The sequence below is a fragment of the Periophthalmus magnuspinnatus genome, chromosome 18, assembly GCF_009829125.3.
Source record: "Periophthalmus magnuspinnatus isolate fPerMag1 chromosome 18, fPerMag1.2.pri, whole genome shotgun sequence".
Classification (NCBI taxonomy): Eukaryota; Metazoa; Chordata; class Actinopteri; order Gobiiformes; family Gobiidae; genus Periophthalmus; species Periophthalmus magnuspinnatus.
The window spans coordinates 21,891,252-22,997,030 of record NC_047143.1 but is presented as its reverse complement, the minus strand read 5'-3'; the positions used below and the strand labels follow the sequence as shown (position 1 = coordinate 22,997,030).

The following is a 1,105,779-nucleotide window of genomic DNA, read 5'->3' as shown; positions in this document are numbered from 1 at the left end:
GGCGATAACTCTGCTTCAGTATTATTATTTATCATCTATACACATTTCAAAATTTGTTATTGTGACAGGCCGAACAGCAGGGGTCTATATAACTTTTTTTTAATAAGTGTTTTTGTAAGAAATAGCCATAATTGAATCTTATTATTTGCTAGGGATTGGCTCCACAAACGTACCACGTATTAATCGTTATCTCCTTTCAACTGACCACAATCCCGTCTTTGGGGTTGAATAATGGCACCACTTTCTGAAGCTATTGTGAAAACATAATTTAACTTTTGTTGAATCGTGTTGACAGAGAAGATGTTCAACTTTGGGCTAGTTTTTGTCAGTTTCATGTTGATAGACCCAGTAATTACAGGCCTGTTAACCAGAAACCAGGTCAACCAATCTGCGATCTGACAGTTAAACAGCAAATTACACCACTGAATTCTCGGCTCTCCTCGTCTCCTTAAAATTTAGAGATTCTAACATGACGTGAACGCAACCTCTAGATTGGGTTTTTTCTTTTTGGAACGGACTCTCCAAAAACAGCAATCCAATCCAACTTTATTTGTACAGTGCATTTTACAAACCACGCCGTTTTAAAAGTGCTGCACATAATTGCAACGTAAGACAAAATAAGAACTTAAATATATAAATACAATCCAAAAACAACTGTGTAAACTGCGTACACCTGCACAGCTCTGACAAGTCTTCTAAAACCGTGACATTCACAGACATTTAGACACTGGCCATCGATGCCTCTGATGTAGTGAGAACGGCTGCACCAGACAAGGAGATGGAGCCGTGATGGAGAAGGGGCATTCGTCAGGCATCTGTCCACAGCGATGATTACTGTCACATCCACATTTGGAGGAGGAGAACCTGCTCAGACTCCCTCATGTGGAAAAGTCACCGCAGCTCCTTGTTTCTCACATGGCCAGGCATCAACACAAACAACAGACGAGCCAACAATAAACAGTTTGAGCTGGTAAAGCATCGCCAGGATCGTCACGGTGACAAAGGAAAACAGATTGGGAGATGTGAAATACTCAATTAAAGAGGCATTCGAGTTGCTTCACTACGTTTTTTAGCGGCGATGCATCATGGGTGTTTGAAACAGAAGATCAGTGCAGTTGAGGAGAGAACTAATTAGACTAATCTTTTTGCCAGCAGGTTTACCTATAATGGTCATAATCTATGGAGTGTAATATGATTTACAAAACACTTAGTGGCCATCCGTCTTCCTGTGCCTGGAGGCAGTGGTGGCCGTGGTACTGTGCGTGCATACTTATGCTCTCTCGTACTTACACAAGGTCTGCTCTTGTGAACAGTCCCCACAGTCTGACAAATGCACAGCCTCTGTAATGTTTAGAGAAGAACATAACACCTTTTGTTTGGGAGGCTGTTTTGTGAATGCAGTTTCAGTGGACTCTGTTCTGCTGTAATGACTCTGGGGTGTTTTTAGAATCCAGATGGTGGCGGTCACAGTTTGGTTGGAGGTGCAGACCTTGATGGCCTGTGCTAATGAGTTGTGGAGCTGCAGCAGATCTCCATGTGGGAGTGCCAGGCCTCTGGGCTCTGTCTGGGTCACACGCATCTCTCAAAGTCTTCTCAGTCAAACCACACACTGGGCCATTTAAAGTTATGGCTTTTAACTAAAATGACAAGGTCTATGTTCACTGTATGGTCGACCACAGGATTATTGCGTTACCTTATATTGCTTTATCCATTACATGAGTGCATTATGTAACACTATAGGGCACGTATTTCTTGTACCAAGAAGACTATAAAATGTGCAATCACTGTAGTGTATAGGAGCTTTTCTGCCTCACAGATAGTCAGCCAGAGACTTCAAACTGTTGCTGTCAAGGGCTCTTCGGGAGCCTTTTCACTCCACAGAAATGTGAAAAACTAAGAACAAATACAGGCGAGTCGGCATAAAAGCTAATGAAGCACCCACGTTGCGGCTGCAGTGCAGTAATGAGTGTACTTGGCTCTGAGGGAGAGGACATCTCCAAAGGGTGTTCAGTGTGGGCCCACTCCCCAAGTGTTTAATCATGGTGCTTGATTAGGAGCAGCAGCTGTGAGTCATCCTCTTTCCTGCCCTGCACACTGATGTGGGGATTGATTGACTTCTACTGTATTTGTCTTGAGTCTATAATGTTTGGCCTGAAGACAGCCACCAAGCCTGTGCTGCAGTGTGCAGGCATCAGTATCTTTCTCACAAGTTTTCTCACTGTCCCTCTTCTTGGACAGTATATCTCTGTTCCCGTCCCCTCGGCTCGAATTCGGCCCACACGGAGACGCAGGGCACACCTGCTTCATCCAGCTGTCAATTACAGACCTGAATTACAGAGTGGCACACAATTAGAGCCCGCCTCGCACACGGGCCCACACTGCTAATGACTTTCCCCAGTCATTGATCAAAGTCACAATCACACCCAGACCACTCCAAACAATCATGCATGTTTTTAGACGCCTCCACACCACTGTGCAGTCGCCATTGTTTTGATCTTTCTGCTCTAACAGGTGTCAGGAATGAGTTCATCCAGTGGCCTACATAAAATGATTTGCTGCGTTGGTCCAGTGTTTTGTGCTGAAATGACTGCTTGTACATCTGTTTTACATTGTGAAGACTTAGATAGTCAGCTTCCAACATTGTGTTGAGGGAATTGGGTTCTAACTTGAAGGATATTTGGATTTTCTATCAACCTGACCTTAAAAGCTTGAATTAGATGGTTTGATTATGAACACACTTATTTACATTTTCTCTACATTTGTATATTGTGACGTCACTATTGATTTAACAAATGCAGCATACCATTAAAGCACTGGACTCCTGGAAACCCATATAAAAACACACTTTAATCATTTAGACTTCCATTATCACAGCTTCCTCTTCTCATTACTCACCAACTTGTTCTCACCACTGAGCCATAAAACCAAATTAATTCATTACCTTGTCTTCACCACAACATGGGAATCGACCTGGACCTGTGAGCTGGTCTGATCTCCAGGTTTTCTACAGTTTTCTGGCAATGCATTGTTCACTAAACCAACAAGGGTATAGACACAAATGTAACTAGCATTGTTGTTATACAGTGTTTGCTGCTTGGTGTGTTTCCATGTTAGTTTTACATTCATGAAAACCAGGTAAGGAGCAAGGCTGAGGTCACTTTTCTAGTGCATGGCCCAGCACCTACTTGCTTGTCTCCAGGAAGCTACTGCATTGTCTGTAAAGTTACACAGTACAATATCTATCACCAAAAAGCAAAAAAACATTGTGCACCTTTAATTTTGTATATATATTTTTTTATTATTTCAAAAGCAATGGTTAAATAGTAGTAAGTACAGACTAAACATGTACCGTTGTGATATGCAAGGATGTGTCTTATTCAGCAGAGCATTTACACCAATAAAATTCCAAGTTTATAGCATTTATAACACCAATACTATTTTACTTTTTTGTGCTTGCTGGCGGACCAATACACCCACAACAGCTCGTCCCAAGTTTTTACCATAAGACTGTGAAGTGTGGCATTAGATCTTAAGTGTTGCCTATTAAAAATGTGATTTGTACTGCTGTTTCTGTCCATAAAGGTCCATTGATCACTCCTGTTGTGTGAGTCCTGCCGACACTCGCACATATACTGTAGCTCATTAAACGCGGTGCTTTGAAATAACCTCATTCACCAACCCTTCGGACCACGTCAACACTGTGTAAATACGGCCCCATTCAGCACCTCGGCGGACCCAATATTTCCCTAATGGAAAAGCTCATTGCAGGAAAATAAGTGTAAAAAGCAGCCAGCGCCTCTGTCAAACTATTTTACTGCATCAGCACAAACGCGTCGCCTTTTTACTCAGCAATGAAATTTAGGGCTATTGATGACTGATTGCATTCCCCCCGCTCACAGTCGTCTTTTCAAAGTAACCCGGCAGCACAATCATTTCTCCAAAGTCATCACTTCAAGTGCACTGACTCGGTGAGAAAATAAAAGGCCACTCAGAATGAGGAGTCAGTCTTACTTTGTACAATGAGGAGAGGCCGCATGAGCAAATGTCAGTACTCAAGTAAATATGCAAGTAGGACTCATAAGAACAACTGTTGTGCTCAACCAGTTTTCAATCCGCGAAAGGAGGGGGTAGGTAACTAACAAGTTCCTGTCTTTGTCACATCGGTAGTATTCACATGCATGGATTTTAAGGCACGTACACATGTTTTTTTTATAGGGCCAGCTGTAGAATAATGGACCAGACACAGACACAGACAGCTCTAAAAAATAATATGGGTCTTTTATTTCCTGACTGCCCCCAGCAGAAGAACAACATTCATTTTGGTTTGATTTGGCTTTAAAAAATGGCTTCAAAGTCCAACAAATGTCAGGTTGTAGTGTATTGTTTTGTATCATGCTTTTGTATACAGTATTTATGGAAAACTGCAGTTACGGGCAGAGCTTTGGGTAGGATTTTACTGCTAACTGTAAGAAAGGCTCGGATAGTAACCGGGATAGATCTAGATTACTCAAAACCTGCATCTAAAACCACTTGAGGCATGTTTTTGATGAGGGCACAGCGTTATAACATGGTAGAAAGCTCGAAAAAGTTGATTTTACATATTATTCCATCGTTAAAATATGTATTCCCTGAAGTCAGTCACTATAGAACATGTAGGAGATGAATAAATGTACTTAGAAATGTCGCAGAATTTGTGCTAGTTAACCATCTTGCTCAGTAGCACACTGGCACAGAATGTATTGTAGACAAGTTGTAGCTTCACAGACCTTGATGATGAAGTGTCTTGCTCCACAGCACAACAGTAGTACTAGACACAACAACATATTGGACTAAACTGGGTGCGGCACAGGCCTTGACGGAGCGGAGCTTGTTGACGGGATGCCTGAAGTCGATCTCCAGCAGAAACAGGAAACGGCTCATCCCAGCCAACAAGTTAAAATTCAGCTAACATAATAATTAGCTAGAATACTGATAGTGATGATGATGATAGCCACTTCTTATTTCTTATTCGCCTATCTAACCCAGTCCTAATGAGAAAAACATGAAAACCTGCACATTAAAGTAACAGGACTTCATTCTGTCAGATAGTTAGTTTTTTCCCTATTGAAGTACACCGTAAAGGCTTGGTGTTGGGGTTGTTAAAAGTATTGAAAATCAGATACTAATCAATACTGAAACTAGTATCTAAAGTAGATACTCATTTGAGCAAATATCAGTACTAAAAAAGTCACATTCACAGGACTAATTGCAAAGTTTTACATAGATTTAGATAATATAACATACAGAATATGATGCACTGATGCACACACCAATTTCATACTAGGTAATGTGGGTGTAGTGACGAGCGTAAGGACACGACAACAGTTTTTATCCATGCCACACAATACCGAAATCAAATAACTCTTTAAATAAATAGTTTCACCTGGACAGTGAAAATGCGACAGTAAAAATCTAAGCTGTATTCTGGGTGATGTTACTGAATAATATTACCATTGTCTTTTATCACTTGCTGCGTTGGTTTTGCATTTTGGTCTTTATAGACTGGATAAGACATTCCCCCTCTGCCCCAGGGCGGGATTAACTAGTGGCCGCTCCGTAGGTACTGCAGCTCCCGGTAACTTGGGCCCAGAACGATTCTCCTATGAAGTACAATGCGTTTGTGTGAATTCAAGCTGCCCGTGTTCAGCTGGCAGGGCATCCACAGCTTTCACAAAGGTTGGGTTCTGTAGGGATTTTTCTCTATTTTCACAACATGAACTTTAAAAACAAATTTAAATCCTCAAAGCGCCTAAAAGTTAGCATTTTAGGATTTACCCTAACCCTCCTCTGAGCCCGCGCTAGCTCTGCTCTGACTGGTCAGAACTGTGCCAAGATCACAGACCACTTAAACACCATCTTTGTTCATTTTCCAGATCTTATTATACTTCACTGATTACTACATATGATTACAGTGACAGCTAAACAGATCTGTAGCTATTTCTTGTTAGAAGAAGGATTTTTATACAACCTCAATTCCAATGAAGTTGTCATGTAAAAAAAAATAAATAAAAAATACAGAATACGATGATTTGCAAATCCTTTTCTACCTATATTGAACTGAATAAACCTCAAAGACATGACAAACATAGCAAAAGACGACAAACCAACACACAGATACAAAGACATGATATTTAATGTTCAAAAAAACTTTATATGCAAATATTTACTCATTTTCAATTTGATGTCTGCAACACGTTCCAATAAAGCTAAGACAGGGGCATGTTTACCACTGCGTTACATCACCTTTCCTTTTAACAACAATCAATAAGCATTTGGGAATTGAGGACATTAATTTTCACTGCTACGCTGATGACACTCAGCTGTACTTATCAATGAAACCAAATCAGACTGATCAAATAGATAAACTCAGTGCCTGTGTGAAGGACATCAAAACCTGGATGACCTTGAATTACCTGCTCTTAAATCCTGAAAAAACAGAGGTCATTGTCGTTGGTCCCAAAGGTCAAAGAGATTCTCTGTCAGACCAGATAATCTCACTCGACAATGTGAATATAGCTTCTAGCCCTACTGTAAAAAATCTTGGAGTCCTATTTGATCAAAATCTCTCATTCACAGCCCATATAAACCTAGCTTGTAAAACCGCATACTTTCACCTGCGAAATATAACTAAAATTAGAAATATTTTACCTAAAAACGATGCTGAAAAACTCATCCATGCATTTGTTACTTCCAGACTTGATTACTGTAATTCTCTGCTCGCCGCCTGCCCCAAAAGTACTATAAGGAGCCTCCAGTTGGTCCAAAATGCAGCGGCCAGAGTCCTAACAGGAACTAAAAGAAGAGACCACATCAGTCCTGTACTAAAATATCTGCACTGGCTTCCTGTCGAGCTTAGAATCAAATTCAAAGTCCTCCTCCTGACATACAAAGCCCTAAACGGTATGGCCCCATCCTATCTGCAAGATGCTATTGTCCCGTACCAGCCAAACAGAGCACTCCGCTCTCAGAATGCAGGACTATTAGTGGTTCCTAGAGTGTCCAAAAGTACAGTGGGAGGGAGAGCATTCAGTTACCAAGCTCCTGTGCTATGGAATCAACTCCCTGCTGATGTTAAACAGGCCCCCACAGTCTCTGTATTTAAGACCAGGCTTAAAACCTTCCTCTTCGGTATAGCGCATGACCAGGTTACTTAGTGAGGGAGTTAGGGTTATTAAAACCCGGGATAAGATAAGCTGCAGTAGGAGTAACTAGCTGGGGGAAGTATGGCAACCTGAGCACTATCCTCTACTTTGCCCTATTTTCTCATCAGCAATGCTATTCACATGTTGTCCCCTGTCCCACTCCCCCTGTGGAGTGTATCTCTTTCAGATGCCCCGATGACAGTTGGATCTCCTCCTTGCCTGGCTCTCCTCCTCCTCGCCCGGCTCTCCTCCTCCTCGTCTGGTCTCCTGGCCGATTTCTTATGTTGTCTGATTTTTCCTGTTGTGTCTGATTTTTCTTGTTGTGTCTGATTCTTCCTGTTGTTTTGTTTTTTGTGTCTTGGCGGCACGGTGACTGAGTGCCATCACTCATGTCTCACAGCAAGAAGGTTGGTTCGATCCCCGGGTCACCAGGCCTTTCTGTGTGGAGTTTTTCATGTTTCTCCCCGTGTCTGGATGGGTTTCCTCCGGGTACTCCGGTTTCCCCCATCAACAAAAACATGAACGCCCTTCGAGACAACTGTTGTTGTGATTTTGGGCGTTACAAAAATAAATGAATTGAATTGAATTGAAATTGAATTGAATTGAATTGAAATTGAATTGACACTAACTGTTGAAGCTTTGCAGCCGGAGTCCTTTCCCATTCTTGCTGAAAGTAAAACTTCAGTTGCTCAGCAGTCCGGGGTCTTGGTTGTCGTATCTTGCGCTTCATAATGTGCCACACATTTTCAATTAGAGACAGGTCTGGACTGCAGGCAGTTGAATGTATGTTATACTCTAAGGGGGAAAAATAATCGTACTCATTTGGGTACTGCACATTTATTGGAAAGTAAGCCTACAACTACTACAACTGCAAGTGCTACTAGACGACTTTTACAGTACTTCACTGCCAAAATTCTTACTGATTCTTGAGGATGAGGAGTCTAATGGGATACTGCGCACATCTCTGATCTGTCAGTCTGTCTCTTATACCCTGAGTCTGTCTCTTATACCGAGCTACTATTACAACCCAACATCCAAAACCTGACTAGTCTTGATAGACACGTCTTTACAAATCAGAAAAATTGGTTCTTATTCTGTCAAAACAAGTAGGCAGCAAACAAATCAAGAACAGGAAGAATATGCACCACGTGAAGAACTCTTGCTGTTCAGATAATAATAATAATAATAATAATAATAATAATACATTTTATTTATAATGCGCTCTTCAGTGCATAGCATCTCAAAGTGCTACAATAAAACAAGAACTTTAAACCAGTACTGATTGCTAAATGCTAAAAAAAACCCAACAATAAGCTTTTCTAAATAAAAAGGTCTTTAGATAAGCTTTAAAAAAGTCCAGGCTCTGTGTGGCTCTCAGCTGGACAGGGAGGCAATTCCAGAGTTGTGGTGCAGATGACCGTCAAACACTTACTTTGAATGACAATCTTTGTTTATATTGTAGTGAAACATGCAAAATGTTTGGAAAAAAGTGAATTAACCGATGCTACCAATTAACTCTAGATAAAACATTCACTTCATGGTTACTGGTCACATTTTTATATAGCTTTTTTTCAGCTTCGAGGCACTTTACATGAAGGAACGCAACGCCAACCTGTAGGTCGGTGGATTTAACCTCTCTACCAATGATGTTTACATCAAGACTTGGATTTGAACCACCAACCTTCAAATCAGTAGACAAAGCTCTACCAACTGAGCCATTTGCTTCCTGCACCACAGTTTGAGACCCTCATGCACTTCCCATGTCTTGAACTCCTCACGCTGCCCGTCGAGACCCGATAGTGACATTTTGAGTGTGGACATGTCACTGAACGCGCATCAGTGCTTTAGGACTGACGTCACCCGCTCCTCCTTTATCATTCAATCATGTGCTACCATCTCCATTATGTCATTATGCCTGGAGGACCGCGGCCGCCTTTAGAGAGCCTTCTGCATCAATATGGGCCCGGCATTGAGAGAAATCATTGAGCTAGACACATGGCCTCAAAGTGTCGCTCTAATTAAAGGTCTAATGTTTCATCTTGTGTATGTCTTTTCCATTTCGCCTCGCACCAGTCCTGTCCAAAAGGGGGAAAATGCTCAAGCGGCGCTGGACAAAAAGCCTGATGAATAGACCCTGATTAACCTGTCATGTTCCGGACAGGTATCCATTAGAGGCTTTAATCAAAGTCTCCACGCCATGAAATTGACATTTTCAACCCACCATCGTGCCCCGGGAGCGTTCAGTCGCACCAAAAGTCACTGCTCCCGTATCTCCGCAGCTATCATTTGATTTGTCTGTCTGTGCTCTGTGTATTTGAGGGGCTATTGTGTGCTCGAGCTGGCACCCTGTAGTATAGATGAGGTTTTTTTTATTGTTTAAACAAGGAATCCTGACCTGGTGTTGTTTTTGTCCTTTGATCAAGAGGGAGTGGGTTATGTTCTCTACTACACCTGTCACGATAACACATTTTGAAGTGTGATATATCGTTGAGTAGTAAAAACAAAATGTAAAATCTGTCAGCTGGACGGAAAAGTAGTAGGAGTGAAGATGTTTCGCTCCTCGTCCAAGCTCTGGTCAGATTACTGCTGGACACTGCCTTATATCTATCTGAAAGAAGGAGCTAGCTTCACTGAAACTGAAAACACCTATTGTTTACAGTTTTTTTTTTGTTGGCTTGGTCTGTTTAGCTTCACTAAGTGTGCACTGTGCCTGAGTCATACTTATGATAGTCATTCAAGCCCCTAATGAGTGATTTCGCCCCTATTGTTATATATCGTTGAAATAAATTTAGGTGATAAACGATAATATTGAAACAAAATCAGAAAGTAGAATTAGCCCCCAAAAAGTATAGAAGAAAATATGAGTTATAGAAGTTTTATAAATCAAATTTCTTCAGCTCTAATCTCATTGTAGAACAGAAAAATAACCCAAATTCTCCCTCTAGTATAAAAAAAGTACTCATGATAAATACTGACCCCCCAAAAAATATTGTTCCATCTGTCATTGAGCAATAAGTGGATACAGTAATATTGTGACAGGTCAAACCTCCACACACACTTGGATCTCAACCTGTGGATTTCATTGGGCCCCCAAATTAGTCTAAATTTACCCAAGGTTAAATTATGTTCAGAAAATAATTCATTCGTGGGTTGTGGGTTCATATTTGGCTTGGCCAGGGTAATACAGCAAATTAAGTTAGATACCAGTTAGATAATACGTTTGAGACCAGTCAGTAAACACATGATCACTCACTATTTAATGATTGGGTCTTGATCCTAGACCAGACATGGGCAAACACCGGCCCGGGGGCCACACATGGCCCTTTGGGTTTATTAATCCGGCCCACCGAACATGACCAAATTATATTAAACTAGGCAAGGGTAAATCTTGTTCAAATTACCTTTTCAACAAGTTGTTGAGATTTTGGCACTTGATAAAACTGAATGTGAGTTTATTTAACTGAAATTTCATAAATTAATTATTAATTGAATTAATGTCTTTGTACAATGAAGCCAAAATCTCTACTGTGATATATATATATATATATATATATATATATATATATATATATATATATATATATATATATATATATATATATATATATATATATATATATATATATATATATATATATATATATATATATATATATATATATATATATATATATATATATATATATATATATATATATATATATATATATATCCTGGCCCAGCCCCTCTGTCACATATTAGATCCCATTGTGGCTCGTGTGTCAAAAAGTTTGCCCACCCCTGTCCCAGGACATTTTGATGAATTGACCATAAAGATACCACACTGAATGATTTCCTGCTGCACAGATATTTCACCCACAAACACAAGTATCTGTATAACTCCAGTCATTGGTCATAGTCAGTGTTTGACTTAAGTACAAGTAACAAAGTACTGTACTTAAGTAGAATTTTTAGGTATTTGTACTTTACTTAAGTACATTTTACAGAGGATACTTCATTCCATTTGAGAGCAGGTATGTGTACTTTCTACTCCACTACATTTTTGAAGTGGACTGAAAAGTCTCCCTCTGTCTGATCCTCTGTCTGTGGAGCAGTTTAGACCTGATTAAAAACCCACCTTTTCTCCTGGGCATTTGGTCCTAACTAGGGCAGGACATCTTGGTGTTTTATTGTTCTTTACCTGTGTCGTATTTTAACTGTATCGCGCTTTGGGCAGCTTAAGTTGTATTTTAAATGTATGTATGTTAGTAGTTTTCATATGATTTGAGGGGTTATTTTTTACCATGTTCGTAGTAACATCCCGAGTAAAGTTTTTGAGTTTAAACTTTGGCTTTGAGCAAAACAAAAATCATCCACAATTGCTTCATACTGCTACTGTTCACATGTGCCAAATACTTTCACTTTTTACTCTCAAAGCACATTTTTAAACAGGTACTTAAATACTTTGCCTTCAGTACAGTTTTTCATGTGATACTTTACCTTTTACTTGAGTAACTTTCTACCTGTGTATCTGTACTTTTACTCGTGTGTTTGGTGTAAGTTCCTGTTCAAACGTCCCTGTCCTCCCTGTGTGACTTCACCCCCATCCTCCCTCCTCCCTCCTCCCTCCCTCGTTCCTCTCTCCTGCTGTTCTGGTGTCTCCCGTTGGGGGAGAGGGAGCGCTCCTTGTTTTGATGTAGGATTTGATAGATTTGTTTGCCGCTGCATTCATTTGCTCTGTATCAGAAAGGTGACGGGCCGTAAAATGAAAATTTGCCTTAGATTTTCAGCATGACTGTTTGGGGCCAAATGTGAAAGAACTCCCTCTGCATTTCAGATACTTTTTTAATATCTGACGTATGAGTGAATAGAGTATGTGACAATTAATATGGATAGTATTTGATGTCTGCCTTAAATATTCAAAGATAAGGCAGATTAAGTCTATTACGTTATATGTGGACAGGACTTGCACTTGTTTTTCTGCTCATAGAAGAAACCTCCAGATTAAAATGTGACAGTTATGGATAGAGTCCTGCTTTTCAGGTAATTAGATTCAATTAGAATGCATGTTGTCGTCTTGGGAAGCCCACAGCCTCTAATTAAAATGAATGCGATGCAAACATTTTGTTGTTGAGCAAGCTGAAGGAGAGAAAGTTGGAACAGTGGCCCAGCTTTTTCTTAAAAGGTTAATGAAAATGATTTAACAGAATTGACCTGCTCTGTGGTATACTTTTATAGACTGTATATATGAACGGACATAGCTAACCTCCTCGCTGCCATGTTTCAAATAAGAAGAGAGCATGGGCACGCTTCTGGCTCCATCGACCCTGGCTCCAATTCACTTTCTATTGAAAAACTGTCAGTCCTCTCTCCGTAACTGCTGCTGTCAGACGCGTCATTTTGGTCTTAAATGTTCGTATTAACCCACTCTACATGATCCTGTTTTTTTTTTATTTTACTATTATGTCCGTAAATCAAGAAATCAACATTAATAACAGACAAATTAGGCGCCTTCTTTCCCAGAGGTTGCTCCCGTTAGCGTTGGCAACAGGTTTGATTGACAGTGTTACTAAGCGTCCGCTCCCTGCCAAACCAGTGGTGCGGTTGGGAAGGGGCGTTACCTTCAACATTCTCGCTCTGGATTGCCTCTTTGGTTGCTATGATACTCGTGGTCGGAATTCCAAACACAGAACTTGGGCTGAGCTTCATTCGACTGGAGCTGAACGCTGTGGGTGACGTCACAGTCCCTTAGTCCACTTCTTTACACAGTCTTTTTACTTTACTGTTTTCCTCTGCAGTTGACCCAGTGTAACTTTGCAGCGGTCCATAGAAACACCTTTGTCAGGAGGCTACAATTGTGAAAAAAAACCAAAAAAACTACAATTACTCACGATTACGAGATGATAAGGGGTGTTTCGGGTTAGTTTATGGTTATGTTAATGTGACATTAACAGCCAACACCATTACATTTACATTTTGCTGTCTTGATCAAATTCAGATCTATTATTTCTGCTGCCATCGTCTCACAACTTATCTTTTACTTTCTTCAGTCTGGTTGGGTAATAAAACCCAAGAGTTCGTTCCAGTTTGGCTCATACGGGCTGCTCTTTGGCATGCACTCTGAACTCCGAGGTGTGTTTTTAATTCAAGCCTGTATTCTCTCCACTGTCAGAGGAAGCTCCCTTGGCCTTGGTCATAAGCGACCATCACAGCTCTTCCTCCTCTATCGCTCCTCTGCGCCGTGAGCTGCAGCCGAAGCAGAGCAGCAAGGTGGCCACCCCATTGCTCTTCCACCGGGTGCTCCGCCGGTGTCACCCGCGCTCCGCATGATGGAGCACCCTCATTCTGAAGGTGAGAGTCTGGCCTGGACCCACTTCTTTAATCCCGCTCGACTCCTGCCACCTTGTTCACAAAGATAAATGGACTTTTGACACTGGCATCACACAAAAGACCCAGCCACTATAAACAAACACTATTTATTTTCCTCTGCTTTGTTTTCCTTGTTATTGGGTTTTGATTTGACAAGTTTTGTTGTTTTGAGTCATAAACTGTTGGTGCTTCTTAAGGTGACCTTATCCCTTTTTCATGATTCTTTCTGGCAGTCACCACGGCCAATAATCGGACAAAAATGAACGTTTTGTCATTTATTAGATTTTGTCAGTGGTCAAATTTTTATGTAGTGCTTGTTCACCTTCAAGGCGCTCAAAGCACACATTTATACAACAATGCACACAGACACTGGGGGTGAGGTGGGTTAAGTGTCTTGCCCAAGGATTCAACAACAGCATTCATTTGTGAGAGCTGGAATTTCACCCTTATCTGTGGGTCAATGGATCTGACCACTCAACCAAAGATGTTTTATGTCGAGAGCTAACACCACCAACCTTCAGATCAGCGGACAAACTACCAACTGAGCTACTGCCACTGTTTTGTCATGATTCTTCAAAATGACAGCATTATTATTACATCACCACAGCTGCTTATTTGTGACACTTAACTTAGGAGATGTAGTGAAACGTGATGATATCAGTATTACAATTTTGACTATAGTGTTTATAATACTTCAAAAAAATGTAAATGGCCAAAAAAATAACTATAATGTCCCAAATAAGAGTCTAACAAGATCACTGGATATTGTTTTGTGCAATACTTGGACTTTATCTTGACATATGCAGCCATGTTTAACACACTGTCACCAAAAATAGAAATTCTTTTTTTTCAATACAGTATCACCCCTTCGTACTTCACTGTGATTGGTTAAATCCAGCTGTCACTCAGAGCATGTGTGTGTTTGATCATAGAGCTACATTAAACAGAAAAGCTCTTACATAACACAGCACAATTACATTTTATATGGATGGTATAACGGGTGATATCAGAGGATTTCTCCAGATATCGGTATCGGTATCTGAAATTTTTGCCAATATTAGCCACTGATATATTTTCTGCACTGCCCCCAGTCTCTGTGTGTCAGATGTGTCTTTTTGTTCTGACTAAATGAGTGAAAATATGAAGTTACATCCCAAAAAAATACATTTTGTCATTATTTTTACAAAACTTTAAAGGTCCTATATTACACAAAACTGACTCTTCAGCTATAATATTGTTACCTCCTCAAAAAACAATCCCAAAGATGTGTTTTGTTTCATTCATATATGTTTGGGTAACACCATGTCTGTATCTCCAAAGCTCAAAATGCTCTGTTCCACCTTGTGATGTCATGAAGTGGTAGTTTTCAAGTTAACAGCTCCGTTTCTCTTTAGTTCAGTGGAGAGACTTTTCATTTATTGGAGCTAATGTGTTTAAAATAGTTTGGGTGTATAATATTGCACTTCACAATGGAGTTTAAAAACATAGCGGAGCACTTCCTGTATTACCGCATGACATCACAAGGTGGAACTGAGCGTTAAACATGTGTGAATGAAACAAAACACTAACAACATTATAACAGATAAGAAAACAGTGTAATATAGTCCCTTTAACATGCATTTTCATTTAAAATTTGTTGTTTTCTCGCTCACCTCAGATCTAAGTAATTACATCGTCGGACCAGCAGGTGTGTCCATAACGTCCCCGATGCGGCGCTCCTCCCCGTCGAGCCCATGTTCCTTCACACGTCCCAGCATACACGCCACACACACACACACATGCATTTACCTCTCCTCCTGCCGCTTGTTGCGCAAATGGATTTTCATGCTTCACCTGTGCAGCTCTGTCAGAGTCAGAGCTGATGGCGAGAGCAGGATTCTGGTCACATCCAGATCCCCCCCTCCTCCGTTTGTCACTTTCCCGCTCGCTCATCTTTTGTCTAACTCCGCTTGTATTGATGCATTTCTTCGCGGGACTAATCTTTGTGCTGACTGTAGACAAGTAAAATGTTTTGGAAAATTCTCTTCTGAGGCAACTGGGATATTGTGCAAAAAATAATTCATAATTAATCGCACTTTTGGTAGTTTAGATACTACGTTAGGTTTCAGATTACATAATATTTTATAGGTCAATACTTATTAAAGGTTCTATATTACGCAAAATTGACTCTTGTGAGATTTAAGCCGTGTTATAAGGCTGTTACTTTATCAAAAACATACCTGGAGTTGTGTTTTGTTTCATTCACACATGTTTGAATAGCTCTTAATTACTAATCTCATCTCCAAAGCTCAAAACACTCTGTTCCACCATGTGATGTCATGAAGCAGTAGTTTTCACCTACAGCAGGGGCGTTGAAAGCATGATTTTACTTTTAAACCTTGTGTTGATTATTTTGTGTCTTAGCATAAAGGTGAACTTGTTTCTCTGTAGGAATGTGACACAAAACTTATTTAAGGATGTCTCCACTAGAACCAGTCGCTTCAGTCACTGGATACTGGTATTCCTCTTCAGGTTGACAAGAGGTCTAGCAATACATCTTTTTAGTGACTGCAGGCGTCTCTTAGTGACGCATTCTACCTCTCTGTAAACAGCTAACCATACATCTCTTTGTGACCTTGTACGGATAGTATGTAAAATTAGTTAAGTCCTTATAAGACCTGCCTTCTATAGATAGTACCTTGAAAAGGCTTTAAGTACTGGAAAACTCCTCTGAAACATAACGCATGTGCCTGCTGTCTGTAACTTCATTCATCTGATCAGATAAACTTCTTTCAACTCTCTACCTGGTCTGCAATCTCTTCCTTCACGATTTCAGGCGTCAAACTCATTTTCACCGAGGGCCACATCAATAAAATGGTTGCTCTCAAAGGGACAGACGTAACTGTAAGATAAATGTCACTACGTTTTAATCTTGTTAATTAACCATTTCTATATTTATTACTTATTCACGTAACAAATATTGCATATGGATTAGCATAGACATGAAAAAAATGGCTGTTTAACTGTGTATCTCCTGAAAAACTGACAGTCATACTTTTTAATTTACTTTGTCGCGGGCCACATAAAATGACGTGGTGGGCCGCATTTGGCCCACGGGCCTTGAGTTTGACACATGTGACCTACAGCGACCTTTTACCTTTAGTTCAATAGAAATCTGCAATTCCAGAGCTGAAATCATCCAAATGATTCTAGTGAAGGTGCAAGGAGTTTAAACAGACAGTGACGCACTTCCTGTATCACCACATGATGACATCACAACGTGGAAAAGACCGTTTCTGTTTGAGACAAGAACTCAGCCTAAATATTCCGGGTTTGTGTTCACTCATCTTTCGTCAAACTCCGCTCGTACTGCTGCATTTCTTCACGGGACAAATCTATGTGGACGAATAAAACATTTTTGAAAATTCTGTTGTAATCAAGCGCCGTTTCCCTTCGACTCCGCGTGCGCTCTGTTAATGCCGCGTGTTGTTCCGACACTTTTAATGACTTGCTAATCAAAACTTTAGCGATATTTCTCAGACTTTGTTTTCATCTGACTTGCACACATAATGAAAAGATCGTCTCCTCTGCCAGCACAAAGATATTGTTCCCCATACTGAAAGTCAGCTTCCCATTTGATGGCTTATCTCTTTTATTAGCTTGATGCTATTACTGGCATGGCTTCTTGGCTTTCATTACCCATTTTTATACCGTAATATTCTTCTGGATTTGTTATCACGGGCGAGTTCATCTTGTCGTGTTGTTATGCCTGATTGATTTGCGGGTTTCTGATCTCGCCCTCCACCCCTCACACGTTGCGCCTTGGCGGGTCGACGAGGTTACTTATTCACAAATGATAGACATCTTTATTAGGGGCAGAGCGGGCTTTAAACATTAAGCACGTTCACTTATCTGTACTTGTGCATCTCACCCGACATGCCCAAACTCATTTATCACGGAGGGGTCGACTGCACGGGTGCAGCCTGTGTGCCCTCCCTGTCAGCCTGAAGGACGGAGCAGCGGCGGGTCGGGCAGGAGCAGACAGGACCGGGCAGGTGCTGTGACCCAGTACGGGAACGGAGGGGCAGGATTTACAACTGGAACTGGAAGCAGTACTACATCAATGCAATGGGACTATCGGGCAAGGGTCAGGTATAGTGGACAAACAGACTGGGAGTAGAAATCCTCTGGTTCAGGGCTGAAGCTACTGGATGTAAAGATGTTTTTTATGTCAGCAAATCTACAAGGAAATTCTTGATTCCAAACATGTTCACAGCTAAAAGTAGAGTCAAAATTTGAACTTTTGAATTTTTGAGGCAATTAATGAGGATATTATTGTGCAAAATTCATAATTAATCCCAGGTTTGGTCGCTTAGATACTATGTTAAGTTTCAGATGACATAACAATATTCTATAGGGCAATATAATAATACTTTTAAAGTATTATTATATTACGCAAAATCAACTCTTTGTGAGATTTAAGCCATGTTACAATCATGTTACCTCCTCAAAAACACACCTGGAATTGTGTTTTGTTTCATTCACACATGTTTTAACGCGTTATTATAAGCTCAAAATGCAATGTTCCACCTTGTGATGTCATGAAGTGGTAGTTTTCCGCTACAGCTTATCTTCAAAATATAAAATGTAATATTGTATTTATTTATTTGTTTAATACATAATGCCCATGAATGTGAATATTAAAGCTTAAACCTTACACATTATTATTATTATTATATCATTGTATATTTGAATAAAAAAAAAAAAAAAAAGGCTTGTTTCACTCCAGAAAAAACCCAGAGCACATTCGATTTTTATATTTAAATGTTTAAATGTTCGCTCTACATTTTTTACCGTGGATTTTTGTCTGAAATATAATAAAACTCGAGTGGAAATGATTGATTTAACTATAAAAAAAATATATAAAAATTATCTTTTACCTTTAGTTCAGTAGAGTTTGGCAATACCAGAGCTGAAATTATCCAAATGATTCTTCTGAAGGTGTATAGAGTTGAGTTTAAAAACACAGTGGAGCACTTCCTGTTTTACCACATGACATCACAAGGTGGAACAGAGTATTTTCAGTTTGAGATAACAACTGAAACATATGTGAATGAAACGAAACACAGCTCCAGGCAAGATTGTGCTGAGGAAACAACATTAAAACAGAGATCTGAAAATAGTGTAATACGAGTTCTTTAATACAGATGGAAAAGCTCAAATAAATATTGTTAAAATGCTGATTTTTGTTGCAATATGGCGAGTTCTTGGGTGTAGTCGCTTAATACTAGCGTTCAACATTTGTGGATTTTTCTTTTATATACTAATTCCCATGAAAATACTATCTAACCAATCAGAAAACCACAAATATCGTAGTTAAAAAACAAAAAAAACAAAACAAACTTTGGCTATTAAATTATAAATCGTAATTTGGATAGCGCCAAAACAGATACGAATAAACAAACCATTAATACATTTCCTTGATAAAGATCCTTTCTAAAGTATGCACAAAGTTTGAAGGCACCCATTAGATTTTCCTTAAAAGAAGATCCATGCTTCCCCTGCAGCAGCTGTGGCTTGTGCTCTTGTGTTTGTGCCCAGTAGTGATGGCAGACGTCGTTAAAGCTCATGATGGCTCCTCGTCACATTAAGAACGAGCCGTGTGGATGCTACTTGTTTTGTGCAGAACATATCATTGTCTTCTCCCGCTGGGGGTAATGGCACTTGGCATTAACACTTGATGACACAGCAATTTATTTGTTTCTCAGCTTCCTGCTCATTCAAACGTGCTTTTTCTGGAGTTTTTTTTTTTTTTTTTTACACCCCGTACAGTTAGTACAGTTGCAGGATTACTCAAACATGCACTTGTAGCAAAAGAAAGTTTGACGTAATGTCGGACTAGAACCTTTTGAGACGATTAACTTAATTAACTTATCTTAAAGCAGAGCCGTGCTGCAAAATCGACTTTTCAGAGGTTTTAATCATGTTATAATTGTTTCTCCTGGACGTTTGCTCATTTGCTGAAGTTGTCTTTGGAGTGGTTTGTGCATATTTGAGCAATCTTTAATCTTATTTTCAAGACGCCACATTGCCGATCAATCCCCGTTTTCACCGACAACAGGGTAGCCCACTGCTCTGTATTTACTTTATTCTTGTCAGGATTTGGGGTTTTTTGTGTGTCCCGTGCTGTTTTCCCGCCCTCCCTTCTGTGTTTGAGCCTGGAGTTGGGCGGAGACTCTGGCACCACCTCCAAACACCTGCCTCTGATCAAACAATCAAGACTTTGCCTGTGAGTAGAAAAGGACCAAGGAGCAAACTCTCAGGGTCAGATCGTCTCATCATCTTCCAGTACTATCTTGTCATCTCCCGGTATTTACGGCTCGTCTTTCATGTCATGATTCAGTTTATTCGTCCATGTATCCACCGTGATCCTGCCGTTGTCATGACGTTTACGGTGACGTCAGCTCGCTCCCATTGCGCACCTCAGTTTTCTAAAGCAGAAATCAGCGGACTTATTTCTTTTATTAAGTCATTTAAGATGAATATTAAGATTTAAAATGTGCAAACATAATAACATAATGATCCACGGGTGTCATAGATTACAGTTATAGAGATGTTATATATGTTATGTATCACAGGTGATCAGGGCAAGGTACAGGTCAGATCTGTGGAGAGGTTGGCATGCTCAGAGTAAGAATACAGGATTTTCAAAGCATTTTGAGCAATAAAAACACCCGTAGTAAATAAATGCAAGGAAGTTCAGTTGAATGTAGTACTACGGAACATTAAGTCAAAGCAGTAACATCGCTATGGAGTAAAGCAGGTTGCGTACCCCTTAAAAATATTTCAAGTTTCATAGTACAGCTTTATTGTTATGTCTGATCGATGTTGACCTTGCTCTACAAAGTCTTTAACACAGTTCCCTCGCGCTCTACCTCGTCCTCTGTGCAGTTTTTAATCTGACTGACCAAGGAGCTATTTATTACAATCTGGCTTTAAAGACTTTCTCCGGCGTAGTCAGAGATTCCACATTTAACATGGCACTTCTCTTCATCTTTATTGGCTAACTAAATGGTCCTTTCCCCACAGCGTTAATTATTCACAGATATTAAAGTTTTAACTCTGCTAGCTCTGGGGAACGCAGACACGGCTTTGAAATAAAGATCATTAACATTAGACAGTGGCGGGCCGTCAGGGCCAGCGAGGCCTTCTCTGCAGGCCTAAACATGCTCAGAAAAGTGATATTATTTTATTTTATTTCCATAAATATGTAAACAAAAATATTCTCTGTACTCTTTATGACATAATATATCCATTCCGTTGAGTGGCTTCCAATGTTGTTGATTGTGGTAGAGTTTTTATCCAATTATATTTCAGCAATATTGTGTTGCCAGGCAAATTTCATTTTCCTGGGGCCTTCAGAATAAACAGAGCAGGCCCCGCCCACTGTAAGTAGACACAGGTACAGTCAGTTTCAACAGCCAATCAGATCTCGATTCTGCATACCAGGGTCAGCTAGAAGGTCCTATCATAGGACATGTACCTGTCCTGTGATTGGATAATAAGCACTGCTAGAGCCGGAAAGGCAGCAGTTTGCAGAAAGTCAAATTAAACCTGGAGATCCAACAGCTATTGCTGTATTTTTAACCCATAATGGCCGAAGGAGAAGAAGACATTGATCTGGTTGCAGATATACTTTCCACGCCATTTTTATCACGGGTCTTTCACGAAAACTTGGATATTATGAGAAGAGGTTGGCAAACCCCTGCACAAGCTAATCTGTCCTAGCAAGGAAAAGGGTTTGTCCATCATTTCCAGACGAGCAACTATGAACGGTACCCATGGTCAAAGGTTAAGAAAAACGGATCAGCACTTAAAGCTACAGAGCGTTTAAAAACGTTTGGAGACACTCGAGTGGACCTGCAGCTCATCGGCACACAGGGAGACGGAGCTCCACAATGAAAAAGTGAGTTTATAATGTTAATAATAATATGTGTGTGTGTGTGTGTGTGTGTGTATATATATATATATATATATAATTTTTTTTTTTTTTTTTTACACACACACACACACACACACATTGATGAAATTAACATGTTAACATTAGCATGTCATACCTTTATTTAGGATTTGGACTCTTATTATTGCTATCCAGTTTTGAGATTTGTTTGTCTAAGTTGGTTTGTACTTATTAAGACATGCACATATACTGTTAGTGTGCTGTTAGCATTATGTGTTAACATATTCGTCTGCAGGTGATCACTGTGCTTTTCTTCATGTGCTCTATAGGATTATGCTGCACACACCTGGATCATGAATATGTGTAAATTAAACACTGTAAAAAGTCAGATTATTAAAACAAATCCATTTGAATGATTTTAAAATGTAAACATTGTTCCTGTTTATGTTTAAATGTGATTTTAGGTTGAACTCTCTGGACATTCTCATTTGCATAAGAGCTGTGATGTCATGGCGATGGGGTTCTATTCCGTGATGTCATGGCGATGGGGTTCTATTCCGTGATGTCATGGCGATGGGGTTCTATTCCGTGATGTCATCAAAAGTTACCATAGGTAACGCTCTGTTTACAAAAGTTCATTTCCAAATTTCCCGCGAAGAAAGCAGTCACATTTTTTTGAGCTCTCCAAGTAGTTTCACAACTCAACAAAAACGATGTTCAGACACTTCATATGTTGTGGACAGGTTAGTTATCTGTAGTTAACGGCAATATTAGTGTGATTTAGGTTCAAGTTAATCATGTTTAGTCTGTGAGAGTTTTGAGTCAGGAGTAGTTTGTCTTGTGTCAGTAAATTTTAGATTGAAGTAGTTGCCAACACTTATATAACTTATATACACAAACATATTTTGTGTTTTAGGATGATGTACAAATACTCCAGAGTCCAGATACGAGAGGAGAGAGCAAGCCACGTGCGCCAAAGAGGTACAGCCATGAAAACACATCTTTGTAACAACAGTCTGAAACTACACATGTGATTTACTGCAGTACACAGAGCAATATGTGTGGCAGTGTACTGTGTCACTGCTCATGTTTTTATGTAAAAATATGAAGCTAAGATGCTACTGCAATGTTGAATCTCAATGATGAAAACCAAGTGTCTGACCAACACTGACCACTAGGATTTTAACATCAATTTGTGATTATATTGTATTACATCTTACAAATTGATGCAAGAAACCTAATTTATTGATTTATTTACGTATTTATTTCAGTTTGGACAATGTGGAGCCCTCCAAACCCCGCAGATGGTGTTCGTGGCTGCGGCGTGTCCTGGGATTTTCTTCAGTACGTCACATACTCTTCACTTTAACAGTTAAACTGCAATATGTGTTTGAAATAATATCTGATGTTTGAGTCTTGTGTTTTCCTCCACAGAAAAAGGACCGACCTCCATCAAGAAAAGGGAGTCTCCTCAGGTTCTGGCAAGTAAGTGCAACAGTCAACAGAAATGAACAATTCATATCTAAATATGTGACACGTGATTAGCACCGAGACACATTACAATATACAAGAGCCAATATGGAAATAGGACTTTATTTTTTGCTGTTTTTAAATTTTATTTATTTCCTTTAACAGAGGAGAAACAAGGTTTCTCCAGATCCAAACCAAGGACCAGAACCAACACCAGGACAGGCCACAAAGCAGGAGAAAAAGGTTTCTAACCAAAGTCTGGAAGAAAAAGTTCATCCATTGGAGATCAATTTTCCGTTATTCAAAGAACAAACAAGGTATACACTTGTTTACACAGTTTTTTTTTTTTATTTGTAATTATAGATGCATATGTTAAAACACACTAGTTTTAAGTATTAAGAATACTTTTGTAATCTCTGTTTTGTCTTTCTATAGCACCAGTCCCTCTAAGCCTGGGATGAAGTTCAACCTGGAATGCTTTGGGTAAGTTTTTTATTTAAATGTGATGCTGCTTTTTACGAATAACTGGTCAGAGATCAGATGATGATGTTGTTTTAATTTGCAGACTGCCCAACATTGGAAACAGTTGTTATCTGAACGCCACTGTCCAGAGCCTCATGACCTTAGAGCCGTTTATGATGAGCATGAGCTCTCAGGAGAACCTCTGGAGGGACAACACAGAGGCAGGTCTGTTGAGGTAAGAAAGAGTTAAGCACCTTTAGTAAATATAGTTTAATCATTTTTATCACTTTTAAAGCTGCCATCAGTGGCCATTATATGAGGACAACTTTTTATGCTACTTTTCTCTCTCAGACACTGAAGTTTTGTTTTTATCAGGATACAAAACTTTGTGTTTTTTTTTACTGATGGCGAATTACAGAAAAATGTCATGTAAACCATACAGGGTGAAATGCTTTATTTGATGAGCCCATGTCTCTTCCACAGACATCTTCATGCCCTCCGAGAGGCCAGATACTCCACTGACATGGACCAGAGGGTGAGGCTGGTGGTCTCTTTGAAGGCCCTCATTGCATCCAAGGCCCTGGAGTACACAGGGTTTCAACAGAAAGTGAGTAGCTTTAACCGTGACTTGGGGATATTCCATTCTGGCAAAAATCAACATTATTGTGTTCATAATTGAAATAATAATGATCTTAAATATGTTTTATGCCACTGTTTGGTCATTCATTAGTCTTTACTTTAATTAATTTAAGTCATAACATATTTGTAAAGATTTCATGAATACCAACTGGTCCAATCATTTCATATTTTATATATTGATATATATTGGATCTAAATCATTTTAATTTAAGATGAAAGCAGTTTTCTGTTTCTGATAAACTAAACTTAATGTGTGTGTTTCAGGATGCTCACGAGTTTCTTACCGTGTTGTTGGAACAAATTCAAAGTTTGAGGCCAACAATGCAGAGCTTTGCCTCCAGCCTGGGCACGATCTACAGCTGCCCAGTGCAAAATCTGATCTTCAACATGGACTGGACCAGGACCTGCCAGAGGTACAGGCTCTCAGCAAACACAGTGCTCTTAATTATCATGTACTTCATAGAAACTTCATGTAGTTCATATACCTCACATACTGTATTCATGTTTATGCAGGTGTGGAACAGGCTCGTCTCAAACGCAGATCTTTAACAGCCTGTCTTTGACTCTGCACCGCGGTGCTACAACTCAGGAGCTTCTTGAGGATAATTTAAAAGTAAGCTTTTCAAATTGTTTGCTTTGGTATGATCAAAGTATTTATCTGTCCAAGTAACTTTTCTTGGGTATTTGATGTACTCAATACGATACTGGATTTTTAATGAATAATCACATTATGTTTGACCTTTGACAGGCCACAGAGCTGCAGTTTAAGTGCATATGTGGATCTGAAATCTCACACCAGCAAACATCCTTTTCAACACTGCCAAAGTAAGTGAGCAAAAGTTTATTTGAATGAAACGACTGTCTTCTCCTTATTAACCATTGTTTACACTTTGTCCTTATGCAGTGTTCTCATTCTCCGCCTGAAGAGAATCAGATATTCGCCCTCATACGAGCTGGAGAAAGTGAGTGATGCCGTACATCTGAACAGAGACATCGTGGTGACATCAAGAGACGTAAGGACACTGTCCAAAGTTATAGTGAAGGAACCTTTGAACTTTCTTAGTAACCTGTCATTTGTGCTTTATACAGGACGCAGGATGTTTCAGTTTGGTGGGGATCACTTCCCACATTGGATCCTCTCCCCACTATGGTCAGAAAACTATTTATGACTAAACATGAGTAAAATATTTGAGTGAAACTTTAACTACATCATTACCGTGTGTGTGCCCCTATAGGACACTACATCTTTGATGGGCGAGACATGTCCGACAGTCCCCATGAGCCTGATGGGTGGCTGTCGTATAATGACGACCACGTGGAGAGGTGCACTGGGAGCCAGGTCTGCAGGAGCAGACAGAGCATTGCATATATGCTCTTTTACCAGAGGGTCGTCTGCAACTAGAGGTGCTCCAGGGCTGTTATTGCTGCAAAAAGATACATACTCCAGAACTTCCAATAATACTGTACCGCCATTACTTTCAATTACACTACTACTATTACTGCACTACACTGTTCCAGTACTAGTATCATTGGAGGTATACTGCCTTCAATGATACTGGTGATAACCAGATAACCAAAAAACTGGTTAAAATATATTCAGAGAAAATTAAGGGAACCTTAAAACTCCCAAAAGTAACCTTCAGGGAACGCTCTGCTAACCTAAAAATAACCTTCCCAAAACGTTCTGGGAATCAAACATTGTTAGCTGGGTAGTCGTAGTATTGGTTTGGAAGTAGTAGCAGTTTTGGTATTGGATGTAATACTGGTGCAATAGTAATAGTAGTGTTATTGGAAGTAATAGTGGCAAAATTGGAAGTAGTAGAACTGGAGTATGTTTTTCATTGAGGAGCAACCTGCACGTCCTGCAAAAGTGTCATGAGTAAGTAGAGCTGCACGTGTAGGACTTATGTCAGATATTATGTACTCATGTGCTCTTTTAACACGATCATTTTAGGAAACGACGCACACACGGAGCCGTGCTGCAGTATTAATGTAGCAATATCCAGCTGGATGACCCCTACCCTCTCCTGGAGCCCCCTCTGCCCCTAGTCCTGAGTGGCTCTGGTTCTACAGATTTGAGCTTGATCTGCAAATGGATGCACATTAGTCCTAGACACATCTACAGCCTGTCCGTCCATGGGAGTGGATCTCTCCTTCACTGTGGTTCTCCTCGAGGTTTCTCATTTTCCCACGGGTTTTTTTGAGTTTTTCCTTGCCGAGAAGGAGGGTCTAAGGACAGGGGATGTTTATGTATAGTTCAGAAGTGAAGAAGTGACATGGATGAGCATCATGAGCAGATTAGAATTTTCTTTTACTATGAAACATACCTGGACGACTGAGGGATAACACAAACAGGTGTGTTAGTTTCAGTGTAGTTAGCTCATCCTTTCAGATAAATATACGGCAGTGTTCATCAACAATCTGATCAGGGGCCTCATTTATAAACCATTAAACCATAACAGGACCATACAAAGTGATCTGCCTAAACATGAGGAGAGTTTGATCGAGACGCGTGGAACAGAGAAGGACGCAGCACCAAAGGCTTCAATACAAATAAACACAAACATAAAAGTTATAGTGACTCACCTCTTGATTTAAATTTGAAAATGACAGACTGAATTGCGTTATAGTACGTCATGAGCCTGCAGCCTAATTGTTTTCTCGTTGTGTTTTAAACTTGTATATTGCCTGCCATTGCTATTAGATATTAGATCAACTGGCCAAGGAGAATTTGTATCTGGCAGTGCTTAAAATGTTCTTGGTGTGTCCGTGGAGGAGAGATGGAAAAATCTGCGGATCTACAGTGTAAATGTAAAAGAACAGGAAGGCCACTTGAGATGAGGACTCTTAATGAGAGGCTTTCAACAACCCTCAGAAAATCAGTCTACATTTCTTTTGTTAAACTCGCTTATATCCGCAGTGGGGTACAGACTAACTTTTATGGAACACATTACATCAAATGAGGAGATTCCGGATCTAATACAATTGGTTATTTATGGTTAGAGTCTTTTCAGCTCAAGGTACTACTTTTACCATTATAAAACAATCCCAGCTGAAATGTACATCTATTAATCCATCCATTATCTTCACAGAAGCAACAGTCTGAGGAGAAAGGTCCAAAGTTTTCCACACACACTTGCTCCAGCTCTTCTCCTTCCCAAGGTGTTCCCAGACCGGCCGAGACACATCCTGGGTTTTATCCGGGTCTCCTTCCAGTGGGACATGCCTGGAACACCTCCCCATGTAATTTTCTTAAAGGGCAAGATGTAACGCTTCTATGTCTCTCGGCTGGCCTGGGAACGCCTCAGGGTCCCACCGGAGGAGCGGGAGGACGTGTCTGGGGTGAGGGAAGTCTGGGAGTCCCTGCTTAGACTGCTGCACCCGTGACCCAGCCCTGGATAAGCGGAAGAAAATGGACGGATGGGTATAACTTTTCTCATGCAGGTTCTGCTTAGCTTCGTGATGTTATTGGTTTGCCTGGATGTTTCACAGTATGGCATTTAAAGGGACTTGAGACGTGACCCTTTTTTGACTTTTCAAGCAATAAGAAGAGCTGTAAGTGAGTAAATGTGATCTACATGTGTAACATTCTAAGCAAAGCAATGAAAGAATGAATTTACAGTGCATCATTCATTCACTCCATACTCATGCAGTAACTTGTGGAGACCAACAGGTGGCGAACATGAACCCAGAAAATGTTCATAGTCTATCTTTTAAATGTGACATAATAAATAAAAAGTAAATACAATACAATACAAAAAAACAACAAATAAATACATGTATTTATTTATTAGTTCATTTGACATGGACAGTGTGCAAAAACATTATGCTTTACACCAGAGTATAGCTGAAGCTAGTTTCCCTGAGCAGGTGAGAAATACAATATAAAATGTAAGCAATATAATCAATACACACTCACACAACAACTCACTACAAATGAACAATTATTACACAATAAAATCTCACTAAAACTATACCATACCAAATAAATACAATACAAAATAAAAAAAAATAAACAAATACAGATTTAAGGAGACAAAAATCATTTCAGAGAGAGTGACAGCCTTTCCATGTTTTTAAATATTTATCTGTGTGTAATCTAATTTGTTCTTTACTGTCCTTTACTGTTCCGTCCTGTCTGGGGTCCCCTGGGAGCACCGCTGACTTAAACATGCTCAACACTATCACTGTAGTGCTGTCTCAAATCTTATCTATGCCCACAGTCCTCAGAGGTGACACTCACTTCCTGTCTGGTGATCCCAGTCCAAAGCTCGTCTGTGTGTGTGTGTGTGTGTGTGTGTGTGTGTATGTGTGATTAGTGCGAGTGTGCCCTGCCTGATCGATGGGCCCCCTCGCTGCTGATGCGCCCAAATGGCAGCCCTTCAGTATTGATAAGCACTCATTGGGCGAAAAGTCGACTTGGTGGATTGCAGGCAGCATGTGCGACTCTCAGGTAATGGAACTGTCATTCTTCCTCTCGCAGATAAAAATCGTCTCCTCCTCCCTCCTGCTCCTCTGCCATCTTGTGCTTTTAGAAAAGGCTTATAAATTCAGAGAGGTGCTGACACCATTACTGGAATAACTCCCTGTTTTTGAGCTGCTGCGGGAAAAGAACTTCTCTGAGACCAAGACTGTAAACATGATAAAGAATAATAAAATGTGAAACTCAAATGAACAGATCAGGCTTAGACAGTCGAGGTATAGGAAAATGTATAATGGATATTTATAATAACAATAATATGTACATTTTATAATAAAAGATCTAATTAAAAAGAGAATAAAGTTGTCATGTAATCTTTCAAATACAAGCGCATATGAATAACTGATCATTTTGCACTTTTGCCTTTACTTTTACAGCGTCATCCCATATTGTTGTTGATGGATTGGATGGAAGGAAAATATCATCATGGGGATAAGATAAACTGCAAAACAACAAGGTAATCAAACAAAGCCAAAGTTTGTAGTTACAGTAGGGTGACCAAACGTCCCTATTTACCCGCGACAGTCCTAATTGTGAACCCTGTGTCCCCTGTCCCAGCAGATTTTTCCAAAACCATTGATTTTCCCAGTTTTATTCAAGACATGCCCCAGGTGTTGCCATTTTTTACCAATCTTATCTCCACCAACAGTAAAAAAAGGGATATGTTGTCATTTGTTTAGCTAAAATACAGAAAACCAGGCCTGAAAATGATACACTGGCAGAAGTCCCTCAAATTATGACTAGTGAGTCGAGAATGGACAAACAAGCTATTTTCACACTTTTATTTATACCACAGACTGTATACACATATATAAAAATGGACATAGCTAACGTGCTAGCTGCCACGTTCCAAATAGAAAGTGCTCATGGGTGCATTTCTGGCGCCATCGACTCTGGCTCCAATTCACTTTCCATTGAAAAGCTGTCACGTCTCTCCGTAACTGCTGCTGTCAGACTCATCATTTTGGTCTTAAAATGTTCGTATTAACCCGCTCTACATGATTCTGGTATTTTTATTTTGGCATTTTGTCTGTAAATCAAGATATGAACAATAATAGAGAAATCAGGCGCCTTCTTGCCTCAAGGTTGCTCCCGTTAGCGTTAGCAACAGATTTGATTGACAGCGTTTATACCAACCATCCCAACCCGGGTATGTCCCAGTTTTGAAATCTGAAAATCTGGTCACCCTAAACTAAAGTTAATTAACCTTGTACAGTATTAGCTCCTTGTCGTAAGATTTCTTTCTACCTTTGACAATTTTCTGAATGTCTCTCCCTGCTCTTGTCCCCCCATATCACACTCCTTAAGTTCATATGGTCCTCCTTAGCTCAGATTTTCTCATTTTTTTTCCCCATTTTCTCTCCATCTCCAATCTAATTTTGCCTTTTATTTCCCGGTTCTCTGACCTATAATTTGGATCAAACAATATTTCAACTCAAATGCACTTGATTTCATTGACTGATGTGTTTCTCGTTGATGTGTTATTGTATTTGAAACGCCTCCGGATGTGTGGGGCCTCGTTGTGTGTTGAGCTTTGACTGTTGGCTGTGGAGAAACACATAAAAGAGGAGTGGGAGGATGAGGGGAGGAAGGGGGGGGGGGGGGACTCTGGAGATTGTGGCTGATGCAGACACTGGGAGGGCTGCCAGCTGCACACTGATAGAGAGACACACTGAAGCAACAAACTCGATAAATATTAGAAGTAATGGAGAGGTATGTTTCGTCATGCTGGAGCGCTACGAGCTTGTTCTGCACCTGTAGCTGATTAGTCCATGTTGTTGTGCGTCGAGCATTCACTTGAATCTATCATGAAATGTGTTAACACTGTAAATATATATTATTATTCCGGATTATGTAAAAGGACCAATGTGAGGATTCATGGAGCTGTATTGGTTTAACTTCAAATGAACTGTGTATCGTGAGCGTGTTGTGTGTGTATAGCAAGTGTGATGTGTGTATAGAGAGTGCATTGTGTGTGTACAGTGACTATGTTGTGTGTGTATAGCGAGTGTGTTGTGCATGTAGAGCAGGCGTGTCAAACACATTTTCACCAAGGGCCACATCAGCAAAATGACTGCTTTCAAAGGGCCAGAAGTAAAATAAATGTACCTACTTTTTAAATTTGTTAATTAACCGTTTCTATATTTATTACTTATTCAAGTTACAAATTTTGCATATGCGTTTGCAAAGATGTTAAAATATGGCTGTGTAACTGCGCATCTTCTGAAAAAACGACATTTTAAGATCATCATACCTTTTAATTTACCCTGTCGAGGGCCACATAAAATGATGTGGAGGGCTACATTTGGCCCGTGGGCCTTGAGTTTGACACGTGGTGTAGAGTGTTGTGTGTATAGCGAGTGTGTTGTGTGTATAGTGACTGTGTTGTGTGTATAGTGAGTGAGCCAGTGTGTTACATTTGCTTTTGTGTGTTGCTGTTCTTGTCTCTGCCCTTTAGACTGTTTTTCGAGGAACTGAAGATAGAAATGGGACATGTTGGCTATAATCTTTACATATTAAATTGTCCATTAATATGTACTGTACAAAATAAATAAAATAAAAGTTAAAATTGTCCCTCGTTATTGGCCAGTTGGATGAATTGCCTAGTATGTGAGTGTATGCAGTGGGGTGAAAAAATTAGAGTTGAACCCTATTAGCAGATTTTTTTGTTTTTATTTCTGTCGTAACGTCAGGTGCAGGTGCAGACCAAGGAGTGCAGACTCGGGGCAGATTTACAGTGTTTACAGTTTGTGCAAAAAACAGTTTTCAATAGTTCATTTACCACACGCCGGGAGCGGGGAGCAGGAGGCGAACCAGGCAGGCGTTGTGTAGAGCAGGAACGGGGAAAGCCAGGACCGGAACGAGGACAGGATTGGGAATGGGACCAGGGCAAGCCAAGCAGGGGTAGTCCAGAGCGGGAACGGAGACAGCCAAGACCGGAGCAAGACAGGACCGGGAATGAGACCAGAGAGGACCGAGCAGGGGTAATCCAAAGAGCGGGAGCCAGGGCAGGAGATGGGAAGCAAGCCGGAGGCCAAGACAGGACAGGAAGCAAAGACAAGGGGTGGACTGTACCGGAGCTGGAGCGCAGAGTCAGGAGCAGGAACGAGCGAGAGCAGGAATGTTGGACACGCGGACGATCTGGCTCCGAGACGGTCCTGGAAACAGGGTGAAGACGAGCAGACGATCTGGCCCCGAATGTCTGGTTTCAGCTCCTTTTATCCACGGCAGGAGGTGGTGATTGCGCTGATGAGTTCCAGGTGCGCGCGGGAGGAGCCAAGAGCTCAGCCCAGATCCGGCAGGTGAGGGAGGGAAAGAGCAGGACAGGAGGAAAACTAGGAGCCGAATCCATGTATCGTGACAATTTCAAGCTAAATTATGTTGAAACTCATCAGAAATGTTATAAATTTAAATGTTTGCAGTTCGATGACAACTATTTTTAAACTATATTATCTATGCTGAAAATATTTAAAACAACAACTGGTGTTAACTTTCAGTATTTTATTGCTTAATTAATAAAAAGCAATAACAATCGGTTTTATAGCACAAAAAAGTGACATACTGCACCTTTAATCAAAAATGTATTTCCAAATAAGCTGGTAAAATGATCAAATCTGTTATAATGGAGGACAGTGGCTCAGTGGAGTGTTTGTCCAGTTATTTGAAGTTTGGCAGTTCAAATCCTGCTAGTGACATAAACATCACTGGTTGTGACCCACAGGTTTAAATGAACAAATTCTACATGATTAGGCTCATAAAACATCAGACTTTATAACCAGCCTTTCAACAATTTTCCATTCTCAAATATCTCCGAAACATAAACTGTGTGAGGTGGACTTTGGAGCGTTGTTTTAACTTGTTGTCACATCGTCACGGCGGCCACTGTGGATCTTGGGAGCGGCAGCTTTCATCCATCAGGCCCTTATCTGATCTGACACCCGGCTCCATCAGCGACTACAACACGCTGCCGACATCCCAGATAAATAAACCTGAAGGAGGCATCCATCCATCTGTGCTTACATATGTCTGCGCATGTAGCACACTGGGATCACACCAGACTGCTGTCCACTACACACACTACACAGGAGAGCAGTTAGAGTTTACGTGGAGGCTGGACATTGCTTACCTGGCTATGCAGTTACAGTGTAGATCATTTCCTTTCATTTTCTAGCTCATCCTTGAGGTGTGCAAACTTGTGAGTGGAGCTGCATGACTCAAGCTGCAAATTTAAAGGGTTTTATGCAACTTTTTCTGGTGTAGGGTCCATCTTCCTGCTTGTTTGCATGGAGATATCACAGAGATGCGTGCGTGACAGGAGCTCAGCTGGTAGAGCGGTCAGATCCACTGATCCACAGATTGGCGATGCGATTCCAGCTCCCACAGATGACTGCTGTCGTTGTGTCCTTGAGCAAGACACTTAACCCTCACCTCCTATGTCTGCGTACACTGGTGTGTGAATGTAAGTGTGAACGGGTGAGCGGTTCCTTGATTTAAAGCGCTTTGACTGACTTGAAGGTGGAAAAATGCTACATAAAAATGTGACCATAGACCATTTACGCTGCAATTGCTTCGTCTGGAATTTTTGAGCTCCTGGACGCCTCCCTAGACAAGTGTCCCGGGCATGTCCCACCAGAAGGAGGCCCCAAGGAAGACCCAGGACACTCTCGGCTGGCCTGGTAACACCTTGGAGTCCCACCGGAGGAGCTGGAGGACGTGTCTGGGGTGAGGGAAGTCTGGGAGTCCCTGCTTAGACTGCTGCCCCCGCGATAAGTGGAAGAAAATGAATGGATGGATTTTTGAGCAATAATTGAATAAATGCCAGATGGATATGTTTACTGTCATGCTGTGGAACATCCAGACAAATCAATACCATGTCCACAGAGATGAGTAGGTAAAGGATTCCCCCTCAGAAAGGTTACATGGTGCACTTTTAATGACCATAATTACAAAAAACGTCTATACATATTCTGAAATGCATGTGTTAAGCAAATTATTTCAATAGTAAATGGTAAAAAGTCACATTTTTTGCCACTCAAAGCACTTTACATCACACACATTCATACATCAGTGTGTGGAGACACTGGGGGCGAGGCAGGTTAAGTGTCTTGCCCAAGGACACAACCACAGTATACATTTGTGGGAGCTGGTATTGCACCATCAACCTGGGCTTCAATGGATGTGACCGCTCCACCAATGATGTTCACGTCTCGAGCAGGATTCGAACCGCCAGCCTTCTTAACAGCGGAGAAACACTCTCAACTGAGCCACTGTCGCAATTTGAACTCAAACGTTCCTACTCCTGGACGAGTTTAAACCAACCCTCAGTTCACATTTCACATTTTTAATAAACCATTGCAAAATATACAATAATAACCACAAATATAAAACAAATACAAAAATGATCACACGAAACACAATCTCTGCAACCAGCGTGACTTTCATTACGAGTATATTCAAATGTCCTTTTTATGTTAAGGAAATGCCCATTTGTGTAGCGCGCTCCAATTGTATCCCCATTTTAAACTGCACCTAGGGGATGGAGAGAAGTCCATTATGTGCCCCCTCACACAAAGCAACTTCCATTTCCCTGCCGACTTTCAATATGTCTTAAGCCGCGATGGCTGCAGCCGTACTCCTATTCTGTATGGAAAATGGGATGATAAAAGTGCGCAGGAAATCCTTTGCTTTTTCATTATTTATTTCTACAATACATGCTCATTACGTGCTATCTACAGTACTGGCAGTTATTATTATGAGTATATAATATATTTTTGAATAAACAGGAGATAAGTGAAATCCCCCATCTCGTTCTATAACCTTGGCCCAGACCTGCAGCTTTAGATAATGAATGCAATTAAGTGCTTCCCGCAGTAAACCTGACGGTAAACACTGGCTTTGGAGCTGCGCTGTGAACGGAGTTAGGCCAAACACAACAGCGCACACAAACTTTGCCTATGCACCTGTCGAAAAGTTGCTCACGTAGAATATGAGACCTCCGCCAAGGCGCCGAGCTCTACTTCGTGAAAAAAAAACATTGTTCCGAGTGTTTTATTTACGAGTTCCTTCCTATTTTATTTTAACATTATTGGTCTTAAAGTTGCACGGTGTAACTTTTCTTGCCGCCATGGAGATGTTATCGCTTTTCCGGGAGAGTTCAACATCCACAGTGTGCTGTTAAACGTATCTACGTACGTGAAGACAGGCAGGTGACACCAGGTCAAAAGGTCAAATTCCAGGTCAGATCTGTGGAAAGATGACCCCACTTGGAGTAAGAATGCTTCTTTTTTTTGTTTTTTGTCAATAAAAATGCTTGTTATATAATGAAGATTTCAAGATAGAGGAGTTTAATTTCATACTAGAGAACATTCTATTCAACTACCATAGACTGTATATATAAAAGGGCGTAGCTAACTTGCTAGCTGGCGCATTCCAAGTAGGAAGTGATCATGTGCGCGTTTCTGGTTCTGGATAGCAAAAAACGGAATTTAAATCTGTCAACTGGACAAATCGTTGTAGGAGTACTGGTCAGATTAATGCTGGACACTGCCTTATATCTGTCTGAAGGGAGGAGCTAACGACACTGAAACTGTAAACAGCTATTGTCTCCATTTTCAGCCTTAACGACCCTATTCAACCTGTCTATTGTTCTCTTTGTTCCTGTTTGCTTTGGGTCTGAGGATAGAGTTGTAGATCAGTGAAAGATTCCGGTTCTAGCTCCAATTCACTTCACATTAGAAAACTATGTCCCCCTCTCTTTGTAACTGCTGCTGTCAGACTCGTCATTTTGGTCTTAAAATGTTTGTATTAACCCGCTCTACATGATCCTGGTATTTTTATTTTGCTATTGTGTCTGTAAATCAATATATAAACATTAATAAGTGACAAATCAGCTGCCTTAGCGTTAGCAACAGGTTTGATTGACAGCGTTGCTAAGTGCCCGCTCCCTGTTACCTTCCACAACTTCGCTCCAGATTGGCTCATTGGTTGCTAAGATACTTATGATTGCAATTCAGAATATGGAGCCTGGTTTGGTTTATACAGTCTATGTCCACCACCAGAAAAGTTACATAGGGGACCTTTAATGTACACTACCAGTCAAAGGTTTGGACACATCCTCTCATGCATCCTCTCTTATTTTTTCTATATTTTTTACTACTTTCTACATATTATATACATACAAAACATCAAATATATGAAGTAAGATATATGGAATTATGTAGCAAATACTTATACTACTAAATATTTGAGAGAATGAGAGGGTGTGCCCCAACTTTTGACTGGTATTTAACACAATACATGCTTTTGGGTTCTTATGACTCATGTTTTCTGACAATATTTTGAAATTCAACCACTACTAAAAGAAATACCTAGCCAAACCATCAGTGAATACTTTTGTTGGAACTAAACAGTAGAAACGGACCTGAGAGCATTTGACAAAAATTGAAAGTTGAACTATTCTCCATCTGTTTCCCCAAAGTGCGTCTGACAGATTTGTGGATGTATTAGATGTAGAGTGAGTCTGTGACACACTGAAACAGCATCACGCCTCATGTTCTGCCTGAAGGAGATGAACGCGTGTGTGCCCGAGGCTGGGTCAGGCTGGCTCAGTGTGCAGGCGAGCAGCAGGAGCCTGTCCAGATTCACCGGGACGTTCTCATTTTCACATCTGTAATGTATAAAAAAAACTAAAATATACTTTCACATTTAATTTGCACTATACTTGTAATTGACTTCATAGTTTGGACGTATCGTGTTTGAGATGCTCGGCCTTTATCTTGACTCTTGGCTAAAGGGTCGCGTTTAAGCTTCAGCCTCTGAGCAAACAAAATAAATACACAAAATTCATAAGAAAAAATAAGAAATGTATTCGTATTGTTACTGTTGACCAAAATGTATATACTTTTAAATCAATATCACTTATGTGAAATACTTTTACTTTTCATTCTTACACTACATTTTTAAGCTTGAATACTTTTACTTAAATTGATTAATGTGATACTTTTACTTTTGCTTGAGCAACTTTTTAACCTCTGTACTTTTACTTAACAAAATTAAAATGTCTTAAAGCAGCTGTTGTTAATGTCGCGAGGAAACTTTTAGATCATGGTCTTTATCTGTGTAATGTAAAACTGTCGGCAATGAGTCTGTTGTGTTAAGCGTTTGATTACCAACCCAACCAACCTAAGTTCTTGTGTCTTTTGGCAAGACGCTTCACCCACGTTGTCATTGTAGGTGCTTGGAGACTCTATCTGCATAATTTACTATTACTACATCGACTTATCTCTTAGTATATGAAAGCTGGAACGATATATTTTAGACCTCAATATTTACAGTGAGTATGTTTTTCTTTGCAAAAGTGGGGAGATTTCGGGGATTTCTGTTGTAAAACGATGAGACTTGAGAGTAGAGGGATGAATAAGTCACTTTTATATCTAATTATTGCTACATTCTGCTTTTTATTTGTTGCAGGTCATGTCTTTTAGTGAAACGGTCTATTTAAAAATGGTTTACGAGGATTATCTTGCATTGTTTAAATCTTACTTAGTGGCATAAAGTAGTCTCAATATTATCGTTTATTGCGATATTTCTCTTCTTCTTTCTGTAATCGTGACAGGTAATGAAATGGTTACTGAAGTTTGTAAGTTATATTACGTTGCCCCTTGTTGCCATAGCAAAATTTCTATCCAATATTCACGAACCCACATAAAGAAGAGGCTGAATCTTCTGATATGACATGAACACTCTCCTCTGAAGGCAACCACCATAGACTGTCTATACAAATGAACGCATCTAACCTGCTAGCTGCGTTTTATTACAGCATTGCTAAGCACCGGCTCTATGCTAAACCAGCGGTGCGGAGGGGAAGGGGGCGTCACCTTCATCAGCCTCGCTCTGGGTTGACTCTTTGGTTGCTACGATACTCACGGTCCGATTTCCAAACGTGGTGCTCCAAATTGGCCCCTATAACTGCTTAATTTGACTGGAACGGTATGGGTGACGTCACACTCACTTAGTCCACTTCTTTATACAGACTGTGGCAATTGCACAGTAAATTTGCCTGGTAAATCTAGACAGAAATTCTCTAAATATTCAGCCTATTACGGAAATCGCCGCCATCGTCATTGGTGTTGTATTATTTTGCATGGGGACAGCAAGTAAGCACGTACTACAGAGCCAGTTTAAAGCCTCCCAGAGAATCAGTGCAGTGTTGACTTGTCGGTCGCAGGAACATTGAACAGTTTCAAATCAACGTACTTTTGAGGGGAAAACGTTCCTGATTCTCCATTAAAACAAACAGGATTTGCGCGTAATCGTAAGTGCCACCACAAAGAAAGCTCAGTTTGCAGCGTTTAGACACAAAAGTGGGCTGAATTTATGGAATAAGGTCAATATGATTTATAGTGACCACTTCCTCACAAGCTCATAGACCTGTCACGATAATTACTATATCGATTTATCGTTTAATACAATATAAAAGCTGGGGCGATATATTTTAGGGCTCAGTGTTTATCGATGTACATTTTCTTTACAATAGTGGGGAGTTTTGACATATTTTGATCCAACATAATGAGATTTGAGCTGCAGAGGGTTGAAAACGTAAGTATTGGTTCATTCTCCTATTTATTTATTGCTGCAATATTATCATTTATCGTAATATTTCTCTGTAGCGATATATCGTCCTTCAAAATGTGTAATCGTGACAGGCCTACAAGCTCATTGATCAGCAACTCAAACTTCTCACCCTGCAGATAAAAACGTGTTAGTGCTTTAAACTTTGACTCAAGCCCGCAATGTTTTTTTCCGTCCTTTGTGTCATTATTATTATATTTTCTTTCTTCTCATGAAAAGCTTCTTTGATAGCGACAAGAAAGAACTGGGACGACTTGGAAAAGGCCATAAAAAATCGAAAACTTGGAAAAGGTTTGCGACAAGTTGGGGACCTGCAGCTCGAAGTGGACTAAAACGGCCCTCAAAAGCACAACAAGATAAGGTAAGCTAGCCCGGGTGCATGTTTGGAAATGGAAAATGGAGCAGTTACGGAAAGATTTATAAAGCACACATATACAAATACATATGTACAATTACACGTATAGACCGTATATGTAAACATGCTCGAAGATGCTATTTAAAGTCCTCTGCACGCCGGCTCTCACACACAAACCTGAGCGAATGGAAGCCGCAGGTGGTCTAAATAAAAGCCATATTACCAGGCACCAAAAAAACCCAAAACAATCAAATTAAAGTAAATGACACCTTTTCAGAAAGCCGGCGTGGGGCCTGTCGTCTGATGGATCCTCATTTCTCTGCACCATTTGGCAGGCGCTTGTTCTGCTTAAATGGCCGCTCTGACGCTCACATGATATTCCACAGAACAGCAGCAGAAGGAGGAGAAAAACGCCAGAAAAACACCAGAAAAACACCAAAAAAGTTCCAGTGCAGATGCCAAAAGTAGTGTGGTCACAATAGTCAAATTTCAAACTTTGAGGAATTTGAAAAAAAGAAGAAACAAAACAAGAACAAAACAAAAAACAACAACTGTGGATTGAAATTTTCAACACGAAATAATCAGATTTTATACAGCGAGGTCATTTAAGGTCTTGCCCAAAGACACAATGACAGTGTTCATCTGTGGGAGCGGGATTCGAACCACCAACCTTCCGATCAGTGGACAAACACCAACTGAATGACTAATAGTACCTTCTTTATATTACTATGTTTTCTTATACTAGATCTGATACTAGGTTATTCTGAAATCATGCAAATTTTGTCCAGTTAATGTGATTTAAAAAAAAAAAAAATCAATACTTGTTCAAATGAGTATCTAGTTATGATTCTAGTTTTATCGATTAGTATCTGATTTTAAGTACTTTTGATAACCTCCAAGGCTCTGTCACAATCCCGTACTCAGTGGTGGAAGCGAACGAAGTACAAGTAGTAAAGTACTGTCTTAAGTAGAATTTTTAGGTATCTGTACTTTTCTTAACTGCATTTCACAGTGGATACTTTTTACTTTTACTCTACTACATTTCTGAACAGGGCTGAAAAGTAAAAAGTACTTTTCATATGATTTGAGGGGTTATTTTTACCATGTTCGTGGAAAAATCCTGACTAAAGTTTTCAAGTTTAAGCTTCAACCTGAGCAAACAAAAATAAATACTTAAAATTCATAAGAAAAATAAAGAAAATTTGTAGTTACTGTTGAACAAAATGTGCGTACTTTTTTAATCAATATCACTACATTTAACACTTTAACAAATTAGCAGCATTTGTTTGAAATACTTTTACGTTTTACTCTTAAAGTACATTTTTAAACAGGTACTTTGATACTTTTACTTGAGTAACTTTTTACCTCTGTATGTGTACTTTTACTTACAAAATCACGTACTATCCACCACTGCTCATATTAGAACTTTATGATTTTCAGTTGTACTTCTGGCCTTGTACTCGGAGACTTTCTGGATCCAAACATTGTGGATTATATTTTTTCAGAAATTTCAGAAAGTTAAAATGTCTTAAAGCAGCTGTTGTTTATGTCGCGAGGAAACTGTTGGGTCATGGTCTTTTTCAAAGCTGTTCAATAATATCATTTTCAAAAAGCAACAACATCCAGGCTCAGTAAAAACACTTTATGTGAATTCATAAGGGACCAAATAACTGTAATGTGTATATTTAGCTATATTAATGTATTTCTATAACTGCAACCTGTTTTCTTATGTCTTTCAAACTTGATTTCGAATCTAAGGAATAGACTCAATACTTGATACCAATTCTGATACCACGATGATAATAAAAACACTCTTTATATAGACAATAGAATGTGATTTTCAATTTTATTTATTATTGACAACACAAACTCGACTCTTGTGAGGTTTAAGCCATGTTATAATGTTGTTACCTCCTCAAAAATCAGACCTGGAGTTGTGTTTTGTTTCATTCACACATGTTTGAGTAACACTTTATCATTAGTCTGTTACATTTCCAAAGCTCAAAACACTCTGCTCCACCTTGTGATGTCATGAAGTGGTAGTTTTCAAGTGAACATTTACCTTTTACCTTTAGTTCAACAGAGATTGGCAATTGCAGAGCTGAAATCATCCAAATGATTCTAGTGAAGGTGTATGAAGTTTAAAAACACAGTGGAGCACTTCCTGTATCACCACATGATGACATCACAAGGTGGAACAGAGTATTTTCTGTTTGAGAGAAGAACTCAGCTTAAATATGCAGGATTTGCGTGTTAATCATGTGTAAATGAAACAAAAACACAACTCCAGGTCTGTTTGTGATGAGGAAACATTAGTATCGATACCTGCTCAAAAGAGTATCTAGTTCAATACCACCTTTAATATCAAGTAGCGTCTGATTTTGCTACTTAGGACAGCCCTATTACATTGTACACATCCACACCAAACGCAGTTGTTGTTGTTATGAAACGTACTTGCGCATACCCGCGTGCACGATACCACGAGCAGCCCTGGCTCCTCCTCCTTCCCCCTCCGGCCTCTGTCTATCAGCACAACTTCAGCCACCTAATTATAGCCGTCAATCACACCTGTCTCACGCTTTTTTCTTCTTTTTTTTTTACGTTGCGTTAGCCCCTTCATGCCCTTGCCCACCTCTGCTCACACTGCACCCAGCAAATTAGCCAAAACCGAACGTTACCACTTTGCTGGCTCGCTGTAGTGATGAGACTTTCGGGTCTTTTATGGGATTTGAATCTTTTGGATCTCTTCGTTTCAAAGAGTTGTTCAAACGACTGGCTCTTTTAGTATTTATACAGCAGGAGCCAATGTGAGAACTCAATTTATCTACAAACTATTCAGTATTTGCTTAAAAATGGTGTTTAAAATGTTCAAAACAGAGTGGGAGTGAGTTTAACCTTCTAAAGCACATGTGTCAAACTCAAGGCCCGGGGGCCAAATGCGGCCCGCCATGTCATTTTATGTGGGCCGCGACAAGGTAAATTTAAATGTATGTCATGTTAAAATGTCAGTTTATCAGGAGTTATGCAGTTACACAGACATATTTTTTATATCTTTGCAAATCTGACATGGACCATTTTGCTGATGTGGCCCTCGGTGAAATTGAGTTTGACACCCCTGTTCTAAATGATGAAAACCTAAAGAAAATGGTCAATTTAAACAATATTATTTATGTTATTATGATGCTAAGTGTGTTTTTTCTGCTCAAATCTCTCACTCGTGTTGCCTGCTCTGATTCCTACGCTGGTTCACCATTAAATTAGAAAGAAAAAGATCCAGTTCTTTCCAAAAACGAGATCCGGCTCCACCAATCCAACACGTTAAAGAACCGTTCAAACATACTTATTTGAATGTTTTGGTTGTCAGAGTCTCACAGTCGTCGTATTTAATTACACAAAAGCCCCGTGTGTCGTTGAGATCTTTTAATGTGAAAAATACTGTTTACTATGTTTTATTTGAGATACAGATTGAAGTTTTGGAATGGCACGCTGTGATGAATTAGCATAAATTACTTTTCTGTTAAAGCTACGAGGCGTATTATAAACTACTGTGTGATGTGTTGGCACCTACCTCCTCTCACTCCCACTTCCTATTACTGCATGTAAGTCTATTCTCCACACCTAGGGGGCAGTGTTGTCCTGTTCAGGCTGCAGTCCTTGGTGTCCCTGCAGTACACTTAGGGATATAGCTTTGGCTGACACTGGATGTGGTGTTTTTTTTTTCCAAATGTCTAAAGCTTATTGTAAAACATAGCTGAAAAGTCACCCTTTGTACCATATTGTAAACTCATTTCAGCTTTATATTTTTAATGGCTCCTTTTTTCTTTTGGAATTTGTCACCGAAAATGAATCACAAGGTGTTTTTGGTAAGATTTGGGGCTTATTTAGAGAATGCATACACTGGTTAAAGTTGTTCTCAATCTGCGGGCTGGTTTTAGTGGCAAAAACAGTAGTTGTAGACTGGGAAGTTGGAGTAGCGATAGGAGTAGCAGAAGTACTCTATGTAGTATTTTGCATGTGTCAGTTCATGGGATTTGTGTAGTACTCGCACAGAACTGACTCTTGTGAGCTTTAAGTCATCTTATAATGCTGTTATCTCATCAAAAACACACCTAGATCATATGAAATCTAAATTTTTAACATTGCCAGACAGGTCCAGCGCCTTTGCAGAGGTAATACACACAATAATACATGTTTTGGTGGGTTTTCCTCATTCTAAAGGCGTAATACTTTATCTACTATTGTCGATTTTGTGTAAATTATCATGTTCTCTAAATCTTTAAAGGTCCTATATTACACAAAATTGACTCTTTTGAGCTTCACGCCGCATTATAATGGTGTTACTTCATCAAAAACACACCTGGAGTTGCGTTTTGTTTCATTCACACATGTTTGAGTAACCCTTTATTATTAGTCTGTCTATATCTCAGAAGCGCAAAATGCTCTGTTCCACCTTGTGATGTCACGTAGTGGTAGTTTTCAAGTTAACAGCTGCTTTTTTTTACTTTTGTTCAATAAAGATTAGCAATTCCAGAGGTGAAATCACTCAAATGATTCTAGTGAACATGTATAGTGAAGCACTTCCTGTATTACGGCATGACATCACAAGGTGGAACAGAGTGTTTTCAGTTTGAGGGAAGAACTCAGCCTAAATATGCAGCGTTTTTGTGTTAAACATGCGTGATTGAAACAAAACACGACTCCAGATATGTCATATACAGTAGACAGACATAGGCATACATCAGAAAACAGCGTAATATGGGCCCTTTACGTCATCAAACTGGCTCACGTAGACCACCATTTTGTTTGAGCGTGGCCAAGCTCACAGCGGGCCCTGCACCGATGCAAATGAACGGACCAAATGTCAGTGATGTTCTGCTCACCTGCTGTGCCTACAAGTCCACCATCAGCACTGCACTCAGCCCCACTGCGAAAGTAACCACGCATTCACCTCGAACAACTGCTCCTAGCGAAAGAATGCGGACAAACAAAGAGGGAAAATGTACTTATTTAAAGGGCCCGTATTACGCTATTTTCTGATCTATGTTATAATGTTGTTTCCTCATCACAAACAAACCTGGAGTTGTGTGTTTTTTGTTTCATTCATACATGTCTAACACACAAACCCTGCATATTAAGGCTGAGTTTTTCGCTCAAACAGAAAACACTCTGTTCCATCTTGTGACGTCATCATGTGGTAATACAGGAAGTGCTCCAATGTGTTTTTAAACTGCACGCACCTTCACTAGAATCATTTGGATGATTTAAGCTCTGGAGTTGCCAATCTTTCTTCTTGGAAATATTTTTAATCAAGATTTTGTAAAGTAAACATTGTAAACATTTCCTGATTCCTCTGTTTTGTATGAATGATTAGAATTTTTAACTTCGATATCTGGTGTGTGTGCGTGTGTGTAGAGGCCTGTATATGGTTATGCTGTGCTATCGCTTCTCAAATTGGAGTCTGAAATGAACATACATCCACTTTTTTACTTTACTACTTTACTTGAACTTAATTTTGAACAGGATGAGATGAAGCAATAGCCGCTGAATTCGACACATCATTACTACAGTAGAGCGCTTCTGGATAATGTTTTTGGGATTTTTCCAGAACCCATTATTGATATGAAAGTGTTGGATTAGCGCCGCTAGGTGAGTTTTACACTTAGACTTGCCCTGTACATGTTTGCTTCTTAGTACGGTTGTCAAAAGTATCAAAAATAAAACTAGCATTGAAACTAGATACTCATTTGCGCAGGAATCGGTACAAAAAAGTAACATTCACACGGCAGAAGTGAACCTTTCCTGAATGATTTTGAGCTGTATCCAAACAAGTAGAAGACACATAGACTACACGGATATAACATCACATGGTATTATAAAACAAAGTACTATGATTTAATAGCAAAAGACGAAGTTTAAATCTGTCAACTGGACAAATCGTTGTAGGATTGAAGACGTTTCGCTGCTCATCCAAGCCGCTTCTTCAGTCCTGGTCATATTACTGCTCAACACTGCCTTATGTCTATCTGAAGGGAAGGGCTAACTACACTTAACAACTGTATTCAACCTTTAATGGCCCTCCTATTGTCTCTCTATTTGTTTGTTTTGTTTGCTTTGGGTCTGAGGATGGAGAGATTATGTCTCAAGACCCCATTCCTACTGTGATTTAATGCTGAAAATCACATTCTAAGTGTTTTTTATTTTTATTTTTATTATGATCATGGTATTGAGCATCAAGTCTATTCCTTAGTATCAAAATCAAGTTTGAAATTGTAGTATTATGACAACGCTACTTGCTGCTAACATATCGTACAAACTTAAAGTGCTATAGTTTGAAATCTTAGCTGATCTTCTGACTCACTTTTATTTTGCACAGTTATACTCCGCAGCAGATCCTGACCCATCGAGCACTTGCTATAGAACTTGCCTCTCAAAGTCCATAGCGACAGTTCCCTCTAACTCTCCCCCTTACATCTGTCTCCCCTCTCTGAGCGTCTTTGTTTTACATCTTTTTCCCTCTCAAAGCTCTAGTGAACACAAACAGCTTTTGCCGGGGGATTTGTGGATGTGTGAACGCAGACTTGGGAGCATCGGGCGTGCCTTTTGTTAATAGAATACGCATGGTTGGCTCTCCCCGGGGCTGTTAGCGATGAGACCAGAATGAAAATGTTAATGTTTTAGCTGTCGTCGACGATGCTCCCAGACCCCTTCTATTTACCCGCGCCCCTCTGCCAATAATCCATAGCATGAGGAATGAATCCCCCCCCAGTCAGGATGCCGATGATTCATTTGACTTTAATTGGTTCAACGGCAAATCTCATTTAAATCACTGTTGGGTTCTGGGATTAACTTTTCTGACGTTTCGCCCACCTGTCAGAGGGAGAGAAGTCAATGGACGAATGATAATAAAAGTACAGACATAATTCTTGGTAAATGGTTGGTGGTCATATTTTTATACGCTTTTCCACCTTCAAGGAACTCAAAGCGCTTTACATCAAGGAACCGCTCACCCATTCACACACACATTCACACACAGGTGTACACAGACACTGGTGAAGTGTCTTGCCCAAGGACACGATGACAGTATTCATGTGTAGGAGCTGGAATCGCATCGCCAATATGTGGGTCAGTGGATTTGAAACCAAACAACTCCAGGTATGTTTGTGATGAGGAAGCAACATTATAGCATAGATCAGAAAATGGCACAATACGAGTGCTTTAAACTCTACAAAAGTAAGTTAGCTCAGAGTAGAGTCGCTGCTCCTCCACGTCAAACCGTCCATTAATGATCTTTGCGCAACCACTGCCCTTTGTGTGAGACAGGAAGCACTTTCAAAAGCACAAATATCAAACTAAAATCTACCTGAAGACATTTACAAACATAAAGACCCAGTTTACAGGAGGTAGGGTTGTCAAAAGAATCGAAAATCTAATTCTAATCGATATTAAAACTAGTATCAAAACAAGATACTCATTTGAACAAGTATCGGTTTTAAAAAAAGTCACATTCGCAGGATAGAAATGAACCTTTCCTGAAGCTTTAGAATGATTTTGAGGTGTATCTGAACAATTATAAGAAACATAAACAAATATACACCCATGGACCACTACGGAACCTACTGGACCACTAAGGGATTACACAGATATAACAACACATGGGAATATAAAAGATGTTTGTAATGTTTATGTCAAGAGCGGGATTCGAACCGGCAACCTTCAGATCAGTGGACAAACACAACTGAGCTACTGTTGCCCCCTGTTCTTGAATAATACTTTCACTTATTTATTGCACAAGCAGGAACGCAAAACTGTACCCAAGTCTAGTTTAAGCGACCAAAGAATCTGAGCGCCACCAACAGTTAGTGCGATATAAACAAAAAAAAATATCTTGAGTTGATATTATGATGGTAATATTTCACACAATGCATCAAAACCGTGCTCAAACGTGCCTGTAAATGCCTTTGTAGAGTGGGGCTGCAGTATTAATCGTAATGGAATCAAAATGGAGCCAACTGCAAAAGCTGCAATAATTCCCTCCACAAACAACAAAATCTCCCATCTTATTCTGCACAGACACTGCCGGCCTTGTAGTTCAGATGTGTATAAGCATGTTCTGGAGTAAAAGTAGTAAAGTACTGTAAAGTAAAAGTATGTAAGAATGCATTTTAGGTATCTGTACTTTGATTAAGAGCATTTAAACGTGGATAAGTCTTACTTTTACTTCACTACATTTGAGAGCAGGTATTTGTACTTTCTTCTCTGCTACATTTTTGAACAGGATTGCAAAGTAAAAGTATTTTTTATTATTGTTTGAGACCTGCTGAAAAGTCTGAGGGTTTATTTTTAATATCTTCATAATTGCGCAAACAAAAATATACAAAAACAGCCAGGAAAAACAAAAAATTCAGCACAAATCTTCATCAAAATCACAGCATTTGCAGCATTATTCGATCTCAAAATCTGCACTCTTTAAGTAAATTTTTAAATAGGTACTTTAATACTTTTACTTAGGTACCTAGTAGATTTTTTCATAGTATATTTTGCTTTAGTATCTGCACTTTCACTTAACAAAACTGAGCTCTTCTTCCATCACTACTGAAATTTTGAGTTCATATTTCAACCGTTTTGTAAATTCTTCTGAACAAGTTTAATTAAAATATGAACTTTGAACAGAATCCTATTAAAATATAAATAGCAAATTAAATCTTCTTTCCCAAATTGTCCAGCCACATTGTACGAAACACAAGATTACATTACCAATTTCACTTTTATTTAGCTAAAACATCTTTTACGGCAGCTTTTTTTAATATTATATGTATTTTTACTACACACAATATGCCTGACCTTTGCATATCTTCAAAAAAACTCTAGTGATATTATCAATTTGGCAGTACATGTCCCGTCTGTACCTCTAAGAGTGACTGAGGAGTGAGCGCACGCCAATGAATAATGCAAATTGTTTTGAGTATCTAGAACGGTGCAAAATCCAATGCATAATATAGCACCTTTGTCTCACGATCAGAACGAGATGAGGAGGTGAGTAGAGATGAGAGAAGTACTAGTAACAGAGGATCAGAGCAGTAGTGATGAAGTAGTGATGGTAGTAATGGTAGTAGAAGCAACACGGGGAGGGGTAGAAGTAATGTGTACGGAGAAAGTCCACAGTATTCCCCACGTAGGGCAGTATTTAGAGGTCTGAATGTCCAGTTAGTGAAAAAGTAGTTGTTGCAGCCCTAGACCTTAAGTTATTTTTCTTTTCTTATTATTTGCCTGTTACGTTTAGCGTGTTGCTGAATCTGTCCCTTCGGTCACTAATGTTGTGAAATTTGTCCATCCATCCATCCATTTTCTTCCGTTTATCTGGGGCCAGGTCGCAGGGGCAGCAGTCTAAGCAGGGACTCCCAGACTTCCCTCACCCCAGACACATCCTCCAGCTCCTCCGTTGGGACCCCAAGGCGCTCCCACGCCAGCCGAGAGACATAGTCCCTCCAGCGTGTCCTGGGTGTCTTAGTTAAACTTCACCTTTGTTACTCTTTTGTTTAAAACCTTGCAAATACTTTCTGTTTGAATATTTTAAACCCCTTTTGTTTAGTTTACCTTTTACAACCCTGTTCATTAAATTATTTCTTACTTTACCATTTTTACATCCTGTTTTTTGTTACTTCCCTGACTTTAAACGAGCTGTAGTTCGCTCAAAATTTCCCACAATGCACCTTGGGAATCAGTGGTCACTACAGACCATAATGCATTGCGAGAGTCGGAAACAAAAGTGGACAGCGACAGGCGTTTAACCGGACACAACACGACTGAATGAAGTAGATAGAAGTTATAGATAGGTTTATCGCACTGTGGATCCTGATTATGAGTAAAACACACTTAAATAAACCGTTGCTGTGTAAAGTTGTTAGCGTTAGCCGCTTACCGTAGCTTGTGCTGTTAAAAGAGCGATAATTTCCACATTTCACACCAAATTGAACATAGCCTATGTTTGTGTGTGTTTTTTTATGCTGCCTGGTTAACCCCTCTGCTAAATCAACTTACAAACAGACAGTGGTCCCTCGTTTATCACGGGGGTTACGTTCTAAAAAACCCGCAATAGGCGAAATCCGTGAAGTATCAGCTTTATTCTATATGTTTTGCAGCTGTAAAACCCCTCACCACACACTTTATACACTTTTCTCACACAGACATTAACATTTTCTCACATTTCTCTCTTGTTTAAACACTCTCAAAGTTCAAACCTTCTTAGGCGTCTTTGTCGGTGCAGAACGTTTCATCGACATTGTGGGTTTTGTCGGGGAGAAAACAAATTGCAAACGTACAGCACTTCAGAGTCACACTGCGATCGAACGTTTATGTAAATTTGTCTGAACACATTCTGTACTGTACAGGAGACACGGCACGGAGGAGACTGATGGACAATGGTCTACAGTCCAACAGCCAATCAGGACGCAGAACACAATGCATGTTCATACGCTGTAAAAAAAAACATACAAAATTGCGCACAAATAAAATCCACGAAACAGCGAGACCACAAAAGGTGAAGATATGTACGTCAAGACTTGAAGAGTACGGTATTTATTGTTGATACCCCTGAAGGAAAAACCGTAACAGAAAAGTGAAAGTGAAAGTAAAATAGTAAACTGTATTGCTTAATATGCCGATAATTAACAATATTATTTTACGTATGTTTTAAAACGATGTTCACTGAAAAAAACAAGATTAAAAAATTCTAAATTAAATTAGATTTGATAAGGAAAATATAGCGAATTTATTTGGATAGAGAAGTCGTGTTACTGCAATATATTTCTTACATTATTAACTATTTTGTCGACCAGTATTACAATATCAATACTTTTGCCGTATACTCCGCAGCCCTTCTGGCGTAAAGCGGAACGATTTGCAATTTTGCTCAATTTGCAATTTATAAAGTCCACGTTTTAAACATGTCCAGGTGAGTTAAGACTGAAATATAAACTGGCAAACTAATACTAGAATCACATACATTTCAGAAGTTTTGCGTCAGCCGGTATTGCAATATCAATATTTGTGTCTTGTTCTCCGCAGCTCTATTCTGGAGTACTCCTTCCATCTCCGGCAGCCGGTCCTCATCATGTCCGTGGGTTATCTTGTGGTAACCAGAGCGGCCGTACTTTAATGAGTGTGGACGCTGCCAAAAGCCACCAATCAGCACAAGGACAAACAGGGCTTAAACACAGCTCACACTATTTGTCCTGGACAGTGTTGCTCTAGTCTAATACCTTCTCTGTGTAAGCACCGCAATGCATTCAATCAACATGAAGCGCAGGTTTACACACACGCCAGACGAAGACCCATCTGCAAAATACACAGACAATAAAGGTCACATGTTAAGGTTATTTACAGGTCTGATATTACGCAAAATTGACTCTCATGAGCTTTAAGTCATGTTATAATGCTGTTACCTCATCAAAAACAGACCTGGATTTATGTTTTGTTTCAGTTTGAGTAAGCCTGCATTATTAATCTGTCTATATCTTCAAAGCTCAAAATGGTCCGTTCCACCTTGTGATGTCATGAAGTGGTAGTTTTCAAGTTAACAGCTACGTTTTAGCTTTAGTTCAGCAGAGATAGTCAATTCCAAGGCTGAAATTATCTAAATGATTCTAGTGAACGTGTATGGAGGTTAAAAATGCAGTGGAGCACTTCCTGTATTACCACATGATGACATCATAAGGTGGAACAGAATGTTTTTGTTTGAGAGAACTCAGCCGAAATGTGCAGGGTTTGTGTGTTAAACATGTGAATGAAACAAAACACAACTCCAGGTCTGTTTGTGATGAGGAAACAACATTATAACATAGATCAGAAATAGACAATAAAAAGGGCAAGTTAGCTCAGAGTAGAGTCGCTGCTCCTCCACGTCAAAACATTCAAAGACACGTTTTAACACTATTAAGAATAACAGTACTTGTCCTAAATCTTTGCTCAACCACTGCCATTTGTGTGAGACAGGAAGGACTTTCAAAAGTACAAATATCAAAGTAAAATCTCATCAGGATTTGGGTTTTTTGTGTTTTCTGTGCACTGTCAAGATCCCAAGCTGTCCCTGTGTTTCTGTGCTGTCTTTCTTCCCTCCCTTCTGTGTCTGTGTCCTTGCCTGGAGTTGGGCGGAGACTCTGACACCACCCACTACACACCTGCATCCGATCTGTAATCAAACCTCCACCTCAGGATTACAAAGGGGCTGAAGATTGCTACAGAGGCGGCCAGATCGTCACGTTATCCTCTAGTTTATTCATCACTGTATCCTCCGTGATCCTGTTTCTTGGACCCACCCTGCACCTCCGCCTCCGACCCAGCTCTCTACAAACCGGTACGAACACCTCAGCCTCCGACCCAGCTTCCTACGACATCAGCCTTCGACCCCGCTCTCTACCACCTGCTCCGTCAACCAACATTCACATTTCCTTGTTCGTAATAAACTCTATCAAACTTTTTACCCTCGAGTCTGTATCTTTGATCCCCCAGACGTTACGACAAATCCACATCAAGACATTTACAAACATAAAGACCCAGTTTACAGGAGGTAGGGTTGTCAAAATAATCAAAAATTAGATTCTAATCAATATAAAAACTAGTATTTAAGCAAGATACTCATTTGAAGAAGTACAGGTATTAAAGTCACATTCAAAGGACAAAAATGAACCTTTCCTGAATAGATTTAGAATGATCTTGAGCTGTATCAGAAGAAGTATAAGACACATAGACTATTATACGCCCATGGACCACAAAGGAACCTACTGAACGACTGAGGGATTACAGAAATATAAGGCCACATGGGAATATAAATGACTGTACTTTGATTTACGTTGAAAATATTGTCTAAATAAAGAGTGTTTTTATTATCATCGTGGCATCGGAATCAGCGTCGAATCTATTCCTTAGAATCGAAATAGTGTTTGAAATGTTAGTACCGTGCCAACACTGATAGGTTTGATAGTGAGGTTACAGGCTGCTTCTCCAAAGGGCAGTTGGTTTATAGTGCAGCCCACATTTCAAGGCCGGAGGAAAGCATGAAGCGGCCACAATACAAACAGCTGAACCAAACGTATGAATCATCATCACTTTCCACACAGACACGCCTCCTCCTGCTGCTGCCCGTGACAACCACTTCATCCCGGTCGAGGCTCCATCTTCTCGTTCAGATTTGAAAATGAATATCTTCTTAACATCCAGAACAAAATCTAACATTAACATCTTTTATCAGATTTTAGTATAGAGACAACGCTGATAACTTGCTATGTTTGTTTGACACGAATAGACGACGGGCTTTCGTGATTGGTCGATCCACCTGTCAATCATCACCTGCCCACATGAACTAGGCTTTGTAGAGTGGAAAATCACAAGGTAAAAGTAGTAAAGTACTGTATTTAAGTAGCAATTTTAGGCGACTGTGCTTTACTTAAGTACATTTTACAGTGGATACTTCTTACTTTTACTTCACTACATTTAAAAGCAAGTATCTGCACTATATTTTTGAACAGGACTTAAAAGTGAAAGTATTTTTTATTATCGTTTAGACCTGCTGAAAAGGCTGAAGGGTTATTTTATCAAGGTCATAGTTTGAGCAAACAAATATATATAAATAAAAACAGCTGGAAAAAAAACCCTGTTGTTTCTATTCAACACAAATCTTCATCAAAATTGATATATTTTCAGACTTATAAGACCTCAAAATATGCGTAAAATACGTTTACTTTACTTTTCACTCTTTAATGGGTACTTTAATGCTTTTACATGCGTTTTTTCATGTGGTATCTTTACTTCTACTTGAGTATTTTGTTTCTCTAGTGTCTATACTTGTACTCAAGGAAGAAAATCGAATACTTCTTCACTCTTCTTCACTGAAGTATAGTAAAAGTTTGTAGTTTTGGCTGGCCTGGCTTCACTATAAACAACTGCAATGAACAAACATCTTAGATTACACAGATTTATCCCTCTGGAAACTAAACACATTGACAATCATAGACTTTAGAACATGTTTGCAAAGGTCTACGCTGATCGGAAGGTTGGCGGTTCGAATCCTGCTCTTGATACGTGTACTTTGGTGTATGAATGTGAGTGGATTCTTGATTTAAAGTGAAGGTGGAAAAACGCTCTATAAAAACATGACCATTTACCATTTACCATCCCATTAATAATTTCCAATAAAAGTTTATGAATAAATATTGCAGCTCTGTACTTCTCAGTGTAACTCATCCAATGGCTTTAGGTGGAGCCACTGTCACTTCTCATCCACAGGACTTATTTCGTGCTCCTCTGACTCTTCGTATCCCAGAGCAACTGTCACGGCGACTTCATATGCGCGCAGAGGAAATCGAATAAAATATTTGGTGGCGTATGGGTGCTGACAGTCCATAGATCAGGAGGGAGGGGGCGCTGGAGAGTGCACTGGACTGAGGCTCGTGTCAGTCCTCTGCTCCATCTGTCTCCAGCCTCTGTGCTCGTGTGGAGCCGGGAACAGAATCTGCTCGGGTATCTCGGGTTCTTAAAGGGGAGGGACAATGGGTTGATGTTACTAGCAAAGTCGGAGGATTTTTACACTCTGTACTGATTTTATATGAGAAATTTGTGATATTTTTTACGAAAGTTATGTATGTCTGTCCTAGCGTTTGCACGATACTAAAATCATACTTGTAAAGAACAAACTCGATACCAATTTTGACACTGAAATGACCATTTTAAAAGCGTTTTTGAAAGAAAATTTTGTAATTTTCAACACAAAAAGCATCTGTTTATTATCCCATGTGGGTTTACACTAGTTCTGATAAACCTCAAGATGAAACTGTTCAAGAAAAGTCAAATTTGATCCAGTTATGTGATTTTTTTAGTATCGATACTTGCTTAAATGAATATCTAGTTTCAATACTAGTTTTTGTATCGATTAGTATCTGATTTTTTATATTTTTGTCAATCCTAGTGTAACTGTTCTCAGTTTGTCTTCAATGCATCAGATGTCTTTTAAAACAAACTATAGTACTTTGTTTAAAACTCAAAAATCGATGTTAAGATAATACTACTACTACTACTACAACTAACTGGTACTATACTCTTTGAAACAAGTACTGATACTGAAATGAGACTGGTTCATGTTCTGTTAAATAAAGTACTCTTATTTTGTGTTGAAATTACATACATTACATTACACTATAGTTGCAAAAATAGTATTCTTATCATTAGTGTCAAAATCGTGACAGAAATCGTAGTGTTGTACCTCGATACTACTGCGTTTGAATGAAAACTGTACAAGCATACTGTGAACTAATGTGTGAACTTTACAGCTTGACTCCAGTTTGTTCCTTTATACTTGAAAACGTTCATATTGACACGGGGACTTTTGTATCAGTTGAAAAGGATCCACGTATCGCCCCGTTCCTCGCTCTCGACCGCAGATTGTTAATGGCCAGTCACTTGTGATTTTCCGTGGCCTGATTCCACCCACCGCAGAGATGTGGTCAGTGTTTTGGCAGGTTAAATATAACACAAATTATATGACGCACGTTTATAACAATACCAGTGCGTCATGTCATTTGAGTTTTAAGTGAGGGGGTTTAAGGGAGGGGTCTGAGTGAGGGGTCTGAGGGAGGACTCCAAAGCCTCATTTCCACTGGCACGGTTCACTTGGGGTCGCCTTGGCACGAAACAGGTGGGGGTGCAATACAAGTCTAGCAAGACACGCCCAAACGAGTGATGTAGGTCTGCACTGCCACCAGGAGGAGAAGAGCTTTAAAAACACCAGGGCTACAGGAGCATCAACGCAGATCAACAGCGGGACAACAAGGAGGTCGTTGGGACTGGACATGCATCCACGCAGTGAATGGAGGACCAGCATTACACCAGGAGCAGCGCACGTGACATTTTTTCGGATAAACGATCACCATTAAAACAGCAAAAACAGATGTAAACTGAAAATAATAGTTTCTCACCAGACATCGACTTGAATGTATGATATATCGCTGTATTTCCAGTGCTGGCTATGCTTCTCAAGACTGACTTATCCAGCTGTTTCCTGCACACCACTCCGGCCAAGATGAAAAAAATATCATAACATATTAATAATAATATAAAAAAAAAGATTAAAAATATTACATTTGTAGTGTATAACGCAACTAGCACTAGCAAACCCCAATGCATTAAATAAAGAGAAGTTAAAACACGGCGTAGAGGAGCAGATTAATGAAATAAATGCAAAAAACTGATGATAAACCGAAGTTAGTTTAGTGTTTATACTAGCTTTAACTGCGTGGGGGACGGTCCCAAGCGCTCCAGACCCTTTTAGAAGGTCGAACCTCCTGTGGTGTGTGAAGTATCTGAGGGACCAAACCAAATCAAGCATTTCCAGATCTCAGCTGAAATACTGTGACTCATCTGTTTTGTTACACCAGGTATTTCCAAAGTAAATATGATAAACAGGGCTGCACATTCACATAACAATCTCAATTTGATTTGCCTTCAGTTGCGAGATCACAAAGGCTGCAATTATCCATGTTGCAGAATAGTTTTAAGAGAATAGTTCAGACCTCACAAACATGTTTTAAAAGTTCACAAAACCCCTGCAGTGTTAGTGTCTTATGAAAACTATTAGCTGTTTTACTCGCCGGAAATTCACAGTTAGTTGGTGGTTGCCGGTCTGAGCCATATCCTCTGATAGTGAACACTGCAGCGACATGACATTCCCCTGTGTTGATGCGATGTTGCCGTGGTGATGTTGGGGAGATCTATGGAGCATCTCTGCACTGTTGATGACTGGGACAAGCCGGTATCAGATGGCCTGACCACTGCCATGATCAATATGGGCCGCTGCGGCGCGATAACAAATGACACTCATAGGACACTCATTCAGGAAAATGAAAAGCCGTCCTCCAACTCGTGAAACAACAGAATTCAATAATTTTTCAGCCGTGGGCAAACTCCACTCTCGCTGTTTTCAAAGAGTAATAATATTAGACACAATCAAAAGAGGTTTTAAAGAAGCCACTGGTGAGGACGGAAGGTCAGGTTTTAGTTATTTTAATTTTTTTTTTCAACTAGAGGAATTTCTAAGTGTGATCAGTGGCAAACAAAAAAGTGCAATTTTAACTCTTTTCCTGTTCTGGACACTTTAATTTGTGTTATTTCAATCAAAATAACTTAAAGCTTAAAGAAATAACATACATTTAGATCACCATGTTACCTTTTATTGTTTTGAAAATGTTATATTCGCAAAAAAACAAAAAACAAAAAAACAACGTATTAACATGTTTTATAAGAGACACTTTTTCCTTTGCTCTCTGTCACTGCCCCTTCAGAGTAGGCCTTTCACAATAATTACTATATCAATTTATTGTTGAATATATGAAAGCTGAAACTATATTTTTATATGTAAGTCTTTATTGTGTGTTCTTTTCTTTGCATTACAGTTGTCCCTCACTATATCCCGGTTTCTCGCTATATCGTGGATTTTTTTTGCACAATTCTTCATGCTTTTTTATAGCATATGAACGTGCATTGTGTTCTGCGTCCTGATTGGCTAAGGGACTGTAGACCATTGTCCATCAGTCTCCTCCGTGCCGTGTCTCCTGTTCAGTACAGAATGTGTTCAGACAAATTTACATAAATGTTGGATCGCAGTGTGACTCTGAAGTGCTGTGCGTTTGCAATTTGTTTTCTCACCGACAAAACCCACAATGTCGATGAAACGTTCTGCACCGACAAAGACGCCTACGAAGGTTTGAACTTTGAGAGAGTTTAAACGAGAGAGAAATGTGAAAAAATGTTAATGTCTGTGTGAGAAAAGTGTATAAAGTGTGTGGTGAGGGGTTTCACAGCTGCAAAAAATACAGACTAATTGTAAAAAATAAAGCTGATACTTTGTGGATTTCGCCTATTGCGGGTTATTTTTAGAACGTAACCCCCGCGATAAACGAGGGACCACTGTACGGGGAAATTTTGAGGACACAACGACAGTATTCGCCCCAGGTAAAAGGTAACTGTTAACTTGGAAACTAGAGATGTAGAAAGAGTAATAATAAAGTCTCACTGAAACATATGAAAGTGAAACAAAACACATCTCCAGGTCTGTTTTTGAGGAGGTAACAACATTCTAACATGGCTTAAACCGCACAACAGTCAATTTTGCGTAACATAGAACCTTTAATACGTCTTCCTTTGCCCATAGTTGTTTACTTTCCCTAAATCTGCCTTATACAAAAGCACACACTGAACATTTACTTTGACACAAAACCCTCCGTAAATATTTGGTTCTTCTCCTGTCATCAAACTTGGCCCCGATGATTCATGGTGTTTTCTCAGAAAGTGGTGGGCTGAGGTTGTTTGCCCTCTGCTTTCTCTCAGTCAGCTATAAAATTATGCACACAGCCCGAGCCGGCACTAATCCTCTTACACTGTTTTTAAGCAATATTTGTTACCTCTGCAGCTCTACCTTTCTCTGCGACAATCGGGGACACTCGGGATAATGAGGGAAAGGGAGATTCCTCTGCGTAGGAATAACATAGCACCGCTTTACTAATGACTAACTGGAATTAAAATACTGCATTGTTAATTTGATCTTTATTAGTATTTTTAAAGGGCTGTACTACGCTATCCCGATCTGTGTTATAATGTTGTTTTCTCATCACAAACAGACCTGCAGCACTTCCTGTATCACACATGTTTAACGCACAAACCGCGCACATTTAAGCTGTGGCTTCTCACAAACAGAAAACACTCCGTTCCACCTTGTGATGTCATCATGTGGTAATACAGGAATTGCTCCGCTGTGTTTTTAAACGGCATGCACCTTCACTAGAATCATTTGGAGGATTTCAGCACTGGAATTGCCAATTTCTACTGAACAAAAGGTAAAACAAAGCTGTTAACTTGAAAACTACCTCTTCGTGACATCACAAGGTGGAACAGAGCATTTTGTTCTTTACTCAAACATGTGTGAATGAAACAAAACACAACTCCAGGTCTGTTTTTGAAGCGGTAACAACATTATAACATGGCTTAAATCTCATAAGAGTCAATTTTGCGTAATATCGAACCTTTAAAGTTGACGTTTTCCAATTAGACCTACTTTTAATACTGTTCAGTTTGCTTTAATAGCTTTATGAGTACGAGTATACCATAGCATACCATTACTACGTAGACAGGGATTAATAAGGCATCACTTAAACATTACCAATAACATTCCTATCCCAGACAGATGAGTTCTTAGATACCAAGTGAACATTTCGTCCTCAAATGCATTAGACATGGTATGCTGGATAGCCGCCTGACTTTGTCCTTGTATTACTTTTATACAGAGAAAAATGTTTTGCCATTGCAGTGGATTAAGAAAAAGAGAACTGCCCGGAATGATGAAAAGGGAACGATGCTGTGGTCGGGTTAACTGCAGCAGTACCACACTTTATCCGCGCAGTATTATATTATATTTGTACTTTTCCATTTTGGTACTGGTACGTAAATCATAACTGCTTTTCGATAGTACAATTCAGTATTTGAGCAATATTTTTTTCTGTGCCTTTTGTACTTTTAATAATTATTTAGAACCACAGAATACTACTGTTCATAAATTATATCATTTTATCGTTTGTTTAGGAACGATTGGCAATTCCAGGGCTGAAATTATCCAAATGATTCTAGTGAAAGTGTTTGAAGTTTGAAAACACAGTAGAGCACTTCCTGTATTACCAAATGACATCACAAGGTGGAACAGAGCATTTTCAGTTTGAGAGAAGAACTCAGCCTAAATCTGCAGGGTTTGTGTGTTAAACATGTGTGAATGAAATAAAAACACAATTCCAGGTCTGTTTATGATGAAGAAACATTATAACATAGATCAGAAAATAGCAGAATATGGGTCCTTTAAAAAGAACTATATGTTTGATTTGTGGTGTTAGCATATCGGTAACTTCACTCAGACAAATGTCAAATGATAATCATTCAGAGAGGTTCATCTGGTCTTCCATTGATTTATTTTAATGGATTCCTCTTTTATCTGTTTGAATAGATTCTTTTTTCAGACCAAGGATTAGTTTGCTTTTCCTGATAGCCGTCATGAGGTTGGACTTTAAACTGGGACGAGGGGGCTTATTTACTCTCACACACCTGGGATACTGTCCTGAAGAAGTCGGATTGCAGATTGCGCTGTCGTCCTGCCTCCACTGGTAGGAGTTCAGTGCCAAACCCTGTTTAAATAAGCTGACCGGACACGCCATTGCAACATCACATGACCACTCTGAGGCGCTAGTGAGCAGTCGAAACTCTCAGGTAACAAAGTTTATTTGCAGATACAGGAATGTGAATGAAGGTAGACAGAGCAGACAGTCGGTGGAGGTGTCGTATTCAGTCGTCTTGGAGCAGGTCGTGGGTCGCAGGGTCAGAGGCTGGGGTGTTTGTACCGGATGTGGAGAGCTGGGTCGGAGACGGAGGGGCAGAGTGGTTCCAAGGAGTGGGATCACGGTGGATACACGGACAAATAAACTGGAACACAACATGAAGGTCAGATCCTCAGTCCTTTTGTACTCACAGGTGCAGTTTGTATGTCGGTATGAAAACAAACTAAACTTTGGTCTGAAAAGAGAATCTATTCAAACAGATGGTAATCGAGGATCTCTAAGAACACGGAAGCAGTTATATCCTTATATTTTTATTACACGCAACAACTTTCAATTAGAAAACTTTTAAGAACGTGTTTTCCAGGGCCAATATAAAGTCACTATATCCACATCAGTCTTTAAGATTTGCAGGTAATAGCATTGTTCCTCTGTGCCATATGGACGTCTCTGGAGTCAATCGAAAATGTGTGCGTGACCTTAAAACTCCTAAAACATGAAACAGAACGGTAGAATCCCCCGAGACCGCTCACTAAATTCAGTCAAGAATAGCACTTTTTGTTCCCTTTTATAATGCAATGTCAACAGTAAGAGAAAAGAGTTCCTTACTGATAAGACTTGGTAATCTCCAGCACCAGCCGAGTGATTTGTGACTTAACTCAATTTATATGTAAATGTAATATTTCCTGTGTAATGAGCTTATTTTATTATGTCGGCATCGGCTCGCTTTGTTTAGTGTCATTTGAAGTGGCAGACGCAGTTGCCGTTGTTACCTTAATCTCATCAATGGTAGTAACTAGATACTTTTACTCAAGTGTTTAAGAATTTACTTTTATTTGACCTAAAAATGTACTTGAGGATTTTAGCAGTGATGGAACAAAGTAAAAGCAGTAAAGCATTCGACTTAAGTGCAAATTTGAGGTATTTGTACTTTACTTTAATACATTCTAAAGTGGATATTTTTTACTTTTACTTCACTACATTTGGGAGCAGGTATCTGTATTTTCTACTTCACTACATTTTTTGAACAGGACAAAAAAGTAAAAGTTTTTTGTTTTTTTTTATTGTCTGAGATCTGCTGAAAAGGCTGAGGGTTTATTTTTTAACATGTTCATAATTTGAGTAAATAAAAACATACAAAAAAAAACCAGATAGGACAAATTCAATTATTTCTGTTGAGAAAAATTCAGTAAAAATCTTTATCAAAATCACTACATTTGAAACCTTGTAAAACCTCAAAATATGCACAAAATAAAATACTTTTACTTTTTACTCTTAAAGTACATTTTTAAACGGGTTCTTTAAATACTTTTAGTAGATTTTTTCATGTGATACTTTCACTTTTGACTTGAATCTTTTTTTTTTTTTTTTCTGCAGTATCTGTACTTTTACTTAAGTAACAAAGCTGAATACTTCTTCCACCTAAGGATTTCAGTAATTTGTAAACGAGTACATGTTTTTAATGTTGTAGGTAACGAGAAGTTGCTGTGGAAACGTAAGCAGTAAAAATTATCTAATGATCTAAGTAGTATGAGTAGTTTTGGTAGCACAAGTAATTATGAATACTGCACATACATAGTAGAAAACAAAAAACATAATGATTGTAGTAGTGATGCTGATGATTCATGCTGTAGGGACATAAGTATGCATATTTAGTAGTAGCAGTAGCAGCAGTTGTAGTAGTTTTCACAGTAGTTGTAGTGATGGTACAGGTCTTCGTAGTCACCTTGAGAAAATATTTTATGCTATAACATCTTGGTACAGTCCGTGGAGTCATCCAGTCCCATTAGGTCACAGTTCGGAGTCCACTATAAGTTTGGATAAATAGCAAAAGGTTAGCATATAGCATAAAAGCTACCTCACAACGCCAATCACTTCATGATAGAGGGCAGAATATTTACTGCGAGGAGAAAGTACCTCTTCCACTTTCTCATGTCAGAAGTGTTTGGAAGTGTCCATTTTCGACCCTGACTCCAGCTCCGCCAAACCAAATGGATTTTCTGTTGACGTTCGCCGGAGAGGTGAGTGTCGTGAGAGAGAGCCACAGCATCACGTCACGGCCAAGATCCATTTCTGCCCAAACCACAGTGAACCCAAGCACCCGGTGAGCGCTGATTCACTCCTCCCCAAAGCTTTTGAAAGTGCAGTCACGAAAAGAGTAAACACATCTGACACGTCGACTTACACAACGCAAACAAGGACGCTGCACACACTCCACTTTGGTACATCTCAACCGCGCTGACACTTGGGAGACTAGCTCCGGTAATGTAGACACAAAGTAGCACTTTTCTACACAGATATCATGGTGTGACAGATGTTTATTTTTATTTTGGTGTATTTACATGGAAGAGATGAGACACGATTTCTTTTGTTTACATGCGTACGCTAACCAAATTAGCGTTCGAGTCAGGCTAAGGGCGCTCATTTTCTTGCGTCTTCATGTCAAGATATTTATTTACCTTGTGCCAAAAGTGGTAGTGTCAAATGGTCAGAAAGCTAAATTACACATTTATGTTTTTATTGCGTAATTGTGCGAATATAGTGCACAAAGTCAGGCTAAGTTAAGTTTCTACTAAGTTATACTGTTGGAACGTCGTAGAGCTTGGGATCAAAAGTCTAAAAGTGTCAAAGTGGTATTGACAGCAGTGTAAAACATCCATAGAGATGCATTCGCCAAAACAACATTATAAAGTTAACAAAAAGCTGTGGAACAAACCAATAAACTGCTGTGTTGGAATATTATAGATTGAACGTTATATGTAGCGTTTAGCATCTTCAAATCTCCATTGTTTCAACACAAGACTAGCTGAAAATTCCATGATATTTGACACAACTTTGAGTTCCATTTAAGCCTCCCACTGATATTTAAAACTTTTGCAGGAATTAATTTCTTTGTCAAGTCTTCCTTCAAAATGCCACCTGCTAGCTAGCTAACTATGGGTAAGGTGAAGGTTAAGGTACACTTTACTGTCCTTGTAAAGAAATGTGTCCTCTAAATTTGACCCATCCTTCAGTGTCATTGGGGCATCTTGGGGACCCATCTCCACGATTTTGTTGCTAGGCAATGTTGCTAGGCGATATTGCTAGGACTACGTTAGCTGGAGGATTGTACCAATTTGTAGTCATCTTGGTAAAATCTGGATGACTGTACCTACCTATGACCTTGAATATTTGCTTAAACTCAGGAATGACTCACGGTTCACCTTTCGCGGTCTTGCTATTTGTGGATTTTTTTGTGAAATTTTGCATACAGTTTTTACATCAGATGATCGTGCATTGTGTTCTGCGTCCTGATTGGCTGTTGGACTGTAGACCCTTGTCCATCAGTCTCCTCCGTGTCTCCTGTTCAGTACAGAATGTGGTCAGACAAATTTACATAAATGTTGGATCGTAGTGTGACTCTGAAGTGCTGTATGTTTGCAAGTTTTCTCCCCGACAAAACCCACAATGTCGATGAAACGTTCTGCACCGAAAAAGATGCCTACGAAAGTTTGAACTTTGAGAGTGTTTAAACAAAGAGAAATGTGAAAAAATGTTAATGCCTGTCTGAGAAAAGTGTATAAAGTGTGTGGTGAGGGGTTTTACAGCCAAAAACATATAGAATAATAGTAAAAAATAAAGCTGATACTTTTCGCCTATTGTGGGTTATTTTTAGAATGTAACCCCCACGATAAACGAGTGGCCTCTGTATCTTATTATCTGTGTCATGGTTTGCGATTAAATATATCAACTTTACATTGAAAGTCCTTCTTAGTCCAGTGTTGTCCATTTATCCAGGCTTAGAATAGCACAAACCGTAGTGCGCGTGTATCTGAATTACACGGTCCTCAAACTGCGGTGCGGCCATGAGCTGACAGTGCGTTCAACAGCCCTTAGGTGTAGTAGAGAAGCAAAGAAAAACGCCGGTCGGACCACGATAACGCCAAGCTGTCCAACTCCGCGGAGACGAGACATTAGCCAAATCCCAGTGGATCACAGGCCTCCGGATGCAATCCCGTTTTTCCCCCGCGCTGCGATAAGAAGCCTGATTATGTGTCAGGCTTCAGTCCTAACGCCTCCTGCCGCTGCCACAAATCCACTCATGACAAGCTCCTCTTCCACTCCTCCACTCTCTGACTACTCACTGTGGTACACTGTGAGCTGAAAGTCAAGACGGGGATTAAGGAAGTCTGCGAGCGACTGGGACTGATTTAATTGATAGACCCTTTTCCCAAGGCCGAGCAGTTTGACAGACGTGAGAGGAGTCGCGGCATCTGCCAATAATCATCTTATTCATCAGCTGGAATCTCAAGCTGCAAATGATGGGCCAAATTAGCAAAGTGGGGTTTAGGATGTAATGCAAGATAGATTGGCTTTCAAGGTCAAAATATTCCTCTCTTTATCTTGAAATCTAATCTAGTTTTCTCTGAATTAATTATAGGAATTTTATCTGGAAATCAATAAAATGTTGACATGTTGAAAAATCTGACAATAGATAGATGTAACGTGAGATAATTTCACAATGTTTGGATCGCAGTGAGCGGCAAAGGAGGTTCAAGAGGTACGCGCATGTGGGCAAGCTGAACTATTATTTCAGCTTAAATGTTCGAATATTCCCTTAAAAACTATGAATGATTTGACTTTGGTAGAGTTTGTCCGCTGATCCGAAGATTGCTGGTTCGAATCCCGCTCTCAACATCTCTCAAACGTCAACGGTTGAGCGGACAGATCGCTTAGGTTGGTGCGACTTCAGCTCCCACAGATGAACGCTGTCGTTGTGTTCTTGGGCAAAACACTTAACCCACCTCACCCACAGCGTCTCCGCACACTGGTGTATGAATGTGTGTGTGAACGGATGAGTGGTTCCTTTATATTAAGTGCCAAATACGACCGTTTACCATTTTTATGTTGCAGGAGTGATAGAAAAGGATAGATTCCCATTGAATTGTATTGCTGTCCTTAGAAAATGAACTTTTGCAATCTAAGAAATCTTTACTTTTCTGCTAAACTATTGATTTTCAGTGCGGTATCATCATGTTTATCAAATATCTCTCATGTTTATCAAATATCTCTCTTATTTACCAAACACAATATTTTTATGTGTGCACAAAGTTTTCTTGAAAGGGGCCCTTCAAAGTGGCATCTACAAATTAGGGGCTGGTTAAATGCTTTTAGCACTTATTAATTACATTAGGAAACCAAATTGGGCAGCCGAGCTTTGATTTATTACTGGCCTAACTGGTGTTGTCACTCGGGGAATATGCGGACGGGGGCGGATGTGGGCGCGCTCATATGTAAGAGATGGAGAGCGACAGGCCTGACCCCGGCACACATCTGCCGCTCCAACCAAAGTGTCCCTCCACCTCAGAGCTGGACATGGGACAGTGCGGGGCCAGGGGACTTCTGGGGACAGTGGACCATTCGGCACTGTAGGGGTCAGATACTTAATAGGCTGTCGGGAGGCAGTTTGAAGACCCATAATGCACTCTGACAATTAAAAACGCACTATATAGCAACGCAGTTTTGTTCAAGTGTAGATGCATAAAAGAGCTTATATTATGCTATTTTCTGATTTGAACAGACCTGGAGTTGTGTTTTGTTTCATTCACACATGTTTAACACACAAATGCTGCATATTTAGGCTTTTTTCTCAAACTGAAAACACTCTGTTCCACCTTGTGATGTCATGTGGTAAAACAGGAAGTGCTCCACTGTATTTTTAAACTCCATACACATTCATTAGAATCATTTGGATTATTTCAGCCCTGGCATTGCCAAACTCTACTGAACTAAGGGCAAAAAATACCTGTTAACTTGGAAACTACCACTTCATGACATCACAAGGTGGAACAGAGCATTTTGAGCTTTGGAGATGCAGATACAGTAATAATAAAGGATTACTCAAACATGTGTGAATGAAGTAAATCGCAGCTCCAGGTATGTTTTTGAGGAGGTAACAGCATTATAACATGACTAAAAGAGTAAATTTTGTGTAATATAGGACTTTAAAAACACATACAGAGTCATTAATCTTTTTCCATATATATTTATAAATTTTCTCTTTAAAAAACCCCCAAAAAAACACACTTGCTCAGCACATACATTATTGCAAGATTTACACACATAGGCAGCAATATCGGCAGAGTACGATCACTATATAAAATAAAGACGAAATAAAAATAAGTAAATACAAACATACAAGGACAGAAAAAAGCTTGGGACAAAATGGAGGACACTTTTCCCTCAGAATAGTCCAGAAAAGGTTTTCATATGTAGCTAAAAACATCAGTCCCAGCGTGAATTAGATATAAACATCATCATCAGTTGAGCGGTCAAATCCACTGACCCACAGGTTGGCAATGCAAATCCAGCTCCCACAGATGAATGCTGTGTCCTTGAGCAAGACACATAACCCACCTCGCCCCCAATGTCTGCGTACACTGGTGTATGAATGCACTAAAAGCTAAAATATCTTATAATTTACTGTTATGTTTACTTCACATGTGACTATTAGATCGATCGAGGAGAAGAGACGAAGGATCATTCAGGTTCATTTGAAGTATTTTCACACTTTCCACATTAATGACTTCCTAGTATTTGTGTATTTTAGGGCATGCTTGTATTGCACATTTCAGACACACTGAAGAAGAGCCAGGTTTTAAACTCATAAACCCATTACTAATTTATTATGAAAGTGTGAAAAATGTTTAGAAATAGAAACATTGTAGTGACCTATTGATCCTTTCCACTCACAGTTAAAGAAAACTCTCCAGCACAATATGTAGTGCTCATTATGATTCAAACGCTAATAAAGTTTGTAGTATTTTGCATGCAGAGAACAAATACTACAGAGACAATATGTAAATTATCTTTTGAAATAATAGTGACAAAAGAATAACATAAGATTTATTTACCAAACAGAACTGATTTCCCCAAAGGTTAAACTGAACAGATCATCAAATATGAGTAAATGAGTTGTGTAAAGGGAAACCAAATGTATATATTTGCAAAAAACAAATTAGCAACTTTTGATACAACAATTACAATTATACTAAATTAGTTCAGATGCATTATCCAAACTGAATTTACAGTTAAAACTCACCAAATATCAAGCAATAGGGAATCTACTTGAACTAATATATTGATCCCTTGTGTTTGGAGACTGTACCTTGCCATGACTTTAAAATGCTCCCCCTGAATTTTCCTTAAAGGGCCCGTTTTACGCTATTTTCTGATCTATGTTATAATGTTGTTTCCTCATCACAAACAGACCTGGAGTTGTGTTTTGTTCCATTAACACAAATTCTGCAAATTTAGACTGAGTTCTTCTCTCAAACAGAAAACACCTTGTTCCACCTTGTGATGTCATGTGGTAATACAGGAAGTGCTCCACTGTGTTTTTAAATTCCATCACTAGTATCATTTGGATGATTTCAGCCCTGGAACTACCAATCTGTACTGAACTCAAGGTAAAAGGAGCTGTTAACTTGAAAACTACCAGTTCATGACATCACAAGGTGGAACAGAGCATTTTGAGCTTTGAAGATGTAGACAGATTAATAATAACGTGTTACCAGCCTTGTTATAATATCCTTACCTCAAAACATACCTGGAGTTGTGTTTTGTTTCATTCATACATTTTTAAGTAACCCTGGTTTATTAGTCCACATCTCCAAAGCTCAAAATGCTCTTTTCCACCTTGTGATGTCATGAGGCAGCAATTTTCAAGTTAACAGCTGCTTTTTTACCTTTAGGTCAGTAGAAATGGACAAAACTAAGGCTGAAATCATTCAAATGATTCTAGTGAAGGTATGGAATGGAACAACAGAGTATTTATTACCTGTATTACCACATGACATCACAAGGTGGAACAGAGTGTTTTCAGTTTGAGAGAAGAACACAGCTTTGTTTTAGCAGGGTTTGTGCGTTAAACATGTGTGAATGAAACAAAGCACAACTCCAGGTACGTTTTGGATAAGGAAACATTATAACATAGATCAGAAAATGGCGTAATACGAGCCCTTTAAACTGTTTATTTTGAACCATCGAGGGGAATCAGAGTGGCCTGACTTTTTGTAAGCTCTTCAATAACTGTCCCTCAGCTCACCTATTTATCCTGTGTCACAGTTTCAAATCCCTACTGCAGACATCACCTGAAATAGTCCACATTTTAGTTCTTAAACGACAGTAGCGGGGATGTCTGGACTGTTTCTTGCATTGGTTCTAGTCTACCGCTATGCTAACGCTCTTATAATGCTAATATTATTTACCGCGCACAGGGTTTATGTGACGCAACAGTTGCACATACATCTGTCTTGGCACCACTCGGGACATATTCGAGCGTGTCTTCCGCCTGTTGATAAATAGCTATCATCCTTGGCTTCTCGTGGTGAAATTTAGCGCTAGTCATCGCTGCCCTATCTAATAACTCTCCCTGCATTTAAGCAAAGCGTCCGAGCTAATAGACCGCTCTCAAATCACACATCCCGGGACGCTGAAGTGCTCCAAATGTCACAGTGCATTTATCTCCCCTCTTTGCCCCCCAACTATCCCCTACGCCCGGGCCCATTATTTAACCTAAGAGAGGTCAAATCCTCCCTACAAGGCTAGCAGCGAGAGCATGAATTAAACTAAATCGCGTAGCCATCCGTTTAAGTAGCCATCGGCCGATTTGAAAAACCCCGTGAAGCGGCGGCATATTGCACAGTTTTATGGGTGTCACGGATGGACCGGATGGGTGAGTGGCGGGTGGAAGGCGTGGGTGACTCCCTCGGCTAACCGGGTGGGGGAGGTGCTGAAGGGTGCGTTGGGTGCTGGGTCAGCATTTGGCGCAGCGTAAAGGGGGTAATGAGGCGCACACATCTCCAGTCTGTGGCGCAGTCTGCGTTTGGGGGACCTCATCGACTTGTCCTTTATCTTCTGAGGCGTCTAGTCAACCATGATGCCGACTGATGCTCACGTTCCAGGGACATGTTTGTAATGGCGTCGCTAGCTCCTGGACCGCGAAGAACCAGTCGCTAAAATATGATGTCATAAGTCAGCGTCTTTAGTGGTGGCATTAACGGTCCTATATTACACAAAATGGATTCTTGTGAGCTTAGAATGTTGTTTTGTTTCATTCACATGTTTGAGTAACACTTTATTATTAATCTGTCTGCATCTGCAAAGCTCAAAATGCTCTGTTCCACCTTGTGATGTCATGAAGCGGTAGTTTTCAAGCTAGCCGATACGTTTTACCTTCAGTTCAATCCAAATGATTCTAGTGAAGGTGTATGGAGTTTAAAAACACAGTGGAGCACTTCCTGTATCACCACATGATGACATCACAAGGTGGAACAGAGTGTTTTCCGTTTGAGAGATGAACTCAGCCTAAATATGCAAGCTTGTGTGTTAAATATTTGAATGAAACAAAGCAAAACTCCGGATATGTTTTTGATGAGAATACAACATTTTAACATACATCAGAATCTAGCATAATATGAGAAATTGAGATCAACATTATCAACACAGAAAAATTAGATTGGGGGAACTTCTAGCTTCTTGTACCAGTCGTGTCATGATTACTAATTCTAAGGTTAATCCATGTAAACCTTTTTTTCTAAATGTATGTTGAGCTTCCCAAAAATATTGTTCCATCTTTCATCTTTCATATTAAACGATAAGTCTCTGTAGTACTTATCGTGACAGGCCCAGCTCACACTGTACCTGCTGAAAACACTAGATCGCCATCTCTTGATCCACACAGCAGTAATGCAGGGTTACAGCTACAGGGATGCCTCAATGTTTATCGGCTTAAAACTGGATTTCATTGTGAAAAATTCAACAGGCTTCGAGCATAATCTGTGTCGAACATTCTTTAGCATTTTGGCTGTCTGGTGCAAGAATTATGCTGCAGGCTAGCTGTGCGCTGCCAACTGGACAGCTAAATTTGGATTTACCCAACAATGGAACCAAGATCCACAGCTGTGTGACCATATTTCATGGAAGACACGGCTTATTTCTTATTCCCTCAACCATCCGATGTATATTTACAATTCCAGTATAGACACGACCAAATGAAACTTTAGGAACACAAATAGCTTGATGGACAGAGCCAGGGCATAAAGCTGGTTTGTGTCAAATGTATTTAGTGAAAGAGTTCTTTAGAAAGAAGCCAGTATGTTTAGTAATAATGCTAATATTTAGTCTACTTAAACATTAGTACACACTGGGATACGATCAAATGTATTTTCTATGGTAAATATTATATTAATTAAGGCTGCAAGACTAATCCCAGTTGAATCCAAATCACAATCTGAATGGAAGCAATTAGCAAATCGCAAAGACTGCAATTTCTTAAGTACCAGATATTCCTCCATCATTTACTTTTATTCTGCCTAAAAACTGCTAACCCTGTAGTTTTGATCTTAGTTCTTTTTTTCAAACAGAAAACACTCCACCGCTTCCACCTTGTGATCTCATGTGGTAATACAGGAAGTGCTCCACTGGATTTTTAAACTCTGTGCAGGTTCGCTAGAATAATTTTTATGATTTCAGCCCAGGAATTGACAATCTCTACTGAACTAAAGGTAAAAGGTAGCTCTTAATTAGGAAACTACGGGTTCATGACATCACAAGGTAGAACAGAGCATTTTGAGCTTTGGAGATGTACTCAAACACGTGTGAATGAGACAAAACACAACTCCAGGTATGTTTTTGATGACGTAGCAAGAGTAGAGTCAATTTTGCGTAATATAAGACCTTTAATATTAATATAATAATATAAACTTTACATAAATTTCAGTTAATGACATGCAAGAACAGTGGTGATGCAAATGGACACACTTTCTCTCTAAAATCCCCTTCAGTTTTACACATCCCCAGTGGTTCTGTCGGTCATGGTAACTTGTAACCGTAGATCCCGCCGTAGGTGCCTGTGGTCTGATGTATTGTGAGAACTCTTCTGTCATCAATGTCAGCGAGGTTAAAACCGCTGTGAGTACTCCAAGCCACTCCATGTTTTCTGAGCCGTCATGCGCGACTGTTACCGTTGGTTCAAGGAGATCACGCCGCTCCCTGTGCTGTGATGGATTTTTATGGCGGTCGTTTGCAAAGCCATGATTTCATATAAGTCTTTGTCAGTGACCTATGAAGGACCGGCTTGACTCGACAATGATCTACGCATGGTTTGGTTCACACACAATTAGAAAAAGGTGCGGCTACAGAAGTGTACATGAGTGGATAGAATCTCCAGGGAAATCAATCATAAACGCTGCCTGAATAGAAGGGCATGTATGGATTTATTGATCTGTGTGCGACAGCTCCACACTTGAAATGCACAGGAGGGAAACAGGTTACAATTTGTGTCAACATTTGAAACCAGACAAAACTCTGAAATATCAAATACAGTCTGACAGAAGTCCTGAACACCAAGTCATTTTAGTCAAACGTGCTGTAGGACTCGAAAATATTATGACACAGCATTTTGAAGGGTGTCATATAACTGGATCACATTACTACTATTAGCTGTGTCGGTAGAAACGTCTTACCAACAAGACTGTATATATAAATGGACACAGCTAACCTGCTAGCCGGCGTGTCCCAAATAGGAAGTTGAGCATGGACGCACTTCTGGCTCCATCGACTCTGGCTTCAATTCACTTTCTATTGAAAAGCTGTTGCCTCTCTCTGCATAACGGCTCCTATCAGGCTCGTCATTTTGGTTTTGAAATGTTCCCGCTAACCCGCTACTACACAATCCTTGTATTTCGATTTGACTATTGTGTCCGTAAATCAAGATATGAACATTTATAAAAGGCAAATCAGGTACATTCTTTCCCTGAGGTCACTCTTGCTAGTGTTAGCAACAGGTTTCATTGACAGCACCTGCATCTTGAGGGCGGGAAGAGGCGTTACCTTTGACAGCCTGGCTTCGAATTGGCTATTTGGTTGCCATGATACACGCAGAAGGAATTCCAATTAAGGAACTCGGCTCCAAATTTGCTTTGGCTTCATTTGACTGGAGTCGAACGCTCACACTCCTTTAGTCTGCTTCTTTATACAGTCTTGGTCTTACCCGCAATATTACTACCAGTGCATATTGTGTCCTCAGGCAAAGCAGTTCTTCACAAAATTATAAAGCAACTATGGTTACAAATTATAGTCACTCCTACTAGAATCACCAGGGACATTACTGCTGCTAATATTAACATAGTACTAAACAATCAATAGGTTTTCACAATGGAAAAAAGTCAAAGTGTGTACTGGGATCCAGAGAGAAAAAGTCCAAAACTGAATATTGGCAGGTTGGAGTCACCCTCCCCGAATACATTTTGAGCTTTGCATTCTCACAACAACAACAAAGTAAGATCTGGCCGCGTTCCCTGCCACAAATGGCCCTATTATTTTTGCCACGCGCCCTCCGGTTACTCAGAATAAGCTGTATTTATCTTTGTCAAACAGGCATCGTCTGTGCTGCTCTCTCTTCTAGCCCGTCTGCTGCGCCTGCTCCAGCTCCACCGCCACCCACCACCACCACACACACCAAACAGTGGACCTCCTGCTCTGGCCATGAAAACTTTAGTCAAATGTATCAGCGGTTTGGAAATGCCAGCAAATAAGTTTACTGCTCTGGGGATGCAGGTTTGTAATAAGGGTTTTTAAAGTTGAGGTAGAAAAGTGTGGCTTCAAAGTGATCGAAAGTGAAAGTATAATAATTATAACGATGCCTTATATTTATAAAGTGCTCGGCAAGACTATGGCGGTGGTAAAGAACTTCTGTAGCTACCTTTACTGGCGGCTCCTCCATTAGCTAAACCTTTTGCGCTTGAAACACTGTGAAATTATACACTTCCAGCACTCTGACCAGCGCTGTTTTTGCAGCCGCTGCTACCAAATCTTCATATTCCCTCGCACAAACAAAAAGCACAAAGAAAAATGTCTGACCCAAAGTCCAACCTTATGTTGTTTTCTTTCCGCTCAACATTTTGCAACAACTATACTCCAAACTGTTCTACCTCGAAAATGTCCTCCCAAATTGTATGCACTCAAACCAGAATGTATCCATAGCAACCGTGGAGGAGTCAACCAATCAAAGCACATGTGTTTCTGCCTGCGTATCTTCCAAACCACCTCTCCCTTGGCTGAGTCGCCGTGGTGCGCTGGATTGATGGCTAACACCACTTTCTGTGACCACTTTCCCAGGACTCCTCTCCACCTCGTGTCTGCCTGGATGACTTTTACAGTGCTTTCACCAAAACCGACAATTTACAATACTTGGAAAGGCCCGCAAATAAGCATTCCTCAGTTTCTCCTAATCTAGTCTCAAATAGTATTTCTCAAACCACGGATTGAAGGCGAGAGAGTCCCATTGGGTTATAAAGGCTGCGTTGAAGGGCTATTGTTTTCTTTGGACGTGGGGTTGAAGAATGGCTTGCAGAATGGGTTTGCGTGTCTTTGGCTTGTTTGTTTTGGAAGGTGAAAGCTGGACAAGGAACAAGAAATGTGTCTACCTTAATAAAGCGGCATTACTAGCTTTAGACGTGTATCGTTTACATGGCCTCTGCTTAAATGTCTTCTGGAACTGTCTGGAAAAATGATATTACCAGAAATAATCCCTCCACTTTACCGCAAAGTCAAAAATACTTTAATGTTGATCTAAAATCTGACTGTATACCCAGAGTTTCCTTAGTTTATACAAATGAAAATAAATTGAAATGAACAGAAACTTTTTTTTTTTTTGTAGCCCAAATCTCTAAAAATAACTTTCCTTTTGCAGCGACATTAAAACTTTGCTATAGAATTTATAACGGAAGACTCTTCTTACCCGGCTTGCAGTTGCTTAATTGAAAACTTTATTAATAATACTAATTGCTTGTGGATTGGGTGTCGCCTGCTGTGCCTGCCACCTACATTGGGTGGGTTTTCCTATCTTTAGTAACCACCCCAAAGAGCACATTGTTTCTTTTTCCTGAGTTAATGATATACCTATGCTATGCTAATTCCCCTTGCTGTTTTAATTGTAGTGCTTGTGAGGGCCCACCTGATGTTCCTCCTCCACTAATGATGAACAGTTCTGAATCCAACGCGATAAACACGGCTATTTCCAAAGTTTCTGCACTGGGAACTTCACAGAATAGGGAACTTTAGCCATTCATTGTACTGTACTTTGAAATGAGGTGATGACGGGCTGTGTGTTTACCTGTTTCATTGCACATATTAATTATTATAGCTTAAAAAAAAAAAAAAAGAATTTAATAGCAACAGGGAGTCAGAGTTTTACTACATTTTTATTTTTTTTATGCGTACAGTAATTTTCCATAAAGGGTAGGGATGTCACAAAATTACATTTCAGTGATATAATTACTATGTGATTGCCTGGGATCCAAAATACACACTTTTTCAATACTTAGATACGAAGATGTGAGTCTGGTCATCAGTGAATCTCACCATTTTCAAATGGGCGTGATTGACAGGTGGAATAGCCAATCGGGGACATGCATGGTCCATCCGTATTGGAAAAAAGATAAAGGAAGAAAATATCACAGGGACTGAAAAACATTGTGGATTTCTGCAGAGCCAATGTGTGAAGCACTAAACTCTTTTAATCTGAGGTGAGATAAATAAATTCACGTTTGAGGTCCTTCACGTTTAATCGGACTTGAGACACAGCAGAGGACGTGGGGACCAGACTGATATCAGTCTGGATTTGCCAGGTGTGTGAGAAAACCCTCACCATTTTATGATTCTTCATGATTATTGGCATCATGAAAAAAACAGCAATGGAATCCTTAATTCATAAAATTATGAAACATGTGACAAACTTAATGAAATCAAACCTTCTGAATAAAATTAGTTAAAGGGATAAAAACAGCAGATAAAAATGTACATTTCTAGTGCATAGACTGAATATGAATAACTTATTTCTAACATTAATTTGTTCTTACGATTATTATTGTGAGAAGTTTAACCACAATCATCAAAAGGCTCTGTGCACAGTACCATGCCAGCTAGCAACTGTGTCTCATTTTTATTAAAATCAGAAAACATTAACAATCTATTAAAATTCAAATTAATTTAAATTGAAAACTACCTGATTATTTTACATGTGGAATACTTCAGTTTGTGCTGTTGTTTTAATATTGTTGTAACGCTCGGCACAAGGGGTGACCAAAGATACAGGACTCGGGGGAAAGTTTACAGCGTTTATTTACAAAGGTGCAAAATACGTGAACGATGATCAAATGGTGTGTCGGAAACAGGGCGTCAGGTCCAGGAGCAGGGCGTGTGAAGCAGAATCCGGGACAGGGCGGACAGTACCGGCGGAGTAGAGCTGGGTCTGAGGCAGAAGAGCAGAGCAGGTCCAGGGAGCAGGATCTGGTGGAGGGTAGAATATCCAATGAGTAAGACCGAAACAAGACAGGGAAAAACAAGAACTGAGCCAAGCGAGAATACCACTCAGGTACGCGGACGATCTGGCGCTGAGTGTCAGGTCCTGGCTCCTCTTATTCCCCTCAGCTGCGGTTGATTAGAGATTAGCCCCAGGTGTGCAGGGGAGGAGCCCAGGTCTCCGCCCCAGCTCCAGGCTCAGACACGTGACCAGGCAGGAAAACATACACAAAATATGACAGACAGACCAGGATCATGACAAATATTTATTATGCCTCAAAATTACCATAAGAATCGAGACACAAATATCTCTCTTTCTAAACACAGAAGTGTCTGAAGGATTCATTTTATTTGTGTAGTGTGTAACATGTTAGTGTCAGTGACATCTACCTGCAGCTCTCTGTCCACTGTGTGATCTTTAAATATTTATTCATTTTGGCATGACTAGGCCAAAACTGGACAGAAAGTAGTGCCGCTAACACTGAGTTTATCGTGGCTATTGTGTTAACCACACCTTATCACCATCACAATCATGGTCAAAAACTGTCACAAGCCAATACCTCACTTTTTGTATCAGTTGCAAAAGTCCAGAGGTTTGTGTCAGAAAACCTTGGGTAGGGGATTTTCCCATCTATCCACGCCGTCATCTTGTTTACGTAACCCAGCAGTTTTACCTTTTGACTTTGGTGGTTGCCAAGGTCTTGTTTTTGCGATCGCCCGTTTCTATTGATTTCCGTTTACCGTGACTAACAGCCCTGTGGTCGCAACATGCTTCAACGCATCAACAGTTGACTCAACATTTGGCCGACTGAATAAACGCTCCATAATATTCTCGCTGGTTTCCTTTGGCGGATCAAAACTGCAGAAAACCCATTTCCAGCTTCTTGCACAAATGTCTTTTGTGTTGTCATGCGCAGTTGTCATGGATGTCACTGTTTCAAAGCACTATCCTATAATTACACTTTCTCTGTTTGTGCATCGCTGTTCACATCACTTATGTCTGCGGTTCTCACCCACCACCATGGAATATTTAAATTTCCAAGTATAAAAAATGTGTTGTGGGTCCCAACCTGCTATAAATCAAACCAAGGCAAAGTTAAACCAGGACTACACTAGTTCTGAACCACAGATTATAAATAAATGGATACAGTAAACGAGTTAGCCGCGGCGTTTCGAACAGGAAGCGAGCATGGGCGTGCATCCGGCTCCATCGACTCGTCATGTTGTACTTAAAATGTTCGTATTAACCCATTCTACATGATCCTCATATTTTTATTTCGCTATTGTGTCCGTAAATAAAGCTGTGAACATTAATAACAGATAATCAGGTGCCTCGTTTCTCTGAGGTCGCTCCTGCTCGTGTTAGCAACAGGTTTGATTGACAGCGTTGCTAAGCGTTGGACGGGTGGGAAATGGCGTTAATGTCAACAGCTTCACTCTGGATTGGCTCTGTGGTTGCCCTGATACAGTTGGAATTCCAAATATGGAACTAGGCTACAAATTCGCCCCGTAACTGCTAGCCTCGATGAGCTTCATTTGACCTGAGCTGGATGCTATGGGTGGTGTCGCACTCACTTAATACACTTCTTTATACAGTCTATGGACTAATCACAGTCGAATCCTAATATAAATCTAACATTGTGCCGGCAACAAATTTGTCTGAGCTAAAATAAACCAAGCTTAAACACAAAAAAACAAGAAATGATGAAATAAAGACTGAACATCAAGTCGGAATAAACATACACTTATCCAGGTCTAACATAGAACTAAACCAGGACTAAACCAACTCTAAACTAGAAAATACAGGACTAATCTGGGACTAAAACCAAGAATCGAGAACTTTTACTTTTTTTTACGTTTAACTTCTCCATGTGCATGTTATTGCTTTGAGTAGAATGTTCCACAGTCTGACTTTAAACTAATACATGTATTCAATCACAGTCCTTTGTATTTCTCAAAAGTCTCTTCAAAAATTCATTCTTACTGTGAGCGTGCATGTCTCCCCACAGATCTGACCTATAAGTAAGCGCCACCTCATTGTCCCCAAGGAGACAGAAGAGTTCAATACCAATTTATGGAACATTCCAAGCACGGCGAGCATGTAGTGTATTTTCCATCCAAAAAGTTGCATTCTGCGCCTTCTAAACTTTATACTGAAGGTGCCCGTAATAATCCAAATCAGCAAAAAGGTCATCGCTCGGAAATCTGTACCACAGTTTACGAAACAGTGACTTTTGTCTAGTCTGAAACAATCTCACAGTCTTGAATGTGATTGTGGTTCCTGACTTTTGACACTAAAAACCACAGCCGCCTGATTTATGGAGATGTCTTCAGGAATCATAACAAATCCGCGACCACAATTTTTATATTCTCCGACTAAAAATAAATCCTAGCAGCTCTCTAACTGTATCCTCTCGCACAAACAAACCAGTGGAAACTCCTAATCCTTTGCGTTCGTTCAGATGAAATTTCCAGGCTTAAAACAGATCATGTGTTGGTTGATTACACACCATTTGTAGCAGCATTCCACTTGGAAATGACCTTCTCTCCAGTCTTCTGAACCGATGTTTTAATGATGCATGAAATTCGCAGATTAGCAGTGTTAGTTTTATTTGAATGGCTCCACCAGCCTCGCAGTCGGTCATAGGTGCCCCTGTCATATTTATGAGAGCCGAGATGTCTATTCAAAGAGGACCTTTTGCAGCCCGCACATGGGAACAGGTCAGCAAATGTCAATCCCACTGATTTATATTTCATGTCAGAATGGAAATGTCTGACCCATCCATCATAACGTCTGTAATGTGTCGCCAAGAACTGTACTTTCCCTCTGTAAGACAAGCCGCAAGTCACCGAGGTAGGACTTTCCCAGAGGTAGGTAAAGAACATAGACTGTAAATATAAATGGACAAAGCTAACCTGCTAGCTGCCGCGTTCCAAATTGGAAGTGGGCATTGGTGTGCGTCAGCTCCAAAAAAAAAAAAACATCGCCCTGCTGTCAGACTCGTCATTTTGCTCTTAAATGTTCGTATTAACCCGCTTTACATGATTATGGTATTTTTATTTCGCTATTGTACCCGTAAATAAAGATATGAACATTATTAACAGACTAACAAGGCGCCTTCTTTCCCTGTTAGCATCGGCAAAAGGTTTGATTGACAGCGTTGCTAAGCGTCCACACCGTGCTAAACCAGCGGTGCAGGCGGGAAGAGGCATTACCTTCAACATACTCGCTCCAGATTGGCTCTTTGGTTGCTATGATACATGTGGTCGGAATTCCAAATACGGAACTCGGCGCCAAATTTGCTCAATAAGTTCTTTATACAGTCTATTGTGGGGAGGGAACTTTGCAAAATGAGTAGACTCAGAATTGTCACCTGAATATAAACCCTTGTTGCAACTTGTCAACAAATAATGATATTGTATGTTTTTCATGTTGTAACTGTTAAACTATAATGGCCCATATTGATGTTGACGTTAATTTAATGTCATTTATATTGATTATTTATTGTATTTTTTATGATGACTGTCTAAACACAGCCAGCCACTTAGTAAATACATGCCAGATACACTGAGAACATTTTGGGAATTATAAGAGTATACAAATATTGAGACAGCTTGGAAAAATATTGGTGCTAAATATTGGATTTATTTATTTTTTTTAAGTTCAACTGTATTTAGTATAATGGAAATATATCTACATTTTTACTCATATTAGCACTGATAAATGGTCCATCATTGTAAAGGTTGTCCAATATTCCACCCAAATAAGTAAGTAACTCACATTTCCAGCCTATTTCCATAAAGGACTAAACCAGGACTTAACTAGCACTGCACCAGGACTAAAACAGGACTAAAACAGGACTTAACAGGCACTAAACCAGGACTAAACCAGGACTTTAATAACAGTAAACAAGGACTAAACCAGGATTAAACCAGGACTAAACCAAGACTTAACTTGCACTAAAGCAGGACTAAAACAGGACTAAACCAGGACTTAATAGGCACTAAACCAGGACTAAACCAGGACTAAACCAGGACTTTAATAGCAGTAAACAAGGACTAAACCAGGACTAAACCAAGACTTAACATGCACTAAACCAGGACTAAACTAGGACTAAACCAGGACTTAACTAGCAGTAAACCAGGACTAAACCAGGACTAAACTAGGACTAAACCAGGACTTAACTAGCAGTAAACCAGGACTAAACCAGGACTAAACTAGGACGAAACCAAGACTTAACTAGCACTAAACTGAGACTTAACTAGGACTAAACCCAAACTAAATCCAGAGTAAACCAGAGCTAAACAAGGAATAAACATGTACTAAACCAGGACTGAACCAGGACTAAACCAGGACTAAACCAGGGCTAAACCAGGACAAACTGTTCTAAATTACATAGAAGCCATGATAAAAACTAATTGTGGACAAATCAGTACGTGTTCAGAGTACAACTTCCTCTGTTAGAAGTACAATTACCACAATTATTACCCACTTCACTCTCAGAGGCAGACTTCCAACTGGGTGGCAACCAAAATTAGAAAAAAAAAATTAAATAAAAAAAAGATTTTAACTCATTTACCTAAATTAGAAATCTAACAAAGTGCCGGTGCCTTTAGGCTGTATCAACAATTACGCAGAAAAAATGGGCTGCGAGTGAAGTCATAAATTATACTTTCCAGCGAATCCAAATGAGGAGAGGTGCTACTTACAAGTCGTCACCCATCACAATCTGAATATTTCATCAGGGCCAAGAGGGTTCGTATTGTTCTGGTCTCTCGCTCATCTAGAAAAGTGTTTGGCAAATTAACTTTACATGTAACGCCATTGCCGAGTGTTGATTGGACTTTTTAATGAACTGAATGAGGCCCTGAGCTACTGCAGCTGTAAACTGTCTCACATCTCTCCCTCGCATTTCGGGTAGTGATAAGCTTTATTAAATAAATGTAGATTTTAATTGAAGTTTAGAAGTTCCAATTAAAAATATTCACACATTTTGGTTTAAATGGTGAAAAGTAACTTATTATTAAAATGTCAACTGGAAATATGTGGTGAATGAAACGTGCGTATTATAATTTTGTTGCAGATTATAACATGGACGTTCAGAAAAGTACTTTTTAATAATAATATTCGAAAAAGCATACAGAATTTTGAACTAAAAGTTGGTCGTTATAATTTAAGAGGCATCATTTTGAATGCGCTGAAGTACGACCCAGTATTAAATCGAGATGTGTTTCAGTTATTGGAATGAACGAAGTGATGAACTGAAATAATGTGCTTCTTTCTTAAGGTTTAAAATATGTCTCAAATATAAAATTATCTCTCAAAATGACAAAATTGAGAGCTGTACTTTTGTCTATTGTCATAAATTCGTGTTTTACTTCTGAGTTTGCTACTGTAAAGCTGTTTCTTATAATTTGATTTAATAGGATTGGCAAAATATAGACAAGGCGAGTTTATTTGTACAGCACAATTCGTACACGAAGTAACTTAAAGTGCCTTACAGAATAAGAAAGACATTAAAATCACAATACAAACAAGTCAAAACATCAAAAATGAACATCATAAAGTGAACATTAAGAGAAGAGTGCAGAATAAAAACCTTTCAGTCGTATGCACAGCTAAACAGAACCGTTTTGCGCCTGGATTTAAATATCGTCAAAGCAGAAACCTGTGTCAGATCTTATATATGTAAAGGCATATATCTAAATTACTGAAAAAATATCAACCAAAAGTAAAGAAATCTTCATTACACGTGTGCACAATCCCCCCAAAACCTTCACAATTCCATCTCTTGTCGCACGAGCTCTCGCCCCATCCTTAAAAAACACTATACCAAAAACATAAACCGTTGTTTCCTGCGTGTTGGGTGAATGAGATGGCAGCAGTATGCAGATTGTGTTCCACTGAAGATGTCTGTGCTGCCTGGGGCGTATTGGCACCTGTTTAATAGATGCGTGCTAAATGACCCCCATTCTGCAGTGTTTGTCAGCATTAACGACACTCCTCCACGCTCAGAGTAATGCCACCAAACCGCCGCCTTGACAGCCTGCAGTGATCTGTCGAGCTCCCAATGCAGCGCGTCATGACGTTCCTATAATGGAGCGGTATTTTTACGCAACAAATTGCACAATGACTGCGCGACAAGAACAACCGCATTCATTTTTATTCAGCAGGACGGTGCAGGGGGGATGCAACAGGACACAGGAGCTAGAAATCTAACGGCAGTCGAAGATGGATCGGGATTGATGGCAAATTAAAAAAAAGATGTACAGGAGGATTGGAGTGAATGCGGCTTAAGGGTCTTCTACACACAAGGGCTGTCGATATGTGCTCAATAAGACAAACAGGACACTGGCTGGGATTAGCCTCAGGACCGTGCTGTAGGAAATGGTAGCGAAGAAAACATTTGCATTTTAATTTAACTGTATGACACAACATTGACTTTTGACACTTTAAACCACGTTATAATATTGTTACGTCATTAAAAACATACTTGGGAGTTGTGTTTTGTTTCAGTCACACATGTTTGAGTAATTCTTTATTATTAGTAGTGGTAGTTTTCAAGTTAATAGCTCCTTTTACCTTTTGTTCAGTAGAGATTGGCAATTCCTGAGGTTATCCAAGCACTTCCTGTATTACCATATGACATCACAAGGTGGACTAGAGTGTTTTCCGTCTGAGAGAAGACATCAGTCTGCAGGTGTTTGCTTGTTTTGAATGAAATAAAAGACTCCTAGTCACTCCCAGCCTCTACAGAAATTCCTGTTCTTGGAAGTTTTTGGTCTAAATAATGTAAAACCTCAGTATGGTAAAGGCTGATGGACAAACAAAATAAAGAAACCAATGGTGTGGTGTCTGCCAAATGCTTGTCTCCATGGAGATGTTATTGAAATGCCTGTAGTTCCACAGTAGCATTAAACACATCTACCCACAGCAGTTTTAATTGCTAAAAAAAATTATTGAAAAACGAGAATTTTTACCGTAAATTGCTTATGTCAACAGAGATAAGTTTAATGCCATTCTGAGAAACTTTCATGTCAAAGCAATAATATCAACATGGATAAAAGTGCGTCCTCAAGAATAGAAACTCTATGAGGTTTCCTTGCATATGTGAAGAAAAGATTATAAAATTGCTTGTAAAACAAACCATGATTTTGCGACAGGCCCAGTAACATGTCGTGTACTGTGTAGTCTGCACTGATCTTAATCAATGAAACGGCCCGGAAACTTTGTGGACATCAGCAGATCTCCGTCAGGCGTGTCGCCGTGGGGACGGACCAGAGGACACTGTCATCATGTCACAGCCCGCCTTCAACGTATCCACCGTCACCCCTGGCAACCGCATCACCTTTTATTTGTACGAAATAATTAAATAATGTGAGTACGATTAACGGGCTGTGAAATGGGCAAATGAGAGGGTGAATAACAGAAAGGAAAGGTGCCTTTGACAGGGCTCTGCGCTCTGACCAATTGAGTTAATGCATTTCTTTGTACAAATGCGTACGCCTAACTGAGAGCTTGTTCAGTGCTGCATATGTGAAGAACTGGATTGTGAAGCAGTTTGTCTGACTAATCTTTAAGATTAACCACTATTTTTGTCTTTGTTGGTGGTGGAAAATGAATGCATTTGCCTTTAGCAAATAGTTTATAGGGCTGTCAAAAAGATCCCTAGAGACTCATTGATTTAGTAAAAACTGGGTTTCAGGCCTAAAGTTTCCTTCCTGGTTTGAGGGCTTTGGCTTGGCACTGGTCCTTGTTGTTTAAACAAAATCATGAGATCACATGATCACATAAACATATTTTTAAATGGCTCTATTTTATCCATCCATCCATTTTCTTCCGCTTATCCGGGGCCGGGTCGCGGGGGAAGCAGTCTAAGCAGGGACTCCCATTCTATTCTTTACCCTAGTCACCTGTTACACCTGATGGATTAGTATTGAAACAGAGTAAGACAGGGCTCCAGACAGTATTGTAAAAAACACTCGTTTGTAATTGTATAGGCATCATTTCTTACCTATATTTGACCGGGATTGGAAATGGACTATTTATTTTTTTTCTTAAGCCTCGCTTTGGATCGGTAGTGTCTTCAATGTCTGAAGTGAATTATACCGCCCCGTTTAAGGGGTCCAAAGTGGAACCTGATGGATGCTAGCTCCCAGAGGACGCCGCTCGGTACAGCTCCCTTTAGCTAAGGCGTGGCTACACAAGAAATAAGATGATTGGATAAGAGATAATGCAGACTCAAGATGGCAAAAAAGCAAATATAAACATACATAAAATTATTTCTCACCAAATGCTGCTGTATTTTCAGTGATGGCAACTTGCAAATCAAAGCTAACATGCTAGCAACAGCTGTTTCCTGTTAATTTATGCACAGTATTCCCATCAGGTATGAAAAGTATTGCTTTTCCAGTGAATAATGTACCTAACATGAGCCAAACCCACTACATTATATAAAGAGAGGTTAAAACATGGAGTAGAGACACAGAGAAGTGATATAAACGAGAAAAAAAAAAGTTTGGTTCCTACTCTAGCTTTAGTCTCACAGCGCCACAAAAGTGAACTTACTGAACATATCTGTGTAATCCCTCAGTCATCCAGGGCTGATTTTATATTTTTCTTTTGCCCAATGATTTGGATTAGATTTTTTAAGAAAGCAATAGCATGTTTGGGTACCATCAGTGTTTCACAGAGCCCGGCCCCTGGACCTGAAGCCATGCCCGGAGCATGGAAATACAACTCCACTGGAGGGAGCCACACCAAACAGACCTGCTCCAAGGCGGCTCTAAGCAAACCGTGCCAGAGGAAAAGGTACTTTATTAATGCATTGATTAGCAACAGTAAAAGTTAATGGTAAATCTAAAATTATATTGTGATATTGAAAAAATAATGAATCCAAAACTCCAATTAACTACCTTTAAAATTCCAAACAGCGAAGTAATGCAAATTTCTCTTGGAGGAACACTGTTGCTTGTTTATTGTGTTAATAATACTTGCCAATTTCACAACAATAAGTTTAGTGGACATTGCTTCTTGACACTTTGACAGGATGTAAACCGCTGTTTAAGAAGTGCAGTGAGCTCAGAGCTAGCATTGGACGCTGACGTGTCCATGAAGCGAGTAGCTACAGTCTTTATGTAAAATAGAGAAAGAGGAAAGACATTGGCTGCCTTAACCTATGGGCTCTGGGGCCAAATGATGTGCGAGCAGCCACCACTGTGATTATGTGCACTCTGTGAAAGAGAGATACAAAAAGCCCAAAGAAAAGCAGAGACAGAGGAACAGGGAAAACACAAGACAAGTTAGCTTTAAGTCGGTGAAAACTTTAGACTAGCAGCTCTTTATTCAACACTTTATCTGCTCCAGTTTGGGTTCGTCCATGAGGTCGAGTGCGTACAGCTCGATAGCTTCACATAACGCCATTTTAAGACACTGGAAATCACTGAAAAACATGACAGATGTACAGGGTGTCCATAAAATCTCTACAATTTAAAATAATTATTGCAAAGACAACTGTTAAGATATGTTAATCAGACTTGTTGTATTGTACTCAGTGGTTTCCAAAGCTTTTTACCTCAATTAATACACCTCTCTTACACAATCGATATTTTCTTTTTCTATATAACACTGTCCCTGTGTCCATAAATATCTCGTTCCATATTTTGTTCAGTAGTTTTGTTGATTTTGTCTTAATAAACCCTGATACACATTGTGCCTTCTCTTGAGGACGAGCTATTTCTTAGAGGTTCATTCCAATCAACAGGATGCAGACATGCGAAAAAAAACCTGTATAACCACTGAGTACAACAGAACAAATCGAATTAACATATCTTATCATTTGCCTTTGTAATTAAACGTTAAAATAGTATAGAGACTTTGTGGGCACCCTGTATATTTCAAACAATATTACACTTGTTATAATCCTGCATATGTTATGAATTTTCTGCAGTTTTTACTTGAACGCTTTGCCAATGTGAACTTATTTGTATTTATATTTCCTTATTTTATGTGTCGCTATGTAGAAAAGCGTAATGCCGTTTCCTTCTTCTGTCATTTATTCATTGTTGACAAGCTGTTTAGGGGCAGGCTCTGTTTTACGAGCAGCATTAATGGATTATACTTGCTATGCATTAACATTTATGGCACAATATTCTCATAAGAAATGCGAATATAATGTAGCCCGCTCTTAATGTGATTGTATCTGCGAGAGCCAGAGTCATGGAGGCCATCAGTCTTAATGGTGGCAGTCACTTCCATGTCCTTCTATTTAAAGCTAATGATTCACTCACTGATTATTCTTCATTAGCCATCATACCTGACTGCAGCCGGCCCTGTCATCTTGTTTCTTAAATGGCAATTCTCATGATTAATCGGCTCTATTTTTGTTGTACATTGGGGATGACATGGTTTGGCCGCGTATCAGTTTCTCGTCATTAGGTGAGGGGCCTGACAATAGGTGCGGCGGCTTATGTCGGCAAGACTTATGGGTATAATGTATGGCCCACAGCTTTCAGGTTCAAGATTCCTCCTCACTGCTAATATTTCTTCATTTGTGCTGCCATGGCCAGTCCGTCAGCCCAGAGTCTCTACACATTACTAAAGCACTCCGTCCCGCTGGGCCTCTGCGCTGCTAAAGACCTAATCAGTAAATGTTTGACCGCATAAATTACACTTAGATTCAAGCAGGAGCATAAGAGTTTGACTTTGATAAGAAGTGAAGAATCCTGCCTTAAAGCGGGGACACAGAGACTGCTGGTGCGGCTCCAGTGAATACAGCAGACAGTCGGATGAGCTTTCTGTGCTTTGTAGTGGCACTGATGGAGAGGAGCTGTCCCCACAGCGCTTCTAAGATGAGCCGTGTTGAGCCGGGCCAAGCCTGCATACATAGCTCAGGGATTAGCCCGTGGTGACATGCCACTGAAGGTGGGGAAGCTGCTGATAATGCCGTCGCTGCAGACTGGGTCAGCCCAGTGGCAGTGCGGGGGCTGTGACAGACCTCCTTATGCTGTTCATATAAAACATGTGACGTTACCCCGTGTCACCTTCTGTCTTAATCCAGTTTTTGGCCTGTCTCTCTCATTCAGTTTCATATTTAAAGAGTGGCACCAACCTCTGCCCCGCACCTGGCATTGTAAAGCAGCTGACATTTGTTAGAAACATTTTTATCTTACAATGATTAAGTGGGTTGTCCACACGTAAGATCATGGGAATCTAGTTTTTTTAAGAAGCTGCATAAACAACATGTCATAAGTACAAGATGATGTCAGGGATGCCATATACTTGCCAGCCCCCATAATGCCGTGCTCCCTGAACACTCTCACATGAGCTGTATGCCACACAAGGTGTGTTTACCAGACCGCACATAATTCAAATGGATGGTGCAATGCTTGGCAAGGCTCAAGTGAGCAACACTTCATTTTGTGAACCATTTCACCACATCACTCTACATTTGTGTGTACATCGCTGCATGTGGCATCCAGTAACAAATACCTCTGACGCCTCAGTCAGACAAATGGGCCGCAAAAAGGTATTCAGACACAAAGGCACTTTTCCTAGAACTAAAATACGTTTGTATGATTTTACCTTTTATATCTATTTGCTAATAATTTTACACATCAGCACAGATGCTATTCAGTGACGTGATGGATTCAGATTAAACAGACACAAGCCTGATGGTTCATTCTGCACATGAGTTAGACCCATGTTATACACACTGTGTAACCTTGTGAGTGCCTTAAAGGCCCATCCACACAGAGCCCTGTGTTCTCTTCCTCTCCTCCTGCAGCCGGAGCCGGTGAGGTGCTGCTCTGTAATGAGACAGATGGACTACACAGATTGCTGACATTAGCCTGCTCTTGATCTAGATCATGATTCCCCATCAAGCTAATCATTTATCAGGAAAGTTCATCGTGTTTTTTTGAGGGTGAGGCCTGTGCAAGCTGTGCAGGCCTGGATGCCTCATCAGCTGACCGCTCAGAGGAGAGAAGGATGTCACAGAGAAATTTAAAACTGGGGCAAAGCTTAGTTGAATCCAAATACATTTTTGTTGTTTACCTACAACATTTGAGAGTCTATTTATAGTCCAAACCATGGCATCAGAATAATAAAATCCTTCTGTCTAAAGGGAGGAACTAACTACACTGAAACAAACTGCTTACAGTAAGAAGTATCTGTTATTAGTCGCTACACCTCACAGTAAACAACTAAGGTGTGTTAGTTTCAGTGTTGTTACCTTCTCTCTCCAAACAGATATAAGGCAGTGACTGGCCAGTACCCTGTCAGAAGGATGAAGTATTTACTCTTAAAAAAAACATTTGTCCACTTGACAGAATTAAAATTTCTTTGAGATGTGGGCTAAAATGGAAAAAGGAAAGATTTCACCAATTATTCCAACATTTTCAGGAAGAGTGTACATTGTGAGCTGACCATCCGGACACATGACACATTGGCCTGCTTCATACCCTCCATCTGCTCCCAGCTGGCATCAGCGGGCAGCCCCGTCCACAGCAGTGCCACAGGGACACAGCCACTGTAATGAGAAGCGGCCACACAAACAGAAGTGCGCTCTCCACTGTTCCCTCTCGGATGTTCATATCTCTTTATATGACCTAGCGGGAGACGAATGGCTTCATTTTCTCTCGCCCTCGGTCAAAGTGGCATCTTGTCCACTCATTGCCCCCACTCGCCACCTGATGTTGTTACAGAGTACGGCACAGATACAAACAGAACACAGTGGTCACATGCCAGGGAGAGGTGAGAGATGGGGCTCGGGTATGCTGTAGAGTTTGTGATGCATTGTCATTGGGTTTGGGGGCAATATGAAGCTTTGAATATCACGATTTCATTCAACACAACTGTTTTCCTAGTTCCAGGGGAAGCCAAGCAGATATTGTAGCTAATTGCAACTACGAATGCAGTAGCACGAGCGTGGAAGCTCTGCAGACGCTAAAACGGTTTAATATTGACTGAAAAAAGGCTGTGAGGAGAGGAAGCAGAACTTATAACGATCATCTGAATATCATTAAAGAAGTGAAGTTAGTACAAATATAATAGGTGCAGGCAGAGTTTATAAATGCTTCTCATAACTATCAGAGTTTTGGTGTCATGGTGAAAATAACAAATAGCATTCTAACGGTGCATTTTCTGATTCTCAAGACCTTAAGAGCTGATTGCACAATATATCTGTACTCTGGGAAAGCAAACTCCAATAAATTGAAAAAACTGGCTCCACTGGTTTTCAGCGTTTTGTCTAGCGTTAGGTATAATGTCGTCGCAGATATATCGTGATAAAAATGCCAAGTCCTATCGCCGTAACAAAGACGTGATCCAGTTGTGCCTAATTGTTTGTGATATGGTGGGATTTTTGAGTTGAGAGTCCTACAGTCGTCAGTAAAAGTATGTGGTTTGGAGCTGAAGGAAGAAATTTGATTATTTTTGAATGACACAGATTTATTGTTGCATGTATTGCTTGTGTTCATCAAATCAATTCTAAAAGCTGTCTGTGTAATCCCTCAGTCGTCCACGTCTGATTCACAGTAAAAGGCAAAAGTAAAATCTGTGAACTGGACAAAAAGTTGTAGGAGTGAAGACGTTTTGCTGCTCATCGAAGCTGCTTCTTCAGTTCTTGTCAGATTGCTGCTGGACACTGCTTTAAATCTATCTGAAGGGACCAGCTAAGAGCAGCTAACTACACTGAAACTAGAAACATCTATTATTTACAGTTTCTCTTTGTAGGCTAGGTCTATTGAGCTACACTAATGCACTGTGCCTAGGACATACTAAGCATATTCATTCAGGAATATTAAGAAGCGATTTTTGTTAGGAAAGAGAATCCTTCCTTGAACAGGAATGGGGGCCTTAGACATCATTTTTCAACCGTCTATAACTCCATCATCAGACCCAAAGCAAACAAATGAAAAAAGAGAACAATAGAATTAGCCAGGATGCCAATAGTTGTCAAAGCACCCATTAAGAGCTGAATGAATATGCTAAGTATGTCTCAGGCACAGTGCACACTTAGTGTAGCTCAATAGACCTAGCCTACAAACAGAAACTGTAAACAATAGCTTTTTCACTTTTACAGTTTCAGTGTAGTTAGCTCTTCCCTTCAGACAGATATAAGGTGTAGGTGTAGGACCTGAACTGAAGAAGAGGCTTGGATGAGCAGCCAAACGTCTTCACTCCTACAACTTTTTGTCCAGTTGACAGATTTTACTTTTGGCTTTTACTACAATTCTAAAAGACATTTTTATTTTGTTTTTGAAGAGGAAAAAAAATGGTGATACTTTTTTCTCCCCCATGTGGCCCAGCCTTAGAGAGATGTAGCTTTTCATGTGTCAACAAAAGACAGCAGCAAAAGCAGACGCTATAAGGCTCACGGGCAAATTGGATTTGAGTAATGACGCAGCCTGTCACAGTGGACACAGATGTGAAGTGAGCAGCGCGACGGCACAAGGCACAGCACCAGTCAAAACTAATGGGCCTGATTTAGTCTGGGCTCTGACTCCTGCAGTGTGCAGGTGTGGCTCTGTTTGGGACGCCCTCTGGAGGACTTTAGTGCCTACGTATACTCATTGTGAATACTTTTGAATTTTCAATTTTGGCATCAGCTTCAAAAAAGGAAAAACAAGGACAATGTCTTTTTTTTTTAATCCATAAACATTTATAAGTCGGCATAGAGCTTTACAGAAGTGATCATTTTGTTACAGTCTAGTTACAAGCTGAATGAGCTTAAAAACTTAAATGTGCACTCTGTAATTTTTCTGGTAGAGGGTCAGCCGCCTACTTTTGTCACGGAAATGCTATAGATTTGTCTGGAATGTTCCACAGTGCTGTATTACTCTTGCTTGGCTTCATACAAATAGATAACTTAAATGGCATGCTGTGGAAAATCCTAGCTTAAATAACATCTCCATGGAAACAAGCAGGTGACTCTCCACGAGCAAAATTACTTAGTGTACCTTTAATATTTTTTAAACGGTCATTTCTTATGTGGTCAAGGAGAAATAGCACAGTTTATATACTAAAATTTAAGGACAATAGACAATAGAGATCCAGTTTGAATCTAGAAATTCTGAAATTGTTGTGAAATTTAAAAACGTAAAAGAAAGAAAAATGCAAATTTCCTTAGCCAGCGCAGTAACCTGATTATAATTGCTGTATCGTTTTAGCAGGAGATGACAAAACACCACCACAAATGCAAATATTGTTTTGTGTGTGTGTGTGTGTGTGTGTGTGTAAAAAAAAAAAAAAAAAAAAAGGTTAAATGTTGCAAAGCTAAAATGAATAGAAGCACTATTTAATCATATCCACCATAGCGCACACATAATGGGAAGCCTTCTGAGATGCTATCATGGGCTGGGTTATTAACAGCGCGGGCACTCCAGAGGAAAAGGCCGAGATTAATTTTCACACAAGCTGGTTATATAACTAATAGGAGATCAAGCACGGCCCGGAATATTGTTTTAGCCTTTTAAGGTTTGATCATCTCCACTCACTGTAGCCTCGGCGAGCATTAGTGCACTTGAGACCATCCGTGGTATTTAGTATTTATTATCGATGGGATGAGATCTCGTGCCGCAAGATCTCGCGAGACGAAATCGCCACAAGATCGTGCACAAATGAGAAAAACTATCTTGTGATTTTTTTTTTTTTTGTTTGTTTTTTTTGCATTTGGATTGGACAGAAAGGGTTAAGTTCTGGTGAGTTTTAGCTCCTATAGTTCCAAAAAGTAGTGCTATAATTGCCACCAAAATATGAAATAAAATAAATATAAAATTGTGACTCCGTGCAATTTATATATTAAGAATAATGCGTTAAATTTGATGTATTTAAACCGGCGGGGGGGGCGTTTTTACTCTCACACACCTGGGATATTGTCCTGAAGAAGTCAGACTGCAGATGGCGCTGTTGTCCTGCCTCCACCAATAGGAATACGCCACCAAAACCTGTTTAAATCAGCTGAATGGACGCAACACAGCAACATCACATGACCACTCTGAAGCGCTCGAAACTGTCAAGTATGAAAACAAACTAAACCTTGGTCTGGAAAAAGAATCGATTCAAATAAGTCAGCTGGCCTGAGAACATCTTGGGGTCCCACCGGAGGAGCTGGAGGACGTGTCTGGGGTGAGAGAAATCTTGGAGTCCCTGCCCCCGCGACCCAGCTCTGGATAAGCAGAAGAAAATGCATGGATGGACGGATAAAATGAATTAACGAACAACCAGATGAACCTCATTGGACGAGAATCATGTCCCAATCTCGTTTTTTTTTCGTTGTCATGTCTCATCTTGTGTAAATTGTGTCTCGTCCCACCCGTAGCAGTTTTTAAATGCTAGACGCTAATGCTAGATGTTAATTTTATGATGATTACTTATGTTTTAATTTGTTGCATTGTAATTTTAATGTAAATCACTTTGAATTGCTTTGTGCTATACAAATAAACTCACCATACATTGCCTTGCCTTGCCTCTCTACAGACCTGACTAGTAAATTGGTACGGCAGCATCCATGAAGACAAGCAGCGGGTGGTGGACCTTTCACCATAAAACACAATTTTTTACTTTCACCTCCCTGGCAACTCAAACTCATTTCTTCTCTCCCTAAAGGTCACATTGAGTCCGTGTTGATCTTTTGCTCTGTAGCTGTACGTTCTAGTAAATATAAAAGGAGAGATTTTTCTGGCAGAGCATTGAAACTTGCCAGCATTGATTAGACATAATCACCCCCAACCACACAATAGAGAATAAATGGCAAAAGCTCCTTACTCCATCTTGTCTTTTCTGTCTGCTGCAACCAGCCTTCTAATCCAATTATGGACACACTGTGCTCAAGGAATCTCGCCTCCAATCGCTCTTTCATTCGTTCAGAGACTGCGTTTACTCAATCAATGTAGCTTCTGTCCACGGCAACACTGCAATGAATCATCCCCTTAGTTTGTGATGTTTTGTTGCAGATTATAGGCTATTTGGGCTGTCTGCCTTTTGAGGCTCTCCTGACATTATCAATTTGGCAAAGCAACTGTAGAAGGCGCTGGGTTGGGTTGGGTTGCTCGGGGAGTCGGCGCACATAGATCTCAAGATGTAAGACCTGAACGTGCCGCCGAGTCAAAATGCGCCGTGCCGTTTGTAAAAGTCCACTTGTTCAGCGTTTTTAACAATGTGACGCTTTATTTTTTGAATTAATGAGATGTGGATGTGTGAAATTGTGAATAAATGTCTTTAAAAATATGATGCAAGCCACAGTCAGGTGATGCGTTTGAAATCCCCCGGAAATGTGCAAAAATAAATAAATAAATAGATAAAATTTAAATAAAAAATTAATAGTAACACCAACAAAAACAACAATAATAATAATAATAATAATAATAATAATAATAATAATAATAATAATAATAATTTTTTCTCTTTTTTTCTTTCTTCCCATCTATACTCTCTATACCTTCCTTTCTCACTTACAAATGACTAGCACTAGAACTCTCCTCTCCCATCTTCATCTTACCCCCCTCCAAAATCACGGAAATGTCACACACACACAGGTACACACACACAGAGGTTCAAGTATAATCCACAAAGTTTGTAGACTGTGAAGTTAAACCTAAAACTGTTCATGCATAGCTTCAAAACTTTAATTCAGTTATGTTGTAATATCTATACACTTTCCAAGCAGTGGTTGAACATAATGAAATAAAAGTACTAAAGCACTATTCTTAAGTACAAATGTTAGCGTAACCCAGTGTTAAAAACGTGATTAAAAACAAATACATATTGAGACACTTCACAATGGGAATAATTATTGATAAAGAAAGTGTAAATATAAGTTCATAAATGGCAAGAGCAAGTTTATTTGTATAGCACAATTTGTACACAAAGTAATTCAAAGTGCTTTACAGAATAAGAAAGACATTAAAATCACAATACAACAAATTCAAACATAAATAATCATCACATTAACATTAAAACAAAAAAGTACAGAATAAAACCCTTTCAGTCATATGCACAGCTAAACAGAACAGTTTGGAGCCTGGATTTAAACATTGTCAAAGTAGAGGCCTGTCTCACATCTTCACTGTTACTGGTTTTAGCTGCATAAAACTGTAACGCTGATTCTCCATGTTTAGTCCTGGTTTAGTCCTGACTCTCGGCACCAGCAGGAGGTGGTTCCTGAGGTCCTCAGTGTGCGAGATGGTTGATATGGCACTAACATGTGCGAGATGTAAATGTTCATTTAAATGTGATAAAACGAAATAAAAAGGAAAAAAAAAAAAAAAACATAACAAAAAAAAAAACAAAACAAAAAAAAAAAAAAGTTTAAAGATGTAATAAATAAACACACTGAGCAACCAATAGCAATTCAGTCTGATGTGGCATTGGCCAAAAAGGTCAAGGTTGAGCCCTGGCGTTGCATACTCCTTTGCGCTGCTCAGTCGCATCAGACTCTGACCTGAGAACTCCTCGCTCGTGTTGTTGTGAAAGCGAACGTGTTGAATCAACATTCTACTTGTGATTTTCTGAGATTCACACTGAAGTTGCTGTGTGCCCAGAGCCCTGCCTGAGGAACCCCGTAGCCTTGTTAGCACATGTTTCCCTCCATTGGTCAGGTTTCTTTGTTAAATCGGAATTAAGAACTACAGACGTGCAGAGGAAGAAGGACCATTTTCCTGGACTGGAAGATGAACCCCAGCCCAAAGAGTCAAACCAACTGGTAGCTTGTAACTCGACTGGTTACAACCACGGTGGACATTGAACAGACAGTAATAGACACTGAAAAGGACTTAAAGGACCATACTATACCCGGGTATATTTTATTTGTTTTGGGTGTACGCTGTATTTTTGTTCTTTGTAAAACAATACCTGAATCCACTCATAATTCTACTTATAATACAAACTCTGTTGTTATTTTCTCAGGCTCCTTCACATTTAGAGTCTGTCTGATGGGGCCTATTCTCCCTTTCACACTCGTAATAACAGTAAAGATAACTACATTCCCATATCCAAAAAGTGCAAAAAGAAATGAAATTAGGTATCTGTACTTTACTTAAGGCAATTTTTAAGTGGATGCATTTTACTTTTACTTCACTACATTTGAGAGCAGTATCTGTACTTTCTACTCCACTACATTTTGAACACGACTGAAAAGTAAAAGTATTTTTTATTACTTTTACTTCTACTTTTAACTTTTACTTTTAACTCTATACATACATTTTTAAACAGGTACTTCAATACTTTTACTTAATAAGATTTTTTTCATGTGATTTAAAAAAAAATGTATTAATATATATATACATTTGCTTAAGTACTTTTACTTAAGTAGACTTTTTCATTTTTACTTTTTTTCTTTTTTACTTTATACGCACATTTTTACTCACGCACTTCAATATTTTTACTTCATTAGATTTTTTCATGTGATACTTTTACTTGACACTTTGTTTTTTGCTTAAGTTCTTTTACTTAAGTAGATTTTTAGTCTATATGTACATTTTTAAACAGGTACGTCAATACATTTACTTAAGTAGATTTTTTCATGTGATACTTTTACTTAATACTTTTTTTTTTTTTTTGCTTAAGTACTTTTAATTAAGTAACATAACAAAGTACTTCTTCCACCTCTGCTTTTAAGTACACGCATTTGTCAGTGAAATCAAATGAGTCAAGTTGCAGCACTTCCAAATAAACATCGTGTCATTTCCTAGTACTAAAACTTGTATTTATAGCTGTATTAGCAGTGGTAGTACAAACTTCAGTTGTGGTTCTAGTTTGTGGTGTTTTCCAAAAATAAAAAAAAGCTGTGGTATTTTTGTCATTTCCATCTCCGTGTACCGCGTGGAAAGTAAACACAAGCCACATCTGTTTTAGATTGAACGGCAGAAGCTGGAGCCGTCTTCCGTATTTGCTTATCTGCGTGCGATTATGCTCACGCCCACTGCAAATAATACGACTCTGACAAAAGCATAAACAAATAAACAAAATGGAGTTGGGCTGGAAAAGCTTCTCCGCCTATCTCCTCCCTCTAATGTATTTTCCTTCCTTTAGTCTAAAATGTGTATCTGCTGAGAGCTGAATGTTAGCTAATTATTTTGTGTTATCTTTCACTTTGGCTGGAGGCCCTATCAGACTTATATGCATGCAGCACAGATAAGAGCTTATTGGCAGGGAGAAGCGGACCATTTTTAATCATAAATACGGGCCGCGCCGCTCATCAAAGTGCCTCTGTCTGTAGCCGGGCTAATCGCCGCTGTCCAAACTCACCCCAGCCATTAATTCTTCCTAACTCTGTGTTACCGTGCCAGTGGTGCTAGTGGCAGAGTGGTGAACAATTTGGGGTTGTAATGAAATGAGAAGGACTTGGAATGAACAGCTGTCTTCCAAGGTATAAGCGATATCTCTCATTAGAAAAAACAAAACAAAAACAAAACACAAAAGCTAAAGTACACAAACCTGACACAAACATCAAGCTCAAGATCTGGAGATTTGTCCTGAGCACAGACTGTGTAAAGAAGTGGACGAAGTGAGTGTGACGTCACCCAAAGAGTCCAGCTCCAGTCAAATAAAGATCATTGAGGGTAGTGGTTTCCTCCTAGGACCTGGCGTTCTCATATCTGGACAATATCATATCTGGTTGTCTAGGCCACAATGCAAATTTTTAGAAGAAGAAGAACAGCAACAATGCAAATATTCAATTTGGAATAGAGTTTAGAATGCTCAGAATTTTTTGTTTTGTTTTTGTAAAGGCGTATGTCTTCCTGCACATCTTAGCACTTCAAATGAACCACATTGTTCCAAGAGGCACAATTGTTTTTACACTCAGGACACATGTTGCTGTTTTCAGGAACTTAATAAATTGTTTTTGCAAATCATTATTCAAATGTTATACCAAAATGATTAAAATGTAGAACGAATATCTTCATATGTGAACATCATTTTTCTCAGAAAGTACATAATGTAAATAGATAATTCTTTGTTTTTACACTCATCAGGTCCCAATCAGCCCAAATAACAAAGAAAAATTAATAAAGTCATGCAAGAGCTCGGGTCTCAGGAGGTTAAAGGTGAATTTGGAGCCAAGTTTCATATTTGGAATTCCAACTGTGAGTATCATAGCAACCAAAGAGCCAATCTGGAGCCAGGCTGTTGAAGGTAACGCCTCTTCCCGCACGCACCGCTGGTTTAGTAAGGAGCGGCCGCTTAGCAACGCTGTCAGTCAAACCTATTAACGCCAGCATGAGTGACCTCGGGGAAAGAAGGCGCCTGATTTGTCTGTTATTAACATTTAGGTTTTGATTTACAGACACAATAGTGAAATAAAAATGCCAGGATCATGTAGAGCAGGATAATAAGAACATTTTAAGACCAAAATGACGAGCCTGACAGCAGCAGTTACAGAGAGAGGGGCTAATAGTTTTTCAATAGAAAGTGAATTGGACCCAGAGTCGTTAGAGCCGGAAGCGCGTCCATGCTCACTTCCTATTTGAAACGCAGCGGCTAGCAGGTTAGCTATGTCCATTTATATTTACAGTCTATGGTCCTGACAAGTTTCCTCAGTAGTATTGGAAAAAAAAAACAACAAAAAAAACACTGATCTTAACCTTAGTCTTACTATAATAAAAATATTATTGTCATTATTTCTTATATTACTCTTGAACTGTATAACAATGTAAACATATTGAAAAGCACTAGTTTGTAAAGAATGAACCATAGAAGAGAACAGCTGAAGTTTTGTGAGAGCCAAGGTCATACAAAGATACAAGAGCTTCAAACCACACTCTGAATCTTACTTCCGGCAGCAAAACCTCTCTTGAGTGTAGCCAGTTCAGACAGAAACTCTCCATGTATCTGCTCTCCTCTGGTCAAAGTGGAATTAAACTTTCTCAACTGGCTGCTTTTTGACTTTTTATTTTATTTAATGTTGGGTAGAATCTGATAAAACCAAAACTTAACTTTGAGTGACTTGGAGCTAAACTCAGTCTGTTTTTTCATTGGTAAGGAGACCATGAATTCTTTACTGACATCTTCATCTACGCTAATTTAGCAATGGACTAAAGCTACTGTAAACTACACCTTTTGAAAATTATTATTACGTTATAACCTGTTTTAATCTAATTTATTGTCTTTATGTGCAAAACAATAAGAGAACTCTCCAAATGTGCACACCACCACCTGTGTACTTGAACCTGCATCTGTACTCAGTGGTGTTTTAAAAGTATTTTGAGATCTAATAGAGCTTGAAATGTAGTGATTTTCATAAAGATGCATCAACAGAAACAATCAAATCAATATTTTTTTCCAGCTGTTTCTATTTGTATACTTTGTTAGCTTAAATTATGAAGATTCAAGAAGGTCAAACAATAATGAAAAATACTTTTACTTTTCAGTCCTGCTCAAAAATGTAGCGGGGTAGAAAGTACAGATATCTGCTCTGAAATGCAGGGGGAAAAAAGTACAAAATATCCACTAAAAAGAGTTGTCATAACGTCAAAGATACAGACTCGGAGTAAGGTTTGACAGAGTTTATTACAAACAAGAGGATGTGAATACTGGTTGGAGGAGCAGGTTGTAGGTGGCTGGGTTTGAAGGCTGAGGTGTTCGAACCGTTCGTATGAAGCTAGGTCAGAGGCTGAGGTGTTGGAACCGGTTGTAGGTAGCTGAGGTGTTCAAACTGGTCGTAGGAAGCTGGGTCAGAGGCTGAGGTGCAAGGTGGATCCAAGAAGTGGGATCTGGCGGAAAACGAGAAACACCAACTGAGTACTATGACCAACAACCACAAAAACAGACTGAACCGAGCATAACTGTACCACGGAGGATGCACTGACGATTTGGCAGCATGTGTAGGATCCTTAGTCCTAGAAAGACAGCACAGAAAACACAAACAGACTGGAATCTTGACAAAAGTACTGATACCTTTGCACTCAAGTATACTACTTTACTACTTTTACTTCGTTACATCCCACTCCTGCCTGTACCAGCGTTTGTGAATTATAGCTATAGTCAAAGATAAACACCAAACCAGCTGACAATACTTTCACTTCCTTTTGCCTCTCGCAGGATGTTTGCATAATTAAGCCTTTGATTTTAAATAAAGCGTTAATTACTTTTTAATGAATTGTGCTCTGCAGGCATTTCGTACACAGACACACGTTAAATAAGAATGAAAAGTAACATATTGCAACCGGGATTCAAATTATTTACGGAAGTGACGGATTATTTTCCCTGTTTGCGGGAATGCTGTAATGGGATTGTTGACATTAGCCTGATCAGTGTACATCTGTGTACAGTGTAATGGTGTTGCCAGCTGTCTGCGCACAGTTGTTGAGTGTTTTCCCAGCGTGTCACATCTCGCTTAATACAGACTGGAGCTGTTTTGGTCGGGGCAGACATGGAAGGGGAGGGGCCAACGACCTCATATCAGATGGTTTGTGTTTGTGCTGGGAGCAGGTGTTGTCATAATTAAAGAGGTGCGTTCAAAGTGGGTGCTTTCCGACGTTCGGCTTTAAACTGGACTTGTTTCATAAAGCGGGTTCAAAAAAGCGTAAGCCTCAAAAGAAGTATTTGCTCAGTAATTACATGAAGGTGAGTATATGGGATGAGGAGCTATGCAGAACTGTTAGAGGTTACAGAATGCTGGGATTAGGAACAGTATGAACTTAAAATGAGCTGTGTTTCTTGAGGAATCCAATCAAAAGGTTTCTAAGGAAATAGGTGCGGGGCTCCTGCAGTTGGTCAGGTCTAGGTTCAGCAACAGTCTGTGCTCAAAGAATGAGGTCAGCTGACACCTGAATATACTGAATGACCAGGTTTTTTCTTCCCTGATGACACGGGCATATTCCAAGATGACAATGCCAGGATTCATCGGGCTCAAATTGTGACAGAGTGGTCCAGGAGCATGAAACATCATTTTCACACATGGATTGTCCACCACAGAGTCCAGACCTTAACCCCATTGAGAATCTTTGGGTTGTGCTGGAGAAGCTTTGAGCAGCGTCAGACTCGACCAGCATCAATGCAAGAACTTGGTGAAAAATTAATGCAACACTGGATGGAAATAAATCTTGTGACGTTGCAGAAGCGAAATGGAAACAATGCAACAACGAATGTGTGACGTAATCAAAGCTAAAGGTGGAAAATATTAGAGTGTGTGACCTTTTTTTTTGGTGGTGACTTTTTTTTGGCCAGACTGTGTACTATGCAATCGCTACAAAAATAGTAGAAGTGTCAATACTAAATAAATAGATAGACAGATTTTGAAATTTTAACTTTAACCTTTAACTGTAGAATAGATAAATGATAAGGCAGATTACTGAAATATTGGTAATACTGTGAGTGTTATACTTGTATTGCAAATCAAATAAGGGTGTAGTGAAATTTGTGCACTTTTGTTGGTACCATCATTACACATTTGTCTGACATTTAAATCTTACCATTTCAAGTTATGCTTTAGCAAATTTCTGATGGATTGACACCTCAGACTTGCATCTCGCTCTCCTGCAGTAGCATTAGGGAGAGCGTGGAGAGGTGGAGCTCTGAACAAGAGGTGTGCCATGCCTAAATATCACGTGGAGTGGAGCAAAGCAAGACCGTGGTATGGCGCATTCAGTCACCAGCGGTCAGGTACAGCCTCTTTACAGCAGTGTTAGCCTCATCTTGGTGGACACTTCTGGACACGCCCCCTCGTTAATGCACCTGCTTTGTTAAGACTTTGTTAAGATATTGTCTGAATATTATTATTGGTATACTGCAAAAAGTAGAGCTCGTTTTAGACCACATGATCATATTAAATCACACCACTACTATAACTACTATTTAGTGTTCTATATCAAGCCTTTGACATAGTATTGAGTATTTAAATTGAGTTTTACATCAATTTTGAAAGCGATGTAAACACCCATAGCACCAAATTCTGGCCCTGGGTACAAATCATCTTGGTGGACCCACGCTACATGTTGAAAAATGCTTATTACAGACTTTGTGAGGGGCCCCTCGCTGCACTGGACACCGAGTAAACAGCGCCCTTTACCCCCCAGTCTGACGCCCCTGCACAACCTTACTGTACAAGTGCATTAATCTTTAACTCTTTTTAGTCCTTTAAACTATACGTTTAATATAATCTTTCACTTAATAGAAGTACACTATGAACAGGTTTTTAATCAAGATGGAAATGGCAGTGTGAAGGACCCCCACTGTCGCCACTGACTTAAAATCACTACAGCGGTCCTCACTCTGCAGTCTGCTTCAAGTATTGTAGCTTTAGCCAGTTATATATGGAATGAACAGTAATCTGAACATAATAAATAAAGAAAATGTGTCTCTATCGGCATTGGCCCAGTAGTTAAACGTTTCCCCAACCTGAATGATCACCGCTAGATCACTGCATCTTTCTACATTGATTCGTTAAAAAAAGAATAAATGAAACGTTACCAATGCTACACTAGATGCTTAACCAGATGAAAGCAATGCAAGCACCCATACGCCCAAAAAATAAAATCCAAAATGCGTTGAGCTGTTGGGATAGTGGTGATCGTGTGTGAACTCCAGCTCACCTTCCTTTGTCACTAAAAACCTTTTCATTGGCAGCAGCGGCGGCAGATAGACCCATGCACGCGCCCACAGTCATCGGAGCTCCCGCAGATCAGCCGCGATTGGTAATGACGCGATCCATCTCCAGTGCATTTCCAATTCAGCGCTGGGAATGAGACTGGTGGTAATGGAATCTCATTGATCTGCATTTGCTCTCATGTTTATGGTCCATATGTGTGGAAGTCATTTCTAATGTTCCTTTGCTCATTGGCCTTTTTGTATCAGTTTGTGTTTGCGTTTGGGTTTGTTTACTTTTAGGCAATGCTTTAAATGACACTTTTAAGTCTAGGAACTAAGATACATATAGTTGTATTCACCTTATTCTGGAAGTTGCCACAGGCGTTATTTAGACAGTAGAGTGTAATTTTCAATATAAAACTGTAATAGTCCTAATATCTGCGGGATTAAAGATTCAGACTTGGGGTAAAAAGTTGAACGAAGTTTATTTACAAATACGGAAATGTGAATGTTGATTGACAGAGCAGATAGTAGAGAGCGGAGTCATAGGCTGAGATCTTCGAGTCGGTCGTAAGTAGCGGGGTCAGAGGCTGGGGTGTTCATACCGGTTGTGGAGAGCTGGGTCGGAGGCTGAGGTGCAGGGTAGTTCCAAGGAGCAGGATCCAGCGAAAAACGAGAAAAAGCAGCTGAGTACTGTGACCATGATCATGAAACTAGACTGAGCCAAGTGGAACTGTACCACGGATGATACACGGACGATCAGATGACATGTGTAGGTTCCTCGGTCCCTTAGTACTCCACAGGTGAAGGCTTGATTGCTGATCGGCTGCAGGTTTGTAGTGAGTGGTGCTAGAGTATCCACCCAGCTCCCAGCACAGACGCAGAAGAGATGAGGAAAGACAGCACAGAAAAACAGGGACAGACTGGGATCTTGACAGTAATACTTTCTTTTATATTCCCATGTGTCCTTATATCTGTGTAATCCCTCGTCCAGGTATGTTCCATAGTGGTCCATGGGTGTATACTAGTCTGTGTGTCTTATACTTGTTCTAATACAGCTCAAGATCATTCTGAAGCTATTCAGGGAATGTTCATTTCTGCCCTGTGAATGTGACTTTATTAATACTGATACTTGCTCAAACGAGTATCTAGTTTCGACACCAGTTTTAGTATCGATTACTATCTGAATTGCAATATTTTTGACAACCCTACAGCAAATAAGCCTCCCAAAGAATCAGACCTTCGTTGACTTGTTGCTCACATGAACACTGAACATTTTACCCAAATCAAACTAGTTAAAATCATATTGTAGCAGCAAAACTTTTCTCAAATTCTCAATTGAAATGAATAAGAGTCCCATTTAACAGGAAGCGCCACCATAAACAAACAAAGTGTGGTTTTGTTACATATAAGATCATGATTTAATGTTGAAAATGACATTCTATCGCCTAAAGAAAGAGTGTTTTTGTTTATTATTGTCGTATCAGCATCGAGTATTGAGTCTATTCGTTACTATCTACATTGGGTTTGACATTTTAGTTTAATTTTTTTACTATTTCCCTGTTCCTTTTTCAATAACCTGACACTACACTAGAAAAATGTAATTCCGGCTGAGGTTTTCTGACAAATAAACATATTGCGCTCAAGGTCATACCTGTTGGAGTAAATTGACAATAAGAACTAATAAAATAGACATAATTACTTACATTTACAAAGGCCAACTGCAATTGTCCGAATCGTTTTGAACTCTTAAACTCCAAATCATTCTGTCTTCTTGCACAAGGTCAAGCAAATGATGTCCTCTGTACTCATTAATTCATGATGAAGAAATTACCCCCACCCCCCTCCACCGCGGCTGTACCATGTGCCCTCTCCTTATCTACCTTGGCTAAAGCAGATTGCACAATGAAATCCAACAGCAGGCACGGCTAATTCCAGCTACTATATATTTTACATACTCATCCACTTCATATTCAAGGAGGGAGATGATTGGGCTGACTGCGCAGGACCTTAGCAATATGGCTTCCCATTCCATCACAAAGAATCAAGCCAAGTGTGAAATTAACTGATGCGATGACACGTCAAGATTTGGCCCGGGACATAAGGAGAGAAGGGGAGCAGTCTGCGGCAAACTATGGACTATAACCAGCTAGAATACGGATAGTCTTTGGGATCACATTGGATTTCACGCAGCGATCGGGCAGAACATTACGACCACTGACCGGTGAATCCAACTCTTTACTTTATCTTAAAGGTTTGGTGTAAGGACATGGAAACATTTGTCAAGGTTTGGGAAAGTATCAAATATAAAGCCATGTACATTTTTGAAAAAGTTGATGTTAGAAATGTTGCTGAACTACAAAGTCTGCAGGGTTTATACCAGTGCTTCTCAATTATTTTCTATTATGCCCCCCTATGAAGATACTCCCTCGTCTTAGCTTCCTTTCTTTTCATCCCTATTAAATATTTTTCCATCGTGGGGGTTTGTTCACTGCTTTGTGTTCACTATCTCCTGTTCTTTGCTGTGTACGCCGCAAACCCTACACCGTAGAGATAATACTGTCTGCGCACACTCTGCCACCTGTTGTAGTGGATGTGCAATTACATTTTGTTCCAGCAAAAGAAAAGCATGTTCCTCGGGGTCCCCATAGAGGCCAAATAAATTATATAGATTAGAGGACCTATTGTGCTTGTGTCTGCTACATAGTTATAATTTACAACTCCCAAAATGACTAAATTAAGGGAGCTGACGTCATAAACATTATTACAACAAAGAGCCGTGTAAATGTCGGCCCTTCCTGGATAGCTGCAGGTCACTCTTGCGAAATTTTGTTCATTTGCCGAATCCTGCATGTATCAACAATTAAGAAAATAAAATTGAAGACTGACATAAGTACAGAGCAGTGGCCGTATGCCGGTGAAACGAGGGCTAATTAGCAATATGCCGTCTTGCAAATAAACAATTAAAGATTGCTCAAACATGCACAAATCACTCCAAATACAACTTCAAAAGGGTAAATGAGAAGAGGTCAACTATAACATGGTCAAAAGCTCTGAAAAGTCGATTTTGCTGAATAGATCTGCTTTAAATAAATCCTATTCTGATTTGCTGATTGTGAATCGGTGGCCATTTCATAAACTGGGACTTCAATTTGACCCTTGACCCCAATGTTAGGATATGAGCATCGCTAACTACAGTGACCCAAAATAAAATGAAGAGAAGCAATGCATTTGACTAGTAAATCCCACATTGTTCTATGTGGGGTGTATAGTTGTCAGATCATTAATACTGAGGAAGTTTGTCGTGATTTTGTCAGGAAAAATCTTAATAAACAAAAACACTGCCAATTTTTTCCCATCACCCACCGTCTGCAGTAAAACACGAGCTTTGCAAACCTATGTAGAACGAATATTTCTCCGGAGGGCCACATCAAACAAAACATAAAGCTAACAACATGATATTATAACAAACATTTTCACAGTCGGCTGTGCAGCGTAATTTTAAACTGACAAAATGTGCTGGCTTTGTGCTGCTGTCACTCAAACTCACCCAGGTACAGGGCTGGATATGTACAACCACATACCCCCAGCAGACACGCTCTGTGCATGAGTCAAAGTAAAATGTGGACTATAATGAACCCCAAACAATTCTGACTTTACAAAGGGAAAACTAAGTACCTTTTGACATATAGCCCAGTCACGATAACAAATTCTGAAGTGCAATATATCGTTGAAGTAAATATAGACGATAAATGACAATAATGAAACCAAATCTTAAAGCAGAAGTATCCCAAAAAGGTATTCGAAATGGACACTATTGTTAAAAATGTGAACTGTAAGAAATAAATGACAGATTGCAACACTTGAGTAGTTAGTTTGTGTCTGTAATGAGTCATAAAAGTTCATATTTCAAACTTCCACAGCTCAAACCTCATCTTAGTACAGAAAAGTAACCAAATGTTTCCCACTAGTACAAAGAAAAAGTATACACGATAAATACTGACCCCGGAAAAATGACCATTCCTCCTATCATACCTGGCCAAAAAAAAGTCCATGTTTCGATTATGTTGCGCATTCGTTGTGGCATTGCTTCGATTTCACTGCAATGTCACAAGATTTATTTCCATCCAGTGTTGCATTAATTTTTCACCAAGATGTTGCATTGATGATGGTCGAGTCTGACGCTGCACTAAGTCTTCTCCAGCACATCCCAAAGATTCTCAATGGGGTTAAGGTCTGGACTCTGTGGTGGACAATCCATGTGTGAAAATGATGTCTCATGCTCCTGAATCACTCTTTCACTATTTGAGCCCGATGAATCCTGGCATTGTCATCTTGGAATATGCTCGTGTCATCAGGGAAGAAAAAATCCATTGATGGAATAACCTGGTCATTCAGTATATTCAGGTGTCAGCTGACCTCACTCTTTGAGCACAGACTGTTGCTGAACCTAGACCTGAACAACTGCAGGAGGCTCGGACCTATTTGCTTAGTTAAATCCAGGTGGCGACTTTCTTTTTTGGCGGGGCAGTGTATATTGAAGTCGATATAGTAATTATGACAGGCCTAGTGACATACAGTACATGTTTAGTCCGTTGACAAGGTACTTCCATCGTGTGCGTTTGACCGATCCTTCAGTCTTTGGTATTTTACCGTTTATTCTGTCACTCTCTCCGGAGATCACAAACTTGCTGACACTGCATGATGTCATCTGGTGGTGCTCCAAAATGTTTTTGGCAACAACGGTAAGCAGGTTCATTTTCTGTTGCCTTTACTTCACTTTTCTACATCTAAATGCCAAGTTGTCAAAAGTACTTTACAGATCTGAAACAATGCACCTCCATATTTTTATAAACAAGAAAAGTTCTCCCTTCTTTTTGTTGAAATCCCCCCCTCCCGTCGCAGTCTATTTGAACCCCAGAAGCTTGTACAAGCGAAACCGCGGTCCTCCACCCTATTGGCCAGTTGGTAGAGCAGTGACACGGATCATCGCAAAATCAATGGAAAGAGTCCAAACAGTTTGAAATCATGGTGCGTTCATGACCTCTGCCGCTTATGGGCAAACAGCTGAATGAACCGGTGAGACGTCGGGACGATCCACAACATGGCCGCCGCCTGCTGGAGTGAGTTAACACAGGGGCGTATTGATCCGGTTGTGTTGAAGAGCTAAAGGTTAATGTGTTGTCTATTGATCAGAATAAAGCCTTTTACTTAACAGCGCAGACAGTGCATTCAATATCGCCCGATGGGAGCCGTTTGCACCTCCGGCTCATTGTAGCTTTAACTGCCATTTTGGATGGAGCACATGGCCCAGGGGGAGGCTTGTGCTGACTTCATACTCAGCATCGCATCACTAGATAAGACCGACGCTAATGCCATAGATCGCCGTTCACCGCGGCCCCTGTTGACACTAAGCTTTGTTTTTATTACCAGCGCTATCAGTTGATCATTGGTTAACGATCACATTTCCCACGATGCTTTGCGCTAAAATGGCCACCCGAATTCGCTGTCCTATCACTGTTACAAGCCTTATATTTGTAAAAGAGATTATCTAGTTTGGTTTCATTATAACCTTGTCAGCAGAGGGTGGGGGAAGTGATTGCAGAGAAATACAGCATAAAATGGCATATTTCTAACAAGTATTGGGTTTAGATGTGCGTTTCTTTAGCAGGATTTTGTTTAGAGTGCACACAACACTTTCAGGAGCGTTATCGTTTGAGGGATCTGTAATTATGAACTTCGAAGCAGTACAAAAAATACACACAGCAACAGATAGACTAGCCAGCTAACACAGTCTATTTGCAGTCATTATTAAGTTTGTGTTTATGTTTATTATGTTATTGAATCATAATGAGGCCGTATAGATTTTACCAGAGTATGTAACGTTTCATCCGAAAAGTTAACGTGTCGAAACCTACAATGGAAATGTTGTTGCTCTGGCTATAATGGGAAATGTATTTGTATAGCACAATTCAAAATATAAAAGTAATGTCAAAAGAGAAGAGTGCAGAATAAAAACCTTTCTGTCATATGCACAGCTAAACAGAACAGTTTTGAGCCTGGATTTAAAAATGAAATTGAAAAATGAGATTCTCAGAGTGTGAGATGGTTCATGTGGCTCTAACATGTTGGAGATGTTCTTTGGTGCTGGTCCATGGAGAGACCTGTTCACAATCAGAGCTGCTTTAAAGTCTATTCTCTGAGCCACATGAGCCAGAGACCTGAGCACAGGACACGTGTGCTCGTACTTCCTGGTTCTAGTCAGGACCCGAGCAGCAGTGTTCTGGATGTACTGCAGCTGTTTTAATGCTTGTTTGGAGAGGCCAGTGATCAACTAACCCTCCTGGAGACAAATGAATGGATAAGTTTCTCTAAGTCTGGTTTTGACAGTATACTTTTGATTTTTGCAGTGTTTCTTAGATTGTAAAAAGCTGCAGATGTTACTGATTTGATATGGCTGTTAAAGTTTAAGTCTGATCCATTATTACCCATAGATTTCTATCCTGATTTGAAGTTTTTAGAGAGAGAGACTGGAGGTGACTGCTGACACTTTTTCTATGTTTCTGTGGGCCAAAGATGATGATTTCAGTCTTGTCTGAGTTTAGCTGGAGAAAGTTGTTTTGTGTCCACACACTGATCTGTTGGATGCAGTGGCAGAGTGAATCCACTGGTCCATATTCACCTGCTGCAGTGAGACATAGATCTGAGTGTCATCTGCAGAGTTGTGATTGGACACATTATTGTTGCAGGACCTGAGCAGTAGCGTTCTATTTGTACTGCAGCTGTTTTAATGCTCGTTTGGAGAGGCCAGTGAGCAGGACGTTACAGTATTCTAACCTACTGGAGACAAATGAATGGATAAGTGTCTCCAAGTCTGGTTTTGACAGTAAACCTTTGATTTTTTCAGTGCTTCTTAGATGGTAAAAAGCTGCAGATCTGCTACAATACGGCATAAAACTGATCAATCTCTCCATGGAGAATGTACCGAAGTATTGGTTTAACTTTCTATTTCCGCAAAGTTACGAAGGTGATGTGCCATCTCCACAAAGTCACATACTTGTTGCCAAATAAAACTTTATTATCCACGGCCACTTGGATTTTTATATTTTTGCTGGTGTTATAGATTCAACCCGACGGAATGAAATCTATAGGACAGGTAAATTTGCTGAACAGATGATGACTCCTGGTGTTGGAAGTGTTATCACAGAGGTATCAGGACTACAGCATTCAGATTGAGATCTCTGTGGGTTCCCGTTCCCTATTACAGCAATGAATGGTTTCAATATCTGTGCAATGGTGTGTTAAGAAGCACCGGAATATCATTAACAGGAAAAGAGACTATTAAAACATTTTATTTCTCCGAAGGCTTGGGAAGTGATTCCTGCCACGGAGCTGAACTACTTTTGTTTACAAAAGTCACGGCACATTCAAACCCCGACGATTGATCATAATTGAGATTATCATACTAAGTGCTTGCAGATATGATTTCATTACCGAGTGTCGTGGATGAGAAAACAGTATAAATTCAGAGGCACAAAAGCAGGTTTGACGTCAGCGGCAGACGAGGGGAAGTAATGAGTAAACATTGTGTAAGGCCAGTCGTGTGGCTGTAGCTCAGTCGTGTATATGCTCTGTGTTTGAGCACATCGTCATAAGGATTGGATCAAGACTAGCTTTTTATCATAATAACGCCCAGACTGACTTCTACCGTCCTTTCTTCACTGCTCACAGTTACAGGGAGAATGTGTAGCTGATTATTTAAAGTTATTACAGTTACACTTGAGCCTGGGTTGTGCTTTACTCATTCTCAGTATACAATAAGTGATGTCCCGTGAAAGCTCAGAATTCACTTGTTATGGCTCTAACAAGGCAGGCGGTGATTGGAGGATTATTTCCCAGCCTGACCAGTCCTGGGACCCACCTACAGCCGCCTCTCATCCTACTACAGGGGTAGTGACTCTGTGTTGTGAGATACTGACTCTGTTCATCAAGATTTAGTTATTTATTGTGAAATTTGTGTTTTAATTAACTTGACCTTTGTTTTTGTTTAAACTCTTGCAAGGTACCATTTGTTTCAATATATTTTGTGTCCCCTTTTGTTCAGTTTACCCTTAACATCTCTGTTAATTAAATTACTTCTTAATTTACCATCTTGGTTTTCTTTTGTGACTTCCCTGTCCCCACACGAGCTGGGTCTAACATCACTCACTGAGCTGCAGAGGCCGCACTAGCACTGGTTAATTACTGGCTACAGGCGCTGGGGTTTAGGTAATAACGATTCAGATCAGAAAAAGTCCTTTTAGGTTTAAATCAACTGGATTTAGTCGTAGAATCTGGCAAACTGAATGTGAGGCTCAACTTTAACCAACTGTCCAATCCATTTTTGCACAAAGAAAGGAAGTTCAATATTCACTTGGACTTGCTCAGTAGAACAGAACAGAAGAAAGAAATGTTAAATCTTACCTCCATTGTCAGTGCGGAAAAATGCCAAACTTTGAAATAAAAAATAGTTTTACCTTTGTGCAAAAGAAACTCCATGTCAGAGAACAGGAGGCTAAGTGAATCTTCCTCAGTTCAACACCCATTGCTATTTATGATAATTTAAAATGATGTTTATGTTTATGTAAGAACATAACACATTATTACTAGTGGGTGGTACATTGTTAAGAGTGGGAGAAAAACACCTGTTGCAAACTCAGCCAGGCTTGCAGTTTAATTTGATCAGCCCACAAACAGTCAGTGATTAGTTCGTTGGAATGATGATGAAGTCCAGTCATCTGTGAAGCTCTGAATGCACGGCCACAGCAAAGAACAAGAGCTCCCTGTGTACGGAGAGGGAGGAACCGTTCAGCCGCATCCTCGTTGGCTGGGGACTGAAAAGGCGGCGGCACTGGTTATTCTCCATTCAGCTCGTGCTCTATAATCTTTTTAATATCTCCAAACACAAAAGGAAATATATGATCGTGATTAAAGTTGAGTCGGAATTATTTTAAACAGATAATTTAATATCAGCTCAGCAGGGACACTGTTTTGCACACAGATTTCGTTGTATATCTTCGTGTCAAACAGCAACTTTTACTGTTATCTTATTATATTAACCTTATTCTGTCCTTATTTTTACTACTGCTGACACATACGTCCATTGGTGGTGCTCAATGTTCATGTCCATGGCTTTAAATGAAGGTCGCCATGGCAACATCCCGAATCAGGTGAAAATCAGTGTATATTTATTCAATATGGATGCTCTCTATGGTTTATTTCACTAAAAGTCTACAATACAGCAGAATTAAAGGGCCAATACTACGCTATTTTCTGATCTGTGATATAATGTTGTTTCCTCATCACAAATATACCTGGAGTTTTTGTTTCATTCACGGCATATTTAGGCTGAAAACAGTCTGTTCCACCTTGTGATGTCATGAGCTAATACAGGAAGTGCTCCACTGTGTTTTTAAACTCCACGCACCTTCAGTAGAATCATCTGGATTATGTTACATTTGGAATTTCCAATCTGAAATAAAGGTAAAAGGTAGATATTAACTTGAAAACTACCACTTCATGACATCACAAGGTGGAACAGAGCGTTTTGAGCTTGGGAGATGTAGACAGAAAAAGCTCACAAGGTCAATTCTGTGTAATAGGACCTTTAAGTTATGTCTTATCTCTTCTGTGTGTAGTAGTTATCAATTGGTGTGGCAACTTTTAAGCCAGATACCGAGCCCTTTCTTTATTTGCTTTTTATATCATTTATAATATTATTCACTATTATTGTTACTATTACCTTTATTATTATTGCATTGAATTATTCCTATATGTTTATTTTGTCTTTATTGTGTATTTATTATAATTTTTTATTAACAAATTCTTCTCTTCTGTGTATATGCCCATTGGGGGGTTAAAAAGAGGGAAAAATGTAATCAGACTTTGACCTGTATATATTGAAATCAAATTTGATCACAAAAAAAAGTCAAATACCGAAACCCTAACATCAGTGGCAAGCATTACCTATTTTTTTTTTTTCTTTTTTAAGTATAAATGCAGAAAATATTGCGGAGATACAAGCTATTTTCCCATCCTAATCACACGACAAGATTGTGACTGTTGCCTTTTTTTGCAGCTCGCCCCTTTAATTCCCCCTCGCTCGTTCACTTAGTATGTATCCTATGGTTCTGGTAGCCGCATTGTTCTGGATTGTGCTGACATCGTACCGTGCAGGAGACAATAGCACACAAAATTGCATAGCAGCATTAAAGGCTTGTGTGTGATTAGGCCCAGGACTGATAAGCACTCTGGAACTAGTGGGTATTTGAGTGTAATTAATAGTGCGGTATAGGGAGGACAACATGCACCATCTTGCACGCTTCAGGCCTGATTAAAAGAATTGATCAGGGTATATGATATTAAAATCCATCCCCAGACACGGAAATCCCTTTAGAATGAGGCTTTGGGCTCATCTGCTACTTGAAATACCTCACTGGTTAAACATCCCGTGGCAACATGTAAGCACAGTATTTTATTAAACAGGACATATTGTGCGTTTGCTGTCGTTATAATCTGTGACAGTGGTTCTCAAACTGGAAGGTTGCAAGATATTTTATTTATTTTTTTAAACTCTGACGCTGTATTTAATATATTTTTAATTCAAAACCGTATTTTATTTTGGTTATATAAAGTCAAATAACACAATAAGTGACTAAACTAACAACAGTAGCTCAGTTGGGGTGTTTCTCCGCCGATCCGAAGGTTGGCGGTTCGAATCCAGCTCCCGACATAAACAGAGCGGTCAGATCCAGTGACCCACAGGTTGACGGTGCGATTCCAGCTCCCACATATGAATGCTGTCGTTGTGTCCTTGGGCAAGACACTTAATCCGCCTCACCCCTAATGTCTGCCTACACTGGTATATGAATGTGTGTGAATCGGTGTAAAGCGTGATATAAAAATGTGACCATTTACCATCTAAAATTTTGGTGGCGACCTTTTTTTGGCCAGGCCTTGTATGTTTGATATTTTTTGGACTACCATCACCACAACAAAGTGCTGTGTTGTCCGCCTCCTTCTATATAGCTGCAGATCACGCTAACAAACAACTTTTTTCACTTGTGTTAAAACTGGCTACTGGCTACATAATTCTGCCAAAATCAATTGTATCACGGTTTAAGAAAATAAAGTTGGAGAATGAAGTTAGTACAGAGCAGTGGGTGGTGAGATCAGTGTTGTCTGAGTAATGATGTCTTGAATGCAGGTGAACAAAGATGACTCAAACATGCATGAATCACTCGAAATACATCATCGAGTGGGAAAAATGAGAAGGTGAAACAATTATAAAGTCACTAAAAGCTCTTAAAAGTCCCCTTTAAAGGTCTCTATATTAAGCAAAATCGACTCTTTTTGACGCTTTTAGTCATGTTATAATGCTGTTACCTCATCAAAAACATAGCCGTATTATTAGTCTGTCTACATCTCCAAAGCTCAAAATGCTCTGTTCCACCTTGTGATGTCATGAAGTGGTAGTTTTCAAGTTAACAGCTACCTTTTACTTTTAGTTCAGTAGAAATTAGCGATTACAGGGCTGAAATCGTCCAAATGATTCTAGTGAAGGTGTATGCAGTTTAAAAAGCACTTCCTGTATTACCACATGATGACATCACAAGGTGGAACTCAGTGTTTTCAGCTTGAGAGAAGAACCTCAACCTAAATATGCAGGGTTTTTTGTGTTAGACATGTGTGAATGAAACCAGACACGACTCCAGATATGTTTGTGATGAGGAAACAACATTATAACAGATCAGAAAATAGCGTAATACGGGCCCTTTATAAGCTGGTCCATTGTATAACCAGTCAAATGAAGTTCTAATGTTTTGCGCGAGCTACATAACTCAATTACTTCGCTATGCAGTTGACCTCGCTCGTTTCATGTTTTACAAAGGGCTGAAGAAGACTCGGTGCCACAGGCTAGCTATCAGTTAATATTCACAACTTTAATTGCAACATTAAACCCATAAAAGGAACAGTAGCCTCTGGACTGTGCCATGTTTTCTCACTTTGCACGTATCATAGTGGTAATTATAATGGAGGATTACCTGGTCTAACCCTAAGGTATGAACCGGCCAGCTAATTTCAGATGTTGTCTAAGCTAGCCCCAGTGGCACTGAGCTTAGAAACGCTTATCTAAAATACAATCTGTCCTAATTATTGCTTTAATGTGATCTGCTATTTTAGGTTATTATTGCTCAAAATGTGAAAAAGCCAATACTCGAGAAGTGCGTTCACAAATTCGCCAATTCGTACATCGTTTGAATTGCACTGCCTTTGTTTCGATGAGCAAGTTACTTCACCTACTGTTGTTGTAGGTTACAAAAAGCTTAGAAAAATGGAAAAAGAACAACTTTTATCAGTGTAAATATTGTAAATGTACAATATGGGTGAGTATGAGTTAAGACAAACCATTTAACAACTTGAAGAAAATGGAATGATTGCCGTAGTAGTAAAGTAGTAGAAGTAGCAGTAGCATTAAGTAGTAAACATTACACACACCATTACTGTCCTCACGTAGTTGGAATGAGTAGGTTTGGTCTTGTAATGGTGTTGAATGACTTAATTCCTAACAAAGAATTAACATATCCTTGAAGACAAACTGTTAAAGAACCCTTTACAAGGAAAAGTTACATAGTATATCTTTAAACAGCCCATATTACGCTATTTTCTGTTATAATGTTGTTTCCTCTTCACAAACAGATCTGGATTTGTGTTTTGTTTCGATCGCACGTTTAACACACAAACCCTGCGTATTTAGGGTGAGTTCTTCTCTCAAAAGGAAAACACTCTGTTCCACCTTGTGATGTCATCATGTGGCAATACAGGAAGTGCTCTACTGTGTTTTTAAACTCCACACACCTTCACTAGAATTATTTGGATGATTTCAGCGATGGAATTGTTAATCTCTACTGAACAGAAGATAAAAAGTAGTTGTTAGCGTGAAAATTACCGCTTTATGACATCACAAGGTGGAACAGACCATTTTGAGTTTTGGAGATATAGACAGACTAATAATAAAGGGCTACTGAAACATGTGTGAATGAAACGAAATGCAACTTTAGGTGTGTTTGTTGAGGAGGTAACAACATTATAACATGACTTAAAGCTCACAAGAGTATTTTTCTTTTGTAATATAGGACCTTTGACATGTTTAGACACTTTTAATACAATCACACAATGTCAGTTACTTCAATAACACTTTAAATTGGTGCATTTTCTCCCTCCTCCCTTCATCTTGTGGACTACCTCTCATGTTGCCAATCACAGCAGTCACAGTCGGTTGTCCAAGTCATTGTGTTTTCAATTGTGTGTTGGCGACAAAAGAGGCAGCCTGTACAGTGGGGCTTGCTGGTGGTAAATTGAAAGTGTAATTTCTGACAATATGGGGCCGCAGCAGTGGAGATGTGATTGTCTGGTGTAGATTTGCAGCGAATGTGAAATAAAAATGGATGTTCCTCTCAAATAAATAAGACGAGTCTAATAGTGAGCACATTGGCCTGGGGTTTCCACAGCCTCATTGCGTGCGCCATTGGGAAAAGGACACTTAAGTCATTTGGGTTTATAGCACTGCTGTAGTTTGAAGGGTAGGCGCCGGCTCAGCTAAAATTGGAAAAATGTAGAGCCTAAACCATAGACTGTATGTATAAATAGACATAGCTAACCTGCTAGCTGCTGTGTTTTCAAATAGGTAGTGAGAATGGGCGTGCGCTTCCGGCTCCAATTCACTTTCTATTGAAAAACTGTCGCCTTTCTGTCCGTAACTGCTGCTGTCAGACATCATCATTTTGGTCTTAAAATGTTTGTATTAACCTCTAAGCTCTACGTGATTCTGGTATTTTTATTTCGCTATTGTGTCCGTAAATCAAGATATGAACACTAATAACAGACTAATCATGCGCTTTCTTTCCCCAACATCACTCCCAGTAGGGTTAGCAAAGGTTTTGATTGACAGCATTGCTAAGTGGTCGCTGCCTGCTAATCCGGTGGTGCAGGCAGGAAGGGGCGTTACCTTCAGCAGCCTCGCTCCACATTGGCTCTTTGGTTGCCATGATACACACGGTCGAAATTCCCAATATGGAACACGGCTACAAATTCGCCCGTAACTGCTAGCCTCGATGAGCTTCGTTTGACTAGAGCCGAACGCTATGGGTGACGTCACACTCACTTAGTCCACTTCTTTATACAGTTTATGCTCTAAACTGAACGTCATGACAAGGTTACATAATAGTGAATTATTGCTCGAGCCACTGGTAGTTTCACCAGGGCATGACAAGCTCATTTTGATCGTAAATAAATGATTCAGTTTGGTCGTGATTCAGATAATTGTCTTGAAACTCGTAGAAATAACCTCTTACAACCAATAATAACCAATGTACTGACCCTGAAGAATGTAGAATTTGAACCGTCAACCTTTTAGTTATATGGCAGTCGCTCTTGCCTGACAAAATCCAGAACGATATCCATCTGTATGCTCGCCGTCGTGTCTCGAGACAGAACCAAACGCGATCGTCCAATCAGATTTGTTTATTTCAGTGACACCTGTGAAACGAAGGAGTTCATTGGTCACGTATCATTTACAAATCAAATACATTTTTCCCTCCTTTTTTAGCAGCCATATTTGTTTTGATATGGACGGACCATGCGTGTCCCTGATTGGCTAATCCACCTGTCTATTACGCACATCTAAAGTCGGGAAGATTCACTGGTGGCCACACTCACATCTTCCTAAAATATTTTAAAAGTGTGTATTCTAGATCCCAGGCAACATTGCTCTACTTGGTTTGCCTCTGGTCTTCCATCCTTCCTTTATCTTCCTTTAATCACAAGCCGACATGCTCTAAACTTCACCTGATCGACCCCTAACTGTTTATTTAAAATCTTGCATGTATTAAACATACACTTGTGATTACATATACAGAGACAATGTATTTGGATGCACTGAACGTGTTTTGGCTGAGTCATAAGATCCATTGATGGTGAATGAGGAGGTCACGCTCTTTACAGGATTTGGACTTGGGCGCAGTGGTGTACACAGAGGCCAGAGCGTTTAGCCTGAGTGGCCAGCAGGTGGGGAAGGAACAGCTGATTCATAATGTCAGGGATGAAAACAGAAACTTGTGCAGAGACTTTGAAATGAGTGTGTTATTTATATTATTTTGTTGCAACATAAAAAGTTACTCACAAATTGGCTCTGGCTGACATACAGTGACCAAGGTTAGAAGTGTTTTAAAGAGTCACTATGTAACTTTTCTGGTGGTGAATCCACCATGTGCTTGTCTTGACGGAGATGTTAATGCTTTGCTTGGAATGTTCCACAGTATGGTATTAAAGGGCCCATACTACTCTATTTTCTGATCGATGTTATAATGTTGTTTCCTCATCATAAACAGACCTGGAGTTGTGTGTTGTCTCATTCACACATTAACACACAAACTCTGCATATTTAGGCTGACTTTTTCTCTCAAAAGGCAAACACTGTTCCACCTTGTGATGTTGTGTAGGAATACAGGAAGTAATATGGCGTTGCTAAGCACCCGCTTCCTGCTACACAAGCAGTGTGGGTAGGGATTGGTGTTGCCTTCAACAGCCTCGCTCCGGATTGGCTCTTTGGTTGCTATGATACTCGCAGTCACTCGCAGTGGTCCCCAATTTATCGCGGGGGTTACGTTCTAAAAATAACAATTACAATTATTCTATATGTTTTTTGCTGTAAAACTCCTCACCACACACTTTACACACTTTTCTCAGACAGACATTAACATTTTTTTCACATTTCTCTCTTGTTTAAACACTCTCAAAGTTAAAACCTTAAATTTTTTTTTTTAAAAGTACAGTATTATAGAATGAAACCAAAGATCAAGACCTGTTTTCAGGCCCAAATATTTGTTTGAGAAATAAAAATATAAACATTTTATTGTACTGTAAATAAAAATGACAGCTTTTAGAAATACTGTAACTAATTTAATTTTAATAATCAACCTACAAAGCTTGACACATAAGAAATGATTAATTAATAGTGAGTATTTCAAAGTTCTTCTGACCGCGCCTCTTCGTCCTGGCGCTGCTCCTCTGTAGTGTCTTGGTGTAGGTGTCTTTTACAAACATACAGCACTTCAGAGTCACACTGCGATCCAACACGTATGTAAATTTGTCTGAACACATTCTGTACTGTACAGGAGACACGGCACAGAGGAGACTGATGGACAATGGTCTACAGTCCAACAGCCAATCAGGACGCACAACACAATGCAAGTTCATACACTGTAAAAAAAAAAAAAGGCGAAACACCAAGGCCGCAAAAGGTGAACCGCAATATAGTGAGAGACAACAGTATGGAACTTGGCTTCAAATTCGCCCCCATAACTCTTAGTCTCGATGAGCTTCATTTGACTGAAGCCGAGCTATGTGTGTCCTCACAAAAATTTGAAGCATACCTACCAAATTGTAAAATACAGCTGTAAATATTGCCAGATTATAGAAAAGGAACTAGTTTCCATGTTAAACTGCGTGACGGCGCCTTCATCCTTGTGTATCAACAACATAAAAATGCCATGTTTCTCTATATGTTTCCACTCACCACTTCCATGTGACAGTTTTCCATTAGCGATCCGTGTAAATGTTTGTGCAATCTCGCTAAACATACGTGTAATCTCTCGCCGTCATTCAGCCCTGAGAGAAGGCCCGCTGTTTACATGTCAAGTAAAGTACAAAAACGCTATGAACAAGCTTTTAAAAATGGAATAACACAGAAGTCAATGAAAAATAAAAAAAAACACCATTTACGTTGTCATGCTTACGCACATATCTGTCAAGTGTGAGTGCTACAATATTGGTTTAAAACATACACACCACCACTACGGATATTACAACGTATAATTTAATCATTTTTGCAAGAGTTTTTGGTATAACAGTACTTTGGTGATGTAACATTTTAATTTAAAGGTCCTATATTACACAAAATTGACTCTTGTGAGTTTTAAGACATCATCTGAGGAACCCTTTATTATTAGTTTGTCTACATCTTCAGAGCTCAGAATGCTCAGTTCCACCTTGTGATGTCACGAAGTGGTAATTTTCAAGTTAACAGTTTAACGTTTGGCTTTTGTTCAGTAGAGATGGGCAATTCTGGGGGTTGAAATCATCTAAATCAGGAGTCGCCAACACAGTGTCCACGGGGATCAGGTCGACTCACTAATGTGATGAATCTAAAGTTAAATTTTACTCTGTTGTTATTTTTTAATCACCCTTGCATTTATATAGCTTTAAAAATGACAATATCTTAAAAAATACATTCATTATATGTGAAGTTTAGATAAATTAAGGTGAAATCTGACCTACTCTTTTTAAAGGTTAGTATTGTGCGCGTGACAAAACCATTGCTCATCTCGCGAGGGCCATGAAGAACCGCACTGGATGCAGTTTCTGACCCTAAAAACATGACGGGAAACAAAAATGATCACTTTCACAACGAATTTTAGGACTGTGGCGACGGCAAAGCGACAAAACTTCACTTCGGCAGAAAAAGCCCTGAGCTAAACGCAGATTTTGGTAAGCAACGGTCAGCGAAAAAGTCACAAAAAGCAACCGAGAGTTATGTTAAAATGTGTACGTTATTTTTCTTTAACATTGCATAATTGATAACTTTTTGAAACATGGTGCAACAGTTTGTTTTATTAAAAAGTTTTGTTAGTAGCTGGTGAAAATGAAACACTTTTCTTATGAGATGTAGTGATGTAAGTGATCATCTGAAAATGTAACAATTACTAAGATTAATAAAGTTAAAGTGCTTAATGTTGATATTTGTTTCCACCTTGCTGTCATTGTTGATAATTATTGTGAGAAATCATTAACGTGATCAGTGTCTTCACACAGATGATTATCATTTATCACGATTAAGAATGTAGAACTAAAGACAAACTGAGCAAATGTGTTATTTCAGAAGAGCGTATCAAACTGGTCGCCCCTCGTTTACGACTCAGTGCCCATGAAATCGCTCTCAGTTTCCAAAAGGTTGGTGACCCCTGATCTAAATGATTCTCGTGAAGGTGTATGGAGTTTAAAAACATCCTGTATTACCACATGACATCACTAGGTGGAACAGTGTGTTGTCTGAGAGAAGAACTGAGTCTAAATCTGCAGGGTTTGTGCGTTAAATATGTGCGAATGAAACAGAACACAACTCCAGATCTGTTTTTGAGGAGGAAACATTAAACATAGATGAGAAAACAGCGTAATATGGGCCTTTTAAATCGTAAAGTTGTTGGTATGTCTAGGGGGTATACCGTGGAATTTGATCCTTGGTTTTCTTAGTATAATTTCCTCTTGTAATGACAGACCTCTTGCCGAGTAATATCAACGTGCGCTTATTTAAAGACACCCCTCAGCCCCAAAGCCTCATGGGAAACAGGATGTGAAAGAAATCATATCCCAAGGTTGTGTTTTTGGATTTGTCCAGGATATTGAAGACTCTACCCAAAGCCGGAGACGTCGATGTGGCTGAAATTGTGTTTAGAGAGCGCGTATAGGCCGTGAACTTTGACTTTGGTCCAAACAACAGTGCGCCAAAATGCTGCAGACAGAATTGCTCTCGAGAGAATTATACGATTGATAAACTGCTTGTGGTTTGCAGCCAATTGACCTCATTCATTTTAAGATATACTCACTTAACCTTTGCGCTTTTTATCCAAGCTGACAACAAAATATGCTAGTCATGCTTAACTTCCTTATTTTTGACCTAAGAGTGATGGAAATTCCGCCAATGTTGTTGTATCGTTTGACAAAAATCTTTAACTTTTTATATTGTAAAATGGTCTAATTTTTATATCGCATTTTTACACTTTTAAGGGATTCAAAGCGCTTTACGTCAAGGTACTACTCACACATTCATACACCAGTGCATGCAAACACTGGGGTTTGTTTATTATTTAATGAAGGGACAATGCATATTAAGAACAGAGGCATGGGGATCGAATCCCACACCTGTAAATATGCAGGATTGTAGCCAGTGCTAATTTTCATCCTTTGTCCCTTGCTAGAAAAAAAACACCCAGCCACACCACAGCTTATAGAAACAATAAGTACAAAATACAAACCCTCTTTCATATCTTAAAAACTCATCCATAGACCACTGCCCTCAAATCACCAGGTCTCTCACAAACTTACAGTACATACATTCACAATACAGTCCACTCGTACACCACATCCACCTATAATCACAGCCTACACCGTAATAAGCTAAACATTATACATTCATGAGAAACTACATTTGCAATTCTATATACAGTACATGTGCAATGATGTCTTGTGCAGACAAAAACACAGCATTACCTCTAAAATCCATTCAAGTTGGTGATTATGTGGAAAGTGGGTTAAGTGTCTTGCCCAAGGACACAACAACATGTCCGAGTAGGATTTGGACCACCGACCTTCAGATCTCTGCACAAAAACACTCTACAAACTGCGCTTTACTTCATTGAAATAATCGCTTCTGGGAAAGATTAGTTTTTATTCCGAGCCTACACCAATAGAAACAAGAGAAAAATGTCTCCAGTTTTTGATTGTTTGCATCTGTCAGACAAAAATGTTAATGTAATGAACTGACAATGTAAAATACTTCCTTTATGAAGAATTAAAAATGATGTTTATCCTTGTAACCATTTAACATCTAGTTTGCATTACAGATTCTTACAAGTTTATGAAATCAAATTAAATCCATAATTCACTTGCATTCAAACGTTCGGAAATTCTCACTAGTTTTTTCTGACATCTTAAAGAGGCACTGCGTAACTTTTCTTGCGCATTGGCTATTCTGCTTTACTGTATAGCATTAAACGTATCCATCTTGCTTTTTTTTCAGTTACAGGTGTTTTTATTGCTAGAAAACTCCTTTATTATTGAAAAACATGCATTCTTACCTGTGAGCGGAGCCGCCTCTCCACAGATCTGACCTGTAACTCAGCCTAGTGACATCGCCTGGTTGTTTCACAGGAGGTGGACAAGTTTAATGCCATCGTGGGACATATTCTAGTGAAGAAATACCATATCTGTGGAGAAAAACACCAGAAAACTTACATAGTATAGCCTTAAATCTCAATCGTCCAGTCGTCTTGTCATTATCGTCACTGTATTTTTTCTAAATACGTAAACTTGGATCACGTTTTTCAGTGGCCCGCATATTTTAATACATCTTTTCCATTTTTCTTGCAGAGTCCTCCTGGCACTTGTACGAGCCCGACAGCCTCGCGTGACATCTCCAGTGCTCTGTGTGCCGCCGACACCACTCCAGCCCTGTTATTACTCCAGAGAAAGTGTATATTTTTGAGCTTTCATCGCTCTTAGCTATTACACAAGGAAGACTAATTGATCCCCGCAGATGGCAGACAAGGCAATAGGTCATAAAGCCTGGCCACTTTGCTTTCTCACAACTCGCTATCAGTTCTCCTTCCAAAGTGCCATCAGCTACGGACCGAGGAAAAACTCCAGACATAATTTGAGGCCATATGTCTTTGCAGGCGGCTGCTTTTGTCATCCTAAGTGGACTTCCAAGTAGAAAACACCGGGAACCACTTGTAAGCTCTCTACTTCAAACACATCTTCTAGAAATAGTGCATTAACTATCTTGAAAAACAGGCTTATGTTGTTGCAAGAACTAGGTAACATCATAGACTGTATATTTAAATGAGCATAGGAGGAAAGCATGGACGCTCTTCCGGCTCCATCGACTCTGGCTCCAATTCCCTTTGCATTGTGAAACCCTTTCGCTGTAACTGCTGCTGTCAGGCTTGTCATTTTGGTCTTAAAATGTCTTAAAATGATCCTAGTATTTTTATTTCACTATTGCATCCGTAAATCAAGATATCAACATTAATAACAGACCGATCAAGCACCTTCTTAGCAACACATTTGATTGACAGCGTTGCTATGCGCCTGATCCCTGGTAAACTGGCAGTACGGGTGGAAAGGAGCGTTATTTTCAACAGCCTTGCTCCGGATTGGCTCTTTGGTTGCTATGATACTCGCGGTCGGCAATCCAAATGTGGAACTCGGCTCCAAATTTGTTCTTATAACTGCCAGCCTCGATGAGCTTCATTCGACTGACGTTACACTCACTTAGTTCACTTCTTTATACAGCCCATGGGCAACATTCAGTTAAAAATTGGTAAAATTGACACATTATAACACTACCTGGACATATTGTAATCAAATGCAGGTTCAGTTATTCAATTACCGGTGTCAGAAAAAACATGCAATCATTTTTTAAGCAGGGTTGCCTCTCCATAAACCCAACCTGTACTTTGCCTATTAGCATTTATTCAAGTATCGGTATTTTTACTTCCTAAATAAATATCTTGAAAACATGCATGATCACTGTGAATGGGCTTGCCTCTCCACAGATCTGACCAGTAACTTGGCCGGTTGGTGCTTGGTCTTGCAAACGACCAGCAGAAAAGTTACACAGTGCACCTTTACGCAACTCAATGTATTAGTGTTGTCACGGTACTAAAATTTAAATCTCGATACTAAGGAAAAGACTCGATACGGATTACAATACCACGATGATAATAAAAACACTCAGAATAAATAATGGTACGTTCTTTTATATCTGTGTAATCCCTCAGTTGTCCTAAAGATATTCAGAAAAGGTTCATTTCTGTCCTGTGAATGTGACTTTTTTGTATGGATACATGCTCAAATGTGTATCTAGTTTTGATAATAGCTTTATTATTGCTTCCTATCTCATTTTTGATACTTTTGACAACGCTACAAGGTATTACAAAACGCAAACTAATCATTCAGAAACCCACATGCACCCATTATCTCCTAACAGCCGTAATGTAAGTAAAGGGTACAGAAGGACAGGGTTAAATAGCTCGATTGAAGATGGCATCAGTCGGGTTTGCACAGTCAGCTCGCACGTTATCGCGGTTTCTTGTGAGAACTTCATTTCACAGGCTCGATAAGGACTTGAGTTTCAAAGTTTTGAGGATGCGATGAGATGTCAGGGAGAGGCAGGAAGCTCAGTACAGACATATTAGCAATTATCTACGCAACACACTGCATGCATGAGCTTCAAAGTATGTCACCGGGTTTACACTACTTGTTTTGACAGTCGCACACACGTTCTTGTTTACCACTTTTACTGCTGGTTACAACATGATTAAGTTGAATTTACAAGGAATGCATGCTGGTAATGTTGTCTATAGAAATGTTGAATGTCTTTAGTGTTCATTTTGGCTCATTACCTGGACATTACGTCGCCATAGTTACAGTTATATCTGCATTTGAAGTACTTTGCATTTTGCTTTTATTATAAACTGTTTATTATAAGATTTGAATTTGGTCATTAGAAACAAAAAAACAAAAAAATCTATAAAAATGCTTTTTCAGTCAGTTTTATACCTGGTTTAACAAGTTTAGCACAATTTAGTCCACAATAGGCTTGGTTTAGTGGTACAGCATGGCCTAAAATGTAAAATAAATAAATAAATAAATAATTTAGTCCACATTAGTCTTGGCTTTGTGGTACAGCATGGCCTAAAAAGTAAAATAAATTATAAATAAATAAATCAATGTCTAAATAAATCAATGAATAAATAAATACATAAATTAGTCCACATTAGTCTTGATTTAGTGGTACAGCATGGCCTAAAAAATAAAATAATAAATAAATAAATAATGAAATAATTTAGTCTACATTAGTCTTGGCTTAGTGTTACAGCATGGCCTAAAAAGTAAAATAAATTATAAATCAATAAATAAGTCAATGAATGAATAAATAAATAAATAATTTAGTCCACATTAGTCTTGGCTTAGTGGTACAGCATGGCCTAAAAAGTAAAATAACATAAATAAATACAATAATAAATACATAAATAAGTAATATTAACGTGGGAATATTTGAGTAGAGTAGATTCTCAGTATGTTTGAAATAATCCATGCTTAAATTCCTGCAAGTTTCATATTTTTACAGCTCCCTTTTAGCCATTCAGTCCGATCATATGCTCCTTTGCTCTATGTAAAAAGGCATCGCCATAGAAACTGAATTCCTTCCATAAAGACGATGTGACTTATGGCCAGACATAATTGCAGGTTGCGGTTGCTAAATGTTCTGACACTGTGTGTGATTTTTCATGTGAAATGGTCCCTCCGGGTGTTGTCTGGGGTAAGGACTTGGCTCGTTACTATCGGAAAAAGATGCTCCATGTTTTATGCATCCAAGTCTTTTGCTTCTACATATACGTTTTATGAAGTGACACGTTTTTAAGGCACAGGAAATTGTTACTCTTTCAGCGCAGAGACTTTAATTCTTGTTTGAGGAGTTTATTACATTTTGTCTCAACTGCATTGTTGTTTTGTCTGTTTTGATTAGGAAGATTTGGAAAAAGATTGCACTGTTAAATTATATTGAGTTCAAGCGCTTTCGATTCATACCAATTTTGATGAGTTAGATTTAGAAATACGGTTTGGATGGACATAAATGACTAGTTTGACCATCTCTTCAGCTCTTTTGGGGTGTCCCACAGTAGGTCGATCTATTAAAATGGTTTAAAGACGAAACAGACTTTGTAGTAGCTCAAGTTCAGGCTGGTGAGTTTCTCCTGTTGCATTGTTACGTGGCCTGTGGCTGTTAGCTATTACACATTATAAAGGGTATCATTGTTTGACAGTAAGGCTATAGCTAGACAAAGACAGCAAATCATTAAATAGGATTCTCGCAATACAACCTCCATGTAAACCGAACTTTAGTATTTGAACTGAGAACAGATAGTGTATTTGACTTCAATTTTTCATCTTTCTTCCAGATTCATGGTCGATTTTTAAAACAAACACAGTGACAATACAAACAGTTGAACAGATTAATGAATTATTGGATTTGTATAGCAGTGCATTATTCATTACTCACCATTTGGGTTAGCTAGTATTAGTTGCCCTGGAGTAGACTGACAGACCCCAACCATCCCAACCAACATTCACATATACACCACATTCATACCAGGCAATGTGGGTCAGTGTCTTGCTTAAGGACACTGTCGTTTCACTGTGGGACCTGGTATTCCCAACGGTCTCCCATCCAAGTACTAACCAGGCCCAACCTCACTTAGCTTCTGTGATGTGACAAGATCTGGCTGTGAAAAGACAGTACGGCCTCTAAATGCTATAGCGACATTAGGATTTCATTTTCTGACTTCTTCAAACTGCAGATAAAACTGTACATGAGAGTTCTTAGTTTGGCTTGTAAAGTGTTCACTCATGTAGTAACAAACTCGGTGTGGCGCTAGTCCGTCACAGCCTCTTCAAGAACATCCACAAAGTTTCATTATAATCCACCTGCAGCCTTTGCACAGTGGCTTATATAATACGATTTAAACAATATCAACCTTACATCATCAGAATAACATAGAAAAACAACACAGTGTATTCATATTTCCGTTCTTCCGAGGCCCTATAGATTCTTTCTAATTCTACTCAGAGTTTTGTAAGTCAGTTCTGTGTATCCTCAAGGGAACGTGTGCACTTAGATGTATAAAACCCTCTTCCTCCAGCGCGTTCCTTTTAAATCATTATTAAGCCTATCTTCTATCATTCAAAGGTGTGAATTTTTGGAAGCTGTTGAAACGTCACCATCGGGGTCTTTAGTGCTTCTCACTGGCTCTTCCCTTCCCTCTTACCTCCTCTGTTCTTTCACAGGGCCTTTGAGGGTTCTGCAATTATGTTTGGGGGCGCTGAGTAGAAGGGCTTGCTAACAGCTGCGGTGAAATAGCGCTAATTGCCGATTGATTCGAGGCAGAGGCAGTAGATATCTCTAATGCAGCGGCCACATCTGCAGCACTCCTCATCATTCCCCTCTCTGATTATGTATTGTTCAGACTGTTTACTTTGTGGAGATGAGTGGTAAATGCTAGGTTAAGGGAAGCTAAGGGGCCCAGACACCAAATTGGGTCCCTCTCCATAAAGAGTGTAAAATTAGACGTAATTAGCACAGCCCTCAGGCAGATTCTCCAAAACGCATGGAGATAGCGCTGATGCAAATTGGTTGAAAAGATGCATGGTTTATATACAAAAACAGTGATTATATGGGCTTTGGTCTGCGCTGCGGCTTTCTGCCCTGATTGAGAGCAAATCACTCTGAAAACCTCGATGTAGTTCAAGGCATGAGTCATTTGAATTTCTGAGGAAACTTTGGGTACAGTTTTGAGTCTGCGGATTAGAGCGCAGTTTGTTCAGAAGAAGAAAAAAAACGGTCTTCGATGTTTGGTATCAGATAACGCCTTCGGAATATGGGATCCCCAACCCCAACCATGCGTCAGGCAGTAGGTCGTCTGGTCCCAGAGGAAAATCTTCTAAAACGATCTATGGAAATGAATCAAACAGCAGAAATTTGGGTTAGACGTTGGATGCTGTTACTGGTTCCACCCCTTTCCACTGGTTCCTGAACAAAAAAAACAGTTTGTACCAGCGCTCATGGGAAGAAAGTTTGGCGACCACTGCTCTATATCACCATTTCAGGGAACAGCCATAGCAAAAATCCATGCTATACCGTTTCCTGTTGCGTTTTACCAAGAATTCTGAGGCTATTCTGTGTGGCGTTTGCACTTTTTTTCTGTGTCTGGGCCTCCGGTTTCCGCAATCACCTTAAAAACATAGTCAATCATCAGCTAAAGTCGTCCTAGCCAAGCCTAGCTCAAGCTCTGGAGGTCGGTCCCGTCTCGCCGCACTGAGGTATTTCTTCGAGATTGACTCTAATCTTAATTATAGTTACTACTTGGCAAAACCTTAACCCACACCCTAACTTGATCCATTCAAATCAGAGTCTTAAGTTTATACCCTGTTGCTGATCTAATAATGAACACTATTATACAGATGTCAGTCTCCACAATCCGACGAATACCCGCCCACACACAGACCCATTGAAACTCAGGATTGTATTGTGCCGTTTTTCTGTTTCGAAACTCCCTTTTTTCCAGCTGCATTTTCCCGAGTTTCAAAACGCAGGCCTTGGCACACGCTGTTTCGACTCTTAAAACCAAATAGAACAATAGGAGTGGACAGGATATATTGTCGAGTTGAATTTGTGGCACGGCGTCACAAGAATCACGTTTCAGCGGGTATAAATCAGATCAAGGGTGAGCGAGTGTAACTGTTAAAAAGCAGTAATGGCCAGACTTAATCATAGTGTCAGCCGCTGGAGAATATATTTTAGCAGGCATACAGTTACGATGAGTGCGCGAAAACTTCCACGTCGGCACAATTCAGCGTCTCGGGTGAAATTGAGTGTGGAGGAAAAGAAAAACAAGCATAATATGGGTTGCGGAGGGAAAATACACAAAGCAACGCAAATAATTAGATCTTTAACATCATGAAGCGAAGAACAGAGAAAGAACGGTAAGTATGGAGTTTTCTGACATACAATAGATTACCACTGGGCTTGATTGGCAGACTCAGCGGCAGCGTTGATTAGATATTACCATTTGGAGATGGAACTTCCATCAAAAATGTGTGTTATTAAGTGATTTCATGAGCGACTACGCTGGAGACCGGACCCCCTGATGAGAGCATTGTCTTTTAGCAGCAGGCGGCCTTCCATTTGCAACAAAAGGCACAAGTGATGTCATTACACCTCCATTTTGTGTTTCTTGTTTGTAAGAGCTAACGTGCTGGCAGCAGTGTCTTTGTGAAGGGTCGTTACTGTTGTCATAAGTTATAATAATGTTGATTCTCAAACTGTGGTGCACAGATACACAGTGGTAAGCAAGTTTCACTAAGTGTTGTCAACAAAGCAAAGGGTGGATACTTCTGAGGAATCTAAAATATAAGACATATTATTTCCCCTACATCTTGCTTCAAATAATAGATGTCTTCAGTATATATCTACAGTGTAAAAGGTAGTAAATCAACAGAAAAAACCCGCTTTTGACTGGAAGTGTAGTGTATATAATAGCTCCACACCAGGATATAAGAAATAGTTTAATCCTAATTTACGTTTGCTTTGATTTTGGTCTCACTTTGAACCCATCGTTATTTAGTGAGTTTCTTCCCTTCTTTTGCAGTGTTGATGCCCCCAAAAGTGCTGCTGCGTATCACTTTGACAGACTGTAGGCTTCCAGCCCACACAACTTCAAAAATAGCATAATTCATACAATCCAGGTAGAAAAGTCAGTGAAATGATGATAATTATAATCAGTGAGGGGCTGCTCACATTGTGTGAAGTTGTGGGCATGTGTACTGTAAAAAAGAGCAAAGTCATCCAAGAGAGAAGAAATAATATAAAATCTTTGGTGGCATCCCTGAATCCTTGTTTCAGAGATGCCACCATGAAACAGGAAGAGATAATGGTATTGCCATGTGTATGATCCATGATGTAATCTGGTCCCAGTGCAGTCGAGTGTTGGGACAGTGCGGTCAGACTGTAATAGAGCCTCATATAACCAAAGCACCATGATGTCAGCACACTCGTATTGTTTGTACAGTAACCACAGTTTGGAGAGCAGCAGGGTTAGCTCAGTCCTTCCTATTTCTGTGACTGTGAGAAACAGGCACAAATCCTGGAGCTGCCAAACACGTGTCATCAGAGGTGATGGAGACCACCCACAAAGTGTGTGTACAACAGAGACAGGAGCCAAAACTGTGTCAGCTAATAGGATTAAAATTACTGTTTGTATGGATCAAATGTGTGTTGTAGCAGGCAGAATTCAATATCTTTAGTTTTTAATATCTGTTTTGGTGTTTAGACAAACACATAAGAAACACAAGAACAACAGACACTTTGCCTGGTATTTATGATCTCTATTTTGTCACTTATTGCACTTTTATTGATAATGATATTTTAGTTTACAAAGAAGAATGTTGCATGGCATCCATCTTTTTTTCTTTTTTTTTTTCTTTTTCAGGTGCAGTATTCAGGTAATGTAATTTATCGTTCTGACACAAATGCCACATTATGACACATTGTAATCAGGTGAAATGTGTGTATTAATTTTCCCAGCAGGCCTTGGGCCTGGGCCAGTCTGTATGATGTGGAGTGTGACACTGTTATGGCCCATGAGAGGCAGAGCTGCTGCTCCAGTGCGGCGCTTATGAGAAAAAGACAAACGTCCTGCAGAGAGCATTGAAATTGGGAGCTCCCGTTTTCATTACTTTGGTTTATCGGCTCAATAGTCGCCTCCTTTCTCCCAGTGCTAAATGTCCTCTTGATTTGCTCTTCTCCAGCCCACACCTGAAACAATTCATTAAAAATGAATGAGAAGAAAGCGACGCACACAGGGCGGGAGATGAGAGCCAGCAGCCGACAGAGGAGACGCTAACAGCTGTAGTGTGAATACAGCTCTGGAGCATTTGAGCTATTCATACTAATATGTGCAGGAACTGACTCATCGGGTTACAGACTCAATAGCATTATTTGTATGGCTTATTTCACTCCTATTAACTGTAATTATATTCAGGCTTTTGACAGAAAAAGAATCTCACAGGCAGCAGTTGTTTCCATCGTCAAACCAAAGCCTTGAAAAGTGATGACTGCAGAACATTTTGGGTGAGGTCAGGCCTCATTACAGTTTGTAACTCATCAGAACTTCCTCCGGGCGGCTCAAACCATTCTTCATATCTCCGCAGTGACATTTTGATGCTTCTATCCCATTAAGACATGATTGTGGTCACTCCAGGACCTTCTGGCTACATGTGGAATGGTCTGGTTGGCTTTCAGCTTCACAAGTGTTATTCCAGAGAGAGTGAATCATGGAAAAATCGTCACAAAAGACTGGTTCCCACTTTGAAGTTCACTGTGATGTTTTTGCTTCTGAACTGATGGAGCAGAAACTGTTTACTTCACAGACCGGCCTGTTGATTTTGTGTAATGCTGTTTTCCTTTCCTTTGCCTACCAATGGACTGAAAAAAGCCAAAGAAATCTCAGACACTTTCCATCAGATCAAGCAGACAACAAGACAACCGCACATGGACTCACTGTGGTGCCACTGACTTTCTCTTTACACGAGCGGCCCCACTGTTTTTACGGGGCTTATCAGGTCTGTTTTTGTTTTGTTTATCTCCTCCCATTTGCATCATTATGATCTACAATGCTCAAAATGCTCGGTTTCACCTTGTTATGTTACCTTTTACCTTTAGTTCAGGAGATATGGGCAGTTTCAGAGCTGAAATCATCCAAATGATTCCAGTGAAGATCTATGAACTTCCTGTATTACCACATGACATCACACGGTGGGACAGAGTGTTTTCAGTTTGAGAGAAGAACTCAGCCAAAATATGCAGGGTTTGTGTGTTATATATGTGAGAATGAAACAAAACACAAGTCCAGGTCTGTTTGTGATGAAGAAACAACAAAATAGATCAGAAAATAGCGTAATACGGGCAATTTAAAGGTTGAGACTCACAACTTTCTTCTTGAAAACTGGCTTAGCAACACATGACGAAATGGCGTAATATATTTCATACTTTCTATACTATACTTAATATTTGCAAAAAATTGAAATCTCTGACAATGAAGCAACTTTTTACCTTTAGTTCAGTACAGATTGGCAATTTCAAGGCTGAGATATTCCAAATGATTCTAGTGAAGGCGTATGGAGTTTAAAAACACAATCGAGCCCTTCCTGTATTACCACATGACATCACGAGGTGGAGCAGAGCGTTTTTCTTTTTGTGATCAACCACCCAACCCGACTCCCGCGCATGGACGCCTCACTGCGGCGCCACCAACTTTCTCTTTACACGAGCGGTCCCACTATTTTACGAGCGCCGGAGCGTTTCTAGGCCTATCAGATCTGTTTTTGTTTTGTTTATCTCCCCCCATTTGCATCATTATGAGAGGCAAAAATCTATAGTGGAGTTTGAATAGCTCCGTAATGAGTAGGAGGAATCAATCATCCTTTCAGATTAGCCCCGCCACAGCAATGAGCATATAAATCCGAGCTCATAAATTCCCTGTTTTTAGTCCCTACATCCCTCTCAGTGTCTTTCTGGGGCTTGGCGTGCGCTACTTTCGACGCTTGATTTACGGCTTGCTTTTTCACTTCCTGTTGAGCGATAATGGCAGGAATGGCCAAGTTCGCCGATCCTCCCGTGCACTATAAAAATGCTGTTAATTGCCGTGTTAATTTTGGAGAACGCACAAAGGGAAGACGTGCCTATCCATCCAGCTATCAATCCACCTATCATGTTGGCGATGGGTGTTTGGCATGCGTGGACCGTCATTACATATGCCGCATAATTGGGCGTAATTAAAAGCAAGCCTAAGTACTATAATTAATGTCACTTGTCAGCCGCTAAAAGGCAGGCTGGAGATAATGTCTCCCGGCGGCTTGAGGAAGACCTCTCTGTCACCACCTGACCTCTGCCGCATCGCTCCCAGCCAAGAATTCAGCGGAGGAAGAAGAAGTACTAAATTTTGTTGCTTAAATAAAAGTACAGATACAAAAAGTTACTCAGGTATCACAGGAAAGCATCGACATTTGTTAAAGTGTTAAATGTAGTCATATTGATAAAAATGATACAGCAGCAACAGCAATACTCATACGTTTCTTAGGTTTTCTTATGAACTTTGTGTATTTATTTCAAAAGTGGGCACTCCAGTCAGACCTGAGTGAATATTTTGATGACTTGAAACGAGAATTGATAAAAATGAACTCGACTTGACTTGGACTTGAGCCCTGTGACTTGAGATGACTTGATGCTTCTGCTCAAGGCGGTTGGGATGTAAAAGTAACTGTAATACTGTGATATCATATTGGGGCTGTCACGATAAATTGGATCAGAAGCTCTTTTGCTCAAATGCATTGTTTAGATGCAGAAACAGCTAAAACAAAGGGAACTACCATGATTCTTTGCTCCATTTCATTGCAGACGAAGTAACTGTTATTACACACGTTTAAGTCTTAATTATTGAGATTATATGTACATTTATACAATTTTGTTTGCCTCTCACAATAAGTATCGTACTGTGAGATTTGGATATTGTTGCATCCGTATTTGTTGAATGACTTTTTTATATAGTACAATAATTTAATCTGAAAAGCATATATTACAAAAATGCAAGCTGTATTTGGTACTTCAGACTTGACAGGATTTGAATCCCAAAGCAGAGGCCTTTGTCTTCCCGGTTTTTGATTTAGGACTGGACTCGGACTTGAGGTCAAAGACTTGAGACTTACTTGAGACTTGCAAAACAACAACGCAGTCCCACTTGTGATTCATTTTTGTTTGCTCAAAGCTGAAGCTTGAACTCGAAAGGTTTAGTCAAGAGCTTACGACAAACATGGTAAAAATAACCCCTCAAATCATATGAAAAGTACTTTTTACTTTTAGGTCCAGTTTAAAAACGTAGTGGAGTAGAAAATACTGATACTGCTCTCAAATGTAGTGAAGTAAAAGTTAAAAGTAGCCACTTTAAAAAGTACTTTACTTAACTACAGTACTACTTTACTTTGTTACCTTCCGCCACTGTAAGAATTTGAGATTTTTATTTTATTTTATGATGATTATTTGTGATTATTTATGTTTTATTTATTACTTGTGTGATTTTAATGTCTTTCTTATTCTGTAAACCACTTTGAATTACTTGTGTAATTGTAATTGTGTAGGAATTGTGCTATACAAATCAACTTGTCCTGCCTTAAGAATTATAGTCAAGAAGTCACATTGAGACCTGTTTTGACTTTTCAGAGAATACTAGCAAAATATATAGTTGCAAATAGGACTAGAGATATACTGATAATAAACAAATCGTGGACTCAACTATGTGACTCTCTGATGTTTAAGGCCTACACTCTATGACACACTTTGCCCCACTCACTCCTCCTATTGGTCATTCTCCTCCTTGAGTTACAGGATGAATTAACATAGTAAAGTATGAACTTTGAGAAAAACAGACGTCAAATATGGTGATCCCAATTGACATCAAAAAGTCAAATTTGTTCCATGCGTGATCCCTTTTGGTTGGTGTTGGTATAGTTTGGGCTACGAGGATGTGGTTGTTAAGATAAACTGTATTGCTCAGGAGTAATTGTAGGAGTAACTGTTTGGATATAACATCTAATCTTTCAATTTCATTTGATTGGAAGGTCAAAACATGCACACGATCTGGCGTTTTCAAGGCAACACTACAACAATGAGAGAAAACGAAATCAAATTTGAAGGAGCAGTGTAAGAAATCAAAATCAAATCACTTACAGCAGCTTGTATCACTTATAAACTTACTCACGGTAGGAACATAGACTGTGTAACGCCCCTTCCTGCCCACACCACTGGTTTAGCAGGGAGTGGACGCTTAGAAACACTGTCACTCAAATCTGTTGCTAACGCTAACGGGAGCGACTTTAGGGAAAGAAGGCACCCGATTTGTCTGTTATTAATGTTCATATCTTGATTTATGGACACAATAGCAAAATAAAAACACCAGGATCATGTAGAGCGGGTTAATACGAACATTTTAAGACCAAAATGACGAGTCTGACAGCAACAGTTACAGAGAGAGGGGCGACATCTTCTCAATAGAAAGTGAATTGGAGCCAGAGCTGATGGAGCCGGAAGCGCACCCATGCTTACTTCCTTTTTAGAACGCAGCTTGCAGGTTAGCTAGGTCCATTTATATGTAAAGTCTATGGGTAATAGCTATGTAGGTAATAGCTGTTACTGTTACACTGAAAAATATTGTCTGAAACAACTGAGTATTACCCACCTCTGCATTAAAGCCAGACTAAAATCATGTTACCTCTTAGGATTGCTTGCAAACTAGCTAAGCAAAAACATAATCTTCTCGGTGGAAGCAAATAATATCCAGTTATGAAACCACAGCGTTCTAGATTGATGTCTTTATTGCTTTGGCTGAGCTGGGAAACGCCGCCTTTAAACACAGTGGCTCTATTCTTGCCTCTCTGACTGATGAAGTCATTCTGTTTTGCAGGAAATATTTTCAACACCATGAAATTCATCTTTTCCCCCTTTTCGCCCTGGTTACACTCTTTAAATGGAAGACACACAGCTATGGAGAAACATATGGTGCCTGTTAATTCCCGTTGGTGGCCTTAACCTCCCGGGGGCTAAAGTAAATGGGGGGGTCTTAAACGCGGTAGGCTAGGTATAAGAGTAGTACAAGCGTCAGGAAATGTGTTCTCTGTAGTACAGGCCTTTACAGCGAACTTGATTTAACTTCACTTGACCCTATGTGGGGAAAAGCTATGAGGTGAGGGGGACAAGTTAAGACTACACGCAGCACAAAAGCAGGTGTTACTCATGTAGAATGGGAAATGGACCACAGAGCTGTCAAAGATAAGGATGCATGTAATACTGAAATATGACTTGTTTTGGCTGTGTTATCGTGCTGAAATATTAACTGCAATGAATCAAGTATCTACATGAACTCCATATTAACAGCCCCATGTTACATAAAATTGACTCTTGTGAGCTTTAAGTCATGTTATAATGTTGTTACTGCCTCAAAAACATACCTGGAGTTGTTTTACACGTTTGAGTAACTGCTCTGTTCCACCTTCTGATGTCATAAACCGGTAGTTTTCAAGTTAATAGCTCGCTTTTACATTTCGTTCAGTAGGGATTGTTAATTCCAGGGCTGAAACTGTCCAATGCTGTCCATCAAACTTGTTGCTAACGCTAGTGGGGGCAACCTCATGGAAGAAGACGCCTGATTTGTCTGTTATTAATGTTCATATCTTGATTTATAGACACAATTATACAAACATTTAAGACCAAAATGACGAGTCTGACAGCAGCAGTTACGGAGAAAGGTGCAAAGGCTTTTCAATAGAAAGCAAATTGGAGCCAGTGGAGCCAGATGCGCGCCCATGCTCACTTTCTATTTGGATCGCGTCGACTAGCAGGTTAGCTACGCCCGTTTATACATACAGTCTATGGAAACAACCCATTGCATAAACAAAATCCACACCATATCCATAAAACAAGTCAAAATTGAGTTTAGTTTATCGAGCGCTGCATTGTCCCATAGAACTTAAGTTCACAGATTTCCTTCCATATCATTAATACCAGGTCCCCATATAGAGTCATAAAGGCCTGAAATGTATCGCCATTCTCAGACAAAGTTGGTCTCCTAAGGCCCCAAGTCGAGAGAAATGAGCTGAAGAAGCGTCACTATTATAGAAGTGATGGGTCCCCTGCACTGTCTTTATATCCACCAGCCACCTGTTTTATGCACTGTGGGAATACAACACATTTTTTTCTTTTTTTTTTTTACTGTGTGAGAGCCATCCACAGTAGTAAATCACTTGATGACCTAACGCAGGGTGAGAAGAGGCTACATCCTTTTTTTTCTCAACCGTACCACATGGGATCTATTTCCTCTCAACATTAATAATACTCGGGAGCATTAAGGCATGCAGCAAAAGCAGATGTATTCTTCCCCGGGCTGATTCAACTTGTAAGCATTTCCGAACCTCCCCCCCCCCTCCCCACCCCGGTCCTCCGGCAAAGCATGATTACCCCATTTTAATGAGATTTTTAATGTGATTTTTTTGCTCCCTTACTTTTACTTCCTCTAAAACAAAGCAACTTTCTTATGTACATACAGTGGCTAATGTTTGCAAACTAATGGCGTAATAAAGACCACGTGTTGGAACGTCTGAGCTCCGAAGGTCAAAGTTTGTTCGCCAAGTATTGAGGAAATCGTATTTAAATAGCAAACAGACAGTGGCAATCACGTTCTATATGCTCATCGGTTTAATCAGGAGTCCACAGGAGCTATTTTCACACAACAACACCCCCCACAGATACAAGACAGACACAGGTACGGGATGGATGAGGTCGTTGTTGATTTGAGGGTTTTGGCGCTCCATTCACTGCGCAAACGTAACCATAAAAAAGTAGCAGTGAAGGCAACAAGAGAGAATATGATCCGCTCACGCGACACACGCTCAGGCTTCTGCGTAAAAGCCGTTTCAAAAGCCGTGAGGTCCTTGTGGAAAAGTCACGACCCAGCGGCGTTTGTTCGAGCTTCTGCCATGTGCGAATTTGAGGCAGTTCTTCAGCTGATGCTCTTACTTATCATGACAAGGAGGAGGGCTGCAAATGTGCATAGAATTACCGTAAATTTAGAACTATAAACGGCTACTTTTTTCCCACGCTTTGAACCCCACGCTTATACAACAGTGCAGCTAATTTATAGATTTTTACTAGCTAACGGCCACCTGGAGGCACTCTATAGCACAGTGGTTCTTAACCTTGTTGGAGGTACTGAACCCCACCAATTTCATATGCACATTCACCGAACCCTTCTTTATTGAAAAATAAAATATGATTTTTTTCAAATTCAAGACATATGTTTGTTTTACTGGTGCACAAAATAAACCGTGCATTAACATCACTGTGTTCAAAGAATAAAACCAATACAATGCATGAACTCACAACAAATTACATACATACCTTTTAACAAAGACTTGACCTTTTTAATACTACCACAGTGAAATGATTTTAATTTTTAACCTTATGTATTCCACTAATGAACTTATTGTATTTATGCTATTTATTATTTTTAACATTTTAACACACACCCATCACCTAATTTCCATCAGGCTAGAATAATAATGAATATTTACTGCAGATCAGTGTGACTTCTGCTGTTGCCTTTGAGAGACCAGTTCAGAAACGCGTGGCTTCACCTTGGCCACTCTCATGTCATTTTCACAGCAAAGTCTGTTCCTTTTCTTCATTTTTATGTCGTTTTATGTTTTTATGCAGTTTGAATGGCTCATTTAAGTCGCGCGGGTACTTCGATAGGTACATTAAAGGGTGAATTTGTCAAATTGGGACACGGCCAGCATCTGGAGACGCCCACAGTCTGCAAATCATATGAGTCGGGTGTGTGTCTTGACCTCCGCCGAACCCCTGAGACTGACTCACCGAACCCCTAGGGTTTGATCGAACCCAGGTTAAGAACCACTGCTCTAGCAGTAAATGCAAAAGTGAGACATACATGGGGAAAGATTATGCGCTGAAAAATACACTAGTTTTGATTTTGAACTGTCATTTTGCGCATCATGCACACGCCCTCGTCATGGAAAACACACGAAGAAATGCAATTTAGCTGATGTGGCCTATATTCAGGTGCGCTCAATAGTCTGAAATTTACGGTAGTGTACAGGTTTTTGAGCTGGACAGACTGCAACTTTTTGTACATATATGGCAATTGATTATTAGCTAAAATCCATTAGCCTTTAAGAGCTTACCTAAAAACATAAAACAGTCTAAGCAGTTGTTTCCAAACCGCTGTAGTAAAAAAAGAGACTTCACCTTTGGCCCTAACTCTGGTATTCCACAAAACCGTAGCGTTTCACAGCGGCAGATGTCCATCAAACTGAGCTTTCCCATGTCAGTCACACATACTGACAGCAGACTAAGGGCTCCACACAGCTTAATAGTTCACAGTCTTCATGGTTCATTCACAATCAGCACTGTGTCAAGCGGATGATTAAAAAAAGTTGCATAATTTTGGGAAACTGCAGCTTGTTTCATGGTAGGTCTATTAAATAAATGTTGGTGCAACGAAAAATTAATTAGGACACTGGTCACAACTTCAAGAGCATATTGAACCGGTTAAATAAATACTCAAATATAATCCAGTATAAATATGTGTGGTTCGGATCAGCCCCAGTGTCGTGATCTGTCCACCTGTTGGTCAGGATCCATCGAGGTTGACTTTGTGTCTTTGTATTTGTGTCTTGCGTTGAAGTCTCCATATAATGTCCATCACGCATTCACGCAAACGGGGTGTCAGGATAATGTCTGGAGAAAAGCCGTGTGGCATTGTGTGTGTGAAAATGGCAATAGGAACATGCTACCTACTACTCATTAGCATATTTAGTACTCCTGCCAATTAGTCTGTTTGGTTAACACAGGCATTGGCTTTAATTAGAAAGTCTCTTGATCATTAGTTCAAAACATTTTATTATTCTGCATGCTTTTCCAAACATATTCATTAGCTACATTTGAAGGTTTTGGGAAGCATAAACCTTACCTTAGCCTTTGGGAAGCATAAACCTTACAAGGCAGTAGTTACGTTTTTCATTTGACAGTCCTCCATTAAAACAGACTTTGATTCAGATGCACGATATGCTGCAAGTCGCTCCATTGTAGTGACTCACTGCTAGACTGTTGTCACGGTCTTTCTGCACAAATGGTCTCTTTAGTCACTAGTAATTGTCCTAACACACTGACACAAGCTAAGTTGGTGAAGTGTCTTGCTCAAGAACGCAAACTAAACAAGAACTAGTGTGAACATTGTGGGGAAAAAAGCCCTTCCTGGCCGTCAGTGCTCCTCGTGTTGTTTTCAGACATCCGTCGGTGCAGCAGAAGAACTATTGTTTCAAAGTTGCTGAGTTCGGTGAGGTGTGTGTACTGGACGGATGATCTTCTAGTATTAGGTTTATTGATCGTGAAAAATCTCTCAGATGTAACGCCCATAATGAACTCTCCTTGCACCTTGAGTGAACCCTGAGACATCCAAACACTGTCGTATACTGTAAACTGTTGAGTATATGTGTCTGTTGTTACGGTAGCTCACATTGTGGGACGGGGCCAACTTGTTCAGAGGATTATGTGAGGTCAGAGAAATTTACATTCATTTTTTTAAACACCTGCTGAACTCCATGGAGATAACATTATTTTGGTATGAAATGTCCAACAGTTGTCCACCTTGATTTTGATTTCATTTTTATTCCGAACACAAACATGCTTTCAAACGATGAGAAAGCTTGCCTCTCCACAAATCTGACCCGTAACTTGGCTTTATAGCGCCACCTGCTTGCTTTAAGGAGATGCACAAGTTTAAAGCCATAATGTAGAACAATCAAAACCCAATAACTTTACAGCAAAAAGTGGTAGACCTACAAGAAAATGTACTTTTAACAACACATTTCCATATCATCCACATCCCATTTTCCCCTTAAATAAACTCTTTCCTTATCCTCAAAGTCTTGTTCCAGTTTGCCCCTAGCCGGTTGTTTGCCTAGAGCATAGCCTCCAGATCTTGCACTTGCCCCGTCTTCCCTTCCCGGTGTTTTTGTTCCTCCCCGGTCTCATTCCTCGACGCTGGGGTCATGGTTTGAGCTTAAGCACGTGTCATCCTGAATCAGCCTGACAGACGACAGACCGCTGGCTCTGCTCACTCCCATGCTAACATCACATTTGGACTAGACCATGACATCACCGCGGCTCGCTGCCTGCTTTCCACCGCTGGCAACGCTTCCCAGCTTCCATATTCCCAGCTCCAGTTGTTAAATGGTGCGACCCTTAGCATAAGTAAACGGTCTGCGCTTTGATATCGAATCCGCATATTCAAGTGGACATGTAATGCATTGTTGTGGATTGTGGATCTTGTTTCGTAAAAGTCTTCCAAAAACCAAAATGTTTTTCCAGTCCTAAGAGAAAATTCTGGTAATTTCCATTTTTCTAAATAACTTACATGGATGTTTTGAAAAGAAAAAAAAAAAGTCATCAATCATAGTTACTTTAGATAAGTTGGTAGAGTGTTCGAAGGTTGGCGGTTCAAATCCCGCTCTCGACATGAACATCAATGGTAGGGCAGTCAGACTGAAGTGCGATTCTAGGTCCCACAAATAAATTCGTTGTGTCCTTGGGCAAGACACTTAACCCACCTCGCCTCATTGATTTAAAACACTTTGAGTGCCTTGAACGTAGAAAGGCACTGGATTTTGGTTACCACATTTATGTTCAAATACAGCTATTTTCTGCACATTAAAATTCTACGCTGAAGGTTGTTGGTTTGATTGCCCCCAAACCAATTCTATACTGCCATTTTGGGTGTACCACCTTGCTTGATCTCAACTGATCTTGGAAGCTACGTGGAATTGGGCTGGTTAGTACGTGAAACTGTAAATTGTAAACCAACTTTGTGTGTCTGAGAAAACAATGTCTAAAATGTATGCCTTATTATGACTTATTATTACATCACTGAGCAAGACACTTCATCGTTTGCCTTCCATCAAACTTATATGTGATTGGTGCATTTCATTACTTCTATTATTATCCAAATTATAGTATTATTCTCAACCATAATCATTCAAGGCAAGGCATGTTTATTTGTATAGAACAATTCATACAAAAGGTAATTGAAAGTGCTTTAAAGAATAAGAATGACATTAAAATCAAAATACAACAAATCAAAACATATAGAATCACAAATAATCATCATAAGATTAACATTAAAGGAGAAAAGTGCAGAATAAAAACCTTTCAGTCATGTGCACAGCTAAACAGAACCGTTTTGAGCCTGTATTTACATATAATCAAAGTAGAGGCCTGTCTCACATCTTCAGGAAGACTGTTCCAGGGTTTAGCTGCAGAAATCTTATGTATAAGATGATGCTTTTCCATGTTTAGTCCTGACTCTGGGCACCAGCAGGAGGCCAGTCCCTGACGTCCTCAGAGTGTGAGATGGTTCATGTGGCTCTAACATGTTGGAGATGTTCTTTGGTGCTGGTCCATGGAGAGACTTGTTCACATAGAGCTGCTTTAAAGTTTATTCTCTGAGCCACAGGAGCCAGAGACCTGAGCACAGGACACATGTGTGAAGTACTTCCTGGTTCTAGTCAGGACCCGAGCAGCAGTGTTCTGGATGTACTGCAACTGTCTTAAGGCTCGTTTGGAGAGGCCAGAGAGCAGGACGTTACAGTCGTCTAACCTACTGGAGACAAATGCATGGATAAGTCTCTCCTAGTCTGGTTTTGATAGTATACCTTTGATTTTTGCAATGATTTTTAGATGGTAAAAAGCTTCAGATGTTACTGATTTGATATGGCTGTTAAAGTTTAAGTCTGATCCATTATTACCCCTAGATTTCTATCCTGATTTGAAGGTTTTAGAGAAAGAGACTGCTTTTTGTGGGCCAAAGATGATGACTTCAGTCTTGTCTTAGTTTAGCTGGGGAAAGATGTTTTGTTGTATTGTTAAGTTGTATTCATATATCAAATACCTAATATATGTGTTGTTTCCGTAGAGTTCCTCCCTTTGACTGTACTTTTCTTCATGTAGAAAAAAACCCAAACGGATTTCTTCCACTACCCAGAGCGCACACTGCAGCTGCTCACGGCTTGTTTTTGAATGTAACGCAGGATTTCCTGGATTTTGATGGCGACCATATGCTCGGACAACTAGCACTGCAATAAAAGTCATGCGCTTGGGGATTTATTTTCTTGACATACCCCATCAGTCAGTTTCTAAAGTGGTGAGAGATAGAGCAGGTGTTTCAATACATCATGGGATCTGCGGTGGTCTACTCTACCGCTGTAAACACTGGATTGGATGTCAACTAATTACCGGGTCATTCCATGCTAATCAAAAAAGAGAAAAACATAGGTGATATTTTTTGCAATAACATCAACTTTTTAATTAGGTGTTTTATTGGAGCCGCTTCATCTCACGATATCACTTACGCTTTATCTCATCTCCATTACACTTGAGAATAACAGCTGTAATGAGCCTTTAGCGAAGCGTCAATAAATCCTCCAAACAAAAATATACATTATGACAAAGGCAGCAGGTAATTAATACGCTAACCTTTAGATCACCAATAAACTATAAATGTTAATTGCACTGAGACAATGAAGAGCTGCAGTGGGTTGATATTTTTACGACAGTCGTTTTAGTGTTATGACTGTGTTAGAAGGAAACAATGGACTGATCGTATAGGATGAACTCCAAGAGGCAAAGCAGATGCTATAAAAGATGAAAGGTTTATATTTATACAGTATATTTCGAGTAGCCTGCTATACTTTCTGTTCCTATTTAGGAGCATCTGCGACCGTGCTCAGAGAAAAGTTGTTGTTGGTAGTGATCCAATCCCAGCAGCTTATTTGCACATGCCATGTCCCTCAAATTTAAAAGAACTAACTCTCACCTCTGATTAACAGTGTTTGTTTTAGCTCCCTTGATTCGGCGGAACTGTGCCATTCTCACTCCTCCGTTTTTGTGTTTGGTTCTGAAGGCAATTTTCCAATCAGAAAGCAGAATTAGCCTCACACGAGTCTCTCATTTGGGTTGCCAGTTTCAATTACGAAATCAAAAGAAGTCTGAACTGAATTCTTGCTACTCAAACCCCAGCACTGTGCATTCAGTTTTTAATCAGTGCTAGTGCAGCCTGTGCAGTTCAGTGAGTGAATTCTGGAGGTTGTGAGCTTTCATATGAGGTGTGGATTGTTCATATATAGAGAAAATGTGTCTCCTTTGCAGGGTAAGGCACTGGCAAGAGTTTCACGATTCAAGATCTTTATATATATTATGCAAAATGGACTCTTGTGAGCAACAAACTGTACCTGGAGTTGTGTTTTGTTTTTTCATACATGTTTGAATAATCCTTTATTATTAGTCTGTCTACATCTCCAAAGCTCAAAATGCTCTATTCCACCTTGTGAGGTCATTAAGCAGTAGTTTCCAGGTTAACAGCTACCTTTTACCTTTTGTTCAGTAGAGATTGGCAATTCTGAAACAATCCAAATGATTCTAGTGAAAGGCCGTGTCCCAATTCGCCAAGTGCACCGTTCAAAAATGTGTCCTCAGTGTAGCCGCCATCTTCCCGAAATGGGACAGCCCTCGTCATGTTGGAAGTTACGTAAATGCCCTTCGATGCACACTTCGAACGGTGCATTTAAGGGCGCTATGGCGAATTGGGACACGGCCAAGTTCTATGGAGTTTAAAAACAAAACGGAGCACTTCCTGTATGACATCACAAGGTGGAATAGAGTGTTGTCTGTTTGAGGGACGACCACAGCCTAAATATGCAGGGTTTGTGTGTTAAACATGAAACAAATCACAACCCCGAGCATGTTTTTTGACGAGGAAACAACATTATAACATCGATCAGAAAATAGCGTAATATGGCCCTTTACGTGCCAACCCTCCGTTACATATTATGATGTTTTATTGCGTTATTTTTCTGGCATTTGCATCATTTGAGAAAAAACTCTTAATGGCCAACTTAAGTGACTTCCGTTCACTTCTGTGTAATTACCACCTGAAATCAAACTTTGACAAAGAACATTTAAAAAGCGACATTATTATTATTAGCCTAATTGAGTGATGCCTGAAATAACCCAGGTAAAAAGTCCAAACCTTGTAATGTTACTTGAGCTGTTATTTGAAAGTTTTGAAAAGTCTGTGGAGGGGAAGTGATGTGACAAGGGTTTTGATGACTGCTGAGCCCGGATTTGACGTGCTACATACTTCTGCAGCTCTGAGACACTGCGCCAAATGAACTGAGACCCTCCATTCATTTTGCCTCCAAATCCTGCTGTTTCTACTCCACTAACCCCCATTCTGTGCACTTAAACAGGACACCAGCAATCATTTAAGCGCCTGCAATAGTCAATTTGGTCATATTCAAATGTTACAACCTCACGCAGATGACATAAGTGGAAATAAAGTACATAAATCTACATGTTTAATGCAGATTTGGGTTGTTTTTTTCCCAAGCTCGTGCTGTTTAGAGGGTGAAAAAGTTAATTTACTTCTCCACAAAGACATTCTAGGAGCTGTCACTGTAGCGCTGAGGCAGTTCTGAATTTCTGTGTGAGCTGTCAGTGGAATTAATGCACATAAAATAATCCAAAAAAGTAAATACGCTCTCTGCCTGCCTCGTTATATAAGAGGGCAGGCCTAAAGGGTAAAATATTGATAAAAGGTTGGATATGGAAATGTACTGACTTGATGACAGATAATTATAGTATTCAAAAGCTAATTATAAAGACATTGGCTATAACTTTCCTAATGCTGTTTGTCGTAGAATTTGCATGATGTAACTTTTCTATCTCCCTGGATGTTGTGTGTTGTATGCAAGGCCCCGGGACCTAAACATGGCCGCCTATTGAAGTCAATGGGCCTTATATACCTTTAGCGGCTGGATATATCTGGTCCTGCTCTGACCATCGACCATGCGCAGTTGAGTTACTTCCCGTGAGACTTCGTGTGATAAGAGCGAGCGGAGCGAATTTATAAATTATAAATATAATGTTTATGCTTCCAAGGCGCTTCTGAACCATGTACTAAACCTGCTTTGGCTCGTTCATGACAGTTTGGCTCATTCGCATCGCTCACATGCTCGTTTATGTCGTACCACGTGACCGCTTTAACCAATCAGCGCTTGAGATTAGCTAGAGCGGACATAGAGCGTAGCTGAAGTTAACTATTAAAAAGTGTTTCTTAAGACAACAGAAAAATCGTGATTACTTTGCGCTCAATGAGAAAAATCCTTTCTGGGCAGGAGGGATTTTTTTCGTTGTAGTACCAATAAGTGGCCACTAGTCCAACTCGAGTCAGCTCTAAGCAGCAATACACTATCCAGTTATTTTAATAGATCCATGGTTGTACGTTTTACAGTATGGAATTACACTTTACAGGTCAGATCTGTGGAGTGACATGTATAGTAAGGTATTTTTGAGCAACAGACAAACCAGTAAAAAAAAATCCTCTGCAAATTTTTAAGTTTAATGCAAATTCTTATATAGCATTTTACATCAAATCAGGATGTTTTTTTTGTTGAGACCAGGATTCGAACCGTCAACCTTCAGATCAGTGGACAAAGACTCTACCAATGGAGCTGCTGTCCCTTCTGTCAGTCTACCTCAAGGCTGGCTACAGGAGAGTATGGAGTGAATGAAGAAAGACAGATCAATAGATAGATAGACAGATGCATTATTATGTGTTGACATTTTCATAGTTTGCAACTTTCATCAGACTTCAATCCTAATTTTTCCATTTCTACACATCAAATATGGGGTCAAAATACCTCACGTATCAATTACCTGCTGTTCACTTAACCTGTCAGCAGTCCTGTTATGTCAGACAATATTACAGGCTTTAAAATTCTCCCCTCTTCACTGTTTGTAATGATACACTGGGCCTCTTTATTGCCGCCCTTGTGATGGGAGAGCTCTTAATGTGTGACTTTTTGTCTTTGTTTCTGTCGTGTTAACAACTCCGGGCTCCCAAGGTTTAATGGTGCCACTAAAACGACTGTCACGGTAAAGGGTGAAAACCTCTTCCTCAAACGGCAATATCTCATTCACCGAAATATTACTCCTCTCAAATCACCTCGTGCGTATGCGATGCACAGCAGAGGGATGTAGTGATAGTCTGGGTATTGATGTGAACTTCAAATATCGGCTAAGAATAGAAGCATTTGTTTTGGTTGGAATTCTTATATCCACGTATTTATATCCAAGTATTGTAGGTTTTTGAGACGTGTACAAATATATATGAACGGTTGCTCTGTGTAATCCCTCAGTCGTCCAGATCTGATCCATAGTCAAAGCCAAAAGTTAAATCTATCAACTGGACAAAAAGTTGTAGGCGTGAAGACGTTTCGTTGCTCATCCAAGCCGCTTCTTCAGTTCGTGAACTTGTGATCCATCATGAACTGAAAAAGCGGTTTGGATGAGCAGCGAAACGTCTTCACTCCTACAACATTTGGTCCAGTTGACAGATTTAACTTTTGGCTTTTTACCTTGGTTGGTCATCAAAAGAACGATGTTAGAACCAACCAGAAAAGTGACATAGTAAACCATTAAACATCAAAATTAGACATGGGACGATATTGATATTTGGTGTCACGGTTATCATGGCCAAAATAATGCCGATTAACGATTATATCATGGTAATTATTGCTGATGACAGTTTAAAAATGTTTTGGACAGTTCAGCGGTCCCCATTGACTGCTCTTTTTGGAATTCTTCTAGCCGATCACTCCCTGTCACCCTGTTTTGTTGACCTTGTTGCCTTTCTTACATTGTTGGCCAGGCGGTCCATCCTGATTTGCTCGAAAGACCCTCACCCACCCAGTCACTCTCAATGGATAAAAGATGCCCTCTCTTTGATGAAACTGGAGAAAATAAGGCACTCTCTCAAAGGCTCTGATTCTAACTTTACTGAAGTTTGGTTACCTTTTTTAGATCATGCAATATCTTTGACACTGGAGATGTCCCCATGAGCTGTTCATGGATATCAAAATTATTATCAATAGTTTTCATATAATAATAGTTTTTTATGCAACTGATTATCAGGAAGAAGTCATTTTTTCTGCACATTCTGGTGACACAGTGGCGATTATCTTTGTGGGCGATTATCACAATTATATAAAAAAGTGCCACAAACGATTATTGCCAACCCTTTTTGTCACGATAAATGATTTTCTTGTTTATCGTCCCATCCCTACATTAACTTCAACCAGATTTTAAAATAGCTTTTCATCTCAGTGTAAAACTATAGGCCCTTTATAATATTGTTTGTGACATGCCATGAACACAACCCATCCAGTTAATATGGCACGTCTGTGAGGGTAAACTTGTTGCAGCTTGGCATGGTAATGAGATGGAAATTCGATGGTAATGGGATAACAAAGGACAGATGTTTTTGCAGCCATGTTTCCATATTATTACTAAGGAAATTCTAACCAAAATTGTATGACGTAGTGCTGCTGTGGCCTTACGGAAAAGCGTCTATGTTATTCTAGGGTTTGGTATTTTATTTCATTTTGTAATTTCATCGGTCAATCTGCAAGTTTTCACACAAAGTAGTGCCTAAGTAAATGTTGGGTCTTCCAAGTACAACCAGATCTAAAACTAGGTCTACGACTGGACTTTTTCACGTCTTAACCAGGGCTAAACCATAACTACTACATACTGTTTTAAGATACTACAATGACAGCTGAACATGGGTTGCCAGTGCCTTATCCTACATATAGAGTACGCATACCAGTGGTTGTCATTGTTGGTATACGGGCAGGCGATGCATCAAGTGAAATCTCAGAACCTCCAGAATTGACTTTCTTATTATTATGATTGACTGCAGGTGCTGGGGTTTAGGTAGTTACGTTTCAGATCAGAATTTTAGGTTTAAACCAACTGGATTTCAGCACGGTATCTGGCAACCCAAATGAGAGACTCATCCGAGGCTCATTGCGACAGTCGTATTGAGAACCAAAACATCAAATAAATGAGAATAAATCAGCATTAGAAGTGTAAAAGCTGTATTTGATTTGGACATGTTTACCTCGTTTCTTGGGACACAGATGAGTCAAGTTTATGAAGTACCATATTCTCCTACATTCCTTTATCCCACATTCCTTTATTGCTATTATTATAACTTGCCTTTAAAGATAAAATGTCTGTTCTTGGTCTCGGATTTTGTAAAATAAATTTCCCCCAAAAATGTGACTCATGCTTCAGAGCGACTTATATATGTTTTTTTCTTCATCATTATGGATTTTTAAGCTGGTGCGACTTATACTCCAGAGCAACTTATATATGTGTTTTTTTCTTAATTATTATGTATTTTTCGGCTGGTGTGACTTATACTCCAGAGCGACTTATGTATGTGTTTTTTTCTTCATCATTATGCTTTTTTCAGATGGTGCGACTTATACCCCAGAGTGACTTATATATGTGTTTTTTTTTTCTTAATTATTATGCATTTTTCAGCTGGTGTGACTTATACTCCAGAGCGACTTATATATGTTTTTTCTTCATTATTATGTTTTTTCAGATGGTGCGACTTATACTCCAGAGTCACTTATGTATCTGTTTTTTTCTTCATTATTATGCATTTTTCAGCTGGTGTGACTTATACTCCAGAGCGACTTATATATGTTTTTTCTTCATTATTATGCTTTTTTCAGATGGTGCGACTTATACTCCAGAGCGACTTATATGTGTTTTTTTCTTCATTATTATGCATTTTTTGGCTAGTGTGACTTATAGAAGTACGGTACTTGAGCTAACACGTCATACTCATACCACAACTTGAGAACCACTAATGCATCTGCCTCACAGTGTATGTATATTTACACACAGTGAGTGCTTCCTGATCCTGCACTCATAATGAGCAGAATATTGTGTAACTGTGAGCAGAGAGAGCACAGGTTGTCAGCGCTTCTCCCCAGGGCTCCTTCTGGTGTGTTTTCATAAGCACATAATCCAAACGAGCCTACAGTCGCCTGCTTGTTCTAGATAAGTGAAACAGTGTACGACCTGCAGTCTCTCCTGTCACACTATTCTGTTCAAAGCTACATTTTAAGCCACACTCACACTAGCCTCTGCATTATAGAAAAATACAGCTTTTTGGGTATACGTAGCAGCCGGGCGCCTTAGAATGGATTTTGAGTTTTGTAAGCTTTCCATTCTTGGTAATTGAATTAGACTGACCAAAAAGTACTATTTCCTGTACTAAGTGTCCTGAAAAGTAAGTGGTGACTGATTTCGACTTTCATTTATCTTTATTTAAATGAGTATAAGTGAATACCGCTAGAAACCAAGTCTATTATTGATGTTTTTTTGGCACATTTTGGACCAAAATGTTAGTGTTCAGTGTGAACTTTGTGAGTTGTATGTCTGGGCAAATATAGAGTTTTGCATATGGAAGAGCTAGAGTGAATTTTAATCCACTATGTGACTAAAATATATAGAACAGTGTGATATATTGCTCAAGAAAATATATAATAAACGATAATATTGAAACCAAACTTTTAAGAGGAATTGTCCCCAAAAAAGTATTCTAAATGTACAAAACTGTTAAAAATATGAACTGCAATGAATGAAAAGAATGCAATACTTAAGTAGTTAGTTTGTGTCTATAATGTGACATAAAAGTTCATAAACTACAGCTCAAAGCTCATCGTAGTACAGAAAAATAACAAAATATTTACCACTAGTACATAGGAAAAGTACGTTAAAACATGGACCCCCAAAAAGTATTGTTCCATCTGTCATGTACTGAATGATAAGATTTAGTATTTATCATGACAGCACGAGGCAACAGCGTAAGAACAGCCAAAGATTTTCTAAGACACAGATCCATTCCAAGACAGGGTCATACTCCCATTATAGTGAAACATGTTACGTTAAAGCTGCACTATGTCCTTTTTTGGTGGAGGGTCAACCAGAAAAGTCTTACTTCTGTGACGTTATTGCTTTGCTTAGAATGTTCCACAGTATGACATTGTCTCCATGGTGATAGAACAGGCAACAATAGTTTGGCAGTGATACAACAGGTGGTTGCACACAGACACCTAGAGTAAGCCCATTTGTGAACTTGTTTTTTTGTTTTTTTGACTTTTCTCAAGCACTGTCAGTATTCTCCAAATCTCAAAATGCTCTGTTCCACCTTGTGATGTCATGAAGTGGTAGTTTTCAAGTTACCAGCTTTTTTGTTCAGTAGAGCTTGGCAATTCCAGGCTTGAAATGATCAAAATGATTCTAGTGAAGGTGTGTGGAGTTTAAAAACACAGTGGGGCACTTCCTGTATCACCACATGACATCACAAGGTGGGACAGAGCGTTTTCTGTTTGAGAGAAGAACTCAGCCTAAACATGCAAGATTTGATTGTTAAACATATAAATAAAACCAAACACAACTCCGGGTCTGTTTGTGATGAGGAAACAATTTTATAACAGATCAGAAAATAGCGTAACACGGGCTCTTTAAAGCTAAACTTCGAATTGGGCTGATGTTTCTTTAGTAAAGTAAAGTTTTCTCTTTAATAAAGTAAAGTACCACAATAATCTCTGCTCTTCGAAACCCGCCCTGCTCCCATCTGATAACAGCATTAGTCATCATGTTAACATCAGCTTTTATTTTTAACCTATAATACATATCTAGTTATAAATAAATACCGGCACATTGGCGGACACAGTTTTCCAACAGAAACCATTTCATAATCCATATAATGAATCTCCCAGCCCTCAGATGGTGTGTTCAGAGGAGGAGGAACTGCCAAAAAAATCTATAAAATCAAATCCTCTTAAAGCGAGATAAACAAGAAGACAGTAATCCAACCCACGCATCCCGGTGCCAACCCAGGCTTCTTCCGCAGAGACGAGGGCTGCAGTGGTACCGAGTATTTACTAGTTCTCCCACTCTCTCTCATCAGCGAGAATTAACTGTCATTTATCTGTTTACCTAATGCAAAGTGGGCAGAGGGAGGCGTTCGGCTGCACAAATCTTCTCAGGAGAGCCGTAGAACTTCTGTGTGTCCAGCAAAACAAAAGATAAACGCGTCCGAGGCAGTTTGGGTGTTTTTGTATGAGAATTTGAATAATGGTGAGTGAATTATGTAATTTGTCTTGTACCGCTTTAAATCGTTTTAATCTCGCTGTTGTGTTTATGCCAGCATTGTGTTTATGCAAGCATTGTTGATTTGTTCATTTATTAAACAGGGGAATAAAGTCAGTTGTTGGGAAATGTGCAAACTACAACTTCGGTTTAAAAAAGGAATAAATTATGATGATTTTGTTAAATGATTTTTATGTTTTCTTTAGCTTGGTTGATAGAGAGTTTAAAACATTAGACCTTTACTGGCATTTCGAGAGGACATCTTGGTGTTTTATTGTTCCTTCTTATGTATTGTGTTAGCTGTATATTTGTTTTTTTTTTGTTTTATGTGAAGCATTTTGGTCAGTTGAAGTTTTTTTAGAGGGGCTGTATGAATAAACTTGAATTGAATTGCAAAGTACTGCAAATACCTTGACTGTGTTTCCTAGTTGTTTTGGCACAACGGCACTGATTGATGGTTTCCAAGTCGACCGAAAATGTTTTATTAGTCGAGTGTTAAAACAGCTGCAGTACACTAGAACCAGGAAGTACTTCACACATGTGTCCTGTGCTCAGGTCTCTGCACTGGCTCCTGTGGCTCAGAGAATAGACTTTAAAGCAGCTAAACTTGAACAACAACAAATGTCTCCATGGACCAGCACCAACGAACATCTCCCACATGTTAGAGCTGCATTAACCATCTCACACTCTGAGGACTTCAGGGACAGGCCTCCTGCTGGTGCCCAGAGTCAGGACTAAACACGGCGTTTCAGCATTTAAAACCTGGGACAATCTTCCTGAATATGTGAGACAGGCCTCTACTTTGACATTGTCTGTTTAGCTGTGCATATGACTGAAAGGTTTTTACTCTGCACTCTTCTCTTTTAATGTTTTATGATGATTATTTATGTTTGTATTTGTTTGTATTGTGATTTTAATGTCTTACTTACCGCAAAGCACTTTGAATTACTTTGTGTATGAATTGTGTGATACAAATAAACTTGCCTTGCCTTGCTTTGCCTAATTATTTTTTTTAGGATTATAATGATTGGTGTGGACCAACTAATTAACCATAATAAACTCCAAGCCTTTAAAGAACGCATATTATACTAAATGGACTTTTTTGAACGTTTAACCATGTTCCTCAAAATCATACCTGGAGTATTGTATTTTGTATTTATTGTATTTCACATCATTCACACTAGTTTCAGTAATCCTCTGTAAAAGTCCTTTGCGTCTGAACCTCACAAAACAGGTTTGAAATTTGCAGCAATTGTGAAGTCATAGATAGAAACCCTGAACTATTTTTAAGTTAATATATCATTTCTGCCGTCAAATCTCGTTTTTCATTACTCCCGCGTGCTTACAAATCCAAGCATGTTCCTTATTACGTAGTTTAATTAATTTCACTGTGGTACTTCCCTCTGTTACCAGTAGATGGCACACTGCAGCAGATCAGAGCATATTGAGCAATGAGGCTGTGAAATTATGTCTGTTTTTTTTTTTACTAAGCATTATTTTAAGTTGTAAATCATGCAATGCCAAAGCCAAGGTACTCCAGACCATGTTTACAGGTCAATAACAACACAAATATCTGTTCTTTAAATAGTTCGTAAGCCTGAATCATCCTTCATAAATGATTTGTTTGTTATTAATTCTTTCTTTGTGCTTTATTAAGGCTGTAAATAGTGTAGTTATGATTAAGTATTACCAAAAGATGCTATCCAAACTTGTGCGTACGCTGTTTAATGGCATGTTTTCCTGATGTAGCTGGTCTATTGTTTGTTTGACATTGGACTGGTCTGTCAGGAGGAAGCTGTGAAGGGCCCTAGAGGTTGTTACCTTGATCACTCACCTCTCAGAGCGATCATTGCTGCTGACTATAGTGTGAATGCTGACCTCACATACACATGACGCAGCATTTTTACTCTTATGTTAGACGTGGTCGTGCCGAAACCCCACAGCCGCTATAGTGGACATGACCAGAGGGACCACTCCAATCCCCCCGCACATTAACTTAATGGACTCCCAGAAAAATCCTATATTGTATGAGATCATAACCACTCCTGATTAGAGTTTATGGAGGAAGGAGCTGGCCTGTTCTGTGCAACACTTTCGCTTTTTGTCAGATTACCTCATGTATGAGATTAAAGAGAATCGAGATTTTATTATCATTGTCATAAAAAAAAAACAACAGAATTATGTTTAATGCTGCAAAGTTTTGATGTAAGGTGCAATACCAAATGTGCAATACAACAATACTGTCACAATAATACAATGAATAAATACAATAATTTGACATTTTGGACTTTAAATTATTATAATTTTTTTCTTTTAATTAGTAGGAATGCCTCTGATGTACTTACATGTATTTTACCTATGTATACGCAATATTAGACGTTTAAATACGTATAATCAGTAGAAATAGTATAAGAAAATATTAAAATAAGAATAAAATAAAATTACGGATATCTTCTTTGTCATGTTTAAATCCATATAATCAGCACAAACAGTATAACAAAATTTTCATATTAGAATAAAATAAAAATATTGGTATCTTCTTCATTATGTTTAAGTAAGTAATGAGGCTTTGTTGTATTTATCTTTCAACAGTTTAATATAAAAGTGTGACAAATAAAACTTTGACCTCGTGATAGAATTTTAGTTCAAAGATACAGTAGGAATTATGATTCAGTTTTGTTATTGATTGATTGGTTGATTTGTTATTGAAATACTGAAATAGGTATAAAAGTATCAAAAAATAAGAACTTTTTAAAGGCACAAGGTTTGATCGCATGGAAATAAATGGTTAAAGCTATACTTCGGAACATTATCCATGGAGACAGAAACATTTTAAGCCATTCCGTGGAAGATAATAGCCAAAGGAACACCATTTCTATAGAAACAATCTGGCCACATAAGAGTCAGGTTTGTGAAGATGCAAGCCCACGCACAGTAAGGACACACCAAAATGAAAAAAACACTTTATTTTAGTCTAACTGTTGGCTAAAAAGTGAATGCTGTGACTTTAAGTACCAGTGGTGGCGCTATAACGTTTAAACAGTTCACCCCAGCACCCCCAGTTGGGAAACACTATTTTATTAGCTGGACCAAGGCGTCTTGAATCTCGTTTCTTCTATAGGCTTCAAACGAAATAGCTTCCTAAGGTACAGTATACTTGTGATTGGGGTGTCAGTTTTACCAGGAGAACGGGAAGCAAGTGTAGTGTGAAATTGGGTATTGGTATTTGTTCAAAATGGAGTCACGCTATTCCACATCCAGCTTACCGCGTCCTCTGCAGTTTTGACATTGTCTCTGCTGGCTACAAGTGAACGCGGTGACTGAGGCCTGTTTAAGATGGTGCCTCTGGTCTCACACTTGACAGGGCAATCATAGCTTTAGTGTATACACAGTGTGCTCTAATGGTCCCTCTGTCAGTGGAGATTCTCTTAATGCATTTCACTCAGACTTTTCTCTCTGATGCACAGGGACAAAGGACGATATATACAGAGTTAGATGTTGAGTTTAAAGGAAATATTTACATTTTTGTGCATCAAAATTGGGGCGAAACCAGGAGCTAAACTTGAGCTGACCAGGACTGAACCAGGTCTAGAACAGAACAAAGTCTAGATTAGGACAAACTGGGCGAAAACCAGATGCAAACACACCCTGGATTTCTATTTAATCTATTTTCTAGTTATTCTACTCTCAAATGTCCAATACCGCTAAATGAGGTGGGTTCTGTAACCATAGTACGCCAAGCATTCTTATTACGACTTCACAATTAGAGATGGTCAAAGTGACTAAGGTTAAGGTAAGGTACACTTTATTAAATTCTTCCTCTGCATTTGACCCATCCTTCAATGTCACTAGGGCATTCCGGGGACCCATACCCATCTAGACAGTGGTCAATACCAATACAGCTAATTTTGCCTATTGTGTAAGCTATATTGTTCTAGGGTTGTCAAAATACTAACGATATTAAAACGACCTTGACCTGTATTGGAACATGTATATGACCACTTAGACCAGTATATGCCATAGACTGCATATATATAAATAGACCTAGCTAATGCGCTATTTGCCGTGTTCCAAATAGAAAGTGAGCATGGGTGCGCTTTGGCTCCATCAACACTGGCTCCAATTCACTTTACATTGAAAAACTGTCGTCCCTCTCTTTGTAACTGCTGCTGTCAGACTCATTATTTTGGTATTAAAATGTTTGTATTTACCTGCTTTACATGATCCTGGTATTTTTGTTGCTCTATTTTGTCCCTAAATCAAGATATGAACATTAATAACAGACAAATTAGGTGCCTTCTTGCCCCAAGGCTGCGCTCGTTTAGCAATAGGTTTGATTGACAGTGTTGCTAAGTACCCGTTCCCTGTTAAACCAACAGTGCGGGCAAGAAAGGGCGTTAACTTCAACAGCCTTGCTTCCGATTGGCTCTTTGGTTGCCATGATACTCACGGTCATGGCAACCAAAGAGCCAAATTCCCCCATAACTGCTAGTCTTGATGAGCTTCATTTGACTGGAGCCGAACGCTATGGGTGACATCACACTCACTTAGTCCACTTTTTTATACTGTCCATGGACCACTATAGAACATATCTGGATGACTGGACAATTTAATGTTGAAAATGACATTCTACTGTTTAAATAAAGTGGTATATGAATCAGTATTGGGTATCGACTCTCTTCCTTAGTATCGGAATCAAGTTTGAAATTTTAGTATAGTGACAAAACCATATTGCACTGTCAGTGGTCACAATCTTTTGCTTGATCTATATGTATAATTCATAAAACGGTATCTTATTGAGTCTTTGGAAGTGAAGCATTGCAAGTTTTCGAGGCCGACAAAAAACTTCCGAACAGCTTGGTCTCCCCATTGCGGATCACTGCTGTTTTACTGGTCATTGTTGCCGCTCTGGTTCGAGGGCACGTTGTCGTTAAATGTCCAGCCTCCTCAGCATCGTAAACGCACTGGATGGCGCGCTTTACAATTAGCCTCACGACGGGGCTAGCTCGGTACATCTGCACGCGGCCATCAGAGCGTCGCCAAATCCCTCATCACCATCTCCGACATGAGTGAAGCCTGCGCCGTACCCGCACATTAACCCGCACGCATCCACCATTTTCTCAGGCTGACACTCCAATTAGGCTAATCCCGGCTGCATACAAACTAGAACACTCCTCTCAGGCTACGCGCTGGAGTGGTGCCATGTTTTGTGCTGCTTGCTCGCCTGTGTGTTGGCAAAAACAGAGAGAAAAGCAAAGAGACCGAGGAGCTAGTGGGTGGTGGAGAAGGACCAAAAACACTGCTGTGAATATACTGGTACTGGTGCAACGCAGGAGCCTACGGTGCGAGCTGGTGAGATAATAAACAACTCGGTGGTCCCCCTGCAGAGGCATCCGCGGTTGCCAGTCGGGGGTCCTAATTGTTTTAGTTGCTTCAAGACACTAAGATGGAGGACAGTAACCGTGAACTAAAGTGGGCAAACAACCAGAGAGTGGTCAGAGATGGGCCCATTACTGTTTTGCAACGATGGGAGATGACGACGATATTTTTGAGTGGAATAACAACTCTGCTACTTTCTGTGCCTACGCAATCAAACCTACTGCCTACTACTGACTACAAACACATACTTGCCCACTTAAATTTCAACCTGCCCACCCAAATTTACTAGAAACGGGGCTGGGAATACCACTACAGTACTAACAAACATAAAGATACTACTGCGGACAAAAAAAAATGTAACTGGGTAGCCAATATATAACGATACTTTGCAGTGTCACCACAAATTAAGAAGTTTATTTCATGAATATATTGTATTTTAAAGATATTTGTGCCATTATTTAGTCTTTTTGTCATATATTTTGGGTAATTTAGAGGCATTATCATTTAGTTCTTATACCAAAAACTGGAAAAGTACCTATCCTTCCCAGTGCACGTATCCCTAAGAGTCAGTCCTTAATATTTTGCCTGATCTACCCACATTTTTGTTGCCTATTGCCTATATTAGTCCAAAAAATCCAAATGTATTTAATATAACTTAAGAAATTTCAGAAAAAAACACAACTGCACAGCCAATGTATGCCAAAAACCTACCTTTTTGATAGCAGTTCAAATATAACGTTATGGCTCGTCAAATCCACTTAAACTGGTGACACAGACATAGCGGCCCGCGTGATCCGTGACAGTGGGCACAACCTGAGTGCTCTGGGTCACACTGAGATGTAATGAATGATAACAAGCCGTCGCCACGGAAACGGACCTGGATTACATCAGGTGGGACTGCGGGGCGCTGCAGTGGAGTGTCGGAGGGAGTCACACTGATGGCTGCCATTTTGGACAGTCCTCAACGGGACAAATTGAGTTGAGAACACAGCTGCTCTGGTATTATTTTGATAGAAATGCACACTGGAGGGAGGGAGACCTTGCGTAACCCATGAACTGTTTCACTTACTATTTTATTTATCAAAAAATAGGAAATAGTTTAAAGAATTTGAAAGGATTAAAAGATGACAGACACTCACCAAAGCCATGCATTTTAAATAGACTAGTTTCCATTATGGGTAAATCTAAGCTTCTCGTAAATGACACAAAATTTGCAAGATATATTTGAATTAAAGAGACAGCAGCCTATTCACAAATGGCAATAGAATGTTGTGCATAACTAAAAATACATATATTAGTCTTTGGGTGTTATTAGAGTTGTCAAAATATCAAAAATCAGATACCAATTGCTATTAAAACTAGTATAGAGACTAGAGACTCATTTGAGTAGGTATTGATACTAAAAAAGTCACAGAAATGAACCTTTAGAAAGATCCTGAGCTGTATCGGAACAAGTATAAGACACATAGGCTAGTATACGCCCATGGACCACTATGGAACCTACCAAGGGGATTCTGTTCTCTAAAGTAAGAGTGTTTTTTATTATCATCATGGTATCGCAATTGGTGTTGAGTGTCAAGTCTGTGTCTTGCTTGTTTTTAATAGATTTTTTGCAAGAGGTGTGTGAGAGTAAAAAGGCCCCCTCATCCCGGTTTAAAGTCTCACACACCTGGGATACTGTCCTGAGGAAGTTGGACTGCAGATGGCGCTGTGTCCTCCCTCTAACGTACGAAAACAGCGCCAAAACCTGCTTAAATCAGCTGACCTGACACGTGAAACCAACATCATGTGACCAAACAAAGTCAAAACTGTGAGATATGAAAACAAACTAAACCTTGATCTGAAAAAAAGAATCTATTAAAATAAATTCGAGGAAGACCGGATAAACTTCATTGTTCTGTTCCTTAGTATCAAAATTAAGTTAGAAATTTTAGTACTATGACAACACTAGGTGCTATAGCTTTAACAGCTTTTCCAACAACCTTCTTCTGCTTAAAATATAACTTACAAAAACATGGCAAATAACGCAAAATATCGAACATCTAAGTAATTTGGTAATATCAGTGATTTGTGCGTAAAGCGTCATTACGGTCAAAGCCATATTGATACTTGATTATACAATTCCTATCCTCAGAACTGCTTTATCTTACTTTTCCAGCTCTCCACTCTTCGACATTGTGGAACTCAGGTGTTTTTGTTGTGTCTCACCTGTCAGGAGAGAATGCACCTGTCAGGACATCCTCTCCTGTGACCATCCCTGTCACCCGCCTCACCCCCCTCTCTCCTCTGTCTGCCTCCATGTTATCTCCTCTCCCTTAGGCGCTACACCGGGACACAGTGGGAGCACAGTAGTTAATCTCTGCTAGTTAAATGCTCTTGTATGGCCCAGAGCGGGAGGAGCAGTCGCACGTCGTCTTCCGATTCTTGCTCCAGCCCCTCTCTCCGGAGACCTGCTTCATCCCTATTCCAAAGTATTACAGGGCGAGAAAGACGAGCTTAGAAGTGTAACCTTGAAATAAGCTTGTCTGGATTCTTGTACTGCATTAATATTTGAATTGAAAGTAGTGGCTGGCAGTGACATTTACTCTCTTACATTTGCTTGAAAATGTACTACTTTGCAATTGTTCAACTTTAAATAACAGCAATATTTTTTTACATTCTTTTATATCGTCTGGAAGTGTGATGGTATTGTGTAGGATTTATATAGGTGCTTTCAAGTCACCCAAAGTCACCCGCTGTCCATTCACTCCGTAGTCAGTAATGGTAAGCGTCTGCAGTAGCCTCAGGTGTCCTGGGGTAGACTGACAAAAGCGAGGCTGCCATTCTGCACCATCAGCTCCTCCAACCAGCTTCAGTCACTGACAAGGCAATGTGAGTGAAGTGTGTTGCCTAAGGACACAACAACATATGCCCTTGAGCCACTGCTGTCCCACTGTGGTACCTGGTATTCCCAGTGGGCTTCCATCCAAGTAATAACCAGGTCTAAACTTACCTAGCTTTTGAGATCAGATGAGATTGGACATTGACCAGGGCCAGCAATGTCTCTCTTTTTCAGATCAGCAGCAATAAATGGTGGTATTTCGAAATTGCAAATCGAGTTTTCTTCAGGTCTTGTTGACAAGTGAAAAAGAAAGGACTAAACAGTGCTCAAACCAAATCTGGACCATAGACTATATATATATCAATGGCCATAGCTAGCCTGTTAGCATTTCAAACAGGAAGCGGGCATTGGTGCATTTTCGGCTCCATTGGCTCTGGCTTCAATTAACTTTCTATTGAAAAACTGTTTCCTCTCTCTGTGTAACTGCTGCTGTCAGGCTCATGATTTTGCTCTTAAAATGTTTGTATTAATCCGCGCTACATGATCTTGATACTTTTACTTAGCTATTGTGTCCGTAAATCAAGATATGAACATTAATAACAGACCAATGAGGTGCCTTCTTTCCACGAGGTCACTCTTGCTAGCATTCGCATTTTTGATTGACAGCATTGCTAAGCACCTGCCCCCTGCTAAACCAGCAGTACAGACAGAAAGGGGCATTATCTTCAACAATCTCACTCCAGATTGGCTCTTTGGTTGCTATGATACTCATGGTCAGAACTCCAAATATGGTATTCAGCTCCAAATTTGCCCGTATAACTGTTAGCCTCGATGAACTTCAATTGGCTGGAGCTGAACCATATGGGTGACATCACACTCGCTTAGTCTAGGTCTTTATACAGTCTATGATCTGGACCAAGACCAGACTAAACCAGATCTAACCCATGTCAAAACTGATTTCACCCAGTTACGCCTAAACGTCACTTGAGTACAATACTATGTTCTTGTACAAAAGAGATTTCTGTGTCATTATTGTTGTTGACCATAATTTGCGCTATCATTATTACATGTGTATCTTCTCTTATCATATCAATACAAAAACGTTATATAATATCCTGACAATTACCGTCAAGTTGAACTAAAATCGAAAGTAATATAACACAATTTCTGGCTCCTCTGTTGATTGGAAGTGTTCATAAACGGAAGTCGTATAGTTTCTTTTGAAGCAGTTTGTTTGTAATGCAATTCCCCATCTGCCTCCTCGTCGCGGATAGCAATTTTCATTTGTCTTCTGAGCTCCACAATGCAGCAGGATGTGAGACTTCATTATCATACATTCAAAGGCGAGCCATAGCTTTGCCCCGCGCGCAGACGTCAGCGCGGCAGATAAATGTGCCGCTAAATGTACTTTAAATGACAACAATCCGTGTGGCGGGATGGCTTCAGGTGGGGTTCCCCGCGTGGCACCGAAAATGGGCTGAACCTCCGACAGCGCTGGGGGCCGCACAGTCTGGCCCCTCGGAGCTGGATACGGTTTAGTGCTCGCTTCTATAAAGGCATTATGGGAAGGACTGTGATGGTGTGGGGAAGAGGAGGTGTAAAACTCACTGTAACTTGAATGATACTGATATAAACGTAAACTGTAATACGTTGGAAATATAGTTTTATTATCGTGATTGGCTGAGTATTTTTGAGTTCATGTACTTTGCATTTAAGAACTTGCGTACTTTGTCTATGTTGAGTATTGAACTAATGTTAAAACGTAAAGTACCATAATGGCTTGAGTTAATATTTTGTGTTCAAACCATAGACTGTGCGCTTCACACAACAATCAAACCTATTGCTAACGTTAGCGGGAGCAAACGGGGAAAGCAGGCGTCTGATTTGTCTGTTATTAATGTTCATATTTTAATTTACAGACACAATAGCAAAATAAAAACACCAAGGTCTTGTAGCGTGGGTGAAAAGGAACATTTTAAGACCAAAATGACGAGCCTGACAGCAGCAGTTTCAGAGAGAGGGGTGACAGCTTTTCAGTAGAAAGTAAAGTGGAGCCAGAGTCGATGGAGCTGGAAGCGCGCCCATGTTCACTTCCTGTTTGGAACTTTCCTATTTGGCTAGCAGGTTAGCTATGTCCATTTATATATACAGTCTATGGTTCAGACTAAATAACCAATCTGTTCAAACTTGTAATGCATAATAAACCCACAACTCAAAACCAACGATCAGCAGTATAATGTGAAAAATCAAATTCACAGAAATAGTTTATAGTAGGATCGGCGATATGCCAAAAAGTTCACGTTCTTTTTTAACCTAGATAACAATTTGGAGTTACCCCGATTCATGTAAGCTTAGTATATCGTCTTAAGGAGGTAATTATTAAACCAATTGTTGCTTCTGAGAGATCTTAAATGTCATATTTTTACAAAAATTACATATCGTTATAATTGCATTTTTATCATATTGGAGACAGAAGAAAACTTAAAGGCCCAACATTACTACGTATTAGCAGCTGTCATTGTTTGCATCGCCATGTCACATCAGGAGCTCAATATATCCCTATACTCCATCTTCTTACTGTCCAAAACATATGCATATGCCGGTGTCACCTTCAGTGTATGCCTGTCAGTATGATTGGTACTGACTGGCATTAGTCAGTGTGCCCCACAGCATGAAAATGGGACCTCCAATAGGTTATATCCACTCCTGCAACACAAGCACACTGATGTGAAAACGAGCTGATGAGATATCGGACATAGTTGGTCATTATGAACAAAAGCGTATATTGGAGTACTGCAAGAGAGTCATCTGATTACTATAGTTGCATGGAGTTTAAACGATTTGTCCTCTCAGAATGTGTCTTGTATTAGTTGGCATTGTCCTGTACTGTCTAGAGCAGGGGTGCCCAAACTATGGCCCTCAGACCGATTTTTATTGGCCCTTAAGTCTTCAGGTGAACTGGCCCAATTGATCATAATCAGTACTTTTTATGGCAAATTTGAGTAATCCTACCAATATAACCTAAATAACACCACACTGCATTGTCAAACAGACCTAATGTTAATATTTCAAGCCGTATTTAACGTATGAAGTCAAAACTATCTTAAATGCACCATCTGACCACTCGTCTCTGGCCCTCCATGTCGAATATTTTTCATGATATGGCCCACAGTGAAAAAAGTTTGGGCACCCCTGGTCTAGAGAATCACTCAATCCACTTAATATCACATTGTAATGTAGCAGTTGTTGTGAGGAGAAACATTCACACCATGACTACAACAGGGAAACTCTAAAATGTTCATTATAAGACTATCATTCCACTGGTATGCTTTATGAAATCAAACGTTCTGAATGATAAAGTGATGTTACTGTGACTTAAAACATAAAACAGACAGATAAAATTATTCTATATTTATGTAGCTCAGTTGTTAGAGTGTCCACTGATCCCAAGGTTGGTGGTTCGGATCTCCCACAAATGAAATGGTATAGTTGTCCTCGGCCCCAGAGTCTGTGTACACTGTTGTATGAATGTGTGTGTGTGTGTGAATGGGTGAGTGGTTTGTTGATGTAAAGTCCTTTGAGTGCCTTGAATGTGGAAAAGCTCTGTATAAAAATGTGATCAATGACTACTTAGGTTAACGTTTACTTATGATCATATTGTTAGCTGAATAACCAAACAACTTTGCATCCCTAAATACCTTAATGGTCTTCCTTTAGTTGATAGTTCCTGGTTTGGCCCATCAGAAAAAATATAGTATACAATAAAAAGTATTACAATAGGCTCTGGGCACAATAGCACCCAGCAACCTCACTGTTAGCCTCACTGCTTCCTGTCCAGTTGCATATCTATGGTTTTAGGGACATGCTAAAATGAATAAAGATTAAAAAGTAAGACAGTGGACAGGGGGCTGTGGATGTCACTTACAACATGTTAAAGACTACACAAATAAAATGAAATACTTCACCAGAGGACACAACTCTTAATGCTAATGCTAATGTTAATTTACAGTCATATTAAATACTAAAACAACACAACAAACTGACATTTTCTACATATAAAAATAAACATGTAGTCTTTAATTTAATTAATTCGAATTTTAATATGTTATTTATTTTATATGTTCATATAAAATAATATATATAATTTTATATTTTAATAAAAGTGAGCTTGTTAGCTTTGAGACGCAGTGAGCTAGCTTGCGTGGTGCTGTGCAAGAAGTCTATCGTAATCAGATCTGAAATTTATGTTCAAAAGGTTGGATTCTGTTCAGAGCGCACATGTCGAGGAGCGGTGACATTTGAGAAAAAATTGAAATATTAACTAGCTAACAAAGCTAAACAAACTCAAGACTTCCATGGATTTCAGAATGTGTTGTAGAAGTCTAAGAAGTAAACTGATTTTTTTAAATAAACATTATATTACGTTAGACTTAAATATTAGCAGCCTTTGCGGTTTGATAACTGCGCCAACACAAACTGCGATTTCGATTTGAGCCGACGTCTTTTCGCTCCAATAGTTCAAGCCCATTCATTGCTCCAGTGTTTGTCCATAGGTGCTTCTAGCCCTTGTATCTCGGTGTTTTTACGGTCTGAGCGGTCTGCATTCAGAAGTGTTGTGAAGACGATGTCAGGAGGGAGATGGGCAGTGTGAATGGCTGGTTTGTGCGCGCAGGGCCCTTCTAAAAGCACTCTCGCTGTGTGAAAACCAGTGCCTCAAAGCAAAAACTGTCACTGCACTATCGGCTGAAATTATACACAGCCTGACAGTCAAATGGCCACCAGCTGCTAAAGGGAGAGATGGAAAAACATTTAATTCCATGACAGTTTAATTACATGTTTGTATGACCTTAGGACTAAGGTGCCGTGATGTTGGGATCTGAGGGTCTGTGGGTATACGGTACATCTGCTGTCGGTGCATCTGGAGTCGTTTGTATATGATGCGTTCGCCGGCTTTACTGGTAAAAAAAAAAATCCTCTTTTTCAGATCAGCAGCAATAATTGGTGGTATGTCAAAATTGCAAATCAAGTTTTCTTCAGGTCTTGTTGACAAGTAAAAAAGAAAAGGCTAAAGTTGAAAGCTTGGCCAGTTTTAGATTATGAGTATGGTTAGTTTTTTTTATTCGATTCAATTCAATTCATGTTTATTCCTGGACTCATGGTTCATTTCTAAAACAGATAAGGACAGTGGCAGTACAAACAATAAACATTCAACCATACTAGTGCCTCCACCATAGACTGTATGTATAAATCGACATAGCTAACCTGCTAGCCGCTGTGTCCCAAATAGGAGGTGAACATTAGTAAACTGTGACCCCTCGCTTTATAACGGCTCCTGTCATTTTAGTCTTAAAATGTTCGTATTAACCCGCTCTACATAATCCTGGTATTTTTATTTCGCTATTGTGTCCGTAACTCAAAATATGAACATTAATAACAGACAAATCAGCTGCCTCCTTTCCCCGAGGTGGCCCCTGCTGGCGTTAGCAACAGATTTGATTGACAGCGTTGCTAAGCACTCCCTTCCAAACCAGTGGTACGGGCGGGAAGGGGCTTTACCTACAACATCTTCGCTCCAGATTGGCTCTTTGGTTGTTCTGATACTCAGGACCGTAATTCCAAATAAGGAACTCGGCCTCAAATACGCCCCTATAACCGCTAACCTCCACCAGCTTTTACTGATAGCGTATTGCACTCAATCTTATATTTGTGAGTGACGTTATGATTTCATTTTCTGACTTATTCAAATCATCTGTACACAAATCACCATTATAATCCACCTACAGCCTTTGCAAACTGGCTTTTCTGTAATGAGTGCAGAGGTGGGCAGTGTGTAACTTTGCACACTGCCCACCTCTGCACGGCAACAGGGTATGAGTTAAACAATATCAGCTTTACATCGTCAGAACAAGAACCAAACTTGTGCATAAGAGTATTTACCTGAGCATAAAGCAGCGTCTATGAATATTAACATCATCCGCCATGTCCGTAGTGATGATATACCCAAGATATGTCATTTTTACAACATTAGACAGGCAAAAATGAAGATATCTCCTGTGCTCGCTGTGTAATTTTTCGACAAATTTAAAATATTCTTGAAATATATAAAAGAGACAAGTTCACAGTTTGCATTTTACACACCTCCAGGAGAATTAGCGTGTTTGCAGAGGTCGTAAACGTGCATTGCGTAACTTTTCTGGTGGAAGGTTCATACTACGCAACATTCCAGGCAAAGTAAAGAACATGCAGACCAGCGTGACACTCGAAAAGTTACGTAGCGCATCTTTAAATACAGCTTAGTGGGTTTTATACACAGTAAGACCCCATAATGGAGCAGTATTTGTGTTCTGTAAACTTTGAGCGTTCTACTGTGGTTTAATTTTGATTGCACTTAATCTTTTAGCTCAATTTTGTTAACTACACGAACATTTTAAAATTATTATCAAGCCTTATAATGTTATATCTGTCACGATACATTACGTATTAACTATGTGAGTTAAAAATAAAATAAAAACATCCCATCTGTCAAAAAATGGAAAAACTCAATAGTGGGATTGAGCCCCATTTAAATAGTGTAAGAGTGCTGATTCGTCCTATTTACCTCAATGTAATGGATTTGTTTGCGGCTTGGTCCCCCCACCCTCCCTCCCCTCACTCACTCTTGGTCTGTTGGGGGCTTAGCTACATTCACTTTCTGCTGCTCTGGCCATTTATTTTGATTAGGGAATGAAGTTCTCCACACAAGCATAGCCACAATAATTGACACAGTGTCCCATAGAGGTCAGGACATATAGCGTTAGTACTTATTCGCCGGTGGAGTGGCAGTCTATGAAAAGCCCAAAGCTACGCTGCATTATTGCTTGAGGTTGCAACTAAAACCTGTCGCCGAGCTCGTAAACGATATTTCCTGAGTTTTTTCCCGTGCTGACAGGATAATTGATGTGTGCCGTGAACTTAAATTGGCTCCGACCCAACCGTTCCTGCTGGATGTTTAGTGTTGTCAGTGAGAGGCAGGGGTGACCCAGCATTGGTATTGGTGACACATTAGACTCAGGAGATGGTTATTTACTCTTCTACGAGAAAAGAGACTGCAAGTGGATATAGATGCTTGAATAATTAGCTTAAGTACAAATAAGTAAAAATGCTGCGTTGTTCATCCAGTACTGATGGCCAATACAATAGCGACTGGCAAACTCACTGTTAGCGTCACTACTTCCTGTCCAATTTTATTACTATGCGGCACAGACTGTTTATAGAAGTGAAGTGAAGAAGTGAACGAAGGTAGTGTGACGTCACCTATAGCATTTGGTTCCAGTCAAATGAAGCTCATCGAGGCTAGCAGTTATGGGGCGAATTTGGAGCTGTTTTCCATATTAGGAATTCTTGCTGTGAGTATCATAGCAACCAAAGAGCCAATCCGAATTGAGGCTTTAAAGGAAACACTCCTTTTCCCCCGTACTGCTGATTTAGCATGGAGCAGGCGCTTAGCAAAGTTGTCAAAACTTTTGCTAACACTAGAGGAAGCGACCACGGCAAAAGAAGGCGCTATTACGAAAGCGTTATTCATGTTCATATCTTGATTTACGGACACAATAGAGTAAAATAAAATAAAAAAAATATATATATAAAAACACCAGGATCAGGTAGGGCAGGTTAATACGAACATAAAAAAAAAAAAAAAAAAAATGATGATGATGCTGATGCTAATGCTAATGATGGGGCACAATAAATATCAAAACTACACCACAAACTGAAATATTCTACATTTAAGACAATTGGATAGTGAATTAGAATTTTAATAGGTTGTTTATTTTATATTTTATGTATTTAATAAAAGTTAGCATAAGCTTTGAGACACAGCGAGCTAGCTGGCTTGCTGCTGTGCTCAGAGCTAATGTAACTTTTCCGGTGTAGATCACGCCAGTAGTTTGTTTCCATAGAGATATTATTGCTTCTCCTAAATGTTTCATAGTAGTTTAATGCCAAACTGTAGCACATAGCAAAGCCCCCACCAAAAAAGTTACATAGTGTGCTTTTAATTGCAAGTCTGACCAAATTCTTTGCCACTACAGATAAGACAATAACAGAGGTAGTTTTGGTTTTTGGAGTAAAATTACATATATGAATAAAACCTAGCATATTTTATGACAAAAAATAAATCCTCAAATTGATGTTTTCTTAATAATTGCTATCAACTCTAACTTTCTGGAGCGCTACAAATGAATTAGTAGCATCCAAAGCTAACACACACACAGACGCTCATATCGTGGCTAATAAATGCATTTTTCAACCCACTTGTGTTTACTTTCCCTGCACCAGAGCGCTAAAGGTCATGGCGTCTTTTCAACAGCGTCAAGTTAGCGTTAGCCCGGGCACTTCACAGCCATTGAGTTTGATTGAAAATGCCCATGTGAGCCGTTCCAACTTTCTTTAGCCAAAATCCAGGAAGTGCTACATTGTGTTTACTCAGCTGTGTAGCCCTGTGTGTAATATCGTTGCTAGCCAGTTGTGACAGTAGATTGGTGACAAGGGTCCACGGTGAGTCCGCTGAGTAAACAAAAGCCCTGACATTGTAAAGTATGTTGAAAAATAAAACAAAATTGGGAATTGTTTCCGTGGTAATTAAAAGGGAATAAAATAGGCTTTATTGGGTTTTTGGGGGGCGGTGCTGGCTTTATGTGCCCGCAGATCATTGTCTGAGTGCAGATGTGGGAAATGGCAATACTATGTACGACTAATGAACAATATTGTGAGGCACAGCGGGGCAAAAGTCTTGGATTAATTTGTTGTGTGTGGGTTGTTTTGGTTTTTTTTATACATAAACTTGCTATGCATTCAGTACCAAGATGCAATTATAATCAAATGTGTTTCTTATATTAATGGCTCTATATTATACAAAATTGACTCTTGTGAGCTTGTTAGAATGTTGCTACCTCGTCAAAAACATACCCGGAGTTGTGTTTGCGTAACTCTTTATTATTAGTCTGTCGACATCTCCAAAGCTCAAAATGCTCTGGCCCACCTTGTGATGTCATGAAGTGATAGTTTTCATGTTAACAGCTGGTTTTTACTCTTTGTTCGGTAGAGACGGGCAATTCCAGAGCTGAATTTATCCAAATGATTCTAGTGAAGGTGAAACAGAGTGTCTTTTTTTGCGTAGTGTAATATGGGCCCTTTAAATGCGCTGTATAAATAAACTTGCATTGAAGTAAATTAAAACTCAAAACAAATTCGCAGTGATAAAATGTTTACCCTAAATAAATGTAAATAAATGTCTTGTCATCATTTTCCATTTCATCATTTTATGTTTATCCCCCCAAAAAATATTTCGATTTTAAACTGTCGTATTAAAATTATACATTCATTGAAAATTGTGAAATAGTATAGTTATTTTGGGGCCAGTGTTTTATATTTTTGAGCGTATATTCTTGTCATACAGCTATCATAAGTGAATTCACACACAGCTACAAAAGCTGCGTGCAAAGAAATCTTTAATCTATACATTTCAATTGACTACGTGGGCTGTTTGTATGTTATTGGCCGTCAATAGAAAAAGCAGCAGAAACACGATTGTGCGACTGGACTAACGTGTCGATAATATTGAGTGCTTTGACTGCACAGCTTTGCAATTATGTTTTGTTGATTGCAAATTTACAGAGACATATTTCTTTCTTGGCAGCGTGAATAAACTTGCTACCTCGGCACTGATGTACTGGCTGGTGTTGAGACTCAAAAATATACTTGCTTTTCCTGATTTTTTTGTGGTAACGCCAATCAAAATATCTACATCAGAATTTGAGGGATATCCAGATCACAAGTGAACCAACAAACCTCCCAGATGAACCTCACTCTTGTTAGGAATTTGCTGTTTATCATGTTCTCTTTGTTGTTCATAGATTTATTTAAGCAAACTATTTTGTTCACCTCTGTTCGATTTATGAAAAGCTGCACTGTGTAACTTTTTCTAGCTGTCAATTTAAGGACCTGGTAGATTCTAGAACTGCACAATTTATGTATAAAATTAAATATAAACAATTACCATTTCATATTCAAGATCTGTTTAAAAATCGAGTTTGTGCTTACAATCTTCGAGGGCATGATGTATTTAAAAAAGTGTCAGAACAAATGTAAAACAGCACTGCATTTCAACTGTTGGAGTAAATGTTTGGAACAAGTTAGATGATAATGTTAAAGATTGCAGAACCTTGAGCTGTTTTAAAAGTTTGTACAAAAAGAAAATCATAAACTCATATGCAGAATGCTTTGTTTGTTTCTTGTTTTTGTTTATATTGTATACACTGTTGAATACAGCAGCTCTTTATGTTTAGTATAAAAGGTGTAGGCATCATAAGCTTCGGTTTCTGCCTATTCCTTTTTCAGACTTTGTGTACTTTGATTTGCTTTTGTGGACCGAAATGTCTGAAATAACAAATAAAGAAAAGAAAACAAATAAAGATGATGATGATGATGATGATGATGATGATGTTTTGTAGCATAAAACATACTTATTTCCATGGAGACAAAGAACACCAGACCAGTTTACAGGTCATAAATGGGGTCTGTTGTCCCGAGCCCAAAGATCTAAGTGTCCCAGAATTGGACCCTCTTGCTATTAATTTATATTTGAGGGGGCCCACATGAGGCTTCTTGTCCCAGGCCCCTAAATTTCTGTCAACGGGCCTGACCTTGACACTTAAAGTTCTGAATTTATGGACCAGACTGCTTTTTTTCTTTATTTTTTATTTACGTTATCTAGTTTCTACATTTTATATATGTACACAAGCTCAAATATTTGAAGTGCAATATATGAAGTTATGCAGCAAAGTAAAAAAGTAAAATAACTAAATATATATATTTTTTATTTTAGATTCAAATCCTCAAAGCCGTCACTTTCTGCTTTGTGGACAGCTCTGCAAACCCTTGTCCTTCTCTCAATAAGCTTCTTGCTGAAGTCTCCTGAAATGGTTTTCACATCACAGCTCTGCTTTGTCAAGGTCAAGAAATGCCAAGATTATAAAGCAAGTTTAGAATTATTTTGAGTTTCTGTTTTGTTTACTACACTCCACACACTATTTGCCTTTTTTTTTTGCTTTTTTTGGTGAAGCACTTTGGCACTTTATCAAAAAATCATGTACTTAGTTGAAAATTTTACAACTTTATAAATGAGATGCCAGATTTTCACTCATGTAGAACCATAGACTGTATATATAAATGGACATAGCTAACCTGCTAACCGTTGTGTTCCAAATAGGAAGTGATCATGGGTGTGCTTCCAGCTCCATTCACTCTGGCTCCAATTCACTTTACATTAAAAATCCCTCTCTCTGCTGCTGTCAGGCTCATCATTTTGGTCTTAAAATGTTCATATTGACCCGCTCTACATGATCCTGGTATTTTTATTTTGCTATTGTGTCCGTGGCACAAGTTATGAACATTAATAACCGAGAAATCAGGCGCCTTCTTTCCCTGAGGTCACTCCCTCTTGCTGTCACTCAACAGGTTTGATTGACAGCGCTGCTAAGCGCCCACTCCCTGTTAAACCAGCGGTGCGGGCGGGAAGGGGCGTCACCTTCAACAGCCTCGCTCTGGATTGGCTCTCTGGTTACTATGATACTTCCTAATATGCAACTTGGCTCCAAATTTGCCCCTATAACTGCTCTAGCCTCGATGAGCTTCATTTGACTGGAGCTGAACGCTGTGGGTGACGTCAGACTCACTTAGTCCACTTCTTTATACAGTCTATAGTTAGAACACGTTTGTCAAGGTATTTTTGCGCAACAAAACTGAATAAATGAACAAACCCCCCACTAGAAACTCTTGTGTACTTCACCTTTACAGAGCAGACGGGTAAATGAAGGGATGGCTCATGCTCATGTTGTGGCTGCCCGACCGGTTTCACGATTCTGAAAAAAAAAATTAAAAACAAAGACAGAACATCTGCTCAACGCACAGCTGCAACACGAAGGGAAAAAAAAACCCAAAAAAATAAAAAACTGCAAAATTCAGGACAGAGGGAGCTCCTTATTCTGTCCCTTTTCTTTGTCTCCAGAATCCCACATCTGCCCAAGCACGATTACCCAAGAAATTTACAAACCTATTTCACCCAATTCCCACTCGATTTGTCCGAAACAGGAGCAGGCTATAATTGCTCACGCCATGCAGTAATCTACAGACATTTTCCTACACGTCGCATGGAATCGCTGCCTGCCGGTAATGCCACACTCCAGCTCTGGGGCCGTGTGTCTATTCCAGCTCATTATGGCCGATCCTAATGGTCTTTTGGCACACGGCGGCTGGGAAAGTCACGTCCCAAATATGTGCCGGGACGGAGCAGGGGGAAGTGCGCGTGGCAGTTTGACAGGTGTGACGCTTAATGAGGTACAGAGGAAGTTAGACATTTCACCGTGAATGAATTAAAGTGCTTCTGACCTCTGTGGTGAGAGGCTGTAGAGCTGTTTGCACACTAGTGGTAATAGTGTTTTAATGATTGTAATTTTATATAGTGATAAATGGTAAATGGTCACGATTTTATATAGTGCTTTTCCACCTTTAAGGCACTCACAGCATTTTAGATTAAGGAACCAATCACCTATTCACACGCGCATTCATACACCTGTGTACGCAGACACTGGGGGCGAGGTGGGTTAAGTGTCTTGCCTGAGGACACAACAACAACATTCATTATCTTAAAAGTGGGATTCGAAAAGGTGGTAGCAGCAGTCGACCCAGAAGAGGAGATGATGGTACAACATACATGACCATCCACACAGACAGTGGCTCCCTCTTTTCTGCATCACTCAAGGACAAACTAAAACTAAAACACAACTCTGCCCACACCAGTCCATCTTTCCCATAATCAGGGAATAATTTAGCTCCATAAAATGCTTCTTTATACAAGAAAAAACAGATATTTATATAACTGTACACTGTATCTATGCAGTATAAGACAGGGCACGGACTCTGGCTGTAGCACGTTTCTCCTTCAAACTCATACAATATGGCTGTACTTATAAATAATATGCATATGGATGTACTTATACATGTATACATATGTCTCTAGTATTAGACTACTGCAGATGAAACAAGACACAACTCTGATATAATGGCAAAAAAACTGAAACATGGCTAAAAAACAACAGGCTGTTCAGTGCCATATCACATATAAACAATCTTAAATTATCGTTGAATGCAAATAAAACTAAGTACATGATTTCTTCTAAAAATGTGCAATTATGTAACAGTTTAAAATATAGAAACAAATCTTGTCTCCCATTACTTTACAGAAAAGAAATTGTTCTAGCAACCGTTCTTTCTGTACTAGAATATGGAGATATAACATACATCCGGACTTCAGCCTCTACTTTGAAACCTTTAAACCCACTCTTTCACTCAGTCCTTCGTTTCATAACAGGTGATGAATTTAAAACCCATCACTGTACACTCTATGAAAAAGTAGGTTGGCCATCGCGATCTGTCAGGAGAGAATAAAAGAGACTACTTGATAGACTCCCTGAATATCTCACTTACTGTATTTCTTGAACTTAGATAACTTTTAATACGAGATCTTATTACTGTCTATGCCTAAAAACTGGCCAAAATGAACTGAAATGGGGGAAAAAACCGACAACTTTTGGTTATTTTGCTTCAAGAAAATGGAGTATATTTTAAGGACATGCAAAACTGGATACACTGGTGCCACTAATGCACTTTAATAATCTGGTGCTAAACATTTATAATCACACCTGCTCCTGTTTTTAATGTTTTAAATGGAGCTTAAAGTTATTTGTACTGTATTTTAACCATAGACTGTATATATAAATGGACATAGCTAACCTGCTAGCGGCGCGTTTCAAACAGGAAGTGATCATGGGTGCACTTCCTTCTCCATCGACTCCAATTCACTTTACATTGAAAAACTGTCGCTCCTCTCTTCGAGCCTTTTGTCATTTTGTTCTTAAAATGTTCATATTAACCCGCTCTACATGAACCTGGTATTTTTTATTTTGCTATTGTGTCCATAACTCAAGATACGAACATTAATAACAGACAAATCAGGCGCCTTCTTTCCCCGAGGACACTCCTGCTAGCGTTAGCGACAGGTTTGATTGACAGCGTTACTATGCACCCACTCCCTGCTAAACCAGTGGTGCGAGCGGATTGGCTCTTTGGTTGCTATGATACTTGCGATCAGAATTCCTAACGTGCAACTTGACTCAAAATTCGCCGCTATAACTGCTAGCCGCGATGAGCTTCATTTGACTGGAGCTGAACGCTGTGGGTGACGTCACACTCACTTAGTCCACTTCTTTATACAGTCTACGATTTCAGCAGGGCGCCCATGAAAAAGAGTCTGAGGTACTCTCATGGGGCTCTCTCTGTGCATAAATAAATAAATAAATGGAGGGGAAAAAAAGTTGAATTGTTGAATGCATTCTGTCTCAAATTGCATGAGTAATTGATCAAAATCTCCATGTACATCCTATATGTTTCAGGTCTCAGTTTGACACCTCCCCTGAGCCGATGGTCTTGTGTTTTTATTGTTTTTCTTCATCTGCCAGCCCTGACATCGACATGCTCAGCTCCTCATAGCGACTTAAGAAACACACGTCAACCCTGTCACCATCTGTCATTTGTTACAGCGCACAATAATATTTTCTAATTGGATATGAGGAGTCTGGCTGCACAGTAATTCTCCAGGCAGGTACTTATTGACTTCCAAACACTTCCCAGCTGTCAGACCCTTGATATTGTTCTTTTTAAATGCTCCTCGTTGCAGTTATGGGTACAGTGTGGGATGTTAAAATATGTAGACGAATATCGGATGTTTGTAAATGAAAGGATTGGTGAGTCAGTTTGATGTGACCTCTGTAGCAAATGGATATATTTTTTCGTTATCAGTCTTTTAAATGTTAGGGCTAGTAATGATTTAATACCATTTTATAATAAAAATCAAGCTGTCCTTGACATTTCATAATGACTTGGATTAATAACGGCGAGAAGATACACGTTGGCAGCTGTTCCCTCAGGCGTTAAGTTACTTCATGTCATTTTTACTGTTTCACGTCAGCTGTGGTATTGTATTATTTAAACCAGTGGATCTCACACCGAGTATCACCTCTACAACGAGACTAAACCAGGACTACAACGAGACTAAACCACCACTGCGAGACTAAACCAGGACTACAACGAGACTAAACCACCTCTACGAGACTAAACCAGGACAACAACGAGACTAAACCAGGACTACAATGAGACTAAACCACCACTACGAGACTAAACCAGGACAACAACGAGACTAAACCACCACTACGAGACTTAACCAGGACAACAACGATACTAAACCAGGTTTACAACGAGACTAAACCAGGTCTAAAATGAGACTAAACCAACTCTACAACAAGATTAAACTAGGACAACAACGAGACTAAACCGGGTCTACAACAAGACTAAACCACCTCTACAACGAGACTTAACCAGGACAACAACAAGACTAAACCAGGTCTACAACGAGACTAAACCACCACTACAATGAGACTAAACCAGGTCTAAAATGAGACTAAACCAGGTCTAAAACAACACTAAACCAGGTCTAAAATGAGACTAAACCAGGTCTACAATGAGACTAAACCACCTTTACGAGACTAAACCAGGTCTACAACAAGAATAAACCAGGACTACAACAAGACTAAACCAGGTCTACAACGAAACTAAACCAGGGCTAAAACGAGACTAAATCAGGTCTACAAAGAGGCTCAACCGGGTCTACAATGAGACTAAATCAGGACTAAACCAGGTCTAAAATGACACTAAATGATACTAAACCAGGTCTGAAATGAAACAAATCAGGTCGACAATGAGACTAAACCAGGTCTACAATCACACTAAAATAGGACTAAAATGAGACTAAATCAGGTCTAAAATGAGAATAAACCAGGTCTGAAATGAGACTAAACCAGGTCTAAAAAGAAATTAAACAAGATCTACGATGAGACTAAACCAGGTCTACAACAAAACTAAACCAGGTCTAAAATGAAACTAAACCATAGATAAGGTTCATCTACATAATAATTATCCCAAAGGAGAACAAGCAGACTTCAAAATGAAACAAATACTCAAACTGCAGAGGGCCCTGGATCCCACCAGAGGCAGCACATGTACCACCAGCGGTACATGGACCACAGTTTGATTTAAAGTATCTGAACTCATCAATCAATTAAATGTCTAGAATCAAATAAATAAGTTGTTGTTTAAGTTTACGTTTGTGTTTTATTACTCTGAATACGCTGTAGGAAACAAAACAGTATTATTGTATGTGGGCCTGCCTCTCCACAGGTCTGACGTGTAACTTGTAGCGTCACTGAGTTGTCCCTAAGGAGATTGCATAAAGTCAAACATTCCAGGTTAAGCAATAATATCTCCGTGGAGCATGGTTACATAAAAGATCAGTATCAGCAGTATAAGATTGTATCGATATACTTTGTGCGTCCTTTACTAAACTAATGTGACAGACGATGTTCTGATCTGTCTCAGGAGGGGGCAGTGGTTTGCAGCAATCCCACGTAGTGTAATTGATAACTGCAGTAGTATTAGATTATTGTGTCTCATGACGACGCAGAAAATGTCATTACCCCTAATTTCCCTGTAAATCACAGATGTGTTTCTCCAAATGAATCGTTGTGTCTGAGATGAGTGGAACAAAGCTTTAGTTGGATGTGTTCTAATGTAATGTCACAACACAGTGTCAAAGAGTGCGCCGAGACACGACCGAAGCTCCCCTGATAATTCATGTAGCTGACATCGCTGACAGCCACAACCCAGCCAATGGAAATCTATTCAAATCTCCTCTTTTCAGCCCCAACTGTGGGTTTTAATATGTTGAGCCAGACCAGTAGGGGGTAAAATAGCTTCATCAGTCTTTGGCGGCTAAAGTGAGGTGGAGGGAAACAAGTGAAACGGCGATGCATAACACTGACATTTTTTAATAGAATTCATTTATAACAAATGGAACTTGTGTCAGCAAAGAACTGATTTCCATACAGACGTTCTTTCGCCACCAATGGAACCTAAGTAAGAAAATAAAAAGCACTCCTTTCATTCAAATAAAACAACTTACAACTAATCAGAGGTATTATCTTTTTAACAAGCCATTTTTTTTACAATTTCATTATTTAGTTTATCAGTCTATGCATCCAGACGAGAGATAGATAGAGAGAGCAGAGAACACAACGTTTATTTCTGTTAATGACACTCCAAGCTTGAGCCACAATAACAAAATGGTCGAGAAATCCTCTGAAGAATCGTCTGCTGGAGTTCACCATGGCATCAGGACGGATGCTCTTTTTCCCACAAATGTTTTTTTTTTTTTAGGTTTTTTGTCTTTTTTCATTGATAATTGATAACCTTTTTGTGTTATTTACATACACACAACGTGAACTTGGATTTCTTTTTATGGATGGGTTCAAGTAATAGATTATTGGGTTTAGAATCAATAGGGCAGTGCATAGTACAAAGATAAGAGAAAGTGCAAATCTTCCGTTACCAGGCCACCTCAGGCCACGTTTTGTCAGGCATGCGACAGACCAAAAACAACAGATGGACAAAGTTTAAAGAGAGATTATAATATGGACATTTGAGACAAGAAATAACAGCACTTTGAGTTTACAATTATGACCAAAGTAATACATTAAAGGCACCCTATTATGGTTTTGTCATGTTTTTTTACTTACTGTGCGATGCTAATTTTAACTAAGATAATGTTAAATTTATTGCAATTATTGTCTTTCTTTTGAGGATTTGTGTGTACACTCAATCCAAAATAGCATTGACAAGAGAGGGGCTAACACATTTTTAGTTTTGCAACTGTTAGAAACATGGATTAAAGCCTATTATGTCACTTTTTTGGTTGTGTGGCAAGTTAGCAATGGGCCAGGTCTAAAATGAGACTAAACCAAGTCTAAAATGAGACTAGGTCTACAATGAGACTGAACCAGGCTTAAACAAGGCTAAACCAGGTCTAAATGAGACCAGGTCTACGGTGAAACTAAACCAGGCTTAAATGAGACTAAACCATGTCTAGAATGAGACTAAACCAGGTCTACGATGAGACTAAACCAGGTCTAAAATGAGACCAGTTCTACAATGAGATTATACCAGGTCTACAGTGAGACTAAACCAGGTCTACAATGAGACCAGGTCTACAGTGAAACTAAACCTGTCTTAAATGAGACTAAACCAGGTCTAAATGAGACTAAACCAGGTCTGAAATGAGACCAGGTCTACAATGAGACTAAACCAGGTCTACAATGAGACTAATCCAGGTGTAAGTGAGACTAAACCAGGTCTACAATGAGACTAATTCAGGCTTAAATGAGACTAAACCAGGTCTAAATGAGACTAAACCAGGTCTGAAATGAGACCAAATCTACAATGAGACTAAACCAGGTCTACAATGAGACTAAATCAGGCTTACATGAGACTAAACCAGGTCTAAATTGAGACCAGATCTACAATGAGACTAAACCAGGTCTACAGTGAGACTAATCCAGGCTTAAATGAGACTAAACCAGGCTTAAATGAGATTAAACCAGATCTACTGTTCTACTATCAAAGACAGCACTGACAGATAGCAACATGGATTAAAGCCCATCATGTAACATTTGTAGGTGGTTTTTAATACTTTCTAAAGACTTCTTGCCAAACTCAGATTCAGCTCAAGGTAGAAGTACAAAAGCACAGGATAACCTTAAAAACATTGACGATGCATAATAGGGTTCCTTTAAGCAGACAGAACACGTAAGAGTGGCTTGAGTAGGGAAAGAAAGCACCTGGAATGCACATCCCCAAAACCATCAAAAAGCAAAACAAATCTGTCATTTCTCCAACGCTATGTGAGGATTGTCATCTTAACAGAATCAGTGTCGCTATTCTCTGTCCCTCTGCTCTCCGCAACCTAAGGCATGAAGAAGAAACCCTTTGGTGAGGCGTTTGTGAATCTTAACCAGGGTCTGAATGCGCTCCACTGCCTCTCATCTTCTTTTTATTTTACAAAAAAACCAAAAAACTAAAATGTCTGGAAAAAACTATTGCGTCCTCGTGTGGTGAGGAGGTTCAGGAAAAATATAAACAGCTTATTCTAATTCACTCAGCCACCGTAAGGCCACTGAAAATGAAACGTTGAAAATGTTCGTATTTGCATATATAATCTCATCGTATGACAAAGGAATACTCTATGTAAATAAACTACATTTTTACACTTAACATCTAGATTACATTGAAAGAAAGAACAGGCATAAATATAAGGCACTCTAAATGCAAAACGAAACATTTGTTGATGGTCTTCGTACCTTGCCCTATTGCGTAACCCCAATTCATTATAGACTGTGTGATGTGATGCACAAGGGAACCGTAAAGTCATGAAAAAAAAAAAAAAAACTATCAAAAAACACATTTATTGCACAAGAAAAGATGCACTCATTCGGATTACATTTTGATGTGCATTCCAGTGAAGTATCTCTTCTTTTCCCCCATAATTTACAGAAACCTTCTCGGACAATCGTCATTAAAACATATTTTTTTATATAAATTAGTCATTTATGAATATATTTATATTATTATGTGTATACTTTTACATATATATTACATATTTTTAACATCTGTATATATTTCTATGCTCATATATTATCCAATACATCAAGTTAACCCTTAAGATCATTCTTACATGGAAGAACTAAGATAATAGCAGCAGCTTCATACTTTGCTCATCCCTGTTGATTCCACAAAGCCCGGTTTAAATTTATGGGAGTTATTCTATTATGGTAATGGACAAAAAAAAAAACATAAAAATGTACCAAAAAATTTGACTAAATTGTTACATTTTTGTAGTAAATTTCATTCCTATAAGTGCGACAAAGTGAAGGGGAAAAATAAGAAAAAAAGCAGGAAAAACACACATATGTCAGAACAGTTCTACAGCGTAAAATAAAAAATACATAATACAATTTATCACTTGATTTGAAGCGATAACTCTGTGTAAAAAAGGAAATCTGCACATATCAGCTGTATAATAAAGTACTAAAAAACTAAACAATAATTTCATTTATTTGATAGATCTCTGATGACCCTCTCCCACGTTTGAAACATGAACATTGTGACAGGAATAGGGGTTATTATTACTTGTCCTGCTGTCAGGGACCAAGCAGTGTTGTCGTCTTCTTTATTTTCAATGTTATGTATTTGATTTAGTTAATTTTCTTTACAGTGTGCATTTTTGAGTTTCTCCTCCCCGGCAGTTCGGTGTCCCTCCGTGTACCTCTCGTTAATGGTTCATAATCACTGATGCATTTTGAGTTCGTTAAACTTTTTTGTGTTGGTTCATGACCCTCCCAAATGAATCCTCGAAGCAAAACAAAAGGTACTTCCAATCCGTGTGATGCTTCAGCAGTCAGGATTCCTAACACTTTGCAACTAGGCAAGTTTTGTCGGGGGTTACACTTGGTCCTCTGGTAATAAACTTTTTTGAATTTTTTGACGTCACATCCAACACATAATGAGTTGTTAGCAAGGAGTTAAGAAGTTCTTTCAGAAGCAGGAATTTATGGCTCAGTAGAGAGGCGTGCTGCTTATCCGAAGGGCCCTCTCTGCTTTTGTCTTCCCAGTACTGGCTCTCTTACGTTGCATAGTGATCAAAGCTTCCCAGGTATTCCAAGCCAGCGCGGTAACAGAACTGGTATTGATCCTACAAACAAAGAACACAGTCATTTAGCTTCAGTAAATCAGGGTTTCTGTCGTTGTAGTCCCGCTGTGCTTTTATCTGTATAATTGGCCTGATTCTGCCTGCTTGCTAACTGTGCTCTTGTCCTTGGAGAAATAAAAAAAACAACAACGGGAAGCTAAATGAAGCACATACTGTAGTTAATCTGCAACAAGAATGTCTTTTATAAATGAACTGGAGGTGAATGATAAAACAGACATTGATTGGCCGTGTTAGTCTTATAGAGTAACATTAGACTCACCTCTGTCTGAACCATGGCTGGTCTCTGTGTCCGTAACATTTTGACTGTCTGAAAAATGTCTACTACGCCCTCGTATCTCATTCGCTCCAACACGATGCTGAGTGTGATGAAAACCCCAGTTCTCCCCACACCAGCGCTGTGTGACAGACAGCAGTCAGTACAATGCTGTCATTGTCATTATTATTATAAAACACATAGACTGTTGTGGCTGGTTGCTTACCTACAATGGACCGAAATAGGCCCATCTTGGCCAAACTGCTCTTTCGTTTTATGCACTTGGCCAATGAAGTCGATGAAGCCCTCTCCTGATTTTGGCACTCCTTGTTCGGGCCAGTCTGTGAACTGGAACTGCCTTACCGTTCGTGACTGGCCGTCCTGGGAACAGACGACCACAAATGAGAAAAGCATTCTAGACTTCATCATACTTGTGTGAGTTTGACTGAGGTGCAGGAGTTCACCACATAAAAGGCTTATATCAGCGATGCAACTCGTTTTCCTTGAATATATTAGTATGAAGACTGAAGATGTTAATTCCTTTGATGGGACATCCCTGTCAGGGTATTTACAAAATCAACTTTTAAGCAGAGTCTATTTCGTATGTGACATTCTATCCCCTTGATAAGGTAAATATCCTATTGAGAAGAGTGTTAACGTGCACTACAAAGGAAGGAAGCCTTTGATGGAATTAAAAGTCTGGCAGCTTCTCGCTGCCGGCTTCATTTGTTTTTACACATTGACACGTGTCATATTTTCATAAATATGTATTTATGTTCATGTTACACTTAAGGCCATAGTCTGGTGTAAACAAATATGCCACATTTGGAGTTAATGAATCCTGCACAAGTACATTTGGACAGAGGGCATTTAGCAGCCAACCATTAAAACAGCTTCATTAAAGGCAAAGGCAAATTACATCCAAGTCTTTGGAAAGCCAAACATTAAAGGGCAGACTCCGAATGAGAATAAACTACAAACATAACAAATCGGAGCAGAGCTGGTGATTTATGTCTTCACACCTAATAAATTGTAACCAATGTGGTCACATTAAATAGTCTGTGTTTTCTTACCCTGGCGTCAGTCACTTTGAACTCTCTCAGGATGTACTGAGGCATGTTGTACTCAGCCATCGGGTCCACCACAAAGTACTGGTATCTGGCCGACCTCTCTGCGGGCCAATACTGGTGACACTTTTCCTGTGGAAAGAATAATAGCACCACTTAGAAACCAGTCCTCTTCTCATTATTATACTGTTTATTTCATTTGCATTTGGAGATGATTGAATATCTTGTGTAAAACATTTTACAAGCATACCCTGCCCATTTCTCTGAGCTTGGTGAGCATGACCACGATGGTGGAGTTGTGCTCCCAGAGCATTCTCCAGAAGTCCTCAGTGGTCTCTGCCAGCGGCCCCTGTGTGGCGATGTAGGCTTTTTGTTGCCTGGTGAAACAACACAATAATATTAGGCCGATGTCAGATCCCCTGAAATATGTAATAGGTTTTTTTGTGTGAAAGTTGCTGTGGTGAAACTAACAAGACTTTGTCACACACCTGTAGCCATCGATGAAGCTAGCATTGATGTAGTCGGAGCCCTCGACTCCTCGTATGGGCTGAAGACACACTCGTGTGGATTCGTATGGCATAATATTAACAAGGCGATTTTTGAACTTGTTGCATGGTAGGTTGGCACTGATGAATCTCGATGTATGGGCTTTAGTGTTTGCTAAACGCTGTGTGAGAGAGAAAAAACACTCCAGTTAGAGGCAGTCTGAGGCAAAACATTCTAGCATTGCTCTTGTTTCTTTATTTCCCCAGCGACTGTCTGTGTTTGACACACTGAGCGGATTGAACAAGATAAGATATGGGTCCTATGAAGAGTCACAAGCCGAGTGAGGAGAATCTAAAGCTGATTAAGAAGATGATGAAATTTACACACTACTGCCTTGTGTTTTATTCTGCTTTGACACTGTTCATGTAAAAAAATGAAGTATGGAACTAGCAACAGATTACTATCAGGGTGTGTCAGATGGAGCAGGAGAACAAATGTTCTATGATAAAACGACAGGGAAACGGATACCAGGCCTGACACGAGTGGACAAAGGCGCAGTTTAATCTGATGCTTTATCATCCTTTAATGGAATCCATCAAAATATATGACAGGTTTTTGAAAGGGAAGGCATCACAGCGCAACGCCAGACTGTAAACTGCTTTGAAATGCATCCTTATTGTAAATCTGCCGTGTTCTGCTGGAGCTCTTCTGGTAACTGTCGTCTGGGAAGTCTAAACCTATGTTTGGCATTTCATTTGTAAACCAAGACCCGCTTTATGCAGGCATAAGAGAGGGACAGACCGGCATAGACAGAAACCATAGTATATTGGACTGACTTGACTTATACAATGAGTCAAAAATGTGGCAAAGGGAAAACCACAGGCCCCATTTTGTCTCATGAACCTAATGTCTTGGGAACAGTGTCCAGAACAAAACCCACTCTTGCCTTACTTCACATGAGCCAATCTTTGCCTTTACCTTGAACTCCAGCTCCATGCCGGTGACGTTCTCCCCTCCTTCTATCTGCGTCAGTTTCTGGATGTAGGCATAGAGGTTTCGGGCGGGCACTTCGGTGGTGCCGCAGTTGACGGCCTCCAAGAGTGCGTCGTGTATAAAGACGTACTGGTCCTCCGTCTGCACCATGTAGTTCCTCTGGGCACGCATTAGCGTCACGTGACCATAAATGTCGGCCGTCTTCTCGTGCTTGATGCGCTCCAACATGGCGTCAATCACGATGAAGCAGCCTGTGCGACCGACGCCGGCACTACAGAGACAGAGCAATGGACATTGTGCAGTTATGTAGTATACATTAACCTAACTGTATCATTTAGACCTTGAATCATTTAGAGGGAAAAATGTTTTTTACATCGACTAACAAGGCTCTAATATTTTGCGCCGATCTCCTTTTAGTACAATTTGAGTTACAGTTATTTTTAGATAATGGAATGTCCTCTGCAAAGAACAAAATATCTTTTCATAGACATCTTTCATAGACACAGTTGTTGTAATCTTGTTCTGAAACACACAGTCTTGAAATAGTTTATCATTTCATATTTCAATCTTCTCTCAAATATTAATGCTCCTGGAGTTGTGCAACCTGAACAGAATCTTACATCTAATAACAATCTCTAAACCTGCGTTAATGTCGTCTATTTAAAAAAATCTAATAAAAATAATAAACACTTAAAAGCACTTGATCAGGGTTTTAGTAGATTTGACTTCATGCCAAAGAATCAATATTCGGGGGAAGAAGTGCAGTGTCAGGGTCCCTTTTACCTTTTTCTGTCAAATATTATAAATTAAAATCATTGAAACTTCTCTATTTTTTAGTATTTGCAGTGTTCTTTTTCACTTTCTATCCTACGCAGCAAAAATACACACACTATAGAGTCAGAGGAACACTTTACTTCTTTCATCTTCTGCCCTGTGAGATTGGACCTATTGCTAAACACATCCACCTGAAGAAGTCCCTTGCACCAGGTGATAAGTCTAAACAGGAGGCTTAACTCTTTGCCAGCAGAGTCTCCGTAGGACTGACCGCTTGGCTCTGGCTGTAATTAAATCTGAAGTGGATTGGTGTGCAGACGAGTTCTTGGCAGTTGCAGCCTTCGGTGTTGCTTGCTTCTGGCTTTTTTCAGTTTGAATCTTCCCCCTCGGATCCCACCTGTGCTCTCAAACCCATCAGGGCTAATCACTTATGCAGCCGCAACATTTAACCTTTATCTCCGCTCTCTCAGGAAAGTGCCACTACAACGAATGCAACAACAAAAGTGGATAGACAGATGCAATTTTGGAGGCTATGGTTTTTGGAGGGCTTTATTAATGCTTCCAAGCAACTCCAGAGAAGTGCAGCTGACTTTAATTAATGCCATTAGATTAGCGCCGTGCACCAAATGGCATAAGAGCTGTGGGAGAGGCGCTGAAAGGCAGGTCTCTTCATTAAGATTCACATTTGTACATTAGCGTGTAAAGAGCGTAAAAAGCACTCTGTCGAACGGGGAAATGTTTTACATCTCGGCTTTGACCTCGGCTTCAGCGACGGCTCAAAGACAGCTTTGAAGGTTTGACTAGTCATTTGTTTACTGACCCTTAAAGTGGAAGTTCTCATAAAGATAAAGAAGGTAGCGCATCTTTATTTCATAGCCAATAAGCTCAACTTATATTATACATGTAGACACTGAGGTGTATCAAGTGCAACTAGGCTCAAAATGGGGAAATGTTTTTGATGCCTCTTTGACCTCGACTGGTGCAACAGCTCAAGACGAGCTTGTTGGACGTGTCGTTGGCTTACTGCTGACATCTGAATCCCACAGCCAAGCACATTAGTTTTATTAGTGCATGCCTCAGCAACAAAGATGGTTTGTGATGACAGTTTATTTACCATGGACATGACAGCACTGTGCTCCCTGTTTGTTAACTTCTCCAACACTCACAGGACAAGGAGTCCTTGCACTTGGTGCTCCAAAGTAAATAGGTTATTCAATCCATTAAGCTGACATGCCTACGAGGTATGAGCCTTCTACTAGCACCTTCTATTTCTGATGGAGCATTTGTTTTTCATTTGCTCCAAGGAACAGGCAGAAGCTTGGAAAGAGAAAGTCGAGAGGGAGGAAAGTTGGTCCCTGGAGGCGAGGTTTGGTTAATGCGCCATGTTGCTCTGAGACTGCACTAAAGACACATGTGAGACTCATTGGCTTTAACAAACGATCCACTGATCACTTTCAAAATGGCTGCCATTACCTCTATGCTGAAGACCTTTCCATGAGCAATACAATGTGAATATTTGTATCAGCAGTAGCTCTTTTTTATTTATTAAGGATTTATTAAAGTCAAATGAAAAGATATTTGTACACTATACACACATGCTGTACACTGTTATATAATATAGAATTATAAAATACTGTAGTCATCTAGCAGTTTGCATTCATTGAATCAAAAGAACAATACTACGGCAGTTTATAAAAAGTGTGCCATGTGAAAAGCAAAGCGGACCCACATTCTGAGGAATCTCTTCTACAGCTGTTGTAAATCTGGGGACATTTTTCCAGCGCGAGTGTGTGAGAGTGATGAACTGTGCGAGCTCCACCGACAGACAGACACATCCAGAGACACAAGAGGAGGAGACGACGGGAGCAACGGGATGCTGCCTCCAACTTTTACGTTTTTTCCCAAAGCTTCTAATGCACAAAGCGATTTCCTAACAATGTAACCGCAGCATGGACATATTCTTTATGGACAAGTGTTAGTGTGAGGCGGAGCAGAAAGCCGGCGCTACATTTGGCAGTAGAAGGGGAGCGGGCTGGCGAGGCGGCCTCACTAATGACCTGACAGTGCCTTTTCAGCCAGTCAAGACCAGCTGCTTTGGAAGTCGACACACATTAACTGTCAGGCTAATATGGTTTGCAGGAGTGGAGGGAATACGGGACGGGAGAGAAAGAGGGACAGTGTGGAATACAGCTGCAATAAGCTCTAAGTAGATAGAGCACGGAGCGGTGAAAGCAATTACATACGTATTGTTAGCGAATCTACTGCTGTCAGCTTACCTGCCACTATTTTACCAGAATTCACAGAACTTACGATTATCAAAATATATGAAGTCAGTGTTAATCAATCTTATGTGAATTTAATACATGTAAAAATAGAGATAGACCAACATATTGGGCCGATATTTGGACTTTTTAGTGTATCGGCTATCGGCTTTAAATCTCTAATATTGTTTTTGATTTGCTGCCTAGAACGTACACACAAAGCTTTATTTTAACACTTTAATACGAAGAGACAACTGCACTAACTGTGATGCACGGGTCTCTTAAAGGTTTGTGGTGAAAAAAAAAGGGTTGTTGATCAGTTTTTAGTAAATCTAAATGGTATAATCTGGGGAAAATAATCAAAACAGGCCTTACATATCTGCACAAAAATATGAGAAGACCTCTAGCTAAAAATAACCATAATTACACAGAAACTGAAGTTAAAGAAAGACATTTTTGTGGTATTTAGAATGAATCTATAATATACAAAGAGCCAATGATGAGGATGAGTGCAGTTAAAAGCTCTTAAAACTCCATTTTAAATAATACAGTATGTCTCTTTTATTATTTGGCTGTGACTCAAAGTTGAACAAGGAAGCTACGTTACATTAAAAAGTAAACAACCCTTTTTTATAGACCATTTGTTCTTGTTTCCTGTAATAGACTATTGTACGCTACATCATCAGGGGTGTTGGGGGCTAAGACAACTTCATCCGACAAACTTTTTTTTTCTTTTCCAATGGCTGCGTAAGGCCACTGATCTCTCCAGCATTCAATCATGTCCTTTTGACTTGTGCTGTGCCCTGCCGACGGCTCGCTAGGCCTTTAGCTAAAGGAGCAAAACAGACGTGACCCGTGGGTTAGTGGAAAACACAATGAACTAAGAACCAAGGCAGAGAACACACTTTGCTGTTGCTAAGAAGCAGCTATTACATTACTCTTTCTTAATGTAGAGTCGAGTGCGGGGTACTTTGTGATTAGCGATGGCCACTAAATACAATATACTACCATTAAAAGCGTATTTGATTTGACTAGGGTTGTAAAAAATTTAATAAAATAAAAATAAATACCTAGATACCCACCTCCATTTTCCTCGTATTTTTTGCTACAGTAAAAATTGATTTGATATCGCTATAAATTTTTAAAAATGGGGCAAAAGTAGCTCAGTTTTTAGAGTGTTTCTCCAGTGATCTGAAGGTTAGCGGATCGATGCCAGCTCCCACAAATGAATGCTGTTGTTGTGTCCTTGGGCAAGACACTAAACGCCCCCCCCTCACCCTATACACAAGTGTCTGTGTACACTTGTAAATGAGTGTGTGCGTGAATGAGTGACTGTTTTTTGATCATTTACAATGGACCAAAAACCATGATTGAGATAAAAAAAAAAAAAAAAAACAAACTAAAAACTACTTTCCGGTTTTGACTTTCCGGTTAAAAAAAATAATAATTGTGGAAATATAAAGTGCTGCATACGGCAGCACTTCACATTTCCACAAATCAAAGTGGTGATTAGTTCTTTTTTTTTTTTTTGCATGGTGTTTTCATATAATTTAGCGCACTGGCTAATTAATCAACGGCTCAAGAGTCCATGAGCCATGCTGCTAAATACAAGTACACGAAATCACTGCCTATGTACTTTCTTGAAGCAAACCAGATGAATATAAAACTTCAAATGACCAAATTCTGCAACTGTGTAAAGATAGCAGATTTAGCAAAGCAGTACTTATAGGATTTGTAGCTGGGATTCTTATCTGATGTGATGCCAGAGGAATTAGCAGCTCCCATCTGCATAGTGACATTAAATCCTACATTTTCTTTTATTGTTCAAGTCAGGCTTTTCAATTTGAAGAGATTGGTCAACTACGCTAATTAACTTCAGCATGTGGTAATTCGGCTTTCCCCGTAATCCCTCGTCCGTTTTATCACTTCCTGACATGGGTTTTGTATCTTACATTTTATAGCTGTTTCTATCTTTCCTTTACGTAGCTACAAGCGTGTCACGGCCTTTTCCAGTTGAGAGTCTGGCCTCGCGTTCAGAAGAGGGAAAAAGTAAAGTTGGCATCAGAGAAGTTATTTGTTTAAGAAGCAATAACCCAGGGGAGAAGTTTGGGCTTGTGGGCTGCTCCTGCTGCTGCGCGACATGTTAGCGCTGTTGTGGTGTTTGTGAGGGGCTACGTGGGTGGGAGATTTTTAAGGTTCGCTCGGGGGCAAAGACACGGATAGTCTGATGTCGGAAACACCTTGAGATTTGAAAATGCAGTCGCAAAAGCCAGTGGGATAGTCTGTGGGTTTACAGCAGGTCACACTACTTTCCGTCAATTTTAAACAGGACAAATTAGGTTCTGTTTTTCACTGACTGAAATTCTCTCTTGTTGCAGCTTTCAGATTCTAAAAGGTGGTGATGTAATTCTACCAGACTTGGGCAATCAGGTTTTTTCATTAATTACATGTTGGGTTTTTTTGGGGTTTTTTCAAATGTTATTTCAATATCTATAGTAAAATTATTTATACTGGAGACTAGGCAAAGAAAAATCTGCACATTAATGAAATTGTTGTTTTAGAGCCAAGATAAACTATTAAAAAAGGTGTGAAAAAGAGCTCATTAAAAAAAAAAAAAGTCTTTTAAACGAGGGTGCAATTTTTTGGCCTATTATCGTTAATTTTTTATAGTCCATTCGTTTAATTCAACCTTTATCTGGTAAAAGGTCACATTTCTCTGTAGCACTTTTCCACCCTCCAGCAGAAAGGAGTGAGGTGGGTGTCTTGCCCAAGGACACAACAACACAACAGCATTAATCTATGGGAGCTGGAATCGCACTGCCAACCCGTGGGTGAGTGGATCTAGCCGCTCAGCAATGTTTATGTTTATGTCGAGAGCGGGATTTGAACTGTCAACCTTCGGATCAGTGGACAAACATTCTACAAATTGTGCTACTGTCACCCCCATCTACGAATAAAATTGAACAATACAGTAAAAATCAGATATTGCACTCAGTTCTAATAAAAATCTCACCTGCAGTGTACAGCCATAGGCCCCGCATCTGGGGGGTTGCACGCTTTGACTCGCCGGAGGAAGGCCAGGAAAGGAGTGGGGTGTTCGGGGACGCCGTGGTCCGGCCAGGCTGTGAACTGGAACTGTCTCACCTCTCGCTTCTCACTCGAGCCATTCTGAACAAACAGACACAGAGGTAAGACATCGCCACAGTCTTTATAAAAGCGCCCGTGCTACTCAACTTTCTGATCTATGTTATAATGTTGTTTCCTCATCACAAACAGACCTGGAGTTGTGTTTTGTTCCATTCACATGTTTAACACACAAACCCTGCACATTTAGGCTGAGTTCTTCTCTCAAATGGAAAACACTCTGTTCCACCTTGTGATGTCATCTGGTAATACAGGAAGTGCTCTACTGTGTTTTGAAACTCCACACACCTTCACTACAATCATTTGGATGATTTGAACCCGGGAATTGCCACTTATCTTTACTGAACAAAAGGTAAAAGGACCTGTTAACGTGAAAACTACCACCTCATGACATCACAAGGTGGAACAGAGCATTTTGAAAGGCTGATAATGCAGGATGTTAGCTCGATATAACTCAACATGACTAAACAAATGTTAAACCTTATCATTATCTGACAACAAACTATATATTTGGTATTGCATAATGGCACCACTTCCTGAACATTCTGAACTTTCTATTGTGAAAAAATCAATTGTTATTCAAGCTGACACTGAAGACGTAAAACTTTCTACCAGTTTCCTGTGGACTAATTACAGCGATATTAATCATAAACCAGGTCAAAACATCTGCAGTCCGACACGTTAAAACAGCAAATTGGTCATTCTGCCTCTGGGTACATAGTTTTTTTATTGCTTGTTGTTGTTGTAAACGTTTAAGAGAGAACGCTTGTTTGTGGTGCATTTAAGACACAATTTAGCAAGAATGCAGTTTTTATTACCCCAGATTAGACCTTTTCATAAGGTGATGCTGTTTATAGGTAAACATAAAACATTATTGAGTGAACTAGTCCAGTTTATTAGCAATTAGTGCTAGCAGCAATCTGTTTCATTCTTTAGTGTATGTTGAAATATTTAGTTGGAGCGTAGTGCAAATTAGTTTTACGTCTCAATTTGGTATATTCTTACATACTCACAATATAGTAAATAATAGAGCTGAAATTCAGTACCAGTCGAAAGTTTGGACACAAGTTTTTTTATTGTTTTTTTGGACACAAGTGTTTTTTTGGTTTTTTTTTTGGTTTTTTTTACACTTTTTTTTTTTTTTTTTTTAACTATTATTTATATGCACACAGAAGACATCAAATATATAAAGGAAGATGCATAGAATTTTGTAGTAAAAAAAGAAAGAAAGAAAGAAAGAAAGAAAGAAAAAACCCTAATAAATATTTTTCAACAAAGCAAAGGGGGGCTGCTTTGAGAATTTGAATAAAAAAATTGAAATAAAATAGTTATTTAACTTTTTTTCTTTGCTACATAATTTCATATATGTATTCTATATATATGTACAAAACAGAGAAAAGCAACAAAAAAAAAACATTGAATGAGATGGTGTTTCCGCACTTTCGACTGGTAGTGCACATTGCAATCAAATGGAAACCACAATTTGAATGGTTGCCAAGTATTTAAGTACTATAATCCTGTCTCAGTAACGTACAAATACTGCTAACCCTGTAGTTTATCCCACAGTAAACATGGTCTGAAATGCATGGGCTTCTTATACTAGTGGTGATGTCCCTGAACAGTCCTTCAGTTAGTTCTACAAATAAACATAAATCGCAATTTCAATCATAATCACAACACTTTGGCTAAAAATCGTTGTAGACAAAACTGTAGTAAATAATAACTGAAGTGTTCCTTACTTTGAAAAGTGCAAACGTCCTGACGCAGTACGTGGCCAGCTCCACTGTGTCCAGCAGAGTGACCTGGATGAGGCCGTACGTCTCTGTGCCTCGGGTGGGCCAGTACTGATCGCATTTCACCTGAGTACAGCAAACGACAAGAACTATTAGAGTACACACACACAAACACACACACACAAATACTTAACATAAGCACATGTTGGGTTTACTTGTCTTATGAGGACATTACACTAACAATCATTTTGTGGAGAGTGATTCTAATCCAAAGATCGTATAAAGAAGTGGACTGTCACCCACGGCGCTCGGCTCCGGTCAAGTAAAGCTCATCAAGGCTAGTGGTTAATTGAGCGAATTGTTGACCGCACGTGCTTGATTTGTCCGTTAATGTTCATATCTTGATTTATGGAGATTATAGTGAAATAACAACACCAGGATCATGCAGAGTTGGTTAATACGAACATTTAAGACCAAAATGACTTGCCATTATTGCAAAGAAATGGCATTTACGATAAATTTTGAGCCCAAAATATACTATTCCAGCTTATATTGAACAATAAGTGGATATATTTTATTGTTACAGGTCTACAGAAAAGTGACATAGTTATTCTGTAATTTTAATTCACATTTTTTGGCTGGTAATGAAGGATGTACGTCATTAGGACCTGACCATCAGGAGAGCACGTTGCCATGAATTGAGCGCAATTTAAGTCCCCACAAAATGACAAATATCCGCACAGAAGCAAAGGAGCTGCTAATTCACACTTCTAAACAAATAAGGTGCAAATAAATTCCCTGAATCAGCTGCTGCCCGCTGACTATTGGATTTTAAAATCAATGCAACGGTTTGAGAAATTTTTATAGATCTGACATTGTTATAAATTGTCCTGCCACTCTATAATTACAAGAGTAACCACACGTTCCAATCGCATAACAGCCTGGGCGTTATTGCTTTTTTAGTACACAGCTTTGTTTCCCAGAGAGCAGCCAATAAAGCACTGACCGGAGCTGCCAAAGAGAGAGTGCCGGTGCTGTTCAGGAAATAAGTGCCCGCAGTTCAATTGGTGCGATTTGAATGGCTGTGGGTCCTTCAAAACCAGAGTGTCAGTCAAAATGTAAAGGGGTGAGGTGCAGTATTCGCACTATCCACAGGTTTCAGAATGATGTCATTAGAGCCGCTGCCATAGTCATTACCGTATTTTTTGGAGTGTAAGTCGCACCAGCCAAAAAATGCATGATAATAAAGAAAAAAATAAAAATTTGACATATAAATTGCATTTCAGTATAAGTCGCACCAGCCAAAAAATGCACAATAATGACGAAAAAAACATATATTTGACCTATAAATTGCATCTGAGTATAAGTTGCACCGGAGTATAAGTCGCACGAGCCAAAAAAATGTATAATAATGAAGTAAAAAACATATATTTGACATATAAATTACATCTGAGTATAAATTGCACCGGAGTATAAGTCACACCAGCCAAAAAATGCATGATAATAAAGAAAAAAAATATAACTTTGACCTATAAATTGCATCTCAGTATAAGTCGCACCAGCCAAAAAATGTATAATAATGAAGAAAAAACATATATTTGACCTATAAATTGCTTTTGAGTATAAGTAAAAAAAAGTGAAAAGTGAAAAAAAAAGAAAAAAAGTGCGACTTATAGTTAGGAAAATACTATAACTGTTTAAAGCTAAATTATTATAAAGTTCTCAAAATAACATTGTATACAACAGGAGTAGGCTGTGTGTTATGTCACTAGGTAGGTCTGCAAATCAATTCAAAGTAAGAAAGAATGGAAATGGCACATGTAGTAAATATGTACAAGTAAAAAAACAAAACAAAAAACAAAACTATAAAATGTGAATTTAATGGTGCACTATGCAACTTTCCACCAGTTTGTCTCCATGGGGATGCTCTTACTTTCCCTGGAATGACATAGTTATGACATCCATGGAAACAGGCAGGTAACACCATTACACCGAGTTATAGGTCAGATTTGTGGAGGGGCGACCCCACGGATGATTTTCAAGGTATTTCTGAGCAATAAAACACCACTAATTGAATAAATGATAGATAGATGGGTAGATAGTTGATGGATAGATGTGTAGATCGAGAAATTACTTTGCATTCCACCTCCATCAGCTGCTGCTATAGCACTGACGCCAGGTGCGATAAAATGCAGCTAAATTGATTCATAATAGAGCTATGGATATGCAAAACGTCGAAAGACAGCTTGAGTGCTTCTCGGTGAATGATACCACTGATTAATATAAAAGACAGGGGCTGTTAGAGCCAACAAAAGCACATTATGTCCTCCAGCTGTCAAACGCCGTAATGATAAGAGTGGATCGGGCTGTGTCATAGAGAACATTGCAGTGAATGGAGCCAAGAATCACACTCCCACTGTAACTGACAACTTTTACACAAATGTGTCCCATTTCTACAAACCCAGTTCAAAAATGTCAGAAAGATGTGGAAAGGAAATTGGAAAGGAAATGCTTATTATCTGCAATTCTTTCTCAATTAAACCTTACAATAGAGCATTAAAAGAAAATAAATTATAAATATTTTTAAGGAATATTTTTAACAACTATATATCATTATTGTATACACCAGGCACGGGCTGATTTTGAAATTTATGTCACGATTATCATGGGCAAAATAATTACGATTAACGATTATATCATAATAATTATTAAAGTTACTGTTTAAAATATGAGTAATTTAGATTTATAAAGAACTGTTATAGTATTGTGCCTTGTTATCATTGAAAACAACTACGATCTAGCAGAGAATATTCTGGATGAGCAGGGCCGTCAACTGAAATTTGGAGGCCCGGGGCAAAAAGTCTCACATGGGCCCCCTTTAATACAAATAAATGGGAAGAAAGTCCAATTCTGGGCCCCTAAACCCCAGGATAACGTACCCCTTTGTCCCCCCCATTGACTTCCCTGTGGATAAGTAGTTTTTTTTCTGCACATTCTGGTGATACGATGGCGATTATCTCTGTTGGCGATCATCACAATTATATAAAATCACACATGAGCGATTATGTTTTACCCTTTTTATCACGACAAACGGTAATATTGTTTATTGTCCCATCCCTAGTACACAAAAAACAGTACGTCAAGTTCAAATTTTACCACTTGTCCTTCTGTCTTTTGGCTTTAAAGGTGTAATTTATCTAGTGCGAGCGTGTCCGCCTCGTCTTGATCGAAATGTTATTGCTTTGCTTTTACATGTTCCACAGTACGACATTAAACACATCCATCCATCGCCGTAGGTAAAGCTACACTTACGACCCCACTCACTTATTACCGCACAATTTTAAAGATATTCGCAACAACAAAAACCCTTGCGATCGAACCAACGCAAGATAGATTCATTTAACGCCCCGCGAAGCAACGCAATAACATCTCCATACGATTTTCAAAAAAAAGTCGAAAACCACCCTCCCCAAAAAGTTCTATAACAGATCAATTTCTCCATGTTTACATTTCACGCACCATCCTCCCTTTCCAGAATTGGATTTGTACATTGTTCCTCTCGTCTGAATTGAGTTGGTGTCCCTGTTAACATAGCCCGCTGCTCGAGACAGCCTGTATAAGTGTGAAGGTCAGGAGCTTATGGAGCCGAGCGAGCCTTCTGACTGCACTGACCTTAAAGGTGCGCGGAGTGAATACAGCGAACGCACCACGCTAGCTTTTCATCCATGCAAAAACACACATGATTCTCTTGTGTAGTGGTCAAGGCTCAATGGGGCATTATATACATGATCGTGGGCCTTTATTGTGAATGAAAAGATTGAACCGTGGCCTTGGCGCTGATGCATTCGAATTTGTAAACCATGTATGAAGGATTTAGACTTCACATGGAGAAACTCACTGTTGCTACAACCAATTAAAAAAACTAGCTAAATAGAAGCAATTTCTGTATATTTGTCTGACCTTTTCTTTCAATGGAAGTTAATAAAACACATTCTATAGCGCATTTAATTCTAATAATGCATTATGGTACAGTTATAAGTTATAAAGTTTCATATTTGTGTCTTTGAGTAAATCTTATATGTACAGTATGCGTCCTATGAAATCATTTCCCAGCTACACTATTTGAATAATTCGTGCGGAAATTCTTCGGATCGGACATGTTTTAAGAAGCTACGCCAAATTAAATTAATGAAAATATTTAGCATAATAAATCAAATGAATCGCCACGCCAACCTTGCAGCGAGCGCCTTTATATACAGTCTTTAATAATTCATCGATACAGTAATGTGCCTTACCCTTGACCTCTCCTCCAGCTTCGTCATCATGACCACGATGGCGCTCCTCTGTTCCCAGATCATCCTCCAGAACTCTCCGAAGGTCTCTGGCAGCGGGCCCTGGGTGGCGATGTAGGCATTCTGCTTCCTGTAGCCGTCGATGTAGTTGGCGTTAATGTAGTCGCTCCCAGGAATGCCTATACGGGGGGACATGACGCAAAATGTAAATTATGATCTATGAGTCAGATCACGGCAGCCAGAATTCAGTAACAATAACAAGGAGAGAACAGACCGCAGGAAATGTATTGGATCTTTTATTGCAATGGAAGAAATAATGCAAATCGCAAAACCTGGAACAGTCTAAATACATGTTAAATAGAAGTATATATTATAATAATTTTGGGATGGGACAAGATCTCGTGAGACAAAACTGCCACAAGATCGTGCAAACGTGACAAAAACGATCTTGTGATTTTTGTTCTCCACGTGTTTACGTTTGGATTGGACAAAAAAGAGGTGAGGTTCACTGGTGAAAAGTTACATTTGAGAAGCTGTGTAGATCCAAAAAGCAGTTCTACAACCACAGTAAGAAAGTAAATCGAAACTGATGAGTCAAAATCTCGTGTCTTGTGGAAATGGTCAAAATGGTCCCTCATTTATCACTGGGGTTACGTTCTAAAAATAACCCACAACAGGCGAAATCAGCGAAGTATCAGCTTTATTTTTTACAATTATTCTATATGTTTTTGGCTGTAAAACCCCTCACCACACACTTTATACACTTTTCTCACACAGGCGTTAACATTTTCTCACATTTCTCTCTCGTTTAAACTCTCTCAAAGTTCAAACCTTCGTAGGCGCCTTTGTCGGTGCAGAACGTTTCATCGACATTGTGGGTTTTGTCGGTGAGAAAACTTGCAAACATACAGCACTTCAGAGTCACACTGCGATCCAACATTTATGTAAATTTGTCTGAACACATTCTAAACTTACTGTTAAATCAACTCCCTAATTTTGAATACTACCGTTTCTAAATTCATCAAAACACAACATAAAGTTAACATCCGATGCCACACAAAACATAACCCAGTAAGTCTCCTGATTATCCATTTCCCTGCTGGGCTTTAAAATACAAAATGCTTTAGTCCCATAGTTGCATAATAATAACCATTGGCTGTATCTGGATCTGAGCTTATTTCAGACGCATACACCTTCCTATTTATTATCACTAGCACATTTAAATCCAAAGTGCTGTGTCCTTTCCCATATCTGAGAGACTTCCTGATAAGCCTCGCTCTGTAAAAAGTCTATCACCTCACACGCAGAAAAACAAACCAAACAGAAAAGTAGCAAAACAATTCTCCCTCTCCCTCGCTCGCTTGCTCTCTCTCTCACTCCCCCTCTCCTTCCATCTCTCTCTCTCTCTTCCTCTTTCTTGGCACGCTGTTTCTTTTTGCTTATATTAAATGAAAGGCGCAGCAGCCTTTTGGAATCCCGGGGAAAGAGACAGAGCTGACAGCTAGTCAATGCTTTAGGACTGGCAGTTTAGGGGCTCCGTGCACACATGGTCGACCAAGATAACTCTCATCTGCATGGCCACCACGTCTCCCACAATCCCCTGCTCTGCTCTCCCCTCTCCTCCCGCCCCCCCCGCAGACAGCCTCGCACTCCCAGGTAACTTATTGGACTAAAAAGACAAGCAAATGGAAAAAGGACGCATTAAAACCACCCACGTCGCCGAGTCTTTTTGTCCACGCGGCGGCACATTTTATAGTGATGGACAAGGATAAATACAATTAAGCCCAGTGTGTTTTTTTGAATTGAAAAGAAAGGGACATTACTGTAGTTTAATGAGAATGAGGGAAGTTGTTTAATGCGCTTCTGCCTTTATGCTTTCTGTCAGTCAGGATTTCATATTTTTTTCCATTTTCACTGTCAATATGCTTATTATGGAATAAACATTGCCACAGTTGTTGTTTGGCTCTCGGCTTTGAATAAAAAAAAATAAAAAAACAAGCAAATGAATCTCGGAAAATGAAGGCTTTAGGCGGGTATTGAACTGCTATCGTAATGATGATGAGTTTAAGTGGGAGTATTCAGAAAGTTCGCTTCGTTCTATGTGCAAAAATATTCCGACGTTATTGTGGAATTGAAATGACAGTGTTTAAAATGCAAAAATGGGTATAATATGAATACATATTAGTGAAGTCTATAGTAGTTATGTTTATGGGCGAGGGGAAAATAGATCATATTGCAATTGTTGGTTTGTAAATAAGTAATGCTAGAGTTTGAACGTACTGAATGAGATACTAACTGATACGAAAAGTAGTATCAAGTATCGATACTAAAAAAGTCACATCAACAGGATAGAAATTAACCTTTGCTGAATAGTTTTAGAACGATTTTGAGCTGTATCAGAACAAGTATAAGACACATAGACTAGTATACGCCCATGGACCACTATGGAACCTACTGGACGACTGAGGAATTACACAGATATAAGGCCACGTGGAAATATAAAAGAAAGTACTATTATTTACTGTTGAAAATCACATTCTATTGTCTAAAGAAAGAGTGTTTTAACTGGAATCGGTTTTGAGTATTGAGCCTAGTCCTTAGTATCGAAATTGAGTCTGAAATTGTTATTAGTTTATTCTGAGAACACTAATTAAAACAGTAAAAATTGTAACTGAAATGTCTAGTATAAAGTCATATTTCAGCCCTTTTCAGAATTCTATAGTACGTCCAGGTTTTGTGTAATACCTGTAGCACAATCCTGATTTGTTAACATAAAATCTGTATATCGGATAGAGATCAGATAAAAAAGATGTCAATATAACACACTCTTATTATGGGCTCTGTCATTTAAAATGTCAGGAAACAGAAAGAAACTTCTTGAATCGTTTTTTTCAGGAAATATGTGTTGGCATATTTCAAAATCTTACACATTTTGAAGATGCACGCAGCGTTCAAGTGTATGACTTTTTTGCTTTGCATTGTTAGGAAACGTTGGAGTAAACTCATTAAATAAAAGTAAAATATTCTTGTGAGCTTTAAGACTCATCAAAAACATGCTCAGAGTTGTGTTTTGTTTCACTTCCTGTATCACCACATGACATCACAAAGTGGAACAGTAGTAAATACAGAGTAAATATGTTTGTTAACCATGTGAATGAAACAAAAACACCTCCGGGTGCATTTTTGATGAGAAAACAACATTATAACATAGATCAGAACATAGCATAATATTTCAAATCCCCTTTTTAATCCATGAAATAAAACATGTAAAGCTCTGTAGACGCTTTAAACACATAATGGTAGTCTGTTACGTCCAATCGCTGAGGTTCTCTTTGTTGTCAGTCAGTTTACCCGTGAGTGTGCGCATCTCCGGCTAATGGACTTTCATCACCACTTAGCAGAGGATTGTTTAAGCGCACTTCTAAACATGCCTTTTAATACGTCTGCTTTTGTCCCGCCGACTCCCCTCCGCACTCCGCAAGCCGTCGGTTAATTAATAGCATCGGTGTTGTGCGCTTGTAAGTGCTGACCGAAACAGCACTTTTCTATCTGTTCAAAATGGCCGCAGTTTCTCAGTGTTTAAGTACAGTTTGGCGGACAGAGCTTCGTGTATAATCGATGTGGAAGTTGTAGGGAGTTGTGGGTGGGCAGCGTACCATCGATAGCAGACAGAAGGACCCGGGAATGGTCGTAGGCGATGACGTTGGCGTAACGGTTCTTTGGTTTGTTGACCTCCAGGTTGGAATGCTCCCAGGTGAACTGCTGCCCAGGGTCTATGGACTGTAAACAAGAACAATTTTTCATTATTAATGCACGGAAAACATGTCTTTGTATAGACCCGAGCGACCCGAGTGAATGTATAAGTGTTGTGCTTTTTCTAAAGATAAAGTCGTTTATTAAGTTTATTGTCATCATAGGGAAAATTGACCCGTTGTTTCATTTGAGGTTGGATATATATGTATTAAAAAAGTATAGTATTGAAATTCTATTGGTATTTGTATTGAGTGTATATAGTGTCATAAAAAAATGGTGTAAAAAGAACAGAAAAAATTAACAAACTTGGCGTAATCTTTCAAATATATGGGTTGATGGTGCTAGTTGTGGTTGATTTTTATTAAATGGTCACTTTTTATGCAAAACCTCAACCTCCATTTACAATTTACAGGCACATTTCTGATCATTTGCCATTTTTTTCCCTCAATATCGCTTATTCCTACCTTTAACGCCACTGGGGCAATGTTTGAGGAGGATCAGTGACCCATCTGTGCTACATTTGGTTAGGACTACCTCGCCAGATGATTATCCCTGTGTGTGTTTTATGCAGTTATGTAGATGGATTTCATATGTTTTTTGCTATAAAAGAGCATTGTATACTTCAATGCTTAGAAAAGAACACCATAATCTCTGTCCAGCTCTCTTGGAACTCTTGCAACACTTGTAAAACTTGGAGAACAAAACATATATTCATCACGTTTGCTCTGTTTTACAGCAGCAAAGTCATGACTTTTGTCTTTCTCCCCAAAAAACAGTACGATCTATCATTATTTTACTGATGTTCTCATAAGATTAGCACATTTTATAGCACACAACAGAATCCCACACCAGAGACTAGTTCATCGGAATGTGAGATCCAAGTCTTTCGTTAGCAGCGCAAAGCCGCAATCGCTAATGGTCCCTCATCACAAATAAATGAACAATAAAATGTAATATGACAAAGGGAACATCCACCACACAGGGACGGGGAAATATTGTTCTTTCTTCTTAATGTCTTCTCGGTTTTAATGTTTCTACAGAAAAATAGCTCTGGTGCAATAAGGCAGATTAATAGTCTCAGTATCCCTTATGGCTAATTAAAATGGATTTGAAGAGGGATACAAATTTACTTATTTTGTTCATTTATCTTCTTCTGTCTTCTGTAGATAATGGTTGGTGTTTAATGGTTTGGAACTTGTTTAAGCTACTTAGGGCCTTAGGTGGGTTTGTCAATGTCAATACGAATACTTACACATATTCAAAACGCCAGACGCCTTTCGATTTTGGTTTGAATTTGAGTCTTATTTTAGCTTGTTTAACTAAGGTAGAGACTTTAAACCAAGGTTAAAGAGGTTAACTCAGGGTAGCTACTTTTTGAGAATAAAAATCTTTTCATTTTACTGAGATAATTGCTTCCGATTGGGCTAAAATAATCGTTTAGAAAGAGAACTTAATAACCGCCCAGCTTGGCTAACCTCAATACAGTATAATGAATCTGAACCATTTGAAAAAGCCACTGACGTCTGAATGAACCCCATGTGTATAATCAACCAAAAATGTGGAGTTATCCTTCAAATAAAACGTTCTTTCCGTATTTGCTTTAAAGTGATCTAATCTTGGCGTTAAAAAAATACATCTTTATTTCTTCATTTCTCATTTGTTCGCAGATATGGCTTCCATCGTTTTAAAATTGGCTCAGTTTTGGAGCAGGTAGTGTTAATACTAGAGGAAAAAATATCCTAGTGAGACGTGCCATTGACTTAAATTGATAAAATATAACAGCATGAAGCAAAAACAAAAATTGTACACCATGTAATATCGTTAATTGGTCCCTTTCTTTCTATGGCAAGGTGTCAACATGCCTGCAGTGATAACCTCATTCAGATTTGAACAGGTGTCATTCCATGTTTTACTGTAAAATCACTATATTTTGGGAATAAAAGTACAAAAAGTGCAAATCTGCTTCGCATACATGTACTACTACTACAAGGACTGCATTATAGAGTAACATCATAGACTGTATACATAAATGGACAAAGCTAACATGCTAGCCATCGAAAGTGAGCATGGGCGCGCTTCCGGCTCCATCGACTCTGGCTTCAATTCACTTTCTATTGAAAAACTGTGGCCCCTCTCTCTGCAACTGCTGCTGTCAGTCTCGTTATTTTGGTCTTAAAATGTTTGTATTAACCCGCTCTATATGATCCTGGTGTTTTTATTTCACTACAGTGGTCCCTTGTTTATCGCGGGGGTTACGTTCTAAAAAATAACCCTCAACAAGCGAAATCCGCAATGTTTATACACTTTTCTCACACAGGCATTAACATTTTCTCACATTTCTCTCTTGTTTAAACTCTCTCAAAGTTCAAACCTTCGTAGGCGCCTTTGTCGGTGCAGAACGTTTCATCGACATTGTGGGTTTTGTCGGGGAGAAAACGTGCAAACATACAGCACTTCAGAGTCACACTGCGATCCAACGTTTATGTAAATTTGTTTGAACACATTCTGTACTGTACAGGAGACACGACACGGAGGAGACTGATGGACAATGGTCTACAGTCCAACAGCCAATCAGGACGCAAAACACAATGGTCTACAGTCCAACAGCCAATCAGGATGCAGAACACAATGCGAATTCATATACTTAAAAAAAAAAAAAGCATGCGAAATTGCACTAATAAATACGGGAGACAGTGAGACCACGAAAGTCGAACCGCAATAACAGACTCCTACTAGTGTTAGCAACAGGTTTGATTGACAGCGTTGCTATGCGCCCACTCCCCGATAAACCAGCAGTCCGGATTGACTCTTTGGTTGCTATGATACTCGAGGACAGAATTTCTATAACTGCTCTAGCCTCAATGAGCTTCATTTGACTGGAGCTGAACGCTAAGGGTGACGCCACGCTCACTTAGTCCATTTCTTTATACAGTCTGTGAGTAACACCTCGCCTCAAAAGTACTTTAAGGTAATTTCTTACAGTGAAATATTTGGAATAGCGTCAGGCAAAAGTGGACTTGTACCTCATACTCTTGTGAGAACTTAAGGTTGTCGTTAGCTTTTAGACGCTCCAGGTGATCGGCGAGGTCCATAACCGGAATGGGAGGGTGGTTGGCCATACCTGCCGCAGAAAAAGAAACAAAACGTCACCGCTAATGTTACGCAACGAGTAAAACAGTGGACCAATAGTAAAGCAGGGAAGATGGAAAGGTGTTTCTTAGGCTAGTTTGTTCAGCAGTGGCCATGCTAGGAAGGACGCAGAAGCCGGAATGAGAGGTCCACCTAGGATACTATTAGCAGTTTAGCTAGGCAGGATAATTTGCATGACACAGACAGAAAAGCACACCATGACGTAAAAGAAGAAACATAAAAAACACAAAAATTAGGCCAGAAGTTGATTGAACAATGACATGTTACAAACTCTGCCCTACTGCGATGAAAAGCATTGACACCATGAGAGTGAAGACTGGGTTGAGAGATGGGAAAAGTAGAAGGCAGTAGGAGATTAAAGGGGATGTTGTCAAATGCAGAATCGAGACCAACTAACTTGACAAATGGAGGTTACTGGGGTGACTGGACGCACCTGAACCTGTGGAGGAAACGGCCGTGTCATTAACTACAGACTCAAGACGACATTAGAGTGATGTGATGTGTTTGACAAAAAGAAAACATCGCTAGTGCAACGAGTATGCTAAATGGAACATACATTAGTACACAGACTCTACCATGCTAGGGCCATGCTAACTACTGTGTATGGAAGCAAAGAAACAAGCAAAGCGAAATGAACCCATGGAAAATTACGAATGTGTATGTGTCATCTAGAATCGAGCATTTAAATAACACTTTGTTTTAAAGGATTGTAAACTGGATTAAAGCTGCAAAATGTGACTTTTCTTAAGGAGGAGCTGCTGTCGGCTAATCACAAAGGAGATGTTATTGCTTTGCCTGGAATACAACGCCGTATGGTATTATCTATGTCCATGAAGATGAGCAGGTGTCGAGATTAAGTCATGCTACAGGTAAGATCTGTGGAGAGGCAATGCTCACAATAAGAATGCATGTTTTTCAGTACAGTGGTCCCTCGTTTATTGCGGGGGTTATGTTCTAAAAATTGAAATCGAAAGCGAAATCCGCAAAGTAGTAAGCTTTATTTTTTACAATTATATGTGTTTTAAGGCTGTAAAACCCCTCACCACACACTTTATACACTTCTCTCATACAGACATTAACATTGTCTCGCATTTCTCTCTTGTAAATTATATCCCTGTTCTTCGATGATCGCTTTTGTTGTTCACATTGCTCCAGCGGTATCCACACAGGTGCCTCTCTGTGCACAGAAACACTTTTAAGTCCAAAGCGTTTCTGAAATGTTTCATCGACATTGTGGGTTTTGTCGGGGAGAAAACAAATTGCAAACGTACAGCACTTCAGAGTCACACTGCGATCCAACATTTATGTAAATTTGTCTGAACACATTCTGTCCTGTACAGGAGACACGGCACGGAGGAGACTGATGGACAATGGTCTACAGTCCAACAGCCAATCAGGACGAAGAACACAATGTACGTTAATACGCTGTAAAAAAAACATGCAAAATCGGACAAAAAAATCTGGGAAAGGTGAACCGTGATATAGCGAGGGATAACTGTTATTCAATAGATACAAGACTGATACGTTTAATGCCATACTGTGGAACATTCCAAGCAAAGCAATAACATTTCCATGAGACAACCAAGTCGCAAACTCTCCACCTGAAAAGCTGCGTAGGGCACCTTTAGTTATACCTGATTTAACTTTGTGCACCAATAGATTTTCCATTGACTTTTCTGACTTTGCTTAATTCTTTTGTCTTTGGAGTCGCGAATACATTATATAACTTAAAACCAGAATTAGATCGAGAAGTTCTGCTCTGTTCAAAAGTTCTCCGCAAGTCAAATGCCACCGCAGTTGGTTGACGCCGTCTTTCCACCACCGCCATAATGAGGTTTCATTAGCTTGGCATAAGTGGGCATTAGCTAATGGAAGGTACTAGGCCACATTTCCCCCACCCACTTTCACATCTCTCCCGGCAAAAGTGGGTTTCTATTGTGGGCCGCTACTCCAAACCCATCACCATCCTTGGAAGGGGGGGACAATGAAAGCACCATTGCTGCCACACTGTCGCTCAAACATCAAGCATCCTTAAGTAGAAAATGTCCATTGAGGTGTAAAGAGGGGAAAGAGACGAGGAGAGGGAGCGCAGGTCTAATGTACCGCGGATTGAGGACTTGATTTAGAGTGGTCACATGTTGAGAGGAAATATTTAGTCCTTTTGAGCAGTGAGATCCGGGCTCTTAGAGGAGCTGATGGGTAGGGGGGGAAATGACGGCTTGAGTGGGGGTTGAAAAAGCGTAAGAATGTTTGAGATCACTCAGCGCCAAAAGGAAAAATGCCCTCTGTCAGAATGAAGCAGTCCGTAATGGCCCTAACATCATTGGAGAGCTTTCATAAATATGCATACATTACTCGAGCCTGGAGGGGTAATTTATCCTCCTTTCATACAAACTGACCTGGCTCGGATATGCCCACTTCATTTGGCACCCTGTGAACGCTGGTCCTACAGTTTAAAGCAGCTTTTAAAAGACTGGTTAACGCAGGCTTTTAAACACAGTTACCCATTCATTTGGTTTAGCAGCAGTTGTGATTGACCAACTATTTTGAGAATAATGGAAGAGTTTCAAATAGTTTGTCTTTTATTTCCTTAAATCAACAAAACACATATATTTTAGTTAGCAATATGAATAGTTAGCTTATTTTTTTTATAATGAATAATGTTTTGCAATAAATACATTGGATTTGATTGCGTAGTTTAGCCATATTTTCATTTATATACTGCACCATACCTCATTTTTGTACAGATTAAAAGTGGGCAGTTGTATTTAGAGTTTAATTAGACACTGCAAATCATGGAATCATAGTGTGTATCCCGGTTCAAATACGTTCTGTTTAGATTACATAAGCATAAGAGTTTAAATTCAGTCAGTAACACGCAACACAGCGGCTCAGAACAGAGAATAAACTTGATGAGTATTGAAAAAAATGCATATGTACTGCGATCATTTATGTATTTATGTTTACGCACTCCAGCTATTTGATATAAAAGCAATATCAGGGATCTTTTAACATCATTTCAGTGGGATTGTTATCTTTTTGAAGGGTCTATGTTACACAGAATTGTTCCTTGTGAGTATTAAGTCATGTTATAATGCTGTTGCCTCCTCAAAAACATACCTGGAGTTGTGTTTTGTTTCATTCACACATGTTTGAGTAATCCTGGTTTATTAGTCTGTCTACATCAGGGGTGTCCAAAGTATAGCCCGGGGGCCAAATGCGGCCCTCAGACCAGTTTTTATTGGCCCTCAGACCTTCTGTTGGACTGGCACAATTGATCATAAACAGTACTTTTTACAGCAAATTAATCTATTTCTACCACTATAACCTCAAACATGAGATGGAACCCTCGGTAAAAATCATCTCCAAAACTCAAAATGCTCTGTTCCACCTTGTGATGTCATGCAGTGGTTATCAGTTTTCAAGTTAACAGCTACCTTTTACCTTTAGTTCAGTAGTGAATGGCAATTCTAGGGTTGAAATTACCCAAATGATTCTAATGAAGGTGTATAGAGTCTAACAACACTTGGTTTTCAGTTTGAGAGAAAAACTCAAGCCTAAATATGCAGGATCTGTGATTTAAACATGTGTGAATGAAACAAAACACAACTACAGGTCTGTTTTTGATGAGAAAACAACATTACAGATCAGAAAATAGCGTAATATGTGCCCTTTAACTGCCGGAGAACATTCACAATCTTTATTCCAAAGTCCTATACACTGCATATTTGTTCAGGTGTTCCTTATTACGGGGGCAAAGACACATCGCCCCCTGCAGGTGATAACAGGACTGTCGCTGTAGGTGTCTCCTCCAGGCAAGAATCCAGTGACCGCTCCTCACCTCCGCGTTAAAGGTCAGCTGGTATAAGCATTGCACTTCACAGCTGTCATTGTTGTTTCTGGCTATCCATCGGCTCGCATACGAAAACACAGGACGTGGCCTTGACATATTTCATACTGTCCTCACTCGGGCTGGGTTGGATCTACTAACTCGCAGGGTACAGTCGGAGCTTTCTGAGTAAGCATGACATGTCCGGATGACCCCGATGGCCCATGATGACAGCTGCCACCAAACTGTCAAGCCTAGCACTTCTGCCTCTTTACTTTTCAATGAGATGGATCTTCCCCAGAGGACACTGCCAAGTACTGAACCTCAGCACCTGTCCCCATGTGTACCTGCAAACCACTTATTAGTCCAGTGTCAGTGCTACTTTGGAGTTAGGGCTAATTTCTTGTAGATGTGTTTATTTGGTTATTTGTCTGTAATTATTAAAATAAAACATGAGCTTCGTTGCCATAGTTAACAATTCAATGGATATTCTATCTTTTGAATTGTCCTAAAAATGTCGTCTGAAACCATTAGATTAGAATGCACGTACTAATTGATCATTTTGGAAAGTTATACAGTATGCAATAAACACATATTTTAAAAGTTCTTGTTTCTTTAAGATGTTTCCTCAGCGTGACCTTGCATGCCTTGTAGTGATTTTTTAATTTTTATGTCTGATTAGATTCTTATGCACAACTATGCAAACTTTTACTTACTAAAAATGATCACCTGTGCCGGATTAGCAATAGCATTTATGCATTAAACGTCCTATATTACGCAAAACGGACTCTTGTGAGGTTTAAGCCAAGTTATAATGTTGTTACCTCCTCAAAAACAGACCTGGAGTTGTGTTTTGTTTCATCCATGCATGTTTGAGTAATCCTTTATTATTAGTCTGTCTACATCTTTAAAGCTCAAAATACTCTGTTCCACCTTGTCATGTCATGAAGTGGTAGTTTTCAAACTAAAATCTACCATTTATCTTTATTCCAGTAAAGATAGGCAGCTCCAGAGCTGAAATCATCCAAATGATTCTAATGAAGATGTGTGGAGTTTAAAAACACAGTATATTATTTTTTATGATTTATGTAATGCTCTTATTTATTTATTCACTCAAGATTTGTGTGATTGCTTAATTAATGGATTTTTGTATTATTATTATTATTATTATTATTATTATTATTATTTATTTATTTATTTTTATTTTATTTTTTTAAGTTTTAGTTCTTCTTATATAAAAATGAAAATGGTGTGTATGCATTTGTTGTTTTAAATGACAGTATATTGTAATACTTGTTCACACATCAATAAAAATATGAAACATAAAAACACAGTGGAGCCCTTCCTGTATTACCACATGATGACATCACAAGGTGGAACAGAGTGTTTTCAGTTTGAGAGAACAGCCTAAATATGCAGGATGTGTGTTAAACATGTGTGAATGAAACAAAAACACAACTCCAGGTCTGTTTGTGAGTGAGAAAACATAATAACATAGATCAAAAAATAGCGCAATATGTGCTCTTTAAGAATACCTATAACTGCGTAATGTAAGTCTTATCCAGTGAGAAATTTTAAACTGTACATAATCCGATTACGCTCTGTCAGTTGCGATTGTGAAATGGAAATGTCAAAACAGCTAGTTAGTAATGAAGTACTGATTTCAGCAAGCAATCAGTAGCATTCCCTCTGTATATCTACACTAAATGGGATAAAACGCTGAAATCTTACCGGGAGTTTGGAAGTTGAGGCGTCGCAGTTCCACGGGGTCGGTGGGGTGGTGCAGGGGCATTTCTTTGCTGTTGGGAAGGCTGCCTTTACGAGCTTCGGCTTCTGCTCTTTTTCTGTCAATCATACATGTCACGATCATTGTAATTTGTATAATCAAGTTTAAAATGTGATTCAACGTGCAGTAAGTAACATTTTGGCAAACTGAGTGCCACGTACTCGTCTCCGTGGTTACGCTGTTGAGATTTATGTGCGTTTGTATTCTTATCATGTGTCTTTGTGTACTTATTGTAAGATTTTTGGTTTTCAATGCACTTTTCAGCAATAAAACTTAAAATCGATTTGCAAGATCGTGATGTTTTGATGTTTAACGCTGTACTATGGACCATTCCAGCCAAACATCTCCGTGGAGACGAGCAGGTGATGCACCCTCCACCATAAAAATTACATACTGCACTTATAAATACTACAATTTCCAGTGTAACAAAACAGTGGAGGTGTTTTTCTGTATCCATCTCGCTCTTACCTGTCTGGTTTGCTGCTCCATTGGTCGGCAAAGAAAAGAAATATTGACACAACATTAGGCGGGAGACCTTTGGCATCCTGAGGGCTCTTATTTTGTTATATTTTTTACATATTTTAATAAAAGTGACTGTTAGCTTTGAGACACGGTGACCCAGCTAGCGTGCGGCTGTGCGTAGAGTCTATATAACCACTATTCCAGATTGAACAGACTGCTCTCGTTGAAGGGATTCCAAGAAAAACAGACACATATTTCACTGTCCTCCATTATAAAAAAAAACCCCGACGTGACTATATATACAGTACATTTCACGTTAATAGACATAATCGATGGTTGTTGTGCAGGGGGCAGATGGACCTAAACCACTTTTTCAAGCTGTAAAACTCATCAGCAATCATTTTTTTATCGATAGCTGTCTGCACAACTTGCTCCTTTCTCTATGTTTTGCGCTAGAAGAACACACTGTCACATAAAAATGATCCTGACAAGAAAAAAACATCCCCGGCTTCTGCACTGACAGTTCTGTAAAGTGACACAAAGTTTATAATGAAGTCTGTGTGCTTCCAAAAGGGAGCTCCAAAGCCCCAGCACACAAACTCTGCACGATAAACCCACAGAGAAAACATGGCGTTCTGGAAAAATAAACAAGCTTATGCCTATATTTGAGCAACATGCTAATTAAATCATTGGGATATTAGCTATTCTAAATGTTTCTGAATGAATGCTGCGGTATATATAATGATAGTACATATAAGAAGCACTTTCTAATCTAATAAGTTCAATTCGGTTCAGTCTGGGACGCCTTAAAATGCCGTAGCTTATACTGAGGACACAAAAACAAGTTGGTTTCAGTTGGATAATCTGGAAACCAAATGCAAAGAGCGCATTAAGTTTTCATATCGAATAAAAAACAAAACATGTAAGCATAAAAAAAAAAAACATTATGTGATGTAAAACTTGAACTGTGGCATTACAATTGTTATAAATAAAGTCTAATTTGATTTGAACATATTTCCGTCATAGATATAAATCAGATATGTAGTTTTTATGACATATTTTATTAAATTCTTTCAAATTTTCAAAGTAAAAGTAGCAAAGTACTACACTTAAGTACAAATGTTAGGTATCTGGACTTTATTTAAGTACATTTTAAAGTGTGGATACTTTTTACTAACTATATTTTTTAACTGGACTGACTAGTAAAAGTATTTTTATTTGAGTTGGAGACCTGCTGAAAAAAAAGGGTTTATTTTGAACATGTTCGTAGTTTGAGCAACCAAAATATACAAAAACAGCTACGAAAACACAATCTATTAATTGTTTCTGTTGAACGAAATTCAACACAAATCTTTATCAAAATCACATCTGGAGCCTTATAAAACCTCAAAATCTCCACTAAATACTTTTACTTTTTACTCTTTAAGTACATTTTTTAAAGGGACACTTTAATACGCATGTGATACTTTTACTTTATTATCTTTTTGCTCCGGTATGTGAACTTTTACTTAAGTAACATAATTGAGTACCTCTTCCACCGCTGCACTTAGCACAAAGTTGCAATTAAAAACAAATAATTTAACCAACTGACATGGATTTGAGTTACCACTTTCACATAAACTTGAATACTGAAGTCAAATATATTTCTGAGTATGTTTTTCCCTCTTGTTTTTCTGTGCAGAGAAAAGCACAAGCCGCCAGTAGAGCGCATGTGGCTGTGTGTGTTCTGGCAGAGAGGGTGGACGCAGAGATCAAATGTGGCGTTCCCAGTGGGAGCAGCCCATAGTAAAGACCGAGGAAGAGGAGGAGGAAGAGGAGGAGGAGGATGAGGAGAGACCGGGACGCCTGCCCGAGCTCCAGGCCTCTCTGAAGCTGCAGATAGTCAAAGCTTTGGCCTTGCCCACCTGACTGATGCACACTGACAACGGCCTCCTCTGGGACGGCGGTCGGGGCTGTAGACGGAGGAGGAGCTGCATGTTTGGTTGCGTTTGGATGAGTTTGGACTTGGGACCATTTGGAGAAGCGTGTGCATTGATTTCGTTGGGTTTGCAGATGTTCGCTTGATGTTTTTTTTTATTTCTGCTTTGAGAAAATGGCTGTAGTGTGTTTTAGGGATGTCATTAGGGACATTCACTCTTTTTTTGGCAAATCGATAACCAGGATTATTAGTTTTTTTTCTCTTTTTTATGTACGCGGGTTGTTTCTTCGCGTCGCATTTTAGTCTTTAACAAGGTTGATCCAGTGTAAGGTGTTGCATATTTTTGTTGTTTTTCCAATTTTGAAATATTATCTTCTCAGCAATGGATAGAAAAATGATTAGACGAGGTGATATCTCCAAGAAAACGCAACGATGGGCTTAATCGGATTCTACATTCTCATTGATTGATGATTATTAAGGTCAAGATAATCGTAAGGATTAGAGACATAAAGACAGGGGGCGATATATTTTTAGTAGACCTGTCATAATAACACATTTTGAAGTACGATATATTGCTGAAGAAAATATAAGCGTTAGATGATAATATTGACCACCACCTTGCCACTGACACAATAATCCAATCAATCAAAGCAGGATTTCCTCAATTTTTATTTTTATTTTATATTTATTAATTTTTTTGTGAGGGGTCTTTATTTTATTATCTTGCAAAAAAAAAAAAAAAAAATCCATTATCTATATTTAATGAACATAATTTGCAGCATATAAAACACTTAATGAGTCATAAAATGGATTTATTCAACACTGTACAGCTGAAATCGTATCTTATCCTACCTACAGAACTGCAAAATAACAAAATCTTCCCACTAGTGCGAAGAAAAAATGCCCATGATGAATATCGACCCTCAAAATAATCATTCGATCTACCATGTATTGAATATAAGTTGATATAGTTTTTACAGTGACAGGCCTATTGTAGTTCGTTTTTCTTTTTTCGGCTATCAACTTTAAATCTCCAGCAGTGGCCGATTTGTTGTTTTGGCCTAAAGAATAGACACATAAAATTTAATGTGAACACTTTAGTGCGAAGAGATAACTGTACTGCACCTGCTTTTATAGGCTTATGAGTTCGTAGTAAATTTAGATTACAGAATTCGGGGAAAACACGCATCAGTTGATCTAAGGTAAGGATTACGAAACAATAACTGTGAGAATTTTAGAAGCAAACATAAGTAATTTCAGTCTATTCTATTCACCTTACTTTGAAAATGGCCGTGGGCGCCGTTACGATCGTTCGAGTTGTATTACTTAGACGGCAAATACGTTTTATCGGGACTACAGAGCCGTTTTAAAGCCTCCCAGAGAATCTACGCAGTATTGACTTGGTGATCACGTGAATATTGAACATTTTACACAAATCAACCTACTTTATATCAGATTTTAGCGGCAAAACGTTTCCCAAAACCATCACCTTCATCGAAATTAATCGGATTCTCGCTTAAACGGACGTACCACCACAAAAAAAACGCGGTATAGGAGCATTTACGGCAAAAGTGGGCGAGGCTGGAGAAGCTAGAGGACATGTCTCGGGTGAGGGAAGTCTGGGGGTTCCTGCTTAGACTGCTGGCCCCGGATAAGTGGAAGAAATTGGATGGATGGATGGTTGGGCGAGGTCGAATACGCCAAAACGTGAAGTGCTTCTTATATGTTTGTTTTATCACTTTGATTCAATTTAATCATTAAGAAAGTTTGATTTAATAAAAGTACTGACACGGTAATCTACAGAACTTTCGAGAACAAAAGTAAATTTGGGATTTCACTGTTGTTCGCTCAATGCGTCAATAACAGTGAATAATTGCAAAATCGTGACGTTTACTCTGACAATAACCATAACACTAACATTTTATATTGTGACATCCATAATCCTCATTACTGCTAATTTGAAAATCTTACAAGGATTTATTCAGCGCCTTTCAAAATACTCAAAGTGTGAAGTGTCTTGCCCGAGGACACACCACCCAACCACCTGTCCTATTGTGTAACTCCATATCGTTTAAGGTTGAATATTCATAGTCAGTGCTACATGTATAAATCATAGCCTTTGCATATTTTATAACTTAAAGTATTCCATCTCTAGCTCGGTAAATGATTCATGTTGCCAGATAACACATGTTCGCACCTTCTCATACCTGGGAGTTGAAGTAACTTTGGCAGTTTTTTTTCTCACCTCTTGTAAAGCAGGATGGCGATCACGATGCATATGATGAAGACCACGGCTAACACGGGCCCCACCACCCAGATCAGACCCTCCTCTTCGTCGATGATCGGCTGGGGGTCGATGTCCGCCGACACCACCGAGTCGGAGTAGGGACTGGTGGCGTACATGATCTGAAAAGAGACATATGGAATTATTTAAAGGATCTTCAGTGAGTATAAGGTGAAAGTCGTGTATAAAAACTAAGCACGCCACATTATCGCAAGTCAAAGTTTAGGGATTTAGGAAGTGGTGTTGCGACGATAGTAAAATTTCTCGATTACAATACTAAGGAATAGATACTCAAAACTGATTACGACAGCACAATGATAACTAAAAACACAATTTCTTTAGACAATAGAATGTGATTTTCAGCATTACATCATAGTACTTTCTTTTCTACTGTATTACCATGTGGTCTTATATCTGTGTCCTCAGTGGTCCAGGTAGGTTCCGTATTGGTCCATGGGCGTATACTAGTCTACGTGGTCTTATATTTGTTCTGATACAGCTCAAGATCTTTCCAAAGTTATCCAGGAAAGGTTCATTTCTATCCTGTGAATGTGACTTTTTGAGTATCTATACCTGCTCAAATCGGTATCTAGTTTCGATACTAGTTTTAGTATCAATTAATATCTAATTTTTCTATACTTTTGACAACCTGATTATGTATGGTCCAATGGTCTGATAGATTTTTTTGAGATGATACGATATCCAATATTCGCTTTGCTGCTGTTCCCAGTAACAGCTATTTAACGATATCGATATAAGATCTGATAATCCATACTCCAGCCCCTCATACTTAGGTTACGTTATAGTAAGTTAGTACGGATTAACTTTTCACTTGAAATGTGAATGTGTTAAAATGTATTGAGCTGGAATATACAAGGATTTGTTGCATTATTGTGTGAAGATACAACCGTATTTTTAGCCTAATTACTCCTTTATTTCCACCCAAGGCAAATCTGTTGCACTGATGACAAACTGGGAATGACCATAGACTGTATATACAAATGGACATAGCTAACCCGCTAGCTGCCGCATTCCAAACAGGAAGTGAGCATGGGCTTCCGGCTCATTTTAATTTCGCTATCGTGTCCGTAAATCAAGATATGAACATTAATAAAAGTCAAATCAGGTGAGGTTGCTCCTGCTCGCATTAGCAACAGGTTTGATTGACAGTGTTGCTAAGTTCCTGCTCCCTGCTAAACCAGTGGTGCGGGCGGGAAGAAGCGTTACCTTCAACAGCCTGGCTCCTGATTGGATCTTTGGTTGCTATGATACTCGCGGTCGGAATTCCAAATATGGAACTTGACTCCAAATTCACCCTATAACCACTAGCCTCGATTAGCTTCATTTGGCTGGAGCTGAACGCTATGGGTGACGTCACACTCACTTAGTCCACTTCTTTATACAGTTTATGGGAATGACACATGGGCAATATCGAAGTCAAATATCGGCTACATTTTCAGTATCGGGCCAATACTGATATACTGGGGAAACCTAGCGATATTACCGATATATAACACAAAAAGATGGAACTATCAGTCAATACAGCCAACTTAAAAACAATAAGGCATTTTAAATGAATAGTTATAGTAGTAATAGTATTGAATAGTACAACAGAAAGGCCACTGTGAGTCTGATTTGATTTGCAGTGAGAGACTTGTATTAATCATGCAATTCAGCTTGATTGAAACACACTTCTCATAATAGTTTCATTAACCATGTTCACCTTAAGCTCTAACAACACTGGATTTCCTGCAGCTCCTTCTACTTAATAATGACTTATGGCTGCTCTGACTAATATATTCCGAGCCCCGCTTTAAGACTTGAGCTAATTTACTCAATTAAACTGCCTTTGCTACACAGCTTGGACGATAATACAAAATTTACACCTTTTCAAACTTCTGTTCATCTCACTAGACGCCACATCAAAACCGATCTTTTAAAATCTCTCCTTCATTTGAGGAGACTTGATAGAAGTACGCAGAGATAAAACGCTCTTTAGGGATGGAAATATTGCGTATGCCTGGCTGCCTGTGTCCGTGATTATCGTTGCTCTCAGGTCAGTGGAGAGAGAGTTAGTGCTTTGCCCACTAGCGCATCAGATCCATCATCTCTGCTGCAGCCTGTGGTCTCTGCCTGCTCCACACCGGACACAAGCGCGCACACAACACAAACGCACACACAGAAGAGATAAGGTGGTCCGCAATTAAACACACACGGCGTTATCAAGCCGTTCCCGGGATGGACCGAGGTCTAAAGGGGCTTCTTTCCCCAAAGCGGTGAGGGTCGGCGTCTCCGGCCAGCTAAGAGTTTGGAAGTTAAATGCTCACGAAAGATTCAAGTAATGAGCTGGAAAGTAAGTAGCATCCTTGAGTTACTATCAACAGTGCAGTGGTCAAGTCCTTCAAAGTTCAGTTTAATTACTCCAGTGTATTGTTTTGGAAAACGTCTTTTGCATTTGAATAAGGACGCCCATGTTTTATGTGTTTAAGTGTAATTTTTACCATCTACCTGCTCTGGGACAACAGATGGAATAATATGAACTGTCCTCTTTTCTAAACAAAAAACTAAATACTGTATTTTCCGGAGTATAAGTCGCACTGGAGTATAAGTCGCACCAGCCAAAAAATGCATAATAATGAAGAAAAAAACATATATTTCACATATACAGTAAATCGCATCTGAGTATAAGTCGCACCCCTGGGCAAACGATGAAAAAAAAGTGCGACTTATATTCCGGAAAATACGGTACTTTAGTTTTTTAAGAGTATATCACATCATTAGCAGTAGACAGTAGTTTAGTTGGTAGAGAGTTTGTCCACTGATCTCAAGGTTGGGGGTTCCAATCCCACTATCGACATTAATGTCATTGGTTGAGCAGTCGGATCCACTGACTCACAGGTTGGTGGTGCGATTCCAGCTCCCACAGATGGTAAATAGTCACATTTTTATTTAGCGCTTTTCCAAATTCAAGGCACTCAAATCGTTTTACATCAAGGAACCACTCCAGCTCCCATAGATGAACGTCTGCATTCATCTGTGGATCTTACCGCTGTACGATTATGTTTCATGTCAAGAGCGGGATTCGAACTACCAACCTTTAGATCAGTGGACAAACAATCGCCAACTGAGCTACCGTCACCCCAGATTGCGCTTCGTACTATTCATTAAACCGCTTACAACATGCACTTGCAATAATCGTAATAACTGTTAGAGTTTTAGAAGATATTTCAAGCTTATCTAAACAAACACTAAGCCTACGTGTTTTTTTTGTCGGGCTGTTTGGATCATAAACTTACATTTTCAGACATCTCCACAACCGCCACCACAAAGAAGATGTACTCCTGTCCACTCTGGAGTTGTTTATTTTCAAATTCCCCGTACATCTTTCCATCTCCCAGCATGAAGTCTTTGGGCAGGTCTTTGAAGTAGGCCGCGATGTAGGCTTTCGGCTCAATTTGCCTCCGAAAACGAAATTCTCTATTGGTTCTGTTGATTTCCTTTAGCAGCTGCAGAGAGACAGAGAAAAAAAAATTGTACAACTCATATCAAACACAAGACATAAAAATTCCCTCAATTCTAATTCATCTGAGATTTCTCTTACTGATTGCTGAGCTGAAAGTGCTGATTGCAAAGCGTTACGGAAAGATCAATGACTTATTTCATCTGTTTTTGGACTACAAAAGGCTCTGATTAAAAGATAGTGTGGATTTCCGGCATATAAAACAGCTCACATTATCTGGCAGTATCAAGCGGAAGAGAGAGCGGAGAGATTTCAAAGTTTCTTGGCTCAATCATTTTTTGACACAAATCAGAGGCGTTGATTCAAGCGCTTGTAGTCAAATGCAGCTGAATAATTTACGTTTGGCTGTGCAGTTATTACATTATTACAGTGACTTGATACAAAATGGGAGTGTGTAGTTGCTAAGTGCCACGAAACGAAGAGGTTGCAGGTTGGATTGGTAGTATATCCTGGTTTATATCCTGCTTAAAGGTGGACAATTAGGCCTATCACAATAATTACTATATCGACTCGTTTTTCAACATTTTGGGGTCAATATTTGTACAATTTCCTTGCAAAATTCTGGATTTTTTTTGCTATTTTCACATAATATGATACGATTTGAGCTGTAGAGGGTAGAATAGATCACGTCTATGGTGAATTATTGGTTCATTCAGCTATTTATTTATTGCAAATCAGGCTTTTTAATGATTCTGTTAATTAAAAAATGTGTTCAAATTGCATCAAAGGCTTGAAGTAGTTTCAATATCATCATTTATCGCATTAAATTGATCTATATCCACAGAGCTACCTGATATAGTCAAAGGTCAAATCTGTTGAGAGAAGTAGCAATGCAGGTGTTGAGAAGTATTTTTGCGCAGTAATGACACCTGTACAAAGCAATAACATCTCCATGGAAACGAGCAGGTAGCAGACCTCCCACTGGAAAAATGACGTACTTCACTTTTAAGGCTCAAAATTGTTGATAAAGGCAAAGGTTAACGACTCGTATGAGATAATGATCAAGTTAGGAATTTGAAAAAAGAAAGAAAAGTATGGCGCAAGTGTTTAATACTGTAAAAAAAGCAATTGATAAAGTCTATGCCCTTCATGCAAGTCTATATCATTGCTCTTTAAACAGCCAGTACAAAGTGTGGCTCATAATTATGCTAATCAGGCTTCGCTAGTTATTTGCTGTCTGATTCGGTATCTCTTTGTCCCGTGTGTGCGTGTGTGTGCGTGTGGCGTGTGCGTTCGTGCCCCTGTCACTCCCGTCGTCGCCGCTGTGTGTGTGTGTGTGTGTGCGCTCCCTCTCGTGTTGTGTGTGCTCTGTTTTGGCTGCGGGGCTGTTGGTACTGCCCGATAATGTCTTCAATCATCTCTCCTGTCAACACGGCTAAATCTAGCTGCCCTTGGGAAAAGTTGTGAAAAGGTGAGTGCCAATATTGACAAACAAATAAATTCTGACAGAGGGGTGACTTTTGGGCAATTGGTCAAGGCGACAGACATGGGCCTATGGGCGGGAGCGACGGAGCCAGCGGTGGGTGAGACAATTTAAGATTTCATTTTGTTTTCGATTGTGTTATCGTTATGGTTATGCACAGATGAGTTATTTAGAATGCAATACTGAAACGATTTTAGAAGGAAACATATAGTCTACATTTTATTTACCGTTAATTTTCAAAACTAAACAAACTAAAATCCAGTGACTCAAAACTTTAAGTAAAACCATATCCGCAGCATTCAGTGAAGTAGTGATTTTTTTCCATGCATTTGAGCTAATTTTGTCTTGCCCCAGTATATTGAATAAGCATCTCCTGAAGTCAAAATAAAACTGCATAAATATAAAGCGTTTTAAGGTCCAAGAATCAGAAGATGCATAGTTAGCATGCTAGTTATAGTTGTTAGTGAACTTTTTTAGTTTTTTTCAGGCAACACAGCAAAGGTTACATTACAAAGCACAAAATAATGATTAAGTTAGGAAAAAGTGCAAGAGTTTAATAATGTAAAACAAGTGCAAACCAAAAAGCAACTGATAAAAGTCTATGCACTTCATACGTTCATAAGTCTATATCATTGCTCTTTGACCAGAAAGTTCAAAGTGTGGCTGATAATTATGTTTTTAAGACTGTAAAAAGCTTTTAAAACTGTACAACGCAGGTACGCCGCCTTTAAAACTCCTGCCAGTCACACAGCACAGGGTTGGTAGGGTCGTCTTAGAAGCAACATGGTTCCTTTTCCCCAAAATGTAGAACTATAAAATCTAAAATTCATGACGTCTGAGGGCATTCAAACGTTTTATATGGCATCTACTAGATATTAGAAAGTACTGGCGACTCAAATAGACCCCCATGAGCTCTTACTATAGGCCATGTAAATAAAACACTTTCAAATTTAGCCTAGAGTTAACAGTATAACAATAAAAGCTTTCATTTGCAAACACACTTAATCATGCATGCAGCTCACAGAAACTCCGATCCGAACAGTTAAATATAAAAGTTGTCAAGTGTTTTGTGCACACACAGTGGGCTAGCTTGGGCTGGAATGAGAGAAGACAGGAAGGCCTGATGCAGCTCTTCAGGTAATTACAGCCGCCACAAAAAAAAGGAGGAGGAGGAGGGGAGGATGAGGGTTGAGTTTGCAGTGCACTTGATGGCTACTTCATGTTCTCATTTCCATATGAACAGTGCTCTCTGCTGCTATTTGCGTCAATCAGCGAGACACATCTCTTGTTCTTCCTGGCCTCTCAAAAACTACAGGCCTGTTTCTACACTTTGGAGAAAAGTATGGCGCGCTATTGGTAAAGCTACAGGTTTCAAACACGGCTGACGGAGTAAGAGTCGGTGTCATTAAACTCACCTCTTCCCAGTTCATCTCATCAGGATTCTCCCATGGCTTGAAAAACTTGCCGGTGCGTTGTTTTCTCAGAGGTACCACGACGACGTAATAGCCCCTGGAACATATACACATATAAAGATTAGAATACAGTACTGAAGTGGTCATGAGTGTAGTTATTTCCAAGGAGATGAAAAGCATTACAGAGAAAGGAGGAAGGAAGTTGAATTAGAACCAGATTTTCCCATTGCACTTTGCCATGAAATATTCAAAATGTAAATGCACAAATGTTGAATCTGATCATTTATATTAGGGTCTAGAGCCAGGAACTCACTGTACAGTTGTCCCTCGCTATATCGCGGTTCACCTTTCGCGGCCTCGCTGTTTCATAGATTTTTTTAGCTCAATTTTGCATGTTCTTTTTACATCGTATGATCGTGCATTGTGTTCTGCGTCCTGATTGGCTGTTGGACTGTAGACCATTGTCCATCAGTTTCCTCCGTGCCGTGTCTCCTGTACAGTACAGAATGTGTTCAGACAAATTTACATAAATGTTGGATCGCACTGTGACTCTGAAGTGCTGTATGTTTGCGATTTGTTTTTTCCCCGACAAAACCCACAATGTCGATGAAACGTTCTGCACCGACGAAGGCTCCTACGAAGGTTTGAACTTTGAGAGTGTTTAAACAAGAGAGAAATGTGAGAAAATGTTAATGCCTGTGTGAGAAAAGTGTATAAAATGTGTGGTGAGGGGTTTTACAGCCAAAAACATACAGAATAATTATAAAAAATAAAGCTGAGTACCTCACAGATTTCACATATTGCGAGTTATTTTTAGAACGTAACCCCCGCGATAAACGAGGGACCACTGTATTACAACAATTAATTCATTTCAACTGCCCCCTATCTGTACTAAATGTTATTGGCGTGTAGAATGCTGTGACGTCATCTGAAATGCACCAATACTTTACACTACCTAAAACCTGCAATACTGTAAAGGCTAAATGCCAATGCGTATTTCTGTAATGTAAACTGTATTAGCTACTTTTCTCCTATTGATAACACATGATTTTCAGTTCCATTTTATCTTATTGCAAACAGCCCGGCATTTGACCAAAAAAAAAAAAAAGTTACATTTATTCCTCGAAAGCATGAACTCTGCTACTCCGACATTTATATACATCGAATAACATGCAACAATTAGCAGATACTGTGTTATAATCATGCCATTAGCAAGCCAAACCAATCTTTCTCACTTGAGTGGTGTAACAACATTTTTTCTATTCCATTTAAGCTTGTACATTGCAGTCGCGCAGTGTAAATGCACCTCACTGGGCCTCCGTGGGCTAATTAGAAGACCTCAGTGAAAAGATGAGAATTAGAAGGATTTCATCCCTTCATCGGGGTGGCACTGGAGATAAGGGCCTGTGCCAGCGTGTTCTGGCCTTTCTCATTGGGCACCACACAAGCTCGCGATAGCCAGAGAGAGGCAGCGTGGCAGGCTAATGGGAAACTCATTAGCTTAAGCTCTGGCATGGGAGACAGCGGGCCGAGCGCATCCAGCAACATCAAAACACAAGATGGGTTTGAAGCCGCAGTCTACAGTCGGATGTGCTGCTGGCGCCATGACAACATGGGCTTTGTCTCAACGCTCTGAGGACTTCACAGGCTTAGAGTTCACAATGAAAAGTCAAGCTAGTTCTGTGAGGGCTAAGCGTACTAACCAGACTCATGAAAGTCCACATTTTATGGATTTTCTCAAACGGGACGACACTTATTAATTGATGCATGCATAACCCACATGGTAAACTATTAATGGAGAAAACTGATTTATAGGCGACTGTAAACACTTAGGACAGAGCCGCACTCCTCGATTCTCTATGTGGAACAGAGATTTAAAGCTACACCATGGAAATTTTCTTGAGGAGGGTCTGCCATTTGCTTTTCTCCATGTGGATTTTGTCACTTTGCCTCCAGAAGAACTCGATAAACATAAATTCTAGCTGAGTGGACTGGCCTCTTCACAGATCTGACCTTTAACTTGGCGATAGATAATGTTTAATGCCACACTGAGGAACATTCCAAAGCAATAATATCCATCTAGAGACTAGCAGGTAACAGATCGTCAACCAGACAAGTTACATACGAATCTTTAAATGTTTATCGACAAAAGTCGATATAAACTTTGTACCCACCTGACGCGCTCGGACGTTTGCACCGATGGCATTTCTACAGTCACCATGCCGTCCAAGTTGGTCTTCCCGATCAGGTAAGGTTTGGTGCGGAGAACATCTGGAGCGGTCATGGTGGAGACGCGATGCTGCAGACCTCCGGCGCTGTTCCCACGATTGGTCAGAAGGAACGAATACTGCGTCTCAGGCTGTAGCCCAGTTATTAGCTTTTGCGTTAGCTTCCCATCCACCTCCACGCTCTGCCCGTTGTCGTACAGGATCTAAATGCAAATTATGTAGAGTGCACTTTCATGGCATGTTTTTCGAGTTGTTATAATCTTGCATAAACCGTTACGGCTCTCACGGTGAATGGTTGAGCTGGATTGTAGGTGTCAGGAATCTCCCAAGTCAGCAGCACGGATGTCTTCATGGCAGCTTTCACATGAAAATTTTTTGCAAACACTGCTAAAAGAAAGGGGGAGCAGATGATTTAGACACAACCTCCTCTCCTGGATTTCCCTTCCCACAGCGGTCCCAAACCAGCGCTTACCTCGCAAAGACTTCTCCGTATCACATTGACAACTGTGCTACTTCTAACGCTAGCCTCTTACCTCCGCGTCAACACCAGCTAAAGGCTTTACCTCCATGACACAAATACTCACTGAACTTAAAATGTTATGTTTGTGAAAGAAAAGGGGAGAGAACATGTTGTGATGTGCTGTTTTTAGACAAGGAAAGGAGAGCTGTGAAGAGGATGCAGACAGGATTACGGCACTGGTCCTACCTTGATCCAACGGCTGTGTCCTGAATTGTACACTAGGACTATAGGGGCCGGAGCCTTTGCTGGTGAAGGCACACATTTTAATATCATAAGTGGTGTCAGCCCTTAGACCGTCGAGGGTGACTGTGGATTCTGGGGCGGTGATGAAGAGTTCAGACGGACTGCGCGGACTGTTGATGTCCTTGTACTGTAGCGCGTATTTCACTATTTTTCCATTGCGCTCGGCCAGTAAAACGGGATGCCAGTTGACTTGAACTGTGGATGTGGTAGCGCCCTCTGCTGATATGCTCTGAGGGTAGCCGCTCGGTACATCCTCATTGGTCGTGACTTCTTTTACCGTTTCCTCGCCGAAGCCCACCTTGTTGCGGGCTGAAAGGCGAAAGGTATAAGAGGCCCCCTTGTGGATCTCTTTGGTAGTGTAGTGGTTTTCCCGCTCGGGGAACTCAATAACTGTGAGGGGTTCTACGTCTTTGCGTCCGAATCGGAGCCTGTATCCTTGCAGGGGCCCGTGAGTTGAGGCAGGGGGGTGCCACTGCAGGAGAGCCGTGCCCATGTTGGTGGTACTGACCATGAGTCTGGGTTTTTCTGGAACTAGGGGAAAGAAAATAAATGTTAGGATACTGTTAGCGTGGTACTGACAAGCTGAGAGATACACTGCCCCGGCAAAAAAAAAAGTCGCCACCTGGATTTAACTAAGCAAATAGGTTGTGTTTGATGCAGTTGGTCAGGTCTAGGTTCAGCAACAGTCTGTGCTCAAAGAATGAGGTCAGCTGACACCTGAATATACTGAATGACCAGGTTATTCCATCAATGGATTTTTTCTTCCCTGATGGCATGCCCAAGATGACAATGCCAGGATTCATCGGAGCATGAGACATTATTTTCACACATGGATTGTCCACCAGAGTCCAGACCTTAACCCCATTGAGAATCTTTGGGATGTGCTGGAGAAGCTTTGTGCAGCGTCAGACTCGACCATCATCAATGCAACATCTTGATGAGAAATTTATGCAACACTGGATGGAAATAAATCTTGTGACATTGCAGAAGCGAAATCAAAACAATGCCACAGCGAATACGTGATGTAATCAAAGCTAAATATTATATTGTGTGACCTTTTTTTTAAAAAAGGCGACTTTTTTTTTGGCCAGGCAGTGTACGTTGCACAGTTTTAGCATAGTTGTATAGTATATAGTCAATATAATTTTTGATTGATACAATTACACCCGTCACGATAAGACATTTTGAATTGAGATATATCAGTAAGTAAGTCAATATAAATGATAATACTGGAGCAAATTTATGCCACTGACACAATAACCCAAGAGCAGATTTAAACCACAGAAACTAGTCTAAATCTACAATAAATAAACAGCAAAATGAAACTCTTTAGTACTTAGTTTGCATCTGTAATGAGTCATAAAAGTTATTAATTCAACCTTTTCACGGCTTAAATCTCATCATGTGCCCAAAAAAATAACCAGAAATTTCCCAGTAGTGCAAAGAAAAAGATATTGCTATCGGCTCAAAAACAAACAAAAACTCACTAATTAATGTATGCTTTGTACAGGAGGCTACTTTACATCGATGGCAAAATCCAAACTCCCACATATAATGCTGGCTATTACTAATAACAAGCAACTGTAGTCTTGTGTTTTAGTGGTGGGAGGCATTAGCACATACTACTGCTGAATTCTTTGACCATTCAACTTCTGATTAGGGGTAAACCGTGTGATTTACCTGCCCCAGTGGTGGTGACCAGTTTGGGTTTGCTGCGTGCACCGTCCCCCTTAGTGGTGTAAGCGGCCACTGTCACCGAGTATGTGGTCTCAGCCAGCAGCTCTGAAATGATCATTTCCTGAGAGAAGAAAAAGAGGACTTCAATGGCAGGACATTTACTTGCTGACTTGCAGAAATGGGCCATAAAAATAGGAGTGAGATAAAAGAGGGTGCGTGACGGTAGCATAATTACAAGAGCCTATGCTTGAAATTGGGGCATGCTTCAGCGAGAGAGGATAGTTTTGATAAGGCTTTATTTAATGGATGTGGAAACAAAGTGGTGTTATCGGTGATCTCTAATTGAATTTAAACCTTTCACATACAATCAATAATGTTCTACCTAAACGTATGGGAGGTCTTGCGTTATTGGAAAAACAAGATGCTAGCGTTAAAAGAATTAAGCTAAACTCATTCAATTACCATTTTTCTAATTTACAGCAGAAATATCTACTCACATGTTCAGTTGAATCATCATATTCCGTCTGGCAGTGATAAGGATTAGGGAAAGAAAAAAGGAAAAGAAGACGTAAGGCCGGAGACAGACATTGTTATAAAACAGACAGTATGTGTGAGTCTATGAAGTAGCTTTGTCATTACTTTGTGTGATATTAGCAATGTGATTCTCTAGTGTTGAGAGTATATTTGACTAGAAAATAGTCCTAATCGGTACTAAAACTTGTATCCACGCTAGATATTGTCTGTGTAACCCCTCAGTCATCCAGGTCTAGTTAAATCTCTTGGCCTTTACTACACTAGATATTCTTTTCAAATATTGATACAGGAAAAATCACTTAAATAGAAACAGAGATGGATATTTTTTCTATATAGTTTTAGTATTTTGCATATAAAAGACTTTCCTCCTTTTAAAATGCATCAATATCGCAACAATATTGTTTAAATGCTGTAAAATGTTCTTAAATATCTGGATGAATGCACATTTCTTTACAGTACTGCGATGAACTCTAGAAATTTTTAAGCTGTAGCTATAACTGACTATGAATGATAATTATAAATTTCAACGAAAAACCCTCACCCAACCATGACAGCTACGCAAATTTTAATTAGTTTGTCAATCACTGAGAACAAGCTATGGAAAAAAAAAAAAAAAACTCCAAACAAGAACTAACTAAATTCTGATTGGTCCATTGTTCAAATTTTCTGACGGTATAATTAACACATTAAACTCCCCTGTGTTGCGTGTTCTAATTAGCAGACTAACAGTGAGTTTGGGAGTTTGTTGGAGAGAAGTGCACTCTGCTGTGTGAGAGATGAGGTGGAGGAGGGGGCCGTACCTGGGCGTCATCAATCAGGATGTCCTTGATGACTGGCTGTCCTGTGGGCTCCCCATTAACCATCCTGACATAGTGCACCTGGTACCCTCGGATCTGACCGTGCTGCTTGGTGGGCGTCGGTGAACGCCAGATCACTTTAATTGATGAGGAGTTGACAGCCTCCACCTCAACTTTACGAGGTGGCCCACTAGGAACTGGAGGGACATCATGGGGATAGAAGAAAAAAGGTCAAAATTATAGAGAACCCCTCACCTACGACTTAAATTCTGCCCGGTTGCTCTAGTAGAAAGTGCTGCAGTGACAAAAAATTACAAAAGTGTAGCAAACTGCAACAGGCATTGCATGACATCAATATTTCAACAATGGTAAGGGAAAAAACAACAGCAAAAACAGGTCTGACAACTGACCTAATCTTGAAACAGTAAAAATGAGTGGGTTTTCAAAACATGGAATAAAAATGTGTTTTGCCAAAATAGAAAAATGGAGCCAAAATTGGGCTTCAAGTGTCACAAAGACTTGAAGCACCACAAGAATTTTTGGCTATGGAGCAAGGAAAAATGAATACAAAATGATTGTATTGCATGAGTGGCAAAATCTTTAAAAAGTGGCCTCAAAAACAAGAAAAAAAATCTTCCATTTTTATTTTGTTCCCACTGTCAAGAACTTGTTACTTTGCCAAGTTCCTCAAAAAGGTCAAGTCTGTAAAAATATCCTGCCATTAAAAAAATTCAAAAATACTGCAGTGACAGACAGATGGGATTTGGAAGTCACAGGCCCAGCTTCAGAAAATACCGTACCATATGTTGAAATTGAGCAGCAAAGTCAAAAAATGAAAATTTAAAAAAATGTCGCAGTTTGTGTTAGAAAAAAGTTCCAAAAATTGGCATCAGGAGCAGGCAAGAAGATGCGGGTTGCAGAGAGGTTGTTAGTAATTGTTAAGGGGGCGGGGTTAAGCAGCTTGAGGGAGGGGCACATACCGTCCTCCTCTGTCCGGACCAGCTGAGGTAAGCTCTCCGGGCCCGATCCCACATCTGTATGGGCGGTCACGGTGATGCGGTACTCAGTCCATTTTTCCAGATTTTCCAAAAGGTGTTGCGTAGTTTCTGGAGGGATGTTGTCGATTTGATGCATTGTCGTGTCCTCTCCGTCAATGGCGGTGTATTGGACGGCGTACTTGGTTATAATCCCATTTTGTACGTCCATTGAAGGTGGCCGCCAACTTACCAGGATCTTGGTGGAGGTGGGGCTGAAGCACTGGATGTCTTGTGGTGGGCCAGAGGGCTCTGATTTGTGCAGTCCGTTTGAATCCAAAGTTTTGGGTGGAATATTTTTCAATTGTTGGATTTTTTGGGGGGATTTTGGTGTTGATTTTGTTGGGAAAGGGATGATGATGGTGGTGGAGGTAACCAAAAAAGGAAAAGGGAAAAAATAACACAAAATGAGGACACATCACAGGGACTTATGAGGATAAATAAATGAAATCAATGAAAAATATCAACAAAAATGTAAAGGCTTGAGCCAACACAAAATGTAAACAATGGAGATGAATGTATGGAAGCTCAATACATAACCTACCTTTGCCATAGCGTAAACAAACAGAAGAAATAATCATACACCTTACTAATGACTACATATTTTTATCTTTTTAAACTTTTCCCTATGCATGTGTTTGAGAAAATTATAAACCATTCCAACTGAAATAAACTTTGCAAGCAATTACCATCAATCCAAAAACATAAAGGTTGATGCTTGAGCTGTGTCAAAGAAGAAATCTCACCAACCTTTCCGAAGCCTGTTGGTTTGTGGTAAAAGCCTGACTGTACAACAGAGAACTTCCCAAGGAGACATGTCTTATTAAGTAATGTAATAGTAACATTATCATGCACTAGTCCTCATGGAATATTTCACCCTCTGGGCCTACCTGGTCAGGTCTGGACTTTCACAGATCTCAGATTTGATTTGGCTTATACTTAGTGCAATTATAGTTCAATAAATAGAAAATATGTGAAGAAAACGTTGCTCAGTTTTGAGGGAATGTTCAAATGTTCAATGTTTTTTTTTTAATCTGAGATCTCTGGTACAACAAAATCCTAACTACATAACAAGAACTTTGAACTTTCTATGATGAAGCCACTATTTTTATAATTATATCTGCTGATGTAGCTTCATTGGAAAAGTTTCTCTCCATAGAAAGTTCAATGCAGGATTTTATGCATATGGGCTGACTTGCAATGCCACGAGACAAGGCCTTCATGGACCAATCATGGCCTTTTATTCCACAAATATTTTAAACCCCCATCACTTATTTGGATCAAAATATTTCTCACAACAAAGGTGGAGCGAGAGAAGTTTTCCTAACCTTGTCTCCTGGCTTCACAGAAAGCCCGTGTACGCTGTCCATGCAACCTTTTCAAAGTGAACACTGCATGGTCACGTAGACTTCAAAAACACTTATTTACTACCTCCAATGTTTACATTTCAACTATTTTCAAATGCATCAAATCTGTAGGAGAAAAAAAACTGTACTTTTCTTATCAGCAGTCAAGACCTCGGTGACATTTTTATCACTTTTGAGGGGATTTTGCGGCACACGTAAAGTTTGGAATGCATTTGAAAATGTGTTCCGTTCCAAACCGTTTAAAGCTCTGTCAGATAAGGAAGAGGACCTACGTGTCTGAGGGGTTTCTGCCGAGATCTCGTTGGTGTAAGCTCCCACTCCATGTTTACTGCGAGCAGCCAGCCGGAAAGTATAAGTCGTGAAGGGCTTCAAGTCCTTCAGCAGGTACGTGGTAGTGGGTTCAAAACTGATGCGTTTCTGTGGCAAAGAGTGGCAGACTGTCAGGTCCCATTAACTATTCGCAGCTCTTTTAGCCTTGTTAGAATAGTTTAAAGAGCCCATCTCACGCTGTTTTTTGATGTCATAATGTTGTTTCCTTGTCAAAAACAGACCTGGAGTTGTGTTTTGTTTCATTCACACATGTTTAACACACAAACCTTGCAAATTTAGGCTGAGTTTTTCTCTCAAACGGAAACACCCTGTTCCACTTTGTGATGTCATGTGGTAATACAGGAAGTGCACCGCTGCGTTTTAAAACTGCATACACCTTTACGAGAATCTTTTGGATAATTTCAACCCTGGAATTGTCAAACTGTACTGAACAAAAGGTAAAAAGGTTAACTTGAAAACTAGCGCTTCAGGACATCACAAGGTGGATGTTTTTGATGAAATAAGAATAACCTGGCTAAAATCTCACAAGAGTCAATTTTACGTAATGTAGGACCATTAAACTTTAAAACGTTTTTGAACTAAAACTTTTACAACTTTTACTACGTCTACAACAAAAAGAAACACTACTATTGCAACATAATTACTTCTATGTACTTCTACTTACCTCCTCTTTATCGTCCCTCTTCCTGTACATCAGCTCGTACCCTGTGATCTGGTTCTCCTGCCCTGTTTGTGCTGGTGCGACCCATGAAAGTAAAATGCTTGTTTCGGATTTGGCTTCCCCTTTGAAATCAGTCGGTTGGGAGGGAACTGGAATTAGAAAGAGAGGACACATTCATTAGTCGTGTTATCCTTTTTCCACATAAAACCATTAAAGCCCAAAACACAGATGCTGCTTTGTGGTCTCAACTTTTCAACCAGTGCCACAATATATCTCAAAAGTTGGTTTCTTTCCAGCAAAAATAATGGAGAAAACTTTATTTGTGAAGTTTTTTTTTTGCAGATTGGCGTGATCAAGGGTTGCGCCAACTACCTGATGTCTTCGCAAACTACCCGCTAATGAGGGTAGAGGATCAGACACCAAAAAAATCGCGAAAATGTTAGAGTTTTACAGTAATTATGGACTGATTACAACTAGTTTCGCTCACCTCCTGTTTTGGCGATGATTTGGAGATCTGGCGAAAGAGGTCCGTCACCCACCGAAGTGTAAGCGAGTACTTTGATGTAGTAGGTCTTATTGGGGATGAGACCTTGGATAGTGACGAAGTTGGACCCTCTGACAATTTGCTTCTCCCATAGATTAACATGTTGCGTTGAATCCATGGTATAGTAAACCCTGTACCCCATAATCTGCCCGTTGGCTTCTTCCGGTTCGTCCCAGTGGATAACAGCTGTCGTGGCGCTTAACATGTGCCCGCGAACTTGCCTTGGGGCTGTGCTTGGCGCTTGTTCTGCAGTTTTGGCTTCGATGATTTCGCTGGGCGGTCCTCTTCCTATGTTGTTAACGGCGACCACTCGGAACTCGTAGTCGGAGTACGGGCTAAGGCCTCCGACGCTGTACCGGGTGGTGGCGACTCCATCGATCTCCTTGTAGTTGTCGTCGGAATACTTGGACTTGTGCTGAATGATGTAATAAGTGACCGGCTCGGGATTCCCGGAGTCCCACGTGAGGGTGATGCTAGTGGCTGTTCGCTCGGTCACGACGGGGACGCCAGGAGCTTTGGGCAGTGCTAAAAACAGAATGATGCAGAAATATTACTCAGGTTGAAACTAAAAGAGTGTAAATTGGAGTTGTCGCATTACAGTGTTGCCACAAAAATTACTACGTTTTTCCCGACTGCAGTAGCGCTCCTCAAAAAACAATCTAAATATTTAATTTTGTCTGACTTTTGGGACAGTTTTTTGCATTGACTTAGTGGACTAATTTTCTCATTTACAATTTAGTTTAGTTTTTAGTCATCTAGGGTTATAATGGTGAAATAAAAGCTACTGCATTTGTAAGTAAATCTAGTAAAACCATCTGAACCAGGACACTAACTACTATTTGAATTATTTGTTTGATTAATCTGAATAGGCAGTTACACCTATTGCTTCACCTACTGCTTTTGCCAGTGGCATTTGAAGCCATTTTTTGTCGCCGCAGGCACAGCGGGAGCCCGAGGCGATGCTTGCATAATCAAAGTTATATAAATTGCAATAAAACAAAAAAAATCACAAATATTGCTCAGTTGGACCGAGTAGATTAATTCACTGTTGTAAGCCATAGAGACCTCTTTTAATTTGTTGAGTGTTGAAGTTTATTGCTTCCGTTCATTTACCAGCTCACTGCTCTCCATATTGATGATGTAGTGTTCTGTATAATATTCCTAAAGGGGGCTTATAATCTTTAACACTGCCTATTCACATTTACACTAAGAAAACACTGAACCAATGCATTTATACTGTACATAAAACAATGCGCCAGTCCGGGCACAGCTGCTGGAGGCCCCGCTGTCGTTAATCTCCCATTTTCTCAGTGTTTATAACGTTAATAATTTAAAAGGTAAATTTATTGCTTTAATTCTCCTCACCATGGCACATGGCGGCAGATATCAGGGCAATAGATTGTCTTTATACGCCACGTGAAGTGTGCTTCTGGGGAGCCGAGTGCCAGACAGTTATATTGTGACTAATATCTATGTTATGTCCTGGAAAAACAAAGCGCAGCAGTGTGTAAGCCCCCTTGAGTATGTTGGTGGCGATATCTTTCCAGCACATACAGTCAATATGATTTCGAAAAGATAAGTACCGCCGCCTACATGGGACACTAGACATTGTATTTACCCCCCTCCTGTGTCACTTCTACTGCTACCAAACCGAAAACAGCGAGCTTGTGGCTTTGCTGATATCTAGCAGCGAGATAAACATTTCACTAAATTCTCAATCTTGGATCTAATACAGTGAAGCTGGTGCCAGGGCTGGTGCTTCGTAGATGACTTATCGGGGGGATGTGAAGGAAATAACTTTCTTCAAAGAACTGCCACTGTTATCCGCAAGCTCAGTATGTGCATTACTAGACACAGATGTACAGAACGGCAAGAAGTTCGGAGTTATTTTTATTTTTGCCGTCAGCGGTTTTTCACTTTTTCAAATTTCATTTTAATGCATATCAATATTATGGTTTATGCTGCACTTCTTATAGCATCCTCCATCTTATCCTGATCCTCTGCTTCTTATAGGTTATACACTGGATGATTCTCAGCTGGTTGTTGCTGGTTGTCCCTGGGGTAAGACACTCACCTTGCCTTGTATGAATGGAGTGAGTGTGCGAGTGCGAGTGTGTATGATGGTGCGCAGATTGGCGGCAGTCTTGCTTCCGACAGTCTACCCCAGGGGAGTTGTGGCTATAGACGTAGGTTAACCATCACAGAGTATGGAGCGAATCAAAAATAGCATTGCATATCATATAAATCATCTCGCAATTTGAGGACTTCAGGGACCGGCCTCCTGCTGGTGCCGAGAATCATGACAAAACATGCAGCTAAAGTTTTATTCAGCTAAACCCTGGAACAGTCTTCCTGAAGATGTGAAACAAGCCTCTACTTTGACAATGTTTAAATCCAGGCTCTTTTTAGCTGTGCATATGACTGTAGTTTTTTTACTCCACACTCTTCTGTTTTAATGTTAATTTTATGATGATTATTTATGTTCTGATCTGTTTGCCTTATGATTTTAATGTCCTTCTTATTCTGTAAAGCACTTTGAGTTACTTTGCATATGAATTGTGCTGTACAAATAAACTTGCCTTGCCTTGTCTGTACCAGTTTGAGTATCTTGAACAGTGCTATTAAAATCCGGGGCTTTACTTCAGTTGTAATTAATGGCGGCAGTCGCTCAGTGGTCGACTGGTTGCCCTGGTTGCCATGCTGTTTTTGGGTAGGACACTTAACCCACCTATGTACCTACGTATGAATGTGATCGTTGGAGGAAATGCATTCATAATTTGGCAGTTATATTTGCATTCGTCTACCCCACATGTGTCAAACTCAAGGCCCGGGGGCCAAATGCGGCCCGCCATGTCATTTTATGTGGCCTGCGACAAGGTAAATTGAAATGTATGACTGTCTTAAAATGTCAGTTTATCAGGAGTTACAGTTACACAGACAAATATTTATATCTTTGCAAATTTGAGATGAACCATTTTACTAATATGGCCCTCAGTGAAATTGAGTTTGACACCCCTGGTCTACCCCAATAATGGCTTCATCACTATATAGCACTAGTAATATAGTCAATGATAACGTAGTTCTTTATATGTTATTAATATTAATTTGGCTGTTTTGAATGTTTTATGTTCATGTCTGATACATAAAGCCAAACTCTAAAAAGTTAGCGAGCTCCAAGTGAGTTATATTCTGTTTACCTTTGACCGTGATCTGCGCCACCGCCTCTATCACTCCGAGCGTCGACATGGCCACGCAGGTGTAGTTGGCCGACTGCCTGACATCGGTGAGCTCCAACACGTTGCGTCCGATGGGCATATCGTCCTCGGGTGTCAGGTCCTCCGCCCCTAGCATCCACTTGACGTACGGCATGGGCGACCCCACAGCTACGCACGTGATATTGACACTCCCGCCCGGCATGATCTCATTGTCAGTGGGTGGGATAGAAAAACGCGGCGGCACTCGGCGGACTGCAAAAAGACAGGGAAACGTTTCAGCGGGCGACCTCGGGATTTTTGGTGAAAATGAGCCAAACATTTTAAACTGGCAATTCGTATTCGGGTTTGATTTAGTGGTCACGGTAGCACATATACGCATGCACAACATACTGCGTCACTCTTAGTATACGGTGGTGTGGAGAGTACTGGAGAGTGGACAGCGCTGGAGGCTGTCTACTTCCAGCTGATGTGAAATAATGTGCCCCAACACATTCTCACATCACAGCACAAAAGAGTACGCCAGAGGTCCACACATAAAACAAAGAAAATATACTGTATGTTTGCTCATTTTAGGTTGAGGCTATCCACTAGAGCCATCAAATACAATGTACTTTTTTAAAATCATGCTAATATGCAACTCTATCCATAGCGAACGCTCATTGCTTTTAATGTATATACCGTATGTGTACATTATAACTAACTAAATGCAGTCTAATTATGATACAATTTTGCATATTGACAGCTCTAGTGTTCCAGCTAAATCACATAAAAGCATAGCATCCATAGTGTACATTGAGACCTATAGGGAAAAGAGGTTAGCATGCACACAAAGGAGAGGGTAAGGACCAACAAAATGACAAGGTTACGCACAAAAGTTAGTACAAACACGCTGAAAAATTGTTCTTGGTAATTTATTTGAATATTTGTTTTAGGACTAGTTAAAACATCAAGGTTAAAGCACAAAAAAGTTAGTATTTTTTCCTTTTCTGAATAGCAACAGTGTTGAACTTTCGAGAACTCAAGGATAAAATTCAGTGCAATCCAGTCTGGCGTTTCCCGTCTGCTAATTCACAAAACAGGGGCAAATCTCCAGGGAGTAAATCTAGAGGAACTGTTTGCATTATTAACTGCGTTCTCATCTTCAATATTTAATTAATACGGAATTGGCTGACGCTCCCCATAGACTCAACATTATCCTCCTCATTTGCATTTTACATTTGTCATGTTTTGTGGGCGGCGCCGCGTTAGTCTTTCATGAATTCCAGCGTAGAAACATCCTCGGCGCAGTCTCAGGCGGCCGGTTGAGTTTACAGCTCGGTACTTGACTTTCTAACTTCTCTAACGGTGAATTATTGATTTAGTTTTATTCTGATCTCAAACAAGAACTCGTCTGTTTAAACATTCAAGAGGGAACTCAGGACCAGAGGTGAAATAGGTCCTGCTATATTAAAAAGAAAATGCTATTCCTAGTAGTACTACATCAAATGCTGTGGTATGTACAATATTTGATAGTACTACAATTATTTCCAGTACTGTGCTTTGTATGTATGTTTCTAATGTTTTTGCTCTGCTACCACCAATAATTTATTTAAGCTTTAGTTAGAGTAATAGTGAGGGCTGCTCGATACGGCAAAAATAAATTTGTATTTGATCACGATATTCGCGTTGATTTTGTCTTATTAACGATTATTAGGTTGATATTACTTTGAATGTTAATGTCATAAGTTATATCCGCTTTGAATCTATGCTCCTGAACTAAAATGAGTAAATCTTTATGTCTAGTACTCATCTCACTACTATTACAACTACTACTACCAGCACTGCAGCTATTACTAATGTTACAACCTACTTTAAACGATGTCGAATAGTGATGTACTTTGACAGCACTCAGTCCACTTGTTTATACAGTCTATGGTTTCTGACTAAGGGAGTGGGAAGTCACCCATAGAGTTCAGTTCCAGTCAAATGAAGCTCATCGAGGCTAGCAGTTATAGCGGCTAATTTGGATCCGAGTTCCTTATTTGGAATTCCGACTGCGAGTATCATAGCAACCAAAGAGCCAATCCGGTGCGAGGCTGTTGAATGTAATGCACTTTCCCGTCGGCACCGCTGGTTTAGCAGAGAGCGAGCGCTTAGCAACACAATAGTCAATCAAACCTGTTGCTAACGGTAGCGGGAGCAAGAAGGCGCCTGATTTGTCAGTTAACCCTATAGCGGTGGATGCTATCGTCGCCTATAGAGCGCGGTTGTGGACTTTCCATTACCGTAACTCCGCAACCAATCGTGCCATCATGTAAATTCAAACGCCGTCTCAAAGCAGAGGCATGGGGCTCTTTAAATATTTTATTGTCATTACGGTAATCTGCCTCTGTTGTCCCTCGAAGACGACCAATCAGAGCGCAAGTGCCATGGGGATTTTCCTAGTCACTTATTCAAAACGTCAAAGAAAAATACAGATGGATATGTAAAATAGAGTTGTGTGAAAAAAAAAGACAAAAGTACATGCTGATACTTCCTTTAACATGATTTTTATGGCTAAAAAAAAGATAAAAGTCTAGGTGAGCTACACTGGTCTATAGTGTGCTCAGTCCTTAAAGAGTTAATGTTTATATCTTGATTTACGGCAAAATAGTTAAATAAAATTTCCAGGATCATGTAGAGCGGGTTAATACGAGCATTTTAAGACCAAAATCGCGCGTCTGACAGCAGCAGTTACGAAGAGAGGAGCTACAGAATTTTAATAGAAAGGAGTCCTATTTGGAACGTGGCAGCTAGCATGTTAGCTATGTCCATTTATATATACAGTCTATGTTAGTGACACAGACAAGAGAAAGGGTTAAGGGGGCGAGGGAGGGACAAATCAAGCAGTAACAAGAAAACATGCAAATCGGCCCATCCCACAAATCTGGTCCAGGACCCGCCTCAGAGATGCAAACATGCTACACATTTTAGACGGGCAAGCATTTAGACAGGGGCTCAATGTGCATTATGATGTATGGCTGTCAACCAAAGAGTAAACTTGTATGTTTTTAAATTAGAAAAGATGATCAAAAATAACAGATCATGAACCTTTATCATTTTAAACAGTGATTTCTTGCAGTACACATAAACTTGATTTGTGTTAAAAGTAAAAACACCAACCTTCTCGTAGCTCTGAGGAATGTAGGAATTTGATGCAAAATTAAGAAATAAAGGAAAGGAGAAAAACAAGGAAAACACAGAGAGTAAAAGGTGTTTAAGGTGTTCAGGTGCCACACTTTGAAGGACCTTGTATTGGTAAAAAACTAAATTCTCTAGCTGCCTGTCACGGCAACTAGACTCAGACTGGCTATTTCAAAGTATTACAATGCAAAAATCTGAACAGTAATGAAAAAGGAATTTGGATTGTGTCCAAATAACTATTGTTCAAAATGTTCTGAACCAATCTTCATTTTTCTTTTGTTCATAACAAAAATGCAATTATATAAGTCCTTCTAATTTGATGAGGAAGGGGGTACAAGTGGGGTTTGCTACTGGGAAAGAATGAGGACTGATTTTTGAGGGCCATCCACTAGAAACTATATAATAACAACAAAATAAGCATTCTTTATATTGGTATTAGGTCAAGTATGTGCCAAAATCTTTAAACATCAGTTGTTAAAGGTCCTATATTACGTCAAATTGACTCTTGTGAGCTTTACCCCATGTTATAATGTTGTTACCTCCTCAAAAACATACGTGGAGTTGTGTTTGTTTCATTCACACATATTTGAGTAATACATTATTATTCATCTGTCTACATCTCCAAAGCTCAAACTGCTCTGCGTTTCCTTCAAGTGTATTCCATTTTTGTGACGCGAAACTGCTAAAAGCCCTCTTCCCCATTTCAGTTTTGGCACGGCGAGTCCTTAACCTTATGTCATACCTTTACCTTTACATTCAGGTACCTTGTGATTTCATGAAACTTTCACGTTAACAGCTACTTTTCAACTTTTGTTCAGTAGAAATGGGTTATTCCCGGGCTGAAATCATCCGAATGATTCTAGTGAAGATGTATGGAGTTTTAAACGCAGTGGAGCACTTCCTGTATTACAACATGACATCACAAGGTGGAGCGGAGTGTTTCCCTTTTAAGAGAAAAACACAGCCAAAAAATATGCGTGTGTGAATGAAAGAAAACACAACTCCGGATCTGTTTTTTTGACGAGAAAACAACATTTTAACATAGATCAGAAAACAGCGTAATATGGGCCCTTTAAGGTTCAAACCAGTGCGGGTAAGTTCAGTGCAAAAAATCAAAAACAAACCCACTCAACATACTCACAACGGCATTGCGGAATAAGGTCGCTGCAGACTTTATGACCAATTAAATTCTAATTAATGGCGTACTTCAATTTGGAGATAAACTGTATTCATGCGCTGTTTATGAATGCGTTTTCTTACCTCTGACGTATAGATTCGCCGGAGCGGAGTAGCGCGTGCCGTCGTTGTTGGTAGCCACACATTCATACTTGCCCTGGTCTGACTCTTCGCTTTGCTCGATCTGCAGCGCTCCTGGTTGGGAATAACACAGTGGGCAGTGGGGTGGACATGGTTAACATAGGTGAAACATCAGGTTGGCAAGCAAAAGTAAAAAGAAGCCCCGTTCGTTTTTAGTTTTGCTCTGCGCTTATAGCTTGAGTGGGCGTCACTTTGAGAATCTGCTTGTACAGTCTATTGTTTGGTAAAGCCCTCATCACAGCCTGAGCCACTTGCTGAGGCAAAGTGGAGACTGTAATCCAACTACAAGTGAGGCTTTGCTGCAAATTGTAATCATGCAAGACATCGCAAAACAAATATATTGCGTCTCATATCAACCTAAAGTAACAACGAAATAGAAAATGACAAACGTAAAACAGAAAACATATGTCATCTTCTGTGTTATGTAATTTGTATAGAGAACGGATAGTCACATAGAAATCTAAACAGACACTCATCTTAGAGCCAATGTGAAAAATCATTTGAGTGGAGTCAGGGGCAAACCCTTGAATATACAACATATCACTGGACCGGTCAATATGGGGATGAGTGAGTCTGCTTAAGGGAGACATGGATCAAACAAAAGAGGTTTACAATAGAAGAAAGCAGCATAACAAGGGGAGACAATTGAAAGAAAGGAATTTAGGTATGAATTTTAGCATATTCAATCACAAATCAGCTTTAATCAATCTATCAATTTGTTCAAAAAAGGCAGCGTGTTCAAAAATAGAAAAATGCTGCTCATTTATATCAAAAATATTTAAGTATTGTGTAAAGTAAAACCAACCAAAACGAACCCTCTGAAACAAAAGTTTCGGACATGCAAATCTTAGCAAGAAATGTATGTCGACGCAACTTACAACCTTCTGACAACCCTTAGCTGAAAAATAAAATGCAATTGTATTAGAAGACAAAATTCAAAATATCGGCCTGAGCCAACAAGAAGGTAACCAACCACTGCTTTAGCTGAAACAGCTACAAAAGACACCCATAAAAATCCACCAATGGGATCAGCAGTGTGGTGTCACATGACCAGGAAAAATGACTGTATGCATCAACAACTCTCCAGCTCCTTGACAAAGGCAAAAATGAGCCAATCGGGTCCTCGCCAGACTCTACAGTTTGCCTTTCCCAAACCCTGAAGAAAAAAAGTCAAAAAGTAAAATATTCCTCAAACCCAAGAAAAGTAAGAAAAATAGGTGAAAGAGAAAAAAGCACCTTTATCAACTTTATCAAAAAAGTGGTTGTTTGGGCTTTTTTGTAGAGGTACAGGAGAGGAAAGCAAATAGAAGAATGGAAAAAGCTGGCAAAGATAGAAAGAATTCTTTGGGAGAAAAAAGCAGAGGAGAGGCAATGTTGTCGTCAGCATGCCTGCGTGATTCCACAGCATCTGTGCATACTTTTAGTGCTGAACAAGAACAGCTAAGGGGGAAAAATGTTGGTTGTTTTAGTTGGACAAAAAGAGGGACACATGATTCGCTATGGCCAAAAAGAAATAAAAAATGAACAGAAAAAAATATACTTCAAAAAAATAGTTGTCATTGGATATGCTTATTTGAGCCAGAGCAAGCATATCACAAGTGAGCTTAACAGGCTCTTGAACGGAATACAAAGGAGGAAATAAAGCAGAGACAAAAAATGGAATACAAATTTGGTGGAACGAAACAGGACAAATAAGGAAGGTCCCGATGAACATAATGGGATTTGGACTCAGTAAACAGGACAAAAATGGAGGTGATTCGACTGAATGGATGGATTGACAGCAAGAATGAATCTGTATTATTTTCATTCTGTGAACGTCAGTTCAGCACTCTTACCTCTTATTGGTGTACCACCTGGGTGGATAATATGAATGCAAATAAGATTAGAAAGAAGAAGCATTAGTACGTGTAGATAGAGGCTGGGGGCTTTGGAAGAAGAATCAAATTAGATTTAACAGGGCACGTAAATAGAGAGAGAGCACAGAGAGCATAGAGAGGTTTGCTCAAGTCTATTGGCAGAGAGACAGGACTCATCAGAAACCATAGGTCAAAGGTCATTGTACAGTGTACCAGGGGGAGGGGCCATTTTAGGAGTGTCATTGACAGGACGTGTAGCCTATATATATATAAGAATAAAATCTTTTTTTTTAAGACATCCCTGATGCTGAGCTATGTAAATGTGGCCACCTCCCTGAACACAGACATTTCCATATCTACAGTGTGGTGTTAAAAGATCAAGTGAGTTGTGAGTAGCTGGGTCAGTGAGTGAGTAACACAAATGTAAGATTACCCTGGTAAGTCTGTGATACTGCTATGCTAATGCTAACCCTACAGGGCTGAAGTGCACTGGCAGTGCTGGACATTTACTGGTGAGAGGACAGTGTGCCTGGTAGGCCTCTGACTAAACCTGCTGTTAGTAAGTCCATGCCATGCATTTTAATAGTTGTTGGAAACATGGAAATTAGTGGGTGATGTGTGCTTTAGAGCTAAGCACTTACCAAAGGATTCTGTAGATTTAAAAATACAGAGAAAAGAAAGACAGCATAAGAATAGGATTATATTCTTAAAGGTTAAGTTTAGTTAACATGGTTCTGTTAATACTTAATCAAGTCTACATTAAAATCAGGGTTAATTCTACACAGATCAGTTAATACAAGCCAGCAGTAAGGTTAACAAGAATTAACACGAATTAACAAAGGACAGCTGTGAAATCTGAAGACAGGTGGTCCAACATACAAGGATTTAAGTAGTTTAGCTTGGCTGTTAAACTGCACTTAAGAAGAACCTCTGGATATTGGGGTAAGCTGCAGGCAAAGAAAATGGAAGCTGGGGGCTTAACCCTGAAGCAAAAGCTGCAGTAGTAATAATGAAGAGGAAGGACGAGCTGCTGTCTGGCATTTACACACGACTATGATTCATGTCCAAAATGAGTTCTGAACCTTCTCAAAACAACCAAGTCAATGTAAAGATTGGCCTTTTAGCCGTCATCAGAAATATCACAGCAAATTATGAAATCCATATTTGTTAGTTGTATTAGGCTATTCTTTCCTATTTTTTCATCACTCTTTAGCGTGAGTGTTGAATATGAATCCTTTAAATAAAACAAAAAAATATGGCAGAATGGATCCAAAAACACTGCACCAATGCAGTGGAACCAAAACGCAAAGTAAAACACAAAAGAAATCAGAAACAATTTATTGGTCACAGCAGTGATCAATGAGCGCACAGGTTAGAGCAGAAGCCAGTGAGGACAGAAACAGGGGGCGACATCCCAAAAAACACCATTAAAAAGACTGGAAGACAAGACAGACAACACACACCGGGATTTTACAGAAAGAGGGTAACGAGAAGTAGAAGAAACGAATGCCAATACCTATAAAATTAAAAGCCAAATGTAACGTTAAATCATGGGAAGAAGAGAAGATGAGAGAGCCGGAGGAGAAGGAGGAGGGAGGACGGGAGGGAGCAGAGCTGAGAAAGAGAGAAAGAGAGAACACCATTTGGGTAAAAGAGTACAGGAGACCTACCTGATCGGAGCTGTTTAATGCGGCCATTGTTGTTGGTGGTGTTGACGGGCAGAAAGTCTTTGAACCAGGAGATGTCGGGATCCGGGTTACCACTAGCAGCACAGAGCATGGTGGCTGTGCGAGTCCGCTCCACCACTTTTAGCTGTGGGCCCATGTCTATGGTGGGGAAACCCTGGGGCAATTGGTCCTCTGCAAGAAGATGATAAGATTAGATAAACCGTGTGTGTTTTCTACTGGAGCGTAAAAGGAGGTAGGCCTGTCACAATAATTATTACTATATCGACTTTAGTGTATGATAAACAAAACAGGCAGTTTTGGGGGTCAAAACGGGGGAACATTTAGTCATTTTTTATGTGATATGAGAAGATTTGCACAGAAAAAGTATAAAAACGAACTACTAAAGTGTTATACGTTTAGATTTGTAGTTTTTCTGGCAATATATCGCACTTCGAAATCTGTTATAATGTAAATAGACGGGGCCGTTGACAGACCTTTTGGGGCCCAGGGTAAGTACGCTTACATAGGCCCCCCTTTTATAAAAAAACAATAGGAAAAAGGGCTAATTATGTCCATGCTGATGATGATGATGATTACGTTACTCCTAGACAACACACCCCTTTGCCAACCCCATGTCAACGTCCCTGGTGTTCAGATTTACAAAGGTTTTTCAACACTTTTTTGATATCTCACCTTACTTTGCTGTAATTTGAAGTGAATAATATATGTGCCCTGGAAATAGTTCAAGTAGGTCTATGCAAAATGCTGGTGAAGAGCACTAGGAATGCGTCTTCAGGTCCATTGAAAGTGAAGTAGTTTGCAAGAAAATATAACTGATGGTAGCTAGTTTGGTGAAGGTGTATGGACTTTAAAGGTCTTATATTACGCAAAAATGACTCTTGTGATGTTTAAACCATGTTAGAATACTGTTACCTCATTAAAAACACACCTGGAGTTGTGTTTTCTTTCATTTACATGTTTGAGTAACCCTTTATTATTAGCCTGTCTACATCTTTCAAGCTCAAAACGCTCTGTTCCACCTTGTGATGTCATGAAGTGGTAGTTTTCACGCTAATTTTTACCTTTAGTTCAGTAAAGATTGGCGATTCCACATCTGAAATTACCCTAAGGATTCTAGTGAAGCTGTATCGAGTTTAAAAACACAATTGAGCACTTCCTGTATTACCACATGATGACATCACAAGGTGGAACAGAGCGTTTTCTATTTGAGAAAAGCCTAAATATGCAGGGTTTGTGTGTTAATTATGTGTGAATGAATCAAAAAACAACTCCAGGTATGTTTTTGATGAGGAAACAACATTTTAACATGGATCAAAAATAGCGTAGTACGGGCTCTTTAAAAAACAGGGGGAATCTATTGAACTACGGAGGATTACTGAAGCGTGTGTGAATAAAACAAACACAACTCCAGGCACGTTTTTGACGAGGATACAATTAGAACGTGGTATAAAGCAAAATTTAATAGATCTTTTAAAATCTCTACTCATTCCTAGTTTCAGGTACAGACTTGGAAATGGACAAAAAGGGTTTGGGAAAAAGACGCACGGAGAGATGCAGATAGATTAATGAGTGAATAGAAAAAAGCAACAGTGTATTCAGCGAGGTGTGTCTCTGATGTCGTTTGATGAAGGCGGGCGGCTTTGTGCTGTGTGCTGTAAGATGAGATGCCAGACAAGATAATGTCATTGTACGGGGAGACAAAAGACAGGAGCAGATCTGCCTGAAACGCGATGATCTCAAAAGTATATTTACATAAACCGGACCACACACACACTCGATGATAGAGTTCCTTCTTTGTCACAGAGAGACTCAACTTGCAGATTTAGTATCAAATGGAGTACGGCATTAAAGATTTTACTAAACTTTTTACCCATCACTGTACTCTCTGGGAAAAAGTAGGTTGTTATAAGAGAACAACACTGTATTCAATGTATTTATAAGACCGACTATAACTCTCACTTGTTTGTTGAACACTGATACGGGACCATTTAATACAAGATCACATGACTGTACAAGTCTAAGAACAGTCCGAAGCAGAACCGAGATGAAAAAAACAAGGACTTTTGGCTATTTCGCTTCCCAAAAATGGACAAAATTTCAAGTACAGGCAAAATTAGATACTTCCATCCATCCATTTTCTTCCGCTTATCTGAGGCCGGGTCGTGGGGGCAGCAGTCTAAGCTGAGACTCCCAGACTTGCCACATCCCAGACACGTCCTCCAGCTCCTCCAGTGGGACCCCAAAGCGTTCCCAAACCAGCCGAGAGACATAGTCCCTCTCGGCTAGCTTGGCAAAACTGGATACTTTGGCGTCGCAAATGTATTTTAATAATCTGTTGACGTAGCAAAAGGCAAAGTTTAGATCGGTCAACTGAACAAATCGTTGTAGGAGTGAAGACGTTTCGCTGTCCGTCCAAGTCGCTTCTTCAGTTCTGGTCGGATTAGTAGTGGACACTGCCTTATATGTATCTGAATTTAGCGCCTAACTAAACTGAAACTGTAAACAGCTTTTGTCTCCAGTTTCAGCTTTAACGACCCTATTCAATGGTTAGTGGCCCTCCTATTGTTCTTTTTGTTTGCTTTGGGTCTCACGATGGAATCATAGATCTGTGAGACCCGGTGACAAACATTTACTCACACCTGCTTCTGGTTTTAATGTTTTAAATCGACTTACACACTTTGTTTTGTTTTATTTGAGTTTTTTTTCCTCTGTGTTCTCCCTTGTTCTCCCTGAATAAATAAAGATAAAAAAAAAAAACAAATCTCTTCCTGTGTGCAGTGTCTGACCTGTAACTTTGTTTGGTTAATACTTTTTTTTTTTTTTTGTAAAACTTGTTGAGCTGATTTAGCTACGTCTAAATTGGGATTTTTGAGATAAAATAAAACGCCGTTCTCAGTGGACTGTTTAATCTGCAAAACATGACTTGCTAATTCCTCCGAGGTTTCCGCGCACCTTGACTCTCCCTTCCGCTGTTGTGATACGGCTAATTAGTGTCTCTCGTTACTCTCATAAACATCACCTTTTTGGGAAGAAGACTTTGTTCATTAAATTTTCATGAGGAGACATCAGTCTGGAAACAGCTTTGAGATGCCGTAGCCCGTGCACAGCCAAACGACAATCATGGCTCCGTTCCAACAATGCTTTTGGGTATCTGGCATGGTGAACCAACTCTGTGGATAAATCTTCTCCGAAATAGACTGTATTACAAATGAGTGACTTCATACCACCGCAAAACTTTTAAAACCAACTTTCTATCCCAGGTTGAACTGTTTTCCTATACATTAAAACTTGATGCATTTGACAAATCGCTTCATTAACAGATGCTACTTAGACGATCGCGGAGGAGGGATGTGCTACGTAGCTTGTGTTCAAACTCCCTTTAGCTCGTTCAAGGTCGAATACACAATTAGCCAATTCGACAGCGAGTCAAAAGTATACCTGATCAAACACAATAGCTAGGGGCGCGCCTCAAAGCATGGATGAGAGTTGAATGTAATAATTGGATGTGACAAACCATCCGAACTAAAACGCGCCTCCTGTGAAATTACAATATATTCTGATACAAAGCGTTGGAGATCATAATTTAGCTGTCTTTAAAGAAATCTAAAATTCTTTCTAAAGTTCTAATGTACTGAAGTCAAAGGGAAAAAGAGAGGGGTGATTGTGTCGAATTGCGAGTGTGTTTTCGTGTTTTTAGTATAAGCAGAGTGCATTCGTGGTCATTCTGTACTAACGGCGATGACTCACTTAATGTCTTGGGAATATATGGAAACATTACTGGGTCAAGTGAGAGGAGGGCACTTTGTCCGTGTGCTACGTGAGGCTAGCCTTGAACTGCGCTACAGCCAGCAGATACAACTTGAGGCAGAGCATTTAAAATCAATGGGCTGTTACAAAGGTTTCTGGCCGCTCGAAGCCAGTCATTTTTAAAAATTATTTACAGCTCCTTCGTGCATTCGGGCTCATCTAGTATGGCCACAAAGTCATGACATCCACCAAGAGGAATCTATGAACTTTTCCTCTTTAAACTTTACAATAATAATCATAACAGGCTCCGTGCTCTCATGTTTCTGAAACTCCGTGTCCAGCTCATCAAGCCCACAAACTGAATTACCGTAGTGATAATAAATAAAGGGGGAGTGGAGCACTGAAGACATTTTCTATACCAGCTCTGATTAACAACACACGCCACAGGAGCTGCGGCAGCACTTTCCTTACAAAGCCAAGAGACTGAAATGAAATCAGATGAATCACTCCAAACTAAGACCACAACTTGTTGAGTACGTGTTTCCAGTTTCTTATTGACAAATTTATAAATTAAATGTGACTAACCTTATTTTACAAGATCCCTCTGGGGATTTGAGATGGATTGTGGTTGGAGTTCAAATATAAAAGCTTCATTAAAGTATCACTGCAGTACATGCACTTTCTGTGAATCAGCCTTAAATATAAGGAAGTCAAAGTTGAATGTGAAAGAAGGTTTAAATGTACAATTTCCCATCTCCTTATTCTGGCTCGCTGAGATCTGCAGCCTCAAGGACAAGTTAAGACAAGGGCAGTTCTGCTTTACAGGCCCATACTGTATATTCAACAATGGATCTACACACTAAATGAGATGGAAGGGGGAGAAATGCTGAAGTCACCTTCGGGAGAAGTGCTGAGCACTGGTGCCTGATATAAAAAGGCTCCCAATGACAATTTGCACACATTATCCAGAGCCAGGACTTCAGCCATATGACTCTATGGTGCCAAGTGTGCACTGTGCGGAGAGGGACGCTGGCTCCGAAAGGCCTGTAGTGAGCACTTTTTAGATGATGACATAAGGCTTGGACATAAGCGCAAACCATTAGTAGATTATATCTATTGATCACGCAGAGAAAATATGAGTGTTAGTGAAACTATCCCAAGTCGTCTAAGCAGCAGTGGTCTGAACAGAGCTCACAGCTGATTGGATAATTCAACTTTATTTAACAGGCATTGACATACAGCATTTGTTTTCACTCAGCACACTTCCATGGCTGTGTCCCTAATGCAGACTCTCACCTGCTGTGTGTAATGACTTGTCTGACAAACTCCAGCCATCGCTTCTGCTTGTTTAGGCCCTAATTACATAAACCTAATTGAGTCTCCGCAGATAAAGGTAGCATTCAAATTTGATCAGGCCTGTTTACATTTTTCTGGCACAGCGCCGTGCTGTGTTTTCCCTATAGCTGCAGGCTCATGTAAAGTCAGGAAAGTGTTTATCTCTTTAGTGCAGCGGTTCCCAAACTGTGGTACGTGTACACCCTGGGGTACACGGAGTGATGCAGGGGGAACATGAGGAGAGTTTTGGGGAAAAAAATAAAATTGGCATGTGTGGCCTGGTGGGGCCTGATGGGGCCTGGAGGGGCCGATCATCCGCACAGCTCACAGCAGATGGTGGCCATGTCGCAGTATGTTCGCACTTATGTTTATTAATGATATTGTTTGTCTGTTTTTACTCTGGACCACGAGTTTGCAGTAATGATGTCTATCTATGTCCTGCATTATAACTGCGGGACATGGCATTATAAATAAGAGATGTACCGTATGTAAATGAGGCCCTGAACACGAGCAGGTGCTACTCTGGGCCTCACTATGAAACCGATTACATCTAATATTACACGTCTAACATTTCCTAACACGTATTTCCACGTTTATCCTGTTCAATACTGCTACTAACTATAAAGTATTTGCAGGAAAACGTCAAATCGCTGCCTAATCAAATATAACAAAATAAATAAAATAAAATGGAACGAATAAAAACAGCTCATAAAAGAAAAAAACCTTCAAACAGAACTCCTCCAGAGAAGAGTCCTCCTTGTGCGTAAAACTTTTAAAACTTGGAAATATTCCCCGGCGGTTTGCATCCATCATCCAAATGCGTTCCTTGGAGCTTGTGCGTAAATCCAGAGTTTTATTTTTCAACATCAAACAATCCGTGAAGAGCTGCATGTTTAGTCCAGGTTTTTGTGACAAATCCAGTATCGCCCAGTAAGCTCAACAAATATAATGATGTGGTACTCTCCCTGCGGATGTAATACGCTCTGAATCGAGGAAGGGGGATACCGGGTGAGGACTGTGAATGTGGACTGTTAGAGGCACAAACGCTTTAAGTCTTTGCTCTTGTGTTTAAGGGCAGAGGTCACATAAGATACGCACAAGATCGAATGCAATGTGATGGGGTAAAATGCTGACCAATGTACTCTTTTTTCACATTAAATTTTATATTCAACCCAGTTAAGAAGTCAAGAGTTAAGAGTTTATATTGCAATAACTTCACGGCATATTGTGAGAAAGAACAGAGCTCTAATTGGCTGATCGTCGAGAGTAGAACCCATAGAACGCATCTTCAAGACCTCCATATTTGCCATCGAATGACCTAAGCCTAGTACGTGCGTTTGCGTTTTAAGAGCGGTAAGATTAAGTGCTTTATCTCGATAAGAATTTAGATTATTTGGCGCTCCTAGGCCCGCCCAAAAGCTTTAAAAGTGTTGACTCTGCGTATATGCGTTCAGAATCAACAGACATTATCTTCAAGCGCGTCGCAGTAGGGGGTACATCATCAAAAGTCTTGGGGCGTACGCTGCTACGAACAGTTTGGGAACCGCTGCTTTAATGTTAGGCTTGCCACGATAATTATTACATCGACTAATATTTATTACGTGTACATGTTTTTGCAGTAATACGGGATTTTGTTCATTTGTACAGCATCATAAGATTTGAGCTGTAGAAGTTGGACTGTCACGATAACACATTTTAAACCACAATATATATGCAAAAAAATACTGCGGTACACGATAATATTGAAACTACTTCATGCCACTGTCACAAAGTTGTCATTTTTAAATAGACAGGGCTGAGCTGCAACAAATAAACAGCCAAAATAAACTGATAATTAGCCAAAGAAGTTAATTATTCCACCTTCTGCAGCTCAAATCTAACATTATTACATAAAAATGCTAAAAAATCACCCCACTATTCCACTGAAATTGAACAGACGATAAATATATTGTTCCAGCGTTCATATATAATCAATGTTGTAATCATCCAGACAGTTTTGTGCACTTTAAAATCGGTTTTCACGACAATTTAAGACGTCATCCATTTTCATTCGCTGCATCCGTATGGCCATAAACCATACTAGCCACTTTCTGTCTCTATAGTTGTATGGCGACTGTACACAATTTGATTTGGTCCGACCCGTGTATTCTGGAGCAGAACGTGACTTTTCACCGTGCGGTTGGGGTTATTCTTTGAGGAAAATCCCTGCCGGCCATAATGAGATATATTTGCTGGACGTTTGTGAGTGGATACAATCTGCTCAAAGAGGCTGTCACAGGTCACTTGCTGCGGCGGCGGCGGCGGAGGAGAAGCGCGTGCAGAGGTATTGTTGTTTCAGAATCGCTCCTAAACCATAGACGCTGGATTACAGAACTGTGGGAATCTAGGGCACACGGCTTCCAGTTTAACAATATCACTTTTTTTTTTTTTATACACTGTTCTGAGCTCAAGTATTTCGCCTTGGTGTAGAAATCAGATTTTGGATGCTCCTCCCTAGATGCGATTTCAGACAATATAAATAGTGTTACCTATGCAGTGTGACAGCAGAAAGCGGAGAACCAAGCTCATAATTTTAAGGTTCGGGAAATTGATTATGGCTATTTTTATGCTCACAAAAAGATTTAACCGTTTGTTGTTTGTTGTCCTGAAGAAACAAAAGTATTTATGATAAGTAGGGCTGCAGAAATTCAAAATCACAATCTGAATGACATTTTTGTTTTAGTTTAGCTGTTTATATGAGTTTCTTCTCTTCGCACAAAACCCTGATATTGCTAGGCTGCAGATGACATCACGACACTCTAGGCCAGGGGTGTCCAACCTATGGCCCGGGGAGCAAATGCGGCCCTCAGACCAGTTTTTATTGTCCCTCAGGCCTTCTGCTGAACCGGCCCAATTGATCATAAGCAGTACTTTTAACAGAAAATTCAACTATTTCTACCACTATATCCTCAAACATCACATTGCAGTGTAATACAGACCTAAAATTAATGTGTTTCAAGCCTTATTTATATACGGCGGCTCTGTCAAAGCCGTGTATAAAGCACCGCACTGCATTGATCACCGGGATTCGAATATGTTTTGAGATGTGGCTCTCAATTAAAAAAAGTCTTCTGCTCTAGGCCAATCATATTTAATACAGACGGGGGGAATTCAAATTAATATTGTCAAAATGCAGATTTATGTTGTAATACAGTGAGTTTAAGGATCTATTCGGTTCTAGAAATGATCAGGTTCAACATTTGTGAATTTACCTTTTGAATATTTCATGGCAAAGTACAGTTCACAGGAAATAGGAAAATCTGACTCTTGGCTCCAATTTGGTATTATATAACATCACGACATTCTAAAATACGAAAACCATCAATTAAAACATACATTAATTCTCATTGCAATACAATACACAGAAATATTGAAATTATTTAGCCCTAATATTAAGCCAATTTGGACAAACAATTCATACAAGACAATACTCTACACTATTAGATCCTTCAGATTCAAAGTAAAAACAACATTAAAGTAGACTTATTATGCAAAATCGACTTTTTAACCACGTCATAGTTGTTTCCTCTTCTCATTTACCCTCTCAGAGTTGCATTTGGAGTGATATTTAATCGCTTATTTTCAAGACGCCATATTGCAGATCAAGCCGCGTTTTCACCACCACCGATACACGCCGTTCTCCAATTTTATTTTCTTAATAAATGATACATGTATGTTTCTGCAGCATCGCATAGTCATTTTGGTACAAATTTTAAAAATCTTTGACCTTTACAATGACGTAAACTTGTTTCTTTTATTAAGTAGTTTTAGATGAATATCACGATTTAAAATGTACAAGTTATAACATAATGAACCACCAGTGTAATAGATTATCATTATTATTATATGTCTTCTTTAACAGTTTAGCTTTTTGTTAATATTTTGAGCATGCTAACAAAAAAAAAAACGATGTCCACTCTAAATTGTTAACACTCAGAGTACAAGCACATTTGACAGGCTGAATCCTCTTCAACTGAGCGCACTGTTTCGACTCCTCATTCACGCTGACGTATTCAATTATTTTTATTTTTTTTCCAGTTTGGCATGGGAGAGGGAACTGTTAATTATGCTTTTGTTTTCGCGCAAAATTACTCAACGTAAGAGCTCTTGATTAACAAAGGCAAGCAGCAATTCCATTTGGTGCCAGCTGAATGACGGCATCTGCTTCCCTCTCTCTCTCCACGTACTTTTGATCGTGTTTTGGCTGGTTCCCCTGTTGTCCACTCTCTGCTTTGGTTTATACAGTGCAGCACCTAATGATTGACTGGCTGGAAATCTGAGTCCACAGCTTGCTTTATCAGCTACCTCCAGCTTGGTTAACTCTCCCTTGGACTTCTTGGACAAACTTGCCTGCCTCAACACTCCATTCATCATCCTGCCTATAAAGTTTTGTTGCCGTGAAACTTCCTCCGATGTATATTTTGATGCATATTATATCTGGCCTTGACATTTAAAGCTCCGCCGTGTAACGTTTCCGGTGGAGGATGGGATCTGTCTCCTGCTTGTCTGATATTAGTGGAGTTTTAGCCTCTCAAAAGTAACTTGAAAACATGCGGGACTAGTATAAGCAGGTGTCAAGATCCCAGTCCGTCCCTGTGTTTCTGTGCTGTTTTCCCTATTTCCTTTTGTGTTTTCGTCTGGAGCTGGGCGGAGACTCTGGCACCACCCACTACACACCTGCAGCAAGTGAGCAATCAAGCCTCCACCTCGGGAGTACAAAGGGACTGAGGGACCTACACACTCTCCGCCAGATCGTCCGTGTATCCACTGTGGTACAGTTCCACTCGACTCAAGTCTAGTTTTCGTGATCATGGTCAAAGGACACAGCTGTTTTTTTCTCGTTTTTTCGCCAGATCCCGCTTCTTGGAACTACCCTGCACTTCCGCTTCCGACACAGCTCTCCACGACTGGTACAAACACCTCAGCTTCCAACCCAGCTTTCTACGATCGGTTCAAACACCTCAGCCTCCGACTGGTACGAAGATGTCAACCTATGACCCAGCTCTCTAGGACTGGTAAGAACGCCTCAACCTCTGACCCAGTTTCCTATGACCGGTTTGAACACCTCAGCCTCCGACCCAGCTCTCTACGACTGGTACGAACACCTCAGCCTCCGACCCAGCTTCCTACGATCGGTTCGATTACGTCAGCCTACGACCCCGCTCTCCACTATCTGCTCCGTCAACCAACATTCACATGTCTTTTTTTGCAATAAACTCTGTCAAACCTTTACCCCGAGTGTGAACCTTTAATCTCCCAGACATTACAACAGCAGGCTTGCGTCTCCAGTGATCTGACCTGTAATATGGCCTGGTTGTGTCACCTGGTTTTCCCCATAGAATAACTTAAAAAAATTCATTCCTAATGTAATCACGCTTGCCTCTTCACTGCCCTAACCTGTAATTTGGCCTGCAAAACATTGACGACAAAGTAATAACATCTCCATAGATACAAGCAGGTGGTGATCCTCCCGAAAAGTGAAAATAATGCGCTTTTAAATATTATATCGGCTTTTTTTTTGCAGTTCTCTGGCAAAACAAGGCTGGAAACTTCGCCAGTAATACAAGTCTGACAGCAAGGCCCTGGTTGTTTTTATCGCACTGGTTTATCTGCTTGTAACACGTGTTGTCCAGTTCAAATGAGATTACGGTTTCCCCTGGAGCAGCCCTTAGGTTCAACATGACTGAATAAATGTGTTCCCAACAACCTGTGTAGGCTTAATTTGTCATTTTAATCTAATAATGAAGAACATGATAGTGTGTCTGCCCGCAAGTGGATTGTATGTGAGGTACTTTTTGAAACATTTACTGTTGAACTTGGATTGAACTTTAAGATTTCATTACTGGTGTAGTTTTCTGATTGCTCAAAAGGCAGTTGTGATGGTGTGAGAACAAGCCAAATTTAATGCCTACAGCTATGTTTTTTTTTTTTCTGTTTGAGAAAGAAGTTAGCGGAAATTTTTACTGAAGTGGGATCGCTTTCCAAGACAAGTCAGAACCAACGCCAGCGCTTCCAGGGTTTAGGGATTGTGAAAGGTGCCCTAAGTAACCTTTCCAGTGAAGGGTATGACACCTGCTTGTAACCTGGGAGATCATGGAGATGTTACCGCTTTGGAATGTTCCACAGCATGGCATTAAACGTATCTGTCTTGCTCTTTTACTGTTATTTTTTTCAGCTCAAAAATACCTAAAAAAACATACACTCTTACTGTGAGAGGGCATGCCTTTCCACAGATCTGGCCTGTTAGTTAACCGGGTGCTGTCATCTGCTTGTCTGTCTGTACAGAGAGATAAGTTTAATGCCATACTCCGGAACATTCAAGTCAAAGCAGTAACATCGCCACGAAAACACGAAGGTGATGGCTTCTCCACCATAAAAGTGCATCCTTAAAGGTCCGATATTAGAGAAAATTGACTCTTGTGAGCTTTAAGTCATGTAAAAATGCTGTTACCTCTTAAGAAACGTATCTGGAGTTGTGTTTGTTTCATTCACAAATGTTTGAGTACAGCTGTGCCTCACTATATCGCGGTTCACCTTTCGCGGATTTTCTTAGTGCATTTTACATGCTTTTTTACGGCATATGAATGTGTATTGTGTTCTGCATCCTGATTGGCTAAAGGACTGTAGACCATAGTGTCGCGCGTCCTGATTGGCTGTTGGACTGTAGACCGTTGTCCATCAGTCTCCTCCGTGCCGTGTCTCCTGTACAGTACAGAATGTGTTCAGACAAATTGACATAAACGTTGGATCGCAGTGTGACTCTGAAGTGCTGTATGTTTGCAATTTGTTTTCTCCCCGACAAAACCCACAATGTCGATGAAACGTTCTGCACCGACAAAGGCGCCTACGAAGGTTTGAACTTTGAGAGTGTTTAAACAAGAGAGAAATGTGCGAAAATGTTAATACCTGTGTGAAAAAAGTGTATAAAGTGCAGGGTGAGGGGTTTTGTAGCCTTAAAACCTATATAATAATTCTAAAAAATAAATCTGACTACTTCGCGGTTTCGCCTATTGCGGGTTATTTTTAGAACGTAACCCCCGCTATAAACGAGGGACCACTGTAATCTTATTTAATCTGTCTACATCTCCAAACCTCAAAATGCTTTGTTCCACCTTGTGATGTCATGAAGCATACATTTTCAAGTCAACAGCTACATTTTAGCTTTGTTTAGTCGAGACCTGAATGCCAAGTGACTCTAGTGAAGGTGTATGGAGTTTAAAAACACAGTGGAGCACTTCCTGTATTACCACATGATGACATCATAAGGTGGAACAGAGTGTTTTCTGATAGAAGAACTCAGCCTAAATATGCAGAGTTTGTGTGTTAAACATGTGAATGAAACAAAACACAACTTCAGGTGTGTTTGTGATGAGGAAACAACATTATAACATAGATCAGAACATAGCGTAATATGGGCACTTTAAAAATCATGACTGACAGACAAAGAGTTTTGGGTGAATCTTTGTCTACTAGCCTAAAATTTAAGGTCAAGGTCAAAACTGGACAAAAGATTTGATTGATTTGAAAGATTAGAAGAACATTTGTTGAAGTATATGAATAATGCACGACACAAATGCACTTGATTTGAATTTCCCATCACGATGACAATATAGCAATTTGCCAGTGGGTTTATTAGTTGATTCCACAGGTGTAGAGGTTGCTAATGAATATGACTGTGATTGTGTGCACTTGCTAATTCCAATTTCCTGTAATAGTTTTAAAAGAGACAGGCCCACTTCAACACAAAGTGGCATAACATCTCGACAGCTTCGCTCCTAAAAAGGCGTGTTGGTAAGTCACTGAAAAAAATACAGGAAACTGCTTAAGCTCAAAGGCAGAAAATAAAAGTTAAGTAAGTAGTGCAACTGACTTCCATCGGTGTGTTATGGATTGAATGGGGAGGGGCGTCTGGTGATGATGAACACTGTTACACCGCGCAGAAAGAGGAAGGTGGGGACGTGAAAATGTTCCTAACCCAGAGTTCACCGCTCTCTGTCTGAGTGAAAAATGGCATTGTCTCCCCCTTTGCCCTGCACTGATTGTTTCCTCCATAAATCCCCTTTCAGATTGTGTAATTAATTGAATGCAGCTTATTTGTCATTAACAAACCGCCGCCTAATGCCTGAGATTATGAGGAAACCATAGTACAGTCAATCTATTAATCATCTCGACTATTTTCCAAGAAAAACCTTCACAGATGAACAATTCAAGTCATTCTTCATTCTCAACGACTTTGCACTTTGAAAACTTGAACTTAGGGGTAACTTGCTGCATTTCTGTTGAATCATTTCCCAACTCACAATATCCTCAAGTTATTATTTATTTGGTAGTCGCACAAACATATTCCACATCCAGCCAACTGCCCTTTGTGTCCAAAAGCTCCATAAAGCAATAGTATGAGTCTGAGCTGTGTTTGATTAAAATTTGAGGGTAAACCCAGGTCAGACCTACTGAAGTTTAGGCGCACAATGACTCTGGCATACCCCATAGACATTTTTTATGAGCACTGCTGCCGGGGCAGATTGGATCAGCCAAGCAAAGGGCATGCAACAGAGATGTATGCCACTTCTGGCAAGGCACCCCAACTCTCCCTAGGCCCTGTGTCATTCATAAACATGACGGATTAGCTGTGATATTCCTCCATTTACAACATAAGTGAACAGAGTGAGGAGAGGAGAATGAAAGCAGAGAGTGTGTGTTAGTGTCAGATGCCCCTTAGGGCTAGTGCTAAAATGGATGGGTAAAGACGGAGATGAAAAGACGAGATGAGGCAGGAAGGGCGGAGACTGGGCCTTTCTCTGCAGGCCTGGCTGAGCAGCAAGCCAGGCACGACGCTGCATTTACCCCCACCCCCCTCCGCCCCCTCCGCCCCCTTCCACCTCATACGCCTCATACCTCACTGTACACTCTCCAGTCAGCTCTGCAGATGCTCTATACTGTGACACCTGAGGGACTCAAAGAGCATTTCCACATCTGCCTTATACATAATCAGAGCTTTCACAGCGCTGGCTCCATTCTGCCTGCGCCGCGCACCTGTACTCAAATGGCTGCAGGTTTTAAAAGATGTTTGGTGTCAGAAACTCTGCCTTAATCTGTCTTTGTCTTCCTATTGCCTGCTCCACCAGCACCACAGCCTTTTTCAGCCTTCACTTTGCATATTCCATTTGCTGGTTGTTACCTTGAGCAATGATTCCATTTACTTCAGGAAACACGGGCCCATTTATTTTCGGTTTGGGGAGTGTGGAGAGAATCCGTTCTTGTCATTTTATCTGCCATCAGCATTATTTTGATTATTATTAGTAATATTCAAAGTAGAAAATAGAAACTGTTTGGCGATGCTTTGAGCTATTTACAGAGTACAGTAAAGATGAATGTGCTGTACTCCCACTGTGGCTAAAACACGTCACTGCTTCAGCTTGACCGGAAGTAAACACTGACCTGTAGTAAGAAGTAGGAAGTAGAGTAGGTGGTAGTAGTGGTAGGTTGTGGTAGTTGTAGCAGTAGTAGTAGTAGGTAGTAGTAAAAGGTGGTAGTAGTAGGTAGCAGTAGTAGGTGCTAGCAGTTATAGTAGAAGGTAGTAGAAGTAGGTGGTGGCAGTGGTAGTAATAGGTAGTATTAAAGGCTAGTAGTAGTAGTGGTGGTAGTAGTAGGTAATCGTAGCAGGTTATAGTAGTAGGTAGTAGAAGTAGGTGGTGGCAGTGGTAGTAGTAGGTAGTATTAAAGGCTAGTAGTAGTAGTAGTAGTGGTAGTAGTAGTAGTAGAAGGTGGTGGTAGTAGTAGGTAATCGTTGCAGGTTATAGTAGTAGTAGTAGTAGATGTGGCAGTGTTAATAGTAGGTGTTGGTCGTGGTATGAGTACGTTGTAGTAGTTGTAAGTGGTAGTAACAGTAGTAGTAGTGATGGTAGTAGTGGTAGTAGTAGGTAGTATTAGGTCGTAGTAGTAGTAATTGGTAATCCTAATAGTAGTAGGTGTTAATAGTGGTGGTAGTTTGTAGTGGTAGTAATAGTAGTAGTAGTAGTAGTAGTAGTATTAATACTAGCAAAAAGCCCTATACGCCATATTAAGTTGCTACTGTTTTCATTTTAAAACTTCTAATGTCACTTTTCGATATATTTTTGTCCGTTCTTTTCACAGAGCGTGTAAACTGAGGTCAGGCTCTGCAGGTCCACAGATCTCGGTGGGCAGGTGACTGTTTTTATGGCAGGAAACGGGACAGAAGGTTGAACTGTGAGGCGCTGTCCTGCTTCATTAGTCTTTCATGTTCTACTCTCTCACAGACGGTGGGATTAGATTGATTATCACTATAGATACTAGGGCTCAGGTTTCAAGCTCTCTGGGTCATTTGGAAATACACTGTCTGCTTTAGAGTCATCTTATCTTAATTTTGGCCTATTTTGTGTGTGTTCGTTGTAGGTTTATGTCTAAATATGACTGTAGAGTTTGTGTTATAGGGCAGGAAAAATGTATTGAAACTCAAAGAAACATAAAATCCAGAAATTGAACTTTGTCATTAGCAATAGACCGATATATTGAGCGATATTTGCAGTTTTTAGCGTATCAGTTATTGGCCTTAAATCTCCAGCACAGGCCGATATTTATTTCTGCACAACCAGCTGCCAAAAAGAAATACACATTAAAGCTTTACTTGAACACTTAAATGCAAGAAATAAGTGTAGAAAACATGGCAACACAGCTCTCTTATGGATTTATGGTTAAAAAAAGGTCTGTGGGTGAGTTTGGTGTCAAATTTTATTACAGAATTTAGAAATATATATCAAAATCGGCCTTATATCAGCTGAAAAATATCGGCAGAGTTTGGAGAAAAATTTAAGTACAGAATTTAGAAATATATATCATAATTCGCCTTATATCGACTGAAAAATATCGGCAAAGCTTATCAACAATCGATTGATCTGTCTAAACAATCGGCATTGGCCATAAAAAAAAAAATAAAATAAAAAAACAATTTGTTCCAGAAATTTTCCAGATTAGTCAAGTACTTTCAGCTGACAGTACAGGCATTTATTAGTTTTTTTTAGCTATGCCATTTTTTATTTTTTATTTCATAGTTTACCCTAGTCCATTTTTGTTGAAAATGTCAAACCTTTTTGTCACTTTTTCTTTCATCTGGATGTACTCGGTTATTGTGAAGATATTAACCCTAAACCAAACATCAAAACCTTTACATTTTGACGATTTAAATACTAATTCTACTACGTAACATAAACCCGACTCTTTAGAATCACCATCTGAACCTCGCGTCTACGTACCACCTCCACCTCGCTCCTATACGTACTTCCTAACTTCATTTTCCCTGCTCTTTTCATTTACAACCATCTGCTTATGTGCACAACTTATGCCCAATATTTTGTATCTGCCACAAAAATATGCTGCAGTTTACAACATAGCAGGTTGTAACTCGGATAGCATCTCATTGTTCGCCGGCGTATTTCCCTAAACATTAATCACTTTGTGCATTTTCCCCCATGACAGCGCCAGATGTGGGCATATGCTAGAACGCTTCCATTCTTACACGGTATCACCGGACTCGGACAACTACGGGTGACGGGGCTGTATAAATTTCTAAGGCGACCGACGTACGTTCTCAAGAGAAAAAAAAAGAAAAAATGCGCCATCCATTTCAATAATTTACCCGGCTAAAAGCTTGCTACAGGAGAGGAAAGTATAGGGATTATTCAAGCTTGCTAACATTCTGTAGAGAAAAAAAAAAAAAACAGCTCTTGGCTTTCAAAGAGCTCTAATGGAAACGATGGTTACATGAGGCTTTTCACCACACTCGACAGCCAGTCTCTCAAAGTGTCTATCGGTGAAGATGGGTGTCACATCAGGCAGTGGGTGGCATTATTTATTATGGAAATGATTATATTGAAGTTTCATGTTTGCAGATTTGACAGCAAAATTTGAACCTCAAACTTGATGATGAGAACGTGGAAGTTTTCAAAGGAGTTTTAGTCTCGAAGCGTTTCAGGTCGGACGCTCTGAGTGTTGAATATTTTTGTAGCCATAGGTGAAACTCGCTAGAATTATTTGGATAATTTCAGCCCTGGAATTGGCAATCTCTACTGAACTAAAGGTAAAAGGCAGATGTTCACTTGAAAACTACCGTGTCGTGACATCGCAAGGTGGAACGGAGCATTTTGAGTTTCGGAGAGATGTGGACAGATTAATCGTAAAGTGTTATTCAACGTTAGTGAATGAAAGAAAACGCAACTCCAGGTCTGTTTTTGAGGAGGTAACAGCATTAAAACATGACTTAAAGCTCCCAAGAGTCAATTTTGCGTAATATACGACCTTTAACATTGAATACTACAACCTGCTTGTCTCCATGGAGATGTTATTGCTTTGCCTGGAATATCCCGCTCTATGGCATTAAACTCTTCCATCTATTCAATTACTGGTGTTTAAATTGTAAAAAATACTTTGAATGTCAAGCAGTCTTACTGTGGCTTAGCTCGCTACCGATCTCACCTGTAACTTAGCGAGCCGTCACTTGTATCCACGAAAATAGATCTGTTTAACCCTATAGCGTCGGATGCTATCACCGCCGTTAGACTCGCGGTTACGGACTTTCCATTACCGTAACTCCGCAACCAATTGTGCTTCATGTAAATTCAAACTGCGTCTCAAAGCAGGGGCTCTTTAAATATTTTACTGTCATTACGGTAATCTGCTTACGTTGTCCCTCGAAGACGACCAATCAGAGCGCAGGTGCCGCCGCTTTGAGATGCCGTTTGAATTTACGTGATAGCACAATTGGTTGCGGAGTTACGGTAATGGAAAGTCCGCAACCGCGAGTCTATCGGCGGCGACAGCATCTGGCACTATAGTTAATGCAATACTTTGGAACATTCCAGGCAAAGCATTAACAGCTCCATCGTGTCAAGCTTATGGCAGATCCTCCACGAGAAAAGTTACATAATCCACCTTTAAATAAGACAAAACCGCAAAAAGTAACACGTCTGAGGTGAGGGAAGTCTGGGAGTCCCTGCTTAGACTGCTGCCCCCGTGACCCGGAAGAAAATGGATGGATGCAAAAAATAAACAGAATGAATCTCTCTTATCTTATTCAATCTCTACCTCTCACGTTAACATACCACATACGTTTTTACTATTGCAACAAAAGCCGTACTCTGACATAACTTCTGCATATCAAAAGCTACTCTTCGCATCACTCAAGCACATGCCAAGGTTGTTTGCTAGCTAAAAATGAGCATCTTCACATATATAACTTTTCAGACTCATTAGAGAGGCTAAGAATGATCACTCAGCGGCAGCCAATTAATCCACGGGAAAGTTAGTTTGGAGCGCACCAAAGATCAAAGGTACAAGCGCTAACATCCCACGGCAACCTCGAAAGGATCACCTCTACTTCATTTATAAGCCAGTACTTCACTTACACCTAATCCACATTATTTATGAAGTACACTACACTACAAGCAATTCATTGATTTTTAAGAAAACCAATGCAGCTTTCGCGCTGCTCTAACGCCGTACATCGCTCATTCGCTGTCTCCGTTATGAGAAAAAGGGGGCAAAATCCGATGAAAGCTATTTGAGGACAGCAGATCATTAAGTATGTTTGGCTAACGTCCAAGCTTTCGCGCGTTCATGTTTTCAAATTTTACAGAATTTGATTAAGTACGCGACGCTAGCTGGAACCGCCCAGAGACGTCAAAGGTTTAGTAGCTGTTTGTTTGAAGTTAGACAGTGACGATGTTGGTTTACGCACAAAAAATTAAACAGTTTAAGACGGTAAAGCCATGATTTGGATTGTACTCAGTTTACTACACAACATTACTATCCCCGTTGATCTCAAGTGTCCTCCCGTGGACCCACCACCTGCGGGAGGAGCCATGAGGGGCGGGTGCGGAGAGATCCGGGTAGCAGTCGAAGGCGGGGACCTCGACGACCGGATCTCCGGACATGGAGACTAGCTCTGGGGACATGGAATGTCACCTCGCTGGGGGGGAAGGAGCCTGAGCTTGTGCGGGAGGTTGAGCATTACCGGCTAGATATAGTCGGCCTCACCTCCACGCACAGCTTGGGCTCTGGAACCCATCTTCTTGAGAGGGGTTGGACTCTCCATTTCTCTGGCGTTGCCCGCGGGGAGCGGCGGCGAGCTGGTGTGGGCTTGCTCATTGCCCCACAGCTCAGCCACTGCGTGTTGGGGTTCACTCCGGTGAACGAGAGGGTCGCGTCCCTGCGCCTTCGGGTCGGGGACAGGTCTCTCACTGTTGTGTCGGCCTACGGGCCAAACAGCAGTGCAGAGTACCCGGCCTTCTTGGAGTCCCTGGGAGGGGTACTAGACAGTGCACCAACCGGGGACTCCGTTGTTCTCCTGGGGGACTTCAACGCCCATGTGGGTAACGACAGTGACACTTGGAGGGGCGTGATTGGGAGGAACGGCCTCCCCGATCTGAACCCGAGCGGTGTTTTGTTATTGGACTTCTGTGCTAGTCACAGCTTGTCCATAACAAACACCATGTTCGAGCACAAGGGTGTCCATCGGTGCACATGGCACCAGGACACTCTAGGTCGGAGGTCGATGATCGACTTTGTTGTCGTGTCATCTGACCTCCGACCGCGTGTCTTGGACACTCGGGTGAAGAGAGGGGCTGAGCTGTCAACTGATCACCACCTGGTGGTGAGATGGATCCGCTGGCGGAGGAGGAAGCCGGACAGAACTGGCAGACCCAAGCGTATTGTGAGGGTCTGCTGGGAACGTCTGGCGGAGCCCTCTGTCAGGGGGGTCTTCAACTCCCGCCTCCGGGAGAGCTTCTCCCTGATCCCGGGGGAGGTTGGAGACATGGACTCCGAGTGGGCCATGTTCTCCACCTCTATTGTTGATGCGGCTGCTCGTAGCTGTGGTCGTAAGGTCTGTGGTGCTTGTCGCGGCGGCAATCCCCGAACCCGGTGGTGGACACCGGAAGTAAGGGATGCCGTCAAGCTGAAGAAGGAGTCCTATCGAGCCTTGTTGGCTCGTGGGACTCCTGAGGCAGCTGATGAGTACCGGCAGGCCAAGCGTGCCGCGGCTCGGGCAGTCACAGAGGCAAAAACTCGGGGTTGGGAGGAGTTCGGGGAGGCCATGGAGGAGGACTATCGGACGGCCTCAAAGAGATTCTGGCAAACCGTCCGACGCCTCAGGAGGGGAAAGCAGTGCTTCACCAACACTGTTTACAGTGCGGGTGGAGAGCTGCTGACCTCGACTGGGGATGTTGTCGGGCGGTGGAAGGAATACTTTGAGGATCTCCTCAATCCCACTGTCACGTCTTCCGAGGAGGAAGCAGAAACTGGGGACCCAGAGGCGGACTCGTCCATCACCCTGGCTGAAGTCACTGAGGTGGTTGGCAAGCTCCTCGGTGGCAAGGCTCCGGGGGTGGATGAGATCCGTCCTGAGTACCTCAAGTCTCTGGATGTTGTGGGACTGTCTTGGCTGACACGTCTCTGCAACATCGCGTGGCGGTCGGGGACAGTACCTGTGGAATGGCAGACCGGGGTGGTGGTCCCTCTGTATAAAAAGGGGGACCGGAGGGTGTGTTCCAATTACAGGGGAATCACACTCCTCAGCCTTCCCGGTAAGGTCTATTCCAGGGTGCTGGAGAGGAGAATCCGACCGATAGTCGAACCTTGGATTCAGGAAGAGCAGTGTGGTTTTTGTCCTGGTCGTGGAACACTGGACCAGCTCTATACTCTCCATCGGGTCCTCGAGGGCTCATGGGAGTATGCCCAACCAGTCCACATGTGTTTTGTGGATCTGGAGAAGGCATTCGACCGTGTCCCTCGTGGTGTCCTTTGGGGGGTGCTCTGGGAGTATGGGGTCCGGGGCTCTTTGCTAAGGGCTGTCCGGTCCCTGTATGACCGGAGCAGGAGCTGTGTTCGCATTGCCGGCAGTAAGTCAGACCTGTTCCCAGTGCATGTTGGACTCCGCCAGGGCTGCCCTTTGTCACCGGTTCTGTTCATTATATTTATGGACAGAATTTCTAGGCGCAGTCAGGGGCCGGAGGGGGCCTGGTTTGGGAACCACAGGATTTCATCTCTGCTGTTTGCAGATGATGTTGTCCTGATGGCTTCTTCGAGCCAGGACCTGCAGCAGGCACTGGGGCGGTTTGCAGCCGAGTGTGAAGCGGCTGGGATGAGAATCAGCTCCTCCAAATCCGAGGCCATGGTTCTCGACCGGAAAAAGGTGGTTTGCTCCCTCCGGGTGGGTGGTGAGTCTCTGCCCCAAGTGGAGGAGTTCAAGTATCTCGGGGTCTTGTTCACGAGTGAGGGAAGGATGGAGCGTGAGATTGACAGGCGGATCGGTGCAGCGTCTGCAGTGATGCGGTCGCTGTATCGGTCCGTTGTGGTAAAGAAGGAGCTGAGCCGGAAGGCGAAGCTCTCGATTTACCGGTCAATCTACGTTCCTACCCTCACCTATGGTCATGAGCTTTGGGTAATGACCGAAAGGACAAGATCGCGGATACAAGCGGCTGAAATGGGCTTCCTCCGCAGAGTGGCCGGGCGCACCCTTAGGGATAGGGTGAGGAGCTCGGTCACACGGGAGAAGCTCGGAGTAGAGCCGCTGCTCCTACACGTTGAGAGGAACCAGCTGAGGTGGCTCGGGCATCTGCTCAGGATGCCTCCTGGACGCCTCCCTAGGGAGGTGTTCTGGGCATGTCCCACCGGGAGGAGGCCCCGGGGAAGACCCAGGACACGCTGGAGGGACTATGTCTCTCGGCTGGCCTGGGAACGCCTTGGGGTCCCACCGGAGGAGCTGGAGGACGTGTCCGGGGTGAGGGAAGTCTGGGAGTCCCTGCTTAGACTGCTGCCCCCGCGACCCGGCCCCGGATAAGCGGAAGAAAATGGATGGATGGATGGATGATCTCAAGTGCAGTCATTTTACTCGTCGCTGGCTTTATCTGCACATCCCTTAGCGCTGACGTAGCATCTTTGTTGCCATGTTTGCTTTGTCTGGTTAATCCTTCTGTCAATCAGAGACACGGTACAGTCCCGCGTATTGTAATAGTGTTTAGTCTTGGCTTGCCAGTCAATTAAGACCGTCATAGTAATTACTACGCTGACAGATACGACAATTATTTTTGAGGGTCAGTGTTTATCTTGCGTACTTTTTCTTTATATCAGTGGGGGAATTTTAGGTATTTTTTTGAACTATGATAAGACTTAAGCTGTTGAAGACTGAATTTTGAACTTCTATGACTCGTTACACATACAAACTAAAGTGGTGCATTCTGGGAGGATGTCTGTGTACTTCCCCAGTCGTCCAGGTCTGATCCATAGCAAAAGAAAAATATAAAATCTGTCAACTGGACAAAATGTTTTGCTGCTCGTCCAAGCTGGTTCTTCAGTTCTGGTCAGATTACTCCTGGACACTGCCTTATATCTGTCTGAAGGGAAGAGCTAACTACACTGAAACAAAAAAAAAACACATATTCTTTACAGTTTCTGTTTGTAGACTAGGTCTATTGTGCTATCCTAAGCGTGCACCGCGCCTGAGTCCTACTTAGCATAGTCATTCAAACCCCTACTGAGTGATTTCACACCTATTCGAATCCCGGCTGGTTTGTTATTTATTCATTGCAGCTTGTGTTTTTTCACAATATTGTACATTTAGAATAGTTTTTTGAGGGAATAATCACGCTTTAGTGTTTGGTTTCACTATTATATTCACTTCAACGATGTATCGCACTTTGAAATTTGTTAACGTGACAGGACTACAGTTAGTCAGGATCAAGAAATATAGTCTTATTTAAGCCTCACTTGAGTACTTCCTTGGTCTTGGTTAAGTTTAAGGCTATAACCATTTCAGTAACACATTAATTGAACAAACTGCTATGTAAAAATGCACTAATATACGTGTAGGTAATAGTTATCAAAAATCTAAGATGTTCTGATATTTTGCAGTCCTACACTGAACTTTCAATAAAAAAACAAAAGTCTGCCTATATAAATAACCTCTGTTCTCTCTGTCTCAAACATAAGGCTGTGATGTTAGCGTTGCATGGTCCCGTACAAATTGAAACGATGCATTCTGTTTTTCCGTCAGAGCAGAGCAGCTTCCCATTTTCCGCTCCCACTGTCGAGTTGGGCTCAGCTGCATAAGTTTGCTACGGCGTGTGCGAGGAACAGGAAATGGCTGTTGACAGCATAATGGGGGCACGGGAGCCAGTATAAATCCTTAATCACGCCTAAATCATGAGGTGGAGCACTCTGATGCTCATAGATGCTCATATTATTCTAATGGAACCAGTGAGATGTTTTATTTTTAGGAGGTAAAGCTTTTTATTTTAAGGTGCGTTATGGAACTTTTCCGGTGGAGGGTCCTTTGTGTTAAAGTTTTAAGTCAATTACAGATGTTTTTTTAATTGAAAACACCTTGAAACACCTTTTTTATGTCCAAGGATACGTAAGATTAATGCCATACTGTGGAACATTCCAGGCAAATGGCATAACATTGGGGGATCGCCCATCAGAAAAGCTACATAGTACATCTTCAGCTATTTGTAGATTAGAAAGTTCAGTAAAATATTCGACTATATGTAATCAAATTGTGATCTGGCCTTGTTAAAATGTGCCAACTTGGAGACATTGTTATACTACAATGTCCATAAAGTCTACTTGAGGTTTTAAAATTAAATAATTACAAAGGCAATTGATAAGATATATTAATTTGATTGTTCTATTGTACTCAGTGGTTATTAAGTTATTAGTTAGTAGTTTTTAATCACATTGCATTTTTGTATTCCAGCCATCCTGTTGTTTAAAGAGGCGTCCTTTTGAATAAACCCCTAAGAAACATCCACCGTGACCTTCTGACTGAATCGGTGACACCACAACTGCAGAACCTTCAACCATCCATCATTTCCCAGCGAGATGGTGCCCCACATCACTGGGGTCTACATGCTTGTGAGTTCCTCAATCAAACATTTCCAGATCGTTGGATTGGGAGGGATGGACCAACTTCCATGGCCACCACGTTTACCAGATTTTACACCTCGGGATTTCTTTCTATGGAGCTATGTTAAAGATATCGTTTAGCGAACAAACTTACGGGACATTACTGATCTAAAGCAAAAGATACAGATGCGATTGGAAGCGTTGATGAGGCTCTTCTACAGCGAACATGGCGAGAAATCCAGTAGCGTCTTGTGCGACTGATGGTGTCCACGTAGAGGTGTATTAAATGAACGAAAAAACGTTGGAAACCACTGAGCACGATAGAACAAACCTGATTAAAATATCTTATCAACTGCCTTTATAATACATTTTTAAACAGTAAAGACTGACTGGACAACTTGTATATTCATTCTTTCTTTTCACTGTAACGCTTTTCCACGGCACGCCCCCTATCGGTCAATCGTCTTTGTTCGTTCGTGACTTACAGGCAGATTTAACCAGTTACAGTGAAGCGTGAACTCTCCAACGAAGCGGCTATGTTTCATCATCCCTTCAGGCAATATAAAGCTAATGTAATAAAATCAAACTGAAAACCTGAACCCTAACAACTGTGATATCAATCTTTTGCCATATTGTCCCCCGCATCCAACCATTCATTAGAAGTTATCTTGCTAAAAGACTAACAAGTAGCCAATAAAACAATCCCAGACAATACTAGCTGTTATTACCTTGCCTAAAGACACATTTTGCACTATAGAGCGATATATCAAATAGCTAGAATCTCGCATTGATTCTGTTACTCCATATCCCAATCCCCCACAGTCATTTTCAATCACAAAGCAAATCGAGACGACCTTAATCCAAAGACGCGAGCTGCATATGAGGTGGGTCACTTGATACAGTAGTTAATCAAAACAAACCGCGCTCCGACGTAAGAAAGGTAAACCCGCACTCCACAGTCACGGGGACGACGTATTTGACTCGAAAAAATCATCACATTTCGCCTTGTTCGCTTTCCATGCAAATCGTTTCCCTGAGCCCAAAAAGTTCATTACTGACAGCGCTTTTTATCAGGTTTGAATTCCATCAGAATACTAATACTTATACTACACTCTTTCCCTGCTACTTCTGCTTGGAGAATAGCAATTACTACAGTGTTTTCCTCCTTCATGGAACCAGGCTTCACCCCCTGTAGGGAACTTCCCACAACAGATGCCATACAGTCTATTCCATAGTCCATTGGAGCCCAAATGAACTAAACGAACACTCGCTTTATATGTATTAGGCCCGCTGCTGTATTTTGCTTATTTATTTAGCTGTTTGAAACCACTCCACTCCACTCAAATGTCACGATAGGGGGTAAAACTACTTTTTTTTAACCACACAAGTGATGTAGTTTCATGAAAGAACTGCTTAGACCAGGCTGGGCGCATGAAAAACCCAGTGTTTACTTCATACTTTCATACTCGATGTTTCTTAATAAGCTATTTAAACTTGTTACTAATGTATGCGCCGTCTCCATGGAAACCAAAGTTACTGTAAACCCCAAAGTAGACCGACCTCACAATGCAGCGTCATGTCACTTCAGGCTTAACACTGAACACCGTGAACCTGGGATGCACTTTCTATAGTCGTATTGTTCCAGTGGAATAAGCCGCTAGCGTGCCGGCTGTTATATTGTGTGGACGGTAATAGGCACTCACAGATAAATATGCTTGTTATTGTCCCGGGGTATTTAATTAAGTGTTGCAATAACAAAATAAAGACAGTAACTCAGTGGTGGATGAAGTGCTAGTTTTGTTCCTTAAGTAAAAGTACAGATACAGAGGTGAAAAGTCAAGTAAAACTAAAAGTATCACATGGAAAAATCAACTTAAGTAAAAGTACAGATACAGAGGTTAAAAGTTACTCAAGTAAAAGTATCATATAGACAAATCTACTTCAGTAAAAGTGTCCGTGTAATCCCTCAGTCGTCCCGTCGTTAAGTAAAAGTATTTCAGTACCTGCTTAAAAATGTACTAAAAGTATTTCTTGTTGTTAATTTGTTAAAATAATCAGCCTGTTAAATGTAGTGACACTGATTAAAAATTAGACATATTTTGGTCAACAGTAGCAACACAAATCCATTTCTTAATTTAAATGTTTTTGTTTGCTTAAAGCCGAAGCTTGAACTCAAAAACTTTAGTCAGGATGTTACCACGAACATGGTAAAATAACCCGTCAAATCATATGAAAAGTACTTTTACTTTTCAGTCCAGTTCAAAAATGTAGTGGAGTAGAAAGTACAGATACTGGTCGAAATGTAGTGAAGTAAAAGTAAAAAGTATTCACTGTAAAATGTACTTAAGTAAAGTACAGATACCTAAACATCTGACTTAAGTCCAGTACTTTACTACTTTTACTTTGTTAACTTCCACCACTGCGGTAACCAAACTAGACAACCAAAAGATCACTTCTAATACAATAAAAAACATAATGTAAATGTATTATTAACATAACATTTTATTTTATCAGTAGCTATGACTGTTAAAGAAAATCAAAACCCAGATACTTAAAATATATTATGGAAACTAGATATGAATTTGGAATGAATGAATGAATGAAAAAAAATAAATAAATAAATCACACAAATTAGACAAAAGTGGACACTTCCTGAATAGTTTTACAAAGATGTTGACCCATATCTGAACCTGAATAAGACTGCAAGGTGAAACTACTGCTTTTGATGAAAATTACATCCTTCATTTAAGAGTTTTTTTTGGGGTTGTCTTATCATTGTGGAATCAAAATCTGCACTGAGAAATTCACCTTTTCCTTATTAGTATTAAAATTTGGTGAACTGTGTTTTTAATATTGCAAAAACACCAATTAACAACCAAAATAGGTCGTTATATCGCAGTTAAGTCAGCAACCTTAAATCAGATGTTGTTAGTAGCTGTAAGTTTAATAGTTGTTTAATAGTTGTCTTTGAATTCATGGGGAATTTAAAAAGTATATAATTTATAAATAAAAAATAATAATAAATTAAAAAAATAAATAATAATAATAATAATAATAATAATAATAATAATAATAATAATGCATTTAATAATATGCATGCATTTAATAATAATAATAATAATAATAAATATAAAATAAATGTAATCAAAATAATCTCTGCATATTGTGATTCACGGGTTGGGTCATTCTTCTGAACAGACTTTAAAGGCAAATTTAGCACATTTCTAGGGAACTCTAATATCTTCTGATTATTGTTATTGCAATAATACAAAATAGAAATAAAGTTGTAAAATTTTTTGCCAAATTTACGTGCAGCCGACCAATGTTTTTATCAAGTTTTTTGCACTCCATACAGCATATTCTTTTGATTGTCTCCTCTTTTTATTCAGGCTGCAGTTGTCGACTATGGTCCACCTGAACTCACCTTCCATACATCTACGTGAGATGAGAGCAAGCAGAGGGCGCAAAATGGAAATGGTAATAAACATGCTAATGCTAGTCTGCGTGTTCGAGAGAGAGCGCCGCTTCAAGCCTTCACTTGGCAACCAGACTGTATATTGTTGTGTGTGTGTATGTGTGTGTGAACGCGCGCGAGGCAGAGTAAACAGGAAAAGCTGCAAGTGAACGTGCCACCTTTCCCTTTCAATCGGCCTCTGGAGACAGTGCAAAGGCCCTTTTGTTGGCTCATTGGCGAGATAAGATGTGGGGACAGGGAGGAGAGGAGGGGGCTACGTGGAGTCGCGGAGCCAGCTTTTTTCTGCTATAGGACGGAAGCGCCCCACTCAATAGGAACTCATTTGCCATGTTGTGTAATTGTAGCACAGAATGGAACACACCTCATTCAAGCTGCCCAAGGCTTTTTCTGAGCCATTTTCTCTATTCAAAACCAAACAAGTCATGTTTTAGAGAGATATTAGCCCGCCTTTTGAGCTCAGGGCCACGCCGTATTTGCCTCTGAATGGGATGTTGTGTGTAATCAAGATAATTTTTTTGCACCGCGCCCATTATAAAAGAGGCCCCCGTCAACAGACTTGATATTTGTGGTTTGACTTTTATTCTCACTGCTCTCAGAAGGTAAACAAAGTGGGTGACCTTTACCGCGCCGGTTGTTATTCGTTTGTGTGGAGAGGTGCAGCGCGTTAACCCAAGCTAACACAAGATGTCAGTTAAAACCCGCGTAGCTAACCGCCGCCCGTCATCAACATATGCAGGGTAATCATAAGAATTATTCCCATGTTACACGGTCACTTGAATATCTCCACTCAAGTACAAGAGATGAAAAATGACTGATTTGAAAATTATTGCTGAGCTATTCCATTAAACTACCACAGGCTAGAAACGGATGGCTATTTGCATAATTTAACTGGCATCTTAATTATTGTGTCAGGAATCTGTATGCAAATCACTTAAGTCACTTAGAGACAGGAAACTTACTTGGCTAAATGGCTAATAGACTGAATCTTATCAAGTTAGAAAATAAAACGTGAGTGTAGCCGTAGTAATTTCATCTCTCGGTGTTCCTCGTGGTTGTTCCCTTTCGTTGGTTACTCAAGTAAATCATCTGCGGTCCTCATTTAGCCATTTCCCTGAACTGAATCTTATTTTGCAACAACTGCAGTAAAAATATCCTTCATCTGAGTTTCAGTAAGCCTCCATTCCCATGTTAGCGTACACCAGTCAATACTATGTAAGGCTAAATACGCCATACCAATATTAATACCACAACGATGATTAAAACGTTTATGCAATATTAATGTACTTTTCATCATGAAGCAATAGCAGATGTCCTACTTTCAAATTCAAATATTTGTGTATTCATACTTCAAATGACTACTCGTTTTGATACTAGCTTCAGTAGTATTTACATTATCCCTCTGCGTACAAATTAGCCTCTTTGACATTGCGTCCAAAACATCAATCTAGGCCAGTCACGATGATTACAGCGGCCCCTCGCTATATCGCGGTTCACCTTTCACGGATTTTGGCATGCTTTTTAACAGCGTATAAATGTGTATTGTGTTCTGCGTCCTGATTGGCTAAGGGACTGTAGACCGTTGTCCATCAGTCTCCTCCGTGCCGTGTCTCCTGTACGGTACGGAATGCGTTCACCCAAATTTACGTAAATGTTGGATCGCGGTGTGACTCTGAAGTGCTGTATGTTTGCAATTTGTTTTCTCCCCGACAAAACCCACAATGTCGATGAAACGTTCCGCGCCAACAAAGACGCCTACGAAGGTTTGAACTTTGAGAGTGTTTAAACAAGAGAGAAATGTGAGAAAATGTTAATTCCTGTGTGAGAAAAGTGTATAAAGTGTGTGGTGAGGGGTTTTACAGCTGCAAAACATATAGACTAATTGTAAAAATAAAGCTGACGACTGCGCGGATTTCGCCTATTTCGGGTTATTTGAAAGTAACGAGGGACCACTGTACTACATCGACTTCGACCAACTACCCTTTACCATTACTACTAACAAAGAATACCCCAACATCTCCCGCTCTGCCCATCGTCTCCCGTGTGTGATTTGTGTCAGATGCCCTCCACGCCATGTACCTCGCTGTAAGAGTTCGTGGACGTCGTGTTTGTGTTTTACGACAGAGATGCAGAGGACAGGACAGACAAAACAGTAAAATACCTTACCTGTGTCAGCTGGGAGGGAAAGCACATGTTAGTAGGAGACTGTTCTGCAGCGGAAAGAGACCTACCACGTAAAACAGTGAGTCTGGTGGTAGCGCTGATCTCTCCAACACTATTGGAGGCAACGCATTCATATATGGCTTCATCTCGGGGCGTGCGCAATGGCTGAATTCTGAGCACTGAACCAGAGCCGTCGTCGAACTCTATCACCTGCAGGTGCGAGAAACAGGATATGTTACAGGAGATTTTTTGTTCCCAATGCTGCAGGGACCCTTCGCAGGAAATTAAATTATAGTAAACAAAAGACATGTACTTCATAAAGGACATTTGGCTGATGGGGACTGACACAATGAGCTTCCTATGACGAACACAGCTGGTTTAGTTGTGACTGTTGTGCTTGTACTGTATATTTTCATGTGTTGGGGTTTCAGTAATGTTATCTAAATGTTGATATTGACATTTGCTGTATTGTACTTATTATACATACAGACATTTTGGTTCTCCTGTGTTGCGTTTGCATAACTGGGTCAAAACAATAATGCATCTGACTAACTTTAAGAATGGGGACGGTTAGACTGATCCAGAATTTTGTACTTAACGTAGAGGTACGACTGTTTTGAATGTTCCCCGCTCTTAAAGTTAAGGGATTGTCTTTGTAAATGCATCACACTGGCTTGGGTTAATGGGACAGAAACAAGCACAAACAGTTATAGGTGGCCTGGTAAAACATTAAGGACATTGTACCATGAAGTGGAGTTGTGGTACAGAGGACAGAACCAACTGCATTGGACGAACGACACATAAAATGCTCACGGACAGGTGTTTGTTGTAGCTTATTCAGCAGTTCTTGCATGCTACAGTTTTGGTATACTCACTGACCTTAGAAAGCCCTGTGTCATAACTCAATGTCTTTTAAGCATAGAGGTAGATTTGAATAAAAACAGGCCTGAGCCTCACATGCACGCTCCCTCATCCACGCACAGACGCACACACATACTACAGAGACTACAAACAGTTTCAAATTCCACAGTATTTCGTAGTATTAGTTAACCAGTTATCGCTGCAGGCTAGCAGTGCTCAAGCCGATAGCAGGTAAGTGTGGAAACAGCACCCTTTCAAAATAAAAGCCGAGCTCTGTGAATTAGATGATGTTGTGGAGTAAATGTGACTGTTAGAAGATGAGGAGCATGGCCTGATGGAATGAGCAGGAAATGATTGCAGCTAGCAAGCACTGCAAGGCATTCTGGGAGGGAGAAGTATCACTTTAGCATTCAGTATGAGTGGCCCGAATGCAGTGAACTCTGATAAGATTAGATTTTTGTGGCATGGGATGTAAAAACTCAAAGGCTTTTGCTGCTATGTAGTGAGCAGAAACAGCAATGAGGGCAGAACGTGACGCTAGGATGGTTTCCAGGACTGACACAGAAATTAATAGAAATCTTATCAGTGTTCTGCTATGATTTGTTATTTCTCATGGGTATGGAGCAGTGCCTCAGCCCGTATGGGGAGAGTTGGACATGCATTAAGATAAAATGCCACAAAGCAAAAGGCTTTCTGGAGCGAAAGAGCCATTTCTGTTTTCACTTTGTAAGGCTGGCAGTGACTGTGATGCTAATGTAACTATCTAGGTCACATGTTTACAGTTACATTGATCTTTTTGGGGCTTTCTTTTTATTCAATTACAAATCTGTCCTCAGATCTTGTGTAAACATGCCCATTAAACCTCATTCATGTTTAAGTAGTGGGCCAGCGAGGTCGTTAGAAGCTGCTAATGCGTGGTGGCAAGTCAGCGGCTTGGATTATGTGCAAGCGGAGCCAAAAGCAGTGCTGGAGCATTCTCTTTGTCGAGCATTTTACATCAGAACAATAGACCTAATACCTCAAATCTCTGGTTGCTGACTTTCTTCCCCTTCTTGTTCCACACAATCTTCGGCCGAGGGTCTCCCGTGGCTTGGCAAATGAAAGAGGCCACGCCCCCTTGCACGCCTGTTTGGTCATTGGGGGTTCTTAAAAACTTTGGTGGTGCTGCAAAGAGAGAGAAAGAAAACAGAACAAAAATAGTCTGATTAATCTCTTATCAAACGCCACACAGTAGAAAGGAACTAAGTAGCAGATTTCAGCATGTGGCTGTTAAGAGGATTGTGTGAGGTGGTCGGGACAGGAGCTTGTATTGCCTCTACTGTTTGAGTGAAGTGGTATCAGGAGCTGAGATCACGAGTTAAAGCAGCCTTGGGAATGGTTACATGAAATCCTTCAAATTAAAATCATTTAATAGTTTGGTTTGATTAAAACAGTGGACCTTAAGTGGGCAGTGCTTGTTTTGAGAGCTTATCCAGTCCAGTAGCCGACATGACTAATCTCTAAACGCTAAGGCTTTGAATGGTTAATACACCCCACAAATGAGGCCACACCTGATAAGGTCCTGCAGCTCTCTGACTGGCAAACGGAGCATTCTGGAGCTCCTAATTGGTCCCTGGTTTGTACAAAGTGACTCAAGTGTGAAGACAAATGGATGAAAATGCTCCAAATGTTCGGGAGTTGAGGTGAGACAGTGCAACAGTGTTTGCTTTGTCTACATGCGGCGTGGACATCCCTGTGAGCGGTAATGGTGGTTACGTCACTGTGGCACATGGGAAATGGCACCAGTTCATGTGTGCCTCTGCTGTTCCTAGTAACACATTGTACTACTGGCAGCTTAGCCACCAGGAAATTACGTTATGATTATTTTAGTGATTTTATTCCTTGAATTATTATTACTTGAAAAATAGTTTCAGTTTCCATCTGAAAAAAATCAAAACACATGAAAGTAATTTATAATCAAAGGAACCTGTCCCACTGACCAGATTTTGATTGTGAGATTAGAATCCTGCCTTATTCGTGATGATCAAACGTGTTTAATTTTAGCAGTAATAATGCAATACTGTGATAGTGCTATGTCAGACCTCCTGGTATTTTCTCTGAAGCTGGAGCGGTGATTCCATCTGCCCTGCTTTGCACCAACTGTTTGGCTTTTATCAATCACTGGAGCAGGCCATTAGAGGCCACACAGCTGCAGTGGTCCCAGCCGTGTGAGCCCTTCATCTGAGTGAGAATGTGATTGTACAGACTGATTTCCTCTTTTAGATAGAAGCGACCAGCGGCGACGACAAAAGCCCCCAGACTGAGGCACAGATTAACCTGCAGGATTCTCCAAGAAGCCACAGAAGATGTGTGGTCAGCTATCAAAAGGGCAAACTGATAAACAGGCTGGCAGCTGGGCTTCCACTGGGCAAATGAGACGGGAAGTCACCTGACCACCCTCTGCTCATGCGTGATCATCATGTGTGCTCCTCATGCACGCTCTTTATGCACACTCCTCATGCACACTCCTCACGCATGCTCCTCGTGCACACATTGTCTAGCTAACATGTTTGACGGGTGGACAGCTCGCTTGACACAGTGTAATTTGTGCACAGGAAACAGCACTATTATATCTGCATTTGCGCTTTATCTCATTGACTTGGCTGGGTGTGGCGCTGGTTGGCATCCAGCCAAGAGGGCTCTGATGGGTAATTGATATGCTATTGGGGCTGTTTTCGCTCAGGGGGCCATCCATTATGGCTTGGTGCATCTCCCCGTGGCGGCTGTGATAGACTGCTACGACATGTACGAGAGATCAGCGCTGGAGGTGAGGCGCGGAGGGCGGGGGAAGTCATCGCACAATGGGGAGTGATTGAAGCGTGACATGGAGGTAATGGTGTTTTCACAGACATGGCGCTGATATCGCCATCATACCCCCATTTTAAGGCGGCCCTGACAAACATCCATTTTGGTCCAGTCCTCGTATGGCTGGAGGTAGACAGTGGCTGATTGAAACAGCGCTCTGTTCAGGACAATGCCATGGCGATCGTTCCGACAGCCCCGTGAGCGATATGCTGCGTGGACAACACACACTACCCATGACCTTTGCTTTGTAAATGAGTTTTAGTGAGCGGGAGGGCAGTGTTCTTTTTGCAAGCTTTAACATGTGGAAATGTATTTGAAATGCTGTTAACTTCTGCTAAGGGCATCTCCATGGAATCATACAGTTTTATTTGATGCATCCAAAATTCAAAAGCAATTTCACTTTATTATCAATAATTAATTTGTGTTCAGAATATGGAAGAATGTTTTTATGGAAAATAATGTTTTTATATTATGTATGTGTAACAAAATACTATTTTAAATGAATCCTCCAGTGAGCAGCACAATACAGCTGTCGTTGTTACTTCATCAAACAAAAGGAGAAGCTAATCAAAGTCTCCTGCTCCTTTTGTGTAACAGAGAGGCAGAGTTGGGCACGTGAGCTGTATTTGGCTACAGAGTTCAGAGCAACTTGTGCATCTACATTCATTAGTTTGTTTGAGACTGGATTAACTCCAAGCCAAACACTGAATTTAAATAGTGCAGAGAAGCGAGGTCACAGTTTCATTCACCAGGGCTGAAACATTTGAAATCCTTATGACTCCACATACATAGAATAAAGTTTGATTTGCAGAACCATTAAACGGATGAATCAAAGAGTGAGCAGAAGAACATTATGAGAGCCACTTTCTGCTAGAAGCCCATTCTGCAGACACCAGCCCAAGACAGCTCGCTTTTCACAATTATGCTGACTGACATATTCAATTTCATTTGCATGAAAAGGGCCATTTCCCCTCTGAATCTTTAACTTGCAGGGTGAGGTGGGGTTGTAGAGACTGATAATTAATCCTAACACATGGGGTGGCAGTTGGCAAATACCCTGCTCCATTTTGGACGTACACGTGGGAGAAAGAAGCGTTTAAAGATGCCATTAACCTTGTTGGACATCTCTAAGCTGTAGCGTATCAGGGCTGTTATATTGATACATTGTTTGGCCATAATTGACCTAAAGTGGACTAAAAGGAACTCGTCTTCATCTGGAGGATAAATGTACCCAGAGCCAGTCCTCAGGTGTGCACAGGTACTTTCAAGTCTCTTCATTTCTTGGGAAGTTGGAGATTCACGATCACTTTGAACGCCATTGACTGTGCGTATTTTAAAAAAACAAGCGCCTCTCCGCGGATTAATTAAGTGTGTGTCTTCTGCTCAGAACTGTCTGACCCAATGCCAAGAAAGAAAATATGGAGATGGTGGATGTGAATGGAGAGATAAATACTGACTTACAAATATTGAGAAAGTGTTGAGATAAACAACACATACTAATCATCAGGACTGGCGCAGCTCAACTCTCTATCTGCAGCATTACGATAAAATTGTATCTTTTGTGATGCTGGAGAAACAAACTACACATTGTATACGCTCACAAAGGGTCTAGGCAGGGAGACGGAAAAGAAACGGGAGCTTAATTAGAGCTGCTGGCTGATTTGCATTGCGAGCTCATCGGTAATCTCGCCTTAAATGGAAGCTGAAATTCTTATTGCAATTAGTGATCACTTGAAAAGGGATATGGCCCCCGAATGATGGTTAATTACAGGATCAGGAATAGTACATTAATTCAGTGCTGAGTTTTAACGCAGTGCAATGATGGGGACCCGCTCCTCCATCAATATTGTGCTGCTTGTCACACATAATGAAGTTGATAATACAAGGCTAACCTCCTCCCCAAACGCCTAAATGTGCTGTCTAAGCTAAATTCATAACACTCATTATGCTAAGATAATTCAATAGAATATACAATGCTGTTAATGACAGATTAATACTATGGGTGCGTATGGATATTATGACGCGTTTCAGGCTGGGGTCATTCTCTGTATTTTGGCTCAGAAGCTGCCTGTGTGTTTCTATACAGCTGCGAGACGGATAGGAATAAGAGCGTAACTGCAATTTATTTTACTTATATCATGACCACGCTCTTAAATGGTCTGTGGTCACGTTTTTATACCGCACTTTTTCAACTTCAAAGCACTAAAACCGCTTTACATCAAGGACCCGCTCACCTATTTACACAGAAACTAAGAGTGAAATAGGTTGGGAAGTGTCTTGCCCAAGGACACGGCGACAAGATTCATCTGTGGGAGCTGGAATCGCACCGCTAACCTTTGGATCAGTGACTCCAAACCAACTGCGCTACTGTCACTCTCTTCCTATTAATTTATATTAGAGGGGGGGCCCATGTGAGATTTCTTGCCCCGGGCCCCCCAAATTTCTGCCGACGGGCCTGTTCATGTTTAAATAATTTGGTAAAAGTATGTTGTTTTTTTTAACTTATATTTTATTGTTTTCAAAAGACATAACATTAGAACAATGAACAATCGGTTAGCTGTCATTTACATACAATTTCCATTTTTCCCAGTGTTCATTTTTTCTTTTTGTAGCCTTAGAACAGAGGTGTCAAACTCATTTTCACCAAGGGCCACATCAGCAAAATGGCTGCCATCAAAGGGACAGATGTAAAATAAATGTAACAACTTTTTAAACGTGTTAAGTAACTGTTTCCACAACCAAAAACCACATTTTAAGACCATCATATCTTTTAATTTATCCTGTCGATGGCCACATAAAATGATGTGGAGGGCCATATTTGGCTCGCGGGCCTTGAGTTTGACATGTGCCTTAGAATATATGCAAGTCTCTCCATAATGCGAATTTCTTTCACAATGTACTTCCAGTTGCCAAGCGTAGGGGGTCTTCCTTTTCCCATTTTCGTGTAATGGCTTTTTTTGATGCTGCAAATAAAATCTTAATAAAATAATCTTTTTTTGGGGATGCGTGCGTCAGTGGTTTGCCCAAAATACATCATTATGCATGTTCTTGGTAGTGTGCAGCCAAATATTGTCCCCATTTCTTTGCTCAAAGTATCCCAAAATTGTGACGCTTTGCTGTAAAAGTAAGTTAGTTTTAAATGTTTCCAAGACAATTTACAAAAAGTCCAAAAAATGAACTGGCAAACTAACACAATCATATGTATTTCAGAACATATTTGTACAGATCTAAACAGGGTAAGATGTTTTTATGCAGAATAGGACTAAATATCGTGTAGAGGAAAGACAGTACGTGCAGTTTTTGGATATTTTTTTCACCCAAAAAGTTGCAAAATCATCCTGTGATGCGACTAGCACTACACAGAGGATCCCAGCACAGTCCCGGGTCATGGTTTGGGGCTGTAGAGCTGGGAGCACAGGCCACTTTCTCGCTCAAACAACAGCTTCAAAAGGAATGCGTTATGCAGCAGTCCTATGTTGAACGTTGACAGGTTCTTTGACAGGACGGCAGGGGAACCATGCAGGCGCTCTCTGGGGTCTTAGAATATTCTCACTGGAGGAGGGAACTACATGAATAAATCTGAAGGCACGTAGAAACAGAGCAGCGGGAAAGAACATATTAAACCTGCTATATTACAATTTAAAAAAAGGTTTCACAGGTGTTTTTTTTTTTTTTTTGGTAACAATTTTATTTGACAGGTTTGGTCTAACACTTGTTTGAATGGGTTAACGAGTCGGCATGAATTTACCGGAGAAGTATATTAAATGTCCAAGAACGAAGGAAGTGTGCTGTTAGCATGCTAGTTGTCGTTAGCATTCAAGAGATAAATGTTGACGTACAAATATTGAAATATCAACCGCTTGTTTGAACGGGTAAATAAGTTGGGATAAATCTACTGGAGAACTGTAATACATGTCAGAAGAACCAGGAAGTGTGCTGTTAGCATGCTAGTTGCCATTAGCATTCGAGAGATAAATGTTGACGTACAAATATTGAAATATCAACAGCTTGTTTGAATGGGTAAATAAGTTGAGATAAATCTACTGGAGAACTGTAATACATGTCAGAAGAACCAGGAAGTGTGCTGTTTGCATGCTAGTTGTAGTTAGCAGTTACCTTTAGAGAGATAAATATTGACGTGCAATTACTGAAAAACTAACAACTTGTCTGAATGGGTAAATAAGTTGGCATAAATCTACTAGAGAACTGTAATAATAATAATGTCAGAGTAGCAGGAAGTGTGCAGTTAGCATGCTAGTTGTCATTAGCATTCGAGAGATAAATGTTGACGTACAAATATTGAAATATCAACAGCTTGTTTGAAGGGGTAAATAAGTTGGGATAAATCTACTGGAGAACTGTAATACATGTCAGAAGAACCAGGAAGTGTTCTATTAGCATGCCAGTTGTCGCAAGCATTATTCTGAAAGTTGTGAAAAGTGCATGACTTTTCCGTTTATCGTATTTAAAATGTTGCACATGTTATTTAACCTTTTAACCTATCAATCACTTGCAGTTTTTAACTTTTTTTTAAATTTTGTGTGTCGTAATAAAACATTCAGCTCTGCTCGTCGTCCCTCTAAATGTGCGTGTTTACAAGGTTTTATGTGATCTATGCTTCTTTTAGTCGTTGCTCTTTCTTTTAAATATGTTTTCCTTTACCAGACACACAGCCGCAAACTGCTGCCCGCTCCCTTGGGACACATTAGCGAGGTAGAGGGATCCAGTTTGTCACTTAATAAAACAGCCCACTCAAACAGATGGCATTGTTCAGAAACACCGCTGTGGCAAATCAGACACTCGAAAACCCCACTTCCCCACACCGCGGAAAGCTAACAGAAGGAAACATATAAATATTGAATTGCACTACTGTCGGTGCGAGACCATCTATCCAGAGGGGGAGAGAGAGAGAGGCAGGTGGAAAAATCTAAGCCTCCTGCTGGATATTTTGAACATCTGGACTGTGCATGTAGCAGCAAAAAAAAAAAAAAAAAAACTGCACCAGCTTCACTTTCAATAAGACCTAATTTCCATCTACTTTCATTCATTACATTTGTTTATGAATACACAATGCTAGCGTCGAACCGTGTGTGACCATCGGAGAGCAAAGAAAACACTGGAGCAAGAAGTATGAAATTTGGATTGTTTTTCTTGTTTGTTTCCGTCTAGGGGGAAAGAGCGAAAGAGAAAAACGTAGATAAGTAATTCTAATTGTGCAGGCTTACTCTGTTTGGTAGTCAGTGCAGTCTATTTGCAAAAAGTTAATTATCTGATAGGATAGGCAGTGGCAGGCGCTAACACAGAAAGGCATTTGTTCATTCTGTTATCCACCAGGCAATGGAACTATTCATTAAATGGCAGTGCAGCAGGAAAATGGCCAATAGTTATCGTTCCGGGCTGCAAAGACTTGAAAAGATTTTAAAAATGACAACGTGATAAACAGTCCGAGGCCATGTCAGCTAACAGTAGCATAATAGCATGTGTAGATAGCGGAGGAAGGAGTATAAAATGTACTTTAATGTGAATTACAATATAGAAGAACTGGAGATACCAATCTGCAACTGGAAACTTTAAATTTGTCTATAGAGGAAGGCACCACATCAAATTTTACTGTCTTAAAAACGTTAAAAATGCAACTTCCATGTTTTTCCTCACTTCGCTAATACATTCCGAGCATTCTAAATATTCCTATATCACCAGAATGTAAGTTTATAAGTGCATTTTTGCAGCTTTTAGGAGCCAGAGCAGAGTTATGTTGTCACGCCAATGCTAACAACAACTAGCAAGCTAAAAATGCACTTCTGGTTCACTGAAGAGAAATGTGCTTTATAATTACCTCCAGTTTCTGTATATTTTCCATCTATAAGTCGCACTTTTTTTCATTGTTTGACCGGAGGTGCGACTTATACTCAGACGCGACTTATATGTGAAATTATTTAAAGTATATAATTCAGCCTGTTGTTCTCTATTTTATTGTAATTATTATAACTTGCCTTTAAAGATAAAATGTCTGTTTTGGTCTCAGATTTTATAAAACAAATTTCCCCCAAAATAGTATAGTAATGTAGTAATCTAGTAATCTAGTGTAGTAATAGTAATCTGGAGCAATTTATAGTCCAGAAAATACAGTACATTGATGGTGTTGTGTCAGTGAATGAGTGAATTATAATTATAAGATTATAAATTTCGCCACTGATCCAAGCCGCTTCTTCAGTTCTAGTCAGATTGTTGGTGGACACTGCCTTTTATCTATCTGAAGTGAGGAGAAAACTACACCGAAACACACCTATTTGATTACAGTTTCTGTTTGTTAGCTAGGTCTAAACGGAACTGCACTGCGCGTGAACTGTGCTTAGTATTTATTACAAGCTAATAAACAGAAACTCTAAACAAATGTGTGTGTTTTTCTGTGTAGTTATCTCCTCCCTTCCGATAGATATAAGGCAGTGTCCACCAGCAATCTGACCAGAACTGAAGAAGCCACTTGAACTTGTAAGGATGTTCATTTTGTTGTGTAAGCATCAAAGAGGACCAAGAGTCTGAAACATAAAGTCACTAAGGTTTTAATGAGTTCCACACAGGTAAAGAGAACAATTAAGCAACAGACTCTCCGGAAAGGATAGGAAGAAAGTGCTGAGATGTGCATTTTGTCAACTTTTATAGTGTCTCTCAATGTATGTGTGTTTGTAAGGTGTGTGTAAAGGTCCTCTTCTGGTCTGCATGGCGTTACACATTAAGAAATTCAACGCAAAGTCGAACAAGGTGAGTGTTTTTTAACCATCTCAGAGTGAGGGTCACACATTTCTTAGTGTGATTGGCTACGGATAACCAAAATGTCCAGAACAAAACTGTTATCTTATTGTCGGAACGTCCTTATAAGCCCTCACGCTAGTCTGCATAGCATCTCGCTCCGCTGATCGAGTACAACTTTTCTTTTCCTATGGATCAAACCTGGACGACTGAGGCATTACACACACAACGGTCCAACGTAAGCACTACATAAATTTACCACTTATTTTGTAGCAACACTATATTCGCTTTCTCTTTTCGCTACAGATAAAAATGAAATCAAAATGTACTATTTGACTTGGTGTATCCACGGGGGAATTACGATGCCTGCGCCTGGCCTATTTTTGATGATAGCATAAACTTCATAGGATTGTCTTCACAGTCGACCACAGAGCGGAAAAGCTCGCCTCATATTTGTCTCAGTGGAAGCCGAGGGAGATTATGTGGCAAATCATTCCATGGATTCAGCGTTGTATATTTAAAGTAATTTTATGGATAAGCCGTGCCAAGTCGTTTCTCCAATATGCCAGTTGTCAGGCCATATGAAGTGACATGTTTCCTGTTCTGTGTTTTCTCAGACATGGCTATAACCCAAAGAGCTCCAGTCTCCAGAACGGTTTCACGACATATGCGGCTTCCTTCCATGAGCTCAAATGTCCTGTGAATTTCCAGTCGCTCGCTCAAGCTAACCACGTCACACCTAATGCATTTATTTTCCTTACATCTCCTGTATCCGCGGCGTTTACCGTGTTAATAAATGGCTTCACTAATTGTTTGGACAGGGACGTAATGGAACTTTGAGAGAATCCAGAAAATGTATTCCACTTTACGGTGAACCAACCTCGCCTGCCGCCCATACTGATCGCTATCATCAAACCAGAAACCTATTATTGGGACAAAGATTATGCAAAGCAGGTACTACAAACAGTCAATCAAATACTAAAGTGACCTTTTCCAGGCCAATAATTTAATGCTGCGTTAAAGATAGAGTGCTGACTTTAAAGAAGAGGGTAAGGAATCTAAATCATTTTCAGGTACAGGTCCGGTTCTGTGTAACATGAAAGGAGTTTGTTGGAATAGCAGTTGTGTGTTAATCTTTCAGGACGTTTTATGAATGGTTGTGACCTTTGCTTGACAAGGAAAGTCACATTTAAATGTCAGGATATGCATGAGTGACAATAAACAAGCTTGTCACATACATGAATGTCTAATGGTAATGTAATGTGTAATCTTATGCATATATCAAACCTGGAATTATATTCTTTTGGGCGTAGTATTTATGGCGTGTACATTTTCTTTGCAATAGTAAGGAGATTTTTCTTATTTTACTTGTAATTAGAGAAGATTTGACCAGTAGAGGGTTGAATACGTAACTTCTACAGCTTCATTCTGTTATTTATCTGTTGTATTTTAATGATACTGGCCCAAAAAAATTGTTCGGTTAGTGGCAAAATTTAGTTTATCATTATATTTCTCTCCCTAGGGAGGTGTTCCAGGCATGTCCCACCGGGAGGAGGCCCCGGGGAAGACCCTGGACACGCTGGAGGGACTATGTCTCTTGGCTGGCCTGGGAACGCCTTGGGGTCCCACTAGAGCAGCTGGAGGACGTGTCTGAAGTGAGGGAAGTCTGGGAGTCCTTGCTTAGACTGCTGCTCCCACGACCCAGCTCTGGATAAGCGGAAGAAAATGGCCAGATGGATGGAAGGATTATACTTCTCTGTAGCAATATATCAGGATAAAATTTGTTATTGTGACAGACCTAGTTTGAGTTTTTATATTTATTAAGTGATAAATGACAGACCCTAAAACATATTGCTCCAACGAAACTGATGAGAAAAGACGTTTCAGGTTTAGTGTATCGTTTAATAGGGTTTTCATGATATTCATAATTCGTAATATTCTTTAGATATCAAAAGATTTTAATTCATGAACTTGATTTTAATTTACGTGTCCAAACGGAAACATTAAGACAGAAGATGGAATGGTCCGTGACATTAACCATTAAACTCACCAATCTGTAATTATTCAGGTGTTTTTATTACTCAAAAATGTTTCCTGTTATTTGATTTTTCCTGTTTGTTTTTGTGTGTAGGCAGCACGGTGGCTGAGTGGCAACACTCATGCCTCACAGCAAGAATGTTTGGTTCAATCCCCGGGTCGCCCAGGCCTTTCTGTGTGGAGTTTTACATGTTTCTCCTGTGTCTGGATGGGTTTCTTCCGGGTACTCCGGTTTCCCCCATCAACCAAAACATGAACGCCCTTCGAGACAAATGTTGTTGTGATTTTGGGCGTTACAAAAATAAAATGAATTGAATTGAAAAAACATCTCCAAAAATATGCTATCTTTCTATAAGTGGGGTTGCCTCTCCACAGATCTGGCTGCCAACTTGATCTAGTGTCCTCAGCTGCTAGTCTCCATGGAGATCGATAAAGTAAACCCCATTGCTACTGTGGAACATTTTAGGCAACGCAATAACATCTCCATGAAGACAAGCACCACCAGAAAATGTACATCGTGCGTTTTTGAGATATTACTTAATTATCACAAGGTCAGAACAGGAGACTGGAGGTGTGGTCTTTGAAAGTATTTAGTTTCTTTGCTTTCTCTTCAGCTGTGGCCAAACCAGGGCTTCATTTACACAAAAGCACCATCTCCAGTGTAAATGTTTGCCAGCTGTAATGGTCTTAAGTCCACCAGGCCTGTCAATGAGGCTGGCTTGTAGCTGGGCATTAAGTTTATGAATAGAGAGCTGAGCAAGGCAAATACACGAGCAGCCTTGTACTATAGCAACGGTTATATAATGTAATGTTCTGGGTTTCAAAGTCAAACTGCAATTTCTTTTCATAGCAGACTTTCAAATCAGAATTTACTGTCTGTAATGGTTGGAGCTTCTGGCTTTTAATGTGAAGTCATGAAACTGGAAGAAAAACGGTAAAGAGTCAATGGCACTGTCACAAAATGCAAACGGCTCAATAGATCTTGGAGAATAGGGAAAAGAGTTATACGGATATGGTTAGGCAAGAGTCAAATGGAAGACAGAACGGGAGTAGTGGTATGATCGGTGTGTAGGACTCCCTGGCTTTTTTGTGCATGTTTTTCAGTATGTTTGGTAGGCCTGTCACTATAAATACTACATTGACTTTATTGCTCAATACATGACAGATGGATCAATATTTTTTAGGGTCTATATTTATCATAGGTGTTTTTCTTAGAATTTTAAAAATATTTTTGGAAGGGATAATTCTGCTTTATGGTTTGGTTTCAATATTATCATTTATCGCCTATATTTATTTCAGCAATATATCGCCCTTTAAAATTTGTTATCGCGTCTGGATGGGCAATTTCTCCACTTCTCCACTTCTGGCCAAGCCTAACTCAAGACCTGGACATGGATCCCCAATGATCCTGACAGGCCACCTCTGTTGGACTGAAGGCTTGACCTGCCTGATCGAATCCAGAAAGGTCTAGAACTGGACAAGAGACTGAAAATCCTCCATCCTAACTTCAAAGTCCAAACACAGTCACTAATTTGCTTCAAGTGTTTCTCAAACGCAGAAATTCCCGTTCGGAACATTATAGAACTTATTTTACCTGAGGTGCCTTTTTTTGGTGCCTCGATTGTTGATTCTGCAAAAATCCGAGCTGTTTTTCAGTCCTTTATATTGTCTTTTCCCCCCTTTTTTTTACTTGTAAGCAGCCATGTTTGTTTTTGGCACGGACCAACCATCCAACTCTCTGATTGGTTAATCCGCCTGTCAATCAAACCTTCTGAAATCAAGGAGAGAAGATTTGGCTCCAGATCTACTCGTCTTTGTGAAGTTTCGTCAAAGCGTGAGGTTCTGGCTGGCCAAGTAAGCGGGATGGGTCAAATGTAGATGACATAATTACGTTTTACTTAAGGTTAGGTGGTTTCGTTCGAGAGGGTTTGGGTTACATGTCGTTATCAGCTGCGGTTATGCCAGGGTTATTTCGTTAAACAGTACTTTATATTACAATAAAAGTGCGGTATACAGTATTTTTTGCATTGAATTAATCCTAAACGCGCTTCTCAGTTTTGCGAACAGCTTGCCATCTCTCATGTGATGTCGAGAACAAATAAGGTCAAAAGAAACAGGTCGACAGGGAACCTATGTTTGTGTAATACGGCACGGAAATTGCTCTAGAATCATGCTTATAGCCGGGTTCTCCTTGGTGTGTTTTTGGAGCGGGTATTTTCACCGCGCGCCATGTACGCCCAGTCCGCTGTCATTAATCATTCCACAGGTGCAAGAGCATTGTCAGGGCCCATACGTCCTTTTGCCTTTTCAACCTGGGAGAAAAGTGAGAACGGTAGCGCGGGACGGAGGGGTAGTGAGTGAGTAGCACGTGGCTAAAAAAACAATTTCCCATTTCTCTCGCGCGTTTTTTTTCCCTGCTTGATGTTGAATTTGTCAAGTGAAGGAACAAAGTCGGGATTAATTAGATTCCATTTTGTGGTCGTCTTCCTCGCTTCTACACAACTCTTTCAGTTTGCTTTATGTTGCCCCGAGTCCTTACAGCCGTCCCGCCGCTATCTATCTTAGCAGCGCCTCCCGCTCTTGCTTGCTGGGAACCCATTAGACCATCTCTGCATCGTGGCAGTCCAGATTGCAATCCGGTCCCCAGCTCGCGACATTTATCATCTTTTGTCCTAACTTTTTATCTAGCCCCTGCCCCGTGTGAAGTCCTATCTGGGATGGCCAATATAATGAAACGCTGGGAGGTGAGGCTCAAGTAAATAACCTAATTAAACCTAGCAAGTGGGGACAAAGGGGTAGAAGCGGCACAAAAGGCCTTTGGTGAGGATGCCAGGGGAGGAACACTCGCAGATGGCGTGGAGGAAGTTGAAGCAGTGAAGTGGCACCGTGCCCGTACCTCCATCTTGCGGCGGTATAAATAGAACTCCTGGTGGCGCTGTGTGTTGCTCTTTATTTGATTAGCACCAGCAGTAACTGAGCACTTATGTTTATTCCCCCTAAATATATAAAAGAATGGCGAGATTCCTGTAAGCGACAAAAATAGCGCTGCCAAATTCATTGAGTAATGGGTCTTCAGCAAAAATCTATTTAACTCGGGCTTCTTTTTCTCTTCCACTCCGATCTGAATCTTACGCAAAATTGGACGCGGACTTGATTGGTCTCATTAGGGGTAAAAATGAAGAATGCCAAGTGTCATAATTATCGGTACATCGCTGCAAACAGTATTGAGTCGATACGGCAAAATGTCAGAAGGGCATTAGCTAGCAATTATTAATCCATATCAAGCTGGGGTGGACAATTTAATTATGATCTAATCGATAATTGTAGATGGGGTACAGATGTAGAGCAGTGGCTGGGCGGACACATCTTTCCTCCCTTGGAAAGAACAAAGAGCAGATTGGAACAGTTGTAAGTGGATGCAACGCTGAAGTAAACTGATATTACTGTTATTATTTGTATTATTTTTCAAGGTAAAGGGTTCATTTCTGATTTGAAGGATTTTACCCGGCAACAGTCCGGTTATTATAGCAATAATGCACTTCAAAGTAAATTATTAGTAGTAAAAGCAGTAGTAGCAGCAGTAGTACTAGTAGTAGTAACATCAGCAGTATTAATGATGGTAATAGCAGTAGTTGTGGTTGCAGCAACAGTAGTAGTAGTGGTAGCAGTAGTAATAGCAACTGTAGCAGTAGTAGCATTCGCAGTAGTAATAGCAGTAGTAGCAGTAGTGGTAGTAGCAGTAGTAATAGCAGTAGTAGCAGTAGCAGTATTAATGGTAGTAGTAGCAGTAGTAGTAATGGTAGTAGCAGTTGTAGCGATAGTAGCAGTAGCAATAGTAGTAGTAGTAGTAGTAGCATTAGCAGTAGTAGTAGTGGTAGTAACAGGACTAGTAGTGGTAGCATTAGCAGCAGTAGTGGTGGTAGTAGTAGTACTGGTGGTATTAGCAGTAGCAGTAGTAATAGTAGCAGTAATGGCAGTAGCAGTAGTAACAGTAGTAGTAGTAGCATTAGCAGTACTAATAGTAGTAGTAGCAGCAGTAGCATTAGCAGTAGTAATAGTAGTAGTAGCAGTAGTAATAGTAGTAGTAGTAGTAGTAGTAGTAGTAGTAGTAGTAGCAGCAGTAGCATTAGCAGTAGTAATAGTAGTAGCAGTAGTAATAGTAGTAGCAGCAGTAGCATTAGCAGTAGTAGCAGTAGTAGCATTAATAGGAGCAGTAGTAATAGTAGTAGTAGCAGTAGCATTAGCAGTAGTAATAGTAGTAGTAGCAGTAGCATTAGCAGTAGTAATAGTAGTAGTAGCAGTAGTAATAGTAGTAGTAGTAGTAGTAGTAGTAGTAGTAGTAGCAGCAGTAGCATTAGCAGTAGTAATAGTAGTAGCAGTAGTAATAGTAGTAGCAGCAGTAGCATTAGCAGTAGTAGCAGTAGTAGCATTAATAGGAGCAGTAGTAATAGTAGTAGTAGCAGTAGCATTAGCAGTAGCAGTAGTAATAGTAGTAGTAGCAGTAGCATTAGCAGTAGCAGTAGTAATAGTAGTAGTAGCAGTAGCATTAGCAGTACTAGTCCATAAAAGGTCAATACTGAAGCAAAGATTTAAAGTGCAAATCCCAGATTCCCTAAAAGAGGCTTTTCTTCCTTGTTTTTGTGTTATTATAAATTATGCACAACCTTGACTCAAAAGACTGTCTTTAGCCCCTTTTTCAGTCAGGTTCCTGCCCAAAATGTTTTATATCATTCCTGGTGTAGCTGAACCAGACTATGCTGGTTCAAAGATACATGATGATACATGATTTGTTTTTCTAGTATTAACATTTTCCATAATGACCTATTATGATCAGTTAATATGCCTCTCTTTCTTCTTTCCTTTGGGTAGTCTCTCTGTTCTCGCCGCAGTCGTAATAATTACTTTTTATTGTACCTGAAGAAAAGGAAAAAAAAAATACCTCAAATAATGCCAGTCAAGGCTTTGTGCGTGTGATGAAACAGAATGCGCGCTGTGTAACGGGCCCTTGTGGCTTTCAAAGAGGCCACACAATGAGGCATGGCAAAACAAAAGTGGCTGTCTTCCACCAGATAGCACTCATCTCAGATAAGAATACCCTCTCGCTGCCGTGTTTGGCTTTTTTGTTTGCTATTATTGCATCTTGCAGCTCCTTCCCTGGATCGTTTTAGTCACTATGCAGCCAATTGATTACTACTAAGATGCCGGGTCCGCAGTTATTTTCTCTGCTTATTGCTTTACTGTCTGTTATAATGGATTACTATTTCACCTATGATTGTAGCGTGCTTTTCTTACATCTGAGCCGGCTCGTTTTATATAGGTTTTATAACACCAAACAGCACAATTTCTGAATTATTAAAGGATTATTAAAGGTCTTATAGTATGCAATATTGACTTTTGTGAGTTTAAGCCATGTTATAAAACTGTTACCGCCTCAAAAACAGACCTGAAGTTGTGTTTTGTTTCACACACGTTTGACTAACCCTTTATTATTAGTCTGTCTACATCTCCAAAGCTCAAAATACTCTGATTCTAGTGAAGGCGCATGGAGTTTAAACAGGCGATGAAGCACTTCCTGTATTACCGCATGACATCACAAGGTAGAACAGAGCGTTTTCTGTTTGAGAGAAGAACTAAACATGCGTGAATGAAACAAAACACAACTCCAGGTACGTTTGTGATTATAACAGAGATCATATGGGCCCTTTAAACATTAGCCACCTGTTAGTCTCCACGGACATGTTATTTCTTTGCCTAGAAGCTTCCACAGTGTGGCATTACACTTATCTAGCTCCATGGAAACAAGGTCAAGTCACACTGAAGCGGCAACTATTATTATATATTTGTTTTCCACAGCAAAGACATCACTTGTAATTGGATAAATGCTACGTAAGTGCAGGTAAAGCTAACAAATACACAGATACAGGCAGGTGATAGACTCCCCTCATTAGAAAAGTTACACAATGAAGCTTTAAGACTAGGAAAATTGAATATTTCTGCATTAGCAGTCCAAAATCAGGGCGTGCACATACCTTATTTTCAGTTATTATGCAATGAGGAATAACTAGGCTATGGTGTCTCGTATTTAAAAAAAAGAATAGATTTAAAAGACATTACAGACGTTATATAGGGGCTTCAACGACAACTCCAAACGCAACGTCAAAATCAATACCTCCAATCAGGTTTCTTTCATTATCACCGTATTTAAGATTGCCTGCAAAGGGTATTTTTGCCTGACATCAAAAGCCTCATCACATTGGCTGGATTATTGCTGTGAGATTAAAGAAGTTATCTTAAATATATGAGAGGAGAGTAGAGGTTCGGCAGCAGAACATGAAAGAAATCATTGTAACCCTCATTGGATTAAGGGCTTTCAAGTTTTTCAAAGTTTAAACATTCATTCTCTAGTTAATCTAATCCTCTATCGTCTCTGGGATTACGATCATACATGCTGCCTTATCTCCGATGAAAATTAGCACATATTTTTGTATGTGCAACAGATTAAACTCGCGCGAACGCCATCGGATTTTGGAAGCGTCTGGAAATGAAATGTTGTCCGTCTCATCTGTGGTGGCAGTGCGATATAAAAGTAGATGATTATAACTCGGTTTCATCGCACATTTTGGGGTCGATGTTGCGTTTATCCATGCTAAAAAAATGATTTGAGTATTTGTAATCTCCCTGTAGACAAGTAGGTAACTCCACGAGGCCAAATCATAAGTCAGATCTGCGGAGAGATGCCCTATTGCAGAATATCCCAAGCGAAACCGCTGCATCTCAATGGACACAAGCTTAAGGCAAACCTTCCACTAGAAAAGCTGCATAGTGAATCTTTGAATTTGAGTTACTAGGCCAAGCACCAGATCATGTGGTGAAAGAAAGTGGTGGCTTCTGAAAATCTGTATTTCCCTTGTCTCTGCAGGACTCCGGGAGAGTGTGAAAATCTGATTTGAGAGGTGTACTCAAGGAAATCCATGCAGGCTTAAGCCCTGACATGCAGTCCCCTCAGCCACTGTTGTGTTAAGCATCAGGAGAGAGATGGAGACAAGGCCGCAAAGATGACAGGAGGAATCCAGTTTGCACGTGGATTGTATGAGATCAAACCAGAGCAGACCTCATTTATAAGTGCTAGGGGCTGTATTGACAAAAAATTACTGCCAAGTCTTTGATAGAAGATCTTATGTTTGATGTACTTAAACAGGACTCTAACTTTAACAGTGTGCTATGTTTGTTTTCTGGTCATCTGCTTCTCTCATGGAAATGTCATAGCATTGCCTTGAATGTGCCATAGTGTGATATAAAGTTTTTCTTTCATTTAATCAATCACAGCATTTTTTATTTGTCGATATAGTTGGTTTTAGTGGAGTTATCTCTCGTTGACTATGGCGAAGTATCATGCCATTTTGTGTAACTTTACAGGTAAAACAACATCTCCATGAAGGTTTCAAAGCCGTCACCTAAATATATTCTTTACTATGACAGAAATAATAAAGTTGTGGTATTTAATTCAATGAGAAATGCACTGCAACATGGGAACTGTAAAGCTAAGCAGCTCTAATGGATGATATGATGGATGCTGGTTGAACACCTTAAATGTCCAGGGAGTCTTCAGGGTCCCACAGAGGATGCGTATTCCATGTTCCTGCTTAAATGGGCTGGGCACTTCCAGCGCGGCACCATTAGAAACAAGGGCTTGGCTCTGGTTCATAAGCCTTTAGGTCTGCCTGTGTCTGTGTGAGAGCATTTCCACCTCTTGAAGGAGGCTTCCACTCTCATTTGCCATAACTAATAAACCACAAATAACTAAGTGTGCTACAGTAAATCTGCGCTCCTCAGAATTGCATGACTCACTTGGCTGTGTGCAGGAGCCAAAGAGGGATGAGCGTCGAAGTCAGCCAGTTAATGAGTGAGCAACCAAACAAACAAGGCACAGGGCGGAGTGGCAGAAGCAGTGACAAATGCTCTGTCTGAGCGAGTATTAGGTGAGAGTGCTGTGCATAGACAGCTTCTGACCACTCACTCCATCACTCGGCTCAATGTAAATCAACTGTGACAAGAAGCTTAGGGCATAAAGATTCCCAATCGGCATCAGTGTTGGAAAGTGCTGTAGGTAAGGAGGTAGAATGTGCTTTCTGCTGCCAGGGCTGAGACTGGCCCCAGGCACTTCATGGAGATGAACAGTTTAGACCATTAACCCCAGTGCAGACGCTCACAGCCCCACAGGCTCAAATGTGCAGCACCAGATCAGTGCCACGCTCCAGGATTCAGACCAGAGTCCAGCCCATGGCCAGCTGTTCACACATGCACAAGCACACGGCAATATGGACAGAGAATGGGAAATGATAGTTGAAATGATAGACATTATCATGATAGATTTGAAAACACCACCATTAGTCACAGGTGTCATTATATATTAATTAGATATGATGTTTCAGGTGTCTGAGTAGTGTGATTCACAGGGGTAAATACACCTCAAAATAATTCAAATTGAATTCTATATTTAATAATCCAATAATACATTTAATGAAAGCATTATGAGTCTAATTATCTGAAATGAGAATACACAGGCTCTAGTGTGTTTCAAACTCGACTGCTTCTGTAATCCCACTGCCGCAGCCACAGCATCAATCTATTACTGCACTGTCACCACGGTGATGTCACGCAGCACCTGCGCTGTTAAACAGTCCGCTGGCACACTCTGTGAGGCCTGATCAGATTTAGCACATATGCCAGCCAGGCCTGAATCATGCCAACTCCAGGCCCAGCAGATGCAAAACAGCTGGCATTGTGCTGCGCTTACCGGCTCATCCTGGCTTCAAAGGCGAGCTACAAGAGTCCCCTTTGTGTGAGTGCATGTGTGTGTGAAAGACAAAAGAGCTGTTATCAGGCACGATGAAGTCTGCTTTGGCTTGGGGGACTGTCACCATCTTAGGCGCAAATAACGACCATAACACCTCTGCTGCGACAACAGGTCATTCAGTGTTGTGGTATTCAAATATATAGATTTCAGCAGACGTATGCTGGTGATTGCTGCAGCATTGGATTTGCTATTTGAATTATGGGGCTTCTGTTCTGTCAATATGCCTGCAGTGTGACATGAATAGTACAGCAGTGTGGTTAAATGGCCAGGCTATTTTCAAGTCAATGTGTCTTGGAGACATAAGTGCACTTAGATATAGCATTAGGGGCACCATTTAATTACCTACATCTGAGCCTGAGCACAACATCTCCATAGTGTGTTGATTGTCTGCTTTTCTTAAGAGGGGGTGGGTCAGGATCCCGCTGTAAATTGTGCAGCTTTTGTTTGAATCTGAAGCTTAAGTGCAGGGCGAAGTGACTGCAATACATAAGATGAAGCTAATGGCCTTAAATAACACTCTTCTTCGCTGCCTTGCTGCCGCAGTAAACTGCATTTATGGAGTTAATAATGGCTCTGATACAAGCTGAAGCATAATTGCACGGCACAATGTTGACAACAAGTTTTTACAGACATTTCACCTAAAAGAAAACAATAACATCTTGTTTCTCAATTGCTTCAACCTGCGAGCTTTGTTTTATCAGTGATTCCCAGTATTGGCGGTAGGCCTTCATGAAACACTGAGATGGTAATGAGGTACTAGCGCTGTCAGCCGAAAGGTGTTTTTATCATATTTATTTGCGTACGCTCTCTCCTCCATTATAGATGTTGATGCTGTTTTTCTGTCCTCTTTTAAGATGTAGTGTTCTTCCGACACTTTTGGAGATGAACGAGTGGAGCCAACAATGAGATTTCCACATGAGCAGTGTCCGGCAGAATGATGAACGAGTTTGTGGACTAGCGGAATTGCAGTGATTTGAAGGTGGATCCGAAGTGCTATGAGAAGTCGACTTTTCCCTTTAGCTTTAATGCTGTTTTATGTGAATGCACAAATGTGTATGTGTGAGCGCGAGTATTTGTGTGTCTAATTCGGTGTGCAGCAGGCAGCGTGGGGGCGCATGTGGGCCGCTGCTCTTAAGAGGACGTTCTGTGCATTCAGACATGTGGAGATAATATGTGTATGCGTGCGGTTTGGCGCTGTGTGGGAACTAGAGTAAAAAAAGGGAGCGGAATAGGCTCAATTTAAATCATATTAGCATGCAGGGAAATTAAGCAGAGGGATTTAATTTGAGCTGTTGTAAAAATGCTAATTTCAGTACAGCCCGCAAGCCCATATGCAAATACAACACTATTTTACAATAATTCATATAAGGCCAGGCATGCATAAAACACACACATTACAGCGTGATGTCATCGGGGGACTAGCGTATCATTAGCTATTGGACTAGCTGCAAGGTGATTGTGTCAGGGCACGCTGGAGTAAAATGCGTCTCATTTCTCAGAGAGTCTATACTGTTTCTGCAAGTCTATTAGAAGAGAACAGCACTGTATGAAATCTATCTATAAGGGACGACTTCAAAAACTATGTATAAGCGACTACTTCAAAAACCGCTGTTAATCATCGATACGGGAACATTTAATACCAGATCACGTGACTGTGTAAGTCTAAGGACGGGAAACTGAGACGGGAAAGAGGGATTTTAGCTGTTTTCCTTCACAAAAATGCAATACGCTCCAAGAAAAAGCAAAACTGTAGACGTTGGTGACACAAACACAACTTAATAATCTGGCAACAAACTTTTACACACACACCTGCTCCTATTTTTAATGTTTTACTTGTTTGTTGTCTTTGTTTTTCTGCTCGTATTGTATTTTAAACACTGCGCCTACGAAAAAGCGAGCCCAAGTTCTCACATTGGGATAAATAAATAAATAAATTGATCTCATAATATATAATGTGACTATATGAAATGACTATAGTCTCTGAGCCGACCGAGTCAACGTCCAGAACTAATTCATTCAAACGCTGCTGGATTATTAATGTCCTATTGCTACCCAAATGTGGAGTCGTAGCGTAGAGTAGAGTAGCAGCCATTTTAAAATCATGCATTCATATTAGCATATAGAAAGCTGCTAAAAAACGGTGGTGTTTTTTGACATGAGCAGTGTTTGGTTTTGCACATATCTCCCCAAATAACTGTTAAAACTTTATATTTCTCCATCTGATTAAATACAAACACAGTACTGCAGATGCGCGTATAATATATTTTTTAACTTGTCACATTCTCAAAGCTGGGGAGCTACTCAAAATGACATTCCTAGCATTGCTGTATGTCTGGAGAATACACATATTTTAAAAGGGGGTCTCATCTTGTCTACTGCGGGACTTCGGCCGCCGTGCTGTAACCGTGCAGAGGGTGATGAGAATGGGCTGTTCAAATCCACCGCGTCTCAAGAGGATGAAGGTCGATACTTGCGGGATGCGTTCAAACCGGACGTGCTGTCAAAGTGGCCAACGCGGTGGCAACTTACGGCCCAGAGATCAATGTAAACAATTAGACCACTGCTTTGACATGGTGAAGTACGACGTGAGGTACAGCTATGCAGATTTAATATCAGGATTTCTCACTTTCACTTCACGCAGAAGGTTTATGTTTACATTTTGTGGTAAACTGCAAAAGAGGGGACATATGAAAATGTATTATATATGACAATGTTTTTGTTTTAGCCTTAGGAGTCAGAGGAGACCTTGGGGAAGACTGAGGGGACACTGGAGGGACTGTGTCTCTTGGCTGGTCTGGGAACGCCTTAGGGTCCCACCGGAGGGGCTAGAGGAAGTGTCTGGGGTGAGGGAAGTCTGGGAGTCCCTGCTTAGACTGCTGCCCCCGCGACCCAACACAGCGGAAGAAAATGGATGGATGGATTGTGATCATATTACCTGAATATTAATAATAATAGTCATTTTAATTCTGATATTTGATTAATGATAAATGGTGTTATGTTCAAACAACGATGATCAACAATTACATCAAGGCAAAAATTCAAAATTTCCAGTCCTAAATATAGTCTTCAAATCAAAAATTCTGAAAAGTAGTGGGGAGAAGCAAGCGTTTATTTGGCCCCACCTCCTTTTACAATGACGTTTTAGCACAGTAGGCAAACTTTTTGACACATGGGCCACAATGGGTGCTAAAATTTGACAGAGGGGCTGGGCCAGGATATATATATATATATATGTATATTACATTAGAGATTTGGCCTGTAACATGTAACAAAACATGAATATGCAACGCTCATTGTACAAACTGTTTTCCAATTGCATTAATAAAATTATTGATTAATTATTCAGTCAAATATTATTTCAGTCAAATAAACACAGCACAAAAACTTTGAACAAGCCTATTTTACTTATTTTAGTATAATTTGGTCACATTCGGCGGGCAGGATTAATAAGACCAAAGGTTATAGCAGTAATCATGCTTCTGCCAGACTTTTACAACAATAACTCACTTATTAATATTCCACACACAAAATAACTAACAGTATTTCCATATGTAATAGTGTGCATTTATAACGACACATTTACTTCCTCTACATACTTTAGCTATACTCATTAGTTTATATCTTTGTTTTCATATATAGTTTTTTTTTTTTTTTTTTTAATCTGATCCCACAAACTGAAACTTACAAAAACTTTTTCTAATAGTATGGACTCATTTTAAAGAGATGCAGTCCCCCGTCAATCACATATATCAGAGTATTTTTGGTAGTTCTTTCCTTTTGGCTCGTGTGTTATTTGTGCTGTCTGGACAGGTATCACGGGCATAATAAAAATATAATTGATTGTATTTCTGTCAATATTGCTAACCGCTAATCCACAGAATAAACTGGTAAATAGTGCTGTTTTCACTGCGTTAGCCTAGCCAGGTGGACATGCTATAATTGCTCAATGCCTTTTCAAACCGTCTTTTGCATTACCGTTGGGCAGCATACAGAGAGTGATTGTTTGTTGTTGTCTTTTCTCTCTCCCTCCATCACTGTGGCTCACCAGGGACAATTATGCCCCTGTTTCAAGCAATTGCCAAGCCCAATTTGCCACACAAATTAAGTGGGGCCACATCTGAAGAGCAAGGAGGACAGAGTGAAGAAGAAGAAGAAAAAACAAAATAAAAAACAACACAGCACAATGGAAGCAAAACAACAAGATAAAAAATAATGCTGTTTCAAAGCTGGGGTGAATTTGACATGAAAATTGCCCGTGTTGTGTGCGCACTGGCTCAAAGCGCTACGCCATCTGTTGACTTGGCCGACTCAGCCATTTTGGTTTTGCAAGTCTGGTGGCGTTCAATGTGTCCAACGCCCGGAGGCCATCGCGCACCGCAGACACTAGGGGGACTAGAGGGGGCAGCTCTGAGAGGGGTGAGGGTCGAGGAGGAGAGGGGGGCTGTTTAGATGGACCGCAACAGACACTGAGAGGCTGATGAATAACAAGTGGTTGCATGAAGGGACTAGAGAGAAGAAAGATGTCACAGTAAAATATGGGGCACTCGGTGAAATGTATATGATCTAAAATGAGTGGGGAAAAACTATTTGTGGTTTTCAGAATGAGGAAAAGTTAAGACTGTTGCCATAGCAGTTAATAATAAAACAAAACAAAAGTTATGAATGGAGAACCATCTTCGAAATGGCCCCATATAACAGGAATATAGAATAAGTGCTTTTAAGTGAGTAAAAGTAAGTACTTTTTTTTTGTTTTTTTAAGGCCTAATATTACACTATTTCCTGATCTGTTATAATGTTGTTTTTCTCATCAAAAAACAGACCTGGAGTTGTGTTTTGTTTCATTCACACATTTTAAGACACAAATCCCACCTCTTTAGCTCGAGTTCTGTTGCACCTTGTGATGTCATGTGGTAATACAGGTAAAAGGTAACTGTTAACTCGAACACTTCCACTACGTGACATCACAAGGTGGAACAGAGCTTTGAGCCTTAGGGATGTAGACAGTCTACCACAGACATGGGCAAACTATGGCCCGGGGGCGACATACGGCCCTTTGGGCTTATTAATCCGGTCCGCCAAACGTGACCAAATTATATAAAAATTTTGTTGATGTTTTAGCACTTTATAAAACTGAATGTGAGTTTTTCCTGCGGTGTTTATTTAACTGAACTTTATTAGATTAATTATTAATTTAATTAATGCATTTGGAAAACTAATTGTACAATGAGCCTTGTATATTCATGCTTTGCTACATGTTTCAGGCCAAATCTCTACTGTAATATACACATGTATATATCCTGGCCCCTCTGTCATTGTGGCCTGTGTGTCAAAAAGTTTGCCCACCCCTGGTCACCTCTGCAGGATTACTCAAACATGTGCACATGGAACAAAACAGAACTCCAGGTATGTTTTTGAGGAGGTAACAACATTCTAACATGGCTTACATCTCACAAGAAAACATTTTACATAATATAGGGCATTTAAACATATGAAAGATAAAGTATATACAAGAGAAGGAGAAACATTTTTACTGTATGTTCGTGGCCTTGTATTGAATAGTGATCTTTTTATACAGTGCCCAAGCCTTTTTGGCATTTAGTAATATGGATGTAGCAGTAAAGAAATGTGTCCTCGTAACATGGCATTTGAAAAGTATGCCATGATGAGTTAGCTGGAGACAGGTCATGTGGCTGACCTCTCCCACACACCCACTGTCATTAGCAGACCCCCACAGTGGCTACACTGCAAGAAGTTTGTTTTGGCTTTGATATGATGACCGGGAGCAGCTGTCCCACTCAAGTTAAGACATGGCAACAGCTGCAAACTGACAGGCTTTTAAGTGTAAAAAAAAAAAAAAAAGACACTGTTTTTCCTCAGTATTTTTAGGTATATCGAAAGCAAGACTATAGTAATCACCCTGCACAATTTTGCTGTAATGCGTTTACATTTTAATCCCCTTCTGATGCTGTTATGTAAATTTGTTCTAGAGGATGGTAGTCTAAACGATTGCTACTAAAGACGCTCCTAAATGTTAACGTTTATCGACTGTTAATAGCGTTTTGGGAAGTTCCCGTAATTAAATAGTCTCAATAAATCCTAAAGTTTCACATAAAATGAGGAATAAACGGTGAATGGATTTCTGTCATTTGCCTCACCCCCGCTGTGCAGCACGTGGTGGGAGGGAGACCGGGAAGCAAAATAAATCGGATTCTTAACATATTGCAGGGGACATTTCTCAGGCACAAAGTTGAAAATCTCAGCCATCAATTTAACTTTGCGTGGCTGGGCGGTATATGACCTTGGCTGAATGGTGCCTTCATTGAGAGGTATTCAGCGAGGGGATTTGAGTCACTGTGGAGGGAGCAGTAAAACTTTTATTCCTCCCTCTGTGACTCTACGAGCTAATGATTCATGGATCTTAGCATGGGAGGGAGGAGGAGGAGGGAGAGGAGGAGGCAGAGGAGGTGTGAGGAGGGTGGGGAAGGGCCATGGCGCCGTGCAGGACCAGAACTCAATGAGCTTTGAAAACTGTTGTCACACATCAATAGGCAGGTGGTTGGTGTCAAGTAACTCAATTCTACTGACTTCTCATCGTAAGATTCTCTGCTCTGGCGCTGCATTTCAGGGTCATACGACTTATTTCACTACACAGGTGTTTCTGCACGTTTTCCAAGTATAGAACCTTTTAAATACAGTTTTAATGTGATGATGTCTTTGAGATGGGGACATGGACTGGACTGTGTTGCATTGGCAGTGGTACTATGGACTGTGCGGTGTCTTTGTATACAGTGTGTACACGGTTACAGAACACACACGCCCGCTGAGGGCACTTACTTTGAGCGTCGGCGAGGTGCAGGAGCAGGCCCAGGAGCAGTGGCAGCAGCAGAGTGGCTGTGTGCATGGTGGGACAGCTTGGCACCAGCATGCTTTGGCAGCCTCTGTGGCACTGGCTCACAGAGCCCTGTGAGTCAGTCTGGTCTGATTTCTCAGATGCAGGGTATTCACAACCTAGGAGAGACAAGAAAGGATGGAAGAAGGGGAAGAGGGGAGGAAGAGAGAGAGAGGTGAATGAAACAAAGCTGTTTGACTCCACAGGATTTATCTGTGCCTGCACATTTGTGACATACCCCACACAGCTGAAAGAGGAGCTGATGTGCTCACAGGGATGTTCTGACACTGCTCTAAATGACACCGAGTGTGTGCACATCAGGCACAGGAACCCACATGAAAGGGTGAGCTAACACGATTTTGTCTTCACAGCCTCTGTCACCAATTAAAAGCATCCAGAATGAGATACGATTAGCGGCTCTCTCAGATCAATGCTGCTATCTTCTTTACATTAAGACAGCTTTAACTGTACTTAACACAAGTCAGCAAATACTAGTTCCTGCTGTTCATTAGTTATTTAAAAAGGGCCCACAGTGGAGCTATAATCTCTTTAGATAAGTGCACATTGTGAAATGTCTCTTCAATAAAGCCAGTTCCACTCTTGTGCAGTTCAGTGCTGTCACTTCTTGAGCACTTTGTGCTTTTGTAAAGGATGAGGTCCTCCTTAAACACTACATGTAATCTCTAAGTCAGGGTTGGCCAAGTCTTGTCATTCATGCACTTTTAAGAGCGGCCATCTTCACAGCTGTGGAAATCAATGTGCTACAGTGAGCTTGTAGTAGCTCCACACTAGCTCTATCCCTTGTCATCCATTTGCTTAAGCCAGTGCTTGATCCTTAGTGATGGGTGCTCTGCGGTAGTTTTCCTGGCTAATCCAAGTGTGTGAGCCGTCCTGACAGTATGTGCCGTGCTGCTGGTTAGCTAGCATGTGCACTAGCATTGTTCCTGTTGTTTCAGCTGAGGCGACTGGTGGAGTCTGAACAGTGCGTGCTCTGTGTAGCACGGCAGTCCGGTGCTTTATGTAGCATGAGATAAAATACACGACAGGTCAAAGTTCTGACCTAGAAGTGGCTGCATTTCTGCTTGTGATAATATTTCAGTGGACAGTTTATCTGCAGATTTGACCGCAACACACAAATGGAAACCAGAAACAAGCCCCTAAGCCTAATCAGTAGGCCCGATGATGACAAAGTACCCCATTTCCCTGTTACCAATCATCCTGGTTCCTGCTCCCAGCTCTCCCTCTTTCATTTATGTGGGCTGTAAATGGCAGAAAAGACAGGCAGATAGCGCACCTGTCACACTCGATTTGTGTTGGGGGGAGATAGACACGACTACCTGTCTGGAAGCGCTGCGGGGCTAGCGGCAAGCGCAAAAGCGGGGGACGTGTGGCGAAGGGAATCAATTTGAGGCAATCTCATCCTCCGCTCCTCGCTCGCATCAGCACCACCACCGACGGCAGCGAGGACACCAAACCACACGCAAAAACACAAATACATACATATGAGAGCACGCCACACAGATCCGCGCGGGTAGGGTTGATGGGAATTAGATTAAAATCAGGTGGAAGACGCCTTAGGGGGGACACGGGGGAGACAAAGCCGCAGAGAGCGAGATGAGAACAGCCTTCGTGGAGCTAGTGTGTATCCTCAGCTTATTGCTTCACACATCTGCCCTGCCAAATTTAAGTGATAGCTTTTGAGTTAATTAATGAAGTGTGAATTTCCATAACGACACTACATTAGGCTGAAACACTACTCAGCACCCCTCCCCCCAGTCGGACCACACACTTCTATTCACGCACACACCACTGGAGACAAACAAAACCATCTGTATATTGTGCAACCACCAGCCAGGCCACCGAGGGGCACTGCCATGTGAGCAAATACAAAGGGACGCTAATGTATGCGAAACAAAACAAATCAGGGTTTACAGTGGAAATGAAATGATTTTGGCTGGTGATTTGTCGGGATAATATTTACAGGTCCTAATGAGCAAAGGGATGAGGGGCCGTCTGGCAGAAACGTATCAATTTGTTTTCCCAGGTAGTGGAATTTCGAATCCTTATTATAGGCAGATTTTAACATTTTTACACACGATTTCTTGGCTTTATTCATAGAACGTATTAAAAAATTACAAGAGTACATTTGAAAAAAACAGATAAGCCATTTAGAGTGATCGGACGCTTGCACTTTACTCTTTGCGTGTAAATGTTTTCAAAAGCCAAATGTATTTTACTGCAATCTAAGTACTATTCCATGTGTGCTTGATAAAATCCACTGTATATTATTGTCTGTAATACTTGTAGTATCTGTAGTAGAGGATGGTAACGATAAGAGAAATACTTTGCTAATTTTTCAAAACAAAGATTTTTTTTTAATAGTTTTTGAAATTGAATTATTTGGGCATAAGTAAGAAATGGAGAAAAATGGCACAATTGCAGAAAAAACTTGAAAAAAGTAATGCAAATTTTAATGTGTGGCTTTAATAATTACAAAAAACGACATAGAAAACTCAAATGGACAAAAGTTTCAGTCTAAAATAAGCACGAGTCAAGTCCCCTGACCATCTGCAAACTCGAAAAAGCTTTGTCGTTGTTGTAAAAGATCAGAATAGCTAAATTATTCATTGCATGTATTTGATTTGACCAGTGTTTTCACCTTTGGCCGTATCATTTTCCATATGACCATCCCGCTCTGCATCATCTTTACCACATTTGCTGGTGATGGTCTCGCTCATTGAACATTTATTAGAATAAAAAAAAACAATCTAGTCTGTGCTTCCTGAGCTCCTGCTGGTATTGTGTTCCCATTCAGTGCTGCTCCATTCAAAGGATTTTGCTTCTGATAGCAATCATGCATTATTAAACAAAGCCTGACAACATGCACAATGTTAATTAGAAAGGGGGGGAGTGTGTGGCAAGTGAAAGAAAGGGGCTGTTGAGCTGTCTACTCTCTCCTCTTCCCCGAGATTCTTATCACAAATGGGAGAGAGATGGAGGGAGGGGTGTTTATATGCTCCGTAATGGCTGGGCTCTCTCCTCATTCCAGCCTGTGTTTGGTATTCCGCTCCATTTAGACAGCCCATATTATTAGGAGAGGGAAAAGCAGCAGTCATATTTATCTTATATTCCAACCGCATTGCTATAAACGTGTTATGGGAACCAACGCAAGCGGAATACTCATGAGCAAGCCAAATCAGCAGGTTCATAGAAGATTAGTCTGTGTATTATTAGGGCCAACCAAAAGCCGGTGGTGTCATTTTCAACAAATTCAACACGAGGTTGGGTTGTACCACATTATGCTCATCCTTCGTGCGAGACGGCTAATTTGACTTTGGCTAGCTCCGGGGGAATCTTTAAACGGGGCTGTTTTTAATCTCACTTGAACTTCAAGGAAATAGCCGAATTATGCTATGTTATGCTAACGGACCATAGCGGCTGCAAAAATGTCACCAAATCTATTAAGGCCAATCGCTGTGTAATTAGACGAACACATGCAAGGACAGAAAGGGAAGCTAATGTCTAGCTAGTGTCAGCATTAGCTCATTGTGTTATATAAAAAGAGTTGCAGAGTGGAGTGTCCAGCCAGGCAGGGCGAATAAGACTTTGTTTTGCTTTATGATACAAGACTTCCACTTTCCCCCGGGACCTCGGTAAAAAATAACGCCGTAATTACGCTCCTCATACAAAATCTACTGATCCGGACGGTAACAGCAGTAAACATAAGCAGAACAAGCTAGGTCACTGCCCTCATCTTTATAGAACCATCCCATTCAGCGTCTTTAAACGACCATGTTAGTATTTCTGCATTTTTTAAAACAAACATGGATGAACCTTGCAAAACCAAACGTGCAAAAGACCATCGCGGTTAACGCCAGCTCTGAGCAACATCTTTTACCATCTTTTAACGTATTGACTCAGCGCTGGTAACGTTTATACAGGGGGTCAAAGGGCATGGTAAAGCAGAGGTAGGTGAACTATTGCATTTCCTAGTGACCGATATAAAGTAATCCACATCCTCCAGTGTCAGACTCCCACTCATTACGGCCCCCGAGGGTTTTTGAAAACATCATATGACCGTGTTTTAAAATAAGCTCATCAAAGGCTTCCCACCCCCATCCATCTATGCCCACCCGAGTCCTTTTGAAAGCTCTACTTCCTCATCAAGAGGGGTTAAGTTTGGGTTAAAGCAGAACAATGTTACACGCTGGTACATGGTTTTGACTGTGAAAATCTGCTAGTTGGCGAGATATTCCCTTGTAATACACCGGTTCTTACTAGGGCTGCAAAAATTTGGGCGGAAAGTTTGCGTATTGCGATAGGTTTGGGATGTATGTATGTCAGAGAGCACGCTGTCAACAAGCCCAGCAATAACATTTGAGATTAGATACTTGAACTAACAACAAGAAACCAATGAATTTCAGTTTGTAGAGCAGGTTAGAACTGAACAATTTGGGAAAAATATCAAATTGGGATTTTTCTAGCGAGCTTTGCGTTCGCGATTAGAGTTGCGATTTCGGTTTAGATAATAGTGTTTTGCTCAAAGTTCACAAATTAAAACCAGAATCACATGTACTTCAGAACACATTTGTACAGATCTGAACTCTAAACAAATCTAGAATGGTATCGCTGCGTATTTTTTATACAGATTGATATCAGTCTGGTTCCACGTCCTCCGTTGCGTCTCAAACCCGGTCAAACGTGATCGTCCAGTCAGATCTTTTGTTTTTAGTGATACATGTGAAACGAAAGAGCTCATTAGTTACCTATGATTACAAAAAAAATCTAATTTATTTCACCTCAGATTCGCCCATTGATTCTGCAGAAATCCGCACGTTTTTCTGCCTCGTGATGTTTTTATTTTTTCCTTTATTATTCCCGATATCGATGGACCGTGCATGTCCCCGATTGGCTAATCCACCTGTCAATCACGGCCATTTGAAAACAGCGAGATGTGTGTATTCTGTATCCCAGGCAACAGCATCAGCAGTTTTTATGTACAAAAGGACAAGATATTTTGAGGTGGAAATAATTGCGCTTAAAAAATTGCCGCTAATTGCGTCCATCCAAATTGCAGTTTTGACTCATCTTGCCGCCCTATCACAGGAAGATTTTTTCCACAATAAACAGAATATTTTGTTCTTTGCAGCGGACATTCTATCACCAAAACGACTGGAGTATTTTCGATTTAATATATGCTCCAAATAAGATTAAAATTTGGATTCAGTTGCGATATACGATGTAGCTGTACTCCTTACACGCCTTCTGTATTTTTCTGTATTTTTCTTTTTTGGCGCTACTTTTTTTTTTTTCCCCCAGCCCGTGATGGTGTGATTTAAGGGCCAGTGACAAGGCCGTTTCTCTCACATCGCTCCCGATCAGCCGGCATGTGTAATAACATCCCTCAAGCTAAGCTAAGCTATGCCCCCAAGTGCTGCCTACACATGAAAGACCCTGACAACCGCACATCAGAGCAGTTTATTTACTATACTTCTTTATTTACTTTCTCCCCCTTCTCGGCTCGCCTCTTCTGACCTCCCTCAAACAAGTCCCTCACGCTCGTAAACCACGCTTTTGGGCCACGCCGTCCGACTTTTCAATCTGGGAAAGTTTATGGTTTGATCGTGCCATCGAATCGAGCAGATTTTTGTCGAGTGAAAGTTGTTGGAAGTCTTCAGGTGGAGAGTGAATCCACCAAACATAGAAAGAAGCCCAGCAGGAAACTAATTAACTTGGATCTCTTTCGCCTGTCGAATAATTGGTTTAAAACGCCCGCTGGAACAAGGCGCTATCGTAGTCTCATATCTCACTTTAGGCTGAGGTATATTGACCAAAACGAACTTGATCTCCATAGTTTGGGGCGATTTTCTTAAACTCTAAAGGTGCGTCGTGTAACTTTTCCGTCGAAGGGTCCATCACCTGCTGGTCTCCGTGGATACGAGACGAGCAAACGATGATATCTCTGTGAAAATAAGCAGATGGCGTGCCTTAAACGTGCCAAAATGTGCCTGCGATTTCGTGATTGAGGTTCAAAAATACTTAGACAACATCCATCTCCTATTTATAACTCCGTCCTCAGACCCAAATCAAATCAAAACAAAGAAAACAATAGGGCGAGCCAGCGTGATAATAGACGTGAGAGCAGCCATTAGGGGCTTGAATGATTATCCCAACTATGACTCAGGCACAGTTCACGCTTAGTATAACGCAGTAGACCTAGCTAACAAATACAAACTCCCTTCAGATAGATATAAAGCAGTGACCTCCAACCATCTGACCAGAAGTGAAGAAGCGGCTCGGACGAACAGCGAAACGACTTCACTCCTACAACGTTTTGTCCAGTTTTGAAATGTTCTTTTACTATGAATCATCCCTGGACCACTGAGGGATTATACAGACTTGGAGAAAAAGTGAATGAAGTACAAAAAACATCACACGTTTTCGAAGGACACCATTTCCTCTTTTCACATTTGCAAACTGTACCTCCATCTTTTTTCAAACGTAACATCTTCAAACTGCGTGTCGATATTATAATTCATCTTATTTTTGAAACTACAAACGTATACACTGCCCTCCGCTCTTACTGTACCTCCCTCATAAATAAATACATACAGAATTGATTTGGAATTGTCCCGTGGTCGCATAAAACAATTTGCTAGACATCGTAAAAGGTCAAGGTGAGAATGTTCGCCATTTGAAAACTATTACCCTCGGCGGGGAGCAAAAGAGCGAGGTCGAGTCCTTGTGGGATCGCAGCCTGTCCAAACTCACCTTGGGAGTACACTTTAGCGCATATCCCATCGACTACTTATTCAGCGAGTGCCCTTTCCGTTGTCCGAGCCTCTCCTTGACTTTTTCCCTGCCCACGCTCCCTCCGTTCTTCTAGTTCTGCTCGTGGCGCCATCGCTCTCTCTCGGTTCCTCCGGCCACATTTTCCCAGCAGCTGTTGCGTTCAGATGGATGGTCCCCTCAGTGCGAGACCCTGACCTGGAGTCTAGTGACTGATTATCCCAGTGCCCCGCTGCGCCGCTCCCTCCACGCCATGAAACGCACACGAGAACACAAGGTTAGACAATAGGGCCGGGCAATATATCGCGATGGGAAAATACGGATTAGCGTTCTGAAATGCGTGGGATTCGCGGATCAGTTTTATCAGCGCGTCGTTCGTTCGTCTCTCGAATGGCGACGCTCCGAGAGTTGTTTGCAATGCGGATTCAGAACTTTCGTTGCAAAAACCATCTGAAAAAGTTGCAATTTAAAAAAAAAATATGTTGATACATGCGCAGTTGGTAGAGCGTTTGTCCATTGATCCCAAAGTTGGCGTTTCGAATTCCGTTCTCGACATAAACGTCATTGTGCGAGGTTAGTGGTGCGATTCCAGCTCCCATAGATGAGTGATGTCATTGTGTCCTTGAGCAAGACACTTAACCCACCTCGCGCTAGTGTCTGCGTACAGGTGGAAGGTGGAAAAGTCCTATATAAAAATTTGACCATTTACCATTTTAAGGTGGAACAGTTAATATTTGGTGGTCAGTAATTATCATGGGTAGTTTTTCTTTGTACTAGTGGGAACTTTCTGTACTACAATAAGATCTGAGTTGTAGAGGATTAATAAAAATATAACTTATATAACCAGGTATACCTACAAACTAACTGCTAAAGTATTAACAATTCTGTATATTTAGTTTCATATTTAGTGTCAATGTGTAATTTCAATATTATCATTATTTATTTTCTTCAGAAATATATCACACTTCAAACTTTAACAGGTCTAATTAGAAAAAAAGTACAGATACTGGAGTAGGAAAAAATACTCGTCATCAGGTATCAAGTATCAAACGAAAAATCTAAAATGTTAAAGTACTTGCTAAAAAAAAATCACTTAAAATCTAAAAAGTAAAAGTATTTTGCACAGATTTTGAGATCTAACAAACAAAGCTTTAAATGCAGTGAATTTGATATGGATTGTGCTGAATTTCAATCAACAGAAACAATTGAATTCATTTTTTTTTTTTTTTGTATACTTTTGTTTGTTCAAACTATGATCTTGATAGAAAAAAATACACCCTCAGGCTTTGCCGCAGGTCTCAAAGAATAAGAAAAATACTTGTAATTTTCAGTCCTGTTCAAAAATGTAGCGGAGTAGAAAGTACAGATACCTGCTCTCAAATGTGGTGAAGTAAAAGTAAAAAGTATTAATATTAAGTAAAGTAAAGATACCTACATTTAAACTTAAGTACAATACTACTTCTACTTTGATATGATCCACCACGGCTTACTATTCAGTGTTAATGGCAAAATGAAATAGAACGTTTAAGATCATACATACTTTTTTTGCACTAACAGCAACTTTTCGGAAACTTTTTTCATCGTACATTAACATTTGAGCAAAACAGGATCACTCATTTTACTCTTTATTCATTTAAAGTTTACCGAGACTTTTAGGTTTTAGGGTTAAAATATTAGTGGCATTAACTGATCTTCAATGTTATAATTTAGAACGATAAAAACACAATAACATCGTATTCATCGTAACAAACAATAACATCGTATATTATGATAAAAATGGTAGAAAAATAATCGTTTGTGGGATATTTTACATAATCGTGATAATCGGCAACAGCTAATCCCCATTTTATCACCAGAATGTGCAGAAAAAGCTACATAAACACACAGGGATCTGCTGTCCTGAGCCCCAGAGTTGGACCCTCTTCCTATTAAATTATATTAGACGGGGGGGCCCATGCGAGACTGTTTGCCCCGGGCCCCCAAATTCCTCTGAACGGCCCTGCTGATCCATAATATTCTGTGTTAAATCGTAGTTTTTTTTCACTGATAACAAAGTACAATACTATAACAGCTGTTTAAATATGGAAATTATTCATACTATTAAAATTACAATTATTCATACCCATACATTTTTTAACTATGAGGAAGTTTAATCATAATCGGGATACTGTTTTATCGCATATCGCAATGTCACGATAACAAATTTTGAAGATCAATGTATATATAAGTAAATATAGACGATAAATGATAATATTGAAATTAATTTAATCCACGGACACAACCCAAGAGCAGATTTAAATCACAAAAAATATTCTAAATCTACTGAAATAAACACTTTACTTCTTGGTTTGCATCTGTAATGAGGCATAGAAGTTTGTTTTTTTTTTTTTTTTTTTTTTTTTTATTCAACCTTCAACAGCTCAAATCTTACGCCAAAAACTAAAAAAGCGCGAAGAGAATGTACACACGATAAATACGAAACCCCCAAAAGTATTGCTCCATCTAACATATACTTCAATACCGTCCCACGCCTGCCGTTGGGGAAAGTTTTTGAGGCTCCCGGGAGTTTTTAACTTCATAAAACCAAAACATATTTCGTCTTTGTTTAGCTTTAGTCCATTGACCTTGACGCGACCCCAAACCGCACCGCTACTGAACTCCGATAGACGCACTTCTTGATTTTTTTTTAAGAGCGTTGCTGATAAGACGGAGGACAAACAAGCGCGTGTGTGAGAGCCGTGTACACTATTCAAATATCTGTTTCCGTGTGGGCTGTTGCTATAGTACTAGCATGTGTCACTCGGGCCGTACTTGACCTTGCGCATCAGCGTTTAGTGCGAGGGAAGAAGTTGTTATCACGCAAACAGCCGGAATCAAGAGGAGTCTATTGTGTCGGGAGCGGGGAGCGTTCGGCGGGACGATGGGGGGAAAATGAGAAAAACGCCAGACGCAGCAGCCGACCCGGGAACGGCTTGGATTAAATTTACGCCGCATGAACAGGGGACGGAGAAATCATGTTACATATTATGAAGCAGAAAAGAGGAGGGGGAGTGAGAGGAGGGCGGGGCACGGAGGTGGGATAGAATGTGTAAGGAGAGCAACGAGGCGGAGAGACGGAGAGGTGCGGGGATGGAGAGAGACGGAGAAAAGGGGAGGCAGAAGGAGGTGCGGAGGTAGGAGATGGAGAAAAGGAGAGGGAGAGAGGGAGGTGCGGAGGTAGAAGGAGATGGAGAAAAGGAGAGAGAGGGAGAGGTACGGAGATGGAAAGAGATGAAGAAAAGGAGAGAGAGGGAGAGTAGTATGGAGATGGAAAGAGACGGAGAAAAGGAGAAAGAGAGGGAGAGGTACGGAGGTAGAAGGAGATGGAGAAAAGGAGAGAGAGAGAGGGAGGTGCGGAGGTAGAAGGAGATGGAGAAAAGGAGAGAGAGAGGGAGAGGTATGGAGATGGAAAGAGACGGAGAAAAGGAGAGAGAGAGGGAGAGGTACAGAGATAGAAAGAGACGGAGAAAAGGAGAGAGAGGTATGGAGGTAGAAAGAGATGGAGAAAAGGAGAGAGAGGGAGAGAAGTATGGAGATGGAAAGAGACGGAGAAAAGGAGAAAGAGAGGGAGAGGTACGGCGGTAGAAAGAGATGGAGAAAAGGAGAGAGAGGTATGGAGGTAGAAAGAGATGGAGAAAAGGAGAGAGAGGGAGAGAAGTATGGAGATGGAAAGAGACGGAGAAAAGGAGAAAGAGAGGGAGAGGTACGGCGGTAGAAAGAGATGGAGAAAAGGAGAGAGAGGTACGGAGATAGAAAGAGATGGAGACAAGGAGAGAGAGGGAAAGGTACGGAGGTAGAAAGAGACAGAGAAAAGGAGAAAGAGAGCGAGAGGTATGGAGATGGAAAGAGACGAAGAAAAGGAGAGAGAGGTATGGAGATAAAAAGAGATGGAGAAAAAGAGAGAGAAAGGTATGGAGATAGAAAGAAACGGAGAAAAGGAAAGAGAGAGATAGAGGTATGAACATAGAAAGAGACACAGAAAAGGAGAGAGAAGGAGAAATAGAGAGAGGTACAGACGTAGAACAAGATGGAGAAAAGGAGAGAGAGAGGTACAGAGATAGAAAGAGATAGAGAAAAGGAAAGAGAAACAGAGAAAGGAAGCAAGGTTAAGAAAGAGGGGGAGGTAGAGGGAGGGGAAGAGAAAAGAAAAGGAAGAAAGGGGGAATGATGGTGGTAGAGAGGGAGGGAAAGAGAGAGGAGTGAGAGAAGGGGAGATGGAGAGGTAGAGGGAGAAAGAGGGGCAGCGAGGGAGAGAGGGAGAATGAGGGAGAGAGAGGGAGATAACAGAGGGAGAGATAGAGGGAGAAAGAGGGAGACAGATAAACGAAGAAAGAGGGACAGAGAGGAAGGGAGAGAGGGAGAAAGAGGGAGGGACGAGAGAGATAGAGGGATAAAGAGGGACAGAGAGGGAGAGAGATAGAGGGAGAAAGAGGGAGACAGACGAAGAAATAGGGACAGAGATGGAGAGAGATAGAGGGAGAAAAAGGGACAGAGAGAGAGGGAGAGAGATGGAGAGAGGGAGATAACAGAGGGACAATGAGTGAGGGAGAGAGGGAGATAATAGAGGGACAAAGATGGACAGAGAGGGAAAGATAATAGAGGGAGAAAGAGGGACACAGCGACGGGGAGAGAGAGATGGGAAAGAGATCGAGGCGGAAATGTGACCGAGCGAGACGGAGGGAGGGGGAAACATAGAGGAAAAAAGAAAAAAAGAGAAAAGGAGAGAGGGGAAAAGGAGGAGGGAGATAACTAGAGAGAAAGAGAGAGAGAAGGGTACAGCGCTGGGTGCGGAAGAGCAGATATGCAAGAGGCGCCACGGCCAGCATTTCTCACGCTCTGTCTGTGCCCGCGCACCGTACACAGACCAGGGAGGACAGCCGAGGAGAGAGGGAAGAGAGGGAAGAGAGGGAAGGAGCTGCCCCATGTCTCTGAATGCACTGTCTCTTAAAAGAAAGAACATGACAGCGGGTGAAATATAAGGCAATAAGAACACACTCCAAGTCTGTACAGCTCCCAGCTCAAATACATCTGGGGTCAGTTCTATCCTCGGTGGTGCCGCTACCTCCAGGTACAAGCTCACGAATGAACCCAAAAAAAGCCCCAAAAACCAGAATTGTACCAAGGCCTGGGTGTGCACTCGAGCCCACGGGAGCAGGTACCAGAGCCAGGGCACTACACGCTGCTGGCACTGCCCCCGACACGCACCAGTCTGTGGGAGGATGAATAATCTCGCTTCCGTAAGGCATAAAAAAATATGAGAAATAAGAGATGCTGTTGCTGTGAGAACACATGTTTATGGAAAGTATATGAAGCCCTCCAACAGGCAAAACAATGTGACTCAGTAACTCAATAATACTGCAGTGGGAATTGGGTAGAGCTTATGGAACATATGAAACAAGTCCTCAATATGGCGGCTATTAGGCGTGGGATGATGTTAAAATCAATCAATCAGGTGTCACAGTTATCGTGGTAAAAATAATTGCGATTGACGATTATTTCACGATCGTTTTTACAGTTGCTGACAGTTTTAAAATGTTATGGATATGAATAATTATAATTTTAAGATTGTGAATAGGTTCCATATTTAAAGTGCCCATATTACGCTATTTTCTGATCTGCTATAATGTTGTTTCCTCATCAAAAACAGACCTGGAGTTGTGTTTTGTTTCATTCACACATGTTCAACACACAAATCCTGCATATTTAGACTGGATTCTTCTCTCAAAGTGAAAACCCCCTGTTCCGCCTTGTGATGTTATCATGTGGTAATACAGGAAGTGCTCGAATGTGTTTGTAAACTCCACACACCTTCACCAGAATCATTTTGTTGATTTTAGCCTTGGAATTACCAATCTCTACTAAAAAAAAAAGTAAAATGTAGCTGTTACATTGAAAAATCATGACATCACAAGGTGGAATAGAGCATTTTGAGCTTTTGGAGATGTAGACAGACTAATAAACAATTACTCAAATATGTGTGAATGAAACAAAACACAACTCTAGGTGTTTTTTTGGGGGAGGTAACAACATTAGGAGGCAGTATTGCGTAATATAGGACTTTCAAACAACAGCTTTCGTACTGTAGGTTGTTATAAGTGAAAACAGCACTGATCTAAAAGAGATAAAAGTAGGTTTTTTCTGCACATTCTGGTGATAAAATGGGGATTATCTCTGTTACCGATCATCACGATTACATAAAATGCCCCTCTACCCTTTCTATCACGATGAACAACTATTTATTATTGTTTTTGTCTCATCTTGCTGCTTATTTCAACTGATCTCCCCGGTGTTCGGTCTGGTGGTGACATTTTGAGGCAAGCATTTGGTATGTAAATGCAATACTTCCCCTGTACAACGGATAGATGTAAGGAGGGGCCGGGGGCAAACATGCTACACGCAGAGGGCAACAAAATAATTAAAATGCCAAGTGTCTCCTATTATCTAAATGCTAATCTGCCTCAATATAGCCTCAGTTCAAATGTAACGCCACATTACTGCAGCTGTAATGCGCTCAGGCAACAGTGAGTGAATTTTCTTCAATTAGCCCGAACGTGCTGAATGCTATCTGTTACCTCAGGTCCCATTTTCACAAGTGCTGTTGTCGGAGGAGTTTAGCATCTGTGCTTTTAGATTAGTTGTGTTTCTTCATTATGCGTGGTCGATCTCATACTAGACTGGAATGGGATAGAAGATGGAGTTTACTATAAAGTTCGTGGATGTAGGGATTCTCAAAGTATTTCATAAACAGTTAACCATATGTGGTATAAACATGTTCAAATTTAATATTGATTTTATGATAATGTAACGTTATATCTAAAAAAAAGATGACGTATTTGTGTTTGTATCCACGATGTATTTACACTAGAAGTAAAAAAAATAATTCAATACTATGGATCATGCCTGTCGACTGTGGGATTATACATTTATATTCACTAGGAGCGTATTTTGGTACAATGGACAGGGGCGGCACCAAGAAGGAGGCTTGAGGAGCCCCAAGCCTCTACTAGAATGACCCATGCACCTCCATAGCCCCCCTAAAAGTTCTGCCCAGCTTTCCCAGCACACCCAGTTTCAACTAAAAATGTTCAAAAATGAGATTACAATAAAATAAACAATTCCTGATTAGGTGTTATAAATCACTACAGGGGGCTAACCACATTTAAAATTAGTTTAAAACAGCAAAACAAACATGTTAGGGGGTAGAGTGCAGGCATGTTACAATAACAAACAACAATTTTGAACCATGACATACCGCTGCAGAGATATTGCGATGAACGATAAAACAGAAAAAGTAGATAATTCCTGTAAACAGTATCATTAAAAAACTGGAGCTTCAACAGAGAAATAGTAGAATGAAGCAATAAGTAGCCACAGAAGTCAACTATTCAACTTTCTACAGCTCAAATCTAGTTTTATTACAACAAAAATACTCCAAATCGCCAAGTTTTTACAAAGAAATTGTACACACAGCAAATATTGAGCCTCAAAATGTATTAATCCAGCTTTCCTGTATTGAACATTAAGTCGATATAGTAATCATCATGACAGGCCTAGTAGGGGGGATGCTCCATTGTTAAAATCTCTAAATTAATTTTTTTAATTGAGCCCCCATATTGATGAGGTCCCCCCCTTAGCTCCTCAAACCAAAAATGTCTGGCGCCGCCCCTGGCACTACTACTATGAAAACATACACACAAAATTATTTTTATGATTCGATAAAACCACACTGATAAAAGCACAACAGGACAGACGATACATGCAGGTCAAGTTGACTTTGATGTGGGAATTGCACATAATACGTTTAGAAAGTTGGAGGATATTTTTAGGCCTTGAATGCTCTTGAAAGGTGTTTAGCCCAAACAAAGTGATTGTTCTCATAAGAGGCACAGGGAGCTGCTCGTGTAACTAAGTCTAGAGAAACAATGTTCTAGCCCAAGGCACAAGCAACACTTTTCTTTGTCAATTCTCGAGATGAATGCATGCCATTTTATGTTAGAACACAGTTAGACCAGTTAACAGAATCTATATTGTACTTTTTCAACAATACATTTTACTTTGTAGCTAAAGAAAGACAGAATAGGCCCTCCTTTCCAGCCACTTTTACAGAATTCAAATCAAATGCCACCTTCAATGAAATGTCACTAAATAAATCAGGCCGCCTCTGTCAGAGCTCGGCATCAGATAAAAGACGCCGCGTGACATTTGGAAGTGATTTTCTCCCCTTTTGTCATTGTTTTTATGAAATTAACGTCATAATTTTCTTTAACAAAAATGTGCCCGACCCGACAATAAACAAATGAGATCTGCCAGTCACGCGCTGCATTTAAATCCTGTTAAAAAAAAAGCTTTATAGTCTGTGTTTGAACTCCGCACAATCCACCCGCGAACCCTCACAAACAAACACGACGACGCCATGGCTGTCTCTCTGGGAGACTGTTGACTGACTGCCTGGATGTTCCTTATCATTAGCGGGGCCGCCTGTGCCACCATTCAGGGGCTTTGATGACACAAACTAGGGCCCTGGTGGCGGCCCCTCCTTTTCCGCCTGCCCAAGTGTCATCTAAATGAGATAGGGCCCAGGAGCTAGGGGATTAGGCACTGCATAATTACCTATTTAAAGACCTTAATTGAGCATTTCATTAAGAGACTAGCACAGAGGTTTTGCCAAAGAGGGGACTACGGGGAGAGCGCCGCGATTGTGATGCTGGTGAGGGTCGCTGATGGGGATCTGAATGTGTGCGTGCCCATATTACAGCAAAATATAACCTTGGATCCTTGTGTTGCTTGGTTTGACTAAAGAGCAACGGCTTATTTTCGTTTACGTTGCACCATCAGGCTCTGTGTGTAATATTAGCAGGGGGTTGACACTGCGTACTGCGATTATGTCCTTGGGCAAGACACTTCGCTCGCGTTGCATGAATGTGGTGTGCGAGGGAGCGATGGTAGTTATTTGGTCGATATGGTCAGTTTACACCAGGGCCATAGCCTGTCATTACCAAGTATGGAGAGTGAATACATAATCCATGGAACTGTAAGGTCACTATGAACTCTAGAAAAACAATGGAATTTATGCAGTTGTATCGTAACTCTATGATTACGTGTACGCTCAAGACTGAAAATTGAAAGACGTTCTTGAGAAATTATGTGCGATTTCAAAACTCACGATGCAAATAGGTTGATTTTTGTGAGAAGCTAATTCTGGAGAGCTTTTTTTGCAGCCTTTATTACCAAATTAAACCAAATATGTCCAAAATTGACCCCACCTCAGCCTCCAAGTTGCTCAGATACTAGCCACCATAAAGTCCAAATATGTCAAAGCTGGAGATAGACCAATATATCACGATGATATTTGCAGTTTTTAGTATAGTAGCTATCGGTCTTAACCCTATAGAGGCGGATCCTATCGTCATCGATAGAGCGCAGTTGTGGACTTTCCATTACCGTACCTCCGCAACCAATTGTGCGATCATGTAAAAACAAACGGCAACTCAAAGCAGAGGCATGGAGCTTTTTAAATATTTTACTGTGATTACAGTAATCTGCGTCCGTTGTCGCTCAAAGATGTCGAATGAGAGCGCAGGTGCGGTACATATCCATCCGAAAAAATACGGATGGATATGTAAAATAGAGGTAGTTGTGAGAAAAAATGCAGTACATTCTGATATTTACTAATAAAAGTCTAGGTGAGATATACTGGTTTATAGTGCGCTCAGTCCTTAAACGGTTAAAGTAGCTACCGCGCAGATCAATATTTTGTTTTGGACCACCATCTCCCTGAAGAATATATAACGCTTTATTTTAACACTGGGGGTGAGTTTGTAGTACATTTAAATCATGTAATGTGGGGAAGATGATCTAAATCTGCGTAACATATTGGCCCAAAAATATCGGCAGAGCTAATCGGCCATCGATCGCTCTGGATTCTAAACAATCTCTATCTGCATCAACCACGAAAAAACCCATATTGGTCGAAGCCACATAATTCCTCCTAGCGGTCCACCCTTTACTCCATGTGCACAACTCTTATGCAAATTCTGTTCCAGTTGTGCAATATCTATTTTTGGGCAACACTGTCAATGTCAGAAAAACACAGCTCTCAATAAAAGGAGAACATTTGAAACTAACGCGGCCTCTGCTTCAGCTGATAAAAGCACGCAGAACAAAGCATAGAACACTTCCCACAGCCGTGAAGCTAATTGAATCCAACTGAGGGAGGATTTGAACGCACACTACTGTTGAATTTTCCTTTAGCCTGACATTGTGGGACTAAAAACATGTTGTCATTTGTCAAACTTGCACTTTTGCTAATGCTGGAGGTTGTCAGCGTGGAGGTTTTCAGTGAGACTTCTAAAGCGATTTGTCAAACACGGTGTCAAAAAATACCACAGACAGGCTGACGGTGTTTACATCTTGAATATATTTTGATTTGTGCCATAGACCAAGAGAATACACGTAATCGCTGTCTATTGGTTGTTTTCAGACTGTAGATTGTGATGATTTCATACTCCCAAATGGGGGGCAAGAGCAAGTTTAGCCCAGGGACAAAAGTTTTAGAGCGAAGACGTTTTGCCGCGTATCAGTTCTGGTCAGATTACTGGTGGACGCTGACTTATCTCTATCTGAAGTGAGGACCTAACTACACTAAAACTAACCCACCTATTTGCGTCACTTTCTGTTTATTAGCTACGTCTACTGAGCTGTGCCTGAGTCATGTTTCGCGTAATCGCTCAGGCCCCTAGTGGGTGCTCTCACATCTCTTGGCATACTGCGTAGCACTATTGTTTTCCTTGTTTTGATTTAGGTCTGAGGACGGAGTTATAAATAGGAGATAAATGATGTCTAAGCCCCCCATTGCTGTTCAAAGATGGATTGTCTTTGCTAACAAAAATTGCTTCTTTAACTCCGCTCTGAAGCCATTTCTTTTCTTTGGCTAAGCTCTGTACCTCACTATCAAAACACAGACCCCGATTAGATGCTAGAACTCGCTGTATTGTAACGCAAATCTGCATTTTAACAACATTTATTTAGCTTCTCCTATCTGTACTACTATTGTTGGCTTCGAATATTGTGACGTCACCTGAAACCGAGCGATTTCTTTTGCAGATAAAACGGTTACTGTCCAAAATCCAAGGTCATATTTGCAGAATGGCTATTAATATCTTTTTAAATGCATTAGCGTAGGGGAGGGCAACTTTGGTAAAAAAGGTATAACTCTATAAATTGTTATGCATTGTCTTAAAAACAATATTCCGGCGATATTTTAACAATACCTGTAAATGTCTTTGAAGTTTAAGTATCACGTCTCTTTTTTCGGAGGCCACGTTTAATAGTTTTAATTACAGACGATATGCAACTCGCTATCTCCCATCTCTACCACGGCGTGACTTTTTGATTGGCTGTGAAAACTGGCCTACTTGGATAAAGATAGTTGGCGCTTCAACAAAAACTTCACGCCGCAGTGTGCTAGCAAAATCTGACAAAGGAGTTTAACGGGTCAGAGGCGTAGGAAAGATCATTTGTTGGTCTAAACTGTGTTATTAGAGCAGAATGCAAGACCCAGATATTTTGCTGATGACCAGTGTGACCTGATTTCCATGGACAAGCCAGCCGTGACTCCGCACTGCCCTCTCATCATCACTGTATTTGGGTTCACTGGGGACGGGCCAGCAAGTCGCTAGCAGTTGGCTCACGCTTGATTGAATTGTTTGCTAAGTTAATACTATGTGAAGAGGCAGTCGTCGCTGGGGGATACTGGAGTCTTTTGGGCAGATACCAGCTGCTGAGTGTCACAGATAAACTGTCCCCTCACATCTCACCATTGCGAGCTGTATGTTGTATAATGGTGCTGAGGTCTGGCTAATAACGACTAAGGCTACAACATTAACATCAATTTGTTAAGGTCAAGTGGATGTGTATTTTAAATAGTTGACATGCATGCACATACACATACACATACACATACAATACACATACACATACAAACCATAAACTGTCCTGATGTACCATAAAGATTCTATATCTTACAGTCGGACCAGCTCACACCTCACAGTGCTTGCATGGCTGTATGTAGTCATGGTTGGCTTCTTTCTGCCGAGTCGTTTGAAACAGAGGTCTCCTATCCAAAGATGCATAGTAGTTGTGGCAGCCCTGGTGACAGTGCAGCTAATCTAACAGGAGGCCTACTATGGACCGTATCGAGACCCATCTCGGCCTTGCACAATCCGTATCACCCTATCTGTGGAAAGACATCCATCTTATTTTCCGCTGAGTGCCAAAAAGAAGTAAGAGGAGAATGAGAGGGAGCCGTGGAGGAGGATGGAGGAGGGCTGTTCACCTGATAAGGCAGCAGAGAATCAGGACTGGATCTCTGGGAGCGTGGCCCTGGCGTGCGAGAAAGAGGAACTTCATCTTTATCTAATTACCACAGGGCCGTTTTGGAGGGAGAGATAGTGTGGACCTTTATTTCTGCTGGCTGCTATCGCTGCACTTGCATGCCTTTACAAGCACATGCATTGTGGCGCGCAGAGCCATGCAGATATGATTAACATTCAGACACTTGAGGGTGACGCACAGAGGTGCCGCACGCGCCTCACACATACATGTGGCCCAGGGCTGAGTGCCATAACAGCCCAATGAAATATATTCAGATTAGAAAGGTGTCGCATTACTCTCCAGCCCGATGATAAATACGCGCTTAGCACCATCATTAATCTTCCCTCCCTGTGCCGCTGTACAGGGAACAATGAGCACGCGGAGGATGGAGCCAGAGCCTGGGCTTGGCTTTAGCAGTACTGTCGTCTGGTGCTTTAGGTCTCCCAGCTCAGGAGGTCAGGGCACACTGACTCAGGGCTTGTAATGTCAGCCCGCACGCTGGCTGCTACTTCTTCTTTGTTTAGCTCTTGTCACAATGACAATCAAACCGAGTACTTGGTCGATGGTTGCAAATATTGTCTGGTCTTGTCCATGCCCCTTTTTCACATTCAGCTCACGTCATTGTCGTCGGTTTCTTTGAACGGTTTTGTGCTACTGCCCTTCATTTTTAATCCCGGGGGTATGCTGACATCCTGCCCCATGTGGCATGTCACTGTAAGTGGCTATTGTCTGCTTAATGAGGAGCATGAATTAAAAACTCCAGGGCTGCGCAGACAAGGAGAGACACATTGGAGGAGAGCACACTGAGCTGAGCCTCTACAGCCACATGCCTCACACAGACAGCGCGAGCAGGAAGTGGCACGCTGCCCTGAGTACAAACACAGCTCCAGGATGAGGGCAAAGGTCAAGAGCCCAGGAAATTACGTGTGATAAATTGGTGTTGGAGCCCGAAGTGTTGCTTATATCAGAGAGGGGTCATCCTACTGTTGCCCTTCACTGGTGTTTGATGAAGTGTGTAGTCTTTGGAAGTGCAGCCTCTGCCTGCTGCATGCTGAGAAGCCCCCACACGCCATCAGTCAACCACTCCAGCCGCGAAACACCGATACGCCATTTACCTGGCACTGGGTTAGGTGTGGACAGTATTAAAACGAATTACCTCTTCAAGGCAACTTATTGTGTCCATGAACTGAGATCAAATTATGGTCTAGGCATTACTTTTTTTTTTTTGGTAGACACTTCAAATAACCTTAATAAAGCATGAGCAAAGATTTAAATCATAATGAGCAAACACTGTATTAAGAATGATTACAAAGTTAATACAGTAACCCGAATTTCTATCCTCTTATTTAAGTAGTTAATAACCTGAATCGTCTTTGTTCATGCTTTAGTAGCGTTAAATAAGGTGTGTTATCATGGAATTATATAAAATGGAACCTTTTTGAGCTGTCCTGCTTACATTGGTTTACACAGGAAAGAGTTGTAAAAAGTAAAAAGCAAAAAGCAAAAAAAAAAAGGAAAATAACCTCTATCGAACTTGTTAAAGACACAAACCTTTATGTCAACTGTTAAGATAGTCTTAAAGATTAGATCCCGCAAACAACCTGAGTAGAAAGCTAAAAGTAAAAGTGATAGTCTTTGTAATTACAGTAGAGTCCATGACATTGCCCTAGAAGACACGGCAGGATAAAAAAGTTACACAGCTCCACTTTGGCACGCCCCCTGAGGAAAATGATAAGCTAGATAAAAAATAGCATCTTTCCATAGCTGCAGTTCAAGGGCATTTTTGGAGGGCAGTCTGGACCCAAAATGTCTGCCTCTCTTTATTTCATTGCCCCACACTGGCCTCGTTTCCATCTTGTCAGCGCTCCATAATTGTCACAACAACAAGACGAGCCATATTCTTGTCAAGACCTTTGCGTTTAACAACAATTGTTGAGTGGTACTATTGTGTGATATGGGCTAGTATAAAGCATGCTGTTTCATTACGACCGCCCTGATTAGCTCCTAAGGGTGCTGTAAAGAACTTCAGGCTCCAGTTGGGATATGCTTGTTAAATTAGGGTGATGAAAACTATCCACATACAGTGCACTTTGTATATAAAATGACAATGCAAACACAAATTCCATACAAAAATAGAGTGGAGCACACAGAGGCGTTGTGTCGAGCCAGTTGTGTTAGCACATTTTTATTGAATCTCTGTCGCCCCCGATCGCTCTGTGCTCCATAAAATGCTCGAAAGTGGATTGGGGCGACTATAATGGCGGCTCGATACAGAAATAAACTTGTTTTACTGCTGCAAACAAAGTGATGTGACCTGGAAAGGTTGTATTTTTGCCGGGATAATGACTATATTTTTGACTCAGACCTCAGTGTGAAGTCTAATTACTTGTCTGGGCCCATGGAGCCTCTTTGGTCTCAAGCACACAGTAATGAGAAGGCCAACGGACTTCATTAATTGCAATGTGGCCGTTTAGTGAAAATATCTTTATGATTTCAATGACTTATTGTTCTCTTATGCCACTCTTGAGCCCAGCATTCAAACCAGTCTACCGTTCAGTCCAAGTCTAAACTCAACTTCACCAAAGTGCCACAAGGTTAAATTAGATATCCCTTTATTTAAGAAAATGTCCTTTGACTTTCAAATTTGAATGCTTTTATTATCCACACTCTGCAGAACTGGCTCCCAGTTAACTTAATCACTGTGACACTCATTTCTCATAAATATGCAAATACAATACAGTCATATTTTGAGCAATTTCAGGGCAATAGGAAACTTGGACAAAGGCATGCCCCAGTCCTCGCCTCTTTTGGGTTTTATACTTTTGGAACAAACTTTCTGACTTCTTGTTCACAAAGCCACATTTTTGCCCAAATACAGTGCGGCTGCCCAAACAGGGTTACACGGCAAATCCAAGTGCTCTTATCAATCTTTTCTGTTACAACTGTGAATTGAAATAGACAAAGAGCAACTACAAAACGGCAAAACAATATTACTCCATTATAACTGAGAATAATACTGTGAATGTGACACGGAAGTTGGTCACAACACTCAATAGACACTTGTCCCTGTAGTAAAACGCCTTGGTGAGATAGAGTGCTTTGACTTGTTAGTGAAAAATGGAAGCACTTGTAGACAGACAGGGGGATTTGGAGGGGTATTACGGCTTGCTGGCTTGTGTATGTTGCGGTACATTCCTACGCGACAGGCTAAACTCTTCTCTTTAGCACAAAAACTCCGGCTTTCCGTGCGTCTCGCCAAGCCATCTTCCCCTCCTTTCCAGTCAGCTGCCTGTTGTCACTTGGAGTGCGATCTGACTCTGCTGCTGATCTTCTTAATCTCTGACAGGGGCAGAGCAGGAAAATACGTGCCCCCCTATAGTGCCCACGCGCAACCCACCCTCCACATACCCCCCCACATACACCCGCTCCTCCCTTGGCCTACTCTGACAGCTAATAAAAGACTCTGCCTTGACTGTGAACAGCTGGGGTCGAGTGATCTAACTCAACAAGCGGCTCACGACGGGACGATTCTGTGCGAGCTAGGGCTGCGTGCATATAACATATCGCAAAAGTATTGATACCGATTCCGATATCACGATGGTAATAGACAATACAATGTCCTTTTCAACATATTATCGTTTATCGTCTATACTTACTTCAGCGATATATTGTACTTCAAAATGTGTTATCGTGACAAGCCTATAGATTCAATAGTGGTCCATGGGCGTACACTAGTTTATGTGTTTTATACTTGTTCTGATACAGCTAAAGATCATTCGAAACTATTCAGGAAACGTTAAATTCTGTCCTGCGAATGTGACTTTTTAGTATCGATACTTTTGCAAATAAGTATCTGGTTTCAGCATCGATTAGTAGCAGATTTTTGACACTTTGGACAAACCTAATTGCATTCGTTTCTAATGCAACAATCGGTATCTCACGGAAATACCTTGATTTCGTCTATGTAACATTTTTACGTTGTGTCAAGCACTTTTTGATTCACTATACCTGAAATCGTTGATTCAAAGAGTACAGTAAAATATCATAGTAATATTGATATCGCAGTACTTTACAACCACCTCGCACCTTGCAAAAATGTTCAATATCATATAACAGGCATAGTGTGAGTGGAATAGTAAAAACGTACAGCGGTGTTGGAGGGAGGGATACTGTACTGTGCAGATGTAATGGCGAGACAGAGGAAGGAGCTCAGTGGCTGTCTTGTCCCAGGCTCTTCATGGTCTAACCAGCTAATCAATAGCACAGAGAAACACTATTTCTGCTGGTTCAGTGAGCCCGCCGCTGCGTAGAAATACTCCAAGCGGCTGCTCTTTTGTTTTTGTACTCTACACAACGTTAAAGGAGTTTTTCTTTGCAATCAACTCGTAAGCAGTGTGTGTGTGGGTTGAGCTGAATGGACTTTGCGGTAACTGAAGTGAGCGACTGAACTATGTGATTAGTTTGAGGATAGAAGGTAAAATGAAGCTTTGTGAATACAGATCAAACGAGGAAACAATTAAAAAGGTTGTTCACTTACACTTATTTGGCAATTGATTGGGCTTTTTCCCCACCAAAATACTGGTAAAGGTACATTATGTAACTATTATTTCATACTGTGTACCATTCCAGGCCAACCGATGACATCTCCATAGAGACAAGCGAGAAGTTAAATAATATCAAGCTCCTTTAAATGACTTTCTCTGTTACTTTCTACGTTACAGTCGATGAAGTTCAAAAGCAAGGAGAAAAAACTAAACAAACTTTGACAACTATGAGGCTGGTAGGTAAAATGAAGCTTTGTGAATACAGCTCAAACCAGGAAGTAGCAGACTGACAATTAAAAAGGTCATTTATAACTTAACTTACACTTATCTGGCAATTGATTGGACTTTTTTCCTTCATGAAGATGTTGTTGCTTCGCTTAGAATGTTCCACGATATGGCGTTAAACTTGACTTTGACTTTCTCCATGGATACAAACACGTGGGTAATGTTACTTTTTTGCTCAACGTGTCTTTTTTTCCATATATAGATATTTTTTACATCATGAAATAAAACTTTTCCAGGCGAAGCAATAACATCTCCATGGAGACAAGCGGTTGGCGAACCATTCCGAAAAGTTACATAAGATCGAGTCCTTTAAATGACTTTGTCCATTACTTTCTACGCTACAATCTACGAAGCTCAAAAACAAGGAGAAAAAAACAAAACTTCGACAACTATTTCAGCTATTGACCCTCGTTTGTTACTAAATTCTTCCCAGCCTTAGAGAAAACATCGCTTTACTCTAGAGAATACATTCCATCCTCCTTCCACCAAAACTGGCATTGCTGCTTCCTATGAGCCAAAGTTATGTGGCACAGTTACTTTTAAATCCAGGCTCCAGACAGACAGGTGGAAGTTACAGTACGCTGGGGCCTATGCCATGAGGGAGGTCCCATATACATAAATAGCAGTACATATACAGTATGACTCGCTATGCCTGACCTACTCTTTTTATGCGTCCCATAGATATGAGTTCTTATATAGTGTGTGCGGCTGGGAAGTTGCTATGATTATGAAAGACGACTCCAGATGCTCCCAGCTGGCTGTTGCCCAGTGAGGCTAATACACTTCTGCCTGCCTAATTAGAGCCCACACAAACATACGCCCCTCCCCAATCCCTTTTCTCGACTCCCATGTCCCGCTGTTTCGATGGCTTTATGGTAGGAAGAACATATGCCCCCCTGTGTTTTCAGCAGGACACACACGCAGACAGCTAAGCAAACAACCAGGGGCTTAATTACCTCATGAGGGAGGCCAGGGGTGAGGGCCGCGCATGAGTCACAACAGTAGTTTGTACAAAGGATGGGCCAAAAGAATGGAAAAATGAATGCGGGAGAATCTTTGTGTCATGGTTTTGATTAAATCTGTAGTCGATTACAGAAATTATTGGCTGATTGAAGACATGCTCCAGCCACTCCCAAACTCCAGCTAACTATCTCTCTCTCTCCAGTCCTAGTTTTGATTAAAGAAATGTCTCAGTATCAGAAAAATAAAGTACAAAGCAAAGATGGCAACTAGCATTGAAATTCTGAAAACTCCAAAACTCCACTTTGTAAATCAAAGTACATAAAGTTTGTGTACGTTGATTGGCAGGATGCATCTCATAGTCATTAGTGTCTGGAGCGTATGGGACATCAGTCTAGGTACAAAGTGATGAGCTGTTTTCTTGTTAACAGCCACACCAGTGCTTCAGATGCCATTTATGTGTCCAGATCAGCCAGCCTCTCAGAGCCCTTTTGTTCTGCTGTCGAAGCGAACGCAGACGTCCAGTAGGAGCGCTCAGACGAGACGCTCTGTCAGGCTGCTCCTGTCAGTGCCAGCAGGGTTTGGCATTCTGTTCACTCACACAAACATCACCAAACAAGCACAACAAAGTTACCTTTGGCAGAGGGGAAACTAATTGTTTGGTTGAGCCTAAGTGTAAGATCACACATCCACAGTGTTTGAAGAGTTTTTAATGCTTGTGTTTCTTTTATGCTTGTGTTTCTTTTATCTATTCTAACATTTATCATATCATCACCATAATATGACCACACCAGAGCAAGGCCATTAATGTGTTCTCCAGTTTGACAAAAAAAGTCCTTCAAACAAATGATTCATGGGAGGTCAACTAATTGTTTGAACAGTGTGAGTTTGAGTCATGTGTGCTCACAGAACAAGGTCTACAGGGTAAAAGATAGCCTCCAAACACACACGGTAGCCGTGCCAAATGAGGACAGAGCAGGAGGCCGAGGGTCAGGGCAGTGCAGTAACACAGAAACAGATCCCAAGGTCAGTGATCTGGGGACTGCTGCACACCAGGAAGAGCTAACGTGCAGACAGATGTCAGGAGTGATGAGCATCAGCCGTGACAAGCTCCGGCTTGGCTATCACTTACTACTTGGAGCCTGCAGTCGGGTCAGTGCCAAGACAATGCCATCGCCTCCGTGTGACGATCAGCGCCTCCGGAGGTTTAGCAAAATGGCTGCCGTCATGCCAACGCATTATTACGAGTCACTGACCCTGATTTTTTTTTTCCTCAAAGGAAGTACCATATGTGAGTGACAGTGGGGGCCTCAGACATTTATTTCCAATGCAATAAACAAAGCTGCCATTTTGCATTTTGAAGGTGTAGATGCTTGTAAATTACCAGCAGCAAGGCTGTTTGTTGTCACAAGAGATATTAACCGCAGTGTGATCTATATCCTTTTTCCATCTCCATTTATCTAGTCGAATCCATGCTCTTTTCTAAACATCACTCAGCAGCGGGACAAAATAAATCCTCATTTTCACATCTGAAAGCAGGCCGGACAAAAATCCAATACTCAGGAGAGTGCTTGGTCTTGGTTTAAGCACAACAGCCCACGGGAGGAGAAGAATTGGAAAAATAAGTCAATACGAAGCTATTTATTATCATATGCTGTGGCCATTGATGATCTGTCAAAGTGTGCATTTCAGAGTCTGGACTGTGTACCAAAATCATCTTCCAAAGAACTTTCTCTACATCCAAAACAAATAATGAATAACTCGCAAATCGATGCAGCCTGCGTTATTGAGCTTCCATGCTCGACTTGCGCCTGGCACCTGGCCGACTTGTTTTTCATTTGCCAAATCTCCTCCTCCTGTTTTGTGTCGGGCTTGAAAACAAAAGACATAACATGCATATGCAGTGGTTTTGACAACAGCTGAAATATGACATCTCTCAAAGGCAGTGGTGCCAGTTTCATTCTAAAGACAGAAAACCAAATCCTGTTTGAGAGCGACTTAATTGTTTAATATACAGAAGCACAGCAGTGTGAATCCAAAACATCCGGCACACTTGATCAGTGCCTCTCAATGAGCCCTCAGTTCTTTGGTAGGCTCAGCCTTGGCAGTGGCACTTCCACTTGGGCCACTCCCCGCTGTTCCACTGAGTGTGGCTGAATCAAATCATGGCAGGCAGACGTGAGAGCTCGCCAGGGAGGGGTCAACCGCTCTGGCCCGCTCTGGGAGGCCGGGCCCCATCTTCCTCAGAGAACACAAGCTAAAAAAAATGGCCTAAATCAGCAGGATGCTAACGGAGCTACTTCTCAGAATGTTTGAGTGACAGGCTGCAGCAGCATTTTGTGCAGCAGACTAATACAAAGCATTCTTTAAAGACAAACCATGGGAACATAAAACAGCAACATGTCTACTTTGAAAACAACAGAATTATTTCTAGGGAAAATAAGTCCATTAGCTCTTCAAGTGTCTGTCAAAGCCTAAGACAGTGACTCCTGTGTGAAGAGCTCCGCTGCAGCGCCTGGGTGCCTCCCAGGTCGTGGCCTCAGTGTCACATGCCAATGGCTGAGAAAGTGCTATTGATTACCAATGAACTCATTAAGAACTAAAGAGAGCACATTCTGCATAGGCACAATGTTCCTGTCAAAGCCACAGCTAAACATGTTAAACATTTCATTTTAGTTTTCAATCTGTTAGATTTACGATTTAGATGTTTGAACATTACAGTATTTTTTATTTATATCAATAGGTTCTAGAATGATGAAAAATCAGGACCACTGCCAAAGCGATAAACAATTTGAAACAAAATATCATCTTCCTCAAAATATTGCCTATAATAGGATACTGAAACCACTGAACACTGCCATACTGCAAAAATGTATTTCTACAAAATAGTTACACTAGCATAAAATCAAACATCCTTCTGAAGCTGCTTAAATCTATATGAGGAAACAGATTTAAGCAGCTTCAGAAACAGCATTGATGATCATTAGATTATAACAACACACTTTGCTGTTGCGAGGTCCAACGTCTTGGCAGAGGTATGCACTCTCTGGGTGAAAAGTACTATTTGGGAAAGCCTGTGATGCTAGATACTGAAATCAGCCAGCACAGCCATGATAAAGTGCCAAGACGCTGCCCCCTTGCTCCCACTATCCCCCCTCTGCTCCTCTGGACTTGTTAGGAATTTGCCTGAAGATGGAGATAGAGCCAAGGCTATGGATGGCGCCGTTATCGCGGCTCTGCATTAATAAGATGGCCCAGTGGCTTGCGTCCCGGGGTTTGCCTGGTGCGTTATCATGCCCACAGACAATTTAAAATGAAGCAACACTAGCAATATGGCTCCGCTGTGACAGGGGGTAAAATGGTACCAATTGTGATGGACGCGAGAGTCGTGTGGTTAATCGAAAATAATGTCCAGCAATTTATAGTCTTGACCAGCACTGGGATAGAGGAGTACATCCCATCACTACATGCAGGCCACAAACCAGCCGCATATAAATCAATGCGAGGTTACAATACAGGCTTAAAGGGGCACGTCTTTAGCATGAGCATTTCCATGAGGATGTTGTTGTTGCCTTGAATTTTCCACAGATTAGTATAAAATTTAGCGGCTAAACATCATATCTGGCCACACAAAAATGCCTGTAATTGTTGCTTGCTGGCAGTGTAGTGGTTTTGGTGTCGCACATATGTGGTTGATACCATCTCGGCGTTGTTGGTTCGCCTTCCGGCCATAACAGTTTGCCGAATGTCTCCACACGCTCTCTCGCCATTTCATGCTACATCTGTCCTATCCAATAAAGCCTTAGGGTTAGTAAAAAGAGAAAAAGTGACTGTAGAACAAGCCAGACGAAGTGATAGCATTTTCTGAGTGTGTGGGGAGGGAGGAAATGAGGGAAGGAGGGATGAGGTTGGAGATAAATGTATAGGAACAGAAGAAGCACTAATTTTTTTATTTATTTGACTATGTTACGATCTTCAATGTTTTGTTGCTGTTGCGTTTTTATTAGAGATATTTCGACTTTTTATCATATTGGCTATCGGTTTTAAATCTCCAGCATAGGCCGATATTTGTTTTGGTCAATCTGCTGCCTAAAAAATACACAAAAAGCTTTATATTAACACGAATACGAAAAGATAGCTGCACAAAACGTGACAACAGAGCTTTCTTATAGGTTTATGGTTTAAAAAGGGCTGTCGGCGAGTTTGCAGTAACTTTAAATTACAGAATTTGGGGAAAATAATCAAAATCGGCTCAGCTTATCAGCCCAAAAATATCGGCAGAGCTTATCAAGCATCGGTTCTTCTGTATTCTAAACCATCGGTATCAGCATCGGCCATGAAAAAACCCATATCGGTCTTTTCTGCACCTCATGTTCTGTTCTGTCGTATGTGCAAGCAGGTGTCAGACCCTCCACCAGAAAACTTCCATATTCCACCTTTAAAATGCGACTGCCAACTCCTATACCGTGGTGCTTTACTTAGTATTATTGATATGTGATAGTCATTTGAATTCTCCCTGGTGGCGGCAGTAAATATAGGGAAAGAAGCGAGTAGAGGGTAATCTTGAGGGAGATGCAAATGCCACTTGACCTGTAGTGCCACTGGGACCTAGGAGAGAGCGGGTAAATCCCTTCAGTGTTTTTCATTGACTGAAGTCCATCTCATCAAGCATTCTCTCTGTTGCTTTGCAGGGGCCCTTGGTGTATAGCACTTACAATTGACATAGATCACGATGCATTAATGTCCTGGATATGCCTCATGGATTCAATACAGTTAAGCTGGTAAATGCAAGTGATGAATCAAATGAATCGCAAGATCTGTGCGCTTGAATGTGTCCGGGGTGCATCGCTGACTGAATACTGAGAATAGTCCAGTGTTAAAGAAGACGTATTGTGCTTGTATCTGCTGTATAGTTATAATCTATGACACCTGTGGATCATTATGGTATAATTTGCACATTTTAAATTGCAAAATGAGTTTAAAACAATTTATAATAATAGTAAAGATGCCCACTGACTTCTGCGTTAGAAAACTAAGGTACCCAATAGGAGCTGATGTTGTAAACGTCAAAACAATAAAGAGCCGTGTAGTTGTTAGCTCCTCCTATGGACAGCTGCAGATCGCATCAGTGATTAGCAGATTTTTTTTCATTTGTACCAAAATTATTACGCAACGCTTCAGAATCCTACACGTATCACAGATTAAGAAGATTCAATTGAAGAAAGGAGTAAGTACGTCAAAGTGGGTGTATGCCAGTGACGGTGAAAACAGGGATTGATCTGCAATATGACGTCTTCAAAATAAGAGATTAAAGATTACTCAAACATCCAGAAGTTGCTCCAAAAACAACTTAAAGAGACTTAATGAGAAGGGAAACAACTATAACATGGTTAAAAGCTCTGAAAAGTTGATTTTGCAGAAGAGGTCTGCTTTAACAAAATGTACACTTTACATACTTTTTAAACATAATTTGGAGATATGAGAACTTCTACAAAGAGGTACGTTGGTGACATAATCAGGAAAGCAAATTCAATGTGTTTCCAAATTAGTAGATGCTAAAAAGACACAAATTATGCATAATCACTGACTCATGCCCCACAGTTTGAGCTTATTTATCTGATGCTCATTAAGCTCATATGTACTTTTAGTTTCCTCAGCTGCGAGCACAAACACAAAATAACTTCCTATAAGGCATAAGAGGAACAAATCAGCTGTATACAAATTTTCTTTTCACACGGCATACTCGTTTTGTGTGCTCCTGACGTCAGCTCTCTTAATGAAGACGCCGTGGCTCAGCGCTGCCGAGTTCTGCACAAGCAGTCTAAAGATTTTATTTCACTGCTTCCACAGCTTGCCTTATTTCACTATGGCTTAATGAGAGTCGTTTGGAATAATAGGCTTCCATTGAACGGAGGCATCTGCATCCACACAGCACTAAATGAGTGAGCTAATTTCCAAAGATAATCACCTCTCCTGCTGCTTTTATGTGGAGATGCTGTACATTTTTTAGCCCAGGATTTAATGAAGTCAAAAATTACCTTTGCCTTATGGTAAGGTCTGTTTAGGCTGAATGTGTCACTATAATTTGCCTTCAGTAAAAAAAAAAAAAAAAAAAATCCAAGGTGTTTTCTTGATAAACAGGAATTTAGCTAAAAGCCTTGCCATAATAGCAGAGGTCATAAGAACCTAACATTGCGTCATTAAAACTGGCTAAGTTTCTTATTGAAATTAATAAGTAAGTATGTGATCAAACAGCGCGACTGTAAGTGCACTTCCCGTAATGAAAATGCCCTTGAGTTGTGCACTGCTGTATACAGCTGCCATCAGCTCCATTACGGCTCTATATAATCACCTAAACTTTCTGTGAGCAGATCTGAGGCTTTGAAACCACTTTAGTTGAGAGAATATTTGACTAGCCGCTTCATTCTGCTGCAGAGACATAAAAGAAGAACAAACACTTGTTTCCAAGACCAAACAAGTGATATTTCTGAATACGTTGGTAATGAAGTCCACTGGGACTCAAAGGGGAGCAATTAAATGCTGAAGTGAGCTCTGGTTAGCACTGTCTGCTCAGGCTTTAGCCTCCTCCTCTGCTCTGGCTAGGTGCCTATGTGTGTCACTGGGGACTGGAGCCGTAGGGTAACACAGCCACTGCAGATGGTGCATGTAAAAACAGTGATCACTTTTAGGCACACGCTGGTCTACATCACTTAGCTCAGAACATGAAAAGGGCAAACCAACAAACCATTTTCTCAACTATTCTCTTGTAATGAACTTAACCGTTTCACTTTGGTCAACATATTTTCTAATAATGTCATGTCCTCACAGTAAAGACACATCAGCTGTATTTATGAGTGTTCTTATTGTCAAGTGAAGCTAAATTGACAGTCCTTGTCCCTTGCGGCACAGTTGGAGTAACTATTTCAAAAGAAAAGTATAAAATGTGAAAGAGGTGGCGGAGGAGGTGAATTCCCTGGAGAGGGCTTATGCAGACTGGCAGCACTGTGCATCAGGGAAGCACCAATATGGCCAGCAGCTAGTGTGGGATGTCTCTTTGCACACTTCAACTTCAGCTCTTCACACTAGATTGTATATTCCCGGGACATTTCCCAAACTGAACTGAAAAAGGACACAAAAGATGTATTGTAACCTATTTTGTGGCTTCCTAAAGGAAACAAAATGTAATATAATGTGCTACAAAAACACTACTGTAAAGCACACACACACATAATAAAGTTGCAAGAATGCAAATTAACCAAGGCAAAAGGAAAAGCCATTTGCAATTTTAAAAGCTCCAGGCGAGACGGCCGACATCAACTGTTAAATTGCCATCAATCCACACTTTTCTTCTGATGCATATTAGCTTTCTGAGTGAGTTATTGCATTTTGAAAGCCTTACTGTAATGGACACCTTTTTCTTTGTCGAGACCTGAGGCCAGTCATCAAACGTGAACTATTTCCCAGCTAGTTTAAAGAAAGAGTAAGGATTTCTGACCGTCTTTGCCACAGATGCACTTAACATTTGACAACTAGCCCAAATATTTTAGGAGAGTTTTAAAGGTGCACTGTGTAATCTCCATGGATGCCTTTGGTCAACACCATTTCGTCTCTCTGGCTCTGTTTCCCATGATTCCATTTCATGCTGTGAATATTTACGCGTTTACAATGTTTCTTTCCAGTATAATGGAGAAAACATTTGTTGCTATTTGTTACCCGGTCACAAATGAGCCAAATAAAGTTGTTTGCTGGGACTGGGGTCAAAGCATCAAGATTTTTTTTTACAGATTTTGCAGAGTTGCAAATAGTTGAACCCTAGAGCTTCACACTATATTTCTGGTGACAAGACGAGGTGAAATTCCATTTACCATCAAAGCCTTAAGTCACAGGGGGTCAGTAATTCTCAGAATGCCTTGGCAGAGGTCTATGCTCTGGAGTGTTTCTGGTACTAATTTGTCCGACCAGTTCAGAATGTTATCTCTCAGTATTTTTTTATAAAGAGGGATATCAGTTTGGTCATCGCTCTCTCCGTCGTCCAGTCAGTCACGTCCATCTGAATTTAGAGAGAGTCAACGTCCAGACTCGCATCTTCATGAAGTATTAGGGTAGTGTGTGTTCTAAATCCAAGGCAAGGCACTACTTGTACTCTGACATTATCTGAGAACATCCACATATAAAACCCAGCAGTCCCTTACAGTTTCATAGCTTTCCTCAGGCTTATTTTGTTGCGCATCACGAAACCCAAAACTAGCATGGCTGTATGTAAGTCTTCTGTTTCCCACATTCAAACTTTCCCTTTCTCATTGTCAGACACCCACACAGGGCCATGCAGGTGTCCAGTTTCAGATGTGCTAAAACTCTCCTGGAATGTTTCTTTAGGGTAACCCGACGAGCGAGCGCATGCAAGGACAAGGTACCGCTAGGTAGAGGATTAAGCGTGGCAGTTTGGGTTACACTGGCCTACACCCGACATGGGCTTCCTTGAATCGAAATTAAGTAAAAAATCTTTGTATTCAAGGTCAAGGAAATTCAAGAGGAATGTAGCCCCTAGGTTTGAGAGATTTAGTGGATAGCTGATAGCATTTTGCACCTGGAGATTAGTCATATAAGTAAGAAATGCGATTATTATTTTTTTTCGCTAGTGTTAACAATCCCATTTAGCTCAGTGGCGTCATTAATAGCCAGAGCGTTCTAACATTTCTTCTAAATATTTTGGTGACTTCATTGGGTCTGGTATGCGGGTTGCTTCTCACCATTCGGCTAACTTTAACCTCGACCTATTCACGGCATCTTTATCCTTTTGCATTAACTTCATTTAAGAGTAACCCAAGTCCTTAACGGCTACATTTTAACTGCCTTTCTATGTTTAACTGTTGCCATCTCACGTCCACAGAGATTTGCATATGCCCCGAGCCAAATATAGACAAATTCTAAATGGGTTCACGGGTCTGTAAAAGTTTGCGAATACCTAGGGGATGCTTCCAAGAGGCCTTGTTAGCTCATCAGTCAGTTGGGACTCTTTAAAATGTACAATTAAAACGGAAAGACTATAAATACAACGCAGGGGGTCGTGATCGTCAAAGTTTTCAAGCTTGACTAAATATAAACAAGTCTGTGCAGCCTGATGCAACTATTCGAAACACCTCTGAAATAGTTCCTGAAGTATACATGAAAAGAAAACGGAAAGATATACCCAGTCTTCTGTGTTGGCTGTTTGAAGCCCAACCTTCATCTTTCATCCTTAAATATCACTCTGAAATATGGAGTAAAGGGAGGGAAAAATAGTGAATGAAAAAGACAAAGACTCATGTATCAAATAGAATTGTCAATGCCATTGAAGCACATCTGTATGAGCAGCATCAGCTCATTTTACTACAGTGGGAAAAATGACAAAAACGATGTTGAAATATGACGTGGGGGAAACACTGTGACTGGCATTAATGTGTAATACGTGCTGGTTCCTTTCCCACACAGAGCTCTGTATTCCCAGAGGGCTGCCATTTGCTTTGCAAAATGCATGCATGAAATTCTTGAGACCGGCCTCCCCTAGAGAGACTAAATAATAGATTACCAACACAGCATCAGTGTGTGCCATAAGCTGAGTGCGACTGTCTGGTCTCATTAGAGAAGCAGGAGTAAGAGATAGCCAGCTGTGAGTGCAGGTGATGACACACTCTGGCCTTTGGCTCCACAGCTTCACCCCAAAGAGAATATACAGGGTTCCTCACTGTCATTTGTCTTGTAATCCGTTTCAGAGTTTCTCAGCTCATTTTAATGCTATTAAAAGGAGAGAAATATCTGAAGAAAAAACAGTGGAAAGCGGGAGATGGTTCCACTGTAGCAGCAGAGGAAGAAATAATTGGACATAAGTGTGGTCTCATGTGCAGGCAATGAGCGAGAGAGCGCTGGTTGGGTCGGGCCGTCTGGTCAGAACCAGAGGTGACCTAAGCCATTTTCCTCCTCTGATTGTGCCCCCTCCTCTCTCCTCCAGCCCCTCCCTTGATCTCTATTGACTCTGCACTGTAGCTCCCTCTCTCTTGCCCTCTCTCTCCATGTCTGCTTCCAAATGGCAGTCATTATACCGGACATGAAAAGTCATTTTAGTTCCGCCTGGCTTCTTCAAAGCAGCTCGCTGTAATTGCAGATTGAGTAGAGGGAGAATGCAGGGGTTACACAGAATTTAGACATTGACTCCTAACCTTGCCGTGATGCAGGGCTCGAATAGGAATATAACATATAAAGGCGGACACTTGCATTAGGTTTCATGTAATTTCTATGACTTTTCAGTGTGCAAATAGCTTGCGAGACATGGTTCTTATTTGAACTGCTGTGAGGGACAGATTTGGTGGATCTTATTACAATATGTGCCACTACGAGAGTTACGGGAAAATTGCACAAAAAGTCCAAATTATAACTAATCTTTTTGCCGTTGTTATTCTCACTCGTGAAATTACTACTATATGGCAGACTTGGTGCACTAGTAAATGGAAAATTTCAGCTTTTTCCAGCCAGAATGCAAGTCTGGGGGACAACATGTGTGGCTAATCTTAATCACTTTTGTTCTTTGACTTAATGGATTTCAGGACTTATTTATGCAAATGTTGGGAGAGCTGCTAGTTCTTGGGATTAGTTTTATCGTGTTTGAACAGCCTTATTTTCCCAGCTCGCATGTGTTAGAAATTTTACCCGCGACAGTTTACAATCCCTTTGGGTCATATATACATTTTGGGTTTACAAGCTCGCCACCAGTCTGAGCAGAACACCACTCTCGTGCACTTATCTCTTGAACCCTTCTATTTGGCACAGCAGGTAGCGTAATTGTTCTTGGAAGGTGCCTATCAACTAAAGGCCCTATTTTTGACTTCTTGTTGTGTAGACGTTTTTCCTAACACCCCATTTTCTGCCTGGCTCTGGGCTCTAACCACACTGTACTTCTGAACAAAAGTGCTCCGGCTAAGTCGTTCCCGTCAGATGGAGAAAAGACTTGGGGAGGTGGGTGAAGGAAGGAGTGGAAAATATGTCTATACTGTACGAGAACCTCCCAGCCGTCCAGTTTCTATCCCTCTTCGCCTCAGCCCATGAAACCCAAGCCCCCCGGCAGTCCGGCGCGCAGAAACACATTCTAAAACTGTCATACTTTAATTCAAATTCCATCACTTGTGTAGCCCGCTATTGTGGAATCATTTGATAAAGCGGTGACATGAATGCGCAGAGCCTAAAGCCACTTCCATTTTGTCGCCAAGCCTTTATTTCTTCATTTCGCCAGTTATTCAAATGAACCTCCATGGATTCTGCTCTCTGCCTGCCCAAAAATTAAGATAAGAGAAAATGAGACAATAGCAGAAACATAAAACGAAATAACGTCCAATCAGAACCAACCGCACAAAAAATAAACCACCTTCCCCTTGACACTTTTACCGTTACGTCACGTTGTTACAAATCCAAATTTACAATCCTTCATATAATTAGTTGTTACGGCTTTTTATGGGGTTAATTTGACAGGTCGTTAGTTGCTAGGCAGGAGAGGATCCAAAATGGAGGTCAAGGGCGGAATTCCAAGCCAGTGCCACTAACCCCGATCCAAATCCATACCAGAATTCTCCCTCCCCGTCTTCACAACTGGCTACAGGCATTTGGCGTCCATCACAGCTTCTGAAACCCAATATGCAAGCAAAGGACAGCTGATGCGGAGAGGCATTCCCCTCCATTCCTGGCGTGCCGAGGACCCCACTGTGCGAAGAACTAAAGCAGGACCACATTAATTAAACGCTTGTTGGTTTGTTTTCATTCGATATTAATAAGAAAAATACAGATACACAGCGACAAATCTTATTCATATGCTCAAAAAATATGAAACAACAACGTAGGGAGTCTCGAGGTGGGCGATATTGATTTATATACAAGCAAAAGTCTAAATACGCCATCCTCATTAGTAGATATGTGTTGTTATTGACAACGGTAATCCCGATTTTTGGCGATCCAACAAAAATTAGCTAAAAAGTGTGTATAAATATTAGTATTATTTATCGGTTATGCAGTTTAGTTTTTTGCAATTATACATAAAATACCCAATTTTCCAGTAACGAGGTACCATCTGCGCTTGCGATTGTACGTTTAAATACGTGACCTGCTCTCTGGCCTGATGGCTGATGGACAGTAGAGGTGATACTGAAAGTACTCTCATTATTATTCCAACTGAGTAGCAACTTGAATATCAATAAAAACTGCTATCGCTCCCCTATGTGTAAAACCAATGCCCCATAGCGGTGGTTTTTATCAAGCAACCCACCCTTGACGCTAGTTATGCAGTACTAGAGGTTACGGGAGGAAATGCTTGCCAAGTAAATAAGTGAGTGAAGCGATTGAATAGGGAAAACACGGCAGGTCTCTGGCCAAAGTGAACCAAGGGTAAAGTCATGATCACTTCATTATGGCGCGCTGCAGCTCAGTGTTGTGCGAAATCAAACTGCTTTTTCATTTGTCACAATGCATCAAGCTGTCCGCGGCTGAGGGAAGCTAGCAGTCGACAGAGGGCCCCTGATGCAACAACAACATCACACATGCACATGCTAGGCCCGGCTAACCTGCTGTTTAGAAGAGAGTTTTTCTCCCCAGTCTGACCTGTGCTACAACTGTGCTTGCTTCTACAGCCACTTTAGCCTGCCAGCCATCCTGACAACCAGTAGGTAGTTGTTAAGGGCCGTTGCTGGCACAAAATAAGGTAGAATACACCCACTGGATTACAGAGGGCAGGCTGTGAGGGGGGTGATTGCTAACAGACCTTTCGGCTCTCCATCTCCACTTCCAAAACAGCGGCGCCTGATAATTGTGCTGCCTATGTTTATGTATCCCTTTTTGTAATGTAAGTGTTGATTCCTCACTTGCAGTAGAGGTCCTGGCCTTGGGATTCCTAAAGTAGTACTCACATTTCTATACACACTCATTGAGGGGAAACAAACTTTTTTGGCTGTGATTTTTACCTCTCGCACACAGTGAGTCAGACAGCGCCGGTTCAGGACCGACCACGAGCTGAAAACACCTTGACAGAAAAAGGGCTTGGCCTCGTGCCCAAAAGCACCTGCTTCGGAAACGTACAAAAGCTACGAGAAAGTGTGTTCCTGCAGTCAGTCATGAGGAAGCCTAATATTTCACCTCATTTTGAGCGGCTGATTCCAGGTGCAGAGAAGCACAAAACAGACCACAAACCTTCCAATACTCAGCCCAGAAATACACTTTCCCTCCAAGACACTGCCAAAAATGTTGGATGTGATTTCTGAATGAGCTGCAGGCCCAAAAACACAAGGAAAGCAAATGGTCCAACTCCCTCATAGGCACTTTCTAAAGCCTTATATCATTTTTCAGTTTAATAGCTTGCATGCCATGAACTGTTTTCTGCACAACACACACACACTGTGACTGGCAAAAGAAGCTTGGTTCCTCTCTTCTTTCATTTCCTTTTAAGATGTAAATGCCATTTGCTTTGACGTTTTATGAATTATTATTTTTGATAGGTTTATAAAAGCACAAGTTTGGGCTTATAGAGAAAATGGCAGTCAGTGGCGCTTTTCCCCACTGAAACACTACACTTCCTTCTGGTCCTCTGAATCGCATCAGTAAAACCCAGCAGCACCTTATCTGTCCAGTCTCCTCTTTTGAGCACTGCTGTCTTAACAGCAAAATTGGAAATCGAACGTGTGGTGACAGCGTTAATTGTGCTGTGTCAAAATTGTGTAAGTGCTAATTGTTTGAGCTGGCCACTGTAAAACACATAAGACACTGAGGTGCTGGCTCTGCGCTCCCTGAGTGCTTACTGGCTCTTTACTGGGAATTGGTTGAGCAAACACGTGTGTGTTCATTTGCGAGCTTTAACACACACACCCCGGAACAGTTGGCTGCCCTATCCTCAATCACGGTAATATGCAATTTATTAGAATAAATTGCTTCCTATTGGCGTGGCATAGGCAATTTATTACAGTGCACACAAGCCCTACTTGTGTTGTTTTTTCCCTCTAGTTTATGTTTTTAATTCAATATCAATGTATTTAATTTATTCTAAAATCTACATTAATTCATCAAACTGCTAATTACACTGTATGAATTAAAATAATAACACACTCGATATTTAGTGTTGGTTTTACTCTTGCATAATGTAGAGACACATTTAAACGCCTGTGAGCCTGAGCAGCGCAGAGCTGTCTGTGACTGGGGGAATCGAGTCCCCTAGTGGCTCAATGCACACAGTGAGCACAGGTGCCCGCACTGAAGAGCCACTCGGATCCGACTGACACAAGTCCCTCGGTGAGTGCCAGCTCGCCTTTCTGTTTTCATATGTCAGCACGGACAAGTTTAAACCCCGCCAAAATAAAAATAAAGCAAATGTTCTAAAAATAAAGCGCCAATGAGGAGGGATCTCTGGAGAGTAGCAGGAATGCACTTTGAAATTCGCCATAAAGACTCTGTACAACTTTGAAAGGCTGCCACAAACCAGCGTGTATTTACATTTCACTCGTGCCACAGTTAATAGTGTGTTTTAAATAACGCGTAAAAGCAGGTCGAGCTGATTCGTCTATTCCTGGCGTTTTAGAGCGTTTAAGTGGCAAAACGCGAGGTCAGTGCCAACGCAAAACAAGCGCGCAATTAGATTTAACATAAGAAAAAAAACACAGCCGCCTACTTGGACGATTAAAAGCACTATACCAGACATTTACGCACGCGAGATCCAAGTTAAACGAGGGACAAACGCTTTTTATTATGTGCAAATGAGTCGCCAGTGTTACCACGACAATTTTATCCAAAGTGACACTGTCGAGGTTTGCCAATACCAGCCTGAAACCTTCATTTTTTGTTTTTTTTGGTTTTGTTTCATTAGATTAAATTCCCTGTCTCATTTTGTTTCATTATCCATGCGTTTCCCAAACAAGCACTTGCCCCAAACATCCAAGCAGCCTTACCTTAGCACCATTTTCCAGCAGTTTCAAACTCAGTCTCTCCTTTTTTCTCTCTGTTCTTCCAAGTAGTGAGTTGTTACATCCAATATTTAATAAATATCACTCAGCCTAGTCCTGGTCCTGGGGGGGTCGGTTTACGAAAATCCAGCTCCGGTTCTCCTCTTCTTCTTCCTCCTCTGCTGGTTCTTCTTCTTGTTGTTGTTGTTCTTGTGATCCCGTGTTGTGCTGCTCTTTCTGGGCTTCTCCTGGACTCGTGTTCCTCCGTGCGTCAGTCCTTCAGAGGCGCATGTGTGAGGGGCTTCGTGGCCGGGGCGAGCGCGCGTGTCGTTTTTTAGATCTTCATTGGGATTGAACGTGGCGAGACTGTGGTTGTGCTGAGGGGAGCGGAGGCTGGCTGGCTCTCTCTCTCTTTCTCTCTCTGTCTCTCTGTTTCTGTCTTCCCTCCTCCGCTAACTCACTACTACACAGTCAAACTCTACCTCCTCTGTCCCGCTGTCCGTACGTACGCGCGTCAGTCTGTCACTTTTTACGCAGGAGAGTTGAGCGCGCACTGACAACAACCCCAAGGCTGAGAAAATGTGGAGAGTCACACGCGCGCAGGACGCAGGGAGAGGAGGGAGGGAGGGAAAGGAGGAGGAGGGAGGGAGGTGTGCGTTTGGGAAAAAGAGGGGTGAGGTGACGTCAGCGAGATCCCACTCCTCTCTCCAAGCGCACAGTGGAACAGCCCCGCGCGCGTCCTCCACCACGAGTATGACAAGAATGCGCACATGGACATGAAGGGCTATTTTGGAGGAAGATGCAGCTGAAGACAGAAGAAGGATCGTGTGGACACAATCGAACAGTTATCGCATCGCCTGCTGTTTTTGTCACTTTGGATGTTCACATGCGCCATAGAGCTTTAGACAAACAAGATTGCGTCAGTTTATTCAAAACAAACGGTTATAGCTGCTTTTTTGTGCACTTTTTACGCATGGAATGGCTGGAAATATAATTTGTTAACGATGCACTGTGTGACTTTTCTTCAGATAGGTTTTAAAATAATGTTGGAATAGATTAAAACTGGCAAATACAAGCCCTATACTAGCTAGATAAACTTACTTAACCCAGAACATTTAAAGCTTGTTTTTTTTGTCTAGACTAGGTTGGGGTGTCCAAACTTTTCAAATTAAGGGCCACATATAAAAACACAGACAACGCTGAGGGTCGATTGAGGGGCATAGACTGGTCGCGAATACAGTGAATACTTCAAATCTGCGTGTTTATTATAAGTTAAGCTTAACAACTAGACCTTTATTCACGCTTACATCCTCAGCGGGACACATTAAATATTCGGTATGGGCTTGTTAAAGTAGATTTTCAAAAATGTACAGTAAAAAGTGCTGTTTAAGGTAATACGGGCCAAGAAAAAATGGTCTGAGTGCCGTATTTTGCCCTCGGGCCACAGTTTGGGCATGCCTGGTCTAGAGGATAGACAAGTAAGAAAACTGTAACAAAAAAAACAAAAAACAAAAACAAAAAAGTAGTAATAGTATGTACATTTCAAGTTAAGAAATTTGTTGATTTAGTCACAATACAAAAAGTACAACAAAAGTGTACTTGAGTAACTCCGTGTACTTCCTCTCTCTGCTCTTTGAAGTATTCATTCCTTCCTGACATAATTAATGACCAGACCACTTCCAGGTGTACATTTTTCCAGGGAGATCCTTTTACTCCGGATTCCTAAAAATCCTAAATATGCTGTTTTGTAATCCAAGACCCCCGCTCTTCCTTTTCTTCTTGCGTAAGGTGTGAAACTGAAGTGAGCTAAGAAAACATTAACAGCTACGTCTCAGCTCAGGAAAAAAAAAACTCCAAAACTAACTTCACTGTTTTGACTAGAGACAGCTGCAGCAAACACGTCTGTCCTGCTTTTCAAAGGTTTATTTTTGCAATGAAACATCTGTAGTTGAATAAATGCAAGATAGATAGATAGATAAATGTAATGCCATACTGTGGAACATTCCAGGCAATTCAATAACAGGCAGGGAGCAGACAGTCCATCAGAGTAGCAACATTGACTGATGCACAATTTTTTATTGCAAGAAAATAAATATCACAAAGTTCTCAGTTTTAGAGAAATTTACAAGGCTGTTTATTATTTATTTTATTTTATTTTATTTTATTTTATTTTATTTTATTTTATTTTATTTTATTTTATTTTATTTTATTATTTTGTATTTATTTTTATTTATTTTATTTTTTTCTAAAATGCAAAAAAAAAAGCTGATTTTATCCACAATTTTTCTTATTAAATTCTACATTAGACTTGGGTCAGTCTTGATTTAGTTTTTATTTTGATGCAGTTTGACAAAAATAAATAAATATATAAATAAATAAATAAAAATTAAGGTATTCTATTTTTTCTTTTTTTTTTTTTTTTTATTTAACTTAAAATATTGTCCCGAAACATAGGCTGTAATAAAATGTTGCAAAAATACTGTTATCACAACCGGGGGAGTAGACAGGGGGCGACAAAGTGATCTGTTGTCATTGGCCCCAGGGTTTTACAAGCCTAGAATTAGACCTTCATCATTCAGGGGGGCCATGCGAGACTTCTTGCCCCTGGGCACTGAAATTTCTGCGAACTGCCCTGATCACAGTACTAAACATATAACATCGCATCTAATTAATTTGTACCTTAATAAATCCTACATTACACTTGGGACTGTCTTGGTTTAGTCTCTTGGTTTATTATTTTTTATTTTGTCACAGAAAGTTTGACTAAGAAATGAAGGTATGCCATTTTTATTTAACTGAACATATTGTCCCAAAACATAGAATATATTAAAATGTCACAATAACACTGTTAGTAGACAGGGGGCGACAGAGTGGTCTGTTGTCATGGTCCCCTGGGTTTAACAAGCCTAAATTGGACCTTCATCCTATTAATTTACACTAGAGAGGGGGGGGGGGGGCATGTTAGACTTCTTGCCCCTGGGCCCTGAAATTTCTGTGGACGGCCCTGTTCGCATATAATATTGCATTTAATTAATTCATATAACATTTGATATTTGTTTATAATGAAGTCTTATGCTAAAAAAAACAGGTTTAATCTACAACTTTCTACACCAAGGTCCTCAGGATACATCGACGGGCTTATGCTAACACCTCAATGATCTCACGCTTGTACGTCACGATAAGGTATCCATTTCCATACGTGACCAGCAGTACATGCGCAAAACACACCGAGAGACGACAGTAACTTCTAAGCGCACCGGCCCCTGATGTAAGGCTGCGCACTTTAACTGCTATGGCCCCGAGAGACAGCTGACTATGACCAATTGTGTTTTGGAGAAAAAGTTCTTTGCCAGCAACCCCAACCATCTGATGAACAGTCTGGCCCCGCAGTCACCAACACCCGGCGTCCCAACAAAAGCGCTCCCCCAATACGCTCAGACAGACGGTTGGAGTCAGCGTATCCGTTTTCCTACGTGTCATACATCTGATTGAGTAACGGCGATGGTGATTTATACCTGCAAATCACACCATCGCTTGTTTTCTAAGGGCAGAACACGATCCCGGGGTCCGCACGCAGATTTACAGCCTATACAAAAACAGCAGCTTATGTGACAATAGATAATAGAGAAACTTGATGAAATGTTATGAACTGTTGGCTCGGACTGCCGGCACTGGCACGGAGCGCTAACAGCTGATAGCGTTTAGCTTTGTCTAGCGGCGCTGCAGTTTGAGATCGCAATAACAGTCTGGACGAAAATGTGAAGGGTCAAACGTTTGCAAAACTACAAAGCTTCTCCGTAAACTCAGCGGTTGTGACGGTTCTCTGATATTGCGTGTGGTTGTTGTGCTCTTGGGCAACGCATGTGTCCAATCTTTCCTATGTATGAGGGTGTTTGCAGGACTGTTTGAGGGATTAACAAATATGTAATGGGTGGACTAGAAAAGCAACTTCGAGTATTCATCTTTGGCACACACAAGCGTAAAAATAGCAACTAGACTAGGACTGAACCAAGGATTAAACCTGGACTAAACCAGAGCTAAACTAGGTCTGGAACAGGACCAAAGCAAGTCTACATCAGGACTAAACTGGGCTCAAAATTTTGTTTAAAAAAAAAAAAGTTGAGATGTCCCACTATGAGTAGATAGCATGAAAGGTGGTAGAGTAGCTAAAATTGTATTCAAGTAAGAAAAACACTCCTGCTCTGTCCATACCAGGACAGAGCAGGACATACTGAGACATATCAAGACATACCAGGACATTCCAAGACATACCAGGACATACCAAGACATACCAGGACATACCGAGACATATCAAGACATATCAAGACATACCAGGATATAACAAGATATACCAGGACATACTAGGACATTCCAAGACATACGAGGACATACTAGGACATACCGAGACATACCGGGACATACCAGGACAGAGCAGGACATACCGAGACATACCAGGACATACCAGGACATACCGAGTCATACCAGGACATACCAGGACATACTAGGACATACTAGGACATACTAGGACATACCAGGACATAAGATGGTTTATATGTAAATGTGTGAAAAAAAACAAAAAACCCCAACATAAATAAATAAATAAATAAATAAATAAATAAATAAATAAATAAATAAATAAATAAATAAATAAATAAATAAATAAATAAATAAATAAATAAATAAATAAATAAATAAATAAATAAATAAATAAATAATAATAATAATAATAACAATAAAATGAATTAGGTGTTGTGATCAGTGAAGCCCAGTTGTTTTTAAATGTAACTGAATATTACCGTCCTCTGGTATTTACATGTTAAGCCTAATTTGGTTTCCGTGCATTTTGAATATTCTTTCTTTTAACTATGGGACCACGTAAACTTTTGCGCCTGAAATAAAGTATAAAGAAAAGACAACAAAGACCGATCGATATTAATCCCGAGGGAAAGTGCAGTTTGCTTGTATCCCACATGTTTCTGTTCCCACATTACCTCCACACAGCCCATGTGAAGAGCTGTGCTAAGATTTATCCAGACCTCACGCGGGTGACCCATCATGGCTGAACTTTGTCACCCAGAGGACAGTGGAGTCTATAAACCAGCTGTCCTTCAATAACAAGGACCCTAGACAGAGAAAACCTCAAGTGCCAAGGTTGAGATACGAGCTTCTGATTTGCTGTTACCACTGCTGCCTCGAGTGGGAGAGCTGCGACTGGCCAAACGCTGCTTTGTGCTACGTCAAAACAGCGCACAATGTAAGCCGTTGTACTTCACAGTGCATTCTGCCCTGGGCGTACATCCATCCAGACATGTACGGGGTCATGCAAAGTGTAAGGCTGATTGACATTTGCTATGTAAATCTCATGCAAATACTCACAGAATGCTAAAAGCTAGTGTATAGAACGTATATGCATCTGTTTGGGTTAATTATGTAGTAGATCGCTTTGATGTTGTCGCTTCCTACCTACACAATATTCCGCAGAGACGAGCTTGACTTCTATAAGCCGGCTTTATGCTTATGTCAACATTTTTAATAGAAAGGATTGTGAACTCGCAAAATCCACTTTCTAAAGGAGGGACACAGTGACAAAGGGTCTGTTTGTTTTCTCAAGTCTCTGATGCAAAGATGTGAGGTCACTTCACTCTGAAAGTCCCAGAAGATGTTGACCAATTCTGTATGTTCCCAGCACCACTATCTGTTTCATTTATGGGGAAAATGTAATCGGGGTTGGCTTAGTTTAAAGCAGACCTATTCTGCAAAATCGACATTTTTTTTTAGAGCTTTTAACTACAGTTGTTTCCTCTTCTCATTTACAATCTCCAACTTGTTTTTGGAGCGATTCATGCATGTCTGAGTCATCTTTAATCGCTTATTTTCAAGGCGCCATTTTGCTGATCGATCCTTGTTTTCACTGCCACCATCATTTTGGTACAAATTTTAAAAATCCACTATTCGCTAACACGATATGCAGCTGTCCATTGGAAGGGCCGACAGCTCCACGGGTCTATGTTTTTATGAAGTTTACAGTGACGTAGTTCCAGTTTCTGAACGTGGAAGTCAACAAACATGTTTTTTCTTTTTTATTAACTTGTTTTAGATGAATATTGCTATTTAAAATGTGCAAAATGTGTTTTAGAAATAGGTACATATTGGCTTCTAGAACTTATAAGCCTTAAACAACTGTGGCTTTCCATTTACGTGTTTTACTTTTTGAAAAATAGCTGTATGACATTTTTGAACCTTTTATGCATGAATCAATCCAAATACAATTGTAAGTAAGCTAAGATAAGGGAACACTGTTATAACAAGCTCTTTTGTGTAATACATCCTCTTTAAGATTTAAATGCAATATAAAATTCTGCCACTAGGGGTCCAAAGCCAGATTAGTTTTGAGCTCTTTCTAATTATGGTTAAATTGAGAAGATTTCTATGTCCAACCAACATGCAAATTTCCACTCACAATCAAGAAACTTTTTTTTTTTTTTTCATTTAAACATCCGGCCTGTCATCTAGCGAGGTTCATCTGGTCTTTTGTTAATTTATTTTAATACAATCTTTTTTCAGACGTATTTTTCAGAAGAACTTTTGTTTTGTTTCTTAGGTAAAAGTACAGACACAGAGGTAAAAAAAAAATAAATAAATAAAAAATTCTAATTAAGTAAAAGCATTTAAGTAATCATTTAAAATTGTACTTTAAGAGTAAAAAGTAAAAGTATTTCACACAAGTGTTCATTTGTTAAAGTGTAAATGTATAATATTGATTTAAAAACGCTACATATTTTGGTCAACAGCAGCAATACCAATCAATTTCTTAATTTTTATGATGAATTTCGTGCATTTATTATTTTTTTCATGTCGAAGCTTGAACTTGAAACCTTTAGTCTGAATGTTACCACAAACATGAGAAAAATCATATCAAAATCATGAAATGTACTTTATACTTTTCAGTCCTGTTCAAAAATGTAATGGAGTAGAAAGTATAAATACTGCTCTCAAATGTAGTGAAGTAAAAGTAAAAATTATCCACTGTAAAATGTACTTAAGTAAAGTACAGATACTGCTCTCAAATGCAATGACATGAAAGTTAAAAGTATCCACTGTAAAATCTCCTTAATAAAATACAAATACCTATAAATTCAAACTTCAGTACAGTACTTTACTACTTGTACTTTGTTACCGTCCAGCCCTGAGCACTGCTGATCGGCCTGGTGTTAATGGCGCATGCAAAAGGGGTCACATATCGCGGTGAGGCAGACAGACATGAAAACACAATATCTCTGCGTGTCACTCCGGTGCTGGCCCCGGGTGCAGGCCTCCTCACCTTGACAAGTCCCTGGCGCTTTACAAATGACTGTCACTCAAGCCATTACTCTGGTTTCTCGCACCCAAAGACAACAGCATGAATAAGGCGGAGGAGGAGAGACGGCAGGAGCGGTAACAGAGCCAGGTATTTTCCCCGAGCACGGTGCAAAATGGAAGTGTTTGTAGCACCATCTGCAGAACTGTGTCCACAAGGAGCAGTCAATGCATTTCATAATAGTGTGTTTTTTTTGTTTTTTTTTTTAGATTTTTGACAAGATAAGTTTCAGGTTCAGGTGAAAATAGAGTCAAATTCTCATAGGGTGAAATCTGTGTAAATTTTTTTCTGTGTTTTTAATTTTTTTTTACTACTTTCTACATATTATTTACACACAGAATACATCAAATATATGAAGCAAAATATATGGAATTATGTAGTAAATAAATATTTTTTGACAAAGGAAAGGGTGGCTACTTTGAGGATTTGATATAAAATATAAATATAAAAAATATATATATTTAATTGCTGTATAATTCTATATATCTAACTTCATATATTTGAAATAAAATATGAAGAAAACATAAAAAATAAATAAATAAATAAAAAACAATATTGAATGAGATAGTGAATCCAAACCTTTCCCAATTATTTTATTATAAATTCAGAAAAATTTTAAGGATCACAACCACTCAAAAAAAAAAAAAAAAAAAGACACGAGTAAGCAATGTGGGATAAGTGTCTTGCTCACTGACACAACAACAGCATGTACGCGTGAGAGGCTGCACACACTCATAACCCTCCACTCCGCTCTAACACCTTCCAAACAGCTGCATAGCTTCAGTGAAAAGTGTAAAATATTATGCAAAATCGAAATAAACCCACAAAGGAGGAGTTCAGCTGTCCAACTGGCAAACGCCCAAACGACAGGTAGAGAGTACACTCTGTGGCCTCTACTCAACAACATTTATTTCAGTAATTCTACGCTATAACTTGGATAATTTCTTTGACTACTCCCTCCATTCTTGTACATGTACTTGAGCAGTATTATTCTGAAGTAACAGTACTCTTACTTTAGTACAATGTCTGGCTGTAACCAAAATTGCCTTCAAATAACTGCATCTCCTTTTCTTTGAGTGTCATGAAAAGTGCTATACAAGCGTTATATGTATTATTATTATTACTATTATTAAAACTATGTATGTATTTCAGTGATTGAGGCTGCTGACGTTCTATTAGTAGTGATGAGACTTTCGGCTCTGTTACGGGATCCGAATCTTTTGGATCCATTCATTTCAAAGAGCCGTTCAAAAGACTGGCTCTTTGTGAGAACTCATTTTAACAACAAACGAATCACAGAGAGAACGTGGCAGGAGTGTTTACCCTTTCAAATTATGCATAGTCTAAATAAAATGTTTGCACTATTATGATTAAATATGGTGTCAAATGTGTTTTTTTGTGCACAAAGCTCTCACTCGTGTCGCCTGCTCTGCTTCTGTGCCGATTCTTGTGTCGGTTCAGTATAAAAATGCAGTGAGAAAGCTTCGGCTCTTTTAAAACATGATCCAACCGTTCACATTAAGGAACCGTTCCATAGATCCGGCTCCTTCAAGAAACTCACATCACTACCTTTTGGTTCCTTTCCTGGACGGACGTGACCAGCCACTTTTGAGGTAGCGTATTTTTCAAGCTAGGCCACTTCCGAACAACGCCGCATTAGAAAAACTAGTTGTCGGCATCTACAACAAGCCCGTGTTTATTTATTCCCTCTCATCCCCCTCCCGCCCCACACCTGATGCATTTATAACCCCCACCCCCCTCTCCGTTCACCCCGCGGCTCCTGATCAAGTAAACCAGTCATCGTAAAATTAATTTCCCCATCAAGCGAGACCTGCGCACTTTGGGATAACAATCTATCTTTAAGAGGATAAATCTAATCCGATGTGTTGAGACGGACGGAGATTGACTTGTTTATGGCCATCGCCCAAGCAGTCAGGAGCGGAGGGGGTGGGGGTCTGAGAGAGGGGGCGCAGGGGGCGGAGCTACCTGCGACAAATGCCAAGTTGATGAAGTCAAAAATATACAATTATTGAAGGTGCACGATGTAACTTTTCTGGTGGACGGTATACGCCAGTTGCCTGACTCCTCGGATACGTTTTTGATTTGACTGGAATATTCCACTGTATGACACTGAATAGTCAGATCTGTGGAAAGGCGACCCTGCTCACAATAACAATGCGTGTATTTGATAACACCTGTATATGGATAAGTTTAATGCCATACTGCGGAACATCCCAGGCAACGCAATAATAGTTACATATACGAGTAGTTGGTGGACTCTCTACCAGAAAAGTTCCATAGTGCAGCTTTAAGTATCATTTGGAGCATCATTGCGGTCACAATTTTATGTAGCGCTTTTCCACCTTCTAGGCACTCAAAAAAAAAAAAAAAAAAAAACTGGGAGCGAGGTGGGTTAAGTGTCTTGCCCAAGGACAAAACAAAAATATTCATCTGTGGGAGCTGGAAAAGCGACGCCAACCTGTGGATTAGTGCCCTCTCAACTGATCATGTTTACGTTTAGACCGGGATTCGAACCGCCAACCTTCCGTATCAGCAGACAAACACGCTGGATGTCTTAAGGTTATTGCTTTGCCTGAAATGTTCTTCTTGCTTTCGTCCAATTACGAAACTGCTGCTGAAAAAGACATCGAAAGTCACACAGTTTCACTATGAGCATGGCCACCCCTCCGCAGATCTGACCTCTAACTTGGCCCGGTGGCATCCAAAGTAACAGACACTCCATAAGAAAAGTTACAGTCAGCATTTTGGCTATGTTGACTTGACCAAAATGACCTTACCTATTCTTTATTCCAGGCCTGTAATATACTTCCTGAGCATCAGCCTCTTGGGAAGATTAATTGCCATAATTATGCAGTGCACATGTTTGACACAAAGGGTTAACGTTTTTGGTGGCGTGCCAGACAGCTGTATAAAGAATCTCCCAGTCTGTGATAGCATCTATAATTCAGAGAGTGACCTACATAAGTTTGAAACAATGACAGCCATGTAACGTGCCCTCCGGGTCTTACTCACGACACTTTATTATCAAATTAACCCTCTTCAAGTTTATACAGCTACCACCTGACTCATAAAAAGTCTGCTAGCCAAAGTACCTCTGGGGCTACAAGTATTATAGAGTTGGTTTTAGTACTTTTATTGCTAGTGATTGCCAATACCATCACAATACTGTCCTTTTAGTAGTATCCGCTACCACTACCACTAATACGATTACTAACTACTACTACTACTTTCTACTTTTGTCGGTTTTCTTGGTACTCCTGCTAAGACTGCCACGCGTAGTCTCAACTTAAGTCGCTCGTTAACTGCTTTTTAAGATTCAAGATTACGTTTAGAGCATCAAACACTGCATATGTTTTTCACTACTGCTACTAAGAGTATTACTGTTACTTACTTCTTACTACTACCACTTCTTGTATTAAATTAATTCAATTCTGTCAACTGGACAAAAAGTTTTGGAGTGACGTTTCGCTGCTCATCCAAGCCGCTTCTTCAGTTCTGGTCAGATTGCTGGAGGGCCTTATGTCTATGTGACAGAAAGAGCTAGCTACACTGAAGCTAACACCTATTTCTTTACAGTTTCTGCTTGTTAGCTAGGATATTGAACTGTCATTGAGTCATATTTTGCATAATCGCTCAGGCTCCTAATGAGTGCTATCACATCTTTTAGCGCACTGGTTATCGATATTGTTTTCCTTGTTTTGATTTCGGTCCGAGGACGTAGTTATAAATTGGAGATAAATGATGATGGATTGTATTTCTTAACAAAAATCACCTCTTTAACTCCCCTCTCAAACAATTTCTTCTTTTTTTTGCAAATATCTGTACCTCACTATCTTCATATGTGTGGTTAGTGGCTTTTAGATGGAGATGCACAGCAGATTGGTGTCCCGAGCAGCTCTTGCGATGTGTTGGTACATTCTCTTATGAAGTGGCTGTTTTGTTTCTCCAATATAACACTCACTGCAGTCTTCTCTACGCTAAATGAAGTAGACCACATTGCTTTGTTTGTGGCTCAGGGTTTTGTCCTTTGGGTGAACCAGTTTCTGTCTTAAAGTGTTTGAAATAGACCGAGATTTCATGGCGTCTGAGAATCCTCTGAAGCTGCGTAGGGAATAGTTACACCTTTGTTCTGTATAACAATTTCTTATAGAGTAAGACACTGAGAAAAAAGACATATCTCATGATTTACTCCATACTACTACTACTACTACTTATCTACTCACATTAATCACTTGTTGATGGTGAAGACAAAATTATTTCCTGTAATTGTATTATTGAGAAATATATAAATGCATATCAACAGCTAAACAAATCCAATGACTGTAATGATGGAAAGGAATAAGCCAGTTCTCACTTCTTGCATTTATTACAGTCTAAACTACCATTAACTTTATAACCCTGTTTAAAAATTACACCATGATCTCATTGATAAACATGGGGCCATTTACCTCCACTGCAGCAGTCCGGCAGTGCCAGCTAGTACCAAAGGACTTGGCTGGCAGAGGTAGATTACTTCAGAGTTGAATTTGTGCCAGCTGTTTTTGTAGACGTTAATTGTTTGAGCTAACTACAGTCTGGTGTCACTATACTTGGACTTTAATGGATAAGTCTGCGGGGAGAAAAAAAACAGGGAACCAATGTTAAAATGCCCAAAATTTTGAGTGAAAACTATGAATTTGATTTACAAAAATGGTTGAGGCTGAAGAAGTCGGCCTATATTTTTACCTCGACATTTTATATATTCCAAATTTCAGGGATTTTTTGAATAGAATCTTGTTTTTAAAGGCTCTATATTACGCAAAATTGACTTTAAGCCATGTTAGAACATTGTTACCTCCTCAAAAACATACCCGAAGTTGTGTTTTGTTTCATTCACACATGTTTGAGTAACTTTATTATTAGTCTGTCTTCATCTCTAAAGCTCAAAATGATCAGCTCCACCTTGTGATGTCACGTAGCGCCAGGTTTCAAGTTACCAGCTCCTTTTTTACCTTTAATTCAGTAGAGATTTGCAATTCCAGAGCTGAAATTATCCAAATGGTTCTAGTGAAGGTGTTTGGAATTTTAAAACACAGTAGAGCACTTCCTGTATTACCACATGATGACATCACGAGGTGGGTTTGAGAGATGAACTCAGCCTAAATCTGCAGGATTTGTGTGTTAAACGTGTGAATTAAACAAAACACGACTCCAGGTCTGTTTGTGATGAGGAAACAACATTAACATAGATCAGAAAGTGACACAGTATAAGCCCTTTAATAACATAGCATAAAACATGAGAGTTGAATTAACTTTATATTTTCATTCAAATATATTCAGCTCAATCCTTTTCTTTCAGGAGGTAATGAATTCACCTATTTCCACTATGGGCTTGGGGCGGGGGTTAATCTTGAACAATAGCCACGAGCCTGCCAATTCACGACATATAAAGATAAACGACCGGTTAGCAAACATTGATTGCGCTAATTTGGACCTGCTAGTTGACCTATGCGTTCACATGACCTTTACATTCTCTCCATCCTACAAAAGGTTAGCACGAGACAATAAAGTTAGCATTTGATTCGATATCGTAAACTATGCTATTCTTTCTGTTGCTAGCATGCTACAAAGCACAACAATTCAGGGCATCTAACGTGACCTAGCGCGTTTCTGCCACTTCACGGTCAGGCTTAGCGGAGTGTCCCGAATCTACTGAGTCGTGAAGAGTCAATATCGCCTTATTATGATGTCAGGCAGAACGGGAGGAGGGGGAAAAGAGGGAAAAAGGGCATGGAACCCCAGTTTGATTTAGGTTAGCGTTGGCATGGTAAGCAATTAGGCGCATTAAGAGAACAACTGGGGCGGTGGGAGCGGCCGTGGAGCGACAACCTGCACTGAAACAGGGATGGAGCAATAGCATAAACTCAAGGAAGTCAATCTGCTGCAGGATTTTTGCTTTACGTTTTGATAATTTTGATCTCCTTAGAACGCAAATACATTTTCAAAACTCAGTCTGTCCCAAATGTGCGCTTATCTTCAGTTGAAAAGATAAAAATGATTGGATGTTCTAACTTTTATGTTTCAAAGCGATGCAACGTTTAAGGTGAAACAACGAAAAAACAGATGATACGTCTGAAACTAAACTAAATGTACTGGTTCATAGTCAGACGGGTAGAATATTTGTCTACTGATTCAAAAAGTTGGCGGTTCAAATCCCGCTCTCGACATAAACGTCATCGGTAGTGCGGTGAGATCCACTGACCCACAGGTTTTTTCATGCGATTCCAGCTCCCACAAATGAATGCTGCCGTTGCGTCCTTGGGCAAGACACTTAACCTCAGTGTCTGCGTACAATGGTGTATGAATGCGGTTTTGAGTGTCTTGAACGTACAAAATGCAACCACAGACCGATAACCACACTACCCTGTCCTGCTGAGAACTATAATCCGACAACAGTTCTAGCGGCACACAAATATTATCATTAGCTGGTCGTGGTTTCTTTTGTTACACATATTCAAAATCATCTGCTTATTTAAATTTTTTTTTGTTACCAGGGTAAAACTCTGTACTGTCTGGAGCTTTGCGTGTAGAACATACCATCAATTACAGTTTTAAGAGGTTATTTACACTATATACTAGATATGTCAATGTGTACGTTCAAGATAGCGCACGTAATTAGCTCAAAATGTTAATTAGACCATAGCAAGATACTCCATTTGAATGTTTCTCAAGCGGATACAAAGGACAAAAATGTAATGAGTGAATATAATCAGATGTGTATGTAAAATGAGAGGTATTTGTGAATTACTTGCATCATATTTTGAGTGTTTGCGGAAACTGGATGACTAAAAATCTACCAAAAAATTGAAGTAAACAAAAGCCACTGGCCGACGGCTCTGCGCTTTCACTCCGACTACTCCATGAGGCCCTCACTGTTGATGGACGGGTGAAGATGCACAAGTAAACAACTCATTTTGTTGCCGTGGAGACTAATAGATGCTTCTGAGTTCTCCCTAGTCTCCATAATACTGTAATAATGTAGTATTTTGCTGTCATTCAAGTGCACCAACTGGCGAGTGCACAATAGGATTTATTCGCATTTTCAAATACAGATATTTTGGGTTCTCTACAAAAAAAATGTGTATTATTTCTCTTCCATTCCATTGCATTGATTTAAAGGAACTGAATATAGCCTCTCTCTGTTTAAAAATCCATCCATCCCGCCAACACATTCATAAAATTCGCGGACGATATTACGGTCCTTGGGCTCGTCACCAGTGGGGATGAATCAGCCTATAGAGATAACATTTAGAGGCTGCCAGAATGGTGTTCAGCCAACCATCTGATCTTAAATTCCTCCAAGACCAAAGAGATCATTTTGGATTTGCAGAATAAGTGCGTCTCAAATCCAGCTCAACTCTACATTAAAGGTGTATGCGTGGACTTCAAATACCCGGCGTCCGTCTGAGTGAGGACCTCTGCTGGTCACTTAACACCTCAGCCATTGTAAAAAAATAAAATTAAATTAAAAAAAAGTCTCCGTAGTGGATTTGCTTCTTGTGAATACTTAGGAGAAACAACATGGAGAGAAGCTTGACAGTTTCCTTTTATAAAGCGCTGGTTGAATTCATTCTTACATTCTGCATCTCAGTCTGGTCTGCAGGCTGTTCAGACGCAGACAAAAGAGCAGTGTGGAGAGTTGTTAAGACAGCTGCGAAAATAACTGGAACGCACCTGACCCATCTGAAAGACTTTACCGCTTCACGTTACCTGAGCAGAGTAAAGGCGATAGTCTCGGACCGGTCGCACCCTGCACACCTCCTGTTTGACCTGTTACCCCTGAGGTAGTGGGGCGATATTAAAATGTGGTGTCACGATTATCATGGGCAGAATAATTGCGATTAAGAATTATATCAAGATTATTATAAAACTTTAAAAATGTTATGGGGATGAATAATAATAATTTCAATATTATGAATAGGTTCTATATTTAAATAGCTTTTATATAATTGTTCTCAGTGAAAACAACTATGATCTATGGATAAATAGCCTTTTTCTTCACATTCTGGTGACGTAAATTCGATTATCTTTGTTGGCGATTCTCATGATTATATAAAATGCCCCACTTCCTCTAAATTGACCCCTTTTATCATGATAAACGCTTATTGTTTATTGCCCCATCCTTAACAGGTAGATGATAACGTGTACTGCAAGATGTATGAATGTGTGTGTGTGAATGAGTGAGTGGTTCCTTGATGTAAAGCGTCTGAGTGTCTAGAAGGTGGAAAAGCGGTATATAAAAATGCGACCATTTCATATGTAGCATGTCTGGGCTTTGCTGTGTCATCTTGTTTGTGTCTGTGTACATGACACGGAGTTACTAATTGTAATTTCATGTTTGTTTTCTCATTCAATGGCATAATGGAATCAATGAAATCGCCATTAGGGCCCAACGGTCAAACGTGATCCTGCAATCAGAGGTGTTTTTTTTTAGTGGCACATGTGCATCGAAAAAGAAGCTCATTGGTCAACTATGATTTACAAATAAAATCTAATTTATCTCACCTCAGATTAACAGAGTTTAGTGCTTCGCCAATTGATTCTAAAGAAATACGCAATGTTTTTTAGCCCCTTTGATATTTTTTTCCTTTATTTTTTTTAATACAATGGAAAATATCTGTCTCTGATTGGTTAATTCACCTGTCAATCACGCCCATTTGAAAACGGGGAGGTTCACCGGTGATCAGACTCACATCTTCGTATTCTGAAATCCTGGGCAAATAAATTGCAGCTGAAGTAACAATTTTGCAGCATGTAATATTGTTTGAAATATACAAACGTCATCCTATTCCATTAAATTCCATCGGTTCGTTTGGTCTGGGCGTAAATGCTTTTCTTAAGCTACAAAACTTTCACCCCATTCTTCATTTAAAAAAGTCACTTCTTTATCTGTCCTTCCTCTAAATCGACCCTATCCTCATTTTGTTGCATTCATCCCTTACCTCTCTGTCCATCACGGTTGGCATTGGGGCATTTTACGAGAATCCACTCACCAAAGCCAATTGATCACTACTATTGTTTGCTCTGGCTCCTCCATTTTACAGTTCAGTGTTCATGAAAAGATGCCCCGGCCACTCTTACCCAACCCCCCCATAGGACGTCCATTCAAAAATATACCCCTGCCCCTTCAGTAATCCCTTCCCTGGCATTTTCACAAGAATGCCTTCATCAATTTTGTTTGACCGGTGCCCTTCTGTGCCACCGCAAAAGAAGTGCCATGCAAAGAATTGATGGGTTGGTGCTGACAAAGCTGGCATGCAAGTCAGCAAAATGGGTGCCAAAATACATACACAAAATATAGTGGGCAACCTCCAGTCCAGAAAGTTGGAGTGGTGTAAAATGAGACCAAAAGGTAGAACGAATAGGTAGAAAAAAACATTTATTTTTTTTTTCAGTGGGATATGAGCAATAATAAGATTTATTCAAATATGCCATGAGCTGCAATGGAGTTTATAATTAGATTAAACTTCATTTGTTCTGCACTTACAGCAGATTTGTCATATTTAGCTTCTGTCAAGTAAAAAAAAAAAAAAAAAAAAAAAGAAACAAAACAATTTTAGTATCAATCCATCCATTTTCTTCTCCTTATCCGGTGGAGGCAGCAGTCTAAGCAGGGACTCCCAGACTTCCCTCACCCTAGACACGCCCTCCAGCTCCTCCAATGGGACCCCAAGGTGTTCCCAGTCCAGCCGAGAGACAGAGTCCCTCCAGCGTGCCTTGGGCCTCCTCCCGTTGGGACATGCCCAGAACACCTCCCTGTTTTTTGTCCAAATTATTCTCCAAATTAACATGCAAAGTATCCAATTTGACTCTTCAATTTGCACCAAAATGACTATGAATCTCTTACTTCTGTCACTTACTTGCTGCCCCATAGAGCTGACCCTTAACTAATCGATTACAAACTGTACTATAAATGTACTATCCCAATAAAAGGCGTTAAAGAAAAGCCATCCACAGCGTAAAAACCTCAAGTGCTTCTATTTGGTCTCGATCAAAATAGGTCCATTCTCTCAGCCGCCATCTCCCGGATTCATGAGCAGCTAAGTAATTGGCTATCGTGAACGCTAGCACATTCACCTCACTGGAGCCTTTTGCTAAATGCTTGAGTGAAATTACACAAAGAAGGATCTAGGAAAGGAGGTAGGAGAGGAGGAGACGTCTGCAAGGTTCCTCGTTCACCATGGCTCAGGGGTTTATGGGATTGCTCCCAGCTGTCAGTCCGTGTAGCGAATCCACCGCTCCGTAATATCTTAATTGTTTCAAATTAAATACTCGTAAAATGGCAAAAGGAAATTAGCTTTTTTTCTCTGGCTAATCCAAAGCAGCCCCTTGACTTACATCTGGGCCCCTCTTTAAGCAAGACAAGGGTTTAAAAGGTGCAATGGCTCCCACGTGAGACGGAGGAGGAGAGACGAATGTGGAGTTGGATTTAATAGCTTGTGAAGTAGCAGCAATCTTTGTCCGTATGTGCATACTAAGTCTCCTGTCTTCTGTGTTTGAAAGTCCCCCTGTTCACACTTATGCGGTTAAAGTGCTTCTCAAACCGTGGTATGGGAACTATCAGCGGTATGCAGTGCAGACCTCTTTTAGATCTGGGTTTCATCTCAATCCTCGCCAAGGAAAATGTTTCGGTTTTAGTGTTCCAGTATAAAGCAGTGGTGTGATGGGAGACTTTTAAGTGGATCTACAACAAACAGCCAAAACATCATGAACTCTGTCAGATACACAACCGTTGCAAAATCGTTTTATATTTGCCAGGTACTAGCCACAAAGTACTCACATCTGTAAAAAAAAAAATATAGCCAAATTGTAAACGTTTGAACAATAATTCACTATCACTGCTCCAAAACAGATCAGGAGTTCAGAAAAAAACAACACAGTGCAACAGATTCACTATTTTCAATGCCATTTTGGAGATTCTCTAAACCAGTGAAGAAATAGTATCCAAGGCATGTAAGTTCAGTAATTGGTTAAACTCACTTCCTGCTTTACAAGGCAGTACCATACGTATTGGTTTATTTGCAAGAGTTTTAAAATGCCATTTCTCAAACTAGTGTTGTCACGATACTAACATTTCAAACTTCAATTTCAATACTAAGAAATAGACTTCATAGAATGTGATTTTCAACATTAAACTCACTATATCGTGGCTGTCAATCGATCTCCTCCATGCTGTGTCTCCAGTACAGTACAAATTTACATAAATGTTGGATCGCAGTGTGACTCTGAAGTGCTGTATGTTTGCAATTTGTTTTCTCCCCGACAAAACCCACAATGTCGATGAAACGTTCTGCACCGACAAAGGCGCCTACGAAGGTTTGAACTTTGAGAGGGTTTAAACAAGAGAGAAATGTGAGAAAATGTTCATGCCTGTGTGAGAAAAGTGTATAAAGTGTGTGGTGAGGGGTTTTACAGCTGCAAAACATATAGAATAATTGTAAAAAAATTAAGCTGACTACTTCGTGGATTATTTTTTAGAACATAACCCCCGCGATAAACGAGGGACCACTGTACTTTCTTTTATATTCCCATCAGGTCTTATATCTGTGAGGTTCCGTAGTGGTCCATGGGCTTTTTCTATTATTCTAAAGCTATTCAGGGAAGTTTGCTCAAAGCCGAAGCTTGAACTCAAAAACTTAAGTGAGAATGTTGCTATGAACATGGGGAAAAAAAAGCAAATTCTAACCCTAGAACCTGAAATCTTACGAAAACTACTTTATACTTTTCAGTCCAGTTCAACAATGTAGTGGAGTAGAAAGTACAGATACCTACCTCAAATGTAGTGAAGTAAAAGTAAAAAGTCAAGATACCTAAATTTATACTTTTTTTTTACTTTACTACATGTATTTTATTACCTTCCACTACTGCATAATTCCATAACTCTTGCCTAGCAACCACAACATTAACAAGGGCCAAAACTAAACCCAGTTAAACAATAGTTAAGATTGGACAAATAAAAATGAATGACACAGGAAGTACATTTGCCCGCGACTTCTTCAAACCATTAATTTCTAAAGCACATTTTGTTCAGCGCTCATCTTCTATTTTGTCTTTAAACCTTCTTCCCCTCACTCTCTTTTGTGTTTACTCTGTCGGTTGGATGTGTGTGCGCGAGATGCAAGTGCTAAGGCTTATCATAATAAACAGCCTAAATATCCAATGGGGACTCGCAGTTTCTCTCCTCTCCTCTCCCCACGGCGCTTTGTGAGACAGGCCTGATTCCACTGCACACATCCAAATCAGTCAACCAGCTAAAGCGCCCTCAATGACATCGGCGTCATCTCTGCATGCATGCTCACACATAATGCACACATGGAGGTTGGCATACAAGTGCACAGACTCACACAGAAACCCACTTTATACACTGTGGATAAGCGCAGAATGTAGGGCATTACTTCAGGGTTGCACAGTTTTAGATTTGCATTGTGGTACATACATAGAGTGTATATATTTAAATGAACGGGGCTAAACTGCTAGCCGCTGCCGTGTTCCAAATAGGAAACGTGGGCGCGCTTCCGGCTCCATCGACTCCAATTCACTTTCTATTGAAAAACTGTCGCCCCTTTATCCGTAACCGCTGCTGTCAGACTCGTTATTTTGGTTTTAAAATGTTGTATTACATGATCCCGGCGTTTTTATTTCACTATTGTGTCTGTAAATCAACATATGAACATTAATAACAGACAAATCAAGCACCTTTTTTTCCCCAAGGTCACTCCCGCTGGCGTTAGCAACAGGTTTGTTTGACAGCGTTGCCAAGCGCCCAACCCCTTGCTAAATCAGTAGTGCAGGCAATAAGGGGCATTACCTTCAACAACCTCGCTCTGGATTGGCTTTTTGGTTGCTAGGATACTCACGGTTGATTTCCAAATATCGGACTTAGCTGCAAATTCGCCGATATAACTACTAGCCCGGATGAGCTTCATTTGACTGGAGCTGAACGCTATGGGTGACGTCACACTCTCTTATTCCCTAGGTCCACTTCTTTATACTGTGTGGCATATTGTTAAAATATTATTGATCACTCTATAATGTGATGATGTCATACTCTCAGATGGGGGGAAAGAGACAGTTTTCCCTATGGATTACATTGCATTTACCATGAAATATCTAATGAGTAAATGCACAAATGTTGAACGTGATGATGTCTATTAGGGACTAGAACCAAGAACTCACTGTGTTACAACAAAAACCTGCATTTGAATAATATTCGTTTTAGCTGCCCCCATCTGCATGAAACAATATTGCCCAATAGAAACAGAAAGCTGCGATGTCACCTTCTGATAATTAGTCTTGTCAAGATACAAAAATTTCCAACTCCATTTCATTACTAAGGAATAGACTCGATACTTGATACTCCAACCGATTCTGACACCACAACGATAATACTTCTTTTATTTTTTATTTTATATTACCATGTGGTGTTTTATCTGTGTAATCCTTCAGTCGTCCAGGTAGGTTCCGTAGTGGTCCATGGGCGTATACTAGTCTGTGTGTCTTATACTTGTTCAGGAAAGATTCTTTATTGTCCTGTGAATATGACTTTTGTTTAGAATTGATACTAGCTGAAATGAGTATCTAGTTCCAGTGCTAGTTTTAATATTGACTAGTATCAGTTTTTTGATTAAATCCTACTGATAATGAGTCTATCTATAGTTAAGATCTGACATACTCCTGTAGGCTTTAATAGACAGAATATTAGCTGTGTGAAATGGGGGGCGAAGAGTCTGGAGAGACATGCCACCCACTGGAGTTGGGAGTTGGCGCTGAGATTAGCCAATTAACCAACTTTCTTGTCCATGGAGCAGGAATCTTGGTAGTTTATATCTCAGTATTTTTATGCCTTATATAAAACATTTGTAAATTTGACATTTTTGGAGAATATAGTTAAAATGATTTAGCAATATAAACTAATACAACCAGCTAATAGCGTTTCACCAGCCAATTTGTGCCATCACTGAGAGGCTGGCATTACGAGTCGCGCGTTCTCAATGCCGCTTTGAATGGGTATCAGGATTTCCATTAGCCTCTGTTAACTTGATATCTCGCCTTCCATTCATGTAAATACCAGCTCCAAATGAAGCTCCTATAACAGGCAAATCCAGCGCACAATTATGTGTCATTACATCCACAAAGTGCTTTGTGGTTCGGGCTGCTGGAGGTGGGAAAGAGAGGGCCAGAGGGGTTGGTGATTTTAAAATGAAACCACATCTGTTTTTTTAGGTTAACTTTTATTGTTGCGTTAAAGTGGTCATGTTTTCTATTTAGATTCAAAGTACTGGCATGGGGAAAAGGATATTGTTATACTAGATTTGGTTCTTTGTAATTATGGACTTTTTGTCATCAGGAGTCAAATGGAGAAGTCAAGTGATTGATTCTCACTGTTCTAATTATGGCTGAGTTCCTCCGCAGATTTTATAGATCTAACTTTTCAAACATATTTCCGTTCATGTCGGCCATTCGTACAATAGTAAAATGACAGAATGTTTGTGGAGTGGATGTGTGCTCCCCGCAGAGACTCCCATTAACGTACATCTGTACATTTCCTCTGGGAGTTCATCATCAGACATCCATCTTCTGTTCTGGTCTTTATTCTTTATCCTACACTTCATTTTATCAAAAGTACAAAAAAGTACTCAATCTAAAACTTGAAATGTATTTAGAACAAAGTTTAGTCACATTTACAAGTACAGAATATTTACTGCTACTATAACTGGAATCTACACTCCAGCTTCATAAACTATTTCTGATAATATGGATTGGAATTGTCTCTGTGCACAACGTCACCCGCAACCTCACTGTTAGTGTCACTACTTCCTGTTCAAAAGTATTCTGTTTTGTCTTCAGAAAGAGAGATGTTTGGGTTTCAATGCTAACGCTAATGCTAATTTTGAGGCATAATAAATATTAAAACAACAACACAAACTGAAGCATTCTTTCTTAAAAATAATCCAGTAGTTTATCCATCTGTTTTCTACGCAGGGACTCCCGGATTTCCTTCATCCCAGACACGTCCTCCAGCTCCTCCGGTGGGACCCCAAGGTGTTCCCAGGCCAGTCGAGAGACATAGTCCCTCAAGCGTGTCCTGGGTCTTTCCCGGGGCCTCGTTCCGGTGGGACATGCCCGGAACACATCCCCAAGGAGGCGTCCGGAGGGCATCCTGAACAGATGTGCAACTGTTTTTCATGATCTATGCAATTTTAAAATGGTTTGTTTGTATGTACTTGTTTTGAAATGTGCTGTCTCTTGGCCAGGACTCCCTTGAAAAAGAGGTTTTTAATCTCAATGGGACCTTCCTGGTTAAATAAAGGTTAAATAAAATAAAAATAAATAAAAGATGTCCAACCCAACATGGAGGAGCAGCGGTTCTACTCCAAGCTCCTCCCATGTGACCGAGCTCCTCACCCTATCTCTAAGGGAGAGTAGTCTTTATTTTAATTAATTTGAATTTTAATATGTTGTTTATTTTATGTTTTTCAATTTTAATAAAAGTGACACAGTGAGCTAGCTAGCACGCCTATTAGGCCTATTAGATCCAAAAAACGTATGGCCATTGTTGATGTCTGCATTTGAAATATTTTGTAACTGTTGGATGTCTGGCAATAAATGGTTCCCGCATCTCAGCCATTACGCCTCAGGGCAGCTATGGCCACAGAGACCACCAGCTCTCGGTGTGAATCCTTTTACTCATTGGGAGAGGACTTAAAAGGACTGTACCAGATCACGTAAAGAGGCGTTTCCCCCAGTGCCAGTATATAATGTAATATAAATGTAGCTCTTATAGGGTGCAGTCTGCGTTTGATTATGTCGGTGAAACAGTAAGTAACGCCAGTGTCCTGTTAGCATGCTAGTCTCTGTTTGTGAAATAAAAAAAAAACATACCCCACTGAATAATTTGGAAGCTAGAAACGTGTTTGAAAAGTATGGAATAACTTTGGACTGCTGCAAACCGATTAAAATGAACTGTTTTGGTTTTTCATGGTTTTAATCCTGTGCCTTTAAATATGTGACAAAATATTATACATTTATGGGAGAAATAAGTATATTTTAGTAATATTTATAGTTGTATAGGTGTTATCAGAGTAATTTTGGCATGTACTTTCTTGAATACAATGCAGAGAAGGTTCCAACAGGGTTCACCTGGACACCGTTTCGTTTCAGCTCCATCCAGAAGCCATTTTGATTTTTTTTTTAATACAGTTTTTAGTTAAGCATATCTTTACACTGCATGCCTGTAAAACTTTTCATATTACATTTTATAATATTACTTGGCTAGCAGCCGCCTCTCTTTCTCCTCTCTGGCGTGTTTGTGGCCTTTCGCTCCCTGCACATCTAATGGCTGGGGTGTAATCCACTGGCTAATCTGCCGACAGCCTGTGTGACAAGGCATTAGCTTTGTGTCACTGCCTACCATGCGGCTTCTCAGCGTGCACTGTTCAAAACGCAACCCCAGAATATGAATGTCCATATGTATATCAAATACATGAAAGCTAGCTCGAGTGACTGACTGTGAGTAATGCCTTATATACGCCACGTCAGGCTGATCCCAAAGCGGAAAATGGATACAGTAGCTTCCGACCTTTCACCTTGCTATTTTTTCCACCATTTATGTCATGTTTTAGTTCTGGTTAATAGCAGTTTTAATAAGGGCCGGGCCAGACAGAACGTAGCAAGAGGTCGAGAGGCTGTGACAAAACAAAAATACGTTTTTTGAGCTGGGTCATTGGTTTGTTGGGCGCTCACCCATGGAAAATAGGTCTCAGTTTGTAGCCAAATATTGATTTAGAAGTGATTTGTACAAATAGTCAAAATGGTAATTGCCTTTGATTGGCTCCAAGCAATGAATTTGGTTGATTGGATTGTTACTCTGTTAGCGAGATGACTTCATGAGGACGAAAAGGTAATTTTGATGTTGGGAAAAGGTATATTTTGCAAGACTTTTGCTAGATTTTTTTAAATTACTGTTTGTCTGCTTGTTTTAATGAAAATTGGAGACAAAAGTCATATTACGAAAACTGTTTTGGTCTGGTTTCTGAGATGGAAAGTTACGTGTTACGCCAAACGTATTTTTTTAAATCTTTTAACCATGCTATATTGTTGGTCTTTCATCAAAACCAGTAGCTGTAAATTGCTTCAAACATGCTTATTTGTCTTATCATCTGTTTTACCTGGATTGTGGCGTCATAGGTAAAAATACAGACTTCTCCTGTGCATTTTGTTTAGTAATGTGAGAAGGTAGAATAGGAATAGCTTTTACAAATTGATGTACTATCTTAATCTTAAAGGTATTCTAACTACTGTAATGTTACTCCATGTTTGAAATACAGCAACTTCGTGGCTTGAATAAATGGAGCGTTTACCCGTTATCTCGAAGATTTTTAAGTCAAGGTCAGAGTGGTATTATTTGAGTTACCACTGTGAGACAAAACCTACTGTTTGTTTTGTGTACGCCTTTCTGAAACCCAAACTTCTATACAATATATCTTTTTTGCTGTGGGCCATAGGTTACTGGTAGTGGATTGTACCTCGACTGGCTTTGCACTCAAATCATGTTTCTCATCTAAATCTCTGCCACTGCCTCCCCTACAGCACTTAGCCGCATTCTCTGCTTTTAGCCCCCGCATCTTTCTTCTTCTCCCTCCTCTCCCCCTACCTCTCCCTCAGCCTTTCCGTTATCGCCGCTGACCCTTTCGCGAGATCTGTCCACAACCACAGAGATTACAACCGAGGCCCAGAAACACTCCCCATTTTGGAAAGGTGGGGGTAGGATGGAGAAATTGCCTGATCCCTCGATGTTGATAGAAGTGGCTAAAGCTTTGGGGATTCAAACAGGTCCCGTTGGGTGAGGCGAATGGGTGCCAATGGTCACCCTGTAAGACTACTTCTAATCACTGGTCTTTTCAGGAGGGATGAAGGAGAGAGGAGAAAGGAGGCTTGGTTGGAAATGGAATTAGAGCTGGATAAAGCCGAAGATAAGGTTGTTTGGACTTGATTTGATTACACTAGAGCTCGAAAGCTGGTGACAAACACGTAGCAGCTACTAGCAAGAGTGGCTAATACTAAAGTACTGCGTGGGATTGATTAGAGTTGTGGTATTGCCATAGGTTGTATAAAGAAGGGGATGTGACGTCACCCAGAACTTACAACTCCAATCGAATGAAACTCATCGAGGCTAGCAGTTATGGGGCGAATTTGGAGCCGAGTTCCACATTTGGACTTCCGACTGCAAGTATCATAGCAACCAAAGAGCCGATCCGGAGAGAGGCTATTGAATGTAACACTCTTTCCCGCCCGCACCACTGGTTCAGCACAAAAGGGGCAATCAAACCTGTTGCTAACGCTAGCGGGAAAGAAGGCACCTGATTTGTCTCTTATTAATGTTCATATCTTATTTTATGGGCACAAAAGGAACATAGAGCGGGTTTATACAAACATTTTAAGACTGACAGCAGCATTTACGGAGAGAGGGCTGACAGTTTTTCAATGTAAAGTGAATTGGAGTCGATGGATCACTTCCTATGTGGAACGCGGCGGCTAGCAGGTTAGCTAATCAATGTATACAGTCTATGGTTATAGCACACAAGGTTTAGTGAGGTGCAAAAAATGAGCTGCTACCACTCCAAGGTAAGACCACAGTGCCTTGGCAGAAGTTTAGTATGTTTCTAGTTTCATGCCATATTAATTCATTTCTTTTAATTTAATCTCTGAAACGGTTCCTTTCTAGAAGACATCACATTATTGCTCCACAGGTGGACTATTGCCACGTGATATTGTCGTGCAATCATCCTTGAACTTTTTAAACAGGGTCAAAACCTGTATACAGCTGATGAATAGATATTGGCAGTTTATTTTCCAATTTGAAGTCATTTTCAGGCCAAAAAAAGATCCAATAACATGTAGCCAACTCAATTTGATTTTCATCCCTCAAAGAACACGCTGGAAGCTTTGCACTTTTTCCTTTTCAGTCCCATGTTGAAATCAGCCCGGTCTGGTGCATATTATAACCTTGCTTTTATTGATCCTGAGAATTTATGTGATATGACTTGTATTGGCATAGCGCTACTATGTGCACTGAGCGTTTTCCAGTTAATGAAGCTTAATCCCGGGGGAACTGCGATCCATCTCATTCACTCCCGCTCCACCTCCTTCTACTCCTCGCACTGGAGTTTTTGACTGTTACGTCTGAGGGTGTAGTTCTTCCATTTAAGCGAAGAACACAGCACAATTATCATTGATTCATATGCCATAAAAGCCGTACGGAGTGAGGCAGCTCCTCTTGCCAAAATCCTGTCACAGAATGGAGGTTTGATGGCTCATTCGTCCATGGCCTGCGCATCATGTTGTCTTCACCAGCTGCTGTTTGACAGAAAGAGATTCTTCCCGCAGCGTGCAAAGACATAGCTATCAACTTAAGAGGCTTGACAGCAGCGCACTATGGGGCCATTTTTCCACTGGAGGATAATAGGTAGTACTGTCGGAGCATCTGCGATTGACTAATTATCAAGAAAAACTGTCTCGTGCGCCTTCCAAAAATAAAACATTTTTAGGAAAAGAAGTTCTACATCATCATGTAGGGAGTATTGTTGGTATGGTTGGATTTTGTTTTCATTCTCAGGGTCAATCAGAAAGAGAACAAAAGAGATGTTCCAACGGTTCTCATTCCAGCCACAAGAGTGTAGTAATGAGTAGTTATTAAATATTTTAACACAGCGCTCTAAACACTGAGTAAGACTAGAAAGACGAGCTTTATTTCTACCATAATTTTCAGTATCAAAAATGATTAGCCAATTAGTTAAAGCAGACCTATTCTGCAAAATGAACTTTTCAGAGCTTTTAACCATCTTATAGTTGTTTTTCCTCAACATTTACTCACCCGCAGTAGCATTTGGAGTTTTTTGTGCATGTTTGAGCAATCGTTAAACTCTTATTTTCAAGATGTCATATTGCCGATCAATCCCCATTTTCACCATCACTGGCACATACTCACTGCCCTAAATTTACTTCGTTCTCCAATTAAATTTTCTTAATCGATGATACATGTAGTTATTTTGGTGCAAATGAAAAAAAATCTGTTGCTCGCTAGTGTGACCATGGAATTACAAACAGCTTTTCAATCACGTCCTACCCCTTTTCCCTTTTTGTAAATAGTTTTAGCATTGTAAAAGCCAGGGTTGGGTCTGTCGGCTGAACGGGGAGTAGTGGGAGTGGAGACGAGCCATAGGGCGCGCCGACAGCATTTGTTGTGATGACGTTTACTGCGACGTCAGCTCCCATAGTTTTTTCACGTGGAAGTCAAGGAAATAGTTTCTTTTATTAAGTCGTTTTAGATGAATATTGTGATTTAAAATGTGTAAATTATAACATAGTGATCAACGGGTGTCAGAGATTATAACTTTATAGCAGACACAAGCACAATACATTTCCTTTAAGAGAAAATATAACTTTGTGAAGATCAAAATATGAAAAAACTAAACCAACCAACCCTTTATGATTTGCAGGCGTAGAAAAACTTGTCATAATCCATAGCAAACCTTGTCGACCCATCCCAAAAAACATAATTTCGGTAGCCATTTTTCAAAACACCACGTAGATATTATTTCTTGGCATAATATTTACCGCAGCCGTAAGTGCACCCAGTGGTACGGCGCTATACAAAGTGGTGAAAGAACAGCCTCATATCGATCAGACCTAATTACACAAGATCATAGAATTTATGGCTTTCAGGCGAGCCAGGAACAATCACAGCTAATGGCAAGTGATCAAATGATATAGAGCTCTGCCAAAGAACAGCAGTGACGGGACAAACAGATGGGCATATGAAAGCGAATATATGGCTGCATTACCTAACAGTGAGCAGCGGTTGGGGGTATACTTTATTCTTATTAACAAAAATATGGCCATTATGACAACTCATACAATAAAAAGCCATTTGTTATGCATTAATTAAGCTTTAAATGAGTTTGGACGCCGTAGCCTTTTGATTTCGTTGAACTTACAGGTCAGGAATATGTTTGAAGTATCTCAATATTGTATTACTTTTTAAGTTGTCATGGTAACTGCCACTGCTGAGTTGATTATGTATGTTTTTAGTTTTGTGAATGTGGAGTAATTGGCGTCTAATGTGTGTTCTTGACCATTGCTAACCTGATTTAATCTTAAAATCTGTCCAAATATGAGGATGCAAGAACTTTTACGCAGCTTGTATAAGTAGTAAAGTACTATCCTTAAAAGATTACTGCAAATTTTAGGTATCTGTACTTAAGTAAACTTTAAAATTAATATATATTTTTTTTATCTCTATTTCACCACATTTGAGAGCAGGTGTCTGTACTTTCTACTCTACTGCATTTTTAACTGGAAGTATTTTTTAATATTGTTTGAGACCTGCTGAAAAGGCTGGATGTTTATTTTTAACACATTTCGAGTGAACAAAAATACACAAAAAAACCCCAAAACATCGATTCAGTTGTTTCTGCACAAATCTTTATCTAAATCAATACATTTTAAGCCTCATAAGACCTCAAAATCTGCACGGGAAACTTTTTTTTAGCACATTTTTAAACAAGTACTTACATTATATTTTTACTTAAGTAGATTTTTTAATGCGACACTTTTACTTGAGTAATTTTTGCTTTGGTATCTGGAATTTTTAAAGAAAACTGAGTACTTTTTTAGCACTGATAAGCAATCATAGCTGTCTAACTTGGTAAATGGTTGGAAAGCGATTGAAACAAAAACAGGATTTGAAACTTTATGGGGAGTAAATTATTTCTGATTGGCGTTGTTAGTCAGTACTTTTTTTTCCCGACTTCTTGGGCTAAAACCATAAAGTAAGATGTTTTTATGTTCTTATCAAATCAGCAAAAAGGTAGAACGGTATGTTATATCATTATCATCATAGAATCCAAGTCAACAGCTGCTTCTTTGAGACAGTATAATCCATTGTGTTCAAACAATGCATGCCTTGCTCTTTTGTTGGCTCATGTTGGGAAAGCAGGTCCAAGCTCCCAGCACTTAGTAGATCATCGTAATTAAAACATAAATTGGAGATATTGAGCTGCACGCACACGCACGCCCAGGCATTGATTCATGCATGCACTTGGAAACAATTGCTCTGATTTGCACAGTAAAATATAGAAGGCTTGTAAATATAATGGATGGGAAAACAAGCATGCCTCTTCAAGTGCAAAGAAATACATACGGGAAAGTAGCGCGCAATTTAGGTGTGAGCGTGGGCGGACTGGGGTATGGACAGTGCTATGGGCGCTTCGTGTAATATGGACAATATGTTATAACAGTTACTACAATGGCTAAATGTAAAGCTATTTTATTATCTGGTCCTTGGGCAAGACACTTAACGCACCTCGCCCCCAGTGTCTGCACACACTGATATATGAATGTGCGTATGTGAATTGATGTTAAGGGCTTTCAGTGCCTTGAAGGTGGAAAAGCGCTTTGTTTTAGCATTTTATGTGACTATTTACCATGGTTAGTTAGCAAGATATCTTCAAAAGTGCCAATGATTTTTTGATTATATTTGAATTGGAAGGTTGAATCTTGTTTGGACTGTCTCAAGGTACTTTGGATAGGGTCAATACAGATTTACTTCTAAATGTCATAAGATAAGATAACATTTACAATGGGGAAGTTTCAGTGTTGTAATGAATGCAAAAGCAGAACAACAGAAGAATAAAACTACATAGTCAAGAAACAAGATGGATTGTTATTTAAAGGTCCTATGTTATGCAAAATTAACACTTGTGAGCTTAAAGGCGTGTTATAATGTTGTTATCTCCTCAAAAACATACTTGGAGTTGTGTTTTCTTTCATCCACGCATGTTTGAGTAATCCTGGTTTATTAGTCTGTCTATATCTCCAAAGCTCAAAATGCTCTGTTCCACCTTGTGATGTCATGAAGTGGTAGTTTTCAAGTTAACAGCTACGTTTTACATTTAGTTCAATAGAGTTGGGCAGTTCCAGGGCTGAAATTATCCAAATGATTCTAGTGATGTTGTCCGGAGTTTAAAAACACAGTAGAGCACTTCCTGTATCAGTATATGACATCACAAGGTGGAACAGAGTGTTTCCTGTTTGAGAAAAGAACTCAGGATTTGCGTGCTAAACATGTGTGAATGAAACAAAACACAACTCCAGGTCTGTTTGTGATGAGGACACAACATTTTAACATAGATCAGAAAATAGTGTAATATGGGCCCTTTAAAATAGATAAATACATCTGTTTAAATGGAGTATTAAAATATACTTTGAAGGAAAGTAAGTACGAAATGGGAGTGAGTGTAATAAAATAAAAGGCAACTTTGCAGCTAGATCAAAAACAATAAGGTTACAAAAGTATTATGTGTACAACAAATATTACATTTACAAGGTTGAGTCTAGATTTGAACTATACTTTTATAATAAGGTGGTAGTTGGGACACTTAACATTGCTCCCATCTATTGTTCTTTCCACGCTGTAAGTTTTCACTATAATCAAATATGATAGAAGTGGAGCAGGCTATAAATAACACAACAAAAAAAGTGTCAAGAGGTTCGGAAACTTCAAACAAATCACCCAATATAACATCTGAGCAGTCTCCACAATGAAGAACCCGGTTTCACTCAGCTCACCTCAAATGCCTAATTTTACATGAGAAAATGGCATCGTGTTGGCAAAGAAAGCAGAAAACCATTGTGAGAATCTTGATGGCTCAATAAAACCTGAATTTTCCCCCGAAGTTTGGCGTTTTGAATCCCGTTCTCGACATAAACATCATCGGTCGAGCGGTCAGATCCCTTGACTCACAGGTTGGCGATGCAACTCCGGCTCCCATAAATGAATACTGTCGTTGTGTCCTTGGGCAAGACACTTAACGCACCTCGCCCCCAGTGTCTGTGTACACTGGTGTATAAATGTGTGTGTGAATGGGTGAGCGTTTCCTTGAAATAAAGTGCTTTTGAGTGTCTAGAAGGTGGAAAAGCGCTATATAAAAGTGTGACCATTCACCATTCTGTCAAGACCTGGGTACGATCGAAGTGATAAAAACGTATCACCCTTGCCATAGAAATTAACAATCCAAAAGTCCTCAAAATGGCGGCTATAAACGGGAAGCTGAAACCCATCAATATCTGTATCTATGCACTCATTGAAAACCCAAATTACATATTCTACTTACCTAGGCCAACAAAATAAAAATGCCGAGTAGTCCATATTTTATTACGGGGAAATTACTGAAAATGGAGGAGCTGAAAAGCCTTGCATAACGTCTGGACTTTGATGTGCCTCTTGCATAACACCCACAGAAGTGATTGCATGACCTTTATGGCGGCAATAACAAATAATCTGATAGGTGTCACAATTGCTCCAAGTGCGTGTCGTGTACTCCATGAAGCCATTGTTCACCGGTCTGCTCGAGTGCAAAACGAAATATAAAGAAAGTGTATACCTCTGCTTGGTTTGTATTGAAAAGAGTAATTTTCTGTTCCGCTTTCTGTAAAACTAATTGCTGCCGCACCTCCACGCTGAATAGAGACGCTTTATGGTGTTGCTTGCGGGTTACCTGAGGACTGATCGAGTCAAGTCGACTGAAAAAAAAATAAAAAATTTGCAAGACTTCTTAAGCTATAAGGTGGAATTGCCGGAGTTCTAGCGTGATGGGAACAGATGCACATTTGTTGCTATCTTCGGAGGTGCCATGTGGTCGGTCGGAGGGAATATTTCACAAAATGGCTCAGGGCACGCACCTGAACCCTTTGTTCTGTTCACTTACAAGAGTACAGCTTGGAATGAATTGCAGATTTATTTGTTCATTTCTTTTACTGTGGTGTTTAAATTGAATCAGAGCACTCAAGCTATTTCTATCCTTTTACGGCCACGTCTTTTGAGTTCAGTTTAATGCCCACAAATATCTGATATTACTCGTAAATGGTCACATATTTCTATAACACTTCAGCTTTCACGGCACTCAAAGCGCTTTACATCAAGGAACCACTTTCTTAACCTACTTGACACTGCGGGCGATGTGGGTTAAGTGTCTTGCCCAAGGACTCAACGACAGCATTCATCTGTGAGGGCTGGAACTGCATCGCAAAACCTGTGAGTCTACCAATGATGCTTATGTCGAGAGCGGGATTCGAACCGCCAACCTTCGGATCAGTGGACAAACACTCAACTGAGCTACAGTCGTCTTTTTGCTTTTTGAGTTCTTGAAAAACATCACCGTCACCATCAAGGAACCCATTCATACGCCAGTGTACGCTGACATTGGGAGCGACGTGGGTTAAGTGTCTTGCTTGAGGACACAATGACAGCATTCATCAGCGGGAGCCGGAATCGCGTGGACGCTATTGTTGCCGTTTTGCTTTTTGAGTTCCTGGAAAACATCACCAGCCAAAAAACACCAGCAAGAACACCTCCATTGGTAGAGAGTAATGAGCGATATTTAGTTTATAAGCCGTATTCTTACATGTAAGCCATAACAAAAAGAATTAAACATGAAGTAACGCCACGGCAACCACATTCAACAAAGATCAAATAAAAACTGAGCCTTATTATGGACTTAAAATCTTGCTAAGCTGTATTTCTGGGATTTCGCACATTTCTATAACCCATTAACATTCTATACAGATGAGGGGATGGCTAAAATAAATAGATGAAAAACAGCAAGTTCTGGGGTGTAATCACTAATAATAATAATAATAATGAGGTGTGGATTTTGCATTTAATTATATCTTACAAGAATACCAGGTTAATCACTAGGGAAAACTGGCTCTGGGAGTATGACATCATCGCTTTGTAGAATCTGAAAAATGTAATAATAATAATTCCTCAGCCAATACCTTTAAGTGTTATGGCAAATGGTAGCGCTTTTCCACCTTCAAGGCACTCAGAGCACTATACATGAAGGAACCACTCACCCATTCATACATCTGTGTACGCAAAGACTGGGAGTGAGATGAGTTAAGTGTCTTGCCCAAGGACACAATGACAGTATTCACGTGTAGGTGTTGGAATTGGACCGCCAACGTGTAGGTCAGTGGATCCGAACAAACACTCAACGCACCAACTGAGCTACAGTCGCCGTTTTGGTTTTTGAGTTCCTGAAAAACATCTCCAACCAAAAAACACCAGCAAAAACATCTACATTGTTAGATTTGCTAATGAGTGATATTTAGTCTATATAAGCGCTATTTTTGTGCATAAGCTAAACCACAATGAAATTAATCTACCAATGATGTTTTTGGGGGTTTTTTTTGTATGTTGAGAGGGGGATTTGAGTCGCCAACCTTCATCGATGGACAAACATTCTACCAACTGAGTTACCTTTTTGGTTTTTAATTCCTGAAAAACATCACCAACCAAACACCAGCAAAAAATGTCCATTGTTAAATTGAGCGATATTTAGTCTGTAAACCCTATTTTTACATGTAAGCTAAACAATAAAGAAAATCTACCAATTATAGGGTTGTTGTTTTGTTTGTTTTTATGTTGCGAGCGGGATTCGAACAAACACTCAACGCACCAACTGAGGTACTGTTGCCTTTTTGGTTTTTTAGATTCCTGAAAAACATCCCGAACCAAAAACACCTCCATTGTTAAATTGGCTAATGAGTCATATTTAGTCTATAAACCCTATTTTTACATGTAAACTAAACCATAAATAAAATCTACCAATTATAAGGTTGTTTGTTTTTTGGGGTTTTTTTTATGTCGAGAACAGGATTCGAACAAACACTCAACACACCTGTCGCCTTTTTGTTTTTTGAGTTCCTGAAAACCATCACGAACCAAAAACACCTCCATTGGTACATTGGCTAATGAGCAATATTTAGTCTATAAACCCTACTTTTCCATGTAAGCTAAACAATAAAGAAAATAACCGACCAATAATAACGTTGAGAGTGTGATTCGAACCTCTAACTTTCAGCTCAGTGGAAAAACGTTCTACCAACTGAACTACTGTCGTCCATTTTGCTTATGAGATCTAATCCTCAGGCAATAATCCCAAAATCCACAAAAAACAGCTTTCACACAGTTTATTCTGAGACATTTGACTGTCCATATTTCTCCTGCTTTTCTTAAAAACTGGTCAAGGTTGAACAAAAGCTTCGCGAGAGGGGTTGGAAAAAGTGCAGGAGGTGGCAGGCAAAAGAGGCTGCGGTGATGGAGAGTGGGCTGAATGCATGGAGAAAATTGGATGGGGAAACAACAGAGGCGGGCGGGAGGCAGGCAGACCGAGATAGCACCGGGAGAGGGAGAGGAGAGAAAGAAAGAGAGAGGGAGGAGAGGAGAGCAAGAGCTGTACTGTAACCTCAAAGCCGCTTTCATCCTCCTTCACATCAACAGGCCAGGGATGGAGAGAAACCCCTTCTTCACAAACACAGTCATCATCGCTCCCAAACAGCCCGCTCTGCCAGTAATCACCAGACGATGGCACCGGACCAAAACCTTTTTATGCAATTTGTAGCCACGAGCGGAGAGCACACCCCAAAAGCTTTCTTTCTCTAATTGTACTCGCAAATTGTTGAAAATGTTGATTACTGAAGCGAGGCAGAAATGCTCTTTGTTCTGCATCAAAGAAACACATTTGCGCTAAATTCTAATAAAAATCTCTGCTCTTGCAAATAGACCATAAAGGTAGAATTGTAGGGAATGTAATAGTGTTTTTAACATGTGTCATACGTGTAGATAAGTCCAGGCAGGAACGGGAGTCGAAAACAAGCACTAGCTGAGTACATGCTACCAGCGAGGCTACACTGAGGAGCTTTACATGACCAGAATCACAGGAAAAATCTAAATCAGCCATAGCAAAATCTGATCAAAAAGTACACGGAGACATGTGACAGTGAATTTGTGGATTTAATTTGTTTGGAAGACGAAAGTAAAAAGGATTTTTAAACTAAATCTTGAACATTTTTTCCTTCATTTTTATCTTTCCTCCATTAATTTGACCTCTTTACGCAATTTTTCCTGTCAACATCTGCATAGGACTGTTGTGAGCAAGGAGAAAGAATATGGGCCGTGTCCTAATTCGACAAATGTGCACTTCGAAGTACCCTTGAAGTACTCGGCTGACGAAGGGTACTCTGTGTAGCCGCTATTGTGACTGATGAGCTATATGTCAGTTGACTCATGACCTAAAGGTGCAAAATGGACACTGAAATTATTACAGATGAAATAATTCTTTATTATTTAATTGAAAAAGAGTCAAGGTGTCGTCTTTTATTTCTATTTAGACTGAATGAAGTAAGGAATTAATCTTTCCCTTTGAATATCAATAGACAAATTTAACGTTCAAGGTGATTTTTTCCCCAATTGTAGCTAGTATTACATAACTTCAAGATAACCTCAAGAAAATATAACTTGTTTCTCCCGTAGAAGTTGTCACTCACGGTGCATGATGGGATATAGCAGTGTGTGAAGTGTGCTCGGATGCACGCTTCGTTCAAGGGCGATTTCTATGGAAACGCAGGTCACAGTTTCGGCTGCATTTGTTAGGTGCATGAAATGGGAAAGGCCTTGTCGCGCCGGAAGTTATGTAAGTGCCCTTCAAATGCAGCCGATGAAGTGTGCAATCGTCAAATTGGGACACGGCCATGGTCCCAATTTACGTTAGATACAGACAACCAAAAAAAAAAAAAAAGATACAGACAACCAGACAAATGTTTAGACACACTTTCTCATTCAAGACAACTATAACTTTTTCTTCATGGTTCTGATTTCCAAAACCCAACCTCTTGAGGCCAATATCTCGAGCTGGATTTGCAAAGTTGATTTCCAAAACCAACTAACTGCCTTTCAACCATTCTGATTGAAATAAATACATTTAATCAGTATATTTTGTCCCCACTTCAGTATGTGCGGGACAAAGTACAGAAGAATGTTACAACTGAGTGTGAAGAGGAAACAAAGGCATGGAAAGGAGGCAGACTTAACGCAGTACGACATGTCCAAAGCCTATCACTAATTATGCCCCCGCTGCTTCAAACTGTTAGCATGCTATGATCTGCAAGAAAAACATGCTCGCTGAATATATTAGAGCCAGCAACATGTACGCATATTAACTCAAAACTATTTAAAGTTGCACAATCTAACTTTTGTTCTAGAGGTTCTGCCAAATGCTTCTCTCCGTGATGATGTTATTGTTTCACCTGGAATGTTCCACAGTATAGCATTAAAGTTTGACAATGTTTAAATCCAGGCTCAAAACGGTTCTGTTTGGCTGTGCGTACGACTGAAAGGTTTTTATTCTGCATTCTTCTCTTTTAATGTGAATTTTATTTTGATTATTTGTGATTATTTAAGTTTTCATTTGTTGTATTGTGATTTTAATGTCTTTCTTATTCTGTAAAACACTTCAAATTCCTTTGTGTATGAATTGTGCTGTACAAATAAACTTGACTTGCCTCGTCTTAAAGTTATCTATCTAGCATTTGTTTCAGGTAAATCGTTTACTGCCTGCAAAAAATATGAGTTCTTTACAGTGAGTGGGGTCACAACTCTGTAGATCTAACGTGTATCTTATCCGGGTAACGCAACAAGCTTGTTTCCATAAAGAAAGATAAGTTTAATGCCATATCTGTGTAATCCCTCAGTCGTCCAGGTCTGATCCGTAGCGAAAGGAAAATAAAGTCTGTCAACGGGACAAATCATAATGAGTGATTTCAATAGGTGTGAAACCACTCATTAGGGGCTTGAATGACTACGCTAAGTAGGTCTCAAGCACAGTTCACACTTAGGGTAGCACAATAGACCTAGCCTACAAACAGAAACTGTAAACAATACGTGTTTTGAGCTTCAGTGTCATTCGCTCCTCCCTTCAGCGTAGATAAAAGGCAGTGTCCTCCATTAACCTGACCAGAACTGAAGAAGCGGCTTGGATGAGCAGCTAAACGTATAGCGAAACCTATTTTTCTTTTGCTTTAATGACATACTGTGGAACAATTCAGGCCTAGCAATTACATCTCTATGAAGAAGCTGAAAAGTTACATAGTGCACTTGTGAGATAAAGCCAAAACTGAAAATTATACAAAACATTATGACCACCTGCATCCTTGGCCATCTATATCTGAGGTAAAGGTAGCCATTTTGTGTCTATTCAAAATGAACAGAATATCTATCCAGTTGAACAAACAGTGGGTTTCAGCTGTGCATCCACATGGTGCGATGTTTTGGTATGATTAGGAAACGCTTGGATGAGCCGGGCATCTGGATCTCTGTCTGCATGTTGATACATTTAGAAGCTCCTGCCTGTCATTTTGCACATATGGGTGAAATCTAGTTTGCTTAAAAGAAGAGCCAAACTTCTGTCCACTTAAATTATGTTTTTATAATAGCAGCGTACGATGACATGTGAAAGAAATGCTTTTGGTTATAGCTGGACGTGGTGAGTAAACATAAGCCGTGTTTGCGTGCGACGATTTTACAAATACATCCGCACTGTGAGCCGGGTCGCCTTTCCACAGATCTGACCTGTACAACTTGGCCTGGTGGCTTCACCTGCTTGTCTCCACTGATAACTTTAATGTCATACCGTTAGGCCTGTCACGATATCTCGCTACAGAGAAATATTGCGATAAACGATGATATTGAAACTTACTTTATACTTTATGCAACTGACACAAAGCGGGGAAACTTATTTTTAAATATACTGTATCATAAAAAGTAACAGATAAAAAGCAGAATAAAATAATAATTAGCCGTAGAAGTTATTTAATCAACAGACTACAGCTCAAATCTTATCGTTTTACATTAAAAAAATGCTAAAATCTTCCAACTATGGCAAAGAAATTGTACACAGGATAAATATTGAGCCTTAAAATATATTGTTGTCGATTTTGTAATTATCTCGAAAGGGCTACATACACTGGAACATTCCAGGCGACATTTCAATGGAGACAAGTACGTGGTGCACTTTCAGTACTTGTTACAAAATGTCAGTAGTTCTTGGTTTGCAGTGGTCAAGAAAGCGACAATGAAGCAACGTTGCAAGCAAAATGTGGTTTTCTACAAGAACTTATCTCCTGTGTCTGCGGTTGTAAATATGGAGGTGGTCATAATGTTCTGGCTGATTGTATATTTGAACCAAAATTGGTCAAACCCACCGCTTCCACATGAGGAAGGACAACTCTGTAGATTTATGCTGTTATTGAATGACCTAAATGCCCACTTAGATCTGTGCCTCTGTTCTCTGCACTCGGCACTATTGCATCGGGGACGGCGGGCTGAAGCCGAGATGCCGTGGCACGCCATTTATCTCTGTCAGACGTGCTTGAACACCAGTTCTTATTGGCTGGGCAGGATTCGTGATTGCTAAAGCAGCGCCGCCAGTCTGCCAGCCCATGCTAATTAAACAGTGGGGGAGAAAAGTGCAAGAGTTCCTTGGGCTCTCAACCATCTGAGACTAGCTTGTGCTGCAGCCGGCGTTAGCACAATCCCAAATGGAATGCTAGCAGGAAATGCCACCACCCATCTTTGTCAGCGAGTGTATGGGGCGCTTGACACAGGAATGATTTGATAATAAGAGTCTTACCTTTCAGCACTCAAGCAGCCGGTCCCAAGAGTTCAAGAGCTGTGGGACGACAACACAAATCAGGGAAATATCAGAAAGGTTCAGGAAATCAAAATGTTACTTGAAAAATGGAATGAAAATCAAATGAACAGTTTTTTTTACTCTACCAGCTTACAGTTTAAGCGCACTTTTTCATTTAAATAGTAAACGATTACACTTTTATATAGCGCTTTTTCACCTTCAAGACACTCAAAGCGCTTTACGTCAAGGAACCACTCGCACATTCACACACACACGTTCATACGCCGGTGTATGCAGACACTGGGAGCGAGGTGGGTTAAGTGTCTTGCCCAAGGACACAATGACAGTATTCATCTGAGGGAGCTGGATTCGAACCGCGAACCTACGGATCAGTGGACAAACGCTCTACCAACTCTTTGCATTGTAGATTCTCGCTGACTGAATGAACACGTACAGTATGGAATATAGTAAAGAAAAAAGTGTGAAATAACTCATAGTGCAAATGGCAGTACTGTGGCGATAGTGCGATGTACACGGCGCTGATTTATCGCTGGGTGTAATCACGAGCGGGTGGAGGCTTAGCGTGAATACATAGCTTTATGTAGAAGTGACAAATCCCTGACAGTTTCAAATAGAAATCTGTTGTAATTAGAATAAGGTCAAAGAGTGAACTTGCTATTCTGAATACAGCTAAATGTGCAACGAGAAGTTCATAGAGTATAACTGTGATAACAAAGAATGCCGTGTATTTTGAAGTACATAGTATTGTGTCGTGTCATATTTGCATTGAGTCGAGTCTTTATTTACACAGGGAGATCCAATGAGAGCGCTTAGACTGTCTTTTTCATGGGCGCTCACCTCAAAATACAGAAAAACTACCATCAGAAAACAAACTAAACAAAAAAGTATAAGCGTAAGTTCATACAAAACATTAAAAATAGGTGCAGGTGTGTATAAAACGTTCATTACCGGATTATTAAACTGCATTTGTGGCACTAAAGTATCCAGTTTGCTTGTTCTTGAAACATATTCTATTCCTCTGAAGCAAAAAAGATCCACTCAAAGTAATACATACGGCTAGTAACTATTGCAACTACAGGTAAAACTTCAACTTGAGTATTACTGCCGCTACTGCTAATATATTTTCAAAGCATGACATGAAACTCTACTATTTGACGCAACACGTTTTATCTGAAATGTTTAGAAAAAGGTATGAGAAATCATTTTGGACGGCAGGACTAGGGAATGAAAACAACATTTAAACTTCCAATGAGTCCAAATGATGTTAAAGTGCAGTATGTAACGTGTTAAAGTACATTATCGTACATTAGGGGTATAACAGAGAAACTGCAAAGGGCAATGAAAAAACACGCCAGTAAAACCGTATAGAAAACTCAAAAGATAAAATAGAACTAGCACAAATGTAATGGCTTATATGAAATACCCTGTGTCTTGCAATAAAACATATATTGGGGAAACAGAGGGCGTTCAGTACACGGGAAAAGGAACATAGGACAGATTGTAAAAAAGAAAACAGCGAAGACGTGCATACAAGCAACAAAAGACAAAGCAGAACAGGAGCAACTCAAATTGGACTCAAATTTTGGACCATTGTAAAAGAGTGAACTACATTATGGACTGGGACGGAACAAACATCATCGGGACAGAGGACAACAAACATCGTCGCTGGATTAAGAAGCAATCAGAATATGGAAACGTGCCCAAGGGATTTTAAACCAGGACAAGGGGCCTTTTTACTCTCCCACACCAGGGATATTGTCCTGAAGAAATCAGACTGTAGATGGCGCTGTTGTCCTGCCTCTACTGGTAGAAAAAACAGCGCCAAAACTGTTTAAATCAGCTGACCAGACACATCCCAGGAATATCATATGACTACTCTGAGGAAGACCGGTCAAAACTGCGAGCTAAGAAAACAAAGTACACCTTGATCTGAAAAAATTATCTATTAAAATAAAATAATGTGTTACAGGTCAGATCTGTGGAGAGGTAATCCGGCTCATTGTAAGGTTGCATGATTAGAAAGATAGAAATGTGATAGAAATGCTACATCTGCAAGTGTAATACCAAACATGGGAACATTCTACACTTCCAAGGAGACAAGCAGGTAATAGACCTTCCATAAATGTTACACAATGGACCTTTAAAGACCCCTCTAAGAATATGCTAGGGCAGGGGTGTCCAAACTTTTCTCATTAAGGGCCACATATAAAAACACAGACAAAGCCAAGGGCCGATTTAGGGGCATAGACCGGTCATCAATACAGTGAATACTTAAAATCCGCGTTATTATTACAAGTTAGACTGAACAACTAGACCTTTATTCATGCTCACATCCTCAGTGGGACTCATTAAATATTTGAGATGGGTAGTAAGTAGATTTTCAGAAACGTACAGTAAAAAGTACTGTTTTTTAAGGTTAAGGTTAAGGTTTTAAGGGCAAATTCACGTGGAAGCTTGAGGGCCAAAAAAAATTGGTCTGAGTGCCACAATTGGTCCCCGGGCCACAGATTGGGCATGTCTGCTCTAGGGCTTTGACTGTTACTCTCATTATTGCATCCAATCCAGGCATCAGCAGGTAGCAAGATAGCCCATTGCCAGGGGCTCCTACCTACTGTACATAGATTTCATACTAGTAATTACCAGTAAATACCTCCATAACGGTGAACCTTATCGACTGAATCAATGTGTTTGCTGTGAGCTGAACCGTGAGTGGATGTAGGCCAACGTGGGGCACCATTTTGAAATAGTGGGAAGTCTGGAAGAGGGCTGCTAACCAGAAATAACCGGTTTTGTGTGACAGGTGTCAGATTTAATAGCGCCCTAGCCTATCTTTGGTTGGCACTATAAAAGATGCCGGGGTGACAGACAGTAGTGCGAGGGCTACTGCAGTCAGGATTTGTGACAGCACTAATGGGGTTGTTTTATTAAAATAACTTTCTATATATGTGCCATCTTCAATATTCCAGGGAGGTATGAGGTATTTTAAATCAGTGGTTGGGCGTAATTGGTATTTTTATCCAAATAGTAACCTTATTTTGAATATGTTTACTTCACGGAGGGAGAAAATATTGTTATCATTCGTAATAATCTTGGTTAATTGTAATTATTTTTGGAAATGTCAACAGAAATAAGCATTTAAGTACTCGAGAAAAACTAAAACTAGTAGTAAGGATGATATTAACAATTGGAGTAATTAAATTAAATGTGCTGTTTTAAAAATAAAAAAAAAATTAAAAATCGTCCAAAAAAATAAGTAAATAAAAAAAATTAAACGATGCAGTGGTTCATAGTTATTCCTCACTTATCTTTTGCTTTCCGATTATCCTCATTATTCACTGCAATGAGTTTTTAACTGTGTTTCACAACTCAATCGGTAAAATTTACAACATTGTCATGCTAACTGTGCACTTCCTGATTATTGGACAATAAAACACTTTGTAATGTGATGCAGACAGAACACAGTGATCTTTTTACCTCAAGAGTTGGTTTTACAATATCTGTACTGGGGCGAAGATGTGTTTTGCTCAAATATATGAAAAAAAATGAGTACAGGCTCTTTAAGTAGTGAAAGTAGATGCTTGGAACAGCCATAGTATTTATTAATTAATTGTGTGAAAACATCCAACAGTAACAGTCATAGTTCTGGTACTAGTACTTAGAGGTAATACAAGTAGAACCAATATCAATATGGAGTAGGAAGTAGCACTAGTACTAGTTCTTATTGACTGTATTGTGCAAATGAGAAGAGCTCAACAGTGTCAGCCTGCTCAAAAAATTTCAAATATTAAGAGTTCAAAGGCATCGTGGAGGCTAACCAGCTACGTGCTAACGAAAATCCATAATGTGTTCATTTTAAGTCCAAAAAGCACATTTAAAACACAAGATTCTGCAAAATGTTTTAATAACTTTGCTGTTTATAAAGTTTGAGAAACAAAATGATGTCTTGAAGTCGTTAGTTACCACGTAGCTGATTATCCCTGAGCAAGCTTTCGAACTATTAATATATATTTTTTTATGAAAGCTTATCAGAAAAATGAATGGGAAATGTCGTTCTTTAACCGTGGAGTGTTGAGCTCTACACTAGACTTTAGTGGCAATAGTTTAAAGCATAGACTGTACATATACATGGACATCTTTCACGTTCCAAATAGAAAGCGATCATGGGCGCACTTCCTGCTCCATCGACTCCAATTCACTTTACATTGAAAAACTGTCACCCTTCTGTGGCTGCTGAAGTGAACTTTGTCATTTTGGTCTTAAAATGCTTGTATTACTCCGCTCTACATGATCCTGGTATTTTTATTTCACTATTTTGTTCGTAAACCAAGATACGAACATTAATAACAGATGAATCAGGCCCCCCCCCCTTTTTTTTTTACAGTTTCATTTTGTATTGTACTATTTTGGTGTCTTGATGTACGGCGACCTTGAGAGCCTTGAAAGGCGCCTAACAAATAAAATGTATTATTATTATTATTATTCTTTCTCTGAGGTTGCTCCCGCTAGCGTTAACAACAGGTTTGATTGACAGCGTTCCTTGAACAGCCCTGCTCTGGATTGGCTCTTTGGTTGCTATGAAACTCGTGATCAAAATACCAGACACTGTACATAACTCGGCTCCAAATTTGCCGCTATAACCGCTAGCTTCGATTAGCTTCCTTTGGCTGGAGCTGGAGTTATGGCTGACGTCACACTCCCTTAATCCACATCTTTATACAGTCTATGGTTTCAAGTTAATAATTGCGCTAATATTAATCACAAGGATCAACAAGACAACGCAACAACACGTTATAAAGTTGCGAGTTAAAAATAGGCGATTGTTCTCTCCAAAGACTGTTCTGTGAGGAGCATATGTGGAGGCACAGCTTGGTGTGGTCTCAGATGTTCCTTAACAGTTGATTTCCTCAAGAAGTGTCTTCCCTTTTCACCGCCTTATTGTGCTAATTATTTCTCAACACATTACACTTGGATGCTTCACAAGTCTGGACCGCAGAAATAATTAAAATACTGAAATAAAGGGAAAATCCAGCCAGTTTCCTGTTGAGGGGATATCAAAAATAAGAATAATGCATATTTATATCGTGTTTGCATATTTTCGACAGACCTTTGATGTTATCTTTGGTCTTTTCTTTAATTTCCGTACGACCTTATTTACATATTATTGCTAAGAAAATACTACATATTTCTTCTTATGTTACTATGACATATTATATAATGACAAATGCCCTGCTTTGATAGTAGTTCAAAGGTCATTACATAAACACTTGTAGATCACTGAACACAAAAGAATCTCTATCTTTGGTGTATTTGGTTTATTTCTGCTTTACTAAAGATGCACTGTGTAACTTTTTTCACCACATGCTTGTCATTGTTTGCATTGTATTGCTTTACCTGGGATGTTCCGCTGTATGGCATTAAATATTACTTACTATTATCTTCAGTGATGGAACATAATGAAGTAAAAGTAGTAAAGTAAAAAGTAGTTAAGTATAAATTTTAGGTATCTGTAGAAGTCTGTCTATGAAACTACATTTTACTTTTTACTTTAACTTCAACTAACATTTAAGAGCAGGTATCTGTACTTTCAACTCCACTATGTTTTTGAACAAGACTGAAAGTATTTTTTATTATTGTTTGAGACCTGCAGAAAAGACTGAAGGGTTTATTTTTAACATGTTAGTAGTTTGAGCAAAAAAAACAATCTTGAAGCTTCATAAAACCTCAAAATATGTGCAAAATACTTTAACTTTTTACTCTTTAGGTACATTTTTAAACAAGAACGTTAATACTTTTACTAGATTTTTTCCTGTGACACTTTGTCTTTACTTGAGTACTTTTTGGCTCCGGTATCTGTACTTTTATTTAAGTAACAAAACTGAGTACTTCTTCCACCACTGTCTTCATCACTTTCATTTCTTGCATTGTTAATATGAGCATCTTACTATGTCGCCTCTCCTGAGATCTGATCTGTAACTTGGCGTGATGGCATCGCCTACTTGTCTCCATGACGATAGATTATATGAATGCCACATTACGGAACATACTATGGAGTAATTAAAGTAAAGGTGCTGTCTTAAAAAATTGAAAAAAAAGTAGTCCAAAGTTATTCCTCACTTATCTCATGCTTTCCGATTATCCTAATTATTCACCACAATGAGTTTTTAAGTGTATTTCACAACTCAGAGTCGGTCAAATTTGCAACAGTTACCATGCTAACGATGCACTTCCTGATAATTGGACAATAAATCGCTTTATACTTTGACGCAGACAGAACATAGCAGCTTTTTTACCTCAAGAGTTTTGTTCAAATATATGGAAAAAAATTGGGTAGAGGCTCATTAAGTAGTGATAGTAGACACTTATATTAATGCCATACTACGAAACACCCCAAGCAAATCAATCCTCCATCGTCAAAGTTACGCAGTGCACCTTTACCAATAATACGTAGTAAAAAATCTCTTCTGATACTATTTTAAGCAACAGAACATCAGCTTATGTACATCCTTTTGCGTCAGCCAGCTCCATGTTTGTTATGATTTTTACCATGTTTTAAGATGCTATTTTTATAATCCCATATGCACTGTCCTCACGCTGCTTTGAAAATAAAATAAGAGCTATTGATATCCCCCGTCTAGTGATTTGTGTGTACTCGATAAAGCTCTTAAGGTGCGGTGAGCTTGAGAAATCTAACTTAGCCCTGCCATTATTCACAAAGTGCACTGTAATTGCTGTAAACAACACAGGCTGACATGAAGGCCCAGACAAGAGAAGCGTGTCATTGTGTTGGCTGTCACGCTCAATTCTTGGCTTTTTTTTATATATATTTTTCTCCTGAAGAGGCCGCTCTGCAGTTTTGTTGTCATTCTTAAGGTGAAATGTGGACGGGTGTGTGTATGTGTGTATAAATAGTACAGTTCAAAGCAAATTGTATTTTTTTTGGTACAAGCTTTGTCAACTTAACATTAGCTTTTGTATACGCAGTCTTGTTTAAAAAGTTCGGGATTGTGGCGTCATATATCATCAGAATTTTTAGTTAGCCTGAGATTTTTGGATGCTAAAGTCAAGTTCAATTGGTAGACGGTTTGTACACTGAGCTGAAGGCTGGCGGTTCGAATCCCAATTTAGAAAAAAACAACAACAATAAAAAAAAACATAATTGGTAGAGCAGTAAGATCGACTGGCCCACAGGTTGGCGGTGCGATTCCAGTTCTCACAGATGAATGCTGTTATTGTGTCCTTGGGCAAGACACTTAACCCATATGGCCCTTGAGTGGTTCCTTCACGTAAAGTGCCTTGAAAGTGAAAAAGCGCTATATAAAAATGTGGTCATAGGTGTTTGATTGGACCACTAATAAAATTTTCCACATTCCACGTCCAAAATATGACTCTAAACATATATATTTTGCATTTATTGAATTACAAGTGTTTTAATTGCTAGAAAAAACAGCTTATAAACACGCACTTTTAACTGTTGGCAGGTTCGTCTCTCCACAGACCGGACCTGTAATACTGCCTGGTGTTCTCGTTCTCATCTGCTCGTCTCAAAGGAGAGTTTAATGTGACGACCAAGCAATAGCAATACCATGTTTAAGGTGACACACAGGTGGCAAACCCTCCTTGAGAAAAGTCACACAGTAAATTTTTTAATAATAGTACCTTGTGTTCATAATTATAAGACTATAAGTTGCACTTTTTTCATAGTTTGGCCAGGGGTGCGACTGACACTGACAACTGCGCGAGGGCACTTTAATCTTGTGTACCAGTTTGCCTTGTCTATGTTATGTTAGCGTACTGTACTGCTGTCCAGCCTGTTGTTGTCTATTTTATTGCTATTATTATAACTTACCTTTAAAGATAAAATGGTCTCGGGTTTTGTAAAATAAATTTCCTCAAAAACGCGACTTATAGTCCAGTGCGACTTATATATGCTTTTTTTTTTCATTATTACGAATTATTTTGCTGGTGCGACTTATACTCCAGAGCGACGTATAGTCTGGAAAATATGGTACACTTTTAACCTCCAAAACAGGCCATAGGTACTCCTGACCACATGCTACAAAGACGAGAAAGTAAACCAGCTATCAAATACTGTACATATCTTCCTTACTAAATGCAACTCCAAACCAAAACAAACTAAAAGCATTCTGAGAGCTCCCTACGCGACTACACCATCGCTTCTCGTGTAATCCAGGTCGACAAGGTGAACTCTGCATCTCTTCCTCATATTTACATATAAACTAATGACTCCCCCATGGCTCTGCTGTGGCCTTCCGAAAACTACATGGAGCAGTTCACAGTGAGGCAGTGTTTTTCCAGGCAAAGTTTAGCTGGTGACTAACAAACTATGATCCATGCTTTCACAGTGTAATTGTAGCTCCCAGCAGAATACGCCATAAACCAACCGAGACCTTGTGACCTTGGCCGCGGCAGAACAGCCCGCCCCGTGCCTCCGTTCGACCCATTTTGTCACTGCAAATATTTTAGCATTAACGGCTAGGCTATCGCGCGAACTTGTGTATTTTGGCAATTTCTATATATACGGCTAGATGAAGCTGGGAGGCTGCTGTAAAAACAATAGGGAACATTTTAACATCTGTCATGCCCACGGAGGTAATTGTTGTACACTATACGTTGGTGCTTTATTTTGGAAATCGTACAGAGGTAAGAAGTCAGTGGAAATAAAAAGATTTTCACTGTTTTTAGATGCACTGTTGGGAGAAAATAGTTTGGGTTCTTAGTGTTATTGTGTTCTTGTGTGTATAAACCAGAGGTGAAATGTAACAAAGTAAAAGTAGTAAAGTCAAGTACTTAAGTATACATTTTATGTATCTGTACTTTACTTAAGTACATTTTTAAGTGGATATTTTTTACTTTTACTTCATTGCATTGAGAGAAGCTATCAGTACTTTCTATTCCATTACATTTTTGAACAGGACTGAAACGTAAATGTATTTTTTATGATTGTTTGAGACCTGCTGAAATGTTGAGGGCTTTATCTTTATCATATTCAGAATTTGAGCAAACACAAATATAACATCAGATAAACCACATGTGTCAAACTCAAGGCCCACAGGCCAAATGTGGCCCTCCACATCATTTTATGTGGCCGTCGACAGAGTAAATTAAAAGGTATGATGGTCTTAAAACGTCATTCATTATCAGAAGATACAGTTACACAGACATATTTTTACATCTCGGCAAATGCATATGTAATATTTGTAACTTGAATAAATAATACGTACAGAAACAGTTAATTAACCAGTTAAAAAGTAGTTTAATTTATTTTACATTTTTTTGCCCTTTGAGAGCAGCCATTTTCCTGATGTGGCCCTCAGTGAAAATCTGTTTATCAAAGTATTTTTTGCTTTGTTATCTATACTTTTACTTAAATACTTCTTCCAGTACTGCTATAGACGTACATAGGCTTTGAAAACACCCTCACAACTGAAGCCATCTTAATAACTGAACATTATCTGAACGTTCACATAAAGTTCACACATGCGAGATATTAAACTAGGTCTGTATATAATGTGCATGTTTACAGTATATATTGCAGTAACTATTGTACAGGTCAGCCTCTTGAGCCTCAATGTTTATGGACCTTTTGACCATAAAACTATTTACATTACTGTATTCACTTGTAATTCCCAGAAGATTTGTTTTCTTGTAAAGCCGAAGCGTTCACTCTGGAACTGACAGATCGGGCTATTTTTACTCTAGACCTGGCTAGCATTTTGCATTTAGTTTACTGTAGAAACTTGGATTTCAGGAATTGTTACATAAAACACTTTTTGGCACAGTGATGCACACAAACAACAAGCCCATGTTCGTTTTTACAAGGCAGTTAATCCCTAATTTCAGCGCCAAAGGAGATACCTAATCCAAAATCATATGCAGATTTTTATTGTGAGGAAAGTCTAGGCATGACATGGAATATCAAAATGAATCTTTATGGATTTTCAGTGAAGCTCTGGCCCCAAAGATCACCCTGTTGTACATGTCCTGTCTGTCTAAAGAGGAAACCTACGCAGACAAGAGAAGAACAATAGCTTCCAAAATCTTCTTGCTCCCTTTTTCATATTGGGTGTGATTCAAAATGTTAGGAATTGTCTCAAAATGTGTGCACTCTATGGGTCCTTTTTATTCGAGGGAGTTACTGCAGCTCTATGCCCAAAGCCAGGCTCAAGACTAGAGGAGACAGAGCCTTTTCTGTGGCAGCATCCAGACTACAGAACAGCGCCCTCTGCCTGTCAGATCCTCTGTCTTTAACACAGTTCAAAACTAGACTGAAAACCCACCTCTCTTCTCTAGCATTTAATACAAGCTACACAGGATATCTTGATGTTTTATGGCAGGGGTGTCCAAACTATGGCCCGGGGGTCAAATGCGGCCCTCGGACCAATTTTGAATGGCCCTCAGACCTTCAGGTGAACTGGCCCAATTGATCATAATCAGTACTTTTTACATTAAATTTGCATAATCCTACCAATATAACCTAAATAACATCACATTGCATTGTCAAACAGACCTATAATTAATATTTCAAGCCTTATTTAAAATATGAAGTCAAAACTACGTTAAATGCACCCGCCGTACTGACCACTGTGGCCCTCCATGTTGATTATTTTTTAAAGATATGGCCCTCAGTGAAAAGAGTTTGGGAACCCCTGTTTTATGTATCGTGTTATCTATATATTTGTTTTTTGTTGACTTTTATGTGAAGCACTTTGGTCAGCTCGTTTTAAAAGTGCTGCATAAATAGAATTTAATTGCTCTGATTCTGAAGTCCAAAACCAACTCGCATCCATATTAGGTCATGAGCATGAGTTCCTATTATCAACTTCATACCAAGAAATCCCCAATGAAAAATTCCAAGCAATTCAACAACGTGCGTCATCGGAAATATCTCAGCGAGGTATCTCAAAAGGTTTATGTTGTGGCTACTATATTGAATACATCCATCAGTACTAATCAGCAGCGCTCATTCAGATTCCTATTCCAGAGTCCAGCCATTACGATAATGCAGTCCATTCAATTGCACTGCTGTGTCATATGTCTCTTCTTTAGCCAAGGACAGTTTAGTCATATTCCTCCAAATTCTGCTCCATAGATTCCAGAGAGAGCGGACTTTGTGAACCGACGCTTCTGCCATTTCCCCTTTTCCGCCTGAGCGCCGTTCACATAAAGGTCCGGGATTGTCAGCATTACTGGGTCTAAAGCTTATTTTACTGAAGAATATTCATTTGCAGACCGACTTCACCTTTTCCACTCCTATGACATTTCGCTTAAAAAGTATAACACGCAATTTATACAACGTTGTAGACTCACATTAAGTTCATGATTAAAAAGGTTACTCCATATTGGATATTGTCCTGTGGGTTTGCAGTGGTAAGTGGCATGAAATAACAGCTGCAACTGACAAAATAGTGTTATTGATGTAACTGGAGCTGGGAATCAAATGGTCGCTCACGATTCAATAGGATACACAGAATACATGGCTCATATTATATTATAGTATCATGATATTGTGATACGCGCCTTAAACGATATTGCACACGGTATTCTGCAATGTGATCACTTTTTAATCACATTTTAACAACCATAACAGTGCGTTTTAACAACTGTATTTCTTTGTTAAACCACTACCTGCACAAACTTTACATGAAATACAGACATTTTAATCATCAGAAAGGTGAATTATGTCAAATACATCGCATTAACACGTTTAATTGCAATTTTAATGTGTATATATAGTTACCGCAGCCCAGAATGTTGATGCAGGAAACCAAAAAAATATATTTCCAACTTTAGCACAACTTTAGCAACTAATTATAACAGTATTAAGATGATGTTCTATAAGGATATTATGATTGTGAAGTGTTTACTATTTAAGATTTAGAATTTAATTTAAATCAGTTCAAATCAAAATACTATTTCAATTGGATGAAAGGAAAGTCCTCACACATTTGCCTAAAACACATGCATATTTCTACTAGCACTACTACTACTACTACTACTACTGATGATGAATACAACACATTTTGGAATTGTCATAAAAGAAGAAGCTATTGCTACAAAATGCCAATCTATTTTTTTATTTTTTATTATTAGAACATGCCAGTACAATTCTATTAAATAAGCCCTATGCCTAATGCAGTATACGTGTGCACATATGTAGGTAGATATAGATATAGATATAGATATGTGTTAAATATGTATGTAGCTTGATATCCTGTTGTGGGCTCATAAAACAGTTTTGCCCTGTTAGTCTTAAATTGTTGCTCCTGAGCATTTTCATTAGCGAGTGTCTGTCATGCACTTTTCATGCAGAGCCAGTCCGAGAGCGCAATGAACAGATGCATTAAGGTAATTTTGCGGCAAATGAAATTCTCTCAGTCTTCATCTTCTGGTGAGTTGGTGAATTGGACAATGTACATTTTAATAGAATCGTTTTATGCTATCCAATGTACTTTTGGTGATTAGAATTCAAATGGTGCACTTGCAGTAAAAAACATAATATCTGTTTGATCGATGTAACGTTATAAAGTAATGTTTGATAGAAGCTATGGCTGTTTATTCATTGTTTTCTTATTCAAAAGGGCACTCTATAACCTTTTGGCGGAGGGTCTGCCAACTATATTTGGTATGGTTTTTTTTTTCTCCTGGTTGGAAATGTTTCACAATATGGGATTAAATTTAGCTGGTCTCCATGGAAACAATCTGGGAACGCTACCAGATGAAGATACAGATGAAGATTGTGGAGAAGCGACTCTAATTTTTAGCAATAAATACACTTGTAATGGAATAATAATAATGCCATACGGTGGAACATTTGTGACAAAGCAATGACATCTCCATGGAGACACTATAAAAGTTACATCGATGATACAGCAGTAATGGGTTACTATTATTTTTTATGAGATTAAACTGAGCAATTTGTTCTAAAATAAAACTCATAATTTTACATTTCTAGAGATAAAAGTTCACACTACACTTTTGCTTCAATACACCAAAAATCACGGGAACAGAAAAAACACAAATTGGACTTCCTGAACCCAAAATCAACAGCATCGAATGTAACCGTACTGGGAAGTGACTGCAGTAATCTGACAGAGTATATGCACTTTTCATCCAACTAGCCAGGCAGAAAATATTGTAGATCAGAGCGAGAGATTGGACCGAGTTAGTATGGGAAGCAGCGGGGTTAGCAAGAAATAATATGCCACTCAAACTGCAAGCCAAGCTAAAGTCTGACCCTCGCACCCCTTTTATGTGATAAAGCCTCTACATGTGTACTTTTAACCTTGGGCTTTTTAAATTTTATGAAGCAAAAGCAACAAAAGAAGGAGAGAGAGAAAGGAATGGTATTAAGGATCCTATTCGGAGCTGCTTTGGCGGGCGAGATATAAGTCTAAGTCTTCCTCTGTGCCGTGACAGAAGTGCAAGGTAATTATTGAAACATATGGACAGACTGGCCCTCTCTTAACCCGCACACTAATGATGCTCACCATTACAGAAGGGCAGGAGAAGGACACCAGCACTATCAAATGAGATATCCCGCCGGAGATCGGGATTTCTGCCTCAAATGTTGGCAGGATAAGAAAACTCAAAGATCAGCAGGTCTGTGGCTAAGGAATGTAATACAAGCCAAACCTGCAACTGTAAATATCTTAAGTGCAGCTAACCTGGCCGAAGTCACACTGATATAACAGCGGTAAAGGTAGGATGTGGAGTATCGGTTTGGAAAAAGGGGTTTTATGGGATATGGTCAGAATCTTAAATCAAAATATCTCAAAACTACGCAGAATGTAGATAGAACTTTATAATTCCAAGCAGCTTCATACCTACCATTTTGTACTATTATTAATACATTTCTGCTCCTGCGTGCGGACTTGAATGGATCAGTCGGGACCCTTACAAGATCGATGGTTTGAAAACTAAAACATCGCCGCAATTCAGGTCACAGTGCAGGGTTAAAGTACGGTAAGCACCCAATGAATTTCCCCCCAATTATAGTTGAGATTGTAGTTCTAGCTAGCTAAATCTAGCTAGCTAAATCTCCGGCATGGTGTCTGTGTCACAGCAAGAACGTTCTGGGTTCCATTCCCAAAGTCGCCAGCTCTGTTCTGTGCAGCCAGCGGCATTTTAGAATGGGTCAAATGCAGAGGACATATTTCCTCATCATAGACTAAATATATAAATAGACATAGCTAACGCGCTAGACGCCGCTTTCCAAACAAGCAGTGCTCATGGGCTCGCGTCCAGCTTCATCGACTCACCGTTCTCTCTAACTGCTTTTTGTTATGTTGGTCTTAAAATATTTGTATTAACCCGCTCTACGTGGTATTTATATTTCGCTATTGTATCACTAAATCAAGATATGAACATTAATAACAGACAAATCAGGCGGCTTCTTTCCTCAAGGTCGCTCCCATTAGCGTTAGCAATAGGTTTGATTGACAGCGATGCAAAGTGGCCGCTTCTTGCTGAACCAGCGGTGCAGGAAGGGGCGTAACCTTCAACAGCCTCGCTCCGGATCGGCTCTTTGGTTGCTATGATACTCACGGTCAGAGTTACAAATTTTCCCCTTTTACTATTCGCCGATGAGCTTCATTTGACTGGAGACGGACTCACTTAGTCCACTTCTTTATACAGTTTATGTTCCCCACGGGGGCAATACCTTAACCTTAAAACTCATACATACTCAACAGTCCTCTAAGCCTTTTTACTTAACTCACTTTAGCCCTAACAATAATGATGTAAAATAGATTGTTCAAGTCATTATGTAAATACATCCAATCACTATTATTTTACATTTTACTTGGGGAAAAATAGGTCTGTGGCGTAACTGTTACACAACTCTCCCAATACATTCACCTTCAATTTCCATTTTAAGGCTCTTAAAATCAAGTACCATTCTTGTCAGGCTTAAACGAGTCTCCACAAACTTTTACCCAAATGACTTAATCTTCACTACATTCAAGCTTTTCCATTGCCGCAATCATTTTATGTCAGATGACCCACTTCAACGCCATTAACTTTCTTTGCTGAATGCGACCAGAAAATGCACTGCACCTCCCACACAATGTCCCTGGGCAATTTTGCGACTTGGAAAGCGGCAGTGCCTCTCTCTCATGTTAATGCACCCCGACAATTACCCCTTTTGGGCCTATGCAAAAGCGCCGCGCACCCCTTAGGTACATAGCAGCCCTGACCTAGCCAACTGGAGCTTTTGAGCGTGCTGTCTCGTGGCATTGGCCAGAGGGTTGCTTGCCACACAATGGGCTAAAAGCATTGGCGGACACGGGCCTTTGGAGTTGACGACACAATAGCTATAGCGAGCCCAGAAGCAGAAATAGTCGAAAATACTCCTTCGGCAGAGAGTTAGACTATTCAGCGCTTTGTTAAATAGAAGTAAAAATCAGCTGTTTTTTAGAGGTGGAAATTAGTCATTCTATTACTTGAAGGGGTGAGCCTTTGGTAAAACTTTTGTAGAGTTTATAAGGCGACTGCTTTGTCATAACGTTTTATCTCAAGGCAATGCAGGACCAAGGTCGACTGAGTCCATATATTCACTTTTTTGTTTGTTTGCAGGGTCTCGGAGCTTTCATTCAGTCCATTGGTGGTTTTCAGATATTAGAATGTGTTGATGTCATGATTCGAAATGGGGGGCAAGAGCCAGATTTTTCCTACTTTGCCATGAAATATAGAAAAGGTGAATTCGCAAATGTTGAACCTGATTGTTTCTATATGTAATTAGACCCTCAAACTTGCGATATGACAACAAAAATCTGCATTACAACTACACGAATTCAAGCTATGCCCATTAGTATTAAATATGATTGTCCTGTAGAATGTTGTGATATTGTCTGAAACGCAGGAATACTTGGTGGTAAAGTTCTAATGCAGACACAGCAGCCCTGAGGTAGACTGATCGAAGCGAGACCGCTAATCCGCCATCGCTGGTGGTCTTATCAAACGCTCCTATAGGTAAAATATCTTGCGCAAGGATAAGACAAATTCCCTGACACCTGAGACACTGTTTTCCAAATTGTTGCTCAAACCAATACAACACATGCACCAACAATGATATTTTCTCATGTTTTTTTGCCTTATGCTCAATAGACACACTGACGAAGTTGTATAATGCATGAGCAAGGTATAGGGAGGTCTGATTTTGATGTTATGTTTATGTTCATCCACTACATTATTCTACGGCCCTGCAGCGTAATCTCCAGGTGAGAAAAAGCAATGTGTCTTCATACGGGATGTGCAGATAACAGACCAATAGGAATTTCCACACAGCGCTCAATAAACTGAGCTCGGGATGTCGTAAATAGATGTACTAATGCTAGCGGAAGTTTTGCTAACCCTAATTTGTTTCTATCATCCATCATGCTGCCGTACGTGTTGCCTTTCGACCTTTTTGTAAATATCGTAATTACCTCTGCTTTTATAAACTGGGTGACTTTGCAGGTTCATTACACTTACAGTAAAACTTTAACTTTTTTGGAGGGGGAAAGGTTTGCAACAGTTATAGCTAATAGTGCATATATCATATAAGACTTGCATCACATGTTAACCAGTGTGCCATTTTGGAGAATCTTCAGCCTGTATTTTATTTTTAAAAAATGGTTATTTGAAAGCGGACAATTCACATTAGTTTCTGTAAATGAGCCAGGATTAGCTGTAATGCTAGTTTAGCTGTAGTCCTCAGGCAAGGTCTAAAAAGCCAGCACAAAAAAAACTCATTTGCATTATATACAAAAAGGTTAGTAAAAAGATATACATAGATATACATTGCTGACATCACAATATATAAGTATATATATTTAATACAGACAGGTGACAGGCCGGGCCAGGATATATATATATATATATATATATATATATATATATATATATATATATATATATATATATATATATATATATATATATATATATATATATATATATATATATATATGAGAGGCCTGTAACATGTAGCAAAGCATGAATATGCAAGGCTCATTGTACAAATTGTTTTCCAAATGCATTAATTAAATTAATAATTAATTTATTAAATTTCAGTTAAATAAACGCAACAGAAAAACTCACATTCAGTTTTATCAAGTGCCAGAAGATCAACAACTGGTTGAAAAGGTATGAACGAGGTTTACCCTTACCTATTTTAATATAATTTTGTCACGTTCGGCGGGCCAGATTAGTAAGCCCAAAGGGCTGTGTGTGGCCCCTGGGCCGTAGTTTGCCCATGTCTGGTCTAGTCACTAATAGAACTGATTGGGTTCAACATTTGTGAATTTACCTTTTGGATATTTCATGGCAAAGTACAATAACTGCACGATTCCCCTGATGTAGCTCAGCCTCCCTGCAGACAGTCTTCTCATACAAGGCATTAAAAAATGGAACAAGCTCCAAACTGACTGAAACTCTCCTCTGACCTTCTCTTATAATGTTAGAAAAGTCCTTTCAGGGACTGTGTCAACACTGATTTGCATACAGTTGCTTATATAGGGTCATTTTTTACACATATTTGAGTACGTTTAAATGCTTAAATGTGGAGTGTGTTGTTTTTAAATGAAAGAATGGGAGAATGCATGGTTTGATTGTAAATGAGCAAATACTTTATTTTAATTGTTTGTAACCCTGGAACTACAGATGGAAACTAGCTTTAGCTAAATCTGGTTTTAAGCATCTCTTCTTTTATGAGATTAATGTGTTTGCACATGGTCCCTGTTAAAATAAACCAATAAACTAAACTATGTAAACAATGTGGAAAAACTGGTTTCTGCCCCATCTGAGAGTATGACATCATCACATTTTAAAATCTGAAAACCACCAATAAGTTAAGAGGCCACATGAAAGCGGATTACTGCGTGAAGCGTATAACAGCATTCGGCAAAGTACAAAGACATAGACTCGTACAACAACAACATAAGCCAACATCACTGACACAGGGCAGCAGACATGGACAGAGCCAACAGCAGCACAAAGAAATGGCATTAATAATTATGCTCACAGACTTAATTCTCAAGTAACTATAATCAAAAAGTTCTGTGTGTTCCAAAACTGGACAGATCGCACTGAGATAGCAGATTGTCTTAGGCTATTTGAAGTAGCAGATCTGGTATGTCTGCAACTCTGTTTAAAGAAATCAGACAGTGGTGATGGAGCCAGGCCATGAAGGATTTAAAAACAGATTGCATCCTGAAATTAGACCAGATTTGACCATTTAACAGTTTATATTTTACCAAAATACTGCAACAGTGATGGGGAAAAAGTTTCACGTCCAGAACTTTTAGAGCCTGTTTGTAGACGGGATGGACCGGCTTCAGTGTCGTGTTACAGCCCTGTGGCCAGCTGGGGGCGCAGTAGGTTAGATTAGCGTAGCGTTAATGGCTACCCATAAGATTCTTGGTTTAAATTGCCTGATGTGTCTAAAATTTGCTAGATTTGGCTTCACTGTTGATGTATAGGAGGTAGGGTTGATACGACAATCACTTTAGTTGTATTATATTGATTTGACAAACAATTTATACATTTTTACACTTTGGGGATGAATATTTATCGTGGTATTTTTTCTTTCTTACTAGTGGACATTTTTTGGTATTTTTTGTACTACGATGTTATTTGAGCTGTAGAAGGTTGAATAAATAACTTTTTATGACTCATTATAGATACAAACTAACTATAAAAATGACGTAAGTGTTGATTTCTTTTTTTTTCATTTAGAAAAGTTTGGAGTTAACGTGTCAGTGGCATTAATTAATTTCAATATTATCGTTTAGCGTCTATATTTTTTTCAGCAATATATTGCACTTTAAAACTTCTAATCGTGACAGGCCTTATTACAGCTACTACTAATACTTATACTTTTTGCAAACTTGTGTTACTTTAGAAAATATTACATACTAATTCAGTAAAAGCAAAAAGTCCAAGTGGAAAGTATAATTCATAATTGCTGATAGTAAGTAATATGTCTGTACGATTGAACTACTACTGGTACACTGGGGGGGGGTAAAGGGTACTGTTTACGAGGGCCCACTGCAGAGAGGGGCCCCTCATAAAGTCTGCAATGGGCATTTTTTGTATTGTGGGTCCACCAATATAATTTGTACCCAGAACCCAGAATTTGGTTCTAAACCCCTGACAACCAGAGAAGGAAAAAATCCTAAAGAGCAAACGTCTGCACGCCCAATACAGGCCTAGATCGTAATTGCTAATTAATGCGAAAGACCGATTTAGTTTTTTCTTCCAAAATCAGATGCCTGGGACCAGATGGTGAGCCGGTAAAACTGTCACTTGTGGCCAGTTGTTGTATTTGACAATGTAGGCTGATCTGGCAAGTCTCAAGTCCGATTTTTGCTGCCTTCAAGACGGAGCAACTGGGAAAACAGCACTTGGATTGATTTCATACCTCACTCGGCACAGAGCAAATATTTCTGACAGAGACATATGGTGGAGAGAAACGCACAGCAGCAGGCCGCCCAGCCCCGAGCTCCAACCATCCTCGCTCCATTGTTTCAGGCTACATGCACAATCTCGGCGAGCAATGCATGCGATGTGCGCTAGCTAACATTCAGACACGCAAGGACACGAGAGCGCACGGCCAAGTGATGAAACTCATATATTATACTGGATTCTTTCATTTCCGTTTTCGCAGAATAATGCGTCTTCCTTTTGTCAGATTTCGCCTTCGGGGGGCGACGCAGTAAATGATCAGCCCTTTGGTGCGGAGTGATATGCAAATGTAGCTTACAGTAGTTTTATAAGAGCAGTTTCTGACAATCTGTTCTTTTATTAGGCTTTGGGACAGGGGCAAAGAACATTCAGTTGTAATCCCTAGTAGCCCGATTGTCCGCATCGTGTAGTGTATAAAACATGTAACCAACTGTATCAGTCAAAGTTATGTCAAGCTATGAACGGCCCAAGGCGAAAAGTCAAATCTTGTTCTTTTCAGACCAAGATCAAAGCGTCGATAGTTCTCTTCTCATTCTCCAGCAGTCTACTCCTATATATATATATTTTTAAAATATATTTTTTTTATTTTTTTTTTTTTTTTGGCAAATATCCATGCAGTGACTTAAAGGGTCTGTATTTACATTTTTTGATAAAATTTGTAAATAAAAAAAATGCTTTGTCCCAATACAAATATATAGTAAAAGCAGCTCTTAGGGTCAAAATGAGATAAGTGTGTACGCCTCTAATTATAAAGTGTTTTCTTATCACGCACAAACGCTTTGCTCTGGCCTCTGAAAGTAACATCATTATTATTATTATTATTATTATTTTTATTTTTTTTTTTTACAAATATTCATGCAGTAATTTCAAGGGTCTGCATTAAATTATTTAGTAGTAGTAGTTAAAAAAAAGTAGTAAAAACTGTTATTTATATATATATTTATATATATATATATTTAGTAAAAGGGTCAAAATAAGACCAGTGTGCACACATCTAACTATAAAGTGTTTTCTTATCATTTGCAAACAAAGAAGAAACACTTTTGCTGTTAGCATGCTAGTTGTTTTTAGCAGCTGCTACATTTTGCTTTGGCCTCTGAAACTATTGAATATAAACATATATTCATATATTCGTGGTGCATAAAAAATCCTTAAGATGATAGGAATGGTGTTTTCCCAAAAAGTAAAAAGTCTAACATTTCATTTCAAGCCAACACTGATCCAATGACATTGTTTTGGTCTTTAATAGAGATGCCAGTACATCTATCAATAACTCCACCTCAGACCAGTCCTTGAGTACTATAGTCTTTCACCTTGGGTTCATTCAGGATTTGGGAGGGCCAATGGCGTCTGACGTCCAGAGCCGTATTTTGCGTCTCAGTGTCTGTCTGGAGTGTGGCAGTTGGACTGATAGCCGGGCCGTGGAGTGGCAGGGGCTGAAGGGATCTCTAAATTGCACCCAGGCTGATGGTCGCTGTCAGGAGCCAATGGACAGGGTTTGAAGACGGACGACAGGGAAAAAAAAAACGACAGGTCCAGAGGGAGGGGGCAAGTGCATGGGGTCTGTGGATTGGGACAGCAAGACTAACGTATAGTATAGCATTACATTAAGATTTTTCTCCCTTAAAGGTCCTATATTATGCAAAATTGACTCTTGTGAGCTTTAAGTCATGTTATAATACTATTACCTCCACAAAAACATACCTGCAGTTAAATTTTGCTTTATTCACACATGTTTGAGAACCCTTTATTATTATTGTCTACACCTCAAAAGCTCAAAACGCTCTGTTCCACCTGATGATGTCACAAAGTGGTAGTTTTCAAATTAGCATTGACCTTTTATCTTTTGTGCAATTATGAGATTGGCAATTCAAGGGGTGAAATAAGCTAAATGTTTCAAGTGAAGGTGTAGAGAGTTTAAAAACACAGCAGAGCACTTCCTGTATTACCACGTGACATCACAAGGTGGAACAGAGTGTTTTCAGCCTAAATATGAAGGGTTTGTATGAATGAAACAAAACACAACTCTAGATATATTTGTGATGAGGAAACAACATTGTAACAGAGATCAGAAAATAGCGTAATATGGGCTGCTTAAGTTGTCTCTATTTCCAGTACAAACTTTGTTAAACGCCGACACCCCAAAATGTAATTACTAGAGTTTTCATTTTTTTATTGATTTTGATTTAAAAGTAAATTTTTAAAATCCAGAGCAAGGAAATTAAATGAAATAATTAGCTTTTTAATTGAAAAACAACACCGCAAAAAACCCAAAACATTGAAATATTATGGTGTAGATATTGTGATATAGACTGACATTAATGCTACGCTAAAAGAGCTACACCCTGCACACTGTCTCGTACGAGCAGTCCTCCCCAGTATTCATTAGTCCGACTCCCCTGTAGTCCATGTTTACACAAAGTAGGACGATATCATTGGCCGCTCTGTCCCGATCGCCCGTCACACGTTCAAATGGAAATGTCAAAAGACGACGGTGCTTTACAATTGCCTTTGTGCACAAATCCAGCCATTCTCATAATTACAATGGCTGAGACTTTCCACCTGCTTTAGGAACACGATCTCTATGTAAACACAATAGAGGTTCAAATGAAGTAACCTGCAAATATAGGGTTGGGGGCTGTTTTTTTTTTCTTTTTCTTTTTTTCTTTTTGAATATTGTAATGTTGCTGGCTAATGTTGCTTTTGGATTCCTTAAAAGATTCCAAACAATGGTCTTAAACTTAAAACACAGGCTTGACTAAATGTGAAGTGTTAACAACTGAAAATAATATTATTCAAATCAGTATTTACTCGTATTTTTTCATCTTTTTTCCTGTGGTAAATGTTCTATTGTCCATCTCATCACTTTACTGACTCCTTGTGGCTGGAGGTTGCATTGTCTGCTTTATCTTAACATTGGGCAACGTTTATATCTCATAATATTGCCCTATGTTTTATACAGTTTTATAAAATCACTGACACTTTTAAATCGTCAATAGCTCCTTTTTTGACCAACACACTTTACAAAACATTTGAAAGCATTTCCGGCTTATGGGTCAATATTACGTTTGAAGTCATTTATTGTCTGAGGTTTATTCACAAACACCTTTTCTTTAAGATCGACCCACAGGAAGAAATCAGGACTAGTCAGGTCTGTGGAGATACTGCACTGTGTCTTTGAAAACCACTTATTATTCCTTTAATGGCGTTTACGCTCGGGGCATCTCTGGTATTAAAATGTCGACAGTAAAACACCACTGGGTTTGTGAATTTGACCCATGTGACTCAAAGTACCACTGTACAATGAGGGTTCGTTCCTCGGTGCTGTATTTGCTCAGATTAATGTCGGAAGGGTAGTTCTAAATGCTCTGAAAAAATGATATAAAAATATTTAGAAACAAAAGAGTTATGATTTTTTTTCAACTGTTCAAACCACAAAACATAAATAATAAAACATACAATTATAAAACTAGCCAAAAAAATTAAGAATTTCAGAGCAGTTCAGATATTATGAACGATTCAGGCTTATGGATTACAACTATTTGTGCAACAGTAGCTCAGTTGTTAGCATATCTGTCCTGCGATACGAAGGCTGGTGGTTTGAATCTTGCTGTCGACATGAAAAAACATCATTGGCCAAGTGGTCAGATGCACTGACCCACAGAACCTGAATCATTGTACCCAACAAAATATTTCATCTAGTGCAGGGGTGTCCAAACTTTTTTCACCGAGGACCACATACTGAAACATATTTAAAGCTGATGGCTACAGACCAGTGTCGCTACAGGGAGTCAAATGGTGCATTTAACGCAGGTTTGGCAGAGACATTGTATGTTTAATAAGACTTGAAATATTATTTTTAGGTCTGTGTCACAATGCAGTAATAAAAAACAAAAAAACTTCCTGATCAATTGGGCCAGATTAGGAGGAGGCACGAGGGCCAACAAAAACTGTTCTGAGGGCCGCATTTAGCCCCTGGGCCGTAGTTTGGACAGCCCTGATCTAGTGTCTTACTTACAATGTACCAACCAAAACCCAATAGCTAAAAACACTACCAAATGTATCTCATTTTCTTCCATTCTGCGCCATTTTAACTTGCCAGTAAAAATGGCGTGAAACTTTCAACAAACGCCGCCTGACCTCTCTAATCGCCGGCCACACGCTAGAGCCACCATTTCCCATTACGTTTACAAGACTGCTAGCGTCAGAGCCATGATCGACTTTAAACTTTCACCCTGATCAAGTTCACGCGAGGTACCGGGCTAGCTAGCACCTCATATAATCAGGAGCCCATAACAGCGAGTAGTAATTATCTATTGCCATACAGTTCCTCCCACACTGTCTATGCTGCCCCTCACCACAGCCGCTCCTTTGAATTGGGGGTATTTATACACGAAATTAAGGTGTAATTAAAATCGGTCTGGCGCTAAAGGGGCTCAAGGTGATTATGCTCATTTGCATAGTGCACTGATTTCCTCTTTTTATAATGCTGCCTCCACAATTACGGCTTTGCACTTTTTTCATATTCCGACATCCGCCATTTTTAATATTTCAAACAAAACTCAAACTCAGAGATGATTAGGGAAAGTGTTTATGGGAGATAACGGTTTGCATGGGTAATGAAGGTTGGGCAGAGGCGAGCTGACGAGATTGACAAGGAAAAGCGTCGGTATGTTTTTAAGGAAATATTCTTTCTCTCGGGAGAAGAATAATTAGCATTGTTTTTGGAAATGCAGGTGCGACTAAAACAATTTGTAGAAAAGCAGATTGTTTCAGCTTGAATATTTACATACACTATATTTAGCATTTTTAAAAAGAATCCAAAATGTAGTAGTTTTGGTTCAACTTTGTGGAAGTAGTAGTAGTAGAAGTAGTAGTAGTAGGTAGTTGTACTAGGTAGGGCTTGTCCACTGACCCGAAGGTTGGCGGTTTGAATCCTGCGCTCGACTTAAAAAAAACATCATTGGTTGAACGGTCAGATCCAATGACTCACAGGTTGGCGGTGTGATTCCAGATCGCTGTCGTTGTGTCCTTGGGCAAGACACTTAACCCACCTCACCCCCAGTGTCTGCGTACACTGGTGTATGACTGGGTGTGTGCTTCCTTGATGTGAACTGCTTAGAGATTTACCGTATTTTCCTGACTATAAGTTACACCATTTTTCATAGATTGTCTGAGGGTGCGACTTATACTCAGATGCGACTTATATGTGAAATTATTAAAATATATAATTCCACATCTTTGTTATTTTCACATTGACAACTACACGAGGGAACTCTAGGCTTGTACCAGTATGGCAGCCATCTACTTCTGGAGCAGGCGGAGTTGTTCAGAAGCGACACCGAGAATGAGGAATTCAATGGATTTATTGATTTGGAGTGAGATCCAGAGTAAACTTGTTAGCTTCTTTTTTATGCTTAAGTTATCTGATTAACTGTTAATATCTTACGTTAACACATTCAGTTCACTGTCTGTGCTTCATGTAGGTGTTTTCGTATGTGTTATGTAACGGTTGATTATACATGTTACAGTTTACTTGTTTTATCACTACGCGCTGTTGTGTTTGTAATACCTGTAAGAAAATGTACTTGACTCATTTTCTTTTATACATTTCATATTAAATTTCCCCTTATTAATTTTCTCTTCATTTATAAGACCATAAAGGTGATATTTTTTAAATTTGGAACCAGGAGTGAAACTCTCAGTTTGGTTGAGGTGTTGGAGAATAAATCGATAGAATTTAGAACTATCCTAATCATACATTCAACAACTATATTATTACGATGAGGCTATTATTATACTACTATTTGCCAGCTAAAGTGACGTATAGTCCGGAAAATACGGTATATAAAAATGACCATGACCATTTACTGTTTTTACCAGGTAGTAGCAGTCGTAGTTAGCCGTAGCATTAGCAGTAGTTGTAGTTGTAGTAGTAATGACAGTAATAGTAGGTAGTAGTAGTTGTAGTAGCAGATTAGAGCCAGTAGCAAAAGCAGATTGTTAGTCAAAAACACGTAAATGTGATTTGGTCCTGTTCTAGACCTGTTTTTTTGGTCCTTGTTCCTGTTTAGTTGCGTGTAATCTCAGTTTAAATCCCAATTTTGATGTACTTTGCGTGAACAAAACAAAACCTGTTGAAGTACGTGAAGGTAGTCCAGGTAGTGTGGTATTTTTTACAGCACATTTGATGATCTGCCAATATATATATAAATGATTTGCTTTTCCATTGTACTTATTAAAATACATAAGTTTTAATGTATAGGTTTTAAGCAACAGTTTGGCTCGCTATAGATACCCACAAGATTCAACATCACGCTCATTTTTCAGTACCACAACGTTATCTAATTTGGTCCATTGGGCTTGTTTGGAAGCAAATGGGGGACTATTATATGGGCTGCGGACCAAGGAGAAACTCATTACTTCTCACATTATCACTGCGAATGCCAGGATGAGGAAGTCACCGCGGTCGCTACAGGCTAAAGCTTTCGGGGCCTCGTCCAGGTTGTAAATGGACCCCTCACGGCAGATATATTCGGCGACGCTTTCGAGATTCGCCGTGCCCGATATTTGGTGAAGGGATGTGACGCCCGCTCCAGCTGTCACGGGCACAGCTGTTGTCTTTCCCCTCGAGTGGGCAGAGAGAGGAGTCTTCACCCTGCAGCGGCTTCATGTAGCGAGTGTGTGTGTGTGTGTGTGTGTGTATATGTGTGTGCGCGTATGAGGGTGTGTGCGTCCAAGGTGCAATATGGGCCAATTCCAACAAAGAAAATAAACAAGGGAATTAGAGTGGTGCTGATAGAAAACACAGTGAGGTTGCAGTATTATAAAAAGTGACGCAAAATATTTGTTATTGTTGTGTGCGTGTGAGTATTTGTGATAGTACTATATAAAGATAATTTGATATAGTAGTAGTAGTAGTAAATGATGTAACTTGGGGGGTCTGCTCACATGCTAGTCTCCATGGGGGTGTTATTGCTTTGTCTAGAATGTTTCACAGCGGCATTAAAATGATCTATCTCCATGGAGACGAGCAGGTGATGCCATCTGCCCAAGATGGAGGGGTGACCACAACCATGACCACGCTTACAGAAATAATACATGCTTTTCAAGGTATTAATGAAAAAAAATACTTGTAATAAATGCAAGGGTGATACGTTTAATGCAATACTGTGGAACATTCCACACAAAGAAATAACATCTCAGTGGAGGCAAGCATGTGGTCACGGAATAGAACTTTTGTCCAGTTTGAGAGAATTGAAATTTCCTTTGCTATAAATAATAATAAAAATAATAATAAAATAATAATAATAACAATAATAAAATAATAATAATAATAATAACAATAATAATAAATAACAATAATAATAATAAAATAAATAAAATAAATTATAATAATAGTGACAATAATAATAAAGTACATAATAATAAAGTACATAATAATAATAATAATAATAAGAAGAAGAAGAAGAAGAATGCACCTTTCTAGACAATTAAGGTCCCGTTACAACAATAAACAAATACAAAAGCATCATTACAGACAAATAGAAGTAAATAATAGAGTAAAAGCATACAGTTAAAAGCATACAGTTAAAGGGGCAGTACACTGTGGCCTGGTGATGTGCTGGAGTGAAAAAGCCAGTCTAAACAGGTGCGTTTCGAGTTTGGATCTGACGTGTGGGAGTGAGTCGGTGTTGCGGGGGTCAGGAGCGAGAGTGTTCCAGAGAGGCTGAAGGCAAAGCCATTAACTCAATTATGCAATTATTAGCCTACAGATTTTGTTACGAGCACTTATAGCTGTATACGTGTCATGGTTTGTAATAGAGGTTGATCTGCAGTTGTAAAAATTGTGTATTCCCTGATTTTTTGGGGAAAGAGGTTGGATGATTTCAAAACTTATAGTTGCCAAAGAGACTTGTTACAATATGAATATACTATATGATGGGTGATCAAAAAGTTGAGAGGTCAGATCTGTTGAATCAGAGGTTGGCAGTGCTTTAAGTTTTTACCTGAAGAACTACTTTCACAACAGACATTTTTGGTATATAACCCATCTTTGAATTCCTGGATGACTCTCTATGCCACGACCCAGCGCCTTATTCAATCTAGCTCCCGTGTCCTGTCCATGTTTTAGTCGATCAAAACATCATAGTGCCACTGCTTGTGTACCTCTGAGCTGTAGGTGCCCCTCGTGCTAAAAGGCCCATATTGATTACATACTGAAACGCTCACTTATGATGAATGGACAGTCTCTAAATCAAATTGGGAGATGAATTGGCCGGTGGCGGTGTCATTAGGACTTTGTGATAGCTGCATTAATATGGTGATTAAATGAGAGGTTGCCACAGTGTCGTGTGTCAGGGCTGATGTGCTGACCCCGGATCAGATTTAGATTGAGTAAAGGACTCTTCATCATCGTCCTCTTCTATACTGTCTATGACCTTTGACATGTACATTTATCATCAGAGGCTTCCTTACAGCTAACATGTACGCGAGGGAGATGGATTGGAGACGTATAGAGGTTTGGAATTTGATAAACTGTTTGATTTTTTTTTTCTGTAAGATTTTTTTCTGTTGCACCGTATTATCCTGATTGCCAGAGGTCAATGGTTATGTCACGGTTTTTAGTTTTGATCTGCTAATAGTATGGCCAATATCTATCAAATACTGGAAATGGTAAAAACGGTGAATGGTCGCATTTTTATACAGCGCTTTTCCACTTTCAAGGCACTCGAAGCTCTTTACATCAAGGGACCAATCAATGTCAGTGTCTTGCCCAAGGACACAACAACAGCATTCATCTGTGGGAGCTGGAATGGTATTTATGGTGAGAGCGGGATTCAAACCCTTAACCTTTGGATCAGTGAACCAACACGCTACTGTCGCCCATGGTACTGAACATAAATACATACGAAGTTGGACAATGTTGGAATGGTTCAGGAGTGTCCTATTCCACAAACTGTACTTTAAACTGGTCGTGTACTTTTTTTTTGGTACTTAATACGTACTATAATGTCAACTTAGTGATAGTACTAGGCTTGGTCTAAGTAGTACTAGTGATGTACAGTGGTCCCTCGTTTATCGCGGGGATTACGTTCTAAAATAACCTGCAAAGTATCAGATTTATTTTTGACAATTTTTCTATATGTTTTTGGCTGTAAAACCCCTCACCACACACTTTATACACTTTTCTCACACAGGCATTAACATTTTCTAACATTTCTCTCTCGTTTAAACACTCAAGTTCAAACCTTCGTAGGCGTCTTTGTCGGTGCAGAACGTTTCATCGACATTGTGGGTTTTGTCGGGGAGAAAACGTGCAAACGTACAGCACTTCAGAGTCACACTGCGATCCAACATTTATGTAAATTTGTCTGAACACATTCTGTACTGAACAGGAGACACGGCACGGAGGAGACTGATGGACAATGGTCTACAGTCCAACAGCCAATCAGGACGCAGAACACAATGCACGTTCATCCATTGTAAAAATGCAAAATTGCACTAAAAATCTGCGAATAAGTGAGACCACGAAAGGTGAACTGTGATATAGTGACGGACAACTGTAATGTAATACAGTACTTGCAAATGGTATTGGAAGAAACTCTCCTAACTCTTAGCTCAGCCCACAAGCCTATGTCACCCAAGCTTCCACTGACAATTTTCTATAAATAAAAAAAAGCATGATATTTAACAATACACTACAACTTCACAAACCAGATGTGATGTGCAGTAGTTTCATTAGTGAAATGCAGTATGAAGGGGAAGTGACTTAACGCGGGGAACAGAAGTATTGGGAATTCAGAGCGCCAAAAGCAAAACTGAAACTTCTCAAACATGCTAATATGTTGTTTTTGGTGAATATGGCATTTTCAAAACAATATAAGGTAACCTGGTGATCTAAATATGTTATGTGTTAGCAAATAATACACCATAAAAGTGTAATTTAAAAAAAAAATTAAATAAAATCTAACCTTTAAGAAGTTAGCAGTCGTACAAGTGGAGTCTTTAATACCATTTTGACCTCTGACGAACAAAAGAATAGACAGTACAAGCCCTAACACAGCATAATGTGAATGGCCCAAACTGCTCTCCCCTCTCTGCCGGTGGAGCTAATAAAAGTATTTGGAGCTGGCAGCAGGATGAAAATGCTGACAGAATCACTGCGCCCTCCTGCCAAAGCCACAGACACTGGTGAGCAAGATCTGGCTCATTTCACTCGGAGCTCACGGTTCCACAGGCGGACATGTACAAGCAGGGAGACAAAACCTCCAAACACGGTGTGCTCATGACCCTCCCCGCTCCATATGGTCAAGAAAGGGCCGGAGAAAATAAGCCCACGGCGCTCGGGGTGGGCAGGCTTGGCAGCACACGAGCCCCCGGGTCCACTGTGTACAGGGCATACACGCTTTTCCGAACCAGTGCCCCCATCCCGATTCATATACTGCAGCAAAGGGCAGAGCTGAACCCCGAACGGAAAGCCAAAAAATACAACTTTTGAATCAGGCTATAGTGCATTCATAATCTTGTACAGGAAATCATAGTTGGCAAAGAATAGACTCATGTACTTGCCGTTGAATAAACCCATAATGTGAGTAACTTTTCCGCTAGAGGGTACGTCACCTGCTTTTCTGCGAGGAAATGCTCATTGCTTTGCCGGAAATGTTACATGGAAACACGCAGGTGGAGTAAGTTACAGCTCAAGTCTGCAGAGGTGACCAAGTTGACAATAAGGTACATGTTTTTCAATTAGTTTAGCCATGAAAACTGAGTGATGCCATTTTCCAGAACATTTCAAGCTTTAGCGTATCCAATGGAGAACAGAAAGTGCTGTAACCTCCACCAGGACAGTTGCATAATGTATTTTCTGGATTTACAATTTAGTATCAACTGAATACAATAGGTTTAAGGTTTGTGCTAAAGTGGAACATAAGAAAATGCATAGATATTAAACTTTTTTATTTAGTCAATGGCAGCATCGACATTATAAAAGGGACTTATGCAATGTAACGCAGTGGTGAGACTTAATAAAGTAAAAGTAGAAAAGTACTGTACTTCAAATTACAGGTATCTGCGCTTTACTTAAGTACATCTTTAAGTGGACACGTCTTACTTTTTAGCAGGTGTCTGTACTTTCTAACCCACTACGTTTTTGAACAGGACAGAAAAAAAGAGACCCGCTGAGGGATTTATTTTTAACACATTCACAGTTTAAGCAAAAAATATAAAAATAAAAAGAGCTAAAAAAAAAAAAAAGTATCAATTCAGTTGTTTCTATTGAAAAAAATCAGCACAAATCTGTATCAAAATCACTGCATTTGAAGCTTCATTAGATCTCAAAATATGTGAGAAATACTTTTACTATTTAGTTTAATACTTTTATTTAAGTCGATTTTTCATGTGATACTTTTACTTGAGTATTATTTTTTTTGCTCTGGTATCTGTACTTTTACTTAAGTAACACAATTGAGTACTTCTTCCACCACTGATATAATGTGATTCATTTTCAAACTTTTTTTTGTTGTCTTTTTTAATCACAAGCCTCTGCTCTTCTTCTTCATCTATTCACTCAAGATTTGTGTGATTAATTAATGTATTTATTTTTGTATTATTATTATTATTATTATTATTATTATTATTATTATTATTATTATTATTATTTATTTTTTTTATTTTTAGTTCTTGTTATATAAAAATGAAAAAGGTGTGTATGCATTTGTTATTTAAATGACAGTATAATATTTGTTCCCACATCAATAAAAATATGAAACATCACGAGCCTCTGCCACAAAGACTGGAGCAAGTGTACAACTGCCCTATACAACATATGCTTGCAAATTGGTTTTAATTAACGCAATATTAGATCATTAGCCATCACTGAAAATACACCATCAATCTCCATCTCCTCATTTACAAATCTTGTACTGCGTGTACTACAGTCTTTCACGTGTCCTACTGTATATTCGCCATTTGTAGCCGGACTTGCGCTCCCGAAAACAACCTGAAAGTCTCAATTTGTCCAACTGCATGAGTGTGTATGTATGTGTATGAAAACTTTTATGTACTTTCCGTCAAACTTAAAGTACTTTCTCCCCAGCTTTCATTGCGGCGTGACCTGATCATGATCATTCCGAAACAAAATCACCAACCTCTTAGATTTTTCGATGAATGAAATATTACAGAAGACCCAGATGTGGTCATATCTGTAAAATGACTTCCTAATTCTACCAGGCAAGTCCAGCTAGGTCACACACCAGCATAGCGTTTTAAGCACAGCACTCAAATCAATTTCCCCCCAGGTTCTCTGTGGGTATTTTGAATGGTCTAGTGTTTAGGCCCCAGGGAACACTTAGTCTACTTTGGCCGACCTCTTTGTCCTTAACCCATAAATATATTGGCTGTATTGAAATGATAACTGCTTTTTACAGTCTGTGCTGGGCTCGATGGGACGCACTTTTCACACAATCCCACTGGCGCTCAAAAGCACTTAACCGCGGCGACAACGGCACGGAATATTGGCCGATTATCGATATGAATTCAGACATCATGGTAGTCAGTGATTGGCGCTTGTGACCTTATTTTGACAGTTGCTATTGTACTTCAGTTGTATTTCAGTTACTACAAATGCATTAGTATTATAACTGCCTATTACTACTACTTACTGCAGCTCTTATGACTACTACTGTTACTGCTAGACTCTAGAGTATTCAGTAATAGTATTCAAATTTAAAAGGATAAGAACTTTGGTTGGGTAAATAAATCTTGCCACAATCTTAAAAGTACAATATGTAACCTTTATAATGTGTGTATATGGAATGTTCCGCAGTATAGAAATAAACTAATCCATTTTAAAGCAGATCTATTGTGCAAAATTTACTTTTCAGAAATTATAACCATGTTATAGTTGTTCCCTCTCCGCATTTACTCATCCGAAGTTGTATTTGGAGTGATTCGTGCATGTTTGAGCAATCTTTAATCGCTTATTTTCACGACGCCATATTCACGATCGATCCTTGTTTTCACTGCCACCTACATATGCTCTTACTTCATTCTCCAATTTTTTATTTTCTTAATCAGTGATACGCATAAAATTTGACAGAGCTGCATCGCCATTTTGGTACAAATGAAAAGCTGGCGTCATCTGCAGCTACCCATCAGTGCTGACTCTTTGTAGTGATGATATTTACGGCGACATCAGCTCCCATTGGGTACCGTAGTTTTCTAAAGCGTACGTCAACAGACTCGCTTCTTTTATTAACTTGTTTTAGTTGAATACTGCTATTTTAAACGTGCAAATTATAACATAATGATCCAGGGGTGTCATAGATTATAACTATACAGCTGACACAAGCACAATAGCCCTTTAAATGTATGTACTGTTACTCGGTTTAACGTTAATTTTATAAAGATTATTTATGTTTTGATTTGTTGCATTGTGTCGTTCGTATTTTGTAAAGCACTTTGAATTACTTTGTGTACCAATTGTGCTATACTAATCAACTTCCCTTGCCTTGTCTTCATGACCATAGACACATTCAGAGCCAAACTATGGAACATTGTCAGACACCACAATAACATCTAAAAGGACACAAGCAGGTGGTGGACCCTCCCGAAACGTTACTTAGTGCAGCTTTAACTTAATATTAAAACAAATGCGTACTGGTGTTTACTTTACAAAACTGTTTAAGTCCTTTTTTTCCCACACGATCCGTCCCGACATGCCTTACCTCCCATCCCTCCTTTATCTCTGGAACACTACAGCGCTCCATCTTCCCTCACAAATCCCTGGTAATAGACTGTTCAGCATTCCTCAGAATCTCCCCCTTAATTGTCTTCGCCTTTGTTCCTGCTTCCACATATTGACAGCTATAAATCTCGTGGAAATGTCCAATCCGGCCAAATCCCTGTGTTTTTTTTCCCCCCGCTTTTTTCCCGAGCGGGATGTTGCGATGATAAGCTAGGTCTGTCATTGGGGAAAATCTACTCAGTACAACAAACAAGATCAGAGTTGACAAATCTACCGACACTTCAGCCTACATAGCTCTATTTAATGATATTATATTTCATTTTGCCCGCCGAAGAAAAACACCATTACCCAAAGCAGCGAGTCGTAACGAGCCATTCTGCGGCAGATCTGAGGCCCTCCTTTGCTGGTACAGTAATTGAATTGTAGAATCAGCATATGACGAAGTTTAAGAATGACGTCGTCTCTGATCATTTAAGCAACATGTGAGCGTCAACTTCACATTTATATATATTGACCTGCTAATTGTCTCAACGCAAAAATGGTCCCTTAGATTTTTATGAGCAAAAACTTTTAAGAATCACTAGCTCCAACCATTCTCCAACCATAAACTTTATAAGTTTATATTGCAAATAATGACTGTGTTGCCTGCATAAAGAAGTGGACTAAGTGTTTGTGACGTCAACGTTCAGCATTCATCTCCAATCAAATGAAGTTCATCGAGGCCAGGGCGAAGTTATAGGGCGAATTTGCAGCTGAGTTCCATCTTTAGAATTCCGACCATGAGTATTATAACAATCAAAGACCCAATCCGGAGAGAGGCTGTTGAAAGTAATGCCTGTTCCCGCCCACAACACTGGTTTAGCACGGAGTGGGCGCTTAGCAACGCTGCCAATCAAACGTCTTGCTAACGCTAGACATAATAGTGAAATAAAAATACTAGGATTATGTAGAGCAGGTTAATACGAACATGTGAAGAGGAAAGTGACGAGTCTGACGGCAGCAGTTGTGGAGAGAGGGGTGATAGTTTTTCAATAGAAAGTGAATTGGAGCCGGAACAGAAGCGAGCTGTTATGGCTTTCTTTACCTTAAATTTTTACTTGTATTGTTACGGATCTTTTTGACCTAACCTTCGTAATACCATCTGTTGTCGTGCATGGGTGTATCTCTTGTTTGTGCGTCTAGCTGCCTCCAGCCACGTTGACTAGACTAAACGAGTATGATTGTTTTTATGGTATAAAAACAACTATGTGTTTTCATTTGTCAGCTGAGAGCGAGACACTACTGGGGAGAAGAGCTCTTTGACAATTGTGCACAATTGATTCAATAAACCAGACTGTTGGTTCAAGACAACTTCTCTGTTGATTTTATATTTTTACTATTAGAAATTCCACAACAACTCCAGCGTCACGAATAGCACTCATGCTCACTCTCTATCTGGAACGCGGCGGTTAGCAGCTTAGCTTTGCCTGTTTATACATACAGTCTATGTTTGCATGTAAGGCTTTTACTTTGAGAGGTGAAACCGCAAAGGTTGGTACGTATTTACATTTACTTGATTAACTTTTTAAAGAAATTTAGAGCATTTTTCTAGCAGCATACTTTTGCTCCTACTTAAGCAATATTTTACAGTGCAGTAACAGTACTCTTACTTGAGTAAAAGTTGCGGTTCCTCTTCCCACTGCAAGAAAGTCTAAAGTGTTGACAATATGAAATTATTTGAACGTTTGTTTTTCTTGCACCGCTCCTTTAGATATGTAGTTTTTTGTCAATTTTGTGTCTATCTTTCGAAAATACCAGATTGTGTGCATTATTTACAGTTTTGTACTTTAAATTACGTTAACTACGCATTATAAATCTGATGTTAAGTCCCAAGAGTAACAGTCATTAAGCTACTGCTAAACAAAACTGTACTTTATTCATAGATAAAGCCCGTACTTAAGTAGGTACTAAACCTGAATCAATCTTAATCAACAATTTCTTCATTATGAATTGGTTGTAGTTATTAAAAAGTGGTACCTATTTTTCTTGTGTGGAAAGAATGGGAGTTACATTAGCAAGAGTGGTGCAAGGGATAACATCTGTCTTCTTCCCTGACTGAAATAATCGACAAGGCCCAGGCCTGGTTTGTAGTGTTTGGTCTGAACCCCAAAGACAATATTTGCAGAAGTGCTTGTATTGTAGTTGGCGATAACAGTAGAAAATGAAAAACTTGAGATGTAAAGAGGTTCAGGCCCGAGTGCAGACCAAACTCACTGAGAGTGTGAGTTTTAAAAGGGTGCAAAGACAATGCTCTTCAGTTAAATGTCATTATTTCACTTGCGTTGCTACCGAATGAGGGTGCAAAAACTTTTAAAGGCGCTTGCAAACATAGACGGTATAAAAAAGTGGATTAAGTGAGTGTGACGTCACCCACAGCGTTCGACTGCAGTCAAATGAAGCTCATCGAAGGGCGCACAGGGGCACATTTGGAGCTTTGGAGTTTCATATTTGGAATTCCTCCTGCGAGTATCATAGCAACCAAAGAGAAGGTGCCTGATTTGTCTGTTATTAATGTTTATATCTTGATTTATGGACACAACAGCTAAATAAAAATACTAGGATCATGTGGAGCGGGTAAATACGAACGTTTTAAGACGAAAATATCGAGCCTGACAACAGTATTTACAGAGAAAAGGTGGCGACAGTTTTTTGGAACACATTGGCCAGCAGGTTAGCTATGCCCATTTATATATACAGTCTATGGCGACACCCTTTTGCACCCTGTAGACCCGGGCCCGATGCTTTTGCGCATTATGGTCCAGTGGTAGAATACAGATGACCGCTGGAAATATTTGGGACTGGGAGATGTAGCCTTTAGAAATATGTTATCCCTGTGTGAATTCAGATACTTGAAAGAAATGCATCAAGATTTTGTTTCTCAAACATGGCACCGCGCCAAGTCAATTAATTTGCTCTTAAAAACGGGCAGCGTGCCACCGGGACTGTATAAAATGTCTGAAGAAGCAATTATAGAGTTGTATAGAGCACAAGTAAAGTAGTGGTATTTTAACCCTTTATCTGTGAGAAGCAGATGTTATGTATTGAATGAATGAATGTTTTTAAGAAGTTTAGAAGCTGCAGTTGATGAAGGAAAATGGATCAAAATAGATGCTGTTTTTTAACTCAGAACAGCAGATATATCCACATTCTTTGCCTCTGCATACAAAAAAGGAAAAAAAAACAAACTAAAAACTAAATATATTTAAAAAAAAACCAAAAAAAACACCCCTTCTAGTTAAAGTATTCTTAATATCCAAATCTATTTTAACTTTAGTTTTCATGTATAAGTAAAAGAAAGTACATTTTTTTAACAGACTTCAAAGCTGTACTATGGAATTTTTCCAATACCTGCTTATCACTGTGGAGATGTTATCACTTTACCTGGAATGATCAACATAATTTACGTATCTATCATAGTATCACAAGCAGTTGACTCCATCAGGTGAAGTTACAGGTCAGCTCTGTGGAGAGGTGACCCCATTAGAAGTAAAAATACATGTTTTGTAAAGGAGTTTTTAAGCAATAAAAACTGTAATTTGATGAATACAGGACTCACTAACATCTTCAATGAGACCAGACAATCAGAAAAGTTCCGTAGTACGCGAATGTATACGTTTATAATTCAGAGATTAAAAAAATAAATAAAAAAATACGTACTTAAATCTCCAAGTCCACAACGAAACAAAATAATTCAAAATGTCTGCCCAGCACTTGCACTTAAAGGCCACGTCTAATTGTGTTGTACGTCTCTCCTACAGCACGGAGCTGTGGCCGGAGGATCACTAAAATCTTCTCTTTGGCTCTAGTTCATAAAACAGGAGGCACTTAGGAAAGGTGACAGATGTTCCTCTGATTCAGACTCTGGGAGAGAAATAAATAAACGCAAAGTGCAACAAATGAGTTGCATCCGCCCCACGTCGCCGGCATCTGTGCGACAGCCTGCCTTTTGGCTCAAATCTCTTTTTAATAGAAAATAAAGCAAAAAGTGTCTTTGCTACGAGAATGTTCATAGCAGTGTTTTTGTCTTTAAAGGTGCGCTATGTAACTTTTCTAGTGAAGGGTATGCTATTTGCTTGTCGTCATGGAGATATTATTGGTGTGAATGTTCCAGAGAAGCGAGCAGAAGCATAGCAGACAGTGGGCGGAATACCAAATATCGATATATAGATACTGACTAAAGTATTGATTCTTATGCAAAAAATATCAGAATTTAAAGGTTCTATGTTACACAAAATTGACTCTTGGGAGATTTAAGTCATTTTAGAACGTTCTTACCTCATCAAAAACAGACCTGGAGTTGTGTTTTGTTTCATTCACACATGTTTAAATTCTCCTGCATTATAATTTTGTCTACATCTCCAAATGCTCTGTTCCACTTTGTGATGTCATGAAGTGGTAGTTTTCAAGTTAACAGCTACTTTTTTTTTTACCTTTTGTTCAATTTCACCTTCTGAAATCATCCAAATAATTCTGATGAAGGTGTGTAGTTTAAAATAGAGCAACACTTCCTGTATTACTACATGACATCACAAGGTGGAACAGAGTGTTTTCTGTTTGAGAGAAGAACTTAAACATGTGTGAATGAAACAAAACACAACTCCAGGTCTGTTTGTGATGAGGAAACAATGTAACATAGATCAAAATAATATGGACCCTTTTGTGGACCCACTTTTTTTTTTTTTTAATAACAGTTTTCTAGTGTATCTGCACATATATTATATTTTTAGATCGGTTCAAGTTGGGGAGGAGCAAAGTAAAAGTTAAACATTTTCTAGTACAGGAGTTTCAAAGTATTTAAATACAAAAGTCATTGATATTATTATTGGAGTATTACATAACTCATTGCTATTGGTATTGAATCAATATTGTGATTCTTGCCATAGTTTTACTCTGTATCAGTATAGTACACGTTTTGGGAGTGAAGACGTTTAGTTTCGCTGCTCATCCAAGTCGTACACAAAAATCGCTGGTACTAGCAAAAAGTAATCATCGTTATTTGTTTTTTTACAGTAAAAAACAAACTCACTATTTCGAGAACCCACTTTTGGCTGCATGATGTAACCCCCAACAACAACTTAAAGAATCTATAAATGAGACAGTAATCTAACTCTATATCGCACACTTTCCCTTTCAACTTGACAAATAGCGGAGCATGACCTTTGTAGGCGGAGCTCTCTTTATCTCCGCTTACTTCCTCCTCGTCTCCTCGTACCACAGTACCACTCTATTGTATCCATTGCGTTTTGAGTCAGCTAAACACAGCTCCAAGGCATCACGTAATGTAATCAGGGGAGGCGTATTCTTGTCGCACACGCTAACCCAATTTTATGTAAACCGAGATCCACCGTCTTCTCATCAAACCCCTGCAATGAAATATGAAAAATGTTTATGGTGCGGGGTATTTGCTGGAATAACGCTCTCGCCAGGTGAATAATCACGCTAGCCGGGAGTGACAAACCAGGGCGCTGTTGTAAATAAGCTCGCAATAGCACTCGGGGACAGTGTTATCATCCCAATAGGAGGTTCTTCTGCTCTAACTAGTCAATATACATGATATGTGATCTGCATACGAGTTCAAGCAAGTGTACGCTCGATTTTCAAACTGTGAGAGGAAGAGCTAAGTATTTAAAATCTCACTTGTTCCTAGCTCTTACAAACCCTTCGGTGTATTGTTAGTATTGACATGGATGACTTTTTGGCATGTGCTAGCAAGTCTATGCCCGATTTTCAGGCTGTGAAAAGAAGGAGTAAGTATTTAAAAAACATAAAATAAAAATGACATGCATGACTTTTTGGAGTGTGCAAGCAAGTGTATAGCTGATTTTCAAACTGTGAAAGGAGGAAGTAAGTATTTTAAATTGAAATTGTTCCTATTTCTCATAAACCCTTTGGCGTATTGCTAGTATTCACATGCATGACTTTTTGGTGCGTGCAAGCAAGTGTATGCCTGATTTTCAAACTGTGAAAGGAGGAAATACGTATTTAAAATTCAAATTGATCCTAGCTCTCACAATACTTTGGGTCATTGCTAGTATTCACATGCATGACTTTTTGGCGTGTGCAATCAAGTGTACGCTCGATTTTCAAACTGCAAGAGAAGGAAGCACATATTTAAAATTGAAATTGTTCCTAGCTCTCACAAACGCTTTTATGCATTGCTAGTATTCACATGCATGATTTTTTAGCATGTGCAAACAAGTGTACGCCCGATTTTCAAACTGTGAATAGAGGAAGTATGTATTTAAAGTCTAATTTGTTCTTAGCTCTCACAAACCTTTTGACCTATTGCTAGTATTCACGTGCATGACTTTTTGGCGTGTGCAATCAAGTGTACGCTCAATTTTCAAACTGTGAAAAGAGGAAGTACGTATTTAAAATGTAAATTGTTCTTAGCTCTCACAAACCCTTTGGTGCATTGCTAGTATTCACATGCACGACTTTTTGACATGTGCACAGCTTGATAAAAGGTTTTGAAAAGGCAAAGTGAAGGAGGAGTGGATCGGTAATGCATTGCACGAGTATTTTTCCAGGTTTTCAGTATAGATATTTGGAAGTTACAGGGCGACTCTGTGGAGAGGCGACCCCATTCGCAGTAAGAATAGATGTTTTTGAGCAATATAATCTGTAATTGGATGAACATAAGACTCAATTGATAACAGTTGGTAGATTGTAAGAGCGTAAAGACTCTTTTTCCAGGTTTTCAATGTATATACATATATAACAGTCAGATTTTGTAACAGTCACACTGTTTTTCAAATTATCTATGGAAACAAAAAACAAGAATACGTTTACTCATTTACAAGAAGTCGGATACCCAAGCTGTTAATCCCAGCAGACAAAATGCTCTTGCTTATACTACACTTCTTCTCAACAACGAATTAACACCTTCTCATGATACATAGCAAATATTGATTGAAGCTGGTTTACAACTTTAATCAATATGAGGTTAATTGACCACAACACCATATACACTAAGGCACAATGATACACTTTACCTTGAAATATAGACTAAGATTCTTGTTCAAGCTAAGGTCTTCAGGATCTATTTTACGTTATTACTTTTGTTTTAGAGATCAGTTTGTCAATCCGTCCAGTTAATGGGGTATTAACAGCTAACAAATTATTCAGATCACCATGTTGCCTTTTATTGTTCTGTAAAGGCTATATTCACCATTTGTTTTTATAGGTTTCACTTTCATTTTTGAAGCTCTGAGTCATCCCTCCCTTTGCTCCCTGTGCTAAGTCGCTCCCCCTTCAGTACGAATGAACTGCACATCGCATCAGGTTTGTCAAGTTGTTGTCTACAATTTTGTATCTTGTATCTTTATGAAGTGGATGAAGAGGTCAGTGGGGGCGGAGCTTTGGACAAAATCGTAGAGCTAACCATAGGGAGGGTTCGAATAGGGCCTGGGAGAGATCGCTAGATTACTGAAACATGCATGGATGACATCTAAAACCTCTTGAGGCAAGTTTTTGATGAGGGAACAACATTATAACCGTGGACTATATAAAGAAATTGACTAAGTGCGTGTGACGTTCAGCTCCAGTCAAATGAAGCTCAGCAGCTAGCAGTTATAGGGGCAAATTTGAAGTTCCGTACCATAGCAACCAAAGAGCCAATCTAGAGGGAAGCTGTTGAAGGTAACACCCCTTCCCGACCGCACCGCTGGCTTAACAACACTGTCAATCAAACCTGTTGCTAACGCTAGTGGGAGCGACCTCGGGGAAAGAAGGCAGCTGATTTTTGTCTCTTATTAATGTTCATATCTTGAGTTACGGACACAATTGTGAAATAACACACAGGATCATGTAGAGCGGGTTAATACGAACATTTTAAGAGCCAGAAGTGCCGTCCATGCTCACTTCCTATTTGGAACGTTGGAGCTAGCAGGTTAGCTATGTCCATTTATATACAGTCTGTGGTTTTAGCATGGTGGAAAGCTCAATCGATTGTGCATGAAAAAGCATTTTAACTAATTCAAAAGATCTAATATGTAGTCTTAGAAATGTGTTTTTGTTTCACTTTTTGCTGCATTCAGGTCCTCATCCCACAACCTATAAAGGGCAATGTATGATATTCTTTGCTTGCACTGTGTCACCCACATATTTACACTGATGGTATTTGTGTTTCTGGCCTGTTACTGACATCTACATTCATGTACAGTGAGTGAGAGTGCTGGCCTTGGCTTGAGAGCAAAAAATGCGAGTTAAAACATGAACAAAATATCAGATTTTCTACGAAGGTCTCCCACTCCTTCTCAAAATTACAAATCAATAAAAAATAAATAAATTAAAAAATCTTTCAAATTGTACCTCAAAACTGGCTATCCGGGTCATGTAATAAAGTAAAATTTGTTTTGGCGTAGAAGATATTTTGTAAAAGCAGCTCTCAGGGTCAAAATGAGATCACTGTGCGCTGTGTACTTCCAATTATAAAGCGTTTATTGCTGTTATTTTATGTCATGAAGTTATATTAGAGCTCTGTTAGCATACTAGTTGTTCTTAGCATCACTGTGCGTTGTGTATTTCCAATTATAAAGTGTTATGCTGTTATGTTATGTCATGAAGTTATATCGGTGCACTGTTAGCATGTTAGTTGTTTTTAAACTCACTGCGTGCTATGTACTACCAATTATAAGGCGTTTGCTAGGTTGTTATGTTATTAAGTTATATTGGTGCTCTGTTAGCATGCCAGTTGCTTTTAGCCTCACTGTTTGCTGTGTACTTCCAATTAAAAAGCGTTCTGTTTTTGTTGTTTTCCTATGCTATTAATTTTTATTGGTGCGCTGTTAGCATGCTAGTTGTTCTCAGCATCACTGCTCCGCCCTGCAAATTGTGAAAAGCGCTTATAAACCAATTGCGGCAAATAAGAATGCCAGGAGTAAGTGAAGAATAAATTGTTGCAAACTGTTTTTTATATCTTTTTCTACATTTTTAAGACAGTAAAAATGTGCCTTCGGAAATAAAAATTATGCCCAAGTACAACTCCTGACTCCACTTCTCATAAAGGTGATTTTCTGATAAGCTCCAAAAACTAAAAAAAGACCCACTCCACCTCTCTGAGAGGGGAATCAGGCCTGAATCCAAGGACCCGTAATACCTTCGTGAGCTCCATTTCTTAAGTCCGATAAACCTTCTTTATAGAGTTAAAAGAAAAGCAGCTGAGTTTATTTTGTGTTCTGCCTTGTCTGCGTTATCTCCCTTCGCAGCCAACTGTATGGTCAACGAACGCCGCCTCAATGCGACAAGCGTAGGAGATAAACTTGACAGATCAACTTTTTCGATAGTTGTCCCAGCACGTAAACAACTGAGGTTCCCCGTAATCTGATAATCCAGCAATGAAAGATTACGAGCGCAGTATTATTGTGTTGTCACTCTTGCTTACAGGGTCACCGGGGTTTTCGCTGCCAGGGTTAGCCGGGCGAACCGCAAATCCAAAAGAGGTGTCAGATCTAAGCAGGTGAGGCGTTGTGATAAAATAACAGTATCGCAAGGGACGAAATGCAATTATCAAAGGGATTAATAAAGAACAAAATGGGCGGGAGAGTGGCGGAGGAGAGATTACGGAAAGGTCAAAGATTGGATAGCATACATTTATTGGGTTTAAAATCTCCAAAATAGGTTGCGGTCACATGACGGTGAAATTCTATGGGGTACTTTGCTGCTTAAGAGTGTTTTGTCTCGCTCGAATTGTGGAAAACTACCACTTCATGACATCACAAGGTGGAACTGAGCATTTTGAGCTTTGGAGATGTGGACAGAGTAATAATAAACATGTGTGAATGAAAAAAAAACGAGAGCTAACATGCACGACACGACTAAAAGCTCACGGTAGTCAGTTTTGCGTATTAAAAATATTAGATTTTAAAATGAAACTTGTAAAATTCTAAAAAAAAAAAAAAAAAAAAAAAAAGATTAGAAAATATTAAGTTAAATTGCTTTTTAAAATTTTTATTTGTCGGTATTCTGCGGTTAAATTTGTACAGTTTTATAATTGAAACCGGACCAAGCAATTTCAAAAAGGCATTAGCTAAACCTGCGTTCTCTCACAACCCTTAATTTTTTGAAGCAGACATTAGCGCTCGCCTGTGCACACGCTCGCTACTATCTCACAGAGGCCGAGAGTTGGAGTAATTCAAACATTTTTCAAAGTGCAATTTATTTTCCCTGAGTTGTAATTATGGTCTATTAAAATGCAAATGATGTCAAAGGCAGAGCAGCGCTAATCACTCACTGTCTGTTTATGGCCAGTCGAGCCACATTAGAGAGAGTGGAGGAGCCCGAGATGAAGGAGATCCGCTATCTGGGAGCCATCCGACAAATGGGACCCCAGTATAAATGACCGGTGCATGTAACAGAGAAGCCCACACGGTGTACTCAAATTCAACGCTGTGGGCAAGGTTTGGTTACAGTTAGTGACTGCATAAATGTTCTGTGACTTACTTGACTGCTGTTTGTTGATTCACCGAGTGCAGCTAAATCCAAATCCTAAGTGTTTTCCCCAAGGACACAACGACAGCATTCATCTGTGGAAGCTGGAACTGCACCGACAACCTGTGGGCCAGTGGATCTGACCGCTCTACCAATGATGTTTACGTCGAGAGCGGGATTTGAACCATCAACCTTCGGATCTGAGCTACTGTCGCCCCGTGATACACTGAATTGTAGCACTGCACTCGTATCAGATTTGACAGTAAATATCTTGGAATATTTCAGTTTTATTTTATTATTAAGTTAATTATAAATAGTTTATTAGAAGCATAAACTTGCATAGTGTCACCTGATATTTCATACTACAATTTTGACATACCAGCTCAAATATAAGCAATTTCACAACAGGATTCCACCACATTAAAGGGCCCATATAACGCTACTTTCTGTTCTATGTTATAATGTTGTTTCCTCATCACAAACAGACCTAAAGTTGTGTTTTGTTTCATTCACTCATTTAACGCACAAACCCTGCATATTTAAGCTGAGTTTTTCTCTCAAACAGAAAACACCCTATTCCACTTTGTGATGTCATATGGTAATACAGGAAGTGCTACACTGTGTTTTTACATTCCACGCACAATCTCCAGAATCATTTGGATGATTTCCGCTCTGGATTTGCCAATCTCTACTGAACAAAAGGTAAAAGGTCGACGTTAACTTGAATACTACCGCTTCATGACATCACAAGGTGGAACAGCAGATTTTAAGCTTGACAAACTAATAATGCAGGATTACTCAAACATGCGTGTGTGAATGAAACAAAACGCAACTCCGGGTACGTTTTTGATGATATAACAGCATTATAACATGGCTTAAACCTCACAAAAGTCAATTTTGCGTAATATAGGACCGTTAAGAAGCTACACGAACACAACCTATATGCAGGACTTTTTTTACAGTGGTATCAAAAATATGAATAAGTGAAATACATATGACGCTAGCTTACAGTATTCTCCCTTTGAGTCGGGTATAATTTCATCACACTGTTATTTGATCCTGTTTACACATGTATGTTCTTTGGTCCCCATCACCTTTTGCTATGCATTACATCCAGCCTGGTGGGGATTAGGCTTATCTGAAGCTCTGTTAACCATACCTCCATGACAACAGCCTCATGTCCCCCCTTATCGCGAGGTTAGCCGCCCAGACAGCATGGCGATATTAATAATCACAACGCCTTTGAACCCTTTCCAGAAACATTGCACGGCATTGCAGGATACAGACTAAAATTATATGAAATAAATACTGGAACATTTCAGCAACGTCTATGGCAGTGATGGCTGTTTATATTTGGATGCGGAATACAGTATCAAGGGTGCATGAATTGGCACTAAACGCAAAGCCAGTTTTAACAAGTCTGGGACACTGCGCAATATTTTGGGAATCATAAAATCACATGCCATATTACGTGGTGAAACGGCTAATTTTGGCAGATTTGGCAGGAAATCTGGGATACTGTATGTACACACTTATATAATGCCTTTCAAACGCCAATATTGCGCTATTTTCTGATCTGTTATAATGTTTCCTCATCAAAAACAGACCAGGAGTTGTGTTTTGTTTAATTCACGCATGTTTAACACACAAACCCTGCAAATTTAGGCTGAGTTCCATGAAATTAATACACTCCGTTGCACCTCGTGATGTCATGGGGTAATACAGAAACTCCATACATCTTCATTAGAATCATTTGGATGATTTCAGCCTCTACTGATAAAACTACAGATAAAAGGTAGATGCCAACTTGAAAACTACAACTACATGACATCACAAGGTGGAACAGAGCATTTTGGGCTTTGAAGATATAGACATACTAATGGTAAAAGTACTCAAACATGTGTGAGTGAAACAAAACACAACTCCATTATGTTTTTGAGGAGGTAATAGCATTAAAACATGGCTTAAAGCTCACAAGAATCAATTTTGTGTTATATAGGTTCTTTAGGAAAACAATACAGTTCTTTGTCAGATTTATTAATGCAATCCAACTGTTATTCCCTTGCCTGAAATGTTCCACAGTATGGCATTGTACTCGCATATCTCTTTGGACACAAGCCACCTTGCCAAGTTACAAATCAGACTTTGAACAGGCAATAAGAATGCATGTTTTATCAAGGTATTTAAAACACCTATAATTGATTAAATGATAGACGTGTACCCTCCACCAGAAAAGTTACATACTTCACCTTGACCACTTTAGGCTAACTGTTCTCGTAGCGCGTTCTTTTGTAATCACAGGCAGGACGATTTGTGAGAATATAACCAGCCCTTTCATTAGATCAATACCCGGCTCACATTAGGAGCATGGGCCAGGTAATAACCGCGGACGGGTTGGACACACTCTGTAGCTGTTCTGTTTGATCGTAAGATGCGGTGTCCCCCAGGGCGCCGTCATGGGCCCGCTGATAAATTCATCTTTCAAACCGTCCCAGTGGGAGCATTGACTTTTCATTAAGGAGATCACTGCATTGGAAATTGAATTTATTTTGGGCTTAAGAACATAACTGAGGCTGCTGGAGCGTTCGCCTGGAGGCCACAGAAGCTTGCCAATACACTGAAAGACGATGTTTATTTATTTATTTATTTTTTGCTTGAGTAATGACGCTCCGTTGTTCCCTGGAGTCAAATACGTTCAGGTGTCAAGAAGTAACATGCAAAGTGCCTCTAACGCTGGAGAGAGTTCTTTACACAAGGGTGCTTGATGCTGTTAACCTACTTGGCAATGATGATACAAGCCTTGGGCACAAAGTAGTTTAAGATGTAGAAAAATACACCATTGACATACTGATGCACACACACACACTGGAAAAGTTTGAGACGGGTGTGAATGCTGCTTTAAGAGATGTTTATGAAAATCTTTTTGGGTCATTGACAAAGTAATTATTTATGTGTGTCGTGATGACTAAATCAGTTGAGTAGTGCTTTTAGGGATTCTGTGTAAACAAAGTGGTATAAGACAGAGATCGAGCGATATGGGTTTTTTCATGGCCGATGCCGATACCGATTGTTTAGAATCCAGGACAAACGATGAGCCGATAAACTGTGCCATTATTTTTTGGGCCGATTTTGATTATTGTGCCCAAGTTATGTAATTTAAAGGTCTTATGTTACGCAAAATTGATTCTTGTGAGCTTTTATCCATGTTATAATGTTGTTACCTCATCAAAAACATACCTGGAGTTGTGTTTTTCTTTCATTTACACATGTTTGAGTAGCACTTTACTACTAGTCTGTTGCTCTGTTCCACCTAGTGATGTCACGAAACAGTAGTTTTCAAGTTGACAGTTAATTTTTTAAAATTTGTTCAGTAGAGATTGACAATACCCATGCTGAAATCATCAAAATGATTCTAGTGAAGGTGTATGGAGTTTAAAAACACACTGGAGCATTTCCTGTATTACAACATGACATCACAAGGTGGAACAATTTGAGCGAAGAACTCTTAGGAAGAAGAAATTTTTACAACAAAGCTTTAAGAGAGCTGTGTAGTGACATTTTGTGCAGTTATCTCTTCGAAATAAAGCGTTAATATAAATCTTTGTGTGTATTTTTAGGGAACAGATTGACCAAAGCAACAAATCGGCCTGTGCTGAAGATTTAAGGCTGATAGCCGATACACTAAAAAGTCCAAATATCGCCCCAATATATCAGCTAACAGATATATTGGTCTATCTCTAGTACAAGATGTGCAAAAATACACCACTGACATACTGATGCAGGTACACACACTGGAAAAGTTTGAGACGGGTGTAAATGCCGCTTACGAGAACCTTTTTTGGGTCATTGACGAAGTAATTATTTTTTATGTGGGCCGTGATGACTAAATTAGTTGAGTAGTGCTTTTAGGGATTCTGTGTAAACTTGACTAACAGTAATACATTTCACCGGACACTTTAGACTTACACTTTTGTAACAGTATCTTTGGGCAAGGCGGGAGAAGAGTCTTGCTCAAGGGCACAACAACACTGGATGAACTGGTTGGAGCGAGGATCAAGAAGCCAACTTCGGGTTTGCGGGTGAGCACTCGATATATTAAGCCAGTGTTATGTAAAGTGTGTTGAGATTACTAAGGCAACGAAAAATACAGTTTTTTAGGAGTATTTAGAATTTTATGCAGCCAAACACAACTGGATAAAAGTATTTGGCATCGCTGACGTCCACCAAGGCTTCGCACGTGGCTAAAGACTGTATATCGTGCCCAAACATTATTTCCTAGTTCAAGGATAAAGTAACTTTTAAGTCAACACGTTTTATTTGTCCATAAAACAACCTAATGAAACCTTTTTACTGTAACTTTCTTTTCATTGAAGGTAGCAATTATGTGTGTGACACTTTTACGACTTTAAGGTGCTGAAAGACGACTTCTACCATAAAGTAAATATAGCTATCTTTTCAACATAAATACAGGTGTCATTGTTGGCGTGTAAACCAAAATGGTGCTCCCATAAAATACTGGAACTTAATGAGCTTATTACTCCACACGGTATATTACAACGCCTTTACACTTTCATTACACTGTTATTTATATGCAGCTTTCACCAATAGAATTCACAACTCCCAAATACCAAAGGGTCACTCTCTGTACACTACTCCGCCTATGCAAAGCCCCTAAACATCCCGCTGTAAATTTCATCAAGGTGAGCTAAAGTGTTTACCCCATTAATTTATTTCTGCTAACGCCAGAGCGCTGACCCATAAAATGAGCTAAGATAATACTGACCTTAACATGGTCTTCTGCGCATGGAGGTAATTGCTAAGGCTCCCAGATCAATCAATATTGACTTGGGTGTTTTGTTTTTTTTTCCCGTTCTTTCTTTACTTTTTTCTCAGCCCGCAAAAGCCCAAGCTGGATGTGTAAAATGGACCAAAGAAGGATGGAGAACATATCCCTGATAGTTTAACCTTTATCTAGCTAACATGGTCACTTATCTCAACAATTATAGATTTTGCCGATCGAGCGCTGAAAATCTGTCGAGTGTTAAAAGGGGTGTGGGCTAATTGTGTAAAGTGGTTTTCAGTTCAGATTCATGCGTTTGTTCTTCTGCGTATTCCCATTGCGGGTTGGTCGGAGACTTACTTGACAACTACAGGAAGAGATGGAAGAATGAAATGGTTAAATCGATAATCATGTAGGTCATAATATGTTTTGGAGTCGAATTACTTATGTTATACTCCAAAAAGTAAATGTAAAGTGATTTTCTTACAGAGAAATGGTTGCCAAAAACAACGTATTAACATATTCACTTTCATTTTGGATGCTCTCGTTCATTTCTCCCTTTCCTTTGCTCTCTGCACTAAGTCACTCCCCCCTTCAGAGCGCAATCACAACAAAATTCAGCTTGTATCCCGCTAATGAAACTACTGCAAGTTGTTGTGTACAGTTTTGTATCATGTTTTTGTGTATTTATGAAGAATCGTCACGGGTGGAGCTTTGCACAGAGTCTTAGGGTTTGAATAAGGAGAGATCTCTAAATGACTGAAACATGCATGGATGACGTCAAAAACTTCTTCAGGCATGTTTTTGATAAGGGAACGACATCTAGAAAGCTTTAAGTATTTCAAGTTTTTTTTGCCCCTGGTGTCATTGTAATTAAGAATAAATGTAAAATCGTAACGTTTCTTCTCACAGTAGTCATTAAATTTGTGGCATTCCTTGAGCGGGGACCACTCTGGCCTATATAGTTGAAAAACTGACAAAGGCAAAAACATACACAATGGGATAATCCTCCAGCTAGGTACTCCTGATAAAGATGATAGCTCAACATTTGTAGGAGATTATGGTTACTCACTGCTCCAGACAGGTTGCCCCACTTCATGAAGGGATTGTAAAACCTTCAATTTGAACTTGAACTTTAACAGCCACATCAAATCAATAACCTCTGCAGCTTTTTACCATCTAAAAACACTGCAAAAACTGGTAAACAGGTAAACTGTCAAAACCAGACTTAGAGAGACTTATCCATGCATTTGTCTCCAGTAGGTTAGACTACTGTAACGTCCTGCTCACTGGCCTCTCTTAACGAGCCTTAAGACAGAACAGTACATCCAGAACACTGCTCCTCAGGACCTGACTAGAACCAGGAAGTACTTCACACATGTGTCCTGTGCTCAGGTCTCTGCACTGGCTCCTGTGGCTCAGAGAATAGACTTTAAAGCAGCTCTGCTTGTGAACAAGTCTCTCCATGGACCAGCACCAGTACATCTCCAACATCTTAGAGCCACATGAACCATCTCACACTCTGAGAACTTCAGGGACCGGCCTCCTGCTGGTGCCCAGAGTCAGGACTAAACATGGGGAATCAGTGTTTCAGTTTCATGCAGCTAAAACCTGGAACAGTCTTCCTGAAGATGTGAGACAGACCTCTACTTTGACAATGTTTAAATCCAGACTCAAAACGATTCTGTTTAGCTGTGCATACGACTGAAAGGTTTTTTCTGCACTCTTCTGTTTGAATGTTAATTTTCATTTGTTGCATTGTGGTTTTAATGTCTTTCTTATTCTGTAAAGCACTTGGAATTACTTTGGGAATGAATTGTGCTATACAAAGAAAGTTGCCTTGCCTTGACAATTTTTAAAACACATGCATTAAAATTTGAACGTTTTGGCCAAAAGATTATGGCTTTTGACTTTGTGCGACTTCTCAAATTGAGTTTATTAAAACATTAGCGTACAGTGTCATTAAAAACCTTAAGCTCGTATAAGCACAGTAAAAATAACATAGATTACACTGCATTCATAATTTACTGGAAAAAGAATCACAAAGACACACACTCCCTATGTGCTAGTGTTAGGCGTTTGATGTGGCTTTAATATTTCAAGGTAAGGGCACACAGACTTAGCAGGCATTTCCATCTCGACTTGATAAATCTCACAATCTCCCCTTTCCTTGCCACACTGAAGTAATTTATTTTCTATCTCTCTGAGCTATATTTTCCAGTTAATATTTCATTTTTTTTCATGCATTCTGACAAAAGATGCCACAAGGGATGATAAGAATTCTAAAACCTTTGCTCTCTCGCACACGATTTACCTTGAGAAAAATGTTAAGATATATGGCTTCTGGTGTAAGCGGGTGGTGTACTGCTGTGGTACCTTCTATCTATATATCTGTATGTTTTTAAGTATGTGTCATATTGTTTGTCACCTGGATAATACACAAAGCGCTGTGTTGCAGTTGGAACTATGGGACTGTATTATCATATGCAATATCGCTGGGTCATCACTGCTCCTTTCCCCGATCCACAATAAAGACGTACTGATCATTTCATATTACATTCTTGGATCCATACATTAAGCCATCGCAATGTTGTAAAATGGGTTTTTAAGATGGGGTACCCAACGATATTCTTGTAAAGTACTTTTAATTTGAATGGAGAGCCTAATAATAATATCTAACACTTGTATAGCGCTTTTCAAGACACTTAAAGATGTTTCGCACAATTCATGATGGACAAAACACAAATGAAAGAAACAGACACTAAAGCAGATGCAGTTATTTGAAAAATGTTTTGATCGGATGAGTTTTTTTGGTTTTTTTTTTAAAAGATGGTGAGTGTGGGTGAGTCTACATACAGTTGAAACCAGAAGTTTACATACACTATAGAAAAAGATGCATATGCTTTTTTTTCTCACTATCTGACATAAAATCAGACTTAACTTTTCCCGTTTGAGGTCAGTTAGGATTACCAAAATTATTTCTATTTGCTAAATGACAGAATAAGAGAAGGATTTTTTAAAATTATTTTTTTAAACATTTTTTTTTCACTCATTATTCTGGCATTTAGCAAATCGAAATAATTTTGGTAATCCTAATTGACCTAAAATGGGAAAAGTTTAGTCTGATTTCATGTCAGACAGTGAGAAAAAAAAGCGTGTCTTTCTATTTAGTGTATATAAACTTCTGGTTTCAGCAATTTTTTTGTTTAAAACGCAAAACTTTGACCACTGTACACTGTCTCTATAAAATTACAAAGCTTTTAAAACATAAAAATGGAAGAAACAATCTGACCCGAACCATTGCTTCTTACGAAATAGTTCCGTCACCTGCTGAAGTTGTTGCTGTTCCTAGAATGCTCCACAGTACGGCATTAATTGTATATATCTGGAGACAGGTGGTGCAATCAGGCCATCTTGCAAGTCAGATCTACGGAAAGGCGACCCAACTCACAATGGAATGCATGCTTTTATAGATAGCAAGTAAAAGTAAATGCAAACTAGATATGTTGCTATACCGTATACCATTCAAAGCATAGGGACAGAGACAAGCAGATGCCAGACCCTCCATCAAAAAAGTTACATGATGCAACTTTAATGGTCAGATCATAAGCTTTTCCATGACTTCTAACATTCTAACTTCCAATTATGAGCATATAAACGGAACAAAACACAAAACTACCCATCATCAGGAGCCATGTCGCTATAGGTCACCCTTGTCTTCACCTGCTCATAGTGATACTGTAATACTAGTTTCATATTTTCATCTACTCTTTCTGTACTTCTACAAAAACATCGATCACTGACAGTGTCCCTCAGACCTGCCGCCGTGGCCGCTAGCTAAACGTTTATCACTCCACCGACGCACTCGCTTTCAACTACGGATTATGAAACGCAAATCAAAACATTAACGGCTTTGTGATAGGAGAACGAGAGTAAAACACAACGTCCACCGATTGGAGCGATTTGCGATGCCTGCTTGTATTCTTGAAATTACATGTTCCTTGAGTGATGGGTAGCGCTATCCTTGGGGCCTATTCAACTCGATCCTTAATTTGAATTTGATAAGATTGCTCTCCAAGACATTGTTCAGCTGATGTAAATTTGGAAGGCGCACTGCTGGCTTAACTTTGATGAGGTGTTAATATCTTATATCAAAAGCAGATAAAGCCGGTATTAGCTCCAGTGGTCTTGCTTCGAGTAGGAACTTATTACGCTGAAAAGATGAGTGGAGAGATGGGGGACGAATTGCGGCAGTCTTTTGTTACTTGTCCTTAAGCTTTCTGATGGGGTCAACTTAATTTTGCGACGTAAATGCTCGGGGTTTATATAATTCCGAGAAGCTGACATTGTTTGAAAGATCGAATTCAGCTACTTGATTTTTATGGAGCGAAACATCAGGGGGATTACGCTGCCCCCGGTTTGATAATCGCGTGTCATTTCAGTGTTGTATGGCCTTACCCACAGCTTTGGTGCTTTCTAAAGGTCTTCGGTTCAGTCAAATGTTTGCAAGATTAATGGCTCGCACTCCTTTCAAGAACTATTTCGGTGCCGGATTGGTTTTTAAAATGTTGCTTAAGGCAGGCAGTGGAGAACAAGATGAATAAAATATGTACTGCAAAATATGGAACAGCTGAACAAAGGACAGGAGTCACAGTCAAATTTTGGACATTTGTTGGGCCATTTTCTTCGGGGATTTTAAGCCAATTGATGTTGCTGACGTTTTACCTCTGGACTAGAATCTCTTAAAGGTGCATTATGCAACTTTTCTGGAGGAGAGTCTGCCACCTGCTTGTGTCCGTAGAGATGTTATTGCGTTACCTGGTATCTATCTCCATTGAGACAAACCTATGACGCCACCAAGCCAAGATACAGGTGAAAATTAACCCTGTTTTGGTGATTTTTAATCACTAAAACACTTGTAAGTGAATAAAAGACAGATAAATCTAATGCCATACTGTGGAACATTCTATGGAGATGAGGTAGTTAACCTCCCACCAGAAAAGTTACATAATGCAGCTTTAAGGAAGACCTATTGTGCTCCTGTCTGTTTTATAGTTATAATCTACGACATCTGTGGATCATTATGTTATCATTTGGACATTTTAAAACAATAATATTATTCATTATTAATTATTATTGAGCAAAGGGCTATGACTTAATAAAATAAATAATTTAGCTGACTCCTGTGTTAGAAAACTGTGGTGCCCAATGGGAGCTGACGTCGCTGTAAACCTCATCATAACAAAGGGCCGTGTAGCTGTTGTCCGCTATATGAATAACTGCAGATCACACACTAGTGAATAGTAGATTTTTTTTTCATGTCTCCCAAATTGACTATATCAGGGGTGTCCAAACTATGCCCCGAGGGCCAAATGCGGCCCTCAGACCAGTTTTTAATGGCCCTCAGACCTCCTGCTGAACCGGTCCAATTGATCATAAGCAGTACTTTTAACAGCAAATTAAACTTTTTCTGCCACTATAAGCTCAAACATCACATTGCAGTGTGATACAGACCTAAAATGAATGTGTTTTAAGCCTTATTAATATACGGCTCTGTCAAAGCTGTGTATAAAGCACCGCACTGCATTGATCACCGGTCTGTGGTCCTCTGCTTGGAATATGTTTTGAGATGTGACCCTCAATAAAAAAAATAAAAAAAAGTTTGGGCACCTCTGGACTACATGACACTGCTGAATCCAACACGTATCATTAATTAAGAAAATAAAACTGAAGTTCGTCACAGTGGATGTATCGTGGTGAAAACTGGGATTGATCTCCAATATGGCATCTTCAAAATAAGCTATTAAAGATTTCTCAAACAGAGTCGAATCACTTTAAAAACAACTTCAAGAGGGTAAATGAGATGGAAACAACTATACCATGGTTAAAAGCTCTTAAAAGCTCAGTTAAAAATGATTTATCTTATTAAAACTGAAACTTTATTATTTATTTATTTTTTATTGCTGACTTGACTCGGTGTGAGGACTTTTTCTTTATGGAACCTGTTTGTAAAATACTCATTATTTATCACCTGCATTGACCAGTGAAGCTGTGCAAACTGCCTTTGTCAACTTCCTCCAGAAAAGTCCACGTAAGCACTGTACTGAACCGATCAATGCTGGGACTGAGAGGAATGGGCGTTTGACTAACTGACTGAAGGACAGCGTCAATACTCAGCTCTGGCCCTAAACACGTCGGAAAACACCTTGGGTTCCAGCATCGTGTCCCATTGATTTCTATTCAACTCGGCGCAGACTCTGCAGCATTTAGACATTTCATTCCCTTCCAAACCAAGTCATTACACAGCCGAGCATTTAATTAAGCAATCACGCCGCTGCAATCGGAATGATCCAGTGACTACGGCCGGGCCAAGCTGGCACAGGCGGAATGTGGGGCAAAGTTGGCACGAGTGTTTTCGCTCCATTGTCAAAGACTTCGAGTGTATTCATTTGGGTCACTGAGAAATATGAAAAGCTTGAAGTATCAATAACTCACACTCAACTTAGTACCATTTTTAAACCTGTAAAACATTAGTTGGTGAATAGTAATTTCACTAATTTATTAAAGTCCCAACTGTGCAACCTTTTTCCCATTTTAGAGGCTTTTGTTGACTTGCAAAAACTTGGCTGGGCTTGCGTCTCTTGACTGTTACATGACCTGCAGGAGGGCCTCTTGCAGGTCCTCTTGGAAATGTTGTTACTTTGGCTAAAATATTAAAAAGTACTGCCATGGAATCTTGCAGGTGACTCAGGTTACAAAAACTTTGATTCAAGAAGGATGTTTTTTATGGGCTTAATGACAATATTGCTTTACTTCTCATAAGAACAAGAGATGATAGGAAATAGTAAACAATATCCAGTTATGTTTATGGCCAGATGGTAAGTAGTCAGCGTTTTATATGGCGCGTTTCCACCTTCAAGGCAGTCAGAGAGCTTTACATCAAGGAATCACGTACCCATTCACACACACTAATGTACACAGACACTGGAGCGAAGGAATCAAGTGTTTTGTTCAAGGAATCGCACCAACAACCAACGATGTTTATGTCGAGAGCAGGATTCGAACCGCCAACCTTCAGATCAGCGGATAAACACGCTACTAACTGAGCCACTGTCGCTAATATTTTAAAAACAAAAAAAAAGATTTGGCTATTTTAATTTTTTGCCGAATATCCTATGGTTAAAAACTGAAAAAAAGTTAAAAACGTTTTTATTATTACTAGTATGCTGATTCGAATGGCCACCTTTGTACACATGAACTGCTTTCGGAAACAACTTGGCATTTTTCGTCCACACAACCACAAAAATTCCCAAAGAGCTCCGACTACCAAAGCACGTTTTGGAGTCATGCTTCAGTAACCCACACACTCACAATTAAACACGTTACAAGAATCTTTGAGATGGAAGGAGCCAGGTATTCACGGCTGACCTGTTTCCCCCACAAAGAAGCTCTGATTTTGCAGGGAGCATGGGTCACAGATGGGACTTTTAACTCCCCATTATGTCCAAACAGCGAGCGCAGACTTTGGCTCTCCCCATCTGCGGTGACATTGAAATTCATATGAGGTCATTCGAGGCCGCTTGTTCTGGACTATTAATGAACTTTGGAATAGCGGCAGATACAGTCCTTAGATATGCCTTAATCTCACAGTCTCGATTGCCTTGTCGCATCAAATCAGCGTTGCTTATCTAAAAACAATTACGTTGAAAAAAAACAGAAACTTCCCTTTACTTTTTGATTTGAAATTCGCCCCAAACTTCAAAGAGCCATCCAAAATAGATAGAAAAACGCTGTGTTGTTTTATTAAGCGTGGACAAATTGCGCAAATGGACTCTTTGTATGTTTACATAGTGCGATAAATGGTGGTTTGGGTTCCCTTTCGACCTCACAGCGGACATTGTGAATAAAATAATGAAACGTTTGAACTTGTCGCCTGTTTTTTTTGTGTAGTTGCAGGTGTACAGGTGGTCACGCTCCTGCAGCAGCACCTGTGTCACTGCGAGGCGGCATGTCGGCACAGCAACGCCATTTGATCACAGATACAGAAGAGTTACAGCAAAATGAATAAACTATGAATGGATTTTAGTATTATAACTGTGGGTGATTATGAGTAATGTGCTGGATTTGTACATATCTGTTGGGTTACTGCATTAACTGCAAGTCAAAATGTTATTACTTATACTGTGTTTTCAACTGATTACCGTTTATGTCGTTTTTTGCTCTTTGTTATTATATTGTAATGTTTAACCAAGGAATTTCATATTTTAACAATCAATATTTTTTTTATTTATTTTAATAATTAATCTTTTTTTTTTTTCCCCTTAAAATATGCCTCTACGAAAGTTGCATTTGTATTTTGTTTGGGTCAGTTCAATTTTATTTATATAGCACAGGGGTGTCAATGACATTTTCACCGAGGGCCACATCAGCAAAATGGCTGTCCTCAAAGGGCCAGACGTAAAATAAATGTAACTATCTTTTTAACTTTGAATTAACTGTTTCTGTATTTATTACTTATTCAAGTTACAAATATTGCATATTCATTTGTATAGATGTAAAAATATGGCTGTGTAATGGGATATCAATTGGTAAAATTACATGGCCACATAAAATGATGTGGAAGGCCACATTTGTCCCGCAGGCCTTGAGTTTGACAAATGTGATATAACACATTTAAAACAACTTCTGCCGACCAAAGTGCACGATACATAGGAAAAGAACAATAAAACACCCAAAATATCCTGTTTAGCTCATATTAAATACCAGGGAGAAGAGGTGGGTTTTCAATCTAGTCGTAAGCTACTGTACGTTAAAAACAGAGAGGATCTGACAGGCAGAGGGCGCTGTTCCATAGTCTGATCACTACCACGGAAAAGGCTCTTGGCCGTGGAGTATAGGGCTGCAGTAACTCCCTCAAATAAAGAGGACCCATCGAGTACAGACATTTAAACACAGTCGATAGCATTAAATATTTACCCCTAAGTTAGAAGCCCAAATCACTATTATCACTGCGTATAGTTAATTTCACTGCTTTTACGTTTGATAGTTACAGTTTGCTCTTGCAGTTAATTGATCCATATATTTTCAGTAGTCTGCAGGCCCGCCGGCAGAAATTTGAGGGTCGGGGACAAGAAGCCTCACTGGGGCCTCCCTCTAATGTAAGTTACAGTATTTTCCATAAGTCGCACTGGAGTATAAGTCGCACCAGTCATAAAATGCATAATAATGAAAAAACAACAACGTATATTTCACATATAAACCGCATCGGAGTATAAGTCGCACCTCTGGCCAACCTATGAAAAAAAGAGTGACTTATAGTTTGTAAAATAATAACAGAAACGTCAAATACTAAGCCTCTAAGACCCTGTGGCTGGGGACAACAGACCCCTTTGTCCGTCCCTGTCAACTCCCCTGCTAGTTTGAAATAATCTACAGTAGGGGCAAATTGAAGTATTTAAATTCCGTTATAAATGTAAACTAAAGCATATTTAAAATCTATTACCGCTGTGCAAGCTTCCTGAAAGGTGGAGATTAAGGGTCAAGCGAACGCAACCACAACATAACTGTATGATCTCTTAATAAAGTAGTAATATCAAATAGGATGATAATGTAAGCCCTCAGAACACCACTGGCTCATATCTCGAAATTCCATTTTCTCTGAGGGTGAACTTTGACCTTCTAAAGTACGACTACAGATGTTAATCAAAGTCAGAGCTTAATCCCGGCTCTGATGATAAGATGGCGTGTTTAACGGGCTTGTATTTTTAGCGGGGGGCTCGATCAGGTGAAATGAAGAGGAACTGATTGCTGCTGGTGATTGTGCTGATTACATTTTAAATTTAAAACTTTCTCTCCCTCGTACAGGTCCTGAACAGACAATGACAAAGTGAGGCGGGTAAATGCCAAAACAAGGCGTCTGCAGGATTTGACAGGCAAAATGAAGTGCTGCTGTGTTTTTGTGAGCCTTAAAAAGTAGATTTATTTGTGAAAAATCCAGGAATATTTGTTTGCGAACTGACTAACTGAAAGGGATAGCAGGTTTGGCCCTTTGACTGAATCACTTCTACCACAAGATAGGGCTTTTCTGCGGGAATTTTGCATGTTCTCTCTGTGTCGCTGGATTTCACTTCAGATCCCCCAGCAATCCTAAACATGCAATAGCCAAATCCTCCCAATGTGCATATGTACAGTGTGTAAAGTTCTTTTTAAATAGTTTGCAGTGGTCCAAAGTTATTTCTAATGCATTCCTATCATCCATTGTATCCACCACGATGAGTTTATAAGAGTTTTTTCACAACTTTCAGAGACCAGAGTGGGGTTTTTGCCATCACTGTAGTGCTGACAACAACTAGCATGCTAACAGCACTTTTTCTGATTCTCAAAGGACAAAATACTATAATTAGACAGCGTATGGCGGTCTCATTTATAGATACTTATATGAGATATCTGCACTGGCATAAAACAAGTTTGGCTCAACTATCGCGGGTGTTATGTTCTAAAAAATAACCCGCAATAAGCAAAATCCACAAATTATTCTGTATGTTTTTTGCTGTAAAACCCCTCACCACACACTTTATACACTTTTCTCACACAGGCGTTAACATTTTCTCACATTTCTCTCTCGTTTAAACTCTCTCAAAGTTCAAACCTCCGTAGGCGTCTTTGTCGGTGCAGAATGTTTCATCGACATTGTGGGTTTTGTCGGGGAGAAAACAAATTGCAAACGTACAGCACTTCAGAGTCACACTGCGATCCAACGTTTATGTAAATTTGTCTGAACACATTCTGTACTGGACAGGAGACACGGCACGGAGGAGATAAACATAATAAACAAAATAAACATCATCGGTTGAGCGGTCAGATTCACTGACCCACAGGTTGGTGGTGCGATTCCAGCCCCTAAAGATGAGTGATGTTGTTGTGTCCTTGGGCAACACACTTAACCCATCTCGTCCCCATCGTCTGTGTACACTGATGTATGAATGTGTGTGTGAATGGGTGACTGCCTTAAAGGTGGAAAAGCGCTATATAAAAATCTGCCCATTACCATTACTGCCCTTTATACCATTTATTTTTGGACAATTCTAAATGTGTTTTCTTACTGTAAATACAATATACCAACATGTTACAATAATATTTTAAAATATGTCATTGTGAAAAATATTATTTGTATAATCCATTAGCGAAGGTAGACCCGCGATACATGAAACTCGCATTTCTTCAATCCCTTGTGTTTTCCAACTCTGTGTACTTTTCTCCTTTAACCAAACCCATTCACGTTGTCTTTACACTACACAACATAACTGCACTTTGTTCCCACCGGATGCCATAGCAGGACAAAGTAAAAAAGGAAAAAAAACAAACATTATGGCGTCTACAATATAGCCATTTTCCCATTACCGTGTTTATGTATCACCGCGGCGGCATTAATCATCAACGTACCTTCAAAGTTTAATAAAACAATTGCGTTCGGTAGGAGGGAGAGTTCAGTATGCCTGACCTTCCCTTACACCGACTGTGGGCTGAATTCACAATGACTCCGTAGCAGTGGCAATTTCCCCCTCCTAGTCAAAACATTATGGATGCTTGTGGTACAGCTGTCAGATCAATGGCGTACGAAAATGTAAGATGAGAAGAGATTTGCATGAAATATACGGCTCGGGACATATGAAGTATTAGCATAGAGGGAGTCGAGGGTGGAGGGGAGGGTGGAGGGTGGTTGGAGAGGAGAAGGGGGGTGGTGCTGGGTGCTTGTCCTCTCCGGGAGATGACAGATTATGGCATGTGGGAGCATATGTACAAGCTGGCACCAAATGGAAATCTTTAAGGAATGTCAAAGGAGACGCGCTAGTGCGGAATTTGAAAAGAAACGCCGCTGTTGCTACGGCGAGCAGCAAAATGTCCGCTATGATAACGGTGTCTATGTCACTCAGACAAATAAACGTTGACCTGTATACGTGATTTTTTCTGGTCAACGGTCAGAGGTGATGTTTTTATATAGCGCTTTTACAGTTTCAAGACACTCAAAGTGCTTTACGTCGAGGAAATGCTCACTTTTTCGCATTCACATACGTGCGCTGGTGTACGGGCGAGATGGGTTAAGTGTCTTGCCCAATGGCACAACAACAGCATTCATCTGTGGGAGCTGGAATCGCATCGCCAACCTGTGGGTCAGTGGATTTGACCGCTCTACCAGTGATGTAATTATAGTTATTTTATTTTATATCCTTTGCTCATAAGTCGTATTTGCACTTAATGGGGTTTTAGTTTTTTTTACCCTGCACTATACATTACTGTCACTTCTTCAGATGTGTAAATGTGAATGAATAAATGATCTGTTAGTACCAATTAAGTAACTTCAAAACTAGAACCTTGTTTACGTCAAGAGCCGGCTTCGAACCGCCAACCTTTGAATCACAAACACTGTGCCAACTGAGCTACTGTCACCCACATTCATTTGTTTCTTTCATTTTGGTCAAAGCACCTTAACTGAAAACAACACCACAGTAACATTTTATTAAAAGTTGTAAAGTTTTCATGGCGACAAGCAAGTGGAGGTCCAACTCCAGGCCGTGTTTGAGTCGGGTTTGTGGAGATGCAAGCCCAATCACAGTTTTCAAGAGATTTTTGTGCTTTCTTTTTGCTTAAAAGATTATGCTGTTGGGCTTAAATGTATTTATTGAGAGTCAACATTTATTTTTAGAACCAAAGCGGAGTTTTAGCATGACAACTAGCATGCAAACAGCACTCTTCCTGATTCTCGCAGGGTAATCACCTCGACTTAAAATAACACTGCAGCGACATTTTATCTAAGGCAGAAACATTTTCATGGCAAAAAGCAGGTGTAGGCCCAACTCCAGACCACACTTGAGTCGGGTTTGTGGAAATGCAAGCCCAATCGCAGCAATAACTCCTATTTTCAAGAGTTTTTTTGTGTTTTTTATTCTTTTGTTTTTGCAAAAAGATTACGCTGTGAGGCTTTAATGCATTTATTGAGAGTCAACATTTATTTTTTATCAGCGTCGACCTGCTGAAAGACACTATTTCCGGATAGTGATGGGATGAATACAGATTTACATATTTGCATCCCAAGCACTTGGAGAGGTCAGACCCTAGATAAGGCATTGTCTCTGATCATGCAATTGCGATGATACAGATCTCAAACTGTGACTCTTTTAGTTAATGCTTTATCCCTTGATCCGCAAAGCAGTTATGTGCACGAATACGATTATGGACAGAACAGGTCCTATCTTCCGGTGGGAAAATTGTACCAAACTAATCGGAAAAAAGCAGTAGAAACAACAAAAAAACACGATAATCATTGCTTACAGACCGCAATTAGTTATATAAAAGTTTATAAGATGTTCAGTCAATCCCAAATTCTCGAAAATCTAACCGTGAACTGAGGCAACAGCATCTTTTCTTTCAAAACAGCTCCCTCTCTGCAATAGTGCCTTTGCTCTTTTGTGCAGCGCTCTGGGGAAGGCCTGAGGTATAGTGTGATCCCAGAACAAACATGTTTCTCTGTGTGGACTTAATAACTGCAGACTCCTGTTGGGTTTCACAAAGGACTGTCTCGAGCTGAATATGAAAGACTATAGGCTTTTGAGTGAAGTTTGAAGCCGGTTCTTGCGTGTACAGTATGTATTAGTGAGTACTGTATATCCTATGGGTTCTAGAGATGTGAAGAGCCATGAGCGAAATGTGTGCAAGTCAGATAATGGAGTATAGTGTTGGTTTGGTGTTAAAAGCTGATTCAGTCATCTGCTAATCTCAATGTATTGTACAGTATTATACATAATCACTACTAGGAGCACGGGAAAGAAAAATTCAAATCTGTCAACTGGGTAAAAACAAAAAAAAGTTGTAGGAGTGAAGACGTTTCTCTGCTCATCCAAGCCTCTTCTTCAGTTCTGGTCAGATTACTGGTGGACACTGCCTTATATCTGTCTGAAGAGAGTTTCTGTTTCTGTTTGTAGGCTAATGAGCTACAGTAAGTGTGCCTGGTCATACTTAGCATAATCATTCAGGCCCTTAATGGGTGCCCTCACACTGATCAGCATACTGGCTAGCGCTACTGTTTTCTTTGTCTTGATTTAGGTCTGAGGATGGAGTTATAAATAGTAGATAGATAATGTCTAAGGCCCCCATTCCTGTTCAAAGATGGATTGTCTTTCCTAACAAAAATCACCTCTTTAACTCCCCTCTCAAATCATTTCTTTTCTTTGGCAAAGATCTGTACCTCGCTATCTTCAAAGGAGCGGTTAGTGGCTTTGAGATGGAGATGTACGGCGGACTCGGGTCTCTCGGGACGGTGTTGGTACATTCTCTTATGGAGTGGCTGTTTTGTTTCTCCAATATAACTCTCACTGCAGTTTTCACTACCCTGAATGGAGCAGACTTTGCTTATAGCTCAGGGTTTTGTCCTTTGGGTGAACCAGTTTCTATCTTAAAGTGTTTGTAGGTTTGAAATAGTCCGGAATCTCATACTATCTGAAAATTCTCTGAAGCGTTTCAGACACACCAGCTGGGGAAATGGTTACACCTTTTCTTCTAGGTTCAGATTCCCTGCTGCCCTGTTTTTTTCAGCTCTCTTAGATCCACTGAAGGCCCATTTTTGGATATCCACAAGCCGAGACGCGCTGTTCCTCTTTCACTTTTCCCTCTGTGTTTGTAGAAACCACGTGAGCTCTGTGTTGCAGCGTACGGACAGTAGGGCTAGCCAGTTTAATGATAGGTGTGAGAGCACTCATTAGGGGCCTGAATGATTATGCTGAAGCATGACTCAGGCACATTTCACACTTACTGTATCTCATTAGACCTGGCCTGCAAACAGAAACTGTAAACAATAGGTGAAATAATCGTTTTAGTGTAATTAGCTCCTCCCTTCAGATAGAATTAAGGCAGTGTCCAGCAGCAATCTGACCAGAACTGAAGAAAGGGCTTGGATGAGCAGCAAAACGTCTTACTCCTACAACTTTTTGTCCAGTTGACAGATTTTAATTTTTCTTTCACTATGGATTATACCTGGAGGATCGAGGGATTACACTGACATCTTTTCAAGTACTAGGACTATGATCATAGTGTCTTGATAATAATGACATTTTTCAGTGTAATTATTTTGTTTTGTTTCAATCACACATGTTTGAGCACCCTTTTATTATTAGTCTGTCTACATCTCCAAAGCTCAAAATGCTCTGTTCCACCTAGTGATGTCATGAAGTGGTAGTTTTCATGTTAACAGCTACCTTTCACTTTCAGTTCAGTAAAGATTGGCAGTTCTAGGGCTGAAATTACCAAAATGACTCTAGTGAAGGTGTATGGAGTAGTGGAAACATTATAACACAATACACTGTACTTTATGGCATGAGGCCTTTGAAAACTCCCTGGGGAGGCCTACCTTGAGGTGGAAGGTGTGAAAGTCATGGAGCATCCTCTCTCCTGAGACCTGCGACACAAGAGGAAAAAGGGGGAGGAGTAAAGGGGAGGAGGGGGTGTCAGTCATCATTAGAAACACAGTGAAATTACAGACTAGCTTCAATGACAGTGATTGATCAATGAGGAACTCCCCTAATGAAGACAAGGATCCAGGGGCTCTCGGGGCCAAAGTGGTAAAAAACAGAGTTGGGAATGGTGTCCCCGAATGGCCCGAGCGCTAAGAGGATCAGCCTGTCTGCAGGGAGAACTTATCTAAAGTAGAAGGTGGGCATGGGCAAGAAGATATAGAACTTGACTCTGTTTTATGTTATATAAGCCATTTGAATAAAACGTTTCAATTATGCCTTAAAAGTTACCAGATAACGAGGATGATGGACGCCTCTCTGCAGTTGACTTGATTTTGCTAAAGCTTATGTAACTCTATATTGGCGACTGATCATGCAGCCAATTCAGTTTCATTTCCACTTTATTATGAACACAAAATATCTGGTCCAGAGTTGAAATAAAATCATTATAATGGTAATAAAAATACTGGCACTCTACACAGTTTTGGTAACAAAGTCATGATCAATTGCCTAGAGCAGAATTCTTATGAAAAATACTAATTGACCATATCCCACTATCTGCAACGCATTTAAAACACTGTATAGAGAGGGAGCTGGCAGTTCTTTAAATTTAGATGAGTAATGCTGTGTTTCCAGGGCCGGCCCGAGCTTTCAGGGGGCCCTAAGCAGAATGGGTCTCTGGGCCCCTGGGCAGTGGATGTACCTGGGCTCAGCTATTGGTGACTCACATTTGACGACATTATGATCACGCTTTCATCGCTTTGTCCAATTGTCTTTCTGTTTCTATGACCGAACGACTGAAATGTTTTAATCTAACTTGTAAAACAGCCATTCTTAAGTACCCCAGCGGCCTCAGTGCATCTCGGGGGCGTAAACACATAGATAAAACAAATGTAGGCAGCAGATATTTTGCTACTACATATAAAATACAAATGTAACCTTTATAGAGGGATATTTAGTCTGCTCTAAACACCAGTCTCTTGGGGGCCCTCTGGTGGCCTTGGGGCCCTATGCAGCTGCTTAGTCTGCTTATAGGATGGGCCGAGTGTTTCCCATTAATACAGGAAACTATGGTGGCCCCCGGTGGTCTAAAATACTTTGGACTACGTAGTGACTATAATGCTCATTGTTTTATCATAAACTTGTATGGTAAATGGTAAATGGTCATGTTTTTATATTGCACTTTTCCACGTTCAAAGCGCTTTACATCAAGGAACCACTCACCCATTCACACACCAGTGTACGCAGACACTGGGGGTGGGGTGGATTAAGTGTCTTGCCCACGGACACAACAGCAGCATTCATCTGTGGGAGCTAGAATTGCACCACCAAACTACAGGACAAACTCTCTACCAACTGAGCTACTGTCACCCCTTATGAAAACTTAGAAAAGAGACACAAAAATCACTCCTTAAACATCAAATATAGGCAGTAAGTGACATTTAACATTTATATTCCACAAACTGAATGAGATAAAATAATTCAAATAAAATAGTTTGAGCCGCCATCGTTTAAACAAAACTGATGGAAAACACTTTAATACGATGACCAATTGTACCTGCTCATTAATAATGCACTATAATAATAATTCAGGTTCAACACACTGCACTTTTTATTGACTGAAATCTGGACGGAATTGCGTATCAGAAAGTATGGAGCAACAGAAACGGACCGTGCTACTTTCCCCAGCTGATCTAAACATGCCGAGTTAGTATCTTCGAGACAATCTACAGATAACTGCCGCTGACATTCCCTGCTTATATGACCGATTCCGAAGCAAAATATTAACCCAAAGTGCTTTTATTCCCCAAAGGTGTCACGCATGTTTCCTTTGGCACTTTTTACTTTGTTAGGCCAAACAGCGTTGATCTCAAGGGCCCCTTCAACATGACTGCCTGAGCTGGACTGTGGAGCGCAGCCTCATTGTTAATACAGCACCAATGAGGAAATCAGGCCCCGGAGGCAATAGCTTCATATGCCACTGTGTTGAAATTCACTTTCTGATTTCACCCTGTAATGGTGGTGTGAAAAATGCGCCGTGCCTCGTGGGCTGATCTGACAGAAGGGTGGACATATTTGCTTTCTGTTCCTTTCATGCCGAGTACACAGGTGAGCGCCACAGCCAAAAAAACAGAAAGCCCTACGAGCGACGCGACCGACTGGAGTTGTAATGCTGCGGTTTGTCGTTTTGAGGTTTACAATCTCCGAAAAATATTCGTAAAAAGGGGGTATTTTACTTCCATGACGTATAAACTGCTAACACATATTCAACTAAACAACGTATTAACATGTTTATTCAGTTTTACGTTTAGTTTTTGACGCTCTGAGCCTCCACTTTGTTTGCTCTCGATGCTAAGTCACTCCCTCCTGCAGAGCGTGAAGGGGCATGTCAGATGTTTTTGATAAGGGAACAATGTTATAGCATGATTGAAAGCTCGAAACATCAATTTTACGTAATACCCCGTCTGTAATTTGTACATAGAAGCTAGAACTTGTTGGAAACGCACAAAGAAATCGATACTTTTTAGGAGTAACAGGTTTCAGCGTTGTAATATATTGGCACCTGTCGCTATTCCAGTCTCTCTGTGTGATACAATTGATACATTCGGATAATTATGTGTTATTTATACTTCCATTACTGTCTATGAGCTTTAATTACTCAAGCCATATGTCACATTCACCAAGTTGTTTGCTTCAGATCCAGAACGCACATCTACAATACTACAATACTACAATACTACACGAAAATATGAGTCTGGTCACTGTTGAATCTCCCCGAGTTCAGATGGGCGTGATTGACATGTGGATAAACCAATCAGGGACAGGAAAAGTCGTTCCATCAAAACAAATATGGCTGCCAATGCGGAAAAAAGAAAGGAATACAAACATTTCTACAGAATCAATTACGCCGCTTTCAGGTGGTGTCGGATAAAACTGTAAATATGACTTTCCGAGGAGCACGATTGACCCGAGTTGTGACGTCAGGGGTGGTGATGGGTGGAAGTCAAATGAGAGTTATCAATAAGTAAGACGGATTACAAGATATTCTGTATCAAGTGAACGTTAAGTTTGGGGTAACTCTACGGGCAACAGACGCTTTTATTAGCGCGTTTTGGTTCCCTCAAAAAGTGCGGAGCTGCTCTCCTGCACCGTTTATTCATTCATAGTAGAGTCTCGCAAAAATAAATCAGTAATAAAATATGACAAGGATGATCACAGAGGCATGTTAAGACCTTTACTACGATGTAAGCACTTAACCGGGACTTACGTGTTTATAACCGTAGGTATTTGTGTCTCAAAGCTAATGCTAATGCTAACCTAATTTAAATCTCAAAATAAAACATAAAACGACTTCAGGAAAATACTTCTAATGACACGGCGATTGTTTTATGGTGCAAAATCATTCAGATTGTAGCGCTATTTTAACATCATTCATTTTAATTTCAGTTAGCATTAGCTTCGAGACGCCAATACCTGCTTTTCTAAACACAGACGCATTTTTTGAGCAACAGTAGCTCAGTTGGTAGAGTGTTCGTCCACTGATCCGAAAGTTGGCGGTTCGATTCTATCTCCCACAGATGAATGCTGGCGTTGTGTCCTTGGGCAAGACACTTAACCCTCCTCACCTCCAGTCTATGCGTACACTGGTGCATGAATGTATATGTGAATTTGTGAGTGGTTCCTTGATGTAAAGTGCTTTGAGTGCCTTGAAGGTGGAAAAGTGCTATATAAAAATGTTCTCATTAACATTGTAGTAAAGGTCTTAACATGCTGTCGATGGTTACCTATTATTATCTTCCTGATCGCTGCCTGGTATTTAAATATTGATTTATTTTAGCATGAATTGACTCATTTTCAAGACATAATGAAAGGTGCAGGTAGTGTCGCTCTGGAGTTTTTGAGAGAACCGGAACTAGCCAAGCAGCTCACCGAAAAGGGCTTATAGTTCCTGCACAAAATACTGAGAAACAAACAGATACAGTGTGTTCTCAGCATCCGACCAAAACCACATGAACACACTCGGGTCAAACAAGTAAGAGGTCGCCTTCAAAGCATTCTCCCATCGGAACTGGCCGACATGCACCTGAAAGCAGCATCATTCCAAATCATAGGTGACCAATGACCTCCTTCGTCTCATATGCGTCACTGAAAAAAAAAAAAAAAGAATCTGATTGTACTTATCAGCCCACTTTTTACATCAATATTACAGATCCCAATCTAAAATAAATACTTGTCTATTCCTGTCATTCTTTCATTTAGGGAAGTGCTTCCAGCTGCCCAAACTGTGTCATAAGATTTGTAGGAAAAATCAAATCTCTGTAGCTGTAAACTTAAATCCCTGGATTGTGTTGCACTTGGTTCCCATAGAAACAGAGCCGGTCACCCACAGCAGGTGAGGCTGGAACACCTCTAAGTGTCTTTATGCTGCGCGGGTTATAATACGGGTGGACATAATTGCCGGTAATTGGTACTTCACTGGCGTGTTATGCAGAACGGCCAACGATACAATAGCTCTGCCATATTTAAGTATTCAGTATAAGAGAAACCTGGGGGCATTTACATGTTTGAAATAGCTACGTTTGATTTTCAGCGACTTCGGGGGGCTTCGGGGGGTTCTCAGACTGGCGTAGGGTACGTCTGGAATGAAAAAGCCTCTTCAGGTGTATTTCTTTAAGTTAAAATACATCTTACTCTGTCGTCTGAATTTGCAGTGACTCATCAGCTTCCTATAGTTAATTATTCATTTGCTGTTTTGGTTAATAATTTATAATTTAATTTTATATGCCCTCCCAAACTCAGTGATCTTTTAGACTTTAGACTCTTGTACCTGAATAAAACATGTAAAAAAAAAAAAAAAAAAACTACTTCAAATATTAGTACCTTTTTTCCAATGTATTCATTTGTAGTAATAGATGTGTCAATAATAAAATTACATAAAATCGTCACAGTATAAGTTCACTCTGGTGGAGGGTCTGTCACTAGGCCAAGTTACAGGTCAGATCTGTGAAGAGACAACCCCGCTCACAGTAAGAATCCATCTTTTTCAAGGTGTTTTTGCGCAATAAAATCACAAACTCATGAAAAAATAAATGCTTCCTAGGTATGTTTAATGTCATATTGTGGGAGATTCCAGGCAAAGCATCTCCATGGAAACAAGCAAATGTCCGACCAAAAGAAAATATTTAAAAATTTACATATTTCAGATTAATTTATTTCAAATTTCAAACTAGATTTTGATCTCGATTCGCTCAATACTCAATACCGATTCTGATACTATGATAATAATAATAAAAAAGGTCTTTATTTAGAGATTATAACGTAGTTTTTAACATTAAATCATATTATTTTCTTTTATATTTCCATGTGGTCTTATATCTCTGTCAGCGCTCAATCGTCCAGGTAGGTTCCATCGCTGTACAAGGGCATATATCGAGTGAGTGTGACGTCACCCACAACGTTCGGCTCCAGTCAAACGAAGCTCATCGAGGCTAGCACTTATAGCGGCGAATTTCTGACCGGGAATATCATCCAATCCAGAGCGAAGTTGTTGAAGATAACACCACTTCCCACCTGCACCGCTGGTTTATAGCAGAGAGCAGGTGCTTAGCAACACTGTCAATCAAACCTGTTGCTAACTCTAGGAGAAGCGACCTCAGAGAAAGAAGGCGCCTGATTTGTCTGTTATTAATGCTCATATGTTGATTTACAGACACGATAGCAAAATAAAAACACCAGAATCATGTCGAGCGGAAGAGTTTTTCAATAGAAAGTGAATTGGAGCCAGAGTTGACGGAGCTAGAAGCGCACCCATGATCACTTTGTTTTTGGAAAGTGACGGCTAGCAGGTTAGCTATGCCCGTTTATATATATACAGTCTATTGCTTATACTACTTGATGAAGATTATTCCAGCTATTCAGGAAAGATTCATTTCTGCCCTGTGAAAATACTCCAATTAATATCTAGTTTTGATCGATTAGTATCTGATTTTCGATACTTTTGACCACCTTAGCGCGGACACAGATAAAGACTACACTCGGTTGACGTGGCATAAAGAGTACGCGGGATAAACCTGTCAAATGTGTATCTGTCTTTTCCTCAGCGACTCTGCACACTGAAACACTCTGCCCGTGCCATTTGCTTATATAACTCTCATACACAGAATACAGAGGAAGGTTATATAAGTGAAAGTGACGTCTTAATTTGTTACTTGACATCTGCTCCAAGCACACAGCGTGACACTCCTGCGCTTTTTCAGATGTGACAGAAGATGCAATTAAAATTTTAATACACTAGAATAATCCCAAGTCCTGTGGCACTGACACGTTAGTCAAATATGATTCAATTGATCCCGTTTCTGATGAGCCAGACTCCTCTCAGCCCTGTCTGTCTATCCATCTCAATACAACTTTAGGTCATGTCTTAGGTGGTGATGGGTAAGCGGAAATTAAAACGGGTCGACTGTATAAAGAAGACGTAATAAATGTTTTTCCGGTTCTTGGCGTTTATATTTTAAAGGACCCGTATTACGCTATTTTCTGATCTATGTTCTAATGTTGTTTCCTCATGACAAACTTACCTGGAGTGGCATTTTGCTTCATTCACACATGTTTAACACACAAATCCTGCATATTTAGGCTCTTCTCTCAAACTGAAAACACTCTGTTCCACCTTGTGATGTCATGAGGTAATACAGGAAGTGCTCCACTGTGTTTGTAAACTCCACACACCTTCGCTAGCATCATTTGGATGATTTCAGCCCCAAAACTGCCTATCTCTACTGAACAAAAGATAAAAGGTAGGTGTTAAATTGAAAACTACCTCTTAATGACATCACAAGGTGGAACAGGGCATTTTGAGGTTTGGAGATGTAGACAGACTAATAACAAAGGGTTACTCCAACGTGTGCGATCGAAACAAAACACAAGTCCAGGTCTGTTTTTGAGGAAATAACAACATTCTAAAACGGCTAAAAGCTCCCAAACATCAATTTAGCATAATATAGAACCTTTCAACTATAATAAGTACATTTGTTGTTACCAAAATAGATCTAAAATAGCTCAATAACAGCTTAATAAAAACGTGATATCAAAACACAACACAAGAAAGCAAATTATGAAGGACAATCGTTATAACACGGCTAACGGATCATAAAAGTAAACTCAGCATAACACGTCTCCTTTAAATAGTGAATTAGTGAAGGAAATATCCGACGGCCCTGCGCTGGGACGAGTGAGAGAGGTAATGTTGGGAGTTAAAAGGTTCTGGTTGTTATAAGAAAAGTAAAACATTTTCTTTCATTTTCTTTTTTTACAGCGTGATAAGGTTAATGTGGTGAATTTATTTGACAGGATTCTGCTGCCGAGGTAATGAAAAGGCAAAAGTAGATTGGATAGATGGCACAGTGGTGATGGAGGATAGTGGAACAGTACTGCGGAGAAGGTGATGAGGAGAAGAGATTACTGGTTCTCTTGCTTAGATGGTAACTATGGAGTCTGGCATGGTTTTCCTATTCTGGAGTAGATAATGGTGCGTTATTATTATTATTATTAGTAGTAGTAGTAGTAGTTGTGGTAGTAGTAGTATTAAAATGACAATGGACAACAACATTTGTCAATCAGACCTGTCGCTAACGCCAAAAAGAGTGACCTCGGGGAAAGAAGGTGCCTGATTCGTCTGTTATTAATGTTCATATCTTGACTTACGGACAAAATAACAAAATAAAAATACCAGAATCATGTTAAGTGGGTTAATACGAACATTTTAAGACCAAAATGACGAGGCTCAGAGACAGGGGCGACAGTTTTTCCATGATCACCTCGGTAGCGGCGGCGGTTAGCAGGTTAGCGACGTCCGTTTATATATCGTCTATGGTCTCAATTCACTAGAGCCAGTCGCCAAAACAGCCCAGTAACTCATGAATAGAACCTTTACATCAACTTGTCGGCATAGGAACCAAATATCACGTGCACAGGCATAAACAGTTACAAGAACAAAAGGTGTCAACTCAATATCAGATCAAGACAAAAATACTGTAAAGTCAGATTCCCCAAAGAATGACATAAATGCATCATGAGCTGAGGAAGTACTCAATTTTGTTCAAGTAAAAAAAGTACAAGTACACATACAGAGGTGAAAAGTTACTTGAGCAAAAGTAAAAATATCACATGAAAAAAATCTACTTAATTAAAAGTACCTATTAAAAAAAACTTACTACTTTAAGAGTAAAAAGTAAAATATATGAAGTGTTGTTAATTTGTGAAAGTGTAAATGTACTGATATTGTTTAAATTGATATGGATATTGATATTTTGCTGAACAGTTGCAATCCGAATCAATCTTTTCATTTTTTTCATGAATTTTGTCTGTTTATTTCTGTTTGCTCAAAGCCAAAGCTTGAATTCGAAAACTTTAGTCAGAAAAATACACGGTAAAAATAACCCCTCAAATCATATGAAAAGTATGTTTTACTTTTCAGTCCAGTTAAAAACGTAGTAGAAAGTACAGATATCCGCTCTCAAACGTAGTGCAGTAAAAGCAAAAAGTATCCACTGTAAAATTCTACTTGAGTACAGTACTTTACTACTTGTACTGCATTACCTTCCACCACTGATCGTGAGGCTGAAGGAATAACAGTTCGCTTTGAGTTTGGACGTTCTGGTTTGAGACGTTCCAACAGTCGTGAAGGTGACATGGTTCTTAGGAACTTTTAGAAGACACTTGTTCTGTAGCAGGGACACGCTCGTCAAATCCACTTTTACTGATCCTGGTGCCAATGTGTTGAAATCTATCCAGACAGAACCAAGACTGGAAAAACAGCTGTCACTTCTCATTCTATTTACTCCAAGCTAATAATGCGCATGGCCTATTATCTGACACTGACCTTTTTGTTCTTTTTGAATTAAACTTCTCTTTCCTTGTCTTTCTCTCTTCATGACTTCAAGTGTCAGAGTACGGTGTAATTTAAAATGCATGTGACAGCTTTTCATGTTTTTCTAACTATTACATCGATGGGGTAGTACCGGTGGTAAATATTTTTTGTAGTTTTACGACAGTTAAGTGACAGTTTGTGAAGAAAAGTTGAAAAGAAAAGAGCAAAAATCCAGGAAGTAGCAGTGTGTTCTGAAAGTGACAGTTCTACCTATATGTCACCAACACGGAAAATTACATCCAAAATGCAGGGACGCTTTACGTGCAAGGAAGGCTTTTTGACAGATTAAACAAAAAGCGGTTGTTTTTACACCTTCAAGGGACTCAAATCGCTTTAAGGCAAGGAACTGCACGCATTCAGAAGTGTTTTGCCCAAGAACAGAACAATAGAAGTCATTTGTGCGAGCTGGAATCGCACTGCCAACCTGTGGGTCAATGGGTCTGACCGCTAAAACGATGATGTTTATGTCGAGAACGGGATTCGAACCGTTCAACCTTCGATTCCGTGGACAAACTCTTAATGAACTGAGCCACTATCGCCCCTAGACAAGTTTATGCCCTTGTTTAAAGAATGGCTGCCAGATATTAGTTATGAGATTATCTAAACAGTTCGAAAAATAACCCGCAATACCTGCAAAATTCGAGAAGTAGCTTTATGTTTTACAGTAATTCTATATGTTTTGCAGCCGTAAAACCCCTCACCACACACTTTATACACTTTTCTCACACAGGCATTAACATTTTTTAACATTTCTCTCTTGTTTAAACACTCTCAAAGTTCAAATTTTCGTAGGCGCCTTTGTCGGTGCAGAACGTTTCATCGACATTGTGGGTTTTGTCGGGGAGAAAACTTGCAAACGTACAGCACTTCAGAGCCACACTGTGATCGAACGTTTATGTAAATTTGTCTGAACACATTCTGTACTGTACAGGAGACACGGCACGGAGGAGACTGATGGACAACGGTCTACAGTCCAACAGCCAATCAGGACGCAGAACACAATGCACGTTCATACGCTGTAAAAAAGCAGCAAAATTGTACAAAAAAATCGCAAAACAGCGAGATCACAAAAGGTGAACCGCGATATAGTGAATGTAACAAATTTAACAAGGTGAGATTTTTGGTTAAATCTTAAATATAATAAAGCGAACTATATTTTACTGAAATGAGCAATCTCACCTTTCATTTGCACTTCACTGATTTGATGCTAACTGCTAAATGGGCTACATGGGACCGTCCAACAGTTGAGTGGTCCAACAACCATTTGGCCCGCGCTTTTGCTAGCCTCAGCACTTAACGGCGCACGGTTAAGCGTTCGCCTCTCACCCGGAATGGCCCACGAGAGGGACGCCTGGGGGGGTGGGATAGAGGGGGGCGGGTATAAGCTAAAGTCCCGGGGAATTGCCTGGTCATTCATCACATTAATGAGTCATGTCACTGTATTTACTCACTGAAAGATGTTTCACCCCTCGGACCATCGGCGCTGTCATGATACGGCATTTTCTTAACGCGCGTCAGGGTTAATAAAGTAGGACGAAGTAAGAAGACGTTGCATGTGCTGGTGGCGATCTGGTGGTGCGTTTGGGTGTGTTCGTAAATGTTGGCGTTGCTGTTGGAAGGACACTGAACTAGGGTGCATTCAGAGCCAGTTATTAGCAGTTGGTCAAGCTTTGGGCCAGAGGCTACTCATTCATCAAATTGGCTGACAACAAATTTGGGTCATGGACAGGCCGGGATTTTTCGGATACTTTCAGGGCTTTGGTCGCACACTACATCATCAATAATGTTGTTTCAGTTGTGCCACAGCAGCAGTGCTCTGTTTGGTATTTTAGTCTTTAGAATGAAGACTTTATATCCCTGTAAATAATCCTCTACCTACACTGATTTAGGCTCAGAAGTTTCCAGAGTGTTTTTTGTATGGGCCATTAAAGAACATATATTGTGCAAAACTGACTTTTTTGAGCTTTTAACCATGTTACAATATTGTTCCCTCACCAGAAACATACCTAGAGTTGTATTTCACTTCATGCTGGTTTCAGTAATCCTCTATAAAAAGTTCTTTGAATCTGAACCTCATAAAACACTCTTTTTGAAATTTCCCGTGATTGTGAAGTCATAGATAGAAGCCCTGCACAATTTCTTAGTTAATAAATTATCACCAGACTTGTTTTATACACTCCTGCTGTCAAATCACACTCATTACTGTTACATGCTTAGACATCCGGACATGTTCCTGATTACACAGTTTAATTGTTTTCGCTGTGGTAATTCCCTCTGCTGCCAGTAGATGGAACGTTGCACCAAATCAGAGTATACGTAGCACTGAGTCTGTGAAATGATGTATGTACTTTTACTTAGACATTATTTGAAATTCCAAATCATGATATCCCAAAGCAAAGGCACTCATGACCGTGTTTACAGGTCAATAACGAGACAAATAATGCACAATATTTGTATACTTTAAAACTGCAGTATGAAACTTTCTATTGGAGGGTCCATCAGCTGCTAGTGTCATGAAAATATTAGCTTTACCTGGAATGGTCCGATATATATAAACGTATGTATTTTCCATATATTCAGTTTTTATTTGCAAAAAAATACTTGGTGAAATCAGTTGCTGTTTACACCATTTTGCAGAACATCACAAGCAAAACAGTTACACCATGAAGAAAAAAAGGTTCCAGATCCTCCACCAGAAAACTCATAGTTCATATTAAGCATGTGCCTTGTAATGATAGATTTAATTAAAAAGTGATAATATTCCAATAACTGTTTTGGAGATATGCAAAAGAATAGAAAAGCACATTGAGAATTTTGTCTATTTTATTTTTAAACAGCTGCAAAAATGAACAGATTTTGTTTTGGGGGAAACTGGCAGGCTTGTCTGAATATTTGTCATCTTGGTAATTAAAAACCAAAATCACAATAATTATTTTTTGTCAACACCACCAATTCATGACATTTTAAAGTGGAACGAAACACCAAATCTACTTTTTTTTTTGTTACTAAATTGTGTATAGGGTGTTGTCATTTTTTGGGCAAGTTTAGTGCAAAATAATTGTAAATGTGCAGCTTTCTGGTTAAAAAAAATACCTAAATCTAAGTGTATGCTGGCTTCAGTGACTTTTGCAATGTGAAGTAGTTGGTAACATCACACAAAACTGTCCTGATCGCAGCTTTAGGGGCAGAGTTAGACCAATCACACTGTTCCTCATACTTTCAGACCCAACACCTCCTCTCTTTCCCGATCTTTTCTTTAGTCCTCAAGTACTGCCCAGTTTAGCAGCTCTATTTGAAATAAAATGAGGTTGTGGGCGGAGTTTAGGTGCTCAGTCCCACCTTTATTTTTCTCATCTTGCAAAAATGTTCCTAGATTCAAACCTGCGAACTTGACGAGCATCCACACTCGTTAAAAGCATCTTAAACGGTTTGTTTTGCATACAATTTAAATATATAACCGCACGTGGCTCCTATATACTCCCTTATTGTCCATTACCATAATAATTAGACTGTGTATCTCCCCATCAACCCTGCACTCTAGCCCCCCCTCCATTCCCCCAGACGTCAGCGCGCGCTCCTCCGCTCGGCTTACCCCACCAAAATCTCCCGAGCAGACAGCAAGATTTAAATAGGAATGTGGGGATATTGCGAGTATATGACATTTTTATTTGCCTGAGAAAGCTAAATCTGTGATATTAGCATTTCAGGGGTGAGCTGATTTAAGGCGCGATGGTGTGATAAACGCCGGGACAGGGAGAAAGAGATGAATCTGAAGTTATTTACCCTGTTTAATTGGATATGTCGGTCACAAGGCAGCAAGCCGAGTCTCTTCCCAAAGCACTATCTGTCTGCCCTGATCATTTGCAGGTATTTTATGGAGAATGATGTTCCGGGCGTCAACGCTAGCTATTCAATTTATCCCCCCTCGGATTTTTATTAGGCTTAAAAAATACAAATGCTGAGGTGTGGGGAAAAACTTGCATAAGGTCAGCTTGTTAATCACAGAAGTACATTACATCTTTCATAAATCTGTAAAAAGATGAGGAGCCAGTCGTATCTTTTAATATTGTGTAAACCGGGAAAGTTTGACAACTAGCGCGCCGCCGATGATTAATATGCTCCCCGTTTGGGTTTAAAGTTTGCTGGAGTTGTGCAAAGTTAACGCTTAATATTTAAACTCGTTTCCAAAAAAAAGTTTGATTTGCCGTCTGGGTGAATTTGTATTGTATTTGCTAGTTTTGTTATTTAGAAGTAGCTGTAGCTAATATTAGTTCAAATGATGCTTTAAGACTTCTAGAGACATTCCCCTATGCGATCCACAGAGTTGCTTGTCTTAAAAGGTGTACTGTGTAACCTTTCTGGTGGGGGGCTTTGTCTAGAATGTTCCTCACTATCTTTAACAGCCTCCACGCCAAATTACGAGTCCATCTTTTCCATCTTCACGGCACGCGAAGCACTTTAAATCACGGAACCATTCGCCCATTCACACGCCAATGTACGCAGACACTGAGGTAAGATGGAAGTGTTTTGCCCAAGGACACAACAACAGCATTCATCTGCGAGAGCTACAATCGCATCACCAATCTGTGGAAAACCGACCGCTCAACCAATGATGTTTACGTCGAGAGCAGGATTCGAACCACCAACCTTCAGCTCAGTGTTCAAACTCTCCACCAACTGAGCTCTTGTTGCTACAGCTCCACATAACAAATAACAAATGTAGATATCTTTTCCCGCGTATGTGTCAGACCTGCTGTAATATTGTGTATTAATGGAAATACACAAGCCTTAAAACTGTCCCGAAGGAGTAAATAAAAAAGAATTGACGATCTGTGGAGTGACAACCCCACCGGCAATAAGAATGGATGTTTTTCGAGCTATTTCTTTAATATTTCTTTATTTATAACTCCATTCTGAAAACCTAAATCAAAACAAGGAAAAGAAGAGGGATAGCCAGTATGCTAATGAGTGAAAGAGCATCTATTAAGGGCCTGAATGATTACACCAAACATGACTCAGGCACAGTTTAATAGACCGAGCTAACAAACAGAAACTGTAAACAAATAGGTGTTTTTCAGTTTAGTTAGCTCCTCCCTTCAGATAAATATAAAGCAGGTCAGAACTGAAGAAGCCACTTGGATTAGCGGTGAAACAACTTCATTCTAAAACTTTTGTCCAGTTGACACCATTGCGTTTTTCTTTTGCTAAGCTATTTCTTCAAGCAGTAAAACACCTGTACATGAATAAATACAACAAATTGTGAGCTAATGTTAAATGCTCCATAAGAATATCTTGAAGTATGAAACCGTGTTGTTTATGCACTCTAAAAATACCACAAAAAAAAACCCCAAAAAACAAAACACAGGCATCTTGTGTTGTAAGCGCAGACACATCCTTGCACTAGTATCAAAAACAAATCCGTGATCTAATATCTTATTCATACCACCGTCCTGACAGCACTATAAAAATAAACAACAACCAGCAACAACAGCACGCCATTTCAATCGACACTTGTCCCAGTCGAAGAAGGCTTTATCTGACAAAACTGCGAGCGCATCATCGTCTTCAAAATATCCCCAGACCAAAGCTACAACCGAAGCCACGTTTCGTTTTATTTCAGCTTAGCGCGTTGGCTTCGACTTTAGCTGGACGTGCATATTATCCTGCTGCCCACAGCCTCCACGGCCCCATTCAAAGGCTCATTTGCACCATCTGCTATGGAAGTGACGGGAGCAGACAGAAGCAGACGGGAGCAGACATGAGCAGACAGGAGCAGACAGGAGTAGACAGGAGTAGACAGGAGCAGGCGGGAGCAGGCAGGAGCGGACATGAGCAGGCAAAAGGCAGGAGCAGACAGGAACAGACAGGAGCAGACATGAGCAAGCAGGAGCAGACAGAAGCAGACGGGAGCAGGCGGGAGCAGGCAGGAGCAGACAGGAACAGACAGGAGCAAGCAGGAGCAGACAGGAACAGGCGGGAGCAGACAGGAGCAGGCAGGAGCAGACAGGGGCAAGCAGGAGCAGACAGAAGCAGACGGGAGCAGGCAGGAGCAGACAGGAGCAGGCAAGAGCAGGCAGGAGCAGACAGGAGCAAGTAGGAGCCGACAGGAGCAGGCAGGAGGATGCAGGCGCAGATAGGCATAGGCAGGAGCAAGCAGAATCAGGCAGGAGCAGACAGGAGCAGACAGGAGCAGATAGGAGCAGACAGGCCCTCAAACACCTGCTGCACCTGCACTTGACCTGGAAGTTCATCAATATTGAGTTTTGTGACGAGACTATGGTGGTTGCTCAAGTTGATCTGACAATAAAACATCGACACAGTAGATGAAGTCTTCTGTGGCTTCATTACAATGTTGTTTTTTTTAAGTTGTATTATGTAACTTTTCTGCCACCTGCTTGTCTCCATGAGATTATTGCTTTTTCTGGCATTCAACTTATCTCTGTGGACTGTTATTTTGGTCTTATACTTATGTATGCGTGTACTTAACAGAACACTTAAGCTGCTGTTAAAATAGTGATGCCTTGAGCTAAGCAGATTGCAATGCATTTACCAGTGTTGCATCAGACAGCTTTGTTGACATCAATTCCTCCCCAGTGTTTCAAATTGTACATTTAAAGCCAAATTAGCCATGTGGACATGTAAAAAATATATTTAATATTCATATTTGCAACTGCGGATAGTTTTTTTCATGGGGAAATGGACCATTGAACAAACTTTACAGGCAAAGTCATCACTAGCATGTGGTGGACCCCCTACACATAATAAGAATATAGCCAACGCCAGACTGATTATGTGAAGCATTTTGAATTGAGTTCTATGCATTTATCCATCTGGAATGGCTCTCACTGAAAGTGATCAGAACATTCAGACAAATGCTACTGTGTCAAATCAGTGGAACAAGCCGAGCATCAAACTTTACATCCAGCTGAGAGAAAAGCACAGACATCTTACTTTCTGCACATTTTAGTCAGTACTGTCGGTAAAATAGGCTGAAGTACGTGTGTCGGTGTTGCCACGTTCGCTTTGATTCACTTGGTTGCTACACGTTTGGCTTCTACACAAACCTCAGTGCTGCTCTGTGATTGGCCCTCCAGCTGCTGGGTGAATTTGAACCTTACGGAGGAGCATCTCCCGATGGATTCTGGTGAGTGTGTGAACTATCGCAAATATTTATCTTACTGTGCAGGTTACCTTAATGCATTTTTCCACCAGACTTTATGGTAAATGTTTGTGTGTGTTGTGTGTGTGCGTTAAATATCTCTCTTTTGCACTCCCCTGTTCATCTCTCCCTCCGCACTTCCTCCTTTTTTGTGAACTCTGACTAAAACTCAGTGATCGTGAATGTGAAGTGTCGTGCTCCTGACGCCTTGATTGTTTCTGTCTTCTCACTCACACGACACACACGCACACAAACACACAAAAAGCTCCATGTGTTGCTCAAGGTCCTTTTTAGATACTCCCTTCCCACATCTCCCTGCACAATTAATTTTATCTTTGGGGTATTATCAAGAGGAGCCTGGCGAAGCAGCATGACAGAAAAACGGTCCAGAAGCCCCGGGCCCAGGGCGGGAATGAATCTGTTTGACAAGATCTCTCACAAACCATTTGCCTGGCTTTCCTTCAGCTCATGCTACCACTGCCTCTGCTACTGCCGCTGTGTGTGTGAGGCGCTGAGCACGTTTCAGAATGGAAGAGGAAAACAGAGGTAGAGGTGTGAAATGGAAAATAAAATCTGAAAATACTGGGATGATCATTATTAGACATGTTATGTTTCTTGGGGGTGTATTTTGGATTAAACTATAACCTACAGTATATTGATCTAAAAAGGCTTAATAAAGAGCTAATTAACCCCGCCGCTCCATCGTCGGGTTCCATTCACGTGCAGTTTTTATTGTTGAAAAATTGCTATGTGACTTTTTTAACCCTATCCCTACAAAACAGTGGGTGGAGATAGGGGGTGGGTGAAAACTGGAATTTTCTGAGCACTCAAGTGTTGAAAAGAGAACAAGTATTACTCAAATATTAATGCAAATACAGTTGAGAGCTAAGTAGAAAAGTTGTTAGTACCTCAGTGGTTTAATAGGCTCTGTACACAGGAGCATGCTAGCTAGGGAATTGTCTCAAAGCTAATGCTAACGTTTATTAAAAGCATAACATATAAAATAAACGACCAAATCAAAATTACAACTGATTAATGTAAAGACTATCCAGTTGTTTTTATATGTTGATTATTTCAGTTTGTGGTGTTGTTTAATTATTTATCGTGCCTCAAAATTAGCATTAGCGTTAGCATTGAGACGCAAACACTTGGCTTTCCAAACACAGAAGTGACCCCGGTGACTCATTTGTTTAGTGTTTAGTGTTGCCTTATCTTTAAATATGTATTATTTTTGACATACCTAAAACTCACAGGTTGGCGGTGCGATTCCAGCTCCCACAGATGAATGCTATTGTTGTGTTCTTGGGCAAGGCACTTAACTCACCCTCAGTGTCTGCGTACATTGATGTATGAATGTGTGTGTGAATGGGTGAGTGTTTCCTTGGCGTAAAACGTGTCTTGAAGGTGGAAAAGCGCTGTATAAAAATGTGACCCCATGACCATCTGAAGTAGTGACGCTGACGCTGAGGTTGCCGGGTGCTGTTGTACAAAGCCTATTCCAGTGACTTGTACTTTTTTGTGTTCTTAGGCAAGATTGGTCCTATATTTTTTTCTGATTTGCAGTTGTAGCAGAATCTTGCATGTCTCTTTGTGTCCCTGGGCAGCTGTGGCAATGTGAACTTATGTAGCGCTTGCATTAGTTACCTTCACTACTGATACTTGAACGTAGCTACTTTTTCTGTTTATGCATTGCCTGAATTCCACTTTCTTTTAAATCAAAATGTTCTCCTCACTCTCTTTGATAAATGGATCAGAACACGTGCATCAGTTATCACAAACTCCTGTTGAGACGACCTGACACATCCATCCTCCATCCTCTCCCACAAAGAACACTCCCAAACCCACCTCCGCCTCCTTAAACACAGTTAGCCTCGTTCGACCGACAAACCCGCAAGTATCGACACCAGGCAGACGTTTGATGCATTATCCGGGATGCAGAAAATTAATCAAACTAATGATTGAATAATTATCTCAAGTGCAATTAATTAAACATGCCAATGAAGTCATCTCGAACAGCTGTCCCGGCTTCAGCACTTAATCACTCATGAGATTTACGCCGCACAAACGGAGGAAGTCGAGTGCATGCAATAATCTTCGCAAAGTGCATTGTTTACAAACAGTAATTAATATCACAGCGTGTTTTAGCGGGCTAAGTGACTGCGCCTCACCGATGTAATTGTACCAGAGAGAGACCAGATACAAGCTCGTAGAAGACGTCTACTAAGCATTTGTTCCACACATTCATCTTATCTAATTGGACAGACGCTTTTATTCTGTGTCCGACGCGCACATCTGAACATCTTCGGTCATTATTGGCTGGTAAAAAATGTATTGACTGAGAAATTAGGTTTGCGTTAGCCAAAAGTTGATGGTTCAAACTGTAATGACAGAGTTCATCGGTGAAGAAATGATGTCCCAGTAAAATGACTTGAGGCGTTTGGCTGCAGTCAAATGAGGTAATCGAAGCTAGCAGTTATAGCGGCGAATTTGGAGCTCCATATTTGGAATTCTAACTGTGAGTATCATAGCAACCAAAGAGCCAATCCAGAGCCAGGTTGTAGAAAGTAAAACCCCTTCCCATCCGCATCACTGGTTTAGCATAGAGCGAGAGCTTAGCAACGCTGTCAATCAAACTTGTTGCTAATGTTAGTGGGAGGGACTGTGGGGAAAAAACACCTGATTTGTCTGTTATTAATGTTCATATCTTGATTTAACAGCTAAATAAAAACACCAGGACCATGTAGAGCGGGTAAATATGAAAATTATGAAAGTTTAATGTTAGTGTGGCGTTACCATGTGTCACTCGTGCTGTGTACTCCCGTCACAAAAGATTCAACAAATAACGATGTATATCCATAAATTCCACAAGAACTGGCATATTTCCTCATGTATGTTGAAAACAGCGATGACGTTTGAGAAAATTTTAAATACCTGATAAGTCCAGCCTCACCCAGACTCTGCCTCCTACGGCCCCCGGCTAATTTGAGTTTGAGACCCCTGGTTTAAAGTGAATTGGACCTAGAGCTGGTAGTGCATCCATGATCACTTCCTATTTGGAATGGGGCAGATAACAGGCTAACTATGTCCAGTGCTTTAAATATATAAAAATATGGCCATTTACCAGAATTTGGCCTTTAAATACAAATGAAAAATTAAATTAAAATAAAAAAACATGGTGGATTACTTAATATATTTATCAAATATTAGATTTTATTTTAAAATGCATTATAATTTTGTATTTTTAATTAACTTTTACACATAGTTGAACACATACACTATACTTTTACTTGACACCCACTTAAGTGTCTAGGGTGTTCAAATGATATTTAAACTCCAAATACTCCTGCCAATGTACTTTCCTCCTCTGATTGACCTCTGACCTTTGACCTCTATCAGTCGTGGGTGGATGTGAGGCGATCTTTTTTAAATACCCCAGGCTAAAAAATGTAAATACATACTGCTACAACAATTATTACTTTTGCGGCTGTTAAGTATCGCATGCACTATCTAAAAGAAAATAAAAATACCCAAAATTAAAATTAAAAAAGGAATAAAACAACCAGCTCGGATATACGTAGCTTTGGATCAAATATTTGCAAAACTCCATAGATATAAAGTGCTTCTTCTTTCTACAATGTGGCTTTTCCTGTTTAAAATATAAAAACTTGAACCTTGCCGTTTCCCAGCTCTACTTTTTTGTGACTTGCAGCATGAAGTAATGTTTGGGCATCACATATAGGGCTTTCATGGTCTACAGAGCCTGACAGTCAGAGAGGACTCCAGGAAATAGTCTGTCTCTATCTGGGGCAGTCTAACGTCTGGAGAAGCAATGAAGACTGACAACAAGTGTCAATCCACTCTCCTCAGCACACAATCTCAAATTGAAGTAATAGTATAAATATGGTAGGATTAGGATATTTCAAAGTACGTTTTACCGCATACTGAGGAATTAAAGGTCCTATATTACGGAGCATTGACTCCTGTGAGCTTTAAGCCATGTTATAATGTTGTTACCCCATCAAAAACATATCTGGAGTTGTGTTTTGTTTCATTCACACGTTTAATTAAACCTTTATTATTAGTCTGTCTACATCAATCAGGTTCGAAATGATCTGTTCTACCAATAGACTGTATAAAGAAGTGGACTAAGTGAGTGTGACGTCATTTATAGTGTTCAGCTCCAGTCAAACGAAGCTAATCGAGGCTAGCAGTTATAGAGACGAATTTAAAGGCAAGTTCCATACTAGGAACTGTGAGTATCATAGCAACCAAAGAGCCAATCTGGAGCGAGGCTGTTGAAGGTAACACTTTGGTTTAGCAGGGAGCGGGCGCTTAGCAACGCTGTCAATCAAAACTGTTGTTAACGCTATCGGGAGCAACCTCAGAGAAAGAAGAGGCCTGATTCGTCTGTTATTAATGTTCATATCTTGATTTACAGACACAATAGTGAAATAAAATTACCAGGATCATGTAGAGCGGGTAAGACAGCAGCAGCTAAAGAGAGAGGAGCAACAGTTTTACAAAAAAAAAAAGAAAAAAAAAAAGGAATTCGATCCAGCGTCAACAGAGCCAGAAGCGCACACATGCTCACTTCCTGTTTGTAACATGACGGCTAGCTGGTTAGCTATGTTCATTTATATTTACAGTCTATGGTTATACTTTGTCATGTCGTGGTAGTTTTCATGTTAACATCTGCCTTTTACCTTTTGTTCATTAGAGATTGACAATTCCAGGCTGAAATCATCCAAATGATTCTAGTGAAGGCGTATTGAGTTTACAAACACAGTGGAGCACTTCCTGTATCACCACATGACATCACAAGGTGGAACAGAGTGTTTTCTATTTGAGAGAAGAACACAGCCACCTTATAATGTCATGAAGCGCTAGTTTTCAAGTTAACAGCTACCTTTTAACACTTTTGTTCGGGTTGAGATTGAATGAATTTCGGCAGATTTCCGCCAGAGAATGTCCCGCAGTGGGGCTTTAATTTGCTTTAATGTGTTCTAACATGATGAAATGTCCTGCAGTGGGGCTATAATGTTGTTCTAATGTGATGGAAGTTTATTTTCAGTTGAGTAGAGATTGGAAATTCCAGGGTAGAAATGATCCAAATGATTCTAGTGAAGGTGTATGGAGTTTCAAAACACAGTGGAGCACTTCCTGTATTACCACTTGATGACATCGCAAGGTGGAACAGAGTGTTTTCTGTTTGAGAAAGAAACTGAGCCTAAATATGCAGGGTTCGTGTTTTAAACATGTGTGAATGAAACAAAACACAACTCTAGGTCTGTTTTTTGATAAGGAAACATTATAACATAGGTCAAAAAATAGTGTAAAATGGGCCCTTTAACTTCACAGACGACTTGCACCAATTATTCCCAATACTGTAATTATATGCTCTTATTAAAGCCTGTATGAAATGTCTCAATTGTTATTATAATGTTGAGTCATTGTAGGATTGTGAATATAAAAGAGGTAATTAACATATTCATTATGGTTTTACTTATCTTCCATAGTACTGTATATTTCAAGGGAAGTACCAATGGAATGAGATACTATATTAATTAAAATAAGCAGCTTTTTTTTTTCTTCTTTTCTCTGCAAATTAGCAAGTGTAATGACAAGAGCCTCAAAGGAAAAAAGGTACGTCTTTGTAAAAGGTAAAACATTTTAATTAGTAAATGCATTAGTTTGAATGGGCTGTTTGTGTAGTGTTTAAATGCAAGGCTCAGCGGAGTTACTCTGATCATTCCGAAATATTTATTTACAAAAATGGAACCAAATCTAATTATTTTTGGTTCATTATGTGGCGCTCGCAGCATTTGACTATACTGGAACGCGAGGATTTTTCTAAACATTCACTTGAAAGGGCTTTTTTGTTTTGCATTTTGCTTTATGAATGAAAGCCAATTATGTCCATTAATATAGTCGCAGAAGAAGAAGAGTCTAAAGCTGAATATTTGAATATGAAACACAACAAACAGAAACATTGTGACTTTGTTTAACCATCTGTGTCTGTCGTTTGTGCATCCTCTTGTAGAAAAAAAAGAGACGCACATAAAAACACAGAGGTTCTTCAGATGTGCTGTTTAACATCTGCCTTCAGCTGAGCAGGTCAAAGGGCAAGGTTGAAGGTCACAGTCAAAGGTCACGGTCAAAGGTCACGTTCAGGTCGCACATCAATCAAAGTTTTAAACATTAGAAAAAGGAAAGACCCGTGACTGTTTTGCAAAAGTCAGCTCAAACGCTATTCTATTTTACAATGATACCTGCATGTTTAAAATGAATAGATAAAAATAAAGGTTTATTATTTATTTATTTAAAACAACTTCAGCTGACAAAAGTGCTTCACACACAAAAAAAAAAAAAAAAAGAAAAAAAAAAGATGACATGATAGGAAAAGAACAATAAAACAAGATCCTGTCTAGCTATTATTAAATGCCAGGGAGAATAGATTAGCTTTTCAGTCTAGTCTTGAACTGCATTAAAGACTGAGAGGATCTGACAGGCAGAGGGCGCTGTTCCATAGGTTTTGTTACCTTCGGTCTTGAGTCGGGCTTTGGGCACAGCCAGCAGAAGTTTGTCAGCTGATCTCAGGGCTCTGGGTGGAGTATAGAGCTGCAGTAACTCCCTCAAATAAAGAGGACCCATAGAGCGCACACATTTAAACACAGGCAATAACAGTTTGAATTGACCTGATATGAAATAGGAGCCAGTGCAGGTGTGATGTGCTCCCGTCTCTTCGTCTTTGTCAGCAGAAGAGTTGCAGTGTTCTGGACATTCTGTGAGCGCTGCAGGGAGCTCTAGTCCAGTCCCACAGACAAAGAATTAATAATCCAGACACAACTTGACAAATGTTTGGATGGCTTTTTCAAAATCCACTACTTCAGCAAAAAGCTTTAACTGAAACAAGCTAGACTGGATTCATTTGTTTTAATATTAGAAAAATGCATTGACTTTTTGCTTTTGACAATAGTAGGAAAATCACAAAAGACAATATAAGTTTTGCACTTGGAAAGGTGTAATTTTCATTCATTTATCAGTTTTCTTCTGCAATGGACCCTAACTGACCAATTTACTTTAAGTATTTATCCCGGTTTTCATTAGACAGCTTAATAAAATAAATAAATAAACATGAAAAAGTAACACATAGAACCCATCCACACATCACCCCCTTACCAAAAGAAAAAAATAAATAAATAAAAAATCCAAATAATAACGCCTATAGCTATGAATGAAAGATAACAATAATAATAATAATAATAATAATAATAATAATAATAATAATAATAATAATAATAATAATAATTTAAGTCAAGCAATGAGCATGATCATATTCAAAAGTATGGAGGAGAGTGTCACGTCTCCATCACCAGAAGTCCTACATGACAGACAATAGTACAAAAAAAGCTGGACACATGCTAACAAGGACTCAGTATGTCAGTATGGAAAATATATATAGCATTAGCAATTCTAAAACATGGCTGACAATGAAAATGCCATGTTGTGTCATCATTTGTAGCTACTGGATTATTTGTTGCCAGTAAACTAATACTCAAGTAAAAGTATCACATGAAAAATCTACTAAGTACTAAGTATTAAAGTACCTGTTTAAAAAAGTACTTAAAGACTAGAAAGTACAAGTATTTTTTGTGTATTTTGAGGTCTTATAAAGCTTCAAAAATAAAGATTTGTGCTGAGTTTTGTGCTGAGTTGTGTTCAGTTTTGTTTTATTTGTATATTTTTGTTTGCTCAAATTATGATCATGTTAAGAATAAACTCCTGAGCCTTTTCAGCAGGTCTCAAAGAACAATGAAAAATACTATACTTTTCAGTCCAGTTCAAAAATGCAGTGGAGTAGAAAGTACAGAGACCTTCTCATAGATGTAAAAGTAAAAGTGAAGTAAAAGTAACACGTATCCGTTTTAAAACTGAATCAAGTAAAGTACAGAAATCACATTTGTACTTGAGTATTGCACTTTACTACTTTCACTTTATTACACTGCGTCACTATTTGTTGACATATCTTTTCCATTACAGCTGGAATCATAACAGTAAGTAGTTTCGTGTGTTATTTTAGCAGCTCAGATCACGGCTAACAACACCATCGCAGTTCTTCTTTTTAATTTGAGTGTTTCCTGCTGCCTTCGCGGTAACTGAGGTGCATTACCACAAAATGGCTTCACCTCTGCTCACTCACATCCCGATCCACTGTCAGCCTGCCACCGCAGCTTAATGTATTTTGTTAACAGAAAATCCGAGGTGAGGAGGTTAATATGAGGCGGGGAGTCCAATTCTCTATGCTATTGTAGCCCCAGCTGCGACTGCGCTGGGCCCTGTGATCAGACAGATTGTGAAGGGGCCCCAAGAATTTCCTTAATACGTAGCATCTATCGTTAATTATTTGCTCGACACATCAGGACACTCAGGAGCTTGATTTATGAAACCCGCTACATTGTAAAGCCATGTGTGTCTTCCTGTTTGATTAGCATTAGCATTTTAGACATTTTATTTCAACTGTAAAATAATGATTACGAAAAACTGAGGTGGGTTAAGTGTCTTGCCCAATGACACAATGACAGTATTAATCTCTGGGTCAGTGGATTTGACCATTCAATCAATCATGTTCGTGTTGACAGTGGGATTCGAACCGCCAACCTTCGGATCAGTAGACAACACCTGTCACTGTAATCAGGGCCGGTTCAGCTTATAAGCAGACTGAGCAGCTGCTTAGGGCCTCGAGGCCACCAGGGGGCCCCCAAGAGCCCATATATATCTAATTTTATTGGAGGGCTTGTCCGTTTACAGCAGACTAAATATCCCTCTCAAACAATTTAGATTTGTTTTATATCTGTACAAAATATCTGCTGCTGCTACATTTGTTTTTGAGTCGGGCAGAAGTGAGGGCAGCTATGTGTTTACACCGGTGCAAGGACCCGACATGATGTAAATGTAAGTCCACTGTCGCTAACTGGAACACAATAAAATCCACCAGAAACGTAGAAAAAACGTCTAGCATTTAAAAAATCTTGAAACCCCGCATTATATGTTTGTGTACTGTTATTGTGACTATGGTAGTTGTGACATTCTGGATGTTTTCAGTCTGATGTTGGTCAAATAAGACAAGACAGTTGGTCGAGGTGATGAGAGCAGAGTCAGAGTCATAGGAGTCATCCGCTGTCGGGGGCCCCAGAAACAAATTCAGCTTAGGGCCCCCTGAAAGCTAGGCTCGGCCCTAACTATATGCTGAGTAATGCTAAAATGTGCCTGTATCTAATTCAATATTCATTTGGAGCTATCTTTCCCACCTTTTGGTCCCTTAAAAAATTAAACCACAAGTTGATACATTTAAAATACTGTTTATAAAATTACTCGACATACTTAAAGCCATAGTATGTAACTTTTTTAGGGCAAAAAAAAAAAAAGACAAAAATAAAAGCATGATTTTTCAATATGGATATTAGCCTGACTCTTACTTGTTCTTGCTTGTTTCCACGGAAATCTTGTTCCTTTGGTTATAATATTCCACAGTATGGCATAAAATGTAATATCTTCCTGTAGAATGTTCCAAAGTATGGTTTTAAATTTCTATTTCCATGTTTACGCAGTTGATTTTCCACCTCTAGAAAGTTACAAATTGTCATTTTAAGTTGCTTTTGGGGCCCGCTTTAAAAAAACACCCCGGGCCCCCGTTTTTCATATTACGGCCCTGCTATTGTATATTTTCTCTTCTCCGCTCCCTTTGGTGTACAAGTTACTGCCAAACCATCCTTTCCCTGAACCTACAGACCATGAAATGAAGTTAAGACGTAGAGCTGGTGAATGACACAGGTGTGGATACAAATGAGAACATCTGAATGATCCAAGACAGACGATACTGTAGTAGCTTCAAAATTATATTCACAGCTTCCACCTTGGTTTCATTTAGCCCACTTTCCCTCAGCCCCGTTGTGTATTAGCGGTCAGAACAGGGCATTAGCATACGCGCTAGGGAAGTGGGCGAAAAGGATATTAGCCGCTCTGTCATATTCCAAATCTCATTTCCCATACAAACTTAAAAGTCGCTGGAGCTTGTCTGCGCTCCGTGTCTCTCCCTATTTTTCCTTTTCATTCAATATTTAAATTATTCGCTTGCTTCCCTTTAATGTTTTTTTCTCTTTAAAGATTGAACAAGTGACAAGGACAGAGAAAAGGGAGTTCTTTGTGCTAATATTAATATACCAAGGCAACAGCAGAATTCAATAGGAGCATATAGGAAAGCATTGGCTCAATATTAGTTTGGCTGCTCTGAGGATTCATGGGACATAATTGAAGTACTAAGGGGTTAACGTTCTTCGGTTAAAGTACTTAGTAGTGGTTTGTTATCTTAAAAGTATTCAGTATTGTTACTTCAAGCAATCTTTTTTCAATCTGTCCAGTTGTTCAACTACAAACTATACTATATGCATATTAGTAAAGCAAAAATAAATAAATAAACAAATACATACATAAATGAAATAATACAAATGTAGTAATAATAATAATAATAATAATAATAATAATAAACTATATTATATGCATATTAATACAGTAAAAATAAATAAATAAATAAATACATAAAATAATACAAATATAATAATAATAATAATAACAATAACAATAATAATAAACTATATTATATGCATATTAATACAATAAAAATAAATAAATAAACAAACAAATAAATTTTTTTAAATTAATTAAAATCAAATTAAATAATAATAATAAACTATACTATATGCACATTAGTAAAGTAAAAATAAATAAACAAATAAATTAAGAAAATTAATTAATTAATTAAAGTTAAATTAAATTAAATTAAATATTAAAAATAATAATAATGTTTTTTTTATTGCACTGAAAAATATGCATCTTTACTTTGAGTGGACTTGCATCTCCACAAGTCCGACTCTTATTTGGCCTGGTACTTAAGCCTAAAACTTATCCAAGGAAAAAATGTGGTTTTGACTTTTCTACTCTATTTCCACAGAACCATGAAGGTTACATGCCGCCTCCAGAAAGTTTGCAGTATGACTTTAAATGTATTTTAAAGTACACAGTTATCTTAAGTACATAAATACAATTATAGTTTCGTAGTAATTATGAAGTGATTATGTTACGTTTGTTCATTAACTAGTTGCCATAAAGATTTCATCCATACTATAACTATAAACGTGGATTTTACAACAGGGTAATAAAGAGTTGTATAAAACATCACGGCTACTGTTTACACTGCGGTTAAATATTACATTTGCTTAACAGACTAGAAACAACCGTCACTTTATTGTTTGACCTATAAACTCGGATGTAAAGCTAGTTGCGCTTCTTAGGCCTAACGCTAATGATTGTACCAGTGGATTGCAAGTCCTGGAAGAATTAGCCAAATGCAGTTTCGTACAAGTAACTCAATAAAGGCAGTAGTGATAGTGATTTAGAAGGAGCTGAGCTAAAAAGCACTCATGGCAAACAGCCAATCAATCCACGTTTTGGAGCTATACTGGCTTTTATTCAACTTCCAACCTAATTTGCTGTCCCTGAAATCCAGATAAAGCATTTGACAAGCCCAAGCTATCACCGCTATCCGTCACTACATCCTGACTGACTCCCCCATCGCAGTATTGACTATCGGCTTTTCAATAATATGTATTGACCCCTGGCACAGTGGGGGGGAGGGGGACCCGCCGAAATCTGCTGCTTTAGACCGAAAGTTCTCGTCCTCGATACAAAAGACCGCGGAGCACTTAAAATGGGATAAAAAGATGAGATGGCTGATCGTCCACGTCTGATTATGATGGATAGGCTCCGCGGGCCACGTGGGGAGCATCAAAGGAATGAATCTGCCAACTAATGATCCTTCAACATTGTGAATTATGTTTGACCTGGGTTTCCGAGGTAACCTGACACAGGGAATCAAAGGGGGGAAGTGTGAGCGGAATATGTCATGTATCAGCCATAACATTATGACCACGTGGTTGGTGTGATGTCAAGTGAATACTGACACAGCGCTGCTAATGTTCTGCAGAGAATGTGCTTGTCTTGATGCAGTAAATGTGTAAACGTGGGACTGGAGCATCTTTGTTTAGTGCTCGGACAAAACAATAGTGAATGAATAGTGGGAAGTAGTTTTGGAGAGATGGTTGTCTGGTTTTCTTGGCTCAAGTCACTCACTTAAGCTTTATTTTTCGGTCTTGGTAAACAGTCGTATTTCCACCTTCATGTCATTCATCTTTGGGACCTTGAACCGCATCGCCAACCTGTGGGTCGACGGATCTGACCGCTCAACCAATGATGTTTACGTTGAAAGCGGCATTCAAAACGTCAACCTTCAGATCAGTGGACAAACACTGAGCTGTTGTCGCCCGACTTAAACTGTTCAAATGTTAGTTCCTCATTCATGTTTTCAATGCCCAAATTCAGTCCACTTTATTCCATCTACCTTTACAGCAAAGCATGTGTGCAAACAGCTTGCAGCTAATTGTTTTTAGCCTTATTTAAACAGCTTCGCTCCAGTCTTATGTCTCTACTGGCAGCAATGGCATTTTGTAGTCAGGGAATCAGAAGTGAATTCTTTTGGCTTTGGCTTTATATTAGATTCACCTGTAAAACGTGAAATCGACTCAATGGACAAAACTTTAAACAGCCTGAACAATGCATCCGATTCCATATAGTACAATTCTTTTCTTACCATTGTTTGTATCTTTGTCTTTTGTTGCAATTTACAAATGCCTCATGTTACTTAAGTTTTGTCAGTGAACATTTGCTGCATTTATGTCATGAATTGAATAAGTGTATGTGTATGTATGCATGTATGTATATGCTCATATGTATATATGATGTGTTTGTGTGTATATTTGGTATGCATATGTGTGTGTGTAGGTACATATATGTATTCTTTTTTATCTTTTTTCCTTTTTCCAACTGAATAGAAAGCTTAAACAAAGCATTTAATTTATGTCCTAATGGAAGACAGGGGGTGGGATTTAACAAGTTTTCTTCTTCCCACTCCTTTTCGAGCTTATATAAGAACAAATTTGTGAAATGTGCTTTAAGTGTACTTGACACATGTGCTCGGAATAAATAAATACATGAAAAATTAAAATTAAAATTAAATGAAATTCCACCTTTATAGAAAAAACGAGCATCGATTTGCTATCGAAAGTAGCTCAGCTGGCGATGCATTTGCCAACTAACCCATAGATCGGCCGTGCGATTCCAGCTTCCACAGATGAATGCTGTTGTTGTGTCCTTGGGCAAGACACTTAACCCACCTCGCCCCTAGCATCTGCGTACACCGGTGTATGAATATGTGCGTGAATGGGTGAGTGGTTCCTTAATGTAAAGCGCTTGAAGTCCCTTGAAGGTGGAAACGCGCTACATAAAAATTTGACTACCCTTTTTACCCGTCAGTGCTCGAAATATTACAATACATATCAATCTTAAACCAGACTTCTCTCCTTCAGTTCATAGTAATTAATTTTCTTATTTAGCAGCGCCAATTGCCGAATGACACGAGCAGTTAGCATGGAAAGTGGGGTGGCAAATCAGGTTGTTTTGCTACGTCAACTTCTTGCCTCCGCACATACGATATAATACGGGGAGCACTCACGGGATGGCGCGGGTCAAGTGGTTTTCAGTGTTCAGCTCTGAAAAACTCCTGACGCCAGCTAATATTTCCTGATGTGTTCTTTTTATTTGCATACGGGATGCTGCCTCAGCCCGCTCCATTGTCACACACTTGAATGTCAACACTATTATTGGCGCAGGTGGATGCTCGTTTTTTTCTCTCCCGCTCTCTTTCTCTTTCTCTGCCTGTCTTTCTATCCACTGGTGTCCTGTCTCCCGCTTCCTTTTGTGTTCCTAGCCTCTCCGCTCTTTTGTTTAACAGCTATCATTATGTCCCTGCCAAATGGAATCCACTTTTTCGTTCTTTTACCCTTTTGTGGCATGTCTATTTTTCCAAACTTGACACTCAACCACTCTAATGTTCCAAATGCTTCTTCTGGCCATCTTCGCCCTCCATCTCTATCTTTCCCCCCATTGTTTACCGCCCGGACCCTGGCAGTGGGGCTTCAGAGACACTTTGACATTTCCCACTCTAAAATGCTTCGGCGTGTCCGTATTACTAGTAAACATTGTTCAGAAGATAGCCGAAATTCACCCTCTTCGCCGAAAGGAGAGAAAAAGCCCTGGCAGAGTGACTGGAGCTCGGGTTTGTTGGTTGTTTTGTACTACATTTCAACGTGACTTTACTTTTCGTGTTCAACGATATAAACAAATGTACTCACGGTATAGCAACGATCGTTTAGAAGGGGTCAAACTCATTTTCACAGAGGGCCACATCAACAAAATGGTTGCTCTCAAAGGGCCAGATGTAAATGTAAGACAGAGTAAATGTAACTAAATGTAACCAAATGTAATGTAAAATAAACATAACTACTTTTTAATCTTGTTAATTAACCGTTTCTGTCTTTATTACTTATTCAAGTTACAAATATTGCACATGAATTGGCATAGATATGAAAAAAAAAATGGCTGGGTCACTGTATCTCCTGATAAACTGATATTTTAAGACAAACCTTCATATCTTTTGATTCACCTTGTCATGGGCCACATAAAATGATGTGGAGGGCCACATTTTGCCCACGGGCCTTGACTTTGACACATGTGGTTTAGAGGTAACTACGAACTCAGCCATAGACAGGATTCTGTGTGAATAAAGGGAGAGCGTTTATTCTCCAGATTAGAGGGATAAAAACTATTTCAGTATATTTCTCTCTCTGTTCTCTGTTCATTGGTTGAGGAGAGTGTGATGATAGGAAATAATGCATGGGCAAGGTGGATGAAGTGTCTTGCTAAAGGACACAACAGCAGTAATGGAATGTCACTTGTGTCCATTTACTGTCATATTACTTACTTTAAATCAAGTATACCCAAAGTCCGGCCCGGGGGCCAGTTGCGGCCAGTGTACAAATTTCCATTGGCCCACAGCCTCTGGAATAACAATAATTGTGTGGCCTGTCAGCACTGTTGACCAGTGTAAAACACATGTACAAGCAGTATTGTATTTCACCGTTTACCGCCAACTGGATAAAGACAGGTTTAAAGAAATTCGAGTTTGTTTGGTTATATTTGTGTGAGAAGACATTCTTGGTTTTGAACTTTAAGAAGAACTGTGTGAGGACAAGACTGACTGACTCACCTTCATGATGTTTTGTGTCTATTTATTACAGTCCAAATCAGTTTCACCCTTCACATTAGTGCAGGCAAGTTATTTGTTGCCTTCTGAGGTAAATAAAATTCAAAAATCTCAGTGATTTTTTTAAATTTTTATTGTGATTATCAAAACCACAGTTTAAATTTTCATATTTATACTCTGTGTATCATTAATTTTGTTTTTGAAAGGTGAAAGCAATTTGCAATAAAAAAGTAAAAAATAATTAAATAGTTAATTTGCTTTTAATATTAATGGCTCAAACAATGATCAGGCCGAATGTTCAGGCCCCCACACATTTTCACTTCACCTAATCTCACCCTCTTTGCAAAAGGTTTGGACTCCCCTGCTTTAAATTATAATGGCTTGGATTCTAATCAGTTTTATTACATTTTTCATTCATTTTGGTTTAAAAATGAAAATAATAAAATAAAATTGTAAGAAATCATAACATATAATAACAATTAAAATGGTTTTCAACCTTCGAACACTTTACATGAAGAAACCATTGACCCATTCACACACACATTCACTGGGGGCGAGGTCGGTTTAGTGTCTTGCCCAAGGACACAACAACAACAATATTAATTTGTGGGATCTGGAAGGACACCGCCAACCTGTGGATCAGTAGATTTGACCGTTCTACCAATGCTGTTTATGTCCATTTCCTACAAGTACATAAGTTAATGTCTTCCTGTTCCATCAAACGAGACGTAGAATTTGAAAAAAGCAACATTTTTACTTTGAATTATGATTTTGAATTACACATCTCAACTGCTCTCCCTTTTGCCCTTGCCATGAGAGTCATTTATTAACCCATTTAGGCCTTAATGAAATGTTATTAGTGAAGACAGCCCCTCCTTAAGGATGTACATCTGGGAATTGGGTGATATAATTTTGTTTAAAATGTAATGTCTGACAGAACTGTTAGCTCTGCAAACACTTGACCAACCAAACATGGACTGAATAACGATCAGTTTGGGGCTACATTTGATGACGCTAGCATAATTTTTGTTTTAATTAGCATTTATCATAATAGCAAGGGTCTTCTACGTGCTATCGAACACTTTGGATGAAAAACTTTTACATTATGTGACGCTGTAAATTCATTTGCGGAATTGTATATGGGCAACAGAATGTCAGAGTTTGTCCACTGATCCGAAGGTTGGCGATTCGAATCCTGCTTTCGACGTCAACGTTATTGGTTGAGCGGTCAGATCCATTGACGCACGGTTTGGCGATGCGTTTCCAGCTCCCAAAGATGAATGCTGCTGTCGTGTCCTTGGGCAAGACACTTAACCCACCTTGTCCAAAATCTCCGATGACTGGTTCCTTGAGCTTTGAGTGCGTTGAAGGTGGAAAGTCGCTATATAAAATCGAGACCATTTACCATTTATTTACACAATGAACATGGCTTTTTGTGCTGGTACGGTTAATTACGCAAATAGGAGTTTTATAGCTGCGTTTTAAGATTTGTTGTCTGTAGTTTTAGACTTTAAATACAGTTCCAATGGAGTTCAGTCATGATTGTTGCAGTGGTTAAGTAGGTGCACAGTCACAAAGTACAAACATAGAAATATAAACTCAACAATGTAGTACAGTGGTCCCTCGTTTATCGCGGTGGTTATGTTCTAAAAATAACCCACAATAGGTGAAATCCGCGAAGTATCAGCTTTATTTTTTTGTTTTTTGTGTTTTAAGGCTGTAAAACCGCTCACTTTTCTCACACAGGCGTTAACATTTTCTCACATTTCTCTCTCGTTTAAACGGTCTCAAAGTTCAAACCTTCATATATATATATATATATATATATATATATATATATATATATATTAAAAAAAATGTTTTATAAAAGGGAAGAAGAAAGGCAAGACCTGAAATATTCTGAAATATTGTTCTGGACTCATAATGGATCTTATGTGTTTTAAAAGAAAGAACTTTTTTTTGCATTATCCATGTTCCATTTCCCCCATCTTAGTTTCATTCATACTTGTTTTATCAGTCGTCTTAAAAAGTACATCTTTCTACGAATGTTCAACTCCCTGTTTTGCTTTTCCCCACATAGTCAATAGAATGAAAAACCTAGTACTCTCCTGCGCACTTTTTGTTGCTAAATGACTGTCAAGTTATATTTCATGATTGCAAAGCATTATGGGATACCCTCTGAGACAAATAAAAGCAAAAGAAAAGCAGATATGCCCTCAACCTCCTCATTTCATTCTGTAATACTGACTTGTTATGGCTATGGTCATTACATCAACTCTAAATGTTTTCAGCCAAATGTATGTAACTTTTGGTTTATTTGACTATATTATTTTATGTATTACCATTTATTTGGGTCATTAGTATTTAGTTTATTACTTTGTACTTATTTTATTAACAAGGTATATTATTTATTATATTATGTTGGATACATTATTTACTTTCTTCATCAAATGGTTCCTACTTAATGTTGTGGTACGGCGCATTTGAGGAGCGCACCGATGAAAAAATGTAACAAGAGTGAACGCGCACATGAGTTAATTTGTTGAATAAAGATGAGCTGTAACTGTCCTGCCGTGTTGGTCTATTTAAGCAAAGAAGAAGCAAGAAAATACATCATATTAAATCTAACTGTAACCCGCTAAACCACAGCCTCAAGAAACTGAAGAAAACAATATATTAGGGTCACATTTACATAAGTGTTGGATCGCAGTGTGACTCTGAAGTGCTGTATGTTTGCAATTTGTTTTCTCCCCGACAAAATCCACAATGTCGCTGAAACGTTCTGCACCGACAAAGACGCCTACGAAGGTTTGAACTTTGAGAGTGTTTAAACAAGAGAGAAATGTGAGAAAATGTTAATGCCTGTGTGAAAAAAGTGTATAAAGTGTGTGGTGCAAAATATATAGAATAATTGTAAAAAATAAAGCTGATACTTCACGGATTTCGCCTATTGCGGGTTATTTTTAGAACGTAACCCCCACGACAAATTAACTTTAAAAGCTATTCCAGTGATTTGATTTGTGATAGAGCTCCCTCTGGTGGCAGCTATAGGCATGAACCATGAAATATAACTTAGCAGCAAAAAATGTGCAGGAAAGTACCAGTTTTTCCATTCTATTGACTACGTATGGAAAATCAACAGTGATTTGAGCAGATATAAACGATGTACTTGTTAACACGAAGAAAATTAAAGAACCTAAGACCAGCTGAACCTCATTGGACCAGATTTTCACATTTTCACAGACCCTAGTCTCAAACTCTGCGAGGCTTACTGGAAGAAAAAGATGGAATTAATTTTGGCACAGCTAAGCATTTTAATATGGTTGTCACTAATATCATTCATATTGGCAAAATTTCCAGCTCACTGACTGAATATTCTCATATCCGGAAGGAGCGGAGCAGCGGCACTTTTCCTCCCAAAGAAGCTACAGCAATATTGCACGTCTTTTGAGTTTATGCAAAACACCTCCCAGTTTCCCCCCAAACTCTCTCTGTAGAAGAACCGTGGCCAATATTATTAAACGGCTTGCTAATGCATCATAGGTACATAGGCGCGCACGGACGGACCACTCCCTACGCTACTTCAGAGTCTTATACTGGGCTGGCTGGAGCAAAAAAGTACTAGTTTGGCCAAGGGAGTAGACGTTTTACATTGAAAGTACTGTATGTTTGTTTGTATGTGTCTCTGAATGGGAATAGATGGGTGAAGGTGGGTCACCGATCCCAAGTTCGCCGGTTCGAATCCCGCTCTCGACGTAAACATCGTCGGTGGAGTGGGCAGATCTGGTGACGCAAAGATCGGTGGAGGGATTCCAGGTCCCACAGATGAACGTTGTTGTTGTTGTGTCCTCGGGCAAGACACTTTACCCAGTGTGTGAATGAGTGAGCGGCTAGAAAACGGAAAAGCGCTTTGTAAAGATGTTTATTTCACCTGTATGTGGAGGCAGCGGAGGGAGGGATGGAGGAGGGAGAGGAGGGAGAGGGGCGGGGAAGAGGAAATGTGAACAGAGAGACAGAAAAAAAAGAAAGAAAGAGAGAGAAGATCGGAGAAGGGAGAGGGAGTAGAGAGGTGGGGAGAGACGGATGAAACAGAGGAGGAACAGAGAGAAGGAGATAAGAAGAGGCAGAGAGAGGAGGATAAGGAAAGAGAGAGAAGGATGGGGCAGAGACGCGGATAGATACAGGAGAGAGAACAGAAAGAAGGGAAGGACAGAGGAGGAGGAGCGAGAGGAGGGGAGGGGTGAGAAGAGGGAAAGAGATAGAAGGGGGAGAGGGAGTAGAGAGGTTGGGAGGAACAGATGAAAGAGGAGGACCAGAGAGAAGAATATAAGAAGAGGTAGAGAAAGGGAATAGACAGAAGGGGGTTTACAGAAGAGGAAACGGACAGAAGAGAGGAGAGAGGAGAGAGGGGTGTGGAGCAGAGATGAGGCATAGAGAGGGGGATAAGGAAAGAGAGAGAAGGATGGGGCAGAGAGGTGGATAGAGACAGGAGAGAAGGACAGAGGAGGAGGAGGAGAGAGAGGAGGGGAGAGAAGAGGGAAGGATAAGGCAGAGAAGAAAGAGATAGAAGGGGAGAGGGAGTAGAGAGGTTGGGAGGAACAGATGAAAGAGAGGAGGACCAGAGAGAAGATAAGAAGAGGTAGAGAGAGGGAATAGACAGAAGGGTAGGTGGAGAAGAGGAAAGAGAGAGGAGGAGAGGAGAGGAGAGGAGAGAGGGGTGTGGAGCAGAGAGAATGATGAGGAAATGAGAACATATGGATGCAGAGGAGAGAGAGAGAGAGAAAGAGATAAGGATGAGGCAGAGCGGTGGATAGATACAGGAGAGAGAACAGAAAGAAGGAAAAGGACAGAGGAGGAGGAGAAAGAGGAGGGGAGAGAAGAGGAAAGGATAAGGCAGAGGAGAGCGATAGCAGGGGGTAAAGGAGCGAAAGAGGAAAACAAAAGGATAGTGCAAAATGGACTGAGAAGGGAAGATGAGAGAAAAGACGGGCGACAGGTGAAAGAGAGAGAGAAAGATAGTGCTGAGTAAAGTGACAAGGGAAGATGAGACAGAAAAGAGGGATGACAGGTGAAAGAGAGAGAGTGCCAGAGATGAGGAGGAGGAGGAGGGGCAGAGTTGTCAGTACCTGGACAGATAAGCTCTTTCCTTTCTTTCTCTCTCTCTTTCTTGCACACGCTTCCTCACACGTGTCCCACTAATAATAACACGCTCATTGTGGAAACTCATCCCTCTCTCCAAACCTGCCGTGTTTTCCTTGGGTCTGAACCGGTTAAATGAGGAATTCCCAGAACGGGCTTTAGTTCCGGCTCCGTTCTGTTCGCCGCCAGGATTCTTCTATCTCAGGTTCGTGCTGTTGTGGCCAGCACAGATGCAGATCTCCCGATAAGACCCTCACATGTCCCCAGCACAGGCAGCGAGCAGGAAAAACATGGAGCCTGGGCCAGGAGGAAAGTACTACGCCAAATACAAGGAGGTGAATCACATGAATTTTGCTCTTGAGATGTTTTATAACCAGAGGAAAACAAGTGTGATTAGATCTGCTGTAGTTTCGTTATATAAGAACGATTTAACTGGTTGCTGGGTAACCAATTCCGGCACATATTTAGCTATGTTATAATAGTTAGAAATCTCGATAATTCCACAAACGCATAAAACACATTCCTATTTTTCAGTAATGAGTAAACATATGAGATCAAATACACAATAATCTCTAAGTTTGATCGTTTTGGCATTTAAATACGTCACATGCAACACGGCGGATTACTGGCGTGACTCAATCTCCTTCATACATGAGCGTACATCAAATAAAATCGAAAAAAAATTGCAAAATATATAAGTTTGCATAGTTAGAAAACATATGAATTTACATAATTTACACAAACATAAAAGATCAGTTAAACCGTTAATGCATTCAACTCAATAAATATATAAATTCATGGATAGTTTTGCCATTAATTAAAACTTTCAGGTGCAGTTTATGTTTTGCTTTGCCATTAATTATACATAGGCGATATTAAAAAGATGTGTCTGTAATTAAAATGATATTAGAGCTCGTTTCAAGGTGTTTTTTTTTGGTAAAGAGATCTACATTTGGGAAGCGCTGAAACCAAATGAAGCTTGACCGTGTTTGGTCTGAACTTGAGGAACCACCAGGAGAGCCGTCCCAGCTGATCCGAGGGGCTTACGGGGCTCACGGGGGGTTAGCAGATGTGTCAGATGCTTTGGACCTTCACCGTTTAAAGATTTGTGGATCAATAAAATAATTTTGAAATTGTTTCTGTGAGAGAGTGGAAGACAGTGTAATGCTCGTAGAACTGGGGTGATATGATGGTTTTTTTTGGTTTACATGACCCAACTACGCCTGTCAGTACATCGCACTTTATCATGACAGACCCAGGCCCAAGCCCAGTATTCTCAAGGTATATTTTTCTTCTCTCTTTCTCAAAAAAACCTAAAATGTTATAGCTATAGTTCTCCAATTCAACTCTCTCAACTGGACAAACAGTTGACGAAAGTTGACTTTTTGTCCAGTTGACAGTTTAGATTTTTTCTTACTATAGATCATACCTGGAAGACTGAGGGATTACACAGATATCACAGGACTGAAAAACATTTCTGCCTCTTATTAGTTGACCAATGAGTTCCTCCATTTCCAGAGAGAGTGGTTTCTTAACCTCCTGGGACCTGGCGTTTTGGGTTGTCTAGGCCACAATGCAATTTTTTAGAAGAAGAACAGCAACAAGAACAGCAGCAATGCAAATATATTCAATTTAGAATATTTTTAAGAGTTTAGAATGTTCAGAATGTATATATTTTTTATTTTTGTCTTCCTGCTCCTGTCAGCAGCTCTTCACATGAGACACATTGTTCCAAGAGGCACAATTGTTGTTTCTCATTTTGTTTTTACATCAGGACAAATGTTGCTTTGTTCAGGCACTTACATAGTTTTTTACAAATAATTATTCAAATGTTTGATCAAAATGATTAAAATGTCCACATGTCAACATTCGTTTTACATATTTTTTCTGGGAAACTACATAATGTAAAAAGAGAATTCTTCGTTTTTAAACTCATCAAGTTCCAATCAGCCTAAATAGGGTCCAAAAACCTGGTAGTGCAACGTACCGTGGTGTTAAATGGGTTTCTAGACAATAATGACCTAGATCTGCTGCTGACCTTATTCCACCCTACACACATTTGCCTCTAAACGCTACTAAACCACACTCTCGATGTGTTGGAAAGTCAGAATCCTGTGGAAAATTTTGGAAAAGCTGAAATCTGATATAAAGGAGGCTGATTTGTGCAAAATGTTCAACAAGTCAACAACGCTCTCGATTCTCTGTGAGGCTTTGTAGTCTATATAGAACACATTTGCTTCCTAGATCGATCACACCACAAACCTGTGTGTCAATGGATCTGACCTCTCAACCAACAATGCTTACGTCGAGAGCAGGATTCGAACCGCCAACCTTCGGATCGGCGCGCAAATGTTCTACCAACTGAGCTACTCCTACCTCATCAGTTTCACTTTGGCATTTTCCACTGACCGCCTAATACACTGATGTCAAACTTTGCGCTTTTTCTCCGGTCTAACCTGCGCTCCCTCTGCCCCTCCCTCTGTCCGTCAAACGTCCACTGCGAGCAAAACCCCCGTTCGGCCACTTCACTTCCTCATCTTCATCGTCTACACGCTCTCAAATGTATTGCTCTCTATCTGTGCTCCGTGGTCAGCCCACCGCTTCCTCCTCTTCCTCCTCCTCCCCCTCTCCTCTCCTCCCTCCCATCCCTCCTCCTCTCCTTCCTCTGTGACAGTCTCATCACACTCTATCAATCAGGCTTGTGAGGGGCACGCGGCACTCTGCGGCACGACATCACAGCTGCAGCCTCCCAGTCCAGTCCCATCAGTGCCACTCACCCTCGCCTTCACTCGTAAAGGGGTTCGCGTTGCCAGATTTAGTCCCCCCCCCCCCCCCCCCCGCCATCGCTACACAGGTCAGGGGAGGAGAGGGTTTGAGCCCGAGTGAAAATTTGGCTCAGCTCCTTGATGTGATATTGGTTGACATCTTGAATTTTTTCTCCAAAATGGACTCTTCCTCTTAAAACATACATCTTGTTTTTAGGATACATGGAGATATACCGTCAGTTTTGTATAATTTTTACAAAGGTGAAAAGATGGTGGCACTGAAGTACAAGTATTATTGCTCTATACATCACTGAGGTTGAGGTACACAAGCATGCCTACCTTTATTTCAAATACTTTCGCTAATACTGTCCGAATATAATCACTACTATAATTACTTCAATTGCAACTACTTTGAAACATACTCAAAAATGCATCTGGATTTCAGGTTTCTAACAATGCTTAAATGAATCAATTCAACAACAAAAAAAAACAATATACGCCAAATATTTCAGACCAACAATTTGTAATATTAAAGCTACACCATGTAACTTTTCTGGAGAGGGGTCCGCCTTCATCTTCACAATAAGAATTATACTGTGCCAATAAAAACACGTAACTGAACACCAGATAAATGCATTTCATGTCATAATATCCGAACATTTTAGACAAAATATAAATATCTCCATGGAGACAAGCAGGTGGCGGACTCAGCTACCAGAAAAAGTGACTGAGCGCAGCTTTAAATACGGAATGTGATGTGTCAATATCATAGACTGTATATATAAATGGACGTAGCTAACCTGCTAGTCACCGCGTTTCAAACAGGAAGTGATCATGGGTGCGCTTTCAGCTCCATCGACTCTGGTTCCAATTCACTGTCTATTGAAAAACATATTATTGTCGCAACCTCCAAGTCGTAACTGCTGTAGCCAGCCTCGTCATTTTGATCTTAAAATTTTCGTATTAACTCGCTCGACATGATCCTGGTGTTTTTATTTCGCTATTGTGTCCGTAAATCAAGATATGAACATTAATAACAGACGAATCAGGCGCCTTTTTTCCCCGAGGTCACTCCCGCTAGCGTTAGCAACAGGTTTGATTGACAGCGTTGCTAAGTGCCAGCTCTGAGCTAAACCAGCGGCGCAGGCAGGAAGCGGCGTTAACCTTCATCAGCCTTGCTCTTGATTGGCTCTTTGGTTGCTATGATACTCGCGGTCAGAATTCCACATATGAAACTCGACTCCAGATTCGACGCTATAACTGCTAGCCTCGATGCGCTTCATTTGACTGGAGCCGAACACTATGGGTGACGTCACGCTCACTTCGCCCACTTCTTTATACAGTCTATGGTTAATCGTAATAAAATGTCATAAAGCTCATTAAAGCCAGCGTCTTACCTGCTGGAGGCCTCATCTTGCGGTTGACGTCTCAGGAAAGAGAACTGTGAAAAAAACAAAACAAAACATTTTAATTCAATCGGATTTTTTATGCCTATATTTTTTTTAAAAGAGCAATGAAAAATGCTTTATTCCCCAAACACATTTCTGCATTTAATTAGCGCCTTTATATAAAAGTCTTTCACAGCAAACGTGTAGACGTGGTTGTGGTGGGTGCAGATTTTTGTCAAGAGAACTGAAAATTGGATGTGCTCTAGAGAAAGTCTTAGCCACAGTTATCGATTGGCTTAGTGAATTATAATGAAAACACGTGTAATTACATTTGCCTTGAAGTAGCACGGCAAATTAGGCTCGTGGGCTGCTCCAAACATGAAAAACGCAAAGAAAATCGTACACCAACTGTTCTGTTTTGTTGCTCAGTATATTTTATTCTCGTGAGTGATTAGCTTCATTTGGCCGTCGGGAAGACAAACAGTTAGCTTTAGCGCAGTTACAAAATCTTCATTTGGAGGTTTTGTTCACCAGCAGATAGGATTAATTTGACTAATTATCTTCCCAAATGGTTTTTAGTATTTTATAAAACGACGATTAGCCAAAAAAACTTTAGTACAAATAATGCTAGCGTGTTTTGTGTAGCGCTGATGACAACCCTCTGATGGCGTCTGGGCTGCAGATATGTGCTTTTGTCCGTGCCATTTTTCATTATTTGTGAAAGCATAAAAACATGTTTGTATCCATTTATCTCCTTTAAAAATCTGATTTCAAATTCTCTCTGTGTAAAACGTGAATGGTTCCAACTTCAGCTGAGATTGGAATTGTTTTTTGAGCCACAAGCCTTTTTAAAAAAAGTAATTCAGAGAGGTTACTGTGCCAAAAATGTGCTCAACTGCAGCTGAAAAAATACACAGCACTGTTGGTCATTTTAGGTCATTTACTAAGAATGAAAAGTAAACCTTCTAATTATTTCAACTGTGCTCAAAGGTCAGGCTGAGGACTCAGGCTCTGTGCACAGTAGCACGCTAGCTAACTCACTGTGTCTCAAAGCTAACCGTTGCTTTTATTAAAATCGGAAAACAAAAAATAAACCCACCTATTTAAACTCAAATTAATTAAGATACATAATCACTACCCGATTATTTTTATATGTACAATGCTTCAGTGGTGTTGTTTTAATATGTGTTATGCCTCAAAATTAGCATCAGCGTTAGCATTGAGACACAAACGTATCTCTTTCTAAACACAGAAGTGTCCTCTGGTGAAGTATTCATTATATTTGTGTACAGTATAGCAAAAGACAAAGTTTGAATTGTCAACTGCACAAATTGTTGTAGGAGTGAAGACGTTTTGCTGATCATCTAACCCGCTTCTTCAGTTCTGGTCAGAATACTGGTGGACACTGCCTTATATTTATATGAAGGGAGGCGCTAACTTCACTGAAACTGTAAACAGCTATTGTCTATTGACCCTATTCAACCTTTAATGGCCCTCCTATTGTTCTCTTTTGTTTCTTTTTGTGTAGTTTTTAACATATTGTCAGTGACGTCCACCCGCAGCTCCCTGTCACTGCCTTATCTTATAGTTTAGCATGATATATCTATTTTAGAGCGACTTGGTAAGAACCTCATAGAGTCAAACTTGCACAGGAAGTAGTGACGCTAACACTGAGGTTGTTGTGAGCTGTTGTGCATATGTCTGCAAATGCTTTTTTGTCATAAAATGTGGTTACTGTAAATACAGTTAAATTAATAATAAAGAATTACAACTGACTTAGGAAAAATATGGTACATTTTTGGGAATGCACATCTTTTACTCTAAAAATACTTCTTTTACTAGTGATGAGTTAGTTGATAAATCTATCGGCCTGACATGACTCCACTCGTCTTTTGTTAAAGTGACAGTAAGTAACTTTCTGAGGATGGACACATGATACCATGGAAACAGGAGATGCAAGGAGTCCAATAAAAAGCATCTATAATAAAGAAACATACTTTTATATTAGTCTATTGTTGAGTTAAAGTTACTTAGCACTTAGTTAGCACTTCTTGCATTATCACATGACATCACAAAGTGGAGCCAAGGGTTTTCTGTTTAAGAGAAGAACTCCGCCTAAATTTGCAGGTTTTATGTGTTAAACATGTGTGAATGAAACAAAACACAACTCCAGGTCTGTCTGTGACGAGGAAACAACATTATAACAAATCAGAAAATAGCGTAATACGGGCCCTTTAAGTCGTGCGTTATCTTATCCTCTTATCAAGTCACAAATAAACCAACGTATGAAACTGTAGAGCAAAAACTTTAACGGGGCTGTGGCTGTTTTGATGTAGTGATGAATCCCCAACAGTTCCGGATATGGGCGCTCGCAACACTTATCTTTAGCGGTTATGTAAGTGTTCAGTGGTGACACAAAACTACACGGAGGAAAGAAAGAAAAAAAAAAGTACCGGAGTGACTAGAAGCTATCACGCGGGAGCCCCTGTCTGCCGCCATATTTCATTACACAGCACCGAAGCTTAGAAGCCAATCAAGCATATTTAGCCACCACCCCCCCCCAACGCCCCCCCCCAACGCCGCCTAAAGCAATTATTACTCCCCAGTTTTTTTTTTTTACTGTGCTTTGCCATGGGGAAAATGAACCACGGCAGTTATCAGCTCAACGCATACACAAGTCAGCCGGGGTGGAGGTTGCCAGTAGTGCTGTGTCTTCGCGAACGAGACGGCTCTTTCGAACGGCTCCTGAATGGCTCCTGAATGGCTCCTGAACGGCTCCTGAACGGCTCCTGAACGCTCCTGAATGGCTCCTGAACGTGAAGGGATGGAACCTGGTCTCATTTTTGAAAAGAAGACAATATTTTTCTAGTTGTACCATTTTTACACTGATTAACGCTGAAGTAACACAAGAACAGGGAACATGAGTGAGAAATTTGGGGATAAAAACATATTTGACGTCATATTTATTAGCTAAGTTTTAAAATTATTATTATTATAGTGCAACATTTTATTTAGAGTATGCATAATTTGAAAGGGTAAACACTGCCATTTTGTGTTTGTGATCCATTTGTTGTTAAAATGAGGTGTCACATTGGCTTCTGTCCATCCATCCATTAATTTTCTTCTGCTTCTCCGGGGCGGGGTTGCGGGGGTATTCCCAGACTTCCCCCACCCCAGACATGTCCTCCAGCTCCTCCTGTTGGACCCCAAGGCGTTCCCAGGCCATCCGAGAGACATAATCCTTCCCGGGCCCTCCTCCTGATGGGACATGCCCGGAACACCTCTCTAGGGAGGTGTCCGACTACTCCCGACATGTAGGAGCAGCGGCTCTACTCCGAGCTCCTCCCTATCTCTAAGAGTGTGCCCAGCCACCCTGCTGAGGAAACCCATTTCGGCCACTTGTATCCGCGATCTTGTCCTTTCGGTCATCACCCAAAGCTCACGATCATAGGTGAGAGTAGGAATGTAGACTGACCGCTTCTGTCATATAAATAAACCTAAAAAGAGCCACTCTTTTGAACGGCTCTTCCATTTGAACAGATTCAAATCCCATAAAAGAGCCAAAAGTCCCATCACTAGTTGCGCGCGGTTAAGCTAGCTATGAACGTTTATGTTTGTGTTTTTTTCCAGCGACGATGACAGGTGGGGGAGCAGTCTCGGAAGCCACGGAGAGGGCGGAGTCAGCGTGGAGGGGGCAGGAGAGGGAGGGGGTGTGTGTGTGTGGGGGGGTGTTACCGTAAAAGTGACCACTGGCGAGCACTAGGTTGCCTTTTCGGAATCCCATTAGAGCGGTAACATCAGCACATTTAGGAGCAGCGGGCCAAGCGGGCGGGAGATAGAGAGATAACCGTAAACATGTCACCCAAAATGCATTGTTATTTGCATTCATATTGGAAAGAGGCAAATTGATGCGGGGTCAAAGAGAGAAGGTGAGGGTTTATGACCTGTGCACAGCTCCGCAGTCAGCAGCTCTGATCTATGGGAGCGGCCAGCCTTGTCACGCATTATGCCTGATTATATTATCATGGCTGACGATCAATGCCACTGAATGATCGGCCATCCGCAAAGGGGGCTTTAATGTCCCAGGAAGAATGCGGCGTGTAGCATCACAAGTGAATGAAAATGCAGCTCAGGTCATCCAGTTAAGTGCATGCATGTGTATATGTTCACGTCCAGCCTGACAGTTTTTAAAGATTACGTCAATAAGGTAAACCAGTCAAGCCAGGAATTAAAATAAATCTACTGTTCAGTATTTACATTGACAGTACTGCAGTGGCTATTAATTTACTGTTGGAAATGGTCAGAAAATGTGGTTTAATGAAGTAAAAGTATTAAAGTAGTACACCTGAGCACAATATTAAGCTGTTTTCTGATCTATGTTATGGAATTTGAGCTTTGGAGATGACAGAACACAACTCCAGGTATGTTTTTGATGAGGTAACAGCATTATATGTCAATGTCGTTATGTCAATATTTCATAATATGAGCCCTAAATTTAACAGGGTACTGGATACTTTTTACTTTCACTTCACCACATCTGAGAGCAGGTATCTGTACTCTTTACTCCACTACATTTTTGAGCTGGACTGAAAAGTAAAAGTATTTTTCATTATAGTTTTTAACATGTTCGTAGATATATTTATAAAACCAAAATATATACAGCACAAATCTCTATCAAAATCACTACATATGAAGTAATTAGAACTCAAAATCTGAACAAAATACTTACTTTTTACTCTTTACGTACTTTTACTTAGTCTTTTTTTGCTCCGGTATCTGTACTTGTACTTAAGTCACCAAACTGAGTACTTCTTCCATCACTGGTATGTTTTTTGTGCTAAACCTTAAAATGATTAGGTTAAACAATAAGCTACGTAAAACAAATTGCAAATTACAGTAACAAAATGGAAGCTGTTCACCTTGTTATAACATCATTCCCTCATCAACAACATACCTGGAGTTGCATTTAGTCTCATTTACTCTTGTGTCATCAATTCTGTTTATGAGCTCTGTTTCAATTTTGCCCTGATTGTTACGTCATAGGTAGAATCCCAAAGTCCCCTGTGCTGTTTTTAATTACATCAATCAGCTCCTTGTTATCACCAAAACCATGGCAGTGTAGACTGATCCAACGTAATGTGTGTTTTCTATATATTATTGTTATTTTATGTTCCAAAACCAAAAATACCAAAGCAAGGTACGCACTAGCACACTTAAAGGCCAATAACAATACACACAAAACTGACTATTGTAAAGTTTTAGCCATGTTAAAATGTTGTTACCTCCTCAAAAACATACATGGAGTTGTGTTTCGTTTCATTCATCCATGTTTGACAAACCTTTTATTATTAGTCTGGCTACATCTCCAAAGATCAAAATGCTCTATTGCACCTTGTGATGTCATGAAGTGGTAGTTTTCACATTAACAGCTACATTTTACCTTTTGTTTGGTAAAAAATGAGCAATGCCAGGACTGAAATTATCCAGCTGATTCCAGTGAAGTTGTGTGGAGTTTTAAAACACACTAGAGTACTTCCTGTATTACCACATGACATCACAAGGTGGAACAGAGTGTTTTTAGTTTGAAAGAAAGCCTAAAAACTCAGCCTAAATATGCAGGGTTTTTGTGTTAAACATGTGTGACTGAAACAAAACGCAACTCCAGGTCTGTTTTTGACGAGGAAACAACATTATAACAGATCAGAAAACAGCGTAATATCGGCACTTTAAAGTTACTTAGATTGACTGACACAGGACGTACTGAATAAAGACAGTCCACGTTCTCTTCATCCCATAGTGACGTTAACATTTATTTAATCCTGAGACAGAGGAACCGTCTTGCAGCCTCCTATAGCCCTCCTTATTATGACATTATAGCTATAAGATAACTCCTCAAAGGCGACACAGTCTGTGATGAGCTCTCAAGTCATAATAGAAGAAAAATCAGCGAGTTTACCCAGGAATTAAAATGTGTACACCGTGCTTTGACTGTGGCTTCGGAGCAGCTAATGTGGGCTCATTTGGGCGGCGCGCTGGCCAACTGCAGCATTAGCTCCATCTGGGGACTTGTGTGTTTTGGTGAAAGTGCTTCTCCTCCATTTGCACAGCTCTTCAGCGGAGCCCATAACTCAGTGTCCCTCTATCACTCCCCTGCGCATTGGCTGTCATCATCCTCATCATTATTATGCTACCTCCACGGGCCTGATTTACACGTGCGGACAAGACACCAGCGCGGAGCCAACAAGTAAACATGGGGACATTAGCTACGGCGCCTAGGCTGTTTATTTTCTATTGCGCGAAATGTACAAAAACAGGACTAGAAAATCAGTTGAGCATAAAAAGAAGTATCTTACAGTAGAGAGCTGTAACACTGAGTTGGGTAAGATGGTTTACGGTATAGACTGTGTAGTTAAACGGACATAGCTAACCTGCTAGCCGTCGTGTGCCAAATAGGAAGTGAGCATGGCCGCGCTTACGGTTTCATCGACTTCAGTTCGCTTTCTATTAAAAAACTCACCTCTATCTTCGTAACTGCTGCTGTCAGACTCGTTATTTTGGTCTTAAATGTTCGTATTAACCCGCTCTACATGATCCTGGTGTTTTTATTTCGCTATTGTGTCTGTAAATCAAGATATGAACATTAATAAAAGACAGATCAGGTGAGTTTTTCAGGTGTTAACTTCAACAGCCTCGCACTGGATTGGCTCTTTGGTTGCTATGATACTCGCAATCGGAATTCCTAATATAGAACTCCGCTCCAAATTCATCATTGCTTCATTTGACTGCATTTGACCCATCCTTGAATACTGCCACCGCTACCCATCACCAGACCTTGAGCTGGGCTTGGTCAGAACTACTTTAGCTGGAGGAAATTACCTATTGTGCATGTTCTGAGTTGATGGGACCCGGAGAAACACACTCAGACTCGAGGAGAACGTGCAAACTCCACACAACCTCGAAGGTGAACCCGAAAACTTCTTGTTGTGAGGTGAGAGTGCACGACATTGAGCTACTGTGCCACACGATCAAATTCTGATGGACTCATAGCACATCTATCCAATATCTATCCAATATAACTGAACTATTGTATTGTGTTGTAAACTGGGGCAGGGCTAGAAATGCATGTTTGAAGCAGATAAACCATTTTTATTAAGGTGATTGGACAGTTGGTCACATGTTTTTTTGTTAGCACGTTTCTTTTTTTTTTTTTCAAGGAACAACTCACCCATTCACACACTGAGGATGAAACGGGTTAAGTGTCTTGCCCAAGGTCACAACAACATCATTCATCTGTGGGAGCTGGAATCGCACCACCAACCTGTACGCCATCAGATCTGACCTCTACCAGTTGTTTTTGTTTTTTTTTGTTGTTTTTTTTGTACGTCGAGAGCGGGATTCGAACCGCCGACCTTCGGATCACCAAACGAACACTTCCCACTTACACACCACTTTCATCTTTTTGTGCTTTTTCTACATAATTGCGAATACATTTGCTTCCACACATCCACATTTACGTCCCTTTCACTCTGCAGACCTCATCACGGCTTCACAGCGACGCCGACTCCCCTTTTATTTGTCCGCGCTTTCTGACCACAAATCTTTTCTTTTCACCTCGAGGCTGCACCTGGCCCTTTCTCTGCCCTCCTCACTCCTTCCATTATATTATGTTAGGCCCGTATTCATCCGCATATTGTGGCAGCTAAGTGATAGGCCACATAAATCAATTTTTATGCGCGCACACAATAACAGTCGTATGCGCTCTGAAATCGGCCACTGATAGCTCCTATTCCTTATCACGGAGCTCGGATATAGCGGCGGTTATGAAGGTACTTTGGCTTGCTGTCTAAATGCTGAGGACACAGAGGGCGGGAGGCTTTGTGAACATTATTTTTGGAGCCGCGGTGAGGATGAGGAAGAAGGGCAGTTCTGTGGTTTGATAGGCTGAGTTTTAATCCAAAGGGAACGAGCATATAGCTTTGGAAAATTGCAAACATATAGAGCTAAGATATGTGTTTTAACAGTGGCTTTTGACTTTGTTTTTTTTTGTTTTTTTGCAGTTTTAGTAGTAGTAGCAGTAGTAGTTAGTAGTAGTGATAGCAGTTAGTAGTAGTGGAAAGTGTAGTTATTGTAGAAGTCACAGTTGTCACTTCGTAGTAGTGCTGTGCAGTTATAGTAGCAGTAGAAGTAGTAGGAGTAGGAGTAGGAGTAGTAGTAGTAAAACATGAGCATATATCTAGACCTTGACAAATTGTGAAAACATAGAGCTTAGATATGTATTTTAACAGTGCCTTTTAACACTTTTTAAAATAGTAGTAGTAGTAGTAGTAGTAGTAGTAGCATTAGCAGTAGTAGCCGGTAAAAGTAATAGCAGTTATTAGTAGTAGTAGTAAGTGTAGTTGATGTAGCTATGAGGTACCAGTTGCAGAAGTGACAGTTGCCACTTAGTAGTAGTGCTGTGTAGTTGTAGTAGTAGTAGTAGTAGTAGTAGTAGTAGTAGTAGTAGTAGTAGTAGGAAAACATGAGCATATATCTAGCCTTAAGAAATTGTGAAAACATAGAGCTTAGATATGTATTTTAACAGTGCCTTTTAACACATTTTTTAATAGTAGTAGCAGTAGTAGTAGCAGTAGTAGCAGTAGTAGTCAGTAGTAGTAATAGCAGTTATTAGTAGTAGTAAGTGTAGTTGTTGTAGTAATGAGGTACCAGTTGTATAAATCACAGTTGCCACTTTGTAGTACTGCTGTCTAGTTGTTGTAGTTGTAGTAGTAGTAAAAGTAGAAGTAGTAGTAATAGCAGTAGTAGTAATAGTAGTTCTCGGAAAACATGAGCATATAGGTATTCATGACAAACTGTAAAATCATAGACCTACGATATGTATTTTAACAGTGCCTTTTAACACTTTTTTTTAAAGTAGTAGTAGTAGCAGAAGTAGTAGTAGACAGTAGTAGTAATAGCTGTTAGTAGTAGTAGTAGTAAGTGTAGGTGTTGTAGTAATGAGGTACCAGTTGTAGAAGTCACAGTTGCCACTTAGTAGTAGTGTAGTGTAGTAGTAGTAGTAGTTCTTAATTAATTTACCTGGAATGTTTCACACTATGGCTTTAAATGTACTAACTTCATACAGTAAAAATGAGCAAACTCCTATTCTCCTAGAGCTAAGATACATATTTTTAGCCTTTTAGCATTTTCTTTTAGTAGTAATACCAGTTAGTAGTAGTAGTAGTTGCTGTAGTTATGAGATACCAGTTGTAGGAGCCACAGTTTCTGCTTCTTGCTGCTTTAAATTTGTTAACTTCATACAGTAAAAACAAGCATAGAACTATCCTTGACATATTGTTAAAACAGTACCTTTTAACACTTTTTTTTAGTAGTAGTAGTAGCAGCAGTAGCAGTAGTAGTTAGTAGTAGTAATAGCAGTTAGTAGTTGCAGTAAGGGTAGTTGCTGTAGCGATGAGGTACCAGTTGTAGTTAACTTCATGCAGTAAAAATACACAGTAAAATGAGTATATACATAGATATCCTTGACAAATTATAAAAACATAGAGCTAAGATATGTATTTTAGCAGTGCCTTTTAACATTTTTATTTATTTATTTATTTATTTATTTATTTATTTATTTAATTATTTACTTATGTATTTATTTATTTGTTTATTTAATTTATTTATTTATTTATTTATGTCTCATGTTTGCAGCTAATGAATTCTAAAGTAATCCAGCCCAAACTGCACTGCACTAGAACAGTTTGTATCAATGTTTTTAATTTTAAGGGCTACAGTAATAATCAGGTTCCACATGAAAATACAGTGTCATCTATGTCAAACACTGACTCCGACTCGCACCTCCTGTTGAAAATATCATGCAATCACACTCCAGAATACCAAAACTCACAGTATATTTCAGTATGGACCTTTTTAAATGACTAGTCCTGTCTTTATTGGTGGTTTTTAGATTCTAGAGACAAGAGATCTGAAATATTCACAATGTAAATGCACAAATGTTGAACCTGATCATTTTTATTCGTGACTAGATCAAGAACTCACTGTATCACACAAAAATTAGCATCATAGCAATATTAAAGTTAACTGCCCCCCATCTGTATTAAATATTATATAAACTACCAAAATGTTTCAAAATAGACTTTTAAAATTGGTGTTTCACAGATTTTAGTTTATGATGATGTCACACTTTTAGATAAGTCACAAGAGCCAGTTTTTCCTATTAATTACACTGTATTTGAAATATCCAACATGTAAATGCGCAAATTTTGAACCTGATGGTTTCTGTTAGTGTCAGAATGTTATGATTAGGGGTGTGCAGAAATATGGAAATATGAATATACAGTATCGATGTAGTATAGTAAGAATTTTTTTGTTTGTTTTATCAAATTATTCTGTCACAGTGCTACATTTGAGTGGCTTGTATAGAGGAAATAAACTTGTTTGTGCAGAACATTTTACATTTGATTCTCTGTTTTGGCGATTAAAATGGGTTTATTTCATATTTACTTTGGTTTAACAAAAACTGAGTATCACAATTGTTTTAGTAAATATGTTGTGATCCTTCAGAGTAATACTCTAATACTGTAATACTGGACAATGTAACAGTCTGATGTGTTTTTCTAGTTGGTAAAATGCACAAAATTAAATGCACTTTGTTATGTTCATTCATCTTCAATAAATGTAAGCTAAATAAAAAATAAATAAAATGAATATTTACTAGATTTGATCATTAAGTGTCCTGAAAGCCTTTATTTTTGACTGAATGAATTCAGTGAATTCTGACTGAATATTGAATCGATTTGAAATATATCGCATCATATTGTATCGAATCGACAGTGCACTATATCGAGATATGTATCGTATCATGTCCTATGTATCGAGGTATGCACCGTATCGGCAATGATGCCCAGTCCTAGTTAATGATGTCATCTGCAATCCAATGAAACACCAAATGTAATACATTAATTTAATTACTATCATGTAAATGAAAGATCCATAATTTGCATTCAAAATAACCTAATACTAGTGTCCATGTATGTTGCACAGTTTCATAATGCAAGAACGCACAAGCTAATCACTACTTAATATTATGTAAACGGTGTCAAACTCATTTTCACAGAGGGCAACATCAACAAAATTGTTGCTCTCATAGGGCCAGATGTAACTGTAAGATAAATGTAACTAAATGTAACCAAATATAATGTAAAATAAACTCTGCAACTACTTTTTACTCTTCCTAATTAACCGTTTCTATATTTATTACTTATTCAAGTTACAAATACTGCATATGGATTTGCATAGATATGAAACAATGGCCGTTTAACTGTGTATCTCCTGATGAACTGATATTTTAAGACATACCTTTAATTTACCTTGTCATGGACCACATATAATGAAATGACGGGCCGCATTTCGCCCATTGGCCTTGAGTTTGACACATGTGTATTATGTAGTTAAAAAAAAGAAAAGAAAAAAGAAAGAAAGAAAGCCAATTGCTATTCCTCACAAAACCCGTTGAGACTTTCCGTGAAAACATCCGGTAGAAGCCAGGGGCCCGTCGGCGGCGATGTCACGTGACCACTTTGACAGACAAAAGCACAGCGGGGCGGCCGAGATGTGAGGAAGAGGATTCAACAGTACCACACCGAATACCCAGTAGACGTTTCCTCTATCCTCCCTCTCTCCATCCCTCTCTCCTCCATCCCTCCCTCCTCTCTCTCTCTCCCAACTGCTCCCAGTGCTACAGTCATGGGCCACTGCACCGACAGATGGCAATAAGGTGTGTGTGTGTGTTTCTGCGTGTGTGAGCGCGGTGACGCCATTCTGGTACAAGAACACAAGAGAGAATTATGGGAAAGAAAAAAGAAAAAAAGATTCATGTAGATATTAATCCATGAAATGTTATGGTTGAGCTTGTGAAGTTTGTTACGAGCGCATAAAAGTCCATTTGAGCTGTCACTTTAGTTCACGTCGAGGAGGGGAGAGACGGAGGTGACGACGGTGGAGGGCACACCTACTGAAGGATACAATACAGGGGTGTGGAGGAGACAGGAGACAGGCATTTGTATTGAAAGACTGCCATCTACTGGAGGGGAGAGGAAGTGCAGTGCAGTGTGTTCATAGGTTTTAATACGAACTATATGTTGTATATAATGGCCACAATATAAGAAAATAAAACAATGTCATTTCTTTAACTTTTGGAAGTAACTATGTCTTAAAAGTATTCACCAAAAGTAGTTATAGTCCAGTTTTGAATATGTGAAATGAAACACAGTATATATCTTTTTTGCTGGTAATAGTTAGCATCAGAAAGCAGAACGAGTCTCACATTATTCTCTCTTTTGCGTTACCAGATTGTGCGTCCTTAAAACCCAAATCTCTGCAAATTGTGAGCGATTTCTGCAGGTCCTGAGCGTTCGCGTGACAAACTTGTACGTGTCCTCTATCTGCAGGGTTCACCGGCAACCCACGTTCAGTTCGGATACTTACTACGAAACTACACAACCGGATAGTAACCCTGTCTCAAGTAGAAATACTCACAAAAGGATCTACTTTTAATGCACTTTAGATGCATCACTTGCTCCACACACACACACACACACAGACACGTAGGCACACAACTAGTATTAGCTTGAGTATAGGGCAGAAATTATGTGGGGAAGGTTGTACAATTATTTATTCAAAGAAAAAGGAAAAAGAAAAAGAAAGGGGAAAGGAGAAAAGGAAGGACAAAAATTAGCAGAAAAAAGAGGAGAGAGGAAGGAAGGAAGGGAAGGGAGAAAGGAAAAGAGGAAGGAAAGGAAAGAAAATAATAAGGAACGAAAGGAAAAAAAATAAATAAAAATAAAAAGAGAATAGAGACTCAACCCTGAAACTGAAAGTCAGAACTAGTTTTATCCTCACAACTAAGATCACTCATTCATTCATTTTATCTGCTCAACATCAGCTCATTGTAAGACCCCAGCCCACCCCCTCAACCCACCCCCTCAACCCACCCTCTCAACCCACCCCAAGCCCTAATCATTGTTTTTTGTTTTTTTTTGTTTCTTGTCCTCTGCTTTGTACCAGGTTTATCATTTTCTTGTCTGTTTCTTTGTCTCCTTTGCATGTTTCTATCTCTTGCCAAGTCCCGTTACGTTTTGTACTGTACTGCTTTTTTTTTTTTTTTTTTTTCTCGTAATAAAAAACAACAACAACAACAACTGTGGATTACACACAGTTCTTCTCACAGTCTACTTCAATACAAATGTCTGGGTTCCATTACAATTCCTGTATACAGTCTAAAATACATATACACAGTGTTTCCTCTGCACAGACTCTCATATAAGACCAGACTGAGAAACCTATGGAGACAAAACAGGAGCCACAGCACCATCTAGTGACCGTTTTGAAATAAATGTCAAACTTCTGGCTAGGACATGGCTGAATCGCAGCCAACGAGATAAAACGGGGTGAAGTGTTTGAAGCCAAAATGATTAAGGGGATTCTTACTAAAATAAAGCGTATTTTCAGCCCCCTTTTTCATCATTGTAAGAGGATTAGGTATGGAGTTTAGAATGAGCTGGTATGTGTTTCAGGAACTGCACTGTGAAGTAAACTAAACTAACAAAACTGTAGTAGTAGTAGTAATAGTAGTTGTGGTGGTAGTTATAGCAGTTAGTAGCAGTAATAGAAGTTAGTAATAGTAGTAGTAGTAAGTGTAGTTGTTGTTGCAACAAGGTACCAATAGTAGAAGTCACAGTTGTCACTTATTAGTAGTGTAGTAGTAGTAGTGGTAGCAGTGGTAGCAGTAGTAGTGGTGGTAATAGTAGTGGTGGTAGTAGTAGTAGTAAAGGATAGGTGTGGAGGTTAGAGTGTCCTGTTATGCATTTCAGTAACTGCACTTTTAACTAAACTAAAGTATATGAGCTGTAGTAGTAGTAGTAGTAGTAGCTAGTAGAAGTAGCAGTAGTAGTTAGTAGTAGTAATAGTAGTAGTAGTAGTAGTAGTAGTTGTAGCAATGAGGCACCAGTTGTAGAAGTCACAGTTGCCACTTTGAAGTAGTGTACTGTAGTAACAGCAGTAGTAGTATCAGCAGAAGTAGTAGTACTAGTAGTAGTAGTCATAGTAGGTGTAGTTGTTCTTAAAGATGAACTATGCAACTTTTCTGATGTGTATTTTGCCCAGAACCTTCCACATTATGACTTTAATTTAGCTAACTCCATGCAGTAAGACATAGTAGTAGTAGTAGAAGTAGTAGTCAGTAGTAGTAATAGCAGGTAGTAGTAGTAGTAGTAGGTATAGTTGTTGTAGCAATGTAGTACCAGCTGTAGAAGTCACAGTTGCCACTTAGTCATAGTGTACTACAGTAATAGCAGTAGAAGTAGTATTAGCAGTAGTAGTTACAGTAGTAGTAGTAGTAGTAGTAGTCTGCCGGCTGCTTGTCTGTATATTCAGATGTTTATTTCACTTAGAACGTTCCGCACTAGGGCTTTAACTCAGCTAACATCATGCAGTAAAAACACACAGTACAAAAGCACGTTAGAAAAGTAAAACGCCACACTGTGAAACAACGTCTCCATGGAAACACACAGACACTATTTCATTACATGTATCAGTTTCAGAGTACGTTATTTGCAAAGAACGTGAACTTTAAATAAATGAAGGTTTTGTCTGTAGATTTTCATCTCTGGGACAAATGAAAGATTATCGATAAGTTCTAATCATGTCCTTGTACTTTTTATATTCCTCACAGTGTAATCTCTGATCTGTTTATGGCTTAGTGTTCACGAAAGACTACGGGCCGCTATCTGCGACGGAGGAGATTTCATTTGTTTTCCCTATCTCTCATTTTCAGACATCTGCTATTCAAAAGAAACATGTCAGCAAATACACGGATTATCTTCTCTTCTTTATCTCTCTCTCTCTTTCTTTCGTTTTTTTTTCTTTCTAATCATACAACTTGATTCTGTTCTTTGCATCAATAAACATTTCCCTCCTCGTATCATTTTGTTGCAACACTGTAAATTTCAATGCAGCGGTGGAAGAAGTACTCGAGTAAAAATACAGATACTGGAGCAAAAAGACACTCGAGTAAAAGTAAAAGTATAACATGACAAAATGAATGTAAGTAAAAGTGTTAAAGTACTTGTTTAAAAATGGACTTAAAGAGTAAAAAGTAAGTAAAAAGAGTAAAAAGTAAAAGTGTTTCTTTAAAAAAAGTTAAAAGCATTTCTTATGAAGCTTTAAATGTAGTGATTTTGATACAGATTTGTGCAATTTTTTATTTTTATTTTTTTAATTTTTGGCTGTTTTATTTATATATTTTTGTCCTGTGTCCTTTGTCCAAAAGTAGTGGAGTAGAAAGTACGAATACCTTCTCTCAAATGTAGTGAAGTAAGTAAAAAAGCATCCAGTAGTACAAATACCTCAAATTTATACTTATAGCACAGTAGCACAGTACAGTACTTTACCACTTTTACTTTGTTACATTCCACCACCAGTTAAAGACACTACGTAAGGTTTTGTTTTGTTTTATTTTTGTTTTTTTGAAGTGATAAACCTTATCTATATGTGTCCTTAGATATGAGGTCAAAAACATTGTAAATATTATCTGCAGGTTAAGGTGCGGACAAACCCAGTTCAGTTATGCTTCTAGCTCCTCTTTAAAACAATAAGAGAGCAGTTGTACACTATTACTATTACTACTACTACAACTTCCTTCTACTACAATACCTATACTAATATAATAACATCTTAAAGGGCTCATATTACGCTATTTTCTGATCTGTTATAATGTTGTTTCCTCATCACAAACACACCTGGAGTTGTGTTTTGTTTCATTCACACATGTTTAACACACAAACCCTGCGTATTTAGGTTGAGTTATTTTCTCAAATTGAAACACTCTGTTCCACCTTGTGATGTCATCATGTGGTAATACAGGAAGTGCTCCATCGTGTTTTTAAACTCCATACACTTTTAACTAGAATCATTTGGATCATTTCAGCTTTAGAATTGTCAATTTCTACAAAACTAAAGGTAAAAAGTAGCTGTTAGTTTGAAAAATACCACTTCACGACATCATAAGGTGGAACAGAGCATTTTGAGCTTTGCAGATGTAGACAGACTAATAACATTCGAGCATGGCTTGAAACTCACAACTTTGCGTAATATAAGACCTTTAATAATCACCTAAATCAGCAAAATTATAATCCACAAAAAAAAAAAAAATAAATAAAAAAAATAAATAAAAAAAAAAAAAATAATAATAATAATAATAATAATAATACAAAAATAAAAAAAATAAAAATTATAAAATAAAAATAGAAAACTGTGACTGGGAGTAGCTGCTATCAGAGTCAATCTACATTCCCAACTAGGGATGGGACGATATACGATAATATCGTTAATCGCGATAAATAAGGTCCGCAATTAATCGTTCGTGGCATTTTTTAATAATCGCGATCATTGCGCACGATTATAATCGCCTTTACGGCATCACACAGCCTCATGTTTCCAGTTCCAATACAACGTTTATATGTTAGTTCTGGTGTTTGCCCACTCTGACATAGCAATGACACTTGTAGCTTCTGTGCTTATGGCTGTTTGAACTATATTCTGTCAGATATCAACAATAAACAAAGTCTGATCCGTAACTCTCCACAGGAACGTACCAGTGCGCGCCCCACCCGTGCGCACAGATGACACGCTAATGTGTGCACATCTTAGATTTTTACCTACAATAATGCAAACTGCAGAATAAAACAACACCTTTTAAACAATAGACAAATTAAGTCTAATTCATACAGCTGAACACAAATGTGCCAGAGCGCATGGTCCGAATGCGCACTGTGTGCACAGGAGCAAAGCTAACGATTATACACGGTATATTTTACGTACAATTAAGTCAATAGCAGAATAAACCACGCTTACCGATCGAGAACAGCATCCAATCCATCAAAAAATAAGGTCCTTTACTCCTGAGTCCACTGTGGGATCTTTAATCTTTGCCATGAACCGCTCCAGGTCCGTGATGCCTCTAGTTTAACTTGTACAAACATCCACAGTGTCCTCGATCACGTCCTCCCTTTGGTTTGTCTGTTTCGTCGTGTTTAAAACGCAAAACAACAGTGCGTAAAATGTGCCATTATGCACACATTTCTGCATCCACTCGTTTCCCAATTCACCAAAGTGCCTTAATTTAAAAAAAATTAAGTCTTCGTCGACGGGCACTTGCGTCACTTCCGGCGCAACAAGGACCGGTCCATTTCTCCAGCATGGCATTGAGGAGTACACATTTTTTTCCGGGTACGTCTGTTTACGGAAAACCATGGCATGTGATACGTCATCCTGTCCCGCTGCTCATTGGCTGTGTGCGGGCTCAGTAACCCACAACCCCCACCTTATTGGCCAACATTGGTGTCAATCACAAGCTAATACGTGTGTTTAGCACTGGGGAACGAAGTTGGCGCTGTCAGAAGTTTATTATGCCTGAAATCGACTAAAGAAAGGCAAAGAAGTGACGGAGCAGATTTCATATTTGGAGTACTTTCCTGCAGCAGATTGGACATAATTTCTTGACTGGAATATATTCTCTGGACCTTTACGGAACAAATGAGACCAACTTTGTGTAAATATGTTGATGTTTGACAGAACCAGAGCGCTCAATGGTAAGTGAAGTCCAGATTCACACTTTGTGACTTTTCTATAAAAACGTCTTTCCTGTCAGCACTGTGGTGATTGCAGGTGAAAATGGTTTGCATATCCAGAAAGACGAGCGCCGCAGCTTTCATTTGATGTGTAGATTGTTTGTGCGGGTGACGCAGAAGTGTATGTACATTGCTGTAAAGTTGTAAAGTAGGCCCGGGCCGTCGGAACGTTAACAGGTTAATAATTATCGCGATAATATCGTTAATCGCGATTATTTTGGCCACGATAATCGTGAGTCTAAAATTTAATATCGTCCCATCCCTATTCCCAACGCGCCTCCCGACCACTGAGAGTAAAGCGGAAGCCCATCGCTCCTCTGTCATTGGTGGTATTTGTGGTGTGCTCTTACCCACAATTCCCCTGCTGCAGCTTAGTGCGAGATATACTCCTGGCATCGGGCCACTGGACTTTGTAATAATTCATGGTTCAAAAAGCCCTCCGTGTACTCACTCTGCAATATTTATACCCCTCGCGATGTATTTCCCTACTCCATCACCGCGCGGGCCGGCGGCGGGGATTTTCTTCAGACCGGGGCCGGTTGGAATTTCAGGAGACGGTTAAATCCGGCAAATGAACCCGTGAAATTGTTTTGTACTATCTTCTGTAGCCAATGGTATGTTTGTGCTTTAAATGTATGCAGTTTAATGAGGTATAATCACATATTAGCGATTAGCATGAGCTTAGCACAGGAGGTAATAGCATTATCCACTGTTCCAAGTCATTTTTGGCAACTTTAGCGCAAACTAGGTCAATTTGAAGCTTTCTGGTCAAAAACGCCTAAATCTAAGTGGCCTCTGCAGTTTCAAGCACTATGTAACATCACACAAGACTGCCCTGATTACAGCCACGTGTTTCGGATTACAAACACCTGGCTGCAGGGGCGGAGTTTGAAGTGCGGACACCTGCTAGACCAATCACGCTGTTCCGTTTACCTCCAGATCCCGCCCCCTCATTCTGCCCAAGTTTAGCAGCTCGATTTGAAATGTGGTTGTGGGCGGAGTTTAGGTGTTTAGTCGCACTTTAAGTAATGAAATGTAAGGATAGTTGTGACAGGTGTATAGCGATAGTAGTTGGATTAACAGCAGCAGTAGTAGTAGTAGTAGTAGTAGTAGTGGTAGTAGTGTTTGTCAAAGTTGTAGTAGAACTGGAAGTAATAAACATTTGCATTTATTTCTTTTTTTGCTTTGTTTTTGGGGAGACCTGGTTATTAAAATACAATCTCCGCATAGAAAGAATTTTAGTAGTAGTAGTAGTAGTAGTAGTAGTAGTAGTAGTAGTAGTAGTAGTAGTAGTAGTAGTAGCAATAGCAGTATTTGTCAAAGCTGTAGTAGCACTGGAAGTAATAAACAATAGCATTTTTTGTTGTTTTGTTTTTGGGGAGCTCTGGTTATTAAAATACAATACAATCCCCACATACAAAGAACTTTAGAAATAGTAGTAGTAGTAGTAGTAGTAGTAGTGGTTGCAGTATTTATCAAAATTGTAGTAGTGCTGGAAGTTAAAAAAACATTTGCATTTTTTTCTTTTGTTGTTTTGTTTTTGGGGAAATCTGGTTATTAAAATCCAACTTCCATATACAAAGAATTTTAGAAGTAGTAGTAGTAGTAGTAGTAGTAGTAGTAGTAGTAGTAGAAGTAGTAGTAGTAGCAGCAGTAGTAGCAGTTGTAATAGAAGTAAAAGTAGTAGAATTTCTATTAGTAAAAGGTGTAGTGGTGTTGCCTACAGTACCAATAGTGCATGCAACTGTAGTAATAATATTAGCAAAACACAATATTTTCTCAAGTTCACTTTAGAACCAATAGGTATCGACTATCCACATTACTTCTACTATAGTAATGACACAGATACTGCTATACTACACTAAAAAATAGCTCAAAATCATAACTATGTCTATAGCACTGCAGGCTGGTCCCAATCCGTCTTTTCAAAATCCATATACAGTTCTGTGTTAGTTCTAGGCTGTGCTTTTGAAGTCATACTTTTATTGGCCCTCCTCTGTCTGCTTCTCTTCCCCCTCACAGCCTGTTCCGATCATTTCATCCATTATTGATCCGGTGCATTTCCGCTGTACGCTGTCACATAAAACGCCTCAAGTCTCACAAGCCCAACACTGACACAGATCCATTGTGATGGCGAGAGCGCAATACGACGATTCAAAATGTCATCAAGGAATAAACACGCGATTCATTATTAAGGCTGTTTTTGCTCTGAATTGTTGAGTTCGGTCTCAGGCGTCGGTTCCGTTCTGTTTCAAGAGTTCAAACTTCGGTTATGAATGATGATGGTGAAGTTATAAATGGGTCGCATGTGTTTGTAACTGGTGAGATGTGCGTCGTACCGGGTGTCGTGATTGGCTCATGTGACGTATATCTAAAATGTGCTCTGTGTTAAGTTCTATTTCCAGACTGCTGATGTCACCCAATGCATAAATAAAGTCTCTCTCAAAATAGTTCAGTACATTCTGGAAACTGAGCTGAAACAAACACCTCAAACTGTTTATTTAACATCTTTATTCTCCATGTTAATAGTGAACTGGTTAAAAGCGTTTTTCGTCTTTTTCGGGCCGTACAGATGGAAAACTGCAAACATACCGCTAAAGCTGACTCAGTTTCCATCCGTGGAACATTTTAAATTTCAATTTGATTTTCATTCATTGATTTAATATTCTTCCTCATATTTATATTGCATTTTACTGTTTTAATATTGCTGTTATTATCATCATTTTGTATGTATCCTATTAGGCTTACAACTGGTCTCCCTGTTTAAATAAAGTTCCATGAATTATGTAATGATCTAAAAAAAAATTAAAAATACTTAGAGGTCTAGTCTTAACTTTCTTCTTTTACATGAAATATTTTGCACTATTCACATTTTTTTTTCTGTAAGTTTGACCCATCCAGACAGCCATCTCCACATATTGTTGCTACGCTTGGGGAAGACCACTTTAGCTGGAGGATTATTACTGCGCATGTTTTGGGTTCACAGGGAAAACCGGAGTTCAGAGGCGACCCACCCTGATACTGGGAGAAACAGTCGAACCTGGGACGTTCTTACTGAGCGGCGGAGACACAGTGCTAGCCACCACGCTGCCGTAAATAACCGTTAATCTGTTTTGCGCATTTGGTTGTATAGTTGAATATTATCCATCCATCCATTTTCTTCCGCTTATCCGGGGCCGGGTTGCGGGGGCAGCAGTCTAAGCAGGGACACCCAGACTTCCCTCACCCCAGACACATCCTCCAGCTCCTCCGGTGGGACCCCAAGGTGTTCCCAGGCCAGCCGAGAGACATAGTTCCTCCAGCGTGTCCTGGGTCTTCCCCGGGGCCTCCTCCCGAGGAAGACCCTAGTTGAATATTAACATTTGAATATTACTTACCGATAGTCGAGGCTCGTCTGTCGGGTTCACACAGGTGCCTGCATGCTGCCCACTGCCATGTTCTGTCCTCGCCGACTCACCATCCAAACTATGCCCCTTTTGCCCCCACCTGAGATGAAATAAATACAATAAAAATGAAAAATAAATAGAGAATCAGATGAATGTGAAGATTGTGCATGTAACAACAGAGAGTGTGCAGCTCACAATTACAAAACATCACAGTCGGCCAGCCCTGTTCCCCTGCAGGTTTTGTCCCTCATGAGAAAGAGAAAGGTGTTTTTTTTATATTTTTAACCCAAAAACTCTCCTTTATATACATTTTTACTGATATTGTAATCCCTGTTTTGCAACTTCCCCATTGCCAGACAGGTGGGCTTCTACAAAGGCTATCAAAGGCGCAGTGTGTAACGTTTCTGATAGAGCAGTGGTTCTTAACCTTGTTGGAGGTACTGAACCCCACCAGTTCCATATGCACATTCACCGAACCCTTCTTTATTGAAAAATTTAAAAAAAAAAAAATTCAAATTCAAGACATATGTATGTTTTACTGGTGCACAAAATAAACCGTGTATTAACATCACTGTGTTCAAAGAATAAAACCAATACAATGTATAAACTCACAACAAATACATACCTTTTCACAAAGACATGACCTTTTTTAATACTACCACACTGAAATTATTTTAATTTTGTATTGTATTATGTATTCCAATAATGAACTTACTGTATTTATGCTTTTTATTATTATTAACATTTTAATACACACCCATCACCTAATTTCCATCAGGCTAGAATAATAATGAATATTTACTGCAAATCAGTGTGACTTCTGTTGTTGCCTTTGAGAGACCAGTTCAGAAATGCATGGCTTCACCTTGGCCACTCTCATGTCATTTTCACTGCGAAGTCTGTTCCTTTTCTTCGTTTTTATGTCGTTTTATGTTTTTATGCCGTTCAAAGTGACAGTATTCAATGACCAATACACAGAGAGAAATCTGTATCTGCACACCCAGCTGCTCTATTACTGTACATTTACATATCATATCAAAACACAATATATATAAACGTATATTTGTAAATAAAATATATTCAAAACAACTGGTATGGGTCAAAATAAAAATATATTTACAAACCACACACTGCAAACAGTGAACAAACACACACTGGAAACTAAGAACACACTGCACATGTGACAGTGTGACAGTCATTCTGTGACAGAGGTTGGAGGATCGAGTCCCGCTCGGACCAACTTCTGTCATTGTGTCCTTAGGCAAGACACTTCACCAATCATTCACGCACACTTTGGTGTGTGCGTGAATGATTGGTGGTGGTCGGGGGCGCAGATTGGCATTAGCTAATGCTAATGATTACACATAATACACATTTGAGCCACAATTAAGTCAATAGCAGAATAAACCACGCATCCAGGAACAGCATCCAGTCCATCAGCACATCAGGTCCTCTACTCCTCAGTCCACCATGAGATCTTCACTCGGTTCCACGAACCGCTCCGGGTTCGAGATGCCTCTTGTTTAACTTGTACAAACAGTGTCCTCGGTCGCGTACTTCCTTTGTTTTGTCCGTTTCGTCATGTTTAAAACGCAAAACTGCTGCAAAACAGTGCGTAAAGTTACGCAATTACGCGCGCGTAATTTTACGCGCGGATCTTTGCCCGAGGGCGGGCCGTCGGAACGTTAAGGGGTTAAACAGCACTTAGAATCATTAGCGAGTCTTCACTCCACATCGGCTAAAACTCTGGGAGCGGGACATGAGGACGTCTGTCAGTGACGTTGATAAGCTGCACAATACGTCTGTGAATCACATAATTGGCTGGAGCAGCTCGTCCCCGGTCACACTCACTGACTCACATTGAAAAAGAGACCGTGTCAGCAGTGCGCAATTGCGCGCGCGCTCAGCTTAGAGGGAGCAGTGTTCGATAGGCACAGCAAAGGTGCATTTGTCGAATTAGGACACGGCCAGCGTCTGGAGACGCTCGCAGTCCGCGAATCATATGAGTCTGGTGCGTGTCTTGACCTCCGCCGAACCCCTGGGACTGACTCACCGAACCCCTAGGGTTCGATCGAACCCAGGTTAAGAACCACTGATCTAAACATTGTATTGGAACTGGAAACATGAGGCAGTGTGGTGCCGTAAAGGCGATTATAATCGTGTGCGATGATCGCGATTATAAAAAAAAATGCCACAAACGATTAATTGCGGACCTTTTTTATCGCAATTAATGATATTATCGTATATCGTTCCATCCCTACTCCTGGATGAGCCCCCTCTGCCCCTAGTCCTGAGTGGCTCTGGTTCTACAGATTTGAGCTCGATCTGCAAATGGATACACATTAGTCCTAGACACATCTACAGCCTGTCCGTCCATGGGAGTGGATCTCTCCTTCACTGTGGTTCTCCTCGAGGTTTCTCATTTTCCCACAGGGTTTTTGAGTTTTTCCTTGCCGAGAAGGAGGGTCTAAGGACAGGGGGCGTTTATATTAGGGATGTGACGATATTAAATTTTAGACTCAGGATTATCGTGGCCAAAATAATCGCGATTAACGTTATTATCGCGATAATTATTAACCTGTTAACGTTCCGACGGCCCGGGCCTACTTTGCAACTTTACAGCAATGTACATACACTTCTGCGTCACCCACACAAACAATCTACACATCAAATGAAAGCTGCGGCGCTCGTCTTTCTAGATATGCAAACCATTTTCACCTGCAATCACCACAGTGCTGACAGAAAAGACGTTTTTACAGAAAAGTCACAAAGTGTGAATCTGGACTTCACTTACCATTGAGAGCTCTGGTTCTGTCAAACATCAACATATTCACACAAAGTTGGTCTCATTTGTTCCATAAAGGTCCAGAGAATATATTCCAGTCAAGAAATTATGTCCACAAAATAAGATCCTCCATGTCCAATCTGCTGCAGGAAAGTACTCCAAATATGAAATCTGCTCCGTCACTTCTTTGCCTTTCTTTTGTCGATTTCAGGCATAGTAAAGTTCTGACAGCGCCAACTTTGTTCCCCAGTGCTAAACACACGTGTCAGCTTGTGATTGACACCAGTGTTGGCCAATAAGGTGGGGGTTGTGGGTTACTGAGGCCGCAGACAGCGAATCAGTGCTACAGATGAAAGTTTACGCCCCACTCTTCCCCTTGTAGAATCAACCAATTACATCACACACATTTAGTGACGCTTTCCCCTTACAGCCAATGAACAGCGGGACAGGATGACGTATGACATGGCATGGTTTTCCGTAAACAGACGTACCCGGAAGAAAATGTGTACTCCTCAATGCCATGCTGCCGAAATGGACCGGTCCTTGTTGCACCGGAAGTGACGCAAGTGCCCGTCGACGAACACTTAATTTTTTTAATTAAGGCACTTTGGTGAATTGGGAAACGAGTGGATGCAGAAATGTGTGCATAATGGCGCATTTTACGCACTGTTGTTTTGCATTTTAAACACGACGAAACGGACAAACCAAAGGGAGTACGTGATCGAGGACACTGTGGATGTTTGAACAAGTTAAACTAGAAGCATCACGGACCTGGAGCGGTTCATGGCAAAGAGTAAAGATCCCACAGTGGACTCAGGAGTAAAGGACCTTATTTTTTGATGGATTGGATGCTGTTCTCGATCGGTAAGCGTGGTTTATTCTGCTATTGACTTAATTGTAGGTAAAATATACCGTGTATAATCGTTAGCATCGCTTCTGTGCACATAGTGACCTAAGTAAAAGTACCCGTTAAAAAATGTATTTTAAGAGTAAAAAGTAAAAAAGTATTTCACACAAGTGTTGTAAATTTGTTAAAGTGTAAATGAAATTATATTGATTCAAAAATTGTACATACTGTATTTTGGTCAGCAGTGACAATACAAATCCGTTTCTTATTTTTTCTTATGATTTTTGTGTGTTTATTTTTGCTCAAAGCCAAAGGTTGAATTAGACAACTTTTCAAAACAGGAGGTGACCACAAAAATGTTAAAAAAAATATATGAAAAGTACTTTTTATTTTTCAGTCCAGTTAAAAAATGTAGTGAAATACAAAGTACAAATACTGCTCACAAATGTAGTAAAAATAAAAAAGTATCCACTATAAAATATATTTAATTAAAGTACAGATACCTAAAAATTGTACTTTACAGTGCTTAACTACTTTTACTTTGTGACCTTCCACCATCTATCTATCTATCATTCTATCTATCTATGTATCTATCTGTCTGTTGTTTGTTCAAGTTCTGTTGTTGTGTCCTTAGACAAGTATTATAGAGTGAACGAATAATGTTGAACAGTGTTGTGCTTCATAAGGCCTTTGCAGACACACACACACACACACATATATGTATATATTCACTATATTTGTATATTTGTACTTAATGTAAGATATGCACATATACTTTTAGTGTTCTGTTAGCATGCTGTTAACATATGTGTCTGCAGGTGATCATGTGCTTTATAGGATTATGCTGCACACACCTGGATCATGAATATGTGTAAATTAAACATTGTAAAAAGTCAGATTATTGAAACAAATCCATTTTTGAATGATTTTAAAATGTAAGTGTTGTTCTTGTTTATGTTTAAATGTGATTTTAGGTTGAACTCTCTGGACATTCTCATTTGCATAAGAGCTGTGATGTCATGGCGATGGGGTTCTATTCCGTGATGTCATGGCGATGGGGTTCTATTCCGTGATGTCATGGCGATGGGGTTCTATTCCGTGATGTCATCGAAAGTTACCATAGGTAACGCTCTGTTTACAAAAGTTCATTTCCAAATTTCCCGCGAAGAAAGCAGTCACATTTTTTTGAGCTCTCCAAGTAGTTTCACAACTCAACAAAAACGATGTTCAGACACTTCATATGTTGTGGAAAGGTTAGTTATCTGTAGTTAATGGCAATATTAGTGTGATTTAGGTTCAAGTTAATCATGTTTAGTCTGTGAGAGTTTTGAGTCAGGAGTAGTTTGTCTTGTGTCAGTAAATTTTAGATTGAAGTAGTTGCCAACACTTATATAACTTATATACACAAACATATTTTGTGTTTTAGGATGATGTACAAATACTCCAGAGTCCAGATACGAGAGGAGAGAGCAAGCCACGTGCGCCAAAAAGGTACAGCCATGAAAACACATCTTTGTAACAACAGTCTGAAACTACACATGTGATTTACTGCAGTACACAGAGCAATATGTGTGGCAGTGTACTGTGTCACTGCTCATGTTTTTATGTAAAAATATGAAGCTAAGATGCTACTGCAATGTTGAATCTCAATGATGAAAACCAAGTGTCTGACCAACACTGACCACTAGGATTTTAACATCAATTTGTGATTATATTGTATTACATCTTACAAATTGATGCAAGAAACCTAATTTATTGATTTATTTACGTATTTATTTCAGTTTGGACAATGTGGAGCCCTCCAAACCCCGCAGATGGTGTTCATGGCTGCGGCGTGTCCTGGGATTTTCTTCAGTACGTCACATACTCTTCACTTTAACAGTTAAACTGCAATATGTGTTTAAAATAATATCTGATGTTTGAGTCTTGTGTTTTCCTCCACAGAAAAAGGACCGACCTCCATCAAGAAAAGGGAGTCTCCTCAGGTTCTGGCAAGTAAGTGCAACAGTCAACAGAAATGAACAATTCATATCTAAATATGTGACACGTGATTAGCACTGAGACACATTACAATATACAAGAGCCAATATGGAAATAGGACTTTATTTTTTGCTGTTTTTTAATTTTATTTATTTCCTTTAACAGAGGAGAAACAAGGTTTCTCCAGATCCAAACCAAGGACCAGAACCAACACCAGGACAGGCCACAAAGCAGGAGAAAAAGGTTTCTAACCAAAGTCTGAAAGAAAAAGTTCCTCTATTGAAGATCAATTTTCCGTTATTCAAAGGAAAAACAAGGTATACACTTGTTTACACAGTTTTTTTCATGAGTAATCATAGATGCATATGTTAAAACACACTAGTTTTAAGTATTAAGAATACTTTTGTAATCTCTGTTTTGTCTTTCTATAGCACCAATCCCTCTAAGCCTGGGATGAAGTTCAACCTGAAGCGCTTTGGGTAAGTTTTTTTTTAAATGTGATGCTGCTTATTAACAATAACTGGTCAGAGATCAGATGATGATGTTGTTTTAATTTGCAGACTGCCCAACATTGGAAACAGTTGTTATCTGAACGCCACTGTCCAGAGTCTCATGACCTTAGAGCCGTTTATGATGAGCGTGAGCTCTCAGGAGAACCTCTGGAGGGACAACACAGAGGCAGGTCTGTTGAGGTAAGAAAGAGTTAAGCACCTTTAGTAAATATAGTTTAATCATTTTGATCACTTTTAAAGCAGCCATCAGTGGTCATTATATAAGGACAACTTTTTATGCTACTTTTCTCTCTCAGACACTGAAGTTTTGTTTTTATCAGTTAAGATACAAACTTTTTTGTTTCTTTTTACTGATGGCGAATTACACAAAAATGTCATGTAAACCATACAGGGTGAAATGCTTTATTTGATGAGCCCATGTCTCTTCCACAGACATCTTCATGCCCTCCGAGAGGCCAGATACTCCACTGGCAAGGACCAGAGGATGAGGCTGGTGGTCTCTTTGAAGGCCCTCGTTGCATCCAAGGCCCCGGAGTTCAGAGGGTTTCGACAGAAAGTGAGTAGCTTTAACCGTGACTTGGGGATGTTCCATTCTAGCAAAAATCAACATTATTGAGCTCATAATTGAAATAATAATGATTATATATATTAATATGTTTTATGCCACCATTTGGTAGTGCATTAGTCTGAAATTAGTCTTTACTTGAGTTAATTTAAGTCATAACATATTTGTAAAGATTTCATGAAGACCAACATTTCATATTTTATATATTGATATTTATTGGATCTAAATCGTTTTCCTTGAAGATGATAAACTAAACTTAATGTGTGTGTTTCAGGATGCTCACGAGTTTCTTACCGTGTTGTTGGAACAAATTCAAAGTTTGAGGCCAACAATGCAGAGCTTTGCCTCCAGCCTGGGCACGATCTACAGCTGCCCAGTGCAAAATCTGATCTTCAACATGGACTGGACCAGGACCTGCCAGAGGTACAGGCTCTCAGCAAACACAGTGCTCTTGATTATCATGTACTCCATAGAAACTTCATGTAGTTCATATACCTCACATACTGTATTCATGTTTATGCAGGTGTGGAACAGGCTCGTCTCAAACGCAGATCTTTAACAGCCTGTCTTTGACTCTGCGCCGCGGTGCTACAACTCAGGAGCTTCTTGAGGATAATTTAAAAGTAAGCTTTTCAAATTGTTTGCTTTGGTATGATCAAAGTATTTATCTGTCCAAGTAACTTTTCGTGGGTATTTGATGTACTCAATACGATACTGTCTTTTTAATGAATAATCACATTATGTTTGACTTTGACAGGCCACAGAGCTGCAGTTTAAGTGCATATGTGGATCTGAAATCTCACACCAGCAAACATCCTTTTCAACACTGCCAAAGTAAGTGAGCAAAAGTTTATTTGAATGAAACGACTGTCTTCTCCTTATTAACCATTGTTTACACTTTGTCCTTATGCAGTGTTCTCATTCTCCACCTGAGGAGAATCAGATATACGCCCTCATACGAGCTGGAGAAAGTGAGTGATGCCATACATCTAAACAGAGACATCGTGGTGACATCAAGAAACGTAAGGACACTGTCCAAAGTTATAGTGAAGTAACCTTTGAACTTTCTTAGTAACCTGTCATTTGTGCTTTATACAGGACGCAGGATGTTTCAGTTTGGTGGGGATCATTTCCCACATTGGATCCTCTCCCCACTATGGTCAGAAAACTATTTATGACTAAACATGAGTAAAATATTTGAGTGAAACTTTAACTACATCATTACCGTGTGTGTGCCCCTATAGGACACTACATCTTTGATGGGCGAGACATGTCTGACAGTCCCCATGAGCCTGATGGGTGGCTGTCGTATAATGACGACCACGTGGAGAGGTGCACTGGGAGCCAGGTCTGCAGGAGCAGACAGAGCAGTGCATATATCCTTTTTTACCAGAGGTTCGTCTGCAACTAGAGGTGCTCCAGGGCTGTTATTGCTGCAAAAAGATACATACTCCAGAACCTCCAATAATACTGTACATTACTTTCAATTACACGACTACCATTACTGCACTATACTGTACCAGTACCAGTATCACTGGAGGTATACTGCCTTCAATGATACTGGTGATAACCACAAAAAAAACAAAAACAAAAAAAAAAACAGGGAACGCTCTGCTAACCTAAAAATAACTTTCCCAAAACGTTAGTCATAGTATTGGTTTTGGAAATAGTAGCAGTTTTGGTACGGAAGTAATACTGGTGCAATAGTAATAGTAGTGTCAATTCACAGCAGCAAGTAGGAAGTAGTAGAACTGGAGTATGTTTTTCATTGAGGAGCAACCTGCACGTCCTGCAAAAGTGTCATGAGTAAGTAGAACTGCATGTGTAGGACTTATGTCAGACATTATGTACTCATGTGCTCTTTTAACATGATCATTTTAGGAAACGACGCACACACGGAGCCGTGCTGCAGTATTAATGTAGCAATATCCAGCTGGATGACCCCTACCCTCTCCTGGATGAGCCCCCTCTGCCCCTAGTCCTGAGTGGCTCCGGTTCTACAGATTTGAGCTTGATCTGCAAATGGATGCACATTAGTCCTAGACACATCTACAGCCTGTCCGTCCATGGGAGTGGATCTCTCCTTCACTGTGGTTCTCCTCGAGGTTTCTCATTTTCCCACAGGGTTTTTGAGTTTTTCCTTGCCGAGAAGGAGGGTCTAAGGACAGGGGGCGTTTATATTAGGGATGTGACGATATTAAATTTTAGACTCACGATTATCGTGGCCAAAATAATCGCGATTAACGTTATTATCGCGATAATTATTAACCTGTTAACGTTCCGACGGCCCGGGCCTACTTTGCAACTTTACAGCAATGTACATACACTTCTGCGTCACCCACACAAACAATCTACACATCAAATGAAAGCTGCGGCGCTCGTCTTTCTAGATATGCAAACCATTTTCACCTGCAATCACCACAGTGCTGACAGAAAAGACGTTTTTACAGAAAAGTCACAAAGTGTGAATCTGGACTTCTTACCATTGAGAGCTCTGGTTCTGTCAAACATCAACATATTCACACAAAGTTGGTCTCATTTGTTCCGTAAAGGTCCAGAGAATATATTCCAGTCAAGAAATTATGTCCACAAAATAAGATCCTCCATGTCCAATCTGCTGCAGGAAAGTACTCCAAATATGAAATCTGCTCCGTCACTTCTTTGCCTTTCTTTTGTCGATTTCAGGCATAGTAAAGTTCTGACAGCGCCAACTTTGTTCCCCAGTGCTAAACACACGTGTCAGCTTGTGATTGACACCAGTGTTGGCCAATAAGGTGGGGGTTGTGGGTTACTGAGGCCGCAGACAGCGAATCAGTGCTACAGATGACTGAAAGTTTGCGCCCCACTCTTCCCCTTGTAGAATCAACCAATTACATCACACACATTTAGTGACGCTTTCCCCTTACAGCCAATGAACAGCGGGACAGGATGACGTACGACATGGCATGGTTTTCCGTAAACAGACGTACCCGGAAGAAAATGTGTACTCCTCAATGCCATGCTGCCGAAATGGACCGGTCCTTGTTGCACTGGAAGTGACGCAAGTGCCCGTCGACGAACACTTAATTTTTTTAATTAAGGCACTTTGGTGAATTGGGAAACGAGTGTGTAGGAGCCATATGATGTGTTGGTTGCTATGGCAATGCGTAAGGGGCGGGGTTCACGTGGGCAAGGGTGACGTACTGGGAGGTACAAAGGCACCGGGTTTCCTGCTCTCTGACAGGTAGAGAGGGGAGACGCCGGGTAGCCGTATTTTTCGTTGACCGCTTTATTTTTGTGCTTGTTACCATACCAGTTTTCTGTAGGCCTACAACTTACCATCTTTGTATGTGTAACCTGCTTAGACACTGTGGAACCAACTGATTAAAACACCATAAAACGCACTTCGTGAGTCATTCAGTTCTTCCAAATAACAGCGCGTCAGAACGAGGTACTGGACCCGGACTCCTCTCGAAGCGACACAGGATTATGGTCGCTACAGAGTGGATGCAGAAATGTGTGCATAATGGCGCATTTTACGCACTGTTGTTTTGCATTTTAAACACGACGAAACGGACAAACCAAAGGGAGTACATGATCGAGGACACTGTGGATGTTTGAACAAGTTAAACTAGAAGCATCACGGACCTGGAGCGGTTCATGGCAAAGAGTAAAGATCCCACAGTGGACTCAGGAGTAAAGGACCTTATTTTTTGATGGATTGGATGCTGTTGTCGATCGGTAAGCGTGGTTTATTCTGCTATTGACTTAATTGTAGGTAAAATATACCGTGTATAATCGTTAGCATCGCTTCTGTGCACATAGTGCGCATTCGGACCATGCGCTCTGGCACATTTGTGTTCAGCTGTATGAATTAGACTTAATTTGTCTGTTGTTTAATTCTGCAGTTTGCATTATTGTAGGTAAAAATCTAAGATGTGCACACATTAGCGTCTCATCTGTGCACACGGGTGAGGCGCGCGCTGGTACGTTCCTGTGGAGAGTTACGAATCAGACTTTGTTTATTGTTGATATCTGACAGGATACAGTTCAGACAAAGATAAACACAGAAGCTACAAGTGTCATTGCTATGTCAGAGTGGGCAAACACCACAAACTAACATCTAAACCAGTGGTTCTTAACCTTGTTGGAGGTACTGAACCCCACCGATTCCATATGCACATTCACTGAACCCTTCTTTATTGAAAAATAAAATATAATTTTTTTTCAAATTCAAGACATATGTATGTTTTACTGGTGCACATAATAAACCATGCATAACATCACTGTGTTCAAAGAATAAAACCAATACAATGTATAAACTCACAACAAATACATACCTTTTCACAAAGACATGACCTTTTTTAATACTACCACACTGAAATTATTTTAATTTTGTATTGTATTATGTATTCCAATAATGAACTTACTGTATTTATGCTTTTTATTATTTTTAACATTTTAACACACACCCATCACCTAATTTGCATCAGGCTACAATAATAATGAATATTTACTGCAAATCAGTGTGACTTCTGTTGTTGCCTTTGAGAGACCAGTTCAGAAATGCATGGCTTCACCTTGGCCACTCTCATGTCATTTTCACAGCAAAGTCTGTTCCTTTTCTTCGTTTTTATGTCGTTTTATGTTTTTATGCCGTTCAAAGTGACAGTATTCAATGACCAATACACAGAGAGAAATCTGTATCTGCACACCCAGCTGCTCTATTACTGTACATTTACATATCATATCAAAACACAATATATATAATGTGTATTTGTAAATAAAATATATTCAAAACAACTGGTATGGGTCAAAATAAAAATATATTTACAAACCACACACTGCAAACAGTGAACAAACACACACTGGAAACTAAGAACACACTGCACATGTGACAGTGTGACAGTCATTCTGTGACAGAGGTTGGAGGATCGAGTCCCGCTCGGACCAACTTCTGTCATTGTGTCCTTAGGCAAGACACGTCACCAATCATTCACGCACACTTTGGTGTGTGCGTGAATGATTGGTGGTGTTTGGGGGCGCAGATTGGCATTAGCTAATGCTAATGATTACAAATAATACACATTTGAGCCACAATTAAGTCAATAGCAGAATAAACCACGCATCCAGGAACAGCATCCAGTCCATCAGCACATCAGGTCCTCTACTCCTCAGTCCACCATGAGATCTTCACTCGGTTTCACGAACCACTCCGGGTTCGAGATGCCTCTTGTTTAACTTGTACAAACAGTGTCCTCGGTCGCGTACTTCCTTTGTTTTGTCCGTTTCGTCATGTTTAAAACGCAAAACTGCTGCAAAACAGTGCGTAAAGTTACGCAATTACGCGCGCGTAAAATTTTACGCGCACGTAAAATTTTACGCGCACGTAAAATTTTACGCGCACGTAAAATTTTACGCGCACGTAAAATTTTACGCGCGGATCTTTGCCCGAGGGCGGGCCGTCGGAACGTTAAGGGGTTAAACAGCACTTAGAATCATTAGCGAGTCTTCACTCCACATCGGCTAAAACTCTGGGAGCGGGACATGAGGACGTCTGTCAATGACGTTGATAAGCTGCACAATACGTCTGTGAATCACATAATTGGCTGGAGCAGCTCGTCCCCGGTCACACTCACTGACTCACATTGAAAAAGAGACCGTGTCAGCAGTGCGCAATTGCGCGCGCGCTCAGCTTGGAGTGAGCAGTGTTCGATAGGCACAGCAAAGGTGCATTTGTCGATTAGGACACGGCCAGCGTCTGGAGACGCTCGCAGTCCGCGAATCATATGAGTCTGGTGCGTGTCTTGACCTCCGCCGAACCCCTGGGACTGACTCACCGAACCCCTAGGGTTCGATCGAACCCAGGTTAAGAACCACTGTGATAGAGGCATTGCCAGCTGCTTCTCTCTGTGGAGATGTCATTGCTTTGCCCAGGAAGTTCCACAGTATGGCATTAACTTTATCTAAATCCATGGAGACAAGCAAGTGACACCATCAGGCCCGTTTAGAGGTCAGATCTGTTGAAGAGCGGGGCCCACTCACAGGATGTTTCTCATGGTATTAACCCCCAGGACCTGGCGTTCAAATACATGGACATATTTTGGGCTGTTTGGGCCACAGTGCAATTTGTTTTATTTACAAGGTCCTGATGTCCACGTATGAGATCATTAAACTGTCACTTAAAGGTGACAGAAGAGTATAACACAATATAGTTTAGATTCAAGATGGACTTTGTTAAAGGCACACACTGTTTCAAGAGGCACAATTGTTGTTTCTCATTTTGTTTTTACACACAGGATAAATGTTGCTATGTTCAGGCACTTAACAAATATTTTTTGCAAAACATTATTCAAATGTGAATTTATTCATTAAAAAGTAGAATGAAGGTCCTCATATGTTGACATAATTTTTCTCATAATGAAAAAAAAAAAAAAAAAAAAGAATTCTTTATTTTTACACCCATCAGGTCCCAATCAGCCCAAATAATAAAGAGAAATAAAAAAAGCATGCCATGCAAGAGCTCGGAAATAAAATAAATAAATACAAATTTCAATTGAATAAATGCAATCTATACTGTATATATTTAATGCCATACTGTGTAATATTCCAGGTTACGCAATGACATGTCCATGGAAACAAGCAACTGGGGGTGCTCTAGCATAATAATACAAGATCATGCTTAAAGGGCCCATACTATGCTGTTTTCTGATATGTTTTATAATGTTGTCTGTCTACATCTCCAAACCTCAAAACACTCTGTTCCACCTTGTGATGTCATGTGGTAGTGCTCCACTGTTTGTAAAGTCCATGCACTTTCACTAGACTCATTTGGATGATTTCAGCCCTGGAATTGCCAATCTCTACTGAAGAAAAAGGTAAAAGATAACTGTTAAACTACTGCTTCATGACATCACAGGGTGGAGCAGAGCATTTTGAGCTTTGGAGACGTAAACAGACTAATTGTAAAGTGTTACTCAAACATGTGCGAATGAAACAACTCCAGGTCTGTTTTTGAGGAGATAACGACATCATAACATGACTTAAAGCTCACAACAGTCAATTTTGTGCAATATGGGAAGTATCACATTTGAAAACAGAACACATTCGAGACAGGTATAAATCAGACGTCCATTAGCTTTAGCATATTTGCACAGCCGCCTCGTGCGTAGCTGATAAGGCCGCTCTAGGCAAACATTACAAACCGGACCTATACATCTCGCTGTGTCGAATTCGTACATGCACTAGACTGGAATGGTTGGAGCTGCCGTGGTGTTTTGGCATGCACAGCCATCGCCAGCAGGTCCACAGAGAGCGCAGTGTTATGCCAGACGGCCATGTTGCTCATGTGACCCCATAAAGCAGCGTGTCCCTTTAAGCCATATAATAAATCATAGTGGATGTGGAGGTCTGTGAAACACGCACACACAAGCACCATGTACGGCACAGCGAGAATGTAAAATGGAGAACAAGGAAACCAGTCAGGCGTTTTGAGATATATGTGCGGAACAAATGTTAATATGTAGTTGAAGGGTGGATGTATGTGTTTTTCTTTTGTTATGTTTTCTGTTTTGTAGTTAGAAGATCTTGTGTAATTTGTGGTTTAAGTATCGTCGTATTTTTGTGTTTCGAGTTACACAAAACTGACTGCTGTAATGTTGTTAACTCATCAAAAACATATCTGTGTCTACGTCCAAAGCTAAAATGCTCTACTCCACCTTGTGATGTCATGAAGTGGTAGTTTTTTTCAAGTTAACAGCTACCATTTAACTTTAGCTCAGTAGAGATGGGCAATTCCAGGGTTGAAATGATCCAAATGATTCTAGTGAAGGTGTATGGAGCTTAAAAGCACAGTAAAGCACTTCCTGTATCACCACATGACATCACAAAGTGGAACAGAGTGTTTTCTGTTTGAGAAAAGAACTAAATACGCAGGGTTTAAATGTGTGCAAATTAAACAAAACACAACTCCAGGTATGTTTGTGATGAGGAAACAACATTATAACATATCAGAACAGAACTGATCTATAACTTGCCCTTGCACGCTCCTACTTATTTTCACGAATAATTAATGTTCATATCTTGGTTTACGAATTTACTAATACTATAGCGAAATAAAAACACCAGGATCACGTTGAGCAGATCAATACGGACATTTTAAGACCAAAATGACGAGGCTCATGGCAGCAGTTTCAGAGAGATGGCTGACAATTTTTCAATGTAAAGTGAACTGAAGCCAGAGTCGATGAAGCATTTGTCCATTTTATATGTATATACAGTCTATGGTATGGACCTCAGGCGGAGTAGTACACCCAGATTGTTGAAATAAGGCTAGAAGAACCAACTCTCATCAGGTATTGTGACGCTTTTTCAGTTCATAAACGCACAAATCTGCTTTCCAATCTATGGAACGAGCCGTACACAACTGCGCCTGAGTGTGTGTTGTTGTAATAACCTAAAAAAAAAGTCTAGCTTGACATCATGAACTGCTCGGCTGGTTAGCTACTGATTTTCCAGGATGGATTCTTAAATGGGACAAGCGCAATATAACATAAAACAAACTATCCGCAGTGATGCTTTATCATTTGCAGCCCTGTGTTTCTTCCTTGTTGTGGCTGTGGTCGCTCTGACAACACTACTTTTTTACTCCTCATTTACGGTAAGCACTTTAGGAAGTAGAGTTTGAAAACTTTGTGGCTTATTGCTATTCTAAACCAGGTCAGCTCCTCTATGGCTGTGAAAACCTCGTTGTAAAATATTATGTGACAAGAGCAGAGCGCCTATGCAACCTCCATTTTGTATAACTGTGTACGACATCATGTACTGAGGGTTTAACACGGCGACGCATGGAAGTTTAATGCCCTAATGGTTTTAGTGCAAGAGTTTTCTAGAAACGTTGACATACATTTCGCTGATATCGGCCGTGTCTCAATTTGACGGTTGCGCGCTTCGAAGTCTCGTCGAAGTACCCGGTCGACGAAGGGCGCTCATCCGTGTAGCCAACTTCGACCGCGTACGTCAACCGCTGTGTGTTATGTCGCCAACAACTGTGATGTTTGCTGACTAAGGAGCTATATGGCTTCTGACTTATGACCTAAACGGGTAAAATGGACCATGAAATAATTGCAGTTTTATTGTTAATTCTTTATTATTTCCTTGAAGAAGAGTCGAGGTATCATTGTCGCAGCTGTTTATTTTCGTTTAGATTGAATGAAGTAAAGAATTAATCTTTCCTTTTGAATATCAATAGACAAATATAACGTTCTAAGTGATTTTTCCCCCCAATTGTAGCTAGTATTACATAAATATATCTTGTTTCTCCTGTAGAAGAAGTCGCGCGCGGTGCATGATGGGATATAGCAGTGCGCGAAGTTTACTCGGATGCACGCTTCGCTCGCGGCCGATCTCCATGGAAATGCTAGAAACGCAGGGCACATTTGTCGGCCGCATTTGTGGGGTGCATGAAACGGGACAGGTCTCGTCGCATTGGAAGTTACGTAAGTGCCCTTCAAATGCAACCTACGAAGTGTGCAACCGTCAAATTGAGACACGGCCGTTTCCCGTCATTTTCAGTGTGTTAGACGTTTGTAAATATAAAAGTTTACTGCCGTCTCATGTTTCCTAATAAGTTTATTTAGACAACACATTTAAAATAACTTCAGATGACCAAAATGCATCGAAAGTCACACATTACATAAGAAAAGAACATTAAAATACCAAGATATCCTGTGTAGCTCGTATTAAATGCCAGGGAGAAGAGGCAGGTTTTCAGTCTAGTGTTAAACTACGTTGCAGACTGAGAGGATCTGACAGGCAGAGGGCGCTATTTCATAGTCTCAAGCCTGTGAAAGGTAGAGATTTACATCCTTTTACAACTACGTACTACTACTAATACAGTATATGGCTGACGATACTGCGAAAAGACAAAGACAAAGTGGAATTATTAAATCAAAATGGGAAAAAAAGAATACCTCAGTATCAGTAATACACGCTCTAATAGATATTCTTATCTAGACGTCTTCAGTCAACCTTTATTTCGTTGTACAAATGTATAAAGTTGAATTAAAGTTGAGTTAAAAATAACCATCGGCCAGCAGCAGTCCCACTTTTAACCAAAATGAGCAAATAAAGCCGTACGTTTCTACTCTTCTGCAGTATTTTCCGTGTCCCCGAGAGCCAGCGCTGCGTTCTCTGCCTCGCTCCTAAAATAGCCGGTAGCTGAGAGCTTCTTGTAGGTGCCTGTGAGAAGTTCATTGTAGAGGAGATATAAAAGGCTGTTGTGCTTGTTCTGTGGCCTCTGCAGCACAAACGCCCCAATTACAGCAGCCCTGCCTGCCTCTGGGGGGCGGCGGAGAGGCACACATTGATCCAACAGAGAGGGCTGGAGTAGAGGGCAACTTCACTCTATAACAGCAGAGTATTGGAAGTCCTGTACTCGCGGCCGATTGGAAAACAACTAGAAAAAAAACTAGAAAGGCCCAGGAATTATTGTTTCAATGGAATAAAGGCTGCAACACATTCACTGTACTGCATAATTATGTCACTTTTATGTCACGTTACAATCAGAGTTTCTGTTTTACCTTGTCCAAACTAGTACTACTACTACTACTACTACTACTACTACTACTACTACTACTACTACTACTACTACTACTACTACTACTACTACTGCTGCTGCTGCTACTACTACTGGTACTACTACTACTGATTGAGATTGATTTATTGATTTGACTACTGCTGCTACTGCAACTACTACTACTACTACTACTACTATTACTACTATACAACTACTACTCCGACTCCTAATACTACTACTATTACTATAACTACCACCATCACTACTATTACTACTACTACTGCTAATACAACTACGATTAATACAATGACAACAACAACAACAACTACTACTACTACTACTACTACTACTACTACTACTACTACTACTACTACTACTACTACTACTACTACTACTACTACCATCACTACTATTACTACTACTACTACTGCAAATACAACTACAACTAATACAACGACAACTACTACTACTACTACTAATCCAAGTCCCTCTACTACTACTATTACTATTAATACTTTCACTACTACTACTGGTACTATTGGTACTAGTACTACTACTAATGCTACTACTACTACTACAATTATTTAAAGGGGCTGTACTCATGTATTTGAGCAAAATGTGTCTTGCCCCAGTACAGAAATATTGTATAAGCAGCTTTTAATGTCAAAATACGTCTGCTATGTACTATCTGCACATAAAGCGTATCGGCGTATTCAGGAAGTCCACTGTTAACATGCTAGAGGTTGTTAGCTTTACAGTGATGGCAAAACTGTACTTTGGTCTGTGAAAGTTTTGAAAATAGCTTTATGAAATCATTGTGGTGAGTAATTAGGACGCTCGTAATGCTTAAGGTAAGTCAGGAGTACATTTAGACCAAAGTAAATTGTTTGAAATGAACTTGTTCTGTTGTTCGTGTTTTTAAGACAACAAACATCAGGTAGAGTGCCTTTGGTTTATACACTTTTTTATTTTTATTTTTATTTTTTTTGCACAAAGCATTTCATTGCGAGAAATCTCATCTACTCTCTTTGTGTTTGGTTGTAAAACACATACTTTGACAGTGCAACAAAAGAAGCAAGGCAGGAGCAATGACACAATCTGTCCTCTGGGGGGCACCGTTGGCATGTTTTATATATTCTATTATTCTCCACAGCAAAACTGGCCCCTCATAACACCTATAGTTTACAGTCTAGTGGAAAATGCACTCACACCAGTACCGCCTCTATCCGATTGGACGAACACTTATTAAACAGTGTGGAATGTTACAACTGAAGACCCAGAATAAATCAAAAGGAAGAAGCTTAAAGAACCAGAACGTTTGATATGGCTCAATCCAGTTCGTATGAGCGCATTTCCACTATAACTGCATTCATTTTGTAATAATCTGAAACACATCTGATTGTCTGACCTATGTACTTGTGCAGTGTTGACTTTGTGAAGCTGATAAAGTGATTCTGCTTCCCAAAACGATCAACTGGAGATGTTCTACGCCAACAACATTCGCTCAAAAACTCGCTCGACCTATGTCTTGGCCTGCAACTGTCACCCGCTGGTCTCCATGGAGATAGACAATGCCATACTATGAAATATTCCAGACAAGCAAGTGGCTAACCCTCTATATGAAGTTACACAGTGCACTTTTAGCTTCAGAGGTGGGAGGTACTAAGTCGAATTTGAAAGAAACTGTACTTTTTAGAGTACTTTTTATGCCTATTTGAGTTATATTTTGTATTGAAGTAACAGTACTCTTCCTTGGGTAAAACTTTTGGTTCCTCCTCCTACTTTAAGGAACTAAAGCGATAAAAACTTTATGTTGACAATATGAAATGATTTGAGCATTTTTGTTTCTTGATATGATTTGGGTTGTCTCATTTCTGTGTTTATGCTTCAAAAATACCAGATTTTGTACAGTATTTTTTAAATATTTTACTTTTACACACTTTCTTGGACCAACACTTCCAGTTTCTTGAGCACTTCTACTTGAGTATTTTGAAGTAAGGATACTCTTACATGAATACAAATATTGGCTACTCTCCCACCTCTATTTAACTTGCAAATTCTTGTTATTCCAGTCAATTTTAGTCAACAAAAAACAGTCCATATTCACAAAACAATACAAAAAACTTCACCTGATTGGAATAAGCCTTGCGCTATTGCCGTCCCAGACCAGAGTAGATGAAAGAATTGAGCTCCTCCGAATTTCCCTGGAGACAAAAGAGACAAGACATAGGTTACATATGTATTATTGTGTTAATTTTACCTCCACATTCCAATACATTTTGAGCATCGCTGTGAGCCCCATCCCAGCAGACGTTTGAGCATCGTGTGGAGCTGATTTTCTGTAGTGCATAATGGGAAGGGCTAAAAATAGACTCCGTTTTCCCACACGAGTTTGCAAGTGTCTGCTCAGAACCCGTAATGATTTCTGCCAGTGAGTGTCTTTCCAAACCCTCCGAGTTGCATGAATAAGTATGTTACACAACACACACGTGCGCACATATGCATAGAATTAGACAGGTACATACAAGCAAAGGACGAGTATTTTACTTCGATGGGAACTGCTAACACATAACATTCCTAAATCACCATGTTACCTTTTATTGTTTTGAAAATGCTATATTCGCTATATTGTTTCATAAGCTCCGAGTCTCCCGTACCTTTGCTCTCCACGCTAAGTCGCTCCCCCTTCAAAGCGCTAACGCAACACAATCAGCGTGCACCCCGCTAATCAAACTACTGCACATCGCATCAGGTTTGTCAAGTTGTTGTGTACATTTTTGTATCAAGTTTGGTATATTTACGGAGAATTGTCATGTGGGAGCGTGGGTGATGTAAACGTGTGGGCGGAGCTTCAGACAGAATCTTAATGCTAACCGTAACCGTAAGAAAGGTTCGAATAGTGACCCGGAGAGATCGCTAAGTGACTGAAACATGCATGGATGACAGCTTCAGCCATGTTTTTGAAGCAGAAAGTTAGAAAGTTATTTAAAATACATGTTGCCTAGCACCCCCAGTTCGGCGGTCCACTTCAGTTTCACTTCGCTGTCAGAAAAAAAGCAGTTTTAAAGACGTGCACGTGCTGGAAAATTAATGTGGATATTAACAATGTGCCAAAAGGCTTGTGAGAGCTAGAGATGAGTTAGAGAGATTTAAACAGTTCTTCTTCTTTCATTGGTGCTGCTGCTATTATAAAAGATTTGCAGGGCCAGACAAAACCGCACTTTTTACAATACTTCACAAAGACTGGAACCATATCCTGTCTTTGCAATTTCTGATGGACATGGCTGACAGGCGGAATAACCAATCTGAGAAACACATGGTCCATTTGTGTCAAAACAAACATGGCGGCTTTTGAGGAATAAGACAAGAACAACAACACAGAGGACCTAGAAACCGTACATTTTTGCAGGATCAACAAGCAGAGCACGAAACTCAAAGCATTTCAGGTTAAATATTTGATTCAGAAAGAGGCAAAAATAACAGAGAGATGTCAAGACCATAGACTGTATAAAGAAACGGACTGTGACGTCACCTATAACGTTTGGTTTCAGTCAAATGAAGCTCAGCGAGTCTAGCAGTTATTGTGCGAATTTTAAGAGAGGCTTCATATTTGGAATTCCGATTGCAAGTATCATAGCAACCGAAGAGCCAATCTGGAGCGAGGTTGTTGAATGTAACGCCCCTTTCCGCCTGCACTGCTGGTTTAGAAGAGGGTGGGCTCTTAGCAACACAACGCTGTCAATCAAACCTGTTGCCAATGCTAGTGGGAGCGATCTCGGGGAAAGAAAGGAGCTGATTTGTCACTTATTAATGTTCATATCTTGATTTACGGACACAATAGTGAATAAAAAAATACCAGGATCACGTAGAGCGGGTTAATACGAACATTTTAAGACCAAAACGACGAGTCTGACAGCAGCAGTTACAGACAGAGGGGCGACAGTTTTCTAATGTAAAGTGAATTGAAGAGCCGATAGAGCCGGAACCGCGCCCATGATCACTTCCTATTTGAAACACGGTGGCTAGCAGGTTAGCTATGTATATTTATATATATACAATTAATGGACGAGTAAACGCATATTACAGATTAGCAACTGTGATTTGCAAGCCCCAAATACAAGCAGTTGTTTGACACTCTGGTACAAACCCATCTGCATTTGAACAGAAAGAAGAGAGGCTGACTACTATTAAAATGAAGTATTTGCTAGTACTGTAAACACATCACTGAAAACAAGACGGAAGAAAGAAATTATTGTCAAACCAATAACAGTGACAGAAAAAAACCCTCTCACTTGTTCATTAGTGAAAATAAGTTGCAGTGTCGTTAGCGGATCTAATTACCACAATGATGGTTTCACGTCACGCAGGTCGGTGATTCTTTTTACTGCATGAACGCTTGGAGTTATGTTCTTTTAACGGTATACCCAAACCGATGGTAATTCGCACCAAAGGCACGGGCTGATCTCCTATAGGATCACACAGCCCCCCTCTCATTCTGGATGCACACAGAGGGACTCATTGACAGACACACACATCATTATGAAGCCTGCCACCAACCTGGGACAGCTCCAGAATGTCAAAGCAGCCCTGACTGATGACTGCCTGTTTGCGCTATGCTAACGGCGACAAAGCTAATTACATCCTCCTACCATACCTATCCACTCTCCCCAGTGCACCGGTAGCGTCTTCAAAGCGACGCAAAACCAACTTGACTTTTGTAAGGGGACTGTTTTTGTTTTTTTTTCCATTCTCAGCGAAAGCACTTGATATGCAAAAAAATCACATGTTTACTTTCGAGATCAAAGTTTTTTGTTTTTTCTCTCCTCCCTCGCTCGTTTTTTCCTCACAATCTAAAAATGGACCTCTTTCATTATGCGCGGCAACAAAGAGCAGCATTGGCTCACGCAGCTATTCCGAGCATACTGATTAATTAGCTTGTATAATTAGCTTAATGATTTACAGAATCACGGCCATGGCCACCCAGAATGCTACGCTAATGGACCACTGTCTATAGCAATTAAAATGGCCATAGCTTAACAATGGCGGCGCAAAGGTGCAGATAAGAGCAGCAGAAAAATTAGGCGGCGCGGTCGGTATCGTGTCATTTTTGGTGTTAATGAACTATGTTGGTGGTTGCATTGTGTGTCAAGTGTTTGTGAAAGACCAGAACCTAATGAAGTGTCCTCATTTCTCAGTTCGACGGGTGAGTTTTTAGCCGTCAGCACAGTTGGCACGCTCAAATTAGTCCTAAAATGTGATGTAAGAAGCTGCAAGTGACACCGGCAGAGGAATCTTCTGCTATCTGTCTCATTACCACGCACAAGGCAAGACAGTGGTTTAGGAGTTAGACTTGATATAGCCTCATAGAAGAGAACTTGTCACTCAACCAGCACCCGTGAAAAAACATATATATAATAATGAATCCAACTTGGATACTGAAAAACTGAGACACAGTGAAGTATTTGTGATTTGAATTTCAAACTTGAGCTCATTTGATTAAGAACTTCACTGACCTATCTTGATTTTGACTCATTTGACCTACGTTTTTTGGACTTTGGTGGTGCCTTAAGTGACTCGAAATTGACTTTTGTGACCGCTAAGCCATGTTATAATGTTGTTACCTTCTCAAAAACATACCTAAAGTCGTGTTGTGTTTCATTCACACATGTTTGAGTAACCACGAATTATTAGTCTATGCATGTCTCCAAAGCTCGAGATGCTCTGTTCCACCTTGTGATGTCATGAAGTGGCAGTTTTCAAGATAACCGCTAACGTTTAACTTTAGCTCAATAGAGATTTCAATTGAAGGGCTGAAATTATCCAAATGATTCCAATGGAAGTGTATGCAGTTTAAAAACACAGCGGAGCACTTCCTGTATTACTACATGACATCACAAGGTGGAACAGAGTGTTTGAGAAAAGAATTCAGCCTAAATACACAGGGTTTGTGTGTTAAACATGTGTGAATGAAACAAAACACGACTCCAGGTCTGTTTGTGATGAGGAAACATTATAACATAAATCAGAAAATAGTGTAAAATAGGCTCTTTAAAATGAAATATTCCAACATGATAAACTCAAAAACGGTCTTAACTCGCCTATAGATTCCTTCAGTGTTTGTAAACAGAACGCCTCCATTCAAATGCTGGGACCGCTCAATATGTTGGCCCTCATGCATTTCAATGGGAGAGTTAGCGTTAGCCTCCAAACATTGCAAACTATGACAAACAAGGACAGTTTTGGCGACTGACACGCACTCAGTGAATAATAGCAGAGCCTCGTTAGAAAACATACAAGAAACAGAGCAGTTTATTGACGTAGTGATTAGCGTAAATGCTAATGATCACATAATAAACGTTTGTTACGACTTAAATTTGACAAGCTGGAAGTTCGATATTGACTGTTAAAGATCCTATATTACACAAATGGATTCTTGTGAGCTTTAAGCCGTGTTATAATGCTGTTACTTTATCAAAAACATATCCGATGCTGTGTTTTGTTTCATTTGTGTGTTTCAGCAATCTTTTATTATTAGTCTGTCTACATCTACAAAGCTCAAAATGCTCTGTTCCACCTTGTGATGTCATGAAGTGGTAGTTTTCGAGTTCGCAGCTACATTTTAACCCTTTGTTCAGTAGAAATTGGCAATTCCAGAGCTGAAATGATCCAAATGATTCTAGTGAAAGTGCATGTGAGTTTAAAAACACAGTGGAGCACTTCCTGTATGACATCACAAGGTGGAACAGAGTGTTTTCTGTTTGAGAGAAGAACTCAAGCCTAAATATGCAGGATTTGTGTGTTAAACATGTGAATGAAACAAAACACAACTCCAGGTCTGTTTTTGATGAGGAAACATTATAACACACATCAAAAAATAGCGTAATTATGAGCCCTTTCGCGATTGATGGCAAATATAACAAACGCATAACCAACAACTCGTCCAGTTAGAATTATAAAGTTCTATCTGATGCTTTTGTAAGGCCAAAACTCATTTCCTGATGCCATTGTGCTGTGTGAGCGTTACAAATGTTCTCTCATAACTACCCAGAACACAGATAGAAGTATTTGTCTGTGCCGTCTGCAAACATCAAAAACATGTCTTTATTTTGAGGATTAAACAAATGAGATTGAACATGTATATAGGTGCTGGGTTGCGTTTGAAGCTGTTCTAAACGCCTCACTCCTAAAAGACTCTGTATAGCACTGTTTGGGTCATATGTCTCCTCTGGCACTTATGCTAACTCTAACTTCCTCCCAGTGCGAGCGCATACAGTTAAAGTGCACCGTGGTAGACTTTACAGTTTGCATTAAAAGTTAGTCAAATCCGATCGTATCTCCTCTCCCGGCCCGTTATGGCATCAGCATTCCTGGCTGCACTCCGAACGTAAATCGCCCATTTATGACCTTCCCCTGAACAGTAACCAACAGAGACGCCATCTCCACTCGTAAAACGGGCTGAATGTAGAGGCGGAGGTGAAGATGTTATACGACTGTACACGCCCGCAAAAGCTCCCTGTCAAGTGGGAGCACTATGAAAACCTCGATTAGTTTATTTGCTGTGATCGAATGCAAGGTAGTCATTCAAGAGTGAGTAATGCAACAGGCTGCAACTGCTGACCGGGCATTTGCAGTATAGTGTATCTAGAGAGCCATCGACAGGACACAAAGCACAGTGAAAGGGCTATGGGGGAACGAATAAATTCACAAATAGGATCAATAATTGTTACATCTTGAGAAGAAATACTGGCTGTAAAATTGCCAGCGTTTTAGAGCCTATAGATTTACAAAATGATCAAACTTACGCAGTCTGAGAACGGAAACTTCCTAGGTTTTTAACAACGTAACTACCCCATTAGGTACAATGTGACGCGCGGTGTAACAAGCTCTAATACGACAACGTAACTTAAGGTAACATAACTTAACATATTGTGTAGAACCCGTAGACTGTATATATAAATGGACATAGCTAACTTGCTCCCAGCTCAATTGAGTCTCGCTCCAATTCACTTTCTTTTGAAAAACTGTGGCCTCTCTTGGCGTAACTGCTGCTGTCAAACTCATCATTTTGGTCTTAAAATGTTCGTATTAACCCGCTCTACATGATCCTGGTATTTTTATTCAGCTATTGTGTCTGTAAATCAAGATATGAACATTAATAACAGACAAATCAAGCACCGTCTTTCCATGAAGTTGCTCCCGCTGGCATTAGCAACAGGTTTGATAGACAGCGTCGCTAAGCGCTCGCTCCCTGCTAAACCAGCGGTGCAGACGGGAAGAAAGGAGCGTTATCTTCAACAACCTCGTTCCAGTTTGGGTCTTTGGTTGCTATGATACTCGCGGTCGGAATTCCTAAGATGTAAATCGGCTCCAAACTCGCCGCTATAACTGCTAGCCTCGATAAGCTTTGTTTGACTGGAGCTGAACGCTAGTCAATTCCATGCTAATAGTGATCGTTACAGCTTAAGTTACATTGTACTAACAGTTTGAATTGTTTATAACAGCAGAGATACTAACATCAACTCCCATCAACCATTTTCTCTCTCCGTGTATTCAGGTATAATTATAGTTTGTACAGTTTGTCATGCCTAATTTGAAATCGAGTTACTTTCCTGTATAATGATTTTTTTCTGCTGGTTTGACAGTCCATTGCATCACTCTGGATCACATTTGTAGGCTAGTGCATCATTGGAGCGATATAAAAATAGTCGTAATGTCACAATAAAAAAAAGTAAAAAAAAGCAAGTCCCAGCTGTTTCATGTGTCTATAAACAGATGCGATCAAAGAGGATCAAAACCTGCATGTCGGCAACTCTTTTTAAGTTTACTTTACTAAATGTGTTTTGGCATAATCTGCAAGCTAAATGCTGAAAGGAAAAACACATTTTGCCATTTAAACAGCTTACATAGGGTTTCAAATTTGGAGTCTACTGCAGCAACTATGAGCAAATACCATCAGTCCCACACAGACCATTGAGAGACAGCGATAAACACAAAGGGAAAAGTACTGCATTATCTTCTCTGCATATAGTGCAAGAGGTATGAAGTACTCAGTTACATTTACAAATAAAGTAACTTGATTTAATGTTTTCAGAAAATTGGAGAGCTCAGATTTCGTTTACAGTAATGTACACCTACTTGAGTTACAGTGGTCCCTCGTTTATCGTGGGGGTTACGTTCTAAAATTAAGTCACAATAGGTGAAATCCGCAAAGTACTCAGCTTTATTTTTTACAATTATTCTATATGTTTTGCAGCTGTAAAACTCCTCACCACACACTTTATACACTTTTCTCACACAGGCATTAACGTTTTCTCACATTTCTCTCTTGTTTAAACTCTCTCAAAGTTCAAACCTTTGTCGGTGCAGAACGTTTCATCGACATTGTGGGTTTTGTCGGGGAGAAAACTTGCAAACGTACAGCACTTCAGAGTCACACTGCGATCCAACATTTATGTAAATTTGTCTGAACACATTCTGTACTGAACAGGAGACACGGCACGGAGGAGACTGATGGACAATGGTCTACAGTCCAACAGCCAATCAGGACGCAGGACACAATGCACGTTAAAAAAACATGCAAAAAAAGAGACCGCGAAAGGTGTACTGTGATATAGCGAGGGATAACTGTATACATTTTAAACACTGTTATAACAGTAGTTGAGTAAAAGTAAAAGTTATGGTTACTCTTAACACGCTGAACAAGTCTACAAGCCCACAAAGCTTAACTTCAGATACGACTGTTATATTTTCTGATTTGTCCTTCCACTTACATAAACTTCAGATCAAAATTCATGTTCATTCATATTATTCATGTTACGCCCAGACAGTTACAGAATGAGAAGTACTTTTTTATACAGCACTTTTCCACCTTCAAGACACTCAAACCGCTTTGCATCAAGAAACAACTCACCCATTCACGCACACTTTTACACACCGGTGTACGCAGACACAGGGGGTCACGTGGGTTAAGTGTCTTGCCCAAGGACACAACAACAGCATTCATCTGTGGGAGCTGGAATCGCACCGCCAACCTGTGGATCAGTGGATTTGACCGCTCAACCAAAGTTTTTTATATCGAAAACAAGATTCAAAATGACAAATACATTTTACTGTTGCAGGAGGAATTTCTAGGACCACAACTTTGCACTTCTGCTTGAGTAATATTATTTAGGAGTAACTTTACATGAGTAGTATATTTTGTTGCTAATCCCACCTCTACATATTACACCCCAATATCCAAGTAAATACAAAGTCAACATGGAAATATAAAAGAGCAGCGCGCTGAACATCGTCATTTCTGACATAGCCTCTCTAGTTGTGTTGTCTCTAAAAGCCTGTTTAATCAGACGATGTAAGTCTCTGTTCCCTAACACGCTAATTACCTCGGAAACGGCTTGTGCCTGCGCCTGCACGTTGCCGACAGGTGCAACGCTCTGCACCTGTCAGCGGCCGACATCACAGTCCCAGGTTTGACACCATTATGTCAGAAACTCCGTGCTCAGCTTGTCACTTGCGGTGCGCCGTACCCAAACAAGCAGCTAAAAATGAGCATTTGAGAGTGATCTAGTCCGTACCCCCTGCCTCAGCAGCACACAGCAGCGTCACTGTCAGGCGTCTATGGAATTACTTATATGCTACATCATATGACTGCTCCAAACCGGCGTCATATCTAAAAAGAAGTTTTGGTGAGGAGTCGGAGGAGTGAGGTTTGATATTTTTGACAGATTTGCATAGGTCTGCAGTTGTCAGGCTGATGCTGACAGTGTTATATATGAGGCTTTCTCCGGTTGGAAAAGTTAAAGTTGTGTAAAGGAAGCAATTTATTCTTATGAATGAGGTCTGGTAGAAAATATATAAAATACTCTGGCTTAAAAATAACTACATTGCAGAGTTAACCCAGGTAAAAATGTATGTTCCAGATTTTTTTATCTTGAGTTGGTTGTTAATGCTTGTCTCCATAGATGTTCCACTAGGTATTTAAAAGTGTTATATTATGCTAAATTTACTTTTGTGAGATTTAAGCCATGTTCTAATGCTGTCACTTCACCAAAAACATACCTGGAATTGTGTTTTGTTTCATTCACACATGTTTGAGTAATCCTCTCCAAATCTCAAAATGCTCCGTTCCACCTTGTGATGTCATGAAGTGGTAGTTTTCAAGTTAACTGCTGCCTTTTACCTTTAATTCAGTAAAGATCGGCAATTCCAGAGCTGAAATTATCCCGATGACTCTAAGGAAAGTGCATGGAGTTTAAAAACACAGTGGAGCACTTCCTGTATTACTACATGACATCACAAAGTGGAACAGAGCATTTTCAGTTTGAGAGAAGAACTTAGCCTAAATATGCAGGGTTTGTGTGTTAAACATGTGAATGAAAAAAAAAACACAACTCCAGGTATGTTTTTCACGAGGAAACATTATAACATAGATCAGAAAATAGCGTAATATGGGCCCTTTAACTAATCTATCATCATGGAGACAAACAAGTGACTACCAGGCCAAGTTACAGGTCCAATCAGTGGAAAGGCGTGTCCGCTCTCAGTACCAATCTATGTTTATCTATGTAGATGATCCTCACATGAGCTTTAACTAGTTTCAAAATGCTGAAGGTTATGGCATTTATTTCACTAACACCTTCTCCAATCAAAACGCTTTAATCAGCCCTTTTCTTACACACAAACCCATTCCACCTCCATAACAGCTCCTCCCAAAGGCCAGCATAATCTGCTCAGCGTGCGCAAACTTAATCACTGGGATACCTCATCAACACGAGAGGGATAAGCACGCTCGTGATCGGACCAGACGGCACCGCGCGTGACGAAAAAGATGGAACAAAGCCTAAAAAAGCACCTAAGTGTATATGACAGGTCAGATTGTACTAATTTTACTTACGCACAGGGCCGGCGACAGACATTTAGGGGCCCGGGGCAAGAAACCTCACATAGGCCCCCTCTAATATAAATGTATAGGAAGAGGGTACAGTTCTGGGCCCCTAAAACAAGAGACTCCCTTGTGTCAACTCCCCTCCTAATGCATATAATAAAAATGATTTTAAGTTACGTTTTGCTATATAATAATATAATTTTATTTCCTGGTTGGACATGGGCACCAGATATGACATCAGCAGAGGTAATAACTGTTACCTAGCAACCATACTGCGAATGGCTTGTCTAATTTACGCCAAAAATGTGATCTGACAAAATAAAAATAAATAAAAACACCGCAAATATTTAAACTGTCAGAAAAATGTGTTCCTTCTGCATAAATTTTCATGCCTTGGGTAGAATCTCTTTTGGAGCTCTGCGCTGTTATTCAGGTCCAGTTTTATGGAAAATGATGACAGTTGCCATAGCGATTAACAATTTAAAATGAAAGTATTATATTTCAAATGAGTTTAAATCCTCAAAATCTTGCATATAAATATGAAACTGAAACCCCTGATTTTAAATTTTTACATACACTTTTCTTCATAAAAAGCCACTTAACTGTAAGACTATGGTGAGATTAATACAAATAATAATAATAATAATAATAATAATAATAATAATAATAATAATAATAAAATTCACGAAAACCTGTCATAAGTATTTAAATGAGAGATTAAAGAGGAGGGCTAGTTGGGTGTGTTTTGTTTGCCTTTGGGGGCTCTTGGGAAACTCTACGCCGACATATTTTCAGACGCTGTTCCAGGCAGTGTTGGAAAAAGATGATAGCATTGATCATCTTCTTAAAGGAGAGCTTTTTCCTGTCACCCAATCACCTCCCGTCACTACGGCGACTGCTTGAGTTGCTTTAAAAGGTTTCTCTAGTGTCGGGCGAAGTCGGCGAGCTGTTAAGATTGTCTTCCACGACTTTGACTCAACATTGTCTTAATGGCTGTTATGTAATCATGCAGCTGTAATATGCATGCAAATGTGGCGGAATAAAAGAGTAAAGGACAAAAAAAAATTAAAAATATAACTTAGCCATTAGCCAAAAAACACCACTAGCAACACTATTTTACACACAGCACATCTGCCAAGTTGCCAGATTGGTGATCAAGCAAAGGCTAACATTAACCACGCAATCCCTGTGCAACAGCATTCACTTTTTTATTTAATTTTTGTTTTGTTTTTTAAATAGCACTATAATGGCTGTTCAGTTACAGCAAAAAATATTGAATTCAAATTTAATTCCAGAGCCTATACAGTTTCTATACAATTACAACTTAAACGCAAGTTTTAACCTAAGTTCTATCGTATTAATCATGTTTTGATATACCTTTGCTTACGAGGCTTTGGAAAGAAAAGTGATTTTGAGTGGCAAATATATCTTTCCAACAGCATTTCATTTTATTTTCGATTACAAAATGCTTGTAATTGAATGCAGTAATAGTTGAAATCATGACCATAAATTTGATTCATTGCAGCATGTTATCGTCTCTGTATAAAACTGACCCACCGATGTGTCTCTAGACAACAACAGATTCACCTTCATGAACCAACATCTTGGTCAGGAGCACAAAACTGGAGGACATGTTTTTTGTTAAAGTTGAATTTGTCACGTTTTTGCACAGAGCTTCTCGACCTTCAAGACACTCAAAGCGCTTTACATCAAGGAACGAGTCACCCATTCATGCACACATTCATGCACCGGCGTCGGCAGACACTAGGGTCAAGTGGATAAAGTGTCTCGCCCAAGGACACAACAACAGCAGTCACCTGTGGAAGCTTGAGCCTTCGAATCAGTGGACAAACGCTCTACGAACTGAGCTACCAACTGTCGCCCCAGCAAATTGCCACTACCATTTCAAATACGCTTTGACAGGTCCGGTATTCATAGAAATGGACGGTAAAAGTAAAACTAGATAAAAAGCTATATTCCATTGCAAAATCCTATTCAGATTGAAAGTTCATAAATCAAACCTTAGTACTACCGTCAACTTTATTGCCATTATGACAGAAACTCTATTCCTAAAGTACTGATGCATCATTTCTTCACGGCTAACATGCCCAGACCTTCCCCGCAGAATATCCAGCCGCAATCTCATGAGAAACACAACAGGACAAAAACAGTAGAAAGATTTCCACCTCCAAATCGCTCACGTTTCGCTCACTATAAATCCACCTGTCCGGTCCACACATCGTTAGGAAGTTTGGGGGCCGTCCAACGCTGCAGTTTACGAGACATCCAGGGATCAATTTATCACCTTTGAGGACCAAAGATGGCGGCGTCTGGGGATTCCTTCTCTCCTCTTTGATTTATGGACTTGGAACAGAGGCAGGGCATTTTTGGGTCATGCAAATTCTTCTAGGTACAAGTGGTTGTCCCTCCTTCTGCTCTATGTGCTCAGTTAAAATGCGGGTGAGGAGAGGCGTTCAACTGCACAGGGTAAGTAACACACAAGCATATATTAAGACATGTGTGCGGATGCGGTTTGAATGTGGTTGTTTAGTGCACTTGGAGTTCTCCGTTTGTGTAAAGTAGTAAATGATAGCGATGGAGGCCTTGACCTAGCTTGAAATGTCTGCTATGGATTGCATTATTAATCAATAATCCAATCCATAGCAGACATTTCAAGCTTATTCATTATTAAAAACTATGTCTAGACAGTATGGCTGCCTTCAAAAGATAGTGATTTAGTTCTGTAAAAGAATTAGCACTAGCCACCAAATCTATGAAGTTGCATGCTAACGAGTTTCACTGTTTTGCGATTGATGTTGGCGCTACAGATTTACACATTTGAGTTTTATCTAAATGCCTTTATTTTTTTCTCTGTGTTGAAGCATTGTAAGCATGCCACAATTTATTTCATTACAAAAAAATTAAAAAATAAAATAAAATAAAAGATCACAGAGATGGGCAAAGCTAATGCTAAAGCTAATGTTGAGAAATTGCTTTTATTTAGTGTAGCAATTTGCTAATAGCTGTTTTGTTATTCTGCCTATAAACCTTGATGTGCCTAGATTGTTTCACAGAATGGGTTTAAACGTACCTATCTCCACGGAGACACGAAGGCTGGACAAGTTACAGGTCTGATCTATGGAGAAGCTGATCACAGTAAGATTGCATGTTTTTCAAGGTATTTCGTTCAGCTGATGCAATTAAGTAAATGGCAATAGATAGATACGTTAAATGCTAGTAGAACATTCAAAGCACTAACATCTCCATGGATACAAGCAGATGGTTAAACAAGTTACACTGCGTAGCTTTAATGTCTCTACACCTCCTTATAAAAAATAGCATTGCTTTCCTTTGCATTGACTGCCCATATCAACCCTCCTCCACTAGTCTGTGCTATTGCTCTGGCTCTTTAAAACTCACTTTCCCATGACCCAATTTCTCAAGCGCTGCAGGCTGTATCACGGCCTCACCTGCTCACAGTGCCCACCTCATCTCTGGAAAAAAAAAAAACCTAAAAAAGAACCAGAACTTCATGGCTTTACTCGCACCTCATTTGTAATTGTCCTCATGTAAATGATGAGCCGGGGACAGGGGCTTGTGGGAAATGTAGTTCTTGTGAAGTGAAATTGGTCCGTGCTCCGGTTGATGGAGTGTTACCGGGGTTACATGGCAGGTCCGAACTATTGCATCACGTATTATTTGCGAGCTTTTATCATGACTTGTTGAAAAGGGGGAAAGTGGTTGGAGATGGACGATATGGTTTGAGGTTATAAATAATGCACTGCCAAGTCATTTATCTTATGTATCCTGCTCTATATGTTAGATCCTGGCAATATACTTTCTTCCTGTAGTATACGTGCACAGTTATAAAATGGCTAAAAGCTAATGCTAGTAAATTTTGCATGATATGTCAGTTTTACAAAGAAAATCATCTATTTTGATGTACTTTGTTTGACATGGTGATAGCACACAGTGATGGGAGGAATATGTATTTGAAAATGTATTTAGTTACAGAATATTGAATATGTGCAATCAAATGTATTTTGTAACTTATTCCGGTACATGGTCCAATCAGAGTACTGTATTCTGGATACTTGGTAAACTTTTACACAGAGTTGCATTATATTATTGTGTAAAAAAGTAAAAAAAAAAAAAAAAAAAATACAATTATGAACAGCTTTATTTTTGTTACAGTGTTTGTTTAATTAGAGACAAAAAAAAAAAAAAAAAAGACACATGCACTCACCACAAGAGCAGTGTTTTCTATTTTTCTCACTAATTTCGAGCAGTTCAAAGCTAAAATTGCTTGATGAAGTACTGCTATTTATCCCTTTAAATTTAACGATGTAAATATATTCTATATACGACCAAATGAAAACGCCACTGCACTTGAATAGAGGTACTCAAAGTTAGTATTTAGAATGGGTATTTTCGGTTACTTCATAATACTGAGTACATACGCATTGTGTGTACTCAGACAATACTGCAGTTTGAGTGATAAATGGCCTGCTTTACTATTACTTTTGTACAGGGTTCTATGGTCAGTTTTTCCACCTCTTGCATGGTGGAACTCATTGTCGGCAATCGAGCAATATTCTTGAAATGAAATGTGTAAAACTGAACAGAGACGGCGAGGTAGTAAGCTACAGGAAAGGGTGACAGCAGCATTAACACAGAAGCAGTATTTGTATGTCATATCGCGCATAGGTGTACGTACGTTATGTTTAAACGTTATCTTTCTTACTGCGGCGTGCGAGTTCAAATGAAATTGTCCCTGCTGTGTTTTGTTGGTGCTCGACCACAAGCTGCGTGCTCCGTACTTGGCACCGTCTTGGCACTGTGCCGCTCTCATCCCTCCTTGTTACAAATGAGAGCATGCCGGCCAACAGATTCCTCCCCACACCTACTACCAGGAGTCAGGTCATGTACCAACTGTGAGGAATGGAAAATAAAAACAATATGATGGTTCAGACATTTCTAGCTTGTTTGCAGAAAGGATACAAAACACATTGGGTGTAGAAATCAGAATACTGTACAAATAAAATGGACCGTCATGACTAGAATATCATTTGCAGCTTTTTGGCTAAATAAAACATAAACTAGCTAATTGCGTAGTTTGGCTAATTTAGTTTATATGGTAATATTGCTGTGTTTTGTATCGTACCCCCATATGCAGTATAAAGCATAATGCAATATCTATTTACCATATAACTAAAGCACCCAATTAGCTAGCATATGTTTTATGTAGCCACAATAGCACTAGTATTATCTTTAAATGGTGCGTGGCCACATTTTTATATAGCGCTTTTCCACCTTCAAGGCACTCAAAGCGCTTTGCATCAAGGAACCACTCACCCATTCACACACACGTTCATTCACAAGTGTACGCAGACACTGGGGGGGAGGTGGGTTAAGTGTTTTGCCCAAGGACACAATGATAGCGTTCATCTGTGGGAGATAGTATCACGCCACCAACCTTTGGGTCAGTAGATCTGACCGCTTAACCAATGATGTTTACGTCGAGAGCAGGACTCGAAACGCCAGCTTTCGAATCAGTGGACAAATGCTCTACTAACCGAGCTGCTGTCGCCAGTTTAATGTCATGGTAGCCAATTAGTCTAATTAGTGACTGTGGTAGAAATAGTGCTGACAATATTACAGTTGTCCCTCATTATATCGTGGTTCACCTTTCGCGGTCTCGCCGTTTCGTAGATGTTTTTAGTGCAATTTTACATGCTTTTTTACAGCGTATGAACATGCATTGTGTTCTGCGTCCTGATTGGCTGTTGGACTGTAGACCATTGTCCATCAGTCTCCTCTGTGCCGTGTCTCCTGTTCAGTACAGAATGTGTTCAGACAAATTTACATAAACGTTGGATCGCAGTGTGACTCTGAAGTGCTGTACGTTTGCAAGTTTCCTCCCCGGCAAAACCCACAATGTCGATGAAACGTTCTGCACCGACGAAGGCGCCTACGAAGGTTTGAACTTTGAGAGAGTTTAAACAAGAACAAGACAAGAAATAACAAGAAACAAACAAGAAATGTGAGAAAATGTTAATGCCTGTGTGAGAAAATTGTATAAAGTGTGTGGTGAGGGGTTTTACAGCCAAAAACATATATAAAAATTGTAAAAAATAAAGCTGATACTTCGCGGATTTTGCTTATCGCGGGTCATTTTTAGAACATAACCCTCGCGATAAACGAGGGACCACTGTACCAGCATTATTTGTTTTGAGGAAAATATACTTTGTACTATTTGCAGTGTAGTAGTAGTAGCAGTAAAAGGTAGGTTAGACCTTTGGTCAATAGGTATAAAATGGATATGACTATAACATCAAGACAACATAATACTTTAGACTCTAACAATACAAATCTCAACTTTCAAACCGGATATATTTGCATGGTACATTCTGGTTGCACAATGCCCCCGATCTATTTATTCTTCTTTATGTGCCATGTTTAGCCACACTCCCTCATGTGAGCTCAAGACTTGGCTGAGTGGGCAGTGAGAGATGGAGGAGGGTGCTACAGAGACAAGCCAGAGTACAGAAGGAGGGAGGAAGGAGAGGAGATAAGGAAGGAGGATGTGGGGGTTATCTAACGGGATTAAAGGCAGAACAATGAGACGAGTACACTTAAAATACCCCTGACATGGAGCCCTCTGCGCAAAGGAAGTACATGAGTAAGGACGCATGAATCACGCTTTCAGACTCACTTCTCTACAGCACTTTACGTTTCTTGTCTCCTATTTATACATTCATTCAAATTCTTTAATCTGAGTGATTGATGAAGGGGGCAAGGGAACATTATCGTGAAAAGATTTGGCCCGACTTCCGGCGCTGGTGGGAGCTGCCTGCTGATTGCAACGCTCCCGCAACTTTCAAGCTTTTTTTTTTTCAACTTTCTGCTCCTTAACTGTTCATTTTGTAAATACTGGATACTGGAGAGGCTGGTTCTCGGCCACCTCCGCTCCACGTTGAGGTCAGCAATGGATCCGCTGAAGTTCGTATACCTGGGAATGCTGTGAGAATTCTGTTCTTTGACTTCTCCAGCGCCTTCATCGAGCTTCTCCTGAGGGACAAGCTGGAGAGAGCTGTTGTGGACTGTGACCCGGCTGAGTGGATCTTAGACTACTTCACAAACCGGCCCCAGTTTGTGAGAGTGTGTCTGACCTCCTGACCTGCTGTGTCGAGGCACCAGGGGACCATCCTCGCGCTCTTCCTCTTTCTTTCTTCTTTGCTTGTCAGGGACCATGCACAAATCTATTACTCTTACAAAAGAAAAGATGATTTGCACCAGATTTAGCTGCTGATACTTTCCATCTGCAGTCACTGGGCAGGTGAACACAGACGCAACACGGACCCGCTGTGTCCTGCAGAAGTTCTACGACAACTCTGCCAGCATCGGTCTCATCGCAGACAACAACAACAACAACAACGTAGAGTACAGAGGTCTAACGCAGGACTTTGTGGACTAGTGTCAGCAGAACCAACTCATCAAGACGGAGAAGACTAAGAAGATGGTGGTGGACTTCTGCAAACACCACTCTGTCCCCCTCACCAGTCAACATCCAGGAAAGAGACACTGAAAGAGTGAACTCACATACCTGGCTGTTTATCTGAAAGTCGGAATGTGAGAAACGGACTGCACTTGCAATTTCCCTTAGGATTGATAAAGTATCTATCCATCTATCAAACTAGACTGGACTCACAGCACAGATGTCTGGTCTGGAGACGCTAGTGCTGTCAGGTTGTACGATGAACAGTGTTAGCCCTGTCCATGTGATATCCACCTGTCGTAATCATGTGCACAACTGTAACATCACGTGAATCATTACAATTCACCCCAGTCACTTTATCTTCTCTTTAATTAGCCTGTTCATATGTTGCTGTACGTATCATAGTCAGAGCCACTTGTAGTACATATGTTGTATTCTTACAGCTGTTGCTTTAGATTTATATTTTATAGTTATTTACCTTGTTTTTGATGGGATGCTGCTCTTGAACTTTATGTTGTAACACTGTAATTTCCCCCATTGTGCGACTGTTACTGCCCTAGGCCTCCAGCTCCTCTTACAGTTGTGTGTGTTGTCCCTACTGTCTCTCTCCGGACCTCCTCTGGTGAGTTCCTCCAGCTGGCAGCTGATTGACAGCAGGGCCCTTCGTGTGATTGGAGCAACAATCAAAAGAGCCTGGCCAATCGTGACCTTCCACCTGCAGCAGCACGTCTTTAAAAGGACCCGCCCCTGTCACTCCCGGCTGCTGGATTCTGTGTCTGAACAGCATGTCACTTGTGTTACTCTGAACTTTGAAACCTTGTAAATTTTGTGACCAGCATAACTCAGATTTACGACTGAGACTGAGAAATTTGATCTTTTGTGTTTGACTCTTACACAAGTTTTGTACTAGCTGAGCCTTCTTTCGTTAGTTTTTGTTTGTAGTTTAACTTTAAGGAGCGAATTATAGTCCGGAAAATACAGTACTTTTACACCGAGAATGCAGTACTCAAGCAATATGTGTTAATATAAATGTGTAAAAGTGAATGGATATAGGAAGGTCATGAGCTCCAGTATTAAAACTTGCCTCAAACTTTATAATAATTACACTTCAGCCTAAAGCTAACATAATAACTATTTTATCAAGAATGAGTCAGGCTTAACAACTACTCAATACCCTATAGCCCTAACCTTTTTAATGAGTTACCAATCCTGACTCATTCTTAATAAACTAGTTGTTCATCATGGATTATGTATTTGTTCATTATTAATTAAGACTAATTACAGAAGTATTAACATATAGTACCAGAACTGTTTTTTGTTTCTCAGTGAAATGTTGAAATGTAGTATAGTGAGTCTAAGTATATGCGTCAAAATACTAGACGGTGTATTAAAAGTACTAGAGCAAAGGAGTACTCTTATGTATGAATCAGATGACTAAGTACGGCTGAATCACACTTTACTTCTCCGATAGTCCTCACTGCGTTCTACCGCCTCTTGTGTCCGTCGCTCTCATTCTCTCCTCCATCTCCTCGTCTCCAAGTCATTTTCACCACTCGAGGTTTGGATGGGTCTCAGCGGACTCGCGTTAATAATGTGACAAAGAGAGAGCGGCTTTAATTAACTACTGGGGAAAAAGTATTCAATTCACGGGACTAATTTAGAGACAAACGCTCCTCTCAACAATAAGGCAAAGGCAAAATAAGGATAAGATTATTATTTTTAAAAGAGCCAACATATTTTTTCTCATATAAATGTGCGCCAATGACCTATGAGAGTTCTTTGTGGAGTTATGACTTGTTTAGAATGAAGGAAATCAGACATGTACAGGGGGAAAAGTAGTTTTACTCTTTGACTTCTGTAGACCTTATTCCACCTCGGACACTTTTGACGTTTCAGTGGGGAATTTGGGCAAAGTTTCGCTGCTAAAAATGATATAAAGTATGTTGATTTGTGTAAAAAAAAAAAATCAAGACTGCACTGATTCTCTGGGTGGCTTTAAAACGACTCTGTAGTCTCTATAGAACTTATTTGCTGTCAGGATCGGTAGCCCCATGCAAAATAATAAAAAAAAACAATGATAATGGTGGCACCCACAGCAACTTCTGGAATAACTCAGTTCCGTTCAAGTTTATTTATAGAGCACTTTTTCAAACAACTTCAGCTGACCAAAGTGCACGATACATAGGAAAAGAACAGTAAAACACCCAGATATCCTGTCTAGCTAGTATTAAATGCCAGGGAGAAGAGGTGGGTTTACACTCTAGTCTTAAACTGCGTTAAATAATGAGAGGATGTGACAAGCAGAGGGCGCTGTTCCATAGTCTGAGCGCTGTCACAGAAAAGGCTCTGGGTGGAGTATAAGGCTGCAGTAACTCCTTCAAATAAAGAGGACCCATAGATTACATACAATGAAACTATAAGGAATAAGTTCAATACGTTGGCAGTTATGGATGAAGTATTAGAATTTGCACGTGCTAAAAACATGGTAGCATTAGCAAGTGAAGGATCAGCAACAGTAGTGGACTTTTATAGTAGTTCCCATAGAAGTTTGAATGACAGTAGAAGTAATAGTCTGTAGTACAATATGTAACCTAAATTTGTGCTATATCTTTACGGAATTTTACTTTCAATACAGTCACGCTTTTGTAGTAATGTTGTAACTGTTCTCCTTAGAGCAGTTCCAAAAAATTTACATTTATCTTGAAGCTGTGTGGTAAAGATTTCACTTGAAGGCAATGTCTCCTTTTTGTCTCTCTTTACCACCAGAGTCAAGCGTAAATAAAGACCTCCTGCCCTCACCTTGTGTACAGGACTTAGAGAGGTGGAAGTATGTGACAAATCTCTAAACATGTCCACAGGGCTAACTTCAAACAATTACTGTGCCTCCACTCTCTCCTGCTGCTGTCTGCTACGAGGAGATAGCTGTGTACTTTAAGGATCCCCCCAAGTATACAAAGTACGAGAAGTACAAATGTGCAGTTTATGGTATTAGGGAAAACAGCAAACTGACAAAACGACATGACAACAAGAAAAAATGCTACTACAACAACAACAACTACTACTACAACTGCTACTAATACTGCTTTCAAATACCACTTGGATGATTAAAGATTCTATGCATCCAGTATTCAAACTACACCGATTACCATAAGAAGCTACCGACTTACTTCATATCTCTCGTTTTGCAAGCCTGTTCTGTCTGCAGCCTTAGTTTGGACAATTTAATGAAAAATAAAATTGAAAACAATAATTATTATAATTTAGAGTTCATATCTCAGCAAGTTTATAAATGTGTTTCACCCAGAAGTAAAAATGTTCTTTTTTTTGCCTTACAGATGCAAACCCTTTCCATGAACGATTTTTGATGGATGATCTGGCACCTCGCCTGCATGGAGATGTTACTTCTTTGCTTAGAGTGTTCCACAGTATGGCATTAAATGTATCAAGCCCCATCAAGATAAACAGGAAGCTGTGGAAAACCGAGTTTGCTCACAGAACGCATTTGTTTTAAGGCATTTTTGAGCAGCAAAACAACTAAAATACAGATAGATAAGTTTAAAGCCGTACTTTGGAATATTCAAGGCAAAGCAATGCCATTTGTAGAAGCAGGAGATGGACAGCCTCACAAGAAGTGATGCAATAAAAGTGACAAATGTGGTTTCATCACAGCTCGGACCAAATGAGCAAAAACTTGAACGTAGTGTAGAGAGATGAGGAGGTTTGCAGCACCAACCGTTTTGAGAATCCCAAACTTTACCAATCAAACTGTATTTCCCGTGTCCAAACTTTCTGCAGTTTGAATACGATTTAATGCAAATGTTTACAGTCATTTGAAAAGGCTCCACTTGGCTGTGCATGTGTGTGGATGCAGTCTCCAGAGCTGCTGCCGCCTCTTTTTATAACACAAAACAAACATGTGATGGCAGTGGGAGAGGAGCGCGGCAGCCTTTGTAAATAGGACACATTTGGAATATTTTGTGTTTGACTTGAGAATTTGAAGCTCTGGTTTCTTTTCTGTCATTTCCAGGGGTTGAAAGTTAACGGCATGCTTTCCCAGAACTGTACTGCATAGCTATTCTAACAGACTTTTTTGTTGAAAAATCAAGTTTCCTCTCAAATCGATATTCAGATACTTATTAATATTATCGAAACTATATTCATTTGATGTCTGTGTTTTTTCAACTGGACAAATTTTGCTCATCCTGCTTCAGTTCTGGTCAGTTTACTAGTGGACATTGCCTTATATCTATCTGAAGTGAGGCGTTAACTACACTGAAACTGACACCTATTTGTTTGCAGTTTCTATTTGTTAGCTAGGTCTTTTGTCTAGTTGACAGAATTGAAATTTTTGGTTGATATATATTAATATTAGTCCACATTAGCGCATTATTAAAGATGGAAAGTGCTGGTCATGATCAGTTATAAGACCACATAGCAACAGTCAAGAAACAACTCTTATTTTGTGTTAATTCAAATCAGAGCATAGACTGTATATATAAATGGATGTAGCCAACACGCTAGCAGTCGCTTACCAAATCGGGGGTGAGCATGAGCGCTCATTTGGCTCCAGTTCATTTTCTATTGAAATACTGTTGCTCCTCTTTGTAACTGCTGCTGTCAGACTTGTCATTTTGGTCTTAAAATGTTTGTATTAACCCACTCTACATGATCTTCGTAGTTTTATTTCACTATTTTGTCTAGAAGTGAACATTAATAAACCAATCAGGTGCCGCCATTCACCGAAATTGCTCCCACTAGCGTTAGCAACAGGTTTGAGTGACAGCGTTCGGGTGAGAAGGGGCGTTACCTTCAACAGCCTGGTTTTGGATTGGCTCTTTGGTTGCTACGATACTCGCAGTCAGAATTCCACATATGTGACTCGTCTCCACATTCCCTATAACCGCTAGCCTCGATGTGCGTCATTTGACTGGAGCCGATCGCTATGAGTGACGTCACACTGGGTTAGTCCACGTCTTTATACAGTATCTGGGCCAGAGCAGGTTAAATCAGTGCATTTTTAGATGTTTAATATGAGAGTTAACTTGCGTAATCTGAGATGCTCTGGCAGTTTTCCATGGATAATGTAACAAGCAAAGACTAACAAGTTATACTCTGCATCAGCACTTTCACATGGATGACTAATGCCCTACTTTTCTATGTGGGTGCCATTGACAAACAGATAGATATAATACATATACATAAGCGGAGATGATATGCCATTTGAAAGTCATATTAGCTCTTTAAGCCTTAATGCATCACAAATACAGTATATATAGTGTTTTTCTGGTCCGCTTTATTATTTCATCTTTGAATTCTCACTTCAAAAAAGCAGTTTTAATGAAAAAGAGAATGGAGACAATTCTAACTTTGCAGCTAGCTCATTAAAGACTTTTTTTTTTGAAGCAGATCACCATATGTACTTTATGGCAGAACTGAAAGGATTATAAAGTGACTGTATAAAGTAGTGGACTAAGGGAGTGTGACGTCACCCACGGCGTTCGGCTCCAGTCTAATGAAGCTAATCGATGCTAGCAGTTATAGCGGTGAATTTGCAGCCGAGTTTCACATTTGCAATTCGAACTGTGAGTATCGTAGCAACCAAAGAGCCAATCTGGAGTGAAGCTGTTGAAGGTAACGCCCCTTCCTGCCCGCACTGTTGGTTGGGCAGGGGAACAGGTGCTTAGCAACGCTGTCAATCAGTACTGTTGCTAACGCTTGTGGGAGCAGCCTCGGGGAAAGAAGGTAGCTAATTTGTCTGTTATTAATCATCTCATTTTAATTTTCAGACATAATAAAAATACCAGAATCATGTAAAGTGGGTTAATACAAACATTTTAAGACCAAAATGACGAGTCTGACAGCAGCAGTTACAGAAAGAGGGGCGACAGTTTCCAGTTTTTCAATAGAAAGTGAATTGGAGCTTCCTATTTGGCACATGACAGCTAGCAATTTAGGTATGTCCATTTATATATACCAGAGGTGTCAAACATATTTTCACCGAGGGCCACATCACCAAAATGGCTGCTCTCAAAGGGCCAAATGTAAAATAAATCTAACTAATTTTTAAAGTTGTTAATTAATGTTTCTGTATTTATTACAAGTTACAAATATTGCATATGCATTTACCGAGATGTAAAAATATGGCTGTGTAACTGTGTATCTCCTGATAAATTTAGATTTTAAGACTATCATACCTTTTAATTTACCCTGTCGAGGGCCACATAAAATGATGTGGAGGGCCACATTTGGCCCGCGGGCCTTGAGTTTGACACATGTGATATATACCGTCAATGCATTAACCAAATACTGATTTATAACTGAGATTTAATTTATGTATTTATCCTTATATTTGAATGTTATAGTTGTAGCAGTACCAATAGTTACTTATGTATTTGTTCATTTTTCAACAGACAGCGTGTTTAAAAAAAAATCGTTCTTCGCCTTCAATCGTTTTAGTTGACCACAGCTGACTAAATCCCAAAAGGCTCTTGTGCTAATATTCCTCCTCTCCGCAGATATCTCTCTCTGCCTTTCCTTGGCTCCTTAAGCATCGCAGTGTGTTATTCACAGTGGACACGTGTGCATGGTTTGGTTAGCGTTGGTTTGTCGGAGGATGTGCCTGCAGGACGGAGAGCCCGGTGCATCATTGAGCTGTCTGTTCTGTTTATGCTCCTCCAATAGCTCCTGTTCAGCTTTGTCTCCGAGACATGAAGCAAACAGCATCGGAAAACTCCACTCTCATTTCCTCACTAATGCAGGTGTGTACAGGCGGCCATTTTGTTTGTTTTGCCAAGATGTTTCACTCATGAAGCCAAAGCAGGACGTAAAAATGCCCCAGATAAGCAAAGGTGGAATAAGTGCTGTTACCAACATTTTCATAAATTAAACTACACTAGATTACTCTATTACGCCTATAATACTTCTACTATTACTACTACTACTACTACAATTACTGCTGCTACTATACAAGTGAACACAGCTATTACATTTATCGTTATTTCTCTTTTTCATGGGCGCCCTGTTCAAAATACAAAACAAAAATAACTGCATGTGTCCATTTAAAACATTAAAAACAGGAGCAGGTGTGATTATAAATGTTTATCACCAAATTATTAAAGTGCATTAGTGGCACCAGTGTATTCAGTTTTATGTATTCTTGAAATATATTCAATTTTTGAGAAGCAAAACAACCAAAAGCTTTTTTTTTTCCATTTCAGTTTTAGTGCGGCCAGTTTTTAGACACAGACAATTATCAGATTTTGTGTTAAAACTTCTCATATCGAAGTTCAACAAATGCGTGAGGTATTCAGGCAGTCTCCTTTATAAATATTGTTTATACAAGCAATACATCTATATACTGTATCACTACTAAACATTCTAAATTCAAAATTACTAACTCAGCTTCTTTTAAAAAGTTTGAACCGGATCTCATTTATTTAAAAGAACCAAATCTTTTTCTTTCAAATTTGGAATGCATTTATATTTCGATTGACACTGAATCAACACAAGAATCAGCACAAAAGCAGAGCAGACAACACAAGAGAGAGCTTTGTGCACAAAAAAACATATTAGACATTTTAATAATTAGTTTGTTTTTTTTATTATTATCATTGTAAAGCAATGTTTTATTTAGCTGGGTAGACATACTCCCACTCTCAGTTTGAACCATTTTAAACACATCTGAGTCTTGGCCATTTCTCTTTGTGTTTAGTTTGTAGATAATAATGATTTCTGACAATGAATAAATAGTAAAAGAGCCAATCTTTTGAGCGGCTCTTTGAAATGAATGGATCCAAAAGATTTCAGTCCCATAAAAGAGCCAAATTAATAAATCCATAAATAAATAAATGAATAAACAATCAATGATACTAGTGGAGAATAGCAGTACTTCAAAGCGCCTTGGTGCCACTCCTGATGTCATATTGGGCTTATTTATCCATTAAAACACATTTTCAGTTCAACTTTTGCTTAAAACCTTAAACGGTGGCACCCTTGGACCACCCCAGTGAAAAAAAGTCAAGACACAGCCCTGCGAATTCTCCTGCTACGAGTCCGTTCTAAGCATATCGCTCATGAGCTCGACACAAGCGGCCATTTTGTTTGTTTTCCCAATTCGCTCCCTTGCCATATCACTTGATGAGCTGCCAAGGCGTTGTTATGGCAACCCCCCCCCCAAAACAACACCTTCCTTTTACCCCTGGGATACTTTTGACCAGACTGTCTCTCCCGCTCTCTCACACCGCTAGCCGCACAATCAGCAAAAGCCATTTTAATGAGCTATCCCCCTTTTCCCTCCATCTATCAGAATGGAATTAGGACAACCACAAGGGGAGGAACGCTGGGAAAGAACAGGGCCAACATGGCAGACGGGGGAGAAAGCGTTCGTTAAGCAAGAGAGAGAAGCACAGGCAAAAGTAAAAGATATGCGTCTCCCCAGCTAATCATGGTGCTAGCATTTGTTATTTTGGCTAATCCCTCATCGCTCCGTTTCATCAGCTCTGGCATTTGGCTATCTGCATTAATTAGAGGTTGGAATGGTTGGAGTGTTAATAACTGACAAACACAAGATAGCGAGAATATCTTTGGAGTTTTCCGTCCCCTATGCTAATGTTCATTTCAAATTTGTATTGATAATTCAAGATTTTTGACGGGCACAAGTTGGACGTAGGCTTATTTGAAGGGGTTGTTGAAACATCTTCTGCGACTATGACTCAAACGCTCCTGGTTGCGATGACTTTTACAGCAACGTTAGCTCCCATTAGCTCCCACCGCAGTTTTCTAACACGGAAATCAACGAATGTGCTTCAAAAAACGACAAATACTTATTGTTTCTACTACTATTAGGCGTATTACAACTACGTGTACCATTGTTCAAACCGCCATCCAGTCCAGCTGTTCAGTATTTAGTGTTTTGAGCACTTCTACACCTGCAAGTAGCTTCTTATCTGCAAATAGTGTCGGTAATAACGGCTAAGCTAACTGATAAGGCTTTAATTGCAATTACAGCGACTGTTTCTTTTACAACGTCCAATCTGGCTGCTACAAAAACTCAATGATCAATGTCTGTTAACCTTTACAATAAGGACTTATACCACAACAGTTTGTACCAGGATGACCAGATGGAAATCAACCAAATGTGTTACAGCACCTTTCGTTTCCGTGGGACGTTTCCGTGAAAATGAAGGACATCTTGTTGGAAAAACACGTATGCATGTATATATTTCTCTTTTTTTTCATTGCTTCTTCACTGCCCGTTTGAACAAGACACCTTTATTCTTGTATTCTGCTGAATTTTGGCCTTTTTTTTTTTTTTTACCCAAAATCAGAAACCTGTAGACCAGAGGTGTCCAGACTTTTCTCATTAAGGGCCACATATAAAAAAACAAATCTGCATTAAAATTACAAGTTAGACTGAACCACTAGACCTTTATTCACGCTTACATCCTCAGTGGGACACATTAAATCTTTGAAATGGGCTTGTTAAAGTAGATTTTCAGAAATATACCGTAAAAAGTAGTAGTTTAAGGTAATATGGGCCAATTCACCTGGAAGCTTGAGGGCCAAGAAAAAATAGTATGAGGGCTGCATTTAGCCCCCGGGCCACAGTTTGGGCATGCCTGCTGTGGACTATTCCTAAATGTAACATTGGACTGGAGCCGTTTGAGCAGTTTGCGTCTATGTGTTGTCAGAATTTTCACATATAAGCGGCTTGTTAATATGCATAAGCGTGGGGGGAACTTTTCTAAACTTGAGGATCACTTCGGAATAAACAGAGGACTTGATGGCACGACTCGGCCTGCGATAAAACTAAGTAAAGGGGGAGAAACCACGAGTCGGCCACAGACCACCAGCGTTCAAAGAGCCAGAGCGGAGGTGAGTTTGAGTCATTTCACTTCACACAGCCTCTTCTATAACACTTGCCCTAATACCGCGGTGGACACTAAATGAGTGGAAGTGGTGAGAAGACAGTGGCTGCTGCTGAGAGCTTGATACGTTTGCTGATGAAGTTTAGGTTTTCGCTGCTGATGGTGAAATGCAGGACACGGCTCTGGTTTGTATTTGGTCACCCTGGTTCATACTACACTATAATATCATTACTGCTTATGCCATTTGGGTAAACATACATTGTAGTAAGATGGTGTGACAGTTCTGCGTGTTGTTCTCATGTTTATCCCCTGTCTAGTTTCATTTCCCAGCTTGTCACGACCCTTATTTTGTTATTTTTTCCCCTGCAGCTACCATTCATTTCCTTCAGCCCAGGTTAACCTATATATACTCGCTCTGTTCATTCAGTCTTGATTCTGAATCTGCTTTAATCCCTGTCTGAAGGACCTGTTTCTGAGTGTATTTCATCTGTTTTCTGATTGGACATTCTCTATAGTGAAAGAGATTTTAGTTGATATTAAATAAGATTTGTTCCTAAGTTGTTTATTACCTGTTTGAAGGACACTTTCTGTTGAACACTTAGGTTTGCCTGCATTTTCTTTTTGTGTCCAGTTTGAAAATGAGTTGAAAATGAGTCACCTGCATGATAGAGGTGACTCATTTTCAACACTGGCGCTGTTCACAAAGAAAATCTGAGTGTTATCTGATTTCTGGAGTAGAGACTATTGAGATAATGTTATACACCTGTGTATCAAATGTAATTATAACATTTAGTAACATGAATTGATCAAAAACTTGCTGTTAGAGGCTTTATTTCTATAACATGTGAAATCATTTTGTTTATATGGCAAAAAGGCAAATTAATCTAATAAATACAAAGATTAAAGATGAAATGTAAATGATTGAGGGTTAACAAATTTACTTCCAAATGTCACTACTATCACATGTTCTAAAAATCGCTAAATGAATCAATGAACAGCAGGTCTTTTAGATGTATCCTTTCTTTCATGTGCATGTAACCACGAATATGTCAGTCGTCAACAATCAAACCTTTTTTTGCGTCGTCTGACTACCCCAGTTATCCGAAGTCTCTGGCGTTTCCCGTTTTTACTTCCACTCTGACCACTACCACAAACACTGATACAAAAACACCTGTTCTGTCTGCACTGTCAAAGATATACGTGTTAGCTTCTCGTCTCCTTCTCAAACGCACCTCTTCACTTACATCTCTCCATTCTCTTACCACACTTTCACCACTCTGCACTCCATCCCGGTATCGCACCTGTCCTCCTTCCGCTGAGCTGTTCCCAGAGGGGCCAGTGAGAACGCCTATCTCTCTTCTGCACATTCTGCCTACTTATTTTTTTCTTTCCCGCAATTCCTTTCACCTCACTCCTCCTTTACATCAACGCCAAGTGGAGAGCTCTCTTTCCTCTAATATCCATTCCGAGTTCAGCCTTCGTCTCAACCGCTGCCATGCGCTGCTAAGTCCCCCGGCACCACCCCACGCCTTAATATTCTATCACCTATCCTCTCCGTCTCCGCGCCTCCGTCACTTCTCCTCCATCTTGGCTTTATACACACAGACTATAGTGTATGTAGGTGTCGCTCATGATGTTTACCTCAGCACTTAGCCAATGTTAACCCCATGTTCTTTCCGTTCGCTGTCCATCACGCTGAAGCACTTGAACTTTAACGTATTATTGCTAGCGTGCTTTTAAATGAACTCTTGAGTGGGTTATCATGTTTACTGCCAGTGGTTTAACAGCTTAACATTTTACATGACAAGAAAAGTGTCCAGAACGTACTGTAACTGCAGACTGTTCGATTAGATTCTTTAGAAATGCATTGCTAGGTTTCAGGAGACGTCACAGCACTTTACAGGCCAAAAATAGTTCATTCGGATAAGGCAGCTGGGAAAAGCATTGTTAAAATGCAGATATCTATTGAAAACTGAAGTTTTACTGAAAAAAAAATGACTCTCAAAGTGTTGTTCAGGCTCACAGTTCAAATCAGACCAAATCTTTACCTTGTTACTAATGGTAGCGTACTTGCAAAGTTCGTAACACCAACGTTTCTTTGGTTTCGTAATGACCAGTAACTTCCTGAAATGGTTCCATCAGCTCGTTTCATGGACAAGTTTACAACCCTAGCATGAAATAATCCAGGAAAAGCACTAACATCTCCATTGAAATAAGCACATAATGGATCGCTCCCCAGAAAGTTACACAGCGCCATTTTAAAATTCAATAATAGCAACCCTAAAGATTCCTTCCTTTTGTCTCACCTTCCTTCCTTTTGTCTATCGTATCCTTTTCCACACCTTCTTCACTGCTGTAATGTGTCTAATATATTTTACTCCTATGGGATTGCAACACATCTTATGTAACAATCACTCAAAAGATCCTTCACAAATATCCTTTTGTCTGTGCGTTAAACAGTAAACGGTCACATTTTTATACAGCGCTTTTCCACATTCAAGGCAGTCAAAGCGGTTTACATCAAGGAATTACTCACCCATTGAAGCACATATTCATACACCAGTGTACGCAGACACCGGACGTGAGGGGAGGGAAGTGTCTTGCTCAAGAATATAACGACAATATTCATCTGTGGGAGCAAGAATCGCGGCGCCAAACTGTGGGCCACTGGATCTGACCGCTCAACCATTGATATGTATGTCGATAGCAGGATTTGAACCATCAACATTCAGATCAAACACTCAGCAAAAGCCGCTCCGAATATGCTTTAATCTATACGTTAATGATAACTTCTACTGTATCATTTATTTCCATGGCAACATAGGCTTCAGTGCTACAGATTACATCATTTGTTCAGCATTTAAAGCCGCATTAAGGTATGATAGAAGACCGTTGGGGATTTCCTTTCCGGTGTCATCTTGTCTTACAGTTTGGCGTGCTAACTATTTTCCCAGCCTTATTCTCGCGGCATGCTCGCAAACCTGCCAATTAGAAGAGCCAAGAATCCTATTTTTTGCTTCAAATCTTATTCATCCGGTGCTTAGAAGAAATGAGACAGCTGTTAACAAGGAGTGGTATATGCATGTTATTATGGGCCAGTAAGTGACAGTGACGGCTTGAAGTTGCTCATAGAAAGATATATCGTGGTGCTATGCGGACTTGAAAGTAGGCTTTGACGACTGAAGGCAGCATTGGCAAAAGCAAGCCCGTGGCAGGGAATATTCAAATTCTGAGTAGCTTTGATCGAGTTCACAGGACATAAATCGTTCCAAGGAATCATTTCTTTACATTTTAATAAACATACACAGCATACTTTCATAGTATTCTGCGACCTAGAGCCCTAAAGATGCCGTAAGATGAACTGCTATGCTACTTGACGTGTATATGATGTTCAGGTTTGCACATATGGATCAGTATGGGTGCATATCAAACGCTTTCTATAGTCATAAACCCTAAGATTTATTGATTCTCCTTAATTAAAATGTACAAACTGCACAGTCAAAATAATCTGAGCTGTAAATTCAAAAGACAACGTAATTCATGATACAGCTGTAATGGTGAATGCCACACAGCAAAGTGAATCCAACCAGGGTCAACACTGGCTCCTGTGGCTCAGAGAATAGAGTAGCTCTGCTTGTGAACAAGTCTCTGCATGGCCTAGCATCAAAGTACATCGCCCACATGTTAGAGCCATATGAACCATCTCACACTCTGAGGACTTCAGGGACCAGCCTCCTGCTGGTGCCCAGAGTCAAGACTAAACATGAGGAATCAGTGTTTCAGTTTCATGCAGCTGAAACAGCTTAGAACAACCTACTACTACTACTACTACTACTACTACTACTACTACTACTACTACTACTACTACTACTACTACTACTACTACTACTTTGACAATGTTTAAATTCAGGCTCAAAACAGTTCTGTTTAGCTGTGCATATGACTGAAAGGTTTATATTCTGCACTCTTCTCTTTTTATGATTATTATTTATGTTTTGATTTGTTGTATTGTCATTTTAATGTCTTTCTTATTCTGTAAAGGACTTTAAATTACTCTGTGTATGAATTATGCTGTAGAAATAGCTTGCATTTCCAATACATTACAAGAGTCAAATGAGGATAAAAAAATAGTATGCTAAAGCAAAACAGTTACATGAATAACTGCTCATAATATAACAAAAGAAAAGTTAACTTCTCTCTTCAGAGACAGATTTTAGCCAGTCTCTTACCAAAGCTGTTTAAGAACTGTTGAAGCTTCTTGGAACAGTGACAAAATATATTCACTCCGATTCTTTCACTCACTTTGTCCAGTCGACAGAATTCAGACTTCTTGTTATGGAGCCTAAAGATTACATAGACTTTGTATTATACTGTAACTAAAATACGCAAGTTCTCCATGACAAAAACTGCTGACAATGTAAACACAATTAAAAAAAATATATATATTTTCCACCTTTAAGGCACTCAAAGCACTTTACATCAAGGAACCACTCATGCATTCACACACCAGTGTACGCAGACACTAGGGACAAGGTGGGTTAAGTGTCTTGCCTAAGGACACAACAAGAGCATTCTTCTGTCGGAGTTGGAAACCGTGGGTCAGTGGACCTGACCCCTCAACCAATGATGTTTATGTCGAGAGTGGGATTCAAACTGCCAACCAATCAGTGGACACTCTACCAACTGAGCTACTGTTACTACAAAGAGTGCATCCAGTGTAACTTTTGTCAGAACTACAAAACCACCTGCTTAATCAGCTGTGACCATAGAATGCAATTGAAAAGTTGAACGCCACAAAGATCAAAATGAAGATATGATTAAATGTATAGTGCTGCTTTTATGGCCCAAAGCCTTAGTTCACTATAGCAGTGTTGATCATCAAAAGCTCAAAGTTGAGTTTTAAAGTAGCTCATCTCTATTGATTTAGCAGGAACACGCCTTTCCGGGTTCATTATATGGGAGTAATCCAGCCTGAGACGGGCAGCTGAGGGTGAGCGTTCTTTGTTGTGGAGAACAAAAATATTTCAATCGTGTGCTGTTTTTGCATTTACTGACAATAAAATGAAAAGCTTGACTAATGAATTCAATTCAAGTGACTTAGGTTCCCCGCGGCTTTTTCACAATTAATAGCCAGTTTAATTGAGCGGAGGAAAATAGGGCCAGTTGGAGCCTAGCTGGAACAAAAGGCAGAGATGGTGCATAAGGAGTTATTGCTGAGGTTGGCTCATTCTGTTCTCAAAGCCAAACTTTTCCGCACGTACAAATGGTCAACTGAACTTTTGTGAAGTTACAGAACAATGAGTGTGAAAAATATCCATATTTTACAGAACTTAAAGTATAACTGTGTATTTACTAAGCCTGTAAAATTGTGGAAGTAATAGAAAGTCATATTTATGTATGGTTCGGAAAGATGCATCTATCCCAGATCTATAACTATCCTGAGACCCAAAGCAGAACAAAGAGAACAATAGGGATGGCCAGGATGCTAACAGGTGTGAAATCACTCATTAGAGGCTTGAATTATGCTATGTAGGACTCAGACACAGCGCACACTTAGGGTACAATAGACCTAGCCTACAAATAGAAACTGTAAACAATAGTTGTGTTGAGTATCAATGTAGTTGGCTCCTCCCTTCATACAGATATAAGGCAGTGTCCACCAGTAAACTGACCAGAACTGAAGAAACGGCTTGGACGAGCAACAAAACATCTTCACTGTAACGATTTGTCCAGTTGACCGATTTTATTTTTCTTTTGCTGTGGATCAGACCTGGACGACTGAGGGATTCCACAGACATCATATTTATATAGAACTTCTTCTACCTCCAGTGGGCATTCTAAGCGATTAACATCAAGGAACCACATACCCATTCACACTGTAGTGTACACAGCCAAAGCAGGCTAAGTGTCTTGCCTAAGGACACAAGAATAGTACGTACTGGTGGAAGCTGTATGGGCTACTGGATCCGACCACTTTGCCACCTTCACTATTGCAGAAAACTGAATTTGAACCGGTGATCTTAGGATGCATTCACACTTGTGCACAAACTGGGACTAAATCCAAAACTAAAGAGACAGCCTGACTAGACCTGGCCTGAATCAAGACTAAAAGAGATCCGAACCAAGTCTACATCAGGACCAAGTTACGTTAAGCACGCTATGTAAATTCTACCTCTGTATTTGTATGACTCCATGGTGCATATCTGGAGTGTAGAGCTAGGTGCAGATGGTGAGTTCTTTACGGTAGGTTTGGAGAGGATTAGACGGGCAAAACTGCAAACATTACTGAAGCCAATCAGTGGCTCATTAGCATGTCAGGTCCAGGTTCTGTCATTTTGCATTCTCTCCACACCCGCTCATCACCAAGGCTCACTGGTGTAGGTAATTATTTTACTACAGCAGCAATTCACCAAACTGAGAGAATATTTTGCAAATGAAATGAACAGTTATGCTAAGAAAAAGTGAACCATGTTTGTTTTAAACCGGACTATGCTAGTAGAAGCTAAACCAACACTAAAAACCCATTAATTTACCAAATCTACACCAGGTTAAGTAGGAACAAGTCTTAAACCATGAATAAAGTGGTTCTAAATCCTAGACAATAGCAGATGTTCACTTTCTATTGAAAAACTGTCAACCCTCTTTCCATAACTGCTACTGTCAGACTCGTCATTTTGGTCTTAAAATGTTCGTATTAATCCATGCTGCTTTTCATTTAGATATTTTGTCAATAAATCAAGATCCAATGACGATCAGAATTCCAAATATGGAACTCGGCTCCAAATTCGCCTCATAAATGCCCCTCGACGAGCTTCACTTCAACGTCAAGTGACTTCGCACACTTAGTCCACTTCTTTATACAGTCTATAGTCGCCCAGCATTCACTTTCACAAACACACTCTCGTTCATACATTAGTGGATTTCGAAACTGGAGACAAGAAGGGTGAAGTGTTTTGCCCAAGGACACACCAATGCACCACTCTATCGATTATTGACGCTATAGCACAACAATTCTTAATTCACCGGCTACAAAACGACACAAAATCCTGCAAAACATGTGGTTCATTTCGTCTAATACCATTACACAAACGTTCAAGTTCTTCCAGACACACACACGGTTGCTATGCCAAGAGCCGCTATTTAGCATATTTTTAGCACTCGGGAGGGCATCAGGGACACCAGGATTGCTTGTGGCATTAGAACGCTGGGAGATAATTTAGGAAGAGCTCCAGGCGCATGAGGAAGGGAAAACTTCTTGTCACTTCAGATAAGAGCTAAGGAAATAGAACTCGCCGTCTTGGGATCGGCTAAGTGCATGTTGCTGTCCCTTTAGCTTTCAAATGGGCAGGATTCTATAGTGTTTACAGACAAGCAGCTGCCCATCTGAGCTTTATCTGCGATGCCAAATCCCAAAATGGCCGCTCTCAAAAACAAGGGCCGGAGGTGTAAAGCTGGTAACTAAATTGTAGCTCAGCTGTCACTTCGGAAGAATCCAGTGGAAATGCCAGGAGTGGAAATGTGGTTAGTGAGAATGTCCATCACTCGTAATAGACAAGAGATTGGATCCAAGTGTCTGGCCTGCTGGAGTGTCCTTGAGCAACGGCACTAGTTTTGATTAAAGTTTGGCTAAAAAGGAGAAGAATTTCAAACGCGGATCTTTGTGGTTGTATTGTTCAAAAGTTGTTGTGAAGTCACTGATGGTGAGGTGCGCAGGATAAACAAGGATTTTACAAACGAGTGTGGTGGGATGGATGATGGAATCGGGAAAATAATGTGGTTTTTATGACTATTACTATTTTTCACTGCAACTACTACTAATGTCGTTCAGTAATTCACTAAAAAGATATATTTGGTACTCATTTAACTAACAAAAAAAAAAATAGAATGTTTTAGGAACATTCTAAATAGTATTTCTTTACAAAACATGTTCATCCCATGAGTAAAAATGTAGGTTATATTACTGCAGTTAATGTTGTATTCATTTAGGTGTAAGTCATAAGTGTGCCGTGTAACTTTTTTGGAGGAAGGTCCACTTGCTTGTCTCCATGGAGATATTATTAATTTTCCCAGAATGCTCCACAATATGGCATTAAGCATGTCTAACTAACATTTATATAATTACAGCTGTTGTTGTTATCTTATCCGGGATTTGACATGATGGTGTTACCTGATTGTCTCCATGGAGATAGATACGTTTAATGCCATATTGTGGAACATAATAACAAGGTTCAATCGGGACAAGCACCTGTTGGGGTCCTCCGCCAGAAAATACACCTTCAATACAGTAAATGAATCATGATTTTAAATATATATACGAAATAATTCAGAACTGATACTTTGCAGCTGAAGTCATCAACATTCCCTGGGGAAGTGATGCTAGCTAAATCCACTGCTGTGTCTGAAGCTGTTACTGAAGTTAGACTTTAATCTGAGCTTCATTTCAACACAATCTGACCATAAAGAACTGATTTAGTTGAAGCTTAGTTAGATTACAGTCACAAGCTAGCTAGCATTAGCCAACAGTCATCATTTTTTTATTTTTATTTTTTTGGAGAAAATCAAACACCTAAATGGGGTGATGGATACTCTTATTGCTCACAGGCTCTTGAAAACGTGTTGTTTAAACCCATTTTGTATTTTTTCTATAGTTTTCAGACAATCTTAACACTCTTTTGGTAGTTACTGCAAATGTGTGCATTGCGTCACCATGGTAACCGCTGAGCATTCCGCCATGGGCAAACACATAACACACCCCCACCATGATTTCACTGCAAAGGATCAATAACTCGCCTTTGATTGACTGCGGCCTGTAATCCATGTAACAAACAACCACTGAAACAATCTTGTGATCTGCTCTGGGGTCAAAGGTCAGCTGTCATCTTAAATGTGTTTATTCTGAGGGGTAATTGCCGATTGAACAGTGAAATACCATCACCTCTCGTTGCCCCCTTTTGGCAGATTAGCACCAAGGCCACCGGGGGAATCGATCAGTCCGCCCTGTGTCTCTTTGAGGGATGGGAAGGTCAATGGTTTGAGATATTACTCACGGGACGCTTTGATCCAGGGGAGGCTAAACAGATGATGAAATTTCTGGACAAAGAAGACGTCAAGCTCGAGATTGGTGCATGTTTACTTTGACATGTATTTTTATCTCTGCTATAACTTCAATCTGGCAACAATCAATAGGTTTACAAGAACGCACTTGAACTATGCTCCTGTAGTTCGATAAAGCCCCACAGCAAAAGATAAAAACCAACAGCGTTATATTGGGAAAGAATGTACTGCAATTACAAATACTACTTCTACGACTACTACTACATTACTATAGATTGTCTGCGTACGCGGTGTATGAATGTGTGGGTGAATGGGTGAGTGGTTCCTTGATGTAAAGCGTTTTGAGCGACTTGAAGGTGGAAAAGCGCGATGTAAAAACGTGAGTCAATACAGCTAATCATTTGTCAGTAGAAGCACATGAAGTTGTGTCGTCATGATACAAAAATGTCAAATTCAGTTTCGATACAAAGGAATAGACTTGATACTTGATTCAGATTTCACAATAATAATAATAATAATTTTTAAAAATACACTTTTTTTAGACAATATACTCTTGTTTTCCACATTACATAGTAGTACTTTCTTTTTCCCTTCCCATATATCTGTGTAATCCCTCAGTCGTCCAGTAGGTTCCATAGTGGTCCATATAGTGGGCATATACTAGTCTAGGTGTCTTATAATTGTTACATCTCAATATCATTCTAAAACTATTCACGAAAGGTTCATTTCTGTCCTCTGAATGTGATTTTTTAGTGCCGATACCTGCTCAAATGAGTATCTAGTTTCGATACTAGTTTTAGCATCAGATAGTATTGGATTCTCTGTACTTTTTTACTACTCTGTACTACTTTTTTTTAAGTATAAACATGTTGTCTCTAACTTAAAGTCAAAATAGGCAATCACAGTTGATAGTATAGGGACAAAAAAGTGTGATAATTGTATTGCTATATCACCCAGGCGTATGCTAAAGTGTCCAGTACGCCTGAATAATGCAGAAAACAGGATAGTTTGTTCCCACTAATGCACAAATTTCACACTCAATTTCGATACTAAGGAATAGACTTGATACTTGATACCGATTCTGATACCACAATGATAAAAATATTTCTTTAGACTTGAATAAAATGTGATTTTCAGCTTTTAAATCAAAGTACGTTTTTCACATTACCATCTTATATTTGCGTAATCCCTCAGTCACGAACGGTTCATTTCTGTCCTCTGAACATAACTTTTTTAGTGCCGATACCTGCTCAAACGAGTATCTAGCTTCGATACTAGTGTTAGCATCAGTTAGTACTAGATTCTCTATACTTTTGACAACCCTAATGTGAAGAGTTCATATTTTGGAGATATAAACAAGTTGGCTCTTATTTAAAGGCTTAATAAAAAAATAAAATCATTCGAAATCACGCAGTTGACAATATAGGGACAAAAAAGTGTGATAATTATATTGCTATATCACCCAGGCGTATGCTAAAATGTCCAGTACGCCTGAATAATGCAGAAAACAGGATGCTTTGTTCCCACTAATGCACTCTTCACATTCTGGGCACATCCTCCTGGTGGTGGAAGGAGCTGACTAATCTTGATCCTTTATTTATTCAAGTTCAATAAGACCTATACATCAGCTTAAAGCAGCCAGTGACTTCAAACACAATTTAAAGTCGGTGCAAATCAAATGAAAGAGTGGCAGAGTGGTTAGCCCTCATTATATTAGACCATGATCTCAGTGCATGCATTTGTTTTGTTTTCTTTTTTTTGTATAGACATCCCGCTCTCTAACTGACCAGCTCCAGTTGCAAGTTGAGATAAAGGCTTCCCGGGATCAAGCGGAGAAAAAGTCTTTGCACAGGGAAGGTGATACGCTAAAATATTCGTATCGCAGTTTCAGAGAGCTTGGATGTTATCAAAACTCATGTACATTTTTTTATTCTTTCTTACTTTTAGTGTCTTTAAAGGTCCTACATTACACAAAACTGACTCTCGTGAGCTTTATGTCGTGATAAACAGTAGCTCAGCAGGTAGAGTGTTGACGTTTGGTAGTTCAAATCCTGTTCTTGACCTAAACATCGTTGGTTAAGCAGTCAGATCTACTTTTCCAGCTTCCTGTTGTCGTGTCCTTGGGCAAGACACTTAACCTACCTTGCCCCCAGTGTCTGCTCTGTTCCACCTTGTGATGTCATGTACCAGTAGTTTTCAGCTACTTTAAATTATCTAAATGATTCTAGTGAATGTGTATGGAGCACTTCCTGTATTACGACATGACATCACAAGGTGGAACAGAGTGTTTTCTGTTTGAGAAGAGAAGAACTCAGCCTAAATTTGCAGGGTTTGAGCGTTAGACGTGTGTGAATGAAACAAAATACAACTCCAGGTTTTTGATGAGGAAACAACATTATAACATAGATCAGAAATTTGCGTAATATGGGCCCTTTAAGAAGTAACTAAAGTCACGTTTTGCTTCTGAGACTGAGAGTTCAAACGTTACTACTGCTCTGCCCACAGTGGACACAAATATTTTCGGTATTGAGTTCATGTGTGTCCATTTTGTCCATTCAGAGTTTCCGTAGCTGCCGTTTTGTTTCAGACTTCAACAGTTCGATTATTCTTCACTGGATTGTCGTTTGACCCCGTGTAGATATCTGTCTGTGAGTGTTGTGTCTTTATAACACGTTGGCTCACTCTGTGGACTCATCTGGGGCACTTTGGGTTAATTTGCGGTGTATATTTGCGCTCAAGTGAATGACGCTAGCGGAGCTCACGTGTCTATGGAGTTTTACGTTTAGATTTGTCATGATCCGCACTGTCCGCTCCTGGTTTTACTCCTGTCCTGCTCTTTCCCTCCCTCACCTGCCAGATCTGGGCTGGGCTCCTGGCTCCTCCTGCGCGCACCTGCAGCCCATCAGCGCAATCAACACACCTGCTGTGCATAAAAGGAGCTGGGAGAAGAGACTCAGCGCGAGATCATCGTTGTGTCACTGCATTCCTGTGTGTTCCCGCATTCCTGTGTGTTCCCGCATTCCTGTGTGTTCCCGCATTCCTGTGTGTTCCCGTGTACCTGTTGTGCTCCGGCCCTGGATGTCTCCTGCCCGTTCTGCCCTACGCCCGTCTGGTCTGCCTGTCTTCCTGTCGTCCCTTCATGTCCTCGGTCCCTGTGTTTCCTGTGTTCCTGCTCACCTGCTCACCTCCGGATCACCCACTGTTTGTACCTTGTCCCTTTTCTACAACAAACACTGTAAATCTGCCCCGAGTCTGCATCCTTTGGTCCGCTACACTCACCCGTTACGACAAGATTAGGATGATGCTAATCGCCGGTTTTGGATACGTTCCACGAGTTATAGCTACTTTTGGGCTGGTCTTGTGCACATGCTGTATTTTAATAAGCTGCTATATGTGTTGTGGAGCATGATTGTAATGTGCATGTATTTTCTTGTGCGTTGCAGTTTTACAAAAATCCACTCCATTAAATGTCTAATACAGCGAGAGGCTTCTTGGACGTTATTAGAGAAGTCGTTCAATATCTGTGAAACTAGTTCATAAACACTAATGGAGGCAGAATAGTTACTGTGATTGATTAAAACCACCTCACCCACGAAGGCGTTACATAGACTTAACAAAAGGACCAATAGGAGTGAGTGGGATAATAGTTGATTGTCAAGGATATCAGATCACAAATAGATTTTTATTGTCAAATCCTCCAGACTTATTCTTGCATTAACCTTTACATCGGTGGTGACATTTTTATATAGCGATTTTCCACGTTCAAGGCACTTTACAGCGCTTTACATCAAGGAACCGCTCACCCGTTCATATACACAAGTGTACGCAGACGCTGGGGACGAGGTGGGTTAAGTGTCTTGACGATTACACGACGACGGCATTCACGTACGGACGCTGGAATCTGCGAAAGGATCTGAGCACTCGACCGATGGAAAAACGTGCTACCAACTGAGCTGCTGTCTTATTTGGCTTTCTGGTTGTAGAGTTTGCAGTTGTCAATGGAAGATTATTGACTTGTTTTGTGTGTGCGGTAAGCGAGACTCCAAAACACCAAGAGGAAAAAAGCTATTTGAGAAAGTGTGTATGAAGCTAACACATTTACAGTAGACAGGCAGCACATGTGTAGACAGGTCTGAGCTGGGAAGATTGAAAGGCAGACTCCAGAGACCGGCGCTGTGTCTAATGCGCGTTGGACCATGAGAATGCACTCTCCACCTCAGTCCCACCCTGCTGGTCTTTTCAGGTAAACACGCAAAGCAACTCCTGCAGAAGGAAAGGAAACACGCACACACACACACACACACACAGGACAGAGAGGAGGCGCACAAAGCTAGCATCATCCAGGCACTGCTACACAACCTCACAGCCTCACATTACAATGCAACTCCACAAACGATCGCAATCCTATAGGCGAAACTCAAAAGACGAAAAGAACCAAAGGGCCGAGATGGAGTATCCTTGATTCGTGAACAGCGTGGATGCTAATTAAAGCTATTGTATGTGACCTTTTAGCCAAAAAAAAGACATAAAAGCATGTTTTGTTTTGCGTTTTCGTTTCATTTTGGTTGCGTTTATTGCACTGAACTTAGAAAAACATGCGTCCTTACTCTGAGTGAGCTTGGATCTCCACAAACCTGACTCATATTTGGCTTGAAGGAGGGCTTCAACCTTCTTGTTTCCACGGAAATGTTGTTCCATTGGCAATAATATTCCACTATATGACATAAAACATAGCTATCTATATATCTCGGTGGAGAATGTTGTAAAGTGTGGTTTTAATGTTCAGTTTCCATGGTAATGCCACCTCTAGAAAGTTACATACAGAACCATTAAGGCTTCATAATTGAGCATAGTTTGAAATGTACACACAAGGCAATTATTCAGCAACTTTAGCAAACAAATGTATTCTATCTTACCATATACTGTATAACGTTGTAATTTAGATCTCTTAAATGTTCTAAAATCAGGGTCTTCAACCGTTTTCCCTCTGGTTAGCCATCTTTACTAAATGAAAATGCCACAGAGCTACTAATTTTAGCAGTCACAAGTAATCGAGTAAATATAAGAGCCATGGAAATCCCACGATGGGGTACGCTTAGATGCCTATAAAACATAAACCATTATCCATTTATTAGTGCACAAAATTAGGCATCGAAATGACTTTTTCAGCACAAACCGTGTACTTTAGAAATCCCATGGCGAGCTACTTGTAAGAAAACGGAAAACTACTGGTATTTCCTAAGCTACAGGTTAGAGATCTCTGTTCTAAAGTGTCTAGGATTCTTACAGTTTATATTTCAGTCTTTTTCACATGATGCTACTCCTGAAAACGTGCACTTTGAATCTTGATAGTAAAACGAGCATATTAAAACACTGTTAAAGGAAATCTACTCGGGATTTCACTGCGCGTCAGAAAAATCGCAAATTGTCCTTTTTCAGTCCTCATTTCAAACGGTGCTGACACGTGCTACGGAAAGATGAAGCAAAAGTGACTTTTAAACAGTAATTAATTCCTTGATTTGAATAACAATTTGAAGTCTTACTATTGATGCTTGAGAGTCGTAAATGCGTTTTTAGAGGTATCCTAGCCAACACCGAGACCAAACCAAGTGCTAATCTAAATTGCAAAGTGCTCATTTTTTAATTTGATTTTTTACAGCTTACATAAGGCATATCTATTCATTTAATTATTTTGTTTCAGGGGCAGCACCAGCGGGGAGGCTTGAGGGGGCACTAGCCTCCCCTAGAATGCTCCTCCAAAGATTTTTGCCCAATTTTCATAGCACATATCGACGAAAAATGTACAAATAGCAACTACAGTGTTCAAAATGAGACTAAAATTGAAAAAAATAAATTCTATGTGAGGTTTTTATTAATACCTACAGAGGCTGGTTACATTTAAACTGGTTTAAAACAGCGACTCAAACATAGTACAGGGTGGAGGTTGGGGTTTGTGTCGAAAAAAGGCTCTAAATTAACATGTTAAGTGTGCGTCCTATTGAAGAACTTGGCACCCCCATAGCCCCTACAACCAAAAATGTCTGGCGCTACCCCTGTTCTGTTTATTTATCCATGTGTTCATTTATATTGGCATGATCCATTGCATGTCCCACAGGGAGAAGAAGAAGAAGACCCAGAACTATGTCTTTTGGCTGGCCTGGGAACGCCTTGGGGTCCCACCGGAGGAACTGGAGGACTTCTCTGGGAGTTCCTGCTTAGACCGCTGCCCCCACAACCTGGCCCAGGATACGCTGAAGAAAATTAATGGATGGATGGTATTCAATTTTTGTTTTGTTGTTACACTAAGAAAAAACGTCTTCACACATACAACAAAGACACACCACTTCCAAGCTGACTTCTTTTTGAAATTCACCCCACCTTTTCGCCTCCGGTCCGAAGAGTAAAATTCATTAAGCCTGCACTAAGTCCCTCGATGTTTTTGGACAGCAGTTTACGGCGAAAACATGGGTCTGCCACGAGCTTTTAAGTGCTCATCAAATCTCACCCGGTCTTCCGATGTGATAATTAGTCCTAACATCTGCGGCGTAACCTATTCACCTCCGAGAACCACGATCCAGTCAATCTGTACACGCCGTCTCTCTCTCGCTCCCTCCCTCTGTCCCGGCCTGTGCTACAAGCAAACTGTGACCTCCCGAAACATCAATTATTCTTGTAAACAAGTTTGGCCATGTAGAACATTCAATTATACATTACACATTAATAGCCAGGATTACTTCACACATCCATTAGATTGCGTTAAACATGGCTACTCAATCTTTTTAATAGAGCCGGAGCACTGAAGCTGTGGAGTGTTTTTCTTTTTCCCCGGACAAGAATTTAATCAGGGAATAATAATAATAGTGTGACTGGGTGGCATTTTGTAAATAGCCTCGACATCGGATTACATTGCCTGGAAGAAATGTACCAATAATGCGATGGATTCTTATAGCACTACGCATTATACGGCACTAACAAACGGAGGTGTAAAAACGACTTCGGCGATTTCTGTTCTCATGGGAACTAACTTTAAAGGCCTGAATTAACTTTATTTTCTTTGGTAGAGGTTGTGCCATACACTGGTCTCCGTGGAGATGTTGTTTTCGCTTTGCTTTGGAATGGTACAATGTGGAATAAAATGTATTGATCTATGTAACTCAATTTTTTTGGTAAATCGTCATAGTTTTAAGAGTTTTCCGTTCCTCTGTGGCAGATGGAATCGCTTCGCCAACCTCTGCGTCAGTAGAGATGAACGCTCAACCAGTGATGTTTACGTCGAGAGCGGGATTCGAACCGTCGACCTTCGGATCAACCGAGCTACTATCGCTAGCACTTGGTAGAGGTTTACGTCTTGTCTCCGTGAAGATGTTGCTTTTGCTTTGCTTGGATTGGTACAATGGCGTAAAATGTGTTGATCGCCATGGAGACGACCTCGTAAAGCCGCTCGGCAAAGTTCCATGTCAGATCTGTGAAGAGGCAACACCACTCACAGCTTGCAATTTGGAAAGACAGAGGAGGGACCGGACAGAAAGGGGACAGAGGAGGGACAGGGAATAGAAGGGAGAGAGAGGAGGGATGGTCGACAGAGGGGGACAAAAGAGGGACATGGGACGGAAGAGGGACAGAGGACAGAAGAGGGGATAGAAGAGCGACAAGGGACGGAAGAGGGACAGAGGACAGAAGAGGGGATAGAAGAGTGACAGGAAAGGAAGAGGGGCAGGGGACAGAAGAGGGACAGGGGATGGAAGAAGGACAGGGGACAGAGGAGGGACAGGGGATAGAAGAGCGAAAGGGGACAGAAGAGGGACAGAGGACAGACGAGGGACAAGGGATAGAAGAGCGACAGGACAGAAGAGGAACAGGGGACAGAAGAGAGACAGAAGACAAGAGGGACAGGGGATAGAAGAGCGACAAGGGATGGAAGAGGGATTGGGGACGGAAGAGGGACGGGAGACAGAAGAGGGACAGGAGACGGAAGAGGGACAGGGGACAGATGAGGGACAAGGGATAGAAGAGCGACGGGACGGAAGAGGAACAGGGGACAGAAGAGAGACAGAAGACAAGAGGGACAGGGGAAAGAAGAGCGACAAGGGACGGAAGAGGGACAGGGGACAGAAGACTTATGTGATGCACTTTGGTCATCTGAAGTTCTTTAAACACTATAGAAATAAATTTGAATTGAAAGTTTAATGCCATGCTGTGGAACATTAAATCCAAATAAAGGCTACCCACATATTTGCATGTATAGAATATTTGTTTGTGGTGTTTTTGATATTTATTATGACTCAAAATTAGCATTAACGTTAGCATTAGACACAAACACAAATGTCCTCCGGTGACCAATGCTGAGCCAAAATGTGCCAAAACATGTTGTACTTTATAAGGCCCTGTTGTATTTGTATTAGAATTACAAGGTTTCTTTCCTAAAGTCTAAAAAAAAAAAATACATATTTACATTTGCGTTTGAAAGACTCCCTAGCTTGTTGTATTTTTAGTTAGAAGTTAGAAGACTCGGGCAAGAAAGAGAATCTAAGAAGACGTGGTAGAAGGGGTACGCAATGAAACCCGCGGAGAACGCACAATCGTGCACACAAACCTTTTAAAGTCAGCTTCAGATGAGGCACTGGAAGACTCGTTTCACTGAATAATGTGCCACAGAGACGGCACTCACATCTTTACATCCTCCTATACAACACAGAGGAGGGACAGGGGACAGAGGAGGAGACAGAGGAGGCACAAGGGACAGAGGAGGAACAGGGGATAGAAGAGGGACAGGGGGGCACAGGTGACAGAGGTGGGACACGGGACAGAGGAGGGACAGGGGACAGAAGGAAGAGAAAGTGGAGGGACAGGGGACAGAGGAAGAAAAAGCAGAGGTACAGGGGACAGAGGAAGAGAAAGCGGAGGGACAGAGGAAGAGGCAGAGGAGGGACAGGGGACAGAAGAGGGACAGTAGAGGAGATAGAGGGGGACAGAAGAAGGACAGGGACAGAGGAGGAGACAGAAGCAGGATAAGGGACAGAAGAGGGATGGGGACAGAGGGGGGACAGGTGACAGAGGAGGGACAGGGGACAGAGAGGAAGAGAAAGCGGAGGGACAGGCGACAGAGGAAGAAAAAGCAGAGGTACAGGGGACAGAGGAAGAGAAAGCGGAGGGACAGAGGAAGAGGCAGAGGAGGGACAGGGGACAGAAGAGGGACAGTAGAGGAGATAGAGGGGGACAGAAGAAGGACAGGGACAGAGGAGGAGACAGAAGCAGGATAAGGGACAGAAGAGGGATGGGGACAGAGGGGGGACAGGTGACAGAGGAGGGACAGGGGACAGAGAGGAAGAGAAAGCGGAGGGACAGGCGACAGAGGAAGAAAAAGCAGAGGTACAGGGGACAGAGGAAGAGAAAGCGGAGGGACAGAGGAAGAGGCAGAGGAGGGACAGGGGACAGAAGAGGGACAGTAGAGGAGATAGAGGGGGACAGAAGAAGGACAGGGACAGAGGAGGAGACAGAAGCAGGATAAGGGACAGAAGAGGGATGGGGACAGAGGGGGGACAGGTGACAGAGGAGGGACAGGGGACAGAGAGGAAGAGAAAGCGGAGGGACAGGCGACAGAGGAAGAAAAAGCAGAGGTACAGGGGACAGAGGAAGAGAAAGCGGAGGGACAGAGGAAGAGGCAGAGGAGGGACAGGGGACAGAAGAGGGACAGTAGAGGAGATAGAGGGGGACAGAAGAAGGACAGGGACAGAGGAGGAGACAGAAGCAGGATAAGGGACAGAAGAGGGATGGGGACAGAGGGGGGACAGGTGACAGAGGAGGGACAGGGGACAGAGAGGAAGAGAAAGCGGAGGGACAGGCGACAGAGGAAGAAAAAGCAGAGGTACAGGGGACAGAGGAAGAGAAACGGAGGGACAGGGGACAGAGGAAGAGGCAGAGGAGGGACAGGGGACAGAAGAGGGACAGGGACAGTAGAGGAGACAGAGGGGGACAGAAGAAGGACAGGGACAGAGGAGGAGACAGAACCGGGATAAGGGACAGAAGAGGGATGGGGACAGAGGGAGGACAGGTAACAGAGGAAGAGACAGAGGATGGACAGGGGCCAGAGGAAGAGACAGAGTAGGGACAGGGACAGTAGAGGAGACATAGGAGGGGCAGGAGACAGAGGGGGACAGAAGAGGAACGGGGGACAGAGGAGGAGACAGAAGAGAGATGGGGAGAGAGGAGGGATGGGACAGAAGAGGGACAAAAAAGGGACAGAAGGAGGCCATAGGAGGGACAGGGGATGGAGGAAGGACAAGGGGGCAGAAGAGGAGGGGACGGAAGAGGGACAGAGCAGGGACAAGGGACAGAAAGGGGACAGAGGAGGGACAGGGAACAGAAGGGAGACAGAGGAGGAGAAAAGAGGAACAGGGGATAGAAGAAGGGCAGAGGAGAGACAGAAGAGGGACAGAGGACAGAGAAGAGACAGGGGATAGAAGAGGGACAGGGGACGGAAGAGAGGCAGAAGAGGAGACAGGACAAAAAAGGGACGGCGGGCAGAAGAGGCACCGAAGAGGGACAAGGGACAGAAGAGAAGACAATAGCCAGTAGGCACGAGATGTTGGCTTCAGCTTCCAGTATTTGCTCATTAAATTCAGAATTGTAAATAAAGCCATAAAAAACAATAGAATACTGCATATTGAAAGTGATTCCTCAAATAAATTATTACAAAGGTCTGAGACTATTACAGTTTTCCAATACTGTATTTTCCCACACAAAATATAGAGCAGGACCAACTTCATCTTCATATCGATCGAGGAAGACAGCAATACAAAGAGACTGCAGAAATGTGAATTCATAATGTATAGCTGTGTTTTGTTCTGTTTTTTTCTTCTTCTTTTGGGTCCCTCTTTTGCTGCTCCACACCATCCACTAAAACATTATCGAATTACGCCAATTTGAGCAAAAAATGGGTAAGAAAAACTGTAAATAATGCCCACGTCACTGTGTCAGGCTATGGGGATTTTGTAATAGCGGACATTTTGTGTCTTTTCTGGTTCTCGGGACACTCCAAAACGGCCAATTATTACGAAAAATATCTATGTGATTTAGTTATCTCAAAGTGGATTTTTTTTTCTAAGGCACACCTGGAAAAACTCTCAGGGCAAACTACTGTTCCCTTGCGCACTGACTGAAAATCTAGGGCAAGAAATGAAACTAGAACAGGTGATCTTTTGGTTCAGACGCACTAACACCCTGTGATCGCTGTTTGTTCTGCTTTAAAAGACCTTATTTCATATTATCGTTTTTGAACAGTTCAGAGATGCTTTGTGCAATGGATCATGGATCATTGGAGCTTATACAGCGGTTCAAACTGGTCATATATGGAGTAAAACAAACTCTCACATCCTATATAAATCCTATACATGATGCTAGGCTGATATTACCGTTGCAGTTCTACGTCATCCGTCTGAACACTTGTGCTTACCTGTTTGCCCGTTACAGTAGCGTGCGAGCTGAGGTTATGAGACGTCCTGGTATCGACTGACCGCTGCTGCTGCAACATGTCCATATCACACATGGATCTGTCAGGTTCAAGCACAATCATGGACACCTCCAGTCTCTCTCTCGCTCTACAACCTTCAAATCAGGCTAGAAGTAATAATGGACTCAGACGTGAACATTAACAGCCACATCAAATTAATAACATCTGCAGCTTTTTACCATCTAAAAAACACTGCAAAAATCAAAAGTATACTGTCAAAACCAGACCAGAAAGACTTATCCATGCATTTGTCTCCAGTAGGTTAGACTACTGTAACGTCCTGTTCACTGGCCTGTCCAAACGAGCGTTAAAATGGCTACAGTACATCCAGAACACTGCTGCTCAGGTCCTGACTAGAACCAGGAAGTACTTCACACGTGTCCTGTGCTCATGTCTCTGCACTGGCTCCTGTGGCTCATAGAATAGACTTTAAAGCAGCTAAACTTTAACAAAAACAAGTCTCTCCATGGACCAGCACCAAAGAACATCTCCCACATCTTAGAGCCACATGAACCATCTCACACTCTGAGGACTTCAGGGATCGGCCTCCTGCTGGTGCCCAGAGTCAGGACTAAACATGGAGAATCAGTGTTTCAGTTTTCTGCAGCTAAAAACCTGGAACAGTCTTCCTGAAGATGTGAGACAGGCCTCTAGTTTGACTATGTTTAATCCAGGCTCAAAACGATTCTGTTTATCTGTGCATATGACTGAAAGGTTTTTGTTCTATGCTTTCCTCGCTTTAATGTTAATTTTATGGTAATTATTTGTGAGTATTTATGTTTTGATTTATTTATATTGTGATCTTAATGTCTTTCTTAATCTGTAAAGCACTTTGAATTACCTTGTGTACGAATTGTGTTATAAAATTGCCTTGGACAGTTTCAAATCAGGGTTTCTCTACCTCTGTGAGAAGCACGTAGAACTTCAAAGTGAACTGAATTTGAGTATTCAAAAAATGTACTTAAACTAGGCCAGAGATACCGGCTTTACCTACTAAGCTCATTATAAAAAAAAAAAACAAGGCTGCCAGTCTGCGCCATCAGCCTCTCCAACCACGACCAATCACTCACACAACTTCTTCAAGATGCACAAATTACTAAGGACACAACAACAGAACTTGACCTGAGCGGGAATCAATCCTCTGGGTTTTTTTTTGGGTTGGGGGACCACTGCTTTAACCACTGAGCCTCTGCCGCCCTTAATACGCAGTCATAATCCATTCTAATGTGTTCTTCTCGATGTGCTACCCACTAAATTTTTAAAGTCTGTGCTCAACAGTTTGCTGTCACCACTCACTCACATAGTTAATATGTCACTTCAATCTGGAACATTCCCAAGTGCTTTGAAAACTGCGGTTATCAAGCCTCTCCTAAAGAAGAGCAGTCTTGATGCCACAATATTGAACAATTATCGACCAATCTCAAATCTGCCATTTTTAGGCAAAGTCCTTGAAAAAGTTGTTTACCAACAGCTTATTAACTTCCTTGAAATGAACAACTCCTTTGATGTTTTCCAATCAGGTTTTAGACCCTACCACAGCACTGAGACTGCTCTTATCAAGGTGACAAATGACATCCGCCTGAACACTGATGCAGGCAAAGTCTCAGTCTTGATCCTGTTAGATCTGAGTGCTGCTTTTGACACTGTTGATCATGGGATCCTCTTACAGAGACTGGAGGACTGGGTGGGCATCTCTGGTACGGCACTAAACTGGTTCAAGTCCTATTTAGAAAACAGGGAGTACTTTGTTGAAATTGGAAAATGTATATCAGATAAAATGTCCCTGACCTGTGGGGTGCCCCAGGGTTCAATCCTGGGACCCCTGCTGTTCAATCTCTACATGCTGCCATTAGGCCAGTTAATACGCAGCAATAATGTGTCTTACCACAACTATGCAGATGACACTCAGATCTATGTCTCACTAGCAGCAGGTGAATATGGACCAGTGGATTCACTCTGCCACTGCATCCAACAGATCAGTGTGTGGATGCAAAACAACTTTCTCCAGCTAAACTCAGACAAGACTGAAGTTATCATCTTTGGCCCACAGAAACATAGAGAAAGTGTCAGCAGTCACCTCCAGTCTCTCTCTCTAAAACCTTCAAATCAGGCTAGAAATCTAGGGGTAATAATGGACTCAGACTTGAACTTTAACAGCCACATCAAATCAATAACATCTGCAGCTTTTTACCACCTAAAAAACATTGCAAAAATCAAAGGTATACTGTCAAAGCCAGACTTAGAGAGACTTATCCATGCATTTGTCTCCAGTAGGTTAGACTACTGTAACGGCGTGCTCACTGGCCTCTCCAAACGAGCCTTAACACAGCTGCAGTACATCCAGAATGCTGCTGCTCGGGTCCTGACTAGAACCAGGAAGTATGAGCACATAAGTCCTGTGCTCAGGTCTCTGCACTGGCTTCCTGTAGCTCAAAGAATAGACTTTAAAGCAGCTCTGCTTGTGTATAAGTCTCTCCATGGCCTAAGTCCAAAGTATATCTCCGACATGTTAGTGCCATATGAACCATCTCGCAATTTGAGGACTTCAGGGATCGGCCTCCTGCTGGTGCCCAGAGTCAGGACTAAACATGGGGGATCAGCGTTTAAATTTTATGCAGCTAAAACTTGGAACAGTCTTCCTGAAGATGTGAGACAGGCCTCTACTTTGACAATGTTTAAATCCAGACTCAAAACAGTTCTGTTTAGCTGTGCATATGACTGACAGGTTTTTATTCTGCACTCTTCTCTTTTAATGTTGATTTTATGATGATTATTTGTGATTATTTATGTTTGATTTGTGTGATTTTAATGTCTTTCTTATTCTGTAAAGCACTTTGAATTACCTTGTGTACGAATTGTGCTATACAAATAAACTTGCCTTGCCTTGCCTTGCCTTCTTTTACTTGTGGTTGTCTGTAGTCCTCAGTATAGAATCTGGAAACAAAACGTTTTTAAGCTGAAAAACGCAATAATCCTAATCATTTGCCATATCGATTTTGCGGCATGAGAAATATACTATAAAAAATGTCCCTATCTTGATTTACAGACAAAATGGCGAAATAAAACACCAGGATCACATGACCAAAATGACGAGGCTGACGACAGGAGTTATGAAGAGGGACGATAGTTTTTCGATAGAAAGTGAATTGGAGCCAGAGTCGGTGTCCATGCTCACTTCGTATTTGGAACGCGGTGGCTAGCAAGTTAGCTATGTCCATTTATATAAACAGTCTATGGTCAAACCCCTAATTATAAGGTTTGTATCTCTATTCATGGATAAAAAATGCTAAAATTTAATAAAAAATGACATCCATAGTACCTTTTTTCTCTTTAAACACATAAAGCAAATACCACAGCTGATGCATTGTCAAATTAATAGCTTCCCGCATTTACCATTAAGCTATAAACACGTCAGATTTCTTCGGATTCACACAAGCTACTGAAAATTCGCCTCAGCTTTGGGCCATAAATATTTACCAAACACATCACGCTGCTATTGCTAATTTCGTCAATGGGCACACGGGGGTCTAAGTAGTGCAGTTCATGAACCAAACTGAACATTACTTCTTAAATGCCTTCGTCTCCAGTCTCCAGCAGCAGCAGCGAGAGGCAGGGACCGGGCGCTGCCATGTGTGAAGAGGCAGACCGCGTGTTTTCTCAAGCTGAAAGGTTGTTAATTAGTGTTCATCACAAGTTCAGGGGCGTCATTTGCCAGTCTAAATTTAAAGATGTTGCCTTTGCTATTCTTGTGATGTGTTAGAAAGGATTTTTTTTTCTCCAAAGAACAAAAGTGAAGGAAGAAAAGTTGCGCAGACATGATGATGTGTAATGATGGCGTGTTTATGGCACCGGCCTCTGTGATGAGTAATGGTATTGTATGTACTGTCGGACGTATTGTTCTTTCCCGGTTGTGAATTAGCGCTGGTGTTTTAATAGCTGTAACGGCATCTTGTTTTTGTTCAGTGTCATAGCACCGTCTGCATGTCAAATGGCGTTCACTTTGCAGGCGCCATGTTTGCAGTTCTTACTCAAAATAGCCAAAGTGGAGAGATTATAGGTCTTTATCATGGACTGTATATACTGTATAAATCAGGGGTGCTCAGACTTTTTCAGTATGTGAGCTACTTTTAAAATGATCGTGTCTGATCTACCACCTAATACAAAAATGTTAAACATATATTTATTTGTAAATGTATTATGAATTCTTACATGTACAGTGCATTTTGATGTACCTTGCACAATGTCATGAGATAATACTGCAGAACACAATTGAACTTCTTACATGTTCATAATTACTTGTATGATGATTACTGCTCTGAATAGAATCAGTGAGGGATGAATAGTCCGGGCAGTAGCTTCTGACAGCCAGGAGTAAAATAGCATTTTTCGTTTGAAAGCGACAACTAATCATGTTGATTACGGTTTTGTCTTTTTTTATAGCCATAAAAATCATGTTAAACGAAGTATCAGAATTTACTGCATTTTTTACACATCTACTTCTATTTTACACATCCATCCGTATTTTTTCTTTTACGCATCAAATAAATGACTGGGAAAATCCCCGCAGCACCACGCTCTCATTCGTCACCTTCTAGGGACAACAGAGGCAGATTACCGTAATGACGGTAAAATATTTAGATAGCCCCGTGTTTACGCTTTGAGACGCTGTTTGAATTTGAATGAGAGCACGACTGGGCGCGGAGTCACGCTGCTGGAAAGTGCGCTCTATCAGCGACAATAGGATCCTATAGGGTTATAGGGGTTATAGGGTTAAACTAACTCTATAGGATTAAACTAACTCACGCTTGTTTATGCAGCGCCCATGATGTGTCCGAGGGGGGATATATGAAATATAACAGACAAACCAGGGGCCTTCTTTCTTAGAGGTTGCTCTTGCTACAGTTAGCAACAGGTTTGATTGACAGCATTGCTAGGCGTCCATGCCCTGTTACAAGATGGAGATTTATTTGAGGTTTATTATGAAGAAAATGCAAAATAATGATCTACAAATTTTACTAGTGATCATTTACAGGGCCCAGATTACACTGTTTATCGCTGTTTTCATTCACACATGTTTAACACACAAACCCTGCATATTTAGGCTGAGTTCTTCTCTCAAACGGGAAACACTTTCTTCCACCTCGTGATGTCATGTGATAATACAGGAAGTGCTCTGCTGTGTTGTAAACTCCATACATAGTTGTCAATTTCCGCTGAACTAAAGGTAAAAGTTCGCTGTTAACTTAAAAACTACCACTTCATGACATCACAAGGTGGAACAGAGCATTTTGAGCTTTGGAGACGTAGACAGACTAATAATAAAGCGTTACTTACACATGAGTGAATGAAACAAAACACAACTCCAGGTCTGTTTCTGATGAGGTAACAGCATTATAACATGGCTTAAAACTCCAAAGTCAATTTTGTGTAATACAGGACCTTTAAAACTAAGTACTTGTAAAAAAAAAAAAAATCCTGATCTTTCTTCTTTAAAGGGCAGCAGAGAGACAAATGTGTCTGCCTGTTGCATTATTATTCCGCTCTGAACCAGAAGAGCGGTCGCAGAGTTCGCTCAGAGCAGCAGCAGCTGGTCCATGTCTGAACCATTACATCAGCTGATCTGACAATGATCGTGTGAGTAGAACAGAAGAAGTAACTGCATACATGTACCACAAATACTTACTCAGATACTTATTTTGAGTAACTGTATGTTTTTCATTTGGTGGTACTCAGAATACAGTTACTTTACTAAAACCAAAGGAGAACACAGTGGCACTTAAGCATTTCATATTTTATTTGAACTGCACAGTATTAGTGAGAAAAAATAAAACACAGCTCTTGCAGTGTATGTGTGTGTGTGTATGTGTCTCTGTGTGTGTATATGTTGGTGTGTGTGTGTCTCTGTGTGTGTATGTGTCTCTGTGTGTGTATATGTTTGTGTGTGTGTCTGTGTGTGTATGTTGGGGTGTGTGTGTCTCTGTGTGTATATGTGTCTCTGTGTGTGTATATGTTTGTGTGTATGTGTCTCTGTGTGTGTATATGTTTGTGTGTATGTGTCTCTGTGTGTATATGTCTGTGTGTAGGTGTGTCTCTGTGTGTATGTTTGTGTGTATGTGTGTCTCTGTGTGTGTATATATTTGTGTGTCTCTGTGTGTGTATATATTTGTGTGTCTCTGTGTGTGTATATATTTGTGTGTCTCTGTGTGTGTATATATTTGTGTGTCTCTGTGTGTGTATATGTTTGTGTGTACGTGTGTCTCTGTGTGTGTATATGTTTGTGTGTATGTGTGTCTCTGTGTGTATATGTTTGTGTGTATGCGTGTCTCTGTGTGTGTATATGTTTGTGTGTGTGTGCGCGTGTGTGTGTGCGTGTGCAATTTCCCTTCTCTAATTGGACATAAATGAATACACAACAAACAGAGCAACAAAATACAGCAGTTTGTATCACTATGAAGTATTTATCTCACTAAAATACAATGCAACTCCATGTAAAAGTATGGCTCACGTAACAGAATACAACTCAGAATACATTTTAATGGAGCTATACAGTATTTTGTAGCTAAATATATTCAAAATATTGCCCAAGAGCACAAGAACAGTATCAAAAACAGGGCGTAGATGATTCAAATTGTGTTTTATTTAAGTTAAAAAAGAAGCGTTGCGTGCATAATCACATTTTGAAGGTTTCGCCAATTATAGTTGAGTTATTCTTTCGCCCATGTCCTCATTTTCTCAGAATTTCAATTAAAATCAGTGACGTTTTTTTTTTTCTTCTTCTTCTTTTTTAAACTCTACCAAACCAACTAATGTAATAACTGGGTTGGCATTTGCATTAAAACCACTGATGAACGCGACATGGCCGACCCCGACCTCGAGTACTGGTGTTGTAGTGTTGTAGAAGGCTAGAAATTATGGAGCTGGTTCGCATAACAACTTCAGAGTTACAGTAGTTAAGAACAGTTGAGACAAGAGAGGAAAGAGACTGATTGGAACGAGTGAAGGATAAAGCAGCACATTATAGGCCTTATATTACGCAAAATTGACTCTTGTGAACTTTAAGCCATGTTATAATGCTGTTACTTCATCAAAAACATAGCTGGAGTTGTGTTTTGTTTCATTCTTCATTGCTTCTCATCCAATCGCAGGTGTGAACAAATCCCTAACATTCAGTAATATCACTTCTGTTCTGAGATAACGAGACATCTTTTATCTCAGTGACTTGTTTGTCTCAGTGGAATTAGGAGAAGTCATTTGAAATTCCTTTTGTGATAATGGTACTACAAAATCTGATTGTCCTTAAAGGCGCACTGGAGAACTTTTCCGGTGGAGGGTCCTCCTCATAGACTGTGGTAAGAAGTGGACTAAGTGAGTGTGTCTAGCCAAAAGCGTTCAGGTCTAGCTAAAAGAAGCTGATCGAAGCTGAGAGAATTTGGAGTCGAGTTCCATATTTAGAATTCTGACCGTGAGTATCATAGCAACCAGAGAGCCAATCCAGAGCGAGGCTGTTAAAGGTAACGCCCCTTCCTGCCTGCACCGCTGGTTTAGGGAGCGGACGCTTAGCAACACTGTCATCAGACCTGTTGCTAACGATAGCGGGAGTGACCTCAGGCAAATAAGTCACCTGATTTGTCTGTTATTAATGTTCATAACTTGATTTACGGACACAATAGCAATATAAAAAAACAAACAAACACCAGAGTCATGTAGAGCGGGTAAATACGAACATTTTAAGACCAAAATGGCGAGTCTGACAGCAGCAATTATGAAGAAAGGAGCGACAGTTTTTCAATAGAAAGTGAATTGGAGCCAAAGCCAAATGGCGAAATAGTATAGCATTAAACTGATCTCTTTGGACACAAGCGACACATCAGATAAGCGGAGAAGCGAGCCTGATTGCAGTGAAAATGTATTAGCGAGCAAGGAAAAAAAGCATGCGGCTAAATGCGTACTGTGGAACATTCAAGGCAAAGCGATTACATCTCCATGGAGACGAGCAGGTTGCAAACTCATCCTCCGAAACGTTACTTAGTGCAGTTTTGTTTGTATTTCGAAATTTCTTTTGCGATAATGGTACTATAAAGATCTGATTGTCCTTAAAGATGTACTGCAGAACTTTTCCAGTAAAGGGTCCTGCTGCTTGTCTCCATGGAGATGTTACTGCATGCCTGGATTGTTCCATAGTATAGCATTAAAGTGATATCTTTGGACACAAGCAGGCAGCACGTTAGATCTGTGGAGAAGTGACCCGGATCAGTAAAAATGTATTAGCAAGCGAGAAAAAGGGCGAGCGGTTAAAAGCACACTGTGGAACATTACAAGCTATGCGATTACATCTCCAGCTTTTCCGGCAGGGAGTCCCGCTGCTTGTCTCCATGGAGTTGTTACTGCTTGCCTGGAATGTTCCACAGTACAGTTCTTTGGATACGAGCAGGTGGCTCGTCAGATTTACAGAAAAGCCACCCTGATCACGAAAAAAACCAACAAAAAAACAACAAAAACATTCAAGGCAAAGTGATCACATCTCCACGGATACGAGCACAAGATGGCAAACCCGTCCTCCAAAAAGTTACGTACTGCGCTATTAAACTAGATAAACAATTGTACTTTGGACACTCCAGCAGCTGTACTACAACATGTATTTTAAAATGGAGAGATGCACAATTTCTCTGGTTGTAGTAGTCAAAGTAAAGGTAGTAGTTGTACGGATAACACAGCGATCAATGTGTTCCATGTTAAAACCACTGGACTGTAAGAGACAGCAAGCTAAATGAGCGCGCGGACATCTGGGGACACTTTCCGAAACGGAGCTCGGTGTATTATGATTATATTAACATAATCCTCTCTTGGTAAATTGGATCAGCCGTATTATTAGACTGGGCTAGCTTTCATTCACTGTCGCTAATTCCGCTCTTTGCTCTAGTCCTAATGAGAAACACGAAAGCACTTAGAAGGAAGTCAACGTCAGGTAGAGATAGCACCACTACAAAAATACCACTCTGTAATAAGAAACCAAAGGGGGGGATTTTCAAAAAAACATTGTAGAAGAGAAGAAGAAGAGAAGTGAGCGGTTGATATTTCATGATTTGGCTTAAAATCCTGACGTAACAACATAACACGGTGCAGGTGTGGCTCGCGTTTGAAATAGACGAGGATTTGCATGCGTTTACAAAGAGAATCAAAGGCGCTTGTTTGCATAGCTGTGACTACGAAACAGTACCCCCGCAATGTATTCAGTGCAATTATGAATTCAATACCCCCTTCTTATTGTTGTTTTGTCTGGATCGCTGTAATCAATCAGAACAATAATTATCCTCCCCGCTGTAAATGCTTTCACTGCTGTTGGCATAGGCGCGTAAGCAAATGCACAGGCCACCGCGATGCATTCACTGTCTCATCGAGCTGTCTGGAATAAACAAATCCCGTTCTGGTGAAAGCTATTTAAAATGTACGGTTTTACTCAGTTTGTTTTAGTTGACGTCAATACAGCAAAAAGAATGAAATTACTCGATAAGACATGATCGCGATTGGATTGGGGTAAATTCAAGTTCAAGTACTCCAGACTACTAATGGGATTTTTGGCTCGTTTATGGGATCCGAACCGTTTGGATCAGTTCGTTTCAAAGAGCCGTTTAAAAGACTAGCTCTTTTTATGTTCGTTTATATGATGGAGTCAATGTAAGAACTGATTTTATCTACAAACTAATCCCAGGGAGATATTACCATGGCTCAGATGTGTTTAAAACGGTTCAAAGTAAGAGTGGGAGTGTGTTTATCCATTCAAATTATGCATACTCTAAATTAAATGTTGCAGGACAATAATAACAATATCTTTTCTTTGTGCAAAAACCTCCCACTTGTGTTGGTTTGGCGTTAATCAGCGTAAAAATGCATAACAATTACAAAGTAAAAGATTCGGTTCTTTTGAAAAATGAGACTGCTAAAGTTAAGGAACCGTTCAAAATAGCCAACTTTTTCAAAAACGTCACATCATTACTGCACACTGAAATATTTCTATCATAATTAATTCATTATCACAACATTCGCGTATCGGTCGCCATGGAAACAAGCGTGTGACACCATCAGGCCGAGTTACAGGTCAGGTCTGTGGTTCTAGGCAAACCCGGTTACAGTAAGAAGCGTTGAAATGTTTTCCCATTGTGTTTTAGCAAAGAAAACGGTGGTAATTTAATACGTGCATAAGGTTTTTTCAGAACTAATATAATGAATCACTCCAGGCACAACAATAACATCTCCACTGAGCATTTTATTTTATTACTGGGAGCTACCTCTGCTAACTAAGCTACTTCTATCAGTTACTATTGTCTAACTATATTTAAAGTGGGACTAAACACCTAAACTCCGCCCCACCAGTACCTGGAGGCAGGAGGAGGGGGCGGAGTCTGGTGGTATAAGGAACAGTGTGATTGGTCTAACAGATATCCACACAATTCCACCCTTGCAGCCAGGTGTTTGTAATCAGAAACACCAATCTATGATCAGGGCAGTCTTGTGTGATGTCACCAACTACTTGAAATGTGCTGTGGCGACTTGAGACAGGACACAACCAATTTTATACATTTTTGACCCCAAAGCTGCAAATATGCCTGGTGTGTACTAAAATTGCCAGAAAAAGACTAAAAACAGGGGTGGCCAAAGTGGGGCCCGTGTGCCAAATTTGGTCCTCCAGGGGTTCTGATTTGGCCCGCAAGAATACATTTTGATTTAGTTTTGTATTGAAAAGGCTGTCGGGAGATGGGAAGGAGGCCAATCCTGTCTAATTTTTTTTTTTTTTTTTTTTTTTTGCAGAAGAACATTTTTATGAGCAAACTGTCATTAGGTTTGATCCTTGACCCCCTGACCCCAAATATACAGTTTAGTAGAAGAAAAAGTTGATTTAATGTTTAGTTTCACTTTAAGTTTTGGTATGAATATTTCAACTACATTAAAATAATCAAGTCAGCTTTAAATGAGAAGAAAAATACTACAATTACACAATCACAGAAGCGTTTTTTTTTACACCTGTCTCTTAGCATCATAAACATAACCTGCCTAAAACACACACACGGCTCTGTATAGTGAAGCTCGCCTGTAGCGCAGTTAGCATTCTGATGTCTCTTTTCCTGCTGCGCTAGTCATTCAAACAACTCCCATTCAGAGGTGCACTTTAGAAGCTGTCCATTGAGGCCTGACGATGAGGAGCAGCGTTCACACATGTCGACAGGATGTACAGAAACAACGTCTAAAGAGCGGCCATTTTGAGTCCATTCAAGCGCCAATCCGCAGCAGTGTCTTTTTAAAGGTACCGCAATACAACACTGTAACTGTAACATAAAAAACAACCACACATCTTGGATTTTAAATTATGTTATAGTCCTTTTCTGAGCGCATGTGGTAAAATCCTTAAGTTTGTCTTGTTCATGCTGCTAACCTTTGTTCTTTTCATTTAAAGAGACCATCTTATGCTATTTTCTGATATGTTGTAATGTTATTTTCTCATCACAAACAGACCTGGTGTTGCGTTTTGTTTCATTCACATGTGTTTAACACATAAAACCTGCACATTTAGGCTATATTGTTCTCTCAATCAAAAAAAAAAACAAAAAACAGTCTTCCGCCTTGTGATGTCATGTGGTAATACAGGAAGTGCTCCACAGTGTTTTTAAACTACATACAGCTTCATGAATAAATTATTTTTATTCTGGTTGTTTACATTATTTATTATTATTATTATTATTATTATTATTATTATTTTTATATATATATATATATATATATATATATATATATATATATATATATATATATATATATATATATATATATATATATATATATATATATATATTTTTTTTTTTTTTTTTAAGACAAAACTAAACATTTTCTTCATTAATTACAACCAAAAAAGGATTGGGCTAAAGCCACGTGCTCCACAATACTGTAACATTACAAAATACATTTACTTAAATAAATATGTCTTGGCTCATATAACCTATAGCAATGTATATGTAACAATGAATTAATGTTGTTGTTTTTTTTTTTTTTTTTTTTTTTATTTAGACAGTTTTAATTACCTTAAATTCATCACTGAGATCATTCCAATGTCTCATTCCTAAAAGAGACACATCTTTGCCTCACATTTGTTCTTATTTTACTAGATTCAAACCAAAGCAACCCTACAGGAATATCCTTGTTCACAATACACGACATCACAAGTTGGAACAGAACGTTTTGAGCTTTGCAGACGTAGACGGACTAATAATAAAGTGTTACTCAAACGTGTGAATGAAACAAAACACAACTCCAGGTATGTTTTTGACAACTTAACAACATTCTAACGTGACTTAAAGCTCATGAGAGTCAGTTTTGCAGATACATGAACACATAAATAGGACAAAACGAGACTACTCCTGAAGACTTTTAGAATAGTCATGTGTATCTGAAGTACTCTGAGACCACAATTCCACGATTCCATTCTATTGTCTAAAAACGTGTGACCGCCGTTGCATTATCAAAACTGATATCGAGCCTTTTCTCAAGTCCCAAACCCACTAACACTAACAGTTATTTTGTTTCTCTCACATTTGCCTTATAAATAAAGATCCTTCCCTCGCCGCAGTGTTAGCTTTAGATTGGCTGAATACATTAGCACTCTTTCTCTGTCTTGTTTTAAGTGATACCTTAGTTAAAGAGTGTGTTTTGAGAGGCACTTTTCTACACAGTAAATTGATCCTGAAATGAGTCATTAAACTTCCCAGGCCTAAACGAGGAGGAGTTTTATTTTATGAGGACTTTGATGCACTCCAGCTCGTTAACCTTGGGAAAGTGTCTTGTTGAGTTTATCAAGCCTTATTTTGGATATATTATTGGTACCTGCTTAAAGAAAACGTTGAGAAAATGACACAACAATGACGCAACGGCTTTTTTACGAACTATCTCCACCACCAGATTGTAACATCTAAATCACACTGCGAATTTATAGGTAAGAGGAGTGAAGTGAGCCAGCTGTGGTTTTGTCACGATACTAAACTTTCAAACTCGATTTCGATACTAACATATAGACTCGTACTAATATACTCAATACCACGTCCGATACCATGATTATTTAAAAAAACACTCTTTAAAAAACACTCTTTATTTAGACCAAGAGTGTCAAACTCATTTTCATGTCAACAAAATGGTTGCTCTCAAAGGGCCAGATGTAACTGTAAGATAAATGTAACCAAATGTAATGTAAAATAAGTACTAAATAACTACTTTTTAATTTAGTTAATTAACCATTTCTATATTTATTACTTATTCAACTTACTAATACTGCATACGGATTTGCATAGATATGAAACAATGGCTGTGTAACTGTGTATCTCCTGATAAACTGATATTTTAGACACTTATACCTTTAATTTACCTTGTTGTGGGCCACATAAAATGACATGGCGGGCCACATTTGGCCCACAGGCCTTGAGTTTGACACATGTGATTTAGACAATAGAATGTCATCTTCAGCTTTAAACAGTAGTACTTTCTTTTATATTCGCATGTGGCCTTATATATATCCTGTGAATGTGCCTCTTCTAGTATCAATACTTGTTCAAACGAGTATGTAGTTGCGATAGTAGGTTTAATGTCGATTAGTATCTGATTTTCGATATTTTTGACAATCCTTACTTACCAAACGTACTTTTGGTTCTAAATGGTTCTACCTAAATGCAAATCGTGTCATAGTACTTCGTTAAACTTTTGCTCAACAAACTTACTTGGACATCGTAATAAAAGAAAATTATACCCGCAAGCGGCAATGATCGGCCCTCGCCCACTCGCAGAGGGCACTTCACTTCCCGTCCCTGCACTTACTGTATGCGGCTGAATTAGTATTACGATACTAATAGGCCCTTTACCATCTTCTAAAAATATATATACATAGATTAAATTGAATATAACATAAAAGAGTGATAATAAAAAAGAAGTAAAAATGTAGCAGACAGAGCGATGGAACGCATAACAACTCAATGCTATTCTTCTCAAGTAGTCTATATTATGCATGTATTTGTATGCTAATTCAGTTACTGGGTAAATGGATCGCACAGTTTCTCTATAAACATTTATCTCGTAGTTTGTCCTCTTCTACTGCCACTACAGGTCACACTCAAAAGATCGCACCAAGATGGCCGACATGTCCCTTCTGGCCATAGGACGAAATCCATAACGCGGGACAGTTGAGGGCGCTTCGTCTCGTGTTTACCAAATTTAGATTGTCCCCCTGACAGGCCACCAAGGACTAATTACTAGCTTTCTATTTCAGTGTCGGGCACGGGAATGGGATGGTTTGGGGACAATACGGTGGAGGTATTGTGCAATAACAAATCTAGAATTATTTTTAGGCTATAGAACGAAATTTGTAAAATGTAGGAGCACTATGTAACTTTTCTGGGGTCTACGAACAGCTTGTCTCCATGGAAACATTATTCCTTAGCCTGGAATGAACTTAATTTATTTATTTAGGCAAGAAACCACCTTGATAATTACTGTGAGCGGGGCCTGGTGGCATCATCTGCTTATTTCCGTGGAGATCATTAGGAATACTGATGAACAACACTGTGCAACATTCCCGGAGACAAACAGATGGCTGACCTTCCACCAGGTACACAAAGTTACACAGTGCAGCTTTAAAGTGATAAAAAGTTGAACCCATACTTTAAAACATTCTCCATGGAAATAGATAGCCAGACTGTGGAATATTATAGCCAAAGGAACTATATTTAGCGCTCATCTAGGTCAAATAAGAGTCTGGTTTGTGAAGATGCAAGTCCACACATATGTTTTAGTTTTTTTTGTGCAATAAACAACCATAATCATTTTATTTTAGTCATTTTTTTTGGTGAAAAAGTTACATACTGTGGCTTTAGCATATCTACGTAATCTGTTAGCCATCCAGGTAGGTTTCATAGTGGTCCATGGGCGTATATTAGTCTATATGTCTTATACTTTTTCTGATACAACTCAAGGAAAGGTTCATTTCTGTCCTATGAATGTGACTTTTTAGAATCAACACTTGTTCAAATGAGTATCTAGTGTCGAAACGAGATTTAGCATCGATTAGTATCTGATTTTCAATGCTTTTAACAACACTAACAGCGCTTTAACGTGATTCTAGTTCAGCTCTGGTACTGTCTAATGCTATGTCAGTGTTTATGTGTTTGTTTTTTTTTCTTTTATTTGGTAAAAGCATATCCTACCACATGGGGATACATTTGGCTAAGACTACCTTTCAGTTTCACCTTGTAGAACCTTACAACGCATCTTAAACATACATCACATAGCAGCTTCTCGCACAGTCGTGTGTTTGGACCACCCACGAAACATCCCCGTCCATCGCTCGAGTCCAGTCTGCAGCGTGTGCCCGGGTGCCAGATGGACAGATGGCATAGGGCGAACTGGTCACCTCTGCCCCTCAACCTTCAGAGCTCCCAGGCCATGGAGCAGCAGTGGTCTTCAGATCCACGAACGCTGCCAAGATGGAGGAGACGGCCCGGGCCAAACTGGGCCAGATGTCGCCTCAAAGGGATTCATGTTTTCTCCTCACTTCTCGCTCATTTTTCAGTGTTTTACGAGGGGCAGATTAGAGGGAATATATCAGTGTCAACTTCTATGCAAAATGACATATCTGAAGGATTTTTCTTGTACTATTTATACAAGACATAAGAAATACTATAATTTGCGCATTTTAAATAGAAAAATCCATCAAAAACGACTTGATTGCGGACGTGGTTGTGGACTTTCCAGTACCGTAACTCTGCAACCAATTGTGCTCTCATGTAAATTCAAACGGCATCTCAAAGCAGAAGAATGGGGCTCTTTAAATATGTTACTTATTTTACCAAATATTACAAACTCATAAGCTGCAGAACTTCTGATATTCTTTCATAAATCAATGTCATAGCTGCATAAACGCCTGACATTTTTTTATAAGAAGGGCTGTAAAAACCCTAACCCTAAAGTACAATATGCATCATCTCTTGTATAAATATTGACTATTGTTCATATATATAATTTAAAGTGTTTCTGAGCTGGCCAGATAGTTGTTTTCATTGTTTGCTTGCATAAAAGTTACTCAAAAGTACATTCGTTTTTATATTTTTATTCTACTTAAACTGGTATCACACAATTATTTGATGCATTAATAGAAAAATAAGCATGGATTTGTAAAATCTAGGCGAGCTATAATGGTCTATAATGTATTAAGTATAACTACGTAAAACAAGAACGTCATCACAATAAAGAGCTGTGTAGCTGTTGGCGCCTCCTATGGATAGCTGCAGATCACGCTTGCAAGCAACAGAATTTTTTTTATTTTTTATTTGCACCAAAATGACTACGCAAAGCTGCCAAATCCTTTAACGTCGAATCCAAATCAATTAAGAAAATAAAATTGAAGAACGAAGTAAGTAGAGAGCAGTGGGCGTAGGCCAGTGGAGGTGAAAATGGGGATTGAGCGGCAATATGGGATTTTAACCCTATAGCGGCGGATGCCATCGTCGACGATAGAGCGCAGTTGCGGACTTTCCATTACCGTAACTCCGCAACCAATTGTGCGATCATATAAATTCAAATGGCATCTTAAGCAGAGGCATGGGGCTCTTTAAATATTTTACTGTCATTACGGTAATCTGCTTACGGTGTCCCTCGAAGACGGCCAATCAGAGCGCAGGTGCCGCAGAGATTTTCCCAGTCAATGCGACAAAGAAAACATAAGGATGGATATGTAAAATAGAGATAGTTGTGTGAAAAAATGCAGTAAATTCTGATACTTCCTTTAACATGATTTTTATGGCTAAAAAAACAATGAAAGTCTCTGCAAGATATACTGGTCTATAGTGTGCTCAGTCCTTAAAGCACATGTGTCAAACTCAAGGCCCGTGGGCCAAATGCGGCCCACCACTTCATTTTATGTGGCCCACGACAAGTTAAATTAAAAGGTATGACTATCTTAAAATGTCAGTTTATCCGGAGACACAGTTACACAGCCATTTTTTTTTTTTTTTACATCTATGGCAATGCAAATGCAATACTTGTAACTTGAGTAAGTAATAAATTCAGAAATTAATTAACAAGTTGCAAGTAGTTGTATTTATTTTACATTACATTTGGCCCTTTGAGGAAAGCCATTTTGCTGATATGGCCCTCGGGTAAAATGTGTTCGACACCCCTGCCTTAAAGGGTTAAAGATCCTCAAACGGGCACAAATCACTCCAGAAAAAACTTCGACAGGATGAATGAGAAGACGAAACAACTATAACACGGGTAAAAGCTCTGAAAAGTGGATTTTGCTTTAAGACCCAATGATTTAGATAACAGATTATAACATTATCCTTCAGTTGTTTTCACCGTGAGCTGACAGGTGACGCACTACAGACCTACACACACGTGATTTTTGTGCACAGTTCCGTTGTGACTACTGTTGAAATCAGTCGGGCCTATTGTGTCACTTATTTGACTTCCTTTGTTCGTCTAATAGCCCCAACCCTCGAGACACAAAGAAAGTTATGATTTTGAAGAGCAGGCTAATTACAGAGGCTTATTAGAGAGACATCAACACAGGCAGTAACAATAGAAGGAGAAAGCTGGAGGGGCTGGCTGCACACACGCTGAGACGTAGCACGGTTTCACACTCCACTTAAAATATCTAGGCTTAGTACGTCAGAATTTGACAATATTAAGTTTGATCTAACTTAGTAATGTGAGGGAAAAGCTGCAAAATGGGACCTGGAAACTTTGAAATTTACAGGAAGCAGTTGCGCACTAAAATACGTTGGAACTTCAAATCTCAATATGAACCCACAGGTTGGCGGTGCGATTCCAGCTCCCACAGATGAATGCTGATGCAGATAAATGTCATTGTGTCCTTGGGCAAGACACTTAATCCACCTCGCCCCCAGTGTCTGTGTACATTGGTGTGTGAATGTGTGTGTGAATGGGTGAGTAGTTCCTTGATGTAAAGCGCTTTGAGTGGCTTGAAGGTGGAAATGCATTCTTGTCTGTGCTTTTGGTCACCTTGGGACAAGTATTTCGCATTTTCCAACTTAAAATAATGTCTACATTTGCAAAACACACTTTACAACTACAATTTGGAGCTCCCTCTGCTGTTTGTAATGGGTATGAACAAGGAGAAAATGAACAAATGAAGTCGTTAAGCCATGTAAATACAGCCATGCATTTGTTCAGTTTAACCACAGAATAAGACCTGTGATGGTTTATGGATTGTAAAACTGCACAGAAGCCTGAATTTTACCTATGATGCAACAATTCCGGCAAAATCTGAACTGTCCTTTAAGTGAGTAGTAGCTTAATCATTTAAAAAGCCCATGTTAGGCTATTTTCTGATCCATGTTATGATGTTGTTTCCTCATCAAAAACATACCTGGAGTTTTGTTTTGTTTCATTCACACGTTTAACACCGAAACCCTGCATATTTAGGCTGAAAACACTCTGCTCCACCTTGTGATGTCACGTGGTAATACAGGAAGTGCTCCAGTATGTTTTTAAGCTAAATAGACCTTCACTAGAATCATTTGGATGATTTCAGTCCTGGAATTACCAAGCTCTACTGAACTAAAGTTAAACGGCAGCTTTTAACTTGGAAACTGCAGCTTCGTGACATCACAAGGTGGAACAGAGCATTTTGAGCTTTGGAGATGCAGATAGACTAATAATAAATGGCTACTCAAACATGTGTGAATGAAACAAAACACAACTCCAGGGATGTTTTTGAGGAGGTAACAACATTATAACATGACTTAAAGCTCAAAAGAGTCAGTTTTGTGTAATTATGACCTTTAACATAAACCTCCGCAGTACCTTTAGTTTAACTCAGTGTGCTCGTTATTAGAAATATGAGCACATGGCATTTAATGATAATATTACTAGATTAAGGTCTGTTTTGGATTGACATTTAGTTTCTGTACAAACACAACTCTTGGGTCATGCAGTAAACACACTTAGTTTCCAGTGCGGAGATGGAGTGGCCAGATGGGGCGCTCGGGCTGGGATGGTAACGAAGATGGTTATTAGAGGCAAAAACAGCCTCGGTGACACAGGGAGGCTGCTGGGATCGGCTTCAGAGCTCTCTCCAAATAGAAGGGAATGTTTTCACCAGCCCAGCGGGAGTATGTAAATGCAAACTGCTACCAAATGTAAAAGGTGATGAAATGAGGGAGTAGCAAGTCCCTCACAAGTTTTGACCTCTGCGACATCCTCCGTATATTTTTTTCCCTGTATATAGCATCTTGTTTTGCTCAGTATCCACCAATGACTAGGGAAACCAATTGCAAACAGTGAAACGCTACAATTTCTAAAGGTATTCTAACTTTTCAGGTGGACCAACAGCCATCAGCGTATCCATGGAGATGTTAATGCTTTACCTGGGGTGTTCCACAGTATGAGATTTAAAATTTATACCACAATTGATAAAGGCAAATAGCCAAATTACAGATCAGAACTGTGAAAAGGCAACCCCGCTCACAATATATATCTATTTTCTATGGAACATTTCAGGCAAACAATAGTATCTCCGTGGAGAAAAGCACATGGCGGTCCAAAATGCGATTCAAATAATAATACTTTGAAATGTTTACTCTGTATAATTGCGTAGGTATTGAGTTTCAACCAGATGCCCTCCCTCACTCTTCCCTTTATAACTGTCCAGACGTGAGGCATCATCCAACACCACGCTGGCTTGTGATCCCATAACCTTGATTTATATTTCTATTAAAACACCCGTCCAATTTGGAAACCTCCTTTGCATTTGTTGTTGTTTGCAGATAAACACGGCGTCGTATAATACATGCGGCTAGCGTCTGTCTACAGAGCTGCTAATGGAACGGCGAGGTAAAAAAAAACAAAGGAAAGGATGCCCCGTAATGTCTCTTCACCATATGCTGTTAGCCGCTATCCCCAGGCGCGCACAAAACCTACTGTGTTTACTCATGACACCACATAAAGTTAAAGATACGCCATCTGTTCGTGTCAGTCCGGTTTGAGTCAGGATCGGCCCGTTCAACTGTGCGCGGGGGGGTCTAGTATCCACTCTTTTCTAATTAGCGCGGCATCACATCTGTGTTACATGCGCCATCATCTGCTTCCATTACAAGCGATTATGAGAGGAAATGGAGACTGCGGTCCATCAGGATATTAAAGGTAAAACGAACTGCCAATACGATGCAATGTAACACAGCGTGGGTCGAAAACATGAAGTCAAACTATATAGACTCATTGCATGTATTAATCTATAGAAATCTGAGAAGAAATTAGCATGACTTCTTGTTATAGTAAAAGAAAAATTCGGTTAACGTTTCGCTGCTCATCCAAACCTCTTCTTCAGTTCTGGTCAGATCGCTGGTGGACACGGTGTTATGTATTTGAAAGGAGGAGCTAGCTACACTAAAACTAATACACCTATTTGTTTATAGTTTTTGTTTTTTAGGTAGGTCTGTTGAGCTACATTAGGTGTGAACTGTACCTGAATCATATTTAGCATAATCATTCAGGCCCCTAATGGGTGCTCTCACTTATTAGTACGCGGCTTAATGACTTGATTTGGTTTCCATCACATAAAATTTTGCATTGAGATATGTATTTTGCAGTGTTATGATGTCATGTGGTAATACAGGAAGTGCTCCACTGTGTTTTTAAACTCCATACACCTTCACTTGAATTATTTGGATCATTTCAGTCATGGAATTGCCAATCTCTACTGAACTAAACATAAAATAGGTAGCTGTTAACTTGAAAACTACCATTTTATGACATCTCAAGGTGGAACATAGCAACGTGTCAATGAAACCAAACACAACTATTGTATGTTTTTGTTGCGGTAACAGCATTATAACATGACTTAAACCTCACAAGAATCAATTTCGTGTAATATAGGACCTTTAAGATACATTTATCAATCGACTGTCGGGAAAACACATGAAATCTTATCTGTTTAAAGTACAAATCTGTCAATGCTCCCTGCACAACCTGTCCCTACAAATAACACATTTTGAAAACACGTCTGCTTAGCGCGTTGGATAATATGGAGTTATGACACATTCTATAAGAACTTGCCATTAGCAAAGTAGCCCGTTACGCAGAACACAGTGCTAAAGGGGCGTAACCTCAACACCAATCATTTTGGCTCATGTGCTGGAGACTTTTCCGGGTTTTAAAGAGACAAGATACATTTTAAAACCACAAAATGAGATTAACTTAGTGCAGTCTGTTATATTTGAAATAGTATTATTATTATTATTATTATTTTATTATTTAGTTATTATTTTATTTGACGTAAATGTGTATAAAATAGAATAGTTTTACTTAAGTTATCTGAGGAGAATTGTCTAGTTGGTTTTACAGTGTAAGGCAAAGGAACGTTAAGGCTTTTGTTCTTGAGCAGTTTGTTTCGCAGCATGAGAGGCCCAGATGGAAACTTCAAAGTGTTGTATTATCTGTTATTAGCCCGGCTCCTGCGCTCTGAAGGGTGGATAAAGACGAGAACATTTTTTAAAACTCAGCTGCTCAGACGTTTTTGTTTGTTTGTTTATTGGTTTATTTTGGGGGTTATTTTTGGAATAACTTCTTGTTGAACGTTGCGTAACTTCTCTTCAAACTTCGATCGTATACTGTACACTGTTCCCGTTTGAGTCTTAATTTAGATTTGGTTTGAGTCTTAATTTAGATTTGGTTTGAGTCTTAATTTAGATTGGGTTTGAGTCTTAATTTAGATTTGGTTTGGTCTCGTTCTATCCTGGTTTCATCCTCGTTTAGTATTGGTTTAGTTCCAAGTTTAGTCCAAGTCGAGTCACGAGATCTTTGCTGGTCCCTATGGAGATGTCATTGTTTTTCCTGGAATGATAGAAATTCACTTTATTATCCTCGTACCCCTGTTTTTCCTCTGCATTTGACCCTTCCCTCATTACCGCCGGGATAACCTATCAGGACCAGGGAGCACCACAGCTAAAAAACCCATCCAAACACGAGGAGAAACATGCAAACCCGGGACCTTACTGTGAAGCGTGAATGCTAGCGACTCAGCCACCACGCCGAAATGTTTCACACCATAGTATCAAACTTGTATCTTCTGCTTTTAGAGGTTATTCTTTAACAATAAGACAGTAATTAAACAAATGTAAGATAGTTAAGAGTCTATAGACGCCATCCACTTGAGAAGTTACACAGTCCACTTTGAGCACTGAGCTACGTATCTTGAGATGAACTCTTGGTGCCTGTTCTCCATGCACCCCTAGGCCTCCAGATACATAATGAGCCAATTATTGCGATCCCTCTCCTAAAGCTTTGTATTGAAGCACATATGATGAAAAAAAAAAAAGAGATATGTTTATTGAGTGGGCTTCTAGCATGATCTGAAACAGCCCCATGTGGTGTTTTTCAGGGACAGGGCTGAAAATAATTGCGTAGTATTCACATCGTGGCCAGTGGTGGAAAATAAAATAAATAAAATAAAAAAAAAAAAAAAAAAAAAAAAAAAAAAAAATAATAATAATAATAATAATAATAGATACAAATGAAATAAAAAAAAAATATGAAAAGTTAACATTCAACATTTCTAGTTTTTAATTTTTGGAGAAGTTTATGATTTTACATGGTCGGCAGACACGACATACATAGAGATAGCTCCATAATTGTTTCCTAGCAACCATAATGTTAACGAGGGAAAAATGTGTTTAAATTGCACAATAGTTACGATTAGACTCACAAAAATAAATTGGCTCTGTGCACAGTAGCGCTCGGCAACCTCACTACTTCGCGTCCAATTTTATCTCTATGAGGTTTTTGCAGAATCACGCTAAAATAAATATGAATAAATATTTAAAGATAAGGCGGTGGACAAGGAGCTGCAGGTGAATGTCACTGACCACAAATACTTTTCCAACTTTTTGGTTTTCTTCTTTAAATCAAAAATTGACGCTTGTCTGATATAAAATTATGATGGATATTTGCCTATTTCACCAAACCAGGTAATAATTTCGAAAACTATATGAATCTGTCAAACGCACTTTACTTCACTTCACCTGTCAGTCGCTGTTATTCTTGATATTTCCCTTCTCCAAAAATATCTCTAGAATATCAGAGCAAATCGCTAAAATCTCAACCAAACTTGTGACCTTCAATGTCGGAAAATGTGATCATAACGGCGTGATACGGGAAGCTTTTAAGTCTTGACAATGAGCAGCGGTCTTATCTGCCATAGTGCATGTGAACCTGCTCCGCTCCCCCACTGCTTCCTGGTGTGTTGTTTGACAGATTTCTGCCTCTCCAGCTAGGCTCACAGTAAACGTCCATCTGGCCATCTCCCCTGGGTACTTATTATTCTCAGCCAGCCAGGGGTTTGCTGTTTCCGAGCAGTCAGCCAGGGCTAGCCTCACAGAGCTGGAGAGGCCGACCAGAACTGCCTGCAGATGCTCCGCTGGGCAGCCAAACGGCGATGGTGTCGAAGCATGGCGCTGCGTTTTCAATTACACAATGAGATGGCCCGCTCCCAAACGCTGTCCGAGCAAAAGAACAGGAAGTGCATAGCCAAGGAATGCTACATCAAGGTTTGGACAGATGACTTTTCTGTTTGGTGTTCAAAGACAAACCCGAGTAGAACTGGGCGCCATGTTATGATGTCATGAGTCTGTGTGGTTTAAATTGTAGGTTCTGAATGTGAGAAAGAAAACGCTGCAACTTTGGAGCTATGAGGAATGAGCAGAGGTGGGTTGAGTAGCCAAAAACTGCAATAAAGTAAAAGTAACTGCTTCAAATGTCTCTGTAATCCCTCAGTCGTCCAGGCCTGATCCATAGAAAAAGCCAAAGTTAAATCTGTCAACTGGACAAAATGTTGTAGGAGTGAAGACGTTTCGCTTCTCATCCAAGCCGTTCCTTCAGTTATGTGCTTCAGCTTTTACTAAAGTACTTCAAAATAATATTACTCAAGTAGAAGTACAAAGTAAGGGTCCAAGAAGTTAAAAAGTATTCAAGTGAGAGTAACTGCTGGGACATAATATCTGATTTATTATTTGAAGTGAATGTAATTTGAAGGACAAAACATTAAATATTGCATTAAATTTTGGATTTTCAAAGGATAGACACAAAAATGAGGAAAAACGACATTATATCCGAAGGCGTAGTGCAAGAAACACAAATGTTCAAATCATTTTCTATTGTCAACGTAAAGCTTTTGTTACTTATAGACTTACTCGCAGTGGGAAGAGGAACCGCAACTTTTACTGAAGTAACAGTACTATTATTTCAATTAAAGATGTTACTCAAGTAGGAGTAAAAGTATGCTGCTGGAAAAGTACTCTGGAAAGTACACAGTTGCTCAAGTAAATGTAACTGGGTACGTATAACAAAGTACTACCCATCTCTGACAATTAAGCACGTACAAATATTCACTTAGCAATAGCTTTAGCCTTACTAAAATAAATCAAATACATAATGAAATAATACTAAAAATAAGTACCACATAAATTGTTTTTCTAACAGATGCCTGGACCAGTGATGTCCAACCGTTTTTTCCTTGAACCCTCCGTGAATTGGAAACTTGCCGGGTCCCCCAGTCTAAAACTGCAGTCCTCGCAAAAACACTACATGACAAAAAGCATTTATTTGTCAGAAATAAATGAAATTGTGGCATTTTTATTCCCCTACCAACTTTCCAATCATTTATTTAAGATTTTTTTTTATTTTATGTGCACAAATTCTTAGCGTAGAGACTTGTCAAAACAGCTTGTCTATGGTTATGGCCTTACAGCTCTGTCCCAGTTTTGAGACAGTGAATACACCAGCCAGATGTTTAGAGCCACAGGTGGTGCTCAGAGGTTCAAGTGCTCCAGGTTTTAGACCCCTCCATCTTCATTTGACCTTTGCATCCTTTGCTTAGCGTTCATAGCCGTCTTATAAAATATGGAACACTGCTCATTTCCTTGGGGAGCTTTGGCCATTTTCACTCAGTCTTGCCAGAGTTCAAGTGCGACCCATTTGCCAAAGCGTATCGGCCTATTATGCCTCTTGTACTTTACGGTCTCAGTGGCAGAGAGCAAGAAATAAGTGTATGGCAAAAGAATAAAAATGATTTCCATAAATGTTGCGGCATTCACTCGAATTTTAAGATGTTAAATCAAAATACAGAGTGCATCTTTGAATGGGATCAGTTGTGAGAATAACCTGCAATAAATGGACTAAACATACAACATTGCCATAAGTATCCCTTCAAAAAAAAAAAAAAAAAAAGAAAGTTTAACCTTAGTAATGCAATATACTGTTGAAAATAACTGTGGTCATATAGTGAACGGGTGTGTATTGTGAAAGTGTTGAGTTCGACAGAGAAGAAGAAACCAAAGATTAGATTTCTGATTGATAAAGGTGTCACCCAAATGTAAGATTTTGCCAGAACTATGACAAATGGAGTTACAATTACAAATACTGCATATATCGTGCAGGTATCGTCGTGCAGGTATGATCCACAGCAAAAGAAAAATTAAAGCCTGTCAAGTGGACAAAACGCTTGTTCAGTTTTGGTCAGATTACTGGTGGACACTGCCTTATATCTATCGAACGCGTCTGTTATTATAGTTTCTGTTTGTTAGCTAGGTCTATTGAACTTCACTAAGTGTGCCCTGTGCCTGTGTCATATTTTGCATAATCGTTTAGGCCCTTAATGGTTGCTCTTGCGTTTATGAGCATACTGGCTATTACTATTGTTACGGGCCTGAACGACTATGCAAAATATGACTCAGGCACAGTTCACACTTGTAGTTTAAAAGACCTAGCTGACAAACTGAAACTGTAAAGAAATAGGTGCGTTGGCTTCAGTGTACAGTAGTTAGCTCCTTCCTTGAGATAGATATAAGGCAGTGTCCAGCAGCAATCTGACCAGAACTGAAGAAGTGGCTTGGATGAGCAGCAAAACGTCTTCACGCTAAAGCTTTTTACGTTCAGCTGACAGAATCAAATTTTTCTTTCGCTAATACTGCATATATAACTGACCTCAACCAGTTTCATTGTGGACCAAATGAACAACGTACACATTCATACACAGCAAGCACATTATTTCTATGGGAAGAGACAATAACCTATGCATGTTTATACAAGCATTATAGTCTTGCAGCTGCCTCTGTCATTTTATTCTCATTTAAATAAAATTCAAATTGAAGGAACATGGCTCTGGGCCAGTTGACGTGCATCCAAATACATATGGGAAAGCGCCATGGGAGAGAATTACACAGTATTGCATATACCACCATCATGCCTGCTACTGTACATCGACCGCCGCTGTTTTCATATTTATGCATTCACTGGCCAAGACGTATGACGATGCAACCCGCTGTGAAAAATGGAATAAAGTCTTACCTAGTGTAGAATCGCCGGTCACATCTGTAAGCAAGGCATTGGGGGAAAGAGAAAGAGAGAAAGGAAAAAAGCAACGTTAGCAAATTACAATATACCGTGTGCTAAAGTTCGGTGTAGGCACTGGCTGTCACTGGCGCTTTTGAAAAATTACGATGTTCCAAGCATTGTACGAATGGAGGTTAAGAATAGTCTGTGTCAAGAACAGGCCATCATTTATTAATCTCGGGACATAGAAGTGTCTTGGATAGTCTCCCAGGAGGATGCCAAGTTTGCACAACCAGCATTAATATTTGTCCGCGTTTTGAGATTTCGACGGTGTTGTTAGCAGAAAATGTGATCAACTACCGGCTTTTACTCGCGGCATATCATTACAGTGGAATAAATATGTTTACGCGCTCATTCAAAACCAACGCACGTACCGTTTTCTTTTCGTTTCTGTAAGCAATGCTGCATTTGAAAGAGTGGTGCACGTCGCTAAGCTAAACCACCGCTTTTTCTTGGATGAATAAGCATTAGCCACCAGCAGTTATGATCAATTCACAGCGAGAACATTAGCAAGTGTATCACTGTGTCACCATTTATTTGAGCAATTAGCATATAGATTAGCAAGTTGGACAATTAAACACCTCACCGTAATTTGTCAGTATATGCTATAATTTGATGATAAAAAACAAACCATTAGCAAAAACATTGGAGTGACACATTTTTTGGGGGATTTTTTTTTACACAAAGATACCAACTTTCTAAGTAGGCTCTACGACTATTCATAATCTTAAACAAGCCAGAACTATTATAACATATGTAGTCCAAAAATAGCACAACTGTTATATAATTTGAACTTTTATGAAGCTGCAAAAGACTCTTAAAGGGGCGGTATTACGCTGCTAACACATAACATATTTAGATCACAGTGTTACCTTTTATTGAATTAAAATGTTCGATATCTTTCATTTTCACTTCCAACACTCTGAACCCTGTCCCTTGGCTCTCCACTCTACGTAACTCCCCCTTCAGAGCACTGTCACATCATAATCTGTGTGTTTTTCGCCAATGAAAATACTACCACAAATAGTATCAGGTTTGTGAAGTTGTAATGCATCGTTTTATATCATGCTTTTATGGAAAATTCGTGTATGGGATCGTGACTGAGCTGAAGTTTGGAAAGAAACGCACAGCTAACCGTAAAGAGGGTTCGAATAGGGCCCGGGAGAAATCATAAAATTACTGAAACATGCATGGATGCCATATAAAACCACTTCAGGCACATTTTTGATGAGGGAACATCATTATAGTCTGATAGAAAGCTCCAAAAAGTAGATTTTGCATAATACCCCCTATTTAATATCACCACAGTAGTATCAGTGCCAGAGCTTAGCAACCACTAAATTAGCATTTCAAAAACAGGACAACACACAACATTAAGTCATGTCTTTTCAATCGCTCATACCGCGAACTTGATACTAGCTGTTTCACAACTTCCCTAGCAACAGAAGAAATATTTACTTGCTTTCCATTACGGCACACTTTTTAGGCTGAAATTGGTCCCTCATCGGCGGTGTACCTCTAAAGCCCAGTTTTGCTTTCTTGCAAATACACAATAAAACAAGTGAATGCTGCAGACTGACAAAAACACCACATTGAGCAAAAGAACCAGTCGGATCATGACGCCCGTTGCTTACACCGCACTTTCTGAGCTGTATGTTTTCAGTAATATGATTTATCACCGTTGATGTCTGTCCTCTGAATTCATTTACATTTTCTTCTGCACCCAAGTCCAAACGGGGGACATCGAGAAGGGGTGGTGCAAATGTTACTGTATCTGCTTTGAGCGTGTGGACAAAAGCTTTTTCAGAGTAGAGACAGAGAGCGAGAAAGGGTGGGTTGGGATGGTACAGTGGGATGGTGCGGTTCAATCTCTGGGACCTTCATTACCATTTCTGTGTGTCCCCCCCACTCGCTGCCACTGTCGTCACAAAACAGAGATCTCAGCTGAGAGCACCTTGAAGGATTGCGGCAGGAAAATTGGACCCAAGGGAGAAGGGGAGGGGACTGATGTCAGACTTCAAGAGGTATTCCAAAACACCTAGGGTTTTGGTGACATTAGCATCGGACTGGCTGGTGCTACAAGAGTTTATGAAGCCAGCGGATATGAATATAGTCATAGAATCATGTTACAGTGCGTGACAGGCATATGAATTGGCAAATGGGTTTAAGGCTGTATTTACGCTTGAATTGATTTGGTTCAAATGTAGTCCCGATGTAGACTTGGTTTTATTAAAGGGCTTATATTACGGCATTCTCTGATCTATGTTATAATGGTTTCGTCATCAAAAGCGTACTTGGAGTTCAACACAAACCCTGCATATTTAGGCTTAATTTAATTCGTCTCTCAAACAGAAAACACTCCGTTCCACACCTTCACTCCAATCATTTGGATAATTTCAGCCCTGGAATTGTCAGTCTCTACTGAAATAAAGCTAAAAGGTAGGTGTTGACTTGAAAACGACCACTTCATGACATCACAAGGTGGAACAGAACATTTTGAGCTCATTTTGAGATGTCGACAGACTAATAATGCAAGGTAACTCAAACATCAACAACTCCAGGCTGCATTCACCATTGTATTGATTTAAATATTTTCAATGTAGACTTGGTTTTGTTAAGTTCTAGTCCTGTTTTAGTGATCGTCTAGTCCAGGCATGCCCAAACTGTGGCTCAAGGGCCAAATGCAGCCCTCAGACCAATTTCCTTGGCCCTCAAGCTTCTGGATGAATTGGCCCATATTACCTTAAACAGTACTTTTTATAGTATATTTCTGAAAATCTACTTACTGCCCATCTCAAATATTTAATGTGTCCCATTGAGGATGTCAGTATGAATAAAGATCTAGTGGTTCAGTTTATCTTGTAATAAACACACAGATTTTAAGTATTCACTGTATTGGAGACCAGTCTATGGCCCTCAATCAGCCCTCAGCTTTGTGTTTTTATATGTGGCCCTTCATGAGAAAAGTTTGGACACTCCTGGTCTAGTCAGGTATAGTTCAAGCATCAGTCCCAGTCTGAATAAGACGCCTTTCTCAGCCTATAACCCTCTTTTCTACTTGTGCACTACCAAAACTTGGATGCCGGATTATGTTAATTTTTAAGAACTACTCAGCTTTTGGAAGACATTTGCTAGTTTGTGCATGTTGTTGATTAGCTAATGCTCTAGCTAGGTAGCCCAAACCTTGCTCAAATTCTAGTTTCTGAATGCTGCACTGCGGTCAACCCAATGATTCTGATGACCGCAGCAGCAATTAAGAATGGGTCAAATGTTGATGCAGGGACAATAAAGCCTTACCTTAACCCTAGTAACTGTCCTTTTAAAATCCATGGGTTTTAAAAGGGTCAAATGTCCTCCAAATGTCATCCTTAAAACAGGAATCTACAACAAATGAAATGGCAATCTGAAAGGTTTGCCCTGAGCACTAGTAACCCACACTAAAGGTTGCCTGCTCAAACTACCTGCATTTCCCCCCATCTAATCACACTCGGTCTTTTTAATAGCAGCTTTTTTGCAGTGCAGTGAGGACTATTGATTTCTTCACACTCCTGCGGTGCAAATTTGGAAGGTTGGCCAATCAAAACTGGTAGAGGCAGCGTGGGCCTAAGTGGATTAGACTGGCGAGGATGGTCTGGAGAAATTCTAGTGGGAACAAGCAAAGCCCTGGTGACTTCAATAAACCCATTCTCTGAAGCAGCAAAAAGATGGAGGAGAAGAGACTTTTCACCCTCTCTCGCCCTCCTGGTTTAAGCAGATAAGCTCCTTTCAGGGTCTTAGTTATGCTATGGAGAAGCCACAACAATATGAAAACTTTTGACAAGAGCTAAAACGGAGGACTCTTTTCTTGTGTTGTCTTTTCCTTATTGACAAGAGGGATTTAGGGATTTTTGGAGTGGTCAGCACTGGGAGAAATTACTAAAGCGTTTGCGAGACGAGGAGGCAAACATTGGACCATCTCACACCGGAGTGAAAAAAGAGAAACTTTGTGCTGGCTAAAAGGTGCCCATAAAATTCTGTCAAGCGATAAATATAATGCTGCGTTATAGAACTTTTCTGGTGATTGTCTTCAATGAAATGTTATTGCTTTGCCTGGAATCCTGGAGTGTTTCACAGTTTGGCATATAACAACTTATTATTATTATTATTATTGGAAAAACATGCATTCCTAGTGTGAGTGGGTCTCCTCTCCACAGTTCTGACCTGTAACTTGGCCAGCCGACATCACCTGCTTGTCCCCATGGAGATAGAAAGTCTTAATGCAATATTCAAGGCAAAGAAAAAAAAAATGTAATTAATGTAGTCAACCGGGTATGGCAAAGTTAATGGCAAAAGGTATGGCAAAGTTAGACTCAAAACGTTTCAGAAGAACAACAAAAGTAACACAAAATGCAGGCGTTACAAATCAAACTTGTGATCAAGATTTTGTACTGACTGAATTTTCAAAAATGTGACCACCTTTTACTGTAGTGGTGTGGGCGGGGAAAGAGCATTACCTTCAATATCCTTGCCCTGGATTGGTTCTTTGGTTGCTATGATACACTCTGTCTCAATTCCAAATATGGATCTCGGCTCCAAATTTGCCCTTATAATCTCTAGCCTTAATGTGGGTGATGTTACTCTTGCACACGTGTACCACAAATTGGGACTAAGCATGGACTGAACCCGGATCTAAGCTAGGACCAAGGCCAAGACTAAACCAGGATTAAACCAGAACCAATCCAAGTCTACATCGGGACTAAACTCTGAATGCACTCAATTGTCAGCCGCAGAAAACAGTTTATCCAGACTGAGTTTTCTAAAATATGTCCATCTTTAACCGTAAAACCATATTCAATTCTCACGCAAATAATGTTCTCTCCCCGCATTTTTAGAGCTGTCCTTTCACCACAAAAGATGCTAATAGGAACCCACAGAAGCAAATGTGCTATTTTAACCTTGTCCAGGAAACTTAGATTAAACTTAAAGAGACAGTGCGTTGTCCTTGGAGGGTATTTGGCTAGCTGTGTTTGCTCCTCTGAGACGACGGCAGCTTTTGGGACAAGGACATCGGCTTTCCCCAGGGATACTCTCTGTGACACAAACGCTCTTGACTCCTCTTATTCATCACATCACAGTCACCACATTTCTGCTACTGACAACGCGGCATTTTTAGGAATCATCAACCTGTTTGGTCTGAAAACGCGTCACTGTTTTGGACTCGACAAGTTGACAAGGAAATTCATTGTAATAGACATATATTTTGATGTCTTATATAAAAAAGTAATACTATAAAAAATGTGTTTAGTACATAGACTGTTTATATAAATAGACGTAGCAAACCTGTTAGCCGCTGCGCTCCAATTAACTTTCAATTGAAAAACTGTTGCCCTTTTCCCCGTAACTGCTGCTGTCAAGCTCGTCGTTTTGGTCTTAAAATGTTCGTATTAACCCGCTCTAAATGATCTTGGTGTTTTTATTTAACTATTTTGTCCATAAATAAAAAAATATGAACATTAGTAACAGACCAAAGAGGTGCCTTCTTTCCCAGAGGTCACTCCCGCTAGCGTTGGCAACAAGTTTGATTGACAGCGTTGCTAGGTGCCCGCTCCCTGCTAAAACAAGCATTGTGGGTGTTAAGGGGCGGTATCTTCAACAGCCTCATTCTGGATTGGCTCTTTGGTTGCTATGATACTTGCCGTCGTAATTACAACTAAAAAACTCGGGTCCACATTTGTCCGTGGAACCGCTAGCCTCGATAAGCTTCATTTGACAGGAGCAGAACGCTGTGGGTAACGTCACACTCCCTTAGTCCATGTCTTTATACAGCCTACGGTTTATTACACCTACACATGCGTCACAAATTTGGATTAAGCAGGGACTGAAGCACCTAAAGTAGGACAAGGCCAGGACTAAACCAGGACTAGAACAGAACCAAACAAAATCTACATCATCATCAACTAAAACGCCTTCAAATGTGAATGCACGCAATCATCAGCTCAACTAAAATTTGTTAAATCATTTGTATCATGCAGTACCAAGGCTACATATAAAACATATTTCCTTAGAAAGACTGTCTCACATTATCAGTGGATGCATGGAATTCTTGTGATATCAGGGTCTCAAGGCTCATCGCATTTAAAATTCTGTACTGGAAACGTGTCCTTCCTTCAGGCTCAAGCTCATTTAAAATGGACTGAGGCAAAATGGCAGCTGCTCTGGTCACTGGAATCGTAATATGACTTGTTTTTGCATGATAGAACTAAATAAGAAAACAAGCTGTACAAATAGACAGTAAGGAAACGTCCTAAAGTGAAATAAAACTGTTTTATCAATTGCAGCAACAAACAGAACAAAAAAAGGACAATATAAAATGTTAAAGATGTACTATGTAACATTTGTGATGAGAAGCCCGCCACTTCCTTGTCTCCACAGTTACTGCTTTATCAGGAAAACGAGATTAAACTATAGTATCTCACCTCTCCGCAGACCTTCTTGTCTCCATAGAAAATAGATATGTTTCAATAGTGCACAGTGGCAGCGTTCCACACAGAGGAATCACATCTCCATGGAGACAAGCTGGCGGTGTAGCCCCAACCAGAAAAGTTACATAGCACAACTTTAAGTACCTTTCATTTCAATCCATGTGCACAACAATGTATCCTAAACTTAAACCTCTTAAGTCACCACTTTCTCAATTAGTTTTCCATCCATCTATGCATTTTCTTCCGCTTATCCAAGGCTGGTTCACAGGAACAGCAGTCTAAGCAGCGACTTCCAGACTTCCCTCACCCCAGACACTTCCTTCAGCTCCTCCTTAAGAGAATAACTCAGCCTAAATATGCAGGGTTTGTGTGTTAAACATGTGCAAATGAAACAAAACCCAACTCGAGGTCTGTTTTTGATGTTGAAACAACATTATCAACAAGATAATCAGAACACATGGACCCGTTAACTTAACTTAATCTGGCTGACATACATTTCAATAGCTTCTTAAACTAGCTTTCTCTTGATTCTCTACACTTTTACAGGCTGACTGAGCAAACTTAAGATTTACTTTTATAACAGAATTCCAAATGAAGTCAGGACCTTATTCCAGCAACTATGAGCCTTAGGCGGAATACACCCAGGACAGTTAACCCAAATAGTTGACTTAGATATCAGCGAACTCCCCCCTCTGGTGCTTCCTCCGCTCTGTACGCATTGATGAATTACTTATGCAGACTGGGCACATTTTTGAATCACTTTTTTTCAAACCTAAATTCACTCGCTGCATAGAGAGAAAGTTCGCTCGACTACAAGACTGCTAATTGAAAATCAAAAGGATCGGATGTGGAACGCAGCCGGGAGGGACCACAGTGTGTTGTCGGTCAATTTGGAGCGTGGCAAAAAATGGGCCCGGTTCCTCATGTCACCATTTAACCTACTCACCAGCGTGGAATAGGAGCAGCTGTTTCTGTACAGAGGCATATAATGGCACGAAATGGCTAGGGACGGACACGCTCCAGCTAGCGGCTAAGAGGGCCTTGATATAGAGAGAGGTGTGAAAAAGAGGAGCGGAGGGGGAAGTGAGGGAACGGTGCTGACATGTTGGGAGTGACAGACGGCGATGAGACGCTTCTGCACGAGTACATGTACACTGTAGATGGCGAGTATGATTACTAAGGATGAAGTACTTTTTTTTAGTTCTTAAATTACCTTCGAATTAATCGTAAATGATCATGTTTAGATAGCGTTTTTTCCACTTTCAAGGCACCTCAAAGCGCTTTACAACAAGGTACCACTCACCCATTCACAGATTCATACACCAGTGTACGCAGGCAGGGTTAAGTATCTTGCCCAAGGACACAACGACACAACGTATTCATTCGTGAGAGCTGGAACTGCACAGTGGATCTGACTTCTCTACCAGTGATTTTGATTTTTATGTTCGAGAGTGGGATTTGAGCCGCCAACCTTGGGATGAGTGGAAAACTTGTTATAATCACAGTGGTAGCCATAGCAAACCAGAAATAGCAGTTGTACAATGTATTTTATCCCATTAAAACACCAATATCTGTTGCCTGCTGAATCCAGAATATATCTCTGTTTTTTTTTTTAATATGGATTGTTATCAGTCTGGTCCCCAAGTCCTCCGTTGCGGTCAAACGTGATCGTCCAATCGGATCCATTTTTTCAGTGACACGTGTGAAACGAAGGAGCTCATTGTTCCTCTACGATTCGCCCATTGATTCAGCCATTTTTTCCCTTTATTTTTTTCCAATACGGACAGACCGAATCCACCTCTCAATCATGCCCATTTGAAAACATCGAGATTCTCCGGCGACCAGACTCACATCTTCATAAACGATTGAAGTAAGTGTGTATTCTGTATCCCAGGCAACCATATCTGTACCTCTACCTTCCTCCTTTACTTCCAGACATATTCAGAGTTCTATTTATATCACTGAATGCCAAGTATTCTATAAATTTTGCACCATCTGAGCTGATATAAACCCGCCTTTTTCCTCCTCCAACAAAGACTAAAGAACTGTCGGCAGAGGCTACAGATGGCTCGGGCTCTCACTGCCTGCACAAGTCTCACGAAGTTTACCCAAGTCGCTCCCACTGCCAGATTGCCTCCGAATCAAAGATAGAAGGAGACACTGCTGTTTTTCCTTTCATTTTTTCATTTTTTTTTTGTTTTTCCTTTCAAGTTGAGGTGTGAATTGTTGAATGACAGTGTGATGAGAGCAGCTAAGGAGAACTTCATCAGCCTTGTCAAGATTCGGTGTGGGCCAGTTTTAAAAAGGGATTTCTCAGGCGTGACAAGAGAGGATCGCATGGCCAGATGTTCACGTCCTGTCCCAGCTGTCTCTCCTTTTCACTAAAACAGAAGCTACGGGCCGCTGCTCTGTTCTCGCCACTTCCCCGGTTGTTGGAACGTGTGCTAAGTTTGTCCCTGGGTCAAAAATGAGTCAAATAAATGATTGGTGATTTGGAAATGGTGGTTGGTTTTGGATGAACGGAGGCTGTTCTGCACATGGTCCCTTGTGTTACTTAAAGCAGACCTATTATGCAAAATCAACTTTTCAGAGGTTTTAATCGTGTTATAGTTGTCTCGCCTCACCATTTACTCGCCCGAAGTTGTTTTTGGAGTGATTCGTGCAAGTTTGATTATCTTTAATCCCTTATTTTCAAGACGCCAATTTGCTGATCAACTCCAGTTTTCGCCATCTTTGGTATAGGCCCACTTCTCTGTAATTTGTTGTCCAATTATATTTTCTTAATTGGTGAAAAACACAGGATTTGGTAGCATCGCGTAATCATTTTAGTGCAAATTATTATTATTATTATTATTATTATTATTATTATTATTATTATTATTATTATTATTATTATTATTATTGGGCACCGCGGTTTTCTAAGGCAGAAGTCGACGGATTTGTTTCTTTTATTCATTTATTTTAGATCAATATTGCGATTTAAAATGGTCAAATTATAACACAATAATCCACGGTGTCATAGATTATAACTATATAACAGACATTAAGTAAACTTGCAGAAATCAGATAATAATCAGATTTTGGTCTGTATGTAATCGTAGTATTTTCAGATTCAGGGCAAAGTAGTAGTAGCAGTAGTAGTCATTGTAGTAGCCGTAGTCGTAGTAGCTGTTAGTAGTAAGTGGTTGTAATGGTTGTAGAAGAGTGTAATAATAGTAGTATATGGTTGAAGATACTAGTAGTAGTAGTAGTAGTAGGCTGTAGTAATGATACTAGTAGAGATCGTGGTGATAGTAGAACGTAATCCTAGTAGTAGTAGAAGCAGCAGTAAGCTCAGATATTCATATTTGAGTAAATGCCTATATCAAATTTCCGAGATGTCCGGACTGTGCTTCGATTTTCCAATCTTCCAAACTTGATCTCTCAGGGACCAAAACAGTAAATTCCCAAAACATCAAGTGAAGGAATTATTCAGAACGGTGCTTGTATTGTCCTCCCTGAGTTCTCTAGCTTGGAGGAGATAATCGTAAAGGTTGGATGGAGCCTTTATGACCCAAGGAGATGAAAAGAAATTAGAAATCATATGAAAAAGTGAAAAAAAACAAAAAAATAAAAAAAATAAACAGCCTTCAAGCACGAGTCCTGGTCCCTTCATATGAGCCATATCAGGAACAGAGGGGAGGCCCTACAGGCAGTCGTGTGCCAGCCACTGCAATCAAGGAGCAGGAGACGGGAGAGGGTTCCTGCAAGTACAAGTGTGAGTGAAGCTGGAGAAAGAGTTACAGTAATTCAGTAAGTAATTCAATGCTCAGAATGCCCTACAAACAAATTATGCATGTATGGTGTTCTTGCCCATATAACAATTTATAGATGTGGATAAAAAGGAATTATTAAAATGTGTATTATAAACAGTCAGGCCCATCTACAGAAATTTGGGGGCCCGGGGCAAGAAGCCTCACTTGGGCCCCACTCTAATGTAAATTAATAGGAATAAGGTTGAATACTGAACCACTAAGGGACACCAGACCCCTTTGTCACCCCTTCTGTCAACTCCCCTGTACATGGTAATCGTAGGACTACCACTACTACTACTACTAATGCAACTGCTCAAGTTAGTACTACAACTACCCTATGATAATACTACAACAGTGTTTCAATTACTGTTATACTTCTAGTCCAAAAGAATGATGGCATATGTATTTTAGCTGCCCGAAGTATAACGAATTGCAGGTCTAACAAATGTTTTCAAATTTGTATAATACTGCTGCTACTACAATTACTGCTATTACTACATTTACTACACTACTGCTACCACACTCCAAAAAATGGCTATACATACTACTACCACTGTGATACTGCTCCGTAATGACATGGTAAGCTGGAATCGCACCACCAACCTTCAGATCAGCGGACGAGCTGCTGCTGCTACACGTACTAATAATCATATGGAATAAATACATTACCGTACTCACAATTACACATCACTTTAAGTTAGGATTAAGTAACACAGAACAGGTACCAATGGGAAAACTGCTTGATAATGCTGAATTTCATTTTTCCAAATTAGCCCAAAATACATATGTTAATGATTGCTTACATGGCAACTACGTTTGTAAGATGTACTCAAATGAACTGTATACGCCGGTACTAAACACTGTAAGCATTCAACAGCTAATTAGTGATAATGAGTAAACAATGCTGCCACAGGATACACTTATTGCTTTATAATTGTGCTCTGAAAGAAAGAGAGAGGGTGATAGAGACAGAGAGAGCGAGAAAGAAGGGGGGACGAGGGGACGGGGGGGTGAGTACCTGTGCGTTGGCCCATACAAGGTGCAGGTGCAGTCATTACCCCAGTACAGATGGATCAGCAGAAGCTCAGCCTGTTTTAACTTGCAGGACTACACGCTCCCCGCCATATGTAGCCCTCATCATTAAAACTGACCTTTGACCTGCCAGGACCGCACCTGCCACACTGCCGATGGTAATTAACTGTCCACATGAGTGATTTTACCATTATGAAAGTAGAAATTAGCATGATATTACGAATGCATGCAATTTGGAGATTTGACGATGGAGTTAAAGTCAAGTGTGCAAAGTGAAAAATCTAGTTCGAGGGTAGAATTTTCGAAAACCATCCTAGCTTAGCATAAAAAGTCACGCTCTGTAAGTTTTCTAGTGGAGGGTCTGCCATCTGCTTGTATCAAAGATGATATTATTGCTTTGCGATGCTGTGGAACATGTCTGTATCCATGGAAACAAGCAAGTAAAGTTACAAGTCAGATGTTTAAAGAGGCGAGCCCAATCATATAAAGAATATGACCATTTATAAGCAATAAAAGCACCATGTTTAATGCTATAAAAAGTTACAGAGTGAGACTTTAAACCCCCAAATGGTACATAATCATACAGACTACACCTAGCCTCACTATGATTTCAGTCCAACATAAAAATAAGCACCGTATTTTCCGGATTATATGTTTTTTTTTTCTTCATTATTATGCTTTTTTGGCTGATGTGACTTATACTCCAGTGCGACTCCGGAAAATACGCTAGTTGTGGTTACCTATTTTCCATTCATACTTGAAAATACTTGCAAAATTGTATAAACCTAACCATTGTCTAAGGCGTATACAATCGCATGCCCCACAGAGAAATGAAACGTACACCAATGCTAACATATGAGACCGTTTTTTATTAGAAAACTGCATGGGACCCTTGTGTCAAGCGCGTGCTAAGCTCATGAGCGTCTTTTAATATTACCAATGCGGCCTTCCTTTAAAAATTCATTAAAGTACTTCGACCTCTGTGCCATCTGTGTATATAAGAGGGATGCGTCTGGGGAGCAGTCTGAAGATGGAAAAAAAAAATAAAAAATTCCAACCGCTACTTCAAACACGCAAAGCAACCAATATATGCCAATCTTGAAACACTTCTTCAGCTCTCGATTTCTTATTTGTTGGATGCTATTGAGTCCTACTTCTAGAGACAGCTGCCTGTGCCTTGGCTTCAGCTACAGAAGATAAATGACAAGTGTTACATAACCAAAAAGCTCAATCCCGCTGAGGTCTAATTAAAATGCTACACACATTGCTTAGTGTCAAACTAAAACATAATTAACTCCACAATTACATACATTATACTGGCAGAGAATACAGCACTATTATAATAATGAATATCCACGGTTGACGTCGATTGCTCATAGACAAAACAAAACAGCTCATCATTGTCACTTAACACGCATTCTCAACCTTTGTGGCTAGGCAGTTAGCTTCGTTCTGACGGGAGTAATCAAACTGCTGCATCGTTGTGGGTTTGTTTTGCTAGCTTTATTAATTTAGTGAATGCGAAATTACCTATCTGCCCCTAAAGTACTGTCGGAACCGCAGACTCTATAAAGAAGAGGACTGAGGGAGTGTGACGTCACCCACAGCGACGGGGAGTAATCAAACTGCTGCATAGTTGCTGTTTTGTTTTGCTAGCTTTATTAATTTAGTGAATAAGACATTACCTACCTGCCTCTAAAGTACTGTCAGAACCGTAAAGTGTATAAAGAAGTGGACTAACTGAGTGTGATGTTACCCGTGGCGTTCGTCTCAAGCCAAATGAAGCTCATCGAGGCTAATGGGGCGAATTTGGAGCCGATTTCCATATTTGGAAGTCTGACCACGAGTATCATAGCAACCAAAGAGCCAATCCGAAGTGAGGCTGCTGAAGGTAACGCTGTCAATCAAACCTGTTGCTAACGCTATCGGGAGAGACCTCAGGGAAAGAAGTCGCCTGATTATCTGTTATTAATCTCCATATCTTGATTTATGGACAAAATAGTCAAATAAAAACACCAGGATCATGTAGTGCGGATTAATGCTAACATTTTAAGACCAAAATGACGAGCCAGATAGCAGCCGTTACGGAGAGAGGAGCGACAGTTTTTCAATATAAAGGGTTGATGGAGACGGAAGCGCACCCATGCTCACCTCCTATTTGTAACGCGGTGTGCTAGCAGGTTAGCTATATCCATTTATATACTGTATACAGTCTATGAAATGAACAGGCAATGGACAAACAAAAAACATAGGACGATATATTGGTTTGGCTGGTCACCTGACAAAAGGAAACATAAATGTTGACCTCTACAAATTATAATGTCTTCAAACACTGGAAATGTCATTTTTCTTATATGAAGGGGGTGGGTATAGAGTGTAATAGTCTTGAATGGGTCGCCAAACTGACTGAAATAATGGGAACTGTGCAATGAGTGTAATGTGCAATGAGTGTAATGTGCATTGTGTGGAATGTGCAATGTGTGGATGTGCAACTATGGGAACTGTGCAATAAGTGTAGTTTGCAATTTTTATTTTGACCTTTTTGTGACCCCAGCCCTTGGGACAACAGATAGAAATGAGCTTTTGGCCCTAAAGTACTGTCACCCTAAATACTTCAGTTACTTGGCTATAATCCGGTGTGTTGCGTTCATGTTGAATCATGTCTGTTCATTAACATGCATTGTCCCAATCAATTAAATAAATAAATAACATTAAATGCCAACTGAACATGCCACCACATTTATATATGGATATATAATCAGATATGGAATATAATGGAATCCAGTTTTTCTTATATGAATTAGATCATCAATTAGACCCTTTTATTCTTAGTGGGTCATTGGTTGAAAAAAACAAAACAATTCCCCCTCCTTCTTAAGCACATTAACATAATTTAAATGAGCTGTATGGTAAATGGTCTCATTTTTATATCGCGCTTTTCCACCTTCAAGGCACTCAAAGCGCTTTACATCAAGGAACCACTCACCCATTCACACACACATTCACACACCAGCGTACGTCGACAATGGGGGCAAGGTGGCTTAAGTGTCTTGCCCATGGACACAACAATAGTAGTCATCTGTGGGAGCTGGAATCACGTTGTGGGGCAGTGGACCTGACCGCTCAACCAATGATGTCTTATGTCGAGAGCAGGATTCGAACTGCCAACTGACTGAACTAATTCCTCATCAAATAAAATGAAAAATAGCGCTGTTAAACGCCCAGTCTAATCCCGTATGGTTTAGCATACCATTGTTGCTGGAACCTCTTCAGACAATCTCATGTCATCTTTATGTCAGTTACCTTTCACAACAGCGCAGATCAGTTGTCGTGTTTATGCCCTGTAATCACTTCTCCCTACACCTGATATCCCCCTTTATACCCTCTGAGGCAGGCATTATTGCTGTTATAGTCGGAAATGGGGGGTTATGTATTATGCATTAACGAAGATCTCCCCGGGGCAAATCCATATGCACTTTGATGCCAAGACGCACCACCATAAAGAACTGACTGTACTGTAGGTAAACCACAGAGAAGCACTCAACTCACTTTTGTCTTCTTGCACCTAAAAACAACATCTTCATCGAGGCTGCAAACTACGTCATAATCGAATCAAAATCACAGCTAGTTCATTTTAAACCGTTTGCAGCGGTTCAAACTTATTGCTCACGTTCCTAATGCATCCTAAATATTCACTGCAATGAGTTTATGAGTGCGTTTCACAATTTTTAGAGGCAAGAATGGAGCTTTGCCATCACAGAAAGGCTAAAAACAGCAAACATCCTGATTCTTTGGCTTGAAAACTCCTTATAATTAGATACAGGTGGCACACAGCTATCTTGTTTTGACCTTAAGAATCGTTTAATATATATATTTTTAAAATGCTAAACTGGAAAAAATGAGTATTGCCACTTATAATTTATCTCTGCTCTCCCTGTACCTGTAGTTTAGACCTCGAAAAACGTTCCAAAACTGCATGTGTTTCTTGTATTAGCTCATCAGTTCATATTTCAGTGTTTTTCTCAAATGTTAACACTCCAGGAGTTGTTTACAATGTGTAATTTTAAACATACTGTACATCATAAATCTGCTCACATCACAATAAATCCCACAAAAAAACTGCACATCAAACTTTTTTTCCAAGTTCCTCCACATGCCTCATGCCAAGTGCGTGAATCTCGACTCTGTGGAAGTTGCGTAGCCTCGCTGACACTAATCAACACCTTTCCTGTTATTAAAACTCCCTCTCCATCCCTTTTGATCTGCTAACTGCTAACTATCTCATTTACATGGAGTGGGACCTGACACATCAGGCACTTTTTGACAATGTTTGGTGGTGCTGGAGGTGTGACTAAGCAAGGTGGTGCCACAGGGATGATGCAGGATGGTGCGACTTAAAAGTTGGAGAAGTTTCAGTGGCAAAAAAAACCAAAAGTTACAAGGTACGGGCAGGTACAGTTGGAAAACAAAAAAAGTGATGACGGTTTTTAAGACATTATTATGGCAATTCATCAGACATATGTTAAAATGTGCCTGTAAATGTCATGGTTGGAGTTGAAGTATTGCACAAAAAATGGAGACTAAACTATTATTTTGATTGTTTGTCCACTGATACGAAGGTTAGCGGTTTGAATCCCACTCTCGACATAAACATCATTGGTAGAGTGGTGAGATACAGGTTGGCGGTGCGATTCCAGCTCCCACAGATGAATGTTGTTGTTTCCTTGGGCGAGACAATTAACGCACATCATCTCCGGTGTCTGCGTACACTGGTATAAGAATAGATGAGAGATTCCTTGATGTAAAGCGCTTTGAGGGCCTTGAAGACGGAAAAGCTCTATATATGAAAATGCGACCATTTACCATATGTTATTGCTTTGCCCAGAATGTTCCACTGTATAGCATTAAACTGCTCTGTTGATTTAATTAAAAAAGGCAAAAAAAAGTAAAAAAAAAAACATGCCTCTCCAAAGATTTGACCTGTAACTGGGCCTGGTTGGTGCCATATGTGTGTAAATTAATATGTTTCATTTCCATGGCACGTCCAGAAAAGTCAAATAGTGCAACTTTTTTTTTATTCAGGAAGTAAACGAATACTCAATCATCTAATTTTGCTTATCTCCAAAACAACAATTACCATCCATTCCCGTTCCAGTAAATATGTCACCGCTATCACAGGGTAGACTAGAGTGGGAAGATAAGAATGCCATTCACCGCATGATGAGAGGTGTCCTGTAACCAAAAATGCGACGAACAGAGATTCTATTTTCCGCCATCTTTCTTCTTCTTCCTCCTCCTCCCTCTCTTCATCTCCTCTTGGCTGACTTTGTGTAGCACCAGGGGGGCTTCCACGGAGACCAGAGCCTCTCGTTGGCAAACAACCGTTGGGAGGGGGACTGCGATGCTCCCGCTTCCAAGCCATGTCCCCATTTGGAAAGGAGGTAATGGCGAAAATGTCGGAAAAGGATGAGACGGGAAAGTTGTGGGAACCATTGTAGGTGGTTTCAATCATTCTGATGCCATCTGTTCCACTCCATTTTTCTGCGCTGACAGTGGATATTTCCCCCTGTGAGCAAAGCATGTTCTACAAAGAGATAGTGAAGGACGGAGCTGTATGGGCGAAGAAGCGGGCGCGTTTATCTTCGCCGAGCATACCGTACATCTAAACATGCTTTTTTTTTACGGCGATAAGACGGCAACTAGCAATTGTTTCTGCGCTATCAAACATCTAGAGAGGATTTCTCTGTGTACAAATGGAGTGCAGGTATTCTACGGATTCTCTACGGTGGCACCAACTCCTCTGGGCACATGCAGTAACTGCGCAAAGTGACATGGAAAAACAACAAAGAAGACAGTCAAAGGAGCTGAATTATAAGCAGGAGCAATGACCTCTACCTTTTGAGGTGCTAGCATGAGGGTAATCTGCGTATAATGCAAGGACAAGTCTGCAGAATATCAGTGAAATAAGACGTCAAAGGTAGGGGATGTAGCCTGTGCTCCTACTGGTTTATAAGTGAACTACAACCACAATTGCCAGTGTGTTGCCAGTGTGTACTTGAATATAAAGTACACATATAAGTTTTACTCATTCTTAGTATATGGACAGGCCTCACACGAAAGCTCAAAACCTCCAGAATTTACTCACTGAGCTGCAAAGGCTGCACTAGCACGGATTAATGGTTGTCTGCAGAAATTGAGGATTAGGTTGTGTGGGTTCAGATTAGAAAGAGTTTATTTCCAACTGGTTTTAATCATAGGAACTGGCAACCCAAAGGAGTCATCATTTCAGCCATTTCTGTCTTAGTCGTAGCCGATGTGATCCTTTGTTTTCTCAAGGGAACATTTACCCCGGAACTATAAGATCATCAACACTGCGAGATAGGGTCGAGACATGAGATTATTCTGCTTTACATACTGAAACGTGCCATTCCTCTTCACCATTAACCACACTATCTCTTTACATGTAGTAGATTTGAATTCCCTGTAGGGACTCTTATCTCCCCTGGCCACATATTTCACATTACCTCTCCGCTAAAACATGCATGAAGTTATTACAGCATCCAACTGCGCGGGCTGTCTTGCTAAGATTAGCCTGCTTCTCTGCACCATCACCTCTTCCTCTTCACATCCATTTAGGATTTCTTCCAATTCCCTCCGTCCTCTTCCTCACTCCCTATGTCTACGCCTCTTTTATGGATAATAGGCAGCACTCAAACGGCTGGCTCCGTGTCACCTGCTTATATAAACCCCCAGATAAAAGCTATAGTGAAAATAACACCAGCATTACGTTCTCCCATTCCGGCGACTTCCAAAGGGTCAGAGAATTGGTGTGAATATGGAATATGAAGATGGGAGGTGCTGAGTGGTTTTCAGCGTGTTTGCTTAGTAAACGCAGTGTTATTGGATCTACAAGGCGGTCTATAGGAGTTCTGGGAAAAAGGCCATCTTGGGATTGCAGAAAGGACCAGGACTTGTGATGAAGAGGGGAATAAACAGGCGATAGGCAGCACTTGAAAAGAATGGTGTTATTAAATTGGGTGTGTTTATCATAAAGCTGAATATATGAATATAGATTGAGTGGGTGAGTGGAGGATCTATAAATGGAACAAACAGAGCACAGTTGGAGGATCAGTGTCTTAAACCTGCGTAGTTATCTTTGTATCGCTAAAAACACACACAGAAGACTACTCCTACTGATATGGAGGAGGTTGCCCTAGTTACGCTAAAGGCTGGGTCAATCACAACTTTCCAAGGAGCTCAACTATAGACTGTACATATATAAAAGGACGTAGCTAACCTGCTAGCCGCCGTGTTCTAAATAGGAAGTGATCATGGGCGCCGTCTCTCTGTAACTTCTGTTGTCGCACTTGTCATTTTGTTGCTAAAATGTTCATATTGACCCGTTCTACATGATCCTGGTATTTTCATTTCGCTATTGTGTCCTTAAATCAGGATATGAACATTAATAACAGACGAATCAGGCTGCTACTTTTCCCAAGGTCTTTCCCTCTAGCATTAGCAACAGGTTTGATTGACAGTGTTGCTAAGCGCCAAACCAGTGATGCCACCAGGGTGTTACGTTCAACAGCCTCGCTCCAGATTGGCTCTCTGGTCGCTATGATTCTCGCAGGTCGGAATTCCAAATATAAAACTAGGGTCCGAATTCGCCCCATAGCTGCTAGCCTCGACGAGTTTCATTTGACTGGAGCTGAATGCTGTGGGTGACTCACACTCCCTTAGCCCACTTCTTTATACAGTCTATGAGCTCAACAGTGTCAGCCTGCTCAGGTTCAGGAAGTACATTTTCTATTCATTTTGCCTATAGACTTTTTTAAAAATTCAAAAATTAAGAGTTCAAAGGCATCGCGGAGACTAACCAGCTACATGCTAACTAATATCCATCGCGCGGCTGATTCTGTGAAATACAGAACCGCAGGGTGAACGATCACTGTTGAGCTCCATATTAAGACCTTTTTTAAGCCAAATTTGAGCTTTTTCAGGTATTTAGTGACGACTATACATTTTTTCAATCTCAATATTGGTCAAAAATTGGTATATTGACCAACTGTTCAAATCTGAGGAACTGATTTGATTGACCCCACCTCATAACGGCATTATTTGTATGATCGAGGGTCTAAATGCAGGCTCCTAGTCATCCCCAAAGTCAGGACACACACTCATGGAGAGGCCTCTTTCCAGTTTTATGGCCCCCGTCTATGGAACAGCCTGCCGGAGGACCTCAGGGCCGCAGAGAACATTCAGGTTTTTAAAAGCAGGCTCAAGACCCATCTTTTTAGCCTAGCTTTTGACTAGTATTTATCACTTTAGTTTACTTCTCTATTTATTTAGGCTTATTTAGGCTGGCTAGTGTGTTTATGTTGATATCCATGTTTTACTTATGTTTTATTTACTTGTTTAGCTTTGACTTATTTTATTATTTTTAATAATTTTAGATTTGCCAGTGTTTCCTCTGAGGAGCCCTCTGCACCGGGAGCTGTGGTTGGCTGTGGCTCCTGGGCCCTGGCTCGTGGGCCCTGGAGGTTTGGTCTTGACCTCATCTCTTCTCTGGGCCCTGGGCTGGTGTCCTGTGGCTGCGGGTGACCCTGCTCCTGGTGCAGATGGTTCCTCTGGCGGCGCTCTCTCATCTGGTTCATCTTTATCCAGCCTATGGCATTTAAACTTATTTTAATGAAACCAAAGGTATTTTAACATGTGTTGGGGTGGGGGGTGGGAGTGTGCGTTGGGGTGGGGGGGTTGTCTGGTTGTGTTTATTGATGTGTTGGGGTTGGGTTGTTTGGCTGTGGGGTGGTTGGGTGGGTTTGGTGGGTGGGACTGATTTTAATGCACTGTAAAGCACTTTGTGTTACATTTTTCTTGTATGAAAAGCGCTTTATAAATAAAGTTTGTTGTTGTTGTTAAATTCATTGGTGCTAATAGGTGATGGGCGCACTCAAAAAAGTTTCAAGCGCCAATACAACATTACTCACTCATGTATGAATCAACAAAACTGAAAGTCTGCGGAAGCTAATGATTGAGGAAATCATTATGACATGGTTAAAATCTCATTTAAGTCTTTGGTAATTATGACCGTTTGGACTGAACAGAGAAATAACATTGTAAACAATTATTCTTTGTGCAAAAGTACACCAAACTTCACAATACCTGTACTAGATGTAAATATATGTTGAAAAGGTGTGTTATTCCTCCAATCTTCCATCAACTACTACAACAATTACTATACTTTATAGCCTCAGCAATCAGGAAACTAAACAATACGGCAGCATAAGACCCGAGAGTGCTCCGCTGGGACCCGGTAGAACCTAATAGTCTAATTAAAGCCATTGATTAGTTACATAAGCACACAAGAGCAGTGGACATTCCCCACTAACTACCACCCATAGGACTAGTAATTAGCACACATTCTCGGCTCTGTTTACCCAGCTACCTCATTTGCTGCTCACACGACATTCTAGTTTTTTTCTCCCCTTGTATTTCGCCTTCCAGTTGACCTTTAGTGTGTTGTTCCTGATGTTGTCTCTTCCCCTCACTCTCACTATCACCCCCAACCATCTGTGTTCAATCAGCATTCATATCTAGGGGCGTGTTTGTCTGGGCTCGGAACGCTTTGCTATGATTTTGGACGGATAAAATTCGATGGCCCTCGCTATGCTAACTGCAAAACCTGTTTATGTTTTTTTAGGTTCTACAGTGGACTGCAGGTATATAATAACGAGTACATTATGGTAGCTCAGTTGGTTGAGTGTCCACTGATCCGAACGTTGGTGTTTCGAAACCTGCTCTCGATACAAACATCATTCGTAGAGCGGTAACGTCCACTGACTTACAATTGGCGATGCAATTCCAGCCCCAACAAATGAATGCTGCTGTTGGGTCCATTAGCAAGGCACTCGACCTCGCCCCCAGAGTCTCCGTACACTGGTGTATGAATGTGTTCGTGCAAGGATGAGTGGTTCCTTGATGTAAAGCGCTTTGAATGCCTTGAAGGTGGAAAAGCGCTATGTAAAAAAGTGACCATGACCGGTACAAAGGATCCCATTCACGATGCCAAAGATATTGCATTATTCATTCACCGATCAGGCACAGTTCGTGGTAATAAGACAACTCTGTAGCCACAGCTGCCTTGGGATCGAAGAATTACTGCCAATCTGTGCCAATCGCCTCATTAAGCACCAAACATGACTCGAGGTGAGGTGAGTGGCGTCTTGCCCAATGACACAACATTTAAACTCTAGCCAGGAGTCAGGAGATTTATGGCAAATCCTTCAACCCTGAAACATATATTTAGAATAAAAATTAAAAGTACTTAGATATTTGTCTGAAGATCGCTATGAAGTTGGGAGCAGCACAATATCGTAAAGAAACAGTACTTCTGCAAAAACTCCACAGTAAATAAAACCAAATCATATTACTTTTAAATGGGATTATGTTTACTTCTATGCACATTTTGACAACGTCTTCCACTTCACGTCAATGGTACATGTCTCTTGTCTAGCCGCTCTACTCATTTTCTTACAATAACAAAGATTTATGGCCCATTAAAGCCCATATAAAAGCAATAACTGGCCATCACGAAAAGACCAAGCAACTCACTCAGTTTCATTCTGTCTGCATTCACATACAAATTGGGAAAGATGGAGGTAGGCAAACAATGTTATGTGCTTATAATCCAGTGAGGTAGTCTGGCTGTGGGCAGATCTATCAGAATGATACAGAAAATGGATTCCCAGTCACAGTTTAAGTGCAGGAGATAAGGAAACACGGGTTAAGCCTGGAGAAAAATATAATGAATAAATGGTGAATTTGATCAGGGCCAATGAAATTATGAGACAGAGGTCAAGACGATTGGGTTTTGTACAACAGCAGGATTGTGCCGTAATGAAAATACATTGACAAGGACGGGTTACTGTTGAGTGCACATGAACAGAGCCAAAATGAGAAAAAATACTCTGTCCTAATCCCAGCAGCCCTATCGTACAAAGATAGTGAAAGAAGATATTTTTATTATTTTATTGCAAACCAGAATATATTTTCAAGATGCAAAGCCCTGATTATACTTAAGGAAATCGATTTTTAAAAAGAGTTATTCTTTATGGTGGAGGGTCTGCGTATCTATCTCCATGGAGACAAGCAGGCGACACCACCGGAGAGACTTGCGTGTCAGATCCATGGAAGGGCGCCTACTTTCATAGTATGTCTGTGCAAGGTAATTTTGAGCAATAAAATAAATGCAACATAGAAAATATCTCTTGAAAACTGGGAAACAAGGTCAAAGGTGCAAGATAAGTTACATAATGTACTTTTAAATTTGACAGCTTTTTTCGGGAGTTTTCAAAGCTCATCTTCAGCCCAAAAGTTGTGGATGTTCAATACAGTTGTCCCTCGCTATAACGCGGTGCACCTTTTGCGGTCTCGCTGTTTTGCGGATTTTTTGTCAATCGATCTCCTCATGCCGTGTCTCCTGTACAGTACAGAATGTGTTCAGCCAAATTTACATAAACGTTCGAATCGCAGTGTGACTCTGAAGTGCCGTATGTTTGCTGTTTGCAACTTTTCTCCTCGATAAAACCCACAATGTCAATGAAACGTTCTGCACCGACAAAGACGCCTACGAAGGTTTGAACTTTGAGAGTGTTTAAACAAGAGAGAATATAAAGTGTGTGGTGAGGGTTTTTACACCTGCAAAACATATATAATAATTGTAAAAAATAAAGCTGATACTTCACGGATTTTGCCTATTGCGGGTTACTTTTAGAACGTAACCCCCCCAATAAACGGGGACCACTGTATTGCATCTTGCTAGCAAACAAAACACTGCAAAATGCTTATAAAATGTGTAAAAATATCAAGTATACGTGAGCACTAAGGGTATTTAGCGTCATGTAGTCTCCAGGTCGTACAGCTTATTCAAACACGGCAGCAGGGATTGTTTTGTGACAGATGAGCGCAATCACACGTCTTCAAAAACACGATTTAAGGCCACAAACAAATGCATATCGCCCCCTAGCAGAGTGGAGTGGTACAGGCAGTCTTCACCTCACATATGGTTTCACAGATGGACTACATGTGTAACTGTGGGAAATGTTTAAAATATACGTAAACCTAGATAATATAGGTTACTGCCAATTGTGCAAGTACATTTTGAGGCGTTTAAAGTATTGCACAAAAGGATGACTGCGAGGGACCACTGTATAAACCATTTGTAAGCCAGAGCTGCCCTGAACCAGACTGACTAATATGGCTGACATTCTGGGCCCAGACTCAACTGTGAATGCTGGTGAAGTGTGTTGCCCAAGGACTCAACTTGAACCTCCAATTTTCTGGTTACTAGACTCTTACCATTTTGCGCCTTACATTTATCTTCATTCTGACCATTTCTTTCATCCAACTTTGTCAAACCAATAGCTCTGATTATATGCATCCTGGAATAAGGCTAACCGCGCTAACTTTACCAGAGTTTTTTGTAATTTTTTTGGCAATTGTGCCTATTTAAGTCGGCGTTGCGATCTCACACCTCCTTTGTGGCTATTTTGTTCTGCCAGTAAAGACACGGTTTACAGCATGAAATTATGTGCGATTTTGCTAAAGGTTACCTGCTGTACAACAACAAGCCCTCATCACTCGCTCACCATATGATGACTAAGGCAGGGGGGTTGTTTGTGGACACTGGTGGGGGATATGTGCCGCTAAGCTAGGTCCAGGTGCGGAGGTACTTCCAGGTGGCGGTGTATTACTGGGATGGACCTGGATCAGAGCACTCGTGGAGCTGTGCAGATGGAACAGTGCCAATGCCGGAGCAGGGGCCGGGCTAATGCACCAAGCTGGCACCGGCACAGCAGAACGACGATATTATACTCGGAAAAAGGAGAAAAGAAAGAGATTGGAATGAAAGCAATTTGTCCTGATCATACTTTTGTATTTTGGTCATTTAAAATATGTTCAAGGATACATGTGGTTTGCAGGGTTGAAAGAAACTGGCCTGGCGACACATCAGGGTCTCACCAGAGGAGCTGGAGGAAGTGTCTAGAGTTTACTAGAGTAAATTTGATTCTGTACAGGTAAGGAAATAGACAAAAATTTTACTCTTCAAGTGTTGAATTAACTCCTGAAAATGTACTGCGTATTGCAATGATGATAGTATCTAGTTTTAATCATGTAAGCTATAACCGTTTTGCCAGTGTGTTTCAGAATATTTTAACTCTGTAGCTAAAGTAAATTTGGTTCTGTACAGACAAGGAAGTAGAGTAAAATTTTACTCTTCAAGTGTTGAATTAACTCCTGAAAATGTACTGCGTATTGCAATGATGATAGTATCTAGTTTTAGCCATGTAAACTAGAACAGTTCTGCCAGTGTGTTTCAGAATATTTTAACTCTTAAGCTAGAGTAAATTTGATGCTCTACAGATAAGGAAACAAACTCAAATCAGACTCTTCAAGTGTTAAATTAACACTTGAAAATGTATTTTGTATTGCAGTAGTGAGAGTACTAGTTTTAGTACTGTAACAATTAAACTTAAATAAACTAACAGTTTTGCCAGTGTGTGCTTCACATGACATTACAACATTCTATAGGCCAAACATATTTAATACAGATGGAACCAGCTGTTAACCAGTTGTTAAGTTAATAATTTTAACAAAGAAAAAAATGCTGATTTCCATTGATATAGACGAGTTACAGATTATAGTTACTAATATAAATGATCAGGATCAATATGTGTGAATTTTCTACATTGTATACATATGGAAAACATCAAATATATGAAGTAAGATATATGGAATTATGCAGTAAAGAAAAAACGTGAAATAATCCTTTGTCATCCTTTATCAAAAACTATTTAGTAAAGCTATTTCACTTTTTTCTTTGCTACATAATTCCATATATCTTGCTTCATATACTGAATGCCTCTCTTATAGATATAAAAGTAGCAAAAAAACAAAACAAAAACACTGAATGAGAGGGTGTGTCCAAACATTTGACTGACAGTACATAAGTCCAATACACTCTATAGGATATATATATATAGACCACCAAGTAACCATGGTCCGCAATCCAATATTCAGTCATAATTTTCAAAAACATCAAAATCCGTAACATAAAAAACCCAAATATACAAAAGAGCTATTGTGCTCCCCATTCATTATTTCAAAACACATTCTGACGGCTTCCCTGTTACAGTGACCAGCCCTAATCCTCTTACACGCGTCTGTTGTGTTGACATCGCCGTCCTCGTTGTCCCTCAAACCCTGAGCTGGAGAGATGATCTTTATTAGCCCGACTTTCCGTAGCCCGAAGCGTCTGGTGCCATGTGCTGCAAGCCGTAAGAAGCTTGGCTGGCAGGACGCCCGTACCCTGCGTTTTCTGCTTCGATATCCTCTGATTCAACTGCACGCTAATTACAGTGTGAATGTGTCATAAGACGGGGGATTGAGAGGGAGACAGAGGCAGGGGGAAGGCGAGGGTGGGTGGCTTTGTGGCTTAATGAACATGTCAGATGTATTTAAACAAATGAAATAGTGCAGTCGGCTGGATCGCTCTCCCAAACTGTTTACAGGCAGAGCAGTGGGTGAGTGTGAGGGGCAGGCTGACGCTGTACCCACACGGGGCAAAAGGAGAAGAGGAAATCTGGTTTGTTTTAATTAGGGGATATTTTAGTTGTAGGTGCAAAGATGAATAACACAATAGTATAAAGAAGAAAGGATGTTTTGTTGCTTAAGTGAGAGTACAGATACAGGAGCAAGAAAATACTCAAGTAAAAGTTAAAGTATCATATGAAAAAAAATGCTTAAGTACCTGTTTAAAAATGTACAAAGTAAAAGTATAGTATATGCAGATTTTGAGGTCTAATGAAGCTTAAAATTTAGGGATTTTGATAAGATTTTTGCTGGATGTTGTTCAACAGAAACAACAGATTTTTTCTCAAGCAATAATAGTAATAAAAAATAAAATTAATAATAATAATATAAAAAACACTTTTCAGTCCTGTTCAAAAATGTAGTGGAGTAGAAAGTACAGATACATTTTCTCAAATATTGTCAAGTAAAAGTGAAAAGTATCCAGTTTAAAATATATTTAAGTAAACTACAGATACCAAAATTTTTACTTAACTACAGTACTTCACTACTTTTACTTTGTCACGTTCCACTACTCCTTTTCCTATACGATTACTACAACTATTACTAATTAAAATGTCTAAATTTCAGGAGTTTTGGAAACATGCCAAAATAGACTATCAAGCAAATCACTTATCATAGAATAAATAAATATGTTTATAAAATAGCTGATTAAAATGAAAAAAAAAAAAAAAACACACACTTGCAGTATAATCTTTCAAATAAAGTGGTATTTTTACATTTGTGTGGTTACGTTTGCAGTCTCACTTTTGCGGAATACTTTAAAAACCTCAAAATGTACTTGTACAATTGGTAGTAACCTATATTCTCTACGTCTACTTATATTTTACACGTTTACAACACAGAGCAGTCACGTATTCTGCAGTTACACACATACTGCCTATACCACTCCACTCTGCTAGGGGGCGATATGCATTTGTTTGCCGCCTTAAATCATGTTTGTGAAGACGTGTGATTGCATTTACCAGTAGTAGTAGTTTTTCTGATTCTTGTAGTTGTGGTTGTACTGGTAGCCATTGCAGTAATAGTAGTAGTAGTAATCATAGAAGTAATAGTACTAGTACTTCCTTAAACATTCAACTTTTTTTCTTCGATATTTTCTTCCTATACAGCCAAAACCCATTATAACTTCCTTTGACGTGGCATTACCGTCTGCCATTATACTGTCTACGGACTTAAAGTAACTCGACTAACATCTTGACATATCTCTTGAGTTGTTTGACAAACTTTATGTGTCAGAACGCGAATATTAATAGCTGTTTAAATGCTTTAGCGGCTGACTTGGTAATTGATGCCTTCATTTTAACACCGTAATGCTGCATATGATTATGTCTACTTTGCCCGCTAATCGAATGCGCTCTCACATCCTGCCTGCTTCCTGACGTCTGTACATGTGTGTCGTTGGAACTCGCTGTGAAGCCAATGCATGTGACTCACTCGCGCAAGACGCAAGATGGTACTGACTAATTACTGGAGCAACAGAAAATACTGGCAGTTCGGTGGAATACTGGAAACGCAAGTGCGCAAGTAGAAGATGTCAGTTAAAAATGCATAAAAACTTGAGGAAAAGTGTTATTTGCAAAGTAATTTTAAGCAGTACAGCAACTACTTTTACTATTATGATCAACAGTAGCTCAGTTGGGCGTAGAGTGGACCGTGGATCTGAAGGTTGGCGGTTTGAATCCCGCTCTCGACGTAAAAATCATTGGTTGAGCGGTCAGATCCATTGACCCGCAGGTTGGCGGTGTGATTCCAGCTCCTACAGATGAATGCTGTTGTTGTATCCTTGGGCAAGACACTTAACCTACCTCGCCCCCAGTGTCTGCGTACACTGGTGTATGAATATGTGTGTGTGTATGTGACCATTTACCATTTATTCTCACAGAAATTTCCTCTTATCATTAGTAACGATGCAATATAATTTGGACAAACTGCAGTTTAAAAAGTAATCCAACATCAAAATAGTCCACAGTTAATCCAAATATTATAAAAAGCGAATTTACTTTGCTAGTTAAATTTATATTTTAAACATCTGTGGTGTAATTAATGTGACAAAGTAAAAGTAGTAAAATTCTGTACTTAAACACAAATTACACACAAATTTAGGTATCTGTACTTTGTAAATTTTAAAGTGGATAAATGTAACTTATTTTACTACATTTGAGAGCAAGTAAGGCCGGGGGGGCATGTTCGTAGTATTAGTAGTATATAAACAAAAACAGTTAGAAAACACTATTGATTCCAAATGTTTCTGTTGAGAAAAATTCGGCACAAATCTGTATTAAAATCACTACATTTGAAGCCTCATAAAACCTCAAAATCTTAACAAAATACTTTTACTTTTTACTCTTTAAGTACATTTTTAAACAGGTACTTAAATACTTTTACTTAAGTATTTTTTGCCCCAGAATCTGTACTTTTACCTAAGCAACAAAATCAAGTATTTCTGGTGGAGCGGTCAGTATTAGCTTGTCTTAATGGACCTTTTTTGTTTTCGCTGTAACTAAAATGTTCCAGAGTATAGCATTAAACAAATCCGTCTCCATACAGACGAGCGGGGCGAAATTACAGGTAACATCTGGGGAAAGGCGACCCTCCACACAGTTAGAACGCATTTTTTCAATGTATTTTTGAGCAATAAAAACACCTGCGATGGAAAGTGTAATACCGTACAAACAAGATCTCCATGGTGATGTTTATAAACCCCATAATGCACCTTTAAAAAACACATTTTAAAAGTGAATCAAAACTGGTTACACTAAAGTTACATTAGAGCTTTTTTTTAAATGGTAATAATAATGAAGTTGTCTCACTCATGTCAGTCTGCTGCTGATAAATCGAAAATACCGCGTTCCCATTAACTCCCTTAGACAAAGCCTAATTGAACTGACCAATTGGAAGTGAGTGATTGGGGCGGTCCACCTGTTGAGGAGGTCGGGAAATGCCACTTCCACTCTCCGCTCATGGTGGGAGTCATTATTCTCGCACTCATCGCTAAGTCAAATGTCAATAGCTTATTAGAAGGGCAGACATGCTAACACAGACGGATGAGGCGCAAAATACTGGATTTTCTGTCTTGTTAAAAGCAGACTATGAGTTTCAGGCTGATCCGGGTCAGGTTCTGGTTCTGGTCCGGTTTAGTTTGAATGTTTTGGTTCTGTCCTGGTTCTAGTTTAGCCCAGGTCGAATTCAGGATTAGGATCTGGATTCTGAATTTGAAAAAGTTAAAGTTTTAGCTTCCATCATATTACTGAATGTTTAAAGCTGACAAAATTGCTTAATCTGCCAATCGCTAATACTAATACCTACTACAACTACTACTACTACTACAGCCTACTACTACCCACAACTACAGCTTCCTACGATCTACTACTACCCGCTAACACCTATTAAAACCTACTACTACCTACTACAGCTTCCTACAACCTACTACTACCCACTACTATTACAACCTACTACAACTTACTACTACAATCTACTACTACCTACTACAGCTTACTACTCACTTCTACCAATGTACTACTACAACCTACTACTATCCACAACTACCTACTACTACTACTACTACTACTATAACCTACTACTACTCACTACTATCACAACCTACTAGAAATTACAACTACAACCCACTACTACCTACAACTACAACAACCTACTACTATCCACTATTACTACTACAACCTACTACTACCCACAACTACATATTACAACCTACTACTACCTATTACGGCCTACAATAACCTTCTACTACCCACTACTACCTACCTACTACTACTATAACCTATTAAACCTACCACTACAACCTACTACTACCCACTATTACTACTGTAACTACTACCCACTACTTCATATTACAACCTACTACTTCCTACTGCTACCCACTACTACCCATTACAACCTACTAATAATTACTACAACCTCCTACTATCTACTACTAACTACTATCTACAACTACTACAACAACTACAACTATTACTACTACTATTAATACTTCTGTTTAGTGACAACCATTATTACACAATACTGTTTCTATTAACACTGCTGTTACTGCACAATTGAACGCCTCATTTGACCCACACTTAACCCGCCTCCTCACACCTCCAGTTCTAGTCCTGGTCTGGTCCCGTTTGACCTCAGTCTAGTCCTGACCTAGACTTCTGGTTCTCGTCCTGTTCCAGTCCTGGTTTGGTCCCACTTCTCTAGACAGAAAGTTGAAAAATGTTTTGTTTCCTTCCGCCCTCCAGTCTCTTCTTTCTCTAACAAAGCCACTACAGTACAAACCCGTTTGTGATATTTCCGATGCTCGCACAGGTACAGACTATATCCCTCGTTTCTCTCCTCCTCCTCCATCGACTGCTCTGCCGCTCGTCCTTCTGTTCTGTCTCAGCACAAATGTTTCTCTTGTCTAAGGAACCGTTCCATATGTTTGCAATCACTCGTCTCCCGCCTGCACACACCATTTAGCAGGAGGCCTCATACATTTCAATTAGGCCCACCTAGTGCAGCCACCGACATTGGGAAAAGCAATATTGATTTCCTGATATCCTGTGACCAAATGAAGCCTTGTACAGGGGAATATGATAGATCCATTCCACTTCACTTGTGTTTGTTGGACCAAATAAGGGTTACTTTTGGAAACGCTCAACGACAGGACGTTGTACGTGCTAAGTTTGGGTGGCACTTTTCAAATTTAGTTTGATAAAAAAGCAGAAAAAATGGGATTCTACTCTTTATTTTTGATTAAGTTAGAAGTGGGTAGTAGTAGATAGTAGTAGGTAGTAATAGGTCATAGTAGGTAGTACTAATAGTAGTAGTAGTAGGTCGTAACAGGTAATAATAGGTAGTAGTGAGTAGTAGTAGTAGGTAGTACAGGGTAGTAGTAGATAGTAGTAGGTTGTAATAGGTAGTAGTGGATAGTAGTAGTAGTGGTAGTGGTGGATAGTAGTAGTCGTACGTAGTAGTAGATAGTAGTAGGTAGTTGTAGGTAGTTGCACGTAGTAGTATGTTGCAATATGTAGTAGTAGATAGTAGTAGGTAGTTGTAGGTAGTTGCACATAGTAGTATGTTGCAATAGGTAGTAGTAGGTAGTAGCAGATAGTAGTAGGTAGTTGTAGGTAGTAGTATGTTGCAATAGGTAGTAGTGGCTAGAAGTAATAATACTACTATTACTACTAGTAGTAGTTTTAGGTAGTAGTGGGTAGTAGTAGGTCGTAAAAGGTAGTAGTGGGTAGTAGTAATAGTAGTAGTAGTGGGTAGTAGTAGATGGCAGTGGGTAGTAGTAGGTAATAATAGGTAGTAGTGTATAGTAGTTGTAGTAGGTAGTAGTGGGTATAAGTAGACAGTAGTAGGGATTAGTAGGTCCTAATAGGTAGTAGTAGGATGTAGTGGGTGGTAGTAGTAGTGGTAGTAATAGTAGTAGTAGTAGTAGTAGTAGTAGTAGTAGTAGTAGTAGTAGTAGTAGTAGTAGTAGTAGTAGGTAGTAGGTTGTAATACCAAATAAGGGTTACTTTTGGAAATGCTAAGCTACAGCAAGTTGTAAGTGCTATACTACTAGTGCTATATATACTCTTTTCTACTCTTTAATTTTGAATTAGGTAATGAACACACTCCAAGGAAAAGTAAAACTGGATACTTTGGTGACGCAATCACAGTTTAATAATGTGGTAACCTACTTTTATACACACACCTGCACATGTGTTTAATGTTTTATGTGAATTTATACTTGTTTGTTCTGCTTTTATTGTATTTTAAACACAGCCCCATGAAAAATAGAGCCCAAGTGCTCAAGGGTTCTCCTGTGTAAATAAAGTTAAAGAAAGAAAGGTAGTGGGTAGTAGTAGATAGTAGCAGGCTGTAATAAACACTAGTACATAGTCGTGGGAAGTAGTAGGTGGGCCACTTCTCTTATGTTTGTTGGACTAAATAAGTGTTACTTTTGGAATTGCTAATGCTAATCCTACATGAAGTTGTCAGTGCTTATCTTGGGTGGTAGATTTTACAAGTACAATTTTGTTCTCTAAAAGCATTATAATGGGATTCTACCCTTTAATTTTGAATTTGATTTAAGCAACACATTTCAAAGCAATCACAACAAGGCCAACACAAGGTTAGAAATTAGTCAAATTTGAATTCAAAAAATAAAATAAATCTGAATAATTTAGACATTGTTCTGATTCCCCAATCTCAGGAACTAAATTTATTTAAAAAATAAAAATAAAAATAAGCAGGTTATTGTGAAATATTTTTAACAAGCTGTGCTGAAGGAGATTGTGAAAAAATCTAACTACACTGGTGATATTTGTTTTGCTGTGCAGTACTGTTTAGTTCATCAAAATCATAAAAATAGTTTGTCACGATTCTGAATATTACTCCAGAGAATACGTTCACTTATTCATACTTTGCAGTGACATCGCGTTGGAGGGAAGCAGCATGCATGTCTACGGCGGGATGCTATGCAGTTACCATGGTGACACAATGCAAACAAAACCTTAGCTTACACTGCCAAAAAAAATTTAAACAACACATTTTCAGGAGCCTGTGATCGGTACGAGCGTTCATGATCGTGTTTAGGTGTTCAATTTACAATAAAAGGTGAGCGTGACCAACTGAAAAACTGTTGGCTAACGCTAGCTAGCTTGTGACTGTAATTTAACCTGAGAGAGACTTGTTTAACAGCACAAATCAGCTCACCTGTTGCAGCTCCGGCTAAGTCAGTTCTTTACTGTCAGATTGTGTTCAAACAAAGCTCAGATTAAACCGAGCTTCAGACCCAGCAGTGCCTCCAGCTAGCATCACACCAGCACAATGTTACTGACATCAGCTGCGACGTATCGATATGGATTACTGACTTGATGCAGCTTGTGCAAAGTTGTATCTAGGGCTAATGAAAGGAATTGAGAATATTAATATCCTCTGACCTGTCCTGAATCTGTGTGAACCCAAATCACGCAGCTCCAGAAAGATCCTCGGCCTTTGCTCAGTCAGCCTTTTCTTTTCAAACCATCAGACGGTGGAATTAGCTCCAGACAGTCTGAAGTTCTCTGTAGATCGCAATAATTTGACTAGAAATTTGAAAAAGCACATTTTAGATTATCAACTGTGTCCACATGTGTAGTTAATTTGTACTGTTCTATATTCACTGTAAAGTATCTGTATGGACTGTAGGAAATGGTAATATTGTTTTGTGTTTTGCTGCTAATTTTAATGATGAGCTAGGTCTTATAATGTAATTGTAATGAAATTAGTATTTTTATGTGTATTCACCTGCCCAGGGGCTGCACATGGAAAGTAGCAGTACAATGTAAACCCGAAAGGTCAAATTAATTAAAAGAAAAAAGATTTCTGCATAATTTAAAACATGTAATGCAATTAAAATTTAAATGTAATTAGAATTTTAGACACAAGTATCTTTTTTAAAAATTAATCAATGCTAATGATGTCATGCACTAATTAGTTATTAAAAAAAAAAAACAACTGTCCATAATATATTTTTTTAAAGAAATGTTGCTGTTTTTTTTTTGTTTTTTTAAATTAAAACTGATTGTAAAAAAAAAATTAAAAAAAAATAAAATTAAATCAATAAATAAAAATAAAAATAATTGTGACAGTTAGGCTCTTAAAAAAAAAAAAAAGATTTACAGTAATAAAAAAAAATAGGACTATACACTTAAAAAAAATAAGCTTACTTAAAAAAAAAAAAAAAAAAAAAAAAAAAAATGTACCCCTCTTTTTTAATTTATTTTTTTATTACTGCTAAATTGTTCGGGTTTACAGCGTAGCTAAATCTGGTAGAAATCATCTTCTCTTTTGTCAATTTAATGAGTTTGTACATGTTCCTTTCACAAATAGAGAACAAAGAACAAAGAAAGCTATGGTGTGGCGGGGGAGCATGCATCTATGTTAGCCGCATTCGTGCCCATTTTTATTATTCATTTGATTGTGGCTCTTTCAGATCGGCTGGCCCTGCATGGCTGCTAGCTGTCATTCAAAAGTCACTGTCTACTCTGCCCCAATGACACTTCACAAGGCCACAGAAGAGAGGGAGAGAAAGAGCAAGAGAGAAACAGCGAGAAAGAGAGAGCGCAAAAGAGAGAGAGAGAGAGACATCAGTCAAAGTTCAGGCTCAAGGCTTTGACATCAAAGAGTTGTGCAAGAACGATGGATAGAATGCTTTTCAATGCTTTTTTCTTGCGTCGTATAGGTGGTAATTAGCGATGCTGTCTGCCAATGTACATTATTGGCTTTTACGTATATGAAGAGAAACTTAACCATGATGTATTGGAAAAAAATATGGAGGTTCTGTGGAATAATCAGCTTTTTATAACGCTATATAGACGGTGGAAGCAGGTTAAGATGGCGGATGGAACAGAAAACTCATAGGTTTTGGTGACCGGATTGGTAAACGGCGCTTTACATTAAGAAACCAATCACGCATTCATACACCAGTGTACGCAGACGCTGTGGGTTAAGTGTCTTGCCCAAGGACACAACTACAGCATTCATCGGCGGGAGCTGGGATCCCACCGCCAACCTCTACCAATGACGTTTAAGTCGAGAGCGGGATTTGAACCGTCATCCTTCAAATCAGTGGACAAACAGTTACCACCAACACCAGCTCGTTTCAACTGAGCTTTAATCAGTTTACATGAAAAGTTCCGCTCTAAGGCATTAAGCGTATTCATCTCCATGCAGACGGACCCGTTCATAGTAACAATGCATGTTTTTTAAGATATTTATGAAACAACAATGGAAGAAAATCAACACAGATACACTTTTTTTTCCCCTTTTAGTTACACGTTTAGGCATATTCGCTCATTGGTATTTGTTTTGTGCATGAGCAATCACTGTAGACTTTTTCGTTATAAATAATTCCTCTTGATTTGGACAACGAAGACTCGATTTCGCCCTCGAAGATCTGTCAGAGGAGAATACTTTTTGATTCATTTTCACTCAATTACTTACTAATCCAATCGCTGGACCAATAACGTTTGAATCATGGTGATGTAGAGCCACTCCGGCGATATTTAATTCAGTTATGAGGGCTATCTGCAGCTAATGTAGAATAATTGTCTGTAGGAATGGGTGCCGGGGATGTGCCCTCTTACAAAGATACATGTGGCCTTGTGGTTAAAGCGTTTGCGGGAAGGGGGCAGTGGAGGGTGGATCGCTGTCTGACATTTCGACTAATTACCTTCATGAAGATGGGGCACTTCTCCATTAGAAGAGCAATAGATCCAGATTAATGGTGCAGTCTCGTGGATCCAGTGACAGGGATTAGATCAGATTTTCTTAAAAGGTCAAATTGTGAGGTAAGTAAAGATAAAGTCTGATTTGTTTTTTCCATGTATACCAATTTATCGATATTGAAAACTCACCAGTCCCACATCGGCAACGTTCTCTTGTAATTTTTCTCATTCAGGGTCTGCCTCCTGCTTGTATCATCACGTTAATGCTTTACCTGGAATGTTTCACAGCACAGCAATAAACTGTTTAGTCTCTTTAGCAACAAGCAGGTCAAGTTAAGGAACAGGTCAGGTCTATGGAAACACAAACCAGCTCATAGTTAGACTGAAAGATTTTGGTAAATGTTCACTTTTTTATATCACAGTTTTCTACCTTCAAGGCAGTCAAAGTGTTTTACATCCAGGAACCACTCACCCATTCACACGCCAATGTACGCAGACACTGGGGATGATTTGGGTTAAGTGTCTTGCCCAAGGACACAGCAACAGTAATCATCTGTGAGAGTTAGGATTTAGAGTAGATCTAACCGCTCAACCAACAATGTTTTTTTTTTTTTTTCGGTTGAGAACGGGATTCGAGCGGAACACATTCATACACCAGCGTACACAAACACTAGGGGCGAGGCGGGTTAAGTGTCTTGCCAAAGGACACAACGACAATTCATCATCTGTGGGAGTTGGAATTTCACCGCCAATCTGTGAGTCAGTGGATCTGACTGCTCAACCAATGATGTTTTTGTTTTTAGGGCGAGAACGGGATTCGAGCGGAAGACGTTCATACACTAGTATACACAGACACTAGGGGCGAGGTGGGTTAAGTGTCTTGCCCAAGGACACAACAACAACAACAACAACAGTAATCATCTATCGGAGCTGGAATTTCACCGCCAACCTGTGGATCAGTACTGCTTTTTTTTTTTTTTTTTTTTTAGGTTGAAAGCAGGATTCGAACCGCCAACCTTCAAAACAGTCGACAAACTCTCATCAACATCAACTGAGCTTCTGTAAGTTACGCTAAGTGATAAAACGTGTCAATTAATACATAAATACTGGTGATGAATAACTGCATGATGGGTAAGTTTAATGCCATACTTTGAAGCATTCCCATCAAAGCAATAACATCTCCACGGAGACAAGCAGGTGGCAAGCCCTCCACACAAAACTGAACATTACACCTTTAAAGGAACATTAACTACAGCCTGGCAGAGCGGATTTCCAACTACCAACTTTTATATTCGCTTTTTTATATTAATTAACAGCTGCGTTTGCTTCTCACGGCTATCATAATTACCCTATTGACTGCTAACCCGTTCGAACGCCTTAATCGCTAAACAATCGCGTGCCCCTGTCTGCGCACGTCGGCTCCGTTTGAGTGCTGCCCTCCCTGCTCTGTAATGATCCAATGATTGAAAACAAAGTGAGCTCTCCGGGGAGTGTGATGGTCAGGGCGGACATTACGGAGTCACTCAATAACAGCTGATCCACTGCTGCGGCTCTTAAAGGGACATCGCGCTTACAGACGCTAGCACTCCGAGTGGTCGTTTACGGGTACTGCGACGCAATACGAATTTGAAATGAGCCATAAAGACATGTCTCTCATTGCGTTATAATTGTTGTTCCTATGACACGCTTTTGGTATGTCTATCTGCTCGTCTCTATGGAGATGTTGCGCTTTATCTGGAATGTTACACGGTATGGCATTAAGCTTATTCGATTACATGTGTTATTGCTTAAAAAAATGCCTTGATAAACATGCATCCCACAGAAGTTTAATGCCATACTGTGTCACATTCTAGGCAATAACATATGCATGGAGACAAGCAGGTGTACGGATGCTCCTCCATCACAAAAGTTACATAGTGCAGCTTTAATTGCATTTACTATTAAAATGGCACAATGTAACTTTGCAGTATTATAGTCCCGCTCGCTATGAAAAAGCCAAACAAACAAAATAGCAAGAAATAAAGACGCTTTAATATGAATTAGAGGACTTGACGTTTGGTGGTGTAACGCCGTTTCTCTGTCCTCCAGTGCGACAGGCCTTTAGAGCTAAAATGATTTTGAAAAAACAATCAGTTCTACAACAATTGTAAGAAAGCCTTTTCACAAAAATGACATAAATTTAGACATTTTAACTTGCCCTGTGGGGTGACCTCTCCTGTCACTCCACTGGACTTTTATTACAAATGTGCCATGTTAAAAAATTCTAATAAATTACTTAATATGTCCCTCACGCTAGTTTAATAATAATGTGGGTGTCTCATGTTAAAGAACATTTGTGTCCTCTCTCAGTCGTCCAAGTGTGATCCGCAGTAAAAGAAAAATTCTATTCTGTCAACTGGACAAAATGTTTTTTGAGTGAAGCCGTTTTGCTGCTCATCCAAGCTGCTTCTTCAGTTTTTCAGTCAGAAATGAAGAAGCGGCTTCGAAGAGCAGTACCGTATTTATTTTTATTTTATGGCTTTTTCTCAGAAAATACAGCTGTCACACTGCAAGACATCAAACTGGCGCATGTTCAGAGTTTTTCAGAAAAGTTGTCTTACAAAAATAAGAAAAGTATAATTATGAATTTTGAGCTGTAGTTTAAATCTTTAACCCCAGAGCTCTTCCTCGTCTTCCTCGTCTTCCTCGTACACAGCTGAGCTTCTTGTAGTTTTTGTGCAACTATTTTAAAAATATGTGATTTTTTACACATTTCACACCACAGGACACCTTCTGGATTACAATATTAAACCGCTTGAATCTTTTTTTTTTTCTTTTTTAATTTAAAGTAGAAATAAAGATGTAATTTTATTAAACAATGTGCACATTCTTCCTTTTTTACCACCTTTATGATCACACTGCAGGACATTTGAGTGTTTTTGTTAAAATACAAAGAGATGAAACATGACTTCATTATAAAACTATGTGTAATCTATAGAATACATAAATGTGCACAGTTGAGTTGTGTTTTGGAGCAAGTAAAACACATAATTTAGAAAATAATTTAAAGTGATAGCATCAAAAAAGGGCGTCACGTCAAGTATCAACTGGTCTTCGTCATGGCTTAGAAATGTGCATGTTCTCTTGTCCCGTTTTCTGAAATTAGCTATAAATGTTCTGTATAGGGAGAACTCCAGAACCAGGTATGCTCAGTCTGCGATACAAACTTTATCTAAACTGACCACTCACACAGGGAGAGACGACAGATCTGCTGGACACCAAGGAGAAAGTTTGAGAGATAGCTGGCAGGTGGATGGAGTGGTGCTTATAGACTGTCAGACTCAAATATACATGATGTTACTCGATATGTCCCTACGGGCCGATGGTCAGGCTTTTGGTGAAACAAGGTCAGAGAAAGTAGGAATGCAATGCTGTATCGAAATTGCAATTTGAACGAACACAATTAGCAAAATCGTGAAGGCTGCAGTTCTTGAAGTACCCTAATTTCTGCCTTATTCTGCATAAAAACTGCTAACCCTGTAGTTTATATCTGTGCAAACATGTTCTGAAATGTGATTCTTGCATTAGTCAGTCAGTTCATATTTCGGCATTTTTGTCAATTCTGGACACGTTCTGAATGTGAACTTTGAACAGAAACTTATTATTAAAACAAATTGCAAAGCTTGTCAAAAAAAAAAAAAAAAAGCATTGTGATTTTTGTTTTTTTCCCTAAATCATTCTGCCCTAAAAAGCGTGGCAAAATTGAAAAAGTGTTACAATACATTTTCATAGACTAGGCTTTGACAGGCTAGCAAGACTTATCACCTAATGCTAATTTAAGAGAGCGTAATTGTATTGTGATCGGCTTTTCGAATATGTATTAAACACTCAAACCACTAGTTGGCGATACATTGCAAGAAACGCCACTGAAGCAACAAAATCATCAGCCAAAAAGGCAAGAAGCTGAGGTCAAGTATGTTCCATCGCTGGGATTGGGAACAGAAATCACACCAAACTGTAGGTCAGTGGACGTGATCACTCTACAGGATGATGTTTCTAGAGCAGGATTTGAATCGCCAACCTTTGTATTAGTAGATAAATGCTCTACCAACTGAGCCACAAGAATCTCTCAGCAAAGAGCAAATATGGTTAGAACAAAGTGAAGGTGAATATGGAGCGTTGCTAATGAAGTGAACCACTTAGCGTAAAGTTTGATACATAGTTACCGTATTTTCTGAACTATAAGTCTCACTTTTTTCATAGTTTGACCGAGAGTGCAACTTGTAGTTATACTAGAGGTAATTTATGTGAAATATATGTTATGCATTTTTTGGCTGGTGCGACTTATACTCCAGTGCGACTTATACTCCAGTGCGACTTATACTCCAGTGCGACTTATACTTATGCGGAAAATACATACATGGAACTCACTGTGTTTTTGAAAATATTCTGTAAACATAAACTTAAATTTGAAAAAAAATAATATAATTTTTTTGTTTTTTTAATAGAAAGTTTAATGGGTTACAAACACAACTTAAATCATAGCATAGATTGAATAGGTTTATACTAGTTTAACATTTTGTTGAGTTTGTCCCAACGTATAAAACTCTACTTGCCTGATGATGATTATCGAATTATTGCGTAATGCATTTGGCAAAAAACAACAACAACAAAACATAGCATTATTTGGTGTCCTAGGTATCTAATTAAGGTCAGCTCAAGCCATGTAACACTTTTCCTTCTTGTTAACATTAAGACTTAGAGCAACTCATTCAACAACCTTGTTTCCAGGTCAAAAACACAGCTCTAAATAAAGCATAGCTGATGTGACCATTAGCAGGCACAAGTAGCGAATCAAGTGCCATCTGACAATAGTACGCCTCTCTCAAGGACCTATCCCAGTGCTCACCAAATCACTGCTGGTGTATTCTGCCTCCCCCAGACAGCACTAATGATGGCTGCAGCCCTGAGCATATTTATTCATGAGTGGATTACACCTGCTTCCTCTTTTGTTGCACATGCATTTGCTCAAGTATTGTGTGGCGCCTTCACTCCCACATCACCAGTCACATTTTCCCTCTGTGTCTCACCAGTACAGCGTTGGTTCAGTGCTCTCGTGGGCTGGCTGCTGTGGGTAAAGCTGGGTATAAACTTAAAGCAATAGCGTGTAACTTTCTGGAGTTGGCACGTCAGCTGATTCCATGGAAATAGAAAGTTAATATTAGCGGGATGGTCTTTGAATAGGTCGGCGGATCGAATCGTGCTCTCGACGTAAACATCTTTGGTAGAACGGTTAGATCCACAGGTTGGCGGTGCGATTCCAGCTCCCACAAATGAATAATGTTGTTGTGTCCATGGGCAAGACACTTGACCCACCACGCCCCCAGTGTCTGCGAACACTGCTGTATGAATGTGTGTGTGAATAGGTGAGTTGTTTCTTGATTTAAAGGGTTTTGAGTGCCTAGAATGTGGAAAAAGTGCGATATAAAAATGTGTCCATGTGACCAAGAGTAATATAAAACTGTGAATGTTCAAACAGGTTCTATTTTTTTTGTTTTTGTTTTACAGCCCTAGTTACTCATATAAAACTTTCAAGCATCACTTATCTAACTTTTCAGTGAACGGTCTGCTGCTTGTCCTCATGGAGGTGCTATTGTTTTGCCTGGAATATTCCCCAGTATGACATTAAACGTATTGCTCTCCATGGAAACAGGCAGCTAACGCCACTACGTCATGTTGCAGGTCAGATCTGTGGAGAGACGAACCCACTCACAGATTTCATGTTTTTCAAGGTATCTGAAATTGAATAAACGCAAGATAGATTAGTTTAATACTATATTGTGGAACATAGCAGTCAAAGCAATAACAATTCCATGGACATTAATATTAATTTAAGAGAGTAATCGTATTGTAATCAGCTTTTCTAATATGTATTAAACACTCAAACCACTAGTTGGCGATATGTTGCAAGAAACACCACTGAAGCAACAACATCCGCCAAAAATGCAAGAAGCTGAGATCGATTATGTGCCAGGGTTGGTATTGGGAACTGAAATTGCACCGCCAAACTGTATCGATGGACGCAATCGCTCTACTGATGATGTTTCTAGAGCAGGATTTGAACTGCCAACCTTTGTATTAGTGGATAAACGCTCTACCAACTGAGCAATGAGAAGCTCACGGAAAAGAGCAAAGATGATTAGAGCAAAGCGAAGGTGAATATGGGGCTTTGCTAATGAAGTAAGCCACTTTGATACAGTTACCATATTTTCCAGAATATAAGTTGCACTTTTTTTCATAGTTTGGCCAGGGGTGCGACTTATACTCAGATGCGATTTCTATGTGAAAGTTTTTTTTTTTCTTCATTAATTTTTTGGCTGGTGTGACTTATACTCCTTATCTGAAATTGAGTAAATGCAAGATGGGTGAGTTTAATGCTGTATTGTGGAACGTAGCAGTCAAAGTAATAACAATTCCATGTAGACAAGCATGTGGCAGACCTTCAAACAGAAAAGTTCCATCGTGTAGCTTTCCGGAACTTTAGGTTAACTTGGGATTTAGTAAGGAAAGTATTTATTTGACCAGCATTCCGCTTGTGCCGCTCCCATTATTTCTATAGGCTCCATATTCTCGTGACACAGAACACAGAAAGAGCAGCCTTAAACGCTTGTGGTCCACACGTCAGAACAAAAGGTTGTGCCGGCTGCCTCTGCGCAGTGAGAAGAGCAGCGCGCTCTTTAATTGGTGCCATGATAAGAGAGGGATCGGGGCCGAGGGAGGCACAGCTCGCAGCAAAGCATCATGGGATCTCCGGGGTGATGCTCCTGTCCGTCTTGATTAACGACCTCTCCCTCCCGACCACTCCCACTGGCCCACGATGGTCTCCTTTCGATGGAGCAGGCTCAAAGTGCACGAAGCAGAGTACCACATGTGCAGTCCATGGTAGTCAAGATGGTCCATTTGAGTCTTTTTCAAAAACTAAGGATGTGTTGGAGTCCAGGCCTTTAAAGCTTCCCATAGAGTTTGAGCAAGAAAACTGAGCAAAGAAATGTCTATATTAATAAGCGAAAAACAAAAACAACTTCAAATTCTGTCAACTAGGCAAACTTTTTTCAAGGAAAATATGTTTTGCCACTCATCCAAGTAGCTTCTTCAGTTCTGACAGAGTTCTAGAAGTATATGTTATTTGTTATGCCCACTGAGCTACACCAAATCTGACAGTTCACACCTTAGGAGACAGCATTAATTTTTCAAGATCCTTCTAAAGCTATTCAGGAAAGGTTTATTTATGTCCTGTGAATGTGACTTTTTTAGTATTGATACTTGCTCAAATGGGTGTTTAGTTCTGATACTACTTTTAGCATTGATTAGTATAGGATTTTTTATACTTTGACAGCTCTACTATAAAGAAGTTAAAGCTTCCACTGTTTGAGCAAGAAAACTGTGTAAGAAAAGTTACTCATTATTCAACAGGTGAAAAGAAGCAAAACTTCAAATTCTTTCAACTGAACAAACGGTTTTAAGAGAGAATATGTTTTCATCCAAGTAGCTTCTTCAGTTCTGACGGGCTTCTGATAACACTAGTCGTTTACAGTAAGAAGTATATGTTATTAGTTATGCCCACTGAGCTACACCGAATGTGACAGTTCACACCTCAGGAGACTGCATCAATTTTTCAAGATCATTTTAAAGTTATTCAGGAAATGTTCAGTTCTGTCCTGTGAATGTGACTTTTTTAGTATTGATACTTGCTCAAAAGAGTGTTTAGTTTCAATACTACTTTTAGTACAGTACATTTAGTATTGATTGGTATCAGATTTGATACTTTTGACAACTCTTTTATAGACAAGTTTAAGCTTCTACTGTTTGAGCAAGAAAAGTGAGTAAGAAAAGTTATTCAATATTCAATAAGTGAAAAGAAGAAAAAATTCAAATTCTTTCAACTGAACAAACGGTTTTAAGGGAGAATATGTTTTGCCTTTCATCCAAGTAGCTTCTTCAGTTCTGACAGGCTTCTGATAACACTAGTCGTTTACAGTAAGAAGTATATGTTATTAGTTATGCCCACTGAGCTACACCGAATGTGACAGTTCACACCTCAGGAGACTGCATCAATTTTTCAAGATAATTTTAAAGTTATTCAGGAAAGGTTCAGTTCTGTCCTGTGAATGTGATTTTTTTTTTGTATCAACACCTGAGTCTAGTTTTGGTACTCGTTTTAGTATTGATGAGTATATGATTTTTGATACTTTTGACAACTCTACTATGGTGGAGCTAATGATTCCCATACAGTTTGAGCAAGAAAATTGATTACAGAAATGTCAGTATTTACTAAGCAATTTAATATTCAGATATTTTAAGGGAGATTTGTTTCAATATGTTTCGCCTTTCATCCAAATAGCTCTGGTAACACTAATTGTTTGCAATATGGAGTATATGTTATTAGTTATATCTATTGAACTACCCTAAACGTGACAGTTCACACCTTAGGAGACAGCATCAAGTTCTGAAAACCACTCAGGAGAGTCCAAGGGGGGAAGGAGGCAAACGGGTCTGTTGTCCTGTGCTGCAGGGTCTTAGGCTCTCAGATTTGGACACTCTTCCTGTTAATATATATTAGAGGGGGGCCATGTGAGGCTTCTTGCCCCGGGCCCCCAAATTTCTGTCAACGGGCCTGGAGCTACTAATACTACTACTTTGTTCTGACATCATGCTTGCATTAATTGCCTAAGTTAATGACCAAAATATTCATCTGTTGTTGCATACCTTTGGCAAAACAACTGTTATTTCTTTCACGCATCAGCACTTTTGCATGCATTTTCTGAGCTGTTATGCGTAATACTGATCTGTTTTCTTGTTCTATGGAGTCTAAGCAATATTCAAGAGTCCGTGCTCCCTTCAGGGCAATCAAGAAACCCACGGTGGGGTGTGAGGGAGCTATAATTACAATCTGTATGAATCCTGTCTGATTCATTCTGCATGGTTTCCCTAGTACCCCAGGGGAATCTTAAAGTTTTATTCTACCTTTTCAATCCCATAAACCAGATAATACCCACTATTATCATAACTTGGTGTATATACGTTTTACAGACTGCAATTTTGTATGTAGTATAATTTTATGGCTACACAGAAGCATTGATCTGTCCTGCTACAGAAAAGTACAAGCGGAAACCACCCACACAACAGGTGGAGCTGTATCTGATCTGACAAGATGCCATGCCATGATACACTGTGATAACTGGATTTAGCCGCTAACGAGAAGAAAGACGATGTAGAAAAGGTGACTTAGCTAAATTAGGCCTTTTGTTGATGTTTTTTGTTGGCATATTACACATAGTTGTATCATTAAGTAATGCAGGGGACCTTGTTTTGGACAAAAATCACAAATTGAGAATCCTCTTGTGGCCAACCCAGCGTAGTCAAAGCCTGTGATCAGTACAAGCGTTCAAGGTCCTGTTTAGATGTTTGATTTACAACATTAGAGATGAACTGACTTTTTTTTTTGGCTAATGCTCGCTAGCTTTGGACTGTAATTTAGTTCGGCCCCAAATGAACCCACCTAAATCAGTTCTTTGTGCTCAGATCTGGTAAGAATAAACTTGAGTAACATAGATTCAGACGGAGCAGTTTATCAAGTTAGCTTCAACCCTCAACGTCCATGTGAAATGTATGAATATGTTGAACTTCCTAGGTAAATTCATACTGCTCCCTTTGTCTAGTAAAGTAAAACTACGATTATAATTTAAAAAACACTCTTTATTTAGACAATAGAATGTGATTTTCAACATTAAATTGTAGTACCGTATTTTCCTGACCATAAGTCGTGTTTAGCTGGGGGTGCGACTTATACTCAGATGCGATTTATATGTGAAATATGTTTTTTTTTCTTCATTATTATGCATTTTTTTGGCTGGTGGCTGGTGCGATTTATACTCCAGAGCGACTTATACTCCCTAAAATACGTTACTTTCTTCTATATTACCATGTGGTGTTACATCTGTGTAATCCCTCAGTCGTCCAGGTAGGTTCCATACTGGTCCATGGGCGTATACTAGTCTATGTGGTCTTATACTTGTTCTTATACAGCTCAAAATTTGTCTAAATTAAGGAAATTCAGAAAATTCAGGATTCAAGGTTCATTTCTGTCCTGTGAATGTGACTTTTTACTATCAACACCTACACAAATGAGTATCTACTTTCGATAGTATCTGATTTTTTATACTTTTGACAACCCCGTAGAATACCCCCGGACCGTAGAATAGTGAGCAGTATTCTTACAACCATAAATCTAAAAAGCTCCTCGACATTACAGCGCTGCTCGTATCAAGGGACAGGAATCCAGGCGTCTTGTGTAAGCGTGAATGCCATTTCCTCCACCTCCCTCTCTCTCGGCTCCTATCCCCTCACTGCTAATTATCCACAAGACGGATTACATCATGGGATCTAATAGAGAGGAGCGCTGTAACACTAGTGCAGTCCCCCAGACACACATGCTGACGAAATCACTCAGCTCAGATGGCTGTTTAAGTGTTGTAGTGAAGAGGAAACGTACATGGTAGAATGTAGATATTATTTAGCTAGTGTATTTTCTTTGGTCAGTTGGCATACTTATTAATCATGTTGAAAAGATTCAGTTTAACCCTTATTTTGCCTAACCCTCTTAAAATATAGAATACCAGATGGCAGAAATCCTATTTACTTTATTTTTTATTATTTTGATTTATTATTTTATTAATGTATTATTTTATGTATTTATTATTATATTTATTAATGTATTATTTTATTTATTTATTTAAAAACTCATCTATCATGAATGTGGGAAAGAAAACCTATTTATAGGTATATTTTAGTACGTACACATACACATAGGCACACACACGTCCGTCGATATTCATACGCAATACATGCAAATACACTTAATATAATTCATGATTATTATTGCTTAAAATTCCTTTATTGCGCAAAAGTGTATTACTGTGAGCTTTAAGCCATGCTAATAATTTAATTATTATGAGTGTTGATTTTAAATGTTTGTATATTTGTTTTTGTTTTTTGTTGTTTTGTTTTTTTTATTGTTAAAGTGTCTTTGAGTATCTTGAAAAGCGCTATATAAATAAAATGTATTATTATTATTATTATATTATTATTATTATTATAATGCTGTTACCTCCTTAAAAACATACCTGGAGTTGTGTTTTGTTTTATTCCCATGTTTGAGTAACACTTTATTATTAGTCTGTCTATAACTCCATAGCTCAAAATTCTCTGTTCCACCTTGTGATGTCATGAAGGGGTAGTTTTCAAGTTAACAGCTCCTTTTACCTTTTTTCAGTAGAGATTGACAATTCCAGGGCTAAAATCATCCAAATGTTTCTAGTAAAGGCGTGTGGAGTTTATAAACACAGTGGAGCACTTCCTGTTTGACCACATGACATCACAAGGTGGAAGCGAGTGTTTTCAGTTTGAGAGAAGAACTCAAAATATGCATGTGTGAATGAAACAAAACACAACTGATTAGACTATGCACAAAAGAAAAAAAAAAAAGCAATAACAATAACAGAAAATACCAACAAAATAATGAAATAATAAAAAATAGAACTGGCTCGATTAAGTAAATTCAGTATTCTGGTAATAATAATAATTATAAAAACAAGGCAAAAAATAAACCCAAATTGTTACTTTCCAGGAATATTTCAATAAGCTATTTTCACAATGCAAGGAGGTCATCTATTTTCTACTTGGCAATTCATAATTTCGGAGATAATGTGGGAAGCCAAAAATTTCAATATTGTGACAGCCTAAATAAAAATCCATTTTATTTTTGTTGTTCTTCTCCAAGCTTGATTTGTTGGCTCAAAATAATAACGCTATTCTGACTGCCTTCAAAAGTTTCTGCATATTTACACAGACAAAAAAACAAAACAAAACACTTTACCAAAAATAAATATGAATAATAAAACAGAAGACACATAAGGTGCAAAGACAGATCCAGGAACTCAAACATTGGCAACTCATAAGAGCTTTTTTAAACAGGCCGAGCAAATCCTAAATATGGGTTTCCATGGTAACTGGGAGAGGGAAATGGGGGGGATGAACATACAAAGACCTAATTTAGAACTAGAAAACTGGAAAATATATCTGGGTTTTTTATATTTTTTTTAAATGCCCCAGAGCCACATGACACACACAACAAGCAGTGTACGCACAAATTTGACATTTTTCAAAACTGGGGTGGCAAAAAAAACGTAATTTTTGTTTCTCATACCATGGTATCGCTGGCATTCTGTCCTGTTTTCGAAATTTACACCAAAACACCACGCCCTGTTTTGGTACATTTCTTTTTCTCATTATTTTTTTTTTATAGAACTTGAAATGGAACATCTTAAGAGCTCGTCGACGACTTAGCATTTTGGCGATTCCTCTGGGAGCTGTGGTCACCTTGAAAATGTCTGTACTGTCTGTCTGTCTGTTTGTTTGTACTGGCTCGTGTGTACTTCAAAAACAGGAAAAATAAAAGGCAATCTCAAGCAAACATTCTGTCGCTGTCTGCCACATGCGACGAGCCCATATATGATCAGTCTGCCATGGGAATCATTATAAGTGACTGCCTGTCTGCCTATATACCGAGTGTTGAAACTGCTTCTCCGAGTTTGTTCAAAGACGTCACGCTGAAGTACATTTTTTCCTCACACCTCTTGAAATATACCCAATGCACACTTTGATACGCTCAGGCGCTGTTGAGATCCATCGCTTCAGAATAAAACGTTATGTAAACTTGTCCAATTGTGGTTTCTGTCTGCGGCGGGCACTATCGACATTAATCCACGTAAGAAGACGGTGTGGTGCCGTCTAACAACAGCCTACTCTGTGCACTACGTAACTTCTCATGCGGAGGTTCCAGAACTCGCTTGTTTCCATGGAGATGTTATTGCTTTGCCTGAAATGTTCCACAGTAAGACATTGGGCCTTGTCGCTCTCGCATCTTGGTGTTTCTATTGCTATAATCTTGCCCGCTAACTGGAGATAAATGTGTTTCGCTCCATACTGTAGACAACGATGGAATTTAACAAAGTGCAAGTAGTAAAATACTGTAGTTACGTAGAGTTTTTAGGTATCTGTACTTTACTTTGAATACTTTTTAAACTGACTGTAAAGTAAAAAGTACTCTTCATATGATTTGAGGGTTTATTTTGACCATGTTCGTGGTAAAATCCTGACTAAAGTTTTCGAGTTCAAGCTTCGACTTTGACTTTAAACAAAAGTAAACACACAAAACTCATAAGAAAAATGAAGAAATGTATTTGTATTGTTACTGTTGACCAAAATATGCATCATTTTAATAAGTATAACACATTTACACATTAACAAATTAACAACACTGTGTGAAATACTTCTACTTTATACTCTTAAAGTACATTTTTATAAAGGGTACTTGATTAATTTTACTTAAGGAGATTTTTTCATGTGATACTTTAACTTTTACTTGAGTAGCTTGAGGTCTTACCTGTATCTGTACTTTTACTTAAGTAACAAAATTGAGTACTTCATCCATAACGGACTGTAGAACATTTCATGCAAAGCAAAAAGAATAGAGACAAACAGGTAGCAGCAGATTCTCCAAAGTCAAACTTAAATAGAGTACCCTTAAGGAGAATAACATTACATTACGCTCTGTTGCATAGTCCATACATATATTATATTCTTGTTTTCGACCCAACCAAACAAAACTATCCTTTTCTCTTTTGTCTTCACCAGCTGAAACTTTTGTCATTTTTGGCTCCAACATTGGCAAACATGGCCCAAACCCCAACTCCACTGAGAATCCACGTTTCGCCCATTGTCCCCTGAAATCACACAGCACCTTTAATACACCCTCCATTTCTCTCCCACCCAGTGACCTCTGCTGCTAATTCACCGCTAAGCCCCTCACCAAGGACAGCACTTCCCCACGGGCTTAGAGCAACCGTCACTCTACCCTCGTCGCGCTGGGGATGGCTGGCTCATTGTTCACCCACGCCTAAGCTTGAATTTGGCCAGGGGAGAATTGGTAGTGATAGGATGCGCCTGAGAATGTGCTACCCGCCTCCATGATCCAAGGTCTGGTCTAATTTGTAATTACCTTCTGCACTGGTCTGGAAGACTAGAGCTGGTCCAAGATGTGGATTAGCTTGTATGGCTGTGATGGGGGTCTTGGGTGAGCGTGCATGCCCGTACACAACCGAGGACTATAGTGTTTGGTGCTGATGAGTTTCCTTCAGTCTGTATAGATTGACGGACACATGCTCCTAATGCGATTTTCTAACCGCTGTTGAATTTTTAATGAAATTGTTCTATGTTGTTCACAGCACCGTACTTGAGTGATTAAGTGAAAGTAGACCTCATGTATGGGGCTTTTTAGGAGCCTATTCTATACAAAAAAAAAAAAAAAAACAACTCATACTCATGCTCTGCTCATTCCCATACTCGCATGCTATACAGTCAAAGGTGGAACAAAATTAAGTAAAAGTAGTAAAATACTATACAGAAGTACACGCTTTAGGTACTTCACTGTAGTTATGTTTACGGTGAGTTGTTTTTTTTAACTTTTACTTCACTTGTCAACGAACCACTCACCCATTCACACACATATTCATACACCAGTGTACACAAACACTGGGGGTGAAGTGTGTTAAGAGTCTTGCCCAAGGACACAACAGCATTCCTCTGTGGGAGTTGGAATCGCACCTCCAACCTGTGGGTCAGTGGATCTAACTCGCTCTATCAGAGATGTAAACACTGCAATAAAAGTATCCTGTTGTAAAATGAGTGTAGCAAACATGTTGTGATGCGATGTTGTGTATGTAACGGTTCTACTCTCACTCATCTAACTTCAGAATGCAGCGGTGGATTTAATTTTACACTTCCTGAGAGCAGCTGGAGATGACCAGTAGCCGCAGGCATACACAGCGAGTGGAAGGTGATCGCTTTGCACCCTCGGGTGGCCTTGCAGTCAGCATAAATATCACCAACAAGATGAAAATAAGAGATACGCGCTTTCTCCATGACCCATATAGTTACATGTCCACTAACAATAGCTCAGTGCACTGGAACAGCCGGTGTCAGGGAGGGACAGAGATGAAAGGGCCCCAAAGTATGCACAATCCCGGAGAACTGGAGCCCGGCGAGAGAGCAGCTCGTCAGGGTACTGCGGCGGACAGGCTGGGCACAGGGGAGTCTGGATGTGGGGTTAATGAGAAGTGTCAAAAACAGCAAAAAGTGGGAAAAAATATCAACATTCACACATACCTTTCATACCTTTGATATTAAAGGAAAGATGAATACAAGAAATGCCTTTTGCACTGACTCAAGAATAAGACAAGCTTGAGTGCTAAAAGGTGCCCTACATCAGTGACGTTAAGTCCACGATTTAACATTTTTGGTGGAGGCTGTGCTACCTGCTTGTCTTCTTTGTCTGGAATGTCTCACAGTATGGCATTAAAATCTTAAATATAGTAAATGGACATATTTTTATCCAGCGTTTTTCCACTTTCAAGGCACAAATATCATATACCAGTGTACACAAATACTGGGGCCGAGGTGGGTTAAGTGTTTCAATGATGTTTATGTCGAGAGTTGGATTCGTGACGCCAACCTTCGGATCAGACAAGCACTCTACCAACTTAGCCACTGTCCCTCCAACTGAGCTTCTGTTGTCACTATATACCCATGGACATAAGCAGGTGATCCCACAAAGCAATAAAGCAATGTTTTCCTATAGGTTTTTTAGCTATAAAACATCTGCAATTGAAAAGTTATGTAATGTGCCTTGAAGATCAGGTTTGTAGGAGTCTTTTTTTAGGAATCTGGCTTTTAATTTGGAGATGACATTATGGAGAAAGAACAGTATCCATCAGCTGGAATCATTTTCCAGTTCCTTGTTATTCGTGTTGTAATTTTATCTATTTTCTTCACCAAGATCATCCATTCTGAACATACTGGTTTAATTTTGACCAAGACTATAGTCAAGAGATCCATAGATGTCATTGTTAAACCGCTGACCGCTTTATCTGTAACTTGCGCAATTGGCTGTGCTCCCAGAAAACATTAAAGTAGCCAAAATAATCCCCCTCTTCAAGAAAGGTGACCGACACAAAGAGCTATAGACCTATCTCACTACTCTCAGTTTTCTAAATTCCTTGAAAAATGGTTGAGCCATGAGCATAAAAAGTGATGAACCACATATAATTAGATGTTTTTCGGATGGCCATTACAAAATAAGGACAAAGATGCTTTCACTACCACCATACATATTAAACAAAGAAACAAGATCTTAGGCTATGTTCTTTTCTTGGAAACCATTGCTCTAGAAACCAACAAAATAACGCAATAGTTCGCCTTGTTTGCACATATAAATCTTGCATGCGTTCTTGGGTGGCAGCCTTCACAACTCAGTGTGCCAGGGCCAAGATGGCGGAGCTTTGACTGTGAGAGCATTAGACCTCTCTCTGTGTGTGGAACAGCTTCAAATCTTTTCTTGGCGTGTGCTTGATATGGAAGATACACAAAGTACTACTCTGGTTTTGGTGTCATTTTAGCCCAGGATTCAGTTCAAAACCCCCAAACAGCACAACATCTAGCTAATCCAAATTGCATTATGCAGTGCTTTTTTCACATGATAATTAGCTGGTCATTCAATCATTCGGTGAACAAGCATTAATGAATACAAATGTTTTGGATCCCTCAGCCTCTGCTAATAATACCACTCAAGGGCATAATTCAATTGGAAGATGTAATTGGCAGTTAGAGAGAGGGCCCCTGGAGAGAAGGCTCCCAACAGCCCGCGCCAGAATGGTAGTGTGACGGATCTGGCAGCGCGTTGGACGTTAGCTAGCGCCGTTTGCCAAGATCCTGTCTCAGCTATGCAAACCTGACGGCAGAGCTGTCACCGCACAGTTAGGTGCAGTTTGAGATTTAGAAAATAAGTCTTTTAAATTAAACTGTGGACTTTGACACTTACAACTGGGTAGACATTTCTATCATAGTATTTTACATATTACTCTTAGATTGCATTTGGTGTTCTGGTCAGTAGTAACGGTGTGTCCTGTGGCTCAGAAAATAGACTTTAAAGCAGCTCTGTTTGTGTACACGTCTCTCCATGGACCAGCACCAAAGTGCATCTCCCACATGTTAAAGCCACATGAACCATTTCGCACTCTAAAGACCTCAGGGACCGGCCTCCTGCTGGTGCCCAGAGTCAGAACTAAACATGGGGAATCAGCGTTTCAGTTTTATGCAGCTAAAACCTGGAACAGTCTTCCTGAAGATGTGAGACAAGCCTCTACTTTGACAATGTTTAAATCCAGGCTCAAAATGGTTCTGTTTAGCTTTTGCATATGACTGAAAGGTTTTTACTCTGCACTATTCTCTTTTAATGTTAATTCTATGATGATTATTTAGGTTTGGATTTGTTGTATTGTGATTTTAATGCCCTTTGAATTACTTTGTGTACGAAGTGTGTTGTACAAATAAACGTGCATTGCCTTGCCTGTCATTAAATGTGTAAGCTCAAAGGGTTAATGTTGTAATCTGTCTCAGCAAACAGCAATCTGCCATAATACAACAGAAAGTATGCAAATATAATAGAACAAAGGGGAGAAAAAAAATCTGAAATTGCAAATATGTTGTAAAAGTCAGATGCAAATGCACAGATAGAAATGGATTGTTTATGAATCCACAGATCTAGCCTTTTTTATTTATTTATTTTATTTCTTCAAACTGGTACATATAAATAATGACCCTATAAAAAGGCATTAGCTTTGGAGCGCAATGGACGCTTAGTATTATAAAAACCTGGCCTCCTTTTGTATCGGAAATCATTGCATGTTTTGGCCTGTACCCAATTTGTTTTCCATGTATTTGATCTAAATTTGTCTTGCTCAGTCCAAAATAAGTCCCCTGCGTACTGTTTACATCTAATTATAAAGCGCTGAGTTGTCTGATGATCAGGAAGTGCACCGTTAGCATCCTAGTTGTTGCTAGCATCACTGTGACAGCCTCTGAAAGTTGTGAAGAGAGCTTATAACTTAATTAGGCGAGTCAGAAAGCATAAGGAAGGTGAGGTGAACTTAAGACGACTGGAAATTGTTAAAGATGAGTTTTGTTTTTCACATTTTTATCCATTTTTATCGCACTTAAGCTTCTATTATCATGGTCACTTTTTTGCATAGCGCTTTTCTTCCTTTAAGGCACTCAAAGCGCTTTACGTCAAGGAACCACTCACCCATTCACCCATGGGTTAAGCGTCTTGCCCAAAGGCACAACACACCGCCAACCTGTGGGATCTGGCCAGTTGACGAATGATGTTAACGTCAAGATCGAGATTCGAACTGCCAAGTTTCAGATCAGTGGACAAACGCTACTGTCACCCACGTCCAAATAAGTACTCGAATGTCTAAAAATAAAACCTACCATCATTTCCACCTATCTGCCTCCTTTAGCAAATCCCCATTTTGCCAAAGCGAGACACGCAATTATACAATGTAATCTCGTTCCCACCGCACATCCAGAGCATTTGTATTAATTCGGAGCAGACAATGAGGGCCAGCGCTTGTCTTTTCTACCGCAGTGAATTGGTGTCAGCTTGAGCAGTATCCAATCTGCCTAGCATCCTCCTCTAACCTCGCAATTATGTTAAGGTTACGCATGTCTCTCAAGAGCGCCAGGGTGACTTTGGACATGGGGAGGTTACAATGAGAGGTAATTGCCAAAATCCACGGCGGGAATAACGTGATCTGTTTCCTTGACATCGACTGCAAGGAAAAAAGACAAAAGAGCCTTATGAATATTTAAATTGCAATTTTCTTCATTTTCTTCAGTTGACCCTTTTCGTTTTGGTCATGCAGACGTTGGTAAAAAGAGAGTCAGAATTAGAACGCGTTGCTAAAGGCGTAAACTAGATCAAGCTGCAAATGAAGTAGGAGTTTAGTGTGAAGGATGTTGGCTGGATCTTGGCCGGATCTTCCATAGAAAGGCAATCATTTGATTTGGGTCAGCGACTTGGCGTAGTTAGCAAAACACGGTTCTTTGGTCTTTATGTTTTCTAATCGGAATCAACAGATGCAAAGTTTCAAAGTTGAGGCAAAGTGACTCCTTAAAGACCTTTTTACAGTCTTAAAACATGACAAACTAATCTAGCTCATTTGAAATGGTTTGCGGTGGTTCAAAGTTATTCCTCACCTATGCATTCCGAGCATCCTAATTACTCACCATGATGAGTTTATAAGCACGGTTCAGAACTTTCAGACACTTTTGCTGTCACTGTGCTTTGAGTGCCTTGAAGGTGGAAAAGCGCGATATGAAAATGTGACAAATGACCATTGACCACTGTAATGCTAACAACAATTAGCATGCTATTCGTGCACTTATTGATCGAACAATAAACCACTTTCAAATTAGATGCAGACTTTACACGGGGGACGTATTTTGACCTCAAAAGCTGCTTATACATAAAATTGGATAAAGGGCCTCTAAGGAAATTTGACTTTGACATATAACCTAACATTCAAAACTACTGGAGCAACCTGCTAGTGAAATTACCCAGGGACCCTCACCAGATCTCGCATCAGGCTTTTATGCTGAGTTGGTAAAATTTAAAATGCTCCACCAGTCAAAAAAAAAAAAAAAAAGTTAAATAAAACAATTTAAAAAATGACTTTTTGTCCAAGAATCAAATGAAAAAAAAAATTAAAAAAATGCCTTCCAAGCATCTTGTAATGGTGATGCAAAATCAACTTCCATTGTATCTTTTTGTTTTCTCAGTTGTAATGATTTATTCTTTTTAATAATAATTTCCTAAAAAAATATAACAAATGCAGCCACTCAAAATTAAAAACTATTTTGTGACCAAGAATCAAACGAAATAATTTGCACAGCTGCCTTCATAATGAGGACGCAAAATCATCTTCATTTGCAGCTTTTTGTTTTCTCTGCCCTGGTGATTTATACTTGGAAAAAAAAAAAAAAAATTCCAATTTCTTCACCACTTTTCCTAGAGATGACTTGTATTTCATGTGGTAATACCGGGGGCTGTTTAAAAGTACACTGCTGTTGACTTATGGATGAACTATTGATTCATACTTTTGCTAATCCTGACTTAATCCCTGGCGTTCTCGGGATTCCCTTAAGCCTACGTGAAATTTCCTGATTAGCTACATCTTAAAAAAATCCTTTCTAAGAGGCGTAATGTAAGTTTCAGGGTTTTGCCGATTCGGTAATTATTACTCATATCATCCTCATTAGCGGCTAATTACAGACCAGACATCAGAACAATACGATAAAACTTGGCAAGTGTGTTAAAGTCAAAGGCTATGAATAAAAATGCATAACAAAAGGAATGAAAAATGAAGTTTCTCTGTATAACTGTAGCAATTTGATCTTTGCAAAGCATTAATATTAGAAGGACCACACTGATCGATTTGAAGTTCTCGTCTTTTTCATTTTCGTTTTCTGTTGTTTCTTAGCATGATATTATAAAGAAGACCTTTTGTGCTTGTGTCTGCTGTATAGTTACATTATAATTTAGACATTTTAAATCGCAATAATCATCTAAAACGACTTACTAAAAGAAACACGTCCACTGACTTCTGCGTTAGAAAACCGCGGTGCCCAGTGGAAGCTGATGTCGCCGTAAACGTCATCGCAACAAAGACCCGTGTCGCTGTCGGTGCCTCCTATGGATAGCTGCCGATCATGCTAACGAGACGTGAATTTTTGTTTGTTTGTACCAAAATAATATACGTGACGCTCCCGAATCCTACGCGTATCATCGATTAAGAAAGTAAAATTGGAGATTAATCGGTAAAATGGCGTCTCGCTCCAACATGCGCGAATCACTCCAAATACAACTTCGAGATTGGTCAATGAGAAGGGGAAACAACTACATCGATTTTATTACAAGGTTGGGTTCATTGGCACTTGCACTTTGCCATGTTAAAAGTTTGATTGGTTAAGCATGTAGCCCAGAACGATAAGCTCCTACGTTAAAATCCTGGTCAGGCGACATAAATACATAAATGCGAGATAGCTCCATGCTCACACAGAGGTATTTTTCCCACCAAATCCTTTTCATCAAGCGCTACGGGGCAAAGTGACAAGCAGAACAACTCTCGTCTCCTACTTTCCGCTCTTGAATTGTGATCAATATCTTTAGAGAAACATCATGTTGTGTCTCCAAGTCCTGGCCTGCACACTTCACAGGGGTTTTAGCGAGTCCCTGCTGCTCCTGTCAGTGAACCTGGCAGACTGCACCCGTCGCCTGGGAGCCTGCCGCCTGTCTGACCCGAACATGAGTCACAAACAAGCCCAGCACGACCGCGGTGAAGTGCGGAACACCAGCTCTTTGTCCACATGTCACAGTTTCAACTTTTTTTTCTTGTTGAATCGCCATGGTAACTCATCGACCGTTTTATCAGTATTGGTTTTGTTGATTTGGTAAAGATTTTGGATTTCCAGATGCAAGATTCTTAAAAGATAATGTAACCAGATTATGTTCACAAAGAGTTTTTAATTTATGCTAATATTAAACTGAATTTCAAAATCCTTCACTGAAGTTAAGGTCAAATACTCCCTTTTACAATTTATATTTCCAGTGATTACAAGAATATATCCTCAAAGCTGAAACCCAGGTAAATGAAGATAAAGAACATACATTTTTATACACCAGCAATAATTTCTCTTTCTATTTCAAAATGTACGTATATACATTTTAAAAAAGATTTTCTCACCTGCGGGCTTTATTTGTTAGGGCATCTTTGTGAAATGGGGAGAGAGAGGATAGGGACATTAGGCAAACAGGGTGGGAGTCAAACCCACAACGCCTCGCTAGTAACAACCAGTGGTGGAACATAAAGTAAAAGTAGTAAAGTACAGTACTTAAATATACATTTTAGGTATCTGTACATTATTTAAGTCCATTTTAAAGTGGATATTTTTTACTTTTACTTCAGCACATTTGAGAACAGGTAGCTGTGCTTTCTACGCCACTACATTTCTGAACAAGACTGAAACTTTTAAGTACTTTTATTATTGTTTGAGATCTGCAGAAAAGTCGGAGGGTTTTATTTTATCAAGGTCATAATTTGAGCAAATAAAAATATACAGATAAAAACAGATAGATTTTTTTTTTTTTTTAGATGAATTGTTTCTGTTACACAAATATGCATCAAAATCAAGACATTTGGAACTTTATTAGATCCAAAATCTGCTCAAAATACTTTTACATAAGCAGATTTTTTCATGTGATAATTTTACTTATACTTGAGTATTTTTGGCTCCAGCATCTGTACTTTTACTTACAAACCTGAATACTTCTTCCACCACTGGCAATAACTGCATATTTACAACGGTTTAACCCACTGCACTGCACATTAAAGTGGATAAACAGTTTTGTGGTCTTAATAAACAAAACAATACTTGAAATTGCATTGTTCTCTATTCTGTACCATTCTCACTGACAGCTCAGTCCATATTATCTTGGCCAGTGTCATCAGAGGTATAATACTCCCTACAATGTCAATATCAAAGTCAATTTTATTTCTATAGCACATTAACAACAACAGCAAGTGCTCAAAGTACTTCACGGGCACAAAACATGGTAAAAACATACCAAAACACTGCAGAATATACATAAGATAAATACAAATATTAAAAATACTGCAAATGTACAGCTTAAATTGTATTAAAAACTAAAAATAATGGGTCTTAAGAGCAGGTTTACAAGACTGTAGAGCCTCTAAAAGCATTTAAAGACAAACATCAGAATCCTAAATCAATTCCAACTGTGATGGGGAGCCAAAGGGGGGATGCTAGGACGTGGGTAATGTTCTCCTGCTTTCTTGTCCTTGTCAGTAAGCGTGCAGTAGCATTCTGAGCCTGCTGTAGGCGCTATAGAGAGGACTGATCTAGCCCACAGTACAGCCACTTGCAATAGTCTAATCTGGACGATATAAAAAGTGAAAAACTCATTCAAAGTCACTTGCTGGAAGGCCTTTACTGCACTTAAGATTCCGAGCTGGTAGAAGCTAGCTTTAATCATAGAATTGATTTGCTTGTCCATCTCGAAAGAACTGTCAAAAATTACCCCAAGATTTCTGGTAGAGGCGTGCACATAGGGAGACAGAGGACCAAGCTCATTATTTGAGCCAGCAGGGGATTTAGGACTAAAAACAACTATTTCAGTTTTCTTTTCATCGAGGATTAGAAGGTTTTGGGCCAGCCAGGTTTGTACTTCCTGTAGACACCTAAGAAAGACAGGAGTGGACTCGACTGGACAATACTTTCCGACACTAAACAATACTACTGGGTCCCATACTGGTGATAAATCAATTCTTACAAATCTCGAGGTACTTCAATCTATTCTACGACAGAAAACTGATTGAATTCTGCTATTTTCTTGTTTCCATTTCATATTTATTTTACTGCAAAACTGAAAATCTAACTTTTTTCATTGGATAGTGTAATGTTTATATCCCTATAATGTGTAATGGACTTTTTACCATCGTTTTCCTCGTTGAGAACCATATTCCGGGCACTGTCTCTTTGTGTGCGTGTCACGGGTTCCTTCCTCTGTCTCTAACCCCAGGCCATCGAACACATTCTCGCCAAGTAATGACCAAGTTTAAGCCATTTTACCTTCGGCCCTGCACAACTCTGCTCATTCCGACTCAAAAAAATGTGTGCGCGTGTGTGTGTGAATATTTTTGGCGAGCTGTAGACGGGGACTTTGCCTTAGGGCAGCGTTTACCGATCGGGGAGCTTGAGCGGAATAGATAAAGAGGTAGCTTCATTCACAAAAATCCGCAAATACTCTCAAGGGACTCGTCTTGTAGCAGCATGGCATAAGCATATTGGCACGTCACCGCAATCTACCGTTCATTTCCTTGCTTATTTTGCTAAATCCCTTTTTACCCTCCATGCACATGTATTTGCAAGCGTGAATATAAAAAACTAAACCAAGGATATACTTAGAAATCCACCGTGACTAACAGCATTGCTAAGATATATGACAAAAATTGAATGCAAACTTATTTTAATTGGCCTAAAGATGCTATTTTGCTGAGGTAGCATAGGAGTAGTAACAAAAGCATTATATATACACTTTTAAAAAAATCTTTATTTATACAGGAAGACTCAATCAGAGCACTTTAGACTCTTTTTCATGGGCACCTTGTTCAAAATACAGAAAAAGTAGGTATGTATGTGTATAAGTCCATTTAAAACATTAAAAACAGGGACTATGTCTTGAAGGGACTATGTCTCTTGGCTGGCCTGGGAACGCCTTGGGGTCCCACCGGAAGAGCTGGAGGAAATGTCTGGGGTGAGCGAAGTCTGGAGTCCTTGCTTAGACCCCTGCGTCCCAGACCCAGATAAACGAAGAAAACGGATGGATGGAAAACAGGAACAGGTGTGAGCATAAAATTTGTTACAACAATAATTAACTATTTGTGGCACCAAAGTATCCAATTTTGCTTGTCTTTGAAGTATCATACTCAATTTTTGTGAACCAAAACAGCCAAAAGCCCTTTTTTCCCATCTCAGTTCTGGTACGGCTGATCCTTAGACTTGAACAATCATGCGATCTTGTATTAAATGTCCCTGTATCAATGATTAACCGCATTCTATAAAGTAGTCCCTTACAAATACATTTCATACAGTGTTGTTCTCTTCTGACAGATCGCGACGGCCAACCTACTTTTTCACAGCGAGTACAGTGATGGGTTTTAAATTCATCTCCTGTTATGAAACGAAAGGCGGAGTGAGAGAGTGCGTCTAAAGGTTTCAAAGTAAAAACTGGAGTCTGCGTGTTACATCTCCATATAAGAAAGGTTGCTTGGACTATTTATTTTGTGTAATTCAGTCCGATACAAGATTTGTTTCTATAATAAAGCGATAATTTAGATTTTAAACAGTTACATACTTCCAAGATATGTTTTGCGACGTTTTCCTTCAGCTAAACCTCAAAATATTTAAAAGTGGCAGCCTTCTATTGCTGTAATGTATCTTATTCGCTGTGCTATTAGTCAAGTTGGCTTTCTTGGGACGCTAATCTTGTGCAGTCCCGTACCATCATTAACAGTAAATATGGTATACCCTTGCCATATCTCGCCTATGACACCAAAAAACCTCCGTATGTCCGATTGCAGCATCAACGACTATAAATAACCGCTACCTTTTTCACACATGCAGTCTTGTGATGTGATAATTCTGATAAATGTGCATTAGCTGAATGGGGGTGAAAACAGGCAGGAGCGTCATTATCACTATGAGAGAAATGTATGTACGTTCACAAGCCAGGATGTTCACACACTGCTGAGATGCTCTGGTAATTACGATCAATAACAGAGTAGAAAATACTCAAGTAAAAGCAAAAGTATCACATGAAAAAATCGACTTAAGTAAAAGTAGCAAAGAACCTGTTTAGAAATGTACTTAAAGAGAAAAAAAGTAAGTGTTTTGCGCTGATTTTGTGATGTAATACAGCTTCGAATGCAGTGATTTTGAAAGAAATTTGTTCAGTAGAAAGTTTTTGATTTGTACATATTTTTGTTTGCTCAAACTACGAACATAAAATTAAACCCTTCACCCTTTTCAGCAGGTCTCAAATAATCATAAAAAAACACCTTTACTTTTCAGTCCAGCTCAAAAATATACCCAACCATCCATTTTTTACACTTATCCAGGGCTGGGTCATGGGGGCAGCAGTCTAAGCAGGTACTCCCAGACTTCCCCCACCCCAGACACTTCCCCCAGCTCCTCCGATGGGACCCCAATGTGTTCCCAGGCCAGCCGAGATACATAGTCCCTTCACCGTGTCCTGGCTCTTCCCCCGGGGTCTCCTTTCAGTGGGAATACCGCCTCAGATTCAAAAATGTAGAGTGGAGTAAAAAGTACAGATACTGCTCTCAAATATAGTGAAGTAAAAGTAAAAAGTATCCACTGTAAAATGTACATATACCTCAACTTTTTACTTAAGTACAGTATTTTACTACGTGTACTTTGTTACATTCCACCACTGATCAAGTCAAAAGCATAAATTTAAAAGTGAAAATAGTTGTGTATGCAAAGGAATGAGAGTCAGTAGTAGCACTTGTACGCAAAGAGGAATACTACAAGGTCAGTGTCACGATACACACATTCAGAATCCATTTGAATCTTATAGACACTGTACATTCACCTTTTTCCCTCACAGATTGTTTGCATTGGTCCCTGTCTGATTCCCATCCCCGCCATGACTGAAATGTGAGCTTTTTGAATTTTAAGCACGTTGTTTTGATCATTCTACGGAGAGCTTCATTGAGCCATCTACGCAACTTTGATGTATCGCATACTGATGGGGAGCCTGCATATTTTTTCTCCGTCCTTCCCCCACAGGTTTTTTTAACAATCTCGCAGACTTCCCACTGCTTCCAACGTGCCAATGAATCATCTGACAGAATGCAAGCCCGGGGAATAGGAACGGGCATTGATGAAGACAGCTTAAAGACTGATTTTTGTTAAAAGTATTGCTGCCTGTGCTAAAGATGGAAGGATTTCACTTGGATTCTAGATTTAATTAGTAAAGCGAGGGAAGGTAGAGACCGCAAGATGGAGCTTTATAGAAAATAAGCCATCACTCTAAAGATAGGCCAGGGAAGAGTTTATTTGCTACCATTTATTCAAATAATGTCCAAGTTTTTTGATTCAATGTCATACTATGGAATGTTATTAACAAAGGAGCACAACTTCCATGGAGACAGTCATATGGAAATTAGCAAATACCTTTTGCGGTCTCGCTGTTCTGTGGATTTTTTTTTTTTTTTGTGTGTGCAATTTTGCATGCTTTTTTATTAAAGCATGTGAACGTGCATTGTGTTCTGCGTCCTGATTGGCTAAGGGACTGTAGACCATTGTCCATCAGTCTCCTCTGTGCCGTGTCTCCTGTACAGTACAGAATGTGTTCAGACAAATTTACATAAATGTTGGATCACAGTGTGACTCTGAAGTGCTGTATGTTTGCAAGTTTTCTCCCTGACAAAACCCACAATGTCGATGAAACGTTCTGCACCGACAAAGGCGCCTACGAAGGTTTGAACTTTGAGAGAGTTTAAACAAGAGGGAAATGTGAGAAAATGTTAATGCCTGTGTGAGAAAAGTGTATAAAGTGTGTGGTGAGGGGTTTCACAGCTGCAAAACGTATAGAATAATTGTAAAAGTAAGCTGATTACTTTGCAGATTTCACCTATTGCGGATTATTTTTAGAACGTAACCACCGCGATAAACGAGGGACCACTGTATGCTATTGGTAGGTGTTGTAGAAGAAAGAGTCCTAACGCAAGAGAAGTGTAGTTACCCTTAAGACATTGTGTTAGTGTTGTCCATTCAAGTCTAGTGCAAATCAGTCTGGCTATGCTTCTGTTGTAGGGAGTATTATACCTCTGATGTCACAGGCCAAGATACCAAGGACTGCGCTGGCACACGATGGTACAATTAGCTTAACCTAAAAAAAAAGATGCATTCCACTGGGCTGTAGAAACTGTTAGCATGTTTAATTAGCAGTTAGCATTTTAAGTGGAAGTTGAGATTTCATGTACATGCGCGTCTACATGTGTGCTGTATGACGTTACAAAATGGTAAATGTTTTTAAGCAATGAAATGCAGTAAAACATCATATCATACCATAGACTTCTTACAAAACTTTTCAAGGTTTTTGGGAAAATAAAAAAAATAAAAATAAAGCAGTGACACGAGCAGATGCAGCAGAGTCAGGATTGTGGTTATACAAGCCCACTCAAAGTAAGAGCACGTATTTTTCCATGCTTTTCAACCAAAATAAAAAAAAAAAAAAAAAAAAAAAAAAGCTTTTATTTGAATCTATTTTGGCTTACATACTGTCTGAAGTAAAACTCACAGATTTCACTTGACTTGTTGAACTGAAAAGCAGGCGGTCACTGTTGAGCCCTATTGCCATGCACTGAAGTGACATTTTATTTTACTATATTTCCTCCATGCTGGCAAGAGTCACCCTTAATAAGAACTCCCAGTGTCCCTGAACGCCTCACGCTGAGCAGCAGTGCAGTGGACAGCAGCCTGATAATACCCCAGGTGTGATGCGGGCGTGTTCCAGCCAAATCAAAGTGACAGGAGCAGGCACTAATCCGAGCGCTGATGCCACCGCGCCGACCGTAATCTCAGTTTAATGTCCAGGCGACGTCCTTATAAGGAGATTGCACACCGGGACAGATGTGCGAGCCGTGTTGGGATGAGGAGAGCAGAAGTGGAACCGCACATGAACCGATCTGGTGAGGTCAAAGATACACGAGTTTGCTCTTTCCAAAAACAGTGTACTCCTTTAAGAATTTCTTGTGTATTTTTTTTTCTCTTTTAATTTAACTTAAGCCCGTGTGGAATCGGAGGCATGCTGTTTACTTGAGCCTAGCGCTAGCCAGCATCAGCGTTTTATAATACTAAATTATTAAGAATGTGTTGCTGAAGAATTTCGCAAGAACAGAAAACATTTATGTTGCCCTCGAAATAATTAGGCAATATATGTGTTAAGCTGGATGCCCTCCCTTTCTTGACAGACTATAAGTAATATAAACAGTTTAATTTAATCGCTCTATCATATTTAAACTGTACAAAAACAACACATTAATACAGTCGTACATTTATCTGTTTTAATCAGATGTCAATGTAAGTAACACATGGGTGATTCAATTGGTTTGAACTGTTCTTATTATGTATTTTGAAATAATAAAACTACATATACTTTTGCAAACTATATGTTGCCCTCTTCTTAAAGGTCCTACTTTGCACATAATCAAAAACAGACCTGGAGTTGTGTTTTGTTTCATTCACACATGATTAGCCTGTCTACATCTCCAAAGTTCTAAATGCTCTGTTCCACCTTGTGATGTCATGAAGTGGTAGTTTTCTTCTTTTTTTAAATTTTATTTTAGAAAGATCACACATAGTACATTCCAACACAACACATTCCTTCCAGTTCAAATACTGTATGAAACAGCATTACTATTCAAAATACTACTTATTTATACTTAAAAGTGCTTTTCATAACTATGTTCTTTTAGTTCCATCCCATTTTAGCATATAGAAAGAGTAAAAGGGGAAAACAAAACTATTTACAAGGACTGGGAAGCTTACAAGAAAAACAAAGTGTAATCAAACACTGTATATGCATTGTATAATAAAACAAATAATAATTTTTCACCTGAAATGGAGAAGTCACAAAAAATGTGTTCAAAATGGGGTTATATACTTGATCCACTTGTTCCAAATACAATAAAATGTGTTCCTTTGGATGTTTATTGTGTAAGTTAGCTTTTTCATCCTAAATATTTCAGATACTATATCAATCAGAATTTTGCCATTTTTTGGTGATGTTCTTTTTACTTTGCGCCGCAGGAGGAGTGCAATTGGTAGTTTTCAAGTTAACAGCTACCTTTTACCTTTCGTTCAGTTGAGATTGGCATTTCCAGGGCTGAAATTATCCAAATCTAGTGAAGGTGTAAGGACTTTAAGAAAAAAAAGAAGAAAAAAAACAAAACAGTGGAGCACTTCCTGTATTACCACATGACATCACAAAGTGGAACAGAGTATTTTTGAAGGTGGAAAAGTGCTATATAAAAATGTGACCATGACCAACAAAACACAACTCCAGGTATGTTTTTGATGAGGAGACAAAATTATAACATAGATCAGAAAAGAGCGTGATACGGGCCCTTTAAATGTTGCTAGCTAGCTATCACATAGAGTACATTTTGCGCTAACTGGATTTGGACAGTGAAACAGTTAACCTGCTCTGTGGACTAGAGCAAACACCTTGAACAATGACTTAATGCACTCCACTGAGGCGGCCCCACCTCCTCCTAACAGATCATTTTTCACCTGGCACCTCGGCTCTCTTAAGATCAACTGAGAGGGATCAGCTCTATCGATCCCCTTCCTCTACACCAATGCTGATCAATACTGGCCCTCCATTATAAAGCACTGCGCTCCACCCTGCACTCAACCTAGTTATGAGCTCACATAAGGTGTAATGTTAACATCGCTCATTTAACTCAATCTTTTTATCTGTTCCAATCAATGGGGAGTGTTGTAAAGGAGTTGTTTGGTGTAAGAATAAAATAAAATAGGCTATTTACTATTTGAAAGGAACGTGATTAAATATTTACAAAGGATTGACAGTGCAGGGTAGCCGTTTTTAAGAGCTTCGGGGTCTATATTATGCAAAATTGACTGTTTTGAGTTTTAAACCATGGTATAATGTTGATACTCCGCAAAAACATACCTGGAGTTGAGTTGAGTAATCATTATTATAAGTCTTTCTACATCTCCGAAGCTCAAATGCTCTGTTCCACCTTGTGATGTCATGAAGCTGTAGTTTACAAGTTAAGTTTGTTACGTTTTCCTTTTGTTCAGTAGAAGTAGGCGGATTTTGTCCAAATGATTCTAGTGAAGGTGTATGGAGTTTAACAGCACAGTGGAGCACTTCCTGTATTACCACGTGACATCACTAGGTGGAACAGAGTGTTTTTGAGTGCATTTGAGAGAAGAATATGCAAAGTTTGAGTGTTAAACATGTGTGAATGAAACAAAACACAAGTCCAGGTCTGTTTATGATGAGGAAACATTATAACATAGATCAGAAAATAGCGTCGTGGTTTGAGCCCAGTTCGATCCTGATTGACTTTAGTCCTGGTCTAGTCCTGGTGGTTTAATCTTCAGCCTTATAATTGTTAACAAAGGACTTTTAATGAATCTCGTTAGTACATGATGTCTCTAATGAGGTTGCGGGTTCAATTTTGTCTCCTTTCCTGATGTGTTTTCTTTTTAATCCCCATTAATCCCATTCTTACACCACTAAAACCTATATGTAGATCAACTGATTTCCAACTGGTCCAATAACAACCCATAATAAATTGGTAAAATATAGGCATTTGCTGGAATATCTTACCATTGCTGCTCCTTCTGCCATGTCTCAAATGGATCACCTCAGTTTGAGAAGCTCCATTACGTTAAATATAGACGTGACTGTATGATTATAGGGCTGTTTTATTACTGCAGTGTGAAACAGTATTGATCTAACCTGGTATGGAACATCCCGCGTCAGAACTCAGAGGAAATGACTTCATAGACTTGTATCACACACTTTGGCTTTTGTAACTCGTATTTAATGAGCAAAAGATTACGGGAAATTACCTCCGTACAGTCCCATATAGCGCCATTGTTGCTCACCTTTACTCTTTAAAGTAGAGCACAAGAGGTGGAAGATATATAGCAAAAATGGATAATATTGCAACTGTTGTGCTGGAGCTGCAAAAAAGACACGCTAGCTAGCTCACTTTGTCTCACGTTGATTAAAATTGGAAAACGTAAAATATACAACCTATTAAAATTCAAATAATTATAAAAACAGTACCCAATTGTTTTTAAATGTTGAATACTTCAGTTTGTGCCGCTGTTTTAATATTTATTATGCCGCAAAATTAGCATTAGCATTAGCACTCAGACGCAAACATCTCTCTCTCTAAACACCTCCGTCCTCCGCTGAAGTCTTCATTTTATTTGTCTAATATTTCTTAATTTTAGCGTGACTCTGCGAAAACCTAATCAACCTGATCAAATTGGGCAAGAAGTAGCGACGCTAACAGTGAGGTTGCTGGACGCTGTTGTGCAGTGGTCCCTCGTTTATCGTGGGGTTTACGTTCTAAAAATATACTAAAAATACAAAAAAATTGCACAAAAAAATCTGCGAAACCACGAAAGGTGAACCGTGATATAGCGAGGGACAACTGTACATTGTTTTTTAAAATAAAATGACAGCATAAAGAGCTAATTAAAGATAAAATTAGCCTAAATTCTAATCTCCCAAACAGAGGCGTAAAGTGATATATCTACACTTTGGTTGTTAATGTTACGTTCCATTCATGAAACTTGGAATGTTTGAACACATTCTTGATGCACGGTTAAATATCATCTGACTACCTTTATCAAGATGCAAAAAAATAATCAAAAGATACAAATTTTTGTCAATATCGCCCACCCTTAAAGCTCAGTCTGACTTCATAGTACGCCATATGCTGTTTGTCTATTCAGTAGCCGACAGGTTTAGTAACTCATTTAAGGCACCGTGTCAAAATGCCATTTAGTTTGAGACATAATTTTAAGTTTTCTATAACCAAAATTGACTCTAATTTGCTTCCCTTTGTGCAGTTTGAAGCTTGCTGTGATGTACTCCAAAACTAATGGGCTGTAGTTGAGGGGCTGTTAGAAAACAAAGCATTTACAAATTATTCAGCTTGTTCTTTCTTGCACATCATGCATAATTTTGCGAGAATGCAGTCAGAGAAAGATGGAGTACCTGGAACCGCTCCATGTTTTAGTTCGGATGTGAGTAGAATTGTAACAAACTAGAGCAATATAAGAAAATGGATATGCAAAAATCCTTATTAAACCATTTTCAAGTTTCCAAGCATTTAATTGGTTTATCATTTGCATTTTTGAAAGTGGTAATTATTGTAAAAGCCTTCAGAGGAAAATCTTGATTCCTCCCCCAATCCGGCATATGACAATTACAAAAAATTAAGAATACTATTATTAGGTTTTGTAGAATAACCTGTAGTAATCTGAGAGATAAGAGGTATATGTTCTAACGCAGGAGAAGTTTAGTTACCATCAGGACCCAGAGACATGAACCTTCAAGACATTGTGATAGTAGCTATGCTTCCGTTGTAGGGAGTATTATACCTCTGGCAGTGAGCGACCTCAGTAGAAAACAGCATTGCAATTCCTCTAACTGTAGGGTTTTTAGTTAAACAGGGACATAATAATAGCTTGACCTACAAAAAAATGCATAGCAACTGTTAGCATCTTTATTAGCACGTAGCATTTCAAGTTGAAATTGAGATCTGCATGTGTGAGCGCCCTTAGTACAACATAGCAGTGCAGTTTCTCTAACAATAGGTTTTTTTTAGTTAAACAAAGACAAAATATTAGCTTGACCTACAAAAAATGCATTTGACTGGGCTATAGCAACTGTTAGCATATTTTATTAGCACTTAGCGTTTCAGGTTGAAGTTGAGATCTGCATGTATGACTTTAAAAACTGCAATTTTGAAGCGTTTTAAGCAATGATGCAGTAAAAAATAGTTAGCAGCTTATAGCCTTCTAGCAAAACTGGTCAAGGCTTTTAGGAAAATAGAAAAACAAACCATTGACAGGGACAGATGCAGCAGGGTCTGGCAAGTAGAATGAGAGAGAAAACTCAATTTGGCTAAACAATGACTTAGATAGTTACTGTATGTACACTTTAAGGCCCGTGATATATGTTGTGTTTTCTGAATAGCAGTATCTCTGACTTCTGCATTCAGTACAGGCCATTGCAATTAGCTTATTTCGATAACATATTTGTAAAACTCTATAACACACGCTGAATTGAACTGACTTCTCTAGCACGGGCTTTATGTGACAGCAATGTGGTCCGTATCCGCTCTGCGTCGTGTTCATGCAATCAATCAGCAGCCACGTTTAAAAACCCAGGGTTCTCTGGGGACTACACTCAAACTCATTGGCAAAAGCTTTCCGAGCACAAAAGGAGGACATGTTCTGCGGAGATGTATGTTTTGGTTCTCTGGACTCGCCCAGCTGTCAGTTAGAAGGGCACCCACAGGATAACTGCATATAAACATTCCACAAACTGCCAAATGTGATAAGAACGCAGGCAGGCCTCAAGCGAAATTTCAACACAAGACAAACGACTGCCGTGGACTTATCACTGTTGATCCATGTAATGTGAAAAAGCCCTCGTTTTCTGCCTTCGATGTTATTCACACGTAGAAAGAAAACAGTGAAAGGTTTTCCTGTGGTTGAAGGCGCTGTACCTCATTTTTGCAGTCTTAAAAATGTGAAAAAACAAAAAACAAGTTCATTTTAGACGGTTTGCAGTCATCCAGGGTTATTCCCGATCCCTTTCCCTATGGATTCCAAGCACCCTAATTATTCACTGCAATGAGATAAGCGCTTTTTCACAGCTCTCAGACACCAGAGTGGAGCTTTGCCGCTACATCTCAGACATGTTAGTGCCATCTGAACCATCTCGCACTCTAAGGACCTCGGGGACCGGCCTCCTGCTGGTGCCCAGAGTCAGGACTAAACATGGGGAATCAGCGTTTCAGTTTTATGCAGCTAAAATCTGGAACAGTCTTTCTGAAGATGTGAGACATGTTTAAATCCAGGCTCTAAACGCTGTGCATATGACTGAAAGGTTTTTACTCTGCACTCTTCTCTTTTAATGTTAATTTTATGATTATTAGTTATGTTTTGATTTGATGTATTGTGATTTTAATGTCTTTCTTATTTCACATTTAGTTTCTAATGTCTGTAATATCAAGCTTGAGTTGTTCCAGATTTTGTGTTTAAGCAAAACTCAAGTTTGTTTCCATATGAAAAGGTTAAACATTACATGTCAGGTGCAGTAAATTTTTCAATAAAAATTGAGTCTGGCCCATGAATTTGTCTTGGTTTTTAATTTTGGCCCACTGTGAATATGAGTTTGACACCCCTGCTCAATTACTTTGCGTACAAATTGTGCTATACAGATAAACATGCCTTGCCTTGCCGTGATGGTAACGCTAACAACAAATAGCATGCTAAGTCGAGCTTCCTGATTATCGGACAATACAGCTCATAGTGATTGTCCTTTTAAACGTTCGATCGTTGTTGTATTTCGATACAAAGAAGCCACTAATCTCCACTACATGTACATAATTCTGAAGTAATGTCTGAGTGTCCATAAGGTGCGTTATGAGCCGCCATGGCACGCAGGCTGTTCCTCACTTGTGTCTGGTGACAAGCGACAGCAGCACCCATCATTATAATGTTCTTTTTCAATCTGACGAGTGTTAATCGATGGCGTGTCGCATGTTATCTCGCCACTTCTTATTTCAAAGTTGGACAACTATATTTTCTTTACTGCTGGAACCACCTATTCGAAAGCATTCAGGATCAGAAATCTACAAATCCTCCGTCTAATCCGAGCAATTAGTCATCAGGAACTGTAATCACCGTAAGCTTTTCATTACAGGAGTATTAACTAAAAATAATAGGTCTTGAACAGCAGTCAAACATTTGGCATGGCTGGTATGACTCTTCCGTGTTTAGTGCAGTAAATCTAGCCTTAAAATGGAACGCAATTAGGTGTCAGGCTAAAATGGCTTATTCAAACACAACTGTAGCAGGATTATACACTTTATGACAGGATGTTGTTATAGTGCAAGAACAATGTCCATATGCAACATCGAAAACAATGAAAATGAAGTGTGGGGGAGAGGTACGTGTATGTTAGTTAGAATCTACATGTCAAATTACCGCTCGTTATGGCTTTTCACAGCAGTCACTTGCCTTATGTTTATTCCTTAATATCACATTTTAATACATACAGTGGTCCCTCGTTTATCGCGGGGGTTACGTTCTAAAAATAACCCGCAATAGGCGAAATCCGTGAAGTATCAGCTTTATTTTTTTACAACTATTCTATACGTTTTGCAGCTGTGAAACCCCTCACCACACACTTTATACACTTTTCTCACACAGGCATTAACATTTTCTCGCATTTCTCTCTTGTTTAAACACTCTCAAAGTTCAAACCTTCGTATATTACATCCAACTTCCTCGATGATCGCTTTAAATGTGTTTTTCGCGTGTGCCTCTGCTTTAGCGGTATCCGTAGAGGCGCCTCTCCGTGCACAGAAACACTTTTAAGCCCGAAGCGTTTCTGAAATGTTTCGATGCAGAACGTTTCATCGACATTGTGGGTTTTGTCGGGGAGAAAACTTGCAAACATACAGCACTTTAGAGTCACACCGCAACGTAAATTTGGCGGAACGCATGCTGTGCTGTACAGGAGACACGGCACGGAGGAGACTGATGGACAAAAGTCTACAGTCCCTTAGCCAATGAGGACGCAGAATACAATGCACGTTCATAGGGTATAAAAAAAAACCATACAAAACTGTACTAAAAAAATCTGCGAGACCGCGAAAGGTGAACCGCGATATAGCGAGGGACAACTGTATTCAAAGCTGACCTTGACTATTTTGATCATAATTGAAATCATTAACCTCGTTTGTGGCTGCAAATCTGCACCATCAGCCCCTCTGACTGCCACCAACACTCATGCACACGTTAAACATATTTAATGAGGGTGAAGTGTCTTGCCTAAGGACACAACAACAGTTTTTGCCTCTGACTTTCAACTGTGGCGGCTGATTTCCGTAGCGGTCTCCCATCAATGTACTAACCAAACGCAGCCTCGTTTAGCTTGTGATATCTGATTTATCTTATTTATTTAACCACATTAATTGATACTTGAATGAATTAGTTAATTAATTTGAGTACGTTCAGGTAGCACTTATTAAATGCAGTAATTGTGATTAAGATTAAAATTTGGTTCATTTCAAAACTCCAGATCTTCTCCTTACCGTGTTAGCGCTCTTACGTCCCTACGAGCAGCGACGATGTTTGACAAGTCCGTGTACAGAGGAGAACCAAATGCCAGGTGGCCCCCAGGAACCTTACGGTCTCTGGAGGTAGCGCCCCCTGGCTAGCGTTGACCCCAGAACGCAAGCACGCATTCTCATACATACTAACCAGATCAGCGGAGAGGCGACGCAGGAGCTTGTCGACGTGCTGAGTCTACAACAAGGGGAGGCTCTAGTAGCAGGAAGGACAGCCGCCCGAGGGTGTTAGCCTACGTCACCGCTAATGACTGTGATACTGACAAGGCAGTATGTGGACGGAGTGAACAAGTACATGGATACTGCTGAAATGGATCTGTTTAAAAGGCTGTTTGTTGTGCTGCGAGGAGGCTCAGGGGTTTAGTACAAACACATATGTCAGAGTGGTGTCGTCATGTCAGAAAACTCAATGAACATGATTGAAACATTACCTTTACATGTTCTGACAAGTGACTAATAAGTAATATAGTGTAGTAGTGGTGGTGGTAGTAGTAGTTGTAATAGTAGTAGTGGCAATAGTAGTAGTAGTAGTAGTAATAATAGTATCAACAGTACTAGTAGTAGTAGTAGTAGTAGTAGTACTAGTAGTAGTAGTAGTAGTAGTAGTAGTAGTAGTAGTAGTAGTAGTAGTAGTAGCAGCAACAGTAGTAATAGTAGTAGTAGCAGTAGTAATAGCAGTAGTAGTAGTAGTACTAGTAGTGGCAACAGTAGTAATAGTAGCAACTGTAGTAATAATAGTAGTAGTAGTAGTAGCAATAGTAGTAATAGTAGCAACAGTAGTATTAGTAGTAGTAGTATTAGTAGTAGTGGTAGTAGTAGCAGCAGCAGCATTAGTAGTAGTACAAGTAGCAACATTAGTAGTAATAATAGTAGCCAGAGTAGTAGTAGTAGTAGTAGTAATAGTAGCAAAAGTAGTAGTAGTAGCAACATTAGTAGTAGTAATAGTAGCCACAGTAGTAGTAGTTGTAGCAACAGTTGTAGTAGTAGTAACAACTGCAGCAGTAGTAATAGCAACAGTATTAATAGTAGTAGTGACTCTGAACAAATTAGTTTTACTAGTTCAAGGAGAGAATAGTGGAAAGTTTGTGACCAGCTACTAAGACTCATACCTATTTGCACTTGAGAAAAAAAGTCCATAGACATGAATGCAAAACTGTCATAATGATGTTAAATGAGCAGTTGGCATACCAGGCTAATTAGCCAGTTCAACTTTCTTGCAAATCACCACAGTTTTTCAGACCTTTTAGACGAACCTGGAAATAGTAACGCTTCTCAAACTGTCATTTGGACTCTATAGCTCTGTCCCCTTACAAGTGATAGTTTAAAAAAAGACCAAGAAACCGGAGCTTCACCTTGATAGTCCTTTATGTGTCGTGGCTTTATCGCCTCGCCAAGGACACAGTTGGGCGTCAGGGAAGACATTGGAGGAGACTTGAGAGATTGGCTCGAGCGAGAACGAAAAACAAAAAGGCATTTTAAAAGTCAAGCGCTATATGCTAACGGTGGCAAACAAATAAGTGGAAGAAAAATGCCTAATGCGTTTCGGGAGGACTTGGAGTGAGACTAAAACCAAGCCAAGATACAACTGTAAATGTTGTTTCTTGGTGTAATAGACTAATTTGAGGTTAGAAAAAGACCTGTAGCCAAGAGATTTGAGTACCATTTTGTCTAGAAAATAAATGTACGCTTTCTTTATAGTAAACAACGGTACTGATCTAAAATTCCTATGGTAGAAACGGGTCTATTGACTTCCTGTTCAAAAGTCTTTTAAAGTGAAACTAAACCCTAAATCCACTTTTTTACTCCTAAACTGCGTATATGTTTTTTTTTTAATAGTGTTATCTACTATTGCTAGTGATTTTTTGGAAACTTTTTAAACGCCTGAATCTCTATTTGTGCTGGTTTAAATGGCTTCTGCAGTTTCAAGTAGTTGGTGACATCACATAAGACTGCCCTGATTAAACCCGATATTTCTGATTACAAAAACTTGGGGAAAAAAACTTTGAAATGTGGATACCTGTTAGACCAATCACACTGTTCCTTATACCTCTAGACTCCGCCCCCCCTCCCTCCTCAATCTCAATCTCTTCTTTAGCAGCTCTATTTGAAATATGGTTGTGGGCGGAGTTTAGGGGTTTAGATTCCACTTTAAGCGTAAAAGTTGTGGGCGTGGGTAGCGGACAGGTGAAGACGCATGTTTTCTGAGAACTCACGCCTCAAATGCAAAGCAGAATACAACACTGAGTTAGCCAATGATGGTTAAAAATTGTTAAAAGCTTGAAGTATTTAGCATAGTACTCCCCCAATTGCGTTTCGCCTTTGGAATATCCAAAGCGAAATATCATCTTAAGTTAAATATAAAAGTACAAAACTACCTTCATTTCCTGTACTGCCACATAAACATAAATAAAGTTAGCAAAAAAACAGTCTGCTGTAGAAGTTTGTATCATCTCCAACTTTATTTCTGATATTCAACTTAATGTAATAAAGTCGCTGAAACAACTCTAAAACCAGGGTGTAAATGTAATCTTTATTTCACCACTGAGCGATGCAAGCTCAGTGCAATATCCAGTGTACTTTCTTATCATATTGTTTCAAATTCAGTTTTTACTTTTTACTGTCACAAAGTAGTTCTCCATCTTGTTTTATGTTGAACCAGGCCTTGCGTTGGCTCCCCGCGTGCACTTCCCGAGGGCCCGCATCCCATCTCTTTGACCCATATCTTTCTCTCTGTATATAAATGCTTTTTTCATCAAGACTCACTCAACTATATCTCGCTTTTTTCAGCTCTCTTTTTTGCATCCTTTGGGAGGGACTGTACTCCATTGGTGGAAAGACTGAAATCCCTTCACTGAATGCAGGTATAGAAAATGTGGAAGATAAGGTATTTAAAAGTGCACTGTGTAACTTTGGTGATGATGGAGGGTCAGATCTCTGGAGAGGCGACCCCGTTCACACAAATACGTGTTTTTCCATGGTATTTTGTTGCAAGAAAAAACTGTATTGAATAAATGTAAGATGTAAAATGTATTTACCCCATAGACTGTATATATAAATGGACGTAGCTAACCTGCTAGTCGGTGCGTTTCAAATAGGAAGTGATCATGTGCGCGCCTAAAGCTCAAAGACTGCTGCCAGACTCGTCATTTTGTTCTTAAATGTTCGTATTGACCCGCTCTACGTGATCCTGGCACTTTTATTTAGCTATTGTGTCCGCAACTCAAGCAATTAACATTAATAACAGACAAATCAGCTGTCGTCTTTCCCCGAGGTCATTCCCGCTAGCGTTAGCAACAGGTTTGATTGACAGCGTTGCTAAGCGCCTGCTGCCTGCTAAACCAGCGGTGTGGGCGGAAAGGGGTGTTACCTTCAACAGCCTCGCTCTGGCTTGGCTCTTTGGTTGCTATGATACTCACGGTCAGAATTCCAAATACGGAAGTCGGCTCCAAATTCGCCCCATAACTGCTAGCCTCGACGAGCTTCGTTTGATTGGAGCCGAACGCTATGGCTGACATCACAATCATTTAGTCCAATAGTAGTGATTGTAGTATATTTATTTATTCAGTCAAAATAGTGCTCATAGGACATTTTATTACACTGATTAGCAAACTTAAAGTTACAGGAACAGAATCAGTTGTAGAAGCATTTAAATCTTGCTAACTGATATGTCACCTTTGCTTATATCGTACTTCTAAATTAAAATGATCCCAAAATGCATTTCGATGTTGTTTTTAATTATGAATTGCCCAACCCATTTTCTTCTGATTATAATTGAAAGTAATGTACAATTAAGTATCTAATAGTCCATTTATTTAGTAAGAGTCAAAGGGAGAGTTTAAGCTAACAGGCTACGGTTACAAGCTGGAATTATTCATACATTATATTAACCAGGGGATTCCCATGCCTATTATTCATGTGCTCAGTGGAGGACATGAGTACTGCGGCTCCCTGAACGTGCATAGACTTAAGAGGGCGGTAAAAATATCTTTTTTTTATATAGGGTCTAGAAGTGGGTAAAAGTACTACAGACGGTGTTGGGAAGTAACTGACTACACGTACCATAAATACACATTCTGAATACTAAGTTTGAGTATCCATTTTCTGGTACAGTTACTTTTTCATTTGGTGCTACCCAGAATACAGTTACTTTCCTAAATTAAAAGAAATACACGGCAGTACTTCATCATATAATTTTGGGTTTAAACTGCAGTACATGTGTTTGTGTTTTTTTGTTTTTCTCTAATTAGACATAAGTTAATGCATAGCGAACAGGGCAACAAATGCTGTTTGTAATACTATGTAGGATTATTTTTCACTAAAATGTAATACCACCTGATGTAAAAGTATTCCAAGTATTAAGAATAAAGTACTCTGATTGTCCCACCTAACAGAATACATTACAGAATACATTATAATTCAGGTGTTCAGTATTCTGTAACTAATATATATTTCCAAAGTATTATTCCCATCACTGAATATGGTATAGTGTAGTAGCAGTAGTAGTAGTAGTAGTAGTAGTGTTATAGTTGTAGTCAGTTCCTCCAGTTGTAATACTGTCTTTTTTAATGCAAAGTACCCCATAATGTTAATATACTACAATATTTCACTTTAACTTTACAGACAGTCCTTTTATACAGTACACCTTTGTAGTATTTTAAGTACATCTTCTACCTCACTCTACCCAAATATTGATTTCCTCCTTCATTCCAGCTGATCTAACTCATTACTCTTCATTTTCTGCCCATATGCTGAGAACATATTTTTGGCTGGCTCGTCCCACTATTGTTTCTCACATTTACCGCTCTAATGTCCGCACCTGCACGTCATTTACCAATCCCACATAATCCCTCGCCTCCACCCTGACAACGCAGGGACTCGTCATGCTGTCTGGGGTGTGAACTGCAGCACATAGCATTTAGCAGTTAGCAACGCCACCCGACACTTTGCATTGCGTGGGTTGGCGGTTGATCATCTCTGCGTTCGCCACCAGACGGGAGCCTTAGCGGTACGTTCGAGTCGCTAGCCGAGGTGCGTCTGCCTGCTACCGAGAGCGGACAGAACGGGACAGATTGCGCAGGGTGGGGGTGAGTGTATACAGAGAGGGGAGGGTGGGTTTAGGCCTTGGCGTACGAGACCAGGTGCCATCCGAAGCCGTCTCTGATCTTCCAATATTCTGTTCCACTTCCCAAGACGCAAAGCAGAACACCTGCTTGGCCCGATTGCGGGGATCCCAGAAGCTCTGTTATCAGTGTGGGTTTGTAGTCCAAATGGCGCCAGGAAATTCAAGGTTCTTCATCATTGAGGAGAGGGGGAAGAGCGGAGGGAAGATGGGTAATTGATGTTGGTAAAAACACAGAAGACGAGGAGAAGATTTCTTGTGGTTTGATTGATAAGGTTCAAGTTTGTGCGATGTGACAAAATGCGAGGAGTAGTTTTGGTACAAGGATGCTTTTGGATAATTAGGTGGTGCTTTTTTGTTGAGTGGAACAATAAAAATAATTACGAATTTCAGCAATTTGCCAGTAAAGCTGCCAAGAAATTGCTTTGATTCCACTGAAAATTAACACAATTCTGAAACTTGGAATGTGCTTTGTCAGTTTTTCGCAAACATACTGAATGACAAAAAGTATTGCAATGAATTGAAAATATAATTAGAAGCTACAAATTATTGACTATATCTAAATACAAAGTCCAGAAAAAGATAAACATCAAAAAATCTGAATCTATTTGATTTTAAAGCAGATCTATTATGCAAAATTGACTTTTCAGAGTTTTTAAGCACCAATACTTACTTCCTCTCAACATTTACTCACTCGAAGTTGTATTTAGAGTGATTCGTGCATGTTTGAGCATTCTTGAGACACTTATTTTCAAGACGCCATATTGCCTCAGACTTGAGCTTTAACAGCCACATTAAATCAATAACATTTGCAGCTTTTTACCATCTAAAAACATTGCAAAAATCAAAGGTTTACTGTCAAAAAAAGACTTGGAGAGACTTATCCATGCATTTGTCTCCAGTAGGTTAGACTACTGTAACGTCCTGCTCACTGGCCTCTCCAAACGAGCCTTAAGACAGAACAGTACATCCAGAACACTGCTGCTCGGGTCCTGCTTAGAACCAGGAAGTACTTCACACATGTGTCCTGTGTTCAGGTCTCTGCGCTCGCTACTTTAAACTCTCCCACATGTTAGTGCCACATGAACCATCTCACACTCTGAGGACTTCAGGGACCGGCCTCCTGCTGGTGCTCAAAGTCAGGACTAAACATGGGGAATCAGGGCTTTAGTTTTATGCAACTAAACCTGGAACAGTCTTCCTGAAGGTGTGAGACAGGCCTCTACTTGGACAATGTTTAAATCCAGGCTCAAAATTGTTCTGAAAATGAATGAAAAGTTTTATTCTGCAATTTTCTCCTTTAATGCAATTATTTATGTATCGATTTGTTGTATTGTGATTTTAATGTCTTTATTATTCTGTGCTTTACAAATAAACTCGCTTTGCCTTCCCGATCAATCCCCGTTTTCACTGTCACTTCATTTTCCAATTTTATTTCCTCACTTGATAATATGCATAGGATTTGGTAGCACTGCCTAGTCATTTTGATACAATTTTTTAAATATCCGCTGCTCTCTACCGTGATGTGCAGCTATCCATCGAAGCCAGCGTCTCTTTGTCAGCTCCCATCAGGCACCGCAGCTGACTTAGTTCTTCTATTAAGTCTTTTTAGGTGAATATTGCGATTTAAAATTGGCAAAGTACATAACGATAACGATCCACGGGTGTCATCGATTGATTACAAGCCTTTCACATTTCATTCACGTTGCAGACTGCTTTGGGATTCCAGTATGTACTTTTTCCAGTCAAAGAAGCAGAGCAATGAACATCAACAGTTGGATCAAGTTCCCACTTAGAGATAGACTTATTTACCGGCAATGCAACTATATTTATTCCTAATGTTTGATTGGTCTGCTATAAGTACAGACTATCCCTTGCCAAAAATCAATTTTGCAGAAAGCTTCAAGACGGTTATGCCAGAACAGTTGAGGGAATATTTGATGTATAGAAAACAAATACCATTTCTAAAGTAGCCATATGTCTTCACTTATTTCAATCTGACAGCACTTGCATATAAATTTGAGTTAATGAATTCACATCATTCTCTCCCTGGACATGTCCTGGAAATTAAAACATAGTCTGCTACTTATTCTCTTGTCTATAAATTCAAAAGCATCGTAATAAGAATATCGGCACGTTGAAATATTTATGTAGCTACTGTGCGGGTAATTAATGTAGCTTTAAACGGGAGGGCGTGGGTCAGCTAAGCGGGGACGGCACGGTCAACAATGGAGTTCGCAGAGATGGGTTTGACTAATGAGGAATGGTGGAGGGAGACATTTGTCAGATGAGAAGCTAATGCCTGATTCGCGCTCATCTCACGGCAATGGAAAAAGATGAGTGAGGAGCGCGGATGTGACAGGCTAATTGAAGGCATATTTCAGACGCAGAGCAGTATTACACACTCGGGGCGGTTCCGAAGGTATACGCGGGAGGGAACTGGCACTACAAATGGGTACACCACTGCAAATCAAACCCAAATATAGACGGTAAAAACTGAACTACGGGCATGCGGAAATGTCTTTAAAAGCCACTGTGTAACGTTTTATCTAAAGAGCGTTTGTGCACTGGTTGGTGGTTCGAATCTCGGTCAACATGAACATCATCGGTAGAGCGGTTAGATCCACTGACGCACAGGTTGGCGGTGCGATTCTAGCTCCCACTGATGAATACCGTCCTCGTCCCCAGCATCTGCGTACATCAGTGTGCGAATGTGTGTTTCTTTCAGTTCCTTGAAGGTGGAAAAGCGCTATATAAAACTGTTTTATTGCACTGAACACCACAGACAAACATTACTCCCTTACTAAGTAAAAGCCGAAGTTAAATCTGTCAACTGGACAAAACGTTGTAGGAGGGAAGACGTTTCGCTGCTCATCCAAGACATTACACAGACATTACTCCTTTACAGTGAGCCGGCTTGCATTTCCACAAACGTGACTCTTATTTGGCCTGGATAACGGTGTCCATTTCCTTATCGCCGTAGAAATGTATTCATGTTTCTTTCTTTGGCTAGAATATAACAGTACGGCATTAAACGAATCTATCTCCGTGGTAAAAGTTTCATCCATTAATCTGTAGCTTGGCGGTTTGAATCCCACTCTCGACGTGAACATAATTGGTTGAACTGTTGTTGTGTCTTTAGGCAAAACCTCAGTCATCCAAGTTGGTTCCATCGCAAAAGAAAAATGCCCTTCATGTTATTTTCCTCTCGAAGTCATTTACAGTAAAACAATTGACTTTTGCATCACATTATTTCACTGTAAAGTTATGAGACGATCCACAGTTTGCCTTTTGTTTTTGTCTTTTTCATTTACGATGAGTGTTATTTCAAACGTATTGTCATGTTACCGTGAGCCCTCTTGTCTCTGGTAGAATGGAAGAGTAGACGTCAGCTTTTGGAGGGAAATAAACTTGATGAGACGAAAAACAAAAGTGACAGGAGTTGCCGCGGTTTGATGGCGATGTTTGACAAAGACGTCTATAGTGGAATGAGCCCGGGGGGGAGGAGGAGGAGGAGGAGGAGGAGGGCGGGGACAGATAAATGGGGCCATCTTTTACACAAGGAGGGGAGGGAGAGGAGGGAGGAGAGAGCGGTGGTGGTGGTGCTGGTGGTGCTGGTGGTGGAGGGGTTCCCAGCTGAGGTCTACCTGCCAAGTCGCTGCCCTGAACAGCTGCTAGCAACAGAGGATGTGTGGCACTGAGGCAGGTACCCCATGGCTATATCTGTCTCCCCCCAATGCCAGTACAACATTTGTGGGATGTGTTACAACATGACTGCATTTGAAAGTTTTTCTACCTACCGTTTTTAATTTGTAAAAATGAGGAATGGTTGGTTTCCTTGCTACATTAAAGCCTCAAACTGGAAAAAGTACTTATTTTATTTTTGTTTACTTGAGAAAGTAAGCTGCAGTGTTTAACTTTTCTGGTACTACCTGCTTGTCTCCATGGAGATTGCGTTACCTGTCATGTCCCACAGTATGCCTTTTTTTTTTTTTTTTTTTTACAGTATATGGACATGCATTGTGTTCTGCGTCCTGATTGGCTGTTGGACTGTAGACCATTGTCCATCAGTCTCCTCCGTGCCGTGTCTTCTGTACAGTACAGAATGTGTTCAGGAAAATTTACATAAATGTTGGATCGCAGTGTGACTCTGAAGTGCTGTATGTTTGGAAGTTTTCTCCCCGACAAAATCCACAATATCGATGAAACGTTCTGCACCGACAAAGACGCCTACGAAGGTTTGAACTTTGAGAGAGTTTAAACAAGAGAGAAATGTGAGAAAATGTTAATACCTGTGTGAGAAAAGTGTATAAAGTGTGTGGTGAGGGGTTTTACAGCAAAAAACATATAGAATAATTGTAAAAAAAAATAAAGCTACTTCATAGATTTTGCCTATTGCGGGTTATTTTTAGAACGTAACCCCCACGATAAACGAGGGTATTTGCACTGTGAGCTGCCTCGCCTCTCCACAGATTTAACCTGTAACTTGGCCTGGTGATGTAATTCCTTTGTCTCCATGGGGATAGGCGAGTTCAATGTCACACTGTGGAAATTCTTAGACAAAGCAATAAAATCTCCATAGATAAAAGCAGGTGGCGTATGCAGTGCACCTTCAACGTGTAAAAATAGTAACTGTAGTGGAATGTTTTTGGTAGTTGTCACGGTGATAGCAATAGGATTTATTTAAGGTTATGGGGATGTTTTACACTTTCCAAAGTCTGTTGTTTAGTGGGCTATAACTGCTTGAGTGCTATATAGTGCTTTTCCACCTTCAAGGCACTCAAAGCGGTTTACGTCAGGGAACCGCTCCCCCATTCACACTCGCATTTACACACACCAGTGTACGCAGACACTCAGATGAGGAGGTTTGAGTGTCTTGCCCAAGGACACAACAACAGCAGTCATGTGCGGGAGCTGGAATAACGCCACCAACATGTACAGTAGGTCAGAGGATTTCACCGTTGATGCCTATGGTGCTCATGTCGAGAGCGGGATTCGAACCGGCAACCTTCGGATCAGTCGAAAAACACTCTTTTCAACCAGTATTTCAGCTTGTGTCATTGTACTGTATATCCTCTCCCAAACTGTGTAGGTAGGTACACTGTAACATTTCCGAAAACGCTGGACTTTGAACTGTCACCAAAACGAAACTTTAATATTTTTCTCACCCTCAGTCTCCCACCCTTGTTCCTCTTTCTCTTTTCCATTTTTCTCACTCTCAGTCTCCGTCTTCCCTCCATCCCAGCCCCCTCTCTCTCTGTCTCCGTCTCTCCCACTCAGAGGATGATGGTCACTTCCAAGCTGCTGTCTGTTATTCACACTAGCTCTCTTGACTTGCACCTGCAGTGGAGTGTTATGTAACATGGCGCCACCAATAAAAGGGTCTTCTGTGCTCTCATTCACAAACCGCCGAAGGGAGAGTGTGCTGAAACGAGCTAGTCACAGTGTAGGCTAAACTATGTGGGGGTGGGATTAAATACGTTCTTTTTGTCTTTGTTTCTATAAATAAAATAATGATTAAAAAACTGCTTGGTGTTGAAAGTCTCATCTTCACACCATAGACTGTATATGTAAATGGCCATGGCTAACCTGCTAGCCACCACAGTCCAAATAGGAAGTGAGCATGGGCGTGCTTCCGGCTTCATCGTCTCCAAATCACACGTCTATCACCTACTTCTCTGTAACTGCTGCTGTCAGACGCTTCATTTTGGTCTCAAATGTTTGTATTAATCCGCTTCACATGATTCTTTTATTTCTATGTTTCTGTTGTGTCCGTAGCTTAAGATATGAACTTTAATAACAGACAAATCGGGCGCCTTCTTTCCCTGAGGTCGCTCCCATTAGCGTTAGCAACAGGTTTGATTGACAGCGTTGCTAAGTGCCTGCTCCCGGATTGGCTCTTTGGTTGCTATGATTCCAATAATGGTTCCAAATTCATCCTATAACTACTAGCCTCGATGAGCTTCATTTGACTCGAGTCTAATGAAAAACAATATTATCAAGGTATGTTTATTTAAAAATAAGGTATGTTTATTTAAAAATAAGGTATGTTTATTTAAAAAAAAAAAAAAAAAAAAAATATATATATATATATATATATATATATATATATATATATATATATATATATATATATATAAAAATAAAACCTTTTTGGGTGAAAAGATTAGTATGTGGAAAAGTAAAAATACATTTCTTTTTCTGCATGTATCTCTCTATAGCTGAGCTTAGCATCTCTTCTTAGATCCTTGGGGCTCTTGAAGGGGAGTGGTTTTAAGTGGGATGGGGTCATCACTGGAGCAGTGATTACACCAGAGTTCTGACCTGAATAGAAAGATCTGACGGGGCCATTGTTGCCTCAAGTACGATACTATGCTCACTACCAGCTAAGAGGGAGTGCATGGATGTTAGCGATGTGAAGACACGGTGCAAATAGCAGCATATATATAGTAAGTGTAATATATAGCCCGTCACACTCTGAGACCACATTTTCTAATACTGAATTTACTATAATGTAAAATAGCCGGCCAGGCCAGACTGGAAGAATAAAACATGCCTTCATTTTAGTTTTTTGGCAAACAAGTTTCATACTCTGGCTTTATTACTGTTATTATTATAAATTAATATAATCAGAAAAAGTGAAATAATAGGCTCTGTGCACTGCAGCACACAGGCTAGTGCACTATGTCTCTAAGCTAACAGTCAGTTTTATTAAAATTGGAAAACAAACTAAACAACCTATTAAAATTCCAATTGATTAAAATAAACACTACCCAATTTTTTTCATATGTAGAATACTTCAGTTTGTGGTGCGGTTTCAATAGTTATTATGCCTCAAAATTAGCATTAGCATTAGCACTGAGACACAAACACAGAAGAGTCCTCCACTGAAGTATTAATTTTATCTGTGTAGTGTTGTATATAACATATTGTCAGTGACACTCATCCACAGCGTCCTGTCCACTGCATGATCTTTAAACATTTATTCATTTTAGCATGAAATACAATTAGACAGGAAGTAGTGACCCTAACAGTGAGCTTGCCGGGCGCTGTTGTGCACAGAACTAATTATTAAATAAAAAAAAAACTAAAATAAGAACCACACTTCCTGTTTATGATGTTGGAAATGCCATGTAACACACTTTAGTCCTATTTCACCTCCATTTTGTCAACACGACCATCTCTACCAGACACAAAGAGGAACGGTTCGCTCAGTACATGTCTGCTCGTACCACTGCAGTGCCATGTCAACGCATAACAAGTGCGTCGTCACAATCTCCAATTATGCAAATCATGGGAAGGATCCAACCATAAGCCGGGCGGTGGCAGATGTAAATGCGGATGATGGTTTAGTGGGACATCGCTGACAAGAAGAAAAGCATCTCAACAATTTACAGTGATGTTTCGTTAACTGAGTCACCCATTCATTTGAGCTATACCCAAAAGTAAATCAGCATATTCAACGGCAAATCTACACCAAAATGCGACATAAAGCTAAGACTCAACTGCAAATACAAATTATTTTATTAAACACATTTTGCATTAAGTGACCTGCATCTATTTTCCCCCACGTAGCCTATGTCAGCAAACAAGTACAGATATATTGTGAGCAGCTCTCCAAAATAAGTCCACTGTGTACTGTCCGCATCTAATTACAAAATGTTTTGTTGTGTGAGAAAAAGGAAGTGTGTGGTTAGCATGCTAGTTGTCATTAGCATCATCGTGAGGTCAAAACTTCGCTCGAGTCTCTGAAAGTTGTGAAAGGCGCTTCGAAAATCGGGTTGAATGATTAGGATGCTTGTCTGAGAATAAGGAAGCGCGTGGTTAGCATGCTACTATTGCTGTTAGTATTAGCGTGATAGCAAAAACTTCGCTTGAGTCTCTGAACATTGTGAAAGGCGTGTATAAAATTGTGTCGAATGATTAGGATGCTTGTCTGAGAATTAGGAAGTGTGTGGTTAGCATGCTGGTTGTTGTTGGCATTATCGTGACGGGAAAACTTCGCTCAAATCTCTCAAAGTTGTGAAGGGCGCTTATAAAATCGAGTCGAATGATTAGGATGCTTGTCTGAAAATAAGGAAGTGCATGATTAGCATGCTAGTTGGTGTTGGTAGCATTACTGTGGTGGAAAAAAAATCTGATTTGGCCTCTGAAAGGTGTGAAAGTGACTTATAAAATTGAGTTGAATGATTAGGATGCTTGTCTGAGAATAAGGAGGTGTGTGGTTAGTATGCTAGTTGGTGTCGGTAGCATTACTGTGATGGCAAAACTCCTCTTTGGTCTCTAAAACCTGTGAAAGGCGCTTATGAAATTGAGTCAAATGAGTAAGATGTTTGGCTAAGAATAAGGGAGTGTGTGATTAGCATGCTAGTTGTTGTTGTTAGCATTACTGTGATGGAAAAAATCTGATCTGGCCTCTGAAAGGTGTAAAAGGCGCTTATGAAATTGAGTCAAATGATTAAGATGTTTGGCTAAGAATAAGGAAGTGTGTGATTAGCATGCTAGTTGTTGTTGTTAGCATTATCGTGGCGACAAAACTCCGCTCTAGGATCTGAAAGTTGCAAAAAGAGCTTATAAAATCATTCTTTAGTGTTTTATTTGTTTGATTTATTGCTCATTGCCAACGAGAAAATTTATCAGCCCTTTTTTCCACATATGTGAAACTAAATTAATAATAAAGATAGAGAAAACCAGACTCATACAGCCTGATTCTCCACAGTCTGGGAATAAAACCCAGGATCTCCTTGCTTGAGTGCTAACTATATGCCACTGTTCCAACCAAACATATTTTTAGTTCAGGACAACGGCCGACCAAAAGGGAGTAGTTCATATGCTACTGTTGAATCACTGGTCTTTCCCTCCCCTCCCTCTGCCCTTGTATTTGGCTCGTCCTCTGTTAAACTCTTGTCAGTCTCTGCGCTAATGATCTGTGCGTGCCAGTTTAGGGCTTTTGTTCAAAAAGCTTTGGAGAACATTCAAAATGGCTTCAGTGTTTTCACTCGTGTCTCCATGCTATCATTGCTTTTCACGTGTCAGTGCAGAGATCTCGTTCATTTGCCGTGTTGGTGAAACAGTGTGTGGGTTTGGTGTACAAATTAAGGTCCTGACCTCCAAATTGAGTGTTATTTTCTGGACCCTGAGCGCAACAAAAAGGTAAGCAATAGATTCTTTACACAGGCGATAATACTGTTTGCTTGTCTATTCTTGAAGCTGGAGGTCGCTGTTCTCGTCGCTTACACGGATACAATGGACAATCGAAGTATCGTTTTGTCCACAGGCAGAAGGTTTTGGGTTCAATTCTGGGGTGTTGCGAGGCCTTTCCGTGTGGCATTTGCATGTTCTCCTTATGCCTGTGTACCTCTGGGTGCTTCAGTTTCACCTACCACTAATAACATGGACAATAAGTTCCTCCCTTTTGGGGCCTCAGTGGGACTTTCCTGGTTAAATAAAGGTAAATAAATAAAATAAAATATCATTAATACTAGGATTTTTACGTAATTTATATACTTTTTTGGAGTTTTGATCACTATTCAAAGTTCAAAGTGCAATATTTTTGATTATACAGTTGTCCCTCACTATAACGTGGTCTCGCTATTTCGCAGATCTTTTTAGTGCAATTTTGCGTTTCAGCGTATGAATTTGCATTGTGTTCTGCGTCCTGATTGGCTGTTGGACTGTAGACCATTGTCCATCAGTCTCGTCCGTGCCGTGTCTCTTGTACAGTACAGAATGTGTTCAGACAAATTTACATAAATGTTGGATCGCAGTGTGACTCTGAAGTGCTGTATGTTTGCAATTTGTTTTCTCCCCGACAAAACCCACAATGTCGATGAAACGTTCTGCACTGACAAAGGCGCCTACGAAGTTTTGAACTTTGAGAGAGTTTAAACAAGAGAGAAATGTGACAAAATGTTAATGCCTGTGTGAGAAAAGTGTATAAAGTGTGTGTTGGTATGTATAAACTAGATTAATTAAAGCTGGTGGAATTTGCGGTACATGTTTGTCTCTGTTAAATGGTTATAGCTCTGTCTGGAATATTCCATAGTAGGCATTAATCTAAGGTATTGATCTAACCTTTTATTCATTACGGGGATATAAATTGGCCAAATACGCCTTGAAAAACACGTATATCCGTCAATGGGCTCAGACTTTGCGCTATACAAATAAACTCGCCCCGTCTTAACCCGTCGCAATGGAGATAGACACGTTTAATGCTATACTGTGAGACATTCCAGGCTAAGCGATAACACGCGATGACAGGCAGGTGGCGGACCCCTTGCAGTTTGGTGGGCGGCGGCAGCAGCAGAAGAAGAAGAAGAAGAAGAAGCAGAAGCGTGTGTCTAAATAAGCACAGCTCCACAGTGAGATGAGACAGGCCTGTTTGAGTGACACATCCATCTCCCGTTATCTGTCTGTCTGAAGAGAGGCAGCCGTCACACCTCCCTCATGCATGAACGCAGCATGCCTTATTAGTCAGACAGAGGATCGGAGAGAGGAAGAAAGAATGGGGGGAAGAGAAAAAGAGATGAGAGGGAAAAAAAGAAAGAAAGGAAAGAGAGAGAATTTGAGTTTGATGAAGGATGCAGCTAAAATGCAAAAACGCCTCTGCAAGGATGAGGACAAAATGCCAAAACATGGTAGGAAAACAGTTTAGATTCAAGAAAAATAGAGTTATTAAAGTAGAAGTATTGCCCACCCGGCTTTCTTTTTTCCGTAAACGCTAATAAACTGCGCTTGCTTTGTGGTGGAACTACCGGTTAAGCGGGAATCGCATTCATTTCAATGGAGAATGTGGGAAAAGTTTCGCGGCTAAAATCTGATATAAACTAGGTTAATTTGTGTAAAATGTTCAATGTTCACGTGACGAACAAGTCGACACTGCACCGATTCTCTGAGAAGCTTTAAAACGGCTCTGTAGTCCATATAGAACGTATTTGCTGCCAAGATCGAAGTAAAACAACCCGAAAGGCAAAGACGGCGTCCACGGCAACTTCACGAATAAGGTGAATAAAGGAAAAGTCCAAGAAATTAGCCAAGTAAGAGAACGTATTTAAGGAAAGTACTGCTGAAAGTAACTGCCAGGACATAACATCTGATGAGAACAAACATGCTAAATTTGGTATTTTCAAACGAAGAAGAAAAATTAATAAGTAAACTTCCCCTACCACCATGAAAATATACTTGGAAATGGTATCAACTGTCAACACACAACCATATTTCGCAATGCAATACATGTGTTCTAGCTTGTTATATTTGCCATTTTAATAATAATAATAATGGCTTACACTTGTTTTGAGGATTTTTCACCATTTGCGCCATTCGAAAGTCACCGAATTCTGTTAAATCGTTAATTCCTATGGCGACAATCCAACCCGGTGACCACTTGATTCCAAAAAACATCATTTCGAGAGTATATACTGCATGTGTTTTACTGGATTTACGCTTCAAATATTCCTAAACATTTCATGACAGAAATATGCAAATTTTATTCCGACAACTTCACCCAATCTGAAGTTTGGCGCAACTTCCTGGACCTGAATGTAAATGTTAGTCGGGCTTGTTATAATGCTAACTTTCCTCTGAGGCGGGTTATTATGTTTGCTAAGAAAGGTCCACATCTCCCACAGGAACCGGGCTTGGACATTAAAATGCTCTGTCCTCCCCTGTTGTAAATGTCTGTTTGCTCTGTCGCCGAAGCCTTTTATGAGAGCAGGCGGTCCCCAACATGTTTAATACACACTCACACACACTTACACACACACACACACACAGACAGAAAAGGTGAAGCGCGCTGGGCTCTGACATATACATCACATTTCTGGCACACGGCTCGATGGCGAATACGATTTCACGAGTTGTTGGGTATGATTAATAGCCCCTCTCTTCCAAAATCTATGGAAGCTGTGGTCTTGAAGTTTAGGTATTATTTACAAGCTTTAAGAAGGTTAACAAAAGTGTTGCTCGACAGTGAACAGGGACTTCGGAAATAGTCATTCAAGTTTTGCCTTAAACTTTCGGAGCGATAATAAATAAGGAAGAAGCTTGCTGGAGGCATAGATAACAGTATGTGTAATATCGCTTGAATAATTTGCCAAAAAAGTCTAAAGAAAGTAAAGCTAAGTAAAACTGTACAAACCCTGAGTTATAAATGAAGAGTTCATTTGCAAAAACAGATAAGTGCCGTTTGAAAAAGCCATCGGACGCTTCCAGTTTACTCTCAGCGTAGTAATATTTCCAAAAGCCACATCTATTTTTACTGCTACCAAAATATAATCCATCCCTCGTAAAATCCACTATACATAATTGTTGTTGATAATATATCTAGAAGAAGGTAACGAAAAGAACTAAACTTTTTGGCAATTTTTCAAAATAGAGATGTGTGTTTTTGCTGGTGAACTCTTGAAATACATACTAATCCTTACTAAAACTAGTACTGAATCCAGATACCCATTTGAGCAGGTATTGATACTGAAAATTCATATTCACATGACAGAAATTAACCTTTCCTGAATAGCTTTAGAACGATAAGTTGTATCAGAACAAGTATAAAACGATATAGACTACTATACACCCATAGACCACTACGGAATCTACCTGGACGACTGAGAGAGTACACAGATATAAGGCCACATGGGAATATAAAAGAAAGTACCGTATTTTCCAGAGTAAGTCACACTTTTTTTCCTAGTTTGGCCGGGGGTGTGACTTATACTCAGATGCGATATGTGAAATATGTTTTTTTCTTCATTATTATGCATTTTTTGGCTTGTGCAACTTATACTCAGTAGCGATTTATAGTCCAGAAAATACGGTACTATTATTTAAATAAAGAGTTTTTTTTATTTTTATTATCATTGTGGTATTGGAATCCATATATTGAGAAAGTACTATATTTTCGGGACTATAAGTCACACTTTGTTTCCTAGTTTGGCCGGGGGTGCGACTTATACTCAGATGCGAAATGTGAAATATATGTTTTTTTCTTCATTATTATGCATTTTTGGCTGGTTCGACTTATACTCAGGAGCAACTTATAGTCCAGATAATACGGTACTATTATTTAAATAAAGAGTGTTTTTTTATTATCATTGTGGTATTGGAATTGGTATTGAGTATTGAGTCTGTTTCTTATATAAATAACAGTATACACCATGAAACCCCCAGCACTACTATTGTTTGTTGTTTATAGATTTTTTTTCGAAATTTGGACAACTTAAAATCTTCTCCACAGTACTGTTCAGTGTAATAATCTTTGGCAGTTCCTGTGATGTATGAACACGGCGCTTCTTAGACAGCGCTCCTGAAATGTGTACTTATGAACACGTAGATCAATACATCTGACCTATTACCTGCAAGGGCTTGTCATGGCTACTATTTCAGGTTTACAGCCTTTCAGTGAGAGAGCCCTATTGATCGCTCGCCTTCAGGAACACTTCTGGTGAGAGGAGGAAAAGGAGGAGGTGGAGACGAGGAAGAAAGGAAAGGGAAAGAAGGGAGCGTCTCCGGTTATTGGAGGAGTGGGAATTTTGATTTGAGGCTTGCGACGTTCCGAGGAGCAGTAATATGTGATGCACGGCTGCCCAAGGAACTTCTTTGACAGTAAAATACAAGTATTTACAGCATCGTACCACTGGAGTTTTATGAAACAGAGTAAGCGTTTACACTTGTGAGAGGAGACTATAAATTTGATGGAGCTGCGAGTGAATGAGAAATATGGACTGAGGTTTACGCTAAGTTGACGCACTGCAATTTGGCGGAGGTAGAAAAATATTTGGAAGTAATATAAGTAAATGTTTATACAACTTTAAAACCCCACTGTGTAACTTTTTATAGCTAAAGCAGACTAAAATAAAGGCATGTTTTTTATTGGATGTTTTTATTCCGCTGATAAATAGAGAAAAACCTTACTCACGCTTACTGTCACATTTTTATATAGTGCTTTTCCACCTTCTAGACACTCAAAGCTCTTTACTTCAAGGAACCACTCCCCCATTCACCTACACATTCATACACCAGTGTTGGCGGACACTGGGGGGGGGAGGTGGGTTAAACGTCTTGCCCAAGGAGTGATGTATGTCAAATCAGTGATGTAATTGTGAAGGAAGATCGTTGAAAGAAGTTTATCTGATCAGATGAATGAAGATTACAGGCAGCAGGCGCATGCATTACATTTCAAGGGAGTTTTTCCAGTACTTATAGCCCTGGAAAGGTACTATCTATAGAAGGCTGGTCCGATAAGGCCTTAACTCATTTTACATACTGTCCGTACAAGGTTATAAATGGATATATACCGTTAGCTGTTTACAGGAAGGTAGAATACGTCACTAAATGATGCTTGCAATCATGTTTTCAAATGATGTTTATCAAGAGAAAGGGATTTGAACTGCCAGCCTTCGGCTCAGTGGACAAACATTCAACCAATTAAGCTACTGCTGCTGTTTTGAGGTATTTAGTCGGTATGATTGAAGTTTGTATCTTTGCTATAACATCCAAAATTATGGTAAGATTATCAAATTTATATGGTGCTTTTTCTATCTTCATACGCACATTCATACACCAGAGTACGCAAACACATGTACACAATTCTAGATCCTAGGGACTCATTGGCCCAACTATCGATACTAAAAAAGTCACATTCACAGGACAGAAATGAACCTTTCTTGAACAGTTTCATAATGATCTTGAGATGCAGACTACTATGCGCCCATGGACCACTACGGAACCTACCTGGATGACTGAGGGGTTGCACAGATATAAGGCCATGTGGTAATATAAAAGAAAGTACTATTTTGTAATGTTGAAAATGACATTCAATTGTGTTATCATTGTGGTATTGAGTATCAAGTTTATTCTTTCGTGACAACATGACTCAAAACTAAAATATTTCTACCTTGGACTTGAAATCTCTTAAAAAGACTTTGAATCTTCGACAGTTTGATGCAAGTTTTGTATTCATGCTAGCAGTTGTACAAAAGCTAACATTTCCATAAAGGCTAGCATCACATCCTTGCTTCTTTTCAGCCGACTTTGCTTGCTGCTGTATAAATAAGTGGTTTGCCTCGCTGGGAAGTTTCAATGAAACGCCCAGTGTATGTCAGCGTGGTCACGGTCCGAAGGATGCCTACCTATCCACGGAAATGCTCAACACTTATGGGCTGTCATACTGGCCCCAAAAGAAGCATGCGATGTTACAGACCGCCGACTCTCATGGATAAGCATTTCAAATCTGAGGAACAACAGAGGAGAGAGTAGACCTGCAGGTGTGGAGGGATAAGCCAAAAAAATATCACAATTTTGTTAGAGCCAGAGCATGATTTGTCTTTTATCACAAGCCATGTAAATGTTTGCCTGACCGGTCAGTCCCTTCTATATCCTGATCGAATGCGGAAGACTCTAAAACCGGACAATAGAGGGTGAAAAACCTCTGTTCTAACTTGAGACCAACAAACCAACCTAACCAGCCTGTTACTATATCAACTAATGGTTCAGTAACGATAGCTAGAACAATATATTTTGGGCCACAATATTTTTCGTGTGGACAATTTCTTTGCAAAAATGAGATTTGAGGTATTTTTGTTATGATAAAAATAGGTTTGAGCTGTAGAACGTTGAATAAATGACTTTTACGGCTAATTATTGCTTAATCTGTAGCAGCCCATGCCTTTTAATGAAACTGTTTATGTAAAAAAAAAAAAAAGGTTTACTGGGATTATTTTGTTTTATTGTTATTGAGACAGTTGAATAAAGTAGTTTCAGTATCAACGTTTATTGCAGTATCTCTCTGGAGCAATATATCATGCTTCAAAATGTGTTATCGTGACACATCTAGTCCAACCACCGTCACTAATTTGTATGTGTTTCTCAAAAGCAGAAGACGTCTCATCTCAAAAATTCTCGTAACATTCAGAACTAAATATTATTTTTTTTTACCTGACATGTTGGCAGTTTGATTGTTGATTCTGCAAAAATCTGTGCTGTTTCTCAGTCCTGTATGTTTTTTCCCCGTTTTTTAAATTTTTTAAATTTTACATATGAGTAGCCATGTTTGTTTTGACACGAACGGACCGTGTGTCTCTCTGATTGGTTAATCCGCCTGTCAATCACACCCTTTGAAACTTGGGAGACAACACTCGTAAAGTTTTGTCAGAGCGCGTGGTTCTGGCTGGACACGTAATGTACATGTTAGCATGTCTTTATATTGCCACGGAGAGGCAACTAAAGTAATTTGCTTCTACTGAAAGTTCACACGCAGTTGTAGTTGGTTGAATCCACCTGTCACTCACTCAGGATATTTGCTCAGGGTGACCAATAAGAGAACTGGGTGGGGGGGGGGGAGTGTTTTTTATTCAAGAAAACATTAATCATTCTTGCAACAGGAATGAACAATCAGATATATATGAAGGAACGGACTTTGACCACAGTACGATGGTTTATGGACTGGAGAAATTGAGATGTTTATCTATGACGCAATAATTCAGGCAAAATTAAAACAGTATTTTTGCGTGCTTGGAGAAGATAACTTTGGATTAATGGTCAAACGTCAATGAAGCAAACTAGAACCATAGATGTGTTGTCCCATTGAAGGAGCTGAAGGAAGTGTCTGGGGTGAGGCAAGTCTGGGAATCCCTGCTTAAACTGCTGCCCCTGCGACCCAGTCTCAGATAAGTGAAAGAAAATGGATGGATGGCTCATTATACGGTAATTATATCAAAATAGCATATTATCACAGGGTGGGAACACATTTAAATTTTTACCACCATATTAATCCATCCAAATGCCGATTATATAGTGTTTTTCTCTGAGAACATTTGCGCTGTAAAGGTGGAGACTGCTGCGATGTGGCGCCTGCTCCACTATTCTAATTGTGCTTCCTGGTATTGAATTCAGTTTAGCAGCAGTGGGTCTGGCTGCTAAAACATGCAAAATAAAGCACTCAGCAATAGTGAGTGTTTATTGACCACACTGACTTCCACCTGGCTCTCACTGCCTACGGGGATGAGTCTGAAAGTGCAGACGCAGACGGAAATCACCCGATCATGATGGCTACTACAAGAGCTCATGAAGTGCGATGATGTTTACTAGCAAAACCATGCTACAGGAACTCCACAACCGACTGGCTCAAGTAGCGTTCCCTTAATCCAAAAATACAGCCCAAGTTGTCATCAATCAGTTTCATTTGAAGGAATATGAAGCCTTGCCAGTTCTGTGTAGAAATAAACATCACAAACGGCAGGCACAAACAAGCTCAAAGACGATTCTTCAAAGGGTCTTTCAAGTCAAATGGCTGGATGAGGAAAATTAGGCTGTGGGTGCAGCTGTGAGAGAGGACAGAAGGGGGATGTTTGAATAAGTAACGTCAATGCCATGTTTACCACACTAACTAGCTCATTTTGTCATGTTTTGCTTAAGACAATAGCAACTAATAAAGCAACAGGGATGAAGAATCAGCTAATAAGTAAATTAAGCCTTCAATATGAATGCTACGCTAATGCTAATGTCTGGTGTGAACACAATTTAACCACAGTATGAGTCTAGTGATGGTTTATGAACTTAAAAACTACTCAGGATAAGTCCGGATGTTTGTCTGTGACGCAACCATTCAGGCAAAATGATCTGGGTGCAGATGTGAGAGAGGAGAGGAAGGGGATATTTGAATAAGTAACGTCAATGGCATGTTTGCAATGCTAACTAGCTTATTTTGTCATGTTTGTTTAAGACAATAGCAGCTAATAAAGCAACTGGGATATAGAATCAGTTAATAAACAAATTACGCTTTCATTATGAATGTTATGCTAATATTAACGCTTGGTGTGAACACAATTTGACCACAGTACGAGTCTGATGATGATTTATGAACTTATGAAACTACTCAGGATAAGTCTAAATGTTTGTCTATGACTTAACAATTCAGGCAAAATTCTCTGGATACAGCTAAGAGAGGAGAGGGTGGGGGTGTTTGAATAAGTAACGCTGTGTTTACAATGCTAATTAGCTTACTTCGTCACGTTTTGCTTAAGACAATAGCAACTAATAAAGTCGGTCCGCTTATGCTAACTCCAGCTGTTTTCAAAATGTCAAAATGTGGCAGGACTTTTTTTATTTGTGAAAAAAAATAGAATGTACGCTGCCTGCTCGTCTCCATGGAGATGTTGTTGCCTTGCCTGGAATCTTTCATTGTATGGCATTAAGCGTATTTATTTCCACGAGACAAGCATTTGACGCCATCAGGCCAAGTTACGGTTCAGATCCGTGGAGATACAGCCCCATTGACAATTAGCGTGCATGCTTTCAATTGGATGTGTGGCACTTTAGAACATTTCATGGAAAACAATAACATAACCATGGAAACAAGCATCAATGAGAAAAGTTGCATAGTTTAGAAAGAGCGAAGGTTTTGTTTTTATCTCTCTCTATTATTCAATCTTAGGCTGTTGTTGATGTCTTGGTAAGCCTGACTAAAAATAGTATATTTTCAGTTTAATTTCTCTGAGCAACGGGGTTATCCTTGTGAAGTTATGTCTTCTGAGAAAAATATTCCTAGCCGGAGAGAGTCCGACTTCAAAACATGTTAATCAGGGGCTATAATTGATAGGGAGTAGTGCATGTGTGAATTAATGAATCTAAAAGGGAGTCTTTGATGTGCGTGTCTCTGTGACATTCAAATTTGTGCTTGAAATAGATACAACTCCATCTGAAAATGAGTATGGGACCGGCCGACCGCTATCCATCACATTTGATCCAGGGGCTGCGGACAAGTAGACTATAACCCCAGATATGACCACGATGTATATTATCAGCTGAACGTTGCATTTTTTTTTTTTACAGGTAACTCCACATATGGGTCTACCCTGAACAGGATAGGGTGACGCATATCTGCTGGCCTCTCCTTAGTGGTTAGCTTATTGATTAAGGTTTAAATTACTGAATGTTGTGCACTATATCAAGACATTTCCAGAAACCTATCCATATGTATACGTATGTTACCGGCTGGATACATTCTGCTGTGTTATGACGGTGTTCTAGTTTAGGGGTAAATCCATTGCCTCCTGATGGTCGCAAAGAAAAATCTCAAAAAATCTTTCAAACCAAATGTTCTATCATCTTTGCATTCCTCCGAGCTTCATACGTATGCTAAATTAGTTCAAATACTGTCTTAAAAATGTGAAAAACAGATTGAGTTCATGTTTGCAGTGGTCCAGTTTTCTTCCACATCTTCTTAACCTATTCATAGCATCCCAATTATTCATCGTAATGAGTTTATAGGCCTTCAAATATAGGTCAGATCAGTGTTTTTTTTTTTGTTGTTGTTGTTTTTTGCGGCCAGGTCACTGCTAATAACAACTAGCATGCTAACAACACACTTCAAGTTACTTCCTGGTTTGTGGCTGAACATTTTATAGTAATTGTTTCTAGTTTCATGTCAGATAGCGGTATAGTTTTATGTATTCAGGCCAGTTCAGCGTGTTTCTGTTCAAAGAATACAGTATTTAAGTAGTTAATTTACTGAAATCTATCCTACCTTTTATCTAATCTAACCTTTATCTCTTTTATCTATTGTTACACATAAAGAACAGCTGGCAAAAAGCCGTATCGCAACATTTTGAGCTAAATCTGAACATATACATGTGTGGCGTTGCTTGGTGCATTTGATGTGTTTAATAAGGTCAAAAGAGCAAACTGGAGGATTAGTCTTGGTGCAGCTAAAGACAGATGGTAATAGGACACGACCTCAATAAGAGTGTTCTGACTGGAAGCGAGATCACTGGAGAGCGCTGGAGAGGACTCTACGGGCACATGAAGGGAGCAGCTAATTGACAAAAAGCATATGATATCACTATGGTAACAGGGCTATGCTGTAAACTTTAACTGCAGGGGGAGTGGACATAGCACCTTATCAAATATAAAGTAAAAATGATTTATATTGCACTAGAATTTCTGAAATATATGAAATACATTGAGTCATAAGAAACATTGACACATCTGACACGTTTATTCAGACGGAGTACAGATAAAAAATATCGACAAGTTGAACTGAATCCTGAGATACGTTTTTTTTGTAGTGATGGGTTATACTAGGGCACATGTGTCAAACTCAAGGCCGGTGGGCCAAATGCGGCCCGCCATGTCATTTTATGTGGCCCACGACAAGGTAAATTAAAAGGTATGACTATCTTAAAAGGTCAGTTTATCGGGAGACACACAATTAATTTCTGAATTTATTACTTACAAAGTAATGGTAAAAAAATAAAAATAACTAACAAGTTACAAGTAGTTGTATTTATTTTACATTACATTTGGCCCTTTGAGGGAAGCCATTTTGCTGATATGGCCCTCGGGTAAAATGTGTTTGACATCCCTGTACTAGGGATTCAATACCAAGTGATACTATGGCAAGTATTGCGATCTGATACCGATACCAACAAGTTTTGTATAGAAATAACATTGAAAGAATTTTGCTTGCTGATATATTTGCTCCATGCCAGTTTGAACCGATCTAAAAATGACACATATTTGCAGATAAACTAAAATGTAAACAATTTATTTTCATAAACAGTCACATTCTTCAAGACACTTAAAGCGCTTTACATCAAGGAACCACTCACCCGCACGAAAAATGGATTAAGTGTCTTACCCAAGGACATAAAGACACAATGACAGCATTTATCTTTGGGAGCTGGAATCGCACTACCAACCTGTGGGTCAGTGAATCTCACAGCTCAACCAATGATGTTTATGTCAGGAGCAGATTTCGAAACACCAAGTGGACAAACGCTCTACCAACTGAACAACTGAGCTGCAATTTTAAGTGTCCTATCAATATTTACGTATAAGAAACAATGCTTTGGATCAACATAGCAATATTTGGTATCGATCCCCCCATAATTATTCTTTGTCAACACAAAAACTGTAACAACTCAATTTTCCTTCTCTGGTCTTCCATAATATAACATGTCAGTTGAAGCTAACAATATTCGTCTGTTTTGGTCCATATGCATTTGCTGTTGGGATAGTTACAAGAATAGCTGGATGAGGGTGGATGGCTTTAGACGTGGTTCACCCCAAGGCCCATTGCATTTTGGCTCATTCCAGAGTCTTGGCAGCATTTTGGGAGAATCACGTTGGCTTTGGAATTGCACTAAACACCACCTCTGCTCCTCTTGGCTCACGTTATGTTCAAAGTCAGTCTAAAGGGATTCGAGAACGACCTTCGCAAGCCTCTTACAATAGTCGTCCACCAACATTACTAAGCATGCTGAACACATCCATGCCCTGTCACACCATACCGAGAATTTTAAGTGTTCTCCAGCCATCCGCCTTTAGCATACATCCCGTTTAAGCTGCAAAAGGAACACTTTATTCTCAAATAGATAAATCTTTCATTGAGTGATTGACCTCATTGTCGAGCACGGAATCTGAAGGGATCTCGACCCGTCAAAACTGATCTGTCTCAAATGTCAACAGGGCCATGAAGGTTCCCCAACTTGAACTCCCTGTGATAACTGAAGAGATTGACGCCCAAAGATGGAGTTTAGCAGCGAAAGTCTATTTATCAGGAGTGCATTAGGCTGCTCTCTGCTAAAGAAAAGAGCCACAGATAGCTTTCTCAATTAAAGATCTTTCCAGCCAGCCTCCAACTGCATTCAAATTGTGTTCTATTTTAAGCTATAATGTTAGTTTTTGCCAATGTAGGTTTGCGACTATGTTTTATCTCTCTTTTTCAGTTATCCCCAGCTCTGTTTGGAAATCGTGGCTGGCTGTATCTCGAGCCAACTACTATGGGCCATTGGTGGGTACGTCTTTGTAATGTTCACTCATCACAAAGACAGAAGAACTTTAACTTGATTTGACTTGACAGCTAAAATTCTTTCTTTCTTGATTCAAACAACATGAGATTTCATTTCATATTTTAAGTTTTTCTTATCTTTGGTGTAACAAGGTGTATTGTTCAATTTTAAGCACAAAAAGGCTTGTTCCATTGGTAGATAATCTTTGCTAGTAACGTGAAATGTACTCGAATCAACAAAACACTTTCTTAAATGCGACAGTGGCTCAGTTGGTAGTGTATTTATCCACAGATACAAAGGTTGGCGGTACGATTCCAGCTCCTACAGATGAATGCTGTTGTGTCTTTGGGCAAGGCACTTAGCCCACCTCACCCCCAGTGTCTGCGTACACTGATGCGTGAATGGGTGAGTGGTTCCTTAATGTAAATCGATTTGACTGCTCTATAAAAATGTGACCATTTACCATTAATTCAAGTGATTTTAGTCAGTCAATATAAAAAAATAAAAATAAAAAAAATAAAAAAATAAATAAATATATCCCCAAATGTTTAACCATATAATTTTGTTGTATACTGAAATTAAAATTATAATAAAAATATATAATCTGTAAATTCGATGCATTACTAATTGACATAACCAAATGCACTCGCTCTTTTTGGGTGCACCATACAACAATAATTAATGCCCAGTTAAAATTCTCAAGTTTATCCAAACCCATCAACGAACAGATCGAACAGGTAGTGCTTCTAGACTCCCATTAGATACTTACACCCTCCCCTGTAGACCAACCCCACTTTCCGGCGCTCTGTTATATATGAAGTTTCACACAGACTTGAAATATAGACTCATTCACCCCTGAAACCTGCAGCACTTTGTCAACTGTCAAATTATCGCGCAGAGCAGAAGCAAACAGATTCCACCTTCTCCACACAGGACCTTGAATGATCTTTTATGATATCGTCCATTTTTTTAACCACATGAAGAATGAGAAATGTCAGAGGCAGAGTGGTAAATTAATTTGTGATATTTCCCCGAGATCTATATCGGGAGTTATTTGGGAGCCCATCTGTGAAAGTGCTTGGCGGATAACACTTGGGGAGAGAGCGCTGCAATAAATAAAGACTGAAGGCTTTTATACCTGCAAGCTGCACCCACCCCTGCGGCGTAATGTTTTTTAGCTAGTACTCAAATGCTCATTAAAAAATCCACTTTTTCTCACAGTTGTGGAATATATCTCCATTTGTTAGCCCATTATAATGCACGTGTAATTGGGGCTCCGCTATAATAAGGACGAGGGCGAATGAGATGAAAGACAGCGAAATCTTTGAGGTCCCTGTTGAGTTTTTTCCAAGGCCGCGCTGATCCTCTCCTGCCAAACTCGGGATTATATCTGGAGCTAGCAGTTCATGGTGTTTTTATGCAGGAGGGCAAACAGGAGAGGTGGTAGAAATCTGTACTCATTAAAGAGGGAACTATGTAAACTTTCCGGCTGACCTTTGTTTCAGTGGAGATGTTATTGTCTTGGATTGGTCCATATTTTGGCATTGAAGGTCCTATATCATGCAAATTTGACTTCTCTGAGCTTTTAGCCATGTTAGAACGTTACTTCCTCGAAAACATACCTGAAGTTGTGTCTGTCTACAGCTACAAAGCTCAAAATGCTCTGTTCCACCTTGTGACGTCATGAAGCAGTAGTTTACAGGTTGACGATGATCTTTTACCTTTTGTTCAGCAGAGATTGGCAATGAGGGCTCAGATCATCCAAATGATTCTAGTGAAGGTGTATGGAGTTTGAAAACGGAGTGGAGCACTTCCTGTATTACACATACGCAAAGCAAAAACATCTCTAGGAAAACAAAAGTAGGTTGGCCATCACTATCTGTCTCATTTACCCTCTCAAAGTTGTTTTTTGGAGCAATTCGGACATTTTTGAGCAATCTTTATTTTATTTTCAAGATGCCATATTCCCGTTTTCACCACCACCACCGGCATGTGCCCACAACTCTGTACTTCTGAATCCTGCACATATCATTGATTAAAATAAAATTGGAGAAAGCAGCGTCACGTAGTTATTTTGGTACAAATGGGAAAAAAAATTAAACAGCCACAGCCACACGGACCTTTGTTGTGATGACGTTTACGGTGATGTCAGCTCCCATTGGACTCCACAGTTTTCTAACGTGGAAGTCAGTGCACTTGTTTCTAAGTCATTAAGTCGTTTTAGATGAATACTGCGATTTAAAATATGCAAATTAGAACATAATGAGCCACGGGTGTCATAGATTTTAACTATATAGCAGACACAAGCACAATAGCCCTTCTTTAAACTATAGACTCCAATAGCGTCGCTGTAAAACCCAAGTCTGTAATACTGCACAAAAAGGTCAAAAATGCAGTTTGGAGAATGTGTGCGCTGCTCTAACCCAGGGCAATGCTGATATTAATACAACTATTACTTCACAAAAAAACACTGCTACAACTACCTGCATGTGCCGACCTCTAATTTTACGGTTCAAACTTGTAAGTATAGTTCAACTTCCACCACAAATGCTCGAGAGAGTAAGGAGTAAAAGATTTAGCCATAACATTCTGTGTTTTCACCTCTGAGTCAGAGCGCCAAGCACGGCCGCCGCAGCTGATCCAAGCACTTTGTGTGAAATTACATTCATTATCACTCATTTGTAATGTTGGCCAGATAACATCACAGTTCATTTGAAAGTGGAACTAAACACTCACTTGCCCACGGCCATTTTGAATATATTTTAGTACTATGTTGAAACTGGCTTGAATCCATCACTAAAGTTGCTCATAGGACATATAGTTTATTATAATGTTCTTTCAGTTTTTATACATCTAATGAAAAAATTAAAAGTAGAAATGTTCAATAGTTTCCATCATCTGTTTCTCTGCAGTTTCAGGATATTTCGGTGACTTTTAAAGCAAACAAACTTTATTTTTCATCACGTGGAATCATTAAATGACCTGATATTATAAAAGTCATGAAATGTGAAACGCTGAGTGAGAATGTTGGAAAAGTCTAAACTTGTACTTTACAATAACACAAAGAATTTCAATTGAATTTAAATTATTCAAAACTGGTAAGACAGAACTTTTCATGTCCTGTATTTTCCATTTTGAAGTATACCTGCTGACTGTGTTAATGTTTGATTATCGTGGTTGTGTCATCGGTTTTGTGAAGCTCTGTGAGATGACTACAGTTGTGCTTTTGAGCAATACAAAAATATATTGAATTAACTTAAATATGACAAATATGATTAGCTATATAAAAACATCTATAAGATTTGTTTTACAATTGAATGCAAATCAACATTTATGATTTTAAAATACGTATTTCAGTACTACTTCAGTACCACCAACTTGGAATCGTTCGCGGAACAATTAAAGGTCCTATATTACACAAAATTGATTCTGGTGAGGTTTAAGTCATGTTATAATGCTGTTACCTCCTCAAAAAAACGCCTGGAGTTGTGTTTTGCTTCATTCACATATGTTTGAGTAATCCTTTATTATTATTATTCTACATCTCCAAAGCTCAAAATGCTCTTTTCCACCTTGTGATGTCATGTAGTGGTAGTTTTCAAGGCAAATCCAGAATCTACTTTTATACAGAATGATATCAGTCTGGTCTCCACGTCCTCCGTTGTGTTTCAAGCCCGGTCGAACATGATCAGTCAGATTCGTTTTTTTCAGTGACACGTGAAACAAAGGAGCTCATTGGTCACCTATGATTTACAAATAAAATAAAATGTATTTCACCTCAGATTAAGAGAGTTTAGTGCTTCTCCCAATGATGTTGCAGAAATCCGCCATGTTTTTCAGCCCTGTGATGTTTGCCTGTCCTCAACTGGCTAATCCCTAATCACTCCCATTTGAGATCACAACCAGACTTGCATCTTCGTAAAGTGTTAAAAAAGAGCGTATTCTGGATCTCAGGCAAAGAGATTGACAATTCCAGGGCTGAAATGATCTAAATGATTGTTTTGGAGTTTAAAAACACAATGGGGCACTTCCTGTATTATCCTATGACATCATAAGGTGGAAGAGAGTGTTTTCGGTTTGAGAGAAGAACTCAGCCTAAATATGCAGGGTTTGTGTGTTAAACATTTGTGAATGAAACAAAACACAACGCGAGGAAACAACATTGTAACATAGATCAGAAAATTATGGAATAAGACCCCTTTAAATATAATTTTCAAAAAAACCTTTTATTCTGTTTCATATTAAGTAAATCAAATTTCTCAGATATTAAATGTCTAAATTACTCCTGAATTAACCATGGGCCAAGATCCATTATTCCATCCCATTGCTAATATCCGCCTGCTGACATTATCAAATGAACCAGTCAGTGAACCACAATGAAAGCAATCAATTGTCCAAGATAAAGAAATTCATTTTTTATCTTGTGAGATCAGCGTGACATAATCCAGGCACAAATTCATGGCCTATTTGAGTGCACATTGTTCTGGTTGTGCCCTGGTACCGAGGTGGAAGAGAGAGTGCAACCAACATCTCTATTCTGAACTTATGAAATATTCAGTTTGAGTGGGAGACAAAGGCCATGCAAAAGCTGCTCCCTGCAGATATTGCTGTGAGCTCAAAAGTGTGACGGTACCTGGCAACCTTTGGAGCTTTTAAGTGACCCCCATTGGCTCTTTTAAAATGGGTCGAGCCAGGAGCGGGCCCCAGCAGATCACACGGTCTGTTATCAAGAATATCAAAATTCTACAGAGATGAGTTAGTCCAAGTACAGACATTTACTAGAGTCACTGTTTTAAAAGTTCACTTCTAAGGATTTTCAATGCACCATAGTTGTTGAATTTTTTATGACATAACAGAATCTTAACGCTGTGACGTGTAATGTATTCAAGCTTTGGACAGGCTACTACTGACATAATCTTATCATCACTTTTTCTTTTTTTTTTTTTTTTTGGGGCCTGCGAAAGGTTTATATTGAGAAAATTTGGAGTGTTTAAGTGAGTAGGTACATAATTTGGAATCATGAGTGAAAAGCATGTTTCAGAATGTACTGTTGGTCCCGCCTACTTAGTCCCAACTGTCCGTCTAGTCAAAGCAGTTTGCGTGACCAGCCAGTCCATAGTACATTCTGTTCGAATCCACAAGCGTCTGGAATTGAACCATAGAGCATGAAAAACCTCCATCCTAACATGGGACAAGAGGGCATGAATACAGTGCCTGGCGACAAGAAGTCGCCACCAAAAAAAGGTCACGCAATATTTCGTTGGACTGCCTTTACCTTTGATTACGTCACGCATTTGCTGTGGCATTGTTTCGATTTTGCTTCTGCAATGTCAAAAGATTTATTTCCATCCAGTGTTGCATACATTTTTCACCAAGATTCGCTGCACAAAGCCTTCTCCAGCACATCCCAAAGATTCTCAATGGGGTTAAGGTCTGGACTCTGTGGTGGACAATCCATGTGTGAAAATGATGTCTCATGCTCCTGAACCACTCTGTCACAATTTGAGGTCGATGAATCCTGGCATTGTCATCTTGGAATATGCCCGTGCCATCAGGGAAGAAAAAACCCATTGATGGAATAACCTGGTCATTCAGTATATTCAGGTGTCAGCTGACCTCATTCTGCTGAACCTAGACCGGACCAACTGCAGCAACCCCAACCTATTTGCTTAGTTAAATCCAGATGGCGACTTTTTTTTGTTTTTATTTTTTTTGACCAGGCGGTGTGTATAACTTATTTCACCTGAGATACAGTTAAGTGCCTCGATTGTTGATTTTGCTGAAATTCCTCCTTTTTTACTCCTAAACCGCCATGTTTGTTTTTACCAGAACAAAGCATGCATCTCTCTGATTGGTTAATCCGCCTGTCAATCACGCCCTCTGGAATCAGGGACACAGGATACAGTTCCAGACCTACTTATCTTTGTAACATTTTGTCAAACCGTATAGTTCTGGCTGTCGAGGTAAAAAAGCAATTCTCATCCAACAAAATAACTTTTAGAATGTGCACGCAATATCATTTAGTCTAATTTGTTTTTGCACAAATAGCTGCTTTTACAATACACTGCATGGAGTAAAAGGCCTTCAATAGCCTCTGCAATTCCCGGTAGTTGGTGACATCACACAAGACTGCCCTGATCACAACCCAATGTTTCTAATTACAAGCACCGAGCTGCACGGGCAAAGTTTGAAGTGTGGAAACTTGTTAGACCAACCGCACTTTTCCCTTATACAGTGTTCCCTTGAAAATGTAACACTTGGAAACAGCTCCTTTAAAGTGTCAAGACAATTAGGTTATCCAGGTGTTTGCTGGGTCTGTCTAACCGAATCTCTGCTTCTAGAAACCAGATTCTGATAAAAAATAAACGTAATTTGTGAATTGTTGCAAAGCTCTCCCCCAAATGAATATGTCACACACAGACTCGTCACACAAGCAGTCAACAGTGTATAATTTGAAAATGTCTGGCTCCTATCCATTCAATATTGCCACTTCCTTTTTGCAATACTAGATCTGACAGGGAAATAAAACATCGTGCTTTGTGTCAGATACTCAAGCGGAGTGTCAGCTGTCGAAATGTCGGATACAAAAGAGCGTCTTACGTACCATTTGAACGCGAAAGATGGTGGATTACTGTATGTAGTATATAGGGTGCTAGCTGTCAAGATGCAAGGTTATCTAGAACTTCATATTTTGCATGCAGTTTTGTTCGTATTGTTTTATTTTGTACAAGTCTCTCCATGGCCTAGCAACAAAGTACACACGTTAGCGCCATATGAACCATCTCACGCTTTGAGGACTTCAGGGACCGGGCTTTTATTCTGCACTCTTCTCTGTTAATGTTAATTTTATGCTGATTATTTACGTTTTGATTTGTTTGTATTGTGATTTCAATGTCTATCTTATTCCGTAAAGCACTTTGAATTACTTGTATGAATTGTGTTGTGCAAATAAACGTGCCTCGTCTGGCCTATTTGTGTGATTTTTCAGCAACAGGGAGGCACTGCTATCCAAGCATTACTGGAACACACAAAACTATTTCCCATTAAGATGTTTATACACCGTTTGAAGCAGCGGATATGACTGAAATTGATTCTTTTGGTTCACAATTTTAATAATTTGCTTTCTGCTGCACCAAATTGTCCAATTGAAAATGAGAAAAGTGGAGTGCTTAAGCTTATTTCGCGCACCCTGAAAATCAAATATGTCGCCTCAGCGGGAGTCAACAGCATAGTGCCCGAAAGCAGCGATGGATTTGTCGTTTACAGTAAGTCTACAGTAATTGGCCGTGGTTGAGTACTTAGGATATGGTTCCATCTGCAGGAGTCACGGATAAGGGAATTTGGAGGATTGGGTTGTCTGTGTACTTAAGTGAGTGTCGGTGGAAGAAATGTGAAACTAAAGATGAGATTTTGGTGGTAATTTACAAGAATAAAAGGCTTTTTGGTTATCGAAACTCAATATCTAAGTTACAATGGAAGGACACAGCAAGGCCTTGATCTAGGGCTAAGATGAATTGCTTTTTTTTTTTTTTTTAATGGCAAATTTTGAATAATGTAATGTAGTTTATGTGTCTATGTGGTTATGTACCGAACCCTTTAGTTTACAATTCTACAAACATGCATTGGAATGTACATGATTTTTAGCCTATTTGTTGCTTTTTTCAATGTAGTTAGTACTTTTTTTCAGATCTAATTGCATTTTTTTTTCTTTTTTTCTTGAAAAATTACAACAACGAGTCTCATTTTTCTTCAAAATCACTCATCCCTACATTGGACTTAAATAAAACTTGTTACTTGAATACGGTTGCTTTTACCCTGCCCATTTTTCTAACCTAATTTTCATCACAACATCTGAATCATATTACCAAATACATTTAAAGTGGAACTAAACACTAAATCCACTTTTTTTTTTGCTACTAAACTGTGCACACATGATGTTTTAATAGCATTATCTACTGTCATTTTTGGCCTCTTTAGTGCAAATTACTTAAATTTACAGCTTTCTGGACAAAAACAACTAAATCTAACTGTGTGCTGCCTCTGCAATTCCCAGTAGTTGGTGACATCACACAAGACTGTTGTTAGACCAGTCACACTGTTCCTTACACCTCCGGACCCCGCCCCACCTCTCGTCTAAATCTTTTTTTTTCTCCCCAGTTTAGCAGCTCTATTTGAAATGTGATTGTAGGAGTTTAGATGTTTCATTCTCGAGCTTGTGCAATTACCAAATCCACAAACTAGATAACCGTGATGGTACGTCCTTGGCTATTACGATGTCCATCTTTTGATCTTCTCCTGCAGTTCTCTTGCCGAAACAACAGGAAGTGCCTTGTTAATTCATTTCCCATAGGCCTAACATAGCACGCCCGATCATTAGGGAACAAGATGGCCGACGCACTCCCTTCCAGACATTTTCACACAAATTCAGTAAGCCTGTCATCCTGTACTTCAATGCATTATACGCAAATTCTTCGCTCTCATTTTCTGTTGAATTTTAAATCTCTTCAGTGCTTACTACTATGAATGCCGGAGCTGGATTGTTGCTTTTGTCAACCAGACGATCAAAAGCGATTCTTGACAATAAAGGCTGCTCTTGTATGGAGAACACATCAACCAGAGACTAATTGAGCGCTGGAAGTGGCATTCATTTTGTTATTACTCATGCACAAGTAGGATGTATTCCGGCGACGTATTTACGCTCTGGGTATCATCAGCTTCTATTATGCAGGAAGATTTGGAAACTGCAATTTCCTCATTCCATACAAAACAGCCAGAGTCATTTAAGTTGAAGTTCGAGCTTGTTTACTGCCAGAAGCACATCAACATATTTGTCATTGAAAAGTTTAGACAACAACATTATGATTGCATGTGCATTGTTCAGTCTTACAAACAGAATGTATAAAGTAGTTGACGTCATCCATAGCGTTCGGCTCCAGTCAAATGAAGCGCGTTGAAGCTAGCAGTTATAGGGCCGACTTTGGAGCCGAGTCGCATTTTTGGAATTTCGACCACAAGTATCATAGCAACCAAAGAATCCAGAGCGAGGCTGTTGAAGGTAACGCCCCTTTCCACCCGCACAGCTGGTTTAGCACGGAGTGGGAGCTTAGCAACGCTAGCGGGAGAAACCTCGGTGAAAGAAGCACCTGATTTATCTGTTATTAATGTTCACATCTTAAAACTACCAGGATCATGTAGAGCGGGTTAATACGAACATTTTAAGACGAGCCTGACAGCTGCAGTTACAGAGAGAGGGGCGACAGTTTTTCAATGTAAAGTGAATTGGAATCGATGGAGCGGGAAGCGTGAGTTAGCTCTGTCCATTTATATACACAGTCTATGGTTTCAACTCATGAAGATATTACGGTGTTAATGTTAATTGTTCAAAAAGTATCACTGTTTTAAATGTAACACTTTTTAAAGGTCCATATTACGCTATTTTCTGATCTATGTTATAAGTTTCCTCATCACAAACAGACCTGGAGTTGTGTTTTGTTTCATACACACATTTTTAACGCACAAATCCTGCATTTTAGGGCTGATTTCTTCTTTCAAACTGAAAACACTCTGTTCCACCTTGTGAAGTCATGTGGTAATACAGGAAGTGCTCCACTGTATTTTAAAACTTCACACACCTCCACTAGAATCATTTAGATCATTTCAGCCCGGGAATTGCCAATCTTACAAATTAAAAGGTAAAAGGTAGCTGTTAACTATCACTTCCTGACATCACAAGGTGGAGCAGAACATTTTAAGCTCTGGAGTCTAATAGTAAAGTGTTAGAGGAGTAAAGAGTCAGTTTTGAGTAATATAGGACCTTTGATACAGACAACGGCAATCTGTCTTTTTGTTAACATCCACATTAAGCTCTGTGCTCTATTTTTCTTCAGTGCAGTATATTGTAAAAGCAGTCATTAGGATCAAAATGATAAAGCCATAAAAGAAGAGGTTAACAGGTTTTTATTGATCATAAACTCAGAAGTAGTAGTTCTGGTGTGTTGTTAGCAATCTAGTTGTTGTTAGCAGTGCCTCCTGAAAGTTGTGAAATGTGCTCAAAAACCCATTGCAGTATAACATTTTGAGATTAGGAATGTGTTAGGAAAGTGACAAATGAGTCTGAACTCCTGCTAACAGTTTGAAACGAAATAGCTGTTTTTCCACGGCTCGATAATGGACAAAATCCTCTTTAGCTGCCAGCTTAACTTATCCCAGCTTAGTTTCCATGATTAAGAAATGTTCCGTGTTAGTTGATTTCTAGCTAACTTTTCTGGTACAGGGTCTGCCATATGCTTGTGTCTGGAATGTTCCATAGTAATGCATTAAACCATCATCTTATTTATTTCTTTTTTTTAAATTAATTAATTTAGTTTCTAAATTTATGTATTTATTTTTTTTAAATGTGTTTATTTTTTAAACTTATTTATTATTTTATTTATTTTTTTGCATGGTTATCAAATTTCATATCAAATTTTAGATAATATAATGTGCAATATATCCTGTCTACATGTACTTAACCTTTTAGTTCAGATTTCTATAAACACACACTAGAAAGTATATGATTTTTAACTAACTTTGTGCTGATTTCAGTGGCCTCTGCAATTTCAAGTAGTTGGTGACATCACAAAAGACTGACAGGTAAAACCACCGTAATGTAGAATGTGTGTTTTCTGAGGTATTTATAAAGCAAGGAAAAACACATGTAATAGAATGAATGCATCAGTTTAATGCCATACAGTGGAACATTCCAGGCAGATAGCTGAAAAGTTAGAGTTCGCCTTCAGTATAATTCTTGTATCTCTCCCATAGATTGCGTTGTATTGCTTCTCAAATAAAATGCCTCAAAACAGGTCATGATCTTTGTTATATTTCCAATCTTTTCTCCTCTATGCGGTGAAGGCAAAAATCATAAAATAGTTATGTTGGGTGGTGCTGGGGATTGGCAAAACAAAAAAATCTTTATCTCCATACCTTGGGCCTGTCTGGATTGCTGGCTCAGTTGTGTTTGAAGATGTCTTTTGCTCTGAGATCATCCCACAGCGCTCTGTCTTGTCTCTGAGCCCAAGACTGCTCCTAGATAAATGCCAGAAGCTGCAGGTCTGGTAACAGGGGAAAGTCATGGTTGGATCTCTCATTCAGCGTCAGACAGAACCAATATCCCAGCGTACAACAGGGGAGCGGGAATAGGCGACGGGGTTGAGATGTGTTTTCAAAGCTGTCACCGAGCCTCCTGCATCACCACAAAGTAAATGGCATTCCGTATTAAAGTGCAATTGTCTCGTGAGTCATGACTTTCAAATGGTGCAGCTTAGGTAGTCATAAAATGTCTCTGAATTCAGTCTAGACTAACTTTGATGATTCACAAAGAAAATCACAATGTAACATAAAGTAATGGTGCACTGCTTAATGTTCCTGGTGGAGGGTCCGCCATTTGCTTGTCTCCATGGATTCCTGTTTGTTCTGTGCTGTCTCCACCCTCCCTTCTGTGTCTCTGTGTGCCTGGAGCTGGGCGGAGAGTCTGGCACCACCCTCACCAATGTTTCCGCCCACTACTTACCTGCAGCCCGTTGCCAATCAAGCTAGAACCTTTGCACCACAAAGACTCGGCTCATTCATCCAAACATGGTATCGTAACTGCTTGTCCTAGTTCATCCCATTGCAGTTTTCCAATTACTTTTTTTTTTTTTTTCATATTTTTGGACAGGACCCACACCCACAGGCCACCTCAGCCTCCGACCCAGCTCCCAGCACCCAGCATTTGTCTTTTTGTTAATAAACCCTGTTAATTTTTGAGTTCACTTGTCTGCATTTTTTTTGATCCACCAGATGTTTTCGTTTTGCCTGAATGTCCCACAGTATGGCATTCAACATACTTATTCCAACAGAGATGAGCAGGTGACGCAACCAGGCTAAGTTACGACAAGTGTACACTGACGGCAAGTGCAGTACGGTTTGGGACCTGCAAGATTTAGAAAGTCATTCAAAGCAACATACCCTGCCACACTGACCTCTGACCTCTGACCTCTAACCTATCACCCTGCCACACTGACCTGACCTGAGCCGAGTCTTTTTGAACCCACGTGAAGCTGCTTTGCTTTGGTCAAATACGCACCGTAGTTGTTGTAGTTGATATAACAGGCAATTTGCAAGTAACCCGCTAAAAGTACGTACCAAACCCGCGTCGCAGTTAGCATGAATCCAGCATTACCGATCAGATCTGTGGGGAGGCGAGCTAGTTCAGTCAATATCAATATTTTATCCAAGCTTGGGTCTGACGCAAGAAGAATTGTGGACTTTCACATGATTGTAATATAAATGTAGACGCACATTGTTGGGAGGATTTTATTGTTACAAATTACACCATTATCCCTTAAGTGTTAGCTTTTTATGTTTGCTAGTTTCACAATGACATTACCTCAGCCTTACTGAATCTCCGTAATAGAAAATTCCCATATCAGTTGTATTAGCCGCGGGGAATACTAGCGATTACGTCTCTTTAGCAGTCTCTCAGTGGTAGCTGTGGAGCACTTGTGGACTTAATTGAACGATATACATAGATTTGCGGTATTATTGCCGGGCATGGCCATTTGCGTGACCTATCAAGCAGCGCAAGACTCCAGGAATGCTAACCTGTGGGCCTTTACATGTGCAAGTGTGCTACAATTATTACATTATGCATGAGCTTACACCAGGGATGGCACCGGGAGGCTTGGTCGGAATAACAATGTGATGCGGGCGAGAGCGTCGTACAGAGAGGCAGAGGATTGTCATGTGAAAAATACAACTCAATCGATTAGACGCAGGGCTGTTGGAGGAAGGAGAGGAACTGGAAATTGGTATGCACAAAAAAGTTCTGTGCTGTATTAAGTATGTATTTGAGGAACTGGTCAAATATTGAAAGGTTAATACAGTTAACACTGACATTTCAGATGTACTTGTAACATAGTAGATCTGTCAATTACTTACTGCAATGAATCCTGTTAATTCCCATACATTTAGTAAAGGTTTCAGAGTCCATTACTGTTACTGATTTCTACTAGTACAGTAGTCCCTCGTTTATCGCGGGGGTCACGTTCTAAAAATAACCCGCAGTAGGCGAAATCCGCTTTATTTTTTACAATTATTCTATATGTTTTGCAGCTGTAAAACCCCTCACCACACACATTATACACTTTTCTCACACAGGCATTAACATTTTCTCACATTTCTCTCTTGTTTAAACACTCTCAAAGTTCAAACCTTCGTAGGCGGCTTTGTCGGTGCAGAACGTTTCATCGACATTGTGGGTTTTGTTCGCGAGAAAACTTGCAAACGTACAGCACTTCAGAGTCACACTGTGATCCAACATTTATGTAAATTTGTCTGAACACATTCTGTACTGTTCAATAGACACAGCACAGAGGAAAGTGATTGACAATGGTCCCGTAGCCATTTGGGATGCAGAACAAAATGTGCATTAATACACTGTTAAAAAAAAAGCATGCAAAATTGCGCAAAAAAATATGTGAAACAGCGAGACCACAAAAGCTGAACCGTGTTATAGTGAGGGACAACTGTATACTGCATTGACCTATAGGCCTGTCACAGCAATTACTATATCGACTATCGTTCAGCATATGAAAGCTGAAACAATATATTTTGGGGCTCAAAATTTACTGAATGTACAATTTCTTTTCACAAGTGGGGAGGTTTAGGGTAATTTTGTTGTAATACGATAAGATTTGAGCTGTAGAGGGTTGAAAAAGTTCCTTCTGTGACTAAATATTGCTTCAGGCCTTTTGAATGATACTGTCTATTTAAAAAAAAAAAAAAAAAGTTTACTGGGATTATCTTGCATTATCGTTATTAGATCAGTGCCATAAAGTAGTTTCAATATCATTGTTTATCGCAGTACTTCTCCGTGGCAATATCTCATGCTTCAAAATGTGTTATCGTGACAGGCCCGGCTACTGATACTACGACTGCTTTTACAATTCAAAACTAAACATTCCATCTTTTAAAAGTCCCCATAATGGCGCCCATAAAGGGGAAACATCACATCACATACTCCCCACACACTCCCAAACTAACAACAAAAGTTTAAATGAAACTTCCTCTCTGAATATGAGGTGATAATGTGATCAGGTCATGCAACTGATCATCAAAAATGTTTTACTTTCAATAAACATAAAACTTTGAACCGCATTTCATTAATATGACGAAAACATACGAAAATGATTGAACAGCACAGGCTAGAAAGCAATCCTGTGTTTTTTATAGGTTAGTATCTTGCTGAAGACTTTGTTTTGACAAATAGCTACAACTGACAAACCATTTATATTGCGGAAGTGGAGGGATGTCATTAAACTCTTCGACAACGCTGTCATTAAACATGTTTGAGGAAAACACATTACAGTGTTCATTAATAACTTTGGAGCTTAAAAGTTAGTGTCTTGATTCATCTATATGTAAAAAAGTAGAATGTGAAATAAAATGCAGTATTAAGTTTCTATTGTTTACATCAAAATACTTCAAGAACAATGGATTGGGTGGATTTGTAATTAGACTGGTTGACAGGGACATGGTGCATTCTCACATATCACCACTAGAGGTTATCTACGTTACTACTGTCTGATAGTGTGCCAGATTTGACGTGACAGAAGAAGACAACCAGCGAGCACAGGTAAAGCTGAAGAAAGGCCAGGAGAGTGGAGAGGGGAGGGTTTCCAGGTAAAAAGAAGGGGGAACAAGTTTCACATCTGCCATCTACTGGTGAAAAAATAACTAAACTTACCTGCACTTTAAGGGTGGTCTCATTTTAATGGCTTTGCTCTGCGCTTTATCCCTGAAAACAACCTCCACCGCACACTCATCGTTGAAACACGCATTAGTTGGCATATGCAAAAGACCTCATACAGAGTTGGATGGACGGCGTATAAACCCATTGTAAGTTTTCGCTTGCTAACAATAGCACAGGGACACGCAAGACAAGTCTAACTAGTGCTTTTCTATTTTAGCTTCAACAGCATGGGAAATGAGCTTTTCACTGTTACAAAGATGGCTGCTCCCTGAGTGCGCCGGCGCTGCTAATGCCTGTAGGTGTGTCGCGTTCCAGGGGAGCCACGGGGCATCATTAAAAAGTTGAAGAATTATCTACGGATCGCAAAAGCCCGAAATTGTCTCCAGTTCATTTAGTAGTACTTCACAGCACATCTGGTCATGTTTAACCTATTCCACCGAGCACCCGGAGTAATCCACAGGGCGTCTGAAAATGAACTTCAAAGAGGCGGGCGGGATCAGGAAGAAAAAAGATGTACTTAAAAAATATTGCGAGCAGCGTGAATCAGAAGAGCGTTTAAGAGTCGAAGTGTAGACGGACGGACGGGGTCTGGTGAAGGAGTTCGCTCAGGCTCGGAGACCTTCCCTGAAAGTGTTACACAGAACACTCATCTAAGGCCTTGAATTAGCAATATAAAAGAACACTACTTCATACAAACCATTATATATTTGAAGTGCTCACTCAAAGAATCAAAGAATTAATTAAAACCTACGATGTATATGGTTTGGTAACTGCATCTTTGAAACTATTGCTTAATGGATTCAATGAAATGTTCGATATTACATAATTAACTAAGGGCCAGATTACAAATTACATTATGCATTCACTTCATGTTTTTATTTCTTTATTAAAATATTGCTTTGCTGGTTGTGAGTCTGTCATCTGCTCGTCTCCATGGAAATCATATTCATTTGCAGGGCATGTTCCACAGTACGGAATTAAATGGATCTATCCAGCACATACAGTTTCGTTTCGAGAGTTTGTACTGCTCAGAAATCCCTTGAACTGAAATTTTACCATGTTATAATGTTGTTCCCTCATCAAAAACATGCCTCAAGTGATCATCCATCATGCCTGTTTGAATAATTTAGGGATCCCTCCCAGGCCCAATTTGAACCCTCTTTACCGTTAGCTCTAAGAATTGTCCAAAGCTCCGCCCACAATCCTACGTTTGTCCATGCTCCAACACGACAATTTTCCATAAATATACAAAAGCATGATGTAAAACAATACACTACAGCTTTACAAACCTGATGTGATGTGCAGTAGTTTTATTAACGGCAATTGTAATGTGATCGCGCTGAGATGGGGGAGGGGCTTTTGACTCAGGGTGACAAAAACGAAAGTGAAACTTGTCAAAAATGTGATGACATGTTTTACCAATGTATTTTCAGAACAATAAAAGGTAACATGGTGGTCTAAATGTGTTCGCAATTAATACTGCATATAAGTACAAGTGAGGGATGGATGGAGCGTGAGATTGACAGGCGGATCGGTGCAGCGTCTGCAGTGATGCGGTCGCTGTATTGGACCGTTGTGGTAAAGAAGGAGCTGAGTCCAAAGGCGAAGCTCCCGATTTACCGGTCAATCTACGCTCATACCCTCACCTATGGTCATGAGCTTTGGGTAATGACCGAAAGGACAAAATCACGGACACAAGCAGCTGAAATTAGTTTCCTCTGCAGGGTGGCCGGGCGCACCCTTAGAGATAGGGTGAGGAGCTCAGAGTAGAGCCACTGCTCCTCCACATCAAGAGGAGCCAGTTGAAGTGGCTCGGGCATCTATTTCGGATGCCTCCTGGACGCCTCCCTAGGAGGTGTTCCGGGCATGTCCCACCGGCAGGAGGCCCCGGGAAAGACCCAGGACATGCTGGAGGGACTATGTCTCTCGGCTGGCCTGGGAATGCCTCAGGATTCTCCCGGAAGAGCTGGAGGAAGGGTGTGTGGAGAGGGAAGTCTGGGCTTCCTTGCTGAAGCTGCTGCCTCCACAACCCGGCCCCGGATAAAGCGGAAGAAAATGGATGGATATAAGTACAATACCACCTCTTTAATGTGAGCTAGGTTTGTTGTCATGGAGATGGATAAACACACAATTTTGCTATGAGTTAATGCCTTTTTAAGTTATTTTTCAATCTTTTGGATAAAATGAATATTGATTTTATAGTGATTGCAGTATAGCTCGGTTTTGTGTCATCACACCTCATAGAATTTTCACTTAGCCTAACGTCTCGGAGATTGGATATGGAGATTTTAATACTAAAATTTTGTATCCATTCAAAAGTAAGTCTACTGTGTCCGATTATGGTATTTGGCAGTGTCAAGCCAGCAGGTTTTATCTTGTTTCTTTTGTTTCATTTTGCATAGCTTCATGTGTCTCTATGGATATTTCACACCTTTGCTTCAAACATGGCGGATTTCCGTGGTAACAGTTGTTTTTTTTGTTTTTTTTATGTTCCACCCGAAGCTCCATAATACTTCTAAAACATTCATAACTTCTGACCATTTCTCCGTTTAAGCCCCCTTTTTTCCCAAATGTGTTCAAAATGTGTAGCCTGTCAAACGGAACAGACTGGAGATCCGAGATTGTGCGGTCAAGAATTCATGCTATCTTTTGTGTGTGCGTGTGTGCAGATTGCCAGAACAGCTGTGGTGCACCCTTCTTCTCCCCGTGCCCTCTCCCTCACTCTGCCCTCACTCGCACTTCAAAGGGGGCGAATGGCAGGCCTAACAATTGAGCTGAAGACGTTGCACTCAGGGGCAGATCAGCTCCAATGGTCCACTGATATCCCACTGAGTCTGGACGGCCACCAACTTTGTTCTTTCAGGTTGGGTTCTTGTTACGGTCTTGTTACCCCGTTCGCTCGTAGACACATGCCAGCGCGCTCCTCCCTGTGCTGTTGTCTAAGAGTTTGTTCAGCAGACGCCCGTGGAGTTTTTGGGGGTTGTAATGGTCACTTGTTTGAACAGCAGGTCAAAGAGTGTAAAGGCGAGGTCGAGGAAGAAAGCTCAAAATAGATCGCATTTAAGTTGGAAATCTATTTTTCTAAAGGGTTTTGCTGTTAGTTATAAAAGTGCACTATGTAACTTATGTGGTAGGGGGTCCAACGTGCTTGTCTCCATTGAGATGTTACGGCATTGTCTGAAATGTTCTACAGTTCAGCATTAAACGGAGCTAACTTGCATGTTTTAAATTACTGCTGTTTTGAATGCTATAGATTACATGTGTCAAACTCAAGGCCTGTGGGCCAAATGCGGCCCGCCACATCATTTTATGTGGCCCGGGTCAAGCTAAATTAAAAGGTATGTCTTAAAATATCAGTTTATCAGGAGAGACAAAGTTACAGATTATTTATATCTATGCAAATTCATATGCAATGTTTGTAACTTGAATAAGTAATAAATACAGAAACGGTTAATTAACAAGATAATTAATTATTAAAAATAGTTACATTTATTTTACATTACATTTGGTTACATTTAGTTACATTTATACTGTCTTATATTTACATCTGGCCCTTTGAGAGCAACCATTTTGCTGATGTGGCCCTCTGAAAATGACTCTGACACCCCCGCTATAGATGGGGGGAAAAAAAAAATAAAGTTTTGTTTTGTCTTTGATGAGATAGAGGTGAGAATATTGTGTCCGTATGTCCACACTAGCACATTATTTAGGGGTCACGCCATTTTTAGTGGCTTCCAAATGCCCAGGCCCAGTTGGTGAGAAAATAGTGCACTCAAAATTTACCACAATGCACCTTGAAAAGTAGTGGACATCGCATGTCAATATAGACCACAGTGCATTGCGAGAGCCAGAGAAAAACAACAGCGCGTGAGTGGTCTTGAACTGGACACAATACGGCTGATTGAAACCAGATAGAAGCGCTGGTTTATCGCATTATTGATCACTGATTATGAATAAACACTCTTAAATAAACTGTTGCCGTGTAAAGTTGCTAGAGTTCGCCGCTTATCTTAGCTCGAGCTGTTAACAGAGCAATAATTTCCACATCTCAGATAAAAAAAAAAAAAAACAAGAATAATCCAGTCTGTTTAAATTTCCAGCTTGATAAAAACTTGCACCATTTAATAATTAGTCCATAAATAGTTGTGTGCCATTTGAATCTGATAATGTATTTATTTTTTTTACTGAAATGAAGTTTTATCAGAGTTTAGCAAACATGTAGTGAGTAAGAGGTCAAGGGCTAGGGTGGACATTCGGACACAGCCATAGAGAGAGATCTATGGAACATTCCAGACAAAACAATAACATCCTCATGAAAACAAGAAGGTGACAGACCTCCCTCTAGAAAAACACTTATATAGTGCAGCTTTTTTGTGTTTATTTTTTCTTATATATAAAATTTTATCCAAAAATGTCCTAAAACTGCACAAGTATTTTCTTAAAACCATATATGCTAATGTTAAAACTGCTATATTTTGCAGTTTTAAATGTGCACTAGAACCAAACATAACTTTAACAATTCTAATTTACTTCTATTCAGGTCCGTCAACAGACATTTAAGGGACCGGGGCAAAAAGCCTTACATGGGTCCCCCTCTAATATAAATTAATAGGATACAGGTCCAATTCTGGGACCCTAAAACCCCGGGGCCATTGACTTCTTCATCCCTCCCTGTCTATTCCGCTGCTTTCATAGTCTGTAACAGTTTAACAATTTTAGACCTCCATCTACCTTCATTACAATCCCCGAGAATAGAGATAACTGGTACATGGCAAGGAAATGGACTGAAAGGAACAAGGAAATCCAATTGTCTTTCTGAAGAATTATCCTCCAGTATTACATGAAATAAGCGTAAAAAACATTTTGTGCCTTTGCAGCAGATTAGTTGGAAGGAGTTGTACTTTCTTGGCTAAAGTTGTGTGCGTATGTGGTGCAGCGTGTTCTGGGCTCGGAGCTGTGGGAGCGCGGGTCACTTGGGGGGGCACCAGCGGAGACAGTGTTTCTACAGGGGGGAGGGGTAGGGAGCAGGAGGAGGACGAGGAGGAGGGGCTGGGGGCAGAGGGCCAGTCCGGCACCTGCTTCTGGACGGGGTGCACCTGGTGTCCATTCAGGTCGGCTCTCCCTGGACTGCGTTATCCAAATTTGCAGCATATACTTCCAAATAACGCTGGCTAGTTGAAACGTAGTCCTCCATATATTCTCCTATAATGGAAGTTGAATGGTTATAGTTACGCCAGAGTCACTCCAGGACAGAAGATGGCAGTATGAAGTTGGTTGAGGTGAGTAATTAGACAAGAAGAAGAAGAAGAAGACGAAGCACATGTTTTGGACTAGGAGCCTAGACGATATAAAAAGTATATTTAGTCATTTTCTGTTGAAGTTGTAGTACCATGTAAGAGACACAAAGTGCAAGCAAGTAGCATTTTAAAGAAATTGTACTTTTCAGAATACTTTTCAAGAAGCATACTTTTACTCCTACTTGAGTAACGTTCTTATTGAAGTAACAGTACTGTGGTTTCTCTTCCCACTTTCCCACTGTGAGTAAGTGAGTCTACAAGTGACAAAAGCGTTACGTTGACAATATAAAATGATTTGAACATTTGTTTTTCTTGCACCGCTCCTTCAGATGTGATTTAGTTTGTCTCATTTTTGTGTCCATCCTTTGAAATACCAGATTTGGTGCATTATGTAAAGTTTTGTACATCAAATTACATTCACTTGAAATTATAAATCAGATGTTACATCCCAACAGTTACTCTTTAAGCTACTCTTACTTGAGTAGTAGCTAGCTTTCTTAGTACTCAAGTAACGTTCAGTGACTCTACCAATCTCTGAGTACAAGCAGTATCCCCAAAGACAAAAATCATACAATTACCGGTAGTTTTTTTGGAAACTTACAACTCAAACCTCCTCACTCTAGTTGTTAATTTGACCTTTTACAAGACTAATGAAATTCGCATGACAAATAGTATGCTCAGAATCTTTCCCATCAAACGTTAGTGTGCGTACGTGTGTGTGTGTGTCTGTCTGAGTGCATAAAACTTAAGCTAGCCACTTTATTTCCAGAACTATATACTCCTGGGAGTCAGTGGAGACATCCCAGTGGAACAAGCTGACAGCCTGAGTCCTCATTCCGAGCAGATTGCAATGAAAAGTTGTTCAAAAGTGCAGATCAGCAAAAAGCCCCATTTTTAGGTTTTTGTTTTAGGAGGTAAAAAGTTACACAGCTCCGACACAGGCAGCAGTGATCGATGAGGAAACATTTAATTTAGGAAAGATCCAAAAGAGAAAGGGTCCTAAGTCAGTGGTGGACAGGGTATTTTTTAGCTGTAAGTACACGTAGAGCAGAACTAATATTTTGTTTCTTTCACTTATTTTTATTTGTATTCTAATGGATGTAGAAACAACATGACCTCTGTATTAAATTGGGCATGTGACCTGGGGATGTAGAAGTAGAAGTGGTAGAAGTAGAAGAAGTAGAAGTAGTAGACTTTGTAAGGTCAGAAGTTCCTGTAGTGCCAGTGAGAAAAGAAAGTGGTGGAATATATTCTACAGAAAAGAGGTACAGTAGTATTAGTAGTAGTAGTAGTAATAGTACAGTAGTGATGGTAAGTAGCAGAGGTTTGTAGGCGTAGTACTATTAGTAATTGTTGTAGCAATTATAGAAGTATAGAAGTAAGTGTTATAGGTGTTGTATTAGTAGTTGTTGTAGTTGCAATAGCAGTTGTTGTATAAACTAGCCAGGATTCTAATAGGTGTGAAATCACTCATTAGGGGCTTGAATGACTATGCTAAGTAGGACTCGGGAACAGCGAACATTTAGGGCAACACAACAGACCTAGCCTACAAACAGAACGTGTAAACAATAGTTGTTTTGAGTTTTGGTGTAGTTAGCTCCTCCCTTCAGACAGATATAAGGCAGTGTCCAATAGTAATCTGACCAGAACTGAAGAAACGGCTTAGATCAGCACCGAAACGTCTTCACTCTTATAACATTTTGTCGAGGTGATAGTTAACTTCGGCTTTTGCTATGGATCAGAGTTGGACGACTGAGGGATTACACAGAGGAATTCACTCCTACAACGTTTTCTCCAGCTGACAGATTTTATTTTCCTTTTTCTATAGTAGTTGTAGTAGTAGTAGTTGTTGTTGTAGTTGTAGACAAAACAAGGCAAAGCAAGTTTATTTCTAAAGCACAATTCGTACACAACGTAATTCAAAGTGCTTTACAGAATAAGAAAGACGTTAAAATCACAATGCAACAAATCAAAACATAAATAGCCAGTTGTAATAATTAGTTGTAGTAGTTGTTGTAGATGTTGTATTAGTAGTAGTAATAGTTGTTGTTGTTGTAGTTTTGTAGTTATAGTTATAGTAGTTGTTGTAGATGTTGCATTAGTAGTAGTCCTAGTCATAGCAGTAGTTGTTGTAATAGTTGTTGTAGTAGTTGTTGTAGATGTTGCATTAGTAGTCGTAGCAGTAGTTGTAGTTATAGTTGTTGTAGTAGTTGTTTTAGATCTTGCATTAGTAGTAGTAGTAGCAGTAGTAGTAGTTGTTGTAGATCTTGCATTAGCAGTAGTAGCAGTAGTAGTAGTTGTTGTAGATGTTGTAGTAGCCATAGTAGTAGTAGGTATAACAGTTGAAGTAGTTTTATTAGTAGTAGTTGTAGAAGTAGTTGTTATAGATGTTGTATTAATAATTGCTATAGTTGTAGTAGTAGTTGCAGTTCTTGTAATAGTTGTAGGTCTTGTAGTAGTAATTGCATTAGTAGTTGTTGTAGTTGTTGCAGTAGTTACCGTAGGGAGATAGCGTGAGTATTGCAGTATAAGCAGTACTAGTATCGATTGCACAGAATATCTAAGAGCCTGAGAGAAACATTACCACTGTCTCAGCTACTTCTCTTCTTCCAATAAAAAACATTTACTTTGAACTATTTCTGACCCCATAGTGTTTCTGTAGTACCACGGCCATTATTCATGTATTCAGATTCCCGGTAGTCTTTTTACATTGTATAAGAACAAAAAAAATGCATAGTATTTTGCTGAGTATAGTCCTTTCTCTGGCTCGGCCTCAGCTAAAACGAGTTCTATTTTTTCCGAGCGATAAAATATGTCAGAATAATGGAGTTGTTCTTGCCTTTGATTAATTAAATTTCCACACCTTTATAATTAAACAGCTCAGAAGAGTCCCCCTCAGCGACAGGATCTTGCCGATAATGAGCAGAAAATGTTAAACTATAGGTAAGTTTGAACGAGGTGTTAAAACCTGATGTCTTCATTGTACTTAGAGCCGGTATGAAAAGGTCCTGCAGGTTTAGCAAGAAAAATGTATTACCCAAGACAGGTCAGCATATCCCAATAATAAAAACACTCTTGGTAGAAAACAGGGGAGAAGAGGTTGTGAATTGAATTAGTTATTGCAAAATTAATTAAAATTGTAATGGGAAATGGGAAATGGTCACGTTTTTTCTAGTGCTTTTCCACCTTTGAGGCGCGCAAATTGCTTTACATCAACTACTCACTCATTCATACATACATTCATACACCAGTGTACACACATACTAGGGGTGAGGTGGGTTAAGTGTCTTGCCCAAGGACACAACAGCAGCATTCATCTGTGGGAGCTGGAATTGCACCGCTAACCTGTGCGTGTAGTGGGTCTGTTTTATGTCGAGATTCAAACTGCCAACCTTTGGATCATTGAACAAAGACGGAAATGATTTTGTACGTAAAGCTACACTAGATAACTTTTCTACAAGGTCAGCCACAGAAATGTTTTTGCTTTGCCTGGAATGCTTCACAGTATGACATTATAATTATCATTTATTCTGTTAGTTTTTTGTTTTTTTTTCCATAGTTTAAAACTAATTTAAAAAGTGCTTAAAATTATTTTACTTGAATTATTTCATCGAGCAGTCTCTAAAAATATCATTCAATCCAGACTATTTTATTTTATTTTATTATTTTATTATTTTATTTTATTATTTTATTATTTTATTATTTTATTATTTTATTTTATTATTTTATTATTTTATTATATTTTATTATATTTTATTTTATTATTTTATTTTATTTTATTTATTTTATTTATTTATTTTATTCTATATATCATGTTATGCTGCTGTATTCTTTAAAATAGCCATTAAAACATTAAGAAACTTTGCTGTATCACGTTGAAACTCTTGATCTGAAGGTTGGTGGTTCGAATCCCGCCACTCTCGACATAAAGCGCTCAGACCCATTGACTCATAGGTTGGCGGTGCGATTCCAGCTCCCGCAAATGAATACCGTCGTTGCGTCCTTGGGCAAGACACTCAACCCATCTCACCCCCTAGTGTCTGTGTACACTGGTGTATGAATGTGTGTGTGAACGGGGGAGTACTTCCTCGTTGTTCCCAGTGTTTCTAGAAAGATACCACATATTTATTTATTAACGACCCTCTATAGTGCTCACATTTCAGCACAGGGACTAAGACGTGTTTTCAGTTGGCTGGATCCTCTCCCTTTGCTCCTCAAACATAGTTGTCTGCTTTGGACATCTGTTTAGTTAATGGTGACGGCTGCGCGGCGGAATTTCCTCCCATTTGGCATGCGCTTAACGCTCACCTGTCTGTCTGATTATCTCCAGGCCCTGTTCATTTGAGGACAGGAATTAGCTTGTTTTGCACATGACGGGCCTTTAAAACTGCATTTACTTAAACAGCATTTGACACGTTCCACGATTTTTTATTTGTTGTTTTATATTTTTCATTACTATTATTGCCTTGTTTGGTGATGGCATCTGTGGTAAATACTCATCATCATTATAGACCAATATTTCCATTTGTATAATAATAACTTTTGTGTAAATTTGATGAGTCTTGGCCTTTATTACAGTTGCTTGGTAACAGTTATAGAATTACCTCTACGTATGCCGCATGTGCTGTCCATGTCCAAACGACTCAAGGCGCAATGGGTGGTTTTCAGGTTTAATAATGTGATGATGTCATACTCTCAGGTGGGCGGGGCAAGAGCCAGTTTTTCCTGTTGATTACGCTGCACTTTGCCATGAAATATCCAAAGGGTAAATGCACAAATGTTGAACGTTATGGTTACTATGCACACATGACTTCGCTATATTGCCACTTTTTTTCTTTTTTTTTAGCTGCCCCCATCTGGCCCCCATCTGTATTAAACATTATTGCTCTAAAATGCGGTGAGATGTCATCTGAAACCCAGCAATAGCGCCCAGCAACCTCACTGTTAGCGCCATTACTTCCTGTCCAATTTTATCTCTAACAGGCTTTCGCAGAGTCACGCCAAAATGAATAAATATTTATAGATCAAGTAGTGGACAGGGAGCTGCGGGTGGATGTCACTGACAACATGTTTAAAAACTACACAAATAAAATGAATACTTCACCTGAGGATACTTCTATGTTTAGAGAGAGAGAGAGAGAGATATTTGTGTCTCAATGCTAACGCTATTGCTAATTTTGAGGTATGATAAATACATATAAAACATAATCAGGTAGTTTTTTATTTTATTTCATTTGAATTTGAATAGGTTGTTTATTTTATGTTTTACGATTTTAATAAAAGCTTTGAGAAACAGTGAGCTAGCTAGCGGATCAGGAAGTAAAAGTAAAATTATGCTAACCGTATTTAGTGTATATAGTCTAACCTGTCACATGCCCTGTAAAAGTAAAAATAAATAAATAAATAAATGTATTTTTAGTTTTACAAGCCATAATGTCTCCATGATGTCCCCCCTAAAGTGATTGTTAGCTTTGAGAAACAGTGAGCTAGCTAGCATATCAGGAAGTAAAAGTAAACATATGCTGACCGTATTTGGTGTATATAGTATATCCTGTCATATGCCCTTTAAAAATACAAAAAAATAAAAATAAAATAAAATAAAAATAGCAAACAACGAAGTTTAAATCTGTCAACTGCGGGGCAACAGTGGCTCAGTGGTTAGAGCGTTGGTCCCCCAACCCGAACTCTTGCCGCTCTTGCCGCTCGGACCAAGTTCTGTCGTTGTGTCCGTAGGCAAGACACTTCACCCACATTGCCTAGTATAAAAGTGGTGAATGTGCGAATGATAGGTGGTGGTTGGAGTGTGGAAATGAATGAATAATGACTATAGTGTAGGCTTTGAAAAAGCACATTACAAGTGTAAGCCATTATTATTATTAACTGGACAAATCGTTTTGTCCAGTTGACAGATTTAAACTTTGTCGTTTGCTGTGGGTCAGACCTGGATGACTGAGGGTCTACACAGCTAAAATAAATATAAACTGTATTTTTTATTTTACAAGCCAGGATGTCCCCTTGATGCCCCCTCCTAAAGTGACTGTTAGCTTTGAGAAACAGTAAGCTAGCTAACGTATCAGGAAGTAAAACTAACCATATGCCAATTATTGTATATAGTCTAAAAATACACTTTTTGTTTTTTGTTTAAAGGGGATATGACAGGTTAGTTTTACAAGCCCGGATGTCCCCTTTGTTCCCCCTTTCTTCTTGTAAGACCTTCACAAACCCTCACATCAGCAAGTACACAGTATAAGTACGAAAAAGTAGGTATACCAATGAGATGCAGGGAGTCGAAAGTTGCATTGTAGGCTGTCTATCTAATCCGCACGCCTCTGAATGCAAATCACCCCAAAGATCCCGCAAGGCTTTCTTATCATGGCTGAGTAGAATACACTAGCAGTACGATCATTACTTACAGTTTAATGTATAAAACAGCGCGTTGGGTGCGAGAGGGCGGGTTCGTGTGAGATTGGAAGAAGACTTACGTAGCAAAAAAAAAACCCCGAAACGTTTAAATATTCCTTGTTTGGATCAGACTTTTGCCACGTGTGCGTCTTAATCCTGGGAGGGGATTGTCGAGAGCCCTTCGCATAATACAGGTTTTGTTCGAATAAGTAGCATGGCGAAGGTTATCCGCTATCACAAATAAAGAGTTGTCTGATTTAAGCAAGGGATGAGATGGAGGGAGGGGAGAAGGATGGAAGGATTAGTCCTAACTGTCCATTCAGCACAACAGGGAGAGATGAAACAATCATCCATTCATCCATATTACATTAAGATACATAGGGACAGTAATTGAGTTTCGTATTCATTAGTTTGCATGTTGTATTTGGTACTGTATGATGTTCTCAGATACTAAGATTTCGATACTAAGGAATAGGCTTTATATGCAATACGGATACCATGATGATTAAAAAAAAAAAAAAAACAAAAAAAAAAAAACAAAAACCATTCATTAAGAAAACAAAATGTCATTTAATATATATATATATAAAAAAAAAAAACTACTGTCTTATACTAGTTTGTATAAGTCGTCCAGGTAGGTTCCATAGTGGTCCATGGGCGTCTAGTACTAGTCTATGTGGTCTTATACGTATACTGTATCTGATTTTTTTCCCCTAGTACTGGGTATATAAAGCGCATGTGTCAAAAACAAGGCCTGAGGGCCAAATGCGGCCCGCCATGTCATTTTATGTGGCCCGTGACAAGGTAAATTTTTATGTATGACTGTCTTAAAATGTCAGTTTATCAGGAGTTATGCAGTTACAGACATATTTTTTATATCTTTGCAAATTTGAGACGAACCATTTTGCTGATGTGGCCCTCAGTGAAATTGGGTAATTATTAGCATTTGTTGTACAATTGTTAATGTGTAAATTTAGCAAGAAGACTGTTCTACACTTTGTCACGTTTCTAATCCAATTACCTCATTAGCCATTCAAATGGATTCACTCTCTTTGTCCTATAATTTCAGCATTGGGTCCCAAACTAACTCCACACATCTTCACCGCAGCAGCAGAACCATCAGCCACCTCAGCGTTCCTTAAATCTATGCAAAACTGTATTAATTTTGAGCACCAAATGCCTTATAGGACCTGTATACCCTTTTCTTACTCATAGTTTTAACACACTGTATGTGTATCTATATTAAAATGCTGTGATTGGTTGAGTGGGGTCACATGACAGAGCAGGGGAGTTGGAGCATAGTGAAAGAGGGGTCAAACGGCGCACATCAACTCTTCAGAAAAAGCTTCCCGAGCAGAACCGACTGAGGGGGAATCTCCGAGGGCCTTACACCGAGATATGAATCCGCGGTGAAAATGAGAGGCGACCTTTGACCCCAGCGGCGCGAGAGCTGAGCACGTTTGGGTTTCCAATTCGCCAGAGCTGATTTAGCCAGCCCCGAGCAGCGAGGAAAAGGCCGATTGGTTTGGGACACAGTTTGTCCAATACAAATTCTTCTTTCCTATAAGTTTTCCCATCTGGGGTTACCGGGGCAACTATTTTAGCCAGTAGTGTGCAGTGATTGCGTATTAGTTTAGCAGTGGCTAGCTTTTTCTGTGCAGTATATATCCAAATATATACATCAATGTTCATATTATCTGACACAAAAACTTAAATTTGAACCAAAACATTGTCATATGATCCAGTAAGGTGAGACTTTGACAATATGAAAAACACTAAAATCTTATGTAACTCTTCATTTGTCTCCACAGGGAGCAGTTTATTTACCTACATTAAATGCTGTACTGTGGGACATTGTATCTCCGTGGTGACATGCAGGTTACACCACCAAGCTTAGTTACAGGTCCGAGCTGTGGAGAACGATGACAATAATCGAGTATGTGTTATTCAGAGACATTTCGATTTGAATTTTTGAAAGTGGGTTATTGCTGTTCACAAGACACAAAATTAAGTACATGTAATTCAGTCTCATAATATCGAAGGTGAAAACACTTCCACTTTAGTATTTACTATAGAAAAGTATAAGGTCAGTTTAGCTCTAGTTCTTTTCGGAGCTGTCCTTTCAGCACCATGGACAGCGACATGACTGCATTTTGGCTCAGTTTCTCTGTTTACTATCTCTAAATATTCTTTTCATTTAATTTATTGATTTATTTTGACCAGACAAGTGAACACATGTTACAGTACACTTAATGCACATTTTATATACTTTTTATTTTTTTTCTTATTTAAGCTCAAAAAGGAATGGGAAGAATGAATGAAGAAAACGTACTAAATCCCACACCTATCTTCCATTAGAACATTAATTAAATGCCTTGTTTAAGCTTCCTATTCAGCTGAAAAATAAATAAAATAATAATAAAATAATAATAAAAATATAATAATAATAAAATAATAAAAATACTAATAATAAAAATACTAATAATACTAATACTAATACTAATAATACTACTAATAATAATAACAATAATAATAATAATAATAATAATAATAATTCTTAATTCCCAAATGTGAATGCTTGAGGACATGTTTGAGGTTTTCTGACACCTGTTCAGTCGTCTGAGATGGCTGCACAGTGAAGATCCCATGTTGTTTGGTGTTGTAGATGCTTACTTATGTGATACTCGACTGTGTCCCAGGGTAACAGTGACAGCATCATAGTGTGAATTTGTTTTGTTTCTCCTGCTTTAGATAACATGCACTCACCGGGTGGTTTCCTGACTGACAATATCAGCATGTAACACCCTTTTCAGGCAGTTTTTATGTCCATATTATACAGTAGCAGCATAGCATTAAGGCGCACATCATCCAAACAAATCCAAAACAAACTTAGATTTATTTTTTGATTGCTTCCATCTAGAACTGCTCTCTGCAACATTTGCTAATCTTTGCTGCATTTTCATGTATAATAATTTACAAGAGGGAATTTCAGAACCTTGGACAGCACATTTCTTGTCCGTATGTGAGAATCGTTGGCATGGAAACCCATTTGATTTCACCTTTACACCTTTACAGGGAATGAAATGGAAATCAGCCTGTAACATGGATAAATAATTGTATCTACTTTATTCTATCTCTTTGGTAAATTTTAGCCTAGTTAAAGTTACAGTATGTACCATTCCTGAGATGGCATATCACTTGCTTCATTCGATGGACAAGTTAAAATAAAACATCAGAACATTCTCCATGACAAAAAATATGTTTTATGCCATAATGTGGAATATTATAATGGAAACAAGTAGGGGGATCTTTCCTCCAGAGCAAATAAGTCAGGTTTGTGGAGATGCAAGCCTGCCCAGAGTAAGGCCCAATCTCAGCTCTACCCTTTAGGTCTTTGCCTTAGCCCTTTGCCTTCATTTTGTGTATTCACGAGAGACAAAGGGGTATCCCAATTCTTTAGCAGCGAGGGGTAGGGAGTAAGACAAAGGGCTGTAGACCCCTTCAAAAAGAGCAAATACAGATGCACAGTTCAAACCAAAAGGTAGGGTCGCAGAAGTTTGAAGAAACAAGGAAATTCGCTGGTTAAATAAACACATTCTATCACTGCTGTCGTTAACTGATTTTCAGAGGTGAAAGTGCTGAGGCGCGGTGAGTGCCTCTCCCACTGTCGGGCTCCGGTGCAAGTGAGAACACTGTGCGGGGACACGGCCCCTCTCTCCTGGCTGTTAAACTGCAGAGAGCGGAGAGAGCAGTGAGGAGAGCAGCGGCCTCAGTGAAAGAGCTTGGACAGCCTCGATTTCTCCGCCGTGGGCCCATATTGAGCGAGGTCAGCAGCGGTACGAGGTCAGGAGCGGTGCGAGGTCAGCAGCGGTCTGACACAGATGCACACAGGAGCAGAGATGTAGCAAATATTTAAATATATACGATGTAGATAGTAACAACTTGCTGCGCGGTCTTGTCTTGTCATTTAACTCATTTAACAAAATGATAGAAGCTTACTGTACATGTAGAACACTGGGGGTGTTATACATGTATTTTTATGTTGGAATATTCAGCAGTTACCATAGAAACACAATGCACACATTAGCAAACACGGTGAAACATGTTTTAAAGTAGTCTGAAAACTCAAACTAAAACACAAAATAGATTTAAATATCACATTTTCAGGAGCCTGAGATCATTTCAAGCGTTCACGATTCTGTTTAGGTGTTTGATTTTCAACAAAAAGGTGAGTGACTAACTGAAAAAAAAACCTGTTGGCTAACGCTAGCTAACTTGTGACTGCAATTTCATGTGTGAGAGATTTGTTTAACAGCACAAATCAGCTCCCCTGTTGTAGTTCCAGCTAAGTCAGTTCTTCAGTCAAGAAGATTGTGTTAAAATAAAACTCTACAGATTGTTAACACTAAAGATTAAAGCCTAACAAAGCCTCAGACAGATCAGAGCCTACAGTTAGCGTCACACCCCTAGGGAAAGTTGATGACATCAGCTGCAAAGTATCAATGACTACAGCGTCAGTGTGTCCAAGTTCACAAGCGTCATCAGCACTGTACCAAATCATTAGAGGATGTTGTCATTGCAAAATGTCATATTGCTGGATTATAATATCTAATATAATATTCTTTATAGTCCCTTTAAGGCCTCTATAGACCAAGTGTAATAGCCTATATATGTATCAATCATGCAATATATAATCTAATAATATAGTCTAAGGAATCTCATTAGGCTATAATATAAAACCTAATTAATTTGATATATTCATGAATTCATGCATCTTTGTTATAAATAGAACAGATTGAAAAATAAACCAAGACATAGTGAGATCTGTCCCATTTCCAAGTGCTGTGTTTTCAGTCCTTAGCCCTCATTTTGAAGGGGTAGGGGTGCAAAAGAGAATTGGGTTCAAGCTGTTTTTGGCTAAAAGTTACATACATGCAGCTTTAATGCACCTGACATCTTAAAACTAAACAAAACATCAGAACAAAATAAAAGTCTTCAGAGTTTTTCTCAAATGGAAGCACCTGAGTCACTGTTGTTGCAAATGGCCACTTGAGCACAGCATTTTATTACAGTGTTTGATTGCTGATTTTAACATACATCTGTGGGCTATTGTACAAGCTGAGTTTATCTGAGGTTGGCGGTGAAATGAGATGCGAGGGGGCTATGGAAAACAGTTGATGAAAAAAGCTAAGGTTTAATATGAATATGCAGAGCTCGGAGGCAGCCTGCAATCACTCACTCAGAAACGTCCTCCCCTTAAAGAGCCCGCGTCGCAAACCAGGAAGTGTGCAGTTAATTGTATCTGAAATAAGGATTTGCAGATATAAGGAATAAATACATAAGCCTATACAGCGGGAATGACTTTAACACTGGCATGAGAGAGTTTTCTTAACAATGCTTCTCCCCAAATGCATACAATATACTTACAAAGTACTTATAAAAGCTCTAATGGAGCACTCTGCCCAAGGAGGTAGGATGCCATTAGTGTCATTCCAGCTGCCAAGTTTACGTAAGTGTTTTAGTTGCAATTGCTGCTGCTTTGGATTTTTTATTTTTTTATCATCACTTAATACAACTACTGCACTCCTAGTCTCTACATACTGTGTTATTTGGCAAGATATTTCTTATGTTACTTTCCTGTGTGAATGTTTGTGGAATTGTGCCCAGGTTGAGATTGAAAAAGTAAATGCACTGAGTAGCTTTTCTGGTGCAGTTTCCGCCACCTAGTTTTATCAGATGAGAGAGAGAGATGTCATTTGCCTAGAAAGTTCCACAATATGGCATTAAACTGATCTATCTTGCATTGATTCAATTACATTACATTAAAATACATGTTTGTATTGCTATAAAAAAAATATACTTGTGATGTCACCTGCTAGTCTCCGTAGTTATATATAGATGGATTCATGCAATACTATGGAACATTCTAGCCAAAACAAACATCTCCAGAGAAAATAGGTTTTTGAGAATCCACAGGTTACACAGTGTGACTTTAATGCATTGAAAGAACTATATATATGGCAATGTGTTGGTTTATTTAAAAAAGGTGTCATATAAGACTGGTCCCTCGGTCTGACCAATATTAGACAATGTGGTTTTGTTTTAAATAGCTACTACCCCAGCTTCCTCCAGCCAAGTTTTGCTTCGCTGATGCTCAGTAACAATAAAATGACTGCTAGAAAGTAGGAACCATCTTTTAGTGTGTGCACGCGGGGGGACTCATGACTTTGTCGCGCCAGGAGGTGACTGGGGGTTGCGCATTTGACAGGTCATTAGCGTTTGGATGTGAGCTTTAATTGGAGCTAGGGAAAAAAAAAAAAAAAAAAGCTTGGGAAGAACTTTATGTGACAGTGTTAACAAAGTTTGAGCTGATGTCTGGAGGTGATTGACAGAAACAGCATGGCCACTGTATATAACATGATCGACCTGTATAGTTTTTTGCATAGGAAACAGATGGCACCACAGGGGACGACAATACAGCGGTGACACTAACACTACGCTCTCAGAATGTGATCCTCGAGCTGTATTTAGGCTCAATAAAGCCCCTATTTTATGGGAACTTGACTCTTGTGAGCTTTAAGTCATGTTATAACACTGTTACCTCCTCAAAAACATACCCGGAGTTGTGTTTTATTTCATTCACAAACGTTTGAGCAACACTTTATTATTTGTGTGTACATCTCCAAAGCTCAAAACACTCTGTTCCACCTTGTGATGTCATGAAGTGGTAGTTTTCAAGTTAACAGCGAACTTTTACCTTTAGTTCAGTAGAGATTGACAGTTCCAGGGCTGAAATCATGATTCTTGTGAAGATGGATTGAGTTCAGAAACACAGTGGAGCACTTCCTGTATTACCACATGATGACATCACAAGGTGGGGCAGAGTGTTTTCTGTTTTGAGAGAAGAACTCAGCCGAAATATGCAGGGTTTGTGTGTTAAACATGTGCAAATGAAGCAAAACACAACTCCAGGTCTGTTTCTAACGAGGAAACAACATTATAACAGATCAGAAAACAGTGTAATATGGGCCCTTTAAAGAATAGTATATTATAAAGGCTGAGTTACCAAGGAACTAAAACAAAACAGACATTATTAATTTAGTTTGCTGTTAATTATAAAAATTATAGACTAAAGGTTAGTTTTGGAAATACTGCCCATTTTGTAGCAGTAGAAACAAAAGCTTTTGAAATTCGGTATTTAGTTTGTATCCTGGGACCAGATAAGATGAGCAAAGATTTTGACAGCTATTAATACATAAATAGATCACGAGTATTAACAAGGAAATGTGGATTAAGAGAGAATATTATGGCAAAAGTTCAATATTAAAAAATGTGTGTTATTAATTATATAAGTAATAATAGTAAAAGAAAGAAATAAATGTCACTTTTGCAGCATTTGTCTCACTCACACTCCCCAATAAACTGCCAGGGATGGAAGAAGTACTGTTTTGTTACTTAAGTAAAAGTACAGATTCTGGAGTAAAAAAAAAAAAAAAACTTAAGTAAAAGTAAAAGTATCACATGAAAACATCGACTTACGTAAAAGTATTAAAGAAACCATTTAAAATGTACTTAAAGAGTAAAAGGTAAAAGTATTTCGCACATTTCGAGATCAAATCCAAATTAATTTTGTTCAACAGAAACAACTGAACTAATATTTTTTTCCTAGTTTTTTATTTGTAAATTTTAGTTTGCGCCAAGTTTGCCAATTTCAGCCGGTCTCAAAAAATAATAATACATTTTATGTTTAGTTTTCAGTCCAGTTCTAAAATGTAGTGTGGAAAGAATAAAAAGTACAGACACCTGCTCTCAAATGAAGTAAAAGTATCCGCTTTAAAATTTAGTAAAGTCAAGTAGAGATACCTAAAATGTACACTTAAGCATGGTACTTTACTACTTTTACTCCATTACCACTGTAAACTGTATATAATGAGTCATATAAGTTCATAATTCAAACTTCTACAGCTCAAATCCCATTGTAGCACAGAAAAAAAACAAATATTTCCCAGTAGCACAAATAAAAAGTAGCCACGATAAATACTGACCTCAAAAAAGTATCGTTCCATCTAACATATATGGAACAATACCTCGATATAGTAATCATCCAACCCTATAAACAAAAGCAGTAGTTTGTGTGCGTACCGGAACCACATACAGTATATCTTCCAGTGGCAAGCTTAGGCAATTACGAATTATTGCCTCTTTAAACACAATGATTAGTTATAAGAAGCTCCCATTCAAATAAACCACAATGTAAATGGACAATCGAGGTCCAATAAAAGCCAATGATGTCAAAGCTCAGGGGCACGGGGAGCTCATAACGTCGCCAGTGACTTTAGAGCAGGGCTAGTGTTTTGTAATGAGAGATGTAATATAGGTGAAGAAATGGAGACCCCACAGGCTGAATCCAGAACGAGCGGGAATAAAAGGCTGTGATTACAACGCCAGCGGCTTTACTCATCATGCAATGTCCTCAAATACGGGGGAAATCGCGCGGTTTACGCTCGCACGGTTCTACACACAGGTACGAGGGTTAAAACGGTGACAGCTGCTACAGGATTTGCATTGGATTTTGTGTAAGAGTCAGATCTAAAATGAAATAAAATGTACAAAATTTCAAATAAACACATTTTTCATTCATTTAAAAAAAAAAACAAAAAAAAAAAAAACAACTTTCAAAACTTTTTTCTGTAGGTCTATACAGGGGAGTTGACAAGAAGGGACAAAGGGGTCTGTTGTCCCTGGGGCCCACTATTGGACCATCTTCCCATTAATTTATATTAGAGGGGGGCCCAAGTGAGGCTTCTTGCCCCGGGCCCCCAACTTTCTGTCAACGGGCCTGGGTCTGCATACCAAATAACCCGCACCAAAACTAAAAATATCACAATTTTCAAGCATACTTTTTTTCATTTTAAGGCTGTAATTTATCTATGGGTTTCACGTAGTGGAATGTTAGTAGTGTTGCCATAGAAACTAACAATAAAAAGCAAAGTATTCCATCTGTTAAAGGAACAATGTGGACGTTCTGGAGGTGGAACATCACCTGCATGGTTCCATTGAAATAAAAAGTTAAAACCATACTTTGGAACATTCCCCATTGACACGGATAAGTAGTTTAATGCCATACTGAGCCAAAGGAACAGGCAAGAGGAAGCCTTTCTCCAGATGAAATAAGAGTTAGGTTTGTGGAGATGCAAGCCTGCTCAGAGTATGGATTTGGTAAATGGTCACACTTTTATATAGCGCTTTTCCACCTTCTAGGCACTGTAAATCAAGCAACAGCTCACCCATTCACACACATTCATACACCAGTGTACACAGACACTAGGAACAAGGTGGGTTAAGTGTCTTGCCCAAGGACACAATGACAGTATTCATCTGTGGGAGCTGGAAACACACTGGAATCACACTGCCAACATGTTTGCCAGCGGATGTGAACACTTGACCAATGATGTTTATGTCGAGAGCAGGGTTTGAACCAGCAACCTCCGGATCAGTGTGATTTTTTTTTTTTTTTTTTTTTTTTGCTGTAGTTTTTTATTATTATTATTTATTATTTATTTATTTTTATTTGTATTATTTGTATTATTTTTATTTGTATTATTTGTATTATTATTATTTGTATTATTTGTATTATTATTATTTGTATTATTTGTATTATTATTATTATTATTTGTATTATTATTATTATTATTTGTATTATTATTATTATTATTTGTATTATTATTATTATTTGTATTATTATTATTATTATTATTAGTATTATTATTATTATTATTATTTGTATTATTATTATTATTATTATTATTATTATTATTATTATTATTATTATTATTATGGTCTATTTTTAGCTACAATGTTACATATTGTAGTTTTAAGCTGTAAAAAAATCGCCTCAAAATGGCCTCCGCAACAGGAAAAAGAAATTTGAAGAAAACCCTCAAGATGGAGGCGCATTAGGAGTGATATTTCCCTCCATGTACCTGTAGTGTCGTCTCTAAATCCGGAGCATTTTCAGTCACACAATGGGATTCTTTCTTGTGAGTAGATTTGCGTTCACACACGGGGGGCCAGACTGAATTAGACGTGGAGAATGAGATGTTTTGTTACTTGCTATTATGGCGGCATTATGCGGATTGCTGGATCTTCCCCACTGGGCAAAATGCTGCAGCAAAAGACAGGGGCGAAAACCTGCCAAAAACAGCTGCCTGGCCAAATAACAGACTCCACTGGAATATTTAGGACAGAGGAAGCAGCAGAGATGGAGGCAAATTGGACTAAATAAGTTGAGGCTTGATGGGCTTTGACGTTCAAACATCCCACACACAAACATGTCCCGAGAAGTACTGTCGTTTCAGTCGATATAACTTCTGCGCTTATTGATTCTCAGCTTTCAAGTGGTATTTCTATAGAAATTAAGAATTCAAAACAAAATATTATAGATTTTCAACAGTAAAAAAAAAAGTCCTCAAAATGGCGCCCACAAAGCAGACGGTGACAAACAAGTTTTGCTATTTTAGTCAATTTTGTGCCTATTAATTATTGGATTTTAAGTGATATTGCTGTAGAAATTAAGATTTCAAAACAAAATATTATAGATTTTCAACAGTAAAAAAAAAAAAAAAGTCCTCAAAATGGTGTCCGCAAAGCAGACTTTGGCAAGTTTTGAAATCACGGTCAGCTAAGAATTAATAGGCAAAAAAGGTCAATATACCTTTTTTGCCTATTAATTCTTAGCTTTAAAATGATATAGCTGTAGGAATAAAAAACAAAACAAAACAAAACAAAACAAAATATTATAGATTTTCCACAGTAAAAAAAAGTCCTCAAAATGGTGTCCACAAAGCAGACTGAAATAAACAGGTACTGTAATTTCAGTCAATATAACTTTCCTGCCTATTAATTCTCAGCTTTTAAGTGATATTGGTATAGAAATTAATATTTCAAAACAGAATATTATAGATTTTCAACAGTAAAAAAAAAAAAAAAAAGTCCTCAAAATGGCGTCCATAATGCAGACTCTGACTTAAACAAGTTTTGCTATTTCAGTCAATATAACTTTTGTGGCTATTAATTCTCAGCTTTCAAGTGGTATTGCTGTAGAAATTAAGAATTCAAGACAAAATATTCAAAAGTCCTCAAAATGGCGTCCATAATGCAGACTGTGACATAAACAAGTTTTGTAATTTTGGTCAATTTTGTATCCATTAATTCTCAACTTTCAAGTGATATCGTTACAGAAATTATCAATTCAAAACAAAATATTATAGATTTAACATTTCAAAAAGTCCTCAAAATGGTGTCCATAATGCAGACTGTGGCATAAAGTATTACATCAGCACAGCTGTTGTGCTGTTTTTAAGTTTCATTTTTTCTACTCCATCTATTCACTACTTATGCTACTTCTACATGACAAATTGCAATATACAACCACACTTGAGTGCAATGTTTAGCGTGTTGGTCCACCTGTTTAAATGTCCAAAGATGTTGGAAAAAACAGCCTCAAATGTTTTTGTTTTTGTTTTGTTTTTACAGAAAAGACTAGAATTTCAATTATCCATTTTTCATCTTACAAACGTTACATGTTTGTGCACAGCATTGAGATGATTAGGGCTTTTAAGTTTAAAAAATAGTGGCTTTTAAGCTGGTAAACCTGGTCTCTGAATGTGAATTAGCGATCAGGCGGACAGCTGGGATCTTTTTCCTCCTTAACCCCCTCATCCCGTTCCCTTAACCATTTGGAGCCAGATGAATTCAGCTTATTCTTCTATTGATTTCTTCTAATTTAGTTGTATTACTTAATTAGCTTCATGCATAAACAGTGCTGTCATGTTTAGTCGACTCCCAGATTGGAATTTGAAATTGCACGGAACAAGAGACAGTTTGTTTGTGAATGTTTGGGATTCGGGGCACGTCCGGATAAACAACAAGCAGAATGTTCAAACTCAAACGGTCGTGTTGCATTTTCTGTGGCTTGAATGATGTGAACCAATGAACAAGTACTTACAATACGCTCCTACAATACACCACCACTGCTGCAATGTTTCCACCATTTTATTTCACATGATGGATTCAGTGTTAAGTACATATTGTTTTCTATTGCCAGTTGTGTTCATTAACCGTGTATTGGCCCAGTTTTTCCTGCTGTGTTTCGCTTGGTTATCTCAGACTCATTACGCAGAGTGTCCATAAAGTCTCTTCGCAGTTTTAAAATGTAATTACAAAGCCACTTGATAAGATACACTGCCTGGCCAAAACAAAAAACAAAACAAAAAAAAACACCTGGATTTAACTAAGCAAATAGGTTGTGTTTGATGCAGTTGGTCCGGTCTAGGTTCAGCAACAGTCTGTGCTCAAAGACTGAGGTCAGCTGACACCTGAATATACTGAATGACCAGGTTATTCCATCAATGAATATGTTCTTCCCTGATGGCACGGGCATATTCCAAGATGACAATGCCAGGATTCATTGGGCTCAAATTGTGACAGAGTGGTTCAGGAGCATGAGACGTCATTTTCACACATGGATTGTCCACCACAGAGTCCAGACCTTAACCCCATTGAGAATCTTTGGGATGTGCTGGAGAAGCTTTGTGCAGCGGTCAGACTCGACCATCATCAATGCGAGATCTTGGTGAAAAATTAATGCAACACTGGATGGAAATGAATCTTGTGGCATTGCAGAAGCGAAATCGAAACAATGCCACAGCGAATATTAGAGTGTGACCGTTTTCTGGTGGCAACTTCTTTTTTTTTTCTTTTTTTTTTTTGGCCAGGCAGTGTTTATTGATTAGATTTGTTGTACTCAGTGGTTATAAAACTTTTTAATCACACTGCATTTTTGTATTTCGGGCATCCTGTTGATTAAAGAGACATCGTTTTGAATGAAATGGTTACTCCTCAAGAGAAGGCACAATGTGTATCAAGGGTTCTGTGGAGCTACATTAAAGATATCGTGTATTGAACAAACATACAGGACATAATGGAACTAAAGTAAAAGATAACAAATGCGATTGGAACCATTGATGAGGCTCTGCTACAGCGAACATGGCAAGAAATCCAGTACCATCTTGATTTGCTTTGTGCGATAATGGTGCCAACATAGAGATGTATTAAATGAGGTCAAAAACTTTGGAAACCACTGAGTACAATAGAACAAGTGTGATTAAGATCTCTTATCAACTGCCTTTGTAATACATTATTAATTGAGACTTAACGGACACCCTGTATAATCCTTGCACCTCATTTGCTCATAATAGCTGATGTTTTGGATGTACGTAGGTAAAAGTCGTCTTATCGCCATAGAAAATTGACTTGGATGCTAAACTAAATGCTTTTTGTGTTGAAAACCTCCAAATTTGCCTGTAAAACAACCCATCGTCTGTATGCCTGCTTTATGTTTTATTAACGGTCGAACCATTGAACCATTAAAGGTGAACTAGGTAACTTTTTAGAGGTCTATCGCAGTCGAGAAGTTATCGATTTAACTCCAAAAATACAATGAAAAACATGCATTCTTAATACGAGAGGGGTCACGTCTTGGCCTGGCGCTGTCACCTGCTTTTCTTTACGGAGCTATACAATTATAATGCCTGGACTGTGTTAAATTCCAGGCAACGTTATGCAATCTCCATGGCGATAAGTAGCAGAAAAGTTGCATAGTGTATTTTATATGTCCAATGTTACGCAAAAATGACTCTTGTTCGAATGTTGTTACCTCAAAAACATACTTTTTTTCATTATTTTTAGTCCGTCTACATCTCCAAAGCTCAAAACACTTTGTTCCACCTTGTGATGTCATGCAGTGGTAGTTTTCACGTTAACAGCTGCCTTTTACCTTTAGTTCATTAGCCATTGCCATTTCCAGGGTGGAAATCATCCAAATGATTCTGAAAGTGAAGGTGTATGAAGTTTAAAAACACAGTGGAGCACTTCCTGTATCACCACATGATATCACAAGATGGAACTGTGTTTTCTGAAGAAGAAAATAGCCTAAATATGCAGGGTTTGTGTGTTACTCCGGCTACAGTTCTCATGAAGAAACAACATTATAACAGATCACAAAAGAGTGTAATATGGGCCCTTTAAATAAGAAAGTCAACCGTATTAAATCATTTTTCAGGTTTACTTCACGTTGTTGGAAGAAGACTTGCACTGAAGACATGATTACAGGCAAAACGAAGAGGATTTCATGAGCAAACTTGTAATACCGGGGCTTTTATCACACACTCGCAAAGAACTATGGTTTGGGCTGGTGTAAATTCTGCCTCTTTTCTTCTTCCCCTGACTTCGTAGAAATAGTGTTCTTGGTGGAAATTGGCACTCTGTCTCGGCGAGATTGGGTATGAGTTTGATTATTCCGGAGTTCTGCATTTATATGATCAACAGCTTCTCAGAAAAAGGCCAGACAGTATTTCTTTCATGATTACAACCGTCATGGCTGCCCTGAATGATAATCACTATTCAAGGTGAGAGTGCTCTGTTTGAGGAATAGACTGAGTAGGCACTTTTAAGTTCTAAATAAGTGATCTAAGTTGGAAAGTTACTGCTCATAACTTTTATGTAACTACATTTTGTTAGCATTTTTCATATAAAGTTCAATCACATTACTTTCTACGGCTATGGTAAATGGTCACATTTATGTAGCTATTTTCTACCTTCAAGGCGCGCAGAGCAAGAAACTCCTCACACATACGCACAGACGCTGGGGATGAGGCAGGTTTAAGTGTCTTGCCCAAGTACACAACAACACTATAGCATAAAAGCTTGTCGAAAAACCTGATTTCGTCAGATCTCAGAAGCTTCGCAGGGGCAATACTGGTTAGTACTTGTGGGGAATTACAGATGCGACAGTAGGGTGAACTTAGGCAAGACACCTCACCCACATTGTCTAGTACAAAAGTGGTTTGTGTGCGTGTGTTGGTGGTGATCAGAGAGTCCGATCGCACAGATTAGCAGCCTCGCTTCCATCAGTCTGTCCCAGGGCGGCCGTGACGACAATAGAACCTAACCACCGCTGACTGGAGTGAATGAATAATGCAGCACTTTGGGTGTAATGGAAGTCGCTATATAAATCCCGTGATTAATTAATAATTCAAATGATTTCATTAATTAATTTAACAGTATTCATCTGTGCAACGCCAGTCTGTGAGCGACATGACCACTCAGATAATGATGTTTATGTCGAAATTGGGATTTGAACGAACACCAAGTGAGCTACTGCCACATCAAACTAACATTAATCAAATTTCTATGGCAAAGCAAGTTTATTTGTATAGCGCAATTTGTACACAATGTGATTCAAAGTGCTTTACAGAATAAGAAAGACATTAATATCACTTTTTTTGGAAACTCAAACACTGGTCACACATCCACGCACCACATTTTATACACAGTAGGCGAGGTCAGTGGCGTAGTAAGTAGCGTTTTGCTCGGAGAATGGTTCAAAAATATTACAACACTACATTAAGTTTCTTCTAAGTAAAGGATTGTGACATGTAACACTCTTTCAAACACCTCTCTATTGTTGGCAGCTTGTGAGAACCGCTTCCTTCTAACAAAACCACACGTATGCTATAGTTTTGTTATATTTTGGGACTTGGCTCTTTGGCACATCCATTCTTCACACCCACTTGAGCAACACGGCTTATGGATTTATCAGTGAGGAAAACCGCGGGTGGGAGAAGGTAAAGAAAAGTCGGCGTTCCACAAAGGCTCCTTGTATCCGGCAGGTTTTGAGTCGGGCGTCTCAGCCGTGAGTCGCGCCGGTCTGGATGGGAAGGTGGGGAGGGGGTTTGTGGCTATGATGTTGTTTAGGCTGTAGATTTGCCTCAAGGGGAGTCAACACGCTGTACTATGCATAACTAATGAGCTTAAGTGAGCGCGCCCGCGGGCTGACAATGCAATCGTATACGCGGTGTTAAACAGCGAGCGTGGCGTTCATGCAAGACCACTTAGGGACAGTGTCGGGATAAAACATGCATACAATGAACACAGGAACATGAGTTAAGTCAAATGGTTAAAGTGGTTTGAGTGGTAACCCGAGCTATTCAAGTTTGCGCAACTGGTAAAATGGCGACACAAGGTTTTCACAGTTGCTAAGTACTCAATTCTGTTACTTAAGTGGATGTATAGAAAAAAATACTCAAGTAAAAGCAAAAGTATTACATGAAACTACAATTTTTTAAAATGTACTTAAAGAGTAAAATATTTTGCACAGATTTTCAGATTTTGATAAAGATTTGTGCTGAATTTTCATGGGAAACAATACTTTTTTTTTTTTTCCTTGCTCTATTTATTTGTATATTTTTGTTTGCTCAATTACAAACGTCTTAAAGTGTTACAAACATGTTTCGGCAGGTCTTAAACAATAAAAAAATATAATGTTCAAAAATGTAGAAGAGTAGAAAGTACAGATACTTTACTTAAGTACTTTACTATTTGTACTTTGTTACGTTCCACCGTTGGTTGTTGTCAGTGCTAGAACATCACTAAAATGTCTGCCACCTGCTTGTCTTCATTGATATTACTGATTTTCCTGGAATGTTCCACTGTATGGCATTAAACATATCTTCAATTTCAGCACGGCGATAAGCTCTGACGATATTTTTGGGCTAATGTGTAGGGCCACCTTTTTACCACATCTTTAACAGAGCTGTATAGTCACGTTTGTGCTGTTCTCTCATTGTACTAAAGTGTCTGTGTGTCCCTCAGTCGTCCAGGTCTGATCCACAGCAAAAGATGAAGTTTAAATCTGTTAACTGATGTTTTGCTGCTCATACAAGCCGTTTTTTTCTGCTCTGACATTCAGAACTTTATGGCCAATTGCTGATATGCTAAAAAGGGCAAACATCGGCCCGATATATCAGCCAACCAATATTTCATCTATCTCTACTCTCCACAGATCTGATCAGTAAGTTGACCTGGTTGTGTCACCTACTTTGCTTGTTTCCTTGGAAATGGATATGTTTATTGTGGGAAATTCCAGGAAAAGATGAAAAAAAAAACCACAAAAACTAAAACAAAATAAATAAAAAAAATAAAAGCAATTATGCAGCAGATTTTCTACTAGCTCTACTCTCCACAGATCTGATCAGTAAGTTGGCCTTGTTGTGTCACCTGCTTTGCTTGTTTCCTTGCAAATAGATATGTTTATTGTGTAAAATTCCAGGAAAAAATATACAAAAAAATAAATAAATAAATAATTAAAATAAAATAAAAGCAAGCATGTAGCAAATCTTCCAGTATCTCTACTCTCCACAGATCTGATCAGTCACTTGTCCTTGCAAATAGATGTTTACTGCCATACTGTGGAAAGCATGTCGCAGATTTTCCACTAAAAAAAGCCCGTGTTTATATAAGACGCATCACTGGAGACATTTTTCTATCTGGAAAACGGTTGATTGTTTTGCCCATCATACACATACACCAAAGGCCTATACTTCCTCAGATTGGAAAACTAAAATTACAATAATCTGAGAAGCCCTTTTCTGTTTGTGCCTCGCGGTGACAGTTCACTTCAGGCCAAATCAGCCGTATCTGTGATGCTTTACACTTTTTCCACCTCCATTACTGAAGCAAAGCAGCAAAACTAGGCCAGCGGTCGAGCTCGCATCACCCCACCTCAACTCCAAACAGGATTTTTTTTTTTTTTTTCCCCATTTTCTACTACCTGTACCTTCTATATTAATGGTGATGTTTTGATCCAGTTTAGACAGATTAAAGCATTTCTTCTTGGCCTGTTTGAATTTGTGTACCACCTGCTGGCAATCTCCCCGCTCACCATTTATTTCTCATTAAATTTATGAACGCTTCAAGAAAATGTGTTTTCCGTTCTGCCCATCTGTAATTTCACTCATACGTAATAAAAGACTGAAATGACTCTTGTTGCTTTTGAAACTTTTAAAACTGACATCTTATATTACACAATGCTTAAGCGTCCGAAGTATATTGTACTTTCATAGGAATATTCGCCAATACAAAAGTACACACATCTAGATATGCTGATGTGAGCACTGAGATTAACTTTACTTGTTCTTTTACCGTGTCTCTTCCTACCTCAATTCTTAAAACTGCCTGAAGTTGCCAAAATTAGTTTTCATTCTTATATAACCAGTATTTCTAGTAACTTCCAATGCTGCTTTTGACACTGCTACAGGCTACTGCAAGCTACTTTTAGTTTTCCTATACACCGCAACTGCTACTTCACAAACACTATCACAACATAACTATTTTCTGATCTGTTATAATGTTGTTTTCTCATCACAAACATACCCGGAGTCGTGTTTTGTTTCATTCACACATGTTTAACGCACAAATCCTGCATATTTAGGCTGCGTTCTTCTCTCAAATGCTCTGTTCCGCCTTGTGATGTCATCATGTGGTAATACAGGAAGTGCTCCGCTGTGTTTTTAAACTCCATACACCTTCACAAGAATCATTTGGATCATTTCAGCTCTGGAATCGCCAATCTCTGCTGAACTAAAGGTCAAAAGTAGCTGTTAACTTGAAAACTACCACTTCATGACATCACAAGGTGGAACAGACCGTTTTGAGCTTTGGAGAAATAGACAGACTAGTAATGTAGGATTACTCAAACATGTGTAAATGAAAGAAAACTCAAATCCAGGTATGTTTTTGATGAGAAAACAACATTATAACATGACTTAAACCTCACAAGAGTCCATTTTGGATACGATAGGACCGTTTACATACTCACAAGGCTGTATTATTTCTACTTCTCTGCACAAATACATAAACACAGGGCTGTAACTGGCAATTATTTCAGTAGTCGACTAGCCAGTGATTATTCGTACAGCCAAACTGAATAGAAAACCAAATATAGGTCGAAATATGACAAAAAACTCAGACATTTTTGAAATTTCGATGTAATAATGCCACTGTCTTTCTTATCAGACAGACTGAGCCGAGAGTAAATAAAGAGGCGTATGAATAAAAGTAGGCACAGGTAGTTAGCAGCGTAATGAGACAGCTGCGTCCAACAGGAATCCACGAGCTCTTGAGACAGTAATCCCTGCTGCTTGCTTAATACTGTTTTAATTAGATGTCCATCAGTCAGCTGCTATATCAGGGGCTTTCCATACTGCAGGTAGGGTTGGTAGATGTGAGATAAAAAGTGTAGTTTTTATTATCCAGGTCGTCAAAAGTATCAAAAATCAGATACTAATTGATACTAAAATGAATATCGAAACTAGATACACATTTGAGCAGGTGTCAATACTCAAACAATCACTATAACAAGACAATATTTGAGCTTTCTTGAACTGTTTTAGCATCGTGAAGCTTTTGTTAGAATAATAATACTACCCAGAATGCATTTGTGTAGAGGCAAGGAGGCCTGGCTAGTAACTATATGCAATAACAAGTTAGAAATGCAAGCTTTCCAAGTCTGTAATCAACTAATATTGTGAGTTAAACTTGTTAAAAAGTATAACATCTGTTCCCACTGTTTCTAGTTTAGTTTTAGCGCTGCCATAGAGCTTAAATCGATTTTAAAGTGGATATTTTTTACTTTTACTTCACTACATTTGAGAGCAGGTATCTGTACTTTCTACTCTGCTACATTTTTAAACAGGATGGAAAAATAAAAGTATATTTCATTTCATTATAGTTTGGGAGCTGCTGAAAAAGGCTGAGAGTTTATTTTTAACATGCAAACAAAGTATACAAATAAAATATATAAAAATCACTATATTCAAAGCTTTATTAGATCTCAAAATCAGAGTAAAATACTGTTACTTTTCACTCTTTAAGTAGATTTGTTAATGCATATTTTAATACTTTTAGTTAAGCCGATTTTTTCACGGGATATTTTTACTTTTACTTGAGTATTTCTTTGCTCTGGTGTGTTTATTAGTACTTCTTCCACCACTGATCATACAAGTTAAGCAGAAATTACTATTAAACTGCAACTTGTACTGGTAACAATAAGAATCAATTACTATATAAGTGGCATCTGAGTATAAGTCGCCAAACTATAAAAAAAAAAGTGTGACTTATAGTCCAGAAAATACAGTACTTTAACTGATACAGCTACTACACCTGCTACTATGTATTTTTTTAATAAATATACATCAATTTTTTTTTTTTTTCAGAAATCAGAACTGATCTTGACGCTTGCATGTGTAAAAATCTCCAACAGACTTCGAGTACTTCCATCTAACGCCACTACAACTACTACTATAACATCGAATACTACGTCACTGCAACATCAACCACTGCTCCTCCTGTCCGTAAAAGCGCCGCTACCGCCGCTGCCAGAACCGCCAATCCCGAATTCCAGCGTGAACATAAGCTCGTGTCTAATCAGCTTTATTGCGTTTGTGTTTATGAATACCAGCACTTGTGGAAGAACAGTAAGTGTGTGGCACCTCTCAGTAGTCATTAACATTGATTTTTCCAGGAGGGGCCCCGGCTCTCCCCCCGGTAGTACCCCGCACCACTCACCCCACCCCGCCCCTCCCGCCCCCCCCACCCTCCTCTCCTCCAATCACTGCTCTCCTGTGTACAAATAACCATAATTTCCACTCTCACGGCTTGGCTCCACCCTGGCCCTTCCTGTGGCGTGAAAGACGGCAGCCATTAATCGGGGGGGGGGGGCATCCGGACACGCCGCACAAACACATTACATTGACTCATTCATTTCCCAGGCAGTGATTCTAACCTTAGACAAGACCTATTGTGCTTGTGTCTGGTCTATAACTATAATCTATGACACCCGTGGATCATTATGTTATAATTTGCGCATTTTAAATCACGACGCCCGATGGGAGCTGACGTCATCACAACAAAGAGTCAGCACCTCCGATGGATAGCTGTGTTGAAATGACTACTAAGTATGTCACAATGGGCGTGTGTCAGTGGAGGTGAAAACGGGGATTAATCGGCAATATGGCGTCTGGAAAATAACTCCAAAAACAACAAAGAGGGTAAATGACAAGGAAATGACTAACATGGGTAAAAGCTGGAAAAAAGTTGATTTTTTAATATAATCACTACTTGACTAACCCCAAGCCAACCCATTTTATCGTGCCTTAATCCATATTTGAAGTTTGAACTTTTTCTGGCTAAAAATGGCTAATCCTGTAGTTTAGATGTGTACAAACCATAGACTGTTTATATAAATGGACATAGCTAACCTGCTAATCTGTATTCCAAATAGGAAGTGATCATGGGCTGCGCTTCAGGCTCCATCGACTCTGGCTCCAATTCACTTTACATTAGAAAATTGTCGTCCCTCTCTCCGTAAATGCTGCTGTCAGACTCGTCATTTTGGTCTTTAAATGTTCGTATTAACCTGCTCTACATGATCGTGGTACTTTTATTTTGCTATTGTGTCCGTAACTCAAGATATGAACATTAATAACAGACAAAACAACTGCCTTCTTGTCCCGAGGTGGCTCCTGCTAGCATTAGCAACAGGTTTGATTGACAGCGTTGCTAAGCGACTGCCCTCTGCGCAACCAGCGGTGTGGGCGGAAAAAGGCGTTACCTTACACAGCTTCACTCCGGATTGGCTCTTTGGTTGCTGTGATACTCGCGGTCAGAATTTGCCGCTATAACTGTTAGCACGATAGCTGGATGCTATGGGTGACATCACACTCACTTAGTCCACTTCTTTATACTGTCAGGTAAAAACGTGTTCTGAAATTATGATTTTGGATGTATTTTGTCAATTCTACTAGACGGTTTTGAAATGTGAACTTTGACCAGAAGGCAATGCATCTAATTTGATATTTTTTCCCAAATCATTTAAACCCTACAAAGGTAACCGTTGATTTACATCACAGGGGATTGACTTTCGTCCCCATAAGAGAGACAGGCCCCATAAAGTGAGTGTCTACACCGATTCTAATCCCCACGAAGTGACAAATACACACTCGCACACGCTTTATCCCCTGACCCAGTGAAGAATACCTGTGTCGATGCGAATCTCAGGTAAGTTACGAGCCAGACTGGTGCAGCGTCCAATTAAGTAACAGACCCAATGCCAGGCGGCCGCCACCTCCCTCCTATCTGTCACCCAACTGCCAAACTACACTTAAAGCTCGCGGCGGTTTGGCTCTATCTATCTGCTACAAGTGCAAGTTATGTGATGTCAAATGGGAAATAGCCAAAAACAAAAAGAAGTCTGTTTTTTCTATGAATATATCAGATAGAAGAAGAATATTTTAGCACTATTTCACTATGCTACAGGCTGGGTTAAATTGGTTTTGTTGTCAGAAATCTGCTAGTGTGTTGATGTCAATACTTTGTTATATATAACTCTATGAAATTGAGTTTATTTTATAACCCCTGCCCTAAGTACTTTTTAGTGGCAGTATTGGCAGTAGTGGTAACAATTGGCAGTAGAAGTAGAAGCAGTGAGTACAAGTTTTGTATATTTATGTGTGCACCATGAGTTCCTCGCAATCTATCATCTTATCCCAGTGGTGGAAGACAATGAAGTAAAAGTAGTATCTATATTTTACAGTGGATATTTTTGACTTTTACTTCACTACACTTGAGAGCAGGTATCTGTACTTTCTACTCTACTACATTTTTGAACAGGACTGAAACTTTAAAGTAGTTTTATTATTGTTTGACACCTGCTGAAACATCTGAGGGGTTTATTTTTTATCGCGTTAATAATATGTTGAACAAAACTCAGTATAAATCTTTATCAAAATAGATACATTTGAAGCTTTCTTAGATCCAAAAATCTGCGGAAAAATACTTTAACCTTTTACATTACATTTTTAAACGGGTACTTTGATACTTTTACTTAAGTCAATTTTTTATGTGATACTTTTACTTTTTTTTTTTTTTTTTTTGCTCCGGTATCTGTACTTTTACTTAAGTATCAAACACGAGTACCGTAAATTTCGGACTACAGAGCGCACCTTGATATAAGCCGCACCAGCTAAATTTGAAGAGAAAATCAATTTTGTACATATATAAGCCGCACCTGAATAAAAGCCGCAGGTTTTCATATTGTAACATGAGACATTTACACAGAAAGACGGTGCACCGACACGCTTTTTTTAAAACTGTGCCTGAAAATTGGCACCAACACGACAACAACACGGGATGAACACATCTGCAGGTTTAGAAAATAAAGCTGCACCAACACGGAAAATCTGCTTTTATTTCCTCTGAAAACTTTTGTCGTCTTTTTACATTGACCAAGTTGGATTCATTGATGTCGAGCTTACGTGCAGTGGCTCTATTTCAGGGGTCGGCAACTCGCGGCTCCGGAGCCGTATGCGCCTCTTTCCGCCTCATACTGCGGCTCTGCGTGGCTTGGGAACTAACACAGACACAGCTCACAGTCCTGCGTAAAGAGCCCTGATTTTCAGACGTTGTGCGCACAGGGGTCAGGAGCAACTTTGGCCCGTCCCTAATGACACACTAATAAGCTCGTCCGTAGATGTATCATGAAAATCCTGCTGGAAATCGCCACAGAAATCTATTTGATGTAGTAGCAAGTATATTATCTGCTCTTGTCTCCGCGGTGACGTATCACGTATAACACATCAGACACGACGCACAAAAGTAGAGCCACAAGCGAGTGAAAATGAGCCAAAACAAAAGTCTTTGTAGATCTTTTTAACAAAGGGGAAAAGGACAACTGAGGAGCCAGAAGAAGAGACTACGACCTCCAAGAAAAAGAAAGATAAATTTAACAGACAATGCCTACTTAAAATCTGGGTTTGTCGCTGCAGGTGACTCACGCACAGAGTTCGCTCTGCGTAACATACGGGAAAAGCAAATAAGGCAATGAAACCTTCAAAACTGCTTTGGCACATGGAGAATAAGCACCTGGGATTAAACGATACGCTACGAGTTTTTTTGTTGTTGTTTTTTTAAAGAAACTGCGGAGTAGAGTAGACATAATCACATAATCAGCGCGATGCATGATGCAGCGGTTTGGTGAGTTGTATTTTTTTAATGCACTTAAGTTGTTTTTGCCATATTTATCTGCCACGTGTAGAAGGCTTGTCCGTGAAAGTAAAACCTACATTATTCCGTTACATTATTGTTATTATACAGTGTTATCTTCATTTTAGATGTCAAAAAGTATTTGCGGCTCCCAGTGTTTTATTTTATGTGGAAAGTGGGTCCAAATGGCTCTTTGCGTGTTAAAGGCCGACCCCTGCTCTGTTTCCTTTCTGTTTCTTTATCTTAAAAACTGCATCATATCCATTTCATGATGCGCAAAATGATCGTTCAAAATCAAAACTAGTGAATTCTTCAGAGCAGAATCTTTCCCCACGTCTGTCTCACTTTTACGTTTACAGCTAGAGAGCGCCCCCCAGGGTCCGTTATCCAGTAAAATTCCATATATAAGCCGCACTGCTGTAAAAGCCGCAGGGTTCAAAGCGTGGAAAAAAAGTAGCGGCTTATAATCCGAAATTTACGGTACTTGTTCCACCACTGTCTAACTCACATAAAAATTATACCATGTGTTCACGATATTACACAATGCTCCATTTTCTTTCGTTCTTAATTGTGCCAGACAATCCTGTATATAAAAAGAGCAGGTGCTAGTCAACAGCCTTAGCTAGCACTACCATTTCCAACCACTTTCAGATCCGTTTGACTATAAGCTCTACATGACACGCTCTAGCATATGGATATTTAACATTGTACTGATTCATTGGCGGTGAATGAAAGCACAGAGTCAAGTGGGGTCACCCTCTTTAGAAGCCCGTTCTAGATAGATGCGCGTATATAATTGTGTTGTATGGGAGGTTTTGGAGGGGATAAGGCAGTAACACAGACTTCGTCATTGGCAGGATATCATTGATCGAGGAGAGCTGGCTGTGTAACTGAAGCGATACAGAGGGGAGCTGGGAGAATGCTTTTTCATTGTCTTACTGTGTGGCCAGAGACTATTTGTCTGCTGGACAAACCCACACAGCAGTAACCACTCACAAGAGAATGGCTTTTAGAGACGTATACGGCTACAAATGCTGTCACAATACTACAATTTCAAACTCGATTTCGATACTAAGGGACAGACTTGGCACTCAATATTGATTCCCGTACCACAATGATAATAAAAACGCAATTTCTTTAGGCAATAGAATGTGATTTGGTCTTATATGTGCGTAATCGTCGTCGTTCAGTTGTCGAAGTAGGTTCCTTAGTGATCCATGGGCGTATACTAGTTTAGCCAAGATCGTGCTAAAGCTGTGGTTGTGACTTTCTTAGTATCGATACCTGCTCAAATGAGTACCTACCGTATTTTCAGGAGTATAAGTCACACCGGAGAATAAGTTGCACCAGCCAAAAAAATGTATAATAATGAAGAAAAAAACATATTTCCCACATAAATTGCATCTGAGTATAAGTCACACCCCAGCCAAACTATGAAAAAAAGTGCGACTTACAATCCGGAAAACACGGTAGTTTCAATTTTAGTTTTAGTATCTGATTTCCGATACTTTTGACAACCCTAACTACTACTACTGCATATCGTTCACTAGATCTGGCAAAATTTATAAAACAAGGACAAAATTATGCACTACACGTTTTAAATTGTTTCGTTGTTATTAACTTAATTTTTTTTTGTTGTTGTTGTTTTTTATAGTTTGCAGATTGGAAGTTAATTTTCTATTCCCAGCGCATTCTGTCATATCTGTAATTATCAGGATTTTTCATTCTGTCTAAGGCTTGCAGTTAATGAAATCAAATTGACTATCTCATTTGAATAGTGCGAAACAACTACACTGTCACAATTCAGCGGTAATAGCAGGATGACTGATTAGATGTGTGTTTTGTCTTTGTCATATAACTTAAAAAGCTTGCGCCGTTGCAGCTGTTTGCGTTCTCAAATGTGTAGTCCTTTCTTCTCCCAGCTGTTTTTTTTTAGATCTCAGCAACTGTTTAGATTTCACAACTGACTAATGCACAAAATCTGACACTGCATATGACAATACAGTACGATTCATTTTTTGTTTTGTTTATTCTGTTCTTTCACAGATCGTCAGCAGAAATGATTCAATGCAAAGAAACTACACCGATGGATTCTCGGATTGTTTTTCAAAGATGGTAAATGGTAAGTCGTCACATTTTTATATAGACCTTCAAGGCACTCAAAGCGATTTACGTCAAGGAACCATTCACCCATTCTCGCACACATTTATACACAGTGTACGCAGACACTGGGGGGTAAGGTGTGGTAAGTGTTTTACCCAAAGACTCAACGACAGTATGCATTCGTGTAAGCTGGAATCGCACCATCGTTTCATTACGAGACAGCGATTTGAACCGCCAATCTGTAGATCAGAACCACCAACCTTTAGATTTGAGCAACACCAATGGTCGCCCCAAGATCTCACCCGTTGCTCCTCACACACACACATTCATACACCAGTGTACACGGTTTGTGGGAGGTGGAATCGCACCATTGTTTGATTACCATTGATGTTTTATTTCGAGACAGTGATTCAAACCACCAACCTTTAGATGCTCTACCAACTATCGCCGCAAGATCTCACCCATTGTTTCCCGCACATTCATACACCGGGGTTGAGGTCGGTTAAGTGTCTTGCCCAAGGGTGCAACGACAGTATTCATTCCTGGGAGTTGGAATCGCACCATTGATGTTTTATTTCAAGACAGCAATTCGAACCGCCAACCTTTAGACACTCTACTAACTATCACCACAAGATCTGACCCGTTTTCCCCGCACACTCACACATTCATACATCAGACTGGGGTTGACATTGGTTAAGTGTCTTGCCCAAGGACACAATGACAGTATTCATTAGTGGGAGCTTGAATCACACCATTGATTGATTACCATTTATGTTCTATTTCGAGGCAGTGATTCAAACCGCCAACCTTTAGATCAGAACCGCCAACCTCTAGATCAGCTCAACACTCTACCAACTGTCATCCCCAGATCTCACCTGTTATTCCCCGCCCCACAGACACACACACACATTCATTCATACACCGGAGTACACGGTTTGTAGGATTGAGGTTGATTAAGCGTCTTGCCCAAGGACGTAATGACAGTATTCATTAGTGGAAGCTGGAATCGCATCGCCAACCTGTGGGTCATTGGATCCGACCGTTTAACCGATGATTTTGTTACGTCGAGAGCAGGATTCAAACCGCCAACCTTCGGATCAATGGACAAAGACTGTACCAACTGAGCAACTATCGCCCCCAAGATCTCACCCGTAGTTCCCCACTGTTAGCTACAGATGCCCAAAGATGAACAACCTATTCTTGGATTACTGTTCTTACTCAGCGCAGCAGCAGTGGGCCCATTAAAAATAAGGCCTTTTCCATTTATATCACGGTGGCATTATCTCTAATGACTGTATTAGTTTCAGCCTGTCACTGGGACTAAGAGGCTACATTGATCTCGTGTCATTGTGCTCATAATAGATTTTTTTCTCGCATATATTATCATACAGGGCTCCTCTGGGAGTTGCTTCACATTTTTATCTCTCCTCTTTAAGGAAACTGCACTCGACGCTAATCACAACACTGTCTATCTGAGATTATTGCGTGTATTTTTAGCCTTGTATTTATATGCGATTGATTTTATTAGGGGTGGGACGAGATGAGACACAACAAGAGAGAGAGGAGATGAGATTCTGACATAAATTCCAGTAAATAGGCCCAAGGATACAACATCAACGAGGCATTATTCATTTGCGAGAGCTGGAATCACGTCGCACAACTTGTGGGTCCGTTCTACTGATGACGTTTTATGTTAAGAGCGGGATTTGAACCTCCAACCATCAGCTCAGTGGGGAAACGCTCTACCAACTGAGCTACTGTCACCCTAATGTCTCACCCATTGTTCCCCACTGTTCGCTACAGATGCCCAAAGACGAATACCCTATTGGTCTCATTATAGCACTGCTTTTTTGGAACTATAGCTTCTCAAGTGACATAACTCTGCAAGTTAACCCTTTCTTGTCCAATCCAAATGTAAAAACATGATGGAAAAAGATCGTTTTCCTCTACTGTGCACAATTTTATCTTGCAAGATCTCGTGGCATGAGATCTGGTCCCATCCCTAATAAATATAATAAGTGTTTGTGATGGCAAAAGTTGTGAGGATTGGTCTATAAAGTGTTCACTACTAAAAATAACAATGCGAAAATGAACCTGAGCATCTAGCAGAAGATTACATTAGTTATTCTGTTAGTTTCAGTGTAATTAGTGCCTCCCTTCACATAGATATAAGGCAGTGTCCACCTGTAATCTGACCAGAACTGAAGAAGCGCCTTCAATGAACAGCGAAACTTCTTTACTCCTACAACTTTTTGTCCAGTTTGAATTTTTCTTTTCCCTGAGCACCTAGATTATAATCCAATTTGTAGAACACTGATGTCAGCAACATGGAGTAATGCAGCACTGGTCTGTATTTTGGTTTTGGCTGAGGGCAAATGGAAAGTAAATCTCTGCATAAGACCAGCCTATTTTATTTGCACTGTCTCAGCATCAGCGTGAACATGGTGGACATCTCTGCGTTATTGCTAATATAAGAGTGCGTCTCCCACATGATTGAATGACCTGCAGAATGTATGAGCAGCGGATTATAATAATCCATGTGCCTATAGCTGACAGCCACCGGCTTTGATGCTGTTGCCTTCATTAAATCCTATTATTGAGCAGGAAAATGCATTTTCTCTACTTTTGTTCTTTTATTCAGCAGGTCGCGAGTCGCTGTGATACTGCCTCTGAGAACTTACATTATAATATTCATAGGCTGAGTTTTGCATCGTTGCCACTTTACATACTGTGCTCAAAAATGGTGTGTTTGGAGTTAGTCCCAAACCAGGATAAACTGAGGTAGGGGAGGACAATATCCAAAAAAACAAAATAAATAAAAATCACATGTTGGTTTTTTTGAGCTGCGATAACAGTTTTGATCACACAATTCATGCAGTTTATTGTCAGAATAACTAATGTCGGCTGTTGTTTCACTAAATCCAGCTGTTTCTCACACAAACGTTGACCAATAGTAGAAATGGGCAAACAAATCATAATATTACAATCTCATAAAAGAGCATATTGGCACAGGATTGGAGCGCACTTTGATTTTTAACAACATATTGCTCAACTCTATAGGGGGCCATTGGAAGGACCATCTGCTGCAGTTTGTCCCTGCACCAATCACTGTATGAGAGTTATTATTGTGCTCTCGAGATCACATAACTAACATGCCAGAGGTTTCAAAAAACATCTTCCAAACCAACACACGACTTCTAAAGAATTTTGCATTTTCATTTGCCCTCCCTTTTTCCTCTCTCATTTTCAAGGCCGTGAAGATGGCTCTGTGTAGTTGGTTTTGGATCCCTGCTCAGCACTATCCTGTCCCAGTCATTGGGATGTGTCAGTGCCAGGGAAAATGGGAAAATAGATTAGCTTCCGGCCCCGACTGTGCCAGTATACCATGGCAGCGCACCTCCACTAAGCCATCCAAACATCAACATTTAAACAACAAACACTAGTAATAATTCACCAACCATTGAGTAACCCTGCACCTTAGCTCCCGTTCACCAAAACATATGTAAAACAGTTGTATCGTGGTAAGGGACTCAAACGGCAACATTAAGCCTGCCTGCACTTTGCCTCACTGCGCCAATGAATATTTTATACACTGTCCCTGGAGGTTCATAAACATTACAAGAGCGCGTAAGGCAAGCAAAACGAGCAACTGCCACAAGCTAAAGACAGTCAGAGTCAGATTATCATTCTCTTTTGAACAATGTTTCCCAATCTGAAGTCTGGGCCCTTAATGAAAAGGGATATCAGGTGTATTATTTATCTTAGAGAACACCTATTGTGCTTGTGTCTGCTATACATTTATAATCTATGACCCCCGTGGATCATTATGTTATAATTTACACATTTTAAATTGCAATATGCATCGAAAATGACTTAATGAAGAAACAAGGTTGCCGACTTCTGCATTAGAAAACTGCAGTGCACTATGGGAGCTGATGTCGCTGGAAACGTCATTACAGTAAAAAGCCCTGTGGATGTCAGCCCCTTATATGGATAGCTGCAGATCACGGTCACGAGAAGTGGATTTTTAAATAATTGAACCAAAATGACTACGCAATGTTGCTGAATCCTATGCGTATCACCGAAAAAATAAAATAAAATTGAAGAATGAAGTAAGTACATTACAGTGGGCGTGAACATGGGGCTTGATCGGCGAAAATAAGGAATTAAAGCTTGCTCAAACATGCACAAATCACTCCAAAAACAACTTCGAGAGGGTAAATGAGACGGGGAAAGAACTACAACATGGTTAAATGCCCTGAAAAATCTATTTTGCATAATAGGTCTACTTTAAAGATGCACTATGTAACTTTTCTGGGTCCACCAACTGCTTGTTTCCATGGAGATGTTGTTGCTGGGAATGTTCCACGTGCAGACTTACCTCAGTGGAAACAAGCAGGCGATTCCAGGTCAGTTACAGGTGAGATCAGTGGAGAGGCAAGCTTTGCTCACAACAAAAAAAGCATGTTTTTAAGGTATTAAGGTATTTTTAAGGTATTTTTGAGCAGTAAATAAATGGAATACAGTAAATGCAGGATTAATATACGTAATTGCGTACTGTGTAACATTGCAAGCAACGTAATAACCTTACAGGGACAGTCTGCTATAGGGCCCTGATGAGAAACGTCACATACAGCAGCTTTCTAGTTGTGATTTATTCATATTTCTTCTTTTTTTGTATATCTAAAGCAGTGATTAGAGTGTATTTTACTCTTGGCATACACATGGGATTTTTTTTTGAATCATGCAAGGGGTACCACCACTGTTGACTTCAGAAATGGCCACTCTACATCATCAAACATGCATCAACACCTGCTATGTCTAACCTCTCAGACAGGGGGCAGCACTCCATTCCAACACCTGCAAATAATGATGTCCAATTTCTGTGTGCTTTGTGCTGACCCTGGCGTCCATTTGGCCCCTTCTTTACAATTACCATGAGCTACATTTCCCATATGAAATTGTAGAGTGGAGTCTAGCGTTCCATTAGTGCCCCTCTTTTTACCGGATGGGTCCAGAGTGTCCCCGGAGCTAAGGCCAAACCTCTCCCCCTGTCCTCCGCAGCTTGTCAGACAGATGAAGTAATCAAGCATCTGACTGAGTGGACTTTCCTACTTTGGACTGTACCATTATTCATTCACTATAAAACTGGGTATGAGTGAGAGCCAAGGCCAAGACGAGCATCACAGTCAAAATGTTGCTAAACCATTTGTAGGTTGATTCAGGATTTATACGGGCAACAGCGGAAAGGAGAAGTTAGTGAGTGAGTTCGCTGAAGTTTTGGTGTTTTTGGTATCTATACACAACCAGTCACAAGTTTGGACACACCGTCTCTTCAGTGGTCGACTAAAGACTAAAAAGGGGGCGTGACAAAGGCTCTGAAAATGATTATGTATCAATATGTATCAGACCCAAACTGCACTCACAAGACTATTACTGCACGGGAGTTTGTGCAAAAGTACTATTTCTACAGAAAAAAGTAGGATTAAACCTGTGAAAAATAAATTGAATCTGCATTTTCACATACACTACCAGTCAAAAGTTTCAGTGTTGTTGTTTTTTTTTTTTGTTTTTTTTTTCACTGCTTTCTACATTTTATATACCAACAGAAGACATCAAATATATGAAGTAACATATATCGAAAAAATAACTACTGAATATATATTTTTTATATATTTTTTTTTATTCAAATCCTTAAAGTAGCCACCCTTTGCTTTGTCGAATTTAGGTTTTTTCTTTACTACATAATCCCATATACCACGCTTCATATATTTCCTGTATGAATAAAAAGTAAAAAGTAAGAAAAAAAATAAAATAAAATAAAAAACTAAACAAAACATGAGAATAAATGAGAGGGAGTGTCCAAACTTTAGACTGGTATTAAACATACATAGAACTGAATCAAACGTTTGACTGGTAGTGTATCTTACTTCATATATCTGATGTCTTCTGCATGTATATAAATGTAGAAAGCAGTAAAAATCAAGAAAAAAAATAAAAATGAGAGAGTGTGTCCAAACGTTTGACTTCATATTAAACATATTTTTCACAAGTTTAATCCTAATACTTTTTCCGCATAAATAGTAGTTTTGCATGAACTTCCGTGCAGTTGTAATCTTGTGAGTGCAGTTTGGGTCCAACGTCATAGTTTTGAGAGCCTTTTTAGTCCAGCAACCAATCAGGAGGACATGTCTTTACTCAACCAAGACTTCAGCCTTTGTACAGAGGTGGAAAAGCGCTATGTAAAAATGTGACCAAATGTGACCCTGGTTACGTAAGATTGCGTTGCTTTTTTATACATTTATTTCATTTTGGAAGCTCAAGAGTTAATTCATTGTACTACAGAAAATATTAGTGAAATCTGCCAACATTTTATCCTAACCAAGAACCGGCATCAGCATTAGGAGTTATATCTTCTTATACATGACCTCAGATAATAGTTTATATTGCAACAGTTTCTCATAAATCATTTTCTATATTGCGTATTTAATGCATTTATGGGAAACTTTCTTGCACCGAACAAAGGTTAAAGCAGGTTCGAAGACTATCTCCCCCCCGAGTCCACAAAGCCTATATAAAACCCAAATAATTCTTCATAAACTATTCATTACTTTTGCACGCACACATACAGTAACTGAAGTGGTTCAGACTGACACGGCCTGTAATACTGCAGTTTGTTATGGCCTTTACTCCTATCACATGAATTTAATCTCAGTGCAGCACAATTACATCGGAAGCCCAATTCAAATATACCAGTGGACAATGTAATCCATATCCATAGCCTTACAAATCCCTCGGCGCATTAATTTATCCCATACAGTCTACAAGATTAATAATAGGCCAGGCCAAGATGTGATAAAGCCAGCAGAATTCACCGTCCCAGCGGCCACGGGGCACACACACTCATTTGTATAGTGCTCAATAGCGGAGCACAATGGTTATTGTTAAGACGGCAGTTCAGATTTCACATGCTAGCGGCGTGATTAGCTTGAGGAGCAAGTGTCTTCAGATCTAAGGCCACTAAGAGCATTACATCCTGCACTGGCACTTGAGGAAACAGTAGCGAGAGAGCGAGCGAAAGGGATTGTGCCATTGCCGTGGGCTGTGGAGGTGGATTTGGGGGTGCGAGGTGAAGTGGGGAGCCAGGTGAATGAGAACAATGTGACCAGTTAGAGAATGGAAGTTACTATTAGATGGAATTCCTAAGTGGTAGGCTCAGTGAATTCATTACAGGTTATAAAAGATTAGTTTTGCAAGTTTGCCTGTGTCACGAGGGTGCAGGGATGAGATATTACTACTAAAAACTACACTAATGATTCTGGGTTTAATCAGAGCTTTCGTACAAGAGTAAATGTATTTTGCGGGATATATTTTTTTATCCTAAATCATAGTATGAGCCAGAGCATGTCACACTGCAATAATGCTCGTGTTAGTGTGAAATCTTTCTTTCCAGGTATGACGTATTAAACTATTTTATACGTAGATCATCGTGCTAATTTTGTCCATTGTAAATCCCAATATTGATCTAAACCTTGATCTTGTTTTCTTTTTCTTTTCTTGGAAGAATCACAAAGTAGAGATGCAAACATGGGGGTAGGGGAAACAAAAATATTCGAAGCAGTCAAGCCTTGAGCGCAGAATGGATCAATCAAAATACAACTTTAAGCTAATAAAAACACCGATATACACAAGACTATGGTTAAAAATTGGTTGAAGTCGATTTTACATAGACAAATCAAAATTTCCAGCCTAAACGTAATTGCAAAAAAAGTGTTCTAACAATCCTTGAGCGAGTATAAACTAAGTGCATTATTTCTGCTGCAAGACTGATATGTAAACGACAGCATTCAGTGAGTGCAAAGGTTTACTTGTCTCTGCTCCTATGAGTTGCTGAATTGTTGAAGTGTTGTTGCCAAGTAACGTTTGCCATTACTTCAGGACATTTTCGCATAGTGCTTGGATCGAGGAGTGTCTGACAGGGAGTCATGAAAACTTTGAACAGTAAGTTTACCCACACTGGTGAATTCTGTTTGCTTTGGACAATAAGTGGAAGAACACACCCTGCAGTCTCTACTTTAGGACATGGGACAGTCTTTAAGATGTAGGACAGCCCAGTTTGATGGACAGCTGCTGTGCAAAACTCCGGTTCAGTGGAGACTTGTGGGAGTCAAGGCCAAAGGGTCCCTCTGCTTAGAAAATAGCATGTTCTTAGCTTGTATGTTCTTACTTAAAATCACTATCAGAGGCGCTATCGATGCACAAATTTCAGCATCTATCCTCGGTAAAATGTTTGCACCTGTCTCTCCAAGTTCATTTGCGTTTTCTCCATCTCAAATGTTTGCACATGTTGGCGAAAATTACCCGTTTTGCATATTTATTCGCTCACAGGAGTAAAACTGCGCTACGTCTCCCTGAGAAACTGCGTCATGTTTTTGCACCACTTTTAGCGCGTTTAGCTGTTTAGCACACGAGCAAACGCTTTATAAATGACGCCCTACATCGGCTAAAGTGATTTCGCTCTCGGAAGGAAGCAAGCTAAGTTTCTCACCTCTTTTAAACCCCTCCATCTTTTTCGCAAGGCTCCGACACCATCGCTGTCAGACCATGCACATCAACACTACATGTGCATAATGTTCTAGGCGTTATGTCCAAATGTGCGTTCGTACCAGATGTAATCCAACCCACGTAGCTTGGGCTCTCAGGCGGCATGTCACAGCAAGTCTGGCTTTAGTGAGCTGTGAGCGCGGTTGATGGGGGCCGCTACAGAGAGGCACTAGAATGTCTCCGGTTAAGTGACTGAGTGTTGGGTTGGTGTTGAACGTGCTTCCTGGTGAGCGAGCCCAGTGTTTAACCCCACTGCTCCTCGCTGATTAATGGACTCCTTTGAGACTTAACCTTCCTCACGCGCACTGACTCTGGGGTTTGACTGCCGACCCGCTTTGCAGTGTATGTCCTTACGGCGGCTATACACAGACATGAGATAAGGGAAAGGATGTCACTGTCATTAGGAACCTGCGGGGACGTAATATCATTTGTAGAAGTGATGTTTGCTTTGCGATGCTGAGATATTATTGGGGCTATTGTTACATGAATGAGCATTTATACGAATAATACCGTTTTCCTCGACCTGTGCATTTGAAAGAACCGAGAAGTGTTTGGTTCTTTCAGAAAATGTCAGGATTGAAATCTATCTGCACATATTTGGATCAGACATGATGGCCTCTGTAGTAGAGATCAATCGGTTTTTTTTTTTCGAGGCTGATGCCGATACCAATTTAGACTCCAGATCAACCGATGGGCGAATAGCTCTGTCGATATTTTTGAGGCTGATTTTGATATATATTTTTAAATTTTATAATCCAATTGGACTTCAAACTCTCCAACAACCCTTTTTGTTAACTCAAATCCATAAGAGAGCTGTGTTGGCACGTTTTGTACAGTTACATCTTCCCACCTAATTGTGTTCTTTTGGCAGCTGCTTGGCCAAAATTAAATATCGGCCCGTGCTGGAGGTTTAAGGCTGATACCTGATATGCTTAAAAGTGCAAAAAGTCGTCCGGATCGGAGCGCTATCACAATACTCACCGTAGTATTACTTGGTATCGATCAAAATCACACTGAACAATCTGTCAACAATCTGTTTCTCCACCATGACTGTCTATTCTGAATGAAACTATAACGTATTTGTTTGCATTTAAATTGCAGAAAAATACTGTTTTGAACACCCAGTCTGAGGTGTGCAAAATACAAATGCTCAAAATCCAAGTGAAGGAGCACTTAGCTTTCTTTGGAGGCACCGGCTATAATTTACAGAACTACACCCTGCAAACAAAAACAGGATTCAGAGAGAAACAGATAAGAATAGAAAGTGTCCCTTTAAGGATAAGTATCAGATGAACTGTTTGCGAGGCAGTTCAAAGGCACAAAAACAATCTCGCATTCCGAACACGGATCACAGTGGAGAGGAGAATCATTCACGTTGTCTGAGAAAAGGAAAGAAAAGATGTGCTGTAAAGCCATAAAATACAATTCATGTGGTGGCGGTCCCTGTGAGGAGAGTGTAATCGCAATGACACACTGGTGTAATCCATTTAAAACACTTTGGCTCAGGCCGCGGCTGCTCCCACTTCCTCCGCAGGCGAGAGCTGTCGTCTCCATTTCAGCTACGTCTCGCTGACTGCCTGCAATTAGTGCCAATGTGCGTTCCGTGGTGTCGTCCACCTGTTCCGGCTGACACAGGAACGTGTTGTCTTGGTTATGGTACATGACTGACAAAGGGGCTGGGCCAAAGTATACCCAGATGTAACGCGTGTGATTGGGCGGAGGAGTGCGGAATAGTTCTTGTGAGTACGTGGTGATAGAGCGTGGCAGTGGAGTGTGGTTTTGGCATTGATGTGGTGAAGGAATGTAAAAGGAAAGTTTATGTGGTTGATATTGGTAGAAGACTTGAATATCTGTACTGTTCCAGCCCCACACTGCCAGCTTAACCCTTGCTATCTTGCCCTACATCATTAGAGGTATAATACTCCCTACAATGGAAGCATAGCCAGACAGGACTGGAATTGATTTCAATGGACAATATCACAATGGCTTGAGGGTTCATGTTAGCAAAAACAATAGGCTTTTAGACAGAAGCTCAGTTGTTAAGAGTGTTTTTTCACTGACCCACAGGTTGGCGGTGTGATTCCAGCTCTCACAGATGAATGTTGTCAGTGTGTCCTCGGGCAAAACACTTAACACTCCCTACAACTTAAGCATAGCCAGACTGGACTGGACAGGACTGGGCTTGACTTGACTTGAAGGGACAATACTATCACTACGTCTTGAGGGTTCGTGTCAGCCAAGACCATAGGCTTTTAGAATACAAACGAAGGCAAAGCATATCCCCGTTTCCGCGATGTCCATTGACCATGATTGACAGGCGAATGAACCAGTCAGAGAAAAACACGGACCATTCATGTCGAAACAAACATGGCTGCTTATGAGTAAATGGATATAGAAAAATAATAACACAGAGGACTGAGGTCAGAGGTCATATGTTGTGATCTGTGCTCTGGTATTGAGGTGAAGAACAGGATTAAGAGGAATTAAACTGTGAGGGAGCGGGGGTCCAGAGGTGGTGAGGCAGTGAAGCATGAGAGAGGCTTTAATGAGAAATCAATTTTGAACTGCAAGAGCGGCTATTAATGTTAAGAATGCAACACCATGTTATAAATATATATCTTTTTTTGGGTATGGATTTTGTTGGCACATACACGTTTGAATCGCATTAAACTGGCTTTGATGTAGTGTCCAATAACACTTGTAAGAATGAAGTCAGCATTTAGTGTTGTTTCAAGCTCCATTTTGATGCGAGGGAATAGACTCAATATTTCTATACTCTTTATTTAGACAATAGAATGTGATTTTCAGCATTAAATTTTAGTATTTTCTTTTTTTTTTTTTATTCCCATGTGGCCTTATATCTGCGTAATCTCTTAGTCGTCCAAGTAGGTTCCATAGTGGTCCATGGGCGTATACTAGTCTATGTGTTTTATACTTGTTCTAATACAGGTCAAAAAAGGTGTCCTGTCTGTCTTTCTGTCTTGTGAATGTGATTTTTTTAATATAATTTCATATCGATACCTGCTCAAAAGAGTATTTAGTTTCGATGTTAGTTTTAGTATTGATTAGTTTCTGATTTTCGATACTTTTGATAGCTCTATCAGTACTGTCTGTGATACTTTTCCCTGGCTCTAACAAACCAAGTGTCAAGATCAAGATCCCAGTCTGTCTGTGTTTTCTGTGCTGTCTTCCCCCCTCCCTTCTGTGCCTGGAGGTGGGAGGAGACCTTGGCACCACCCACTACACATCTGCAGCCAATCAGCAATCGAACCTCCACCTCTGGAGTACAAAGAGACGAAGGATCCTACACACGCCGTCAGATCGTCAGTGTATCCTCCGTGGTACAGTTCAGCTTGGCTCAGTCTTTTTTTTTTTTTTTTTTTTTGTGGTTATGATCATAGTACTCAGTTGGTGTTTCTCATTTTCCGCCAGATCCCGTTTCTTGGACGCACCTTGCACCTCTGCCTCCGACCCAGCTTTCCACAACCGGTCCGAACACCTCAGGCTCCGACCCAGCTACCTACTACCGGCTCCTCCAACCTGTATTCACATCCTCTTGTTTGTAATAAACATTGTTAAACCTTACTGTATCTTTGGCTCCGCAGACATTTCAACACTTTGGCGCATCACTAGCATTCACTTGCATTATTTGCGTAAGGACACAATAGCCTCGTTTTGGAACAGAGGGCCCATTTTACAATATTTGCGGGAGATAACTAAACTTGACTAGTTAAAGAGAATAAATCGTGGTAAATAAGTGGGGTGAAGAGTGCCAGATTGACGGGAGAAATTCATCTGCTACAAGAATCCTTTTAAAAACATGAGAACCTGTTGCATGCATGCTGTTACCAAACCCCTAAGCCATCTCACTGCATGACACCTGATTGGCTGAGCTTTGGCATCACAGAGATTTTGATTGGCTCTCGGGAGGCAGAGTGGAGACTGGATGGAGCAGGGAGAGTTTCTGGTTTAATTTATCTTGCAGCTTCATTAGTGAGTGAGGCAGAGGTGAAGTGCAATGCTATTCCACAGACATGTAATCGGTCTGGAGAGGTGCTTTCTCTCATGTGGCGCCTGGCTGCTTCCACTCTTAGGCAGCCCCGACCCACCCACCCAACCTGACTCGGCAATGAGCTCAGAGTAATGGCGTCGCCCAAGCACTGAATCTCATTGAGCGGAACTTGAGCAAACATTATCCCACTGTGAACCGTTGCAAAGGCGTCTGGGGAAGGCTGAGTTATTACGCAATGAGATTTGAACCTAGAGGAAACAAATGCAAGCCTACAACAGGTAGACAGAGGTGGGCAGTATTTAGTTACATTTACTCGAGTACATTTATTTGAGTAAAATCATAATGCATAATACTTCTTAGAATGTAAAACATATTACCCAAAACTACTCCAACAGTACTTGTACTTGTTTTGGTAAAATGTTGACAATATGAAATGATTTGAACATTGGTGTTTCTTGCACCAGTTCTTCCTAATAAATATCATATGATTTTATTCTCATTTACATGGTTTATCCTTCAAAAATACCATCTTTTGTGTATTTCAATTCTTAAAGGGCCCATATTATGTTGTTTTGTGATCCATGTTATGTTTCCTCATCAAAAACATACCCAGAGTTGTGTTTTATTTCATTCACACATGTTTAACTCACAAAACCTGCACATTTAAGATACGTTTTTTTTTTCTCTCAAACAGAAAACGCACTGTTCCACCTTCTGATGTCATGTGGTAATACAGGAAGTGCTCCACTGTGTTTTTAAACTCCACAAACCTTTGCTAGAATCTTTTGGATGATTTCAGCTCTGGAATTGCTCATCTCTGCTGAATAAAAGTTAAAAGGTAGCTGTTAACTTGAAAACTACTACGATATGACATCACAAGGTGGAACAGAGCATTTTGAGCTTTGGAGATGTAGACAGACTAATAATAAAGGGTTACTCAAACATGTGTGAATGAAACAAAACACAACCCCAGGTATGTTTTTGATGAGGAAACAACATTCTAACATGGCTTAAAGCTCAAAGCAGTAAATTGTGTGTAATATGGGATCTTTAAATCACAGTAAAAATGTTGGCACTCCCAAAACAACCCACCAATGTGTTTCTATGCACGCGGCAGAGGCAAATTGAGCTAATCACACACTCGCAGGGAAAAAATGACATCTCGTTGGCATTAAACAGCATATGATTCATGTCCACCTCTAGACTTCGCATAGGTCCGCTGCCGACTGCTTGTGCCTATGCTTCATTTGGTTAATTACGACTTTGGAGGAGGATCTTGGTTGGAAATATTTAGCGCGATGATGTGGGGGATTGATAAGTAGCATTTTGAGCGCTAGTGTTGAATAACCTTTAATGAAGCTCACAAAAAGAGGCGTATCTCTCAGCATCGAGCACGGCTTAGGGTAATGATGCTTACTGTCAATTAGTCTTTTAAAATGTGGAGAGCGAATAAAATGGCTGCCACGCTCCATTCACGATATAAACTGACTCACATATACTGATTCAATTTGGTTTCTATAGCTCATTAATGAAGAGTTGTAAGGAGGTATTTAAGATATAATAAGCTGCAAACACATGGGAAAAGTAAAGGAAAATGTATAAGTGAAACATTATGAGTGTAGGATTTGTATGCAAACTGAAACCACACTTAAAGCATTCCCTGACATTAAGAATTACTATGGCTACTGCTACTAATTATATTACTGTTATGCCTACTACTACGTCTGCTTTTACTGCTGGTGTTTTTTATTCATGATACTACAATTACACTAATTACACTACAACTACTACTAAAAAAATGCAGAAAAATGCACTTTTGTGGGTCAACTTACATAGTCAATAAAACTCTCAAGAATAATCCTATAACCGAAGAATTTAATTTGAGTTTTAGTGTGTGTTTATATGCGCAAAAGGAAATCTGACCATCCAACAAACACACCTGGTAAGCATTCACAGTTTACATCAAGGAACCAGTCAACTATTCACACACACATTCATACACCAGTGTACGCAGACACCAGGAACGAGGTGGGTTAAGTGTGTTGTCCAAGGACACAATGACAGCATTCATCTGTGGGAGCTGGAATCAAAACCTGTGGGTCAGTGGACAACCCTCTACCAACTGAGCTACTGTTGCCCATATTTTAAGGAAATGTCCTGGATGAGATCATGAAAGCATTAAAGGTCCTACATTACCTCAGATTTTTGATGAGGACAAAACATTCTAACCAGTATTGAGGTTAGTTAATCTATTAAAGTAAACATTTTGACAGAATCGCACCGCCAACCTGTGGGTCATGGGTGTGACTGCTCAACCAACCATATTTATGACGAGAGCAGGATTCGAACTGTCAACCTTTGGATCAGTGAGCAAACATTCTACCAGCTGAACTAGTAAGCCTAGCTCATGATAACACATTTTGAAGGACGATGTATTGCTGATGTCAATATAAATGATAAATGATAATATTGAAACCAAATCATAACACAGAATTATTCTCAAAACCGATTGTAAATGTACGACATTGTTAATATTGTTGAGCCATACAAATGAATAGCAGAATACAAAACTTAAGTAATTTATTTGTGTAATTTTAATTCAAAATTCAAACTTCTAAGGCTCAAACGCCATCATATTGTAGAAAAAAATAACCAAAAATGTCCTACTACCACAAAGAAAGACCTATGAGCTACTGTCGCTCCACTGGGGATACACACCAGTTAATGCATCCTTGCCTCCTTCCCTTGTTTCCTTGTCTCATCCCCTTGCTCCCTTTCCCTCTAACACACCTGTACTTGTTTCCACTCTAGCTCACTCTCTCCTATCCTTCTCCTAATGCATCCTTCTCTTGCTCTCTCATCTCCTTCTCCCTTCTCTGTCACTCAAACCCAAATCCCGCCCACTGCAAATCCTCCAATCACATCGCAGAATAAAATAACTTTCAATCTTCATTATTTTTTTCTTCTCTACCATATTAGTTTGTCCTTTTTTGCATATTTTCTCTAGTCGAAAACTTGCGTAATTAGAAATCTGATTACTCACCTCAAATGACATGAACATTGACATTGAGTAATCCAGTAGAAATCAGATCATGATCAGATTTGGAGATGCATGTCAATATAACCCAGTCAGACAAAACATATACCTCTACTACTACATGGGTACTTTTCCACTCATTACTACCACTACATTTTAGACTTGCGTAGTTTCACTCTGCACAAAAATAAGTAACTTTAACTTGTCCAAATCCACTGACATAATGGCGACTTTAAGTGTCCTCCTTTGAAATCCAGGCTTGTAAAGGGCTGCCGTAGCTCATTAAGACACAACACTGCAGAGTAAGGCCATGTCCTCAGACTGTGATGTGAATTAAATGTGGGAATCCATGCATGCGGAGATTGTGCGTTTGCCGGATCATCTTCACACCCATCAGAACACTGGACCACACCACTGCCCACAGAAAGCCCCGAGTTAGAATAAAACAAGTTTATGTCTTCTCCTGGGTCTACAACTAAGAAAGCCTGCTCTGTTATATTATTATTTTGTTGTTTTTAAAGTTCATCAGCCATGCAGTCAGTATCAAATATGACTGCAAGTTGTTGTGTTTTCCATTTTCTTCTCAGATACCTTTAATATTTTAGCGTATTTATATTTGTGTTGGACCAAAATGAGCATCGTGTCTCACGGGTGAAATATGTGTTGTACATTTAACACTATCACAATCTTGTACTTACTAACTCGTACTACTGCCATTACAAAGACGGAAGGGCAGCCGTAAGAAGTTACTGCAACACTTTATAATAACGACAACAGCACAACATTAATAAGACACAAAGAAAGACTGCATTCATAATGGACAAACAGTTTACTGAAAGTGATTCAGACTTGATAGCTACTTAATACCCTAACTCCTAACTAACGTCTAATCCTAACTCCTAACTAACGTCTAATCCTAACTCCTAACTAACGTCTAATCCTAACTCCTAACTTCTAATCCTAACTCCTAACTAACTTCTAATCCTAACTCCTAGCTCCTAACTCCTAGCTCCTAACTCCTAGCTCCTAACTCCTAGCTCCTAACTCCTAGCTCCTAACTCAAGTTCCTAACTCAAGTTCCTAACTCAAGTTCCTGAGTTAAGAACTTGAGTTAAGAACTTAACTCAAGTTCTTAACTCAAGTTCTTAGGACTTAGGAGTTAGAGTTAAGAACTTGAGTTAAGAACTTGAGTTAAGAACTTGAGTTAAGAACTTGAGTTAAGAACTTGAGTTAAGAACTTGAGTTAAGTTCTTAACTCAAGTTCTTAACTCAAGTTCTTAACTCAAGTTCTTAACTCAAGTTCTTAACTCAAGTTCTTAACTCAAGTTCTTAACTCAAGTTCTTAACTCAAGTTCTTAACTCAAGTTCTTAACTCTAACTCCTAAGTCCTAACTCTAAGTCCTAACCCTAACTTCTAAATAGAAATGCTCCAATACGATAGTAGTATCAGATATCTACACCGATATTACACATCTTGATCGGTTCTAAGATATCCGTTCAGTCGATGTCAGTTCAGTCAATATCCTATTTTTGTATAAAAATGTATGTAATAAGACAATTTTCGTGTCTTTCCTGTGATTTTTCAAAGCTGTTCTGAAGTTACTTTCAATGATAGTGAATGATGAGTTATCGGTATCGGTTAATATCGAATATCTGCAGACACTTGCTATCAAAACAGAAAAGGCTGAATCGGTGCAATCCCACTTCTAACACTAAATCCTTAATTAAGGCAGTACTAAGCCTTAATTATTCATAATAAACTCTTTGTTCCTTATGAATTAAGCCTTTGTTCCTGCTTCATTAAGGCTAATTAAGGTGTAGTTATTATACAGTTTAACCAAAGTCACAAGCTAGTTTACATCTTTGCGTTACTCCAATTGCGACAATAAACTTGTAAAACTTGAAAAAGAACAACCCCCCCCCCCCCCCCAAAAAAAAAAACAACAACAACAAAAAACAAAACAAAAACAAACCCAAAACATTAAGCCAAGTCCAATTTTAGAACCAATTATACGCCATAACCCCTCCAGACCTTCAACTTCCCCTTTCAAACTAGGTCACAGTATGGTCAGACGTGCCACAACTCTTCCGAACAATCTAGTGTATCTCGCGGCAAATAATGTCTTTAAGTCTTTCTCTCTGTGGGAAGATCCCCAAGTCAACAGTTCAATCTCGCCAGCTCGGCCACCTCTCCTCCTCCACAGAAGACCTTCCATCATTATCCTCGCCCCCTCCCAATCCACGAGAACGGGTCGCTCCCTAACTCCCCGCTACTCCGAACGAGGAGATAGATCAGCCTATGGGACACCTCCGACTCTAGAAATGATCCAATAACGTGCGATTGTCCCTAACCAAATTAACCAATCAACCATGGAAGAGGAGGAGGAGTGAGATGGCGGGGTGGGGGTATTTCCTTTGTAGCATGGGTCTATCTTTTTCCATAACGCTCCGATTCTCTTTCTACCTCCTGCCAGCTCCACTCAGACGCCCAAGGGAATATAAAAGATGCACTTTGCCTAAAGGCTCTTTGGGCAAATTTAATCTTCACCTTCCATTGATTTTCCTTGTACTCCAATCTCAATGGATGCTAATGCTATCTCCCGTGTATGCTGGAATATTGGAATACTTTTCGCTAAAGCAATCCAGTACAGTTTGTCTCTCCTTTTTAGCATGTAGAACACAGCTTGAGAATGCTGATTATGCCGTGGGTCAGTAGGTGGACACATAATTGCGTCTAATGTCTTCGAAATGATTACACTTGTTCCGTCATTTGAAGTCGCGCTTTTTTAAAACACTTTAGCTAATAATGTCCAGATGCTTATTGAAAGCCAGGCCATCTGTTGAAAATAGTCAGATCCCAGGCAGCTTCCGACGCACATTTGCATCTATAAAGACAAGCGCTGGTGCCTTGTGGGAATGGTCTTAGTGGCTGTTGACAACACTATTATTTCGATCTATGTTTGGAAGTTTCCCTGATAAAAATGACTACAAACGAGCGTAAAGAAGTGCGTACAACAGCTTAGACTACACGCATTTCAAAAACAAACCCATTTAGGAAAAAAGTATGGGGGGATTTTTGCCTGGGATCCGGAATACGCACTTACTTCAATACTTTATAAAGATGTGAGTCAATGGTGAATCTCTACGTTTTCAAATGGGCGTGAGTGACAGGTGGATGAGCCAATCAGGGACATGCATGGTCCATCCGTATTGGAAATAATAAAGGAAAGAAATGTAAGATAAATGTCGTTTCATTTGTAAATCATAGGTGACCAATGAGCGCCTTCGTTTCACATGCGTTAATGAAAAAAACAGATCTGATTGGACGATGACGCTGGACCGGGAGATGCAACAGAGGACGTAGGGACCAGACCGATATCAATCTCTATAAAGAAATGCAAATGTAATGCGTTGTAGGCTAGGCGGACTGACTACAAGAGGTGTAAAAGATCACGGTGTAGTGTTCTCACTAGCTTTGCTTGGTTTTCAGGTGTGACTGTACACGGGAAATTTGCTGGCTTTCTTCAACAGCACATACACATCAGATTCCCACTTGTCATCCAAATTCTCCCTCTCAGCCGAACATTCCCCACCAATACTCTGGATATTGTTCTGGATTTGTCAGACAAGGGGTATTTTGATCAAATGTATAAATCTATGGTGGTCTTAAGGAGCAGATCTGACGTACATGGAGGTAATTCCATAATTTTTGCCTAGCAACCAAAATGTAAACAATGGCCAACAATGGACAATTTGACAAATAAATATGTATGGCTGTTTTCTTAAATTAATGTTTCAGCTGCTAGTTAAATGTCCTTGTGTGTAAACCTTTCCTGCAGTTTAGATGGGATGTAGTGCATGGGTGATCAAGGGATTCGTCTTCTCCAACTTCACAAACCACTTTTTTTTCTGCAGTAAAACTGTGAGAAAGAATTACATCCCACCAAGCAAAGTAACAATTATGAAAATCAAAATTGTCCTTGATGTCCAAGTCCATAGGACCAAAGGTCACGTGAAACAGCTGACTAAATGTAAGTTGTATGATTCAAAAAGACAACACGTCAACCCTCCACCTGTTATGGCATTCTGGGTTCCTCTGGGGTTCAGGCCTGAGTGAATTTTCATGGCAGACCAAAAAGTAAAAAAAAAAAAAGAGAGAGAGAGAGAGAGACAAACGTTGTCTGGAAAAAAGCCAGACAATAGAAAGGATGGGTTTTGACAGATCCCTTTTTTTTTGAAAATGTGTGAAGGGGAAAACAAAGAGGAAGAGGAGGGCACGGGACGGGGGTGGCTTCAAAGTGCATGGGAGCGAAGCTGCGGAGGAGCAGAGGAGCTAAAAACACACACGTCAACTTGCAAAAATGCGCATGAGACTGCCATTACAAGCCACAACATACAACAACAAATCTTTCAGTAAAGTATATACTTGGTATACACCAGAAAGAAAGCACACAATTTCTATGTTGACCTACGTGTTTACCCGTCCCCTCGTCCCTCACCAACTTTTCCTTTCAGAGAAGCATGTTGGTCACTCTACAAGCTGCTAGCCTGCAAACTTAATGCTAATTCTAAATGCTAACATCTTGTATTTTGTGTTTTTAAGAGCATTTAAAGTCTTTGTTTAACATCTATAGATGTAAGTTTGAGTTGTAACACTGTGTGGATCACTGAGTCGTGTCTTTGCAAGGTGGGGCCACATACAAGCTGTAATACAGGACGTCCCTATTGACCTGAGACAGGCCCAGTTTTGAGCCTTGTGTCCCATGTCCCAGCAGATTTATCCAAAACCATTGATTTGTCCCAGTTTTTTTTTTTTTTTTTTAAGAAATGCCCTAGCTGTCCTTATTTTGCTAAAATACAGAAAACCGTGTTTGAGAATGACTATAAGGCAAAAAAAAAAAAAATCACAGACAGAAGTCCCTCAAAGTTACACTCTTTTTTTCACAACTTTATTTATACCAACCATCCTAACCTGGGTGTGTCCAGTTTTGAATTTAAATTGAATTTATTAACAGTGCTAAATTGTGTTGGTTAAAGTCAAAGATTACAAATGAAAGTGTGTTTTTTTGGTTGTTTTTTGTTTGTCTTTTTTGGTTTTGGTTTCTTTATTGCGCTGAAAACCTTAATCTGAGCAGGCTTGCTTCTCTACAAACCTAACTTATTGGTCTTCCTTCTACTTGTTTCTATGGAAATGCTGTTCTTTTTTGTTGTCCTTCCATAATATTCCCTAAAACTCCTTGGAGAATGTCCCAAAGTATGGTTTTAACTTCACTTTCAAAGCAGTTAACGTTCCACCTCCGTAAAGTTACATTCTATGTGTTTAATTGTTCACCAATCTGCTCCATTGCCGCATAAATATCTAAAATTAAAGCCCATGTAATAGAACACCCATTGTTTTTACTGACACAACTATACACAGCCTCAAAAATCTAAAGTTAGACAGGATTTTTATATCTGTTCAAGACTAATACGCCTATATTAAAGCCCTGCCTTACATAAACCTCACGAGCTTGGCATAGGACTGAGGAACTGATCCCTCCCCAAATCCTCATTGTTATTCTCCAGTGATGCCAAAGGATCTGTCGTCCTAGTGTGTGCCAAAACCTCCAGCCGGACTGAGTGGGCGGCCGAGCTGTATGTTTACATGTGAACGCCATCCGGAGAGCACTCGAACTGTACACACAAGATTAGGAGCAGGAGCATCGTTTTCATCGCCTTTGCTGCTCATAATGTCATTGTTTCACTCGTCTAAAATGGCAGTTATTAGAGTGACCGGCTAGCATCTTCTGGTACTACTAATTATTATGAACTTGCTACGAGCTAGTCGTTTTCCAAAGCAGTGATAGCCAAAGAAAAGCATCTGAACAAACTCACCCTGATAAAACACTTTTTGGGAAGTTATTTCTTAAGAATGGTAATGTTTGGAGAGAATAGAGTAGATTTGATGCTCCGACAATACGACATTTGGTGTGTTCAGTTCTGGTTCGTGGTTCGTGATGGGTGGATTGATGCCAAAATATTGATATATAGATACCAACGCCAATACCGAAAAAGTATCAATCCTCATGAAACAAATGGAAAAATGGCTAAAATTGCACGTATATTTAATGTCTAGATCAGTTCAAGCTGGGGTTGGAGTGAAAATAATGAAGTATTGGCATCAAAACAGTATTAAAGTACTACTTGGTATCGGATCTAAACAAAAATCTCTGGTATTGGCCATTACTAGTCTAGGTTTGGTCTTGGTTTAAGCCCAGTTTAGTCCTGATGTAGACTTGTTCTGATTTACTTTATTCCTGTTTTTGTTCAGTTTTGCTCCAGGTCTAGGAAATTTCAATTATTTTACCCCCCAAAAAAAAATTGGCTTTTAATTGTCATTGCAAGAAACTCCTACCGATACTCCACCAACATTAAGGATCCATCTCCGTCCTGAACTAGATCATTTTCAGCTCAACTATTGAACCACACCACACAGGTCTGACTCCTTCAAATACCTTCAGATTATTCCTGTAATCTTGTCACACTGACTTTCCCCATTGTGCACCTGTCACCAATAGCAACACTATACTAATCCAAGCGAGGAGATTACAACATTTTGTCAGCTCTGCAGCCTGTCAGTCCGATGGTTGATTTAAATGTCCGAGGTAGAGCTCGGATCAAAAAGTGTCTTCCTTCTATGTGATCAAAGAACGCCGAGCCTCGGGGTGCTGTGAAATCTATGCGATGCACTCTCCAGCCCAGTATTTACAGTAGCCTACACACATCTGCTGTCAGTGGAAGCCCTCGATGGTCTCATCTTCTTCCATCAACCGCACTATATGTTTAGAATTATGTATGTATGAAAGTCTGTATGTATGTATTTCAGAGATAGACCGATATGGCTTTTTTCATGGTCGATGCTGATACCGATTGTTTAGAATCCAGATCAACTGATAGCTTTAGTATTGAAGTGCATTTTAATCGTTTGTAACCTGCAGATGGAAACTACCTTTAGCTAAATCATCTTTTATGGGATTAATGTGTTGGTGGTCCATGCGAAAATACACAATAAACTGTTAAAATAAACCAATAAACTAAACTTTACTGATGTTTTAGGGGTGATATCTATGGCTGAATTTGATTATTTTCCCCAAATTGTGTAATTTAAATTTAATACAAACTCACACATTGTCCTTTTTTACCATAAACATATAAGAAAGTGGTGTATGGTCATGTTTTGTAGAGTTATTTCTTCACGTTCAAGTGGTCAAATAAAGCTTTATATTCTGTATTCCTTAGGCAGCAGGTCGACCAAAACAAAATATCAGTCTCAGGTGAAGATTTAAGGCCGATAAACAGCAATAAGTACAAGTATCGGCTTCTTATATGTCTAATGTATTTATTTATGTTGATTGATTTTAACATCTGCATTATTATTTTACATTTTGGGCATTAAACTGCAACGTAGATCTAAAACTGCTTAATATTACAAACAGATCTGTTGTCTTTCTATTGAAAACTGCAAAACAGTTTGTTAGTACACGCATGATTCACTCAAAATATAACTCCATAGCTGTATCTAACCATATGACAGGGTTACGAGCTCATAAAAGTAGATTTCTTTCACGTCTCCTTTAAATGAATTTAGTAGAGTTTGGAAACCGCACTAAAGCGTTATTAATAAATGATATGCTATGGATATTACACTCGCTAAGCCTTCTGTAATTGTTTGACATGGGATACGGAGGCTTTTCTGCAATCTTGAGCAAACAGATTACTTCTAAAACTAAATATATGCCAGTGAGGTGCAGAATTACGATTGTCTGCCTCATATGCAGTAAACTAAGGCACGCAGTAAAACGCGGCTGAACCCGTCCAAATCAGCAGTATTATTTTTAGATGCAAATGCTTTTCGGGCAAATCTCGCCTCCATACTCCTCCTCTCCTCCATACTCTTCGCCATATCGACATTGTTCCTTTCTTGGACAAACGTTGAAAAATAGACCATAACAGAAACTACAACATTCGCTGCAGTTTTCATTGTAATTCACTCATCTCACCATCACCGTCTGCCAAATCTAAAATTCAATAACACAGCTGTAAAGCAGACCTATTCTGCAAAATCAACTTTTCAGTTTTTACGTTATAGTTATTTCCCATTCTCATTTTACCCTCTCGAAATTGTTTTTGGAGGGATTCATGCATGTTTGAGCAATCTTTACTCTGTACTTAGTTTGTTCTTCAATTTCATTTTCTTAAACGATGATACACGTAAGATTCAGCGGAGTCGTGGAGTCATTTTGGTACAAATCTACAAAAAAAATCAGCTATTCTCTAGAGCAGGGGTCTCCAGTAGTTCTCCATCCCCTTGCCAATGGATTCCTGAATTATACTTATTATGCTGAATAACTAAAATCTGATGAACGACCATTGGAAAAGTATAATTTTTTGCCTGGCTTTCTGCACTAATAAATGGATAATAGTTTACGCTACAGTATATTGGCATCTAAATGTATCCTATCTAAGGCTTCCCGTGGCTCTTACATATTGTCAATTTCTTGCAACCTTTAAAATGAGCGGCTCTGACAATTCTGCTTTGTAAAAGTTAGCTCAGGGCTCCCATTGTATTCTGCACTTTTCTAACGTGGAAATCAGCAGGCATGTTTCTTTTATTAAGTCGTTTTAGATGAATATTGTGTTTTATATAGTGCAAATTATAACAATCCACGCTGTCAGGTTATAACTGTATAGCAGACAAGCACAATAGGTCGTCTTTAAATATGCATTATATATGTAACTTTGCTCGTCTCCATAGAGATGCTATTACTTTGCCAAGAAAGTTCCACGGAAGAAGATGAAATTACAGGACAGATCTTTGAATAAGTGGCACTGCTAACGTTAAGAATGCATAGATTGTGTTGAATCCATACGTGTATAACTGAAGACATATTGAATCCCATACTGTGGAACATTTCAAGCAAAGCATTATCATCTTTTATGAAGGCAAACAGGTTACTGACCCCTCACGAGAAAAGTTACACAGTGCACTTTAATCACTTGTACCACTTCTATTAGAAAATCTGATATTTTAAAAGGTTCCACAATATAGGCGGAACCTGTGGCATTCTCTTCTCCATTTAGTTACGTTTGATCAATATGTCAAATTAACATGAACCAAAATTGTCCGCAGCACGTGCCTGGATTGAAGCGGTATCCTCCTCGACCTCCGCGCGCCTCTGAACGGGCATCGAGGTGAGAATAAACAGAGCAATAAGATTCCTGCCAGCAAACTATAACTTCATTTCAATGCAAGATACAGTTGTTGGGAGCCATTCTCATTACTGACCTTACCACATAGAAAGCGCCGCATCTGTGTGAAGGAAGGCACGGCGAGCTGACTGGAATTGCAAGTGTGTTTGGGAGAGAATGAATGTTATCTCGAGGTCAGGGGCGTCCGATCTGGCAACGCGTTCAACAAACTGCCACTTGAGTTCAATTTCTGCAACTTTTTTTGTTTGTTCTTTCTTTGTATATCTCATGCTTTGATTTGCACCAGCCGTTCCCATGGTGGTACTCTCTCGGACAGGAACCGAGCTGGTCCGATCGATTGCTCTTGTTCACGCCGGTTTAGAAGTAGCAGGAGCATGATCGACTGTTCAAAGTAGCCTGGCTCCTAGTCGCCGGCGGTATTCCACCCTGGTTTTCTCAGTAGACTCTAATGTCAATACTAAACATGCTAGCGCTCCCCTGAATGTGTCCACCAGGCAGACAACAGCTAAAGCGCGAGGTGAGATAAAAGAGACACTCCATTGTGCGGTACATGTGGTTTACAAAAAGGTCAAGATGTAAGATCGCACTGGCATTTGCTCTTTAAACGCTCTATATTACGTAAAATTGACTCTTGTGAGCTTTAAGCCATGTCATAATGCTGTTACCTCCTCAAAAACAAAGCTGGAGTTGTGTCGTACATGTTTGAGTAGCCATTTTTTTATTAGTCTGGCTACATCTCCAAAGTGCAAAATGCTCTGTTCTACCTTGTGATGTCATGAAGAGGTAGTTTTCAAGTTCCTTTTACCTTTTGTTCAGTAGAGATTGACAATTCCAGGGTTGAAATCGTCCAAATGGTTCTAGTGAAAGTGAACACAGTGGAGCACTTCCTGTATTACCATCGATTTATTTATTTATTTATATATTTATTTGACAGGGACAATGCAATCAGACAGTTACAAAATGAACATTGCAGCTGATGTGATGCATACAGAGTTTATAGCAAGAGCAAATTTTCAACTCCCGTCCCTGGTTGGGCTTTTTTACAATTTACTAATATGCAAAGTATATTAAAACACTAATCCCATAAAATAGTTACATCAGTGCCCAAATATACATTTAACACTCACACTTTCTCTCACTCACCAACTGTCATACTACTTATTTACACGTGGGTACAGTTTTGACTCATGATGACATCACAAGGTGGAACAGAGTGTTTTCCGTTTGAGAGAAGAACTCAGCCTAAATATGCAGGGTGTGAATGGAACAAAACACAACTCCAGATATGTTTGTGATGAGGAAATGACATTATAACATAGAAAACATCAGGAAATAGTATAAAATGGGCCCTTTAAAAACTATACAGTCAAGAGTTTTGGTAAACATACTTGTAAACATTTCATTTTTTTTCTTTTTAATCAAAAATATAGCAATCTTTTGTTAAAACTAGAACCACCATAAAAAATGTATATCACAGGTTCAAGAAATGCCATTTTTTGTAGTAATGCCAATCAAACTAATGAGGCCGCGAGCTAGCTGGCTAAGTACAACGTCGCTAGGAACCGCATCTAAAATTTATGATAAAAACTATGAATACTACTACTTCAGCAGTATATTTCACTTCAAAATGTGTTAGTATGACAGGCCTAAACTCAATACGTCAGTCAGAAGTGTTAGCATTAGCTGAGGTGAATTTAAACCGTGCATGTTCGATGTGATCTATGCAGGTAGTGGGATATACTGATATAGAACAAAGACGAGAGAGATCACCTTGAACAACTGCAACATAAATCATACATGAGTTTATAATCTAGCTACTTTCCCCCCTGTAGTCACAGCACATCAGCTCAAAACTACTGCCACCCAGGGCCATCCGCAGAAATTTGGGGGCTGGGGGCAAAAAAAAAAAAAAAAAACTCACATGGGCCCCCTTCTAATATAAACTAATAAGAAGAGGGTTCAGATTTGGGCGGCTAAGACCCTGGGATCCGGGACAACAGACCCCTTTGTCCCCCCCGTTGTGGACTTCCCTGCCACCATCCATAAGCAACGAACCAATTTAAACTATAAAACTGGTAGTAATTAAATATTTTGACAGACGGGTGGGTGAATTCGCTTTTACATGACCAGAAAATCTGAATAAGGAACGACAGATCAAATTAGATGAGCAAACTTTCAGAGGGCGATGTCTGAGCTGTGTACTGCTGAAGGATTCTAGGATACAACACTATAGCCACTCTGTAAATATTTGGAAGCGCGGAGTGTATGTTGATCTTGTACTTTTTATTTACTATATAGAAAAAAATGTATTGATAGCAATCTCAAAGTTCCATGTTGTTGAATTATAGTTTATGGTAGACGCAAGTGAGGAAAAGAGGGAAAAGTTTAAAAATGTTACGTATGTTGGCATATACAGTAGGTGTTAAACAGTATATTAACCCTTTCATGCATGAATTATGATAGGCTACTTCAGGATTTTTTTCCAAAGTGTTTTTATTACTCTTTAGGCATGCAAAAGAAATATTCATCTTATTTTTTTTCAAACATGCCTTCTTCAAGGAGTTGGTGATGTGTCCACTAGGGTGGACAACGCGCATTTGAACAATGAATGAAATATGTGTTTGAGAAAACAAATATAAAAAAAACCCAACTGAAAACACTATAAAACATGTTGTTGTATGCTCCCTAACATTGTGTTTATATATTTGAGCCTGAATAAGTGGAATGGCGCAAAAGAAATTGTCAAAAAACACCTTGTGATTCTTTTGCTGTATGTCATCACAAAGGTGCATGACAACATCTGCCGCCATTCCCAACCCACTGACCACACCACGCCCAGCCAAAGCCTGACACACTTCAAACCTGTACATATATCCAGAGCTCCCTGCTCTAACCCACACTTTCACACCCCAGGGTTTGGGTTTCTTTGGGATGCACTGCTTCAGAGATAAAAGTCCCTTGAATGGAATGATCTGTTCATCAATTGGTTAACAGAATTCTTTGGGATCCACAGCTAAACGGAAAGTTCTTTTTAGTATATCCAACACTGGCCTGATTTTGAATAGCTTATCACTATTTCCCTGCTCCTCTGAGAAGTTATCAACAAAGTGAATGTATCTCAGAATCTGCTCAAATCGATTCAGTGGCATGGCATTTGCAATCAAGACGCAACCCTTCCTCTGATGACCAGTACATTCTTGATCTTGGGTATCTGAGGTATGACATGACCAAAATGATCCCTAGAAACTGCTTCATTTGACCATTTGTAATGGCCAGATTTTCTTTGCCTTTTTGCAATGCATAGAGGTTTGATCTGAGCACTCATCTATCAGCTGCTCAGGAAATAGATGCATGAAGAAATCTATTGGTTTTGTTCCTTCAATATTCACCTTCCACTCTCCTAAAAAGGAGGCAAGTCTTCCTCAAACTCATTATCTTTGGGTTTTTTTTAGACATGTCTGCTTTTTTGTGTTCTTGAGGTCTGTCAGGTAGGACATCCTGAGCACCCTCAGCTTCTTCCTCAGCCTGAACCTCCTCAGCATCCTCTGCTCCTTCCACATCCTCAACTTCACTCTCACTACTGCTGCCATTTGCCAATTCTCTTTTCTCTGGTAGCCATTCATCATCACTGCCACTAACATCATCTTCACTTGAGTCAGATGGCATTTGCTGGACTATCCTGTAGGTTTTGGTAGCATGATCTGCACCTGACCTCTACATAAACACAAGGACAAAGATAATTACTCTCATGCTAGAACTAATATCCACAAATTATTGCTATAATATAAATTAAATAGATTTTCATCCAAAACATTACTGCAAATGGTGAATTTTAAAAAAGAAAAAGAAAAATAACAGTGACAGCAATACTATGAATTGTAGTCTAAATATAGCTAGCGATGCATGATGTCCAATTGAGTGGACACATGATTAATCACAATTTCCTCAAATCACAAAATCAAAACTTGGATATTTTAACAATTATATTGTTCCTTAGTTGTTGCTTGATGTCCTCATATTTTTTTTATCTGCAAGGGTCTCCTACAATAGAAGGAATTGACAGAAATTGCTCCCCTGCGAGGCACATGTGCTCTTCTGTCGGCCATCTTGTTTTAGAGATTTTTTTTTTACTCTTGCCAAAGTTCACCAGTGGGTGGCAGTGTATTGTGTGACACATAAGCGTCCACTGTAGTGACTGATGTGCAACTGTGATATTCAGACTCACTTATATAGGAGAAAACAACAATTGAATAGCTGTCCACTGTAGTGACCACTATGCATGAAAGGGTTAAATGAATATGTCTGTAATTTGATTAAAAAATATAATGTTCCCATGACAATTGTTGTAAATCATGTACACATTTCTTCTTTTACTTTCATCATAATTTAAAGGGCTCATATTATGACATTTTCTGATGTTTCCTCCTGCATATTTAGGCTGAGTTCTTCTCGCCAACAGAAAACACACTGTTCCACCTTGTGATGTCATGTAATACAGGAAGTTCACTGTGTTTTTAAACTCCATACACCTTCAGTAGAATCATTTGGATAATTTCAGCCCAGAATTACCAATCTCGACTGAACAAAAGGTAAAATGTAGCTGTTAACTTGAAAACTAACACTTCATGACATCACAAGGTGGAACAGACCATTTTGAGCTTGGAGATGTGGCCAAACTAATAATAAAGTGTCACTCAAACATGTCAGAATGTTGTTACCTGCTCAAAAACAGACCTGGAGTTGTGTTTTGCTTCATTCAAACACGGCTAAAACCTCACAAGACTCAATTTTGCACAATATAGACCCTTAAGTAACACGCATTTTAATCAAGCTAACACTAGTACTAGCAATAATATTAGCATCTTGTTTTGTTTTTGACAGTCCGCTACCATAGAAACATTGCACATCACATCATTGCGTTCTCAGACTTACTTTTGTCAAAACTTCCTAATTGATTTCCATCTAGCGGGGAACGTCAATACTGTATAATTTGAACGCAGACATGACCTAAAGCTACGCTAGTGGACTCCATCTTGTTTGTCCTCCGAAGACTCTAGCACAATTATGATGTTTATTAACTTATATAAACTATAGGGTATCGTTGAGTGGGTGGGGGGGAGAGTGTTAGAGTGTTATTCACTTTTAACAGTTACTTGCAGTATGACAAATGATACAGAAAGAAATGATTTATCTTGGATTTGTTGAACTATTGGGCTAATGTACAGTATAAGAATGTTGATAGCGCTGTAGCTAGGCCTGTTACAATAATTTTACATCACTGACAAAAAGCAGTAAACCAATATAAAATCTATGTATAACAGTTTCAATATTATCGTTTATCGCAATATTTCTGTGTCGCAATATATCATGACAAGTCTAGCCGTAGCTTCACTGTTACCCGGGATCAAGAATACACATTTCTTCTTCAATACTTTACGAAAATGTGAGTGTGAATCAGTGAATCTGCCTGTTTTCAAATGGCCGTGATTGACAGGTGGATTAGCCAATCAGGGACAGGCATGGTCCGCCATATTGGAAAAAAATAAAGATGGGGCTGAAAAACATGGTGGATTTCTACAGAATCAATGAGCGAAGTACGAAACTCCGAGGTCTTAATCCGAGGTGAGATACATTTGATTTTATTTGCAAATCCTGGGTGATCAATGAGCGCCTTCGTTTCATGTGTGTCACTGAAAAAAAGATGAATCTACCGTATTTTTCTGGACTACAAGTGGCACTTTTGTCTTTTCATGGTTGGGCCAGGGATGCGACTTATACTCAGATGCGACTTATATGAGGAATATAAGACACATCTGAGTATATAATTTCACATCTTTGTTGCGGTCACACTGACAACTGCGTTTTTTTCTTCATTATTATGCATTTTTTGACTTATACTCCAGGGCGACTTACAGTTTAGAAAATACGGTAATTGCACGATTGTGTTTGACCGGGCTTAAGATGCAACGAAGCGAAGGACGTGGAGACCAGACTGATATCAATCTGTATAAAAATAGAGATATATCAATGTGGATTTGCCGGGCAAGCCTCACTGACTTTGAACTTTTAAACTCTTTGAGAAATTTGAGGTGAAAATAGAGCCGAAAGGTTTGAGGATACATCATTACGATTTCACTTGCTTTTTAAAAAACTGTTGGATTCTGCAGCTCTGAAGTTCAAACATTTTGAATACATCCATCTACGCCACTACAAATATATCTACTTTGCCAATTCAGACACGCTTAAAACTTGAATACGATACATGCGGTTAATAACTCAATAGTATCCATATTTCCTCCACATTCTAAAACTGTCTCTTAACAGCTTAATGAGCGTATGATTAATGACTGGAGCTGCACGCTTGATAAATAAACGGCATAGGTGAGAGGGTTTTCATCTCTCTATGCAGTATTTTCTAATCAGCAAACAGAAAAAAGATGCTACATTTGAGACGTTTGGACCCATTCTATTAATCATCCTGCTCTCTCTGACTGGAAATGGCTATATGCACGGATTTGATGAATTCTCCCATCTGACACTCAGCAGCGTTGGGTCGTTCGCAGAATCACTTGTGGATTTGATTTTTTTTTCACAGAAACATCTTGTCCTGGCATTGGGTAAGTATGAGACCCAGCAAGCAATGGACTATTTATAGAAGAATCTGTTGCGTCTCCATCCCTTTTGCAAGTGTGTTTGGTTCATTTGTGGTGGAAAATGGACATGCGTCGAGATTTGGTTAATCCAGATGTGTCAAACTCAAGGCCTGCGAGCCAAATGTGGCCCTCCACATCATTTTGTGCGGCCCTCGACAGAGTAAATTAAAAGGTATGATGGTCTTAAAATCTCAATTTATCAGGAGATACGCAGATACACAGTCATATTTTTAAGTCTAGGCAAATGCATATGCAATATTTGTAACTTGAATAAGTAATAAATACAGAAACGGTTAATTAACAAGCTATAAAATTTGTTAGATTTATTTTACATTTGGCCCTTTGAGAGCAGCCATTTTGCTGATGTGGCCCTCAGTGAAAATATGTTTGACACCCCTGGGTTAATCAGTAATATTGTCACTATTTGGGTCACAATATAATCGTAAAAACAAAAAAAAAAGAAATTGTGACATAGAAGAAAGCTATTAATGGGCAACTAAATGTAAAGTGTGTTTTTATCTGACTGTTTATGTCACCTTGGGTTTAACACCTGGTCTTAACAGCAGCAGCAGTAGCATTAGCGAGATAATCTACTACTGAGAGCGTAGGGGGGTGGAGCTTAAACAACAGGTGTGCCATGCCTAAATACCAGGTGGAGTGGAGCAACACTGAGAGCGTGGTACGTGGTATGGCGCATTCAGTGAACTCCCAGAATCATTAAAATAAATATCAAACTAGTCCACTGAAAAACATAATGTGTCACATACTCAAAGCATAAAAAGGCTTCTGTTTTTCGGAAGTGTATTTGGATGATAAATGCGCAACATTTCAAGGTAAAGCGCCAAATGTTTGGAGCGAGCACACACACGTAGAACAGTAAATGATCAGCTACTTCTAGTTGTGATACATAGGCTTAACCTTTAGTAAGACTGGTGTCTGCGGCTACGGGAAACGAAGTGCAACACGAACGGGGTGGTTTGTACGTTTAATTCTAACAAAATGAAATAACCAAGGATACAACGGAAATTATGGAAATATTAATGACTTTTTAATACATTTTGGCCCCTTTTTAGTCCATATGCCGTGGCGAGGGAGGGGCTTGGAGCAGTACTCAACACCTCTCCTTGCTGCCTGGTAATGAGCCAAAGATTGCAGTCATTACCAACGTTGGCGGGGATTTTAAATGCCACAGCGGCCACACACTGGTTCAGATGCCATCACCATACATGTACTTGTGCTTTCCCACTCCAGCCACCAGCGGCCAAGTACAGCCTCTTTACAGCAGCGTTAACATTGTTTAAGTAGCGGGGGTCTGACCCGGACACGCCCCCTCGTTAACACTACTGCGCCGTTAAAACCGAGGGCAAGATACTACGGCCCCTTAACTTCATTATTATTCAGTTTGAGTTCATCAAATTGGGCACACACTTGAGAAATGGTGATTATAACATAAAATGAAGTATGTTATTTGGGAGGATTTTCTTTTTTTGTGCAGGCAGGAGACGTTTTATTTTGTGATGAATCAAAATTTCCTGAAAATGCCATGAAGTGCCAGGTGTACATAATTATCTGACAGAGCACCCTCATTATAAACCGGCCCCTGGGAGTCGGCTACTCTCCGTTCCCAGTTTTGGACCACTATCAAGGTGCTCCACATAGCACGAACACGAGGACAATATGGCCGCCAAGTTCGCTCTGCTGGGTCTGCTGTATTTGAGAGCTAGGATGTAAACCAGATATTTTTAGCCACGAATACATTTGTATAAAGTACAGTTGAATATGTACAGTTCCACTATTTCACATGGCTTCGTTTTGTGGTAGTAGCAGCTGATGATTAATTAAAGATGCACTACTATCACGTTCTTGTCACTATGGAGATGCTATGCTGGGTTCAGACCGCAGCGTCAAAAAAATGAGACAAAACGCCTCTAATTGGACAAATTTTGGCAAAAGTTCAGAATTTTGAACACGTGCATGTAAACCCGATGCCCCTGATGCTATAATCTGAACAAAACATTACTGCTTCAACAAAAATGTTCCACAATAAGGCATTAAACATATCTAACGCCATGGAGACAAGCACATAACTCCACCAAGTTAATATAGATTATATAGATAGAATAGAATTTTAAAAAGTTACGTTAAAATAATAAAATAATAATAATACAAAAAATTAAAACTATTTTATTTTTGTTTTTTTATTTTTTGTAATTTATTTTACTATTAGTTTTTGTATTTAATTTTCTTTTTATTATTTGTATTTTTATTTATTTAAGGAGAGAAGAGCCCACGCCCATGTTTTAGTGTTATCACCATCAAAACTTACATAAACTCGCAGTGTAGAGTTAAAAACATAACTTTTTTAACTATAAATGCACGACAGACTAATTTAATGCCATACTGCGGAACATCCCAGGCAGAGCAATAACGTCCATGGAGTCAAGTAGCTGATAATCCCCCACACATGAGAAGTTACATGCTGCACCTTTAATATTAACGTTTTACAAGATCAATTTGAGGTAGCTGAAGTATTAACTTTACCTTTGGCCACATCAATCGTATTAGTCAAGGTACATGTGTTCCCCCACTGCAAATATTACTCTACAAACCACAATGATACAAATGCACGCTCCTATAGCCCAGTATATAGACAGAATATCAGCATTTCTTAGCTGTTCTAATGACAGACTCTGCAATCTCAGCCGTGCCCTGATTATGTCACCTGGATCAGGTTTATAAAACATAATTACAGCTCTCTTCCATTACTCTCTGTGGAGGTGCAGACGCCAGAAGAATGGTGGGTGGATGTCTGTTTAACACCGCATATACAATGTTAAAGTGTTATTAATAGGCCATAGGAAATCTTTTTAGGGACTGTTTTAACCTTTGGAGGTGATCTAATTAATTGTGTTGTTCATTTTTTCTTGCCTTATTGTGAAGTCAGAAGCCTGTGTCCTATAAGATTGGAAATGAATCCACAATGGACTGGAATGGATTAACATATTAAAATGAAGTTATTGTTTACTTGGCAGCAAGCTTCTTAAAATATAATTAAGTTTTATATAATAAAGATAATGAATGTAATATATTTAGGTGGAGTCAGGGGTTGGAGGTGGTCCAGTTCAAGGAACGACCTGGAACATGCACTGGGGCGGTTTGGAGAACAGAAACGGCTGGGATGAAAATCAACTCCACGAAATATGAGGCCAGTGTCTGCAGTGATGCGGTCGTTGTATAGGACTGTTGTGGTGAAGAAGGAGCTGAGTCGAAAGGCAAAGCTCTTGATTTAACAGTCAATCTACATTCCTGCCCTCATCTATGGTCATGAGCTTTGGGTAATGACCAAAAGGCTGTCAAAATCAGTTTTATCTGCCAGGTGGCTGGGCGCGCTCCCTTCGAGACAGGGTGAGACACTCAGTCACACGAGAGGAGCTCAGCGTAGAGCCGCTGCTCCCTGCTCTGTTCCTGATGCCTCCTGAACCAGGCATGTCCCATCGGGACGAGGCCATGGGGAAGACCCAGGACACAGTAGAGGGACTGTCTCTCGGCTGGCCTGGAAACACCTTAAGGCCCCACCGGAGGAGCTGGAGGAAGTGTCTGGGGTGAGGGAAGTCTGGGAGTCTCTGCTTAGACTGCTGCCCCCACAAGCCAGCCTCGAACAAGTAGAAGAAGATGAATGGATGGATAGGCAATATATTTATTGCTTAAAAATTTATTATGCAAATCCAGTCAAAGGGAGGCACAGATGGGTGTAATAAAATAACTTAAAAAAAAAAAAGAAGACATTTCTAGATTTCATATTATTTTATTTTATTTTAAGCATGGCGATGGAGTTGCATAATTCAACTACCAGGTTCAATAAAATTCAACCTCACACTATCTATAGATTTTAGAATAGAGAGACTGATAAACTAATATTTTGGGTCAATATTTGCACTTTTAGAGCATCGGCCTTAAATCTCCAGCAGGGGCCAATATTTTGTCTGGGTCAACCAGCTGCCTAAAGAATACACATAAAGCCATACTTGAACACATGTGAAGAGTGAACCGCACAAAATGTGACTATACTTTTCTCTTGTCCATTTTGTAGATAAAAAAAACAAAATTTACCATGAATTTAAATGATATATTATGGTGAAATAATTTAAATCTGCCCTCACTTCTTCGGAGTCTAAACAATCAGTATCTGTATCTACTATGAAAAAAACATTATAAATTTGTCCCGTTGCCATAGTGATTAGATTTACCACTTAAACCAGAATGATATATTTTGACTGGGGAAAAGTCCTCAAAATGTTGCAGACGGGAACCTAAAACCCCATGCAACTGTCCCATAGATTTAGTTCTTTTCCTATAACACAGACACACGTCATTATAATGGCTGGCTCTTTGCAGAGATAGTCCAGGCTGCAGATGTCACACCTCCAACTGCTGCACAAATCCTGTCCAGCGGTGACTGATGTGGTGTGGACAGTGGTTTTGGAAGTATCGGCCTCGGTAAAAGGGAAAAATTGGCTGGATGCTACCTGCTGCCGGAAATGGGGATAGGAAGCAGACATTTTTGCTTTGGACTAATCCTTGAAAGGTGGGCACGAAATTCTCAGCCTGACAGCGCATGCAGCAAATCTTGCACATCAGCACAAGGCGAGCTGGCCGAAAGAAGACGAGATTGTACTGGTCGTATTTTTAGAAGATGAAAGTTTGAGTACGGAAATGTTCAAAGGATATTTTTGTGGTGTAGCATAGCACCTGGCAAAAGTCTAAAAATGGAGTTTGGGAAAGAGATATGTGTATAATATATATGTTATAACTGAAAATTAAAGATTCTATATTACACAAATCTGACTTTTGTGAGATTTAAGTTGTGTTATAATGCTGTTACCTCGTCAAAAACATACCTGGAGTTGTGTTTTGTGTCATTCATACATTTGAGGAACCCTTTATTATTAGTCTGTATACATCTGCAAAGCTCAAAATGCTCAGTTCCACCTTGTGATGTCATGAAGTGGTAGTTTTCAGTAGAGTTGGGGAGTTCCAGGGTTGAAATGATGCAAATGAGTTTAGTGAAGTTGCATAGAGCACCTCCTCTATTACCACATGACATCACAAAGTGGAACAGTGCGTGCCTAAATATGCAGGATTTGTGTGTTAAACATGTGTGAACGAAACAAAACACAACTCCAGGTCTGTTTTGGTGAAGAACATTATAACAGGTCAGAAAATAGTGTAATATGAGCTCTTTACTATAACAGCTGGACGCATCATTCAGTGGTACATGGTTTTTCAATGAATTTAAGTGAACTATCCATGGAAAGTGATATTATCTCTAAGATTATTTGATCTTTAGATTTTAGAATGTTTCATGTTTGTTCAAAAGTAAGATTTTTTTTATGAAACCGCTCTTGGATAACAGTAATTTTCACACCTCTCAAGAACTTTTGCAGTGTTACTTCACACATCATTGAGCCAGCCATTCCCGGAAACCTTTACTTATGAAATATGATCTCAATCAAAGTTTATCTATCTCCAAAGCAGAGCTAATCTGGTGCTTCTACAAAGGCAGGTGACCTTTAGATAAAAGAGCTTATGTTTGGGCTTTATTAAAGTGGCCCCTTATCGCCGCTTCCGGTTGTCCGCTAATGCTTTTGCAACAGTAGCCTATCGCTTGCACTGGCCCATGACTGGCAGACCATAATGCTATTACCGCTCCTCAATGGTCATGCTCACTTAGCCCTCTGTCACTCCGGTCCAGTCCCGCGCACACACACACACACGCATGCATCTCACACCACTCCGAGGCTCCGAGCTGCTGTCCTTGCCCTCATTTGTGATATTCCGTGGCTGGCTAGCTGCAAAACACTGCAAACTTTTCACTTCGTTACACTGCTGCTTAAAGCTAATAACTTTTTTCCCCCGTCTCAGGCTGCAATGTATGACTGCAAATCACAACTAATTGGCCCATATGAATCACTTCAGTCAGTAGTAGTCTTAAACAAAACAGGGGGAAGTTGAGGGTGTAATGAAAGAAGCTTTTGTTTCAAAGTTGCCAAGTAAAGCAGGAGTAAAAACAGCATTTCGCATGAGCTTTGTCAATCACACGTCAAAACCTGCCATCAAAGACTCGTCAGATAACGGCAGTCAAACGGTGAGTCACAACCTGCGCGCACACACACAAGCACACACACAGACACACACAGAGACAGACAAGGACACACACACTTACAGACACACACTCTCACACACATACAGAGAGACAAACACACAGGCACGCACACACTCACACAAATAGAGAGAGACAAACACAGACATACACATACATGGACACACACTCTCACACACACACGCTTTCCCTCTCTCACACACAGACACATACAAAGAGACACACTCCCACAGACACACACACACACACAGAGAGAGAAACACACACTCTCGCTCTCACACACACACACACACACCCTATTCTGAATCACCTGAGCCTGTATCAGCGCGCACACCACACACACACCACACACCACAGCCTCCAGATGGCCCCGGGACTAAACAACATCACCATAAATCCCCAAAAACTTTTTCTCCCTCTCTCTTTCTGTTTCTCTCTCTCTCTCTCTGTGCAACATCTTCCCGGATGATGCATCCCTGTCCCTCTCTGTACCACATCCTGTTCATGCGTAACGAGCGCCATGCGAAGAGGACGCGCGCCGGTACGTGGTGTAACTGTTATATATGTGTTATACATGATCACGAGAAGAAGCACGTAAATATCTCGCTGCCATCTGGAGCGCAAGGGCGAGCAGAGACTTCTTCAACCACAGCATCAACCAAATATGCAAAAATATGCGTCCCGAAGCTGCTTGGCACGACGCACAACTTCCCAAATATTCCCAGGCATGACGCGCCAGCACATCGCGTCTTTCTCCATAGAACAGGAAAAGTACTACTTACTATATCCCCGGACTGATGAACACAAAGCCTCGGTAACTGTAATTAAAAAAAAAAAAGGACCCTCTTACTTATTTATCTGTAATGGTGCACTCACACGCGCATGCATTATTGATCGGAAAGCTTTCTGATATGAAAATGCCCACTTACCAGAGCTGTCCGCGTAAATTCCCAGGGAAATTCCAGAGGAGTCCGTTCTTTCTTCCCCCTAAAGTCAGAAACCAGCAATGCTTTCCTTGCCTTATTCCAAAAACAGGTCAGCTAGTGGTTTGAGAACTGCAAGAGAGAAAAAGCCAAAACAAATTCCATTAGAATCGTACCTCTTCCTTCACCTTCTCCGGTAAAAAAGTATGGCAATAGCGTGCGTTAAAACCAAAAAAAGTGTCGAAATGGCTACCTGCTCTTTTTTATCTATGTCGACAAAAGACAACGAGAGCACCAATAAAGACGGGGCTGGGAAAAACTGCTATGAACTGGAGGTTTTCTTTTGCAAACGCAGCCCCAGCGTGTTGTTAGATTAGACCGCGCGCACCAGCACACACACACATACACACACAGAGAGAAAGAGAGAGAGAGAGACGCTGCTCCCGGCGACGGTTGGGGAGAGAGGAAAGAGCGAGGAGGAGGAGGAGGAGGAGAGAGGGCGAGAAAGAGGGATGGAGGATGGAGACGGAGGATAGAGGCACGGGATGGGATGCTGCTGCTGCGCGCGCTCCGAGTTGCATTTCACTGAGCCTCCGCGTGATGGCCGACGAGAGGACGGTCCCATACAGTGAACATGTCCTGGACTGGGTTTAAAAAAAAAAAAGACCAAAAACACCTCACTGGGAAAAGAAATGAGCTATGCAAGTGGAAAACAAGACGCGTGAACTCAAATATCTCCAGTTTATAAGGATTAAATGAACTTTGAATGTACTTACTGTGTTATTTCTTTCTGTTGTTAGTTTGGGAAATATTTTTGGAAGACATGCATTAAGCACTCAAGGGACCACTCACCCATTCACACACTAGTGTACACAGACGCTGGCGGCGAAGTGTCTTGCCCAAGGACACAACAACAGCATTCATCTGTGGGAGCTGGAATCGCACCGCCAACCTGTGGATCAGTGTATTTGATCTGACCGCTCAACCTATTATGTTTTCTGGTCAAGAGCGGGAGTATTTTACTTTGTATAATATCATTATTATCATCATCATTATTATCATTATTATTATTATTATCTGCTTTTTTTTATTGATTTATTTATGTCTTTGTGTATTTATTATCATCATTATTATATCATCACCATTATTAATTATTATTATTACTATTATTATTATTCCATCGTATTATTTCTATATGCATATTTTATTTATTGTGTATTAATTATTATTATTATTATATTGCATTATTTCCATATGCTTATTTATTTATTTTGTGTATTTAGTATTATTATTCATTTATTTTTTCTCTTTTATGTATATGTCCATCAAGGGGGTGGGAGGTTTGAAAAGGAGGAAAAATATAGCTGCAGATTAGCTCAATATTTGAATAAAAATTTTATCACAAAGAGCAGGATTCGAACCGCCAACCTTCGGATCAATGGGCAAACACACTACCAACTGAGTCACCGTCGCACATATATTCAGTTTTTAATGTCCCTGCTTCTCTGCCCCATACGTTTTATTTGTTATTTTACAAGTCGAGGGCTAAAGTTTAGTTTGACACGATGCCACTCAGAATACGATCGCTCTGTGTGATTTATTCAAACGCGTGGGTGTTATTTTATTTGCAGTTTGACATTTGGCCGTGAGTGCAGCCATGTCTCTGGACCTTTGCAAGCCCTGGCAACTTCTTGGTCTTGCACTGGTTTGTAAACTTACAGAAGCCTGGATGTACCTTGGTCCAGTTTGTCCATTTTTTCTTTATGCATTTCATAGCGTCATCCATCTCCATTTGTTTGACATGACCACATAATGAATAAAGGATTCACCATATTAGCATAATGTAATCAGAGACCACTACAGAGCTACAGCAAAATACTGTGTAGTCTACAGGTTTATAAGAACAGTTTTGTTGTCCAAGCAAAAGTTTTGTATTTATTTTTATATATGTGTGTTTATTTTGTTGCCATTTTATGAACTGAGCATCAGGCGTCTTCAAATCGACTTAAATCTATCCATGTGTTTCAGGATAATGGAAAACTGGAACCAATACTTTAGTTCAGGCATGCCCAAACTGAGGCTCAGGGGCCAAATGCGGCTCTCGGACCAATTTTTCTTGGCCCATTTACCTTAAACAGTACTTTTTACTGTACATTTCTGAAAATCAAAAATTAATAAGGCCATATCAAATATTTAATGTATCCCACTGAGGATGTAAGCATGAATAAAGGTCTAGTGGTTGAGTCTAACTTGTAATAATAACACAGATTTGAAGTATTCACTGTATTGGTGACCAGTCTATGGCCCTCAATCGGCCCTCAGCTTTGTTTGTTTTTATTTGTGGCCCTTAATGAGAAAAGTTTGGACACCCGACTTAGTTAATAACCATTTAAAACAATAATACCAGGTAGGTTTTCACATACTTGGAAGTTGTCCGTTCATTCACTCCAGTGGTGAAACATAAAGTAAAAGTATTATCTGTACTTTTACAGTGGATACTTTTAACTCTTACTTCACTACATTTGAGAGCAGCTATCTGTGCGTTCAACTTCACTACATTTCTGAACAGGACTGAAAGTAGAAGTATTCTGTATTATTGTTGGAGACCTGCTGAAAACGCTGAGGGAGTTTTTTGGTTTTTTTTATCAAGTTCATAGTTTGAGCAAACACAAATACACAAATAAAAATAGTGAGGGAAAAACAATTGGTTCAATTGTTTCTGTTGAACAAAATTCAGCACAAATCTGTATGAAAATCACGGCATTTGAAGATTTACTAGATCTCAAAATCGGTGTGAAATACTTTACTTTTTACTTTTTAACTGCATTTTTAACTTTAATACTTTTACTTAAGTCGACTTTTTCTTGTGATACTTTTACTTTTATGTGAGTTTCTTTTGCTCTGATATCTGTACTTTTATTTAAGAAAACTGAAACAAAACTTCTTCCAGCACTGATTCACTCATATATTTGGTAACTATGTATAACTCAAGCAAGACTTTGTCAAAGATCATTGTTAGGAGCTCTGAAAGGACATCTAAGTTCTCTCAAGTCATCTTAAACAGATGATAAACAAGAAACAGCGCTAATGTAAAAGTTGTTTACCTGATCTGGACTTCTTGCCCGATAGTCTTTCTGCTGCTTCTCTCCGTAGGGGGTAGGCGATGGGAAGTGATTGTGGTTAGAACATCTGATAATCTTTCACATGTGCCAGTGGTGTCCTGCTGAGTGGAGCATATTTTAAAGAGGAGTTTATGCAAATAGCTCTGCTCAGGCCAATACCTGACCGCCGAAGCAGAAGCAGCGCAAATAACAATGAAGAAATAAGAGCCTTAGTAGTTCCCTAAAGAGAAAAGATCTGATAGTGCACTCTGTAGTAAACATCAGATAAGCAGTCATTTAGCAGTGCTGGCAAGCCAAATTCAGTGCAAGCGCTGAATGGCTAACAAGTGAGTTGTAATCAGTATGCAGGCTAAAAGGGTGGGAATTTGCAATGGGTTGGTATATGTCAAGAGAAAATATTCTCTATTAGTATTCAGTATTATTGTGTGTCCCTCCTCTTCAACAGTAATGGTTTAAACAGGTCTCATTTGTGAAAGGAGTGTAATCTTATATTTCACACTGTATTCCACAAATGTACAATGAACAAACACTGTGTAGAAAATGCTTTCACACAAATGAACAGGATTATATCAGGTTTATCCAGATAAAATGCGGTGTTGACGTTTCAGATCATTTCAGAAAAGTACACTTTAGGGACAGATTACATAACACATTATAACAACACTGATATTTGATTTGACAGTATAGATTTTTCTGTCAGTAGCAGCAACGCAAAAGAAATTAAAATTTTATCATAATAGGGTTGTCAAAAGAAAATCAGATACTAAAACTAGCATTGAAACTAGATACTCATTTGAGCCAGTATCGATACTCAAAAAAGTCACTTTCACAGGACAGAAATGATCCTTTCCTGAATAGCTGAAGAATGAACTTATACTGGTCAGAACAAGTATAAGACGACTGAGGGATTACACAAATATGAGACCACAGGAAAGAAAGTACTACAATTTAATGCGGAAAATTACATTCAACTGTCTAAAGTAAGGGTTTTTAATTATCATCATGGTAGGATTGGAATTGGTTGAGTATTGAGTCTATTCCTTATTATCGAAATCAGGTTTGAAGTTTTAGTACTGTGATAAAACTACAACGTAATAATCGTAGCATGATTAGCCTTTGAAAGTTAACAGGACACAGGTTTCAGGTGTCTTTTGCAACTTTTAAGTTGTGTCATGTTGTGCGGTTGGCAGTTGGCCTGAAGGAGCGTTGACATGGTGACACGGTTGGCATGGCGACATGGTTGACATAGCGGTTGACACGATGAAGCGGTTGACAGGGCGAAGCACTTGACATGGTGACATGGTTGACATGGCAAAGCAGTTGCCGTGGTAATGCCGTTAGCGTGGCAATTTGGTTAACGTAGCAACGTGGTTGACGTGGCAACGTGGTTGACGTGGCAACGTGGTTGACGTGGCAACGTGGTTGACGTGGCTAAGAAGTTGGCATGACGATGCGGTTGACGTGGCGACGCTGTTGAGGCCTGCTAAGTTGCACTGGGTCAGCACTAACCTTGCCAGCGTTTGATTGATGGCTCCCCACCGGTCACACCGTTTTGCTTTTCTAATCACTGCCTATAGAAAATGATTAGGTCTCTGCTGTTTAAGGGCCACAACTTTTCATCAGTGTGATTCAATAGAATAAGTAATTTTAAATAGAGACCATTATTGCATTTGTAGCAACATTAAGCCTTTTTCTATAGCGGCTGTTGAGAGAGCAGATTAAAAAGGCTGTTCTTGACCTCCTGTGAATGTAACGTGGTTCCTGGACACAATGATAAATAAGTGAGCGTCTCTTTTTGTACTGAATAATGTCTCATCTTTAGGCTGTGTAGAGACCAGGATTTTATTTATTTTCCAGTGCCAGTGATATTAGTAAACCAAAGGAAATTTTAAGATATAAAATATGGGTGACAGTTGCTCAGTCGCTCGGTGTTTGTCCACTGATCTGAAGGTTGGTGGTTCAAATCCCGCTCTTGACATAAACATCATTGGTTGAACGGTAAGATCCACTGGCTCTGCGTACACTGGTGTATGAATGTGTGTGAATGGGTGAGTGGTTCCTTGATGTAAGCGCTTTGAGTGTCTTGAAGGTGGAAAAGTGCTAAATAAAAAAAAAAAAAACTATTTACCATTTAAACTATAACAACAATTTACAAATTAATATTCTTTTTTGTATTGCCCTTTCCAATATAATCCTGTTTGAGTACATCATTAGTCTGTCTACGTCTCCAAAGCTCAAAATGCTCTGTTCCACCTTGTGATGTCATGAAGCGGTAGTTTTCATGTTAACAGCTCCTTTTACCTTTTGTTCAGTAGAAATTGACAGTTTAAGGGCTGAAATAACCCGAATGATTCTAGTGAAGGTGTATAGAGTTTAAAAACACTGAATCACTTCCCGTATCACCACGTGACATCACAAGGTGGAACAGAGCATTTTCTGTTTGAAAGAAGAACTCTCAACACTCAAGAATATGCAGGGTTTGTGTGTTAAACATGTGTGAATGAAAGAAAACACAACTCCAGGTCTGTTTGTGATGAGGAAACAACATTAGAGATCAGAAAATAGATCGATATGAGTACTTTAAAGCTGGAATACTTTAACTTTATTTTTGTATTTTACATATTTGAATATCAACAGTACAAGCTGCTAACTCATCAAGTCAAAAGTGTGTGTTACCTTGTCATCATAGTACCAGGTAGAAAATGCGATTTCATACTGAAGATACATCTTAATTTCTAATATTTTGTTTATATCACCTAAGTTTTCGAAGCAGGAACAAGATGGATCTGAGTGAGACTTACAAGCGGCTCAGAAGATCTCCAAAACTGCAGGTCTTCCAGGTCAGGTTTTTTTCCAGTCTTTATACCGAGGCGTTCTAAACTTGTCAGTTCTTAAAGAAGTTAATTATTCTACTAGAAAATATTACATAAGTAAGGTTGTCCCAGTGTGTAATCTCTGTAAAAATATGTATGAGAAAAGAATTACTCTCTTTAAGCCTTATTTCATTTAGAGTGGGCAAAACTCGCAGTGGAATTGTGCCAAGTATGCAGTATAAATAAAGCTGAGTGGGAGCCTTGCATTGGCGCTCTGTATATGATATTCACTTTGCTTCACACAGAAGTAAGGTGATAGCTATGACTCACTGTATTATTCTGGGGAGGATTTCATGTGTTCTTTTGCTCAAACTAGTTTCACAAGGAGCTCTTTGGAGACTGGGAGAGGGGACAGTGGGGTAGTAGTATCTCTTATGATCATTTTTGGATTATAGGACTAGGCGCATTTGCATAACTTCCTCACGCCGTATGAATTTATTTAGACAATTCCAAAATGTGAAGTTCAGAGTGTATGTTCTTGCTTTGAATTACAACACGGTGCCATTTGCAGCTTGGAGGACAGGGCTGTGGGGAAAAAAAAAAAAAGTTTGGGAGAAAATATTTTAACAAAGCGGAATATGAAGTACATTTATGGCCTGATATTTAAGATTTTAATGTTTGAGTCCAGGGGTTTTTAAAGGTTCACTGTGCAACTTTTCTGGTGGGGGTTTGTCATGAAAAACAAATTTTCACTGTGTGTAAAGTCACCTCACAGATCTGACTTGTAATGTGATCATGTCATGTTGCATCACCTTCTTGTCTCTGTGAAGATGGATACATTTCATGCCATACTGTGGTGCATTCCAGGCAAAGCAAAAGTATCTCTTTGGAGACGAGCAGGTGGCGTACCCTCAACCAGAAATGTTACATAATATGCCTTTAAGATTAAGATGACGCTACAATCTAGATGTTTCTCAATTCTGAAAGACTAGTCTGAGGAGCTAGAATTTATACGGGCTGTATTTTGATTTTGCAGAGATCCATACCCCCCTGAATTATTATTGTTATTATTATTATTATATTTTATTCATACATATATATTTTTACTTATCTATTTATTATTATTATTATTATTATTATTATTATTATTATTTTTTTATTTTTTTTTTTTATTATTTATTTATTTATTTTTTTTACAGAAATTGACCATGTGTTTCTCTGATTGGTTGATCCACCTGTCAATCACTGAATCTCCTTGGACACGAGCAGGTAGCGGACCCTCAACCAGAAATATAACACAGTACACCTTTAAAGAAGAGCTGTTGCACTTGTGTCTGCGATATAGTTATCATCTATGACACCCGCGGATCATTATGTTAAATTTTGCACATTTTAAATCGCAATATTCATCTAAAATGAGTTAATAAAAAAAGAAGTGCACTGTCTTCCATGTTAGAAAACTGTTGGGCCCTATGCAAGCCGACTTCAAAGAGTGGGCACCTTCTATGGATAGTTGCAGATCACGCTACAGAGTCACAGATTTGTTCTCATTTGTGCCAAAATGACTACGCACCCCTGCTGAATCCTATGCGTATCACCAATTAAGAAAATAAAATTAGACCGAAATAAGTAGAGCGCAGTGGGTGTACGCTGGTGTAGTTGAAAATGGGGATTGATATGGCGTCTTAAAAATAAGCGAATAAAGATTGCTCAAACATGCACAAACTAGTCCAAAAACAACTCGAGAGGGTAAATGAGAAGGGGAAATAACTATACCATTGTTAAACGCTCTAAAGGGTCTATTTTGCAGAATAGGTCTGCTTTAAACTCAAGACGTTTTGGCGACCATCCAGAACTTTAAATTCTGAAATACTAGTCTGAGAAGCTTGAATTTATACTGGCCTGAGGGGAGGAGAGTTGGATTTTCTGTTTTCTGTCTCTTTCTCTTGTATTTTCTTCACTTCTTTTGTCTATTCTGATTAATATTTCACAGTCTTTCTCGAAACCCGTGTAAGATTTTTGCTCAGATCCTCCGTGACATACAGTAGGAGTAAACGTCCAAAGGTGCACGCGGTACAGAGTGCAGTAAAGGGGAAGTACAGTGAGCCGTGTGATGCTATGATTAGCCGTGCTCAGATGAGAGCGCTAACCTCACAGTGGCCTTGCCTGAGGTAAGAATGATGAGAGACCCACAGCCTGTTTGGCATGGGGCCACAGCGGAGCAGCACCCTCTGTTGTTGTGCTCTTCACAAACGTGTTCAGCTAAAGCAAAGCGAGCGCCGACAGTTGGGTTTGGGGGGCCGGAGTTACTGTGAACTCACCTGTCACATTTAATTACAGTGTACGCAGCTGTCCCGGGAGGTCCCACAGGTTTAAATCTCCGCGGGGTCACTGTCAAAGCGAGAAGTGACAAACGCTGTCATGAGTCTAAACATCACAGGCGTTTTATGGTTGTGGAGAGAATTTCACAGTGTTGAGTTTTAGTGTAAAGCGACATTGATTGGGCCTTACAGTGGAGAGGGTCTAGAAACACTAGCCTTAATGTGAAGCACAGTCCAAATGCAAATCACTTATTCAAACGTGAGAAGAAATATTAACCATTAACCACATCAAATAACCGTCCTATCCTGGGACTGCTCGATCACTCCCGCTAATCTCGAAATTTCTTGTATCAACCAAAACAAAATACAAGAGATTAACCCCTGCTGTTTTCCAGTCCTCTGCGTTGTTATTATTACTGTTACTTTTCTTTTAATAGTTATAGTTTTGACATGAATTGACCATGCCTTTCTCTGATTGGTTGATCCACCTGTCAGTCACCGCTATCAGAAATAGAGGAGCGAGGATATGTACAGTAATTTACCGTAAAAGCGTGTGGTTATGTCAAAGGCAATATGTGTGGTGTCACCTCGCAGATCTGCCTCGTAACATGGCCGTGCTGGATCGCCTTCTTGTCTCTGTGAAGATGGATATATTTCATGCCATACTGCGGTGCATACCTGGCAAAGCAAAAGCATCTCCTTGGAGACGAGAAGGTGAAGTAACCTCAACTAGAAATGTTACATAGTACGCCTTTAAGCTTAAGACGACGCTACAGTCCAGATCTTTCTCAGTTCTGAAAGACTAGTCTGAGGAGGTAGAATTTATACTGGTCTAAGAGGAGGATAATTGGATTTTTACTGCCTTGAAAAGAGGATGCATTTTGATTCTGCCGAGATCCATACTGTTTTACTACCCTCTGAATTATTATTTTTTATTATCATCATTATCATCATCATTATCATTAGTATTATATTTAAATGTATTATGTTTATTATTGTTATTATATTTAATTTTTATTTATTATTTATATTATATTTTAATTTATTTTTATTCTATTTTATTTGAATTAATTATTTTTATTATTATTAATTTTATTACTTTTTTTTTTTTTTTTTTTTAAACATAAATTGACCATGCGTTTCTCTGATTGGTCGATCCATCTGTCAATCACCGCTATCAGAAATAGAGGAGACAGGATACGTATTGTAATGTTTTGTAATTTATCGTAAAAGCGGGTAAGTGGTTATGGCCGGGCAAGCAAATCACTGAATACTAGGAAATGTAGAATGTGGCAAATTCAATTACGAAAATGGATAAGGAGAAAGAAGAACGCTCTGCAGCCGCTACAAACCACCTCTTTATATGAGCTGGTTGAATTATTAAGGCTATAATGAATTGAAACCTTTTACAGCTGGAGTTAGCATAAAGAAAGTTTTATTCCATTGCAGTTGCTTGGGCTTGCATAGTCGTGTAGTTATATCATATCCCTGGATTTAGTTTTAATGAAATAAACATTGGGACTTTCAACCAACAAAACAACTGACCTTTTTCAGGATTTGTATTTTTTATGAATCGACATTCACACAGACACTCATACACCAGTGTACGCTGACACTGGGGGCAAAGGGTTAAGTGTTTTGCCCACATGACATGTAGCTAGTCCATCACACGGAAGCTAACAGGAAAAAATGCTCAAAAAGTGCTCAAAGAAGTTTAAAATGTTTTACTGATTGAAGTCGTTGTGCATCTGATAATTCATTGTTGAATTGTTTGGAATTTCTACTTACCTTACCCATGTGGTCTGCCATCTTAGGTGCTCCAGCAAAATCAGTCCCCAGGGAGCCGGAGCATCTTAAGAAGGTTCCAGGGCAAGCAACTGTGTGCTAAAAAAGAGGGGTGTCCAAATATTTTAGCTTGTTGTATCTTGTTTGGTTTTTCATGGTTAAAACGGATAAAGTAAGGCAGAGCTCAATTTTAACAACCAGTTTGATTAAATAAAGATTTACACTGTTTTGTTAGAAATAACTTTTAACAAGATTATTGGATGTGCTAAAGCTTATCTGTACTGCAGAGTGGGTTCAACCAATTAAGGGAGGTGCTCTATAAAAGAAGCAAACCCACAGTCTGCCTGAGTGAGGGAGCTGTGTGTAATTTGTAAATATAGTTGGTGGTGGAAATAAACGCACTTGGGTCTGCACTGTTCATTGTTAAACTGCGAAGGTTGCTGTCCGGATTTGTGGTGTAATCCGGATGATTACACCACAAATAAAGTGTTCATCTGTGGGAGATGGAATCGCACCGCCAACCTGAGGGTCAGTACTTCCGACAGCTCAACCAATTATGTTTATGTCGAGAGCGGGATTAGAATCGCCAACCTTCTGATCGTGGACAAACATTTTAACTGAGCTCCTGTCGCCCACTGTGTCTATTCTTTTATTTATCTGGTGATGTACCTGGTAAAAAAATATCAGATACAGTAACAAAAATGACATGTATCTGACAAAAAAATGATTCTAGCTGCATCTTAGAAGGGAATTACAAAGAGTTGGTTACACCCACACAACAAGACTGGATTATGATTGTGGAGAGTGTCTCAGTGATGAAAGAATAGCATATAATCTTAACCTGAAAAGTAGAATGCAAAATAACAAAGTACAATAAAATGTCATTACCAAATGCATATATAAATGAGAACCTGTAACTCCAGACTTTATATTATTTGTAAGTTTTGAAATGCTTTTTTAAAAATCAATAAAAAATAAAGGGAAAAAAGTGATATCAAAATTATGGCTGGTGTAAAATGCACCCAGACTAACTCACTGCTAATAAAAAAAAATAATAAGAGTTTGCCAAATTTCAGGCCAAAACATGGACCTTAGTGGATTGCACTATATAAATTTCTATTGAATCTAAACACAATTGTTTCAAATTGTCAGTGATCAGTTTGTAATTTTGATGAAATTAACATTGAAAGATACATTTACTTATTTGTTATAATAAGAAAAAAAAAAAATCCAACCACAAAACTGGACCAGTCTGTAAGTAATGTATTTTCCAGTACTTAAGTCGCACCAGCAAAAAAAATGCATAATAATGAAGCAAAAAAAAAAAAAAAAAAAAGAGTCGCACTGGACTATAAGTCATTTTTTGGAGAAGTTTATTTTACAAACTCCAAGACCAACAACAGACATTTTATCTTTAAAGGCAAGTTATAATAATAATAGCAATAAAATGGAGAACAACAGGCTGAATATCAGTACAGCACGCTAACGTGACACATTTATATTTATTCAGCTACATGAAGCATAGACAGAATTGAATAAGTGTTTGGTATGTTAATGTAAGATATTAACAGTTAATCAGATAAATAAAGCATAAAAACAAGCTAACAAGTTGTCCGCCGGCTCCGAAAGTAGATGAAGTGCCACTTCCTCTTCCGTGTGGCTGTCGTACTGGTACACAAGTCTAGAGTGCCCAGTTCTCAGTGTGACAATAGCGAAGATATAAAATAATGTATTTTAATAATTTCACATATAAGTCGCATCCCTGGACAAACTATGAAATAAAGTGTGACTTATATGGAGAGTATATATGAAAAGACACATATGCTTTTTTTTTTCTTACTCTCTGACATGAAATCAGACTAAACTTTGAAGTAAGTAATGAAACATTGTCTAAAAAAACATCCTTCACTCATTATTCTGGCATTTAGCAAATAGAAATAATTTTGTTTTCTTAATTGACCTAAAACAGGAAAAATGTTGTTGGTGTTTTTTTTTTCTTTCTTTTCTTCTTCTTCTAGATATTATCAATGAGAATAATATACAATGAATTTTATCAAGAAGGGATAGAATAAATTGCAGGGTTAGCAGTAAAACACATTTGACTTTTGGAGATATTTGAAAAGTAAACACAAGCCTCTGATGACTTTTTTCAAATAGCTCTTATCTGTATTTGCAAATGAGCTCTTCATATATTTTGAACCATACTTCATAGCCCTATTTACGATGTTTATATCTCTAGTGTTCTGAAAATTATTCTTGAGGACTCTAACCTCCTCATTAGCCTCACAGCTCTGGCTACTGTCACATACTTTCTCTTCGCTCTTTAGAAGTTGCTTAATGCCTGTGCACAGAATACGCTCCGAGTTTGCATGAAGTGACAAAGAACAAGTGTTTCCAGCCCAGTTGTTTCCTTTCAGAGCACGTGCACAAGTCACAGTTGAGCAAACATTGATAACAGTGGGTTAATGAAAGGAGATTGCTCATATGCTTTGCCAGGATACATTAATGTGAGCCAAGATGCCCTGTGCAAAGAATTGGCAAAACAAGAGACAACAGTGTAGAGCTTCCAAAACGCATACATTATCATAAAGTATATTTCAAAAGCCCAGCAATGCAAAACTATGTTCGCAGTAATAGTAATGAGAACAGGAGAAGTAGAAGTAGTAGCATCCAGTGTTCCTTCAACAACTAATTCATTTACATTATTGTGTCAGTTTATTTAAAGTATATTATGCAAAACTGACCTTTTTTTAAAAACTTTTCTCTGCATATCTTGTCCCTCTTCAAAAACATACCTGGAGTTTTGGGGTTATTTTTTGTTTTTTTGCATCATTCACACATGTTTCATTAATCCATCATTCCAAAGTTGTCTTCTCTGGGGCACTCTGTTTGCATTTTACCCAGATTATTGCGTCATAGATAAAACTCCATTCTCCTTCACAGTTTTTTTAAGCTCATCATAAACTGTCACTGGACTCCTTCTATGGTTAAATCAGGTTGACTATGAATGCAAGGCTCTATTAGCAAAGCGTTCATGTTTCCTAAGGACTTAATTCGTCAATTTCCTCACTGTTTTATTCCCATTGCTGACAGCAGAGGGAGCTCAAACCCCTAAATGCCTCATTAGAAATGAAGATGAAGTTTAAGTACTGTATATTCTCCAAATCTAGACATTATTTTAAGTTAGAAAATGTCAAATACTTATCCCAGGTGACCAAAAGCATGTTTAAAATAAAATGAAAAAATGCATATGTCTCTTTTACAAGTGAAATAATTAATATTGATTAATTTCAGGCAATAAATAATAGTTGTTAGGGCTTAAATATCCTATGAATAATAATCACAGTGATCAGCAGTTATATGGTTTGATGGACAGAGGCTGTAAAGTGACATGTAAAACAATAAAACTTGAACAACTGGTCCAGAGATTTAAAACTATTTTAGTTTTATTTTGTCATAATGGGCATCCTTCTCTGTACTTCCACTCGTCTTTTCAGTTGGGAGGATTTCTTTGCCCTTTGTCCTTCGCTTTTCTCAACAGTTCTTCTTCTCCACTTTTAGGAAGCGCACCTCCTCCTCTGATGACTGCAGCTTTGAAGATAGCTCGTGTACCCTTCCGGACATCTCCTCTTTTTCTTTGTTAGTGACATTGCTACTAACTTTAAAGCGGCTCTGTTCTGCAAAATAGACTTTTTAGAGCTTTAAACCATGTTACAGTTGTTTTCCCTCAGCATTTACACTTCCGAAGTTGTATTTGGAGTGAACCGTGCATGTAATTTCAAGATGCCTTTTTGCCGATCAATACCTGTTTTTGCCGCTACCAGCATATGCCCACTGTGACGTAATTAGTTGTCCAATTTAATTTTCTTAATCAGTGAAACGTGCTGGATTTGGCAGTACTGCATAATCATTTTGGTACAAATGAAAAAAAAAAATCTGCTGCTCACTAGTGATGCAGCCCTGCATCAGAGCGGCTGAGTCTTTGCTGTGATGACATTTACAGCGACGTTATCTCCCATTGGGCGCAGCTGTCAGCTGTGCCCATGTCAAGTTATTTTAGATGAATATTGTGATTTTAAAATGTGTAAATCATAACATAGTGATCCACAGGTGTCATAGACTATAGCTCTACAGCAGACACAAGTAAAGGTCTTCAATGCTTGTTTGATTTTCTACCATGAATGGTGTTTTGTTCTTCCACTTCTGCTTTGTGGCCCTGGTTTTGCCCCTTGTGCACTGGACTGTTCCTTCACCACTGCAGGCCTCTGGGACCTCCTCTTAATAATAAGTTAATTCATGGTTTCCATGGCTCTTTTGGTGTTGGCCTTGTTTAATGTGTACACTTTGAACGTGTGTACACACTGTGTACCTTTTCTCACTGTCATACATGTCTCTGATCTTATGCACTGATTTGGACATTCATCCTCTTTCTTTGGGAGCATATCCTTGACTTTTTGCAAGTCCAACTTTGCTACGTTCATCTTTGCTGTGACTTTTCTGGTGTTGCCGAGTTCCTGTTTAATCTGCACATTTTCTTGTAAGTCTGGTTCACTCCAACTCTTCTGAGCAGAGTGCTCTCTTCCAGGAGTGTAAACATGTACGTTTATTCTTATAGCACAATTCATACACAAAGTAGGGCTGGGCGACTTTGCCTGAAAATAAAGTCGACGATTTTTTTCTTTAAAAGAGATAAACAGTGTTGTTACATTAAAGTCGTAGATGATGAGGAGAAACAGACGTGATTTTCACTTTCACAACATTTAATTTGACATCACTGATTTCAAAGTCTGCTCTGGCCCTGTGCTGAACTCCTCTGCTTTTCTCTGAGAGTTACAAACAGCACATCACTTCTAAGGATGAGCTCACACACAGCCCAATCGAATCACACCCAAACACGGACAGCTCCTACAGCGGCTAGGTTGCTCACGTACACACACACGATGTATGTTTACGAGTCTTGTCTTAGGCACAGAGAGGAAGAGGAAAAAGTGAATGAACTCTGCTTCAAAACTCACGGGAATCCACACGCACCTTCAGTCAGGACTGTGACAGAAGTGTTGAAGCCTCATCTCCTGTTGTCCCTGCTGCTCCACACTATTGTTTAATCCATAAACTCACAGAGGAGCACATCACAGCCAGACTTATATCTGCCTCATATTTCATAATATTTCATGCCACTGGACTTATTTTCTCCGCTAACATGAGAGCACCACCGTGCCACATGTAAAAAAATTCATATGGTTCATATGGCACTAACAAGTCAAAAGTGTACTTTGGTGGTGTCAGTACCTGCTTCAGACGTCTTTCCTCTAGGTTTCAGGGGTCCTGGATGTTGGGAGACACCAGTTGGGTCTCCTTGGTCTCTTGAACAACCCGTGTTGGCGTGGGGCAGAGCAGCGCCTCAAGGCTGAAGTCCTCGTCGTAGAGGTGAGCGTCATCCTCTGAGGCGTACAAGTACCAGGCCTTCATGATGAAAGTTGTTGAGCTCATGATGAAAGTTGTTGAGCTCTCCATGTTTGTGTATCTATCCATGGATGTGCTGAGAAGCTCTGAGCCAGACTTGTGGGTTATTTCAAAACACAACATATCATAACATATGCATATTGTACATTCTGTTTTGTGACATTATCTCCATGATGAAGAGCGATTTAAAAAATGAGCACCGGCAGAGCAATCAACCATTCAAAACCACACATATTAAAAATGTATATTAATATGACATAAAACACAAAAAAACATCACTATCCATCTGCTGTCGGCATTTAACTTAATTAATCATCTTTGTGTGGGTTGTAAGTCTCTGGTTTATGTTTTGTTTTGACAATGGGGGGTTATATTTGCGTTATATTTTCTACAATAGTCCTAGAAATCCTGAAGTGCACTTTTGAACATAAGAGAACACATGAAACAAAAAGTGTTTTCTAAAGCTACGTTTTATATTACTCGAAGCTCCATCTGTTTATTGTTCTTGTTGTATCGGATTTTTCCTCATGATGGCTAATAGCTAAATGATATATTTTATCACAGGAAGCACTTTAGAAGCTGGTTTGTTTATAAAATTTGGATATCAGATTCTAGTGGTTTCTGTATACAATCCTATTCAAGGCAAGGAAAGGCAAGTTTATTTGTATAGCAAAATTTGTCCTCGAGAGATGGTTCTGTACTTTGGTGAGACTTGTTCACAACCAGAGCTGCTTTAAAGTCTATTCTCTGAGTTGCAGGAGCCAGTGCAGAGATCTGAGCGTAGGACTTATGTGTTCGTACTTCCTAGTTCTAGTCATTCCCTGCTTAAGTTTTATCCGTTTTGGTTCAGTGTGCAGGTAAAATGGTCTGCTATCTACACCTACACCCGCTGTCCCCTATGCTCTGTTTGATTTACCATGGCTCTTTCCATTTACCACTGCTAGTACTGCTACTACTGAATATAAGGTTAGACTACTCGACTTTCTTTTTTAATATTGTTGACATGATTTTCTTTAAGAATTTACTACAAATCTTGTCTAGTATTATTTTGTCTAGTATTATTTTGGTGAAATGTATCATCTTATATCCCGACATGAGCAGCAGAGATGATATACATTAGACAAACATTAGACATGACATTAAAAAGGGCCAAACATGTCTAAATTGCACAATAGTTATGATTAGACTGATAAAATTCATGAAAACACATTTAGTTTGTTAAATTATTGTATAAACGGCAGGAAAAAAAACCCCCAAAAAACTACCTTGTGTGAAAATGAATAGTTCCCACACTATGGATGTCAGCTTCTGTGTTGATAACATAGGTACAGGTATTGTAATTTTGTATTTTAGTATGTTTTTTTTTGTTTTTTTACTGCAAACTGGCATTGTAAAGTTATGAGAAATATTTGTCGCAAGTGCTATCCCATGAAACAAGTAATAAGTATTCATTTACTTACTTAATATACTTTTATTTCTCTGTCTATTTACTCTTTCTGTTTATCTCTTATAAAAATGATTTCATTTTATGTTATTTTTTATTATTATTATTAGTATTTTTTTCCTATAGACAGTACTTACAAGATATTGACAACAGTGCACATAAAAAATCAGGAAAATTCAAATATATTTATAATAATTGGCAAGTAATTACTTTAATAACATTAGACAAATTGAAAAATAAGCATAAAAACTGTGATTGTAACACTACCTGACCAGGTTGCTCCAAAGGGTTGGTCGGTGGGTACACTTGCTCGGCTAGCTGCTGCCTCCTCTGGGTAAGACGGCAACTGAGATAAAGTCTATGGCTATGTCAATATTTAGTAAAGAATAAGAAAAAAAAGAATAAGAAAAAAGTTGTAGGAACCGAGGAACGCAGCTCTATCCCAGGTCAACAGCGAGGAATGCAGCATGATACCAGATCAAAGGCAAGAAACAGAGCTCTATACCAGGTCTGCGTTTTTGTTTTTAATCACTAGCATTTTTTAAATTTTATTTTATCTATATCTCCCTTCTTGTTCATTTTTCCACTTGAGCTCACACCGCTCACTCGCTTTTTGTCTCTTCCCTTCAACTTCAGCATGCTTTACAGCTACACACACAAACACACACACATGCACACACAGATACACAGGCTACACATAAACACTCACATATGGTTTATTTATTTATTTATTTATTTTATTTTTATCGTTATGTCTTCTGTCTTATTATTTGAACCAGTATGTCTTGTTATTAATGTCTTGGACCTACAAAATGCTTAAATTGTGTGGTTTTGAATAAAAAAAAGTGAAAAAAAGAAGAAAAAAAACATGAAAACCTGTCCTTTCTTTCACTCGTATATCAGTGTCCCCAGCAGAGCAGATCTTGTCACTCCTGACTGCGACCAGGCTGTAAGGGTGTTTTGGGTTAACAGCCTGACTCATCGAAGACTCACTCGGCTGCAGCTCTGAGCATAGTCTGTAGCGCTCTGGCTAGTCCCGACATGTGTGACATGCAGATGGCACCGCTCAACCATGTGACCAGCTCCACACGCCCCCACCCGCCAGCTCCATACGCCCCCCCTCACCCACCAGAAATGGAGACGGAGGAGCGTATTAGAGCTGTGATATGCCTGCGAGGAGCTAATGCATAGTTGATAATGACAATAAATAACATAAATGGTGGTGTCTTGGCAGTGTACCTGGTTGAGTTGGGTTTCATTCCTGTTGGCTATGTTCATCAATATCATTTCCTTGTCTCTCTCCCTTGTGTTTTTTTAAGTAGTGACATAAAACTACAAAAACAAGATCTTTTAGTTGAAGCGTAAACTGAAATGAAGCCACTAACCTTGCATATTGTTGCAGAAATCGCTCTGTCGTGCTGTGCCAGCCCAGCACTGCTAGCTCAGCCCTTGTCATCACAGCTCTTATAGACATCAGAGCTATAATACTCCCTACAACTGAAGTATAGCCAGGCTTGAATGGATAATACCAGAATGTGTTGGCCGCGCAAGTCTACGGGTCCCAGGTCCTGTACTGAATTTAATTATGGGACATTCTTGGGATCCAAATCTTTTGAAATTGTTCCTTTCAAAGAGCCGTTCAAAAGACTGGCTCTTTTTATATTTATTTATTTATATGACAAGCCAATGTGAGAACTAATTTTATCGGCAAACTAATCACAGACCAAGGCTAGGATCTGTTTAAAATGGTTCAAACTGAGAGTGGGAGTGTGTTTACTGTTTGAAATTACGCATATCTAAATAAACTAGCTGCACTACCATTGTAAAAAAATAAATAAATAAATAATAATAAAATAATAAAATAATAATAATAATAATAATAATAATAATAATAATAATAATAATAATAATAATAATAATAATAATAATAATAATAATAATAATAATTTAAAACCTTATATTATAATGCTGAATTTTAATTTTTATTTATTTTTTTTTTTTTTTTCTGGGACAAAACTGTCACTCGTGTTGCCTTCTCTGCTTCTGCACCGATCCTTGTGATGGGTCTGCATAAATCAGTGTAAAAAAAATGCATGAAAGATTTGCTTCCAGTTGTTCATGTTAACGGACTCCTCAAAAGAGCCATCTCCTTCACGTACATCACATCACTAGTCCTGATAAATAAACTTCTCCTGCGTATTGTCTCGCCAAATTAGTTCAAATTTAAATACCTAAAAATAGTAGTCGTCTATTTCTGTCTGAAATCCTGTCTTGGCACCACACTTTTGGCTCCAAACAATTACAAATACTTGAGCATGTGGCACTATTCTATGATGTATATTTATTGCAGTTAAAGTCACAATCAGTTGAATCCTTCCCACCATGCCCACTGAATTTTAATATATAATCCACAATTATTTTCTGACACAAGCAGGGTTTTGGAGATACACATGATGAGTAGTTGAGCACGCTCCCATCTGTGACTCAAAACAGCAAACATGCCACGTTTTTTTTGTTTGTTTTTTTTCCAAACGGGGCTTTATCACCACCACTTTTTCATCCATCACTGAATCTAAAAATACCTAATGACTGACAATAACTGCTTAGGAGTCAAAATTCTGCGGCGCTCTGGGTGTCCTGTGCATACAAAATGAGCACCTGCGAGGCTTAAGCTGCATTAGGATTCCTGCTGTACGCGACGGAGCGCAATTATCCACCACTATGCAAATCAATGGGAAAGTGGCAGTATCCGTCCATTTACAGTAGTGTTACCCAAAGATGAATATTTATCACTCATACCACTCTGGAGAGTAAAAGACGAAGGGTACTCAAGAGGAGAGCTAATGATGAGACATCGCCCAAACATCAGACCATTACTATCTCTAACCCGCCAGCTTTTACAGCCCAAATAAAGTGACATTATTAAAATATTCAAGCGCAATTTTGAGACATCAGCTTCAGATTCTCCTTCTCTCGTCCAACATGTGACATAATCCAGGTTTCTCCTTTTGCTTATGCTTTTGCACATTTGAAACAAGTCAGTGGTTTCTGCTATAACAACACCATATGTTTCTATTTCCCGCATTACCTCTCTAGAAAACAATGACTGACTTCCTAATTTACCTCACTTCCCTAGATGTTTTAGTGCATTTCTAATTGATTTGGCTCAGGTGTAAGACTCAGAGCTCAATTGGCTTTATGGATTCTCTCAGCAGGATTTTAAAGGACTTAGCAGTGTGGACTTAGCAAAAGAACTGGCTTTGCAGTGTCAATAGTGGCCGTGTTTGCATGGGGCTTGTAGTGAGCCAGATGTCCAATAATGTTCGGAGGTCCTGATCCCTGTACTACACGTGTTTCAGGGTATTGATCGCATTTAGTTGTTAGAGGGCATTAGTATAGCGCTATTTGTTTCAATTAACTTTACACTTTAGTAGCAAAAGATGGAATTTAAAGCTGTCAACTGGATAAATCGTTGTAGGAGTGAAGACGTGTCGCTGTATATCTAAGGAGTTCTGGTCAGATTGTTGGTGGACACTGCCTTATATCTATCTGCAGCGACGTTCTAACAACACTGAAACTGTAAACAGCTATTGTCTGCAGTTTCAGCGTTAACGACCATATTCGACCTGTAATGGCCACCTATTGCTCTCTTTGTTCCTGTTTGCTTTGGGTCTGAGGATAGAGTTGTAGTTTATCTTATCCGTTCAGATAGATGTAAGGCAGTGTCCACCAATAATCTGACCAGAACTGAAGAAGCAGCTTGAATAACAGATTTACATTTCGTCTTTTGCTATGGATCAGACCTGGACGACTTAGGGATTACACAGACATCTTCACACTTTCATAGTACTACTTGGATATTTCTAAGTAGAATTAAGTACAGATGCATTATTTGTAAAGCTCTCAGTCCAGGACACACCTGACGAGGTACGCAACAGGCAAGACTGGACTGCCTTTTTCGTGACACAATTTGTTTATCCACTTTCTTTGATATTAGAGACAGGATGGTACGTTTTATTCCCATCTGGTACTCCTTCGATGGAGCTCTTCTGAGGTTAAGGTGCACTTTATCGTCCCCATAGAGAAACTGTCCTCTGCGTGACCCTTCAATGCCGCTGGGGCAGTCTGTCAGGAGCAGTGACCCATCTCCGGATCTCAAGCTGGGTTTGGTCAGGACTACCTTCGCTGGAGGATTGAACCTATTGTGCATGTTCGGGATTGATGGAAGAAATCGGAGCGCCTAGAGGAAACATACTCAGACATAGTGAGAACATGCAAACTTCACCCAGACAAGTCGAACCTTAAAACTTTACGCTCACAAAAATGCTGAGATATAAATAGAACTTGAACTTTTTTTTTAAGTTGAGAGTCCGTTTTGAGCGTTAGAAACCAAAAAAGCATCTCCAAAGACCTTGAACTGTGTGAGCATGCTTCATAAATACTGCTGTCTTTGGGGGGCTTGTGTTACCCTTTTGATGTCTCAGACCGCTGAACTATTTTGCCATTTTGTCGAACTTGGAACCTTCTTGTTATAATGTGAACCTTTCTTGTTAATGTTCATTTCATCACATTTCGATAGCGTATATCTAGCCCCGTGGAGGATTAACTATTCAACCAAATCATCCCTTAAAACTCAAATATATCATGATCTGTCTTACCATAATATATTCATTCCACCACATATTTAAACACATCATATTTCATCTCAGAGATTAAGCCTGCTGCTATTATAGTGACCTAATTGTTTGCATAATGGGGTTCTCAAAGGATTTGTACATGAAACCGTAATGTATATTTGTGCTGATCAGTCACCCCATATGAGGTCTCTCTGACATAAGCCTGCCTCTTTAATAGTGCCAACCATGTCATTACTCACACATTATCAGCTATGGTTAATATTAGCTGTGCATGTGTCTGATATAGTGTTTGCAACCACCATTATATCTGTTAAACGACTCCACATTTCCTTTTGGTTCACGATGGCTGTCAGCAGGGGGAGCTCTAACGCAAATCTAAGGGAATGGAAATGGGATCATGTTTTATTTTAGTTTTTTGTTTGTTTAAATGTGACATAGGCAATAGTATGAGTTCAAAAGCATGAAATCCAAATACCAAAATGTGTGTAATGAGTGTAAAGCCCAAAGAATGACAAACATAGACAATAATTAAAGCTGCATGCAGCATTAAAGACCCTTGCTCCAAAGACCTTTGCTACAGCTTTTCCAGGGGGCGCTGTAGAGCAATTTCCTATCATAGCTGCATAAATTGTATCATTGCATTCAGGTCATCCATGTGCACAAATGTTCCATGGGGTCCAATTCATTTCAACATCGCTTGACAAAAATCGGGACGTTTTTACGCTTTTCAAAATGGCTACTTTTTTACAGGATTGCGACACTCATATTTGACATTATATAAACAATTTGACAATCAAACTAAAGATCATTTGACCAGGTTTGGAGCATTTTTAGTGAAATGTTGACGGGGTGGTTTGATCCAATATGGCCGACTTCCTGTAGGCTTTAGGGCAGGGCCGTAATTTAATAATTTACGTGCCGGGACATGATCTATTTTTCAGGCACAGTTTTGTATTTTTACTTTTTTAGTCGGGTACCAGGCTCCCTTTGGCTCTCTTTGGTTCCCTTTAACCCCATGAAAATTCAGGTTTGAGGTGATGTTACTCTCTTGTTTCAATATTGTTTCTAGTTTCTTGTTTACCACTTGATTTGAGCCATTTTCGAGGCTCCCGACGCACCTTTAATTAGCCTCTTGTCAGGACGATTCTTGTCCTTCGGCTCAGGCCTAATAAAGCATAAGCCCACTTAGTGTGAACTGGAGTGGTTAAGCGCCAAAGGATTTTTTACTACAATTAGAAGTTCTTGAAGTAAGTTGATATATTCGAGAGTTTGGGGCCACTATAAACAGTGATATTTCTAGTTGACAGATGGGCGAAACTAGAGCCAAAAGTGTCAAGGCTTCATTTGGTGGCGAGGACAGTCTGGCACAACAGCTGAACTCTGTGGGCTGGGAGGTATTGGAGGTTAGGTAATTAAGTAATGTGCCCTGTCACCAAAGGCTTTTTGTGTTGATTCCTCACCATCCTGCCAGCTTCAGTCAACATAATTATTGTCTTATGTCACAGTTTGTATAGGTGGTCGTGACAGACTGGATGGCAAACACAAGATAAGACAACGGAATAATGAAACAGAACTGATTTTAGTTTAACTATGCAAAAACGATGAGGGATAAATGAGATTATTCAAGTTTAGGGTCCATTTTGAACATTATAAACCAGCTCTGTTTCAAAAAGCATCTCCAAAGACCTTGAAGTGTGTGAGCATGCTTCATAAATACTGCTGTCTTTGGGGGACTTGTATTATCCTTTTGATGTCTCGGACCACTGAACTATTTTGCCATTTTGCCTCAGTCCATTTTAAATGAGCTTTGGCTGTTATATCTCCTCACTAGTGCACAGTGTTGACAATCCACTGTCAACTGGATCAGAATCACAGTTGCTTTGCATTGCTACTGTCTAGATAAGTGCAGATGGTTTTCATGGTTTGCAGGGATGCGTGTAACTTGTGGTTGTATTTGTCATAGTTTTGCATCGATTAGGAGGCAGTTTGAAAAAACTGAAAGAAAATGAACACAATTTTCTGGCAGTGTTAATAATTTAGCAATACTATCTAGACAGGATATGTTTGTGTTTTACAGTTGTCCCTCACTATATCGCAGTTCACAATTTTGTGGTCTTTTGTGATTTTTTTAGTACAATTTTACATGCTTTTTTACGGTGTATGAACGTGCATTGTGTTCTGCGTCCTGATTGGCTAAGGGACTGTAGACCGTTGTCCATCAGTCTCCTCCGTGCCGTGTCTCCTGTACAGTACAGAATGTGTTCAGGCAAATTTACATAAATGTTGGATCGCAGTGTGACTCTGAAGTGCTGTATGTTTGCAAGTTTTCTCCCCGACAAAACCCACAATGTCGATGAAACGTTCTGCATCGACAAAGGTTTGAACTTTGAGAGTGTTAAACCAGATAGAAATGTAAGAAAATGTTAATGAATGTCTGAGAAAAGTGTATAAAGTGTGTGGTGAGGGGTTTTACAGCCTTAAACATATATAATCTTTTAAAAAATAAAGCTGATACTTCGCAGATTTCACCTATTGCGAGTTATTTTTAGAACATAACTTGCGATAAACAAGGGACCACTGTATTGTTCTTTTCGTATGTGTCGTGTAATCTGTATATTTGTTTTTTGTTGACTTTTATGTAAAGCAGCTGAAGTTGTTTTAAACGTGCTATACAAATAAACTCGTGTTGCTGCAGGTGGGATTGTGCGTTTGTCACATCTGCTGCCAATTTCCAACCAGGAAGAAAAATTATAACCTTCACCAAAGTTGTCAAGCGAGCGAAAACTAGGTAAGATTTGTTCGATAAATCTTGAATCCATTTAGTTTAAATCTATTTAGTGAAATGAGTAGTATGACCTGTCGCGTGCACTTTAAATCTCCTCTTTATAGGTTAACCACTGTGACTGAACAGAAGTGCCATCTGAGGTGACCGGAGCGACAGATGCCAAAGGAGCCGAACACCACAGCGAGACTCTGCCTTATTAATGACCTGCCATTTTCATATCTCTGGTGCTGGCTGGCAGATGGCTTCAAATCTCCGCTGTACAGGTCCACTTTTGCCATTTTTACAAAAGCACGAGTGTAAAACGACTCCCTCCCCTGTTGTTTTGACTAATCGGTTTCTAAAAGGTGCCTGTAAGTGCTTTGTATACAATTTCTCTCTTCCGTGTGTAGCTTTTCCTGGCAATATGTTCATAGGGTGTTTCAATTTCTGTGAAACACTTGCATTTTTTTGCTTATTGTTGCTATTTTGAAAGGTAGATCAATTCATAAAGGGATACGCGTTGAAATATAATCCACTAATGAGCCTTTGTATCAATAAACCTGCAACAATTTTGAGGTTGAATAATTTAAAAGCTGTTTAAAGGGAAAGATTCCAGGAAAGGTGCGTAGTTTAAAGGAACCAACATGTAATATGGTTGAATTTCATACCGTGGAGTATTTCTTTATATTTAACTGGCAGTATGTTTTTATTTAGAACAAAAATGTGGTCACAAGTGGTTGACTTTGAGACCGCGGGTTGCAGTGGGTCAAATGAAAAATTACTGGTTTCTTGCTATAGATTTTTTTGAGATATTCATTTCACAATTCTGACTCTTAAAGGGCCCATATTACACTATTTTCTGATCTATTATAATGTTTCTTCCCATCAAAACAGACCTGGAGTTGTGTTTTGTTTCATTCTCACATGTTTAACACAGAAACCCTGCATATTTAGGTTTAGAGTTCTTCTCTCAAACGGAAAAAACACCCTGTTCCACCTTGTGATGTCATGTAGTAATACAGGAACTGCAACTCTATTCACCTTCACTAGAATCATTTGGATAATTTCAACCTTGGAATTGCCCATCTTTGCTGAACTAAAGGTAAACGGTAGTTGCTAACTTGAAAACGACCTCTTCATGACATCACAAGGTGGAACACAGCATTGTGAGCTTTGGATATGTAAAGAGATTGATAATAAAGTGTTACTCAAACATGTACGAATGAAACAAAACACAACTCCAGGTATGTTTTTGAGGAGGTAATAAGATTATAACATGGGTTAAAGCTCACAAGAGTCAATTTTGTGTAATATAGGACCTTTAAATTAAACTGGTTTGCCATTTTGAGTTGACCAAAAGGTTCTAAGGTTGTAATGAAATGTATGCAAGATTTGACACATTTACTGCTATTCATAATTGGATATTGCTTGCTTTGTTGTTTGATTTATGTAAGAAGACCAAACATAATACATCATTTGTTCTAGGGCCAAATATAACAGTTCTTGCCACAGGAGTCAGTACAGTTACCTCATGACATCACAAAGTGAAACAGTGTCTCCTGTTTGAGAGAAAAACTCAGCCACATTGTGCAGGGTTTGTGCGTTAAACATGTGTGAATGAAACAAAACACAACTCCTGGTATGTTTTTGATGAGGAAACGGCATTATAACAGATCAGAAAACAGCGTAATATGGGCCTATGTAATGGACTTGCTATTAGCTACGTTACATCGGTATTTAAATATGTCTAACTCACCCCTATAGGAACGGCCGATACCACAATTTGCATTTCAAGAAAAAAAAAATGCATAAAAAGGGCTTTAAACAGAACACCTGACACAGAACGAGAAAATAGGTTACGGGATAGCAACCTTAGCTGGTTTTGACTAGGAACAGAGTACAGCTGAGGCGATTTGTCCACTGCAAACCTAAGTGCATCAATTCACCAACAAAAAAGACTAGTTTGACTCCCTTTAGTCACCTTATTCCAGACGTTGCCGTGTTTTATTTTGCATGGAGCTGGCGATTTTGGCAGCAAATAAGTTCTATAGGGACTACAGAGCCGTTTTAAAGCTTCCCGGAGAATCGGTGCAGTGTTGACTCGTTGTAACATAGAGCTTTTTACACAAATCAACCTACTTTATATTAGGTTTGAGCTGCAAAACTTTTCCCAAATTATCCATGTAGATTAATGGGATTCAAGGTTAACAGGAAGTTCAACCACAAAGAAAGGGCATTGTAGTGCTGTGGTAAAAGTGGGTGGGGTGTAGTAGAGTCAATACGCCACCTCCCTTAATCGGCTCCTCTCATACTCCAGAAGAGCTAAGTTTAACAATATTTTAAAAGTTAACCTTAGCAAAGTCTTAATACACAAATAGACATATCTTTATTAAGTTAGCTGTGTTAAATGTAGAAACAGTAGATTTGAAATGACTAAAAATCTCCTAAGCACACCCAGAACCTCCTTAAGCTCCAGCTCCCTGGGGACTCTTTAGGCCGAAACACTTAAGATGGCCGACCAAACAGAGATAAGTATAATTTCAATCACAAGTCATATTAAATGTACTTTCTTACAATAGTCTATTTTACAGGTAATTTTAAAATATAAAAGACACATTTTCAACTAATAAACATTTTAAAACGTCTTATGAGTTTGTCAGTTTTACATATGTTCACTTTAAAGGTCCTATATTGCACCAAATCAACTAAAGTGACTGTTAAGCCATGTTATAGGTCTCAAAAACAGACCTGGAGTTGTGTTTTTTTTTCATTCACGCATGTTTGAGTAATCCTTTATTATTAGTGTATAATATCTCCAAAGCTCAAAACGCTCCGTTCCACCTTGTGATGTCATGAAGTGGAAGTGTTTAACTTAACAGCTACCTTTTACATTTAGTTCAGTAGAGATTAGCAATTCCAGGTCTGAAATTATCCAGATGATTCTAGTGGAGGTGTACAGAGTTTAAAAACACAATGAAGCACTTCCTGTATTACTACATGACATCACAAGGTGGAACAGAGTGTTTTCAGTTTGAAAGAAGAACTCTTAATAGCTTAAATATGCAGAGTTTGTGTGTTAAACATGTGGGAATGAAATAAAACACAACTCCAGGTCTGTTTTTGATGAGGAAACAACATTATAACAGATCAGAAAACAACATAATATGGCCCCTTTAAGCGTCGGTCTATGTAATGGACTTGCTAGTAGCTACATCACATCGGTATTTAAATATAGCTAGCTCACCCCTATAGGCATGACCGACACCACAATTTGCATTTCAATAAAACATATGTATAAAAAGAGCTACAAATAGACTCTAAACAGAACACCTGACGCAGATGGCTCAGTGCAATCTGCTGCTGCTGGAGGTGTTTCGGCACAAAACGATAAAGAAATGGCCCTAAGATGTTTAAAATGCTTGTGTATCGATATTTGCATGTTTGTATCCGTACCTCCATCTGTCATGTTGTCATTTCTGATTCAGTATCGATACTCCAATACTGATACTCCCATGTATTAATTTGTGCATGAAGTGAAACTGAGGTGGACCGCCCAAGTGAGTGCTATTTTCTGTGCTTATTTCCGGGTTGATATGAAATAAAAATACTAAAACTGCAGACGGGTTGCAGCAGCCTCATTTTGTCACCGTTTTTACAATCAACTCTTTGGGGAAAAACAGAAAATTTAGTTATTTATAAAAAAAATACGTCCAGTACCCCAGCTTTAGCGCTTATCACTTTAGACTTCCAAGTAGCGCTCTGTCTTTACTGTTGTCGTCTGCACTCTCCAAGGACATCCAATTTAAAGTCAACAGAAACGGTTATTGCTGCAAATATTAGGTCTCAAATTCACCAAAGTCTGCGGATCACTCATGAACCGTATCGGACTTAGAAGTAATGCCTCTCGCCGCGGCTGGAAAATGATTGAATCTGAGTTGTTTAGCTGGGCAAACGGCACATCACCAAGGACACGAGGACTCACAAGCTCTCACACAAGCTCTCACAAGCCCCTCAACATTTGTTTGTGGTTTGGTTCAAGAGGTTAATGGTCAAAATGAAGCAAATGAACCAAACGAAGAGGAGTTTCATGAGAGCACACATCCCATCGCGTTCTGTCCTTGTCCCCGTGGAAAGGTCACGCACGGATTCAATGTGTAAAATCATAAAACCGCACACTGACCTTAAATAGAGGAGTGGGTGTACCATTCGCGTTGGATCAACAGGAATATGCGGGGAATAGAAGGGGAAAAAAGTAATTATAATTATCTTGTTTATTTATCACATAATTGTGTTTATTCTAGTCAAAAGTTTGGATGCACTATCTCATTACATTTTTTAAAATTTTGTTTATTTATTTTATTTTTTTACTACTTAAAAAATACTGAAGACATCAAATATATGAAGCAAGATATATGGAATTATGTAGTAAAGAAAAAAGGTTAAATACCTCTATTAAACATTTTTTTGACAAAGCAAATCGTGGCTATTTTGAGGATTTGAATATAAAAATATAAAAAAATATATACATATATTACCTTTTTTTTCTTTACTATATTATCTTACTTCATATATTTGATGTCTTCTGTATGTATATAAAATGTACAAAATAGTAAAAGTAAAGAAAACAAAAATGAAGTGTGTGTCCAAACTTTTGACTGGCAGTGTATGTACTTTATATTGACTTTTTTCCAAGTTAAAATATTTCCTGGGGGAGATAACAGTGGGTAAGAGGGAGTCCTGCACACACACACACACACACACACCCCAACATGCACACGCACACACACACACATGCACATGCGCACACACACAATTTGGTCCTCGGGGGTTTTCATAAAATATTAAAATCTGTTTTGCTTTGGTTGGACAGTTCCATTCTGCTGTAAATATTGACACATATTGACACATAATACACAGTTACTGCTACATTATACTGGAATCCTGTTCATTTTAACCATCAACTGCTGCATTTAATCATCATGTCCTTAAATATCAGTGTAATCCCTCAGTCGTCCAGGTATGATCCATAACAAAAGAAAAATTTAATTCTGTCAACTGGACAAAATACATTTTTGAGTGAAGATCTTTTGCTGCTCATCCAAGCCGCTTCTTCAGTTCTGGTCAGTTTACTGGTGGACACTGCCTTATATCTGTCTGAAGAGAAGAGCTAACTACACTGAAACTAACACACCTATTTGTATCTGTTTGTTAGTTAGGTCTGTTGAACTTCACTAAGTGTGCACTGTGCCTGAGTCATATTTTGCATAATCGTTCAGGCCCTTAATTGTTTATGACCAGGAATAGTCTTAGACATTATGTTTCTTGTATTTATAACTCCATCTATTCCACTTATTGTAGTTCAATAAACCTAGCTAACAAACAGAAACTGTAAACAAATAGGCGTATTAGTTCCAATGTAGTTAGTTCCTTCCTTCAGACTAGGCCTGTCCCAATAAATGCTCAATCGACTTAGCTCAAATCTCATCATAGTACAAAAAAATAACCAAGTAGTGCAAGGAAAATGTACACATGATAAATTTTCGTATGTCAAACTCAGGCCCAGGGGCCAAATCTGGCCTGCACTGTAATTATATTTGGCCCATGAGATCATAGGCCCATGGGTTTGAGCTGGCCCACTGGTATATAGCACGTGCACCACTAGTACTGCAAATCCCAGAATGCTTTGCTAATACGCTGGCATGTAGTCAAAACTGGCAAGTGCCACTCCTTTTCTGTTGAGATTCAGTAGCAACCAAGCTACTCGTCACCTTAGCCAAATGAATTAATACAGAGAGAAATATCATTTATTTCATTTATTTAAATAAGAAATGAATACTACTAATGTGCCTTTTATTTCAGATTTAATTTCTGTCTGTTTGTAATATCAAGCTTGAGTTGTTCCAGATTTTGTGTTTAAGCAAAACTAAAGTTTGTTTCTATATGAAAAGGTTAAACACTACATGTCAGGTGCAGTCAATTTTTCAATAATTTGAGTTTGACACCCCTACCCAAAAACTACTGTTCCATCTGTCATGTATTGAACAATGAATAATAATGAACTTATAATGAATCATTATAGTATATTTATTATTATTTATTGTCCTAAAAGTCTGTATTATTATAATGTGGAATGACAACCATTAAAACTGTAGACAAATGTTTCCAATGCTGACAGATGGATGTTCGCCACAGCCCACCCACCGCAGCAGGCCCCTCCCTCCACATTGTTTTCAATCAAATCCTGACAGCAGCCAAAACCCATTCATCTCACATATGCCAAGACGATGACAAAGACCCTCGCTCGTTCCCCTGTCAAACTAACCGGCGCCATCAGGAATTCTACATGACAGATATCACAATTAGGACCATTACCGTGCCATATCCCCAATGTTTTCCCACATCAGACTCCGTGCGATTTAATGAAGATCGCTAACCTTGTACATGAATGAAAACCAGCAGACAAGTGTGTACTTTTACAAAGTGTTGCTGTCACAGAGTTCAACACATGCAATGGCAATAGAAAGCGTGAACTCAACAAGGACACGCTCACAAGCACGAGTAGTGGGGTTAACTTTCTTGTCAAATCGAGCTCTCAGGTGCGTGCAAAATCATCAAAATACAGATGTATTTGAAAGACTGTGCTTGTAATCTATTTTAATCTCTGAAGGGAGTTAAAGAAGCACTTTTTGTTAGGAAAGTCAATGCTTCCTTAAACAGAAATGGGGGCCTGACCCATAATCCCTGACCGATGTACAACTCTATCCTCAGACCCAAAGCAAACAGGGAACAAAGAGAACAATAGACAACCATTACAGGTTGAAGAGGGTCGTTAAGGCTGAAACTGGAGGCAATAGCTGTTGACAGTTTCAGTGTAGTTTAGATACACTGATTTAGACAGATATAAGGCAGCGTCCAGTAGCAATCTGACCAGAACTGAAGACGTGGCTTGGATGAGCAGCAAAACGTCTTCACTCCTGCAATGATTTGTCCAGTTGACAGTTTTAATTTTGTCTTTTCCTATATTTTTAAGCAACCGTATTCTGGATTTGCTTGTTCCTAGAGATTAAATAACTATGTGTTTTGGTCAGTGGCTGAAAGCCAGAAATCTTAAAGGTCCGAAAACTGACTCTTATGAGTTTTAAGCCATGTTATAATGTTGTTACCTCCTCAAAAACGTACCTGAAGTTGTGTTTTGTTTCATTCGCACATGTTTAAGTAACCCTTTATTATAAATGCTCTGTTCCACCTTGTGATGTCATAATATGCTTAGATAGTTTTCAAGTTAACAGCTCCTTTTGCTTTTTGTTCAGTAGAGATTGGCAATTCCAGATCTGAAATCATCCAAATTATTCTAGTGAAGGTGTGTGGAGTTTAAAAACATAGTAAAGTGCTTGCTGTATTACCACATGACATCACAGTGCTAACCTCTCTTGGTAAAATTAAGAGACGTATATACAAGAGGGCATCTGGTTTACAAAGAATGCCATATCCGATTGACAATAGTACGCAAGAAGCAGATTATTTGAAAACTGTTGCGATTTCTATAAAAAAGTACTTAACTTTGCAGTGCCTTTTTGAGATCTATATTCCCAGGTAATAGCTCTTGTTGTTTTCCTGGCTTTTGTTCAGCCTTTCTCTGGTTTTGTTCAAAAGCCGTTGATATGGGCCCATGTTTAATATCTGATGATATTGGTCTGAGTGTTGTGGGGCGAAAAACTCTCCAGCAATATTATCTTCTGCCGCCGGCCCTCCACCCCCGTCAAAAATTCAATAACATCCCACTAAGTTAGATCTTTGAAGTAGTATATCGGCTGCCAGAGGCTCCAGGAAAAAATAGGAGTATGGGGGGGTTTGCACTTTCCTCTATATAAGCAATTATAGCAGAGAATGTGTCAGATAACATGTCAGGAGATCAAGCACTCAGGTCTTTTGTAGCCCGCACACCACAACTCCTCAGTTTCTTCTTGTAAGGGTTCTTTTTCTCAGCAGTTGTCTTCATAACCCTTTTCCAGAACATGATATTAAAAACTGATGCATATAGTTCATTATTCAAGGTGGTGTTTGGTGTAGGCTTTACTATGCCACAAGCTGTGATGGGCCGTGGGGTAAGAAATTAAATCTCGTTTTGTCTTTTTCCTTTTTTTTTCCTCTGCCAATGCGCGCTTCGACAAACATTGACTCTGTTGGGTGCACTTCTCAAAGTACGAACTGAATTATAGATTTCTAATTTCATCTAAACTTGGGGCCACTATAGGCCTTTGGTGAGTAGCATGGATATTTTATCACAAATGAAAAAGTAAATAAAAATACAATGGCCTTAGGGGCGGATGGAAAGCCATACTTTCTGGGAGGATAAATGAAGGGGGTTTGACAGTAACAAAGTTTCAGTCATTTCCTCTGGGTTCAGTCTAAAAATAATACAAACAGGAGGCTGGCACACTCACTTACGATGTACCAGCATCAGATCATTCTAAAAGCTCGTCCCACAGGATTGAGCCTAAGTATCAGAAAACAGAATACCATTACATGTAATGACTGACTATAGATAGACTAGTGTGTGCTTAGAGACCTACATGGCAACATAACTATTTCATTTACATGTGTTCCCACTGGCAAATAACTCAAGGGAAAAGCTAAATTCAATACAAAAGTATTGGTGTAGCTACATAATTGATAGCTGCTAATGCCAAATATAAATTCTACCCTCTGATTGCCCAGATCACTGCATGTTACAGCTGAATGCAATATGTACTTTGACTTTTTTATGTAATGCGATTGTGTTTGACAGCAACTAAAAGTGAAAGTGATTTAATTATTTTACAACAACCCTGGGATTGTAGTTGAGACATTGCAAAGCATAATACCACCACATTCTCTGTCCTAACATTAGATTCCAGGGTGTCCAGGGACTTGCAACTGCATAACTAATTAACTTACCTGTTTCCCATTGGGAGGCGGGCTCAAGGCACTTCAATGGGAGCCAATCAGAGAGCTCCTTGTTTAGCTCTGGGTTTAGTCTTGGGGGACATGCTTGGGATTCTTCCTTTTTGAGCAGCAATATTTGGATGGTTTTACTCACTTCTCTGCTCACTGAGAGGACTGTGCCTTGTTAGCTAGCCCATGTCACAGCACCAGCACTGCTAATTAGAGGTGCATAGCAAAACAGCCATTAGCATGCAAATATTTGTAGATGATACGGGTGAGTGTGCGTAATGATGATTCCACAGGGGCTTCATGGTAAGACGGAAGGATGGAAGACCATAAACACTTAGGAAAGAAAAAGTGTAATGTAATTCACAAACAACAAGACAGAGAAAGTAAAAGAGGCCACAAACTAGACCCATGACAAATATAATGATGTGTAATGATACAGGCCTAACTGTGTTCACTGTTATGTGGGAAAAATGTATTTAAATGGAATAAAAGAGTGAATCAAATCATTGAATTTGTTTTAGTTTCATTTTTCTGTAATAGTCTGCCACTTGTCACAATATAATCAAAAGAACTAAAACCTCATTTTAAAATGAAAACTCACTTATTTCAATTCAATCTGCAGCACTCCTAAATGGAAAATGGTCTATTATTTCAGTAAGTCGAGGAAGTAGACACTGCGATTGAAAGATAAGAGCATGACAGTGAAACTGTGTTATTTCTTCTCACATTATTAAAGCACTAAAATGTGATATTTGGCATCCTGCATATTTCATACTGTCTGTCATTGTGCTGTTGGGCAAGACACTTATATTGCACCTTCTAGTCTCTGTGTCTATTGGGGTAAAAGCAGCCAAACCATTTCAGATTCACACCAAGTGATTCACTGTGATAACACTTAAGCAAAGGAATAAATCAAAAGATAATTAAATTCACTTCAAGTTTATTTATATAACACATTTAAAACAACAAATATATACAAATATATAGATAACACGATGCATAGGTCAAGAACAATAAAACTCCAAGATATCCTGTCTGGTATTAAATGCCAGGGAGAAGAGGTCAGGATCTGACAGGCAGAGGGCGCTGTTCCATAGTCTGGGCGCTGCCACAGAAAAGGCTCTGTCACCTCTGGTCTTGAGCCTCTCTTTGGGGGCAGCCAGCAGATGTTTGTCAGCTGACCTCAGGACTCTGGGTGGAGTATAGAGCTGCAGTAACTCCCTCAAATAAAGAGGACCCATAGAGCGCACACAATGAAACATGATCAATAACATTTTGAATTAACCTGATATGAAATGGGAGCCAGTGCAGGCTGCACAGCACAGGAGTGACGTGCTCCCATTTCTTAGGCTTTGGCAGCAGACAGACTGCAGCATTCTGGACATTCTGTAAGCGCTGTAGGGAGCCTTGGTCCAGTCCCACAGACAAAGAATTACAATAATCCAGACCCATCGTAACAAATGCGATTGCTTTTTCAAAATCCGCCTGTGGAAGGTTTGGCTTTACTTTAGCAAGGAGCTTCAACTGAAAGAAGCTGGATTTTATGACAGAGCTAATGCGCTTGTCCAGTTTGAACATAGAGTCCACAATCAGCCCAAGATTCCTCACTGCAGGGCGACAATATGGGGACAGACGACCAATCACACTGTCAGGCCCAAGCAGTGGGTTAGTTTGGCCGAGAACCACAGTCTCAGCTCTGCACATCCCTGTGACAGTCCTGCAGAGCGAAGACTGTAAACAATGCGGTATATGATCTACTTCTTAGCCCTAACATTTGAATGGCCTTTCCATTTTCTATATTGTTTAACTGTCTTCTTACGCTTTCTGATGTTCTTTCTCTCAGTTTAAAATGACTCTTGAGACTGCAGACCTTTGACTGTGGAGCAATGAAATGTAATTGTGTTATGTAAACCTGTTTAATATTATTTTTACTGTCTGATTACATAATATTTTCTCGTTTATATCTTAGTCCCAAATAAACTGCTTCTACTACTGTTACTACTAGCAGCCACCTCCAGGGGCCTTTTACAGACTACATTATGCTGAGCCCTGATGAACTCTGCGAAATAGGTTGAGTTTGATGTTGAGGTAAAAAGTAGTCCACTCGAGTAGTAAAGTTGGTAGATAATGAGCTTCCCTTTTGCGGCTCTGTTGGGATATAAAAAGGTATAATTTGCATAAAAACAAAAGTCCAGCGTTAGCTTACCTTTAAAGGCTACAGTAAAGAGATGGAAGAATTATCTAAAATCACTTGTTGTTTGTATTATCATGAGGGAACAACTCTGCTATGATCTGTGAAAGTTGTGACAAGCTTATAAATAGGATGTGTTGGTTTAGCAGTTATTATTGGGTTTTTTTTATTATTTTATTTTATTATAATTTTTTGTAAACATTCTATTTTATTTTGTAATATTTTCTATTTTTAATAATTTAGTAAAATACTTTTGTTTGTTTTTTTTTGAATTAACACTTATTACTATGTGCAGGGGCCACAATTTGTGTGACACACTTCATTGTATATGTGCACAGTTGCCTCTGTCCCTCATGCAGATGCCTGTGCCAGTGAGTTGTCCACTACTGTCCCCCTGAAAAATCAAGCTTTTTTTTTTAGCACTTTTTGCCTTGAAAATATGCTTAAAATATAAAGTTTAGTCAACAAATATGTAGCGTTATATCCACGCTACATTGAGAAAGTGAAAATTAAGTGTTCCACATGTTAAGACCATAAAAATCAGGTACAGTGCCTATAATAACATGACATACGCCAAAACATTGTGACTGCCTTATATTATACGCCTCCTCTTTCCTTGTCTCTCCTTACAGACTACACTCGACCAGGGATAAAAACTGCCAAGCCATCTGTCAAACTTGTATCTACGAATGTAACACTTCAACTTTGCACTATATCCAGTAATATCATGATAAAAAGCTAGTTCGATTTTGGTTTCCCAGACAGTTATAATGGTGTAGCTGGACCTCTACCTCACAGTATTAAAGTTGCAGGTTCAATTCTCTGGCTTGGTGACGTCTTTGTATGTGGATTTTGCATGTTCTCCCTGCGTCCTTGCTGGTTCTCTCTGGTTGCACTCACCATATTCCCATTCCACTGTTAGAGAATCATTGCCATACATATGTTTTTTTGTTTTATTTTTGTTTTGGTTAAATGACTATTAAATAAGCAAACAGATTATGTAAAAGCCAACTGAAAAACATTAGCATTGCAGTATCCTGTACATCAATTGACACACTCAAAACCTACCTAATCCAGGAAATCCCACCTATACTCGTTATTGTCTGGTTGGTTCATCTTTTTCTCAAGAAGAAAACCAGAATAATTTATTTTTAGCCCATGTTGTTTTGAACTCTACGGACATACCCAAAGCTATCGCCCCCCACCCCCTCCCCCCAACAAAAAAAAAACATGCCCGCCCACTATTCCCAGGATCAATATCAAAGGGAACCAGCGTAGACCTTACATCTCCCACTCCTGGTCTGCATCAACCTTCCGTATGTACGCATGCATCTATTTTAATGCTTCCCCATATTATTGATTAGCTAATCCACTCTGAAGCCCGGCTCTGCTTTCCCTGGCTCACTGAGTACCATAACTTAATAGATCCCTTGGGGAATAGTACGCGCTGAACTGTGAGACAAAATGTCAGGGTGTGATTGGCCCTGTGAAGGTCTGCATAAATGAGAAGATTCCGAGCTTTATCCCATCCTGTTTGTGGAAAATGGGAGTTTGGGAAGATATGGCAGACAAGGCAGAAGAGGAGGATTATTTTGCGTGACCAAGTTGGGAAAAAAGAGAGATTTGTAATGGGAACAAAATAGAACTGACAAGCTGGCCATGGTTTTCCTTTGACTAGAAACTGGCCTACAGTCATTTTAACAATGCAAGGCTCAATATCTGCTTTTTTTTCTCCATGTATTTTAGCAAAATTTGTCTTGGCCGACTACAGATATATTTTATAAGCAGCTCTCGAGGTCAAAATAAGTTTGCTGCGTGTTGTCTGTATGCTAGTTGTTATTCATTTTACGGTCTCGGCAAAGCTCTGATCTGGGCCCCTGTTGTTCAGCATTTATATCAATGATGTCCCATACGTGTGAAAAGACGTACGCATCATCATGTACGCAGATGGTGCTGTCATGGAAGGGATGCGTAACAAGTGGCCAACACATTATCTTCAGCTATGGATAAAATAAGTGTAAGTGACCCCAATCTTCTTGTGTGACACTGTCGTAATGTCTGGGAGGGATCAAAGATTCAGATTCGGGGTAAAAGTTTGACAGAGTTTATTAAAAACAGGGAAATGTGAATGTTGGTTAACGGAGCCGGTAGTAGGGAGCGGGAGCGTAGGCTGACATCTTCGAACCGGTCGTAGGAAGCTGGGTCAGAGGCTGAGGTGGTTGTACCGGTCGTGAGGAGCTGGGTCGGAGGCTGAGGTGCAGGGTAGGTCCAAGAAGCAGCATCTGGCGAAAAACAAGAAAAAACAGCTGAGTACTGTGACCAAACTCACAAAAACTAGACTGAGCCAAGCGGAAATGTACTACGGTGGATACACGGACGATCTGGCGGAGTGTGTAGGATCCTCAGTCCCTTTTTAACTCCCAAGGTGGAGGCTTGATTGCTCACGGGCTTCAGGTGGTGCCCAGCTCTAGACAAGGACACAGAAGGGAGGGAGAAAGACAGCACAGAAACACAGAGACAGACTGGGATCTTGACAGGCACTAAACATTAATAAAACAGTTTGTATGTATTTTACCAAAACTAACAGAATGAAAGACATGCCCAACATCTTTGACAAAGACAAAGACAAAGCACATAGGGTTTCATTTGGGCCAGACTTTCTTTGTGTTTTTCAAAAAGCATATAAAAAAGTACACAACTTAATCCAATACAGCATCTCTTCCCTAAGGCACATGAGGAATAGCTTAACAGTAGAGGGCACTTTCACATATTTCAATGCTATGATGATCCCACATATGACCTCCAGTGTGTCCTGCTTGTCTCAGGCCAATGAGATCACGCTCAAACCTCTCAGATCCATCTACAATCAGGCAGTAAAGGCATCCCTTCGTTATCACCACTGTAATTTTCTAAGTAACGCAAAATGTTCAGTTTTGGCAATTAAATTTTGTATTCAAATATAAGAAATGTATTCAGAATTATTAATAATCCAGCTCCATCTACATTGAAAAAATGTATTAAGCTCCGAACAAACTATCGGATCCACTTGGCCCTCTGTGAACCAAAATTGCGTAGTTACAAAAAGATCCTTGGCTTTTGCTCAGTCGGGCTTTTCTTTTCAAACCATCAGATGTCTGAAATTGTCTGTAAATTTGAATAATTTTACTATAAATTAGAAAAAGTACATTTTAGATAATCAAACGTGTCCACATCAGTCTTGTTAATGTGTACTCTTCTGTTTCACTGTAAAAACCTGCATATTATGATTTTTTATATTGGTTTGGACTACAAGAAACATCATGTATTGGACACAGGGACATTTTATTGTATTTAACTGCTAATGTCCATGATGAACTGTTAGTTTTATAATGTAATTCTAATGAAATGTGTATTTTAATATGTGATCAATTGCCCAGGGACCTGCAGATGGAAAGTAGCAGTAGCTAAATCTGGTACAAATCATGTTTTTTGTTGTTGTTTTTTTTTGTAAGATTAATGAATTTGTGCATGGTCCCTAACAAGTAAAGAAGAAAAATTATAAAGCTCTTCACAGTGAATAACTATGATGTTCAGAATGCATTTGTTTAAGTGAGGAACAACTTTGAACCACTGCAAACCATTTCATACTGAGTAGTTCTGTTATCACGTTTTTAAGTCAGTAAAAGTCAGGTACGCTGTGTGCATTTTCTGGAGATGTCATTGTGTTCTACAGTATGGCATTATATTCCAGAAACTTACATAGCGCACCTTGAAGCTTCCAGAGAATACCAGAAATAAATCCAGGAATAAAATGCATGATATACTCCCCAAAACCCAAAATGTTTTCTAAATGTAAGCGTCTACATTTGTCCAATTCTTTTGAGAAAAAAAATAAAATAAACTCAGCATTTCTGTTTATTTTTATTTGCATTTTCCGTTTTCCTCGAACTCAAAGTGCCCTCTCAGTGAATAAATGCAGACCAACGTCCACCTGGAAACACGAATCACCAAAAATCTGTTTCTATTGTGCATCACACAATGCACTACATAAATTATAGTATTTTGGACAACAATGCCGGTAACTTTTCTTAATAGGCGTGTGTTGAATGCTTTGCGAACATTTTGCTTTCTTTTCCAGCTCGCTAACCCATGTCAGTGAGGTGAGATCATATTGCTCAAAGTATAAACTGCAACTTGGCTTCCTGTATCCAGCATAGAAACGTTGGGGTCACTGCCCGGAGCCTTTAACCATGAGGTGAAGGGAAGTAAACCAGGCTTAAAATCAAACCTTGACTCTCTTTATCCTGTTCCAGTCTGATGTAAGACCCACTTCAGTGAAAGTGTGCACCACGAACTTGCAATTCTCTGAGGCCTGAAGACGTTTGAACTGGTCCACTTGAATCCTGGCTCTTCACCTTGGTTCACCATATTTTATAAAAACTTACTTTTTAGTCTTGAATAAATGAAAATGCAAGTGTATAGTTTTCATTACATAACTTGAACTTCTCTTACATAATCGGAAATAGGTGATTGTTGGGTTAAGAGTTCAATACTCAACAGCAGCCTTTTACAAAACGTTCAGAATAGTGTTTTCCCAAAATGTTCTTATAATTAGATTGAATATTCCTTAGCGGTCGCTCAATTTTATTTATTTTTATTTAGACAATAAACCGAATATTCTATTGCACTGGTTCAGTTCTGGTTTGAGCCCAGTTTAGTCCTGTTGTAGATTAGGTTTGGTCCTCTTTTAGTCCTGGTTTAGTCTTGGTCTAGTCTGAGTTTAGTTCTCTATTTACTCTCAGTTTAGTCCAAATTTTGATGAGCTGTGTGCAAGTTGTAACTTTTAACGCATAGTTTTTTGTCCTAGTACAAACCGGGACGAGGGAGCTTTTTCACTGTCACACACTTGGGCTGTCCTGAAGAAGTTGGACTGCAGATGGCGCTGTTGTCCTGCCTCCACTCACAGGATACAGTGCCAAAACTATCTAAATCAGCTGAACAGACACATCACAGCACACATTGAGAAAAAAACATGAGTAAGGAGTCAAAACGGGCACATTTTGGATCTCTAGTAATGACTTTGTTTGTTCTGAGTTATTTATTACCATTATATCCTCCTTCTGATGCTTCGCTGACTGTAATTAAACGATTAACGCACTGGGACCAAGGTCTTATTTTTGGTCTCTGTTACTCATCTAAGTTATCAGTCATGAGGGATGCATGTCAGTTCATAATGCAAACACGCACGCAGCCGCTACAGATTTATAACCAATGAGAATCCAATTGCTTGGCATAAATGCACGGGGTGATATATGATGTGTGCTCTGGCAGAGGAGGGAGGGGGAAGAGAGAGAGACCCAAAGCAAGTGCCAAGAAAGTGCAGTAATAAAACATAAAAGGGTCCACTCCGCCATCACTCTGCTGCTCTTATTTCACACTTAAGTGCAAGTGCTTCATCCTTAGCCTATCATAGCATGTACTGGACTGTCTCACATTAATCACTATAGGGGCTAGTGTCTGGGAGCTCTATGGGGACGTCACTATGTGGATCTATGTGGTATAGCAATCATTGCATTGCAAAGATTGTTAAGACTTCAGTAGTTTGTCGAGGACTGCAGTTTCTATAATAATTTGTGGGAAATAAGAAGCTTTATAGAGCACATGTGGAACAATACAAGGTTATGCTTTTATTATACCTCGATGTAGCCTGTAAGTTTATTTAAAGATGCACTTTGGAACTTATTAGTGAGAGGTCCACCATTTGCTTATCTCAATGTACTGTACATGTTATTGTTTTGCCCAGTCCCCCAGATCTGATCTGTAAATTGGCAGGCTTGTATCCATGGAAATAAATAGTTTTGTGTAAAACTTTCCATGCAAAGCAACAAAATCTCAATGGAGACAAGCAAGTACTGGACCCTTCATCAGAAAAGGCACATAGTACACCTTTAACAGCAGGTGGTATTGTGGAAAATGTCAATAAAGAATGAATATATAAGAATATAACACTGGCTCTGTTTACATGCTCACAGAATGTCTGATTATGATACTTTCTTTTGAGTTATAAGATTATTAAAATGGCATGTAAATAGCTAAATTATGTAATTTATTTCAGCTCGTGGTCGCCTTGATTATTCACATCAGATTTAAACACCATTTTAATCATTTTAAAGCTCCAGAAATCAGATAATCAGATTTTGGCGTGCATGTACACTTAGCCGGTGATAATTCTTCCTAATGAGCAGTAATTATCTCTCCAGAATAAGTGAGAGAGCTTGTATCTGACATTGTATTGACAACGGTCTGTGTAAGATTAGGGGTCAAATAACACGCTCGTCTGTAGTTGAGTCCCAGCAGCATGACCACCTGCCCTCTTTGAACTTGATGCAATCAGGAGAAAAAGGAGCGGAAACCCCACCTGCTGCGCCTCACCTGCTGCTGTCCGCTCAAATCAAAAATGGCCACCGACATTTTACTAAGATGTCATGGGCAGGCAAGAACACAGGTTTAAAGCTTAAGTACATATTGCATTCAGTCTGGTCATGTTCTTTATGGGTGGTAGTGTGATTTAGTTTTATAGTTTACTCAGGGGGGCACAGAGTGATGCAAAATTAGAACTGATGTCATGGCTATTGAGAATTCAAAATGCAACAAAACAAAAATGCAACAAAATGGGGTCTTGAACAGGAAAAGGAAACCCGTGAATAGAAAGTGTAGTGTGGAAGCAGTTTTAGTTTCTAGTGCTGTATTAGTAGTAACAATGGCAGTAAAAGCGGTAGTAGTAATATCATTGAGGTTAGTCGTAGTAGTATTTTTACTTTCACTTACGAACGTTAGAAATATGCTGTGTACTTCTGCTAAAACAACAGTTAAATTACCAATTTTTACTTTGTGATCAGTTGTCATCATTATTAGCTGTTTGAGGAATGAGTATGACGTGAACTTATCTATCTCCATGGAGACAAACAGACGGTGTTACAGGTCAGATCTGATTAGAGGCGTTTGCGCTAAGTAAGAATAAAAGTTCTCAAGATCATTTTTGAACCCCTTCCCCCTAGAAAAGTTACACAATTCACCTTCCCTACATCTAAACTTTTACGCCCGTCTTAATGTTTACTAAGAGAAATGGCACACTTCTTTAGTTTTGATAGCTAACCCGCATAGATCTTGGAATTTCAGAACAGTGGAAATACCCCATTTAATAAGTAGCCTGAATAATGTTGCTGCCCGAGGGTAGACATGTGTTTGCGGCTCTTTTTTCAAAATGAATATCGTCTGAAGCCTTGCCCGAACCAGGCAGCGCTAACCTCAAAATAGAGCCAGACATAGCAGGTGCTGGACCAACGAAGACAATAATAAATTTGTCTGCAAAATCCAATGTGTATACAGTGGCCTTATTGGGACGAGTATAAGGTAATGCATGTAATAATGTTTAACAAATTTACTTTTTTTCTCCCGTGACCTCTAATCTGAGATATGGATTACGCCACATCGATCAATCCGTTTTCTTCATTTCAGAACCATTTGGAGACTCAAAGATTTTCAATTTGGTAGAAATGTTAAGGTCACCATAACCTCACTGCCCTTTCCTGTAGATTGGACTGAAAACTATTATGCCATCTTCTTTGGGCTCACTATTATTGTTGAGGGGTTGAAAGAACTCATGTGGACTTTTGGTAATGCGTATTGTATTGTAATGATCTGATATTGTGTTTATTTCCTTTTTTGGGGATATTGTAAGTATTAAAACAATGCCATAAACTGAAGTATTCAACATATAAAAAATATTTCAATCTTCTTTATTTTAATTAACTTGAATTTTAATAGGTTGTGCACTTGACTGTTAGCTTTGAGACCATAGACTGTATAAAGAAGTGGATTAAGTGAGTGACTCCCCCATAGCGTTCTGATCCAGTCAAATGAAGCTCATCGAAGCTAACAGTTATGGGGCGAATTTGGAGCCAAGTTGCATATTAAGACTTCCGACCTCGACTATCATAGCAACCAAAGAGCCAATCTGGAGTGAAGATGTTGAAGGTAACGCCCATTCCTGCCCACACACGCTGGTTTAGCAGGTTTTGCAACGCTGTCGATCAAGCCTGTTGCTAACGCTAGCAGAAGACACCTCACCTAATGTGTCTGTTATTAATGTTCATATCTTGAGTTATGGACACAATAGCAAAATTAAAATATCAGCATCATGTAGAGCTGGTTAATACATTTTAAGATCAAAATGACAAGCCCAACTGTAGCAGGTGAGTGACCGTTTTTCAGTAAAAAGTGAATTGGAGCCAGATGTCTGTGTAATCCTTCAGTCGTCCAGGTTTGATCCACGGCAAAAGAGGAAATTGGACAAATCGTTGTAGGAGTGAAGACGTTTCGCTACTCATCCAAGCCGCTTCTTCAGTTCTGGTCAGATTACTGGTGAACACTGCCTTATATCTGTCTGAAAGGAGGAGCTAACTACACGGAAACTGTAAACAGCTATTGTCTCCAGTTTCAGCCATAACGACACTATTCAACCTGTAATGTCCAGACTAAACTAACTAAACAGCCACTTCATAAGAGAATGTACCAACACCAGCGCGAAAGCTCCTCTGGACACCAGTCTGATGGACATTTCCATCTCGAAGCCAGTAACCACTCCTTTGAAGATAGTGAGGTACAGATCTTAGCCAGAGAAAAGAAATGGTTTGTGAGGGGAATTAAAAAAGCTATTTCTTTGAAGAAAGACAATCCTTCCTCAAACAGGAATTGGAGACATAATCTCTCACCAATCTATATCTATCTACTCTATCCTCAGACCCAAAACAAACAGGAACAAAGAGAACAATAGGGGGCCATTAAGGGTTGAATAGGGTCGTTAAGGCTGAAACTGGAGAGAAAAGCTGTTTACAGTTTCAGTGTAGTTAGCTCCTGCCTTCAGATACAAATAAGGCAGTGTCCAGCAGCAATCTGACCAGAACTGAAGAACTCCTACAACGATTTGTCCAGTTGACAGATTTAAATTTCGTCTTTTGCAATTGGAGCCAGAGTCGATGGAGCCAGAAGCGCGGCCATGCTCACTTCCTATTTGGGATGCAGCAGATAACAGGTTAGCTATGTCCGTTCATATATACAGTCTATGGCCTGACAGCAGCAGTTAGATATATATTTGCCGCCTTTAGACATATTCTGACAGTAGCTCTTAGGGTCAAAATGAGACTGTGCTGTCTGCATCTGATTTTAAAGAATTTTGATTTGTGCAAAGGAAGTAATTTTCTGATTTTTAAGACTGTAATAATCTGGTACAGCCTTTTAATAAAGTCGGAATCACACAAGCTTAGAAATAGAATAGAAACATAATTAAAAAGTCATCAAAATCACAAAAGGTTAAACCATGAAAAAATGTCAGAATAGTTACTGTCCATTTGTCCATCTTTCTCCTCCCTGCACTTATCTCCTCCTTCACTCTAGGATCTTGCTTTTTCCAGTGAACAGTCAGAAAGCCCTCTTCTTATCTTGTAGATCTTATCCCACACATCTACCTCAACACAAAGTGGACCGGTTTCGCAGTGCACAGTTCCGACCATATTTTTTCCTGCATTTGTTCTTGCAATGAAATTATACTTAATGCGGAACCGAGGCAATAATTTGCCCCAATGAACTACCAATTCTGTTTTTCTATTTCCTATAAATGAGACAGTCCTATTACACAAGACGTTTATTTCATTATTTCTCTTTGTTCCGTACGACCTCACGGTATGATAATAATACACATTTGTGCTATCAAATCCTATGTTTTCTTGCTTCTGTGATGAGTCCGCAGTCGGGACCTTTCCACGTTTGCCATAAATAACAAATTGAACCGAGATTATTGCTGCAGTGTGATATATTTACTGCGACTCCAATTGACCTCTTGTTTACATGCTGCTTGGACCAGACAACTTCATAAATAAAGTCTTTGTCAAATGAGGTAAGCTAAATTATTATGTATGAGATGTAATTATGTGTACTATGAACCGTGGCGAATCCAGTCTGATGCACTTCTGAAGTTAGCGAAACAAAACCAAACAACAACTTCTGGATATATGGAAGAGTCAAACAGTAGACTATTGTTTACTAAGTTGGTTACGGCACTATTGATACTTTGCAGCTGATGTCATCAACATTCCCTAGGGGTGTCATGCTAACTGTGGGCACTGCTCCGTCTGAAGCTGTGTTACTCAAGTTAGACTTTAATCTGAGCTTTATTTAAACAGTTTGACCATAAAGAACTGACTTAGATGAACCTACAACAGTTAAGATCAGTTGCGTCAAACTCATTTTCACCGAGGGCCACATCAGCAAAATGGCTGCTATGAAGGGCCAGATGTAACTGTACGGCAGTGTAAAAATCACCAAATGTAACCGAATGTCGACGTAGACTGTACCGACCCCGCCTCATAACACAAAAATCATACAGGTTTTTCTCCTCAAAGCACAAACTTGTATTCACCTTCAACTTTCTTCCTTCCAACTTCTTTCCATGCCAAAAATTTTCCTCTTCATGAACATTTTGTGATGATTATTTGCAAATATTTCTCACTTCATTTCTCTCACTTGCAGGGAAAATCTTATTAGTTTATTGTCAATGCACACATTAAAGCAGTATAGACTTATTTTAAAATGACAGTCATGCCTTTTAATTTATCTTCTCGCGGGCCACATAAAATGACATGGCCTTGAGTTTGACACATGTGGTTTAGATGATTTGCGCTGTTAACCGAGTCTCTCACACGTAAAATTATAGTCACACGCTAGCTAGCATTAGCCAACAGTTTTCTAGTTAGTCAGTCTCACATTTTTGTTGAAAATCAAACACCTAAATGGGAATTCTTAAATTTTCAGACTATCTTAAGACTTTTCTGACAGTGTTTGCTAATGTGTGCTAATTTGTGCATTGTGGCACCATGATAACTGCTGGACATTTCACCACAGACATGCATGTAAACACCCTCCAGTGTGACGTCACTGCAAAGTATCAATAGGCCTTAGCAATACTTTCAGATGGAGGACAGGCGAAGGTGTAATTATATGGGAGATTCACAGTTTTTTGAAAGAAATATCCAAACTCAAACAGCAGTCGTGTCTTTAGGGTTGAATAATGGAAACACTTTCTTAACATATCGCAAAAAAATTTTTGTTTGTTTATGCTGGCACAGTAGACATTGAACTTTGGGTCAATTTTTGTTTCATGTAGATAGGCCAATTACAACTATATTAAAACAAAACCCGCTGAAAATACGTAAGAATGAAGATAATAGCATCATGTTGGAACACTAATAGCTCCAAGGATATTGTATAGACAAAAGTTCACGTTCTGTCAGTTCACTTCCAAACCGCAACCTCGCAACCTTCACCTTGCTCGGTTATAAATTACTCACAAATCTGTAGCCACACATTTTGTTTTCTTAATGGAATGCAAGGCTTTTCACAGCAATTTCAAAACTAACTGCTACTATAAACACCCAAAATATTACATGTTGTCCCATATTTGTAGCTTACTCACTTTTATTTTTGCTGTTTTTCAGTTTTGGCAGCTTGTATTAATGAGATCGTTTTTGAGTGATGTGCAGAAGCAGCTCATTATTGCATTGACGTCACAAGGCCTTGTCCTAAATACTGTAGCAGGTTATGTAATTACATTTTACACCGAGTCAGAAAGCCTATTTTAAACATTTATCTGCTTGTGTCTGCTGGTTCGTCAGCGGCACTACGCTTTGGGACCAGCTAAAATAGGCAGGAAACGAAATAATGACGTACTCTCTACCATGAGTCTGACAGGAGTAGTTAAATCTGAAACTGAAACATTTAAAAGTGCAGTATGTGACATCAGTTAAAGATCCTATGCATAATTGACTCTTGTGATCTTTTATCCATGTTAAAATGTTGTTCCCTTGTCAAAAAAACACCTGGAGTTGTGTTTTGTTTCATTCACACGTTGGAGAATTCCTACATTATTAGTCTGTCTAGATCGCCAAAGATCTTTTTTTTATTTTACTATTTTAAAATAAAGATAAAACGATAATGAACATTAATAACAATATCATGTACCTTCTTTCCCAGGATAGGTTTGATTGACAGTATTGCTAAACACCTGCTCCCTGCCAAGCCTGTGGGAAAGGCGGGAAGGGCCACGGTCGGAATTCCAAATATGGAACTTGGCTCCAAATTCGCCCCATAACTGCGAGCCTCGATGAGCTTCATTTGACTGGAGCCGAACGCTTTGGGTGCCGGCACACTCACTTAGTCCATTTCTTACTACAGTCTATTGTCAAGAGTAATATAAGTTCAGAAACTACTATAAAATGCAGTGGAATTTGTAATATGTATAATGGGAGTATCATGTTTTGGAAATAGAATAAATCAAAAAGAAAAAAGAGACATCCACAGCTGAAAACGGACAGTGAAGTACCTGTTATGGACTAGTTACTGTCCCGGAAGTTTTTGTCTGAAGAGCTATAGTGTCTGGGTGCTCCTTCTTTCCTGGTCAGTGATGATTTGGAGCAGGCACTTGGTCAGATCCCCCTGTGTCCCTCTCTCATACATTATACATGGGCAGCCCGTGGAGACCCATTACATGTCGGATCCTGCTTTGTGAAATACCAGTCTCAGCTGTATCGCTACTGCAGCCAACATGACAACGGTGCAACATGACAAGTTCAGCGCTGCCTGAATAAATACAGACAAAATATCCAACTTCCAATTTATGCTTTAGTCAACCTTTCCATCATTCAGTCGTATTGTTTTTTTCTTCATATACCAGGTCATAACTTTGCATTTTACAGACGCAGTAAAAGAAATATTCAATTTTGTCAACTGGACCAAAAGTTTCACTGTTGATCCAAAACGCTTGTTCAGTTCTGCAATGTGGTCTACTCCATTCAGTGTTGTGAAAACTGTAGTAAGTGTTATTTTGGAGAAACAAAACACCCAGTACACCCAGTCGATAAGAGAATGTACCCACACCATCGCAAGAGCAGCTCGGGACACCAATCTGCTGTACATCTCCATCTCAAAGTCACTAACCGCACCTTTAAAGAGAGTGAGGTACAGATTTTAGCCAAAGAAAATAAATGGTTTGAGAGGGGAGTTAAAGAGACAATGTTTGTTAGGAAAGACAATCCATCTTTGAACAGGAATGGGGGTCATATACATCAGCTATCTCCTATTTATAAGTACATTTTACAACCAAATAATACAATAATATAAGTGGAATAACTTAAATACTGCACATTACGTAAAAGTATATGTGGTTTTTCACTATGCATGTCATGTTTGTGCCAGTCCCAAACCCAAATCGTAGAGAATATTTGATCTGAAAATCGTCAAACCTACTAAGCAACCATAAGACTGAAATAGCATACCATTTTCTTTTACAATATTATAAACTTTCTCTACTTCTGAAAATAGATCCCTTCCCTATAAAAACACATGTAAATAAATAATTTCCAAAGCGTAGAAATGAAAAGAAACATAAATATTTTACTTTTAACCTGAATAATATTCAATTCCCTTTGGAGCTGAACATCTCCACGGCGTTCTTTGAAAACTCCCACACACTTTTTCATATGCAGCCACTACATTGTAATGACATGCCACAAACAATCTTGAATCTTGAAAGGCAGATATGACCTACAAATAGTGTGGTTACAAAATGGTTTCCACAACTGCACCGCCATTCACCCGTAAAGCACACACACTGTCTCTCTTCTATGTGTCAATACGGCCGCGCTGACAGCTGAAATGAGTTGTCGAGGCTGCACCTTGTCAAGCTAGCTGTAATAAGCAAGACATGGAACGGTTAGCAAGAAAAGGCTTCCAATTCCCCCAAGATGAATGATTCCCTACAACCACTGTGCATCCTGTCAAACGCCCTCAGCTTTGTGGGTAATGCCTGGACGGGAGAGCAGCAGGGAGAAGGAGTGTGAGAGAGATGGAGATAGGAGGAAGAGAAGTGAGACATATTGTTAAGGGTAATATTTTAGACACTGTATGTGATGGTATTTTTGTGTTTTGTATTAAATAACACAGAGCAGAATTGGTGTATTTTTTTTTAAATGAATGTATTTTGTGCGATCCACTGAGCATTTTCAATAATAATTAATACATTTAATTAATTACCTTATGTTGATCCCAAGCTATATTTTAGTTTTGTACTTAAAATGATTCTCTGAGATGTTTACTTTCAAGTTACACAAAAAAAAAATTAAAAAAAATGATGGAAACAAACAAAAAAAAGGTAAAAGTCTTAGAACTCAGGAAGAAAATTCATAATTAACAAATAGCTTATTAAGAAAGATGTAGGCTTTTATGGCATTCTTTATCCTAAATCTTTACTGGTATTGTTATGAATTCTTATGCATCTCTTTGACTTAACCTTCGTGATACTATCTGTCATTACGCACGAATGTATCTCTTGTCTTTTAGCCTACGAAACGATGTGTCCAGCAGCTTCAAGCCGCTTAGATTACACTAAATTGGTACTATTGTTTTGATTGCATAAATACACTGCACATGTTTATTTGGGAGCTGACGGCGAGATGACACTATTGGAGACAACAGCGCTTTGACAATTGTGCACAACTGATTCAATAAATCTGACTTTTTGATTCAAGACAACTTCTCTGTTGATTTTATATTTTTTTTTTTAAGGTTTTCACTATTAGAAATTCCACAACAAGGCTTAGTAACGAATTAATCTGAAAGAGGAGGTTACTGCTAGCACATAACATATTTAGATCACCGTGTTACTTTTTACTGTTTTATAAATACTATATTCACCAAAAACAATGTATTAATGTCTTTCAGTTTTGTGTTTGGTGCTTGGTGTTTGAGTTTTCCTGTCCTTCCCTCTCCATGCTAAGTCACTCCCCCTTCAGAGCGCTCTCACAACACAATCAGCGTGCATCCTGCTGATAAAACTACTGCACGTTGTATCAGGTTTGTCAAGTTGCTGTGTATAATTTTGACTCATGCCTTTGTATATTTATGGAGAATTGCCATGTGGGAGCACGGATGACGTAGGATTTCACAAAATCTTGCAGCTAACAGCAAGGAGGGTTTGAAAGGGGCCCGAGAGAGATTGCAAAAATACTCAAACATGCGTGGATGACATCTATAACCTCTTTAGGTGTGTTTTTGATGCAAGAACAATATTATAACATGATAGAAAGCTAAAAAAAATCCATTATGCATACCTTCTTTTTAATAAACAATGCGTTCGTTGTTTCTTTATGCTATAATCAAAGTAGTTACTATTAAGTATTATTGTGATTTTGCCTTTTTTCATTGTTTCTTCAGTTGTTCATATATTTATATTTGTAAATCGGCCCATCCACTTGTAAAGTTATCCATCTAAAATGACAAAAAAACTAAAATGGTAGTTTGGTCATTGCTCTCGCTGTTTCGTGCCATAGCCCCGGAGTTAAGTTCTTACCTTAACCCCAATAATGAACCAAAAAAACAAATATGAAATAGCTGTTCATCACTGTTCCTTTCCACTGCTTCAAATCTATTAAATTGAGGTTAGAGACCAGCATGCCAACTGCACCCATCCATGTGTGATTGTCCAAACCCCTAATCCTGCCAAACAAGGTGTCATCCGATAATCAAACAGAGACGCGATCAATGATGGCAGAGTTCACCGTGTCAACAACAAACCCGTCAGATACCAGCCTTAAATTCAACAGCGCGATTGACCCCACGCTGCCTCCTGTTGTCCTTATAAGGATGCACAAATACGAAGAGCTATTAAGAGGACAGTGTAACTACAACACTGCAGAATAAGCACAATGGCAAAGTGTATACGCAGCTCTGTAAATAAACTATTCGTCTTCACTTTTAAGTCTGTGGGGAGATGCCATTTGCGTACTTCCAACAGAACAAGGGACTATTTTCTCTTACCACGCTGTACACTTCGATATGTCACACAGTTACAGTGCAGGGGGGGTTGCTAAAGATTGTTTCCCAGAAAGTTTGCAACATCGACAGGGTCAGGGCTGAATTTGAAGCCAGGATCACGATTAAGCCAGAATTTAACAACACTAAATCACTAAATCTCATCATTATCTAACAAAAACCGGACTAAACCGGGACTATATATCACAACTTGCACAATAGAGTAATTCCAGAAAGGAGTTCTTGACCAGGACCCAATCTCAAGATCTGGATAACGTCCAATGTGATTAAGTAAGAGTCATAATTTTCTACGGTGATAACAAATCACATGAAAACAAATATATATAAAATTATATTAGCAGATTTCACAGCTCTGGAATTTGATGACGGGAGAACCAAGGAGTTTTTTACAATCTGGGATCAATGCCACCTACTGACAACTCACAAAGAATTAGAGAAGTTTTTTTGTTTTTTTGTCTTTGCATTACAAAACTACAACAGCTATGAAGAAAACAGACTTTTATCAATACAATCCTGTACTGAAAAGACCCAAAACCAAGACAAACTAGCCTATTTCTTCCCAAAACACCTGACTAATTTCAAACTGAATCTGTCTCTGAACCCTTTGGACTACAAACAAAAGGATGGGCTCTTTGTGAAGCTGTCGGATTTACGGTAATTACAAGTGGGAACAAGCTCTGCACAAAGGAAAATCAGATTCCAAATCCTGCCTATGTTTTTAAAATATAAGGATAGATATAGCTGATGTCTGGAGGGATCGTCCGATTAACATTTTTGGGTTTTCACATTTCCCATCGAACGCTGAAGCATATATCACTAAAAAAGAGATTGAGGAACTTGTAAAGAGAAAAGTCTAGGCAGAATTCCTGTTTTTTAATTTGTTTTATTTTAGGATAACTTTTTTATTTGCAGGTTTGGAGTACAAGCTGGTCCAGGTTCTTATCAGAATGACAGATTTGATTGAAAATAAGTGGGTTACCTTGGTTTGCCTTTATGTTTTACCTGCCCATGAGCTTCACCAGTTCTCACCACTTTTATCAGATAGTGGACAAAAAGGAATCTTATAAGGTTAAGGCAAGCAACGCTCAGTTAACAAGCACATAATCTTATATTTTCCACTGCAGATCCAGGTGCACATGTCTCCTCTTATAAAGTGTATCAAGATTGCCCCATAGCTTTTTTTCTGAAGCATACTATTCCTATCCCTATGGACTAAAGTGCCAACCAGACAGTCCCAGACCAAATAATAATCACTACCAGCGCGCGACTCTGAAACCGGCCCTCCTTTCTCCCAGTGTCGCTGATCCAGAGATGTGTGAGAGCGCTCGGGGTCATTATGTCCCACTGGAAAGTTAATCTTGCACCAATTAGTTCCAGCCCAGGAGGTACCACCGGGCACTGTGCTATGAAATGGTCCTATCCATTGGGAACTCCTACCACGATCTCTCCCACCTTTTTATTGCTGCAGATTGCCTTCTTCACATTGAAATAAGGCCTAGCTTTCTCTCTCAGATACTGTATGCGCGCACTCAATCCCTCTTAGGTTTTCTGTATTGATCCAGGCATCAGTCTATTTTAGCTGCGCAATTATGTCTACTGATAATACCCAGGGTGTTACATGAGTCCTCTAATTGGCGAGTCAATATGACATCACGAGCTCGCCCATACTGTGATTAGATCTGTTACTTCCGTTGAGGAGGTTGCGTCTTTTAGAAATTTTATATCATAGGACTAATTTTTTTTTTTTTTATGTTTTATCTTTTAAACATTATCTCTTATCTCCTGGGGTGACAAATTAGCATAATTTGAGTAAATGAAACTGCAATGATTTATGGACTTAGAAACTGCTCAGGAAACCTTCAGACTTTTCCCTGTGACGTAACAATCCCGGGAAACTTAACAGATATATTATTTTTGTTCTCAAAAGAAGTGGACTTCACTAAACTGAATTCATTAAACAAGCGTGACTGATGCTAAATAAAACTTCAGATTTTTTTTGGATAAGGGGAAAATTAAAATAAAAAAATTATAATAATAACAATTCTGACCATCATTTAAATGTTAGTCTTATCATTATTATTGTACCTCTGGACTTTTCCCTGTGACATAACAATCCCAGGAAACTTTCCATATATATATATATATATATATATATATATATATATATATATATATATATATATATATATATATAGTTCTCAAAAGAAGTGGACTTCACTAAACTAAATTCATTAAACAAGTGTGACTGATGCTATTGTAAAACTGCAGGTCTATTTTGGATAAGGGTAAAAAACAAAATAAATTTTAAAAAGTAATAATAATAATTCTGACCATCATTCACATGTTAGTCTTGTCATTATTACTGTACCTCCGGACTTTTCCCTGTGACATAACAGTCCCGGGAAACTTTCCAAAGAAGTGGACTTTACTAAACTGAATTCATTAATCAATTGTGACTCATGCTAAATAAAACTGCATGTCTATTTTGGATAAGGGGAAAAACTAAATAAAAACAAAAACAAAAAAAGTAATAATAATAATTCTGACCATCATTCAAATGTCAGTCATATCATTATTACTGTACTCAGGACTACTCAAATTTTCCATTTAGTGACAGAACCATTGCTTTAGAGTTACACTACCTGGATATTTCCTGTTGCATCCTCATTGCTGCTCTCACAGTGCTATATTTGAGATCATACTTTGCTCTTTTAAGGCCCAGAATAGGTTTTCGTGTTCCATCTTTGGGAGTCCACATGCGTCAGATGGGGGCTGTCAACAACTGTTATCGGAGCGTCTTGTCAGGTTGATTCTGTGCCTTCACATCTTGACGTTCACTTTTCCCATCTCTTTCCCTTGTTTATCCCACTTCCTTTCATTCCATTATTGCTTGATTTCTCACTCTGGGCCCCTATTGGCTTCCTTTCACTTGCCACATTTTCTCTCAACAAGTATTTGCACTTGTCTGGCTGACATGGCCGCGGGGCTCACAAACTTAAAGTGTGACAGATGCAGATGAGATGGTGACAAGGAGTAATTCAGGACTGCTCTTCTACACATCAATCTCCAGTATAGAGATAGCTCTTGTACGGTATTGTTGTTCAAGCGTATCTGACATACTGGCACACACCTGGGAGCCCCTTTGTACTCTATTTGTGGAGAATGTACATAGAGGTAAAAAAAAAAAAAGTTAGGAGAGGATTGACTGAGTGCAAAAGCTGCGTTTTCAAACTACGAAGAAAGGAAGTAGGAAGGAAGGAATTTTATTTTAATAGATTCTTTTTTCAGACCGAGGTTTAGTTTGTTTTCGTACCTCACAGTTTCAACAGCTCACTAGCGTTTTTTTGTTTTTTTTTCAGAGTGGTCACGTGGTAGTGTCCTGTGACGTGTCCGGTCAGCTGATTTAAACAGGTTTTGGAGCTGTTTTCTAACCGGTGGAGGCAGGACGACAGCGCCATCTGCAGTCCGACTTCTTCAGGACAGTATCCCAGGTGTGTGAGAGTGAAAAGGTCCCTTCGTCCTGGTTTTGAGGAAGTAGGTATTTAAATCTATGTCGTACATCGCTAGTATTCACATGCATACTTTTTCGGGCAGGTGCAGGAGGAGTAAGGGGCGACTACCAATATTCAGTGGATTCTAGCTTACGACTCTTATTTCTGGGTCGGCAATTGAAGAAAAAAAAACAAACTACTAAAACAACAATATCATTAGTTACAGACAGCTTTCATTATATTGCTTCTACATTTGCTAATTTCTAAGAATAAAATAGCATACCCCACCTTTGAAGCATGCCATTGTTCATTTTAAAGTACATTTTTGGTTAGCTACAGCGGCTCAGTAATTACTGTACACAAGAATGAATAGACATTTTGTTTTGTATTTAAAAATTCAACACTCATTTCTCCTGGTATTTTGGTTTCTTTTTCAGCCGATCCTTAAAAACCCTTTGTGCTTTTTCTAATATCTATCTAATATTTGTTGGATCTCCATGAGTCACGAGTAAATACAATCTGTTCCCATGTTAAGAGGCTGGTAATGAATCAGTGGAAGTTGGACTCAAAAAGCTGTTGGATGGATTTACAGTGAAGCTCGTATCATCTTCTATATAAAACTTTCTGCTGGATAGTCATAATAATTTGTCTAAATACAACAGGGATTAATTGTTTTATCAACTGGAATATATAGCATATTGTGGAAGTTAAATATACGCATTAGATGTCAACTGCATTGCTTTATCTTGTAAAAGTTATATCGGTAACACTTTAAAATACGGTCCGGGACTTACGGTGGTAGTTAGTAGATACTTGACTGGTAGTTACGGTGGTACTTACAGTGGTAGTTTGTGGTACTTACAGTGGTACTTATAGTGGTACTTACAGTGGTACTTATAGTGGTACTTACAGTGGTAGTTTGTGGTACTTACAGCGGTACTTATAGTGGTACTTACAGTGGTACTTACAGTGGTACTTATAGTGGTACCAGAAGTGATACTTAGACTAATAACTACTGGTACTAGTACTGGTACTTACTGCAAAATCATATGAAGTGAATGGTATTAAAGAATATGGTGTTATTAGGCATATGAATCTTTGATTTCATTATACGTTCATAGAAAATACACAAGACAAAACACTGTGAAAACACAAACACTTTATTATGACAAATTTCACATTAATACGACAATCAGATTTAAAAGAAATTTCCAATAATGACAATAACAAATAAATGACACGTTTTAAATGAACATGACAGTGATACATACTGTAAAATATCAATACTTTAACTGCTATTTTAAAGCGAGACATTATGGTACTTGCACTATTAATTACTGGTACTTACTGTAGTTTATACTGGTAATTACTAGTACTTTCCGTGGTACTTACTGCTGTATGTACTGGTAATTACCATAATAGTTACTATGGTAATTACCAGTACATACAGCAGTAAGTACCACGGAAAGTACTAGTAATACTATTTATACTGGTAATTACTAGTACTTTCCGTGGTACTTACTGCTGTATGTACTGGTAATTACCATAATAGTTACTATGGTAATTACCAGAACATACAGCAGTAAGTACCACGGAAAGTACTAGTAATTACCAGTATAAACTACAGTAAGTACCAGTAATTAATAGTGCAAGTACCATAATGTCTCGCTTTAAAATAGCAGTTAAAGTATTGATATTTTACAGTATGTATCACTGTCATGTTCATTTAAAACGTGTCATTTATTTGTTATTGTCATTATTGGAAATTTCTTTTAAATCTGATTGTCGTATTAATGTGAAATTTGTCATAATAAAGTGTTTGTGTTTTCACAGTGTTTTGTCTTGTGTATTTTCTATGAACGTATAATGAAATCAAAGATTCATATGCCTAATAACACCATATTCTTTAATACCATTCACTTCATATGATTTTGCAGTAAGTACCAGTACTAGTACCAGTAGTTATTAGTCTAAGTATCACTTCTGGTACCACTATAAGTACCACTGTAAGTACCACTGTAAGTACCACTATAAGTACCGCTGTAAGTACCACAAACTACCACTGTAAGTACCACTGTAAGTACCACTGTAAGTACCACTGTAAGTACCACTATAGGTACCACTGTAAGTACCACAAACTACCACTGTAAGTACCACCGTAACTACCAGTCAAGTATCTACTAACTACCACCGTAAGTACTGGTAAGTCCCGGACCGTATTTTAAAGTGTTACCGTTATATCTTATCTCCTGGGATCACAAATTACCTTGAGTAAACTAAACAAGCTTGGTGGTGATTTATGGATTCAAAAACAGATCAGGAAACCTCTAAAGTTTTCCCTGTGATGTAACAATCCTGGGCAATTCAAAAAGGAATGGATTTATTAGAATTCATTAAACAACTGTGATTGAAGCTTGATTATATGTCATTTGCACTGTTTTGTTACAAATTTATTGCTATTGTGATAAAAAAAAATCATCATATCAAATCATATAACCATATCACTTCTACTAATAGTCATTGTCACTTAATACTTGCATCTAACACACGGTTGATTGAGAGTTACACCCAGGGACTTATCTCCAGATCTTGCGCTAGGCCTCGTCATGAACACCTTAGCTGGAGGATTTTACCTTTTGCGCATTTTGGGTTTTGTTCTGAGTTTGGGATTAGAACTGTTATTTGGTGTCCTTGAAAATCACTGTCTTTACACGCTAACCTATACTCGCACATGCCTTGACATTTTCTTGATGATTCCCTTTTCTCTGCAGACCTCTCATGCTGGTTGAGCCCTCCTGCCCCACAGCGAGGAGGTCCTGGAGGTTGCAAGTTTGATTTCCTTTGCTTGTGCAGGCTTCCTCCAGGTGCTCCATCAAACGGATGTAGGTTAATTCTCCTGTCAAGAGCCTGGAGCGCTGGCTTTTGTCTGGCTCTGGTTGTCCACTGCTGCTGCTACTGCTGCTCGGATGACTTACATTCACACAATATCTGTCCCCTATAGCCACGACATACTGTTCTATACACCGCCTTTTGTGGGCACAGATGAATCAATATATACTACTGCTTTGGAAATAGTAGAACAATGGAAAGTGACAGAATCAAAGTCTGTGTTTGGAAATATTTAATAAATGAGTAAAATTAACTCAAAAATCAGTCATTACTCCAGATTTTTATTTAGTTTTTTTCTGTAACATTTCGGTATTTGCACTATTAACATATGTAATAAACAAACAAATAGGGACTCAAATTGCTTTACACTGAGGGTGAGGTGGGTTAAGTGTCTTGCCCAAGGACACAATGACAGTATTCATCTGTGAGAGCTAGAATTCCACCGCCAACCTGTGGGTCAGTTGATGCGACCGCTCAACCAAATGACATTTATTTGGACTGCTAACCTTCAGATCAGTGGACAAAACACTCTACCAACTGCTTAATTCCACTTTTTTATAGTTGAAAACGGAACAAGAATTTTTCAGGGATTTTTCAGGACCTAAGTGGGTTGCATAATCAAGTGCCTCCTTTTGTTGATCCTATTTCATCAGTTTAATTTGAGAAAACGAAATTATTATACTGATGGTTTAAAACGCCATCTTTAAAAACTCACCAATACATTATACTCCATCGCATTTATTTTCCTGTCAGTGGTCATAATGTTTTGCCTGATCTTGGCCCGTTCACCCACACTCTTTATCTTGGTTTGTGTTTCCTGCTTGCGTGTCTAATATTTGGCCTTCTGGCTCTGTGCGCTTTAAGGACATTTGGAGCAGTTCTGGGGGGCCCTCTGGACATGGAGTCGTGCTTATGGAAGAATTGCTCACGCTTCACTGGTGGATTTGGCAGCGGTCTGTAGCCAGGCCTCGCCATGGCAGATTGGGCTGCTCACTTGTTGTCAGGGATTTGCCCAATTTGAAAGCTCTGAATTCTCTCTGAAAAATGGTGATGGTGAAATGGTCAAGTTTGGTCATGCATGTGTAGCTGGAGAAGTCAAAATGGAATAATAAAAACTGAAGTCCATATGATAATAATAGTAAATTAAATAGCGATATTGTTTTGGTCTATAATTTGTCTATAGTAATGCAGATACAGCATCCTTCACTTCATATAGTGGTTTTATTATTTGCCTGGACTGTTTCACAATATGGCGTTAAACTTATCTATCTTTTTTATTTCTCTACGGCTTTTTTATAGCTCACAAACATGCATTCTTACAGTGGGGGGATCGCCTATACACAGATCTGATCTTGACACATGCTTGTTTAAGTTTAATGCCATACTGTGGGACATTACAGATGAATGCGGGAAACATCTTTACTTAGACATGCGCGTGCAGACCCTTCATCATGTATATACAGTATCTACCTCTATGACTATTTTATTTTTAAGCATATAATTTTTAACTTTATGCATGCTCTTATTTGTATTTATAATTGCTATATTTCAACTTTTTATATTATATTTTTGCTTCTGATTCTGATAAAAAAAATATATATATACAAAAAAAAATACAGCATACCTTTATTTATTTGTTTATTTTATATAGATTTTTTTTCTATATAGATTTTTTTTTTTCAGACCAAGGTTTAGTTTGTTTTCATACCTGTCATGTCTGGGCGGACCAAAGATTCAGATTCAAGGTAAAAGATTGAACAAAGTCGATTTACAAACACAATAATGTAAATGTAGGTTGCCAGAGCAGATGGTTGAGAGCGGTGTCATATGCTGAAGTTTTCGAGCAGGTCGTAGGTAACGAGGTCAGAGGCTGGGGTGTTTGTACCGGTCATGCTGGGTCGGAGGCTGAGGTGTTCGTACCGGTCGTGGAGAGCTGGGTCAGAGGCGGAGGTGCAGAGTAGTTTCAGGGAGGGAGATCTGGCGAAAAAAACAAAACAAAAACAAACAGCTGGGCAGAGAGATTATAAGTACAAAACTAGACTTAGCCAAGCAGAACTGTACCACGGGGGATACACGGACGATCTGGTGATGAATGTTGGATCCTCGGTCCCTTTGTGCTCCACAGATGCAGCTTGATTGTTGATGGGTTTCAGGTGTGTAGTAGGGTCAGGTACCAGAATCTCCGCCCAGCTTCAGGCTTAGACACAGAAAGGAGTGGGAAAGACAGCACAAAAACACAGGGCAGACTGGGATCTTAACAATACCTTACAGTTTGGACTGCTAACTAGCTTCCTCAGAGTGTTCACGAGATGTTGATGTGGAATGTCCGGTCAGCTGATTTAAACTGGAACGGAGCAAACATCATTGGGACAGAGGACAACAAAATCGGTGCTGGATTAAGGAGGTAATCAAAATACAGAAACGTGCCCACGGGACTTTAAACCGGGACGAGGGGGCCTTTTTACTTTCACACACCTGGGATACTGTCCTAAAGAAGTCAGACTGCAGGTGGTGTTGTCGTCCTGCCTCCACCGGTAGGAAGACAGCTCCAAAATCTGAGGAAGACCACTAGTGAGCAGTCGAAACTGTCAGGTATGAAAACAAACTTAACCTTGGCACGAAAAAATTATCCATGTAAATAAATTTACAGAAAAACAGATGATTGGTCTTAATGAAGTACCATTAAATAAATAATAGAAATATCCAAAATTGCTTGTTGTGTATCAATTAAAAATAGGAGCTGACATATTTTCTGTAATATTTAATATATATAACAGTTTTATATAACACAATTGCAGAGACTTAGAAATATCTTCTTTTCACAGTCTCACCTTGTCTTGACAGATTCACACATAGCTGTTTTTCAGGGCCTCATAGCACCACACTGACACATATAAAAGTGTCTGCATGGAGGTAGTCCTCAGAGGCAAACCACGACTTCAGGTCTGTTACCTATTAGCAAGTGATAATTGTTTTGCAGAAAAGTGTATATTTTTGAGTTTCTTTTTTCTTTTCAAAGAATAGCATAAGACCAACTCCAGTCAAGTTGAGCAAGAAAAAAACAAAAACAAAACACCCACTCGCACTTTCACCCTAAACTGATTATATAAATGGACATAGCTAACCTGCTAGCTGCCACGTTTCAAATAGGAAGTGATCATGGCTGCGCTTATATGACTCCAAATATTTACCCGATGACTGCTAGCCTCGATGAGCTTCATTTGGCTGAAGTTGAATGCTGTGGGTGACGTCACATTCCTTAGTCCGGTGAATATGGACCAGTGGATTCACTCTGCCACTGCATCCAACAGATCAGTGTGTGGATGCAAAACAACTTTCTCCAGCTAAACTCAGATAAGACTGAAGTTATCATCTTTGGCCCACAGAAACATAGAGAAAGTGTCAGCAGTCACCTCCAGTCTCTCTCTAAAACCTTCAAATCAGGCTAGAAATCTAGGGGTAATAATGGACTCAGACTTGAACTTTAACAGCCACATCAAATCAATAACATCTGCAGCTTTTTACCACCTAAAAAACATTGCAAAAATCAAAGGTATACTGTCAAAGCCAGACTTAGAGAGACTTATCCATGCATTTGTCTCCAGTAGGTTAGACTACTGTAACGTCCTGCTCACTGGCCTCTCCAAACGAGCCTTAACACAGCTGCAGTACATCCAGAACACTGCTGCTCGGGTCCTGACTAGAACCAGAAAGTACGAGCACATCAGCCCTGTGCTCAGGTCTCTGCACTGGCTTCCTGTAGCTCAAGTCTCTCCATGGCCTAGGTCTAAAATACATCTCTGAAATGTTAGTGCCATATGAACCATCTCGTACACTGAGGACTTCAGGGACCGGCCTCCTGCTGGTGCCCAGAGTCACGACTAAACATGGAGAATCAGCATTTCAGTTTTATGCAGCTAAAACCTGGAACAGTCTTCCTGAAGATGTGAGACAGGCCTCTACTTTGACAATGTTTAAATCCAGGCTCAAAACAGCTTTGTTTAGCTGTGCATATGACTTAAAGGTTTTTATTCTGCACTCTTCTGTTTTAATGTTAATTTTATGATGATTATTAAGATGATTAATTGTGATTATTTGTGTGATTTTAGTGTCCTTCTTATTCTGTAAAGCACTTTGAATTACTTTGTGTACGAATTGTGCTATACAAATAAACTTGCCTTGCCTTAGTCCATGTCTTTATACAATCTATGACCTTCACCTATCACCCCATCATTATTATAATTTCCTTCAAATAAAACGTTTGGTCATTTGTTAGACAGTAAACTGCACTCCATGTCTTCTTCTAGTAAACTTGATTTCTACCACAGAATCTGCTATTGAAAAGAACCTTGAAAATTCTTGGAAAATTGGCATCATTTCATTTCTCACACAAACCAAACTAACTTTTTTTTCTTGTCCCTCAAGTACCATCTTCAAAGGAAGGATTTATTATTGAAGTATACTTACTCTTTTACTGTCACCACTTTTGCCAATATTAGTAGTGCTAGTAAGTATTTTTGCTGTATTGGTCTTTTTTTTTTAATTAAAGAAAGAATATTTTACTTCTACGTGGTATTAACTGCATACATATAACATAATTAGATCACCATGTTTCCCTTTACTGTTTTGAAAATGCTATATTCGGCAAAAACGAATTAACAGGTTTCATAAGTGTAAATTGTTTTTGAGGCTCTGAGTCTCCCCTCCCATTGCTCTCCATGCTAAATCACTCTCCTTTCAGAGCACGATCACAACACAAACAGTGTGCATCCCACTAATGAAACTAGTGAACATCGCATCAGGTTTGTCACGTTGTTATGTACAGTTTTGTATCATGTTTTTGCGTATTTATGGAGAATTGTCGTGCGGGAGCATGGGTGAAATAGGCTTGTGCGCTGAGAATCTTAAAGCTAACCGTAAGGAGGGTTTGAATAGGGTCCAGAAGAGATTGCTAAATTAGAGAAACATAGGGGCAGCAGTCTAAGCAGGGACTCCCAGACTTCCTTCACCCCAGACACGTCCTCCAGCTCCTCCGGTGGGACCCCAAGGCGTTCCCAGGCCAGCCGAGAGACATAGTCCCTCCAGCGTGTCCTGAGTTTTCCTCAGGGTCTCCTCCCAGTGGGACATGCCCGAAAAACCTCCCTGCATGGATGACATAAAAAGCACTTCAGACATGTTTTTTTAATGAGGGAACAACGCTATAAAAAGTTGATTTTGTATAATACTCCTATCATAGAATAAACTGTAGTAGCCAGAGAGTTGGAGATCAGTGGCTTTTCAACGCAGGAGAAGTTTTGGACCCAGCACCCAGAGACATAAACCCTCAAGATATTGCTATAGTGTTTTTCATTCCAGTCTAGTGCAGTCCAGTCTGGCTATGCTTCCACTGTAGGGAGTATTATACCTCTGATGACATAGACCAAGACAACAAGGACTGAGCTGGCACTGAGAGCCCTCAGTACAGCACAGAAATGGAATTTATCTAACAACCCCCGCTTTAACCAAAGTTTCCGCTGAGAAGATGAGACTAGAGAGAAATTGGTATTTGAAGTGATATCATGCACTGTGGAGAGCATTGTACATTTGCATAGCCCAAAACACCGAGATCTTTTATTCATTTACGCAAAGACATTAAAATTACTTTGTTCCGCGTGCTTTATCTGACCATAAAATGCCTTTTGAAATCATCAAAACATTCTCCGACCAGGGACTACAGACTACAAAACCAAATGAAATCTTTTGACATATCGCCACCACAGAATTTTCCAAACCCTAATCTATTACCTTGAATGACAGTGTGCCTTTATACTCCATGGTTTTATTTTCTGCTTTTAATTAGGTCGATTGGGCTCAGAACTGACATGCCGCTGCAGGCTGCTCCTTCTTTGACTGTACCCAAATCAAAGGCTATACCTACAAAGACAAATCAAGCGCACTTTTTGGTAGATATTTTTGTTGCCGCGAGAACACTGTGAGAAGTTGAACACATTGCCAGTCTTTTTCAGACAGGGACATCACAGGACCCGCGCACCCCCACTTGACCCCCTCCCTCCCCTCCCATTCATTGACAGGCGTCTCCATGGCACCCTGCAGATCAGAGTGGCGCCGCGTCTGTAGCTCCTTACGTTTCAATCTCTGTTCTTCCTCCGCCTCTGTGGTTTTGGAAAGATGTTTTTTTGAACGAGAATAAAGCTTACTGCACACAAAGTCATACCGTGCGCACTTTTCAAACAGAATATGAGCAGATGTGGTTAAAATTGGATACAGTTGAGGTAGGTAGGTACACATGTCAAATCAATAGAAATGTCAGTGTCATTCCGCTGGGTTCTCCAGTCGCAAAGTCCCAATGAAAGTAGCATCCTTTACGTATATACAGTGCATGGTTGTTGTGTAGCTGGAAGTCAGTGAATAATGCAACGTAAAGCCAGTTGTGTGTGTTGATTGCGTTTTCTCTATAGCTATAATCGGTGACACCGTAAATCGTTATGTTATGATTTGCACATTTTAAATCGCAATATTCATCTAAAACGACTTAATAAAAGAAGCACGTCCACTGACTTCTGCGTTAGAAAACGGCGGTGTCCAATGGGAGCTGATATCGCCGTAAACGTCATCGAAACAGAATTGGCGCTTTCGTTGGATAGCTGCACATCACACTTGCGAGCTACGTTATTTTATTTTATTTTTTCCATTGTACCAAAATGACTATGCCACACTGCCGAATCCTGTGCGTATTGCTGATTAAGAAAATAAAAATGGAGAATGAAGTAAGTAGAGAGCAGTGCGCATATAGCAGCGGCGGTGAAAATCAGTGATTGATCGGCAATATGGCTTCTTGACAATAAGCAATTAAAGGTTGTACAAATCACTCCAGATACAACTTTAGGTAGGTAAATGGTGAGGTGAAACAACTATAACATGGTTACAAGCTTAAAAAAGTTGATTTTGCATAATAGGTATGCATTATATATGTTTTTGTTGTCGCAATATCAATTTTTTTTATACAGAAACAATTGCTTTTGTACAAATACTTTGCACGGTACTGTGTATGACGGGCAGGCCTCCATGCGTTCCCTTGAGTGCCAATATTTTTACTCGTTTTATGTACACAGGAGTTTCTTGTATTGACATTTTGCCCAAATGGATCAATAAAAATAAAATAAATTATTAAAACGACAACGAATTCTTCTCATCTATTTCAGAATCAGAAACAAGGGATTGGGATTTTTCTGGCATTGGATGTGTGTTGATACCTTACCTCAGTGGTCCCCAACCACCAGGCTGGAGACCAAAACTGGGCCGCATACATATTTAAAAATGTATTTTGTTTCAGTTTGATTGTTTACCACTATTTCCCTGTGTTTTATACTGTGAAAATATAGAAGTAACCTGGTAAAACACAAATATGAGTAATATTGCCACTGATTCCTGAACTCAATCTAATGTATTGTACTGGTCCTTACAAGAAAAAAAAAAAAAAGTTTTGCAAGTTCTTCAATTCTATTTCACCATTATGCTTAAAGGTCTTATATTATGAACTAAGAAATAACCTTTGTAAGTTCTAAGCTATGTTATAATGTTAGCAAGTTAGCATCTACCTTTTACCTTTTGTTCATTAGAGATTGGCAATTCCGGAGCTAAATTATCCTAATGATTCTAGTGAAGGTTTATGTCGTAAAGAATGGTGGATCAAAGATACAGACTTGAGGTACAGGTTTAACACAGTTTACTGGAAACAGGAGGATGTGAATGCTGGTTGGAAGAGCTGGTAGTAGGAAGCTGGGTCGGAGGCTGAGGTGCTCGAGATGGTCGTAGGAAGCTGGGTCAGAGGCTGAGGTGCACGGTGGGACCAAGAAAGACATGACAATCTGGCAGCCTCTATTACTATCATCAACCCTTTTGTATTCCAGAAGCGGAGGCTTGATTGGAGATTGTTTGCAGGTGTGTAGTGGGTGGTGCCAGAGTCTCCGCCCAGCTCCAGGCAAGGATACAGAAGGGAGGGGGGGAAATAGCACAGAACACACAAAACAGCACTTCCTGCATTACCGCATGAAATCACAAGGTGGAACAGACCGTTTTCAGTTTGAGAGAAAAAACTCAGCCTAAATATGCAGGGTTTGTGTGTTAAACATGTGTGAATGAAACAAAACACAACTCTGAGTACATTTGCAATGAGGAAACAAAATTATAACAGATCAGAAAATAGCATAATATGGCCTCTTTAAACGTTTTTGTGTTAAATGCAGGTATGACAGCAAATATAAGACTGCAAATATAACGAATGAAGAACTCAAGGATAAAAGTCTAGATTTATTTTCTTGCATCGATAGAAAGCACCACACAAGAGGAAAGACTGCTTCAAACAATATATGATGGACGCTGCTTCTGTAAACATGGGACCCAACAAAGCCTTCAAGGTTTAAAACACTCTATTGATTTCTTTTCCTTATGTTGTTGCTCCATATGATATGCGACATGTTAGTTTCTGAGGCCAGCAGAGAGCGAAGGCCATCGCCCTGTGCACTGACGGGGAATGAACCCAACAAGAAAAGTCTGCCCTTGTGTCATGGGCACGGCTGCTTAGACGTGGCATTTATGATGTATAATTGTAGTTTTTACATCAATCGTCCTTATCCATTTGTGAGCTAGCTTGTTGCTACTTGTTATTGTTGTTATTTGCTCCTATGCGACAAGAACTCAATGATATAATAGTTACATTCTGATCACATTTTCATCGTTATTTCTAGTTAAGTCTCACAACTTCATCCTCATGTGTTTGCCCACTAACTAGAGGGTATACAGTTCAAATCTCACCAGTTTATTCTGTACTTCAATTCGTTTTCTGTGCATATAGCATTTTAAAGATTGAATGTGCAACTTTGCGAGGACAGTCCCATGCTTGTCTCCATAAAGATTCTTTCCTGGAATGTTGCACAGTATGGCATTAAACATGTCTATCTTGCATTTCAATAATCGCTGCAACATGCTAACTAGCTCACTGTGTCTCAAAGCTAATGACAACTTGTATTAAAAGCATAACATATAAAATAAATAACCTACTAAAATTAAAACTGATTAATGTAAAGATGAGCTGATAGTTTTAAATGTAGATTATTTAAGTTTGTGCTGTTATTTTAAGATTTGTCAGGCCCCAAAAATTAGCATTAGCATTAGCACTTACACACAAACACCTGCCTTTCTAAACACAGAAGTGTCCAACATGTTTAACAGAGACATGCACCCTCAAGTCACTGTCCACCAGCTTATCTTTAAATATTTACTCATTTTAGTGTGACTCTGCAGAAACCTCATAGAGATGAAACTGGACAGGAAGTGGTGACGCTAACACTGAAGTTGCCAGCCAATTAGGCATTTTAATATTCAAATACTATCAAAAATATGCAGTCTTACTATAAGTGGAGTCACCTCTCCACAGATCTGACCTGTAACTTGGCCTCAGAGCGCAAACTACTTGTCTACATAGAGACTTATTGACCTTCAGTGACGTTTAATGCCATATTGGAGAATCTTTTAGGCAAAGCAATAACATCTCCAGGGAGACAAGCAGATGGTTGTCCTTACACTGGAAAAGTTACATATAGTGAACTTTCAACAACTGCGGGATAGAGCCAGCATGCTTGAGTTTTTTGACTGTATATGTGAAAGTGATTAGGTCAGTGGTGGATGAAGTACTCAATTTTGCTACTTATGTACTCTACTTAAGTAAAGGTATTTAAGTACGCATTTAAAAATGTAGCTTAAAAGTAAAAAGTTTAAGTATTTCACACGTTGTTTTTCATTTGTTACAGGGTTAAATGTAGCGATATTGATTAAAAACAATACACATTTTGGTCAACAGTTGCAACACAAATCAATTTCTTATTTTTTTCTCATGAATTTTGTGTATTTATTTTTGTTTTGCTCAAAGCCAAAGCTTGAACTCGAAAACTTTAGTCAGAATGTTGAACATGGTAAAAATAACCTCATAAATCATATGAAAAGTACTTTTTACTTTTCAGTCCTGTTCAAAAATGTAGTGGAATAGAAGATACAGACACTGCTCTCAAATGTTGTGAAGTAAAAGTAAAATTTACTTAAGTAAAGCAGAGATGCCTAAAAAATCTACTTAAGTGCAATACTTTACTACTTGTACCACTTTACCTTCCACCATTGAATTAGGTATTGCACTTTGTATTTTTAAGCATATTGCTTAAAAATACAAAGTGCAATGTGTCTTTCCACTCCTTCCATTGTCTTTCTTCCATTCGAACTGCCACTAAACTGTCCTCTGAGTAATTAAGAGCTTAGACCCTGATCCACTTGAGCGACACAAGGGAATTCGCCGCACTCGACAGACCTCGGCTTTCATCAAAACACTGCCAATAAATGATGTGCTGCCATTTGTTAATACTGTCCTTTTTAATCACATTTACAATGGTGGGGGGAGGGGAGAGTTTGGGGTAACTGGGACTTTGCGATTACAGAAAAAGTAGACGATTTCGGGATGACTGACAGAGCGATGTGACAGTTGTGGAGCTTAAAAGAATCCGCTGTCTTCTTCTGGTGATTTTGGGTTTTGTTGTCGCTGTATTTCAGGCTGCTTTTTCCTGATCAAAGTTTGCTAGCTAAAATGAGCGAAAGTAGTTTTAACGCAATACTAGATTGTTTCTTTGAGTTCATGCTTTTGGAAGAGTAAAATCAATTTAACTGCATGACGGTTGAAGTTGGCAAAATCACAAGTGAGAAATTTTGGGTAGTTCAAAGCCAAAATGAAACATAGAATTACAGCCAAAATTGTCAATGCTGTTTTGAGTTTGGTAGATTAAAAATACCAGTGTTTACCGACTTTTTGCTTCCTGCCTATACTATGCGATTCCAGCTCCCACTAATGAATGCTGTTGCTGTGTCCTTGGGCAAGACACTTAACCCACTTTGCCCTAGTGTGTGCGTACAGTGGTGTATAAATGTGTGTGCGAATGGGTGAGTGGTTCCTTGTTGTAAAGCGCTTTGAGTGTCTAGAAGGTGGAAAAGCACGATATAAAAACGTGATCATTTACCATTATTGCTGTGTTTCTAACTTACTTCAAATGTGTTGTAAATCTTGAATATTCAAATAAGTAATGCAGTAATATGTGCATTTGATACAGTCAGGGCCGGCTCTAATACTGTATTATGTTATTTTCAATATAAGTGTATGGACTCTTGGGGGCCCTCTGGTGGCCTCGGAGCCCTAAGCAGATGGTTAGTCTGGTGATACGCTGGGCAGACACTTAAACTTAAATTCACTTTCTATGACATTGTAATGGTATGATGATGATTTTGTGTTTTTTCAGAGTAACTGTATATGTATTGTTATCATAGACTGTATAAAGAAGTGGATTAAGTGAGTGTGACGTCACCCACAGCGTTCGGCTCCAGTCAAATGAAGTTCATAGAGGCTAGTGGTTACAGGGGCGAATTTGGAGCGAGTGTCATAGCAACCAAACAGACCAATCCGGAGCGAGGCTGTTGAAGGTTAACACCCCTTTCCGCCTGCACTGCTGGTTTAGCAGGGAGCAGGCGCTTAGCAACGCTGTCAATCAAACCTGTTGCTACTGGGAGTGACCTCGAGAAGAAAAGATGTCTGATTTGTATGTTATTAATGATCATATCTTGAGCGTTACTGACAGAAGAGCAAACTAAAAACACCAGGATCATCGTAATACAAACATTTTAAGACTAGAGAGGGGTGACAATTTTTCAATGTAAAGTGAATTGGTCGATGGAGCCATGATCACTTAATATTTGGATTGCAGTGGCGACCAGGTTAGCCATATCCATTTATATATATAGTCTATAGTTGTTGTTGTTGCTGTACCTCCCTTTGTACGTGACATTTGGTTGCTATCCTGACCTGTTGATGTGAAGGTTCTCTTCGTCAGTTCCTGGTCTGTTTTGGAGACTGGCTGTAACGAGTTGACACAATGCTGTTGTTTTGCTCCTGTTTTGGATTGTGGCCTACAGTAGCCCTTGTGTTCAGAAAATAAACAACCAGAAGAAATTTGGTGTGTTTCCTTACACCAGAATGCGGCAATAATTTCACCAAAGAATGAATTTTCTTCTGTGCCAGCTTCAGAGTTTTCTGTTTGAGTTATGGATTCGGCAATTTGCTGAACGTCTCTCCGTGTGTAGTAAAGTCTACAGGAAATAATTACTTATATTTTGTATTTTACCATTTGCAGAACTCATCAGACTTCCAGATTTCAGCAACCCAGGGATGCCTTGAAATGCTGAGAAGGTCACATTACTATTTACTCCCTATGAAACTTTAAAGCTCAAACATATTTGGTTTGTACAGTTCCCTTCAGACAGTTCATATAATATTGACTGGCATGATCTAGTTCTGTAGTTTTTACCCAGCAGCTACTCAGTGGTCTTAGTTAAATATTTCAGCAGTATGGGAGCTCCATATTTATAGATCATAAAGCTCTAGTCATGTTGTTTTGGGTCCTCAAGCTCATTAAATGATGAAGAAACATATAATGCATAAGTAATGTCTTCCGTCAAAAGTGCCTCTGTAGACTCTGGAGCTAGCTGCTTAACAGAGAAATGAAATATTTGTCGACAGCTTGGTTTTTACGCCAAATAAAAACAATAATTGACCTACTTCCATGACTATAAAAGAGTTTCTCGCATAATACGTCATACATAATTAAAGATGCGCTATGGAACTTTTCGAGTAGCGCGTTCGTCATCTGACAGTCTCTATGGAGATGTTGTAGCTTTGCCTAGAATCATGGCATTAAACATGTTTATCTCTACGAAGACAAGTAGGTGGTGCTACCAGGACAACAGGTCAGGTCTGTGGAGAGGTGTCCTCACTCACAAAAAGCATGCATGATTTTCAAGATTTTTTTGAGCAATAAAAACACCTGTAAATGAGCACTTGAACACCTCGGAGAAAAGCAGGTGACGGACCCTCCACCAGAAAAGTGTATAGTGTATCTTTAAAATAATCCTACCGCTTCGAATAGGCCTACCATCATAAATAATCCAACTTTATGGGACTTTTTCAACTTTCTACATGCATATCTGTGTTATTTTTTACTAGAAAATGCCTTAAGGGAAAAAAAAAAAAAACAAACATAATAAATTAAATATATACCCTAGGCTCTCATAAATAGTCACAATTTGAGGTCATTCATGTGTTTTTGGGTGTCTTGCCACAATTCATCTTAATGTGAGACAATAGTCAGTGAGGCGGACTACTGTGTTCATTTCATTCATTTTATTTATTTATTTTGAGCACATCTGACAAACTGTTCTTATACAAGCTCGAAATGGAGTGGGAAGAAGAAAACTTGTCAAGTCTCACCCCTATCTTCCATCAGGACACAAATTAAATGTGTTGTTTATGCTTCCTTTTCCTTTGGAGGAAAAAAGAAAAGGGGAAAATAGAGAGAAAAAAAAAGAATACATACATACATATACATATATATCCATGCATATATATGCACACATACATACATCCCATATATACACACAAACATATCATATCATATACCCATATATGTAATATATGAGTATATATATATATATTTCATACACACATACATGACAATAAGACTCTTTGTATTCAGACCAGACAATATCTTTATATAAAAACTTAAATTTATGGATACTTTGGTATTGCTTTTGTTTTAAATCCAGAGCATTCCACAGTTTCATCCCACACACACTCACACAAAACCTTTTGCGAGTGGTTTGAACATTCCCATAGCCTCTCAAATTGTAAGATTCCTGATCTCTGTGTTTGTTATGAAAGACTAACAATTTGGATGCATTTTTGTCCATAGATGGTGGTACTTTACTCTGGATACGTAAAACGTGAGTTTAAAAAAAAACAACAGGATCACGGTCTATGGAGTAACAAGGTTGGTGTTTGTTATATTGAACCACCTGAGCCCAGCAGTAAAAGAGGAGGGATTTTTCTTCTATGTGGTATGTTATGTGCCAGCACCATGTTACCGTTTATTGTTTTGAAAATGCTTCATTCACCAAAAACAGTGTATTAACATGTTTTATAAGTTTCACTTTCATTTTAACACTTTGAGTCTCCCCCCCTTTGCTGTCTGTGTCATTTCCCCTTGAGAGTACGATCACAACACAATCAGCTGCATCCTGCTAATGAAATGACCACACATCGCATCAGGTTCGTCAAGTTGCTGTGTACAGTTTTGTATCATGTGCGTGTTTATGCTGTGTGGGAGTGGCTCGTGGACTGAGCATTGGACAGAATCTTACAGCTAACCTTAAGGAGGGTTCAAACAGGGCCCTGCAGACATCACTAAATTACTGAAACGTGCATGGATTACGTCTTAAACCTCTTCAAACATGTTTTTGATGAAACGGCCCATTATAACAGTACATGTACAAAGCTAAAAAAGAATTCTGTATTTCTACATGAATGTGTTGCTTGTGGGTTAAACCTTCGACACTTTCTTTCCTTTACAAAGGTTCACCATAATCAAATATTTACATGGTTACATTCTGTATTTATTATAATTGCATTGTGTAGCCAGTTCTTGTGTCTCCATTCAGCGTCCCAGTACAAGACCAAATGAAAAAGGGCCTGTGCAGCGTGTAAACTGTCTCTCACCTTATCAACACACTGACTGCTTTATGGTGAGGAATTACAATGCACACTTGATGGCAAAAATCAATACGTTGGCATGTGTTCCAGAGCATATGTCGTCCCCTAATTAAACCTGATCCCGTATCTGCTGAAACGGCTAAACTCCCAGGCAGCTTTACCCCCCTCCACCTATGGAAAAACACCTACCGCAATACATACAATTATACAATATATACGAGATATTTTTGGCGTTTTGACAAGAGCAGGTGGTTATAGGGGTACACCTTTATTGCAAATTGTGTTGAAAAAAATGGGGAGGAGGTAAACATAAAACGGAGCTGACTCGTTTGAGAAGAATAAAGCATTTCCACTGGCTGTTTTCGATGTGTAGGAGCAGCGACTCTACTCCAATCTCCCCAATATAATACTTTCTACACTTATTTTCTTTCGTTATGGGTTATTACTTTTCGGAAATTAGCAGCTTGGGATGTTTTTTGAAATGATTAATGTGGGACTAAACACGTGAATTTCGCTCACTGCTACTGTGTAAACAAGTTGTTAAACTGAGCACCATCTGGAGGACTGAACTGGGGAGTGAAAAAGGGGGAATGGGATGTTTGGACCACAGACTGTATATATAAATGGTCATAGTTGGTGTTTTTTGTTGTATTGTCCATTTTAAGATGAATTTAGAAATCTCTTATTTGATGAAATGTTCACCCAATTCCCTGATATGTTCTGGTGTAATGACAGATGATGAAAGATGAAACGGTTGATGATGAAAGATGAAATGCTTGTTTAATTCTAATATTTATAAGTTGGCTTCATTTCTTTGTAAAGCCCGAAGAAGAGGATGAGTCTGTTGTTTTTTGTAACACACGTCTGGCAACTGGCCTACTGTATTTTGTTTAATGGTGCCTTATAAGTCCATCAAAGGGCTCGGCATTTTTTGTATGCAAGACACAATAATAAAATAAATCTAATCAGTCATAGCTAACCTGCTAGCCACCGCGTTCCAAATAGAAAGTGAGCACGGGGACGCTTCTGGCTCCATTGACTCTGGTTACAATTCACTTTCTATTGAAAAACTGTTGCCCCGCTCTCGGTAACTGCTGCTGTCATCATTTTGCGCACCATTTTGGTTTTAAAATGTTCATATTAACTTTGCGTAAATCAAGAAACGAACAATATCAAACCAATGAGACTAGCGTTAGCAACAGGTTTGATTGACAACATTGCTACGTGCAAAACTACCCTGCAAAACTATCTGTGTGGGAAACGACGCTACCTTGAACAGCCTCGCTCTGGATTGGCTCTTTCGTTGCTATGATACTTGTCAGAATTCCAAATATCGAATTCAGCTCCATATTCCACTATAACTGCGAGCCTCGACAAGCTCCTGGAGCCGAACGCTATGGGTGACGTCACACTCGCTTAGTCCACTTTTTTTATACAGTCAATGGTCTGGAACGGTCTGAGAAACGGCTTTATTTGCTCTTTAAGCTCCACCCCTAACGGTGTGTCTAATCAGAACAGTGGCAAGTGATGTCACCGACCTTTTAAAATGCACTGGCAGAGTTCAGACAAAGTTGGCAGTGTTTTTTTCATGTTTTAGATCATGAAGCTGCATGTAAATTAACCTAATTTGCACCTACTCAAAATGCGATTTAAATTCAACTGTGCAGCTCTATTAAAGCACCAAGAAGACATTTTTAATTTAAAAGTTGCAGCGCCTGAACCACCACTCTCGTCTGCCAAATATATACTCCAAACACAACAAAACTAGTTCCTGTATCCACTTTTCTGCAACAATGTAAAAATGGGTGCACATTACCAGCACTCAGCTATGGGTGTACTGACAGTGCTCAGGAGCGGGCCCGGCAGATGGGCTGATGCTCTGCTTAAAATTGGCTATTTTTCTTCCAGATGCCCTGCTAATAAGTGACATATTATTTGGATCTTGTAGACGCAGCCATGTCATAATCAGAATCCTCATTACTGGCTTTGTGTTGCCAGGTACAATGTGTTGCCAAGAAGAAAGTAAAACATTGGGTTACTTTTCCGGCTCTTTTCTGCGCTCCAGTATTAAGCTAAATTGAATAATAGGCTGTTCCCCCAAAAGCCAAATTACCTAACTCTGATGTAAGTGGATAAATGTTTGACTAATTTGGAGTCAGCATTACGCAGCGTGAACACGGGGGGGTTTCAGGACTGTTATGGTACACGCTGCTCAGCATGGTTTTAATGGGTCTCTCCAACTACCCCAAAACTCCAACAGAAAAAGATTCCAAAGGTCTACAAAATAGTACTTTTTTCACCTCTGCGATGCGATTTAATAGGAATTTTGTCTGACAGATGTTTTGTCTTTAGCCTTGTTAGCTTGGCCAAAATCTGCAGTGGTTGTCAGGTTCCCAGGCGTTGTATTGTTTATTTGGAAGGCGCAAGTTAGTTTTGCCTCTTACTGTTCATGAGTTTGTTTATCTGCAAACACTTAGTATGATCCCAAGTAAAACAATTCCTTTCCATGCTAAAATATGGTTTTATTATTGTTTTTTAGATATTTTTCCTCTCAAATAAGTCTAAGAAACATTTTTGATCATACTAGAACAAATGTGCATAAATGAGGTCAAATACTCCATTTACGCCATATTACGCCATTTTCTGATCTATGTTATAATGTTTCCTCATCAAAAAATATACCTGGAGTTGTGTTTTGTTTCATTCACACAATGTTTAATCCTTCATATTTAAGCTGAGTTCTTCTTTCAAACAGAAAACACTCTGTTCCACCTTGTGATGTCATCAAGTTGTAATACAGGAAGTGCTTCAAACTCTTTACACCTGCACTAGAATTATTTGGAATATTTCAGCTTTGTAATTGCCAATCTCTTCTAAAAGGTCTCTATAAAAAGGTAAAAAGTAGCTGTTAACTTGAAAACTACAAACTTGATGACATCACAAGGTGGAACAGAGCATTTTGAGCTTTGGAGATGTAGACAGATTCATAAAAAAAAGATTATTCAAGCATGTGTGAATGAAACAAAACACAACTCCAAGTATGTTTTTGATGAGGAAACAACATTATAACAAGGCTTAAAACTTACAAGAGTCAGTTTTGTGTAATATAGGAGCTTTAAAGTTACCGTAACTGCGTACTAATCTACACTAGAGCCTTATGAAAATATTATGCAAGAATAGGATTTACTACATGAGAGTTGTGTACCAAGATTGTACCCGAGACCACATAAATCTAGGACGGAAACTGCAGCCTCCTTTGAAGCATCAAAGAGCTTATTATGTACCATAATGGAGCTGTTGTCATTTTACAACATGTGTCATACAGGAAATGCTGTGTGAAAATCCAGGGCAGCAACTGAAATAAACAATGTATTCAAATGACGGTGGGACATTATCAAGCAACTTGTAAAGGAGACATATTATTCAAAATAGACTTGTAACAGTGTTATACGGCTTCCCTTTCATCATTACCTTACTTGCAGTTGTGTTGTGGTAGATGCATGTGGTAGAGGCTTCCTGCACTACACACAAATTACACTTGAAAATGTAGTCTGATGAAATAGTTAAAGAAGACCTATTTTGCTTGTGTCTGCTCTATAATTATAATCTGTGACACCTGGGGATCATTATGTTACAATTTGCACATTTTAAATCACGATATTCATCTAAAACCACTTAATAAAAGAAACATGTCTGATGACATTCGCGTTAGAAAACTTACCGTCACCATAAACGTCGTCACAACAAAGAGTCGTATATACCTGTGGACAGCTACAGATCACACTAACCAGTAGCAGATACTTTAAAAAAAATTTGTACCAAAATTACTACACAGCGCTGCCAAATCCTGCACGTATCACCGATTCAGAAAATAAAATTGGAGAATGAAGTGAGTACATGACAGTGGGCGTGTACCGGGGAATGATCAGAAATATGACATCTTGAAAATAAGCGATTAAAGATTGTTAGTATTTAATTTCCACTCAGGGTGAGACAAAACATCATCATTATAATGTTATTTGAAAACAAAAGCGCAAGTCTTTTTATTTATTGTGTAACGAGATGAAATGATTGCAGCAGAGAGAAACTTGCACGGATCACACAAAAACAACTCTGAGAAGAAGAGACAGCTATATCATGGTTAAAAGCTCTGAAAAGTTGATTTTGGAGAATAGGTCTGTTTTTAAAAAATAAATCAATAAATAAAATAAATAAATAAAAAATGTAGAATTATTATTATTATTGTGTTTTTATTTTTGCATAATTTAGACACTTGCAGAAATTTTGAATAATTTATTAACTGTAAAATACTGTGTTTTTAATCCGTCATTCATCACCAGATTGCACTGATGTCTGTGATCGTGGCATTAACCATTAACTTGAAAGGGCAAAAGCTTAGTGTGTTTTCACCCTGAGTGCCCCCTGCCAAGGTCACTGTCAGCTCTACAAGGAAAAAGCCATTATCTGGACAGGGAAAGGTGTAATATTTATCAAATGTGCGTGTTTCCGCTCTATAAAGGTTGCCTCCAGAGGGACCCTGCGGTGGTCAACAGCAAAGGCTCACCGCGCCGACCATAACCGCCATCTATAAACCTTGACAATTCCAACAAAAAAAACCCCACATGTACTTCAATGTTTTTCACAATCACGGTAATTACCCCTTTTGTGTGCTCCGAAGGTGAAAGTATTTATCTTCCACTCGGGATGAAACAAAATGCCGTCATTATAATATTATTTGAAAACAAAAGCACAAGCCTTTTTATCTATTGTGTAACGAGATGAAATGATTGCACCAGAGAGATAGTTAAAAGTGGGTTAGCCTGACAGATCCCTCAGCACGGCAGCTTTGACAAATATTCAAAATTTAATCTGTTTATATTTAGCTACTTCATGATTGAATAATGCAATCCCCCCTCCCTTTATTTTACATGAAAAAACAACTGCAGGGCGGCGATAATAAAATATGAACACGTTTGACTTAGTTCCACAACTTCTTGTTTTTGCATTGCTCAACGCCAAACTCCACCAGCTGGATCCATCGCTAAATCCATAATGCTTCAACCATCCCGAAGGCGGCTGGAATAGCTCCCAATTAATTCCTTCGCTGGATAAATCAATTAGTAAAGATTCATGGATAAGTGATTAGCATAAAGACGGAGAAGATCGATAAGAATGACATTATTGCGGCTACGCTAATCGGTTTATTCCCACATCCAAACAAGGCCCAAGCTTGTGTTTAACGATCTATCCAAGATGTACAGTTTGGGGATTTCAGTTTGTCGACACATGCAAGAGATCACAGCGTACGTCTATTGCTCATTATGTTATTGGTGGCACAGTTTTAACTTTCTGGTCTTGAGGGGTTGTTTCTACGCAGTTGTCTGACTTAGTCCCAATGCACAAAGATTCCTTTTTGTTGTTTTTTTTTTCTACCTTTACGCTATGTGTGCTTATGACAGGGGTCCCCAACCTATTTTACACCACAGACCGGAATAATGTAAGTTTTATTGTCACAGACCGGCCATCTACGCATGGCAAATAAATATGGCAAAAATAAGCTAAGTGCATAACAAATACAACTCACCACACCGCTGAATCAGGGAGCCCTGCGCTTGTTTCTTTGCAATGATGTGGTTCCATCGAGGAGTGATGGGGGACGATGACTCCTGCAGTGTGTTTATGTCCAGTCTGCCCCGTAATTTCTTTCACAAAACTCTAAAGGCTTATCTTTTAATCTAGGGCGCTTAGTCTTCATTTGCCAAAGTAGTATTGAAGGTTTCATTGCCTTGTTCACTTTTCGTCGAATATTACGCAGAGCGGACTCGGCGCGTGAGAGTCACCTGTAGTGACAAACCCATATTTTAAGTAGGACTCCTGGTATTGTCTGTTAAATTTTGCTTCCTTCCTTTGCTTCCGGTCATAGGCTCTCCTCTTCTGGCTCCTCAGTTGGCCTTTTCCCCTTTGCAAAAACGCCCTCCAAAGACTTTTGCTTTTGGCTCATTTTCACTCTACTTTAGGGTAATGTGTCTGATGCATTATCCATGATACGTCATCGCGGAGGACAAGAGCAGATCTAGCACAAATACATTATATCAAATGGATTTCTGTGGCAATTTCCTATCAGGGTTTTCATTATATATCTACAGACAAGTCATGAGGGATGGGCGAAAGTTACATCGGAGAAGATGCGGTCGCTGATAAATTTACTGTTTTTTTTAATGGTAGCAAATGCGTAACAGACCAGTTGAGGATCACTGGCTTATGAAATTCATGAAGTGCTACGAAGACTTCTGCTCCTGAACCTCTGCGCTCAGCGTCTGAAAATCGGGCTGTATCTTTACGCAGGACTGTGAGCTGTGTTTATGAGGCGTGGGTGGTGTTTGTTTTTAACATTGTTCCGCGAGTGTGACATTTATTTTGAGCGATGAAAAAAATATATATATATGATTTTATTTTAATATTTCAAGATCACAATAATCTTCCAATTTAAACTACAATTTCAATTAAATACCTGTAATTTATTTTCCTAAGCCAAGCAGAGCCACAGTATCAGGATGAACGAGCCGCATATGACTCCAGAGCCACAGGTTGCCGACCACCTGCTCTAGTGCAGATATTGGTCGACATAAACATCATTGAGAGAGCGGTCAGATTCAGTGATCTATAGATTGGGGGTGCGATTCCACTCCCACAGGTGAATGCTGTCCTTGTGTCTTCAGGCAAGACACTTTAACCACCTTGTCTGAGAATGTGGTAAATGGTCACATTTCTATATAGGGTTTTTCCACCTTCAATTCACTCAAAGCACCCATTTGCACACACATTCATACACCAGTGTACGCATACACGAGGGGCAAGGTGGGTTAAGTGTCTTGCCCAACGATGCAACAACATTCAACATTCATTCTGTGGGAGCAGGAATCGCACCAGCTCCCACAGCTGATCAGTCGATCTAACCATTCTCTCAAAGATGACTTGTAGGTCAGTGGATCAGACCACTCTTTCAAGGATGTTTATGTCGAGAGAGGGATTCGAACTGCCAATGCTCGGCTCAGTGAACAAAAACTCTACCAACTGTGGTGTTTGTGTGTTTGTGTGAAGGATTGTTGGTGGTCAGAGGGGCCAATGGCATATATCAGCAGTCTCACTTCCATCAGTCACCCCAAGACAGCTGTGGCTACAATATTAGGTGGAGTGAATAGGGATTTTATAACTCTATTGCAAGTTGGGAGGATTTAGACCATATCTATCTTATCTCCTGTATCTACCCCTCTATCATTGTACACATTTTTGACATTGACGGCATTGTATTCGAGTTCCACTTATATATTTGTATGTCTTGTTCGCAGAATCTTCACATTGTCCCTGAGAACTGGAGTTTCGAAACTTTAGCATCTAGCTTTATCTGTCAACACACAAAAGAATATGAACTTTTGCCATGATGATAAGAGAGAGCATTCTGAACCCACTTCTCACCTTTACCTTAGCGTTGCTGTCACCAACGTCTTGTATAATGTCTGTCCCATCTCATGTGGCACCTACACCTCCATATCTCCTAAAAGCAAACGCTTCCAAAGCCTTTTACAAAGTACCATTACGGCGCTCTGCCTGACACCCGGGAGGTATCACTGTGCCATCTTGTGGATTAGCCCAATTGTTCTGCCACCTCCTAAAAGCCAGTCTCTGCTCTCTGTCTTGACTGACGCGGTGTCATCTCCTTGTCAAGCGAGCCGAATTGGAGCTCAAGGGTCAGTGTCTCTCCTGACGACTTGCAGCCTGCGGAAAAATGCCAAGCAGTCTTCAGTTTTTGATAGAAAATGGAGGGTGGGGTTGTAGCTATTCTTCCACACACAGACTTACTTTAAACTAAACTTATATAAAGCACAAAATATACATGTAATTCCTTGATAAAGCATGTACATTGTGCACTATGGAGCCTTTCTGTCTCCATGTTATTGGTTTGCCTTCACAGTGAGACTTAGCTGTTTTGCATTCACATATGTGTTTATTGGTGATTCTTGAGCGTCGGCACAAAACAGGTTTGGAAAGTGATTTTTTTTAAAAGACATTCTACATTTATGATAGTTATATATCATTCTAGAGTAAGGTCTGAGCTGTACAGAAATGCAAAGAAACTAAATAAAAACATGCTTCTAAAAAAAGTGGCATATTCCCCGACATAATTGTACCATTGTCAACTCCGTCAGACACACAAAAACACATAACATCTCAGACTGAAATTTACAAATTAAATTCCACAAAAATATGTTTAATTTAGCATATATTTTGTAATAAGAGTTATTTACCATTATGTCCTGTTAAAGTATATCTGAAAACTTAAATTGTAATTTTATACTTGAACATTAGAATTTAAAAATATCTCAATATCAAAACATATTTTCTATTTTACATTTATAAAATTAATTTCTGTAAATACTTAACACAAATCAGGCTGTAGACGTCAATGCCCTTTACTATTTAAACCACAGACACTGAACTGCAAAAGTCAAGTTTCTGTCACCTGTCTGCCTCTGTCTGACCAGTGCACTGTTGCTGTTAGTATTGCTTCATGAATGTACATTTTGTGTATTAAGTGCATTACACATGTGTAGAGCTGTCACATGTCACTCATATGGTTTGTAGATGTATAATAATTACAGAGATAACAATAGTAATGAAGGCTCAGCTGCATAAACGAGGAGCAGGAGCAGGACAAATCTGTGAAGAAACAAATGGCCCTGTTTGAACAAACATGGTGTTACATATGACTAAACTATAGGTCTAGACTTCTAATTTGACTCCAAAATAAGTCCGTACATGCATTTAATGTCAGTAAAAATAAATATACAAGTTTACAATGCAGTTTGCATAAAGAGTAGCATTATTAAATTGTTATCAACTAAATATTGATGTCCACCTAACTCTGCTTGCCTGCCTTTAAAAGTCACTGCATGGTACTGTTTTTCAAACCAGCAGGACAGACAAAAAGATGGGACACTACTTTTCACAAGTTTGCCTTGAATATTTAAGGCCTCATTGATCGAATCGAATTCAATAGTATGCACATAAATTGAGTTTGGTTTTTTTTTTTTTTTTTTTTTTTAAATTTGATTTATGTAACAAAACAAAAAAAAACAAAACAAAAAAAAAACAACAGAAAAACGTAACAGGACTTGGTAAGAGATAGAAACATGCACAGGAGACAAAGAAATAAACAGTAACATGGTAAATTGAGTTTTTAAATGTTTTCTGAGCAGGTGAACTCTCTGAACTCTTGTAGAGGACGTACAAAATTACATTGACTTTAAAATTTTCACTCACATTTATGTCAAAATTTTTCAAAAAAGGCTAAATATTTCCAGTACCTCCAGTATACAGAGCTCCCTTAGATTTAACTTTGTGAGTATCTCAATACTGATAGTTTGAAAATATGTTTTCTACAAATTGCTGTGGTTTCGAGAGGACCTGGTTTGCCCCGACTCTCAAGAATCACTGTTATATTGCTCAAAAACATACACACACAAAAAAAACATGCATTCTTACTTACCACAGATCTGACCTGTGACTTTACCTGGTGTTGCTACCTTGTCTCCATGAAAATAGATTTAATTTAATACCATAGAACACTCCAGGTAAAAGGAAAACATGGAGAGAAGCAGGTGGCTGACACACAGTTACACAAACTAATATTTAGTGAAGTAGCACTGACCTATCAGCACAAACTCTGGATGGGGACGGTAAAGTAGACCTTATTTTAAAATCATTTCAATTTTCAACCACCTTTTTCATAGTAAACTATGTTAGAATGTTGTTGCCTCAAAAACATACCTGAGTTGTGTTTTGTTTCATTCACACAGCTTAGAGTAACCTTTTATTATTAGTCTGTCTACATCTCCAAAGCTCAAAATGCTCTGTTCCACCTTGTGATGTCATGTAGTGGTAGTTTTCAAGTTAACAGTTACCTTTTACCTTTTGTTCATTAGAGACTGACAATTCACGGGCTGAAATTATCCAAATTGTTGTAGTGAAGGTGGGTGGAGTTTAAAAACATAGTGAAGTACTTCCTGTATTACCACAATACATTTGAGAGAAGAACTGAACCTAAATATGCAGGATTTGTGCGTTAAAAATGCGTGAATGGAACAAAACACAACTGGAAACAACATTATAACATAAATCAGAATATGGGCCCTTTAAAAAAAAACACTGCCCCAAAACCACAAACAGACTAGAGCTCGTAGTACTAGTAGTGCACCTGTTTTTGGGTCCATTTTCACACAGTTGTTAATTGTAAAGGAATGACTTGCAAATGTTATGCCGGAGCATCTGTCTGCATTAACATATCACAGTGTTGGAGGTGAGTGGAGAGCACAGACTGCAGGAAGGCACCAGATAAATAGTGTGTGCTGACTGCTGATTAATGAGCACACCGGGCTAAAGTTGTTTCACCTTGTTTTCATAATTCTGGATCAAATCTGCAATGAGGCTACGGGAAAGAGAGATGCAAGGTTGTCAGGGGAACATACTGAAAAAAAGCGTAGGAAAGTAGTCCGTGAGCTGTATATTCCTGGTCGTTCCTCAAACAAACTAGTACATGTTTTTAAGTCTCTCATGATAATCACTATATCAACTTATCGTAAAGCAGTAGTGGGTCGTGCATTTGACTCTTGGGCCTTCAGTGACGTCCCACGTACACATTACTGAGGCGGTTGGCAAGCTCCTTGGTGGCAAGGCTCCGGGGGTGGACGAGATCCGTCCTGAGTACTTCAAGTCTCTGGATGTTGTGGGACTGTCTTGGCTGACACGTCTCTGCAACATCGCGTGGCGGTCGGGGACAGTACCACTGAATTAGCAGACCGGGGTGGTGGTCCCTCTGTATAAGAAGGGGGACCGGAGGGTGTGTTCCAATTACAGGGGAATCACACTCCTCAGCCTTCCCGGTAAGGTCTATTCCAGGGTACTGGAGAGGAGAATCTGACGGATAGTCGAACCTCAGATTCAGGAGGAGCAGTGTGGTTTTCATCCCAGTCGCGGAACACTGGACCAGCTCTATACTCTCCATCGGGTCCTTGAGGGTTCATGGGAGTTTTCCCAACCAGTCCACATGTGTTTTGTGGATTTAGGGGGGGGGGGGTGCTTCCGGAGTATGGGGTCCGGGGCTCTTTGCTAAGGGCTGTCAAAGCTCTCGATTTACCACTCAAGCTATGCTCCTACCCTCACCTGTGGTCATGGGGTTTGGGTAATGACTGAAAGGACAAGGTCGTGGATACAAGCGGCCAAAATGGGTTTCCTCCGTAGGGTGACCGGGCGCACCCTTAGTATCCCTAAGGGTGAGGAGCTCGGTCACATGGAAGGAGCTCGGAGTAGAGCCGCTGCTCCTACATGTCGAGAGGAAACAGCTGAGGTGGCTCTGGCATCTGCTCAGGATGCCTCCTGGACGCCTCCCTAGGGAGGTGTTCCGGGCATGTCCCACTGGGAGGAGGCCCCGGGGAAGACCCAAGACACGCTGGAGGGACTATGTCCCACCGGAGGGGCGCTATAGAGCCACCTTTAATGATAGAGCATCATTGGGTCCATTCAAATCTGACAATGTTTGCGAAAGATATAATTTTTTTTTAAATTTTTCCCAAAATGTATGTTTTGTTGAAAAATCACCATGATCATGCCCAACATTTTATTTAAAATCTAATTACTAAGCTTTTATTGCACATGGGTTTTGTGTATTTGGTCAAGTTTGAAGTCTTTTTGATGAAACCCGTTGGAAGAAATTATGATGAGTACTTCCTGTAGGGTTTAGGGCAGGGCCATAATATTATTTTTTTACATGTATTTTTGATGCTAAGTCTCATTTGTCTATGATGACATTTTTCTCGGCCAGGCTCCCATTGGTGCAATGTAAATTGATTTTTGAGGTGGCGCTACTGAGCCGTATTTCATTATTTTTTCTGGCGGTCTTCACTCAAAGTTAGAGCTCACTGAAGTCTATTCTCTCCATGGATGTTATTACTGTACTGGTTTTGGTTTTGTTGCTTGTGAAGATGTGAGACAGGCTTCTACTTTGAAAATGTTTAAATCCAGGCTCAAAATGGTTCTATTTAGCTGTGTATATGACTGAAAGATTTTTACTCTGCACTCTTCTCTTTTAATATTCATTTTCTTATATTACAGGGGCCTATCCTCACGCACTTATCATAGCACTATATACAAGTCTAAAACGCAGCAAGAAAACAACCAGGCCGCACTTTCATGACGTACTATAACGCAATTCAGTCTGTCATTTTCAAATTTAAATCAAGAGGTGAGTCACTATAACTTTTATGTTAGTGTTTATTTGTATTAAAGCCTTTGATGTGACTGGCCAGTGCTGCGTCCTTCTCAGTTCTACGCGTCTCGATCAAAATGCTCATGCTGCTCGTCCATGCCGCTTCTTCACTTCTGAACTATATATAAACATCCCCTGTCCTTAGACCCTCCTTCTCCTCAAGGAATAACTCAAAAACCCTGTGGGAAAATGAGAAACCTCGAGGAGAACCACAGTGAAGGAGAGATCCACTCCCATGGACGGACAGGCTGTAGATGTGTCTAGGACTAATGTGCATCCATTTGCAGATCAAGCTCAAATCTGTAGAACCAGAGCCACTCAGGACTAGGGGCAGAGGGGGCTCATCCAGGAGTAGGGATGGGACGATATACGATAATCGTTCGTGGCATTTTTTTATAATCGCGATCATCGCGCACGATTATAATCGCCTTTACGGCACCACACTGCCTCATGTTTCCAGTTCCAATACAATGTTTAGATGTTAGTTTGTGGTGTTTGCCCACTCTGACATAGTTGTAGCTTCTGTGTTTATTTTTGTCTGAACTGTATCCTGTCAGATATCAACAATAAACAAAGTCTGATTCGTAACTCTCCACAGGAACGTACCAGCGCGCGCCTCACCCGTGTGCACAGATGAGACACTAATGTGTCCACATCTTAGATTTTTACCTACAATAATGCAAACTGCAGAATAAAACAACACCTTTTAAACAACAGACAAATTAAGTCTAATTCATACAGCTGAACACAAATGTGCCAGAGCGCATGGTCCGAATGCGCACTATGTGCACAGAAGCGATGCTAACGATTATACACGGTATATTTTACCTACAATTAAGTCAATAGCAGAATAAACCACGCTTACCGATCGAGAACAGCATCCAATCCATCAAAAAATAAGGTCCTTTACTCCTGAGTCCACTGTGGGATCTTTACTCTTTGCCATGAACCGCTCCAGGTCCGTGATGCTTCTAGTTTAACTTGTTCAAACATCCACAGTGTCCTCGATCACGTACTCCCTTTGGTTTGTCCGTTTCGTCGTGTTTAAAATGCAAAACAGTAGTGCGTAAAATGCGCCATTATGCACACATTTCTGCATCCACTCGTTTCCCAATTCACCAAAGTGCCTTAATTAAAAAAATTAAGTGTTCGTCGACGGGCACTTGTGTCACTTCCGGTGCAACAAGGACCGGTCCATTTCGGCAGCATGGCATTGAGGAGTACACATTTTCTTCCGGGTACGTCTGTTTACGGAAAACCATGCCATGTCGTACGTCATCCTGTCCCGCTGTTCATTGGCTGTAAGGGGAAAGCGTCACTAAATGTGTGTGATGTAATTGGTTTATTCTACAAGGGGAAGAGTGGGGCGTAAACTTTCAGTCATCTGTAGCACTGATTCGCTGTCTGCGGCCTCAGTAACCCACAACCCCCACCTTATTGGCCAACACTGGTGTCAATCACAAGCTGACACGTGTGTTTAGCACTGGGGAACAAAGTTGGCGCTGTCAGAACTTTACTATGCCTGAAATCGACAAAAGAAAGGCAAAGAAGTGACGGAGCAGATTTCATATTTGGAGTACTTTCCTGCAGCAGATTGGACATGGAGGATCTTATTTTGTGGACATAATTTCTTGACTGGAATATATTCTCCGGACCTTTATGGAACAAATGAGACCAACTTTGTGTGAATATGTTGATGTTTGACAGAACCAGAGCTCTCAATGGTAAGAAGTCCAGATTCACACTTTGTGACTTTTCTGTAAAAACGTCTTTCCTGTCAGCACTGTGGTGATTGCAGGTGAAAACAGTTTGCATATCCAGAAAGACAAGCACCGCAGCTTTCATGTGATGTGTAGATTGTTTGTGTGGGTGACGCAGAAGTGTATGTACATTGCTGTAAAGTTGTAAAGTAGGCCCGGGCCGTCGGAACGTTAACAGGTTAATAATTATCGCGATAATATCGTTAATTGCGATTATTTTGACCACGATAATCGTGAGTCTAAAATGTAATATCGTCCCATCCCTAATATAAATGTCCCCTGTCCTCAAAAAACTCAAAAACCCTGTGGGAAAATGAGAAACCTCGAGGAGAACCACAGTGAAGGAGAGATCCACTCCCATGGACGGACAGGCTGTAGATGTGTCTAGGACTAATGTGCAGATCGAGCTCAAATCTGTAGAACCGGAGCCACTCAAGACTAGGGGCAGAGGGGGCTCATCCAGGAGAGGGTAGGGGTCATCCAGCTGGATATTGCTACATTAATACTGCAGCACGGCTCCGTGTGTGCGTCGTTTCCTAAAATGATCATGTTAAAAGAGCACATGAGTACATAATGTCTGACATAAGTCCTACACATGCAGTTCTACTTACTCATGACACTTTTGCAGGACGTGCAGGTTGCTCCTCAATGAAAAAACATACTCCAGTTCTACTACTTCCTACTTGCTGCTGTGAATTGACACTACTATTACTATTGCACCAGTATTACTTCCGTACCAAAACTGCTACTATTTCCAAAACCAATACTATGACTAACGTTTTGGGAAAGTTATTTTTAGGTTAGCAGAGCGTTCCCTGTTTTTTTGTTTTTGTTTTTTGTGGTTATCACCAGTATCATTGAAGGCAGTATACCTCCAGTGATACTGGTACTGGTACAGTATAGTGCAGTAATGGTAGTCGTGTAATTGAAAGTAATGTACAGTATTATTGGAGGTTCTGGAGTATGTATCTTTTTGCAGCAATAACAGCCCTGGAGCACCTCTAGTTGCAGACGAACCTCTGGTAAAAAAGGATATATGCACTGCTCTGTCTGCTCCTGCAGACCTGGCTCCCAGTGCACCTCTCCACGTGGTCGTCATTATACGACAGCCACCCATCAGGCTCATGGGGACTGTCGGACATGTCTCGCCCATCAAAGATGTAGTGTCCTATAGGGGCACACACACGGTAATGATGTAGTTAAAGTTTCACTCAAATATTTTACTCATGTTTAGTCATAAATAGTTTTCTGACCATAGTGGGGAGAGGATCCAATGTGGGAAATGATCCCCACCAAACTGAAACATCCTGCGTCCTGTATAAAGCACAAATGACAGGTTACTAAGAAAGTTCAAAGGTTCCTTCACTATAACTTTGGACAGTGTCCTTACGTTTCTTGATGTCACCACGATGTCTCTGTTTAGATGTACGGCATCACTCACTTTCTCCAGCTCGTATGAGGGCGTATATCTGATTCTCCTCAGGTGGAGAATGAGAACACTGCATAAGGACAAAGTGTAAACAATGGTTAATAAGGAGAAGACAGTCGTTTCATTCAAATAAACTTTTGCTCACTTACTTTGGCAGTGTTGAAAAGGATGTTTGCTGGTGTGAGATTTCAGATCCACATATGCACTTAAACTGCAGCTCTGTGGCCTGTCAAAGTCAAACATAATGTGATTATTCATTAAAAAGACAGTATCGTATTGAGTACATCAAATACCCACGAAAAGTTACTTGGACAGAAAAATACTTTGATCATACCAAAGCAAACAATTTGAAAAGCTTACTTTTAAATTATCCTCAAGAAGCTCCTGAGTTGTAGCACCGCGGCGCAGAGTCAAAGACAGGCTGTTAAAGATCTGCGTTTGAGACGAGCCTGTTCCACACCTGCATAAACATGAATACAGTATGTGAGGTATATGAACTACATGAAGTTTCTATGAAGTACATGATAATTAAGAGCACTGTGTTTGCTGAGAGCCTGTACCTCTGGCAGGTCCTGGTCCAGTCCATGTTGAAGATCAGATTTTGCACTGGGCAGCTGTAGATCGTGCGCAGGCTGGAGGCAAAGCTCTGCATTGTTGGCCTCAAACTTTGAATTTGTTCCAACAACACGGTAAGAAACTCGTGAGCATCCTGAAACACACACATTAAGTTTAGTTTATCAGAAACAGAAAACTGCTTTCATCTTCAAGGAAAATGATTTAGATCCAATAAATATCAATATATAAAATATGAAATGTTGGTCTTCATGAAATCTTTACAAATATGTTATGACTTAAATTAACTCAAGTAAAGACTAATTTCAGACTAATGCACTACCAAATGGTGGCATAAAACATATTAATATATATAATCATTATTATTTCAATTATGAGCTCAATAATGTTGATTTTTGCTAGAATGGAACATCCCCAAGTCACGGTTAAAGCTACTCACTTTCTGTCGAAACCCTCTGAACTCCGGGGCCTTGGATGCAACGAGGGCCTTCAAAGAGACCACCAGCCTCATCCTCTGGTCCTTGCCAGTGGAGTATCTGGCCTCTCGGAGGGCATGAAGATGTCTGTGGAAGAGACATGGGCTCATCAAATAAAGCATTTCACCCTGTATGGTTTACATGACATTTTTGTGTAATTCGCCATCAGTAAAAAGAAACAAAAAAGTTTGTATCTTAACTGATAAAAACAAAACTTCAGTGTCTGAGAGAGAAAAGTAGCATAAAAAGTTGTCCTTATATAATGACCACTGATGGCAGCTTTAAAAGTGATCAAAATGATTAAACTATATTTACTAAAGGTGCTTAACTCTTTCTTACCTCAACAGACCTGCCTCTGTGTTGTCCCTCCAGAGGTTCTCCTGAGAGCTCACGCTCATCATAAATGGCTCTAAGGTCATGAGACTCTGGACAGTGGCGTTCAGATAACAACTGTTTCCAATGTTGGGCAGTCTGCAAATTAAAACAACATCATCATCTGATCTCTGACCAGTTATTGTTAATAAGCAGCATCACATTTAAAAAAAAAACTTACCCAAAGCGCTTCAGGTTGAACTTCATCCCAGGCTTAGAGGGATTGGTGCTATAGAAAGACAAAACAGAGATTACAAAAGTATTCTTAATACTTAAAACTAGTGTGTTTTAACATATGCATCTATGATTACTCATGAAAAAAAACTGTGTAAACAAGTGTATACCTTGTTTTTCCTTTGAATAACGGAAAATTGATCTTCAATAGAGGAACTTTTTCTTTCAGACTTTGGTTAGAAACCTTTTTCTCCTGCTTTGTGGCCTGTCCTGGTGTTGGTTCTGGTCCTTGGTTTGGATCTGGAGAAACCTTGTTTCTCCTCTGTTAAAGGAAATAAATAAAATTAAAAAACAGCAAAAAATAAAGTCCTATTTCCATATTGGCTCTTGTATATTGTAATGTGTCTCAGTGCTAATCACGTGTCACATATTTAGATATGAATTGTTCATTTCTGTTGACTGTTGCACTTACTTGCCAGAACCTGAGGAGACTCCCTTTTCTTGATGGAGGTCGGTCCTTTTTCTGTGGAGGAAAACACAAGACTCAAACATCAGATATTATTTCAAACACATATTGCAGTTTAACTGTTAAAGTGAAGAGTATGTGACGTACTGAAGAAAATCCCAGGACACGCCGCAGCCACGAACACCATCTGCGGGGTTTGGAGGGCTCCACATTGTCCAAACTGAAATAAATACGTAAATAAATCAATAAATTAGGTTTCTTGCATCAATCTGTAAGATGTAATACAATATAATCACAAATTGATGTTAAAATCCTAGTGGTCAGTGTTGGTCAGACACTTGGTTTTCATCATTGAGATTCAACATTGCAGTAGCATCTTAGCTTCATATTTTTACATAAAAACATGAGCAGTGACACAGTACACTGCCACACATATTGCTCTGTGTACTGCAGTAAATCACATGTGTAGTTTCAGACTGTTGTTACAAAGATGTGTTTTCATGGCTGTACCTCTTTGGCGCACGTGGCTTGCTCTCTCCTCTCGTATCTGGACTCTGGAGTATTTGTACATCATCCTAAAACACAAAATATGTTTGTGTATATAAGTTATATAAGTGTTGGCAACTACTTCAATCTAAAATTTACTGACACAAGACAAACTACTCCTGACTCAAAACTCTCACAGACTAAACATGATTAACTTGAACCTAAATCACACTAATATTGCCATTAACTACAGATAACTAACCTTTCCACAACATATGAAGTGTCTGAACATCGTTTTTGTTGAGTTGTGAAACTACTTGGAGAGCTCAAAAAAATGTGACTGCTTTCTTCGCGGGAAATTTGGAAATGAACTTTTGTAAACAAAGCGTTACCTATGGTAACTTTCGATGACATCACGGAATAGAACCCCATCGCCATGACATCACGGAATAGAACCCCATCGCCATGACAACACAGCTCTTATGCAAATGAGAATGTCCAGAGAGTTCAACCTAAAATCACATTTAAACATAAACAAGAACAACACTTACATTTTAAAATCATTCAAAAATTGATTTGTTTCAATAATCTGACTTTTTACAATGTTTAATTTACACATATTCATGATCCAGGTGTGTGCAGCATAATCCTATAAAGCACATGATCACCTGCAGACACATATGTTAACAGCATGCTAACAGAACACTAAAAGTATATGTGCATATCTTACATTAAGTACAAATATACAAATATAGTGAATATATACATATATGTGTGTGTGTGTGTGTCTACAAAGGCCTTATGAAGCACAACACTGTTCAACATTATTCGTTCACTCTATAATACTTGTCTAAGGACACAACAACAGAACTTGAACAAACAACAGATAGATACATAGATAGATAGAATGATAGATAGATAGATGGTGGAAGGTCACAAAGTAAAAGTAGTTAAGCACTGTAAAGTACAATTTTTAGGTATCTGTACTTTAATTAAATATATTTTATAGTGGATACTTTTTTATTTTTACTACATTTGTGAGCAGTATTTGTACTTTGTATTTCACTACATTTTTTAACTGGACTGAAAAATAAAAAGTACTTTTCATATTTTTTTTTTTACATTTTTGTGGTAACCTGTTTTGAAAAGTTGTCTAATTCAACCTTTGGCTTTGAGCAAAAATAAACACACAAAAATCATAAGAAAAAATAAGAAACGGATTTGTATTGTCACTGCTGACCAAAATACAGTATGTACAATTTTTGAATCAATATAATTTCATTTACACTTTAACAAATTTACAACACTTGTGTGAAATACTTTTTTACTTTTTACTCTTAAAATACATTTTTTAAGGGGTACTTTTACTTAGGTCACTATGTGCACAGAAGCGATGCTAACGATTATACACGGTATATTTTACCTACAATTAAGTCAATAGCAGAATAAACCACGCTTACCGATCGAGAACAGCATCCAATCCATCAAAAAATAAGGTCCTTTACTCCTGAGTCCACTGTGGGATCTTTACTCTTTGCCATGAACCGCTCCAGGTCCGTGATGCTTCTAGTTTAACTTGTTCAAACATCCACAGTGTCCTCGATCACGTACTCCCTTTGGTTTGTCCGTTTCGTCGTGTTTAAAATGCAAAACAACAGTGCGTAAAATGCGCCATTATGCACACATTTCTGCATCCACTCGTTTCCCAATTCACCAAAGTGTCTTAATTAAAAAAATTAAGTGTTCGTCGACGGGCACTTGCGTCACTTCCGGTGCAACAAGGACCGGTCCATTTCGGCAGCATGGCATTGAGGAGTACACATTTTCTTCCGGGTACGTCTGTTTACGGAAAACCATGCCATGTCGTACGTCATCCTGTCCCGCTGTTCATTGGCTGTAAGGGGAAAGCGTCACTAAATGTGTGTGATGTAATTGGTTGATTCTACAAGGGGAAGAGTGGGGCGTAAACTTTCATCTGTAGCACTGATTCGCTGTCTGCGGCCTCAGTAACCCACAACCCCCACCTTATTGGCCAACACTGGTGTCAATCACAAGCTGACACGTGTGTTTAGCACTGGGGAACAAAGTTGGCGCTGTCAGAACTTTACTATGCCTGAAATCGACAAAAGAAAGGCAAAGAAGTGACGGAGCAGATTTCATATTTGGAGTACTTTCCTGCAGCAGATTGGACATGGAGGATCTTATTTTGTGGACATAATTTCTTGACTGGAATATATTCTCTGGACCTTTATGGAACAAATGAGACCAACTTTGTGTGAATATGTTGATGTTTGACAGAACCAGAGCTCTCAATGGTAAGTGAAGTCCAGATTCACACTTTGTGACTTTCTGTAAAAACGTCTTTTCTGTCAGCACTGTGGTGATTGCAGGTGAAAATAGTTTGCATATCCAGAAAGACGAGCGCCGCAGCTTTCATTTGATGTGTAGATTGTTTGTGTGGGTGACGCAGAAGTGTATGTACATTGCTGTAAAGTTGTAAAGTAGGCCCGGGCCGTCGGAACGTTAACAGGTTAATAATTATCGCGATAATATCGTTAATCGCGATTATTTTGGCCACGATAATCGTGAGTCTAAAATTTAATATCGTCCCATCCCTAATATAAACGCCCCCTGTCCTTAGACCCTCCTTCTCTGCAAGAAAAAACTCAAAAACCCTGTGGGAAAATGAGAAACCTCGAGGAGAACCACAGTGAAGGAGAGATCCACTCCCATGGACGGACAGGCTGTAGATGTGTCTAGGACTAATGTGCATCCATTTGCAGATCGAGCTCAAATCTGTAGAACCGGAGCCACTCAGGACTAGGGGCAGAGGGGGCTCATCCAGGAGTAGGGATGGGACGATATACGATAATATCAATAATTGCGATAAAAAAGGTCCGCAATTTATCGTTCATGGCATTTTTTTAGAATCGCGATCATCGCGCACGATTATAATCGCCTTTACGGCACCACACTGCCTCATGTTTCCAGTTCCAATACAATGTTTAGATGTTAGTTTGTGGTGTTTGCCCACTCTGACATAGTTGTAGCTTCTGTGTTTATCTTTGTCTGAACTGTATCCTGTCAGATATCAACAATAAACAAAGTCTGATTCGTAACTCTCCACAGGAACGTACCAGCGCGCGCCTCACCCGTGTGCACAGATGAGACGCTAATGTGTCCACATCTTAGATTTTTACCTACAATAATGCAAACTGCAGAATAAAACAACACCTTTTAAACAACAGACAAATTAAGTCTAATTCATACAGCTGAACACAAATGTGCCAGAGCGCATGGTCCGAATGCGCACTATGTGCACAGAAGCGATGCTAACGATTATACACGGTATATTTTACCTACAATTAAGTCAATAGCAGAATAAACCACGCTTACCGATCGAGAACAGCATCCAATCCATCAAAAAATAAGGTCCTTTACTCCTGAGTCCACTGTGGGATCTTTACTCTTTGCCATGAACCGCTCCAGGTCCGTGATGCTTCTAGTTTAACTTGTTCAAACATCCACAGTGTCCTCGATCACGTACTCCCTTTGGTTTGTCCGTTTCGTCGTGTTTAAAATGCAAAACAGTAGTGCGTAAAATGCGCCATTATGCACACATTTCTGCATCCACTCGTTTCCCAATTCACCAAAGTGCCTTAATTAAAAAAATTAAGTGTTCGTCGACGGGCACTTGCGTCACTTCCGGTGCAACAAGGACCGGTCCATTTCGGCAGCATGGCATTGAGGAGTACACATTTTCTTCCGGGTACGTCTGTTTACGGAAAACCATGCCATGTCGTACGTCATCCTGTCCCGCTGTTCATTGGCTGTAAGGGGAAAGCGTCACTAAATGTGTGTGATGTAATTGGTTGATTCTACAAGGGGAAGAGTGGGGCGTAAACTTTCATCTGTAGCACTGATTCGCTGTCTGCGGCCTCAGTAACCCACAACCCCCACCTTATTGGCCAACACTGGTGTCAATCACAAGCTGACACGTGTGTTTAGCACTGGGGAACAAAGTTGGCGCTGTCAGAACTTTACTATGCCTGAAATCGACAAAAGAAAGGCAAAGAAGTGACGGAGCAGATTTCATATTTGGAGTACTTTCCTGCAGCAGATTGGACATGGAGGATCTTATTTTGTGGACATAATTTCTTGACTGGAATATATTCTCTGGACCTTTACGGAATAAATGAGACCAACTTTGTGTGAATATGTTGATGTTTGACAGAACCAGAGCTCTCAATGGTAAGAAGTCCAGATTCACACTTTGTGACTTTTCTGTAAAAATGTCTTTCCTGTCAGCACTGTGGTGATTGCAGGTGAAAATAGTTTGCATATCCAGAAAGACGAGCGCCGCAGCTTTCATTTGATGTGTAGATTGTTTGTGTGGGTGACGCAGAAGTGTATGTACATTGCTGTAAAGTTGTAAAGTAGGCCCGGGCCGTCGGAACGTTAACAGGTTAATAATTATCGCGATAATATCGTTAATTGCGATTATTTTGACCACGATAATCGTGAGTCTAAAATGTAATATCGTCCCATCCCTAATATAAACGTCCCCTGCCCTTAGACCCTCCTTCTCGGCAAGGAAAAACTCAAAAACCCTGTGGGAAAATGAGAAACCTCAAGGAGAACCACAGTGAAGGAGAGATCCACTCCCATGGACGGACAGGCTGTAGATGTGTCTAGGACTAATGTGCATCCATTTGCAGATCGAGCTCAAATCTGTAGAACCGGAGCCACTCAGGACTAGGGGCAGAGGGGGCTCATCCAGGAGAGGGTAGGGGTCATCCAGCTGGATATTGCTACATTAATACTGCAGCACGGCTCCGTGTGTGCGTCGTTTCCTAAAATGATCATGTTAAAAGAGCACATGAGTACATAATGTCTGACATAAGTCCTACACATGCAGTTCTACTTACTCATGACACTTTTGCAGGACGTGCAGGTTGCTCCTCAATGAAAAAACATACTCCAGTTCTACTACTTCCTACTTGCTGCTGTGAATTGACACTACTATTACTATTGCACCAGTATTACTTCCGTACCAAAACTGCTACTATTTCCAAAACCAATACTATGACTAACGTTTTGGGAAAGTTATTTTTAGGTTAGCAGAGCGTTCCCTGTTTGTTTTTTTTGTGGTTATCACCAGTATCATTGAAGGCAGTATACCTCCAGTGATACTGGTACTGGTACAGTATAGTGCAGTAATGGTAGTCGTGTAATTGAAAGTAATGTACAGTATTATTGGAGGTTCTGGAGTATGTATCTTTTTGCAGCAATAACAGCCCTGGAGCACCTCTAGTTGCAGACGAACCTCTGGTAAAAAAGGATATATGCACTGCTCTGTCTGCTCCTGCAGACCTGGCTCCCAGTGCACCTCTCCACGTGGTCGTCATTATACGACAGCCACCCATCAGGCTCATGGGGACTGTCGGACATGTCTCGCCCATCAAAGATGTAGTGTCCTATAGGGGCACACACACAGTAATGATGTAGTTAAAGTTTCACTCAAATATTTTACTCATGTTTAGTCATAAATAGTTTTCTGACCATAGTGGGGAGAGGATCCAATGTGGGAAATGATCCCCACCAAACTGAAACATCCTGCGTCCTGTATAAAGCACAAATGACAGGTTACTAAGAAATTTCAAAGGTTACTTCACTATAACTTTGGACAGTGTCCTTACGTTTCTTGATGTCACCACGATGTCTCTGTTTAGATGTACGGCATCACTCACTTTCTCCAGCTCGTATGAGGGCGTATATCTGATTCTCCTCAGGTGGAGAATGAGAACACTGCATAAGGACAAAGTGTAAACAATGGTTAATAAGGAGAAGACAGTCGTTTCATTCAAATAAACTTTTGCTCACTTACTTTGGCAGTGTTGAAAAGGATGTTTGCTGGTGTGAGATTTCAGATCCACATATGCACTTAAACTGCAGCTCTGTGGCCTGTCAAAGTCAAACATAATGTGATTATTCATTAAAAAGACAGTATCGTATTGAGTACATCAAATACCCACGAAAAGTTACTTGGACAGAAAAATACTTTGATCATACCAAAGCAAACAATTTGAAAAGCTTACTTTTAAATTATCCTCAAGAAGCTCCTGAGTTGTAGCACCGCGGCGCAGAGTCAAAGACAGGCTGTTAAAGATCTGCGTTTGAGACGAGCCTGTTCCACACCTGCATAAACATGAATACAGTATGTGAGGTATATGAACTACATGAAGTTTCTATGAAGTACATGATAATTAAGAGCACTGTGTTTGCTGAGAGCCTGTACCTCTGGCAGGTCCTGGTCCAGTCCATGTTGAAGATCAGATTTTGCACTGGGCAGCTGTAGATCGTGCCCAGGCTGGAGGCAAAGCTCTGCATTGTTGGCCTCAAACTTTGAATTTGTTCCAACAACACGGTAAGAAACTCGTGAGCATCCTGAAACACACACATTAAGTTTAGTTTATCAGAAACAGATAACTGCTTTCATCTTCAAGGAAAATGATTTAGATCCAACAAATATCAATATATAAAATATGAAATGTTGGTCTTCATGAAATCTTTACAAATATGTTATGACTTAAATTAACTCAAGTAAAGACTAATTTCAGACTAATGCACTACCAAATGGTGGCATAAAACATATTAATATATATAATCATTATTATTTCAATTATGAGCTCAATAATGTTGATTTTTGCTAGAATGGAACATCCCCAAGTCACGGTTAAAGCTACTCACTTTCTGTCGAAACCCTCTGAACTCCGGGGCCTTGGATGCAACGAGGGCCTTCAAAGAGACCACCAGCCTCATCCTCTGGTCCTTGCCAGTGGAGTATCTGGCCTCTCGGAGGGCATGAAGATGTCTGTGGAAGAGACATGGGCTCATCAAATAAAGCATTTCACCCTGTATGGTTTACATGACATTTTTGTGTAATTCGCCATCAGTAAAAAGAAACAAAAAAGTTTGTATCTTAACTGATAAAAACAAAACTTCAGTGTCTGAGAGAGAAAAGTAGCATAAAAAGTTGTCCTTATATAATGACCACTGATGGCTGCTTTAAAAGTGATCAAAATGATTAAACTATATTTACTAAAGGTGCTTAACTCTTTCTTACCTCAACAGACCTGCCTCTGTGTTGTCCCTCCAGAGGTTCTCCTGAGAGCTCACGCTCATCATAAACGGCTCTAAGGTCATGAGACTCTGGACAGTGGCGTTCAGATAACAACTGTTTCCAATGTTGGGCAGTCTGCAAATTAAAACAACATCATCATCTGATCTCTGACCAGTTATTGTTAATAAGCAGCATCACATTTAAAAAAAAAAACTTACCCAAAGCGCTTCAGGTTGAACTTCATCCCAGGCTTAGAGGGATTGGTGCTATAGAAAGACAAAACAGAGATTACAAAAGTATTCTTAATACTTAAAACTAGTGTGTTTTAACATATGCATCTATGATTACTCATGAAAAAAACTGTGTAAACAAGTGTATACCTTGTTTTTCCTTTGAATAACGGAAAATTGATCTTCAATAGAGGAACTTTTTCTTTCAGACTTTGGTTAGAAACCTTTTTCTCCTGCTTTGTGGCCTGTCCTGGTGTTGGTTCTGGTCCTTGGTTTGGATCTGGAGAAACCTTGTTTCTCCTCTGTTAAAGGAAATAAATAAAATTAAAAAACAGCAAAAAATAAAGTCCTATTTCCATATTGGCTCTTGTATATTGTTATGTGTCTCAGTGCTAATCACGTGTCACATATTTAGATATGAATTGTTCATTTCTGTTGACTGTTGCACTTACTTGCCAGAACCTGAGGAGACTCCCTTTTCTTGATGGAGGTCGGTCCTTTTTCTGTGGAGGAAAACACAAGACTCAAACATCAGATATTATTTTAAACACATATTGCAGTTTAACTGTTAAAGTGAAGAGTATGTGACGTACTGAAGAAAATCCCAGGACACGCCGCAGCCACGAACACCATCTGCGGGGTTTGGAGGGCTCCACATTGTCCAAACTGAAATAAATACGTAAATAAATCAATAAATTAGGTTTCTTGCATCAATTTGTAAGATGTAATACAATATAATCACAAATTGATGTTAAAATCCTAGTGGTCAGTGTTGGTCAGACACTTGGTTTTCATCATTGAGATTCAACATTGCAGTAGCATCTTAGCTTCATATTTTTACATAAAAACATGAGCAGTGACACAGTACACTGCCACACATATTGCTCTGTGTACTGCAGTAAATCACATGTGTAGTTTCAGACTGTTGTTACAAAGATGTGTTTTCATGGCTGTACCTCTTTGGCGCACGTGGCTTGCTCTCTCCTCTCGTATCTGGACTCTGGAGTATTTGTACATCATCCTAAAACACAAAATATGTTTGTGTATATAAGTTATATAAGTGTTGGCAACTACTTCAATCTAAAATTTACTGACACAAGACAAACTACTCCTGACTCAAAACTCTCACAGACTAAACATGATTAACTTGAACCTAAATCACACTAATATTGCCATTAACTACAGATAACTAACCTTTCCACAACATATGAAGTGTCTGAACATCGTTTTTGTTGAGTTGTGAAACTACTTGGAGAGCTCAAAAAAATGTGACTGCTTTCTTCGCGGGAAATTTGGAAATGAACTTTTGTAAACAAAGCGTTACCTATGGTAACTTTCGATGACATCACGGAATAGAACCCCATCGCCATGACATCACGGAATAGAACCCCATCGCCATGACAACACAGCTCTTATGCAAATGAGAATGTCCAGAGAGTTCAACCTAAAATCACATTTAAACATAAACAAGAACAACACTTACATTTTAAAATCATTCAAAAATTGATTTGTTTCAATAATCTGACTTTTTACAATGTTTAATTTACACATATTCATGATCCAGGTGTGTGCAGCATAATCCTATAAAGCACATGATCACCTGCAGACACATATGTTAACAGCATGCTAACAGAACACTAAAAGTATATGTGCATATCTTACATTAAGTACAAATATACAAATATAGTGAATATATACATATATATGTGTGTGTGTCTACAAAGGCCTTATGAAGCACAACACTGTTCAACATTATTCGTTCACTCTATAATACTTGTCTAAGGACACAACAACAGAACTTTAACAAACAACAGATAGATAGATACATAGATAGATAGAATGATAGATAGATAGATGGTGGAAGGTCACAAAGTAAAAGTAGTTAAGCACTGTAAAGTACAATTTTTAGGTATCTGTACTTTAATTAAATATATTTTATAGTGGATACTTTTTTATTTTTACTACATTTGTGAGCAGTATTTGTACTTTGTATTTCACTACATTTTTTAACTGGACTGAAAAATAAAAAGTACTTTTCATATATTTTTTTTTAAACATTTTTGTGGTAACCTGTTTTGAAAAGTTGTCTAATTCAACCTTTGGCTTTGAGCAAAAATAAACACACAAAAATCATAAGAAAAAATAAGAAACGGATTTGTATTGTCACTGCTGACCAAAATACAGTATGTACAATTTTTGAATCAATATAATTTCATTTACACTTTAACAAATTTACAACACTTGTGTGAAATACTTTTTTACTTTTTACTCTTAAAATACATTTTTAACGGGTACTTTTACTTAGGTCGACTTTTGCATGTGATACTTTTACTTACCGGTAAGTAACTTTTATCTCTGTATCTGTACTTTTACTTAAGTAACAACACTGAGTACTTCATCCATCTCCGGACAGAATAGTTGAGTTATACTGACTCCAGTTGACTGTATTCTGAAACACTGAAGCTGACGTCTGAATATGTCACACCAAACTTTCTCGTGTATGCAGATTACCACACAACAACCCCGTAGCCTCTGGTGGATTTCAGTATTTTTTCAAGAGGACTCCGAGGAGAAGGCAGTTTGTGGCAGTGGGCCCTGAACATTTTGGCTGTGTTTGCTGACTCAAAACAGGACATTAGCATACAGCTGCCAATAGCTGGGCTGCATCTGTTGTGGACACATGCCTTAGCTGGCTAAGTGGAGGAGCTATGGAGAGATTTCAGAACACACTCCGCAGAGAATTGTACTGGCAGCCTTCCTCTAGACATGATTGATGATTTCTTCATACAAAATCCTCAAGAAATACATTTACTCAGATGTAATCACACTAGAGTACAAAGGGAAAACATGCAAACTTTCCAAAATCTGTTTTCACTAAATGGTATCCAGCAGTGACTTTGAACAGTTTTGCTCTCTCCACAGTCCACGCTGAGAGCCATGTTGTCGAGTTGGAAATGAGCAGCACAAAGACACTATAGTACACGGGTTCTTCACAGGCAAGAATCAACTGTACAGTTACTTCAGAAGTGAATGAAAACATCGCAGCTAGTACATTTGTTTTTATCGACTAAACAGCGTATGAACCATAGACTGTATAAAGAATTGGACTAAGTGAGTGTGACGTCATCCATAGTGTTCAGCTCCAGTCAAATGAAGCTCGTTGAAGTTATAAGTTATGAGGTAAATTTGGAGCCCCAACCACAAGTATCCGAAACCAAAAGAGCAAATCCGGAGTGAGGTCGCACCACAGGTTTAGCAGGGAGCAGGCACTTAGCAATGCTCAATCAAACCTGTGGCTAACGCTCGCGGAGGGGAATGAAGGCGTCTGATTTGTCTGTTATTAATGTTCATATCTTGATTTACGGACACAATAGCGAAATAAAAAACATGTAGAGCGGGTTAATATGAACATTTTAAGACCAAAATGACCAACCTAACAGCAGCGGTTACAGAGGCTACAGTTTTTCAATAGAAAGTGAATTGGAGCCAGAGTCGATGGAGCCGGAAACATGCCACTGCTCACTATCCGTTTATATACACAGTCCATGGTGTAAACATAGAAAAGCTAACTCAAACACATGAAAATATTGCTGTTACATGGATGCTACAGCTGTATATGTGCATGAGGTGTCTGAAAATGCGGTAGAATTGTTGTAGAATCTAGTCAAAAAACGACAAAAGGTGCGTTATGGAACTTTTTGTTGAGGGATGACCACCTGCTCGTCTCCACGGAAATGATATTGCTTTGCTGGGAGTATTGTATTAAACTTATCAACAATTATGGGGGTTTTATTGCGTGGAAAAAAATGCAATGAAAATGGCGCATTCTTACTGTGAGCGGGGTCGCCTCTCTGTGGATTTGACTTGGAACTTGGAACGATGGCTTCGCCCTGCGGTCTTGATGGAGATCGATAAACGCACATTCCAGGCTCTTTTACCTAAGAAGTTTGCAAATCTGTGATCCAACCAGCGAACACTGAGAATATGAGCAACAGAACAACACTGGCTATTGCAAATTTTGTTTTTTTAAATGTTGTTTACGTGAGCTATGGGCCTTTAGTCCTTTAGTCGATTATTCAGCCAATGGAGTCTTAGTCAATCAAAATACGGATTACTCAAACTAATCATTTTACGTAGATTATAAGGATTTATGCAACAGCAGAAAGAAGTTGATGATTGTGTGACGGTCCCTTACCTTCCTGTTAAGGGTTGGACCTGCTCATCAGTTGTACAATATGTAAAAAAAAGACAGATTAAACTCACGATTCACGCATTTCTTTACATAAATACATTGTTTCATTGTACATTTTTGTGAGCGCAGCTTGGGTCAGATACACAGAGATGAGTAACAGTTTTGAGCGATTTTGCCACGCCCTCTTTTTAATGGATCAGCATCAGTTTTCCATCAGTCAAGAGTTTCTTTAGTCGACTGTTGTAGGATATAGTCAACTGGAATCAATATAACTCACCTGTTCTTTGAAATTTCCTTTGCTCTGCTCAAGTTCTGTTGTTGTTTCTTTAGGCAAACCACTTCACGCACTAGTATGAATGTGTTATGTGCGAGACTGATTGGTTGTGGTCCAATATAGAGCGAATGAGTAATGACTACAGTGCAATGCTTCAAGACGCCTTCATAAACACAGCCGTATTGTTTTACAAAATCACACTATAAGGGAAGCTTACTTTCCAAATCTCTATTCCGTAAATAGGCTTTTTCCTTTCAGATTTTCCCCCCGCATCCTTGCTGAGAGAGCCATTCTTTCATGTCTTGTTGAAGCACTTTTCCGTCAGGGCTGGGGTGATGTTGACGGCAGATTGCTTATCCGTCAAGATCACAGCGCACACGAACAGGGTGCTGATGCCGCTCCTTAAATATGTCTCACTCGGGCCCCCTATCGTCAGATCGGCCCCTGTCTGCCGTGATATACTGACCGCGTTTGAATTCGTCTGATCCTTTCCCCTGTCCGAAAGCTGAATTCTTGACCACAGCAACGCGCGCTTAGGGGTTGTCATGAAGAATGTATGACGGGACCCGGCAGAGGTGGGCGAGGGATGGATGGAGTGAAGTCGCGGGGGTCACTGAAGACGAGATGAGGCAGGTGTAGCGGCGGGTGGCGGTTTGAGTTATGGCTTTGGTGTTGGTAACGGGGATCGATGGGAGTGGACAACGTGCTGAAGAAGTTGCTCAGTGGTTTAAGTGGAGGTACTGTATAAGATTTTTTTCCCCCCAGATATATACTACCAGTCAAAAGTTTGGACACATCCTCTCTTTCAGTGTTTTTTTTTTCTTTACTACACAATTCCATACATCTTCCTTCATATAGTTGATGTTTTCTGTGTGTATATAAAATGTAGAAAGTAGTAAAAAATAAAGAAAAACACTGAATTCAGCTGGTTTATCCAAACATTTGACTGGTAGTGTATTGTAAAAACAGCTCTTGAGGTCGAAATAAATGCAAGCGTTTCACTGTCAGAGAATCAGGAAGTGCGTTGTTAGCATGCTAGTTGCTTTTAGCTTTATCATGGCGGCAAAAATTCCACGTGGTCTTGGAATGTTGTAAAAAAAACTAATAAAATCATTGTGGGATGATAGGGTGCATTAGGAAAGTGAGTAGATCTGCCAAATATTTTAAATAGTTGCGTTTTTAAGACTAAAAATCAGGTCCAGTGCTTTTGATTATGTTTGGCATCATTTCAGGAATTTGTATTTGTATTTGTGGTATTGGTTTGTGACATTTCAAGTTAAAAATGCATTGTGTAACCTTATTGTTTGTCCCAGAATGTTCCACAGTATGAGATTGAACTTCTATCTCGATGGAGAAAACCCAGGCCAAGTTACAGGTCAGATCTACGGAAAGGCACTGACAGTAACAATGGATTTTTTTCAAGTATGAAGCGTTTATTGAATATATGCTAGTTTAACGCCACACTATGGAACATTTCAGATAAAACAATGACATCTCCACTGTTTCTCTTTTCTTGGATATGGAACAACTTCTAGATATGGAATTATACATTGCAAATATTTGTGTATATCAGTACCTTATAGTATTTACAGAAGTGTATTTCAGTAAGTACGTACACATTAATTCATATGTTTTCATTGTTTGATTAAGTATAATCTTAACCGGACCATATTACACTATTTTCTGATTTGTTTTTATGTTGTTTTCTCATCACAAACCTACCTGGAGTTTTTTTGTTTTTTTGTTTAATTCACACATATTTAACACGCTAACCCTGTATATTTAGGCAGAATTCTCAAATGAAAAACACTCTGTTCCGCCCTGTGATGTCATGTGGTAATACAGGAAGTGCCCCACTGCGTTTTTAAACTCATACACCTTCACCAGACTCATTTAGATCAACTTGACACGCAACATCATAAAGTGGAACAGAGCATTTTGAGCTTTGGAGAAGTAGACAGACTAAAAATAAAGGGTTACTCAAACACGTGTGAATGAAACAAAACACTCCAGGTGTTTTTGATGAGGTAACAAGGTTCAGACCTGGCTTTAAGCTTACAAGAGTCACTTAAACTCCAGCCACAAGATGTTATTTCACCCTTACCTCTAAAAGTAAGTTTAAGAGTGCACTGTGTATGTGTCAGTCACCTTCTTGTCTCATGAAAATGCGATTGCTTTGCCTGGAATGTTACATAATGTGGTATAAACTTTTTAGTGTTCGGTGAAGCGACCTGCTCGTCTCCATGGACACTGCAAAGTTTTATGCCATTTTGTGGAAAAGTCCGGGAAAAACAACAACATCTCCATGGAGAACGAAAGTTTATGACCCTGCCTGAGTACATTTACATAATGCCCCTTTAAGGTTTAAAGTTCACATCAGGCTTTCACTGCACAATAGTAACAGTGGACTGAGTAGTTTTTCATTATAATGTTTTGCGGATTCATTTGGAGCAATTATATATTTTATTATTTTCTAAGTGTACAATTTGAAAGACATTATAAAAGAGAGTTCACCGTTGAAGGTTCATCATTGAGGTCAAGTTCCCGAAAAAGAATGGTCATCCTCATCCACTTCGCTGTACAAAATGTGTCCTCAGGTGACGAACCCACGGAGCAGGATCAGTACAATTGTGGAGATGGTGACGTCAAAACTAATTAAGAGCAGCTGTCTGGCACAATGCTACCAATCAGCTCTGGGTGGGCCCGGTGTCAGCCTGAGCACCCGAAAGGTTATTTTTCTTCCATTGTTTGCGGCTTAGAGACACCTCCAGAGGGAATCCTGCCACCAAGACGCCATTATACAGCCAAGGTTGGGCACAATCACACTGTCCCGTTCTCATTTCGTGTAAAGGTCCCTCTTCAATTAATCTCCGAGCCAAATCTTTTTATGCCGTACCCTGTATGGGCTTTATGAAAAGGGAGGGTTTGAAAAGGGAGCAGGGAACAGGTCAGATATTTGAGCAGAAAAGGGCAACAAAGATGGGCTATGAAAAATAGAGTAGTAACACAGAGGGTGCAGTTGAAACGGATAGGGTTTTTCAATGCAGAACCAACTTTTTTTTTTAAATGTTTAGGGAGGTCCACCACCTGCTTGGCTCCATGTTTTTATGTTCGGCACTATGGCATTAAATATATGTGCCATTTAGTTCAGGTTCAGGTGTTTAAAAATACCCTGAAATATATGCATTCTTACTGTGAGTGGGGTTGCCTCTCCACTGAAATGACCTGTAACCTTGTCTGGTGGTGTTATCAGTTTTTCTCTATGATCAAAGATGAATTTATCGTCATACTGTGGAACATTCAAACCTAGATACAGTGTACAGTTATATAAATATCTTTTTTATGGAGCATTTTATGGAGCTAAATTATTCCCTGATTGTGGGAAAAGATGGACTGGTGTGGGTAGAGTTGTGTTTTAGTTTTAGTTTTTCCTTGAGTGATGCAGAAAAGAATGAGCCACTGTCTGTGTGGATGGTCGTGTATGTGGTACATATAGAACATCTCCGTGGCAACAATCAGGTAGCGGACCCTCCACCGAAAAAGTTATACGCAGCAACTGGAAAACGGTATTGCGTAACATGCTATATAACCATAAACTGTGTATATAAATGGAAATAGCTAACTTGTTAGCCGCCACCAGGTTCCAAATAGGAAGTGAGCATGGGCGCGCATCTGGCTCTATCGACTTTAGCTCCAATTCACTTTCTGTTGAAAAACTGTTGCCCCTTTCTCCGTAACTGCTGTGTCAGGCTCATCATTTTGGTCGTTATTAATCAGCGTTACATGATCCTGCTGTTTTTATTTGTCTATTTCGTCTGTAAAGAAAAGGAAAAGATATGAACATTAATAACAGACCAATGATGGGTTTTCTTTCCTCGAGGTCGCTCCTGCTAGCGTTAGCAACACCCGCCACTAACCCAGCGACGCGGGCGGGAGGAGACGTTACCTTCAACAGCCTCGCTCCGGCTTGACTCTTTGATTGCAAACATGTCTTTCAGATTTTTATGAAGTAAATGAAGGCCTCAACTTCAGCACCATGGATAGCTCCTTCGTCCTTACTAACATAATTAGCCCTTGTGCTTCAAACGAAATAAACAGAAGATATTGTTATAGCAATTGTATATTTATTTTACAGCAACAACTGGACTAATAGGGACGCTTAGCTGCTATCCTCAAGCACCCTATTTCCATCTATACCGCAAACAAAAGAGCTTGTTTATTTGTAACCACTTAGCACAAACAGTTCGCTCCTTAACCAGCCTTGTTCACATGCAGTCACTAGAAAGAGATAGAAAGAAATAACCTTGAAAAATGCAAACACCACAATCGTGTTAGGATGATTAATTCATTTCTAGATTGCCATTCCTTGCCGCATGTTGCACACACAGAGAGATTAATTTTGCAAATTTATGTGTTTCGCTGTGGCGCTTTCATTGTGCGAAGATGAATGTTTATTTAGGTGAAAGCAGATGAGATATACACACTTATGGACTTGTGAGCAGTCAAAGTTGTTTTAAAGTCAAACGTATTGTAATTGGACACTGAAATGTGCTCGGCTCCACACCCTGCGTATTGGGTAGTGTGTAGAACAAAAGAGATATGAATAATTAATGTGGCTTCGCGGTCCAGCAAGTGTTAGTTTCCAAATCAGAAACACTAAACAAGCTCATGATTAAATTAAAGCTACCATCTGCAAGTTTATTTTATTTATTTATTTTTTTCACCATTAGATGACAGATGTGAGATTTGTCCCCCCCCTCCCCTGACCTGGCCTTTGTTCAAACACACCTGTGGTCTCTGGTCTTCTTCTGTTAAGCCAAAGATGGTGCACTATGAGACAGCAGTAACACGGATAGCATCTAGTGGTGATATGTGAGAATACAACAGGGGCGGGTCAGCACAAGGTAGGTTTAAATTAGACTTAGTTAAAGGGAGTATGAAATTTTAGACTGCTAGCATAACCCGATTTATGATTAGATTTTTAAAACTTGCCTACTTTTTCTCTTTTTTTCCATTTGGTGCAAGTTTAAAATTGCACTTCCTGGTTCACCACGGGCCGTAGATGTGATATACACTGCCTGGCCAAAAAAAAAAACAAAAAACACAAAAGTCGTCATCTGGATTTAACTAAGCAAATAGTTTGGGGTTGCTGCAGTTGGTCAGGTCTAGGTTCAGCAACAGTCTGTGCTCCAAGACTGAGGTCAGCTGACACCTGAATATACTGAATGACCAGGTTATTCCATCAATGGATTTTTTCTTCCCTGATGGCACGGGCATATTCCAAGATGACAATGCCAGGATTCATCGGGCTCAAATTGTGACAGAGTGGTTCAGGAGCATGAGACGTCATTTTCACACATGGATTGTCCACCACAGAGTCCAGACCTTAACCCCACTGAGAATCTTTGGGATGTGCTGGAGAAGGCTTTGTGCAGCGTCAGACTCGACCATCATCAATGCAAGATCTTGGTGAGAAATTAATGCAACACTGGATGGAAGTAAATCTTGTGACATTGCAGAAGCGAAATCGAAACAATGCCACAGCGAATGTGTGACGTAATCAAAGCTAAAGGCGGAACAACAAAATATTAGTGTGTATGTGACCTTTTTCTTTTGATGATGACTTTTTTTTTTTTCTTTTTTTTGACCAGGCAGTGTACATAGAGGAAATTGATAACTCTTACATAGCAACCAAAAACTAAATCAGTTCTGAGAGCAACAGCATCTGGCAACCTCACTGTTAATGTCACTACTTCCTGTCCAATTGTATCTCTTTGGGGTTTCTGCTGAATAGAGCTGAAAGTAACACATAGATAAAGATAATAAACGCTTTGGACATATAGTTGTGGGTGGATGTCATGTTAAAAACTACACAAATGAGATGAATACGTCACTAAAGGACACTTGTGTTTAGGAAGTTCATCTCAATGCTAATGCTAAAGCTAATTTTGAGGCATAATGAATACTAAACCAACACCGGAAACTGAAGTAAACTACATATAAAAGCAATTAGGTAGCATTTACTTTAATTCATTTCAACTTTAGTAGTTTTTTTTTTTTTTTTTTTTTTTAACATTGTATGCGTTTAATAAAAGTTAGCATTAGCTTTGTGCTAGGTAGTGTGCTGTTGTGCGCAAAGCCTATTACACAACAGTTATGATTAGATTATGAAAAGAAATTGCAACATGTTTATTTTATTAAATGAAGATTAAACTACCAAAAATACACCTTCCTTAAACATTTTCCTTGCATTTCGGACAGAGTTGATGACATAAGTAGCAGTATTCTGTTTTAGAACCCCCCCGCTAGGCCTACTTCCTGTATTTATTTATTTATTTTTCCATAAACTGCCACTTGACTGATGCAAAACTAAATTAGATATTTACCACAGGTGCTAAACCAACCAAACCAAGACATAATTAGAAAAAAAACAAACATGAAAACCTGTCACATGCACTTTAAACTACTTAGCTGACAATGCAAATAGGAAGAGGTTAAGCAAAACACAAGCCGTACAGCAAATGAGTTCCTCCCACAGATGCTGTTCTTGTGGACCACTGGGCTGTGTCTGCTCCTCTGCCTCACACTGATCTCAACGCAACAAAATGTCACAATTTAATTTAGTTTTCACACATCCACATCTGCAACGGCTGCTTTATTAACACCTCCAAAGTGCAAGCATGTGTTAACTCCGGTGTTTAAGACAAAGGAGACAACCATACAGTCACGACTTAACCTTTTACTTAAATTAACATAAATAATTCAATTGCCTCGTACTGCAATTTCAGTTTCGATGTCACGTTAATGTGAAATTAGCCTGGTATAGAAAGTGAATTTGTAAAAGCAGATATGGAATAAATGATTGCAACCCTCTGTGATCAAATCCACTTAACTTGACTGTTTGTCCCCTGATACAAAGGTTGCCGGTTTGAATCCCGCTCCCACAGATGAATGCTGTCATTGTGTCCTTGGGCAAGACACCTTACCCCCGTTGTCTGGGTACACAAATGTGAATGGTTGAGTGCTTTGTGTGGCTAGAACGTGGAAAAATGTGCCCATGTGACCAATTTACCATTAGCCTGTGTCATCAGAGGTATAATACTCCCTACAATGGAAGTATAGCCAGACTGGATTGGAAAGTACTATCATATTGTCTTGTTCATGTCTCTAATTGCTGGGTCCTGTACTGATGGTAAATAAACTTCTCTTGCGATACTTTTCTCTTCATTGGACTACTACAATTTATTCTACCACATATATCATGGGTTAGATCACGAATTTCCCTAAATATAGTTATACTAATGACATTTAGGACAGAAAAGAATGTTGCGTATAGTTTAAAATCTAAATCTAGTTTATAAGTTTGTTTCCTGGTTGGCCATGGTCATCAGCAGAGCAGTTGAAAGATATATCGAAGTAATTCTGTAACGGTCCATCCATACAGTAAAAATGTGTTCTTTGCGCACAATTATTGCTGCATTTTGGATTTTGGAGTATTTTTGTGTAGTGATGACACAGAGGGATTCCTTTTTAGAAATTAGCTCTACTTTCTGGGATGTTCTGTTTCAACATTTCTTCACAAACTGCCATTTGACTGATGTAAAATGATGACAAATATTTAAATGTTTGTGAGTGAGGGAAGGATGGAGCGTGAGATTGACAGGTGGATCGGTGCAGCGTTTGCAGTAATGTGGTCGCTGTATCAAACTGTTGTGGTGAAGAAGGAGCTGAGTCCAAAGGCAAAGCTCTCGATTTACAGGTCAATCTACGTTCCTACCCTCACCTATGGTCATGAGCTCTGGGTAATGACCGAAAGGACAAGATTGCTGATACAAGAGGTCAAAATGAGTTTACTCCGCAGGGTGGCTGGACGCTCCCTTAGAGATAGGGTGAGGAGCTCAGTCACACAGGAGGAGCCAGCTGAGGCATCTGTCCCACCGGGAGGAAGCTCAGGACATATTGGAGGGACTATGTCTCTCAGCTGCCCTGGGAAAACCTTGGGGTCCAACGGGAGGAGCTGGATTAAGTGTCTGGGGTGATGAAAGTCTTGGGAGTCCTTGCTTAGACTGCTACCCCTACAACCCAGCCCCAGATAAGAAAATTAAAAGATGGATGAATGGATATTTACCAGGCACTATCCCACCAAACATAGTATAATTAGGAAAACATAAAATCCTGCATGCACTTAATCCTGGCACTTTATTCTAATGAACAAAAATAAAAGATTCTTCTTCTCTTCTTCCTCACAGTCCAATATTGATACTCTTAATTGCTAGAGAAAGAAACACAGTCAGTTGAAACCAGGGCACACTTGCTGAGCAATGAAAACTGTGATTAATTCTCCGGTTGATTTGACAAAAACACCTTTGCTTTGTGGAGAAAAGCTTCGTTTGGATGCGACACTAGCTCAGGGCCACATAGACACTCTCTCTGTCTGGGAGAAGCGGCAGTGTAATGGGGACTTCATCCTTTTTTCTTTTGGGGCCGTTCTATAAAAAGGTGCCAGTGTCTAGGGTCCCAGTGGTACCTATTACACCGGCCTGGTAGTCATTAATCATGAACGAGTATAAGCATTGCAACGCAGCGTCCGCCCCGAGTTTCCAATAGCCATTCATTAACAGTTTCCAGCGCCATCTCTTTTCTTAGCAAGCCGCCACCCCCTCCCTTCCCCTCCGACCGCTCCCACCTGGATCTCTGTGGAGTTGGAGTCCTTTTCTTGCTGACAAACCAGCTTTTTCTTTCCAGTGTTTTTGTAGCGATTATACAAAGACTGCGCTCACTGTCCTGGACGTTTGTACATAAAAGACGCTCTGAACGTTTGATCAGTTCTGTATATTTAATTTGTACCCTGCCACATGTTTAAACTGCAGAAATGTAAAGGTCAATAACTATCTTAATAGGCAGAATTATGCATCGCTTGGAATGAATCATCGACTGTGTTTAGATGTACTCACGCATGCACGCACACACAATGGTGTTTTTTTGGATCAGATAAGATTGATCAGATTATTGAAATGTCTTGTAAACATCACATGACTGTTCTTGTTGTTCTCATTTGTGCAGGTTTTGACAAATAAAAGTCTGCAAACAAGGCAAACTAATGTGGCAAAAACAACAAAGAAAGAGAAGATATTAAAGAGTGAAAGTTATTTTAAAATTAAGTGTACTTTTAAATACAACAATGAGTCTAAAATCCATTGATTAACTGACACATGTCTATTTCTTTTGCGTAGGTCAACACAGATGCAAAATCAGATCTAAATATCCGGTTATCTGGTTCACCCAATGGACAAAACCCCAAGTCACAAATAAAGCAATGTGGTCTACTCCATTTAATATAGTTAAGACTGCAGTGGGCATTATATTGTAGAAAAAAACAGCCACTTCTTCTTAAGAGAATGCACCAACACCATCGCAAGAGCGGCTCAGGACTCCAATCGGAGGTTCATCTCTATCACAAAGCCACGAACCATACATTTGAAGATAGTGAGGTACAGATCTTAACCACAGAAGAGAAGTAGTTTGAGAGGGGAGTTAAAGAGGTGATTTTTGTCAGGAAACACAATCCATCTTTGAACAGGACCGGAACCATTATGCTAAACATGACTCGAGCACAGTTCACACCTAAACAAATAGGTGTCTTAGTTTCCGTGTAGTTAGCTGCTCCTTTCAGATAGATATAAGACAGTGTCCACTATTTTTACAGGCCATTTAAATGTATGCAGTTCTAGTCTGTTTGTTTGTCCCAGGGCTGCTGTGGCTATAAAAACCTGCAGCCATAAGGGAGGAATTAAGAGGTGTCAGTTGTCTAAATGGGCTGCTATGAATAAAGTTACTCTAGCTACTATTTCAGTACTATTCTTATTGCGAATCCTAAGTTAACCTTTGAAATAAATAAATGGTACTTTCTCCAGTTGATGAAACTTTTACTTAGACGTCGAGTGCACAAATTAATGGCACATTCCTGTGTCAAACTGACAGCCTATGGTCTGTAATTGCCGTCATTCATCTGGGATTGTGAGAGACTCAGTTCTTAAAATGCTTTAGGCCTGTCATAAAATCACAACCAAAAAACAATAGCATTGCACTAATTAGTTCTGAATCACAATTTCATTTTAAGGTAGACATTTTTTCTCTATGTGCACAAAGTCATCCGTCAAACATGAAACAAAATGGCCGATGGGAAAACTAGACACATTATTAATGGTCTTATACCCTTGGGTTTTGCATTAGAATTATTGGATTTTTCCATTTCTTGTCATGGTGTTTGATAAATATTTTGTTTTGATATTTATTTCCAAACAATTGAGCTTTCCTGGGAGAAAGACGTTAAAAGTGAATGTGACAGGTTTTCATGATCTTCTAATTATTACTTGGATTGGTGATATATGGTACCTGTGGTAAAGATTTATCATAGCTTTGCTCCAGTTAAGTGACAGGTTTTGTTTTGTTTTGTTTTTTTTTGGGGGGGGGGGGGGGGGTGGAGAAGAAAACAGATTGTACAAAGAAGTGGACCAAGGGAGTATGACGCCACCCTTAGCATTCAGCTCTAGTCAAAGGAAGCTCATGGTGCTAGCAGTTATATGGGTGAATTTGGAGACAAGTTACATATTTGGAACTCTGACTGCAAGTATCATAGCAACCAAAGAGCCAATGTAGAGTGAAGCTGTTGAAACTAATGCCCTGTCCCATATCGGTGGTTTAGCAAGAAGCGGACACTTAGCAAAGCTGTCAATCAAACCTGTTGCTAATGTTAGCGGGGGCAACTTCTGGGAAAAGAAGGTATCATGGAAGAAGGCAGATCATGTAGAGCAAGTTAATACGAACATTTTAAGACCAAAATGACGAGGCTCACAGCAGCTACAGAGAAAGGGCTGACAATTTTTCAGTTTAAAGTGAATGTGTATATACACTTAATGAAAGTAAAGCACAAAAATACAGAAAGTAGAAGTAAGTTCTAAAACAGAATACCTCTCATTACATCCAAAACGCAATGCCAACTGACGCACAAGGAAATTATTTTTCCTTTCCTGCGTCCTTTTTTCTTATAATTTATTTTAATTTATATAATTATAACTAGGATTTTAGTAAACCCTTAATTATGTTGTTATGTTCAGTATGTGTCAGTGAAAGGAGTAACCTAAGCTGTCATATGCACTTCTGCATTCTGCATTTGACTGTGTTTCTGTGTCAGCTCAAATTTGACCCAAAAGGAAGCGTACTTCTGACTTTTTGTTTTGAGTGCGTAAGCTTTTGACTAATAATTAAAGCTTCAAGCTGTGAATATGCTGCTTTTTCATAAATAAAACAGACTGGGCCATTTGAAAAGTACAGGAGAAGTGTTTTCAGAGCAACACAAAATGCACACTTGGAGTTTAATGTGACCTCTTTTATTGCCCAAAAGAATGATTTTTGGAGCGCCAATTTGCAACCAATTACAGCAGGTACAGGAAGAGAGAGAGAGGAGAGAAAAAGGGAGGGAGGAGAGAGAGAAAGAGGGTAAGAGATGAAGAGAAGAAGAGAGGGGAGAGAAAGAGGGAGAGAGAAGAAGAGAGTGGTGAGAGGGGGAGAAAGTAGAGAGAGAAAAAGGGAAAGAGGGAGAGAGGAGAGTGTGATAGAGGGAGAGAGAAGGACAGAGGGGAGAGAAAGAGGGAGGGACAGGAAGAAGGAGGGAGAGAGGACAGTAAGAGAGAGGGAGAAAGAGGGAAGAGAGAAAGAGAAGGAAAGAGGAAGAGAGGGGAAATAAAGAGAGAAAGAGAGGGATAGAGAGGAGAGTGAGAAAAAGGGAGAGAGAAAGAGAGAGAGGTGAGCGAGAAAGAGGGAGAGACAGGGAGAGAGAGAAGAGAGTAACAGAGGGAGAAAGAGGGAGAGGGGAGAGAGGAGAGTAACAGAGAGGGAGAAAGAGGGAGGGGGAGAGACAGGTGAGAGTAAGAGGGATGGAGAGAGGGAAAATAGAGAGAGAGAGGGGAGAGATAACACCAGCCTTGAAACTGCACATTGAGCGTGCATTTTGTGGATTTCTCTGTGTTTTGCTGCAGCTACTGCAGCACCTGGACACAAATCTATATGTGTTTTCAGATGGAGTGGTTGTATTTAATTTCCCTGCTTCTATTACATATTTGAAATGGGAAACGTCTGGCAGAGTTTGGTTTGAAATTGTAAAATAATATGTTCCCCCTATTGCTTTTATGGGGCCCACAAATCAAGGTCTGAAATCACTTTGGGAGCTATGCCAAATAACAAATGTGTGTGCAAGACATGGCTAGTAACAAGTAGCCTAGCTGTAAAACTCAAATTGTAAAAAATAAATAAAATAAATAAATAAGAAGCAGTTAAGTTACACAATCTTTGATACATTACCTGCCAACATTACTGCCTAGTGTGTAATGGAATAGAGCTCGGGGGTTGTGCCATCGCACTTCAGAGACTTTTTATTTTGCCTTATGTTGAACCAATGCAGATTTGATTTTAAGATGCTAAATGCTAATTTTCAGTCAATAATATTCTTAAATTATTGTGAGCTAATCAGGTTATTGCTTTGCTAATGTGTAGACGTTTAGGACACGTTCCAAGTTCTCAACATTTTAGCCAAAAAATAGAAAGCATATGTAGTTCATCTTGGTTGTTTATTGCACAGAGGAAAAAAGAAAAAATGACTGTGAGAAGGCTTGCATCTCCACAAACCTGACTCTTATTTAGCCTGAAGTAGGGTCTCCTCCTGCTTGTTTCTATGGAAATGTTTTTGGCAATAATCTTCCACAGTATGACATAAAATATATCTATCTAAGCATAGGTTTAAGTTTCTATTTCCAATTATGCAGGTGACATACCACCTCCAGAGTGTTATATCCTCTATCTTTAATGAGGTAAGAGGTATCAAGATTCTTACATTATTTAAAAGTTTTCTTGCAAAATTTACTAATGGTAAATGGGCGCATTTTTATATAGTGCTTTTCCACCTTCAAGGCACTTAAAGTACTTTATGTCACCCATTCACAAACACATTCATACACCGGTGTACGCAGACACTGAAGATAAGGCGGGTTAAGTGTTCTGCCGAAAAACACAAAGATAATTCATCTGTGGGAGCTGGAATCGCACCGCCAACCTGTGGGTCAGTGGATTTGATACCAATGGCATAAGTCAAACTGCCAGCCTTCAAATCAGTGGACAAACACACAACGCTACAGTCGCCCGCTAACTGATCATAAATTCAACATTTGGTGACTACAGGCCTCCAACTAACAATTTGTGTACATTGTTTGCTGTGAGTTCTGATTGGAGGAGTGTGTGTGTATGAGCCAGAAAGCTGACAACAAACTTGCTGAGTGATTGGCTGGCCTGCCCCGATCGATTAGCTCCATTTCGCAGCTGCCTCATTGCTATGCATCGGCCAAAAGAGAAAGTTTCTGTCAAAATAATGTGTCTCCAATTACTGTCCACCTCCGCCTCAGCAGCACATCGTAGATATCAATCACCAAACCCAGGCCCGGTGCCAAATGCTGGTCAGCAGATGTACATGAGATCCCACACAGTTTGTCTCATTTTGAATACCAACCCAAAGAGTTACACTTCTCCAAGGAGCGGCCTACACAACATTGTGGATCATCATTTGTTCTTGGTTATAGAATTGTTGTGGTTGAAATTGTGTTGTTCTGATTAATGGCAAACAAGAGTAAGGGAGCCTAGATGGGCCAATCTTTGACTTTGCAATCAGGCGTGCAAAGCGTATATGTCATAAACTTTAATACCAAATTGTGATTAGAAATTTTCTGGCTAATTAAGCAGAATATGTAAGAGTTGGTGTAAGCAGAGATGGAAAAAGTGCTATGTATAATTGTTGCTGATTGATGAATGTCTCCTCCGCTCTTCACCTCTATTTACTGCTCCGTCCAATAAAAGCTTATAGGCTCCTTAAAATTTGCATCCAGTAATTTAGTTCAGCCGTACCATACTGCTGCTACTATGACTACTACAACTTTTTTGGATGGCTACAGATGCTACTATAAGAAAGGAGAAATAAAATCTGTCAACTGGACAAAACGTTGTAAGACTGATGATGTTTCGCTGCTCATCCAAGCCGTTTCCTCAGTTCTCGTTAGATTACTGATGGACACTGCCACTGGAGCTAACTACACTGAAACTCAGCTAGGTCTTTTGTGCCCTAAGTGTGCACTGTGCCTGAGTCGTACTTAGCGTAGTCATTCAAGCCCCTAATGAGTGGTTTCACACCTATTCGCATCCCCGGCTAGTCCTATTGCTTTCTTTGTTCTCTTTGTTTTGCTTTGGATCTGGGGATGGAGTTATAGATGAGCAGCGAAACGTCTTCACTCCTGCAACGTTTTTTTCCAGTTGACAGATTTTATTTCTCCTTTGCAATGGATCAGACCTGGACGACTGAGGGATTACGCAGATATATCGCTACTACAAAATCCTCCTCACCACATTTAAAGCTTATCATAACGCTCGCTCCACAATACCTCTCCGATGTCCTCTACATTGCCACTCCCTCTCGCTCTCTTCGCTCCTTATTAATGGTAATAGTTTAAAATACCCATTTAATAGTCTTAATAAAGCATGAAGAAAGGCTTAATTCATAAGGTCAACTTGGTGAGTGGTGAGGAACCTCTAATTTAGTCACGAATAAAACGTCTAGATTAGTAGGGACATGATGTTTATGAACGAGTCGGCTCTTGTAAACGGTTCCTTAACGTGAAAGGTTGGATCCGGATCAAATTTTTTAAAAGAACCTAATCTTTTTCTTTCCAATTTGTATGTATTTTTATACCGATTAACGCCAAACCAACACAAGAATCAGCACAGAAGCAGAGCAGGAGACACGATTGAGAAGTTTGTGCCAGAAAAAACATATTTGGCATCATAATCACAGTTAGTTTTTAAGTTATTATTATTGTAGTGCAACATGAATTTATTTTTTTCATAATTTCAGAGGGTAAACACACTCCCACTGTCAGCTGGAACCATTTTAAACAAATCTTAGCTTGGTCATTTCTCTCTGTGATTACTTTGCAGATAAAATGAATTCTCGCATTGGCTTCTGTCATAGTAAAAAAAATTTAATAAATAGCAAAAGAGTGAGTTGGACCAGTTGAATGGCTCTTTGAAGAGAACGGGTCCAAAAGATTGGGATCCCATCAAGGAGTTGAAAGTCCCAACACTTGTTTATAGAAGTTTGCAAAGCCTAGGAACCTCTGGAGTCTCTTTTTATTCACTAGTGTCAGCCACTCAGCAACAGCTTTAACTTTATTTGGGACTGTTTTAATCTGCCTCTTCTCAAAAATGAAAGAAAACTAAGAAAAACTTACAGAACTCACATGAAACTTACAGATCTCAGCTTGAACATAAAGTCTATTCTCAAGTAGACGTTGTAAAACCAGTTGAACAAGCTGAACATGTTATTGAAATGAGCAAAAAAAAAAAAAATCGAAATGTCATCAAGATATACAAACACGAGTCTGTTTAATACATTACGCAACACATCATTAATAAGAGTCTAAATCATTTTAATTAACTATTTTTTGAATGATGAATTCAGGCTTATTCATGCTTTATATCAGCTCTTCCACTGATCAGAAGGTTGGTGGTTCGAAACCCGCTCTCGACATAACCATCACTGGTTGAGCGGTGAGATCGACGTATTCACAGGTTGGTGGTACGATTCCAGCTCCCACGGATGAATACTGTTGTTGTGTCCTTGGGCAAGACAGTTAACCCACATCACTCCCATCATCTACATACACTTTGTCCACTGATCAGAAGGTTGGCAGTTTGAATCACGCTTTTGACATAAACGTCATTCGTTGACCGGTCAAATCCATTTACTCACAATTTGGTGCTGCGATTCCAGCTCCCACAGGAGAATACTGTTATTGTGTCCTTGGGCAAGACATTTAACCCACCTTGCCCCCAGTGGCTGTGTACACTGGTGTACACTGGTTCCTCAATGCAAAGTGCTTTGAGTGTCTTGAAGGTGGAAAAGTGCGATATAAAAATTTGACCAAAAACGTGACCAAATAAGGACTTGCATTAAAGTATGCATTTACTTTGATCAATTGTTTGTGGATGAACAAATCAAAGGCAAACACCCCACAGCTCCCAAAAGATCCATTAGTCACGACCTGGAACTAAATGAACAGGCTACACTCCCCGTACTGCTCCTGCATGAGCAATGGACCATCTTGGCTGTCGGAGTTTGCAGCACAGAAGCTGACGTTACTTGCCAATTCTGCGATAAATATCAAATAGTCTGGCAACACATTTTTGAAAATGGAGCTCGTGATGGAGTGGAAATTGTCATGAGTCTGATGCATTGTTAAAGACAAGAGGAACAGCTGGTGGCCTTCTGCGAGATAATCCAATCCTAATATTTCTGTAGCTCAGGGTTAAGACCTGCTAAGTTAAAGGGCCCATATTACGCTATTTTCTGATCTATGTTTTAACGTTGAGTTTTGTTTCATTCACATAGGTTTAACACACAAACCCTGCATATTTAAGTTGAATTCTTCTCTCAAACAGAAAACACTCTGTTCCACCTTGTGATGTCATGTGGTAATACAGGAAGTGCTCCATTGTGTTTTAAAAGTCCATTCACCATAGAATAGTTTGGATCATTTCAACCTTGGAATTGCCCTTGCCCATGTCTACTAAACTAAAGATAAAAGGTAGCTGCTAACTTGAAAACTACCACTTCTTGACATCACAAGGTGGGACGGAGCATTTTGAGATTTGGAGATGTAGACAGACTAATAATAAAGTGTTACTCAAACATGTGTGAATGAAACAACACAGTTCCAGGTATTTTTGATGAAGCCACAACATTCTAACATGGCTAAAAGCTAACAAGTAAATTTTACATCATAGAGAACCATTAAAAAGTTCAGTAAGTTCAGTAATTTAAGTATTGACACTGTAGAGAGGTATTGTAAACTACTACTACTACTGTTACTACAACCAGTACGACAATAAACCAGTATATACTTAAAGGTCTTGTATTACACAGAATGGATTCTTGTGAGTTTTTAGCCATGTTACCTCATAAAAAATATACCTGGAGTTGTGTTTTGTTTCATTCACACGTTTGAGTAACCCTCTGTCTACATCCTCAATCATCAAAATGCTTTGTTCCACTTTGTGATGTCATGGAGTGGTAGTTTTCAAGTTAACAGCTACCTTTTAACTTTAGGTCGGTAGAGATTGGCAAGCCCAGGTCTGAAATCATCCAAATGATTCTAGTGAAGGTTTACAGAGTTTTAAAACACAGTGGAGCACTTCCTGTATCACCACATGACATCACAAGGTGGAACAGAGTGTTTTCTGTTTTCTGTTTGAGAATAGAACAGAAAGAGGAAACAGCGTAATAACATAGATCAGAAAATTGCATAACACGCGCCCATTAACTGTTATGCGCATATCTATTGTGGCTTTTTTTTTCAAACCCTATTTAAAAGTTTCTTGTTATTTTCCTCTCCGTGGGGTGCTTTTCAGTTTGCTTGTTGGCGATGAAAAACTGATCCTTTATCCTGTTAAATTTAGGCCCAAAAATTGTCTAGTTCTCCATGAAAAATGCCCACACTTTACTGTTGGGTCCGTCAGAGAGCGGAACGCCTGCCCATGTCACCCTTTTTCAAATGAACTGTATTTGCCTTCCGTTCCCTTTTGGATGCCTCACAAAGCAGCTTCACTACACAAGATTTATGCCTGTATTTTTCAGGCCCGAGCTCTTGTTTACAGGAAACAAGTCTCGAAAAGTAGTGGCGGCCTCGAAAGAACCATTGATGAAAGTGTGAGAGAACTTTCACTTTTCCTCCTGTGATTTGGGACATCAACTTTTCGGGCTTTGTAGTGCGAATGCGTCAAATGTATGCACCGACAAACACTGGATTACTCATCAGGATTTGTCTATTATTAAATGATTTTACGCAATGGGGTGTGTTTTTTTTTTTTTTTTTTTTTTTTTGTAGGTGCATGGGCAAATTATTATTCTTTTGATACGGATGATGTTTTTCCAGAGAGGGACAAAATGGAGGCTGGTGCTTGGAACATTTTTCTATTTCTGAGGTTGGCGTGGAATGCTAGAGAATGCATAATGCGAACCAGCAAACTACCTGTGAAACAATACAAATTGATTTAGTGGAATGGAGTGGTTCTATTTCTGATTTCTGCAAAGATGGATTTCTCTGTGAAGTATTATAAAAGAGAATGTGGTTATTTGAGTATCCAGTGTATTCATAAAAACACATTTGCATTAGATAAAGCTTTTGGAACTTGATGGCAGCAGCGCATCTAAAAGCATTTAAAAAGGGTCAGAGTTATAATCATTATGAGTGCATTTCGAAACAAACAAATGTGAGAAATTAGCTGTCAAGTATGAAAACATGTTTATAATTCAAACTTGTATTTTCGCGAAGCTTTTTCTGGGAAATCTCGAATTGTATCTCTCAGTATTTTTTATAGGCTACAGATCGATTTCAGTCTAGTCCCTACGACAGACTGAAATGAAGCTCATCGAGGCTAACGGTTATGGGGGCGAATTTGGAGGCGAGTTCCCTATTTGGGATTCTGACCAAGTGTATTATAGCAACCAAAGAGCCAATCCAGAGCAAAGCTGTTGAAGGTAACTCCTCTTCCCACCTTCACCGCTGGTTTAGCAGGGAGTGGACGCTCGGCAACGCTGTCAATCAAACTTGTTGCTAACGCTACAGGTGGGAGCAACCTCGGGGAAAGAAGACGCTTGATTTGTCTGTTCATATCTTGATTTCTGGACACAATAGTGAAACAAAAAATGCCAGAGTTATGTACAGAGTTTTTCAATGTAAAGTGAGCCAGTCGATGGAGCCGGAAGCGCGCCCATGATCACTTTCTATTTGGAACACGGCGGCTAGCAGGTTAGCTATGTCCATTTATATATACCGTCTATGGACAAAACACCCTCCTAGGTAACCTCTTGAGCCCAACCAAACATGATCGTGCAACCAGGTTAGTTTTTCTCAGTGATGCATGTGAAATGAAGTGAATGAATGTCTTTGGTCATTTATTATTCACAATCAAAATGGCATTTCTCTCACCTCAGATTAACAGAGTGTGGTGCCTCGCTCTTTATTTTAGCAGAAGTCGATATCTTTCAGTCTCTTGTGACGTTTTTTTGTTTCATTCCTCGTAAGCCGACATATTAGCTTTGACGTAAACGGACAATGCATGTGTCTGATTGGCTAATCCACCTGTCAATCATGCCCATCTGAAAACGGAGAGATTCACTGATGACCAGACTCACATCTTTTTTAAAGTCTTGAAGAAGTGTGTAATCTGGACGCGAGGCAAATGACACAAATAGCAGCTAAATTTACCAGTTCTCCCATTCAGTAATAGCCATAATAGGGTCTGTGCACAGGAGCACGCTAGCTAGCTCACTGTGTCTCAAAGCTAATGCTAAATTCTACAAAATAAACAAGCCATTAAAAATAAAACTGATGAATGTAAAGAGTATTTGATTTCTTTTTTTACGTAGATTATTTCAGTTTGTGGTGTTATTTTAGTATGTTTATGCCTCAAAATTAGCATTAGCATTAGCATTGACACACAAACACGTGCCTTTGTGAAGCTTGTTTAAGTTTTAACTTGTCAGAGAACCCTCAAGTCACTGTCCACTCTCTTATCTAGATATGTATTTACTTATTTTAGCATGACTCAGTAAAAACAAATTCGAGAAAAACAAATTCGGACAGAAAGTAGTGACGCTAACATTGAGATTTCCAGGCGCCGTTCTGCGCGGAGCCAATTGAGTCAGTAAACTTGTTGACTTTTAAACTAAACTTTTCCGGCTTGGTTACATTTTGAGAACTCCAACCAATAATACCAAATTCTGTTTCCATTGCGCTGGGAATAAAATACACCTTTCGGAAGTCTATTAATAATAATTCTTTTTCTATTCCATTTTCACATTTCTCATTTTGCTTTTTTGTTGCATCCGGAGTCTTTCCTCATCTAACCTTCTCCAATACAACCTTGCACGCCATGTAGCAGATAGTAGCCTGCACGTTCAGGGCTGGAGCTGTAACATACCGCCCCCTGCTAAGATAAGGGGGGTAATACATTTGGGGTGTCAGTCTGCGGAATTACCTGAGCGTCCTCTCCATCACTGTTGCTATAGATACTTGTACTGATGACACCCTCTATCTCTCACTTTGTAATAGATCACCGGGACATGCCCTATACTTATCTCTCTGTTAGGCTGTGTTGGGGTCAGTGTCAATACTTTTGTAGCTTGTAGTACACAACTTTTAAAGAGGAGTCATTTGATTGTTGCTGCGGCGTTTAGTGCGCTCACATAGTAAATATATGTAGGCTAACGAAGTATGAAATGAGTTGAAAGTGCAGGATGTAACTTCTCGGGTAACAATTTGTCTCCATGGAGATATTATTGCATGCAAAGAATTAAACTTTTCTGGATTACTGCTGGGTTTCAGATGGCATTGCAATATTTTATAGACCAATCATATTTAATACAGATGAGGGCAGTGAAAATGAATATTGTCTAAATGCAGATTTTTGTTATAATACAGTGAGTTCTTGGTTTTAGTCATAATCAGGTTCAACATTTGTGAATTTACTTTTTGGATATAAATACAATGTAATCAAAATGGAAAACTGACTCTTGACATTATCACATTGTAGAATCTGAAAACCACCAATAGATTATTATAGTAGAGGAAGTGTCTGGGGTGAGGGAAGTTACAGACTCCTTGCTTAGACTGCTGCCCCTGCGATCTGGCCCCAGGTAAGCAGAAGAAAATGGATGGATGGATTATTATGGACACAAGCAGATGGCAGACCCTCCACCAGAAAAGTTACATACTGTAGTTCAACTTTATTGTACAAGATGTCATGTTAGCATTAAACTACTAAACTGAAATGACTCATCTGTGAATGTGAAAAGCCTGTTTTTCTGCCTGTAAATGTCTCAAATATGATTAATTTCAGTGTTTTAATTGAAACTAGTCCCTACATTCCACTCAGAGCAGTTGAGCATTTGTTTAACCGTTGCTATGGTGTTGCTATGGTGTTGTCATGGCGATGGCCGCAGAGCAGTGATATAAAATGTGACTTAACCTTTAACGCACTACTTGTGCGTTATGTATTAACAATAAACTGTATATATAAATGGACATAGCTAACATGCTAACCGCCGCTTTCCAAATAGCAAGTGAGCATGGGCGCACTTCCAGCTCTATCAACTCTGGCTACAATTCACTTTCTATTGAAAAACCGTCACCCCTTTCTCCATAATTACTGCTGTCAGGCTCGTCATTTTGGTCTTAAATATTCATATTAATCTGCGCTACATGACCCTGGTGTTTTTATTTGGCTATTTTGTCCGTAAATCAAGATATGAATATTAATAACAGACAAATGTGTAACTTTCGCCTCTATAACTGCTAGCCTTGATGAGCTACTTAGTCCATTTTTATTATACAGTCTATGGTATTAATACACAGGCAGGTAGCTATTGGAATTTGCTCTGACAGTGGTATAAAAACAACCAGTTTCTCTAGGGATGCATTTGGAGCATGCTATATGAAAGATAGGAGATGTGTCTATCAAACTAAAATGCTTCTCAAATACTAAATTCAGCATTTAAAGATGGGCTTCTTTGCTTGGTGGTGGTACGCAGGTTTACTTACTTATTTCACATTTCAAATATATCATTAAAGATGGGGAATATGCACAACCTTTGGAGCTTTCTACCATGTTATAACATTGTTCCCTCATCAAAAACATGCCTGAAGAAGCGCAGATGCCCTCCATGCCTGTTTGAGTAATTTAGCGTTCTCTCCCGGGGCCCTATTTCAACCCTTCTCACGGTTAGCTATTTGATCCTATTCGATCCGCCCACATACCTACATCGCCTATGCTCCTACACAACAATTTACCATAGCAAAGCATGAAAAAAACAATACACCACCACTTCACAAACCTGATACGATGTGCAGTAGTTTCAATAACGAGAGGTACGACGAAGGGGAGGTGACTTAGCACGGAGAGCAAAAGCAGAAGGGACTCAGAGTGAATATATAATTAAAAACAATTAACATGATGATCTAAATGTATTATGTGTTAGCAATTACCACCCCATAAAAGTGTAACATCTCCTCTTTAAAATGCAGTAAGCTTAAAGTAATATTAGCGCGTACACCGACTGACATTGTGTTTATAGAGCTGTTGTTTGGATGCTTTTTGTCAGCAGAATGGTAAGGTCGTTTATTGTGAAACTTAATTGCGTGTATCTAATATGTAAGCCAGTGTTTTTCATGTCTCCTTGAGTTGGTATCACTAAATGACAATATTCAGCACAATAGTCATGACACAAAACAAGTATTTGTGAAGTTTTGGCCTGCAAATAGTAAACTTAAAAACTTCTACGTAATACAATAGAGGCCTGAGCAATGTTATGCATCACTGAGCTGAAACATCTAATTACAGGACCTGTGTAGTGTCTTGAGTCAAGCTATTGGAAAAAGCTGTTTCCAATGGTAAGATTTAACACCCTTTACAATGTTGCAGTTTTTAATTGCACTTCCAAATGTTTTCATAGAGTAGGTTTTAAATGGTGCTAGATAGTCTGCTCCGGAGGGACAGGAGTGATTGTGTAGCTCTGATAGCAGTACACAAGGTGAACTGTTGTTGCCAGAACAGTTTTATTTTTCTTTAACTTTTTTATGGGTAAAGTTAACTATCTTAAACCATTTTTCTAATCTTAATTTTAACTTTAATCTAAACTAAACAAACCTGAACCATTTTCCTAACCCTCAGGGACATACCATCTAGCATGTAGTAGTAGTAGTAGCAGTAGTACAAGTAGTAGTAGTAGCAGTAGGAAATAGTAGTAGGTAGTAGGCGGTGGGTGGTAGTAGGCAGTAGTAATAGTGGTGGTAGTAATAGTAATAGGTAGTAAGTAAAGAGGTAATCAATGCTACTACTACTAATACTACTACTACTACTGCTCGGCCTACTACATACTAAATGGCATGGGTATGGTTTGTGCACTTGGATACAGAATTGTGAAAATACAAAGGTCATTGATGCAATACTTAATACTTACTTAAGTATTGCATCACCTATACTTAAAAGTAGGTGGTGGGTAGTAGTAGTAGTAGTAGTAGTAGTAGTAGTAGCGTTGATTATCTATTTATTTTAGCACATTTTAAGTACTGTATCAATTACCTTTTTATTATTTTCACAATTCTGTATCCAAGTGCACAAACCATATCCGTACCATCTAGCATATAGTAGTAGTAGTAGTAGTAGTAGTAGTAGCATTGATTACCTCTTTATTTTAGCCCATTTTATGTATTTCATGAATGACCCTCATATTATTCTCACAATTCTGTATCCGAGTGCACATACCAGTGCCAATCCGCTCTTCTCTCAAACAAAATTACAAATTGCAGCATTATGTGACCGTCCGCCGTTCTGTCAGAAGTGCTCTCTAACCATCGCTTCCACCGCTCAATCTGCGTCAAACCTGCCACTCATCATCAAAGGTCAAAGAAGGCTGTTTTTGATGCAGGAAAGACAAGAAAACACCAAATGCTCAAAGTGCGTATGAAAGGTTAGACTGCTCATTTCTCTCAAATATAGATAATCATTATATTTTTGTGAGGTCTATAATTTTACTTCCTGGTTGGACCTGGCCATCGGCAGATATGACCTATGCAGACGTAATTCCATAAGTGTTACCTAGCAACCATAATGTCAGCAGAGGTCAAAACATTTTAAAATTACACAATAGTTATGATTAGACTAAAACACTTATGACAGTATGTTTATGTCATTAACTGCCAGAAAAAATGCGTAAATGCTTAAATTGTCATTGCATTTTGGATGGAATAGTCTCTGTGTACAACCTAGCTCACTGTGTCTAAAAGCTAACAGTCGTTTTTATTAAAATCTGAATTAATTAAAATAATCAATACCCTTTTTTCATTTTCATTTATTTTTTTTTATTATTTTATTTATTCACATATTTATTTTTTCATTTATTTATTTTTATTTATTTTATTTTATGTAGAATACTTCAGTTTGTGGTGTTGCTTTAATATGTATTATGCCTCAAAATTAGCATTAACATTAGCATTGAGACACAAACATCTCTCACCGAAGTATCCTCCAGTAAAGTTTTTATTTTATTTGTGCACTTTTTAAACACATTGTCAGTGACATCCACCCACAGCTCCCTGTCCACCGCCTGATCTTTAAATATTTATTCATTTTAGCGTGACTCGGTAAAAACATCATAGAGATAAAATTGCACAGGAAGTAGTGACGCTAACAGCAAAGTTGCCGGGCACAGAGCCAATTCTTTAGCTGTGTCTGAATGTCCACACTATTGGCTCTGTGCACGACGGTCGCCGGGTAGTTCCAATAGAAGGGCCAGTCTGTGCAAACATTTCCAGAGTTATATAATGTCTATGAAGTTTTTGCAGAGTTGCGCAAAGTTCACTGCCCGGACAAGGACCTGCAGGTGGATGCCATTGACAATTAGGTTAAATATTTACCATAGATGCTATCCCAACAAACCTAACAGACAGAAAAAGCTAAGAAAAATATGCACTTTAACTTTCAAAAGCATGGAAGTTCCACGCTAGACACCCGTGACTAATTTACATGATGCCACTGACAAGATGGAGAATGGGAGGCGTTACATCTGGAGGTGACTTGTGCCGAGAGAGTTGCAAATTATGTGCACACATTTGAATATGATCACAAAGTTCATTTTTAGATGTACTAACTAATATGAGATGAATATTCTAACGTTTTAATATGCAAATGGTCCAACAGTTGAGAAAGGTCTGTACGATATAAAACTTTGGAGAGCCTCTTATAGACTGCGTGGAGAGGAGGTGTTGAACATTCATTATACCTTCTGTAATGGTGTGAGATTTGATGATCTGTGGTGGAGGAAAGAACGTGTAGTCACAAGTAAGAAAGTAAAAACTGAAGTGAACTCAGCTAGAATATAAAGAATTGGCTCTGTGCACAATCGTAGCCAGCTTGTTTCAATCAGAGGGACAGTCAGAGTGGCCATTTCCAGCGTAATGTAATGTCTGTGAGGTTTTTGCAGAATGGTGCTAAAATCACTAAATCCAGACAGATCAGGGAGTGGAAAGGGAGCTGCGGGTGGATTTCCCTCCTTTTAGTTTTAATTTTTTTTTTTTTTTTTCAATTTGTTTTTATATTGTTTGTTTGTTTTTTATACATTTTATTTTATTAATTTTTTTTATTTTATTTTAATAGACTTTTTTATTTAATTTGTGATGTTTATTCACCCAAGGTTTGTATGTTTTGTTTTTTTTTGTTTTAGTTTTTGCTACATTCAAATGAATACTACTACTACATACTGTACATTTGATTCGTAAATTACCCTTGTCCGCACATCAATAAAAAATATGAAACCAAAAAAGGTACGTCGTTGTGTGTCAATGCTGATGCTAACTTCTATTAGAACATTAAATGTAACATAACAACAAGATTAAATGTGTTGCAAGCATGACTCAATTATTTTTAGGTTAGATTCAGTCAGTGGTGTTATTTAAATATTCATTAAACTCTGAAATTAGCATTAGCCCTGGCACACAAAGATGAAGTTTTCCTCACATTTGTAAAGTGTTTAACATGTTGTCGGTAGCATCCACCTGCAGCTTCCTGTCCACTGCCTGTTGACTGTATTTCCGGATGTTGTGCAGTAGAAAGAAATGCGTTAAAGTCAAATTATGTAACTTTTTCTTCCAGCTTTATGAATGGAATTGATGAACATTTTTCTCATTTCAATGTATGCTTCCACACACGAATCAATGAAATGCCGTGTCTCACCGTGTCTCACCAGTTAAAAACAGTATATCCGCATTTACAATAATAATTAATAGATAGAATAACCATTAAACTTGATTATCTCCATGGAGACACGCCAGTGATGACACCATGCCAAGCTACAGCTCAGCTCTACGAAGAAGTTCATTTTAAATAATCAAACGTGTCCACATCAGTCTAGTTAGTTGGTGCTGCTCTGTGCTCACTGTATAAACCTGCACATAATAATTTTTATATTAGTCTGGACTGGGGAGGACATATGTATGGCAAATCGGTAGTCGTATATTGTAATTGTTAATTGATATGTGTTTTTTAATGTGTGTTCACCTGCTCAGGGACTGCAGATGGAAAGTAGCAGTAGCTAAATCTGGTGCAAATCATCTTTTCCTTGTAAGATTAATGAATTTGTACATGGTCCCTGTCAAATAAAGAATAAAGAAAGAAAGAAAGAAAGAAGCGCGCAGTTCACCGTGAGCAATTTAATACGTAAAAAACTTTTTCAAAAACAAAAATGTCAAACTTGTAAAAGGTGTGAAGCAGCCATTTTGTAATATTTAAGCTTTTTAAGGAGGTCTAATTTGTACGCCCAATCACTTTTTCTATTCAAAACAAATAATTACGCAATTCCCTGTTGATTCAAATCTGATTCCCAGCTGGCAGAAGACTAGTCACAAACTAGACTGCAATCAAAAATATGACAATAGAATCAACACGTCCCTAGAAAACAGGTGCACTGGAAACCGTCGTGCACACTGTACTTTCCACCGAGGTACAAAGTTCTTCATCAAGAGGCAAAGTCCAATCGTTAAACCAGTATCGCGTTCAAGACCACAATCAACTTTTAAAAGTATTTCACAGTATTTCTGAAGTTTTAATACTTTCCTGGAGCTTGTCTTTATATGTTTATGATAATGTTTTGCCTGAAATGTCCCTCGGCATGGCATTAAACATCTTGCAAGTGGTTTTATTGCTTCTCCACAGAGCTGACATGTACCTTCTGCTTGTCTCCATTGAGATAAGTTTAATGCTATACTGAGGAATGATCTCATGGACTGTATATACAATTAGACATAGCTAACACGCTAGCCGCCGCGTTCCAAATAGTTAGTGATCATGGGCGCACTTTCGGCTCCATCGAGTCTGGCTCGAATTGACTTTCTATTGAAAAATTGTCACCCCTCTCTCCGTAACTGCTGCAGTGAGTCTCGTTGTTTTGGTCTTAAAATGTTCGTATTAACCCGCTCTACTTGATCCTTTTATTTTTATTTCGCTATTGTGTCCGTGAGTCAAGATATGAACATTAATATCAGGCGTCGTCTTCCTACCCAAGGCTAGCGTTAGCAACAGGTTTTATTAACACCATTGCTAAGAGACAGGGCGTTGCCTTCAACCACTTTGCTCCAGATTGGCTCTTTGGTTGCCATGATACTCGTGGTTGGAATTCCCAATATCGAACTCGGCTTCAAATTCGCCGCTAGCCTCGATGCGCTTCATTTGACCGAACACTATCGGTGACGTCACACTCCCTTAGCCCACTTCTTTAAACAGTCTATGAACACCCTAGACAAAGAAATACAGTATCATCCTCCACCAGAAACGTTACATAATGAACCTTTAATCATAAAAAGCCTTTTTATTATTGTCCTTCCATACAGTGACAGTATTTCCTTTCTGACAGACGTTGGATAAGTCAGCTTTCCCATGCCCTGTTCTTGATTCAACAGCCGATTTAACATTCGACCTAGTTTCTCGGAGGCGCTCTTTTGGGACCCAACCCAGAAGTGTCATCCAGCCCATCCAGAATAACAAGGACCTGCTCTATTCAAATAAAAGCAAAGCATTCCTGTTTAGATTTTAAAACAGACCACGTAAAGGGAGATATGCATGTTATAATATCTTTTAATGTTTTCTCATCCTTGGCTTAGACAGAGTTGTATTTTTGATTGATTCATGCATGTTGGAGTAATCCTGCAGTGGCCTTGATTTGAGTAATGAGTGCTCAGAAAATTCAGATTCTTACCTACCTTCACATCATGGGGTTAAAAAACTGTTCAGTAGTCATTCTTTAATAATAAAAAAACACACACATACAAATGAAAATCCGCTGCTTGCTACAGTGAAATGCCACTTCTCAGCTGTTTTTTGAAAAGGAAGTCAATAGTCTCATTTCTATTACTAAGCTGTTTTAGATCAATATCACTTTATGCTATGAGCAGAATGTAAAATGGTGGTTTACTTATGTTGAAGTTTAAGTACCATAAAAAAACGCAATATGTGTTATTCACCGGAGAATGAAGGTGCCGATATGGTTTATTAACAGAGTTTGGAAGCTTGGAGTAGCAGAGATTAGCAGTATAGTGGTTCACTATAGACACGTAGATGGCTCATTATCTGCTATAGTCTTCCCTTCAGATGTGTCTTATATAAAAGGAGAGTCTAGGCATAGTCGGACCAGGTGGAATACGGTGCAATACAATTGTTCCACGTGCTTTAATCTCATTAACAAGCTTTTTTCCTCTCAAAAAGCATTCAAAAATAAGTAAGGAATATTGTCTGGTTCGGCTTGGTATGGGGTTCCACACGGTGCCCTGTTTCTTGTGCCCAATGACACAAAACGCATCTGAATCTGAGCCTAATCATTAAAATCCTATAGCACGAAATCAAAGACTCTGTAAACAGTATTCGACATCCCATAAGCTTTTAGTCTGTCTTTATTGTTGTCAATCTGCCTCTTATTCACAGAGTTACGAGCACAAACAGCTGATGAATGAATACGTCCAGATTCAGCAGTGCGACAAAGTGCGCTCCATTGCTCTCTACATTTCAGCTGAATTCTTACAGGATCAACATAAAACATGAGGACTGGAGTCTGGACAAAAGTTTTAAGACAAGACTGTGACTATTTGTGTCTGGAGCGTTCATGCACAGCCCAGTTAAAGCTGGATCTCACAGGATGCTGCGCTCAGTGTGCTGAAGGGGCGGAGTCAGGGAGGGAGCAGGGGGGTCCACTGGGAAACACTGACATTTGATTTGGACATATATGCAGTGATGTGCAGCATGTGGAAAATACAGGTTAGCTCTCATGGTGCCACGAGTGTTCTTATAATGACTAATGCCTCCTTTGAATCTTGGAGAGAAGTGTCTTACAATTATAATAAATAGATAGAAATTAAAGTGTAAAAATGTATTTGTTGATTTAATTTACCCCAGATTACAAGAAAAGTGTTCGGTTTTGTTTAAAAATATCCTGAGGGGACCACACTTCCCCTGCTTTTAAAATTACCTACTACAAAGTCAATACAGATTTTGATTCCGTGCCTCTAATCCATGGGTTAATGCATATAAAGGTCTTGGCAAAAATACCCAATTTTAAACTATTCATTACTGCGAGTGGGGTCAGGGGGGCACCATCAGAAACTTCATCTAGGGCACCAAAAGAGCTGGGGCCGGCCCTGTTTATATGACCCTTGGCAATGTAGTTACAATCATCATATAGTATAATGTGTGTTTTCATACCACAATAATCACGCCATGCTTGAGGTATCAAAAGTTAATGTTCAAAGTGGCATAAAGAAGCGATTGTGTTTCGTAGTGATGGTTTCAATGAGCTGCCCTCCAGGTCCACTGCTTTTGTAGTTAAATAACACGTATACTGTCTTCAAGCTTGAATCAACGTTGGCCATCTGCAGTTATCGTAATTATAGGAAAGCCAAATGTGTTTAGCAGATATAAAAAGAGCTCAGACTGACCTTGTGGTCAAAATAGTTTCAAAGTTGGCTCTACTTTTCTGAATGGAAAATAAGCATGTCGTCAGTTTGAAAGCCTCATTATTAACTGCTTGTGAAAGTTAGCCACAGTTATTTTCATATCACAATTATCAAATATACAAAAGTGGATACTTTTGATAAATAATGGATCTTGAGAGTACAGAGTACAAAAAATAGGACACAGTGATCCCCTCCCCAGACACTTCCTCCAGTGCCACATGATCACATGTAATCTATACATTCATTAAAATGAAGATTATGAAGTTATTACAATTATTACAGTTTCTTATTCAAATTATTTAGTATCCAACGATTTAAAATATTGCATCCTAAACCCAAACTAAATAAAAAACTTTGATACATATATACGTTGCATAATTTATTATTCAGGCCATTGCACCATGTTTTGGTGAATCGTATTATAATCCAATTCACCCGTCTTTACATTGATGTGTGAGGTCTCCTGCTTCTTTTGCTGTCTAATGTTTTATTCTTTAAAATAATTTAAATTCTGAACCTTGTTTAGTCAAAGAATCCTGTGGGTAAACAGTTCATTGGTGAGTGTTGTACAACAAAGAATTGATATCAAATGAAAGAGAAGTATAATTCATGTAAAATGCATGTGTACCTGTGTGTAAAGCTTATGCACAGTGTTATGTAGGGCAGAGTGGTGGTGTAGAGAGCAGAGTGGTTGTTTTTGAGTGCCTTTTAGAGTGTATCTTTTCCTCTATCCAGTCTCTAAGTGTCTAAACCATAATTAGCCCAGATTAATGAGTGGGCCACTTCAAAACGGAGCCTATGAATATTAAAGGTGCTGATATACAAACACCGTTTCATCTCTTATTGTACGCATCGCTCATATGGGAGTAAAAAAAAAGATATTGTCAACTTTAGTAGGCCATGCCTGCGGTTTACATCAGTAAATATTGATGAATGCATGATTATACAATCTCTATGTTTCTTTATAGTCCTATCCAGCTGTGGAGGAAGCACTACAAATACAGTCAAACGTTTTTCCTCAGCTGGAAATTAAAATGAATAAAAGTTGAGTTGCAATATCAAAAATGTTTTTGGTTTGTTTGTTTTTTTTCACAACTGCATAAGAAACTATACTGCTATGACCAGTTACTACTACCTATTAATGGTGTCACAGTACTAAAATAATCTTGATTTTGATTCTAAGGAAAAGGCTTGATGTCTCTAAATACCAGTTTTGATTCTACATTGAGAATAAAAATACTATATATTTTAATATAAAAATCTGTAATATTACCAAGCGGTCATGGCCTCGTACTTTAGTTAAAGACCATTAAATCTATTTATTTTGATGATAGTTCTAGTGTTCGTGGGTTCAGGCTTCCTGTTTATAGGTGACATTTCTGCATGTTTGTCCATTAAAAACATACATTTTGTTTTGAATTGTTAATTACCATGGTACTACATTTCCATCACTTGAGTTTATTCATATTTGAATCTAATGTTTCAGAACTATCACTACCTACTACACCTGCCTCTCTACACTACAACCAATTTTATAGTAGTGTAATACTGCAAACAGGAATACTGAAATCCCATTACTACTAGCATCAAGGGACCAAAACTACTTTCCTCTGAAGATTCTAAAAATGCATTCCAATTCCAGAGATTCTGCAGTATAAATGTAACTATATCTACAGAATATGTAAGAAATGGTATTGTATAACGTGGGAGTGTTAAGACTTTTATTCTCTTGCCCCACTATTACTCTTCGATTTTACCTGCTCTAGCGTGCATTGGATCATTGGATGCCGGCCAATTAGGAAGCTTTATTACTGCAAACCTCTGAAGCACTTGTAGATCATCCTTGATTCATAAAAACGGATGCAAGAGTGATGCAAGAGGAAATGCTGCCGGAGCACAAATCTGAATCATCTGGAAGTAAATGAAAAGAAAAAAGGAAAGTTGTTTGAGTGATTTAAATGTTCCCCAAAGTATAGTGTGTCACTACTTGTTGGTATGTTGGTGATAACGAGGGATCATTGTTTGCTTAGTGATTGGCACGATCTGTGTTATTTCATTCATCAGAACCTCATCTATATCTGTCCTTCAGAGGTGACTTACCTGACAGGATGTACTTAGACCATGTATGCTACCATATGAAAAAGGTCCACTAAGATGTTTCTCTTGTCAAGAATGTGGACATGTGGCTGCAATCTATACAAGGGTAGAAAAATATGCTAGTTGTGGTATGGAAGGCTGTGACAGTGAGTGTGAGGAAAATGGAGCAGTGCCAATGTGTTTACACTGTGGAGGGTTGCATCAGGTTGGGGCAGTGAGTTGCCCAAGGAGAGAACTGGAGAAGAATGTTTGTGAACTTAGAATGCATGAGAATATCACGTTGGCTGAGGCGGTTAAAAGAGTTGGGGGAGCTGAGAAGAACAAATCAGTTGGGACTCACATTTGTGTGGACATAAAGAGCTTCTTAACTTTCATTGTCATGATATTTAATTGTGTAAACAGAATTCAAAGAGAGTTGAGACAAGATCACAGTGATTGTGGATGCTGCAAAGAGATTCTTGAAAGTGGGGAGCATTTCAAAGGACGACCTTGTGATGAGGGGAGGGTCAGACCAAACGACAAATTGAAGACAATGAGTTTTTCAGGAGCAGATGCCTGGCTTTTTCCCTTTCTTTTAGTTATTTAATGAAAAAAACAACTGTGATACATCCTCCTAATCGAGAGAGACAATAATATGCCACTGGGTGTAAAAAGAAAAAGAAGAGGCACCGGCAGACATGAGAGATAGACAGACAATTTTCACAATTTTGAACCCACCAATGTTGACCCAGGAGCCAACTACCACAGCACACGCACTTCAAGCAATCCGTGCATTAGATGAAATAGAAGGAATTGGTAATCTCATGCTTTATCATTAGAGTTTGAAAGATGTGGTGGCCATTTCTCCTGTAGACCCCTCCATTCAATTTGATGATGTTGGACCGTGGCTCCTGACACACCTGCTTCACCGTGTAAAGGCGGCGGTGCCCTTTTGTGGTCTGCAACCTCGCAACTTGTCCTTCTGCAAGTAGCATAAGAGGGAGACTGTTACATCATAGTATTGTTTTTGAATGAGTCTTTTATTTTGGAGTTGTGTAGCAACCTGTATTGAGCTCTTTGGCGCTAGAGCCAGCAGTCAGGTGTTGACAGAGGAGGTAGATCGTGTTTGACGAGACATAAGATGTTCTGCAGGTGAGCCCAGTGTCCTGTCTCGAGGGACATTTCTGATCTTTAGGAGAGTGAAAAATACATCTCATCCATTTCTGTGAGACTTTTCTATTAGCTGTTTGGCCCTGCAGACCACACATTTAGCGATTTGGTTTCACTGTGGATAGTCAGGACTGCTGGTGACCCACTGTCCCACTGTTTGGCAACCTCCTTGAAACACTGGCTTGTGTACTATCTCGAGTATTGTTGACCATGCCATTCATATAGGTAGGTGGCAACTGTACACGTGATATAAGACAGTAGCTCTTTTGTATTGTCCTTGTGCAGCACAATACATCTAGCTCTGCACTTCATGGAGTCAAGGCCGTGGTGACCCCTCTGCATGACTTGGATGTACTCAAGCTGCAGTGAGTCTGGAAGGACTAGTCTGCAGCCTTTGACAACAATGCCATCCTCCAATAGCAAATTCATCTCTGTAGGGGAAGGATGGTAGTTTGTACAGGCATTAATTGCTTGGCCGTCCATTCTGAATCTCTATCTGTTTGTTCGCTGCTTAGCCTTCTTGTCCACCAGAGTGGTGTTGTAAGCTTGGCAACGTAGTAGCATCCTTTGCAAACCAGCAGGAACTGTGTGGATTGGCTTGTTCAGGATAGTTCTCATAAATGTAATCTTTGAACTCTGAGCAAGCGAAGACAACTGCAAGCAGTTCTTTTTCAATCTGTACATAGCGGGCTTGTGTGTGAGTCGGAGATGCCTATGCAACAGGCATTTAATTTTGCAAACAAGCTGCCCCCAGTCTATAATGTGATTCATCACAGGTTAATGTCACTGGCATTTTAACGGTATGACAGGATTGATGAGCTGGATAGGCATGACTTGAGATTTGTGTCCCACAAAGCACACTTGGTCAAGGCGAAACTTTAGTTTGAGTTTGATCTCACTTGCACAGTCAAGGACTTTAAGGCTTGTTTCATGTTCTGCAGCATCACAACCTTAACAATGATGTCACTGACTGTGAGAGTACATGGGTAACCAGCAAACAGTTGTTCCACTGAGCGCTTGAAAAACTGCTCCACTTGCTGAAACCTGTAGTGTTGGTGTGCTGAAGGTTGTTAGCATGGATGACATTTGATCAAGCTTAATTTGTCAAAATGAGCTTTTAGCCTCAAGTACTGAGTTGTGCTTGACATTTGAATGGCAAGTTCTTCCACACTATACATTAGGTAGAGGGGACATAGTTCAAGTGTTTAGGATTAATTCACAACCTCATTTCTTCTTTGTCTTTTTTGTGTGCTGTGGTCATTCATGAGACCCAGTCTGTGGGCTCCGAGACAGGAGTCATGACGCCTTTGTTTGTCATGTTGTCGAGTTCTGTCTTTACTCTTTCCTGCATTGCCAGTGGAATGCGATGAGCTGGACGGCTGGATCCAGTGTCATTGGGTACATTATCGGTAGTTCTCCAGCTTGTTGCTGAACACATCCTTGTACTGTTCTTTGATATTCTTGACAGTCTGTTTTAGTCTCTGAACTGATCTAGACGTGAGGACTTAGTGTGACAAGTCCGAGACATATACATACTCGGAATCCAAGCTGCGGTAGTGCATCACGCTCAACTAGGAAGAAAGGCTGTGTGTGCTGTCCATCCAAGTAACAAGACAGTGTGACAAAAGCAAAAAAAAAAAAAACAAGTTTCTATTTTGCTGCCTCCATAAGCCACAAGATTGGTGTTTGAGCCACATCTTATGATTCTACCTCTAGAAATCTGTTGGAAATTGTCTTTTGCCATTGCATTGCATTTTGTATTTTCATGGGGAAAAAAAACAAACAAAAAAACTTAGAGGCGATAGGTCCAAGACGTCTTCTGACATGTTTTAGTCACGGCTTAACAACTCCATCATAACAAGACTGTGGACAGGACCACATGCAAATACATCGCAAGTCTAAAGAATATGGCATCTGATATAGTGCACATAAACCAATCATTACCATAATGATCTGCACAATGTTATGGTCCAAATGAAACAAGTTACAAAAGAAACAAGTCAAGTTAGAATTATTACTTATATTGTCCATTGTTGCCAAATGATTTACTCTTCACTTTGTGGCATGTTTTAGTCTAGACAGTGTGTCTTACATGGTCCTATTGAAATGTCCTATGTACAAAAATACACTTTAAACACTAAGGTACTATTTTATATTGAATGTGTGCTACCACTATGCACTTTATTTGGTATTTGGTATTTATTTATTTATAGTCATTGTTACAGAAGAACAACGAAATTGCGTTTGGAGCATCCCATATTTCAGTGAAAGATTTAATTGTCATAACCAGCGGGGCGTAAGGACCAGAGTAGCGAGACTCACAAAGTTTTATAATGTCTTTAATCTCAAATAAATGTTCATAGCAATCAAAGTTCATAGAGATCAGAGTTCGTGGGTCAAACGTAGCTGGGGAGCGTGGGTGCAGGTTCGTGAGCGTAGGGAGACACAGTGCACGGCAGTGAGGATACAGGACATACCAGGGCGGAGGTGCGGGTGCTGGGGTAGTCCGGAGCAGGTTCTGGGACGGATATCTGGAGCAGGACAAGAAGATTTTCAGTAAGGCACAGAGGACGAGCATGAATCAAAAGTACAAGCCAAAAGTATAATCACGTGAAACACGCGGACGTTCCGGCGCTGAGTGACTCGTCCGAACCCCTCTTATCCACGGCCGGTGGCATTGATTGCGCTGATGGGGAGCAGGTGCGCGTGGGAGGAGTCCGGATTCCGCCCCGCTCCGGAGACAGACAGGTGAGGGAGGGGGGAAGACGAGGACACGAGGAGAGCAGAGCAGGGACCGTGACATTAATTAATCATTTAGCACAATGATATGGTTATTTGATTTAACATTTCAAGTATATTGTACAATATCTGAATTTCTACGTGGAAAAGTATTTATCAATTTCTAATACATTGCATGGTCCTTATGTGCCAGGTTCTTTGTGATAGCGAGCTAAGAAAAGGCTTCTTCTACTGAATCGACAAGAAACTCAACTCTCCTCTGGAGAGTCCTGTCAAGAACTCAGACATTTTATTCTCTCGGTCAGGGCTAGTAGGAGGCTCTTGTAGCCGACATTAACTCTCGCACCTTCTCATATTCATTGCTCTGTGAACCGTCGCTCAACCCCTCACTCCCTCTCCTCACGGGTCATAAGAATTGTCTCAATCCTGAGTGAAACAATGCCTTTAAACTTTTGAGTGTCTATGCGTTCCAAATCTATTCACTTTTGGATATTTGTGAACTTCATTTTTGATACATTTCTACTCAGTAAATGGCCATTCATTCACTGTTATTTGTTTGTTTGCTTGTTTTTTTTCTACTCCTAGCACATGGCACCATCTAAAGCATTTCCAAAGCTTTCCTGTCTCTGCCTCCTCTGTCCCTTGCTAGTTCACTGTGTAACATTATTATTACACTGCATTGTAATTACATTGCTTCGTCATTACATAGCCTTAGTGCTGGTTCCTTTGTACTAATACAGTACTTAGTGGTGCTTTTTACTATTCTACGCAGCGTATATGCCACAATTGCTCATGTACTTTCTGCCTGCCTGTAATATAAGCTGCCTGCTTATATTACAATGTCTTCTGCTCAGTTCTGAACACTTACCGATAATTAAACCCGTGGGGAATGGCTCTAATTCTTGTGGGACATCAGACTAGCTTGGGGGAGTAGGAGCGTGCTGAACAGAAATCATATGCAAACAGGAGAGGAGGCAGGAGTCCCCAAACGGCCGTCATCATCATCATCATATGTATTAATCATTTTTGAAGGAGGAATATTTAACCAAGTGCACAGAATGTGTCTGGTGGGACATCTATGTTGCTAATTGCCAAACACTGGAGCACTATTCCCAAATTCCTTCACACGTCCAATTACTTAAGTACTTATGTCTTTTTCCTGCTCACCAAACAAATACCATCAAGAAGTAGTAGCAGTAGTTTGCGTGGAATCCAGACTAGTTCTCTTCATGTTTTAGTCACACTTCCCCTATATCTCGGGGTAATCAGTTTTTTTTTGTTTTTGTTTTTTTATTTCAATGGGTATATTTGCTTGACCAGCCTTGTTTGCGTTTAGTTTTTAGTTTTTAGTTTTTTTTTGGGGGGGGGTGCATAATTTTCCTTGTTAAAACCTGCACAGATTTGAACAATCAGATGTTTATTTGCCATTTCAATAATCTCATAACTCGAAATCAGATAATGATCAGATTTTGGATGTGTATATAAATATAGCTGCAATTTGTCTCACTTGTTTGTGTAGTTTTTGTTAGTTTTTTTTAATTTATTTTCCTTTCTTATAAGCATCCATGTTTAATTTAATTTGCAACGGACCATGAGTGAACTGAACATATGTCTTTGTATAGAATAGGAAAAGAGTGTAGTGTCAGCAGGCAAGGCAAAACAGTAGTAGTATTGATAGTGATGGAGTAAAAGTTTGCCATTACAGACTTTGGTTAGCATTAAACTTCTGTAACTTAATCATTAAAGTATTGAAATGTTCCTTTATTTTTGATTGGTGATCTTGTGTCTTGAATGAATAAATTCTGATTGGTTTATGTTTGTTTTGCAACTTGAATATTTAGCAATTGAAAAGTCATCTAGTACTAGTGATGAGCCAGTCCACCAAAGTACTGGCTAACTGGACAATACATTTTCATCAGCTCCCCTTTCCAATCGCTCCTATGAATCATTTTGTGTATGGCTTTCTTTTTTTTCTTCATATTTCTCTGCACAACTCAAAATGTCTCTGATGATTGTAATGGCAATTGCTCTTCCACTTTGGCCAGCGATACAAAAACAACTTTGGAATTTCTGTTAGATGTAATATTTCTGCTAGATGTAATAGTGAAGTCAATTTTTGTTAAGCGTTCCAAAAAATGAGAAGGATCATCATTCATGAACTCCCTTTTTCCCCATAACGGCTGGCTTTGTACTGTGTTAAATTTAGTATGACAGGATGAAAGTTAATTTCCACATTAAACAAATGTGCTGATCTCTGATATGGGAGCAACAACGCACCCAGAGAGAGAAGTGGAGAGGAAAGTGGAACAAACTTTTTCTGTGAATTTGGGCCAAAGCTCTACCTCCAGTACCCCTAAAAGCAAGCTAGCAATGCGATGATTGTTTGAAGTTAACCCACACAAATGTTTTACTTTTAATTGGGAAGAAACGTGTGGGATGGAGAGGAAGGAGATGGAATTCTTCAAAAACAAAGAACAAAGTGGAAATTTTGCTCTCAAGAAAGCCCCTGGCAACTGTACTCGGTTTGCAGAGGTGAGAAGATCAGCCAAAGAATATTTTCAAATAGGACTACTTCAATTTGCTTTTACTAGTAATGCTAAAAAATGCTCGTACTTTAAGAAAGAAAAGTGATTTTCTTCCTCGATCTTTTGGGGCAAATCAGTAATTGATACTTTCTCTGTTCTATGTAAATTTGGATTATGTGTCGCTCAGGGAAATAAAGACCAGTACACTTAGCTGAGGTTTGAATCAGTTTCCCTTCAGTTGGTGGGCAAACACTCAACTCATTACAGCACTAATGCCTCAAAGTCAGAATCAGAATTACTTTGAGTCATTGCCATTAAGGAGAAATGATTTTTTTGTTAACAAGGGGGTATTTTACTAATACAACACATTTAAAAATACAGATTACCATGTTTCACAGTTTCACTTTAGTTTAGTCTCCTCTTGCCTTTGCTCTCCGTTAAGTCACTCCCCCTTCAGAACGCTACAACAACACAATCAGCGTGCATCCCCCTAATGAAACTAGTGCACATAACATTAAGATTGTAAAGTTGTTGTGAACATTTGTTGTGCAATATTGTGTATGGTGCAATTAAGGGAACAGTGCAATGAGTGTAATGTGTAATTATGGGAACTGTGCAATAAGTGTAATGTGCAATTATGGGAACTGTGCAATGAGTATAACGTGCAATTATGGGAACTGTGCAATGAATGTAATGTGCAATTATGGGAACTGTGCAATGAGTGTAATGTGCAATTAAGGGAACTGTGCAATGAGTATAACATGCAATTATGGGAACTGTGCAATGAATGTAATGTGCAATTATGGGAACTGTGCAATGAGTGTAATGTGCAATTAATGGAACTGTGCAATGAGTGTAATGTGCAATTATTTGAACTGTGCAATGCGTGTCATGTGCAATTATGGAAACTGTGCAATTAAGGAAACTGTGCAATGAGTGTAATGTGCAATTAAGGGAATTGTGCAATGTGTGTAATGTGCAATTTTTATTTTGGCCCTTTTGTGACTCCAGCCCTTGGGACAAAATTAGCTTTGGCTTACAATCATGTGTTTACATTCATGTTGTATCATGGCTGTTCATTAACATGCATTGTCCCAATCAAGTAAATAAACAGTTTTGTATCATGCTTTTGTGTATTTATGGAGACCTGTCATGTGGGAGCTTGGATGACGTCGGCTTGTGGGCAGAGAGAATCTACAGCTAACCGTAAGAAGGGTTCGAACAGGGCCTGGGACATTGCTAAATTATTCATGCATGGGTGACATCTAAAACCTGTTCAGGCATTTTTTATTTTTTATTTTTTTGGATGAGGGAACAACATTATAACATGGTAGAATGCTAAAAAAAAAAATAATTTGCATAATACATGAATACTGTAAAATAAAAAGTAGCCCAAAATACTGAAAATAAGCCATACACGTCATAGGGAAACTGACAAATACAGTTCATGCATTTGGCAGTGTCCACCCTGGTTTCTTGGCAGAGCACTGGGCCTGTTTGATCTATAGAGAACAGTCTGTATGTCACAGTTTGGATGGGTTTTTCTTTGGGGAAGCAGCCAGCACAGACGGCACCCATCCAAGAGGCTAAAAATATATTTGGAGGGAGGTGATTACAGGTAGAATGTCATATGTTTGTAGCAAAAGCCATTGAAAAGTGCATATATAGATTGTACCTATTTACTTTGGTTGGATAAGAAGCATAATTATGTGCAATTGAGCAACTAAAAATGGTACAGTATTGTTTGATATATAAATGTATGTATGTATGAATGCAGTTTTCCTGTGATCATGCATCTACAGAAGTGGCTTGTCACTATTACATCTTCTACAGGTCTATAATTCACTTTAGTCTATTGGATTTGTTTATTTAAATAGATATTTTTTTCAGACCAAGATTTAGTTTGTTTTCATATCTGACGGTTTCGACTGCTCACTAGCGGTCTTGTCTTGTGATGTTGCTGTGAAATGTTCTGTCAGCTGATTTAAACAGGTTTCTGAAGAAGAGCGCTAGTGAGCAGTCGAAACATGCCAGATGATTACATTATCTATATATGCCTGGCATCATTATTATTAATATAGACTTTTAAATGAACTTTTGAACTTTTCACTAATCTAGCAGTTGGTTGGAGTTTTGGGAGTGACTGGACAGCATTGCTGGTTTCAGATTCTAAAATGTGATTATGTCATGCTCCCAGATGGAGGTCAAGAGCAAGTTTTCCCTCTTGATTGCATTGCATTTACAAGGGAAATATCAAAAAGAATCATTCACAAATGTTGAACCTGATCATTTATATTAGTGACAAGTCCCATTAACAAAAAAAATCAGCATTTTACCAAAGCCTTTTTTTTAACAATAGTAATAGTATACATATATAAATAAACAAAGCTAACCAGCTAGCATTTCCAAATAGACAGTGAGCATGGATGCGCTTCCGACTCCATCGACTCTGGCAACAACTTACTTTCTATTGAACAACTTTGAGGGTTTGATTAATAGCATTGCTAAGCGCCTGTTCCCTGCTAAAACAGGCGGTGCAGGCGAGAAGGGGCGTTACCTTCAACAACCTCAGTCCGGATTGGCTCTTTAGTTGCTATGGTAGTCACAGTCGGAATTCCAAATATGTAACTCTGCCTCAAATTCGCCCCTATAATTGCTAGCCTCGACGACGAGGGGACGAGGGGTGACGTCAAGCTCCTTCAGTCCAATTCTGAATATAGTCTATTGTTTTAACTGCCCCCATATGATTGGTCTATAGTGTCATCTGAAACCCAGTTATATTCAACCTTTCCACTTTCCAAAATGCTGAAAACTCTGTGTACATAGTCGTTTCTGTGTGAAATCCTAACAATTTTGAGTTATTTTGCCAGTACCCTGTCACATCCCTTTTAGCCAATTAATCAATGCATGAGGCATGTTTACTCGACCAAGAATTTGTTTATCCCTAACTAGGCATTTCACCCTAAATACCCTTTCCCCTAGAACAAAACAACAAAAATAACACTCGAGAAGTCAATACATACTCGGGTTTCAACACTTCATTAGCAAAAATCTTCCATCCGTTCACTTGTGAGTGTGGGGAGGCAACAGATTGTTTTATTCTTAGACCTGTGAACACCACGCCTGTCTTTTATGTTATCCCACTCCACCTTTCTCAAAGTTTTTGCACCAATAATACCAGCAGCTATTGACTTCTTGCCAAGTTGTCCTCGCAGTTTACACCTCTTCTGTTCGCCTCCGAAAATAGTAATAGAAAGGCTTGAAATAAGGAGACATTTACGCAATTTACTTCACGACTATGCTCATGTAGACGAGTGACTTATGTAAGCAGAGACCTTGCTCAAAAAGATTTAAATAACAGATTCCACCACGACACAAGTTGTATTTGTTGTTTGGGCGTAATGCCACCCAAGGGAGAGAAGTAATCTTTTAGTTCTTCCACCCTCAAGGAGGTTTTGGTTTATCATCCGCCATCTTGAAGTTTTTACCCTCCTTCCAATGACAAGTCACCAGGGTGATTCTTCTTTCTCCGTGATCCTGGTCAGATAAGAGTGTTTGGTCTTTTGTGTCCAAAGCACTCCTGGTTAACAAAAGGTGAGAAATAGAGGGAATTTAGAAAGCGCAGATAAGAAAATTGACTTTTCTTAAACATTACAGATCATTTGGAAGTAGAATGAACGCAGAGTAAACTGGAAAAAGTTGGTTTTAAAGGCCTGTATCTGACTCAAAGTTTGCATCAGGTACAGGCCTTTAAAACCAACGTTTTAGTTTGAACTTTGATGACAGTTGCTTCCATATATTTCTCCGATCTCTGCCTACTATGTGGTCATTTTTGTTGCTCTAGAAAATGCACCACACGAATCAAGTGTCCGGGATAGTGTTAGACAGTTGGTTTCCCATGATTCATAGTAACAATTAGTGATGGGACTTTCAGCTCCTTTATGAGATCCAAATCTTTTGAATCCATCCCTTTCAAAGAGCGTTCAAAAGACTGGCTCTTTTATTTTTTTTTATTTATTTGTCAGAAGCCAGTGTGAGAACTCATTTAATCTGCAAACTAATCACAGAGAGAAACGGCCAAGGCTCAGATCTGTTTATAATTGGTCAAACTGAGAGTGGGAGTGAGTTTACCCTTTGAGATCATGCATAATCTAAATAAATGTTGCACTACAAAAGCAATAATTTTAAAAGTAACTGTTATTATGATGCACAAAGCTGTTACTCATGTTCCTGCTCAGCTTCTGTGTTGATTCTCGGGTTGGTTCAGCGTTAATCAGTATAAAAATGCATTTAAAAAAATATATAAATAAAAAGATTTTATTCCAGTTCCAACCGTTTATGCTATAGAACCGTTCAAAAGAGTCGACTTCTTCACGAACATCACATCACTAGTAACAACGTACCTGTCCGGAGCTTCTGTGTTACCTAGTACCTGAGAAAATGCTACATAAAATGAACAGATTAAATTTTACATTCGCAATATTTTTCCTATTTAGCAGCTTTTACCATATAATGCATCATGTAGGCTTTAATATTGAACATTTTTGCCGTTACTTAGACTCTATCTGGCCTTTCAAATACACTGTGGACATCGTACTTTCTTACTTAAAATATATGCACAGGTCATGAGAATATTAGCCATAGTTGAAATTAAATTTGTTGATTCAAAACACCAGCAGAGGGAGCTACAACGTCATCTGCTGGAACATTGAAAAGAGTGGTAGTTCATCACCCATCTTAATTTTCACTATTTTATTTATTCTTAGGCAAGGTAAGTTTATCTGTATAGCACAATTCATAGACAAAGTAATTCAAAGTGCTTTACAGAATAAGAAAGTCATTAAAATCACAATATAAACAAATCAAAACATAAATAATCATCATAAAATTAACATTAAAAGAGAAGACTTATAAGAACCTTTAAGTCCTAGTCATAGCCTTTTGTCTAAAATGCATTTTAATTTTAGCCAAATAATCATTTTTAGTTTTAGTCCACAAAAATCACAAATCCAAAATAGTTAGAAAATAGTTTTATTTGAACTATAATAAACTGTATTTCTATGCTTCCTTGGACATAAAGATGTGTTCCTTGGGCTCTGTGTTTGTTTAAGGGCTGGTTTGGGGCTCTGGGAGTGAAAAGTTTGCATCTAGTCTCCACTCCTTCCTTTTATTTATTCATGTTTGTTTTTGTTTTCGACAAAAAATATCCTTAATTGTACTTTTTAGCTGATAAAAAATTCTAATCAGCTTAAGACTGACAATGACAAAAAGTGAATTAACACTGGTTATGGTCGCATAGTCAGTGGTAACATGGTAGGTTTGTATTTGGCACTTTTCCACATTCAAGACACTTAAAGCAATTTATATCAAGGAGCCACTCACCCATTCATACACACATTTATACACCAGTGTGCGCAGACACTGGGGGCGAGGGGGGTTAAGAGTCTTGCCCAAGAACACAACAACAGCATTCGTCTGTGGGAGCTGGAGTCGCACCGTCAACCACTGCTTGAGTGGATCTGACCGCTCAACCAATGATGTTTATGTCACAAGCAGGATTTGACCGCCAACCTTCAAGTGGATAAACACACCAACTTAGCTTCTGTCACCCACTGAGCTACTGTTATCAGCCAAAACAATAGCTCGTGATATAGTGCAGGTTGTAGAGGAGACCAGTCCAATGTCAGTGCCCCACCTAACACCAAGTTTTGCTCAAATTAAGTTCCTTATCCAGGGACAAGATGGATGTCTGACAGAGTTAACCTATTTCATGAGCTTACCAAGTGATGTACGCCAAAGTGCTTAGATTATTAAACACACATTTGGACAATGGCTTCACAACGCCCCTCCTAATAAAGAATTAATGAAGTGTTCCCGCTGCCTGATGCATATTAAACCATGTTTAACAATGCGTCAGCCACGCTCCTGACAGCCACTTGGTCGAGGTGATAGATTTCAAAGCCACACCAGGCATCAATCACTGTCCACATGTGATTGGTTGTTTGTGTGTGCGGCGAGGGGCCCTCCATCTTGGTGAAGGCGAAGGTTGGTGTTGATTGCAGACTGCTCATTCATTGTAGCCACCTGACAACATGTTATACACCCAACGCTGGAGCTTGGAAATTCTTATTTACACTTGGCCAGTCTAGCCTCCTCGTGCAATATCAGACGCCAAATAGGTTGGTTGGTGCGCTATCGAGAAATGGTTTAGTGATCCACCGTCTTTTGCCCATTTGTTCCCAGATGGGTTATAGATGGAGGAGTGCTGGTTGTTTGTATTACCGGGCATGTCTGTCTTCTGGCCCTATGGCAACAGTTTTTGACTGACAAGTGGTTGAGATGTCTTTTTGTGCTTATATCAAAAAGTCAACACATAGAGATGGAAAGCTTTTTGCTCTTTGTACTTCCAGGTTCAATAGAAATCATGTGAAGGAGATACACTTTAAAGCTGGCAAGAAAATACGGTAGCATGCACTCGAAAAATATTTACGATGTCACCTTTTTCCTTTTAAGTATTTAAGGTTGATTCAAAGGAAATGATTATTGATTTCAATTCTATTTAAAGATGTGACTTTTCTGGTGGAGGGTCTGCCACTCGCTTGCATCAGTAGAGACGCTATTGCTTTGATTGCAATGTTACACAATATGGCATTAAATGTATCTGTTTCCATGGAGATCAGTTGGTAACTCCATCATGCCAAGATACAAGTGAGATCTGTGGAGAGGCACCCCCGCTCACAGTAAGAATGCATGTTTTTCAAGGTATTTTCTTTCTCAATAAAAAAAATTCCAATGGATTTAAAGCCATATTGTGTAACATCCCAGACAATACGCTCACTTAACATGAAATATTTCAATGCAAACATATTTATTTCATGTTTTGTATATTTTGTAACCCAGCATTTGGTTTTAACATGTTCTTGCATTTTCATTATGTCTTTTAGTTTCATTTTTCCAGATTAAGTTCTTCACCCTTTACCCATTAAAGGAAAGGAAAAATATAAAATATAAAATACAGTCGGGTAGGATTTGCCTTCCTCTGTTCTGTGTCCTCTTTTTCAGAATACTTTTAAAACCATCAAAGTATACAAACTCAGCGTGAAATTGTCTTTGTATTGTTTCCCTGATGAATATTTTTTGTGATGTATAGCGGCACCAGCAGTAGCAACGACTTTGGTAGTAAAACAGCAGCACAGGCAGTTGGAGTTTTAAACAAACAAAGAATTTATAGGAGGGGCCGTAAGCAGTCAGCAGTATCTGAACGTAAACAAGACTCAAAGCACACTCAAAAAAGCAGAAATGCCTAAAGTATCATCATTCCTTATGGATTAACAGACTCTTTCAGTGTTTTTAAATAGAACCTTTGCATTTTAAAGGCTGGTGCTGGGTGGGACATTGACTCGAATGCATTTCAGGAAGTTAGCAAATGTTTCAAACAATAAAAAAACAAGGCTATTTTGGCGACTGACGACAGCTATTCGATCACACTTGAGAAACGTCAGAGCCTCTTTTAAAAGCATAACCACATGTAGCAGCTTTTATTGGAATTAAAATAAAGCAACCATCCATCCATCCATTTTCTTCTGCTTATCCGGGGCTGGGTCGTGGGGGCAGCAGTCTAAGCAGGGACTCCGAGACTTCCCTTACTCCAGACATGTCCTCCAACTCCTCCGGTGGGACCCCAAGACATTCCCAGGCCAGCCCTAGCTAGCAACGACCTAATTAATAATTCTTACATTCAATGGACTAATTACACCATAATATTACAGCCCAGCTTACTATTAAATGAAACATTTTGAGGACTTTCTATTCAAAAGATTTAATACTTGTTTTAAATTGTTCATCGCCATGGTAACGGTCTAGATTCTCATCATTCTGAAACTCCTGGATGCAGAAAATGGAGCTGGTAGGAAGTTAATATTGGACTCTTGTTACATTTTGGGCAAATATATTGAACAAAAAATGAAATAATACTTTTTTTTTTGTTTTGTCATGTCATTAAAGTGAATGGGATTGAACGTTTGTGAATATGTACGACAATGGGGCAATAGTAGCTCAGGTGATAGGGCATTTGTCCACTGATCTGAAGATTGGTGGTTCAAATTCCGCTCCCACAAGTGAATATTGCTGTTGGGTTCTGGGACAAGACACTTAACCCACATCGAATGAATGGTTAGTGGTTCCTGGACGTAAAGTGGTTTGAGTACCATTTACCATAGCTGTACCAGGCTGTATGTGCAACCTAATGTGTCACTCTAAAATGTTCTAGTTTAAATTATGCAGAGAAAATTTGCAAAGGTTTCCTCTTATAGTATATCAGCACCCAAAAACATTATAATATTTGTTATATATTTACAGCATATTTTCTATAGGCGCTAATCCCCCTTCTGTCTGATCAGCTGGCTCTTATCCAGTCAGATGTGCACGTTTGCTCTACACTGTTGTGAGGTCTTAGCTCTAATGCCTTCTCCAGATGGTCCCTTCCAAAGCTGCCGACCCTCAGCACTACGGTAGTTTGGTGAAGCATTCCCTTTGTCTTGTTTCCTTCCGTCCTTCACAGTATTAGTCATAGCGGCGTGAGCTGTATTACGGTCAAATTAGCGCCCTGCTGTGGTGGAAAGCACATGAATGATGGAGGAATATGTAATGATTTTTCAGAGGGAGGGCACGGTAACCTGGAAACGACGTGCTTCTGAGCAGTTTACTTAGAATTTGGTTGTAGTGACATTAGGATAAGTGCACGATGACAAGTAATATAATGTAGATCGATTGGCGAATAGCAGTAATGAGGCTGGCAGAGCTGATGCCGTCGCTTCATTTCCGTCCAATTGAATCCTGCTTCATTCTCTACAGCAGTTTAGCAGATTTTTCTTTCTTCTTAAGTTTTAATCATAGACTGTATATAAATGAACATAGCTAACCTACTAGCTGGCACTTTCCAAATAGGAAGTGAGTATGGGCGCGCTTCCGACTCCATCGACTCTGGCTCCAATTCACTTTCTATTGAAAAACTCTCGCCCCTCTCTCTGTAACTGCTGCTGCTAGACTCGTCATTTTCGTCTTAAAATGTTCATATTAACCCGCTCTACGTGATCCTGGTATTTTTATTTCGCTATTGTGTCCATAAAGCAAGATATGAACTTTAATAACAGACAAAACAGATGTCTTCTTCCACCAAGGTCTTTCCCGATAGTGTTAGCAACTGGTTTGATTAACAGAATTGCTAAGCACCCACTCCTTGCTAAGCCAGCGTTATGGGCAGGAAGGGGCGTTACCTTCAACAGCCTCGCTCCAGATTGGCTCTTTGGTTGCTATGATACTCACAGTTGGAATTCCAAATATGAAACTCGGCTCCAAATTCGCCCCATAACTGGTTCATTTGGCTATGAGTGACGTCACACTCTGCACTACACAATATTAATAACTAGACTCTGACTTTCCACTAGAGATCATTTTCAGACATAAAATTTGAAATAATTTTTACCACTATAAATCCAGCCCTAAAATATTACTAAAACAATACCCACTGATATGATTTATGGTTAAACAGTTTCTTTCCAGGGATAAGTTGTTCATCTTTCTGCTGATTGTGTATATGGAACTCAGAAAGTAGTGGTAAAATGACCTATGAATGAAGTAATATACAGCGCTGTAGGAGAAGTGAAGGGTTCATTAGCAAAAACAGATTTGGGCCATTTTAAAAGGTCAATGGGGGATTGCAGTTTACTCTTTGTATGGAAATGTTTTCAAAAGCCAAAGGTATTTTGCTGAAATCAAAACATTAGTCCATCCCTCCTTGATAAAATCCGTGGTATATTGTCAGTGATAATATCTGGAGAAGTCGGTGTAATCCCTCAATCGTCCAGATATGATCCATAGTAAATGAAAAATTCCAATCTGTCAACTGGACAAAAAAGTTGCTAGGAGCGACATTAAGTGACATTTAGTCAACTACAACGTTTTTGCCCAGTTGACAGATATGAATTGATAGAAAAAATGAAAATATGTCTAACAATTTTTCAAAATGGCGATCTCTTCAAGTATAAACTGGTCCAATTACCCAAATGTCATCTATAATTGCAAACAGATAATTGAAAAAGTTTGCGTACCACATGTAATATCATAAGAATAACTGTCACATTTCTTGATTGTTTGATAAAATGGATTGCCGTTGCTTGAATTTCTTATTATTCCCAAAATGCCTCTTTCCCGGCATTCGCAAAACCACACAGATATGCATTCAATCTCGAAGGCGGGTTCGTTTTGAGAATTTTCCGAAAGACCGTCCTCGACCGCAATCAAGTAATCTAGTTATTAACATTGACCCCTTTGTCAAGGAAAGGGCATTGCAATCGGGCAGGCTTCATGCAGAGATGTAATTCCAGTGACTTGTCGATACAGATGGAGATAGAAAAAGTGAGTCTATGGGTCGTAACGATGCTCCCGCTGCGCTCTGCGGGCCGGCGCACACACAGGGAGGTTAGTCAGGGCTTGTTTTCTCAGGCTGCAGCGGTGAAGAGCAAAAACAACACGTATCTGTCAGTCAAATGCTACATCTATATTGCCGTCCATATTGGCAAAATGTCTTGATAAAAATTGGCTGTGACGTGAGTGTTCAGTATTCATCAAATTTTGACATTTACAGAAGAAGTAGATGCATTTCTTATAGTAGCCATGTTATATAACGTGATGTGTTTGTCCACTGATCTGAAGGTTGGCAGTTCGAATCCCGGGCGCAACATAAACATCACTGGTAGAGCTGTCAAAAGCAGTGATCTACAGGTTGGCGGTGCAATTCCAGCTCCCACAGATGAATGCTGTCATTGTGTTATTGGACAAGCCACTTAACCCACTCCGACCCTAGTGCCTGCGTACACTGGTGTATGAATGTGTGAGTGAATGAGTGAGTGTTCCTTGATGTAAAGTGCTTTGGGTGCCATGAAGGTGGAAAAAGGGCTATATAAAATTTACCATAATAGCTATAGCGCTAGTTTGCCTTTTTGTGATAACTTTGCATGTTATCTCTAGGTTCTCTCAAAGGGTTATCCTTTAGCAAGCCCATACCAAATAGTTCATGGCCTGAAGGTACACAGTGTGCTACCCACTGCTCCTGACAGGTTGCCCCAGTGACATTGACAGATGGGTCAAATGCAGAGAATGGATTTTACAATAGGTGATTAACATGCCTTAGAACATGCCTTAATTAAGTAGTTATAAGCCTGAATCATTCTTAATAAACAATTTGTTCATTATGGATATTTTGTTTTCTTCATGCTTTTATTAATAGTGTGTAGTTATTGTGAAATCATTGCCAATTTATATATTTTCTTCAGGCTCAATCTTATCTCCTACATGGTAAATAGTTACATTTTTATACAGCTTTTCCACCTTCAAGGCACTCAAAGCACTTTCCATGAAGAAACCACTCACCCATTTATACACCAGCGTACACAGACACTACAGGCGAAGTGAGTTAAGTGTCGCACCACCAACCGATGGTTTCTCAACCAATGATGTTTATATTCAGAGCAGGAGTTGAACCACTAACCTTCAGATCAGTGGACAAACATTCTACCAACTGAGCAACTGTCGCAACTCACGAGTATCCATAAAACCGTTCTATCCCCAAACCACTTGTGTATGTTTTCTATTCAACATCAGAGACATGGCCAGCCATAGGAGGCCTGTTTTTCATGTCTGCTTTGGTGATGTTTGTGTGCTCTTCATATAAGTGGCTCGACTTGTTTGAGCTCTTAAAACATCCACTCAAACACACTTTCATTTGGGAATTACAGACTCCTAAGTGACTTGAAAAACACTTGCTTAATTTGTAACAGAACCAGCAAACAGACTGTGGCAGAATCGTTTGCTTTTTGGTGATAACTTCAAGCCACACGCAGATGGTTATCAGAACATTATGTCAAGGCATCTTTTAATATGGTTAAATGTGGAACAGTAAAAATATTGGGCCTACAAAAATATTGCAAAGATGAATCAACATTTTTTATTAAATATTCTGCAGTCACTTTTAGTTCCACAGTGACTCGTTTTATTCATTTCTAAGTTGGATGTTTTTGCTCCTTGTCAGATTCCGCTTCCTGGACCCGCTCAGCTCCTCTGTCTCCGACCCAGTTCTCCATGACCGGTACAAACCTCACACCTTCTGACCCAGCTCACCTCTACCAGTACGGCTTGAGGACTACTGCAAACAGCCCCGCTCTCAACTATCTGATCAATCTAACTTCATTTGCACATTTGTAAACTGTAAATAAACACTGTTAAACTGTTCCCCGAGTTCTGTGTCTTTGGTCCCCCTGTCAATCGATACGACATAAATGGTCAAATTTTTCCACTTTGAACCCACTCAAAGCACTTTACATCAGTTGCTGAGTGGGATTCGAACCACCAACCTTCAGATCAAAAACACAGTACAAATTAAAATAAAAGCATGTTGCTGTTGTTTTTTAATGGTAATTGTGTGTTTATTGCATCAAAAAACTTGTGTCTTACTTCTAAGCGGGCTTGCATCTCCACAAACCTGACTCTTATTTGGCATGGAGGAGAGCGTCTTCTTGCTTGTTTTCATGGAAATGTCGTTCCTTTGGTTATAATCATGCCATAAATTATATGAATCTCTATGAAGAATATTCTGTATGGCTTTAAGTTTATATTAATGCAGGAGACGTGCAAACTTTAGAAATTTGCATACTGTATTTTGAAGGAAACATGAAAGCAAACTTTGATATAACACTCAAAAAAGGGACATATTTTTGAATGCCTCTTGGACGTAATACCATTTCTTTTAACTAACTTTATACATTTTGCATACATGTTTACCATCCGTCATTACACTGTGGCATTAGTTCCACACACGCAGACTTCTAATTCGTTTTTCCCATTTCGCTCTCTTACTCATGTCCCTGCTGAGTTGAGTCACCTTTGAGCATATATTCAAGGTTTGTAAAATATGCAGCCCTCAATTATACTTTGAATGGCTCATTGGCTGAACACCTGCTGAGAATAAGAATGAGAGGTGAAGCCTGGGTAATCATGTCAAGGCAAAAGTACAAGTGGATCCCAGTCCGTCTGAACACCTGCAGGTATCTCGCAGAGGAATTGACTTTGAGATGCTCAGGTCACCCCGAGAATTACCGTAGCGCTCCCATAATTTCAATTTGTTCCACTAATTAAATAATGATGATTTTATCCAATTAATTGTCTTCGGAGAGTCGTGTATTGAACGAGGAACAACAAACTTTTCTCACAAACTCTCGTGTGAACGGTGGTAGACAGTGAAGCTAATGGGCCACGGCTTGGAGAGGCGTTTTGTCACGATGTAATCACTTTAGCTGTGTTTTAATTTAAACATATTGGAAATAATGTGATGTAATGCAAGATGAAGTCCTTCCGTGGAGTCACCCAAGCAATAAAGGCGTCTTTAATTCTGATTTAATTGTTATTGTAGCTGTGCGTTCTTCAGTAGAGTTTTTGCTAATTTTGTGATTGCTCAATTTCGCATTCGTTTATCATTTTCCATTTCCGTTTTTCTGTCCTAGGCACATTCAAATCACTCTCCTTCACATGCATGTCTTAATATTTTGTATTAAAGGCCCATATTACACTATTTTCTGATCTATGTTATAATGTTTCCTCATTACAAACAGACCTGGAGTTGTGTTGTTTTTTTTTTCATTCACACATGTTTAACACACAAATCCTGCATATTTTCTCTGAAAAAGGAAACACTCCACAACCTTCCACCTTGTGATGTCATGTGGTAATACAGGAAGTGCTCCACTGTGTTTTTAAACTCCATACACCTTCACTCGATGGATGATTTTAGCCCTGGAATTAGCCATTTCTACAAAACAAACGGTAAAAGGTAGCTGTTAAATTGAAAACTACCACTACATGACATCACAAGGTGGAACAGAGCATTTTGATCTTTGGAGATGTAGACAGACTGCAGGGTTACTCAAACATGTATCAACTCCAAGTATATTTTTGAGAAAGAAACAACATTATAAACTGTCTATAAGCTGACAAAAGTCAATTCTACATAATATAGTACTTTTAATGTATTTTTCTTGAATAAATCCACTAAAATGTTGTCTAAAAACACATCATTTGGTGTGGAGCAATTTAAAATAATTGAGTGGAGTCCCATCTTGCATGTCTCAAAGGAACTGTTATTGCTTTGTCTGGAATGTGCTACAATATGGCATTAAAGTTAGATCTCCATGGAGACTCTGCTTGCAGTAAGGATACACGTTTTTCAAGGGTTCCATGCATGAAAGTTAAGTTGAAACGGGCGCTGTGGACTTTTCTAATGGAGGGTCCACCACCTCCATTGAGATGTTTGTGTTTTGCCAAGAAGGTTCCACAGTATGACATTTAACTTATCTCTCATGCATTCATTTAATTGCAGTTGTTGCTTGCAGGAAAGTACATTAATAAGCGGCGACAGAAGCGAATCCTGCTCTCGACATAAACATCAGTGGTTAGAGGTAAGATCCTCTGACCCACAGGTTGGTGGTATTACACAGAGCAGCTTTAAAGTGAATATTTCTTATCCGGTTTCCCTTGAAATACTTGTTTTCTATTGCTTTTGGAGTACTCTTTCATAATGTATGCAGACCAACATGCTAGGTGTACAGGTTATGAAATACACACTTTGCACCCTCAATTGTTTACCCTTTCTTCTCTTCCATTTGAATATGCATGCAGGAGAAGTACTAGCGCTCCCAAGGATATACAGTATACTGCAGAGAGCTAGGATCAAAACAGTCCTGGCTTAAAGCAGTTCAGTCTCAAAGAGGAGGTAACCTTGTTTTTTCCCTTGATCTGATTCAAAGTGTTTCAAAGCAAAGATTTGAAAACTTTTCTGTACAGTAAATTCTATTATTTCGTCCTTCAGTTCAGAATTTGAGGTTATTTTCAAAGTGAGACCTTTTCAATTTATCCAAGAAGCTGTTTTGTTTATTTGGTTGATAATGTTATCGGGTGCGCTAGCTTTTGTAAAATTGCATGTACACATTTGTAACCAGACGTAGAAGTCGTAGTAGCTGAAACAGTGCAAATAATATTCTGTTTAAAGCATAGACTGTATATATAAATGGACGGAAGTGAGCGAGGGTGCGCTTCTGGCCCACTGACTCTGGCTCTAGTTCACTTTTTACTGAAAAACCATCATAACTGCACCTATCAGGCTCATCATTTTGGTCTTAATATGTTTGTATTGACCTGCTCTACATGATCCTGGTGTTTTTATTTTGCTATTTTGTCCATAAATCAAGATATGAACATTAATAACAGACAAATCAGGCGCCTTCTTTTCCCTGAGGTCGCTCCAGCTAGCATCAGCAACAGGTTTGATTGACAGCGTTGCTAAAGCACAGACTCCTTGCTAAACCAGCGGTGCGGATTGGCTCTTTGGTTGCTATGATACCTGTGGTCGGAACTCCAAATATGGGACTTGGCTCCATATTGGCTCCTATAACTGCTAGCGAGCTTCATTTGACTGGAGCCGAACGCTATGGGTGACGTCACACTCCTTTACTCCTCTTCTTTATACAGTCTGTGATTTAAATCATAAGAATCAGAATCAAAATCAGAAGACTTTTTTATTGCCATTGTCAGTGAACACAACTCACAAACTAGGAACTGCAACATAAAACACTGAATAATAATATTTAAAAAGTAGAAATAAAGCTATTATAACCACAAATAAGGGCATGCACAAAGTTAAAAAAGATAAAAAAAAAAAATGCTTAAAAAATAAAATAGTCATAGCGGTAGGGGCACTATGTAACTTTACTGCTGGGGGATGCCACCATGGAGATGTTATTGTCTTGCCTAGAGCACTAAACATTTCTGTCTTGCATTTATTCAATATAGATGTTTTTATTGCTCAAAAATCTAAAAAAAAATAAAATAAACCCAAATATTCTTATTGGCCTCGTGGCCCTAGCTGCTGGATGATGGATATGTTCACTGCGATATTGTGGCACATTCTAGGCAAAGCAAAAAAACATCTCCATGGAGACAAGCATGTGGCAAATCCTCCCCCAGAAAAGATACAGACTTTATCATGTTTAATAGGCTATATCAAATTCAGAAGTGCTCTTTGTTTGATAGTGAAAAAATATAATCACATTAAACTGAATCCGCTTGTGTATTTAGCTTGTGTCCCCGTAATCGTGATGCAATAGATACGAATTTCCATCACAGCTTTTCAAACCCTGTCTTGCCTCCTATTCTTGCCTCTAATAGCATAGTTACATAATATAAGGAGTCAAATGGAAATCCACCTTGGAATTACCATATTTTGAACGTGAACATGAATCCATATCTCCTCTTTGCGACTGCTGTGTCCATTTTTTGCGTCTTTTTCTGATGTGTACTTACGGATTTGAGTTTTTGGTTGGCAGCTGTATTTAAGTTGTAAAGTACCTTTGTAAAATATGTTGGCGCTTTTGATAATCCCTGTGCTAATCCGCATAAATAGTGTGTACTGACGAAAGTCCAGCTGTTTTATGCATGTTGGATACAAAAAGCGTTTTATGATGAAAGTCCGTTAAATACAACACATATAAAATCGATAAATAAATGAAAGAGTAAAGCCATTATTTTGAGCTTAATTTAACAATTTGTTTAATATAATCCGTCTATTTTCTTCTACTTATCTGGAGCCAGGTCGAGAGGTCAGGAGTCTAAGTACTTCCCTCTCCCAGACACTTCCTCCAGCTTCCTCCATGCCCGGAACACCACCCCAGGGAGGTGTCCATTCTTTATTATAAATTACATAAAAATATTGTCTCATTTCCATTCGCCACTCTACCACTACCCCACTAAGGCACCAGAAAAAATCAAGAAATGTTGTTTGTATAAAAGATAACTGTGACTATAAAAAAAAACAAAAAAAAACATGCAACCCTGACTATAAAACAAAAATGGCTTCATAAAATGCGAGTTCTTCATGCAGTTTCGTGTCATACTGACCTCCGTGGGTACTGTGGCTGACACCTCCGCTAAGAGCAAATGTGTGTAACTGGGAGAACTTGTCATGCTAAAACACTCAAACTCCCCAGTGCCTTATGATCGAATGCTTTTTGAGTGTTTTTCTAACTTGTAAATTATTGCAAGCCCTGGATATTTTCTCACATCCATCCACATACTTCAGTGTTTTTCGATAAAATTACATGAAATTCGAAGGAAACCCTGCAAGATCGTTTACACTTTCCCCAAGATGAGTCATAATTCTATGGAAAGTCAGAGATATAAACTTTATTTTTGTTGTACTTTGTGTTGGAAAAATGTATATATAGTAATTCAAATGACCCAAGAGTTGTAAATAAAGGTAAAAGAAACCTAAAACAAGTTTATTTACCATAATTACAGGACCTGGAGACATGACCACTCAACAGACTGCAGTAGTAATGTCAGGCTTCCGTTGTAGGGAGTATTATAACTCCTGATGACAAGCCAGATAGAGCCGAGGTGGAGGTGTCCTTGGTACAGTAGTGTCATTTTCAGTAAGTTAGTTAGCTTCTCCAACCATGCTCCAATCACTCAAACACATGGAGGGTGAAGTGTTGTGCTTATAGGAGTATATGCAGGGCCGGCCCAGCTAATAAACAGACTAAGCAACTGCTTAGGGCCCCAAGGCCACCAGAGGACCTTAAAGAGCCTATACATCTATATTGAAAATAATAATAAATCACATCAAGTTTTATTGGACACAGGGCTTGTGTGTTTACAGCAGTCTAAATATTCGTCTCAAACGATTACATTTGTTTCATATCTATAGTAGCAAAATATCTACTGCTGCTACATTTGTTTTTGAGTCGGGCAGAGGTGAGGGCAGCTATGTGTTTACACCTGTGCAAGGACCCTTTATAAGGTAAATGTAAACCCACTGTCGCCAACTGGACACATTAAAATCCACCATAAACGAGGGAAATATGTCTAGAACAGGGGTCACCAACCCTGTGCCCACGGGCGCCATGTCGCCCCCAAGCCTCACATCAGTCGCCCGCAGACCGGTTCTAAAAATAGCACCTAAAATTTAATTTTATTCTGTTGCTTTTTTTTTTTTTATCACCCTTGCGTTTATATAGATTTAAAAATGACAATATCTTAAACATATGTTCATTATACATGAAGTTTAGATAAGTTAAGGTGAACTTTGACCTACTCACTTCAAAGGTCAGTACTGTGCACGTGACAAAACCAGTGCTCCACTCGCGAGCGCTGTGAGGATGCGCTGAATGCAGTTTCTAACTCCAAAACATGGTAGAAAATAAAGAGATCACTTTCACAATGATTTAGGACAGTAAAGAAACCTGCGCGTATCTCATCTGTGGAGCGACTGTGGTGACGGCAAAGCGGCACAATGTGGAGGGACACTTCACTACGTCTCACAAAGCTCCACACTAACTCCCCACGGGGACGCACACTCCCCCCAGGGGCGCACACTATGGGCAGAACAAGCTCAGAGCTAAACGCAGCTTTGGGTAAACAACAGGCTTTTTTCACGACACCGGTGAAAAAGTCACACAACGCAACCGAGATTTATTTAAAAATATGTAAGCTTATTTTTCTTTAACATTACATAATTGATAACTTTATGAAACACGGTGCAATGTGTATATTATTTATGTTTTGTTAAAAAGGTTTGTCAATGGATAGTGAAAATGGGACACTTTTCCTATGAGATGTAGTGATGTAAGTGTCATCTGGAAATTGAACAATTACTAAGATTAGTAAAGTTAAAGTGCTGAATACTGATATATGTTTCCCTCCTTGCTCATTGTTATTTTGAGAAATCATTAATATGATCAGTGTCTTGCAACATGATCAGTGTGTTCACATAGATGATTATCATTTATCATTATTAATAATGTATAACTAAACGCAAACTGAGAAAATGTGTTATTTCAGAAGAGCATCTCAAACTGGTCGCCCTTCGTATGACTCAGTGCCCATAAAGTAGCTCTCAGGTTAAAAAAGGTTGGTCTAGAATTTAAAAAATCTTGATCCCCTTATATGTTTGTGTACTGTTCTTGTCACTATGGTAGTTGTGACATTCTGGATGTTTTCAGTCTGATGTTGGTCATATACAAATACAAACACAAGTGGTCAAAGCACAAGAGCATAGACAGGAGGCCCCAGAGACAAATTCAGCTTAGGGCCCCCTGAAAGCTACAGCCAGCCCTGACTATATGTAAATTTGGGGGCTGGAATTGATCCACTAACCTTTGGGTTTGAGCAAACACTTTCAACTCTCGCTATTCAGAGATGAGAAAGACTTTTAAATGGGAGCTGAAAATATGTGTGAAAATATGTATTGTGCTTAAAACCTTATCCAGACCTTTGATGAAACTGATGAAAACTTTGTTACTAAGGACGACTGCTGGATGAATATCGGATTACACTATGGTAGTTTCACATGAGATTGATTTTATTTACTCTACTTTCTTTCATAAAACACTTTCTTATTTAACTCTCTGGTCTTTTGCAGATAATTATGTTAACAGTCTGAGCCAATCAATACATTTATTTCAAAGGCCAATCGCTATCAACTTCACGATTTTCCGAACATCATATTATACCACATAATTGTTCTTTGGTCAAATCTGCCGAGAAGTCTTCAAAGCCATGGTAATCAAGTGCTTTGTGAAGATGCCAGGAGCCCAATTACGCTTGTGAGCTGCTCTTCAGTTTCCCTCATTTGCCCAGACCCCGCTGCTCAAACATGGTTACAGTCCAGATTCCTCGCTCTTCACCAATGCAACGGTCGACCTTGACAAATGGCAGTGAGGAACTTGTAAGATAAAAACAGCATGGGAGAGGAGCTTCATAGGGGTTCTATCAATTTTATCTATTTTGTATAATACCTCAGGAATCTTTGCAAGAAAAAAATAATAGAAAATCCAAAAGCATGGTCTGTTCTGAGAAGTCTCATTGTTTTGTGTCAGGGTCATTCACATTGGCGGCTTTACATAGATCGTAAACAATGAATAAATGATTTGCCCAGAGCTATTGACAATGCTAACAATGCAGGGATAGATAGCAATACTGTAATGATTTAGATAATGACGACAAATTGTATCTTGTGTATTGTCTGGTCAGGTTTATTTAAAATGTACACTATGTATGTAACTTTTCTAGTGAAGGTTATGCAAAGTACTTGTCTTTTTTTTTTATCTACCATTTATTTACATTGCTTTATTGCTTGAAAATATCTGGTGTTATTATCAGCTTGTCTTTTTCATTTAGATAGATAAGTTGTCAAGCTGTGGAACATTCTATATCAGAAGTTACAGAGTGCACTTTTAAATGGGAGATTATGGCAAACACGGATTAAACATTTGACCAGCTTTTTTTGTTAAAACGAGAACGACATCAGTCACTTTAAGCAGGTCCAAGCGTGCGATCTTTGTGATGTGTAGCAGTGCGGTGGCCTCGTATGATCGCAGCCTTTCTGACAGATGCCACGTCTGAACAAACATCTCCATGTGGGTGAAGGCACGCGCACTCTTGGAAAACAGGAGGAAGCCTGGAGGGAATCAGTGGCAGCATGGGACATCTTGAGGTCGGAGTGTCCAAGCGCAGCAGGCTACAAACAGACGAAATGTGGCTTGTTACTGTGTGCAGCACCAACGCATATGCGAGTGCACGGATCACTCTTTATGAGCGGCGCCAGCAACCATTGGGTGAGGTGCACATGGACCCAGCCCAGAGCCTGTAAAGGTGCACACCAACATGAACTGCAACAGAGAACTGCAAAGGTGTACGTGTGCCTCTGGGTGTGTGCTCTGGGTGTGTGCTCTGGATGTGTGCTTTGGGTGTATGCTCTGATCTCCAGCACATTGGCACGTCTAAAAGGCAGGCCTGAAGTTTGTTAGAGTAAGCCTATGCCAAGTCGGTGGAGTCGGAGTGCCACGCAGTCTATGTTGTCATTAGACATAAGCAAAACGATAAGCGCTTGGCTCAGTCGTCCCCTGCGCATTGCTACAGATCATATACATGGCGCCTCAGACCTACTTAAAGCGACTGGCCCCTATTCAGTGCATTGGATGTGAGCCTAATATGTTCGACAAGAAACGAGAAACTGAAGTCTGTAATAATTACGTTTTAAGAAAAAAAATTCTTAATACTTTCTCGTACTGATGAAAAAGCCTGTGAACATGTTTAATCCATGTTTGTCAGTTCTACCCTTCTGTAGGAGATGACCACAGTATATGAGAAAAAGAAGGTTTTATGTGTTCAGGTTTGGAATTGCCGGCAAATTGGTTTAGTTGCACATTTAGTCTTACAAGAAAAGTTAGCAGAAGTGGGATGGATGGTTAGCAGTGGAAGACTGGCAAGTGAATAGTCAATTTCTTCTCTTTTTACGTGGTCCAAGTGCAAAATGCTCACTCCAAACAGCCAATAACTTTGTCAACAACCCAAGGTCAGTTTGATCTTATCTGCCAACTGAGATGTGGAGGCAGGCCACCAGTGGTCCATCAGGGGTGGGGCTCGCCGTGAACAGATGTGGCATGAGAGCAGAGCCCCCAGTCCATGCAGGCAGCTGTTTCTCATCTCTCCTCTGGACCAAAGAAATCAGTCAGTAACGGGGAAAAAAAAACATCCCAATTGGCATTCTGCAACCCCGGCTCTTGCCCCATGCGCTAATCATCATCCCTCCATCCATCTGCCACTAGATTGATGCTCCCCTGGATGTCTTGCTATGCCCCCGCGTATACCCCCCACTCGCGGTTTCGTTCGTCCCTCGGCTGGCAGCGCGTTCTGTTCACGCCGGGACAAACTTGATTTGACCAAAGGGAGGCTCTTGTGATTGATGATTCAACCACATATCTTCAGCCACAGCAATCTGGACCGGACTGACTGCTGAGCACGAGCTGCTAGAGAGAGTGAACCAAAGAACATGCACTGCAAAAGGTGATGGTGTTTATCGAGTTCTATTCACCGGCTTCAGAGCATTTTTTATGTCGGGTATTTAAAAATGGGTTAGTAGCACAAAAATGAATATATCTATACAATTTTCAGTTCAACCCCAAAATTCATTATGTTATGTCAGTCCATCAGAAATGCTAAGACTTCCCATAAATGTCCTTTCTTTCTTTCTTTCTTTCTTTATTCTTTATTTGTCAAGGACCATGCACAAATTCATTCATCTTACAACAGAAAGGATGATTTGTACCAGATTTAGCCCCTGCTACTTTCCATCTGCAGTCCCTGGGCAGGTGAAGTGCTAAAAATACTCGTTTCATTGCAGTTACATTATAAAACTATGGACAATGGTCAATGGTTGCATTTTTATATAGCGCTTTTCCACCTTGAAGCCTCTCAAAGCGCTTTACATCAAGAACCCACTTCACTATTCACACACACATTCATACACCAGTGTACACAGACACTGGGGGCGAGGTGAGTTAAGTGTCTTGCCCAAGGACACAACAGCTGCACAACGGCGCCACTCTACCAATGATATTTAGTTCATCGTTAACCTAGTTTATCATTAACATTAACAGCAAAACACAATAAAATATCACCATGTCCAACGCAGTATGTTTCCTAAAGTGCATACAAATATTAAAAATCATAATGTGCAAGTTTTTACAGGGAATATCAAACAGTACAAATTAACTACACTGATGTGGAAACACTGGATGATCTAAAATGCACTTTTTCAAATTTCTAGTCAAATTTTTATGATGTACAGACAACTTCAGACTGTCTGGAGATGATTCCACTGTCTGATGGTTTGAAAAGAAAAAGCCGACTGAGCGAAGTTGAAGGCCCATGAATGTTGTAGATGAACTCTAAAATAAAGCAAAAAAAATACAGAAATTATCATCTTATAGCCTTGTTTGAAATATTACACAAGTTGTTCTATTTTGAATGAACTCTTTTGAACCTTTAAAAGTTTTATTAAAGACTATATTCTCAAAACAAGTGCAGTGTTGTACATTTTTCATGCTGTTTGAGTTAGCGTTCACACAAAAGTAGCGTTTTGACTCCCCCTTACATTTAAGAACGATGTCATATCAAGTGTGCACTATACTGTTACTGCAAGTATTCTTTGTACTTGCAGAAATAACGACTTAAAACTTGTCACTTCGTAGACAGTCGCTCTCCTACTGTTTGCTAAGTATATGACAAGCTGTAATCTTGATCCGATGTTGCTCAAAATGCCACTGACTTTTCTCATAGTTACTGTATTCAGTCGCGAGAAGTACAATCCATGCACCAGGCAGAATCGTTCCAAACTTTCTTCCTAAATGTCATCCCACTTTGAGCTCGGCCTTTCCGGTGTTCCTCAGACTAACAAACACAGAGACACCAGCCGCTAATGGCATTCTCTGCACAGCTCGTCGATTCCTGCTTTTTATGGTTCATGGATCTTCAGACATGAACAGTATTAAGAAAAACACCTAGCTACAAAATTAAAGTGGAAAGATGGCATTTCGCTACACAACAAACCTTCGGGGCATCAAATTTGGAAGTTAAATGGCATTGCTTAGAACAACTTCACGCTCATTTTAGAGTCACACTATGGTGCCGGGAGATATTACTCAAATACATCACGGTTTTATTCTCCCTTTTTTTTTTTTTTTTTTGCAAGCCATTGACCATTGCTAAACTTTCTTGAATTACAGACATACTAAACTAGCAAGTACGCAACTTTTTACGGTTCGGTTTCCTTTGAATAATTGGCTAACAAGACAAGGAGAAAAAAATATATATAGCATTGTCTTCTGTTCCTTGTCATCTTTTGGCAACTTTAGACGAAAACTTAAGTAAATCTGCAGCTTTCTGGTCAAAAACGCCTGAATCTAAGCGTGTCCTGCCTTCAGTGGCCTCTGCAATTTCAAGTAGTTAGTGACATCACACAAGACTGACATGATTACAGCCAGGTGTTGCTGATCACAAACATCTGGCTGCAGGGGCGGAGTTTGAAGTGTGGACCCATGTTAGACCAGTCACACTGACCCTCCTACACCCAAACCCCTCCCCTCGTCCCGCTCCGTCTTTAAGTGATTCATTTGTACTACCTCAAACAAACCAAAACCAAAATTTGCAATAACTTTAGTTCCTTTAGATGATGGAACTTGTTTGAGGGACTAAACCTATAGCTCAACCTGGATTTGGCAAGGGATAAACCAGGACAGGACCAAAACAAAGTCAAGATCAAGACTAAACATATACCATTATTACCATAACGTACCATTATTAATATATTTAACCTTTAAAGAAGTCTGTCTAGTTATAATTTATGACACCCATAACTATGCAGCTCTGGCGAATCCTGCATGTATCACAGATTAAGAAAATGAAATTGGAGAACGGAAGAAGAACAAGGCAGTGGGCGTACGCTGGTGCCGGTGAAAAAGGGGATTGATTGGCAAAATGGCACCTTGAAAATAAGCGATCACTCCAAATGCAACTTTGGGCGAGAAAATGTTGAGGGGAAACAACTATGACATGGTTAAAAGCTCTGAAAAGTCGGTTTTGCAGAATAGGTCCGCTTTAACAGTGTATATGATGGAGTTATCCCCGTCAGCCGATGTCTGTTATATCAATAAACTCAATAACCAATATAATGAATCTACTTCTCATTCAAGTACATGCGCTTGTATTCTTTGAGGAGTCCCTGCGTGTGTCTTAGCCCTCACACACTGCCACACAGAGCCAACCACCTTAATGACTTAAATGGCATGTAATGGTGATGACACAGAGCCTGGGGGGGAAATAAATCACTGATGCAACGTCCCTGGCGAATGGGGCTCCTCATTACACCAAAGTGAACAGCTCCCTCTACTGTTCACTCCGGGACACGTCACATCACACACCACTCCATCACCTCTCCAAAGCGACCCAGCAATGAGCCTGGCGTGAATGTAATTTATGCCTGTGAATTATGAACACAGAAGCCAAGCGAAGGCCAATATATGTTTTAAACCGCGTTCAATTCGTTTATTTTGACAGGGTTTCGAACATGATAGTTGGCAGTTCTATTATCACGGACTTTTTGATTTATCTGCATGAGTTGGACCGAGCTATCAATTAGAATAGCTTGCCAAGGCAGACATGCAGGAGGTACTGTCACCCAAGCGTTATTTATAACCCAGTTGGGTCTTACGAGACTTGGGCACTGGACTGTTTCTCCACTCCTTTTGATGAGACTATAAAACACTGCAAATCTACTGGCTGCAATTTGTCTTGAGTCCATTCCCTGACATTTTATAAAGAAATTAAAATAACCATAAAAATGCAAGGCAATCCTATCTGGTTTTCTTTATAACCTCTTTGCATAGACAGAGGGAGAGCGTAATTCCTCAGCAATGATAAATACAGTATACAGTCCGTTCCCCTTGAAGCCATCGGCAGCCATTTCCGTTCTCTTTCATCATTCTAAACGCAGCTAAATGGTTCGGGTGGGGTAGGTGAGCCGGGGAAGAGGGGCGCGTCGGTGGGCGGCAGTGGTTGGGAGGGGGGGTAGATTCCAACTTCAATAACTGCAACTTTGAGTCGGGAGAGGAATTCGGAATCTTTGATGCTCCCCCTGGCGTCAAATGTATTTACAAACACAAAGGTGGGGGCCAATAAAAGGTTTAATATTTAATTAGGCCTAAGGGCATCTCTCCGGAGCAGGCGCACAGCTGTGATCAATGGAGTGATGGAAGAGGCTTCGTTCACTGTCAGTCTGTGAGGAAAGAGAGAGAGAGAGATGGAGGGTGGGGAAGGTGGGGAAGGTGGGGAGGGGGCAACCTTTAAAGGCCTCTTTCACCTTGATTGCACTGTGGGGGAGATGGTGCTATTAGACTTAGACTTAGACATGAAATATTGCAAATGAGGATCTGAATGGTTTTGGTAACTCTTGACCGCTGTTTTAAAGTGTTAACATTATGTCGTAACACTCATCCAATGCTAATTCACGCCACAGGAAAACTGGGACTTGGATTAAACCTAGAGCCAAAACGTAACCAGATGAGGACTAAACCAGGACTAGAACAGATTTAAATGGGGTTAAACCAGGACCAAATCACTGCAAATCCGAAGCTAGTTTATGTTGATTGATCCAGTTCAAAATAAACAAAGATAAACTCTATGTTATAATCTTGTTTTGTCATCACAAACAGACCTGGAGTTGTGTTTTGTTTCATTCACACATGCTTAAGTAATCCTGCTTTATTAGTCTGTTTACATCTCCAAAGCTCAAAATACTCTGCTCCACCTTGTGATGTCATGTGGTAATACGGGAAGTGCTCCACTGTGTTTTAAAACTCCATGAATCTTCACTAGAATCATGTGGGTAAGTTTTGTGCCGGAAATGCTGACCTCTACTGAACTAAAGGTAAAATGTAGCTGTTAAGTTGAAAACTCCAGCTTCATGACATCACAAGGTGGAACAGAGTATTTTGAGCTTTGGAGATGTAGACAGACAGCAGGATTAACATGTGTGAAGTAAACAAAACACAACTCCAGGTAACAATATTATAACATGGCTTAAAAGTCACAATCCAAAAAAAAAAAACACAATCCATTTTGTGCAACATAGAACCTATAGAGATTGAAAGATGATTTGTCACGTCACTAGCGGATTTGGGATTACCTCATAAATATATAAAACATGTATAAATATATATAAAGAGAACAATAGGCAGGCATTACAGGTTGAACAGGGTTGTTAAGGCTGAAACTGCAGACAAGAGCTGTTTGTATCCACCAGTAATCTGACCAGAACTGGCTTGGATGAGCAGCGAAACGTCTTCACTCCTACAACGATTTGTCCAATTGACAGCTTTAAATTTTGTCTTTCTTTTACTAAACAAACAAACATACAAACATAAAATACGAGCCGTAATGTGCCTTTGTTGTCGGACATGATAGAGACATTTTGTGCAGTGTACCTTTAAGACAAACTACAAGAGCTTTTGAGTACTTGATGATCAGCATGAATGATGAATGGGGAATGAAAAATGTATTGGTGTTGTCTTTGTGTCAGCGCTGATAAAACTTGTATGATCCCTGTTGGGAGACTGGGCATGTCACCGAGCCCTGTCAGACCAGAATACTTAATGGTCACATGGTAAACAGTCACATTTTTATATCCACCTTCAAGGCACTCAAAGACACGGGGAGCGAGGTGGGTTAAGTGCCTTGTCACTTTAATGCACGTCATCTTAACTGGTGGTGATAATAAATACAAAAAGAAAAGAAAAAAAGCCGTGAACTAAAGTGTGGGTAAAAGCATTGCATAAGGTGTGGATTTGAAAGTTGCTACATGTGTCTCAGATGTGAAAATAAAGGCCTTTTTTTTTTTTTAGCTCTAATTATGACTTTTTTTTAATGTGCAAATAGTTTATTAAGAATCATTCAGGCTTAGCAACTACTTAATTAACTTTACTCATAACCCATAACCCCATGCTTAAGTAGTTACTAAGCTTGAAATATTCTTAATAAACGGTTAGTAAACAGTTTGTTCAGTATGAATTAAGTCTTTCCTCATGTTTTATTAAGACTGATTAAGATGCAGTAACTACAAAGTGCATTCAATATGTCTACTTTTATGTTGAACAGTGTATATAGTATTTGTCAGTGGGATATAAGGCACATAGTTTATATAATAGTGATGATTTTTTACATTGATTTAATGGATTAAACCAGACCTGCTCTGCAAAATTGACTTTTCAGAGCTTTTAAACCATGTTAGTCGTTTCCCCTTCTCATTTACCCTATTGAAGTTGTTTTTGGAGTGATTCGTGCATGTTTGAGCAATCTTTAATCGCTTATTTTCAAGACGCCATATTGACGATCGATCTCCGTTTTCACCTCCACCGGTATACGCCCACTGTGACCTTCTTACTTCGTTCTTCAGTGTAATTTTCTGAATTGATGATACGCGTAGGATTCGGTAGCATTGCATAGTCATTTTTGTCATTTATTTATTTATTTTTTTTAAATACGCTACTTGCTAGTGTGATCTGCAGCTAACCATAGGAGGGGCCGACATCTCCACGGCTCTTTGACATGGAAGTCAGTGGACTTGTTTCCTCTATTAAGTCGTTTTAGATGAATATTGTGATTCCAAATGTACAAATTATAACATAATCATTCACAGGTATCATAGATTATAGCAGACACGAGCACAATAGAACTTTTTTAAGCCATTTATTTCTAAACTAACTCAGTTTTCATAGCTTGTGCCAAGGGTTCCCAGCTGGCAGATTGGAGTCCAAAAATGGGTCATCTGGTACCGGACCCCAGAGGAAGATATTACAAGCTTAATATTAGTCCTCATAATAAAAAAGGTTGGGGACTTTTCTGAAACTAACTGTTCTCTTATGCCATCCCCATGTCAATTCACTATCCTTGTAAACAAAGCTATGTTGCTATCAGCACTCCATTTTTGAAGTATTCTTAGTCCCATCTACCCACAATCTCTCCCCCTTGGTGTATTTTGAGACACTTGACTTAATTTGGCAGCAGTCTGATGTCTGGGTGGAGGAGACAGCTTCATACGAGCGTTATTGACTAACCCTCACTGTAGTGTAAATTAGCCCACCTGCTCTTTGGCGTCGAAGTCTTCAATGTTGCTCTATCGAAAATACACAAAGCTTAACAACAGCTGTCAAGGCTCTGTGGCACCTGTCAGCGAGTCAACACATTTTGATTCTGCCTCTCCTCTTTGCCACAAGACTTGGGAAAGTTTTCGAAAGGAAATCGGGCGCGTCATAGTGTGCGTTCCCCAATGATGGATTGAATTCGGGTTTAATTTTAATCATAAGGGACCCGGCCAAATGTGCGCTCAGCTCGGGATACGGTTGTTTTGCTGGCATCAACTAGCGTCACAAAGCATCGGAGGCACACATAAATGCACAATTATAGACGCTTCAAAGAAAGATGTCTTTAAAATTTTACAACGGCGGGAGCATTATATAAGAGCTATTGTTATGCAAGCGGCCTAAAAAGAACCGGAGCTTTTCATTCGGGGGTATCTATTCTAACAAGTATGGTAATGCGTTTTGACGTTTAGAAGTTCTTGTTATGAGTTTGATTCTGGAAATTGTTGCAAAAGGGATTATTTTTTTAACCATTTGGTCACTGGAGGTCTGCCCTTTGTGCCAGAGTCAAACCTAAAGAGAATTATGTTGATACAGAGATTAGCATAATTTTGTCTAATGAACGTTTCACGGTTTGAGTGCTTGTTCAGTGATCAGAAGGTTAACGGTTCAAATCCCGCTCTTGATATAAAAATCATGAGTAGAACGGCCATATCCAAGCACTCACTCACAGGTTGGGAGTGCAGTTCCAACTCCCTCAAGCTCCTTCAGGTAAATATTGTCGTAGTGTTCTTGGGCAAGAGTAGTAAATGTAAATGGACTACACATTTCACTAAATCACAATAAACGTTATATTTAAGATTTATAAATAATAGTAAAATCTTGCCTAGTTCATTCTATTTTTATCTTTTTTTAAGTTTTACTTCCGGGTTGGACATGGGCGACAGATATAAAGTACTATGTAGAGGTTATTCCGTAACTGTTACCTAGCAACCATAATTTTAACAAGAGTCAAAACCTACTCTAAATTACCCAATAGTTACAATCATAGACTGTATAAAGAAGAAGGAGTGAAGCTGTTGAAGTCTTGGCAATGCTGTCAATCAAACCTGTTGCTAATGCTACCAGGAGCGACCTCAAAGAAAGAAGGCAGCTGATTTGTCTCTTATTAATGTTCATGTCTTGCGTTATGGGCAAAATAGTGAAATAAAAATACCAGGATCATGTAGCTCCTGTAGATCATGAAGTTAGCTACCGTAAATTTCAGACTATTGGGCACACCTGAATATAGGCAGCACTAGCTAAATTTTAAAAGAAAATAAATTGTGTACATATCTAGGCTGTACCAGAATATTAGCCGCATGTTAAATATGTTGTAACATGAGATATTTACACAGAAAGAGTTTTTTGAGTTTTGATTTAAGACACACTTTTTTTTTTTTTTTTAATTGTGCCTGAAAATATGCAGTACGGCATCAACACAGGATGAACATACCTGCATGATTAGAAAATAAATCGGCACTAACACCTGTCATCTGCTTTTATTTCCTCTAAAAGCTTTTGTCGTCCTTTTACGTTGACTAAGTTCTTCCCGCTGCCATCGCCAACGTCGCGCCATTGATTCATTAATGCCAAACTTACGTGCAGTGGCTCTATTTCCTTCTTTGATGCCAGATCGATTGCCTTTAACTTAAAAGCTGCGTAAAATGCATTTTTTCATCTCTTTTCCATGATAAGGGTGTGTGATGCATAAAATGACAAAACTAGCGTATTCTTCAGCGCATAATCTTTCCCCACATCTGTTTTACTTTTACGTTTACTGCTAGAGAGTGCCCCCCGGTGGCCGTCTGCCAGCAAAAGTCTATAAATTAGTCGCACCATTGTACAGGCCGCAGGGTTCAAAGCGTGGGGAAAAAGTAGCAGATTATAGTCCAAAATTTACAATATGTCCATTTATATATGCAGTCTATGGTTTCGATTAGACAAACATCAACTCATCAGCAAAATGTGTTTCTTGCTCGTAAGTTCTCCCTAATTTTTGGATGTCATTTTCAGTGTTTTAGAACGTGCATCTACTTCCTGTATTTCTGTACTTCTCTTTTCAACTTTTTTCCACACAAACTGCCACTTAACTGATGCAAAATTTGATGAATATTAACCACACGTACTATCCCTCCAGACCAATTAGAAAAACATGAAAACCTGTCATACGCACCCTAACCCGCCTCGCCCCCAGTGTCTGCGCACACTGGTGTATGAATGTGGATGTGATGTGAGTGATTCAATCAGGCCTTGGTGGAAAAGGACTATATATACACTTCTACTCAAAAGTTTGGATACACCATCTCATTCAGAGGGTTTTTTTGTCATTAATTGTATTACTTTCTACATTTTAGATACATAGGGAAGACATCAAATATATGAAGCAAGGTATATGGAATTATGTAGTAAAGAAAAAAAGGTTAAGTACAGTAACTCTACTAAATATTTTTTGACAAAGGAAAGAGTAGCTACTTTGAGCAGGGACGTCAGATTGGGGGGTAAGGGGTACAGCTTCCCCAGGGCCCTGCGCAGGTAGGGGTCCCTCACAAAGTTTGTAATTTGTGTTTTTCATTAGACAATATGTAGTGCAGGCCCACCAAGATATTTTGTACCGAGGGCCCAGAATTTTGTGCTACATCCCTGCTTTGGGGATTTATATTTTTATTTACTTATTTTTATTTTTATTTTTTGTATTTATATATATATTTTTTTGTTATTTACTTTAGTTTCTTTGCTGCATAATTCCATATATCTTACTTTTACATTTGATGTCTTTTGTATGGATATAAAATGTGGAAATAGAAAAAAAAAAGAAAAAAAAAACATTGAAAGAGATGGTGTGTCCAAACATTTGACTGACAGAGTATATGAGAGCACTGACTATTTAATACTTAACTTCTTATAATTACATTTAACCTGCTCTCTGGTCCCAGACTCTAACTATAGAAAATACAAATTAAATTCTTGCCCACCCAATCACACCTACTATCTACTTAACAACTGATAAACCTTTATATTTGTCAATACTTTTTTTTTTTCTGTTTGTCTGCTCATTCAAAATTATGGCCATGAACTGGATCTGCTTCACTCTGTTGAAGTAAGTCAGACATTTCAATTATAACTTTTGCAAGCTCCAACCCTGTTTTTTATATTCCAGAGTTATATTTTTGTTGTTGAAATGGTCCGCTTGTTAATACAAAATCACATATTTGTTGTTGTTGCAGTTGTTCACAAATATAAAACGCTGTGATGTTGTTAGGAATTTGCAACATGGAAGTTTGTTGATATTCAAGGCTCTTCTGGTGCAGTCACTACCAGTAAATATTACTACTATTACTAATTACTCCTAAAAAATATATATATATATATATATATATAATTTTTCTGCTCAAATTTGAATATCCCAAACAACATTCAGGAAATAGCTTTTTTTTCTCATAAATTTTGAGAAAAAAAAGCAGATCAGGTATGACAAAATGTAGAGTGAGCTTCACTGTAGTTTCTATGGGATGATTATAGGTCAGAAACTGAAGTAAGAAACTCTTTAAATAACAGTGTATCCTTGGGCGGTGTTCTCCAGTTTGACATTGAGTGGATTATAAATCAGGATTTTGGGGTCCAGCTGCGCACACACTGTTCAAACAAGTGAATTAATCTAGTCTAAAATGGTGTAGTATGACAAGGCCATGGACTTTGTCAAATTTGAACATTTTAATTAAGCTTCTGAATGCAGTAGCAAAAGTAACAAAACTGTGTGGAAATATGTTTGGCTCAGTGGGTGTACTAACCTATGACACTTTTCCCGACCTACCTGTCTCCGTTGAGATGTTATAGCTTTGCCTGAATGTTCCACACTGTAGGATTAAATGTATCATATACTCTTACTATCACTTTTCCTCAGATTTGACTCGGTACCTCATTCTTGTCTCCATAGCGTTACGTTTAGTGCCATTGTGGAACATTCCTGGCAAAGAATTGACATCTCCATGGTGAAAAGCAGATGGCAAGCCCTCCATAGCCACTAAATGATAGTGTGTGATTGATGATCTTTATTAACATTAAAACATGTACCTCAACATTCTAAAATCCAATCAATGAAATTTGAAAAAATTGGAATACTAACATGCTTGAGCTCGCTATATGGTTCTAATCTATGACCCTGCATCTTATTATTTTGTAATTTGCACATTTGCACATTTATACAAAATTAATTAATAAAAGAAACACGTCCGCTGACTTCCTCGTTAGAAAACTGCAGTGCCCTATGGGAGCCATGTTGCTGTCAGCCGCTCCTATGGATGGCTGCAAATCACGATAGCAAGCAGCAGATTTATTTTTTTTCATTTGCACCAAAATAATTACGTGACACTGAATTATTCTCGTATCACCGATTAAGAAAATAAAACTGGAGAACAAAGTACCTACAGAGCAGTGGGCATATGATTGAACGGCACTATGGCGTCTTGAAAATAAGTGACAAACCCTTTCAAATACATCTTTGAGAAGGTAAATGAGAAAGAAACAACTATAACATGGTTAAAAGCTCTGAAAAGTCAATTTTGCATAATAGGTCTGCTTTAAACTATTTAATCAAGAGCAGAATCTAAAAGCTAAACTGAAAATGAGACATCCTCGTTTTCCCACTTTTTCATGATTGACTTTTTGCAAATAGGATTGGACCTTCCCTGAATCACTTAATCCCTGATGTTTGGACAACCCCTCCACCTCCAAAACCAACTACCATCCCAATTATGAAGAAATGTGTACAGGAGATCGGCAACTGTCTCACGTCCCATGGAAATTTCATTTTAATTAATCTCTGGTAGGAATTGGAGACACGCATTTTGACACTCATCGCGGAGCTTCGAAGTAGATCCAATTTTCTGTCTCAATAGGCATTAAATTAGCAAGAACATTTTCACCTCCGTCACCCTGGCACGCATAACAAATGAAATACATTTGGAAACGTGGTACAATGCCATGCTAATAAATTGGCAGAGCGGGGTACAGGGAGGTGGTGTCAGGTGACATGTGTTCACAGATGGCGCAGAAGGGTCAACATAACCCAAACCATGTCCGCCGTTTTGTACATGAGTCATCGCCGAGCAGAGTCGCAGGCTGAGTCAGACCTGTGCGACGTGTTAACTAAAAGTGCTATGAACCCCACTGTTTGCATAAAACCAGTTCAACATATAGTTTTATTTCAGTATTCTAGCTTTTGCACAGATAATGCAGAGAAAGGTTACAAAAGAGAGCTTGTGGCTAATGTACAGAAGGTTTAGCTAGTGCGAATTCCCGACCCAAGTCCAAGGTTGAGCTTTATATTACATTCCAACAGTCAAAGCAAAACTTTATAAAACTCTTCTAACCTTGTTGAACTAACTTTTGATCATTACTTTTTTTTTGCCCTGAAAAAAGCTCAAAAGTAAATTTAAATGGTAAATGGTCATATTTGTATATAGCTTGTATAGGGCTTAAGTGTCTTGCCCAAGGAAACAATGACAGCATACATCTGTGTGAGCTGTAATCGTCAATCTGTGGTTCAGTGGATCTGACCGCTCAACATCGAGAGCGGGATTCAAACCACCAACCTTCGGATCAGTGGACAAACACTCTATCAACTCTACCTGCTAAATGTTTTACAAAAAAAATGTAAAATAAATCTCCAGAGTGGCCAAAAAGTCACTGAGATATTGAGGGTAATTTTGTTGCTGCAAAAAATAAAATAAAGTAAAATAAAGTTTATGTTTTAGTGACCTTTTCCAAACAGCATATGCAGCATCCAACTAAAGTTAAAGGTTGAGCTAATTTGTCCAGAGATATTGTTGGGGGCTTGTCCTGGTATAGACATCTGCTGCTTTGTTTTTATGTCAAAGTTTAGTCTTGGTTTAGCTCTTGTGGTTTAAAGGGGATGGTGTCGCACAAACATGCCTACACTTGACTTTTGCAGGTTACCCAGTATTAGAGATGGACCAATATATATATATATATTGGCTGATATGTCAAGTCGATATTTATTGTTTTCACCATATCAGCTTTCAGCCCTAAATCTCAAACAAAGGCCGATATTAAGTTTTGGCCAACCTGCTGCTGAAAGAATGCCAATGGTGGAAGGTACAAGTACAAGTAGTAAAGTATTTTACTAACGATTTTATTAAAGTATTTTACTCTTAAGTAGAATTTTTAGGTATCTGTACATTTTACTTTTACTTCACTACATTTGAGAGCAAGTATCTGTACTTTCTACTCTACTATGTTTATGAACTGGACTAATAACTAACAAGTACTTTTCATATGATTTAAGGGGTTATTTTTACCATGTTCGTGGTATAGTCGTGACTAAAGTTTTCAATTTCAAGCTTCAGTTTTGAGCAAACAAAAATGAATACACAAAATTTGTAAGAAATTCACTGTTATTGCAACTGTTGACCAAAATAGATATCATTTTTTAATCAATATCACCAAACTTTAACTTTACTTTTTACTCTTAAAGTACATTTTGACATTAACTTTCTAACCTCTTAACTTAAATTAACTTACTTACTTAAATACTGTTACTTAAGTAGATTTTTTCATCTAATAATTTTACTTTTATTTGAGTAACTTTTTTACTTCTGTATCTGTACTTTTACTTAAGTAACAAAATTGAGTACTTTATCCATCACTGAAGAATACACATAAAGCCCCATTTGAACACTTTAATACAAAGAGATAACTGCACGAAACATGACTACACAGCTCTCTTATTTTTCGTAAGTTTGTGAGTGAGTTTGCAGTAAATTTAAAATACAAAATTTGGGCCAAATAATCAAAATCTACGTTACACATCGCCCCAAAAATATCAGCAGACCTTTTCGCTCATCGGGTTCTCTGGATTCTACACAATCGGCACCAATCCATCTCTACCCAACACAACTTTAAAGCAGATCTATTATTAAAAATCAACTTTTCAGAGCTTTTAACCATGTTATAGTTGTTTCCTCTTCTCAATTACCCTCTCGAAGTTCTTTTTGGAGTGATTCCTGCATGTTAGAACAATCTTTAATCACGTATTTTCAAGACACCATTTTGTCGATCACTCCTCGTTTTCAGCGCCACCGGCCTACGCCCACTGCTCTGTGCTTACTTCATTCTCCATTTATATTTTCTTCATTGATGATACGCGTCGGATTCGTCAGCGTCGCGTACTCATTTTGGTACAAATGAAAACAAATAGCTACACGGCTCTTTGTTGTGATGACATTTACAGCGACGTTAGCTCTCATTGGGCACCGCAGTTTTCTAAAGTGGAAGTCGGTGGACGTTTTGCTTTTATTAAGTCATTTCAGGTGAATATTGTGATTTAAAATGTGCAAATTATAACGTAATGATCCACGGGTGTCATAGATTATAACTATACAGCAGACACAAGCACGATAGATCTTCTTTAACTGATTGGGTGAGTAAAGACACCAACTTGAAACCAACCGCTCCAACAGTCTTTTATCTTTTGTTTAACGGGTAGTACATTGGATCCAACGCACGCCTTTGAATCTTATAGCCAATTTAAGTTCTCTAACTCTAGCGCTTTGAAACTGTCACTGTGCGCAGTCACTGTATCCAACCGTGTTTCCCGTTATGACCCAATTGGAGATACAAAAACCATAGACAAGATATACATTGGTTTATTTTACAATACTGTATCTCTTTGTCTCATTAGCCAAACCATAGTTGTCTGATCTTACATCACCTTGTGTTTTCTCATTCTTGCACCGGGACATCATTAGCGCTTTTCCCCTCCCTTTGAGTCCGCCGTTCCTATTTTTCCAAAGGCTCGTCTTTATTCAAAAGTTGCTCCGAATTAATTCTCAACTCAGAAACTCTTCACGCCGCACTTGCAAGTTTATTCAGCGTCAGAGTGGCATGTTGTTAATTTGCATCGATGGGTTGTTGAAAATTGCTTCCAAACTTCTATTTCACCACCTATCACGGCCGGGATACGTGGATTTCAGTAGTCGCGTTTAACTCGGCATAAGGATAAGCATTGGTTTTGGTTGTATTAAATTGTTCAGGATGCCTAGTGCTGACAGATGATACACTTGAAGCTTGCGGAAGTCTCACCACATCAGCTCTCAGCTCTTATCCTCCCACGCAGAACCGAACCACGAGGAATAACTCCGTATAAGCAGCTCTGGCTCCACATCATTAGCAGACATTTTTCAGGCAAATCAGTGAAGCCGAGTCCGCTCCTTCACCGGATGTTTAGTGCACTCACTGGCTCGCTGCACTCACACGCGGGATTCACAATGATAAGTCTGGAGTAGTGCATGTCTCTTGTCCTAATACATACTGTACATATTATCCAATGAGTAAGCAGCATTGTGTCATACGGGTGCATTGTGGGTAAAAGAAAAGTTGGAAATTTGAAAGGGACCCATAGACTGAATAAAGAAGTGGACTAAGTGAGTGTGACGTCAGCTATAACGTACGGTTTCGGTCAAATGAAGCTCATCGAAGCTAACAGTTATAGGGGCGAATTTGGAGGTCGGATTCCATATTTGGAATTTCGACAGCGAGTATCATAGCAACCAAAAAGCCAATCCGGAGTGACGCTGTTGAAGGTAAGACCGTTTTCCACCCACACCACTGGTTTAGCACGTAGCGGGCGCTTAGCTAGTCAATCAAACCTGTTGCTAACGCTAACGGGAGTGAGTTCAGAGAAAAAAGCTGCCTGATTTTCTGTTTTTAATGTTCATATCGTGATTTACAGACACAATAGTGGAAAAAAAAGTACCATGATCATGTACAACGGGTGAATACGAACATTTTAAGACCAAAATTATGAGTCTGACAGCAGCAGTTACACAGAGAGGGGCGACAGCTTTTCAATAGAAAGTGAATTGGAGCCAGAGTCGAGTCGATGAAGCTGGAACCATGATCACTTCCTATTTGGAACACAGCAAAGTTAGTTATGCCTATTTTTGTGTGTGTTTTTCTCTTGTTTTCAGAGAGTGTAGATGTGCCCAGAGAGAAGATGTAACTTGGAGTGGGTAATTTTGACAAAAAACTAATATCTTGAATGCCTTTCGGGGGATTTTATTTTATTTTTTTTCAATCAGCTTATTTTGCAACCCCTAGAAAATGGCTTTTATTATGCTTGATATTCAAACGTTGCCAATTTCCACAGCGATGCCAATATTTTCCAGTGTTTCAACATGTATCCCACCTTAAAGTAATGTGTTCTAGGCGATTAATCACAAATAAATCACGTGTAATGCGCTTGTTCAGTTTCTTAGCAGTTTATATCAGATGAGCCAGTCAGTTATATCTGTGTTCCCATGGCCTTGTTCAGTTCTTACAGTTTGCTCTGTGTTTAACTCACTGAACACGTTACATCATAGACTTTTAAATGTATTAGTCGTTATTTAATTTCTCCAGTTGTTAAGCTGCTTTTATATTGAATACGATAGAGCAGCCTCAGCATTTTAGTGGGCTATTTTTAGCTTTTCAGTGCCGCCTTCAGCATGTTCACGGAGAATAGGAATTTAAGCTTCTCTCGTTATCAGACGTGGGTACTAGTACTCACTTACATTTACTCAGTTACATTTACTTTAGTTATTTTTTGAAGAAATTGCACTTTTATAAGCAACATATTTTTACTCCTGCTTCAGTAATGTTTTTATTAAAGTAACAGTACTCAAGTAGACGTTGTAGTTACTCTTCCAGCTGTGAGTAAGTCTGCAAGTGACAAAAGCTTTACTGTATGTCGACAATACGAAATGATTTGAACAGTTGTGTTTCTCGCGTCGCTCCTTCAGATATAATTTAGTTTCTCTCATTTTTGTGTCTGTCTTTTGAAAATACCACATGTTGTGCTTTATTTCCATTACATCCAGACAGTTACTCTTCAAGTTACTTCTACTTAATTACTACTTTCCCCAGACACTTTTTAAATCTTACTTGAGTAATTTCTTAGTCTACTACATTGCACTTCTACTTGAGTATTATGATTTTGAAGTAACATTACTCTTACTTTAGCACAATCTGGCTACTCTACCACCTCTGAACACTATACCTACGCAGTGATGGGAAGAATACAGTGGTCCCTCGTTTGTCATGGAGGTCACGTTCTAAAAATAACCCACAACAAGCAAAATCCACGAAGTATCGGCTTTATTTTTTACAATTATTATAAATGTTTTAAGACTGTAAACCCCTCACCCTGCACTTTATACACTTTTCTCACACAGGCATTAACATTTTCTCACATTTCTCTCTCGTTAAAACTCTCTCAAAGTTCAAACCTTCATAGGCGCCTTTATCGGTGCAGAACGTTTCATCGATATTGTGGGTTTTGTCGGGGAGAAAACAAATTGCAAACGTACAGCACTTCAGAGTCACACTGCGATCCAACGTTTATGTAAATTTGTCTGAACACATTTTGTACTGTACAGGAGACACAGCACGGAGGAGACTGATGGACAATGATCTACAGTCCAACAGCCAATCAGGACGCAGAACACAATGCACGTTCATACGATGTAAAAAAACATGTAAAATTGCACCAAAAAAATCTGCGAAACAGTGAGACCGCGAAAAGTGAACCACGATATAACCAGGGACAACTGTACTTTGAAAATGTAAGCTACAGAATACTGAATACTTGCATTAAGATGTATTTCTTACGCAATCCGTACATGGGCCAATCAGAGCACTGTATTCTGAAGACTTGGAATACTTTTACATTATGTGATATTTTATTCTTGTATGGATTGTGAAGCGACTTTGAGTGTCTTGAAAAGCACTATATAAATAAAATGTATTATTATTATTATTACATGAGTTGCATTATATTATAGTGTAAAAACATGACATCTAAATACAAACTGCTTAATTTTTGTTGCTTTGCATTGATGTACATCTTAATTAGAGACAAAAACAACACACATTCATGCACTTTTTTCTCAGTTGAAAGCCAAAATTAAGAAGTACCGCCATGTATTCCTTTTAAGTTAGTAAAGTAACTGTATTCCGTGTACCACCAAACGAAACCGTAACTGTACAGACACTCAAAATTAGTATTCAGAACACGTATTTCTGTTATATATAATCAGTTACATCCCAAAACTGTACCTACACAACTACTTCGTAATTATAAGCACATTCTCCCAGACTCCGTTTCATCAATACGCACCCATTTTCCAGAATCCTATAGCTTCCTCTCCCTTATGTTCTGAAATGTTCTTATAACAAGCCTCTATCTTTAACCTCTGTCGCTGTCACAAAGCTACTTTCCGCTATGCTTTTTAATTGGCATAGGAGGATGACACCAGCACTTCAACCGAGCCAGCTGCTTTTACCACATCCCGGAGCGCGCCTGCTATTCCCCGCTAATTACCTCTACAGTCTGCCGTTCCGACGCGCCCTACCCAAAGCTCCAACTGCATTTTCCCAGCACCTAACTCATGCACTGTATACCTGCCAATATCCTGCTTCTATTTCATACATCAGTGGGATGGGGGGGGGGGGATCATTGGGGACGTTTGCGCGCACGGGATGGAGATGCAATACGTTAGGACAAGACTAATGGCTCTTAAGAAGCAATCAGGCGCTGTAGCCACGGTCTGGGCGGTAGATCTGGGAGTTTTATCGGTTGTGGCACCTCGAGCAGTTTTAAATGATCGCTATGTAAATTACCCCCAGAGCTTGGGTATCGGAGGAATAGCAGATTTAAGGATGCTGGCGCGGGTGTTAAGCAGACAGCATCCCGATATTTGTAGAGAGCTTCGTTTGAGAGGTTAACTCGCGCTATTCATCACTGTGTCATGGCGACCGAGAGCTGGCACTGAAGTTCAGGCGGAACAAATGAACAGCTCTTTGTCAGGTTTGGAAATGCTTATTCTGAATTTTGGGGAAAGTGAGTGTAAAAGTGGTTCATGGGCGTGATTTTAAGGTCGAAGCCCCCTGAGATGTTTACAAAGGTGAAAAATGGTGCCACGTTTTAATTAGCAGTTTGAAAAAGTACAGCCTAAAGCGTTCATTTAGTATTGCAGCTTCGCCTAAAGTTTCTTATACGATATTTTACTATGGTTTATTATAGCTCGTTAAAATATAGACCTGTAATTCAGAATTGGTTAGATCAGCTCATTAAAGCCTTTGAATATGTAGGCCAAACCAATTACAGTGGTGGAATGTAACAAAGTAAAAGTAGTAAAGTACTAGGCTTATACTTAAGTGCAAATTTTACGTATCTGTAATGTACTTAAGCGAATATGAAAGTGGATACGTTTTACTTTTGCGTCACCACATTTCGTATCTGTAGTTTGTACTCCACTGCATTTTTAACAGGACTGAAAAGTAAAAGTATTTGTGGTACTTTTTGAGACCTGCTGCAAAGGCTGAGGGTTTATTTTTTTGAACCATCAAAAATATGCAAATAAAAACAGGTAAGGATGAATGAAAAAGATGAATTCTATTGTTTCTATTGAACAAAATTCAACTCAAATCACTACATTTGAAGCCTTATAAGAGCTCAAAGTCTGCGCGGAATACTAGCCTAGGGTTTTTAAATGGGTACTTTAATGATTTTACTTAAGTAGTTGGTTTTTGTTTGTTTGTTTGTTTTTTCATGTGATACTTTTACTTGACTTTTTTTGTTTGTTTGTTAGTTTTTTTTGTCTTTTTTGTTTTTTTTAGCCTTATAAGAGCTCAAAATCTGCACAGAATACTAGCTTATAATTTTTAAATGGGTACTTTAATAATTTTACTTAAGTAGTTTTTTGTTTTTTTTCATGTGATACTTTTACTTGAGTTTTTTTATTTATTTATTTTTTTTTTTTTTTTTTGGGGGGGGGGGGGGTTGTCTTTTTTGTTTTGTTTTTTGAAGCCTTATAAGAGCTCAAAATCTGCACAGAATACTAGCCTAGAGTTTTTAAATGGATACTTTAATCATTTTTGCTTACGTAGTTTTTGTTTTTTTTCTTTTTTTTTTTGGGGGGGGGGGGGTTCTCCAGTATTTATACTTCTACTTAAGTAACAAAATTGAATACTTCCTCCACCACTGACCAATTGTGATGTACTTTTGTCTGCAGATTTATTTGATTCTTCCAGGTGACTCTCTTAAGCCTTCACTGCCATCTGCTGTCCTCATGTGGTATTACAGCTATAAGTCTGCAGCCAGTAGCAAGTGGACTGTTTACGTCATTTAATTTCCTCATATTTTTAATAGAGTTAGTTAATTGTTTGATTGCAGTTGTAATTTTTGCAGTAGGCTTTAGCTGTCTGGTTGGGAGCAGCCTGATTGAGCTGATGTTATTGTACTTGTTCATTTGCTTATCACTGCGAAACAGTTATGAGCAAGTGCGTCGTTTTGCCTATTGTTTAAAATCCCTTTGCCATAAAAAAAAAAATACAAGCATACAGTTCTCGTCTTATCTTGTTCTGAAGCAATTGAAAACTTAATTAACTCTCTCTATACAAATGCCAAATTGGTTTCTGGAAATATATGTTGTCCTGCAAATGTATGGGAACACATGACGCCTGTTCTCTCCGCTTTGCACATGCTCCCAGTCACGTTTAGGATACGTTTTGAAATCTTGTTTAGCCTTTCTCTCGTTTCAGAGCGCTTAGAACTGCAAATCAGCTCCTCTTGGTTGTTCCCATGTCCACACTCGTGTCCTGAGTGTTTTCAGTGGTGGTCCCTAAACTGTGGAATGGTCTGCTCTGCTCTGTCTGTGGAGGAGTTTAAGCTCCAAACTAAACTAAAAACACACTTTTTTTTTTGCTTTGGCTTTGTATTAAATGTTGACCAGGTGATCTTGTGCAGTAGCTTTTTTATTTTTAATATTGTACTGCATCTTTGTGTATTTTCACTATTGTATTGTTTGATGTATACACTTAACTGTACAGTATTTTGGTCACATATGGTTGTTTTAAATGCACTTTATAAATACACTCAATGTACTTAATGTTCTCTGCGTTTTATCCTCCAAATGAGCCTCATTCGCAAAACCTCAGACAAGTTGACAGATACAGTAAGGAATATTTTTTACAGATGTTGGTGAATTGAAAAACAAACAGTATAACACACTTCGATATAGGGACATCTATCTTACGGGAAGTATGTTAACCTGAGCACTATCGTCTGTTTGCTCCTGCTTTTCTTGTCAAAAACATTCACTATTCGGTTCACTTGTAGTTGTAGTTGTTTCCTGTCCCACTCCCTGTTTCGCCTGGTGATGACTGAACCCTAGATGCCCCTCCTATGCCCTGGTCCTTTCTGTGGACCCAGATCCTCCCCTTCCCTCATCTGGCTGGGCCCCTCTCTGTCCGTTAGTCTTGAGTGGGTTTAGTTCTGGTTTAGTCCTGGCTTAATCTTGGTTTAGTCTTGGTTTTGTCCTGGTTTAGTCCTGATCTAGTCCTGTTTAGTCCTGGCGTAGTCCTGGTTTAGTCCTGGTCTAGACCTGGCTTAGACTCGGTTTAGTCCGGATTTAGACACGGTTTAGACTTGGTTTAGACCTGGTATAGTCCTGGTTTAGGCCTGGTTTAGTCCTGGTTTAGTCCCGGTTTAGTCCCGGTTTAGTCCCGGTTTAGTCCCGGTTTAGACCCGGTTTAGTCCTGGTTTAGTCCTGGTTTAGTCCTGGTTTAGTCCCGGTTTAGTTCTGGTTTAGAGCTGGTTTAGTCAAGGTTTAGTCATGGTTTAGTCCCAGTTTAGTCCCGATTTAGACCTGGTTTAGTTCTGGTTTAGTCCATGGAAGTTGATCTCTTCTTCACTGTGCCCCTCCTCAACATTCTTTTTTTTTTTTGTTTTTCTTTGCCGAGCAGGAGGGTGTAAGGACAGGGGGCGCTCTGGGACACTTATCCATTTGCTTGTTTTCTATGAATGTTGTTTAATCTGCTTGTCTGTTATTGACCGAGGTCTGTTTTACTGTTTGATTTTCCAACTTTCCATCTTGTTAAGACCTAAGAGGCGACCGCTGTTGTGATTTTGGGCTTTACAAAAATAAATTGAACTGAATTGAATAAATGAATGACCCCTTTTCACGAGAGAAAGCATCCTAAATGAACAAATATTGAATAGCATCAGGATATTTATTCTTTCACAGAATCCAATCTTTATAAAGCCAGATAAAACAGGGTGAGAACACTTCATTGCAATACTTACGAATAAGACATCAAATAATACTAATATTTTCACTTTTTGCATGAGATATTTACTTTGAAATACATTTAAAAAGTGATTTGGGAAAAATTACAAGAGCTTTTTTAGTTTGGAATCTTTGAGTATAGTTAGATCATTAGGCTTATTTGAATTTGAAAGTTGAAAATACATCTAAATGTTGCTGTAAATGTTGTTATTTTATGTAAAAGCGCAATATGGGTATATCATTTAGCAGTATCAATAGTAGTATCGATAAATCTGTTATGATACCCATTCCTACTACTACTACTACATCTTTAAATATACTATGTATTACACAAAATTGTCTCTTGTGAGATTTAAGCCATGCTATAATGATGTTGCCGCATACTGAAGTTGCTTTTTGTTTAATTTCACACATCTCCAAAGCTCAAAATACTCTGTCCCACCTCGTGATGTCATGAAGTGGTAGTTTTCAAGTTAACATCTACCTTTTACCTATAGTTCACATGTGTCAAACTCAAGGCCCGTGGGCAAAATGTGGCCCGCCACATCATTTTATGTGGGCCGTGAAAAAGTAAATTAAAAGGTATGACTCTCTTAAAATATCAGTTTATCAGGAGATACACAGTTGCATAGACATTTTTCTCATATCTGTGCAAAACCATATGCAACATATTTAACTTGAATAAGTAATAAATATAGAAACAGTTAATTAACAAGCTTAAAAAGTAGTTGTATTTATTTTACATTACATCTGGCCCTTTGAGAACAACCATTTTGTTGATCTGGCCCTCTGTGAAAATGAGTTTGACACCGCTGCTTTATTTCAATAGTGTTTGACAATTCCAGAGCTGAAATCCTCCAAACACAGTGGAGCACTTCCTGTATTACCATATGACATCACAAGGTGGGATAGAGCGTTTTGTGTTTGAGAGAAGAACTCAGCTTAAATATGCAGGGTTTGTGTGTTAAACATGTGTGAATGAAACAAAACACAACTTTGGGTCTGTTTGTGACGAGGAAATAACATTATAACATAGATCAGACAATAGTGTAATATGGGCCCTTTAAACATACTTTACTTCTGCTATAGTTTCTTAGACAAAAGTATTACACTACTTCCAGATCCTTATCAGTACAATAGCTAATCCAAATTAACATGAATACTGAGTGTAACAATACCAAACGAATGGGTTTTATAAATGTCTGGGAGTCAGGAAAGTGCAGACGGTCATAAGAGCTACTTTCTAATGACCCCAACTGTGCCATTTTGTTTTCCGTTCTATCCAGAGGCGGAGGATTAGCGGCGTAAGCTCCAGTCACATCTCGTCACATGATGTAGGCCTGCTCCGCGCGCACACACATGCACAAGCGTGAGTGCTCGGTCTGTGGCGGGGTTAGAGCGGTCATGAGAACAATGCTGAGCTTTTGGCACCGTTTTGAAAATTATAATAAACTCCTGGACTCACAGAAATGCGTTGTGTGGAGTTATAGCTTTAGCCTGATGATATGAAATCTGTGACCTTTGAACTCTGTGAAATGGTTATTTCGTGCGTTAGTGAGTTGACATGTGTAATTTGTTTGGTTTTACGTCGGTCGAGTTCAGTCTCTCGTGTTAAGTGGTAAATGAGATGTAAGAAAATGTGATGAGTTCTTCGATTCATAGATTCTTCAGATGTATTTGGTATTCCAGTTTTAAGGAGAACTGTAGTAGTAGTAGTAGTAGTAGTAGTAGTATTAACAGCAGCAGTAGTGACAATAGCAGTAATAGTAGCAGCAGTAGCAGTGATAGTAGCAGTAGTAGCTGTAGCAGTCTTAGCAGTAGTAGTAGCACAAGCAGTTGCAGCAGAAGTAGTAGTAGTAGCAGTAAGAGTAGTGGTAGCAGTAGTAGTAGTAGCAGTAGTAGCACTAGCAGTCGTAGCAGTAGCAGTACTAGTAGTAGCAGTACTAGTAGTAGCAGTAGTAGTAGTAGCACTAGCAGTTGTAGCAGTAGTAGCAGTAGTAATAGTAGCATTAGCAGTTGTAGTAGCAGTAGCAGTAGCAGCACTAGTAGTAGCAGTAGTAGTAGCAGTAGTAGTAGTAGTAGCAGTAGCAGTAGTAGTAGCAGTAGTAGAAGCAGTAGCAGTAGTAGCAGCAGCAGTAGCAGCAATAGCTGTAGTAGTAGTAGTCTTGTATTATTCATTCATTCACAAGCAGGTATCAGTAGTATTAGATAGAATTACACTTATTTATAGACAAAGAACATAATGGAACATCTACTTGTTTATGCCACAACTTGACCTGAGAACGACACTTGTATGGAATATTTACCATTGAAAAAAACAAGCTAAGATTAATTTTGCATGAATCCCATCCATCCTGTTGTGATCCCCGTAAATCCCGCAATAACACGTGTAACAATATTTATTTGCGTGCCCGTACCACTCTTACCTTTTGTTGAGTAATGGACAGAGCAATTACTCCAAAAGCAGAAGGTGGAAAGTACATTACCGTAAGTACACATATTGGATTCCTGTTTTGGTTACATTTCAGTGTCATCCTAATAGCTTTTTATTAGCTCTAAATCAGATTATATGGACAGCTATGGCTTAAGTGAGCTTTATGGAGTTTGGGGCGAAACATTGAATACATAAACGCTTTTTAATCTGTAGACGATGGTACAGTACGCAGCTCTTCCTCTCTCGTAACTGACCCTAAAATGTCTACAGTGCATTTGCAGCTCAATAGCTTTGAATTATGAATCAGCCCATTCAGTTTTAAGTCAAAGGAAAAATATCACGCAGTCTCTTGGGCCATTGTAATTTATGATGATATTTTTCTACTTTAAATGTACTCAAACGTCACGATTTTTTTAGGCAACTTGGGAACTTTTCCGCATAAAAGAATGTATTTTGAAGCGCACATGAGAGCGGACTTAGTGCTTAGCTTTGGGTAATCCTCGCAGTCACGGCCCAATTATGAAACGTTACATCCAGGCCGGCATTATGATGTGCAGGCAATGTGAAGAGCATGTGACCACGGCAAGAATCTGGGCTGTACACAGAGCGGCTGGTCAAGGGCAAACGCAACGGAAAAGATGTAACGGAGCGCTAACTTTTGTGGCTTGATATTTGTGGAGATACGATTGAATACAGTTGTCCCTCATTTATCGTGGGGGTTATGTTCTAAAAATAATAGTCGTCAGCTTTATTTTTTACAGTTATTCTATATGTTTTGCAGCTGTAAAACCCCTCACCACACACTTTATACACTTTTCTCGCACAGGCATTAATATTTCCTCATGTTTATCTCTTGTTTAAACACTCTCAAAGTTCAAACCTTCGTAGATTTTTAAAAATAAGCACAGTATTATAGAATGAATGTAACAAACTGAAGTTTCATCATCGCCTACAGCCGCGTAACTTCTGCCTTCCTTCAGCATGTCCAGAACTCCAACTTTTTCTGCGATGGTTAGCATGTTCCTCGACCTCTTGGGTGCGACCGCAGGCGCCTTTGTCGGTGCAGAACGTTTCATCGACATTGTGGGTTTTGTCGGGGAGAAAACTTGCAAACATACAGCACTTCAGAGTCACACTGCGATCCAACATTTATGTAAATTTGGCTGAACACATTCTGTACTGTACAGGAGACACGGCACGGAGGAGACTGATGGACAATGGTCTACAGTCCCTTAGCCAATCAGGACGCAGAACACAATGCATGTTCATACACTGTAAAAAAGCATGCGAAATTGCACAAAAACAAAATCAGTGAAACAGCGAGTCCATGAAAGGTGAACCACGTTATAGCAAGGGACAATTGTAAATGCAAGATTGTAGGCGTGGGACACAATCACACCCCTACTGCATTTATAAATTGCTAACCTGCTAACTGCCTCGTTCCAAATAGGAAGTGAGCATGGGCGTGCTTCCGGGTTCATTGACTCTGGCTCCAATTCACTTTAAATAAAAAAAAATGTCGTCCCTCTCTCCGTAACTGCTGCTGTCAACCTCGTAATTTTGGTCTTAAATGTTCGTATTAACCCGCTCTACATGATCCTGGTATTTTTATTTCGTTATTGTGTCTGCAACTCAAGATATGATGGATTAATAACAGACAAATCAGGTGCCTTCTTTCCCCGACGTCGCTCTCACTAGCGTTAGCAACAGTTTGGTTTGACTGACAGCGTTGCTAAGTGGCCACTCCCTGCTAAACCGGTGGTGCAGGCGGGAAGGGGCGCTACCTTCAACAGCCTCGCTCTGTATTGGCTCTTTGGTTGCTATGATGCTCGCAGTCGGAATTCCTAATATGCAACTCTCCAAATCCCGTATAACTGCAAGCCTTGATGAGCTTCATTTGACTGGAGCTGGACGCTGTGGGTGACGTCACACTCACTTAGTCCACGTCTTTAAAAAGTCTATGGGTGGGACAAGATACAAGATTGGATCCATGAAAACGAGACAAGATGATATTTTGACATTGATTATAATAAATAAATGCCACAGTTTCACAGCACTGACCTCTCCATTTATTTTATTCATTTAAGATTTTTGTTGCTATTGTGTTTTTTGGAACTAGAGCTTCTCAAGTGGTGTAACAAACTACCGGTAGAACTTAACCAAAGAACCAAGATCATTTGACTTGTGTGCACGTGATATTATCCCATGCCTACAAGATGTTTAATGCAACACTGTGGGACATTACATTATAGTCAAGGCCAATGACATCTCCCTTGAGTCAGGCCTCCCACTAGAAAAGTTACATAATGAACCTTTAAGTTGTTCCTCACTCTGAGTTGGTAACAATTTGACCACTTTCAATAAATGGGCAGCTTGTTGATGCAATACAGGACAATGCAATACAGACAATATTACACTGAACCAAATAAATAACATGGAAGTACTGTATTTTTTTTTTTTCATAGTTTGACCGGGGGTGAGACTTATACTCAGATGCGATTTATATGTGAAATATATGTTTTTTTCTTTATTATTATGCAGTTTTTGGCTGGTGCAACTTATACTCCAGTGCGACTTATACTCCAGTGCGACTCATACTCTGTAAAATAAGGTAGTTTTTCCACCCATTGACACACACGTCAACTGACTGAAACTAACACACCTATTTGTTGACAGTTTCCGTTTATTGGCACAATCAGTGTAGTCCAACAGACCTAGTTTCAGTGTAGTTAGCTCCTCCCTTCAGACAAATATAAGGAAGTGTCCACCAGAAATCTGACCAAAACTGAAGAAGCGACTTGTCTTCACTCAAGAAACATTTTACCCAGTTGGCTTTTTCATTTACTCTACTGCAGAAACACTCAAATCCAGTCAAATATTTGCCGTTGCCCAAAATGTATCGTCCTTGATTGTCACGTCTTGTGGATGTTGTGTGCAGAGATTGAGTCTGACTTCCTCAAGTTCACTCGATAATAAGACGGCATCATAATTGCTTCCCTTTTAGAATGTCTTCAGGTTGTAATGCAGCGCAGCAGCTAATCAAGAGTTAGCCACTGGTGTTGTGGGCTCTGATGGAACTAATCAACTCTTTTGTTTCTTTCACCTTCACAACTGTACACACCGGATCTCCAGCCTGAGGGCAAAAAGGAAAACTGAAATTAAAAATCGCCACGAGCTTATAAACAAAAGTGTTGAAACAAAGTCTTAATTAGACACACCTGGTGGCTGCATGACAAAACGGTTTGAAATTTTGTTATTTGGACAAAAGCAATCATCCTGGCTTCTGTTTTGATTTAAGGTTTGTGCAGTTATTCATATTTTAATAAGGTGAAAAAACCCAATATAAGATCAATTGCCTTTCCTGGTTTACCATATTCATGAGTTTCCTGGTTATAGGTGCCATTTTGAGGACTTTTCCCCATTCAAAAGATATACTGAAGGGGTTAACAGATCAGATTTTATACCTGATATGTGTTAAATAGTTATAACAAACTTTTTTCATTAATGCCAAATACAAATTAAAGTTAAAATATAGACTCATGTCATTATCACATATTGTTAGCTTCAGTTTGACTTTGAATTCTGACATTTTAACTTTGAATTATTGTTGAACAGTTCATTTTGTTTACATCATTTATTACTTGTTCATGTTTGTTCACTTGGTCATTGAAGCTTTGGCGATTTATGATGGCGGAGAACTCATTTTCTACCTAATCATAATCGATCTTTGTCTTAACTACAACAACACATCGTAACACATAGTGAAACTGGCAGTCGGTTCTATAAAAAAGCACTAGGTCAAGGTACACTTCATTACCCCTGTAGGGAAATTTGTCTCCTGTTTTGACCCAGTCTTCAATGATGTTGAGGTACCTCATCAGGAGCAGTATCTGGATCGTGAACTAGGCTTGGTCAGGACTACCGTCACTGCAGTGGTGGAAGGTATGGTATGCTTTTACTTGGACAGGAACAGTGCAAAAATACAAATGTTATAGCAAAAATACAAATGTCCACCTGTAGTTCCTGGACAGACTAATGTTAAGTAAGAATAACAGTTTGGTGTAGGTGGATGAAAGACCTGTAAAAATATGGGACATACATCTAATATAATACATCTTGCCCCTTAAATACGCCATTTTTAAAAACATTCAGTTCACACACACATAATCACTCAGTTTTCGATATACAAATCCTCTTCCTTTCATACAAATTCACTAATGGGTGTAAACTTGCTTGGATATTGGCCATTTCTTTGTCACATGTGCACACTTTTGAAAACTTGTGTATGTTATAATCTCATTTGGCAAACTAACCAAACAAAGTAAGCACAAACTGTCGGTATCTGTATTATAGTTCAGTACATTTTAAATTGGATACTTTTTACTTTTACTTCATTTCATTTGAGAGCAGGTGTCATTAGTTTGTCTCTAGCTCCTCTTGCACTTTCTTCTCCTCTGGAATGAAAAGTAAAAGTATTTTTCATTTTTGTTTGAGACCTGCTGAAGGGTCTGAGGGGTTTATACTTAACACTTTCATAATTCGAGCAAACAAAAAAGTGAAAATAAAAATAGAAAAAAAAATTGCTTCTGTTGAACAAAATGCAGCATAAATCTGTATCAAAATCACTACATCCGAAGCCTCATAAGACCTGAAAATCTGCTCTAAATACTTTTTACAATTGAAGTACATTTTTAAACGGGAACTTTGATACTTTTACTTAAGTAGTTTTTTTTTTTTTTTATGTGATACTTTTACTTGAGTATTTTTTTGCTCTAACATCTGTATTTTTACACCACTTAGCTGGAGGATTTTACCCAATGTGCATATTTTGGGTTGATGGGGGAAACCAAAGTACCCGGAGGAAACCCACCCAAACACGACAAGAACAAACTCCACACATAAAGCTCTGGGTGACTGACCGGGAATCAAACGGGGAACCTTCTTGTTCTGAAACATGTGTACTAGCCACTCACCCACCAAACCACATGAATGGGCTATGAATGGAAAGGTTAAGTCTTAGTATACAGGAGTCACACTATTAGCATGTGTCTAAAAAGTGAATTGTTCATAAAGCAGTCTTTGTCAAAATGGCGTCAGAGCAGGAGAGTACCAGGTCTTATAGTGAGCCTCACATGCTCCCACAGCCTGGAGGTTAGAGACTGGAGGTGGGGTGATGGTGGGATACTGAGAAGTCAAGTGACCAGGAGTGTTTCTATAATGGACTTTTCAGAAAAAAAAAAAAAAAAAAAAAAAAAAATCATAGTCTCAAGTGATAGTGAGTCAAACAATTGTGTGTGTTTAATAAGGAACTGAACTGTTTTACATTTGGTTAGTCTGTGCAATCCCTCAGTCGTTCAGGTTCGATCCATAGTAAAAGCTAAAAGTTAAATCTGTCAGTTGTAGGAGCTGTTTCGCTGCTCATCCAGGCCGCTTCTTCAGTTCCGGTCAGATTGCTGGTGGACGCTGTATTATATCTATCTGAATTGAGGAGCTAACTACACTGAAATTGGAAGCACCTATTTCTTTACAGTTTCTGTTTGTAGGCCAGGTCTATTGAGCTACACTAAGTGTGCACCGTGCCTGAGTCCTACTTACCATATTCATTCAGCTCTTAATGGGTATTTTCACACCTATTGGCATCCTGGCTAGCTTTATTGTTCTTTTTGTTTCCTTAGTTTGCTTTGGGTCTGAGGATGGAGTTATAGATGGGGGATAGATGATGTTTAAGGCCCTTCCTGTTCAAGGAAGGATTGTTTTCCCCAACATAAATTGCTTCTTTACCTCCCCTCTCAAACCATTTATTTTATCTAGCTAAACTCCGTACCTCACTATCTTCAAAGGAGTGGTTAGTGGCTTTGAGATGGAGATGTACGGCAGACTGGAGTCCAGGGGAGCTCTCGCGAAGGTGTTGGTACATTCTTTTATGGAGTGACTGTTTCAAGGGTGTCCAAACTTTTTTCCACCGAGGGTCACATAATGAAACATAATGAAACATATTTGAAGCGGAGGGCCACAGACCAGTGTTGACAGGGGAGTGAAATGGTGCATTTAACACAGGTTTGTCAGAGACACTGTACCTTTAATAAGACTTGGATTATTTTTAGGTCTATGTCACAATGCAATGTGATTTTATTCAGGTTATAGAGGTAAAATCTTTTCAATTTGTGGTAAAAATACTTCCTGATCAATTGGGCCAGTTTAGGAGGAGGAATGAGGGCCAACAAAAATTGGTCTGAGGGCTGCATTTGGCCCCTGGGCCATAGTTTAGACAGACCTGGGCTGTTTAGTTTCTCCAATATAACGCTCATTGCACTCTTCACTACACTAAATGTAGTTGACCACATTACTTTGTTTATGGCTTGGGGTTTTGTCCTTTAAGTGAACTAGGTTAGGTCCATTGACTCTACAAATATAGCGAAATATAGACGGCAGAGAGAGTGAGTTTGGAAAACAGAACTTTTTGGAGCTCTCAAATCTCAAGGGGCAATACAGGATTACTCAAACAAGCATGAATCAAGTTAAATACAGCTCAGAGTAAACCAAAGATGAAGGAACTTGTTGTAACACAGTTGAAAGCACAAAACAGAAAACGTTACAGAATAGGTCCTCTTTAAATATATGCTATAGTCATTTGTGTGTCATATAGTTTTTTCTGTCTGGTTTGTGAAGGAGAATAATGGTGTGCATGACTGGATCAGGCTGTCCGCTTCTGAGCCTCATCCTCAGTTGGAAATATGATGGTATGCGATGGGGGTCACGCGGGGCTGAAAATCCTGGGAGTCATGCGCTAATCCGCTATAAAAGGTCCTGCTTGGGGGGGTGCTGGCGCAAAACGAACTCCTTATTCTATTTGGGATGCTTGTTAACTAATAATTTCGGTGAAAGTGAATTTGTGTGTCATTTTGGCGTATTTGGATCATGTTGGTCTTGTTTCTTTTGGGGAGCTCGTTGCTTCTGGCGAGCGCGCAGTTCCCCAGAGAATGCGTCACACCGGAGGGACTGAGGAGCGGTCAGTGCTGTCCCACACCTCCAGGACTGGACAATGACCCGTGTGGTGCTAGCGCAGGCCGCGGACAGTGCGTGCCCATAGCGGCTGATTCGAGACCACACGGCCCGCAGTATCCCCACGATGGACGCGATGACCGGGAGCGATGGCCCGTGCGCTTTTTCAACAGGACGTGTCAGTGTAACGGAAACTTCAGCGGCTTCAACTGCGGGAGATGCAGACATGGATTTACGGGAGACAACTGTGACGAGCGGGTGTCTGTTGGTAAGATTAACCTAATGTACCGCGCAACGTGCCAATTACGCGCGGACAAGCTGTTAGCGCGCCCGTGCGTAAAGATTGGATGAAAAGGAGACAAGTCATATAAAAAGTTCTTCACAACTTTAGCTTTACGCAGTCCTAACCCACAATTTTATGATTTATTTGTTTTATTATATTGATGGATTTCATTGGGTCAAACTTTTGTGCATTTATTTCCAAATTTGTCAAATTTACCCCTGCATTATGCCTCATTAGGACATGGTAACTTGTATAATCTTGTAATTCCCAGTAAGAAGAAACGTGATGCAGCTGAGTGCGGATGAGAAGCGCGCCTTTGTGAGCGCTTTGGACCAGGCCAAACGCACAGTGCACCCGGACTTGGTCATTGCCACGCGGCGCTACGAGGAGGTGTTTGGTCCCGATGGAAACACCACGCAATTTGAGAACATCACAATATACAACTACTTTGTGTGGACCCACTACTACTCAGTCAGCAAGACGTTTCTGGGCGCGGGACAGGCCAGTTTTGGAGGAGTGGACTTTTCTCACGAGGGGCCTGGGTTTCTGACGTGGCACAGGTTCCATCTTCTGCAGCTGGAGCAGGATATGCAGGTGACAAGTCAAAATGCCATGGAGTAATTGGTGTGGTAATGTAATTGGTTAAGGCGTGTGCGTAAATTTGATCGATGAGACAAGTACAAGCACGAGCCAGGTCCTAGTCATCAGTGTGCGTAATGCGGAGTGAATGCGTAAAGCAACACAATTAGACGTGCCTTTTACGCACAGATGCCGTTTCATTTGAAGAGTTTTATTAATCATTTAAAGCAATATCCCTGTTTCAATACAACTACTTTCCAACATCTCACACTGTTAAATTTAACTTTTAAATATTTCCTTGAGAGAGTTTTTCCCTTTAGGATGACTCTGATGATGGACCATATTTGAAACCATAAACATAAAAAGCAGTTTTCCCGTCGCTTTTAGCTTTTTGTGAACACCCAAGGGAGCAATAACTTAATTTATCTTTTAATAATTAATATGCTGTCATCACCAGGACATGCTGCAGAACCCCTCCTTTGCCCTGCCCTACTGGAACTTCGCCATAGGGGGCAGCACATGTGACATTTGCACTGATGATCTGATGGGGGCTCGCAGCAGTTTTGACATGAACTCTCTGAGCACGAACTCTGTGTTCTCTTCATGGAGGGTGATCTGTGAGAGCGTGGAGGACTACGACACGCTGGGAACCATCTGTAACAGTAAGGCTATTGTTCTGACTTTTTCATTTTATATTTTTCTCTCTAGTGTCATCACAAGATAACAAAAGCAATTACACAGAACATCAAAGTTTGTAGGAATGAAAACCTATACAATGCTCTTGTTGTAAATCAGCGCAACAATACCCATTTCCCAATTACAAAACACAAAGGCTATAGTCTGTGTTTCTGTTCAACATTGGCTCCTGTGTCTTAAAAACCTTTTTTTTTTAATTCACCAGTGCTAATAATTTTCTATTTTAGTGTATCTTTGAATAGTTCTGATTCCCCCAAAACAACTATGGATATTGGATTCAAACAGTTTTCCATATGTAATACTTAATACATCTAGTCTGTCTATACCTAATCGCCTGAGATCATAATTCACCTTCCAAGCACCAGATCTAAACCCAAACTATACCAGGCATAGATTAAGGCTGAACATTTAGACTAAAACATGTTCTGTAATAGTCAAACTCAAAGGACGACAAAGGCAGTTCATAATTGTTTCTGTTCAGGCACAGAGTCGTCTCCAATCAGAAGGAACCCAGCGGGGAATGTGAACCGTCCCATGGTGCAGCGCCTCCCAGAGCCCCAGGACGTGGCCGCGTGTCTCCAGGTCAACACTTTCGACACGCCCCCCTACTACTCCACTTCCGATGAGAGCTTCAGGAACTCGATTGAAGGTACACTTATTTTTACTGCAAATATTTTCTCATTTTTCATCTCTCTGAACTAAACAGTAAATCAGCGTTTGCAACTAAACTGTGTACAAGTGGAAGCTGGTCGATAATGGCTGATCGGGTGACGCCCCCCATATGAATCATGCAAATTCATTTAAAAAATATAATGGAAAAATATTGAACATTCAAATTTGAGATAGTTTGGCGGTGGTCAAGTGAACAGTTTATAGTGAATGTGTTACTACAGCACAGCAAAGCGCCTGTGCAACATCCCCAAAAACCCCCACCCTCAGCTCCAGAATCACATGACAAAGCACAAGGTGAAAGGAATTTGTGCACATGAAAAGGTTTTATGAACTTTTACTGTAAGAGGTAGAGGCGAACAGAGTTAAGTATTGATGTTGTACCATTACACGCTACAGGGACACCCATTTATTCAGTTATAACACTTTCAAAACTCCAGACAAACAATCCAGGGAGTAAATCAGCAAATATGTAAGTTACCAAGCTATTGATTGGTAAATACATCTGTGCTATACGCTGCTAGAAAGTGTTATTTTTCTACAAAACAAAGGCTGAGTTCATATTATGTTCAAACGTGATGCCCCGTTTAGCAAGTGTTAATCCCAATGTAATCAAACCAAAAGCACGCACGTCTTATCTCTGACTCAGTTCTGTTGGTCCAAAACAAGCTCAGTCAGTCGTTATGAGTCAAAACAAAAGTATATCCAGAAGTATGGCCCATAAATGTATTGATAATAACCTATTCCCTGTTCTAAAAATAATCTAGACTCCATATATTGTAGAATTTGCGGCAAACATTGTAGGTCTTCACAGATTCCTTTCATTCTTGCCTCAGTGTTACGTTTCTTGTTACAATAATATATTACTAAGTATGTTTTAATATAATAATTTTTTTTTTTTTTAAATGCCTGCAAAACGTCCTTTCTGATAGTCAACAGTGCTGTGTACACGTAGGTTTAATAGCATTGTCTACTGCTGTTTTGTTTTTTGCTTTTTTTTTGTGGCAATTTCAGTGCAAACTAGGTACATTTGCAGGTTTCTGGTCAAAACTGTGTACTGCCTTTGGCTACTGCAATTTCAAGTGCTCTGTGACATCACACTGTACCTCCTTAATTGAAACTACCCCCATATCTTTCCTTATACCTCCAGACCCCGCCCCTCTTTCCCTCTCACTCTCACCTTTAGCCCTCCAGGCTCTTTCCAGTTTAACATCTCTATTTAAAATGTGGTTGTGGGCGGAGTTTATGCGTTTAGTTCCCACTTTAAGCCTAGTTTCGGGGGCGATGGTGGTAACGTTAGCTTATAATCTTTTACATGATGTGTTTTGACAGGCTACAGCGCCCCTCAAGGTAACTACGACCCAGTGGTACGGAGCCTTCACAACCTGGCCCATCTGTTCTTGAACGGGACAGGGGGGCAGACCCACCTGTCACCCAACGACCCCATCTTTGTCCTGCTGCACACCTTCACGGACGCCATCTTTGACGAGTGGTTGAGGAGACACAGTCCAGGTGTGCTGCTTCTAAAATAATAATAACGCTTCATCTTTTCTTATTGACAAGTTACGTGTTAAGTGGGATGTGAACAGTAAATATTGTGTCCTTGGGCAAGACACTTAACCCACCTTGCTCTTAGTATCGGTGTACACTGGTGTATGCATGTGTGTGTGAATAGGTGAGTGGTTTCTTGTTGTAAAGTACTATAAAAATAGGACCATTTTACCATTTTACAATCTGAAATCTATTAACAGCAATCTGATTATGGTTCCTCACATCAGATTGTTTGGTCTGCATACCTTTTAAATGATATTAAAAATGTATGCAGACCACACAATCTGTACAGAAATTAGATAATGCTTATGTTTTGGTGTACATGATGTTATAGCCACTGTGTTTCTTACTAGATTCAGCTGTGTATCCTGAGGCAAACGCTCCCATTGGCCACAACAGGGGCTACAACATGGTTCCGTTCTGGCCTCCTGTGACCAACGTAGAGATGTTTGTCACTGCTCCGGACAATCTAGGTTACACTTATGAAGCTGAATGGCCGGGTAAATATTAAAAAAATATGTAGTTGAAAAGAAAATGACCTAAAAAACAAACAAACAGTAGTTATTTATATATATTTTTTTATTTGTCCAGCTCAACCCTTTACCATGACTGAAATCATCACCATAACCATTGTCGCCGCCCTGGTGTTGGTTGCTATCGTCTTCGCTGCCAGTACGTGTGCTGTCCGCGCCAGGTCCAGGAGGGAAGGCCACCAGCCTCTTCTTGGGGATCAGTACCAGAGATACGATGATGAGAAAAACCAATCTGTTGTTTAAAACTGCTATTTAATGATCACGTTTGCCTCGCCTTAAAACGCATATGCAGTTTGTGTAGATTTCACTACAAACATCCAAAACATTTTATAACAAGCCACAATTTGTATTTATGCTGTTGTAATATAGTTTTATGTCTTTTGATTTCTGGTGGAAATTAATGTGATTTGAAAGTACATACATTATGCGTTAAGTGGCCGCCAGGTGGTGCTAATGTTAGTTCTGGCCAGACGTTTACGCTGGATGAGTTTAGAGTCAAGATGTGTATTTGAGATTTTATATACCACTGAAATAAGGTAGATGATAAATGATTTTGTGAAATTCAGTACAAGTTGTTAGAAGTGGAAATCACTTTGTACAAACAATGTGACAGAGCCTTAACACCCTCTTGGGGGCGCACTAATCCAATCTTTGAAACTGGGCAGAGCGTCGTGAAGACTTTCTGGGTTCCCATTTCAGATTCTTGCCTTTTATTTAATAGTATTTAAAGTTTTTGAACACATACAAATGCTTATACAATGTTTTGAACTGTATATTTGTTTGATACTACTTTTTACGCAATGCTTTTACTGTCTTGATTCGTGTGGAAAAAACTCTCATAAAAGCTGTGTACTTTTACAAGCTAGTTTAACGTTAATATTGTGTCTTATTAAATGCTTTGCTATTAAAATATGTCTCCTGTGTGTGTGTCTATGGACGCAAAGGACAGAAACGCCATACCGGCTACTTGTGCGTCAGGTGTCTGGTTTCAAAAGGGACGTTGCATGTGGGCGTGGCCTAGAGGGAGCGCGTGGTGGTTAAACAGTAGAGCTACTGGTCAAAAGCTCCAGTGGGAGGTTTGGGATGAGGTAATGTGAAATGGTTAAATGTTTTGACTCGCAGTTACGCATTGTTCTGTCACATACTTGAATGAAAGAGAAAAGGACGCACCGCTTCCTCTGACTGAGCGCAACTTCTGCTACTGACTTTTCACTGCAATCCACAAGTGTTCCATCTGTTAACCAGCTTGAAACATCTCGGCTACAACTGTGACTCAAGCCATGGACGAAGACAGCAGCGTTTTCCCAGAGTTGAAGGATTTGGAGACAAAGTTGGGAAGAAAAGTGCCGGATAGTCTTGTGCGTTCTCTTGTTGGAGGAAAACAGCACGAGAAGGCACAGCGTTCAGCCAAGTTCTGTGCCAAATCTGCGGACTTTAAACGCCTGGAAAGCAAGATGTTGCTCCTAAAACAAGAAATGGTGAGTAATTTACTAAAGTTTTCAAAATTCCCATGCTGAATAAGAAGAAATGTGTGCTATCCATACGTGCGTAAAAGTAGATGCGCTTTGGAACATTCTTGCTGAATTAATTAGCAAGTTGTAACGCGTTGGTTAAATACACAGGAAACGTCTCCCTTCTCTGTGAAAAAGCCCAGGACACGTTTATGGGTTGTTAAAAGCAGAAATAGTGTTGGCTTGCGTCAGCGTGAGCCATGAAACTGGTTAGAAGTAGGTGACAACCATTCACACCTGCCCTCGTAAAGAGAGAGACGTTAGCTCCTCTCCTTATCCACTAGGAGCATGCATCCTCTCTTTGTCATTCAAACTACACTGTGAAATCCAATTGTCTGGTGTTAATTACAATCACGCGACTAATACGCACTGCGTCTTTTGGCACCAGGGTCTGAGGCATTGAATGACCTTAAGGTAAAGTGCTTATTTTTAGCTCAAGCGAGGTATTAGGATGACTGAGCAGATGGCAAAGTTGACCGAGTTTCTCAAGCACCATTATCCCTTTTCTGGTCACTCAGTTCAAAGGTGGTGTGGGTATTTCAGATTACTAGTTTTTGTTTTGTTTAGGGGTACAAGCTGGGTGCATCTATGAATAAAATTAGTAGCAAAGCCATACATCATTCAGGATTGTGCATTATGTATTAAACTAAAGGTATGTGCAGACCACACAAAAACTCAATAAAGTGGGACTCAAACCAAAGCTAAACCTGGACTAGACCGGGACTTAACCAAGACAAGACCAGGACCAAACACAGTCTACATCAGGACTAAGTTGGACTCAAGCCAGAATGACCAAATCATGATAAGTGTGAACATTAACTCTGATATCGACAGCTTTGCATTCTATATCTTTGGGTATTCAAATGCTTTTAGGTTAATTATTATTTACCGGTAGTTAGCTGGTTATTGTTAAGTCTTCCTGGAGTCCTTTACAGAAATATTAATACCAAACAGTTTCCATTATATCACATATACACGCAATGTTATCGACCAGAATGCAGGCTTAGTCACACAAAGTACAGTATTGGTGGAATTCCTTTTCTATAGACTTAATATCCAAAGCACACAATGACAAGGTTAACGTGACAATACCCTGCACCAATTGTGTACTTAAAGGGCTCATATTACACTACTTTATGATCTACGTTATAATGTTGTTTCCTCAGCACAAACATACCTGGAGTTGTGTTTTGTTTCATTCACATAAGAGTTCATTTTGTGTAATATAGGACCTATAATGGCATTTTGTGTTTTTGACTCGCAGACATAGTAATTTGGGTTATAATCTGCTTTACGTCCACCTGTTTCCATGTGTGCAGAAAGCAGACGGTCCTCCCTAAACAAACACATGATCCAAAACGAAGCCAGTTTAGCCAACGCAGCTGTCAGGAACACACAACACACAACACATTTTAATGCAATTTGACTACGACAGGTCCCGGCAGCTGTTCATTTAGTCATTTTTCACCCTGACTAAGCATTTGTCAGCCTCTTGGACATTGGGGAATCCCTTTGATGGACTCTAAGCTGGTCATTTCCTCCTCCTAAATGCAACAGTTGTCACGGCAGGCTTGAGTCAATGGTTGTACTGTGTCGATAGTCCACAAATCATTCCGAATCCTGGACGCATGCTTCCTGACTGCTCTATTATTGGGATAATACAAGTTCCTGTTTCTTTTGTTTGCGCCGGGATAAGAAGTCCATTGTGCGGTAACCATGAGAAAAGAATGCTAACATTTGTTGAGCTGTCATTTGCATCTTAAGTTGTATGTCGTTATTCATCATATGTTTCGCTCTTGAATGAATGAATACTTGTACATGCTTCTGCAGGACCGTTGTGACCCAAATACTGATAAATATGTTCATTCTACTCGCCTACTAGATTGACAGTAGATTCGTCCATGAATTCACATAGTGTGTAGTGTTTCTGACATAATCTAGAAGGAGTCATAGTAGTAGTAGTAGTAGTGGGAGCAGTAGTAGTAAGAAGTAATATTAGTATTGGTTTAATATAACTACACTTTTAATAGCCCTAACCCACAAATTTAGGTTAATTAAGCAGTAGTAGTTATTATAAAGTGGTACCATGGTAATAGTAATAGGAGTAGCAGTATTAGTAGTTGTCCTGTATAGTTGTGTTGGTACTAGTAGTCAGTGGTGGAGTACTCAGTTTTGTTACTTAAGTAAAAGTACAGATACCGAAGCAAAAAAAAAAAAAAAAAAGAATTAAAAGTATCACATGAAAAAAATCTACTTAAGTAAAAGTATTAAAGTACCTTTTTAAAATGTACTTCAAGAGTAAAAAATAAAAGTATTTGGCTTATAACGCCTCAGATTTGTGATGATCCGTTTATATGTGTACATTTTTGTAGTACAAATTGTCTGTTCAAATTATGAACATGTTAAAAATAAACCCTCAGCATTGTGGAGTAGTAAGTACAGATACCTGCTCTCAAATGTAGTAAAGTAGGTAAGTAAATAAGTGTAGTAGTAGTAGTAAAGTCAAAGGTAAAAGTAAAAAGTATCCACTTTAAAGTTGACAGATACCTGAAATTTGTAATTAAGTACACTACTTTTACATTGTTACGTTCCACAACTGGTAGTAATAATAGTAGTAACAGCAGTAGCAGCAGTAGTAATGGCATAGTATGAAGTGAAGAGACCAAAATGTGTTCACGTCTTAACACTTTGTACATACCTACCACTGTTTACAGAAAGTAAAAGCTCTTCTTTCCTACATTCCAGGCGAACTTACGAGCCATTGACGTCAAGGTGATGCAGCAGCTCATGACCATCAACGAGGGCATCGAGTCGATCCGCTGGATGATGGAGGACAAGGGGGGCACTGCCAGTCAAGACGGCAGCCTGTCCGGGAGCCTGTACAGTCTATCTGACAGTCAGGACGGCAGCTCGTTCAGGGGGAGCATGAATAGCTTAAATGATGCTAACAGTGACAATTTGGATGGGCTCTCGGTGGGCTCGTACTTGGACACTTTGGAGGACATCCCTGACGACCCCTCGCCCACGGACCTCAGCTCGTACATGGAGAAAACTGTGATCAATGGAGACGCCTTCAGTAAATCGCCGCTAAAGCTCAGGGTGGAGGCGGATGAGTACTACTGTTTTGGATAGTGGGCACCCAGGATGGACGCTTTTGAGTTTGTTTGGTGTCACAGTTTTCAAGTTGTTGTAAAAACTTTAACCATGAGGGTAGGGCTGTACAATATTGGCATTAGCTAATATCTTGATGACATTTTGGCAGTAACTATAAGGGATGTGAAGAGGCTGTTTGTGTAGATACTCTTAAGCTAACAAGAGATTACTAAACAAGAGGGATGCAGTTTCTTCGGAATAATAAATCAATAACTAAAGGTTGGTTAAAATTGAGTATACATTTCAGTCATATGCACAGCTAAACAGAACCATTTTAAGCCTGCATTTAAATATTGTCAAAGTAGAGGCCTGTCTCACATCTTCAGGAAGACTGTTCCAGGTTTTAGCTGCATAAAATTGAAACGCTGGTTCTCCATGTTTAGTCGTGACTCTGGGCACCAGCAGGAGGCAGGTCCCTGAAGTCCTCAGAGTGTGAGATGGTTCATACGGTACTAACATGTGGGAGATGTTAGATGTTACTTTGGTGTTAGGCCATGGAGAGACTTGTACACAATCAGAGCGGCTTTAAAGTCTATTCTCTGATTCACAGGAGCCAGTGCAGAGACCTGCGCACAGGACACATGTGTGAAGTCCTTCCTGGTTCTAGTCAGGACCCGAGCAGCAGTGTTCTGGATGTACTGCAGCTGTCTTAACGCTCATGTGGAGAGGCCAGTGAGCAGGCCGTTACAGTAGTCTAACCTACTGGAGACAAATGCATGGATAAGTCTCTATAAGTCTGGTTTAGACAGTATACCTATTAATTTTGCAATGTTTTTTATATAGTTAAATATAAAAACACACAATCACAATCATCAAAAGTCCATATTGTACAGCCTTACTGAAACCACTATTACTTTAAGAACACAGTCCCTCCTACGTCACATTCACTTTTGTCACACCAAAGAAAAGTCCATGTCCGTGTTCATGTTTTTATTTTTGTTCATGCTGATAATGAAACCAAAACTGGTACTTTTTAAGCATTGTATTTATTTTTGAAGTAACTGCCTGGACATTGTTGTACTGCTTAGAAGCCTCAGCACAGTGGAAACTTCAGTCTGAACTTTAGCAGAGGCTGAACCACAATGGGCTGATCTAAGAGAGCAGAGTATCTGCCATTCGGAAAAGTAGACATTTTCTGCGCTGAGTGATTCAAGGTTACACTGTTTGAAGTGGCCAAGCGGTTGTTTTTACTGTTACAGCAAGTGCAATTTCCCATATGCCAAATTTTGCTACTGCTACCAGCTACTGTACAGTATGTTTGTCATTATTTTTATTGACTGAAGCTAAGCCGTCTTTAGCATAGTCTTAATTCAAGAGATTAGCTACACGCTGGTACTCAGAGATGGTTGACTGAATTCATTTGATGGTCTTAAGGATAAATAATATAAAACAGATGGTTGACTATGGACATATGGACGCGTATGCAAATGGGCATATTAAAGCTAAAACGTTCTATTGTCAACGGCTTTAAACAGTGACTTTCTATGATTTACGTTTGTATTGTTGATATTTTGTGAAGTTTTGTGAAAATGAAAATAATATATGGAAATTGTATATCTTTTGTCATTTTTTAGATACAATTCAATCTCACAAGATCAGTTTAAAGACATTATTCCATTATAGTCGCAAACAAGACTAAAAAAACTCACTCAAAAAAAAAAACAAAAAAAAAAAGAAATGGCAATCCTTTATACACTGAAAATCATAACTCTTTTTTTTCTAAATATTTTTATTTTATTTTTTCACAGCATTTAGAACTACCCTTCCAGTATTAATCTGAGCAAATACAGCACCGAGGGACGAACCCTCATTGTACAGTGGTACTTTGAGTCACATGGGTCAAATTCACAAACCCAGCGGTGTTTTACCATCGACATTTTAATACCAGAGACGCCCCAAACGTAAATGCCATTAAAAGAATAATAAGTTGTTTTCAAAGACACGGTGCAGTGTGTGATCTCCACAGACCTGACTAGTCCTGATTTCTTCCTGTGGGTCGATCTTAAAGAAAAGGTGTTTGTGAATAAACCTCAGACAATAAACGACTTAAAACGTAATATCGAGCCATAAGCCGGAAATGCTTTCAAATGTTCTGTAAAGTGTGTTGGATCGGGCTGTTCGGAGACAAACCCAAAATGGTGGACACCTAAAAAACTATATATTTTTTAAAATTAAGTCATTTTTACTTCCCCTATTTTAAGTAGTGATAAGTTGAATTGTAAGTGAACAATTATAACCGTATATATTGCCAAAAATCTCAGAAGGTTCAGTTGATCTACTGCTAAAATTTGGTGAGCATAACTTAAGAATTATAGGAGCTATTGAAGGGCCCCCCTGTACTACATGTTGATGAAAATTATTTAAAATACATAAAATATTTAAATGGAAGCTGGTGACATTATACAGCTAAATTATTATTAAATTATTAAATTAAATTATGTATTTATTTATTCATATATTTATTTATTGAGTCCAGTAACTAACTACACCCGCATGTTCAGTGTGGTATGTCCAATTATCTCTGTGTTTGTTTTGACTATCCTCACCACATTCATATAGCCCCATTCAGCAGGTTCATACAGACAGATTGACTGCTGTGTATATTTTGGCACAACGAACTTTTCAAATCGAAAGTCTGGAATCTCTAATAGTCAGTCAATGAAAGATTACAGAGGAAGTGCCAAGTCTGCACAATATATCATGGTCTTGTGGCATTTATGTAACAGTAGTAGTCTTATCTTTCCTGTGTAATTGTAGTTCCAGACTGGGTATTCCGGAGAAGTCATTATGGGAAAGATGAACTCTTTTTTTCTTTGCAAATAACTGGTGACCACAGGGCGATGTATTGTAGTTACTTAATGGTAGGATTCAAATTATTTTGTGAAATTTACCGTAAAAATAAACGCATCTTTGCAGCAACTATTAACATCTACTACCACTATAGTTGCAGTAGACGTTAGTAATAGTAGTATTAAGTATTCAGACAGCATAGTAGTACAATTAATCTGCGTACTGTATTCAAGATTCATGAAAGTATGGACTTAGTTTCTTACTATATCCAGCATGTTTATGTCACCTTGGTATTTTGACTTTGGTTAATTTAATCGCTAATTAATTCAGACCAAGTTACAGGTCAGATCTATGGAGCAGTGATGCTGTTTGCAGTAAAAATGCATGTTTTTTTTATTTATTGTATTTATTTATTTATTTCGAGCACATGTATCGGGTACACTTCAAGCACATTTCACAAATTAATCCTTATATAAGCTCAAAAAGGAGTGGGAAGAAAAAAATGTATTAAATCCCACACCTATCTTCATTTAAGACATAAATTCAAAGCTTTGTTTACACTACGTTTTTCAAGGAGCCCCTGTAATAGACTCAATGCAAGATAGATACTGTAAATTAAATGCATTTCGATGTAACATTACAGGCAAAACAGTAACATCTCCATTTAGACAAGAAAGTGGCACATCCCCTACAACGGGAAGTTACATAGTGCAGCGTTAATAGATAAGTTAATAGAAAAGTCCATCCTTCAGGCTATCGTCACTATACCAACCACTTGAATGAACTCCAAACACATTGCAATCACTATACCCGCTCACGTTATGAGTGTACGCAGCTTTGACCCAGTCCAAGTGCAAATCAGCTTTATTTGGTTTCCACTGCTGTTCCTTATCTCTACCCCCACAGGGTTTAGGCAGCTTAAGCCCCCTGTCAGCTACACCAGACAAAAGCCAATAAAACTAATGAAAGAGAAGTACCACTATGTCAGCAGTTCATGTTTAACTGCCTGGACTGCACTGTAAGTATGCATTTGGAGTTATGTAAGTAGTAGTAGTCATATATTTCATTTTGGGGATACAGTTGGTTGCAGTAGAAGAAGTGATAATAGTTGCACCGTGGATGTATTGGGGTCGCCATAGCAGCCATTTAAAGATCTTAAATGACCAAAAATTTAAACTTGAGAGCTTTAAACCATGTTATAATCCTGTTACCTCCTCAAAAACATACCTTGAGGTTTTTTTTTTGTTTTTTGTTTTTGTTTCACACATGTTCAAGCAACCTTTTATTATTCGTCTGTCTACATCTCCAAACCTCAAATTGCTCTGTTCTACCTTGTGATGTCATGAAGTGATAGTTTTCAAGTTAACAGCTACGTTTTTACCTTTAGTTCAGTAAAGATTGAAGTTGTCAAGCTGCAATTATCCAAATGATGCTAGTGAAGGTGTATGGAGTTGAAAAACACAGTGGAGCACTTCCTGGATTACCATATGACATCACAAGGTGGAACAGAGTGTTTTAGTTTGCGAGAGGAACTCCTAGAACAGGGGTCTCAAACTCAAATCATCTGGGGCCGCAGGAGGCAGCGTCTCGGTGAAGCTGGGCCGCATCAGGTATTCCACAAAAAATGCTTAAAATCTCTCAAATATCATCACTGTTTTCAACATACATGAGGAAATATGTCAATTGTTGTGGATTTTATGGATATACATCGTTATTTGTTGAATCTTTTGTGACGGGAGTACACAGTGCGAGTGACGTGTGTTTGGGGTTTACTGATTTGGTGAACCTTCTACACACAACATGGTAATGCCACACTAACTTTAAACTTTCATATTGTCCTGCGGGCCACAAAATATCATCTTGCGGGCCGCAATTGGCCCCTGGGCCGTGAGCTTGAGACTCCTGTCCTAGAACCTGAAGTTGCGGGGTTTACATGTGTGAATGAAACAAAAAAAACTCCAGGTATGTTTTTGATAAGGAAATAACATTATATCATAGATGAGAAAATTGTATAATATTGGCACTTTAACTTGGAACAATACTCAAGTACTCGAGTATAAGGCCCAATATACTTTTAGATACCCAATAAAATCAGTACAAATGTAAAAGTTAAATAAAAACACAACAACACAATAGAAGTATTAATAGGCACAACTCAAATGCTGGTCTGTTCTGTTTACCTGACTATTTTGAAGTGAGTGCATTGATCTGTGGCCCTACTTTTCCCACCTCTGGCGAAAGTACACGTCGTAACAACCGTCTACATGTCAAGACTAACCCAGGCATGATGTTTCTTTAAGGTGAAAATGTTAAGTCTGCAGTTGGGCTGCCGGTGGCCTCCGTAATTGGACGCACTGAACAGGTTTTGTGAGCGGATGGCGTAATGAGTCAAAATTCCAGAGACTTACATGGTACACTACGCTCGAACAGAGGTTGCCTTTGCCTTATAAGTATACATTTCAACATGAAAGAGGGGCTGAGTTGATACTGGCTCTGTGCCCAAGACAAGTGGTGTTTTGCAGTGCCTATACCCCCATGCAGGACAAGTTAATTTAGATTCAAGTAGAAGGGGATTGGAGTTTTTTTGTTTTTTTCTCATATCCGCAGTATTATGTAACCAGAGAGCGAAAGTTGACATTGTACTTTGTAAGTTTGCAGTACAAAAGGGTGAATGACACAGAGGTTGTCAACAGTGAAAAGGTAATAGCCAGTATATGTTATTGCTAGTGATATAATTCCTGCTGCTACCAATACTACTATTACTACGACTACTGCTGCTGCTACTACCACTAGTCTAGTTTAGTTAATTGGTTTATTTTAACAAGGACCATGTGCAAACACATTAGTCTCATAAAGAAGAGATGCTTTACGCCAGATTTAGCTAAAGTTAATTTCCATCTGCAGTCCTCGGACTACTATGACTACTACTACTACTATTGCCATTACTATTACTACGATTTGTATTGCTACTACTAATGCAACTACTACTACTACTACTACTACTACTACTACTACTACTACTACTACTACTGCTGCTGCTGCTGCTGCTGATATTGCCATTACTATTACTACAATTTATATTGCTACTACTATTGCAACAACTACTATTACTACTACTACTATTGGTATTGCTACTACTATTGCAACTACTACTACTACTACTACTACTGCTGCTGCTACTATTGCCATTACTACTACTACTATTGGTATTGGTACTACTATTGCAACTACTACTACCACTACTATTGGTATTGCTACTATTATTGCAACTACTACTACTACTACTATTGCCATTAGTATTACTATGATTTGTATAACTTCTATTATTGAAACTGCTACTACCACTGCTGCTGCTATTGCCATTACTATTACTACTATTGGTATTGCTACTACTACTGCAACTACCACTACTACTACTACTACTACTACTACTACTACTACTACTACTATTACTACTACTATTGCCATTGCTACTACTACTATTGGTATTGCTGCTACTATTGCAACTACTGCTGCTACTACTATTATCACTACTGCTATTGTTTGTTTTTTAATAGATTCTTTCTTCAGACCAAGGTTTAGTTTGTTTTCGTACCTGATAGTTTGGGCTGCTCACTAGCACCTCAGAGTGGTCACTTGATGTCGCTGTGATGTGTCCGGTCAGCTGATTTAAACAGATTTTGGCGCTGTTTTCCTACCGACAGAAGCAGAACGACAGCGCCATCTACAGTCCAACTTCAGGACAGTATCCCAGGTGTGTGAGAGTAAAAAGGCCCCCTCATCCCGGTTTAAAGTCACCTGGGCACATTTCTGTATTTCGTTTGCCACCTGAAATCCAGCGAAGATGTTTCTGTCCTCTGTCCCAATGATGATTGCTCCGTCCCAGTTTAAATCAGCTGAGCGGACACGTCACAGCGACATCACGTGACCACTCTGAGGCGCTAGTGAGCAGTCGAAACTGTCAGGTATGAAAACAAACTAAATCTTGATCTGAAAAAGTTATCTATTAAAAACAAACAATATCAGTAGTAACAATAGTAGTAGCAGCAGTAGTTAAAATAAATTAATTGAAGACCAGATGATCCTCATTTGTCTGCTGCTGGTGGTATTGATAGTACTATTGCTACTACTACTATTTGCTGATACTACTGTTCTGTGTATACTACCATACCATTACTACTGCAACCTTACTACTACCTACACCGTGCAAGTACTTTTCTCCCTTCTGCTATTTTTAGCCTCTGAGAAATGCCCCTGCTATGCACTTATGTTAACAGATGATGTATTGGTGTAGGCCTAACTCTTTCACTAATACTTGTTGACGTCTGTTGCCAACTGTTTACAAAAAGGCCATTTATCCTCCTGGACAACACATTTTGGATTGCCTAGGCCACAATGCAGATTTTTAGAAGAAGAAGAAGAGCATACAAGAGGGGTGTCCAAACTATGGCTCGGGGGCCAAATGCAGCCCTCAGATCAATTTTTATTGGCCCTCAGGCCTTCAGTTGAACTGGCCCAATTGATCATAATCAGTATTTTGAAGGCAAATTTGAGTAATTCTACCAATATAACATAAATGACATCACATTGCGTTGCCATACAGACTTGCTATTAATATTTCAAGCCTTATTTAATGTATGTTAAATGCACCTATCTGAATTATCCATTGTATTGACCACCAGTCTGTGGTCCTCCATGTGGATTATTGTTCAAGATGTGGCCCTGTGAAAAAAGTTTGGGCACCCCTGGCATGCAAGAACAGCAACTATGTAAAAATGTTCAGTTTAGAATATTTTGAGAATTTAGAATGTTCAGAATTTTTCTTTTTTGTTTTTTTTTGTTTTTTTTTTTGTTTTTTTTTGTTTTGTAAAGGCATATATCTTCCTGCACCTCTTAGTGGGACTTCAAATGAGCCAAATTGTTCCAAGAAGCACAATAGTTTTTACATTCAGGACAAATGTTGCTGTGTTCAGGCAATAAATAATTTTTTGCAAATCATTATTCAAATGTTCTATCAAAATGATTAAAACGAAATAATGTCCTCATATGTGAACATCACCTTTCTCAGAAACTACATAATGTAAAAATAAATAAATAAATCTTGGTTTTTACACTCATCAGGTCCCAATCAGCCCAAATTACAAAGATAAATTAATACACCATGCCACGCAAGAGCTCGGGTCTCATCCATTTACACAAACATTCATACACCAGTGTACATAGACACTGGGAGCAAGGTGGGTTAAGTGTACACAAGCCCAAGTACACAATAACAATATTCATTTGTGAGAGCTGGAGTCGCACCACCAACCTGCGCTACCAATGATCTTTACGTCGAGAGCGGGATTTGAACCGCCATATTTCGGATTAGCGGACAAACACTCTACCAAATGAACCACTGTCCCCCCTGGATTAGGTATTTGACCCGTCTAATCACTTTTTCATTCTACGCAGGACTAAATCCACATTAAGAATTTATACTCCTGGCTTTGGACTATTTTCCAAGACAAAAGTAAAGGGTCCAATATCTCAACTACAAAAGAAAAGTGGGATATATGATACAGGCATTTGAGTGTTGGTTCGCAGTGTACTTCTCCATAGAAACAAGAGGAAGTATTCTGGTTACTTTAGGTTAGATTCGATCATGTCTTCAGATATTTTATTGTTGTGGTCTCATGCTAAGTGATTCTGCTGATAGATTTAAGTACAAAATAGACCGATGAAGTACAATATAGGTCCAATGTTCTGGTATTATTACATTTCCAGACATGCTGTGCTCCATGTTGGGAGATTTATGAAGCTGTGGAAAACTTAATAAGTCTTGTCCACAAATATCTCATTCCATCAAGGAAAAATGCTTGGGTTTTTTTTTAGTGGTTTTTCAATGGAGATCGTAACTTTATACTTTTAAGTAATTTATTCGGCAAGGTGGATTCTACGTTTGAAGGTAGTAGTCGGTGGTAGGATTAACATTATCGGTCGTGATGAAGAAGTAACAGTGATCAGCTAGAAGTAGTGATAATGATAGTAGTAGTAATAGTAGCAGAGACCTGGATTAGATCTGGCGGTACTCATAAATGTAACTTTTTAGTAGTAGTAGTAGTAGTAGTAGTAGTTGTGGTAGTACTTGTAATAGTAGTAGGGGTAGTAATAGCAGAGACCTGGATTAGATCTGGCGGTACTCATAAATGTAACTTTTTAGTAGTAGTAGTAGTAGTAGTAGTAGTTGTGGTAGTACTTGTAATAGTAGTAGGGGTAGTAATAGCAGAGACCTGGATTGGATCTGGTGATACTGGTAAAAGTTTTTGATAGCTGGTGTTTGATGTGACATTTGTAAACCAATAAAGTAGTAGTAGTAGAAGTAGGCTAGTAGTTGTAGCAGTATTAGTAGCGACCTGGATTGCAGTACATGTAAAGCTGTGATGTTTTATATAGTTTTTACTGTGAACCAATGAAGTAGTAGTAGTAGTAGTAGTAGTAGTAGTAGTAGTAATACTAGTAGTAGTAGTAGTAGTAGTAGTAGTAGTAGTAGTAGTAGTAGTAGTAGTAGTAGTAGTAGTAGTAGTAGTAGTAGTGACCTGAATTGTGGTACTCATGAAGATGTGTTGTTTTATATAATTTGTACTTGATGTGAGGTTTGCGAACAAATGAAGTAGTAGTAAGAGTAGTAGTAGTAGTAGTACCAGCAGTAGAAGTAGCAGTAGTAGCAGTAGTAGCAGTAATAGTAATAATAGTAGTAGTAATGAACTAGATTGTCATACTTGTAAAGCTAAATGTTTTATATAGTTCGTACATGATGTGAGGTTTGTGAATCAATTAACTAGTAGTAGCATTAGTAGTAGTAATAGTATCAGTAGTAGTAATAGTAGTGGTAGTAGTAATAGTATATTTGTAGCATATTAGTAGCAAATAAGTAGGAATAACATTTGATAAAAAAATTTACGGCCTGGGTATTGTTTACAGGGATGAAAATTGGCCCGATGAAGTATGAGTGGAATGTGGTCTGTCCTGTCTGAGGGGCACAATGTTCTCCGTCTGGCCTCTTTCTCTGTTTGGGTTATTATGTTTTTAGTGCAGGCTGAGTGCACTAAATCCCAGCTAATATTTGTACTGATGATACTGTAAAGAAGTAGAAGTAGTAGTAGTAGTTGTAGTAGTAGTCGTAGTGATAGTAGTTGCTGTAGTGGTAGACTAAAACCCACCTCTTCTCCTTGGCTTTTAATTCTAGCTAGACTGGATATCTGGGGTGGGGTGGTTAAGTGTCTTGCCCAAAGACACAACAACAGTAATCATCTGTGGGAGCTGGAATCGTACCGCCAACCTGTGGGTCAGTGGATCTGACTGCTCTACCGATGCTGTTTTAAAGTTGAGAGCGGGGGTCGAACCACCAACCTTTCGATCAGAGGACAAATACTTCACACTCCACACAACTGAGCTACTATCGCCCCAGTTGTAGTAGTAATCGTATATATCGTTATAGTAGTAGTTGTTGTAGTAGTATTTGTGGTAGTAGTTGTAGAGTAGTAGAAGTTGATGTACTAGTTGTTGTCATAGTTGTAGTAGTAGTAGTGGCAGTCATAGTTGTAGTCAAAGTTGTAGTACTTGTAGTTCCAGTAGTAGTCATAGCTGTAGTCACAGTTGCAGTTGTAGTAGTAGTTTCAGTAGTAGTCATAGTTTTAGTCATAGTTGCAGTTGTTGTAGTAGTTGCTGTGGCAGTCATAGTTGTAGTCAAAGTTGTAGTCCTAGTAATACCGTAGTAGACATAGTTTTGGTTATAGTTGCAGTTGTAGTAGTCGTTTCAGTAGTAGTCATAGCTGTAGTCCTATTTGCAGTTGTTGTAGTAGTTGCTGTGGCAGTCATAGTAATACTCGTAATACTAGTTGTTGCAGTAGCAGTCATCGTTTTGTTATAGTTGCAGTTGTAGTAGTCGTTTCAGTAGTAGTCATAGTTCTAGTCACAGTTACAGTTGCAGTAGTAGTTTCAGTAGTAGTCATAGCTGTAGTCCTATTTGCAGTTGTAGTAGTAGTTGCAGTAGTAGTCATAGTTTTAGTCAAAGTTGTAGTACTAGTAGCTGCAGTAATAATCATAGTTTTGATCATAGTTACAGTTGCAGTAGTACTTTCAGTAGTAATCATAGTTATACTCATAGTTGCAGTTGAAGTAGTAGTTGCAGTAGTATGGCATACCGACCCAGCGCAAGCCTATTATTGTATGGTCTGTACTGTGGGTTTAAGTTATGTAATGATGTCATAATGAGGTACATATGGGAACGCTAGAAGAAGTGGGGGAAGGACTGAAGTATAAATACTACAATAAAAACTTCTGTGGGAAAAAAGTAAAGTTAGATTTAGAAACACATATTCAACAAAATAATCATATTCGATACGGCTCATTTCCCCAACAACAAAACGGTTCAGGGTTTAAAGTGTCCTGGGACAAATTGATGTAGGTAAAGGATATACAAACTTGTGCAACCTGTTCCGCACATGTACCAGTTGCTAATGTCAATATGTACACTAGCTTACACTGTTTGACTATGGGATATCCCTGTTGTCACTTATAATAACTCTTTACTTTAATGAGGTCACGGTGTTGCTATGGTTTCCAAATTGTCAATCTCTCATCACATCACAGATTTCCGTCTATAACATATCAGAAGTTTATATTAGACAGGAACTGAGCTGCAGATAGAGAGAAGAGAACAATAAACACTTCAATCCCACTTGATCCTCTGCCTTTTCACTCCTGTCTGCTCTTCCAGGAAGCCTTTCTGTTGTGGTGTTTGGAATCAGCGAAAAGAAAGGGTTGTTTGGACTTGTACTTTCATGGTACAGCCTCTATACATGAATGTACTGGCTACTTTAATTATGGTAAGTCTGGAATTCCCCGAGACCTTCAGAGAATTTTATTACAGGGTTAAAGCAGCATATGGTTCCTCTAGGGCTTAAATCGTAATGTCAGTTTTTCCAATTTTATCAAAATTATTGTAATCAGGGACAGATAACCCAATAATTGCTGTTGATTGGGTGTGTTTACGGTATGTTCACATCAGAACACCAGGTTTACACGTGTCACATTATAATGATATTTTAAGAATTTTAGTGTTATATAAAGGTCAAAATAAAACCTTTCAGTTTATTATATTTTGTCTTGAATATTTGCCATTGTTACATTAGTTTGCAATTGTGACCCCACCCCTTGAGATAACGCATGAAAATGAACTTTTGGCTTTAATCCGGTGTGTTTACCTTTATGTTGAATCATGTCTGTTCATTAACATACATTGTCCCTATCAAATAAATAAAATAAAATAAAATAAAATAAAATAAAATAAAATAAAATAAAATAAAATAAAATAAAATAAAATAAAATAAAATAAAATAAAATAAAATAAAATAAAATAAAATAAAATAAAATAAAATAAAATAAAATAAAATAAAATAAAATAAAATAAAATAAAATAATTAAATAATTGTAGCCAGCGTTTACCAATTTTACCTCAATTTCTATAGACTACGGCAATAGTAGCTTGGGCAAGACACTTAACCCAACTAACCCCCCAGTGTCTGCGTAACACTGGTGTATGAATGCGTGCATGAATGGGTGAGTGGTTCCTTGATGTAAAGCGCTTTGAGTGCCTTGAAGGTGGAAAAGCACTACATAAAATTACCATTTAAAGTTATTGGATAACATTTATGTAACAAAACTAATACATTAGTTTTATTGCATTGCTGATGTTACTACCTGTTGAGATCGTAACACAAAATTCCTCTAGGCACTCAGGCTAATAATATAAAAAATGTATGCGATTTAGCAAAAGATTTTAGTCTGCATAAAATGTCATAATTGTTACCAAAACATCTCCTGTACTTTGCAGATAAAAGGTCGTCCAGCTAAGGTTAATTTCAAGCCTGAGCTGTTCTCTGTGTGAAACCTTCCCGGTGGAGCGTCTGAAAGGTCAAAACTGCCTCTTTAAGTGTTTCCTGGCAACCACGTGTTACACAGCAGTAAATGGAAAGAGGCAGAGTTATTTTGCAAACAGGCTGTGTTTAAGTGTCCCCGCGGCCCTTGCACCTCTGCTCTATGACTCCCTGGATACTCATGCGGGTCAAACAGGGCCGAGCGCAGGTCAGCTGAGGGGTGATACAAGGGACTGACTCACACAGGGGCAGAGGAGTGCATCTGGGGAGGACTACTTGGATTAATGACTGTACTACTACTACTACTAAAGCTACTACTACAGGAATCTATTTTACCTCAAGAGCTAAGTACAAAAATTCAACCCTTTTGATATAGTAATTAACTCTTATTAGTGTACCATTATTTATACGTTTACTGATACTATAGGAAACAGTTGCTCAGTTGGTTCAGTGTTTGTCTACTGATCCGAAGGTTGGCAGTTCGAATCCCGCTCTCAAACATCATAAACATCATTGGTAGTGTTCCATCATTGGTCAGATCCATTGACTCACAGGTTGGTGCATGCGATTCCAGCTCCCATAAATAAATAAATGCTGTGTGGTGTCCTTTGGCAAGACACTTAGCCAACTTTGCCTCCATTGTGTGCGTACACCGGTGAGTGGTTCCGTGATGTAAAGTGATCTGAGTGCCTTGAAGGTGGAAAACGCTCTATAAAAATGCGACCATTTACCATCGATGATTTACTATGAAGTTCAGAATCGATCGCAAGAAAAGTGATTGCAATCAAATAGATTAATGGGGCGTTCTAACCTCCGACTTGAAAATACGCCAAGGAACTGTGGTGTATGAGATCACTACAGATTGCAGTTTAATTTAAGGCAAAAATAAATAATTATGTGAACTTGTATAGTGCAAAAACACACCATGACAACCTGTACAACTCCACGTTTGACAAATGCATCCGCCTCGCACTCTCTGGCTCATCTTTTAGTTTTCTCCTTCACAAATGAGCAGCTTTCAGTTGTATTGCTCCTTTCATCTATCTTCATAACTTGTCTTCACAGAGAGACCTCCACCCTCTCTTGTCAATACCAGACTTCCCTAGCCTTTCTCCCTTTCGCACCCTCATAAATCCTCCCCCTTTATGTGAATGAGACATGATCCTCCTGGGAAAACTAGGAACCCCCCGTTTCTGTCACTGTCAGGCCAGACCACTGTGGCTAGCTGTTGACGGATGCACAGAGCGTAAAACTATAGCCTTCATCTTGTCTTTTTGATATCCACAGTTTTCCAATATAGCTGAATCTGCAACAGCTCATGATCTCTTTTTCAGTGGAACTTATTCGACGATTTGACACAAAGTAGAAACCCATTCTTGTCTGCAGTTCATCGTAAACTTGTCTGCAAACTTCTGAGGTCAGCTGAGTTCAAATGACAAAATATCCCGTTGTCTCAAAATGTGTTAAAGTTGAAGCTGCAAGAGATGCTAAATATGTGAGGATGTTAATGATGAAAGGAGCGTGAGTATGGTAATTCTATAGTAATTGGAGCGTTAGCAGCAACAGTAACCGCAACATAGTAGTAGTAGTCGTAGAAGTAGTAGAAGTGACAGAAGTTGTTGTAGTAGAAATTTCCAGGAAAGACCAGTTTCTAGCTATTACACTACCTCACTTCTTTTGTTGGAGGGTACACCATCTTCATGTATCCATATAGATGTAATTGTTATACCTAGAAAGTCCCACACTATGGCTTTAAACGTATCTAACACCATGGAGACAAGCAGGTGAATTCTTCAGACCAAGTTACAGGTCAGAGCTTTCTGGTTGCCACTCCAAAACATTGACTTTGTTATCACTTAAGCCACTTTGTAACCATTTGGCAGTATGCCTCAGATCATTGTCCATTTGGAAGACCCATTTGCACCAAAATTTTAACTTCCTGGCTGATGTCTTGAGTTGTTGCTTCAGTATTTCCACATAAAGTTCTTTCCTCATGATGCATCTATTTTGTGAAGTGCACCAGTCCCTCCTGCAGCAAAACAACCCCACGACATAATGCTGCCACCCCCGTATTTCACAGTTGGGATGGTGTTCTCAGGCTTGCAAGATTCACCCTTTTTTCACCCAATGTAACGATGCTCATTATGGCCAAATAGTTCAATTTTAGTTTCGTCAGATCACAGGAAATGTCTCAAAAATAAAGGTCTTTGTCCTTGTGTGCATTTGCAAACTGTAATCTGGCTTTTTATGTTTCTTTTGTAGTAATGGCTTCTTCCTGGCAGAGCGTACTTTCAGCCCATGTTGCTACAATACTTGTTTCACTGTGGCTAATGACGCACTTTTCAACCAGCATCTTCACAAGGTCTTTTGCTTTTGTTCTTGGGTTGATATACACATTTTGGACCAAACCACATTCACCTCTGGGCCACACAACCCGTCTCCTTCCCGAGCGATATGATGGCTGGACATTCCCATGGTGTTTATGCTTGAGTATAATTGTTTGAACAGATGAACGTGGCACCTTCAGGCATCTGGAACTTGCACCCAAGGATGAACCAGAATTGGGCAAGTCCTCAACTCTCTTCCTGATATCTTAGCTGATTTCTTTTGACTTTCCCATGATGTTATATGTGCACAGGTGCGTCTCTAATTAATTAAAATGTTGTCAATAAACAGAAGCTTCCAAACACATGACATCATCTGTTTTTTTCCTAGATTGCTTAAATGCACAGTAATCTTACTGTATGAAAAGAAAGCCATGAAAAATCCTTCCCTCGTTTTTCTGGCATTTAGCAAATAGAAATAATTTTGGTAATCCTAACTGACCTGAAACAGGAAAAGTATAGTCTGATTTCATGTCAGACAGTGAGAAAAAAATGTGTATACAGTAGTTCTTTTTATATAGTGTATGTAAACAGCTGATTTCAACTGCAAATGTAATACTATACTGTGGAACATTAGCATCTCCACTGAGACAAGTACGCAGCAGACCTTCCATCAGAAAAAACGTGCACCTTTAACCATCAACTGGACTAAGTGAGTGTGACATCACCCGTATCGTGCAGCTCAAGCCACATGAAGCTTATCGAGGCTAGGAGCTACGGGGCGAATTTAGAGCCAAGTTCCATATTCACAAGTATCATAGCAACCAAATGGCCAATTCAGAGCGAGACCGTTGAAGGTAATGCCTCTTCCTGCTAGCACCACTGGTTTAGCAGGGGTGGGCACTTAGCAACACTGTCGATCAAACCTGTTGCTAAAGCTAGTGGGAGCGACATCGGGGGAAAGAATATGCATCATTGGTCTGTTCATATCTTGATTTAAGTAACAACACCAGGGTCAAGTAGTGAGGATTAACACAAACATTTTAAGACCCAAATGATGAGCTTGACAGCAGCAGTTACTAAGACAACAGTTTTTCAATAGAAAGTGAAATGGAGCCAGAATCGATAGAGCCGGAAGCGTGCCCATGCTCAGTTTCTAGTCTATGCCTTTAACCTACTATTTGTACTTAACATTATTACAATACTTGTTTACCATATTGCACAATACATTTCCGTGCTTCTCATTCTCATTGTTTCTGTAGAACCCATGAATCATGCTATGCTCCCTGGAGATGACACATTTAGAGTCACTGAATTACAGCTCAAACCTTAACCTCCAAACCGGGTTCACTCTGTATTGACATGTGCCAGTGATGACTAATGTGCCAGTGTCAATAGTTCACGTTTTGTTTTTATCCAGGCTTTCTGATATTAATCTTAATAGAAATAACTTTGGCACATGGTTCATAATTATCAGTTGCAGCCTCTTTTCAAGTTTTGTACTGGTTTGACAAAGAAAAGCAAGTTTAACCTCGGGGCTTTGTTGCTAATGTGCAAGTTTTTCATGCAGCTATGAAAAAGTTAAAGTGCATGTGACAAGTTTTTTTTATGGAGTTCTAATTGCATTTCTGTGGTAAATATTTATCGTTGCAGTCATGTGGAAGTTTTGTGGGAAAAAGCGTGCCTCTACCTATGTTATTAACACTAAAAATCCCATTGAAAAGCAGTGGTGGAAGATAATGAAGTACAAATATAAAGTACTGTACTTAAGTAGAATTTTTGGGCATCTCTACGTTACTTAAGTACATTTTTACAGTGGATACTTTTTACTTTTACTTCACTATAGTTGAGAGCAGGTATCTGTACTGTTTTTTACTGAACTGAAAAGTAAAAAAAAGTACTTTTCATATGATTTCAGGTGTTATTTTACCAAGTTTGTGGTAATATCCTGACTAAAGTTTTCAAGTTCAAGCTTCAGCTTTGGGCAAACAAAAATAAATACACCATATCCATAAGAAAAATTAAGAAATTGATTTGCTACCAAAATATGCATCATTTTTAAATCAATATTATTGTAGTTATCACTTTAACAGTTGTGTAAAATATTTTTACTTTTTATTCTTAAAGTACATTTTAAACAGGTACTTAAATACTTTTACTTAAGTAGAGATTTTTCTTGTGAAACCTGACTTTTACTTGAGTAACTTTTTACTTCTGCATCAAAACTGAGTACTTCATCCTCCACTGTCCAAAATGTAGCAACACAGTTTATATTGATTTAACAAAATAAAGTTATTGCCATATATTTTTCTAGTCTAATCAGAACTATTGTGCAATTTAGACAGTTTGTTAGTTTTAGCCCTTGTTTACATTACGGTTGCTAGGTAACAGCTATCTCTACATATGTCAAAGCTGCTGACCATGATGAACCAGGAAGTAAAATGACAAACCTTACCAAAATAACAAAATGATTCAAGCGTTTCACATGCACTTGAAGATGCAACTGCTTACTTTGCTCACATTGTATAATATATCATTTTAAAGACAAACTATAACCACTTTACATAGAACAGCAGTAGCCGATGGCGTAGAGAAACCCATCTCTGTCTCCGCACAGCCTTGCACGCACTTACCTGACACAAATCTCGTGTTTCCTGGCTGTAGTTCCTGATTTATGGGGATACCCTGCGGGGTGAGGCAGTCAGGGCGTCTAACTCGCAACCACAACAGGCTGAGTACGGAGCTCAGTGCAAGCCTCAGCAATGCTTTAAAACCTGTTTACACGTCTCTGGCCAGGTGAATGTCTCCCTGTGGTCTATGGTCTATTCTTATGGGGCTGGTAAAACGTGAGCTGGATTTTTAACTGTGTCTTGTTTACTTGCTGAAATGATGGACAATAGCAGACAGGAAACAGTAATGCAAATTGCTGTGGTCTAAAAATACCAAAGCAAAAGAGGCATGTCTGTGTCTTAAATAAGGAAGGCGCCAAAATTAGCAAATTTTTCTGTTTTTTGGTCAGTTTGGTCTCGTAGCATACAAGCTTTCATGTGGAAACAACAAAATTGTCCACACTGCACTGAAAGATGTGTTAATATTTAATTTAATCAACTTGCATTCATAGAGTTATATGGGGCATCTCAACCTCAAAGGCTGTTTTTTCAAAAATGCATTTTTCCCTCATATGGGCATAAGGATCAGCCCTTAAAGTAGCACCTACATACATCAAAATTTCCAGTCTTGTATTTAAGATTTTGACAAAACATACAGAAGAATTATTTGATTCCAAGTCTGATATATTCAAGTTTTAACTCCAAAAATGTTGGTGAAATTGGCATTTTTTGCACATTTTCAGTCTCAAATACTAAATAAGAAATATTTAAAAATCCCTCTGTATATTTTTCTTTTTTTGTATCTAATATGTCAATAAAAAGAAGCAAGAAATTTAAACCTGGCTCTTTTCATGTTGATGTTTTGAATGTCCCAAAAATTTTCCATTTTGTCAATTTTAGTTTTTACACATAAAATGCCTACTTTTTACATGAAATGAACACATGACATGATGAAAAACTTGTAATATATTTTAAAGTGGCTGTATCTGATTTTGGTTTATGTAATTAGATATATTGTAAAAGAGATAGCTTTGTGCTGTCTATATCTAATTGTAACATGTTTTATTGGCTGAAAACCAGGAAGTGTGCTGTTGGCATGCTAGTTGTTGTTGGCGTTACTGTGATATCACAACTGTGCTCTAGTTTCTAAAAGTTGTGAAAAGAGCTCGTGAAGGTGAATAAGAATGTTTGGAATGCATGAGGAAAGTAAGGAGTAACTTTGGACCGAGCCTCTTTAAATAGAGTCAGTCCTTGAAATAAAATATTAATTTAAAGGTGTACTGTGTAACTTTTTCTGATGTAAATTTTGTTATTTGTATCCACAGAAATGTATTTTCTTTGACTAAATGTTCCACAGTATGGCATTAAATGTATCTATATCTATCTTGCATTTATTTATTTGCAGGTGTGGGAAAATAAATATTTGTATTCTCACCATGAGTAGACTCGCCTTTCCACAGACCTCACCTTATAAAATGTCCATTATTACCTGGATGTGGCATTATGCATTTAATCATTTCTACTGGAGGAGTAATGTCCTCTAGCCATGGTAAAGTCTGAACATTTTTGTACATGCTGTTATCTGCTCAGCTGTCGTCTCAGTACAACTGCCAAAGGTTCATCAGATTCCACTGGCGGCGATCTTAAAATGTGGAATTTATGTAAATGTAAGAAAAACGTTTTCAACAAAGATTAGAAGTAAAGGCTGGTTCTTCCGCGCAGGCACCTGAGGGCAAGATTTTGGAGTCTTTTCTTAGTTTGACAACAAAACATTTCGATTTTATTCTCTGTTGTTAGTGGTGCATTGTATTTGTTTTAGCAGGGTACTGGATTTTTTATTTGCGGTCAAAAAAACAGCCAAAAATTGCATTACTGACCAAAATATGTTCCATTCATTAAAGCAGATCTATTCTGCAAAATCGACTTTTTAGAGCTTTAAACCATTATAGTCTTTCCTCCTTCTCATTTACCCTTTAGAAGTGGGATTTAGATTTATGATTCAGGCACATTTGAGGAATCTTTATACTCCTGAGTTGATCGGAGCAAAACGTCATTGCTCCGATCAACTTTCGTTTTCCGTTTTCACCGGCACATACCCATTGTGACGTACCTACTTCGTTCTCCAATTTTATTTTCTTAATCTTAGCCTTAATCCGCTATTCACAAGTGTGATCTGCAGCAATTTTCTTTATTGTGATGACGTTTACGGCGATGTCAGCTCCCATTGGGCACCACAGTCTTCTAACACAGCAGTCAGCGAAGTCGTTTTTATTAAGTCGCTTTAGATGAATATTGCGATTTAAACTGTCCAAATGATAACATAATGATCCACGGGCGTCAAAGATTATAACTACACAGCAGACACGAGCACATTAAGTCTTCTTTAGTATAATTACAATATTGTTCAAGTGTCTGCTTCTTGCTTTGTACAAACTTCACTGATGATTCACTCAATGGCCGCCTGAGAAAATAAGCGAACGGAAAAAGCAGAGGTCGGTTCAGCATTTTTGAAGAGCCCCCGAGCAGACACATAAGCTGCTAACTATTCAGACGAGCGCAAACATGCCACTCCACACTCTTAATTTATGCACTCTTTCCACGCTGCTTTGTTTATCTACCTCATTTCCTCTTTGAAGAACAAAATGACATTATTATTAATCGTTGTTTAATATAATCAGACCTGATGTGTTTTGTGTTGCTTTAATAACCCTGCAGACAAACACAGCAATTAGCGCGAATAGTTGACGTGGTGAAAGTAATAAAGTCCGCTCACTTGGGCTCGCCGACGGCCGTTTAACCAAATATTATGCCGAAAGATTTAAAGATGTACTGCGTAATCTTTCCACATCTTATTTTCTTCATGGAAATGTAACTGCTGCTAGTGTTGTCACGAAATCTCAAACTTGATTTTGATAGGAAGGAATAGACTTAATAATACCGATTCCGATACCACGATGATTTATTTTAGACAATAGAATGTGATTTTCAAAACTTTTTTTTTTTTTTACTTTCAGCTATCTTTTATATTACAATGTGTTCTTATATCTGTGCAATCCCTCAGTCGTCCAGGTAGGTTCCATAGTGGTCCATCGGCATATACAATATGTGTCTTATACTTGTTCTGATACAGCTCAAGATCATTCTAAAGCTATTCAGGAAAAGTGACTTTTTTGTATCGATACTTGCTCAAATGTTGTAATGACGGGCAAGGGGGACCAAAAAGACAGAACTCGGGGAACAGTTTAACAGTGTTTATTAAGTGCAAAATGATGATAGATCAAACGGTGAAACGGGGAGAGTGCCGTGGTCCAAGGTGAGAGTGTGGGGAGCAGGGTCTGAGACAGGGCGGACAGTACCAGTGGGGAAGAGCAGGGTCGGAAACGGGAGGGCAGAGCAGGTCCAGGGAGCAGGATCTGGTGTGGAGCAAGAATATCCAGTAAGTAAAATCCAAAGAGCGCAAAAACAAGAACGGAGCCAAGCAAGGAGTACCACAAAGACGATCTGGCGCTGGGTGTCAGGTCCTGGCTCCTCTTATCCTTCCCAGGTGTGGTTGATGGGTGAGGTGATTAGCCCCAGGTGTGCACAGGAGGAGCCAAAAATCTCCGCCCAGCATCAGCCTCGGACACAGGAGGAGGTGCAAAAAGGGGCAGGACCGGCAGGGATCATGACATCAAATAAGTATCTAATTTTGAGTTTGAGTATAGATTTGTATCTGATTTTCAATACTGCTACCACAGACTACATTTAGGGCATATTAGATTAAATCAACACACTGGAACCCTTTGGTGGCGACTGTGACAAGTTACATGAATGACTCCATATACTGTAGATATGGTGATTGCATGGCGAAAAACAGGTGACTCTCTCCTCCAGGCTATGTTTGAGTCAGGTTTGTGGAAAGGCAAGCCTGCTTACAAAACCATCCATTTATTTTAGTCAGTATTTGCCGATAGTAGCTCAGTTGGTAGAGTGTTCGTTCACTGATCCGCAGGTTGGTGGCTCGAATCCCGCTCTCGACATAGACATCATTGGTAGAGTGGTTAGACACACTAACCCACAAGTTAGCGGTGCAATTCCAGCTCCCACAAATGAATACTGTTGTGTCTTTGGGCAAAACATTTAACCCACTTTGCCCCCCTTGTGTGTGTACACTGGAGTGTGTCTGAATGAGCGAGTGGTTTCTTGATGTAAAGCAATCTGAGTGCGTTGAAAGTGCAAAAGCGCTATATAAAAATGTGACCATTTACCATTGACAATTTACTGTGTAAGATCGCAAGAGAAGGGATTGCAATCAAATAGATTAATGTGTTCTAACCTTCGACTTGAAGGCCAAAGAACTGTGGCATATGAGACCACTACAGATTACAGTTTCATTTCAACCAAAAATAAAGAATTATGTGAACTTTTACAGTGCGTACGCTGGTATATGACTGTGTGTGTGTGTGTGTGTGGGGGTGTGTGTGTGTGGGTGTGGGGGTGTGTGTGTGTGTGTGTGTGAATAGGTGAGCGGTTTCTTTGAGTGCCTTGAAGGTGGAAAAGCGATATATAAAAAAAGGTACATGGTAAAGGTTTAATTAATGCAAATGCAGAGACAGGCCAGCTGCAATAAATGAGAAAGCAGATAACCAATCAGCTATGGCGGTTATTGTGGTCTTATATACAGGATTAGCAACATATCAGCCTAACCTCAATTTGTTTACATCATCACTCCATTATTAACGTGTGAAAACCCATTAGTAATCCTTAGTAGCTACATAAGATTGGAGGACAACCAAGACTCCCGGTGTGACTATGTTTTGTCTAAAGCCCGAATAGCTGAGATAAAAGTTCTTTGAAAAGTCCTTACACCCTGCATCTATCCTCCTACTGATTTCTGAAGTGGGTTGGCGTAGAATTTCTGCTATGTCGTTCTGGCTGCCAAGAAGAAAAACACCCAAGTATTTACCATTATCACTATGTAGCACTGTTTTGAAATCCACAGATACAACTATTGATTTGGTTTAGAATTCGGTCAATGCACTAGCCAATATGGAGCATCAGTCGCTGATTCCTGATAGCTGATTGCTGGATTCCAATTGTATTCTGTGTAAACTGAGAAAGAGGCCAACAACAATGTTTCATGGTCTTGTACATGACAAAAGAAGGCGTATTCATTTACAAATTAGAATCAGAAAAAAATACTGCAATTTTCAGTACAAAATTTACAATTTGGTGATGTAGTGCAACATAAAATCATAAAATATCGACTAAATATAAAATAAAGGCATGTACATAATTACAAATCAACATCTGTATCAGTATTTGAAACAGCTGTAGTATCAGTATTTGAAGCAGCTATAGTGTCAGTATTTGAAGTAGTAGTAGTATCAGTATTTCAAATAGTAATAGTAGTTTTTGAAATAGCAGCAGTGGAAAGTGAGCTCAGCGTTCTGTCAATCACAGTTAGCCCCGCCCACTCATTTGCATTTAAGCCATATAGAAAAGTGGAAAAGAATAAATAAATGTAAAACAAAATAAAAAAATAAACAATAATAATAATAAATAAAAATATGTAAAATAAATAAATAAATAAATGAGTAAAATTAATTAATTAAAAATAAATGCAGAAATTATTTTATCTTTTTTCATAGCCAATGTATAAATGCATTTATTTATTTACAAATATATATTTTATTCACCATTTCATTTCATACATTACGACATTTATTCATAAATTTTTATTTTATTTTTTTTGTGAAGTCACTTTTGGAGCTCCATGCTCAGTGTGAGCCCACAGCACCCTGCAGAGAACCCTATTATCCGTCTACAGCAGAGCCAGTGAGGGGTGGCCCAGACTGTTTAATGATGGTCCAGTATCAAGCTAATCATTAACTGCTAGCGGCTAACGTCCTGCTGGGTCAGATACCGGGCTATAGTCAAACTGGTGGAGATATTTTCCGTTGCGTGCTACATTGTTTCGTTGTGGTTAGCAGCAGCCTACTTTAACTTTATTAGCGGGGTTATGACACGGTGTACAAATAATTAGGTGGCACAGTAGCACACTGTAAAAAAGATGTAATTTCCACTTTCCACGAATAACAAAGAGCGGACAATGGATGTATTATGGTTTCTGTTTTCAGTCATTTAACAGCTAAGCTAATTTAAAGTGCAGTTCAATTAGCGCAATATTTATAGGCACAAAAGCATACTGTGTTGCAACATTTTGTGGCTAAACTATTAAGACTATCAAGTAATTTTGCAAACATTATTCATCTGGAAACTTAAAGTGGGACTCAACACCTAAACTCCTCCCACAGCCACATTTTAAATAGCGCTGTTAAACTGGGCAGTACCTGTAGAGGACTATAGGTGAGAGTGAGGGAGGAGGAGGGGCGGAGTCTTGAGGTTTAAGGTATAAACGGTGTGATTGGTCCAACAGGTATTCACGCTTCAAACTCCGCCCCTGCAGCCAGGTGTTTCTGATTACAGGGCAGTCTTTTGTGATGTCACCAAGTATCTTAATTAGCAGAGACGGCTGGAACCAGGACACACCCATTTTTATCTTTTTTTTTAAACCACAAAGCTGCAAATGTACCTAGTTTGCACACAAAAAAAGTATAAATTTGGAACAGTAGACCATGCTATGAGTATAAGTCATGCTAAGTTAGTGTTTTAGCATAAACAGTCATGATGTATTTATTTATAAAAACATTTAACTATTAGGGGGGCCTCGACCTAAATCTTGTTCAGGGCCACCAAATGCCTAGATCCGGCCCTGTCAACCTCATGTGCACCCTCAAATCTCCCAGGTCTTGTGAGTCACCGGCTGCTCTGAGGCTTCAGTCCGTCCTGTCCTGCACAAAGCCCTGTCTGTGACATCTAGAGTCGGCCTGGACAGGTGCTATCCCCATGGGGCAAGTGTGTGTGTGTGGGGTGTGTGTGTGTGTAGGGAAAGAGACAGACAGAAGGGGAGAGCAGTGGTGGAACATAAAGTATACGTTTTAGGTATAGTAAATCTTATAGTGGACACTTTTTACTTTTACTTCTCTACATTTGAGAGCAGGTATCTGTACTTTTCTACTCTACTATATTTTTGAACAGAACTGAAAAGTAAAGTATTTTTATTATTGTTTGAGACCTGATGAAAAGGATGAGGGGTTGATTTTTAACACGTTTGTAGTTTGAGTAAACCAAATTATACATAAGTAGAAAACAACAAGCTGTTTCTACTAAATGAAATACAGCATAAATGAAAAAAAAATACAAAAAAATTTTGAAGCCTTATAAGACCTCAAATATGCATAGAATACTTTCACATTTTACTCTTTAAGTACATTTTTAAACTACTTTAATACTTTAACTTAAGTAGATTTTTCATGTGATACTTTTACTTGAGTATTTTTGTGCTCCAGTGTCTGTACTTTTACTTAAGTAACAGAAATTGGTACTTCATCCTGCACTGGGGCAGAGGGAGGGAGCAGTGCCGTAAGCAGAGACATGTCAGGACAAAAGCACGGTGTTATTTCAGCACTCTGCTTTTTCCAGCGTGTCAGCAGTGTCTGGGTTAAATGCTGGGTGCAGATGCTACCCATTGCACAACATTTAGGACAACAGTTTGTTTTGTTGAGAAAATTAAATGCATTTTGGTTGAGTCATTTGTAATTGACTTTAAATTAATTGCATTCCGTGTATTTAACCCAGGTATGTTCATTCTGTTGTTCATCATTTAAATAGTGGATTTTCATATCAGCATGCATGTTATAATGTTATTTCCTCACCACAAACAGACCTGGAGTTGTGTTTTGTTTCATTAACACACAAACTCTGCGTATTTAGGCTGAGTTCTTCTCTCAAAGTGACAACACCCCGTTCCACCATGTGATGTCACGTGGTAATACAGGAAGTGCTCCACTGTGTTTTTAAACTCCACATACCTTCACTAGAATCACTTGGATGATTTCAAGTCTGGAATTTCCAATCTATACTGAACAAAAGGTAAAAGATAGATGTTAACTTGAAAACTTCCACTTCATGACATCACAAGGTGGAACAGAGCATTTTGAGCTATGGAGATATAAAACAGCCTAATGAAGGATTACTCAAATTTCAAGTTTTTAAGGACGTAACAACATTATAACATGTCTTAAATCTCATAAGAGTCAATTTTGCATAATATAGGACCTTTAACATCAAATGTCATCCTTGCGTGTTCCATTATAACATGTGTCAAACTCAAGGCCCATGAGCCAAATCCGGCCCGCCATATCATTTTATGTGGCCCGTGACAAGGTAAATTAAAAGGTATGACTGTCTTAAAATATCAGTTCATCAGGAGATACAGTTACGCAGACATTTTTTCATATTTATGCAAATTCATATGCAATATTTGTAACTTGGAATAAATGCAGAAACGGTTAATTAACAAGATTAAAAATATTTAAATTTATTTTACATTACATTTGGTCACATTTACTTACATTCACACTGTCTTACATTTAAATCTGGCCCTTTGAGAGCAACCATTTTGCTGATGTGGCCCTCTGTGAAAATGAGTCTGACACCTCTGCATTATAAGGTAAAATTTACAGTTAAAACTACATTAATACTTAAGCAGAACTGAGGTATAAAAAGAAGTTATTTCAGTTTGCTCCTGTCTAAAACTCTTGCAGGCCATCGGCTTTAAAATGTACACTATTTCAGAAGAATGCGTCCGTGAATGCTCGCTCCGGCAGACAGCCCCAAGGCCGTGTCCTCACAAGGTCAGAACTGTCAATCACGTCCCCACCCTCCCCTATGCAAACACACGCATTACATTACACTATCTGTGCATCATAAAAGTGCAACAATGATTAGACAATGGGGTTATCAGCGCCCAAGCGGAGGTGATGTCACTGTGGCACCAAAGGGTAGGCAAACATACCAGGAGGCACACGCCATTCCGTCGTCCCGGCAACGTGCGGGATCATTATGGGATGGCTGAGGAGCGTTTGGGTCATACACTTGTAATAGGACGACGTTTAGGTGTAGCAACAAATATCTAGTCAGCGTTTTGGAGTCGTCTAGGGAGCAGGTGCGGTGTGGATAGTAAACAGTGTGACAGAAGTACCTGCATTACAACATGTTCTAGTACAATACACACAAATATACTTTAATATAGATTATCACGTGAATGTTTTTATTTCTGTATTGTAAATATATAGGTTAAGTCTTTTGCAAAATGTGATGTATTGCACTAAACATGTCAATAGTTTTGATTAAGTAAGGATAACTACTCTATAGTACTATATGAGATTACTAACCAATTATGGAAGGTAACAAAGTAAAACTTGTAAAGTACTGTGCTTAGTTTGTTCATGTGATACATTTACTTTTATATGTTAAGTAACACATTTGAGTACCTCTTCCACCACTGCTGCTACTACTACTATTACTACTACTTCTATTACAGTTCCTGCTGCTCCTGCTGCTATGTCTACTTGTATTGCTACTACCATGACTACTACCACTACTACTACACAAGTTTTGTTCCTATTATTACTTATACCAAATGAGATCAGACAATGTGTATAATTACTTACTTACTAGTTATCCAGTTCTACCATGTTTGTATTAGACCCTACTACTCATCACAATTCAGTAGAGCACTGCAGTAAAAGTTTTAGGTATCTGTACTTTACTTGACTACATTTTAAAGAGGATACTTTTTATTTTCACTTCACTATATTTGAGAGCAGGTATCTGTACTTTCTACTCCACTACAGGACTGAAAAGTTTTTTGAACAAGACTGAAAAGTTGCTTTTTTTTTTTTTTTTTTTTTTTTTTTTTTTTTTTTTTTTTTTAGACTTGCTGAAAAGAGTTGTTTTAAACACATTTTTAGTTCTTTAATACATTTTTTTGTTTGAGCCAACAAAAATATACAAATAAAAACACAGAGGGGAAAAATATAACTAAATTCAGCAAAAATCTTTATCAAAATCACTACATTTGAAACTTTATCAGATCTCAAACTGTGCAAAATACTTTTACTTTTTAAACAGGTACTTTAATACTTTTACTTGAGTAGTTTTTTTTTTCATGTGATACATTTACTTTTATTTGAGTTTTTGTTTTTTTTGCTCCAGTATCTGTACTCAATTGAGCACTTCTTCCACTACTGCTGCTGCTACTACTACTATTACTACCACTACTATTACAACTCCTGCTGCTGCTGTTGCTACTTCTACTTGTACTGCCACTACCATGACTACCACTACTACTGGTACACTCCCTAGTATTACTTATATAGCATGCTAACACACAATGCACAATTACTTCTTCAGTTATCAAGTTCTACATGTTTGCATTAGACCCTACTACTCATGGCACTTGCGTAGAGCACTGCAGTAGCACGATACGAGTACATGTATGCAGTTACGTCCCACTCGGTGTGCACATCAGAAATCCTATCTGCGGTGATGTCAGCATGTGTGAGACCTGGTCCACTCCCTGCTTTGTGCTGCAGTCGGCCAACGCCACCAGGAAAACCTCCCCGTAAATCATCTTATCACGAAAGGTTTGGAGAAGAATGAAAGTACATGTTTGAATGTGCAAAAATATCCCAGCGTCGTCTATAAAAGAGATATGCTTTTGTTTGTTGCCAACAGAAGGGACCAAAGTGAGAGAATGTCAAACCATTGTAAACAAATCTGACCAAGTTGGAATTTGACATGCAAATATTGTGTTTCTGACTATGTGTGGTGTCTCAAACTTTTTTTTTTTTTATCTGAAACATATGTGTTCACCCTGGTGTTGTCACAATCCTAACATTTCAAACTTGATTTACTTGATACTAAAGAATATACTACTATAATAATAAAAATACTATTTCTTCAGACAATAGAATGTGATTTTCAATATTAAATCATAGTACTTTTTTATATTCTCATGTGGCCTTATATCTGTGTAATCTCTCAGTCATCCAGTAAGTTCCATAGTGGTCCATGGGCGTATACTAGTCTATGTGTCTTATACTTACTCAAAATCACATGTGTCAAACTCAAGGCCCGTGGGCAAAATGTGGCCCGCCGGGTCATGTTATGTGGCCCGCGACAAAGTAAATAAGAAGGTATGGCTGTCTTAAAATATCAGTTTAGAGATGCACAGTTACACAGACATTTTTTTCATATCTATGCAAATCCATATGAAACATTTGTAACTAGAATAAATAATAAATATAGAAAAAGTAGTTGCATTTATTTTATTACATTTGATTACATTTATCTTATAGTTACATCTGGCCCTATGAGAGCGACCATTTTGATGATGTGGCCCCCTGTGAAAATGAGTTTGACACACCTGCTCAAAATCATTCTAAAGCTATTCAGGAAAGGTTCATTTCTGTCCTGTAAATGTGACTTTTTTAGTATTTATACTTGCTCAAATGAGTATCTGGTTTTGATACTAGTTTTAGTAGAACTTATACAAAGTATTGCTCCCTCACACCAAATTTAAAGGGCCAGTATTACTCTAGGTTATATCTCATCAATCTAGTTTAAACAGACCAGGAGGTTTGTTTTGTTTCATTCACACATGTTTAAAACAAAAATCCTGTATTTAGACTTTAGAGTTCTTCGCTCAAACTGAAAACACTCTGTTCCACCTTGTGATGTCATGTGGTAACACGGGAAGTGCTCCACTGTGTTTATAAACTCCACACACCTTCACTAAAACTATTTGGATAATTTCAGTCCTGGAATTGGCAAACTCTAGTGAACTGAGGTTAAAAGGTAGCTGTAAACTAAAAGTATTTTGTGCAGATTTTGAAGTCTTATAAGTCTTCAAATACATGACATCACAAGGTGGAACAGAGCATTTTGAGCTTTGGAGATGTAGACAGACTAATAATAACGAATTACTCAAACATGTGTGAATAAAACAAAACACAACTCCACGTATGTTTTTGAGGAGGTAAGAACATTATAACATGACTTAAAGCTCACAGGAGTCAGTTTTGTGTAATATAGAACCTTGAAATTATGTACAACTTTGACAAATGCAATGTAAATGAATGTACCAACTAATATAGTGGTCACAGTACATGGTACACCATAATATCTGCAGTACAAACGGACTACATAAGTTATACAATTTCTGTTTGTATCATCATCAAATACTGCAGTACCAGTTTTGAATACTTCCACTTGACTACTCCTGTTAAAGTTGGAACTATTTTAGAATTTTTTGTCAATAATAATTTTCTTCACACCATTTCATCTCGTCCTCACGAATCATCAACCAGCACATGGCCATTTCAAACATTCCGATCTTTATTAGTCTGGTAAACGGCACAGTTTAGAACGCCTCCAGATCGCGGCCAGATTATGATGATGAACGATGTTGACATATGACATAGTTGACTCGACTCTTGTCACCAACCCACACCCAGCCTGCCCACAATTGCCCCCATTGTTTGAAAGGCGACAGCGAGCGCAGTGCGATTTCAAGCATGCATGTGAAATGGGACGCACTCATTCTTCTGGCAGATACAACTGAGCCAAATATTTTAACACTACTTTTTCTTTTTTATGAGCTCTCCAGAGATTCCTAAAGATAACATTGGAAAAGGAACAAAAAGATATATATAAACTGTCAAAAATAAACGTTTGGAGTAGTAATGCAGTGCGATATACAAATCATCTACAACCTAACCTCACTACATCGTTATTTTAGATACTGCGTACAGTGAGGATTTACTGTACCTATTACTACGACTATTGCCAGTACTACTACAATTACTATTACTTCTACAATACAACTTCAACTTTTCGCTAAGTCTTAACACATTACCCAAGCATAAATCATTCTAACAGTTTGCTAAGAGAGGTGACCCTTGACCTTTAGAGCAAAACAAAGATGGCTGTCACTGATGTTTCCCATGAGCGACGACTGCGTTGAACGGGCGGTAAACAGACATAATATTCTTGTTCCTCATTGTTTCACACGTGGAAACTTTGATGAGAAAATCAGCTCTGTTTGTGGAAGACTTGTGTGGCGTTGACAGTGACGCACGCTGGTGGAGGCATTTGAAGTCAGCTATCGAGCCATGCTAACCCGTGTGGTTAAATTCCTTCGCTTGGTTCAAAGGGAAATGGATTCTTTTATGTTGAGTTAACCGCCAAAAAAACTGACATCATTGCCCGTGAAATACCCATGAAAATGTCCAAATCCTCTGCTGAAGTTTGTGCCTCATTTGTTTCGTCTTTAGCATGTTATAAGAGACATCCTCAAGTCACTGTCCACTGTCCATCCATTTTCTTCTGCTTATCGTGAACTGGATCGTGGGGACAGCACTCTAAACAGGGACTCCCAGACTTCCCACCCCCCAGACACGTCCTGCAGCTCCTAGGTTGGGACTACAAGGCGTTCATTTTAGCATGATTCTGCAAAAACCTCATAGAGATACAGTACGGTTGGACAGGAAGTAGTGATGCTAACACCAGGCACTGTTTTGTACAGAGCCTGTCAACTGAAAAAAACAATTAAAGGACAACAGCTCTAGTATTAAGTACGTTTGTAGTATAGGTGGTGATAAAAGTAAGTGGTAAATAGTTGTTTTAGTAGTAGAGGTAGTGGTACGCTAGTAGTAGCAGCAGTAATTGTAGAAGAGTTAGGTACGACCTAGAGAGCAAGTAGGTAGTAGATGGTAGTAGTAGTTTGTGGATAGTTGAAGGTAGTTGTAGCAGAAGTACTCAGTTCTGTTACTTACTCAAGTACTCAAATACTCAGATAAAAGTGAAAGTATGACATAAAAAAATACTTAAGTAAAAGTATTAAAGTGCTAATTTAAAGAGTAAATAATATAATACTAATATTAATACTACTACTACTACTAATAATAATAGTAATAATAATAATAATAATAATAATAATAATAATAATAATAAGTAGGTACCGTTTTAAAAATATACTTAAAGAGTAAAAAGTAAAAGTATTCTGCGCATATTTTGAGGTTTTTATATTTTGATAAAGATTTGTGCTGCATTTTGTTCAGCAGAAACAGCTGAATCAGTATTTTTCTTGGCTGCTTTATTTCAAATGATGAAACTGATAAAACTAAATCCTCAGCCTTTTCAGCAGCTCTCAAACTGTTATAATCAAATAGTTCAGTTCAAAAATGTAGTGGAGTGGAAAGTACAGATACCTGCTCTCAAATGTAGTGAAGTAAAAGTAAAAAGTATGCACTACGTAAAATTTGTACTTACTACTTCGACTTCATTATATTCCAGCCTTGGATAGTAGTAGTAGCAGCAATGGAAGTAGAGGAATTATTAGTCCAACATACATGACTAAAAGTACTTTGACTTATCCACATCTGTAACAAATCACACCTGTTGTTTGACTCCTATTTGAGCAACTAAACCCAGTTGGAGGTAACAGTATATGGAAGAAATACAAATAGCAGTTGTTTTTCAAGATGTGTGGCACCATTGTACGAGGAACACTACACCATGTTCCCTTCATGTTAGGCGTGACAGAGGGGCAACATATGATCTTACATCAGACAGGCAGGTTCAGACAGGCCCTGTGTTAAACCAGCACAGCCCCCTCACCCCAAACTTCCCCCGGAGACCATTAAAACAACAGGTGCTCTGCTGGGCTCCGTGCGCCCCAGCAACTGCAGGTAACAGTCACCTCTGACCTTTGTGCGACATCAGTGAGCATCTCGGTAAGGTCCACTGAATGGGAATCAGTCTCTTACGACGTTAATTATACAGGAATTCAGTTGGCGTAGCTGCCCCATGTTTGGTGTAAACTGAAGAATGAAATGAATCAAAGCAGCTGTGCTCGTTCAGACAGATGAGACGCCACATTAAAAAGGAGAGCTCGCTAAATATACAGGCTTTATTAAGTCTCAAGTGACGACGGAGAGTCTGCTCAAGTATAAGTATACCTTTTCCTTAATAGATCAAGAGTACATTATGATTATCCTCGGATGACACACTTTTAAATTTTCATGTTACAGTTTGGTGAGAAAAAATATCACGATCTTAGAGTTATTCATAACTAAAGATCCCATCACCAAACAACAATGAAATATTGTTTTTGCACTCAAATTGTCAGGGTTTTTTATTTTATTTTTTACTTTTAGTTATTACAGTCATTTTAGTGACTATTAGAGTGATCACTATTATTGAATTAAACCAATCTTAACGCAAGCCTGTGTTGTATTTGGAGTGATTCGTGCATGTTTGAGCAATCTTTGATCACTTATTTTCAAGACGCCATATTACTGATCAATCTCTGTTTTCACTGACGCTGGTACACACCTACTGAAACGTACTTACTTGGTGTGATGACGTTTATTGTTTCCATTGGGCACTGCAGTTTTCTAATGCAGAAGTCAGCGAGCTTGTCGTTTTAGATGAATGTTGTGATTTAAAATGTGCAAATTATAACATAATGATCCACAGGTGTCATAGATTAGAACTATAGCAGGTTCAAGCGCAATGTGTTCTTTATCATCCTCATACCTTCTAGAAATTGTTTCATTTAGACTTGCTTGAGTTTCAATCTAACTTTGTTTCATTATGTCCCATGTCCATGTCCAGCTACAGTATTTAAAACAAAAATCATCCAGATGAAAAAGTAATGTTATTTTGATGTAACTTATTCTGCCTTTCTATATACTCAAACCACTTCAAATTGTCGGCAGATAGTTTGTAATCACAACTGCCTTTGGGCTAATTGAAAGAGATGTGTCACATCTCAAGGGTTCATTTCATAGCCAAAGAAGTTGAAGTGTCTTGCAAAAGGACACATCAGCAGGGTGCACTGATTGAACTAAGCTGAACCATCAACCATATCATTATATTCACTCAGCCGACACCACTGTTTCTCTTTGCAGCAACAAGTTTTCAAATGAATAACACAGGTTCAATTCAAAGGTCACTTTTATTTCTTGTGTGAGAAAAACACCTTTGACAGCATCTCCATCACGTTAGAATGTACAGTAACATTTCTATAAGGTAGACTCCCACCTTCTGACATCTACACACACATTGATCAGTTCTGTGTTCACACGGTGAGGTCAACATGAGCTCACGGCCGTTACATAATCCTTCTGGCAAGTTCAACTTTTGTTCTTTCTTTTCTACAGGAAGATTATTTCACGCTGTTCTTTTGAACATGTGAGTAATACTTACAAAAATCCAAATACTGTGACATAACACCTTTAGCAGCATCAATGCAGAAATCACAACTCTGTCCCTTTAAAACATCTATTAACAATATGACATAAAGCCTTCACAAGTGAAAACACTCTCCATATAATTAACAACAGAAACTTTCAAAGTAAAAGCATAACAAACCTGCAGCAGTACACAATACTGTCACATGTTGGTACAGCCCTTCTCCTGATCTGCCTCATCATCATACTTCTGGTCGAAAATATTTTAAACTACTTACAACAAGAGTTCCATAAAATAAGAGAATGAGAAATAATACGAATAAAAAAAAATAAAATAAAAAAGCAGTTGTAGTATTTTCTAGTGTATTTCGCTGGGGTAAAACATCCATACTCACACAGCCTTTCAAAATAAAACAAACTCCAACCTTTCAGCCACAGCCTTTCTCAAGATGCTAGAAAAATACAAAAAGAGTTTTAAAAAAGATATAGATTTCCAGTGTAATTGGCAGAGGTGAAAAACTCACTGTTTACGTATACTTAAATGTGCTTTGTTAGTATTTGAGTTTTCCTTTTTTAACTTTTACTACAAACATGGCATTCATATATACACTCATTTCATAAAGTCATTGAAGAACTTTTCTATGGGCAGGATTAGAACATTTTCAACTTGTTCCTATTGTGCCAAACTGAAAATAGTGACTGTATTCCTTGATTATTGTCAGTGTTGTTTTTAAGATTATGTAATTTAAAATATTTATATGTCTGAAATAAAGTTGTTGAATAAAAAGTAATACTACATGTTTACACTATACTAGTATTAATCTGTATTTATTGTTTTTGTTCTGCTTTCATAAAATGTCCACCTCTGCTAATTAAAACTAGAACAGATATTTAGAAATTGTGTAATTTGAACATGCATAGAAAAAGAATTGTATCATTTACTAGGAATACACCGATCCGATAGTAGTATTGGACATCAGCACCGATTCTCAATATTTAAGTCGATATATCCTGGTTGGACATATAAATTGATGTATCTGGGTCATAGTTGGCCCAGAAAGTTTGATATTGTTTGAGATTTTATTTATAAAGTTGTTCTGTAGTTACTTGAGAGATAAATAACAGTTTCATAACACATTTAGATCAGTTCTGTCATGTCTTATTTTTGTTTAATGGAAGTAAATGCTGTTTTCAGGCTTCGAGTATCTGCAGATATTTAAAGTTACAGTATCAAAATAGTATCGGACCTGAAAAAGCTGGATCGGTGCATTCCTATCATTTACACTTATAATACTATGTCTCTAGGAAGTGGAAGGCCTACGTACATATTTGCATACATCAGTGTTCAAAGCTACATTGTTTAAAAAAAAACAACAACTAACTTTCCTCATTTTAACAGTGTATATGGAAGTCATTCACATACATTTACTCCTTCTTAAAAACCATTTGAATACAAAAATAGTGCCAGCGTTCTTTGTCCCTTCCTACGAGAGCACGGTTAACGTCACGGTTCCTTTGGTCCTCTTCAGAATCCCCACTGCCTCTTCGTGCGTGACTCCGTCTAAACTCTGCCCGTTCACCGCCATGATCTGGTCCCCTCTCTTCAGACGCCCGTCCTCTGCGGCTGCGCCCTAAGCAAACACAAGTTCTTACCCAACAACAAGACGCATTTCTTGGGATATAGCGCAGAAATAATAAAGATAAGACGTACCTTTCCGAATACAGTCTTTACGTAGATGGGCAGATCTCCGTGCGGGCTGCCGTAACCTCCCACGATACTGAACCCGAGTCCGTCAGGGCCTCTTTCTAAGTTGATGGACTTGTACTGAGGCGGGCTAAAAATAAAGACAAAAACAAAACAGCGTAACTAAAAACAGTACTCACAGTAGTGCGATTTCAAAATACCAGGGCAGAACTTGACTCTTGACTAACGAAACTAACGATTGATTAAAGACGTGGCCTACGCATCAATCACTAAAAATCTGTCCAATTTGGGCACTCCCAAAACTCCAGCTAGATCACTCCATGCTTTCTCCTTTCAGCTATGGTCCAAATAAATCCTAATAATCTCAAAACACCATCAAACAATAAATGAACCAAACGACAAAGGTGATTTATGTTTTAATATGTAATCCCAGGTCGGAGCGTATTGCCAAAGCACATTCATAGCAATAAACTTTGTCTGATTCTGAACTCAAGCTGGATTTTGCACAATACCAGCTTAACGTGCCTTTCAAATCATTACAGCAGGTATTCATTCACTCCGCACTACTTGGTAAACTACTTTTGTTTGGACACACCCTCTCATTAAGTTTTTCCGGCGAAGCAACGGGCGGCTACTTTGAGGATTTGAATATAAAACATGGAAAAAATATTAAGTAGAGCTGTTTAACTTTTGTTTTTACTGCATAATTCCACATAGCTTACTTTACTTTTTTTGTGTATATAAGTAGAAAACATGAAAAAGTAACATTCAATCAAATCCAAACGTTTAATTGGTAGCAACAGGTTTTCCACCACACCAATGACTAACACTTATGTCACATTTATACGCAGGCGGGGCATAGCCTGAAGTGTCTTGCCCAATGACCCAAATATGTTTAAATGTGTTTAAAATAAAGTTATCAATTGTAAAATAAAAAGTAATAGTACACATTTACACTACACTAGCATTATTCTGTATTTATATATTTTGTTCTGCTTTCTAAAAATGTCCACCTCTGCTAATTAAAACTCGAATAGATATTTAGTTGTGTATTTTGAACATGTATCATTTACTAGGAATACACCAATCCGATACGCATTGTTTGACATTTTATTTATAAAGTTGTTCTGTAAGTACTTGAGAGATAAATAACAGCTTCATAACACGTTTCGATCAGTTCTGCCGTATTTTATTTGTGTTTAATGGAAATAAATGCCGTTTCCAGTCTCTCCCCTGGTATCGGTTGATTAAATCGGCAGATATTTAAAGTTATAGTATCAGAATCAGTAGGCATAGCTTGAAGTGTCTTGCCCAATGATACAACAAAACCGGTAAGAGCTTGCATCAAACTACTGTCACTCCCATAACTTTAAATTGTAACTTTAATGCATTAATATTCAAACAATACCAAAAAAAAAACCTTTGTAACTGTTTGTACCCAATATCGTCCTGAAAGATGGAGCTCGGTGTGAGACCTCCAGACGCCTGCTCCTGAGACGAGGGTCCCGTCACGGTGTTATCTCCCCCGGCAACCACCTGTAATCCGACACAACGCACATCATTTACACACCTCATTATCGTTTATAAGGGCAATTTGTTTACTTCAAAGGTTGCGGAAGATTTGAACTTAAGGTGCTGATAAAGTACATCTAGGAGTCCATCTGAGTATTATCTAACTGTCTGCTGGTTATCTAAGTGGAGCAGAGACAGAGGACAAGGGGAAATCTGATACTCGGAATAATCACATATGCCAGTAATGATCCCAGTCTGATTTTTTTTCTGTGTATTTGGAAGACAAAACACAATTCAATTAAAACAACTCCTGCAATCTTTGTTTTTCTCTTTGGTTTTTGTCTTTGTTACATTAGTTCAGTGGTGGAAGAAGTACTTAATTTTGTTACATAAGTGCAGGTACTGGAGCAAAAAATACTCGAGTAAAAGTCAAATTATCCCATGAAAAAATACTTTTAGTAGTAGTAGTAAAGTATTAAAGTACCCATTTAAAAATGCACTTAAAGAGTAAAAAGTTAAAGACTGAGATGTAATAAAGCTTCAAATGTAGTGATTTTTTTTTTTTTTTTAACAGAAACAAATGAATCACTTTTTTTTTTTTTTTTTTTTCCCCTAGCTGTTTTTATTTTGTATATTTTTGTTTTCAAATTATGAAGGTGTTAACCGCTCAGCCTTTTCCACAGGTCAAAAATGTACTGAAGTAGAAAGTAAAGAGAATCCACTTCCACCACTGCATTTCCCTTTTTGGCATAATTTTCCTTGTCAAATCCTGCACAGGTGTGAACAGATACAATTCAGATGATTCACCTCAGATGTAGCGATTTACGTGGCATTTTAATAATCGGATTATTCCAGAAATCAGATAATGATCAGATGCATGTGTAAGCACAGACAGTGGTGAGTGAATGGTACCTGCAGTTGTATTGAGCCCGTGGCGTTCTTCAGCAGAGACACGGCCTGGGAGTGAGTCATGCCTTCAGTAGATGTCCCACAGATACTGAGGATCCGGTCCCCAATCTGAACACAGACAAACGTGGAAAACCAAAATGACAAACTATAATAATATTAACATGCATATTACACAACACAAATGAGTGACAGTAGCTCAGTCCATGTTTGCGTGTTTGAGTGTTTGTCCACTGATCCATTGTCCATCAGTCTCCTCTGTGCTGTGTCTCCTGTACAGTACAGAATGTGTTCAGACAAACTTACATAAATGTTGGATTGCAGTGTGACTCTGAAGTGCTGTATGTTTGCACTTGGAAAAAAAGACACCTGCGCCAAGGCCTTCAGTGGAAAAAGACACAACAGCGGAGCGATGCCAGGACAAACAGGCGCGGTCAGAGGAACTGTGAAATCAGTGTTTCAGTTTCATGCAGCTAAAACCTGGAACAGTCTTCCTGAAGATGTGAGACAGGCCTCTACTTTGACAATGTTTAAATCCAGGCTCAAAACTGTTCTGTTTAGCTGTGCATATGACTGAAAGGATTTTATTCTGCACTCTTCTCTTTTAATGGTAATTTTATGATGATTATTTATGATTATTTATGTTTTGATTTGTGTGATTTTAATGTCCTTCTTATTCTGTAAAGCACTTTGAGTTACTTTGTGTACGAATTGTGCTATACAAATAAACTTGCCTTGCCTACGCACAAGTCACTATTAATCATTTCTTGTGTGTCACTATAATTAAATTTGTTTGGATGTTTAGGCCTGAAAACAGGTCTTGATCTTTGGTTTCATTGTATAATACTGTACTTATTATTTTTTTTTTTAATCTATGAAGGTTTGAACTTTGAGAGTGTTTAAACAAGAGCGAAACGTGAGAAAATTTTAATGCTTGTCTGAGAAAAGTGTATAAAGTGTGTGGTGAGGGGTTTTACAGCCTTAAAACATATATAATAATTGACTACTTTGCGGATTTCACCTATTGTGGTTTATTTTTAGAACGTAACCCCCACGATAAACGAGGCACCAGTGTATACTACATATAAAAATAATTGGGTAATCTTTATTTAACAGAATTCGTATAGGTTTTATGTTTTCCAGTTTTAATAAAAGTGCACAAAACCAGTAAAAGTTAAAGTCAGTAGTACATCACAAGTTAGCTTTGAGGTTCACACCAAGCAAAATGTAGGAAGTAATAGTCCAAAATGACAGCTTTTGCTTATTATGTGAATGATCTGAAAGACGTTAGCTCTATTCAAGTCTCGCTTTGCCCTATTCTTTTGTATGAGGTTGTTTTATGAGTTCTGTGGTCTAACTGCAGGAGTAGGAGATTTATTATCCCTGACAGCAGCGGATATTGTCTTCTCACAATGGGGTCATAGAGAACTACAATTGTCATTTTAGCTTGAAAGGTCACCGCCAACATCTGCGGGCTCTTGACCTTATCCGGAGTTCACAATCCAGTCAAGTGAAATGAATAGGATGATCTGTTTATCAGTTGCGTTACATATCAAGGATTTAAAATATGTTACCTTGAGATTTTGGGTTTGAGCTGCGAGGCCAACAGGATTCATCATTGCGATAAATATAGGGATGTCTCCGAGAGGACTGCCCACCCCTCCAGCGATACTAATGCCCAGAGTGTCAGTGGGACCTTTGGTGAACTCTGCTGTTCTGGTGTCGGGCTGGTCCAAAGCTACAGAACAAAAACAAAAAAACTAAAATTGTTATTATTTCTCAAGATGATTTGGGGTGAAAATGCAGAAACTCTTGTTATATAAATGTATCACAATCATATATTTTTCAACAAAATTAAAAGGACTGTACCCATGTGTAATAAAGGAACATTTATTACAACTAAAGCAAAAGCATTTTTATCGTCTGCGTATTTAGAAAAAGAAAATTTGCTTATTTAGTCCGGTTTATTCACTATGACAATGATTCAAATAACTTTAAAAATGCTGAGCAGGTTTTAATAGGCTCTTTTTTATATTTTATGCTTTTATTAAAAGCATAAAATATATGAAAAAAAACAGACTATTAAAAGAAAACTTGATTTATGTAAAGACTACTTGTAGATTGTTTTTACATGTAGATAATTTCAATTTGTGGTGTTATTTGGATACAGTTGTCCCTCGCTATAACGCGGTTCACCTTTCACGATCTCGCTGTTTTGCTGATTTTTTTTCTTCAGTGCAATTTTACATGCTTTTTAACAGCGTATGAACGTGCATTGTGTTCTGCAACCTGATTAGCTAAGGGACTGTAGACCACTGTCCATCAGTCTCCTCCGTGCCGTGTCTCCTGTACAGTACAGAATGTGTTCACCCAAATTTACAAAAATGTTGGGTCGACACTACAGCAGAGCGGCACTAGGACGAAGAGACACGGTCAGAGGAACTGTGAAATACACGTGAGTCACTATTAATTCATTAAACAAGAGAGAAATGTGAGAAAATGTTAATGCCTGTCTGAGATAAGTGTATAAAGTGTGTGGTGAGGGGTTTTACAGCTGCAAAACATATAGAATAATTGTCAAAAATAAAGCTGACCTCATTTGTGTAGTTTTTAACATTTATTAATTTTAGCATGGCTCGGAAAAAACCTCAGAGACAGAATTCAGAATTGGACAGGAAGTAATGACGCTAACACTGAGGTTGCTCGGCGCTGTCTATTGGTCATACTTACATTCCAGACTTCTACTGGGTTTGTCCGTGTCACTGGGGAAAATGCCGGGCTCTAAACTAGACTGTGGACCCATTTTGCTGCTGGCTTCATTCTGCAACAATGAATGACATTTATTAGCTGCCGGAGATTAGATTTGAATTATATATACATAAAAATCTAATTACCTGGCTAGTCTGAGAGAGTCTTCTTTCAGAGTGGAACGGTCCAGCTTTAAATCTTCCAACTTCCATTTTCAACGTCCCAACGCAGCACTGTAAAACAATACAAAAATGCACTTACAAATCACATCGTCTTTTTATACCGAGTTGGTTAATACATGACTGGTTAAAAAAATAAAAAACAATTGTAAAAAAAGGTTGTATACTAGGGATGCGACAATAAACAGTAAAATTGTTTAGCGTGATATGTTTTTTTTCATGGCTGATGTCGATAACAATTGTTTAGAATGGCCGATACGCTTTGTCAATATTTCTGGGCCAATATGTGGAGCCAATGTAGATTATTTTCCTCAAATTATGTACTTTAAATTTACTAGATACTCATTCTTAGCCTTTTTTTTTAACCACAAACTTTTAAGAGAGCTATGTACTTACATTTTCATTACCTCATTACATCATCTCAACCTCAACCAAGTATTAAAATAAATCTTTGTGTGTATCCTTTACGCAGCAGGTCAGCAAAAACAAAATATCGGTCTGTGCTAAAGATTTAAGAGCCAATAAAAAGTGCAAATATCTGCTTGATATATCGACCAATCGATATATCAGTCTATCTCTAATAAAAAGTGGAGACAATAATTGTTCATGGGACATTTTATGTAATGGCAATAATCGGCGACAAAGATAATTATCATTTATGTGCAGAAACAAAACTAAACGTATCCATAATGTTCTCTGCTAGATAGTAGTTGTTTTAGTTTTAAAACAAAGTACAATTATATAAAAGTTGTCTAAAAATGGAACTTATTCATAATATTCAAATTATTCACAGGTTCCACATCTTCACTCTAAAACTTTTGGTCCGGTTGACAGATTAGAATTTTTCTTTTAGTATGAATCATACCTGGACGACTGAGGGATTACACAGACATTAAAATTATAGTTATTCACATCCATAACCGTTTTAAACTGTCAGCAACTGTAATCATTATCGTGACATTACCGTTAATCGCAGTTATTTTGGCCATGGTATTCGTGACGCCAAATGTTTCTATCACCCCATGCCTACTGTAAACATACTTTCAGCAGAGCCGCCACAGCTTCTTGGGTGGCAGAGCGCACATCTTCACCGTTCACTGACAGAATCTGATCTCCCTGCATTAGCCGACCATCTGTGTCCACCAAACCACCTTTCACGATGTCGGACACGAATACTCCTGTATCATTCCTGGAAAACAGAAAGGAAAAACAGAATAAAAGTTGAATGTCGATTTACAGTTTAATTCACCATGGAATTTAACACAGTGTAACTACTGTCTATGTGTTTCTACGGTAACCCAAAAAGAATCTTTGACTTAATACGATGTGCCAGAGTCAGGCATTTTTGGCTGTCACACCTCACCACTAATTACCACTATGCGTTTTCCACTTTAACCACTAGTTTTGGGTTTCCCTTATTTTTTTGCCATCATACTAAAAAAATGATGAGTTATTCCTCCACGTGTGAAGCAAGTGAAGGATCATATTCTTTTTTATACCTTTCTATTCAACTAAAACATAAAAAATTTCATTAAAACCTTTTTAACTTTCCTGCAAATCCTAAAATTAAAGGTCCTATATTACGCTAAATTGACTCTTGTGAGCATTATGTCATGTTATAATGTTGTTAACATGCCTGGAATTGTGTTTTGTTTCATTTGCACATGTTTCCTTTATTATTAGTCTGTCTACATCTCCAAAGCTCAAAATGCTCTGTTCCACCTTGTGATGTCATCTAGCTGTAGTTTTCAAGTTAACAGCTACCTTTTACAGTTTTGTTCAGTAAAGATTGGTCATTCCAGGGCTAAAGTCATCCAAATGATCCTAGTGAAGATGTATGGAGTGGAGCACTTCCTGTATTACCACATGACATCACAAGGTGGAACAGAGTGTTTTCTGTTTAAGAGAAGAACTCAGCCTAAATATACAGGGTTTGTGTGTTAAACATGTGTGAATGAAACAAAGCACAACTCCAGGTATGTCTGTGATGAGAAAACAAGATTATAACATAGATCAGAAGATAGCGTAATACGGGCCCTTTAAAGATGTATTATTCAACTTTACTGGTCGGGGTGCTCTTATTATAATTTTGACAGGAATGTCTCACACTATGACATTAAACGCACCTGTCTTGCCTTATTCCATAACAGACAATGTGCTCAGAATACCATGAAAAATATGCAATCTTACACCTCTTACCAGCTCACCTCTCCACAGATCAGACCTGTAAATTGGTGGCTTGCAAAAATCAAAGATATACTGTCAAAGCCAGACTTAGAGAGACTTATCCATGCATTTGTCTCCAGTAGGTTAGACTACTGTAACGGCCTGCTCACTGGCCTCTCCAAACGAGCCTTAACACAGCTGCAGTACATCCAGAACACTGCTGCTCGGGTCCTGACTAGAACCAGGAAGTACGAGCACATCAGTCCTGTGAGTCTCTCCATGGCCTAGGTCCAAAGTACATCTCCGATATGTTTGTGCCATATGAACCATCTCGCACACTGAGAACTTCAGGGACCGGCCTCCTGCTGGTGCCAAGAGTCAGGACTAAACATGGAGAATCAGCGTTTAAGTTTTATGCAGCTTAAACCTGGAACAGTCTTCCTGAAGATGTGAGACAGGCCTCTACTTTGACAATGTTCAAATCCAGGCTCAAAACAGTTCTGTTCAGCTGTGCATACGACTGAAAGGTTTTTATTCTGCACTCTTCTCTTTTAATGGTAAATTTATGATGATTATTTGTGATTATTTATGTTTTGATTTGTGTGATTTTAATGACTTTCTTATTCTGTAAAGCACTTTGAATTACCTTGTGTACGAATTGTGCTATAAAAATAAACTTGCCTTGCCTTGTCTCCATGGATAAAGATAATTCCAGGCAAAACAATAATATTTCTATGTAGACAAGCAGATGTAGACCCTTCACCAGAAAAGTTGCATAATACAGGATGATATAAATGGTCTAGACTATTTAATTGCAGTTTTAAGCAAGCTAATCAGACGCTAGTTTTTCATTGTGAGTTACCTGTGTTCCCGCGATCTGCAGTAAAGAGAAAAAGTTTGACAATTAACATGTTTCCTTATGAAAACTAGTATCGAAACTAGATACTCATTTGAGCCGGTATCGATACTAATAAAGTTACATTCCCAGGCCTGAAATCAACCTTTCCTGAATAGTTTTTGAATGATTTTGAGCTGTACCAAAAAGTACAAGACACACAGATTGGTATACACCCATGGACCACTATGGAACCTACCTGTACGACTGAAGGACTACACAGATATAAGGCCACATGGGAATATAAAAAAGTACTATGATTTAATATTGAAAACCACATCTATTCCTTAGTATCGAAATCAAGCCTGAACATTTAATATGATGACAGCACTAAATATACCACACACTGTACCTATGCTTCTCTGATACTAAATCATATCTGACCCCAAAAACAATGTTCCTGACCTCCTGCCCACGATGCTCAGACCCAAGCCCTGTCCCGGGTTCTTCTGCAGCTCCACGGAGAAGGAGTCCCACAGGTCCTCCTCCTTGTACTGGGTCTCGTCTCTGTAGACCGAGAGACGGACCTTCTGTGGAGTCTGGCGCAGGACGTTTATGGCTTCGTCGTGTGTCGCCGCTCGCAAGTCAATGCCGTTCACCTGTAAGACATTTTTATAAGTGTAGTATTTATTTTTTAAAGGTGTATTAAAAACTAGGGCTGCAAGAATTATTGTATTTGAAGTGAAGTTGCAATTTGAATGACCACAATAAATCCTTTTCATTCATTCTCTGTGAGGATTTGGCAGAGTCTTGCTAAAATAAATCAATATTTAAATATCAGACAGCGGACAGCAAGTTACAGATGGTTGACCACAGATGGCATGTTAAGACCTTTCCAACAATGTACCACATTTTCCGGACTATACATTTTTTTGATAGTTTGGCCAGGGGTGCGACTTACACTCAGATGCGACTTATATGTGAAATATGTTTTTTTTCTTATTATTATAGCATTTTTTGGCTGGTGTGACTTACACTCCGGTGCAACTTATACTCCGGAAAATACGGTAAGCACTTAACTCATGCTTCAAAGCTAATGCTAACTACTAACTAGCCTAATCTAAATCTCAAAATACACAAAACAACTTTATGAAAATACATCTAATGACAATATAATAAGTCGATTGTTATTCTGTGCAAAATCATTCAGATTGCAGTGCTATTTTAACATCACTATTTCATTTTAAATCCAGTTAGCGTTAGTTTCAAGACACAAATACCTACTTTTCCAAACACAGAAGCTTCCTCCGGTGAAGTATTTACATCGTACTAAAGGTCTTGACATGTTATCTGTCATTATCGATTCGTAACCTGTTGTCCGCTGTCTGGTATTTAAATATTGATTTATTTTTGCACGACTCAGCTATTTCCAAAACCCAATGATCGGAGCGGGAAATGCAGTCTATTAGTAAATCGCAAAAACTGCAGTTATTTAGTTCAAGGTCCTGTACTCGATTTTGTTCCATGTATTTGAGCTAATTTTCACTCAGTACAGACATAGTTTATCAGCAGATCTTGAGGTCAAAATATGTTAGTTTTATTGTCTAATAATCAGGAAGTGTGCATTGGAATGGTAGTTATTAATAGCATTACTGTGAGGGCAAAATTGCAAACAGTTTACAGTGAATTAGTCCAGTTTTTCACCTTTTAAAGACAATAAAAATCAGACAGACTACAGTGCATTTAACATAATCGCCTCTCCCAAAATTACACAATTATCTAATAAAATGTGCGAAGGTTTAGATCTCTACAAACATGTCCTGAACTGCGTGAGATTCTTGGATTAGCAGTACATTAGCAGTTCATATTTCAGTCTTCTCTCTAATGTTAACGCTCCAGGACATGTTTCAAAGGTGAACTCAGAATCGACACTATTGTAATCCTTCATTCATCCAGGAGTGGTGCACTTCAAAGAGCCTATAGTACAATATTTTCTGATCTACTGTATGTTATAATGTTGTTTCCTCTTCAAAAACATACCTGGCGTTGTGTTTTGTTTCATTCACACATGTTTAACACACAAATCCTGCATATTTACGCTTGAGTTCTTCTCTCAAATAGAAAATACGCCATGTTCCACCTTGTGATGTAATGTGGTAATATATGAGGTTGTGTTTTTAAACTCCATACGCCTTCACTAGAGTCATTTGGGTAATTTCAGCCCTGGAATTGCCAATCCCAACTGAACTAAAGGTAAAAAGTAGCTGTTAACTTAAAAAATACTGCTTCATGACATCACAAGGTGGAGCAGAGAATTTTGGGGGTGTGAACAGACTAATAATAAAGGTTTACTCAAACAGGCATGTTTTTGCTGAGGTAACAACATTTTAACAAGGCTTAAAGCTCACTAGAGTCAATTTTGGGCAATATAGGACCTTTAAAATATAAAAACAAATCAAACTGCAGCTGGTCGGGAAAAATAGTTTCCCAGAATTGTCAAATCTAATCGTTCACAATCCACAATCACAATTTTATCTAGTCATTCAACCCTAAACAATGACGTTTTTAATATTTTGAGCACTTAACTGGAACATTATCTTCCCACAGAACACTTAAAACAGACAATTAGTATGTTTTCTGCCTACTTCAGGAAAAAGGAAATAGCCCATTAGCTTAAGCCATGCACATTTAAAGCATTTAAAGCATTTTTCTCCATAGTAGCTAATAACGCAATGGGAAAGTCCTCCTTTTAACTTATTTTTCCGCTAACTTTTCTTTAGCACGGCAGATTGGCTTTGGCACCAAAATGAATAGGAACGGGCAATAAAGTCATGAGGTTGAGTGTGCATGCATGCGTGTGTGCCTTTCAATTCACATACATAATACGCATCTCCACCCAATGCCTCCCTGTGTGAAGAGCGCAGGTCAAAACAAGGGCACAGACTCATACATAACCTAATACGGGCTCTTCGCAACAATTACCTCTGCCTTCCTTTCAATTTTAAAAGTTGGTTGAAAAAAAAAACACCTCACAATCACTATACTTTTTGACTTGTTTGAACATAAAAAGCCAAGTCCTCTGGCGCTTAATTAACCACTTCCGTATCTAGGTCATATCTACGCTGATTATACCACACAGACAAAGTACCTCCAGAATTTGGTCTCCTGCCCACAGCCTGCCGTCCTTGGAGGCAGCCCCTTCTTCATAAACCTCGTGGATAATGATGGCCCCCTGCAGAGACAGAAAACAACACAGTCAATAAAGAAGACACAGGAGAGATAGAGAGGAGTAAGGGTGAAGAGGTAATAAAAGTCTGGGTAATTCATGTGTGTAACGGCAAAGTTAGCTTTAGTTGTTAGCTTTATAATGCTAAATAACACCGCATAGAGAGAGTTAAGGGCGCGTTATGTCACTTTTCTGGAGGGTTTGCCACCTGCTTGACTTCACGGAGACGTTATTGCTTTAGAACAGAGGCGTCAAACACATTTTCACCGAGGGCCGCATCAGCAAAACGGGTGCCATCAAAGGGACAGATGTAAAATAAATGTAGCTACGTTTTAAACTTGTTAATTAACTGTTTCTATATTTACTAATTATTCAAGTTACAAATTTTGCATATGCGTTTGAAAAGATGTTAAAATATGGCTGTGTAACTGCGTATCTCCTGATAAAACCACATTTTAAGACCATCATACCTTTTAATTTATCCTGTCGAGGGCCACATAAAATGATGTGGAGGGCCACATTTGGCTTGCAGGCCTTGAGTTTGACAGATGTGCTTTAGAATGTTCCATAGTATGTCATTAAACAGGTCTATCTTGCATTTATTGAATTACAGGTGCTTGAAAAACATGATTTCTTACTGTGAGCAAGGTCTCGTTTCCACTTTTTTTTTTATGGAAATAGAGACTTTTGAATACAGTGGAGCACTTCCTGTATTACCACATGACATCACAAACTCAGCCTAAATATGCAGGATTTGTTTGTTCAACATGTGTGAATGGAACAAAACTCAACTCCGGGTGTGTTTTTGATGAGGAAACAACATTATAACATAGATCAGAAAACAGTGTAATAAAATGCCATACTGTGGGATATCCTAGGAGAAGCTGTAATTATATCTACACAGAGACAAACAGGTGGCAGACCCTCCACGAGAAAAGTTACATAATGCACCTTTATGTATTTGGGATAACAGTAACTCTCTACCTGTGATAATGGTTTAAACACCACACCACCACAACCTAAATAGGAAGTATCACTCGCTGTTTACTTAAGCCTGTACGTATGCGCCTCCAGTGCTACATACGCTCTCGGGTTCACAGGTCACATTCCAGAGGTAGATATTGTCTGCCGTGGTGAGGCGGGACAATGCTCCGCTCGCCCAGGCCTGACTGAGCAGACAGAATGGATGGGCCCAAAGGAGGAGAGTTCCTGTGACAACATCATTTCCTACATTCCTCAGTGTCCACGGCTATTTCGAACCTACCTCCTATACCGCAGAAGAATCCAAGTGGGTGGCACAGGAGCAGCAGCCGCACATTTACTGAATATTTTAATGACTGGCTTGTATATACTCAAATGAAAGAAGTGGTGATTCATTGCCGTGACTGTCTATTACTGCGTATCAGCTTAGTGTCCAATAATAATATGATGCTGTTCATAGATGTACTGGAAAAATATGTCAAAAGTGTCAGTTTCACTTTAATATTTTTGTTAATATTAGTAGTAAATAAAAGTAGTTAAAATAGCCTTTTCTTACCCTTTTCTTTACTAGAAATTATTGCCTATTTCTTTCTGCGTTGCGACTTAATATAATCTTTAAAGCAGATCGACATTACAGAGGTTTTAACCACGTTGTAGTTGGTCCCCGTTCTCGAAGTTGTTTTTGGAGTGATTTGTGTATGTTTAATCTTTAACTGCTTATTTTCAAGACGCCATTTTGCCGATCAATCCCCGTTTTCACCTCCACCGACATACGCCCACTGCGACATACTTACTTCATTCTACAGTTTTATTTTCTTACACGTAGGATTCAGCAGCATCACGTAGTATTTTTTGGTACAAATGAAATCCGCTACTCGCTAGTGATCTACAGATATCCATAGGAAGGACCGCTAGCTGCACAACTCTACGTTACGATGGCGTTTGCAGCTCCCAATGGGCACCTCAGCTTTCTAACGCGGAAATCGGCGGACCTGTTTCTTATTATAACTGATTATAACTATATCACTATACACAAGCATAATAGTTCTTCTTTAAAGCTAAGGTGTACTTAGCCAGGGAACTATCCAGATTTTACGCGAGGCTTGGTCAAGAATACCCTACTTGTTAGTTCCCATTTTAAGTTCTTATACTGACTATTTTTCACTGTTCTAGTTTTTCACTGACATCTTTGACACTTAGGCCTTGTTAAAGGTGCTGTACCAGATCCTTACTGTCCTAAAAACGTAAAAAAAAACCTGCACTAGATCATTTTAAAACAGTTTGCTGCAGCACAGAGTCATTTATCAATTCCTAACACATCCTAGCATCCTAACTATTCCTAAAAGTAAGTTCATAAGCAGGTTTTACAACTTTCAGAGACTAGTTTTGTCATCACGGCAATGCTTAACAATAACTATCATGCAAACAGCGCCCCTCCTGATTCACTAAAACGGTAAAAAAGTAGATGCAGAAAGCACACAGGGGTGTTACGTACTCGGGCAAGAAACATTTTGCTCAACTACATGGAAAAAAAGTTGTGTGATAATCTTATAATCTTGCATCTTGGATCTTTTGTTTCATACCAGCAGCGTGTCACAGCCCCCCACGATGCTCAGGCCCAGCCCAGTGCGCCCTTTGGAGATGTCGATGGTGGTCTCGCAGCCCGGGATGATGGGACATTTGGTGGGATCACAGGCTAACGTGGAGGGAGTGGATGAACGACTCAGACCTGGGACAGACACGTGATACAGTAAATTATATGTAAAAGTAGTTTTAAATAGCTTGTTTAAACATGACTCACTTGTTAGGGTTTCTGCGTCCGGTTGGCTGTAGGTGCAGGTGATGCTGGGGAAACTGGGAAGGCCATCTGACTCGTACATCTCCAGGTTGGTTGTCTGTTCGTAACACAAGACAATGCTTAATTATAGAAAATAAGCTCTAAAATGTGTTTTCGCTACTTTTTATTTATTTTTATTTAACCTTTATTTAACTAGGAAAGTCCCATTGAGATTAAAAACCTCTTTTTCAAGGGAGTCCTGGCCAAGCAGCAGCAATAAATTTTAAATTTACAATTAGTAAGCAAAATACTATATCTAATAATTCCCCATGTATTGCCAACATTTGACCTCTATACTTTTACACACACTCAGATTAAATAGGCTTTTGCATTAAATCTAAAAATGCAATTAGCACATTTTCTGGAGTATAAGTCACACTTTTTTTCATAGTTTGACCAGGGGGTGCGACTTATACTCACATGCGATTTATATGTGAAAAGTTATGGGGTTTTTTCTTCATTATTATGCATTTTTTGGCTGGTGCGACTTACACTCAGATGCAATTTTTATGCGAAATACATGTGTTTTTCTTCATTATTATGCATTTTTTGGCTGATACGACTTATACCCAGGTGCGACTTACTGTATACTCTGGAAAATACTGTACAAGTCTCAAACTTGTGTCCATGAATTTAAGAGTGAAGAAAAATTGGGGCCGTTTCCATAGCAATAATATCCAAAACATAGTATATCTTTTGAATGGAAAAGTCCTTCAAAACAGAACAAAGTAACATGAATAAATGGGCAGGGTTAAGGACTGTGGCCCTGTCAAATTATAACTGCAAGCTACAGTATGTGGCAGGTGACCTAAGCTTAATTATAAATATTTCTGTTCATTGCTTTATACGGAGTGGAGAAGCAATATTCTACTGTATATTGTGAATGAGGTGTACCTTTCCCGTGTGTCCTTTCGCCTCATCTCCGCTGTCCGAGCTGGGTTCTTCAAACACTTTGGCAGGTTCATTGTCCTCCTATTATAGAAAAACAAATGTCTTTTCTGTTCATTTCCCATTTCTGTTTAAAGATATAACATCGGGGACTTGCGTGTTTGAATTAGGGAGCTGCGCAGATGTTCCTCTATTTAAAATGTCTGTCCCTTGTGCTCTTTCTACCATATGGATAATCCCAAAAGGGGCTTTCCGGTAATAATAGCTTTCCATGCTTTTTTGTCATTCATAGTTGGGGCTCAAATAATTTATTTAAATTGATGGGTATCATACATTTTTTCCAAGGTTTTTCCAACTTTTTTTCATTTTCTATTTTGGAGTAAGCCTAAAATTAATGATAACTTTAGTAGTTGGCTAGACACGAACTTTACTTCTATTGTATGTTTGTTTTTTTATTTTTATTATTTTTTTATATATAGAAAAAGATAAAATATTGCATATATATAGACAGAAAATATTTACTTTTAAAAAAAAAATTAAAGTCAAGTGCTTTTTTTTTTTTTTTTTTACATTTATTTATTTATTTTTTATCTACAAATTCAGATATGTTTACTTGTTTACTGGCACACATAACCAAATAAGAATTAATCATTATTCAAACAGTCAAAGAATATTGTACTAGTCAACAAGTTACGATTATTCCATTGGATTTTTGCAGCCCTGTTTCGTAGTGATAAAACTGCACTGAAATATATCAAGCTCAGACTAAATCAGGGTTATACCAGGACTATACCATTCCCAAAACCTAAAATAGAAATTGGTCAAAACGTATAATTTGACCTTCAAAAATGTGTCTACCATCTGCACTTTCCCCACAGTTTGAAAACCTCTTGAGTAAACTAGACCTTTTTGTCCTTTCTATTCACTCCTTACTTTGTTTACTTTCTTTTTTACAGCAATTTCCTGTCGTCTTTCTCTGTCCTGTCAACTTGTCATTCTTGAGTGTCCTATTCAGCCGTCATTCTTCCTTATTATCGTCTCTATTTTGGTTTCAAGTGACTACGATCTATAGTAAAGTGCTTAGGTGTCTGCACGCTTATGGCAATGTGACTCACCTTTGAGTTGATGATGTCACCGTTGGCCGTGATTTCGACCTGTAATGAAACAGGAGGAGGTAAATAACAGCCTATTTGTGAACGTCTACCCCGGTGTTTGTGAGAGCTGCAGAGGCCTCAGGCTTCCCACACTGTTATTAGTTAAGTTATATATCAACAAACTGTACATCCCGATGAGCCTAAAACCTTTTATTCCAGCGGAGGACTAATGATTTAAATTAGCTTTGGCAACAATCCTGCAAATTTACCGCTTTCTTGTTTTTAAAATGTTTACTAAATAAATACAACTACTGAATACTAAATCATGTATTTATCAGTAGCATTAAAGTACACAAAGGAAACATGTTTGCCAAATTGCCTAGTAGAATTAGTAATAGTAATAGCAGAAGTATTAGTAGTAGAAGTAGAATTAATACTACAAGAAAATGGTCAAATTTGTATATTGTGCTTTTCCACTTTCAAGGCACTCAGAGCACTTTATATCAAGGAACCATTCACCCATTCACACACACATTCATACTTCAGTGTACGCAGACACTGGGGGCGATGTGGGATAAGAGTCTTGCCCAAGGACACAACAACAATATTAATCTGTGGGAGCTGGAAATCGCCACCGCCAACCCGTGGGTCAGTGGATCTGGCTGTTCTGCCAATGATGCGTATGTCAAGAGCTGGATTTGAACCACCAACCTTCGACTCAGTGGAAAAGTAATGTCAAAGTCGTAGTAATGGCAATAGTAATAGTAGGTTTAATGAAGTATTTCCGCAGCATTGTCATCAAATTGACTACAACTTTAATATACACCTCCACTTTAATATGTTTTTAAATAATGTTCTAAGCCATCGCCTGTATGCATATGTTTAAGTGATGTCAGATATACCTGCGTGTATGTAGTAGTAGTAGTTAACCTCTGTACCTCATTCTGTGGCTCCACGTTGTCTTCCTCACTGTCTCTCACTGGTCCCACAGCCATCTGGTGCAGCGCCTCTGTGTTCCTGTTCAAGAGTCATAACTCAGCTTAATTGTCGCTCTGTTTCCACCAAAAGAGATTTATGTTCAATGATCACAGTGCTGTTTAAAGAGTTCAGGACAAGGATGGGAGTTAAGTACAAGGTTAACTAGTGAGATTATGTTGAAGATAGTTTAGAGACAAATTGTAAATAACACAAAGTATATCTTTTCAAAGTTTTCATCAGGAGCAGAGGTAGTACTTTAATTCAATTCTGTAGTTGTTTTTTTTTTTTTATGTCTGCAAGGTTGACCAACAATTTATTACCTCTCCAGCACATTTGCAACATTAACAGTAATTTTGGTTTCTTTGATGTTACAATGGCTCCATCTGGTGGTTACTATCGTGCAGTACAACTCATTCAAAAATGAAAAAGAGTTGCTTCTATCATAGCTTACTGTAATTGGCATTTTACATGTAATGATTTTTAATTAGAATTGAGACAGGGTCGTGATGCTGCTGATGCCTTACCTGATAAAAATGATCTTGACTTTTGAAGGAGAGCTCTTGATAATGGATGAAGCGTTCTGATGACTGTGGCCGTACAGGACCTGCCCGTTTATCTACAAAGGAATAAAGAAATAACTAAGAAAGTGTTTGACAGAATAAATTGTATTGTATCATTGCATTAAGAAACTCAACGTCACAAAATGGTAATCAGTGAGTAAAATAATCTTTCTTCTGAATGTCTCTGAAACTGATACTAAAATCTGAAATGCTTGATACTCATTACTGATTTTGATACTATGGAACAAAAATAAATGAATAAGAAATAGACAAAATGTTTGTTTTTTGATACAAACTAACTGGAGTTCTTTCAATTTTACAATCTGGTCTTACACCACTTCTAAACAAAACCATTCAAAAACAAAAACTGCACTATTTATATGCATCTTTTTATTAGTTTTTAGGGTGGGACGACACAAAACCAGATAGCATCCACAAGAATGAGACAATATTTTAACATAATTCCTTAATAAATAATAAATTGTGCTTTTGGCAACAAAGCTTTTATTTTTTACATGTATTCTTTGTTGCCATTCTTTTACTCACCAACACGTAACCCTCTTTCATCCAATCCAAAATTTAAAAATCTCACGAGATACTTTCCCTCATGTGTTCACAATCCTATGGCAACTCTGTCTCATGAGATCTTATGGCACGAGATCCTGTCCCATCCCTTCTAGTTTTAGTATTTAGCTTGGTATCTCGGTATCAATTTCCAACAATCCTAAAAAAGAATCTAATCAAACTGTTTTGTTTCTCTCCTTCTTTTCATATACTCTTTAGATGCCACCGTACCTCTAACAGCTCATCGCCCACCATCAGCCGTCCGTCCCTCCCTGCTGCTCCGCTGGGTTCTATCCCCACCACGAACACGCTCATACGGGTGCGGTCCCTGTTCCCTGCCAGGCTCAGACCCAGTCCTGTTCGGCCTTTCTCCAGCTCGATCATGTGGAGGACCCCTGGGAGGCTGCCATAACGCTGGATTATGTTCTCTAAAGGCGACAGAAGAAGCCAGGATAAACAGGTGTAAGATAACAATACTGCTGAACCGTGCCAACTCGGACTCAAAGCCAAAATGATAAGTTGTTATTGTACTTGTTTTGGTAACCTGAGTATTGTGTAAAATCCTGGTATCCTGTCATGATAATTACTATATTGACTCATCGTTCAATAAATGACAGATGAGACAATCATTTTGGGGCATTAATATTTATCTTTTTTGTTTGCACTAGTGGGAAAATTTAGGTTGTTTTTCTGTTCTAATATGAGATTTGAGCTGCTAAATGTTGAACTAGATCCAAACTAACTACTTAAATGTTGCATCCTATTACTTATTTATTGCAGCTCATGCTTTCTTTTACAATACTGAACATTTAGAATACTTTTTGGGACTATTTCTGCTTTGTTTTTGTTTCTCTATTGTCGTTTATCGTCTATAATATGGCAACGGTGCTAAACTCATTAAAAAAAAAAACATGAATATACAACCTTAACTTAACTTAGCTTTGAGATACCTTCAGTTATCAAACTCCAAACATGCAGTTATTTAAATACCATAATGTGCTCTGAAAATAAAATATCTCGTCTTATTATTTTATGACAAAAAACGGTCTGCACTGCACGCCATTTTTGTTTAACTTTAGCAACTCCTGGAAATATATCAACTCAACTGTGAAATGAATCTTGATTTTAAAATAAATATTGCAAATCTTATCACATAAAAATCACTGTCTTTCAAAATCATTCAATCATTTTTTTTTTTTAAACCAATGCAAACTTTGAAAAATGACAACGCACTTTTATTGTAGTTATCTTCCCCGTCCCGGGATAAAATGACTTCTCCGATTGCATCTCCTTTCCTTGAGTTATTCGACAAAAAGTGAAAGTTTGAAATGTCACAGCGCTAAGTTTGTTTTAACGCTAACCTTTTGTCTCCCTCTTTCAATCTTGTCTCTATTCTTATCCTTCCGTTCACCCAATCCCACTTTTTTTGTCTTTCTCGCTGCTCCTGGGCTGTCTCTGGTGTGTTAGATAGCCAAGGTTCAGACCAATGAGCTTCTGTTGTTCTGGGCTGCCTGCCACAGTTGAACCATCAGTCCTTTAGTAATCTCCACAACTCACCTCCTCTGCTCCAACCTCATCAATCTTATTCCCAACACACACTCCGAGTACATAGACTATAATCCCGAGAGAAGCAGCGGAGGGTGGAAGTCTGTCCTTTCTGCTGGTTGCCTGAGTTGTATGTGAGTGAATGTGACCTGTTGTCCTTGACAGCGTGAGTGAGTTGGACAGTCTGCTTTACTTTGCCCGCAGGCTGCTAATAGATTAATTGGGACATCAGGTCCTCCAGGTTTTGCTGAAATGTAGCCACTCAAAGAAGATGATTCACTTTCTTTTAGTGACAGAAGAAGTCATCCAATTATAGTGCTGATGTAAAGGGAATTATGTTAGTGGCCTTATGCAACCCCAGGCCTGTCAAAACTGCAACTACTACAACTAGGCTTGTCTCTATAGCATATAATGAAGTTCGATATATTGCTGAAGTAAATATAGATGATTATATTGAAACTAATTTATGCCACTGACACAATAACTATTCTAAATCTACAATAGTGTTAAAAAAAATTGTGAGTTGCAATAAATAAACAGCAAACGAAACACTTTAGTAATTAGTTTGCATCCGTAATGAGTCATAAAAGTTATTAATTCAACCTTTTATGTCTTAAATCTTATCGCATAGCCAAAAAATATGCAAAAAAAATCCAAGTAGTGCAAAGAAAATGTACACATAAATACTGACCCCTGAAATATCAAAGTATATTGTTCCAACTTTTATAAATTGAACAATAAGTCGATATAGTGATTATCGCACAAGTACAACTCTTAACAGCTCATGTTTGCAAGGTAATTTTCCCTACAAAGTTGATTTTTTTTTTGGCTGAAAATGTATTAAAAAACAACAAGTGCTTTTACATAATGTGCAAAATTATTAATAATAAACAAGTATGTTCCAGAAAGGATAAAAAGCCCATATTTAGAATTAGTTAAGCTGTAGAATAAGCAACTTGGAGAGCCTCTAGTGGCAAAGTAGTGTCAAAGCAGGTATATTTTGGTTTGCCTCCAAGCGTTTTTAGACATAATGAAGGCTCTTTTAACATTGTCACTTACTCCAGCTGTATCCAAACTCATCCTCTTCCTCCTCTTCCTCCCTCTCCTCCTCCTCATCTTCCTTCTCCTCCGCTCTGGGGGGAGTCTCTGTCAGGGTGTCTGTGTCTGTCTCTCCCACATGGGGCACCACTGGCAGGAGCTGCACCGAGCTGCTGGGGGGTGTCTTCACTTTATCACGCTTCACTGGCTGTCGCAGATGGAGTTGCAAAGTGTTATTAGTCAGAGGTAATAGCAGACTTTGTATACAAAAAAACTAAAGAACTGAAGGGTCTTTAAAACTGTTGTGGAATCAGGAGTTGAAATAATTAGCCGCACTCAGACTGTATATATAAATGGACATAGCTAACCCGAAGAAATAAAATAAGAAGTGAACATGGGCGCGCTTCCGGCTTCATCGACTCTGGTTCCAATTCACTTTCTATTGAAAAAATGTCATTCCTCTTTCTGCAACTGCTGCTGTCAGGCTCGTCATGTTGGTCTTAAAATGTTCGTATTAACCCGCGCTTTTTTATTTTGTTGTTGTGTCCGTAAATCAAGAGATGAAAATGAATGACAAACAAATCAGGTGCCTTCTTTCCCCAAGGTCACTCCCGCTAGTGTTAGTAAAAGGTTTGATTGACAGCGTTGCTAAGCGCCCGCTCCCTGATAAACCAGCGGTGTGGGCGGGAAGGGGCGTTACCTTCAACAGCCTCGCGCTGGGTCGGCTCTTTGGTTGCTGTGATACTCGCGGTCGGAATTTCAAATATAGAACAAGTGTCCAAATTTGCCCCTACCACAGCTAACCTCGATGAGCTTCATTTGACTGGAGCCAAACGCTATGGGTGACGCCACATTCACTTAGTCCACTTCTTTATACAGTCTATGGCTGCACTACACTGCTGTGAGCTGCAAAATTCACATTTACCAAATGAACAAATGACAAATGTTGTTTGGTAAATGTTATAAGCTATTTAATGTCATATGAATCACTTCATATGAATCAGCATTAGCGTTGGAGCTACATGCTGTTAACTAGAAGCACTGTGTAAGCGTAAACGTCTGCAAAGGCACTGGATCTTTTTTGCGATATCAAAAACATATCTACACAATCACCTTTGGCATGTATAACGGCATACAACTTGCATTAGAAGGCAAGAAGGGTTTAATTTACAAGCACATTTCTGCTGTTTTTTTTGCTTTAGAATCCTCATAATGTCCATAATTATGCAGATTCATGCAGTCATTTTTTGACATTTGAGTTTTTTTCATGAGATCGTGTGTTATATTGCCAAATTGTTTGATTGGACAAGAAACAATCCACAAAAGCAACCACCCAACAAACATAAAAGGCAAAAACCGCTTGGCAGAGATAACCGAGTGATTCATTATTTAGAGAATCCATTGGATAAACTTACCTGGCTGATTTTACACCTTTGAATTATTGATGTTACTACTTTTACAGTATTTTGTGCAAAGCAAAGCAAGTTGGCAGCAAAGAGAGCCAATGATTCCACAAGCACAGTTACATATAAGTGAAGATGTTAGGACATGTAGCTGTGTATGCATGGTGCCACTGCTACATGCATAAGCACAATGAGAAACACAGAGGACACAACTCAGAGACGCACAAACCTTAAACGGGGTAGGAATGAAAGGGTTAGTTGGGGAGAGGCGGAGGAAAAGTCTACATTGACTGTCACCTCCCTACAGAGAAGAGACAAACAGTGAAAACTTTAGACAAAAACACAAAAAGTTATGAGAGATAGGCCTGTCATGGTAACACATTTTGAAGCATGGTGCAGGATAATCCAAGTAAATCAATTTTTTAAATATATTTTAACATTAAAAGGCTTGAGCTGCAACAAATAAACAGCAGAATAAACCAGAGGCATTATTTACTCTACCATCTACAGCTCAAGTCTTGCCATATTACATAAAAATGGCAAAAGTCTCCCAATCTTTGCAAAGAAATTGTACCCCAAAATATATAGTTCCAGGTTTCATATGTTGATAAGTTGATATAGTGATTAAAGTGACAGGCCTAGTGACAGGCCTAGTGACAGGTGAAATGTATTTAACTGTTCAAATGTCAAATATATAAGGTGCTAAACTTTCTGTCAACTCAGAATGTTGAAGCAGTTATTCCACTGTTTCGTTTTATTATTATTATTATTAGTAGTAGTAGTAGTAGTATTATTATTATTATGTATTTTTTATTTTTATATATTTTTAATTTTTTTTTTTTTTTTTTTTACATAAAACTTCAATAACATGACCTAAAACTGTTTTTTTACCTGTGTACTATATAACTTTTCTAGGGAGGGTCTGCCACTTACTTGTCTCCATGGAGATGTTACTGTTTTGCCAAGTATATTTCATTCACAGTATGGCAATAAATGTGTCTATCTCCATGGAAACAAGCCCGTGACGCCACCAGACCAAATTACAGGGCAGATCTGTGGAGCTGCAACCCTGCTCAAAGTACAACAATAAAAAATAAAAAAAATACATGTTTCACTATAAATGCAAAAAAGATCTATGTTTTGTATTGACTGTGAAACAATCCAGGCAAAGTAATAACATTCAAGGAGACACGTGGGTATCGGACGTCCAGAAAGTTACATAGTGTAGCTTAAAGGATGATTTTCTGTGTATTTTTGTGTATTTTTGCAATAATATGCTTTAGATTTAGTCAAAACTTCAGATCATCAAAAGAAGTACGCCGAAGAGAACATTTTAAATTCAAACTATAAATGCATATAATAATAAATATTCAATACCAGATGTATAATTGAAAATACTGACCTTGCTCTTGCTGTCCCTTGTTACAGCTGCGGCTCTGTCCTCGCTCGTATCTGCTATCAATGACTACAAGATAGACATCAAGGTAAATACGCTTTCTATAAAAAAGCCACTGTGAAATTTGAAATTAGAGGGAGCAGATTTATATTATAAACTTCAATGTTAGCACGCATTGAAGGCTCCTGCAGCATATTGCAGTCTCATGAATATTAAAATACAAGTCCATACAAAAACCTCTAAGAGAAACTTCTATCGCAAAGCACACAATCCCATCTGTTTCAATACAAAAAAAAAAAATCATGTTTGTCAACAGTTCTTTGGGCAGAGAACGATGAAATTTGATAGATGCACTAACGCAACCCAAAATATTGAAAAATCAAGTAAAAGGTTTGTACTATCTCTTATGTCTTTCCAAGATTCACCATTTCAAGGCAGTGATCGAACTTAAAAGGTTTTGCCAGAAAGGCTGGGATTGTGAAAAATGATCCTGCAGTTTTAGTTGTTCACATAATTGGAGTGGTCTTATCAAGTTGTCTTCTCTTGCACTGGCAGACAGATACTTGGGGCACAGACAAATGGTAAAAAACTGGGAAAGACTAGAACAAAACCACTGGAAATACAAGTTCTGTGTTTTATGCAATTGCAACTTAGGTTTAAAATGCACCATCTGCGTTTAATATTAATAATTCCTATTCGTATGTGTCATCGAATGCAACACTCGCTTGTGCAAAACTTGCGAGATCAAGTGAGCCAATCCATATAGAAACAGGAATGACGAACAGCACGTTTATGGATTATATCGTCTATATCGGATCTATATTTATGGACATTAAATCCACATCGCTACTGTGTAAACTGAGAATTGCGAAGTGATCCCCTTTTATTTTGGGAGTTTTGTTCTCCGGGACTCACTTTACTACCTTATTGTTGTATCGTGTGAGCTAAAATACTGTAAATATTCTAAAAGATGTGCACTTCGGCTTCAGGTCATATCCAATCAAGCTTAATCAATAACTTTGCAGACTGTAAATAACATAAATATTGGGTATATGTTGTTTGTTATTTCACTTTGCGCTATCAATATATGGTACCAGCAACTTAAACATAAATATCGAATGTCCGTAGGCCTTTCATGAGTAAATATCGATGAGAAACGGTAATATTGAAGCCAAAATGCAACACTTACATAGTTTGTATCTATCTATCTATATATAATGAGTCATAGTTCATAAATCTAACTTCTACAGCTCATATCTCATTATAGAACAGAAAAATAACCAACGTTTTCACATTAGTGCAAGGAAAAAGTACCCACAATAAATACTGACCTCTAAAAGTACTGCTCCATCTATCATGTATTGAGCGATAAGTCAATATAGTATTTATTGTAACAGGTCTAAGTGTCTGTTGTATTATTACTTGTCCCACACAGCCTCGTCCTAATCTTCTGATCCAAGCCCAAAACAATCTATATTTTCTCCATATATGCTACACAATACTGGGCCAGAGAAGGACAGGCAAAAAAATACAAGGGCGAGGTGGTAGCAGAGGAGATGTGGGCCCAGAATATGAATACATAAATAATGTGTTTAAATATGTACTATATATGCAAATGCAAGTAGGTCAAATCCCGTTTAAGATTTTCTCACAAAGTGTTTAGCATCCTTTATTTATTGCAAAACATATGCAATTCTGGTTACTTATTTAGGAGGAATCAACGATGTAATTATGACTATGTTTACTGCTGTGTAGCTACTTCTAAAGGTGGCACAGTACAGGTCCAATTACTTTTCATCTAGTAAGTGCAAGAACTGAAAACTGATAGTCCATTCTAATAACAAATAGGTCTGTACCATTTTTAAGTGCTATCATTTTGATTTTGACCATTTTTATGCGGAACCCAAAGTTTTAACCAAATACTTAGTTACTTCTTAGTTAGTTCACTTTACATTTAACCTTTGACCTTAAATGTTTGCTGTAGCTTGTTAACGTTTCCGTCGCTAGGCCTGTCACAACAAGAAATATATCAAGTTATCATTGAATATATGTAAGATGGAACAATCATTTTTGAGGGGCAATATTTATTTTTTATTTGTACTAGTAGTGAGAGTTATTTTCTTTTGTACTACGATGAGATTTGAGTTGTAGAGGGTTGAATAAATATTTTCCAGACCAAGGTTTAATTTGTTTCCATACCTGACTAGCGCTCTTCCTCAGAGTGTTGTGACATGTCCAGTTAGCTTATTTAAACAAGTTTTGTATACTACACCATAAACCGGGACGAGGGGGCTTTTTCACTCTCACACACCTGGGATACTGTCCCGAAGACGTCGAACTGCAGATGGCGCTGTCGTCTCGCTTCCACTGGTAGGAAGACAGCGCCCAAACCTATTTAAATCAGCTGACATGTCACAGCAACTTTGAGAAAAAAAACAAACGCTAGTGGTCAGGTATGAAAACAAACTAAACCTACACCTTTTTAATAATTCTACTTAAGCGTTATTGTGTCTGTGGCATCATTTAGTCTCAATATTATCGTTTATCATCTATTTTCTTCAGCGATATACCGTAAAAAGTGGTTATCGTGACAGGTCTACTCATCGCAGTTGGTGCTGATGATAAAACATTACACAGAACACGTACAGGTGTAGCAAAAGAGACATCAAAACAGCCCACAGTGTCAGAGGGAGGATCTAACCTGGGGAGGAGCAGGTGCTAGGGAGCTTTGATTAGTAGAGCACAGAGTTGACCCGTGCTGGCTACGCGACAGCGGAAAGGGCAGGGCCGGTTTCTAAAAGCACAAACAGGAGCAATAAGGCAGACATTTAGAGACATTTGAAGCCTTGAGACAAAATTGAATCAGGATCTAGTATCTGGGAGGAAAAAGTAGGTAAGAACTCCTAAGGTTTAATTCAAATGAGAACATTAAAGCAAACTGTTCCTTGAGGACGAGTATTTCACCGTTAGAAAATGTAAAAAGAGCCTCATTCTCAGAAACAATTTAACAAAATGTTCCACAGATACCTCCGGGCTTCTCTGAGATTATGTACTGCTTGCAAGGGAAGGATTTGAAACTGAAGGGAAGATGGTCTATTAAGCTCCTTGACTGTCCCGCAGTGGCTATAATATAAAAGGAGACAGCCCACTACCTGCAGTTACACCATTCAGGCAAAACATTATGACCACTCAAAGGTGAATAATAACAGGATAGTCACTCATCACTTGCTCCAAATAACTAAACTACTTATTTTCCTCAAAGTTGGTGTGGTGAAAAAATATCCAACACATGACCATATATTTAAAGATGCAGTGTGGAACTTTTCTAGTGAAGAATATGCCACAGACTTGTTCATGTAGATGCTATTATATGCTTTACTTGAATGTTCTATCTATATCAGGGGTATCAAACTCAATTTCACCAAGGGCCACATCAGCAAAATGGTTTGTCTCAAATTTGCAAAGATATAAAAAAAATATGTCTGTGTCCTGATAAACTCATACATTTAAATTTACCTTGTCACGGGCCACATAAAATGACATGGCGGACCGCATTTGGCCCCCGGGCCTTGAGTTTGACACATGCGATCTAAAGTATTGCATTAAACTTGTGCATCGCCACAGAATCAAACAGGTGATCTCGCCAGACCATGGTCAGATCTGTGGAGAGGCGACCCAGCTCACGACTGAATATAGTTTTTCAAGGTATTTTTGAGCATCAAAAAACTGTAATTGTAATGCAAAAAAAAATGGCTGTAATAAATTAAATGCAAATCTGTTGCGTGGAACATACAAGGCAAAGCAATAACATCTCCATGGAGGCAAGAATGTGGCATACCCTCCACCAGAAATATTACGCAATGCATCTTTAACTGTTTTGGAGGTTAAGATTTCAGAATTGCCGTTTGTGGATGGGTGTATCATCACTGGACTAAACTGCCGGCTTGAGTTGAGTCGATCAAAGTGAACAGACAAGCCGTTTTAGTCAGGCGTTTTGTTGAAGTGGCTTTCAATATGTGAACGTCAACATTATAAACTCACAGAGAGTACTTTCTTGACAGAATGGATCACCGCAGACTTTCTCTCTGGCAGAAAGCAGAATGGAAACGTCGGGATACAAAATAACCTACCCGTTTTTAACTCCCAGAAGGAAATCTCCAATTCCATTTTGTCTTTATTTCAAAGTCAAAGGAGCACTTTAAAAGCAGATAGAGAAGGAACGAGGAGGAGGCGGCAAGAACGGTAGGAGGGGAGCCAGATAATACAAAAAAGATTAGGTGTGATGGATAGCTGATGCAACGGAAATAAAGAGACCAAAAAGAGGGAAACAGACAGATTACCTGGCATGTGCGATGTGGCATGCATGTAAGAGCAGTGGTGTGTTTTTCTACAGCAGACGATGGAGCTGGCCTATATAGTGACTCAGGCTGAGAAGCAGTGTGAAGAAGCACAGGTATTTTGAAGCCACATAACCAACTAATGCTAGAGATGAATCACATTTAAATTTATAGAAGACGAGATGTCCTTTTAAAAGAGCTAATATTACACTAATCTATGTTTTCTAATCTATGTTATAATGTTGTTTCCTCATCACAAACAGACCTGGAGTTGTGTTTTGTTCTCACACGTTTAACACCCAAACCCTGCATATTTATTTGAGTTATTCTCTCAAACTGAAAACACTCTGTTCCACCTTGTGATGTCATGTGGTAATACAGGAAGTGCTCCACTGTGTTTTTAAATCCATACACCTTCACTAGAATAATTCGGCCAATCCAATCTCTACTGAACTAAAGGTAAAAGGCAGATGTTAACTTAAAAAACTAACACTTCGTGACATCACAAGGTGGAACAGAGCATTTTGAGCTTTTGAAAGGTTACTCAAACACTTCAAGTGTGAATGAAAGAAAACACAACTCCAGGTATGTTTTTGAGGAGGTAACAACATTATAACATGGGTTAAAGCTCACAAGAGTCAATTTTGTAGGTAAATAAATGTGCTTGTATAGTTAAAATCAGGTACTTCAACATCAAATATGGACAAAAACCAGACAAATTTGATAAGAATATTGCTTTAGAAAGATGTCTAGGATTCTTCATTTTCTTTCAACAAATGAAACAGTGTTATACTTAAGTTCACCAATTATTAATACCTCTTTTAATTTACATTGAAGTCTCGCTTTAAGTACAAATAGTGCGTTTATGTGGCTTTACTAAAATGTGTTCATATCTATTCTAATTGCTAGAATATAAGTAGAAAAAAATAGAAAATGGCTATTGAATTTACAGGGTATATATGAGTTTATAAGGGGTAGGTTAGTATTGTTGTTTCTCAAAAAAGTGTATGTTTTGAGAGCAAAAAGAAAATTGAAAAAAAAAAAAAAAAGTGTTGCCCTTAAATTTGTAGAATCTGTTCCCTAAAACAGACATTAACAAATATAAGTGATTGAAACTGTTTTACCCTTGGCCTGTTGATGAAGCTTTGGACCACGAAGCACACTGGGTTTCCTGCTTTGCGTATAGCCTCCACCGCCTCCTCATGACTCGCATCCCTCAGGTCGACTCCATCCACCTGAAAAACCCCGCACGAATTTTGTTCAAGACCGCTAAACTCTTACTCAACAGGCAATATATCAACTGCGGTGCAACTGTCCTTAAACGCTCCCTCCTCACCTCGACGATTCTGTCCCCGGTCTTCAGAGTCCCGTTCTGTCCGGCGGGGCTGTCCTCCAGGATGTGTTTGATAAAAATGCCCCTCATCACTTCTCCGTTGCTAAGGCGACTGCCCATCCCGCGGCCCCCGACGATACTGATCCCCAGGGACTTGCCCGCCGCTCGGTAAAGCTCCACTCTGGGGGAAGGAACAAATGTCAGATAGGTTTGTTTACACTCAAAGCTACTACGATGTACTGGTATAAAACTCAACTCTGAGGTATCAAGTGTTAGGTTCATGAGATTTTTGGGATAACTTTTTTTTTTTGTTAAAGGGCCCATATTACACTATTTTCTGGTCTATATTATAATGTTGTTTCCTCATCAAAAAATATACAGGGAGTTTTGTTTGTTTTCATTCACAAATCCTGCATATTTAGGCCGTGTTCTTCCCTCAAAAAGAAAACACTGTTCCACTTTGTGTAATACAGGAAGTGGTCCACTGTGTTTTTAAACTCCATACACCTTTACTAGAATTATTTGGATGATTTCCGCTCTGGGATTACCAATCTATACTGAACGAAAGGTTACGGTAGCTGTTATCTTGAAAACTACTACTTCATGACATCATAACTAAACCAGGACAGAACCAGGGCTAAACCAGGAGTAAACTAGGACTAAACCAGGACTAAACAAAACTGAACCAGAACTAGGCCATTACTAAACCAGGACTGACCGAGACGTATACAACGACTAAACCAGGACTAAACCAGGACTAAGGCGTTACTAAACCAAGAATAAACCAAGACCAAACCAGGATTAAACCAAGACTAAACCAGGACTAAGCCATTACTAAACCAGGTCTAAACCGGGACTAAACGAAGACTAAATCGGGGCTAAACCTTGTGAAACAGAGCATTTTGAGCTTTGCAGATGCACACAGACTGATTAATGATGCAGGATTACTCAAACATGTGTGAATGAAGCAAAAAAAACAACTTCAAGTATGTTTTTGAGGAGGTAACAACATTCTAGCATGGCTTAAAGATCACAAGAGTTGATTTAGTGTAATGTAGGACCTTTAAAATGCTAAAATTACAAGATGGATCAGTACAATTACTAAATGAATGTTTTATCATGGTTGTATCAGCCACAAAAAAACATAGACTAAGATTAGGTTAAGGCAGGGGCGTCCAAACTATGGTCCAGGGGCCAAATGTGTCCCTCAGACCAGTTTTTATTGGCTCTCAGACCTCCTGCTGAACCCACCCAGTTGATCATAAGCAGTACTTTTAACAGGAAATTAAACTATTTCTATCACTATAACGTCAAACATCACATTGCAGTGTGATACAGACCCAAAATGAATGTGTTTCAAGCCTTATTAATACACAGCGGCTCTGTCAAAGCTGTGTATAAAGCACCGCACTGCATTGATCACCGGTCTGTGGCCCTCCGCGTCGAATATGTTCTGAGATGTGGCCTTCGATTAAAAAAAGTTTGGGCACCTCTGGATTAAGGTATACTTTAAATAAAGGCATGGAAGAGAAACTGTGTAGAAGACACAATCGTATTAAAAAACTTGATTGTAAGTAATCTACCGTAATAGTATTTGTACATTTGACATTCATACATATTTAAATTACTATTAAAAGTGAGAGATTTAGTCGCATAATAAATTACAAGTTTGTGTACTACTAATGATATTTTGTACTTGTGGAAGTTTCTAGTGAGATTGATGATCCACTTACTTTCTTGGTTGATTCCAGTTGCTGTACGCACTCTCCTCTCCCTCTCCGTCCTCACGCTCAGGCAGATTAGGAACACTTCTGAAATGGATCAGTCATATTAAAATACACACTTTTGTTTTTCGGAAAAGCTACAAAACGGTCAGAACTGAGACTTACCGTGAAGGAGGGGGCGGGATGTCCTCAGGCTGGTGAGCGTCTTTAGTTTGTTCAAGACTGGCTTTGTACTCCTCTAAGTATTCAGCCGGGACATATGTGATGCTGAAAATGCAGGTAAATAGAGTAGGTGTTATAATGTGTTTGTATATTATTCCGTCTATCTTTCTTTTTTCATTGCTCCCTGGTACTATAAAAATTAAACAATGAACCTGACTAAAATAAATGCTTTTTTAAAAATCTTTAATAAGCACACTATTCTTGGGGTAAGAGTTTATACCAGATGCCCTTCCCAATGCAATCTTCTTCATTTACCCAACGATGGAACACAGGCTTTCCTAGTATTAAAACACTGATTTGCACAAAATATTGTAATTTGAACGTTCTTACGAGCTTGTAGATGCTCTTGTGTAACTTTTCTGGACTCGTCTCCATGGTGTTACGGATGCAAGCAAGGCCAAGCAATAACATCTCTATGGAGACAAGCTGGTGGTTTAGCCTCCGAAAGAAAAGTTACGCAGAGCCCCGTTTAACGCATCTTACAAACGTGATGAATATCTTAATTTTCAAAGTATACAGATTTAAGTATTGGCCTCGCTTTTGTCTGGACTGTACAGTAATTTTGCCTTATAATTGTACAAAATCCGGCAACTATCTTTACTACGTTCCTATCATATGTCTCTTTCCCTCATTTCCTTCTTGAGTGGCACCAAATCAAGTCATCAGAGTCTGGTTTCCACTTAAAACGTGATTTCAGAGCGTTTCACAGTAAAGCCGATCGCGAAGGGCACATTAACACATGGGCGCGCCGCTGCTGCTGACAGATCCTCCGGCAGATGGGTTGATTTGGTTTGGAGAGACGGCAGCGTGCGAATGGAGAAGGAGAATGAATCCCGGGGAAATAATGAAGCAGATGAGGCGGGACATTAGGAACAAAAACAGCATGCAGTGAGCAGTACAGAAGTGAGTCAGAAGAATGTGTGTTAGACCCGGGACCAACAAACACTGATGTTAGAAGTGCCGTGCGATGCAGAGGAGAACAGATGCAACTGCGGAGTGTGCAGCTGCGATTTATCCAGAAAAATTACAGAATATGTCTTTGAAAATTCATTTACAGTTCTGTGCAAAAGTAAGGAAAATGTATGTTCAGATTGTGTTAAGCAGAAGGCTTAACCAATGCTGAATCAAGAATAAACCAAGAGCAAATCAGGATTAAACCAGGACAAAACCAAGACTAAACCAGGACTAGCCCATTACTAAACCAGAGCTAAGTCATTACTAAACCAGGACTAAACCAAGACTAAACCACAGCTAAACCAAGACTAAATCAGGACTAAGTCATTACTAAACCAGGACTAAACCAAGACTGAACCAGGACTAGGCCATTACTAAACCAGGACTAAAACAAGACTAGACCAGAGCTAAACCAAGATTAAATCAGGACTAAACCGGTACTAAACCAGGACTGAACCAGAACTAAACCAGGACTAAACTAAGTCATCCCTAAACCAGGACTAAACCAAGACTAAATGTACCAGGATTAAACCAGGACTAAACCAGAGCTAAACCAGGACTAAGTCATTACTAAACCAGGACTAAACCAGGACTAAGTCATTACTAAACCAGGACTGAACCAGGACTAAACCAATACTAGGACGTATACCAAAACTAAACCAGGACTAAACCAGAGCTAAACCAGGACTAAACCAATACTAAATGGTACCAGGATTAAACCAGGACTAAAGCAGAGCTAAACCAAGACTGAACTAGAACTAAGCCATTACTTGAACATATACCAGGACTAAACCAGGACTAAAACAGAACTAAACCAGCACTAAACCAGGACTGAACCAGGACTAAACCAGGACTAAGGCATTACTAAACCAAGACTAAACCAAGACTAAGCCTTTACTAAACCAGGAATTATGTTTGATATAAATCCAAACCTACATGAGCAGTGACCTTGACTTAGCAAATACAATAATTCACCAACCTTTGCACAGTACTGTAAGAATACTGTCACATTTTACATTTGTCCTGCCAATTGAACATATTCTGGATAAATCTAAGGTTGTAGACTGCATGAGCCCAGCCACCAGTCAAAGAAGTATAAGAAAATAAATCGAAGGGGGCAGTTGTAGGTCAGATGAGCACCAGCGTGGAAGTTAGTCATACTCACACATAAAATGGGCACAGATCGTCCTCAGGTGCACAAGCAGATCTAGAATGTGAAGAGTTGCCTTTTTATGCACCAAAGCTAACAAACTGCCCAGCTTAGTTCACAGCAAGCACAATTTGAAAACACTGCATTCGATTAAGTCAAGTGAAATCCCTCCCTAGAAAATCAATGTAACTTCGAAATGTACATCTATGTAATTTACAAATTTTATCACGTATAAATTGTTGGAGAAAATACAATCTCTAGGAAAATGTAGGTTTTCTTTTAACTAGCCACATCTAACAAATATATATCTTTAACATACTAGTATTAATTGTTGCTCAAAAGTGGTGGAAGTAGTAAAGTATTGCACTTAAGTCAAATTTTTAGGGATCTGTAATTTGCTTAAGTAACTTTTATAGTGGATACTTTTTACTTTTACTTCACTACATTTGAGAGTAGACATCTGTACTTTCTACTCCATTACATTTTGGAACAGGACTGAAAAGCAAAAGAATTTTTCATATGATTTGAGAAGATATTTTTACCATGTTTTGTGGTAACATCATGACTAAAGTTTTCGAGTTCAAGCTTCGGCTTTGAGCGAACAAAAATAAATACACAAAATTCAGAAGAAAAATGGAGAAATGGATTTGTATCGCTACTGCTTGAGCAAAATATGTATCATTCTTTAATCAATTTCACTGCATTTAACACTTGAACACATTAACAACATTCAAAATCTGTGTGAAATACTTTTACTTGTTACCCTAAAAGTACATTTCTTGAATGTTTTTAATTACATAGATTTTTTTTCATGTGATATTTTTACTTTTTTTACTCAATATCTGTAACAAAAATACTTCATCCACCACTGCAACAGGTTCACAGAATGTTTCTATATGTATTCCTTGGCAAAAGAAAAATATAAAATCTGTCAACTGGACAAAACATTGTAGGAGTGAAGAGGTTTCGCTGCTCATCTTCAGTTCTGGTCAGAATACTGGTGAACACTGCCTTATATCTATCTGAAAAGAGGAGCTGACTACACTGAAACTTAAAAAAAAAAACACACAACTATTGTTTGCAGTTTCTGTATATAGGGTAGGTCTATTGTGTTACCCTAAGTCTGAACTGTACCTGCATCCTACTTAGCAGAATCATTCAAGCCCCTAATGAGCGAGAGACTCAGGACTGCAACATTTTGTGCAGTTGACAGATGTTATACTTTTCTTTTGCCACGGATCAGACCTGGACGACTGAGGGATTACACAGATATACGTATTCTTTATATGATTAGCTGTGACTTATCTTATTTTCTCCTGTTGCTTCCATTACAATCTGGCAAAGAATGATGATTAATTAAGCCAGAGAGACCTACGAAAGTTAGGTGGCATAGAGAAATTTGAAGACTATTTTGATCATTAATGGAAATATTCTAACAATTTTAACACGACTACTGTTATATGACTCCTGCTATATTTTTTCCACTAAATGAGTTGAAGTTAGTCATTAGAACGTGGAATCAAAACTTCATAATCAACATAATTAACACATTCACGGCGGTGTGTAACCAGCGTTTCACCATTAACTTGTCATGCCGCCTTACCCCATGTCTGGACCAATCAGAGAGTGCCTTCGGAGCATGGCACGGGCCTGGGCGTTGGTCAGATTGGCGGTGGGCTCCCCGTTGATGGCGAGGATGAGGTCGCCGACACCCAAACGCCCATCGCGGCTTATGGAGCCACCGTGAATGATACTGCGGACGAGCATTCCCAACCCGTCCTTCATAGCGCTTACTGTCATCCCTAGGCGAAATTATGCGGGAAAAAATGCAAATTAGTAAATGAAATATCTTGAAACTCAAATATAAATTGTCTTTCAGTGACAATCCATACGATTTGTGACAGCTCAACAAACTTGCATTGGAGTACATGTGAATAATCAGCCCATCTGTTGTGTCCTTACTGTTTAAAGAGTTGAAATTATGTTTGGAGAAGTACAGGACACAACAAAAGCAATAAATACCTATTATAAACTGTAGGTTAAATGTGCACTATGCAGCTTCACTGGCAGAAGGAACATTCCAGCCAAAGCAATATGCACCATTAAATTAAGAAAATATAGACATACTTTGCCTTAGAGCAGGTTTTGAAATGCAAATAAATACTCAAAAACAGCAGAAAAACAAAAAAACAAAAACATAACCGAAAAGTCTATTCAATAAAATGTGACACAAAACTAAAAACAATGCAATTTTCAGACCAAAACTCACTTGTATAAAAAAGAGAATGAAATAAATAGATTAACACAAACCTAGGCTAGAATTGCCCTTGACAACCGTGATGGTCCTTTCAAAATGGCTCCCGGAGGTCAGTGCTTCCTTGTCTTCATCATCTGCTGTTTCTTTTTCAGCCGTGTCCTCGTCCTTGGGAGAAAAATATAGTTATTCATGAAAGAAAGAAATATGTGAACTCAAATTCATAACACCACAAGGGTCTCATGAGAAAGGGTAGTGCAATTAAAGGCTTAAAATGTGTTTATCTAATATTTTAAAAGACAGGATTCCAACAAAGATAGTATTTCGGTTGATTTAGCCATTGTTGTGTTGTTTACTTCATGTAATAGGGTTTTCAGGGTAGGTCTGTCAATTGCTATATCGACTTATCGTATATGAAAGGTAGAACTATATATTTGGAGCCTCAATATTTATCGAGTTTTTGGGTTTTGTTTTTTTTTTGCAAAACTGGGGAGATTTAGAGTATTTTTGCTGTAATAAGATAAGATTTGAGCTGTAGAGAGGTGAATAAGTCCCTTTTTTAAGCCAATTATTGATATATTCTGCTATTTATTTGTTGTAGCTCATGTCTTTTAATGCAACAGTGAGATTTAAAAATGGTTTACTGGGATTATTATTTCAATAATCTTTTATTTTATTATCTTACATTATTTACATCTTAATTAGTGGCATAAAATAGTTTCAGTATTATGGTTGATTGCAATATTTCTCTGTAGCAATATATATCATGCTTCAAAATATGTTATCGTTGCAGGTCTATTTCAGGGTTTGTGGTAGTGACAGTAGTTAATAGGAGGACTATGAGTAGTAGCAGTAGTAAAAGTACCAACAGTAGCAGTAATGGAACCAGCTAGGAGTGTGTACTTTGTAAAATAAATTCCATCCTCAGCATAGTTTTAGTATTTGTTTTGATTTTTTTTTTTTTTCAACATAATAATGTGCATGTAAAAATATGCAGTTTTGATAAATTTGGGGGATTTTTTTTAGATTAAGTCAAACATCATTCTTCCTTATAATTTTTGATATTTGACTTAATCTAAAAAAAATCCCCAAAATGTATTAAAACTGCATATTTTCACAAAGTACACACTCCTAGCTGGTTCCATTACTGTTGCTAATCTTACTACTGCTACTACTCATAGTCCTCCTACTGTCACTACCACAGACCTTGAATTAGCAAGAAGAAGAACCCACTGTTGATTACTTCTTATTTTGTTTTTTATTATGTTTTACGCTGGAAAAATATAACATCGATGCAGCACCGACACAATTACCCGCTAGTGTTTTTCCATCTTATTCTTACCTTCAACAACATCTTCATATCCTCCATATCTGCAAACGCCATAGGAGGCTCTGTGTAGTGAAGAGACCCCTCCTCATCAATACTGTTTCTCTTTTGAGTCATTTCTGCAAACGGACTATACGAGTGCAAACCATCCGCTGGTTTGTCTTTGCCGCTGTGGGTTGCCATGTACTGATCCGGACTGGTCACGATGGAGTTAAAATCCGGGATATTGCTTCGTAAACTTGGAGGACTGTATGTGCTTGTGTTTTCCATGGAGAAAGGAGGAGGTGGAATCTCATCTTCCAGACCGGTTGTTACAAAATGTGGGTCCAGCAAGTCGAGGTGAGCAGAAAGCTATAGTGAAAACAAAGCAGAGGCACCCATTATTACACAAAAAAAACAAAAAAAAACCACTGGTTCTGTTCCATTATAGGGCTATCAAAAGTAGCCGATAGAGAGTTGCTATTTAACCAGTGCAAATGGAGGACATAATAAGATAATAAGGAGAAGACTGATTTTGCAAATGGCACTAGGGTAAGTACTTAAGCAAATAGGAAAACAGGAAACCAATTACCGTGCATTTTAGTTCATTCAAGTGTAAGTCATCATTACTATGCCAACAAATCCATTAAAGGTGCACTAATAAACCTGAAGATGTTACTGCTATGGAGATGTTATAGCTTTTCCCGGAATAGTGTTGAACTTATTTATCTCTGTAGAGACAACTCAGTAATGCCACAATTTTTTATTTTTATTTTATGAATATATGAAAGATTGATAGATGTATAGCAATAACTTCAAGTATCTTTAAATCAGATGTTCCTTTAAAGGGCCCATATTCTGGTATTTTTTGATCTACGTTATTAGATTAGTTAATATTGCTTCCTCATCACAACCAGACCTGGAGTTGTGTTTTGTTTCATTCACACATGTTTAACAGCCAAATTCTGCATATTTAGGCTGAGTTCTTCTCAAACAGAAAGCACCCTGTTCCACCTTGTGATGTCATCATGTGGTAATACAGGAAGTGCTCTACTGTGTTTTTAAACTCCGCACACCTTCACGAGAATCATTTGATGATTTCAGCCCTGGAATTGCCCATCTCTAAACTGAACAAAAGGTCAAAGGTCACTGTTAGGTTGGACACTACAGCTTCATGACATCACAAGGTGGAACAGAGCATTTTGAAGTTTGGAGATGTAGACAGACTAATAAAAAAGGATTACTCAAACAAACTCCAGGTATGTTGATGAAGTGAAAGCATTCTTACACACTTTAATGCTCACGAGAGTCAATCTTGAGTAATACCAGACCTTTAATGACCATTTAGTCTTAAGCGCTATCCGTCTATGGTACAAATACGGAATGTAATATTTTCTTATAACTCATTACAGGGCTTTTTAAATGTCAAATGACATTTTAGTTCTCGCTAACAGCTCGCAACTGAGTAATTGTTTGCATGCATGAATAAGCTTTCCTCAATTATGCAGTGATCTATGTTTCTATAAGATGTCTGACTTTTACATCTTCCCATTTTGTTGAATGAATACACACTTTTAATCACGTTTTGTATATTTTAAACTGCTTAACGCTATGTAAACACGTACAGCAAATCCATTCTGCAACCTCCTTATTGTTTAAAATCAAATATTTCCTGTTTATTTACTTCACTGGGCACCCTTTCGCCATTCGTACTTTTTAGCGTGATCCTGTAAATGGGAGTAAGTGTGACCTTTAAGGCAAAATGAAAACACTTTTTATGCCCTTTGTTCCTCGTTGTTTGTTTTTCTTTGGGAATAAAAGTGTGGGCTGCGGACAAGAGGTGGCTAAGGCTGAAGTCCTCATAAAACACTCACTATTGTTTTTACTCAATTAAAACACTTCTCATGACATTTTGGCTCTGAGCAGCAGATTCAATAGCAATGGCCAGCTGCTGTATAGCTCAGTTCAGCAGAGGGCATCAGCTTTTAAAGAAGACTTAATCTGCTTTTTTTGTAGTTGTTTAGCATTCAGTCAACTCAATGTTATAATGGAACTATTGCAAATTCAGCCTGCAAGATACTTCACTGCTTCTCCAGAGTTTAACTGCTCCTCAGCCTTCATCACCTCACTCCTTTTACTCCTCCCGCTGCTCGCCACACCTCCTTTTTGTCCAATCAGCGCTCAGTCTGCCTGATTTAAACCCTCGCTGCAGATGCACGGTTGATTCGGTTTGTGTCGTGCTCCGCTTCCTCCCCAGCAACATCCCCTTAGCTTCTCATCCTCTCATCATTGCCTCTACTCTACTCTCCTCGGCCGTACCTCAAACACCTCCAGTGTCCAGACCCCGAGGGGAAGACATCTCCGGGGGTCTGAGCATCAAAGATAGCTCATTCAATAAAGCTTCCTGATACTTTTCTATTTGTGTCTGTTTGAGTCACTCCAGGTTGAAATATATTGTTTCCTCATCAAAAATATATGTACATAGAGTTGTGTTTTGTTTCATTTGCACATGTTTAACACACAGATCTTGCATATTTAACCTGAGTTCCTACATAGACCTTCGCTAGAATTATTTGGATCATTTCAGCCCTAGAATTGCGAATCTCTACTGAACAATCCGGAAAAAGTAGCTGTTAACTTGAAAACTAACAGTTCATGACATCACAAGGAGAAACACAGCATTTAAGCTTTGGAGCTGTAGACTGCAGTAGATTGGAATTATTTTTTTTATTTTTGCAAAGTGGCTAAGTGGCTATGTGTCGTTTTAGAAGCCTGGATTCTTAAATTTTTCTAATAAACACAACTAAGTACATGGATGTGTACGGGGATAGAGGATAGGTGAAAACTGCTATTTTTGGAGCACTCAAGTCTTGAATGCAACACAGCATTATTCAAACAAGTATGAACCCCAGTTAATGATGAGGGAATATCATTATAATAAGGTTAAAAAGCTCATTAAAGTCGGTTTTGCATAATGCGTCTTTCTATTTGCGGTGCTATTTACGCTGATATTACAGTTACCTTAGGTGTAGATGCGTGTAGAAAGTCTTGATCCACGTTACAGCTGCTGCCATGGAGAGCCATCATGGAGGCTTGAAAAGTGTCATCGTCGATAGAGGAGTAAGTATGCTCCAGTGCTTTTTCATCAGGCAGATCCGCTTCACTGGTGTCAATCTGAGACAATAGATGCATACTTTGTGACAGCAATCATGGGTATTACAAATTAATTCAAAACAAAGACGTTCAAGCTTTGAAGTATACCTCACTCAAAAAGCTAGAGTCTGGATTGAAATCAACACGCGGATACTAAACAATTTTCAGCACTAAAACTAGTATCAAAACAGGTTTAGCAGGTATCGATACTGGAAAAATACATAAATCGAACAAATTTGGACATTTCCTGGAAAATTGTCTCGTATGTATCTATGTAATACATTTCAAAATATGGCATTGAAATCAGAATCAAGCCTTTACCTTGGTAGCGAAATCAAAACTACATAAACTGGTACATTTTTTTCAAATAATTGTTCAGTGTTCTCTCTTTTACACACTACAGTGGTCCCTCGTTTATCGTGGGGGTCACGTTCTAAAAATAACGTGCAATAGTCGAAATCCGCGAAGTATCAGCTTTATTTTTTACAATTATTCTATATGTTTTGCAGCTGTAAAACCCCTCACCACACACTTTATACACTTTTCTCAGACAGGCGTTAACATTTTCTCACACTTCTCTCTTGTTTAAACACTCCGTATATTATATCCCTCTTCCTCGATCATTGCTTTAAATTTGTTCACATGCCTCTGCTACAGCGGTATCTGCATGGGCGGCCTCTCCGTGCACAGAAACACTTTTAAGTCTAATGCGTTTCTGAAATTTGTCGGTGCAGAACGTTTCATCGACATTGTGGGTTTTGTCGGGGAGAAATCTTGCAAACATACAGCACTTCAGAGTCACACTGCGATCCAACATTTATGTAAATTTCTGTGCAGGAGACACGGCACGGAGGAGACTGATGGACAATGGTCTACAGTCCCTTAGCCAATCACAATGCACGTTCATATGCTGTAAAAAAAAAAAAAAAAAAAAGGAGGCAAAATTGCACTACATATAGCGAGGGACCACTGTACTACACATTTACCAGCATTTTTCAGGATATAGAAATAACAAATGAGATCTGGACCATCTATAGTACAAAAACAGACCTGAAAAAGTACATGTAATCAAGTGTTTTTATCCACTTTCCAATTATAATCTCAAACAGCACCAAGATCACACAATATCTCATGTCAATATCTCTTATTTCCTGGTTGATTCCTTAGTTATGCAGTGCACCCATGACGCTAACTAACCAATGCAGGCTCTGCTCGGTAAAGGATGCCCTCAGAAGCCAGTCCTTCTTCCTCTCCTTCTTCAATCAAAATACTGTTGAAGTCAAATGAATGGATGGCGCTTGATGATGATGATGTAATTTGCTGATGACCGTATGGATATGGAGAGGGGGAATATCCACATATTCCCTAGGGAAAGTGGAGAGAAGCTTTCAGTGCCTCCAGGTTGATGATGTCAATGAGTTATGACCAAATCAGGAGGAGAAACGTTAGTATGGGATTAGTAGAAAGAGATGTAGATTGAAGAGGCTGATGATTTTTAAGGTTTGGCATGAAATGTAAAAGACACAAGCGGAGAGTGCTACTGCATTTGCTTGTGCATTGAAAAGTAAAGTAGTTTGCATAAAGCTAAAAATGGTTGGTTGCTATTCCCAAAACTGCTGTACTTCTCATTGGAAGCAATAGGTTATGACATAAAAAAATATATATATCAGAATTATGGTAAATAGTTGAATTTGCTGTTTGGCTGTAATTTTGCAGATCAGACCTGGTTTATGGTTAATATCTTTGTAATTAATTGCTGAGCCCATGCACATGAAGCAAGAAGTAGCACAAAGTCCAATGTCTTCTCTGTCAGCATAAATAAACAAAAGGGATTTTTCTCACAAAAGCTTCAGAAAACTGTGCCATTATTCAACCTCAAAAACGTGTCAGCTGAAAGAACGAAGATTAATATGGCAAGTTTGGGGAATCCCTGACAAATAAAATTGATGTTCAGCATTTGTGGGTTTTGGCAATATCATTTTAAAATGAATCTCCTGCCCCACATCTGAAATTATGACATGATCTTTAATTATGACGCAACCTATTTGAGCACTGATAGAACATGCAGGATTACTTTACTAGCATGAAACCAAACCAGTGGTGGAAGAACTAGTGAAGTTTGTAAAAATAAATAATAATAATAATAATAATAATAATAATAATAATAATAATAATAATAACAATAATAATAATAATAATAATAATAATAATAACAATAATAATAATAATAATAATAATAATAATTTTAAAAATAATAATAATTAATTAATAAATACATTTTTAAAAAAAGTAAAAGTAGAGATACTGGAGCAAAAAAATAAATAAATAAATAAAAAAGTTAAAATATGAGATGAAGAAATCAACTTAATTTACTTAAATAGATTAGTAGATAAGCAGATAAGTAGGCATCTGTTTAAAAATGTACTTAAAGAGTAAAAAGTAAAAGTATTATGCGCACATTTTGACATTTTACAATGTTTCAAATGTAGTAATTTTCATAAAGAATTGCGCTGAATTTCGTTCAATAGAAACAACTCACTCAATTTTTTTTTTTTCTAGCTAGTTTTATTTGTAAAGTTTTGTTTGTTCAAATTAATCTGTAAAGCACTTTGAATTACTTTGTGTACGAATTGTGCTGTACAAATAAACTTGCCTTGCCTACGAATGTGTTAAAAATAAAGCCCTCAGCCTTTTCAGCAGGTCTCAGACAATGATAAGAAAATACTTTTACTTTCCAGCCCTGTTCTAAAATGTAGTAAAGTACAGATACCCAAAATGTGTACTTTTTGTACTACTTTTACTCCATTACATTCCACCGCTGACCCAAACGCACCTCTACTGATGAGGATACAATGCAACATGGGTCCAAAAACAAAAAATATAGCTAAGAATAAGATTTTAAATAGCTTTTTAAATTGCAAAACCAACATTATGAAACTTCTATCCACAAGGACACACTAAATGCAAAAAAAAGCAGAGTGTTTGTACAATTCTGAGAGGCTATACACAAAATAGATGCCTTGCTGAGGAAATAGATAAATCCACATAGCCTTTCTATAGCTCTATAATCCTGCTAACCCTGTCTCTCCAAAAGGTCCTGCTGAGTAATCCAACGGTGGATTCAATATGAGGGGAAAATGCAGACGAAAATATATGAAATATACTAAGATTGACAAACATGACATATTCCAGACACTATTTTGACAAGTGCCCCCCTCTGTATTTAAATGCACAAGTGGGTCTGCGCACTTTGCAAAATTCAATAACATAATCATATGAAACAAAAGGGCACAGTGCATTCTGGGTAGCTCTCCTGCTTTCAGTTGAACAGTGGGTGGAATGCTAAACCATAGAGCCGACATCCGCTCTTTTCCCTGCATGAAAAATTCAAGTGCGTGTAAGCTGAGACCTCATGACTGGGTACTAAGTCGCATTACTCAAAAGGCTCGCTGACTCACTGGGTAGCACAAATACATACATTATATTCAAGCTGGCCGTTTGCGATAATTACTATATTGACTTCAGTGAATAATAAATGGAACAGTACTTTTTGGCGGTCAGTATTTATCATGTGTACTTTTTCTTTGTACAAACCAGGAACTTGTTGATATTTTTCTGTTCTACGATAAGATTTTGAGCTGTAGAGGGTTGAAAATAAATAACGTCTGACTCATTAAAGATACAAACTACTACGGTAAAGCACTTTGAATGTTATGTCTTTTAAAAGGTCGATATTGTGTTATTTTCAAATAGAAAACACTTTGTGATGTCATGTGGTAATACACTGTGTTTTTAAACTCCGTACACCTTCGCTAGAATCATTTGGATACTTTTAGTCGTGGGATTGCCAATCTCTACAGAAATAAAAGGTAAAAGTAGATGTTAATTTGAAAACTATCGCTTCATGACATCACAAGGTGGAACAGAGCGTTTTGAGCTTTGGAGACGCAGACAGAGTAATGATAAAAGGTAACTTAGAAATGTGTGAATGAAACAAAACACAACTTCTGGTATGTTTTTGAGGAGGAAACTACATTATAACATGGCTTAAAGCTCACAAGAATCAATTTTGCGTTACACAGGACCTTTAACAGTGATTTTTAATTGCATATTTCTATTCTACTGCAATTTCTATTCTTCTTCTGGAACTTTGTAGTGCAACATTACAATTCTCTCCCCCATCGCAGGACAAATAGGTTTATCTTATTTTACTACTTTGTGTACAACCTGTGCTAGACAAATAATCTAATCCTGTTTTAGGATGTCTGTAAGTAAATAATGGTTTATTTTCTATATTTTCTTCATCAATATGACACACTTCAAAATGTGTTATTGGGACAGCACGATCTTCAAGTCGATTAAGGAGAAGGTAAATTAATCTGTAACTCAAGACACACTGTTAAAGTTACTTACAGGTAGAGGTTTGGAGACGCCGATCTGGACTTTGCCGAGTTTAGCCCCCTTTAAAGCCTGAACAGCATCCTCTAAACTGGCATTTTCCAGATTAGTGGCATTCACATACATGAGGCGGTCTCCTGGCAACAACCTGCCGTCCTGCTCAGCCACCCCATCAGGGACCAGGGAGCGGATTACGATCACAGTCTTGCTGGGATCCATTGGGTCCTGTGAGAAATGTGACAATAATAAGATTAAACTTTTAAATGACAAAAGTTTACATTTATCATCTACATTTTGTTACAATTTATTTATTGTCTTATCTATGATTCCTTCTTCTTCTTTTGGAATATATGCAGCAACGAGTTATTGAAGGTTGTGAACGTCTCATCTAAGGCCTGGATGTATTTTATAGAATTGCATTTATCTAAGTTATACGACAGAACAGCACAGAACTACAACATCATTTAAAACCCCAGTAACTACTCTTTAAAAATAAGATGTTTAATTTTATCAAGGCATGTTTAATCTACAAATGCAGGAGAGCTCAAATGTTTTCCATTTCTATGCTCACAAAAAGTTTCTTCACATATTTTATAGTTCTGTTCACCTGCCTGGGGACTGCAGATGGAGCAATAGTTATATTTGGTTCAAATCTTGGTTCATCTTTTCTTTTCTACGATTAATGAACTTGTGCATGGTGCCTGAACTTAAATATTAAACTCAAACATTTGCGCATACTCACCTGATAGTCCAAAATGCTGAACCCCAGTCCTCCCTCTCCCTTCTCCAGCTCAATATTCTGCACCTCAAGTTCCCACATAGCCAGAGCAGATCCAATCGCTTCCTCTGCCACATTATCTTCTGTCACTTCCACTGCATTCACTTCTGCTTCCTCAGCCCCTAATACATTATTCAGGTCGATTTGTTTCTGGAAAAAAAGGTGTCCGAAATCTCAATATCAAGCTTGCTTTTACTTTTACACACCCCAATTTTGCTAGACTGCAGTTGTGTTTTGGCTCAGTTTTCTGGCAGCAGGTAAAAGAGATAGCAATGCTTTAGTAGAGTATCACAGACATGGCTGGAGAAATCAAACCAATTTCCAAGGGGCTTTTGATGTCTCATATCTAGCACAAATGTTGTTGGCTACAGCCTCTGGTCTCAATAAATGTTGACATACATGGTGCTTATACTGTACATTAAAACATAAGGTATTTGATAGGTTTTTTTGTTTTTTTTTAAATCTGGGTCCCAAGGTATAATTTTGTATGTACTATAAAAAAATAATGTTTCACCTAATTTAATTAAAACAAATACAAATAAAAAAATAAAAAAACAATAAAAAAATAAATAATAATAATAATAATAATAATAATAATAATAATAATAATAATAATAATAATAATAATACATAAACACATAAATAAAAATGATAAAACGTAAAAATAAATATGTTCTAGCCTCGTACCTGGAATTTAGTGATCAAATCCTCAGGCTCTGGTATGATGGAGTCCATATCCGTCTGTAGATGTGGAGCAGGTCTGCAGCACGTCATGTACACACACAATGGCAGCTCCTTCAGAATCCTCACCACTTCTTTGTGTGATTCACCAATTAGAGAAATCCCGTTGACCTATCACAGAGTATTAAACCAGTTAGACAATATGAATCACCAGGAGTAGGGTCGCACAATAAACAGATCAAAATGATAATGAGATAGTCCCTAGACTGTCCTCTGTAAAAAAAACAAAATATACAGTTTTTTATTGCTGTAATGATCAGATTTATATACAGCACTCAAAAACACTTTACACACAATAAGAAAACAGTTGAAGACGATGGTGGAAATCATTAGAGGAATGCAGGTTTGAACAGGTGAGTTTTTAGTAGTGATATGAAGCGCTGCGATGACTCCGAGTTCCTGATTGCTGTGGTTGTGGATTCGGTGCTTTGTCTTGATGAGGGGAGTGAGGAGGTTGGTATCGACTAATCTGAGGTGGTGGGTGGGACAGTGCCAATGGAAGAGGTTAGCGAGATACGGAGGAGCCAGATTATGGAGGACTTTATATTGGATGATGTGGTTTCTGGAGCGGGTGTGGGTGAGGAGGCGGGTGGCAGAGTTCTGGATGTACCTGTACCTGTAGTTTAGACCTCATCAAGCAGACAGAACCCTACTTTTTAAGCATACATAGTAAATCTATTCACAATCACAGCACAATACTGATAATAGTGACGTTGCCCCTGTACCTCGAGCAGCTCATCTCCACTGTACAGTTTGCCACAGCGACCCACAGGTCCCTCGGGCAGCACAGAGCGGATGTAGTGGTGCCCGCTGTTCACCTCCAAACTAATACCAAGACCACTGCTCTCACTGAACTTCTCCACTTGCGCCACCTGCCACACACAAGAACATTACGCCTCATTTAGGACAAAACACAGCTGCTAGATCACATAAAGGTTCACTATATAACTTTCATTGTGGAGGGTCCGCTACCTGCTTGTCTTCATAGCGATGCCAGTGCTCACTTTGCCTGGAATGTTAGTTAGTATGGCATTTAAATGATTGCGATCTTGCATTTATTTCATCATGGGTGCTTTTATTGCTCAAAAAATATCTTGAAAAATATTCTTACTGTGAGTGCCTCTTCACAGATTTAACCTGAAACTTCACCTGCTTGTCTCCATGGTGACAGATTAGATAATGTAATTCTTTGAAACATTCCAGGCAAAGCTAAAAACATGGAAAATAACACGTGGCAGACCCTCATAGTGAAAAGTTCCATAATGCCTCGTTAAAATAGAAAATCCTTACCATAATTGAGTTATAAAGAGGATAACAAATATCAAACTAAAGTGCATGCTGCTTTTTCTATCGTATTATAGTCTTAGTTCAAATCCAAAAAGAAATATTTGAATTATTAAGATGCAGCTGTTACATATACTACAGATAACAGTGTAAAAATAAATAAATACCGTATTTTCCAAAGTATAAGTCGCACCGGAAGGTCAAAAAATGCATAATAATTAAGAAAAAACACGGTTGTCAGGTTGTCAGTGTGACCGTAACAAAGATGTAAAATTATATACTCAGATGCAACTTATATTCCACATATAAGTCACATCTGAGTATAAATCGCACCCCCGACCAAACTATGAAAAGAAAAAAACGTGCGACTTGTAATCCGGAAAATACAGTATTCGCATTGTCTGACAAACTTACAACAACTTCATTATTTGGTCCCAGAATCTCCAGCCACTTCTTGACAAGTTCTTCTTCTTCAAATGGTGCCAGTTTCATTCCTGCAATAAAAACAAACAAAAAAACATCATTATTAATAAGCATTCACCATCATTCACCCATGATAAATACATACACAATGCAGTAATACATAGCTTTCTGACATGTTTTTGTATAGACGACGGTTCAAGCATCACACAGGGGTCCACACGGGCTCTGCGTCCCAGTGGTCCCGACCCCAGTAGCTCTTATCAGCCAAATGCATGCCCACTATCTGTACTTGTGTATTTAAGGAGGGCTCCCGGGCTCCTACCATGATTGTCTTGTGTTAGGTGATCCGCCTGTCTGCTGATATCAGATCCTTCAGGCTTTGTATGGCACTGCCTTTCATCGGGGGCCACTGTAAACATACACAATGAAAGCTAAGACAGACAGGAGCGCGCATCGGAGCAGGCAGCTGACAAATGCACTACCGGTACAAAGCAAGGGGAAAAAAGACACCTTCACGGCAGCGCTACACATGAGTGATAAAGATTCAAATGGCTTTTCTTCTATTCAAGGAGCCTGTATTTTTTAAACAATAAATTGCATGAGCAGTTACATTTGTTATGATGGTTTCCGAGATTATTTCAGCATATTTGACTGTTAATAATCTCAAAGCTAAGAATCACTTTTATTAGAATCCGAAAACATAAAATAAACAGCCTATTAAATTCAAATTAATTAAAATAAAGACTACCCATATTATTATTATTATTATTATTATTATTATTATTATTATTATTATTATTATTATTATTATTATTATTTGTGTATTTATTTTAATTTATTTTTTTTAATACCTCAGTTTTTGATGCTGTTTTAATATTTATTATACCTCAAAATTACCAATAGCGTTAGCACTAAGACACAAACATCCCTTTATTGTGCACAGAGCCAATTAGGACCAAAACTAAACCAAAAAATAATGCTATAATAATATAATAATGCTACTATTTTTTGTCTGGTTAAAAGTAGTAATGGTTGTAGCAAAAGTAGACATATTCTGGGCAGTAATAATAATTTTCCAGATATATATTGCAGTTTTTTACAGTGGACCTTTCACAATAAGAACTATCTAAGGAAATATTTCGTTTGCCGAGTACCACTAGATCCAAACCAGGTATAAAACAGGAATATGCCATATAGGAATTAAGGTTAAACCATTGCCACACCATTCAAACCAATAACTGAAAATGTGACTCTAAATTAAGCACATCTGACGCACAATTACCGCAGTTTGGGTTACACAACAGTATGAAGAGTGATTACTATGCCTTTATGTATTCATTCTCCATACTTAGCGCTATAGGATAAGCTTCATTTGTAGTCACAGCTGCTTTGGGGCAAACTGACAAAAATTGTAGCTGCCTTTCTACACCGATGGTCTCACTAACCACCACCGATCCTTCATACAACAAATTCACACAGGCAAGGTGTGTGAAGTGTGAAGTGTTTTGCCCGAGGACACAATAATAGTGACTAGAGAGAGGTTACATGGCTGCTCTCACATTCCTCTTCTCCTTTAAAACTCCTGCAAGACCTCAGTGTCATCTTTTGACAGGCTCCTCGTCAGATTGACTCTGCCCTGTGCTCACAGTCTAGTGCTAATGCTGTGTTGCTTTACTTCGCCTTGTCACATCTAATTATAATTTGGCTCAATCAATCACTACTGACACTAAATAACTCAGGAGTGTTGGTTTCTTGCCTCTCTAATAGCCTGCAGCTCCTGTCAGTACATCAGTGCCAGAATCTCTCAACCTGCTACTCCGATATAAATATTACAAAGCAAAGCAAACATGTCAAAGTTGTGTTGTTTTTATTAATTCAATAATAAATTCTGTTCAAATTTGTTTGTAAAAATAACTGTTTTCCCCATGATGTTGACAGATGGTAGCTAGTAAGTAGTTATAATTTGAATTTGCAGTATCTTTTTGTTTTTGTGGCTGTGGTTATTTGTATTTTTGATGTTTTCATGTAGGGTTTGGCAATTAATCAAATTTTGACCGAGGTCCGATCATTTAAAGGTCGTTTAGCCATGTTATAATGTTGTTACCGCATCAAAAACATACCTAGAGTTGTGTTTTGTTTAGTCAAAGCTCAAAATGTCCTGTTCCACATTGTAATCTCATGTAGCCATAGTTTTCCAGGTCAGAAATTATCCAAATAATTCTACCAAAGGCGTATGGAGTTTAAAAACACTCCACTTCCTGTATTACCACATGACGTCACAAGGGGGAACAGAGTGTTTTCTATTTGACAGAAGGGCTCAGCCTAAATATGCAGGATTTGTGTCTAACTAAATACAACTGAGGAAACCAACATAATAACATAGATCATAAAATATGGGCACTTTAAATTGCTAATAGTATGCTTGGGTGTTTGAATCGAATGGGTCTACAGCCAATCATCCGTAAGTAAAAGTATGGAATGGTTTGGAGCAGAGTTCAGATATTGGCAGAAATTGGACTATTTTTTGTGTCTGTCTGCTTTATGTTCTTAAAATCAATATCGGGAGGCATTCTTGTTATATAGCTCAGCCCTAATTTAATGTCATTTTTCATTAAACAATTCTGAAATCTTTACCCACACCATTGAGCACATTTCAGCTTTGTATCGATGGGTTTCAGATACAAGAATGAGGATGTTATACCAGATGTGGGGCAAGAACAAGATTTTCCCTATTGTTTACCCTGTTTAAGTATTTAAAAGGCAAATTCACAAATGTTGAACTTGAAACTGAAATTTATATTAGTGACTACGCTCAAAACTCGCCGCATGACAACAAAACTCTGCATTTTAACCATTTTAATTTAGCTGCCCACATGTGTATTAATTATTAATGGCCTATAGAATGTTATGGCGTCATCTGCCCAGCAACCAGCAATTGTTTTACACTGATTCTTACCTTGAACATAGTCTTCTTCCCTGTCCCTCTCCAGCTCGAACTCCCTCATAGCGGAGCAGGTAGTGGGTGGGCCGGTTGTGGGCGGGGCGGAGGTGGCGGGGGACAGGATGGCAACACTAGGAGCCAACGCGGGGGGGATCTCCTCAGGTCTAAAGCCTCTTCGGATGAGCTGAAGGTGCACCGTCTGCCCTGTGTGTCTCAGCACTTCCACTGCCTGCTGATTGGTGTATCCTTGAATGTTTACACCGTCTACCTGCAGGGGGCAACGCAGCATGAGCTCAGGGATTAAGAGGAATGGCAATTTTGGAGGTAAGGCAGTGAGCTAATTTAAAGATGCACTTTTTAACTTTTTGGCTTGTCTCCATGGAGATTAGGGCTGCACAGTTTTGTAAGGATGTGGTGGAATGTAACAAAGTAAAAGTAGTAAAGTATTGTACTTAGGCAGAAGTTTTAGGTATCTGTACTTTACTTAAGTCAGTTTTACAGTGGATGCTTTTTACTTTTACTTCACTGCATTTGAGAGCAGTATCTGCACTTTCAACTTCATTACATTTTTGAAAAGGACTGAAAAGTAAAAAGTACTTTTCATATGATTTGAGGGGTTATTTTTACCATGTTTGTGGTAACATTCTGACTAAAGCTTTTGAGTTCAAGCTTCAACTTTGAGCAAACAAAAATAAAGTCGTATAGCAACTGTTGACCAAAGTTGTGTATATATATTTTTTTTTTTATCAATATCACTACATTTAACACTTTGAGAAATGAAAAAGATTTGTGTGAAATAGTTTTACTTTTTACTCTATACATAAACACCTACTTATATACTTTTACTTAAATAGATTTTTTCATTCGATACTTTTACTTTTACTTGAGTAAATTTTGACCTCTGTATCTGTACTTTTACTTAAGTAAAAAAATGACTTCAGTACTTCATCCACCACTGATTGCGACTGCGATTCAAACTGTAAATTCAGTTCACAGAGAACTGAACATTTAAACATTTCTATGGGGTGTAATAGAAAGAACACTGAAATATGAACTGCTAAACTACTTGAAGAACCCCAGACATTTCACAACAGTCTAAAGATTTAAACGTCAGGGAAAACCATTTCTTCCCATAAATACACCGGATATTTTGTTATTTGTAGTGGATATTCCATTCCCAAAAAATGCAATCTCTGCAATTTGGTATGGCATTAAAATCAATACAGTACAGCAATGTTTTATATTTATATAACAGACGTTTTTTGTACAAACTTAATTTTAAAACATATACTATACTGCAGGCTGAGTCACCTCTCTACAGATCTGACCTGTAACCCACAAACTCCTGTCGTCATAGCATTTCCATAAAGACAAGCAAATGACGCACTCGCAAACAGAAAAGTTACACAGTGCATCCTAAAATTGAATTACTGAATAAAACAAAAATAATTATTGCAGTCATTAGAATTTTCATTATCGTCTGCATCCATATTAATAACCCAGAACAAAACAAAATGGTGTAGCTCACGTTTCAATGAAGCGAAAAATAGCCCAGAGTTTAACATTGTCTAACTGTCTAATGAAATAAAAATCTAATTGCCTAGTAATATGTTAATTCTAGACACATTAATACCCACAGAGTCTATTTTAAATTATTCTGAGTTATCCATTTTTTTTATTTCTCCATTGAATGAATAATGTGATGATTACATGGGTAATATAAAACAGCCACTGTTCATTTTACCACAAAGAGCATAATGGAGGTACTTACAGCTATAATCTGGTCTCCCACGTGAATTCGTCCATCTTGATCTACGGCGCTGTCTTTGGTTATGCTCTTGACAAATATACCAGATGGCTCTATAAAGTCAGTGTATTTCAGAAATTATTGCGAGTAATGCGTTCGGCAATAGAAAAGTACTTTGCATGCCTATGACAACATTTGGTTTTGTCTTTAGTAAACAAATTCTGCAGATCTGATACAACGATATAGGAAAAATTCAGAATAATCACCTGCATTTTTATCACCAACGTAGCCGGCGATCGTTATACCGAGTCCTTGGGCATTTTTTGTAAGGCTAACAACAAACGCGTCTGACTCTTCTTCCTCATAACCCTGAGGAAGAAAATAACTAGTCAGTCACATTACAGAAAATCATCAAATATATTGTCATTTTCAAATAAAAAATAATGCAATGTTTTACTGGACCATAAATTAATTGATGTATATTGATGTTCAACCTTAGACGTTGTTTCTATACTCTAATGCATTGTGTCTGTTTAATATATTTTGTGATTTGTAGTATTCATAGCATTTCATAGCATTATTATTGTTCAGTTAATATTACTCCATGGCTGTAATCAACTATAAAACTAAAGATTATAGATATAGACAGATATGGGTATTAATACTGACAAAACGGCATAATTGGTACATTGTTTTACTTTCCTGAAAAGATCTTGATCATTATCACAACTATAAGAAAATGGTAATATCAAAGAGATTAATGTTATTTTGTGTTTAAAATGACACTGCATTGTCTAAAAGAAGAGTGTTTCTTCATTATCACTGTTGTGTGCAATCGAAATCAGTAAAGGAGCAAGCTTTTTAAAACTGAGTAGCAACAGTAGCTCAGTTGGTCGAGTTTTTGTCCATTGATTCGTAGATTGACGGTACGATTCCTTGGGCAAGGACACAACAACAGCCCCAGTGTCTGTGTACTCTGGTGTATGAATGTGTGTGTAAACGGGTGAATGGTTCCTTGATGTAAAGTGCTTTGAGTGCCTTGAAAGTGGACAAGTGCTGTATAAAAGTGTGACCACCGTGACCAAATGTTTGTATTACAACACGATTAAATGGTAGAACATATGCAATTGAAGTTACTTTGTTATTACAAGTTTGAAAAATGTCTTCTTGTACCTGCTGCTCGTTGACAGTGGGCAGCACTACGGGCATAACTGCAGCTGTGCTTTCCTCCGCCGGACCCCTCGTGACAACCAGCTTCACCCTATTCCCGCACTGCCTCAGGACCTGGGCCACCTGCTCACTGCCCATGCCAAACAGGTCCGTGTCTCCAATACGCAGAATGTGATCCCCACTGCGTAGACGGCCGTCCTATAAAGTGATAAAAGTCGATGAACGCACAAACGTCCATGATTATTGGAGTTACAAAACTGTTTAAAAATACAGCAAATGAAAAGTATAAAATCTGTCAAGTGGACAAAACGTTGTAGGAGTAAAGACATTTCGCTGCTTATTCAGTTCTGGTTAGATTACTGATTGACATTGACCTGTATCTACTTGAAAACTAAAAACACATATTGTTTACAGTTTCTACAGTCTATTGTGCTACTCTAAGTGTGCACTGCGCCTGAATCCTACTTAGCATAGTCATTCAAGCCCCTAATGAGTTATTTCACACCTATTCGTACCCTGGCTAGCCCCATTGTTTTCTTTGTTTTGCTTTTTAAAAATATGTTTTTGTCTGGTAACTACCACATGTGTAGATAATCATTTTAGATTTCGCTCAGTGTAAAGTGTGACATTGTTTAATAAAAGACCATTGGCTTGCTCTTCTCACAAAGCTAGTTTTTATTTGTTGAAAACATGTATGACCTGGAGTTAAAACCATTTCAAGAACTGTAAGCAAGTAAGTACATTAGAGTTTGTGTTTTGATTCCATTTAAAAAGGGCAGAAAGAGCACCCGCACTTAGACCTGTCCGAATAATTACTATACTGACTTATCGTTCAACACATGAGAGCTCATATATTTTGGTTCTCAGTATTTATCATGTGTATCATGTGTTTCTTTGCAATAATGGGGAGAGTTTTGTTAGTTCTGTTGTAATATGATAAGATTTGACTTGCAGAGGGTTGAAAAGGTAACTTCTATGGCTAAGTATTGCATCATTCTGCCATTTATTTGTTGTTGCTCCTGTCTTTTAATGATACTGGCATTTATTCAGTCACAGGCATAAAGTAGTTTCAATATTATCATTTATTGTAGTATATCGCTGTAGCTATATATGCTTCTATATTTGTTATCGTGACATGCCTACCCATTCTACTCATTTATTTATGAAATGCACCATTTTGGTTAATTGAATTGAGCAATAATTGTAATAAATCACAATAAAAATTTAATTAACAGCGCATAAAAAATAATCATAATACATACAACAATGCCCTTTTTCTGAATGAGCCATTTTGCATTAGCGTTTTTTAACATTGAGTATCTTACCTGATCAGCTATACCCCCAGGAAGGATAGTTTTAACAATAACTCCAGTAGTCTTCCCTCCGACGATCCCGAAGCCCAGGCCAGTTCCATCATTGACCAGTTCAATGGTCTCCACATGCTGCAGCTGGGACCCAACACAGACAAAGAGGCTAATTAGTTGTGTCACAAATGCTTTTGAGGAGAACCAGACCAAAGCTCTGCAGCGTCAGCGTATCTCCTCGGACAAACTGTACATGCTTTTATTAAAGTCAGCTATTTAAGTGGTTATAATGCTTCAAGCTATAATCTATACACATTCATAAAACAAGGGTGACAGGAAGAGCAACGTAGTGCACTGTTGGCACTTTTTTGTTCTAGTTAGTTTTTCTAGCATTTTTTCTCATTTGATCTGGTGTCAGGCAAAAGTATTGACTTATTAAACATCCTACTTTGGCTGTTTTAAATGGGATGTACCTGTTAGACTTGTAAAATCAGCTCTTAGGGCCAAAAGCATCTAATTCATAGACTGTATTTATAAATGGACATAGCGAACACACTAGCTTCCACATTCCTTTGGCTCTGGCTCCAAATCACTTTACATTGGAAAATTGTCACCCCTCCCTCTGTAATCGCTGCAGTGAGGCGCGTCATTTTGGTCTTAAAATGTTGATATTAACCCGCAATACATGGTCCCGGTGTTTATATTTTGCTATTTTGTCCGTAAATCAAGATATGAACATTAATAACAGACAAATCAGGCGTCTTCTTTCCCCAAGGTCGCTCCTTCTAGCTCTAGCAATAGGTTTGATTGACAGCGTTGCTAAGCTAATCAACAGCCTCACCCCAGATTGGCTCTTTGGTTGCTATGATACTTTTGGTCGCAATTCCAAATTCACCCCTATAACTACAAGCCTCGATGAGCTTCATTTGACAAGAGCCAAACGCTATGGATGACGTTACACTCACTAAGATCACTTCTTTATACAGTCTGTGATCTATCTATAAAGCATTTGTAATGACCACCAATCAGGAAGAAAGGTTTGTGTGCTGTTAGCATGCTAGTTTATATTAGTATCATCGTAACAGCAAAACTTCACTCTGGGCACTGAAAGCTGGGAAAAGTGCTTAGAAACTCATTGTGGTGAATAATAGGAATGCTTAAGAAGTGAGGGATATGTTTGGACCACTGCAAACTGTTTAAAATGAACTACTTTTGTTTTGTAAGACAGTATACATCAAGTACAGCGCCACGTGGAGTTAGCACTGGTTTTGTGTTCCTACAATATAGCAGCATTTCCACAAAAAGTCTTTAAACATTTCAGTACTTCATTTCTATTTGTATTTTTATTATTTTCTTCTCAGAGTAAATGCTACTAGATTATGCTAGCATCATGTCTCATATTTTACCGCGCTCGACTTGGCAGACAGCGTGCTGGCAGAGGATGGCGTGCGGGACACCACAGGACTGGTCAGTCTGGGTATAGGTCCTCTGGCCACAGTGAGCTGCACCCTCTCCGACACGCTCTGCAGGATCCCTATGGCCTGCTGGTGGGTCACAGACTGGTCCAGTGGCTGACCATTTATGGCCAAAATCTGGTCGGCTTCTCTGAGTTTCCCATCGCTGCATGAAACAACGATCAACAACAAAGGCAGGCAGGAGTTCAAATCTGATGCTGGTTTCTATTTCTTTGACTCCTTAATTCCTTAAACAGAACATTATGTAAGAATGACTAATGTGAGCTTTTAACCATGTTTTAATAATGTTCCCTCACCATAGGCTCAATATAAGTTCTATTTATTGATGGATTGTTTGCGTAATCCTCCATTTGAAGCTTGACTGCTCAGAAAATGTGCTTTTTCACCTACCTCTTATCTCCACCCAATCGTCTCTAATTAATAATAAAAAAAATCCATACTCCCAGACATGTAAGTTCATTTACCTGTTTTTCCTGTATATGTTATAGTTTAAACAACACATACTATACATTCTTGCAGCTTTAATCTTCTTTTAAACATGCTTTTGGTCACCTTGGGATGAATATTTCACATTTTCTAACTTAAAATTAGATTTGCATAATGGAAAATACTTTATAAACTTCACCTTCGTTTCCAGTGACGTGTTTAGGTGCTGGAGCTCCCTCTGCTGTCAGCAATGGGAATTAACACTTAGAACGTGTTGGTTTTTTGGCATTTTTTGTTTTCCTTCTGTGATGTTTGTTGACCATAGACTGAGTCTGGTGAAGGTTTATGGCCATAAAAATTGTGTAAGAAAAGTCCAGAGTTCTATTTATGACGCAACTAAACAGCCTAAAATAGAACTGAGCATTTTTGAGTGCCCAGAAAAAACTACTTTGGATTAATGGATTAGGAATGTTTCAACAGTATATTAGGAATGTTTTAACAGTATAACATGGTTAAAGGTTCAAAAAAGTCAACTTTGCATAATACGTGTTCCTTTATACTAAATACTCCCCAAAAAATCTTATTACGTCTTTTCATTACTAGCGCTGAGAAAAGATGAAAAATGGCTTGCTAGGATTCACAACAATTCACAACGAGAAGGAATCAAGGAGTCAAGGACGAAACGGAGAAGCGGCCAAGCTTTTGATCCGTACCAGTGGGCCACACTTCCTGGTTGGATTTCCTGAATGAAGATCCCAAGTTCTCCTCTGTTCTCACTCTTCAAGCCGACCACGCTAAAACCAAGGCCTCCCGACACCGGCTTCTGTAGCTCCACGTGCAAAATGTAGCGACCCTGCATTGGACACACGCACTATTACTCTTTGGTCTTTCATAGTATCGCATCAAAGCTACTGGAAAGGCTTTGAAGAACTCTATTTGAAGTGTCTTGAGGAAAAGCTGTGTGCTATAAGCAGTTTTTCTATTATTCTTATTTATAAAAGTGCACTATGTAACTTTTCCGGTCCATGGAGATCTTATTACTTTGCCTGGAATGTTCCACAGTACGCCATTAAACTCATATAGTCAAAGGCATTCCTAGTGATAGAAACACCAGCGACGTGATACTTTGAAGGTATACGAGTTTAATGCCATGCTGTGGAATATTCAAGGCTAGCAGGTAGTGGAACCCCCAGCATACAAAAATAAATAAATAAATAAAAGAAAAAAGAAAAGAAAAATTGCAGTGAACCCAAGTTAATATTAATGTAGATAAATAAAAAAAATCTACCATGATTATTAAATATTATAAAAAGCTAGAAAAAAAATAAATAAAAAATTTACAAATAAAATAAAAAAAGAAAAAGTCAAAAAAGCTACTTTCTACATGATTATACCTGTGCCATGGAGTGCATGATATGTTCAAATTCTTCTGACGCTCGGCCATTGATGCTGGACGAGAGATCTGGAATGGAGAGGTGCCCCCCATTGGGTTTGACCGCTGCAACATGATCCCCAAAATCACCCACTCGTGTAGATGGGGCATTCTCCTGTTGAAGTGAACACAAAACAATCACTGACATACTGTATTTGAGATACTAGACCAAGTATCTTTGAAAACGCACAAACTGTATATCGCTTGGCTTGCTTGTTTACAATGTATACTTTTTATCCTATTGCTCTTCTTGTACTTCCAGCGTTCCAACCCTGAAATTTCATCAATATGCCAAGCAACAACTATTCCCACTTCAATTAGTTAGAAGTACCAGCTAATTCGGTGTATAGTCTGGGAGCGACCATTGGGGTGCGAGCTAGTGTGTTATCCCACCATGATTAGCTGGATCGATAGCAGCCTAATCCTTCAGAGATAATGGCTCTTAGCTGATGTTCCAACTACCTACAATAACAGGGCTGCAAATACAATATTTCTACCACAGTGGAGGGAAAGCATCACTGGCCATCTGGATTCTCTAATTTACTCTGGGTTTAATTAGCACGCTGACTTTAGTTATGTGGCAGATGAATTGCATGGATTGGAAGAGTACTATACATAAAACATTTTTCTGACTGCATTAGCCGGAGGGTGCGATGTTTACACCAGCCTGAATTGGATTTAAAAGGACAAGGATAATGCCTTGCTGTTTCATAAACACTCAATTTGGCATATGGCATTGTTATAACTGTCCTTGTGAACTTGCATTAGAAAGTTGACAGCACGGGTTGGACAGCTTTGAAAATGTCTGTCTATATATGGCACTGCCCAAAAACTACATTCAAATTAGCACTGACACACACCACCTCATTTGACAGCTCACATTAGCACTGCTCGCTGTACAGAAAAACCCTATGGCTCGGGCTAAGTTAGCGTAGCATGCTGCTAAGTTGCCGTCCTCATGCATGAGCTTTGTTAGCCAAGGCCAGGCTAAGAGGATTAAAGTTCCAGTTTGGTTCTTGCACATTTAAGAAATTGTTTCTGCCCCACTTCACACAGTCGAAGCGGCCTCTTTCTCGTTGGTTGCCATAGTAACCCGTGCTAGACAAGGCCTAACTAGCAGAGCCACATGGACATGGAGTGTTTGTGTCTGGCTCTTGTCTCACAATGCACGACCCTCTCCAAATTGATGGAGCTCACAGTGAAGGGCATCTGCGTCTTTGGATGTGGTACAAAAGTGTTGCATTATTTATTCTCCATTTATCTTCATATATTACACAAAACATAACAAAACACTCATACAGTGCATTAGGCAGACCACTTAGACAGGAAAACTAATTCCCATAGAGCTCTAGAGTAAGACTATGAAGGTAAAAGCACCCTCTATTTGAACCATTTTAATAAAAATAAAATGTGTAGAGCTAAGGTCTCAGTGATTGCCTCTATTCAATAATTATGGAGTTAATGTTTATGAAGAAGCTGAAAATATTTTGCTGTGCCAAAGTATGGTTCAACTTGTTGGACTAAGGGGCAGAAAAAACAAAAAGAAAACATAAATAAATTAAGCATGACACCTGGTCATTGGTTGGACAATTAGTAAAGGATTTGTACTTAAAGGGCGCACACTACACTATTGTCTGATCTATGTTATAATGTTGTTTCCTCATCACAAACATACCTGGAGTTGTGTTTTCTTTCATTCACACATGTTTAAAACACAAACCCTGCATATTTAGGTAAAATTCTTCTCTCAAACTGAAAACGCTCTGTTCCACCTTGTGATGTCATGTTGTAATACAGGAAGTGCTCCACTGTGTAAACTTGATACACTTTCCCTTGAATCATTTGGATGATTTCAGCCCTGGAATTGTCAATCTCTACAAAAGTAAAATTAAACGGTAGCTGTTAACTTGAAAACTACCTCTTCATGACATCACAAGGTGGAACAGAGCTTTGGAGATGAAGACAGACTAATAATAAAAAATGTGTGAATGAAGCAAAACACAACTCCAGGTCTGTTTTTGAGGAGGTAATGAGAATATAACATGGCTAAAATCTCACAGGAGTCAGTTTTGCGTAATATAGGACCTTTAATGGTGGTTACAAATTTTGTCTGGACTTGTTAACCTGTGTATTCTGATCCAATAGCTACTACTGCTAATTAGAGCTAGTTTGGTTTGGCTTGTGTAAGTGCTGATTATGAGAGAAAGCAGACTAAAAAAAAGGTAATTATAATTTATGTTTGATAGGAGTTCTCCAGTGTCTCTGTTTATACAGCATTAAATCTAACATACTTTTACACTGAGCAATATTCCCTTCGCTAAACCAAACACAGCTTCAGAATGCACCTCTTTGAAACATGATGAATCGCCGGCACACAAAAATGCACTCCCTTTTTATAATCTAAATTCCACCCGGGGTAAAGAAGGAGCCTCAGCATCTCGGCCTCCCCGACATACCTAGCATAGTTTCATCGCAATTTCTCAAATACACCGTGGCCCCTTCCCACTGCGACTTAAGAGCACTTTTCTTCCACTCAAATCTTCAGGTCTCAATGGGGCCGAAAGAGGAACAAACTGACATAGACCAAGTATCTCCACTCGTAAGGCCATTTTATAGTGGGGCATTGTGGACTGTGACAGCTATTTAGCCAGCGTAGAAAAACTGCAATGGAATAAAAAAGTTTGTGTGTGAATATAAGGGGAAAACAAGATAAAACCAAGTATTGAATTATATAAAAATAATGTTACTTAAGCTCATAAATTGTCATTATATTACACAAAATTGATTCTTGTGAGCTTTAAGACATGTTATAATGCTGTTACCTCATCAAAACATACCTGGAGTTGTGTTTTGTTTCATTCACACATGTTTGAGTAATCCTGGTTTATTACTCTGTCCACATCTCCAATTCTCAAAATGCTCTGTTCCACCTTGTGATGTCATGAAGTGGTAGTTTTCAAGTTAACAGCTACCTTTTAGCTTTAATCCAGTAGAGACTGGGAATTCCAGGGCTGAAATTATCCAAATGATTCGAACGAAGGTGTATGGAGTTTAGAAACAGAGTGGAGCACTTCCTGTATTACCACATGACATCACAAGGTGGAACAGAGTGTTTTCTGTTTGTGAGAAGAACTCAGCCGAAATATGCAGGGTTTGTGTGTTAAACATGTGAATGAAACAAAACACAACTCCAGGTACGTTTGTGATGTTTCGCAGATTTTTTGGTGCAATTTTGCAGCTTTTTTTACATCGTATGAACGTGTATTGTGTTCTGCGTCCTGATTGGCTGTTGGACTGTAGACCATTTTCCATCAATCTCCTCTGTGCCGTGTCTCCTGTACAGTACAGAATGTGTTCAGACAAGTTTACATAAATGTTGGATCGCAGTGTGACTCTGAAGTGCTGTACGTTTGCAAGTTTTCTCCCCGACAAAACCCACAATGTCGATGAAACGTTCTGCACCGACAAAGGCGCCTACGAAGGTTTGAACTTTGAGAGAGTTTAAACAAGAGAGAAATGTGAGAAAATGTTAATGCCTGTGTGAGAAAAATGTATAAAATACGTGGGGAGGGGTTTTAGAAGCCTTAAAACATACAATAATTGACTACTTTGCAGAATTCGCCTATTACGGGTTATTTTTAGAACGTAACCCCCGAGATAAACGAGGGACCACTGTATAGGCCTTTTAGTAATACATTTGGGTCTCTATTTGCTGTACCATGCCAGCTATTTAGCCATGGTAGAAAAAAAAAAAAACTACAATGGAATGATACGTTTGTGTCTAAAACTAGAAAGAAAAAACTATAAATCACCAAGAACTGAACAGTTACTCAAGTTCAGGATTTGTCATTAATAATACACTACACTTGGGTATGTGTTTGCTGTTTAATTGATCTACCCACATAAATACAATCTTCAGTAATGCCAGAACTCAAGAAAAACAAATATCTCATTCCTTTTCTAGCAACCTGCTGTGTTCCCAACGCAATCTGAAATTCTTACAAAAAATTCACTTCTCCGGCTCCACGGCGCTTCTCGGGGAGGCTGTCAGTTCCGCAGTCAGAAGGTGTAAAATCTACATGAGCCCGGAGCATCTTCAAAGTCTTTAAAGATGTTTTCAGTCTATATGGGTGCACTTAAAGAATAGACAAGTCCTGCCTGCTGGCTTCAGAGCTGCTCCAACATTTAAATCAATAGCTCATCATTGATTTTTGTAACTAACTTTCACTGTGTGGAAGCCTATCTCCAGCAAACAAATGTATTTAGGAGTTTTTATATGAGTGGAAGAGGAAGATTAACTTATTCAGAAACATATCCTTAAAATGAATCTTTGGCATTTTAGGGTTTAATCTCACATTTTCCACTAATTTGGTGTTTTAGAGATTTGAATTCCTCTTTTTTGTCACACCGTTCATGACTTTTAAAAGTGTCTCCTTATGTTTAGACTAATGCGTAACTAATTTGCAGTTTTCTGATTTATGTTATGTTGTTTCCTCATCACAAACATGGAGTTGTGTTTTGTTTCATTCACACATGTTTAACACACAAGTTCTAGACATTTATGGTGAGTTCTTCTCTCAAACTAAAAACAATCCACCTTGTGATGTCATGTGGGAATGCAGGAAGTGCTCCACTGTGCTTTTAAACTCCACACACCTTCACTTGAAACATTTTGATGATTTCAGCCCTGGAATTACCCATCTCTACTGAACAAAAGATAAAATGTAGCTAACTTGAAAACTATCACTAGATGACATCACAGGGTGGAACAGAGCATTTTGAGGTTTGGTGATATGGACAAACTGATAATAAAGGATTACTCAAACATGTGTGAATGAAACAAAACAACTCCAGGCGCATTTTTGATGAGGTAACAGTGTTATAACAAGGCTTAAAGCTTTTTTTTGTTTTCTGCATGTCGAAATCAAGACAAAATATTTAGTGATTAAAAAAGAACCAGCCCCTGTGTTAAAAAACTATGAAATCAAATGTTTAATCCAAGACTTGACCCACATTTCTTCATAAATTAACATTAAATCAAGTCATTTCTATTAAATGAAGTAGATGGAACAAGACTTTTTATACTTTAAAAAACACCGTGTTACACTAAAGATTAAAGATCCTACATTATGCAAAACTGACTCTTGTGAGTTTTAAGCCATGTTATAATATTGTTACCTCATTAAAACATACCTGGACTTGCGTTTGTTTGATTCACATGTTTGAGTAATCCTTTGTCATCAGTCTGTCTACATCTCCAAAGCTCAAAATGCTGTGTTCCACGTTGTGATGTCATGAAGTGGTAGTTTTAAAGTTAAGAGCTACCTTTTTACCTTTAGTTCAATAGAGACTGGCAATTCCAGGGCTGAATCCAAATGATTCTAGTGAAGGTGTATGGAGTTTAAATACACTTCCTGTATTACCACGTGACATCACAAAGTGGAACAGAGTGTTTTCCGTTTGAGAGAAGAACTCAGTCGAAATATGCAGGGTTTGTGTGTTAAACATGTGTGAATGAAACAGAACTCCAGGTATGTTTTTTAAAGAGGAAACAACATTATAACATAGATCAGAAAACAGTGTAATATGGGCCCTTTAAATAATGAAAGTAACAACTGAGCAATATAAATCTGCTTACATTAGACAAAAGTAGATACTAGACAGTCGTAATCTACTCCATTTAAAATAATACATTGTTAATTGAGGTGATTTAAATGTACCCAGACTCTCCAGTTTGCAGTGTTCACATACAGTGAGTCTGACCTGTTCTTTGAGGTGCTGCACAGACTTCTGCAGGGCGAGGATCTGGTGGAACAGGGGGCTCTGGAGCACGGACTTGAGCAGGCTCAGCTTCTCCTCGGTGGGCACCTCCCCCCGCTCTTTGAGTTTGGCCTGGAGACGCTCCACCGCCTGCAAGGCACGCTGGGTATCTGTGCACCAGCCGCCACATATTTCAGTGACAGCGCCCGGCAGATCGGAGTGGCAGAAGATGCAGTGCAGAGAGAGAGAAAGAGGAAGAGGGAGGGGAAGGGGGAGAGATGATGACAGATCAGTACTTGGGCAAGAAGAAAGAATGCAAATAGGTGTTTTGACGGAGATTTATAGACTTAAATGTATGTTTCAGTTTAAAGGTTTAGAAATATGTGAGTTACATAAGCAATATTAGCAATACAGCAGTAGGAACGTACTTTCTGTTTACAAAATTGTGTTTTGTATTGTACCTTCTGCAAAGTTACGCAGAATGGCAATGAACTAAGCAACAAGCAACTCACATATAATGCATGTTTTCCAATGCGTTTCAATTTTCTACCACCACCATCTCCAGAAAAGTTTCATATTACAGCTATTAAAAAGTAAAAAGTTCCAAATTCAGTTAGGAATTAATAAAAGTTTTCTTGAATCCAGGTTTAAAATGGCAAACAATTAGGGATAAATTATCATATTTTTTCCTAATAATACAGTTATAAATATTGTGAAACATTCGTATTTTAGAACATAACTGCACATTTGCAATAGGTCGCTCTAACAGAAAGACATAGGTTTATGTTTAACGTGGATTTGTATGTGAATAAAAACAAGTAAAGTGCGCCAGACACTACAACCTGTAGGCTTAGGCAAGGCTGGCTGGCATTCAACAGACCTTACTATATTGAAATCACATAGCTTCAGGATTGAACAGGAAAAACACACAAACGCACAAAAACTCAATACGTTTTCAGAATAGCAATGGCTGGTAAACCACATAGGAGCTCAAAATAGGTATCAAGAGGAAGGAAAAGATAAAGGAACAGTGGCCCTGCCTGCTGGACCCTGCCTAAGCTGCCCAATCGCACTACTCCGAGGTGGCTTGTTAGTGAGGATGGGCCAACTCAACATCATCTGGACAAAAATGAAGCAATTTTCAAAACTCACCAACTGTGACTAACACCTAATAGGGCGTGCACAGGGTCCAAAGCGCTTTTTATGTGCTGACAAGTGCTGTTTGGACAAAGGCTGTAAACAAGCCCATAGCCTTAACATGGTGCTTTCTCAACGGGCTGCCGCTATAGTGTAAGCTTATGCCAAAAAATGCTAAAATGTAGCTTATTCAGGCTGCAAAATGCCTGTGTAACCTGCTTGACTCTTATGCTCTAATAAGCTGTTAGAACTTAGCAAGAAAACTTCAGAAGGATCGCTCAATTAGTATTATTATTTTATAGCGCCCATATGTGTCACCGTGGAAATGATGCATTATTGAGTTTAGGGCTGGGCAGACGCAGCTCTATGCTCAGATTCAGACACTTTTTCCCTCTCGCTTCTCCAGTTTTTTTAATTTGCAGGGCTCTGAGTGGCTGACAGCTGGATTTAACCAATCACAGTGAAGCTTGGAGTTTCAGAAGAAGAAGATGACTTTATTTACAAGGCAATAGAAAAATGCAAAGTGTGAACTGATCCTGATTTAACTGAAATTGTGATCTGGCACCAAGAAAACTGTGATATTCATTTATTTTTGGTCATATCGCTCACCCCTAATAGAGTTTATAAAATATTTCTGCAATTATTACTTGAGATAGATCGGGCCGATATTTGCACTTTTAATCAAATCCGTTATCGGCTTTAAATTTCCACCACAGTCCGATATTTTGTTTTGCCCGCTTGCTGCTTAAAGAATATGCATATACCTTTATTTGACCACTTTAGTGCAAAAAGATAACTATACAAAACGTGATTACACAGCTCTTTTAAAGATTTGTGATAAAATGGGGCTGTGGGTAGATTGTAGTACATTTAAATTGCAGAATTTGGGGACAATAATCCAAATCTGCAGCACATATAGGGCCAAAATACTGACAGATCTTATCGGCTATAGGTTCCTCTGGATTCTAAACAATCGGTATCTGCATCGTACATGAAAAAGAAACATATCATCGATCTCTAATTGGTGCGTTTTAAGTGATATCACGACATCCTATTGGCCAATACTATTTAATACAGATTGTTAAAATGCAGATTTCTGTTGTAATTCACTGACTTCCTGGCTCCAGTCGCTAATAAAAATCATCAGTTTCAACATTTGTGCGTTTATCTTTTGGGTATTTCATGGCAAAGTACAATGTCCCCCATCTGGGAGTATGACAGCATCACATTCAAGAATCTGAAAACTACCAATTATCACCATGGATGGAATTGAGGTTTTGTGCAAGTAGGGAATTTCCTATCCAAAAAAAAATCTCTTTATACACTCCAAATACTAATTGCTTCAGTCTAATCTATTGCAAACATCTAATCCCATTGTTACGCAAACGTTATATAAAGGAATTGAATAGTTCTTCAGTGAACATTCCGGGAATCATGGATATAATTGTGGTTTTATTCTTTTTTCTTTCACTAAAATAATTCCTTTATAAATCCCTGTGAGGCAAGAACAGCCATTTTGATAATTCTCCATTCACATTTTACAACTCTGTCTAATCTGCAGTTTTTATTGCCACTCCACACTCCTGCCTTGAGAGCGACTACAGACTGCCGTTCCAAACAAAGAGGCGAAAACAAGGGGCTATTTGGCGATGCGCATGGCAGTCTGGACAAATACATCTCTATGGGGACAAACAAACAATCAAAATATATGGCAACATGATCAGATATGGCAACACTGGCAGCCCACAAGCCTTGAGCTACATCCAGGGCCTCTTCCACTGGTTGAGAACACTCACAGCGGGAGCCAGATACAGAGCCAGCAAAGATGGATGTCCAACTGACAAGATAAAGCTCCAGCCAGAAAACTGATTTATTCACAATGTAACGATAAAATACAAAAAGCACAGCATGTGTTTGTGCCCTGTGATGTGTATCATGGCAATAGAGAAGAAATGACGTGTGGACATATGCAAACATTCAGTCAGGCTTATGGAGAAGAAGTAAAGATGTGTATCGTACTTTTTTTTCCCAATATCCTGGCATTTTGAAGTACTTACCCATTGTTTCTATCATTTTCAGAGAAGCAGTTCAGTCCAGTGTGTTCCCAGGTATAGTAATCCTCATGTCTTCTTGTGTTTAAGCCCTGCAAGATAAGTACAACATGTTTTAGATAGACAATTATTTGCAAATGTGTGTCACTAAAGCATCTGAAATGGAGATGAGTAGGTTGAATTTAATCACTAATGTGTTCCTCCTACATTCCTTCTGTAACTTTTTACATACAAAGTTACAAGTCACTTCATGGAAAATGTATTGAGGTATTTGTGGTTTTAATATTTAACCAGAATGTTACTGTCAACTCCCACTTGAGGAATGTCTTATGTTATGAACACGACATGGCATAACTCAGGAAATACATTAAAATACATCCTATAGTGGAGTTATGTTTGCAAAATTGTGTTACCGGTAGCTAGCATTCTCGCCTTAGAGCAAGACGGTTCCGGATGAGACTTGGGCAATCCGGTTTTCCCCCTCAATTCAAAACATGCGCAAGATTCTCCAGCTACAGCAGTCCTGACTAAACCTCGTTCAAATGTGGACATGGGTCTCCAGGTTCTTGACAGGTTGCATGATGGGTCAAATACAGAGGACAGATTTCATTTTTAAATTAAATTCTGGGCATAATACTATCACTTTTGGTACATTCATACAGGTCAGTGCCAGTGGTGGAACAAAACAAAATAAAAGTAGTAAAGTACTGTGCTTAAGTAAAATGTGCAGGTATCTGTACTTTACTTCAATAAACTTTACAGTGGATAGTTTTTACTTTTCCTTCACTACATTTGAGAGCGGGTATCAGTACTTTCATTTTTGAACAGGACTGAAAAGTGAAAGTATTTTTTATTATTGTCTGAGACCTGCTGAAAAGACTGAGGGTTTATTTTTAACACGCTCGTAGCTTGAGCATACAAAAATATACAAATTAAAACAGCTTGGAAAAAACACAAATTCAACTTTCTCTGTTGAACAAAATCCAACACAAAACTTTATCAAAATCACTACATTTGAATCTTTATTTTATGTCAAATTCTGCACAAAATACTTTTACTTTTTACTGTTTAAGTACATTTTTACACTGGTACTTTAATACTTTTATTAAGCAATTTTTCTTGCTATACATTTAGTTTTACTTGAGTATTTTTTGCTCCAGTACCTGTACTTTCACTTAAGTAACACAGTTGAGTACTTCTTCCACCACTGATCATTATCTATTCTCATTCTACATATCCCATGGTTACAAATCACTTATAATAAACTAATTCCATTGTGAAACTATACAGATTACAGCAAGTACATATGTTATAGTATAAATTGTTACAGTAAGTGCATATGTTATAGTATAAATTGTTCTAGGCTGTAGTTTGCTGGATCTAACAATAAGTCCAGGTCCGATGCGCATTCCAACCAAGAGATATGCCATGTACATGTTTACAGTTTTGTGTATTCGTATAACAGACTAGAGCAGTACAGCAGTGCGTTACTTATAAACCAGGAGCAATGTGAACCAAGCCACCTCGGAAAGCTAAGGCTAGGCTATCCAAAACAACCATGATATCATTTAACCAGATCACATTAAAGTCTTTTCTTCTGACTCGACTGTGCCACGGCGCGTATCTATCTCATAATTACCCGTTAGTTACCAATGACTACGTGCTATTGAATGCTAAATACACCCTATACTTTGCCATTGTTTTGAATAGTCGCCACAGCGCTCGGGACAATCCGCTTTTCTCTCAACTCCTCCTCCTCCTCCTGCTCCTGCGTCTCCTCTCCCCCATCTCAATAATGTAGCAAGAAGCAACAGGCTGCTGCTGTCGACGACCACTTTGATACTGTCACACGAAAAGCGCTGAAAATGTTCGACTTTTCCCACGTTTACAACACGAGGAACGGAGCTGAAACTTAAAGACTGGATAACGAGGATTTGTGTGCGTAAAAGCCCGTTCTTTACGCAATGGCGATAGCAGGGGACAGGGCATGTTCTCATCTCTTTTGCATCTACCGTTTGAAAATACCAAACAATACTCAAGTTAAACACAAAACAAAGACATTTCCTTCGTGTGGAACATCTAAAACTTACATGAGTCAGGTCTGCCGGTGTCCAAGCGCTGCGTGTCCCCTGCGCGCCCGCTCCTCTGGCTGGTTAGCGGCTCTCTGACCGGGGCTTAAACATGGGGCGTCGTGTAACTCGATCCTCCCTGGACATTTTCACAGATAGCGGTGCTCAGCTCAGGGAGACCCGGGGCTGAAGCGCCGCTTGGTGGTTGGCCTGTGCCAAACCTGGGGCCGGCGCATGTGGACACAGTAATAGGACAACTTGGGACAATGTTCCAACAAGATGAAATAGGAGCTGAAGAACTCGCTAAATGAAAGTTTGCTTTGTATTGTTACTAATATTTTGCAAATAAAGTTTTTTCATAGCCTGTTTGAGTGAAATAATGAGCATATATGCAGGACATCCCAGTACTGACATCTTTATGGTCTGTGTTAAAATGTTGCTGTGTGCAGAAGTGGCATAATTGGGACACCTACGAGGAGAATTCAATTCAATTTATTTTTGTAAAGCCCAAAATCAGCAGTTGCCTCTTAGGGCTGAACATGAGAATTGATTTAACCAATAGAAAGTTAGAAAATCAACAATGAAAGAGAAGCAGACAAGCAAATTAATCAACAGAAAACAAGAAAATGGAGGAGTATCCCAGAACCTCCATTGTTCTTAGACCCTTCTCCTCGGAAAGAAAAAACTCAAAAAACTCAAAAAAAAAAAAAAACTCAAAAAAAAAAAAAACCTCAAGAAGAACCACAATGAAGGAGAGATCCACTCCTATGGATTGACAGGCTGCAGATGTGTCCAGGACTAATGCACATCCATTTACAAATAGAGTTCATATGTGGACACAGTAATAGGACAACTTGGGACAGTGTTGCAACTAGATGCAGCAGGAGCTGAACTTGCAAAATTAAAGTTTGCTTTGTATTGTACTTAATATTATGTTTTTAGTTTTTTATAGCCTGTTTCAGTGAAATAATGGGCTATGTGCAGGACATCCCAGTATTGACATATTGTAGCCTGTGGTAAAATGTTGCTTTTGTGTAAGTGAAATCTACGAGGAAAATTCAATTCAAGCAAGGCAAGTTTATTTGTATAGCACAATTCATACACATGGTATTTCAAAGTGCTTTAGAGAATAAGAAAGACATTAAAATCACAATACAACAAATCGAAACATAAATAATCACAAATAATCATCATAAGATTAACATTAAAGGAAAAAAGTGCAGAATAAAAACCTTTCAGTCATATGCACAGCTAAACAGAACTGTTTTGAGCCTGGATTTAAACATTGTCAAAGTAGAGGCCTGTCTCACATCTTCAGGTTTTTGCTGCATAAAACTGAAACACTGATTCCCCATGTTTAGTCTTAACTCTAAGTCCCTGAAGTCCTCAGAGTGTGAGATGGTTCAAATGGCACTGACATGTCGGAGATGTACTTTGGTGCTAGGTCAATTCAGTTCAATGTATTTTTGTAAAGCCCAAAATCACAACAGCAGTTTTCTCTTAAGACTGAACATGATAATTGATGTATCCAACAGAAAGTTAGAAAATCAACAATGAAACAGAAACAGACAAGCAAATTAATCAGCAGAAAACAAGCAAATGGAGAACTGTCCCAGAACATCCCCTGTCCTTAGACGCTCCTTCCCGGCAAGGAACAACTAAACAAAAAAAACAAAAAAACTGTGAGAAAATGAGAAACCTCGAGAAGAACCACAGTGAAGGAGAAATCCACTCCCATGGACAGACAGGCTGCAGATATGTCCAGGACTAACACGCATCCATTTACAGTTCAAATGTGGACACGTTCATAGGACAACTTGGGACAATACTGTAACAAGATGAAGCAGGACTTGAGCTGAACTTGCAAAATTAAAGTTTGCTTTGTATTATTCATAATATTTTGCAAAGAAAGTTTTTTTTATAGCCTGTTTTCAGTGAAATAATGAGCATATATGCAGGACATCCCAGTACTGACATCTTTATAGCCTGTGTTAAGATGTTGCTTGTGTGTGCGTAAGTGACATAAGTGGGACACCTACTTGGAGAATTGTGCAGTAGTCTCGTTGGCTCTTATAGTGATAGCACCAATAGCATTTTACTCAATTAAATAATGCATAGGCAGGGCTTGGAGATGGTCTAGCCTAGGTCAATAGTTCCCTTGTCTTTATTTGACAAGAATTCCACTTAATTAGTAGCTACTAACCATGGAGTAAAAACCAAAAGGTAGATACAAAGTAGGTCTATCAATTGGGCAACAACTGAACTGGGCTGTACTTCGAATGTACTTTTGAGACGCCCAAATCAAACTCAGAAACAGATTAGAGTGAACTTCTAACTCCTTTTAAAGGGTAGCTTCGGTTGGCGTTGCAGGATATCTCGTTCTGTACTGAATGTGTCTTTGTGCAGCGTCATGATGAGATATGAGGAGGCTACACAAAAACAGTACACTCCCACTCTCCCGTTGTAAGTACGCGTCAGAGCTGTCTCAACTCCTCTGCAATACTTCATTCTCAGACGTTTAAAAGGTATGCCTACAAAATGCATCCCGAGTAGCTAATATTTGACTGACCACGCTATTGTAAATTACCCGATTCATTAAGGAGGCGTGTATCTCGAAGGCAAAACAATAGTATGCGATATCAGTGAATGACGGGACCAAACTATCGAGGTTTTATGGTGAATTCGCACAAAAAAACACAAAAAAACAGGAACTAATCCCGGGGCTAAACCTGTTCTAGACCAGGATTCAACCCAGACTATGACAAAACCAAACCAAGTCTATATCAGGACTAAACTCGGCTCGTACAAGAACCAAACCAGAACAAGTGTGGATGTACCCCCAGTGAGAAAACTGCACTACAACTACCAGTGTACACGTTGTTATTTCATTATCTTATTCAAACAAGTATTATTTTCAAAACTTTTCAGTCCTTTCTCAGCAGTTTTAATCTTCACTCCCCTCTTTCCATCATCCGCCCAGTCACTATGCTCTTACTGTGACAATAACGCACCTTTATGTGGGAGGTCTGACTCAGCCTGATGCCGGAAAAGACAAAAGACTGAATCAGAAAAGACTGGAGTAAAAAGCACATCTGAGTGTTTGTATTGTTATAGTGAGCGGGAGATCGAGCTGTAGTCATAACGGAGACACGCCAGGTGATTCACTGTATCTTAAACAACATCAGCATTGTCTTTTTCTTTATTGTTGTTTGAGGTATCAGCGTCTGGGAAGTGCTGAATTTTTCTCGTTTTAGTAAACCAAACTCAAAAGTGTTTTCTTTTAGATAATACACATCTTGAAAATAATATACTGAAGGTGCAGTTTGTCACTTTTCTCGTGGAGGGTCTGGCTCTTGCTTTGCTTTGCCCAAAATGTTTCACAGTAAATGTATTAATCTCCATGTAGAAAAGCAGGTTGCACCATTAGATTGATGAACAGGTCAGGTCTGTGGAGAGGCGAGCCCCCACACTGTAAGAATGCATGTTTTTCGAGGTATTTATGACTGTCTTGACCTAGATTGTTGTGCTTAGGATGAATGCGACATGAATGCTAGTTAGACTTTAGCAAAAAAAATAGGTGGTTATTTTACTGACAGACAGATTAAAAAAGTTGGAAATACAAGGCGATGTACATTTTGTGTCCGTTCCATGCCTGGATAAATTGAAAAGGTGTTTAATACTGCAGAAATGATCACTGAATCAGACCATACAGCAGTGGAAGAAGAATTACAATGGTCCCTCGCTATATCGCGGTTCACCTATTTTTAGTTTATTTTTAAGTATATTTTTTAAATTATTTTAAACTATTTATCTATTATCTTGTTTTATTGCATGTACCATTTTCCTTCTGTTCTTTAACTGTGCGGTGCAATACTGGAATTTCCCCACTGTGGGACTAATAAAGGCATATCTTACTCTTACTCTTACCTTTTGTGGTCTCGCTGTTTCGCTGATTTTTTTAGTACAATTTTGCATGCTTTTTTTTTTTTTTTACAGTGTATGAACGTGCATTGTGTTCTGCGTCCTGATTGGCTGTTGGACTGTAGACCATTGTCCACCAGTCTCCTCTGTGCCGTGTCTCCTGTACAGTACAGAATGTGTTCAGACAAATTTACATAAACGTTGGATCACAGTGTGACTCTGAAGTGCTGGATGTTTGCAATTTGTTTTCTCCCCGACAAAACCCACAATGTCGATGAAACGTTCTGCACCGACAATGGCGCCTATGAAGGTTTGAACTTTGAGAGTGTTTAAACAAGAGAGAAATGTGAGAAAATGTTAATGCCTGTGTGAGAAAAGTGTATAAAGTGTGTGGTGAGGGGTTTTACAGCTGCAAAACATATAGAATAATTGCAAAAAATAAAGCTGATACTTTGCGGATTTCGCCTACTGCGGATTATTGTTAGAACATAACCCCCATAAACAAGGGACCAGTGTACTCACTTTTGTTACTCCAGAAAAAGTACAGATATTGGAGCAAAAAATACTAAAAGTAAAGGTATCATGTGAAAAAAAATCTACTTAAGCAAAAGTATTAAAGTACTCGTTTAAAAATGTACTTTAAGAGTAGTATTTCACGCAGAATTTGAGCCCTTATGAGGTATTTTTCTCAGCAGCTTTTTTTTAAATTTGTATTTTTTTTTTTTGCCCAAACTATGAACATGTTAAAAATGAACCCCTCAGACTTTTCAGCACGCCTCAAACAACAATAAAAAATACTTTTACTTTTCAGTCCTGTTCATAATGTAGTGGAGTAGAAAGTACAGATACCTGCTTTCAAATGTAATGAAGTAAAAGTAAAAAAACATCCACTTCAAAATGTACTTTAAAATTTGTACTTTACTACTTTTACTTCGTTACATTCCACCACTGCCAAACTATTTTTAAGCTTTTCAAATTCATCTGCCTACTCTTAAACTCACCAAAAAGCACATTTGCAAGGAAGGCAATGGAATACTGTCATAAAAATGTTAATTCTGGTCCTTCACTCTGAAAATTTCCGAAGTAGTAGGTGTGGTGCTTAGACGCAATTGCATTTAATGAAAGAGAGTTGGCAGCTCTTTGCAATAGGTCACTGATTGCCGGCCCGGTGCGGTGGCTTATTACTAACAATTTATTGGCCCCATTTTCCTTTTCAAGTTCTTGTAATGTTACTCTATGCTGAAATTGCAGGCGGCATCACTTTGAGAGCTTTTAGAACGGTTAACCTACCCTCTCCTCCTGGATACATGACCCTCCACCCTTGCACCGCGCCGTGTGGGTCTGACAGCTCAAATCAATGCCCAACTTTGAACAATGTGGACTGGAGGACTGCTGGTTCATTTTGTCCCACTTTGAATGCACAAAGAGTCAAGAGCTCTGAATGTTCGCTCATTCACAGTTTGAACACCGCTGCAGATTATAGCATTCATCGGTTGCCATAGTTTTGGGGAATTTCTTTTACAGCTCACAAGTGTTTTACATTACAGTCGGAGTATGTGACTTTTCAAACCGTGAAGGGAGGATAGGTCTTCAAACTGTTCTCTGCGGCTCTAATTTGTTTCTATCTCTCATGAACGCTTTGGGCTTTAGTTGTATTCACATGCGTGGATTTTTAGGGCACATGCATTGCTTTTACGTACATGTTTGTAAGTTGGGTTCTATAGCGCAGATCGGCGGTTTCCATCAGTCTGCGCATAATAATTTAGAACAGGGGTCTCAAACTCAAATTATCCGGGGGCCACAGGAGGCAGAGTCTGGTTGAGGCTTTGGTAAAATCTTCTCAAACGTCATCACTGTTTTCAACATACATGAGGAAATCTACCAGTTCTTGTGGATTTTATAGATACACATTGTTGTTATTTGTTGAAACTTTTGTGATGGGAGTACACAACGCAAGGACAAAAACAAAAACAAAAAGATTATGCATACCATCTCTTTAAGCTGTTACAGGATAGATTTTGTGCAAGTTCTGAAGCTGTTTTACTAGGATTTTAATACATTTACCTTTTGAATATATATTTTTGTTAAATAAAAAACTAGGATTTTCTAGGACTGTCCTTGCTGGCCACAAAATATCATCTCGTGGGCCGCAATTGGTCCCCGGGCCGCAAGTTTGAGACTCCTGGTTTAGAATAAATAATGCATAGTGCTTTTAGTGTCTTGAAAGGCTATAAAATCCAATGCCTCACTAGCGATACCATTGCTTTGCCTTAAATGTTCCTCAGTATGGCATTAAACGTTGCTGTGACCCCACCAGACCAAGTTATTGAAGAGACGACCCCGGTCACTGTGTGCGTTGTGGTAAAACGGTGTAATGCGCTGCTCCTTGTTGTTTAATCCTTACATAATGCATTGGATTTATTGTCCAATGAGGTTCATCTGGTCTAACATTAAATTATTTGAGTAGATTCTTTTTTCAGACCAAGGTTTAGTTTGTTTTCATACCAGACAGTTTCACCTCCTCAGAGTGGTCACGTGATGTTGCTGTGATGTGTCCGGTCAGCTGATTTAAACAGGTTTTGGCGCTGTCATTCTATGGATGGAGGCAGGACGACAGCGCCATCTGCAGTTCGACTTCTTCAGGACGGTATCCCAGGTGTGTGAGAGTAAAAAAAGCCTCCTCGTCTCGGTTTATAGTTTATAGGAGCTGTCGTCCTGCCTCCACCGAACGTCGCTATCTCCTCCGTACGAAGATAGTGACAAAACCTGTTTAAATCAGCTGACCAACAACGAGCATCTCTTCGGTAACTTGGTCTGGTGGGGTCACAGCAATGTTTAATGTCATACTGAGGAACATTCAAGGCAAAGCAATGGCGTCTATGGAAACAAACAGATAGTAGAAAAATTACATTTTGGAGCCTTAACCAAAAATCACTCAACGTCTAAGATCAGTGGTGGAAGAAGTACTTTTGTTACTCAAGTTAAAGTACAGATACCAGAACAAAATAGTACTAACAATTAAAAGTATCACATGAAAAAAATCTACTTAAGTAAAAGTATTCCTATTTAGTAAGTATCCGTTTAAAAATGTACTTAAAGAGTAAAAAGTAAAAGTATTTCACACAGATTTTGAGATCTAATAAATCTTCAAACGTAGTGATTTAGAAAAGATTTGTGCTGCGTTTTGTCCAACAGAAACAACTGAATTTGTATTGTTTATTTTTATTTACTCAAACTATGAACATGTTAAAAAATAAACTCCTGAGCCTTTTCAGCAGGTCTCAGGCAATAATAAAAAATACTCTGACTTTTTAGTCCAGTTCAAAAATGTAGTGGAGTAGAAAGTACAGATACCTCCTCTCAAATATAGTCAAGTAAAATTAAAAAGTATCTACATTGTATCCAAATGTACTCAAGTAAAGCACAGATTTCCTGACTTACTCCTTGTACTTCGTTACGTTCCACCACAGTCCCGTACCATCTCAAAATACAACACTCAAACTTTCACCTTCGTCTCATTCGCAAACGCTCGAGTCCAACTTTCGACAACTCTCTTCACCTCAAACTTTAAAGTGTTGTTGCACCTGTCGTAGGCGGCTGTCATGGCGATAAATGACTCTACGTATCCCCGTGTTTATGAAAATGGCTTTAATTGGTGAACAAGTGAGTGCGCTGCTGTGAGTGTGACAGAGTGGAAAAGGGAGAAACTGTCAGATTTTTTTTGTTTTTTTTGTTGCTTGTTTGCGTGTTCTACTTTACAGCCAAGACTAATATGGACACAGGCATAACAACCATCCATTGACTAAGCACACATTTACTCATGGGTAGCTCCTTGTACAAAACCAGTAGGTAGAACATTTTCAGGAAGTAGATATCTTTATCCGAAAGTGCAAAACGTCGCTATATTCCAGGCGATATTAATAACCACGTTGCCATTTCAGGAGGTCACATGATCGTCTGTTAAATATTGATTAGTGTCGTTTTAATAGGGGACCTGATTGACTTTTCTCTAGCTTTAGTTCATTACAAGGACCTGATTGGATTACAGCCCATTTCTGGCAGAGACTTCCTGATTCCCACACTACTCCTATCTTTTTGCCTATACTCTGATAATTGCAAGCATTTAATGTCTTTGTGTAGGCTGAAACAGTAGCCTTCTAATGCGTTCTACTGATCATGTTTCAAAGTGTCTGGAAATGCACAGATCTTTGGGAAAAGAGAAATATATATGTGTAACTTTATCATTTTGCATTTGATCTCTTACTAAAATCTCCGCAATACTAGAAGTTGTAGAAAAGTGGTGCAGTTGTCCTTCTCTATAACGTGGTTCATGGTTCGCGGCCTCGTCCAGCCAAATTTACATAAATGTTGGATCGCAGTGTGACTCTGAAGTGCTGTATGTTTCACCAACAAAAGCCACAATGTCGATGAAGCGTTCTGCACCGACAAAGGCTCCTACGAAGGTTTGAACTTTGAACTTTGAGAGTGTTTAAACAAGAGAGAAATGACAGAAAATGTTAATGCCTGTCTGCGAAAAGTGTATAAAGTGTGTGGTGAGGGGTTTTACAGCTGCAAAACATATAGAATAATTGTAAAAAATAAAGCTGACTACTTCACAGATTTTGCCTATTACAGGTTATTTTTAGAACGTAACCCCTGCGATACCACTGTATACAGAAAAAAAAAAATCCCTTATTGGCTGAATCTTGCACTTATTACATTGTAGTGTTAGAATGCTTTTGGATGAACCCAATTCAAATACTTAAAAAGATAATATTACACTTCTATGACGTGCTATGGTGCATCAACATGCATTCCGCTAATGAAACTACTGCACATCGCAGCAGATTTGTAAAGTTGTAGTATATTGTTGGGTCGGGTTGCATGGATTACGTGGGCTTGTGGGATGAGCCGTGTACAAGAGGCGTGGGCTCATGGGCTCGTGGACGTGCTAACCATATGAAGTGTTCGAACGGGGCCTGGGAGAGATCGCTAGATTACGCAAACATGTATAGATGACATATAAAATCACTTCAGGCATGTTTTGGTGAGGGAGCATTGTCACATAGGTCAGGGGTGTCAAGCCCATTTTCACCGAGGGCCACATCAGCAAAATGGTTCCCCTCAAAGGGCCAGATGTAATGTAAAATAAACAACTTTTTTAACTTGTTCATTAAGTGTTCTGTATTTATTACTTATTCGGGTTACAAATATTGCATATGCATGTCCATAAATGTAAATAATATGACTGTATATATGCACATCTCCTGATAAACTGACATTTTAAGGCAGTCATAACTTTTAATCTACCTTGTCGTGGGCCACATAAAATTACATGGTGGGCCACATTTTGCCCACGGGCCTTGAGTTTGACACATATGACATAGGTGAACATCCCCTCTTTAAAATCTTCATTGGTTTAGTCATGCAGTGCGTAATTTTCTGATGGATGGTCAGTCACTTGCTGTCTCCATGGAGATGTTATTGCTTTGTAATTTTCTATAGTATGACATTAAACCACCTTGAAGCTCATGCACTCTTATTGTGAGCAGGTCGACCTCTCTGCAGATCTAACGTGTAACTTCAAGTGACTGCAACTGACCTGATGTTGCGTTATCCGCTTGTCTCCACGGCGTCTAAGGCCATACTGCGGTACATTACACAGGCAAAGCAATAGTGACAACCAGCGTCCCTTTCATTACGTTTGACGATTACATTTGATAGCATTATTGAATAAAATCCTTATTCAACTGTAGGCCAGAGAAGACACAGAATAACACAGTCAGCAACAAAAGAGCTTTTAATATTCTTTATAGCCCAACACTTTCACACACACACACACACACACACACACGCACACACTCGCTAATAGACCCCATAGTGGTCATCGATCCAGCATGTAATTTCTCTCCATTGAATTATACATGCATTTCTTAAGTCTGTGTCAGAATCATTATAGGTCCATTCATTAGAGCCTGAGTGAATGTAGAGTGGAAGGATACGCTGTGAAAGGGGGATTGTTGTCCTGTATTATTAAAGCTTGATTGTGCGCCGTCTTCATCAGCATAATGACTGAAACTTAGACCCAAAACACAGCACAGGGACTATTTTATTAGACATTGTTTAGACAGCCACTTGGAAACTTAATAAGTGGGGTATTAGATATTTCTTTATAACTGTGACCGCTAATACTGTTGTAGAATAAATTGAAGTAGTTCGGGAGTTGAAGAGAAGAGGCATGACGCTGGAGTAGTTTAGTTACCATCAGTGCAGGACCCAGGACCCGGAGACATGAACCCACAAGACATTAGGATGGTATTGTCCATTCAAGTCTAGTGCAACTCAATCTGGGTTCCGTTGTAGGGAGTATTATACATCTGAAGAGGTAGACCAAGATGACAAGGACTGAGCTGATTTTAAGCACCAAAATGGAATTTCTACTACTGCTACTACTACTACTACTGCTACTACTACTACTACTGATACTACTACTACTACTGTACTATTTTTACTGGTACTACTACTTCTAATTTTTACCACAAATAGCTGTTTTAAATGTGCAAAAACATATTAAAATTCAAACTCAACAACAACCACCTGCTTGTAACTGGAGATGTTATTGCTTTACTGAGAATATCACACATTGTGGCATTAAATTAAGCTGTCACCATGGAAACAAGCACGTGACACAACATGCCAAGTTAGATTGCATTTTTAAAAGTTCTATTAGCGATAAAATGGCACATGTAAGATGGATTAGCTTAATGGCATACAGTGGAAGATTCAAGGTAAAGTAATAACTTTTTCGTGCACACAAGAAAGTGTCAGACCCTATACCAGGAAAGTTACATAGTGCATCTTTAAGGCTGTACCATTTATGCCCATGCAACTACTGTACTGCTAATGTTACTACTTCTATTGATGTTTCTTACAAAAACACTTGCATGAATCTATTTACTAAGTTAAGTTCTCTCATCTATTTTAGTGGGTGGGAACGTGTAGGAGTGTTTCTGAAGTCTGAAGCTGCTGATGTAATCTTAAGAGGAGGCAGCACCGTGAGCCGTGGTCGGTACTCGTCCTCCCATTCCCGGCATGATTTACCATCCCAATCACGACACGCTGGAGCCAAAAGTAAGCTTCAAGGACAAACGCCAAATTTAAATTTTCACTCCGCCATGGCAGAATTTCATTTGATATTCAGTTCAAAAATTTATATTAGCAGTTTCAAAAGATGTGGGTCTGAACTTTATACCAACCTTGACCAAAAAGTGAAAATGCTCGGCTTGATTTGGTTTCAGATCTGACAAACATTGAGGAAGATTATTAAGAGGTAAATAAACACGTTTTTTTTTTGTTTTTTTTTTGCATAACCAAGGGTGACACGAAATATGTATTGGGAAAAATAACACATATTTGTTAAAAAAAAAACAAAAAAACATATCCACACAGTTCTTTCGAGCTCCACATTTTTGAATCATTTTAATAGCACCACAGTGTGACGTTTCGAGGTCAAGCCCTTCTTCAGACAAAAACTAAGGAGCTCCAAAGAACTGCAGTGGGGACCTGTGTTTTTTTGGGTTTTTTTTTACAATTTTGGTATTTGGAGAGGCACTTGGCTAAAGGGTTTTAAAAAGACTCCCGCACAGTGTGTCACTGTTGGTTCACTTTTATTAGTACAACGTTTTGGTCCCACTGACCTTCTTCGGGGATGAGGACAGCTTCTTCTGCTCCCCTTATATAAGTTAAGAGACTGCCCTGTTAAGAGTAATCAACCAATCACAACGGCGAAAAAAATACATTCACAATTAGACCCCAATATAACTGCAATATTGTTCATAATTCACTTTGCACTAGCATTTTGTGAGTCAAAACACATGGACAATGACTAGAAAAATACACACTAAAAAGGTAATAATTGCATTCCATAATTCTGATATTTTTAGCAAAATAACTCAGACGCCTCAGAGTTTATGTCAACCTCCCTCATAGCTAAGTATTTTTTATCGAATGTGCATATCTTTTATCTACCAGAGCTATTTTATTTGACCAAAAACACTAATGCAACAACAATTCTGAATTTGCAATACTGTACTCCTTATTCTTCCCATTAGTTTTGTCGTCATCCACATTGTATATAGTCATATTTTATTCTCTAGACATGCACAATTCTTTGCTAAAAAGGTGTCATTTTTCTGTAGAGGGGCTGCCACCTGCCTCAAGACTAAACATGGGGAATCAGCGTTCCACTTTTATGCAGCTAAAACCTGGAACAGTCTTCCTGAAGATGTGAGACAGGCCTCTACTTTGACAATGTTTAAATCCAGGCTCAAAACGGGTCTGTTCAGCCGTGCGTATGACTGAAATGTTTTTATTCTGCACTCTTCTCTTTTAAAGTACATTTTATGATGATTATTTATGTTTTGATTTATTGCATTGTGATTTTAATGTCTTTCTTATTCTGTAAAGCACTTTTAATCACTTTGTGTACAAATTATGCTATACAAATGAACTTGCCTCGTCGTGCTTGTCTTGAAAGATGTTGCCGTGGCTACAATGTTCCACAGTATAGCGTTATCTATCTCCATGTAGACCGTCAAGTGCTGCCAAGTTACAGGTCAGATCTGTGGAGAAGAACAATGCACGGTATTTTAATCATGGTAATTTTAGAACAATAAAACATGAAATTGAATAAATGCAAGCTCAGTATAATGCCATACTGTGGAACATTTGAGGTAGACTAATAACACAACAAGATGAAAAAAAAGGGGAAAAAAAGCTGTTAGACAAATCCTAAGAAACAAGATGAACACATTTCAATTTTTTATTTTTATTTATTTATTTATTTATTTTTCTTGTATATATTGTATAGAGCTGCAGCCAGTGGTGGAAGAAGTACTCAGTTTTGTTACTTAAGTAAAACAACTTTTTCGTTTCAGTTTTGTTAAAAAATGTAGTGAAGTAGAAAGTAAAGATACCTGCTCTCAAATGTAGTAAAGTAAAAGTTAAAAGAATCCAGGTAAAAATGACTTTAGTAAAGCACAGATACCTGATTTTTTGTTTTTACTTAAGTATAACACTTTACTACTTTTACTTTGTTCTGCTCCACCACTGCCCAGCAAGTAGTTTTGACCAAATACATATATGATTATTGTGATTATTAAAACAGTCAAGTGATTTTAGTACTGGACTAGTCAAGATTAGACCAATTAATCGTCGCAGCCCAAGTAATACAGTATATTTGAGAGTCTTACTAACATGGTAGTGTGTGAGAGCATAAAGCGCTGCTACATGTCAGCACTGGGCCATGGTTATTCCCGGGTTCGCTCGAGTGGATAAAGAGGCAAAGAGCTTCAACATTATTGGATTCATTTCGCACAACAACTGTCCCCATAAGCTTAGCACACTTCCTCAACAGCTTCTGCACTTGGCACCAGTTTGAAACAACAGCTCGCCGAGTGGCTCTACAGAGGACTTTTTACTGCTCCGCCTTCCTTTATGGCGTTCAATTATGAGTGCGTTTCCGGCGCTTAACTCGCCTTATTTAGCAAATCCATTGTTGGCAGCTGGAAATTTAGCATTAGCACGTCACATACACAATTATACAGACTGTGATGGTGTTTACACAAGTAGGCTCTGAAATTGGTCAGCCATTACATAAAATATTATGCTAATTCTGTCCGCGTGAACAATATAGTTGCTGGCGGCTAGCGTTTCTCCCCAGTTTGAGGCAGCTGTTGATCGTACAAGGCAGCAGATTATGAAGCGGAAGCACCTTCGTAATCACCATTCGTAGTGCTCAGTTTTGATAGATACTGACCACTAAAAATAAAATGTTTTGAGGTTAAGGTGCACTTTATTATCCCCGTAGGGAAATTTGTCCTCTGCATTTGACTCATTCTTCAATTCTGCTGGGGCGCAGCTCCGGGGAACCATCTCCATGATCTTGATGCTCGGCTCGGAAGGATTTGACCAATTGTGGATGTTTTGGGTCGATGGGGGAAACCAGAATGCTCAAAGGAAACCCACCCAGACACAGGGAGAACATGCAAACTCCACACATAAGATCCTCTGGCACGGTCGTCAATTTGGTTTCTGTCAAATTATTTAACAGTGGACATGTTTTCAGCTTCTATAAATCCAAATGTTCTGGTTATTCCACCTACAGGCACTGGAAGTTTGTCTGTGTTAACTTTACCTAATAGTAGTCATAATAATATATAATGTCCTTAATCTGTGTCTGGACGTTATTTGACATTCTTTGGCTTGTTCAGACTATTTGTCCTGAAATTTTTTGTTTTTTAAAACACACCTTCAAAGTAGTCACATAATCATTGAAACAATCACAGATGTTTTAAATGAAATTCAAAATGTGCTGATAATTTTCTATTTTGTGTGTTTTGTGTGGGAGCTGGATGGAGCGTAGCAAAGAACACTTCTAAAATAATCATCAAGTTAAGATTCAGAAAATAAATTTGGTAGGCTAAATTTTTTTTTTAAAAAGAAAAATATTGAAAATATTTTAGGCAATAACATCTACAGCTTTTTACCATGTAAAAAGCATTGCAAAAATCAAAGGTATAGTGCCAAAACCAGACTTGGAGACACTTATCCATGCATTTGTCTCCAGTAGGTTAGACTACTGTAACGTCCTGCTCACTGGCCTCTCCAAACGAGCGATAAGACAGAACAGTACATCCAGAACACTGCTGCTCGGGTCCTGACTAGAACCAGGAAGTACTTCACACATGCGTCCTTATGTACAAGTCTCTCCACGGACCAGCACCAAAGTACATGTTAGTACCATTTGAACCATCTCACACTCTGAGGACTTCAAGGACCGGCCTCCTGCTGGTTCCCAGAGTCAGGACTACATATGGGGAATCAGTGTTTCAGTTTTCTGCAGCTAAAACCAGGAACAATCTTCCTGAAAATGAGAGACTGGCCTCTGTTATGACCCAGCTCGTGTGGGGACAGGGAAGTAACAAAAGAAAACCAAGATGGAAAAAGGTAAAGTCAGAAGCAATTGAATTAGCAGGGATGGTAAGGCTAAACTAAACAAAAAGGGACTAAATATATTGAAACAAATGGCACCTTGCAAGGGTTTAAACAAAAACAAAAAAGTTAACTAAAACACACATGCCACAATAATGTAACACAATCTTGACAAACAGTCAGCACTGAGAA

General features: G+C 39.4%; 5 protein-coding genes across 13 annotated transcripts; 3 read left to right on the top strand and 2 right to left on the bottom strand.

Annotated features, from left to right (window-relative positions):
* Positions 1-22,747: 22,747 nt before the first annotated feature.
* Positions 22,748-25,441, top strand: LOC117386092 (ubiquitin carboxyl-terminal hydrolase 37-like). Its single transcript, XM_033983399.1, has 11 exons — positions 22,748-22,812; positions 22,903-22,953; positions 23,374-23,421; positions 23,504-23,635; positions 23,884-24,007; positions 24,304-24,452; positions 24,553-24,652; positions 24,788-24,864; positions 24,944-25,052; positions 25,129-25,189; positions 25,275-25,441. The coding sequence occupies exons 1-11, from the start codon at positions 22,748-22,750 to the stop codon at positions 25,439-25,441; spliced, it is 1,083 nt and encodes a 360-aa protein (XP_033839290.1).
* Positions 25,442-175,565: 150,124 nt separating this feature from the next.
* Positions 175,566-783,568, bottom strand: LOC117386519 (receptor-type tyrosine-protein phosphatase delta). Of its 2 annotated transcripts, XM_055228970.1 has the most exons (44): positions 783,410-783,568; positions 783,163-783,288; positions 783,016-783,051; positions 593,410-593,433; positions 519,340-519,414; positions 499,958-500,066; positions 478,903-478,946; positions 438,197-438,244; positions 374,315-374,353; positions 295,383-295,556; positions 269,079-269,224; positions 267,268-267,409; positions 237,511-237,699; positions 236,482-236,490; positions 235,820-235,837; positions 233,928-234,038; positions 229,488-229,757; positions 226,234-226,815; positions 225,750-225,895; positions 225,028-225,172; positions 223,335-223,640; positions 222,358-222,551; positions 221,521-221,547; positions 221,027-221,144; positions 219,290-219,877; positions 218,870-218,970; positions 218,530-218,786; positions 216,359-216,452; positions 213,297-213,506; positions 209,962-210,122; positions 205,282-205,394; positions 200,119-200,160; positions 199,595-199,692; positions 196,475-196,598; positions 192,822-192,997; positions 188,533-188,652; positions 186,663-186,817; positions 180,600-180,885; positions 179,624-179,802; positions 179,386-179,512; positions 179,142-179,267; positions 178,295-178,449; positions 178,075-178,210; positions 175,566-177,797 (listed from the first exon to the last, which is right to left on the bottom strand). In XM_055228970.1, the coding sequence occupies exons 10-44, from the start codon at positions 295,471-295,473 to the stop codon at positions 177,729-177,731; spliced, it is 5,811 nt and encodes a 1,936-aa protein (XP_055084945.1). In that variant the 5' UTR covers positions 295,474-295,556; positions 374,315-374,353; positions 438,197-438,244; positions 478,903-478,946; positions 499,958-500,066; positions 519,340-519,414; positions 593,410-593,433; positions 783,016-783,051; positions 783,163-783,288; positions 783,410-783,568; the 3' UTR covers positions 175,566-177,728. The 2 variants fall into 2 exon arrangements, with proteins under 2 accessions (XP_055084945.1, XP_055084944.1); XM_055228969.1 differs by lacking the exons at positions 235,820-235,837; positions 236,482-236,490; positions 374,315-374,353; ... (6 more) ...; positions 783,163-783,288; positions 783,410-783,568 and adding an exon at positions 335,375-335,860.
* Positions 783,569-976,618: 193,050 nt separating this feature from the next.
* Positions 976,619-981,965, top strand: LOC117386091 (5,6-dihydroxyindole-2-carboxylic acid oxidase-like). The gene is made up of 7 exons (XM_033983398.2): positions 976,619-977,049; positions 977,336-977,658; positions 978,101-978,305; positions 978,821-978,988; positions 980,341-980,520; positions 980,913-981,059; positions 981,151-981,965. Exons 1-7 carry the CDS (start codon positions 976,698-976,700, stop codon positions 981,333-981,335), a joined length of 1,560 nt encoding a protein of 519 aa, XP_033839289.2. The 5' UTR covers positions 976,619-976,697; the 3' UTR covers positions 981,336-981,965.
* Positions 981,966-982,177: 212 nt separating this feature from the next.
* Positions 982,178-987,407, top strand: LOC117386476 (leucine rich adaptor protein 1-like). Its single transcript, XM_033983837.2, has 2 exons — positions 982,178-982,570; positions 985,349-987,407. The coding sequence occupies exons 1-2, from the start codon at positions 982,373-982,375 to the stop codon at positions 985,733-985,735; spliced, it is 585 nt and encodes a 194-aa protein (XP_033839728.1). The 5' UTR covers positions 982,178-982,372; the 3' UTR covers positions 985,736-987,407.
* A 33,618-nt stretch (positions 987,408-1,021,025) lies between these two features.
* On the bottom strand, positions 1,021,026-1,090,762 carry LOC117385980 (multiple PDZ domain protein). Of its 8 annotated transcripts, XM_033983282.2 has the most exons (48): positions 1,090,696-1,090,762; positions 1,088,612-1,088,697; positions 1,085,421-1,085,587; positions 1,079,620-1,079,772; positions 1,078,939-1,079,078; positions 1,077,731-1,077,944; positions 1,076,346-1,076,468; positions 1,075,024-1,075,218; positions 1,074,117-1,074,219; positions 1,073,875-1,073,963; positions 1,072,119-1,072,371; positions 1,069,485-1,069,571; positions 1,069,154-1,069,233; positions 1,068,181-1,068,327; positions 1,067,402-1,067,566; positions 1,066,679-1,066,864; positions 1,065,952-1,066,161; positions 1,062,736-1,062,903; positions 1,061,407-1,061,559; positions 1,058,422-1,058,757; positions 1,057,136-1,057,247; positions 1,056,429-1,056,627; positions 1,054,841-1,054,882; positions 1,052,665-1,052,766; positions 1,052,509-1,052,586; positions 1,050,779-1,050,956; positions 1,050,567-1,050,677; positions 1,047,807-1,047,899; positions 1,045,112-1,045,174; positions 1,043,939-1,044,010; positions 1,042,328-1,042,514; positions 1,039,955-1,040,151; positions 1,039,124-1,039,215; positions 1,038,560-1,038,638; positions 1,037,643-1,037,681; positions 1,036,534-1,036,611; positions 1,035,604-1,035,697; positions 1,035,386-1,035,531; positions 1,032,744-1,032,827; positions 1,030,061-1,030,254; positions 1,027,636-1,027,783; positions 1,026,562-1,026,648; positions 1,026,398-1,026,488; positions 1,025,242-1,025,405; positions 1,023,674-1,023,778; positions 1,022,688-1,022,785; positions 1,021,256-1,021,379; positions 1,021,026-1,021,175 (listed from the first exon to the last, which is right to left on the bottom strand). In XM_033983282.2, exons 2-48 carry the CDS (start codon positions 1,088,625-1,088,627, stop codon positions 1,021,029-1,021,031), a joined length of 6,189 nt encoding a protein of 2,062 aa, XP_033839173.1. In that variant the 5' UTR covers positions 1,088,628-1,088,697; positions 1,090,696-1,090,762; the 3' UTR covers positions 1,021,026-1,021,028. The 8 variants fall into 8 exon arrangements, with proteins under 8 accessions (XP_033839173.1, XP_055084937.1, XP_055084938.1 ...); XM_055228962.1 differs by lacking the exon at positions 1,043,939-1,044,010; XM_055228963.1 differs by lacking the exon at positions 1,047,807-1,047,899.
* Between the last annotated feature and the right edge of the window lie 15,017 nt (positions 1,090,763-1,105,779).

What these genes read in the sequence shown, in the direction of transcription:
- LOC117386092 (XM_033983399.1), top strand. Translation starts at nt 22,748, where the DNA reads ATGTGGAGCCCTCCAAACCCCGCAGATGGTGTTCGTGGCTGCGGCGTG. An exon ending in GTCTCCTCAGGTTCTGGCAA is followed by an intron (nt 22,954 to 23,373) that starts GTAAGTGCAACA and finishes GTCTTTCTATAG; the next exon opens with CACCAGTCCCTCTAAGCCTG. An exon ending in TGGACCAGGACCTGCCAGAG is followed by an intron (nt 24,453 to 24,552) that starts GTACAGGCTCTC and finishes ATGTTTATGCAG; the next exon opens with GTGTGGAACAGGCTCGTCTC.
- LOC117386519 (XM_055228970.1), bottom strand. Translation starts at nt 295,473, where the DNA reads ATGCTGGTGCCAAGCTGTCCCACCATGCACACAGCCACTCTGCTGCTG. An exon ending in GGCGAATCTATACGTCAGAG is followed by an intron (nt 229,758 to 233,927) that starts GTAAGAAAACGC and finishes GTCTTTTTGCAG; the next exon opens with TCCGCCGAGTGCCGCCGCGT. An exon ending in GGTCCGGACAGAGGAGGACG is followed by an intron (nt 222,552 to 223,334) that starts GTATGTGCCCCT and finishes ATGTCCCTCCAG; the next exon opens with TTCCTAGTGGGCCACCTCGT.
- LOC117386091 (XM_033983398.2), top strand. Translation starts at nt 976,698, where the DNA reads ATGTTGGTCTTGTTTCTTTTGGGGAGCTCGTTGCTTCTGGCGAGCGCG. An exon ending in TGACGAGCGGGTGTCTGTTG is followed by an intron (nt 977,050 to 977,335) that starts GTAAGATTAACC and finishes TGTAATTCCCAG; the next exon opens with TAAGAAGAAACGTGATGCAG. An exon ending in AGCTGGAGCAGGATATGCAG is followed by an intron (nt 977,659 to 978,100) that starts GTGACAAGTCAA and finishes TGTCATCACCAG; the next exon opens with GACATGCTGCAGAACCCCTC.
- LOC117386476 (XM_033983837.2), top strand. Translation starts at nt 982,373, where the DNA reads ATGGACGAAGACAGCAGCGTTTTCCCAGAGTTGAAGGATTTGGAGACA. An exon ending in TGCTCCTAAAACAAGAAATG is followed by an intron (nt 982,571 to 985,348) that starts GTGAGTAATTTA and finishes CCTACATTCCAG; the next exon opens with GCGAACTTACGAGCCATTGA.
- LOC117385980 (XM_033983282.2), bottom strand. An exon ending in TCATGCACTCCATGGCACAG is followed by an intron (nt 1,079,079 to 1,079,619) that starts GTATAATCATGT and finishes TGTCCAATGCAG; the next exon opens with GGTCGCTACATTTTGCACGT. An exon ending in ACCCAGTAGAAGTCTGGAAT is followed by an intron (nt 1,025,406 to 1,026,397) that starts GTAAGTATGACC and finishes TTTGTTCTGTAG; the next exon opens with CTTTGGACCAGCCCGACACC.